The sequence below is a fragment of the Hypanus sabinus genome, chromosome 4, assembly GCF_030144855.1.
Source record: "Hypanus sabinus isolate sHypSab1 chromosome 4, sHypSab1.hap1, whole genome shotgun sequence".
In the NCBI taxonomy this organism is placed as follows: domain Eukaryota; kingdom Metazoa; phylum Chordata; class Chondrichthyes; order Myliobatiformes; family Dasyatidae; genus Hypanus; species Hypanus sabinus.
In genome coordinates this window covers 55,343,236-56,496,668 of record NC_082709.1, presented here as the reverse complement: position 1 = coordinate 56,496,668, position 1,153,433 = coordinate 55,343,236, and the positions used below count along the sequence as shown (strand labels likewise).

General features: G+C 40.8%; 2 protein-coding genes and 2 long non-coding RNA genes across 21 annotated transcripts; 3 read left to right on the top strand and 1 right to left on the bottom strand.

Annotated features, from left to right (window-relative positions):
- Positions 1-225,340: 225,340 nt before the first annotated feature.
- Positions 225,341-227,701, top strand: twist2. The gene is made up of 2 exons (XM_059966100.1): positions 225,341-225,994; positions 227,119-227,701. Exon 1 carries the CDS (start codon positions 225,484-225,486, stop codon positions 225,982-225,984), a length of 501 nt encoding a protein of 166 aa, XP_059822083.1. The 5' UTR covers positions 225,341-225,483; the 3' UTR covers positions 225,985-225,994; positions 227,119-227,701.
- Positions 227,702-368,583: 140,882 nt separating this feature from the next.
- On the bottom strand, positions 368,584-801,193 carry hdac4 (histone deacetylase 4). Of its 10 annotated transcripts, XM_059967113.1 has the most exons (28): positions 800,753-801,191; positions 770,689-770,913; positions 647,584-647,655; positions 620,115-620,167; positions 578,806-579,044; positions 574,703-574,853; positions 558,852-558,972; positions 546,479-546,600; positions 530,148-530,279; positions 519,642-519,754; positions 511,724-511,840; positions 509,811-510,006; positions 498,604-498,842; positions 481,147-481,410; positions 454,636-454,822; positions 449,925-450,058; positions 416,896-417,016; positions 406,751-406,797; positions 399,696-399,803; positions 398,009-398,064; positions 397,665-397,752; positions 396,643-396,762; positions 396,088-396,185; positions 384,267-384,385; positions 383,475-383,608; positions 376,954-377,038; positions 372,442-372,592; positions 368,584-372,247 (listed from the first exon to the last, which is right to left on the bottom strand). In XM_059967113.1, exons 5-28 carry the CDS (start codon positions 578,998-579,000, stop codon positions 372,208-372,210), a joined length of 3,138 nt encoding a protein of 1,045 aa, XP_059823096.1. In that variant the 5' UTR covers positions 579,001-579,044; positions 620,115-620,167; positions 647,584-647,655; positions 770,689-770,913; positions 800,753-801,191; the 3' UTR covers positions 368,584-372,207. The 10 variants fall into 10 exon arrangements, with proteins under 10 accessions (XP_059823096.1, XP_059823091.1, XP_059823092.1 ...); XM_059967108.1 differs by lacking the exon at positions 620,115-620,167 and having other exon boundaries at positions 800,753-801,193; XM_059967109.1 differs by lacking the exon at positions 620,115-620,167 and having other exon boundaries at positions 770,689-770,910; positions 800,753-801,193.
- On the top strand, positions 800,507-898,487 carry LOC132392775 (uncharacterized). Of its 6 annotated transcripts, XR_009511648.1 has the most exons (7): positions 800,507-800,558; positions 855,179-855,251; positions 883,180-883,320; positions 884,127-884,241; positions 890,033-892,807; positions 892,902-892,964; positions 893,181-898,487. It is a non-coding gene; the product is annotated as an uncharacterized LOC132392775 (long non-coding RNA). The 6 variants fall into 6 exon arrangements; XR_009511646.1 differs by having other exon boundaries at positions 892,902-898,487; XR_009511644.1 differs by having other exon boundaries at positions 890,033-892,964.
- Positions 898,488-967,782: 69,295 nt separating this feature from the next.
- On the top strand, positions 967,783-1,004,168 carry LOC132392270 (uncharacterized). Of its 4 annotated transcripts, none has more exons than XR_009511474.1 (5): positions 967,783-968,677; positions 991,737-991,850; positions 993,704-993,859; positions 1,003,163-1,003,240; positions 1,003,707-1,004,168. It is a non-coding gene; the product is annotated as an uncharacterized LOC132392270 (long non-coding RNA). The 4 variants fall into 4 exon arrangements; XR_009511475.1 differs by lacking the exon at positions 967,783-968,677 and adding an exon at positions 985,368-986,867 and having other exon boundaries at positions 993,733-993,859; XR_009511473.1 differs by lacking the exon at positions 967,783-968,677 and adding an exon at positions 985,368-986,867.
- The last annotated feature ends 149,265 nt before the right edge of the window (positions 1,004,169-1,153,433 follow it).

Here is a 1,153,433-nt window from a genome sequence, read left to right as displayed (position 1 = left end):
TCTGATGTTTGGTCTGAACAACAACTGAACCTCTTGACCAGGTCTGCATGCTTTTGTCCATTGAGTTGCTGCCACATGGTTGGTTGATTAGATATTGGCATTAATAAGTATGTGCATAGGTGACCTAATAAAGCGACCACTGAGTGACTAAGGGGGAAAACAAGGTAGATGTAGAAATGTCACAACTAGTGGAAGAATCCCAAATGAGGGGACACAGCTATAAGATAAGGAGGCATTCATTTAATACTGAGGCATGTCAGAAGTTGTTCTGACAGGGGCCAATGAATCTTTGTGATTCTTTATCCCAGAGGCTGTGAGGCTGGATCACTAGAGGTATTTAAAGGGGATGTAGACACATTATGAAAGCTGGCACAGAGGAGGAGATGAGGCCTGGGATATATCAGCCATGAGTCATTTTGAGTAATGGGACAGGCTGCAGGGGCCTGGTGGCCTCCACCTACTTGTGCTTTGAGTTCTTCTGAGCGATCATGGTGATCCAAGGAACCATCTGGTCCACTTATAAAGAATGCTTGTAGCTGCAGGGAACTGCAGAAATCACTGGTTTCCTCAAGTACCACCCACAATCAAAGCACACAGTTCTGTTCATGGAGTGTCAATTACCTCCTATAATAATGGACCATTCATTTTCCAAAAGTACGTTCCTTTAAGACATTTGATCCTGATCAAATAATATTTCAATGGTCACATTGAATTGTCTAATGTTGAATGGTCATTGTGCTTCTGGTTTAAATAAGAATATATTTATTGCTTAGATAGGGAGTAAAAAGGTAGGGAAACTCCGATGCTGTAATTAAGTGGAAAGAGTGTGAAATATTGGATAGGATAAACGTAGTAAACAAGGACATATTAAAGAAGTTATCACCTTGGAAAATGGATTGGTCACCAGGTCCAAATGAAACTTATCCCAATCTGTCAAATGAAACAAACGAAGAAATTGTGGAAGCTCTGACGACAACTTTGCAATCCTTTCTCGGTACCAGGAGTAGTGCAGGGCAATTGGAGGACTATTAACATACCATTGTTAATGTAGGTAGGGATAAACCGAATACTTGCAGAGTCCTGATGAAGGGTCTCGGCCCGAAACGTCGACTGTGCTTCTTCCTATAGATGCTGCCTGGCCTGCTGCGTTCCACCAGCAGTTTGTGTGTGTTACTTGCAGACTTGTTAGTTTAACTTAAGTGGTGGAAAACATTTGCAGTTTATATTAAGGGAATCAGTGGTCTCAATCCCGGCTGTAGAAAGAGGAGGGTTGCGCATGCGGCAAGCAACCCCATCGGGTAAAAACCCAGGGCTACAGAAACGCCAACAGAACTCCAAAGACTACATTCCTGGGAGAGGAAGGATGAAGATGGGGACAACTTGGCTCAGGACAGAGTACTCTGGCAAGGTGCTATCAGTACCTACGTTATAGGTATTGGGCTTAAGAAGAAGAAGAATATTAAGGGAAGAATAAACCTTTGTTTAGAAAGGCCCAGACCAGTTGGGAACAATTAACAGGGATTTGTTAAGAGAAGGTCATGTCTGATTAACTTGATTGAATTTTTTGAGGAGTTACCTTTTTATTTAGAGATACAGCTCAGTAACAGGCCCCTCTGTCCAAACGAGCCTGTGCCACCCAATTATACCCTTGAGACCTATTCATAGAACCATAGAACACCACAGCACAGTACAGGCCCTTCAGCCCTCCATGTTGTGCCGACCCATATAATCCTTAAAAAAAGTACTAAACCCATACTACCCTATAACCCTCCATTTTTTCTTTCATCCATGTGCCTGTCCAAGAGGCTCTTAAATACCCCTAATGTTTTAGCCTCCACCACCATCCCTGGCAAGTCATTCCAGGCACTCACAACCCGTTGTGTAAAAAACTTACCCCTGATGTCTCCCCTAAGCTTCCCTCCCTTAATTTTGTACATATGCCCTCTGGTGTTTGCTATTGGTGTCCTGGGAAACAGGTACTGACAATCCACCCTATCTATGCCTCTCATAATCTTGTAGACCTCTATCAAGTCCCCTCTCATTCTTCTACGCTCCAAAGAGAAAAGTCCCAGCTCTGCTAACCTTGCTTCATATGACTTGTTCTCCAAACCAGGCAACATCCTGGTAAATCTCCTCTGCACCCTCTCCATAGCTTCCACATCCTTCCTATAATGAGGTGACCAGAATTGAACACAATACTCTAAGTGCGGTCCCACCAGAGATTTGTAGAGTTGCAACATGAGAATAGAGGTAATCTATTACTATTTTTTTTTGTGGGAGGAATCTGGATCAACTGGAGGAAACCCACGTGGTCACTGGGAAAACGTTCAAATTCCTCACAGACAGTGGTGAATTGAACCCAGGTCACTGGCTCTTTAATAGCATTATGCTAACTGCTAAGCTATCAAGGAGTATCATTGAGGATGATGTATTCAATATCATCTACATCAACATTCACATGGCTCTGCTAAAACATTGTACCACAGCAGCTAGGCTCCACTACTTGAGTAATGGATACAGTTCTGGCCACCACATTACGGGAAATATTTGATTGCACTGGAGAGAGTTCACAGGAGATTTAAAAAAAAAACGTTGTCAGGACTGGAAAATTACACCTGTGTGGAAAGAGTGGACAAGCTAAGATTCTTTTCTTTGGAACAGAGGTGGTTGAGGGGAGAATTTGCTGAGGTATATAAAATACTGGGGTTCAGACAGGGTTAATGCGAAGCACCTATTTCCTTACACAAAAATAGTTAAAGTATTTGATGACAGTATTAGAGGGGAGATCAGGCAAAATATTTAGACCCAGAGGGTGGTGAGTGTTGGGTACTCTGTGCTTGAAAGGGTGGAAGATGTAGAAATCCTCATCATATTTAAACAGTATTGGATCTGCATTTAGAATTGTAGAGAGATGAAGCAGTGAAACAGGCCCTTTGGCCCATCAGGTCTGTTCTGACCATCAAGCACCTATTTATACTAATCCTATTCTTTTAATTCTCTCTGAATTTTCATCAACTCTCCCAGATTTTACCACTCACTGCACAACACGGGCAACTTACAAAGGCCAATTAACCCATGATTAACCCGGTTAACCCAGTGGTGAATACAGTCCTGTCTCACATAGGTGAAGTCCCTCTGACCATCCACATGTTGTGTTGCCACACCAAAGCGGTATCCATCGCCGCCACCCAGGCCATTCCCTCTTCTTGCTACTATCATCAGGCACGAGATACAGAAGCCTTATGTTGCACATCAGCAGGCTTAGGAACCATTATTACAACATAACTAGCAGGCTTCTGAACCAGTGTGGATAATCACCACTGATCCAAACTGATTCTACCACCTACGGACTCACCTTCAATGACTCTTTACAACTCAAGTTCTCAATATTGATTTTTGATTTGCACAATTAGTCTTTTGTGCATTGGTTATTTGTCAGTCTTTGTCTGTTTAGAACCATAGAACACTACAGCACAGTACAGGCCCTTCAGTCCTCCATGTTGTGCTGTCCCACATAATCCTTAAAAAAAGTACTAAACCCACACTACCCCATAACCCTCCATTTTTCTTTCATTCATGTGCCTGTCCAAGAGACTCTTAAATACCCCTAATGTTTTAGCCTCCACCACCATCCCTGGCAAGTCATTCCAGGCACTCACAATCCTCTGTGTAAAAAACTTAACCCCGATGTCTCCCCTAAACTCCCCTCCCTTAATTTTGTACATATGCCCTCTGGTGTTTGCTATTGGTGCCCTGGGAAACAGGTACTGACTATCCACCCTATCTATGCCGCTCATAATCTTGTAGATCTCGATCAAGTCCCCTCTCATTCTTCAACACTCCAAAGAGGAAAGTCCCAGCTCTGCTAACTTTGCTTCATATGACTTGTTCTCCAAACCAGGCAACATCCTGGTAAATCTCCTGTGCACCCTCTCCATAGCTTCCACACCCTTCCTATAATGAGGTGACCAGAATCGAACATGATAATGTTTATGTCCAATTTTTCATACATCCTATTACACATCTTTTGTTCCTGTCAAAATTTGCACGAAAATGAATCTCAAGGTACTATATGGTAACATGAGCATATGTGCTTTGGTAATAAATTTATCCTGAACTTTGATGATTGATGAGTCCTGCAGAAGTCTGGATCAAATGGTGGAAGGTGGAATTAAGCTGTTAGTTCCAAATTGACAATCAGGTGCACAATGGGCTGAATGGTCCCTGTGTTATGGTTCTTCTCCAGTTCTGTCTTGGGATACTTCTTTAGTTGGGTGTTCCACTGTCCAGGAGTTCATTTCCAATAAGTAGCATTCAAAGGTTGAAGTCCACCGTTGATCTAAGTTCTCATTCAGTAATCTCCCACAGAGTGTCACCAGTTTTTGCTAGATTGACAGGCTGAGGAGCAAGGGAAGGCTGTGAATGGGGTGTGTTAATAACTCTCTTAGTTTTTGGGCAAAACATCTTTGTACAGGTTGCATTATGTCCCCCTCATTTCAGTAGGTTCTGGAAAGAAATTGAGGACTAGCATAGATGTCCAAAATATATAATTTTACAAAATGGCATGATAAAATAGGCCGAGATCTTGGAAACCACAGTGTTCATACAAGAGCAAGAATGTCTTTTTTAAAATAATAAGTCAGTTAGAAGAGATGTGATAAAAAAACCTTTAAAAAAGGTATCTAATAAATGTGTGCTTTTTCATGCATTCACATATGTTTGCAATATAAAACTACTCATGAATATACTCCCACGTTTCCTATTTATAGGTTATAAAGTAAGGAATAATTTAATGGATTGGTGTTTTAGAACAAAATGCAACAAAAAATCTGTTAGAGGAAGAATGTTTTTTATTTTACATCAATGCAAATCTGTGGTGTAAATCTGCTGTTGCATGCCAATCTTAAAGCAGAAACAAGACTCAGGGGGAGTCTCACCCTGGGCATGGATTTAGTTCAGTACTGATGCTGTTTTATGAGGTTCTCAGGGGGCCTGCCCACGATCAGACCCCATTATTCACAATGTAACCTGAGGAAAAGCTGAGTTTAACTCCTTTTTGAAGCTATTCCTTACTTTAACATGTGACAAAAACCTTTAATTAACAAGTAACTACAAAACACCACATCTGGCCAAAATCATCAGGACAAAAAGAAGGCAAGAGAGCCAAAGTACTGGGCCCAGCCAACACTGTGGCTACTGCTATTCACGTTATCAGCTACAGGAAATTATTAACAATTGGACAAAGGGACAGATTCAATGATATCCTCAAAATCTCCTTGAAGACACGCAGCGTCCACATCTGGTCATTCCTGACCCATGACCCTTCAAAGAGGAGATAAGGTTTGGGGTAAGGTTTGAGAACCTCAAATGCTTTACACTAGGAGCATGCAGAAGCCCAATTTAAACTGTGGAATGAACACACCACCTCACAGACTATTCGACTCAACAGTCCTGTCAGGCACCTTCTTCCCCAGTGTGACAGTGGGCACTTCGGGAACGCACCCCTGACACACTTGCATTCACACACACACTCACAAGCATCGCCTTGCCATGATGCTGTCATTGTTCTGAGCGTACACACTTTAATATCTTCCCTGGTATGTCCTGACAGTGGGTCCTAAACCGAGGCAACACACTTGGGTTGGCCTCGCGGTGCATTTCCTGCCATACACGGCTGAATATTCTGTTTCTTTAGTAATGGGGATGTGTAGATATGTACATATTTTTTGTATGCTGTATTTAAGGTAGATACTTCTGTTTATTTTGTAATATGACTGTAACTACATTGGGGGTGTTTCATATTCTAATGCATGTATAGTCCTAAGTTAACTTTGTTGGTAATTAAAGATGGTATATCCTAGTGCCGAAATAGAGAAGCTATTTGCCCTCTGTAAGGGAGAGAGATAGCCAGCTGGTGGCACAGTGGCATCAGCGCCGGACTTTGGAAGCAAAGGTTCCCGAATTCGAACCCAGTCGGGCCCCCCCGCCCCGAGCACACTTTCCATCCGTGCCAGGTTGAGCATCAAGCTAGCTACTCGGCCTAGTTAAAAAACAAGGGAAGAGTCAGGAACGTTCAATAACCATGACCCGGTTAATCTGAAAGGAGACCAATCCTGACAGCATGCTCCAGACAAGAGTGGCTGACTGTCTGGTGTGACAAGCTATGAATGAATGAAGCGAGAGAGATGGAGGCTGCCTTGAGTTCACACTGGAAGAATAAGTACAGTACAGAGCTACTATTGTGTTTTCTGTTTCTTTTTGTAAGTATTGCCAGTTTCCTTTTTACTATTTTTGCTAATTTTTGTAAGTTTGAATTTTGACACATCTAAGAAATGCTTTTGCACTAAAGTGCGAAGCGACTCCAGCCATTTATCCTTTGATCATGACCCACGAACCTAACACGTATTTATTGTTCAAATCCCCGAGTACATATCCCTCAGCAGAAGATGGCACCAAGCTGCAACCTCCATGATCCAGTTTTAGTTTATTTTAGTGTTCTTTTGGGTTGGTGGAGATAGTTTTTTGGGGATGGAGAGTGGAATTTGGGTTCAGGTTTAGGTTTAGGGACAGGGGTGTGCGGAAAAAGATAGAAGAATTAGATGACGGGTTGGAGTGTTATGTTTCCACTCCATGTTCAAAGGGCAGTGATGCAAACATGGGCACCTGCAGACCGGGCCAGCACGTCTGGCTGGATGTTGGACTGATAAACCAAAGTGGATGAGGGCTGGTGTCTCCTCCAGGGTCAGCAAGTTATCGGTGGGTTCCGGATTTGGAGTTCTGTGTATACAAGAGGAACAAGGTCTGATGACCCCTTGGGTTTGCAAATCAGTGAGACCAGAGTTCGAGGCCTAGGGTTTGGGTTCCCGCCAATGGTGATTCCAGATTTTGTGGCCTGGTACTCGGAGATCGGCGTGCCCTGGGATCAAGCTGAGGATTGAGTCCTGAAGACAAATCAAAAGTCTGGAAGTCAAGCTCAGTTGGTTGGAGTCAAGCCTGTGAATCTCTGCGAGTGCCCTGGGAGTGCTGAAGCCTAGTGCCTGTGGTCCTGAGTCCATGTCTGCTGGAGACTGGAGATGGAGGCCTGTCCTGGGGTTAAAGGACTGTGTATGTGAGGTACGGGTCTTGTTTTTGCTGTTGCTTTTTAACTGTTAAGTTCTGTATTGTTCTGCCGAGCTTTGTGGGCATGCTATGTTGGCGCTGGAATTCATGGTGACATTTGCGGGTTGCTACCAGCAGTCACTGGGGTGTTTTGGTTGTTAACACAAACATCACAATTTACTGTATGCCTCAATGCACACATGACAAATAAACTTGAACCTTGAATCTTGAATGCCAGCTCTGTATTTAGCTGTCAAGACTGGAATCATCCCTTTGACCAAGTCATGCTGGCTGTGCGGAAATATCACTGAATGCCTCACTTTAACCTCAAGTAGCCACAATAAACAGAAAGGCTGAAGGAAAGGTGTCATCAAGAAAATTTAATGTTAATGAAATATAAATGAAGGAAACTGAAAGGTTCATTGCATAAAAAATAATGGAAAGTAGAATTAAGCTAAACCAAGAGAGATTTCTGCTTCTAATGTATCAAATGAATTGCAACGTTTATTAAAAAAAGCAATTAATACCCAATTTCTAAATCGATTGCTCTGTACTGACAGGATACTGAAGGCTTGCTACTAAGCACCATTTCCTTTCACTTGCAGTACAATAGGAAGGAAAAACAAGCAGAGCTCAGCAATCCCAAATCCGATGCGGTGGGTTTTCCCTGTTCTCTGCCAGCCTATGTAAAGTTATTAAGAGAAGAAGTCTCTGAAGTTAAAAGCAAAGGACAGGTCAGCTGCATCCAGACGTCACTGTCCCAATGGCAAAGGTGGAAAATATATAAAATTAGGTCACTATTTCTAGTTACATGAACATCATTCTTCATTTTTTAAATACAAGTTGTTTAAGAATTTACAAGCAAACCATTATTTGTGTTTCCTTCACATTGCAGTTACAGTTGTGTTCACTGCAGGCGAAGATTTCAAATTGAGCAGTGAAACTCTTCCAGTTATTATTGCAACTCAAATCTCTTTGGCACTTTCCTACTGCGAAGTAGAGCCCTGAAGAATAACCAAGTTTAGCTGCATTGTGCAGGTTTATGCCCTCATTCAGACTTGCATCTAGTTCCAAGGTTCAAGTAGGAAAAAGCATCCCTGGCCTGTCAAGATTCCAATACAGCTGTGAATTTTATGTCACATGGTGGGAGAGCTCTAGGTAGATTTGTAGAGGCAGGAAGGGAAATGATAAGGAAGTAAAATAAAAATGATAAGCTATCAAAGTCATTGAGTCATATAGCACTGAAACGGCCCTTCTGCCCATCGTGCCCATGCTGATCATTATACTTATCTACGAGGTTCCAATTGCTCTCATTAAGTTCGGAGCCTCAGACAGTCAAAGCACAAAGTATAAGCCTAGTGCAGAAAGGGAACATTTGGCCCATCGAAGAGCTGAGAGCATGTAGGTGAACACCAACACTTGCAACTCATTATTTCCTTCAAGAGTTTCTTTCTGAAAACCCTAATGTGCATTCCAAACCTTCATCACATGTTACAGAAGATGATTCTCCCTCCACTCCCACACATCGACTCAGGTTAATCTTTTGAATAGAATCATGGGTCAACTGACAATTGCGTTATTTTCCTGTCTATTGACCTGTTGTATAAATGACAGAAGAGTTAGCTGCCGTGAGTATATTACCTGGTAGCAGGAGAATGTCTTACTCAACTTCCAGATGTTAGAGTCAGATTGCAACAGACTGACTGTTACTATAGAGCATGTTCTGCACAAATAATTTTCTGTCCATTTTCAATACTGGACTGCTTGCCCAGCATATCCTGTACACAGGAGGAGGACTACACAGCGAAGCTGCCGATGTAATTGTGAATTCTTGTACAATTATTACCACTGTAAAATCCTGCAATCATGTCAAGGATCAATTTATTCACCATAGACGTTTATATGAATCAGGAATTTGCTGTGGTTTGCTGGCAGGACATGCAACAAAAACAACATTCAACAATTACCAAGGATAAATTATTATTTAAAAATAAAGCTAGAAGTTAAAGCCCAGCTATGGAATAAAATGTGCATAAATACATAAATACCAGTATGTAAACAGCATCATAAAAAGTGCCTATCAGTAATCTACTGAATCCCTCTGTCCGCTTCATGAAAAGCTTTGCTTGCAATGCCAAGATGGAATACCTTCATGGAGAATGGGGTGTGATAAGAATGGAAAATAATGATGATGATTGTTTTCTCTAAATGTTAATGTTACACACATATAAATGCATTGAGGGTTTACAGGACTTCAGCAATCCATCTTTCCCCAAAGGATAAAGCTTCCCTCATCTGTGCAGAATTCTCTAAAGATTCTCTCAACTTGCAGGTTGAGCTGGTGGTAAGGAAAGCAAACGCAGAGTTAGCATTCATTTCAAGAGGATTAGAATATGAAAGCAAGGATGTGATGCTGAGGTTTTGTAAGGCATTTGTCAGACTGCGTAAGGTATTGTGAGCAGTTTTGGGCCCCATATCTAAGAAAAGATTTGCTGCAATTGGAGACAGTCTAGAGGAGATTCACGAGAAAGATCCCGGGAATGAAAGGGTTACCACATGAAAAGCGCTTGATGGCCCTGGGCCTGTACTCACTGAAGTTTAAAAGAATAAGGGAGGATCTTATTGAAACCTATCGAATATTTTAAGGCCAAGATAGAGTGGATGTGGAGAGGATGTTTCGTATAGCAGGGGCCTCTAGGACCAGAAGACACAACCTCATATTAGAAGGGCGCCCCTTTAAAACAGTGATGAGGAGGAATTTCTTTAGCCAGCGGATGGTAAAACTGTGGGATTCATTGTCATAGGCGGTTGTGTATGCCAAATCATTGTGTCATCCAAACCAGAGGTTGTTAGGTTCTTGATTAGTAAGGGTGTCAAAGGCTATGGGGAGAAGGCAGGAGAATGGGGTTGAGAGGGGTACTAAATCAGCCGCGATGGAATGGCAGAGCAGACGCAATGGGCCAAATGGCTAATTCTGCTTCTATGTGTTATGGTCTTTAAAATGCCTACTTCTATCATGTCAGAGCGATGCCTAGATGGTTTGGTGAGCTGCTGAGTCATACAGATTGGAAATACCCCTGTTTTAACCTGAGACCTGTGTTACATTCATGCATCATAGCAATGCCAGCAGAAATCCAGTATGGTTGACCTTGGGTCCCCTGGATTAGCATCAAGCAATGGCTTGTTAATTTGCTGTTCTTTCTGGCAATGCCTGTGTATGTTTGTTGGATGAAGGTGACATTGGGGAATTCCCAGGCATCGTGTAACCTAATGATGAAATGTTTTATACATAAGTGCTGGCTGCCCTTCTCGGGAAATGGAAGTGTCCAAGAAACTCGTGAAACTAAACTGCACGAACTGAAACAAAGTTAAAACTAAATTGCTTAGTGATGTAATTTTGTTATATTTAATTTTATTTAGCAAAGGCAGCTCAGGTTATTAAACCTGCAGTAATCACAGCCACTTCAGTACCTTCTGCAGACGAGGAGCCCTGGCCTAACTGGAGTGAGTTGGAATCAGGGGGAAGCACTCTGCTGGTCAGAATACTTCCTAGCACAAAGGAAGTGCTGTTTGGAGATCAGTCACCTCAGCCACAAGATGTCCCTGCAGGAGTTCCTTAGGCTTAATCCCTGTCAGTGGGTCCACCAATGGCCTTTGTCAGGTCGGTAGCGGGATTGTGCGCCGATAATGCTCAGCATCATTCGCCGGTTATAAATCCATAACCGAAGCCTGGGTGACAGGTGACAAGTGACATTCATGTCACAGATGGGCAAGGCAATAATTATGTCCAACAAGATAAGGAGTTGGTGCTGGAACTGGCTGAACTCCAGATCATTTGGGATAGACAGGACATATTGTTACCAGGTTCGGATATGGCCCAAGTGCGGAGTGAGAGACACTGAAGCAGGTCGATAGTTCACAAACTTCATTGCGAACATTGTTAAAGGGGAAATAAGCAATAAACGCTCAGCCAAGCAGGGCTGTTAACTAGAACTCTCCAATGGGAAACAAAGCCTACACTGCAGCTGGAAGGAACATCTAAATATTAAACGAATACCGCTAGTCTTCAGAATCAGTTGACACAAAGTCCAATTTCTCAGGCAAGGCCAAATGCAAACAGGCAGTGAAGCATTGCTGTGCTATGTCCAAGTCTCGACAAGCACTACAACGACAAGTATGGAGTTAAATCCTATCACGATTGAATAATAATTAGCCGACACGTGCATATTCACAAGCACAATTGCTGTATCTACTGCACTGCTGAATCTGTGGATTTGACACATACAGAGAGGTAGTTACACCCCAAGGTGCAGGAAACAGGAAACTGGGTGAAGTCAGGAGGGGAAAGGGGTTAAACAGCCAGTGCAGCGTATCCCTGTGGCCACCCTCCTCAACAACATACTGTTGGGGGTGGGGGAAATGACCTAGCAGACGAAAGTCACAGCAGACAAGTTTCTGGCACCAGGTCTTGCTCTGTGTCTCTGAAGAGAAGGGAGGGAGGAGAGGCGAGCTGTGGTGATAGAGGGTTCGTTAGTTAGGGGAATGGAAAGGAGCTTCTGTGGACCAGAACGAGATTCCCAGATGGTATGTTGCCTCCCAGGTGCCAGGGTCCAGGGCAACTCGGATCAAGTTCTCCGGATTCTTAAGTGGGAGTGTGAGCAGCCTAAGGTAGTGGTCCATATAGGTACCAATGGCATAGATAACAAGAAGGATGAGGTTCTGCAAAAAGAGTTTAGGGAATTGGCTGCTAAGTAAAAGGGCAGGAACTCCAGGGTAGTGATCTCAGAACTGCTACCCGTGCCACACAGTGTGAGGACAGAATTAGGAAGGTCGTGCAGTTTAACACGTGGCTAAGAAGTTGGTATAGGAGGGAGGGCTTCAGACTTATGAATCTTTGAGATCTCTTCGGGGGAAGGTGGGACCTATACAGAAAAGACCGCTTGCACCTAAACAGGAGGTGGGTGGGGGGGGGGAACGAATATCCTAGTGGGAAGGTTTGTTAGTACTGCACGTGGGGGGGGGGGGTTTAAATAGAATTGCAGGAGGATGGGAACTATTAGTGGAGTGGCTGTGGAGACAGATGTTGTTAAGACCTCAAAGACAGGAATCAAACAGTTGAGCATGGTGGGACAAATATTCTGAGTTGTGTATACTTCAATGCAAGGTGTACTGTAGGAAAGGCAGATGGCCTTAGGGCATGGATCAGCATATGGAATTATGACGTTGAAGCCATCAGTGAGACTTGGTTGAAGAAGGGGCAGACTGAGAGCTCAATATTACAGGATTCTCTTGTTTTAGACATAATAGAGCAGGAGGGATTAGAGGAGGATTGGGTGGTGTTGCTAGTCAGGGAAAATGTCACAGCAATGCTCAGTCAGGACAGACTGGAGAGCTCGTCTGGTGAGGCTTTACGGGTGGAACTGAGGATTAAGAAAGGTACAACCATGTTAAAGGGGCTATATTACAACAGTCTGAGAAATTTAGAGTTTCTTTAAATTTAGAGAAATTTAAAGTTTGTAGAGAAATCGCAAACTGTGGCAAGAAACGTGAGGTTGTGATAATAGATGATTTTAACTTTACATATTTTGACTGGGACTCCCGTAATGTAAAAGGACAAGATGGTGTTTGTCAAATGTGTTCAGGAAAGTTTCCTTAATCAGTACATAGAAACCCAAACGAGAGAGTGTGCAATACTTGAACTCCGAATATGGAATGTGTCAGGGCAGGTGACAGAAGTTTGTGTAGAGGAAAACTTTGCATCTAGTTCAATAGTTCCAGTTAATAGCAGAGAATGTATACACTATACAAGCTGAAATTCTTGTTCTTCACAGACATCCACAAAAATAGAACAGTGCCCAAAAGAATGAGTGACAGTAAAAATTTTAGCGCCCTAAAACCCCTACTCCCCCCTCCCATGCACGAGCAACAGCAAAGCAATGACCCTCCCCAGTACAGCAAAAAATCATCAGCACCCTCCACCAATCAATCAAGAAATACTAAAGCCCCCAAGAAAGACCATGATCTGCAGATCAACAAAAATTAATTGTTCACTTGACAATTTGACATGTCACAGGATCTCTCTCTTCCTAATAAAGGGACAGAGAGATATCACCCTTTCATGAGAGGGGAGACCATCAAAAACAAACAATTTGCTGATTTATGGTGTTCGTCTGCCGTGTCACTTTTTTTCCGAGTTCTCTGACTTGAAAATCGGCAACGAACTCTCCTCCGCAAATGAGAGGAAGGGTGATCTGAGTGCAGAGCCCCCGACAGCTGATTTGCTGATCTTCTGTTTTCTCCCATGATGCTTCATTCAGTGGCACTGCATAGAACTAGCTCATCCCCAGGGCCACAAAGCCCACTCGTCTTCTAGAACATGTTCTTAGAATGTCAGAAAATGGCTGTGGGTGAGCCCTGGGAGTGGGTCCCATCACCACAAGGAACTGAAGTTTCAATGTAGCTTGAGGTCATGGTCTTCGACAGAACCCCATCCACTTTGGAGAAGGAAAAGTAGAAATTAAAGTGTTTCTGCAGATGAACTTGAAGAAGTCACCATTGAGTGCCATGGTAGCTCCATCAACCCATCTGGTGATGATTGTAATGTACGGGTCTATTTCTTTTAGATCAATGACCCCCCCCCCACTTAGCAGTATGCATTGTTCTCTCTCTGCCTCTCACTGCAACGTGAGCACACCAGTTAACGCCATCTCCCATCTGCGTGCTTTTATTTAATTGATATGTATTTGTGCACAGACACAACAAATTGGTGATGAGTAGGAGCCTGAATGTCAGAAAGTATCACAAACTACACTGACAGTTATGTCATAATTACAGGACGAAACAACAAGAGTTAAATAGTACAGAGAAAGCCATCACGGACACTAACAAAGGCATCAGTACAGTGCATAGCAAGATTTAAAGTGAAAGTAACGTGGCGATGGCTTCAGTCGGGAAAGCTGATGAACTAGATAGCGCTAACAAAGACTGGGAGACGTATGTCGAGAGGGTGGAACTGTACTGTCACCTGAACAAAATAGAGAAGCAAACGAAAGCCCCTACACTTCTTAGCTTAATGATCCCAAAAATGTACAGTCTCTTACACAACCTAGTAACCCCTGAAAAGCCCCAGGCAAGATGTTTGACAAAGTTGGTACAATTTTACAAAATCACTTGAGCCCTAAACTGTTGGTAATAGCTGAGAGATTTAGATTTTACGAAAGGAACCAGTCAAAAGATAAAAGCATTTCTGACTACATTGCAAAACTGCGCAAACTTTACCAGTACTATGACTTTAGAGGTGGACTTTCTGATGCATTAAGAAACAGGCTTTTATGTGGCTTGCACAGTCAAAGCACTCAAAAGAGGCTATTATCTGAAAGAGAACTAACCTTAGAACGAACATAGACTATTGCAATATAATTAGACACTGCAGCAAAGGATGCAGCAGAACTACAGGAAAGGAGGTTAGAATGTGAAATGCACAAAATGTCCCTGAATGGTGCAAAAAGCCAAAGGTGTTATCAATGTGGCAAATCTCTCATGATGCAACTGACTGTTGGTTCAAAGGAAAAGTCTGCAGAAGGTGTCACAGACAAGGTCACATAGAGAGAGTGTGCAAGGCAGACAAAAGGAAAACCTAGTGAAATGTCTCAAACACAAAACTAAGCAAATGCATAAAGTTACTGAATGTAAAACAGATTTAGACAGCATAGAGTCTGACAAAGGTGAGCTGCCATGCCTAGAACTGCATAGTATCACTGAAACAGATCACAAAATCATCTGGATCATAATAGATATCTCTGGTGTAAAACTGAAAATGGAGATGGATATAGGGTCAGCTTTGTCCACAATTCCAGAGGCTGACTACACAGACCGTTTTCTAAGATACCAGTAGAGAAGACTCCAGTGATGCTAAAGACTTACACAGGCAAAAAAGTATCTCCCAAAGGCAAACTAAAGGTAAATGTGATGCATGGAGGCCAAACACAACAGTTAGACCTTTATATACTTAAAAAATAAAACATACAAATTTCTAATCTTTGCTGAACTTTCTGCATGGTTTCACAGTATTTCCCATTTGAGGCTCTGCTCATCCATTTTACTCCTTGAATCCTGCAGGAACCTATTTTAACACAGGCAAAGCCCTCCCCACCATTGAGAACATTGTCAGGGAGTGTTGCCACAAGAAAGCAGCATCTATTATCAAGGAGCCCCATCGTCCAGGTCATGCCCTCTTCACAGGCAGGATGTACAGGAGCCTTAGGCCCCACACCAGCAGGCTCAGCAACAGTTATTACCCTATAACCATCAGGCTCCTGAATTGCACTCACCTCAACACTGAACTGATTCCACAGCTTACAGACTCACTTTCAAGGACTCTACAACTCATGTTCTCCAAATTATTTATTTAGGGTCCTGACGAAGGGTTTCAGCCCAAAACTTTAACCGCTATTTTCTTTCTGTTTAACCTGCGAGTTCCTCCAACATTGTGTGTGTGTGTGTGTGTGTGTGTGTTACTCTGGATTTCCAGCACCTGCAGAATTTTTTGAGATTATTTATTTTTTTTATTTGCACAATTTGTCTCCTTTTGCACTTTGTTTATGTATAGTTTTCCATAAAATCTATTGTATCTTTAAAATGTTTCCTGTGAATGCCTGCAAGAAAACAAATCTCAAAGTAATATATGGTGACATATATGTAAGTTGATAATAAATTCCCTTTGACTGACTTTGAACTGTTATCTTCAAGCAGCACTCGTGTTGTAGGTTATTGGGTATGTCTGCAACCTTTTTGTCTCAATCATCAAAACATACACTCATAGAGGCAAGAAGATAACTCATTATTATTTCATCAGTGACAATTAATGCCATCAGCAAAGAGCCATTTATTAATCATCTAGTAAGTGATCACTGTCATCATAATTCACACATCACTTCTGATGTTCCATGAAGACTCTAATAACAAAATCACTATTTTAGTGGAAAGTTTCTCATTTTATGGCAAATGTATGCACACGTTCTTTGTCAATCATGAAAGGGAAGCTTCCACTTTTCAAATATTTCTTTTAGAGTTTCCTTGGACTATCACGTAGTGAGAAAAGGATTGTGATTCTGGTGTCTACAAATGGTAAGGTCGAATGGGTCATTATTTTGTAGCCAATGCAGGCCTGTGACACTGCATGTCACTTCAGCTGGCCTTCTTTAGAACACAGGAAATAGGAGCAAGAGTAGGCCTTTTGGCCCTTCAAGCCTGCCTGCCATTCAATACGATTATGGCTGATTTACCCCAGGCCTCAACTCCTCCTCTACTCCTCTTAGCCCTGGTCTTGCAAAAATTTATGTCTCTCCACTTTAAATATCTGTTTATAATCTAACCTCCACAACTGTCTGGAACAGAGATTCACTACTTTACGTAAAAAGAAATTTAAACCTTTGGTATATTGGTCTTAAATGACTAGCTTCTTATCTTTAAGCTGGTTCCTTAGTTATCCTACTAGTAAAACCTTGGGAGGCCTCTAATGAAACTTAGGTTTTGGAAACATTCAATAAGGATATCATTACAGGTTGCCCTGTCCTCCATTCCTGCCTCCTTTGTGTAAAGGAAAAGCACCTGTTGGCACAATGAGATCCTGATGGTCCTACAGTAGTGTTCAGCCGTAGAAGACAGCAAGTTCCCTGCTGCCGAACTCCAATTCTCAGCCAAAATGGAGAGTGCAGGTCCTGATAGCAAGAGATGGTAAACCATCAGAATAGTAACTCAGGATAGAGGCCAGCAGGCATCTTCCGTTCTCTCCTAGGTTTTGAAGGTTTGGAATGTGGCAACTCACCTATTTGCCATCTGAAGCCAAAGAACTGGAAAAGAAACCATTGTTTGCCAAAAACATAACCCAAGAATAAATGGCAAAATGAGCACAATCAACTTTAATCATTGGCTTCTAGGATTCCCTGTCTGTTTCCTTACTCTTTGCTGGAAATTAAAAAAAAAGTGACAACTCCACCCACAAATTTGCTCTGAGCCTGGTCAGTGCAAACCCTTAACAGGCGGCGCCAAGCTTGCTACCTGTCCCGGAGACCAGCAGCCGGGCCCTTGGCCATAGAAGGAAAAGGATCCAGGGATCAGCTTTATTTGCCATATACATTTATATGTATTGGGAATTTGGTGTGGTGTGTTGGCATGGAACAATATTCAACGATTATACAAAATAAAGAATTATATCAAAATAAGTATTTGCACAGTTTGTTGTCCTTTGCACATTGGTTGTCTGTCCTGTTGGATGTGGCCTTTCATTGATTCTATTCTGATTATTGGTTTTTACTGAGTATGCCTGATTTGATAGTATACAAAGTTATGACGGGCACAGATAGGGGTAAACATATGCAGGCATTTTTTCACTGAGGTTTAGTGACTCTAGAATTAGAAGTCACTGGTTAAGAGTGGATAGTGAAATAGTTGAGAAGAACATGAGGGAGAAGTTCTTCACTGAGAAGACGATGAGATTGTGGAAAAAGCTGTCATCAGAAGTGATGGGTGAGGGTTTGATTTTAACATTCAGAGAGCAATTTAGATTGGCACATGGATGGCAGGGGTATGGAGGGCTATGGGCCGGCTGTAGGTTGATGGGTCTAGGCATAATAATGATTTGGCACAGACTAGGTGGGCTGAAGGGTCTGTTTCTGTGCTGATTTCTATGACTGTCTCTATAAGTTAGAAGTACAGATATGGAATACAGATGTGCATGAATACATAAACACCAGCATGTATTCATAATTAAACACTGTTATTAAAACTGTACCGTAATTTAGAGCATTTACAGTGCAGTGACTGAGGTAACAGATAGAGGGGTGGGGTGCTAACTAGAATGGTGGATCAGATTGACTTTCAAGGTGGCGTGTTGTTTTTTTTTGTTTTAATAGCCCTCTAGCATTTTCCAGAAGGGAGCTTTCGAAGAAGACAGTTTGCAAGCTGGGTAGTGTTGCCTCAGTCGAGGGATCCTACAAAAGGATGTAGGCAAAGCAATAAATCGGGGCGGAGGGATCAGAGCCTGTGCTGCAAATTCATTCCTTCTGTGGACGGATTCCCAAATCCTCATGTCAGCCAGTTGTCGTGAAAGTTAACAAAACATCCCAGTAAAAGGCCAGGAGAGAATGGTAAATTGACTGATTAAGAAAAGATGGCAACATGCAAATAAACTTTGCAAAATTCCATACAGATCATGTAAAACAGTCGTATGGGAACCTTCTATTCAAAAGTCATTTTTGAAAGCAACCACAGAGTCATGGCATTTTAAATCTACAATTAAAGCACTTGCCACTAGGATGCTACTAATGATATCAAGACACGACTTTAAGTAACCAAAAGATAACACATGTTTGGCGGCCAACCAGCCAGATTGCTTCAGCTATTTATATGCAGCTGTCTCTTTGCATTGTTCTAGAGGAGCAATTCCTTTCTAATGATGTTTATTTCATAGAATATGAAATAAACCGATGCCAATCATTAAGAAGCATTTTGAACGGCTGGTAACAGCACACATTAAAAACTCCATTCCCTCCACAATGGGGATGCTTACCCACAGAGCCGCTGTGTGACAGAAGACATAGCATCTGCCATGCACTTGGCCCTGACATGCTTAGAAAACAAGGACACTTATGTCAGAATTTTGCTTCTGGATTTCAGTTCACCATCCAACACTATTGTCCCACAGACCTTGGTGAACAACCTCCAGCTCCTCAGTCTAAATACCCCACTGTGCAACTGGGTGTTGTACTTTCTAAGCAACGGACCTCAGATAGTCAGGATGCACAACCGTTCCTCCCTCCCCATCATCCTCAACACATTTGCTCCTCAGGGCTGTGTGCTGAGCCCATTGTTGTACACTCTGCTCACACATGACTGCACGGCCAAACAACTGACTAGTCACACTGTCAAGTTCACTGATGAGACGACAGTGGTGGGGCACATCACTGTCGGGGATGAGGTAGACGACAGAGAGAAGGTGGAAGAGCTTGAGGTCTGGTGCCAGGCAAATAACCTCATCCTCTGTGTCAACAAGACAAAGGAGAAGGTTATTGACTTCAGGAAAAATCACACCACTCACTGCCCTCTTTACAGCGGCGACACGGCAGTAGAAACGGCAGGCTGTTTCAAACTCTTGGGAGCCCATATCTTGCACAACCTGTCATTGACCCAGAACATATCCTATGTAATCAGGGACACCTCTACTTCCTGAGGAGGCTGAAGGGGGCTGGACTACGCACATCAATACTCACGACCTTCACGGTAGAGAGCATCCTAATGTGCTGCACCACAGCATGGTATGGAAACTGCCCTGCGGTGAACAGGAAATCTCTGCAACAGGTAGTCAAAACTGTCCAATGCATTATTGGCCGCAGGACATATATACAGAAAGGTGCTGGAAAAGGGCCAATAACGTCATGAAGGATCCTACCCACCATTCTCATGGACTGTTTGTCCCATTCCCATCAGGAAGGAGGCTACGTAGTATCCCTGCCAGTGGTGGTTTTATTTGTTGCTGCATCGGATCTGGAATGACAATTATTTCATTCTCCTTTACACTCGTCTACTTGAAATGACATTAAATAATCTTGAACCTTGAACCTTGATCCAGATTCAGGCTTTTTAGTTTACCTGTCCTGCACTGTTGTTGGACATTATCCCGATGAAGATAATATCACACAGAATCAGAGAGACACATCATCAGAAAATGTTCCTTCCATTCAACGTGTGAAGGAATAGCGCACACAATAGAGGACCAATATGTTCACATCATGTTGAATAGTGTGCTTCAAACACACACTCTGTTTAAGAATACAGAAGTAGAAGTGGGCAGGAAAAGAACCAGCCACAGGTATTTGCATAAACATCCATATAAACGGAATTCTTTTCAAAGTAAGTAGTGCTGCCATTATATGTGTAGACAGATGGAAGAGGTTAATGAGCAGATTCCTTGGCAAAGGTTATAGTGGTAAACTCACGGCAGTAAGACACCGTGGATAATGTTCACAGACAGCTTTTAAAGATTGGCTTTATCTACCATATGTACATTGAAACATACAGTGAAACGTGTCGTTTGCATCAATGGCCAACACAGTCCGAGGACATGCTGGTGGCAGCCTGCAAATATCACCACGCTTCTGGCCCCATGCTCACAACCACGAGGTGTGGCCTCATTCCTACATGGAGGAGGCCGTGGATGGACATTTTGGAATGGGAATGGGAAATGGAATCATAATGGGTGGCCACTGGGAGATCCTGCTTGTTCTGGTGAATGGAGCGTAGATGCTTGATGAAGCAATCTTATTTTCCACTGTCGTGATGAGGCCATACTTAGGTTGCTAGACCAACACCTTATATTCCGTTTGGGTAGCCTCTAACCTGATGGCATGAACATCCATTTCTCAAACTTCCAGTAATGCCCCCCCCACCTCCCCCTTCAGCATTTCCCATTCCCTTTTCCCTCTCTCACCTCATCTCCTTGTCCACCCATCACCTCCCTCTGGTGTTCCTCCCCCCTTTTTCTTTCTTCCATGGCCTTCTGTCTCTTTTACCAATCAGCTTCCCAGATCTTTACTTCATCCCGCCCCCTCCAGGTGTCACCTATCACCTGGTGCTTCTCTCTCCCCTCCCTCCACCTTTTACATATACTCCTCAGCTTTTTTTTTCCTCTGTCCTGCCGAAGGGTTTCGGCCTGAAACATCGACCGTACTTTTTTCCATTGATGCTGCCTGGCCTGCTGAGTTCCTCCAGCATTTTGTGTGGGTTGCTCAGATTTCCAGCATCTACAGAATTTCTCTTGTTTGTGACCTTAACTCATATGTCTTTTGAATGTAGTAGAGAGCCAGAACACCTGGAGAAGACCTACACAGTCATGGGGAGCACATACGGACCTCACCAGGAATTAAACCTGGATCTTACAGCATTATGCAAACCACACTACTCAACATGGAGTGAGCATGTTGGTCCACCTGGCGTGTGTATAATTCCTTTGCGTATTGAATGACTGGCAATGAGGACTACCAAAATGTTTCTTCAGAAGTCAGATTTGCTTACCTCTTGTGAGATGATGGGGGTATTTTATGGCCATGTTGTAGTTGCCAGTGCTAATGGGGCATGAATAACAAGCAGACTAAGTCACCATGCCTTTTTTGGTATGAGTCAGGAAGGTTTTAATTTATGCTGGAGACTTCTTCAGTCGTGCCGCTGAGTTCTGGAGTGAACATGCAAAAAGAAGTGGATATTCTTTTAAAAAATTGGAAATAACTTTCTTTAAGGGAAAAACCCTTCTTCCTTTCATCTGAAGATGACAGTCTTGCTTGTTTTATTGAAACAGGTGACCAGACTGGATAGTTGGTTAATGTGGCTGGTAAGGACTCCCCACATCACAACCACCCCTCAGCCGTGTATACTTAGCAGTAGGTGTTTAACAACAAGAATCAGCACCCAGGTGAATAGGTCTCAGTTTTTATTGCAAGTCTGAGATGGTTGCTGAAAATTGTGTACATGGTATGGCTGTGGAGGAGATGTGGCTTCCATGGGTTGTGGGATTTTCAAAGATGCCTACTCCACAATAAGAAACAGAATCTCAAGGTGGCATTTGGCAATGCCCAGGCAATCAGCACAGCAGTCCGGGGGCTGTGATGTCGCCCAATGAAGGCTCAGAGATTCAAGATTCAAGTTTATCTGTCACATGTATATTGAAATATACAGTTTGATACAGTCTGTGTTTATTGCGTTAATTAACCTTGTTAATGAGTGTTAGCAAGTTGGGCCATATCTTTTGAAGATGGGAAGAATTAATGATGCATCACTTTCATCCAATTCTTTGTCCCCTCATGTTGTCCCTGCTTATCATTACCTTGTTTCTTCACCCTAGGTTCATAAACACACGTATAACAATAGGATAATAGGAATGCTCTCTCTGCTTTTCAGTTTAAATTTCTAATGTTTAGACTAGTTAATCATTGTGCCGGGATGCTGGTCCCACTCTGGTTTAGGCTGACCCTGGCCCAGTGGGACAGATCTTTCATTTCTAGAACAAAATACAACAGATACCAGAAGTCTGGAATAAGACAGAAAAATGCCGGATATAGTAACTCGAGAAGCAAGTTCTAATGAAAGGAAATTGATATGAAGCCTTAATTTCTCTCTGCACTGATGCTACCTGACTGGTTGACTGCTTCCATTATTTTCTAGTATTACTGTCATGAATCAAAACTACCGAGTTAAACTGTGCCTTCAGCTCTTTCATCAGCTTGACTGTGTGCTATGCCACGAGGGATAATTTGACAAGTAATCCAGACCTCATTCTCTCCAATATGCAGCAATATCTATTTTGGCTCTGGCTCCTCAAACTCCTTCACTAAACTTGTCGACGCTGCTCCGGGCTCTTACTCCATGAAGTGTGTGACTCTTCAGCAAGTTCACCCCAGGATGTGCTGACACACAGGGGAGCTGAAAGTATGTGGAGGTTGGCCTTCCTACATCACCGCTGGAATTTTCTACTATCTTCGCTCCAGCACACTCAATAATTAGTCACAATTAGACACAATTCTTAAAGGAGTGAGATCTTTAAAGTAATGACTATTGATTACAGTTAACACAATATATAAGACAACCTCGAAGTTCATTCCCTCCAGCAGAAAGGAATCAAACATAATTCTAGCACTGGGCAGGTGAAGTATCTATCCCTGCTGATTATATTATCCCCTGGCATTGTAATATACAGTTTTATATGCCCTACTGAAGTGATTTCTGATACCATCAAACTCCTTGCAGTATTTGTGCTTATCCATTCAAGTAACAATTCTGTTTTAAACAGTAAGATTACCTTTATTTGTCACAGTACATTGATACACACTGTAACAGTCTCAGAGACATGTTTCATTGAGATGTTTATTTTACATGTTTTTGTCAAAAATTCATGATTATTTTATCATCTTAAAATATTTTACGTAAGGTTTTATTTAAGGATCAGACTTCAATGGGTCACATGACCAGAATTTAATGGATCACATGACCACAGTTTAATAAAGGCATGACTGTGGTATTATGGGTCAGAACCAACATGGAAGCAGAGAAAGACACATGGCCCTAAAGTAACTTTATTCTGCTTGTGGTCCAAGAGGCACACACGGTAATTGTTTTATTTATATATTGTCTACAGTGTTGTTGATGTGTCTGTATATGGACAGTGTGATGTTTTTAGTGATTTTATTTGATTTCACACTTCTGTTGTGCCAACCTGTTTATGGGTGGACACCAGCTTGACAGACTTTAAAAGACTGAGAGATGTATGTTTCAAACCTTTTATGCCCTTTATTTTCTTGTAGTTTTCACAGTGTCTACTGAAGAAAGAAAGAGAGAAATAAAAATCAATCTTCAAGGACATCTGTATGTTGCATGGCTGTTATTTCATTGCAGTTATAACACACTCAGTGACCTCTTTATTCAGTACATCTAATTGTTAATGCAAATATCTAATCAGCCAATCATGTAGCAGCAACTCAATGCATAAAAGCATGCAAGCATGCTCAAGAGGTTCAATTGTTGTTCAGACTGAACATCAGAGTAGGGAAAAAATGTGATCTAAGTGATTTTGACTGTGGAATGATCATTGGTGCCAGACAGGGTGGTTTGAGTATCTCAGAAACTGCTGATCTCCTTGGATTTTCACTCACAACAGTTTCTAGAGTAGAGGCTCCTATCCTTCTTTATACCATTAACTACAAACCCCAGTTTGGAAACCCCTGCTCTAGAGCTTACAGAGATTGGAGTGAAAAACAACAAAAGAAAATCCAGTGAGTGGGTGAAAATGACTTGTTAATGTGTGCTTAGCCTGCTGCTCTACTCTGTATACGCCTGACTATGGGGCTAGGCATAGCTCAAATACCATCTACAAATTTGCTGACCATACAACCATTGTTGGTAGAACCTCAGGTGGTGACGAGAGGGCGTACAGGAGTGAGATATGCCAACTAGTGGAATGGTGTTGCAGCAACATCCTGGCACTCAATGTCAGTAAGACGAAAGAGCTGATTGTGGACTTCAGGAAGGGTAAGATGAAGGAACACATACCAATCCTCATAGAGGGATCAGAAGCAGAGAGAATGAGCAGCTTCAAGTCCTTGGGTGTCAAGATCTCTGAGGATCTAACCTGGTCCCAACATATTGATGTACAGGTAGTCATAAAGAAGGCAAGACAGCGGCTATACCTTATTAGGAGTTTGAAGAGATTTGGCATGTCAACAAATACACTCAAAAACTTCTGTAGTTGTACTGTGGAGAGCACTCTGACAGGCTGTATCACTGTCTGGTATGGAGCGGCTACTGAACAGGACCGAAAGAAGGTGCAGAAGGTTGTAAATCTAGTCAGCTCCATCTTGGGCGCTAGCTTACCAAGTACCCAGGACATCTTTAGGGACTGGTGTCTCAGAAAGGCAGCGTCCATTATTAAGGACATCCAGCACCCAGGGCATTCCCTTTTCTCTCTGATGCCATCAGGTAGGAGATACAGAAGCCTGAAGGCACACACTCAACGATTCAAGAACAGCTTCTTCCCCTCTGTCATCTGATTCCTAAATGGACATTGAAATTTTGAACACTACCTCACTTTTTTAATATACAGTATTTCTGTTTAAGCACATTTAAAAAAAATTGATTCAATATATGTAATTGATTTATTTGTTTATTATTATGTTTTATTTTATTTATTATTATTTTCTCTGCTAGATTATGTATTACATTGAACCGCTGCTGCCAAGTTAACAAATTTCATGTCACGTGCCAGTGATAATAAAGCTGATTCTGAAGAAGTCAGAGGAAAATAGCTTGACTGGTCCAAGCTGCCGGGAAGGTGACAGTAACTCAGATGACTATATTTTTCAACAGTGGTGTGCAGAAGAGCCTCTCTGAATGCACAACACTTCGGTTGAACCTTGAAGTGGTTGGGGTAGAGCAGCAGAAGACCAATAACGTAGACTCAGTGGTCTCTGCTTTAGGTCCAGGAGGTACCTAGTAATGTGGCCAATGGGTGTAGAGTGAAATGTGTTGTTTACATCACTGACCAGTCCAAAGGTGTGCAGGGAGCAGCCCACCAGCGTCACCATGTTTCTGGTGCTAACATAGTATGCCACAACTTCCTTACATTTACTAACCTTTTCATCTTTGGAATGCGGGAGGAAACCAGAGCACCCAGGGGAAACCCACATGGTCATGGAGAGTACATATAAACTCCTTACAGACACAATGGGAATTGAACCCTGATTGTTAGCTGCTACACTCCTGTAATGCCTATTGGACAGAGGTCAAAGTCGGAAACCTCGCTCTGGCTCCTTTATCTGTCTGACTCGATAGCTTCTTGTTAATAGTAAACTGCTACTTAACTGAGATTTGGATAACCTGAGGGAGTGGTGTCTCCAATAATGTATAGTGGGCATTGATAATTCAGATGCACTGGTGTATAATACAATGCACCTTGTCCAATTTTTTTTAGCCTGCCTTTACAGAAATAATTATTTATAGGTATGAGAGGAATACTAACTACAAGGTTCACCTGAGCATTCTGTGTTAACCTAGCTTTGTAGAAATCAAGATGGAGTATAGTGAAATATCAGCTTCTCCTCAGCTGGGAGAAATATGGAGTTCTCTGACTGTCTTTAATGGCCATGCAAGTTGGGCATCAGCGCAAAAATCTTGTGCCTGAAGCTACTGAGGAAAGCTGCCAGCTTCAAGGCGAAGGCCTCTGGAGAAAATAAGTCAGACTGAAATTTTTGTTGGGTTGAAAATCATTCCTCTTGACCAGCCATGTTCAATTATGCAATCCAATTAATTAGGAATTCATTCAAGTCACTGGAACTAAACTGCATGCTTGTGACTAATGGCAAAGCCAGAAGAAGCAAAACAACACCAAACTAAATACCGATCAATGTGACAGGTCATAATCTGCCTTGGGAATTAATGAGCCAATGGGGATTGGGGAGGTGGGAGGGAAGGAGGGAGCAGGTAAAGAATTTGGAGGAACGAGAGTGAAGAGATTGTGCTTTCCAGCTGCTTTGGTCATTAGATTGTGTCTTCGACAGGATCATTTTTTCCAGAAATTACATTTCATCTTTTAGACCAGAAGAGTGACTCATCTCTTTAGAAATATCGGTCTGTAGTTATGGAAAGTATTTTTCCAATAAATTGATTGATTTAACGCATGAAGAATTCAGTATTTAAGTTCCCATTTTTATTGCACAAATCTTGGGGCAGCCAAGAAGATAAAGCTAAGCCTTTGGCTGTCCAGACACTGGAGTGATAAAATGGGAACCCGATATCTCAGGTAACATCTTAGATGGGAAATCCAGTCTCCTTTGAAATTGGAAGAAACCTGGATGCTTCCTTTTAAAGGCCAGACTGCCAACCAGCAGGGAGTAAGTGAGAAATACTATTAAAAGGAACACTGGTTCCTCAACTCAAGTTTGGAAGGAGACTCAGTTAGATATGGGAAATTGAAAGCGGCAGCCTTGACCCCCAAAAATGGAGGAATGTTATTTTTTATTTCCTGGGAACATTCATTTTAACTCATTGCACTGTGGGAGAAAGGAGTATGTTAAGTGTTCACAGAGCACTTTGTCTATTTCCATTTCTTCTGATTCCCAATGAGTACAAATGATTATGGACGTCCCCCTTGAGGATACTCAGTTATGGTGCATGCACTTGACCCTGAGGTAGATGGCCCTCACTCAGACCCTGTATCCTGAAAATAGTCCCTTTCATTACATACTTTCCAAGAAACAGTCTATTTATCCAGAGAAATGAGAGAATGCAGAGAGACCTCAGATGCTGGAATCGGGAGCAACAAGAGCTCCAAATGATGCTCCAAATGAAAAGCCTCAACTCGAATCTTCGACTGTCCATTTCCCTCTATAGGTTCTACCTGACCTGTCGAGTTCCACCAGGCTATTTATCTAAGCTACCAGTTCATCTCAGCATCTTGCACATCTCAATAAAGCCACCTCCCATTTTCCTGGATGTATTGGATAGTTTTTCTCAAAGAATAACTCTCTCATCTGAGAGAACGGTCTAGTGAATCCATGTCACACTGACCCCAGGGAGGTATATTTTTCTGTGTGTAAGGAGATCATAGTTACACATAATATTCCATTTTCAGAATTTCAAAGCAGTAAGGAAGCAAGGAGGAATCTAAAGGCACCTTTACTCCAGTGTGTGACTCTCCACGCACTAGTCTTCCACTGAACCTCTGGTAAAATGCATTAGATTTGGAAAACTTGGAGGAAATTCCTGGCCTTAGTTTCTCAGGGCAGGGTCAGGAGTCACGGCAGAGGTTAAGTTAAGACCAGGATCTCCAACTGAAATATTGACTGTTCATTTGACTGAAGGATTGACTATTGCGGATATGACCGGTTATTAAGAAGGCAATGGTGGCCTTCATTGCTAGAGGGATTGAATTCAAGATTAGGGAGGTCATGTTGCAACCATACAGGGTTCTGGTGAGGCAGCACCTAGAGTACTATGTTCAATTCTGGTCTCCATACTTGAGGAAGGATATAATGGATTTGGAGGCAGTGCAGAGGAAGTTCACCAGGGTCATTCCAAAGATGAAGGGGTTAACCTATGAGGACAGATTGAGTCGCCTGGGACTATACTCTCTAGAATCAGAAGAATGAGATGGGATCTTATAGAAACATACAAAATTTTGAAAGGGATAGATAAGATAGATGTAGGAAAGTTGTTTCCATTAGTAGGTGAGACTAGAACTAGAGGACATTGCCTCAAGATTCAGGGGAGAAAATTTAAGATGGAGATAAGGAGGAACTGTTTTCCCCAGAGAGTGGTGAATCTGTGGAATTCTCTGCCCAGGGAAGCAGTTGCGGTGTTTCAATGAGTGAAGGAAGCGAACCCAAGTGCAGGACACATGCACTGAGACTGAGCTTGGATGCTTACATGGGTGTAAATGCCGAACAGCAAACAGGAGCGATCTTGACACAAAGCCCTGATATGGATCCCTGACTCAGAGACTGGACATGGAGCCTTGACTCAGAGAGACGAAGTTTCATCGATACCTTGAAATTGGAGCTAAACTTAGAACAAACAGTTCTAAGTGATCGGGAAACGTAGTTATCTCAACGAACTGGCGACTAGTGGTTGTGATGCTGGGGTTCTTATATTGCAGTTCTAGATGGAAACCAGGTGTGCTGTCATCAAAAAGAATTAGAAGCAATTGGGAAATAAATGGTCGGAACCGTGGCACAATCAACCGAAATTAGGAGCAAGATAGGGAATAAACGATCGGAGCTGTGACATGCAGGTTCTTTGCTAAGGCAGGTAGATGGAGCTGATTTTACGGACGGATTAGCCATGACCTTATTGAATGGTGGGTCAGGCTCAATGGGCCAGATGGCCTACTCCTGCTCCTATTTCTTATGTTCTTATTCATTGACTGTTCATTTCCCTCCATAGATGCTGCCTGACCTGCAGAATCCCTTGTGAATCTGTGCACAGCTCAGTAGGTGTCATGACTCAGGAGCTTCGGATTCTCGATCTACCTCAGAACCTTAGTAACAGAAGTCCTGACTGAGACTTCATTGTGGTTCTGAGGAAGTGCTGCCCTGAGAGAGAGAAGCTGCTGTTTGGATGACCTGGTCAATGTTGCATTGTTACTTGATTAATCATGAGCCACGTTTTGTCCATGAAACTGCTTTTCTGTTCAGTAACTGATTTTCCACTGAACCTCTGGCAGAATGCGTTGGAGTCTGAGCAACTTAAAGAAATTCATGGCCTTAGTTCCTCAGGGCTGACTCGGGAGTCCACAGAGGTTAAGTCAAAAGACAAAAGTGTGCCAAAGGAACTGGGCAATGAAGTTTGACCAATCCACTGGTGGAAAATAGAAGATATAATGCAGAGGTTATTAGATTTCAAGTTCTCATTTTCTCCATGGGAACAAGAATAGCTTTTAGAGGCAGTGCAAATGATGCCGTGTGCACCTCCCGCTTATTAATCTTGGGCCAGAAGAATCACATTAGCTCACCGAGAAGTGTCTGGTCGAGCCGCTGGATAGGTTGGATCTGCTATACTTTTGTTTCCCTCTGGTGAGCAGGAGGCTAAGGGGTGACCTTACAGAGGTTTATAAAATCATGGGGGGTGTAGATAAGATAAATAGTCACCATCTTTTTCCAAAGATGGGAGAGTCTAAGATTAGAGGGAATAGGTTAAAGGTGGGAAGGAAAATGTTTAAAGGGGTATCTGAAGGGCAAGTTATTCACACGGAGGATGATGGTATGTGGAACGAGTTGCCAGAGGAGGTGGCAGAGGATGGTGCAAGTACGAAGGTTAAAAGACATTTGGACAAGTGCATGCATAGAAAGAGGGATATGGGTCAAACACAGACAGATGGGACGAACTCAATTTGGCAACGTGGTTGATGCAGATGATTTGGGCCATTTCTGTGCTGTAGTGCTCTATAATTCTATGATGAGCCTGTTTCCAGTATAACACTTTTTATGACAGCACAAGAGATCCAGGCTCAGTCCTGTGGAGTTTGCACGTTTCCCCTGTGACTGTTGAGGATTCCTTTGGGTCCTCCGGTTTCCCCCCATGTCACAAAGAAGTGCAGGTCGGCGGGTCAATTGGCTGGCGTAAGCTGATCCTTGTGGGTAGATGAGTGGTAGAATCTGAAGGGAGTTGATTAGAATGTGGGGAGAATAAAATGGGAAGGGGTCTGAAAAGGTAGCTGATAGTTGGCATGGGATTGTAGCACTGCGGGCAGTTGGGTGAAGCAGATTTCATTGGGGAGGAGACAAGGGCTGAGGTGATGAGGTAAGTGCCTGCAAGCTGGAATGGCTTTCCATGTTTGCCATGGCCTAGCCATGATTTCTGCTACCCCCCAAGTTCCTTTGTGTGCCATTGAATCTTCCTGTTGTCACTTGCTCCTCCTCACTACTGTTGGTTCCTGATGCTTTTGCCATCCAAAGGGTCTTCGGAAGTCAAGAATGAGGCAAAAAGTTTATCACTGAAGAGTTTCATTAAGTGTTACGAGAACAAGCAAAGAAAGGGAAGCTGAAAGAACAAAGGAAAGGCAAAGGTTGTGGTTTAGTGATGATAAAATTCCAGTAATAACAATTAACCTATAACATAGCCAGATTTAAGTAGTGTGATACCTGCTGGAGAAATCCAAAATTATTCCAGATTTTTCAGAACAACTATACAGTAATTGTTAGAAAATTCACAGATCAATTGCACTCAATGGTCACTTTATCAAGTACACCTCCTTGTTAATGCAAATATCTAATCAGCCAATCACGTGGCAGCAACTCAATGTATAAAAGCATGCCGACATGGTCAAGAGGTTCAATTGTTGTTCAGACCAAACATTAGAATGGGATTGAAATCTAATCTATGTGACTTTGACTCGTGGAGTGATTGTTGGTGCCAGACGGGGTGGTCTGAGTATCTCAGAAACTGCTGATCTCCTGGGATTCTCATACACACCCATCTCTAGAGCTCACAGAGAATGGTGTGAAAAACAAAAAAAAAAAGCACCCAGTGAGTGGCAGTTATGTGGGAAAAATTACTTGTTAATGAGAGAGGTTAGGGAAAAATGGCTGGACTGGTTCAAGCTGACAGGAAGGTGACAGTAATTCAAATAACCACAGGTTACAACAGTGGTGTGCAGATTGGCATCTCTGAATGCACCACACAGTGAACCTTGAAGTGGATGGACTACAGCAGCAGAAGACCATGAACATACACTCAGTGGCCACTCTGTTAGGTCGAGGAGGTACCTGATAAAGTGGCCACTGAGTGCATATAGGTAATTAAATAAAACTACAAACAAGCATAGAAAAGTTGAACTACAAGAAAATACCAGAAAAATAACAATTCTACACCATAATCCAACACAATGTTTCAGAATTCCTGACCGTGCATCAGATCACCTTCTGACCCGACCCTGAGTATCACTTGACCAGCCTACACCAATCAGCAGGCTGGTCTAACCTGCGGCCAGCACTCACATCCTAACACTAGAGCGCAACTCACCCCTGACTAGCAGCTCTGGAACTTGTTGCTTTGTTAAAATTCAAAGATTGCGCACCAAACTACCTAACAGCAAGAATTACTTCTGGTGCCTTTAGATATTTATAAATATTTTTTAGATAGTTAGAGATATAGCACAGTAACAGGCCTTCCGGCCCAATTACACACAAGTGACCAACTTACCTTCTAACCCAGACATCTTTAGAATGTGGGAGGAAACCAGAGCACTCAGAGGAGACCCATACTGTCATGGGGAGAGTGTACAAACTCCTTACAGGCAGCAGTAAAATTGACTAATGCTGTAATAGTGTTATGTTAGCCGCTATACTAATATGCTGCCGAACTTGTATCATTTCCACTGAATTGAACTCCAGCTGGGCAGTTTTTTTCCCACATCTAGTTATCAATAACCCCACTTTTTAAAATCTGAATTCCGGATTCACTCTGCATGAGAAAGATGACAAGGCATCAGTGGGAAACATAACTATTAAACCAGATGTTCTTGTTGATTCAATGTAATGATATAATCTATCTTTTAACCATATTCACAATTATAGTATAAAAATATATTACATTTCATGCCATCTGCTTGGTTGTTCTGCTTGAATTCTATCACTCCCCTTCAAAGTCCAGATTTCTGCACAACTTGATGTCATCTGGAAAAAGACATTTTACTTTTAATACTTTCATCAACATCATTTATAAATATTATGAGTTGCAGAGGCTCCAGTAGGAACCTGCAAATAATTCTTCAGTTGCAGCTGCTCTTTGGAACTTAGTGTTATTGATCACTACCCTTTGTTCTCCATTATTTAGCCAATCTATTATCCAATTTACTACTTCCGCCTTTGTCCCGAGAGCTTTGACTCCATTAGACATGAGGTTCTTGTCTTGCACTGTACCAAAGATCTCATATGAAAAGTAACCGCAGATATCAGTGGCGTATTGTGTTATAGCCCCAAAGACCTAGTGTAAGCTTGTTGAGCATAAACTGTGCGCATCAAGCTAACAAGCATATAATTCTTAGCATCATTTTCTAAAAAGTTAGGTCAGCAAATCTTTTTCTAATCTTGATAGTGCTGCATTGAAAAGACTGTAAACACAGGAAGACACAGTTCCTTTTTCTTAATGATTTTTGGATGAATTCCAAATGATCCTGGATCCTTTTGAAGACGAGAGCACCAATTTTTCCAAGGGGAATTCATTGCTAACCCATTTCTCCATGGTTTCAAATGCACCCCATGTCATGTAATATGATATTGAGGAGTGAATACAAAGCAATAAATGAACATGCAGTGTTACCTATTTGCCCTGATGCTACTTTTCCAATGTCTAATACTGGAAGCCCCAAAGAGTCAGACAGGGGTTTCACGGGTACTCATCCAATGAAACAAATTGAAAGAAAAGAAATAAAGATGACCTTGTGATGTGTAGGAAAGGATTTACAGCTCTTGAAGAAAAAAAGGAGACTCTTGAGACTCCTATGTGCTGCAAGAGCAATCTATTGTCTTACACAAATCTATGAGTTTCCATGGGAATTTGCAGCATTCGGGTAGCAAGTTCTGCTTCTTGGTTTATGTGGGAAATGACACTCACTCACTTCAGTTATTATGCTTCTAGTGACGCATACATTCATGCAGAAAAAGTGGAGACAATCATCAAGGCAGTTTTCCAGTATTTCTCCTTCAGGTGTTGTAATCCAGAATGCACATCCTGAGTCGAAGCCATTGCTTGAGGACAATGTATCAGAATCAGGAAGTGGCATGCTAGCTTTGCTTTACTTGGGGGAGCTTGGTAGAAGGCTCTATCAGTGAACACTACCAACAAGGCTTTTGGAAATGGAAAGTATTGACAACTTTTATGAAGAAATTACAAAATTTACAATCCATAGTTGCCTTTGATTTGAATGTCCTTAAATTAGGTTGGATTCCTATAGCATCTGTTATGTCCTCAGCCAATGAAATCACAGGGCAAAATGGTGGCAGTGAACAGCACCACCAAAGGTGACATCCTGCTGACAATTCACAAAACTACTTTTACTTCTTTCAAATTTAATTCTACTACTAAGCTGCATGCAATTGGAAACCTGCGATTTACATCTCAATGGTGTGTTTTGGGGGACGATTGAGCAATCTAGCTTGTTGCTGTCTCTGAGGAAGTGTGGCGAGGTTAGGAGTGGAGCGTGTGACCTGGAGGACTGGTATCCTGGAGACAGGGTGCGAGCCCATGACTGACTCCATTGCTTCTCTCCAACTGAGGAGTCAAGCAAAGTAGAAGTTGACAAGGATGAGAGCGTAGGATGGGCGGGTGTTCGGCACAGTTTGTGTGTGTTTGACTGGTCTTCCTTTCTCTTTTGCTAGCTGCTATCCATAAGACTATAAGATATATGAGCAGAATTGGGCCAGTTGGCCCATCGTCTGCTCCACCACTTCATCATGGCTGATCCATTTTACTTCTCAACCCCAGCCTCCTGCCTTCTCCCCATATCCTTACATGCCCTGACCAATCAAGAATCTATCAAGCTCTGCCTTAAATATACATAAAGATTTGGCCTCCACAGCTGCCTGTGGAAACAAATTCCACAGATTCACCATTCTCTGGCTAAAGAAATTCCTCCTCATCACCATTCTAAAAGGACACCCTCTTTTCTGAGTGTGTCCTCTTGTCTTAGGCTCTCCCACCATAGAAAACATCCTCTCCACATCCACAAAAAATGCTGGAGGAACTCAACAGGCCAGGCAGCATCTATGGAAAAGAGTACAGTCGACATTTCAGCAAGATTGACCCAAAATGTCAACTGTACTCTTTTCCATGGATGCTGCCTGGCCTGCTGAGTTCCTCCAGCATTTTGTGTTTTTTTGCTTGGATTTCCGGCATCTGCAGATATTCTCTTCTTTGTGATTGGCTCTCCACATCCACTCTTTCAACATTTCACCATTCAATAGCCTTTCAACATTCAATAGCTTTCAATTATGTCACCCCTCATTCTTCTGAATTCTAGTGACTACAGGCCCAGAGCCATCAAACGCTCTTCATTTGACAAGACACTCAATCGTGGGATCATTTTTGTGAACCTCCTTTGAACCCTCTCCAGTTTCAGCACATCCTTTCTAAGATAAGGGGACCAAAACTGCTCACAGTACTCCAAGTGAGGCCTCACCAGTGCTTTATGAAGTCTCCGAATGCCAACATCACATTTGCCTTCCTCTCCACAGACTCAACCTGCAAATTAACCTTTAGGGAATCCTGCACAAGGGCTCCCAAATCCCTTTGTGCCTCAGATTTTTGAATTTTCGCCCCATTTAGAGATGGACCAACAGCAATGTTGAAGGAAGGTTCAGGAGTCTTGGGATCCATGTTGCTAGGATTGATCAGCGAGGCTCTGGACTTGTTTTGGGGTCTTAGTGGTCATGTTGTATGTGTTCCTGGATTCTGCTTACTCTTTTTTGAGTGGTTTTATTGGGGCAATCAATGCGGGCTAGAGCACTTCAGCGAAGAATGGACCTGCAGCCTGCATTGGCTAGCAGCATGGCGCCAAACTGAACTAACTCAATACAGCTGCTTTGATGTTTGATATTTGATGTGTTGTTCACTCACTTCTTGCCATCTGCACAGCTTGTTTCTCTTTTCTTGCGTGTTGGGTGTTTGACGTTTCCTTGAATGAGTTCCATAGTGTTTCTTTGTTCTGTGGCTGCCTGTAGGAGGATGAATCTCAGAGCTGTATTCTGTATACATACTTTAATAATTAATATACTTTGAATCTTCTTGTCTTCTAATTTATGCTTCTTGGCTTCCTGAATAAAACTAACACCTTGAAGCAGCACATTGTACAGGAAGATCAGCTGGGTGCTCTGTTCCTGTAGAAGATAACATTAGGCAATGCTCTTCTCAGTGCAATTGTTCACGACAGGCAGACTAGTGTGGGGTGAGAGAGGAAAATCGAAAAGAATAATAGCTTACTCGAGCTATGAGTTCCTTGCAATGTGTTCCATCTCAATTTAATTTTAAAACATGTAATTCTAAAAAACTTCCAGAAGCATCCCATTGTTTTTGGAACTCGCCTCTCTATAGACTGGTCAACACCAATTGTACATTGCTGTAGAAAAGGTGGAGGCAATCATCAAGACAGTTTCCCAATATCTCTCCTTCCAGATGTTGTAACCCCAGATGTTTATCCTGAGTCGAAGACAGCCAATTGATGGCCATGTTTAAGGACAATGTGTCAGAATCTGGGAATGGCATGCCAGCTTTGCATTATTTGTGGCGAGATTGGCTGAAGGATCTAACAGCAAACACTGCCAACAAAGCTTCTGGAAATGGAAGGTATTGACAACTTTTATGAAGAAATCGCAAAGTTTACAATCCATATTTGCTTTTGCTTTGAATGTCCTTAAAATAGATTGGATTTCTACAGTATCTGTTATGTCCTCAACCAATAAAATATTTCTGAAAGACCGTTGCTGTTGCAATTTAGTCTCAATGGAGTCCTCTGAAATAATTGATGGTCCTCTTTAACAAGAGTAAATAATGAAATACATATTATTTACAAGTTTAATCATCAAGAAACCTCTGATCTTCCTTGAATCGTGTGGTGGGATCTGAGGAGCAGAGAGGGAGGGTAGTTTAACTCCGACACTCTATATGTGTGACTTGAGAGGCTGTTAGGAATGGGGCTCTGTGCTGGACTTTAAAATGGATTGCCACTTGATCAAGGCAGAGGGTAGTCATTAAACAGTTTTCAGCTTGCCATGTGGCCCAGGCATTATTGTAATCACATTTGACTATGCCTTAGATACTCTCCTGAACATGTGCACGCCAGCCCACCTCAGTAAGTCCATTCATAGCAGCTGTTCCTTGTTCTGTCAAGAGGAACAATAGGACCCCTTTGTGATCATGGCATTCATTCCTCCAGTCGGAAGTAAATGGAGAAACAGTAGTGGATTCAAGAACAGATACAAACAGCTCAAAGACAATGGGTCCTTATTCAGATCCGATGGTGACTGAACTGCTGCTTTAGCTCACCTCCACTTCACTCGCCAATTTACTGAGCTCTGGGAATTGTAAACTGCTCAAGATAAAAACAACCTCCTTGTTAAGGATATTCCTGGCATGGTTCATCTATGGGTTGCGATAGCCCAGTTAAGTCTGAGATGGAGAACAATTCCTACTCTCACCGGGTTAGAGTCATTGAACCTTCTTGCTACAGAGCTGTAGAGCCAGAAATTTTGGGTATATTTAATGCTGAAATAATTAGTTTCCTATTTGGCAAGGGAATCAGGAGTTATGTGGAAGTGGATTCAGATCAAAGTGCAAAGTAAATTTGTTATCAAAGTTTATATATGTCACTATATACAACCGCGAGATTCATTTTGTTGTATGCATACTCAGTAAAGAACCATCATCGAATCAATGAAAGATTGTGCCCAACAGGTGGACATACAACCAATGTGCAAAAGCCAATAAACCATGCAAATACTAAAGAAAAATAATAAATAATTAATAAATATCGAAAACATGAGATGACAAGTCCTTGAAAGTGAGTCCATAGGTTGGGAGAACAGTTCAGTGGTGGGGTGACTGAAGTTGAGTGAAGTTATCGCCACTGGTTCAAGAGCTTGATATTTGAGGTGGAAAACTGTTCCTGACCTTGGTGACGTGGGTCCTGAGTGCCTTCTTCCTGATGGCATCGGTGAGAAGAGGGAATGACCTGGGTGGTGGGGTCCTTGATGATGGATGCTGCTTTCCTGTGACAACGCTCCATGTTGAATGGTGGAGCAGAATGAATGACCTTCACTTGTCCCTACTTCCTATGGTTTTGAAGTCTTAAATGGGACTTTGTTCACTTCACTTTGGAAGTGGAGTGACTGAAATTAAGAAGCAAATAGTTATAGTGATGGATCATTAATTGAGCTAGATAGTGAAAGAAGGGCAAAACAGGAGCGAAAATGCTTCTGTAATTGATTCATGAGATGCAAGAGGCACTGGTAAGGTCAGAATTTACTGGTCACCCTCTGGGCTGAGCTGCCTTCCTGAACCAGTAGTATTTGGTAAGGTGAGGTAACCCACAAAGTTGAAATGAAGGGAGTTCCATCATATTAGCCAATGGGAATGGCAGAGTTAGATTGGACATCAGTGGGTAGTTGAGGACTAGGGAACTGTGGGAAAAACTGGCAGATGCACCAAAGTAGCGTAGCAGTTAGTGCAACACAATTATAGTTCAGGACACTGGAGTTCGAAGTTCATTTCCAGCGTCCTCTGTAAGCAAGTTTGTCTGTTCCTTCCCGTGTGCACTGTGGGTTTCCTCAGGGTGCCCTGGTTTCCTCCCTCAGTCTGATGATGTACCGGTTAGCAGGTGAATTGGTGTTTGTAAATTGTCCCATGATTAGGCTCGGGTTAGATCTGTTGGTTGTTTGGTGGCGTGGCCCAAATGGTCAGAAGGATCTGATCCACATTGTATCTCTAAATAAATGAAACAAAACATGTCAAAGTCATATTCAGCTGCAAACCTTTAATGAGAAGCTGAACAGGTTAAGACGTTGTCTTACAGATGAAATTTACCTTTGTAGTCTCTGGACTCGACAAAAATCTACAATTGTTTTGTAGAGTCCAGAGATTGCAAAGGACCCCTGAAGTTTTCCCGTTTGTCCTAAAGAGTTGGAAGGAAATTCTCTAGATTACATATTCTAATTTGGAGGAGGAGATTTTAACTTCTTCCAGGAAATCACATGGATTTAGGTGACTATATTGCAAAGATCGAAGTGTTACAGATGGACAGAGAGCCTTTCAGTTATTGTTTGTAATTAACTGGCCAGTTCTTGTTCCTTCACATGAGTGATTGATGTGAGCTGCCAACCACATGTTAAAACTGAGAACAGTGGAGTGTGAAAATAGGAGAAGGTGCAGGACAAAAGACTTTTCAAGTCTGCTCTGCCCATCGATAAGGTCATAACTAATCTGATCAGCCCCACTTCCCATAAGACCATAAGATATAGGAGCAAAATTAGGCTATTCAGTCCATTGAGTCTGCTCTGCCATTCCATCATGGCTGATTTATTATCCCACTCAACCCCATTCTCCTGCCTTCTCCCCATAAACTCTGACACCCTTACTAATCAAGAACCTATTAACCTTCAGTTTAAATATACCCAATGTCTTGGCCTCCACATCCGTCAGTGGTAATGAATTCCACAGATTCACCACCCTCTGGCTACAGAAATTCCTCCTCATTTCTGTTCTGAAGGGAAGTCCTTGTGTTCTGAGGCTGTGCCTTCCAGTTCTAGACTCCTCCACTATGGGAAACATCCTCTCCACATTCACTCTATCTAGGCCTTTCAATATTTGATATGTTTCAATGAGATCCCCCCCCCCCCTCATTCTTCTAAACTCCATTGCATACAGGCTTTGAGCCATCAAACTCTCTTCATATATTAGCTCCATTCATTCCTGGATCATTCTCGTGAACCTTCTCTGGAACCTCTACCTTTATCTGCTTTTCCCTAGGAGTCCCTGATCCCTTATAAGTTAGTTTCACACATGTTTAATGATTGAGCTTCTTCAGGTCTCTAGGAAAGAGAATTCTAATGGGTCATGTTCCTTTGGAAGAAGAAATTCATTCCCAGCTAAGTATGAAATGTGTGAGTCCTTGTTCATAAGGAATGACATTTCTTCCAATATTATGTTCGTCAGTCTCCTCTCTGCTTCTCTCCCTCAGTCGTGTCATTTCCCTTCAACCATTACTGAAGACAGTATGTCCTTGATACAAGAGTATCCTCTAGAAACAAACTCAAGCAAGTTGTCATTCATCATGTACAGTATAAGCTTGGACCATGAACTTTGACAATAAATGCAGATTCTACAAACTTCAACAAAATTCACAGTACATTTTATTATCGAAGTATGTATACGTCACCATATACAACCCTGGGATTCATTTTCTTGTGGGCATACTCAACAAATCTAAAGAATAATAATTATATCAGAATCAAAGACTATCCAACTAGGACGCATGACCAGAGTGCAGAAGACAATAAATTGTGCAAATGCAAAAAGAAACATAGAAATATAGCAAATAGGTGCAGGAGTAGGCCATTCGCCCTTTGAGCCTGCACCGCCATTCAGTATGATCATGGCTGATCATCCAACTCAGAACCCTGTACCTGCTTTCTCTCCATACCCCCTGATCCCTTTAGCCACAAGGGCCATATCTAACTTCCCCTTAAATATAGCCAATGAACCGGCCTCAACTGTTTCCCATGGCAGCGAATTCCATAGATTCACCACTCTCTGTGTGAAGAAGTTTTTCCTCATCTCGGTCCTAAAAGGCTTCCCCTTTATCCTTAAACTGTGACCCCTCATTCTGGACTTCCCCAACGTCGGAAACAATCTTCCTGCATCTAGCCTGTCCAATCCCTTTAGAATTTTATACGTTTCAATAAGATCCCCCCTCAGTCTTCTAAATTCCAGTGAGTATAAGCCTAGTTGATCCAGTCTTTCTTCATATGAAAGTCCTGCCATCCCAGGAATCAATCTGGTGAACCTTTTTTGTACTCCCTCTATGGCAAGAATGTCTTTCCTCAGATTAGGGGACCAAAACTGCACACAATACTCTAGGTGCGGTCTCACCAAGGCCTTGTACAACTGCAGTAGAACCTCCCTGCTCCTGTACTCAAATCCTTTTGCTATGAATGTCAACATACCATTCACCTTTTTCACTGCCTGCTGTACCTGCATGCCCACTTTCAATGACTGGTGTACAATGACACCCAGGTCTCATTGCACCTCCTCTTTTCCTAATTGGCCACCATTCAGATAATAATCTGTTTTCCTTTTCTTGCAACCAAAGTGGATAACCTCACATTTATCCACATTAAATTGCATCTGCTATGAATTTGTCCACTCACCTAACCTATCCAAGTCACCCTGCATCCTCTTAGCATCCTCCTTACAGCTAACACTGCCTCCCAGCTTCGTGTCATCCGCAAACTTGGAGATGCTGCATTTAATTCCCTCTTCTAAATCATTAATATATATTGTAAACAACTGGGGTCCCAGCACTGAGCCTTGCGGTACCCCACTAGTCACTGCCTGCCATTCTGAAAAGGTCCTGTTTACTCCCACTCTTTGCTTCCTGTCTGCCAACCAATTCTCTATCCACATCAATACCATACCCCCAATACCGTGTGCTTTAAGTTTGCAACTAATCTCCTGTGTGGGACCTTGTCAAAAGCCTTTTGAAAATCTAAATATACCACATCCACTGGCTCTCCCCCATCCACTCTACTAGTTACATCTTCAAAAAATTCTATAAGATTTGTCAGACATAATTTTCCTTTCACAAATCCATGCTGACTTTGTCCGATGATTTCAACTCTTTCCAAATCACATCTTTGATATCCGACTCTAGCATTTTCCCCACCACCGATGTCAGACTAACCGGTCTATAATTCCCCGGTTTCTCTCTCCCTCCTTTTTTTAAAAAGTGGGGTTACATTAGCCACCCTCCAATCCTCAGGAACTAATCCAGAATCTAACGAGTTTTGAAAAATTATCACTAATGCATCCACTATTTCTTGGACTACTTCCTTAAGCACTCTGGGATGCAGACCATCTGGCCCTGGGGATCTATCTGCCTTTAATCCCTTCAATTTACCTAACACTACTTCCCTACTAACATGTATTTCCCTCAGTTCCTCCAGCTCACTCGACCTTCGGTTCCTTTATTTCTGGAAGTGTAGCGGTGTGCTACACGCAGCGCTAAAATTACGACACTGAGTCGGTAACTGCAGTCGCAGAAAAATCTTTATTCGAAATCCTCAGCCTCACTTTTAAGCCTCCCTCAACCTGCCCCCCGTGGCGCAGAGGCTCCAAAGCTCTGTGCTCGCAAACCCCCGTAGGCTATCTCCCTTAGCCGGAAAGCTGGCTAATTGTGAGCCGGTTCGGATGTGCCAGGAAATGGGTCGCCACAGAAGATTATTTATGTCCTCCTTAGTGAAGACAGAACCAAAGTAGTTATTCAATTGGTCTTCCATGTCCTTGTTCCCTGTGATCAATTCACCTGTTTCTGACTGTAAAGGACCTACATAAGTCTTGACTAATCTTTTTCTTTTCACATATCTATAAAAGCTTTTACAGTCAGTTTTTATGTTCCCTGCCAGCTTTCTCTCATAATCTTTTTTCCCTTTCCTGATTAAGCCCTTTGTCCTCCTCTGCTGCTCTCTGAATTTCTCCCAGTCCTCAGGTGTGCCGCCTTTTTTTTGCTAATTTATATGTTTCTTCTTTGGACTTGATACCATCCCTAATTTCCCTTGTCAGCCACGGGTGCACTACCTTCCCTGGTTTATTCTTTTGTCAAACTGGGATGAACAATTGTTGTAGTTCATCCATGTGATCTTTAAATGCTTCCCATTGCATATCCACCGTCAACCCTTTAAGTATCATTTGCCAGTCTATCTTAGCTACCCAACTTTCAAGGATGGGTGCATCTAACAAGCAATGTGGCTTTGTCTTCAAATATTGAACATAGTTAAAACATTGGATTCCAGTACTTCAGAAAATTGTATTGTTGTATCTTTACTATTGGGTTATGCCATGTTTAATGCTGAAGGAAAGTGACTTGCTTACAGAGTTGTTACTTGATGCAGTGTTAGACCCTAATGCTGTAGAGGAGCATTTTCTTCATGAGCATAATTCACTGGGGGTATTTTCAGTTTAAGCAGAAAAGGTGCTTGCATTTTGATTTGTGACCAGCCTTGTATTTTTGTATCAATGCTAACCCTTTAAATTCTGTTTTAATAAGGACAGCATTTAAGTTGACAAAACTGGGTTTAAGCGGCTTGTCTTTAAGTTGCCTTTAAAGCTTTGCCATTCTTGAAGCATCTTTATTCTGCCTCAGTGATCCAAAGATGAAAGGAAAGCAGTTCAGGTTTCAGGTTATGTGGTATGATTGATATTCATATGTTAGATGGTGCAAAGAAACATTTTAAATGTTTTACTTGGAACTCATATCTTTAGCTGGGGGGGTGGGTTTTATCTTTAGTGAATAGGATTGGAGTTGTGAAGGTTGTAATGGGCAAAATTATTAGTAATGGGAGATTTGCCTTTTCATCTAAACTGCCTTTGGCATTGGGTATTTAGTGTGAACTGTTGCTACATTATACAATTCACTACGTCAGTAGAATGGATTGTCTGATTTATTATATAGGATTATTTACGGTCTCCAATTTATCCAAATGTAATATATTTAAGTCCAAAGAAGACCTGTAACCTGGAAATGAAGCAGCTGGGTGAGATAAATTGATTCAGATAACAACTCACTTATCAAAACTACAGTTGGATCAGATATGGTAGAAATAACTTGTAAGTTAGTTTGGATCCTGCACTGAAATGTTAATGCAAAGTGGGCGGGGGGGGGGGGGGGAATCTCAATGGATGAACTTGGATTGAATGGATTTTACAAAGAAGAAACAATAGTATAAATAAATATGAAGAACATGAGATGAACAAAATGCTCAGTCTTAGATGAGATCTCACTGCAGAATGTGTAGAGAGAAACTAAAAATTTATGCTGATGGAAAATTACTTGATGGAATATGTTATGTATATCATATCATATAGAAATATATTCCATAATATGGAAAGGAAATGCTCAATATTTTTAAAGCTTTGTCTAAATAAAGTACAGTAATTAGACATTATTAAAATGGAATACACACTATTGGATAATAAGAACAAAGGTATATGCAATGGCAAAGCTCTGAGGAAATATGAGTTAAATGTAGGAGATGTGAAGAAGAGTGTTTGTGTTGACAACACCACCAGTTCACTTCTTACCTTAGGAATAAATGCCGGCAGGTCAATGTATTGCCAGTGAAATCAATGGGCTCAACAGCAGAAGCCTGAAACATTAGGGCTCTGTCTCCTGTCTCCCAGAAGTCGTTATTGGGTGATATCTTTGGGCTGTTACTATAATTCTACAAGTATTTGGTGCGTTGTGTAACTTTTTCAAGTTTCAGAGCAGGGAGTGGGGTTGCACTTGCTTATTAATGCCCCATGGGTTCCACCACCTACCCGCACACTGTACGCAACTTGCACTCAATGGCCACTCATTTATATACACCTGTGCAACTGCTTATTAATTCAAATAGCTAATCAGCCAATCATTTGGCAGCAACTCAGTACATAGAAGCATGCAGACATGGTCAAGAGGTTCAGTTATTCAGACCAAATTTTAGAATGGGGGAGAAAAGTGATCTGACTGACTTTGACCATGGAATGATAGTTGGTGCCAGATGAATGGTTTGAGTATGTCAGAAACTGCCGATCTGGGATTTTCATGTATAATAGTGCAATGTCGGTGGTTGTGAATTATGTACATTTCCACCAATTATATTACCCTACACAGGCCATTCCCACCCCCCCTCCCCCGCCCACCAGACATCACTAGAACCAGCATTGTGAACTTGTCCCAAGCTCAGACAAGCAGCACATCTCGGGTCCTTTGTTCCATGGGTGGAGGAACAGCAGGTGCCTCTGACTCATCCAGAGGTGTGGAGACACGCTCATGGTCATGTTGTGACCACAGGGGCATGGTAGTGGAATCCTCCAAATCTTGATGGGCTGGATTAAGGTGATCTACCGAAATTCATTCGGGTTTGCAACTCTTGTCTAAAATTTCAGTTTTTTCTCTCCGTTCCAAAGTGTGGAATGGGGATGTTGGTGTGTGTCCTGCTGGACGAAAATGAACAAGGTGGAGTGTAGGTTAAAAGGAACCCAAGACTGATGTACGCCATGATAGGAGGCAGGAATAGGTGCAAAGGAATTGAATCTACTGAGGAGGGTGGAATGCTGTTGAGAGACCAACCAGGCAGACATGGTGGTAGGAGTAAAATCACCGAACACCCATAACAGCTGCCTGTATACCAACTCAGCTGTGGATGATGACAGGCCCTCTTTTGGAGGGGTTCTGAGTGCCATCAGGACCCACAGGAGATGATCTTGCCAAAACTCATCCGTTAGGGAAGCCCTCAGAGCAGCCTTTAAGGAGCGGTGAGACCACTCACATAGACCATTGGACTGCGGGTGATACGCCGTGGTGTGATGTAGTCTAACCCCATTTTGGACCATCATAACCCAGAGATCTGAAATGAATTGGGGACCGCAGTCAGGGGAAATATCAGATGGGGTGCCAAACCGAACAACCCAGGTGTTGATGAATGCCCGACCCATGTCGTCGATGTTAGAGGGATGACCTTTGGCAATCTGGTGCTACCGTCCACCATGGCAAGGGGGTGCGTGAAACCGTGGGGAAAGGGGCCAATAAAGTCTAATTTGACATGGTCAAACTGTCAATCAGGGACCTCAAAAGGTGCCAATGGTACATGAACATGACAGTTAATTTTTGCACTCCCCACAGGCTGCAGTCCAATCATGCACATCCTTTCTAAGGTCGTGCCACACAAACTTTAGTGGAACCAGTTTCTATGAGGCCTTCCAGCCCGGATGCGAGAGGTCACGTGTGGAGTCAAAAACAGTCAGCCTCCAGTTTGCAGGCAGGATGGGGTGAGGGCGACTGGTTGAGAGATCACACAGGTGAGAACCCCTGAGCTTCCCCAAACTTAATGTCAGCCAACCACAGGCCCATGACTGCTGTTTGGTAAGCCTGGACATCTGGGTCAGTAGATTGGTTGGTTGCTGTGCCAGCATAGTCAACTCCTATGTGAATGGCCTCAGTGGCTGGCTGTGAGAGGCAATCAGCCATGGCATTATTTTCCCCCTTGATATGTTGTATATCAGTTGTGAACTCCGATACGTAGGGCAGGTGGCACTGCTGCCGTGCAGACCAAAGGACTGATACTTTGGCCATCACGTGAATGAAGAGTCTGTGGTCAACGAATGCTGTAAAATGGCGACCCTCTAGAACGGGGTGGCCAACCTTTTACATTCCGTGCATCAATTTTTTCATGCATGAGTTCAGATGCGCCATACAACTCTTTTACCCCCATTCAATTCTTGTAAAAATATGTTAATGTAGACATATTTAGCTTTTTACTTGATATATTGATTTAATATAAAAACAAGATAAACATTACTTATGAGACTTTTGAGTCTGTTTTGATTTAATGTTTAGAGTTGAATTAGTTACTGAGAGCAGCAGAAAATTCTTCAAATTTGAATCGGTCATGACCTCGTTTTGTTTTTAATCAATTTCATGGTTGAAAATGTGTGTTTTCATCTTTACGTTGTTCCGAAATGACAGATATAACTCTGGGTAAATTTTCTTAGTTCTGGAAATGATCACAGGGTAATGATCGCCAGAAATTAATCATGTCAGAAGCATTTGGGACTGAGGGAAGCTCATCAAATTTCATGTTCAATAATGAATTTATTTTCAAATCAATAAGTTCCATTTGTATGTTACTAGGAATCTTCATGATTTTTTGTTCACTAAATGAAAATGGATTTATAAATGCAAGTATGCAGTCTTCTTTAGCAAAATCACAAAAATGACTTCCAAATGACTCTTGCAATAACCTGATTTTTTTTCAATATATTTTGTAAAATTGCCGTTATCTTCAGCACATTCACTCTGCTCTTTTAAGAGTGGAAACTGGCTCAAATCCTCATTTTCATTGAGAAGTGAACAGTTTTAACTTAATCTTGAATGCATTGATATCATTTACTAAGCTAGGAAACAATTTGTTCTTGCCCTGGAGTTCCAAATTTAGATCATTGAGATGGCTGGTAACATCAACTAAAAATGCTAAATGAAATAGCCAATTGTTATCACAAAAAAGGGCTCTTTCCTCAGGCAGCTCATTTTTCTCTTCTAGAACATTATGAACAGTATTTTTCAGTTTCTAAATCTACTCAGACCCTGTCCTCTAGAAAGCCAGCGCACCTCACAATGAAGGACGAGATCACCATATCCCACATCTAACATTTCACAATATTCACAATAAACTCATGTCTGTTTAATCCTCTTGCTCTAATTTTATTCACGCATTTCACAACCAGTAATGTAACATTGCTGCATATTTAAAGTTTTTCCACATACCGACTCTTGGTGTATAGTGCAGTAATATTTTAGTAGGGGTCGACCTAAAAAGTTTTCAAGCAAATTTATAGTCCCAGTCATTTACCTGTCATTGACAGCACTTCGTCAGTACAAACGCCAATGAGTTTATTAGAATCTAGTTGTAGATTTTCTAGGCATGATTTTAGTTATTCAAATATATCTGATCCTCTTGTTTTTCCATGAAGCGACTCAAGACCGATAAGTTCTTCAAAGATGTTAAAATTATCATCAATTCCTCTTATAAAAATGCTTAACTGGGCTACATCACATATGTCAGCAGATTCGTCCAAAGCTAAAGAAAAGAAAGTACAAGCATGAACAAGGTCTTTCAGTTGCTCAGATTCATCATGACAGAGTTCTTCGATGTGTCTCGTAACTGTTTGCTTTAACAGAACAATTTTGTCTACTTCTGTCTTCTTTTGATTTCTTCCTTTTTCTTAATCCCATATTCTTTCTGTAACTCAGACCCAAGTACTAGCTTCAGTTTTCCTTCTATTTCAGTCTGATGTTGTGTTTTATAGTGTCTATTAAGATCATGTCTTCTATTATGTGAGAAAGCGTTTTCACAAACAATGCACAACAGTTTTCCTGATGGACCCGCTATAAATAAGAATTCATTTTTCCACTGTTCATTGAATTCACGCTTACTTTCACTTTCTGCTTTTCTTTTGCTCATTTTCTTTTACACTGTGATGGGTAACTGAATGTAAAAACAAGGCTTAATTTTCAAGAAAGTACAAAACTGCAAATGCTCACAAAGCATGAACAAAGCACAACTTCGTAGTGCACGAGTGTCAATTGTAAACTGACTGGCAAAAACCTGCGATGCACCACTGCTGCAGATGCCTGGCACCTCAGGATCAAACAAGTATCAAACATGTATTGAACAGTTATGGAACGACTGCAGAACAAAAGTTCTTTCCTAGTTTGACTCATTGAACATTTTTTAAAAATTGAAAACAGGTTAATGTGAAAGAAGATAACATTTGCCAAAAGATGTGCATGAAATAACAAAATCACTAAAAATAATTGCTAAGTTTTAGATTTATTCTCAGTAAAACCCATTTCTAGCTCTAAGCTATTTGAATTCCTGTTATAGATTTTTTTCTACAAATCGGTTTTTGGTTAATACGTTTTGTATGAGGAGGCTTACTTTTTTATTACTATCACTGGGGTGCAATGCGCTACTTCTAATCATCCAATGTGCCACTTTTGGAGCATGTGCCATAGGTTGGCCATCCCTGCTCTAGAAGAAAACAAAAATGGCAGACAGCCAGATAGAGATCAAGAAGTTGACTGTCAAGTGTGCTGTACTTCCTTTTGGGGGATGTCTGTAATGAACTGTAGACCACCTGGCAGCTGAAAACCATTGTGTTCACAGAGCTCTGATGCCCAATGTGCTGGGACTGTCAAAGCTGCAAGTCAGTCAGCACATCCAAGCATTTGTACCAAAGCGAGCGTGGTAAAAACATGGGCCCGGTGTCATCTGTTTCTCAGGTGCTGGCATCCTTATGCTGGGTGCCTTGCTGACCAGGCCCCCATAAGAGGAGGAATGATGCTCCACAGCCTGGCTGAGTGTGGACTATCAGTCATTTTAGCAAGTTCCCTTTAGTCTTTCACGGGTGCATTAGTGAGGGCTCTGCAAATGTGATCAGGCATTTGCTGAATGAAGGGTCTCAGCCCGAAATGTTGACTGCTCATTTCAACGGATGCTGCCCGACCTGCTGAGTTCATCCAGGTTTTGCACTAGTTGATTTGACCACAGCATCTGCAGTGTACTTTGTGTTTGCTGAATGAAGAGTTCTTTGTAAATAAAATAAGGATGGGGATTTCCCAGGAGAGACAGCATGTGGTCCATTAGCTCCAACAGCTTGGTATCACTGAGGTCAGGTAAAGAGAGCATCTGTTCAGCGTGCGCAGACTCCAATAGTCCTAAAGTCTGTAAAAGGTGAGTTTTTAGTGATCAGTATTTATCGTGTTCAGCTGGGTGTTCTAGCAGACTCACCACTCTAACAGATGTGAAATTGCTGAGTGATGTCACCATATAGAAATATTTGGTGTTGTCAGTGGAGATTTCTTGCAGCATGAATTGTCCCTTGGCAACGGCATTTTGCTCCCAAACCACCAGCAGTTTGAAAGCAACTGTGTTGGCCGACATGTTCAATAGCTCTGGAATTGTCCCAGAGCATTGGGGTCATCAATGTAGGTTTTTACAAACAAAATGATGTTTTATATTTCAGAAAAACCGTGACTATTCATATAATGTACTCCAAACGCTGAACACAAGAAGCTCAGTAACAGAACTTCATGTAATGCAACATCACATCACTCTTAAAGTGAACCCGACCTCAATGTTGGTAGTTGTGAATTATATATATTTCCACCAATTACATTACCCTACTAGGCTGTTAGTCTACCAACTCACATATCTTTAAGGTGTGAATAAAAACTGGAGGACACAAAGGAAACCCACATAGTTGCAAACTCCACATAGACAGCACTTGAGATCAGGTTTTAAGCTGTGCCACTGGATCTATGGGGCAGTAGTTTTATCAGATGCACCTCTATGCTGCCAAACACCTGGCTCTCTTCCAGGCTTCTTCATAAAAAATGTTGTTTTAAGAAATGGCTAATTTGCTAAATTAATTAATTAAATATTTTTTAAAAATCCTTGTGTATTGGCTGGATTTTGTACTCTATGAATGGCCTTGGTGTTTTCAAAAGATATCAGTAGTGTGAATTCCAAATCTGACACCAATCATGAATGCCACATTGGTGAAGGTGCTAGAGTCTCGTGAATGTCCACTGGAAGATCACGTCACAATCTCTATCACAAGCAGCCACGTCCAGCCAGCATCCCGTGGGGGCCTTTGCATTGACGAGCCCGCTTCTGAGAACACTAAGTGGGTTAAAAGGTGAGGAGGAGAAGAAAAAGGGGGAAGAAGAGGTGGGAATTGAGGAAGGAGGAAGAGGAGAAAGAAGAGGGTCAGCAGAAGAAGGAGGAAGGCAAGGAGGAAGAGGAGGAGGAAAGGAGAATCAATTCCGACTGCTGTCAGTAAGGAGTTTGTATGTTCACTTAGTGACCGTGTGGGTTTCCTCCAAGTGCTCCGGATTCCTCCCACATTCCAAGGACATATGGCTGTGGTTAGTGAGATGTGGAAATGCTATGTTGGTGCCGGAAGTGTGACGATACTTGTGGGCTGCCCCAGCACAATCTTCAGATGCAAACAATGCATTTCATTGTGTTTCAATGTACTTGTAACAGACAGAGCTAATCTTTAATATAGCTGATCTGGGAAGAAGAGGAAAAGGATCTGAAACAGGAGGAAGAAAGAAAGGGATGAAAGTGTATCTGGGTGGATTCACAAGTTTGTGGATGACACTAAGAATGGTGGAGTTGTAGACAATGTGAGGGACTATCAGAGATCAGTTACAAAAATTTGCAGAGAAATGGACTTTAATCCAGGCAAGTGAGAGGTGTTGCCCTTGGGGAGGTCCAATGGAAGGAGAAAGTATACAGTTAATGATAGATCCCTTAATAGCAATGAAGTTCAGAGGGACTTTGGGATCCAAGTCTATAGTTGATAACATGTTGAGGATAAGATCAAGGAGTTCATGCTGCAGCTATATGAAACTTTAGTCAGTCCATACTTGGGGTATTATATGCATTTCTGGTTGTCCCATTGTAAGAAGGATGTGGAGATTGTGGAAAAGACGCAGAAGAGGTTTACCAAGATGCTATCCAGATTAGACTGTACGAGCCATAAGGACAGGTTGTTCTCTTTGGACGTTATAGATGGAGAGGAGACCTGGTTGATATTTTTAAAATTGAGAGGCATAGATAGTGTAGACAGTCAGAATATTTTCTCTGGGAAGAAATGTTAAACACCAGAGGATATGTTTTTAAGGTTAGAGGAAGGGAAGTTTAAAGGCTATGAGAGGCGAAAGTTTTTACACAGAGAATGGTTTATCAGGGATAGTCGTGGAAGCAGGTAGTTTAGTGGAGCTTAAGAAGATTTTAGATGAATATGAAGAGATTGGAGGGATAGGGTGAAATGCAGGGTGAGAACATTTAGTATAAATTGGCATTAAGGCAGGCAGAATATTGTGGGCTAAATGGCCTATCCAGTGCAGTACTGTCCTATGTTTTAAGGGAGAAGGAGGAAGAGGAGGAGGGGGAGGAGGATGAATAGAAGAAGGAAGTATAGAGAAAGAAGGAGGAGGTTGAGGCAGGCTACTAACAGGACAGTTCACCTGAACATGTCAATAGGAGCAGGAGTAGGCCACTCTCTCCCTTATGCCTCAATTCTTCCTCTGTGCTAGTTCCCCATAATCCTCACAGATTTGCCTATCTCCCCTTTAAATACTCCAGATGTGGTCTCTAGATCCTTTTGGGGCAGAGAATTCCAGATATTCCCTCTGCCTAGGGTCTGCAAGAATTAAAATACATAATTAGTGACATAAATGCAACTGCCCATTCAGCAGCTGTCTCATGCTCCTGAGCGGCCTTCTGGCATTGATCCACAGCATCGTTTGCTTGGCCACGGTACAAAAATAAATGCAAAACGAAAATCCAGATTTATAAATTAAATAGTGCCATATTGCAATGACTGTTTTAAAGCTTTGATTAAACACAATCTGGGTGATAGGTGGCTGAATTGCGGAGGAATGCTGTCTCCAAGTGAGGAATCGGCAGGTGTCCCTGGAGAATGATCCTTGGCTGTTCTGTTGTCCAACTTTGGAGTGCATGATCTCAGTATGAGCTGCCTGGAAGGCTCTCAGAACACCATCAAAGTGCCAACAGTTGGAACATGAATGCTGACATACTGCTTATTCATCCCTCAGCTAACCACACTCCCTTGTCCCAGGGCAGAACCTCAGGAATCTGAGTCACAAACCATAAGATAAAGGAGCAGAAATAGGCCATTCAGCCCATTGAGTCAAATCTGCCATTCCATCATGGCTGATTTAGTATCCCTCTCAACTCCATTGTTCTCCCTTCTCCCCTTAACCTTTGACATCCTTACTCAACAAGAGCCTATGAAACTCTGCATTAAATATACCCAACGACTTGGTTTTCACTGCCATTTGTGGCAATGAATTCCACATATTTACCACCTTTTGGTTAAAGAAATTCCTCCTCATCTCTGTTCTAAAGATGTGTCTTTGTATTCCTAGGTTATGCCTCTGGTCAAGACTCTCCCACTATTGGAAACATTCTCTGCCCATTTATTTTTTTTATCTAGGCATTTCAACATTCAATAGGTTTCAATGAAATCCCCCTCATTCTTCTAAATTCCAGATCCATCAACCACTCCTCATATGAGAACCTTTTCATTCCCAGGATCATTCTACCTTCTCCAATGCCAGCACTCCATTTCTTAGATATGACATCTGCTGGGGTATCAGTTTGTTGGTTGATGTGACAGTGTACAAGTGATGTAGAACGCAGGCACCCACAGATGCAATGGCAGAGATCATTAGCCTTCCAGTGAATAGACTTTGACAAAAGCCTGAAGACTGGGTGGTCGGGGATGGAATAGCTACCAGAGTCTGCAGGATTTGAGATGTGGAAGTGAGGTTCACAGCAGCAGTATATTGTTGCAAAGCAAATGTGTGCTGGGCACGCGTCCTGCCCGGCAGACGTATTGGCATTGGGGTGTAAACTGAAAGATGAATGACAATAAGACCATTGGGACAAGAAGAGACACTGAAGGAGCTGGAAGGAGACAGTATTCATTGGGCCATGCCAGTTCCGGGAGTCATCTTGTTCACTCTTGCCATAGAGGCACAGAGTTGTACAGCACAGAAATAGGCCTAATGGTGCAAGGGCATTTAGAATAAATTGGCATTAAGATCAGCACAACACCTTGGGCAGAGTGGCCTGTTAAGTGCTGTACTGTTCTACCCCTAAGGGCAGAGGAAGAAGAGGAGGAGGAAGTAAAGGAGAAAGAGGAAGTGAATGAAGAAGAGGAATAGAAGAAGGAAGTACAGGAAAAGGAAGAGTAGGAGAGGCAGGAGAAAGAGGAGGTGGAGGCAGGAGTAGGGAGGCTACTAACTGGATAGTTCACATGAACATGTCACTTGTAGCAGGAGCAGGTTGCCTGGCCCCTTCAGCTTTGGGTCTTCCTCTGTGTCGGTCCCCGTTGACCACCTGAGTTAGTCCTATTTACCTATATTCTACCCATATCTCTCTAAACCTTTCTTATAGATATACCTGTTCAAATGTATTTTAAACATTATCATTGTTCCCACCTCTACCACTACCCCCAGCAGCTCTTTCCACATGCCATGGTCTGCCTTGTCACACCTGCACAAAACATTGAAGAGACCGCACTTGGAATATTGTGTGCAGTTCTGCTCGTCAAACCGTAGAAAGGATAGCGCTAACCTGATATGGATGCAGGAAAGATCCATGAGGATGTAACCAGGCTGAATTGTGAAAATAGTGCTCCTCCTCCTCCTCTTCCACTTGCTGCTTACCCCTTACCTCTTCCTCCTGTTCTCTTCCTTCTCTCCCTCATTCTTCTCCTCATCTTTAATTTCCTCTTTCCTCTGCCTCTTCTTCCTCTTCTTCATTCCTCTTCCTCCTCTCATCCTCCTGCTCCTACGATATGCCCCTCTCACCGTAAACCTAGGCTCTCTAGGCAAGAATGCTTGAAGACAAGAATGTCAAAAGCTTTCATCACCTTGTCTAACTGTGTTGCCAGTTTCGGGCTTGTACGTGTTACACTTGTATCCTTTAGTCTCTTTGTTCTCAAATTCTCTCCAGGATCCTGCCATATACCATGTAAGTTCTGTTTTGGTTTAACTTGCTGAAATATAATAGTTTGCATTTGTCTGAGTTAAGTTCCATCTGGTGTTCCTTAGCATCACCCACAAACTTACCAACTATCCCATCTGCACTCCCACACAGAAGTCCATACAGACAATATTACCCACCCTGCCCTCATCAATCCCTTTGGTCACCTCTTCATAAAAACAACCAAGTTCATGAGACATGATTTCCCATGCGTAAAGCCATGCTGTCTGGTCAGTCCTTGCTTTTCCAAATGCTTGTTGTACTGCAAATATGCCCTGGTTCATTGATCTCCAGGGAGGTTCACTGAGGGAAGTCAAAGGTAGGTATTTTACACAGAGTTCGTGGAACACACTGTCAAGGATAGCAGATACATTAGGGACAATTCTTAGATAGACACAAGAGTAATAGAGAAATGGAGGGAAGGGTTAAATCAATCACCGAGTAGGTTAAAAGGTCAGATGTGCCTGTACTGCTCTATATTCTATGTTGACTGAGACCCTTCCCTCACCTAACTCCTCTGAGCTCTTACTGTACCTTCATCAATCCTCTTTCCCCTAAACCAAAACTCCTTTCTTCAGAACAATTGCCTCACCCAATCACTCATGAATGCTTCTCTCTTACACCCTCATTCTGTCAGCCCTTCCATTTTCCCTTTTCCTCTACCCCACATTTCCCCTTTGCTCCCTCTGTTTATATGCTTGCCTCCATTTCACACACACACACTTACAGGTGAAGTTAACAAATTTCACATCGCGTGCTGGTGATAATAAATCTGATTCTGAGGTGTAAGGCTACTTAAAAGCTGCTAAGTAAATAGAAACCTTCTTTCCCTTTTCTCTGACATCCTAAACCACAGTGAAGCTATAGTTCTTATTCCAAATAACATGAAAATACTCAGCAGGTCAGGCAGCATCTATGGAAAGAGAAACAGTTAATGATTCAGGTTGAAGACGTTTCATCAGAACTCATGAACTGTGTTTCTGTCTCACCCTGTTTTATTCTCTGATATGAACCTAATCCCACATCTGCACCCAGCACATATTTTGAAGGTCACAGAGCCTGGCCTCCAATTACTTCGGGTGTTTTTAAAAAATTTTCCCCTGACAGCAAGGCAGTGTATATGCAACACCCGTGGTCAGGGCATGAAGGGCTACAGGGAGAAGGCAGGAAATTGGAGCTGAGAGGGAAAATTGGATCAGCCACAATGAAATGTCCTAACTCTGCTTTAATATCTTATGGTCTTGTGGTCTTATGTTATGTCAAAAGAACACACACTCTGGCATCTTACTAGTTGTGAGAGCAAGTCATCTTTGACCTTAAAAACTGCATGCCACCATTAAGCACGCTGGGTAAATTGAACCAATCAGCAGTGTGGCGAGTACAAACTCTACCCAGGAACCATGATCATCAGTGGCCGAAGTGAGGCTTATGACTTTCTGAATTACACCGTATGTTGTGACCATGCCCCTGATTTTGGAGGCTATCAAACATCACACCCAACACAAACGTCTTGCACCTCACTTTCAGGTTCTGTAGAATTGGAGTGTTTGCTGCTGTTTAAGTGCAATCATGTCCTGAACAAATTCCTACTGACAGGCAAGAGAGTCACAGGGAAACAAATCACAGAAATAGGCCCTTCATTTCACCACGCTCATACTGACCACCAAGTACCCATTTCCTAATCCTACCTGCAGATTCTATCACTCACATACTGTACACACTGCAGACAAAATATGTAGTCAATTCAGATACCAGTCTGCACACGTTTAGGCTGTGGGAAGAAATGGGGGCTCCTGGAAGTAACTCACATGGTCCAGGGAGAACGTGCCAACTACAAACAGGCAGCACCCAGCAGAATCTCAGTCACTGATGCTGTGAGGCAGCAGTTCCTCTAAATGTGCCACGGTGACAAAGTTTCTATCATCAGTATGCTGGAAATATTTTTGCTTGGAGCCTTCCTCTGAACTTGTTTCAGGTTTTCCAACTCCAAATCTCTCGAGACATAAAGAAGCATCAATAACCTTAATGATCATAATGCAGCAGGTTAGAGATACACCCTGAGATTGCCAATGCTGGCAGATCCCCAGTCCGATGGAAAACATCTAACATCTAGCCTTTCTCTTTGCTCCTCTTTTGCTGTTTCCCCTTCAGATAGTTTTTGTGTACCGCAACCTCAAGCTGTATCCAAATGATGATAATTCATCCACTGTCAGCTGACCACTGATATAATCGCCGTTCACCCCATATATAGATGAGGTTTCTACTAGTTTCCCTGACTTTTTTTTTCTGCTGTTTTACAAACAGATGCAATTTAAAAAGTGGGTCATTTTAGAATTTGATCCCTGTGTCGACAAATTCATTTGCCATTGGTCATGCTACTTTCTGGGCCACGAGTCTGTGATGAATTTCCCCATTCAAAACCACACAGTCTTCCATGGAATGAGATAGTTTGGTCCTGTGTTTGCCAAGGTTACACGTGTGACTCATTTAAAACAGTCCTTGGGATTATTCCCAACCATTTAAAAGACCCAATTTTGATACTGGTTATGTGATATTAGGATTGAAGGATAACTTTGATTTTATTACAATATAATAAGATTATAGTAAGATAAGTGATTTTAGCCTCTTTAATGATTTTGCCTGCATTTTTAAATTTCACTCCTGATGTCAGCGACCTCAAGCATGGGATCCTGGCCATTAATTAATGGGCTACCTGATGACATGAAGTGTTATCATGAAGCATTACAATTCAGTCCAAAGCCTGTCCTCAAGAGAATTTCACACAATCTTATCTTTCAGCAAGAGACCAGCCCTTTCCCTCAGATGCTCTCACTTCCAGCAAGGGGAGGTGGGGCTTGCAGCCCTGGCTGTCACTCAATACTGCTAGGGCAGTTTCTGCAATCATTCCCACCCCGGGATAAGCGGACAGTGGGCGTGAGAGGCCCGCAGGGAGGAGGCCTCCAGCAGTGACTGCCTTACAGTTGTGAATTTAGACCACACAGTGGGAAATACACACAAGACCTGTATACAATCAACACTGTGTGTGTGTGTGTGTGTGTGTGTGTGTGTTCCCTTTTCTGACATTCTGGATACCTGTCCCCCAGAGTCTGAAGGACCACTTGAAGTTCTGTCAGTAAAGCTTGTACATCCTATAGGAAGGATGTGGAAGGTTAGGAGACGTGCAGAGGAGATTTACCAGGATGCTGTCTGTATTAGATAGCATGACTTATGAGGATAGGTTAAGTGAGCTCGGGTGTCCTCTTTAGATTGAAGAAGGATGGGAGGTGACTTGATAGAGGTGTACAAGATGGTAAGAGGAATAGATCAAGCAGATAGCCATAGACTTTTCCCCAGAGCAGAAATAGCTAATGCCAGAGGGAGTAATTTTAGGACAATTGGAGGAAAGTCTAGGGAGATGTCAGAAGGTAGGATCTTTATTCAGAAGGTGGTGAGTGCACGGAACACCCAGCAAGGTGTGGTGGTAGAGGCAGGTGTATTGGGGCAATTAGGAAGCTCTTAGATGGACACATGGATGGCAGAAAAATGGAGAGCCCTGGACAAGTGTAAGATTGATCTTAGAGTAGGGTAAAAGGTCAGCACAACATCATGGGCTGAAAGGCCTGTACTATGCTGTAGTGTCCTATGTTCAAAATACTCTATTTCAATCTCTAGGAAGCATGGTGAATGTTTGAAGTCGCAGTTCAAAGTCAAATGAACTAACAGTGAGTGCCCAAAAGTACTTATATTGATGCACTTTTCATCTTCTTTGCAGGCACTTCCTGTAACGTGATTGGACGCCTGCTGATTGTCCTCTATTCAATTTCTGCACATAATGCTTGTCCTCCTGGGACCTGTGATAACAATTTAATAATTTTTCCTAACCCTGGCCTCTAGCCAAGTAGAATGCTTTGGCTGCTGCCATCATGGTTACTTAGGGCGTCAGTTTGCCCTCTCGAAACAGCCAGGTGAGTGTATGCTTATGTTGCTGCTGGTAGAACCCCTTCCTCACACCTCTAGTGATCTCGTTTCAATTCTGACCTCAGGTCCATGCTCTCCCTGCGACAGTGTAGGTCTCCCCACTTCCCAAAGATGTGCTGGTCGGTGTGAAGTTCCCCGAGACCAGCGGTAAAATCTGCAGGGTGCTGGTGGGAATTCAGGCAGAATAAAATGGGACTGGTTAAGTGGGTGGTTGATGGGCAGCACAGACTCAGTGAGTCTGAATACGTTCGATATTTCTGGAGGAAATGGAGCAAATCCATGAGAGTGTGCACCCTCCGTACGGACCAGAGCCTGGGCTAGCGTCATCGCTGGAGCAGAGCAGCAACAAGCTTACTAACTCTACCACTGCTGATCTCAATTGAATTTTGACTCATGCATTGACCCAAAAAGCTGACTGGCATTTACCCCCACAGTTGCTGCCTGACCCACTAAGTTCCTCCAGTGGCTTATTTTTGCTCAGTTCTATAGGTCCTTCCCTGTGGATTTGACACCTGGCATAGACTGAAGAGACATCTGATGGGAGGCTAACGAGGAACCTCTTATTTTGATGGGAATTTACCTCTCATCAAATGCCTGCCCAGTCTATGCCAGGTGCCAAGTTTCACCGGGAAGGGCCTATAGAACCATCTGCTAATGAGAACCAATTGCAAGATAATGAATAAACTCATTCATCTGCAGTGGGCGCCCACCAGCAGATCGACGTTAGGGAGGGGAGGTGATCTGGTGGGATGAAAACAAGCTGGGTTCTCGCTTCAGCACCCTAGAGGGAAGGGCAGGACAGAATGTGTGTGGAGGTTGGTGTGGAGGAGATGTTTTCGTGGAGCGACCATGGAAGTTTATCAATGCAATAAGCTGGTCAAGTGACACATGAGCCTGAAAACTCTCAAAAGAATCTAGAATAACGGGAGTCAGCTTAACAGTGAGACTCCCCTTCCGCACACGTGTAACGCCTGCCTTTGGATGGACCGCAGCTAATTTAGGGGAAGATTGAGGAAGTAACAATGGCAATGTGTAATGTGTAAATGGGCTAGCATGAGCACTGGGCAGTGTAGAAATCTGATCTGATGGCAACAGTTGGCCGCAGGAGTGTTGTGATAATTTTCCCTTTTTCAAAGAATCTGCGCACATACTTTATTATCTAAGTGCAAAATACTCATCTATCATTAACTAATTTGACACTTAGCAAACTTCCCCTTAACCTTCTTTATATACGCAAATCTGCCGCACGGCTATATAAGTACAAAACCATTCATCTTATGACACAGTTAATCCTCAGAGATTTTGCCATACTTACGCCTGTTATTGGATTCGCAAATATCAGAGTTAAAATGGCTCCAGCTGCTGCTTCCATTTTATCAAAAAAAAAGGAACATTTTTAATGCCTTCAGTGGTATAACAAAGTGCAGCTGGAGGATTTCCATTGAAATCTGATTCCAATTATTGGGTGTAAGTACATCATCAAAGCTCATGGTCTGCACTGTTCCCTTGAACTAAAACTTTAAGGTGGTGAGTTTGTTCTTTCATGTTCCGTTATTTATGTATATCTAACAGGGCGATATGTAGCACTTTTGACATTTACTACCTCTTTTTTCCTTCTTTCTCAGTATATTTCAAATACTCGCACCTATATGGCGAAGAATGATCACCATCAACTGGCTCACTTCGCCTGGGATTCCTCAACCTGATCTTGATTTGTTGGCTCACCTCCTCGATGCTGTATCTGTGAGGGGGTTCATGGGCTCTCCTTCCTTCTGCAGTCACCTCCATTCCCAACCCTCTGGATCTACCGACCATATTATTTCAGAAGAGGAAATACAGCAGTATGAATGGCATGTTCCTTGACAGGCAAAACAAAGGGGCTAGATTAGAAATGGTAAATGGTGGGTCCACAGCAGGTCAGTTTTATAATCATTCAATATCCAGCACACCACATCTTGATTCTTCTTGCATGGACTCTGAACCTCTGGACATTCAATGTCATCATAAAATCCTTATTTCTTTTAGCCTTCCGTGACACAGTTGGTTGGAGATGGTGATGTATGCTGGGGATATGCTTGGGCGGTCAACCGCAAGATGACCCACTAAACGTACCAGGATAGCCTATTCTTCTCAAAGTCTGCCAACTCTTTGCAATTCACTCATGAGGGCCTCCATTGCTCAGAGTTGACCATGGATATTGCATCCTGGTAGTCTAGACCCACAAAACTGGGCTGTTGCCTATATAGCAGGCTCCTCCCCCCACCCCCCACGCATCTGATGAAGCCAAAGGAACAGCAGAGACCGATACAGTTTGGCACCAGCAGCATTGCAGGAGTTGCCAGTAAACATTGAACTCAATGTAGGAATGCCTTAAGGATTCCAGCTCCGGATTTTTCCCTCGGGGTTTACTCCCGAAGCCTTCCCCGTGAAGGGTATAGCCACAAGGCAGCGGAGGTGTGAGATCTGAGTTTTCCTTTAGCTGAGCTGCCAACCATGGCTGATGAGCCCCATCTGCCTGAAGCGACTGGATTTAAGGTGCCAGTAATCCACTTTTGCCCCTTCTCCTGTCAGTAGAAATGGATCCATTGGTCTTAGTGGCCGAGCCACACATGAAGGCCAGGAGCTGGACTTGGTTGTCAGAGGCTATTTGAGGTGCACACCATTGGGAGTGTTTAATAGGTTGTGGGAGCTTGTCCCCACTACCACCCCCAACTGGGCAAATCAGCAAGAGAAATTAGAGACATAGAAAAAGACACAGCATGCAAACTGGCAGGTTCTGGCCATTAACCACCCATTACACTATGAAGAGAGAAGCGACTGCAGATCCTGGATTCTAGAGCAGAAAAACAAACAAACTGCTGGAAGAACCAAGTGGGCCAAGTAGCATGTAGGAAGGCAGATGGATGGCCAATGGTTCAGGGCAGAACCTTGTATTAGATGCTTTCAAGGTTGATGTTTTGAGTTGAGACTCTGCCTTAAGAACCATTAATACTTCATGCTAATTAATCCCATTTTATTCTTCCCACAACTCTCCCCAGAGTCTACCGCTCACTGCATACTGAGGGCAACTTACAGTGGCTTATTAACCTATCAACTTGCACGCTTTAGAGTCATAGGGTCATAGGGCACCACTGCACAAAAACAGGCCCTTTGGCCCGTCTAATCCATGCCAAACTATTATTCTGCATAGTCTCATCAATGTGCACCTGGACCATAGTCCTCCATACCCCTCCTATCCATGTACTTATCCAAATTTCTCTTAAATGTTGAAATTGGACAGGGCCAATTAACTTAACCTGTTCTTCAACAGATTTGACACTGTGGCCCCTGCCCATCCCCCACATGATTCATCTGTTGTCGGCCCCCAACCAACACATACTCTTCTCTTCCCTTCCACCCCTCCTCACAGCCTCCCCTTCCTGCTGTCATGACTACACCCCTCCCCCACCTGTGCTATCATGTTTGCTGTTGTGTGCTGGGGCAGCAGACACCAACAGAATCAACAAACTCATTCGTAAGGCCAGTGAAGTTGTTGGGGGTGGAACTGGACTCTCTGACTGTGGTGTCTGAAAAGAGGATGCTGTCCAAGTTGCATGCCATCTTGGACAATGTCTCCCATCCACTCCATAATGTACTGGTTAGGCACAGGAGTACGTTCAGCCAGAGACTCATTCCACCTAGATGTAACACTGAGCATCATAGGAAGTCATTCCTGCCTGTGGCCATCAAACTTTACAACTCCTCCCTCGGAGTGTCAGACACCCTGAGCCAATAGGCTGGTCCTGGACTTATTTCCACTTGGAATATTTCACTTATTATTATTATTTAATTATTTATGGGTTTATATTGCCATATTTCTACACTATTCTTGGTTGGTGCAACTGTAACGAAACCAAATTTCCCTCAGGATCAATAAAGTATGTTTGTCTGTCTGTCTGTCAAATTGAACCTACACCCATCACTTCTTCTGGCAGCTCGTCCCACATTCTCATCATCCTCTGAGTGGAGAAGTTCCCCTTAAATATTTTCATTTCACACTCTACCCATGACCTCTAGTTCTAGTCTCATCCAACCTCAGGGTAAAAAGCCTGCTGGCATTTGCCCTAACTGTACCCTTCATGATCAAATCTCGCCTCATTCTCCTATGCTTCAGAGAATGAAGTCCTAAACCTATTCAACCTTTCCCTTTAAGTCAGATCCTCAAGTTCCGGCAACATCCTTGTGAATTAAGTCTCAACAGTGTTGGGTGGGGAGGTAATAGAGCATTTGCTGGAAGCCCATGTGGCCACAGACCGAACATGGAAATTTCACCTGGACAGCTCCAGAACATTCAGAATTAAGCCCAGGTAACTGGGTCTGCGAGGCAGTGGATTCATTAGCTGCACCACTGTGCTGCCCTCTCACTTTTCAATGGGAAAGCGTTTATGAGTCCTGAGTTTGCAAGTTTATTACATCATGTTCATATAGCCTCTAAGCCAGAGGCCATCTCCACAACTTTTTCAGTGGAACCAATTACTCGCAGGCTTTAGAAGTGATGCCTCTCATTTTATTCCATCTTCATGCAGATGATGTTCTTGCACCTCATAAATCCTTTATTCATCAGATAGAAATTAGATAAGATTGACCACCTCCTTGTCACTCTCATAGCCACTCACTGTCAGTCAATCTTACATCTATTTAACAATTACAGCTGCTACACCAAGGAGGTTTCTCAGTTGCCTGTCCGACACTGTTGGGAAACATAAAGGAGTTTGTCATCCTGTCTCACCTTAGACCTTTAACCTTTTCCTGGGTATGAGATTTTGTTTCCAGGGTGAAGAGCCCAAGCCAAACTGAGATAAAGAGCACTCTGGGGAAGTGAGTGGTGTACAGAAAAATCCCAGAATCACCCCTTTTGGTGTTGCTTGATGCATTAATGCTGGCCCAACATTAGAAGGAACTGCTCTTCTCTTTTCTGAGTGCTGTGTATCTTTGAAATTCCCTAGCTCAAAGACAGTCAATGAAAGCATTCAAAGATGAGATTAATTGAGTTTTGGGTTTTGAGGGAGTTAAGGGGTGGAAACCTGGCAGCTCAGTACTTATAAATATAATGCCATTGAAAATTCAGAGGGGCAGCCAGTGAATCCACTGCCTCACAGGTACAAGCAACACACAGAAAACGCTGGAGGAACTCAGCAGGCCAGGCAGCATCTATGGAAAGAGTATAATCAATGTTTCGGGCCGAGACCCTTTAGCAGGACTGGAGAAGGGTCTCGGCCTGAAACGTTGACTTAACTCTTTTCCATAGATGCTCCCTGGCCTGCTGAGTTCCTCCAGCATTTTCTGTGCAGTGCTTGGATTCCCAGCATCTGAGGATTTTCTCTTTTTTGTGCCTCGCAGATACAGTTTGGTAGGATTGATTAGAAGAGTCTCCTCTTGTGCTTACTTCTTATTTTTCACTCTTTTTTACATCTTTTCATTTTCTTGATTTGTCTTTGAGCTTTTAATTCATCCACCCCTAGATACAAAGATTCAGTTCATATGGCATGGCTCATTCATAGTGCAATCCACAAATTAATTTAATGGTTATGTAATTTTAGGCTTGCATGAATTGTGCTAACTCAGCCTCAGCACAGTTGGTAGTATTCCTGTTCCTGAGTCAGAAGGTTGTGGGTTTAACTTCCATTTCACAGACTTGAGTTCTTAAATACAGGCTATAATTCTCTCCAGTATTAAAGGAGTTCTGTTCCACCAGAGGAGTTGTCTTTTAGATATTAAACCAAAGTCTTCTCTGATCTCTTAAGATTCCATGAAACTTGTTTATGAAGTTCTGAATGTTCAATGTGAACGTTCATTCTGTATTTTTCACGCTGTCCATTAGCATGCCTGGTCCTCCTATTTGCAATGCATTGCATTGTGTTGCAGAACAATTTATCGCCATAGCAACCCTCCCCTCACCTTATTACAGATATTTCCTTTCTCTTATTTATCTTACTTCCACCTTCCCTGCAAATTTAAGCTCACTTGCTTTTTCTTTTTCCTCAGTTCTGGCAAAGGATCTTCAACCTGAACCATTAACTCTCTCCTCTCCGCAGTTTGACCTGCTGTGTGTTTCCAGCATTTTCTGTTTTACTTTCACTCATGATTTTAGGATGACAAAAAAAAAAACACTTTCCAGTCATGGCATTAGTCAGAGATCAGTATATTTGAAGAGTGGTTAATATTGCTGACATGTAAGGCAATCTGTGCTCAGCAAGGTTCAAAATCATTTCTGTTCATGATGCTTTATATATAATTATTGGTTTGATATCAGAGGAATTTCCCTTTTCTTACTTGAAGTAATACTATATAACTTCGATCCAAATGGACCATGGTTTAGCATTGCATCCGATAATATACCAACCTCTTCTTACAGTCTAGATTTCTGTGACAAGGCTCTTGACTGGGGTTTGACAATGTTATTCGGTGACTATAGGACAAGAATGCTGCCCGGGCAGCCACAAATGACACTAAGGATTGCCTGTCTCTCTCTCTCTGGAACAGATACCTACTCTTTGAAATAGTGGCATCGGACCTGGGAGAATGGGGCAGAACTGTCTCAGAGTTGTTTGGCCTCCACCTTTGTGTTAAGTCTCAGGACTACATTCAGTGGCCTTTTTAATAGGTATCTCCTGTACCTAATAAAGAGGCCACTGAGTGTATGTTCGTAGCCCATCCACTTCAAGGTTTGACATGTTGTGCATTCAGAGATGCTCTTCTGCACACGGCTGCTGTCACGCATGTGGTAATTTGAGTTACTGTTGCCTTCTTGTCAGCTTGAACCGGTCTGGCCATTCTCCTCTGACCTCTCTCATTAACAAGGCATTTTGGCCCACAGAACTGCCACTCACTTAATTTTTTTTGTTGTTTCTTGCATCATACTCTGTAAACCCTAGAGATCGTTGTGTGTGAAAATCCCAGGAGACCAGCAGTTTCTGTGATACACAGACCATTCCGTCTGGCACCAACAACTAATCCTCCTGACTATGTCTGCATACTTTTATGCATTAAGTTGCTGTCACATGATTGGCTGATTAGATATTTGCATTAATGAACAAGTGTATCCAATAAAGTGGCTACAGAGCATATTTATCCAAATGCAAAGTTTTCTGAGGACATCTTGAAGGGAAAGGCAGCATATAATTGCAAAGATTTCTTCTTAAGGTTGTGGCAGGATCTTGTCACAACCACGGATTCGGCAATTGCGCTCGTGAATATGCATGTGTCAGCTAATTATTATTTCATTGTGATAGTATTTAACTCCATTCATTCCATTGTAGAGACTTGGACACAGCAGTGTTTTGCTGCCCGTGTTCAGTCCTGCCCGAGAAACTGGACTGTTGAGTCCACTGACTCTGAGACCAGCGGTATTTGGTTCATTCTTAGTTGTTCTTTTCAGTCGCAGGGTAGGCATCATTTTCCATTTCAGAGTTTTAGTTAACGGCTCTGTTTTGGTCTAGCATTTATTGTTTTCTTTTCCATTTAACATTGTTCATATTAAAGCCTGTGAAATATCAACCTGCTTCAGAGTCCGCACTTGGGCCATAGCTGCATCAGGTGACAGATCTACTGAACACACAGCAAGGATGGATGATTGTGTGAGGCATAGAAGGTTCTCACTTAGCGAGGCCTTCCACACCTTACTAATCCTACATATCCTGTCTGTTCCCAATTAAGATGGAAGTCATCAGCATATCAGTAATTTTAGCCATTCTATCTCCTCACTCACTCTAGTTTGCCTTAAAGGCCAAAGGAAATATTTCTACAAACTGAAATGGGGCAACTATTTGTAAGTGTTACTGAGGGACTGTATTTATCTCTATGGAGGCCAACAGGTAACAGGCAAGTAGATGTAATTGGGTTGGGAAAACTAGCAGTAAACCACTGGTGTGGGGTTTATTCAGTCTCTTTTCTAAAAATATAATCTTATTTTTTCTGAATTATATATTGAAAATGCATTTGATTAGAAGTCAAAAAGCTGTATTTTGTGTCAGCCAATTGATTAGTAGGCAAGGGATAGCTGAGGATTGATGGGGCAGTGGTCTAAAATTGTATTCTAGAATTGGTGGAGCAAGGGAAAAAACTGGGCTTGAAGGAGGTTGATTTTGGATTAGAGGAATTTGGTCTGGAATTGGAGGAAACTGGTTTGGCACAGTTGGAAGTTGTCTAGTGTTGCAGGGTAATGGTCTTAGATTGGAGGACAGTAATCTAGACAGTAACTGGTGGAGAGTGGTCCAGGATTGTTGTAGGATAATTGGGGGATAGTCTATGGCCTTGGATTGGAAGGCGGCAGTCTAGGTTCAGTGGTGATTGGGCTAAGACTGGAAGAAGCTGGTCCAGGATTGATGGAGGCATTTCCAGGTGAGCAAAGTGAGGGCAGGGATTGGGAGAGTGCTGTTCAAAGTGTAAGTGATGATCTGTCCAAGACCATCACTATACGCGCTAACCAGAAGCTGTGGATGACCGCAGAGGTGCATGCGCTGCTGAGGACCTGCGACTCCGTCTTCAGAGCAGGCGACAAGGCAGCTCCAACAACAGCAAGGACCAAACTGTCCCGAGCCATCAGAGAGGCAAAGCATGCACACGCCCAGCTAATCCACAGCCACTTCCCGGACAGCGGTGACATAAGGCGCATGTAGAAGGGCATCCAGGACATCATCAATTACAGGACAATATCACCTGACTGTGCAGGTGATGCCTCCCTCCCAGATGCGCTGAATAACTTCTACTCCTGGTTTGAGGCGGAAAATGATGTGGTGGTGAGGAAGTCCACCCCTCCTACAAATGACCAGGTGCTGTGTCTCACCATGGCCGACATGAGAAGAACCCTGTGCAAGGCCAACCCACAGAAGGCTGCTGGACCAGACAACATTCCTGGTAGAGAGCTCAGAGGATGTGCAGACCAGCTAGCAGATGTTCTCACTGACATCTTCAACATCTCCCTGAGCAGCGCCACCGTTCCAACGTGATTCAAGGCTGCCACCATTGTCCTTGTGCCCAAGAAGTCTTCAGTGTCCTGCCTAAATGACTACAGTCCTGTTGCACTTACATCCATCATCATGAAGTGTTTGGAGAGGCTCGTCATGAGGCATATCAAGACCCTGTTGCCCCCCTGTGGACCCCCTGCAGTTTGTGTACCATCCCAACCGCTCAACAGACGATGCCATTGCCACCACCCTCACCTGGCCCTAACCCACCTGGACAAAAAAGACACGTACATTCAGATGCTGTTCATAGACTTCAGTTCAGCATTCAACACAATCATCCCTCAGAAACTGATTGGAAAGCTGAGCCTACTGGGCCTGAACATCTCCCTCTGCAACTGGATCCTAGACTTCCTGACTGGGAGACCTCAGTCAGTCCGGATCAGGAGCAGCATCTCCAACACCATCGCACTGAGCACGGGGGCTCCCCAGGGCTGTGTGCTCAGTCCACTGCTGTTCACTCTGCTGACCCACGACTGTGCTGCACCACACAGCTCGAACCATATCATCAAGTTCGCCGATGACACGACTGTGGTGGGTCTCATCAGCAAGAACGACGAGTCAGCTTACAGAGAGGAGGTGCAGCGGCTCACAGACTGGTGCAGAGCCAACAACCTGTCTCTAAATGTGAACAAAAGAGATGGTTGTTGACTTCAGGAGGGCACAGAGCGACCACTCCCCACTGAACATTGACGGCTCCTTGGTAGAGATTGTAAAGAGCACCAAATTTCTTGGTGTTCACCTGACAGAGAATCTCACCTGGTCCCTCAACACCAGTTCCATAGCAAAGAAAGCCCAGCAGTGTCTCTACTTTTTGTGAAGGCTGAGGAAAGTCCATCTCCCACCCCCCAACCTCATCACATTCTACAGGAGTTGTATTGAGAGCATCCTGAGCAACTGCATTACTGCCTGGTTCAGAAATTGCACCATCTCGGATCGCAAGACCCTGCAGCGGATAGTGACGTCAGCTGAGAAGATCATCGGGGTCTCTCTTCCCGCCATCACGGACATTTACACTACATGCTGCATCCACAAAGCAAACAGCATTATGAAGGACCCCATGCGCCCCTCATACAAACTCTTCTCCCTCCTGCCGTCTGGGAAAAGGCAACGAAGCATTCAGGCTCTCACAACCAGACTGTGTAACAGTTTCTTCCCCCAAGCTATCAGACTCCTCAATACCCAGAACCTGGACTGACACTGTGCCCTACTGTCCAGTTTATTATTTATTGTAATGCCAGTACTGTTTTATGCACTTTATGCAGTCCAGTGTAGGTCTGTAGTCTAGCATAGCTTTCTCTGTTGTTTTTTTACATAGTTCAGTCTAGTTTTTGTACTGTGTCATGTAAACCATGGTCCTGAAAAACATTGTCTCATTTTTACTATGCACTGTACCAGTAGTTATGGTCCAAATGACAATAAAATGACTTGACTTGAAGAACACTTAAGACCTAACACTGGTTAAGAACATGTTTTATTGTATTACTACTGTAATGCTGTAGGCAATTTATTTTCTGCAGCTTTTCAGTTTCTGTTAATTAAGGTTCACAGTCCTTTACTTTGGTTTCTGCTAAGCTAAGGAGTAGTTTGCTCAGTCATTGGGGTTGACTTGACAACCAATTGGCTTTGGCTTGATAATGTTCTGTCCAGTGGGATGCCATGAAACGTTCGAGACAGCTTGGTGGCATCAGATTTCTCGGAGGCAGTAGGTTGGTTTTGGGTCTTTGTTGGCAAGCGTTGGAAGAAGATCGCAAGGAAAGATGCTTGCAGTGTCCTGGCCGAAGGAGAGACCCGGTTATAAGTAATGCTTTGTGCAGTTGAATGATCCAAGGAGGAAGTGCCGATGATTCTGAGTTAGCTAATTCATTTGTAACTGTCTTCAAGGGAAGTTTGAACTGTGGCTTGTGTCCTTCAACCAGAATGTGGGTCCAGTGTCGTGTGTAATTAAAGCAAAGCACCCAACTACTCAGCAACAAGCTCCAACGCTTATGTGCACATCTGGACTTGTTTAACTGTAATGGTCACTTTTTCTGTTAACTGTTGGTTAAAGCTGAAATACCTGTAAACATACTTCCACATTAATTTTATGCCAGTGTAAGGTCTATGTAATGAGAACTTTGCATGGGGCAGTATTTATGTAGCATTCACCATAATTTTTGTTCCCATATCAGAACATTCCAACTTTCCTGTTGGTTGAATCCGAATCATACCAACCCTAGATGTGTGTTGCTTATTGTAGATGGCCGTCTCACCGTAACCATGCATCGCTGAGTCACGTGGCTGTTAGCCAGGGATAGCTAATGAGTCTAGCTTGTTATGAGCTGCTGTGAGGGGGTTACAAAAGATTGAGGGAAGGTTGTCTAGGATTGGAGGAGGGCCATAGGAAATTACTTGGGAAAGAAAGGGATGTAGCTTGGAACAAATATAGAACATAGAGCACAGTACAGGCCATTTGGCCCACAATTTTGTGCTGACACTACAGCACAGTATAGGCCCTTCAGCCCTCCATGACCTTTTAACCTACTCCAAGATCAATTTAACCCTTCCCTCTTACACAGATCTCCATTTTTATGTGGAATTTTGAGCTGCTACCACCAGCCCTTACTGAACAGACTGGAAGTGTATCAACAATTCCCTTTAGTACTGAGCCTACATTCCTTATTCCTTGACCATTTAGGAGGCCATTCAACCCACTGAGTCTATGCTAGCTCACAGAACAATCCCCTTCCCCACTAATATTTCTCTGTAACTGATTCTTCACGCTTGCTTATGAATTCTACTCCTCACCTGCACAGCAGGGACTGCAACCAATTAACCCACCAAGCTGCTTGCTTTTGGGATGTGGGAGGAGGCCAGGACACAGGAAGAATGTACAAACTCCACAGAAGTAGCACCATCTGGGAAACGGTACCGCAGCATAAAAGTCAAGACCAACAGGCTCCAGAACAGCTTCTTCCACCAGGCCATCTGACTGATTAATTCACATTGATACAGTTTGTATTTTTTATGCTATATTGACTGTCCTGTTGCACATACTACTTATTACAAATGACTATAAATTGCACATTGCACATTTAGGCAGATATGTAACGTAAAGATTTTTACTCCTCATGTATGTGAAGGATGTAATAAATAAAGTAAATTCAAGTCAGAGGTCAGGATTGAACCTGTGTACTTGGAGCTGAGAGACAGCCACTCTACGAGCTGTACCACTCCCGCAGAATCCATTGCCATCTCTCTTGGAGTTGCCTCATGGGGAACCCTGCACTTCTCAATAGCCAGCAATCTCAGGGTTTCCTATTGCTTCCTTTCCAGTGTGCTTGCAGTAACTGTAAACGATCAAGACTCCTTTAACAATCTGGAATGAAACTGTCTCTTCTGAAATGACAGACTGCTTCGGCTTCCCAATACTGTACATTCTTAGACAAACATTATTGACTTTCCCTTTGTGTACCCCACGCATCCATTAACATACTGAAATACTGACAAGGATTTTCTTTCTAATGTTAAAAACGCCAATTTACCTCTTCTTTCTGTGAAATCTGCTTGTATGGTCTAACAGTTTATGACACATAGGGTTAGCTGGCGATGTAGTGCGCATTCCATCACTTCCTGCAGGTGGTATTCTATTAACGTTGCAGGACAACTATTCCAGAGGACTGTAAAAAAACACGGCTTGAAAGAAAATGATGGTATTTATAGATATTGATGTTTCTTGCATGCTTACCCTGACGACTTTCATTGACTGAGCATGATCCTAGCTACAACAGTGCAAGATAGCAGTGTACAGAAAAGTTTTCAGCTCAGATATACAGTTTAGGTTTCTGACGAAAGCCCTGCCATTGATGCTTTTCAAAATATCATACAAATACGCAAAAAAAGTCTGCCTAAGGTGGTCCTGAGCTACAGTGTCCACCCAGGCCGTGGCTCAAACATAGATGTTTTTCAGATTTGTAGGGATATTTTTGGGGACAGTGCAGGGAGTCATGGGTTAGGTTTATGGTTTAGGGACAATGATGAGGGGGAGTTAGAGGTTAGCGGCAGTGAAAGAGAGTCAGGGATAGGAGCTAGTGATCAGAGTACAAGTCGGAGTGCTCTGTGGTTGAAGGTCAGCAGTCTCTGGGGTTTGGGTCGCAGGCTGTGAGGACGAATGCCAGTAATCCCTGTGGTCAGCGGACCCTGAGGACGTGGCCGGTGGCCCATTGAGGTTGGTGAGAAGTGAGGTCAGAGGTTCATACAGGCAGAAGGCTTAGAGGACAGTGAATCCTGGTATTGAAGGACCCTTCAAATCTGGAGGTCACAGCCCAGAGTTTGAAAGTCCTGGGGATCAAAACCAGAGTTTGAAGCCTGAAGGTCAACGAGTCTGGAGGTCGAGGCCCAAAGTTCAAAGCTCTTGGGTCAGCGAATCTGGAGGCCTGATATCTGTGAGTCTGTGAGTCCAGACCAGGGATTGGAGGCTGGAGGCACAATGTCCGTGAGTCAGGGCCAAGGACTGGACTTCAGTGGCCTGTCCTGGGTTTGGAGACCTACATGGTTGTGTGCGTGGGGGTTGGGGGGGGCGGTAGGGCTTGTCTTCCTGTTGTTTTGTTTTCTTGCTGTTGTTGTTGCTGTCGTTGCTTGTGTTGTTCTGCGGAACATTGTGCACATGCTATGTTGGCATGGGGATGTGTGACATCATTTGTGGACCGCCCCCCGCACATCCTTGGGTTTTATTGGTTGTTAACACAAGCAACACATTTTAATGTGTGTTTTGGTGTATGAATTGATCTGAATCGGGATATGTTGGTCTACATCGTAAAACTGTATTGGCTTTGAAGTCTGTAATGGTAAATTGCATCTTCATAAATGTTTCTTTTACTTGTTTAAAAGGGAGCCAAGCTTTTTTGATTGAAATGGGAGGGGTACTAAACAGTACTTCATTCACAATAGCCCATCAAGGGAGTGATGTAATCACATTTTCACAATTGAAATGATTGAAAGCTCATGGTGAATTGAAAGACATCTTTTTAGTTAATAACAGATTTCATAAAATACTGCATTTGGCCAAACTGGCAAGTGGTTCTCTAATGAATGTAAGTAATCATTACTTTCTTCCTGTACTTTTTGATTTTTTATTTCCAAACTCATTCTATATTGTATTCCCTTTCCTTTTGGAGTCGTAGAGCCAGAGAGAGGGAGAGTGTAGAAACAGTGCATTAAATCTACACTGTCAAACATCCATTGTTAGCTTAAATTCTTTCCTGAGCCACTTTTAACCTCTCCATATTTTGATCATAACTCCCTAGATTCCAGTCCTCAACCACACACATTCCAGATACAATATACATTGGTCAAACAACCTACCAATCCGCACATCTTTGGGACGTGCAAGTCAACTGGAGCGGCCAGCGATGCCCATGTGGTCACAGGAGGAAAAACACACACAGAGCACCACAGGTTAGGATTGAACTCAGGTCTCTGATAGCTGCTCAATCATCTGCACTACTGTGGTACACTTTCTGAAGTACAGAAAGAGAACCGGCCATACTGAACTGGCAGCATTTCATGGCAAAGTACTTGGCAAGGTCTGTAGACCAATTTAAAAACGTACTCTCAAAATAAAATAGTCCTTGTCCAAATTTTCCCCTAAGTGGGGACAGCTAGCTTTAGACCCTGGGGTCATTGGAGATCTTGGCTTGCATTTTCAGTGTTTAACAGACAGATAATTCTTTAACGAAAATAATTATACAGCTGCTAGACATCTGAAATCAAAGCAGGCAATGCTAGGAATAGTCAGCAGATCAGGAAATATCTGTAAAAAGAGAAATAGTCAGCTTGGGACTCACAAGTTGAACAAAGTGGGCTATCAGGTCAGGTCTGAGACCCTTCATGATCACTTAATCAACCTGGGGTCCACAGATCCCTCAGTAATTTTAGGGGTCCGTGGCTCAAAAACAGTTGGGAACCGCTGCCTTAATGCTTGTTTTGCACCATTGTGCAATCATAATTATTCCCAATTAATTCTGAAGATGACTTCTAACCAAATGGCTAATAGCTGCTTCATTATGGCAGCTGGTGAGGTGCTGACTGATCATCAGCATTTTTAAAAAATGATTTATTTCTTCAAACTGTCTGGCAAAGAGCATCTTGTTTCTCATCTTGATTCTGATATAGAATATGCACAGGGTACAAGGTCCAATGAAGTGGTAAAACTCTATTCACTCTCCACAGTGGCATCCTCTGCCACCATCCACCCGATCATGTGGATAAAACATGCTTTTCAAAGTTCAAAGTAAATTTCTTATCAAAACACATATATGTTACCAACACCGAGATTCATTTTCTAGTGAGCATAATAACCACGACAAAATCGGTGGATGACCACACCAACTTGGGTGTTCAACCAGTGCGCAAAAGACAACAAACTGTGCAAATACAAAAAATGAGTAAATAATAATAATAAATAAATAAGCAATAAATATCGAGGACATGAAATGAAGAGTCCTTGAAAGTGAGTTCATAGTCCATTTCAATGATGGGTCCATATGTTCACAGTCCATTTCAATGATGGGGCAGGAGCCTGATGGTTGAGGGGTAATAACGGTTGCTGAACCTGGTGGTGCGAGTCCTGAGACTCCTGTACCTGCTTCCTGATGGCCGCCGTGAGAAGAGAGCATGACCTGGGAGGTGGGGTGTCCCTGATGGTGGATGCTGCTTTCCTCTGACTGCGTTTCTTGTAGATGTGTTCAATGGTGGGGAGGGGTTTAACCTTGATGGACTGGGCCATATCCACTTCTTTTTATAGAATTTCTGTTCAAGGGCAAGGCTCCACTCAGCCAGATTTTCAGCCCCCCATCTTTTTCATAGAACATAGGACAGCACAGTACAGGCTCTTCAGCCCAGAATGTTGTGCTGACCTATATAAACCTACTCCATGGTCAATCTAATCTTCCCTCCTACACGGCCCATAACTCTCCATTTACTCCATGGTCTATCTAACCTTCCCTCCTACACAGGCCATAACTCTCCATTTTTCAAACATTCATGTGCCTATCTATGAGTTTCTTAAAGGTTCCTATTGTATCAGCCTTTACCACCACTTACCATGCACTTATGAAGTTTCATGCACTTACTACTCCATGTGTGAAAAAACCTACCTCTGACGCCTCACCTCCTTTCCTCCACACTCACTTCAAGTAGAAGTGTTGGCCATTGCCATCCTGGGAAAAAGGTGCCGGCTGCCCATTCTATCTATGTCTCTCATAATCTTATATACCTCTATTAAGTCAGCTCACATTTTCCATTTCTCCAAAGTGAAAAGACCCAGCTCACTCAATCTTTCTTTAATCCAGGCACCATCATGATAGATATCTTCTGCATCCAAGCTAAAGCTTCCACATCCTTCCTATAATGAGACAAGCAGAACTGAACACAATATCCAAAGTGTTGTTTAACTGGAGTTTTATAGAACTGCAGCATTACTTCATGTCTCTGAACTCCATTCTCCTGATTGTTGAAGGCCAGCGCACCATTTGCCTTCTTAACCACCCTATCAATATGTGCAGCAGCTTCGAGGAGTCTCTGGACTTGGACCCCAAAATCTCTCTGTTCCTTCACACTTCTGACAATCACAACATTAATTTTGTACTCCGCCTTCAAGTTTGAGTTTCCAAAGTTCATCAGTCCACATTCTGGGACAATGCAGAGTTTGTTCGTTACACCCACCCCACTATTCTGAGCTCCTGCGCAGCCCATGCCCTGGAGAGGAGGAATGCTAGTTAACATCGAGCTCACTTCCTGCTTTGAGCTGGTGATGTTGGAAAGTGAGGAAAGGTAGGAATCAGAAGGGAACAGCCTCAGTGGGTAGTAACTGGCACCAGGATCAGGTGGGGAAATGCATTTGGCAGAAAGTAGGCTAGGAGCTGGTATTGGTCTAGAAGGCTTGTGAGGTAACACCCAGAAGAAGAAGGTAGATGGACAACCTATGTGTAAAAAGGAGAGATATCTCACAGAATAACTTGCTCAGAGAATTTAATTAATTTTATATACATTTATTGCAAACCTGATCAATCCTTAAATGTTCAATGTCTGCATAAAGCTACCTTGGAGAATACGACTAATAGCTATGAGTTAACTTTAAAACCAATTTGCTTTCATAGAAATATAGAAAACCTACAGAACAATACAGGCCCTTTGGCCCACAAAGTTGTGCCGAACATGTCCCTACCTTAGAAATTACTAGGGTTACCATAGCCCTCTATTTTTCATTGCTGGCAGACCATTCCATGCACTCACCACTCACTGTGTAAAAAAACTTATCCCTGACATTTCCTCTGTACCTACTCCCCAGCACCTTAAACCTATGTCCTCTTGTGGCAGCCATTTCAGCCCTGGGAAAAAGACTCTGACTATCCACACGATCAATGTCTCTCATCATCTTGTACACCTCTATCAAGTCACCTCTTATCCTCCGTCACTTCAAGGAGAAAAGGCCGAGTTCACGCAACCTATTCTCATAAGGCATGCTCCCCAATCCAGGCCACACCCTTGTAAATCTCCTCTGTTCCCTTTCTATGGTTTCCACATCCTTCCTGTAGTGAGGCGACCAGAACTGAGCACAGTACTCTAGGCTCAACAGTGTTTCTTCTATAAAGCTTGCAATTCACACCAACACAGCACAACTCACTACCGTAAGCAGAAAGTAGTTTAGGATCTGATATTGGCCCTTATGATCTCCAAGGCAACACTCCAAGAGGAAGAAAATGGATGGAAAACACAAGAGACAACAGATGCTGGAATCTGGAGCAGAAAGCAAATGGCCTGCGGGAGGAACTTAGAAAGTCAGGCAGTATCTACGTCAACATCATCGAGGGACAAAAGGATGGCTGACGTTTTCATGTCAGAATCTTGCATCAGGTGTCCCACCATGCCCTACTTATTTAATTTGCTTGCAAGTAAACATAAAATTGATTGAAAATGGGTAAAAGTCAGTTTATGGCTGCTACCTCTTTCAGCAGAGTGTTGGGCGTTGTGTAGTCACTGGGTTGCAGCATAGTTTGTGGAAACTTCCAGGGTTAGTCTAGAGGGGTCATTATGATAAGCGGTTACAATGATGCCAGTTACATTGTAAATACATGCTGGCATTTATGTATTTATGAACACTTTATTCCATATCTGCACTTTAACCTCTAACTTCTTTAATATAATTCTTTATTCATTATAACTGTTGAATGCTGTTGTTTTTTTATTGCATGTTGCTTCCTGACCAACACACCACAGCAAATTCCTAACACATATAAATGAATATGGTGAATAAAGTTGATCCTTGGATATGTTGGAGGGCCTAAGTCTTGATCAGTTTGTTCATCGCTTCACATAGAGTTGATCAGATACCCAGTTGTGACACAATTAATGAGAGAAAAATGACTCTTAAATGCTCAGGGAGATTGATTTGATATGTCATCAGGTATGTAGCACTGGAATATCTGATGATGTGAAATCAGTTAATATGGAAGTTAACCTCCCCCAAGGTTCCTCAAAAGCTTTTTCATAGGTGCAAAAGGATGAAAATGGTGAACGTACTTAACATTGAGAGGCTATTATTCTTTACGACAACACAAGGACTGGGGCTAATTTTGTAACAATTAACTGTAGTGCTTAGTACATTTCAAATCTTTTCTTCCAACAAGCCAGACACAACATGAAACATTGGCTTCAAGGAACAAAGCTCACAAGGGGGTGCCAGTTAAATCATTGCTTCTGGACTGTCTGGACTTGATGTGTCTATTTTGTAACATTATTGGCATGGTAACTAGGATAAAGTTTATTCACTACCTTTCAAGCTTCTGCATAAGTATATTCATTTGTTTAATTATTCCATCATGAGGGAGTACAACAGTTCTTGAAATTTAATGGTGGTAGTCAGTGGGTACTATGTAAGTCATAGGGAGGGCAAAAGTAAACAAAAATGTGCAACGAAGACTTAATTGGTAGGTCTCCAAATATTTGGTAGCTCTCTTTTTTAGTTGGTAGATCTCTGATTGGATTTTTATTATAAGAACTGAACAACAAGGTTTAAATTGGTCTGTTGAATTGCCCCACCAGATTGTTTGCGGCAATAGTCCACCGACTATAGTCTCTTGTATCTACAGATCTAAAGGGTAACTCCGCTGAAGTATCAAGAATTTCTGCACAAGCAGAAGTACTGCTTTTTCTGTCATAGAGATAAACAGCAATGAAATTGGGCCTTTGTCCCCGATGAGCATTAACCCGTTTACACTAAAGCTGCAAAGATTTAAAAAAGATTTTCCCCACGTTCACATCAACTCATTCAAGATCCTACCACTCACTCACACAACTAGGGACAATTCACAGCCAATTAACCCACTAACCCACATAACTTTGGGATGTGGGAGGAGATCAGAGCAGTTGGAGGACACCCACTGGGAGAACATGCAAACTTCCATTCAAACAGAAACCATTGTCAGAAGTGAACCTGAAAGTCTGGCATAATGAAGCAAGAATGCCACGTACTGTACCAATGTGCCACCCAGTCAGATGTTAAAACAAGGTCTCTACTGTCAGGCAGTTGTAAAAGATCCCATGACTCTTTTTCCAAGTGGAGCTGTCTTAACTGCCTTGGCTGATATTTATCTTCAACCACCATCACTTACAACCTTTATTGTATGTGTTTTCCTGTATATCAATTGACAGCCAGGCCTCTGGATTTGTAACTGTAAAAGGCACTGTATCACAGACCATTCGCTCTATGTCTAAGAAGGTTGAAGGAAATCTGGTGACAGAATTTGCATTGAATCTCCATGGAGAGGCAAAAAATAAACCTGGGAGCACCGGGAACAATAAAAACAGAAAATGCTGAAAACACCCAGCAGACCAGGCAGCATCTGTGGGGAGAAAAAGAAGTAAACATTTCATATCCAGTGCTGCTATCAAAACTGAAAAGGAAAGAAATAGCTTAATTTAGGTATACTAGAGAAGGTGGGGAAGGGGTAATGTGTTAAACAAATGGAATGCTTTGAAATAGCAAAATAATGAGACATTTAGATTGAGCTTCTTTGTATGTGCAATATAATGATAATGTTGAAAAATCTGTGTAATGTTGTACAATCAGGTTATCCAAAAATAGAACAGGAAAAAATAGATGGAAAGCAAAAATGGACAGTCCTGATACAAAGATAAAGAATGAGTGGATAGTGTAGAGTTGGATCATTTGATTTTGAGTGATATGGAAGTGACTAAAACAGCTTTTATGTACATAACTATCCTCCACTAACCATATTTTTCAGGAGGCACTATTCTGCTTTTATTAGAATTGGTGTCTGTAACAAAATCTCAGATATTTTATTTCTCCTTTGATTTAAATGGATTCTTTTATCAAGTAGATTGACCTTGCTTGTTGCACTATCATTTGTTTTCCCCAAATGCTGTCCACAGGCTAGGAGCTTTGTAACATTCTTCCAGTACAGACTTCAGAAATTGGGGCTTGGGGTGAACTATTTGAGTTAGTCACTTCCAGTTACCAGGGATGGATTACTTAATCGTTTTTCTTTGGTCAGGATGAGCGGGTTCACCACATGCAGGTTTCTGAAACAGCAAATCAATTGGTTACACATCATAACTCACCAAATCAGGTCATTCCAGGTTGTAAGGTGAAGTCTAAGAATGGAGATTGTACCTGTACATTCGCAGGCCAGAGTGCTCTCTGAACAACTAGATAGTCCTAGAGCTGTAGAGGAGAGGCCGTTGAACCTCTTGTATGTTTTCTGATTGGCCATAAATGTTTTCAGTCTTCAGCTTGCTCCCAATGGGTGCTGGTCCACCATGTGCAACGTGTTACTGAGGCCAGGAGTGAAGCCACTGTGGGGAATAGACTTGCGGTGATGAAGCAGAAAGAAAATGTTTGTGGGCAGTAGTAATGTAGTAAAATGCTGCCTGAATTTACTGTCATCAACACGAAAGATTCTGCAGATGCTGGAAATCTTGAGTAACACACACAAAATTCTTGGAGGAAAACTGCAGAGGAGGCAGCATCTATGGAGAGGAATAAACAGTCAACTTTACAGGCTAAGACCCTTCATCAGGACTGCTGAGGCAGGTGAGCTTACAATGCTTCCTGGATATAAGGAAGGAGAAAAAACTGATGGTTGATGGCATGGATCTGGTGGACAATGAAGTGACAGAGAAGTCTATGGTAGTCCTAATGAAGGGTCTTAGCCTGGAATTTTGACTATTAATTCCTTTGCATGAATGCCACCTAACTTGTTGAGTTCCTCCAGCATTCTGGCCATTTACTGTCATGATGCTGTGGAGCTGACACCCAGTCCCATAACCAACACATTAGTCGATAGACATCAGAGTTCAAAATTTCTATCACTGCTTCCATGTCATATAGACAGACAGTCATTGAGCACCACAGCTATTTGGCCCATCTAGTCCATGCTGAACTGTCTAGTCCCATCAGCCCTCCATACTCAAGCCATCCAAGCTCTTATCCAAACTTCTCATAAGTGTTGTAATCAAACCCACATCCACCACTTCCACTGGCAGCTTGTTCTATGTTCATACCACCCTCTGAGTGAAGAGGTTCCCCCTCGTTCCTCTTAAACCTTTCACCCTTAACCTGTAACCTCTAGTTCATAGATCTAGTATAGTTCAGTGTCGTCCTCCTCCTCCACCACTGCCTTAGAGTTTTGTAACTTGTTCTTCCAGCACAGACTTCAGAAGTTGGTGTTTTAAGCAGAACTTCATACAAATCCATGAAAATATTGCTCTTTGCCATGTGAGTCATGCGATTTAAAAGTGTAATATTATTTGTATCTCTTCCCTCAGATAATCTTGGTCAAAAATATATATACTGTAAGAATGTTTGCTTATGATATTTCAGCTTCTACTTGAATCTCTTGTACATGTTTCAAACTACATCTCACATCCTCTAAAATGTTGGTAAAATCTTATGTTCCTTATACCTTGGTTTCCTCGCCTCAAGAATTCTCCAGTGTGATTGGTTACTCATCTTGCCTGATGACATCATTGGATGTTGGGTGATCCTTTGGAATTAGAGGCTGATATTAAGAAAGTAGAAATCTATGACACAGAGATTCTAGCTAAAGCTAAGTGAGCTGGTTTAGTGGAGACTTTGTATCTTAAAACCCAGGGTGCTCCTGTACAGAGCAGCAAATTTGGAGAAGGAGTTAAAGAGGGCGATTTCTTTCAGCCCATCTGCAAAACAGTTAAACTTGTTTGCTTTAATGCTCTCTTCTTTCCTTTTCAAGGTGGTTGGGGTCCCATCGGAGTTTGTGACCTACAACTGCAATCAAGCTCTGGTTCTTCATGGTGGTGGGTTCCCACTCTCAGTGCCCGCTGAGTGGCTTAGCAAATTTCCAGAAGCAGCCTGGAAGGAGTGTGCCTTCAGGGTGCGACCCTATGGACGATCTGATTCCTTGCTGCCGTCGCCAATTGAGGCGCTACAGAGATCAGAACATCTAGACAACAGTGTACGCTGCTGTCGAAATAAGTGACGTCCAAACAGTGAGTAGTTGACCTCCTCTTCTCTGGAAATGTTATTCAGATGTCAACAATTTTTTGCATTGCTTCCCCATTAATCCCCCTCTACCTCTCCACTCCATCCATCTGCTCAAGAACATTCTTTCTAAATTCATTACAAAGTTGTTGACACACAGCTAATTTGCAATCAGTTACCTTCATGCACAATTATTTTATCTCAATGAGCCTTCTGCTTGTATGTAGAGTATTATGTCCTTAGCAATACAAGGTTGGAATTAGAATCAAGTACTTTTTTTCAGCAGAAATTAAGCACGAGAGAAGGAACTACACTGAGTTCATCTTCAGTACCTCCTTTCTGCTTGCTGGATCAATTACCATTCAGGAGTTTAGTGCGGAATTTATTACACATCCCCAAGGAGCTACATAACATACTAACGTCTCTTGGCATTTGGCTGTTACCTCTATTTCCAGATTTTTTTAACCACATGCACAGTACAAAGTGTAGCTTTCTATAATTACTTTGGGTTTGTCCAAAGACAAGGGGGAAATTATGTAAATAATTAAAATGATGGACAAAAATATATTCCTCAAACATCTGGTCTATTCTAGTAAACTCATTCCAGGATGCAAATGTAAGTATAGTTGATTGAAACAATATTGTCGTATGTTAATGCAAACAGAGCTATCGGAGCAAGTTCAGGGGTTGCCATGGATGCCCAGGTTTTTAATACGAAATATTTGAGCAATATCCAGAACCTAAATTGATCCTTGAGGATTTGAAGGACTTTAGAAATAAGCAAAATAAGCTTTGCTCATCTCCAGACAAAAAGTGTCTTTGATTTTTATCTCTTCAATCGGTCAATCAATCATTGAATCTGCAAACTCTATTGAAGCCATTGTAATTTTATTAATGAGATGTTTGCATTGCACAAATATTCTGATGACAGGCAATGTTCAGTATTGAAAAATGAAAACTGTCCAACAGTCCCAGCAGTCAGACATTGGAATCCCCCTGGAATTGAAAGGGGAACTCAAATATTTTCATCCTAATTTTAATTGCCAATTGACTTTGCTTATGTGCAGTACAAACCCCTGGAATATGGCGTGTTTCCAAAGACAAACTGAAGCATGTGCTTGCAAAGTGCTAGAAGATCTCAGCAGGTCAGGCAACATCTATGAGATGTCAGTCATTGTTTCAGATCAAGGCCCTTCATCAGAACTGGAAAGGAAGGGGGTAGAAGCCAGAATAAAAAGGTGTGAGAAGGTGAAGTAGCACGTTGCAGGTGATAGGTGAAACCAGGTGAGGGGGAAGGTGAGTGGCTGGGGGCCGGGCGAAGCTGGTGAAATGAGAAGCTGGGAGGTAATAGGTAGAAGAGATAAAGAATTGGAGAAAAATAAATCTGATAGGATAGGACACTAGACCATTGGAGAAAGGGAAAGGAGAGAGGAAACCAGAGGGACATGATGGGCAGGTGAGGAGAAGAGTAGGGTTAAGAGAGGAGCCAGAACGGGCAATGGGAAAAAAGGGAAGGGTGAGATGTATGTTGTCCTGGATTTACAGCATCTGCAGAATCTCTTGTGTTTATGAAGTTTCCGCATGCATAGAGCTCCATAGGAGCATGCCCGGGGTCAGCAGACATCACTGATGAAACCATTCACTGTCCTAAGCTTAGGTGAAATTGTGATGCAACTGTCCTAGTTTATGTAGATGCTGTTACGTATTACAGAGATCTAAATGTGCCATCTGATGTTTTAATGGAAGTGGCTGCAGAAGATAGTGGAGCCAAGCTCACTGAGTCCCAGGAGTATAGCAAAATGCTTTGGAAAACCGCTCGTGGTTTCCTTCAGACAAGTGAGACTTACTGCCACAATAGTGGATGCAATCTCACTGGCTCTCGACTCAGTCTTGGACCACCTCCTAGATAACAGCCTTACCTATGTCAGCCTGCTGTTCATTTACTACAGATCAGCATTCAACACTATCATTCCCTCGGTACTAATCAGTTTCTAAACAGACCACAAACTCATTATCTCAATTTTTGTTCTCTTTTTTGCACTATTTATTTTGTTTGTATTTCTTTTAGTAACTTACAGTTATTTTTATGTACTGTTGCCACAAACAACTAATTTCATGACATATGTCAGTGATAATAAATCTAATTCTGATTCTGATTCTGGGAGACATTGATGCAGTCGCAAAGAAGACATGCCAACAGCTCTGCATCATTAGGTAATTGGCATGTCATCAAAGTCTCTTGTGAATTTCCATAGGTGTACACTGGTTGTATCACAGTCTGGTATGCGGGCTCCAATGCTCAGAGTCGTAAGAGGCTGCAGAGAAATGCAGACTCAGCCATCTTCATCGTGGGTGTACAGGTGAGCGGAGGCGAGGCAGGGTCAAGGCGACAGGACCTGGGCTTGGGCCCAAGAATGAGGAGCGACCCGCTGTTCAGCCAGATAGAAAAGGTCAGAACGTCGGGGCTGGAGGCAAGTGGCAGGCTGATGTTCAGCTGGCCGCTCCATGAGGTTTACTCGTCAGAATGCTGACCTGAGACTGTGTCCTGAAACCAATGGGCTACAGCGATGCTAGCTTCATGGCTGCAAACTTCAGTTCTGAATGCTATTTGCTTAATTTTACTTGTTTGCATTTTTTTCTGCACATTGGGAGTTTGATAGTCTTCTATGTTTAAACGGGTTCTATTGGGTTTCTTTGTTTTGTGGCAGCATGTAAGGAGACGAACGTCAAAGTTATATATAGTATCCATACTCTGATAATAAATGTACTTTCAACTTTGAACCTTCCCCATCATTAAGCTTAGCTTCAGGAGATGGTGCCTTAAGAAGGCACCATTTATCATTAAGGTTTAATTTGACACACATTATTGTCAAGAAGCTGCAAGCCAATAATCAAGGTAGGAACTAACTAGTCTTTAAAAAACATTAATTCAATCAAACCAAATCAACATTGGTTTATGACAGGAAAATCATGTTTAACAAATTTGCGAGAATTCTGGAAGGATGGGATTATAACTATAGAGTATTTGCATTTTTAGAATTTTTAAGATACCATGTGAAGCAAGGCAAGAGCTCACAGGATTCAGTGTTGCCATGGAATGCAGACTCCTTATCACAAAGAATTCGATGTTTGAATAAATTTGCTTTTCTCAGCGAAGGGTGAATTAATAGAATCCATCACTGAGGACTCCACCATCCAGGCTACGCACTTTTCTCACTGTTGCCATTGGGTCCCACACCACCAGGTTCAGGAACAGTTATTACCCTAGAACCGTCAGGCTCCTAAACCAGCGCGGGTAACTTCACTCAGCTCGGTGTTGAACAGATTCCACATATGGCCTCACTTTAAAACACTCTGCAATTTATGTTCTCGGTAATATTTATTTACTTTTTATTATGTGCATTAATTGTCTTCTTTTGCACGTTAATTATCAGTGTTTGTTCATTTATAATTTTTCATGAATTCTATTGCATTATTTTCCTGTAAATGCCTGCAAGAAAATAAACCTCAGTAGTATATGGAGATATATATATATATGCTCTTTGATAATTAATTTATTTTGAACTCTGAACTACTGCACGTGCAAGGTATGCACAGGCACATGAATGTGGGAAAAAAACACACCCAGGCAGCGTTGGGGGTCAAGATTCAACATGGGTTCCTGGAGCTGTGAAGTAGCATCTCTTCTAGCACCCCCCCCCACCCACCAATGTGACACCCCAGTTCTCATCTCAAGGATGAAGACTTGGTGCTTGCTGGCCATTGTCTAAGCTAATTATTGACAATATAATAGACAATAGACAGTAGGTGCAGGAGTAGGCCATTCAGCCCTTCTAGCCAGCACCGCCATTCACTGTGATCGTGGCTGATCATACACAATCAGTACCCCGTTCCTGCCCTCTCCCCATTTCCCTTGACCCCGCTATCTATAAGAGCTCTATCTAACTCTCTCTTGAATGCATCCAGAGACTTGGCCTCCACTGCCTTCTGGGGCAGAGCATTCCACATATCCACCACTCCCTGGGTGAAAAAGTTTTTCCGCATCTCTGTTCTAAATGGCCTACCCCTTATTTTTAAACTGTGGCCTCTAGTTCTGGACTCACCCATCAGCGGGAACATGCTTCCTGCCTCCAGTGTGTCCAATCCCTTAATAATCTTATATATTTCAATCAGATCCCCTCTCATCCTTCTAAATTCCAGTGTATACAAGCCCAGTTGCTCCAACCTTTCAACATATGACAGTCCCGCCATTCCGGGAATTAACCTTGTGAACCTACGCTGCACTCCCTCAATAGCAAGGATGTCCTTCCTCAAATTTGGAGACCAAAACTGCACACAATACTCCAGGTGAGGTTTCACCAGGGCCCTGTACAGCTGCAGAAGGACCTCTTTACTCCTATACTCAATTCCTCTTGTTATAAAAGCCAGCATGCCATTAGCTTTCTTCACTGCCTGCTGTACCTGCATGCTTGCTTTCATTGACTGATGTACAAGAACACCTAGATCTCGCTCCTTTTCCTGACTTGACACCATTTAGATAGTAATCTGCCTTCTTGTTCTGGCCACCAAAGTGGATAACCTCACATTTATCCACATTAAACTGCATCTGTCATACATTTGCCCACTCACCCAACCTGTCCAAGTCACCCTGCATTCTCATAACATCCTCCTGACATTTCACACTGCCACCCAGCTTTGTGTCATCAGCAAATTTGCTAATGTTACTTTTAATCCCTTCATCTAAATCATTAATGTATATTGTAAACAGCCGTGGTCCCAGCACCGAACCTTGTGGTACCCCACTGGTCACAGCCTGCCATTTTGAAAGGGACCTGTTAATCACTACTCTTTGTTTCCTGTCAACCAGCCAATTTTCAATCCATGTCAGTACTCTGCCCCCAATACCATGTGCCCTAATTTTGCCCACTAATCTCCTATGTGGGACTTTATCAAAAGCTTTCTGGAAGTCCAGGTACTCTACATCCACTGGCTCTCCCTTGTCCATTGAGAGCATGAGAGGACCAGTTTGCAGTCTCCTCACTGCCGTGCAGTGCCATCTCATTCAATACAATCATCTTCTTGTCTTTATGTGTAATTAAATACCACAAACGCCCAGTACTTCCCACAAAATGCCAGAGGAATTCAGCAGGCCAGGCAGCTTCTACAACAAGAGGACAGTCGACGATTCAGGCTGAAAACCCTCTGTCAGGACTGGAGAAATAAAGTTAAGGAGTAGATTTAAAAGGTGGGAGGAGGGGGAGAGAGAAACACAAGGTGACAAATCGTATGGTACAAGTTGGTGGCAAAGATACATGACTGTAGTAGCGGATCTGGGTAAGCACGTGGTCAAAGAGTCGGAGGGCGGCAGAGATCACAGAGGAGGAGCAGTGAGAGACGGTTTTACTCAACTTTTGTCGAAGGGAAGATTTAAACTTCTTCAGGGTAGGCGTCCCCACCTTTTCAATCTATTCCTCAGCTTTTTTCTCCAGTCCTGCTGAAGGGTTTCGGCTTGAAACATCGACTGTACTCTTTTCCATAGATGCCGCCTGGCCTGCTGAGTTCCTCCAGCATTGAGTGTGTGTGTTACTTGGATTTCCAGCATCTACAGATTCCCTCTTGTTTATGGTTCGATACCTAGTACTTGAGCTGTTTTATCAATGGAACCACATGCCCAGTGTGAGGAGGACTGGAAAAGGCTGGTTTAAGGATTCCAGGCATATATTTCATTCAGATCCTGGGACACCAGAAGGCAAGCAGAAAATTACAACCATTAATTTAATAGAGTGCTTCCCTGATCTGCTGTGTGCCACATTTCCCAAGAAGATGCTGGATTATGTGTGGGAGAGAGATTTCAAAAGAAACAAGTGGGGGAAGTTGGGACATACTGCACACCACAGTTCCCGAGAGACATTTGACTGTGAAGCAGGAGAGAGATTTAAAGAGAAGCGAATGGAGCAGTTGGGACATTCTGTACAACATAGTTCCCAAAGAGATGTTGGAACATAGTGGGAGAGAGATTTCAAAAGAAGCGAGTACTGGGGCAGTTGGGCATTCTGCACCCCGCAGTTTCCTTGGAGATGTTGGTTCGTGCATAATTAGGCTCTTGGCAAGGGCAAACAGAAATGGATTAAGTTTAAGTAGAGTGGCCATTTTGTGAGTGGGCCAGTGTTAGGGTGAGGAGTTTAGTCTTTGTTTGATAGAGACCGGCGAGGAGAGGAGAAGGCTGAAGGTAGATTCTTTTTCATCTGATTTTTCTTTCTTATTGCACAGTTAGAGCAATGGGGAAGCCAGGCAGATGACTGGAATGCTCCTCCTTTGGGATATTGATAGGCAAGGGGGCCTCCAGTATCTTTAACAACACACTTGCAAGAAGTGCATCCTGTTGCAGCTTCTTTCAGAACATGTTAAGAAATTAGAGCTGAAGCTGGATGAACTCTGGAGCATTGATCAACACGACATAGAGGCTGTGTGCTCAGCCCACTGCTGTTCACACTGTTGACACATGACGGTGTCACAGGATCCAGCTCAAACCGTGTCATCAAGTTTGTGGATCACACAACGGTGGTTGGCCTTATCAAGAAAGATGATGAGACGGAGTGTAGGAAGGAAGTGGAGCAACTCGTGGATTAGTGTGAGAAGAACAACCTAAGCCTGAATGTGGAGAAGACCAAGGAAATCATTGTGGACTTCAGGAAGGTGCAGACGAACAATCTCCCTCTGTGAATATTCAGCTCCTCCATAGAGAGAGTTAAGTGCACCAAGTTCCTGGAGTTCATATCATGGATGACCTCATCTGGTCCCTTAATATCAGCTCCCTGAGCAAGAAGGTGCAGAAGTTCCTTGTCTTCCTGGGAAGACTGAGGCAGGTAAGGCTCCCCCCTCCACTGAGAGCATCCTGACCAAGGTGCATCTCCATCTGGTTTGGGAGCTGTGGAGCATTGGACAGAAGTCCCCACAAAGGACTGTGAGAGCAGCTGAGAGCATTATAGGGGTCTCCATTGGACAGATTTATCAGGAGCACTGCACACTGCTGTGCTTGATACCCTCGTTCAAAGAAACATCTCGTTTCTATACACATAATATGGTTATATACATTATTTAAACGTATGAGGTTAAATGACAAACTTACCTTGACTTGACTTGACAGAGAGGTAGTTACACCCAAAGTGCAGGACATAAGTAATGGGGTGACGTCAGGAGGGAGAGAAGGATAGGTAGCCAGTGCAGAGTACCCCTGTGACCATTCCCTTCAACAGGAGGTATACCGCTTTGGATATTGTTGGAGGGGGTGGTGGTGGATGATCTAGCAGAGGAAAGCCACAGCGGTCAGGTCTCTGGCACGGTCTGGCTCTGTGGCTCAGAGGGGAAGGGGAGTTGGGAAGAAGAGGCGAGTCGTAATGGTAGGGCAACCATTGGTTAGGGGAACAGACAGGATGAGAACAAAATTCCCTGATGGTTTGCTGACTTCCAGGTGTCAAGGTCAGGGACATCTCGGATCAAGTATGTAGAATTCTTAAATGGGAGGGTGAGGAGCTGTAGTCATTGTCCATGTCAGTACCAATGACATGGATAGGAAGGGTGATGAGGACCTGCAAAGTAGGTTCAGGGAGTTCCGTGCAGAAAGGACAGGACCTCCAGGGTTATGATCTCAGGACAGCTACCTGTGCTAAGTGAGGCCAGAAGTAGGGAGATCACATTGTTTAACACGTGGCTAAGCGGATGGTGCAAGAGGGAGGGCTTCAGATTTTTGGATTATTGTGTTCTTCCAAGGAAGGTGGGATCTGTACAGAAGGGATAGTTTGCATCTGAACTAGAGCAGGACTAATATCCTTGTGGGAAGGTTTGCTAGTGCTGCACGGGTTGAGGAGGGGGAGGTGGGTGGGTTTTAAACAAGGGGGATGTAGGGGGATGAGAAGCAGAGCACCTGAGCAGGTGGTGGTAGGGGAAAATTGTGTAAAGCCTCCATACAAACTCATGAATTGGAAGATTAAGCATGGTGGGCCCAATGTTCCGAGCTGTGTATATTTCAGTGCAAGGAGTACTGTAGGAAAGGCGGATGAGCTTAGCGCATGGATCAGCACATGGAATTATGACATTGTACCCATTAGTGAGGCTTAGTTGCAGGAGGGCCAGGACTGGCTGCCCAACATTTCAGGGTTCTATTGCTTTCGACATGATAGAACAGCAGGGATTAAAGGGAGAAGGGCGGCATTTACAAGGCTGTGGCCAGGACTTGAAGACTTGAGTTATGGGGAAAGGTTGAATAGGTTAGGACTTTAGGAGGCAGGGCACCATGGTAACGCAGCAGTCAGCACGGTGCAGTTACAACTCAGGGCTTCGGAGTTCAGATTTCAATTCTGACAACATCTGTAAGAGGTTTGACCTCCCTTCCCATGAGTGTGCGGGTTTCCTCTGGGTATTTCTCCCACATTCCAAAGACATTTCAGTAGCAGGTTAATTTCTCATTGTAAACTGTCCAGTGATAAGGCTGGGGTTATATGGGTTGGTCGCAGCGCAGTGCAGCTCATTGGGCCTGAAGGCCTTGTTCCGCGCTGTTTCCCTAAGTAAATAAACTTATTCCCTAGAGCACAGAAGAATACGGGGAGATTTGATAGAGGGCATTCAAAATTATGAGGGGGATAGATAGGATAAATGCAAGGAGGCTTTTTCCACTGAGATTGAGTAAGACTAGAACTAGAGGTCATGGGTTAAGTGTGAAAGGTGAAATGTTTAAGGAGAATGTGAGGGTAGTGGGAGTGTGGATCAAACTGCCAGCAGAAGTGGTGGATTGGAGTTCCAATTCAACATTTAAGAGGAATTTGGATAGGTTCATGGATCAGAAGGGGATGGAGGACAGTGGTCTGGGTGTAAATCGATTGGACTAGGCAGATTAATAAATCAACACAGACTAGATTAGCCAAAAGGCCTGTTTCAATGCTCTAGTATTCTATGACTCTTACTCAAACACTTACTAATGCTCTGATAATTTATTGTCAACCTTGAGGCTTAATCACTGCCAGCTGCTGTTTATCTCTCACTTTTATTCTAAACAGGCTGCCTTTGTGGAGTTTGCATGTTCTCCCTGTGTCCACATGGGTGCTCCAGTTTCCCTACACATCCCAAACAAACACATGTGGGCTGATAGGTTGATTAGTTGCTGTAAGTTGCCTCTGGTGTGTACAGAGGTGGTAGGAGACAGCAAATGGAGTTGATGGACGTGTGAGAGAGAACGTGTTATAGGGAAGATCACTGGAGGAAGGTGATAGATGGAATTTCTCCAAGAACTGAATAAATTTGATGGGCTGATGATCTCCTTTGATGCTGCAGAGAAATTCAAAAATGTGTTATCACAGCTTTGACACAAGTATGAGGTTATGACCCAAGTACAAAGGGAGAGACACCGGAGTGGATGAACAGTTTGATGATATTTAATAAAAACTGTGCAGAATTAAAGGAAAAGCAATAAACACCAGGCCAACAGAGCTGTTAACTAAAACCCCCTCAGACTGAAAGGTAACGCCATCGCTGGGTAAGAAGCAGTAACTTAATACTAAATGAATACTGCTCCTTTACAGTGCCAATCTAAATTGTGGTCTTCTTTCCCGGAACAAGGACAGAAGTAAGCAGGGAACAAAGATTTTGCTGTGCTTTTGGTCAAGTCTTGACAAGACTGGAACGAGAGGAAGGAGTTAAATATCACCACAATGAAACACTGATTGGCTGGAATGTGCACGCTCACAAGAGTGATTGGCGAACCAATTCAGTAGCCCGTCTGCGAGGGCCTGCAGACCCCGTGGCAAAGTCCGTGGTTGTGAGAGGGCCCCTTTCCCTAGATGCAGCACCTGAGGCACCAGAGGCCTGTGCCTGTTGGAAGTCCCAGATGAGACTCTTGTCCAGGATGTTATGGGCTGGAACCCTAACACACCCCTCAGGGCCATAACCACTCCCCCAATCCATGAGATACTAGACCCTGCTCTGCACCCATAAGATTCCAGGAGGCACTGCAGAAAATAAACCAGGGGCCATCCACCAAGCAGGGGGTGGGGGAGGGGGGTAACCAGAGCACAGGAGGAGGTGGACACCAGCTTGAGCTGGGCAAACCTTCATTGATGATGGTAGATAAAGCTTGTGTCCCACACAGCATGGGGCCAACTTGCTGCTCTCGACTTTCAAGGGAAGATCTCTAGATGTCAGCTAGACTGTCTCCCCTGGCTTGAGGGGCCACACCTGTGGGAGAAGCTGATCAGCTTGCCGGGTTAGTTGTTTTTGAGCCAGCAGTAGTGGGGAGGAGGGTAGACCAGTAATGAAAGCCACCAGAAGGTGGGACCAGTGGCAATGATGCACAGGCAACAGACATAGCAGACCCGCAGGGCGCTGGTGTGACGTCTTGTTCTGAGTACAAGTGGGACAGGCAGAAAAGAAGTTGTTGGTGCCCTGAGTTGCGGATGGACACCAAAATTGTCTCTTGATAAATTGCAAGGTCCATGAATTTCGGGATGTCTAACCAGATGAGAGCAGTGAACCCATTCCAACACTCAAAGGTGCACCATGGCAGGAACTAACAGCTAGTGTGGAGGACTCCCATCTGGGCCTGCATCCAACTGTTGGACAGTCCTCACCTCTGTCTCTATTCCTCTATAAATCATTGGAGATGCAATGTAAGACTAAGGAAGGAGGAGCTCTGGATTGGCTTTATCCTCAGACACATTGAACTGCCAGGAGAGAGTATCGGCCCTGGTATTCTTGCAGTCAGGAGAGTAGGTGAGAGTGAAATTAACAGGGTGAAGAAGAGAGCCCGATGGTCTTGACGGGAGTCGAGTGTCTTAACATTCCAAGTGTAGGAGAGGTTCTTGTGATCTCAAGAAGGAGCACTATACCTCCTCTAGTCAGAGTCGCCATGCTTCCAGTGCTTCCTTGACAGCCAAAAGTTCTTGGTTCCCAATATTGTAGTCAAGCAACAGGAAAGAAAGGCATAGGGAGCAATCGGGTATTTGCAAAAGAGTGCTGGGAGAGTACAGGTCCAATACCCACATCTGGTGCATCTAAAATGACAATGAACGGCCAGGATGGGTCTGGGTGTTGAAGCACTGGGACAGTGGTGAAGTGTTGCTTTAGTTCTGAGAAAGCTCGGTCTGCTTCACTTGTCCAAAGGAATCCTGCAGAGGTCTTCTTAGTGACTGTACTAACAGGGGCTGCGATGGAACTGAAGTTTCCGACGAAGCGGTGATCAAAGCTTGCAAACCCATAGACCTTTGTGACCGTAGATGGTTGGAACCACTCTGTCACTGCCAGAATTTACACAGGTCCATTTGAACACCAGAAGGGGTGAGGATATACGGTGGCTCAAAAATGACACCTGTTCTATATGGAACTCACACCTCTGATTTGGAGTAAAGGTTATTCTCAAGGTGACATCTGAGAACCCTTTTGACATGCTGGACCTGTTCCTGGTGAGAGCCAGAATAGGTAAGAATGTATTCCAAATATACAAAAACGAACTGATTCAATGGTCCTGGTGCATATAATTGACCAGGGCCTGAAAACAGTCAGGGCATTGGCCAGACCAAAACGCATCACAGCATTAATCTAGCTGTACAACATAGCAAAAAATAGTAGGAAGTTTGAGTTTTGAGAAGCTTTTAAAAACCAACAGAATGCAACTAAAAAAGCAATCAGGAGAGACAAGTGAAATATGAAGGTAAGCTAGCCAATGATATAAAAGACAATAGGAAAAGTTTTTCAGATATAAAGGGTAAAAGAGAGGCAAGGGCCCAGAATTTAGATCACTGGAATAAGTATTTTGTAGCAGTCTACACTGTGGAAGGCATCAGGAGAATGCTAGAAATTTCAGGAAGTCAGGGAGCAGAAATAAGGGCAGTTGCTTTCACAAAGGAGATGGTGCTTGGGAAGGTGAGTGATCTGAAAGTGGACAAGTCACCTAGTGTACTACTCCCTGGGATTCTGAAAGAGGTAGTTGAAGTGATTGTGGAGGTATTAGTAGTGATCTTTCAAGAATCAATATATTCTGGTATGGTTCCAGAGGACATAAAATTACAAATGTCACACGGCTCTTTAAAAAGAGAGGGAGGCAGAAGACAGGATGTTATAGGCCAGTTAATCTAACTTTATTGGTTGACAAGATGTCAGAGTTCATTATTTTAAGAATGAAGTTTCAGGGTACTTGAAGGCACATAAAACCATAATGGTTTCCTTAAGGAGAAATCTTGTCTGACAGATCTGTTGGAATTCTTTGAGAGAGAAAAAAACAAACAGGAAAGGGGAGCCAGTGGATGTTGTTTACTTGGATTTTCAAAATGCTTTTGACAAGGTGGTGCACATAAGGCTGCCAAACAAGATGAGACTCACAGTAAAGATACTAGCACGGACAGAAGATTGACTGACTGACGGAAGGCAAAGCATGGTAATAAAGAGGACCTTTTCGGGTCGGCTTCCAGTGACTAGTGGAGTTCCACAGTGGTCAGTTTTGAGTCTGCTACCTTTCACATTATATGTTAATGATCTGGATGACGGAATGAATGGCTTTGAGACCAAGTTTGCAGACAATGCAAAGATAGTTGAAAGGGCAGATAGTATTGAGGAAGCAAGGATTGTGTAGATCGATTTGGACAGATTACGAGGATGAACAAAGAAGTGGCAGACAGAATATGGTGCAGGGAAGTGTATGCTCCTGCACTTTGGTAGATGAAATAAAGGCATAGGCTTTTTTCTAAATAGAGAGCAAATTCAGAAATCTGAGATGCAAAGGGTCTTGAGAGTTCTAGTGCAAGATTCCCTAACGGTTAGCTTGTAGGAAGAGATTATAGTAAGGAAGACAAATACAATATTAGCATTCATTTCAAGAGGACTAGCATATAAGAGCAAGGATGGTAACATTGGGGCTTTATAAGTCCGAGTATTTATGGTCTCCAAACCATGATGTACTCATAATGGCCAGTGGAAGTGTTAAATTTTGTCTTCCACCCGTCCCCTTCTCAGATACAAACTAGGTTGTAGGCATTGCACAAACCTATCTTGGAGAATATGTTTGCTCCTTGGAGAAGTTCATATGCAGAGGCAAGCAGAGAAAGAGGGTAGTGGTTCTTCACTGTGATGTTGTTCAGCGGCCGATAAGCAATGCAGTGATAGAGCCTGTCATCTTTTTTGCTCACAAAACAGAAATTTGCTCCTGCTGATGAAGTTGATGGACAGATAAATCCTAAAGCCAATGCCTTCTTGATGTACTCTTCATGGCCAGTATTTCTGGCCTCAGGGAGGACTAGTACCAGGTAAGATGTCAATGGTGCAGTCATACGACCGGGGTGGAGGCTGGGAGGTGGCTTTCCTCTTACTGAAGGCCTAAACAAGGCCAGCATGTTCATCCGGAACACCAGACAGGTCCACACTGGCAATTGGCACAAAAAGAGATTCAGCTGGGTCCAGACAGTGGACAGACACGCTGGTCCCTTCTCTTGGAGCGTTTTTAGGGACCAATTGATCAACGGGTTGTTTTGAGATAGCCAAGGAAGGCTAAGCACCAGTGGCAGTTCAGGCGAATCAACAAGACGGAAGGAGAGCTGTTTCCTATGGTTGCCTTCTAGCACAAGCTGGAGGAGTTCTGTGGAAGGGTGTATTTTGCCAGTGCCCAGAGATTGACCACCTAGTGCCTTGATTCTCTCTCGATTGTTGAGTTGGCACTCACCAGCTTTGAGCCAGAGAGATATCCACGAGGTTCCCAGCTGCTCCGGAGTCAATAAATGCCTAAAGCTTATTGGTCCGGGATCCCCACAACAAGGAAGCTGGGAGCATTAAGCAATTAGGGGAAGATGCTTGCAGGGAGAATCAACCCATCAGAATTCCCCTTCGTGTTGACAGGTATACTCTTTTACTGGGACATGATGCCCGGAAGTGTCCTGGATCGCCACGGTAGAAGCAGGAACCCATTTTCCTCCAAAGATAGGTGAATGCACCCCACCTGCATAGCTTCTCCATGGATTGGGCGCTGGGTGATGTTGGGGAAGGTGAATACAAGTAGTGATCTAAAGAGTAGGAGGCTCGGGCAGTCTTTCTCTGTGTCTTTCAGTTGCCCAATTGTTGATTCAAATGGCCAGATTTGTGAAGTTATCCATACTGTCCTGCTCATCACGCTCTGCAATCTTGTGCCGAACCCCTGCGCTCGGCTCACGCGGGAAAGCAGTGATGAGGGGCCTCCCGTCCAGCCCTATCTCAACTGCATCATGTAGAACTTTACTTCATAGTTCTTCAGTATCCCTCTCCCTTGGCAAAGGTCCAAGGGTTTCTGGGCTGCCTCCTGACATTGTACAGGATGGCCAAACACTCAACCATGAATTGTTAGAAGGACTGGGCTGCAGGAGAACCTTGTTCTCATTGAGCGATGAACAGGCTGAATGGAGGTCCACCGTGAAACCCAGTTTACACACATCATCACCAAACCAACCCAGCTGGGCTTGGAAATTCAGCTCCCACTGGGTAATAAAGTTCCTGCAGTCGTTGGGGGTTGCTGGATTATCTGGGTGGTGGAGGAATGCTTGGCTCTGATCCAGAAACTGCTGAGGGAATCGGGGTGTTAGTGCTTGAGGCTGATCAGTCTGTTACAGAGGAAGATGCAGGAGATGCTGGGAATGGGACTGCCGTGGATAAGAGCTGCTGCTGCTGAATTATAGCAGCGAAAGTGGTAATGGCTGCCTTCTGATTCTGGCTGTTAGTAGCGAGCTGCTGAACCATGTCAGTGAAAGCTGTGATGGCTGACATCTGATTCTGCCTGTCTGTGGTTAGTTGCTGAACTGTTGCTGCGAGTGTTGACATCTGCGCAGATTTAAATACCACCACAATGAAACACTAATTGCCTGGAACGGGCATGCTCACCATCGTCCCTGGTGAATCTGGTGAATCGTGGCAAAGACAATGCTTGTGACGCTCAGTCGGTTAACAGTCACAAAGATCAAAAGTCTCAAGTTTGTGTTGTCTACCTAGGGCCTGGGTTCGTGACATCTCATCTGACCTGCACAGAAACTTGGAATGGGGGAGGGGGCAAGATCCAGTTGTTGTGGTCAATGTGGACCATGTGGGCAGTCATAAGGAAAGAGTTTCTGCTGTGGAAATTTGATCAGCTAAGAACTAAATGGAAATACAGAACCAAAAAGTTAGTTATCTCTGGATTGTAGCCTGAACTATATGCAAACTGGCACATGGTTAATGAGATCGAAGAGTTAAATATGTGGCTCAAACATTGGTGAGGGAGAAGCGGGTTTGAATTCGGAGGACAATGGCATGAATTGGAGGAGGGAGCTGTTCCAATGGGATGGGCTCCACTTAACACTGTTGGGACCAGGGTTCTGGCAAATCACTTAACTAGGACTGTGTATAACAGGGCTTTAAAATAATTAGTAGGGGGTGGGTTCAGCAGTGTGAAGAAGAGTGGATAAAGTAATAGGAAAGGAGAGTGCAAGATAGCTTATGGAAGTCTAGAGAATAAAGAATAAAACAAAAAGGTTCAGAAAAGGATAAGAATTTAACTTCAGATAATATGGAGACCAAATTAAACAGAAGGGTGGTGAATCCAGGACTTAAGGTGTTATATTTGATTGCATACAGTATATACTATAAGGTGGATGATCTTGTAGTCCAGTTAGAGATTGGCAGGTATGACATTGTGGGCATCACTGAGTCATGATTGAAAGAAGATCACAGCTGGGAGCTTAACATCCATGAGTTGTATTGAAAAGACAGGCAAGTGGGGTTACAATGGTCATGGAGGATTTCAAAATGCAGGAAAATCAGGTTGTTGCTGGATCCCAAGAGAATGAAGAATGCTTTTGAGATGGCCTGTGGTCAAGCACACTAGGGAAAAGGCATTTCTGAACCTTACATGGGGAGGATGTATAGAGACTCCTTACAGAAAGGAGTGTAAGTGATCTCCGAACTCCAGAATGCCCTGAGCTGTAATCGTATCACACTAAGTCTATGCTACAGTGGTGCGTAGAGTTCACCCTGCAGTTTGAGAGGGAGCAGCTAAAATAGGATGTACCTGTAATACAGTAGAGGAAAGGGAACTACAGAGACGTAAGAGAAGAGCTGGCCAAAGCTGATTGGAAGGGAACATGAGCAGGGATGAAGGTCGAGCAGCAATGGCTGGAATTTCTGGGAGCAATTCAGATGATACATGATCTGTTTAACCCAAAGAAGAAGTATTCTAGAGGGAGGATGAGACAATTGTGGCTAACAAGAGAAGTCAAAGACAATGTAAGAGCAAATGAAAGGGCATACAGTATTGCAAATATTAGTAGGAAACTAGAGGACTGGGAAATTTTTAAAAGCCATCAGAAGGCAATTAGAAAGCAATAAGAGAAAAGATGAATTATGAAAGTCAGCTAGCCAGTAATGTAAAATAGGATGCCAAAAGTTGTTTTTTTTTTCAGTATATAAAAAGAGACAAGACTGGATATTGGAAAAGACACTGGAAAGGAAGCAATGGAGGACAAAGAAATGGCAGGCAGTGAGTTGGTAGTAAGGAAGGCAAATGCAATGAAAGAATTCATTTTGAGAGGATAAAAATATAAAAACACGGATGTAATGCTGAGGCTTTATAAGGAATTAGTCAGACTGCAACTGGGGTATTGTGTGCAGTTTTAGGCTCCTTATGTGAAATATTTACTGAATGAAATATATGATAGTGGGGTAATACCTGATGAAATGAGTGTCAGTATTTATTGCATTGCCAAAAACCCTAGAGCAATTGAAGGTGAGTTACACCTCACAATTAGTTTGTCTAAAGTTCTGCAATGCATCATCATAATGAGAGCAAGAAAAAGCATGAAACCAGAGATCACACAAGAGCAGCGTGGCTTCATTGAAGATAGTGAATTGAAAAATGCATTCTTCATCCTCAGGGTGATTTGTGAGTGTCCCATCGAGGTCCAGAAAGTCCTACACCCACGTTTCATCGATTTTACCAAAGCTTTTGATAAGTTGATGCATGAAGAGCTTATAAAATTCCCTCAGCACTTGGACATTGATGGGAAAAATAACAGAATCATCAGAAGTTTGTATTGGGGAACAAAGAGCAGGAATAAGAGTTGAAAATGAGGCAAGTGATTTTGTCCAGATTAAGACAGGGTTGTGTCCAACCTATTCAATCTTTATAGTGAGAAGATTCTGAGAGAAGTTGTAGTGTTCCAGGCATAATAATTGGTGAGTACAATTTAAACAACCTACAATACACAGAAAACACTGTGCTGATTAGCTACTTCTAAAGAGAAGCTCCAAGAAATACTAGAAAAAGTCATTGAAGAAAGTGCAAACAGAGGACAGACCATCAACTACAAGAAGACAAAATGGATAGTTATTACCAAGAAGAAAGAAACACAGAAATGTGAACTGCAAGTGGGCAACAAAACAATTAAGTAAACATGGAAGTTCAATTACTTCGGGAGTACAATAACATCTGACGCTGAAATTAGAAGAAAGATTAGGATTGCTAAAAGCACGTTTGAGCAAGATAATAAAAATTAACATAAATTCTGTGAGTATGAAACTTCGAGTGTTGCTGTGCTACCTTCATTCCACACTAGCATATGGAAGCAACTGTTGCACAATATCAAAGCAAAATAAGGGAAGACTCAAAGCTGCAGAAATGTGGTTTTTGAGAATAATGATGAAAATACTGTGGAAGGAAGTGTTGCAAAAAGCTGGAATAAGAAGAGAGCTGCAATCAGAAAACAGCAGATGGAATTTTTGGGATATGTACAAAGGGAAGAGAAGCTTGAACATCTTGCAGTGATGGGAAAAATTGATGGATGAAAAAGTCTCGGTCAATAGTGCATGGCATTCATGAGTTACATCAGGGGATGGACAGGCAAAAGTTTTGAAGAACTTATCAGAACTTATTAGATTAAAGACAGAAAGAAGACTGTGATTACCCACATCATATGACATGACACATGATGATGATGATCTAAGAAAGGAAGTGCAGGAATTGGAGATTGGCCAGAGGAGATTTATGAGAATGATTGCAGGAATGAAAAGGTTAACATATGAGTAACATTATGGCTCTGGGCCTGTTTTCACTGGAATTTAGAAGGATGAATTGGAATCTTACTGTTATCTTCCAAATGTTGAAAGACCTAGATACAGTGGACATGGAAAGGATGTTTACAATAGTGGAGGAGTCTAGGACCAGAGGGCACAGCCTCGAAATACAAGGATGTCCCTTTAGAAAAAAGCTGAGGAGGAATTTCTTTAGTCAGAGGGTGATGAATCTGTGGAATTCATTGCAACAAGAGAAACAGTTGTAGAGGCCAAGTCATTGGGTATAATTAAGGTGGAGGTTAATAAATTCTTGATTAGTAAGGCCATTGATGGTTACGTGGAGAAGGCAGAAGAATGGGGTTGAGAGGAAAAATTAATCAGCCATGATTGAATGGGGCTGCATACCCAATAGGCTCAATTTTCTAATTCTGCTGCTATGTCCTATGATCTTATGGCCTTATTATAATATGTTCTAGTCATCACCAAAGATTTCGGACACTGTCAATTAAAGGGAATAACAATACAAATGATGTTTGAAAATTCAGCCCCACGTCAATACATTATAGTTGGGAATGTTAATTAATGGTGGGGGAGAGGAAGTAAAGAGATGCAAACTGCTCCCTGACATGGTTCCATTGAACCTTTGCTTATAATGATGAACAAATATCACTGAATTAAACCCAGCTAATTAACACATTCACAATTCTGTAAGTAGAGACAGTTTATACAGTAAAGCTCACATCATGCTAGGTTGCAGTTAATTACGTTGCTCTTAAAATATCTCCTGACAATGAGCACAAGATCACAAGGAAATAGGACCAGGAGTAAACCAGCTAATCCCTCAAACCTGCCCTGACATTTGATGTAATCATGGCAGATCTGCCACTGACTTTACTTCCTCCAAGGTATCAGTTCTCCTTAGCCCTCAATTCACTAATCTTTCCAAAATGTACCAAGGTCCTCTTTGAATGCCCTTAGTGATCTAGCCTCCACACCCTTCTGGGCTGGAGAATTGCAGAGACTGATCAGCATCTGTGAGAAAAGAAATCTGCGCACCTCAGTTTTAAATTATTTCCTCCTTTTCTTGCAAGTATGACCCTCATTTAAAACTCCCCCATTAGCAAAAAGCATCTGAACATCTGTTATGTTATCTCCCTGCAGGAACTTGCATATTTCAATAGAATCACCCTCATTCTTCTAAGCTACAAAGAATTCAGATCAACATTATTTTCCATTCAACATAGGACAACTGTCTCAACCCAGCAATGGGTTAGTTGACCTCTTCTGAACTGACCTCCAACACCAGCATCTGATTTATTGAAAAAGATGACAACAATACTCAATGCTCTATGTGCAGCCTCACTACGACACTGTACAATTGTAATAATTTTACTAAACAACAAAGTCCTTCCAACAGAGGCCATATCCCTTGCAAGCTACTTGCTGTATCAGCTTGGCAACTTCTTTGATACAAGAACACCAAGATCCTTCTGCACAGCACTCATTTGCAAGAAAAAGACAAACATGAATATTTTTAAAAGGTTATTAAATAATTTGGAGAACATGAGTTGTAGAGTCCTTGAAAGTGAGCCCATAGGGTTGTGGAATCAGTTAAGTTATTCATACTGGTTCAAGAGCCTAATGTTTGAAGGTTAATAACTGTTTCTAAACCTTGCGGTGTGGAATCTAAGGCTCCTGTACCTCCTTCTTAAAGACATGTAGGAAGGTGGGTTAATTGGTTAATGTAAAATTGTCCCTCCTGTGTAGTTAAATGATTGAACATGGGGGAAGGGTGATAGGTATGTGCTCAGAGTAAAATTTGTGAGGGTAAGATAGGTGCCTGATGGTCAACCTAAATATGCTCCGTTGCGGGGCCTGTTTTCTTGTTATTTCTTTCTATGACTCCATGAGTTTTGTCACTCTATTACAGGCATGAAATTGTGTCTGGCCTCAGAATGGTGACCTCTTTGCCTGGTTCCTAGTTTGTCAGGTGCAGTTGAGCTCTGGGAAGACTCCGAAGCAAAATGCAACCCTGCACCTTCCTTCAAACGTCAGCGTGTGGAATTGGCAAAGTTTACAGAAAGAGCTAAGTGTTATGACCTGAAGGGAAGCTGTAGTACAAAAGCACACTGCGTCACTGGGGAACAATTGCTGTTGTTCCAGTTGGAGATAGGGGTTGCCTGTCCCAATTGAAGATTGTAGACCACTTGTGAAACTCTAGATTACCTTCAGCACAGCTTAAAGAGGAAATGGTCAGCTGGTTGGAATGGGGCTTTTGAAGTTTTACTGAGATTGGAGATTTATTGCAGTCTAAAGTGGAGTCATATTCCTAACTATTTGGCCTGGCGCTACCGGTTTACTCAGTATTGTCTCGGGGAACCGCTAATTCTCTCCTGCTTCGTGAGGTCAGCAGAGCATTGTGTCGACTTTTCTGCAGTTATTGCACAATCCAGACAGATTTAATCATCCTGATGTCTCGACAGCAGTGCGGACTGCGAGGAACGACCGCAGTTTGCTGCTGCTCTAAGCCCCAATTTACCAAAAAAAAATTCCTGGTAGAAATTGAGTTCTGTTAGCGTTTTGGCGTACCTGAGTCCATTCTCTTTCCTTTCTTCTTTTTCCGAACTGCTCCAATATCATACGGTAAATGCATCATCAAAAGAAAATCTGCTGACACAACAGATGCCTCTGGCAAAAGCCACATGAAAAGATTTTTAAATTACCCCAGGGCTCTGGGAATGCTGGCAATGTCGAATTAGATTTTAATAAACGATTGGTATTCTGAGATGCCTGGTGTTAATTACTTCCCCAGGTTTTCACCAGTTTGAAATGTGCACTGAAGTCATCTGTGGAGTCTATCATGTGGAATGCAAACAGCACTGCTAACTTCCTGCACCATATAAAACCCATGTGCTAACTAAAAACTCTCTGATGGGGCCTGCAGCTCGCACAAAGAAGGAAAATGCATTGTCCATGGGAGATCAACAAACAACTTAGGCCTCCTTTAAAGTGGTATCTCCCCATGGGTGACATCTGGCATATTCTCCCAGTTTGCTTTACATTCTAGTGGGACCCCAGGCCCAGTGACAAGATATGATGATTTGTGAAGTGTGGATGAGTGGACTCAATGTCCAGGGCCTTTGACTCGTTAATGGTCTGAGGGCAGGTGGTTAGTCAGGCAGTACACGCCATGTGGAAATTGAATAGGAGACAAAGGGAAAATACACAAAATGCTGGTGGAATGCAGCAGGCCAGGCAGCATTTCAGATTTCCCCCTCCCCCTCTTACTTCCAAATCTCTTACTATCTTTCCTTTCAGTTCGTCCTGACGAAGGGTCTCGGCCCGAAACATTGACAGTGCTTCTCCCTATAGATGCTGCCTGGCCTGCTGTGTTCCACCAGCATCTTGTGTGTGTTGCTTGAATTTCCAGCATCTGCAGATTTCCCTGTGTTTGCTTTTTAAAAGGGAAGTTAATCAAGTTTGAACATTTATAAATTTATGATTTCACTTCATCTTAAGAATGGGGGATTATTTTGAATGAAACAGCAGGAAGCATAAAAAGCCCTTGGAAGGTGTGCACAGGGATTGGGTGTAGGAGAAAGAGATGTATAGCCCATCCCACAATCAGTCTGAAGATAATGGGGTTCCAAACACGCCATTTTAGAAGTTTCTTCCCTCAGGCAGTTAATCTGATCCACCATTTTAGTTACCCCCCCCCACCCACCTCCATCTATTACGTCAGCCACTTCACTGCACTGTAAACATTCTAAACCACTTTTTATAATGCTGCTTACATTGTAGGCACATGCTGATATTTATGTATTTATGCACATTTTATGCTTTATTTGCACTTTAACCTCTAGCTTTTCTTTTTATATAATTATCCTTTGTTATAGTTGTTGAATCTTGTTGCACATCACTTCCTGACCAACACACCACAGCAAGTTCCCAATACAGTTAAATGTATACGGCAAATAAATTTGATCCTTTGGTCCTTGATGTGCATGATAACACAAGTTCTACTGAAACTTGGCATGCTAAAATTCCTGTCTTCCTACCTGCTGGAATGTGTCCCAGGATGGGAAGCTGCGCAGCTCCACAGTGCAGTCAACCTGAGATTGACACAGGAGTCCGGTGGGAAATCACAGCGGAGCTTTTCAGAGGCAGGTGGGTGGAAAGAGTGGAGACAGCGTCCTATGCCAGGCAGGGAGAGGTTCCGGGCCAAGATCTCTATTTTGAATCATAGCTTAAAGGAGTATGTCAAAAGAAGAAAATGAAGAAACATGGAAAGGACTTTGATGTGATCGTTTCAGTCTTATCAAATATTTGATATTTATTCAAGTTTATTTATCACAGGTACACTGAAACACAAGGAGGAATGCATCATTTGCATTAACAACCAACACGCGAGGGTGTGCAGGGGGCAGCCCACAAGGTGGGAGTGAACTCATCTGCTACACCTCCTAGCACATCTGCTAGGAGGGATGGCGCATGGTAAGTCAAGTTCACAGTCCACTTTATAATCAAATGGGAAAACACACATTGCTTGAAATTTCCTTCTTATGAAAGGTTCCCTGTGAGGCAGTTTGTACTCAGCTCCACACTGCCAGGATTCGGGACTCTTGTGCAAGTGTCAGTGAATCCTCACAGTTGACTACGGCTTTGATAGTGGTCTGAGAGGAGCTTAGCATAGATTTCAGCAGGAGAGAAAAAAAACTTCCTATGGATTACTCAGCCCACAGGGTTAGTCCTGCTGCTGCTCTAGTGACTGCATTCAATCCAGAATCAGAATCAGGTTTGTTATCACCGGCGTGTATTGTGAAATTTGTTGTTTGGTGGCAGCAGTATAGTGCAAGATATAAAAATGACGTTAAGTTAAAAATTGTGCAATAGTGAGGCAGTGTGTATGACTTCATGGACCATTCATAACTCTGATGGTGGAGCGACAGAACCAGTGGTAGTAGTGAGAAGAAGGCATGTCCCGGATGGTGAGAGGCAATAGTGATGGGAAGGCTGTGAAACAGAGGGGTCATATAATTGACATTTTTCTTACTTAATTGAGTTAATTAAATAAATTTAGATACCTTTAGATGCTTTCCAGTGTTTTTGTTTGCTTTAATTAACTTTAAATGTACTTATTCAGATCATTGAGGAGAAATAGCTGGCATTTAGGTGTAATGTCACATGCATTATATTCTGATCAAAGCTTCATTACACCAGCCTTGCCAATATCCTGACATCCTGTCAGCCTGGAGATTTCCTGTCCGAAACTTTACTCTGATACTCATTGTTCCAGCTTGAAATGCAGGTAAAATTACACTCAGTAGGCAACCTCTGGAAGATACAATGGTAAAGACTGAGCCTGGTGCATCAAATTGAGCCTCCTAAAGAGCTTGGGCATTTCTACACTTATCAACTTTTGAGAGAACACTGTGGTAGGGGGATGTTACTTTTGGCCTGTCATCTTAGGCCTTTGTTAAACCTATACTACACAGGTTACGCCCTAACTTGTCACCGTTTAGTGTTTTAGTTCAAGCCACTGCTCTACAATAGTTATCTCTACTCCACAAATCCACCAACAGCACGGTGGAAGTAGATACTGAGAGGATTTAAGAAACATCCAAACAAGCACTTGAATCACTCCAAAATAGAAGGCAATGAGCCAAATGGTGGGAAATGGGATTAGAGTGTCCACTGGTCACCATGGACATGGTAGGCCAAATGGCATGTTCTCATGCTGTATGCCTCCATGAATGAATGAAATCTTTTAGTTGAGCAGGGATAAAAAGCTAATAGATATAACATGCAACAGGGCATTTCCTATTAATTGTTTCAGGACCCCCAGTCTAGTACACAGCACCAATAGTTCAGTGGCAAATGCTGAAAAGGATAGCTTCTCACAGTGATTTAACCTCCTCACCTGTGACAGCAATCTTTACCTCTGAGCTACTGCAAACAGCTTATCCTATGAGGTCTTTTATTTTGTGCTATTTCTAAGCATTGCATGTTACGTCGTCACTCAGAATTAAATTAATCGAACAAAAAGAAACATAAGGCACCTAACAGCTACTTTATACTGACTAGGATTTCCAACATTCCTGCCACATGAAGGTTGAGATCACCCCAAAAGGTCTCTCAGCATGGACCAAAGCATGTTGAATGCTTGTGCGTTTGTAAAAGATCTGAATCACTGTAACAATATGACTGGAGGCAGAAGACTTGAGTAAGGCTTTGTACAATGTTCTCACAGCAAGCACTGGAAGACTGACCTGTGAGGAAAGGAGAGCAAGAAAAGCATTAAGTGACCTGGTGATAGTTTTAACGATAGAGAAAGAAAAATGTGCGATTAACCTACACATAATACTTCATGAGTAGTTTAACAGATGTTTATTCAAATTGATTCTTTAGGGAGTTTGCAAAGCAGGACAAGCAGGAGATGTGCACACACAATGAACCTGTAGCCCATTTACCTTCCAATCAGCAGCTTCTTCCACAGGGCCAGTGTGGATCTCGTTCCTGTGAGACAAGGAGGCCTGCGAATCTTTATTGTCACTTCAAAATATCACAATGATTTTATTGTCCCTGCATTTTGTAATGAGGACAGTTTCCCATCAGTAACACACAATGCAAAAAGAAACACAAGAACCATGGTTAATCATGTGGTCTACATGGATTACATATGGAAATACATCATGTGCTTGTGCATATGTATGTGAGGTGGCCAGCAATAAAAATATATATGTAGGTCCATGTGGATTTGTATTTTGCACTTGAAAACTACACAGACATAATTTTAACCTAATCAGAATTGGATGAGATAGCACTAATGGTTGCAAAATGATGCTGAAGAACCTTCAGTGTGAGTAGCACCACAGGCCACATTTCCTGATGTGTCCATGATGTTTTGCACTTGCAGAAGCAGTCCTTGCCCACAACAACAGTCATGCCTTCTTGGGTCAGTGTAGTGATTATAGGGGAGGGATGGGGGAGGGTGTGGATTATGGGTTGGGACGCCACAGTGTGTCCATAATCTTGGGTAGACAGTCCCCCATGGCCTCATTAGTCCAACACCAGTGCCCACAGCAACAAGAAGTCACTAGAAGCCAATTCAGCAGTAAGACCAAGAGGATTATTATAATTGGCCACATGATCTCCATGATGTAAAGAAATGAATTTCACTCTTCTTAGCAATTGTCAGTCAAAAGACTATAAGTCATAGGAACAGAATCAGGCCATTTGGCCCGTTGTGTCTGCTCTGCCTTTCAATCATGGCTGGTTTATCTTCCCTCTCAACACCTTCTCCTTCTCCTCCTCCTCTAATGTCCTTGATCTCCTATCAATCTCCATTTTCAAATGATCTGGTCTTCACAGCTGTCTGAGGCAATGAATTCCACAGATTCACCACCCTCTGGTAAAGAAATTCCTCCTCATCTCTGCTCTAAAGGGACATACCTGTAATCAGAGACTGTGTCCTCTGGTCCTAGACTTCCACACTACAGGAAAAATCCTCTCCACGACTACTCCATCTCAGCCTTTCAATACTCAATAGGTTTCAATGAGATCCACCCTCATTCTTTTCAACTCCAATGAGTACAGGCCCGGAGCCGTCAAATGCTCCTCATTCATTAACACTTTCATTCCCAGGATCATTCTCGTGAACCTCCTCTCAATTACATAAGATTGCATAAATTCCTCCATGGGAAGTTTTATGGTCAGCTTCAAAAATGAAAAAAACTGGGCCCAGATGTATGTACCGGATGGTCAGTGTAGACCTACCTTCCAGCACAAGGTTTGATGAAGGTAACTCCCGTCATTGTCACGTGGCTTTAACGTGATCTTCTCCCTTCTTACGCTTTCATCTTGGTTTGTGTGGCATTGGTTTTGAGCCTGTCATCAGCATTGGGATTTTCCCCCTGCTCACACAATTCCAACGGGAATGCTGTCAGAAGGTTGTTCTTCGCTTTTCCTTTTGCATTAGATTATAGCTCCAAGGCTGTTCCGAGCCCATCACATCATTTTCTCCGAGAATCACATTGAGTTCCCAGGTTGCTGCTGGTGAGAGGGGAGGTGACAATGAAAGCACTTCAGTGCAAACACTGCTTTTCATGACGGGCAGGTGGATGATTAATGTGTTTTAAAATAAAAGGCTGAAGATTTACCACTAGATGGAGATAACATATTTATTTCGCTCTGGATCCATGTCACATCTAAAAGGTCATACAGAAATAGATCTTTACCAGGACTGGATAGGCTGGGACTGCTTTTCCTGGAATGAAAGATACTGAGGGAGTGACCTTACAGAAGTCTCTAAAACCCCTGGGGGGCAGAGATGGGGTAAATATTCACTGTGTTCTTTGCCTGGTTGAGGGAAACTAGACGGCATAGGTTTAAGCAGGAACCTGAGAAATACATTTTTACATAGACGATGATGGGTAAATGGAATGAGCTTCCAGAAGAAGCTACAGAGCTGGTTAAAAGGTATTAAAATAGATATCTTTAAGTAAGAAATAGGATCTTTCGTAGACGTGAAAGTTTCAGAGGGATATGGATATGGACCAAATGCAGGTTAATAGATTTGGTAGGTGTTTTGTGCACTACGGACAAGTTGGTATGAAGAGCTTGTTTTTGTGCTGTATAACTCTATGAGTCTATATTAGCCTAGTAGTACCTGTTTCACCGCTGCAGCTTGATCACCATTAGTGGAGGGAGAAATGACAGTAAGACCCATCAATGAATCAGACTGAAGTATGCTCAGCCAGGAGCACAAACGAATGGATTTGGCCTTGATCACCAACCTTGTTGTAATGTCCCCTCACTGTGTTGCCCTTCATACTTGCTCCCACTAAATTCAGCAGCTTGAACTATTGTGCCTAGCAACAAACGTCCACTCCACAAAGACCAAACTGGGAACAGAAAACTGGAAACAGTAATTACTTTTAAATCATGTACAGGAAGGAAAATAAAGGTTGGGAAATTTTTAAAAAGTCAGTTACTGGAAATAAAATCAACAGACAAAAACTTTTAAACAAAAGTATACTTTAGAAAACTGTACAATAATTTATTTAAGGTAATAATCATCATTACTAAACTTAAATTTTCAACAGTGATTATAATAATTAGGCATTAAAATATGTACTGTTGTAGTCAAATCACAAGCAAGAGAAAATCTGCTGATGTTGGAGAGCAGATCTATGTTTATTCTTTAATTTTAGTTTAGCACTGTAGTGTGGTGCAGTCCTTTCGGCCCTTCGAGCCATGCCAGCAACCCCCAACAAACCCAATTAACCCTAACCTAATCACGGGACAATTTACAATGACCAATTAACCTACCCAGTACATCTTTAGACTGTAGGAGGAAACTGCAGGACCTGGAGAAAACCCTCACATTCCACGGGGAGGACGTACAGATACTCCTTACAGAAAGGCATCAGGACTGAACTCTGAATTCCAAGACCCATGAACGGTAATACCATTGCACAGGTATCTACGCTTCCGCAGCACCCGACCTTACGTATGCACCAGCCCTGTTTCAGTTGTCTTTAGTGGGTAAAGAATGGATCTTACGCCAGGTGATGTCATAGATATGGTTTCAGTGCCATGGCCAATGACAAGGATTGAATGAAGGAGCCGGATAAATGTGATAGCAAATTTGCCTTTAGTGTAAATGTAACTGAGATTGCTGTTTCATTTGCCTTGTAATAATACCCTTTAATTAATTTGTTATTAATTGGTTAAATTTATTAATTTGTCTTTGATAATGCCATTAATGTAAAATCCAAGTTAAGGTCTTGGGGGATTTTTTAACATTCCCACAAATCCACAAAATGGAGAGTTAATGGGAGGGAATAGGGGGCTGTGAGAGAACAGAGGTAGGATTGAGAGAGTGTGGTGGGTGGGAGGACAAAAGGGAGGAGACGGAGAAGGCAAAGGAGGATTGACAGTACAGAAGGGGGAGGGCAGAGAACACAGTGTGAATGCTGGTGGGGTGGGGGAAGGGGGGAGTTAGTGAAAGAAGAGATCATGGGAGACAGAAGACATTTGAAAGAGTGAAGGAAGTGTGGAGAAGGAACTGAGTAAATAAGTGCTTGAGCATCAAATGAAAACTCCACTGCATATAAAGTCCATTCCGGCCTGACCAATCCGGACAAACCCTAACATGGTAGAGTCAGCAGATCCTTTTATGTTGCTTCTTATAAGAGTAAAGTTGTGGAGTCTGAGCACAGAATACGTCATGTAGTGAAGGCAGCAACTTTCAACTTTCAGCTGATGGCAGTGCTTGGTGCCGCAATACCAGACATCATACCACCTGGAACACTCAGTTACGAGACCATAAGATATAGGAGTAGAATTCAGCCATTTGGTCCATTGAGTCTGCTTCACCATTTCATCAGGGCTGATCCAATTTTCCTCTCAACTCCAGTCTCCTTCCTTCTCCTTGTATCCCTTCATGTCCTGACCAGTCAAGAAACTATCAACCTCTGCCTTAAATATACATACAGAATTGGCCTCCACAGCTGCCTGTGGCAAAGAATTCCACAGACTCATCACTCTCTGGCTAAAGAAATTCCTCTTCATCTCCATTCTAAAAGGATGTCCCTTTATTCTGAGTCTGTGTCCTCTGGTCTTAGACTCTCCCACCATAGGAAACATCCTCTCCACATTCACTCTATCAAGCCCTTTCACTATTTGGTAGGTTTCAATGAGGTCACCATTCATTCTTCTGAATTCCACAAATACAGGCCCGGAGCCATCAAACGCTCTTCATATGACAAGCCATTCAATTCTGGAATCATTTTTGTGAAATTCCTTTGAACCCTCTCCATTTTCAGTGCATTCTTTCTAAGATAAGGGGCCCAAAACTGTTTATGATTCTCCAAGTGAGGCCTCACTAATGCTTTATAAAGCCTCAACATTATCTCCTTGCTTTTATATTCTAGACCTCTTGAAATGGATGTTGACATTGAATTTGCCTTTCTCACCACAGACTCAACCTGCAAATTAACCTTTAGGGAATCCTGCACAAGGATTCCTAAATCCCTTTGCACTTCAGTTTTTTGTATTTTCTCTTCATTTCAACAGATTTGTCAGGCAAGATTTTCTCTGGAGGAAACTATGCTGACTACACCCTATTTCATCATGTGCCTCCAAGCACCCTGAGAACTCATCCTTAATAATTGACTCCAACATCTTCCCAACCACTGAGGTCAGACTAACTGCCCTTTAGTTTCCTTTCTTCTGCCTCTCTCCCTTTTGGAAGAGTGCAATGACATTTGTAATTTTCCAGTCTTCTGGAACCATTCCAGAATCTAGTGATTCTTGAAAGATCATTACTAATGCCTCCACAATCTCTTCAGCCACCTCTTTCAAAGCTTGGGGTGTAGTCGATCTGGTTCAGGTGACTTATCTACCTTCAGACCTTTCAGTTCCCCAAGAACCTTCTCTCTAGTTATGGTAACTTCACACACGTCATGATTCCTGACACCTGGAACCTCCACCATAGTGCTAGTGTCTTCCACAGTGAAAACTGTTGTTTTTTTTTTCAAAGCTTTCCAATCCTCTAACTTCCCACAATTTTTGCTCCACTATATGCCCTCTCTTTGGCACTTATGGTATTAAAATTACACTTATGCTTAATGCACTATGTGCCAGGCCTGCAGAGACGAACATCTCCCAGTCTCCACCAAGCTAACAGGAGTCTCCTGCCATTCATTTCCAACTTGTCACCTGCAGCCTACTTAAACCCAGCTCCCAGCCATAGTCCTTTGTTCACCCAGCTGGCCTCAACCAGTTGCTCCTAGCCTTCAATTACCTTGTTGCTTGCCATGTTAAGTATCTGTTCTGTCTTGTTTTCTGATCCCTTGTGGCTTGTTATTTTGCAGTTTGCTTGTTAAATATTGTTTACTGCTAAATCACCTGCATTTCTCTGCTTTTGGGTCAAGCCTCCTCTACATTTCCTGACAGGATGAGTGAACCAACATTTGGCTCAATGATCACCTGAGGGAAGTTGTCCATTGACAGAAGCACATGATCCAGAAGCAGCAGGAAACCATTGGCCATCCGCTCACCACTCTCGACCAACTCTCTATCTCATTACAGCAACCCCACGCCAGTCAACCCCCTCCCTCAGAGCCCCAGATTCCAGTACCCAAACACGTTAGTGGATCCCCAGCCTGATGGCTCAACATCCTGTGCATCTTACCCTTTAAGCTCCAGCCATCTCTGTATCCTTCAGACCGAACCAACATTACCTCCATTATCTCTCTCTCCTGACTGGGTGAGCTCTGACCTGGGCTACTGCTAACTGGGACAATAAAGCCACCATTTTCAATACACATTAAGAATTCACTGCAGAGGTGCGACAGGTTTTTGACCATCTGGGAAGTGGAAGGGGGATCGGATCTGATACTTTGCCTGTGTCAAGGCTCACAGTTGGTGCTGGATTACGCCGTGGAATTCAGGAATCTGGCGGTGGAGTGCAGCTGGAATGTGGAAGTGCCACTGGCCCATTACTCTCTTGATCTCTCGGATGGTTTGAACGATGAATTGTTTACCTGGGATATGCCCACTGACTTGAAAGCTTCATCACTCTTGCCCTCTGAATTAACAAGCATCTCATGGAATGACCCTCCAGATCATTAGCCAGAACCCCAGATCCATCCCCAGAACCATTTCGGGCTGCAGGACCCTCGTCATCAATGCCTCCAGAACCCCTGCAGGCAGGGAGAAGCCCTTTGTCCAGCCCGTAGAGCGTGAGCGTCAGTGGAGAAACAACTTGCTCACTTTCTGTGGAGCTGCTGATCAAATGGCCACTGTGTCCATAAACACGCCTCCCAGGTAGAGACAAGGGGCCTTTTATCTGGCAAACTTCCCAGTCTGTCATTCCAGTACCATAGCCTGACTCTCTCTCTCTGTCCGTCACACCCCAATGGCTCTACGCATGCAGAAGGCAGTAGTGGATCCCGGCGCAGCAGGCGACTTTCTGGTCCGGACTTTGTGTGTGTAGGTTGAACTCCCTACAGAGCCTATTTGTCACCCCTTCTGCATGACGGTTATTGATGGATGGCCCTTGGAGTATAGAGTGGTCAGAGGCTCACACGGCCTGTGTACATAAGCATCAGAGACCACATGGTCCATCTAGTTTCACCTTATTGACTCACCCAACACTCCTGTCACCTTGGGTTCCCCTTGGCTTTCCATTTGTGACATTCTCTTTGCCTGGTCATCTGCTTCACTGCTGAGTTAGGGACCCAGCTGTCTGTAATCTCAGTTGACCTCACCCCATAAATCTGTGGAGATGGAAGAAACTCCTGACCTCACCAAATTCCCACAGGAAAGTCATTGCTTTCAGTAAAAGGGAAGACAGAACTCTACTGCCTCACGGACCACGCGAGTGTCTGATTGACCTCCTCTTAAGCACCATCCCTCCCCAAGGTCATCTGCTCTCCCTCTCCCCTCCTGAGACCCAAACCATGAATGACCACATTGCCGAAACGCTACAGCCTTGCTTTCATTTGACCATCCCAGTCCTCAGCCAGGGCAGGACTTTGGGCCAAAAAGAAAGATGGGGTGGGTGCGTGGGCTTGTCGTCCCTGCATCAACTACCGTGGACTCAACAGAATCACTATCAGGAACCGCTGCCCTGTCCCCATGATGGATAATGCATTCCAAACACCCCACAGGGCTCAGATCTTCACTAAACTGGATCAATTTAGTGCGTACAACCTGATCCACATTCATCAGGGTGATGAGTGGAAGAGGACATGCATATTAGCCACTGGCCACACCAAATACATAATGATGCCTTTTAGACTTTTCAACAGTCCAGCTGTTTTCCAAGCCTTCAGCAATGAAACCCTTTGACACATGCTGCACAGCTATGTGTTCAACTGCCTTGATGACATTCTCACCTTCGCCAAGGATCTTCAAGACCATATCTGTCACATCCATTCAGCCCTTCAATGTTTTCTCAAAAACCAGCATTACTGCATGTTAGAAAAATGCATCCAATACATTTCAAAACATTTAAGCTGCCTACTCCCATCTACCTGCACCTTTATACACCTACCATCCAAGTACCTATCCAAACTTCTCTTAAGGGATGAAAAGGAGCTTGCATGCACCACTTCTGCTGGAAGCTCATTCCACACACTCATGACCCTCTGAGTGAAGAAGTTTCCCCTTTTACCCTTAAACCATGACCTCTGGTTGTCATCCCACACAACCTCAGTGGAATAAGCCTGCTTGCATTTACCTTACCTATATCTCTCATAATATTGTCCAAATCTCTCAATTGTCTACATCTAAAGAACACAGTCCTAACCTATTCAATCTTTCCTTATAACTTAGGTTCAACATCCTTTTAAATTTTCTCTGCCCTCTTTCAATCTTGTTTACATCTTTTCTGTAGGTAGGTGACCAAAACTTCACACGATACTCCAAATTAAGCCTCACGAATGTCTTATACAATTTCAACATAACATCCCATCTCCTGTACTTATTGCAATGATTTATGAAGGCCAATGAGCCAAAATATTTCTTTACAACCCTGTCTACCTGTGATGCCACTTTCAATGAATTATGGACCTGTATTCCCAGATCCCTTTGTTCTACCACACTCCTCTGTGCCCTACTGTTCACTGTGTAAGACCTACCCTGGTTGGTCCCACCAAGGTGCAGAACCTGAGCCCTTGCTGATCTGGGCTGATCACTAGAACCTCAGATCCATAAAAATGACCCATCAATTTAACCCTCATCAGGCTTGTTTCAACTTCATCTCCTACCAACCCCGCTCCAAGAACACTAAGGCAAATCTGACTGTCCAGCTGAGATCTACCCCTGCACACTGAGTACTGGAAGCTCTTGCCCAGGTTCATTGGCCCCTCTAAGATCACCGATCACATCAACTCAGTCACTTTCAGTCTCAAACTGCCACCATCCCTCAGGATCAGACCTAACTTCCATGGGTCCTGCCCATTGTCCATGAACTACTCAGCTCACCTGAGCCTGCACCTCAGGAACCAAGGATGGTGGAAGGTGGTCCAGTGTACACAGTTTGTCGACTGATGGATTCACATCGTTGTCGATGGGGTGTGCAGTACCTGGTCAACTGGGAAGGCTACAGCCCAGAGAAGAGTATCTAATCTCTTGTTTTGTGGCCCCTTGGGGCTTGTTATTTAGCAGTTTATTAGTAAAATACCTTTTACTGCTAAATTGTCTCTGCTACTCTGTATTTAGGTTGAGCCTCCTTTACATTTCCTGACATTGCAAAAGTTTCCAGAATTTTCATTATTTTTGTACAACCAAACCAACCAGGCCCAGGGGCTTTTTGCAGAAGAACAATAAGGAAGATTTGCTATGCTACACATACAAACTGATTGTTGAAGATCAGAAGACACATGCAGTAAGGCTGAGTGAGGCATCCTGGTCTGGATTAGGATGGCCTGGCATGACCAAACCCAGACAGAAACATTCTGAAAGATAATAGCACAAGAGTACGGCACAGTTTTATCTCTCATGGCTCAGGCAGCCAAGCTTCAGGGCAGAAGGAGCACAAGCATTGGACATTGAAGGAGAAAGGCAGACTGTGAAAGACAGATTCACCAGTGACTCTAGATGCTGAAATCCAGGGCATAAAACAAACTGCTGGAGGAACTCAGTGGGGCAAGCAGCATCTGTGGAGAGAGAGGGGTGTCAGATCTGGACCAGCACATCAGGAAAAGTGGGGGGGAGGGTGGGGGTGTTTGCTGGGGAAAGGGCAGAGGAAGACTGTATGGAAAGAGAATTAGTGAGTGTGTGCCTATTGTGAGCTTCTGTGTGTGAGTCTGTATGTATCTGCAGTGCACATGTATGTATGGTGTGTATGCATGTGTGTGCAGTGTAAATGTTCATATGTTGTGGTGATATTGATGAGTGAGTGTGCATGTGTGTCTGGGGTTAACAGTTCATCTGTATTTATGGTTTCAGTCTCTGCACCATTGCTTTGAGTGCAACATTTTGTCAGCACAGTATAAAAGTGTTGCTTATACCACATGTTTATTTTTACAGGCTGGTGTTTCCTAGCCCTGTCCCTGGTGTCCCACAAGATCTGCATGATTCCATCCCCACAAGCTAAATTGAACCTTAAACGGATTTATCTCCAACTATTAAAGTGATGAAAGTAACTAAAACTTCCAATAATTCATCAGGTTAACAATGGCAATTAATGCTTTCAAACGTTGAACTACCTCCAGTTGATATAATTGGTCACCAGAGCTTGGGAAACCTACAAACCCCATTTCCAGAAAAGCTGGGATATTTTCCAAAATGCAATAAAAACAGAAATCTGTGATGTGTTAATTCACGCGAACCTTTATTTAACTGACAAAAGTACAAAGAAAAGATTTTCAATAGTTTTACTGACCAACTTAATTGTATTTTGTAAATATACACACATTTAGAATTTGATGGCTGCAACACACTCAACAAAAGTTGGGACAGAGGCATGTTTACCATTACATGTTACATCACCTTTCCTTTTAATAACACTTTTTAATCGTTTTGGAACTGATGATACTAATTGTAGTAGATTTGCAATTGGAAATTTTGTCCATTCTTGCTTGATATAAGACTTCAGCGGCCCAACAGTCCGTGGTCTCCGTTGTCTGATTCTCCTCTTCATGATGCGCCATACATTTTCAATAGGAGATAGATCTGGAATGGCAGCAGGCAGGTCAAGCACACGCACTCTGTGTCTACAAAGTCACGCTGTTGTAGCCCGTACAGAATATGGTCTGGCATTGTTCTGCTGAAATAAGCATGGACATCCTGGGAAAAGACGTTGAACTTATGTCTCTCTAAGATCCTAATATACGCCTCAGGGTCAATGGTACCTTCACATACATGCAACTCACCCATGCCGTGGGCACTGATGCACCCCCATACCATCACAGATGCTGGCTTTTGCACCTTTCGCTGATAACAATCAGGATGGTTGTTTTCATCTTTGGCACAGAGAACTCAACGCCCGTTTTTTCCGAAAACTAGCTGAAATATTGACTCATCTGACCACAGCACACGGTTCCACAGTCTTTCGGTCCATCTGAAATGAGCTTGGGCCCAGAGAACTCGCCAGTGTTTCTGCATAGAGTTGATGTATGACTTCCTCCTTGCGTAATACAGTTTCAAGTTGCATTTCTGGATGCAGCGACGGACTGTGTTAAGTGACAATGGTTTTCCAAAGTACTCCCGAGCCCAGGTGGCTATAGTTGTCACAGTAGCATGACGGTTTCTTAGGCAGTGCCGCCTGAGGGCTCAAAGATCACGCGCATCCAACAGTGGTTTCCGACCTTGCCCTTTACGCACTGAGATGTCTCTGAATTCGCTGAATCTTTTCACATTATGTACTGTAGATGTTGAAAGACCTAAATTCTCCGCAATCTTGCATTGGGAAATGTTCCTTTTGAACTGACTAACAATTCTCTCACAGATTTTGGCACAAAGGGGTGAGACACGACCCATCCTTGCTTGCAAAGACTGAGCCTTTGATGGACGCTACTTTTATACCCAGTCATGATACCTCATCTGCTACCAATTAGCCTCCTTAATGTGGAGTCTTCCAAACCGGTGTTACTTGAATATTCTGTGCACTTTTCAATCTTATTTTAACTCTGTCCCAACTTTTGTTGAGAGTGTTGCAGCCATCAAATTCTAAATTTGTGTATATTTACAAAATACAATTAAGTTGGTCAGTAAAACTATTGAAAATCTTTTCTTTGTATGTTTGTCAGTTAAATAAGGGTTCACGTGAATTAACATATCACAGATTTTTGCTTTTATTGCATTTTGGAAAATATCCCAACTTTTCTGGAAATGGGGTTTGTATAAACACAATAGATTCTGCAGATGCTGGAAATCCAGAGCAACACCCTCAAAATGTTAAAGGAATTCACCAGCTCAGGCAGCATTTACGAAGAGGAATAAACAGTTGACATTTCAGGATCCTTCAGCAAAGAAAACGTCTAAGTAAAATGTATTATCAGAGTACGTTTATGTCACCACATACAACCCTGGGTTTCTTTTTCTGCGGGCATATTCTGAAAATCTATATAACACTGACTGTAAATGGGATCAATGGACAACAAACTGTGCAAATGCAGATATAAATAAATGGCATTAATAATCATAAAATAATAAGATAAGAGTCCTTAACTGAGTGTGGTCATCCCCTTTTATTTGAGTTTGATGGTTGAGAGCTTGTAACTGTTTTTGAACCTGGTGGTGCAAGTCCTGAGGTTCTTGTACCTTCTACCTGATGGCAGCAGCGAGAAAAGAGCACGGCCTGGGTGCTGGGGATCTTTGATGATGGATGCTGCTTTACTGCAGCAACATTTCATGTAGATATGCTCAATGGTTGGAGAGTTTTACCCGTGATATACTGGTCAGGATGGGAAAGGAAGGGGGAAGTAGCCAGAATAAGGTGGTGGAGGGAGGACTGTAAGTACAAGCAGGCCCAGGTGATAGGTGAATCCAGGTGAGGGGGAAGGTGGGTGGGTAGGAGAGGGGGAATGAATTAAGAAGCTGGGAGGTGATAGGTGGAAGAGGTAAAAGGCTGAAAAGGAGGGATCTGATAAGAAAGGACAGTGGACCATGAGAGAAAAGGAAGGAGGAGAGGCACCAGAGGGGGATGATTGGCAGGTGAAAAGAAGAGATAAGAGGGAAGTCAGAATGGCGGTTGGAAAAAGACAGAAGGGGGACAAATGCTAGAAGTTAGAGAAATTAATATTCAAGCCATTAGGTTCAAGGTTACCCTGAGGAAACCTGTCAGTGGTAATCTTACAATGACTCTTAGAAGACAGTGAGTGATTGTTTTAACATACTGACAAATGATAATTGAGAACCCATACTTTACATTAGACAGGGTTCCCCGTGTCCTCACCTACCACCCCACCAGCCTCTGGGTCCAACGTATAATTCTCCATAACTTCCGCCACCTCCAACAGGATCCCACTACCAAGCACACATCTTTCCCTCCCCCACTTTCTGCTTTCCGCAGGGATCACTCCCTACATGACTTCCTTGTCCACTATTCCCCCCACATCCCTTCCCACCGATCTCCCTCCTGGCATTTATCCTTGTAAGCGGAACAAGTGCTACACCTGCCCTTACACTTCCTCCCTCACCAGCATTCAGGGCCCCAGACAGTCCTTCCAGGTGAGGCGACACTTCACCCATGAGTCGGCTGGTGTGGTATACTGCATCTGGTGCTCCCGGTATGGCCTTTTATATATTGGTGAGACCCGATGCAGACTGGGAGACTGTTTCGCTGAACACCTATGCTCTGTCCGCCAGATAAAGCAGGATCTCCCAGTGGCCACACATTTTAATTCCACGTCCCATTCCCATTCTGATATGTCTATCCACGGCCTCCTCTACTTTCAAGATGAATCCACACTCAGGTTGGAGGAACAACACCTTATATACCAGCTAGGTAGCCTCCAACCTGATGGCATGAACATTGACTTCTCTAACTTCCGTTAATACCCCTCCTCCCCTTCTTACCCCATCCCTGACATATTTAGTTGTTTGTTTTTTTTCTCTCACTCTGCCCATTACCCTACCTGTTCTCCATCTCCCTCTGGTGTTCCCCCCTCCCCCTTTCTTTCTCCTGAGGCCTCCCGTCCCATGATCCTTTCCCTTTTCCAGCTCTGTATCACTTTCGCCAATCATCTTTCCAGCTTTTAGCTTCATCCCACCCTCTCCAGTCATCTCCTATCATTTTGCATTTCCCCCTCTCCCCACTACTTTCAAATCTCTTAGTATCTCTCCTTTCAGTTAGTCTTGACGAAGGGTCTCGGCCCGAAATGTCAACAGTGCTTCTCCGTATAAATGCTGCCTGGCCTGCTGCGTTCCACCAGCACTTTGTGTGTGTTGTTTCAAATCTATTTTTGACTGTTCCTGAAAGCATCAGTTGCAGTTAAATCCTCCAACCAGTGGTGGAACCACAGCTCTGATCTGCACTTTCTGTCTCTGAGGCACGTGGTGCATGAAAGCTATATGGCAAATCATTCAGCAGAGCTCGTTCCCAAATAGCCTCAAGTTTTATCAAATTAAGACCTGAAAACATGGACAGAAAAATATTACTTCAAAGGGGAGATTGAATTACTCTGGCACATGCGGATCCAATTATCTCCCGTCCCATAAAACCCATACAAAGAAAGGAAGACTTGTATTTATATAGCATTTATAGTGACCTCAGGACATCTCAAAGTACTTTGCAGTCACTGAAGTATTTTTTGAAGTGGAGTCATTGCTGTAATATAGGAACCATCCAGCTAAGGCACAGCCAGATCCCCAAAGGAAGTGGCAGAATTTAAGAATGTTTTCCTTATTCATTTCTTTGGGATGTCACTGAGAAGGCCATTTTTTAACATTTATCTCCAGTGGCCCTTGAGAAGGTGGTAATAAAGACTTTAATAGTAGATGAGATTGCTAACTGGGCAGCAATTAAGAAAATCAGGGAACAGGCTGAGGTCTAAGTAGTGACTAAATTGCAAAGGGAAGTGTAAAACATGAGGGTTTATAAAAGTGAACCAAGGTGTTGTCTGTCAAACTATCCCATAGAGTCACCCCCAGCTTGGGAGAAGGGTATACCTAACACATGGAACATGGATCAAGTGAATGGAAAGCAAAATAGTACTTGAGCTGCTCAGGTTTTCCAATGTCAGCACTTGGACTGGACACAAAGATTTTAAACTCATACTTTGCCAGTCTGTCAATTGACTTAGTTGAGGTGTACAAGATGGTCAGAGGCACAGGTGGAAATGGCTAATCTGAGGGGACGTAACTTGAAGATGATTGGAAGGAAGTACGGGGAGAGGTCAGAGGTAAGTTTTTTACAAGGAGAGTGGTGGGTGCATGCAACACACTGTCAGGGGTGCTGGAAGAGCCAGGTACATTATGGACATTTAGGAAAATCTTAGATAGGCACATGGATGAAGGAAAAATAGAGTTCTATGTGTGAGGGAAGAGTTAAATTGATTAGCACGGCATCATGGGCCTATTATACCACAATGCTAATGACGGGTTAGGCACAGAGATAATCTATATTTTGATTCCATTGCAACAAAATATATTATTCCCTTCATTATTTCTGACCATGCTCCTTCTATCAATTATTGTAATCCTGCTTTTAGTTTTCTTCTCTTAAATCCACAACCTTGATCTGTGGTTCATTCTGTCTTCCAATTTACCCAATCTGCAGCTGCCATATCGAATTGCAACGCCTTGTTTTGCAAACTCATTAGCTTTATTCCCCCTCTGGATGACTTTGAGTGAGCTTTCATCTCTTACACTCACATACACCCCATCGTTGGTCCTCCTCTCACCATCCTGATCAGGTGAGGACCCATCTACAAACAAAAAATTAGGTACAGTTTTCCTTTGTTTTGTCTTTGCTCTTGGGGATTTTATTTATTTGATTTCCTGGTACCTCCCCACCTTTTTTGCTTTGATAAATGGTCCCCTGAGATCATTTGCTCTCATATCCTGACATTCGTGCAGTTCTCCAGTACAACGAAGATTATCTGCAAGAAACTTTAATACCCTTTACAACTGCATCCCAGTCCTGCAGAATCAATGCTGACTCACCGTCATTTTAATTCAAATATCCAGCAGCAGCTGGATAAATGTGTTTTTTTTTTAAGATGGTGAGGGAATTAAAGCCGAACTGCTTTTAGGACCAGACAAATATTTAAATTGAACTTTCATTTGTCATTTACATGACAAACACTATTTTCCAAGGAAACTCAAACACAAAATTAATGTCAGAAATCTTGAACAACATATTTTATGTTCTGTAAAAAGAAAGCAGTCTTATTAGTATAATACTTTGAGGATTCCTCCCCAAGTTCTCCAATCTTCCAAAATGTTAATTTCAAATTCCCAATTAAATGGTCCACCAATGAGCAATTTCCAGAAATGCCCATTTTCCCCTGAAATGTGGGCATCTCATATTCAGAACAGACATGCACAGATTTCCACCTGATTTATACTTGCGTATACAGGCTACGCCGTAACCCTAGTTTTCACTTCTGTGTCGCTCTGTGCTGTAGTGAGCATGTGTCGGTGTGCGCCAAAACACTAGTTGGCGGTGGGGTTTCTATGCCTCTGTGTTGAGTTTCTTCATGAGAGACATGGACGAGGAAATGCATTTCAAATATTTTCGCATGTCAGCAGGTAGATTTGACGATCAGGTTCATCTATTTTGCATCGGTGTACGCACAGCCAACAGACATGGCGGAGAAGAAGCAACTGGAAATGCGATGCTACCAAGCGGACCGATCACAGTTGTTGCAGTCTGCGTCGCCGCAACACATAAGTAACTTTTCTGGAGAGGTGCACATCGCCCTATGGCGTAGGGTACGCGGTACCTACAGCATAGATGCAACGCACAAATATAAATCAGCCTTTAGTTTGGATTCCACATGGCCAGTATGCAATCAGGATCTCTCTGTAAAACCAATTGCATGAAAATAAATAAAGAACCACAAATCAAAAACACAGATGAGACAAAACATTTAAAAAATCCATGCTCGTACTTTGCTTCCATCAGAACCTTCACAAGTAACTGCAAAACTTTAAAATAAATAATTAAATCATACCGTGGAAAAACTTCCACACATTTTTCAAAGAACAAAGGAAGAAAAATCTGCTGGGTGGGGGCTCCAATGCATTGACACAACCTCTTAAAGGACAAGAGTTCTTGCAAGTTCTCTTCAAGTTACAAAATATTTCAATTGTTCACCACTTCTCTGAAGCATAGGATTAATTTAATCTTCCTCCCAATATTGATTGAATGAACACAATAGCCCTTTATCTTCTCTCTCTCTCTTCTCTCACTCTCTCCCTCATTCTGTCACTCACATATGGCCACCCTTCACACAGCATTTGAAACATACAAACCATTCATAAATTAAATCAGAAAATCTCTTGCCCCAAAATATTAACTTACAATTAGACAAAAATGAGAAAATATGTTACTTCAAGTTTTTAAAACAAAGCAATATTGCAAGTTATTCATAATGCACAAATAAACATTCAACAAGTTTAAAACATGAACCAAAATTCCAAACAAATTCTGACCTTTTTCTAACTCCAGTCTCTGATCTACTGTATGTTAGGGTTCAGATTACATGAAGTGTTTGTTGTACAGTTCCAAGCATAATGATCCACAGTACCACAGCTGAAACCGTAGATCTGACCACTGTACCAGGATGTTTGCCCCTTACAAGTTTCCCTGACTTAGTGAAGGTGTGCTCCACCGCTGTGTTACTACACTTCTACAATCTCTCTGCTGGGTTCTGTCCTGATCTGAATTTCTCTGCATGATACTCAGTGTATTTTCTTGAAGGGGAAACATTTTAGCTGCTTCTTAGGTATTCCTAAAGTTAAATTCCAACTCCTGCCCTTCCTTCTCTCATGTTCTAACTATTTTCCTAAGTACCCATGCCTCAGTATGTGTAGGATCACTGGGATCAAACAGTTCCCACATCTTTGTAGATTTGTGGGTGCTAGGAGACACTAATGTTATTAACCATTTACTTGTAGGTTAAGGTTCTAAATGATCTTGATCAAATGTTAATCCATATATGCCTTGGAACACCATCCATATATAGGATGCAATTCCTTTTCTCTGGTAACATTTGCTTAACTCATCTGTTGGATCCTCTCTGTTATTACCCATAAAAGCCAGTATTGTGTTCATTAACTCCTTGTCTATTCCCCCTGTATGTCACCGTGCTTCTGGCAAAGCGGAGTGTATGTTCCGAAGCAAGTACATTATAATCAAACCCTTTCCTTGGCATCACCTAGACTGTGTATTTCTCTCTGGTACCTAACTGCCTGGAACAACTCCAGAGGATCATTCCTGGGCGTACTGTATATATCCTGATATCCTTAGCAATGTCCCTCAGCTGCTATACCCTGAACACGTGGTGTACTGCATGTTATATTCCAGTTTAGATTTCCTGCCCTGGCTTCTCTCTCTCTGATCGTGACTAGATAGGCCAGTTATGTGGATTGTAGCACCAGTTCCTTAGGCTAGAGATCCTGGAGAGGAGGCTCCTCATCATAATGGTATCTGGTTGCTTTATCTGCTAAATTGCTCCAATCCATATCTCTATATTTACCTTTCCTTCCTCTTTCTGATCCAAAATCACATATTATTCCTCTCTGTATAGCGTTGTATCAGTTTTAATCACTTTGTATGATCTCCAGTGATGTTTTTCTTTTCATGCACTGATCTCTGTATCATATTTATAGCCAGTGCACTCTTTCCTCAACCCTTCCACTACCTTCTTAGCTGCTTGGGCTTCTTTTTCTTCTTTACTCTTTTCTTTAACCAGCTTTTCGCTAACTGAAACTGCTACATGCTGCATGGACTTCTCTGTCCCTGTAAATCAGCAAGCTTCTCTTTAAGGTTTTCCACCTCCCTGCCGAGCCTTTCATTTTGCTCTTCTAATCTGTCCTGCTCTACTTGAGCTTTCTGCCGACATTCTCTATTTTTCTCTTTTGGTCTTTCTTGCTCTATTTTAACTTCCTGCCAATATTCCAAGGCTTTCTTTTCTGATTTACCTTGCTCTATTTTAACTTTCTGCCGATATTCTGTCCAAAGCTTCTTTAAACAGCCAACTGTTACCGACTTCTGTAATGGTTTAAATTCCATGTCTGACTATTTACTTTGAGCAATCTTCCAAAGGGCTTCCCAGCAGTTTTCCTTTCAGCGCCAGTGTGACCAGCATACTCCTCAAGTTGTGGCCACTCCTCCAATACATACTTGTGGAGGAGAGCCCTCCAATCAAAACAATCCAAGTCCTCTGGACTTGCAGAGCTCCTTGATTCCTCTGTTCTGGGTTAGTAACAGCTAACTACTCAACCCAGGTCTTTCTGAACATCAGAAATGTGGTCTGACTCAAGTCTCCCACTGACTCAATGGAGAGAGTTACCCTCGAGCCCACCCAGGGATACCAATTCTGTTACAAGCATTACACCTTATGACCAGTTAGGCACAGAGAGAATTTGCATTTACTGACAAGTACCTTTATTGACTCAGTTCACATCCATGTGAATTTACTCAACATTACACCTGGTCACACACTCACTAGGTTTCCCTGATCTGTGCTCACAAAATCCTCCATTCTTATTATTTCCTTATCAGATCAATCTACAATGTTTCAATTTCATTGGCTCAAGGTCATCTGACTGACCTGTGTCAGGTTCTCATTGGAGGTTACAAGCAGTATTATTTTATGGCTCTCCCTTCAGCCTTGTGACCTTGGAAGTGTCTTTCGTTCTGGTCTGAACCGGGTCAGCCAGACACTGGGCCTAGATGGCCAGATCACAGGCTGTTCCTTTTACAAATCTGCCTCTGTATGTAATAAACAGCTGCTTATGGTCTCAGGTATAGCAGGTTGTTAGCTGAAACTCCTTGTGTCCATATTCCACTGTTCTGATTAAGTTATCCCAGAGCAAGAATCAGTCCACCACACAGTCCACAAAATGGCGGCTGCAAGGACAGTCTCACACAGTGGCTGCCTTTATTCCTGCAACCACATGGCAAGAACAAAGACATCTGTTTCGTCTCTTTCTGCCACCCTTGCCTCATTCCTATTTACTAATTTACACATGGTAGTGCTTTCTGGTCGATAGACTGAAAGGCCTGTACAGCACTGTCGTGTTTTATATTCTATATTCTATGCTTCGTGAAACAGAACAGAGAGGGGTGAAAGCACAGATGGATCAGGCAGCACCTCTAGCAAAATCGTTGAGGCTCTTGGTCTCTCAATCTACCTCGTCATAGCTCTTGCACTTTAGTTGTCTTCCTGCGCTGTCTTTGTAACTGCGGCAACACATTCTACACTTCTGTTCTTTTTTTAATTTTTATTACCCTTGATGTAATAATGTATGTCATGATCTGTCAGGATGGTACAAAGAACAAAAGGTTATCTCTGTACCTCAGTGCACGTGACAAAAATAAAACGAACTAGTTCCTTCATCAGCACTGTTCTAAGAATATTGCACATTTTTCTTTGTTTCTGCATAGCTTCAAAAATGTTACCTTATGTTTTTGATATCCTATAAATGCCTGCAAGAAGATGAGTCTCAAGGGAGTATATGGTGACATATATCGTATGTACTTCGTTAATAAATTTACTTTGACTTTGAAGAGCTTCATGAGACATATTAGTTCCAACCATAGAAACAGCAAGGATGCACCTTTTTTTCCAAAATGTTAATATTCAGTATCTTCTTTCAAGCAAGGAAACAAAGTAGAATAGCAGAGGCTTTTGTCCCATGACAACTCTGCTGCCTCCTTAGAAGAGTTGTCCATTTGGTTTCATTTCCCTGTCCAAGGACAAGGATTCTGTATCACAGGGAATTGAGGAACTGTTGTGTTCTGTGTTTTATAGAGACATGGCTTACTCAGAGTGTGCCAGATATGGTGATCAGTCCTGAAGGCTTCTCGATACACAGGATGGACTGAACTGCTGATTTGGAAAAGGCAAAAGGTGGAGGTGTTTCATAAACTTTCTGTGGCACTCCAATGTGGTGGCTTTGTCACACTCATGTTCCCCTGCCCTTGAAAGCTTAATGATCAAATGCTGACCATTCTATTTACCAAGAGAGTTCTGCTCCATGACCCTAAACACAGCTTACATTACACCTGCAACTGACTATAATCAGGCACTTGTGATACTACATGATGCCATCACCGAATAAGAAACACTCCACCTCAACGCATTTCATATCATAGTCAGAGATTTCTATCAGGCTTGCTTGAAGAAGTCCCTGCCCAATTACCATCAGCATATTACCTGTAGTACCAGAGGTCCCATCACACTAGACCACTGTTGTACTAAGATAAGAAATGCCTACCGTTCCATGCCCAAACTTCATTTCAGGAAACTGGGTCACTTGGTTGAGCCTCTCCTACCTGCACACAGGCAGAGGCTGAAGAACAAAGTTCCAGAGATTAGGACAACAAAGAGGTGGTTGTGGGAGGCAGAGGAGAGGCTACAGGATCGCTTTGTGTTGGTGGACTGGACCGTGTTCAAGGATTCATCCGTGGATCTGAATGAATACACCACGCTTGTCACAGACTTCATAGATGAGTGTACCCCACAAAATCATTCAGAGTCTTCCCCACAAGAATCCCTGGATGAACCATGAGATCTGCAATCTGCTGAGGCCAGATCAGAGGCTTTCAAGCCTGGTGACCAAGAAGGTTACAAGAGGGCCAGGTACGGTCTCTGGAAAGCCATCTCCTGGGCGAAGTAGCAATTCTGGACTAAACTTGAATTGATAAAAAAAAATGCTTGACAGCTGTGGCAGGGCTTCAATCCAATCAGCTCTTACAAAGGGAAATCAAGTGACACAGTAGGTGACAACAGGGCTTCACTTCCAGACGAGCTCAATGCCTTCTGTGCTCACTTTGACTATCAGACCATGAAGGAACGATCATAAACTCTCATAGCCCAGGATGACCTTGTGATCTCAGTATCTGAGGCCAACGTGAGAACATTTTTCAGGAGGATGAACTGATGGAAAGCATCTGGCCCAGAAGGGGTACCTGGCTGAGTACTAAAGACTTGTGCTGATCAACTGGCTAGAGTGTTCCCTGGGAACTTTCGTTTCAGCAGGCTGAGGTACCCAACTGCCTCAAGCAGGCTTCAATTATTCCAGTGTCAAAGAAGAAAGTGGTGATTTGCCTCAGTGACTATTGTCCAGAAGCACTTACATCCACTGTGATGAAGTATTTTGAGAGGCTGATGCTGAAACATATCAACTCCTGCCTGAGTCGCATCCTGGATCTGCTCCAATTTGCCTACTCCCAAGACAGGTCAACAGCAGATGTGATTTCATTGTCTCTTCACTCATCCCTGGAGCATCTGGACAGCAAAGGTGCATATATCAGGATACTCTTTATTGACAGCAGCCTAGCATTCAATACCATCATCCCCTCAAAGCTAATCAATAAGCTTCAAGACCTTGACCTCAATACCTCCTTGTCCAATCGGATCCTTGATTCTCTCACTTGCAGACTTGAGTCAGTTCGGAGTGGCAACATCTCCATGAGCACAAGTGCACCACAAGGCTCTGCGCTTATAAGTTTGCTGATGTCAAAGGCGATGACGAATCTGATGAATTAATGTCAGCAAGATGGAGGAACAGATTATTGACTTCAGGAGGAGGAAACAGGGGTTCAACAGGGATTCGGAGGACCTCGGTGTTATCATTTCAGAGGACCTGTCCTGGGCCCAGCACGCAAGGGCAATTACCATGAAAGTATGGCAGTGTCGCTATTTCCTTAGAAGTTTGTGAAGATCTAGCATAACATGTAAAACTTTGACAAACTTCTGTAGATGTGTTGTGGAGAGTCGATTGACTGGCTGCATTTCTGCTTGGTATGGAAATACCAATGCCCTTGAACAGAAAACCCTACAAAAAGTAGTGGATATGGCCCAGTCCGTCGTGGGCAAAGAGCTCCCCACCATTGAGCACATCTATGCAAAGCGTTGTTGCAGGAAAGCAGCATCTATCGTCGTGGACCCCCGCCACCCAGGTAATGCTCTCTTCCCGCTGCTGCAATCAGGAAGAAGGTACAGGATCCTCAGGAGTTACACCACCGGACTCAGAAGCAGTTATTACCCTTCAACCATCAGACTCTTGAACCAGAGACTTCACTTGCCCCTTCACTGAACTGTTCCCACAACCTATGGAGTCACTTTCGAGAACCTCATGTTTTTAATATTAATCGACCTGATGCAGCTTAATGGGAGTAGGCAGTTTAAGTGGTTCGGCACAGACTAGATGGGCTGAAGGGTTTGTCTTTGCTGTACTTTCCAATGACTAGGACTCTATTGTTTATTCATTTATTATTATTATTTTTTTCTCTTTTTGTATTTGCACACTTTGTTGTCTTTTGCACATTGGTTGGTGCAGTTTTCCATTGATTCTATTATGGTTATTGAATTCATTGAGTACGTATGCCCACAAGAAAATGAATCTCAGGATTGTTTATGGTGACATACAGATTACTGCATGTACTTAGATAACAGTTATACTTTAAACTTTGAACTTCCCACTAAAGCCCTGCAAAATATTCCCCATCCAACATTTATTCAATTCCTTTATGAATGTTCCTCTTGAATCTTTTTCCACTGTTTTTTCAGTGGCATAGTTCTGCATCTTTTTATTACTGTATATTCTGCCACAGGAATGAGCTTTCCTTGTTTATTCCATCCCCATAGATTTATTTATGTAGCATTTATTAACATACTTATTGATTCTTTCCACACTCTTATTGATTATTAACACATTTATTGATCCTTTCCAGTGGAAAACACCCTCTGAAGCAGTTGTTCGACCTTCCATTATGGTACAGGAACTAATAATGTTGTCCACTGTAAGTCTTATTTAAGCATCAGATATTTATGGATGTATTAGATGGCAGGATGTTTGGCTTTTGGACTCATAGAATATGGAACCAGGACCTTTGGCCCACCAACTCCATGCCAACAATCAAGCACCATTTACGCTGATCCTATGCTAATCTCATTTCATTCTCCCACCAACCAGACTTTGTTGTTTTGAGCCATTCCTGTGTAGCAAGCTTTATGCTTGTGGTCATTGTCTTGCTGGAAAACAAATCTCCGAAGTTGCAGTTCTCTTGCAGACTGCATCAGGTTTTCCTCCAGGATTTCCCTGTATTTTGCTGCATTCATTTTAGCCTCTACCTTCACAAGCCTTCCAGGGCCTGCTGCAGTGAAGCATCCCCACAGCACGATGCAGCCACCACCATGGTTCACGGTAGGGATGTTATGTTTTTGATGATGTTTGGCATTTGGCTTACAACATTCATATCATTTAGTCTGATGGCCAAAAAGCTCAATTTTGGTTTCATCAGACCATAGAACTTTCTTCCAGCTGACTTCAGTTGCCTTTTGGCAAACTCTAGCCAGGATTTCATGTGAGTTATTTCAATAGTGGCTTTCTTTTTGCCTCTCTCCCATAAACCTGGGATTGGTGAAGCGTCATGGCAACAGTTGTATGCGCAGTCTTGCCCATCTCAGCCACTGAGGCTTGTAACTCCTCCAGAGTGGAGGTCTCTCTCACTACTCCCCTCCTTGCATGGTCACTCAGTTTTTGAAGATGGCCTGCCCTAGGCAGATTTACAGCTGTGCCATATTCTTACCATTTCTTGATGATTGACTTAACTTTACTCTAAGGGATATTCAATGACTTGGAAATTTTCTTGTATCCATCTCTTGCTTTTCAATAATCTTTTTGCAGAGTTGCTTTGATTGTTCTTTGGTCTCCATGGTGTAGATTTTGCCAGGATACTGACTCACCAGCAGTTGGTCCTTCCAGATACAGATGTATTTTTACTACAGTCAATTGAAACACTCACGGTGATCTCCAGATCTCTATGTAACTAATTATGTGACTTCTTAAACTAATTGGTGCACCAGTGATGATTTGGTGTGTCATATTAAAAGGGGTGAATACATATGCAATCAATTATTTTGTGTTTTATATTTGTAATTAATTTAGATCACTTTGCAGAGATCTGTTTTCACTTTGACACGAAAGAATCTTTTTCAGTCGATCAGAGTCAAAAAAACTAAATTAAATCCATTGTGATTCAATGTTGTAAAACAATAAAACATGAAAACTTCCAAGCGGAGGTGGGGGGGGGGGGTAGGGTCAGTGAATACTTTTTATAGGCACGGTATAATCCCGTTATATATGGTGAGAGGCTTACTGCACTAAATAGGGTAATAAAGATTCTTTCTTACTTTATTGCCTGTAACCATTTTTCATTAAAAGCATCGTTACTAATTTGCAGTGTTTCCTAAATGCTTCCACACTGAATCAGTCCCGGATCAGCTAACCATTTGGACACTTGTCACCAACAAACAGCCTCAGAGGTTTCCTTTGTTTTCCAATTGTTTTTCCAGCTTGAGCGATCTACTATTTTGCCAACCTAATTAGGCTCTGAATCAACTTCTATGCTTTCAAGTATCCTCCTGACTTTGGAAAAAATTACTCATTAGGTTTGGCTTTAAGTTCAGAAGAAAAAGATCCTGAAGAAAATTTGAACGCTCTCCCTGGGAGCATTTTGGAAGCAGCTTGCTGAAATATTGTAGTGGTTCAAGCTAAAATTTGAATATATCCACTTTGCTCATTAAGAAAGGTCCCTGTGGATTATTTTTAAATGAAATGGACTGGCTGGAATAGCAAACATTTTTGATCTTATACATTATTTTAGAATAGAATATTGCTAATTTCTCTTCTTTTGAGGGGGAGGGTGTGATTCCTGTTTACATCTTCTTGTGAACTTGCCTTTTACATTATAGTGGGCAGGAAGGATAGCTCAGTATGTAGGATTTCTCTACATTAAAACCATGTCATAATCTGCAGACTCCAAGCATTCGGATTAGAAAGGCTGGCTCTACTACAGGAGTCAAACTAGACACACTGGAGGCTGTGGCAGAACAAAGGACCCTCTGGAAAATCTCGGCAGTTCTGGACAATGTTTCTCACCCTCTGCATGCCACCTTGCCGCTACAGAGAAGCACTTTCAGTGATAGACTAAGTCAACTGCACTGCTTCAAACAGCGCTATATAAGGTCATTCCTACCCTCGATCGTCAGCCTCTATATTGAGTCAGTCTAGAGCCGGGGAAGTGATGTTGTAATTTTTGACTTGTAAATCTTGTATTTTCTTATTTTTAAGGAAATTTATTTTTATTATTTCTTACTTCTCTTCTAATATTTGCATATCTGTGTACTTGTAATGCTACTGTGATACTGTAATTTCCTTTGGGATCGATAAAGTATCTATTTATCAATCTATCATTCATCTGTTATTTATGAATTTGTGCCTACTTTCCCTCCACTCCACCCCAACACCCTAAGAATTCCCACACCACTCCCTGCCACATAACCCCAAACACCATCGTGGTTCCCCCATCCTTGGCTGTAAGCAGCCTTGGGGCTCTGAATAACTTTTCAAAAGAACCTGAGCACTGGTCTATTTGCCACAGATTCATCATCCAGGAAATGACACATGAAGCTGAAAGGAGCAGCATTCATTCACAAGTTCTGATAGAGTGCATAGCAATGGTGCAGACTATTTTGGGAATTCCTTCACAGATTATTGTATTCAGAGAGTGAGTGGATTTGCTGCTGTTCATTTAAACAGATGTTAAGGCATGTGACTGAATACATGTTGCTTGTGTGTTCAGTTAGAGATTAACTATGAAATCTCACCTGAAGGTTGCAAAATAAACTCACTGAAGAACTGGTTGAAGTTGGGGAAAATTGGATGGTAAACAGTTAAAGTATCTAAGTGGTGGAACATGTAAAACTGAAGAATAATGAATTACAGACATTAAAGGATGGTGTCTGTACCAGTTCTTTAGGCTATCCAATTAGTCCTACTCCTGTCAGCTTTCCCAATGCCATGGTAAATTTCTTTCTCCTTGATCCAGTTTAATCAGATGGATAGTTCATTGAAGAAAAAAGCAACTCTTAACAGCTTATTGTTATCTTCATATTCCCTCTGTTTCTTTTGCCAGTTTTTGAAATCCATATTTCTGGTTCCCAACCTTTCTCCTACTGGAATGGTTTCTTTTTACTTACTCTGGCAATGAATACTCTTACCAAATTTTCTCATAACCTCTTCTCTTTGGGGAACAACCCCAGCCCTTCAATCTTTCTTTGTTTATGCTCTTCCTTGCTGCCTTGATAAATCTAAGAGAGTGTGTGTGTGTGTGTGTGTGTGTGTGTGTGTGTGTGTGTGTGTGTGTGTGTGTGTGTGTGTGTGTGTGTGTGTGGGTGGGGGTGGTGGGGGTGGTGGGGGTGGTGGGGGTGGTGGGGGTGGTGGGGGTGGTGGGGTAGTTAAGAGAGCGTGGCCATCTTGCAACCTTAGGCTCTTGTCGAAACCATTTCTGGTTGTTTAGTCACCAGTGATTTGCACACATTCCCTGATATCTGCCCACCTCATCTGCTTCAAACAATCAAAATTCAAGGCAAGTTTATTATCAAATTATGTACATATATGTCACCATATACCACTGTGAGATTTATTTACTTGCAGGCATTCACAGTAGAACAAAGAAATACAACAGAATCAATGAAAAACTACATACAAATTACAATGTGCAAAAGACCAATTGTTCAAGTACAAAAGAAACCAATTAATTAATCAATTAAATTGAGATTACTGCTACTTAGAATAATATGATTTATTCATTCTTTCATTCCCATTTGGATTGTGTTATTCTGTTAATCTTGGTTCTCTTCCATCCTTACTACTAACATATATCACTTGCCCATGGTGCTGCTACAAGCCAGTTTTTCATTGTGCCTGTACCTCATTGTACTTGTGCATATGACAATAAACTTGACTTAATTGTATTGTGTTAAATCTCACTGGCTGCATGCCTATCCATTCTATCAGATCCAGTCTGCATATCTAAAGTTAGCCTTTACTGTCCTCTTAATTGCTTCATATATTTCCAAGTTTTGTATCAATACAAACATTGGAATTGTATTTTGGATACTAAATCAAGGTTGTTAATTTATATCACCAGTGGCAGTCATCCTGGGACACCATCATTCACCACTTCTCCCTGCTCTCCATCTCTAACCCAGCTTCCTACCTGCTCTGCCACTTTGAATCCCACGGGCTGAAGTCTTGTTTTAAAGTTTCTTTACAAAGTTGTAAAGGGGTATTATAAGAAACTACAGCACAAATATGAAACATAGAAAACCTACAGCACAATACAGGCCCTTCAGCCCACAAAGCTGCGTTGAACATGAACTACCTAGGCTTACAAATAGCCCTCTATTTTTCTAAGTTCCATATACCTATCCAGGAGTCTCTTATAGTTTCCACCTCCACCACTGCCACCAACAGCCCATTCCATGCACTCTCTGCTCTCTGCATAAAAAGCTTACCCCTGATATCTCCTCTGTACCTACTTCCAAGCACCTTAAAACTATGCCCTCTCGTGCTAGCCATTTCAGCCCTGGGAAAAAGCTTCTGACTATTCACACAATCAATGCCTCTCATCATCTTGTATACTTCTATCAGGTAATTTCTCATCCTCCATCACTCCAAGGAGAAAAGGCCGAGTTCACTCAACCTATTCTCATAAGGCATGCTCCCCAATCCAGGCAACTGGATGAAATGTTGCAAAACCAAGCAGATGTTCAGAAGTGTATCTAGGTTGTTAGGATGCTCTCAGTTGCCGTTCATCTGCTCATGTGTCACCACGTAAAACGCACTTTGTGTAGATGAATCAACAAACAGCAGATTTCCTATGGCAATACCAGCTCCATTGAGGCCAATCTTATCACCTGGCAAAGGCAGTAATCACCACGTGCTAATACTGGCAAAGTATAAGAGATCAGAAGACAAAACTGGAGACTCCTGACAATGAATTCAAATACAAAATGTGTTTTCCAGATTTAGAATTCATCCCATTGACATACAGTCATAGAATCATATTGTTGTACAACCCAGCAAAGGGCCCTTTGGCCCATTACATCTGTGATGACCTACTTGCGCATATACACTAATCCCAACCAAAAAATTCTAACTATCTTAGCCTCCTATAATTTTATATACTGTTCTCAGCTCACCCTCAGCTTCCTTCCCCTCAGGCAAAACAAACCCAACCTATCAAATCTCTAGTCATAAACATAGTCCTTCAATCCAGGCAACATCTCAATGAACCTTCTCTGCACTCAGAGCAGCCTATAGTATGGTGATCAGAACTGCACACAGAACTCCAAGTGCAGTACTCCAATCCAATGTCCTATAAAATTGAAGCATTAAATCACAAATCTTACATTCTATCCTGCAACCCATGAAAGTAAGCATGCCATATACCTTCTTTGCCTCTCTATCTACCAGTTTCAGGGAAGTATGAACCTTCTGTTCATCAACATTCCTCAGCACCCTTTTTACTTCATATTGTATTTACTGTATACAACAGTCAGTACCTCCAGTTGAGCTCTATCTTTTTGTGTGTTTTCCCCCTAGCCATCACTCTGTGTTTTGAACTACCATGTGCTCCTATCCCTGCTCCTGCTCTACTCCGGCCTCTATATTACTGAGTACCCAGCCTCCCACCTGTTTCTCATCATTACCTGTTTTTCTGCCACTTCTGTCTCATTGTGCTCCACCTATCATCTGCCTCTCTGTTTATTGCTCAGTGTATTTCAGTTCTGTGTTTTCACCTGTTTGTTGCCAGATTGTGCCAGTGAATTTTCCCGAGCCTTTCCAGCATTTGTATCTGAACTCTGCCTGTCTGAATATTGACTCTGCCCGTTTCCGGTTTTTAGATTTCTCGGGATGTTTTGATCTCTGCCTGAACTTTGACACTGACTTTGTTTGCACCTCAGGATTTGTTACTCAATTAATATCACTGTGTGCATAGTACTGGGTCTACAGTTGGATCCCTGCTCCAGTGTCCTGACAACATCCTGCTCCTACTTTACTTCCCAAAATTTATTGTCCTGCTGGGATTAAATTCTATCTGCCAGTGCTTCACCCAAATTTCCATCTGATTTATATCCTGCTATTTTTCTCCACAGCATTACTAGCTTCAGGTCGTGGAAAATGATCAGTAAATTTACTCAGATTTATGATTGCTAACATTTGCATCTTACCCATTAGACTGCACCAAGGGAATCCACTCAGCTCTTCTGTTCCACGGAAACCATCCAAACCCTGCAATCAAACTCCAAATTCTCTCACAACCCTAGTCATTCTAATTTTCCAACAGGAAAGGTTGTTGGCTGCATTTGACTGTCACTGCAGGACTTGTATGTGTCCTGGGTAAAGAAGCAGGCAGAAAAGTCATTAAGGATACTAGCCACCCAGCAAACTCCCTTTTCCAAAAGTTCTCTTCTGGAAAGTGCTAAAGAACTATCAAAACACAAAAAATCATTCCATCTTAAAAGTTTCTTACCCTAGGCAGTTAATCTGAGCAGCCATTTTAGTTAGTACACCTTCCCCCTCTATCTATTACTTCAGTCGCTACACTGGAAGCAATTTTTATACTGTTTACATTGTATTTATGCACATTTTATTCCATATCTGTACTTCTAACTTTATATTATTCTTTAAAAGTGTTGGATGTTGGTTTTTTTTTGCATGTTGTGCCAACTCCCCACAGCAAGTTCCCAATACATGTGGTGAGTAAAGATTATCCTTCCTTGAATTTGCCTGTTTAAAATTCACAACTATCTTTAAACAAAGTGGTGTATAAATTACAGCTGCTGTGGACTGATTACTCAGATCTTGAAAATTCCTGAATGAAACCACACCTGGTCTGTTCTCATCAGCTTCACTCACAGGCTTGGGAATGGTTTATTATTGTGAATCACAATCCTAGCTCATTGTCACTGGGCAGCTGGACACAGGTTTGATGTTGTCTTCAGCTCAGCCCTCCATCAAAGGTAGGCTGCTCTGGAAGAAAGCACTGTGGAAGCTGGAAAGTGGATATAAAACACAATATTTTGGAAATACTCATCAGGACAGAAGGCATTTATAGAGAAAGAAGCATTTCACTTGATAACTTTACATCATTCTTCTAGTAATTTCAGATATTATTTCTGTTCTCCAACCTACTTTTTATTATTCACCAATGTATTTCCTATCCCGTCAACTAGATTTATTGTTCCCTTTGCTTTTATTTTTCCAAATCATAAACCTTCCTTTATTTCCCTCTGAACCTTCCCTTTTTTTTTTGCCTCTGTATTTCCCAGTTCTGATGGAAGGCCATCACACCAAACTGCAGATTCAGTATTCCTCTCTCTCGATGCTGGCTGACTTGCTGTGTTCCTCCAGCATTTTCTATTCTATTGCAAAGCCAAGCAATAATGAAGTCTACAAAAAGTATCTCCAGTACAGAATATGGAATATTTTGAGTGGCAGAAACTAAAATGACAGCTTCTTCTGATTGCTTTAGTGAGGAAATATCAAATATCAGTTCCCCAAAATGCCACTACTTTTCATATCTTACAATAGCTAACCCAGACATATGGCAGAAGTTCCATCAAGTACAGGCAATATGGAGATCTTAATAAGAATGCTTGTCTCAGTGGCTCAAAAGAACATCAGAAATAAGAGCAGAGTTACAGTCCCTTGGACCCTCACAAACATTCACTAAGACCATGTGGAATATGACCTTAACTTCAGCTTCCTACCTGATCCCCATAACACCTAATGCCCCTGAGTACAAAATCTTGATCACCATGGCCTTGAATACACTCAGTCTCAATCTCTTTAAGGTAGAAATTTCCATATGGTTGGCTCTGTTTGAGAGAAGAATTTTCTCCTCACTCCTTGCCCTGAAAGTTAAGCTCCCTAGATGAGGATTCACCCACAAAGAGGATGTCCTCTTAGAACAGAGATTCCGTTTAGAATCATAGAGCCCTGAAGCATGAAGATGAGGAATTTCTTTGGCTGGGGGTAGTGAATCTGTGGAATTCACTGCCGCAGGTGGCTGTGGAAGCCACGTCATTGGGTAGATTTAACGCAGAGGTTAATAGTTCTGTGTGTAAGGTCATCAAAGGTAATGGGGAGGAGGCAGAAGAATGGGATTGAGAGAGAAAATAGATCAGCTGTGATCGAATGGCAGAACAGACATGATGGGCCAAATGGCCTAATTCTGCTCCTATATCTTATAGTCTTGTGGTCTTAAAGAGAAATGTGCTTTCAGCTTTTGCCCCGAAGACCCCTCAACATCTTGTATCTTTCTTAGTTAATCTACCCTCCAATAATCAAAGGCCCAATCTAATACCTCAGAAACTATAGACACCCATGAAGCATGTAGTGGAGCGTCTTGCTGGAAATTGGCCCTGTGTAATCTGCCAAGGCCAGTGTGAAGCATTAGCAAGGGGTCTGGATTCAGAAATCTGCCTACAATAATATACAGAGTTCAGTACCCTGGAAACTAAAAGTGGGAGAAAATTGCAAGCAAACCAAAATCAAACTCATCCAACCCACCTTTAACAACTTCTTGAGATTTGCTTGAAAAAGATCCAAATTGCATTGAAAATGAAAAATAAACCTTCAGCATTTAATTAGTATGGCAAAGAACTGGGAGATGAATAGTCATGGGTCTGTTTATGACAGTTGCTGTTGTCGGTAGAATTGCCTAGTGCTTCCCGCATTGTGTGTCTGTCAGAACGTGCTGTCAGCCTCTGGGGGCTCTTGTGACTGCCAGTGATTTGAAGAGGTAACTCTTGTCCACAAGAGTTTATAATGGATCTATTCACAGTGAGAGGCTCAAAACAAACGCCAGATTCTATTTACTTGCACAATCCTTATATGAGTGTGATAGTCAGATATGTCAAACATTAATTATTGATTCATAAATCCTTATAAGGAGATCCAAATGATATCTTTTCTCTCAAAAATCCAATTGTTTTCAAAATAACTTTCCCCTCCTCTGTGTGGTGGCTCAGTCCATGTGACCATCTTTTTGTGTGAAGAATTCCCTGATATCTACTCTAAAAATAAACTGACAGTGATGCAGGTGGATGCTTCCCTGGTGTCATGGATTATTGATTACCTGACTGGCAGACCACAGTACGTGCGCTTGCAACACTGTGTGTCAGACAGAGTGGTCAGCAGCACTGGGGCTCCACAGGGGACTGTCCTGTCTCCCTTTCTCTTCACCATTTACACCTTGGACTTCAGCTACTGCACAGAGTCTTGCCATCTTCAGAATTTTTCTGATGACTCTGCCATAGTTGGATGCATCAGCAAGGGAGATGAGGCTGAGTACAGGGCTACAGTGGGAAACTTTGTCACATGGTGCGAGCAGAATCATCTGCAGCTTAATGTGAAAAAGATTAAGGAGCTGGTGGTGGACCTGAGGAGGGCTAAGGCACTGGTGACCCCTGTTTCCATCCAAGGGGTCAGTGTGGACATGATGGAGGAATACAAATACCTGGGGATACGAATTGACAATAAACTGGACTGGTCAAAGAACACTGAGGCTGTCCACAAGAAGGGTCAGAGCTGTCTCTATTTCCTGAGGAGACTGAGGTCCTTTAACATCTGCCGGATGATGCTGAGGATGTTCTACGAGTCTGTGGTGGCCAGTGCTATCATGTTTGCTGTTGTGTGCTGGGGCAGCAGGCTGAGGGTAGCAGGCACCAACAGAATCAACAAACTCATTCGTAAGGCCAGTGATGTTGTGGGGGTGGAACCGGATTCTCTGACTGTGGTGTCTGAAAAGAGGATGCTGTCCAAGTTGCATGTCATCTTGGACAATGTCTCCCATCCACTCCATAATGTATTGGTTAGGCACAGGAGTACGTTCAGCCAGAGACTCATTCCACCGAGATGCAACACTGAGCGGCATAGGAAGTCATTCCTGCCTGTGGCCATCAAACTTTACAACTCCTCCCTCGGAGTGTCAGGCACACTGAGCCAATAGGCTGGTCCTGGACTTATTTCCACTTGGCATGATTAACTTATTATTATTTAATTATTTATGGTTTTATATTGCTATATTTCTACACTATTCTTGGTTGGTGCGACTGTAATGAAACCCAATTTCCCCCTCGGGATCAATAAAGTATACCTGCCTGTCTGTCTTTCGCTCACTGCCATTTTCCGTTAATTCCTCTAGCATTGTTAAACCACCATGCTATTTTTTTCCCAGCATCTTTATCAATTTTCCACCCTTCCTTTGTTCCTTGATTTTCTCCTTTCCAACATGGAACACTCCAGAACTTCTCAAATCTTTCTTCATTACTTGTACTCCTGAAATTGATGATTAATCCTGTGCCTTTTCTCTGCAGAGTTTCTAAAGCATAACCATCTTTCTTATTCTTGGCAATGCTAATTGGTAATTGCATTAGAGGTGTAATCTGACTGCATAACTATAAAGCTCAATTATTTTCTACCTTTGACCTACATACTACTGTCTTGGCTGGACTGTTTTAACATCTTGTTGGCTCTTGTCAATCGCAGTTGGTTGGACATTTGTAATGTTGAATTTTCCAAGCCTTTAAAGCCTTGTTGAACAATATTTCAAGATGTAACAATTTTATGTTTAAATTCATATAAAATATCCAAATTTCACTGGTGTTATCAGCAAAACATGGCACTAACAAGATGAGGAGAATAGACAGGTATTGGCCAGAGGGAGCATTTCAGGAATATTTCTGAGGGAAGGATGTGGAGATTAATTGAGGAGAATTAAGATCTTGCCTTCTGGAGGCACAGCTGACAAGACTGGAGTGCTGGCATCAGAGATGCTCACGTAGAAGGATATGGAGGAAGCTAGATATCTTGGAAAGATTCAGGACTGAATGAAATCACAGAAGCTGGGAGTGTGATGCTTCATCATTATCTCAAAGGATTCAACTTCAATCTTTGTTCCAAACTATTGAAAGACAACCAATGTGCAAAAGAAGACAAACTGTGCAAATACAAAAAAAAAATAAATACTGTAAGTAAATGAATAACACCAAGAATGAGTTGTAGAGTTCTTGAAAGCAAGTCCACATGTTGTGGAATCAGTTCGGAGCTGAGGTGAGTGAAGTTATCCATGCTAGCTCAGGAGCCTGGTGGCTGAACGGTAATAACTGTTTACAGCTGACTTTCAATATGTCACCAGACATAAAACACACAGTGTATCCAATACCCGGTATGAATACTGTGCAGTATCCTTAAATGGCAGTGATGCTAAGCAACAAAAACCTGTTTAATCCTTGGGCAATTAGGTTAAGTTAGGCCATAAGAATATAAACAGCGTTTCAATTCAATGTAAAAAGTAACAAAAAGACTTAGATTTAAGGTGTGTCAAAATTCTCAAATGTGTCTGTCAGTGGCGGAATTTGTATAAGGCAACTGCTTGTCTGACTGCATGGAGTTTATATGGATATCCTGCCATTTTTGACTATATTGAAATTCCTCAAGATAACTGTCTACTCTGGCTGTTTGGAATGTGTCGAGATTCATGGCCTTTTCCAACTGCCTGAAATCTCAGAATGTGTGTTCCACCTGTGGGGAATCCTTATTGAGAGACAGCCTGTGGAATCTCGTATGTTCCCTCCATCATGCAACAAGCACCTGTGCACTATTGGTCCACACTCTTCCTACTCGGGAAGCAATCAGCCACATCACCAACAGAAATGCAATTGAGGAAAAGTAACTTAATTTGTTCAACAGTCCTCTTAGACATAAACAGCTGTCAACCCTGACCCAACCCCATTCATCAAGAGCTGCAGCGGCACCACCTAGCTTTTTCCAATCATGGAACTGAGCAGTTCTGACCTGTCATCATCAGAGAATGATTAATGTTCTATGCTAATCATTCCACTAGTCTAACCTGAACCCTACTCAACTGGCCCTGGGGGACTGGCTGGATTTTCACTACCAAAGAATCCTGCCTTCAAGCAGAGTTGTGCAATGACATTTACTGTCTCTTCTGCTGCAGACAGAAAGTGGCTTCCCCATACGCAATTAACCATTTATTTCAGTTACACCTTGGAGTTAACTTTAAGGAAGTTGCTGAAAGATAATCAACATTCTATTAGTGATTCTTGAATAGATATCTTTATTTCCTATGTGCTGAGGTTAGTTCATTAACCAAGTACTTAATTAAGGTTACTCAGTGTTAACAGTATTGTACAATTTTTACCCCATTAGTTTCTCCAGCTACTAATAATACAATATAGTGACTCAATATAATGGTCACATGCATATTGCAATCTTTATAAAAATTCCTCCTTTACAAATATATTATGCTAGAAGTTCTTGAAGTGAAAAATGTCCTCTTTACAAATAGATACTGATCAGCAGTTTGGGTGAAATTAACACGAAGTCAAACGAATACAAATATCAAATAATCAAATCCTGCAATGAAAATTAAGGTAATTATTAAAATTTCCATTCTATTCATGTTTCTCCCATCGTCTTGTCTCACCCGCTTCGAAGTTTGTTAGATCCCAACTGAACTGGACCTTGAGTGAATTCACCTGTCTTTGATCTATATCCTGACTTTAAGGGATCTTTTATTACATCTAGTTCTAAATAAAAGCTGTAACAAAGGAAAGTTGAAAGATGAGGACAAACAAGCTGATAATATAAAGCAGGATACTGAATTTTTTTTTCAGTTATATAAAGAATAAAAGGGTGGTGAGAGTTGGTATTGGACCACACTAAGATGATGTTGGTGAGGTAGTAATAGAGAACAAAGAAATGGCAGATGAACTTCATGAGTACTTTGCTTCAGTCTTTGCTATGGAGGGCATTAGCTGTATTCCAGAGGTCTGTGATTTTCAGGGAGCAGGAGTGAGTGCCATTGCTATTACAAAGGAAAACATGCTAGGAAAATTGAAAGGACTTAAGGTGGATAAGTCACGAGGACCAGATGGATCACATCCCTGACTCCTGAAAGATGTTGCTGAAGAGATAGCAGATGCATTGGTCATGATCTTTCAAGAACCACTTGATTCTGGCATGGTCCCAGAGGACTGGAAAATTGCAGATGTCACTGTACTCTTTAAGAAGGGAGGAAGACAAAAGAGAGGAAGTTATAGGCCAGTTAGCCTAATCTCAGTGGTTGGGGAAGTGTTGGAGTCCATTATTAAGACTGAGGTTTTAGGGTACTTGGAGACTAATGATAAAATAAGTCAAAGTCAGCATGGTTTCTGTAAAGGGAAATCTTGCCTGAATAATCTGTTAGAATTCTTTGAGGAAATAACAAGCAGAATGGACAGAGGCAGTGGATGTCATTTACTTGGATTTTCAGAAGGCGTTTGATAAGGTGACTTACATGGAGCTGTTTAACAAGATAAAATCTTATGGTGTTACAGGAAATATACAGGCATGGATAGCGGAATAGCTGACAGGCAGGAGGCAAGAAGTGGGAATAAAAAGGGCCTTTTCTGGTTGGCTCCCAGTGACTAGTGGTGTTTCTCAGGGGTCAGTATTGGGACTGCTGCTTTTTACATTGTTTCTCAATGACTTAGTTAATGGAATTAATGGTTTTGTGACAAAGTTTGCAGATGATACAAAGATAGGTGGACAGGTAGCTAGTGCTGAGGAAGCAATGTAATTGTGCAAGACTTGGATAAATTGGAAGAATGGGCAAAAAAATGGCAGATGGAATACAGTGTTGGGAAATGTATGATAATGCATTTTGGTAAAAGGAACAATAGTGCGGACTATTATCTAAATGGGGAGAAGGTTCAAACATCAGAGGTGCAGAGGGATTTGGGAGTACTTGTGCAAGATTCCCAGAAGGTTAATTCACAGATTAAGACTGTGGTAAAGAAGACAAATGCAATATTGATATTTATTTCAAGGGGAATAGAATATAAATCAAGGAGATAATGCTGAGGCTTTATAAGACACTAGTCAGTTGTACTTGGAGTATTGTCAGAAATTTTGAGCCCCTGATTCCAGAAAGGATGTATTGTCATTGGAGAGAATCCAGAGAAGGTAAATGAGGATGATTCTAGGAATGAAGGGGTTAACATATGAGGAGCATTTGTCAGTTTTGGGCCTGCACTCGCTGGAATTTAGAAGAACTTGTGGGGATGTCATTGAAACCTACCGAATTTTGAAAGGACTAGATAAGGTGGATGTGGAGAGGATGTTTCCTTCGGTGGGGGTATCCAGAAGTAGGGGGCACAGCCTCAAAACTTAGAGGCATCCTTTTAGAACAGATGTAAGGAGGAATTTTTTTAGCCAAAGAGTGGTGAATCTATGGAATGCTCTGCCATGGCCTGAGGTGGAGGCCAAGTCCGTGGGTATATTCAAAGTAGAAGTTGATAGATTCTTGACTGGTTGGGGCATCAAGGAATATGGTGAGGGGTATCGTGTTTGGGGTTGAATGGGATCTGGGATAAACCAATATGAAATGATGAAACAGACTTGATGTGCAGAATGGCCTAATTCTGCTTCTCTGTCTTACAGTCTTATACATTTATTCCTAGTCATGTTCATGTAATGTTCCGGTTAAGGGTTTTTCCTGCTATGCTGTAGGCATTTCATCTTAGCAGTTCTGTAAGTGCAGTTTGTTCTGCTTTCAGTTTTTTGGGTTTAAGCTGAGATAAGAGACTTTGTTGTTCACTTTAGGAATGTGGTGCCAGCCAATCAGGATGGTAGAATTGGGAGAAAGTTCTAGAGAATGCTGGATGGGGGGAGAGGTCTTTGCTGGTGGGAGCTGGGAGAAGACAGGAGGGAACGTGGTGGAGGATGCCGTCCCTGTGGCACAGGGTGCTTTGAGCAGGAAGAACCAATACTCCCATGGGAGAGCCTGTTTGTTGAAACTGGATTTTGAGTGACATTTGAAAGTTGGTGTGAGCCTTCACACAGACCAAGGGTCCAGCGCATGAGTTACAGACAAGCTCCACAGTGCACGTGTGACTGTTCAAGTACAATGAGCCCTTTTTGTATTTTCTTTCTTTCCTTTAATAACTGTTTGCTTAAGTTAATGCTCTTAAATATACTTATTTGTATGCTTATCTGTTAAATATACTTATCTGTTATTCCTTGCCCATGGGTGATTGCCGGGCGCAGTAAATCACACAAACCGGGGTCTGGGTGGCCAAGACATCCTAACCTCGTGGATTTGGTGGGAACAAAGTTGTATACACCCTAGACATACAAAGCCTGAGAAAGTTGGGTTTCTTGCCACGGAATCCAGTGGCTCTAAGCCGGGAGCTAACAAGCCACATTTCCAGGGGCATCCAGTAAATGGGGCATCGTCCTGGAGTGAATTCAGTGAAGGCTATGTGATTGCCCTAAGAATTGATTAAATGGATTTGTATAGTATGGTGATTTGATGTAGATTTATGCTTGAAAAAATGCACTTAATAGGCTGTAAGGGAGCAGGAAGAGAGAGTGAGAGACAAAGGGTTTGGATAGAGAGCAGGAAAGGGTAAGGATGAAGGCATCAGCTGTGCAAGATAATAGAACTCTAAAGGCCACAGTCAGTGATCAACGGGAACAGAAGGCAAACAAGGTCCATGAAAAGCTAACCGGTTGTTTAGCTAAGGCCAGTTTTAAAATGGCTGTTTGGATGTGAAATCAAGAAGCTTCTTTTCAATTAATATGAAACTGGAAATTTCCTTTGATTTTTCCAAATTTCAATTGGAATTCGGCATGCTATATACTGTAGGTGTTGTTTTATAGTGAATGTATTATTGATAAAGGACAAAAATGCACCGAATCTCCAGTTCCCACAGGACTTCACAAACTGTAAGGCTTGCTCATATTTCCATTTGAAGATGAAAATCAGGAATTTAAGAACATGCAGTAAAACTTGTAATACAAGATATCTACAGTATATAATCTATTCATTGCCAACAGTGCATTGATGACAAAGGGTGGGTGGGAAGCACTGACAGAGATGGAAGCAGACAGAATGCGTGTTAGCAAGAGAAGTTCAAAGTAAAATTCCATTGAAAGGTCAAGCCAATAAAAGTGATCAAATCTTTTTGGAATATAGACACGTAATAAAATTAAGGATAAACAGAGCAACTATCCAGATGCAAAACAGACCTATTGTCAGTCATTGAGTGAATGAACTTGGCTGCAGGCTGGATTTTGGGATAATAGGGATCTCAAAAGGATGTCAAGATGAATTGACCTCTCTGTACTCTTGGCTGGAGATAGTTAGAAAGGGTTCATCTGTGTCTTCAGCACTGGCTTGCTGAATCCCAGCACTAGAGAGGGGAGGGATGTTCTGGGCCCCTCCTTTGACCACAGACTGCTTATTTATCCAAGATGCAGGAGGAATTCAGCATCCATGGAACAAAGTACAGTCAATGATTCGAGCTGAAGACTTCGGCAGGACTGGGGGAAAAAAGCTGAGGAGTGTATGTAAAAGGTGGAGGGAGGGGAGAGAGAAGCACCAGGTGATAGGTGACACCTGGAGGGGGCGGGATGAAGTAAAGAGCTGGGAAGCTGATTGGTGAAAGAGACAGAAGGCCATGGAAGAAAGAAAAAAGGGAGAGGAGCACCAGAGGGAGGCAATGGGTGGGCAAGGAGGTAAGGTAAGAGAGGGAATAGGGGATGAGAAATGGAGAAGGAAGAGGGGGTGTTGGGAGGCATTTTTGGAGGTCTTTCTTCCATGGCCTTCTGTCTCTTTCAATAATCAACTTCCCAGCTCTTTACCTCATCTCTCACCCTCCAGGTTTCACTTATCACCTTGTGCTTCTCTCTCCCCTCCCGCCACCTTTTAAATCTACTCCTCAGCTCTTTTTCTCCAGTCCTGCCAAAAGGTTTCAGCCTGAAATGTCAACTGTACTTTTTTCCATAGATGCTGCCTGGCCTGCTGAGTTCCTCCAGCATTTTGTGTGTGTTGCTCGGATTTCCAGCATCTGCAGATTTTGTCTTGTTTCTGTTTATTTATCCTCCAACTTTCACAAATGAATTGGCAAGGTTCTATCATGATCGGTGGGTTGTGAGATGGCTAGGTTCAGTACATTGTATACTCTCTCTGCTGGTTGGTACACATGTGGCCTTGAGCTGCAACCTCACCACTTCTACCCTACCCCTGTTTACTGAACGGGCAATTCCCCTGGTTTGAAGGGAACAAGGATATTTGGGGCAATGAACTTATGAATGGTGGTGATGTTTGTTACTGATGCTGCCCTAGAACCTCATGAGTGCCCAGATTTCCATCCGGGTCTGTTCCTTTTAGCACCGTGTTTATGCAGAACAACACAAGCTGAGATAAAAACAGAATGAAAATCTGAAAATGTGTTGTGATGCAGATGGTATCAGGGAGAAACCGAGTTAGGCCCCTGGTTTCTGATTAATTCTGAAGTTAGGTCATTGTGATGAAATATTGGGACAGCAAGTCCGGGGCAGTGACCGCCTGTGCTTCATTCATTGCCAGGTCCTAGTGAACTACCGAGCGAGGATGGCAGCATGACTCTTGCTGAAACTAGAGTAGGTTCAAAGGAAGTTCACAAAAACGATTCCAGGATTGAATGGCTTGTGATGTAAAGAGCAGTTAATGGTTCTGGGCCTTTATTCACTAGAATTCAGAAGAATGAAGGGTGACCTCATTGAAACCTACAGAATGGTGAAAGGCCTTGATAGAGTGGATGTGGAGAAGATGTTTCCTATGATGAGGAGTCTAAGACCAGTGGGCAGAGCCTCAGTATGGAGGGGCGGCCTTTTAGAAAGAAATTGTGGAGTAATTTCTTTAGCCAGAGAATGGTGAATCTGTAGAATTCTTTGCTACAGGCTGTTGTGGAATCCAAGTCTTTATGTATATTTAAGGAAGAGGTTGATAGATTCTTGATTGGTCAGGGCATGGAGGGATACGGGGAGAACGCAGAAGATTGGGGCTGAGAGGAAAATTGGATCAGTCATGATGAAACAGCTGAGCAGACTCGATGGGCCAAATGGCCTAATTCTCCTCCTGTATCTTATGGTCTTATGGACTCATGAGCCATTAGTCCATGGGAGAGGACATGTAATCACCCTCACACACTCTGATGTCAGTATGAAAACTACTGTCCCTCAAAAACCATGCCAGCAACTTCCCAGGCAAGGCCAACACCTAATTTCCATTTTAAAAGATGCGTAGGAATAAAAAGTTACTGAGGTAAATAATTTATATTGATTGGGGCCAAGGCAACTAAAGATTAAAACAAAACAGATGACAAATACCAACATGTTTTCTCAAGAGTTATTACTGGAAAGGACATCTGTGCAATTTATGTTTTTTTTTTCCCCAAATAGAACAAGCTTTTAATCTTGATGTTCTTTCTTTTTTATGTTCTTCAGAAGCAGCTAATTATTGTGCAATATGCTGACACATTGTCATGGATTTTGATACTAGGATCGTCACAGAATTCAGTGAAAATGTGTCGCGAATGTTCGTTCAACTCGAACTCTCAGTATAAGAACCTTCAGACAGGACACCAACTTGAGTTCCCAGTTGTGCTCTTGCACCAATTTAATAAAGAAAGCCACACCAAATTAACTATTTCACCACTTTTTTAATCTGAAAGTATAAAAAATTAAGTTTTTGATTCTCAAATGCCACACTCTTATGATGCAGATAAGGACCAATGAGGGGTGAGATACTGTGAGCACCCCAAGGGGAGCTGGACAGGTTCAACTGAATGGATGGGGACTGCCGTGAATCAAATTAACCCAATCATTACATTTCTGTTGCTTCTAGCACATGAGTTACTAAGCTCTCTGGTCACAAACTTAGAAGGGGAGTGTGGTATAGTGATAAGCCAGTAATGTGAGTAATTACCATTGTAAAATATGCTACAAAAGATGAATATGACCAAAAAATCCATAACAGTGTGTAGGTAATTCAAAGTGTCAGCCAAAATATTATGGATTAGGGAGGAGAATCCTGTGGAGAAAATATCTTGACTGATATCTGTCACTCAGTATAGGAGCAGCAGTTGCTTTGACTTGAATATGGTGTTCTGGAAACAGACAAATTCCTCTAAAAAAAAAATCCCCCCCCCCCCCACAAATTTTTCTGAATCGCCCAAGCCAGAGTGAATAAGAGAATCCTCGGCTGCAAACTTCCCTGTCAAAGAACCTTAAATAAAGTGTGTTGCCACCCACCAGGTATTTTACTTTAAGAATATAAGAAACAGGAGAAGGAGTAGGCCATCAACCCATTTTAGACAGTTCCATTCACTGAAGTCATAAGACCATAAGATTAAAAGATATGGGAGCAGAATTAAGCCATTTGGCCCATCAAATCTGCTTCAACATTTCATCATGGATGATCCAATTTTCCTTTCAGCCCCAATCTCCCCCCTTCTCTCTGTATCCCTTCATGCCCTGACCAAACAACAATCTATCAACTTCTGCCTTAAATATACAGAAAGACTTGGTCTCCACAGCTGCCTGTGGCAAAGAATTCCACAGATTCACCACCCTCTGGCTAAAGAAATTCCTCTGTATTTCCATTCTAAAAGGATATCCCTCTATTCTGAGGCTGTGTCCTCTGATCTTAGACTCTCCCACCATAGGAAACATCCTCTTCACATCCATTCTATCATGGCCTTTCACCTTCATACTGTTATGCTCCTGTATCTTATGGTCATATGGAATCTTGAATCCTAACCTGGACACATTTGGGATGTGGGAAAGAAGTCACAGCATCTGGAGGAAACTCACGTGGTTACTGAGAGAACATGTAGATTCGACACAGTGCAGCAAATCAGACTCTCTGTCAAATAAGTCGTGCAAAAAGAGAGCAAATGTAATGAGGTAGTGTTCATGGGTTAGTTCAACATCCATACATAAAATCTGATGGCTGAGGGGAAGAAGCTGCTCCTAAAACATTGAGTGTGTGTCTGCAGGCCCCTATACCTCCTCTCTGATGGCAGTAATAAGAGGGGATCAGGTCCTGGGTGATGGGTGTCCTTAATGAGGGATGCCACCTTTCTGAGGCATCGCTTTTTGAAGGTGTCCCTGATGCTGTGAGGGCCAGTGCCCACGATGGAGCTGGCTGAGTTCATAGCCCTCTGCAGGCTTTTCCAATCCTGTGCAGCAGCCCTTCCATACCAGACGGTGATGCAATCAGTTAGAATGCTCTTCACAGTACATCTGTCAAAATTTTTTGTAGACTTGATTACTGTAACATCTACTGAATTTACAACTCAACTTGCGGATCAGCTGACACAAAGCAGGTAGGGTGATCTGCCCCCTGAGGTTTGCTTCCGTCTCTGTAGACGCTGCCTGATCAGGTGCGAGGTTTCTATTTGTTCAGAGCAATAACGAAGGGCCAGAGTGGAAATTCAAAGACGAGGCACAAACAGCTGATGCTGTCACGGATCCAACTGAAAGCAGATTAATTTCCTTTGACGGCATTTTCTGCACACTATATCTGGAAATTTCTTCCCGCTGATCCTGTGACATAATGCCCAGCTATCCCAGCTAAAATTCCCAAATGGACTGAAATTTGTGATGGTGGTGATTTGGCCTGTGGGATGGCTGAGTTCAGGAAACTGAGTGTATTCCCAGCACACAGCATTGCACGCATATGCACTAATCCAGTCTTGTGGCTTAGTTGATGTTTTCTTTTCTCATAAGCCTCACCACATGGACTCCACCAAGAGAATTCGAACGTTGTTTTAGTCCCCTCTTGCCAAGAGTTTGCTTCACATCATTTAAGGAGTTTTTTTTTCATGACAGATGGATTATGATTTCAATAATTTCTTTTCATGCTCTTTCCAAAGTTAATAACCTTCACACTGGTACAACTTTACCCAAGTGCCACCATAGCTCTGGAGAAATTCTGTGATTTAAATATTTATGTTGCAAGTAATGATTTCTGTCAGTCGTGCTAAACACCGTGCGGAATTGGAATGCTTTTAAGAATTTATTGGCATGAGTGCAAGTTAAATATCTGCAGTAGAGATACAAAGTTTGCCAAATCTGTACTGAAAGTTGGGGGAGGGGTGATAAATGGCAAAATGAAGTCAAGTACTTTTAAAATGGTTTAGTCAACAAGAAAGGGGGCTAATCTGGAGCAGGTCTCCCTGGCATTGTAACTTCTGATAGAGCCGCCAGATCTCACTTTTACCTATACTCATAAGGCCAAGAAGCAGAATTAGGCCATTCAGCCCATTGAGTTTGTTCTGCCATTATATCATGGCTGATTTATTATCCCCCTTAATCTCGTTCTCCTACTGTTCTGTACAAAAGCTTAGGCACATTTATCGTATATAGTTAAGGTGTCTAAGAGTTTTGCACAGTACTGTATTTGTCAATATGGAGCAGAGAGCAAGTTTGTAAATCTAGTGCAAACAATGGATGTTGGGAATAGCAAGGGTGGAGCGCTGTGGAGGAGGAGTGGTACAGGTGGCAGATAAAGAGTGCCAGGGCGTTGGGGGTGGGTGGCATAGCGTGGGTACAGACACACTCAGCCTTGAGGCACCAGGCATTGTTTGATTCCAAACAATTGGTTTATTGATCATTATAGAATGTCCCTCTGTTGCTTCCCACTCCCTCCTCTCTCTCTTCCCCTCTCTTGTCCCCCTTCTCACTCTCAGTCCAGAACAGAGACCCATATCAGAATCAGGTTTATCATCACTCATTTATGTCACGAAATTTGTTTTTTTTATGGCTGCAGTACAGTACAATACAAAAAATAACTATAGTACTGTGCAAGAGTGCCAGGCAGCCAATATACAAAAATGCCTAAGACCTTTGCGCAGTACTGTACCTTCTCACTGGAACCTTACTAATGAAGAACCGATCAACTTCTGCTTTAAATATACCCAATGACCTGCCTACCCTTGGCAATGAATTCCACATATTCACCACCCTCTGGCTAAAGAAGTTCCTCCTCATCTCTATTCTAAAGGGATGTCCTTCTATTCTGAGGCTGTGCCCTCCGGTCCTAGACTCACCCACTATAGGAAACACCTTCTTCAAGACCACTCTCTTCAGATGTTTCAATATATAGTAAGTTTCAATGAGATTCCCCCCTCATTCTTCTAAACTCTAGTGAGTACAGACCTAGAGCAATCGAACGCTCCTCGTATGTTAACCCTTTAATTCCCGGGATCATTCTTGTGAACCTCCTCTGGACCTTCTTCAAATCCAATTGCTCAGCAGAGATGAGCTGAGGTAGTTAACCAGGTGCTTCCTCATGCAGTTGAATGCCTGTACCCGGAACATAGCCCTCCATATGCCTCCCATCCATGTACTTATCCAAATCGCTTAAATGCTGAAATCAAACCCACACCCACCTTTTCACTGGCAGCTTGTTCCATGCACTGACCACCCTCTGAGTAAAAAAGCCCCCCCCCTTATGTTCCCCTTAAATATTTTATCCTTAATTTATGACCTATAGTTCGAGTTTCACCCATCCACAGTGGAATAAACTTGCTTGCATTGAACCTATCTATACCCCTCATAATTTTGTGTTCCTCTCCCCTCATTCTCCTACACTGCAGAGAATGGTAGGTAGGTAGGGTAGTTCAGATCACATGGAATGCAGGATGATCTAGCCAATTGACGATGAGAGGAGGCAGAGTGTGGTAGTAAAAGATCGCTTTTCAGACAGTGTAAATGATAGTGTGCCACAGGGAATGGTGCTGGGTCACTGTCGTTCGTCATTTATATGAATGATTTGGATAATAATGTAGCTGGCATGTTTAATAAGCTTACAAATGGCACTAAAGCCGGTGTGTTAGTGGACAGTGAAGAAAGTTATCTAAGATTACAGGGAGGTGGAGTTTAATCTAAATAAGCATGATATGTTGCAGTTTGCTAAAACAAACCAGAGGAGCACTTGCACAGTAAAAGTAGGGCTCTGGGGAGTTTTGAGGAACAGAGAGACAGAAGGGTGCAGGTATCTCTAGAGGAAAGATAACAATAAGAATGAAAGAATCCGGAAAAAACCTACAAAAATGTTGCTGGACTTGAGGACCTGAGTTATAGGGAAAGGCTGAATAGTTTAGGACTTCATTTCCTGGAGTGTAGGAGAATGAGGGGAGATTTGATAAAGGTATACAAAATTATGAAGGGTATAGATAGGGTAAATGCAATCAGGATTTTCCCACAGAAGCTGGGTGAGACTAGCTTGAGTGTGTAAGGTAAAATATTTAAGGAGAACTTGAAGGGAAACTTCTTCACTCAGAGGGTGGTGAGATTGCCTAACAGCTGCTAGTGAATGTGGTGGATATGGGTTTTATTTCAACAATTAAGAGAAGATTGGAGAAGTATATAGATGGGAGGAGTATGGTCCAGGTGCAGGTATGGGACTAGGCAGAGTAATATTTTAGCGTGGACTAGATAGGCCAGAAGGCCTTTTTCTGTGTTGTTCTCCTCTATGACTCTGATGACTTAACAGCCTAATTCTTTGAAAGAGATGATGCAGGGTGATGCTGAAAATGTTTGGCAAGTTTGCCTCTGTTGGTTAAGATACTGAGTACAGGAGTTGGATGTCATGCTACAGCTGTACAAGGCATTGGTAAAAACCACATTTTAAGCTCTGTCTATAATTCTGGTCACCCTGTTAAAGAAAGGTCATTAAAGATTTACCAGAATATTACTGGGACTGCAAGGTTTGAATTATTAGGAGACTCTGGATAGACTAAGAGAGCACAAAACTGAAGGGAGACCTTATGAATTCTTACAAAATCAGAAAAGGCATAGATAATGTGAATAGTTAGGCTTTTCCCCAGGATAGGGGAGTCCAAAACAAGAGGGAAAAGGTTTAAAGTAAGAGGGAAAGATTTAAAAGGACTGGAGGGACAACTTTTTCACAAAATGGGTGGCCTATATATGAAATGGGCTGCCAGAGGTGACTTGGATGAGGAACTTTTGCACCATAGCCAGATTTGCTGATGATACAGGAATAGTTGAGTTAACAAGTTGTGAGACAGACATAAAGAAGATAGAAAGGAACATGATTAACTTAAGAAGCTGGCAAAGTACTGTGATAAATTGTGTGCCTGTTAATCTTGGAATGGAGAATGAAAAAGGAAACTTATTCAAATCGAATGAGAATACTTAATGTGATACAGAGGGAAGTGGTTGTCCAATGACATGAAATATAAAAAGTTTGCATGAATTTTCAACATCTAATCAGGAGGGTTAGTGGAATGTTGGCCTTTATTGCAAAGGGTACAGAAAATGAATAAGGAAAGCTTTGATGAGATTTTATAGTGAGACAGAGCCTGCAGAATGGCTTTGTGCCCTGTATGAAATGCATTGGAGGTTCTGCGGAGATGGTTTACCAGATTGGATTCCTGGGATAAAGGGGTTGATATTTGATAATAGCATGAGTAACTTGGGCCTATAATCACTGGTGTGTGGTGTAATGAGAGGTGATCTTATTTAAACATATAGAATTTCTGAGGCACGCAGGCAAGATGAATGTTACCCTTCTGGAACAAGGAAACATAGTTTCAGTATAAGAGGCAAAAGGAAACATCCATTTGACACGGCGATAGAAACGTAGAAAACCTACAGCACAATATAGGCCCTTCGGCCCACAAAATTGTGCCAAACACGTCCCTACCTTAGAAATTACTAGGCTTATCTACAGCCCTCTATTTTACTAAGCTCCACGTACCTATCTAAAAGCCTCTTAAAAGACCCTATTGTATCCACCTCCACCACCGTTGCTGGCAGCCCATTCCACACACTCACCACCCTCTGAGTAAAAAACTTACCCCTGACATCTCCTCTGTACCTTCTCCCCAGCACCTTAAACCTGTGTCCTCCTGTGGCAACCATTTCAGTCCTGGGAAAAAGCCTCTGACTATCCACATGATCAATGCCTCTCATCATTTTGTATACCTCTATCAGGTCACCTCTCATCCTCCTTCGCTCCAGGGAGAAAAGGCCGAGCTCACTCAAACAATTCTCACAAGGCATGCTCCCCAATCCAGGCAACATCCTTGTAAATCTCCTCTGCACCCTTTCTATGGCTTCCATATCCTTCCTGTAGTGAGGCAACCAGAACTGAGCACAATACTCCAAGTGGGGTCTGACCAGGGTCCTATATAGCTGCAACATTACCTCTCGGCTCCTAAGTTCAGTTCCACGATTGATGAAGGCTAATACACCATACGCCTTCTTAATGTGGAGACCTTTTCTCTTTTGAGACTCTAGGATATGTTAGCCCAGAGAGCAGTGGGGTGGTTCCATTAAATAATTAAAGGCAGACATTGAAACCAAAAGGACATCAACCGGTATGGAGAGAGAAGTGGAAAGGGGATTTTGAGGGCAAGACTTTATCAGACGCAATGGAATTGAGTGGCATGGTGGATTCAAGGGGCTGTTTGCTCTTCTGCTTCTGTTTCTTATTTCTTATATAAGCAGACGCTGGAAATCAAGAGCAACATGTGCAGAAGAACTTGGCAGGTCAGGCAGCATCGATTGAGGGGTGAAAGGCCAGCGTTTTTGGGCCATCAACTCTTTGTTCCCTTCCAGGGATATTACTTTCCTCCAACATCTGGCATGTGTTGTTGGGTTACTTGTTGTGTTCCGTGTTGGCCTGCCAGGCATTGTGGGTACACTACGTTGGCGCCAGAATGTGGGGTGACATTTTTCCCCTTGGGCGTGTTGATTCTTAACACAAACAATACACCTCACTGTATATTTTGATATACAACATGTGATAAACAAGTAAATCTGAATCTGAATGGACATATTATGGATGGAGTGTACTACCTGATAAACCGTTCCAATCCACACTCTCACCCCAAATGCCAAGCATCTCCTGCCCTGCCTGTAACAGATTCCCTGGATTTTACATCAGCTTCATCAACCCTGCAACCTCCCAAGAGACCACAGAATCCTCACCATTGATTTTGGGGGCTGCCTAAAAAGAAGTAAAGGGCATTGGACGCAGCGTTGCAGGGATTCCAGTGGCTGAACACTATTACATCTGCTCTGTCCTTCTCCCCCCACTATTTACCTCCTCTGGAGCCACATCATCAGCTTTACATGGAAGCCCTTCACTCTTATCACTACCTGTCTTAGCTCTGAACCAACAGGTGGCATTCCCACCATATCTCCTCAGCCATTTAGCTACTCCCAGGAATATAGGAACAGGAGTGGGATACTCAGCTCCATCGCTCAGAGAGATCATGGCCATCCTGTGGCATAATTACCTAAGCCATCCTTTTTTTCATACAGTAAATTATAATATTCTGGATAACAAGAGTTGAATTAGCATTGATTTAAAATTAGCAGCTGACCGAGCATTAATCATGCTTTGCAAAAGACATTTTCAAATGTGAAACATATGGAGCAGTCCATGTTCTAAGCCTTCCCTGGGATGTTGAACATTCCGTGTTCCGAGGCTTCCCTGGTAATTCTCCCCAATTCTTTCTGTGCTACATTAATTTCTACATTGGTGCTGATTCACTCATCTATGCTGAGCTCAATTTTATCAATTATGACTCTAGCTTCCACCCTGCCCTGAAATTCACTTAGTACATTTCTGAGACCTCCCTCCCCTTTCTCAATCTCTCTGTCTCCACCTCTGGTGGCAAACTGTCTACTGAAACCTACTGATTTCCATAGCTACCTTGAATATATCTCTTCCCATCCTGTCTCCTTTAATTATACCATTCCTCATTTCCTTCATCTCCGCCACTTCTGTTCCCAGGACAAGGCTTTCCTTTCCAGGATATGCTCTTAGAGATGCTCTCCTTCAAAAAATAGGGTTTTTCTTCTTCCACCGTTGATTCTGCCCTCACCCACATCTCCTCCACTTCTAACACATCTATTTTCACCCCATCTTCCTGCCTTTTTAACAGGGGTAGAGTTCCTTTTGTCCTCACCTACCTCTCTTTGAGTCTCCACATCCAACAGATCATTCTCCTCAACTTCTGCCATCTTCAATGGGACCCTATCACCAAAGACATCTTTACCACACCCCACTCCCCACTTTCTCAGAAATAACTTCCTCTGTGTTTCTCATGTCCATTCCACCCTCCCCACTAATTTCTCTTCTGGCATTTTTCCTTGCAAGTGGCACCTGCCCATCCACCTCCTCCACCACCTTCATTCAGGACCCCAAACAGCCCTTCCAGGTAAGGCACCGCTTTACCTGTGAATTGTTTGGGACTCGCCTACTGTATCTGATGCTCCAGGAGTGGCCACTCCTACATTGGTGAGACCTGACATAGATGGGGAGGGGGGGTGCTTTGCCAATATAGTCATTAAAGAGAATGAGACAGCTTAAAACTTAAATGTTTCTCCATCAAAGCATCTTGCTAATGGTTAACCACGTCACTAAAAGTGCAGAAATACCTAGCAGGTGAGAGAAATAACAGCACAAAAAAAAACCTAGTGTAACAATGCCTTCAGAGCTGGCCTACCTCCTGTCACACAACCAGCCATTCCAGTTTCAATCAGGGTCATTGGCCTAAAACATGAACTTCGTATCAATGTCAACAATGACAAGTACAGGAGAACATTCTATCCACTTGTACACAGCATTCAGACTAACAGGGCAGCAGTCACTAAGCTAAGGAGTACATTATTGAAGATCAGAATCAGGTTTAATATCACTGGCATATGTCGTGAAATTTGTTAGCTTAATGGCAACAGAACAATGCAGTACATGATAATATAGAAAAATATAAGTAAATATTATATTCAAGTATATATGTGTATTAAATAGCTAGATCAAAAATGGTGCAAAACAGAAAAAAACTGAGGTAGTGTTCATGAGTCCCATTTAGGAATCGGATGGCAGAAGGGAAGAAGCTGTTCCAGAATTGCTGAGTGTGAGCCTTCAGGCTTCTGTACCTTCTTCCTGATGGTAACAGTGAGAAGAGGGCATGTCCTGGGTGATGGGGGTCCTGAATAACGGATGCTGCCTTTCTGAGGCGCCGCTCCTTGAAGATGTCTTGGATACTACAGAGTTTAGTACCCAAGAAGGCCACAAAGATTCATTTTAAAAAGATTCACACACAGTTGCTTCTGACAGCATATTTTAGACAATCTGGTATGGGGGGGGGGGGAGGACCACTGTACAGGATTGAAATAAACTGCAGAGAGTTATAAACTTAGTCAGCACCAGCATGGGCACTAGCCTCTGTAGTACCCAGGACATTTTCAAGGAGCAATGTCTCAAAAAGGAAGGAGGTACAGAAGCCCAAAGGCACACACTCAATGATTCAGGACCAGCTTCTTCCCCTCTGCCCTCAGATTTCTGAATGGACATTGAACCCATGAACACTACCCCCATGCTTTTTTATTTCTGTTTTTGCACTACTGATTTAACTATTTAAAATATATATATACACTGTAATTCACAGTTTTTTTTCTATTACTAGGTATTGCATTGTACTGCTGCCACAGAGACAACAAATTTCACAATATATGCCATGATATTAAAGCTGATTCTGATTCTGACTATATCTCTGTGCTCTTCCTGGCAATGTCCTCCCACTAATCCTTTGGCAGAATACTCATCCCTACCAATCAAAATTCCCAAACACTCAACAAGAACTGTAACACAGTCAATCTGAACTCAGAACTCCTTTTTAGTTTCACCATCCACTATCTATCTTTCAGATATAGCTAGATAGGTTTTTACATAGTAAGGGAGTTAAGGGTTATGGGGAAAAGGTAGGTAGATGGAGCTGAGTTTTTGGACAGATCAGCCATGATCTTATTGAATGGTGGGGCTCGCTCGATGGGACGGATGGTAAACTCCTGCTCCTATTTCTTATGTTCTTATATGTATATGCTCTAATCTTGTCTTGTGATCTGTTTGGTATTGCCTTTATAAGTAGTAATTTCCCTTCAATTCTGGTCAAATCAGAAACAAGAGGAAATCTGCAGATGCTGGAAATCCGGGCAACACACACAAAATGCTGGAGGAACTCAGCAGGCCAGGCAACATCTATGGAAAAAAGTACAGTCGACGTTTCGGGTTGAGACATCAACTATACTTTTTCCATAGACGCTGCCTAGCCTGCTGAGTTCCTCCAGCATTTTGTGTGTGTTATTCATTTCCAGTGGAGTTCTGTAACATCCTGAACTGAGAGGGTTTGCTACCTCTGTCAAGTAAGTCCTGATCTTGATTGATTAGATACATTCATTCAAAATATTCTTTATTATGCTAAATATTTGTTTTTAATTAACTTGCAGCAACATAACATGTTCAAATAAATATACCATTTATCATTTTTCTGATCTTTGAACGCAGGTATTTAAACAATTCAGAATCAGTTTAAGCAGTCTGGAAATGTCTGAGGTTATCAGAGATATTTAAAAGCAGCAGGTGGACCAGCTTTGGACAACAGGGCTAGTGCTCAGTTCACAGGTCCAAGCTGCTTCATCTAGAGGTCTGCCAATGACTGAGGGGTTTCTCTGCTCAGGGAATGTTCCAGAACAAGGATAATTTGTTAGGATTAGTATAGCCACGAGTCCTGTACAAGGGATGAATCATGTTAGCTGTTCATCTTCATACTGAAAGGACAGATGCAACAACACCAGCATACTGGAGGAGACCCACATGAACAGCATCTCCAACATAATAAGAGCTAATGGATCAGTCATTTCATCTGGATGCCTAACTCACATCTTCCCAAATAGATCCTTTGCTCCTAGCTGAAGGAAGGTCAACGAGCTCCTAATGGGCAAAGGAAGTGCTTCCAGGATAACAGCAACATCAGCCTGCAGAAATTCAATGAGAAGGCATTGCATTGAAGGGAAGACTGAACAACAAATACACCTGCCACTAACCACAACCACCACGTACTTTTGCCCAAAACTGCACCAGAATATGTGGATCCTAGATCAGCCTCGAGAGCCACTTGAAGACCCACTAATGGACAGCCCTCTAAGCAAGCATCACACTGGATTCGAGTGATCACACTCCTGCTACTACTGTTTTCACAGGGACGTACTGTTCTGTAAATGACGGTTGACCTTTATAATTACCTGCTGTTTATTTATCATAGTTGTAAATTTAAACACCATTTTTTGCCTTTAAGTAAGCTTTTCCTTTTAACTTTATATTTTTGTATAACTTTATACTTTATATAATTGAATGCCCTCTGAACTCTTGCCCCTTATCTTTTTTAATTGGGCTAATTTTTGCATGTAGAGTTCATTTAGGCAATGGGCACACTTTTCCCTCTGTGGTCTAAACTGGTTCAGTATCATATTAAATGGTCCTTCCAACAGCTCCCACTGTTACGATTTTCCATTAGAAGACCTGCCCAGATTATTGAGCATGGTCTTCATTGTATTGGATGCAAATCTAAGATCTTAATGGCTGTGTCGAATTCCACTTAAACAATCCATTGAACACAATTATAATATGATCATTTGCAGATAAATGTTCATACATTCTGGGCTCATTGTGTAATGTTAAGTCTAATAAGACTTGTGCTCTTGTTAGTCTCAAAGCAACGTGTTGCAGGAAGTGGAGCTGAACACAGAAATTCATTACCAGTTTCTGAACTTGGCTGCTTATCCCAGGGTCTGTAACACAAATAGCAAGAAACTCTTCTTGATCAGAACAAGTTATATTTACAGTTGCAGTTCAAGAGACCGTTGATTGCACCAATAAGTTATGGTCAGGGATCTATATTTGTTCAATCAATTTGTTTAAACATCAGGGTCAGGTTGTAGGTTGAGCACGTTGGTGCTTTTTAGGTTAATCCATTCTGAACTTTGCAAATCATAAGGCACATCCTTTCTGAGAAACAAACAGACAATAGTTCTTATATCCATTCATGCTATTCACTCCATGGCCTTTCTCGACCTTTATTCTGTAAGTCTGTATTTATATTGAATGTTTATACCTGATTTATTCCTGATGCCATTCTGAAGATCCACTGATCCTTTACACCATGCCGAATAATATATTGAATGAAAATGGTTGAACTCGGAAAGAATCTTGGACTTTATGATAGATCACTCTCTATAAACAGGAAGACAAATTGCTTAATATTTCCTAATAAGCAATGGAAATGGGAGTTTTGGTCACATCAACAAATTCATCAGCCATATACTTGATAGATGGAAGCAACATGTGTGTGTGTTTTTGTAGGGGAACCCAGAATGAGAAGAACAGTTACTGTTTCAGATTTCTCCAGATCCAATATTTATTATATAGCTTGTATCCAATAATAAAGAGGTAGGAAGCTACCTAGTGCCAGAATCCCCACTCCTCATGTGCCTGAGCTGAGTGCTTCCACCAACCTCTAAACCAATGACCTTGCAATCAAATGCAATACAATTACTTCAGAGGTCCGTGTCTATACACGCCCAACAATTACCAAATTTTCCTCCCCTATCTTTGGGGCACAGTGGCAAATTGGTACCTCCTACAATAACTCCTGGCCTCTCAATGCATTAACTTACTGACCCATCTTGATTAACAGAAAAGGAAATTCAGCCCATCAGGTCCCCAGCGAACTCATCAGTCTATTCCATCCCCTCATTATCTCCCAATTCTTCTTCAGTTTATTCTTTCTCACATGCCCATTAACTCCACTTTGAGTCTTTATTGTATCTGCCTACATGAGATTACAGCAATCAGTTCACCTACCAGCACTTTTTTGGGATGAAGGTAAGCAGAACTTCCAGGGAAGCAAATGCAGGCACATGGAAAACATGGAGATTCTACAGAAGGGCAGGATCCAACCTGCATCCCTGGAGATGTAAGGCAACTATGGTACTGCTCCAACACCATGATGCCTCAGGCAATAACCATAAGACCATATAACATAGGAACAGAATTAGGCCATTTGGCCCATCAAATCTGCTCTGCGATTCCATCATGGCTGATTTATTACCCCTCTCAACCCTATTCTCCTGCCTTCTTCCCATAACCTAGATGCCCTTACTAATCAAGCACATATCAATCTCTGCTTTAAATAAACCCAATGATTTGGCCTCCACGGCCAGCTGTGGCAATGAATTCCACAGATTTACTACCCTTTGGCTGAAGAAATTTCTCCTCAGCTCTGTTCTAAAGGGATATCCTTCTATTCTGAGGCTGTGCCCCCTGGTCCTAGACTTCACTAAAGGAAACATCCTCTCCATATCCACTCTATCTAGGCCTTTCAACATTCAGTAGGTTTCAATGACATCCCTCCTTATTCTTCTAAACTCTGGCAAGTACAGGCCCACAGGCATCAAATCTGAATCAAGATACAACTTTTCACAACAAAACAGTAAGTAGGAAGCAATTCAACCCATGACTTTTCTAAACCAACCAGACTGTATGAACAAGTCTTTGCCAGGTTTTAGAGAGGGAGGCAAACAATACATTTGAACTCATGGAGAATACAGGCTCCATTTCAATCAGATGTAAAGCAAAACCTCAAGCCTCATCAGAACAAGTAACCAAGGTTCAGTTCTGACCTCATGTGCTGACTGTCTGGAATTTGAATTTCTCCTCCTGTGAAAGCATAGGTTTCACCTGGATTCCCCGCAGCCCGAAGACTTGCAGGATGGTAGGTTGATTGGCCACTGTAGATTGGTGTGTAGATGAGTGATAGAAACTGGGTGGAGTTGTTAAGTATGTGGAGAAAATAAAACATGATATTACCATCATTAGTGTAAATGGTTGGAATGGACTCAATGGGTCAAACAGCTTGTTTCTGAATTATATCCCTCTCCAATACAATGACTATTTGAATCATGCTATGGCAACTTCCTGAAATTTTTTCTAAATTATTCATATTACTGTATTGTATATCTGTATGGTCTCCACTAGAATTGTGCTGAGGGTCATACTAACTCTGTTTTTCTCTCCACAAATACTGTCTACCACTGAGTATTTCCAGCATTTTATGTTTTTATATTTCAGATTCTCACCTGTTTCTCAGTGCCAGCTATACAATACTGTGCTAAAGTCTTAGGCATATGTGAAAAAAATTAATTAACAGAATAATGACAAGTTTCTAAATATCAAAAAAAAATTCTAAAGAGCAGTAAATAGTAAAAAACTAAATCAAATCAATAGTTGGTGTGACCACCCTTTGCCTTTAAAAGTACATCAGTTCTCTTAGGTACACTGCCGTGCAGTTTTATAAGAAAATAGGCTGGTATGATATTCTTTGCAGCTTGGAACACTTGCCACAGTCCTGCAGACTTTGACTGTCTCGCTTGCTTCCATCTCGCCAGGTAATCCCAGTCAGCCTCACTGATGTTGAGATCAGGGTTCTGTGGAGTCCATACCGTTGGAACCATATAAAAATCTAGAGTACCCAAGACTTTTCCTCAGTACTGTAAATAATAAAAGATAGCAGATGCTGGAACTCTGAAATAAAAGCAGAGGTAAATGGAAATACTCTGTGGGTCAGGCAGCATCTGTGCAGAGAGAAGCAGAGATAACAGTTCATGTCACATCGGTAACTCATTTTCTCTTTCCATTGATTTCCCCTGATCTGCTGAGTGTTTCTAGCCACTTCTGCTTTTATTTCTGTCTAAGATATCTAAACCCGCCGAAGAGCCTGCTCTCACCAAGTAATTATTCCGTATATGAATGAGATGGGTCCTTGGATTGCCTGGTCTGAGATTCCTTTACTCTATTTATATTCAGAAGAACTCTTTAGTAATTTGGATAACTGAAAGGCAAATGCAGGGGAGATTTACCAGGACGTTGCCTGAATTGGAGAGCATATCTTATGAGGATAGGTAAAACGAATCAGAGCATTTCTCTCTAAGTGAAGAAGGATAAGAGGTGACTTCATGGAGGTGTACAAGATGATAAGAGATATAGATTGAATAAACAGGTGGAGACTTTTCCCCAGGACAGAAGGGGGTAATACAAGGAGGCAAAATTGTGACTGGAAGAGAGTATAAGAAGTATAAGAGGATGCCAGAGGTAAGTGTTTTTTACACAGAGAGTGGTGAGTTCATGGAGCTTGCTGCCAGGGGTGTTGGTCGAGGAGAGTCATTAGGGGTATTTAAGAGGCTCTTAGGTAGGTACATAGATGATAGAAAAATAGAGGACTATGTGGGAGGGAAGGTTCAGATTGATCTTAGAGTAGGTTAAAAGGTTGGCATTATATCATAGGCTGAAGTACCACTGTCTGTAATGTTCTATTTGATAAATAACAAAATAACCTGAAATCTTGGTCAAAGCTTGTAGCCCATCAACCACTCCTTCTAGATATACAACATCTGAACACTTTTGTAATTCTGCAAACTCTACTACCGAGAAGAACTCGGGCAGAAAGTGCATTGGAACATCATTAGCTGCAAGCTTTCTAATGAGTTATTTTAACATCTCGATTGGAAATATTGCACCTCCTTTATTACATCTGGATCAGAGGACTAGAGCTCCCCATCTAGTTACACTCTGCAAGTGTTTTCAACATAAAGACTGCCTTGGTCAAGAAGGTGGCTTAACTGAAGATCAGTTAAAGATGTCGAATAAATGCTGGCCCTGCCAGTAACAACCACCTCTTGTGAATGAATTAAGAAAAAGATTCTGTTGCTAATTAATAATGATTTCATCATAGCCCTTAGTACTCTACCATGATTCTTTGGTGAATAAAGCATTTGGGACACCAGCCTATCTGTTGTCCAGTCAAGAATGGAGCCTTAATATAATGTTGCACTATTAGAATCAGAATCAGGTTCATTATCACTCACATATGTTGTGAAATGTATTGTATTGTGGTAGCAGTATAGTGCAATACATAAAGTATAACATACATTTCAATAAGAAATGTATATAAACGCACATTTCAATAAGAAATGTATGTAAACATTTAAAATGTAATCCAAAAGGAGAACAACAACAGCAAGGTGACATTCCTGGATTATTGTCCATTCAGAACTTGGCCACTGGATGGGAAGAAGCTGCTCCTAAAATGTTGTGTGATCTATCTTCAGGCTTCTGTGTCTCCTCTCAATGGCACAGGAGACTGAATCTGTTTACTGCCTTCCACTTGCATGATGGCTAAACTGTGCACATGCACTTTAGAAAAAAATGAATATTGGAACTTCTAGCTCTTATTGATGGCTCAGAAAAATACTCGTTTTAGAACTCCTCACATTGTAACACTAATGTTGTTACCAATTAGTTAAAATAATAATTATTTTTTAAGAAAATAAATTATATTTAATAAGTAGGATTAATTTTGGATTAATGAGCTGAATGGCTAGTGGTTGTCCTTTATCTTTCTGAGTCTAATTATTATTTCAAGTTTTGTTGGTGATTCCATTAAGTAAATCAGCACACGGTTTGATTCTGGAATTCTCAGTTTTACAAATGACAGCTATTAAACATTCAGCTGGAGTACTGTGCTCAGTTCTGTCCTCTAGGGTATAATAAGGACATTGAGGCTCTAGAACAGAACAAAAGATTTTCAAGAATGGTGAAAGAACTAAGAAGTTATGCCTGTTACGAAAGATTAGATAGGGAGGGCATTTTTGCACTGGAAGTTTGAAGATCAAACATAATCTGATAAAAGCTTCTAGGAATACTTGAACTTAATATTCATAGAGATGTTTATATTTCTGAACAAGACCTTAAATAAGAGCCAGATACACTAAGATATTTACTAATAACTTCAATTAGGAATTTAGGAGTTCAGCTCTGGCTGTCTTCAACATCACTCATACTAATATCTAATCAAGATTGTTTGATTGCAACTAGAGCTGAGAATTTGGCCTGATTTTCTTTCTTACTTGTTCTGGCCAAAAGACCCTGAGGACAGTGGTGATTTTATTGCTCAGTGATGTACAGCAATTCCAGCAAATGCTGAGAACTAAGTTGGGTAATAGGAGTTTTGTTTCGTAAGTTTTGAGAGTGGTATTTGATAGTTGTTTTTTTGAAACATTGTTATCTCCATTATGAATCGTTCCCACAGGCAATGCTACAGAATTAGGTAAAAATTAACTAAATCTTTCTCCAGCTATGGAACAGGTAATATTTAGAATGGGTAGAACTGATCCTTGCCTTTTCATATGTTTGTGAGTTGTCTACAGCTGACACCTCAAGGCAGTGGAAATCACTCCTAACACTATCTCCTTAAGATCCTCTAAATTTACCGGAAGTAGTATCCTTTGCCATGCTTATATCCCCAGCATCTAGGGCCTAGTTAGGGTCAGTTTCTTCCTTTAAGTAGGTGATAGAATTATACAGCATGGAAACAGAATTCAGCACAATTCATCCAAGCCAACAAGTTTGCCTCCTGACCTAGTCCCGGTTTAGCATATATTCCCTCTAGACCTTTGCTATCTATATAGAAGTCCAAAAAACGTCTTGTAAATGTTTCAGCTGTTTCAATTTCAGTTGTTGCTCGCATGTACAATATATTTGGGTCCTGTCATCGACTAGTTTGAGGATCCGTATTGTAGACTGAAGCATAAAGGTCATTTGGAGTCTGGAAGTCAAAGCCCGCTGGGTGAAGCCTGGAGAATAGAGATTGGAGGACTCTCCATGTGTGTAGGAAAGGGGCTTGTGTTTTCTTGCTTCTTATGTTCTGCCTTGATGTGTTCCGTGTTGTTCTGCCAAACAGTGTGGAGGAGCTATGTCAGCTCCGGATAGTATGATGACACATGGGTGCTGCCCCCAGCACGTCCCTAGGTGTGTTGGTTGTTAACACAGATGACACATTCCACTGTACATGTGATAAATAAATCTGAATTTGAATCTATAATCTGAATCTTCTGAATAGATCACAAGAAGGGGTTACCTGGAAAAGATTTAAGGGCATGCTCAAAGGTTCCTGAAGAATTTCAACATTCCCACTGACCCCCAGAAAACCCAGGCCCATGACCACTCAATGTGGAAAAGGAACATGATGGTAACGAGAATCGTGAGTCCGTGCATCAGCAACTCACAGAGACCCCGTGTAAGTGCCCAGAGCAATGTGACTTTGACTGAATAGCCACCTATCACCTCATCATCCACCTTCTATCCCATTGGTGGGAGGGTGTGCAATTCCCACATTGGCTTCATGGAAATGGAACGGCAACAAGTCATTCCCAATCCCAAGGAAATGGCAAAGAAGATTTATTGGTGACAGCAAACACTGTTTGAATAAAATACGAATAATAGGAATATTTCTGTCCCCATCAAAACCATCACTCTCTCTCTCACACTGGCACCCTCACACCCTTGGATCCAAAATTTACAGAGATTGATAGGATTTGCCAGAAAACTAGGTTTAGCCCTTCACAGCCAGATCTGACGTGGAAGGACGTCATTTGTCTATGCTGGCCAAAAAAATGTACAAGCTAATCCGTCATTCCAATTCTTTGTCCATAGCCCTGTCAGTATGACCATTCGTGGTCACCCAGGTACTAAATGTGGTGAAGGGATCTGCCTCCATCTGACTTGCAGACAGTAGGTTCCAAACACCATTTCCTTGTTCCTTCTCCCATTCTTCACTCCTTATCCTGTTCTCCCCTTTAAGAGAAGTATGACAGTGCTGCTCAGATCACTCTTGGCCTCTCGTAATTTCATGCAACCTTAGGCTCAAACTGCCAAAATCTGCTCAGACTATTCCCAAAATCTTTTCTGGAGTCCAAAAATATTTTTCAGTTTCAGCCAAAGTGCCCAGTTGCCAACCAGTGACTAATTTGCCAACCATTCTCTTTCTCAGACACGCAGTTTGATGCTTGAATGATGTGCCGGCACGGAGGGCCCCCTCCAGGCTGAGACTGTGATTGAAAACGTGCTGGAGAACTCCACATAGCTGCTCAGCACACTCCCTCAGGACCTCGGGGTTCACACCATCCAGTCCCAATGCTTTGCCACGTCCGTGTTTGCCCAGAGCCCTTCTCACCCGCTCAGTCGTGAAGGTGAGTCCACGATGACTGGGGACTTTGTGGAAGGTGGGGCTGGGGGAGGTGAAGATCAGGACGATAGCAGTTGGCATGTGGTGGTGTGAATGGTAGGTGCAGGGCAAGGAGGGGATGTAGACTGTGGTTCTGTGTTGTTCATCCACATGTTGAACTGGAGGGGGAGGAGGGAAAGGGGAGGCGTTGGTGCTGAGGGACTATTAGGCACCTTGGCACCTGGGCTGGTGTGCTGAGGGGGGTGTGAACAGGAGGGCAATTGTCAAACCTATAGAAGAATTGGTTTAACTCATTCGCCCATTCACAGTTGCATGCTGAGGCTCTACAGCTAGGCTGATTGAAGCCACTGATGCTTCTCATGCCTCTCCACACCTCTCATGTGATAGTCTGCCCAAGCTTGTTCTCCAGCTCTCTGCTGTATTCCACCTTGATCTTCTCCTTTAGCTCCCTCTGCACATGTTTCAATTCCTCCCTGTCTCCTGATCGAAAGGCTCTCTTTCTGTGGTTGAGAAGTGCCTTTAGATCACCGCTGAGCCATGGTTTGTTGTTGGGGAAGCAGTGAACTATCCATACAGAAGCTGATGTAGCCAGTGATGCAATCAGTAATGCCCATCCCACAAGGTTCACAAAGTCAGCAACCTCACAGCAACCCTTCAGGGCCTCAATGGCCTCTGGAGACCATTTCTTTACTATCTTTACAATTTACTTCAAAGAAAGTAAACATTATCTTTTCTCCAGTATAAGTCCTTAGTTGGATATCTGCTGGCTTCAGTTCAGTATCTTTGAAATGCCATTCAAACTCATTCTGTGGAATGACTGAAACAGCTGAGCCAGTGTCCAAACCCATTTTAATTAATTTGCTGTTGACTTCTGGTATAAGCCATATTACTTGTGTCCTGTTAGATTTCCTATTGTAAATCACACAATCTTGTGTCGCTCTTACCATTGTCGGATTTCCATCAACAGCATGTAGATTAGTGCTCTTTTGAAAAGCGCAACATGACTTTTTATCTTTTTCTCTTCCTTGTGTAGTCTATTTATTTTTGTCGGCCTAACGTGCTCTTTTTATGTGTCTTACTTTGTTGCATTTTTTGCAAGTTTCACCTTTAAACCTGCAATGGTTGGGTGAATATGAGCCCCTGCTACAATGATTACACAATTTGTTTGGACAGGCAGGATTCTGTTTAAATGTTGCAATTTTGTCCACGCTCACTTTCATTCATGATTGCAACTTAATTTCATCTCTGGCTGATGTTTCCATTGATACAGCAATTTCAAGTGCTCCTTTAAATCAGACGAGCTTCAGCTAGGAGCCTTTTATTGAATGCTTTCTTGTAAGCTTCCTCAAACTAACCGATCTCTCATTTCATCATTAAGCCCATTACTGAACTGACAACGCTCAAACAATTTCTTCAATTCAGCCCATAAGCTGAAATGGACTCCCCTTCCTTTTAATTCCACTTCTGAAACCAAAAGCGTTCTGCAGTCAACAGAGGTTTTCATTCTGAATGTTCATGCATCACTTTCACAATATCAACAAAGCACATTTTTACTGGTTTGTTTGGAGCAAACTGCATGTTTTTCCAGCAATTACACTCAGCAACACTGGCGCTCATTTCTTATCACCTATTCTATTTGCTTCAAAATGTTGCTTAATTCACTCAGCAGTTATCTGTTCTGCAATCAAATGCATGTATCTTTTTGATATAGCTTACTTCTTTGTATTTATCATTATTATTCCTCATTACTTACTGTTAATGAACCCCTTGAATTTTATCTGTTTTCTGCCTCTTTTAATACAACCGTCTCTTCCCTTGCAAAGAAAATAATGCGCTGCGTATCAACAGGTTTATTTTTTGGGTTTATTTTTAAACTTCTTTGTCACCACTGTTACATCTCGTAAGACCAGAAACTAATCAAAAGAAAAACACAGAATCTGGGAGATGCTTGTGTGTTTGGTTTTACTTTAGTGAGGTGCACACACGTATGACATGATGACATATGCCATCACATACTTCTTATGTACAACCTGTAAACAAATAAAGAATGCTTAATGAAACAATATATTGACAATATCTCTAAATAAATTTTAAAAATGTATTTCCACTCTAAATAAATACCAGGTCAGGATGAATTCTGACACTTATCTTTACAGACTTCCAAGTTTTGGCTCCTGGTGGAAATTTATTATTTATCATCAACATTTAAAAACACAACAAATGCATTTCTAACGCTGGATTTGCACAGTGACTTTTTTTGCATTTCATGATTTAACCTCTTCTCTCTTTTTGGCTTCAGCTTTTTTTATAAACCTCCTAGTGAATGAAATAATGTCACTTCTTGTTTCCAGACTTGCTAACATGTACTCAGTATAGGGCACTGACAAATCTTGCAAACCTCTAGAAGTTGCTTTCATAGGACATACAACATTACAGCATAGTACAGGGGCTACAGCCCACAATGTTGTGCTGATCTTTTAACCTACTCTTAGATCAGTCTAACCCTTCCCTTCTACATAGCCCTCCATTTCGCTATCATCCATGTGCTTTTTTAAATGCCCCAATGTATCTGCTTCTACCACCACCCTTGGCAGTGCATTCCATGCACTTAAGAACTCTCTGTGTATCTCTCTGTTAGCAAAGCTTATCTATGACGCTCCCCTTTTATAAATTAGCCATTTGTGGCTTGCAAAATGTCTCTAGTTATCAATTATATCTATGCCTCATATCATCTTGTACACCTCTATCCAGTCGCATTCATCCTCCTTCACTCCAAGGAGAAAAGCTACAGTTTGCTCAAACTATGCTCATAAGGCATGTTCTCTTGCCCCAGCAGCATCCTGATAAATCTCCTTTCTAAATCTTTCACATCCTTCCTATAGTGAGGCCACATACTGTGTGCCTTCTTGACAACCCTATCAACATGTGCGATATCTTTGAGGAATTGATGGATGTGGGCCCCAAGATCCCTTTGTTCCTCCACACTGCTTAAGAACCCTGCCATTAATTCTGTATTCTTCCTTCAAATTCTACCTTCCAGATTGAACCACTTTACACTTTTCCAGGTTGAACACCATCGGCCAATTCTCAGCCCATCTGTGCATCCTGTCAATGTCCCATTATTCCTTTGGCAAGTAAGATTTGAGGAGGGAACAAAGAGAAGTAAATAGTGCAAATGAATTTCATGTTCAATAAGTTACAGGTTGATGCAAGACCTTCAGGGGAGGTAGACACTTTAATTTGTTTTCCAATGTGCGTTGGGTACTGATTGAGGCCCTATGATCCATCAAGCCTGTGGATACACAGAGATAAACACAGCACACAACTTCCTTTAAACTCTAACATTTTCCGGATATTAGGGTACAGGTTTGAAATGCAAAATCCATTGTATTTCATACAGCTTCATTCAGCATCTTTTTTGTTAATCTTCTCACTGACCTAGATCAAGGAATAAATTAAAGATTTTTAACCTTGACCAAGAATTAGAACTATGAATATTGCCACTTCATGGTGAAGGATCCAGGACATTTTATCCAAAAAAAGAAGTATTGTCCGTGTCTGACATTTTGCATGTAATCAGTATACAAAGTCTCCAATGCCTCCGCACCGAGAATTCACCATGTTGACTGAGGCACCAGTATGACCCAAGTTAAATATACTGTCTCAGAGTCATTCAGAGATACAGTATAGAAACAGGCACTTTGGCCCATTGAGACCATACTGAATACCAACTAATAGCAGCAGGCAATCTGCTGGAGAAACACAGCATGTCAAGCAGTATGTGAATGGGGAAAGGAATTGCTGATGTTTCAGGTTGAACCACTGTTTCCGCCAGCAGATTGTATGTTGTTTCAGATTCCAGCATCCTATGTCTTGTGTCTCTCTGAATATCAACAAATCAATTTTACATGAATCTTACATTAACCCTGTTTTTTAAAAAATTCTCCTTGCATTTTCATCAATTCCCTCCTAGATCCTACCACTCTCTCATATCCAATGACATGCGGTGAATCACAAAATTCATGCTGTGTAATATATAACATATGTGCAAGCGCCTGCTGAATTCCTAACAAAGAGAAAAATCTTGACATTTTTTCTTCCGTATTTCAAAAGACTAGGTTGTCAAGCCTGATTCCTGTAAATAATTCAGTGAGTAGTGGGCGAGGTCCCATATGCGCTACATGTGTTGTGTGTTTACCAAAGCTCCATAATAAGAGCAAAACTTCACAAGATTAGGTATCATGTTACTAAGAGATCTTAGCCTTAATATATCTGGGATTCTAGATAGTATATGTTTGCATTCTTATTGGTATACCACAGGTCCTGTTCATAATACTCTTGGACTAATCTTAGAGAAAAAAAATTCAAGAATCTGTATAATTGAAATAGAACAGAAAATCCTGGAAACACTCCCCACATCAGGCGCATCTGTGGAAAAAAAAAGAATTAGCAGTCTTTTAAATTCTATTTTTGTTTACTGTTGAATGCTGTTTCTGGCTCTCCCTCCACAGATGTGGCTGATCTTTGGAGAACAGGCCACAGGGACTAACTCCTCCATGTTGACTAAGGTGCTTGACTGAGTTCTTCTGTTGATAGTGTTTCCAGCATTTCTCCTTTTATTTCAGATTTTCAGCATCTGCAATTTTTTAACCGTCGATAGTGTTTGATTAACTGACTGCTCCTGCCTTCGAAGAGATTTTCATAAATATTGTGTGACCTTTTTAAGTAGGGGTTTTAATCAAACTCGCCAATGATCACAAGTTGACACAGCTATTGACGCCTGCATGGTGAAATGTGGAGCTGGCAGCTAACCAAGACCTTGCTGGGAGAACAGCTACTCAGTTTGACCTGCCACAGGATCTCTCACTGGGGATTGTAGGACAGAGGATTAGGTGGGAGTACAGAAGGGAAATATTCAATTTAAATTACTTAGATTGATGTTTTTACATACTCATAAAAGTTTTATGTATTTTAATTAACTTTATTTCTTTGGCTTTTAAACATTTTAATCTTTTTTTATTAATTATTCCAATCCCAAAGTTAAAGACACTAAATGACTTTTAAAATCAATACCACATTTTAAACAGAAGAGATTCTGTAGATGCAGAGAACACAGAGCAACGCACACACAAATCGCTGGAGGAACAGCAGGTCAGGCAGCATCTATGGAGAAGAATGAACAGTCAATGTTTTGGGCTAAGACCCTGATGAAGTCCTGGAGTCCCAAGTGTTGATGAAAGGTGTCAGCACAAAATGTTGACTGTTTATTCCCTTCCATAGGTGCTGCCTGATCTGCTGAGTTCCTCCAGCGTTTTGTATGTGTGATGCTCCATTAAGTTTTACAGATGGCAAAACTCTAGCCTCAGCCTTTCCTGCTCTCACAGATCATTAGGGGCATTTCAGAGTAAAGACACATTGCAGCGCCCACAAAGTTCCATCTGCCCATGCAGATCTTGCTGCTAGACTCGAGAGAATGGAGGGTCTTCAACACCCGCCCCAGGTGTGGGGAAACTGTAGGTGGCCCTTAAAGGAAAGAACGGTGAGCAAACAGGGTCTGCTCCAAAATCTTGTTACATAAAGGAGCAAATTTTTAAATCATTTACATAAAATCTCTTCAGTCATTTAATGGTATTTTAAAAATAGTTTACACAGTGCTTAAAATCATTTTGATTGCCTTTATGTTAAGTATGCTACTGGAGACCTTGTGTATGTTATAAATTAACAAGTACATATTTCATAATTTGCATTCGGTATCCATATGTGAATACTGTGCAGCTTAATTCTGAAGTCTGATGGTATAAAGTATATGTTTGGCAGTTCTGCTTGGGCTATCAAGAGATCATACAGCTGCCAAAACTTAATAAGCACTCATCGTACTTAGGCTTGTATAACTGAAGAAACTGAAACATGGAAAGGTGGAAGGAAAATTGGCCTTTTCAGTGTATATTAGTAATGCTCAGAAAGTTTATATATTACCATTTTATAAATACAGTATATCATAAAAATTATTGCAATTCCTTCCCTGCTGAAAAAATAACTTGTATATATTTAATGCTGTTCATGTCTTTGTGAATCCATAATTCATCATGATTGAAGTTATTTTGTGGCGCACCATTTAATTTCTTCATATAAAGATACTCCAAAAATGAGGCAATAGGATGAGTAGGTGATTAATCTGTATCAATAGTATTAGTTAACGTGGAAAGTTACCAGAGAGATCTGCTGTTCTTTTTGGAAAATTTGGCCATAGAATTATGAGACAGAGACTCATATTAATATTGCTTTCAGATCATCCCACTTTCTAAAATATGGAATTCCTACATTTCTGTTAAAAAAGGTCACTATAGATTATGTTTTAATACCTGATTTGGCATTTGAACCAATAACCTTTTCTAACTATGATACGTCAATAGAGTACAAGCTTCACATTCACAAAGAGTGACCCTTCTTCCCTTGGCATTCTTCCCTCTTACTAACTCTCTCTGGGACTTCATTCCCTTCTTGCCAGCTCCAGATTTATAAATTACACATCACAGTCTGTTTGGTATTTATCAAAAATGTCTTTGGTAGGTAATGATTTGATTTTAAATACACTTAAAGAGATGTTTCTTCCAGTAGAAAGTTGATATACCTTGCAATTATCCTTTGCTTTTTTAAGATTACTCTGAATATAAATTCCAATATCTAATAAATTTCAATCAAACAATGTCAATGTTATTTTTGGAAAGTGGAGAATGAGATATACAGATGGCAGTTCATCAGTTATAGGAACTGTCATAAAACCAGTGAGCAAAAAAATCCTGATGATTTGGTAACTGAACATAAATAAATCAGCATGCCATTCTCTTCAAGAGAAAACACAAATTTCTTGTACTTCAAACAACAAGCTGTATGGAAAAAAAAAGCTAGGTGTGGGAATTTAACAAGGCATCAAGTTCAGAAGTCAGGCTTATGTGCAAAGGCAAAAAAAAACCCCACACCAGACTAGATTTTTGGCATCTTCCCCTAAAATCCTTATGGAATAGATTTGTGTTTTGAAATCCGTCCGTTGTAGTTTTCAGCTCATGCCATTATAAACTTTCATTCGTAAGGTAGGGTAATGTGAGCATTCTGCTCTTGGCATTGGAAGTTGAAACATTTGACATTAATAAAGAAGCTATTTGCAGAGATGGAATTGTTTCAATAGGTCAATATAGGCATTCAAATTGATCAACGTGTTCTCTAGTATCTGATTTTTAGCCTGAAATCTTGTAGAGAAGATAAGAGCTACATGCACACTTAACACAAACTATATTTTCAACATGGCAATGCATGGGTCAAAGTCTAACATGTCACCCTTGTGCTGTGCGCTGTATTATTTTTATTCACTTTTTTAATTAAATTAAAAGACCAATTTATTACTTGCACATCCATAGACTATAACTTGGGATGTTGCAAGTTATCATGTTGTGGTAGTTAGTCTGGAACTCCTGACAGAATTACCATTTGGTTTCTGTGTTTAAGAAGATGAAGAAAACGAGTTTTCTTTCGAAACTATATATAATCAATAAAATGAATTTGCTAATGGAGCTTCCAACAGATGTCTACATTTTTGTAACAGTGATAGCAGTAAGGTTCCAAAATACCACATGCTCTCACCTCCAAAGAAACTATTCCCTCGACACTGTTGGTGCAGATTTCAGCCAAATGTGATAGTCACATCCTGCTCAATGCACACAGTGTGTTAAATATAGCTTGTTTTGATAAAGAAATTCCAACTTACCAAACGCTGCACATAAAGTTCTAAATGGATGTCGAGTAGCAGGAAGCAAAGGTTATAATAACCAAAAGCCTCCCTTGTTGTACAAAAACATAGCTTAGCTACCTAATGAATAAAGGCCAAATGAACATTGGAAACGGAAATTGAAGAGTGAGAGGTAGAACCACAGGATGAAAAGAGCAAAACAAAACTTGGAAAAACTAATGAGTTGAGAAAAAAGGAGCATTCACAGATTAGCATTTATCACCTCGGTGCATACTGAAAAGCTCTTCTGAAATGTGGACACTGATATGATGAGGAAATATGATGGTAAATTTGCACACAGCAAGATCCAAAAATTTGCAATTAGATAAATTATCTTGTAAACACAAGAGATTCTGCAGATGCTGGAGATCCAAAGTAACACACACACACACACACACACACACACACACACACACACACACACACACACACACACACACACACACACACACACACAAAATAGAGGAACTCAGCAGGTCAGGCAGCATCTATGGAGAGGAATAAACCGTCAATGTTTCAGGCCAAGACCCATTATTGTCACATAACCTGTCTTTTGTTAACATTACTCTGTGGACGGTTGCAAGACCACACACTGGCTGCTCTTTGAATGATGCCATGGGATCTTCTGCATCAACACAGGAAGCCGGGCAAGTCTTTGGTTTAATGTGCATTTGACAGACAGCACCTCCAAATGTGCAGCACTCCCAGTACGGTGCTGCAATGTCTGCCCAGAAATTTCCTTCACACTTTGAAATGCGATTTGAACTCAACGTCTTCCTGACTGTACCGCAGTGAACTAAAGGCACCGTGCGGATAGAGGATTTGATCTCTGGTTGCCATTTGCTCTCAGTCTTGAAGAAGCAGGAGAAAGAATTAGGCGGCGGAATTCTTAAATAGGAACAACCAAGAGTCAGAATCAGTTTTAAAATAATTGATATATGTCTTGAAGTTTGTTGTTTCATGTGTATTCACAGCACACTTCTCATGTAATTTATAACTGCAACAAATTTCATGACATACGTCAATGATATTAACTATATGTATATAGGCCCTTCTGCTGCCAGCATCTCACTGATTTAACCCTAGCCTAATCATAGGACAATTTACAAATGTCCAATTTGTAAATTTCAATCTGCTTAACCCACTGCTCTACTCTCTCTCTCTCTCTCTCTCTCTCTCTCTCTATATATATATATGACTGTGTGGCTAGGCATAGCTCAAACACCATCTATAAATTTGCGGACGATAAAACCATTGTTGGATTGTTGGTAGAACCTCAGGTGGTGATGACAGGGCGTACAGGAGTGAGATATGCCAACTAGTGGAGTAGTGCCACAGCAACAACCTGGCACTCATGGTCAGTAAGACGAAAGAGCTGATTGTGGACTTCAGGAAGGGTAAGACGAAGGAACACATACCAATCCTCACAGAGGGATCAGAAGTGGAGAGAGTGAGCAGCTTCAAGTTCCTGGATGTCAAGATCTCTAAGGATCTAACCTGGTCCCAACATAGCAATATAGACGTCAAGACAGCAGCTATACTTCATTAGGAGTTTGAAGAGGTTTGGCATATCAGCAAATACACTCAAAAGCTTCTATAGTTGTACTGTGGAGAGCATTCTGACAGGCTGCATCACTGTCTGGTATGGGGGGGTGGGGGGGCTACTGCACAGGACCGAAAGAAGCTGCAGAGGGCCGTAAGCTATGGACACTATCTCACTTTTTAAAAATATACAGTATTTCTGTTTTTGCACGTTTTTTAAAATATGTTCAATATACGTAATTTATTTACTTTATTTATTATTATGTTTTTCTCTCTGCTAGATTATGTATTGCATTGAACTGCTGCTGCTAAGTTAACAAATTTCATGTCACATGCCGGCGATAATAAACCTGATTCTGATACCATCCAGAATGTCTCTGGACTGTAGAAGGAAACTGAAGCATCTGCAGGAATTCCACACATTCACGAAGAGGATGTACAAACTTCTTACAGATGGTGTCAGAATTGAACTCCGCACACCGACACACTCTGCACTGCAATAGGGCCACATTAACTGCTACATGGTCGTGGCGCTCATGGGTTGGTTTACAGAAACATAGAAAGCCTACAGCACAATACAGGCCCTTTGGCCCACAAAGTTGTGCCGAACACGTCCCTACCTTAGAAATTACTAGGCTTACCTATAGCCCTCTATTTTTCTAAGCTCCATGTACTTACCTAAAAGCCTCTTAAAAGACCCTATTGTATCTGCTTCCACTATTCCAGCAGCCCATTCCACACACTCACCACTCTCTGAGTAAAAAACTTACCCCTGACATCTCCTCTGTACCTTCTCCCCAGCACCTTAAACCTCTGTCCTCTTGTGGCAACTATTTCAGCCCTGGATAAAAGTTGCTCAGAAATCTGACGGTGGAGGGGAAGAAGTTGTTCCTAAAACATTGAGTGTGTGTCTTCAGGCTCCTGTACGTCCTCTCTGATGATAGCAACAAGAAGAGAGCACGTCCTGAGTGATGGCGGTCCTTAGATAAAGGATGCTGCCTTTTTGAGGCACCGCCTTTGGAAGATGTCTTCGATCTTTGGAATGCCCATGATTCAGCTGACTTTGTAACCCTCTGCAGCATTCTTCCAATCCTGTGCACTGGCCCCTCCATACCAGACGTTGATGCAACCAGTTAGAAAGCTCTTCACAGTACATCAGTAGACGTTCACCAAGGACACAGGATAACGCAGTACACTTACAGGAAGCTTGCCTTCAACTCGGGATGGAAGAGGGTTCTAGTGGCAACTGAAGGAACTTGGTATTTTGAAATGTGGAATCATCAAAGTGTTCCTCTGAGGTTCAACACTGAAATCCACACCACCATAATTTAACCTCTTAATGCCCTGCAACTTATCTGGTAAATCTTCTTTAATTTCTCACTTGTAATAATTAAATGCACATCTGCATTTGATAAAGCAGAAAGCAGATTAAGATTTGATCTGAGGTTTGGTCAGATCAAACATTGACTGTAGCGAACATAAATGGTTCACTTACTGCATGTGAAAGAGCCCTGCAACGACTAGGTTCCAAAGGGATAACTTTCAGTTTATTAGCTGCAGAGTTAAAACTGAAATAAAACCTCTGTAGCTCTTTGGGGTGGCTCCTATTTCAGTGATAGAGCCCTACACAATGACTGGTCCACTTTCTTTCAGTTTGACTATTAAACCTACTATAATCTAACCTCTGTTTATCCTTTGAAAATGTGCCTTTGTCCTTTCCAATGGAAACAATTTAAGTTGACTCACTTCTCCAACAGAATCAAGTGACCGTGATTCAGGTGAATTTTGCAGGAAGTCCACCTTTTCATGGCAAACACAAGCAATGCAGTCGTTTAGCACTCATGGACCTACAACTGTGAAAGTGTGGAAACGTTTTCACTCTGCTTCACTCCAGAAGAGGATTTGATCTGTTAATAATTGAGGTGTGATTGAGGTTAATTTTACATCTGTTTAATTTGATAAACTATCCCAAATGAAATTGACCCAGAAAATAGGCACATGGTGATGTTTCTTCCCATGTGACACATGCTGATCTGGTCGAAGTACCAACTGTGTATTATCCTCACAGCATACTGCACTACCTCATACCTTTTGTTCAATTACATTGCACAGTTACAAACGTCTTAGGCATCCTCAAAGAGAAGAGCCACATGATGATGTCAATCTTGTTGTAACTATGATTCTTACTCAGCCATACTAACAGAGTTTATGAATCTAGCGCACTGTGTTAACCATACATATAATACCTGGGGTGAACAGCAGGTGGAAACTGGTAGATCAGGAAATAACAGATGAAAATATGTGGTGCTATGGGCTCCAAACTGCTCTCACCTTGAAGACATTGTGCTCTGCGAGGCCCACTCATTCTGAAATATACATCAGCCATAACACAGGTCTGACTGTTGGCATGGGCAACTCACTGCCCCACAACCTGTCCTGTGCACATGGAACTGGAACAGACACGCAGCATGGAACCTTTGGAAGACAAACATGAAGGTCCTAAGGCAAAGGTTCACATGACTGCCCTGGTCTGAAAGCACAATGCAGTACATTTGCGAGCACGGGCACCACGCCACGTCACTTCCACCTACACCCTGCCTCACCTAGCTATTATGTAGCTGTGTTAGTCCAAGTACAAAAGACAGTGACAGGGCATGGTACTCGCATGGCTCCATTGAAGGAGACAGAGGATGAGAGAGGGGAAGGAGGAGGCAAAGGATGAAGAAGACATGAAAAATAACAGGACAAAGCCTAGGCAGGAAATGATGAAGAGAAACCAACTGTTGATTGTGGGTCAGACGAAGAAGTCATTCCTGCCCGGATTCAGTCGTTCCTTAGCAATACTTCAGCATAAGCTGATAAGCGGCACGCTGTATTCAAACACATCATGGGTCAAATAACCATTATCACCAACAAGACGATTCCTAACTATTTTTTACTTTAAATTGCAATGATATTATCATTATCATATTTGCCACTTTCAACATTCAGTGGATGACCACTGACCCAAGACTAATCTAACATGGTATAATTTTAAGGTGATTGGAAGAAGGAATGGGAGGGGGTATGAAGTCAGACTTACATTTTTTACACAGAGATTGGGGGCACATGGAACAACACTGCCAGAAGTGGTTATAGAGGCAGATAGATTATGGATATTTAAAAAACTTAGATAGGCACATGGATACTAGAAGAATGGAGGGCCATGTAGGAGGAAAGGGTGAAATTCATCTTAGAGTAGAATGAAAGGTTGGCACAACATACTGGGCTGAAGGGCCTGTGCTGTGCGGTAATATTTTGTGTTCTATGCTCAAAAGTACATTTTCCAGTTGAATGATAGAACTGCAGCCTCCAACCACAGAGAGGAATTAAAGGGATTTCCAATCACAACGAACAACCAAAGGCAAAGCAATCCATCCAATTGGCATTTCCATCAATTGCCCTGTATCTACACCTGTTTACATTTGATGCACTGTAGTTGCATCGTGAATCTTCTACAATGCGTCAAGGACATATGAAGGAATTCACTCAGATATCACCATTACACAATTGTCACTGGATCTTCGTCCTAAGCCCTGTAAGCATTCCCATGATTAACTACTGAGCAGCCTGTGACACATACCTAAGTACAATTACAGAGCAGCCAAAAGCTCCTGTTTTCATGGAGGATAGAGAGCCCAGCCAAAGCTGCTTTGTCACTGCCATGGTAGATTCAGATGCTTATGTGCTATAAACTTGAACAGCTAAAGACTTCGAGTGAAAAGAAAAAAAAGATCTGCAAATGCTGGAAATTCTCAAATAAAAGCAGAAAGTAGTGGAAAGGCATGCAGCATCTGTGGAAAAAGAAAGAGAGTTAATGTTTTGGGTCAGACACTTGTTAATACTCCAGCATTTTTCTGTTTTATTTCTGGACCATAAGTATCAGGCTACAGACTACTGTATCCTATTTCACCATGAGCTACTGCAGTCTGGGCTAGTTGATTGCCAGGTAACACAAGATCACTGCTGGACTGGCAGTCATGGGGTCATGAGTGATGTTAACCTGAGAAAGGGTGATTGATGAATGCTCTTATGAGTTGCTGTCCCTCCCACAATCCAGCATCTAGTTACTCCCCAGTTTCTGCCAGTGGGCAGGTTGACGATAAGACAAAGGATGGCATTAGGCCATTCAGCCCATCAAGTCTGCTCCACCATTTGATCATGGCTGATCCATTTCCCTCTCAACCCCATTCTTTTGCCTTTTACATAACCTTTCATATCCTGACTTAAACCTGCCTTAAATGCACCAGTTGATCTGGCCTCCATAACTGTCTATGGCAATGAATTCCACAGATTCACCACCCTCTGGCTAAGGAAATTTTTTCTCATCTCTATTCTAAATGGACACCACTCTATAGTGAGGTTGTACTTTCCGGTCCTAGTCTTTCCACTATAGGAAACATCCTTTCCCCATCCACTCTATCTCAGCCTTTCAACATTCAATAGGGATTCAATGAGATCCCCCTCAATCTTCTAAATTCCAGTAAGTACAGGCCCAGAGACATCAAACACTCCTTATATGATAAGCTTTTCATTTTTGGAATCAAATTCATGAACATGCTTTGAACCTTTTCCAATGTCTCTATGGACTTACTTTCAAGGTCTCTTCATGTTATGTTCTTGATACTTATTGCCTATTAATTTATTGGTTTTTTTGTAATTGCACAGTTTGCTGTCTTTTGCACACTGGTTGAACACCCAAGCTGGTGTGATCTTTCATTGATTTTATTATGGTTATTATTCTATTACAGATTTATTGAGTGTGCCGACAAGAAAATGAGACTCAGGGTTGTATATGGTAACATGTATGCACTTTGATAATAAATTTACTATGAACTTTAAATAAAGACATAAAAACTGGGCCAAAGAAAAATCTCAAAAGGGGACCTTTTTTGAAACAAGAACAAATAAGCAATTAGCAATTAGGATGGGTTTTTAACTTTGTTGGTTGCCTAAAGTCAATGTGTTACTAATGGCCATCAATCAAGATCAGTTGCCTTAATACAGCCATTGCATCCTGAATTCTTTGGGAATTCCTCTATTCCTGCCCAGCGATATTTGTTGATACAATTCTCTCTGGCCTTATCTATGCCTTCCAAAACAAGACCACTTTACTTATGTCACTCCTTTGTAAAATGTCCTATAGTACTTCAGAGAAAAGTATAAACTGAATTATAATACTAAGTCAAATATTGAGATTTTAATCTCAATATTTAAATTTTTGATGATCAATGATAGAAATTTTGAGAATGATCTTAGTGAAGGAAAATGAAATACAAAGTCAGAAACGGTTGGGGAGGGAGATCTAAGAGAGTGCCTTGATGCATGGTTGCAAAATGTGGAGTAATCAAAGTCAGTGATGGTAAAAGGGCTATAATTAAGAGTAGCACACAGAGTCATAGGGCTGTAAGAAGCTTTTGAAATGAAAAGGGGCAGGTTGTGAGTGGATTCGGAAAACGAGTTGAGAATATTAATCTAAAGGTCAATTGGGTTGCTGTTGTGGACAATGAGCACAGGTCACTGGAACATAGAACATAGAAATCTACAGCAAATTACAGGCCTTTCGGCCCACAATGCTGTGCCGACCATGTAACCTACTCTAGAAAGAATTTCCCTAGTGCATCGCCCTCTATTTTTCTAAGCTCCATGTACAATTACCGCTGTTGTAGCTTAAAATAAGTGGTGATAAATCTGAGTTAGGACAGTTGCACATGCCAATATTTCTTAAAGTAGTATCGCTCATTAAGGACCCCTACTATCTGCACCATGCTCTCTCCTTGTTGCTATCATTGGGAATGAGGTGCAGGAGCCTTACATCCCACACTATCAGAGTCAGGAATAGTTATGACCCTTCAATCATCAGGCTCCTGAAATGGCATGAATAGCCCCAACACTGAACTAATTCTATTACCTATGGACTGACTTTCATGGACTTTACAAATCGTATTTTCAATATTATCTATTTATCTATCTAATAAACTAGTTATGTTCAAATTAAACCCATTAAACACTGTAAGATAAGGGCACATTAATTCTGCTTCCATTCCATGTAAAGCAATGGAACTATAATCAGAAGCAAAGCTGAACAGATTACTACTACGCAGTCTGAGTGACATCAGTCGACTGGATTCAGGTGAGAAAAGAACTTTCTGTCTTCAACTCAGCTGCTTATTTTATATAGATAATAACACAGAGTGAATGCACAGGTTTAGTCCTAATCTCTTCTCCCTCCCGCCATCTGGGAAAAGGCTCCAAAGCATTCAGGCTCTTACGACCAGACTATGTAACAGTTTCTTCCCCCAAGCTATCAGGCTCCTCAATACCCGAAGCCTGGACTGACACTTTGCCCTACTGTCCTGTTTATTATTTATTGTAATGCCTGAACTGTTTTTGTGCACTTTATGCAGTCCAGTGTAGGTCTGTAGTCTAGTGTAGCTTTCTCTGTGTTTTTTTTATTATGTAGTTCAGTCTAGTTTTTTTTACTGTGTCATGTAACACCATGGTCCTGAAAAACGTTGTCTCATTTTTACTATGCACTGTACCAGCAGTTACTGTCAAAATGACAATAAATTGACTTGACTTGAAAATAATTCCTGAGCACTGAAGATAACAAACATAATTTTGTTGCGTCGACGACGAGGGACAGAGGAAAACGATAAGACCACAATAATATAAGACATAGGGGCATAATTAGGCCATTCTCAGGTGCTGGGAATGGAGAGCCACTGGATAAACGGAAGGTAAGGCTCCCGGTAAAATGGTGCGGAAATATTCTTCGCTGCACGACCCCACAATCGTTCAGACTGCCCCAAGGAAACTATTCAGCAACGTTTTTTTTCTTACGATCAAACTGTATACTTTTAAAGCCCGTCGCTACCTTGTAATAAATATCTTGTACAAAAACATAAAGCTCAACTGCTGCGTCTCTCTGTATATCAAAAACGGTGAAGTAGGTCGAATCGGTTCATTGGGGGGATCTCCCAAACCTGCCAGGCAATATTTCTGAGTAAACTGATCGAATATTTCAATAGAAAGAGAAAAGCAAAAACAAACATAAAGAGACAATGCTAGAAATTCTGAAATGCCTAGTATGCATAATAATGCCAGTTCTTTATGTTTATCTTCCAATTATGTTAAAATTATTTTGGAGAATCTCCTTCATTATAAGCGGACCGCCGGCAGTGCCCCAGGGCAGTCGCGGTTCTTTAATCACGGGAGAGGACAGCGCCTGGTGCTGAAATACGAGGTGCCCGTCTGCATGTTGGGGCTCTATCAATCTGCTTAAATGCGAAAGATTAAGTAAGCACTGGAGGCTGGTCAGACCATTATAGCTTGCGTTGAAAAAGTCATCTCACGCGAGGCAAAGTGAACATGAAGATGGAAACACGAGGAAATCTGCAGATGCTGGAAATTCAAACAACAACACACACAAAATGCTGGTGGAACACAGCAGGCCAGGCAGCATCTATAGGGAGAAGCGCTGTAGACGTTTCGGGCCGAGACCCCTTCGTCACGTTTTGCTTTTTTTTTACGTGTGGCTTTGCTGGTCTCTTTTTGGAGTTAGTTTTGAAGATGTTCAATTTGTCAGCGTTTGGTTTAATCTGGCCTACTTCCCAAGACAAGGAAGTTATGTTGTGGATCTGCACCATTGATTGGAATTTCACAGATCGAATGACTGGAAAACTTCAAACATGAGGAGAACTATAGAAGACTCTCCTTCAGGCCTGCTTTTTGATAATCATAATCTTTGAAAACTACACGGGGTCACAGAGTATTTTGAGAAGATCCAATTTGTTATGCTGAACCGAACATTTTGCTTGTTGTTAAATTCCATTCTATACAGTTAGCACTCTGTTTTTAATGAAATGATTGAACTTTGAGAATTTCTTTTTGCCCAGTATGTCATAAAATACTCCAATTTACGAATGTTTTGGGTATCTCATGAGGAATCTTGGGATTCTTCTAGCGCCTTACTGAAAAGCAAATGTCCTAATCTATCCTTTGGAGGTACAGGTTCTTTGGGCTCAGGTTTATGATTTTGAATTTCTCAAACGGTAGGACCAGCACTGTGCGTGACTATTTCCTCGACATATTGGCATTCAGAATAATACATAGCATGTAAGTAAATACTAACAGCATTGTTTCAAAGAGAGTTATAGATGATGTATACAATACATCAGATAAGCGGAAATTGTTGTGGTTTTGGAAACTTAATTTGGGGAATCCAAAAATGTTACGACTGGTACCAAATTCCTATGAAATATACGTTGAATTGCCTGGTCCTTGTTTATGAATAGACCAGCATTCAACGATGCAGACGCATAATTCAAGGCTGTGTGCGTACTCATACATATAATATGGAAGGGCGGGGGTGGTGGTGGTTTGTTTTTCTGTTATGTGCTTAATAATAAGGTCTTAGCCAATAGAAGTCCCTGAGTTGGTGCAGTTGCTTAACATTGCAGTATTCTCCTTGTTGTGACAGGTTTATCCCTCAGTCTTTAAATTCTATGTTCCGCCGATTGCTACAAATAATCTTAAATAATGATGTCTGATTCATAACCGAGCGTGAAACGTGTATCTGTATATTGGCGAAAATGCCAGTGCAAGCTCCGCGATCGTAGTTATAAAGTTCTGCTGGGTGTTCAAGTTCCGCAGTAGGCAGCATGAATTCATGGACTTTAATGGTATAATGGTAAAAATAAAATTAAATACACAGCAATTGCATGATGCAGATTTGGTTTAGATATATCTTGGAAATGCATCAATCTGTGGATTACTCGTCTGATTTTCTATGAGATATTGTTTACTAAATTTCAACAGCACGAATCGGGAGGAGAGGAACAGCACTCTGGAACCTTACAAAGATTAGCCGACATTTAGAGTCGCGAAGCGCAGTGAAATGACAAATGGTAACCGTGTACGTTTATAACCGTGAATTACTCCTGCTGGTGTAACTACAGGTTTCACGGTCATCCTACCCTGGACTCAATTCCCATCGTCACGAATAATTCGCAATGTCCTTCAGAAGAGGAGATTTAATGGAGAGTTTTACAACAAGAGGGATGATAGCTATGTTATTGAGAAGAAGGTGAATAATTCTGGGGAAGAAAACTATCGTTATAAGAACATCGGAATCAGAAGCAGGAGTAAGCAATTTGACCGCTTGCAGTTGCTCCGATATTCGGAAAAGTCCATGGTCGAACTGTTCGGTGCTACTATCGCCCTGTTAGCCTAACGTCAGTCGTGGGGAAGATGCTTGAGTCCATTATTAAGGACGAAATAGTGGCACATCTAGATGGCAGAAATAGGATTAGGCCGAGCCAGCATGGATTTACCAAGGGCAAATCATGCTTGACTAATCTGTTGGAGTTTTTTGAGGGTGTAACAAGGATGTTAGACGAGGGTAAGCCAGTGGATGTTGTGTACCTAGATTTTCAGAAGGCATTCGATAAGGTGCCACATAGGAGATTGGTGAGTAAAATCAGAGCTCATGGCATTGGGGGCAGGGTTTCAACATGGATAGAAAACTGGTTGGCAGATAGAAAGCAAAGGGTAGCAGTGAATGGGTGTTTCTCGGACTGGCTGGAGGTGACTAGTGGGGTACCACAGGGCTCTGTATTGGGACCACAGCTCTTTACGATTTATGTCAATGATTTAGATGAGGGCATTGAAAACTATATCAGCAAGTTTGTTGACGATACTAAACTGGGTGGCAGTGTGACATGCGAAGAGGACGTTAGGAGAATACAGGGAGACTTGGATAGGCTGAGTGAGTGGGCAGATACTTGGCAGATGTCATTCAATGTGAATAAATGTGAAGTTATCCACTTTGGAAGCTGGAACATGAGGGCAGAGTATTGTCTGAACGGTGTCGAGTTAGGTAAGGGAGAAATGCAAAGAGACCTAGGAGTCCTAGTTCACCAGTCAATGAAGGTGAATGAGCAAGTGCAACAGGCAGTGAAGAGGGCAAATGGAATGTTGGCCTTTGTTACAAGGGGAATTGAATACAAGAGCAAGGATGTTCTTTTGCATTTGTACAGGGCCCTGGTGAGACCACACCTGGAATATTGTGTACAGTTTTGGTCTCCAGGTTTAAGGAAGGACATTCTGGCAATTGAGGAAGTGCAGCGTAGATTCACTAGGTTGATTCCTGGGATGGCAGGGCTGTCTTACGCAGAGAGATTGGAGAGATTGGGCTTGTACACGCTGGAATTGAGGAGATTGAGAGGGGATCTGATTGAAACGTTTAAGATAATTAAAGGATTTGATAGGATTGAGGCAGGTAATATGTTCCAGATGTTGGGAGAGTCCAGTACCAGAGGGCATGGATTGAGAATAAGAGGTCAGTTATTTAAAACAGAGTTGAGGAAGAGCTTCTTCTCCCAGAGAGTTGTGGAGGTGTGGAATGCACTGCCTCGGAAGACGGTGGAGGCCAATTCTCTGGATGCTTTCAAGAAGGAGCTGGATAGATATCTGATGGATAGGGGAATCAAGGGATATGGGGACAAGGCAGGGACTGGGTATTGATAGTGAATGATCAGTCATGATCTCAGAATGGCGGTGCAGACTCGAGGGGCCGAATGGTCTACTTCTGCACCTATTGTCTATTGTCTATTGTCTACTGTCTATTACCCGATTTCCCTTATTTCCACGAATATACAAAATGAAGCGATCAGTCTCTCTATTGAGATTACACTGCGGCTCATTATCCGTGGCCAACTTCGGCAAAATATTTCGAAAATTCCTCACTCCGCGCACGAAGACGTTAGTTCAACGATACTGTGGTTCAGCTTAACTATTGTTAAGGGAGTAAAACGTCTCCCTGAACAATGCAGAATTTTAAAATAATGTCATCTCACACATTTCTGAACTCTAGAGGGAACAGCCGTCTTAATCGGCTCTCACAATACAAACTCTCCATCCCAGGAATCAATTCGCTGCACCTTCCATATCAGGAGATGGAGACAGCATATTGCGCTATAGCTATACCGTATAACGGAGCGTAATTGTTTATTGATGTGATGCAATGGTTACACCAGAGGAAATTTAGTTGAAGCTATACAATTTCACGAGAGGTTGGCTTTGTTACAGGTGAATGTGTTACAGCTGTGAAGAGAGAGGATTGTAGTTACATTAAGGAGAGTGGGTATCATTATTCTACTGTGGGTTGGTTTGTAGCTATATCTGAAAACAAAATGTATACGCTATAGAGCGCGGACTTTAAAGACAAATTAAGGAATGAACTTAACAAATGTATAACACATAACGGAGAAAAATTACCCATAGGAGGTCATGTATGTTGTTCAGCGAAGAGAGAATGAATAATTCATAAACATTTGTAATTGTGCGTTGCTTCCTGCGCAGTGTTCAGACAAAAGTCCGATACAAAGTCAGCGACTGGGATCCTTGTTCTCCGCATCTGATCGATCGGACATCCCTGTCCTTTCTTTTGCTCGTTTCTCGGACTATCCTCGTGCCCTTGCAGTTTGGGATGAAACCTCAATGATTTCCAGTCAGTTTATTTGTTGGATAAACACTCAACCGTTTTGGTGGGAATCGCGCCTATTCAAAGTCAATTAAAATTCGACCTGTAATTACGGGTTTATTTGGCTGATGTCCCAATTGGATACATCAACATTTTAAGCGGGCCGGCAGTGGCACAGCCAGGTCGTTGTTGTTCTAGTGTCAGGGGAGGGAATGGCGCTTGGTGCTGGATTATGAGCACCCGCCTCGGGAATCACGCGCAGCTGGTCTGCTTGTTCGGGCGGTTATGACCATTTAAATACGAAAGGTTAAGCACTGGAAGCGGACAAATTCCTTACATCCGCTATTGAAAAGGTCATTTCACGCGAATCAAAGTGAAAATAATGATGCAAACAGTTTGATTTTCTAATGTGAATTTGCTTGTCTATTGACGAAGTTAGTTTTGAAGATGTTCAGTTTATTAGGGTCCACTATAATCGTGGACCACTACCCAAGACAGGAAAGATAAGTTGTGGATCTGCACAACTGTTTGAGCTTCCAGATCGAATGACTGTAAAACTTTAAAATTGAGGAGAACTACAGGTAGAAATATTAAGGAAGAAGACTGTCCTTCAGCCCTGTCTTTCTATAATCCCAACCTTTGAAAGCTACATGGGGTGTCAGAGCATTTTGAGGAAGTCTAATTTGCTATGATGTTCCGAATTTTTTGCTTGTTCGAAACTGCATTCTATACTGTTGGCGCTCTGTACTTTTTGTTGACCACCCAACTCAAAATTATCATTGTTAAGAAGCTGTGAACAGAATACTGAAATGATTGAAATTTGAGAATTTTCTATTTAACCAATATGTCATAAAAATACTCCAGTTTATAAATGTCTCGAGCATATCAGGAGGGGTCCTAGGAATCTGCAAGCGTCTTAAAGAATAGCAAATGGCCTAACCTGTCCTTTGGAGGTACACGTTCACTGTGCGCAGATGACTGATTTTGAATTTGTCAGATGATAGTAGCAGACCCATGCGTGCGTATTTCCCCAGCTCATTTGCATTTAGGTTAATGCAGAACCTGTAAGTGAATACTAACAGCATTGTGAAAAGCAGAGAATAGATGACTTATACAATATATCAGATGAGCAGAACTTGTGGAAGTTTTGGATGCGATTTGGGGTAAAACAGAAATTGTACCTATTCAAAGTCAATTAAAATTGGGACTGTAATCACTGGTTTACTGGCCGTTGTCCCCGCTGGATACATCGATATTATATGCGAGTCGCTGGCCGTACCCGCAGACAGTTGCTTTTGTTGAGACAATGGCAGAGAACAGCGCTCGGTGCTGAATTACGACGGCCAGCGCAGCCCACCAGCACGTTACAACTTTTCCTGTCTATTTAAACGCGAAAGATTAAACACTGGAGGCAAAAAAATACAGTACATTTGCCATTGAGGAAGGTACTTAACGCGAATCAAAGTGAATGAGGATAGAAACCCGCTTTGATTTTCAAATGTGGGGTTGTTCGTCTCTTGATGAAGTTAGTTTTGAAAATGTTCAGTGTATCAGGGCCCGATTTAATCACGGCCCACTTCCCAAGACAGGAAAGTTGTGTTCTGGATCTGCATCACTGGTGGAGTTTTACAGATCGAATGAGTGGCAAGCTGTAAATACGAGGCGAACTACAGATAAAAAAAATGAAGACGGATGACTCCCCTTCAGTCCCGCCCTTCAATAATCACAAACTTCAAGATGTCTCAGAGTATTTTGAGAAATGGCAAGTGGTAACCGTATGTGTTTACAAACCTAAATTATTCGTGCCGACGTGACGACAGGGCATCCTACCCCGGATTCAGTTCGCATCGCCACGAATAATTTGTGATGTTCTTCAGAGGGGGAAATTTGTTGGGACTGCACAGAATCATAGCTTTGTTATTTGGAGGAGAACGAATAATTCTAGGGGAGGAAACTATCGTTAAAAGAGCATAAGAATTAGGAGCAGGAGGAAGCAACCTGGCCGCTTGCAGTTGCTCCTCTATTCGGTAAAGGCCGAGGTCGAACCCTTCGGCACTACCGGATTTCCCTTGTTCCCCTGAATATATAAAATAAAGCAATTCATCTCTTTTGAGTTTACTCTGGGACTCACTTTCCGTGACGCACCAGAGCAGAGAATTTCGAAGATTCATCTCTCTGTGAACGAAGACATTTCTTCAACCAGACCTATGGTTCAGCTGGAGTAAACGTTACCCTGTGAGGGCCTTTAAGAATGCTGCTTTCTCTCAGTTAGATCATCTCGCATTCCTCTAGAGACAACAGCTGCCTTATTCCACCCTCACAGGACAAACTGTCCTTCTCAGAAATCAATGCGCCGAACCTTCTACAGGAAGAGATGGGGCCAGCATGTTGACGTATAGTTATACCACATAATGGGGTTATAATTGTTTATTCGTGCGTTCCAATGGTTATACCAGAGGAAATGTAATCATAGCGATATAACTACTTGAGAGGTTAGTTATATTAAAGTGAAATGGATTACAGTGATGAAGAGAGGAGACTGCTATTACTCTAACTAAAGGGGATATCGTTATATTACTGTGGGCGGGGTTGTAACTACACCTAGAAACAAAATGGAGTAAATGATTATAACTGGATTATGGGTAGAGCATAGATTATGAAGACAAACTAAGAGATAAATGCATAACACATAACAAAATAATTACCCGTAGGATTTCAATTATTTTCTCCAGGGACGAGAGTATGATTAACTAAGAAATATTTATAATCGGGAGTTGGTTCCTGTGCATAGACAAAATTCCGATACGAAGTCAGCGACCTGAATGTTTAATGGTGTTTGTTCTCCGCAGATCCCATCCGATCCGTCGGACATCCCGGCAATTTTTTCTGCTATTTTCCCGGAGTATCCTCGTGCGCTTACAGCCTGGGGTGAAACCTCAATGGTTTCTTGTTCGTTTATTTGTTGAATAAGCAGTCACTCCGGGGTCGTCGTATTCGTAGAAATTGCACCTCTACAAAGTCAATTAAAATTGGAACTGCAATCATTGGTTTATTGCCGGTGTTACCATTGGATACAAATCAATATTGCAAGCGGGCCGACGGGCATGCAGCCAAGGAGTTGCTGTTCTTGAGTGACGGGAGAGAACAGCGCTTGATGTTGAATTGGGAAACACTCGCAGCCGGGCTGCTCATTATGTTTATTTAAACGCGGAGGTTGATCAATGCCTTACATCTGCCATGAAGCAAAGTGAATAGGAAGTAGAATTAAAATGGGTAGCCACAGGAAAATCCTGCATTTATCGCGGACCAAGCAGGCCCCAATCTACGTCGCCGCTCACCGGTATAGAGGAGGCCGCACCGGTTACAGTAGATAACCCCGACATCTTATTGTTGAAGTGCTGTCTCGCTTCATCGCGGAGGAGATGAACGCTGTAGCACTTGTACTGATTCACGTGGTAAGTATCAAGAGGGAGATCAGTGGAGAGGGACGTTGACAAGGGAGTCACGTCGAACATTACTCTTACACTGATATACAAACACTTCCACACACTATCAAGGGCACACCAACCATATTCACTCATACGTGTTCAGGCACACAAACCTACACATACTTTCTCTGCCACACTCAGACAAAAAATGCACAGCAACGCTCAGACACATACATTCACATCTTCAGTAATAAGCCTACTCACTCTCACCCTCTCACTCAAATCTACTCTTTAGACTCACTGGAACATATTTATTAGAACAAAGTTAAACACACTCTCTCACTTAGACACACAGCAGCAAGCAAGAAGGAAACTGTTTCTCTCCTCAGTATTGCCTTCCTGCTGAATTGTTCAAAAATTAATTAGAGCATATCATCTGATTGAGAACTTTACCATTCAGTTTTCTCTACCCCTTCGTATATCTTCCTCACTGAGATATCCGCATGAATACAGATCATCTGCTCTCTCCGCAGCGCAGAATCAGCCTGTCGCTTTTTCTCTCTCCAGGAAACTAAAACTAATAGTAGGCTCTCTCCTATACCCATCCTTCACTGTGATCAAACAGCAGGGACTCAAATTTATTGCAGTATAGTTCATAAATGATGCTGGAAAAACGTTTTGGCTTACTATACGTGCGTGTTTGCTCGTTTCTTCGCGGATTTACTTTTGAAGATATTCACCTTGTTGGGTTGGGTTTAATGGTGGCCCACTTCCAAAGAAAGGAAGGTTACATCGTGGACCTGCACCACCGGTGGAGTTTCACAGATCGAATGCGTGAGAACTGCAAATATGAGGGAGAACTACAGATTGAAAAATGAAGATGGAAGACACCCCATCAGTCCTTTCCTTTCTATAATCCCATTCTTTGAAAACCGTAGGGTCACAGAGGATTTTGAGAAAGTCAGATGTGGTATGCTGTCCGGAACATTCTGCTTGTCGGGAAATTCCATTCAATACTATTGGCACTCTGTTATTTTTGTTGACCACCCTAACACAAAATCATTGTCATCATTACGAGGTTGAAAACAGACTACTGAAATGAATGAACACTAAGAATTTCTATTTGCCAAATATGTTATAAAAGAACTCCAGTTTACACACGCTGTGGGTATTCAGGAGTGACTTTGTGAATCTCTTACCCCCTTAATAACTTGCAAATGCCTTAACCTGTCCTTTGGAGGTACAGATGTCTGACTTCAAATTTGTCAAACGGCAGTAGCAGCGTCATGTGTGACTATTTCTCAGCACATTTGAATTCATAAAAACATAGAAAACCTACAGCACAATACGGGCCCTTCGCCACAAAGCTATGATGCACATGTCCTTACCTAGGGTTACCCATAGCCCTCTATTTTTCTGAGCTCCATGTACCTATTCAGGAGTCTCTTAAAAGACCCTATCGTATCCGCCTCCACCAACATCGTTGGCAGTCCATTCCACGCACTCTGGGTAAAAAGCTTACCCCCTGGCATCTCCTCTGTACCTACTTCCAAGCACATTAAAACTGTGCTCTCTTGTGCTAGCCAATTCAGCCCCGGGAAAAGACCTCTGACTATCCACACAGTCATTACCTTTCATCATCTTATACACCTCTCATCCTACTTTGCTCCAAAGGAAAAAAGGCCGAGTTCACTCAACCTATTCTCGTAAGGCTTGCTCCCCAATCTAGCAATTTCCTTGCAAATCTCCTCTGCACCCTTTCTATAGTTTCCACATCCTTCCTGTAGTGAGGCGACCAGAACTGAACACTATACTCCAAGTGGAGTCTGACCAGCATCCTATATAGCTGCAACATTACCCCTCGGCTCCTAAACTCAATCCCTTGATTGATGAAGGCAAACACACCTTATGCTTTCTTAACCACAGAATCAACCTGCATAGCGGCTTTGAGTGTCCTATGGACTCGGACGCCAAGATCCCACTGATCTTCCACACTGCCAAGAGTCTTACTTTTAATACTATATTCTGCCATCATATTTGACCTAGCAAAATGAGCCACCTCACACTTACCTGGGTTGAACTCCAACTGCCACTTCTCAGCCCAGTTTTGCATCCTATTGATGTCCCTCTGTAACCTCTGACAGCCCTCCACACTATCCACAACACCCCCAACCTTTGTGTCATCAGCAAACTTCCTAACCCATCCCTTCCCTTCCTCATCTGGGTTATTTATAAAAATCACGAAGAGTATTCGGGTTAATACATAATCTGTAAGGAAATACTAACAGCATTGTGTCAAGGAGAGACATAGATGCTGTATGCAATACATCAGAGAAGCAGAAATTGCGGCAATTTTGGAAACTTGATCTGTGGAAAAAATGTTTGTGACAGGAGAGTTGTTGCCAACAAGAGAAAATCAGCCATGTTTGATGTGAGGAGAGTGTGGAGAGTGAAGTCTGTATTACTTTAATGCTTAAGGTTTAGTTTAATTCCAAGACCAGAGAATATTTTTAAATCCATGAAGGACATTTTGCCTCTTTCAACCCATATGGCTATTGAATTCTTCGGTACTGTTAAAGACTAAATTTATTTTCCAGAAAACACAAAATCACATACAATTCCATACAATTTAAAGAAGAAAATGTTATTTGATTATTGTTATATTTCAGCAGTCTAAGGAAAGCAAGGTTGCTAATAAATTCGGGTATCATGCCTTCAAATTGTACATAATTATAAATATTTTATAATACCCGATTACAATGAAAATAAAACGTCTCGCGTGAGTGGCCCGTCTAAGTGCTTGGTAACCCAAAAATGCCCCAAAATTGTTTTTGATTATACCTTGATTAACTGGGCCTTCTGTATGAACAGTCCAGTGTTCATCGATACAGATATGTAATTCAAAGTTGTTTGAGCTCTTACACATATGGTGGAAGGGAGAAGAGGGTTTGTTTTGCAGTTTTCTGCTCAGTAATAGATTTTTTAGCCGAAAGAAGTCTTTGAGCTTAAGCAGCTGTTTGATATTGTAGATTTGTTCCTGGTTTATGTTAAATTTTTGACACGTTTATCCCTTAGTTTTTTTTTTATTAAATCCAATGTTTCATCAATTGTTGCAAATAATATCCTTAAATAATAATGTCTGATTCATATCCGAGCATGAAACGACGGTCCTGTATGGTGTATATTAACTAAAATGTCAATGCAAACTCCGTGATCTCAATTATAAAGGAAAATGTATAAAGTCAAGCCCAGCATTGAAGTTCCGCGATAGAGTTCTGAGATTTTAATGGGATATCGGCAAAAATAACATTAAAGCACATAGTAATTGCATGATACAGGTTTGATTTAGATATTTATTGGCTGATCCGTGGATTAATCATGTGATTTCTAGGAAAGGTTGTTTATAAAATTCTATTCTTAGATGTGCACTAGTTGGGTGGAGAGGAACAAAAGAGTGAAACCTTACAAAGATTAGAGTCATAAGCTCATAGAAAGCTACGGCACAGAAACAGACCCTTTGGCCCATCTAGTCCGTGCTGAACCATTTAAACTGCCTGCTCCCGGACCATAGCTCTCCATATCCCTTCCACTATTGTGTTCATCTAAACTTGGTTTAAATGTTGAAATCGAAATCGCATGCACCACTTGCATTGGTAGCTCGTTCAACACTCTCACAAGCCTCTGGATGAAAAAGTTTCCCATCATATTCCTCTTAAATATTTCACCTTTAACCGACAATGTTTTAAACTGAGAAACCCAGTGAAATGGCAAGTATTAACCGTATACGGTTACAACCATGATTTCCTCCTGCTGGCATAACGATTGGGTCGAAGATCACCTTACCCTACATTCAGATCGCATCGTCACTACTAATTCACAATATCTTTCAGAGGGGGAGATTTAATGGTCCTGTACAGAAAGAGGGATGATAGCTATGTTATTGAGAAGAAGGTGGATCATTCTGGGGAAGGAAACTATCGTTATAGGAACACGGGAATCAGAAGCAGGAGTAAGCAATTTGACCGCTTGCATCTGCGCTGATGTTCGGAAAGACCATGGTCGAACTGTTTGGTGCTATCCGATTTCCCTTGTTTCCGTGAATATATAAAATGAAGCAATTAAACTTCCCTTTGAGATTACTCTGACGCTCCTTCTCCGAGATTCACATCGGCAAAGAATTTCGAAGATTTGTCACTCTGTGGATGAAGACATTTCTTTAACGAGTCCAGTGATTCAGATGGAATAAAGGTCACCCTGGAGTTTTGAGGAACATTTGGGAAGAGCAGAGAAGTATTCCAAAGGCAGAAGCGTGTAACCGTGGCTGACAAGGACAGTCAAAGCTAACTTGAAAGCAAAAGAGAAGGCATATAATAGAACAACAATTCGTGGGTAGTTAGAGGATTGGGGAACATTTACATTGACAACTAAAAAAGTTATGGGGGAGGATGAAATATGAAGGCAAGCTAGTCAATAATATCAAATAGGATACTAAAAGTTTTTAAAGATATGTGAAGAGTAAAACAAAATCGAGAGTATATATTGAACCGCAGGAAATTGGCGCTGGAGAAGTAGTAATGGGAGACAAGGAAATAACCATATAACAATCACAGCACGGAAACAGGCCATCTCGACCCTCCTAGTCCGTGCCGAACTCTTAATCTCACCTAGTCCCACCTAACCGCACTCAGCCCATAACCCTCCACTCCTTTCCTGTCCATATACCTATCCAATTTTACCTTAAATGACACAACTGAACTGGCCTCTACTACTTGTACAGGAAGCTCATTCCACACAGCTATCACTCTCTGAGTAAAGAAATACCCCCTCGTGTTTCCCTTAAACTTCTGCCCCCTAACTCTCAAGTCATGTCCTCTCGTTTGAATCTCCCCTACTCTCAATGGAAACAGCCTATTCACCTCAACTCTATCTATCCCTCTCAAAATTTTAAATACCTCGTTCAAATCCCCCCTCAACCTTCTACGCTCCAATGAATAGAGACCTAACTTGTTCAACCTTTCTCTGTAACTTAAGTGCTGAAACCCAGTAACATCCTAGTAAATCGTCTCTGCACTCTCTCTAATTTATTGATATATTTCCTATAATTCGGTGACCAGAACTCTACACAATATTCCAAATTTGGCCTTACCAATGCCTTGTACAATTTTAACATTACATCCCAACTTCTGTACTCAATGCTTTGATTTATAAAGGCCAGCGTTCCAAAAGCCTTCCTCACCACCCTATCTACGTGAGACTCCACCTTCAGGGAACTATGCACTGTTATTCCTAGATCTCTCTGTTCCACTGCATTCCTCAATGCCCTACCATTTACCCTATATGTTCTATTTGGATTATTCCTGCCAAAATGTAGAACCTTACTCTTCTCAGCATTAAACTCCATCTGCCAACGTTCAGCCCATTCTTCTAACTGGCATAAATCTCCCTGCAAGCTTTGAAAACCCACCTCATTATCCACAACACCTCCTACCTTAGTATCATCAGCATACTTACTAATCCAATTTACCACCCCATCATCCAAATCATTTATGTATGTTACAAACAACATTGGGCCCAAAACAGATCCCTGAGGCACCCCGCTAGTCACCAGCCTCCATCCCGATAAACAATTATCCACCACTACTCTCTGGCATCTCCCATCTAGCCACTGTTGAATCCATTTTATTACTCCAGCATTAATACCTAACGACTGAACCTTCTTAACTAACCTATGTGGAACTTTGTCAAAGGCCTTGCTGAAGTCCATATAGACTACATCTACTGCGTTACCCTCGTCAACATTCCTCATAACTTCTTCAAAATGGTGGATGGATTGAATAAGTATATTGCATCAGGGTGGAAGGCACAAGCAGTATGCCGGAATTTCGAGAGCATCAGGCAGCAGTGAGTGCAGAAATGATTGCAGATACTGCTACCAGGGAGAATATGCTTGGGAAGCTGAAATGTCTGAAGTTAGATAATTTCAGATGGACTTACACCCAATAGTTCTGAAAGAGGTAGCTGAAGAGTCTACGGATACATTGGTGATGGCCTTTCAAGAATCAATAGATCCAGGCAAGGTTCTGCCATGGTTCCGAAGGATTGGAAAATTGCAGCTGTCACTCCATTGTTCACGAATGAAGAGAGGCAGAAGAATATAACAGGCAACCATGGTGTCCTTAAGAGTAAATCTTTCCTGACAAATCTGTTGGAATTCTTTGAGGAAATAACAAGCAGGATAGACAAAAAAAAAAGAATCCGTGTATGTTGTGCACTTGGATTTTCAGAAAGCCTTTCGCAAGGTGCCGCAAATGAGGCTGTTTATAGACAATAGACAATAGGTGCAGAAGTAGACCATTCGGCCCCTTGAGTCTGCACTGCCATTCTGAGATCATGGCTGATCATTCACTATCAATACCCAGTCCCTGCCTTGTCCCCATATCCCTTGATTCCCCTATCCATCAGATATCTATCTAGCTCCTTCTTGAAAGCATCCAGAGAATTGGCCTCCACCATCTTCCGAGGCAGTGCATTCCACACCTCCACAACTCTCTGGGAGAAGAAGCTCTTCCTCAACTCTGTTTTAAATAACTGACCTCTTATTCTCAATCCATGCCCTCTGGTACTGGACTCTCCCAACATCTGGAACATATTTCCTGCCTCAATCCTATCAAATCCTTTAATTATCTTAAACGTTTCAATCAGATCCCCTCGCAATCTCCTCAATTCAAGTGTGTACAAGCCCAATCTCTCCAATCTCTCTGCGTAAGACAGCCCTGCCATCCCAGGAATCAACCTAGTGAATCTACGCTGCACTTCCTCAATTGCCAGAATGTCCTTCCTTAAACCTGGAGACCAAAACTGTACACAATATTCCAGGTGTGGTCTCACCAGGGCCCTGTACAAATGCAAAAGGACATCCTTGCTCTTGTACTCAATTCCCCTTGTAATAAAGGCCAACATTCCATTTGCCCTCTTCACTGCCTGTTGCACTTGCTCATTCACCTTCATTGACTGATGAACTAGGACTCCTAGGTCTCTTTGCATTTCTCCCTTACCTAACTCTACACCGTTCAGACAATACTCTGCCCTCTTGTTCCTGCTTCCAAAGTGGATAACTTCACATTTATTCACATTGAATGACATCTGCCAAGTATCTGCCCACTCGCCCAGCCTATCCAAGTCTCCCTGTATTCTCCTAATGTCCTCTTCGCATGTCACACTGCCACCCAGTTTAGTATCACCAGCAAACTTGCTGATATAGTTTTCAATGCCGTCATCTAAATCGTTGACATAAATCGTAAAGAGCTGTGGTCCCAATACAGAGCCATGTGGTACCCCACTAGTCACCTCCAGCCACCTCCAGCCAGTCCGAGAAACACCCATTCACTGCTACCCTTTGCTTCCTATCTGCCAACCAGTTTTCTATCCATGTTGAAACCCTGCCCCCAATGCCATGAGCTCTGATTTTACTCACCAATCTCCTATGTGACACCTTATCGAATGTCTTCTGAAAATCTAGATACACTACATCCACTGGCTTACCCTCGTCTAACATCCTTGTTACACCCTCAAAAAACTCCAACAGATTAGTCAAGCATGATTTGCCCTTGGTAAATCCATGCTGGCTCGGCCTAATCCTATTACTGCCATCAAGATATGCCACTATTTCGTCCTTAATAATGGACTCCAACATCTTCCCCACGACTGACGTTAGGCTAACAGGGCGATCGTTTTCTCCTTCCCTCCCTTCTTGAAAAGGTAAGAGGCCATGGTATTTTCTGAGAGATACTGGCATGGACAGAGCATTGGCTGATTGGCAGGAGGTAACAAATGGAAATAAAGGGAGTCGTTTCTGATTGGCTTCCTAGTGACTAGTGATGTTCCACAGGAGTAGGGGTTGAGACCGTTTCTTTTCACGTTGCATGTCAATGATTTGGATGACAGAACTGGTCAGGTTTTCGGAAGATACAAAGATAGGTGGGGGGAGGGGGCAGGTAGTGTTCAGGAAGCAGGGAAGCTGCAGAACGACTTAGGCCAGTGTTCCCAACCTTTTACTGATGAACTCAGGCTGACTGGAGTGTACTCTATATTACATTGACTGTTCTATTTAGTATAAATTATTTTAAATTACTATGATTGTACATTGCACATTTAGATGGAGACGTAACGTAAAGATTTTTACTCCTCATGCATGTGAAGGAGGTAAGAAATAAAGTCAATTCAGTTCAACTCTTTTTGTTCCATGGACCAATATCGATAAAGCAAGAGGTACGTGGACTTAGACAGATTAGAGAATGGGCAAGGAAGTGGCAGATGGAATGCAGTGTCAGGAAGTGCATAATCACTTTATTAGAAGGACTAGAACCATTGACTATTTTCTAAGCAAGAAGAAAAAAATCTGAGGCGTGATGGGACGGGGGTGGGGTGGGTATCCTTGTGCAGGATTCCCTAAGAGTTAATTTGCAGATTGAGTCAGTGGTGAGGAAGGGAAATTGAATATTAGCATTCATTTCGCAGGGACAAGAATATAAAAGCAAAGATGTAATGCTGAGGTTTTATAAGGCACTAGTGAGGCCTCACTTGGCTTATTGTAAGAGGTTTTGATGCCATTACTTAAGAAAGGATGTGCTGATATTGGAGAGCGTTCAGAGGATGTTCACGAGAATGATTCCGAGAATGAAAGGTTTATGGTATGTGGAGTGATTAATGGCTCCGGACTTTTACTCGCTGGAACTTAGACTACTGGGGTGGGATCTCATTGAAACCTATCCAAATGCCTAGATCAAAGGAACGTAGAGAGGATGCTACCAATGGTAGGGAAGTCAGATTAGAAGGTTGTTCATTAAGAAGGGAGATTTGGAGGAATTTCTTTAACTAGATGGTGATGAATTGGTGGAATTCGTTGCCACAAGTAGCTGTGGAAGCCAGGTCATTGGGTGTATTTAAGGCGGAGGTTGATAAGTTCTTGATTAGTCAGGCTCTAAAAGCTTATGAAGAGAAGATAGGAGAATGAGGTTGAGAGGGAGATGGATCAGCCAGGATGAAATGGCTGGAGCAGATTCAATGGGCCGAATGGCCTAATTCTGCTCCTCTGTCTTATGGTTTCATGGCTCTTAAGAATGCTGCTTTTTCCAATGAGATCATCTCACATTCTCTGAAAGTCTAGAGAGAACAGCCACCTTAATCTACCCTCAAAGGACGAATTCTCCATCTCTGGAATTAATACGCTGGACCTTCTAGGTACGTAGAGCCGTAAAACGGGGTTATAACTTTTTTTTGTGTTGTGCAATAGTTATACTAGAGGAAAGTTAGTTATAGCTATTCAATTGCATGAGAGGTTAGTTATATTGTAGGCAAATAGGTCACAGTTATGAAGAGAAGACATTGTTGTTACATTAAGGAGAGAGGATATAGTTATACTACTGTGGGTTTTTAACTTTATCTGAAAACAAAATGGAGTAACGGATTGTAAATGTATTATGGGTAGAGCATTGACTATAAAGACAAACTAAGGAATAAACTTGTCAAGTGTACGGTATAACACAAAACAGGAATAATTACCCATAGGATTTCAATTATCTTGTCCAACGAAGAGAGGATGAATAATTCCAAAATATTTATAATTGTGATTTACTCCCTGTGTATAGTGTTACAAACTCAGCGACCCGAATGCTTATTGCTGATTATTCTCCACTGCTCCCATCCGATCCGTCGGACATCCCTGCACTTTCTTTTGCTCTTTTCTCGGACTCCTCTCGTGCGTTTCGAGCTCGAAATTAAACCTCAATGGTTTCCAGTCGGTTTATTTGATGGATAAGCAGTCTCTCCGGCTTCATTGCATTCGTGGGAATTGTGCATATTCAAAGTCAATAAAAATTAGAACTGTAATCTTTGGTTGATTGGCCATTGTCGCCATTGGATAGATCAACATTGTGAAAGAAATATTTTTGAGGGGCACGTTTAAAGTTTATAAAAACGTAAGCAGTGCTTTGCAATGAACGGCGGACAGTATCAACAGACTGGGACAAATGAAAGTGCAGAGGTGATGCACCATCAATAACTCTCTCTGAGACCTGAAGTCGAGATATCGGCTTTTATTGACTGGAAGAAGGAACAAGCAGTGGTTGACCACCATACTACATCCTGGAGACTGAGAGGCCAGGCTCAGACCTCAATCGCCTTTATACCGGGGTCAGTGGGAGGAGCCACAGGAGCAGTCAGCAGGGGGCGTGGCCAGACAGGTATATGTAGTTCACTACAAGAGGTGAGAAACCCGCCAGGAAACAAAACAAGAAATTTGATGTCATTTCCGTCTATTCATTTGCCATCTTTGTTTCCCTCTTAGAATTCAATTCTTTAGAGCACTTCTGCCAACTTTGTTTCTGGTTTTGTGTCCGTAATTTTGATGTGGAATTAATATTTTTAAATGTTCACGTTGCCTTCACTTGTGGTTTAGCTACTACGCACCAGAGAACTGTTTATCCTTATAGGAAAGGAGGCAAAGACATGCTACTGGCGCCTTAAAGCTAGTCACTTCGGGCAGCTGGGTATCGTCATCTGAGAAGATGCTGCCTTATGGCTACACCCACTCACTGGGATGCTTCGGAAGTAAACCCCATGGAAATATCCGGAGCTGGAATCCCCTACGTTGAGTTTAACACTGACTGGCAACTCCTGTGACGCCACTGGTGCCAAACTGTATTGGTCTCTGCCTTTCCTTTGGATTTATCAACTGCGTAGTGAAGGGGAGTCTTGGTATGGACAACGGCTTGCTTTGTCCTCCGTGTGGTACAGCCCTAGCTAACGTACCGGCATGTGAATCGAAAGTAGACAGGGCGCAACATTCATGGTCCACCCCGACCAACGGTGGCCACATTGTTTAAATATTTGCCACGCACATGTTGCCTGGTGACCAATTGTGCAGTGAATCTCTTAAATCCCTTTAAAAAACTAAGTGGACAGTCCATCATCACTTCCAAGTGGTTAATATCTGGACATTATATTGCACAGCTTTATCAAAGCTAGACAAATTGGCTATCGAAATTGGTGCTGGATCTGCCCCATTCTTCAGTTGTACAAACTGTGGAAGAAATTTATAAAAAATAATTTTACTTTGGCCAGGTCAGAATTAAGGAAATTTATTTCAAAGATGCATCTCTAAAATTCACAATATTTCTCGGGTCTTTAGTTAAGTTGTCAGTCATCATCTCTTAAGGTGAAAGGGTAGATATCATAAGACCATAACATGTAGGAGAATAATTATGCCATTTGGCCCATCGAATCTGCTCTGCCATTTCATCATGGCTGATCTATTATTCCTCTATGCCCCAATCTCCTGCCTTCTCCCCTATTTCCTTCATGCCCTGATTAATCAAAGATTTATTAACCCCTGCCTTAAATATACCTAATGACTTAGTGACACAGTGGCCTGTGGCAACGATTTACCACTCTCTGGCTAAAGAAATTCCTCCTCTTATCTGTTCCAAGAGGACACCTCTCTATTCTGAGGCAGTGTCCTCTGATCTCAAACTGCCCCAGCATAGGAAACATCCTCTTCACATCAACTCCGTCGAGGCTTTTCAAAATTCCATAGGTTTCTATGATGTCGCGTCTCATTCCTCTGAATTTTAGTGAGTATGGACCCAGAGCCAGAAAACGCTGTTCACATGACAGGCCTTTCAATCCCAGAATCAGTTTCGTGAACCTCCTTTTAACCCTCTCCAATGTCAGCACATGGTTTCTTAGATAAAGGGCCCAAACTGCTCTCAGTACTCCAAATGAGGCCTCAGCATTACATCTTTGCTTTTATATTCTAGTCCTCTTGAAATGAATGCTAACATCACATTTGTCCTCCTCACCTCTGACTCAGCGTGCAAACTAACCTTTAGAGAATCCTGCACAAGAACTCCCAAGTCTCTCTGCACCCAAGATTTTTGAATTTTCCCTACATTTAGTAAATAGTCTACCCTTTCATTTCTTCTACCAAAGTGCATGACCGTACACTTCCAGGCACTGTATTCCATCTGCCCATTCTCCTAATGTGTTTAAGACCTTCTGTAGCCTCTCTACTTCCTCAAAACCATCTGCCCCTCCATCTAACTTCTTATCTTCTGTAAACTTTGCAACAAAGACATCAATTCCATCATTCAAATCATTGATGTATAATGTAAAAATAATTGGTCCCAAAACAGACCTCTGTGGAACATTACTAGTCACCGGCAGCCAACCAGAAAAGGCTCCCTTTATTCCCACTCTTTGCCTCCTGCCAATCAGCCACTGCTTTAACCATACTAGAATCTTTCCTGTACTACCATGAGCTCGGTAAGCAGCCTCAAGCAACCTTGTCAAAGGCCATATGAAAATCCAAGTATACAACATCAACCAATTCTCCTTTGTCTATCTTGCTTGTTATTCCTACTGAGAATTCCAACAGATTTGTCGGGCAAGATTTTCTCTTGACGAAACCAAACTGACTACTGCCCATTTTATGACAGGCCCCCAGGAACCCAGGATCTGTATCCTTAGTAATGGGCTCCAGCATATTCCCAACCACTGACAAACTGGCCAATAGTTTGCTCTCTTCCGTCTCTCTCCCTTCTTGAAGAGTGTAGTGGCATTTCCAATATTTCATTCTTCTGGAACCATGTTAGAATCTTCTATTGATCCTAGAAAGATCATTACTAATGCCTCAACAATCTTTCCAGCCACATCTTTCAGAACCTAGGGCATATACCTTCTGTTCCAGGTGATTTATCTAATTGGCTAGCATACATTCGTATTCCATCTTTTCCTTCTTAATGGCTTTTCAGTTGTCTTATGCTGGTTTTTAAAAACTTCCCAATCTAACTTCCCACAAATATTTGCTCTGTTTGGCTTCTCTTTGGCTTTTACATTGGCTTTGACTTCCCTTGTTAGCAACAGTTGTGTTATCTTGCCTTTAGAAAACTTTTCCCTCTTTCCAAATTGTTTCAGAAATTGCAAATATTGCTGTTCTGCCGTCATCCCCGTCACTGTTCTTTTCTAATCAGTTTTGACAGCTCCTCTCGCATGCCTCTGTAATTCTCTTTACTATGATACTGATACATCTGACTTTAGCTTCTCCTAATCAAATTTCAGGGCGAATTCCATTATACTATGATCCCCAAGGGTTCCTTTACTTTAAGCTCTAAGCGATTCCTGTTCATTGCACAATACCTAATCGGGGAATGTTCAACCTCCTAGTGGGCTCAGACACGGGCGGCTCAAAAAGGTCATGTTGTAGGCAGTCCAGTAATACCCCCTACTTGAGATCCAGCACCGACCTAATTTTCCCAATCTAACTGCATATTGCAATCCCGCATGACTATTGTAATATTGCTCTATTGGCATACGTTTTCTATCTCCCGTTGTAATTTGTAAACCACATCTTTACTACTGTTTGGGGGTCTGTATATAACTCCTATCAGCGTCTTTTTACCCTTGCAGTTCCTTAGTTCTACCCACAACAATACAACACCTTCCGACCCTATGTCCCCTCTTTCTAATGATTTGATTTAATTTTTTTTATCAGCAGAGCCACGGCACCTCTTCTGCCGACCTGCCCGCCCTTTCGATTCAATGTGTATTCTCGGACGTTAAGTTTCCAGCTATAATCTTCTTTCAGCCACGGTTCAGTGGCGTCCACAACGCCATACCTGCCAATCTGTAACTACTAAATTCATCTACTTTATTCCTTACTCTGCGTGCATTCAAATCGAACACCTTCCGTCCTGTATTCTCCCTTCCCGATTTTGACCGCCTTTTACATTGCAACTCATCTTATTGACTGCGATTCTGCCCTTTCATCGGCCTCTCTTTGCTAGCAGCTCATTATAAATTGCCTCTGTTTGTAAATCAACTGCCTCGCCCCCAGCTCGGGGCAAATAGATTGCGGAGCATTCCACTGGAATCACTCCTCCTTTCTAGTAACCTACTTTAAATGACTCATTAACAATGATGTCCCCTGAGCACGCCATTGATTTAGAGTTCATCGCTTTTGCTTCCACTGTTCTGTCACGAAGTTGTTCAGAGCGTCTGAAATATACGTTATTAAGCGTACACGCGGCTGTTTAACAAACCGATTAATCGGGACGTAAGATTTATTTTCTCGCGATGTCGGGGCTGCGTTTTCCCTGTTTTATTATTAACTATATATAAGCCCAACGTAGGAGAAGATGGGTATCAGCGAACTCAACTACCTCCTCCTCGTTATTCTGCCGGTTCCGAAACCGTGTTCTGTTGACAGATTGCCCTTGCAGTCTAATTAATGCTCATAACTTTACAACAAGCCAAACCACTGAAATCTTCAATCTTTACACAATCAGGCCAAAGAGATTAGAATTGTTTATGTCATTTGTAAATAGCTAGACCTGCAGAGGAGGTTGTTGAAGGGCGGAGCGTCGGGACGGTGACAAATGAGTTAGTTGTACCTTATTAACGGGAATCAGTGAATGTATTGTCAGAATGTCAAACTTGCACAAAGCCACAGGCGGGCAATGAAAGAGCACCCACGTGTCCTCGTCAGCCTCTTTATTAAGGTGAACAGAATAGGTACACGACACCCGCGATGCAACTGCCAACTATTTAACCCAGAGCTCCATCATTGTGCCAGACGTTGAGCCTGGCAGCGCTAGCTGGAAATGGACGAGTGCTTTTTTGACTTTGATCAGGACCATGCTGGAGATCTGTCTTTTTGGGGTCAGGTTGACTCAAGTTATCAGAACCTGAACCAGTTGGATGGCCTGAGTTTCGACTGCATTCCCGCCAGCCCGCAGCTATCTCCTTGGTCATCATACGTTTGCCAGACCGCATTCCCCGATGCGCAGTTTGCCCTGTCCGATCTGGATCTTCAGGCCTTGCAAATTGAGGCTAGTGCTGGAGGGGACAGCTCCGGACTGGAAGAGCCCTCGGAATCCAGGCGCCGGCAGCGCCCGCTGGTCTCCTCGCAGCCGTACAGGGTGCAGAGATACGCGGCCAACATCAGGGAACGGAAGAGAATGCTGAGCATCAACTCTGCCTTCGACGAACTCCGGTGTCACGTCCCCACCTTCCCGTACGAGAAACGCTTGTCCAAAATCGACACCCTGCGGCTAGCCATCGCCTACATAGCCCTTCTTCGAGAAATCCTGCTCTCTGGCTGCGATCCCAAGGCTTACGTGGAGCAGTGTATGAAGAGCGGCTACCAGAACAAAACTGATGCAATGTGGAACACCAGCGGTGAGTCGAATCTTTTAATAAATAAATTATTAGATTTTGCAATTGGAACTACAAATGTTCGAAATGGCAAGAAACGGTCTGCCCGATCTAGATTTAAACCTCGTTTGCACGGGACTGCACAATAAATGGTCAATGGCTACAAATAAGAGTGCATCTTTTCAATTAATAAGACAATCCCGGGACATTGGTCACAAAACTTTATTTTGCCCTTCGGGTTTTCAAAGGTGCCACACTGCAGCAGCGAGAGCTGTTGGTAAGCAAAGTGTTTCCACAAGCTGTTCAGCTCACCGGGAGCAGCCAGGCTTTTTCGGTATTATTAGAAATGTAATAAGCCTCGCAGCCCTGTCCACAATTAACATAAGGTACCCGTAGCAGTCCTGCGCGCTTATCTTTTTGAGGCAATCGGAAACTTACAGAATGGAAATAGGTTCTTCGGCCCACCGGGTCCACGCCGACCATCCACCAGCCATTTACTGTTTATTAACCCTTTACTACTCCCATTTTATGTTCCACACATTCCCGTCCATTACCTCGGATTCTACCACTCTCCTACACACTAATGGTTGTTTACAGCAGCCAGTTAACCTACTAATCTTGACATTTTTGGGATGTCGGAGGGGAATCTGGAGGAAGAAACATGCGAACTCCACACAGATGGCACCGTAGCCATAGGGGCAAAGCTGTTGTTAACGGCCGGACCTGTTTGATGTGTGAGAGGCCGTCCCAGCACTTCACAGTAGATAGAGTTGAGGTGTCATTACTGTAACATTAGTGACACCGGGGCAGCGAGCAAACACACAACAATGAACAGCAGTAAGAATCGGGTTATTCAAGTGAATGTGATTTAGAGATAAATATTGGCCAGGAAGCGCTGGAATATGCCTTTGAACTGATTGAAAAAGTATCCTGCAATTAATGTCCAGCCTGAAAGACAATATTTAGTTCAGGATATCAATTTGCTAAAGTCAGAGTTTTCGTTACCTGGAGTAGGATTTGAGCCCAAAAGCTTTTGATGGAAATATGAGACGAATACAGACCCAAATGACGGAAGGATTTAAATAAACGGAAGTATGTGGCTATAATTTTTACATTATCACTTAAAATGCTTCGCAGGGTACAAATGTACTACATTTACCAGAGTACAAAATGTAGCCATTTATGTAAATTGTTCTTAAAGTTGACCATAGTTCGAGAGGAAAAATGTTGTGTTTCTATGCACTTTTTTTTCTTTGTCAAAAAGGACGAAACATGTCCTGTGCGCCCAATCCCATCTCCGGCCCCTTCCATTTCGCGTCCGCTGCCGCACGGTTTAAGGGGGTTCTGTTTACTCATTAGTTCAAAGGGGTACACAACTGTCAAAGTCGCCATTTAGCGTTCATTCTTAATCACTCCTAGACCGAGACTGGGATTAAAATCAACGACATCGGTGGCTGCGAAGTCACGTTTAGTCGAAACGAGTATAGATCACGGATTTCCTTTCGTGGGAGACATCAGTGAGCGGGATATGTTTTTGGGACAACCCCGTGTTGTTTTGCATACATTTAAAGAGAAGTGTGGGGGATACTGGGTGCCCGAGTGCGCTGGAGTAGTTATTAAGGACATAACAAAAGCGTGAGTGCGTAGATTGCCGGATGAGCATGGAGATGGGTGAGCAGTTTTCTCTACTTATCATGAACCGAAATCAAAGAAATTCAAACGGAAAGGAATGATTATAAGTCAAATTTAAATTTAAGGTGGACATGGCAGAACTCTATTGTGCCGCCAATATAATGCATTCTGCTTCTACCTGCATCAGTTTCATAGCACAGTGCAGTACATCAGGGTGCACGTCATAAGATAGATTTGCCCTTTCATTTGTGTGTAATCTCTTACAGAAACAAAAACACAAGCAATCTCAATTCTACGCGGTCCTGGGTGGTTTTACTCTGAGCAAGAATCCAATCTCCTTTTGAAAATAATCATTGCAACCATTTCCATCACCATGTTAGGCAGTATTTTCCATAATGACTTTAAATGCCCAAAATTATCTCCCTTGCTGGATAGAATTTCACCCGATCTGCCTCCGCCCTCGCCATCTCTCCCCCAGAGAGAAGAATACATCCGATTTTGCTGTCTTCCACAACTCCGAGAATGTTGCTACAATAATGTATCTTTTTCACGATAAGTTAATTGTTGAGTCTGTGGCTGTGGTGATTCTTCGCCATGTTAACGGAAAGAAACCTGGTGCGCAGTCTGTTTGAGGACACCTATTCATTCTGGAGGCAAGGTATTGTCATGAGTTTGATATCGTATACTGTTCTGAGAAACTCTCCAATTTGAGTAAAGTCCGCTCCAGTGTTCTTCCTGCAACTTGTGAGTCTGGTCACACAAACCAAAGACTCTTGTGGATTTTCTCTTGTGGAACTCTGGCGTGAGTGTTCATCGGCAAGGGAACACTTACAGCGGGAAATTACAGGCACGCTGCCATCAATATTTTAGCCTTTGAAATTAATGGTATGGAAAACTGTGACTGCGGCTTCAGTATATACTCCTGCAGAAAAGCTAAGCATCATTAAATTAAATCCTATTATCCCAGGGCCATATGGCTCTTCGGCCAGGCACCCCGTGTGAAACCAGAATCACGGACTCTCATTTCACAAATGACCCGTCGTCAGAATTATTAGCCATTTTAAGTCCAAGAAGCTGTCCAGGTTACGTTATTTTAAAAATAATAGATTAAAAATTTCACACAGCAGCCCAAATAATGTGAGACTCCTTCCGGCCCTTGATACAACTCAGTCCGATTGCCTCATTTCGAAATTATGTACTGGGCTGACAGTTAAAAATAAATTAAAACGTTCTCCTCATTAATTCAAGCTTTACAGTTTGACAGTTCTGTAAGGGAGAGTGAAGCGAATAACTGGCCCCATCCACGATAACTTTTCTCCTGGAGAAACAGGCTGCCTTCCTAACAAAATAGGATTTATTTTACTTGATGCATACTTGTTTACCGGTCAATATAAACTTGATGTCAATATATAGGATGCCAGACAACTCAGTGCAGATTACTGTGTTGCCGTTCTTTTTTTTATCTCCCAGCTGCCCAAGTTCTTACTCCTGAAGCGCTGAAGTCCATAAAAAGGTTTCACTGGCAACAATGATACGTTGAGCTTTAGTTAACCAATTTGATTGTTACTTTGGATAAATATAATGAATTAAGTTGCTCTTTTCAAATGAGGGATTAATTACTTGGCTTGTAAAATAAATACTAATTGAAATGTAATTAAAGGCATCTATCTATCTTCGTGTTTTTGTTCCTTTCCAGATCTGACAGCCCGTCTTTCTTGGATAAAGTGGGATTAGTGCTTTTTTGACATTTGGTTCTGAGCCAGAGGCCTGCTGTGACGTCACGCCCGGGGACCAGCTGTCGCTTCTCAGCGCCTTTTCATTTGTGCTGTCACTGCGTCTGCGCGGTCTGGCCCTACTCGAGTAGAGCAACTTGCCATTATCCTCGACTGCCGTAACTATCTCTGTCCCCGTAGACGCCAGAAGTAACCGCCGCTTCTCTAAGGGTGATCTTTCATTTGCAGCATTAATATTTAATTAACATTTTGTCTAAGGTTGTAAATGGGCAAATAATAGTTAAACTAAGTTCCAGCTGTCTCCTTCCCAAGGGCTCCCTGCGCTGCAAGACATTAACACTTGCACATCACTGAAACTGGTACTGAGGGAGAAAGAATGCGTCCCGATCGACCACTTTTACATCTGACATCTAATAACTGATTTTATACTAAGCTAAGTAAATATACGTTTCGAAACTCCCGGGGTTACTTTCCCTATGGATCCGCTGTATTCTATCCGCTTCACGCTTTTGGTGAAGGCTGTTTATGCCGATGGTATCTTTCCTGTTATTCTCCCAGAAGTTTATCTGGGGTTATGATAGCGCGGAGGTTATGTTTATGCTTCAGAGCTCTGGTCCAGATGTATGAATTCAAGAAATGAAATCTGGAGTTAAACGGCTAGCCTCAATCACAAAATAATACCGATACTTAAGATTATTGTCAATGCCGATGTGATTCACCCATGTTCCTTAGGGGAGGAAATTTGCCTTCCTTATTGTTCAGGCCTTCATGTAACCACAATGTTCAGCAATGAGAATGACTCTATCCCAAACCACGGCACAACGTCCTTTCATATTGCAACACCCAAAGCATAATCAAGTGCAATTCCCGACAGCGAGAGCATACTGGCCTTGGTAGCAATGTCCATTCTCTCGTGTATGAATAAAAACCTAACCACTTCGCTTCTTAGTCGCTTTCTGGATATATTTTTGCAAAATATCTAAAATAAAATCAAGATTCGTAGAGTCAAAACTGACTTTTCATTTAATCGGCGTTCGCACTTAATTCGTCCTTTACTCTGCCTTGCTCCGAACGATCGTGTAAAAACCCGTGTGTGATCTTTTGTTTAACTACATGCAACGCTGCAGCTACAGTAGCTTCGGTTAGGTTTGGCTTCAGTATCTGTGGACACAAGAGATTACAGATGCTGGAAACTGGAGCGAAAAGGCAAACAGTCAGCTGGATGAACTCCGCGGGTCAAGCCGCAACTGTGGAACCGAAGGACCTGGTGCAGAGTCTCAAGCCGAAGCGTCAATGATCCCTCTGCGTCCACAGATCCTCCGCGACCTGCCGAGCTCCTCCAGCAATTTGGCTTTTGTTGTTGTTGTTTTGCTCCAATAAGTGTAGATTGTATTTTGATACGTGTCGACGATGTTAAACCTAATGATAAACATTTGTTCAAATTAAAACAAAAATCTATGATAAAGCACAAAAGAAACCCTTGGGTATGGGATGGAAGGAAATATTGTTTGCCATCGAAATTGTTATAATGAATGGAGTATTTAAATCACAACAAATAATTGAAACTTGCGAATCGCTGTGCTCAAGATTGTACTGAAGTGTATTCGGTAAATTAATGATTTTTTTAAAAGAATGTTCCCTCTATGATCAGGAGCGATTGGTCAGTCGTACATACACCAGCGTCCAGCGCAGGCTTGCCTGCTCCAATAAACTTAGTTGCGACTCAAGGACAGTCGCTCTCTCTCTAAATCAGCGGAGGGAAAAAAAACACGCACACTTTCTAAGACTTTCGTTTCAACGACACATAATGGCAAAATGCCAAGAGAGAAGTGACAACTAACTGGAAGGTAGTGGAGAAGAATTGTTGAACCCGATGCCCAGTGGTTCAATAAAAATCCTATTCCATATTTTGTCATTTTCCATGAAATTCTATGGCTGGTATTTTGTTTATCCTGGGGATAAACTGCAATAAAAGTTTCAAGAGGATCACAATAGGGCAATGTCTTCTTCTGGCTCAGAGATAAACACCGATAACAATCAACTAACCTTTTAGTTTCTGGGTCTCCTACCCTGTTTCTCTCCTCACAAATGCGAACTGCCTTGTTGAATTCTTGCAGCGTTTTTTGTTCTTTTAGATTTCCGGAATCTGTTGTGTTTATTTTTATGGAAAAGTGTGTTTCCCTTCACTATCTGATCCAGAAAATCTCACGCACTGGTAATCTCCTGCTTTGCCGCTACTGCCTGGAGCCGGCACACTCACCATAGCTTTCTGCCCCTTGAAACGTCTTGGCTTCATCTAAACTGATTCGACTTGACTCGCTGAGTAAAGATCTTACCGTCCTACTGGTGTTATCCTACTCCTTAATATCAGGGCTCCCCGTCTCCTTTCGTTTGGTTTTCCCTTCTGTCAGTTCAGCTTTCATCAGTGTGTTAATTCCCAGCCTTGGTCACTTTGTTAACGTGTCCTTGTAAAGAACTGTTAGATTGTACAAATTTGCTTTTATTTGTGGCATTAAGTCCTCTATCTTGTTATGAATGCTGCACACATTTCAGATAGAGAGCCTGTCTCTTCACTGCGGGCACACTCTTACAGTTCTTTTCTGGTCTGTTACCCGTATTAATAAACTATCAATTTCTTCCTTTCTCTAACTTTACAAATCTCCTCTGACCAGAACACGCCTTTCCCCTCCCACTACTCAGTTTCAAGTCTCATTTGCCATCCTAACTATTCAATTCACTGCGTCTCTGGCCCCAGCAGAATTCTCCTCTTCTACCTGCCCGATGAATAGAGACTTATTTCTCCCACACCACCCTTTGAGCCAAACTTAAATTCAATGAGATGGTAATCTGCACATGGCTCAAGTAGCAAGCCCATGAGGCCCCGCTTTTTAACTTGGAGCAGAGCTGGTCACATTCATTTATCAGAACCCTAATCTCTACCCCATCTGAATTATTTGCACCCTGATGAACCAAGACAACTAGATCTTTCCCCTCCCGTTCCTTACGTTCCTCTCCAGCCCGATGGAAATGTTTTGAACCTTGGTACCAGGCAGGCAAGGCATCCTTTGGCACTCACATTCATGACTGCGGATAACTCTATCAATTCCACCAACTGGCGGAGTGGACATTCCAAAGAAGGGGTAAGGCGCTCATTCCTCTGCTGGTCTCTGAGGAAGGTGTAGCCCACCTATCAGGGTCACGTGAAGCCATGGGAGCAGGTAGTGGATGGTCGTAGGAGCAGCTGGTGCAGATCCCAATTCCTGGTTATAGAACCACTGGCTAAAGTCAGACTATCTCTGACGAGTATTGATAATGGCTGGGGTTAACTGTCTTGTAAACACACTGCCCAGAAGAAGGCAATGACAAACCACTTCCGTAGAAAAATTTACCACGAACAATCATGGTCAATAGACCATGATCGCCCACGTCATACGGCACAGCACATAATGATGATGACGATGAGAGTATCAGCAGTACTGTACATTCCTTTTCTCTTCCGCAGCTTGTATGACACACGCCGTGATCAGTTTGCTCACCGCGGTTCAGTCTCTCCTCCCATTCACTCAGGCTGTAAGAATTTTAAATGACAGACTAAGCATTCTGATGTATCACCCCTTGTGTTCTAAATTGGAATCAGGCACGCCAGTCCCTCTTGTCTGGCCGGTTCAATTATTCTTAAACTCAGAGATAAAACTGTCTCTTAGAGTAGGTTATCCAGCAGCTGACTGATGCATGTCGGTGTCTGAATCTCGGGCTCCAGCTGATCAACTCTGAACCAAAGTTCGTCGAGCTGCAGATAGACACTGCTGATATTTTACGTCACTGCGATTTAAAACTGCAAAGTTAAGAACATTTAGCGGTAGAATTAAATTAAATATACATTAAAAAGAGAGAACAAAATCACTCCTTTAATCGCTATCTGCAGGACATGGACACTGCAGTCTGATCATCGAGCAACTAACCAACCCACGCGCATGACCAAACGCTTGGCGCAAATAAATTAAAGTTTCTCGAGCAATGACCTGTTCTGACATTTGACTTTACATTCGTATGCTTTCTTGTCGCAGATGTACACGTGCGCATGTGTGAGTGTGAAAGTTTGAGGATGCTTTGGAACCATGCTAAGTAGATGCCTATGCACGTGAGCGTAGGTATTGTCTGATACGCCTCAAACATCTAGGAATACATTTTGTTTATCTTAGTAAGTGAGCGTATCTATGTATCACAGTATGACCACTTGTGACTGTAAATTTGCCCTGGACATGTCTGCTGGTGAAATGTATTTGTATCTGCCTGCAACTTTGTGCCCAAAAAGACTGCTGCACTTGAGTGCCTTTGTGGGTATGCATAAGCATCTTACGCATACGTATGGCCGAGCGTTCGTAAGGCCATAAAACATAAGAACAGAATTAAGCCATTCGGCCCACCGAGTCTACTCTGCCATTTCATCATGGCCAATTTAGCATCACTCTCCTGTAACCTTTGACGACCTTATTAATCAAGAATCTATCAACCTCCGCTTTAAGTATAGCTAATGACTTAGCCTCTGACACCGTCACTGTCACTGGCGATGAAATTCACAGTTCAAAGTAAACTTATTATCAAAATTCGTATATATCACCATACACTACATTGAGATTCATATTCTTGCCGGCATTCAGAGATACAATATAATGAAAAATTGCGCACAGAGACTGACAAATTACCCATGTGCAAAAGACAAGCCGTACGTTGGTTGCTTGGCGCATCTGTGTACTCGCCTCTAAATATGTATATGTGTTACGCAGAAGATGTCTCTGCGTCCGTGCGTGTCTTTCCATTAAAGCGGCTATGAACGTCTACGGTTCACATTGCCGAGATTGTTGGGACGTGCGTCCCATGTGACCTTTTTATATTCACAGGACTTTGAGTAGCAAACGCTTTAATACAGAGCAGATGGTAAAGAAAGTTTACGCAATAAATTAGTTAACGTTTCAATTTTGCTAACAGAAAAAAATGTTACTGCAATTGGATTTATTTGTACTCTCCGAAAAGTGTAGTACAGCCTAGTCCATAACAGAAGAATGCGTTTCCTGAAACTGACAGGAAAGATTTCAGCGGAAGAGTTAAACAGCTGTTCAATCACCCGAATTGTGATTTAAATATGATACCTTCTGGTACTTTGGTAATCACCTAGAAAGAGAAATAAACTACCGATTAGCAAAAGGCCCTTTAGTTCAGGGGTTCCCAACCTATTTCATGTGATGGACCAATGCCAGTAAGCAAGGGTCCATGGACGCCAGGTTGGGAACCCCCTCTCTAGTTCGAACGTCCCTAGAATCGGCGTTTAGTTTACCACGTTTAATTTTGAAATTTTTAAATTAATTTTCAAAATATACATGCTTTCGCACTTCAGAATCGTGTGTATATTTTCCTTTCCACGGCGCATACAAATCAGCATACGTAGATTTTACAGGACCGTTCTTGAACTTGAAGTAGAGGATTGTTTAGTGTTGGTCTCTCGGGTGTAATTAAGTTGAAGGGAAAGGGCGGTAGGGGCTTGCCTTTTCTGTCACCGGTGAGTTATTTGTTGATCTTGTGTCTTTGGACAAGGGTGGGGTAGAATATTGCTCAGAAATTGGACTTGTCTATTCAGGAGTCTTCGCTTGAATGCGCAACGTTACACGGCACTAATTTCTAGCTTGTTTTCTTCTATCGGGAAATTGACCCCGGCCTTGCCAAAGAACTCAAGGTCAACTTAACCCACAAATAACGAGCTTCAAAGTCCTAGGGACAAGACATGCGGAGAATTAATCGGCTCCTCCTACTGGAGCTGACCACAACTTTTCTTGGGAAAAATATATTAAATGACAAAATAAAAACAAAAAGTGTCGGAAAAACTCAACCGGCCAGGCAGCATCTATGCAGGGGGGCATTGGGTTAACATTTGAGGTGTTGGACCCGTCATCAGAATTGAAGGGAACTGAAAAGCACCGAGGGCGAGCAAGCAGATGAGACGAGTGGACGCCGGTCGGAGAGAGGCTAGAGCTTCAAATACGGCACTTCTATGAGCTGTCGGTTGTGACCACTCATGTTCTGGTCATCCTGCATCTTGCAATGGCTTAGGGCAGGGAGAAAACCGGGTCGGCTCCTCATGTGCTGGGGGGGAGGTGGTTGCGGGTGGAGAATGGGGAGTGGTAAGAACTGTCTGTCGGACGCAATCACTTCCTCCTTCCCTACATTCTCTTCGCCTCCACTTACAGCCAACTTCAGGAGGGAACTTGAGGCATTGGCTTGTTTAGAAAATAACGCGCTGATAGAGGAACGGGGCGATTCAGGCGGCATCTGTGGAGGCATGTGGTGAGTCGACGTTTTGTTGGTGGCCCTTACTTGGTTTCCCCTCGCTCAAATATAGGTCGGCTCGCCGAGTTTCTTCGGAAGTTTGTTTGTTGTTCCTGATTCCAGCGTCTGCTGTCTCTTGTGTCTCCCCTGACTCGCGTTTCCCCGCGCTTAGTGTGCCAATTGTGAGAAGTGCTCAGGTTCCGGTTTAGCGGATGATCCCACTGCAAACGGCTACACACTACTTCCGGGGTCTGATGTCCCTGCAATGAATGCTTCAGACCATCCGGAAGGCCGGTGCAACTGCACGCAGCCATGGCTAATGCACAAATGAGAGTTGGGCTCCAATTGATGTCGACACCACACGGATCAGCACTACGCCTCGATCAGGGAGACATCATCATACCTCGTAGGCTCCAGCATTTTCATCTTGCTATTCGATGGACAGCTTGTTTCTTCGTTCGCTGGCGTATCACGTCGTCGAAACAAGATGCGACACGGGAAAACAGAAGGCAAATCGCCCAAACAGTGGGAAATTGAACCATCTTGAACAGCAACTCTCATCAGTAAAAGTTAACTGGTTTCAATATACCAAAATGAGCTCAGACACATAAAAGCTGTGGCGGTAGATACTGCAGGGATTGCGGTGATTGTCTCAATTACCATGCCCGGTGCTGCTTGCAAAGCCCCGGTTAGGTATGGTGGAATATTGGTCTGAATGCTCCAATGCTCGTGAAGATTGGAACAATGGACGACGAAGAGCCCGTAGTTGTTAGTACCTCCCACACTCATCGCAGTACAGATTATTTGTATTATGTAACTACTCACACATCTCCCGTAAACCCCAGAGGCAGATTCCGCGACACCTGCCAGCGCGATCTTGTCCTTGCGATGATAATTTACTCAGAACACGACAGCAATGCTTAAGAGGTGGTTAAACACGCAAGGACTATAGCGGTGCGGATGACGCGCTTGTAAATAGATTTAGTTTAGTTTGGCATCGTGGTCGCCGCAGTTACAGTGGGCTGTTCCTCGGCACCATTCAACACTTTCATTCACTAAAACGACAACGGGATCAGCTGCTGACAACACCTCTGCAAATTTAGCACCACTTGATCCTCTCCTGGATGCCCCATCATGGGCAATGTTAGTTTGCAAGCGCCATCGTGATACAATAAATGGGTGGTCAGTTCCACATTGCGAGCTCCCTCGAAGTGCAGTCAGACAATGATCACACAGTCTTTTAACCGAACGTGGTATGAAGAACGCGCACATGGGGCACGCCGACGGTTCTCTGCGGGTTTTCAGCCGTTACTAAGTTAGAATATCCTGCAGGTCTGACACAAGCTGCGTAAGGATTCGTCGAGGACCTCGGGGGTGTTCTCAGACGCTGGTCCCGTTTCGTCCTTTTTCGTTAACTGAAGTCTTGATCAGAGCTGAGAGACAGACCCCACGAGCTAACCTGTGTGCGTCGGCCATGAGCCAAAGTACACTAACTAATCCTACCTACCTGCACATGACCCACCTCCCTCCATTCCTTGCAGAGCACCTCGTAAGCGTTGCTATCGTATCCTGGGTAAACTGGCATCTCATGGGCCAGATCTTGCTGGGATTGTCTAGCAATAGGCCGAGGAATATGCCTAGACTAGAGGAACCAGCCCCAACATATTTGACATTGAACTAGAAATGCAGTTAGTTTCCCGTTCAGCTTCATGCGCTTCATCGTGCTTATTAACAAATTAGTGCTGAATGAATTTTATTTATTAAAAACTGATTTTAAAAACAACAGTTTAAGCTCCTCAAACGTCTCTGTATATTAGACACCTTTGGACACGACCACACCTCACGGAGTCGGCCTGCCCTCAAGCACAACATCCCGCAGTCGGTTTTCAGTGGTATGTTGGCGGGCAGAAACCCTAAGTTTCTCCGAAACCACCGTCGGCAATCGCGAGGCCTAGGGCGTTAAGGAGAGCTCGTGAAGTGAGCGAAGTTCGCCCATTGGCCCAGACACCAGGATCTAGGCGCTGCACTGCCTTAAGATAGCGCCTGGAGAGAGAGGGCTGACGGGGGCCCATGTTTCCCGTTTGATCGGAAAGACCACACCTCCGAAAGGGCACTCCTGCAATGGGAAGGGGGGGGGGGTGTCCTTTGAAATGTACTGGTATTCCACCGTCTTAATCTGATTAAGATCTAGGAATTCGGTATCTAACAGCAACGTTGGAGAGGGGTGAGGTACGTTTATCCATGATTAAGTAGTTGGAGAAGGAGATTTACCGTCACCTTTTCAGGGGCATTTGAGACAGTCGATAATGAATTAAGGAACTCACTCCTTCCGCAACAGATAATGTCTCCCGGTGGCCAATCATTTTAATTTTGCTTCCAATTCTAAATCCTACATGTCGGCCCAGGGCCTCTTCTGCTGCCAAAACGAGGCTAATCTTAGGTTGGAGGCGCAACACTTGGTATTCCGGCTGGTTAGCCTCCAACCTGACAGCATGGACATCGATTACTTCCGGTAATTTCTCCCGCTCCCCTTCTCTCCTTTTCCATTCCCTATTCTGGCTCTCCTCTTATTCCTTATCTTCTTCTCACCTGCCTGACACCCCTCTACTGCTGCCCCTCCTCCATCCTGTTCTCCTATTGCCCATTCTCCTCTCCTCTCAGGCTCCTTCTTCAACTCTTTCCACCAATCACCTCCCAGCTTCTCACTTCATCCTCTCCCCCACCCAAACAATTTCTCCCTCATCTGGCTTCACCTATCACCATGTAGCTTGTACTCCTTCCCCTTCCCCGCTTCTAATTTGGCCACCTCCCCCTTCCGTTACAGTCCTCTTTTCAATATTTTTATTCGTTTCCGCATAGAAGAATACAGAGTACAAGAAGATATATATATAAGTCAAAAGAAAAAAAATAAAATAATACCAAATACATTGTATTAAAAATACAGATACAATCACAAAACTTTGTATTCATAAAAATTAAATTAAATCGTAATATTGAAATATAATAATTTTGCTATACAGAAAAAATCTAAACCCACCACCAAAGCCAGAACTGTTAGGAAAAGCAAGAAAAAGGGGCAAACCCCTTATCATATAATAAAATACATTGTTAGCCACCATCTGTACTTTTACAACAAATCAAAGGTTTTGAAAATAACTCAAAAATGGTCCCCACAATGTATAAAGTCTTGGCTAGATTCAAAAACTGAACATCGGATCTTCTCTAAATCTAAGAGTGATATAACATCCCGTAACCTTTCAGCATGAGTATGTGGAACAGCATCCTTCCATTTAAGCAAGAACGCCCTCCTAGCTATAAGAGAAATAAAAGCCAAAATATGCAAATCAGGAGTCTCCAAAATAAAGGTCTTTTCCTCCAACAATACCAAATAATGCGGTCAAAGGGTTAGGCTTAAAATTTACCTTGAAACGTACTGAAAAAGTTTGGAATACTTCCTTACAGAGTCTTTCAAGGCTCGGAGATGTCCAAAACATGTGAATTAATGAATCTTCTCCATTATTACATCTATCACAGAAAGGAGATATATCAAAATAAAAACGAGATAGCTTATCTTTAGACATGTGAGCCCTGTGAACCAATTTAAATTGTAAAAGGGAATGGCGGAGACATAAAGATGAAGTGTTAACCAATTTAAAAATTTCATTCCAAGTTTCCTCAGAAATTGAAATCTCGTTCTCAAAGATGTTTAATTTTGTCTATGGGAGCGTTTCTCATTCCTAGCAACATACCATAGCTATTGGATGTTGAACCAATACAGTCCTAATGAAGTATCTCAGCCGGAAACGTCGACTCTTTATTCCTCTCCAGAGATGAATTCCTCCAGTTTCCGGTTTCTGCAGGATTTCTTGTGTTCACAGTCAGTTTCTCGTTGTCCATCCGCTCCCAGCTGAACATGGCAAACATTTGACGGCGAACAGCAACGTGTTTATCTCCGTGTATTGCGGTCACGCTTCGGCAAAGGGCAGTTCGACCTAATCGAGTTAAAGGGGCGTCGCCGAAGACAGCGCCCATGCACGGCCTTCCTAGTAGTCTGCTAGCACGCAGCGAGAAGCCAGGCGCTTACTCATTCTTCGCCAACGGAATATGCAAAGTTGAACTGTGAGACCTCGACGCTTTGCCACTGTTAACCTCCGATTGTTGAAAATTTTCAGTGCTTCCTCGGCGAATCAACCAGATCCTCATAACACAGAACTTTGCGGAGTCCGCAGCTCAATAAACCACTCCCTCAGCAGCGAAGGCAGTCGCGATCAGATGCAGCGGTACTGTCTTCAGCCTAAAGCTGGAGGGGTATCTATCGTAACACACCCATAATGCTGGGGGAGGGGCATCAGCCTGTGGGTGTCCTTAGATGCCAAATCTTCTGCTGGTGATGTTGACTCCAATTTGTTTTATACAGTTAATATTGAATCAATGAAAATGTCTATTGGTTAACAGTGGTTTCCGGAACAAATAACAGCTTGTAATTCAAAAGTAAAATAGTGCTGACCCTGGAAACCTGAAAACCATTCTGATGAATCGTCACCAACCTCTAATGTTAATTCTGTTTCTCTCTCTACGGATGCTGCCCGACCTTCTGAGTATTCTCAGCATTTTGTGTTTTGATTTGTCCAACCCAAACCATAAAACCATAAGATATAGGAGCAGAATTAGGCCATTCAGCCCATCGAGTCTGCTCCACCGTCTCATCCTTTGTTCTGCTTGAGAGGCTGCTCGTTCACTTTATGTCTTTTAATGTCTTGATACATTTAAAAAAGAATTTTAATTCAAAATCCCTAAATCCTTTGTAACAAATTTTCTTCAGATCTTTTACAGACTAAAATTTAAACGAAAAAGTCGGAGAATAAATCGAACTCGGGAATTCTCAATCCTCATGTCAACTGGTATTCATTCAGTGTTCTTACAAGTGAAGGAGGAATCAGTTCAGTCGGAAAGTGGTAAATGAGTTGTATAGGTTTGCCTTTCGAACGCCTGTGAACTCAACAACACATACAAAAGAGATAACACGATTAAAAAGATGTGCTTGAGACAAACTAAGAGCGCATGCGTCACTGACTAGTTCCCCACTGCAGGGTTTGTTTCTATTATGACATTAAACAAATCTCTTTCTGTCAAACCAGTGAGTTTGGCATTCCTGAACGGAGGCTCGACTTTGAGATTGCGAAGATCAGATAAAATTCCGTACTACAATCTCCCTGAATCCTGACGCCTGATATCGAGACAATTCTGTGTTTGAAAAAGGATAGGCATGGATTCCTCTCCGGTCGCTCGAACACCTGCCGACAGTATTTATGTTAATAACGGCTTAACGAATTACTAATTTAGTGTTGTCGCTGATCTATGGATCTGACCAAGGCTACAAATGTTTGTTTATTATTATGCATCTGTTAAGAATGTAATCAGGATAAATAAATTGACAACACGAGAAATTGCAGATGCTGAAATCTGGAGGAAGAGCAAAATGCTGGAGAAACTTAGCGGGCCGAACAGTAACTGTAGACACAAGGAGATAGCCGACGCTGCAGGTCGTGACCCTGCATCAATAAAAGTGACAAAAGAAATTATGTCAACGCTGCAATGTTATTGACATTGGCCTCGCTCTGAACACCCTGTGCATTGCATTATGTCCTACCCGTGATATTTATGACGTTGTCGTTTTGGGAAGAACTTTCGGATAATGAGCACTTAATTGATTGACAGCGATGCCATTCCCGCCATTAAAGGAGTTACAATTTACACTCCTGATGAAGAGTTTCGGCCCGAAACGTCGTCACTACCTCCTCCCATAGATGCTGTCTGGCCTGCTAAGTTCTGCCGCATTTTGTGTTTATATTTTTTTTACAATTTATATTCTAATTATTTTGTCTCTCACAGCTCAAAATCAATGTCGCTAGCTTGCAATATTAATTCACACAACTTGTTTACAGCCGTTTTAAGCAGCTTTTAAAGTTTTCCAAGATCAGGATGATGTCAAATTTCAACACAGGCACACCCTGTACTGAGAATATCGACGTTTTATATGAAGAGGGCGATCAAGGGTTCTTACCTGCTTGTCCTGCCGGGATATCGGGCAGCTAATGTATAATCTGTCTCAACTCCTTGTATTTCTTAACTGAAAACCTCAGAAACAAAGTGGGATGTCAACATATTTCGTCATTTAAAATATATCTTAAAAAAGTCAAGAATCGTTATTACGGCATGCAATAGATTAAGTCTTCCTCGTCTTATATAGTAACTAGTCTTCCTTTTCGTATTGCAACAGTTTAAGGATGCTTCTTCCTGGTTCGCAGTAAATACAACCGTCTGATCAGTATTATATCAAGTACTGTTGTGTTCTGGATAATCAAAATGCATGATCAAAGTTTCCCAATGAGAAAATCTGATCAGCTAAGGAGGCGCTATCCAAGCGTAATATTACATGGAATTACTAGTTTTAATTGTCGGACAGATTTCAGACTAAGAACCTCATTGACAACATATTATTGGTTCAAGGTGGTTTCCACAAGTCCACGCATTGCCCAATTTTTGAGCCTCTATCAATACGTCATCTTGAACTCGTCAAAATTATACGATAAGAATAATGGAAAGTGATCAGTTATTGGTTCCTCTTTACATTTGTTACTGCCACTAATTATTTTTAGGGATCATTCAGAAACAATTCCTTTGCCGTCTAGCAATTTTCAACATAAAGATGCGAAATTAATCCGTGGAATAATACACATTGTATGCATTATTACCATTACACATTAATATTAGAGGAAGGGTCCAAACGTGAAATTAGCACCCTCTAGCGTCAATGTTACGAAATGAAACAAATCAGATGCTCAGGACCCGACGACCCACTTCAAAGTGACTTCGTCTCACACCACTGGGTACAAGCGAAATCAGAAAAAAACCTTTCGAAGTGGCCTGCCCACGAATCATTAGAGTTTTATTTGTAAAATAAAGCAAAGCAAGTGCCCCAGTCAAACGAATATTATACAAATTGGGTTTACATAACGCCTCAAAATAAAAAAAATTGCAGGCTTTTACTTATGGTATCTTTAAAATCCTCTCGATTACTTTGAAAATTGCAGCATTGTCAGTATTATTACAGAGGACGTTCTTGTAGGATTGTCCAAGCTAATGTCGTTACTTTGCACATTTAACTCAAACTAATTATAAAGTATTCTAATAGTTCAACCAAGGTTTACAAAATTATCTAACAACCGTTCTTACAGATAACAGCTCTGCATAACTATCAGTCCACAGAACAACAATTTTCTAGAAATTTACGACAAACAGCTAAAGGCTCAATAAATTAATAGATGTGGCAAACATTGAATGTTTTAAGTGAAAATTTGTTTGGTACAGAAAACAGGGATTTGAAGCTGTGTCTGAACCGGAATAAAATAAATCATATCTCCGTGAAAACAAACAGTCTTAATAACGAAGTTTATCATGAGAATTTCTTAGCGGCCACTGTTTAGAATCATTGCTGACTCCCCTCGTATCTAACCACCCCCTCTCCCCCGAAAAAGTATCTTCTTTGGGGAAAACAACTATTTTCTGCTCATTCTATCGCTTGACCATCAGGAACCGATCCCAATCTGTTAGGAATTAAAGCTAGGACAACGATCAATCCGATTTAAATGCAAATCATTTTAATTTTAAATGATATTGGAATTGATATGTGGACCATCTCTTCATTTTGGTTAAATGCGTTTAGCATTAGTTATGCTGATTGCATTTTACGCTCTCACGCGGTCTCTCGATGCTCGGGACCATTGGTAACGTGAAAGTGTACCAGCCAGATTCAGTTCGCTGAAGGTTTTCCTGCAGAAGTTGAGCCGTGCTACCATGAAATGTGACTGTTGGCATTTAAGGATTTTGAGGGCCGATTCTTTGAATTCAATTTTGAATCGAACCATCTATCCTATTTTTTTTTCTCTTGGAGCACAATTAATACCGGATTACGCGTAAAAATAATATATCCCCCAAAATCTCGATTCCCTTAATACATTCGGTTACAGTTCCCTTTAGGAACTACTCAGATTCAAAACATCCCACACGAATTTTCAACGAAAGTCATTTTATATGTTAACAGAGTGATACCTTTCCCTATTTGTTTAAATTTTAGAGAGGGGGGGAGAGAGAGGGAGAGAAAGAGAGGGACAGAGAGAGAGAGAGAGAGAGAGAGAGAGAGAGAGAGAGAGAGAGAGAGAGAGAGAGAGAGAGAGAGAGAGAGAGAGAGAGGAAGAAGGGAAAGAGAGGGAGAAAGAGAGAGAGACAGACAGATGTTTCGCATCTCACCCACCCCCTCCCCAGGGAAGGGAGCGAAAAGTGCTGGTGATCCCTCGATCGAGGTTGGGGGTGAGTAACACATTGAAGAACAAATAAGCCGTTCAATGATTGCGTGATTTGAAAATGCCCGCAGAATCGAGTGGCCACGGAAATACAGAGGAACCATAAACCTGAGAGCATCACGTGCTGTTTAAACACAACTCATATCGCCCTATATTGATTCCCTCTGTGTTGCATAGCTACATACTAACAGTATATTGGGTGGGGTGGAATATCTGCTTGAGTATCTTTTCATCTAATTCTCTACACACACACACACACACACACACACACACACACACACACACACAAAGATAGACTGATCATTGTTGCAAAACAAAAATTTATACTCTAATGAAATTGCATTATATAACTCTAAGTCTTTGACGCGAGCTATGGAGTCACGAGGTTTACTTCTTAAATCAGCTCAAAGACTTGGAACTCTGAATTTGAGGGAGGATGAGAGGAGGGGGCTGTAAAATCTAACTTAAAGCTAAGAGTTAGGAGCTGTGTGCCTTTATGTGCTCTCTGAAACCCCTAACGATAGAATGTGAAGCCTTTTTATAAAAGTCAGATAAGACGAATCTTCTCGTAGTGTCAAATGATGACTTTCATTCCTACCAGGCCGTGACTCCGGCGGCACAAGAATACATTTCATTTGTTTGAAGACTATACGCCGACAAAGAAATTCTTGAGTTGTCACCCTTGTGAATAAACTGACTGTTTACTTGTTAACTTAGGGTAAAGTTAAATGTTTATCGTTAAATTCACTAAGCCGCACAAATATAGCAGATATTATTGTGCCAGTTGCTATTAATAATACGTAACGATTTTAAGAGGTGAAATTGTGGGTTACTGTGGGAACGGCACGCATAATTGAAGAATCCTTCCGTTCCATTGGGAATCGGAATCTCAGACAGAAATACTTGGGAAAAGCGAGGAGAGAGAGAGACAAAAAGTGAATGGGTCGCTTCGCGTGGGCTCAAGGGACGATTGTCCAAACACAAACTCACACACATTCACTTGCCATTGAAAATGAAGCAGCGCTGACAAGATTTCACACGCGTTCGGTATTTTTACAGTTTACTGTAAAATCTGAGGCTTCACAATCTAACCATAACCCCACTCCTCACAGGACCATGAGAATCAAACAGACGAATAGCAATCGTTAACAAGATAAAAAAATAATAACTTTTTTTCAAACAACCTAATTCCCTAGTAAAATTGTACAAATTAAAATGGCTATGAGCGTTGATTACTATTTTTAATTTACATGTTATTGTTTGCAATGGCCACCTAATATCTACGGGGAGAGCGATTAAGTAACAAATTGTTTCATCGGTTATTGACTGGCGCTGTAACTAGATGCCGGTTTATCAGCCTAAACTTACTGCTTTTTTGTATCAAAGGGTTTGTATAATAGAATTCAAGTAGTTGCAGATATTTCCGGGTTTTATTTTTGTTGGAGCAGGTTTGTCTTTCGATACAGAACATCACAACATCACAAGGAAGGGGAGACAAAACGGTACCCAGAATTTCTGAACAGTTTAAACAACTTGCATAACTCGGCGGCAGTGTCCTGAGTTTTAGCATCAGGTAACTGTGATCGCGGGAATGATATATAATCATTCCCCGAATATAATCAACTTCCGTGAGGCACTCAAGGGAATTAGTGAGGACTGGTTGCTTTCACAAGACAGACAAGTGTTCTTGTTTGTTCAAGGTAGTATCAGCTGAACACAGGTTCTATGGCCGTTCCATGCTTGTGAGTCTAGTCGGTAACTTCAGGACGGGTCACGGACATCTAACCTGCTAGGGAATTGTTCAATTATTTAATGACTGTGGCTACAGATATTATTCTGCCACAAATGTTCCTGAAGTTGTTTGGCATTTCTGAATTGGATCGTGGCTCCAAGGACAACTCCGCCCCAGTATAATGCTTGGTGGAGGGCTATGTAGGCATGGCGTACACGCACCAGAATCAAGGATTGTGTGCCCCCAGACGCAACAGACACGCCACTTGTACATTTTCCTACTCGTTTTTCATTTTCTGCAATCGAAGTAGTTAATACCATCAATGATACGGTAAAATTTAGCAACAAACTGCCTGCCCGTGAAGGAGCGTTTCATCCTATTAAACCTTAACTACACTTCTTTATTCGATCATGGCACACTTTCCCAGTGTTCTCGACCGTACACGGTCAATAACTGGGGGCAGGTTGGAGGGTATGTCTTATCTCATAAATGTTGTTGAAAATGAACCGACAGAGAGAGTTGTCTGTGTGCGAAAATGTTACTTCGCTTAAGAGTTGGGAGCTGGGGGTAGGGGTGGGAATGGTGTATAGGGAGCGAAGAAAGGGAAATACAGAGAGAGGAAGAGTTGTGTATTCCTAAGGGAAGTAGGTTCGACTCCTGAACGGTTCTGAGAATATCTCAAGCACGTTCGAATATTTTGCCCTCGGGAATAAGTTTAGCAATAATATTACAGTCTATGTGGTATGACTGCAGCGGCGCCGGGCCGAGAGAGGGGGTTCAGAGGTGCTTTAACATCCATCCCTATTGTAAACTGAATTGCCATTTTAATGGAATTTGCATTTTTCGCCTTCCGATAACTAATTCCCTGGGCATACACGCTGCTCCCCGACCTGGTGAAGTTGACCTATTAATATTCTAGTGCCTTTGGCACCGAAGGAGAATGAGAGTAAACTTGGGAACATGGTGACTGTCTCTCTTTAAGTTGCAGTAGTGTAATACAGTATAGTGACGTTCTTCGTGGCTGGCTGAAGTTTTTTTTCCCCCCGGCTAACTGATTATCTGTAACCGTCTGCCTCCTGAAAGGGTTGGCCCCGCCTACACTCCTGTCGCAGCCAATCGGAGACTCCTGCCACCTCCGCACTCTTAACAACTTTCCAGCCACTCTTATTCCCAATAATCAGCCAAAAAAGTTGGGAAATACTTGGTGAAGTTTCTGACTACCAAACTCGGTCTCCATTTTTAGGCGATTCTTTCCAGGGTTGAATTCTGCACGGGGGGGTGGGGTAGTCTCTTTTGCTCATTTGATTCAGCTTCTACTTTCCTCCCCGCAACCCCCTCTCCCAGGGCGGTGTGGCATGCCGTCAGACATCATGCAAGAAAGTCCGAGCAGTGCCCCCGTTTCTCCGGCGGACAGTCTAGCGAGCAGCGAGGAGGAGGCGGACAGACAGCAGAAGAGGTACGACATCAAGAGGAGGTACAGCAAAAAATCCAGCGAAGACGGGAGCCCGAACCCTGGTAAAAGAAACAAAAAGTCCAGCCCGAGCTCGCAGTCTTACGAGGAGCTGCAGAATCAACGGATCCTGGCCAACGTGAGGGAGCGGCAGAGGACTCAGTCTCTCAACGAGGCGTTCTCGTCGCTCAGAAAAATCATCCCCACCCTGCCATCCGACAAGCTCAGCAAAATCCAGACCCTCAAACTGGCCGCCAGGTACATCGACTTCCTCTACCAGGTCTTACAAAGCGACGAAATGGACCAAAAAATGTCCAGCTGTAGCTATGTGGCCCACGAGAGACTGAGTTACGCGTTCTCGGTGTGGAGGATGGAGGGAGCCTGGTCAATGTCGGCCACCCACTAGCGCCGAACCGGTACGTGAACCTTTTTAAAAAATGTTACTCTTGCAATCTGGGCTCTGAAGATCTGTATAAAAGGGGAAGGCGGCAGCGGGGGTAGCAGACTAAAGCACACCCGTGCTGTTTATGAAACACTCATGGAAACATACACTCAGTCTCATATGAAGTAAACTCAGTTCCCAGATCTCTCACTTTGGATAGCTAACTCATGCCTTTAGAAGGCAATAACACTAACCAGACCCTCGTCATTTTCTCATTACAGCGTCCTTGCACTTTACAAATTTTAGTCTGGACTGTCTATTGCTAAGAAAATATATTTTCCCGAAGGGAATAATTCAAACGCAAAAAAAATGCCGCGCTGACTGATCGGGGTTTATATTTACAAACGTCATTCATACAAAAAAAAACAGTTAAAAACGATGAGGTTGAATGAAGGCTAGAGCGGGCGAAATCTTATTTTAGATTATTTATATGTTAATTAATAAATGGAGTTCAATATTGTTTTCGATTATCTTGAGAGACTACCAAGAACCGCAATCCTTTAGAGGTTTGCTTTAAATAAATATTGGGTTTGGGAAGACCGGCGTGCCAGAGATGGACGTGAATCCCAGGATGATAATAATCTCCATCAGGTTTGAGAACAGGATTATAACAACAGTTCAACTCTGGGACCATTCTACTTTTGTACCGTGCTTCCGATAGCAAGCTGCAAATATTCACATGAAGCCGATTAGTGACTGTTTAGAAATGTGTTCGCATGTTTAATCAACTTAATGCTCACAATGCTACTAGCGTCAAATATAAAGAAAACGAACAGTGCAAATAAGAGATCATTATATGATATTACTTGGAAATAAAACCTGCCAGCACACCAGGACGTGCATTTTGTTTCAAAGCAGCCGCAGGCCCGGATACACTGTACATACACACCAGTGCATTCAGATTTAAATGAGTAATGGAATAAACAATGGCTATCCGATCCCATTATTCATTTCTCCCAGCCGCCTTCCCCGGCCACCGCTCGCTCCATTGCATCAGATCACCATGACAAGTTTTGTTTCATGTTACGTGTTTTCTCTCTGTGGTTTGCTCGTTTAGTGCATGGGATTAAAGCCGTCTTTCTGGTTCCTGTTTGACAGGGCTGCTAAAAGTCGTTGGAATCGACGGAGGGAGCTGGTGTTGAGTGGGATTTCACTTCCCACTGATGGCCATGCTGAAATATCGGCCACGTCTCGACAGATACTCGCTTTGAACTCTCAGAAGAGTCCTTCCAGAATGAGCAATGAACTAAAGTCTCCAACTAAGTGATACCAACAAGCCGTGATATTTAAAGACGTGAAAATGTCGCCGTTTAGTACGGGAAGGGTGTGCTGGCAAACGGATTCAGGAAGGACATCGTTCACACTAGACACGCTGGGATCCTTCTGTACATTTTACGCTTTAGAATAAACATAGTCGGTCGCTGAGGTTTATCATGGAGATAATTTAGAGAGAGAAGCGCATACAACGGGACCAAAGCAGATCAAGAAAAGCAAAAGTAACATATCAGCAGCTGTGGTACTGCATGTTCGCCCTGAGTTAACCTGGAATTAGCCATGCTTCACATTATTACCGCTTTTCTATCGCGTGTAAATCTTGCTAGTTTATTTATTAAAGTTTTACCACCTATTGAGTGTACGAGGCAGTTGTATGGTAAAAAAATGTTCTGGAGATTCAGAATTAATAATTTCTGTGGGAGGGGGTTGCATGTTTCAAGCAAAAGTTTAAAAACAATCTTCTCTTGGAATATTAAAAGTAATTTAGCAATACAGTCAATTGTAAACACTCTCATTTCCGGATTTTTAAAACAATCTATTGTGACAAACAACAGAAAGGTAGAATTAGACAAAACTTTAGAAACGATACAAATATTATTCTCCTTTACTACCCTTATTGTTTTCTTGAAAATTTCAGATGTTGTGTTTGGCTATTATACTCGTCAAGGAAGAGCAGATATCCCTAATATGTCACCTGTGTATGTACAGTATATGTGAGGGTGCTCAGCACATCTGCAGCAATGATAATCAGCAAACAGCCCAAGCCTGCGGGAATTCAGTCCTTAACTAACGACTAAAGCAGAAAGTAAGGCAACCAGCTCACCAAATAGAACCTTAGCACCAAACTCCAGATCGAAGTTAGCCCAATCACTCGCTTGTATCTGGGGCATAGGTGGACCAAGTCAGTATGGAAAGGAAGCCCAGACTATTCAAGCGTTGGAGGCCTGCTGCTTTCTTTAAAAAAAAACAATCGTGTTTGCCGATGTTATGAATGTGAACTGAAGGTATCTAAAGATAAAGGAAAACGGGTTTCAAAGTTTCACATCGTCCAGAAGTCGCTAATTCTTTACAAAAGCCTGGATTTTTTTTTAAACAAGACAGATTTAGTAGACATCTCTGCGCCAGGTTTTGAGAAAGACATAAGGACGAAACAAATCTGACTCTGGGAGCTTATTTATATATAAATTGCAATAAAATAATATGAAAACTAGTTAGCGGCTGTGAAAATGGACTTTCAGAACACCCATGATACTGTAGCAAGCAGGGGAGGGGGGGGGGGAGAGAGAGAGAGAGAGAGAGAGAGAGAGAGAGTGAACAGGTTGCTATTTAGGATCCTACAAGCCGCAGACTCTGTCGATAAAGAGGGGTGGACGGATCCTATGAGTGTTGGCCGTTGACAACAGAAAAGTCGCCAACTAGTTTCCTGGGGCTGTCAGGAACCATTGCCCGAGTTAACTATTTCATGACAGACGAGTGAGTAGATAAACTCTAGGGGCCCAGGGCTGAGGTTATTGAAAATACATAGGTGATCTTTGATGTCTGTTGAGTTTTCTTGTCAGACGTTCCTCCCATAAATATTCCTACTGCCCATCATCTGCTCCATTTACTCTTTCACACATAATGGCCAGGCTGTGACCCTTGAAACTCCCAGAGTTGCAATATTGCATCCCGTCCATTTTCCTTCACCATGACCCCTCCTAACAAAACACAACCCTTATTTCTGGAATGTTAATACCCAGTTGCTGTCTGCTGAACGTGATGTCCGGCGGGGACGCAGCGGTGATTCCGGCAACTTCTTTTCCCCAAACACCAGCCCCTTCACCAATATTCCCGCTGAATTTCAGTTAAAGCGTGGAGTAATCTTTTTCGGATGTTGTTCATAACATCTGAAGAGGCGACTTTAAGGATCCACGTCACGATTAGCCTCCCTTCCTTCGCACTGTGGATCACCAAGTCACTTCTGCCTCCTTTTCGCATTTTTGACCGTCATTCCCAATGCCCTTCTTATACCTTCCTCACCTCCTCCTCCTGAGGATCCAGTGCCCATTCTTTCCGTGAAACGTGGTGGAAAAGGTCTTCTTCTCACCACTCTGCAAAAGATGGCAAAATAGATACAATATGTGGTCATATGGGAGGTTGGTAGGGATATGCCAGAGAGAGGGGTGTGGGGGGAGAGAGAGAGAGAGAGAGAGAGAGAGACAGAGAGAGAGAGAGAGAGAGAGAGAGAGAGAGAGAGAGAGAGAGAGAGTGAGAACAGATAGATTTGAAGATTCCAGTCGATAGCAATCCTCACTCCAATTTCACCCACAAGTGCTCGCATTTTCTACCCAAGAACCGGTCTTGATTTGGAGGATAAAGTATACAACACGTATAGGTGACAGTGAGCTGGTCTTAGAATAAGTGTGCGTGCGTGTGTGTGTACGCGCGTGCACGGGGTGGAAGGATAGGGGAATTGTATTTCCAGTAAAATAAATAAGCTGCGTTGGAAGGGAGGGGGAGTGGAAGAAGGTCAAAGAAGGGCATTAGGAATGACGGCCGGAAATGCGAAAAGGAGCTGTAATCCCCGGTTCCCTCTTCCCCATAGTGCGAAGGGAGGGAGGCTATTCGAGGAATAGATCCAAAAAGTCACCAGTGAAAAACATGAGTTTCTATCGTCGAACAGAGGCTCAAACCGGGTGAAATGAAATTTAAATTCGGCCTTTTAACTTGGGAGGATAGTGATAGCCCACAGCACCTGCGTGCTCCGACTGCCAAGTAATCTGTTAGAAAAGAATTACAAAACCGAACTATCTGACAAGGTTAAACTCTTAGGGGATCTAATCTACATCTAATTGTGTATAGTTTAATCTGTGAGAGCAGTACAGAGAGATTTGATTGAGTATTTTCAGTTCTAAAGGGGAGATATATTTATCAGTCTTCAAACATTGCCCGATTTTGCCTAGTATATAATACGCTCTTCATGTTGACTGATGAGCAAACCGTCCCCAGCCCAGGGCCCTTATCTGCCTCGTTGCTTTGGACCTAGGCTGGACACTACTGGACGAGCATACCTGCTTCTCCTCAAATGTGTCCAGACCCGCAGGGTCCCTACCCTAAGCTTGCACCCACCTGTCTGAGGCCTCATCCGTTCACCTCCAGCTCTATCTCTGCAGTCTCCAGTCTCTTCAGTAAATACCTTGGGATTAGTTTGGGTTTAGAGTTGGTGGGTCACCACAGTGATAGCTAAGTTCAATATACTATCGTTCGATTTGAAAGAAGGCTGCACTCCCCCGCCCCCACCCACTTCATTCTGTGGAAACGGAATACTGTATGTTTCTCTGGTAGGACTTGGAGCCTCTGTTAATAATTTCATATCAAGTACCTAGCTTCAGAAAGTGTTCGTGAGAAGACTTGTCGCGGAAAGCGGCTCAACATTTCATGAATACGACTCAATATTTCATGAATACTTCTCAATCACTTAAGATTCTGGAATGAAGATCTGGCATCAATTGACTATCAACTCTTTACTCACGGGTCCCATCAAGTATCCAAAAAAAATCCCATAAAATTTCTACTTCCCTTTTCTGTATCGTCATAAAATGGCCCCACAACCAGACATGTCTCTTGAGTTTTCTGATGTGAGTCACTTCATGTCTGTAGTCCACTTCGATTCCCGTTTTATACCTACTTTTGCCACTGTGAGTGAGTCAAAGTGCATACTCTGGATGGAATCGCCAAACTCCGGCCGTCATTACCCGGGTATAAAAAGGGAACCAGGGCGCTTTAAATTCTGAACTTGAAGGCTTCACCACATATTCTTGTAAAAACATTTCGTCGAATAGAAACATATGGCAGCTGCCAAACAAATATAAACACATTTCTGATCGAGGAACATTTAACTCGTTATGATCTTCGCATGCCTCTTTTCCGTTCGGTCCATTCACTTGTTGCAGATTAATTGAGGAAAAATAGAAAAACGTGAGTCCTTTCTAATTGATTCGCTGATCTTCTCTGGCTGTTGTCCATAACATCGAAAGAGGAAACTTTAAGCGACGGAATGGACCCCGGAGTGCTGCCATACTAAAGCTTTTCCAAACCTTCTTCCCTAAACATCTCAACACAGTTTCGCCTCTACAATTAACTGATACATTTCTGTGCATGATCTTTACTTTACTTTTACGTTTACTTTCCAACAACTCTGTTGCTGACTAGTTAGACTGTTACCCGAACAGTTTCATTTGCACTTTTCCCAAAAAGACAAGAAAAACTAAGGCAGGGTCGCAGTATATTGTGGGAATCAGGAAACACTATTTTCCATAGTAGTTTTGCGAGAGTGTTCCTGCAGGTTTCTCTTTTTCCTACATCCTGTGTTTTATATCCCTATATCTTTGGACAACTATTTCAGAACATGCTAAGATTTTCTGCGGGGATTTAAAAAATCAGTACAAAAATGGAAAGTAGGAATTTGGAAGAAATGGAGAGGGACAGGGACGGAAGGGCGGGGTGGGGACGGTGGGGGAAGAGAGAGATAGAGAGAGAGAGAGAGAGAGAGAGAGAGGGGGGGGGAACTATTCCAGGGAATAGTGGCGTGCTGGCAAACCTTAACTGACTACATGTAAAATGAAGAGCGTGCTTAACTTCGAGCTATTATCAGTCCTTCATGGGCCAGGACTTTTCGAGTTTTCTTTTAGTCCTACATCATGTACATTTAACCCGCGAGCCCCCAGATGACCTGACTCAATCGAGATTAAAATGTATGGATTACGGCAGTTTTCTGATCAGTGGGTCTCTGCTAAGTGGAATAACGTTTCTTGTCTTAGATTAGGCAGCTCTGTCAAATAAGAGTTTCAACAACTTGTTATCATTTAAATTCGCATTTATTGATATTTTCTAAAGCTTGGCAATCTATTAGCCAATAGCCATTTCATTGTTAAAATAAATGTATAATGTGTAATATGCAATACGGAACATGATGCAGGTTGATGTGTGCGTGCGCTTTGAAAATATATTTTATAGTTCTGAGATTTCAGTATGTTAGCGTCCACCGACATTTATCGTATATTCCATTCTAAAGAAGTATCATTAATATCAAATAACCCTCTTTAGGGGAAAATGTAATGACAGAGGCAAATTAGTTGCATTTTAAGACCAATTATGAATTATACACTCAGATTTCCGCATTTCAACGAGTTAGCGATTCGGTTTTGATTATGCTGATGGCTTCAAACAACAATTATGGTTACACAACTCAAACACAATTTACGTGCAACAATAACGTTCCAATTAAACTGGCTGCCATGTTGAAGTGTCAATCCGGGAATCCAATCAGTGTTTGATTTACACGGAACTGGTGAATACCTATTCTTTACATAAAGTGAGAAGAGAGTGCTCATTCCTCAGGGCAATTTACCGCATCCAAGACCTAAACGCACAGGCACAGCCGATGTAGCACACATCTGGTTGTTTTGTAATTGTTTATGTCTGTCCGTATGGTGAAGCAAATCCGAGAAATTAAGAATCTTGAGCGCATACGTTCATCTTTAATATGATGGACCATAAAATACTTGCTACAAGATACCGTTGTAAACAAAGGATATGTATTACGATTAGAAATATTTCAGGTACTGAGATGATTTTATAGTTTTATATTTTCTGTCTGCAGCTATCTGTGGGCGTTTTGACTGTCGGTTCAAAGAGTGTTTTTTGTAATCTATCCTTGCCGACTCTCTTACATTTAGAACTAAACCAAACCGCAATTTTTACCCTGTGCCGGTGCGTGTAAATGAGCTACATAGTGGCAGGTAGTTGATGCGGCGCCAGATGTATTCCTGCCGAGCTGATACTACAGAGCCGAGCGTCACTGCAAGAGGGAGTTTGATTCCAAATCCACCAGCACAGCTGCAGAGAGCGAGTCTCCGCGACGCGCCGGCATTTTGCTCTTAACACGCACTTCTCTGCAGCATGTCCAGCTGTGTTCCCATGTGAGCCAAATCATTGCCAGATTTATTACACTGCATTGTTCCCCACTCCCCCGCACTCAGTTCCAAAAAAAAAACTAGCTCCAAAGTAATACTCCATTGTCTGTTTAGGGTTAAGTTCTATTTTTGACCACAATCACAGCATGATCACCCTAATGCGTGGTGGATACACAAGAGAGGGGGGCACGTTCTGCCGAAGCCATTCATTAGAAGGGAACCGCATCAACGCTAGCGCCTGCTACGACTAATCTAAGATAGGTAATGTGTTATTGTAACCTGCGGTTCGGTAGCTCTCCCATTTCTCTCTTCACAGACCTTTATGCAAACATCTAGCCGATAATCCTGAGCAGTTCTGAGGGGATGTTGCCCTGCCGGAGATCCGTCGACCAGTTTATCGACACTTATGAAGTAACTCTTGGTACTATTACAAAAAAAAACACCCCCCACCCCCGGTCATCTGATCAATGCTCGTCTCCTAATCAAAATGATCGAAACAGATAATCTGGTTATTATCCCATTACTGTTCATGGGATCTTGCTGGGATCCAGTTGGCGACCTCAAATCCTGCAACCCAACAGTTTTAATAGTACCTCATCGGAAGGTCTGTTAGCGACGAGCACGACGCTATGACAATGCAAATCTTTAACCAATCAGTAGTTCATATTGTAGTTGATGGAGAGAAACGTTACCTTGATACCCACAAAAGCTTCATACACGAGTATTTTCACACGTAGAGAGAAAAAAATTGTTTTAAACGTGTCATAGAAGTGCAAATCTGACGAGAAAGAAAATATTGAAATACCTAGAAAGTTAGGCAGCATCTGTTGTTTCAAATGGCATGGCCCGGGAGCGGCAGCCGGGGTTGGATCAATCTTCGTCTCACTTCTCGTCCACAGCCGCTCCAACATGGGTGGCCCTCAGCTGGCATCACCTGATGGAGTCCTTGAAGCACGCAGACCTCCACACGACGCCAACGTGTTGATCCAGGAGGACAGGCAGCATCTAAAGAGGAAGAATTTACATTCCTGTTCTTACTTCACATCCCTCATGTCCTGCAGTATTCTTGTATTCCCTAGTGCGCCGATTTTCAGAATGTATATTGTATACATTTCTCTGACATTAAATGTACTGATTGAAACCTTATTAAACGTTACTAGAATTACGAGTATATGTTTTCCCGACATTGGCAGAATGAAGGATCAAACCATCTGAACGCAAGTTGTATAATTTAATCGCGACTGCAATACGTTTTGTCCGTGCGAAGGGAATAAAACTGTGCCCTACCTTCCCGGGTCGCATTTTCCCTATTCTACGCGAATCCGCAGAGTTTATCGGCACCGGTTTCCATTAGACTCAATAAAACCCATTTCAACCTCAAGTGTGAACCAGAAATTGAGAATCTGGGCTTCCAAGTAGGAGCTTCTATATAAAATGGCAAGGATGGCGTTGGGGCTTCTACTTCATATTTTACTGTTGAATTGCATTTCGACCAGGTACAGTTTTGCAAAAGTCAAACGGATTTCATTAGCATTGGTTTTCCTTGCAAACCTAACGGCACATTTTTTGAAAAAAAAGGGAGCGATACAACAGACAGTCTTTTTAATCGGATAGCACTGCCGGCAGGTTTTGAATGACCCCTCGGGAGGTTAAATGTCTGTGAGACGGAACACTAATGAGTTGTGCTCGCTTTACGAGTCGAGTCCGTTGCACCTGTCTACAATATGTGTAAAAGGAAAAGTTTCCCGGTTAATGAGACTGACTCATTAATGTGCCGCCGTGCCGCTGAAGGCTCGTAGACTGAACTGATTTCGCGGTTGTTCGCGTTAAGCAACGGGTATCATCCATGAACTCCATTGATCAAATCTATTCGTGTTGGTAAGAAATAGATTTCTCTTCCTTGCACTAATTTGATTTCGGGGCGCACACACACCCAACAAAACGTTTAACCGTTTCACTATAGAGTGTTTTGCTGGCAGCACTAATGGTGACCAGTTTAAAATCTACAAATACTGCATTGTCAAATACATATGTACAATGTGCCGCAATTGCAAAGTTAATTAACTCATACCTTTCCTTATAATATTCCTGGCACCAGTTATTTTAATATTGTAAAATAAGGCAAATGTTAAAGAAAACATGCAAGGATGGGGAATTTAATCACAACAATACTGTATTGGGAATCGTTGACAGGACATGTAATATATTGACATTGGGAGGTGCGCTGTGCAGATTCTTTTAAATGTCAGCAAGACTCCAAGGATTATATTAAGCAGACGTATTCCCTGGGATAATATATTTAATTGGTTTTCTTTTAGTTTAGATAGGAATGGTTCAGTAAACCGGAGGCTTTCCTTTGCTAGAAGGGGGGGTCTAGATCTACAGGAGACACTCCTTTCGACAAATGTCGGAAAAACAACTCTTTAAGACGTGAAAAACTGGATCTTTTGTTAATTGAAACTTTAAATCAGAAGTAAATTTATTTTTGCCAAGATCGGTATATTGTGTGGCTGATATGATAACCGGCCCCGCTCCCCGATCTTGTGTCCCCTTTAAGAATGTACGCTCCGTGGCCACTTTATTAGGTACGCCGTACACCTGCTCCTTAATGCAAATATCCAATCAGCCCATCACGTGGCAGCAACTCATAAAACATGCAGACATGGTCAAGAGGTTCAGCTGTTGTTCAAGAAGGGGAAGAATAGACCGTGGGATGATTGGTAGTGGCCAAACGGGACGGTTTGTTGATCGCAGAAACTGCTGATCTCCTGGGACTTTCGCCAAGAGCAGTCTCTGGAGTTTACATAGAATCGTGCGAAAAGCAAAAACAAAATTAACTGAGCGGCATTTCTGTGGACGAAAGCGCCTTGTTAACGAGAGAGGTCAGAGGAGAATGGCCAGACTGGTCCGAGCTGACAGGAAGTCGATAAGCACGTGTTACACCAGTGGTGTGCAGAAGAGCATCTCCGAGCGCATAACGCCTCGAACCTTGCAGTGGATTGTCTACAGCAGGCGACCACGGGCATACAGAATTACGCTCATGGCCGCTTTATAATTTACCTCCTGTGCCCAATAAAGAGGCCACTGGGTACATACGCCCATTACAGGGATTTACACCATTGCACTAGGATTTTCAGTAGTGCCTCACAGTCCAGGCAGTGATTTTGTGAGGTGCAATGACCTCTCTGCACGTAACACACTTGTGATTCTTATTACAGCTGAACGTATCTGCCCTTCAGATTAATGCCAGACATTGGAAATCAACAGCATCCCCTACAGTGCTTAATATTTAGAAAATGCTGTGGACCAGGTTTTCCCCTTCGGTGACCGGAGTAGTCAGCATTGACGGTAATTACCACCGTGACACCGACTCCAGCATCTGGTGTTGTTCAACACTCACGTGTTGAATTTGCTGTCGGCGATTCGCTTCTTCCCCTCCAGGTGTGCTAATTTGAAGTTTTGATAGTGTCATCTTCAGAAATCGGTGAACTGAAGCACTTCGGACAAATAATAACGGTTCCCGTATCCCCGGAAACGCCGTAAGTGCAAACGTCGACTGTACTTCCCCCCCCCCCGCCCCCATAGATGCTGCCTGGCCGGCTGAGTTCCTCCAACATTGTGTGTGTGTGTTTAAGTGGAGGGTTAATACGGTCCTATATAGAACATACTGCTACTATATACTATAAATTCTGCTTGTCAACCACTCTGGCTCGGATAGTAAACACCAGAGATTCTGCAGATGCTGGAAGTAAGCATTTCAGATAATGTTTGAAAAGCCCTGATAATGATTGGCTCAGTTTATTATTGTTGTTGCATGTACTTTGCATACTGTTCATACAGATCAAGTTATTGCAGTAGTACAAGGGAAAACGAAAACCGAGGGCAGAATAAAGTGAAATTGCAGTGCCTGTAGACAGAAGAGACAAGCTCATACTGAGGTAAATTGAAAGGTCAAACGTGTACTGGGGAACTGTTCAAAAATCTTATCGCAGCAGGATAGAAGCTATTCTTGAGCTTTGCGGTAACTGCTTTCAGGCTTTTTTTTACTTTCTGCCTGATAGGACAGAGGAGAAGAGGGAGTGTCCAGGTTGCGTGGTGTTATTGATTATGCTGGCTACTTTATGGAGACAACATTAAGCATTCCCTTAACGTGCTGAGCTTGTTTCAACAGCTCTGCATTTCCCTGTGGTCTAGGGTGGAGCACTTACCATGCCAAGCGTGATGCATCCAGATAGAACGTTTTCTATGGTGCACTGATAAAAACCGATGAGAGTCAAAGGGAACATGCCAGTCTTCCGAGGCTTTAGTACTGTCAACGTGGTTGGATCAGGACAGATTATTGGAGATCACTCCTAGGAAGTTCCCAAACCTCTCAACCTCAGCAAACAACAGTCTGTGGACCACCCTACTTCCTGACCAGTCCTCTTATTTTGCTGACAGTTGGGGAAAAGTAGTTACCATGAAACCATGTCACTAGGATTTCTGTCACTGTTCTGTACTCTGACTTTTCGTTTCTGGAGATAAGTGATATCATTTGTAAACTTGTAGAAGGAATTAGAGCAGAGTCTGCTCATGTAGTTTTGAATGTATGGGGAGTAGAGTAGGGGGCTGAGTAGGCATCACAGTTGAATATAATCATGGCAAAGATGTTGCTGCCTATTCTTTCTGATTACAATCCGTTGGTCAGGAAGCACTGTTCCCTCTAAGTTGTGGCTGCACAATAACTTAAATGCTCCCATGCACATAGTCTTCATTGCCCTGCACCTGGAGTTTTCCTTTGTAGAATGTTACTATAAAATGTTGTGCAGTTTTCAGACTTCAATGATTCTTGAAAGATCATAACCAATGCCTCCACAGTGCTTTTATGACGTCTTTTGACTTCCCTTGTCAGGCACTGTTGCCTCATCCTCCCTTTTGAATGCTGCTGCTTCTTTGGGATGTATCTATCCTGTGCTTTTGAAGTTGCCCCATAAATTCCAGCCATGCTGTTATACCATCATCCCTGCGAGTGCCCCCTTCCAATCAACTTCGGCCAGCATCTCGCTCGTGCATATTTAATTTCCTTCACTGTAATACTGAAACATCTAACTTCTGCCTCTCAAACTGCTGCATGAATTTCATCATATTATGATCACTGCCTCCTCTATGTTTGCTTTAACATAGAAACATAGAAAATTGGTGCAGGAGCAGGCCATTCGGCCCTTCGAGCCTGCACCACCATTCAGTATGATCATGGCTGATCATCCAACTCAGAACCCTGTACCTGCTTTCTCTCCATACCCCCGATCCCTTTAGCCACAAGGGCCATATCTAACTCCCTCTTAAATATAGCCAATGAACCAACCTCAACTGTTTCCTCTGGCAGAGAATTCCACAGATTCACCACTCTCTGTGTGAGAAAGTTTTTCCTCATCTTGGTCCTAAAAGGCTTCCCCTTTATCCTTAAACTGTGACCCCTCATTTTGGGTATGAGGGGTGATCCTGGCCTAAGGTAGAAGTGGTCAGTTTTAGAAAACCTAGCACATTTATTTTTCAACATAGTCCCCTCCTACACGTACACATTTAGTCCAGCGGTCGTGGAGCATATGGATCCCTTCTTTGTAGAAGTGGTCCACAGCGGGGTGATTGATAAGTTTGTGGCCTAAGGTAGGAGATGAGTTATGCAGCTCTTGTTACATGCATGAGCAGTTTGACTCTGAGCAAAAATACAGATAGTTTGAAGTTAATAACTCATCTCCTTCTACCTTAGGCCACAAACATATCAATCACTGCTCGTAAGCTCCCAAATCAAACCTGGTTCATTACACAACACCCAATCCAGAACTGCAATTTTCTAAGTAGACTCAACCACAAGCTGCTCTAAAAAGACATCTTGTAGGCTTTCTACAAATTTCCTTTCTTGGGATCCAGCACCAACCTGAATTTCCCAATCTACTAGCATATTGAAATATCCCATGACTTGTAATATTGCCCTTTTTACAAGCCTTTTCTATCTCATTGTAATTTATATCCCACATCCAGATTACTGCTGGGAGCCTGTACATAACTCCAGTCAGGGTATTTTTATTCTTGCAGTTTCTTTGCTCTACCCACAAGGACTCCACATCTTTCCTCCTCCTAGAAGATATTCCAATAATCCAGAAATCTAAAACCCTGCCCCCTGCATCAGTATCGCGACTACAGTATCTCCTGTCCATGCCCCCCTAACTATCAAGTCTCCCATCACTTATGCTGTACCTGACTTTACCCTTTACTACTGAGCCTCAGAGCTGGCCAATGTTCCACTAGCCTGGCTGCTGCTGCTGTGCTCTGCACAAGGCAATTGTAAAATTAGAAGCATAGATTTAAAGTAAGATGCCGAAGATTGAAAGAAAATCCAAAGGTCAAGTTTTTCCATTCAAAGCCAAGTTAAAATGATTATTAAATTATATAAATGTTACCACATATTATATTGAGATCAATTTTCTTGCAGACATTTACAGGGAAATAAAGAAACACAGTAGAATTCATGAAAAACTACACAAAGACTGGCAAACAACCAATGTACAAAAGAAGTCATATTGTGCAAATAAAAACAGAAATAATACTGAGTATTATTGTAGAGTCCTTAAAAGGGAGGCTGTAGGTGTGGAATCAGTTCAGAGTTGTGGTGAGTGAAGTTATCGATGCTGGTTGAGGAGCCTGATGGTTGTAGGGTAATAACTGTTCCTGAGCCTGGTGATATAGGACCTAAGGCTGCTGTACTTTCTGACTGATGGAGGTTGAGAGAAGAGAGCATGGCCTGGATGATGGGAGTCCTTGACACTGGATGCTGCTTTCCTGTAACGGCGTTCCATGTAAGTGTGCTCAATGGTGGGGCAGGTTTTTCCTGTGATGGATTGGGCTGTGTCCAACACTTTCTGTAGCCTTTTCCCTTTCTGGGTGTTTGTGGTTCCATACCAGGCCATGATGCAAAAAGTTAGGATACTTTCCACCATGTATCTGTACAAGTTTGTCAATGTTTTTGGTGACGTGTTGAATCTGTGCAAGCATCTATGGAGGTTGAGGTGCTGCGTGCCACCTTTGTGGTGGCACTTACGTGCTAGTCTGAGGACAGATCCTTTGATATGACATTACAAAAGAATTTGAAGTTACTGACCTGCTCCACCTCTGATCCCCTAATGGGGGCTGGCTTGTAGACCTCCCATTCCTCCTGTGTTTGATAATCAGCTCTTTGGTTTCACCACACAGGTGGTGGATATATGAAATGAGCTTCCAGAGCAAGTGGTGGAGGAAAGTACAATTACAATGTTTAATAATCAGGATCATGATAAGCAAGGTTTAAAGGTTTATGGGCAAAGTGCAGACAAATGGGACCAGTTCAGGTAGACATGGATGAGTTGAATCAAAGAGGCATTTTCCATGCTGAATAACTATAACTCTTCCTCTTTCGTTGCATCTTAATTCTTCTCAGGCTATAGCATTTCCAAGCTCTTATGAAAAGTTGTTTACTTGAAGCATCAGTTCTGTTATCTCTGAAAATACAATATTAGCATTCATTTTGAGAGGACTAAAATATAAAAGCAAAGACTAATGCTGAGGTTTTATAAGGCACTACCCAGACTGCACTTGGAATATTGTCAGCCATTTTGGGCCCTTTATCTGAAAAAAGGTGTGCTGGCATTGAAGAAAGTCCACAGGAATAATTCTGGGAATGAGGGTTAACATGTGAGGAGTTTTTGATGACCTTGGGCCTGTACTTACTAGAATTTAGAAGAATGAGGTGAGGATCTCATTGAAAAGCCTAGGCAGAGTTGATGTGAGGAGGTGGTTTCCTGTATTCATAGGGTCTAGAATCATAGCGTACAATTTCAGAATAGAGAGGTCTATTTAGAACAGAGATATGGAGGAATTTCTTTAGCCAGAGGATAGTGAATCTGTGGAATTCATTGCCATAGATGGCTATGGAGACCAAGTCATTAAGTATATTCAAAGCGGAGATGGATAGATTCTCGATTAGTCAGCGTGTCAAAGGTTACAGGGAGAAGGCAGAAGGATTGGGCTGAGAGGGATAATAACTCAGTCATGATGGAATGGCAGAGGAGACTTGATGGGCTGAATGGCCCAATTCTGCTCCTGTGTCTTATGGGAGAAAGACTGTGGCTATCTACCCCTCTTGTGTCCCTTTTGATTTTATAAACCTCCACACCAGAGTTTCCCAACCTTTTTTAAGCCATGGACTCCTAATAATAACCAAGGAGTTTGTGGACCCCAGGTTGAGAACTGCTGTTTTACAGTTACTCCTCAGCCTCCTTCACTCCAGACCTTTCCAATTTCTGTTTATAGTCCCCTGGTGGAGGCAATATCCTCGTGAATCTCTGTAGCCTAACCACATCTCTCCTCTAGCATGGTGACCAGAGCTGCACACAGTATTCCAGGTGCAGTCTCAGCAATGTTCTATACAGCTGTAACAAGCCTTCACAACTCTTGCTCTCACTGCCCCATCCATAATGCTTTCTTCACCACTTTGTCTACCTGTGTCACCAGTTTTCAGGAGCTATGTACTTTTATCCCTAAGTTTACCTCAGTTCCACAACACTCCCCCAGGGCCCTGTCATTCATGGTGCATGCCCTGCCCTGATTTCACTTCCTACAGTGCCTCACTTCACACATGTCCAAGATAAATGCAATCCACTATTCCTTTGTTCGTTTTCTCAGTTGATCTAGATCCCATTGTAACCTTAGACAATGTTCTCTGTCCACTTAGCCACTAATTTGGATGTCACCTGCAAACTTAGTCTTATTCAAATCATTAACATAAATGGCAGACACCAGGAGACCCTACATGGATCCCAGTGGCATACCACAGCCCACAGGCCTCACTTAGAAAAAACATCTCACCTCTAACACCCTCTGATTCGTACTGTCAAGCCAATTTTGTATCCAGTTTCTTAGCTTACCCTGCATCCCATGTGACCTAACCTTTTAGAACAGCCTACCGTGGAACATTCACAGGATAACACATTTTTTTTTAGGAGGATGACAGTGAAGACAGTGTTGCTGCTGAGATCTGGGCGCAATCCTGTGTCTGGATACTATCTGTGTGCAGCTTGGACATTCTTTCTATGACAATGTGTTTTCCTATTTTCTCTCATGCACTTAGTGTGTAGGTGAGTGGTGAAATCTGGCAGATTGATAATATGGAGAGAATAAAATATTGTAAATAAGGATCTGATTGTTACATGGACTCTGGGTCTGATTCTACCATCCAAGTGGGCTTAGTCCTTTGTTTTCTTTATTTAGCCTTGTAAGGTTTTTGTTTTTTTCCAAGTATTTGTCCTATTCCATTCTGAAAATTACTTTAATTTACTTCATAATGTTTCTAGACAACAAATTCCAAATATCATAGCTTCTCCATTATCAAAACCACTCACATCCTCCTGAATAAATCACCCCTTAACCCTATTGACTCTGAGAAAGGAAATCTTGCCTCTTCTACTCTTCAAACATAAACACCTCTGCTCTTCTGTACCCTGCCAGAAATTTTCCTGCCTAAAATATGGTGTTCAGAATTCAGTACAATATTCAAGACTGAGACTTCCTCTAAGCTTCAGAAATTAAGTTTACTGCCTTTGTACTTTATTTCTCTATTTATAAAGATGCTTTTATTACCAGCTTTATTAACTGACTATGTAAACTATTCAATCTCTCCATTCCAACACCAGTTTAAAAATTTTATCATTTAGTGAATATTTCTACTCATTTTCCTTCCAAAATATGCCACTTTATGCTTTTTTTTAGCATAAAATGTGGTATAGAGTACCATAAATACATTCACTTTAACAATCAGGTTCTGTCCACCACTGTGGACCCACAAGTCTCAGGATCTGTCGAATTTGAGATTATGCCCGATGCACCAAATGCTTGAGTCATTGATCAATACAAGTTGACCTGTGGTTCTAATATCGACCCCCAGGAAACTCCAGTGAGTAGTTCCTTCCAGGCTGATAAACAGTTTGTCACCATTTGTCACATCTGCTTTATCTCTTTGCCAGCTACATACCTACATAGTCACTGCCTGTCAAATTCATGGCCTTTAGAATTGCTAACAGGTTTAAAAAAACATTTTTAAAAGCCACATCCATAGCAACCATTCTGCCCCATGAAGCTGCTATATTTTATCAAAACATTCAATTGCCACAATTCTGATTCCTGCTTTATTTAAGTAAATACCACTGAATGCTCACTAACCGTACCAAAAGAAATCATTTCCAGTAATGCAACAATTTTGCATATTATTATGTCAATACAAAATACCTATTTCAACATTTGAGGTTTCCAAAAGTTAAACTTTTATTAGTCAGTTTTCACAACTCTTGGGAGAGAACATGGATTTGGAAACACACAAGGTGACAAACTTTTCACTTTGTTATTCATGTATTTGGAATTGAAATGTAGCACCATGTATTGTGATAATTTAACATGTTTTTGCTTCTTCCCAAACACTTTGAGAGAGGAAGAAGATGGAGTCATGGAATGAATTGATTTACAGTGGTTAGATTGCTGACTATTCTGTATCCAGGCCATGCTTTCTTCTCACTGCTACCATCAAGAAGGAGGTTCAGGAGTCTTGGGTCCCACACCATCAGGTTTAAGACAGGTTTAAGAACAGCTGATGCCCTTCAGCCATCACTCTCCTGAACTAGTGTGGATAACTTCACTCACCTCAATTCTAATCTGACTCCACAACCTACAGACTCACTTTCATTGTCTCTGCAACTCAAGCTTTATTTATTCATTGGCTGTTCTTTTTGTATTTGTACAATTATCCTCCTTTGCACACTGGTTGCTTGTCAGGTTTTGTGTGTAGTTTTTCATTGACTCTATTGTATTTCTTTGTTCTACTGTGAATGCCTGCAGGAAAATGGATCTCAGGGTGGATATGGTGACTTATGTAAGTTGATAATAAATTTACTTTGAACTATTCACACTTTCCAAATGAAACACCCAACATTTCAGCCCCTTAATGAGAATTTGTTTGTTGCTTCTGTAAGTAAATGTCTATTTAAGAACAAGAATAAGAGTCATCAATCCATTCAGTTTAACCGGATTCATAATGGCTCGATTTATATTAGAGTAACAGTGAGACTGCTAGTCCATACAGAATAGCCATCTTCTGTAGTTATGGATGGAGTCAAATTTCTCAAAACGATTCCCCCTCCCTCTCCGACCAATCTTCCCACTTACCTGGTTTCACATATTGCCTTCCACTTGTATTCCTCCCCCCCCCCCCCACCACCTAGTTTCTGTTCCCTTCCTTTCCAATCCTGATGAAGGGTCTTGGCCTGAAACATCGACTATTTGTTTCCCTCCATAGATGCTGCCTGGCCTTCTGAGTTCCTTCTGCATTTTTGTGTGTCACTTTGTATTTGGCAAGACTTCCCTGAATTCTCCTCCTCCACTTTGAGGTTCAGGTGACCTCGGCTGTGGAGCAACAAAAGTGATTTCCACTTGTTCAGAATGATGCTTGGAGGTAAGTTTAATATCGCAGAGCATAAGGCCTGGGGTTGGGGTGGGGGAGAAAGTCAGGGAAATGATACATCTGTCTGAGTTGGGCTCTATTGTAGAGCCAAGGGTTAAGATCATAGTTTTCATGCTATCAAGAAGCAGATATGAAATGGAGCCAAATTTTTGTGGGTCACTGAAGAGACTGTTCTACTGCCTTTTAGTTAAATAGAGGCAGGAATATCAGTGCAGTTAGAAAAGGCCATGAATACAAGGCCTACGTAGCTTCTGACATTGCTCTTGGTGTTGCCCCATAATAAAGACCATGCCCACTCTCCCTCTGATTGTCCTGTCAAAGATTCCAGGAATTCCTCTCTTAGAATCTACACTGAGATTCAGGGAGTAGTTCTACAGACACTGAGGAGGCAGCTTGAGGGCCGAGCTAATGACTTTCCCTGTGGAGAATGGAAAGGAGACGACTCTGTAAATACCACAGTCTGATTTAGCTATCGAGTGGACAGTCATGATTATGGCATCTCTGAGGTCCCTTATCATCCTCTTTTACAGTTGTTGATGGTGACATTGTGGATTTCTGACTGAAGCTTTGCACTGCTGAGCTTTAGGACTTCAGTGGGAGCCCCAATGTTTTATGACCTCCTTTGTTTACTTTAACACAGAACCAGCAACCCACTATCACAGTGCATACATCCCATCCCTGAAAGCTTCACAGCAGATAAAGGAGACCTTCTATCCGACCTTGAAACGTTCTTGGACTACATGCCCTAGGGAGACAGAGATCCAGCTGGGCATCTTCAGTGCCAGGATAGAAAAGAATACAATCCTCTCTCAGGCATGATTGGCAAGGAAGACCAACTCCAATGGGGTTCTTCTCATGATGCAATGGTAGGAACATAGTCTCGTCATTACTAACACCCTTCTTCATCAGAGCATGATTTCATGGCAACTTGCCCAGCCCAAGTACTGCTACGTGCTACAAGCTATCATCCACTGTGCAAGAATGAGGACAAAACCCTGGCCCTGACAAGTGCTGATAACTAATCTGATCTAATCTGCTTTGATATTGTAATCTGGTCCACAAAACATCTGCTTTAAGACCATACGAGACAGAAGCAGATTTAGGCCATTTGCTTTAACTGAGGAAGTCTGTTAGCTCTAAAGGAACGTGAACACCAACAAACAGACTAACATGGCTAACCTCTCATTTTGTTTCCCGGCACACTCCATGTGTGTATTTTTGGCCCCAGCTTGTGATCTTTGCGCTTTATTCTTCAATCAGATTGATATCCAAGGAGAATCGTAGACATATGGACTGACCCTATGCAGTCCTGGGTAGGTCTGTAGTCTAGTTTTTTTTTCTTTGTGTTGTTTTCACATAGTTCAGTGTAATTTTTGTACTGTTTTATGTAGCACCATGGTCCTGAAAAACATTGTCTCATTTTTACTATGTACTGTACCAGCAGTTATGGTCAAAATGACAACAAAAAGTGACTTGACTTGACCAGTGACCAAAAAAGTGGTATGGGGTAAATTGGACTACCAAATGGTCTTGCAGGAGTGTCTGAGAAGGTGGCTGGTGGGATAAATGCAGTGCAGTCGTTTCTCACCCCTTTTGTCTAGCATTACCTGGCTAGATAAGCTTTAGAAAGGAGTCAGTGACCTTCCTGGCAACAGTCAAGTGGCCAGCTTATTTTGGAAAAAAGGCTCACTATCATGTGTCCTCTGTCTGCCTGTTTGGTTTAGGCAATAGGCCCCTTTTTATTAATGTGGATATTAGGGTCTTATTATAAAAATAGGATATGATTACCAGTTTAGGTGGGGATTGATAGGAATGTGTGCCTTGATCCAGTGCTGACAGTTTAGTTTCCCTGCCAATTTGAAATGGCATAAAACCGCTATTCTTACAAAACGTCTGACTTGTTGGAAGCCATACAACAAGAGATTTGTTACTAAGTATTTGATTAAGGTTTATTAGGCTACAGTTTCTGGTGGAAGTGGGCTGGTTTTTTGGGTGGCTATATAATCTGTGGCTCCAAAAATGAAAACTGATTTCCAAAAGCATGAAAGCTGAAGATTAAGGATCTCCTGCAGCAAATGATTTCAAAACAGCCTGACTTTAGATAAAGTTTAATACAACAGATTCAAGGCTGTTTATTGTCATTATTCAGCAGACTTGTGCAGTGGAGAACAAAATGATTGTTACTCCAAAGCAGCGTGACACAAGCACACACAATAAGCACAGTGGTCACTGTATTAGATACCTCCTGTACCTAATAATGTGGCCACTGAGTGTATGTTTGTGGTTTCTGCTGCTGTAGCCCATTCAGTTGAACGTTTGATCTGTTGTGCATTCAGCACACCTCTATTGTAAGGCAAGGTTATTTGAGTTACAGTCACCTTCCTGTCAGCTTGAACCAGTCTGGCCATTCTTCTCTGATCTCAAGGCGTTTTCACCCACACAACTGCCAATCACTGGATGTTTTTGTTTTTTGTGTCACTCTCTGCAAACTAGATAATCTCAGGAGACCAGCAGCTTCTGAGATACTCAAACCACCCCGTCTGGTATCAACAATCATTCTACAGTGAAGGTCACTTGGATCACATTTCTTCTCCATTCTGATGCTGAATAAAAACAGAACCTCTTGACCACAACTGCATGCTTTTATACACTGAGTTGCTGCCACCTGATTGGCTGATTAGGTATTTGTATTAATGAGCAGGTGTACCTAATTAAGTGGCCACTGAGTGTAATTATAAAAGCAATCCTATAAAATGGACAGTAAGTGTGACTGTATATACATGAGATTAGCTTATATAGATAGACTGTATGCACATAAAGTGATGCTTTAAAAAGCACACACGAGGACATCTGCAGATGCTGGAAATTCAAACAACACACACAAAATGCTGGTGGAACACAGCAGGCCAGGCAGCATCTATAAGGAGAAGCACTGTCGACGTTTCGGACTGAGACCCTTCGTCAGCATTTCCACCAGCATTTTGTGTGTGTTCTTTAAAAAGCACGGTAGGACAGTGACTGTGTAGGTATGAAGTATGGCGTGTCAAGTTGCAGTGCATTGGGGGGGGGATACATTTTGCTGGGGGGCAGTGGAGTGAAGTGACTGATGTGGATGTAGGGGGTGTGTTAAGGAGTGGAGAACGTCTTCATCATCTGAATCAGGAGCCTGAAATTAAGCTGCACTCATCACCGACACTAATGATCACTTCATTATTTCAATTGGCAATATTAGAGTGATTATGAAATAGCCTGTACTTGTGCCCTGGAAAGCAGCCACTGTTGGTACATGGCTGAATTTAGTGCTACTGCATAATGCACAGTCAGCGGTGTAGTTCCAGTCAGCCGCCTCCATGTCTGGAAAAATATTTGAAGCCATTAACATTACACAGGAAATCTTACCATCATGTGCCTGAGACATTAGTGCGTGCAATTCCAAATCCAGGATCCCATCCCCAAAAATGATCCAACTGGACGGGAAACTCTCACCAAGAAGTGTTTCTGAACCTATTTCTGGGCAATGGGCAAAAGATGGATTGGGCATGACGGTACTTTAAGGGTTGAACTGTTTTTTCTCAAGTGCTGCTGAAGTAAAGTACCTGTAAATCATCACAAGTGCAAAATGACACTTTGCTTTTAAATGCATTTGTTTTCTGTCTTTACTTTTCCTTCCCCTGCTGGTGTCTACGGACTTGATTTGTCATTGATACCTATTTTTTTGTTGCCAGGTACTACTTCATTCAAATAGCAGGAGGCTGGCGGGAGAATTAAGTGAAAGCAAAGTTGAGATAAATTTGGATTCAAACAGAACAGGACTTAAATTTTCAAAGGGTTATAAGAGAATAGGCAGCAGCAACCATTCTCTATCTTGTTCCCTCCAGTTCAACTTTATCCTGCCTGTGACTTCAAGGAGAATTTATTAAGGCTCTGAGGATTATTTTAGGAGATCAATAAATGTCCCTCATTCACTACTTGAAAGAGTTAATTTACAGAATTTCACTTGAGTTCTGTGCCAAGGGAAAAAGTACATTAGTGCTGGGTGTTCCTTTTATTACGGTTCTCTGCCCATGTGACTAGCCTATTTTGAACATTTCTTTTGGTAACATTTTCTGGAAATTTCGACCTTTCTTCTTGTTTCTATGTTAAAATAAGAAATTTTCACATTCAAAAACATAAGCGTTCCATTTTAAAACCAGACAACTGTCAGTATTAGGTTAACAGAAAAGTATCTGTTGCGTAGATGATGTTTATTTAAGAATTTCTTCTGAGCCCTGAGATATTAGGTTTCTTTGATGTCCTTGCCTGTATGACCATCAATGCAATACCTAATCCAAATTTAAATCAGAGTTCCTTCCTGCTTCTTGAGCTTGACTGAGAGTGGTAGTTGAGCATGAACTGTGTTTTGTCAGCTTCAATACATGGATCCATTCCACAGACTGACGTAAGTCAGTTGTCATTTGGCCTTTTGCAGTGTCTCCTGACCTCAGGGCATATTCTTGATTAACCCAAACTGAAATCTCAACACACTTGAATAAACTACAATGTAATATCGATGATAATGCAGCTTTGTAGAATATTTTTATGCACTTTCTCTGCAGGGAAGAAGAAAAGCATGAAGCTGACAATCTGAGATAAAATTAGAGAATGATGCAAAAGTACAATTAACATTGTGAAGTATATTGGGAGGGCCTGTGGAAAAACAGCTAACATTTCACACCAATGAAGCCTTTCATCAGTAGCAAAGTGTTAACTGTGTCTCCAACAGCTGCTGAAAGCTGACAATTAAACTTTACTTGTCATGTGCGCATCGAAACATGCAGTGAAATGTGTCATTTTGCGTCAGAGACCAACTCAGCGTGAGGATTGGTGACAACTCAAGTGTTGCCATGCTTCTGGCATCAGCTGACTGTGGCCGATCCAGGGAGCAATGCCAGCATTTTCTGTTTATAGTTGTCTTAAGAACCTTGTTTTCTGTTGTCATTATTTCCAATAGCGAAGTTTTATTTACAAGTTTTTTTTGCAGAAAATACCCATAGAATTAAGCTGCATTGCCATTAAAATCCAAGCCCTTGCTACCCCACTTACGCTCCAGGTGTAGTGTCTGAATTTTATATCCCCAAACTTCGAAGTGTGCTTTTTAGAGTAACTCCTTTTTTTTAAGAGTAACTCCTATTCTCCATCCTAGTGTAAACTTCTAGATTCTTGAAAGACTTTCTCTCTAGGTATGCAGTCATTCAAAAGAACAGCAAAACAATATACAAGGTAAACAGGGAGTGTCAATAGAACCAGAAAATGTCAGGCAGAACTGCGGAGAAAGAGGAATAAATTAATAACACAAGAGATTCTTCCAGATATTGAGAATATGACCTGATGTAGATTGGGGGATTGCTTCATCGAGCAAAATATAAACTGGGACCTCTTTAGTGCAATGGGTTTAGATGGGGCAGTATTTATTAAGTGTATCCAGGAGAATTTATTAAATCAATATGTAGACAGTCCAATGAGAGAGTGGCTGTTTTGGATCTAGTGCTGGGTAATGAGCTAGGCTAGGAGATTGACTTTTCAGTGAGCATTTAGCAGTTAGGGAACAGTGGCCTCAACTCCTTCACTTTTTCAGTATCCTTATCCTATAGATAAGGATAGGTATGGACATCTTGGGACAGTTTTAAATTGGAGTAGGGCAAATTATGAGGGCATTAGGCAGGAACTAAGTTAATTGGGAACACCTTTTTTTCTGGCAAGTCCACATCAGACATGTGGAGGGTGTTTAAAGATCTATTGCACAGAGTACAGGGAAGGTATCTTCCTTTTAGAACAAACGGCAAGGATGGAAAGACAAGTGAACCTTGGATGTCCAGAAAGGTGATGAATATAGTCAAGAAGAAAGAGGAAAAGTATGCAATGCTTTGGAAATTGGGATCAAATGGAGCACATGAGGATTATTAAAAAGCCAGGAAAGAACAAAAGAAAGGAATTAGGAAACCCGGGAGGGGCCATGGGAAGTCCTTGGCAAGTGGGATTAGGGTGGACACCAAGGCATTCTGTACATACATCAAGAGCAAGAAGGTAACTAGGGAAGGGTAGAAACACTCAAGGAAAAGGAGGGAACTATTTGCTTGGATGCAGAGGATGTGAGTGAGGTAACAAGGAAAAGGAGATGGAGGACCAGGAGATCAGTGCTGTGTATAAATATGATAGAACATTTAGAGGTCAAGGAGGGGGAAGTGATGGACCTCCTGATGAGTATTCAGGTGGATAAGTTCACAGGGCCTGGTGGTATTTAGGTTATTGAAGGAAGCAAGAGACGAGTTTGCTGGGGCCTTGACCAGTATCTTCACGTCTTCTCTAGGCACAGGTGAGGTCCTGGAGGAATGCCAAGTGGCTAATGTTGTATCTCTTCTTAAGAGAGGAACAAGATAAAATACTGGGAACTATAGACCAGTAGGTCTCATGTTACTTGTAGGGAAATTGCTGGAGAAAGTTCTTAAGGATAGAAAGTTCTTGAGCATTTGGAAACCCATAGCCTAATTAGGGAGAGCCAGCACGGCTTTGTGTGAGGCATATCATGTCTCACCCATTTGAATTAGCTTTTTGACATGGTGATGAGAGAGATTGAAGGTAGGGCAGTAGATGCTGTCCAGATGGATTTTAGGAAGGCATTTGACAAAGTACCTAATTGGAGGCTAATCCAGAAGATTAAGGTGCATGGGGTTTGTGATGAATTGGCTGTTTGGATTCAGAACTGATATACACAAAGAAGGCAGAAGGTACTGGTCGAAGGGACTTAGTTGAGCTGGAGGTCTGTAATTAGTGGTGTTCTACAGGGACCTCTGCTGTTTGTGATGTACATCAATGACCTGTGTGAAAATGTAGATGGGTGGGTCGGTAACTTTCCAGATGATACCAGGAGCAAGGGAGTCACAAATAGTGTAGAAGACTGGCAAAGAATACAGCGTGATATAGATCAGTTGCAGATATGTGCAGAGAAATGGCAGATAAGTGTGAGGTGTTGCACCTTGGTAGGGCAAGTGTGCAATGTGTGGATTTACAGTCATTCTTTTAGAGGAATGACCCCCACCCCCTTAGCACTATGTATTGATCTGTCAACTGCACATGTGCTGTTGTCTATGTATGCACATTGGTCTCTCTCGCTGCAATCTGGATACACCAGTTAAAGGCATCTCCAATGTGTGTGCTTTTATTTAATTGATATGTAGTTGTGCACAGACACAACAAATTGGTGACGAGTATGAACCTGAATGTCAGAAAATATCACAATCTGCACGTACAGTTACAGGACAAAACAGTGAAAGTTAAACAGCACAAGAAGGCCATCACAAACGCTCACTAAGGAACGTGTGAGTAACAGTGGAAGACACGTAGAATTTAAAGCAAAAATGACATGGCAATGGCTTCAGTCGAGAAAGCTGATGAACTTGATAGTGCTGATGTAGGCTGGGAGTTGTATATTGAGAAGGTGGAACTGTACTGTTATGCAAACAACATACTTCTTAGCTTAATGGGCCTAAAAATGTACAGTCTCTTACAGAACTTAATATCTCCTGCAAAGCCAGAAAGCAAGATGTTTGATGAAATAGTTACAATTATACAAAATCACTGGAGCCCTAAACTGCTGGCAATAGCTGAGTGACTTAGATTTTATGAAAGGAACCAGTCAAAAGATGAAGGCATTTCTGAATACATTGCAGAACTGTGCAAACTTCCCCAGTACTGTGACTTTAGAGATGGACTTTCTGATACATTAAGGGACAGGCATGTATGTGGCACGCATAGTCAAGGGACTCAAATGAGGCTACTGGCAGAAAGAGACCTAACTTTAGAACGGACATTTACTATTGCAGTATTGTTAGAGACTGCAGCAAAGGATGCAGCAGAACTACAGAAAAGGAGGTTAGAATGTGAAATGCACAAAATTCCCCTGAATGATGCAAAAAGCCAAAAATGTTATTGATGTGGCAAATCCTCCCATGATGCAACTGACTGCTGGTTCAAAGGAAAAGTCTGCAGAATGTGTCACAGAAATGGTCAGAGAGAATTGCAAGTCAGACAAAAAGCTGAACCAAAGTGAAAAATGACACTGAGTACACCGTCCCCACTAACCTTCCCCTCTCTGAGGCAAAACGTTCCATCCTCAGTGAGGGCCCCATCTTTGTCCCCCTGCACGCACTCCTCAGTGAGTTCTGCGCCAGCCTTCACCTGCTGCCTCTATCTCCATCTCGAAGTCTATTTCTTTGGTAGGGACTCTCCACCCCACACCGATGACCCCTTCAACCCTCCTCTTCCTGGACACCCTGCACTGGTCTTCTGCCTGTTCTTGACCTTTTCATTGCCAACTGCTGATGGGATATCAACTGTCTAGACTTCAATGCTCCTCTCTCCTATTCCAACCTCACTCCTTTCGAAGACTCAGCTCTCTACTCCCTCCACACAATCCTAACTTCACCTTCAAACTCGTAGATAAGGGAGGTACTGTAGTAGTCTGCTGTACTGACCACACCTTGCTGAAGCCCGGTGCCAACTGTCAGACACTTCCTCTTTTCCCTCAAACAGGACTCCACTAAGAACTTCCAGGCCATTGTCTTCAACATCATTACCAACCATATTGACTCTGGGGATCTCCCATCTACTGCCACCAACCTGCTCCCCACATCTTCCATTTCTACCCCCTACCCAAGATCCAGAAGCTCCCTTGTCCAGGTAGACCCATTGTTTCAGCTTGTTCCTGCCCCACTGAACTTGTATCTGCATACCTCGACTCTGTTTTATTCCCCGTAGTTCAGGCCCTTCTTGCCTATATCCATGACACTTCACACGCTCTGGATCCTTTCAGTGTTCCCTGGCCCCCATCTTATTTTGACTATGGATGTCCAGTCCCTATACACCTCCATCCCCCACCAGGAAGGCCTCAAAGCTCTCCATTTTTTTTCTGGGCACCAGACCCAACCAGTTCCCCTCCACCACCACTTTCCTCTACTTAGCAGAACTTGTCCTCACTCCAAATAATTTCTCCTTTGGCTCTTCCCACTTCCTTCAAACAAAAGGTATAGCCGTGGGCACTCGTATGGGTTTCAGCAATGCCTGCCTGTTTGTCAGCAAGTGGAACAGTCTATGTTCCAAGCCTACAATGGTGATCGTCCTGCACTTTCCCTGCGCTGCATTGATGCTGCTTCCTGCTAAACTCATCAACTTCATCCACTTTGCCTCCAACTTCCACCCTACCCTCAAATTTACCTGGTCCATGTCTGACACTTCTCTCCCCTTTTTCGATCTTGCTGTCTCCATCTCTGGAGACACTGATGTCTATCATAAACCCATGGACTCTCACAGCTACCTGGACTATAAAGTGGCATGCAAAAGTTTAGGCACCTCTGGTCAAAATTTCTGTTACTGTGAATAGCTAAGTGAGTAAAAGATGACCTGACTTCCAAAAGGCATAAAGTTAAAGATGACACATTTCTTTAATATTTTAAGCAAGACTACTTTTTTATTTCCATCTTTTACAGTCTCAAAATAACAAAAAAGGAAAAGGGCCCAAAGCAAAAGTTTGGGCACCCTGCATGGTCAGTACTTAGTAACACCCCCTTTGGCAAGTATCACAGCTTGTAAACGCTTTCTGTAGCCAGCAAAGAGTCTTTCAATTCTTGTTTGGGGGATTTTTGCCCATTCTTCCTTGCAAAAGCCTTCTAGTTCTGTGAGATTCTTGAGCCATCTTGCATGCACTGCTCTTTTGAGGTCTATCCACAGATTTTCGATGATGTTTAGGTTGGGGTACTGTGAGGGCCATGGCAAAACCTTCGGCTTGCACCTCTTGAGGGAGTCCATTGTGGATTTTGAGTTGTGTTTACGATCATTATCCTGTTGTAGAAGCCATCCCCTTTTCACCTTCAGCTTTTTTACAGACAGTATGATGTTTGCTTCCAGAATTTGCTGGTGTTTAATTGAATTCATTCTTCCCTCTACCAGTGAAATGTTCCCCGCGCCACTGGCTGCAACACAAGCCCAAAGCATGACCAGGGGTGCCCAAACTTTTGCATACTACTGTACCTTGTCCCACCTTGCTACTTGTAAAATCACCATTCCCTTCTTTCAATTCCCCCATTTCTGCCACATCTGTTCTCAGGTTGAGGCTTTTAATTCTAGAACAAAGGAGATGACCTCCTTGTTCAGAGAAAGGGGCTTCCCTTCCTCCACCATCAATGCTGCCCTCAAATGTGTCTCTTCCACTTCACACACATCTGCTCTTACCCCTTCCTTCCACCACCTTACCAGGGATAGGTTCCTCTTTTCATCACTATTCACCCCACCAGCCTCCGCGTCCAGCACATTATTCTCTGAAACTTCCATCATCTCCAACAGGATCCCACCACCAAAACATCTTTCCCTCCCTCCCACTTCCTATTTTCTGCAGGGATCACTCTCTATATAAATCCCTTGTCCATTCATCCCTCCCCACTGATCTCACTCCTGGCACTTATCCTTGCGAGCAGAACAAGTGCCACACCTGCGCCTACACCTCCTCCCTCACTATCATTCAGGGCCCCAAACAGTCCTTCCAGATGTGACACTTTACCTGTGAGTCTGTTGGGGTTACCTGTGGTATCTGGTGCTCCCATTGTGGCCTCCTATATATCGGTGAGACCTGTCATAGACTGGGAGACTGCTTTGCCAAGCACCTGCCATCCATCTGCCTGAAAAAGTGGGATCTCCCTGTGGCCACTCATTTTAATTCCACTTCCCATTCCGATTCCAATATGTCTATCCATAGCCTCCTCCATTGACATCATAAGGCCACACTTAGGTTGGAGGAAAAACACCTTATATTCTGTTTGGGTAGCATCCAATCTGATGGCATGAACATCGATTTCTTGAACTTCTAGTTAATGCCCCCCACACCCCCCCTCTCCTTCACCATTTCCTGTCCCCTTTTCCATCTCTCATTTTATTTCCTTGCCTGCCCATCACCTCTGGTGCTCCTCCCCCCTTTTCTTTCTTCCAAGGCCTTCTGTCTCTTTTGCCAATTTACTTCCCAGCTCTTTACTTCATCCCTCCCCCTTCAGGTTTCACCCATCGCCTGGTGTTTCTGTCTCCCCTCCCCCCACCTTTTAAATCTACTCCTCAGCAGTTTTAGTTAACGGCCCTGTTTGGCCCAGCATTAGAAACATAGAAAACCTGCAGTACAATACAGGCCCTTTGGCCCACAAAGCTGTGCCAAACATGTCCTTACCTTAAAAATTACCTAGGGTACATAGCCCTCTATTTTTCTGAGCTCCATGTACCAGTCCAGGAGTCTCTTAAAAGATCCTATCATAGCCCATACCATGCACTTGCCACTCTGTGTTTTTAAAAAATAAATAAATTACCCCTGACATTTTCTCTGTCAGGGTGCTGTATAGCTGCAACATTACCTCTTGGTCCCTAAACTCAATCCCATAATTGATGAGAGCCAATGTACCGTATGCTTTCTTAACCACAGACTCAACCTGCACAGCAGCTTTGAGTATCCTATGGACTCGGACCCCAAGATCCCTCTGAACCTCCACTCTGCCAAGAGACTTAACATTAATACTGTATTCTGCTATCATATTTGGCCTACCAAAATGAACCACCTCATAATTATCTGGGTTGAACTCCATCTGCCACTTCTCAGCCCAGTTTTGCATCCTATCAATGTCCTGCTGTAACCTCTGACAGCCCTTCACACTATCCACAACACCCCCAACCTTTGTGTCATCAGCAAATTTACTAACCCATCCCTCCACTTCCTCATCTAGGTCATTTATAAAAATCACGAAGAGTAAGGGTCCCAGAACAAATCCCTGAGGTACACCACTGGTGACCGACCTCCATGAAGAATATGACCCATCTACAACCACTCTGCCTTCTGTGGACAAGCCAGTTCTGGATCCACAAAACAATGTCCCCTTGGATCCCATGCTTCCTTACCTTCTCAATAAGTCTTGCATGGGGTACCTTATTAAATGCCTTGCTGAAATCCATATACACTACATCTACTGCTCTACCTTCATCAGTCTGCTTAGTCACATCCTCAAAAAATTCAATCAGGTTTGTAAGGCACAACCTGTCTTTGACAAAGCCATGCTGACTATTCCTAGTCATATGCTTCTCCAAATGTTCATAAATCCTGCCTCTCAGGATCTTCTCCATCAACTTACCAACCACTGGTCTATAATTTCCTGGGCTATCTCTACTCCCTTTGTTGAAGAATGGAACAACATCCGCAACCCTCCAATCCTCTGGAACCTCTTCCATCCCCACTGATGATGCAAAGATCATCGCCAGAGGTTCAGCAATCTCCTCCTTCGCCTCCCACAGTAGCCTGGGGTACATCCCGTCCGGTCCCAGTGACTTATCCAACTTGATGCTTTCCAAAAGCTCCAGCACATCCTCTTTCTTAATAACTACATGCTCAAGCTTTTCAGTCTGCTGTAAGTCATCCCTACGATCACCAAGATCCTTTTCCGTAGTGAATACTGAAGCAAAGTACTCATTAAGTACCTCTGCTATCTCCTCTGGTTCCAAGCATTGTTTTCCACTGTCACACTTGATTGGTCCTATTCTCTCTCGTCTTATCCTCTTGCTCTTCACGTAGAATGCCTTGGGGCTTTCCTTTATTCTGCCCACCAAGGCCTTCTCATCGCCCCTTCTGGCTCTCCTAATTTCTTAAGCTCCTTCCAGCTAGCCTTATAATCATTTACATCTCTATCATTACCTAGTTTTTTGATCCTTTCGTAAGCTCTTTTCTTCTTGACTAGATTTACAACAGCCTTTGTACACCATGGTTCCTGTACTCTACCATCCTTCCCTGTCTCATTGGAATGTACCTATGAAGAACTCCATGCCTGAACATTTGCTACATTTCTTCCATATATTTCCCTAAGAACATCTGTTCCCAATTTATGCTTCCAAGTTCTTGCCTGATAGCATTTATTGTTTATTTTCCCTTTAACACTGTTCGTATTGAAGTCTGTGGACTATCGATCTGCTTCAGTGTCTCTCTCTGCACTCAGGCAATATCCGAACCTGGTAACACCCGCACTTTATGGATGTGAATGGTTGAGAAAAATCCAGCTCGACTGACACTCAGTCAAAGCTCTATGTGTCATCTACAGGCAACATCAGCCCAAATGGTGGCACTAACCAGAGACTGTCACAGCTGCTTAATGCTAATGAGAAGGTGTTTGAGGAGGGTATTGTTAAACTCAAAGGCATGAAGGCCAGAATTGAACTGGGTGAAACATCAACACTAAGATTCCATAAAGCGTGCCCAGTGCCTACATCCTAAAGTGGATGCTGAACTTCAGAGTTTGGAAATGTCTGGAATTCCAAACTCTGAAGTTCAGAAGTTGAGTGGAGCAATTGGGCCATGTCCATTGTCCCAGTGATCAAGAAAGGAAAGTCTGGAGCCATTCACATGTGGGGATTGCAAGGTGAGCATCAACTTGTGCTGCGTACTGTGCAAAATCCCTTGCCACAAATAGAACACACTTTTGCTTCTTTGGCGGATGGGAAGAGGTTTTCAAAGATTGACTTTGTCAGAAGCCTATCTGCAAATGGAGATGGAGGAGTCAAGCAGGAAGTTCCTCACTATCAACACTCACAAAAGACTGTTCCTGTATAATCGTCTCATCTTTGGTGTCGTTTCAGCTCCAGCAATTTGGCAAAGAGCAATGGACCAAGTGCTCCAAGATATCCCAGAAACACAATGTTACCTTGATGACATCATTGTGACTGGCAAGAATGATGAGGAACACCTCCAGAACCTTGGTAAAGTGCTTACCAGGCTGAATGGGTATGGTCTGCGCACACAGAGAGAAATGTGAGTTTTTCAAGAATGAGGTCTCATACTGTGGACATGTCATTGACAAGCATGGTTTATGTAAGTCACGAGAGGACTGAAGCAGTGCTACAGGCACCCAAACTGGAAAATGTGTCACAACTCAGGTCATACTCGGGCCTTGTAAACTACTACCACCAGTTTCTCCCAAACATTGCTACAGTGCTGCATCCATTGAACACACTGTTACAGACAGGAGCAGAGTGGGAATGGTCAGAAAGAGGTGAAAAAGCATTCAAGGAAACAAAGAGACTAATAACATCAGATAAACTGCTCTTCCATTCTGCCTCTCAGACTGGCGTGCGATGTATCCCTTTATGGCATTGGAGCCTGTTTTTCACACATTATGAAAGATGAATCTGGATGCCTGATTGCAGTTGCTTCAAGATTGCTGATGATCACGGAATGCAACTACACACAGATTGACCAAGAGGCCCTTGGTCTAGTATGGGAAATAAATAAGTTCCATTACTACCTCGACGGACAAAAGTTCACGCTAATGACAGATTACCACCTTCCTGTGTCCATGTGCAATCCAAGGAAGGGGATTCCAGTGATGACTGCTACCCGGTGCAACGTTGGGCACTGTTCCTAGGAGCCCATTCTCATGACATAGAGATCAAGAGCACCAAACAACACAGCAATGCTGACCGCTTGTCACATGTTCCCCTTTTGGCAACTGAAGAACAAAATTCTCCGTGAGATGAGACCAACGGTTGGTAAGTCAAAAAATGCCGATGTGTGGATCTTGTGGTATGGTTCCCTCCAAATTGCGCACCAGAGTTTTAGAAAATCTGCACGAAGGACACTTGGATACAGTCAAGATGAAGAGTCTCACCTGGAGCTATGTATGGTGGCCAGGAATCGATAAACAAATTGAAAACTTGGCCAAAAGCTGTTCCAGCAGCCAAAGTGTTCAAAATGCACCCCACTGGCACCGTTACATCCATGGGAGTGGCTGTTGGCCCTATGGCAAAGAGTGCATATTGGCTTTGCTGGGCCATTCATGTTCCCGATTGCTGTGGAAGCTCATTTGAAGTGGCTGGAGGTTATACCAATGAGGTCAACCACCTCAGCAAAGACTGTCTCCACTCTGAGGACTATCTTCACCAGAGACAATACCAGAACAAACTGAGTGACAACAAACCACAATATACATCAGAAGAATTCTGACTGTTCCTGAAGAAATGTGACATCAGACATTTCAAGTCAGCTCCTCACCACCCAGCAATTAATGGGTTATCTAAAAGGTTTATCCAAACCTTCATGAAGTCCGTTAAAGTGATGAACAAGGAGGACATTTCTCTTCAACACAAAGTGGATGATTTCCTTTTTGTGTATCGGAACTTCGTTCACACGATGGCAAATCGAACACCTACAAAGCTGTTCATGAACAGCAATCTGAGATTCTAGCGCATGATTACCAAGAAAACAAGTGGATACCTGGCAGGGTAGCTACAAGAACTGGACCTCTAATGTACACACTGGATGTTGGAGATCAGATATGGCAATGCCATGTGGAACAGATACCGGATGCTGAACTGGAGACCACAACGGAGTCACCTACATCCAACAAGATGGACACATTACAGTCACCAGACTTGCCTCTCAGTGATGTTACTGACAGCAACATGACACTAGAAACTGAGAATGTTGTCTTAGACAAGACTCCTGCTTAACAGGATGCCACTGCATAGGTCCAGAGGCGCTATCCGGAAAGAAACAGAGCACCACCCAAAAGACTGAATCTGTAGAACTGTGAAGTTAGTTATGGACAGTTATTGTGAAAGCACCTTTATTTGGAATATGGGTTTATGAAAGGGAAATCGAATGTTTTGTACATATACTAGTTTATGGTGCATTAATTTAAAGGGGGAGGAAGTGTAATGTATGGATTGATTTCTTTTAGAGCAATGACCCCCCCCCCCTTAGCACTATGTATTGATCCGTTGTCTGTGTATGCGCATTGTTCTCTCTCCCTCTCCCCTCTCATTTAATCAATATGGCTTTTATTTAATCAATATGTAGTTGTGTACATTCACAACACAATGCAAGGAGACAGCAACACTTAAGGGCTAGACCCTTAACAGTGTTGCTGAGCAGAGAGATTTTGGGGTCCAAGTTCATAGCTCCATGAAAGTGGCTATACAAGTCGTTAGGGTGGCTAAGAAGGCTCATGGAATGCTTTCTTTTATTAGTCAAGGCATTGAGTTCAAAAGTCAAGAGGTCATGGTTCAAAAATAACTCTGATTAGGCCACATCTGGAGTATAGCTTACAGTTCTGGTCACCCCACAATAGGAAGGATGTTGAGGCTTTGGAGAGGGTGCAGAAGAGGTTTACCAGGATGCTGCCTGGTTTAGTGGACAAACTTGGGTTGTTTTCTTTGGTGCAGTGGAGGCTGAGGGAAGATCTGATAGAGAATGAGAGGCATAGACAGGAGACAGGGAGTATATTTTTCCCAGGGTAGTGATGATCACTACCAGAGAGCATGCATTGAAGGTGATAGGGGGTAGGTTCAAGGGGAATGTGAGGGGTAAGTTTTTTTACTCAGAATGCTGGATGCCTGGAATGCCCTGTATGATATGGTGGGGCAAATACATTAGAGGCTTTTAAGAGATGTTTAAATAGGCATAAGAATTTGAGGAAGATGGAGGGATATGGACTTTGTGTAGGTAGGGAGTGATTTGTTTTTTGGTGGTTTTTCATTTACTTTTTGTCTGGTTCACCATAACATTGTCAGGAAATGGATGTGCTGTTCATCAAACCCAAATTGAGTTCCATTGGAAGAGCATTGGAGGGCAAAGACAAAATGTTGGGACTTGGATTGAGACAGGAAGCTTAGAAATTAGTTTGGTGGGGCAAGAATAGTCTGAAGCAGTGAGTCTGCCAGTGCAGACCTGCTTTTGGTTTGTGGATTTTGGGAAGGAGACAGAAAATGTGGGGGGTGGGTGGTAGGACTGGGAGATGTATGCAACAAAGATCCCCTGAGGAAATGAAGTCTCTGACTATCTGGTTGGGCATGGCCTGCTGTTTGAAGGTGAGGTCACAATCCAAAGGAAGACTTGAGGACGCACCTGGGAGCTGAAGTCTAGTCTCTGTGAGAGAGAGGTCAGTGCACCAGACTCCAAAGGCACCACATGTTATCAGTGAGTTTGGTGCTAATCTCAGGTATCAGGAATGGCACAAGAGGGAGTACAAGAGTCAAAGTAAGAAGCAGTTAGTAAGATTTGGGCAGCATAACTGGCCATACAGAGGTGTCCAAATAGATCAGGTAATTGAAGGTAATCAGGTTACTGAAGGTAATTGCGGGGGCTTTCGGCAAAGAAATGGGCACAAAGCTTAAGGCAGCAGAAAAAGAGTTTGATATCCTGTCAGCCTGGAATTCATTGAGATAGGATGAGGAAACTGAGGCCTCTGGTGAGGACTGATCACTCAGAATCAAGGAGCAAAACATCACAAGGGTGAGTGAAATGGCAGGAGATGGCACTGTGCAGAGAGATGTGAGCTGAGGAAAGTGAAGGGGGTGGAGGACTTGGAAGGTTATTGGAATGCAAGAGCTATTAGAGTTTATGATCTTTGGTGTCTGAAAGGGAGGAGAAGAGTTGTCTCTTGCAGTAGCAGATGTGGTGAAGGATGAAGTGGAACTGTGGATGATGAGTGCTTTGAGGTAGACCAAGTTGGTGATTTTGCAGGGAGAGGTCAAGACCAAGCAGATAGTGAGGCTTGGCACAGAGTATGCACCTGAGAATGTGAAGAGAATGGTACCTCAGATGTTGGATAGGTGGGTGACACACCTGTCATCCTAGGGACATCTGAATAGTGAAGGGTGGAATTTTAGTTGAAATACTTGTGTGATGAGTTGGAGATACAGACACGCGTTAAGGAAAGAGATGGAACTGTGGAAGTGGTTTTCAATCAACACTTAACAAAGGTAGGGAGGGAAAGATGCATCATGGAGAGAGAGGGAAAGAGATTGAAATCCCATCAGAAAGAGCAGAACTTCCTCAGTTTAGGCATTCCTGGAAGAGAAGTGGCAGTGAATGCTACATGTAAGCCTCTTCAGCCTTTCCACATAACTGAAACACTCATCCCAGCAACATCCTTGTGAATCTCCTCTGCATCCTCTCCAGCGCTATCGTATTTTTTTTCTGTGGTATGTTGACCAAAACTGCATGCAGTACTCTAGCTGAGGTTTGACTTTATACGTAACTCCAAGCATAATCTTCCTACTCATGTATTTAGTCAATACCTAACTAATCCAGACCAGTTGCTCATTTGCCACCATTATCTACCTGCCCCACCACCTTCTAAGATCTTTGGATTTGCACAATAAAGATATTCAATGAATGACAGGGGAAAGCAGGGGCTTAAGAAGGGATCCAGGCTCAGGGATAATATAGAAGACTGAAGTCAATGGTTGTGAATAAGTTTTAGGAAAGGGCCTATAGGCCATGAAGATGGTCCAAAGAGGTGAGGAAGCGTTGAAGGTTGTGGGAAAATTCTGTGATGAGTGTAGAAGCTGTAAGGAGTGGTACATTGGTGAGGAGGGAGCTGGAGGCTGTGGGGTTAAAGGGAGCTGTTTAGAGCTGAAGAACAATAATGTTTGAGGAAGGGTTTGGGCACCTTCATGATTTAACTCATGGGATGTGGAATATGGCAAATATGCAGTCTCATGCTGAAGTCCAATTAGCCATCTCTTTATATTAATATTTCTTAGTAACTTAGTTTTCCTTCTTGCAAGGTCATCTATTGTTGTGCCATCAGCAAACTTGGTGAATATTTGTGGCCCCACAACTGATCTCCAACTGGACTCCACTCATTTTATCTTAGCCGAGCAGGTACCTGGCCCTTACACCACCATCTGTCTCTTGCTATCATTCCACTTTCAAGCTATTGGCTTCAAGCCTTAGCTAAATCCCTTACGAGATATTCATCAAATTTGTTTTGGAAAGAAAAACATAAAATCAAACACAGACAACTTTATCCCATCATCATTTTGGTCACTTATTCAGAAGATGCCAATATGAACGAAATATCCCCTGGAGCTCTCTGATCTTTTTGATGTTCAGCTAGTCTGTATTTAGTTGCAGAGCCTGCTAATATTATCAGAATACAAGGAGCATTGGTAACAAGGTAATGACAAAACTTAGACATATGGGTTGAATCTAATAGTCACTACAGAGACCTGTTGGAAGATATGGAACAAAATGTTCTAGGCTAAGGCATTTTGAAAACAATGAAAAATCAAGGTGGCTAGTCACACTGATAATAAAGGATGGCATTGGGATGGTTGTGGAAAGGATCTTGAATGGGATCACAAATTAGAATCAGTCTGGGTAGGGATCAGAATAGCAAAGAACAGGATACACTGGTGGGAGTAGTCTAAAAGTATAGATGTATTGTTGGAAGGACCATCAAATGAGAAATAACGGCAATGTAGAAAATATTATGCATAAGAGACAATTCATAGATTTGTCAAGGCAAGCTGGCAAAGGCAGTTAGAAATACTCTTGAGAGCTTCCTAGAACAATATGTTGTGCTCCCAACTGGGACAGTGATATGCAATGAAACAAAATTAATCTTTCTCAGTGTTAAAGAATTCTTGTAAAAAAAAGATAAAATTTGTAAATTCATATCTGACTTCAGTGAAAAGAAAGGTGTAGATGAAGGAACAAATGTTGGATGATGGACGTGTTGGCTACAACAGGTTGGAAACGGTTTAAAACGTGTGCCAGCAGATGGGCAGCAGTAGACTTTCGAAGGGATACTTAATAATTCCCAACAAATTCACATTCTATGGAGAAGTAAAGATTGTGAGAACACTGATCCATCTGTGGGTAATTAAAGATGGTAATAGACTGAAAGACAAGGCTTATAAAATTGCAAACAATAGAAAGTCTGAGGCTTGGGAGAATTTCAGATGCTGGCTAAGGACAATTTAAGATAAAAATGAGAGCAAACAGAATATACGTGAATTGGGAAGGTAAAAATTGAAAAGAAAAAACACACACAAAGTGCTGGATGAACTCAGCAGGTCAAGCAGCCTCCATGGAACTGAATAAACAGTTGATGTTTCAAGCTGAGTGATGCACCATCAATAACTCTCCAAGACGTGAGGCGAGATATAGGCTTTTATTGGCTGGAAGAAAGAACAAGAAGCAATTGACCACCAGACTACATCCTGGAGACTGAGACCAGGGCTCAGGCTCCAATCGCCTTTATACCGGGGTCAGTGGGAGGAGCCACGGTCCGTGGGAGGAGCCACAGGAGCAGTCAGCGGGGGGGGGGGGGGGGCCTATCCAGACAGGTTAATGTAGTTCACCACACTGAGACCCTGCTTCAGGACTAGAAAGGAAGGGGATGTGCCAGAATAAAAAGGTGGGTAGAACGGAAGGAGGATAGCTAGAAGGGGATAGGTGAAGCCAGGTGGTAGCAAAGGTAAAGGACTGGAGAGGAAGGAATCCTGTAGGAGAGGAGAGTGGACCATAGCAGAAAGGGAAGGAGGAGCAGCACTGGGGGAAGTGATGGGCAGGTGAGATGAAGTAAGAGGCCAGAGGGGGGAATAGAAGAGGGGAGGGGAAGGGAATTTTTTTTACCAGAATGAGAAATTGATATTCATGCCATTAGGTTGGAGACTGCCCAGACTGAATACAAGGTGTTTATCCTCCACTCTGAGAGTGGCTTCATCATGGCACAAGACCATATGCCAGAATGAGAATCAGAATTAAAACAGTTGGTCACTGGGAAGTTCTGTCTTGGGTGGATGGAGCAGAGATGCTTAACAAAGTAGTTCCCCAATTTATGATGGGTCTCATAGAGGTCATATAGAAACATATAAAATTATGAAAGGGGTAGATTATATAGAGGCAGGGAAGTTGTTTCCACTGATAGGTGAGACTAGAACTAGGGGACATAGTCTCAAGATTCAGGGGAGTAGATTTAGGACGGAGATGAGGAGGAACTGCTTTTCCCAGAGAGTGGTGAATCTGTGGAATTCTCTGCCCAATGAAGCAGTGGAGGCTACCTCAGTAAATATATTTAAGACAAGGTTGGATAGATTTTTGCATTGTAGGGGAATTAAGGATTATGGGGAAAAGGCAGGGAGGTGGAGATGTTTGGTAGGATCCCTTTGGAGATGGTGGACATTGTGGAGAATGATGTGTTGGATGCAGAGGCTCATGAATGCCAGGTAAGGACATATTTCAGTACAATTCAGATCATTGTTTATTATCCACAGACCACCCTGATTCAATAATTATCAAAAAGTAGTAACAAAAAAGAGCAACCAGAGGCGGAACTAGAAACTAGAACACACTGTTAACCTGAATTAGAGTCCAAATCTACAATCTGTAGCAATTAAACCCTGCATTGGCATCATCCACCCACAGCGTCAAGGATGGGAGGGATCACATGAACACAAGAACCTTCCCTTGAGAGCAGTAAGAGAGAACGAGAGACTTGCTCACCTACTCTACTCACCTTGATGATTTCTATCTTCCTTGGCACTTTGATTGGTGAGGGATGGAGTCAATCATGGGCTGCCTGGCCTCTATGCCACACCATTTCAGTTGCAGCCTCATGGAACACTCTTAGAGACAGTGGAGTGCCAGATCACTCAATCAGCCCAAAATCACACTGCCAGAAAATAGATATCAGGCTCTAACCATGTATGAAATGAAAAGTAGTTGTGAAAAAAGTGAAGAGAATTGCTTTGTGAACCACTTTGAGGATGTCGCATTGTTCGCTGGCGTCATCTTCATTTTAAGAACATAAATGCTCTTGGACAAAACCAAGGCAGAGACCTCTCCTAAGGGTGTTTTCATTCAGAAAAGTCTTGCAGAGAATCCTGCAGTTTAGATATAGAACATACGCAGGCATCACTTGGTCTGGACTTCTTCAGATTTTTAAAATAAGTTCATTTATTTAGAATACTGATATATTAAGACACTAATATTTACAAGAATTAAAACAATGAACAAAATGTTGATGTTGTCATAATTGGAGACAAGCTGTGCCACATTGTCCCTTTCATCCCTGCCCATGTACTGAATTCCCACTCTCACCCAATTCTCAACTTCACCCTCCGTTAAGGAGCACCTTGTACAAGGCAAGTCTGTAGGTCAATAAAGCTACTGTAGTGACTGCCACGATCCATATGATGATCAAACTTTCCACCAAAGAACCTTTGAACAATAAATGATGAGCATTACAAGAACGACATATGGGTAGCAGTAAAATACACAGGCAGAGTCCAGGTAACAGCAAGGCTCTATTCCCGAGACACAACAGTCTGTAACCCAAGCTGTTCACAAGTTAGAAATGGACAAGCGTGTGTTGTAGAGGGTCACTGCTATGATGAGAGAACGAGCAGGCGTGGGAAGCCTGGCTGCTAACTGGCCACACTGACTCAGTGAGCAGGCAAGTCTGCTCAGTGCTTCCAGCTCAACCCAGCCCCCTATCAGTGAGGCTCGAGGGAGAGGGAGGAATGAGGGAATGGAAATGCCCTCCCCCCACCTGGCAAATCCATCCCATCACGATTGTACATATGGGATGTTCACAGTTAGGCATTCATAACCAGGGAGGACTGGTATTGTGATGCTTACGGTAACAAAATGCGGCATGATTACAGGAATATAGACATGGACAATGAATGCATGAATACTGGTATTGTCTTTAATGGGGTTGCAGTAATATCATTTCCAGACTATAATAACTTCTGTAATTTGGATAATGAAACTCTCAACTGTTTAAACAATTCTCTTTCCCCAAGGAAACACTGGGATATGTAATTCTATTGTAAACAAGCTCCTGGTTATCTGACTGGAAATGACTTACTTCATTAATCTCTTTTCCCATCTCAATTTGAGAGATAAAGTATTTGTGGTAAAGTATAAATTTTATGACATAGAAGTCATGAATTATTGAAATATTTATGGCAAAGATAGATATAAAGAAACAACACTGAGAATTTCAATAACCCTCACTCGACAGTTTAAGGATTAAATGAGCAGGATGAAATGTTCAGAAGGGTATCATCTAATCTTACATTCAAAACAACCTTTGGTAAATCTGCAAATTAATGAATTAGATATAATCTTATCACTTTTTGATTTTGAGTTCACTTGCACTCTGCCCGGTTAATGTAATGAACCCACTGTACTTATTTTGATAAAGTATTAAAACACTGGTCACAAACTTGTAAGTGCAAAACAAACCTTGGACCATCATTATCTCTCTCCTTCAGCCAGTTTCTGATCCAGATTAACCTGGAAGCCATGGACCCTTATCTTTTGCACCATTCTCCCATGTGGTCCAGAAGTCCAGATAAAATATATCATTTGCACTACCTTCATCAAAAAACATAATCAGAGAGAATCTCCTCTTAAAGTATGCTTCCTGTCTCTGAGCAATGCCTACCTCTACAAGTGCAAATTAATCCCATCCTCTGGAATCTTTCCAATAATCTCTCAGTTTCTGCTTGATGTTAAGTAAACTAACCAGCTTGTTCCTGCTGCTCTTCTTAAAAAAAAGGCGCAATCTTATCTCTCCCTTCAGTCATCTGGCACTTCTGTGGCTAATTAAGATTTGAAAGTTTCTATTGGAGCCCTTAGTAACCTCTGCCTTACCTCCTGAACAGCCTGGGATACATCTCATCAGGCTTTGGGGAAATTATCTACCATTCAGCCCATCTAGAAGGTACCTGCCTACAGCTTGTTACACTGCTGGCATTTCATGCAACAATGAAGGTCCTCCATGCCTGGAGGTGTTCAGGACTGCTTTCGTCATGTCAATAGCTCAGTTTTCATGACTGTCAGTCATGCAAGCTCTGGGTGGAAACTCAGGAATGCTGTCACCCTGATATAGATGGATTCTTCATTGTTGTTTCCATAACAGTTCTGTTTTGCCATTCAGGGTTGTTAGCCCTAAGCTGGGAGGCCCAATGGACCACTCTTAATCTGGCCTCTACCCTTTGACCTGTTTGGCATAGATAACCCGTCCAAGAGCCAATGCACATGACTCCAGCCAACATAGATCTCCAGGTCAGTGAGGCGCGCAAGCCTCCAAACCCAACAGCAAGTTTGTGGTCTTCTTGAGGATCTAGAAGGTACTTATAAATAAATGCTGTCCCCTTTCCTGCATCTTTGTATGTGGTATGCGACCTCTGCTGAATCTCCTGCTCATGCTCAGCTCCAAGTAGCTGGCTTTGCATAACTTTTAAAGTCATCAGGAAGATATCTCACCACCAGCCAAAGAGCTTCTGCTAGATCACTGTCAATTTAATGAAGGTGGTATAATGCTTAAAATACACAGAACTCCAGCACTAGCAGGAAGAAATGAGTTGCTCATGGTCTCCTTAGTGATCATTGATAGGTTTTTCTCATGTCACTGGCAGCTAGGGGGGGACCTTTGGTTTGTTCTACAGGGTTGTTTCCCAAGGACACACTGAAAAATGGTTGCCCACTGGTTTTCCTGAAACCTGTCGGTCTGCCAGCACATCAGATGCTGCCGATTGGCCCATTCCAGGCTGCAGAAGTACAGCATGTGCTGAAGGACACTTGGTGCAGGCACCACAAGGGGCTGCTGGGGGTGGAGTTCATCTATAAGACCATAATAACATCTAAAGGCATAGGAGCAGAATTAAGCCATTTTGCCGATTGAGTCAGCTCTGCCATTCAATCATGGCTGACCCTATTTTTTTCTCCTCCTCAACCCCATTTCCTGGCCTTCTCTCTGTAATCTTTGATGCCATGTCCAATCAAGAGCTACCAATCTCTGCCTTAAATACACCAAATGACCTGGCCTCCACAGCTGCATGTGGCAACAAATTCCACAAATTCACCACCCTCTGGCTAAAGAAATTTCTCCACATCTCTGTTTTGAATGGATGGCCCTCTATGTTGAAGCTGTGTCCTCTTGTCCTAGACTCTCCCACCATGGGAGCCATCTTTCCACATCTACTCTGTCGAGGCCTTTCAACGTTTGAAAGGTTTCAATGAGATCCCCCCTCATCCTTCCAAATTGCAGCAAGTACAGACCCAGAGCCATCAAATGTTCCTTGTATGATAACCTTTTCATTCCTGGAATCATCCTTGTGAACACTCTCTGGACTCTCTCCAATGCCAGCACATCTTTTCTAAGATGAGGAGCCCAAAACTGTACATAATACTCAAAGTGAGGCTTCACCAGTGCCTTATAAAGGCTCAGCATCATATCCCTGCTTTTGTATTCTAGACCACTGGAAATGAATGCTAACATGACATTTGCCTTCCTCACCACCAACTGAACCTGCAAGTTAACTTTTAGGATGTTTTGCACAAAGATTCCCAAGTCCCTTTGCATTTCAGATATTTGGAGTTTCTCCCCATTTAGAAAATAGTCCTCACATTTATTTCTGCTACCAAAGAGCATGACCCTGCGTTTTCCAACATTTTATTTGCCACTTTCTTGCCCATTCTCCTAATCTGTCTAAGTCCTTCTGCAGCCCACCTGTTTCTTCAACAGTACCAGCCCCTCTACCAATCTTCGTATCATCTGCAAACTTGGAAACAAAGCCATCTGTTACATCATCTAACTAATTTATATACAGCATAAAAAAGTAGTCCCAACACTGACCCCTGTGGAACACCACTAGTCACTGGCAACCAACCAGACAAGGATCCTTTTATTCCCACTCGCTTCCTTCTTCCAATCAGCCAATGCTCTAACCATATTGTTAACTTTCCTGTAATACCATGGAGACCTTGTCAAAGTCCCTCTGAAAGTCCAAATATACAACATCCACTACATCCCCTTTATCCCCTTTATCTATCCTACTTGTAATCTCCTCAAAGAATTCCAACAGGGTCGTCAGGCAGGATTTTCCCTGAAGCAAACCATGCTGACTTTGTACTATCTTGTCCGGTGTCACCAAATACTCCATCGCCTCATCCTTAACAATTGACCCTAACGTCTTCCCAACCACTGAGGTCAGGCTAACTGGTCTATAATTTCCTTTCTGCTGCCTTCCTCTTTTCTTAAAGAGTGAGGTGACATTTGCAATTTTCCAGTCCTCTGACACCATTCCAGAGTCCAATGATTTTTGAAAGATCACTTCTAATGTTGCCACAATCTCTACCGCTACCTCTTTCAGAACCAGAGCATTCAGTTCATCTCGTCCGTGTGACTTATGTAATTTTTAGGTCTTTCAGCTTTTTGAGCACCCTCTCTCTTGTAACAGTAACTGCACCCACTTCTCTTCCTTCACACACTACAACATCTGGTACACTACTAATGTTTTCCACAATGAAGACTGATGCAAAATACTCATTTAGTTCACCTGCCATCTCCTTGTCCCTCATTATTATTTCTCCTACCTCATTTTCTAGTGGTCCTATATCCACTCTCATCTCTTACTTTTTCCATACTTGGAAAAAGCTTTTACTATCCACTTTGATATTATTTGCTAGCTTGCTTTCATATTTCATCTTTTCCCTTCTAATGATTCTTATAGTTGCTCTCTGTAGGTTTTTAAAAACTTCCCAATCCTTTATCTACCCACTAGAATTTGTTTGTTGCATGTTCTCTCTTTTGTTTTTACATTAGTTTTGACTTCTCTTGTCAGCCATGGTCATAGTATTTTGCCATTTGAGTATTTCTTCATTTTTGGAATACACATGTCCTGCACCTTCCTCATTTTTCCCAGAAATGCACGCCATTATGCCACTACTGCTCTGCTGTCATCCCTGCCAGCAGCTACTTCCAATGTACTTTGGCAAACTGCTCTCTCATACCACTGTAATTTCCCTTACTCCACTGAATTACTGCTACATCAGACTTTACTTTCTCCCTAGGCCAGGTTACGCAATGTTTTGGATGGGGTGCAGAGTATTCTGAAGGGAGGGGGTGAAAAGCCAGAAGTTTTGGTACACATTGGTACCAATGACATACGTAGAAAAAGGGAGGAGGTCCTGAAGAGAGAATTCAGGGAGTTGGGAAGGAAGCTGAAAAGCAGGACCTCCAGGGCAGTAATCTCAAGATTGCTGCTGGTGCCACGTGCTAAGAAACTTAAGAATAGCAAGATCAGGCATATTAATGTGTGGTTGGGAGATTGGTGAAGGGGGCAGGGCTTCAGGTTCCCAGATTATTGGGGCATCTTCTGGGGAAGATACGACCTGTACAAAAAGGATGGGTTACACCTGAACCCAAAGGGGTCCAATATCCTAGTAGGCAGGTTTAATAGAGCTGTTAGGGAGGATTTAAATTAATTTGGCAGGCGGATAGGAACCGGAGTGACAGGCTGAGGAAGGGGAAAACAGAAATAAATCAGAGATAGTGTGCAACAGGCATAATCACACCCAGTGGGATGAGTTACAGGGCAATAGAGGCATGGTGCAGTTAAAACAGAAAGCAATAAATACTGAACTGTAAGTGTTGTATTTGAATGTATTTTAAGAAATAAACAACAGGTAATTGCATTTGTTACATTATTCACCAGAAGGGCTATTTTGTTGAAATGGAAAGAAGCTTCTGCTCCTACTTTGATACACTGGTTTTCTCAGGTGATGTTATGTCTTAGTTTGGAGAAAATCAAGAAGTCGAACTTTTGATCCTCGATTTGATTTTGAGAAAAGGTGGGGTTCATTCACCCGCTACTATCAACTGATTTGAGTTAATTAATATGGTTTCCTTCCGATTTTTCTTTAAGTGGATTTGAGTTGGCAGATTGATGTTGTTTTTAATGGAAGCTTGTATGATGTACATCTCCGGGGTTGTGCTCCTAATGGGTTTTTTTTCTGTTTTTTCTTTCAGTTAGTAGGGTTTTTTCCCCTTCTTTTTCTTTCAAAAAAAATACTTAACACTTTATTTTTTCTTCTTATTATTGATATACTGCTTAGCTCTGTTAATCAGTTATTTGTTAATTTAATTCCTTATTGTACACAATGACATATTGACTTAATGTATCTTTTTTTGTTAATCTTTAATAATAATTAATAAAAAAGATTTTAAAATGAATGTATTTTAAGAAATAAAATGGACAATCTTGAAATTCAGCTACAGATTGACAAGTATGAATTGTGGCCATCTCTGAAACTTGGCTAAAGGAAGCTGCCATTGGCAGCTGAATGTCCAAGGATATATGATGTATCAGAAAGATCGGTTAGTAGGCAGAGGGGGTGGTGTGGTCCTGTGTATAAGAAATAATATTAAATCATTTGAAAGGAATGACATAGGATCAAAAGGTGTGGAGTCTCTATGGGTTGAGTTAAGAAATGGCAACGGTAAAAAGACCCTAATAGCAGTTGTATACAGGTCTCCAAACAGCAGTCAGAATGTGGATTACAAATTACAGCAGGAGGTAGAAAAGGTGTATCAGAAGGACAACGTCATGATAATCGTTGGGGATTTTAACATGAAAGTGGACTGGAAAAACCAGGTCAGTACTGGACCTCAAGAGAGAATTTGTAGAATGTCTAAGGGATGGCTTTTTCGAACAGCTTGTTGTTGAGCCCACTCAAGGATCGGCTGTGCTGGACTGGGTGTTGTGCAATGATCCAGAGGTGATAAGAGAGCTTAAGGTTAAGGAACCCTTAGGGAACAGTGATGATAGTATGATCAAGTTCACTTTGAAATTTGAGAAGGAGAAACTAAATTCCAATGTGTCAGTATTTCAGTGGAATAAAGGAAATTACAATGGCATGAGAGGGGAACTGGCCAAAGTTGACTGGAAAGGGACACTAGCAGGGAGGATAGCCGAGCAGCAATTGCTGGAGTTTCTGCGAAAAATGAGGGAAGTGCAAGACAGATATATTCCAAATAGGAAGAAATTTTTGAATGGAAGAAGGTCATTGCATTGGCTGACAAGTGACAGAGCCAAAGTAAAAGCATAAGAAGAAGCCAAAGCTTGTGGGAAGATAGAGGATTGGGAACCTTTTAAAACTTGTAGAAGGAAATTAAGAAGGTAATTAAAAGGAAAAGATGAATTATGAAAGGAAGCTGGTGCCTAATATCAAAGAAGATACTAAAAGCTTTAAGTATATAGACGGTAAAAGAGAGTTGAAGGTAGATACAGGACCAGTAGAAAACGATGCTGGAGATATTGTAATGAGGGCCGCAGAGATGGCAGAGGAACTGAACACGTATTTTGCATCAGTCTTCACAGTGGAAGACATCTGCAGTATACCAGACATTCAAGAGTGTCAGGGAAGTGAAGTTTGTGCAGTGAAAGTTACAACTGAGAAGGTGCTCAGGAAGCTTAATGGTCTGAGGATGGATAAATCTCCTGGACCTGATGGAATGCGCCCTTGGGTTTTGAAGGAAGTAGATGGAGAGATTGCAGAGGTATTAACAATGATCTTTCAAGAATTGATAGATTCTGGCATTGTACCACATGACTGGCAAATTGCAAATGTTACTCCGCTATTTAAGAAGGGTGGGAGGCAGCAGAAAGGAAATGATAGACCTGTTAGCCTGACATCAGTGGTTGGGAAGTTGTTGGGATCAATTGTCATGGGTAAGATTACAGAGTACCTGGAAGCACATGACAAGATAGGCCAAAGCCAGCATGGTTTCCTGAAAGGAAAATCCTGCCCGACTAACCTACTGCTATTTCTTGAGGAAATTACAAGCAGGGTAGACAAAAAGGGATGTAGTGGATGTGGTGTACTTGGATTTTCAGAAGGTCTTTGACAAGGTGCCACACATGAGGCTGCTTAGCAAAGTAAGAGCCCGTGGAATTACAGGGGAGTTACTAGTATGGGTGGAGTATTGGCTGATTGGCAGAAAACAGAGAATGGGAATAAAGGGAACCTATTCTGGCTGGCTGCCAGTTACCAGTGGAAATCCACAGGGGTTGGGTTGGGACCATTGATTTTTATGATGTATGTCAATGATTTGGACTATGGGATTAATGGATTTGTGGCTATTTTTGCCCATGATACAAAGGTAGGTGGAGGAGAGGGTAGTGTTGAGAAAACAGCAAGCCTGCAGAGAGACTTAGATAGTTTAGGGGAATGGGCAAAGAAGAGGCAAATGAAATGCAATGTTGGAAAGTGTATGGTCACGCACTTTGGTGGAAGAAATAAAAAGGCAGACTATTATTTAGATGGCGAGAAAATTCAAAATGCAGAGATGCAAAGGGACTTGGGAGCTAAGCTCCAGGTTGAGTCGGTAGTTGAGAAAGGTGAATGCAATGTTGGCATTCATTTCTAGAGGTATAGAATTTAAGAGTAGAGAGGTGATGTTGAGGCTCTATAAGGCACTCGTGAGACCACACTTGGAGTATTGTGTGCAGTTTTGGGCTCCTTATTTTAGAAAGGATATATTAACATTTGAGAGTATTCAGAGAAGATTCACGGGAATGATTCCAGGACTGAAAGGGTTACTGTATGAGGTACATCTGGTGGCTCTTGGGCTGTATTCCATGGAGTTCAGCAGAATGAGGAGGGATCTCATAGAAACATTCTGAATGTTAAAAGGCCTGATCAGATCAGATATGGCAAAGTTATTTCCCATGGTAGGGGAGTGTAGGACAAGAGGGCATGACTTCAGGATTGAAGGATGTCCATTTAGAATAGAGATGTGGAGAAATTACTTTAGTCATAGTAAATCTGTGGAATTTGTTGCCACGAGCCTATGTGGAGGTTAAGTCATTTAAGGCAGAGTTAGATAGGTTCTTGATTAACCAGGGCATCAAAGGGTATGGGGAGAAAGCAGGAGAGTGGGGATGACTGGAAGAATTGGATCAGCCCATGATTGAATGGCAGAGCATACTCGATGGGCTGAATGGCCTACTTCTTCTATATCTTATGGTCTTATGGAAATTTCAAGCTGAACTCAATCACTGGTTTCAAAGGATTCTTTTATCTTAAGCTCCCTAATTGCCTCTGGTTCACTACGTAACAGCTAATCTGGTATAACTGTTCTAGAAAGCCATCTCATAGACATTCAACAAACTCACTCTCTTGAGATCCATTACCAACCTGATGTTCCCAATCAACCTGCATGTTAAAATCTCCCATCACTATCATAACATTGCCCTTTTAACATGCCTTTTCTATTTCCTGTTGTAATCCGTGGTCCACCTCCCAGCCGTTGTTGAGTGGTCTGTATATAACTTCCATCAGGGTTCTTTTACCCTTGCAGTTTCTTAACTCAACCCACAAGAATTCAACATCTTCCAATCCTGTGTCACATCTTGCTACTGATTTGATGCCATTCTTTACCAGCAGAGCCACGCCTCCCTCTCCGCCTACCTTCCTATCCCTCCGATATAACAAGTAACCTTGGACATTCAGCTCCCAACTACAACCATCCTTCAGCCACGGTTCAGTGATGGCTACAACATCATACCTGGCAATCTGTAATATTGCAACAAGATCATCCACCTTATTCCTTATACTACATGCATTGAGGTACAGCACCTTGAGTATTTGCTTCCCTTTTTGATTTTGCATCCTTAATTTACAGACACTCACTCTGTTGGCTGTGACTATGTCCCATCACCTGCCTTCCCCTTGACAGTCTGACTCCATGCTATCTTTACTTTTTTACCACCTGTCCTATCCTCAGTTCTTTCAGTCCAGTTCCTACCTCCCTGCCAAATTAGTTTAAAACTTCCCCAAAAGCTCTAACAAACCTGCCCGCGAGAATATTGGTCCCCCTCGGGTTCAGGTGCAACCTGCCACTTTTGAACAGTTCATACCTCTCCCAGAAGAGATCTCAATGCCCCCTACATCAGCTTTGCAGTCATGCATTTATCTGCCAAATCATCCTGTTTCTACCCTCACCAGCACATGGCACAGGCAGCAATCCAGAAATCTATACTCTGGAGGTCCTACTTCTCAGCTTTCTACCTAGCTGTCTAAAATCTCTTTTCAGGACCTTTTTGCTTTTTCTTCCTGTCATTGGTACCAATATGTACCAAGACATCTGGCTGCTCTCCCTCCCTCTTCAAAATGTGGACATGATCTGAGACATCCCTGATCCTGACACCTGGGAGGCAACATACCATTCAGGTATCCCTTTCACGTCCACAGAACCTCCTCTCTGTTCCCCTCACTATCGAGTCCCCTATCACTACCGTTCCCTTCTTCTCTCTCTTTCCCTTCTGCACCACGGACCCATGTTCAGTGCCTGTAACCCAGTCACCGTGGCGTTCCCCCAGGAGGTCATCAGCCACAAAAGTATCCAAAGCGGTATTCTTGTTTTTGAGGGGAATGACCACAGGGGTGCTCAGCTCTAACTGCCTATTTATATTTCTATTCCTCCTGACAGTCACCCAGCTACTCGCCCCCTGCAACTTCGAGGTGACTACTTCCCTGTCACTCTGACCGATTATCTCCTCACTCTCCTGTACAAACCTAAGGTCATCTAGTTGCTGCTCCAGATCCCTGACACGGTCTTTAAGGAGCTGCAGCCAATGCACCACGCAGATGTAGTTCCCCGGGAGACTCTGGGTCTCCCAGGACTCCAACTTCCGGCATGAAGAGCACACAACCGCCATGTACTATACCAGGTGGAGTAAAAGAAAAGCAAGAAGAAAACCTTAACAGAAGCCTACCCAGAGTCAACGCTTCCTCCGAGCTGAAGCCTGACACTCCTACCCTCACTACTCCCGACAATGGCCACTCTGCTCATCCCTCCTATACTTTTCTTTAGTTTACAGTGCTCTGCTCCCACTACTGATAGAGCCTCCGCAATGGCCAAATGCCTGCAAAGATCTCTTTTTAAATAAGCGTAGCCAACCCGCGAGAAACCTCTTCACAGTGCTCTGCTTGCGCTAGTGATAGGGCCTTTGCAATCCAGTACTGGACAAGAAGGGGCCAGGTTGGGTGAGGAAGCCCTTCAGTTATTACAGTGGTGTACCAGCTCAGGAGGTCACGTGTGTGGCAACAGTGCTATTGGTTTTAAGAAAGGTAATCGAACACTATGTAATGCACTGTCTGTGAATGTAAGAATGAAAAGGCATTGCATGGATTATTCTTGTAGGTAGAATTTTATTAAGAATAAGGATTACTCTGGTTAATACAACTGACAGCACTGGCTTCAGATTGGATGATACACAACATCCCTTTACACACTATAGCACATACTTTGGCTGTTGCCTTTGTGGTTAATTGGTCCCAGTGACCAAAAGATGAAAGGTATAGTGTCCATTGTAACATGCATAAAATGCTGGAGGAACTCAGCAGGTTTTGCAGATCTATGGAGAGGAATAGATCTCCGTACTCTGGGTCTTGTTTTGAGCCGAGCCCCTTCATCAGGACTCAAGTGTCAACTGAATATTTTCTCATCTCAGATTTTTCTTTGTCTCTGGCAAATAAAGAAGGTGAAGTAGAGTCCTAAGGGTTTCTATAGATGCGCTAAGAGCAAAATGAAAGCAAGGCACAAAATTGGTCCTCTGGAAGATCAGAATGGTAATGTATGCGCGGAGCTGGAAGAGATGGAGGAGATCGTAAATGGAATTTTTGAATCGGTAATTACTTAGGAGACAGACAAGAATCTGTAGAAGTGAGGCAAAACAGTAGCGAGGTCATGGACCCTATACCAGTTACTGAAGTGGAGGTGTTTGCTGTCTCGAGGCAAATTAGGTTTGTTAAATCCCCAGGGCCTGACAAGGTGCCGTCTCAGACCCTGTGCAATGCTAGTGCAGAAACTGAAGGGGCTCCAGCAGAGATATTATCCAGATTATCAGAGGACAGCTAATGTTGCACCATTATTTAAGAAAGGCTCTAAGAATAAGTCAGGGAAATATAGGCCGATGAGCCTGACATCAGCAGTGGGAAAATTATTGGAAGGTATTTTAAGAGATCGGATATACAAGTATTTGGATAGACAGGGATTAGTTGGCTTTAAGCATGGTAGGTAATGTCTAACCAATCTTAGAGAGTTTTTTGAGGAAGTTAAAAGTTGAAAGTAAATTTATTATCAAAGTACCTACATGTCACCATATCCTGAGATTCATTTTCTTGCAGGCATACTCAATATATCCAAAATAGAATCAATGAAAGACTGCATTGACCGAGCTTTTAACCAGAATGCTAGATGCAAATACAAAAAGAAAGAAATAATAATAATAACAATTAATTAATTAATAAGTAATAAATTTTGAGAAGATGAGATGAAGAGTCCTTGAAAGTGAGTCCATAGGTTGTGGGAACATTTCAATGATGGAGTGAGTGAAGTTTAGTGAAGTTATCCCCTTTGGTTCATGAGATTGATGGTTGAGGGGTAATAACTGCTCCTGAACCTGGTAGTGTGAGTGCTGAGGGTCCTGTCCCATCTTCCTGATGGCAGCAGCATGAAGAAACATGGCCTGGGTGGTGGGGGTCCCTGATGATGGATGCTGCTTTCCTGCAACAAAATAGACATGCTCAACGGTGGGGAGGGCTTTATTCATGATGGACTGGGCCATAACCACTACTTTTTGTAGGATTTTCCATTTTGGTGTTAGTCCATGTCATTAAAAAGGCTGGGAACCCCTGGTCTAGGGGGAATGCAGCCAGAGGAATGTGGCAATTGGAGTTTTCAACTTTCTTTAGCTGGCAAAACTCACACTGATGAATTCCACCAAGTTTCCTCTCACATCCCAAAAATGAGGTGGTCTGGCTGGTTAATTGGTTGTTGTAAGTTGGTAGAATTTGGTGAGTGGGGGTTAAGAATAATAAAGAGTTAGGGCAGGATTAGTATAACAATGAATGCTTGGCTCTGAATAGCATGCTTCTGACCATCAGTGCATCTCTCCCTGCCAAGGAAGAATGATAATTGGACACCGTTTTTTGTGGAGGTGTACCATCTTAACGTTAAGGAACCTATCAAGTTTTATGTACTGTTATTAATTTGAATGTGATGGATTCCCAACACATCTAGCAGCTGAAGACTGGACGTGCACAAGGCTCTCTGGGACATTAGTGGCAGCACAGACAATCAGTAAGTTCACAGCCTGGCGTGTCCTTCATTCTATCATTACTATCAAACCAAGCGATCAATCCTGGGTCAGTGAGGAGTGTTGGAAGATGCCAACAGCGGGACGAGGCACGTCTCTGAATTAGGTTGCTGCTCCATTGAAGCTACAACACAGGTCTACGCGTGTGTTGAAGAATAGAGGCAACAGCAAAGGCAGAGCTCAGCAATTCTACCACCAATGGATCCGCTGTCCTGCCACGAGTGAATGGTCATGGGCAATTAAACATAATACATGAGGAGGGCTCTCACTCAGTTTCCATACCCAGTGTTGGTAGAGTGCAAAAGTAATGGACACAGTATTTGCATTTACCTTCATTCTGAGAAATGTCAAGTAGATAATCTGCCTTGCCCTCCAGAAATCCCCACCAGCAGAGAAGCCAGTCTTCAGCCAATGTGGTATCAGGAACCAACTGAGTAATGGGAAGGTGCCAAATAGGCTCCAATGGCAATTACCAGGCTGCTAGAAAACCAGTGTAGGCATTGATCCAAACACAGGTGTATCATGGCTACAAAAATTACATTCCACCTGTCTGCCCTTAGCCAAGAACAGAGTGATGGAAGCTTGAGATGACAAATTGCTATTTAGTTTGTAACCCAAAGAGAGCTTCACAGCAAGCACTAAACACGAGGAAAGAAGATTACACAAATACTGGCACAACAATATAAAGATTTCCCCAACAGAGCTCGCACCAGGAACGGATTAGGATCAGACACTAATGTAAAAGGGTCACATGGCGCTTACACTTTGGCAGGTTATCCCTAACAGTAGCATGCTGCAAATTAAAAACACTTCACATTAACTGTTTTTGGCACTGCTGGTTTTTTTTTTAACAACCTTTAAACCCCAGTGCTGAGTTTACAGGAAAGCATAGAATTATGTGTTGTACAATCTTCCTCGTGGTCCATCCACTCTTTTCAGCACATTTCTGTTTCATCTGGGGAATGGATGGGGGGGGGGGGTGGAGGGAATCCCAATGTAATAACTACAGCAGAAGGAGACAGAGAGGTCCGAGGCTGGTCATCCTGTGGCATTTAAGTCACCTGATGTCTCCTCAGGCCTTTCCATCATCCTTAAAGCACAAGGCAGTAACTTTAATGAATACATACTGTTTGCCAGAAACAGCCAGGGAGTTCAGGCAGCTACAGTGGTACCACTCTCTCACAGTGCCAGAGACCTGGATTCAATCCTGAACTCTGGGTGGTGTCTGTGTGGAGTTTGCACTTGCTCCCTGTGACCATGTGGGTTTCTCCCAGGCACTACATCTAGCTCCCATAGTCTATAGATGTGGGGGCCGCTCAGTTAATCGGTCACTGTAGCTTCTGTGCACATCAGTGTAGAATCTGGGTGGAGAAGATGAAGTATGCAGGAAATAAAAGATGGGAGCAATGTAGGTTTATTGTAGATGAGTGGTCGATGGTTGGCTAAGCCAAAGTGTATGCCTTTGCACTGTATGCCTCTCTGACTAAGCTTGATACCATTTACTACAAATTAATCCTGCTTGACTGACACCCCGTACAGTAAGAACATCCATTCTTCCCATGACTGGTGAATTATAACTGGAGTGTGTATCATCTACAATATGCACATTTAGTCAGGTAACTCTGATATCACCTGTCAAACCCACCACCTTCAGCAGGAAGGTCAAGAGCAGGAAAGGCAGTGGAATATCACCAACTCCAGGTCTGAGAATATATTGTTCTTCCTTCACTGCTAGTGAGTTTGAATCATGGAACTGCCTTGCCCACCCCCCCCCCCCCCCCAAGAGAGAAAAGGAGAACTTTCACCTGGAAGACTGAATGGTTCCCGGGGTTTAAGAACCCTTCTGAAGGGAAATGAGCGAAATAACCACCAACTTCAGAAACGGCTATTACCCTTCAGGCTCCTGGACTAGTGTGGATAACTTCACCCACCTCAATTCTGAACTGATTCCACAACCTATAGGCTCTCTTTCAAGGATAGGACACTACAATTCATGTTCTCAGTCTTATTCTTATTTTGATTGCCCTGTTTGTCTTTGCTTCCACATTGGTTGTTTGTCAGTCTTTCTTTTTCATAAATTCTATGGCATTTCTTTGTTTTACTCTGAATGCCTGCAAGACAATGACTATCAGGGTAATATATGTTGACATACTGTATATACACTTTGATAATGTACTTACTTTGACTTTGTCTTTGAACAATAAATGCTGGCAGAGTCGTTCCCTCATCCTCTAAATGGATAGAACAGTGGGCATAGTTTATCCATTTGAATCTTGAAACAGAAACAGTGAAGTTTGCAGATACTGGGATCCAGAGCACGATGCAAACTGCCAGAGGAACTCACCAGACTAAGCAGCAGTTGCAGAGGTAAAGGGAGGTGGGTGGAATGGAAGAGCCATTGACTAAGGCCCAGACCCAGATCTGCTGAGTTCCTTTAGGAATTATAGACCTTGGTCCCAATACCTCCTTGTGCACTTGGATCCTCGATTTCCTCATTTGCAGATCCCAGTCAGTTCAGATGGGCAACATCATCTCCTCCACGATCTCCATCAGCACTGGTGCAACACAAGGCTATGTGCTTAGCCCTTGCTCTGTTTGATTTGCCCTATGACTGAGTGGCTACGCGCAGCTTCAATGCCACATTCAAGTTTGCTGACGACACCTCTGTTGTAGGCCGAATCAAAGGTGGTGACGAATCAGCATTGAGGAGGGAGATTGAAAATCTGGCTGAGTGGTGCCACAGCAACAACCTCTCACTCAATGTCAGCAAGACCAAGGAGCAGATTACTGATTGTTAAAGGAAACCAGTGGTCCAAGAGTCAGTCCTCAGGGGAGGATCAAAGGTGAAAAGTGTCAGCAACTTTATATTCCTTGGTGCTATTATTTCAGAGGCCCTGTCCTGGGCCCAGCATGTAATGCAATGATGATGAAAGCATGACAGCGCCTCTGCTTCCTTAGGAGTTTGTGAAACTTTGGCATGACATTTAAAACTTCTGTAGATATGTAGTGGAGAGTACATTGAGTGGCTATATCTCAGCTTGGTATAGAAACACCAATAGCCTCAAATGTAAAATCCTACAGAAAGTAGTGATACTGCCCAGTCCATCACGTCAATGCCCTCCCATGGGTTAAGCACATCTACAAGAAACATTATCACAGGAAAGCAGCATCCATCAACAGAGACCCCCATCACCCAGGACATGCTCTCTTCTCACTGCTGCCATCAGGAAGAAGGTACAGGATCCTCAGGATTCACACCACCAGGTTCAGGAATAGTTATGAACCATCAATCATCAGGTTCTTGAACCAAAGGGGATAACTTCAATCTACTTCATTTGTCCCATCATTGTCCCACAACCTATGGTCTCACTTTCAAAGGCTCTTCATCTCATGTTTTCAATATTCTTTCTTTCTTTCTTTCTTTCTTTCTTTCTTTCTTTCTTTCTTTCTTTCTTTCTTTCTTTCTTTCTTTCTTTCTTTCTTTCTTTCTTTCTTTCTTTCTTTCTTTCTTTCTTTCTTTCTTTCTTTCTTTCTTTCTTTCTTTCTTTCTTTCTTTCTTTCTTTCTTTCTTTCTTTCTTTCTTTCTTTCTTTCTTTCTTTCTTTCTTTCTTTCTTTCTTTCTTTCTTTCTTTCTTTCTTTCTTTCTTGTTATATTTGCTCAGCTTGTTGTCTTTTGAACACTGGTTGAACAAAATACAGATGGTCTTTCATTGATTCTATTCTGGTTATTATTCTATTATAGATTTATTGAGTGTGCCTGCATGAAAATGAATTTCAGAGTTATACATGGTGACATATATGTACTGTGATAATAAATTTACTTTGAACTTCTATGCTTCAAAATCTTGAAGTAAGTTGAGATGCTGAGGGTTTACAACTACTGTTGCCCAGGCATATTCACCAAACAACCCTGATTTTGTTTAGCTGATGTACCACTGATGCTTGAAGAGTACCATGGCATTTACATCTCCTGCAGTTAAAACTAAGGGATTTGAATCCTCTCAGCTAGACTTTTAAAAGACCGCAGGGTCATTCGACCCATCGAATCTGCTCTGCCATTTGATCATAGCTGAATTATTTTCCTTCTCAACCCCATTTCCTCTCTTCTCCCCATATCCTTTAATGCCCTTACTAATCAAGAAATAATCAACCTCGGCTTTAACTAATCCCAATGACTTCATCTCCACAGGCATTTGTAGCAATCAATTTCACAGATTCACCACCCTCTGGGTAAAGAAATTCCTCCTCGTCTCTGTTCTGAAAGGGATATCCTTGTGTTCTGACACTGTGCTCTCGCACTATTGGAAACATCCTCTCCATGTCCATTCTATCTAGGCCTTTCAATATTTGCTAGCTTTCAATGAGATCCCCCTTCATTTTTCTAACTTCCAGTGAATACAGGCCCAGAGCCATCAAGTGCTCCTCGTGCATTAAGCCTTTCTTTCCTGGATCATTTGTGGCAAAGGAAAAATAATTTGGATACTAGAGACCTGAAATAAGATTATGAGTTGCTGGAGATACTTGGTTCATCAGCCATGTTATGTGAAGAGAGAAAAATGTTTATCCGTTCGAATGCGATGAAACATCATTGTTCTTGTTTCACAGACGTTCCCTGCCCGACTAAATATTCCCTGCATTTCCCAGAAGTGGAGTAAAACATTTATATTCTGCAACTTTAGGCAAGGGACTGAGTGTCATGGGACATATGTTCATTAAGCTGATGAAAGGCTGTGCAAAATGTACCAAACTGAAGCTATCAACATAGCCATTTCAGAATAATTTGACTGGATTGCTAACCTGTTGACCAGCACTGCTCCATTGTTGTACAATATAAGGGTTACTTCAGCCCTAAATTTTTAAGAGTGAGTAAGTTATGACTTCTTTCATTTCAAGTTAATTAACCCTTGCCTTGCTGAACTGCTTTAAGCTCACTAATTTGATGTTAAGTGAAAGGTTCTTCCACAACAGTAACTGCAATTGAGAAGCATGCATGGGATATTGGTTAAGGGAAGGATTGAGGTGGAGCATTAATCTACAGTTCCAGTCATCAAACAAAAGGATGTATGACACTAGCTTCAGTTTTCCTAGCTGTCCTCACACACTATTAGTGTCTATCTGTGACTCTGCATGTCCGTTATAGGCTTTAAAACTATAACTTATCACCGTAAACTAGTTTCAGATAAAGGGGTCCTTGAGAAAATCTGTGCTGCAGCAAGTTGTGCAAATAGTGGATGACGATGCTCTTTTTGTGATTGACTCAGGCAGGGTAACCTCAGAGAACAAGGACCTAATGGAACCAGGTGTCAAATGGAACAGCTAGTAGAATAGAACCTTGCAATATCCTGATAATAATGTATGTTATGCTGTTACATTACATTTTACATTACCTACACATTGCATATGTACAACTACATTAAACCCAGTCACAAGTTGGATGTCGGGTCTTACAAAACATTTGAATTCAGAACTTTCTACTAACTAACAATCTAGCAGGGTAAAAATTTGTCTTTGATGCTAGTATTAAATAAATGCATGGAGTAACTGGCAAAATGGAAGCTCATGTATGGTATTAGAACCACTGTTGATTGCCTTTGGCTATGTGGTCTTTCTGTAAAGCAGTGACGATTGTATAATGCCATATGGGTGCTTCAATGACATTCACTCTGTGGCTCTGCCATCCACCATTATGAAGTGCTTCGAGAGGCTGGTTATGGTGTAGATTAACTTCAGCATCCCAGAAAACCTTGACCAACTACAATGCACCTACCATAAAAACGGATCTGCGGCAGATGTCATCTCCCTGACCTTACGCCCATCTCTGGAGCATCTGTAGGTAAAGACACCTAGGTCACACTATTATTTATTGGTTACATCTCCATCTTCAATATTATAATTCCAAGCAAGCTCACCTCCAAACTTCTAACCCTGGGACCTGACTTCCTGACCATCCCACTACAGTCATTTAAGGTAGGTTGTAGTACCTCTACCACGATTATTCTCAACAATGATGCCTTCACAATCTATCTCATTCTGATTTTGCACCTTACTGTCTGTCTGCTCTGTACTTTCTCTGTACTGTAACACTTTATCCTGCACTCCCATTGTTTTACCTTGCCACTGCTATAATGAATTGATGTGTATGGATAACACGCAAAACAAGATCTTCATTGTATTATGTGACAATAATAAACCAATTTAACAAGTTATTTCCTAACGCCAGGGCTGGGCAGCCAAAAGAGGTAAGGACCTACCCATGCCACCTCAATGCCTCAAACACAAGATGCCTGGTTTGCGAAGAAGTTACAGTTCACCAAGTATCAATTTATTTGCATCACATCTCTTAACATAAATAGGTCAGGTGTAAGGAGCTAGTTGAGATGTACTTGAATTCAAGGGGTGGACAACAAATGGGAACCTTCTTATAAACACAAGAGATTCTGCAGATGTTGGAAGTTCTGATCAATGCCCACAAATGCTGGAGGAACTCAACAGGTCAGGCAGCGTCTATGGAGAGAGATCAACGCTGACTTTTCGGGCCAAGACTGTTCATCAGAGATTTCTTATGATTTGATTCTGGAACTGGGTGAAACTGTATTGAGGTTTAAAATATAGAGTGCCTGAAATCTGCAATTTTTCTGAATTTTACTGTCCATTGATAACTCCTTAAAAGGGACATCAAATCCATCTGGGATGCTTTTCGTTTAACTTTTTGCCCATCTGGAAATGTATTAAGACCTCAGGAACGTCCTGTTTTGTAGATGTTTGTATTGGCATATGATTGGCATGTGGGATGTCACATCACGCAACAGTCTGCACGAGACACTGCGATGAGATTTCAACGCTGAATATATGCTTACATTTACCAGAAATATTTATTCTGGAAGCTGTTCAGCAAAGCTGAGTACACTTGGCAGCTGACTGAAGTGCACACACCGGTAGTAAAAACAGATCATGAGAAATGGATTCTCTAGATCATAATAAAAGTGAGTAAGATATGTCATCTACTGAGCCAGCACTGTGACTCAGTGTTTCACTTCTGCAGTGAGTCATGGAATCTGGAACAGTCTTCCCCCAAAAGGCTGTGGATGCAGGGTGAACCAAAGTTTTTGAGACAGATCTCCATAGAGTTTTAATTAGGTAAGAGTTTCAAGGGGTAGGATGTCAAGGTAGGTAAATGAAGCATAAAAGAGCATGAAGACAAATATGACTTTGATTAATATGTACACGGAGCTAAGCTCAATAAATGAAGTTAAGGTGCAGATCAGCTATAATCAATCTCCAGCGGAGAATTCTGGGCTGACACCAGTGAGTTATTAATGGAGTGCTACACAGTCTGGGTAGCTAGCTGCTGTGTAAGATGACAGCCTCTTCATTAGACCTTGCAGTATTATCGTGAGAAAGAGCAGGGGCATGATTCCTGGTGTTGCAGCCATCAGTTATTTCACAATTAACATTAAAAATAAGTTATCTACTCATTGTCATATTGTCGCTTGCAAGTTGGCTGCCCCAAGAACAGTAGCTACACTTAGAAAACATGTAATAGGTTAAGTTGACACTGATTAAATTATAAAGCACTATGCAAAAGCACGTTTTTGCTTATTTGGTTATTTGAGTGGGGAAACAAATTATCCACTACCGTTCCTATCTTCTCCTGCACAAGGTGCAAGAACCTTTTATTTACTTCCACATATCCATCTGTATATGAGAGCAGAGGTCAGTGCTCCTTGGCAGCTCATTGGAGTTTATTTCACACTATTCAATATGTTGGCATTATTTCCAGATGTTTAATTCCAAATGATCATCTCTCTTTAAGCCAGCCGCTGGCCTCGTACAGTTGCTTGAAGTTCCCGGCTTTAATGAGTATGCCACAGGACCTTCTGAAGCAACGTTTCCAACACCTGGCGAAGTCAAGAAATACAGAATAACACTCCCTAGAGCAAAGGAATAAGAATGAACAACTACGAACTGACCTTATTTGTTTGAATGATTGGAGGGAGAAATGGCTTGATTCACACTCTATGCTCTGTAATATCCGGGAATTAACTAGAGGGCATGTTCCAGTATCTTTGAGCAAAGCATGAGCTTTCAGAATACAAGTAGATAAGGATATAAGAAAAGGAATAGCCCCACCAACTTCCTCTGCATTCAATAAACATCATGGCTATTCTTGAACTTGATTCCATTTTTCAGGTTGTCACCCTAAACCTCCTGACAACCCTCGGGTGCAAATATCTATTCAATCTCCAGAGCTTGTTGGGGTTGAGTATCCCAAAAGTTCATGACTGTGAGAGAAAAAATTCCTCTACGTTTTCATTTAACTGGTTGATCTCTTATTCTGCAGTTATAGTATTTATGACCCCCCCTGCAATACTGCATATTTAAATATGTTCATCCCTATTCTTCTAAGTATTAATAAATAAGCTTCTCAAACTCTCTTCAGAAGAGAACCATTTCATTCTTTCAATTAGGTTAAAAACCTGAACTGTCTACAGGACAAATACATCCCTACTTGAATTCGGAGGTCTAAAGTGTCTGTTGTTTTCTGGATTTTGTCTCATGGCCAAACTTCTAATCACTTCCTGTACCAGGACACTAACTTTCTGCATTTCATTTATAAGGATCTCTAGGTTTCCTTCTGCAATATAGCATTATGGAGTCTTCATAATGCATTGGTCAGATCACACTTGGAGTATTGTGAGCTGTTTTGGGCTTCTTTTCTAAGAAAGGGTGTGCTGACATTGGAGGGTCACAAGAAGGATCCTGGGAAAGAAAGGGTTAATGTGTGAGGAGGGTTTGATGGCTCTGGGCTTGTAGCCATTGGAGTTTAAAAGGATGAGCATGAATCTTATCGACACCTATTGGATTTTGAAAGGCCTAGACAGAGTGGACAGAGAGAGGATGTTTCCTCTAGTGAGGGAGGCTAAGTGCAGAGAACACAGCCTCAGAATACAAGGGCGACCCTTTAGAACACAGATGAGAAGGAATTTATTTAGTGAAAGGGTGGTGAATCTGTGGAATTTATTGCCAAGACAGCTATAGAAGTCAAGTCATTGGGTATATTTAAAGGTTATTAGGTGGTTAGGTTCTTGATTAGCGAGGGTGTAAACGGTTATGGGGAGAAAGCAGGAGAATAGGATTGAGAGGGATAATAAATCAGCCATGATGGAAGGCCAGAGCAGACTCAACAGGCCGAATAGCCTAATTCTGCTCCTATGTGTTAGGAGCACTATTCAGTTTGTCAACTCCTCCAAAGTTCAAGTTCAAATTCAATTTTATTTATCATTCGACCAGTGTTTCTCTGGGAAGAAGGTACAAGACATGCACAGTACACATTCAAGATAGAGAGCAAACATAGAATTACACAAAAATATATATACTGTATATAGCCCAAGTCCCTGAGCGACGTGTCCCCCAAATTGATGGTGCGGTTCCTGCTATCTTGATATCTTTAGTAATATTGTATGTAATATACTTAACCTTGTTACACAAATGATTAATTTACAATTTCTTTGGCACCCCACTTGTTCAGTTTGTCAGTGTGAAAATGACCGGTTTATCCTGACTCTGTTAATCAATCCTCTAACCATGATAATATATTATTCCCAGGGCCACGAGCTCTGATCTTTTGCATTCAACTTTTAAGTGACAGCTTTTCAAATGCCTCTGAAAAAATAAATACACTGTGTCTATTGACTCCACTTTAACCACACGGCTGGCTATCTCTTCAGAGACTTCTAATAAATATGTCAAGTACTGTTTATCTTTCATAAAACAATGCTAACTGTTTATCTGTATTGTTACTTTTAAATGTCCTCCTGCATAATGGATTTCTGATATTTCCCCAATGGCATATAGGAGGCTAACTGGCTTATGGATGTTTCCTTTCACCTTCTCAAAGGGCGATGCCCATTTATGGTATTCCAATATGGAAGGACCATAGTAAAAGCTAGGAATTTTGGGAGATCCTGACCAATACTTCACCATCTGTGTAGCCACTTCTTTAAGCCATCAGGACTCCCCCCCGCCCTTTTCTCCCATATTTCTTTGACATATTAGTGACATATTAGTGTCTTCCATTATGAAGACAGATTAAAAATATTTGTTCAAAGTCTCTGCCGTTGCCTTATCTCCCATCATTAATTGCTCAAGCTAATTTTCTAAGGGTTCTCTTGAGCTTCTCTCTTCTTTGCAAACTAACAGAATCTCTAATTGCCTGCTTTTAATTTCTTGTTAGTTTACTTTCTTAATTATTTTACCTCTCTTCGCTTTAACTATTCTTTCCTGGTCTAATGCCCTTCCTTTGGACAACATCGGTGGTGTGGAGAGCGGAGACTTGCAGCTTGGGCAACTGCCGGTCTTCTATATAAAAAAACCTTGCCCAGGCTTGCACCCTGGAAACTTTCCAAGGCGCAAATCCATGGTCTATCCAGACTAATGGAGGCCTTGCATACCATCTTTCCTGGTTTCTACTTTTTTCCTAAAGTTCTATCCCATTACTATCCTTTACTATCTTTAATAGATAGTAATAATCTGATACTATCTTTAATCTCCTTCATATCCTAAGCATACAAGTTCACCCTATCTTCCCCCACCTTAACAGTGACAGAGTGCCTCTTGTCCTTACCTACCACATCTAGCACATTGTTCTCTGAAACTTCCAATTCAAGGGCCTAACCAGTCCTTCCAGGTGAGGCAACAATTCACCTATGAATAACTGGGCTGGTCTATTTTATCTGGTGCTCCTGAGGCAGCCTCCTCTAGATTGGTGAGACCTGTCGTAAATTGGGGGATTGCTTCATCAAGCACCTCTGCTCCATCGCCAAAAGCAGAACGTCTCAGTGGACAAGTATTCTAATTCAGATTCTCAGTCCCATGTCAGCCTGTGGCCTCCTCTTGTGCCAAGATGGGGTTACTCTCAGGATGGAGAAGTAACGCCTTATATTCCATTTGGTAGCCTCCAACCCGATGGCATGAATATCAATTTCTCCTTACAGTACGAAGTGTTTCCCTTTCCCTGCCCTCTTCTTCTATTCCCCACTCTGGCCTCTTACTTCTCTCACCTGCCTGCCACCACCTCCTCCTCCTCCTTCTCTTTCTCAGATGGCACACTCTCCTCTCCTAACAGATTCCTTCCTCTCCAGTCCTTTACCTTTCCTACCACTTGGTTTCATTGACCACCTTTTAAATATCCTCCTTCCCCTGCCCCCAGCATTTTATTCTGTTACCTTCCTCCTTCCCTTCCAGCCCTAAAGAAAGGTCATGGCCTGAAATGTCAACTGTTTATTCATTTCCATAGATGCTTCCTGGCCTGCTGAGTTCTTCCAGCATCTTACGTGTATTGTTTTGGATTTCCAGCGTCTGCAGAATTTCTCATGCTTGTAATTTCCTAAGTTATCCATGGGTCTTTCTTGTAAAATATTTTATTTGTGAATGGAATATATTCATATTGGGAACTTTAAAATGCCTCTTTAAATGTTACTAATGCTCACCGGCAGTTTCATTTTAAAATTTATCTTCTAAATCCACACTAGTCAGCTCCACTTTTATTCTTTTCTACGTCTTTATTTCACATTAAGAGATACCAGTTTGAAACCGAGATTTTTCACTCTCAAACTCAATTTGAAATAATGACTCCTCTTCCAGAAAGGTTCATTTACTATGAGGTCATTAATGAATCCCTTTTCCTTACAGGTGACCAGATTTTAGAAGTCTGCCCTCTGTTCATCTCTGCATCTTGTTGTCCAAATACATTCCATGAGTTTGTCTTCAAGACCACCTTGGCCAGTTTGATGTGCCTATTCTCTATAAAGATTGATGTTCATCTCATGGTTATAGCAGTACATTTCTTAGAAGCTCCATTATTTTCTGACTTATCTCCTGCTTTTCAATTAAGTTACTGTTTAAGTGCCTATGGACTCTTCTTGCTTGTTATTCCCACGTGCCTTGGCATTCATTTCTACACAAATTGATTTTGCATTTTGATAGTCTGAATGAAGATCATTTCTCACTAGAATGCAGATCTCTCCTCTCATTGACAGAACAACCATTTCTCCTATTTGCTCAGTCTTCTGAAATCTTATTGAGGATGCCTTCTTCCAAAAACTGCAGGAAACCATAACATTTTCATTCTTTCACTACTTCCCTGTGCCAGCAATAGGAGTTCACACCTGTCTTATTACGTGCCACTTTGATCATACTCTTCTCAGAATATGTCCTACAGAAGATTGCCTATGTGCCAAACCATCCATCAACCAGGATGCTGTGTATGTGAATCCTGCAATAAACGTAACTATCCCCCCTCATAACAGGAAACTGCCGCTGATAGACTAACATCTCCGTTAGGCTCCCCAGATTGAGATGGGTCACAAGCTTGGAGTTTGATCCTCAGATGGACCGTATATACAAGTTGCTTCTCTTTTGTTACAGTAGATACATCTTGATCTTCTGCAACCCTCTAGCCAGGCTTGTTTACATACTTGACTTGTTAACTAACTCTGCTAGCAACCGTGTGATTCAGTGGTGAGAAAGTCACCCTTCAGAAGCAATATATGGCTAAGGTCAGTATGATTTGGGTTTCAACCAAACGGGAAGTTGGAATGTTCTGCAGAAGAGCATTAAATGTAGGGAATGCTATGTAAGTACTACCCCATGTAAAGTTATCATTTGCCAGAAAAATAACAGATCATACACTGACATAAAATAATAAAGAAAACATATTTACCAACTTTTCAACTTTATCAAACAGTTGACAGGAAAAGAAAAGAAAGGTAAAAGGGCCCATTACAACTAAACCAGTCTAAATGTGCGGATAAGCATTGGAGATCATTTTTGTAGCACCTGGGTGTATCACTTTACTCAGGGTGCTGAATTCCTATCACCATCCACAGGTAGAACTTTCCTTTTTGGAATCCTTCATCTGGCAAAGCACTCCTTGCAATCCGGTCTCCCCTGCAGATGGGATCCTCCAGGCTCCTTCCCTGGAGTTCTTCTCTCTGACCTTCCACCAAAAGAACCCCAAACCAGCTGACGGTCCTTCAGAAATCTGATGCAGCCCAGCTCTCTCGAACCTTCCATCGCATCCCACTGGGCAGAAGGTTACTACACATACCAAGACAGCCTTGACTGGCTGACACAACATTCCTAAGTTGGACCACATGACTCGTTATCTTTAGCCAAAGCCAAAAAGCTCTTGCTAGCAGGACACATTGCTTTTGGAGAAAACTGCTAAAATAAAAATACCTCCCAGCATTGTAGTAGGAATCTTACCCAGGGCATTACGCTTAGATTGCAATTGGGAGGGGTGGGGGTTTGATGATATCTGAGTTAATGTTACTGTTGGTAAATAGATATCCATGTAACGTCCTACTATTGACAACTCACCCAATTGCATCAATATGGGTAAAGAAATAACTTTGCAGAGATTCCTAATAATTCTCCTTACATTGTGCCAATCTAATGAGCATCGAAGCACATACGAAGTAAATGTGTAATCAACGTCCTGAATGTCCATGTAACCATGTACTATGCTGAGATTTGTTTTCCACAGCCATTCACAGTCGAACAAAGAAATACAACACAATCAATGAAAAATGACACTCAAAAACTGACAGTGTGCAAAAAACGATGGTGTGCAAATACAAAAAAATTATGAACAAGCAAGCAAGCAAATAAATAAATAAATAGATTAGATTCAACTTTGTTGTCATTGTGCCCAATACAGATACAAAGCCAAATTAAATGCAGTTAGCATCTAACCAGAAATGCAAAGAATAGTGTTATTTACAAAATAGCTGCAAATTAAAAGTAAGCGCTACAGCACACAAGTATAAAAGTACTGAGACAGTCCAATATGGGTGCAATACTGCTTCGCGCTGTGATGTGAGGTTCAGCAGGGTCACAGCCTCAGGGAAGAAACTCTTCCTGTGCCTGCTGGTGTGGGAGCGGAGGCTCCTGTAGCGCCTACGGGATGGGAGGAGAGTAAAAAATCCATGGTTAGGGTGAGAATACTGAGAAAGTCCTTGAAAGTGAGTCCATAGATTGTGGAACCAGTTCAGAGTTGAGGTGAGTGATACCTGCTGGTTGAAGGGTAATGACTGTTCCTGAACCTGGCGGGGTTGGACCGAAGGCTACAGTACTCCCTTCCTGATGGCAGCAGCGAGAAGAGAGCCTGGCCTGGATGGGGTGGTGGGGTGGTCCTTGATGATTGATGCTGCTTCTTTCTTGAGACAGCACTTCCTGTAAATAGTGAACATCTACACTGAATGCACACATTTGGCATAGTTAGTTACAGATAAACAGTCATCAAGTCACAGAGTCACACAGCACAGAAAGCAGCCCTTCAGCTCACACCCTCCAAGTCAACCATTACGTACCAATTGATTCTAATCCCATTTACACACACTCAGTCCATAACCTTCCATGCCTTGCTGATTTAAGTACTCATCTTAAATGTTTTGAGAATCTCTGCAAAGGCAGTCTGCTCCAAACTCCAAACAACCTCAAGTGAAAAAAAACCTTCCTATATTCCCTATATATTTCATATTCCTCATCTTAAGCCTATGTGCTGTGGTTGTAGCCAATGACTAACCTGCCTCCTGAAACCTACAAGCAATTACACTGCGTATAAGAGATTTATATCTGTGGCCCCAGTGGCAAAGGCCAGGCCAGTGACCCCTTGTTCCAGATCCAGAGTTCAGCACTGCTTTGAGAGGTTAACTAGCATCTTGCAGGCATTAACTGCAATATAAACTCACTGCCAATACACAGCTTACCACACTGTAAATATATTTCTAAATGCTGATTATGTGACAGACACTGAACCACAAAGTATCACTAACATTTCGCTTTTCTTCAAGTTACCTTTTTTCTGAACAGCTATTCAGCTTGCTTCAAGATTTCCTAAATAACCAGTCAATGTGCATTCACACACCACACAAAAAAATGTCGCTGCAGGTAAATAAATCAAGAAGTTGTCTGGGTAATGTCCTTTCTGACCTTTGAAAAGGAGACAAAACAGGAGAAAGAATAGAAGTATTTCAAAAAGTAATGAAATAATAATCTTTCAAAAATGTAAAATAACTTAATGCACAATTAACAAAGGTGGCCTAAATAAAAAGATGCACTTCATATAATCTTGGACGTCCTTCCAAATGTGTATTAGTGCCTGTTTCATGGACTGTGCCTTTGTCTGTTGAAACTTGCACATGAATTTTTGACAGTGTGGAGAATAATGTGAGAGTACAAGAAAATACCTCCTGGGATCGCAGTGCAAGAAACAGACCCAGCCCATTTGATATACCATTTGGTATAGAACATACATAATTGTCGTGTTTGTCCCATTTCATTTTCATTGTGGCCAGTCTGCACAAATCATGCTGTTAATTGCCTTTAAGCATATCTATGTGATTTCAATCCATGTGTGACTTGGATGAGTGTTAAGTGAGCTGGAGATGACCAGAACAATGTTGGCCCTATTCAAAGAGAGCTGCTTATAGCCTCCAGATGCATCTACGGGTCATTTTGAAGGTTTGGGGAGACTGCTAGAATCATGACTGGTCATGGAAAAGGACACTTCAATGTTCAAACACTGCAGAGCTCCCGGCAGCACAGATGGAGAGGATAAGGGACCCGACATCAAGAGTGGATCACTGTGAATATTGATTCTGTACAGGTTTAATAACCTGACCTGACCTGACAGAAAATTATGGAAACATTTAGGAGCTTAGCAAGTATGGAAAGAGAAACAGGGTTAACATTTCAGGTTGGAAGCCCTTCATCAGAACTGGAAAAGAGATATTTCTCAAATGCAGATGTCAGGAGGGATGGATAAACAAAGATTATGTCTGTGGTATTTTGAGCCCAGTGGGGTTAAGAAGAGTAGTTATATAGTCCTGAGTGTTATGTGTTGCAAATAGCAGGGCTGTGAGCTTGCTCGTCAGAAAGAGAAAAACAAACCAGATCTCACAGGTGGATGGCTTACCGATAGATCAATGCCATTTTAATTCTACATCCTTAGAATCAGAACCAGAATCAGGGTTATTATCAGACATGTGTCATGAAATTTGTTGGCTTATGGCAGCAGTACAGTGCAAGACATGAAAATTACTGTAGGTTACTGAAATTTTTTTAAGCGCTAAAGAAGGATAATGAGGTAGTGCTCATGAGTTCATGGGCTGTTAAGAAATCTGATAGTGGAAGGGAAGAAGCTGTTCCTAAAACATTGAGTGTGTTCCTTCAAGTTCTTGTATCTCCTCGCTGATGGTAGTAATGAGACAAGAGCATGTCCTTGGTGGTAAGGGTCCATAACAATGGATGCCAACTTTGTGAGGCACATCTTTTTGAAGATGTTCTAGATGGTGGGGAGGCTTGTGCCCTTGTTGGAATTGGCTGAGTCTATAACTCTCTGCAGCCTCTTCCAATCCTGTGCATTGGAGGCTCTTTACCAGACAGTGACGCAACTGGTTAGAATGTTCTCCACCATACATCTGTAGAAATTTGCTGAAGTCTCTTTTGATATAAGTAAATCTTCTCAAATTCCTGATGAAGTAGAGGCACTGGTGTGCCTTCTTTGTAATTAAATCAATGTGTTGAATTGTATTCACACTCTGACATTTCTGTCTGTGATCTCCTGCGCTGTTACAAGTCTCAATGATCAAGAATTCAAAAGATTGAGGAACATCATCTCACCTTCCACCTGGGCACATTGCACCATTCTGGACTCCATTTTGAATTCTCCAATTTTGAGTAACTTGCTTTCTCTGTCTGTATCAGAACTGGATTTTGCAACTGCAGTCAACCTTCTCTGATATTAGTTCAGTTTTCCTGTCCCCTGTTTCACAGTTTTTCCAGTGGTATGTCATCCACTGCCCTGCCATTAACAACATATTGGCACAGTAATCCATGTGCACTGCCACAGGGACTCTAAATACTATTGCACGAAGGGGCCATTGGTTCTCCATTGCCAACTGAGTAATGTTCTGCAAGTCAGGTGTTCAGTCCTGGAGGCAGCAATCAAAACCACAGGCTGTTGAAAGTGGTTATTGTATGGCACTTGGCTGCTGTGAATATTGCAGTTATTGGCACAACTGTGAATATTGATCATGCTTCATTGCTTAGGTTGCTTCATTCCCCAAGTGTCATTGATGTGGCTCACTTGAAGATCAAACCAATTAGATCATGTTGCCGGAGCATTTTACACCTTTGCTCTTTCTAAGGTGATCTTCATTGTCTTTCTGAAGTAATAGACAACCTGCTGGAGGAGCTCGCTCAGTCGAGCAGCATCTGTGGGGACGGGGGGGGGGGGGGGGGGAGGGGGAAGAAGACTGGTTGACATTTCTGATCACAATCCTGATGGTGGGCTTTGACTCAAATCATTGATGAATCCTAACCCCTCCCCACCCCCCACAGATGCTGCTCGACCCTTGAGTTCCTCTAGTAGGTTCCAGTATCTACAATCTCTTGTACCTTCATTATATTCTTGATGGCTATCTTGTCCCATTTAGGATTTCTTTGCTGATTTCTAAGTTTTTGCTCCTCATTTTAATCATTCTCTGCATTGTTAGTTCCCCGAGTTGTGTCAGAATCCTGCTATGTAAGGAAGAACACTTGCTTGTTATGAGGCACTTTTGGTGCTAGTATCACACTGGGAATCTGATGAGAATGGCTGAATGCTGTACTTTAAGCAGGTTGTTCGAGCACTCCAGGCATTTGGTGTGGACTGGAATTATTTTTTATGGTCACATTAATTGGCTGAAACTTCGATGGCAAGTGAGCACCATAAAATCACCCTTGACACCATTAGGAAAGTGACCTTATCAGTGAAGCCCTTTAGCCACAGTTCTGAAGTTCTTTACAGAATTCCACTGCCTCTGAGCAGAGATTTGAAGCTGCTTGCACTGCTGTGGTGCTGTGAGTTGTGAGACAAGGCGCACACAGGATTCCTAGACACTCCGTGTTTCCTCAAACTAACCAACCTTTACCATCAAATATGGCAGTCAATGAAGGATCCTCTCCATCTAGAAAATGCCATATTCACATTTGCACCTCCAGGGAGGAAGCACAGGAGCCTGAACACCTATACTCAACAATCAAGGAACAGCTTCTTTCTCTCCGCATATGCACACATATTGGCCCAATTAGCTGAAGTTTCACGGAAATAATTAAAAGAGAATAAAAAAGACAAACCATCATTTAACTGAGTGTCAGATTGTGTATTTCAATACTGAACAATACTGAACAAATTAGAATACTACCAATGCTACTACAGTACTATAAAACTGTGAATTCTTGATACTCATCGACAGAGTAATTCATGCATAGTACACTGGTGTGTAAGGGATGTCCAGGGAGGGGTAACACCTCTGGTGAAGGGGATTATTGTGTCCATTCTGGGGCAGCTCATTCACTTTTGGTCCCTGCTGGATACTCAGCTCTCACCTGTGGCTCCAAGTAGTTGTTTGTATGCAACAGTGGCCACACCGCTGTCCACCGCTTCAACAGGTGGGCTAACGCAGGTGGGCTTCATACCCAGGTGAATTAAGGACATGCCTGTCCTGACGTCCAGTGGAGTGAGCGGAAGAGATCAGCTGTGAGTTCTAATGACAAGAAGGTTGTTCTGCAACACTTCGTGCAGAGTGAAGGCCATGGTAAGGCACAGAAGAAGTCAATGTTATCTACTGCAACCAGTTTGTGATGGCTGCTCGTACCACTGGACCTGGGCTTCCGAGGTCAAGAGAGTGAAGCTGTACAGTGCAATGGATTTTCCCCTTTAGAAACTCTCCTACACAGGTTTCACTGTCATTGTCAAATATGATGTGTAACCAACAAATTTCCGTTTTCTTTTGATTGACTGTTAATTAAGAAAATCAGTGCCGACACCTAGTACAGATAACAGACTGCCTTCATACAATTACATCCTCCAAATCTTTATTTGCATTGTAACATTTAAGACGGTTATCGAGGCCTTCAAGTTCTTTGTAGTTCCTAACTTTTGAAGTAGTGAACTGTTTCATTTTCACTCCCAGCCATTTCGGCATCTCCAATCCAGAATGCTTGAAATCACAGTGAGCAAAACAATTCGAAAGCGTCTTACTGCTTACTTTGCACTAACTATCTTTGAGAAAAATCACTGCTCTTTGAACACAAACACACACAACTGATGCTATTTAGAAACTGTTTGCTCTAAGCTACCAGACACAGATGTAGTGGTGTCGTGTTTAACGGCCACACAAGTTCACATGACTGATGCTAGTTAAAAACTGTTTGCCAACAGTTTCCTGTTGCAATTAAGAAGCATAGTGTCTCAAATAAACGAAGGAAATACCAACTGTTTTCTCAATTAGTTTTTGTTCTTTAAGTGTTGTCCCAAATAAACAACTGTCCCAATTAAACGATGGCCCAATTAACCAGAATTCACTGCATATAATTTATACTGTATATTATAATAATATACAATATTATTATGACATAACATTCAATAACAAATTATATATAATGTATATTATATGATATTAAATTATATAAATTTAAAAATAAATGCCCTTTCACCTTATTGCTGCCACAAAACAAGCATCACATCATATAAGACTCTGATAATAAACCAGATTCTGATACTGCAATAAGACATATGGCAGGGAAACAGGCTCTTCCTGAAACTGAACATCAGGTTTTCCCATATGTAATTAATATGTGCCGTTAACTGAATTGCCACAGCACAATTTATTAAGGTTGACATCAAATTTAGCATTACAAGAGAAATTATATTACTACCAATATAATCTATTGTTATTTTGTATAGTGATGCTGAAAATATTTTCTTGCAGTTCAAATGTGAATTTAGTAGCAAAATAGCTTCATCAACTTCAAAAAAGGTCTTAAATGCCTTTCCTCTTTACATGGTAGCACTGTCTGTGTGTGTCATTTCAACAGTTTCCTTAGGTATGACTGTGTCTGTATCTTGTATCACTATTTTTCTTGGTACATGTGTCTCTATTAAGATAATGAATGCATCTGTCAAAAGTACATGTCATCTAGGTTTGTAGTTTAATAATTAATTCCCCAACATGTGCTGCTATTACTGTCCTTTTGTTATTTTTACCCACTGAACATTTGTGCAATGATACATTTACATTTATCTTTATGAACAAGCTTTCAATTGTTATAAAATGGAACCATGTGTTGAGAAAATGCAAAGGGCAGCTGAAGAGCATTAGCATCCATTAAAAAGGACAATCTATTCATTTATCGCTATTCTTTGATTTCAATACTATTCAGTCTTCCTTAGAAATTAAGCAATGGGTACTCAGGGAAAAAATGAGTGCAATTATCTCTGCCTGTACCACTTATCCCTCTGTCGTTGAGTTCCCATCAGCCACCTCACTTTCTCTGCCCCCTCCTCACTTTATTGCACAAGTTGGGGCTCACAAGATTATCTTACAATCTATTACTTGTAAGAAACAACTGTTTCAGATGAGAAGTCAGGCTAATTTTAGAAATAGCAAATAAAAGGAACTAAAAGTCTTGCTGAAGGTCTCGGCCCGAAACATTGACTGTTTACTCCTTTCCATAGATGCTGCCTGGCCTGCTGAGTTCCTCCAGCATTTTGTGTGTGTTGCTTGGATTTCCAGGATCTGCAGATTTCCTTGTGTTGGCGCAACTAAAAATCATAGATAGTTTGCTGAAGTCAAGGTCAGCACTGACATTGTTCTAACAATGGGTATGGAGGGGGTCACTACGAGGAATATCAGGGTCAGAAACACATGCAATGAGATCAGTCTGCTGGGGTCATCCACTGTGTCTGGTGCTCCTGATGCAACTGATGCAATTGGTGAGACCTGTCGTAAATTGGGAGACCACTTCATCAAGCACCTCCACCTTATTCGCCAAATGCAGAGCTTCCCGGTTGCCAAACATTTTCATTCCCATTCTCATTTGCGTTCTTACACCTTGTGCCACCACGGTGGAGAAGAAACACCTTATATTCTATCTGGGTAGCTTCCAATCTGATAGCATGAATATCGATTTCTCCTTCCTGTAAAAAAAATTCTCCCACTCCCCTCTTCTATTCCCTCCCCTAGTCCCCTCCTCCTTCCCTTTCTCCTATGGTCTATTCTCCTCTCCTATCATATTCCTTCCACTCCAGCCCTTTACATAAGAACATGAGAAATATAAGTAAGAGCAGGAATAGACCATCTGGCTCATTGAGCCTCCTCTGACATTCAATAAGATCATCTTGACCTTTCCTACCACACCTATCACCTTCTAGCTATCTGCCTTCCCTCTCCCCACCTTTTTATTTTGTCATCTTCCTCCTTCCTTTCCTTTCCTGTCCTGAAGAAGGGTCTCAGCTCAAAACTTACCTGCTGAGTTCCTCCAATATTTTGTCTGCATTGCTGTTTGTCTTTTATTGTGAAGTGACTTCTCCTGCTTTTCTTTGCATGTGGAGATTGAGTATTGCCCCCACCTGCAGGCCAACAGCTGAAACAATTGTACCACTTAACCAAACATACAGCATCCTTCAAACCTCTCACTGACACAAGGCACTGCCTCTCTAGACGTGTTCTCTGGGAACATTAAACATGTAAGATGGATTCAAATATTGTATTTTTATTGCATGAACAAAGTTTCTCCATATTAGTAGTGGTGTTTAGTTTTAGACATAAGATGGTGTAACTTGTGAATGAGATTACACAGGCGGTTCGCATTCTAAATGTGGATATAGGAATTTGGAGTGAGAAAGGCCGACAGCAGGAAATGAAGTTCTTTGGACAGGAAGTGCCCAAAGCGATGACCTATTAATGTCATACATGGTGTCATGGTACATGGTGTAAAAACATTGCTAATGTTTTTACAAACGTGGTTAGGTCAGACTGAGCAGGTGATGGGTGATCTATGAATTCTGTCTGGGTATGATATAAAAATGTTTAATTTACTAGCCTAATAGACTGGGTATTAATCTGAAGACACCTTCAAATCACACCTCAGTAAAGGGAAATTTGAAATCAGTTAAATGATAAATTTACTATTGGTAATGTTGACGAGGGGGAGCCTTTCCATAAAATCCTGTGGCCTTCAGGGAAGGCCCTCTGTTCTCCTCTGAGAAGCATCACACTATAGCAATTATGGCTGACTCTCACCTACCCCAGATTGTAAATTCTGGCCTAGCCAGGGAGACCCACATCTTTTGAAAGAATAAAAGACGAATAACAGCAACATGCTGTGATCTTCCCTGAGTCTGCGCTTATGCCCTGCAGCTTCGGGCCCTGGCTTGCCAGGCCTGAAGACTTCCAGCAGCCCACGTTCATTAAAAGAACAAAGTCCATTAAAGTCGGTTCAAATAGGCGTAAATAGTAACAAAAACAATTCATAAAAATGTATCATTAAGGGATTTTCTACAACATGTATTGTGAAGCAAATTATTGTAATACATTAATATGAATTAAAGAAATAAACCATTTACTTTTTTAGTGAAGGTCTGCAACTGTATTCAACAACTGGGGGTGTAGCTGACCGCTCAGCCCATGGTTACATGCTGTCCGGAGCGGGGAAGAGACACCAGGGGCAATGGTCACTTGGCCCTTGACTGTGTGCTGTCCCCAGAGTTCAGGGGTCACTAGACACGGGCTTCTGACCATAGGACAAGGTTGGAAATCGGGTGAGAAGCCACTAGAGGAGCAGCCCGAGGAAAGGCTGGTGAAAGCTGAGTCCATTTAAGGCTGATTATGTGACGTTGAATGTGTCCCAGAGCTGACAAAACCCTATTAGCCTGTTTCAGACTAGAGGGGACAATAAGGAGTTGGGATTCCCACACCGTTTTCATCATTTCTTACCCTGGCCCACCAAAGAAACCAGATATTTTAAGATAAAGTGGCTTTGCAGCGACAAATTAATGTCTTTCATTTGACTAATTAATGAGTCCTTGATATTGTTTTGTTATTGTGGAAATTTGTACAAGTGACCTCAATCCATTTTTTTGTGCTATTTGATGTCACAATGTGTTCGCAGTGACACACACTCAAGGTGGCATTCAGCATTTGAGTTTTTGATAAAATTCTGTCCTGCAGAGCAGAAAACTGATGGAATTTTCATGTGTTGTTTTGTGGCTTTGCAAAAAAAACTAAATGCCATGTTCAAACAAACAGGAAGCCTTTAATTATAGGGCACTTTGATATAACTCAAGGCAGTGAAGGGTTTTACACAAATGTACCTCTCTGTTTCCTGTGTCACACATCTTGCCTTCCTCAGTCTTTGCCCTAGGTTCTCATTGTGGATTTGAAATATGAAGTTCATTCCCCACCCTAATCTCTGCTTCTCCACAACTTCAGTCCAGCTGCAGAAGACGTTTAGCCCTGCCAGATTTATCAACTAGACACACTGAACCTCTCGAAGTCAAAGTCGAGTTCATTATCATATGTCTGAGTACAGTATGCGCAGGTGAAATGAAAAACTTCATTGGAGTGGCATTGCAGGTGAATATTAGCTGTGAGAATATGGCATGAGCTGGATGGTGGGGAGAATGACGATGTATGTTGCCTTGTTGAGGTAGTGTTGAGCCTTGTGTAGATATTACTGATGGTGGGGAGAACGTGCTCTCTGCAGCTTCTGGCATCCTGACACATTTGAATTGCTGTACCAGAACATAATGCAACAGGTCAGGTTACCTTCAACAGTACATCTCTAGAAGTTTGTTGGAACATTTGATAACAAACCAAAGCTCGGAAATTATTCCTGAGCTATTGTCTTCACTACTTTTCCGAAAATTGAATCTACGTCATTAATTTTGAAATGAGACCTTAAATTACCCTTGTCCATTTAATCCTATACTTGTATTTTAATTTATTCTCCCAGGTTAACCTTTTGCTGTACCCGTGGCATTTTGTATGACTCTCTAAAAAATCTCTTCTCAAACATTTCCTTCCCAGATTACAGAGCTCTACCATTTCTGTCTCGGCTGCTTCCACAGCTCAACTATGTCTCTTGTTCTGTGGCTGCTGTTGCTCCATCACTGGCTCCATCAAAGATATAATTCTGCTACCTCCACCCAAATTTTTTGAGACACTCCTTAAAACCTACCCCTATAGTGATGGGTACATAGAACATCCTGCTAGGGGTGACCATAAGACCATATGAGATAGGAGCAGAATTAGGCCATTTGGCCTATCGAGTCTGCTCCGGCATTAAATCATGGCCAATCCATTTTTCTTCTTTGCCCCAATCTGCTGCCTCCCCCCGTCATATTCCTTCATGTCCTGATCAATCAATAATCTATCAACCTCCGTCTTAAATATATAGAAAGTCCTGGCCTCCACAGCTGCCTGTGGCAAAAAATTCCACAGATTCACTACTTCCTGGCAAAAGAAATACCTCCTCATTTCCGTTCTAAAAAGACATCCTTCCATTCTGAGGCTGTGTCCTCTGGTCTTGATACTCCCATCATAGGAAACATCCTCGCCACATCCAATCTGTCAAGACCTTTCACCATTTGATAGGTTACAATGAGGTCACCCTCATTCTTCTAATTTCCAGTGAATACAGGCCCAGAGCCATCAGATAGTCTTCGTATGACAAGCTGTTTAATCCTGGAATAATTTTTGTGAAACTCTTTTGAACCCTCTCCAGTTTCAGCACACCCTTTCTAAGATGAGGGACCCAAACCTGCTCACAGTACTCCAAGTGAGGCCTCATCAGTGCTTTATAAAGCCTGACCATTACATCTTTGTTTTTATATTCTAGTCCTCTTGAAATGAATGCTAACATCACATTTGCCTTCCTCACCACAGTCTCAACCTGCAAGTTAACTTTCAGGGAATCCTCCAGGGTGGTAGTGGAGGTAAATATATGAGGGACATTTAAGAAACTCTTAGATAGGCACATGGTTGATATAAAAATAGAGGGAGGACCAGTTAGATTAATCTTCGCATAGGTTAAAAGGTTGGCACAACATCGTGGGCCTGCACTATGTAGTAAAGCTCTATATTTTATGTTCCAACCAAGCTTGTGGTCATCTGCCCTAATGTGTAGCTTAATACAATTGTTCATTTAATAATTTCCTGGAAAATATTTGGGATATTTTGGAATTTTAAAAGCACATGGCAAATGGAGATTGTTGTTAGGAGTTAGTCTATTAGCCTCATATTGATTTCTCTTTAAAGCAAAATAATTAGTCCACCTCCTCAGTCCTCATAGCTCCAGGAGCTTCTCAGTGCTATTCTCCTTGTTCCCAAAGTGGAGGATATCGCACACCCTTGCCCCTGGTGGTGATGGGAGTTTCTTAGGTGGACAATGATGATAAAGGGGTGGTAGGTGAGGGTGCTCTGTAGCAAGGAGTGGGGAGCAGCTGAGGGATTACAGGTTTAATTTATGAAATGAATTACTTAATATAAGCACTTTGATCCTCTGTATCTCATAATTGATTACAATGACCATGCAGTCTCCTCATCTCTTGCTAACTCACCATTCTCTTAGACTTTGCTCAAAGTGCATTATAGTTATTGAAAAGCAGTATGACACTTCAGTATTTGGCATATCATGAGAAATCTGGACTAGAGAAGTATTATTTTTGAGCCTGGCCCCCGCATTATTGCAGTTCACTACAGTAGTGCAGCGTTAGCTAGTACGATTCCCATACTCTAATCACACAGTGATGCAGCTTCTCTGAATTAGGGAATGGCCTTCATTGGGATAAAGTTCAGAATCTGCCCTTTCAAATGGTCTTGACCACATTTCTCCAGCTCACAGCCCAACCGAGATATCACTGCCCCATTTTATGTACCTTCAAGCAGAGAGTTTGATTTTGCCTCAGCTTTGATGACATCTTAACTTTTCCCTTTAGTGATTGCAGTGCTTGCAGGTTGGACTTAATAGGCGATTGACCGTGGTCATTAATCCTTAACAAAAACGGCAGAAGCAGACCAAATGAGAAAGAAGAGTAGACAGTATAGTATGGAATATCTGAAATATGGATTTATACCAGCACCAAAACATGTTTGCCAGCACTTCACGACAAAACAGTGATGGTGCACAAGCTTCATACTATATTTCACAATAGGCACAACACAATCAGAGAAGAACTGACTCTGTCAGCAGAAAGAGAGATTCTGAATACGGATTTGCATCCGTCACCAGTCCTAATGTTTAAAACAATTCCACTCAGTGTCAGCTCTGTTCAAAGATGAATAGGTGAAATGTCTGAGAACGTGAAAGACACATTGTTCAACACTGTTAGGGCAACAGAATTTGCTCTGTAGTTGGATGCGTCAACTTGGCAGGCAACAAATCCTTGCTCCTTGGCTATGATTGCTTCATTGAAAGCATAATTCGAGAGTTGTTATTTGTAAGGAGACTGGAAACAGAAAAGAAGGGGGAGTCAATATTTTGGGATGTTGAGCGAATTTTTTCAAAGAGAAAGGCATTCCACTCACCAGCATTCTTGCTTGTGCAACAGATGGGGCACCATCAAAACCTGGATGCCACCTTGGGGTTATTACTTTCTTGAAAAATGCTGAACTTAGCATATTTACCATGTATTTTATAATTCACAGATACCATCTTATCGCAAAAAAAACCAAGTGATGGCCTGCACAAATGATTAAATAGTGTTATCACAGTGGTAAATAAAATCTGGTCCAATGTTCTCAATTCTCAACTATTTCAAGATCTTTGTGTTGAGAATGATGAACAGTTTGAATGCTGCTGTTGCACACAAAAGCCAAAGGCTCGCAAAAGGAAATTGCCTGAGAAATGTTGAAATTGTGATAAAATTCTTTAAAGATTTAAATGCTTCATTCATTAATCATTTCAAGAATTATTTGCAAAGTTTAATGAAATCAATCTTCAATTGCAAGAAAATGATGTGAATCTTGTCGAAGTCAAATCTGTCATCCCTACATTTCCTTCCAAGTTAACCCTATTTAAGTCAACATTGACCATCATGACCTTCTCCAATTTCCAAGCCTCTCTGAGTTGGAAGAGAAAGAAAGAATACCATTTGATGATCTCAATCATTTGGATCTTTTGATCCTAATTCCAGACTGGGTAATAAATCCATTCCTGTACACTTGTAATGAGGAATTAACAGGAAGGATACAGGAAGAACTGATCTCATTACAAAATGACTTTAAGCTGAAGCTAAGGTTTAAAAAATCATATCAAGACATATGGTTGCAGAAAGAAATCTCTGAACCCTGTCCTGCACCATGGAAAAAGGTCAAGGTGTTCTTTATTTCCTTTCCAACGTCGTATTTAGCGGAGCATTGTTTCAATGCAATCCCCTAACATCTTTCAAAGCAATGAAACTGACTGCAAATGACTGAATGTGGGGATCTGAGACTCCTGAGTGACAGTCAGCCTGATGTTAAGAGGTTGATATCACTGCATCAAGCTCGTCCATCTCACTACAAGATGAAAAAGCAATGAAGTAGTGAAAAGTTGGACTACTAATGTACACTCTAAAATTGTTGATGAAAATGGTTTTACAGAAGCTTTAAATAATTTTGAATAATGTTTACAATTATTTGTCACTGCTTTGAATTTTCTTTCACAGTGCATCGTAAATCAAAATTCCTCACAGTTTTTATGTAATGGCCAGAAATGGAAGGGTGCTGGTGCTGGGTATATGGTCTTGGAGTCAAGGGGGAGATAACCCAAAAATGTTTGGGAACCACTGTTGTAGACCAATATTTTTCGCTCAACCGTACTGTGAGCAGTAAGTGCAGTTAGCTAGATGGGCTCTGACCACTGCAGGTTGTTCAGCTGCCTTCACAGCTAGTTTATACATTTTAAGAACAACATTAGCCCACTTTTAAATATTTTTGAAATATGCAGGAACTGAAGCTAAAGAAAATAATTCCACACACCTGCTGCTGGGGGCTTAGGAGAACTATGATTAATCACTAATGATTTATGATTCCAATAAATCACCATGTAATCATGGAAACTTGGAAACCATGGAATTCCACAGTGTTTGGGAAGGGCCTTTTGGGTCTCTGTGAATATATTTGCACAACTTAATAACACTGTGGAATGGGCAGTTCACCAAAATGGGAAACTAATTTTTTGTGCATTTTTGGGACCTTGAAATGACATGCAGTGATTTTAAGAAACAATAAATTCCTGTAAGTTATCTGTGCCATGCCAAAAGTTAAACTTCTTTAAAAATACATTCAAGCAGAAAAAGGGGAAGAAATAACCGGTGTTTGATTCAAAAACAATAGAGTTGAATGGGAATTGTAGATTTGAACGTGAAGACAAGTCAAGACATCTGAGTGCTCCTGTAGGGGCAGAAGGAAGATAGCTGGGACCATTTTACCAGCAGCTGGTGAATAAAAGTTCTGTAAGGGGAATACTTAATAGTGACCAAGGGTTTGGAAATGGCATCAATTCTGAGATTCTCCCAAAATAGCTTATGAAATCTAAGAATCATGAAGGGATATGGTGCTCACATTTGGAATATTGTGTTCGGTTCTGGTTCCACATCTAGCTGATCTAGCTGATTTCTGTACGCCTCCTCGCACCATCCGTGATTCTGCCAACAACAGCTGTGACTATTACAGAGACTTGGCTGAGTGAGGTTGCCACACATGAGGCTGCTTAACAAGCTACGAGCCTATGGTATTACAGGAAAGATTCTAGCGTGGGTAGGGCAGTGGCTGATTGGCAGGAGGCAAAGAGTGGGAATAAAGGGAGCCTTTTCAGGTTGGCTGCCGGTGACTAGTGGTGTTCCACAGGGTCTGTGTTGGGACCACTCCTTTTTATGTTATATGTCAATGATTTGAATGATGGAATTGATGACGTTGTTGCAAAGTTAGCTGATGATATGAAGATAGGTGGAGAGGTGGGTGGTTTTGAGGAAATAGAGAGGCTACAGAAGGACTTATACAGCTTAGGAGAATGGGTAAAGAAATAGCAGATGGAAAACAGTGTTGGGAAATACATGGGCATGCCTGTTAGTAGAAGAAATGAAAGGGTCGACCATTTGACTACAAACAACTGAGGTGCCAAGAGAGTTGGGAGTCCTTGTGCAGGACACAGCCTCAGAATGGAGGGAAGTCCTTTTAGAACTGAGAAGAGGAGGAATTTCTTTTGCCAGATAATGGTGAATCTGTGGAATTCTTTGCCAGAGGCAACTGTAGAGGCCAAATCTTTATGTATATTAAGGCAGAGGTTGATTGCTTCTGGACTGGTCAGAGCACAAAGGGATATGGGGAGAAGGCATGAGATTGGGGCTAAGAGGAAAATTGAATCAGCATGATGAACTGGCGGAGAAGACTCAATGAGCCAAATGGCCTAATTCTACTTCTTATGGTCTTAAGGGTGCTTAATAAGACCATAAGACAATAATGCATAGGAACAGAACTAGGCCATTCAGCCCATTGATTCTGCTCTGCCGTTCTATCATAGCTGATCTATTATCCCTCTTAATCCCATTCTTCTGCCTTCTCCCCGTAACATTTGACACCCAGACTAATCAAGAACCTATCAACATCTGCTTTAAATATACCCAATGACAACCTTTAAAGCCATCCATGGCAATGAATGCCACAGATTTACCCTCTGGCTAAAGAATATCCTACTGATTTCTGTTCTAAACAGACGTCCTTTATCCTCAGGCTGTGGCCTATGGTTCTATTCTGACACCATGCTCGGCGATGGCCCAATGTCCCAGGGTTTCAATGTTTTAGAAAAGAAAGAGAGGAGGGTAAAAGAAGGGTTGTGAATTGCACTGCTATTTAGGTACAATATTGCACCTGCACTCAGAGGGGACATAATGGAGGGCTCATTCACCGAGTCTTAGAAGACTAAGGGGGGAATCTTATTGAAACGTATAACATTCTAAAGGGATTGGACAAGGCTAGATGCAGGAAGATTGTTCCCGATATTGGGGAAGTCCAGAACGAGGGGTCACAGTTTAAGGATAAAGGGGAAGCCTCTTAGGACCGAGATGAGGAAAAACATCTTCACACAGACAGTGGAGAATCTGTGGAATTCTCTGCCACAGGAAACAGTTGAGGCCAGGTCATTGGCTATATTTAAGAGGGAGTTAGATATGGCCCTCGCACCTAAAGGGATCAGGGGTATGGAGAGAAAGCAGTTACAGAGTTCTAAGTTGGATGATCAGCCATGATCATACTGAATGGCGGTGCAGGCTTGAGGGGCTGAATGGCCTACTCCTGCACCTATGTTTCTATGTCTTTATGGATAGAACTCAGAAATAGGAAAGGTGAAGTCACCCTGATGGGATTGTACTACAGATCCCCCAATAACCACCAGGATATTAAGGAACATATATGCAGGCAGATTGAGAAAAGTGTAAAAACAGTAGGCTTGTTGTTATGGGGCACCTTAACTTCCCGAATATAAATTGGGACTTTAGTGCAAGAGGTTTAGATGGAGCAGAATTTGTTAGGTGCATCCAGGAGGGTTTTTTTAAATCAATATGTAGATAGTCCAACAAAAGGAGGTTCTGTACTGGACCTGGTATTGGATAATGAGCCTGGCCAGGTGACTAAATTTTCAATGAGTGAGCAGTTTGGGAACAGTGACTGTAATTCCATATGATATCCATAGATAAGTATGGGCCTTGTGGGAGAGTATTAAACTGGAGGGGAGCAAATTACAAGAGCATGAGGCAGGGATTAGGGAGCACTAATTGGAAGCAGCTGTTTTTGGCTAAGCCCACACCCAACAGGTGGAGGGTTTTTAAAGACCAGCTGCACAAAGTCTGGGACAGGTAGGCTCCTTGACAAGAATAGCAAGGTAAGAGAATTTTGGATGTTGAGAGTGGTGATGAACCTAATCAAGAAGAAAGTGCATAAAGCTTAGGAAATTGGAATCTAAAAGAGCCCTTGTGGTTAATAAAGAAGGTAGAAAAGAACTTGAGGGGAATTAGGAAAGCCAGGAGGGGCCATGAAAAATCCTTGGCAAGTGGGATGAAGAGAACCCAAGGCACTCTATACATTCATCAAGAGCAGGAGGATAACTAGGGAGAGGGTAGAAAAATGCAAGCATTAAAGGGGGGGCATTTACTTGATGTGCAGGACGTGGGTGAAGTTCTTAATGAGTACTTTACATCAGTGTTTGCCAAAGGGAAGGACACAGAGGATAGGGAGATCAGTGCTGAGGACATTAATATGCTGAGGCATTTTGAAGTAAAGGTGGAGATTGTGTTGGGTCTCTTAAACCAATCCATATTGGTTATGGCCATATCTAACTCCCTCTTAAATATAGCCAATGACCTGGCCTCAACTGTTTCCTGTGGCAGAGAATTCCACAGATTCTCCACTGTCTGTGTGAAGAAGTTTTTCCTCATCTCGGTCCTAAGAGGCTTCCCCTTTATCCTTAAACTGTGACCCCTCGTTCTGGACTTCCCCAACATTGGGAACAATCTTCCTGCATCTAGCCTTGTCCAAAAGAGCATTACGGTGGATAAGTCCCCAGCACCTGATGGGGTATACCCCAGGTTATTGAGAGAGGCAAGAGAAGAGATTGTTGGAGCCTCTCAGGCCACAGGTGAGATACTGGAGGACTAGCAAGTAGCTAATGTTGTTCCATTATTCAAGAGTGGAATCAGAGATATTCCTGGAAACAAAAAACCATCGAGTTTCTTGTCAGTGGTAGGAAAGTTACTGGAGAGAATTCTTAAGGGTTGGATTTATAAGCATTTGGAAAATCATGGGCTAACTAGGAGGACTCAACATGGGCAGATTGTGTCTTACAGACTTGATTTTTTTTATTTGGTGATGAGGGTGATTGAAGAAGATAGAGCTGTGGATGTTGCTTACATGGAGCTTAATAATGTGTTTGACAAGGTCCCTCATGGGAGGCTCAGACAAAGATGCATAGGATCCACAGTGAATTGGCTGTTTGGGTTCAGGACTGGTTTACCCATAGAAGACAGAGTGTAGTGTCGAAGGGACTTGCTCTCGCTGGAGATCTGTGGTTATTGGTGTTCCACAGGGATCTGTCCAGAGACCTCTGCTGTTTGCGTTGTATATAAATGACCTGGATAAAAAAACTGTAGATGGCTGGGTTAGTAAGTTTGCAGATGATACAAAGATTGGCGGTGTTGTGGATAACAAAGAAGACTGGCAAAGAATACAGTAGGGTATAGATCAGATATGGGCAGAGAAATGTGAAGTGTTGCACCTTGATAGGTCAAATACCAAGAGACAGTGCACTATGAAGGGCAAGACCCTTAATAGTGTTGATGAGCAGAGGGATCTTGGGCTCCAAGTTAATAGCTCCCTACAAGTAGCTACACTGGTTGATAGGGTGGTTAAAAAGGCATATGACATGCTTGCCGTTATTGAGGCACTCAGTTCAAAAGTGAGGAAATTATGTTACAACTCGATCAAACTGTTGATTCTGCAGTATTGCACGCAGTTCTGGTTGTCCCATTATAGGAAGGACATTGAGGCTTTGGAGAGGGTGCAGAAGATGTTTACGAAAATGCTGCCTGGATTATAGGTCATGTGTTATAATGAGAGCTGGGACAAACTTGGGTAGTTTTCTCTGGAGCAGAAGTGACTAAGGGTAGATCTAATAGAGGTTTATAAGTTTGAGGTTTAGATAGAGTAGACAGACAGGGTTGAAATGTCTAATACCAGAGGGAACAGATTTAAGCTGAGAAGGGATAATTTCAAAGGAGATGTGAGGAGCAAGTTTTATACACAGAGAGCAGTGGGTGCCTAGAATGTGCTGCCTGGTGTGGTGAAATTGACAAATATGTTAGAATCAGAATCAGGTTTATTATCACTGGCATGTGATGTGAAATTTGTTAACTTAGCAGCAGCAGTTCAATGCAATACATAATGTAGAAGAGAAGCAAAACAAAATTAAAAAAATAATAAATAAATAAGTAAATTTTATGTTCCTGTTAGGTTGAAAGGAAAGGTTAAAGGTTTGAAAGCACCATGGTTTTCAAGGGATATTAGAAATTTGGTTCAGAAAAAGAAGGATGTCTACAATAGATATAGGCAGCATGGAGTAAAGGAATTGCTCGAGGAATATAAAGAATGTAAAAAGAATCTTAAGAAAGAGATTAGAAAAGCTAAAGGAAGATACGAGGTTGGTTTGGCAAATAAGGTGAAAGTAAATCTGAAAAGTTTCTACAGTTATATTAAAAGCAAGAGGATAGTGAGGGATAAAATTGGCCTCTTAGAGAATCAGAGTGGTCAGCTATGTGTGGAGCCGAGGGAGATGGGAGAGATTTTGAACGATTTCTTCTCTTCGGTATTCACTAAGGAGAAGGATATTGAATTGTCTAAGGTGTGGGAAACAAGTAAGGAAGTTATGGAACCTATGACAATTAAAGAGGTGGAAGCACAGGCGCTTTTAAGAAATTTAAAAGTGGATAAATCTCCGTATCCTGGCAGGATATTCCCCAGGACCTTGAGGGAAGTTTGTATAGAAATAGCAGGAGCTCTGACGGAGATCTTTAAGATGTCATTAGAAACGGGGATTGTGCCGGAGGATTGGCGTATTGCTCATGTGGTTCCATTGTTTAAAAAGGGTCCTAGAAGTAAGCCTAGCAATTATAGACCTGTCAGTTTGACATCAGTGGTGGGTAAATTAATGGAAAGTATTCTTAGAGATAGTATTAATAATTATCTGGATAGACAGGATCTGATTAGGAGTAGCCAGCATGGATTTGTGCGTGGAAGGTCATGTTTGACAAACCTTATTGAATTTTTTGAAGAAGTTACGAGGAATGTTGACGAGGGTAAGGCAGTGGATGTAGTCTATATGGACTTCAGCAAAGCCTTTGACAAAGTTCCACATGGAAGGTTAGTTAAGAAGGTTCAGTTGTTAGGTATTAATGCTGGAGTAATAAAATGGATTCAACAGTGGCTAGATGGGAGATGCCAGAGAGTAGTGGTGGATAATTGTTTATCGGGATGGAGGCCGGTGACTAGTGGGGTGCCTCAGGGATCTGTTTTGGGCCCAATGTTGTTTGTAATATACATAAATGATCTGGATGGTGGGGTGGTAAATTGGATTAGTAAGTATGCCAATGATACTAAGGTGGGAGGTGTTGTGGATAATGAGGTGGGTTTTCAAAGCTTGCAGGGAGATTTATGCCGGTTAGAAGAATGGGCTGAACGTTGGCAGATGGAGTTTAATGCTGAGAAGTGTGAGGTTCTACATTTTGGCAGGAATAATCCAAATAGAACATACAGGGTAAATGGTAGGGCATTGAGGAATGCAGAGGAACAGAGAGATCTAGGAATAACAGTGCATAGTTCCCTGAAGGTGGAGTCTCATGTAGATAGGGTGGTGAAGAAGGCTTTTGGAATGCTGGCCTTTGTAAATCAAAGCATTGAGTACAGAAGTTGGGATGTAATGTTAAAATTGTACAAGGCATTGGTAAGGCCAAATTTAGAATATTGTGTGCAGTTCTGGTCACCAAATTATAGGAAAGATATCAATAAATTAGAGAGAGTGCAGAGACGATTTACTAGGATGTTACCTGGGTTTCAGCACATAAGTTACAGAGAAAGGTTGAACAAGTTAGGTCTCTATTCATTGGAGCGTAGAAGGTTGAGGGGGATTTGATCGAGGTATTTAAAATTTTGAGAGGGATAGATAGAGTTGATGTGAATAGGCTGTTTCCATTGAGAGTAGAGGAGATTCAAACTAGAGGACATGATTTGAGAGTTAGGGGGCAGAAGTTTAAGGGAAACACGAGGGGGTATTTCTTTACTCAGAGAGTGATAGCTGTGTGGAATGAGCTTCCTGTAGAAGTAGTAGAGGCCAGTTCAGTTGTGTCATTTAAGGTAAAATTGGATAGGTATATGGACAGGAAAGGAGTGGAGGGTTATGGGCTGAGTGCGGGTAGGTGGGACTAGGTGAGGTTAAGAGTTCGGCACGGACTGGGGGGCCGAGATGGCCTGTTTCCGTGCTGTGATTGTTATATGGTTATATGGTTAAATCAATTACAGTATATGTATATTGAACAGATTAAAAAACATGTAAAAAACAGAAACAGTATATTTTTTTAAAAAAAAGTGGGGTAGTGTGCAAAGCTTCAATGTCCATTTAGGAATCAGATGACAGAGGGGAAGAAGCTGTTCCTGAATCGCTGAGTGTGAGCCTTCAGGCTTCTGTACCTCCTACCTGATGGTAACCAAGAGAAAAGGGCATGCCCTGGGTGCTGGAGGTCCTTAATAATGGACACTGCCTTTCTGAGACACCGCTCCCTAAAGATGTCCTGGGTACTTTGTAGGCTAGTACCCAAGATGGAGCTGACTAGATTTACAACCTTCTGCAGCTTCTTTGGTCCTGTGCGGTAGCCCCTTCATACCAGACAGCAATGCAATCTGTCAGAATGCTCTCCATGGTACAACTATAGAAGTTTTTGAATGTATTTTTTGACATGCCAAATCTCTTCAAACTCCTAATGAAGTATAGCTGCTGTCTTGCCTTCTTTATAACTACATCGATATGTTAGGACCAGGTTAGATCCTCAGACCTTGACACCTGTGGTGAACTACATGTACCTGTCTGGACATGCCCCCTCCCCCCCCACTGACTGCTCCTGTGGCTCCTCCCACTGACCGTGGCTCCTCCCACAGACCCCAGTATAAAGGCGATTGGGGCCTGAGCCCTGCCCTCAGTCTCTAGGATGTAGCATGGTGGTCAATTGCTGCTTGTTCTTTCTTCCAGTCAATAAAAACCTATATCTCGCCTTATATCTCAGCGAGTTATTGATGGTGCATCAATTTTATTGACTGGAAGTTTTAAAACGTGGGAAGTATTTTATGTCCGGAAAAATTAGACTTGGACCCTCAAAACTCAGAAGCAGTTCTTGCCTTTGAACTCTGGCTTGCATGCTTCCAATCATATTTGGAGGAGGTTCGTGCGACTGAGCCCGCAATTATGCACAGAATTCTCCTTTCGAGGGTCACCCTGAAAGTTTACTCACTTATCAGGGACCTGCCAACCTACCAAGGGGCACTGGACGCCCTCAAAAGACAGTACCTGCGGCCAGTGAACACCATCTACGCAAGACATTGCTTAGCGACGCGGCGACAGCGACCCGATGAGTCAAGTGCCGAGTTTCTCCGAGCCCTACAGACACTCGTGCGAACTTGCGACTGGAAAGGACTGACGGCAGAACAACATGCGGAGCTGCTAGTACGAGACACCTTCGTTACGGGGATCAGGTCAGTGTACGTGCGCCAGCGGCTGCTGGAAAATGCTGATCTTACCTTCCACTTGGCGATCGAGATGGCCGACACGCTGGAGGCTGCTCTGCACAACGCTGACGCTGTCCAGCCGCACGATCCCTCGCTGGTCCTGTGGACACCTCAGACCCCGCCACCCGCGAGCAAATTCACCGCTGCCGCTGCCAGTCGCGAGTCCACAAACTCCCCGAAACCGACCACAGCTGCTGCCAGTCGCAAGTCTATGCTGTGTTACTTCTGCGGACTTGTAAAGCACCCCCAAAAATGTTGCCCGGCCCGAGAAGCCACCTGCTCCAGCTGCAGGAAGAAGGGCCATTTCGCCAAGGTCTGTAAGTCTGAACCACGAGCGGGGTCAGGCAGCGCTGTGTGTGAGGCATGGGGGCCGCCATCTTGGTCGCTGCAATCTTGCCTGTCCACCTCGTGTGAGACATGGGGGCTGCCATCCTGCCTGCCCGGATGGGGGCGGCCATCTTTGTCGGCGCCACCAAACCCCACCCCCAACCCAGCGGTGCTTACCGGGCACCAAGACGGCAGTTCAACTCTGGCCTCCGTAACCCTCGACCAAAGCGCCCCACACCAGCTCGCAAGGTCAATGATGGACATCATGGTGGAGGGGCACAGGACTAGCTGCCTGTTTGACACGGGCAGCACTGAAAGTTTTATTGACCCGGACACAGTGCAATGCTGCGGACTCGTGACATGGCCGGTAAGCGAGAGGGTCACCTTGGCTTCTGGGTTGCATTCCACAGACATCCGGGGGGTTTGTGTAGCGACACTGGTGGTGCAGGGCACCGAATATCGGGACTTTGGGCTACTGGTCATGCCTCAACTGTGCACGCCTGTGCTATTGGGGCTGGACTTCCAGAGCCACCTCGAAAGTGTGACTATGGCATAAGACGGGCCCCTCCCACCATTCACTGTCAGGAATCCTCAGTTTTATGGGACTTCGCCTCATACACCGCTACTGACCGCTACTGACCACACACACACACACCGAACCACACATCCCACCCAGCATCATGCCGACAGCTGCGCTACTGACACCACTTGCAGCCTCTCCACCCTCAAGATCCCTCCCCCACCGCTGTTCACCAACCTGAACCCCGACTGTAAACCTGTGGCAACTAAAAGCAGGAGGTACAGCGTGGGGGACAGGGCCTTCATTCAGTCAGAGGGGCAGCGGTGCTCAGGGAGGGGATCATTGAGCCAAGCACAAATCCTTGGAGGGCCCAGGTGGTTGTTGTTCGGACCGGGCAGAAAGATAGGATGGTCGTGGACTATAGCCAGACCATCAATAGGTTCACGCAGCTTGATGTGTACCCCCTACCCTGCATCGCGGATATGGTCAACCAGATAGCTCAGTACAAGGTGTACTCAACAATAGATCTGAAATCTGCTTATCAACAGCTCCCCATCTGCCCGGAGGACCACCCCTACACTGCCTTCGAGGCGGGCGGCAGGGTCTATCATTTCCTGCACGTCCCATTCGGTGTCACAAATGGTGTCTCGGTCTTCCAGAGGGAAATGGACCGGATGGTGGACCAGTGCCAACTGAAGGCCTCATTTCCCTATCTGGATAACATCACCATCTGTGGTTACGACTGGCCGGATCACAACACCAACCTCCAACGATTTTTCCAAGTGGCCGAAGCCCTGAACCTTACTTATAACAGGGACAAGTGTGTGTTTGGAACCACCCGACTCGCTATCCTTGGGTACGTCGTGGAAAATGGGGTCATTGGCCCTGATCCCGACCGTATGCACCCCCTGTTAGAACTCCCTCTTCCCACCACCGTCAGAGCCCTCAGGTGGTGCCTGGGCTTCTCTTCCTATTACGCCCAATGGGTCCCCCATTACGCAGATAAGGCCCGCCCCCGGTCAAGTCTACCACATTTCCCCTCTCTGCCGAGGCCTGCGCGGCCTTCAGCTGCATTAAAGGGGACATTGCCAAAGCAACGATGCATGCGGTGGACGAGACCATTCCCTTCCAAGTAGAGAGTGATGCCTCTGATTTCACGCTGGCTGCTACCCTCAATCAGGCAGGCAGGCCAGTAGCATTCTTCTCTCGTACCCTTCAAGGCCCTGAAATTCGGCACTCCGCGGTGGAGAAAGAAGCCCAGGCCATAGTGGAAGCTATTAGGCACTAGAGGCACTATCTCGCCGGCAAAAGGTTCACCTTGCTGACCGACCAGCGCTCAGTTGCATTCATGTTCAGCAACCAACAGTGGGGCAAAATCAAAAATGATAAAATTTTGCAGTGGAGAATAGAACTCTCCACCTACAACTATGATATTCTGTACCGGCCTGGAAGGCTCAATGAGCCCCCTGATGCCCTATCCCGGGGAGCGTGTACCAGCACACAGCTCGACCAGCTATACGCCCTTCATGCACATCTTTGCCACCCGGGGGTCACCCGATTTTACCATTTTGTGAAAGCCCGGAACCTGCCGTACTCCCTGGAGGACATCAGGATGATGACCAGGGACTGCCAAGTCTGCGCTGAGTGCAAACCGCACTTCTACCGTCCTGACAAGGCGCAACTTATCAAGGCCACCCGCCCCTTTGAGCGACTGAGTGTTGATTTTAAGGGCCCCCTTCCCTCCACCGACCGCAATGTCTACTTTCTCAACATTATCGATGAGTACTCATGGTTCCCCTTTGCCATCCCCTGCCCCGACACCACTACCATGTCCATCATAAAAGCCCTGCGACAGCTCTTCATTCTGTTCGGATATCCCTGCTATATCCACAATGATAGAGGTCCTCCTTTATGAGTGACGAGCTGCACCAGTACCTGCTGGCTAGGGGCATTGCTACTAGTCGGACCACGAGCTATAATCCCTGGGGAAATGGACAGGTGGTGAGGGAGAATACCACAGTGTGGAAGGCCACGCTTTTAGCCCTTAAGTCAAAAGGGTTGCCGGTCTCTCGATGGCAGGAGGTCCTCCACAAGGCACTCCACTCTATCCGCTCTCTGTTATCTACGTCCACCAATGCCACCCCTCACGAACGCCTATTCTCTTTTCCCAGGAAGTCTGCCACTAGGACCACCCTATCAGCTTGGCTGACGTCCCCGGGGCCAATGCTGCTCCAGAAACATGCGCGGAGCAATAAATACTCCCCGCTGGTCGAGAGGGTTCACCTTCTACATGCGAACCCCCAGTATGCCTACGTGGTCTTACCTGATGGGCGGGAGGACACGGTCTCCGTCTGCGACCTGGCACCCGCAGGAGCAGCAGACCACTACCCCAAACACTCCACGGTAACTATGAACCCTGTACCCGAGGTGACACCGCGCACACCGAGCCCTACACAGACTCCTCACGACACTCCTATACCAGGCGCCTCGCACGCACATAAGGGATCACTGACACCTAGTGGGCTGACACCTCCAGTTAGGCAGGAACCAGCACAACCACCGTCTCCGGTGCAATCACCACCATCTCCTGTGCAATCACAGCCGGTGCTACGTAGATCGCAGCGACAGATTCGACCACCTGATAGACTTAACCTGTAAATATACTTGTAAGAAACTTCACCCCATGGGGACTCTCTTTTAAAACAAAAGGGGGGGGGGGGTGAATGTGGAGAACGACATATACCTGTCTGGACACGTCCCCCCCTCCCCCCCCCCGCTGACTGCTCCTGTGACTCCTCCCATGGACCCCAGTATAAAGGCGATTGAGGCCTGAGCCCAGCCTCAGTCTCCAGGATGTAGCGTGGTGGTCAATTGCTGCTTGTTCTTTCTTCCAGTCAATAAAAGCCGATATCTCGCCTCCCGTCTCAGAGAGTTATTGATGGTGCATCAACACCCAGGAATTTGAAGCTGCTCAATGTCTCTACTTCTGATCCCTCTGAGGATTGGTATGTGTTCCTTTGTTTTACCCTTCCTGAAGTCCACAATCAGCTCTTTTGTCTTACTGATGTTGAGTGCCAGGTTGTTGCTGTGGCACTACTCCACTAGTTGGCATATCTCACTCCTGTACGCCCTTTTGTCACCACCTGAGTTTCTACCAACAATGATTGTATCGTCAGCAAATTTGTATTTGAGCTATGCCTAGCCACACAGTCTGTGTATACAGAGAGTAGAGCTGTGGGCTGAGCACACACCTCTGAGGTGCCCCAATGTTGATTGTCAGCGAAAAGAATATGTTATCACCAATCCGCATAGACTGTGGTCTTCTGGTTAAGAAGTTGAGGATCCAATTACAAAGGGAGGTACAGAGGCCCAGGTTCTGCAACTTCTCAATCAGCATTGTGGGACTTCTAAGAGACATTTAGATAGGCGGATGAGTGTGAGGAAAATGGAAGTACATGGACACAGTGTAGGCAGAAGGGATTAGTGAGGTTGCCCTTTTAATTACTAAATTAATTGGATCATCACACCATTGTGGGCCGAGGGAACTGTTCCTGAGCTGCTCTGTACAGAGCAAATTTACTGTCGGTAAATTTAGAGCTGGTGTTTGAATTGTGCTGAGCACACATGGGTATAGAGGGATGCAGAGCAGTAAGCAAAGAATGCATCATTGAGTTGCATCAGTGCTGACTGTCAGTGAGGAGTTCATGGCATTTCTGATCTGCACTGACTGTGGTCCTCTGATGAAGAAGTCTAAGATCCAGTTTCAGAAGGAGGTACAGAGGCCCACGCTTTGAAGGTTGTTGATCAGTATTGAGGATATGATAGTGTTGAATGCTGAGCTGTAATCAATAAACCTGATGAGGTATTGCTGTAGTCCAGATTGTCCAAGGCCGAGCGGAGAGCCAGTGAGATTAAATCTGCTCTAGGCCTATTGTGGCGATGGGCAAATTGTAGTGTGTTCAGGTCTTTTCTTGGGCAGGAGTTGATTCTGGCTGTGACCAAACTCTGAAAGCACTTCGTCACAGTAGATGTGAGTGCGGCTGAGCAGCTCACCCTGCTCTTCTTGGGCACTGGTATGATTGGCATCCTTTTGAAGTAGGTGGCACCTCCAATTGCAGCAGTGCGAGATTGAAGATGTCCTTGAACGCTGAGGCTGGTTTGTTGCCACTGGCTTTCAGTGTCTTACCAGGTACACCATCAAGGTCTGATGCCTTGCCAGGATTCACCCTCTTATAAGATGTTTTGATGTCAGCCTCTGAGATCACGGGGTCTCCAAGTGCTGCAGGGATTTGCATGGGTGTAGTTTTTATTCTCCCTTTCAAGGCGTGCCTAACAGGTGTTGAGCTCATCTGGGAGTGAAGCATCACAGCTATTCATGATGTTAGGTTTTGCCTTGTAGGAAGTAATGGTCTGCAAATCCTGCCAGAGCTGACATGCATCTAATTCTGTTGTTAGTTAGAGCTTTATCTTCATTGCTGAGGACAATAAAATTGCAGTGCTGCTCCATTCAGTCCAAAGCAGCATAAAAACACAATGGCTAAATTTAAAATCACGTCTGAGCTATTTTGAGGGACATTTACAGTAAGTTACAACTGAATTAAAAAGAAACAACTCTAAAATGGGGCATTGTTCAGTTGCACAACAGCCCTGGGGAAGATGATATCCTTCATCCTGGATGTCTGTGCAGATGGCAGGAGATTGAGCAGGTAATTACTGGGGTGGGATGAGTCCATCACGATTTTACGAGCCTGCTGTAGACATTGTGAGCTGCGGATGGCTTCCACATCTCATAGTTTTGTCCCAGTGATGTTCTGAGCAGTCCTGATCACTCAATGAAGTGCTTTTTAGTTAATCTTGTTTAGCTCGTGTATCATACTGTCATGGAGTAGGTCAGTAATCTCTCAGTTACACATTGAGAAATGCTTACCAGCAACTTTTGGGGCAGATTTGCTCTCCTTAAACTCCTAAGATTGTATAGGCACTGTTGAGCCTTCTCATCTATTAAGGAGGTGTTGGCAGTTGAAGAAAGCTGCTCTGCAATGTTCACATCCAAGAACTTCAAGCTGGAGACACGGTCCCTACCTCCAATCGGAAAAGCTTATATTGCTGACGATCAGCAAGAGCTCAAGAAAAGCAGCTACAATCTGCGCAAAGCTATTAAGTCAGCGAAGCAACAATACAGGGACGAGATTGAGTCAAGATTCACAACGAATAGCACATGTGACTTGTGTTGAGGACTGCATACCATTGCAGACTTGAAAGACAAGCATTGTGGAGTGCTCCTGCTTCAAATTTTCCACCATTGTCCCTGTACCAAAACAGACCAAAGTAACATACTTGAACAAATGGCATCCTGTTGCACTCGCTTCAATAATAAGTAAATGCTTTAAGAGGCTGCTCAAGGATTACATCTGCATCTTACTACCATCCAAACTGGACCCTCTACAACTTGCCTACCGACATAACCAATCCACAGATGACACAATAGCCACTGCTCTACACACCTGGAGAAGAGGGATGCTTATGTGAGAATGCTGTTCTTGGACTACAGTTCAGCATTCAACACCGTAATTCCATCCAGGCTCAACAAGAAGCTCAGAGACCTTGGCCTTCACCCTGCTTTGTGTAGCTGGATCCTGGACTTCCTGTCAGATCGCCAGAAGGTGGTAAGAGTGGGCTTCCTCACTTCCACCCCTCTGATTCTAATACAAGAGCACCTCAGGACTGCGTACTAAGCCCCTTCCTTTACTCCCTGTCTACCCATGACTGTGTCACCACCTATAGCTCTAATCTGTTAATTAAATTTACCAACAACACTAAATTGATTGGTCTTATCTTAAATCTCAAACAATAACGAGGTGGCCTACAGGGAAGAAATCATCTCTCTGACACAGAGAAAACAACCTCTCGCATCAATGTTGCAAAAACAAAGGAGCTGGAATGGAGACGGGCTAACCCCTACTGACATCAGTGGATCTGGGGTTGAGAGGGTAAACAACTTTAAGTTCCTTGGCATCCACCTCACCGAGGGCCTCATGTGGTCTGTACACACCAGCTGTGTGGTGAAAAAGGCACAACAGCACCTCTTTCACCTCAGACGGTTGAGGAAGTTTGGTATGGGCCCCCAAATCCTAAGAACTTTCTACAGGGGCACAATTGAGAGCATCCTGACTAGCTACATCACTGCTTGCTATGGGAACAGTACCTTCCTTAATCGCAGGACTCTGCAGGGGTTGGTACGGACGGCCCAGCACATCTGTAGTTGTGAACTTCCCATGATTCCGGACATTCACAAAGACAGGTGTGTAAAATGGGCCCAGAGGATCACTGGGGACCCGAGTCATCCCAACCACAATCTATTCCAGCTGCTACCATCCAGGAAAAGCCAGGTGCAACGGGCTCCAGGACAGCTTCTTCCCCCAGGCCATCAGACTGATTAACTAGCACTGATTTGAGTGTATTCTATATTACATTGACTGTTCAGTTAATTATAAATTACTATGACTGCACATTTAGATAGAGATCCATTGTAAAGATTTTTACTTTTTATGTGAAGGATGTAAGAAATAAAGTCAATTCAATTCTTTTATGCTCTTAACTTAGCCTTCCGTATGTTGTACCAGAACTTTTTGTATAGTCTGGATCACCGGTCTTGAACATTATAGATTTAGCCCTCAGCAAACTGTGAATCTCCTGGCTCATCCACAACTCCTAGTTGTGGGCATGTTCTTGAAGGCATGCACTCGTTCACACATGCCTTGATGAAGTCAGTGACAACTGTGGTGTACTCATTCAGATCCAAAGTTGAATCCCCGAATATGGTCCACTGCACTGACTCAAAGCAGCCGTGCATGTGCTCCTCCGCCTCTCTTCACCAGATGCTTGGTGCTGTGAGGCAGCAGCTCTTCCAGCCGCATTAGTGTGCACCTTAATCTTCTGTGTCATAAAAGATGCTTTCTGTACATGAGAGAAGCTTTCTGCTGATATAATGACTGTCAAAATGAACATGGATGGTGGACTGAGGTTTATTCGTGCTTCCAAACTTGAACTTGGCTTGTTATAGCTAATACTTTAGATATTGCCTGTGTCTCATTTAATGAGGCATTCCACCTCAGACTTAAACACAAAGATCTAGGCTGACACTCCGTGCAGTGCCAAGGGAACACAGCACAGGCAAAGGCCTTTTGGATTGGATACAAAACACAGGACTGAAAGACATGGGAGTGGTATTATGCCATTCAGGCCCATTGGGTCTGATCTATCATTTCATCATGGCTGATTTATTTTCCCACTCATTGCCATTCTCTTGCCTTCTCCCCATAACCTTCAGTACCCTTACTCATCAACTTCTGCTTTAAATATACCCAATGAGTTAGCCTCCACAGGTATCTATGGCAATGAATTCCACAGATTCATACCTTCTGTCAAGGAAATTCTTCCTCATCTCAGTTCTAAAGGGATGTCCTTCTGTTCTGATTCTCTGCTCCCTGTCCTAGAATCTCCATGCCCACTCAACCTGGGTATCTAAATACTCAGCATGTTTCAATGTAATCCCCCCCATATTTTTCTGAACACCAGCGAGTTCAGGCACAGAGACATCAAACACTCCTCATACATTAACCATTTCATTCCTGGAATCATTGTCATGAACCTCCTCTGGACTCCATCCAATGCCAGCACATCTTTTCTCCTCTAGGGGACCCAAAACTGCTCACAATACTCAAAATGTGGTCTGGTCAATGTCTTCTAAAACTTCAGCATTACATCCTTGCTTTTATATTCCAGTTCCCTGGAAATGAATGCTAACGCTGTATTTGCCTTCCTTATTGCTGACTCAACCTGCAAATGAACCCTTGGGGAATCCTGCATGAGCACTCGCATCCCTTTGCACCTTTGATTTCTGAATTCACTCCCCATTTAGAAAATAGTCTATGTCTTTATTCCTCTTACCAAAGTGCATGAGCATATACTTCCCAACATTAGATTCCATCTGCCATTTCTTTACCCGTTCTCTTAATCTGTCCGAGTCTTTCTACAGACTCCCTTCTTCCTCAACACTACCTTCCCCAACATCTATATTTGTATCGTCCCCAAACTTGGCCACAAAAACATCAATTCCATCATCCAGATCATTAACTTACAACGTGAAAAGTAGCACACCCAACACTAATCCTGTGGAACATCATTAGTCACCAGCAGCAGTAAGGCTCCCTAACATTCTCACACTTTGCCTTCTGCCGGCCAGCCAATCTTCTAGCCAAGCTCACACCTTTCCTGTAACTCCCTGGGATATTATCTAGCTCAGCAGCCTCATGTGCAGCACCTTGTCAAAGGCCTTCCGAGATTTCAAGTAAACAACATTCACTAACTCTCCTTTGACTATCCTTCCTGTTATTTCTTCAAAGATATCCAAAGATATTTGTTAGGCAAGATTTCCCCTTCAGGATACCTGCTGACTTTGGCCTCTTTTATCGTGTATGCCCAAGTAGCCTGAAACCTCGCCCTCAATAATAGACTCGAACATTTTGTCAGCACTGAAGTTAGGCTAACGGGTCGATAATTTCCAGTCTTCTACCTTCCTTTTGTCTTAAAGAATGAAGTAACATTTGAGATTTTCATGGATTCATGAAAGATCACTAATAATTCCTCCACAATCTCTTCAGCTATCTTTTAGAACCCTGGGATGGAGTCCATCTGGTCCAGGTATTTTATCTACCTTCAGACCTTTCAGCTTCCCAAGCAGCTTCTCTTTAGTAATAGTGACTATACTTACTTCTGTCCCTGTGACACCCTCGACTTTCTGGCATTCTGTTAGTGTCTTCCATTATGAAGAATGATACAAAATGCTCAGCTGGTCTGCTTTTTCAATATTACTACCTTTCCAGCATTATTGTCCAATGGTCTGATGTTCGCTCTTTTATTCTTCATATATCTGGAAAAAAAACCTCTAGTGTCCTCTTTTATATTATTGACTAGCTGACCTTCATATTTCGTATTTTCTCTCATTATGATTTTTTTAGTTGCCTCCTGCTGATTTTTAGAAGATTCCCTATTCTCTAGCCTCCACTAATTTTTTCAATATTGTATGCCCTTTTGCTTTTATGTTGACTTTGATTTCCTTTGTCAGCCATTGTTGCCTCATCTTCCCTTTAGAATACTTCTTTGTTGGATGTATTTATCCTGTATCTTCTGATTTACTCCATGAAGCCACAGTCATTGCTGCTCTACCATTACCCCTGACATTGTACCCTTTCAAGCAACTTTGGCTAGCTCCTCTCTCGTGCCCCTTGTTGTAACCTTTGTTCCACTGTAATGCCAATACATCCGACCTTAGGTCTCCCTCTCAAGCTGAAGGGTGAATTCTATTATATTATGGTCACTGCCTCCTAAACGTTCATTTCATTAAGCTCTGTAATCAAATCTAATTCATTACGTAACACCTTATCCAGAATTGTTTATTCCCTAGTGGGCCTGACCACAAGCTGCTCTAAAACACCATCTTGTAGGCATTCTACAAATTCCTTCTCTTAGGATCCAGTGCCAATCAACCCATGTATATATGGTCTTTTTACCATTGGAGTTTCCCAACACTACCCACAGGATTCTACATCTTCTGATCCCATGTCACTTCTTTCTAAGGATTTGATTTCATTTTTTTTAACCAACAAAGCCACTTCATTCCCTCTGACCACCTGCCTGTCCCTTTGATACAACGTGTATCCTTGGATGTTAAGCTCTCAGCGGTGATCTTCTTTCAACTATGACTTTGTGATGCTCATGTCATTCCTCCCAATTTCTAACTGAACTACAGTATCATCTACTTCTTGTAAACTGCATACATTCAAATATAACAACTTCAGTCCTGTTTGCACTGTCACCTTTTATATTTTGTCTCCATGTTGCCTGAAGTTAAATTCTTAACCCTTTCTAAACTTGTTTCTTTATTCTGGCAACTTCATTAACCTCTCCTGCATTCTCCTTTTCTTTTACTTTAACCATACTTTTGGAACCGCTGAAGCCACCCCCCACCCCCATGGCTCATAAGTTTAAACCCTTATCCACAGTCATAGTTACGTGATTTGCCAATGACCAGCATGTTTCAGGTGCAGCCATCCCATCAGGACAGCTCCCTCCTTCACCAGTAATGAGGCCCATATCCTATGAATTTAAACTCCCTTCTCCCACCCCAACATTTGAACCACACATTTGGCTCTCTGATCTTATTAATCCTGTACCAATCTTGATATTAATCCATGGCTCTGTCTCCCATCTCACATTCCAGGGTGTTGTGTTTAAAAGCAGGGTAACTATGTCTGGGTCCACATTATTCCCCTAATATTAGTATTTATGGAAGTTAACTGGTAATTTAAAACTGTCTGTTTGAACATGACTACAAATAAGCCTCCATCATGATAGAACATACACTTTGAAAGAACTATAACTCTTCTGTCATAAAGCAAGCTGAGAAGCAATTGGGTAATCCTGAAATGGAAATTCCAGCTGTTACAGCTTGCTCCCTTTCACAAGTGGATCCCTCAATCCAATGTTTCAGTATTGGATTGAGAGATCCAATGTGTGGTAGGTCATATTTAACCAATCTATTAGAGTCTTTCGAGGAGGTTACAAGGAATGTGGATGAAGGGAAGGCAGTGGATGTTGTCTACGTAGACTTCAGTAAGGCCTTTGACAAGGTCCCGCATGGGAGGTTAGTTAGGAAGATTCAGTCGCTAGGTATACATGGTGAGGTAGCAAATTGGAGTAGACATTGGCTCAATGGGAGAAGTCAGAGAGTGGTAGTGGAGGATTGCTTCTCTGAGTGGAGGCCTGTGACTAGTGGTGTGCCACAGGGATCAGCGCTAGGTCCATTGTTATTTGTCATCTATATCAATGATCTGGACAATAATGTGGTAAATTGGATCAGCAAATTTGCTGATGATACGAAGATTGGAGGTGTAGTGGACAGTGAGGAAGGTTTTCAAAGCTTGCAGAGGGATTTGGACCAGCTGGAAAAATGGGCTGAAAAATGGCAGATAGAGTTTAATGCGGACAAGTGTGAGGTATTGCACTTTGGAAGGACGAACCAAGGTAGAACATACAAGGTAAATGGTAAAATTCCCTAAAAGTGGCGTCACAGGTAGATAGGGTAGTAAAGAGAGCTTTTGGCACATTGGCCTTTATAAATCAAAGTATTGTGTATAAGAGTTGGAATGTTATAGTGAGGTTGTATAAGGCATTGATGAGGCCGAATTTGGAGTATTGTTTGCAGTTTTGGTCACCAAAATTACAGGAAGGATATTAATAAGTTTGAAAGAGTGCAAAGAAGGTTTACAAGGATGTTGCCAGGACTTGAGAAATTGAGTTACAGAGAAAGGTCGAATAGGTTAGGACTTTATTCCCTGGATCATAGAAGAATGAGGGGAGATTTGATAGAGGTGTATAAAATAACTTGGGTATAGATAGAGTGAATGTAAGCAGGCTTTTTCCACTGAGGCCAGGGGAGAAAAAAAAAACAGAGGACATGGGTTAAGGGTGAAAAGGGAAAAGATTAAAAGGAACATTGGGGGGCTTCTTCACACAGAGAGTGGTGGGAGTGTGGAATGAGCTGCCAGATGAAGTTGTAAATGCGGGTTCACTTTTAACATATAAGAAAAACTTGGACAGGTACATGGATGAGAGCGGTATGGAGGGATATGGTCCAGGTGCAGGTCAGTGGGACTAGGCAGAAAAATGGCCTGGCGCAGCCAAGGGCCAAAAGGCCTGTTTCTGTGCTGTAATGTTCTATGCTTCTATAATACCTATTAGCCAAGATTGTTTTCAAGCTGTAGGCATTGCTAGCAAAGTCAACATTTACTGTCTATCTTAGTTGTGTCTTGCTAAGCCATTTCAGAGGGCATGCTAATGGCATCAGTACTGCTGTGGTTTGTACATGTTGTCTCGGTTAAGTAAGGATGGTGCATTTCTGCCTCTGAAGAGCATCACTGAATCAGATCCACTCTGGTTACCGCCTCATCCCTTCTCTTCCCCTCACCTTCCCATTATTTCCCATCTGGTGCACTTCCTTCTTCCTTTTCTTCCATGGTCCACTGTCCTGTCAGATTCCTTCATTAACCCTTTACCTCTGAAACCTATTACCTCATAGCTTCTTACTTCACCACCTCCCCCACTCACCCACCTTCCTCCTCACCTGGTTTCTTCTATCAAAGTCACTTCCCCATATCACCTTAACCCCTTCTGTTCCAGTCCTGATGACAGTTACTGTTTATTCCTCTCCGTGGATCCTGTCTGACCTGTTAAGTTCCTCCAGCATTTTGTATGTATTATTCAAGATATCCAGCATTAACATACTTTCTTGTGTTACTGAGACTGATCTGGTTTTTTTTTACTACAAGCTGGTAAAAGCTGCATGGTTATCATTACCACATCTATTTTTATTTTAAGAATTACAAACCTTATTTATGAACTTATTCTTTAGACATTATTTTTTTAAAGATAATAAATTAAAATGATGCTTAGTCTCCTCTAAGGGTAAGTAAGCAACAATCAGATGCTTATGAATTTAAAGTGAGGAACCCACCTGCACTCCTCAGAAAATCCCTCATCTGTCAATAAAAGAATTGAGCTCACCATTCATGTGAAGAAATGACAAAGGCAACTCCATCAGGAGGTATTATTTTCCCTGACTGGAATCTTGGCAGCAGCTTCAAAGTTGGAACATAATTGTTAAAGATGAAAAGTTTTAGGGGAAGGCAGTAGGAAGGACTCAGTTACTGAACAACAGAGAACAGACATCCATCTAAGGAATAAATAAATTCTGCCTTGGTGTTGTGACCAGGTGAAGGATAAAACTTATAGAGAGGCTGTTGCCAAGGGGTCAGCACAAAATGTAGAAGTATAAATGAACAAGGAAGAATTCGATCTTCTCTCACTCTCTGTTTTAACACCCGTGTAATTTATGCATGTATGCATATTGTTAACATGCTAATTTTTGAGAAAATGTTTGGGAAAGAAGGTTGGATCAAATATAAAGTAGGAAAATGTGAAATTGCTCTCGTTGACAGAACAAAAACAAATGCAGGATATTTTCTGCACAGGTGAGGGACCAGTAAACATCAAAATGGAGGATTTGCATAAACAAAATCACAGGAATCTAGCAGAGAAATGATGCGTTGGCCTTTATTAAGAGCAAGGTGGAGTAAGGAAGTACATGTAAAATTTTTGAGATGGGCAGTTTTGATCTTTTCAGCCTTGGAGGCACTTGTCTTCAATCACATACAACAGAAGACCGTGGTAGCCACTTCACTCCCTACCCCTCTTTCCTCCAAAGCCCTTCATTGGCATTGTCAGTTGGTATCTGCTCCACTCCCTGTTTGAGACTCCACAGCATTTGGGGCCAGCACTGCAAGCATCAGCACCCACCTGCTTGACTTAATGCTCGTTCTTGATTATTTATCTCATCAGTAAATCTCTGTCTTCAATTGACAATAACCTAATCTGGAGAATTCCCTCACAAAATCTCATTTTCTCTTTACCTCTTTCCTTGCTTCTACTCCACTCTTCAAGAAGGGAGAGAAGCAGACGAAAGGAAACTAAACTATCAGTGGGCGGGAAGATGTTGGGGTCGATTATTACAGATGAGGTCTCAGAGTACTTGAAGGTACCTGATAAAACAGGCCCTGGTCAGCATGGATTTCTCAAGGGAAAGTATTGCCTGACAAGTCAGTTGGAATTTTTGAAGAAATAACAAGCAGGATAGACAAACAAGAATCAGTTGAAGTTGTGTACTTGGAATTTCAGAAGGCTTTTGAAAAGGTGCCACACAGGAGGCTGCTTAACAAGCTATGAGCCCATGGTGTTAAGGGTAAGATTCTAGCATGGGCAAAGCAGTGGCTGATTGGCAGGAGGGAAAGAGTGAGAATAAAAGGAGCCTCTCTGACTGTCTGCTCGTCACTAGTGGTGTTTCACCACTGTGTTGGTACTGATTCTTTGTACATTGTATGCAAATAATTTGGGTGATAGAATTGATGGCTTTGTTGCAAAGTTTTCAGAGGACATGAAGATAAGTGGTGGGACAGATAGTTTTGAGGAAGTAGGGAGGCTACAGAATGAATTAGACAGATTAGGAGAATTGGCAAAGAAATGGCAGATTGAATATTGGGAAGCGTATGGTCATGCACTGTGGTAGAAGAAATGAAACAGTTGACTATTTTCTAAATAGAGAGAAAATATAAAGAACTAAAATGCAAAGGGACTTGGGAGTCCTTGTGCAGGATTCTCTAAAGGTTAATTTGCAGGTTGAGTCAGTGGTGAGGAAGGCAAATGCAATGTTAGCTTTCCTTTCAAGAGGACTAGAATATAAAAGCAAGGATGTAAGGTTGAAACTTTATAAAACACTGGTGAAACCTCACTTGGAGTATTGTCTTAGAAATGATGTGTTGAAACTGGAGAGGGTTCAAAGGAGATTCATGAAAATGATTCTGGGATTGAATGGCTTGTCATATGAAGAGCGTCTGTTAGCTTTGTATTCACTGGAATTCAGAAGAATGAGAAGAGACATTGAAACCTGTCAAATGGTGAAAGGCCTTGATAGAGTGGATGTGGAAAGGTTGTTTCCTATGGTGGGAGAGTCTAAGACCAGAGGATGCAGAGGGGTGTCCTTTTAGAATGGTAATGAGGAGGAATTTCTTTAGCCAGAGAGTGGTGATGATGGGGCGGGGTTGGCCAGTGGTGACGTCACAGAGTAGGGTCCTCTCACTTGGGCCTACGGGGAGGTCCTGGAGCTGCAAACCAGAGACCTCAGTTCTGTAACTAGGGATCTCCTCGTCTGCCTGCTGCACCTCCGGCAGCGCTTCATAATCTACCCCCTGGGACAGGGCTTGGATGTTAGGGCGGGAGAGGGCGTCCGCCACAACACTGTCCTTTCCCGAGACATGCCAGACATCCGTCGTGTATTCGGAGATGTAGGACAGATATCACTGCTGGCGGGACGACCAGGGGTCGGATGCTTTCATGAACGCAAAGGTAAACGGTTTATGGTCCATGAACTGGGTGAAGGGCCGACCTTCTAAGAAGTACCTGAAATGCCGGATTGCCAGGTATAGCGCCAACAGTTCCCGGTTGAAAGCACTGTATTTGAGCTCGGGTGGTGGTCGGTGTTTGCTGAAAAATGCCAGGGGTTGCCAGCGACCCACGATGAGTTGCTCCAGCACCCCACCGACTGCCGTGTTAGATGAGTTCACTGTGAGGGCGGTAGGGACGTCCATTCTGGGGTGCACTAGCATCGCGGCATTCGCCAAGGCTTCCTTCGTTTTAATGAAAGCGGTGGCGGACTCCTCGTCCCAGGTAATGTCCTTGCCCGGTCCCAACATCAGGGCGAAATGAGGGCGCATGATTCGGGCAGCTGAAAGGAGGAAGCGGTGGTAGAAATTCACCATACCCACGAATTCCTGCAGACCTTTGATTGTGTTGGGTCGGGGGAAATGGCAGACCGCGTCTACCTTGGCGGGCAGAGGGGTTGCCCCGTCTTCAGTAATCCTGTGGCACAGGAAGTCAATGGTGTCAAGCCCGAACTGGCATTTGGCCGGGTTGATTGTTAGACCGTACTCACTCAGTCGGGCGCAGAGTAGACGGAGGTGGGACAGATGCTCCTGACGACTGCTGCTGGCTATGAGAATGTCATCCAAATAGATGAACGCGAAGTCCAAGTCGCGTCCCACCGCGTCCATTAACCGCTGGAACGTCTGTGCGGCATTCTTTAGGCCGAACGGCATGCGGAGGAACTCGAAAAGGTCGAAAGGGGTGATGAGAGCCGTTTTGGGGACGTCGTCCGGATGCATCGGGATTTGATGGTATCCCCGGACGAGGTCTACCTTGCGCTGTGCAGGTTTGCTGCAAAGTCCTGAATGTGCGGCACAGGGTAGCGGTCCGGTGTGGTAGCCTCGTTCAGCCTGCGGTAGTCGCCGCATGGTCTCCAGCCCCCTGTTGCTTTGGGCACCATGTGCAGGGGGGAGGCCCATGGGCTGTCGGACCGCCAGATGATCCCCAATCCCTCCATCCTCTTGAACTCCTCCTTCGCCAGTCGGAGCTTGTCTGGGGAAGCCTTCGAGCACGGGCGTGGAGGGGTGGTCCTTGTGTCGGGATGTGTTGCTGTACACCGTGTCGGGGCATGGCTGCCGTGAACTGCGGCGCCAGAATCGATGGGAAATCCGCCAGGAATTCGTTGTCGGACAGCATGATGGAGTCGAGGTGAGGGACCGGCAACTGGGCTTCACCCAGAGAGAACGTTTGAAAGGTCTCAGCGTGGACCAGTCTCCTCCCCTGCAGGTCGACCAGTAGGCTGTGAGTCCACAAAAAATCCGCTCCCAGGAGCGGTTGGGCTACGGCAGCCAGTGTGAAGTCGCACGTGAACCGGCTGGAGCCGAACTGTAGCCGCACCGTACGGGTGCCGTAGGTCCTTACTGTGCTGCTGTTTGCAGCCCTCAGGGTGGGACCCGGTGCCGAGTTGTGGGTGTCGTAACTCCTCAGAGGTAAGATGCTGATCTCTGCTCCGGTGTCGGCCAAAAAACGGCGTCCTGACTGCTTGTCCCACACATACAGGAGGCTATCCCGATGGCCAGCCGCCGTAGCCATCAGCGGCGGCTGGCCCTGGCGTTTCCCGGGAACTTGCAGGGCGGGCTACAGCGGCGGACTTCTGCGCCCCACCGCTGGTGGTAGAAGTACCGTTGTTCATTGGTCTCCTCACCCCTGCCTCTGGGGTTAGCGGGCTCTGCAGCCAGGCCTGGTCTGGTTTGCTGCTGGGAGCGTGGCCTGGTGATCTATGCAATGGACGCCCCACTCTCCTTCTTGGCATTCCACAGCACGTCCACCTGGGCTACCACCTTCCAGGGGTCGCTGAAATCCATGTCGGACAGCAGCAGGCGTATGTCCTCGGGCAGCTGCTCCAGGAATGCCTGCTCAAACATGAGGCAGGGTTTGTGACCTCCGGCCAGGGACAGCATCTCGTTCATCAAAGCCGACGATGGCAGTCTGTCTCCCAAACCATCCAGGTGCAGTAAGCGGGCAGCTCACTCGCGCTGTGAGAGTCCAAAAGTCCTTATGAGCAAGGCTTTGAATTCTGTGTATTTGCCGTCCTCCAGGGGCGGCTATATGAACTCCTCAACCTGGGCAGCTGTGTCCTGGTCGAGGGAGCTCACCACGTAGTAGTAACGTGTGGCATCCGAGGTTGTCTGCCGAATGTGGAATTGGGCTTCTGCTTGCTGGAACCACAGGTGAGGTCGCAGCGTCCAGAAGCTTGGCAGTTTCAACGAAACCACATGAACAGATGCGGCGTCATTCATCTCCGGTGCAAATATCGTTTGGACCGTCAGGGTCACCAATTGTAGCGGTGTGCTACACGCAGTGCTGCAATAACGACACGGAGTCGGTGAGCTGCAGTTGCAAAGAGGTTTATTCAAACTTCGCGGCCTCGCTTTAAAGCCTTCTTGTTCCCGCCCTCCCCGGAGGGCGTATTCACAGTCCCGTCCTGCATGCGGGCTTTTCCCCTTGCTGGTGAAGCAGGCTTGGCACCCTCTTTGGGACCGGCCTCAATGCCGGTGCGCGCCGCTTTGTGAGCCGGTTCGAGTACGCTGGAAAGTGGGTCGCCACGATTTCTTATTTGTTCATAGTCTCACTCTTATTCCCACGGGCATCTAATACAACGTCCTCTGGCGCCTGTCCCACCCTGGTGTCTCACCTTTGCCTTCATTTTCCTCTTTCTCTTTTACCTTGTTGAAGAATGAAGCAGGTCAATTAAAAGACAAATTAGTTGGAAGCAATTACGGTACCCAAATGAGAATAGTTGGGATAAAAGGTGAAAGCAGCCAATTAGAGAAAGGCCAATCTCACTCCAACGAGAAAAGGCCTGGCCTAAGGGCTGCTGGACTTCGGTAGCGTAAGCTACTGGAACAGAAGAGATGGTTCAGGTGCAGTGTGGAGACATCACTGTGAGCAAGAAAAATTCAACAATTAAAGCTGAAGTTCTCTGAATTATGTAAGAGATAGAGTGTAAAATAAGGCAAACTGAAAGGGTATCAAGATGGACATTGAGAGAAGGAGAGCAATGAGAGGAGTGGTGGGGCTGAGAAGAAAATGAAATGGAGACAGAGAGTAAGAGGGTATGAGAGATAGAGGGAGAGAGAATAAGAGTATGAGAGAGAATGTGAGTAGAATATCAGAGAAAATGAGTGAGAATGAGAGCAAGAGTATGAGAGAGTGAGACAAGGAGTACAAGACAGAATGAGAGTGAGCATGAGAAAGAAAGTATTAAAGTACGAGGGAGAATGACAGAGAATAAGAGAGAGGGAGAGAGAAAATGAGAGGATGAGAGAGAGAGACTGAGAGAGAATGAGACAGAACATGAGTGGATGAGAGTCGTAGAAAGTGTCTGGCTGTGTGTGTGTGTGCATTGGAGAGTAGGTGAGTAAACACAACCCCAGATAAAAGAGCTTGAGCGGTATAATTTACTGGTGAAGTAATATGCTGCAGTATTGCACAGTTAGATCCAGCTGTGCAAATTGGTAACATGACCCAAAACTTCGACCTTTGCCCCTCTTCTGCATAGTAAGTTACAGATGTTGCCAGCACTGCAAAGCAGGAGGCACAGAGGAAAGGAAAGGGAGTTCCTTTCTGTCATCTAATCACACAGTAGTGTGTGACAACTTCGATATCTCAAACGAGCTACAGAGAACAAAGGAAAGCAATTCAAATGATTTAAAAACAAGATGCACTTCAACACTTTTTACTGCAGTTCCACTTAAAAATTTGTTTGCTAATGATTACTACTTAGTAAATGATAGCGCTCAGTGAATATTGCTTGATCCTCCTGGGAAAGACTAGAAGAGATGTGGGATTAGAGACAAGGCCAACGTTGGAATGAGGTGTAGGGGGGAATGACTCAGCTGCTGTGAATGGATCAATGAATTAGATCTTGGTTTAAGTCCATCTACAGTCTTTTGTTGAACATGCCTTAGACATGGATCTGATAAACATCTGTCCCTGTTATGAAAAGTCAATTAATCTGAAGCCTCAGTGGTTTCTTGTAGTGGTCCCCTATGTGTGAAGCGGAGTTTTTGGACAACATTCCTGCCAAAGGCTACTTCATCTAGTCCTCCACTGCTTTGGTCACCTCAAAATGCTCCTGGTTGATAGATTAATTGGCTGCTGTAAATTCCTCTTGTGCAGATGGATGATGGGAGATGGGCTGGTTGATGGGGATGAGATGGGACTTGTGTAGATGAGTGCTTGATGGTGACATGGACATCGTGGCCCAAAGGGCCAGTTCCCCTTCTATATGATGACAATGTCCACGTCTTCTCTCAATACTGGCCACTTGGTGATGACACTGGAATCAGGGAAATTTGGACCTGACCACATGTGTCTGGGGAAGCTTCCTTCTATTTAATGAGAGATGGGGAATGAGGAAGCGATGGAGCAGCTTTCGTATTTCTAGGTTTGCAGTCATGCCTTGAATCATAGTCATAGAACACTACTGTACTGAAACTTGGCCTGTATAGTTCATCTGAACTATTATTCTATTAACCTGCATCTGAAACATAGCCTTCCATACCCCTCTCATCTATGGACATTTCCAAATTTCTCTTAGAATGTTGAAATTGAACCCATTCTTGTTCCACTATTGTATTAGGCTCTGAGTGAAGAAATTCCCCTTAAATATTTCACCTTTCACCCTTAACCTATGACCAACACAGCTGAATTAGATAATGGTATCCACACCTCAGTAACAGGAAGTTTTGACTTCCTTTATATTGCACATCCCTGACAAATATTTTTCAGTCTCTTCCCATGAATTGCGATAAGATAAGTACAATGTCATACTGATGTAGAAATGCCTATACCAATGCAGGCATGTGCTGTTTTGTGGCCACCAGTATACCAATAAAAAGTTCGGTTTGATGTATTGGGAAATATCTTTTACACATAGCTGGGGAACATTAAATGTCAGGGAGTGATTACAATGAGCTAGTCTGACAAAGTCTATGGGTCATATCCAAATTAAATATTGTGTAGTTTAAACCCATTGTCTAAATTACAGGATGGGATTGCAGCCTGAACATTTTTCTTTCAGTTTGTTTTGCTGTAATGTGAAGTTCAGAGTGTTTTGTATTGGGGGGGGGGGGGCAGGATAGGGATGAGGCATGTTCCATCTCAGTATGAGGATCAATGGACTGCACCCTTGTGTGTGGCTTGGGGAAATAGTATGACCAATGATATTAAATTCATTCATGAGGAACATGCATTGTGACACTACCAGCAAGTGCTGTCCTATTTCTGAGGCAGAGCTGACTGACATAGGCCAGTTGTGTCAACCTGTTCCAAGTGGCTCATCTGACTGCCAAGAGCCACTGTCTTATGTTTTGTAACCTGAAACTAAAACTAAAAAATAAAACTAATTGAAAGGAAACTCAGAGCCAGGAATGAATGTCTTAATTTCATTTTTACTTTAGTGAGATGCATATATATGACATGGTGGTGTGATAACATGTGCCATTCACGTTCTTTTGCATATAACCCATAATTAATTATTTTAACAAACAAAGACTGCTTAATCAAATAATATATTTACAAAATTAATCAAATATTACTGAAATATTAAATACACAACACTTTTTGCTGCTTGGCTATAGACTCCACCTCAATATAGAATGTATTTATAGATGTATTATGTAAAAGACTAAATCAAATCAACATTTTGTGTGATTACCCTTTGTCTTTAAAACAGCATCAATTATTTATTTTTATATAATTATATGTTATTTATATATAACTGTATCAATTATATATGTATGTGTATATATTATAAATATATAATATATATCTGAACACCTGTTTTTGCACATATAAGCTTAATGCAGTTTGTTGGTCTTTGTATTCATTGTTACAAAGAAGTTAACTTTTATTCAGTATAAATTCTCAGTTGTGATATCTGCAGGCTTCAGTTTAGTATCTTTGAAATGCCATTCAACTCATTTTGTGGAATGACTGAAACAACCGATGCAGTATCCAATTCTATTTAAATTTGCCATTCACTTAGGGTGTAAACCATATTTCTTGTCTATTGTTAGTTTGTACATTGTAAATCTCAAGACTAATCATTCCTGTGTCACTCTCATCATTATCAGATTTTTCATCAACAGCGAGAAGATTAGTGCTCATTTTGAAGCTGCAACTTAAGTTTTTATCTTTTTCTCTTCCCTGAACAGTCCATTTCTTTTTGTTTGCCTCTCATGCTCTTTGTATGTGTCCTACTTTGTGGAATTTCCTGCAAGTTTTGCCTTTAAACCTGCTCCACCATTGGTACATGTAAACCCCTGCCTCAATGATAACACAATTTGTTCAGCTAGGCCAGTTTCTGTTTTGACATTGCAATTTTGTTCACATTCACTTCTTTCCTGACTGTGTCTCTGGCTGCTGTTTCCATTGATACAGTGATTTCAGCTGCTCTTTTCAATGTGAGTAGTGCTTCAGTTGGGAGCGTTTTTGAATGCTTTCTTGTAAGATTTCACAAAATAAGTAATCTCTCAGTGCATCATTAAGCCCATCACTGAACTGACAATGTGCCGACAATCTTTTCAGTTCAGCCATGTATGCTGAAATGGACTCCCTTCCTTTTGATTCTGCTCATGAAACCTGAAGTGTTCTGATGTCAACAATGGCTTTGGTCCTAATATTCCTGCATTACTTTCAAGATATCAGCGAAGTTCATTATGGCTGGTTTGCTTGGAGCTGTTGAACTTCTTATCAAACAATCTGCCTTTAAATCCTATGCATTCAGCAAAAACGGCACTCGTTTTCTATGGCGGCTACTTTCAAGCTATTGCTCAGTATACAATATCCAGTTATCTCTTGTGCGATCCAATGCATCTATCTTTCTGATACAGCCAGCCTTTCTGCTTTTTTACATTTTTGATCATTATCACAGGTTATAAACCCGTGATTATCCGTTTTTTGCCTTTTTTTAAATCAACCAACTCTGTTCCTTCCTAAAGGAGCACATGCTGCACTTTTTTAAAAAAAAACTTGCATGTCTCACTGCACTTCCACAGGCAGGATGTCATTTTGGGTTCTTTTCAAACTTCCTCATCACCACTGTTATGGTTTGTAACTCCAAAACATAACATGAATTGAAAGGAAGAGCAGAGTCGGGAATGCATATCTTAGTTTCACGTTTACTTTAGTGAGATTTGGGTATATGACATGGTGGAGTGGTGAGGTGTGTCATTCATGTACTTTTAAAAATAACACGTAATGAATTATTTAAATGAACAAATAATGCTTTCTCAAATATTTTACAGTATTTCTGAACTGTTAAATACACAACACACTAGGCATACTTTTCAATGGTCAGCAGGGTGAGGCCACCTTGAGTCATTAAACTATGAAGGTCCTGTGAGGAGGCCTGTGTTACACAAAGATTGGGAACAGCCCTAGAAAAACTCTAACTCGGGTCACGCCATTTCACTATAGATCAGATACCACGATTTCTGTATACATCGGGCACTCTGTCAGATTGATTAGTATGGTTACGTGGAGAAGGTAGGAGAGTGGTAAATCATATGGTGGAATGGTGCAGCAGACTCACTGGGCCGAATGAAAAAATGTCTTACGGGGTGATTAGCAATAGACTTTCACAGCGATGAGCCTGCTCCTGGTTCTCGACCTGTGACTTTGTTTCGACCAAGGCACGGTGCTGGAATGTGACTCCCGGTGAAGGTTCTTGGCCCGAAACGCCAGCAGCTTACTCCCCTCCATGGTTACTGCCTGGCCTGTTGAGCTTCTCCAGCATCTTGTGTGTATAGCTCTTTGCTGTGTTGATGACCTGGTTGTGATGTGTGAGTCTGCTGGGGAAGTTGGGGCCCAGTGTCTGCGAATCCACAGACACTGGAGGCTGGTGGCCGTGGTGGCCAGTCCTGGAGTTAGAGGACTGTGTATGTGCAAAGGGAGGAAAGACCAGGGCTTGTTTCACTGTTGTTGCTTTGTTGTTTGGTATGTTCTGTTTTGTTGTGTTCTGTGTTGTTTAGCCCAACTTTATCGGCGTGCTGGAACAATGTTGGCACCGGAATGTGTGGCAACAGTCATGGGGCTGCCCAAGCACATCCTTGGGTTGTGTTGGTCACTAATGCAAATGACACTGTTCACTATGCTTCGATGTACATGTGATAAATAAGTTCTTTAGATTTAGATTAGATTTGAGGACATTGAGGAGCATACGCAGGAGTGAGAGGTTCTCCAGAAACCTGCTTCAATAAGAGGAGGATTGGGCCAAACACTACCTGGCCTCTTGTTTCCACCTCCCACCCCTGTGACTCTAAACCTGGGCAATCTCACATCCTGGCACCCAACACCTCACTGTCCTTGGCCACATTCTGACCAATTAGCAACACCCGCTAGCAGTGGCGGGAAAGGCAAGGACCGAGTGCAGCTCACGGGGAAGCTCCGGCAACACTGGCCCTGCTTCAGTGGTCCTGGTCCACCCGGTGATGGAGGGTAATCACTCCGAGGGCCCAATGTGTTGGAGATCCACTTTGGGGGGGAAGCCAGGAGAGTCAGGTTGCCTGCACAAACCCATACTGAACATTCAAACATATGCTCGGAGAGCCTCCTCAAGCCAACAAAGAGAAAGGACCTTTCAAACTCTCCTTGCATCCATCGGAAATCTCTACTAGAACACACTCTATGTACGAATACAACATTGCCTCCCATTGCTGTACCACTAAGCTGAACACAGACATGACTAACTGTAACTTTAGCCCAGAGAATAAAGTTAGGCTTTGAACTTTCCAAAGAGAGAGCCAGATTTACTTTGATTTGGAGATAACTCTCTTCCTCTTGAGGGCAGACTGATGGAGATCAGGCTACCTGCTCCTTGGGTGAAATGTGAGAAACCTTTGGTGACATCAGCCACATACCCAGCTCCTGTCCTCCCACAGCAGGGGCATTGCCTCTGTTCGCACTGACTCACCTGAAGCTGGTGAACAGATAGGGCATAAAAACATAAAATGCTGAGAAGATTCAGCAAGTCAGGCAGCATGTGTGAAGTGTTAATGTTTAAGGTTGATCATCAGTTGTGATTCAAGGTCATTGTAGTTTTATTTTAAATTTCTGATTATTTTCTTTTTAATTAAGAGATTGAAAATGGTGAAAGAGGTTGCTGCTTCGTACTGTCTGAATTTTTATTGGGGAGGGGACCCACCTCTATTTGTCTATTTAGAGACACAGCATGAAATAGACAATTCCGGCCCTTTGTGTCACACTGCCTAGCAAATCGCCGACAACCCTGATTAATCCATAAAGTCTTTGGGCAGTGGGAGGAAACCAGAGGACCTGGAAAAGCCCCCATAGTCCAGGAGGACGTACAGAGATTCCGTACAGAAAGTACTGGGATTGAACTCTGAACTCCAAAGCCCCAAGCTGTAGTAATGTTGCACTAACCACCATGGGGCCTAATATATTACACATCAGCTGAGGTCACAAGAGTTGACTAAGGCCAATTCCCAGAAATTCCCAACTCCTTGTTCACTTGCAAGGCCGAAGCTCAAATGGGGGCCAAACCAAAACGAAGAGTAACTGCTGTGGATCTTTATTTCAAGACAAAGCTTAGAACAAGCCCAGTGAGCTGCACTGCCCAGCCACCCACCTATTTAACCTTACCCTAATTTATAAAGACCAATTAACCAACTAACTGGTTTGTCTTTGGACTGTGGGAGGGAACTAGAGTGTCCAGGGGAAACCCAGCTGGTCACAGGGAGAACATGCAAACTCCTTACAGACGGAGCAGGAATTGAACTCTGAACTCCGGTGCCCTGAGTTGTAATACCATTGTGCTAACCACTACATTACTGTGGCACCCTATTTTATTCTTCCCTTGACAGGTTACGGATTCCAATACAACCCTGGCCAAAATGTAGTGAGTCTCTGAATATGGCAACTCGCGGAGTTATCATAAAGGGACCCTGTTGGGGCAAAATCTGAGAATCTCCTATTGGTTAATTCTTAGTTAAATTTCATGTAATATAAATTTATGAAATATATGGACAGGTTAGAAAGGAGTTTAACATTTTATTATGCATTTGATCTCTTCTGGAAAACAGTGGCATCCGTCATTTCATTCATTTTCTTAGTTTTGTGAGTTAATGTATCAGTGGGGCAGATGGTCTATGCTGGGTGCTCCTTCTGTGTCCCAGTGTGGATCCCAAGGGTAAGGAAGGAGCACCCAGCCTATGGTGCCTACCCATTGAGAGATTACTGAGATCCTTTCGCTGACCGTGTCCTTCTTCCCAACATCACCCCTTCCCCCATCCCAGACCCTGGGAAGTTTCCATGCTTTATGACTCTGACCTGTCTCCATACTGGTGGAAAGGAAAGGCAGAGGTTCATAGGCTCTTGATTGGTGAGGATGCCAAACGTTATGGGGAGAAGGTAGGGGAATGGTGTTGAGAAAGAATTGAATCAGCCATGACGAGATGGTGGAGCAGACTCAATGGAACAAATGGCCTTATTCCGCTCCTATGCCTAAAACCTATGGTCTAAAACACAGGCAATGGGCAAGTCTCACAGCCCACAAGACAGCTGGTTACATAGTACAGGGTGGGTAGTGGATTAGAAACTGTGCAGAAAGACCCAGGAGAATGTTTACAGAAGCCCACAGGTGACAGCTATAATTCTATTAAGTGCAGAACAGGGTTTTGCCAGTATTATAAAGGATTCCAAGTCTTTTTGGCAGTAGTCACATTCAGTGCCCTGTACCCTCTCTGTGTGTTTGGACAGATACACATTTGGCTTGTGGTCGAGCAGCACAACACAGATCTTTGTTGAATCACAGGCTGATCCCTCAAGTCTTTCTCAACACTTGTGGACAAGAAGTGAATGTGTATAGAAACTCGTGCTCTTCGTGGGGAACTTCCACCAGCAGGTGATTAAATAACCAGTTCCAGCTGGTCCTCTTGGTTCAAAGTGTGGATAATATTTTAAACAGAGTAGAAAATAACCAAATAATCAAAACAGCAAATTATCTAAAGCAGAGGCTAGTAAAACTGAACTGCTGACCATAATTGTGTGGCTGCATTTCCTTTTTTATTTGAATGCTTCATTTTGCATTAAGTCAATTTAGCTTTCAGCCCATGTGCTCAGAAATTTTACTGCATGAGTTTTTCAAAGAAAGCTTTAAAGGGGAATGTATCCACTATGAGCTTCCTTTAGGAGGGGCAGCATCGCCATCACTTCAAAACTAAACTTACAAGGAATGAACTTCCAAATTGTTGGTGCCTCTATGTTTATTTCTCCCTGTTTTTTTTCTAACAGTGTGTAGAGGGGGTTGCCCTGGGAACCTGGGCTAGCTCAGTATTTACATTGAAAATAATCTGGAAGAATTTGGTCTATTTTGTTGCATTTCCATGGCTTTGACCTAAAGCCAATAATGTGTCGAATAAACTCTTGTCAGGCTTCCAGCCAGGTATAGGTATTGATACCTGTACCTCGCTGGAAGCCCAAGAAGGGTTTATTCATCACAGATGCTGGGAAAGCACGAGATCCTTTTACATAACAGTGTGTATCTATAATAAAACCTGGAAATGCATTGCAGGTCGGGCAGTGTCTGTGGAAAGAGAATCAGTGAGTGTTTCAGACTGAAGACCCTTCATTGGAATTTATGTTATTTGTTTTTTTTAAACTTAATTAAAGAGTCTTGGGTGCTTTACAGGACAAAAGAAACAAGAAAAGCTATTATTAGACTCAAAAGCAAAGAGAAGATTTTAGGTCAATTACTGAAATATTTACCACGGAGCTAGGAATGAAGTATCATCTTACAGGTCAGGATTGTCCAAAGCAGAGTCCCCTTATTTAAAGTTTGGTTATACAGTCAGACAGCACAGAGTCAGACTATTGGGCCCAACTCCTCCATGCCATTTGTGTTGCCCAGCAAGTTGGTCCCATTGCCCATGGCCTTTTTAAACCCTTGCTATCACATACTTGCCCAGATGACTTACAGTAAACATCGCCCAATTTCTGGCAGCTCGTTCTAAATAGGCTCCGCCCTTTGCATGCACCTCGTGTCTCTTCTAACTTGATGACTTTCATTTGTATTCGGTGTCTGAGTCTTCTTGCTTAAGTGTCCAACAGTATTAATGCATTTCATTTGTCCTGATGCCATTTCTCCACGACTGCAATGCAACCTTTCACCATGCTTGTCACTGTCAGCGCCAAGATTTTACTGGGAAGAAGTGAAAATGGGAATGCAGAAAATGAGTCTTTAGTGACCTGTTGCATTTCATGGGTTTGTGTGTTTGAAGCATGTTGTCAACCAGCTGCACGTACTTTGGTGCTCTGTAGTTGCCAAGAAAATTTTCAACAACATCCTTGTAAATTTCTCCTGTCCCACTAGAAGTTCTTCAAATTGCCTCTCATTGATGACCAGTTTGATTTGTGGACCAACAAAAAAATGCCTTCCTTAAACTTGGCATCAGTTGTTCTGACTTGAATTATGAATTAAAATAACAAATAGAGGCTATTTTTTTTTAAAAAAAAAAGGTGTGTGGTACAGAAAATTCGTGGTGAATTTCATGATCAACAGCCCAGAATCTACAAGATACACCCCAAAGTATTCAGGAAGCAAAATCTGTTGTCCCATGTAATTTACCCTCTCTTCACCTTTAAACACTCATAATAAACACGTCAGTTTTCTCTGCATCGGATGGTGTAACTCCAGAAATTAATGAAAGCAAAATCCTGGGAGCCAGGAGATGCATTTTCACTTTGTTATACTTCAGTAAGGTGCGTGCATACAATGTGACGGTGCAATGATGTGTGCCATTCATGTACTTCTGGTATATAATCCATAATGAAATATGTAAGCAAGAATACTTGATCGAACAATAGATTTACAATATCACTCAAATATTACCCTGCCTGGTAGGTGACACTTGTGACTGGGGAACGATCTCGGGTTCCTGGGCCTCCTCCGTGGTGGTTGTAGGAATTGACTCTGGGTCTGCTGGAAGTGGTTCTGACAGCTCTGGACGTCTTTCTTTTGGACTTGTTGGCATCCCGAATAGTGAACGGCAAGCTGCTTGATCTGCTGGTCTATCCTAGGCCATCAGACAAAGCTTTGAGCCAATGCTGTCATTTTGGCCATGTGTCGATGACCGTCATGTAGCTCCTCCGACACTTTAGCTTTCAGCTTGGATGGTACAGCAATTCTCAATCCACCATAAAGCAAGTTCATCGCAGCACTGGTAAAACGGGGGAGCTGGGATCTCTGCTGCAAATTCCACCCATTTTGGGTGGCCACGTAGACCTGAGGCATCTTTTCTGGTTTCCCTTTGGATCATCTCTGCCATAATAGGGAGATATTTGGTTTTCATCAGGGAGACTACACCAAGGGTAAGCGTGATGATCATTTCTGTGATTAGTTGCCCTCTTGAATTCAGTCTTGTAATTGAGTCCTCCAAGAAACAGAGCCCTTCTCTGGGTTTGGTGTTAGTGGAACACCTTTCTGTGGATGGAAAACAGACGCAGGTGATGAGGGTCAACTCTCTCCCATACACGTACAGGTTGAAATGTTTTACAGACACACACAAATCTTTTCCATAGATGCTGGCAGCATCTGGGCTGAGACCCTTCATAATGAGGGCAAACTCTCTCTCATACAAGTCACAGTCGAAATGTCTTACGCCCCAAGCCTCTCTGTCAACCTGTGTGCAATTTTTTCTCTGTAGTAGTAAGGAAACATGATCAAAGGCCAAGGTTCATTTCCATCTCTCACAGCATGAGATACACCATAAGGCAAGCTTCACTGGACAATGTGGATCATCATGAGTGAGTACTGTGTCTGACATCACCATTTCCTTTACCTTTAATGAAAGTCACCTCACACTGTTTTGTCAATGCCATGTCTTCCTGACCTGTAGTAATGAGTTCAAGGTAAGTTTGACAGGAACCAGTTATAGTAATTGACAAATCCTAAAAGGGATGGCAACTGGGACACATGCTTTGGCCTTGGGACATCCACCACTGGTTCAGTTTTCTCAGCACACTTGTGAAATGCTTGCGCATCAATGGTGTAACCACAATAAGTGATACTTGGTTTTAAGAATTCACGCGAGTTGTGTTGTGCCCTGAGGCTATAATTTCCTAATCCTTTTTAACACTATCTTGAGATTTTGGGGATTTTCATTATCTCTCTCACCAGTAACAATTATGTCATTCTGGTAACACTGAGTGCCTAGAGAGACTGCAACACCTAGTCTACAGCTGTCTGCTAGAGTGCAGGTTCAGATATTACTCCAAAAATAAGCCTATTATAGTAATAAAGCCCTTTGTGAATGTTTATGGTGAGGAACACTTTGCTCACTTGGGTGGAATTTTCTTTCATTTCTATGTGCGCCTCTTAACCTTAGAAGGAATTCCTTCAGCCTCCATTCGATGGAGCTCACTAACTACTTTATCACAGATGGTGTAAGGAACTGGACAGGCTTTGTAAAATGTAAGTGTGGCATTTTCATTTAACACTATTTTACCCTTGATATGTTTGAGTTTTCAAATGCCATCCTTAAATACAGCTGTGGCGTCATCCAGCACTTTAAAAAAAATTGCTTCGAGTGGACTCTATTGCAGGGGATGTTGCATACAAATGCTGGATGGATCTCTGATCAAGTTGGGGTTCTCTCGGCCAATCATGGCTACTCAATGCTACTTAATACATGTAAGGCCAATGTGGCTTGTCGGTTGTTGTAGTGTACTGTTACAAATAATAATCAGAATACTGTTGTATTGTTACAATTACAAAGGCATTGGCTCTGGAAAAGTTGTCCAGGTAAGTTTCGGTTAAGTTTCCCTTTCTTTTCTTAGTGTAGGGGTACCTAGTTCAGTTTAAATGATTGTTGTGTTCATGCCAGTTGTTGGTGTCCTGGAAGACACCAGCTGCAGCTCCCTGAAAACCGTGTTAGGGATCTGGAGCAGCAGCTGAATGACCTTCGGCTTGTACGGGAGACTGAGGAGACCATTGATCGATGTTACAGGGAAGTAGTCACCCTAAAGTTGCAGGAGACTGGTAGCTGTGTGACTGTCACGGGGAGGAATGGGAAGGTGAATAGGCAATTAGTGCAGTGCACGCCTGTGGTCATTCCCCTCAATGTTAAGTATACTGGTTTGAATACTGTTGTGGGGGTTGACCTCCCAGGGGAATGTCATGGAGACCGGGTTACGGGCACTGAACATGGTTCTGTGTGTGCAGAAGGAAAAGAGTGAGAAGGGAGCAGTAGTGATAGGGGACTCAATAGTCAGAGGAACAGACAGGAGATTCTGTGGATTTAATGGGACACCCAGATGGTATGTTGCATCCTAGGTGCCAGGGTCACGGATATCTCGGATTGCGTCCACAGCATTTTGGTGAGGGAAGGAGAGCAGCCAGCTGTCTCGGTACCTATTGGTATCAATGACATAGGAAGGAAAAGCAAAGAGGTCCTGAAGAGAGAATTTAGAGAGCTAGGCAGAAAGCTGAGAAGCAGGACCTCCCAGGTAGTAATTTCTGTATTGCTACCTGTGCCACACACCAGTGAGGGTAGAAATAGGATGATTTGGCCGCTGAGAAGCTGGTGCAGGGGGTAGGACTTCAGCTTCTTAGATCATTGGGACATCTTCTGGGAGAGGTATGACCTGTACAAAATGGATGGGTTGCACTTGAATCCAAAAAGGGCCAATATTCTCACGAGCAGGTTTGCTAGAGCTGTTGAGGAGGGTTTAAACTAATTTGGCAGGGAATGGGAACTGGAGTGAAGGGACTCATGGTAGGACAGATGGTAAAAAAGCAAAGATATCATGCAGTCAGACTATCAGGAAGGGCAGGCAGATGATAGGAAAAATTATAGCCAGCAGGGTGAGTTTCAGCACATTAGGGATGCAAAATCAAAAAAGAATAGGAAATACGGTACTCGAAGGGTTATATCTCAATGCACGGAGTATAAGAAATTAAGGTCTTGTTGCACTTTTACTGATTGTCAGGTATGATGTTGAGGCCATCACTGAATCGTGGCTGAAGGATGTTTGTAGCTGGGAGCTGAATGGCCATTGTATCAGAGGGCTAGGAAGGTAGGCAGAGGGGGTGGCGTGGCTCTGCTGGTAAAGAACGGCACCAAATCATTAGCAAGATGTGATGTAGGATCAGAAGATGTTGAATCCTTGTGGGTTGAGCTACGAAACTGCAAAGGTAAAAGGACATTGCTAGCAGTTATGTACAAGAGTAGCTGGGATGTGGACCACATATTACAATGGGAAACAGAAAAGGCATGTCAAAGGGGCAAGTTATGGTAGTCATGGGAGATTTTAACATGCAGGTAGATTGGGAAAACCTGGTTGGTAATGAATATCAAGAGAATAAATTTGTTGAATGCCTATGAGATGGCTTTCCAGATCTGTTTGTCATTGAGCCTACTGGGGGATCAGCTATACTGGATTGGTTATTATTTAATGAACTGGAGGTGATTAGTGAGCTTAAGGTAAAAGAACCTTTAGAAGGCAGTGGTCACAATATGTCTGAGTTCAACTTGAAATTCCATTGGGGAAAAAGTAAAGTCTGATATAACAGTAGAGTAAGGGAAACAACAGTGGTAGGAGAGAGGAGCTGGACAAAGTAAATTGGAAGCAGATTCTGGCAGGGATGACAGCAGAGCAGCAATGACTTGAGTTTCTGGGAAAAATGTGAAAGGTGCAGGAAAGATATATTCCGAAAACAAAGAAATACTCAAATGGCAAAATAGTACATCCGTGGCTGACATGGGAAGTCAAAGCTAATGTAAAAGCAAAGGAGTGGGCATGCAACAAGGCAAAAATTAATGGTAAGATAGAGGATTGGGAAACTTCTAAAAACCTACAGAAAGCAACTACAAGTTCATTAGGAGGGAAAAGATGAAATATGAAAGCAAACTAGCAAACAATATTCAGGTGGATAGAAAAAGCTTTTCAAGTATATAAAAATAGAGAGATGAAAGTGGATATAGGACCACTAGAAAATGCCAAAGATATAATAATGGGGGACAAGGAGATGGCTGATGAACTAAATGAGTATTTTGCATCAGTCTTCACTGTGGAAGACAATAGCAGTGTGCCTGATGTGTAAGAGTGTGAGAGAAGAGAGTGCAGTTACTATTACAAGGGAGAAGGTGCTCAAAAAGCTGAAAGAACTGAAGGTATGTAAGTCATTTGGACCAGATGAATGCCACTCTAGAGTTCTGAAAGAGGTAGTGGTAGAGATTGTAGAGGCATTAGTAATGATCTTTCAAGAATCATTGGACTCTGACATGGTTCCGGAGAATTAGAAAATTGCAAATGTCACTCCACTCTTTAAGAATGTTGGGAGGCAGCAGTAAGGAAATTATAGACTAGTTAGCCTCATTGGTAATGACCTCATTGGTTGGGAAGATATTGGAGTCAGTTGTTAAGGATGATGTTATGGAGTACTTGGTGACACAAGACAAGATAGACCAAGTCAGCGTGGTTTCCGTAAGGGGAAATCTTGCCTGGTGAACCTGTTGGAATTCCTTTAGAAGATTACAGGATAAGGGGGATGCAGTAGCTGTTGTACATTTGGACTTTCAGAAGGCCTTTGACAGGGTGCCACACGTGAGGCTGCTTACCAAGTTAAGAGCCTGTGGTATTACAGGAAAGTTACTGGCATGGTTAGAGTATTGTTAATTGGTAGGAGGCAGCGAGTGGGAATAAAAGGGTCCTTTTCTGGTTGGCTGCCAATAACTTGTAGTGTTCCACAAGGGTTGGCTTTGTAGCCAAGTTTGCAGATGATACAAAGATTTGTGGAGGGGCAGGTAGTGTTGAGGAAACAGGTAGGCTGCAGAAAGACTTGGATAGGTTAGGAAAATGAGCAAAAAAGTGGCAAACGAAAATGTTGGGAAATGTTGAAAAGTGGCAAATGTTGGAAAATGCATGGCCGTATTCTTTGATAGTAGAAATAAATGTGCAGACTACTTTCTAATTGGGGAGAAGATCCAAAAATCTAAGATGCAAAGAGACTTGGGGGTCATTGAACACCCTAATGGTTACCTTGCAGGTTGAGTCAGTGGTGAGGAGGGCAAATACAATGTTAGCATTCATTCCAAGAGGCCTAGAGTACAAGAGCAGGGATGTGATGCTGAGGCTTTATAAGGCACTGGTGAGGCCTCACCTTGAGTATTATGAACAATTTTGAGCTCCTTATCTATGAAACTCTAAGAAAAGATGTGCTGGCATTGGAGAGGGTTCAGAGGAGGTTGGCAAGGATGATTCTGGGAATGAGAGAGTTATCATAGGAGGAACTCGATTGGCTCTAGGCCTGTACTTGCTGGAATTTAGAAGGATGAAGGAGGATCTTATTGAAACCTTTCAAATGCTGAAGGGTCTAGACAGAATAGATCAGGAAAAGATGTTTCCCATGGTGGGGGTCGCCAGGACAAGAGGGCACAGCCTCAGGGTAGAGGGGTGTCTATTTAAAACAGAGATGGAAATTCAAAACAAGAAAAAATCTGCAGGTGTTGGAAATCCAAGCAGAACACCCAAAACGCTGGAGGAACTCAGCAGGCCAGGCAGCATCTATGGAAAAGTGAAAAGTTGACATTTTAGCCGACACCCTTCATCAGATCTGGAGAAAAAAGATGAGGAGTAAGAAGGTGGGGGAGGGGAGGAAGAAACACAAGGTGAGAGTTGAAACTGGGAAGGGGGGTGGTGAGGTAATGAGCTGGGTAGTTGATGTGGTAGAGTTACAGGGCTGGAGCAGGGGAAATCTGATTGGAGGTAACAGAAGGTCATGGAGGGAAGAAAAGGGGGAGGAGCACCAGAGGGAGGTGATGGGCAGGTAAGGAGATAAGGTGAGAGAGGGAGATGGGGTAATGTTCAATCAGGTTCGTGGGTCTGGTGAGTGATGCAGAAAACATTCCCTGCAAATAGGTATATTATTAACAAACGGTAAAAATTAGACCAAGCATCCATGTTCCCCAAATTACAGACACTACAAATCCAAATATTCAACAAACATACTTAGCTAAAAGTGCAAGCAGAGTATAACTTCCAAAAGGTCCTGCCTTAAACAAAGGAAGAAGAGAGTAAGACCCTTCCACTTGCTACTTTATATAGTCAGGATATTTGAAACTGGACACCAGGCATCTATCCAATGGGAAAAGCAGCTGCACCTTCTAAATTAACCAATAACACCAGAAGCAGCTTTAGACAATCAGAACCAGGCACACCCCCACAGGACAAATGGGAATGGGGAAGGGGGGGTGTGAGGTATTACTGGAAGTTCAACAAATCAATGTTCATGCTCAGGTTGGAGGTTACCCAGATGGAATATAAAGTGCTGTTCCTCCAACCTAAGTGTGGCTTCATCGCAACAGTAGAGGAGGTCATGGACTGACATGCCAGAATGGGAAGCGGAATTAAAATGAGTGGCCACTGGGAGATCCCGCTTTCTCTGGCGGACAGAGAATAGGTGCTCAGGAAAGCAGTCTCTCGATCTAGAAAGAAAAAAAAAATGGAAGCATATGTAAGTTTTAGGAAGCAAAAAATCAGACCATATTCCTGTGAGGAATATAAAGATACTGCAAAAGAAATGGTCAAGCAGGGGACTAGGAAAGCTTAAAGGCATCTTGAAAAATCCTTGACTCCTCAGACTAAAGAGAGTTCTCAGGCATTTTAGGGAGAAGGCATGACCATTCTAAAATAAAGGAGGGAATTTATGCATGGAATCATAGGGTGCGGGCTTCTTTGCACCAAGGAGAAGTGGATGAAAGATAGGGAGAACAGTGTGGGGAATGTTAATATTCCTTGAATGTGAAGGCACTTGAAGTCAGGAAGGAGGTGGTGCTGAGTCTCCTGAAGAGCATCGAGGCAGAAAAATCCCCAAGGCTTGTTGGGGTATGTCCCAGATTATTGAAAGAGGCAAGAGGCATTTTGTATCCATGCTAGCAAAAGGCGAAGTCCTAGAGGATTGGAAAGTAGCCAGTGATGTTCTACTTTTCAAAAAGGGAAATAGGAACAAGCAAGGAAATTGTTGGTTGAAAAGATTCAAATTATAGGCAAAAAGATTCAAGGAAGCTATTGGAGAGGATTCTTAAAGATAGGATTTACATGCATTCGGAAAAACATGGCCTGATGAGGGACTTCGTGAGGGGTAGATAATTTATTTTACAAACTGGATTGAGGTTTTTGTAAACAAAGGTCATTGATCAGGGTGGGGCAGTGGATATTGCCTGTATGGATTTCAGTAGGGCAGTTGACAAGGCCCCTCGTGGTAGCGTAATCCAAAAGATTAAGATGCATTGGATCTGTGGTGACTTGTTAGTCTGGAACTGGAATTGTCTAGACCATAGAAGACAGAGGATAATGGTGGGAGGGTGGAGATCCATGAGCAGTGGTGTTTCACCAGAACACCATGTGCTGGTGTGTCTTTTGTTTGTGATGTGTATCAATGACTTAATACAATCTGTTGGAATTTTTTGAGGAAATGACAGGCAGGACAGACAAAAGAGAATCAGCTGATGTCATTTACTAAGATTTTCAGAAGGCCTTTGACAAGGCGCTGCAAATGACGCATGTCAAAAAAGGAAGAGCCCATAGTATTACAGGAAAGATGCTAGCATGGATTGGGCGATTGGCAGGAAGCAAAGAATTAAAATAAAGGGGGCCTGTTGTGGTTGGCTACCAGTGACTAGTGGTGTTTCACAGGGGTTAGTATTGAAACCACTGTCAGTGATTTGGATGATGGATTTAATGGTTTTGTGGATGATACAAAGATAGGTGGAAGGGTAGATCGTATTGTGGAAACACGGAGTCTGCAGAAGGACCTGGACAGACTGGGAGAATTGGCAAAGAAGAGGCAGAAGGAATATAGTGTAGGGAGCTTTATAGAGAAACCTACAGCACAATACAGGCCCTTCGGCCCACAATGCTGTACTGAACATGACTTTAGAAATTACCTAGTGCTACCCAAAGCCCTCTATTTTTCTAAGCTCCATATAGCTATTCAGGAGTCCGCTTCCACCACTGTCGCCAGCAGCCCATTCCATGCACTCACTACTCTCTGCGTTTTTAAAAACAAAACTTACCCCTGACATCTCCTCTGTACCTACTTCCAAGCACCTTAAAACTGTGCCCTCTCGTGTTAGCTATTTCAGCCCTGGGAAAAAACCTCTGACTATCCACACGATCAATGCCTCTCATCATCTTATACACCTCCATCGGGTCACCTCTCATCCTCCACTGCTCCAAGGAGAAAAGGCTGACTTCATTCAACCTATTCTCGTAAGGCAAGCTCCCCAATCCTAGCAATATCATTGTAAATCTCCTCTACACTCTTTCTATGGCTTCTCCATCCTTCCTGTAGTGAGGTGACCAGAATAGAGCACAGTACTCCAAATGAGGTCTGACGAGGGTCCTATATAGTTGTAACAATACCTCTCAGTTCTTGAACTCATTCCCTTGGTTGATGAAGGGCAATGCACCATATGCCTTCTTAAGCACAGAGTCGACCTGCACAGCAGCTTTGAGTGTCCTATGGACTCAGACCCCAAGATCCCTCTGATTCTCCACATTGCCAAGAGACTTACCATTAATCCTATATTCTGCTATCATATTTGACCTACCAAAATGATCCACCTCACACTTACCTGGTTTGAACTCCATTTGCCACTTCTCAGCCCAGTTTTAGATCCTATCGATGTCCTGTTGTAACCTCTGACAGCCCTCCACACTATCCACAACACCTCCCACCTTTGTATCATCAACAAATTTACTAACCCATCCCTCCACTTCCTCATCCAGGTCATTTACAAAAATCACTAAGAGTAGGGGTCCCAGAACAGATCCCTGAGGCACACCACTGACACCAACCTCCATGCAGAATATGACCAGTCTACAACTACTCTTTGTCTTTTGTGGACAAGCCAATTCTGGATCCACAAAACAATGTCCCCTTGGATCCCATGCCTCCTTACTTTCTCAGTAAGCCTTGCATGAGGTACCTTATCAAATGCCTTGCTGAAATCCATATGCACTACATCTTCTACTCTACCTTCATCAATGTGCTTAGTCACATCCTCAGAAAATTCAATCAGGCTCGTAAGGCACAACCTGCCCTTGACAAAGCCATGCTGACTATTCCCAATCATATTCTGCCTCTCCAAATGTTCATAAATCCTGTCTCTCAGGATCTTCTCCATCAACTTACCAACCACTGAAGTAAGACTCACTGGTCTATAATTTCCTGGGCTATCCCTACTCCCTTTCTTGAACAAGGGAACAGCATCTGCAGCCCTGCAGTCCTCTGGAACCTCTCCTGTCCCCATCTGGTCCCGGAAACTTATCCCCAACTTGATGCTTTCCAAAAAGTGCATGCTTTGCAGTCATGCACTTTGGTAAAAGGATAAAGAAGTGGATAACTTTCTAAATTCAAAAATCAGAGGTGCAAAGGGATTTGGGGGTCCATGTGCAGGATTCCCTAAAGGTTAATTTGCAGGTTGAGTCAGTGGGAAGAAAGTCAAACATAATGCTAGCATTCAATTTGAGGGGGCTAGAATATAAGAGCAAGGATATGATGCTGAGGCTTTGTAAGGCATTGGTCAAATAACACTTTGATTATTGTGAGCAGTTTTGCGTGTCTTATCTAAGAAAGGATGTGCTGGCGTTGGAGAGACGCCAGAGCAGGTTTATGAGAATGATTCTGGGAATGAAAGGGTTAACATATGAGGACCCATTGATGGCACTGGGCCTGTACTCACTGGAGTTTAGAAGAATGAAGGGGTATCTCACTGAAACCTATCAAATATTGAACAGCCCAAATATAGTGGACGTGGAGAGGATGCTTCAAGGAAGTTTCCTATAGTGGGTGATTCTAGGACGAGTTGGCACAGCCTCAGGATAGAGGGATGTTCATTTAGAAGGTGTTGGTCTTACACTTTGGTGCATCACCCTCTGGCTAAAGAAGGGAATTCTTCAGCCAGAGGGTGATGAATCTGTGGAATTCATTGCCACAGACGGCTGTGGAAGCCAAGTCATTGAGTATATTTAAAGCGGAGGTTGATAGGTTCTTAGTTAGTCTGGGAGTCAAAGGTTACAGGAAGAAGGCAGGAAAATGAGGTTGAGGGGGATAATAAATCTACCATCTTGGGATGGTGGGTTGTTGACTTCAGGAGGGCACGGAGCGACCACTCCCCGCTGAACATCGACGGCTCCTCGGTAGAGATCGTAAAGACCACCAAGTTTCTTGGTATACACCTAGTGGAGAATCTCACCAGGTCCCACAACACCAGCTCCATAGCAAAGAAAGCCCAGCAGTGTCTCTACTTTCTGCGAAGGCTGAGGGAAGTCCATCTCCCACCCCCCATCCTCATCACGTTCTACAGGAGTTGTATTGAGAGCATCCTGAGCAGCTGCATCACTGCCTGGTTCGGAAATTGCACCATCTCGGATTGTAAGACCCTGCAGCGGATAGTGAGGTCAGCTGAGAAGATCATCGGGGTCTCTCTCCCTGCCATCACTGACATTTACACTACACACTTCATCCACAAAGGAAACAGCATTACGAAGGACCCCTTGCACCCCTCATACAATCTCTTCTCCTTCCTGCTGTCTGGGAAAAGGCTCCGAAGCATTCGGGCTCTCACGACCAGACTATATAACAGTTACTTCCCCCGAGCTATCAGACTTCTCAATACCCGAAGCCTGGACTGACACCCTGCCCTAGTGTCCTGTTTATTACTTATTGTAATGCCTGCACTGTTTTTGTGCACTTTATGCAGTCCTGTGTAGGTCTGTAGTCTAGTGTAGCTTTCTCTGTGTTGTTTTTATTACGTAGTTCAGTCTAGTTTTTTTGCACTGTGTCATGTAAACCATGGTTCTGAAAAACGTTGTCTCATTTTTACTATGCACTGTACCAGCAGTTATGGTCGAAATGACAATAAAAGTTGACTTGACTTGAATTCTGTTTGTATATTGTATGGATGTGGATGGATTATTAAGTTTGTAGATGACAGATAGATTGATGGAGATATGGATAGTATTGAGGACTGTCGGGGGAAACATCAGAGTATGCATGAGTTACAGAAATGGGGAGGGAAATAGCAGACAGTTTAATTTGAGCAAATGAATGTGCATTGTAAGAGGGAAGTATATTGTTAATTGCAGGACCCTTAACAGCATTGATGTACAGAGGGATCTTGGGGTAAATCAGGACCGTCATCAGGGTGTTTAACGTGGTATGGTACGCTAGGGTCTCATATCTTTCCAAACATTTAAACTAGGTCAGTAGCAGTGCAGTGCAAACTTTCTCATAACTGATTCCATTCAATGACACCACATTAGACAGGGTGGTAAAGGCAGGGCGAAATGCTTCCCTTTGTTGGTCTGGCCATTAGTCATGTTGCAGATGTATAGAACTTCGCTGGGCCACACTTGGAGAACTGTGTACCGTTCTACTCACCCGTTACAGGAAAGATGTGGAAACTTTGGAAGACTTGCAAAACTTGAGTGTGTGCTTTATCATGTTAGAAAGCCAGTTCCATCATGCCGACGGGTTCTTTTAAAGTTTGCAATACTCTTTTCCCATTGGTTGGCTTATGGGCACAATGGATCCTGTCTCCGGTTCCGGGCACCCTGGGTGTATAAAAGAAAGCACGTGCAGAGGGTTCGCTCCCCTTCTTTCCTGCCACCCACAGGGGCCGACTTCAGGTTGAATTTGCAACCAGTTGTGAAGGACCATTGCAGACATAGAACCCACCCCCCACCCCTGCAATTTGTTCAGTTAATTATCCATTTATAGCATGCTTACTTCTTGGGTTTTATAGCTCAGGGAGGTTTAGCAAAGTATCCATTCATTTAAAGGGTAACTCTGAATGTACCATGGAGTGGTTTGGGGGAGCTTAGACAAATACTTGTTTAGCTAGATGCCCAATTTAGTGCTTCACTGTGCATTTTTTAATAAATATCTTGCATACCCATTTTAAAATCTGTGTCTCCTGTTTCGCTCTTTGGATCCTCGAACCTGCTCTCCCAAATTTAATTTGGCATAGTCAGCAGCATCCAATGTTTGGGATGGAAAATGAGTATTTTTAGACAGTCAAGTAAGAGGGAACAGCCCCACACGAGATGTCCGGTCTCGTGGTAGACGGATAATAGTGCAGGATTTGGTAGCCTCGAGAGCCTAATGCAGGGTTACAGATCGTGTGTAGATTAGTCAGATTAGTTCGATTAGTGTCTTTACGCCTCATCCTCATACAAAGTGAGGCCATTTGACCTGCTTTGCTCTTCGCTGTAAAAAGAGTGTGAAGGATTTGAACATGTGAGATGTGGCCTCACATGTTAGTGTGTGTGTGGTCACACAGACTCCGTGAATCTGTTGGCCCATCCAGTTTCTTGCCCCTTCTCAGTCGTTCTCTAGTCTAGCTCTAGTCGTGCTATTTTTTTCTGTGAGAAACTAACTCTTGTTTTAAGTTTTTGCAGTTCCGTATGATGCTTTGAAGTCATGGAATACAGCCTGGGTTTCTAATAGATTTCCAATCTGTTACTTTGTTCTGGTTTTGTTTTAACCTATTACTTTGTTTCTTGTTTTCTTAATCTGTGATGTGTTGATTGTGAGTTCCGCGCCCGCCACGGCACCGAGCTTTTCTTCCGCCACCTCCGTCTTCGAGTCTACTTCTTTGGCAAGGACTCTCCAACATGCACCAATGACCCTTTCTCCTGTCCTCAACCCTCCTCTTCCTGTACACCCGGCCCTGAGCTTTTACCTGCTCTGGACCTTTTCATTGCCAACTGTTGACAAGACAACAACTGTCTAGACTTCAACACTTCTCTCTCCTATTCCAAACTCACTCCTTCCGAAAGCTTGGCTCTCCACTCCCTCTGCACCTATCCCAATCTCACCATCAAACCCGCAGATAAGGGAGGCACTGTAGTAGTCTTACGTACTGACCTCTACCTTGTTGAGGCCCAGCGACAACTCTCAGATACCTCCTCTAAATTGCCCCTCAAACAGGACCCTACTAAGGAGCACCAAGCCATTGCCACCAATGTTCCTGCACTCCGCACCTCCCATTTCTACCTCTACCCAAGATCCACAAACCTGCTCATCTAGGTAGACCCATTGTTTCAGCTTGTTCCTGCCCCACTGAACTTGCATCTGCATAGCTCGACTGTGTCTCCCCCCGCCCCCCATTCAGTCCCTTCCTATCTACATCCGTGACACTTCATATGCTCTGGATCTATTCAGTGACTTCAAATTCTCTGGCCCCAAGCACTATGGACGTTCAGTCCCTATATACCTCCATCCCCCACCAGGAAGGTTTCAAAGCAGTCCGAGCTCTCCGTTTCTTTCTGGACACCAGACCCAATTAGTTCCTTTCCACCACTCCTCCATTTAGCAGAACTTGTACTCACTCTTAATAATTTCTCCCCTTGCTCCTCCCTCTTCCTTCAAACAAAAGGTGGAGTCATGGGCACTCACATGGGTCCCAGCTATGCCTGCTTGTCGGTTACCGTGGAAATCTACTTTCCAAGCCTACACGGTGACCCTCTCACACTACATCTATGACTGCATTGGAGCTGCTTCCTGCACCCATGTGGAGCTCACCGACTTCAACTTTGCCTCCAACTTCCACCCTGTCCTCAAATTTACCTGGTCCATTTCTGACACCTCCCTCTTTTTCAATCTCTCTGCCTCCATCTCCAGAGACACCTTATCTACTGATGTCAATAATAAGTCCACGGACTCTCTCAGCTACCTGGACTACCTCTTCCCACCTTGTTCCTTCTCTCAATCCCCCTACCCCTGCTGCATCTGCTCTCAGGATGAGGCTTTTCATTCTAGAATGAAGATGTCCTTTTTCAAAGAAAGGAGCTTCCCTTCCTCCACCATCCACGCTGCCCTCAACCACATCTCCTCCATTTCACGTACGTCTATGAGGGATAGGGTTCCTCTTGTCCTTACCTACCACCTCACCAGCCTCCGTCTTCAGCATATAATTCTCTGGAACCTCCGCCATCTGCAACAGGATCCCACTACCAAGCATGTCTTTTCCTTCCTTCTGCTTTCTGTAGGGATCGCTCCTGATGCGACTTCCGTGTCCATTTGTCCCTCCCCGCTGATCTACCTCCTGACGTTTATTCTCGCAAGCGGAACAAATGCTACACCTCCTACCCCGCTACCACTCAGAGCCCCACAAAGTCCTTCCCAGTGAGGCGACACTTCACCTATGTGTCTGCTGGGTCCGGTGCTCCCACTGTGGCTTTCTGTAATTCGATGAGACCTAATGTAGATTGGGAGATCACTTCGCCAAGCTCCTACCATCACAAGCATCTGCCAGAAGGAGCGGGATCTCCCAGTAGCCACCCACTTTCATCTCACTTCCCATTCCAACACGTCTCCACTGTCATGATGAGGCCACACTTAGGTTGGAGGAACAACACCGTATATTCCTTCTGGGTAGCCTCCAACCTGATGGTATGAACATTGATTCTTGGAACTTCCCTTAATGCCCTCCCCCACCCAATCATTCCCCATCCCCTGTCCCTCTCTCACCTTTTTCCCTTGCCTCCTGGTGCTCTCCGACCCCTTTTTCTTTCTTCCATGGCCTTGTCCTCTCCTATTAGATTCTGCCTTCTCCACCCCCGGTATCTCTTTCACCAATCAACTTCCCAGCTCTTTACTTCACCCATCCCCCTGGTTTCACCTAATCACCTTGTGTATCTCTCTCCCTTCCCCCCACCTTTTAAATCTACTCCTTAGCTTTATTTCTCCAGTCCTGCCAAAGGGTCTCGGCCCGAAACACCGACTGTACTCTTTTCCATTGATGCTGCCTGGCCTGTTGAGTTCGTCCAGCATTTTGTGCGTGTTACATGTTTATTGTGTCTTAATGTATGAATTTGTTACTTTGTTACTTGTTTCCCGGTGCAATTGGTTTTAGGGACTTGTTTTTCATACTGGCTATACAAAATTTGAGTTGATGGGATAGAAATTTCATATTCCAGATATGAGATGCCCGTATTTCAATGAGACTTGAGCACTTGGAGAGCAATTCCAGTAGGACTGTTGTTCTGTGTTTTCTAAATCGCAGACTAATCAAGCCAGTGCATTTGTATCTCCTTGCGTTACAGAATGGCAAAGTGTGGGAGATCTTGTGATACGTTCCTAGGGATGGCATTTGAATTTGCATATTGGACCAATGGGTCAGATGGATCATTGGGACCTCTTCTGGGGCAGGTGGGACCTGTACAAGAGAGACGGGTTACACCTGAACTATACGGGGACCAATATCCTTGCAGGGAGGTTTGTTAGTGCTGTTGGGGAGAGTTTAAACTAGACTTGCAAGGGGATGGGAACCAGAGTGACAGAGCAGATAGTGGAGCGGGGGTGAAAATAAATGATGTTAAAAGTTCATGCAAAGGCACAAATAGAAGGGTTGTGTGTGGTTGTAATAATCTTCTGAGGTGTGTCTATTTCAATGCCAAGAGTATTGTGGGGAAGGCAGACGAGCTGAGGGCGTGGATTGACAAATGGAATTATGACATTATAGCCATTAGTGAAACTTAGTTACAGGAAGGGCAGGACTGGCAGCTCAATGTTCCAGGGTTTAGATGTTTCAGATGTGATAGAGGCAGAGGGATGAAGGGTGGGGGTGGGGGGTGGCATTGCTAGTCAGGGAAAATGTTACAGCAGTGCTCAGGCAGGACAGATTAGAGGGTTTTTCTATCGAGGCCATATGGGTGGAGCTGAGAAGCAGGAAAGGTATGACCACATTAATGTGGTTGTATTATAGACCACCCAATAGTCAGTGAGAATTGGAGGAGCAAATCTGCAGAGAGATAGCAGACAACTGCAGGAAACATAAAGTTATGATAGTAGGGGATTTTAATTTTTCACATATTGATTGGTACTCCCATACTGTTAAAGTTTTAGACAGATTAGAGTTTATAAAATGGGTCCAGGAAAGTTTTCTAACTCAATATATAGAGGTACCGACTAGAGAGGATGCAATATTAGATCTCCTATTAGGAAACAAGTTAGGACAGGTGACGGAAGTGTGTGTAGGGGAACACTTTGGTTCCAGTGATCATAACACCATTAGTTTCAACTTGATCATGGATAAAGATAGGTCTGGTCCTTAGGTTGAGGTTCTAACCTGGAAAAAGGCCAAATATGAAGAAATGAGAAAGGATCTAAAAAGCGTGGATTGGGACAGGTTGTTCTCTGGCAAGGATGTTGTTGGTAAGTGGGAGGCCTTCAAAGGAGAAATTTTGAGAGTGTAGTGTTTGTATGTTCCTGTCAGAATTAAAGGCAAAGTGAATAAGAAACCTTGGTTCTCGAGGGATATTATAACTTTGATAAAGAAGAAAAGAGAGATGTATAGCATGTCTCAGCAACAGGGAGCAAATAAGGTGCTTGAGGAGTATAAAAAGTGCAAAAAAATACTTAAAGAAATCAGGAGGGCTAAAAGAAGACATGAGGTTGCTTTGGCAGTCAAGGTGAAGGATAATCCAAAGAGCTTCTACAGGTATATTAAGAACAAAATAATAGTAAGGGATAAATTGGTCCTCTTGAAGATCAGAGTGGTTGGCTATGTATGGAACTAAAAGAAATGGGGGAGATCTTAAATAGGTTTTTTGCATCTGTACTTACTAAGGAAACTGGCATGGAGTCTATGGAAATAAGGCAAACAGGTAGTGAGGTCATGGAACCTATACAGATTGAAGAAACATAGAAAATAGGTGCAGGAGTAGGCCATTCGGCCCTTCAAGCCTGCACCACCATTCAGTATGATCATGGCTGATCATCCAACTCAGAACCCTGTACCTGCTTTCTCTCCATTCCCCTGATCCCTTTAGCCACAAGGACCATATCTAACTTAAATATAGCCAATGAACTGGCCTCAACTGTTTCCTGTGGCAGAGAATTCCACAGATTCACCACTCTCTGTGTGAAGAAGTTTTTCCTCATCTCAGTCCTAAAAGGCTTCCCCTTTATCCTTAAACTGTGACCCCTCGTTCTGGACTTCCCCAACATTGGAAACAATCTTCCTGCATCTGGCCTGTCCAATCCCTTTAGAATTTTATATGTTTAAGAAGAGGAGGTGCTTGCTGTCTTGAGGCAAATCAGAGTAGATAAATCCCCAGGACCTAACAGGGTATTCCCTCGGACCTTGAAGGAGACTAGTGTTGAAATTGCAGGGGCTCTGGCAAATATATTTAAAATGTCGGTATTTACAGGTGAGGTGCCGGAGGATTGGAGGATAGCTCATGTTGTTCTGTTGTTTAAAAAAGGGTCTAAAAGTAATCCCTGAAATTATAGGCCAGTAAGGTTGACATCAATAGTAGGTAAATTAGTGGAAGGAGTACTAAGATATAGGACTGAGAGATAGGATCTACAAGTATTTGGATAGACGGACTTATTAGGGAGAGTCAACATGGCTTTGTGAATGTTAGGTCATGTTTAACCAATCTATTAGAGTTTTTCGAGGAGGTTACCAGGAAAGTGGATGAAGGGAAGGCAGTGGATGTTGTCTACATGGACTTCAGTAAGGCCTTTGAGAAGGTCCCACATGGGAGGTTAGTTAGGAAGATTCAGTCGCTGGGTATACATGGTGAGGTAGTAAATTGGATTAGACATTGGCTCAATGGGAGAAGTCAGAGAGTGGTAGTGGAGGATTGCTTCTCTGAGTGGAGGCCTGTGACTAGTGGTGTGCCACAGGGATCAGTGCTGGGTTCATTGTTATTTGTCATCTATATCAATGATCTGGACGATAATGTGGTAAATTGGATCAGCAAATTTGCTGATGATACAAAGATTGGAGGTGTAGTGGACAGTGAGGAAGGTTTTCAAAGCTTGCAGAGGGATTTGGACCAGCTGGAAAAATGGGCTGAAAAATGGCAGATGGAGTTTAATGCAGACAAGTGAGGTATTGCACTTTGGAAAGACGAACCAAGGTAGAACATACAAGGTAAATGGTAGGACACTGAGGAGTGCAGTAGAACAGAGGGATCTGGGAATACAGATACATAATTCCCTAAAAGTAGCGTCACAGGTAGATAGGGTAGTAAAGAGAGCTTTTGGTACATTGGCCTTTACAAATCGAAGCACTGAGTATAAGAGTTGGAATGTTATGGTGAGGTTGTATAAGGCATTGGTGAGACTGAATTTGGAGTATTATGTGCAGTTTTGGTCACCAAATTATGGGAAGGATATTAATAAGGTCGAAAGCTTGCAGAGAAGGTTTACAAGGATGTTGCTGAGACTTAAGAAATTGAGTTACAGAGAAAGGTTAAATAGGTTAGGACTTTATTCCCTGGAGCGTAGAAGAATGAGGGGAAATTTGTTGGAGATATATAAAATTGATGGGTATAGATAGAGTGAATGCAAGCAGGCTTTTTCCACTGAGGCTAGGGGAGAAAAAAACCAGAGGACATGGGTTAAGGGGGAAAAGTTTAAAGGGAACATTGTGGGAGGGATGTGGAATGAGCTACCAGATGAAGTGGTAAATGTAGACTCACTTTTAACATTTAAGAAAAACTTGGACAGGTACATGGATGGATATGGCCCAGCTGCAAGTCAGTGGGACTAGGCAGAAAAATGGTTCAGCACAGCCAAGAAGGGCCGAAGGGCCTGTTTCTGTGATGTAATATTCTATGGTTCTATTGCTGATTTGCACGAGGACTTCTTAGTACATTACGGAAGGGATGCCACTGATATTGATCCCTTTGACAAGGAAAAGACTGAGGGGAAAATTAACTGGCTTCTCCAATTTTGGCATTCTGTTTTGGGGGTGCTGGGAGGGAGTAGTTTATTTCAGCACACGGTAACCTTGACCAAGAGTATGGTAACAGCCTTAAGGAACTTGAACCTTAATAGCCCTGGTGGAGTAAATGCTTTAAGGGCTGGTATTTGCCTACCTACCATTTGATTAATTAGAAAGTCCTGACTCTGAGTGACTTCCCCACCTGACAGTATATGTTGAGTACAGGTATAAGGTGCAAGGTGGATGGCAAATGCGAGCAGGAACAGTATGCTGGGGTGGCTGTGTTTATACCAAAGGGTGTTGTGAATGTGGGCACTTGTTGGACACTGAATGGCACTTACTAGATATGCAGTTCCTAGGCCTACCCGTGGTTCCCACTGAGGGAGTGGGGGGTGCAGTTGATATGCGTGTATGTATACTACCCCATGAGCACCTTACTCGTGCTGGTTGGTAAGCGAGCTATTAAAAAGTAAGGGAGGTTTTTAATGATAGCTTTTTTTCAGTATGGCATGGCCAGACTGTCTCAGGAACTGATTTTGATAGCCTTAGATTATCTGCTTACAGAGGAAGGTGACACTTGTTATTGGTCAAGAATGCTGCACCTACATTCCTAATAGGTTGGGTAACATTACTCACCTGGTGCTGCTCACATTTGAGAGTCTGTATACAAGATTAAATGGGGGACCAGCTTATTAGCTATTACATTCTGAGTGGGGCAGGTAGCCTTTCTGGGGCACAGGGAGGCTAGAAGACTCCTGGTGTATACAGGTGGGGGGGGGGGGGGTGACAATTGGGTTTACAGTATTGGATATTCCACTTGTGTTTTATATGTAACTTAGGGGGTTTGCGAGAGTCGTACTAGTCTGAGGGTTGGATCACCACATTCACAACTTTTCGAGGGGTGGTTGTACTGTGGGGAACATGGCTTATTCAGCCTGTTGAAAGTTGCTTTGTTGTGATTGGTTAGTTTAGAAACTGCAGCTGCTTTTCCCATTGGTTAGCTGCCTGGAGTCCAGTTTCAAATGTACCAGGTATGAAATAACACGTGGGTAGGGCTTTCTTTCTCTTCCTTTGTTTAAGGTAACTGGTGCATATAGCCATTTAGAAGTTATGCTCTGCGTGTACTTTTATCTAGGTATGTTTGTTGAATACTCAGCATTGTAGTTTCAGTAACTTAGAGAACATGAATATTTGATTGAGTTTTTACTGTTTGTTAATAAATGATTAATATACAGTGCCTATAAAAAGTATTTACCTCCCCCCCACCCCCGGAAGTTTTCAAGTTTTATTGTTTTACAACATTGAATCACAGGGATTTAATTTGATTTTTTTTTGACACTGATCAAACAGAAAAATACTCTTTCATGTCAAAGTGAAAAAAGGTCTCTACAAAGTGATCTAAATTAATTACAAATATAAACCATAACATAATTGATAGCATTTGTATTCACCCCCTTTAAGATGACACATCAAATCATCACTGGTGCAGCCAATTGGTTTTAGTAAGTCATGTAATTAGTTAAATAGAGATCACCGTGTGCAGTCAAGGTGTTTCAATTGATTGTAGTAAAAATACACCTGTATCTGGAAGGTCCAACTGCTGGTGAGTCAGTATCCTGGCAAAAACTACACCATGAAGACAAAAGATCGCTCAAGCACAAGTCAGGAGATGGATACAAGAAAATTTCCAAGTCACTGAATATCCCTTGGAGTAGTTAAGTCAATCAAGAAATATAAAGAATATGGCACAGCTGCAAGTCTGCCTGGAGCAGACTGTCGTCAAAAACTGAGTGTCTATGCAAGAAGAGGATTAGTGAGGGAGGCCACCAAGATACCTATGGGAACTCTGGAGGAATTACAAGCTTTAATGGCTGAGATGACTGCACATACAACAACCATTACCCGGTGCTTCACCAGTCACAGCTTTATGGGAGAGTGGCAAAGAGAAAGCCACTGTTGAAGTGTACTCATGATATAGTTTCCTATACAAACTTGTATTTCCATATAACAACTTTCCCTTAAATCTACTCAATCTCCATGTCAGATGGGTACCTATGGAAGCACTCATTAGTCCAAAGCTCCTTTCTTAGTCCAAAATGGGCTCTTCCCCACAACCCTTCCTCTGTTACATTGATGAATGTGTTAGTGCCACTTCCTGCACTTGGTCACAACTCAAGCTCTGCAACCTTTGCTGCTATTTTCTATGCTGCTCTCTCTTTTTCAGAGTCTGCCTGTCTCTTTCTTCCTCTCCATTCCCATCTTAATGCATAGGCTATCAAGCGTATATAGCCATACAAGCCCACTGACTCTGACAGATAATTTTTCTACCCTTCCCACATTAGTTACTAAGAGGAATCCATTCCCCTGTCCTCCTACCCACTAGACTCCACATACAAAGATTGTTTTCTGTAACTTCAGTCACCTCCATTGGGATTCTTCCACCACCTTTCAACATTTTGAAGGGACTTCAAGGTCTGCTGTTTATCTCACCAGCCACTCAGCACTTTCAATATGATGAAAGGAAATGCACTACCTTTTTCTCTCTTCCCTTCACACAATCCAAGAACCCAGTGATTCACTGGTATTTCTTCCAGCTGAGTGTTCTGCAATTGGTGCTCATAATATGGTTTCCTCAGCATCAAAGAAAACAAACACATATAGGGGTGAGCATTTTGTAGAGCACTTGAAGCAGACAATTCAGCTGCATAGTTAGGTAGAGTGGTGGTAAAAGAAATGTAATCCAGACAAATGTGAACTGATGCATTTCAGTAAGTCAAATTTTCTAGGACATATGCAGAAGGGAGAGCTTGAGGTCCAAGTCCATAGTGTACAAGTGAAAAGGATAAGATCATAAAACATAGGAGCAGAATTAAGCTATTTGCCTATCAAGCCTGCCTGCTCCACCATTCCATCATGGCTGATTTATTTTCCTCTCAATCCCCTTTTCCCCATAACCTTTGACACCCTTACTAATCAAGAATCTATCCATGTTTGCTTTAAATATATCCAATGACTTGTGAAAGTGAAGAAAGCACTGGCATGTTTGACTTCATATGTTGAGGCTGTGAATATATTATTGGGGATGTCATGTTGGAGCTCTACATACCATTGTTTAAACAACACTTGGGAGTGTTGTATGCATTTCTAGTCACCACACCACAGAGGGATATAGTAATAGAAAGTGTAGAAAAAATTCATTAGGCTTTTTGGCCCAACACTTTAATGGCACTTACCAATGTTACTGCATTGGAGTCAGAATTGACACCTATATAAAAAGTGGATGGGTGCTATTCTGTTTGGAGTTCTGTAACTAGTAGTGTTTCGCAGGGACTGGTATTGGGGCCTCTGTGTTTGTGATTTATATAAGTGACCTGGATGAAAATGTAGATGGTTGACTAGAACATTGTAGACAACTCAAACATTGGTGGAGTTGCAGACAGTGTAGAAGAGTATCAAGTGATACAGCAGGACATAGATTAGTTACAGGTAAGAGCAAAAATAATGGCAGATGGAGTTCAATCCAGGCAAATGTGAGGTGTTGTACTTTGGGAGATCAAGAGTAAATGGAAAGTATACAGTTAATAGCAGGACCCTTAACAGCATTAATATGCAGATGGCTCTTGAGTCCAAGCCCAAAGCTCACTGAAGATACAAGCAGATAGGATGGTAAAGAAGGCATATGACATTCTTTTCTTCATTGGTCAGTATACTGAGTGCAAGAGTAAGGGAATCATGTTGCAGCTATATAAAACTGATTAGGTTGCATCTGGAACAGTGCACAATTCTGATTACCCCACTACAGGAAGGATATGAAGACTTTGGAAAGAGAGTTATATGGAGAGGTTTTTTTTCCCTGGATCATTGGAGGCTGAAGGGAGATTGTTTAGAAGTTTATAAAATCTTTTACCTGAGGTGTGGAGTGCTGGGTTAGTGGGTGAAAGTGTTGATTAGACTTACTGCTTGGGGAAAGTAATTGTTTTTGAGTCTGATGGATGTTACATAGCCTTTTTCCTGAAAATAGTGGGACAAACAGTTGATGAGTATGATGTCACTGGGCTTTTTCCGGCACCTTTCCGCATATACATTCTTGATGCCCGTGATGCACTGGGCAGTTTTGACTACCGTTTATACAGCATTCCTGTCTGTCACAGTGCACTTTCCATATCGTGCAGTGATGCAGCATGTTAGGATGCTCAATTGTGCATCTGTAGAAGGATGTACGTGTACTGTAGATGTGCATAGTCATACTCAATTCAGCCTTCTCAATAAGTAGAGATGTTGGTGAGCTTCCCTGATTGTGAAGGATGTGTTCTGGGAACATGAGAGATTGTGCAAGATGTGCACTCCCAGGAGTTTGAAACTGCTCACAGTTTCCACTGCTGTAAAGAGGGGTGTGAGTAGTGCAAATTCTCCTTGAGTCAATAAGAATCACATTTGCCTTCATCCATTTTACAGAATGTCTATATCTGTCACAAGCATCCTCCACTTGCATATCAATCTCCTCTAATACCTGCTCTGTAGAATGCTTTAGGGGGACCGATTGCAGTGAACAAGAAGTTTAGCTCAGTGGTGAATGGAAATTAGAACCCAAATTTTCAGGGAAGAGATAGAAAGATATTCAAACTAACTTGCTCTAGTTTCTAAGATGTAGCAGAAAATAAAAGTGGCTTTGAAAATGACAATTTTTAGTAGTTGAAGTTCAGGTCACCGAGATCTGCTCTCTAGACAACAGAACCAATAGATAGTCTGGCTTTAGCCAGAACCTGGGACTAATTTCATGAGACAACATGTAAATGATGAAAAGGAGAGAAACAAAGATAGATAATTGGGTGGGATGGGGTGGTTTTTTTTATACACAATGGAACTAGTCACATCACTGAGTAAAGATGTTGCTATAATCTTTAGTTGCTAATGAAGTGAAATTGGAGTCAGGATAAGAGATCACACTTCAAGACAAGAGCTTGCAATAATAATGTTTCACTATTTATATTTCAAACTTTTGGATCCTTTGAATATAATTCCGATGACAATCTGTCAAACAGAAACAATATAATCAAAGATAATTGGAAACAGATGATTTTCTTCTGGATTAACCTAGTTTGATCAACTTCTTCCAAGTTTTAATTAAGTAAGACATCACTCTAAAATAAGGAAAGCACAACTTTAAATGTGATGTTGTAATTAGTTTTATTTACACCACAATAGCAAGTTGTCATAATGTGGTACAAAATACTGGACTCCTAATAAAGTCAAAAATGAAGTCTGTACTGTCAAGGAGATACACCATTAGTCAGTCTGAAAGGCTGACCCATTTCAACAGGCAAATGAAGACCATCAAAAGCTACCACAATAAGGCTATCACCAATAAAGTAGGTTCATACAATAATTGATTGTGGCTAAAATACAGAAAATCAGTTTACTGGTACTGATAACAAAGGTGGCATCATTTCGTGTGTGGATAGGTACAAAGGATAAAATATAGTTACAATTTTCATTACTACATACCTGAAATAAAAGATTTTGGGTGAACTAACTTTAAAACTCTTCTGTCACTCTTTCCTCCCCTCAAATTGGAAAAGAAAACAAAAGGCGCCTCCACTATGGAGCACAAAATGTAATACACTGTAACGTGATACTTTGCAGTCAATATCAAAACAAAGGAAAGTGAGGCTGTCAGGTAGCCAACACTCCTGCATCGTAACAACAATATCACTCCCAAAAAAACCTTTCTTTGTAAATATTCATCCACATCGATCACAATACACAACTGCTAAGTGGATTACCGCTACACAATTTATGGTGGCAGAGATAAAGAACAGCTGTGCTGAAAGGTTAATTGTTTATGATCTTAAATACTTAGTCCAGAAAAAAATTGCTTGTCTCAAAAGGGTTGGCCCCAAGACGACACAGGCAGTTAACAGTTTTACAAGTATTCTTTACTGTGTTCTTAAAATTTTATATGCAGATTATGCAATAGTCTATTTGTATGACACAAGTGCTAGATATTTTTTTGTCAAATTTAAGTATCAATTAATAACAGTATTAAAGAGTGATATTTGAAGATATTTTAATAAAAGATGCATCTCCTTCTGAGGTTATCTGGTATGTTCATCAGAAAAAAATTTGTCAATCCTCATCTGCAGATGCCAAGGAAAAAAAAGCAAAACTTGGTAAACTGCCCCAGAAATAACTTGATGCAAATTGCGTGCATACCTGTACAGAACAAATGGTATCTTCTGTTTGTGGCACATGCAAGCTCACTGACTCCCCTAAATGAAAATAAAGATCAATGCCCCTTGAAATAAAACAAACAATGGGCCCTTTAAAAACAATGTTTAAATTCATCTTATCAAAAGAAGGAATGAATACTTAACTCCACTTATTTAAAGGAATGTTTAACATCAAGAGTAGATGCAAACAGTTTCTTAAAAGTCACAGAATTGATGTGTTAATTGCTTTGCAATCAAACATACATAATCCTATAGAAAGTGTGGAACACCATCTTAAAGATTACAGCTGGTTATATTTTATGTTGTGTAAATCTGTTTTAAAACAAAAATACAGTAGTGCCCTTATTCAGTGTTGCCAAACGTCTCGCACACGCACACATGCTCCACATACTCCTCACAGAGCTAAATTCATTAAGCTTCAAGCAACCATTACAAAAAGGAGGAATGAAAACCATTTACTCAGAGAAAAAAGTTACTAGTTAATGACCCCCATGTCAGTTGTCCCATAAATTCTGGAGTGAGCGTGCTTGTGTACATTAACAGATGGCAGGACAGTGTGCCTTCTCCCACACTCCAATGGTAATGCTGTTTTACAGCCCAATCCTCAACCAGCATTAGTCACATTCTGGGGCCAACCCAAGCACCTGCAGAATGGAATCAACCAAGGGCACAGGGCCAAGCTCTTCCCACCCCTGCTAATAGCTGGTAAGCACAGCTCCTGGACCACAATGTAAAAAACAAAATAAAAATCACTCTTCCTTCTTGTTTTCAGAGTGGAACAACTGAAAACCTTAATGCTAATTCCCCCTTAGCAAATGGCAGCCTTCTGCAGTGCAACCAGTTACAAATATCAAATATAGTATCACTGTAGTATTACTCATATTTAAATGGGTATGATATCACCTTGCAATACTATTCTTACAAGACTTCATTTATAAATCTACTTATAACAGAACATATAGTAATATACACCAACTGGAATTGTTACACAAAGTTTGAACAAGATCCCTCACTCAAAGTACATCCTCCTGAAAATGTCCAGTACACTTCTTTAAGCCATCAAAAAGCTATGTTCCATGTAGGGGGTGGGGAAGAATACAGAAGATTAAAATTAGACTGGAACCAAGGAGTAATCACAAAAGAAAGGTTAAAAAAAAATTCATCGAAATATCAGTGGGTAAAATAACTGGAATTCTCACCAAAAAGTAATTAAAAATGCAAGTTATTAGGTCTTATGAAACATGATTTAAAAACATAAGGATCTCTTTATATAAAAAGTAGATAATATTTTGTTAAATGGTTTACCAGGAGTAAAAATGAACACAAATAAAAAATGCAATGGTTAAGGTAGTTGCCAAGTCTGACCACAAACATTCATAGTGAGGTGCTCCTCTAAGTGTCCACAATCCATCTTCTCTCATCTTCAGTAAAAGCCATCATTTCCTTTATAAGTGCCCACATAATAAAATCAAACTTGGTCTGTTAAGGAAACATTTGTACATGATTATCTCCTGTACTATTAACAAATTACCTGGTCTTTTTTTCACAAAAAAACCCTCTTATTGTCTAATGGATAACAGATTATTATTGGTTTATGTTTTCAGCTTCTATTAGAAATGAGGACCTCAGAAGTGGAAGTTGGAAACAAGTCCTGTGTCATGCTTTTGATTAACATTCCAATCTTTAAACATGTTTATCTGTTGCAAGTCAACCTAACACATGCTTTGTTATTGGTTGATTCCCTATACTACTCAGTGTTATATAAACCCAGCATAATAAGTAAAGCAGGCTTTAATGATAACCTGACAATATTCAACAGTATAATCTGCCACTCTGGACTGGCAACTACCTTAAAATAGGCTAGGTTTTGTTTGGAAAAAACAGCAAAAATGGTACTCCAACTAGGTATGAAAATCCAGCTAATGACTGGACCTTTTTTGCACGCATGCCAGGAAAGAGGCTTCACCACCATCTTTTCCACATCACAACAGCGGAGGAATTATTTCCACACTTTTAAGGCATTGCTCCCCAATTCAAAAGTCAGCAACCATCTGTTGTTAAAAAGGCACATACACTCATGTCTTCAAAGGGCTTCTTAGAAAATACCCCATGCGTCTCTTCCATTCCAATATAGTCTTTCTCACCACATTGTAATGTTCTTTGAATTATTACTATATGCCACTTGGTTTTGTTGAGATTACAATCAATGCATCTGGACTCATAGATGGCATGAACTTCTTCGTTAAAGGACAAGAACAATAGAAACAGTGGTTGACTGCCTGAGACAGGAGAACTTTTGAGTAGGTAAACTCAGAGCAGAGCTTTTGAGATTACACCTCCTTCGTGACTCTGCCAAAGTAAATGCTGGCTGTCCCACAAACCTATTTCAGGATGGACAGAGGTAAAAAAAAATCTTTTACTTTTTGTTTATTGCCAGCATTTTGCCCAGTTGTCCTTGTATTCTGGAAGAACACCACAGCAGGACACAGGAGATATAGAATGAAGTCTGGCAGAGTTAGAGAAATAAAGATATTGTGTGCAAAAGAGAGAACTCCAGCTGGCAACTACATTGGTGGCTCTTCCTCCATGGGCTCATCATCTGGCCTGCAGAAAAAGAAAATACACATATAACTTAAACAGAAACGACAAAGTCTTCTTAGTCATAGTTCTGAACAGGTCCATACACACTCACATGTTTGTCAGAAGTACTATTTTTCAGGGAGGCTAACCCCATCTCCCAGCTAGCAACACAGAAATGTTTTACTTACAGTGTCGAGAAAGAGATTCCTCCGTCTCACCTTTTCTCAGCATCAGGCCCTTGTTTAACTCCCATTGACAATGAAGCCATAGCTGTCACTGTGTCAGCCTCTTCCTTGTCGCACTTTTGGGCCTCTATCAGTGAGTAGCCAACTGTGGAGGATAATCGCTGGAGTGACTTCCAGTATTTACCTAAGGATAAATAATTGTCTATCAGTAGAGAAAAGCTGCCAGCAAAGACATAAAATCAAGAAAGTGTTGTTACTTTAAACATGCTAATACTATTTCAGTTGCACATAAAAGTCTATTATTTAAACACACAATGCTCATTCCATCTGTTCATTCCACAAATTATAATAATAGAATTGCATTTTTATAACTGTGAGTTTTAACTGGAAGGAAGTTTTTATAGACATATTTGAGTAGGCTCTTTAATCCTAAAACTGCATTTGCTCAGGATCATAAAAAGTACCCTCTAGTGGAAATGATGAAAATTTACCTTGTAAATATTTTATTAAAACAGGCTAAATTTAAAGACCTTCTGAGACTATTTGTGAATACTTGCTTGGTTTCATTTCATGAATATAATATTTATTTTCTCCACAGCAGATTTTCCCATACAAAAGAAAAACAACCTTAGACGTCCTGCCTGCTGCTATTTGAACAACAAATTAAATTTCACTACCGTCTATTTAAATTAAGGATGCTGAAACTTCATTTATTGATTACCCTGAAATAAGTTACCGTGGTTGCTGTACAAATTTAATCACCTTTAATTGCTTTAATTTTGATTGCTAGGTTATAGTAGCATCAAGCAAGTCAAACTTGAATATCCATAAGAGAAATTTAACCATTAACACGCATAGTTGAGTATTTCATTCTAATACTTAAATTCTGTATCAGCAACCTGTGATTGTTTCTAAAGACCTATGCATATTTAAAGAAATAAAGATTTGTTAATAATCTTATCTTTTCAACCATCTTTATTGTATCACCAATTTAAGGCATTTGTCATTTCTTTCTTTAAATCCTTTACTAATTAATACACTTAAAGAATACAATAAATTATAAAAAAGTAATTTATTCTGCCATTTTAGCTCTAGAGGGCAGTCATACCTTCTAGAGCTAAAATGGCAGAATAAATGACTTTTTAAAATTTCTTGTATTCTAGATAGATGTCTATGATACAAGAAATGTATTAGATTTTTACATAATTGGGGAATTAAGGGTTGGCGGAAAAAGCAAGTAGGTGGAGTTGATCAGATCACCATGATCTTATTGAATGGCAGAGCAAGCTTGACGGGCCAGATGGCCTACTCCTGCTCCTATTTCTTTTGTTCTTATTTAACTACACACTCTTAATGTCACGCTATATAGAATATTAGGAAATGATGTCAAGATGAGATTAGTGTAAATTGCAAACAAGAGAAAATCTGCAGATGTTGGAAATTCAAACACACACAAAATGCTGTGGAACGCTGCAGGCCAGGCAGCATCTATAGGGAGAAGCACTGTCGACGTTTCGGGCTGAGACCCTTCGTCAAGTGTGAATTGATCAGTTTTCTTTCTCGCCTCCTCTAAAGGAGTCTTGGCTAGAAGTTTAACTAAACAGCTAGCAGGCAAGTTCACAGAATCCGCAGAAAGCTCATGGCAGTAAATCACTCAAAACATAGTCACATGCAATGGTAACTCAAGTTGACTGCACTTGAGAATGGACAGTACACTTATTTATACTTTACAAACATGATACAAAAATGCAATTGTCTAGGGACATTTATGCATTTCTTATAAAAGATTGAGTTTGTCAAACTTCAAATTCTCAGACAATATGCAAAGACATTCTTGGATGCTCGTACAAAGAAATTCCTCAAAAAATCCTATTTTGGCTCAAAGGGTTGAGAACACTCTCAACAGAACACTGAAGGTAAAGACGGAAAGGCTGGGGGCTCATTCTTCCCATTTAACTGAGATTCAGAATCAGAAACAGATTGATTATCACTGGCATACATATGTCATGAAATTTATGGTTTTGCAGCAACAGTACATTGCAATACATAATAATAACTATAAACTACAATATAAAGTATATAGAAAACAAAGAAATTAAATAACTAGTGCAAAAAGAGAGTAAAATATACTGAGGTAGTGTTGTTCATGGGTTTATTGTCTATTCAGAAATCTGATGGCAGAGGGAAAAAATCTATTCCTGAAATACTGAGTGTGAGTCCTCAGACTCTTGTACCCCCTTCTTGATGGTAGCAATAAGAAGACTGCATGTCTTGGGTGATGAGGGACCTTAATATCACCTTTTTGAGGTATCACCTTTTGAAGATATCCTCGAAGTTGGAGAGGCTGGTGCCCATGATGGAGTTGGCTGAGTTTACAACTTCCTGCAGCTTTTTCAGATCCTGTACAGTGGACCCTCCACACCAGTTAGTGATGCAACCATGGTATATTTGTAGAAATTTGCAAGTGTCTTTAATGGCACACCAATTCTCCTCTAACACCTAATGAAATATATAGATTGTCATGCCTTCTTTGTAATTGCATCAATATGTTGGGTTCAGGATAGTTCCTCAGAGATATTGATACTCAGGAACCTGAAACTGTTCTCCCTTTCCACAGCTGATCCCTCAATGAGGACTGGTGTGTGTTCCCTCAATTTCCCCTTCCTGAAGACCATAATCAATTCTTGGTGCTACTGATGTTGAGTGCAAGGTTATTGCTGCAACACCACTTAACCAGCGGATTTATCTTGCTCAGGTACACCTCCTCGTCACCATCTGAAATTCTGCCAACAATAGTTGTGCCGTTGGCCAATTTATAGATGGCATTTGAGTTGGGTCTAGCCATACAATTGTGGGTGCAGAGCGTGTAGAGCAGTGGGCTAAGTAGGCATCCTTGAGGTGCATCAATGTTGATTATCAGTGAGGAGGAGATGTTATTTCCGATCTGCAGAGACCGTGGTCTCCCAGTGAAAAAGTCAAGGAGACAGTTTAAGAGGGAGGTACAGAGGCCTAGGTTTTAAACCTTATTGATTAGAACTCAGGGTATGATTGTGTTGAAAACTGAACTGTAATCAATAAACAGCAGCCTGACATACGTATTACTATTGTCCATGTGATTCAAGGCCCAGTGGAGAGCCAGTATGATTGCATCTGCTGTAGACCTATTGTGGTGATAGGCAAATTGCAGGTACTTGCTTAAGCAGGAGTTGATTCTAGCCATGACCAACCTCTTAAAGCACTTCATCACAGTAGATGTGAGTGCCTCTGGAAGATAGTTGTTGAAAAAACTCACCTGCTCTTCTTGGGCAATGGTATGATTGATGCCTTTTTGAAGCAGATGGGAACCTCCAACCGCAGTGGTGAGAGATTGAAGGTATCCTTGAACACTCTTGCCAGTTAGCTGGCACAGGTTTCCAGAGTACTACCAAGTACACCATCTGGGCCTGATGCCTTGTGAGGATTCACCCTTTTGAAAGATGTTATGACGGGCCTCAGAGATAGAGATCACATGGTCACCTGATGCTGCAAGGATTCGCACAGGTGTAGTTTTACTCTCCCTTTCAAAGCATGCATAAACAACATTGAGCTCATTTGCCAGTGAAGCATCATAGCCATTCAATGATGTAAGACTTTCCTTTATGGAAGTAATGGCCTACAAACCCTGCCAGAGCTGACGTGGTTCCGATCCTGTCTCTAATCTCAATCAGAATTATTTTATCGCCCTTAAAATAGACTTCTATAGGTCGTACCTGGACTTCATGTATAGTTCCAGATCACCAGTATTGAATGTTACAGATCCAGCCCTCAAGAGACAACGAATCTTCTGGTTCATCCACAGCTTTTCGTGTGGACATATCCAACATGTTTTCAAAGGCACACACACATCACACAGGTCTTGATGAAGTCGATGACAACTATGACATATTTATTCAGACTCAAAGATAAATCCCGAACTATTGTCCAATCCACTGACTCAAATCAGTCCTGTAAGCCCTCATCTACTGATATGCTGGAAGTAAGTGCAATGATAGGGAAGGCATCAGGGTGCACAGTTCCATGCCTGCTGATTATGTTGCTCAGCTCCTCCAGTGCCTGTCTGATGTTGGCCTGAGGTACAATGTACACCGCTACTAGGACGATGGTGGAAGGTTCTCTCAGCAGAAAAAAATGGAACATATTTGACTGCTAGATGTTCTGGGTCAGGTGAGCAGGACTGAAACAGAACCACCATGCTTGTGCACCACAATGAGTTAATCTTAAAGCATACTTCCATCTCCTTTGCCTTTAAAAGACTGAGCTTTCCTGTCTTTGCAGAGAGAGTCTGCTGCCAGATGCTTTCTGTATACCAATATTTAGTGACAGTGCATGACATTATTATATTGAATCTGATTTTTTTTCTTGAATAAAAGTTAACCTTTGAAGCTTGACAGTAGGATATTTAAGCCACTAAATCAAATATCATAAAAGTTAGTTAATTCAGTGCAGTCAATCACTCCAATGGATACAACATTAGAAAATTGTAAATTTGCAACTTTATAGACTCACTCTGTATTTCAATTACATTCTCAATGGATTGAACAGCATTGGGATTTGGTCTTTGCTGCAGTATGTCTTGTGAAAATGGTTCAAGCTGAAAAAAAAGACAAAACAAACAATTAACTTTAATGGAAAGTGAAAGAAAAATGTTCTTTTCCATTAATAAAGCTATCAAATATGTTAGGTTGTCTGTTGCTAAAAATTAAGAGATAAATGGTAGGCATGAAATTCACCCAAGAAATTCCACAGTGTCTGGATCCAAAATGTTTGTTTATGAGACAAAAACAGGGCAAATGACAAATATATCCAGGGTCAAGACAATCTAACCTTGAAAAACGTCTGCTTCAAGTTTAACCTATTAGAAAGTTCAGGGGTGAGATGGTCAAGGCTCCATCCCAAACAATCACCTTTTAAACAATCAAATGAGATCCACTTTGGAATATAGAACATTCAATAATTCAATAAAGCTATAGAGCATAAGGGGCACCTATTATAAATTAGTGACAATGTGTCAAGTTTTATGTTGGGATAATAAAGGGGGTCTTCTTACAGTACTCTATGTACATGATAACATCTGTGTATTGTAAAGAATGTGACAAATCTGGCTTTAAGGGACAAATGAAGGATGTATAACATGAGGCAACAGATTATTAGATATTACCAATCTTGGGACAGGCAACATTGCCCTGCATATCACTTTTTAGTATTCTGTTCTTCTACACATGCCTTTAGGAAAGTAAATTGCAATTTCAAAAGTATGCTAAACACTTAGTTTCTCCAGCAGACTGTTTGTTGCTCCAGATATCAGTATTTAAAATTTTGTGTCCCAATTTCAAAACTTTTTGGCTTTTATAAAATGTACTGAAGCCATATCAGCAAATAGAAAAATATTCATACATTTATAAATCTTAGCGCCATTATTATCCAGTGAAGTAAGTTAATTATCCATGTTGAAAGATGATTAGTCGTTTCAATGTTGCAGTCTTTTCATTATAACGCAATAAAGACTGGAAGATATGACTTCCTATTAACCCATCGTAAACTGAAGAAAACCAGGGGCATGTAACTGAGTGAATAATCAATAACCTTCACAAAATTTAAGCTGCAGGATGCACTGATGTAATTTAATCTATGTTAATTATTTGGGTTCCTCCAAAAGCATTGATGTAAGTATTAAAATTTCGATTTGCTCTGGGACAATTGACCACTCATTGAACTTAAGAATGTATTTCAGACAGTAATAGGCAGCTTGGATGAATACAATTCAGGTGAAGCTGATTCAGCTTTCTATCAGCTATTTGGATCTTAAAAAAAGGCATGAAATTATCACACACTACAGAAGTAAAATCCTAGGGAAGGCAAAGCATGGTTAAAACCTTTTTGTTCTGGGATCAAATCCAGGTGACTCTCCATTAACTGGAGAGGAGTGTGGAAGGGATAAGGTCAGATTTTTCTTCCTTTTTGTTAAGTAAACTAACCTGAACCAAAGACAAGTTTTTATCTGAATATTGGAGGATTTATGTTTTCACTTAGTTGATGAGGTTCTTCCACGTGCAATTTTCAGAAAAAAAAGAGATTTGAGATATACAAAGCAAATTTAAATCTCCCTTGCTAACTTACATATTAAGCTCTTGTGTACAACACACTTGGAAGTAGAAATTTTACTCCTAATAATTTGATAGGAAATAACTGCTAACTTCATACATGTAACCACAGCCTTTGGAAGAGAATGTACTGATTTTACAAAACTTATAAGTATCAAAGAACATCACTCTCCCACTGAGATTATTTGTATTTTATCATAATGTGTTTCATCTCAGGATTGTTTTCCATCTTAGTTTCATCTCACAAGCAGGGAAGGAAAAGAGTTAATCAAATAGGACATCTGTTTCATTTGAAATACAAAATTATCTCTAAAATCTCAAAGAAATCTATAAAACATTCTCATATTTCTTTTTTAATTATTGAGTAATTTCAGGCAAAGGCATTAGCTCTCTCAAACTGTTCATGCACTGACAGTGCATGGTCTGAGAGGGTCATGAAATTTACAATAAAATATATTCATTTTCCTGGCTGCAATAAACACGCCATCTGGTAATTTAGCTATGAATGTGTGTAGGTATGTGTGTATACGTATGCGCAATGTGCTCCTGTTCTGGGCTGAGTTCTAGCTGAAATTATGCTGCCATTAAATTCTAGTGGATATTTGAACCACTAAATTATATGTCATAATCAACCTCAAAAATGGTTCTGGAACTAATCCAAAGGAAATAGAAATGGGTACTTTTTCCTTTCTTCCCCCCTTCATTTGAAAAGAAAACTAGAGAAAAAAAATTAAAATTAAAATCAAGATTAACCCAGTTCAGCAACCAATCTGGTAGAATATGAAGAAATTCAAATGTCTGAAAAATGAACATCAAAAGAGTTAAATACAATCCTTTATGATTAATTTTCAATCCGTTTCAGGTTACATTTTTTCCCCACATGAAAGCCCCTGCAAAGCCAAAATTTCATTGTAAAAGAATTCAAAATTTAAACAAGAAGCTGTTGGTTCCAGAATGTTCTATATATGCCTTCCTGTGCCAGGAGGAAATAATGTGCATTAATAACTATGAAAAAGATATGGTATACTTTACAATCTGTAGCAAAATACTTTGTAATTTAACAGTGGCATGATCAAATAGTTGCCCGTTGGTTATTCTGATGTAATCCCTCTTGAAATACCGAATATAATCCATCAAAAAACAATTTGTTTCCTTTTAACTATGAAGAATTATTAGCAGAGGATTGAGAAGCTAAAAGTTGTATCATCTCCCTTTTGATTGCAAAAAATAAAACTGAAGAGTTAAACTGAAACATAAGTACTCTCTCCACTGTTGTTTATTTGGTGAGTTTGAAAAGGAAGTGAACAAATGCTGCAAAGCATACAAACATTGCCTTGTTCAAAAGATATGGTGTAGCCTATGAACATCTTGTTGAAACTTTTCATGCCACTGCCAGGAATAACAAGTAGTATAAATCAGGGTCATAATAAGAATAGTAATGTCTTCCGAGCATTTTAGTTCCAGAAGGGTCTGGATTCTGCTGGGGTCAAGAATCTCCAGTTAATATTTCACACTTTTCCCACATGCCAATTTCATCAAGTTTCTATGGTCCCAGCTGTAGTACATATCTATGTACGTGTGCCGACTTCCACTGACGTTCTTCCATTTTACAAGCAGGCACCAGGACTAATGTTTGAAATTCCATTGCTTTCACCACTGAATTAAGGCAGCCTGACAAAGCCAAATGGCCGATTTCCTTCTTCCACCCTCTCCTCTAGTCTGGATACTTAGCAGTCAGTGAAGTCCTTTCAACAATTTACAAAATGCTAAAGCAGTGTTAATGTTTCTAGGAATCGGCAATGTATATTAACTAAGTGTACAGATCACAGATGAAGCAACTTGTGATACAGGCCTGTGCAAAGTTAGAACTCTCCAGCTAACACACAAGAATAGTTTAGTACCCTTTTTTTAAAAATAGGAGCTGCATTTCTCCACCCTTTTCTTTTGATCTTGCATTTGTATTTGGTAAACTTCCTTTATATTTTATATTCTGGTTCAGCAGATTGTTACACAGTCAATGCAAAAGGAGATCACACATTTCATGGAATTTGGGAGAAATGTGGGACACATATTTGGCCACCTGTGGTATCACAAACAAGAGAAAATCTGCAGATACTGGAAATCCAAAGCAACACACTCAAAATGCTGGAAGCCAGGCAGCATCTATTGAAAGGAGTAAACAATCAACATTTTGGGCTGAGACCCTTCATCAGGAGTCCTGATGAAGGGCCTCAGTTCCAAAAGCTGATTGTTTACTCTTGGATGCTGCCTGGGCTGTTGAGATCCTCCCGCATTTTGTGCGTGTTGCTTTGGCCATCTGTGCAACCTCACAGGCTTCCTCTCATTTGTCTCTCTTCATAATTCTGATTTATCAGGCAAATTTCATTACGCTTCTAACATTTTTTTTACAGAATTCTCTGACCTTCTACTGAAGGTGAAGGCTGAGGGCTGGAATCCCAGCTACCAACTGGAGTAGAAAGACTGACTCACTGGATGGTGGGGAAAGCCAAGGCCAACATTTGTACATTTATTGCATACCTCTCACTCAGATGCTGTCAAAGATTAACTGTAACTGGAAAACTTCCTGAAGCTTTGTATGCAGTTAGTGTGCAGTTTTCTAGCTCACTGCTCTTGCTACATAGTTATCCAAACTATCAAACTTGAGTCAGGGTAGGACAACTGCTACCAGAATGAGGTACTCATTTCCACTGGCATCTGTAACCTTCTATGGTCACTTTCAAGCATGCTTACATATGAAAATAGGTGAAAGGTAAATTATTACCATGCCAAATTATTTTTTGCAATACAATTTCAACTGACTGGAAGGAACTGTTTAAAAGATGTACTTTGAAAACCACTTCGGTTGTATTTGCATTTGTAGTTACAAAATGAATGTATCTATCATTCAAGATGAAAGATAAGAGACGTTTAGCAATTTAATGAGTGAATCCTGCAAGCTGTGGCTAGTTAATCTTACTCCAAAGATAACGCTAGCATTCATCGCTTCTTCTGCAAGTCCCAGACTTGGACAGGTTCATTTTGTTGTTATACTTAATATGGACTCTGGTCTTGTTAGGATTCCATAAACTTAGACTGATAATCTGCCTGAGACTTGGGGAAGGAACAAAGATTTCATTATAATCAATGTCTGAAGAATGAGGAAGTTGTTTTGTTTTATTATTTAAACTTAATGTTTCTATTAAATTGTAAATATTTAATGCTCTTAACTTTATTTTTCAGTCATTATTAACAAGTTATTTCCCTGTCTTTTGACATGCATTTGAAACTGTGACAGGAATTAATATTTTAACCAGCTTTGCATTCTATTAAATGCTATGAGGATCCATTGTGCTGCCAGAGATCCCACTCAATCAGTGATGCCTGTTTGTCTTCCTGTTAGATTCCTGGGTATGGAAAACAAAATCTGAGCAAGATGTGAATGCGGGCATCGTGGGTGATCTGAATATTCCATACATTGAATGGTATATCATCACTTGTAATTTTCTCATACCACTGCAGTCAGGTATATTTTGTTTATTTAGAAATACATTTTACAGAATTTAAACAGTTGGGATAGCACTCACTAATTTTTACATCCAAGTGCATCAGTGAACACCCATTTGTTCATTTGCCCTACTAGAGTATACACCAATCCACAAGCATAATTATGCATAAACTGAACAGCTTTTGGTTGGCTGTAACTCCAGTGATTAATAATAAAGTCAGATAAATGTTTAAAGAGAAAAGACATTTCTTCCATACTATTAAATGCAACTTAAAAAAAAACACACACTCAAATTAAACATGAACTCGAAATGATAAACAATGCTTAGCTGAAGTGTTTGTATGCAATCTTTCTCAAAGCTGGCATAGAAATAGTTGAACATCTGGTTGTACATCTGTGTAAACCTGTTAACTCTATGCAATAGCAAGGCTAGAACAAATGTGATATATTCTCTACAAATGAAAAGTAGAGGTGGGTTAACAGATAAAGAGGGAAAATTGGCAGGAAGAAGAGAAAGACTATTTAAAGCTTGCTAGGATTATGTTATTGAAATGATAGTGCTGCAGAATTCTTCTATATCAACCTTGATGAAGTTCCCATTCTCTTAACTCAACTAATGAAGTGCTCAGCAGTGGCTTTAATGATACATGAATAAACTTTAATGTCAGTATCTCTGAAGTTATAATGCTAAGTGCCAGATGCTGACCATGAGATCAGCAAAACTCAAAAAATAGAGAATTAGCTAGAATAAGTAAAACAGAAACAAAAAAAGATTAGAACACAGGAATAAGATAAGATTGCCGTAAACCCCAAAACTATCATGACTAACCTCTACTGTGTGATGACATTGACTTCAGAAGATGGAAAATTTAAGAACAAAACCTTTGCATCGTAAGTGGATAAATATTTATTTTGTTTGATACCTGTACACAATGTATTGCAGAGTAATCACTCACAAGTGTAAGCCCATATGTGATGTGCTTATTTGTAGTTAGAATACCGCAGAATGAGTAGAGGACAGGCAATCCCCAAAATAACAAATCACTAAGTACATCATTTCAGGTTTGCATTTCTAGAAGGTAAATTGCATCCAAGTATCCAGAAATAGGGGAAAAAATCATTTTACATAAGGGAGACCCAGCCTTTCAAAGATAAAAGGAAAACATTTGACCAATAAAACAGTTTATCTTAAGCAAATGCAACACTTCAAACAGGATATATTCACACAACTGCTTTAGGTCTTTCCCTAGTTCACTGTTGCAATCGGTCATGCAATTATTTAATCTGCGTTACTGATGAACAGGTCTTGTGGAATTATATTTCTTTTGGAAGTCTGCCCTCATCTCATTCATAATCTGCAGCTAAAGGCGCACCTGTGAGTTCTTGAACTTGTCAGCTTATAATGTGCATTGATGTTTTACCTCATTTCCAAGTAAAGCAGAAACACATGCTTCTGAGGCATCGCAAATGGCAGTGAGATCATGGCCCCCTTCCAGGGCTAGCACGACACGGCCTCCAGCCAGACCCATCAGCTGTTTGGTAAGGTAGCCAAAACCTGTGTCAGGAAAAAGGAAATGCAAGAGAAGTCAAAGGCCAGAAGCCTACTTTGACTCTTGGCGAACGATCAAAGTTTCCAAGTATTACATCATATTTGAAATGGCCACCAGGGATTACTGGGACTAAATGTATAATATAAGCCAGGTTTAATTTCAATAAATACAACTTACTATTTCAGTTTAGCCCTTTTTGATCTTCTGTTTAATATATGCAATTTTGTGATAAATGTTTTAAATTTCCTAAAGTGGCACAACATTGACTTCCTAAGGGCCTCCAAAAAAATGCCCACTTTTATTTTCTTGCAGGCAAATGGAAAATATAAATAAGTATTTTAGAAATACATACAATTTTTACTCAGGAAGAAAACATATTCTTACCATTTCAACTCTCATATGCTAAAATGTACCACTGATTGCAATTTTTTTTGAACAAAGACATTTAACAGCTCAACCAGTAAAGCCCCTGGCTTTTCTGAAGGATTTAAAGACCCTTTTGAAGATTAGTGTTCATGCTTCTTCCCTCCCCCTCAGAGCTGGAAAATGTGAGTCATTTACTCTCACTAATTTGGCTGTCAAACGTTTAGGTTTTTTCACTCTCTAATTAAACCACCTACTTTAAATAAAATGATAATTTCATTCATCAACAAGCAAACTTACATTTAGCAGAGACTTTGTAGCCTCCAAGAGGGGCTGGATGTCCCTCCACTGCATCAAATCCAGAGGATACAAGCACCATGTCAGGAGCAAACTCATTAGCAACGGGCATCACCACTGTCCTGTAACGAAAGACAAAGATAATCCTGGTTTAGACTCTCATTAAAAAGTATTTTCATGGTACACTCAAGCTTTTGAAATGCTGCCTCAAGTTACACTGGATTAGTATTGAAGGTAATAGGTGATGGTGTATTTTTGTTCATAGGCTTCTAGAAAATAGATTTATGTTTTTAGATGCCATGAAGATGCAACAGGTAAACTTTTACTCAGTAAACTGAAAATGTGGAACAATTCTGTGATTTGAATGTGAGAACATACTTTGTTACCTCTACTAGGATCCCAAGCTAAGATGGATCAAGATTGGCTGTGATAGAGGTTTGTGGACCAAAGTAGGGAATGTATCAAATGGCACACATATGCTTTATTACCTTTACTGTCTGGGATAGGAGAAACAACACCTTAATCTGAAAACCCATCATAGTTGTGCAACTGATGCAGCTTCAGCAATAGGGGGTGAATCTAGATTCCACTGCTGTGTGTATGTGTGTGTGTGTGTGTGTGTGTGGAATTTGCATGCTCTCCCTTTGAACACGAGCCTCCTCAGGTGGTATCGTTTCTTTTGAAATCTCAAAGATGTGCATTGATAGGTAACATAGCTATTGTAAATTGTCCCTAGTGGCAGGCGAATAAGTGTTAGGATTTTGTGGGAGTTGGAAAGAATAAAACAGGAGTGACCTAGTAGGCTGAAAGACCTCTTTGCATTCTCTATTGATTATGTAACCTGAATTCTAGATTAAATATCACAGAAATAAGAGATAAGTATCTTCAGAAGGCCACACACTGGTAATTATTATGCTGCATTGGTATGCCACATTAGACTCTTCAGTACACCAACTTTATATTAATCCACATGACACCTAATTCAATCCAACTCTTCTGTTTTCTTCACATTCAGTTAACATTTGCTTACAATATGAAGCCAAAGTTACATAAGCTACAAAATAATACTGCAACCAGAACTGAAAGGTTTAATCAGTTGATCTTCCTTCTCCAATTCATCAGTATTTTGAATTAAATGCAAGCAAACTAAAAACTAGAAATTAAATCTTGACATCATCCCAAAACACAATAACATAATTGGAAAACAGTTATATTGAAGGACAATGGAAATAATTGAGACTATTTTCCATGATGTTGTAAGATTGACATTTTAAATTGCAGGAAGAAAATCTATACAGTTTCATGCATGACAACTACTTTATTTCAAATGAAGCCACTTAAAACACATGGAAATGAATCTTATGCAACAATGTACTTTTCATTAGTCAAGAAAGGTTGCTGGCACACAATTCCAAACAAATTATGACTTCCATCAGGTTTATTTTCTGGTGGTATAAAACAGTTCTAATTCTACTGTAACAAAATGACATTTTGCTTTAGTAAAAAGAGGTTTTGCATGTAACAAATGGGCATCTAGTTAATAGTATATAATTAAGTTTCTTCAATAAATTCACATGCACGAAACTGATCTCCTCACCATATAACTGCTATGTGACTAAGTATATCTCTTCCTAAAATACATAGCAGATAACATAACGATGCAACTGGACGTAAGTGAGAAGAGATTATTCCATCTTCAAAAGTATAGAATACAAGTGTTAGGAGCTTACTCCTGCAAAAATCTGTTGGGCACTACTGAGGTACCTGGATGAGTTTTCATTGAATACAACAGAACTGAACACAAACTGATTCCATCTTTTAAATACTGAAATACAAGATTTCTACTGCATATATTAAAAACATTTTTTCAATAGGTTGTCTTCTATTGGGAGGTTGATGGAAAAAATGTCTATAATGAACTATGACATTAGTAAGATTGTACCTGGAGCACTGAGTGTAGTCCTAGTTGCCCAGCTATTCATAGTAAGTTATTTATCTGAAAAGGGTGCAGCAAAGATTTTCATGGACATTACCAGGATTGGAGGGCCTGAGTTATAAGGAGAAGGATGGATAGACTAGGATGTATATTTCCCTGAAGTTTGTTTAACAAGATTAAGACAGGGCAATGCTGGAATAAAAATCCTGAATAATTAAATAGCTAGTGCATGAACAGCTGTACAAGTTTTTGCTGAAGTATACTATGCACTCATATTGTTTTTATGATGTTACATGTGATACCATTATTACATGAAGGAAACTAGTGGAATATTGATCAGTACCGTACAGGAAAAGCTCTTCAGTTGGCCATTTCTGCTCCAACCATGAAGCAAATTTAATCTGACTTTTGAAAAGAATTTAAATTTTTGCTGCAACTCCCATTTGTACTTCTTAATATACAGTTGGAAGAAAACATTTGTGAACTATTTGCAATTACATAGTTTTCTGCATTAATTACTCATAAAATGTGGTCTGATTTTCATCTAAGTCACAATAATTGACCTACACGATTTAAATATTCATTTACGATAATAAATGGGGATCTTATCTGAAGATTTTTACTGATGGCTCAGTGGACCCAGAGAGCAGTGAGGCGGGATTTGGGATGTATGTGTCTCAGCTTGGAGTTGAGATTGGTCACCGGGTTTCAGATGGTGTTTCTGTCTTTGCAACAGAATTATTAGCAATCCTCTGAGTCTTATGGTGGATAGAAGACTCTCGACCATGCAGGGTTATCATCTGTTCGGATTCTGCTGCTGTCTTAGAGGCTATAAAAGGGAATAAATCAAAAGCTTGTCCTGACATAGTTATTGAGATTCTCTTAGTTTTGTTTAGAGTAGGGAAGATGGATTGTGAAGTTAGATTTACATGGATACCTGGGCATGCTGTGGTGGAGGGAAATGAAATTGTGGATGGCATTGCAAGGTCTTCCTTACAGAGCGGGCAAGTAGGAATTAGAATACCCTGAGGCAGAGCAGAATTGAGAAGTAGGATAAAAAAAAGGCATAGAGAAGAAATGGCAAGAGGATTGGAAAAATGAATTAAAGGGAAGGCATTTCTTTTCTAGTCATCCTCTAGTTAAAAAGGTCTCAGACTGTTACTCTTTAAATCATAGAGATATGGTGATATTAACAAGACTTAGGTAGGGTTATTGTGGGCTAAACTATTACTTAAAGATAAAAGGAAACATCCAACTGGATTATGTGACTGTGGTAGTCCAGAGACAGTTCAGCATGTTTTGCTGAGCTGTAATTGATATAAAATTGAAAGAAGAATATTGTTCAAGAGGCTGTCTGACTTAAATCTATTTTGTTTTTCTATTAAATCTTTGTTTGGCCACCAAGAGAACCACCATCTGATTGAAAAGTGTATTATTCTGCTTCACATTTGAGAATTTGAGTTTCTTGAAATTCTGTAATAATTATACATCCTGCGGAGGGCAGTAATACACCTAGATGTGTCTAAACTGCTGGAAAAAGAAGAAGAAGACCTACACAATCTGCCCAATCTAATAACACACAAACAATTGTACTTCTTGTTAATACTGAATACACCATTTAAATTATCATAGTTTAGGTTCTAACAAGTATGTGAAGCTCTGGGGTAATGTCTTCTACAAAAGCTATTTAGAGTCAGGTGTTCCAATCAATGAGATAAGATTGGAGGTGTGGGTTGTAGAGGTGCCTTGCCCTATAAAAAAGGCACATGATGTCAGGGTCCTGACAGAGCCTGCTTTTCTCAAGGAAGATCTGTTTATGTGCACCGTGCCTCGATCAACTTTCAGAGGATGTCAGAAGAATTGTAGAGATGCATGAAGCTGGAAAAGACTACAAAAGCATTTCTAAAGATCTGAGTATTCATCAGATCTCAGTAAGAGAAATTGTCTACAATGGAGGAAATTCAGAACTGTTGCTATTTTTCCTAGGAATGGGCATCCTGTAAAAAAATCACACTAGGCACAACATGCAATGATGAAAGAGGTGAAAAAGAACCCAAGGGCAACATCAAAAGATCTGTAGAAATCTAGAACTTGATAAAGTCTCTGTTTATGTGTCCATTATCAGATAAACATTGAATAAGAATGGAGTTCATGGAAGGACATCACAAAGAAGACCACTGCTCTCCAAAATAAAACATTGCTAAATGTCTCAGATTTGCAAAAGACCACCTGGATGTTCCACAACGCTTTCTGGGAAAAATGAGACAGAAGTTGAACTTTATGGCAGAAATGCACATGGAAGAAAAGGGGCTCTGCACACCAACACCATAACCTCATTCCAATTGTGAAGCACGATGGAAGGAGCACCATGGTTTGGACTGCTTTGCTGCCTCAGGGTCTGGACAGCTTGCAATCATTGAGGGAACAATGCATTCAAAATTGTATCAAGGCATATTGCAGGAGAATGTCAGGGTAGCGGTCTGTCACCTGAAGCTTAATAGAAGCTGGAAATTGCAACAAGACAATAACCTGAAACACAAAAGTAAATCAACAACAGATTGGTTTAAAATAGAAGAAAATTTGTGTTTTGGAATGGCCAAGTAAGAGTCCAGACCTTAACCCAATTGAGATGCTGTGGCATGACCTGAAGAGGTTTGTTCATGCACGGTATCCCAGAAATATTGATGGACTGAAACAGTTTTGTATGCAGAATGGTTTAAAACTCCTCCTCACCGTTGTGCATCTGATCAGCAACTACAGGAAACATTTGGTGGAGGTTATTGCTGCTATAGGAGGTTCTACTAGTTATTAAATACAAGGGTTCACAACTTTTTCTAGCTTAGACTGTGAAATATTAAACAATGCATTTAATAAAGACATGAAAAGTACAATTGTTTGTGTGTTATTTGTTTAGGCAGATTTTGTTTGTCTCTTATTGTGACTTAGATGATGATCTGACCACATTTTATGAGAAATTAATACAGAAAACCAGATAATTACAAAATATTCACAAACGTTTTCTAACAACCATACTGATCAAATAGATTTTCACTAAATATAAGATTTTTTGAAAAATATACTGTCCTCATTGTGTTTGTATTGTTGTAAGAAAGTGATAGCAAATACTATGCTTCATTTATGACATGGAAGGTGGTTGTTTTATTTGAATGACGTGGACAATACTGCTGTGTGTTTACAGAGGAGAAAGGTTGCTTATGTTCTTTTGAAACACAGGGTATAAACAGAAGATAGGGAGAAGACAACAGTGAACACATTAAGTAGATGACTCTTGGCACATCAGTATGTCAGGAGCTACTTGGTTAAACTCGCTTCTTGATGAAACTTTAGGCAGATACTGGGAAAAGTCTGGCTTGCACTACCTGTATGTATAATCTATATTTTTATTTATATTTATCATTATTATTGTTATGAGCAGAGAGACAACATCTGCTGGAAGTAAATTCCTTGTATGTGCACAGGTACTTGGCGATTAGAGTCTGATTCTGATTCTTAAGAAATTAAAGGGATACAGGTAGTTCAATGGACAAAGGGAGAATTCAAGGATGATAAAAATTTACCTCAAATGACCCAGAAGAATAATAAAGCAGCCACACAAAATGATTAAGCCAATTTAGGCCAGGCAATTTGAGGTGAGCAAAGATCAAATGGAATTCATTTATTTATTTAGCCTTACTGCACAGAGTAAGAGCCTTTCAAGCTCCAGCAACCCCTGACAAACCTGATTAACCACAACCTAATCATGGGAACAACTTGCAATGACTAATTAACCTACCTAGTACATCTTTGACTGTGGAAGAAACTGGACCAAAGCCATGTATTCCACAGGGAGAACATACAGACACTCCTTATAGAAGGTCACCGGAATTGAACTCTGAACACCAGAACTCCCAAAGCTGTAACAGCATTGTGCTAATTGCTATGCTACTGTGGTGCCCACGTGTTGCAATTAAAGGACATTAGAATGACATTGGTAACTGGTTTGATTATGTTAAAAATATAAAAATAAAATATTTTAGAAACTGCATAAGCTTACACGTACAATTAATCTTACCTTAAAACAATCAAGTAAATCTAGCACATGCTGCAAATTCTATTCCTGCTGGGGTGGTGTTTCAGAACAAAGCTGAAGGTATGAGTAGTTCCAGTGGTAAATCAGCAATTCTCACTGATGAAAGATACATTTGAATAGCCAATACCATTGTGGCTTAATTAAATCATCTCAATGTTGCAGTCTATAATGATGATCATTTTAAAAGAAAGATAGCAGAGAAAAATGTCTCCTCCAATTTAATACTGAATTTATCGCTAAATGTAATTATTGCTTGTTCAATGCTCCAACACCAGTAGCTGTAGCTGTCAGAGAAGGGGCAAAGTTCAGAATCAAGTTTGTTCAGAAAAGGAATCTACGTTATATGAGGGGTCTTGATGAAGGCCCCCAGCCCGAAATGTTGACTCTTCATTTCCATCCATTGATGCTGCTTGACCTGCTGAGTTCCTCCAGCATTTTGTTGGCATTATCTGAGTCATATACAACTCTGTGATAGTAATTGTGGTCATAAATATACTATCTACTGGGGTTAGGTGGCACATAGATATTTAACTATATAAAATTGTGTGATGAAAAGAGAAAATATTTAAAACATAAGGTGAGACATTACATTTACAGTAGCAAGTTAGACACAGCACAAGGAGAGATATGTAGCAGGTCTCATTATTACTTCTTTAGAAAAAACATGTACTGGGATAGGGTGGAGATTGATGATAAACCAGCACAAATATCTAGATGATTGTATTGGTAACATCAGTAAGTGTTATTTATTAGCATAAGGCATTCAATATCAACATCTTGCACTTTCCACAAGTGTATTCCAGTATGGAACCTGGAAAAAGTGGTTCTCTGCATCAAAAAATCTGGTATAAAAGGAACAGTTAGACTTCCTAGCCGGTGTTATCTGATGAAGATGAAGCCTTTGCAACCATCTGGGCTTGCACCTGGGTTTTGCAACATAATAACAGCTAGCTTCATCCAATTTGATTCTTTCCGTGAATTACGAAATGGTTTAAGAGTATTGGATATTGCTGAAGTTGTGGAACTAGGCAGCAAACAAGTTGAATATGAACACTTCTGTTTCAGTAGAATTATGACACTTCCACCTACACCACAATGTAGAAAAGTGATCACACATTCTCCTCTCAAGGTGCTGGGAGCTGTATTCCTGTATTCCTGTATTACCAGGACGCACTTACCAATAACCTGCTCATCAATGCTCAGTTCAGGTTTTGCCAGCACCACATGGCTCTGAGTCTATACAAATGTGGACCATGGAGCAGAATTGCAGGAGGTGAAAGTGACTGACATCAAAAAGTTATACTTGAATGTGGCATAATAGTGTTAAAATCTACTCATTAAATTCTCAAAAAATGAAGCAGTTCAAGTCAGTATACATTAATACACAGACAGGATTCAGGCACTGCAAATATGAGGTCAGTAACATTCACCCATGTGACAGGCAATTAGTATCTCCAATACAGGAAATCTAATTACCAATGTCAAGAGACCACCATCCAGATCCTGGGGCTTACCACAGCTACAATGAGTATCATTTGCCAACCTTACCACCAGGGTAATCAAAGATGGCAGGAACATGAGAATAACCTCAACCCTTTTTCCAAGTCACACACCATCTTGACTTGTTCCCTCATCTTTGCTGTAAATTAAGTTAACTAAATTGTGGATCTCTAGTGGAAGAACCCTCACCAGATGAAGTGCAGTGGTTTAGGGTGGTATTTCATCACTACTCTCTCGAACAATTAGTTAGACAGCAACACCCACATTGTATGTGAAAATATATATAACTTTACTCTTTTACACTCTGCTCCAAAGTACACAAGGAATCAATGTATACGCTTGAATAATGTAACATCTTCTATAATCAAAATAATTACCAAGCATGTGTCTGTAGAAGAGGCAAATAAACATTATGGATTAATTATTTATAAGATTAGGTTCAGGACATAAGTTAATTAAAAAAAGTTCTCCCTTTATGTCCTTTTGCCTTGAAATGCTTTACAATATTTGATTGGGTCATCATTGTTGCAGTCGATTACGTATTAGTCCATCTGTTGATTGCATTGAAGTATTAATAACAATGCTGCCCATCAAGCAGAAATTATGACATCATATGGAATTTTCAACCCCTTGATATTTTATCCCCAGTACTTTTTCTATGAAAGAAATTATGGGATTTTTGTGTAAGGTTTTACCACTGCACTAGTTAAATGCACATCAACTTGAAAACTGAATTTACAATGCCTACCATATGATACACCAGACATCATTGCATTGAAAACTACTTTTTTGATACAGAGAAATAGGTATTTTAACATTAGCAAAGCCACTGACTTAAGTAAGATGGACAGGCATTTAACTGGGTTATATAAAATAAAATGGTAAGTAAGATATTGGTTGTATCAAATGCTAACTCCAGTATCAAACAAATACAAAATTACTTTGGTAAAAGACAAAAGACATGAAGGAAACTTTGTCATGTTGCCAAGTCCAGCTTTCACAAGCACTGTTTTTCCATTTTGAATTTCACCTAGCCTTGCCTTTTGGTTAATTAAATTTTTCTTCAAATCAATTTAAGATTTCCCTAATATCATATGATCTCCTTACAGAAGTTGTATTGCAATCACCTCCCAACTTTTTCCTTTTGCAATAACAAACAGCTAACATTTAACATCAAACTATAACATTTTTTTCAGTTTACCTTAAATTTTGCCCTTACATGCACTTTCAAATAAAAATATTTATACATCTAAGTTAAAAGGTAATTATTTTCTAATACCTCTAAACTGAATGCATTTTACTTCTTTATTTATGACAGCATAGCCACATTGGTAAAAACAGAAAAATCTGAAGTCTTAATGGCTTGATGTCATTTTTTTTAGCATGTTATTAATTGCTAATGTAATTTCAACATTTATCCACGAAGATTCCGTTTTAATTGCTGTTTACTAATAAGTTAGGATTTCGGCAGTTTTTGCTTTTCTTCTACAAGGTTTTTGTTCAGGAGTACAAACTGAATAAAACTGTATTTGTTGGTGTATATCAGATTAAATTTTCCTTTTTTCCTGATTCATTTGTTCATAACCTAAATGCTTTCTCTCAGTACCCTTCAAGGGTTAAACCACGTATCTATAACCACCATCGAGCGTAAAGTACTTCTGATTCCTCAAACTTCAAAGTCCTTGCATTTGGCATTTCCAAGAGCTGGTTTGAATTAAGTTCAATTCTACACTCTACTTCCAAGTTCATGGTGAAACAGAGTGCCTTCTGGATTTCATTATGTCCAATTATCTTATCTTTTTTCATCTTAGGCTTGATCCCCAGCAAATGCAACGTGGCATTCTATGGGTCCAAATAACAAGGTGCTGCCTTGAAGGCATCTATTGTCTCAGGGGACCTGCATAATGCTGAATATATGACCTGCTGCAATTTCTTCCTAAGCTCATGCATGCTATAAATTCTACACTTCAAAGCCTTATTTCACTAGAATCGCCGAAACAACTAGGAGAAAAAATAGCTAAAATATGTTAACTTCCAATCTTCAAAATACATGGCGTCACCCTAGAAACTTGGCAACAGATTAAGTACCCTATCAGAATGCCTTTTAGTCTATAGAAGTTGTAAAAGGCTAGAAAAGTCTTCTATTCTTACCTCTGCACATTCTGCAAACTTATCTATAGGATTTCAAAGCATATGTTTGCAAATAAAATTTATAGACTGAAGAAAAGAGTATTTTCTGAAAAATTCGGCTAATTAAACAAATTTAAAATTGAGCACTAAGGTAAAGAATCTCCAGTTACACTTACCTATGTGATCTGTGTTCTCATTAGCCCATTTATATTAAAATGAACATGCAGTTTTATTGCAGGGAAAGTAATCTGAAACCTACTGACAAGACTGATACAAAAGGCATCATAAAAAGCATCAGCACTTCAGGTAAATGTGTGGAGATCAGTAGGAGCTGACAATTCTCATTGTTAGGTGTATATTTGGATATTGATGAAGAGAGGGCTTGGCTTGGAGGTTATTTTCCTGCAACTTGAAAAGGCCATAACATTTATTGTGAAAGGTTCTTTCACATAATTAATGGCTTTCTGGGTTAGTTATTGGAAGTTGTCTATGGAACCATATCTAACACTTTAAGGAAAGATGAATACTTTTAAACACAAGAGAAGAGGAAAAGCTTTGTTTTCAAGAATTCAAATTTTTATCTTCTTATCAAACTGCAAATTTTATTTAACCCATTGTAATTTTCATTGCAAGATAATTAAAATAACTAAATACTCCCAATAAACAAGTGCATATTAAGTGTTGTTTCTCAAAATACTAGTAGAGGTTGATCCCACTGCTCAAAACTGCAGCTCGTCACTTTCAGTTTGGAACATTTATCCACACAACGTTAAGAAACATGCAAATGCTCCTCTAAACAAACTGTACCCACAAACCAGTAATACCTTTTTTAATTGCCATAAGGTACCACAATGCCCACTTTAGTAGTACAAGTAAAACATTAAATTTCAAAACCTGCAAATTGACTGGATTATAACATTTCAGTTACCATATGACACAGATGTATTTTTAGTTCACACTTGTATGTGTTTATACCTAACAGTAGATCTATAATACATATCTAATTCATTTCATTGATTATTCTCTTTTAAATCCAAAGGTGGCAATTAGAAATGTACAGCTATTCCTTTGAAAGAGTAAAAGTACTTTGCAACTCAATAAAATTTTTGTGTTGTTACATCCATTATTATTTTACTGAAGCTATGGAAGGTACCTTCAGCATTATAGTCAGAGTTAAAGTGGTGTATGAACAATACAGGTTTGTTTTTACAGGGAGGATCTAATTGACACTCCGATTCACTTAGAATGGTCACTCTAAAAATTGGAAGTCCTGAGAGGTTCAAGCCACTGACAGTCTGATTGTGCTTTGTAGTCAGTGAAATCGCAGTTTCCCTTCAGTTTCTCTGCAGTTGCACTTAGAAATATACCCACTGAACCTGTATAACTCAGCAGCATCATTTACTTGAATGGAGAGGAACAGTCCAAGTATGATAGTTCGGTTTCAAACACTTTTCATTTTTGTACTAACTGACTCAATGCATATGTTTAAAATTATTTTAGTCCCTAATGCTTATAATTGGTTCATAATTTTATAAAAGTAATGTTTAATGTTTTAAAGCAATTACAATTTTTATAAAATAATAAGATTAACTTTAAACGGTTTTTGCATATTTTTCAATGTTTGTGAGCACAAGAGACTTTCAGAACCAGTCTTTTAAAATTGTATTTCTCTGTAAGCCTGGGGGAATGACTTAGCTGGCTGTCAAAGCAGTTTTGAGACTGGGTTTCCAGTTGCTGAGGGAAAGCCCTATGTTTCAAAGGACCTTGCTGATCATGAAGAGACTCTAGGGAACCAGTGTCTTTGCAGGTGCTTATCCAGCCCAACTTGGCTTCTGGTATACATCTGCTGTGAATAATTCAGAATTTGAATACAACCTTCAATAAAGTGCAAAGATGAAACTGGTAACTGGTAGACACCTCTGAATCCTTTGTAAAGCTATATCTGCTTTTGATCCAGGAAAGCAAAGATTAAACTCTAAAGGAACCATTAATATGAAAATTGGAGCTGGAAATTTAAGTAAATCTATATCACTCTAGTATTGTTGTAACCAAAAGAAACAGAGCTCTTAATCCTTTTTATTTGAGTATAAGAAATGAAAGGAACAGGATCAGTTAAAGATAGAATATACTGACAATGTTTAATGTTACTGAATATTTTTAGGTCTTACCTAAATGCAGCCAAATACTCAGCATCACCCATTGGTGGATCCAAACCACCGGTCCAAGCCATATTAAGATTAAATCCCACACCTGCGCCAGTTCCAATCTGAAGGGCAAAATGAAAAAGACAAGTAGCTTCTTAATCTGAAACACAAAATCTCAATTTTAAATTACATTATTAAACTTTTTTATTGCTATGTAGTTCATAACTTATATTATTGTCATTCTTCTAGTAATACATAATCCTATGCAATAATTCATTCACTACTTGATTTAAAAATAATAATATGCTTTAAAAGACTCAAATACACATATTTTTAATAAACATCACCATTTTATAAAACTGGTTCTTTACTCGGGGAAATACAGTGATTTTTAAATTTGAATAATTTAAAAATATATCAGAACGTGATGTATTTTTGCTGTTATTTCTTTATGAAGCATTTTAATTTCCTGATAACTATAAGCCAACATGAGTAACTTATAGATTATATTGTCTGTTCACTATTTAACATACAAGACAAGACATTCTTTGATCATAAGCTGTTAACTAATTTACTTGCCTCATCTGGAGCCCCACTGCCTGGGAAGAAGTTGCCATCATCGTAGCGATGCAGTGAAATGTACAACACATTGGGATCGTTGTAGAAAGCCTGCTGGGTGCCATTACCATGATGTACATCCTATTGCCAAATATCACATAGCAAATTGAATGGTTAAGCAGGTGAACTAGAAGATTAGACTGGTCTTTAACACAAGATCAGATTTTGGCTTATGAACGGTTTTATGCTGTTTCAACTTTATTTGTCTTTGATTGTTTTAAAAGGAGTACAAATAAAAAGATACTTTAAAAGGCACTCCACATTTCTTATTTTCGCCAATTATTTACACTGTTGGTAACTTCTGTGCTGATGATTTGTTTCCATGTGTCTAATATGGCTTTCCAAACAAAACATTCTTCCCTCTGTCTTAAGTTCATTCACTGGCAGCCTGGGTAAAAATGAGCAGATTCTACATGTGGACAAATTAAAACACCATGGGTTTGCAACTGTAAGTATAATTAATCTAATTCAAACTTTATCTCTCCCAATAATTAACCCATTTCTTTTAAATAGTAAGATCAAATAAATCAAAATACATTTTTACAGAAATAATCATTTGATGGTTGTGCATCTTTCCACTCCCTTGCTCTTATCTGTGACTGCTCTAACTTCTTTAACCAGGCGGTAAGTACAATCCCTCTGTAACTACAATAATTTGATTTGCTACCAAAACACAGAGAAGAATTTAGGCCCAAACATTCAAACACCTTCATTCTCCTCTGTTATTTCCTTCTTTAGTTTTTTGCTTCCTTGAAGTGTTACATTGAATGACACAGACACGAGTTACAATTTATTTGCTTTATTAAAATCGATATCCTAAAGGTAGTTCATCACTGAGATGAGAAGTTGAACAAGACTAAGTTGTGAGATCCTAAAAACAAGTGTATGGTCCAACAGTGTTTAAAAAGAAAAGTAGGGCTGGGAAGCTGAATATTAAAAACATACCCCTTAATTCGAGCCTCATTTTAGTGCATTTCACTCACCCAGTCCACTATAAGAATCTTACTGATGTTCAACCGCTGTTGTAGGAGTTTAGTAGCAATAGCCACGGAATTGAAGTAGCAGAATCCCCTAGAGGTACAAAAATTGGGGAAGAGGAGATAAAAAAGAGGGAAATGGTTAAAAGCGCTGTTCCTAATTCTGATCATCTGCATTCCTACACTAATTTATCATCAGAGGAAAAAGCACAGTAGGGACAAATTTTCACTGTTTTTTGTTCTGAACCTCATATGTTGCCAATTACACACAAACTCCACTAGAAAGGCAGGTGACTGTTTTATAAATACTAAGAGTTGTGTTTTACTTGAAGAGGGAAATAATTACTTACATTGGTGTACTCTCTTCGGCATGGTGACCAGGAGGCCTCACAATCGCAAATCCATTCTGCAAAATACCATCATTTGTATAACTTCATATATGGTGCAATTCATATTGATGCACAGTTTCAATAACTTCATTCAAATTGCCATTACAATTCCACAGCTTATCAAATAATTTATTTGAGAACAGATGCTGCAATTAAGGCAATGGACAGTTTAGCTGTAAATTAGATGTTTACAGTTTTTGAAACCAGTTTCTGCTGATTTAGCTGACTTTAAATGGAAGAACATTAGTGTTTGATTGACATATAAAAACATTATATGTTTGATTGGCACTTTCAGCTTAAAGAATAGAAACAGTCAGATATCCTTTTCCAACTGTTATCCAGTGACTTCTGCTGAAAGCAGACCAGTGCTTACATTAGCAATGGGTAACACTGCATTGGGCTGTTCATGCTATCATGCCTTATGCTGTGCAGCCAGCCAGCCATTACAGAAATAAGACTTTTGGGCAACGGAGAGTCACTGACATTCAAGTTACCTGAAAATGTCAAAATATTCAAGAAATAATAGAAAAAGATAAAAAATAAAACCTATCAAACACTCTCAAAGATAACTTACTTTGCTAGCCACAAATCTAAAAAGTACCAATGAGTTTATGTAAAGTCTGAACTATCATTGCGTCTCAAAGGAGAACTTAATTTATTAATTTGTTTGTGAGATTATATTTAGAGGTAAAAGTTGACAGAAAAACCATTTGTACAAATATTACAGAATAAAATCTAAGCAAGGTATTTCAAAATCACTCAGATGCAGTTCTGCAATAGTTTACCATCTGGAGTATAAATCTAAAGATCTGCAGTACTAACCTGGAGTGCAAATCTAAATGTTAGCCATTTGAAAATGTGAATTTAATTAAAAATTAGTCTAAATGAAAGTGAACATAAATATTTCTTGGGAGTACATTTTTTTTTCCCTGCAATGCTTATGTAGTTCTCCTGGTTGGAAAAGAGCTTGGATAACTTTCTCTCTGGCGAATGAGACAACATATATCATAAATTTAAAGTCATTGAGTAAAGAACTAGTGAGATGAGATAAGTCATCTTTCACTTATAGGACAATAAAATGATGGAAGCTGCAATTCATTTGCTTATTCAAAGGGTTAGCAAAGGCTTAACAATCTCTTTATTTGCTGTATGTTTCTTAAATGTTCCATCTGAAATGACACTTTCAAAGATATGTAATAGACTGTAACTTATTTAAAAGGTCCTATGGACAAGAAAACTGTCATGTAAATGAAAGCTAATACATTCATTTCTGTGAGCCAAGATGGAAATGGAACTGTGACAATTCCAGATTAAATATATACAGTATAGCATCTTTTACAACCAGAGGATGTCCTCAGGTACTTCAAAAAGTACCTGAAGTCCTCAGGTACTTCAAAATCCAGTCATATAGTACTGGATTGTCAGCCTGGATTACATGAAAAGGTCTATGGTGCTGAGGTTTGAAATTGTACCTTGTGGATATAGAAGGAGAATGGTACTCCCTCTTAATCCAGGCTGGTGTAAACTTCCTAATATACTGAAAAACAAAGTAACTGAAACCAAATGTTTGACCACAAAAATAATTTGTAAATTCTTTATGTTCAACTTCCCATTTGTAATGACAAAATGAATTTTTAGCAAACCTCACCTTTAATTCCTTAGTTGCAACTTTGAAAACAAGCTCAATCACAGAACCCACCGCTAAACGTGCAGCACTAGATGAATGGATTTCATTCCAAATTGTGTCACTGTCCACCTAATTATCAAAAATAAGAATAAATACTCCTCCAATAACTATATGACAAAGAGGCATACATAAAGTACTGGTTACTTTCCTTAAGAACATATTTGTACAATGCTGCCTTTTATATACAGGCAGTAAAACCAATGGATTATTGTAGTTAAAATGTCAAGGCACCACTATAGCATAAAATATTGTACAAGGAATTTTGTGAGAGTTAATCAAGTGGTACTGTAATAACAACTTTCTTGAGTGGACCTATGCAAGATGAAACTAATGGAATAGTAAATTTAGCAGGATTTAAATACGGCATTTAATTTTAAAATGTAGCCATTTGCTTGAAACACCAAAGCATGATTGTTTTTATTAATGCAGAACATAATTAAGACAGCTTTGATTAGCTTACCACCTGATTTTGTTTCACTTCCTCTAACAATAATTATTAATATTGGTAAAGCCATTCAATAATTCTAAAGTCATAAGCTGGAAACTAAATATAACTTTAATCAATATTGAAGCAGAATTGAGAGTTGTGGATATGGAATTGCTTTAATACACACACAAATCAAATACAGCATTCATTCTACAGGGAAGTGGTGGTTAAATGACCATGACTCCTCATGCACTTGTTCAAATCTACTTGGCACCTGTGAAGTACATACTTAAACAAAATGGGTTGATTGTTGATTTAAACTAATGTACAGTTTTCAATAGTAGAGATTATTTCAACGAAATACAACACTGGACTGTTATTGCAAACTCCTGATTTTCCAAAATACCTCATTGTTCTTCAACCTAGGCTTCTATTTGTACCATTTCTTTAAAACTGTCTGATTCACATCCTGGTTCAAGCCTGAGTAAAGTAAAATCTTTCATCGGCAACTGTTTGGTATAATTCATGCATAAGGCTCATTTTGTGTGTGCGTTGTGTATCTTGCATTCTGTGTTCTCCCTTTTATGGAACAAACTAACAGACATAATATGGCTTATTTCTAATGACAAATCAATTTTGTTTTAGTTCAGATTTAATACAGTGGAATGCAAAAGTTTGGGCACCCCTGGTCAAAATTTCCGTTACTGTGAATAGCTAAGCGTGTAAAAGATGACCTGATTTCCAAAAGGCATGAAGTTAAAGATGACACATTTCTTTAATATTTTAAGCAAGATTACTGTTTTATTTCCATCTTTTACAGTTTCAAAATAACAAAAAAGGAAAAGGGTCCGAAGCAAAAGTTTGGGCACCCTGCATGGTCAGTACCCTTTGGCAAGTATCACAGCTTGTAAACGCTTTTTATAGCCAGCTAAGAATCTTTCAATTCTTGTTTGGGGGATTTTTGCCCATTCTTCCTTGCAAAAGGCTTCTGGTTCTGTGAGGTTCTTGGAGATCTTGCATGCACTGCTCTTTTGAGGTCTATCCACAGATTTTCGATGACGATTAGGTCGGGGGACTGTGAGGGCCATGGCAAAACCTTCAGCTTGTGCCTCCTGAGGTAGTCCATTGTGGATTTTGAGGTGTGTTTAGGATCATTATCCTGTTGTAGAAGCCATCCTCTTTTCACCTTCAGCTTTTTTACAGATGGTGTGATGATTGCTTCCAGAATTTGCTGGTATTTAATTGAATTCAGTCTTCCCTCTACCAGTGAAATGTTCCCCGTGCCACTGGCTGCAAAATAAGCTCAAAGCATGATCGATCCACCCCTGTGCTTAACAGTTGGAGAGGTGTTCTTTTCATGAAATTTTGCACCCTTTTTTCTCCAAACATACCTTTGCTCATTGAGGCCAAAAAGTTCTATTTTAACTTTATCAGTCCACGGGACTTTTTTCCAAAATGCATCAGGCTTGTTTAGATGTTCCTTTGCAAACTTCTGATGCTGAATTTTGTGGTGAGGACACAGGAAAGGTTTTCTTCTGATGACTCTTCCATGAAGGTCATATTTGCACAGGTGTCGCTGCACAGTAGAACAGTGCACCACCACTCCAAAGTCTGCTAAATCTTCCTGAAGGTCTTTTGCAGTCAGACAGGGGTTTTGATATGCCTTTCTAGCAATCCTACGAGCAGTTCTCTGGAAAAGTTTTCTTGGTCTTCCAGACCTCAACTTGACCTCCACCATTCCTGTTAACTGCCATTTCTTAATTTACATTATGAACTGAGGAAACAGCTACCTGAAAACGCTTTGCTATCTTCTTATAGCCTTCTCCTGCTTTATGGGCATCATTGATTTTAATTTTCAGATTGCTAGGCAGCTACATAGAGGAGCCCATAGCTGCTGATTGTTGGGACAAGGTTTGAGGAGTCAGGGTATTCATAAAGTTTTGAAATTTGCATCACCTGGCCTTTCCTAACGATGACTGTGAACAAGCCATATCCCTAACAAGCTAATTAAGGTCTGAGACCTTGGTAAAAGTTAGCTGAGAGCTCAAATCTCTTGGGGTGCCCAAACTTTTGCATGACACTCCTTTTTTTTCCACTCTAAAATTGTACAAGACAAAAATAATACACTAATCTTGCTTAAAATGTTGAAAAGAATGTTTCATCTTTAACTTTATGACTTTTGGAGATCAGTTCATCTTCTACTCACTTAACTATTCACAGAAACAGAAATTTTGACCAGGGGTGCCCAAACGTTTGCATGCCACTGTAAAATCACAATCTGAGAAGATCACCAAGTTACAACAGCAAGCAAAATTTAATTTGGATGAATTAATCTAAGGGAGGCTAATTCTACAGTATAAAAATAAGGCACCTATAAACGCACCATTCTGCAGATGCTGAAAATCTAGGGCAACACAGACAAATAGTTGTAAGAACTCAGCAGGTCAGGCAGCATCTATGGAAATAAATAAACACTTGACGTTTTGGGCCGAGACCCTTCCTCAGGACTGGAAAGGAAGGGGGTAGATGCCAGAATAAGGTGGTGGGGGGAGGGGAAGGAGGACAAGCTGGAATGTGATAGGTGAAGACAGGTGAATGGGGGAAGAGGGGATAAAGGAAGAAGCTGTGAGGTGATAGTTGGAAAAGGCAAAGAGCTGGAGAAGAAGGATTCTGACAGGAGAGGAGAATGGACAAAGGGAGAAAGGAAAGGTGGAAGGGCACCAGGGGAAGGAGAAAGGGTACCAGGGGAAGTGATAGGCAGGTGAGGAGAAAAGGTAAAGGGCAAGAGGTAGGGAATTGATGAAGAGGGAAGGGGAGCAGATAAAAATACCAGAAGATGGAGAAATTGATATTTATGTCATCAGGGTGGAAGCTACCTAGATGGAATATGAGGTGATGCTCCTCCAACCTGAGAGTAAACTCATCGTGGCAAAAGAGAAGGCCATGGACCAATATGTTGGAATGGGAAAGAGGACAGGAATAAAAATGGTTTGCCACAGTAAATTCTGCTTTTTGCAGATGGAGTGTTCTTAATGTTGCAAAACATCACAATGTGTTTCACAGGCAAGTTATTAAAAAGATTTGACACTAAGCTGTTAAAGGAAGAGGGCTATCAAAAGGTTAATTACTTTTTAAAGAGTGTCAAAAAGGAGGTGGGAGGAGGGTAATAGAGCCAAAAAGATTTAGGGAAGGAATTCAAAGACTTCAGGGTTGAGGAGCTGAAGCAGAGTCATCAATATTGTTTCTGCAAAAGATGAATGTGCAAAAGTCCACAACTAGAGAAGAGATTTTGGAAGTTTGAAATATGAAGGAATGAAACAATGGGGGAGTGATTTAAAGTGAAGCACGAGTACTTAAAGATGAGGTGATGTCAGACTAGGAGCCATAGGAAAGATGGGAAGACATGGTGCAGGTTAGGATAAGAAATGTTTTAGGTTAACAGCAACATTGTGGAATGGCCAGCAGTGTTTGCAGATGGACACTGTTTGGGTAACTGGTTCAAAAGCAGCTAAGGCCAAAGATGCAGTCATACACACGGAACCTGTTTCATCTGATAAATTTGTGTCTGAATGTGGAATCTTGCTTCATTATTTCTTTTTCTACATTCAGTGATTTAAATAGATTACATAAAGGATAGCACTTGGAACTTCCCTGGGTGCGTGAGGGAAGGCAATAGAATAAATAGTGGTTCATCACTTCATTAAACTCTCTGATTCCTTTCTTCCTGTAGCTTCAAATCTAACACAAACACAGGCATGCGGAAAATACAAAATTAGAGAAAAAAATCAAAGCAAGAAATGATTGCGAGTTAAAGGAAATAGAAAATCAGAAAATAACAGAACAAAGGAAGTGGGGACAGACAGAGGTGGGGGGAGAGAGAGAGAGATAAGTTCTACAACAAGCAGAGAAACTGCGTGGCTAGAATACCATTGGCCATGCAGCTGAAAATATTTCAAATTTTATCTGGTATCCAATAATTAACCCATTTTTTTAGAAAGTCAGTAATACGATCAAATAAACCAATTAAGTTTACACATAAATGTAATTTGCTACGTTTTAATATTTCCAGTCTTTCTTCTTGACCCTGTGCCTCAACCTCCACTCCTCTGTTTTTATAATAATGATATTGAATGATAGGACAGGCTTGAAGGGAAAAATCACTTCTGCTCGTGATTTCTTATATTTAGAGTCATAAAGCACCGCAGCACAGAAATAGACCTTTTGGCCCATCTAAAACAAGAGAAAATCTGCAGATGCTAGAAATTTGAGCAACACACACAAAACGCTGAAGGAACTCAGCAGGCCAGGCAGCATCTAGGAAAAGATGGCTTGAAACATCGACTGTACTCTTTTCCTACAACTGCCTGGCCTGCTGGATTCCTCCAGCATTTTGTGTGTGCATTGGTCCATCTAGTCCATACCAAACTATTATCCTGCATCTGGACCATAGCTCTCCCTTCCCCTCCCATCCATATACTTATCAGACTTCTTTTATATGTTGAAATAGAACCTATATCCACCACTTCCACTGGTAGCTCATTCCACACTCTCACCATCTTCTGAATGAAGAAGTCCCCCCTCACATTCCCCTAAAACACTGCACCTTTTAAGCTTAAGTTATGATCATCAAACCTTAGCGATAAAAGCCTGCTTGCATGCACCTATGGATACCACACATAATTTTATACACCACTATCAAATCTCCCCTCATTCTTCAAGGCGTCAGGGAATAAAGTCCCATTTGCTTACTGTATGCCATTCAAATATTCACCCATAATATAGCTGCACTGTAGTAAAATGAATTACCTTTATTTTGCTTTAAAATAAATAATGAAAACAATGGTTTGCAATATAAAGGAAAATCAACATTTTTTAAATGTAGATACTAAAAATTAAGTGAAACCACAATATATCTCTGCATGTGAGTAAACTAATCAACATGAAATGACATGTTGGACTCTTTCCATTCACACACATATGAAGACACATGTTGTTCAGGCTGTTTTTTTGACTCCCTTAATTCTCTTGTTTATTGAACAGACTGATGAAATAATGAACACTGGCTCTGGAATGCTCACAATGTGGTGACATGTTGACATTCTACTGCGACTATACACTTGGCCCTTTTGCAAACAACTCACAATTCAGAAAGAAAGAACTGCCTTCCTTACTTCCAAGTTGCTCCTCTTACAAAGCTGCCAGATGTGTCAAATAAACACTGCTTTTATGAAGATTGCATAAGAAATCGGAGCAGGGATGCCATCAATCCCTTGAGCGTACTTAACCATTTAATAAGATCATGGCTGATCCTCAGTGTTGTTCACTTTTATTAATGGCAGGAATCAAAAAGGTTTGTAAGAAGTATTTACAAAGTAATGATTTTATTGCATATTGGCAGCTTTCTTAACATATTCCATGAGACTCTGGACTGCTGCTTGGAGACACGTGCAAGACTTATATGTATGATTTAGTCAAAACTACAATTTAAAAAAATCCAACAAATAGAATTAAAGCAGGGAGTACAAAAAGCTGTTAAGAGTTTACTTTAAAAATATTTAGCACAAAATAACATCATTTAATTTACAATCAGAACATTAAAGCAAGCCAGGGTTTGTGGAAACTCCCAGGGCAATAGAAACTACAGTTTATTTTTACTAAGCAGAACAACTTGCAAAGAAATGGCTAGTTTACTACAAAAATTTAAAAAAAAGGTGAAGGACTTATTCAACGTTAAGACACTATATTGTACTCTATATTGTCTTGGTACGTTTATCCATCAGGCAGTTGAACTGCATACATCATAAGGTTCATTATATGATTCCCAAATCTGTGCTAACCTTTCTCAACAGAGGCAATGATATACAATTGTCTTCTGCAGATCTGGTTTAAAGAGGAAATCAGTGTTCCTACTCCTGATCATAAATCTACAATTTATATGGATGCTGGTTATCTCAGGATTGGGTTAAACAAGTTTCCCACAACAGTCAAAATGACACTTAAAATTACCAATCATGTGAAGGACTGTAAGTTTTGAGAATTGTAGTGAACTGTACCCTATTTTGATCAATATTTAAAAAAATTATGAGTGTGAGTAAATTAGCAGAGAAGTAATGAAATTACTTTCTCCCATGGCCAAACATCATAGATTAGAGAAAAGATGTAAAGATCTGTTTCAAAAGGGCAAAGTCCTCCCTGCCCCCACTCCATACCCTTGGAAAGGTACACAGACTTGACTGGACATCTTTTATTACACAGAGAAGCCAAAAGAGGGAATTATGATAAAATCAGGATTTTTACAGAGTAAATCCATGTTCACCTGCTCTGTTGCCTTACAACTACCTGTTTGAAGGTAAGATCATAGAACTTTTTTTTAGGTCATCATTCAATTTCCCTGAATAATATTGCACATATTGCAATTGCGGTTTAGCCAACATGCCTAGTTCAGCAAACCTTGAATTCCTCTTTATGGGGACATCTGTTCTCAATTATCTGCTGAGTAGAAGTCAAAGCAACAATTTATGTTGCTGCTGAGATGGAAAGAACAAACAAGACATTATTTACACATTATAAAAGGGGAAAAACGACTTACTCCAAGTCCGCCACAAGGAAGCATAACAAACATTGGGGTGATGGAACCTGTGGAATAATATTTAAAAACAGCATTTGGTTAGCAGTATCAAGATAAATCATAATGTTTGCAGCAATGTTGTAATCACAATTTGACAGCAAGTATTACAAATACAAATGAGCATCTGCAAGGTGTATTTCCTGCTAATGCTGTGTTAACCCCCTTACTGGCCTCTAGGGCCCATGCGAAAGCTTTTATTGCAGTAACAGTTCCTCAGAGTTGATTAGCTGGACTCAAATGTTTTGCGCTATTTTTGTTCATTCAAAAATATTTTGATTTTAATGACTGGAAACCAATTATTCATTGTTAGCACACCAAGTGCAAAGGTAGAAACTTAAGTAATGTGAAAAAAATGAAGTAACTGTGCAAATTAACAGATGTTCATGTACTGCAGGAGATTCTGGCTTCAAGCACAAGAACAAGGAACAAAGTATTTTTTCTTGGGTATACACCACAACAGAGACAAACTATTTTATTGAAAAACTACAGTGCATGTTTCTATAATCTACACCCATAATGAAAGCAAACAGGAATGTTATGCCAGCAGCTGTATGGTCTCCAAGGCCCCCTGCTTCTCTTGTAAACTCCAATTATGGCAAAACCATGGTTTTGACCATATACATATTTAAAAGCTCTGTCTGTGCAACAAATAACCATCAGAAGAATGATCATAAAGATATAATTTAACCAAAATGAAAATAACAAACTACTTCTCTTTGAAATTAATTCAATCGTCATAAAACATTATTTATATCATCTTATTTCAGGATGCAAGCTTTCCAATGGAAGTAGGGAAGAAACAAAAAATATATATAATGAATTTAATAAAAAATACTATGTTCTAAATGCTACAGAAACATGCAACTTGCAAAATAGATTGTATATTTTTGAACTGTTACAAGCTACAATTGTTCCCTGCATAGCTTTATAAAAATGTGAATGAACGAGCCTTCAAATGTGCTGCAATAATTTGCTGTTAGTGCTCCCATTTCACTTGTTGACAATGGTCAGAATAACTCTGCACAGAACTACAGAAATGCATTTCTTTTTAAGCCTTTTAAAATATATCAATTTAACTATATATTTAACCCCACTGAATTTGTGCCATCAAATTCAATCCTATGCAAATGCAGTGTTCTGTTACTGCTGATTTCTCCAGGTAACCCAAACGGATACACCTCCTGTGCTCCTTGATGCGGGTTTCCACCGTGCACCCATCTGGCTGATATGTGCTCCTCCACATTCACAGGGAATCCTGTAAATATCAGCCGTCCTGAGCCCCAGGTCATCTCTGACCTGCACAAGCTGGCGATCTTCCAGAAACTGCTGTGGGTATATAGGGAAGACAGGCAGATGGGTTCCTTCTCATTGTTAGTCTCCTTGAGGAAATAAAATAATTACATATGACATTCCTACAGAGTGGTTACAAGGTGAAGGAAATCTATTGTGCCCTTAAAAGGGTCAACAGATAAAACAGGAAACTTCAACAGGATTCCCTCTGAATGCGGAGCAATGTATATCGGCCAAACAGGATGCAAGGTAGAAACCCACATCAAGGAGCACAGGAGGTGTATCCACTTGGGTTATCCAGAGAAACTGGCTGTAGCAAAACATTGCAATAGCAATGGCTATAGGATTGAATTTGATGGCACAAAAATACTGCGCCATGCCAATGACTTTTGGGACTGTCTGGTGAAGCAAGCCATTGAAATAAAGCTAGAGGAAAGGAATTTTAGTAAAGACAAAGGTGTCAATCAAAGTAAGAACTGAAATTTAACTGTAAAAAGGTGGGACAGCGGAAACCAGATTGGATGATGACTAGCCAATAAGGAGGTACGGACAATCAGAGTATGAAGATGGTATAGTTTGTCATCTAAACATTGGTTAAAATCGATACCTGCAATCGGTTGGAAGCCTGAAAAGAGTTTATTTGTCATATACACTGGGAAAACACTAGATCCTTTTCCTTTGCAGAAGTTTGCACCTGGGGACACACTGCAGTGTGTTAACTGAAGAGTGCAGGCAGTGAGCTGCCTTGTAGGAACTTATAGACTATTGTGTCAGACTATAACATAGTTGAACATTTACCAATAAGCCATCTCAGCATTCTGGTCTTCTATATAAAATAATCAGAAGTCAATGGTGTTCCCACTATATGTGAATATGACTCTGTATAAAATGTGTTTAGTCTACAAAATAGAATGAGCATCACACTGGGTTTCTACCTTTGTGACTGAATTGTATGAATCTAGTTCAGTCCTTTGTGAAGAAACTCATCTAACTATAGAAACATCCAAACAGAAAGAAACTTGGCTTTGACTCATTTTAGTCCTTGGTGGGTCGGAATGACTGAACTGCATAATATTGCCATACGTTTAAGGAAAACACTTTGGGTAGCTGATGAGATCAAAAACCACAAAAGTAAAACAAACTTCTGAATTCGGAAAGTGCACCACAACCTTACAATCCAAACCTGTTTCTATTTTAATATATTAAAGCCTCTACTTGGTTAACCTCCTTCTTCATCTAACCCCTGGGAAATATGGGCAAATTCATGAAAACAGGAATCATTTCAAAGTTCCAAGTAAATTTATTATCAATGTATATATATGCCAGCACATACAATCCTGATTTGATTTTCTTGTGGGCATTCACAGTAAATACAAAAACAATAAAAGGCCACACCCAACAAGACAAACAATGTTGTACAGAAAGACAAGCAACTGTACAAATACAAAAAGAAAATAATAATAATAAAAAATAAGCAATAAATATGGAGAACATGAAATGAAGAGCCCTTGAACGTGAGTCCACTGGGAACAGTTCAGTGATAGGGTGAGTAAAGTTAAGCAAAATTATCTCCTTTGGTTCAAGAACATGATAGTTGAGGAGTAATAACTGTTCCTGAACCTCATGGTGTGGGTCCTGAGGCTTCAATGCCTTCTTCTTGATGGTAGCAGTGAGAAGAGACCATGGCCTGGATGGTGGGGCTCCCTGATAGCTTTCCTGTAACAGTACTCTGTGTTGATGTGCTCAAGGTCCGGAGGCCTTTACTTGCCATGGATTGTGCTGTATCTACCACTTTTTGTTGGCTTTTCGGTTCATGACCAGTGGTGTTCCTATGTTTCCATTCTAGGCTGTAAAGCAACTCAGACAATATACACTCCACCACACATTTACAGAAGTTTGTCAGAATTTTAGATGACATGCTGAATCTTCATAAACTTCTAATAAAGTAGGGGTGCTGCTGTGATGGCACTTATCTGCTGGACCCAGGGCAGATTCTGTCAAATGATGACACCAAGGAATTTCAAGTTGCTGACCTACTCCAACTCTGACACCCTGATGAGGACTGGCTCATGCTTTTCTGGTTTTCTCCTTCTTAAGTCAACAGTCAACTCCTTTGTCTTGCTAACATTAAGTGAGAGGTTGTTATGGCACCACTCAACCAGATTTTCAATCTCCCTCCTATATGCTGATTTGCCACACAGCTTTGATTCGGCTAATGGCAGTGGTGACATCAGCAAACACTGGAGCTATGCTTTGTCACACAGTTGTAAGTATAAAGCGAGTACTGCAGAAGGCTAAACACATAATACACCTGTTCTGAGGGGGATTGTGGAGGAGATGCTGTGCCAATCTGAACTGACTGGGGTCTACAAGTAAGGAAATCGAGGATCCAGTTGCACAAAGAGGTATTGAGGCCAACGTTTGAAGATTATTTATTAGGTTTGAGGAGATAACACACACAAAATGCTGGAGAAACTCAGCAGGCCAGGCAGCATTGATGGAAAAAAAAAAGTACAGTCGACATTTCAGACTGAAACCCTTCGGCAGGACTGGAGAAAAAAAGCTGAGGAGTAGATTTAAAAGGTGGGGGGAGAGAAACACCAGGTGATAGGTGACACCTGGAGGGGGAGAGATGAAGTAACGAGTTGGGAAGTTGATTGGTGAAAGAGACAGAAACCTATGGAAAAAAGAAAAAGGGGGGAGGAGCATCAGATGGGCAGGTAAGGAGATAAGGTGAGAGAGGGAAAGAGGGATTGGAAATGGTGAAGGGGTGGGGGACATTACTGGAAGGTTGAGAAATCAATATTCATGCCATCAGGTTGGAGACTACACAAAAGGAATATAAGGTGCTGTTCCTCCATCTTAAGTGTAGCCTCATCATGACAGTGGAGAAGGTCATGGATGGACATATTGGAATTGGAATGGAAAGTGGAATTAAAATGAGTGGCCACTGAAAGATCCTGCTTGCTCTGGTGGATGGAATGACCCCCCCCCCCCCCCCCACCATTTCCCACACCCTTTTCCTTCTCTCACCTTATCTCCTTGCCCACCCATCACCTAGCTCTGGCGCTCCTCCCCCCTTTTTCTTTCTTCTACTCAGATTTCCAGTATCTGCAGATTTTCGCTTGTTTGAGGTTTGAGCAGATCATAGTTTTGAATACTGAGCTGTAGTCAATGAAGAACATCCTGATGTGTGCAACTTCACTGTCCAAGTGTACTATGGTTATGTGGAGAGGCAATAAAATGGCATCTGCTGTTGACCTGTTGTGACGGTAAGGAAACTGAAGCAAATACAAGTTGCATCTCAGACAGGAGTTGATGCTACATCTCCAACCTTTCATCACAATGGATGTAAGTGCTACTGGATGATAGTAACTGAAGCAGGTTACCACATTCTTTTTATGCACTGGTATAACTGAAGCCTGTTTGAAGCAGGTAGGCACCTTAGACTGCCAAAGTGAGAGGCTAAAAATATTAGTGAACACTTCAGTCAGTTGTTCAGCACAGGTCTTTAGTACTCTGCCAACTACCCAATCTGGGTTGGATTCTTTCTGTGGGTTCACCCTCCAGAAAGATGCTCTCTTGTTGGCCTCAGAGAGTGAAATCACAGGGTTATATGGGTCTCTGGAAGTTTGCAAAGATGCCTCCATGTTTTGATGGTCAATGTGAGCATAAAAGGCATTCAGCTTATCTGGGAGTAAAGCCTTGTCGTCTCCTTGTCGCAGTCATAAAAAATACAGCACAGAAACAACCCATTGGCCAATCTAGTCCATGCCAAATCACTTAAACTGCCTGGTCCCATCAACCTACACTCAGACCATAGCTCTCCGCACCCCTGCCATCCGCGTACCTATCCAAACATCTCTTAAATGTTGAAATCGAGCTCGTATGCACCACTTGCACTGGCAGCTCATTCCACACCCTCACCACCCTCTGAGTGAAGAAGTTCCCCTTATGCTCCCCTAAACTTTTCACCTTTAACCCATGACCTCTAGCTGTAGTCCCACCCAACCTCAGTGGAAAAAGCCTGCTTGTATTTATCCTGTCTATACACCTCATAATTTTATATACCTCTATCAATTCTCCCTTCAATATTCTACATTCCAAGGAATAAAGAACTAACCTATTCAACCATTCCTTATAACTCAGGTCCTCCAGTCCCAGCAAAATCCTGGTAAATTTTCTCTGTACTCTTCCAACCTTATTTACAGTGTTCCTATACATAGATGGCCAAAACTGTACACAATGTTCTAAATTAAGCATCACCAAATCTGAAACAATCTCAATTTAACATTCCATCTCCTGTACTCAATACTTTGATTTCTTTATGACTCTAACTACCTGTGCCAGCACTTTCAATGAATTATTGACCTGTATTCCTGGAACACTTTGTCTACCACTTTTCTCTGGTTCTTAAGGTTATCATAGCTGGGGGTGGTAGTGGGGATAAGCTCCCGCTACCTATAAGGTGTTCCAAATGGCATGCAACTAAAACAGCCTCTGACAATCAAGTCCAACTCTTGGCTTTCACATGTGGCTTAGCTACTAGGCCTGGTGGAACTGTTTCTACTGACAAGAGAAGGGGCAAAGGTGGACCACTGGCACCTCAAAACCAGTTGCTTTAGGCAGGTGGGGCTCATCAGCCTTGGACGGCAGCCCGTTTAGGAGAAGGAAAACTCTGATTTTAAACCTCCTCTGCTTTGAGGCCATACCCATCCATGGCAAAGGCTTTGGGAGTAAACCCCGAGGAAGAAATCCGGAGCCAGGGTCCCTAAGGCAGCTTGATGTTATTTACAACTTCACTCTGGCAACCTCTGTGGCTTGGTACCAAGCTGTATTAGTGCTTGCCCTTCCCTTGGACTACATCAGTGACGTGGACAGGATGAACCCACTGCATGGGCAACAGCCAGTTCTTCAAACTTTCCTGCACAGGCTTGTGCCCTGGAGAGGACACAGTCCACCAGAGGTACAAACCCATCATCCCCTGCATTTCAATGGCTGCCTCCTACTACCACTCCTCTCAGTGCCCTACCTTTCACTGTGTAGGACCTACACTGGCTGGTCCTACTGAAGTGCAATACCTTGTATTTGACTGCATTAAATTCTATTTGTCATTTTTTGGTCTATTTTTCTAGCTGTTCTAGTTCCCGGTGCAAGTTTTGATTAACTTACTAGCTGTCCGCTACACCCCCAATCTTGGTGTCATCCACAAATTTGTTGAGTCAGTTAACCACATTACCATCTAAACCATTAATATAGATGACAAAGACAAACCCAAAGGAAGATTTTCCTTTGAAATTGTTTTTATTTTAACATATCTGTAGAATCCCTTGGGATTTTCCTTCACCCTCTTTGCTAGAACAAACTTATGCCTCCTTTTAGCCCTCTTGATTTCTTTCTTAAGTGTTCTCTTGCATTTCTTATACTTAACAGGTACCTCATTTGATCCTAACTGCCTATGCTTGCTGCGCATCTTTTTTTTTCTTAACCAGGGCCTCAATATCTCTTCAAAACCAAGGTTCCCTAAACCTGTTATCTTTACCTGTTATTCTGACAGGCACAAACAAGCTTTGTACTATCAAAATTTCACTTTTGAAGGTCTTCCACTTACCAAGTATGCTTTTGTCAGAAAACAGCCCGTCCAATCCATACTTGCCAGATATTGCTTAATTTCACTTTGTAGGTGACAGCATTCACCCCCTGCCAAAGCTTTCGATCATTCTTCAGTGACTCAAATTTGGTCTGGAATTGCCACTTCACACATGAGATGGCTTTCTAGAGATTGTACCTGGACCTCTTGAATTTTACTTGGTCACCAGACCTGAGTGATTTTGTGTGGACACACTCGGCTACGGCAATTTTTATAAAGTCTGTGAAATCCATGGTGCATTTGTTCAGATCCTCTGATGAGTCCTTGAACACAGCCCAGTCCACCAACACGAACAATCACATAGTCACTCCTCAGCATCCCGTAACCACCTCTTTGTTGTCCTCATCTCTAAAGCATTGCTCCTTAGTCTCCGCCTGTATACAGGTAGAGGTGGACAAACAAGTGGTCTAGGCATGGAATGGTAGGCTTCCTAATTACAGTATAATAGTGGTCGTGTATTGGGATTTGTTGATGGTAATTTGGCAGAGATTTCTTGTTTACTGATGGAGGAACTCAGTAGCTTGAGTACTTGCTTAATGTTGGCCTTTAGCGATACGTAAACTGCGGTCAGTAACTTCCTGGAACGCTGTTAGTAAGTAGAACAGTTGGCACTTAATTGTTAGATGTTCCAGGTCAGAAGAACAGAAGTACAGCATGACCACTGTAACCGAACACCAAAAAGTATTTACCACGAAACACAGACCCCCACATTTTGACTTCTATGTCCAGTCCATCCTGCGTAATAAGAAGCCCTCGGGTCTTACCGATGTATCCAATATGTCTGGAGTGAGCCATGTCTCCGTGAAACAAAGAACACAGCAATCTTTTGGTTTCCATTCTACTTACTTGCTTAGAAACATATCTTGATGTAAATTTCTGATGGCACCACAATACTTTACGTGGATGCAGGCAGCTTTTATTTTAAACTGGCAGACATTATTTTTTTAAAGTCAGACAAATGTTTGTGATTTCTCCCCACTAAAAACAGTATCTTATTGGAAGCAAATGTTAGGGGATACAATCATATAATCATAGGAAATGGAGATCAGAAGATAGATGGAACCAGATATAGGAAATGAAGGTGAGGAGCAGCTGTTTTAGAACAGATTTCAAACAAAAAAACGCTATATGTACAAAAATATTTTCACAAATTTTCACAGTATGAAAATACTGAGACAGAAGAAAAAATGCAATAAAGAACAAAAAGAATTTGATCATGGGCACTCCAAAAAACAATTAGTTAATGGATCTGTCCAAGAATAAAAGCACAAAATTTTTTTTTGTAGCAAATGCTGGAAATGCTCACATATTCCTGTTACATTTCACTGAAGTAAATTTTAATAATAAAGCTTAAATTCCGGTTAACCTGATAAATGAAAACAAAATGCAGCTCTCTTAATGCCATCAAAATCTTTTCACACATTTAAAGTGCTTTTTTTAAAAATAAAATAGAACAAAAACATGAGAGCTAAATTGAAAACTCTGTATATTGTATACCTGATGTGAAAAAGATACACTATTACAGGCACTTAAGAAAGAAGAATAGCTAAACAGAACAGAAATTAAATATTTAACAAACAATCCATCTCTGTCTTCTTCTATTCCCTATTCTGACCTCTTCTCACCTATTACTTCCTCTAGGTGTCTTCCTCTTCCTCTATCTACTATGGTCCACTCCTATCCTATCAGATTCCCTCTTCTCCAGCCCTTGACCTTTCCCACCCACCTGGCTTTACCTATCACCTTCCAGCTCACCTCTCTCCCCTCCCCATCCCACCTTTTTATTCTGGCATCTTCACCCTTCCTCTGTCCTGGCGAAGGATCTCAGCCTGAAACATCAACTGCCTTTTCATTTCCATGAATGTTGTCTGATCTGCTGAGTTCCTCCAGCATTTTGTGTGTGTTGCTCTAAAACACCGATCTTTATTCCCATCATTCCTTTCTTTCTACTCTCATTAAACATTAAAAAAATCTTAAATTTGATCTTTTTACCCTAAATATTTTCTTTTAAAGTATTTTGCCCAACTTAGTGCTTCTTGTTTTCTGAGAGAACATTAATTTTAAAAGTAAGGTAAATGTTAGAAGCAAGGAAAATTAAAATATTTTTTATGGTTAAAAACTGTTTAAAAGCTTAGAATTTTAGTAATTGTGTCTAGATTAAATAACAATTTCAAAGGTGCTGCCAGAGACACAGACACAAACTCAGTATGAATCTTTATAACTACATTGCTCACATTTAAGTATAAATGCAAAGCTGAAGAATAAGGATAACATGCAGACATGTTAACACATATCTTGTGTCCAACATTTGATCCTCTTTAGAGCGTTTGCTAAAATGAAGTGATACTGGTCTCTAAGGAAGTTTTCATTTATAGAAACAGCTCATATATGGGTCAAAAGTAATTGAGTGTTGACAAAGCTAATACATTTAGAATGGGGAATTTATGAAAATGATTGCTGTTTAGGATCTTATATCATCAGTCTATTTATTTGCTTGGGTTATTCCAGACTCAAGGAATCACAGATAACTGTACTCATTTGCTGACAAACCCACCACCAGATCACACTTTATATCTCAATGGCTTTCAGATGAGCTGAGAGATTGACCTCTTAGGGATTTTTCAATTGGTCTATCAGTAAAATGAAGTAAGAGCTTATTTTAAAGTGAGAATAAAGTAGAAACAAAGTTGAAATGGTGAAAATAGGACCCAGTTAGAAAATTATAATGAAAAGTACAAAAAAAGGGAAAATAATATTTTGAATTTAAAAATCTAAATGTTTTTTGCATAAATAATAAGCTCTATTATTTCAATAGACTTGCATTTATTTTAACTGAAATTTGCCACGTGACTGAAAGAGAACTACTTTCTGGACTTACTGCTGGGTTAAAGAGCAAGAATTTAGTCCCAGCTGGATTACATTTAAAATAAATACAGACAATGTAACATGCATCAAATGAACAGCACTGCATGCACATAGCTCCTACTTTAAAACAAAACAAAGTTTATTTTTAAACAAAGTAGTATTATCTGTAAACTGTGAAATCATTATGTAGTTATTCTTCATCACTTATTCAGTGCATACTGATGTTACATCATTACCTAATCAAAGGCTAAAAACAATAGTTACTTCTGGGACGGTAAAGAATGAATGAATTATGCTCTACCTAGCAGTTTTTTACTGTCCAGCTTCTGTCTGTTCAATGGATTTGTGCCATACAGTAATGCATGCTGCTCTGAATGAACAATTTGCAGTTCTTCCAATGAAGCTTTTCTTCCTCTGATGCACTGCAAAATAAAGAGACACGTTAAGTATAGGTTTTTCTTATAAATGAACATTCTCATTGATATTTCCAACAATGTAATCTTTCTTCCTATAACCACTGTACAAGTCAATATTAACTTGGAAGAGATAAGAGACACATTGATGATATCAAAGATGAATATTAATCAAAGGAATACTCAACAGTAGTGAGTGGCAAAGGTTATATAATTCAATCAAATGGTTTGAGAATTGTCTTAATATAAAGCATTAACTGGATTAGCTGAACTATGTCATGATTGTTTCCAATAAAAAGTGCATACTCAAAAATTTCATCGGAGGTATTAAAGTGCTGGTAAACCATTGTAAATAATGCTGCATTATCAACACAATGAAATATACATACAATTTTTGTTCGCTTTCTCAGAAACGCTAACTAGTTTATTATTAACAAACTAATACTTGCAAAGGAGAATTTCCTTAAACGGTTGGCATGAACACAGTAGGCTGAAGGGTCTGTTAACGTACTGTTATGATTTTATACTAAACAATAAAGTACTAGAAAGTATATTAAATATTTAGTGATTGTAGAAGAAAAAATTTTTTTTTGCATCTTCTTTCATAAGTTCAAGTTTTAAACAACAACACTTTAGGAGTTGAAGCAATGTATTAGGATGTATGTAATCAACTTCTAAATCAGCAATACATTATCGAGTAACATAGCGGTCACCAACCCGTCGATCGCGATTGACTAAGTCGATCTTTGAGACTTTCCCAGTAGATCCCGAAAAAATTTTAGATACACAAATACTGTTGAAAGCTTGTTTCCGGGTTGCAGGGTTTTAGTACCATTCTTTTTGCCCAGTGCGCATGCTTGTAGCTCCCCCACACTACAGTGTACTACTGACCTGGAGTGCAGACCGATGGGCACCACCTCTAAACCTGTTTAGCACACCGAATGTCCATGTGGAACCCGGTGCTAAAATATTTGCAGATGACCTGATTTGGGCTCAGGGTTTCGTAAGTAGCAGAGCAGCTACTGTGCTGCGATCTACTGAAACAAACTTCTGTCGGCCGTTAGATCCTACGGGGGGGGGCACCCTGTCGCACCCCTCGCTCGGTTGGTCTCGCTCTCTGGACAGCAACCGCTGCGAACTGCAGCCCTGAGCTTGTCCTCTTACCCACCCACCACCAGCCACATCTGGCTGCAGTTTGGGTCGGGAGGCTGTCTAATGAGGCAATGAAGCACTGAAAACTGTTTGGGTACCTTGAGTCCAAGCACCCTGCACTTAAAGACAAACCCGTTGAGTTTATTCAGCAGAAAAAACGTGAGCAAGCTGGACAGCAGCTGAGAGCCACGAAAACTAAACTGCAGAATAGACTGGACATAAGGAACCTGCTTTGAGTATCACTGTATTCCGATCGTGTTTAACAACCTCCCCCCCTCCGTCGGCCGGTCCGCAAGAATATTGTCAATATTAAACCGGTCCACGGTGCAAAAAAAGGGTGCTGACCCCTGGTGTCCATACATTATTTCTACTTCCAGGCTGCAGGGTTTTACTTCCAGTCTTTTCTGCCCTGGTATGCGTGTAACTAATCAATTTGGAGTTGATCTTGCCTTTCACTAAGGCCGAGGTAGAGGATCTTGGGCTTAAAAAGGTTGGTGACTACTAAGGTAACAGATTACATCTTGGTTATTATTGCTGAATAGTATTAAGGTAAAATTCAGGTACTGATGCAATGGATATTTGACTGATTGAAATATTTAAAATACCACTGTACCAACAATATTCATTGAAGTGCCAGATACTGCTCCAAATTAAGAAATATGCAACAGACCACTAAGGAGCAACTATAAAAGATATAACAGAAGCAATTCAGCACAAGGGCAAAATAAATGGACTACTTCAAAAAAATACTTATGGCATTAATAAACTATGTTTACTTTTAAATGTCAGACTTCTGATTTCCAAAGAAATGAAAATCAAAAGTGCAAAGAACTTTCAACTTTTTAAATATAGACACGCTGTAGGAATTCAGCAGCAGAAATAACAGGCACAAGAACGAAAGAAACAAATCAATTTTGGTGGAAACTCCATTTTGCCATTCATAATCCTGCTGCCCCCTGCTGTTTCAATATTCCCTGCTGCTTGTGAAACAAATGTCATTATTACTAGAGGTCAAACAGCAGGGGGCTTGCTTATGTGATTCTGCTTAAAATACAGAAGGGAACCTATTTAGTACATAATGGTTAAATAAGTGATAAATTTTTATCTTTAAATACCAAACATCCCAAACATAAAATTCTTTAAATGGAGCTTTCATCTTAATTGCTTAAAAGTGCACAAGTAAGTTGTACTAATGAATACCCCTATAAATTTACGACATGTGACTTTGCATACCAGATTAATGCATGCCCAATAAAGATTCAATAGTGAAGATTTCAGATTGTTTAATATCATTTCCAGTACACAAGTGTAAAGGAGACTGAAATAATTGTTACTCCGAATCCGATGCAGCACAAAAACATAATAAGATTTAAAAAACATGATAATAAAAATAATAAATTTAAATACATAACATAGCTACATAGATTGATTGTATGTACATAAAGTGATGTTAGGCACAGAAGATGACTCTGACAGGAAATGATAACGTTGTAGTGGTTGGGGTTGGTTAGTGGTTGGAGGTGCTGATCAGTTGGAGGTGCTGATCAGTCTAGCAACATTTAGATCTGGCAACCTTATACTTGGTTAAATGTGTTTAAAACTACATGGAATAATTAATCCACAATCTGCAACAGTTGTTTTTCCATAAGCATAATGTACATTGGCTTTTTTGTGAATCTGCTTAGTTGGAATTCTACTTTAATACTCAATTGCCAAAATTTATATGTAAGCTTTCCAGTAATTTTAACATATTGGCTTCAAATAAACATCATTGCTGACATTTCTGTTTATACAGGACACAAATTTTACTGTAGCAGTCTAATTCTAATTAATCAAATCTAATTACCCTAAAAGTATTATGTTTGGACAGTGAATTCTACAACTCTGTTGAACTATGTACACTCAGTGCAAATAAATAATTAGCCAATCACGGGGCAGCAACTCTTTGCATAAAAGTGTGGTCATGAGGTTCAAGCCAGGTGGGGTGATTTGAGTATCTCAGAAACTGCTGATCTTCTGGGATTTTCACGAACAACAGTTTCTAGTGTTTACAGAGAATGATGTGTAAAACAAAAAACATCTACTGAATGGCTATTCTGTGGGTGAAAATGCCTTGTTAATGAGAGAGGTCAGAAGAGAATGGCCAGGCTGGTTCAAGCTGAGAGAAAGGTATCTGTAACTCAAATAACCACCTGTTACAACAGTGGTTTGCAGAAGAGCATCTCTGAATGCACAAAATGTCAAACCTTGAAGTGGATAGCTTTTCATCCCATAGCCAATACCTTCATTCTTAAAACAAATTAACGGAGACTTCCGGTAAGATGGCGATTGTTTAGTTGCTCCGAACTTTCGCTCCGTTATTCTTCTTACCTTTGCACTATATGTCTCCCTTCTTAAACCTTAGTTAGGTATTTTATTAGTTCTCTTTTACCTGCCTGCGAACACATCTATCTTATAATGGCTACCAAAAGTACTAAAACCGGGAAAAAGGAAACTTCTACAGATTTGCCGGCTGACATTCTCGCCATTTTGGAACAACATCGACAAGATACTTTAATGGATTTTAGAACTGAATTTAGAACTTCTTTCAACCAGCTGAATGTCAAATTGGATCAGATTAATGCTAGAATGGATGAACATGCTGAACATTTATCTCGCATTGACGTAACTTCTGAAGATTTAAAACGCCATGTTCAATGTCTTGAAACTCTCTGCTCCAACCTAGAGGAGAAGAACAGTAAACCTTTTTCCAAAATGGTAGATCTTGAAAATCGGAGCAGACATTGCAATCTACGAATTCTTGGTTTGCCAGAGGCCACTGAAAAGGGCTCTCCCGTTGAATTCTTTTCTAAGTTTCTCTGTGAGATTTTCGGGGAAGAATTTCTTCTGACTCCATCTGAGCTTGAAAGGGCAAACAGGATTTATGTTCCTCGAGCAATTCTGGGTTCCCACCCATGGCCGATTATTTTATGCTTTCATCAATACCAGGTGAAAAACCATTTGATGATGGAGGCACGCCGCAGAGGTACTTTTGCTTTTCAAAATATGGTCATTCGTTTTGTGGAGGATTTTGCCCCCCAGGTTCTGAAGATGCGTGCTGAGTTTAAAGGTGTAATGAAAGTGCTTTTTGATCGCGGATTCAGACCCTCTCTCCGAAATCCAGCCGATCTTCGAATTACGCTTACTACTGGAGATTATAAGTGGTTTAAATCAGTGAAGGAGGCTGAGGGGTTTGTTGGAAGTCTTCCAGCCACCTTGTCTTCTTCAGAACCGGCCTGACCTTCTAAAACAGTTGATAAGTACTTCTCGAAGTAAAACTATTTTTTCTGAACTCAGACTTTACTTGAATAATTCAGTCATTATCTATTGAAACTCTAAGTGCTGTAGTCAATCTCTCCCTGGACGGTGCATTTTTTCTAAATAGATAATTTAAGTTTAATGTTTCCCTGCAAACTTTTAGATTTTACCTGCGTAATCTATTTTATTTTTGTATAACCTTATCTATAGAGAACTACAATTGTCTTTAACTTGTTTTGGAGGTTTGGAGTTTTTATTGAAGGCCTCCCTGTTGGTTGATTCATAGTTTAAGTTTTGCTTTTTTTTTCTGTAAATGGTTGATAAGGACTCTCTTTGAATTTTATAATTTCCCCCTTTTCTCCCTCCCTTCTTTTTTCTTTTAATCTTTTATAATTTTTTGCGGGTAGGTTAGTTTTAGTTTTCTTCTGATTTTCTTTGTATTAAGTTTTATACTTCTGTTGAAGTTGTTCCTATTTGTAATTCTGTTTTCTAGTGCATAAATTAATTATTTGCTGTATTATTTATATGGAACTTTTGTTAACGACACAGAGCTGGAAGTCATATTTGGGTTAATGTTTTTGGTAGAGCTAGCTGCTTTTTTAGGTAGCCGTCTAATTTTGGGTTGTGGGGGGTGGGGTTCTCCAGTTCCAACACTACTCACTGTTTCTTTTGTTTTCCTTTGTTATTCAGGACGTCTCTGTTTTGATTCTACGGATCTATGTTTACATTTTTGCTCCCAGACTGTTATTGTACTGCTTGATTTTTTTATATGCCTGCTACCTTCCATGCACTAACAATTGATAATGGTTAATTCACTTAAATTTGTGAGCTGGAATGTAAAGGGATTGAATCATCCTGTTAAAAGAAGGAAGGTCTTCTCGCATATTAAACAACTCAAAGCTGACATTGCCTTCCTTCAAGAAACTCATATTCGTAGTTTTGATAATTCTCGGCTTCTGTCAAAGTGGGCGGGTCAGCATTTTCATTCATACTTTGCTGCCAAAGCTGGGGGGGGGGGGGGGGGGTCTCCATCCTTATTAATTCAAATATTCCTTTTGAACTCCATAATAAGATATCTGATACAAATGGCTGTTTTATTATCGTTTCTGGTAAATTATACAATACTAAAGTTGTACTAGCAAACCTGTATGCTCCCAATTTTGATGATGTTAATTTTTTTGTTCGTTTTTTTCTCCTCACTACCAGATTTAAACTCATACTCTCTTATACTGGGTGGCGATTTCAATTGTTGGTTAGATCCTAATTTGGATCGATCGTCCTCTGTTACTAGACTACCTACTAAATTTGCCTTAGCTATTCACTCTTTTCTCTCTAATTATGGTATCTCTGATATATGGCATTTCCTTCATCCTACTGAGAGAGACTATTCTTTTTTTTCACATGTTCACCATACCTTTACTAGAATTGACTACTTTTTACTTGATAATCAACTTATTCCTTTTGTCTATTCTTGTGACTATCAGAGTATACTGATTTCTGATCATGCCCCAATTACTTTGTCTTTAAATTTTCCTGGTCTCCCTCAGAGGAATAAACACTGGTGTTTTGACTCGACTTTATTATCGGATGATGATTTTCTAAAATTTATTAAGGATCAGATAACCTTTTATTTTAACACCAATACATCATCTGAAATGTCATCCCAGATTGTCTGGGATGCCATGAAAGCATATTTGAGGGGTCAAATAATCTCATATACAGCAAATCTTAATAGAATGTCCTGTGCAGATCGATTAGACCTCATTAATCAGATTAAAGAATTGGATCAACTGTATGCTCAAACTAAGAATCCTGAATTATACAAGAAGCGTGTAGAACTTCAAACTAAATTTAATCTTCTGTCTACTCAACCTGTCGAACGCTAACTTCTTAAAAGTAAGAGTCGCTTCTATATTCATGGTGACAAATCTGGTAAATTTCTAGCCAATCAGCTGAGGCATTCCAAAGCCAAACAACATATTACAAAGATCCGGGAGGAGAACGGAGACTTTACATCGGATCACTTAGAAATTAATGACGCATTTAAAAATTTCTATTCTCGACTTTATTCCTCTGAATCTTTGAATAACAATATCTCTGTTGATCATTTTTTAAATAATCTGAATATTCCTTCGCTTTCATCTGATTTTAAAGCCAAACTTAATGCGCCTATATCATCAGAAAAAATAACTTTTGCAATTTCTGCATTGTCTTCAGGGAAATCTCCTGGACCTGATGGGTTCCCCGTAGAATTTTATAAATCATTCTCTTCACTTCTTTCTCCTCAGTTATTCTCAGTATTATCCGACTCGTTTAATTATGGTAAATTGCCACCCTCTTTTAATGAAGCATCTATTATTCTTTTATTAAAAAAGGGTAAAGACCCAACAGAGTGTTCCTCATATGGGCCGATTTCTTTGCTTAATGTTGATGTTAAAATCTTGGCCAAAGTTTTGGCTTATAGATTAGAAACTCTTATTCCCTCTATTATTTCTGATGATCAAACTGGTTTTATTAAAAACCGTCTTCCTTTTTTTAACATTCAGCGTTTATTTAACATTTTATATTCACCTCCAACTGGGATTCCTGAATGTGTTATTTCCCTCGATGCGGAGAAAGCATTTGATCGTATGCAGTTTTAGAAAAAACTGAATTCCTTCAGTTTTCTGATGAGTTAATACTATAATTAGACAGTATGCATTCATCACTGCAGATTCCACTTTAAGTATATCATAGGAAATTCAAGGAAATATCATAAAATTAAATTACAAAATGTATATTTCCAATAATAGATGTCAGATCTTGAAAGGGAGCAAATATTTAAATCCATGCACATTCAGGACTTTGGATATCCAAGAACACAATTCCACTTGAGTTCTGTTGTTGTACAAAGAAACCTCAGTTTAGTTTTTACAAAGTTTTACTAGATATTGCCCATGTCAATAAGTAGCTGGTAGCCTGAAACAGTATCGCAGCCAAAACTTCAAATACAGGAGATGGCAGAGGCAGTGTGCGATCCAACAAATGGTGCAAATGATTGTCTTGGACATCATTATTGTAATCACAAGACCCTGTTAAACTTTGGTAATGTAGAATAATGCAAGTCTGGTTCACTGGTTTAATGGTTAGAATGACGGCAGGGAAACTACCTTGCCTTGGTTGTTGTGTGGATCAGACTCTCATGCCACCATGTTGAGGAGATGCCAAGGCAGGGTAGGAATGAGCAGAGACCTCTGTGGGCACACTGGAATCTGTACTTGGTTGGGGGCTGGGCCGTCCCTTCATTGCTGAGCTCCAGCGTTCGCTCAGTGGAAAACAAGCTGGACCAAGGCAACGTCCCATGCATCATCAGTATTCAGGCCATGCCACTCAGGGACTTTGACTATATCTTTCTTCTTTTTTTGCAATTCTGTTTTTCTGCTATCATAACTATATGTGCTATGTGCTGTTGGTACTGTGCTTTGCACCTTGGCCCCAGAGGAACAATATTTTGTTTGCTGTATTTGTACATGGCTGAAAGACTAAATTTGAACTTGAACTTGATACTGGAATCTAGAGCAATTTGGTTTCACTCTCTCACTTTCCTTATCACACCATGATCTGAAGCACTCTGATGGAGGTTTAGAGGTGATACTGAGGACAACACTGTCTTTACTCTTCTTCCTTTCCCTGACTCCATTTGTAATTAGCCTCTCCACCCCAAGACCACCTTTCACTTGCCAGCTCTCATCCCACTTTTTCCCCCACACCTCTATTCTGGCCATCTCACCTCTACTCTTTCAGTCCAGATAAAGGGTCTCAACCTGAAACATTATCTCTCAACTTCCCACCACAGTTGCTGTTTGACCCACTGAGTTCCTCCAGCAGCTCATTTTGCTCCCAACCAAACTTGATGAGTTCTGATGAAAATAAAATGCTGGAGACACTTGATAAGTCATGCAGCATCTGCAGAGAAAGAAACAATTACATTATAGGTTGATTTATCTTCCAGAGCTAGGAAAATTTGGGATTTGAACATGTTTTAGAGATGCAGAGAAAATAGAATGGTGGAGGGCACCAAGAAAATGTCTGAAATAGGATGGAAACAAATAAACAATGACACAAAAGGTACAATTGATCATGGTATCAGCTGAGAGGGTACAGAGAGCTTGTTTATCATCATTGCCCTACCTAGAGGTCATAAACAGAAGATGAACAAGAACAGAAACAGAGGGCAGTGAAAAAAAAACAACAATCCTAGAACTTTGAGACAGAGTTACTGGAAATGTGAAATGTAACAGAATGCTGGAGATCTTCTGGAGATTTTGCACATCTCTTCCAGACAACATTGCACACCAACACTTCTTTCCTATTTCATTACCCTTGCCTTCCCTACCCAAGTCAATGGTGTTCTGCTCATTTCCAAAATGCCTGCTGTCACCCCCTCTTTTCCTACCCAGGGCAAGAAGAGTGTTCCCATTATCCTCACCTTTCCATCCCACCAGCCCCCATACTCAAAACCTCATCCTCATCTTCTGTTGCTAAGTGTATTTACAGTTTTGGGGGTTTGAATGTCCTGATTTATATTCTCTATATTGTGTTGTGGTTGGCCTGGAGTTCTTTTTTGTTGTGGGGCTTGGGGAGGATACTAATTTTACATATCTTCAGTTTGGGTTCTTTCAATTATCTTCTTTTGTATTATATTATTATTGTATGTTTATTTTTGCACTGTATTAATGTTCTTCATTTCGATCTGGGTTTTTTTTTATCTGTAGTGATGTAGAAAATGTATAAAAAACTAATAAAAAAATTAACTGATCTGATTGACATTACAGAGACATAGTTACAATGAGATCAACGTTGGAAACTCCATCATCAGGAAGGACATGGAATAATAAAAAATGTTGATGGTTTTACTCTGTGAAGAAATAAGCAGGAGGGAAATGGGGGTCTTTTCAGGTTGACAATATATTGTGAATTTGTGAATACAAAAATCAAAGAGGGAGGAAGGAAGGGAAATTATAATGTCTTTACAGAAATATTCATGTTAAATGAGTGGAAAGGAGTTGGCAAAGAGGATACGATAGGGAAAAAGTGAAATTGGTCACTATGGTAGGAAGTATAATAAAATAGACCTAGGCAAATGGAAAAAATGCCAGTAAAAAAACTGCTCAAAGGGATTTATACAGAAAGTAGTTAGGATGGCTAATGAAATGCAGGCTTTTATTTCAAGAGCTTAGAGTATACAGTCCTGTGCAAAATATATATAACTTAGGCATGTGTATATAAATAGGGTGTCTTAATGTATTTGTCAATGTGGAGTGGACAGCGAGTTTATAAATCTGGTGGGAACAAAAGATGTTGGGAATGGCGAGGGTAGATCGCCATGGGAGGGGTGTGGAACAGGTGGCAGAGAAGGAGTGCCAGGGGTACAGGGTGGCATGAGTGCAGACACGCACAGCCCTGAAACACCAGGCAAGGTTATTTGATTCCTAACATTTGTTTAATTGATCTTTACAAAATGTCTCTGTGTACTTCCTGCTTCCACCCCTCTCCCTGCCCCCTTCCACAATAGAGACCCATATCAGAATCAGGTTTATCACACTCACATATGTCATGAAATTTGTTTTTATTTGGCAGTGCAATACATAAAATTACTACAGTATTGTGCAAAAGTATTAGGCATCCTTGCTATATATTTGAGCCTATGATTTTGCACAGCACTGTCAGCGGAAGGAAGTCTTAGTACAACTATACAAGTTGAGAGCAAAACCTTATCTGGAATAATGTGTACAGATTTAAACCAAGTATTTGAAATAATATATGTATTATCATTGGAAGTAATTCAGAAGAATCACCAGAATAATTTGAAATACAAGTGATTTTCTTATGAGGAAAGGCTGAAAAGGTTGGCTCTTTTCTCGGTACTTGAGAAGATTTGGGGACTTGAGATTAAATGCTGGGAGGATGTTTTCCCTTAAGGCCTGAAGACATAGTTTTAGGATATTGGGTGCCTATTTAATATGGTGAAGAATTTCTTCTCTCATATGGTTAACAGATTTGGAATTCCTTGCCCTAAAAAGACATAGGGGTTGAATTTTGAGTATATTCAAAGTCAGCTAGATAGATTTTCAATCAATAAGGAAGTTGAGAGTTAAGGGGACAAGGGACTTGATGAAACTCTGATCAGTCACAATTCTGTTAAATTGTGGTGCAAGTTTGAGGAACGAAGTGGCTTACTCTTATTCTTATGCTCTTGTAAAATGAAAACAGAAACAAGCTGTATCAGTCACTAAATTTTAGATCAAAGTACCAAAATATTTGTGATTGAATTTATGTGGTGATACCAGAAAGAACACTTGTATTTGAGAGGTATTTTTAATTGGATTGGCTTGAAAATGCTGGATTCACTGTGTGCTTAATTTAAGTTAGTCAAAATTAAGACTTAATATATTCTATCATAGTAATGTCTAGTACATTGTAAGATATTTCAAAGGTTCCAAAATTGAAAATAAATATTATCTCAAATAAAAACAGAGAGCCAACCAAAGCTAATTTTGTTACAATTCTGTTAAATTCCATCATAAATTAAACTTGATGCAATGGAATCCATTTAATTTTCAGAGGTCAACCTGGTCGACAACCAAAATTATTGCAATGAAATTGTACATTCCACATTTCCTGTTTCATGGTTCATTTCAAACTACAATCTTACAACGATTTCCACAGCACGTTTAAGATAGCAAAAAAAAAATCCCAAAGCACTTCAAGATGATATTACACCAGGTAACCAAAAAACAAATATTTTAAGAAGAATCTAAAGAGGAGAGAGAAGGGCAAAGGGAGATAGATTCTTCCCTAATGAGAAGATTCCATGGTTTACATGTCAGTTGAATGCACTATCATTTTTAGTACAACCATTAACTTTGAAAATCTTCATGAGACCACAATTGGAACCAAAGACAAATTCTCTTGTTTGAGGATTTACAGCATTTACAGATTTTCTTGTGCTTGTGATTGGATTACTACACTGCAAAGTCCATGATAAAAGTCTTCAATTTTTCTTTTGGAATTCATTTAAAAAAAAATCACTGAAACCTCTAAATTAAATCTTCTGTAAAATACATTACTGTTCACAAGTAGTCCACTGGCAATAAATTGTTTAGGGAAATCCTGAAAGAATGTGGAAGGTGTAAAGTAAATGCAAACTTTTTTGTGTATCATTCCGTTTTAAAATTTAATTTTATTCCAATTCTTTCTCATTTAGACACCAGATTAACCCTTGGTTCCCACTTAGGCAATTTTCAAAGTCTTTCAAGCTCTGCCTCTTGTCCATCTACAGTTAATTGGTTTCATTTGCCATGCCAGTAATAATTTTTTGAAAAATATACAAATATTTTCCTTAACCTTTTATAATTTTATTTTTCCTCCAGTTCAGGCTCAAATCACTAATTCTTTAGGACTGCTGTCTCTTGAGAGATTTCATATACGATCACCACATTTCTCTTCCATGCTCTTGTAGAACTCCCCACTATTATGTTTTATAACTTCAGGAACTAACTGAAAGAGAAGACATGGAAGCCGGGGTATGGGTTACTTTGTATTACTTTAGTGAGGTGTGCACATATGACATGGTGGCGAAATAACGTATGCCATGTAACCTATATTGAATTATGTAAACAAAGAATGCTTAATCAAATATATTTACAATATTATTCAATTATTACTGAAATATTAAATGCACAACACTCTTCCCTGCTTAGCTATAAATCTGACTCAATATAGAATGCATTTCAACTCAAAAATGTAATGTATCTCATTCAGGCCTAAAATTTAATCACTGTGAATATTTCTTACTCTTGTGAGATAACATCTTTCCTCACTCTGCTTGGCAAATGAGAATTGCGGCTGTCAAAAAATCTCTGGTTCTGGGGCCTCCTTTGTGGTGGTTGTAGGAGTTGAACCTGGGACTATAGGTAGTGTTTCTGTGAGCTCTAGGAACCTTTCTTCATTAACAATCGATTCTGCTCTTCTCAACTGATCAATGCGTCATCTCCAGATGACATAAGACACAACCTCCACTGTGTAGGAGAGTGGGCCAGTTCTGTCCATATTCTTTCCAAGTTTTTGATCATCTCTGTAGTCCCTTACCAGACTGCTTGTCTAGTAGTGAAACACTGAACCTTCTTGTTTGAGAAGCCTAAAAGTTGTCTCTGTTGTTGGTCTTACATAGTCCTTCTGAAATTGGATTTGAGGAGATCCAAGTGTGAGTATCAGGAACAACTTAGGAATGGCATGCTGGTGAGTTGTTGGCTGTGGAGAGTGCTACATTACGATTTGCAAGGAGGAAATTGGCAAGCTTCTGATTCAGTGCCAATATAGTGTGTTCTCCTGACATTGCTCACAGTGTGTACTTCAGACTCCGGAGAAACCTTTCCACCAAGCCATTTGTAGCTGGGTGGTACAGTTTATATGTAACATGTCTTATTTCATTCATTTTCAGGAATGACTGACAGCAACCTGTGGTCCATTATCACTAAGTGTTCTGGAACACCAGTCCTTGAAAAGAGGCTTCTCAACACATCAACAGTGTGCAAGACTATAGTGGAGAGTATTGGGAGCACTTCTGGCCACTTTGTATCTGCATCCACTACTATCAAGAAATTTATGCCCATTAATGGCCCGGCACTGCTCTTGGCATATTCTGGATGCGTTGGCATCCTGAAAAGTGAATGGCAAGCTGCTTGACCTGCTGATCTATCTCAGGCCACCAAACAAAGCTTCAAGCCAATGCTTTCATTTTGACCACACCTAGATATATTTCTGGCTATTTCATTTACTTCAAAATGCTGCTCAATTCTTTCAGTATACATCAGCCAGTTATGTTGTGCAATTGAATGTGTTTATCTTTCTGATGTAGCCAGTCATTTCTGCTTTAAATTTTATTATTATTATCACTTGCTACTCACTGTTTATGAATGTGAATTTTGTCCGTTTTCCACCTCTTTTAAAAAAAAACACGACTGTCTTCCTCCCCTGGTGAAGGAAAAAATGTACTGTCTTTTTTTTTAAACTTGAATGTCTCTCTCTCTCTCTCCTTTCCTCTTGCGAAGAAAAAAACTGCAATTCAACAGGTAGGTAGTCATCTTGGGTTTGTTTTAAAACTTCCTCATTATGTTTTATAACTGCAGAAATTAATCTAAAGAGAAAAAGTGGGAGCCAGGGTTGTGTGTGCTAGGAGGTGAAGACACCAATAAGGAACACCATAAGAACAGTCTGGCAGGAAGTGGCTCTAGTAGTCTTTTCGAAAAAGTCCGACACAATGTAGAAAGAAATTTTGTTTCCTTAGTCTGATGGTTTATATGATGATTGAGCATTTAGGCTGAGATTTGAAATCTTTGAGTAAAGTACCAATAATCGTGAAACAGATGTCATAGGAAGTCATTTCAGTCACTGGATCAGGATTCATTTATTTGTGTGTTATAATCAGCATGGCTGGACCTGCAAAGCAGAATGCGCAGGTTGGCACAGGTGGCAGTAATTTGGCCTACTGAGTCTACACCCACTCTCAAAGCAATCATATCAGTTCCATTTTCCCTGTAACCTATTCTCTATCACTAATAGGAAGTGTTTCCATGACTGCTGGAATGACATTCCAGTTGAGGTGGAAACACTTCCCATTAGTTGAAGGTGTCTGAGCAGTGTGAAATCAATTCTACTGTTCAGTCCAAGCTCTAAATATCAGCAGAGTTTTAAGTAGCAGGAAAAACAACAAAGGAGTACAATCTGGTCTTAGCTCTACACAGCCTATTTAATGAATCCATGTGTGAAGATTTGAGATCCAATTTACACTGGTAAAGGCAGAAGTGCTCAACAATTGATGTCAGCCATAATGAATAGCAAGAGTCCAGTTCAATTTTATGAACAGATTCAATTTCCCCTTGATACAATCACTAAGTATGTTGTGCTTGGGTAAAAATCAAAATTTCCAAGGTTGGTATCCAACAGATGGATAATATGTAAATCAACCTCTATGCTTATTTTCCTGATATGATGAGCATATTGCATGGCTCATCATATCAGGCTGGCTGTATCAACTGTTAATCTAGTTGAACTTTTAGCTTTTTAGCATCTTTTTTCTCATCATATTTGGAAGCTTATACAAAGAATACATCCATACAAGAAAATTTTTATTTAGATTGCATTTTTTCAAACTGTTTACAGGAAAGCTAATAAATAGAAACATAGAAAACCTACGGAACAATACAGACCCTTCGGCCCACAACGCTGTGCCGAACATGTGGATGTCAATCTTAATAATGGATTTGATAGGTCACTGCTGACACTAGATGATAAAATATTAAAAGGAATATTCAAATATTGGTAAGTTTTTTTTTACCCATGTCAGGAAATATCTGTTCAAAAAGCAAAAACTCCTAAAAATAAATAAATCCCTGCAAAAGTTCAGAACTCCAAAAAGAGGCATTTTAAATTCTAATACTGACAATTGACAGATAAAAAGATATCCATAACAGTGGGTATGACTATAAAAGCACATCGCGAAATAGGTGGAAGCAGGATAATGCTGGTGAAACATGGCAACGTGTTGTAGGCAACTTACAAAACTTCTAATTAGACTTATTCTGAACTACTCTCACTGCAATCTGCACCCTGTAATTTCCCTTTAAGTATTGAACTTTTGAACCTTTCTTAATAAACTAGCGGTTTCACAATCTTCTGAAGGACCCAATAGATTTAATTCTCAAGTATGCAGGTAAGGCACCTTAAAGCATAGGAAGGAACAACTGCAAGAAAAAGTATGTGAATCCTTTGTAATTATCTGGTTTTCTGCATTAATTACTCATAAAATGTGGACTGATCTTCATCCAGGTCACAATAATAGACCAACACAATCTGCCTAAACTAATAACACACAAACAATTGTAATTTTCATGTCTTTATTGATCACATTGTTTATTCAATCACAGTCCAGCTGGAAAAAGTATGTGAACCCCTGTATTTAATAACTGGTAGAACCTCCTATAGCAGCAATAACCTCCCCTAAACGTTTCCTGTAGCTGCTGATCAGAGGAGAAATTTTAGACCATTCCTCTATACAAAACTGTTCCAATTCATCAATACTTCTGGGATACCTTGCATGAACAACCCTCTTCCGGTCATGCCACAGCATCTCAATTGGGTTAACCTGTCCATTCCAAAACAAGAAATTTTCTTCTTTTTAAACCATTTTATTGTTGATTTACTCTCGTGTGATTTGGATCATTGTTGTATCATTCAACTTCTATTAAGCTTCAGATGACGGACGGATATTCTCCTGTAAAATCATTGTTGTATCATTCAACTTCTATTAAGCTTCAGATGACGGACGGATATTCTCCTGTAAAATCTCTTGATACAATTTTGAATTCATTGTTCCCTCAAGGATTGCAACCTGTCCAGGCCCTGAGGTAGCAAAGCAGCCCCAAACCATGAAGCTCCTTCCACCATGCTTCAAAGCTGGGATAAGGCTTTGGTGTTGATGTACAGTGCCCTTTTTCCTCCAAAACAGTGGTGTACACTTCTGCCAAAAAGTTCAACTTTTGTCTTATCTGTCCACAGGACATTGTCCCAAAAATGCTGTGGAACATCCAGGTGGTCTTTTGCAAACTTGAGACATGCAGCAATCTTTTTTTTTTGGAGAGCAGTGGATTCCTCCATGGTGTCCTTGCACGAACACCATTCTTGATCAGTATTTTTCTGATTGTGGATGCATCAAGAGACTTTAACAAGTTCTAGAGATTTCTGCAGGTTTTTTGCTGTTACCCTCGAGTTCTTTTTCACCTTTTTCAGCATTGCACATTGTGCTTTTGGTGTGACCTTTGCAGGACACCTTCTCCTACAAAGAGTAGCAGTAGCAACGGTACTGAATTTCCTTCATTTGTAGATAATTTCTCTTACTGTGGACTGATGAACACTCAGATCTTTAGGAATGCTTTTGCAGCCTTCTCTGGCTTCATGCATCACTACAGTTCTTCTGAGGTCCTCTTAAAGTTGTGTTGATCAAGGCATGGTGCACATAAACAAATCTTCCTTGAGAAAAGCAGGCTCTGTCAGTAAACCGATTTTGTGCATCATTTTTATAGGGCAGGGGCACCTCTACAACCCACACCTCCAAGCTCATTTCATTAATTGGAATACCTGTCTCCAAATAGCTTTTGTAGAAGGCATTACCCCAGAGGTTCACGTACTTTTTTGAACCTAGATTGTGATTGTTTAAATGGTGTATTCACTATTGACTGGAAGAGTACAATTTTTTTTGTGTTATCTTCGAGTAGATTGTGCTTGTCTATTGTGACCCAGAGAACAAGACTGAGGACCTAAAGGCAAGATTGCTGAATTGGAAGAAAATGAGGAATTGCTGCATTATATATTTCATGGATACATGGCTCACTTTGGACATGCTATGTTGATAAGAACCCAAGGGTTCCTGATATACTGAATAGACCAGACTGCTGATTTAGAGAAGGCAAAAATTGGGTGTCTTTGTTTTATGATAAACTCTTCGTGGTACATGGATATATCAGTCTTGTCACATTCTTGTTCCCCCTACTTTCTCCTCTGTGATTTTGACCAAAGACCAATGTTAACCAGGCACTCAATGTACTGAGTGCCGCCATCCACAAACAAGGAAATGCCTACCCCAATGCCTTTCAAATTATTGACAGGGACTTCAATTGGGATTTTTGAAGAAATTTCTACCCAATTATCATCAAACATATCGCTTGCAGCACCAGGGGCCACAACACACTCTAACATCCCTATATACTACGATTAGGAATTCCTACCATTCCATCTCTAGACTGCACTTCCGGAAATCTGATTACTCGGCTGTCAACTTCCTACTTGATTACAGGCAGCGGCTAAAGAGCAAGGCTCTAGAGATAAGGACAACAAAGAGATGGTCATGGCAGGTGGAGGAATGGCTATAGGATTGCTTCAAGTCTGTGGACTGACCTCATCAGAGGATATGAATGAATACACCATGGTTGTCACAGACTTTATAAAATCATTGCAGACAAGTGTGTCCCCAAAATGTCATTCAGAGTCTTCCCTAATCAGAAGGCCAGAATGAACACGAGATCTGCAACACTCAAGTCTGGTGACCAAGTAAAAGAGATCCAAGTACAATCTCTGGTTAGTCATTGAATTGAATTGACTTTATTACTTACATCTTTCATATACATGAGGAGTAAAAATCTTTACATTACATCTCCGTCTAAATGTGCAATTTATAATAAACAGTTACGTACAACAGGACAGTCAGTATAACATAGAAATACAGTTGTGTCAACATGAATAGATCAATCTGATGGTCTAGTGGAAGAAGCTGTCCTGGAGCCTGTTGGTCCTGGCTTTTATGCTGTGGTACTGTTTCCCGGATGGTAGCAGCTGGAACAGTTTGTGGTTGGGGTGACTCAGGTCCCCAATGATTCTTTAGGCCCTTTTTACACACCTGTCTTTGTAAATGTCCTGAATAGTGGGAAGTTCACATCTACAAATGCGCTGCGCTGTCTGCACCAATCTCTATAGAATGCTGCAATTGAGGGAAGTACAGTTCCCATACCAGGCAGTGATGCAGCCAGTCAGAATGCTCATGTGTGAAGTGGCAATTCTGGACCAAAGTTGAATTACTGAAGAATGCTCAACAGCTGTGGCAGGACTTGAATGCTATCACCTCCAACAAAGTGAAACCAAACAGTATACTGTAGGTGACAAGAAAGCCATGCTGCCAGATGAACTAAATGCCTTTTATGCTTGCTTTGACAGACAAAACATCACAAACTCCCACAGCCCCTGATGACCCTGTGATCTCATTCTCTCAGGCCAACCTGAGAGCATCCTTCTAGAGAGTGAACCCACAAAAAGCATCCAGGCTAGAGAGGATACCTGGCGAAGTACTAAAGAACTGTATTGATCAACCAGCTGGTGTGTTCACCAATACCTTTAACCTCACGCTTTGGCAGTCTGAGATACCCACCTGCTTCAAGCAGAGTTCAATTTTACCAGTGTCTAAGAAGAACATGGCAACCTGCCTCAACGAATATCGTCCAGTGGCACTTACATCCACTGTGATGAAGTTCTTAAGAGAATGGTGATGAAATATATTAACTTGTGCCTGAGAAGTGAATTGGGCCTGCTCCAATTTGCCTAGTCACAACAGGTTAACAGAAGATGCCATTTCTTGGCTCTTAACTCAACCCTGGAACATGTGAACAGTGAAGATGCATACATCTGGATGCTCTGCATTGACTACAGTTCAGCACTCAATAAGCATTAAAGACCTTGGCTTCAAGATCTCCTTGTCCAACTGGTTCTTTGGTTTCCACACTTGCAGACCCTAGCAAGTTCATATTAGCAACAACATCTCCTGCATAATCTCCATCAGCACAGATGCACCACAGGGCTGTGCTTAGACTCCTGCTCTATTCACTTCAAACTTAACAACTGTGAGGCTAAGCACAGTTCCAATGCCATATTTAAGTTTGTGATGATACCATGTTGTTGACCAAATCAAAGGTAGTGATAAATTGGCATATAGTAAGGAGAATGAAAATCTGGCTGAGTGGTGCAACAACCTCTCACTCCATGTCAGCAAAGCCAAAGAGTTAATTATTGGCTTCAGAAGTAGGAAACTGGGGGGGGGGGGGGGGGGGGTCCATGAGCTAGTATTCATCAGGGGATCAGAGGTGGAGAGGGTCGGCAACTTTAAATTCCTTAGTGTTATGATTTGGGAGAATCTGTCATGAGTTCAGCATGTAAGTCCCACTACGAAGAAAGTACAGCAGTGCTTCTACTTTCTTAAATGTTTGCAAAGATTCATATAAAACTTTGATAAACTTCTACAGATGTGTAGTGAAGAGTATTTTCACTGGTTGCATTATAACTTGGTCTGGAAACACGAATCTCCTTGAATCATAAAGCCTACAAAAAATAGTAGATACTGAGCAGTCTATCATGGGAAAAGCCCACCCTGTGTTGCAGAAAAGCAGCATCGGACATCAAGCACCACCACCATCCAGGCCATGTTTTCTTGCTGCTGCCATCAGGAAGGTAGTACAGGAGCCTCAGGACTGATACCAACAAATTCAGGGACAGTTATTACACCTCAACCACCAGGCTCTTGAACCAGAGATCATCTCTTCTCAGGCTTCCAGCTGGGTACAGGCATCAATTATAACTGACAAGCTCTGCCATCTTCTTCAGCGATGATGCCTGGGCATGTCTAGTCTGGTCTGTCCCAATTAGTTTTGTGCTGTTGAAGTCAATCCTAAGGCCATTGCGAATGCGGTGTTCTGTTACCGCGATTTCTCAGGGTAACCTGATCGGATACACCTCCCTGATGCAGGTTTCTATCACGTGTCCCTTTTGGCCAATATACGCTGCTCTGCATTCACAGGGATTCCTGAAACTATTGTGCCGCACCAATAGCTTTTGTAAAGGAAGCCACTGAACTACAACTAGAGGAAAAGAATTTTAACCAAGACAAAGGTCTTGCTGTGAATAAGAACTAGAATTTGATTGTAAACAAAGTGAGAGAGTGAAAACCTGATTGGATGAGGGCTAACCATTGATATCTGTACCCGGCTGGAAGCCCGAAAAGAGTTTACTCATCATGTACGTTAGGAAAGCACTAGATCCTTTTTTAAACTTCACTCAACTTCACCTGCCTCATCACTGAATTGTTTCCACAGCCTATGGACTCACTTTCAAGGACTCTTCATCTCATGTCCTCGATATTTACTGTATTTCTTTCTTTCTTTATTTATTTATTGTTTATTTCTTTTCTTTTTCTTTCTTTTTGTATTTGCACATTGGCTGTCTGTCCATCGTGGTGGGTGAGGTCTTTTACTGATTCTATTGTATTGCTTGCATTTATTGTGAGCACCTGCAATAAAATGAACCTCAGGGTTGTATAAGATAACACACTGGAGTGGTCCCTAACCACCGGGCCACGGACCGGTAATGGGCCGCGAGGAAAGAGTATGAATTGGCAATATGAAACGATATGAGTCAACTGCACCTTTCCTCATTCCCTGTCATGCCCACTGTTGAACTTGAACGCACACGAAGTCATTACCCACACGAGGTCATCAGTTGCCTAAACGCAGTGATACCCTTGCGCCAGGGTCACTGGTTGGCCTCGGGTAAGGAAGTGCCGATGCTACTGGCCTGGAGCGCGAACAGATAGGTGCCGCCTCTGAACCTGTTTAGCACACTGAATGTTTGTGGTGAACTCATTGCTAATATATTCGCAGACTATCTAATTTGGGCTCAGGTTTTCGTAAGTAGTACAGCAACTACCTCGCTGTGATCTACTGAAAGTCATCTCTTGAGACAAACTTTTGTCGGCTGATTGATCCACCTACCTACACGTGCCCTGTCGCACTCCTCGCTCAGTCGGAAGCTTTCTTCTGACTGCGACCGCCACGGCCCCGGTATGGGGACCTCCGGCCCTTACCTTGTCCGCTCACTGGTGTGTTGCAATGATTTTACATGTTTATACAAGGAAAATATGCGCTGTGTGGTTAATATCCAAACATTACTTAAAATGTTATGATGCTGTTGACTTATAAGTGAGTTATAATTGACTTATCACTATATTCATGCGAGGAAAATATGCGCTGTGTGTTTAATATTAAATTTGTTAGATTAACCCTTTTAGAAATGAAATTGAGTGTATTAGCCACTTATAAGTGACTTATAGTTGACTTATCACCTATATTCCGATCGTGATTAACACCCCCCAACCACCGCCCCCACCCCCCCCGTCGACTGAACCACAAGAATATCGTCAATAGTAAACCGGTCCGCGGTGCAAAAAAGATTGGTGACCCCTGACATACTGTATATGTACTTCAATAATAAATTTACTTCAAACTTTGAAATTAACCAGCTATTTTAAAAAAATTCAATAGTATATTCAAATAATATACAGGCAGTCCTTGAGTTATGAACATGCGACTTACGAACAACTCGTACTTACAAATGGCCTGCCATAAAGCCTATTATATTAACATTTGTCAGCATTCACCATTTTAAGTCGGATCATGTTGCCATTAACACTGTGTTGAATATGTAACTTTGTATTTGGCTTAAATTTTTCTTAGCAAGATTCACCCTGACACCTCTTTTCAAGTCAGGACCATCCCCACTTGTCCCATTTAATCTGCAGGTCAACTTTAGGATCCGGGGGAGCTCGGGACCCACCGTCTGCGGCTGCTGCTGAATCCACAGTTTCTGCTCCATTGATGGAAAACGATCACGATTGAAAATAAAGTGGAAATAATAAAGCGTTCGGAAAGAGGTGAAACGCCATCAGTCATTGGAAAAGCGTTAGGCTACACTCGGTCAACGATCGGAACAATTTTAAAGGATAAAGTGAGAATAATGGAACATGTGAAAGGTCCTGCCCCGATGAAAGCTACTATTATTACTAAGCAACACAGAGGTTTAATTATTGAAATACATACGTTTAAGTGTTTTATATGCATAGAAAGATAAAATATATACTATATACTAAGACAAACATTTGACGGACGCTAAATAATACCGGATGTATCTGTTCTGACTTAAGTACATATCCGACTTAAAGACAGACTCAGGATCCGAACTCGTTCATAACCCAGGGACTGCTTGTATTCCAAATTCACCAAACACTGTTTCTATTTCTACTTCTTCCAAATGTCATACTATCTAGATCATATAGTACATTTCCCTTGTAGGTAAAAGTTCAGATGGAGTGGTGCCATTATCGTGCCGAGCTGCACGTCTTTGAAATTCCAACATAAATATGTTTGCACTTAGTGATATGAGGTTTAGTTTTAAACCAACCAAGAATGGCCTCACTGATGAATACCGTTTGTTGCAATAAATTAAGCCCTGTTTGGGAAACTATTGTTTTATAAACATAATCAACTGAAATACTTTAATAGGTTTTATTTTGTTTGGAATGTATGAACTGTATTACCAACATAAAGTTATAATTAAAAAGATATTAAACATCATATAAAGTTTATATGATGAGCTGTATATCTTTTGAATTATAATTTAAAAGTGGTTCCCAAAGTGGGCAATATCACCTTCTTGGAGGTGGTGGGAGTTTCTAAAGGGGTGATAACAATAATGGGGTAGGTGGGGGCCGCTCGGTAGCAAGAGGGGCAGCTGAGAGATTACAGGCTTAATTTAAGAAATTAATTCTTATTATAAAATTACCTATAAGCATCTGATCCTCAGTGCCTCATAACTGATTACACTGATCACATCATTACCACATCTCTTACTGGAAACATAGAAAATAGGTGCAGGAGTAGGCCATTCGGCCCTTCGAGCCTGCAACGCCATTCAGTATGATCATGACTGATCATCCAACTCAGAACCCTGTACCTGCTTTTAAAAGGCTTCCCTTTTATCCTTAAACTGTGACCCCTCTTTCTGGACTTCCCCAACATCGGAAACAATCTTCCTGCATCTAGCCTGTCCAATCCCTTTAGAATTTTATACGTTTCAGTAAGATCCCCCCTCAATCTTCTAAATTCCAGTGAGTATAAGCCTAGTCAATCAGTCTTTCTTCATATGAAAGTCCTGCCATCCCAGGAATCAATCTGGTGAACCTTCTCTGTACTCCCTCTATGGCAAGAATGTCTTTCCTCAGATTAGGGGACCAAAACTGCACACAATATTCTAGGTGCGGTCTCACCAAGGACTTGTACAACTGCAGTAGAACCTCCCTGCTCCTGTACTCAAATCCTTTTGCTATGAATGTCAACATACCATTTGCCTTTTTCACCGCCTGCTGTACCTGCATGCCCACCTTCAATGACTGGTGTACAATGACACCCAGGTCTCGTTGCATCTCCCCTTTTCCTAATCGGCCACCGTTCGGATAATAATCTGTTTTCCTGTTCTTGCAACCAAAGTGGATAACCTCACAGTCATCCACATTAAATTTCATCTGCCATGAATTTGCCCACTCACCTAACCTATCCAAGTCACCCTGCATCCTCTTAGCATCCTCCTCACAGCTAACACCGCCACCCAGCTTCGTGTCATCCGTAGACTTGGAGAGGCTGCATTTAATTCCCTAGTCTAAATCATTAATATATATTGTAAACAACGGGGGTCCCAGCACTGAGCCTTGCAGTACCCCACTAGTCACTGCCCGCCAGTCTGAAAAGGTCCTGTTTACTCCCACTCTTTGCTTCCTGTCTGCCAACCAATTCTCTATCCACATCAATACCATACCCCCAATACCGTGTGCTTTAAGTTTGCACACTAATCTCCTGTGTGGGCCCTTGTCAAAAGCCTTTTGAAAATCTAAATATACCACATCCACTGGTTCTCCCCTATCCACTCTACTAGTTACATCTTCAAAAAATTCTATAAGATTCGTCAGACATGATTTTCCTTTCACAAATCCATGCTGACTTTGTCCGATGATTTCACCTCTTTCCAAATGTGCTGTTATCCCATCTTTGATAACTGACTCTAGCATTTTCCCCACCACCGATATCAGACTAACCGATCTATAATCCCCGGTTTCTCTCTCCCTCCTTTTTTAAAAAGTGGGGTTACGTTAGCCACCCTCCAATCCTCAGGAACTAATCCAGAATCTAAGGAGTTTTGAAAAATTATCACTAATGCATTTACTATTTCTTGGGCTACTTCCTTAAGCACTCTGGGATGCAGACCATCTGGCCCTGGGGATTTATCTGCCTTTAATCCCTTCAATTTACCTAACACCACTTCCCTACTAACATGTATTTCCCTCAGTTCCTCCATCTCACTAGACCCTCGGTCTCTTACTACTTCCGGAAGATTATTTATGTCCTCCTTAGTGAAGACAGAACCAAAGTAGTTATTCAATTGGTCTGCCATGCCTTTGTTCCCTATGATTAATTCACCGGTTTCTGACTGTAAAGGACCTGCATTTGTCTTGACTGATCTTTTTCTTTTCACGTATCTATAAAAGCTTTTACAGTCAGTTTTTATGTTCCCTGCCAGCTTTCTCTCATAATCTTTTTTCCCTTTCCTAATTAAGCCCTTTGTCCTCCTCTGCTGGTCTCTGAATTTCTCCCAGTCCTCAGGTGTGCTGCTTTTTTTTGCTAATTTATATGTTTCTTCTTTGGACTTGATACTATCCCTAATTTCCCTTGTCAGCCACGGGTGCACTACCTTCCCTGGTTTATTCTTTTGCCAAACTGGGATGAACAATTGTTGTAGTTCATCCATGCGATCTTTAAATGCTTGTCATTGCATATCCACCGTCAACCCTTTAAGTATCATTTGCCAGTCTATCTTAGCTAATTCACGTCTCATACCTTCAAAGTTACCCTTCTTTAAGTTCAGAACCTTTGTTTCTGAATTAACTAGGTCACTCTCCATCTTAATGATGAATTCCACCATATTATGGTCACTCTTACCCAAGGGGCCTCGCATGACAAGATTACTAACTAACCCTTCCTCATTGCTCAGTACCCAATCTAGAATGGCCTGCTCTCTAGTTGGTTCCTCAACATGTTGGTTCAGAAAACCATCCTGCATACATTCCAAGAAATCCTCTTCCTCAGCACCCTTACCAATTTGGTTCACCCAATCTATATGTAGATTGAAGTCACCCATTATAACTACTGTTCCTTTATTGCACGCATTTCTAATTTCCTGTTTAATGCCATCCCCAACCTCACTACTACTGTTAGGTGGTCTGTACACAACTCCCACCAGCGTTTTCTGCCCCTTAAGAGTTATGCAGCTCTACCCATATCGATTCCACATCCTCCAGGCTAATGTCCTTCCTTTCTATTGTGTTAATCTCCTCTCTAACCAGCAACGCTACCCCACCTTCTTTTCTTTCCTGTCTATCCCTCCTGAATATTGAATGTCCCTGGATGTTGAGCTCCCATCCTTGGTCACCCTGGAGTCGTGTCTCTGTGATCCCAACTATATCATATTCATTAATAACTATCTGTTCTAACTCGCTGTTCTCTTAGACTTTGCTCAAAGCGCATTATATATGTTGAAAAGCAATGTGACACTTCTGTATTTGGTATATCATGATAAATCTGGACTGAAGAAATTGTGTTATTCCAGGCCTGGCCCACACATTATTGTCATTCACTACTGCAGTACAGTGTTAGCTAGTACGATTCCTATACTCTAAACATGCAGTGATACAAATTCCTGTGAATTAGGGTATGGTGTTCAAAGGGGTAAAATTCAGAATCTGTTCATTTGAATGGTCTTGAATGCATTTCTCTAGCCTATGGCACAGCTAAGAATATACTCCGATAAAACAAATTAGAACTTGGCTTATTTTCAGTCACTTTGTGAAAACAGTCAGAAATGGAAAACACTTTAAAACATGTTTGCCAGCATTTCAGAACAAAACAGTGATGGTTTGTGGGCTTTGTACAGCATTTCATTGGTCATTGCTAAATCTGGAAAGCCCCATACAATTGGAGAAGAACTAATTTTGCCAGCTGTAAGGGAGGTTCTGAATATGGTTTTGCACAAGTCAGAAGAGCAAATAATTAAAAAGATTTCACTCAGTGACAACACTGTTCAAAAACAAATACATGAAATGTCTCAGAATGTGGAAGACACATTGCGCAACATACTCAGGACAATAGAATTTGCTCTACAGTTGGATGAGTCAACTTTACTAGACAATGAATTTTGCTTCTTGGTTATGATTGCTTCATAAAAGATGAAAGTATGGTTCAAGAGTTGTTATCTGCATGGGGGCTAGATTTCAGGTTGCTGAACAATTTTTCAAAGAGACGAATATTGCATTTACCAACATTTTTGTTTGTGCAATAGATGGGACAGCTTAAAAAACTGGACATCACTGTGGGATTATTATTTTCTTGAAAAAATCTGAACCCAGCATATTTGCCATTCACTGTATAATTCACAAACACCTTGCCTCAAAAAATTAGTGTTTGGCTGCACAAATCATTAAATACTGTTATCACTGGAACAAATAAAATCAAGTCCTACGTTCTCAATTATTGATCATTTTGAGAGCTTTGTTTTAATAATGAAGAGTCTGAATGGTCACTGTACACACAGAAGTGAGGTGGCTGTCAAAAGGAAACTACCTGAGATGCTTTTACGTGCTTTTTGAAACTGTAATAAAATTCTTTGTAGACTTGAATCCTTCATGCAGTTATCAACTCAAGCATATTAGGCACAACATTGCTTATCTATCAGAATTATAGTATTTGCACAATAAAATAAAACCAATCTTCATTTGCAAGGAAATTATGTGAATCTTATCAAAGTCAAATTAGTCGTTCCCACGTCTCTGTCCAAGTTAACCCTATTGCAACATCGGCCACTGTGATCTTTTCCTATTTCTGTGCCTCTCTGAGTTGGAAGAGAAAGAAAGAATACCAGATGAAGATACTGTGCCCACCTGGGTGAGTGGCATAAAGGCATGTCAGATAAGTTTCAATATCATCTCTCAATCCAAATTCCAGATTGGGTAATAAATCCATTCCTGAGCACTTATAATGAGAAATTAACAGGAAGGATGGAGGAAAAACTGATCTTGCTACAAAATTACTTTGAACTGAAGCTGAGGTTCAAAAAATCATATCTTTGGTTGCAGAAAGAAATCTCTGAACACTATCCTGGAGTGTGGAAAAAGATCATGGTTTTTTTTGCATTTTCACAAGTATATTTAATGGAATGTGGTTTCAGTGCAGTTATCCAACTTCTTTCAAAGTTATTTAACAGACTATAAATTACTGATCATGGGGATCTGAGACTCCTTGTGAGTGATAATCTGCCTGATGTTGAGAAGCTGATATCACTGCACCAAGCCCATCCATCTCACTGAAAGATGAAAAAGCAATGAAGTAGTCAATAGCGACACACAGCAAATGCTGGAGGAACTCAGCAGGTCAGACAGTATCTATGGAAAAGTTGACGTTTCTGGCCGAGATCCTTCTTTAGGACTAAGGGGGAAGGAGCAAGATGCTTGAATTAAAAGGTGGGGGTGAAAGGAAAGAGGCTAGCTGGAAAGTGATAGGTGAAACCAGGTGGGTGGTAAAGGTGAAGGGCTGGAGAGGAAAGAATCTGATATAAGAGGACAGTGGACAATAGGAGAAAGGGAAGGGGGAGGGGACCCGGGGGGAAGTATTGGGCAGGAAAGAAAAGGTAAGAGGTCAGAGTGGAGAATAGAGGAGGGTGAGGAATATTTGTTCATCAGAAGGAGAAATTGATATTCATGCCATCAGATTGGAAGGTACCCATAAGGTGTTGCTCCTCTACTCTGTGAGTGCACTCATCTTGGTAAAAGAGGAGGCCATATATCAACACGCTGGAACGGGAATGGGAATAGAAATTAAAATGTTTGGCTACTGGGAAGTCCCATTTGTAATGAATGAAGCAGAGGTGCTCGAAGAAGTGGTTCCCCCAATTAATAACTGATCTCACCAATGTAGAGGAGGCTGTATTGGGAGCACCGGACACAATAGATGACTCCAGCAGTTTCTCAGAAAAAGTGTTGCCTCACCTGGAAGGACTGTTTGGGGCCCTGAATGGAGGTGAGGGAGGAGGTGTAGGGGCAGGTGTAGCACTTAGGCTGCTTGCATGGGTAAGTGCCAGGAGACAGATTAGTGGGGAGGGATGAATGGACAGAATAATTGTGGAGGGAGTGATCCCTGCGGTAAGTGGAGGAGGAGGAGTTAAATATATGTTCAGTGGTAGGGTTCCTTTGGAGATGGCAGAAGTTGCAGAAAATAATAAGACCATAAGACCATATGGCATAGGAACAGAATTAGGCATTTTGGCCCATCAAGTTTGCTCCGCCAATTTTCCTCTCAGTCCCAGTCTCCTGCCTTCTTCCCGTATCCCTACATGCCCCGACCAATCAACAATTTATCAACCTCTGCCTTAAAGACTTGGCCTCCACAGCTACCTGTGGCGAAGAATTCCATGGATTCACCACTCTCTAGCTAAAGGAATTCTTCTTCATCTTCGTTCTAAAAGGCCTCTGTTTTGAGGCTGTGTCCTCTGGTCTTAGACTCTCCCAATGTATTGGAATGTGGAGGCTGATGAGGTGGTATGTAAGGCCAAGGAGGTACTCTAACACTATTACAATGGTGGGAAGATGGGGTGAATGTATATGTATGGGAAATGGAAATGCAAGTGAAGACAGCACCAATAATAGACGGAGGGAAACCCTGTTCTTTAAAGAAGGAGGGCATCTTAGATATCCACTAGAATGGAAAGCCACATCCTGTTAACAGGTGCGGTGGAGGTGAAGAATCTTAGAGAAGGGAATAGCATTTTTACAGGAGATAGGGTGGGAGAGGTATTGTTGAGACAACTATGGGAGTTGGTAGGCTTATAAAAGATGTCAGTCAACAGTTTGTCTCCAGAGGGATCAAGAAAGGGGAATGAAGCAGCACTAAAGCAGTCATCAGTGTAGCAGAAGAAGAGCTGGGGACTACGACTGGGGAAGGCTTCAACCATAGACTGTTCTACATAGCCAACAAAGAGGCAAACATATCTTCGGCCCATGCGAATGCCTATTGCTACTCCTTGGGTTTATAGAAAGTGGGAGGGATCAAAGGAAAATTTGTTAAGGGTGAGGACCAGTTCTGCCAGATGGAGGATGGTGGTGATGGAGGGGGACTGGTTGGCTCAACCAATGGAGTGAATAGTTAGACTACTAATGTAAACTTTAAGCTTGTTGATTAAAATTATTTCTACTGTAATTGAATAAAAAGGTACTTTTATTTGTACCTTTGAATAAATTTGAAATTTTTTGCAATTATTTGTCACTACTTTGAATTTGCAGTTCCTATTTTCTTTCACCACGTGTCTTAAATCAAAATTCTTCATAGTTTTTATGTAATGGCTGGAATGGAAGAGGGGAATGTTAGGGATGTAGTCTGGGAGCCAAGGGTGCCATAACCCAAAAATGTTTGGAACCATTGATATAAATAAATTAATAAGCTCATGCCACAACAATATAGCAATAGGATACTACACTATACCTCCTACAAAGATAAATTTGAACTTGCTTGCTAAAAAGAAGTTCAATTTGCATACATTTACTATATAGAAAGAGAAGAAAAGACCTGATTTGGAAATAAATTCTAAATTGTCAAAAAACACTAATTGAGGAAAAAATAAATTTCTAACTTTACTAAAAGCTACTTCTCCTTTTTCAAAACAGAAGTGATTTAGCTAATGTATCATAATTGAACAAAGTTATAGTATAGCATCTTGCAAATGGCTGAGAATGAAATACTCAAGCTCACTCTCAGGCAAGACTGACGACTGGTGAAACTGGTGGTCAGAATGATGAGAAAGATGAAAAACTGCAGATACTAGAAATCAGAAATAAAATGTAAGAATGTGGAAATACTGAGCAGGTTAGACATCACATGGAGAAGGAAAAACAAAGTTGATGCAGGAAAAACAACCGTCCTGATGTACGGTTATATAATAATAATAATAATAAGAGATAGAAAAGAACACTTTCTTAGTAAAGTCTAGATAAAATTAAATTCAATTTTATTCAAAAATGTAAAGGTCACTTAAGTCCACCAGTGGTTTTTGCAAGGTTTTTAAAAATTAATAAATTTTTACCACTGCCTTTCAAGGTTCCTGAATTATCTACATCATTTAATTTCTTGCTTGTGTAGATGACTAAAACGCTGTCTTTTAAATGAGTAGCTTGAGAAATACTTACTTTATAAGTAGGAAGTAACTTTGTTACTTCTTCCAATGACATTAATAAATAGAATGTGCACTGTAAGGTGTAACTAAAGAACTTTCCCTTCTTCACTGGTTTTAGTAAATATGGGAAATATTACATTCATTGCAGACATGTCAAAGAGCTCACTCACTCTGTATAAATTGGTGACTGTAAGTATGCCCTCCACACAGGTCAATTACTCCTAGTGATAAATGTTGTAACACCATTGTTAATTTTTCCTATTATAAAGGGATGTAAAGAATTAAACAGTCCCTGATATTAGCAATTGTCTACTGGGAAACATTTAGCTATTTCAGATATGTGTTTGGTTTAAATTTGTTCTCTGATACCGAACATTTGCAAACTGCAGTGTTCAGAATTCAGCATCTGTATTGCAGCAAAAAGGAAGGTGTCAAATCAGAAACCAACTTTAGATTGCAGGATTAAAAAAAACTGAATTAAATGAAACATAAAATCTCCCATAATATTGCCTGCATTTTCTCTAATTCTGCAAATTAATTCTGTACCAGTATTTTTTTCCAGTTTCTTCGTCTTCTGTGAACATGCTTCTGTATCTCATTTACAACATGAAAACAGGAGACAAGCAGAACTACCTGCTTACTGCTCTGTCATTCAACAAAATCATGGCTGATTTCTAAAAATCTCAGTGTCACTTTTCTTCATCATCTCCATTTTCCTTGATACCCAAAAGTCCAACAATCTGTCTTGAATTACTTTGTAACCTCCACAGACGTCTTAGGCAGAGGGTAACCTCTGGGTAAAGGAATTTCTTCTTACCAGCACAACTATGAGGGGTAATTGCTAAGTTCGTGGCCTAAGGTAGAAGGAGTCAATTTTAGAAAACCTAGCACATTTATTTTTCCTACATTTACACACTTAGTCCAGCGGTCATTGAGCATACGGATGGATCCCTTCTTGGTAGAGGTTGGCGTCTTGGACCTCCAGAAGTGGTCCACAGCACAGGGTGATTGATAAGTTCGTGGCCTAAGGTATGAGATGTTAACTTCAAACTTTCTATATTTTCACTCAAAGAGTTGAACTGCATGTGCATGTAACGAGAGCTGTATAACTCACCTCCTTCTACCCTAGGCCACAAACTTATCAATCACCCCTTCTGTGGATCACCTGGAGGTCCAAGAAGCTCTCGTTACATGCACGTGCAGTTCAACTCTTTGAGTGATTGTGCAGAAAGTTTGAAGTTAATAACTTATCTCCTTCTACCTTAGGCCATGAACATATCAATCGCCACTGTGGACCACTTCTACAAAGAAGGGATCCGTATGCTCCACGACCTCTGGACTAAGTGTGTACATGCAGGAGGGGACTACTAAAAAATATGTGCTAGGTTTTCTAAAATTGACTCCTTCTATTGTAGGCCATGAACTTATCAATCACCTTCATACATACAGGGAAATAGTGGGAGTTTCTAAACTGGTTTTTAAACTAACAGACACATACTAATCTCAATATCTTCAAACTGAAATGAAAAGCTACGATCTCAAATTTGGAGGGTCTGCTCTTAGGAGGATAGATCAGGTTAAACACATTAGAAGTACAACAGTACGAGATGCTTTTATGAAATTATTCTTTGATCATTAGAAAATGTATATCCTCCAATTTACTATACACACAGATGAAATAATCATATGCAGCTGATCAGTTACAACTTTACACTTAACTACCTGTACAAATAAATCATTTTAAAATTTAAAAGATCATATTCTCATTTATATATTAACAACCTCTTGGATTTTCCTATTTAAGCTCTGTAATTCAACAAGTGAACCATACTCTATATCTAAGAGCCCCCTAAGTCCTGTCTAAGCAGGTCCAATCACCTTTGTGTATAGTTCCAAACCATTCTCAAGGTAACGGAATTGTACTTAAAAGAGAAATATATAAATAGTAGATAGAAAATAAAGTAGAAAAAAAGAGTGAATATTTTGTCCAGACTTCTAGGAAGAGCAATTGAACCCTCCCTCTGAATTAAATATTGCATATTTAAGCAGTACACATTTAATGAGATTAATAAAATTATTTTTGCCTCACACAAAGTTCTGTGAAGTCACACCTATGAAAACATGTACAGTCAACCCACAAATTATACCAACATGAGGTTTTACAACAGTGTGCCATTGCCAAAAGGATCATTACAATTAGAGTCTATAGGTTTTTCAATCAAAGATTGATAGATGTTTGAAGTTGTTGTGATTGTCACCACTCCAGTTTATATTTTTTCTGCCATTTTATGGTAGAGACTTGATAGCAGTGGTTGTGAGACTATTGTTCCACTAGTATAGTAGCTCTTTGGATGTTTTTTGCAAGATGAATTATAAAAGCACTGCCGCAGACTGCATGCTTAAGCTAAGCATGTATATTAAAACCAAGAATTCAGGACTATGTTTAAACTAATTAAATCAAAATTCCAACATAAAATTTAATGACCATTATTTATAATGCTAATAAATTAACACAAGCCTTGTCTGTGCAGATTTCGAATGGCTTCAACACAGTTCACAGGCATCTTGATCATGGTAGCTGAATAAAGCAAGATGTAAATTCTGCTTTTAAAGCTATCCTCGCTTTTATATTCAATTTTTCTAAAGACCATTCTGTACCATTGAAACTTGGTGGCAACTGTTTGTTTCCATTTTGATTTATATCAAGAGATTCCTGTCAGCATTTGGAAATTACCTCACATTTGCTGCGTAGGCCTGTCTCTTGGAGTCGAGACCAGATACTCTGAATTCTTCCGGCATGCTCAGGGTGGATATTTGTATTCCCACACGTGCAATGATGCTTCAGCATCAAGGTATCATACACCAGACCTGTCAGAGGAATAAAAGTAGCCAAGAAACAATTCACAATACATTAAAGGAAGAGCAAATAAACAATAAAAATGTAAAGAATATTTCTGTAGAATTGAGAATTACTATAAGAAATGAACATATGGTTACTAAATAAATTGATTTATTGTCTTCTGCACATAAATTTTAAACAAAACATAATTATTAAGAAAATATTCCTCTTACAAAACTGGCTATTAGAAATGAGTCAATCAAAAAGAGGACAAGTTTACTGATGTACCACAGGAGAACACTGAAGCTATGGAATTCATTGCCACAGACTGCTGTGGAAGCCAAATAATTAGATATATTTAAAGTGGAGGTTGATAGGTTCTTGATTAGTAAGGACATCAAAGGTTACAGGGAGAAGGCAGGAGAATGGGGTTCAGTGGTATATCAGCCACGTTGGAATGATGGAGCAGACTCAATGGGCCAAAGGGTTAATTCTGCTCCTTGATCTAATGGAAATGGAAGAGCATTTAATACAGTAATCAGAATCTTATGACTTCTTTTTATACGAGTAAACTTAGCTAAATACAAATTAGCAATGGGAATAGGCTACTTAAGCTGCTCTGCCTTTAAATAAGGTCCCTCTGTAATAATTTCTCTCCATCCCCATCTGGGCATATGTAATATATGTCCGATAGTTATCAACTTCAGTTGGGCTTGTAATTACCAACAATTTTTGGTGCATGTAAAGAATCTAATTACTGTTCAACGCATATTCTTGTAAATTGCAGTAGCCTCTTATAAACATGACATTGATTAATGTATGACAATTTATTTAATTGATATTGGAATCAGTGAACTCTTAATAATTAAAAATACCTCCATCACCCAATCTGACACAAAATCTGTAATATTCTGAGCTCAGGCATAACAGCAACTTTAGATTTGTTTATAAGTGGCAATTAACTGTATGGTATCAAAGTTCTTGAAAATTCAAATGACTGGATAATAGTATTTAAAAAGCTGATCATGCCATCAATCAAGTCTACTGGATTTATTTAGCTGCAAACAAGGACCTCAGATTAGTGATTCAAAATAACCGACTTCCATTTTTAATTAGTAAATATACCTAATTTTATTTCTATTATTCATCAAATTCTCACAGCTGGTCGAAACTGACAAACTTCCTGTAAGGTTACTGCCTTGGAAATTTGTTTGGCACATGACATTACATTCTCTATTGTATCACAAATAAGATTTTGAAAAAAGAAACTTATGCAACTTTGAGACTGTATGTACTGGAATCTCAAACAAAAACAAAACATTCGAAGAACTTAGAGGGTCAAGCAGCATCTATGAAAGTAAAAGGTATAAGTTCACATTTGGGGTTAAGATCCTGCAACAGGATTCAGAGGAAACAGGAAAGATTGGGAGTACATAGCAGTACGTGATGTTGTTACTAGAGAATCTCCTAAAATGAACAAGTAAATATACCTGAAAAAATCTCTAAAAGCCCAAAATTTCAAGAGCAATTCTAACACATTCTAAAAAGGTTCAGAGATCAAGATAAATAGTCATAGAGCCATAAAAAGTACAGCACAGAAACAGGCCCTTCAGCCCATCTAGTCTATGCCAAACCACTTAAACTACCTAGTCCCTTCGACCTGCACCCCAACCACAGCCCTCTATCCCCCCTTCCCATCCATGTACCTATCCAAACTTCTATGAAGTTGAAATTTAATTGCATCCACCACTTGCACTGGCAGCTCATCCACACTCTCATTATCCTTGCAGTGAAGAAGTTTTCCCTCATATATCCCTTAACCATTTCATCTTTCACCCTTAACCTATGACCTCTAGTTGTTGTTTCACCTATCTCAGTGGGAAAAGCCTGCAGTCATTACTCTGTCTATACTCCTCTTAATGTTGTATATCAAAATCAAATCTCCCCTTTAATCTTCTACATAAAGTCCTAACCTATTCAATCTTTCCTTATACTCAAGTCTTTCAGTCTTGCAAACATCCTTAAAGATTTTCTCTGTAGTCTTTCCTTATTGACAACTTTCCTATAGGTAAGGTGACCAAAACTGCACACAATACTCCAAATTAGGCCTCACCAATGTCTTATACAACTACAACATAACATTTCACCTTTTGTACTCAGTACTTTGATTTATGAAGGCCAATGTGCCAGAAGCTCCTTTTATTAACATACCTATATACCTATCTGTGCTGCCACTTTCAATGAATTATGGACCTGTATTCCCAGATCCCTTTGTTCTACCACACTCCTCTGTGCTCTGCACCCCTACTGTTTACTGTGTAAGACCTACACTGGCTGATCCTACTTAAATACAATAACTCACATTTGTCTGCATTAAATTCCATCTGCTATTTTCCAGATTTTTCTAGCTGTTCCAGATCTTGGTGCAAGCTTTGATAGTCTTCCTCACTGTCCGCTACACATCCAGTCTTGGTGTTATCCACAAATTTGCTAAGCCAGTTTACCATATTATTATTCAAATCATTAATATAGATGACAAACAAAGACGAACCCAGCATTGATCGTTGCGGGCACTCCACTTGTCACAGGACTCCAGTCAGAAAAGCAACTATTTACTACCACTCATTGGCTTCTCTGAAAAGCCAATATCTAATCCAATTTACTACCTCATCTTGAATGCCAAGCGATTGAACCTTCTTGCCTTCCATGTGGGACCTTTTCAACTGCCTTGCTAATGTCCACATAGACAACATCTGCTGCCTTGCTTTTATCAACTTTGCTGCCAACTTCCTCGATCTACCATGCACAGAGCCACACTTACTATCCCTAATTAGTTTCTATCTGTCCAAATACTCATATATCTGTAACAGTTTCTTCCCCCAACCTATCAGACTCCTCAATACCCAGAGCCTGGACTGACACCTTACTGTCTTGTTTATTATTTATTGTAATGCCTGCACTGTTTTGTGCACTTTATGCAGTCCTGGGTAGGTCTGTAGTCTAGTGTAGTTTTTTTTTTCTGTTTTGTTTTTTATGTAATTCAGTCTAGTTTTTGGACTGTGTCATGTAACACCATGGTCCTGAAAAAAACATTATCTCATTTTTACTATGTACTGTACCAGCAGTTATGGTCGAAATGACAATAAAAGTGACTTGACATGACTTGATTAGATATATTACTAACTTTCCCACTACTAATGTCAGGCTCACTGGTCTAATTTCCTGGTTTATTGTTGGAGCCTTTCTTAAACAGCAGAACTTTAGCTATCCTCTAACCCTCCAGTACCTCGCCTGTTGCTAAAGATGATTTAAGTATCTTTGCTAGCAGCCCCTGCAATTTGCCTTCCACATGGTCTGAGGAAACACCTTGTCAAGCCCTTGGGATTTATCCACCCTAATTTGCCTCAGGAAAGCAAACACCTCCTTCTCTGTAATCATTATAGGGTCCAATACTTCGCTGCTGCTTTGCCTCACTTCTATAGATTCTTGTGTCCATCTCCTGAGTAAATACAAATATAAAAAGTCAATTGAAGATATCCCCATCTCTTTTGGCTCCACACATCAATTACCATTCTGATCTTCCAGGGGACCAATTTGGTTCTTTGTAATCCTTTTGCTCTTAACCTATCTGTAGAATCATTTAGGATTCTCCTCCAGCTTGTCTGCTTGGCAACCTCATGCCTTCTTTTAGCCTTCTGATTTCTTGAGTGTTCTCTTGCATTTCTTAAACTCATTTGTTCCTACCTGCCTATACCTGCTGTAGATGTGATTTAATCACCAGATTAAGGATCCAACAACAAAAGCCAAAATACATATGGTTCTAAACCCAAAAGATTCTGCAGATGCTGGAAATCCAGAGCAACACACAGAAAAAGCTGGAGGAACTCAGCAGTTCAGGCAGCATCTACGAAAATGAATAAACAGCTGACTTCATTAAGGGTCTTGGCCTGAAACATTGACAGTTTATTCACTTCCATAGATGCTGCCTGACCTGCCGATTTTCCTCCAGCATTTGTGCATGTTGCTATACATATGGCTCTGTTCTAAAAGCCATTACATTGGATTATTACAAAAAGTCTCAGAAGCAAAATACTGCAAATATAGAAAATCTGGAAGAAAAGCAGCACATGCTGCAAATACTTATCAGATTAGGCCACATCTATGGAAGGAGAAACAGTTAACATTTCAGATTCAGTTTCTTCTTTGCTCTAATACTGCCTGACTTTTTGAATGATTCCAGCGTTTTCTATTTTTGTGAGAGGGATATAAAGTTTCTGCCAGGAGATGAAAAGCGAGCCTTTAGCTCTCCTAGTTTAACTGGAGAAACTGGAAAAGAAATTCCAGAATTTATGTGTAACAAGCAATCTGACAACATGGAAAGAGTAGGTTTAGTCAGCTGATGTCATGCTTGGAATCATAATTTATGAAATTAAAATGTGGAAATAAATTGTAAAATATTTTACATTCACAAAAATGTATCAAACATATTTTGTATAATAAATTCTCAGCTGAAATTTAGCACTTTGTAATGCAGAGTATGCAATAAAATAACCAGAAAAAGATCAGTTTGCAGGTATCACCAGCAACTGATTTAATAATCCTTTACCTGTAGTGAATTGAGGTTTACTGGGTGGTTCTTGAACAGAGATAGGAAAAGTGGCAGAAGCAGGTGATGATTGCGCCCGGGATAGGGGACGATGTCCGCTGTAGGACACAGGGATCCCTGCTGCCTCCATAGACGCTTGGTAATTGCGAAGCTGATGAATACGTTGCTGCTCCAGAAGCAAGGCTTGCTGTTGCATTGAGAGAAATAATCAAGTTATAGTGAAATCCTCAAATTAAGCAGAATGTCTATTCAACCATTACTACTTTAGATGCAGTTTTATTTCTGATTACTCCCTTAGATGAGTCACATCTCCTTTAAATAATAAATAAAATTAGGATGATACATCTCTCAGAAAGGGAAAGAGGCTTACATCAGACCTTCTTTCATATTTTGATTAATCTCTTATTTAATAGAATAGCTGGATATATTCACCCAGACACATTTATAGCAGAACATAAACTACCTAGTCACTCCAAGAAATCAATGCACGCAAATCCTAAACCAAATTATTCTTGTGAATTAATCTTTTTTGCAAATAGTGAAATTTTAAAACTTTCCTTTGCAGCAGGGGTTAAAGGTCAGTTCTAACACTTTCATTTAAAATCATGTATCTATTTCAAAGCATTTGATTAATTTAAAACTTCTGGGAACAGCAGTCATGGCACTTAAGATTAAAGGAACTTCATTCACAATGAATGATGCACATAATGTCACAGACAGGTAAGCATGTTTGATTTATATGGCTTGCATCTCCAATCAAAGCTCTAACTTTGGAAATAGACACCCACTGATCTGCGCACTATTTTGTTGGAATGGGGATTTGGAATCTGACTATGTTAACTTCAATTCTACTCAGTAAATCTTTCTGCATTTCTGTTTGCCAGTTAGTATTCCATCCGTTGAACTTAAATGTGGAGAGACTAGAGACTAGAGAATGTAGATAAAATTAATTGACTTTTGTTACAGGTACCTAATTGTTATTGAAATTTGACTGTATGTAATGTTTGAAAATACAATTTGTAGGTATCTGATTGACAAGCAGTACTATGGTGGAGATAGCTGCCAAGACTGACGCTTAAGAAAAAAAAGTCTGAATACCGAGAGATTTTCACATCTGCGCTCTTAAAATTGTTGTGTTGTAGCATCATCTTTTATTAACACAGCAAAGTAATTAATTTTTAAATTTCCTATCAAATTCTACTCCTTTGGAGGTATTTTTTAACACACAAAATAAACAGTTTCATAGACAGTATTATAAACCTGATCCTAGTGGGAACATATTCTACAAATGAATATTAAAAATTAAGAGCTTGACCATTAATAAAAATAGTTTTGAAACTGACACCGAGAATGAGTGAAGGAAACATTTTATAAATACAGATAATATCCTCAAATCTCATCAGAAGATATATTATTTAAATAGTACAAATAAAATTGTATTGTAATATTCTAAAGCAGATAGATAGAAAATACACATATGTTTAGTGCCCACATGCACACAGTGTGATATTCAACATAAACAGTACTAGTGCCTGACTATTTCATTTACTTGCCTGCTCAAAGTACTTTGAGATGGCAGGTCTTCCTCCACCTTATAATTTATTTGAATTATACACATTTTTGAGATACAAATGTAGAATTTAAGTGGAATACAGTATTTTAAAGAACATTCAATTTCAGATCTTTTGAAATATTTGAAAATAAAAGTGAAACTAAGATGATTTTTAACAAGGTTTGGCTTATATGGGACTGGAGCACAGGGAATGAACATTTTATTCAAACTAATAGTTGTTCTGAATTTACTGATATTAACCAAGTTTGTGGATAATACAAAGATAGGTGGGTGGGCAGGTAGTGTTGAGGAAGCAGGGAGTCTGTAGAAGGACTTGGGCAGTTGAGGAGAATGGGCAAAGTGGCAGATGGAATATAGTGTAGGGAAGTATACAATCATGTAGGAAGTAGGAAAAAAAGATGCAGTATTTTAACAGGAAACAAATTTAGAAGTCTGAGTTACAAAGGGACTTGGGAGTCAGAGTGCAGGATTCCATAAAGGTTAATGTGCAGGCTGATTTGGTGGTAAGGAAATCAAATGCAATGTTAGTATTCATTTAAAAAAAACTAACGCTGAGACTTTTCAAAGGCATTGGTCATACTACATTTAGCCCCACCTCAAAGAAAGGATGTGCTGGGATTGGAGAGGAGGGTTACAAGATTGATCAAGAGAATGGAAGGGTTAATGTATGACGAGCATTTGAAACTCTGGGCCTCTACTCGATGGAGTTTAGAAGGATTGTGGGGGGGGGGGGGTGGAATTTCATTGAAATGCCTAGATAGAGTGGATGTTAAGAAGTGGGAGAGCCTTGGAACTGAGGGCACAGCCTCAGAATGTAAGGAAGTCCCTTTAGAATAGAGATGCAGAGGTATTTCTTTAGCCTGAATGTGGTGAAACGTGTGGAATTCATGGCCTCAGATGGCTGTGGTTGCCAAATCATTGGTTAGAAGTTGAGAGGTTCTTAATTAATAAGAGTGCCAAAAGTTATAGGGAGAAGCCAGCTGAATGGAGGTGAGAGAGAAAATAAATCAGTCATTATTGAATGGCATAACAGACTCAATTGGACAAATGGCATAATTCTGCTCCTATTGCTAATGGTTTAGCTGGAATAGCATTTGGCCCCAGTGTCAAATGGCTGGGAAACAAACGCCAAGATATCCACTCCTGATCGTCTTCCAATAAATTCAGTTAAAAAAGATGTATGTTTGCAAACTGGATGAGGACAGGTTAATATTCAGATTCAATTTACTTTTTTCTTTTGAACTTACCTGCTACTAAACACATTGAATAGCTTGCTAGAATGGAAGTCTATAAATCCATTCAGACAAGATCTAGAAAAATTTCTAGTATTGATGGAATAATGGCCCACATGCTGATGAAACCTTTGCCAGTAGCTCAAGCAATTTATAATGTTTTCCTGTAGTTAAAAAATTCCTTTATTTAATCCTACAAAACAATGTATATCAGAAACAATTTGTTATAGGAATAGCTTTTCCATTTGTTTCAGTGGAGGGATGGGATTTATAGGTTAAATGTAGCTAGATGATTTAAAATTATACATGTATCTTTTCAAATAGTCTTTATTTTTGAAGATATTCTTTAAGACATTCAAAATTACCAGTTTTTTATTTTAATGTTTATCAGCTGGCTTAGAAGGGTGGGAGCTGTACAAGGTTTTTCATGATATTTTGTGGAACAGGCTATTCTTATACTATTCTATAAGAAAAGTAGAAACATAGAAAACCTACAGCACAATATCTTCAGCCCACAATGCTGTGTACTTACCATAATAAGCTCACAAAAAGAAACCATTCAACCTAGCTAGTACATTCTAACTCCCAGGAAAGAAATTCTATTAGTCCCACCCCTTTCTCATTTCCTTGCCACCCTGCCTCACCCTCAACAATGCAATATTACACTGCACAAGTGATACTCGAGCTTGTCTCACTTCTCCCTGTAAGATACAACAAATGTTGGGTTGTTATGTCTTTGTGACAGAAAAGACTGAGGATAAAATTGGAACTGTTATTCAACACTCACTTGAGAAATAGCAATAAAATATAAATACAAGGCCCATGTATCAAGCATCTTATATTAAACAGTTATATTAAAAGCAAGAGGATAGTGAGGGATAAAATTGGCCCCTTAGAGAATCAGAGTGGTCAGCTATGTGTGGAACCGAAGGAGATGGGAGAGATTTTGAATGATTTCTTCCATTGTTTAAAAAGGGTTCTAAGAGTAAACCTAGCAATTATAGACCTGTCAGTTTGTCGTCAGTGGTGGGAAAATTAAAGGAAAGTATTCTTAAGGATGGTATATATAATTATCTGGATAGACGGGGTCTGATTAGGAACAGTCAGTATGGATTTGTGCGTGGAAGGTCATGTTTGACAAACCTTATTGAATTTTTTGAAGATGTTACGAGGAATGTTGACGAGGGTAAGGCAGTGGATGTAGTCTATATGGACTTCAGCAAAGCCTTTGACAAAGTTCCACATGGAAGGTTAGTTAAGAATGTTCAGTCGTTAGGTATTAATGCTGGAGTAATAAAATGGATTCAACAGTGGCTAGATGGGAGATGCCAGAGAGTAGTGGTGGATAATTGTTTATCGGGATGGAGGCCGGTGACTAGCGGGGTGCCTCAGGGATCTGTTTTGGGCCCAATGTTGTTTGTAATATACACAAATGATCTGGATGATGGGGTGGTAAATTGGATTAGTAAGTAAGCCAATGATACTAAGGTAGGAGGTGTTGTGGATAATGAGGTGGATTTTCAAAGCTTGCAGGGAGATTTATGCCGGTTAGAAGAATGGGCTGAATGTTGGCAGATGGAGTTTAATGCTGAGAAGTGTGAGGTTCTACATTTTGGCAGGAATAATCCAAATAGAACATACAGAGTAAATGGTAGGGCATTGAGGAATGCAGAGGAACAGCGAGATCTAGGACTAACTGTGCATAGTTCCCTGAAAGTGGAGTCTCATGTAGATAGGGTGGTGAAGAGGGCTTTTGGAACGCTGGCCTTTATAAATCAAAGCATTGAGTACAGAAGTTGGGATGTAAATCTAAAGTTGTACAAGGCATTGGTAAGGCCAAATTTGGAATATTGTGTGCAGTTCTGGTCATCGAATTATAGGAAAGATATCAATAAATTAGAGAGAGTGCAGAGACGATTTACTAGGATGTTACCTGGGTTTCAGCAATTAAGTTACAGAGAAAGGTTGAACAAGTTAGGTCTCTATTCATTGGAGCGTAGAAGGTTGAGGGGGGATTTGATCGAGGTATTTAAAATTTTGAGAGGGATAGATAGAGTTGACGTGAACAGGCTGTTTCCATTGAGAGTAGGGGAGATTCAAACTAGAGGACATGATTTGAGAGTTAGGGGGCAGAAGTTTAAGGGAAACACGAGGGGGTATTTCTTTACTCAAAGAGTGATAGCTGTGTGGAATAAGCTTCCTGTAGAAGTAGTAGAGGCCAGTTCAGTTGTGTCATTTAAGGTAAAATTGGATAGGTATATGGACAGGAAAGGAGTGGAGGGTTATGGGCTGAGTGCGGGTAGGTGGGACTAGGTGAGATTAAGGGTTCGGCACGGACTAGGAGGGCCAAGATGGCCTGTTTCCGTGCTGTGATTGTTATATGGTTATATGGTTATATCTACTTATAGTGGTGTTCTGCAAGAAATTGACAAGTGCATTTATTTTGCTAGATCTAAACCATGGTACTGGTTGATTTTCAAATGCAGAATTACTTCAATAATTTGCCAAATTAACCCTTATTATGGAATTACAATTTTTGTCTATGTTGTGTCAGATTGTGTTAGCTGCATTTTAGCTCCATTTACATTTGTACATAAAGATAAAAATACCCTAGCATTGTATTTCAGTTCTCCTGTAGGGGGGCACCATTGAGATAATGTAATGTTTATTTTTTAACATATATGGTTACAACTGCAGGAAAGTCAAAATAACTCATATTTCTGGGAACAACACACACAAAATGCTGGTGGAACACAGCAGGCCAGGCAGCACCTATAAGGAGAAGCACTGTCGATGTTTCAGGCCGAGACCCTTCGTCAGGATCATATTTATGGGAACAGGTTTAACAGTAAAGAGTAGACAAGACAAAAGATTCAAATAAATTTATATCTGAAGATGTATGTTGTAGGAACAGAAATAGATTATTCAGTAACTGCTGCGGGTTTGTTTAATATTAATTAAATTAATTAAAAGAAATTTTGAAACAGACAGAACCCATTTTTGGAGTACTTTAAAAACTGATACATGGACATTTTTAAAACTTTTCATTTTAAATATATTTCTTCCAGTGACCTACCATTACACTGAACACTGGCGCTCTCCAGGGCTATATGCTGAGCACAGTGCTGATGCATGACTGTGTCGCAGGATCCAGTTCAAACTGTGTCAAGTTTGTGGATCACACAACTGATAAGATGGTGGCCTTATCAAGAAAAATGATGTGATGGAGTATAGGGAGGAAGTGAAGGGGCTAGTGGATTGGTGTAAGAAGAACAATCTAAGCCTGAATGTGGAGAAGACAAGGGAAACCACTGTGGAGTTCAGGTAGGAGTAGACGAACCACCCCCCACCCCTCTGTGAATACACAGCTCCTCTGTAGAGAGAGGTAAGTGCACCAAGCTCTTGGGAGTTCACACCACAGATGACCCTTAATATTACCTCCTTGAACAAGAGGGCACACCAGCGCCTCCACTTCCTAAGAAGATTGAGGCAAGCAAGGCTCCCACCCCTCATATTAACTGTGTTTTAAAGGAGCACCATTGAGAGTGTCCTGTCAAGTTGCATCTCCATCTGGTATGGGAGCAGGCAAGCAGCAGACTAGAAGTCCCAACAAAGGACTGTGACAGCAGCTGAGAGGATCATAGGAGTCTCCCAACCGTCTATCACGGACATTTATCAGGAGTGCTGCATATGCAGAGCCCTTAGTATTATTAAATATCCAGTATACACTTTGACTTTCTACCATCAGGCAGGAGACTACAATGAATAAAAACAAGAACAGTCAGGAAAAAAACTGTTCCTTCCTCCAGGCCATTAGGTTTATTAACTCCCTGCTGCATTGTATTCAAAGTGTCAGTTGTTACCTTACAATACCTAATATTAATGCACTTTAGTTTGTTATTTATGTGTGATTCATCTGTAGATTTTATCCTTACCTTCATAAGTTATGTGTTATGTGTACTACTGTGCTTTACATCCTGGTTTGGAGAAACTTTGTTTCATTTTTATATACATTATATGGTTATACACATTATATACATGTTTATAGTTAAATGACAATAAACTTGACTAGCATTACAGGCAAAAAAATTGTAATTATGACTTAAAAATATGATTCATCAATATGAATGTGATTTCAGACTCTGAAGCCGAAGTGAAAACATCTTTCAGGAGGGTGAACGTATGAAAACCTTCTGGCCCAGACGGGGTACCTGGCTGAGTCCCATAGATTTGTGCTGATCAACCAGCCGCAGCATTCACTGATATCTTGAACCTCTTGCTTTGGCAGTCTGAGGTACCAATCTGCTTCAAGCAGATCTCAATGATATCGGTCCCTAAAAAGGATATGGTTACCAGACTCAATGACTATCATTCAGTCACACTTACATCCACTGTAATGAGTGCTTTGAGAGGTTGGTGATGAAACATAGCAACTCCTGTCTGAGAAGCAACTTGGATCCACTCCAATTTGCCTATTATTGCAAAAGGTCAACAGCAGATACCATTTCATTGGCTGTTTACTCAACCCTGGAACATCTGGACAATGAAGGTACACACAACAGGATGCTCTTTATTGATTATAGCTCAGCATTCAATACTACCATCTCCTCAAAACTAATAAGTAACCTCCAAGTCCTACGTCTCATTAACTCCTTGCGCAATTGGATCCTTGATTTCCTCACTTGCAGACCCCAGTCAATTTGAATTGGCAACATCTCTTCCACAAACTTCATCAGCACAGGTGCATCAAAAGGCTATGTACTTAGCCCGCTACTTTACTCAATTTATACTTATGACTGTGAGGCTAAACACAGCTCCAATGCCATCTGCCAGTTTGTTGACAGCACCATTATCACTGGCCGAATCAAGGGTGGTGATGAATCAGTACATAGGAAGGGGATTGAATATTTGGCTGAGCTGTATCACAACATCTCACTCAACGTCAGCAGGACCAAGGTGATGATTATTGACATCGAGGAAACTGGAGGTCCTTGTGATCAACCTCAAGCTTAATTATCATTCAACCATACATGAATACCCATGAATACAGCTAAACAAAACAAACAAAACAAAACAGCTAAACAAAACAAAAACAGCCAAGGTACAAAACACATCACCGATTCCAGCATGGAGACTGCACCACACCACCTCCAGCACTCTGGTGGAGTGACAATTCTGGCACTTCCCTTTGGGCAGCTGCAAACATGCGAGACCATGGCCTGAGGCCCAGATCTTGCTATGACTGAAGCCATGCAGCTCCCACACCATCTTCCAATAAAGCAGTGAATCAGACTTAGAGCATTCCATAATAGCAATATCCAACAGGGTCCTATGATCACAAGAAAAGCTACTAAGATGATTATTCGCTGTTATACTGCACAGCACCTTTGCCCACCTACTCTGACATCCCTCCAGCACCATGGTCTGCACCAAGTCTAATCCCTTCCGTTTCTCCACTGATGAACAACTCACTGATGGGGTAGACCTGCAGTACTTTAAGTTGTAAAGTCCATCGTGGTCTTGCCATTGCAAAAAAAAAGTTTAAAAAGACAGTAACACCCTTGATTGGCCTTGTAGTGGCTGCTGCATCAGAACACGTCGCCATCTTATCAGAGTCAGTTCTCGTTGGGGATTTGGAAGTGAAGTGGGCCAGGAACTTTAAATTCCTCAGTGTTACCATTTCAGAGGAGCTGTCCTGGGTCCAGCACATAAGTGCTATTTCACGAAGGTACGGCAAAGCCTACAAGTTTCTAGAATTCTAGAAAATTCTAGAATTTTCCTAGAAGTTTGTGAAGTTTTGGCATGTCATCTAAATCTCTGACAAACTTCTATAGATGTGTGGTGGAGAGTATATTGACAGGTTTTATCAAGGTCTGGTATAGAAACACCAATGTCCTTGTATGGAAAAGCTTATAAAAAGTACTGCATATGGCCCAGTCCATCACGGGTAAAGGCCTCACCACCACCTACAGGAAGTGCTGTTGCAGAAAAACAGCATCTATCATCAAAGACCCCCACCATCTACACCATGCTCTCTCTCACCGCTGCCATTGTGACGAAAGTACAGAAGCCTCAGGACTCGCACCACCAGGTTCAGGAAAAATTATTACCCAACCATCAGGCTCTTGAACCAGAGGGGTTAACTTCACTCACTGGACTGGATTCACTTTCAAGGACTCTTCATCTCATGTACTTATTATTTATTGCTTGCTTACTTATTTATCAATCTACCTATTTATTTATTTTTCTTTCTTGTTTTTGTATTTGCACAGTTTGTTGTGTTTTTTTGTACATTGGTTGCTGTCCACCCTGTTAGGTGTGGTCTTTCATTGATTCTATTGTGTTTCTTGTAGTTACTGTGATTGTCTGCAAGAAAATGAATCTCAGGGTTTTATATGATGACATAAATGTACTTTGATAATAAATTTACTTTGAACTTTTTAAAAACAATAGATCAATTCATTCTTTGCAATTCTGTTAAATAGATTGTGTACAAATATGCTTCTTCTTCCCACTCTACAATGTAAATATACTTTATTTTAAATTTTGTTTTTGCTCTAAACATTTAGAACATTGCCTCTGGTTACACTCTTGATCGAAGCTGAGCAACTACGAAGAACACCTGCTGAGGCTTTGAAGTAAGCAGATTAATGGCCAACTCCTGCATGCTTTGAACTGTACACAGAGTAATTTGTAATCAAGCTAAACAGTGCTGCTTATTAGAGATATAACAGATCCTTAATTTTCCAAAATTGAAATATATATTTTACTAGCTTGCTGCTATTCTAAAAAGAAATATGATTTATATATGATTTAAAAAAAACATGACCATTTATAAAAAGAGAAAAACAAAATTGGGAGAAAGAGAACTACAGAATTTCGGTAGTGAATTTGTCCTATTTCTTTAAGTTTGAAGTCCGAAATACCAGGAGTTGTTGTGAAGGACATTGGCTATGTTTCTGGACATCAAAATTCAAACTTTTAAGGAAAACATGCATATTCATTCCCTACAGTTATTTTGTCATTAATAACATTTTGTTTACTCAGCCCTCTGAGCCATACTGTGATATCTAGAGTAATTCCTGCTCTGTGGATTAGAGTGGCAAGATGTGTCTGAAGACAGGTAGAAAAGCAAGGCATCAATTTGCCTAAAGTCGATGTACTGTTAGATAGGACATGGTGTCTGGATAACGTCTGAAAACATGCAGATATGGATTTCAAAAATTTTGATAAATGGAGTCATAGTTGATTGCAAGCATTAAATAATGTTACCAAACTTCAGGAAGATGCAGCTTAATCAAATGTTTACTTCATTATGTTTGGTATGTAAATGTACAGTTTACAATACTTATAAATAAACCAACTCAAAATGAAAAATCAAAATATTTTGCTTTGTGTTAAATACAACCTTGATCTCAAATACCAAACTCCTTTATATTTCAGACAGGTATTCCTATTTTTGGCACTCTTAAGTTCTTTTCCCTCTTGGTGAAAGCTTGTTTGAAAAAAAATCTACATTTGTCTGGATCTTCTGCCTACATTCACAAAGCCCTGCTGTGAACAGATGATCTTGCTGGCACCATTGAGTTAAAAGGCAAAGTCCAGCCAATTAGTAGGTTCCAGGGGGCAAATAGCTGAGGCTCCACCCCTTAAAAAACTTTGACAAGGTTTGACAGAAAGGACAGCTTGGGGCAATTTTTTAAAGTTTTTAAATGTCAAAAGATATTGTTTCAAGTATTTAGAAATTACTAGTTTTTTTATAGCATTAAAATAATTAGAATTATAAACATCAAGCTAGACAAAAGGTCTCCACTATTCTCAGATAGGGTTTCCAGTTCTGACTAGAATTGGACAGGTAATTATCCATGTAATTCTGGGTGATTCCAGCAGAACCAAGTTCTATCATAATGACTGATACAGAGGCTTCTTACACTCAACAGGTCTCAGATTGGAGCCTTTACGCTAGTTCAGGACATAGTTCCATCTGAATAGCTAAACATGGTCAATGATTTTGCTTGCCATATCCAGGAAGAATTAGCTCCATACATCAGGATTAGGCAGACCAAACAGATTTCTATCCAGAAATAGTTTGGTTTCTATGCAAGGCACTGACATCATCTTCAGAACAGCTGTGAGTTATTCACATCTCAATACTGTTTAAATGAGAACTTCCAAATGGTTATAAACACTGCCTAATTTTAATAAAACAGTTACTTTGACTCTATTTAAAATGTGTTAATTGTCAAACAGACATTTGTCTAGAAATGTTTTGAAGACACCAAATCTACTTATGCGACCACACAGGTATCAGTACAGTTATCTGAAGTCCTTACAGTAAAGTATGAAGCTCAATTGTGTATATAGTTACAGGTTGAGTACCCCTTATCTGAAATGCTTGGGACCAGACGTGTTTCTGATTTAAGATTTTTTTGTTATTTTGGAATATGTAATGAGATAGCTTGAGGTTGCCATCATTTCTGACTCTGAGTCTCTGTGCTACCAGTAAGCAGTCTTGTTCATTACACATATGTACCTAACAGTAAAAATTATTATATACCATTAATAAAATGAAAAATTAATGATTACAGCAGCTTTGGGAGAATAACTGAATCAGCTATTGAACAACAACAAACAACACTAGGCTTTCAGCTTCACCAACAATGTTGTGTTTTGATTAAAAGATTACAGTACAATGTATTTGCATTTTACTTTTTTTTAGGCTTATGTAAGGTATAAAAACAATCAGCATTGTAGACTTTTCTGGCGTTAGATTTTCATCAGTGATCAACTTTGCAAACTCATCAATTAATTTTCTCTACTGCTCTGTGATCAGTAGACACTTTATCTTTAAATTTTTTACATCTTTAAAAATGTAATGCAGTGCCTTTTCTTAAAATTCTGCAACCAGCCTGCTGAGTATTCAATTACCTTCAATTTTTAGTCTGTGATAAATCTTTGCTTCTTTCATGATCAACATATGATCACTCTGACATTTACGAATCCACTCTTTCAACACATGCGCGAGATCTTCATTATCCACTTTATGCAGTGTTTTTCTATTTTTCATTAACTTCTGTCTGTGGTGTAGAGACTTGCGCTTCACCTAGGACATTCCCAGCTCCTTGTGCAATTTTCCATTTATGATGCCATATCAGTGCTCAAAAAATTCTTGCATTTTGGAGGTTTTTGGAGTTTGGAATTTTAGCCAAGGGGTACTCAACCTCTATTATGTCCTAAATTCTTTTATTCAGTTGATCTTCCAGGAACCTGCATATTTTAAGTACATTTATTTCTCAGAGGATTTTAAAGACAATACTGTGTGTGTAAAAAGTGAAGAAAGCACACCGACTTTAAATGCCAATATAACATCAGGAATAGAATATTCTTACAGATAGGGGTCACCATTGAGCTATCTTGCAGAGGGGTGGAATATAAAAAACTTATATGTCACAAGGGACCTAATATAAAAAGAAATACATAAATACATTATAAACCAAATTGGAAATCCTCGCAGAAACCAACTGCAAAATATCTTCCTAGAATAGTTTGCAAACACTTAGAGTATCTACTGTAAACAGAAATGCACAATGTATCATGTAAAATTTATGTGAAAGACTCATAACCCAAGCAATTAAAAAAAATCATAAAATACATAACCTGAAATTGTTAAACTTAGAACCTGGTATAATTGATCAAATGCTAGTTGGACTAAAGTTATACAATCAAACATGAAAATAATGTGGGGAAATAAGATCCCACATCTGAGTAAGGCACATCACAAACACACGAGACCTGAGGCGGCTATGGTGGATTAAGGAACTACAGGGAAAAAAAAGCTATTGCAAATTAAAAGGTAGTTTACAAATACTTGATATGCCTTTGGACTCATAAACTGACTAACCATGGCTATCAACAGAAGTTAAAGACAGCATTCTATCAAAAGAAAGATCCAAAATTGACAAAAATCTGAGCCTTAGAAACATAGAAAACCTTCAGCACAACACAGGGCCTTCGGCCTACAATGCTGTGCTGAACATGTAATTACTTTATAAATTACCTAGGGTTAACCATTGCCCTCTGTTTTTCTGACCTCCATGTACCTATCAAGAAGTCTCTTAAAAGACCTTATCATATCCGACTCCACGACTGTCATCGGCAGCCCATTCCATGCACTCACAATTCTCTGCGTAAAAAACTTACCCCTGACATCTCCTCTGTACCTATTTCCAAGCACCTTAAAACTGTGCTCTCTCATGATAGCCATTTCAGCCCTGGGAAAAAGCCTCTGACTATCCACACAATCAATGCCTCTCATCATCTTATACACCTCTATCAGGTCACCTCTCATCCTCCGTCGCTCCAAGGAGAAAAGGCCAAGTTCACTCAACCTATTCTCATAGGGCATGCCCCCCAATCCAGGCAAGAACCTTGTAAATTTCCTTTGCACCTTTTCTAGAGTTTCCACATCGTTCCTGTAGTGAAGTGACCAGAATTGAGCAAATGGGGTCTGATCAGGGTCCTATAAAGCTGTAACATTACCTCTCAGCTCTTATACTCAATCCCACCGTTGATGAAGCCCAATGCACTGTATACCTTCTTAACCACACAGTCAACTTGCATAGCAGTTTTGAGTGTCCTATGGACTCAGACCGTAAGATCCCTCTGCCAAGAGTCTTACCATTAATACTATATTCTGCCATTATACTTGACCTACCAAAATGAACCACCTCACTTATCTGGGCTGAACTCCATCTGCCACTTTTCAGCCCAGTTTTGATATTGATATCATATTGATGTCCCACTGTAACCTCTGACAGCCCTCCACTCTATCCACAACACCCCCAACCATTAGGAATGGGAAACTTTCAGAATTCAGTGCAGAATGCAGAGATTGATTAGGAAAGAGAAAGGAGAATGCATAAAAATAAATCTAGCAGGAAACAAACAAACACAGAAGTCACTATAGATAGGTGAAAAAGAAAAGACTGCTGAAATGTTAATGGTTATCCTTTACAGAACAAGATTGGAGAAATGGCTGAGAAATTTAACAATGTTTCTGCATTCATCATTACAATAAAAGCTACAAAAAAGAACCTGGAAAGATATCATCAATTTGAAATGGAAGTGAGGCAACATTTTTGCTTTCAAAAGTTCAATATTTTAAACTCACCCTGCAGTTTAAGAGGGGGAAGATAAAGTCAGATATATTAGTATTAGAATAGAGCTAAGGGAATTACAGAGGCATGAGAGAAGCTGGCCAAAGTTGATTAGAAGGGGACACTAGCAAGGATGATGACAGAACAACAATGGCTTGAATTTCTTGGTGCAATTTGGAATAGGGGACAAAGAAGTGGCAGTCAAACTTAGTAAGTATTTTGTGTCAGTCTTCACTGTAGAAGACACTAGCAGAATGCCAGAAATATGAGAGTGTCAGGGGCAGAAGTGAGGGTCATTGCAATTAATAAGAAGATGATGCTTTGGAAGCTGTAAAATCTGATGGTAAATAAGTATCCTAGACTAGGCAGGATTACACAACAGGTTCTAAAAAGGTAGTTGAAGAGATTGTGGAAGCATCAGTAACGGATCTTTCAAGAACTACCAGATTCTGGAAATTTGCAAATGTCACTCCATTCTTTAAGAAGGGAGGGAGGCAGAAGAAAGAAAATTGTAGGCCAATTATACTGACTTCAGTAGTTGGAAATATGTCAGAGTCTATTGTTAAGGATGAGGTTTCAGGGTGCTTGAAGGTACCTGACAAAATAAACCCAAGTCAGCATGGTTTCCTTAAGGGCAAATCTTGCCTGACAAATTTGTTGTAAATAACAGGCAGGATAAACAGTGAATGTTGTTGATTTGGAATTTTGGAAGGCCTTTGACTTAAAAGAGTCCATGGAATTACAGGAAAGATACTAGCATGGATAGAAGATTAGTTGACTGGTAGGAGGCAAAGAGTCAGAATAAAGGGGGCCTTCTCTGGTTGGATGATGGTGACTAATGGTGCACTGCAGGGGTCAATGTGGGGACTGCTTCTTTTTACATTATATGTCAATGATTTGGATGAAGGAATTGACAGCTTTGTGGCCAAGCTTGCGGGCAATACGAAGATAAGTGGTTGGGGGAAACAGGTACTGTTGAGGAATCAGGGCATCTGCTGAAGGACTTAGACAGGTTAGGAGAATGGGCAAAGAAGTGGCAGATGGAATATAGTTAGGGAAGTATGTGGCCATACACCTTGATAGAAGGGATAAAGCCATAGACTGTTTTCTAAATGGGGAGAAAATTCAAAAATCAGAGGTACAAAGGGACTTGGGAGTCTTATAAAGGATTCCCTAAAGGTTAACTTATAGGTTGAGTCAGTGGTAAGGATGGCAAATGCAATGCTAGCATTCATTTTGAGAGGACTAGAATACAAAAGCAAGGATGTAATGCTTAGGCCTTATAAGGCATTGGTCATTCCACACTTGGAGTACCGTAAGCTGTTTTGGGCTTCTTCTCTACGAAAAGATATGCTGGCTTTGGAGGCAATTGAGAGGAGGTCAACAAGAATGATCCCAAGAATGTGGTTAACATACAAGGAGCATTTGATGGCTCTGTGCCTGTACTTGCTGGAGTTTAGAAGAATGGGGGGGGGGGGGGGGGGGAGAGAATCTCATTAAAACCTATTAAATATTGAAAGCCCTAAATAGAATGAATGTGGAGAGGATCTTTCCTATAGTAGGACCAGAGAGCACAGCCTCACAATAAAGGGACATCCATTTAGAACAGAGATAAGGAACAATTTCTTTAGTCAGAGGAAGGTAAATCAGTGGAATTCATTCCACAGATGGCTATGCAGGCCAAGTCACTGGATATACTTAAGGTGGAGGTTGATAGGTTAGTCAATAGCCCAGTTCTGCTTCTATCTCTTATGCTGTACCCAGAGGGCTCCAGAAGCTTGTTGTGTTTATTCAGAACAGATAGCTATAGATTTGTCCATACAGCAACACAGAGCTAAGATCAGGAACTCACAATGTAGAAAACTCCATGCAGTTCATTTGATGAACAATTTCTGGTGATGTATGTTAGTCAAGACACTATATTAACATCCTAATCCTGAATTTTGCAAAATCTGATACTGGTTGGATTGAAGACAATACTTTGCTTATTTATTCAATGGACATCATCCAATGGGCTTGTAGGTTATTCAGGAAGGGTTATGTAGTTGGGCTAGAAGCTTTCCTCTGAAACATAACTTTGCAGATGTCACTATTTTAAAATATCAAAGTATTGCACTCAGATTATTACTGCATGCAGACCATGAGATAAATTATATCAGAAGATCTCATATTTTCAATGCTTAAGAAGCCATTTGGTCCATTGTCTATGCCAGCTCTCGAGGAAATCTCATCACAACACAATCCATTCACATATCCATCTCCTGACACCTACCTAAATAAGGGGAAGTATACAGAACCAAATTAACCTACCACCTGTATGCACTTGCAACATAGGAGGAAACTGGATCTCACAAAATAAACCCACATGGCCATAGGAAAAGCATATAAATTCTATGACAACATTACCAGAAGTCAGTATCAAACTGTGGTTGCAGCATTTGAGAAGCAGCAGAGCTACTTGCTGTGCCACCCCAGTGGTAGCTCCAGAGTTAGGAGCTGCAAGTAAACAAACAGAAATCATTTCATATGGAAAGTCTCAAGAAAACATGCAGTTATTTACATAGAAAACCTATATAAATGTAAAATTTGTTATATGAAGCTATTTACAATAAATAAATTGCATTCACACTTTATGTATTGCAAGAATAGTCCAAGAAATGATAGGAACAAACAATCACTTAGACTGAGTACATATCTTCTCACATATTTTCATCATAACCTCAACAATCTAACATGCTCTCTAGAGATTCAGATTACTAGATACCAGTCTGTCACAGATACTTGAGTCACAGATCTTGGGCAAAGACTGCAGTTACACATTCAGGAACCTGGGCCCAAAACTTCCATCACGGGGGGAGGGGGGGGGGGGTTTGTTTATGTGGATCAAAGCCAACCCAGAAAAACCCCAGCTGAACTGAATAAACACATGAAGCCAAGATGTGTTTCTCTTTATCACAGACCACACATCATTTATGATTCAGAGTGCGCTAGTGCAAAATATCTTCTACTGCTGATTGCACTCAGTGGAGTCTCATACTTCCAAGGTTTACAATTAGAAAAATGCAGAAGGTAGCAGCAACAGAAATCTAACAAGTCAGCTGATAAAATGGGATCTGTCTTTTGCATTTATGTAATTGTGCTAAAAGTATGAATCTCTAAAACTAAAGGGTGAACTTTTACTCAAAGCCACTAAAGGAGAAAGTACATCATCCATAACTGAAAGAGTCATGGGCTTTGCAGAATGAATAGTGTGTAACTACCCGCGGATGAAAAGCAGTGGCAGTTCTGTGGAGAGATGACAAGGATCAGTGTACTCGTCATCATCATCATTTATTCCTCAACAATGAAAAGCATGCTGAACAAATAACAGTAAGTTTGGGTATCTGCATATGTCCCATTAAATACAATTATCCAGTCAAACACCTCATACATCTTGCACAAAACTCTTGCATTCTTTCCAATGACTTGGGAAGCTCAAGTACTGGGAATTTCATTAGATGGAGGCGTTTAAACTTTATGCTTTAAAGACTAAACAATTACTGATGGCATTGCAGTCTATTCATGAGACTGAGTGTTTGAGTTAGCACATCCCATGAAATGATTAGTCCACAGTTCAAGGAAGCACTGACTGAAGAGACTGAGAGACTTCTCAAAGAAGACCATTCTGGTATTCTGGAGATCACTGATATATTATCATCTTTTGTAGGTATTCAATTTCAAATACTAATAGAGGAGAAGTTTTGTTATTATGATTTTCTTTGAGGGAATATAGTCAGAGCCAAGACTATAATAACATAAGTGGCTCAATTATATAGGTAGGAGGAGAAAAATTACAAGAACAACAATTATAAGAGCTTTGATAGTTATGGCAGAGGAGTAATGTTTCTAAGGTTTCCAGTATTGTATTCTCTTTGGTGACAGTGTCAAAAGGCTATCACTGAGCAGCTGCAGAATAGTCTCTCGCAGGAAGGTGAAAATTTACAGACAGACTCAATAATAGATACAATACCACATAGAGAAAAAGGATTGTAGGATGATCTTAAGGTACTAAGAAAGAGATGAAGAAATGGCACCTCAAAGACCAAAATAATATGGGTTACATGTAACCCACGTTTTAAGTAAATTTAACATTCACCCAATTTTCTTCTTGGGAAACATGATAATTACTGCAGAATGAACAAAATAGTAATATAATCAGGTGTATTATATTGAGGCTGCACTGTAATGTCTAGATTGCTCCTAATGCCATGTGACAATAAGCACAGAAATAACAGTATGTCATGCAGATGTACAGTATGTGCGAGTGCAGAAACAGTACAGGAGGGAGAAGTTTAGAATCTTGGGGCACCAGGTCCAGTTCTGGGTACTGCGAGACATCCAGATTAGAGAGGTGGTTCTTTCAATAGTTTTACAGACTGGATTTGCTGATACTTTAAAGTTGTTTATCAGGGGAATGGAAAGCTGAGGAAAGACTCAGAATAGAGTAAAACAAAATTAGATAAAGATTGCAAAATACAGCAATATTGAAAAATAGACCAAAAAGGAGTCACTATGGCAAATGATACACGGAGAAATCTAAGAAATTTGGATGAACAGGGCAAAAAAGCTGAAGGCGCTAACAGCTAGATGAAAGTATAATTATCTTTTATTGAAGAATGATTTAATGAGGGCAAGACTGGCAGTTTAACGTTCCTGGTTACAGAGTTTTCAAATGACGTGGAGCAGGGGATAAAACAGGGCAGGTTGGGAGCAAGTTTGGTTAAATAAATTGTGAAACAAAATGTTATGTTGTGAAGATCATAAAATGAAGTGAGATAGACTGAACAAAGTAGGATGCAATTATATGGTTAGGAGTGTGCAACAGCCAACCAAACAGTTTGAGGGAGATCCAAGCAAATTTATAGAAACATTTCCGGAGAAAGTAAAAGCACTAGGGCCGCAAAAAGTAATGTATTTAAATTTTCTTTATATTAATTAGTGTACAATCAGTCCTAAGGGTGCACATAGGACACATGCAACATTTCTGATTTGCATTCAAGACTATTTTTTAGCCATATGTACTAAACTCAACAAGCAGGGTGTGGTTCTAGAGCATATAACATTATAGCACAGTACTATGGCCCAACATGTTAATCCAAACTTTTAACTTACTCTAAGATCTAAGATCAATCTAACCCTCCCTCCCACTGGGCCCTCTATTTTTCTTTTATTCATAACCTATCTAAGAGCTTAAATTTTCCTCATGAATGCACCTTGATCTCTGGCAGCACATTACATAAATCCTTCACTGTATAAAAAACACACCTCCTATAACTTTCCTCCCATCACCATAAAATTATGCCCCTTTGTATTAGCCATTTCCACCATGGGAATAAGTCTCTGACTGTCCACTATCTATGCCTTTATCATCTTATACAACTCTATCGAGTTGCCTCTCATTGTTCTTCTCTCCAAAGAGAAAAGGTTCAGCTCACTCCACCTATCCCCATATGACACACTCTCTAATCTGGGTAAACCTGCTTTGTATTCATTCCAGGCACTCACAACCCTGTGTAAAAAACTTACCCCTAATGTCTCCCCTAAACTTCCCTCCTTTAATTTTGTACATATGCCCTCTAGTGTTTGCTACTGGTGCCCTGGGAAACAGGTACTGACTATCCACCCTACCTATACCGCTCATAATCTTGTAGATCTCGATCAAGTCCCCTCTCATTCTTCTACGCTCCAAAGAGAAAAGTCCCAGCTCTGCTAACATTGCTTCATATGACTTGTTCTCCAAACCAGGCAACATCCTGGTAAATCTCCTCTGCACCCTCTCCATAGCTTCCACATCCTTCCTATGCACAGGAGTACATTCAGCCAGAGACTCATTCCACCGAGATGTAACACTGAGTGTCACAGGAAGTCATTTCTACCCGTGGCCATCAAACTTCACAACTCCTCCCTCGGAGTGTCAGACATCCTGAGCCAATAGGCTGGTCCTGGACTTAATTCCACTGGGCATGATTAACTTATTATTATTTAATTATTTATGGTTTTATATTGCTATACTTCTTGGTTGGTGCGGATGTAACGAAACCCAATTTCCCTCAGGATCAATAAAGTATGTCTGTCTGTCTGTAAAGCTTCCACACCCTTCCTAAAATAAGGGGACCAGAACCATAGAACATTACAGCACAGTACAGGCCCCTCAGCCCTCCATGTTATGCTGACCCATATAATCCTTAAAGAAACTACTAAACCCACACTACCCCTTAACACTCTATTTTTCTTTCATCCATGTGCCTGTCCAAGAGGCTCTTAAATACCCCTAATGTTTTAGCCTCCACCACCATCCCTGGCAAGTCATTCCAGGCACTCACAACCCTCTGTGTAAATAACTTACCCCTGATGTCTCCCCTAAACTCCCCTCCCTTAATTTTGTACATATGCCCTCTGGTGTTTGCTACAGGTACTGACTATCCACCCTATCTATGCCGCTCATAATCTTGTAGATGTCGATCAAGTCCCCTCTCATTCTTCTATGCTCCAAAGAGGAAAGTCCCAGCTCTGCTAACTTTGCATCATATGACTTGTTCTCCAAACCAGGCAACATCCTGGTAAATCTCCTCTGCACCTTCTCCATAGCTTCCACATCCTTCCTATAATGAGGTGACCAGAACTGAACACAATACTCTAAGTATTGTCTCACCAGAGATTTGTAGAGTTGCAACATGACCTCTCTACTCTTGAACTCAATCCCCCTGTTAATGAAGTCTAGCATCCCATAGGCCTTCTTAACTACCCTATCAACCTGCGCAGCGACCTTGAGGGATGTATGGATTTGAACCCCAAGGTCCCTTTGTTCATCCACACTCTTAAGTAACTGACCATTAATCCTGTACTCAGTCTTCTGGTTTGTCCTTCCAAAATGCATCACCTCACACTTGTCCAGATTGAACTCCATCTGCCATTTTTCTGCCCAACTCTGCAGCCTGTTTATATCCTCTTGTAACCTTTGACAACCTGCAGCTCCAACCACAACTCCTCCAATCTTCATGTCAATCCGCAAATTTACTCACCCATCCTTCCGCCTCTACATCCAGGTAATTTATAAAAATCACAAATAGCAGGGGTCCCAGGACAGATCCCTGCAGCACTCCACTAGTCACTGACCTCCAGGCAGAATACTTTCCTTCCACAACTACCCTCTGCTTTCTTCCTTTAAGCCAATTTTTTATCCAAATAGCCAAGGTTCTACTTATCCCATGCCTCATGACTTTCTGGATGAGTCTCTTCTGAGGGACCTTGTCAAATGTCTTGCTAAAGTTCATGTAGAAGACATCCAGTGCCCTACCCTCATCAATTTCTTTCGTTATCTCTTCAAAAAACTCAATCAGGCTCATGAGGCACAATCTTCCCTTCATAGCCATGTTGACTATCCATGAGCAGACTGTACTTCTCCAAATGCTCGCAGATCCTATCCTTAAGAATCCTTTCCAGTAGTTTGCAGACCACCGACATAAGACTCACCGTTCTATAGTTTTCAGGTTGCTCTCTATTACCTTTTTTAAACAAGGGAACTACATTTGTCATTCTCCAGTCCTCCAGCACTTCCCCTGTAGCCAAAGAGGATTCAAAGATCATAGCTAATGCTCCAGCGATCTCTTCTCTCAATTCCCACAACAACCTGGGGTGTATTATATCTGGCCCTGGGGATTTATCAATCTTGATGTTTTTAAGAAGATCCAGCACTTCTTCTTCCTTAATCTCCACAATGTCCAGCACACAGGCCTGCTCTATTTTGACCTCACCCTGATCAAGATCCTTTTCACTTGTGAATACTGAAGCAAAGTATTCATTTAGGACCTCCCCAACCTCCTCCACCTCCAGGCACATGTTGCCCTCTTTATCCTTAAGCGGTCCCACCTTCGTTCTCGTCATCCTCCTGTTCTTCACGTACACATAGAACACCTTGGGGTTCTTCTTAATCCTACATGCCAAGGCCTCCTCATCCCCTTTGAGCTCTCCTAAGTCCTTTCTTTTGCTCCTTCCTGGCTACCCTATATCCCTCATGAGCCCCTCCTACTTCCTGCTTCTTATATCTAACATATGCTTCCTTTTTCCTCTTGATGAGTTACCTCACGTAACTGAGGTTGACCCTGGTTAAAATTTCACTTACTGTGAATAGTTAAGTGAATAGAAGATGAATTGATCTCCAAAAGTCATAAAGTTAAAGATGAAACATTCTTCTCAACATTTTAAGCAAAGTTAGTGTGTTGTTTTTGTTTTGTACAATTTTAGAGTGAAAAAAAAAGGAAAGGAGCACCATGCAAACTTTTGGGCACCCCAAGAGATTTGAGCTCTCAGATAACTTTTACCAAGGTCTCAGACCTTAATTAGCTAGTTAGGGCTCTGGCTTGTTCATAGTCATCACTAGGAAAGGCCATGTGATGCAAATTTCAAAGCTTTATAGATACCTTGACTTCCCAAACCTTGTCCCAACAATCAGCAGCCATGGGCTCCTCTAAGCAGCTGCCCAGCACTCTGAAAATTAAAATAACTGAACACAATGCTCCATGTGTGCTTTAAACAGAGTTTTAAAGAGCTGAAACATTACTTTATAGGTCTTGAACTCAGTCTTCCAACAGATGAAGGCTAACACACCATACCCCTTCTCAACCACCTTATCAACTTCTGTGGCAACTTTGATGGATCTAAAGACCTGGACCTCCAGATACCTTTGTTCTTCCACACTAATAATCTTGCTATTAACTCTGTACAGTACCTTCAAGTTCAACCTTGCAAAGTGCATTCACTTCCCTGCACTTAATTTTATTCAATAAAACTAGGTACAAGGAGGAAGGATTTTTGTGATAGAGATCATAATTCAGTTAGATTTAGCATAATTGTATAAAATGACAAAAATAAAAAAGGACCAAAGGTATTAAAACTGGTGAGTATTAATCGCATCACCTTGTACATAGGAAATGCAAGTTTGAACCTCACCACAGGGCATCTCAATGCTGGCTGCTGCAATCAAAGAAAAGGTCATAGTTAAACTGGCGACTGTCAATCAACAACCTAGGCTTCCCAAACTTAGTGATAAAATTCCATCAGACAGCATGCTAGAAACAGCCAATGAAGCACTACTCACAAATGCAACCTCCAACATAACTGACATTAATAACCTGATAGCTCCATCTGTAGCAGCAGTCCTAGAGATGCTGGACCACCAAATGAAATACGGTGGAGAGTACTGTTATAACCCCTCATGGAGACGATGATTTGAAGCTCAGATGAAAACCACAAGGCTGGAGGTCAGTAGACTAACTGAGCTGCAGAAAGGCAGTAAGACCAAAGATTCACCTCAGCTACTAAGGAAGTAAAGAGTTATGTCCATAGTTGAAGCACTGGAAACTGCCAAGCAAGGGCTAACAGCTCTGGCAACCAGACTAAAGAGATCCACTAATAACGCAGAGGCCAAACAAATAAAATGCACTCTTTTCCAAAGAACCAGGAAAAGTATTTGTACAGTTCTAGAGCAACATCATGACAGTACCTGAACCAACCCAAACAGCAAGTGAGGAGCACTGGAAGAGTATATGGGAGAAAGAAGCATCACATAACACCAGTACCCAATGGCTGAAAGACCTACAGGCAAACCTCTGCAATTTCATAAAGGAAGAACCAGTCACCATCACAGTAGTAGTTATCCAGCAACGGATAATAGGTATGAGGAACTGGACATCACCATGGCCTGACATGATCCACGCCACTTAGCTGAAGAAACTAACAGCATTACATACACAGTTGGCAGCTCATATGAACCAGCTGCTTGAAGCAGGCTCCCACACTGACTGGCTAGCTCAAGAAAGGGCAGTACTCATGATGAAGGATCCTTACAAGGGAGTAACACCATTAAACTACTGGCCTGTCAACAACATGGAAGCTCCTATCAGGCATCATAGCCACCAAACTGAAAGAAAACGTGTGTAAAATCCTGGGCCATGCTCAAAGGGGAACTGGTAATCGAATCAGAGGCTCCAAGCAGCAATTACTGGTAAACAAAGCAGTCAGGCGAGACTACAAGACCAGTCAAGCCAACCTAAGCATAGCCTGGATCGAGTACCAGAAAGTATATGACTCAATGCCCCACATATGGATCCTGGAGTGCCTGGCTCTGCACAAGGTCAACAAGACACTAAGGACCTTCATCAAGAACTCAATGGGCCATTGGAGGACAATGCTAGAAGTTAACTCAAAGCCAATAGCACAAGTGACCATCAGAGGTGGAATATACCAGGGTGATGCACTATCCCCACTGCTGATCTGCAGCGAACCCCCTTAGCCAGACTATCTCAAAGAATGGATATGGGATAGGTTCAAGAGTGAAGTGACCATCAGCCACCTTTTGTATATGGATGACAGCAAGCTGTATGCCAGAAATGAAAGACATTGACTCACTGATCCACCTGAGAAGGACGTATAGCAGAGGCATCTGGATGTCACTTGGACTGGATGGTAGTGAGAAGAAGCAAACTCATCAAGATTTGTGGAGTCGAGTTACCTGAAAGCCATATACCAGATGTACAGGACAGCTAAAAATACTTGGGGATCCCACAAGTGCATGGAAGCCATGATGAGGACACAAGTAAGGCTGCAACATCCAAGTACCTCCAAAGAGTGTGACAGGTTCTAAAAAAAACAGCTGAGTGGGAAGAACAAGATCAGAGCCATCAATACATTCACCCTACTACTCATCAGAAACCCAGCTGAACTGGAAGCCGGTGACATCAAAACCCAGAAACTACTAACGATACATGGATTGCATCCAAAGCCCAATGTCCAGAGACTATACACCTGCTGGACAGGGACATGGAAGTGTCAAGGCCACATTCCTGGAAGAAATGTAAAACATCCGTGAGTGTGTCAGGAAGATGGCCCCCAAGGTCGATCTGCTGGGAGAATACCTCAGACAGCAGGTAGGGGACATGGAAATGGAAGGTGATGAAGCAGAGCCAGAGGGCCAGAGGCCATGGCAGGACAAACCAATGTATGACATGTACTATCACCCGATATCAGAGGTGGCTAATATAAGAAAATCCTACCGATGACCAGAAATGAGGGACAGCACAAAGGTGCACAAGAACAGGCACTGAGCACAAGAGCAACAGAAACAGGGTCTATCACACCAGACAAGACCCAGGATACAGACAGTGCAAGGAATCCACTGAAACCATCCAGCACATAGGAGCAGGGTCCAAGATGCAGGCAGGGACAGCACACAACGAACACCACAACGAAGTTGCAGGAATTGTGTACAGGAACACCTGCATTGAGTATGGACTGGGCACGCCTAAATCCAAATGGGAAACACCGAGAAGGTAGTGGAGAATGACAGAGCTAAGATCCGATGGGACTTCCAAATACAGACTGATAAGCAGGTACTGGCCAACCAACCAGGCATAGTTATACTGGACAAGGACAGAAGAAAGCAATGGTAATAGATGTGGCAATCCTGAATGACAGTAACATCAGGAAAAAGAATTTGAGAAACTGGAGAAATACCAGTGGTTTAAAGAACAGACAAAATGGATGTGGACAGTTAAAGCCAGAGTAATCCCAGTGCTGATAGGAACACTTGCAGCTGTGACACCTGGACTGGAGAGTGGCTCCAACAAATCCCAGGAACAACATCTGAGACCTTGGTCCAGAAGAGAGCACTACTCAGAACAGCAAGGATACTGCACCAAAACCTCAAACTCCCAGGACTCTGGTAGGGGATCTGAGATTGAAGGAAAAATACACATACACACCACCCATAAGGGGTGAGAAAAAAAATAAAAGTTATACATGATTTATTTTAAAATAAAAGTTCTGAAAAACTTTAATAACATCTCTGTATTTTGAAGGAATACAAGACTGCATCCTCAGACTTTCTGTGTGTAGCTCACTCTTCGAACAAAGACAACCTCTCAGTTCTGATCTGCCATGCTGATGCACTGGGAGCTGGGCTCTCACCGTAAGACCAAGGCTAGAGCTGGAATCAGAGTGTAGATATTACTGCCAACTTCTCTAATATTGTAAATTATCTTTGTATAAAAAGACCCCACTCATGCCCAGAGTTACCTTAAGGATATAAAAAAGTGTTTCTTCCTTTTTTTTCCCCCTTCTCCTGTTCCCTTGCATAATCCATTTCTATTTCACACTAGGCATATTGCATTGATTAAATATTTCAAAGGTCATTTCCTGTTTTTTTTAAAATTCGGCACCTCAGAAAATGGATTCTACTACGTGATTGGGTCAGGAAGCTAAGCTAGTTAACTGGTTCCCAGATGACACAAGTACCAGATTCCCTGCACTTTTTTGACCCAATTACTGAAAAGTGCAGTACAAAAAGCCTAAAGAAAATCTTCAGTAAAGATCATTCACACATGACTGAGCAATAAAATATTAACCTGAAAAATAATGTATTTCCCTTATCTTTCATTTCCATGTAATGTAGCTGAACTTGTACAAAAAGTTGACAATTACACAATAAACTTTGTTTGCTAAAACATATAACTACCTGTCTGAAAAGTAGCTCTTGTTGTTCCGCCTGTCTCTTTCTTTGCTCCAGCTCCAGTTCCTCTCGTTGGTCATCATCATCATCACTTTCTATTGGTTCTTGTTTGACCTGCACCACTTTGCTCATAGCAGCTGACTCATTCTGATCAATCCCTCTTTCGGAATACTGTTCTTCTGGCATGGCCTGGTGCTCTCGGAGCTCCTCTTCTGTTTCTTCAGGGTGACTTTCGTGCTGTCTGGGCGTCTCGCTAGGCTTTGGAATCAGCTGTCAAACATATACGGTGGAAATGTTAAATTCTTTAAGTGTCATAGCTAATTTTTTTAAGAACAGAAACCATCTGTCTCTAAGTACTAAATCTCAAATTTGAACAAAAATACATTTTCCAGGATTGAGAAATTCCTTCCCATATGAGCCACTTAAAATTATTTTGATTTAGACCTGAATAATGTTTTGATAATCATATATCCTTTAATTTTATAAATTACCCATCAACTGAGCATATTGTCAAGTCAATACAAGCTCAATGTGAACGTAAAACATGCAAATGTATATCATAAACTCAATGTTCCAGTTGAGGACTAAGATGATATTTTAACTCACTGCACACAAATAAATCTTAACTATTTATAATAAACATTACAATAGCTTAATAAGGGGATTCTAATGCTGTAGTCTGAGATTAGCATTCCATTTAAACAATCTTCAAAGACAGGTCTTAGGAGATTTAATCTAAAAGTACAGAAATTAATTGCCAATCACAGTGCTGTTTAAGTTACAACACATACACCAACATTTTATTGTTGCTTTTCTATTCCAAACAACCTTGTTAATTGGAAGGATCAGTCATAACTAAATTATTTTAAAATCTGTATAACATTCACCTTAGCATTACAAATAAATTCTATAGTATTTGTATGTACTTATGAATACTGTCAAAAAGCTATTGGGATGAACTGACCTGCTATGGCTAATTGTCATGCAATAGGATCTGATAATTTTTAGGCATGGCTTATAATTAGTAAGTAACATTTCCATCACAGAAGTACTGGGTATTGACCAAATCCAACAACATCTAATGATATATTCTTGCCATTCAATGGCTATACCATTGTCAAATCCTCCACTAAAATTTTATTTAGAGATAAAGCACAGTAAAAGGCCCTTCCATCCCAACAAGTCCATGCTGCTTAATTACAAATATGTGACCAATTAACCTACTAACTTGAGCACCTTTGGAATGTGAGAGGAAACCAGAGCACTCGCAGAAAACACATGCAGTCACGGGGAGAATATACAAACTCCTTAAAGACAGAAACAGAATTGAGCCCGGGTCGCTGGCGCTGTAACAGAGGTATGCTAACTTCTACACTATGTTGTGGTTCAGCACTGACTACAAACATAAGTGGACCAGTCAAATAAACAGTGTCCACTATACTTGTCAAAATGCTGTCCTGCAGTGGGTGACTTTCCTTCTAGCTACCCAAAGTCCTTTTGGTACCTATGAGACACATGCCTTGAGTGTGATGGAATATTCTCCAATTGCACTGACTGCAAATCTAACAACACAAGCAATTTGCCTTTTTGTCTTCATCTAGGGTTATGTAGCACATTTGACTTTATTTTGTATCATTTTAAACTTTCATTTCCTCCACTATAACATAATGTGTACCAGCCCTAAATTTATATATTGATAGGTACTTGGAGTGATGCCTGTCGACAAGAATGAGGATAGAAAGCTTCCCACCAAAGAATGTCCCAATAAAGTCACATATCCTGCAAATATTTGCCATTCTTTCATAGCAACTGGATCAAAATGCTGTAAATCCCCAACCTACCACATGGTCTAGAACAGTTCAAGGTTGTGTAGTGTGAAAAAAAACTTGTTTTCCAACAACAATCAGGAATACTTGTTAAATGCTGGTTCTTCCAGTGATGCACTATCCCATGAATTGATTGAAAAAAATACTGAACTGATCAAAGACAGAGTAATGATAACAGGCAATACTTCTACCACTACTTTATGCTTACATGTTATTTCATGTTGGAGCTGTAACTATTCACTTTCCTTAGAAAAAAGTTACACAAGCTATTAATTAATATATCCAATATTTCCAGTAACAAGAAGACATGCAGCATTATAAGCAATATAGGTGAACAAAATATGTTAGTAGATTAAATAAATGGATTATGACAAATATTATCACCTACTTTGAATGCAAAAAGGACAGAACTTGATGCTATTTAAATGGTAAATAGTTGAGTTTTTCAAAATTTAAATGTATTGATTTTAATAAGAGATACACTGTGGAACAGGCCCTTCTGCCCCAACAAGCTGTACCATCCATCAATCCACCAATTTAACTCTAGGCTAATCACAGGACAATTTACAATGACCAATTAACCTACTAACTGGCACATCTTTGGAATGTGGGAAAAACTGAGCAGCTGGAGGAAACCCACATGCTCACTGGAAGGAAGCACCAACTTCTTACACCAGAATTAAACTGCGACGCCCCAAGTTGTAATGGCATTGTGCTAAACCGGGGGTCGGCAACCCGCGGCTCTGGAGCCACATGTGGCTCTTTTACGTCTGTGCTGCGGCTCCCTGTTGCTTTGGGAAATAATTGGTCAGTATTTAATTAAAATGTATTTTATGTTAGTTTGTTAGTTTTTTGAAATGTAATTCTAAATTTGAAGATTATGGTGATCTTGTACAATCTAAATAAGACGTTGTGGCCACCCATTTCCTGACACATCCGAATCGGCTCACAATTAGCCAGCCTTCAGGCTGAGATAGCCTACGGGGGTTTGTGAGTACGTGTCTTTTGCAGCATCCGCACCCATGGGGGGCGGGTTGAGGGAGGCTTAAAAGCAAGGCTGTTTAGTTCGAATAAAGCTATCTTTGACTGCAGTTTACTGACTGCATGTAGCACACCGCTACAACGTGTTTTTATCGCTGGCTGTCCAGAGGGGAGGTGCTGAAACGCTTTGTCGTGTGTCTGGAAGAAGTGAAAACTTTCCTGGGCAGCAAAGGGCTCACCTTTCCTGAGCTGGAACAGCCAGAGTGGCTGGAAAAGCTACACTTCATGGTAGACATGACAGCGCACCTGAACATGCTGAACACAGCTCTTCAGGGGTAAGGACATACAGCCCTGCACATGTTGGAGGATGTTTTGGCATTCGAGCGCAAGTTGACAGTGCTTGCCAGAGATTTACAGAAAGGCACATTGTCTCACTTCCCCAATTTGAGAGAGTTCAAACAACGTCACGACATGATAAATTCGGAGTATTTACATTCTGCAATCATCGCAATGCAAACATCGTTTGGGAAACGCTTCTGTGAGTTCAGAGAGGAAAAAAACACATTATCCTTCCCGGTCACTCCCCTAAGCATCGATCCATCCCTACTGAATACGACTGCATTGGCAGGTGTGAGTCAACCTGACCAAGTATGATAAATATTTTAATTGCCTATTATTTTACGTATATTCATATGTTTTCATTGTTCAGTGAAATAGTCCTTTTATTTTTCAGGTTGACAGCTGGCTGACGTTATTTTTGGTTTGCTGCTGGCGGCAAATTTAAGTTTGGCGTTTTTCATAAATACAAGAAGGACTCAAATAGACGTTGAGTATTTTACTTAAAAGTAACCTTCAACCCAACGTCTTTTTTTCGGAGTTCAAAATGTTTTTGTTGCATGCAGAAATGTAATTTCGTTTTCTCTGCAGGAGTTCATCAATTTCATAAATGCAACACATTATAGTTTGTTTATACATAGCATAAAGGCAAAACAAAACGTTGTATGCAGTGTTATTTCATTTTAAATGTCAAACGGGTTTTGCGGCTCCCAGTGTTTTCTTTTCTGTGGGAAACGGGTCCAAGTGGCTCTTTCAGTGGTAAAGGTTGCTGACCCCTGTGCTAAACGCTATGCTACCATGACACCTCCTTATCTTTATAGTTAGATACATGAGTTAACAGGTTTAATGAAATGCTGGATTTTATACCTAAAGAACTGAAAAACTATAAGCTAAATATTTTATGAAAGTCATACACAGCCTTACATAGAATGCAATTTAATGAACACTATAACAATTCTGGCCACCATATCCGGGAAGCAATGGAGATACTGAATGATATCTGAGTTCCAAAGAAGAGTATGAAAAAGGGAACACACACACAATGGTTGTAATCATTTTAGAAAATTAAGGGGCTTTTACTTTGAGCTTTCAAGAACCAAAGGGAAGAGAAAAACTACTTCCTTTGCTGAGGAGGTTTGGTCTAAAAATTAAACGTAGGCTAAATAGGATTGGCATGCCAAACATGGCTGACAGCTTCAACCCACTTGAAAATCACATTTGCCAAGAGTTAACTGTTAAATCTTAAATCTGAGATAGAAGATTTCTATGATATTTGAAAGCACAACAGTCTTGAAGGATAACTGGCATGGTTTTGCACCATTGGGATAAAGGATATTAATATTACTGTGAAAAACTGCTAAAATGTCAGCAGCATTTTTATTTGTACAATCTTAACTACAAATAACAGGTAAACCTAAATATGTGGTAAAATAATTAAATTCTGCAAATCCCATGTGCTTCAATCCTACTCTCTCTCCTCATTTCTTTTTGCTTTCAAAAATTTTGAAACCTGCTTCTTTGGCAAACTGGTGGTAATAAATTTTAAGAAACAAATACATCATATTTCTTATATCTGTGTAAAAATGAACCAACAGAAATGCTTATGGCAGTGACACAACCAAGTGCAAATTGCGCATTATTTCCATGAGGAGGTATGTGTTTATGATTGACAGTAATCATGTAACTAAACATATACATAACACAGTAAGGATTTAAAAACAGAACTACTCCAACTTGACAAGATATTCAAGTGTTTTAGTTTTGGGAATCACTTAAGTGACCTCCAATCTTTCCCCTTAGGCTCAAGATGTGCTTCACAGGTGTCTACTGAGGATGACACTGTTAAGTACTGCATGCATTCAGAGTCTCAAAACACATTTACACTTTAAACATCTTCACAATGAGTAACACTAGACAGAATGACTTTCACTGCTTAAGAGGAAGCTTTCTGAATGATTATCTATGCATCACAGAAAACTGAACCAATAATTAGAAAAGGCAGTAGCTTTAGAAGTCACATTAATAACATTTTGTAAGGACATTAATTAGCAAAAGGCATTTTAATTTTGACCGACGCAAGCAAATAAAATAAATGACAGTATGCTACCCATTTTCTGTTAACCTAACAACAATTTAGCAAAAGGAAATTCAAGTTCTTAGCCAGTGATTCACACTGCCCAAAATACATTTTCCTTTTATGATCTATCGCGCCGACTAAGATCTATATCTTATCTGAGCACTCATGACAACCCCATTTCCTCTAATGATACATCATGTATTGTCCAGTCTTATTATTTTGAATAAAGACATATGAATACTTAAATCTGGTCTTTTCTGATGGGCTGACCATATCTGAGAAGACTCAGATTCAGGAAATTAAACAATTATTTATGAGAAAAGAGATAATACATAAGTCATACAGACATAATGCATCCTCTTACACCCCCACAATCTGTTGTTAATATTCAACCACAAGGCACAGTTCCACAAGAAAGTTTAACTTTCCATTTCCCACAAATTTCCTTTGCATCAATATCTTAACAAACATAAATTGCATTTTCAACAGAGATATGTTCTGAGTATCCTAACTTGTTTATTAAGTGGAACTTAAGCTGGCTATAAATAGATAGTACTCCATATGTTGATAACACACAGTTCCACCTCATCACTTTGCTCAAACTCACCAACCCCTATGTATTGTCAAAGTTCCTGACCAACTGACATCAATGGATGAGCTAAAATACCTCCAATTAAAGAATGGAAATGAATACTAAAGCCATAATTTTCAAACCTCTTCCATAAAATACTGCTCCCTGGTCATCACTGTTCCCCCATGTTGGCTAAACGAAACCTTTTAGATCCTGGCTTCCTATTTGACATAGACGAGCTTCTAATTACAAATCTGTTCTATGGACAAGACCACCTACTTTCATTACCTTCACCGGCAGTGCATTCCAGGCTCATACACCACTCTCTGTGTAAAACTCACTTCACACATCTCCTTTAAACTTTCCCCCTCTCACTCTAACTCAATGCTCTCCAGTATTTGACATTTATCCCTCAGCCTCCAACACCAAAAAAAATCCAAATTAGTCTAACCTCTCCTCACAGCTGATATTCTCCATTCCAAGTAACATTCAGGTAAACCTTTTCTACATCATCTTCAAATCCCCCAAACCCTTCTTTCGAAGCACTGACCAGAAATGCACATATTTAGAACTGCAGTGTGACATTACACCTTATATATTTAATGCCTCAACTGGTGGAGGCAATCATGCTGTGTGCTTTCTTTAATATCTTATCTACTGTGTTTTCATTTTCAAGACACTATGGTCTTGTATCTCATAGCCCTTGTACATCAATGTTCCTAAGGATCAGTAATGTACTGTATGCTTTCCAATTACATTTGACCCTTCAAACTAACATACCTTACACTTGTGTACATTTCTCTGCCCATATCTCCAACTGATTTAAATCCTGCTGTACCCTTTGATAACCTTTCCCACTTATCTACAATTCTGCCAATTTTTACCTTTTCTGCAAACTTCCTAATCAAGCCATCTACATTTTCATCCAAATAATTTACATCGATCACAAACAAGAGGTCCCAGCACTAATTTCACATATTACAGGTTAGTGATAGTAAATCTTATTCTGATCCTTATCTGAGGCAAGTGAATTTTTTTCTTAAATCTTCAGGAAAACAAAGTATCATGAGAAAAGAACATACTGAGATTCATGCAGCAAGATTTCACCTTATTCACAGCATATCTGAAATTATGTTTAAAGAACACTAATTGCCATGCCATATGTGTATTTTAAATTTCAAACTTCAAAGTACTTGTGATATTTGAATCCAATTGCTGTACCTTCATACTGGTTAAAAACAACTGTTCTTTTAGCCACAGAAATAAATAGCAAATTTGCTGTGTGACAGTAAATGCACGTAAGAACTAAGGGTTGCCTTAGCAACCATGCTAATAGACCACATGAATACTCGCATCTGATGTGGTCAAAGCAGGCATACGCAGAACATTGTGGCCAATTTCCAGAAGAACAGCATTGACGTCAGAAAGTTATGCAATCTTGGCTTTAATCTACAAACAATGAGCAGGCACTGGATAGTCATGCAATGAAGCTAGCTTAATGTTTGTAAAATGTGGGTCAAAAATATAAAACTATAAACATTTAACACTGAAATACTCAGGACATCAGACGGTATCAACATAGAGGGAAACGTTTCAAAATGAATGCAACATACACAAAATGCTGGAGGAACTCAGCAAGTCAAAAATCACCTCTGGAGAGTTGTGAACAGCTAGCATTTCGGGTCAAAACCCTTCAAACTGAATACTGTTTCTCTTTCACAGACACTTATATCTGAGATTAATAACGTTAAGAAGACATCTTTAAGGAGCGGTACCTCAGAATTTTAATTACTAAGGACCCCCATCACCTAGGACATGCCATCTACTCATTGTTACCATCAGGAAAAGCGTACAGGAGCCTGAAGACACCCAACTCACTATTCAGGAACAGCTTCTTCCTCTCTGCCATCCGATTCCTAAACGGACATTGAACCCATGAACACTACTCACTTTTTAATATATTATTTCTGTTTTTGCACTACATTTAATTTAACTCTTTAATATACATATACGGTTATAGATTTACTTAATTTTTATATATAGTATCATGTATTATTGTACTGCTGCTGCTGCTAAATTAACAAATTTCATGATATCTGCAGGTGATATTAAATCTGATTCTGATTATGAAACCTGAATGACAAAATTCAAAGCTATTTCTTTTCTATTTAGCTGCTTTCCTGCCTTCCTATAGTTACTGTAAAGATCACATATACTCAAGGCTTTCAATTATGATCTGAAAAAAATGTTAACCAGTTTTAAAAAGTATTTTAATATATTATGCAAAAAAAATTCCATATTTAAATACTCAAGAGCCAAGATGTCACAGGTAGAACTTTCCTATTGGGTATATGTAAAGAGGAAGTTGATAGGTTCTTGATGAGTAAGGGTGTCAAAGGTTATAGGGAGAAGGCAGAAGAATGGGATTAAAGAGGATAATAAATCAGCCACAATCAATCAGCTGAATAGCCTAATCCTGCTCCTGTGTCTTATGGTCTTATTTCCAGTGAACAGGTGCTTGGTATTGCACTTTGTTCACACCATTAGTACAAGATTTCTCTAGATCCAGGGTTACCAACTTTTTTTATAACGAGGACAACCTACCATTGACCAAGGGGTTGCTTAACCCCAGGTTGGGAACCCCTGCTCTAAATACTTAATCAAGCAAGACAGAGTAAAGGAAGATTTTTTTTGTATTAAACTTTATTCAAAAGCATTTGATCCCAAAAACTGATAATATTCCAAATAAGCCAGACGGGTTAATAAAACCAAATAACTGGGGGTAAAAAGCACAAAGTATGCACACTTAACCAATCAGACTGACAAAGGATCATTTCAGTAAAGTGATAAATTAAAATATCAAAAGTAATACTTAGTGGCACATTTCATCTTTAGTCATTGAAATTACTTTTAGATATTTCCAAGCAGTATGGTTAATTTCAGATGCAAACGAGCAACATTTAAAAAAGAAATGTATCATTAATTTGAAAATAAACTAGAAACATGTGCACATACTGAATGTAACTATCTGTTTCCTTCGGCAGACTTTAAAGCATTCACCTTGTTTCACACTAACACAAATTTATAACAGTTTGAGACTGAGCAGAGACAGCAAGTCCACTCGATATGTATCACCTGACAGTTGTTTTTCCACTCTTCCTGTATCACATTTTTATATTGGAAAAGTTAAGCTTCCACAGAAATGACAAAAAATTCAAAAGTTATTAACTACATTTTCTAAATAGTGGTTAAAATTTATTTATTTTAATACAATAATGTTTATGTGAAAACATCATTGAAATTAATTTCACTAAAGGTCAGCATTAAATGAAGTAACCAAAAGAACTTAAGACTTAGGAGCAGAATTAGGCCATTTAGCCCATCGAGTTAGCTCCGCCATTTGATCACAGCTGATTTATTTTCCTTCTTAATCCCATTCTCCTCCTTTCTCACCGTAACCATTGATGCCCTTACTCATAAAGAACTTATCTATAGAAATCTGTATTCCTTCTCCCAAAGTGTATGACCATACGTCCCTACACTATATTTCACCTGCCGATTCTCTTAATCTGTCCAAGTACTTCTGTTCACTCCGTTTCCTCAACACAACCTGCCCCTCCACCTATCTTTGTATCATCTGCAAACGTGGCAAAAAGCCATCAATTATGTCATCCAGAAAAGTAGCTTACCTTCATATTTCATCTTTTCTCTCCTTAGTGCTTTTTTAGTTGCTCTCTCTTGGTTTTTAAAAGCTTCCCAATCCTCTAGCTTCTCACTAATTTTTGCTGTACTTCATGCTGTCCCTTTGCTTTTATGCTGTCTTTGACTTCCCCTGTCAGCCATGGTTACCTCATCCTCCATTAAGAATCCTTCTTCTTTGGGATGAACTGATCATGTGCCTTCTAACTGTTAATGAACATGAAACTGAAAAATATTCAGTTTTGTCAAGTCACAGAGTACTACAGCTTAGAAACTGGATCTTTGGCCCCCTCAATCATGACCTTCAATGCAATTGTGTTTAACTCTCTTTCCCTCAAACTTCTACCCCAACTCCCACATCATCAACTAAAGTGAAGCATCAAGCCCTCCAATTAAATTTGAGCTGACTAAAGCACAAAGAATTCCAGAACTCACAAACTTTACCACTAACCCCCTATCAGATATTCTGAATTGAGCAGTAAGATTAGCTTGATTAGGAATCTGAGCAAAGGGTGAGACAGAGAAAATACCAGTTACCTTCATAGACAAACTGAATAAATTGGATTAAATTATTAAAATGATCACAGAAAATTTAAAGGAGACACCTTAAATGGCACTTCAAATTTCTCATTTTGTTCATCTAATCTTTACTGTCTTGTCCTGCCCTGAAATGCTACTGCCCCCTAAAGAGCAATATCAAAAAGCTATCTCAAACCAAGCAGTAATTCATTCCAAAGTCAACTGAAACACTTTTCAATTACTTTACCTCTGGAAATTGCATTGCAGCTTACAGATTGGATAGAAAAATGGTTTAGTGTAGAAGGCATTTAACGAACTTAGAAACAATTCTTAATTTTCACAAAGCACAAGATAAGCAAAGGCTTGTTGTGAAATATCAGGGGTATAGGATTAGCAGATGTAACATGAATAGTTGATTGCTACTCCACAGGAAACAAAAATGATAGATTAATTAGGGTTGTTCAACTCAGAACTGATGTACTTTAATTATGTATTGCATTCAACTTCATTCTTGGTGCAGGAAGATGTTTTGATGATTTGGACTTGTGTACAGATATGTGGAGCTGTCAGCCAAACACTAAAATGTGGGTAAATGAATCTAGAGGAAATGGCAAAAGAAAATAATTTCACACAGAAAATGGAAGTACTGTACCTTGGAAAGCTCAGCCACGGGTGATTAAAGGAAGATATTTGAAGCATTAGGAACTGAAGTGGATAAATTATAGACAAGAAATAATGAAGAATATGAATGGACCTGTATTAATGTTAAAAAACAGGGTCAATAGTTTAATTTTTCATTTCTTTACTTTCAATTGTATTACATTTCCCAACAGATTCCCTGCAGGAACAATCCCAAATGCTGTGGGAATTTTGTCCTCTTTCACTACATTCCAAAATATGCAACTTTGTGTGTAGCTACAAAACTCTGCTGTCACACTGCGTAGTGGAACAGCACTGCTGGAGCTTCCCTTCCAGTTCAAATGCAACCCAGACTTGAGAATTTACTGTTGCACAGTCTAAATCCTGAAATTTCTACCCAACAGCACTGGGAGTACCTTCACCAGAAAGATTACAGCTGTTTATTATTTCTCAAATGCAGTTAATGACAGGTGTTAAGTATTATCCTTACTAGTGTTGTCCAGATCCCAATGCATTCCTTGTGAAAAGTTAAAGATAAAGCTCAAAAGTATATACGTATGCCAATAAATTCTCTGTCCTTAAAATAAATGAGAAATATAGCCCACACCATCACTGTTCTGGAGAGCCATGGTCAGCTGCTCGGTAGGAACTTGTATCTACAGTGATGCTAGAAAATTTGTGAACCCTGCAGAATTTTCTCTATTTCTGCATAAATATTACCCAACACGTCACTAGATCTTTGCATAAGTCCTAAAACTAGATAGAGATCTGAATTAAATAAATAACACAAAAAGCATTATACTTGTCCATTTAATTATTGAGAAAAATGATCCAATATTATATGTATTTGTTGGAAAAAATACGTGAACCTTTGCTTTCAGCAACTAATGTGACCCCCTCATACAGCACTAACTTCAACTAAACACTTCTAACAACTGTTGATCAGTCCTGTACATTGGCCTGGAGGAATTTTACAAAACTCCTTCAACCCTGGGATGTTCGTGGGCTTCCTTGCATGAACTGCTTGCGTCAGGTCCTTCCCCTATATTTCTATAAGATTAAGGTCAGGACTTTGACTCGACCATTTCAAAACACAAATTTTCCTCTTTTTTTAACCATTCTATTATTGATTTACTTTTGTGTTTCAGATCATTGTCTTGTTGCGCTATCCAACTTCTATTAAGCTTCAGGTGACAGACTGCTACCCTCCTGTAAAATGTCTTGATACTATTTGAATTCATTGTTCCCTCAACAATTGCAAGCAGGCCATGCCCGAGTTAGCAAAGCAATCCCATACCAAGATGTTCCTTCCACATACTTCATTGTTGGGATAAGGTTTTGGTGTTGGTGTGCCCTTTTTCCTCTAAACATAGCAATGAGCATTTCTGCCAAGAAGTTGAACTTCTGTCTTAACTGTCCACATAATAATAACGAGGTGGTCTACAGGGAAGAAGTCATCTCTCTGACAGAGTGGTATCAAGATAACAACCTCTCCCTCAATGTTGTTAAAACCAAGGAACTGGTTGTGGATTACACATGGAATGGAGATGGATTAACCCCTACTGACATCATTGGATCTGGGATTGAGAGAGTAAACAGCTTTAAGTTCCTCGGCATCCACATCACAGAGGACGTCACATGGTCTGTACACACCAGCTGTGTGGTGTAAAAGGCACAACAGCGCCTTTTTTATCTTAAGATGGTTGAGGGAGCTTGGTATGGGCCCCCAAATCCTAAGAACTTTCTATAGGGGCACAATTGAGAGCATCCTGACTGGCTGCATCACTGCCTGGTATAGGAACTGTACCTCCCATAATCGCAGAATTCTGCAGAGAGTGCTGTGGACAGCCCAGCACATCTATAGTTGTGAACTTCCCATGATTCAAGATATTTACAAAGAAGGTTGTGAAAAAAGGCCCAAAGGATCATTGGGGACCCAAGTTAAACCCAACCACAATCTCTTCCAGCTGCTACCATCCGGAAAACGGTATCGCAGCATAAAAGCCAGGACCAACAGGCTCTGGGACAGCTTCTTCCACCAGGCCATCAGAATGATTAACACAGGCTGATTTGGGTGTACTTCTATGTTATATTGACTGTTCTATTTATTATGAATTATTATAAATTACTATAATTGCACATTTAGACGGAGACATAACGCAAAGATTTTTACTCCTTATGTATGTGAACAACGTAAGAAGTAAAAGTCAATACAGTCAGTTCAGTAATTGTCCCAGCAGCCTTGCAGAACATCCAGGTGGTCTTTTGCAAACTTCAGATGTGCAGCAATGTTATTTTTTGGAGAACAGTTGTTCCCTCCATGGTGTCCTTCCAAGAACACCATTCTTGTTCAGTGTTTTTCGTACAGTGGACACATGAACAGAGACTTTAGCAAGTTCTAGAGATTTCTGCAGGTCTTTTGTTGTGATCCTAGGATTCTTTTTCACCTCCTTCAGCACTGCATGTTGTGGTCTTGGTGTGATCTTTGCAGGATGCCCTCTTTTAGAAAGAGTAGCAATAGTACTGAGTTTCCTCCATTTGTAGACAATTTCTTTTACTACATGCTGATCTTTAGAAATACTTCTGTAGCCTTTTCCAGCACCATGCATCCCTACGATTCTTCTTCTAAGGTCCTTTGAAGATTGTTTTGATTGAGGCATGGTGCACATAAACAGATCTTTCTTGAGAAGAGCAGGCTCTGTCAGCAACCTGACTTTGCGTGTCCTTTTTATAGGGCAGGGCACCACTACAACCCACACCTCCAATCTCATTGATTGGAACACCTGTAGAAGCTTTTGTAGAAGGCATTATCCCTACAGGTTCATATACTTTTTCCAACAAATATATGTAATATTGTATCATTTTTTTCAATAAATAAATGAACTATAATGGTTTTAGTGTTATTTATTTAATTCAGTTCTCGTTATCTAGTTTTAGGATTTACGTAAAGATCTGATCACATTTTGGGTCATATTTATGCAGAAATAGAGAAAATTCTACAGAGTTCACAAACCTTCTAGCATCAAGAAAATTTCCAAGTCACTGAATATCCCTTGGAGTACAGTTAAGTCAATCATCAAGAAATGTTAAGAATATGGCACAGCTGTAAATCTGCCTAGAACAGGTCATCCTCAAAAACTGAGTGGTGGTGGCTGCATCATGCTGTGGGGATGCTTCATTGCAGCAGGCCATGGAAGGTTTCTGAAGGTAGTATACAGGGAATTCCTGGAGGAAAACTTGAGCAGTCTGCAAGTGAACTGTGAGTTGAGAGAAGATTTGTTTTCCAGCAAGACAATGACCCCAAGCATAAAGCCAAAACTATACAGGAATGGCTTAAAAACAACAAAGTTAATGTCCTGGAGTGACCAAGTCAGAGTCCAGACCTCAATCCAATTGAGAATTTGTGGCTGGACTTGAAAAGGGCTGTTCACTCACGATCCCCATGCAATCTGATAGAGCTTAAGCAGTTTTGTAAAGATGAATGGGGAAAAAAATGCAGTATCCAGATGTGCAAAGCTGATAGAGACCTATCCACACAGACTCAAGACCGTATTTGCTGCCAAAGGTGCATCTACTAAATACTGACTTGAAGGGGGTGACTACTTATGCAATCAATTATATTGTGTTTTATATTTGTAATTAATTTAGATCACTTTGTCACAAAAGAGTACTTTCCTGTTGATCAATGTCAAAAAAGTCAAATTAAATCCACGGTGATTCAATGGTGTGAAACAATAAAACACGAAAACTTACAAAGGGGATGAATTTTTTTATAGGCACGGTATAGGGTGGATTCTGGTTAATTAGTGCTGCCACTTATTTGGGACAACTCTAGCATCAATTGCGTGTGTTCATGTTCAAAAGGTTGTGATTTTTGTCACTGATAGTTGGTAAGAAATAAGCAGTAAGACAATTTAGAATTACTTTGCTCACTGCGATTTGAAGCATTCAGACTTGGAGATGCCAGAATCAGTCAAAAGTGACAATGAACCAATTTTACTACTTCAACAAGTTAGGAACTATGAAGAATTTGAAGGTATCAACACTTTTCTTGAATGTTACAATAAAAATGAAGATTAGGAGAATGCAATCATTGAAAGCATTGTATGAAGACACTCTATCATCTGTACCAAATGTCTGCGCTGTTGATTTCATTCATTTACAGTCAATCAAAAGAACATGGCAGAGTGCTGGTTGTCTGTGCCACAGAATGGACACAACAAGCCCCTCCACCAGAGGCGCTATCCCTCGCTGGACATTCCATACATGACAGCGTACAATGGATGAATTACACCGTCGATAGCTATTAGCAATTAATACAGAGCTTTATAGTACTGTAGAAGCATTGGTAGTGTTCTAATTTGCTCTGTATTTTATTTAAATATATAATTTGTTACTCAGTTAAAGGGTAGTTTGCTTTTTTCATACCTTTTTAACTTTGGCTAATTGGGGAAGCCTCTTAATTGGGCCAAAATGTAGTGGTTCCAATGTGTTCTAATGAATCAGAATCCACTGTAATTAATTCAATATTTCTGAACAGGACAAGTGCACAAAGCAGAATCAGTTATGTGAGGTGGTACAAAATTGTTTGCAAAAGGGGGAATGCACTGGCATGTTACATTTATAGTCAAAATATTCTTAAAATAGATCTGGCAAAGAAATTTAAAATAAAAAAAGGATCCTCAGACCACTTGGAGATTTAAGCAATTAGAAATAGCCATCTCTGTACCACAATGTGGAAGACTTCAATTAAAAGCAGTAGCTTGAATTCTGACTTCATTTCTATAGATGCAAATTCTTAAATAGCTGTCAAATTCAAGTCTGTGATTGACTACTTCAAGCTTTCATTGCCGGGCAAGGAAAGATTGTTCACAATTTGCTTGGATAATGAGATAATTCATCTCCACATGCAGAAAGATTTGGACAATATCCAGCTCGGGTTGATAAGTAGCCAGTAATAGTTGCATCACTCAAAATGCTTAAGACATATCCACCAAAATAAATTTGATGAACACCGATTGGCATTCAAAAGCAAAGCCAACATTACCATCAAATCTCCACCGACCAGAAACATAATATAGGCTAGCCACATAAATATCTCAGTTGTAAGAGGTGATCAAAAATAGTATTTTGTGATATGATTTGCTCTTAACTTTCTAAAGCCTTTCTCTCATCTCTAGACAAATGTGGGAAATAACTTTCCACTTACTTATACTTTCAAGAACTCAGCTCTTATACAGCCGACAAAATCCAGACAGAGCAGATCATTTAACGATAACCTATTCACCAGCTTAACCATCTGCCCACTCTACTAACAGCACTATAATAGTGTACAAAAACCATAATACCTACTCTTTAGAAACTTGAAGGAAACATGCATCCAGGAAGTAAGAACACTGATGATAACCTTCAGTTCACACACTACTTTGACTCAAAACAATAGGATCATTTCTTTATGAACACAAGGCCAAAATTCAAGATCTTCATATCCTACGGTAGTGTGTATCTTCTCAATATGACTGCAATGATCTAAAAGAATGGCTCTACAACACAATTGGCCATGACAGATATTTACAGATATTTACTGAGTACACTTGTTACACTCCACTTGAATATTTTTAATGTCACTTTACATTTTTCCTTCCTTCACAGATAAACCACGGAAGAAGCTGCTATCAGAAAGAGGAAAACTTTTGACAACAGTGTCAGTACTTGTCAGCCCCATTATGAACCCTACTGCTTGCAATCACATTTTCAGAAGTCAATTCGGAAAATCAGGGTCAACATCATGAGAAACAAACAAACAAACTGCAGATGATGTGATATATCCAAAACGTCTTAAGCTTTCACCTTTGGCTCTATACTCTTACTCACATTCTTTGAGCTTTAACTGATCAAATAAAAAAATGTTTAACTTAAACAAAATAACCTAATTTACCTTAAGTCCCTTCCCCCCCCCACCAAGAATCTGAAACAGAAAACTCATGAACACCTGCTATCACTGTAATTCTCCTGTAACATGGTTTGTCTTTAAATCACTTGATGCTCAAGGATATTTTCCAAATAACCCAATACCAGAAAAAGAAACACATTAATTCCTGATCATGCATACTAATATGATCAGGTCTCACTTCAGTATTCAATTAGTTTTGCAATTTCATCTACATCGGTTCCTTTTTACTATATGGGAAATGCAGTATAATGCGAAGAAATATAACGGCAACTAATTTTATTGTATGAGTAGTTATACTGAGATAATGACTAAGATTCTGTCTCCAGTTCTGCTGATTTCAATTGCAACCTACAGAAAGCATGGGTATATGCTGAATTGTATCAATACATAATTTCACAATCATACAAAAACATAGGTCGAGCTAAAGACTCTTTTTCTAAAAGTTACACTAACATTAAATAAGTCAGTTTTCACTCAGAGGTTCCCAATCTTTCTGGAAAATATGCTTGAACAGCCAGATGGTAAATTATACCCTACAATCCTCTCCCCAAAGGTACCTGATAACATCAGGAAGTTTAGGCATGAAATGGCTTGGATAACTAGCAATGACAAACATAATTTTATTTATATCTGGTGAACTTTCTAACTAAATTACCCAAATATTATTAAAGCCTCATCAACTCCCTATAATCATTGATGCTGAGGGTTTCGTGCTACAGGTTGGAACCATTGTTTTTCACAACTTGTATTTTTACCTGCTGCAATGAGGAGAAATGCAGTTCCATACCTTTAAAATAATGTGAATCAAAAATGGCAGAGCTCCATGTTCACTTTATAAAGTTGCTGCTGCCTCAGTACTAACCTTGTTGATATGAATCTGTTGCTGCTGGAACTGCTGCTTATGTTTCTCCAGGAACTGTTGATGTTGCTGCTGTATGACCAACTGTTGCAGGGCTTGAGCATTCTGTGGCAGCGGTGCAGACTGTGTTCTCCCTAAAGGACGGTGCTGTCTAAGCTTGTGTATAGAAGGTGAAACTCTGTCTGGACCAACAAGCGACTGTGGATGAATAGGCAACGCTCCTAATCCTGAAAGATACCAGTCTAAGATATAATGCAGAAACAACAGAAGGAAAAAGGAAAGAAGAGAAATGGCTTTTGATTAATTGTGGCAACAGGGGGCTATGATAGCCAGCCATTTTCTAATTCACACATCTTGAATGAGTTTTTTTTTCATTTCAGGGGAAAACAACCACAAAGAACAAAAGTAATATGATAAAATTTTTCAATGATTAATTGGTCTCCAAAAGAGCATTCAAACTGATAAATTATCTTTAGCTTAACTAATTCTGTGACGATCCTGGTGTCTTGTGTCAGTCCCTAAATGGATCTGGAATCAGACACTTAGAGATCCTTTCCAGATTGCTCTGTTCTTGATGCTGTTAGCAGTATGGAGAGGGGCAAAGAATACGGGGGGGGGGTCTGGTGAGACACTGGCAAGTTGGCAGCAAGCAGACTGGTGAGGAATGGATGAAGTAGTGAAGTAATCCCATTTGTGTGTTTAAACACAACTAAAACTGGGACTGGTTATGTAAAATTTAATGAAAATGTAAAATTTAATGAAAATGTGATTCAGTCATGGATCTTGACAAGGATTGGACATAGCTGTGCACTATTTTAAGACTAATACTAGAACTAAATTATACAACAGAGAATGAAACCACTTTTGCAACATTTTTAATAGCTGTTCATGAAATGAAACAAGACAGTTCATCACTGAAATGCTAGCATGCTACATAAAAACCATAATGCATTCAGTTCCTCTTAACTTGAATTTGACTTGCAGATGTCACAGAAAACCTACAGTAAACTATATTCTCTTATCCCCCATTTCTGCTCTACTACTTTTTCCTCCACTCACTATGAGAATGATCAATAGATTTTGATAAGCTTTCAGATTTAGAGAGGAGGTTTTCTTCTTAATGGTAAGCTGACTGTGAGATAAATCAGGAAAGCCAATTGACCCTGCCATCCCTAACTCAGTGAGGTTTCATAAAACTTCAGTGCTTCCTTCGTCATCCGTACAATTGTATAATGAAGTTAATCGATTTTAATTTTAAAACTGGCTTGCGTTGGTGATATGATTTTAAAAGTATAAGATATTTTTTGTTATGGGAAATTCATACAGACGATACTGAAATCTAAATTTCACTTATCAGTACAAGTTGGATCTTGTATTTTAGTTGAAACTTGATCACTGCTCTATCTGGATGCAAGGAACTTTTAGTTTGCTTTAAGGCACTTCATGTATGACAAACTCAAAAGTGTGTTCTTCTTCTGCACTTCAATGAGCAAGAGATCAGTTTTCTTCTTGAAGCAAACCATATTGTGTTATTTGTTGAAATCAAGATCAAGATGAGGACTTTAAATCTTTCATTTATTTGTGCTTGCAGAAGAAGTGTTATGGATGCTGCTAATATAAATGACGGTAATACTTTGGAGAAGTTTGAATGCAATTGTAAATGGAAACCAAATTTGCATAACCAGCAAAATTATTAAATTGGTGTGCAAGATTTTCAATGAAAAATTAGCTATCACACCCAGAGGCTCCAACAATCTCAATAATACTTCCAAACCAGTTTTTTGAAAATGCAGGGGACTTAATTTTTTTTCTGGAAAAGATGAACAATTAGTTAGTTTCTCAAACATAGTTACAATTCTTGGTATGAATGGAAAAGTCACTCAGCAAAATACACTGATTAGAAAAGTGAAGAATGAACAGCAAAAAACAAAAGCACACTTTGAGCATTGAGTATTCCTTCAACAAAGATTTGCACTGAACTATCCTTCAATTCCAGGAACTTCAGGTTCCTGGGAACCACCATCTCTCAGGATCTGAAGTGGGAGCAGAACATCAGCTCCATCCTGAAGAAGGCCCAGCAGCGGATGTACTTCCTGCGGCTCTTATGGTCTGCCTCAGGAATTGCTGCTGCAGTTCTATACTGCAGTCATTGAGTCTGTCCTGTGCACCTCCATCACTGTGTGGTTTGGAGCCGCCACCAAGCAGGATAGAACCAGACTACAGCGCACAGTGAGGACTACCGAGCGCATCATTGGAGCCTCCCTGCCCTCTATTGTGAACCTGTACTCTTCCAGGTTGAAGAAGAGGGCGGGGAACATCATAAAGGACTCCTTCCATCCTGCGCATGGACTGTTTGAACTGCTTCCATCTGGTAGGCACTTCAGTTCCCTCCAGACTAAGACTAATAGGCACTGGAGATGTTTTTTCCCTACTGCGGTCACTTTGCTGAACAGTTAACTGCCGGTTAACTGTCGGCTAACTATTACTTGGATTGCACTACTTGTATGTATAATCTATATTTTCATTTATATTTATCATTATTATTGTTATGAGCAGAGAGACAACATCTGCCGGGAGTAAATTCCTTGTATGTGTACAGGTACTTGGTGATTAAAGTCTGATTCTGATTCTGATTACAGTACATGAAATCTCACAAATCATGATTAATTTTTACACTGTGAACTTGCTCTTCACAGAATAGACAATAGACAGTAGGTGCAGGAGTAGGCCATTCGGCCCTTCTAGCTAGCACCACCATTCACTGTGATCATGGCTGATCATACGCAATCAGTACCCCGTTCTTGCCCTCTCCCCATATCCCTTGACCCCGCTATATATAAGAGCTCTATCTAACTCTCTCTTGAATGCATCCAGACACTTGGCCTCCACTGCCTTCTGGGGCAGAGCATTCCACATATCCACCACTCTTTGGGTGAAAAAGTTCTTCCGCATCTCTGTTCTAAATGGCCTACCCCTTATTCTTAAACTGTGGCCTCTAGTTCTGGACTCACCCATCAGCGGGAACATGCTTCCTGCCTCCAGTGTGTCCAATCCCTTAATAATCTTATATGTTTCAATCAGATCCCCTCTCATCCTTCTAAATTCCAGTGTATACAAGCCCAGTCACTCCAATCTTTCAACATATGACAGTCCCGCCATTCCGGGAATTAACCTTGTGAACCTACACTGCACTCCCTCAATAGCAAGAATGTTCTTCCTCAGATTTGGAGACCAAAACTGCACACAATACTCCAGGTGAGGTTTCACCAGGGCCCTGTACAGCTGCAGAAGGACATCTTTACTCCTATACTCAATTCCTCTTGTTATAAAAGCCAGCATGCTATTAGCTTTCTTCACTGCCTGCTGTACCTGCATGCTTGCTTTCATTGACTGATGTACAAGAACACCTAGATCTTGTTGTACTTCCCCTTTTCCTAACTTGACTCCATTTAGATAGTAATCTGCCTTCCTGTTCTTGCCACCAAAGTGGATAACCTCACATTTATCCACATTAAACTGCATCTGCCATACATTTTCCCACTCACTCAACCTGTCCAAGTCACTCTGCATTCTCATAACATCCTCCTGACATTTCACACTGCCACCCAGCTTTGTGTCATCAGCAAATTTGCTAATGTTACTTTTAATCCCTTCATCTAAATTATTAATGCATATTGTAAACAGCTGCGGTCCCAGCACCGAACCTTGCGGTACCTCACTGGTAACAGCCTGCCATTCCGAAAGGGACCCATTAATCACTACTCTGTTTCCTGTCAGCCAGCCAATTTTCAATCCATGTCAGTACTCTGCCCCCAATACCATGTGCCCTAATTTTGCCCACTAATCTCCTATGTGGGTAATGGAATGTAAGAATGTAAGGAAAAGGATAACAGTATTGTTAAAAGGACGAATTGTCAGATAGATATAACAAAGGTGCTAGAGTTTTAAAACAGTACATCATCACATTTACTGTCTGTAGACTTTATTTGAAACACTAAATACTTCATTGTTCATTAAGATGCCCTTAAATACTTTTAATTTCTGGACATTTACAAAAATAAACCAAAGATGCAACAAATGTCTCTCATCAATAAGTACAATGGGAATTAATGGGAAATTTTAGCACACATTTGTTCTGATCAATAAAGAAAAGTAAGTTCAATTTGTAACAGTAACCTACAAAGTATTTTCAGAAAGAGGAAGTTTTCCAAATCAGCAGAAATAAATATGAGGAAAAGATTTTCTTTTAAATTTGATGTTTATTAAGTGAATTACTAGGGAATTAGGGAATGAGATAGGTCAGGTGTTGGGGAGTACTTTGGGTCCAGTGATCACAATAGTTTCAATATAATTATGGAGAAGGATAGGATCCAGGGTTGAGATTTTTGATTGGAGAAAGGCTAACTTTGAGGAGATGCAAAAGGACTTAGAAGGAGTGGATTGGGACAACTTGTTTTATGGGAAGGATGTAATAGAGAGAAGGATGTCATTTAAAGGTGAAATTTTGAGGGTACAGAATCTTTATGTTCCTGTTAGGTTGAAAGGAAAGGTTAAAAGTTTGAGAGTGCCATGGTTTTCAAGGGATATTGGAAACTTGGTTCGGAAAAAGAGGGAGATCTATAATAAATATAGGCAGCATGGAGTAAATGAGGTGCTCAAGGAATAAAAAGAATGTAAAAAAAACCTTAAAAAAGAAATTAGAAAATCTAAAAGATACGAGGTTGCTTTGGCAAGTAAGGTGAAAATAAATCTGAAGGGTTTCTACAGTTATATTAATAGCAAAAGGATAGTAAGGGATAAAATTGGTCCCTTAGAGAATCAGAGTGGACAGCTATGTGTGGAGCCGAAAGAGATGGGGGAGATTTTGAACAATTTATTTTCTTCGGTATTCACTAAGGAGAAGGATATTAAATTGTGCAAGGTAAGGGAAACAAGTAGGGAAGTTATGAGAACCATGTCAATTAAAGAGAAGGAAGTACTGGCGCTTTTAAGGAATATAAAAGTGGATAAATCTCCGGGTCCTGACAGGATATTCCCAAGGACCTTGAGGGAAATTGGTGTAGAAATAGCAGGGGCTCTGACAGAAATATTTCAAATGTTATTAGAAACAGGGATGGTACCAGAGGATTAGCGTATTGCTCATGTGGTTCCATTGTTTAAAAAGGGTTCTAAGAGTAAACCTAGCAATTATAGACCTGTCAGTTTGTCGTCAGTGGTGGGAAAATTAAAGGAAAGTATTCTTAAGGATGGTATATATAATTATCTGGATAGACGGGGTCTGATTAGGAACAGTCAGTATGGATTTGTGCGTGGAAGGTCATGTTTGACAAATCTTATTGAATTTTTTGAAGAGGTTACGAGGGAAGTTGACAAGGGTAAAGCAGTGGATGTTGTCTATATGGACTTCAGTAAGGCCTTTGACGAGGATCCACACGGAAGGTTAGTTAGGAAGGTTCAATCGTTAGATATTAATATTGAAGTAGTAAAATGGATTCAATAGTGGCTAGATGGGAGGTGCCAGAGAGTAGTGGTGGATAACTGTTTGTCAGGTTGGAGGCTGGTGACTAGTGGTGTGCCTCAGGGATCTGTATTGGGTCCAATGTTGTTTGTCATATACATTAATGATCTGGATGATGGGGTGGTAAATTGGATTAGTAAGTATGCAAATGATACTAAGGTAGGTAGCGTTGTGGACAATGAAGTAGGTTTTCAAAGCTTGCAGAGAGATTTAGGCCAGTTAGAAGAGTAGGCTGAATGATGGCAGATGGAGTTTAATGCTGATAAGTGTGAGGTGCTACATTTTGGTAGGAATAATCCAAATAGGACATACATGGTAAATGGTAGGGCATTGAAGAATGCAGTAGAACAGAGTGATCTAGGAATAAAGGTGCATAGTTCCCTGAAGGTGGAATCTCATGTGGATAGGGTGGTGAAGAAAGCTTTTGGTATGCTGGCCTTTATAAATCAGACCATTGAGTATAGGAGTTGGGATGTAATGTTAAAACTGTACAAGGCATTGGTGAGGCCGAATTTGGAGTAGTGTGTACAGTTCTGGTCACCGAATTATAGGAAAGATATCAACAAAATAGAGAGAGTACAGAGAAGATTTACTAGAATGTTACCTGGGTTTCAGCACCTAAGTTACAGGGAAAGGCTGAACAAGTTAGGCCTTTATTCTTTGGAGCATAGAAGGTTGAGGGGGGACCTGATAGAGGTATTTAAAATAATGATGGGGATAGATCAAGTTAATGTGGACAGGCTTTTTCCATTGATAGTAGGGGAGATACAAACAAGAGGACATGATTTGAGAGTTAGGGGGCAAAAGTTTAAGGGTAACACGAGGGGGAACTTCTTTACTCAGAGAGTGGTAGCTGTGGGGAATGAGCTTCTAGTAGAATTGGTAGAGGCAGGTTCGGTATCATCATTTAAAGTAAAATTGGATAGGTATATGGACAGGAAAGGAATGGAGGGTTATGGGCTGAGTGCGGGCCAGTGGGACTAGGTGAATGTAAAAGTCGGCACGGATTAGAAGGGCCAAGATGGCCTATTTCCGTGCTGTAATTGTCATATGGTTATATGGACTAATACTGGAGGCTGTAAAATGTAGTATTTATTAATTTGGGACAATAGTGTTTTTACTTCAATACACACACAGAAAAAAGACAAATAAGGGAATCTTGCATGTCTCGCCTGCACTTCTGAAAACCATTTCATGAACTTTAAGATCCTTTGAATTGTTGCAAGATAAACATTTGTATTGTTGATGGAGGCAACGTTGCCCAAGTTACCAAGAACACTCATCAGCTACAAAGAAAATATCTTAATCTTTAAAAAAGGGATCATGTTAACTGCCAGCAAGCAGTTCCACTGAGAATGGCCAGCTGGCTGTAATGCATGTATTACAGACTCCCACAATTGCACATCTCAGTATTGAATTGCGAACACACTTAAGGTCAGATACTCTGTTCTTGGAACTATTGCTGAGACCAGGGTGTTTCATAATTTCCAAAGCCAAAAGAACTTCACCTATGGCTTGCAGCGTTATGTCAACCAAAGCATGTGTATTTACTGCAGACCCCTAATTAGTTTGGAATCACCAACATTAATTATCTTACATATTTATGCTTTTAGTTAATAGATCAGAGTTTATATATATTATCATTAATAAGTTTAGTTCTTTTAAATATTTTAATCAATTTCAAATTAAAAGTCTGTATATTTGAGACACTTAAAAATAGTGAAACATGTTTGCTGTGCTGGGGGTTTGGTGTAATGAATCTCCATAACAGGTTGGATTGCATATGATTTAATAAAACCAGTAGTTCTGTCAGACTTATTGTTATGTCATCTGTACTCCCAATGACCATTAACCTCTGGGAGTAAATTCATATACACCATGTTAATACTCCAGCTTTCTGAAACTTAATAACATTAATTATGAATTTTCAGTGAAAACATTGTGCTGTAAAGCCCACCAGCAGAATGCTGAAAACTGCCAAAGGAGGTTTATCATAATCAACTCGTCCAAAATCATATCCTGAATGAGAAGGGCTAGTTCTTTCATTGATTGTTTACTATGTTGCTCAAATTTGTTTATTTTGTTAAATAACATAGTAAGACCAAGTAAAAAAGAACAGTACATTGAAATAAATTTTACCACTAATGAAATGTTTTTGTTTTAAACTTTCTTTGTGTCCCATATGTGAACAATGTTGTTCGAACAACTAGCCAACAACAGTTTGCCGCTCTTTGGGAACCAGAGGCCATCAGAGGAGGATTAGCTCACCCTCAGATTTTTAATAGGTAAGCTAGCATCCAAAGTAAAATAGTGATTATTAGGCAAAGAAATCTCTGATTATTACTTTTTGGATGCATTAATATATTAATTCATTTATATTAATAAATTTCAAAGTTCAAAGTATATTTATTATTAAAGTAGATATACAACCAGATGGCCATATACAACCCTGATATTCATTTTCTTGTGGGCATACTCAATAAATCCAATAACCATAATAGAATTAATGAAAGACTGCACCATCAGGGCAGATAATCAGTGTGCAAAAGACAACAAACTGTACAAATATAAAAAGCAATAAATATCAAGAACAAGAGATGAAGAGTCCTTGTAAGTGGGAACAGTTCAGTGATGGGGTAAGTGAAGTTATCCCCTCTGATTCAAGAGCCTGATGGTTTAGGGGTAATAATTGTTTCTGAACCTGGTGGTGTGAATCCTGAGGCTCCTGTAACTTCTTCCTGATTGCAGCAATAAGCAGAGAGCATGACTGGGTGCTGGGGGTCCCCGACAATGGATGCTGCTTTCCTGTGACAACGCTCTGTGTGTAGATGTGCTCAATGGTGGGGAAAGCTTTACCCATGATGGACTGGGCCATTTCCACTACTTTATGTCATTAGACTTTCTGTTGAAGGGCATTGGTGTTTCCACACCAGGCTGTGATGCAGCCAGTCAATATACTCTCCGCCACTTAACTATAATAATTTGTCAAGTTTTAGATGTCATGTTGAATCTTTGCAAACTTCTAAGGAAGTAGAGGAGCTGTCATGCTTTCTTCATAATTGCACTTGCGTGCTGGGCCCGGGACAGGTCCTCTGAAACGAAAACATCAAGGAATTTAAAGTTGCTGACCCTCTCTACCTTTGAACCCCTGATGAGGACTGGCTCATGGACCCTCTGGTTTCCTCCTCCTGAAGTCAATAATCAGGTCCTTGGCCTTGCTGACATTGAGTTAGAGGTAGTTGCTGTGGCAGGACTCAAGCAGATTTTCAATCGCCATCACCTTTGATTTGGCATATGATAGTGGTGTCATCAGTAAACTTAAATATGGCATTGGACCTAAGCACATAGCCTTGTGGTGCACCTGTACTGATGGAGACTGTGGAGGAGATGTTATTGCCAATCCAAACTGACTGGGGTCTGTAAGTGAGGAAATCAAGGATTGAATTGCACAAGGTCTTGAAGCTTATTGATTAGTTTTGAGGGGATGGTAGTATTGAATGCTGAGCTGTAGTCAATAAAAGAACATCTTGCTGTATGCATCTTTACTGTTCAGATGTTCCAGGATTGAGTGAAGAGTCAATGAGATGGCATTTGCTATGGACTTCTTGTGCCGGTAGGTTAACTGCTTCTCAGGCAGGAGATGTATCACCAACCTTTCAAAAATCTTCATTATTGTGGATGTAAGTGCTTCTGAATGATAGTAATTGAGGCAGGTTGCATATTTTTCTTAGGCACTGATACATAATTGAAGTTTGCTTAAAGCAGATAGATAGCTCAAACTGCCGAAACGAGAAGTTCAAGATGTTAGTGAACACTTAGCCAGTTGATCAATACTTGGCCAGGTACACCATCTGGGTTGGATTCTATCTTGTGTTCACCCTTCTGAAGGATGCTCTCACTTCATCCTTAGAGACTAAAATCACAGTAAGGCGAGCATAGAAGCCATTCGGCAAACTGGAAGAAAAGTCCTGTTGTCACATATGTCGCTTGATTTCACTTTGTAACAAGGTCTAACAAATTTTGTACAGGTCGCTCATTTTCAGCCCAATTTGTGTGGTATTCAATTTAAAAACTAAAAAAACCCAAATAGCTTATGTATTTTAAAATATAAGCAACACTCTTCACGAGAAGAGTGGATGAGGGGAACCAGTGGAAGGGGTGTGTGGATGATGGACAGATGGAGTGGGTGGAAAAGGGGTAAGAAACAGGTGATGGGGGCTGTGTGAGTGCAGAACACAAAAGATCCAGATGCTAGAATCTGGTGCAACAAACAAATGTTTAGAAGAACTCAGCAGGTCAGGCAACATCTATGGAGGAAAATAGATAGTAAACATTTTGGGTTGAGATCTTTCACCTGCACTGAAAGACAGAGGGGAGAAAGGCAGTATAAAAAGTTCAAGTGAAGGGGTGAGCAAGATCGTGCAAGTGACAGGTGAATCCAGGTGAGGAGGGGTGATAGTAGATGGAGGAGGAGGTGTAGAAATATGAACGGAAACTGGGAGGTAAAAGGCGAAGGGGACAAAGTGCTGCAAAGGGTGGAATCTGACTGGAGAGGAAGGTGAGGGAGGTGGGGTGGCCAGATGAGAACAGTGGGGGGTGGGAGCCAGTGGAAGAGGTGTATGGGTGATGGGTGATGGAGTGGGTAGAGGAGGGGTATGAAATAGAATGATGGGGACTGTGGTGACTGTAGGATGAATTGGGTAGATCAGGAGGAAAGAGAAAATGACTGAAGGGAGTAGTTTACCTGATGGACTTGGCGGACAGAGTACCAGTGCTTGGCAAAGTGGTCACCTCCGCTATGCCTGGTCTCACTCATATAGGGGAGACCACATTGGGAGCACTGGACACAATAAACTAGGCTAGAGGAGATGCATATGAATATCAGCTTCACCTGTAAGGGCTCATTAACATAAAAGGCAAAGCTTGCTGAGTACCTGAGTTACATTTACAGTGGCCATGTGAAGCTCCCGGATGCTGGTCATTTTAATTTCCCTCTCTATTCCCACACTAACGTGTTTGTTGTCAGCCTCCTGCATTGTCAGGGAAAAGGTAAATGCAAACTAGAGGACCGACAACTCACATTCTGCCAGGGTATTATTCTACAACCCATTGGCATGAACAATGAATTCTCCTGTTTCACGTAAACTATCCTCCCTCAGTTGCCTTTCTCTCTCCTGATCTATTCCGTTCTTCCTATACTCACTACAGCTCCCTTCAACACTTCTTTCTCCTACATCACCCACACCATCTGCCTACCACCCACATAGTGGCTCCCTTCCCCCACTGTTCCTTTCTGCTCTTCTCCATCTGTCATTTGACTTCATGCTCCAATTTCCTCTCCTGAGAGATTCCATCATCTGCACTCCTTCGTCACCTGAACCCATCACCTCCCTGCATCTGTCCCTATTTCCACTCTACCCTCTTCCATCTGCCTATCATCCTTCCTAATCTGGATCTTCCTATTACTTGCTAGCTCTTGCTTCACCCCTTCTTCACCTTTTTATACTTGCTATTTCAGAATAGATGAAGGGTCGCAACCTGAAACAATTCCCTTCACAGCCTGATGTTCTGAGCTCCATTTTGCTTGTTACACTCTCTTCATAATGTAAGAAAACCATGGCATTCCATTGGCACATTGTGAAAGATGAACATTCTTTGCACAAACCTAATAATGCTTTATAGAGTTACTTACCAGTTACTAAGGGACTCTGTGGTGTAGACTGGTCTAACAAGACCATATGCTGCAAAAGCGGCGGATGTCCACCAGAGCCATCTTTATCCAATGCCGTTGCAATGTAGTGCGGCAAATGAGCACCAGCAATAAATGGAGTGTTCAATGGGAGTCCTTGCATGCTCACTCTATCACCCTCTGGCTGTCCAGAGGCTCCCTGAACGCAAACAGAATAAAACAGCAATTTATACTTCATGTGAACAATTGCACTATCTTTTCTTCAGCAAAAACTGTCCTAATTATATTTTCTACTACAATGAATAGATGCACTTACAAAAACCTCCAACCAGATATTCTGTGATAAATTAACTAAAACAAAACTAGATTAGAAATTCAGAGGAATCTCAAAAGATTAAGGAGGTTAGTACTCAACTGTCTCACAGCAAACATATTGTCAAAGTTCACAAATGGATAAGTAAAACCATATAAATTACATGTGTATTTTTGTGCACTGAGCTTTACAAGTAATTTTGCTGTTACTATATGTTTCATATATTAAGATTTAGAATAAGTTTCAACAAATCTTTTTAAATATTTTTATAAAATGAAATACAAAGAATTCACTAGAAAGAAACTTGAAACTATGTTTCATGTGTCTTTTTGGTTCCATTCAGTATAATCAGCAACTGATGTACCTCATCTTAAACCATGACAAAAGATGATAAGGGCCTAGAATTTTTTTCTGCTTTCAACTGGTTGTTCTAAACCAGCAGAGTGGGAGAAGTGGTTGTTGGGGGGGGGGGGGGGTGGAGAACAACATATGTTTTATATTTATATTCCCCTAATTTCCTGCACTGCATGTATGCCTTCCTGTTCTGACATTTGTTACTATTTTGCAGAGCTGTGAGCCTGCCTGAAAGACTTGGTTTCAACACCAGGAAGAATTAGTTTAATTAAAAACTGCAGATGCTGGAATCTAGAACAACAAACAACCTGCTAGAGGAACTCAGTGGATTAAGCAACATTTGGGGTGTGTGGGGGGGGGGGGGAAGAGCTGGAAGCAATGTTTCATGCTGAAACCCTACATCAGAACTAAGAGTGGAGAGGTGTGATGAGACAGGAGCCTGACGTGATTGGTGGACGGGTAAGAGCTGAAAGCTGATGGGCAGACCAAGCTTGATCAGCGAGGGGTGAAGTTGGGATATAGCTGGGATCTGATGAATAAGAGAGGTGATAATGAGAATAAATGGAGGAGAGGTGAAAGGAAGATGGAACCAGAACCAGATTGTGGGCTGCAGGTGGGAACAAAGCTTGTGATGAATTGTGTATGTGGTGGGTGGATACTAGAAGGGGGAAGGAGATGAAGATGGGTGATGAGGGGCTGAAGTGGGGGTATTGGAAGAGGATCTGAATGGGTGGGTTGCAGGGTGAGGGAGAAAGAGGAAACACAACCAAGAGGAGGTTGATCTGAATTAGAAAACATAATGTTGATAATATTTTGTTATAAACTACTTAGGCAGAATAGTAATTTGATGCATCTAACTGTTTAACTAAGATCAGGACCATTCAGTGAAAGGGAGCATAAAACCCAGTATCAGACTTCCAGAATACCAACCTAACTTCCACGCTGTCAGTCATTTCACCATTCCAATGCAAGCTTAGGATGTGAGTTAGTGGAAAAAAAGCAACGGTAACATCTCCTTCCCTTATTATCCCATTTACAGAACCACACCCGGCAAATTGTTTTATATAATTGTTACAATCTGTTTACTCTTCCCTAAAAATGAACTTTCCAGCAAAAAATTGATGAAATAATTAATGCAAATTGCAAGTGAAGTGATATTTCACTGACCCTCCATAAGTACTTCTCCAAAGCTTCATCACACATCTCACAGTAAGTGTAGAAATGTATAATCAGAGGGTTCAGTACTTACACTGGCAGGACCTGTCGCTGGAAGACCTAGAGTTATGTTGGGCAAGGATGGTGACGTATACAGCGGCAATTGCGTCACAGAGCCATCCCGAGCAACAATTTTGTGAGCTAAAGTAGGCTAGAATTAAAACAGCAAACAAGTTTCAATAATGGAACATTTCAAACAAGCTGCTATGTACCAAAAGCAACTTTATTTCCACAGCTCTTCAATAAAATTTGAGAATTGGGTGTCCAAAAAGTTAACCAGAGGTTTGTATTATCATTACCCTATTTATGAAGTTGTCTTTTTCTATAACAATGTTGATAATTTCTCCATCCTAAACAATGAGGCACCATTAGTCACATGGCTCGCAAAACTACAGTCCAAAACTAGAAAGTGAAATGTGGTGGGTCTACTCCGCCAACACTAGCCTCTCAAAGAGTTCTAATAATGTATAAGAAAATGATATATATGAAAAAATATAATTATAATATTGTGGAATTATTGAAAGCCATTGGGATCATGGGCCTAAAATCGCTTTTGACCAGGAAATACTCTCTCTAGTGGGCTGGAGTACATGTAGTCTTTTCTCTTTGAGCATGAAGTTTGGGAGACTTCTCTTATTGCAGCAAATACCAGTTGGAAAGTAGAAGATATTAGCTGCTCCATAGTTTTCATATCAAAGTTCAAAGTAATTTTTTTATCCAAGTATAATTTATTTTCTTGTAGGCATTTACAGGAAATAAAAGGAACAATCGAATTTCATGAAAAACTAAACGTAAACAAAGACTGATAACTAATGTGCAAATGACAAACTGCAAATAAAAAAAAACTGAGAAGAATTGTAGTCAGTCCTAGAAAGTGAGCCTGTAGGTTGTAGAATCAGTTTAGAGTAGTGGTGATTGAAGTTATCCACACTGATGGTTGTAGGGTAGTAACTGTTCAACTAGATCTCAGTAAGAACAAAAAAAGTGAACGTTTGTCCCATGGCTTCAGGCGAAACAAATTTAGTAAAACTGGCTGTATTACAAGTAAACAAGAACTGCCATTCGACGGATCAGTGAAGTTGAAAATCACAGCTGGCAATGAATTTTGGGTGTTGCCCCATTATGGGCTTTGTTTAGTGGCTTTCTATGCCAAAAAATATGGCATAGAAAGTCATATTTGCATTATGTTCTCAACACAAGTGAATGTTTGATTGAAAAGCTCAGAAATGAATTTTCTGCTAGGTGCTAAGAGATCCTGAACACGTGTGCAACACTGGCCAAGCTAATTTTCAACTGCACATGATTAATTTCTGCTAGTGCTGTATAAAGGAATTTCTAGGACACTAGGGCCTCTCTGAATGTACTTAAATAATACTTTGTTTCAGTGTTGATGAAGCAATGTAAAAGTGGAACTGGATAAGCAACTGGAGGGCAATGTTAAAAAGATGCTACAAAAGATAAATTTTCAAAAATAATCAATTTTGATAAAAACAAATGTAACATGTAATAGTAAAATGGACCCAAGTTGTAAGTGGCATGCAGCCGAGACTAGTGAAAATGTGGAGGAACAATCAGCTGAAGTATTTAGAACACAGAACAATACAGTACAGCCCCTTCAGCCCACGATGCTGTACAAACACGCCACGATCAACCTAGCCCTCCCCTCCCACATAATTCTCCATTTCTTTCATCAATGTTCCTATCTAAGATTCTCTTAAATGTTACTAATCTGCCTCTACTACCAGCTCTGCAGCATGTTGCATACACCTATCACTCTCTGTGTAAAAATACCTGCCTCAGACACCTCTCCCCACCATCACTTTAAAGTTATGCACTCTTGTAGGAGCCATTTCTCCTTCTGTTCACTTGATCTATGCTTGCCATCATCTGGTACAGTCCTATCAAGTCACCTCTCATTCTACTCATCACCAAAGAGAAAAGTCTGGCTCACTCAACCTATCCTCAAAAGACATGTTCTGTAATCCAAGGCATCATCCTGGTAAACCTTCTCTTTACCCTCTCTAAAGCATCCAGGTTCAAGTTCAAGTTTGTCATCCGTTCCTCCATATTATTAAGAACAGTGCTTGTAACCTCATATTCTACATTCAAATTGACCTTCCACAGTGAATCACTTCACACTTTTCCAGAGTGAATTCCATCTGCTAGATTTCAGCCCAGCTCAGCCCATATCCTCTCAATATTCCATTGTAACCTGCGATCTTTCCCACGCTAAAATAAACACATTTCATCACATCCAGCTAACTGTAATTATGCCTTTTCACTGCCTATTCTTCCTCACAGTCTCTCTTCAGAATCAGAATCAGGCTTATTATCACTGGCTAGTGATGTGAAATTTGTTAACTTAGCAGCAGCAATAAAATGCAAGACATAATATAGAAGAAAAAAAACACAAAATAAAATTGTAACATTAAATAACCAAATCAATTAAAGTATACATATATTGAATAGATTAAAAATTCTGCAAAATCAGAAATGCTATATATTAAAAAAGTAAGGTAGTGTCCAAGGGCTCAATGTCCATTTAGGAATCGGGTGGCAGAAGCTGTTCTATCTATCAGGCTGCATCTATCTTTACAGCAACACTCCCATCCTCTGATCTATCACTTTTGTTCACATTCCCCCGCCAAACCAGTTTAAACCCTCCCAGCAGCTCTAGTAAACCTGCCTATAAGGCTGTGGGTTCCCCTCGAGCTCAGGTGCAACCTGTCCGTTTTGTACAGGTCATACCTTCCCCAGAAGAGATCTCAATGATTCACAAATCTAAAACTCTGCCCCCTGCACCAATTCTTCAGCCACACATTCTTCTACCAAATCATCCTATTCTTACCCTCACTATCATAATTAATACACACTCAGTATTACTTTATTTCAGTATTACAGCATGGAGTAGGCCTGATTTACGCTAACTTAATCTCTGGACAATTTACAATGACCAATTAACCTATCCGGTATGCCTTTGGACTGTGGGAGGAAACTGGAGGATCCACAGAAAACCCATGCAATCTATAGGGAAGACGTATATAAGACTCCTCATGGATGGTGTCAAACTTCAACATTCTGTGAAGATAATGTGGCAAATACCACAGTCCATCTCAGGGAAAAGAAAAAGTAAGTAAGGAAACACTGATGATTTTATTTTACAGTGTCTTGTGTGGTAGCTGTCTGTAAACATTGAAAATTAATACTTGGTAAGTTTATATTGGAGCAGAATGGATTATTAACATATCTCAGTGAATTAATTGAAACTTTTGAGAATTATAACATGGTTTGCTAAGAAGCCTTGAATTAATATTACATATCATTATTTAAAATATATGGGATATAGCATTGCTGGGTATATAACCAGGTACAACTAGAGCCAGCAAGGTAACATGTGGCAGAAATCCTTTTCCTCCAAGAGCGGTGGAAGCTGAAAATTTGAATATTTTTCATGATCTTATTGCATGGCCAGTCGTCTCAAGAGATTGACTGGGCTTCCCTTGCCCTTAATGTGTGGTGATGTGTATCCTCCCAAAATCTTTGCACAAACATGAATTCAATCCCCTTAAAACTTATGTTCCAGTGACTTCTACACTTTCATTTAAACCTTTCCCTGTATGCTTGTAATGTATCTTCAGTTCAGTGCAACAATATACAATACCCCAACTGTGCAGTAAAAATGCCTAAACTGTGCAGTAAGAATGTCTAAAAATGTCCAACAAACCTTTGTGTTTATTTTCAATGTCCCATATGAAGCTAACATCCTTTTATATTTTAATGATCAAATATTTCACATTATGTTTAGTTATATGCCTGTACTTTTAAATTTTCACTCCTCCATTACGAATTTTACCTTCTACTGTACATTTAAGCCTTCACGACCAACCTCCCATGCAGGACCTTGTCAAAAGCCCATGTAGACAACATTCACGCCTTGCCTTCATCACTTTCCTGATAACTTCCTCAAAAAACAACATAAGATTGGTTAGACTCGACTTACCATGCACTAAGCCATGCTGACCATCCTTAATCAGTCCATGTCTATCCATATAATTACATATCCAGTCCCTTAGAATACCTTCCAATAACTTTTCTACGACTTATGTCCAGCTCTCTAGCCTATAATTTCCTGGTTTATTTTAAGGTACTTTCTTAAGCAGCAGAATAACATTAGCTATCCTCCATTCCTCCTGCACCTCACCTGCCACTGAGGATGATTTAAATATCTCTGTTAGAGTCCTGGCTATTTCTCCTGAAGGGTCTAAGGGAACACCTTGTCGGGCCCTGGGGATTTATTCATCCTATTGTGCCTCAAGATAGCAAACACCTCCTCCTCTGTAATCTGTATAGAGTCCATGAAGTTGATGCAGTTTTGCCTTACTTCTATAGACCCTGTGTCCATCTCCTGAGAAAATACAGATGCAAAAAAATGCATTTAAGATTTCCCTCATCTCTTTCAGTATGGATTACTATTCTGATCTTCCAGTGCAGGGGTCACCAACCTTTTTTGCACCACGGACCAGTTTAATATTGACAACATTCTTGTGGACTGGCCGACTTGGGTGGGGGTTGTTAATCATGACCGGAATATAGGTGATAAGTCAACTATAAGTGGCTAATACACTCAATTTCGTTTCTAAAAGGGTTTATCGAACAAATTTAATATTAAACACACAGCGCATATTTTCCTTGCATGAATATAGTGATGTCAATAGCATCATAACATTTTAAGTAACATTTGGATATTAAACACACAGTACAAATTTTCCTCGTATGAACATATAAAATCATTGTAACACACGAATATTGCTGAATCAGTGGGAGCCCCGGGCTTGTTTCCTTGCAACAAGACAGTCCCATCCAGGGGTGATGGAAAACAGCGATACTCGAAGGGGCTTCTTTATGTCCAGTCTATTCCACAATTTAGTTTTCGTGGCTCTCAGCACTTGTTTCTACTCAAAAAACTCAACAGGTTTGCCTTTAGGTGCAGAGTGCTTATACTCAAGGTGCCGAAGCAGTTTTGAGGGCTTCATTGCCTCATTAGACAGCCTCTGGGCCAGAACTCCAGCCTCCCGCCCAACCGCTGCCAGACGCCTTGGCCAGGTGCAGCTGGTCATGGGTGGGGTGAGAGGACGAGGTAAGGGCCAGAGGTCCCTATGCCGGGGCCGTGGCGGTCGCAGTCCGGAGTGCGACAGGGCGCGTCCCCACCCTCCTTGTAGTTTGGCTAGAGGGATGATTTTCAGAAGATCGCAGTGAGGTAGCTACTCTGCTACTTATGAAATGCTGAGCCTGAATTAGGTCAACTATGAATATTTTAGCACGGGTTCCCCACGAACATTCGGTGTGCTAAACAGGTTTAGAGGCGGTGCCCATCTGTCCGCGCTCCAGGCCAGTAGTAATGGCATTTCTCGCCGGCTGTGCGAGGCGGTCGGATACCTGAGGCCAACCAGTGATCCCTGGTGCTAGGGTGACTGATGACCTCGTGTGTGTTCAAGTTCAACAGTGGGCGTGACAAGGAGTGAGGAAAGGTGCAGGTGACTCATATCGTTTCATATAACCAAATCATATTGTTTCCTTGCGGCCCAACAGCACATGGTTGGGAAACACTGTTCCAGAGGACCAATTTTGTCCCTTGCAATCCTTTTGCTCTTAACATATCTGAAGAGTCCCTTAGAATTCTCCTTCAACTTGCCTGCTAAGACAATCTCATGCTTTCTTTTAGCTCTCCCAATTTCTTTCTTCAGTGCTCTCTTGCATTTCTTATACTCCATTTGTTCCTACCTGCCTATACCTACAATGCTACTCTCTTTTTTTCTTAACCAGGGCCTCAATATTTCTTGAAAACCAAGGTTCCCCACATCTGTTATCTTTTACTTTTATTCTGACAGGCACAATCAAACTTAGTGGTCTCAAATATTTTGGTTTTGAAGGCCTTCCACTTACTAAGTACACCTTTGCTAGAAAACAGCCTGCCGCAATCCACACTTGCCAGATTCAAAATTGGCCCTTTTCCAATTTAGATTCTCAAACTGCAGACCAGAACTATCCTTTTGCATATTTACTTTGAAACTAATGGCATTGTGATCACTAGATGCAAAGCATTCACCCTACACAAATTTCTGTCATTCCCTAATAGGAGATCAAGTATTGCACACCGTCTTAATGGGACTTCTATATAGTGATTAAGAAAACTTTCCTGATCACATTTGACAAACTCTATCCTATCTAGTCCCTTTTGTAGTATGGGAGTTCCAGTCAATATGTGGCAAGTTAAAATCAGCTGCTAAAACAACCTTATGTTTCTTGCAACAGTCTGCGATCCCTCTACAAATTTGTTCCTCTAAATTCCTTGGACTGTTTGGTAGTCTGTAATATAGCCCCAGTAATGTGGTCACATCTTTCCTGCCAAAAGTTCTTGGCTCAAAACATAGCTGCCTGGCCTGCTGAGTTCTCCAGCATTTTGTGTGTGTTATACCTTTCGTATTACTCAGTTCCACCCTCACTAGATGAGTTCTCCAGCCTGCACTGACTGAGCACCGCTGTGACATTTTCCTTGATTAGTAATACCACCCCCCCTCCTTTAATGCCTCCCGCTCTGTCGTGCCTAAAACAACATTTATCTGGTCCTGCTGGTCTAATTTCCTACCTGTTCCCTACTGTACTTATCAGTGCCTTGAAAATGTACTCAGCCCCCAACCCATCGTACACATCAATGAGTATTACAAAGAGGAATTTTGATTAATTTAACTGAGAATTTTTATTCGTGAATCATATGCTTCTTTTTTTTCTACTCTAGACCCTAAAAAACAGGGGAATTTGTAAAGCATGAATTACCCTGCTGTTCTAAATGTTATGTAAATCATAAAACAATTACAGAATAAACAGAATGCAGAGAATGTTTTAAGATGGAAAGCTTATACTTCAGAAAATGTATAATGTTTCCAATAGATATAAAAAATTCAGAAATAAAAATTTGTACCTTTTGGCTAAATACCAATTTCACATCACTTAATATTTATCTGTTTACTCTGTTATAGCTTATCAACAGCATTGAGCAAAGTCGATAGAAAAAAACATGGTCTGAAGCCAAATAATCTTGCAGAAGTCAGAAAGTTTACAATGGCTTAGTTTTCCTGCATCATAAGTGGCTCACTAAGTCTGGACTTAGCTTTAGTGGATTCCCTTTCATCAATGTGTTCCCAAGTGCACCCAATTCCCAACAGTGAGCCTTGTAGAGTGCCAGAGCCTCGCAAGCATAAATGCTATCAGGTTTTGGGAGGAGTTGAAAAATTCCCAGTGCCAAAACACCCAAACATTGCTGACAGATGGCTAAACTAACCTAACACCCTTGCCTGAGGCTGTTGTAAAAAAATAACATTAGATAAACTTTTAAATCACTAAAAAAAATTAAAACATTTAAGTAGACTCAATGAATTAAAGATATAAAACATCCCTTAGAGTCACTGTTGAGCAAATTATTGCCAGGCTGATTCCCCAAATTAGTATTCTGCTGTTGGACCACGAAGAACCAAAAAACTCTTACAGGCTGGATTGAGGTCACTAACTCCACCAAGTTTGCACCAGTTCTTTATGTGCAATCTAGTTCACCCTATTTCCCTGTCCTCTAACAATATTCCTGGAAATTATTTTCTTTTAGATCGCTATTCAGCTCCCTAGTGAAAACTGCAACTGATCCATCTCCATTACTCATTCTGACCATTTGCATCTTCTAACCATCACCTTCAAACTCTATTCCCTGTAATACCTGATCCTCTTGTCAATTGTCATACCACTTTCCTGAGGGAGTACAATAGGCAGTTAATACTGTAGAACTTATTCAGTAAGAGAAACTGGAAAGTCATATCCCTTACTATTTTTAAATAGAATAATGTGCTACACCTAAAATGATAGGAACAGCAAGATTATCACTAAAGTAGTTGTGTTGAAGTTACCTCAGATGGGATGCTGGTGGCTGGCCCAGCTATCCCATTTTCTGTAGTGATGTTGTTGGAACTGTTGTTGGGCGAGCTTGGGCCAGATCCAGGAGCGCTGTTACAAGCTGAATCTGAAAACAGAAAATCAATTTAACTGAGACAACTCTGGCTTTGCATACTACATGAAAATCTCTTCTGTTAGTTCATAAAACATTAGAGCAATTATTCAGGGTGTTTTTTTTTAAAGCATGCTTTTGTGAGATGTGGGAATCATCTGTAATTAATACCCATCACTAAATGCACTTCAAATGTTGGTAAATCTCTTCTGTGAATCACTGCAATGCAGAGAACACCTGACACATCTCAATACATGTTTCTCCACAAAGTTTCCAAACCAAAGCACTCCAAACCTTGTTCTGTTACTCATTCCTCATCACCCAATGACATACTTTCCACTGAGAAATGCAGCATGAAATTTGGATATCTACAGACATTATGCTTCTCATTCTTTGCATGAACTCTGTCTAAAACACAGGAGCTGCTGACTTGAAAAATAACTCTTCTGGAATACCACTACTTGGAAAGTACAATAGAATAAAACTATAATTTTGCTTTGGTAATATTGTCATTATGACAATGGATGACTTCAATAAGTAATTTTAGTTAGTAGAAGTCCCGATCATGACTATGCCACACTTATCAACCTTCAACAATACAAAACTCTGAGAAGTGCAGTTACTACATTTCTTTCCATGCACATTATTTACTCTATTCCACAACAAAAAATTTCAGCTTTACCCAAGCAGTTCAGTTCTTTGTTTTGTGATAATATAACCAGGAATTTAAACATTCTCAGGATAAGGATATAACTGGCCAGGCTGGCAGTAATTTACTGCTTTCCTTAAATGGTAGAGGGTGGTTATGAGTTAACTATGGAGTAATTTATGGACGAACCAGGTGGGAATGACATCTTGCCTTTCCTGAAGAGACTGGCAAACTAGACTGGAATTTGTAGAAATCACAAATTCACCATGGCTAATAGGATCTTCTTCAACTTTCAGATTTAAATACTTGATTTTAATTTTCCAGGTGGAATTGTGAAATCAAAACTAATGCCTTTTGATAAGAAATCCTACGAACTAATGCTGTCATATCTATGTAGCACCTTTCAATCTACAATGGATATTCTCATCTTTCCTGCATAATGGACTTGGTAGTAGCAAATTGAACAATACATGTCATTGAGTTATCATGCGTAAATACAATCAAACATGAATTACAGTGCCTTTAAAAAGTATCCAAAGTCCCCTCTTGTTTTCATGTTTTACAACACTGAATCAAAGTAGATTTAATTTGGCTTTTTTTGACATTGATCAACAGAAAAAGACTTTTGTGTCAAAGTGAAAACAGATCTCTACAAGGTGATCTAAATTAATTACAAATATAAAACACAAAACAATCGATTGCATTAAGTAGTCATCTCCTTTAATTGTGCAGCCAATTGATTTTAGAAGTCACATAATTAGTTAAATAGAGATCACCATGTGCAGTCAAGGTGTTTCAATTGATTGTATCTGGAAGGTCCACTGCAGATGAGTCAGTATCCTGGCAAAAAACTACACCATGAAGACAAAAGAACACTCCAATCAACTCTGCAAAAAGGTTATTGAAAAGCACAAGTCAGGAGATGGGTACAAGAAAGAATATGGCACAGGTATAAATCTGCTTAGCAACGCAGGTCGTCCTCAAAAACTGAGTGACCGTGCAAGAAGGGGACTAGTGAGGAAGGCCACCTAGTGACCTATGACAACTCTGGAGGAGATACCAGCTTCAGTGGCTGAAATGGGAGAGACTGCACATACAATAACTTTGCTTGGGTGCTTCACCAGTCGCAGCTTTATGTGAGCGGCAAAGAGAAAGCCACTTTTGAAAGAAACACATGAAATCTCGGCTAAAGTTTGCCAGAGGCAAATGGGGGACTTTGATGTCAGCTGAACAAAGTTTTCTATGGTCTGGTGAAACCATAATTGAACTTTTTGGCTATCAAGACTAAATGCTGTTTGGTGTAAGCATCATCAAAAACACATAATCCCTACCTTGAAGTATGGTGGTGGCTGCATCGTACTGTGGGGATGCTTCACTGCAGTGGTCCTGGAAGGTTTGTGAAGGTACAGGGTAAAATGAATGCAGCAAAATACAGAGAAATCCTGGAGGAAAACTTGAGCAGTCTGCAAGTGAAATGCGACTTGAGAGAAGATTTCTTTTCCAGTGAGACAATGACCCCAAGCATAAAGCCAAAGCTATACAGGAACAGCTTAAAATCAATAAAGTTGATCTCCTGGAGTGGCCAAATCAGAGTCCAGACCTCAATTCAACTGAGAATTTGCGGCTGGACTTAAAAGGGCTGTTCCCTCATGATCCCCATGGAACCTGAAAGAGCTTGAGAAGTTTTGTAAAGCAGAAAAGGGGGAAATTTGCAGTGTGCAGATGTGCAAAGCTGATAGAGACCTATCCACACAGACACGAGGCTATAATTGCTGCCAAAGGTGCATCTACTAAATACTGACTTGAAGGGGGTGAGTAATTATGCAATCAATTATTTTGTGTTTAATAATTGTTTAAAAAAAATAGATCAATAAGCAGAAGTACATTAGTAGTCAAAGAAGATTATTTTGCAAAACCAGCTTTAATTAGGAAAAAAATCTCAACTGTAAGATACTAGGAGGGATTTTAACTTTATCGATCTGCTCAGTTCAATGGAATTGGATGCCATGCTGATTTTAAAAAGACTGTATTTTATTTACTTTGAAGCCAGTGGGAAATTATATTGGGCCAGCCAGGCATAAAACAGGTATATTAATCTATATATATTGAAGAAGGGTCTTGGCCTGAAACATCAATAGATGCTACCTGACCTGCTGAGTTCCTCCAGCATTTTGTGTAAGTTGCTTTTCTAGCATCTGGAGACTTACTCACGCTCCTACATAAATTTCACAATAATGGGTATGCAGTGCTTTACAATTATAAGGTATACAAATTTGATTGTTACTACTTGTGATTACCAAACAGCCTATAAATAGCAAGAAAGCATAATCAAAATTAACATGACTTGCATGTTAATTTCTAAAATGCCAGTTATGTTATTTGTTAGGAAAAATATAGGGGAGAAATTTACCTTTGGTTGGTAGCATTCAAGAGTATTAGCTGCTGACTGTATTCATATATTTGTTTCTACTGAAACCTACTGAATACTCCCCTATTATGGAATGCATACCATTAAGATAATTTCTAGTATCAACTGATTTCAGTATAAAAGGGATTAAACAACGTTTCCCAACTGTATCAGAGTACTATTAATATCTGTTTTTTCTCTATTGGAATCAGTGTTCCCAGGTGAATCGCCTCTATTCTTACTATACCCATGGGCAAAAGCTTACTTAGGTCAAAACTGACACCAGCTCCTCTTGTGAAATGCTCAAGAATTAGGTGCAATACAGTTCACTCACGTAATCAAGGGAAGATAACATCATGCTATGCATGAAGGTGTCATTTCACCCAAAATGGTCTCATGATTCATGTAACATTGATGTTCATGATCTGCTTAATCTTTCTAAAAACAGTCAATGGAAAGTTTGAGCTTCATTCAGTTTTCACAGAGATATAGATTACCCTTTATTGGAGGTTTGCAAGAAAGCTAGTATTTTAGGCAATGCACAGCACTGTGCAAAAATCTTAGACACATATACATAGCTAAGGTGCCTAAAACCTTTCCACAGTGCAGTATTTGTCAACATGGTGCAGATAGCAAATTTGTAAATCTAGCAGGAGCAAAGGATGTTGAGGATGGCGAGGTTGGAGTATCAAGGGAGAGGTGTGACACAGATGTCAGAGAAGGACTACCAAGGGAGGGGGCGTAGTTGCAGAAACACTCAGCGCTGAGAAAACCAGGCAAGGTCATTTCATTCTAAAAGATTGGTTTATTGATCATTACTTTTTATTTCTCTGGTGTTTCCTGCTAACTCCCCCCTCCCTTTCCCTTTTCCCAACCATGATTCCCCATCATTGTGAATCAGGTTCATCATCACTCAATTATGCCATGAATTGTTTTTGCTTTTTTCAGCAGCAGTACAAGTGCAATACATAAAATTACTACAGTGCTGTGCACCCTAGCTATATACAGATGTGTGCTGCTTAACGTCCATTCGGACACGTTCCATCGCATATACGTCGGTAGTCCCGATTGGAGAATGTGACATAGCAGACATAACCAATCTCGAGTATCATGCGTCCCTTGAGTGTAGTATCATTATCTCTCTGTTTAATCTTCTTTCGAAAATATTACTGTAAAGTGCATCATGGCTTCCAAACGCAGCAAAACCACTCCTAGTGATAGCAGCAGCAGGAGGCAAAGGAAAAGTATTGATTTGGAAGTGAAACAAAAGGTTATTAAACAATATGAAGGTGGAAAACCAGTGAATGCTACTGCTTGGAATTTAGGCATGTCACACTCGACAATCATGACGATCCTGAAAAACAAAGAAAAAAATTCTTGAAGCTGTTAAAGGATCAGCTTCACTGAAAAGCCAGCAACTCCTGAGGAAGTTGAGAACAGTGATGTGGATGATCCTCATCCTCTTTGATAAATTGTGTGTGATATAGGCTAAGGAAGAGTTTACATAAAAGTTTAAAAAGTGAAAAAAATTAAAAAGTTTAAAATGAAATAAATTATAATGTATGTATTATAGTGTACAGTATACAGTTTATTATAAGTTCTTGGCTATTTAATCAATACATGTACACTACAGTACCCCATATAGGTTTGCTAAGTATATAATATAGTATTCGCACAACATCCAAATCACACGACGTCAGATTTCACAGAACATATTGTGGATGTTAATCGACGCATACCTGTACATGTGCCTAAGACTTTTGCACAGTACTGTACATTTTGGAACAGTAAACAACCAAGTAGGAGACATTTTAAAAAAAACCTGCAATTGCTGAATTTCCTAAGTAACATTGGACATTTTGCTAAATCTGTCTGAACGGTGGCATGTGTACAGCACAGGAGTAAAATCTGCATAGTTTGAGATTAAAGTGAACTACAGTTCCAAATCAAGAATAAATCCAATCTGATTATGTCTGAACTTCAATTATTTCTATTTACTGAAACCTAATTTTTTCCTGCTTGAGTGCTATATATTTCACACATATTGTTCTATGAAGCAAATGCTTTTGTTTAAAGTTACAAATACCATTGCCCCCTAAGAGAGACTTCTCAGTCTGAGAGTCAATATTGTTCAAGAAATGTGAAACTAAAATCGTAATGTAGAAGCCTAAGGAATGTGCACCTTTAAAAATTACATATCATCACAGACCTTACAGCCAGATCTACTTTTCTACTGGAAAATAGTCAGGAATTTTAGCCACTTTTTCAAAACAGTCACTTTTGCTGCTGTGACAACAAAGTAAATTTATTATCAAACTACATATATGCCACCCTATAAAACACCAAGTGATTTGCTTTCTTGTGGAAATACACAGTAAATCCCATCCACGAAATACAATGGAATCAATGAAAGACTATACCCAACAAAACAGACCAATATGCAAAAGAAGTCTCTTCTGAATACTCTACAGGAGTACTTAACCATCTTAAATTGATGTCTCTTTTTCATTCACTCTGCATGTACTCCATCACAAGCTATGATTTTAAAGATCCCATTTAGTCACTGTCTGATTTTATTCCAAAGAGAAACTTACTATGTTCATTTTTCTGATATGTATACTTTTCTATGTTGTGCATGGCGGCACATTTCTTCTACCTTTCAATTTCAAAGCCTAGTGTGTTTGGTTTACTTTCTTTAGACCCTTGCTAACCTGCTCATGTGAGTTAAATTCAACAACAGTATACAATCCATCATCACTTTAATGTACAACGCTTTGTTAAAAAAATTCAAAAGAACAAAGTAGATTCATCTTCTTATCAGTGTATCTGTAGCTTCCCTAGCTGTGTAACACTTTTTCCTTCCTGTAACCTCTGTTGTCCATATCACTATACTTTATCTTTTTGAACTGAACACACTCATCTCTTGATATGTAGATGGCCATCACATTTCCACAAGCCCCCTCTTCCCATTTCCCCTCAGCTTCTCTCTCCATAGGTAACTAAAATTACAAGATAACTTAGAGTGTAAAATACACTGAGATATTTTTTAAAAATTCTATATTATACTTACTGATGACAGATAAAAGTTAATGCATGAGTTTTTACAAACATCCAAAATGACAGCTTAGTAATGTAATTATAGAGCCACACAGTACAGAAACAGCCCCTTTTGTTACCGTATCAATGCCAATTATTAGAGCTTAATTTCCAAATCTCATTTATGTTTATTTTTTAAAGAGTGCAAGTAATAAGACAATGTTTAAGGAAATGTAGTTTGGCAGTGGTTTTCAATTTCCTTGCTTTATACTTTTTATTAGTTATTTTTGATATGAAAGTAATCTCACAGTAACTTGATCTCAGCTTTCATGACTGCAGTAGCAAAATTCACTATTTTTTCTTTGGGAGCTTATTTGCATTTGAAATTAATCAGTTTAAGTCATAGGATAGTATGGTTGAGTCAATAAATTCAAATACAAAGAACACCAAGACATTTCAGTTTCATTTCAATTTCATGTTTCTTTACAATTACAACAAAATGATTAAGTAAGTTATTATACATATTAAAATAGTAACACATTTAACATTTGGATGCTAGTCCACATTTCTGTATAGATAACATTAACCACTAAAGCTCAATACAACCAAATGCTATTGTTAACACAGAGAGCAACAAAGATAGAGCACTATCAAATAGTCACATTTGCAAGTTGCGGCAGAAACATTTTGGTGTAATGGTACTTGGAGATACTTGGGAACTTTCACTGGGGCTCTTAGCTAACACTTAACAGTCCTCATTGAAGGATCAGAGGTGGAGGAGGTTGGTCACCTTAGGTTTCTAGGTGTTATTATTTTGGAGGATCTGTCCTGGGCCCAGCATGCAAGTAATTACAAAGAAAGCATGGCAGCATCTCTACTTCCTTAGGAGCTTGCAGTGATTCAACATGACATCTAAAACTTTGATAAATTTTTATAGATGTATATATTGACTGGCTGCATCATAGCCTGATCTGGAAACACCAATGCCCTTGAATGGAAAATCCTACCAAAAGTAGTGGATACAGCCCAGTCCATCACAGGTAAAACCCTCCCAACCACTGAGTACATCTACATGGAATGTTGTGGCAGGAAAGTAGCATCCAGCATCAGGACCCCCACCATCCAGGACATGCTTGCTTCTCACTGCTGCACCAAGAGCAGGACTCACTCACCAGTTAACAGGAACAGTTATTACCCTCAACCATCAGGTTCTTTCTTGCCCCATCATTGAAATGCTCCCACAACCAAGTCACTTTCAAGGACTCTTCATCTCATGTTTCAATATTTATTGTTTGTTTGTTTATTTATTAATTATTAATATTATTTCTTGTTTTTGTATTTGCAGTTTGTTGTCTTCTGCACCCTGGTTGAACACCCTAGATGGGTCATTGATTCTGTTATGGTTATTATTCTATAGATTTACTGAGTATGCCCACAAGGTATTGAATCTCAGAGTTGTATGGGTGACACATATGCACTTTGACAATAAAACTTACTTTGAACTTTGAATCTCTAGAGAAAATAAATGATTGACAAAAGGTAATACTGACAAAACAAAGTAAACTAAACATTTGCAATAAGATTTAATAACAAGATCTTCTTGTTTGAAGATTGAATATTAAGAGGAAAAAGGTGTTAAACATTCAAATAGATGAAATGTAACCCCCCCCACATCAAAATGGAGAGCAAAAATACTTTACAGTTGTTCTGACTATTTTAAGGATTAACCAAAAAGAGTATCTTCAGTTAAAAAGAGAAGGAAACTATGCAGGGAGTCAACTCCATTTAAATACAACAAGACTTTCTTCAACTAATTCCAAAAGTTGGTTCTGTTTTTTTTGGCTTGCCCTATTTTGTCTAGGTGCTCAACACCGCAAAAACTAATGGTGTAATTTTTAGTTTTATGCCAACAACCGTTTTTGCAAAATAACAGCTTTCTTTCTACGACTACAAAATGCACTGTATCTTGGATTGAAAGAAGTGTACTTACATACCAACACAGAATTTGGATTGCAGTTGGTGCACAGCACAAGGAACACCATTCAATTTGTAACCATGGTGGAGGGGCGCATGGGGAAGAACTTGCATTTATGTAGTACTTTATGTTTAAAGAAACTTTTCATAACATATTTTGAATATGGGCTTTGCCTTGACAGTTATTGTACAATCAAACATTGTAACGATCATATAAATTTCCATCTGAAAACATGAAAATCAGACATATTCCTTACAATGGCAGTGTGAACTGTGGCTCAATGGCAGTGCTCTTGCCTTTCAGTCAGAAGGTTGTATGTTCATTTTGAAGACTTAAAGAAAGAGGCTGTCCTGACATTTTAGTACACTAATAAGGGAATGTTGCACTGTTAAAAGAGCTACCTTTTTGATAGGGCATTAATCACCCTCTTAGTTGGATGTAAAATATCCCATAGCACTGCACTGCAGGAACTTCTCCATTGTCCTGCCAATTTCCCAACCAATACTATCTTAAACCCAAAACTTCTCTTACCATTATCATATTAGTTGTTGTGAGACCTTTATACTTCCTCCACAACAAGACTGACCAGGTTCAAAAATACATCAATAAAAACACAAAATGCTGGCAGAACTCAGCAGGCCAGACAGCATCTATGGGAGGAGATAGTGATGATGTTTCAGGCTGAAACGTCGTCACTACCTCCTCCCATAGATGCTGTCTGGCCTGCTGAGTTCTGCCAGCATTTTGTGTTTTTATTTATTTCCAACATCTGCAGATTCACTCGTGTTGCCTCCAAAAATACTTCCATTGTTTTAAGATACTTTGGTTGATCCCAAGGTCAAGAATGGTGAAATAAATTCAAGTCCTTTCTCTCATTGATTTCAGGAGCACAGGACAAAAATAAAAGGAACAATTCATGTCAAAGCAGTCCCCTGCTATCCCTTCATAATGTGACAAATCTCACTTTGAACAGCACAATGACTAGAGTACTGTGTTCCACCAACAGTCAGGTAATTTAATTATGTATGTACTTAGTAAGAGTAAAGGTGAATTGCAAAATTTGTTTCCGCTCTATAACTTAGCATATGGATTATAAACACATTGTATTTTGATACCATTTCTTGGTTTTAAGCAATTTAACTTTCAATAATGGGCATTACAGCCTCTGAACAAGAAGTGTACACAAATAAATCAAACATTCAAAGCCTTCTTTCTCATAACCAAAATTCAGTGTCTAATCAGACTAATGTAGAATACAATATACTCTTCAAGTCACTTTGACACAAGAATCCCGTTAGAGCTTTGAACTCAAGATGTGCAAACTAAGGCAAGTGACATTCCTGGATTTATCCATTGAAAGCGAAAATTACTGCACATATGGTTCATACATGGCAGAACAGGCCTGTCATTGCACACAGTGGAAATCTTGAAAGAGAAGAGCTGGGTAGAATATCAGAGGTGCATGCTGTTGGAGATAGGACTGGGGGAGCTGGTGAAAGGTTGGTCAGGGAAAGATCCACAGGTGATCAGGGAAAAACACATTTAGAAAACCTGTCAGATATTTGGGATGGATAGTTAATAGGCAATCAATCACAATGCATTTTAACAAAGGTGCCTACCAACTGAAAGATGAGTATCTCTTGGCCTCTGCAACTGCCTCAGGTAAAATAAAGCTGTCTAACCAACTGTGAAGCAGGCCTCCAGCTAAGACCTGCATTCTTGTGGGCATGGTATGTGGTTATTATTTTGCACAAGTGAAGACCTGCAAGTATTTCATATCATTTGATATCATCATGCATGTCCATGTGCTGGCAAGTCACATGCAGAGAAGTGCTAACAATAATTTCAGTTTGTGGTCTGCAACTTTAATCTGTTTGGTAACTTCTGGTCAAGAAGCAGCACAGAGGAAAAATGAACTTTATAATAAGCTAAAGCTTTCTGACTTCTAAAACAACTGACCCTCAAGCTGTGGATCATGGGGTTAGAAGGATATATTCAAGTGAGTTGAGATTGCTTTACGAGGCCTTAAAATCTTAAGCATTCAGTGCAATGGGTTAGGATTAAATCTCAACATTAAAATTATGATTTACTAATATATTCTAATTATTATTACCCAAACAATGGAGGCTAACTATGGCCAGACACTTATAAGCATCTTATTCTGATAACCACAATATTCATTTTACATGAATTATTTAAAGCTTTCTGAAACAGAATCAAAGGCTTATTATTTTAATTCAACAGGGAGAAAAAAAATCAGGAACTGGCATCGATATGTCGACAAAAAAAGCACTAAAGAATGCCCTTCACTGACAGCACTTTTTAATTATTGTTAACATACCTGGAACATCCATGGGTCTTTTTTTAAGAGTGGTTATAGCGCTGCCATCTTTTCTCCGTAGTAAAGGACTACTTCTTCTCTCTGCCACTTTCTGTTTTAGTCTGGACCGTACCTTTAAGTTTGGCTCAGATGCTGTTAAATGAAACAGCAAAAATTACATTTTATGAATATAATCCTGAGCCTTTTTTAAAAAGTATAATTCACTGTGGAGCCAGGGCAAAGTACATTTCTTAAGGACCTGTTCAATTTTTAAATCAGGAAATATCATATTTGAAAGGGTCTCAATTTTCCTTTTTGCTGGGTTCTGCTTTTACTAATGTACTGCCTCATCTTACTCAAACAAACGAATAACGAGTGGAAATATTGGCTGATTACTTGTTATTGGGGCAAGACATCTGTGGACCCGATTCCATTCTCACCCAATGCTCACTTCCTGCCATTGGAGAGCAATCAGGATTGGGAAGCATTTCAGACCTAATGTAGCATTTAATTCAGCATTTCTTAGTACTCTCCTGGCCTGTATAACTCAGTACTACATGAATAATTAAAAGCAATTAACGAAGTTCCAACTGCCATGTTAATGTCATTTCTGTCAGATGACTGTTGGGAATTAAATGCTATAAATAATCAGCTATATAAAATGCATTGCCTTAGAAAAAACAAAGAAAGACCATTGTTCACAATTTCTTATTGCATCCTTACAACTTCATCAGGGCATTTTTCAAATTCCTCATGATACTTTTCCTTTCTAGTGAATATTAATAATTACATGTAATATTTGGAATATCATATTTTGCAGAGAGTATAAGCAAAGTTAGAAATAAAATATTAAATTATATTCCTTCTGAAAAATTAAGCTTACTTATTCATAATAAATTGTTAACTAATAATTGCTATTGCTAATTCACCAAAGAAATCCCAATTTCAACTTATTTTGTTGTCCTTGGCTTTGAAATAGATTTTGTGACTTTTTCTGTGCATAATTTTAATGCATCAGTATCAGTTTTTTAGTTAATATCAATTAATCATGCAAAAAAAGCAAACTTTCTGCAGTCAGCTGCTTCTGAGTTTATAATCATAGGTGCAGGTATTATTTTCACAATATACTTGTTTAACAAAAGTAAACTATTCCTCCATAGTTCTGAATTTATAGAACAGGTCAAAATGCTGAATTAATTACTGCTACTTCAGTAAGGCACTGGGGTGCAGGGGAGACACCTGGAATCCTTAGAACTTTATGTGCAAAATGATAATGCCAGAAATATAGAGGGCGGTGATGAACCCGAGGTAATTTCTCAGGTAAGGACATGTTCGGCACAGCTTTGTGCGCTGGAGGGCCTGTATTGTGCTGTAGATTTTCAACGTTAAAAGAGAGGACTGAGTAGAGGAAAATGTGGTCTCCTTTCCCACCACATACGCAGAAAATATTCTGTAATGTTACAGAATACCAGAGGACAAAATGGAAGAATGATCACTAAGAAAAAATTAAGCATAATAACTGGGCTGAAATTGAATAGTTCCCTGGACCCAATGCTCAGCTTTTAGGGTTTTAAAGTAGGTTAGATATAGTGCATGTATTAGTAATGATCTTCACAGTTCCCTAAATTCTGAAAAGCTCCAAATAGGTAAGAAAGCCACTACTATTCAAGGCAGGATAGAGACAAAAAACCAGGGAACTAAAATCCAGACCATAATTAAGGAAAAAGTAATATGACATTTAGAAACTTTGGTTTTATTGAGGATATAATTAAAAAGATAAATAATGGTATCAATGAATTTTATTTCTAAAAGTTACTGGAAAAGGGTGCATCATAGAAGGTTACTTCATAAGGTTAGACTCATAGGGTAATAAATTAATCATTTTCAGGTTGGCAAACTGGAACTAGTGGGATGCCAGGTGTTAATAGCTTCCGCTGTTTACAATCTATATTAATGGTTTAAATGAAGGGCCCGGCCCATAACAGCAAAATTTAAAATGATATAAAAAAAGTGGAATGTAGGAGAAAGATGCAAAGAGATTGTGCAAAGAGTAATCCACCATCTGATCATTCTGAAATTCTGACAATTCAACATCTGGTGAACTAGATAAAACTTGCAAAGCTTCATTAAACTTACAGGCACCCAGTTTCCAGCATTGCCTTTATACTTTCTAGATTCACTGGAAAATTTATAATATTACTGTGTAACATCTAAAGAAAGTGAACTAAAAGTGTGTTGGGGTATTAGTAGGAATAACATACAATATTTAGTAAAATCTGTCAACCTGCTGGATTATCAGAGTTTTAGTAAAACAGTTTGAAAGTGTGAACAAACTAACATATGTAGAGTATGAAGGAACACAAGGTTACACACAGGATACACCAAGTTAAATTGCATGTGCAGATGGTAATTCAAAGGTGATATGGGTTGGACTACAAAAATGGGTAGGTAAATCAGCAATGGACATGATATTGGTGAGACCACAAAATATGCACATGCAGTTTTGGTCTGTGTATCGGCATCAGTGTAGGGAAGGAAACTTAGATTGATTCTTGGGAAGAAGGTTCCTTATGAGGAAAGAGCAGGTAGACTAAGTCTAAGCTCTCTAGAACTTAGCAGAATTAGAGGCAGTTTGGTGCGGAAGTGGATTAGAATGATGTCCCACTGTTATATATAGAAAGACGTTACTAAGAATACAGTGGAAGATGCAACAATTATTTGAGTCATACAAATTACTCTGAGGCTTGGTTAAACCAGCTTTCCAAGACCAACAGTGCAAAGTTGTTTCAAATTAAATTTTCTAGTCATGTAATTTGGGTAGATAAAGTAAATGAATAAATTGACATTTTTTGGTCATATATTAGTATAGAAAAGATAAGTTAGTCCATCTGCAATTGTAGACAGCTTACTCTAAAATCAAAAAGTCATCACACTTCCTAGTAAGGTAAATAAATTTAATTTACAGTCAAGATTGTCAGTATTGTAATACACGTCCCAAAATCTTAAAATAGTTTGACACAACTCAGCTAATTTACATAATCTGGAAAATTTTTTTAAAATGTATTCATCTATCACTGAAACCCAAAAATTAACAACTGTAAATGAAGCACTTTAAGAAGCTTTTAGCTTCTTTGAAAAAAATTTGCTCAGCAAGAAAATTGAAAATGACTATTTTCTTTCTAAATTAAAAGTCTAAATCTCGTTGTGTTCTCATCGTGGTTCAATAATTATGACAAAAGCAAATCACAGAAATGCTTTACTTAAAATTGTACTTTTCTTCTGCACTATCTGACATAAATGATTAAAGAAACATGGAGGTGTGTTAGGTGTAATGACTGCATTGTAAGCCATTACCTGTGGGGTCAGCAAGAATATTAGCACCCTTTTCAGAAAAGGATTAAGTTTCATTTTTGCTGAAGTGCTGACATCAAATGTAACTTTCAAAACAAATATCTACGTATATTGTGTTCCATTTTAATGCTCTAACCTTACTTGTTTATATCCAATACCTTCATAAGTATTACTTTCATGTACCCATGATATTCTTTGTTAAGTACAGAATGGAATGAAATTAATTCATACCAATTCAAAAATTCTAGTTCTGATCAATCACTTCTGTAAAAGCAAGCATGATTAAAATGTATTTTGTACAATTATTACCCCTTTACATCATTATCTGAATACCAGAATAAAACTCTTAAGATATTGTGTATACTTTTCTCTCAAGTGCTTGCTTGGGAAACCTCTCATTTCCCATAGTGAATTACTAATCAGTTACATGGTCCTTTGATTCACTATGAATTCAGGTTTTAATGGCAAGTTGTAAGAATATTCCATCTGATTGTGCGTGGGTGCTAGACTATGAATGCGCAGTCAGAGCTGGAGTGATTGGTTTGCTGTTCAACAGGAAGTGTGTGTGGGCAGATGACAAAGATCACCTCTTCATCTTGAGAATCAGAACATTTAATGCTAAGCTCAACAAAGCAGCTACACAAATTACGGGCTTCTTAGTGCCAGCCCACTCAAAGCAGTTTCAGCTTCCTTTGAATTTCAATTACTTTCAATGGTAGAAGCTCTGTTGTTCTTAAACAGTGGTGACCTATACAAGAAACTTCTAATTTTTCGACTTACAACTGGGATACTTTCATTCATTTTTGTTGATCTATCTAATTGGTATTACCTACTAAGCACTACACACTAAACACAATTTGAACAGCTATCATATAATTTAAAACATACTGTCTACATACTAAGAAAAATGCCACATTAAGACAAAATACTATTCAGGTTTCATACATAGCAATGCCAGATCCCAACTGTCTATTCTTTCATGCTTCCCAAAGTAGCAATGAGAGAACAATGAAAGGTTTGGACTACAGCAGGGGTTCTCAACCTTTTTTATGCCATGGACCAATACTATTAAGCAAGGGGTCCGTGGATCCCAGGTTGGGAACCCTAAGGTTGACAATACAAGATCAGTAGGTGTGGCAACATAAACATTGAATTATTTTATTCTCACAAAAAATCACTATTCCAGGCTGTTTTCATTTCCTGATTCATTTAATATGTAGCGTAGACTATGCCAACATATTATTGTTAATCACTCAAAATGCATCATGAAATCAGAAATAGTATTTATCCTGTTAACTCACTGGTAACATTAGCCAAACCAAAATCTCCACAGTCAATGGGTCAACATAATTTCCTTTCTTTATGCTGGATCCAGCACATGAAAGTGATGAGTGATGGGTTAGAAAACTCAGTGAATTCTCAATGCAGAATGACTAGAGGAAAATAACATGCAATTCCAGCTGAAACACTGACAAAAACTGCTTCTCTATTTACATTGCTACTATATAATTTAGTAAGCTAACATACTGGTGTTTCATATGGGTGGGAAGTGGAAGGGGAAAAGAGGGGCTTTGCATGCTGACTGTTTCATCAGCTAACATACAGTAAATATAAGTGCTCAAACCTGAGCCAAATAAGGCTATTTTAACTCTTCTAGTGGAACAATGCACCACCAAAAAATTATGATCAGTTGGTTCACTTCAAAGCAATAGTACAGCTGCCAGCAGATCCAGAATTGTAAGTAAATGGGTAAATGGGCTGGGGGGGGGGGGGTGGTGGAATTATAGAACTTGTCTACAATAGAATTCTTGGTAAACTAGAACACTTAAAAATAGTTTCAACAGGACTTAATATTGAAGTTGCTTCTTTGAAGACTGAACCAGAGAAGTAGGCTTTGTTATTTTCTATGAAATCAGTAGAATCTGCTCACAGGCATAAACTTATTAAAATAATGCACTTCTGTTATTTCATGTTTCTAAATATTATCTTAACGTAGTAGGAATATTATAAGTCCCTTGAAATACAAAATGATACAGCTATTGTTCCATTTTTACCATAATAGGCTAACCACTAACAGTTTTTTTTCTCATTGAAAATGCTAACAAAGAAATGTATGTTCCAGGGCTGGGTAGGCTTTAGTTGTATTGTAATTGTATTTCATGAGTCGAAAGCCCATGTACACTACTCACTATAGGATAAGAATGTTTCTAATGATCTGGAAAAATAAATTTCAAAGAGGCTAAATTATCAGTTTTAAGCAGTTTTTAGTTGTCTTAAACAAATACCGTGTTTCACAGGTTTTGGTTCTCCAATTATTTCTATTTGCAAATAAACTGAGGATGCTGTTGAGTAAGTGGGGCAAACATATTCTTCACCTTTTGGAATGCCAAGAGCAAAAATAGGCACCTACATACTCAATTATTTAAACTCAAATAGAATACACGGTAAGAAAAGATAAAATAGAAAAATAAAATGGCTTTGTTGACAATGAATTATTTTTGAAACATCACCACTGTTTCAATGTAGGAAACATTTATATCCACCTGTAGGAGAAACAAAGCTCTAATTTGGCATCTCACCTGAAAGACACAACCTCCAACAGTGAAGCATTCTTCAATACTGCCCTGACTTTTTTTGGCAAAACTTTGTTTCAATTCCAGGAGTGGGACTTGAACCTACAACTTTCTGGCACTTACGTGGGAATTCTAGCAACTGAGTATGAAGCCAAGACTGAAAGAAAACTTCCTAGAAAAATAATGTCATTTTTTTTATATTTGGGATGCTGCGAGTAGGAGGGTGCCAGATGGATTGGTGTTGGTGCTGCAGCTGCACAATCTACGACAAAAAATTGGATGAGGGGATCAAGTCTGTTGATTTTGCTAAACTGAATGCCATTATGAGTTGTTAGCAGGATATAGAGAGGCACTTTAGAGGACACAAATAAGAAAGGATATGACAGATGAAAAACTGTGTCTGTATTGTCCAGGATGAGATCTCTCACTCCACCTCAAATGTGATTAAAATATTTTATTTTTAAGAGATGCAAGCACATGTTCCTTACACTGGTGAAGAGCTCTGATAAAATCAGGATGGAGTTGCCTATTTTACTGAACAGGGCAATTATTGAAAAAGACAAGAATATATCATGCTTTAAAAATATTTCAGGTCTGACAAAAAGGAGCATAAGATTGCTGGATTTCAGTTCCAAAAAGTAGAAAGAAGGTTCATATAGAGCAATAAACTGATTTGCAGATGATACAAAGATAGATGGAGGGGCACTATGCCCGTACTTGCTGGAGATAAGAATAAGGAGGGATCTCACTAAAACATATCAAATATTGAAAGGCCCAGATGGAGTGGATGTGGAGAGGATGTTCCCTATTATGGGGGAAATCTAGGACCAGAGGAAACAGCCTCAGAATACAAAGAAATCCCCTTAGAACAGAGTTGAGGAGGAATTTCTTTAGCTAGAGAGCGGGTGGTGAATCTGTGGAACTCATTGCCAAAGACGGCTATGAAAGTGAAGTCATTGGATTAATAGATTTGAGAGGGATGATAAAAGAGTCATGATGAATGGTTGAGAAGTCAGTGGTTGAATGGGCTAATTCTGCTCCTATTTCTTATGGTGAAATGCTGCAGATTCCATTTACTTTAACTCCTTTGAGTTAAAGTTACATAAAGCAAAAGCAGAATTGGTGCCAATTAAGTTGTTTGACAGGAGAGCCACACTAAGTCTTCTACAATAAATATAAGTATTTAGAAATATTTTGTCATATTTATATTGTTGTTGAAGGCACACCAATGGTTATACATCATTAGGAGTTTGAAGAGATTTAGACTACCACCAATGAATCTAGCAAATTTATACAATTATGTGGTGGAGAGCATTTGCACTGGTTGCATCACCATTTAGTATGAAGGCTCCAATGCACAGGGTCAAAAGAGGATGCAGAGGATTGTAGACGTTAGCCACATCATGGGGACAAGCTGTGTAGAAATTAATTCCTAAATGAATAAAAATGTTTAAGAGCAGTTTAAGCAGAAATTCAGGAGAGCAAAAAAACATGAGATGGTTTGACATACAGGGTTAAAGACGATCTAAGAGATTCTGCAGTTATCTTAACAGTAAAAGGGTGACACATCTGAGACATTCAAACCAGGATAGGATCTCTACTGTGAATAAGAGGGTACTGACAAGCATGGTGGAACAGAGGGATCTAGGAGGATAAGTTCACAGTTCATTGAAAGCAGCGCCACAACTAGACAGGGTGGTGAAAAAGGTATCAAGCATGCTGGCTTTCATCAGTCAAGACATTGAATTTATGAGCAGAGACATTACGTTTCTGTTAAGTTGTTGGTGAGACTGCACTTGAGAGTATTGTGTGCAGTTTTGGCCACCCTGTTATAGAAAAGACACTGTCAAGCTGGAGAGGATGCAGAAGAGATTTACAAGGATATTGCCTGGGCTAGAAGTCCTGTGTTATAGAAAGAGATTGGCCCTGCTATAACTTTACTCCTTTAAACATAGGAGAATGAGAGGTGACCTCTTAGAAGTTTATAAAATAATGAGGTGTATGAGTAAGGTTTATGCTCTATTTTTACTCCCAGGGTTCGGGAATCCAAAGCTGGAGGTCACAGATACAAGCTAAGAGGGGAGAAGTTTAAAAGAGACTTAAAGGGTAACTTATTTTAAAACCCAGTGAGTTATGAGTACCTGGAATCAGCTGCCAGAGGAAGTGGTCAAGGTGGGTACAATTGCAACATTTAAAACACACTTGAATAGCTTCATGGACAGGACATACTTAGAGGGTTTTAGGCTGCATGTGGGCAACTGGGATTAGCAGGGAGGGTACTGTGGTTGGCACGCTGAAAGACCTATTTCTGTCTGTATTATTCTATTACACTCGGCCCTCCTTATCCGTGGGGGATTGGTTCCAGGACCCCCTGCAGATACCAAAAAATGCAGACGCTCAAATCCCTTATTTAACCTGTTTCAGTGCAGTGGTCTTTAGGGCCCAGCAGAACCCCAGACCTTATTTAACCTGGCTCAGTGTGGTGGACTTTAGGACCCAGCGCAGTTCTGAATCTGCAGTGTTTCTGTTCACGAAAATAATCACGATCACAATTGAAAATAAAGTGGATGTAATAAAGCAATCAGAAAGAGATGAAACGCCATCGGTCATTGGAAAAGCATTAGGCTACAGTTGGTCAACGATCGGAACAATTTTAATGGATAAAGTGAGAATAATGAAGCATGCCAAAGGCCCTGCCCCAGTGAAAGCTACAATTATTACTAAGCAACGCAGTGGTTCCATTATTGAAATACATACATTTCTGAAGTGCTTTATATGCATAGAAAGGTAAAATATATACTATATACTAGGACAAGCGTTTGACTACTGACACTAAATAATACCTGATGTACCTGTTCCGACTTCAAATCCGACTTAAAGGTGGACTCAGGAACGGAACTCATTCATAAACTGGGGACCGCCTGTACTTTGAAATCATCTCTAGATTACTTATAATACCTAATACAATGGTATTATAATGCTATGTAAATAGTTGTTATACTGTATTGTTTAGGGAATAATGGCAAGAAAAAAGTCTGTACATGGTCAAACAACGAGTGCTGGAGTTTTCCTGATCCACAGTTGGTTGAAACTGCGTATGTGGAACCCGCGGATAAGGAGGGCCCACTGTACTCTATGATTTTTAACCAGTAGATTTCCAACTATATTTATTACTTATACATTAAGACTTGGTGTTGACTCTTCCACCAGATTAGTCATAGTCAAACAACTTTTTTTGGCGTCTATTCTGGTTTTTCGTTATGCAATTTCAACTTGAAGGAATTAAAGTAACCTGAATCTGCAGTATTTCATTATTCATGCTGTTATTAGTTGATTTTTATTGTATTTCATTGTAGTAACATTAACTTAATTGTAGTAACATTAACTTAAGCAGGCTATTGAAATAATATAGATATTATTTTTCCACTTAACAACCCTTTGCTTTGATGCACTCAGTTAACTCATATATATACACTACTGCCAGCTATTACCTGAATAAAGAACACTCACAGAAAACTCATTTAGTCTTCTAATTCCAACTTCAAAACTGATTAGCTAATGAAAAGCATTAATCCTGGCATGCCAACCCCTTTAAAAAATAAAGACCAGACTGATTCATGTCAAGATAAGGGTTCTTTTCACTAATGAACGTCACCTTCAGATAAGGACTGCATTAAAATAGAAGTTTTACAAGTGAGATTATGTTGCCATCTAATCATAACAGCTAAGTATACAAGGGGGAAAATACTATTTTTAAAAGTACTATTATGTAATGAAGTGAATTTCTCCTAGTTATGGTTAGTAACACAGACAAAATGCTGGAATTCAGCAGGCAGTTAACATCTATGTAAATATTTATGGAAAGGAATAAACAATCGATGTTTTGGGTTGTGACTGTTCATCAGGACTGGAAAGGAAGGGGGAAGAAGCCAGAATAGGAAAGTGGGGGGAGAGGAAGGAGTACAAGCCAGAAGCTGACAGGTGAAGCCAGGTGAGGGAGAAGGTAAGTGGATGGAATGATGTTAGAAGCTAGGAGGTGATGGGGCAAAAGGTAAAGTGTTGAAGGAGGAATGTGATAGATGTGAAGAGTGAACCATGTGAGAAAGGGAAGGAGAAGCAGCATCAGAGGGAGGTGAAAGGCAGGTGAGGAGAAGGGGGAAGAGAAGAACTAGAATGAGGAATGGAAAAACACTAATTCCTTTGGCGGGAGTGACCCTGTTTCCATCTTGCCTGTCATATTAATTTGCTGAACTACTTTCTTTTTCTTTCTTTTTCAATCTTTTTATTGATTTTCACATATACATAAAAAAAATAACATAGTAATAAGTAAATTATAAATACAATAGACTTGAAATCACATTGATAATAAGATAATAATATCCTACTAAACATCAACAAAAGAAAATACCTTAATCAAGTCCACATGATTATATGAAAAAAAAACAAAAATAACCATTAAAAAAGAAAAAAAAATATTAAAAAATATGTGAGAAAAAAAATATATATTAAAAAAATGCTGAACTACTTTGACCTACCTGCTAACTGCCTCCAGCCCTAGCATAAGCACTCATCTTCTGTAAGACCACATTGCAGCTCTCCAGATTCTATATCGAATTGAAGAGCTTTACGTAACTCACTTTCTTAATCTGTATCAGAACTAGCATCTGGTGTAATCACCCATCTGTGACATTAGTTCATCTTTTCTCTCTTCAGTAACATGGCCTGATTGACTTGAAATTCATTATTGGCCTGCATTTCTCATCTTTCGTATTTTCTCATTTCAGTTTTAAAATGCCTTTATTTATGTTACTTTGCTCTAACTGCCCTCATTAATTTATCAACCAGAATACATCAACAATATACTGTTGGAAATCCTAACCTTGCTCTATCAGAGATATTACATTAAAAACAAAAATAGGAGGAGGAGTGGCTATTTGGCCTGTCGAGCCTGCAATACCATTCAACAAGATCATGGCCAGATTTGGCCGTGAACTCAGCTCTATCTAACTACCTTAATTCCTCTTCCATTCAAAAATATACGTGTCTTGGATGTATTTAATAAGGTAGCCTCTATTGCTTCCCTGGGTAGAGAATTTCACTACTCTCTGTTTTCCTTTGCTTTGTCCAGCTCTCTCCCATCTTCACTGCAACTTACAGTTAACTTGTTTATTTCTTTTTCCCAGTTCTGACAAGGGGCCTTTGACATTAATTGTTAACTTTGTTACTTGTTTTACAAATCTTGTTTGACCTGTTGAACGTTTCCCGTCAATTCTGATTTAATTTTGGTGTCTGCAGATATTTTGATTTTTATAATTACCCTTTGTTCATCACTGATGATATTGTGATAAGCCAAATGTGAAAAGTAATTAAACAATAAGCGATATAATCAAAAGGCAGAACATACATGTAGCATGCATGTAGTACTTCAGGAAGACACATACTATTTTACAAACAATGAAATACTTTTTTGAAGCAGTGATTATTCCAATACAAGAAAGTAGGCATCCTATTTGCACACAGGATCATTTCCTAAACTGCAATGTAATGACATGTCAATGTGTTTCACTGATGTTGATTAAGCTGCAAGTATTAATAAGGGATAATTTCAAAATATTGCCATGGCATCCTTACGTCCAACTGAAGTAACCAAACAGCGTGTGGTTTAGTACCTCAGTCCAAAAAGTGCGTTGTCAACCACACAGCACTTCCTGTTTAATGCACAATTATGTTAGAAGATATTTAGAAACAGGAATCTCTGGTATAGACTTGAACAGAAATAGACACATTCAGATGAACGCAAGTCCAGTTTCTGATGTACGTAATCTCTGTTACCAATTTAACAGTCAAATATGTTAGAGGGAACGATGAGATATAATTAAAACATATCTGCCCACAATATACTGTATAATTTCCAATGTTTGCAATCCAATGATGCTTTCAATACACTACAAATGCGAATTGTTTTCAAGTTCATTAAGGTAGTCCAGATTGCGCAGTGATTGAGCACGACGATTTTGTTAATCTTAGATCTGGCAACCAAATTCTGACCTTTGGAACAAGTGGCTTCCTGTTAATGGGCTTAAGTGAAAAATTCACAGCATAACATCAGCCCAGTTAGGACACTTGAAGTTCAATACAATGGCAATCAAGAATATTAATAAGGTATGTAGAGGAGGCCGCATCGGTACCACTGGACACAATAGACGACCCCAGCAGATTTGCAGGTGAAGTGTTGCCTCACCTGGAAGGACTGTTTGGGGCTCTGAGTGGAGATGATGGAGTAGGTGTACAGGCGGGTGTAGCACTTAGGCTGGTTGCAGGGATAAGTTCCAGGAGGGAGATTAGTGAGGAGGAATGAATGGGCAAGGGAATCACAAAGGGAGCAATTCCTGGGGGAGGAGGAGGGGGGAGTTAAAGACATGTTTAGTGGTAGGATCCCTTTCGAGATTGTGGAGGATAATGTGTTGGATGTGGAGGCTGATGGGGTGGGAGGTAAGGACAAGAGGAGCTCTATCAGTATCTCAGTGGCGGGAGGCTGGGGTGAGCACAGGTGTAAGGGAAATGGAGGAGATGTGGGTGAGGGCAGCATCAATATGAGGGAAACCCCATTCTTTAAAGGAGGGCACCTCTGATGTCCTGGAATGGAAAGCTGCATTCTGTTTTTGTATCATTTTGCTTTGTGCTAGCTAAGGAACCTGCCAGTAGAGAATTTTCTCCTCAATTTCCCTGACTTCCGATGCAACAGATTTTCTGGTGTAACACTGTCACATACCTCAGTGATTTCAAGCCTAGTTAGAATCAACTCACTCCTGGAATTTAGCTCTTCCTCCCATATTTATACTGAGACTAAACAGAGGACTGGAGATAAAGGGTCCAGGTGGAAGCTAAATTGAGCGCTGATAAGGAGATGATTAATTGCTGACTGTTGAGAGCACCGACATCACTTTGCTAATAATTGAGCGCAGGCTAATAAGAAAACAATAAGCAGACTGTGGAGCTGTCCTATTTACATTACAATTCAGAGCAAGGATAATCTGTCCATGCTTCAAGTCGCAATAATATGAATAAATATTAATATTATTCAAGTGGCATAGGCAGAGGCAGAGTCATAATGGCGCTAAACTGCATCTCCTTCATGTTCATCTATGAAAACAGCTTAATTTCTACCTTTGATGTATCTCCTTTTCCCTTTGAGGGTGCATGTGGTTCTACTGAACACCCTGACCTGGAGTTACACTCGGTTAAGGGGAGGGGGTATGGGTTATATACATTGTTTTTTCATACTTTGTAATCATTTAAAAATGCAATTTAAAAAAAAAAACTTTCGTTCTTTGTGGTGGCAGGACCCACTCTCAGGGGCTTGTGATCGGCTGTTTTTCGATATCCCCAGGATACACAATATCCCTGATTTTCAAGTCACAGAACTCAGAGAAAAAAGCGACGCGACAGACTTTTAACACCATAAATCAGTGAGTTGATTTGCTATGTCTCCCCTCTTGCTGTAAAAGGGTCATCCTTTTTCCCTTTATTAGGGAGAGAGAGAGAGAGAGCCTGTGGCATATCAAATTGTCAGGTAACAATTAGTTTATGTTGTACTGCAGATCATGGTCTTTATTGGGAACCTTGCTATTGCATGCTTGGTGGGTGGAGGGTGCTGATGCTTTTTAATGGAAGTGGGTGGGGGTGGGTCATTGCTTTGCTGCCACTTTTGCATGGGAGTGGGGGGGTCTTTGGGGTTCTATCGTTATAAAAGTCATTCATTCTTTGGGGCACTCTTCTGTTTTCATGGATGTCTGCAAAGAAAAAGAATTTCAGGATGTATATTGTACACCTTTCTCCAATATTAAATGGAACTACTGAGCTACTGAAATTATTCACCTTTCAAATTTTTTTGCCAAAAGATCAAGGACCTATGCTATTCTGGCATTTAATTATGGTCAAAATGCTGAAATAGGACAAAATCAATACTATGTTTAAAATCTTGTGGTGCATATTGTAGAGTTTGTTAGAAGAATGACCCACTTGTAACTGTAACTGGTAACTGTACACAAATTATGATGGGAAATGATGTGATGCACTCTGTTCACACATGACTGCATGGTCAAAGCTCTGAGCAATCACATCGTCAAGTTCACCAATGACACGACAGTGGAGGGGCTCATCACCAACAATGATGAGATGGTCCACCGAGAGGAAGAGCTTGAGGCCTGAGGCCAGGCAAATCACCTTTTCCTTAATGTCAGCAAAACAAAGGAGATGATTATTGGCTTCAAGAGAACTCACATCACTCACACCCCCTTTCATATTGGCAGCACAGCAGTGGAAACCGAGCAGTTTCAAACTCCTGGGAGTGTACATCTTGTACAACTTGTCATGATCCCAGAGCACATCCTACAGAGTCAGTTAAGCCCACCAGTGCCTCTACTTTTTGTGGAGGCTGAAGACAGCTGGACTATGCACGTTCATACTCATGTCATTCCACACATATGCAGCAGAGTGCACCCTAACAAGCTGCATTGCTTCTTGGTATGAAAACTGTGGCAGACAGGAAGACTCTACAAAAGGTAGTCAAAACTGTCCAGCGCTTCACTGGCACCAGTCTACCTGTTATCAAGGACATTAATACAGAAAGATGTTGGAAAAGGGATAATAACATCATTAAGGATCTTGCCCACCCTGCTCATGTACTGTTTGACCCACTCCTATCAGGGAGGAGCCTACATAGCAACTACGCCAGGACCACCAGACCCAAAATCAGTTGCTTTCCCCAAGCAGTAAGGCTGATCAACACCTCCATCCACTAACCCACCCTCCCATGCCCTCCAGCTACCACTGATTTATTATTTCCTATCAGTCAACTTATGTACCACCTAGCATCACTTGATGGACATACAATCTATCTATGTATATAAACTATCTTATGTATTGATACTTATTGTGTTTTTAAATTTTTGTTGTGTTCTTTATCTTCTGTGGTATTTTTGTGATGTAAAATAGCAATTACTTTGTTCAGGTTGAACAACAGGTTAACAGTGTTCTTAAGGCGGCATATGGTGTGTTGGCCTTCCATCAATTGTGAGACTGAGTTCATAAGCCGTGAGGAAATGCTACAGTTATCTGAGGTCCCACTTGGAGTACTATATCAATTCTGGTCACCTCATTACAGGAAGGATGTGGATACTATAGAGGGAGTACAGAGGAGATTTACAAGGATATTACTTGGATTGGAGAGTATGCTTTATGAGAATAGATTGAGTGAACCTGACATTTTCTCCTTGGATTGATGGAGGATGAGAGGTGACCTGATAGAAGTGTATAAGATGATGAGAGGCATTGATTGTGTGGATAACCACAGGCTTTTTCCCAGGGCTGAAATGGCTAACATGAGAGGGCACAGTTTTAAGGTGCTTGGAAGTAGGGACAGAGGAAATGTCAGGGATAAGTTTTTTTTATGCAGAGGGTGATGAGTGCGTGGAATGGGGTGGTGGAGGCGGATACGATAGGGTCTTTTAAGAGACTCCTGGATAGGTACATGGAGCTTAGAAAAATAGAGAGCTATGCGGTAAGGAAATTCCAGGCAGTTTCTAGAGTAGGTTACATGGTTGGCACAACACTATGGGCTGAAGGGCCTATAATGTTCTATAGATTTCTATGATTTCTATGTTTCTTTTATACTTGTGTTCAGGAAATGACATTAAACAGTCTTGAATCTTAGAAAGATTTGTTAAACTTATGTACTGCATTATTGCCCAGTTGCTCTGAAAAATTGATAACAAGGTTGCTTGTTGGCTGCTGTATGTCAAGAGCAGTAGGAACTAAAACTTAAAAGTAAACCAGTGAAGTTGTGTTTTTATGACTTAAGGAAAAAATGATCATAAAAATAGCTCATGGTGCCATCTTTTCTCTTGACTTTAAACATGATTCAAATTCTTATTGGACTATTAATCATTTTCTGTATGATTAATCCAAGTTTTCAGTTTACTAGTCCAATCTTGGAATCCATATGCTACAGGAAAGCACTTCTACATTTTATAAACATGAAGAGCAAAGGCATATACCTCAGATTAAACATTAAAAAACTGAACCAAAGAGTCAAGATCGTCTGGAAGTAAACAGTTAACAAGGTGGCCATTTTAATGAAAGCCATTTGTTTCTGCTAAGAATTATTATTCCTGTAAATCAAGGTTAGTAATTAAATAGTATATGCAAGTGCAACCAAAAGTTAAAGGAAGACATGTATAGGTCAACCACAGAAGCAATGAAGCACTTGAAAGCACTTCCCTAATAGGGTCTCTAGCTAAACCAAAGCATTTCAACGAAAGCAAAATACAAAAACATCCCTGCTGCGGGAAGAAAACTGTTTCCACCAACATGACATGAGTAAATTTGACTTGTTATATAAAACTTTGTACTTCAATGCAATATTACCTGTCTTTCTGAGTGGGAAGTCATCTTTGGGATCATACATCCCTAGGACGGTTTGATTGTATGAGGCAGACATGCTGCTTTGAGGTGGAGAACTCTGGTCTAATGAACCATGTTGTGTTTTTCTGCAACAAAAAGAAACCATGGGAAAGTATCAGATTAAAATTCATGTAAAATAAGTTGGAACAGCTGGTTGAATTACATATTATAGTAATAGGAAAATATCAACTGGCTTGGAACAGAACTCTATAGTACAGTAAAGGCCTCTTGGGCAACATTGCCATGTCGATCTTTTAACCTACTTCAAGATCAATCTAACCTTTCATTCCCAAATAGCCCTACATTTCTCTTTGATCCATGTGCCTATCTAAGACTCTGTCAAATGTCTTTAAATGCATCTACTGTTATCACTACTCACATCAATGCGTTCCATGCACTTAACGCTCTGTGTTTAAAAACAACCCTACCTCACTTTCCTAATACTGTCCTCCGATCACTCTACAATTTTGCCCTCCTATATTAACCAATGGCACCCTGGGGAAAATGGCTCCGGCTGTCCACTCTATCTTTGCCTCTTATCATCTTATACAGCTATTAAGTCACCTCTTATTCTCCTTCACTCCAAAGTGAAAAGCCCTAGCTTGTTCAACCTAGTCTCATAAAACATGCTTTCTAATCTAGGGAGCATCCTGGCAAATCTCCTCTGCACCCTCTCTAAGGTTCACATCCTTCCTATAATGAGGTGACCAGAACGAAACACAATACTCCAAGTACGATCCAAAAGAGTTTTATAGAGCTACAGACAGCAGGGGTCCCAGAACAAATCTTCATGGAAAACCACTAGTCACTGACTTCCAGGCAGAATAAGCTCTATCTACTACTACTTCTACCTTCAGTAGATGAGCCAATTCTGAATCCACACAGCTAAGTATCCATGAATTCCATGTCTCCTGACAAAATGAATGAGTCTGCCATGGGTACCTTGTTGAATGTCTTATTAAAACTCCATATATACCACATGCATCACTCTACCTTCATCAACTTATTTTGTCAGCTCCTTGAAAAAGTCAATCAGACCTTTTGTAACCTGCCCCTCACAAAGCCATATTGACTATCACTAATCAGACTATGCTTCTCCATATGTTTGCAAATCCTGACATTAAGAATCCTCTCCAATAGTTTGCCTACTGCTGATGTAAGACTCACTGGCTATAATTCCCAGGGTTACCCTTATTACCTTTCTTGGATTTAACATGTCACTTAAAAGTTATTATAACTATCAAATGTGCCACAACAGATGTAATTTTAATTTGAAAATGCACAGTAATTGCAATTTTTTGACAAACTTAACAAATATCAGAAATTCATAGTTCCTAACAACTCTTCCAGATGTATTGCAGCTTCTTCCAGAGCACCAGAGCAGATGATTCGCCATTTAATTCCCAAAGATTGCTATGTTAATTAACTTTAACAGATAATTTTAGCAAAATGCTTCAAAGCCAATATTGATATTAAAGAGCTGAGCAGCCTAATTCAGGCCACTCAGCCTATCAAACCTATCTTACCTTTCATCACCCCGTTCTTTTATCATAGCCATGTGTTTCCTTTTGAGTTATCCACTTCCTTTTGAAAATTACAGTAGAATTTATTTTGGATCGTGAAGCCCAGGTTAATTGTGATCCTCTGATTGCTAACCAGTCCACAATAAAGTAAGAATAAACACATAACATAGGGAAAAAAAGGAGGTAAAGGCCTTTTGGCCCCGTGTGCTTCCTTCTCCCATTCAGTAAGATCAAGGCTGATCAGCTACTTCAGAAACACCTTCCTACACTAATCTCTTAACAGTTAAGAATCTAACAATCAAAAGCTCATGTAGTTTCTGCTCCAAAGTTCTTTCCAGAAAGTGTTGTTAGAAGCACATATCTATATCATGTCTATATCTATAAGCACATATCTGGGAACAGACTCAGCAACTATGCTCCACTGAGATGTTTGCAGATATTTGCATTCTGGAGGTTTACATGAGCTATGGCTTTTTTCAAATAGGTGGCTTGGTGTGTAATTATACCTCAGTCAGGCAAAAGAAAATGGCAAAAAATCATTTTATTCTAGCTTTGGACCTACTTGCCATAGTAGCTGAAGTTGGACTATTGTTACTTGATAAAATATCTAGTATAGCAACAATTCAGTATTGTGCTCTGTACTCTTGAGATTAAAGTAGTGATAACAAATACAAATAAATTCTTCAGAAATGGATAACTAAATTTAAAAGAAACACCTTAAGTGTCCCGAGTCATTGCTCAAAACCTGCTATATGAAAAGCAGATGCATCAGTGGTTGTGCTATCACTGCAGAGCATTTAAGCAAGTGCTTGGCTGTCTTTTGAAATGACCCAGCAAAGCAATTACTTGAAGAACTAATTAGTACTGGCTAGTAAATACTAGCTTCACCATAAATGCCCACTTTATTAAAACTTTATCATTTAAAATTATTGCATTTCCTTCAAAGGTCACAGGACATCACAAATTGCTTTGTACCTAACAAAGGACTTTATCATACAAGGACCAGGAAAACTGTTCCTTTTCATAGCTTATTCCTTTTGAGAGGTTTCATTGATACAGAATGCATGGAACCAGCATTGCAATCATTCAAAGGACTGCAAAATATATATGTAGCTGTATACTCATTGTACAGTTAAGGTCAACATTGTCATTTGAGTTTTACTGACACTTAAAGTTCAAGAGGAAACTGAAATTATTCTGGATAAGTAATTTCATTCCTTATTCACATGGAAACTACAATACTTACTTAGTCCATTGAAATCTTGAATATTTCAAATATCACTTAAGATGTCCTAGTGAGACAATCATATTCTATTTTCTCTTTCCCAATTCTCCCACTCTGACCTATTTGTGGCTTCCTGCACTGTTGCACTGAAGCTTATTGAAAGCTTGAGGAACAACAAATCATCTTCTATCAGGGCACTTAGGAACTTTCTGGACTCTATATTGAATTCTCCATCGAGGTAACTTGCCTTTTTCACTGTTTGCATTGGAACTGGCTATTTCTGCCTGTCATTTTGTCTCAGTTGTTTTCCTTTTCCTATTAGTATAGAGTCCCTGGTAGTATGTTCCATAGCCTTGCTGTTAACATACAAAGAAAAGTAAGTCTGCTTTCAGTATTATTATTAACTTGTTTGGTCTCATTCTTTCAGTGATATTCCCTTTGTTGGGAAGATTGGGTATAATTAACTAATTTCTCTCTTTCTCAGTGCTGATGAAGGGTCCCACATCCAAAATGTGAAAAAAGATCTTCTTCCCACAGATGTTCCCTGACCTAGTGAAAGATTCCAGCATTTTCTGTTTTACCCCTGGAATACAAGAGCTCCTCTAATTCTGAATTCATCACAAATGTTATCATTCCAACTGTGGGAGCTGTCTTCTCAGGTGCCAAGACCCCAGCTTCAGAAATTCTATCCCAAAAACTCATTCCTCCTTTAAAACACTCTAAAATGGAGCATTTTGAACAAACATTGTAGGTTGGAATCGTATTTGCTCAACAAGGTACTGCACCCGTGAAAGATCTTGCTATGCTGAAGAAGTTACATTCAAGCTGGTTTTAGGGTTAGTTAATGTTTCAGAACAATCACATCATTATATTGTCTTTTTCCAATCACGGCAAGGCCGACTCTGATTCTCCCACCAACCATCTACACCAGATGTAATTAATGTAGCCAATTAACTAGCAGTGGGAGGAAGTTGGAACGCCTGGGGAAAAGGCATGCAGTCATAGGGAGAACATGCAAACTTCATATAGACAGCCTAGAGATCAGGAACAAAGAAAGGTCACCAGAATGATGAAGCAGCAGCACTAACTTCTGGGCTACTGTGCAATCTTTAATATAGTTTTAGAGTCATACATTGAAGGGTCTGTTTCTGTGCTGTAGTACTCTATCTAGTCCATGCTGAACTGTTATTCTGCCTAGTCTCATTGACCTGCACCTGGAACGTAGACTTCCACACCCCTCCCATCCATGTACCTATCTAAATATCTCTTAAATGTTGAAATCCAACCCACACCTACCACTTTCATTGGCAGCTCATTCCAACCTCTCACCACTCTCTGGGTGAAGATCCCCCTCAGGTTCCCTCTTAACCTATGACCTCTTGTTCTTGTCTCATCCAACCTTAGTGGAAAAAGCCTGCTTGAATTTACCCTATCTATATTCCTCAAAAATTTGTATACCTCTATGAAATCTCTCATTCTTCTGTGTTACAGGGAATAAAGTCCAAATCTTTCTACTTTTCCCTATAACTCATGTCCTCAAGTCCTGGCAACATTCTTTTAAATTTTTTCTGCACTCTTTCAATCTTATTGATATTTTTCCTGTGACTAGGTGACAATACAACAGCACACAATCCTCCAAGTTAAGCCTCTGAACTTCTTCTACAACTTCAATATAACATTCCAACTTACACAATTGTACTGAATACTATGGCTTCCAAGATACATTTTTGCTTTTAGTCAAAAACCTGAGTGAATCACCTCTTTCAAGAAGCAGCTTTCCCTTCTTATTTTATAAAGAATTTTTCAAAAGAAAATAATAAAATTCATTTTTAAAGAGCAAGTAAATATTGCACACTGAAAAAAAATGAATTGGTGTAATTCAGCAATGAAGTCAATTTCAAAAACTAAATAATTTCAGAGGTCCTTACACACCAAATATAAAAGCCATACACGCTTGACTCAGGTATTTGGTAATGTCTATTTTAATCAATTTATTTGTCAGTGACCAGTACATTTCAGGTAAAGATATACATGGTAGCATATCTATGTTTGAGCTGGAAAAAATCATTTAATCGATTTTAAAAATAAATATTTATGAAACACAACTTTGAACTATGGATCTTTTAAGGAAAAGTAGCAAATTTAGTTATGTATCTTCTGAATTTTACATTGCTAATAATCTGTTAGTCTACCTATACAAACTTTTGTTCCTTACCAGGTACCTTCCATTTCCACAGGCAACATATAGTAGAAATTTGCAGACAAGAGATTTATAGCATTCAGTTATTATGAGGAAACTAATACTGATTAAGGTACAGAAACTCAACAATAGGCAGAATAACTGATGTATTATTAAGGAATGCACATTTTTTTTACTATTGATAGTTTCCATCTGTTTTAAAGGAAATGGGGATGAGCACTGCCTATGCCCTGTCTTTCAAAACCCTCTCAATTTACAAAACATTCCTTTGTAATGGATAATTACTTATATTACCTTGTTTATTTAATTTTAAAAAAATTATATTACCTTGTTACATAAGAAAGTTGAGAGGGAAGGCAGTAAACTACAAATTTGGTTTCACATCTGTTGGACCTAGATTTCTTATGTCCATGATTAAGATGGCATGGCAAAAATTCATGACAATTTTCAGTCGATCAGCTAGATCTAACATGTCTGACAAACTAGATTTTTTTTTAAGGCAGTACACCAACAGTCTTTTATGTCATTAATATGGACTTACCAAAGCATCTGATAAGGAAGTGTTGTGAAAATTGAAATTAGTGGAACAAAACTCATTAATCTGCCTGGATAGGAAACTGGCTAAGTGGCAGGGAACAAATGGAGGTAAGTGGGCAAGCACAGGATGTATGAGCATTTGCAGTAGCAAATTTTTATTAGGGATGGTCAACATGGTTTTGTGAGGGCAGATAATGCCTCATGAGATTGATTACCTTTTATGAGGAAGTGACCAGATCAAATTGATGAAGGCAGAGTCATGGATGTGGTGTATATAGAATTGAGTAAGGTATTTGACAAGTTCTCCCATGGCAGTCACAAGCCTGAAGTCATAAGGCATGGGATCCATGGAAACTTGGTAATGTGGATTTGGAATTGGCTAATCCAGTCAAGGCAGAGGGTGGTATAAATGGAGCATATCTGCATGGAGGTTATGTAGATACCTTAAGGTTGTTATAGCCAGGGATGGTAATGGGGACAAACTCCTCGTACCTATTAAATGCGCCCAATGGAGTGCACCTCAAATAGCCCCTGACAACCAAGTCCAACTCCCAGCCTTCCTGTGTGGCTTAGCTACTAAGCCTGGCAGAACTATTTCTACTGATAGGAGAAGGGGCAAAGGCGGGTTACTGGCATCTTAAAACCAGTCACTTCGGGCAGATAGGGCTCATCAGCCATCGTTGGCAACTCATCTAGGGGAATGAAAACTCTGATCTCAAACCTCAGTTGCCTTGCAGCTATACACACCCATGGCAAAGGCTTTGGGAGTAAGCCCCAAAGGAAAAATCTGGAGCTGCAGTCCTTAAGGGAGTCCTACATTGAGTTCAATGTTGACTGGCAACTCCTGCAATGCTGCTAGTATCTAACAGTTTAGGTGTCTGCTGTTGGGTTCCGCAGATACATGGGCCACAGCTTGCTCTCCGTATTGTACTGCCCAGGCTTGCATATCTGGACAGCTGGGATGCAATATCCATGGTCAACTCTGACCAATGGAGGCCCTCACTCATCATCTGCATGGAGGGTGGTGACTAGTGATGTTCCATGGGGATCTGTTCAGGGACCCCTGCTCTTTGTGATTTTCAGAAATGATTTAGATAAGGAAGAGGAAGGGTGGGTTAGTAAGTTTACAGATGATATGAAGCTTGGTAGTGTTGTGGATAGTGTAGAATGTCATAGGCTACAAAGGGACATAGATAGGATACAGAGCTACTCTGAGAAGTGGCAGAGTTCAATCTGGAAAAGCGTGAAGTGATACACTTTGGAAGGACACATTTGAAGGCAGAATATCAAGTCAAGTCAACTTTTATTGTTATTTCAACCATAACTGCTGGTACAGTGCATAGTAAAAATTAGACATTTTTCAGAACCATGGTGTTACATGACACAGTACAAAAAAACTAGACTGAACAACGTAATAAAAAAAACACAGAGAAAGCTACATAGACTACAAACCTACACTGGACTTCATAAAATGCACAAAAACAGTGCAGGCATTACAATAAATAATAAACAGGATAGTAGGGCAAGGTGTCAGTCCAGGCTTCGGGTATTGAGGAGTCTGATAGCTTGGGGGAAGAAATGGTTACATAGTCTGGTTGTGAGAGCCCGAATGCTTCGGAGCCTTTTCCCAGACTGCAGGAGGGAGAAGAGATTGTATGAGGTGTGCATGGGGTCCTTCATAATGCTGTTTCCTTTGTGGATGCAGCGTGTAGTGTAAATGTCCGTGATGGCAGGAAGAGAGACCCCGATGATCTTCTCAGCTGACCTCACTATCCGCTGCAGGGTCTTGCGATCCGAGATGGTGCAATTTCCAAACCAGGCAGTGATGCAGTTGTTCAGGATGCTCTCAATACAAGCCCTGTAAAATGTGATGAGGATGGGGGGGTGGGAGATGGACTTTCCTCAGCCTTCGCAAAAAGTAGAGACCCTGCTGGGCTTTCTCTGCTATGGAGCTGGTGTTGAGGGACCAGGTAAGATTCTCCATCAGGTGAATACCAAGAAATTTGGTGCTCTTTACGATCTCTACCGAGGAGCCATCCATGTTCAGTGGGGAGTGGTCGCTCCGTGCTCTTTTGTTTTGTTCACATTAAGAGACAGGTTGTTGGCTCTTCAGCAGTCCATTAGCCGCTGCACCTCCTCTTTGTAAGCTGACTCGTCATTCTTGCTGATGAGCCCACCACGGTCGTGTCATCGGCGAACTTGATGATATGGTTTGAGCTGTGTGTTGCAGCACAGTCGTGGTTGGTTACACGGTTAAAGGCAGAATTCATGGTAGTGTGAAGGAATAGAGGGATCTTGGGATGCAACTCCATAGATCCCTCAAAGTTGCAGTGCAATTTGATAGTGTGGTTAAGAAGGTATATGGCCTTCATTAAGTCAGGTAATTGAATTCAACAACTATGTGTTGATGTTGCAGCTCTATAAAACTCTGCTGAGACCACATTTGGAAGTACTGTTGCAACCATTTCTGGTTGCCTCGACACAGGAAAAATATAGAAGCATTAGAGAGGGTTCAGGGGAGATTTACCAGGACATTGCCTGGATTAGAAAACATATCTTTTGAAGAATGTTTTTTTTTTGAGGCAAGTTTGATTGATCTTGGGCGTTTCTCTTTGGCATGGAGGATGAGAGGCGAATTGGTAGACAAATATAAGATGATAAGAAACACAGATAGGATGGAGAGGCCTTATTCCCCTAGGGTGGCAACAATCAATACCAGAGGACATTCTTTTAAGGTGAGTAAAGAGAAGTCAAGGGGGGTGTCAGAGGTTGGTTTTCTTTTACACAGAGAACGGTAAGTGCATGGAATGGTAAGTGCAGAGTGGGGCAATAGAAGTTGATACTTTATGGACATTTAAGAGACTCTTAAGATAGGCAAATGGATTAAGGAAATTTGGACGGTTATGGGCTGTGTAGGAGTGAAGGGTTAGACTGATCGAGGAGTAAGTTAAAAGGTTAGCACAACACTGTGGGCTGAAGGGACTGTTCTATGCTATGCACTATCAAGTGCATGATTAAGATAAATAAAAACTAAGTCAATTGGAAAGATTCCATTACCTACCTACCCTTCCCTAGAATAATTACATAGAGTAGAGTAAAATCAACATAAAATTCCTTTGCCTCTTTATTCACAAGCTTGGAATCCCCACTGACATTAATGGATTCCTGGGTTTTCTGATACTACACAAAATAAAATTCAGCAGCTGAGAGAAATGACAATGGAAATCAACACAGTAAGTTCTCAAACTGTTGCCTTCAGTGTGTGAAAAATTATGATTTACTGAACATACGGTGGCTGAAAGCTGGAAATTTTGATTGGAACTGATTCCAACCAGCAAGATTTTCTCCTTCATGGGAAAAAGCTTCCTCACTGACAATTTTCAGAAAACTGTAAGATAGTGGAAGGGTTAAAAATTACTTCAGATTAAGGTTCTTGACTTCTAAAATTATAATATTGCTCCAGAATTCTGATCATTAAAGGCTACAAGGATCAAGACTGTAAACATCATTCACTTGATAATAATGGTCATGCTTTTTCAATCTCCCATATTTTTCATGGAAAGATGAATCCTTCATGGATATGAATTTACTATGTCCAATAGATATCCATTTATGGATACAAAATATTTTACAAGCTGAAGAAAATGCTAATTACATGCTAATCTTCATAAAAAAACAGCTTTTAATCAGAAAATTAAGCTTACATTATAGTCTGCTCCCAATAGTTTTGTGACTAAATGCTTATAGTGAGCTACACTACTGACAAAAAAATATAGCAAACTGAGTAAAAAAAATCCATAAAAGGCACAATTATTGACAGTCACACCTCTGATAACTTATTATAGCTAAATACCAATATAGATTTGCAGGCAGTCTGTAAGACATGGCAGCTTCATTTATGTTACTGTAAATCCTTACTCACTGACATTTTGAATGTTTCAAACCAGATGCAACATTAGCAACCAGTTTATACATGAAGTGAATAAATAAAACATAAAAGAATGGGTTCTTTGGGCAATTAAGTAGCTACTAGAAGATTTGTGAGAGTACTTAAACACACCATAAACTAATCCAAGAATAAGTAGTGATGCAATTTTTGAATCACATTTAATGCACTCTGGGGAGAGGCTACCTTATGCTGAGTTTTGGATTTTCAAAAATCTGTCACTTGCACTTCTATAATGTACTAGCAGTGACTTAATATGATATATGGAATTTGGTTTGCTGTGCAGAATACCAAGTTGAAAGGGACATTTGAGGATGTCAACAAGATATTTGAGAAAGATTGGAATTTAGAACAAAAGCTCTAGAGGCTTTTAGTCAGAGTTGGGTAGAAAAGCACCCTCTGTTTTGTTTGATCATACTACTGTATCTTCAGACACTCCTCCACATTTAAATATTACATTAATCCAAGTTGTTTTTGCTGTTCACTATGGGGCAAAAAATGCTGCTGAGGTCTCATATCTCAAACTGATAGCATCCCATAGACGTGGAGCACATTACTTATTTTGATAGTCAGGAAGATGGGACATATTTACATATTCACATATTTAGTAATTTAGTGCCATTTTCCATGTCACCTCTGTTCCAAACATTTCTTGCTATCTAACAAAAATCACTGTACAGCATAAGTTATCATTCTTTCTGGTAGTGTGGATGGAGGGAAGCAAGGCAGGTACAAGAAAAAGCAACCTTAATTTAATATAAATTTTCTATTCCAAGTTGTTCTGCAGTATTTCTGCTCATAGATGATATTTATGAACTTGGTTCCAAGATGGCAGCGTGACGGCAGCTTGCAGCGGCCACTCCAGAGCTGATTATCTGTTATTTGTGAAGTGGGGTGTCGTGCGTAATCGTAATTGGATGAAAAACTGACGTGGGAGCACGGACGAACATCTGAAAATCTCAGGAAGACCTTCTTGGTTGCTGCTGCTGTGAGATCAGGGTCTCTGCTGAGAAGAACAGGCCCCCAGTCCTCAGATGGCCGTTGGCAGGGCCATCTTAATACGCTCGGCGGAGGATGGTGCTTGGAGAAGCTGTGCTGGAGGGGATGGTCAGAGGCTCGGAGGTTTGATGGACTCCGCGATGGTCCGCTGCAATCAGGTCGCTTTCACTGTGTGCCGTGTCTGCAAGGCTGTGTTTGACGGAGCCTTCGCTGTGTGCTGTGTCTGTGAGGCTGGGTTGGTCAGCGCCGTGGAGGTCCATAGCGGGGGTATTCCCTTCTGTCAGTGGTGTGAGAGAACGAGTCTGTTGGGACCCTGGGGACTTCTGGAAACTGTGTGGTGGTTTCTTTCAAACTAATAGTCTTTTGGCATCTTTGGACTATTTTTATTGTGCCCATGGTCTGTTTTTTTTATCATAATGCTATTGTTTGCACTGTTGTAACTATGTGTTGTAACTGTGTGGTTTTGTGCAGGTCCTGTAGCTTTAGTTTTTGGTTTTGTTTGTCTGGTGGGATTGGAGCTCCTTTCGGGGGAACACGCTAGATGGTAGCGTGATATTAATATGCAGCAGCCTCTACGGACTCTGGATTGGGGATTGCCAAACATTATGAGATTTTCTGGTGTAGTCTGTTTTGTCATATAGGACAGGTTGGGTGAGTGGGCAAATGTATGGCAGATGCAGTTTAATGTGGATAAATGTGAGGTTATCCACTTTGGTGGCAAGAACAGGAAGGCAGATTACTATCTAAATGGAGTCAAGTTAGGAAAAGGGGAAGTACAATGAGATCTAGGTGTTCTTGCACATCAGTCAATGAAAGCAAGCATGCAGGTACAGCAGGCAGTGAAGAAAGCTAATGGCATGCTGGCTTTTATAACAAGAGGAATTGAGTATAGGAGTAAAGAGGTCCTTCTGCAGCTGTACAGGGCCCTGGTGAGACCCCACCTGGAGTATTGTGTGCAGTTTTGGTTTCTAAATCTAAAGAAGGACATTCTTGCTATTGAGGGAGTGCAGTGTAGGTTCACAAGGTTAATTCCTGGAATGGCGGGACTGTCATATGTTGAAAGATTGGAGTGACTGGGCTTGTATACACTGGAATTTAGAAGGATGAGAGGGGATCTGTTTGAAACATATAAGATTATTAAGGGAATGGACACATTGGAGGCAGGAAGCATGTTCCCGCTGATGGGTGAGTCCAGAACTAGAGGTCACAGTTTAAGAATAAGGGGTAGGCCATTTAGAACAGAGATGGGGAAAAACTTTTTCACCCAGAGAGTGGTGGGTATGTGGAATGCTCTGCCCCAGAAGGCAGTGGACCCAAGTGTCTGGATGCATTCAAGAGAGAGTTAGATAGAGCTCTTATAGATAGCGGGGTCAAGGGATATGGGGAGAGGGCAGGAACAGGGTACTGACTGTGTATGATCAGCCATGATCACAGTGAATAGCAGTGCTGACTAGAAGGGCCGAACGGCCTACTCCTGCACCTACTATCTATTGTCTATTGTCATGCGTTTTTGTGATAACATTCTGAAGGAACGTTGTCTCATTTTTTAACTGCATTGCACTTGTGGTTTTTAAATTATAATAATCTGAATCTGAATTTGCTAGCCTGCATTTCTGGTTCATCAATCAAGAAAAATAATGTTGTTTCTTGACTGTTGAGCCAGAAAGGTTAGCCAGAAAACCACACAAAAAAAATCTTACAAGCAGATACAGCCAGCTAAAGAAGCACTAAATATAGTATTTCAGTGAAACATCAAGCACTCTAAGTTTGGCATGTAGCACACATCACTATAGAAAAATATCTGCCATCACTGGAAGGAAAGCAGGAAATGTACGACTTTCAGAAGCTTGTTGAGAAAAGTCAGTGTTAATTTTATTACAACAATGCAGCTCAGGAGTCATACTTACCCGTACCAATATCTTGGGTCATTTGGAATGGAATGGTTTATTGCCCTATGTGCCGCAGCTTTCTTTTTATTTAGGACAAACTCTTGAAGTCTTAATTTCACTTCTGTGCTTGCTACTGCACCTAGGAGACATACACAGAAACAAGGTTATCTAAAATCTAAGAATACAAACACATTGTATTCATTAACTAACCATCCCTGAACCAACAAAACAAATTTATATATCACCTCATGTGTAAGAACATCTAAAGTATTTCAGAGTAATTTTATCAATCAGCTATATCTCCATTATGTGACAACTACCAACCAATGTTATGGAAATGGCGGAATACATAATGGTGACCTAAGTTTCATGAAATAAAATTAATATATCTTTTGCAAATAACTGAATAAACTTGAACAAGAAACCTTCAAAAATCAAAAATGGGACTGGCTTTTTTGTCTGGATCACATAGTGAAGCACTAGATCCATCTCATCCAAGAGCTGTGTGGCATGTGAAACCACAGATAGATCTTTAAGTAAATTTAGTGATCATACTCCTTCCAATGTGTATGAAGTTCATCTGCAGCAGAGTAGAGGAAATAAAATATAATGACTCAGTTACACTGGGCATTAGTTTAAAGACATTCAGAACCTATATCTAACAGTATTTACATACAAAAATAATAAAAACACGCATATGAATAGGAAGAACTTGTGTGTCCGTCAATGAAGTGTAAATGCCAAAATCCTTGCAAATCAGAAAGTCAAGGCAGTGGGTGTTCCTAAAGTATGTATATTGTCATGATTAGACTTTATGGCCACATGTGGCACAAAACCATGCATGAAAGCATATAGACATGGTCAAGAGGTTCAGTTGTTGTTCAGACCAAACACTAAAATGCAGAAGAAATATGACTAAGTAACTTTGAATATGGAATGATTGTTGGTGCCAGGGAGGGTGGTTTGAGTATCTTAGGAACTTACTTCTGACCATGCATAACAATCTTTAGAGTTTGCAGAAAATGGTGCGAAAAACAAAAGCATCCAGTGAGCAGCAGTTCTGTGGGCGAAAATGCCTTGTTAATGAGAAAAGTCAGAGGAAAATGACCAGGCTGGTTCAAGCTGACAGGAGGGGGAGGGTAACTCAAATACCCACATGTTACAATAGAAGAGCATCTCTGAACACACATGTTGAATCTTGAAGTGGATGGGCTACAGCAGCAGATGACCATGAACATATATTTAGTGGCCATTTTATTAACTATAGGAAGTACCTAATAAAATGGGTACTGAGTGTATAGCAGTGAACATGAACTGGGTAGAGTGACATACAGTAATTTCTAACAGATTTTAGGTATCAGACTTTAGAAGGACAGGAAAGAAAATTACTGCAGTTATTGAAATTCTAAAACATATAACAGAAAATACAAAAAGTACTTAGAACGTTAGGCAGTATCTGTAGAGGAACCAGGTAATGCTTCAGAATGGAGATTTTTGATTGGAGGTGCAATATTTTCATTACCCTTCTCATAGAGGTCACAATGCTGAAATTCATGATATAGTTTAATGCAGATAAATATGGTGCATTTTAGGGGGAAAAAATGAGAGATAATAATATACTATTACCTAATAATATATTACAGCAAGTGAAGAAACAAAGCAGCTTAGTGATGTCAAATACGCTGCATTCTGGTTAACTGGGACACTTCAGGACCAGTATGCTTTGGCCCAATTAAGCTGCTGCCTCAATTAGCCAAAGTTTCATGGAAATAGTTAAAAGGTATAAAAATGACAAATTGAGTAACAGATCTTGTATTTCAATGAAATACAGAACAAATTAGAACACTACTAATACTAGTACAGTACTATAAGACTATGTATTAGTTCCTAATAGTGTTTGATAGAGGAATTAATCCAGTGTATGCTGCTGGGTTGATTTGATTGCCTGTAAATGAAGAAAATCACCATAGATATCCAGTGTAGATAATTCACTATCTTCAGACAATGCTTTTGATGGTCGCCTTTGTCTTCATTGTAACATTCAAGATGATCCCTTCAAATCCATCTTTGTGCCTAACTTGTTGAAGTAGTGAACTCATTGCACTTTCACTCTTGGTTGTTTCTGACATCTCCAAGCCGGAGTGCTTGGAAATGCAGTGAGCAAAACAATTCTGAATTGTCCTACTGCTTATTTCTCACCAACTATCAATAACAAAAAAAAACACTGCTTTTTGAACACAAAATGTAATTGATGCTATTTAAAAAATGTTTGCTCTAAGCATGGTGTAGTGTTGAATGAATACAGAATGTGCATGCAACTGAAGCTAGTTAAAATTTTTTCGTTAAGTCTCCTGCACCAATTAAGCAGTATTGTGTCCCAAATAAATGAAGGGAATCTTGACTATCTTCTCAATTTGTTTTTGTTCTTTAAGAGTTGTCCAAATAAGCAGCTCCCTCAATTAGCCAATGGTCCAATTAATCGGAATACACGTAAGTCTGTTGCATTGCTAAAGCAGAGAGGACAACTTTAGAGTTTATAGAGCATAATGTACAAAGTAAGAATGTTATAATATTTATAAACACTGATTATACCTCAATGCAATTATGTGCATCAGAAAGAAGAACAGTACAGCATAAGAACTGAACATTTGGCCCACAAAGTCTGTGTTGAATAGAACGCCAATTAAACAATCCGATTTTGCTGCATCTAGCTCCATCACTTCCCCTGGCAGTGCATTCCAGGCACCAATAATCCTCTGAAAAAATAAAACTTTCCTTGCAAATCTCCTTTAAACTTTCCATCTCTCACCTTAAACCTATGTCTATATTTCCACCCTAGGAAAAAGACTATTGAATACAAGAGATTCAAAGTTCAAAGTAAACTTATTATCTAAGTACATATATATCAGCTCTGGTTTCTTCCCACAGTCCTAAGACGTTCCAGTTAATAGATTGTAAATGGTAATTGTAAATGTCATTGTAAATGGTCCTGCTGATTAGGCTAGGGTTAAAAGAGTAGAATGCTGATGGCACAGCTTCAAAGGCTGGAAGGGTTTATTCTGCACTGTATTTCTAAATAAAAAGTCTGAACTGATTTCACAATCTATAGATTCATTTTCAAGGACTCTACAACTCATGTTCTCATTTTTATATATAAATTATTTATTTATACAATTTATCTTCTTTTGCTGATTAGTTGCTTGACCGTCTTTGTGTGTAGTGTTTCACTGATTCTATTGCATTTCTCTGTTCTACTGTAAATTCCTGCAAAAAAAAAAGATTCTCAGACTTGGATTATAAATTTGCTTTAAACTTTGAACCTCCTTTGCACCATCTGCAGAATCTCCATGTCCTTTTTGTGATTCAGTGACCAGAACTGCACACAATACTCCAAAAACAGCCTAACCCAAACTGCAACATGACTTTCCAATGTTTATCCTCAGTGGTGCAACCAATGTGCTAGGCAAGCACACCTACTGTCTTCTTTATCATCGTATCTTGTTTGCTAATTTCAGGGAGATATGAACTTGCACTCCGAGCATCACACACAAAATGCTGGAGGAACTCAGCAGGGTAGGCAGCATCTATGGAAAAAATTACAGTCAACGTTTTGGGCTGGAGCCCTTCAGCAGGAATGGGAAGAAAAAAAAAGCTGAGTAGATTACAAAAGGTAGGGGGAGGGGAGAGAGAAATATCAGGCAATAGGTGAAACTTGGAGGGAGAGGGATGAAGCAAAGAGCTTGGAAATTGATTAGTGTAAGAGATAGAAGGCCATGGAAGAAAGAAAGGGGAGGAGTGGGGAGGAGCACCACAGAGAGGCAATGGCTGGGCAAGCAGATAACATGAGAGAGGGACAGGAGATATTACTGGAAGTTTGAGAATTTGATATTCATGCCATCAGGCCACCCAAACGGAATATAAGGTGTTTTTTCTTCAACCAAGTGTAGCCTTGTCCTGACAATGGAAGGGGTCATGGATGGACATATTGGAATGGGAATGGGAAGTGAAGTTAAAATAGGTGGTCAGTGGGAGAATCCTGCTTGTTCTAGCGGATGGATCATAGATGCTCTGCAAATCGGTCTCCTTATCTACGTCGGGTCTCACCAATATACAAGAGGCCACACCGAATATAGTACATGACCCCAACAGACTTACAGGAAGGACTGTTTGGGGCCCTGAATGGTAGTGAGGGAGGAGTTGTAGCAGCAGGTGAAGCACTTGTTCCGCTTGCAAGGGTAAGTGCCAGGAGGGACATCAGTGGAGAGGGACGAATGGGCAAGGGAGACACATAGGGAGTGATCCCTGTGGAAAGCAGAATGGGGGGGGGGGGGGAAGGGAAAGATGTGTTTGGTTGTGGGATCCAGTTGGAGGTGGTGGAAATTACCTTTCCTATCTCTGGAGACAGCTTATCCACCAATGTCTATTATAAACCAACAGACTCTCACAGCTACCTGGACTATACCTCATCCAACCCTGCTACTTGTAAAAACACATCCTCATCTCCGCTGCACCTGCTCTCAGGATGCTTTTCATTCTAGAATGAATGAGATATCCCCCTTTTTCAAAGAAAGGGACTTCCCGTCCTCCACCATCAATGCTGTCCTCAACCACATCTCTTCCTTTTCCTGCACATCTGCTCTTACCCTATCCTCTTGCCACATTACCAGGGGATAGGGTTCTTCTTGACCTCACCTACTACCCCCACCAGCCTCTGCATCCAGCACATAATTCTCTGAAACCTCAGCCACCTCCAACTGGATCCCACCACCAAACATCTTTCCCTCCCCCACGCTTTCTGCTTTCTACAGGGATTACTCCCTTTGCAACTCCCTTGTCCATTTGTCCCTCCCCACTGATCTGCCTCCTGGCACTTATTCTTGCAAACAGAACATGTGCTTCTCCTGCCTTTACACCTCCTCCCTCACTACCATTCAGGACACTTCACCTGTGAGTCTGTTGAGGCCATACACTGCGTTCAGTGTCTCCTGGTGTGGTGCCTTGTATATCGGCTATCAGTGAGACCGACATAGATTGGGAGACCACTTCACTGAGTACCTACGCTCTGTCTGTCAGAACAAGCGGGATCTCCCAGTGGCCACCCATTTTAATTCCACTTCTCATTCTCATTCCGATATGTCCATCCATGACCTCCTCCACTGTCAGGATAAGACTACACTTAGGTTGGAGGAAAAACACCTTATATTCCATTTTGGGTGGCCTCCAGCCTGATGGCATGAACATCGATTTCTCAAACTTCCAGTAATGCCTCCACCCCACACCCCCTCACCATTTCCCATCACCTTGTCCCTCTATCATGTTATCTCCTTGCCCATCCATCGCCTCCCTCTGGTGCTCCTCCCCACCCCTCCTCTTTCTTTCTTCCATGGCCTTCTATCTCTTTCATTAATCAATTTCCCAGCTCTTTGCTTCATCCCTCTCCCTCCAAGTCTCACGTATTGCCCGACATTTCTCTCTCCCCTCCCCCTAATCTTTCTAATCTACTCAGCTTTTTTTTCCCCTCCAGACCTGCTGAACGGTTTCAGCTTGAAAAGTCAACTGTCCTTTTTTCCATAGATGTTGCCTGGCCTGCTGACTTCCTTCAGCACTTTGTGTGTGTTTTCCCAATTTTTGATTCATCTGCAATCCTATTAATTAAGCTCACCTACATTTTGCTTGATATTGTATACATTTTGTTTATATAAAAAGTGTACCCTTATCAGTCATATTTTTTAGCTCCCTCAAAAATCTTAAACAAATTTATAAGATGTGACCTTTGCTGCACATAGGAAGGGTGCAAGGAGAGGTATGTGTTCAGGAGGCAAGATTTTAGCTCTACAGAGACACTAGAGAAGCCAAGATTGTTTCCTTTAGGTTGAGAGGGTGAGAAAGGCAGCAAAATTGGTGCACAAAAGGTGAGTGGGGATTTTGTCTTGTGCAGGGTGCAATCACAATTGTGAAAAATCTTATTAGTCATCTTAAACAAATATACAAAAGATGCCTTATTTCAGATTGTAATTTAGATTTCTAAAAAGGCTTCCACTAGTTTTAAGCTCTTAACTAAGAATTGTACTTTGTATCACAGTTATTTTGTAAATTAATAAGATGTTCAAAGACTGCATTTTTGCTCAAAGGGAGTGTCCTCATATGTGTCCTCACAATTGTTCCAACAGTGGACACAAAACATTTCTGAGTGTGTTTTGGTCTGTGCCTGGGACACCCTTGGTGGCCTTGCCTTACTGTCCCTTTCAACAAAGAGCTTTAGATTTTATAAGTGCAAACAGGCTGTTGTGCTAATAACCACAAGCTTTCTTACAGCTTCAGTGACATGCAACCTCATTCTTCTGTCTTAGCAGTGTTAAATTAGGAGCGATTGATGCAGTCTAAAAACAGCAAAAATCTTAGAAATGTGAAGTATTTCTTTAATTACAAAAAAGTAGTCAATTCTGCCTAACATTATGTCTTTTATAAATGTACTTTTATGATCACAAGACCCTGCTGGACAGTAAGTACTGCAGGTTTAACCCATCAGTGAATTGCTCATTGGTAGATAACCTGAAGAAGCCGGACTTGTGGCTGATCGTGCTGCTGCCTTTGTCAGAGGAATTGGTGCGTGAAGGCAGCGTGCAGTCTAACAGTCAGTGATTGTCTAAGTCACTTTTCTTGTGATCACGAGACTCTGTTAGACATTGTAAATGTAGAATGCTGCAATTCTGATTCATTGATTTATTGACAAGCGGCCAGGAAGTGGTGTGGCCTCGTTTGTAGCAAGGACTCGGCCTCAAGTCCTAGTCACCTGTTTACAGGCACCCAGGAGTTAGACATTGGAGTCAGTGCACTCCGCCAGAGGCAGCGTGGCGTGGCATCCAAGCTGGAGTTGGTGCTGCCTCCCAGTGTTTGCTCAGCAGAAGACAAGCTGTACTGGGTTCAACTGTAGATGGCTGCAAAATTATTTTGTGTGTGATTGCATTTTTACTGATATGTGCTGTGTGAGATTGTGGCACTATATTCTGCACCTTGGCACCGGAGTAACACTGTTTCGTTTAGATGTATTTATGGGTATTCATGTATGGTTGAATGATAATTAAATTTGAACATATTAGATTCTAACCTTTGGCAGGAGTTTTGATAACTAAAGCAAGTTCCTTGATGTGCATTCAGTACATTTTGGCATGGACTCCATTCATTCTACACAATAAATTAGACCTCTCCAAACTTTAGCATAACACAAATAAAAACAAATTGTGAAGGGGTTGAGTTATGTAGAATATCTCTTCTGTAGAAATGACCAGGCTGCCTTTTGATGCTAATTATGTAATAAGCTAGTTTCAAGCATCTCAACCACTTCCGATTCACAATGTCTATTCTAAATTTAGGCTATACTGAAAATGACCCCGTGACTACATTACACAAGTGGCAATGGTCATTTGCTATATTTACATACAGGGAACCATTTTATTCAAATGGTTTTGTGAAAAGGGAAATATCCTATACAGAGTAACTACTAAGAGAGTTTCTATTCTGGCATTCTCAGCAATTTTATCTCCTAGCACATTTGCAAGCTCAGATACTTATAGTATTGAAGGGCTAGAAACGGAAGTCTGAAAGTGTGATTTACATGAAATACTCATTGTATGAAGAACAAAATCACATTGAATAATCCAAGCTGACCACTTATTCAGAGGCTATCAACCCCAGTTCTAGATTCTGCAGTTAGAGCAGTCAGCTCTAAGGCCCAATCAAGATAATGAAAAATTCACAGAATATAACCCTGTATTATTTAATGCTATTTAGTCACATGATCTGATGTTCTTCTATTAAAGGTCAACAAAATCATTCGGGTTGTTCAATTCATGGTTTTCAATATGATTTTAATTATTAACTTAAGATTTCACACAGCTCAATTTCCAATCTAACATTGTAACACCAACAAATTTGTACATATCCTATGTCCTTTAATCTAATTTATTAAAATAGACTTTAACTAGTTGTAGAACAAGGAGCTTTTGTTGTAGAGTTGCACCATCACCAAGATGTCAATCTTAAATGACATGTTAATTCCTATTCTCTGGTTCTATCCTGTAACAATATCTTGCATTCATGTTACTGATTACTCACAACCATACAAGCCATTATTTTATAACTACCTTCTGAACCCAATGCTGAAGATATACTACACACTACTGATTTGCCTTTTAATTATGCAATCAGAAAAAAAAGTGGTGTTACTAAACCCCAGGTAACGGATTACAGCATCACTTGCTTGTGACAACTGACATTTATATCAACCCTTTATATTTGCTCCTTCCACAGACACTCCCTGACCTGCTGATTATTTCCAGCATTTTCTGCTGTTTTTACATTCAGCTAACTGTTCTTTTGCAAGTCCTTAATTTCTATCTGCTCTTTACATTTGTTGCCATTGTTGGCAATTGCGAAACATCACCAATGTTTCAGATAAGAACAGAAGCTGATGATAGACATGACTAGTAGTCTCCTCTTCATCCTATTACTAAGCCAGTAATAATAGAAGGAAAGCAAATAGTTGGCTTGGTGAAAGTGAACATGAACAAGTCAGACAATGCAGAAGAGTCCCCAGTGTTGGAACCATCCAAGACAATATGGGGGGGGGGGGGGGGAAGAGATGTCAACATTTCAAGTTGGAGACCCTTTATCAGAACTGAAGAGGAAGCAAATCGTAAACACGGGAGTATGCAGATGCCGGAAACAAACACAAAATTCTGGAGAAACTAAGCAGGTCAGGCAGCATCTATGGAAATAAATAAACAGTTGACGTTTTGGTCCGAGACCCTTCTTGAGGAGGAGGCAGATGACTGACACAGTCAAAAAACTCAAGTTGTAGAATTCAATTTTGTGTTCACAAAGGAGCAATGTGCCCCAGATGGAAGATCCCCAGAGTCCTCCCAAAGGTTCTCAGCTTGAAACATCCACTGTACCTTTTTCCCATAGATGCTGCCTTTTATGTGTGTTGCTTAGAAGATGAGGTGCCTTTGCTACAGCTTGCATTGGGCCTTAATATAACATACAAGTCATACAGCACAAAAATAGGCCCATAAGCTCAAATGATCCATACTTTAAAAAATGTCCCATCATCCTCTTTCTGCATCAAGCCGACCATGTGTCCGATTCTCCAGTTCTCTCTGGATTCCACGCAAACTCATATTCCAGAACAGCCTACCATGTTGAACCTTATCAAAAGGCCTTACTGAAGTCTATATAAACCTCACCTAACTCATTGTTTGCATCAAAATCATGGTCACCTCAAAGCAAGTTCATATGACATAATCTCCCAAATGCAAACCCATGCTAACTATCTCTAATCAACTCATCTTTCTAGATGTACAGATACTTATACCTCATACTCCTCTCCAGTAACTTACTCACCACTAATGTAAGACCTACTGGTCTATAGTTCTCAGGTTTTTCTTTGACAACTTTCTGAAATAAAGGCACAACATTTGCTACTCTCCACCTCACCTGTGGCTAAAAATGATGCAAATATTTCAGAGCTCCTGCAATTTCACTTCTAGCCTCCCACGATGTTCTAAGATAAACCTGGTCAACCTCTGGAGGATTGTTCACCTTCATGCCTTTTAAGACATCCAGCACCTTCTCTACTGTAACATAAGACTATCCCCAAAATCTCCCCATTTACCTTTCCTAGTTCTGAGGTGTTCACTCTTTCTCCATAAATAAAACAAATGAGAAATAATAAGGACTTTGACCATCTCCACTGGCTTCACACAAAGGTATTCTCGGTGGTCTTTCAGGGGGCCTATTCTCTCTCCAGTTACTCTTTTTCCCTTAATAAACTTATAATATCTCTTTGAATTCTTTGCCAAAGTTACCTCATCTCTCCTTTATCCCTCCTGAGTTTGTTTTTGAGTATACTTCTGCATCCCTCATATCCCCCCCAGGGATTCATTTCATCACAGCTGTCTGTATCTGACTTCAACATCCCTCGTCAACCATAGTTCCCTACTCCCACCAGCTTTGTTCTTCACTCTAACAGAAACATGCAAACTTGACTTCACTATCTCACCTTTGAAAGCCTCTCATCTGCTTGTGGTCTATTTTCCTGCAATCAATATTTGCAAGCTGTTGTCTCATATCACCAAAAATCATTTTGCTCCAATTTATATCTTGAGCATGTGGACCAGTTCTCTCCCTTTCCAAAACTATTTTCAAACTAACAGAACTAGGTCAAGCTTTGCCCTCTCTCTAATAGAGCCCTCTATGTAATACCTAAGGGAAGTCTCAAGTTAAGTTTATTGTCATCTAACCGTACATGCATATAACCAAACGAATGTTTCTCCGGACCATGGTTCACCCACTATACAAGCTTAATGCACAGCACTTAAAACAAAATATTACAAGTAAACTAATAAAGTTTAATTCAAAATGCATGTGAAGTACACAGCACTAATAAACAGTAAATAGTTTACTGTCCTAGTGACAAGACCACAAAAGTGACAGGGTATTCATTAGTCTCACAGCCTGGGGGAAGAAGCTGTTACCCGGTCTGGTAGTGCTGGTTTTTTCTGACAGTAGTTTAACTGAGTAACAAATAAAATACTGAACAAATTAGAACACTATTAATGCTACTACAGTACTATAAAACTGTGTATTAGTTCCTCTTAGTTATCAACAAAGTAATTTATCCAGCATATATTGCCTTGTAAGGAGTGTCGAGGGAGGGGTAGGATCCCTAGAGAAGAGGATTGTCATGTCCAATCTGAGGCAAATCACTCACCTTTGGTCCCCACCAGACACTCAGCTCTCACCTATGACTCCAAGTAATTGTTCATATGAGACAGTGGTTGCACAGGTACACTGCTTTGACAGGTGCTAAATCAGGTGATGTTAGCCTGCAGGCCTCATACCCCAGTGAAACAGGGATACGCCTGCCCTAGCATGTGAAATCAGCTCTGGTAAACTGGGCAGATCAGATCAACAATGAGATCCAACAGCCTAGAAGGCAGTACTGCAATGCTTAGAGGAGAACAAAGGCATGATAATAAACAGAAGTCATGGTTATCCACCATAACCAAGGAAGACCCCAGTTCGTGATGACTACTTGTACCAGTGGACCCGGACTTCCAAGGATGAGAGAGCAGAACTGTCCCAGTTCAATGACTTTGCCACTTTAAAAACTCTCCTGTCCAGGTTTCGCTGTCATTGTCAGAGATGACGGACAACCAACATGCTGCCATGTTCTTTTGATTTACTGTAAATGAACCAAAATCAGCAGAGACACTTAGTGCAAATAATGGATTGCCTTCACACAATGATTTTGACGCTTGCATTCTCCAAATCTTCGTTTTCATTGTAACCTTCAAGATGTTGATATCTTCAAATCCTTTGTAGTTCCTAATTTGTTCAAGTAGTGAAATCATTTCATTTTCACTCCCAGCTGTTTCTGGCATTTCCAAGCCCAAATGTTTGAAACTACAATAAGCAAAACTGTTCTGAATTTTCTTCCTGTTTATTACTCACCAACTATCAGTGACAAAAATCACTGCATTTTGAACACAAATATATAAGTAATGCTATTTAAAAACTATTTGCTCCAAGCAAAGTGTAGCATCTAACAACTACACAAGTTCACATGACTGACGCAAGTTAGAAACTGTTCATCAAAAGTCTCCCGTTCCATTTAAGCAGTATGGTGTCCCAAATAAATGAAGGGAATCCTGGCTATTTTCTCAATGAGCTTTTGTTCTTTACGAGTTGTCCCAAATAAGCAGCTCCCTGATTAACTGGACCAATTACTCAGAAGCCTCTGTACTTGGAATAAAATATTTTGCTCCACCACATAAGCATTAAATTCCCATAGCAACTATTCCAGCAATCTTCAATTCAACCTAAATTGACCAGAAAGTACAGCCTATTTTGTTTTTGTTTTGAAAAGCACCCAAGTCAACCAGGAAAAGCTATGAAGAAGATTTCAAATTTAGGAAGTTTGCACAAAAAACTAAATTACACAATAGCAAAAAGTTCAAGAAAGCCCAACAGAAAATTGATTGTAAACTTGCATGATTACATGGTACATCTGTGAGAAAGAAATTCAGTCTTATTCAAATTATCTGTAATGGCCATTAGTTCATTAATAATTATTCAGTGAGGGACAATGGAGAATCTGCATGCAGTAGCTGGCAACATAGTACCCCTACTACCACCTTTGGAGTTGCATACATTCCAGTAGATGAAGTTCCTGAAATTTACAATAAAAATTCTTTAAAGTTTTCACAGTATTATATGACATTCTTCTGCTATTTGTAAAAAGATGATCTCACTCATCATGTTGTTACATAAATAGTTAGCAGTTTAGTAACATGTTCCCGAAACCCAACAGAATGGTGGCAGGGTCAATTTGGATGAAGTGAGGGTGGTCAATATTCTGCTTACCTAGCAATAGATCACTTGCCAAACATTAATCCTTGTGTTCTAATATTAATGAATCTAACAAACGGTACAGCAATATCATAATTCAATTTTTAGTTACGGGCAGTCCCTCTATTAGAAAATGCCCAACTCATGGGCAGCTGTAGATACAAACAAGCTTCCATGTTATTAAATTCAAATGTCTGGCATACATTCATAACTGCAGAACCAGTTTCATCTCTCCCATCATTTTGTAACTATACTTTCTTATCAGTCTTATGTGTTTTTGATGTCAGTCATTATAGTACTGTGGAGGTAGGGTTCTTTCTAATAATGGATAAAATCGATTTAAGGACTTTTGTAAGAATTAGTTACCCAGGGACAGCCTATATTCTTATTTATTTTACCCATGTCACTAAATTGAAATTTTCTTCCTGGAAGCTATAATTAAAAACACAGGAGTCAATCTATTCTCTACTGCCACTTTATACTCCTAACTTCAAGTAAGTGTCTATTCTAGTGGAACGTCCCTTTTAAAAGTGGAATGCAAACTGCAGAACAAGTCTTCAATAATGGTAATATTTGATGAAACCCAAAATAAACTGTCTTAATTCTGGCTTACTGCATAAATCATTCATCCAAAAAAAAAAATTAAATCTGCATATCCTGGCACATTAGGAAAGAAGACAGAAAACTAATAGGATTTGGTCAAGTGTCTTTCCCTCTGGAAAACATTCTTATTAATAAATATTAATTTAAGAAATGTTCCTACTGCCTCTGTTTTAACCAATTTTCAGAAATCCCAAGTATTTAATCTTAAACGTGGCACCCGCCAGGGATGCCCCTTAAGTCCCTTTCTGATTTGGCTATGGAACCTCTGGCGACAGCATTTCGAAACTGCCCTGAATTGACTGGGATTTGGAGAGGGGGTGTTGAGCATAAAGTTTCTCTCTATGCTGATGACTTATTACTCTTTCTCTCAAATCCGTCTACATCCTTACCTCTAATGTTTTTACTTCTTGACCAGTTTAGCCAGATCTCTGGCTATAAACTTAATTTACATAAGAGTGAACTTCTCCCAATTAATAAAGAAGCACAAGAACTAACATTTCATGATCTCCCTTTTAAAATAGTCCATAATCAATTTACTTATCTTGGAATTACAGTCACAAGGAAGTTTAAAGATCTCTTTCGTGAAAATTTTGCCAACCTTTCATATGCTATAAAACAGAGTCTGGTACAATGGTCACCTCTATCTATGTCTTTGGTAGGTCATACTAATGTTGTTAAAATATATGTTCTCCCCAAATTTTTATACCTATTTCAATCTATCCCAATTTTTATTCCTAAATCTTTTTTTGATTCCTTAGACTCTATTATTTTGTCATATCTGTGGCAGAATAAGCGCTCTAGAATTAATAAAATCCATCTCCAAAAATCTAAAAAAGACGGTGGCATGGCTTTACCTAACTTTCGTTTATATTATTGGGCAGCTAATATACGTTGTGCTACCTTCTGGTCTTTCTTCCATGGCCAACCCGAGTGCCCTAACTGGGTGGTGATGGAGCTGAGCTCCACCAAAGAATTATCTATCTCTGCACTTCTTGGCTCTGCACTCCCTAGTAGTCTGCCCAGATCAATAGCTAATCCTCTTGTTAGACACACTTTGCGTATATGGGCTCAGATCAGGAAATGCTATGGTTTCCAGGGGTTTTCCGTTTCCAGCCCTATTGCTCATAATCACCTTTTTTTACCTACTACATACGATTCAGCATTCCAGGTTTGGTATAGGAAGGGCATTAGACATTTTGAAGATCTTTTCATTGATAATCGCTTCGCTTCTTTTCAGCAGCTCTCTGTTAAGTTCAATCTGCTCAATGCTCATTTTTTCAGATATCTCCAAATCCGACACTTTATTGCTCCTTTAATTCCTAACTTCCCTGAAATGCCTGCGAAAAATGCTATGGACCTATTTCTTTCCATGACTCCACTAGGTAAAGGCTTAATATCAATCATCCGAGATAAACTAGCGGCCTTACGACGGGCCCCCATGGATAAGATCAAAATGGCCTGGGAGCAGGATTTAAATATCTCCTTATCTGAGGAGAGCTGGGATTCAGTTCTCAAATCGGTTAACTCAACCTCTCTTTGTGCTCGCCATTGCCTTTTACAGTTTAAGATTGTTCATAGAGCCCATATGTCTAAATCTAAACTATCTCGATTCTACCCTAGCGTTAGTCCGCTCTGTGATAAATGCAAGAGGGGCGTGGCCTCTCTCATCCATATGTACTGGTTCTGTCCTAGCTTGGAGAAATTCTGGAAAGATGTCTTCACTAAGTTATCGTGTATTCTGAATCAGCACCTAGAACCAAACCCCTTAATTGCTCTGTTCGGTTTTTGGGGCGAGACAGATTTATGTCTGGGTCCGACCAAATGCCGAATATTATCCTTTGCCTCTCTTCTGGCTAGACGCTTGATCCTCCTCAGATGGAGAGATGCTGCCCCGCCCACTCATGCTCAATGGCTTAACGACATCATGGCCTGTTTGGACCTCGAAAAAATTCATTATTCAGTTCTCAATTCGGATCTAAAGTTCCATAAGGTCTGGGGACCTTTTATCGAGTACTTTCATAACCTTCCTCTTGACTAGGGTTTTTTTTTCTCTTCGGTCCCTTGCTTTCAGCTCCTTTTTTTTTCTGGTAGAAGGCATTATTATCCTCTGTTGCTGAGTGTATTCACAGTCTGGGAGCTTGGCTGTCCTGACTTATACTCTCTATATTGTGTTGTGGTTGGTCTGGAGTTGCTGTTGTTTTTTCTTGTGTTGTGGGGCTTGGGGAGGACACTAAGCTTACTTGTCTTTAATTTAGGTGCTTTTTTTTTGCTAAATTCTCTTCCTTTGTAACATATTGTTATTGTATGCTTAATTTTGCACTGTTTTAATGTTCCTCATTGGGATTTGGGGTTTTTAATTTGTAAAATGTTTTGAAAAACTAATTAAAAAAATTTAAAAAAAAGAAATGTAAGAAAATATTATATTTTTGTTATGTTTTTCAAAATAATATCATATTTCATAAAAAGTTCCCCAATAAAACAATGAATTTAGTATTCTATCAATGTTATCTGCATCAGCATACTGAGCCGAGTTTGTGGGTGTACGTCATGACAGTTCTGGATTTGTGATGTGCTCCACAAGTACCAGGAAACAAAAAAACAAGTTCTTTCTCAATACGTTCAGATAATTAGCAAGCCAAACACTGAACTGCTGAAATGAATGCAGCAGAAAATCTGTACTGTATGCATAAATGCTGCATAGGCAACTTTTTTAAAAATCATGCCACTCTAACTAATCGAACTATATTTATCGTATAATTCTATACATAATACAATAAGTGTATGGCTATGGCCTAATAGTAATCCTCCACGTTATCACTACTTGAGTGATCAATAAAGACAGTAGCATTTCTTACTTTCTTTTCCTTTTTCCTTATTCTTCAACAGAAGTAGTTTCTGTTCTCTGTGTTGTTTTTCGATCTCTTGTTCCTGGCGATGTTGTTCTAGTTTACGCTGTTGTTCCAAAATTTCCTGTTGGTGTTTCAATGCAAGCAAGTCCTGCTGATGCTTAAAATAAAGAGAAAAAGGGAAGATCAGCAACTGATGCCCAAGTATTACTAATGTAGTAAATAAATCCGTCACTGCATTCTGATGTAAACTATTGCACCAAGTTCATTGTAATTTAAAAAAAATCAGTTTATATTTCCATAGTACACTGAAATGGGTGGTCTTTTGTGTTTTAGGCAAGAATTTTTCCATGCAATACAGAAATCAAATTCTTTTGATGCACTATGAAAACCTTTCACATTTTTACTAGCACTGTTTAGCTGTTTCATTTACTAGAAAGTAAAAATAATCATCAGAAGGCAACAATAGTTCAAAGTAGGGGTTTCCAATCTTTTTTATGCTTTGGACCCCTACCATTAACCAAGGGGTCTGTGGGCCCCAGGTTTGGGACACCTGGGTTAAAGTGTTTGTCAATTATTTTCTCAATTATATAGTTAATTGAAACTGTAAAAAAATATATAACTGGAAACACAGAAACATGGAAAACCTACAGCACAATACAGGCCCTTCGGCCCACAAAACTGTGCCGAACATGTCCTTACCTTAGAAATTATCTGGGGTTACCTGTAGCCCTCTATTCTTCTGAGCTCCATGTACCTATCCAGGATTCTCCTAAAAGACCACGGACTTACCACTCTCTGCGTAAAAAACTTACCCCTGAAATCTCCTTTGTACCTACTTCCAAGCACCTTAAAACTGTGCCCTCTGATGCTAGCCATTTTAGCCCTGGAACAAAGCCTCTGACTATCCACACGATCAATGCCTCTCATCATCTTACACACCACTATCAGGTCACCTCTCACCCTCCGCTGCTCCAAGGAAAAATGGCTGAGTTCACTCAACCTTTTTTCATAAGGCATGCTCCCCAATCCAGGCAACATCCTTGTAAATCTCCTCTGCACCCTTTCTATGGTTTCCACATCCTTCCTATAGTGAGGCAACCAGAAATGAGCACAGTACTCCAAGTTGGGCCTGACAGGGTCCTATGTAGCTGCAAAATTACCTCTAGGCTCCAAAACTCAATTCCACAATTGATGAAGGCCAATGCACTATATGCTTTCTTAACCATAGAGTCAACCTACATAGTAGCTTTGAGTGTCCTGTGGAGTCGGACCCAAAGATCCCTCTGATCCTGCACACTGTCAAGAGTCTTACCATTAATACTATATTCTGTCATCATATTTGACCTACCAAAATGAACCACCTCATACTTATCTGGGTTGAACTCCATCTGCCTCTTCTCAGCCCAGTTTTACATCCTATCAATGTCCTGCTATAACCTCTGACAGCCCTTCACACAATCCACAACAACTCCAACCTTTACGTCTTCAGCAAATTTACTAACCCATCCCTCCACTTCTTCATCCACGCCATTTATAAAAATCATGAGAGTAGGGGTCCCAGAACAGATCCCTGAGGCACACCACTGGTGACTGACCTCCATGCAGAATATGACCCGTCTACAACCACTCTTTGCCTTCTGTGGGCAAGTCAGTTCTGGATCCATAAAGCAATGTCCCCTTGGTTCTCATGCCTCCTTACTTTCTCAATAAGTGCCTCCTTACTTTCCGAATAGTGAAGCTGGAGCACTTTCACTATTGGTAATGAAAAACAGATAAGATCCATCTGTTATAATCCCCCCCCCCACTTCTGACATGCAGTCATTCTGCCATATTATAGGGTTATGGCATCAGACTGGTCCATGTGATTCAAGCCTAATACACAGAGGTACAATTGGTCTGGGACCAACCTAACGACCCACATAATTTTAAGTAAATTTGTTTACCTTCTCAGCATGTAAGCAATTCCAGAAAGATCATATTCATACAAATAGGGGTAGTCCTGAATAAGTGGAGATATGTCTTCCCAATGAAAATTGAGTAGGCTTCCAAATGGTGTAAACTTCTAAGAATGAAATGCATTGATAATGAAGGAAATAATGTTATGTTCAAGTTTGGATGATGCACAACTTGGACAGAAATGTGCATTAAGATTGTGCCCATTATTTAGCTGCTCCAATTCTCCTCAAATGGTACAGCTCTAGAACTATGGAACTTACTAATGTGGTTTTATACTTTACAGATTGTACACAATGTAGCTATAATTAGCTTGTGTTTTGGAAGCTGGATTTAAAGTTCAGGGGCAGATGCTGTATTATGGATGCACCTTCGCCAAGTATTCTTGTACCAAGCTAAGTGGTGAACATAGCACCACAGTGATGACTTGAAGACTTCGATGGTTCAGAAATGAGCTATATAAGTTTTAGTGAATTATCCATGACTCAGTAAATGACTTATCAGTGAAAAGTCCATTTATAAAGAAAACATGGAATTTTAACAAAGCGAACAGGACTTTCATTTGTTGATATGTATTTCAATATAGAAAAGGATTACACTGGAAAATTATAACTTTCAATTAACAATAGCTCTGGAGGACTGCAATCGAATTTGTGCAGAGAGCGAATACTTCCTAAAGTATTCCCATTGTTTTTGTTAATTTCCTCCAAATCCAAATTCTTCAACAGCACTTTCAACTATAAAAGAAAATAAAAACACAAATTGTTTTAAAGATTTTACAAGATTTTTCCAAGTGAATTAAGTAAATGGATATTACACTGTACCTTCCGCTTTTACACATTACCGCAAAAGGAGCACACAGGGAAGTCAGACAAGGTGACTAAACGCTTCATTGAAGAAAGGGTTTGGAGAAGGTCTTTGAAGCAGAAGTGGGGAATTTAAATATTTCTGTCAGCAATGTGAGGTGAAATTCAGGAATTGGAAAAAGATTGTGGAGTTAAATAAAATAAGACACTTAAATGGTGAGTTTATCAAAAAGAAGATGACACAACAGAATTCCAAAGAAAGGTAATTCTCCTTCAATTCATTGTTATTGCAGAAACAAGGGAATATTCAACGCATAAATTCTAAAATGCTTATCAGAATGTTCTGATTAAAGGTCATTGACTCAAAATGTTAATTTTATTCCTCTTTCTAATGCTGTTGCTTAATCTGTTGAGTGCCTCCAGAATTCTGTTTTTATTTCAAAATTTCAAAATCTGCATTCATTTGCCTTTTTCAACAATCTGTATTTAAAAACAATTATTTTTAGTACTTAACTATTCTAATCTTCCCTTATAAGCCCACGGCCTATTATCCTGCAATGAATTTTTTTCAAGCATACTGTGATTTGTCTTCAGTATTTTATAATCTTTGCAGATAATCTCATGGATAGAAAAACACCTAAATAATTGCTTGAGCAAACACAAGGAAATAATTGCTTTCCTGATTTTACTCTTTATAACTGCTCAGTAGATTCCTTGAACAGACTGATAAATAGAATGTGATTATTAAAATGTGAAGAAATAACAATACAAGCTGATATTAGTGAAGTTTATGAATTCTCTGTGTCATGGGGGGGAGAAAAAGCACAAGTCTGGAGTTTTATTTTGCATGTCTCACCAGTTTAAGACCACCTACCTTATATGTAGCATATACATATAAACAAATATTCTGCCCTGTGGAAACATAATTCGCAGCCACATTTCCAACTTGCAAACTGTTTAGGTTGTGAACAGTTCACAGGAACTGAACCCGCCTGTGACATTTGTGGAATTGTATGTACACTTCAGTAGCAATACATTAAATTGAACTCCTGTGCTGTTATAACTGCCTCCCTAATTAATTATATTAGCTAATTGAACAGGAAACAGACATTGGTGGAGTTAATACAAATAAATATTGCATATCTATACAGTTTTTCTACATTAATGCAGCAAAGTATAAATTTACCAAAGGACATGCAAGAATGTATATAAATGAAGCTAAGGTATCCAAAATGACAGTATCAAACTAAACATATTTTTACAATTCCTTACATAACAGTGATGCTAGAATTATAAAAAGGAGGAAATATTTTGCTTGGATTGGCAATCACTGTAAACATCTTGGACTACCTTTATGTGCTCTTGTAGTTGGGCTTCATGTTGTCGTGAGAGTTGCTCATGCTGCCTTTGAAATTCTGCAATAAGAAGTTGCCGCTGGATCTGTTGTTTTTGCTTCAGAGCAATCAGTTCCTGTTGTAGCTGCTGCTCCCGCACACTGGGATCGGCTGCTGGCACTGAAAACTGATGATCAAGCCGAAGATCCATTGGTGTACTGGTCTGGACTTGAGGCAGTGCTGTGCTTATATCAACTAGAAATAAAAGTGCAACACAAAATGTAGTTAAAATCAGTCATCTGATGCAGAACTTCCAAGATGTCTAAAGTTATAATGAAATGCTCAAGGCAACTGATTCAAAACCTTCAGTAATATAAACAAAGGTACTGCTTCAAATTAAATGCCTGCAAAGATCTAAAAGGGAGTGTAGTCTTTTTACACCAGATTTATCAGTGTGTACGTTTATTTAATTTACATAAGTTCTAATGTAACTACCCAAATATTCCTTCCTTGATTCTTACTAAATGTCAATTAATTAATATTTGAATGCAGGTGGATGAGTGTTGGGATGTAGGAGTAGTAAAATGGGGTAAAATGGGACAAAGAGGCTGAATTAGAAACAGCATGATTGAAGGTAATCTCACAACACACTCAGTTCAGACAAATGCTGTGTTAGTCCACCTCAAAGGATTGTTTGCAGACGTTGCATACAAATCTACATACAAATGTGTAGATTTTTTTCAGTTTTCCAAATCACTTTACTAAAGGTGTATCTTCACTAAAATTATTTTCTCAGTCCAAATTTTTCATTGCAATCTTTATCAAAATCTCACAGCCACACTATGTACAAATTAATACCAATAGCAACAAAGGATATATTATTATTGAGAATAGTGAAAAAAACATATTAAAAGAATTCAAAGAAACATTCTAGCTTATTGTGGAAAGATGAAATCATAGACGAAGTACATTCCAGTTAATTGGGACACACTGCGACCAGAACATTTTGGTCCAATTAAGCAGCTGTCTCATTTTTGCTGAACTTTTGTGGAAATGGTTAAAAACGTATGAAACAGACTAACTACCATTTAACTGAGTAACGAATGATGTATTTAAATGAAATACAGTACAAATGAGAACACTATCAATACAACTGCATACTATAAAGCTGTGTTTTAGTTCCAAATAGTTATCTACAGGGCAATTAATCCAGTATGCCCTGCTCTATCCCTTTGATTGCCTATAAGTGAACAACATCAATGCAGGCACCTAGTGTAGATACAGGACTCTCTTCATTCAATCCTTTTGACAATTGCATCCCCTATATCTTCATTCTTGTTGCAACATTCAAGTTGATTGTTGATACCTTCAAATTCTTTGTAGTTCCTGGTTTGCAAAAGTAGTGAAATCGTTTCATTTTCACTCCCAGCCGTTTCTGGCATCTCCAACCCTCAATGCTTGAAATGGCAGTGAGCAAAACATTCTATATTGTCTTACTGTTTGTTTCTTACCAACTATCAGTGATAAAAATCACTGCTTTTTGAGCACAGACACACACAATTGATGTTTTTTTAAAAACTGTGTGCTCTAAGTAAGGTGTAATGTCTAAGAGCCACACAAATGCACATGAATGCCACTAGTTAGAAACTGTTCAGCAAGTCTCCTGTCCCAATTTAGTAGCATGGTGTCCCAAAATAACCATGCTACTAAAATTAAATTGGGCCAAATAAGCAGATGTCCCACTTTAACCAACTGCCCAATTAACTGGAATCCACTGTATTTGGTAATGCTTCACATCTGACATAGTTCTTATGCCTGGCGGAGTTGCTCTCACTGACAGGAGAAGGGGCAAAGACGGACCACTGGGGCCTTAAAACCAGCTGCTCCAGGCAGATGGGGCTCATTAACCACAGATGGTAGCTCATCTAGGAGAGGGAAGACTCCGATTTCAAACCCCCGCTGCCTTGCGGTTATACCTGCTTATGGGAAAGGCTTTGGGAGTAAACTCTGAGGATAAATCCAGAATTGGAGTCCCAAAGGCGGCTGACTGCTGTACTCAGCACCGACACAGCAACTCCTGTGATGCTGCTGGCATCAAACTATCGATTTTCATTGTTCCTTTGGATCTGTCGTCAGCATGGAGAGGTGGGGTTCCACTGCATGGGCAACAAACGGATCTCCATTTCAACTCTGCCCTGGCTTGCACCCTGGAGTAGCCACTCCCAGTGACTACCAGAGGTGCAGTACCCATGGTCAACCATAAACAACACAAAAAAATTACCAATTACCAAAATTATAAGAACAGTTTAAAACACAAGAAAATACAGCCTGATATGCTGACAAAACCTGAAATTAATATCACATAATCAAAAACTGGAATTAGATATGCTCACTTGGACAAGAATATAATCTGTAATGTCCAGAATCATAGTTTTCATATGATTGATTATTTAAAACAAAAGACATTGGAACAGGTATAAAGTCAATTAAATTCTTCATGGGGCAGAAGAAGAAACAAGGGGAATGTGTGTCATTTAATGGATAGAGAATGCAAGAAGGAAGATCTCAGCTCATTAAGATAGCAAAGAATTTCACACTGCTAAACACAACATCTTGGTTTGTGCATTTTCACCAAGTCAACATAAATCTCTAAGTTCATTTGGTGTCGTTCCCAACTTAAAAAAAATAGTGACTTCTTAAGATCTGAATATAACTCAAAGGAGATCAAGTAAAAATTGAAACATGCCCAAGTATAGGTGAGATAGGTGTGAAGAAAACTTCTTATCTCTACAGCAAGTTTTATATGCTGTAATATCCTGAAATAAATTTAGTGGTTAACTAAATATGCTAATATATATAGCTTTAAACTACATACCTGTACTTATCTCCCTACACTACACTTTCTCTGTAAGACTACATTCTGTATTCTGTTTTTCTTTGTACTACTTTGGTATATTGATGTATGCGATGAACTGTCTGCACAGCACCCGAAGAAAAGCTTTTCACTGTATCTTGGTACATTTAACAATAATAAACCAATATAGATTTTCTTTCCTTTTAACTACTTGTAGGTACAATAGATACATTAAGATAATCCTGCTCTGTAATGCAAAATCATATATCCCAACACTATTGGAATACTGTACTGGATTAATTTGAGGACTGACTCATGCAAGCTTTAATGTGCAGAGTCAGGCATTAGAACTAATGGGATTGTGAAATGTACACCACAAATCATCTGCATTTGCTCAAGATGGGGTTATTAATTAACATCTAACTTAGTCTATGGCAATTTATTTAAATTTTAATATCACCAAAATTAGTGCTTTTGTCTCTGTTTGTATGTCATGATGGGTAACTGAGAAATCCTGATTACATAAGCAAAGAGAACCATTTAATCCACTGTTAAAGTTTTAATTGATCAGGGACAGCAGTCAATAAATCTATCTTCAACCCATCAAATCCAGTTTCTTTATCTGTCTTCAGAATGTGGGTAAGGCAAATATTCTTTATTTTCTTATGGTATAGGGGTCTAGTTGCCTAGACCTCAATTTAATGACCATCTCTGAGAAAGTGTAGACCACCTGTTGGAAGTACTTCTACATGTTATTCATCAACCACCTAATGAAAAAGGAAATTACAAAAAAAGCAGGAAGAAGAAATTGGAGTTGGTAGCACAGGCTGCTCTTGTTCTAGGTAGTAAGTCATCGCAACTTTGGAAAGAGCTACAAAATAAAATGCCATGACAAGTTGCTGAAGAGCACAGACAACTGTGGTGCTTTTACTGGTGGACATGAATAATCAGGATGTCATTTCATCAAGTGTTTTAAAATCCACTTGCACTTGAATGGTCTACATTTAACTATTTATAGGGGTAGGTGGGAGGGGCAAATTCTAACTTCATCAAATTAATTTAGAAAATTTTTTTAACAACTCATTTAGTTGGAAGGCTAGGTTAAAGAATAGAGTTACATGTGAAAAATTAACTTGGTGTTTGTCCAAGAGTTAGGATAAATCACAATCAAACTGTTGCTGAAGACACATATACCAACTTTAAGAGTCAAGCCTACTATACTCACCACCTAGTAGCCCCATCTCACAATGCTCACTCTATTTTTTATCCCTCTGCACTCAATCCTGATGCAGGCTTTTCACCTAAAATATCGATAATTCCTCCTCCTCCCCTCCACAGATGTTGTTCTCAGCTTGCTGAGTTTCTCTATCAATAATTGTTTATTGCAGCCTGCCATATAAAATTGTTGTGCTGATGACTACTATTGCTGCTGGTCTGTCTGCAAGCATGCAAGGAGAGCAAGGAGCTCCACATGATCCAAGGTTTTGTGCACACCCTACACAATTAAACTGAACCTGGGATGAACATTAAGACTCATCAATGCAAGTGACAGATGCCCCAGAAGCTTAAGGAACTGCTGTCTTGACTTGTGGCAATGAATTAATGACCTGCTCAGAGTCCATACACAAATCATTGAAGCATATTCCCATGAAAGAGGCATTGGCCAAATGAAAGCATAACCACTACTTCCAAGTGCAATATCACGTCTACTTTACTATCAGTTTATCAGTGTCCATGTTAGTATTGTACTGCCATAACCTACAAACTGATAGGATCTCAAGGCTGGCCAACATAAATATCAATATAGGCTTTAGTCTTCCAACTTTGCATCTGTGAGACTAACAAAATTCTAGGATATATAAATAAAGAAATAATAGAATTGTTGAATTTACAGAACAGGTAGGCAGCCACAATCCACTATGATCTTGTCAAAAAACTAAACAATTTATTTAGTTAGATCTACTTCTCAACCCTGACCTATTATCCTGTGAATTAAGGCACAAAATGTTTGGAAGTTAATAGACTTTTCAAACCCCAACATATTTTTTTTCTCAGTGGGATGATGAGGTGGGGAGATCCTATACTCCTACATCATCTTCCATCAAATTCCTTAAATCTGTGAGCACCCACTTCCCACCCCTTGTGTCATTGCTGTCTCTCCTACCAGTAAATCCTGTTCAACCACTCCAAGTTGTTTACAAATTTTATATTTCCAAGACAGCATCAACTTAGTAATGTTCTCCTCATAAGCACAATTCTCTTGTCCAGGCAACACCCTAAATCTAGTGCTATCAATCCCTTCTGTAAGTGTGATGACCAGAATCAGACACAGTACCCTGGCAAAAGCAGAAAATGCTGGAAGCATTCAGCACAGAGGGAAGGAAACCAAAACAAAGTTTTAATCAAAAACTTTTCATCAGATGCTGCTTGACCTGCCATATACTTCCAACATTTTCTGTCTTTATTACAGATTTCCAACATCTGCTGGATTTTGCTCCACAGGAAGCTAGCACTAACCTATCTGGGCGATCTGAACAGTTGTAATATGATTTCATTGTATTTATATTTTATGTACTGGCTGACAAGGACAAATTTTCTATATGGTTATGAAACCTCCTCATCATCACCACATCCATCAAAATTCTTGCTCCTTTATTATATCTTAAAAGTTATTGAATATTCTCTTGCCCCTTCTGCCTTTTCTGCATGTTCTTTCTCACACTTTCCTGGACTGTTTTTCAAATATCACTTCTGTATACATGTGTCCAGTCCATTGGTACCATCTTAAAACCCTCATAATTCTTTCTGACATTCAAACAAACTAACAATTTTAAATCTTTAATAATTTGTAAACAATTTAGCATATTATAAGTCTTCCAGTACCATACAGTACATATAACCAAAGACGACTGGAAAACAGTGGTAAGAGCATTGATTAATTGCTCACTCCTTGAAAGACAAAGTCTAGATGAAGGATCTTTACTCCAAATTTTGACCATCCATTCCCTCCATTGATGTTGCCACATTGCCCAACCAGCTGAGTTCTTCCAGATTCTGTTGCCCCAGATTCCAGCATCTGCAGAGTCTTGCATCTCTAAAGTTTGATTTTAACTAGGACTGCTGATATATCCACAGTTGAAAGATGATAGACTCCTTAATATAGATTCTTGTTTATTGTTTAGTTGAGTTGTTCCATGGTTTTGTTTTGCTTTATTGAGAGAAGATAGAAGCTGAATTGACATAGGACACGCAGTTGTGGAAGTTGCAGTGGCGGGATTGAAACTTTTATCTCCAGATATATCTGATTCCCTGCATTACTATACACCACATATAACACAGAGGAGCAGAATTAGGCCATTTGGCACATCAAGCCTGTTCCAGCATTTCATTATGACTGATCTGGGATCAATCCTTATCCAATTGTGGATAGTGCATGTTAAATTGTTACCAGCACTTGCTTCTCTTCATTTACATTGACAATTGATGCTGGGATGAAGATTTAGATTCAGTGATGTTGCCCTCACTTACATTTTTAAAGGTTCTGAAAATATCTGCCTTTGAATTATAAACACTTGGTTTATTCTTAGCTTACTTCTTAACCCGTCTGTATTCAGTAAACAGAAGCAGCAATATCTAAACCACAATTCTTTTTAACACTGCTGCCCCAGAAGGTTGCATCCTCAGCTGCCTACTCTACTCCCCATACACTCATCACTGTGTGGCCAGTGGTGTGACTGTGATCAAAGTCACTGGAGAGACACTGAAGCTGGTGATATCGAAGTCTTTATTCATCACAACAAACAGGCATACTTATGGAGACACTTGTGGTAGAGTCTCACAAACTCAAAAGTACATCACATTTTATACCCTTAAGATCAATAGATTCAATACATTCAATAGTTACAATGATACCATTTACTTCAGTACCTTGGGTTGACAATGCTTCCTTTGTATTACATGTCTACAGTGGGAGACACCTCTGAATGTTCAAATGCCTCAGTTGGGGCAAACTAAATTGACACGATAATATCAGTCTGGTCTACAAGCTTCCTTTAACTCAAGTCACAATGCTGCAAATTACTTCAACCCATTTCTCAAACCTTGAATTGTTGTAGGCCAATTAGCACAACCCCATTGTCTTAACTTTTGGCTGTTGCTTATGCAAATGTTCATGGTCACCACTGTGCAAAGATGTGCACTTAACTTCAATTTACTGCTTGCAACTTCCAATAAAAACTAAAGACTGGTCTTGCTTGAATTGATATCCACTGTATTAGCGTTACTTCAGAATACAGCTAGATTCTGCTTGAACTCCATCACTGTACTGGGCTTTATTTCAAATAATGTTGAGTTGGAGCACAGGAAGGTAATAGAGTGTCTTTCAACATGATGTCAAGAAACAACCTTTCCTCCAATGTCAGTAAAACAAGAGAGGTGATCATTCATTTCAAGAGAAGCAGTGAACATAGCTATGTTTGCATCAATGGTGCTGAGGTCAAGCAGATTGACAGTGTCAAGCTCCTAGCAGCGAACATCTAAACACGTTGACACCACAGCCAAGAAAGCTCACCAGTGTTTCTACTTCCTCAAGTGGCTTAAAAAGTGTTTGGCATGCCCCCTTTGACCCTCACTAATTTTTAATCAATAAATGATAGAAGGCATTCTATTTAGATACATCAAGGCTTGGTACAATTGCTCTGCTCATAACCATAAGAAACTGCAGAGAGTTGTAGACACAGCTCAGCACATTCCCTACATGGACTTAGACTGCACTTCTCTCTGCCTCAGTAAAGCCGTCAGCATAATCAAAGATTACAACCACACCAGACACTTTCTCTTCTCTTCTCCGGTATTATTTAGCATCAGTTAGTCAAACGTTTGTCTTAGTATATAGTACATATTTTACCTTTCTATGCATATAAAACACTTAAGAAACATATGTATTTCATAATTAAACCACTGCATTGCTTAGTAATAATTGTAGCTTTCATTGGGGTAGGGCCTTTCACATGCTCCATTATTCTCACTTTATCCATTAAAATTGTTCTGATTGTTGACCGACTGTAGCCTAATGCTTTTCCAATGACCGATGGCATTTCACCTCTTTACGATCGCTTTATTATTTCCACTTTGTTTTCGATCATGATCGTTTTCCGTCAACGGAACAGAAACACTGCAGATTCAGTGGCGGATCCTGAGCTTCGCCGGGTCCTAAAGTCCACTGCACTGAGGCAGGTTAAATAAGGGACTTGAGCATCCGCATTTTTTGGTATCCACAGGGAGTCTAGGAACCAATCCCCCGCGGATAAGGAGGGTTGACTGTATTTCATATCACAAGAACAAGCTGGAACAAGTAGGAAAGCACAACTCACACTAACAAATTTTCCTTGAATGACTTTGTAAAATCTCCCTGATCCACCTAATAAAGTACACCTCAAATATTTCAGAAACTGGTCTCTTCTACACTATCAACAATGTGAAAGGCACAGGGAATCTAACAAATCCAAATTACAATTTATAAATCCAATCAAACTTCTACACACACTAACTTTAGAACTGCAACTTTTGATATATTTGTTTTTCAAAAATCACTGCAATTAAATTTTTTAAAACTCCATATAAATAATGCACAAATATTAATGGTACCTGAATAAATAAACAAATAACTTTATTTATTGATTGACTGAATAAATAAATAACTGACTTCATCGAGACCTGCGTGGATGAGTGTGCACCTTAAGGAACATACCCGAACCAGAAGCCCTGGATGAACCAGGAGATTCACGGTCTGCTGAGGGCTAGATCAGTGGTGTTCAAGTCCAGTGATTCAGAACCCTAATAGCAGTCCAGGTATGATCTACAGAAGGCCATTGTGAGAGTAAAAAGAGTAAATAGACAATTCCCTAAGAAGTTAGAGACTCAACCGGAAGCATGACAGCTGTGGCAGCGTTTGTATGCCATTACCTCCTGTAAGGTGAAACCTAACAGCACAAATGGCAATCTCTTTGGCTCTTCACATGACTTGCAAGCACCTGACAGCAGCAATACATACATTAGGCTGCTGTTTATTGATTTCAGCCTGGCATTCAACACCATCACCCCTTCACTACTTATCTACAAGCTTCAAAACCCTGACCCTCTGTAACACCCTCTGCAATTAGACCTTCAAGTTCCTGATTGGAGGACCATCGTAAGTGTAAGTTGGTAATAGCATCACTTTGCTCACAATAAACACCCCCCCCCCCCCCAGGACATGTGTTTAGCCCACTGCTCTACAATCTCTGCACTCATGACCATGCGGCAAGGCACAGCTTAAACACCATCTATAAATTCAGCAATGACACCACTGTGGGCAGAATCTCGGAAAGCAACAAGGAGGTGTAGAGGAATGACATAATTTCACACACAAAATGTTGGGAGGAATTTTGCAGCTGAGGCAGCATTGATGGAAATGAACAAACAGTTGATGTTTTGGGTCAAGGCCCTTCATTAGGATTAGAAAGGAAGGGGGAAGACCGCATAATAAAGAAAGGTGGGGGAGGGGAGGGAGGATAGCTATAAGGTCATAGGATAAGCCAGGTTGGTAGGAAAAGTGAAGGGCTAGAGAGGAAGGAATTTGACAGGAGAGGAGAGTAGACCTCAGGAAAAAGGGAAAAGAGGAGGACACCCAGTGGGGAAGTGACAGGCAGGTGAGAAAAGGAAAGAAGCCAGAGTGAGGAATAGAAGAGGGGAGGGGGAGGGATTTTTTTTAACAAGAAGAAATTGATATTCATAACACCAAGTTGGAGGCTGCCCAGACGGAAAAAGGTGTTGCTCTTCTGTCTTGAAAGTGGCCTGATTGTGGCACAAGAGGAGGCCATGGATCGACATGTCAGAACAGGAATGGTAATTGGAATTGAAATGTTTGGCCACCATAAAGTTCTGTTTTTAGTGGATGGAGCAGAGGTGCTCGATGAAGTGGTCTCCCAATTTAAAACGGGTCTCACCAAAGTAGAGGCTGCATCCAGAGGACTGTACACAAAAGATGACCCCAGGTGATTTGCAGGTAAAGTGCTGCCTCATCTGGAAGGATTGGTTGAGCCCCTGAATGGAGATGAGGCAGGAGCTGAATAGGCAGGTGTAGCACTTAGGCTGCTTGCAAGGATAATTGTCAGGAAGGAAATTGGTGGGAAGGGGTAAATGGACAAGGGAATAATGGAAACTGCAGTGGGGGGAGGGATTGAGGGTATTTTGGCTGGTGGTGCAACAATAACCTTGCACTCAAAGTCAGCAAGACCAAGGAATTGTTTGTGGACTTCAGGAAGCAGAAGTAAGGAGAAGAGATGCCAGCCAGCATTGAGAAGTCACTGGTGAAGTTCAAGTTCCTGGGTGTCAGCATCTCAGAGGATCTGCTCTAAGCTAAACAACATACAGACGTGAAAAGGGCATGCTAGCAGCTGTATCTCATTGCCAGTTTGAGGAAAATTTCTTATGTCACCAAAACTTATGCAAATTTATACAGATGTATGGGAGAGCATTCTGCCTGGTAGCATGACTGTCTGGTACAAAGGCTCCAATGTATAGGATCGAAAGAGGCTGTCAAAGGATGTAGACTAAATCAGCTCCATCACAGGCACAACTCTCACTGCCATTAAAGACATCTTTAAGAGGCAAGTGTCTCAGGAAGATGGCATCCAACATTATGAATCCTCACCATCTGGGACATGCCCTCGTCTTATTACTACCAACAGGGAGGAGATACAAGAGCCTGAAAACCCACATTCAATGTTTTAGGAACAACTTCTGCTCCTCCACCATGAGATTTCTGAGCGGTCCCCGAGCACATAAATACCACCTCACTGTTCCTCTTTTGCATTATTTATTTACATTAATTCTTATATCTTGTGCCACACTGCTGCCACAAAATATCAAGTTTCAAGATATGTCAGTGATATTACATCTGACTCTGAAATCAACTGTGAAGGACTGAAGACAAACAGGTTTGAATGTCAGCTCTTTAACTCAGAATAAAAAAACCTCCAGCAGAGGAAGTTTTTGATGCCTTTATAGGCATAATAACAGATACCCAAAAGCACAAATAACATTGTGTTTCCAAAATTCACTGAAAATTACATGCATTTAAAATATACCCTGGCTGATACCAGGATTAGTTTTTAAAAAACGATTGGGTCAACTGGGCTAAAATTCATTAGAGTTTAGAAAAAAAAGAGGTGGGAGAATCTTGCACACATTTCTAACAGAACTGAACAAATTAGATGCAGAAAGGATGTTCTGATGACAAGGAGGTCTTGACAAGTTATAGTCTAAGGATAAAGACACAAGCCTATTTAGACTGAGATGAAATGGTGAGTCTGTAGGGTTTGCTTTTTCAGAAAGCAGCTGAAACCAAATCATGAAAGGAGTTGGAAATGAGGAGAAGGCTGGAACAAGGGACTGAATGTGAATGATTGACCACAATCATATTGAATGGCAGAGCAAGCTCAAGGGAAGAATGAACTGTTTTTGCTTTTTTTAACTATTCTACACTGAGTTTCACCTAGCCATTCAGCACCTTGGGTCAGTTTTTGCTTCGTCTTGGTTATATACAAAAGTTAGCATTGCTTTCAGCTGCTTCCTCCTGCAGTTCACATAATATATTAATGGTGGTACACTTTGAAAGACTGGGAATTCCTTTACTGGCAATCAATTTTTTCTTTATTCATTTTTTGGGATCTAGGTGCTGCTACCAAGGTTAGCATTTATTGCCCTTCCCTACTTCTCCTCAAGATGGCAACACTGTGCCACCTTCTTGAGCTACTGTCACTTAACTGGTGTTCCAACAGTGTGTTCCAGGACTTGGACCAAAGGAAAACTGGCAACATACTTCTAGATCAGGATGGTACAACAGCTTGGAGGGGAACCTGAAATTAGTGACATTTTTATGTTCCTGCTGCCTTTGTAGAGGTAGCAGACTTGGGAGTGTTGTTGAAATAGGCAACATGAGTATTGGGAGTCTACTGTGCCAGTGGAAAGAATACTTTGGATGGTGACAAGTTTGCCAATTAAGTGGGTTACAACGTCCTAGATGATACTGATTTTGGGAATTACTGGATGTGCACCCATCCAGAATATGTCATCAATACTGTAATACTATACATGGGGTTTTGTTCAGCAACTGCAAATGCCAGATAAAGAGCTTGTAGAATACTTCTTTGCATGTGTTGACAGTACCTATCAGAGTTAATTCTTTATTATTACTATGGTTTTCTGCAGGTGATTGCACATTCAATATCTATGTTACTTAGGGTAAGTTCACGCCCAATTATACGTGTATCAATACTGAGCCTACCTACATTCATGCTCCCCCTTCCCTGCGGTCCATACTCCCCAAGCTACTCTATATTGTCAACTGTAAGCTGGATTTTCAATTTCTCATTGATCATTCGTGTAAACTTTTAAAATACACCAAAGTTTATATTTATAAATTTTATTAACAAAATACTGTGTAAAGAATTATGAATTATACGTAACCCAGTCAATGAATAAGGCATATCTATTTTTTGCTATAGATTTTTTATGACTCTCTAGAAAATAAAAACTGCTAACTTATTGTATATTTTCAAGCTTTAAAATTCAGACGCTTCTTTTGATTTGAATGTCATGCTCTGTACCAGCCATGACTTGCACATTTCTATGGTGCAGAAACAAGTCAAATGCCATAAGTTCCTGACAGAAACATTGATTATAATTGACCTCCTTCTGCCCTCATGAAACTAGGGATAAAGTTTTCTACTTAATGTAACCCACGTTAACAGAAAAGGCTTGCAATTCATGAATATTTTATAGAAAAATAGAATTGCTTTCATTCAATTTGTCTAAAAAAATTATGAAAACTGCCAGTATTCAAGATCTTAATGAAAGCACAAAGAGGGTATTCAGACTCTGACTTCCAGACAACTGCTATATGAAAAAGGAGCAACTGAACAACTAAAACAAAATTGCAATCTAGGAACAGATATAATTATATGTATTTAACACAGTATCTGCATAATCTCTATGACATACAACATGTCCAACAACAATTAAACACATATTAAAATACTACCTGTTAGCTATAGCATGTTTTGACACCACAGTTTCTATAAGCTCACTAATGCAACAGGAACTAAAACTCCAGAAGAGATTGGAGTAGAATGCAGTATGAATAACTGCATCCAAGACCCTTTACTCCACACCATGGAAGCGCCACAGTTAGCATGACACTAAGACAACTTGAAGCGTCTGAAATTGAAGTTCAATTCTAGTGTCGCCTGAATGTTCTCGCTGTAACCACATAGGTTTCCTCCGGGTGCTTCAGTTTCCTCCTACATTCCAAACACGTACCAGTTAGTAGGTTAATTGGTCAATCTAAAAGTGTCCTGTTAGGTTTAAATAAATGGGTTGCTAGGTGGAGCAGTTTGTTGGCCAGAAGGCCTGCTCCGCACCACAACTCTAACAAAAAAAAACAATCTGATCTCAATATGGACCAGCCATTGCAAGTACTGCTCAAATTCTAGTTTGGAAACAGCATCATGCTGCTGAATTTCAGCAGTAAATAATAGCCAGGAGCTGCTCAATTTTCTTTTAAACAATTGACATTACATAGAACTGAACAGCACAGGAACAAGGCTCTTCAGCCCGCAATGTCTGTGCTGAACATGATGCCAAACTAAAGTAATTACATGTACCTGCACCTGATCCATATCACTCCATTTCCTGCACAATCATGTGCCTGCTCAATGTCACTTGAACGTCACTCTCGTACTGGCTTCCATCAGACTTAAATTTACAGGTACATCAAAACGTACAGTTAAATTGGCCACTGGCATGGTGCCAGAGCACTGGAAAATTGCAAATGTCACTCCACTCTTTAAGAAAGGAGCAAGAGAGCAGAAAGGAAATTATAGAGCGGTTAGCCTGACCTCAGTGGTTGGGAAGACGTTGGAGTCAATTGTTAAGGATGAGGTTATGGAGAACTTGGTGACAGGACAAGAAAGGACAAAGTCAACATGTTTTGCTTCAGGAAGCTGATGAAGCTGCTGGAATTCTTTGAGGAGATTACACAAAGGATAAGTAAAGGGGATGCAGTGGATATTGTACATTTGGACTTTCAGAAGGCTTTTGACAAGGTACCACACATGAGGCTGATTACCAAGTTAAGAGCCCACGGTATTACAGGAAAGTTACCAGCGTGGTTAGAGCATTGGCTGATTGGTAGGAGGCAGTGAGCGGGAATAAAAGGATCCTTTTCTGAGTGGTGGTGTTCTGCAGGGGTCAGTGTTGGAACTGCTTCTTTTAATGCTGTATATCAATAATTTAGATTATGAAAGATGGTTTTGTTGCCAAGTTTACAAATGATACAAAGATTGGTGTAGGGACAGGTGGTGTTGAGGGAAAAGGTAGGCTGCAGAAGGACAGATTCAGAGAATGGGCCAGAGAGCAGCAAATGAAATATAACGCTGGAAAATGCATGGTCATGCACCTTGGTTGTAGAAATAGATGTGCAGACTATTTTCTAAACAGGGAGAAAATCCAAAAATCTGAGATGCAAAGAGACTTGGGAGTCCTTGTGCAGAACACCCTGAAGGTTAACTTGCAGGTGGAGTCAGTGGTGAGGAAGGCAAATGCCATGTTAGCATTCATTTCAAGTCATCTAGAATACAAGAGCAGGGATGTGATGCTGAGGTTTTATAAGGCACTGGTGAGGCCTCACCTTGAGTACTGTGAACAGTTTCAGAATCAAAATCAGAACCAGATTTATTAACACCGGCATGTGACGTGAAATTTGTTAATTTAGCAGCAGCTGTTCAATGCAGTACATAATATAGAAGAGAAAAATAAAAATAATAAATAAAATAACAACAATAATAATAAATAAAATACAGTGTGCATATATTGAATAGATTAAAAAACATGCAAAAAACAGAAATACATCATATTAAAAAAAGTGAGGTAGCGTCAAGGGTTCAGTGTCCATTTAGGAATCGGATAGCAGAGGGGAAGAAGCTGTTCCTGAATCGCTGAGTGTGTGCCTTCAGGCTTCTGTACTGCTCCTTATCCAAAAAAAGATGTACTGCCATTGGAGAGAGTTCAGAGGAGGTTCACAAGGATGATTCCAGGAATGAAAGGGTTATCATATGAGGAATATTTGATAGCTCTTGATCTGTACTTGCTGGAATTTAGAATGTTGGGGGGGGGGGGATCTTATTGAAACCCTTAGAATGTTGAAAGGCCTAGACCGAGTAGATGTGGAAAGGATGTTTCCCATGGTGGGGGAGCCTAGGATGGGAGGGCACAGGATAGAGGGGTGCCCATTTAAAACAGAGATGTGAAGTAATTTCTTTAGCCAGATGGTGGTAAATTTGTGTAATTTATTACCACAGGCAGCTGTAGAGGACAGATCGTTGGGTGCTTTTTAAGGCAGAGCTTGATCGGTTCTTGATTGGACACGGTATCAATGGTTACGGGGAGAAGGCTAGGGAGCAGGGCTGAGGATGGGAAACAAAGATCAGCCATGATTGATCGGCAGAACAGACTTGATTGGCGAAATGGCCCTATTCTGATCCTATGTCTTATGGCATTATGATCTAAATGGGTTGTTTGCAATAACATTCACTGCTCTAACCTCAATCATCTTGTCACTTCTTGAATAAACTCAAATCAAATTTGTCAAGACACTTTATAATAAACTTCAAATGGTACATAGAGTCAAAGATCTGCTGATCAGCGATGAAAGGGGAAATTACTTTTTTCTCACCTCACACTTATTAGTAACATTCATTGTGTTTTATGACCATTAATAACCCCTTCTGTATTATAACTAATAATCTGAAACTGCCATTTTGCATCTGAAATACATAGCCTTCTTTCTGAAATAATAATATTCCCACAAGTTCAAAATACCCTCACCAAATGATTACAATTATTGGCCCCAAATATCTGGCCAAGGACAAATCAATAATTATCTGCTGTTGGGCAATACCAAGCTGCTCCAACCAGCCTAACACAACCTCCCCCAACACAGAATTCCAGGCACCTACCAAACTTGTCTTACACATCTTTATACTTTTCCTCTCTCATTTTAGAAGCTACATTCTCTTGTATTTAGCACTTCCTGCCTGTCTACTCCATCTATGCCTCAAAAAAATTTATCAACTTTTATCAGGTCCCCTCAACCTTTAAGCAGAAAAGGATAACGATTCAAGATTCAAGTACATTTATTATCAAAGAATGTATAAAATATACAACCTTGAGATTTGCTTTTTCACAGGTAACCACAAAGCAAGAAACCTAAAACAACCCAATTTAAAGAAAAAAAGAATGAAAATATAAGACCAACACTTAATGCGCAAGAGAAAAACATATATACAAATCATACAAACAATCGAAGCAAACAACAGCATTCCGAACCAAAAATGAGTCCCCAGATCTGAACCCTGGAGCAGCCCAAGTAGGCCCAAACCCTTGTTTATCAGTTCATCTTATTAGTGGGCATGGAGCACAGCAGCTGCGGCAGTCTTCATAGCCTCAGTGCCATGGAGTTGACCATCGTGGAGAACAAGTGAAATTGGCTCTCATTCTGACTAACACCCTGTCTTTTCAGTTTCTCTGGGCCAGTGTTTAAATTGGCCTAACAACGGAACAACTAAAGAGTTCACATCTTGGAGAGAGGAGTGAAGATCATGGAGAGCGAGCAAAACTGGCCCTTATCTCTGATCTGGGCCAGCATTTAAATTGTCTAAACAGCACATTGTACCTCACACTGGGACCCAGGCACTGCTGCTGTGAAAGACTCCGCAGCTGCAAAAGCAACATCTTGGAAAAGATTGTATACACTGAAATCATACTGTAGTAATTATACAGTGTTAACATAATTCTTTGACCATTTCTATACATACTTTAATCTTAATCCTTAATGAGAAATGTCAACTTATTAAGAACATAGCTTGACCATGATTCCACAGCTAGAATTCAATTTGGTTTCTTAAAATTTTAAATGTTTTTTTCAATTTGATTTTATTATTTCTGCAAGATTCCATGTTCTATCTTTTCAGATTCCTTCGTTAAACATTTTCTGATTGACCTACAGATCTTGACAATGACTTGGTTTTACATTGGCTTCAAAATAGCAGTATGATCCAGTGCACTTCACAAGAGCATGCAAAAATAAATGACAGAAGCTTGGCCAAAGGATATACAAAATGTGCTGGAGGCAGTTCAGTGAAGGCTTACTATACTATTACCTGAAATGGACAGATTACTCCCATCCAAGGTTGGAGGGGATTAGACCTCGATACTGTTGTACAAGAGTGTGAAGTAGGTCTTAAATATAGCCAACCCTGGGGGATGTAGAAAGAATGTTTCCACTCATAGGGGAATCTAGAACTAGACATCACTTAAGTAAATATATGGGTTTGTCCACTTAAGACAGAAATGAAGAGCACTTTACTCTTTTGCAGTCACAATTCTTTGAATTCTCTTAAAGGGCAGTGAAAGTAGAGGTAGATCTTAGTGCTTGGGCAATACCCTCCCACATTTCACTTCTTTATTGCTTGTACATTGCGATGGAAATGCAACATAAAGATTTTTACTCCCTTGGATACAAGAGATAAAATAAATAAAATACAACAGATAAACAACAGAGAATCTGCAGATGCTGGAAATCCAAGCAACACAGGAACTCAGCAGGCTAGGCAACAACTGTAGAAAAGTGTAGAGTCGACGTTTTGGGAGAAAAAAAGATAAGTAGTAGATTTAAAAGGAGGGGGGAAGAAAGAGACAGAAAATCAGGATGATAGATGAAACGGAAAGTGGGAGAGGCGAAGTAAAGAGCTGGGAAGTTAATTGGTGGAAGAGATACAGGGCTGAAGAAGGGGGAATCTAATAAGAGTGGACAAAATGCCATGGAAGAAAGAAAAGGGGGAGAAGCACCAGAGAGAGGCGATCCGCAGGCAAGGAGATAAGCTGAGAGAGGTAAAAGGTAATGGGGAATTGGGGGGAGGGGTAAAGAGTGGTTATTACCATAAGTTCACGAAATTGATGTTCATGCCATAAGGTTGGAGGCTCCCAACACAGAATACAGGGTGTTGTTCCTCCAACCTGAGTGTGGCCTCATCGCAACAGTAGAGGAGGCCATGGATTAACATAGCAGAATGGAAATGGGAAGTGGAATTAAAATGGGTAGCCACTGGGAGATCCTGCTTCTTCTGGCGTACAAAGCATAGGTGCTCAGCAAAGCAGTCTCCCGATCTACACTGGGTCTCACTGAGATACAGCAGGCCATACCAGGAACATTGGACACAGTATATGATCCCAACAGGCTTACAGGAGAAGGATTGCCTCACCTGGAAGGACTGTTTGGGGTTCTGAATGGTACTGAGGCAGGTGGTGCAGGGGCAGGTGCAGCACTTGCTCCACTTGCCAGGAAGGAGATCAGTGGGGAGGGATGAATGGACAAGGGAGTTGTATACGGAGCAATTTCTGCAGAAAGCAGAAAGTAGGGGGTGGGAGGTGATAAAGGCAAGATGCACATGTTGGTGGGAACCTGTTGGAGGTAGCGGAAGTCACGGAGAATTATATGCTGGATACGGAGGCTAGTGGGGTGGTAGGTGAGGACAAAAGAAATTCTATCCAGATATATTCTTATAAAGAAGATGAAAGGTTACAAAAGAAAGACAAGAAGGTGAAACTGAGATTGCGCACATACTAGCAAGGCTCTTATTGTTTGTGGCTTAGGCTGAGTGTCAGGTTTCAAATTCCTCTCTGATTTATTTGCTCAACCAGCACACACAAAATGCTGGTGAAACGCAGCAGGTCAAGCAGCATCTATAGGAAGAAGCACTGTCGATGCTTTGGGCCGAGACCCTTTGTCAGGACGGACGAAGGATCTTGGCCCAAAGCGTCGACAGTGCTTCTTCCTATAGATGCTGCCTGACCTGCTGCGTTTCACCAGCATTTTGTGTGTGTTGCTTGAATTTCCAGCATCCGCAGATTTCCTCGTGTTTGCAATTTATTTGCTTGTAGGGGCAGCTTGAAAGGACGTGTGGATGTTTAAGTGTAGAACTCAAGAGCTTGCTTGCTAATAGTTGACAATTAAATACAGGTAGATATCAAGGAATAACTGACAACAGAGGCTTTGGGATCAACCACTCTCCAGAATTAGCAACATCTATATTTTTATTTGCTTTGACAAGGTGGTCTTCAACTTGAAGCATTAATTTCATTTCTCTTTCTACAGATGCTGTTGCATCTGTTGAGTTTTTCCAGCAATTTCTGTTTTTAATGCAGTCTGGCATACCTAATTAGAAAAGACCACTGTATATAATACTTCCAACAGTATTTCAGCTAATAACAAGATGCACGTTATCACCTGCATAGTTGCCTCTCTCTGCCACTAATATGATGGCAGTGTTTTCAATAACTTGCTGCTACTGACAGAATAAGCAATGAATTTCAAACTGCTGAAGATTGGTAACACTGCAGGATTTAACACAGCAGATGATAAGGCCATAAGTTCAGCATAATCAAGCTCAATGTCCTGGAGTCAGAGCTGTTGTCTAAAATTAAGCACTGCTTTTGTATTTTGCTTTACCTTGTGCTTAGATGCTCCTCCCATACTGTGCAGCAGCACTAAGCACTCAACAATAGTCATTACAAAGCTCTGACTAGATAATTAAACCATCTAATTCAAATCTCTATTTAACTGTTTTGGATAAATACTTTTCCAAATGGAAAAATAGTCTGAATGTATTACACAGTGCTCAAGATATATGAATCCACACCAGGATCATTTCTAACCACTTGCAAAAATAATACATGTTCTTTCTTCATAAGTAGCACCTTATTCTCATCAAATTCAATAAGGGATGCAAATGCAAATGTCAATGCAAATTTCCTGATATTCCTTTCAGCTAAATAAAAATCTGTTCATTCAGGTAAATGAGAGCTAATATTAGCTTATAATTACAATGCCTTGTTAAAAGTATTCAGCCCTCAACCCTTTGCTCACATAAATTAATATTAGAAACAGGAATTTTGCTCAATTTAATTGAGAATTTTTATTTATGAATCACATACTCCTTTTTTCACATTAGAGCCCCAAAAATGGGGAAAAATGTAAAGTGTGATAACTAAAAATTCAAAAACTGAAATGACAGCTGTTCAAAAATATTTATTCCCCTTTGCTCAGTACTTAGTTGAACTATTTCTCATAGCTACTACAACTAGTAGTCTTTTTGGACAAGTCTCTATTAGCTTTACAAAATGTAATGGAGCCCTATTCTTCCTTGCAAAATTGCTTAAGCTGTGTCAGGTTAGTTAGACAACAATCTGGAGATCTTGCCAAAGAACCTCAATCAGGTTAAAGTCAGGACTCCGACTGGAACATTAGTTTTCTTAATTTGATGCTACTCCATGGTTTCTCTGGCAGAGTGCTTTGGGTCGTTGTCCTGCTGAAAGATGAACTTCCTCGCCAGTTTAAAGCTTCCTGGCAGAGGCCAACAGGTTTTTGTCCAGGATCTCTCAGTATTTAGCAGGATTCATCTTCCCATCAATCCTGACCAAATTTCCGGTCTCTGCTGCTTAAAAGCATCCCCATAGCATGATCCTATCTCTACCATACTTTACAGGATGGATAGTGTTACCCCAAGTGCAGTATTAGATTTAACTCACACACACACGCACGCACACACACCCAGTTGAGGCCAAAACGATCCACTCCACAAGACCTTCTTCCATATCTTTACAGTATCTTCTAAGTGACATTTTGCAAAATCTTTACAGGCAAGGATATCCTTTTTTCGTTCGGCAAGGCCTCTTCCCTGCCACTCTTCCATAAACACCCTTTTGTGTAAGGCCTTAGAGATTGCGGAGCCCTGAACATCATCTCCAGTTGCAGCCACTGACTTCTGCAACTCAGAGTGATTGTTGCCATCACTGAGGCCTTTCTTACAAGTGCCACACTTCTTGACCTAGGCAATGTGGCTGCGGTTTCATATTTTTTCCACTTTTTCACAACGAACTGAGCTGAGCTCTGGGGTATGTTCAGTGCCTTTGAGAAGGTCTTGTACCCTTCCCAAGACTCGTGCTTCACTTTTGTCATTTCTCTGTCTTGCCTTAAATGCACTAATGTCCCCATTTCATTCGCTCTGTTGAACATCGACCATAGTGTTGGACCTCACAGAGAGTGGGGTGTTTACAACATTCTTATGAATTTGTTGAAAACAGGTGATCCTCCAGTTTTCTACATCAACAAATTGGGTGATATGGTAAGGTAATACGGCATATTGCATCTGAGGAAAGTTAGCATAGTAATTACAAAAGCAATGAATACTTTTTCAGCCTCACTATGTTGGTTTTTAATTTTTAGTGAATTGATGACAGGTTTTGGAATTTTTCTTTTGATTTGACATGATGCACAATGTTTTGTACATTAGCTCAAAAAATTCCTACTTCAATATACAGTATAATATGGTAATTGTGGGACTGAATACTTCTTGAAGGCACTGTAATTCCAATTAACATATTTGAAAGTTCTGCTTGATCGCTGACCTTATAAATTTGCATTCTGGTGATTTTCCAGAGTGCATAAAAGTTCTCTGGACCACTCAAAAATAAAATGCATGCTAAAAAGTTATTAGCCAACATAACTGAAGCTCACTCACTTTCCCCGTCCAGTCATTTGACCAATTTCACTCAATAGCAACAAATACTGTACAGCTGGAGGTGCACAAGATGCATCCTATGTAGAGCAATTAAATAGACAATTACATGCAGACAGTTCCATAAATAACTCACACTAACTTCTTATACTGAAATAAGAAGCAGAGCAAAGCTTGTTCAATGCTTTTAATTTTAAATAGTGAAAAAGAGACACGACATTGTAGATTCTGGAATCTGGAGTAAAAAGAAACAAACTGCTGGAGGGACTGTGCAGGCCAAACTTGTGGAGGCAAAGGGATAGTTGATGTTTCAGATTGAGATTCTGCATCAGGATCTCAATGTAAGATCTTAACCTGAGATGTTGACCATCTCTTTGCCTGAACAGGTGTTACTTGGCCCACATTATTTCCTCCAGCAGATTGTTTATTGTCAGCTGTAGTTTTCTTTCATAGAGAAAAGGGATAAATCTTTAGACAAAAAGCTCCTAGGAAAAATAACAACATTAAATGCTATGAAAAAACAGACTAATTAAACCTACAGTAGTAGATAAGGTTATCATAAAAAATGTTCCCTTTAAACCTTTAGCTATCAATGATGTGTCAGACAGAGTGGGTTTGATTCCTCACCCCTTCTCTGTTAACTAACCTCACATGAATCTGCCACAGTGGTTGAACCAAAAATGGCTAGTTTTTATGCTTCTGGAATAAATATTCAGTAACTTCTCCTTCAAACACACAAAAGAAAGAATGGATGAAATTCTGCCACTCCCTGTAAATATCCTACAATCACAAAGGTATTGAAAATATATGAAGAATTTAACAACCCTAATACTAGCAAAAGAAAATCCACTAGCACTAAGTAACCTTCAATTCCATTGCTGCCTTTGAGGGTGATATGAAAGACACCTCTCCAACTTAAATTTATTAGAAAACCATAGAAGGTATTCCTATCATAATTCTTTGTTATTTTATTATGATGGTTAAAGCCCATTCCAAAATAAAGTCAGAAAGAAAAGAATCCACCTTTTGCAAACAGTTCATTTGCTTCAAAGAATTCATAAAGCAAAACCTAAGAAATACATATTGTTTAACAAATGCAATCATTAAACCACTTGAATATATTGATTTATTAGCATATTATCAGTATAAAGTCACAATTCAAATTTCATATTACTCTGTCAAAAGGTGTATATTAATATATTGAGCAGTGTTTTCCAACTCAACCATTAACTGTGTTATTACGTTTATAACTATTTTATGAACTAAGCAACAAGCAATAAGGAACATCCAGAGATTTCTCCTGTGAAATAAATTACACACAAAATATGGCTCTAAAACATTCATGTTCAAGACAACATGATGCATTTTATACCCAATGAAGTTCTCTAAGGATTGAAATTTGAAATGCAACAGCCATGTTTCGAGAGCCCTTTCACAATGACCCTATTTTCTAAGCTTTGGGTTTACGGTGTAAATATTAGCCAAGCTGCTATGGTATCCTTTATGCACATCCAGAGAGCAGATGGAGTCTGAATATAGTTTAATGCCTTACAGTCATACTGGATCATAGTATCAATTCAGATGCCTGAGGACAGATCACCGGAGTGAAACTTGAACCCATAACCCCTGGATCAGAGGAAGGAGAGTAACCAACAGCTTTACTCACAGTATTTTGTTTGTTGATTTCCAATATGAACATTCCTTCAACATCGAATCTATTCAAAGAAAGATCATTTCTACCTCACCCACCATGGTGCATTTACATTTTTGTGCAATTTTACTGCCTTGTCTGCCAATGCAAAGGCAAACAGAAAATATAATTAAACAGCAAGTGTGTATTAAAATAGTCTACCTTGCAACAAATGTCAACACTGCTTCAGAATGAGATCAGGGTTATTTTTAGCTACAGGTTCCTCTTACAGCTTCTGCAGCACCTGATTGCGACACCCACACAAAATAGAGACAATAATCAGAGGTAAAACTGAGGGAAAAAACACCACAGCAAATATCTACAAAAAAACATTCACAAGCAGTGAGAATTTTTTATTGCACAATTGTTTCTTTTCGAAACAAAAGATATAAAGTACAAAATATACAATGTGCTTATTCTCAAATATAAATGTCAAAAAAGCAGATTTTTCTTAAAAGCTGATTTTTAATAACTCCAAATCCTATTACCAAGCAGATTGCAGATTCCAAGTTAAAAAGAATCATCTGTAGATTTTTCTATTTTTCTCCTGTTGCCTTAAAAGATCTATGGGGTTGGGAAATAGTATGTTACTACTGAAAATTAATAGAATAGCTCTCTCTTACCATTAAAATATCAATGGCCACAACTTCATGCCATGAAAGGTTAACATCAGGAAGCCACATTTAGCGACATTCCACTGCAGCACAGAACAGAAAACAAGCTAGTAATCCAGGACATTCTCTACTAACATCCAATGGTTATTAGCTGCAAACGTTTTCCTCAGCGTTCCTTTGATACAATTGTTAAAAATCCTCTCCCAGCTGATAAAAGCCAAGACAAATCACTCATTCAGCATTATGAAGCAGACGGTACCCATGGTTACCTTCCCCATTTACTGCAGTTGCAAACTTGAAGTAATTGTTGATGAGAAAGAAATTAAGTTTCCGTCAGAACAAGGCAGGTTTGCCCAAGCTATTTGCTTACAGAATTTAATGATGACATCAGAACACTCTGTCAAGCATACTGAGCACTTACTGCACAGTCATCCATTTCCTGAAACTCAATGAATGTATTTAGCCCCAGACCAGCAGTACCCCCAGTACAGCTAAACCAGTCTCATTAAATCAAGCCACACAAGTTAATATTTCCACAATACACCCAATCAAATTCCACTAGCTAGTAAATGATCTTACAACATGCATATAGCTAGTCCACAACATACTCAAGAAACAAAAGCACCACCCTGCATTTTAGGGTGAAGTAATAAAATTTTAGCAATAATTTGTAAAATATTACTTGGACAGTACAAGAGAGAAGTGCTAAACCACCCAGTTTCTTTTTTGACACAGTTGCTCTGGAGAGCTGGTGCTTCTTAAACATTGGAAATACCTATAACTTTTAATTTCCAAATAAATACATCAAGATGTTTCATTATTATTAACAAGATTTAAAAGAAGAGTCTCCTGAACTGTGGCAAAGTACAAAGTCTCTTCAAAGTGTCTCTTGCTAGGTCAACACATGATTTTCTTACAAAACTAGCTGAACCATGTGTAACGTTGCTGGGTGTACAATATGACATACCACACGACTAAGAATGCAGATTTTTAAATTCTTTTGTATTATTACACATGACAGAGATAAAAAAATAAATTATCCAGAGATAGCAGTATGCATTTCCAGTTGCTGAAGCCATCTACCATTGTCACAATTTTTTAAATTAATTTTTTTATGCATTTCTACAAACCAACTACAAACAAAAAACCCAACAACAAAGTAAAGGTTAATACAGTGCAAAATAAGCATATCAATGATATAATTCCTAACAATAAGGAAACAGCACCCAGAATAAAATCATATAAAGTTAGTATCCTCCCCAACCTCCCACTATGGAAATCCAGGCCAACCATTACAATATGTAAAAAAAATAATCGGAGCATTCAACCCCACAGAGCTGTAAATATAAACTTAAAAAAAGAATAATAATGCCTACTACCAAAACTATAATTTCCATCAAAAAGAAACCATAAAACATACAGAGAAAAAAAAGTTGTAAGAGATTAAAAAGAATAATCTAAAGGGGTTATGAAAGTATTCAAGGTCCCCACACCTTTTGAAATTTTATGTCCAAATTGAGAAGTGAATAATTAATTAGTATTTCATGACCTCCCTTTTAAAGTAGTTAATTATCAATTTACTTACATTGGTATTACAAAAACAAGGAACTTCAAGAATCTTTTTCGAGAAAATTTTGCTAATCTTTTAAATTCTACAAAACAGAGTTTGACACAATGGTCATCCTTACCTATGTCTCTGGTAGGTCGAATTAATGTTTTTAGAATGTTTATCCTTCCTAAATTTTTATACTTATTTCAGTCTATACCAATTTTTATTTCTAAAGCTTTTTTTGACTTGTTAGATTCTATCATTTTGTCCCATCTATGGAAGGACAAACATTCTAGGCTTAATAAAGCTTACCTTCAAAAATCTAAAAAAGGTGGTATGGCTTAGCCCAACTTCCATTTATATTATTGGGCAGCCAATATTCGCTGTCTTACTTTTTGGTTCTTTTTTTTATAATCAGTCTGACTGTCCAAAATGGGTGGCCATGGAGTTGAACTCTACTAAGGATCTCGTTACTTCTGCACTTCTTGGATCTGCACTCCCTTGTCACTTGCCTAGACTAATTGTTAATCCTCTTATTAGACATACCCAGAGAATATGGGCTCAGTTTAGAAAACTTAATGGCCTTCATGGTTTCACTCTCTCGCCCTATCTTACATAATCATCTTTTCCTAAATTCTATGCAAGACTCAACATTTCATGATTGGTATAAAAAGGGCATTAGGTGGTTTGAAGATCTTTTCATAGATAATTGTTTTGCAACTTTTCAACAACTGCCAGCAAAGTTTAGTTCTGTCACAAATTTAAATTCATTTAAATGAATTCATGAAAACAAACATTTGACAGCAAGTTTTTACATTAATGTTTTATTAGAAATACACAGCTTATATTTGTTAAAAACGATAATTTCCTGGAACTGATGATTATTTTGAAACATTGATTAAATCTGCATGACAGGGGTATAGTGGCATTTAATGAAACCAAATTCCATTTGCAACCGATCAGGAAAATTTTACAACAGTGGAGTGTAGCATTTAAACCTAGTGCCTGCAGCATGTCTTTACAAATTTAATTTCATTGAGGACACATCTTTTAGTAGTGCTTTGCTTCCATGCATGATAATAGTTACCTAGGTACACTTGTTTTTCTTTACACATGTCTGAATACAGTTGGCCCTCCTTATCCGCGGATTCTGCATACGCAGATTCAACCAACCACGGATTGGGAAAACCCAGAAGTTCTCTCTCCAGCACTCGTCGCTTGAGCTATGTACAGACTATGTTTTCTTGTCATTATTCCAGCACTCGTCACTTGAGCTATGTACAGACTATGTTTTCTTGTCATTATCTCCAGCACTCGTCACTTGAACTATGTACAGACTATGTTTTCTTGTCATTATTCCCTAAACAATACAGTATATCAACTATTTACATAGCATTTACATTGTATTAGGTATTATAAGTAATCTAGAAATGAGTTAAAAGTACAGGCGGTCCCCGGGTTATGAATGAGTTCCATTCCTGAGTCCGTCTTTAAGTCGGATTTGAAGTCGGAACAGGTACACCTGGTATTATTTAGCATCAGTTAGTCAAACGTTTTTCTTAGTATGTAGTACATATTTTACCTTTCTAAGCATATAAAACACTTAAGAAACATACGTATTTCAATAATTAAATCACTGCATTGCTTAGTAATAATTGTAGCTTTCATCGGGGCAGGGCCTTTCACGTGCTTCATTAAAATTGTTCCGATCGTTGACCAACTGTAGCCTAACGCTTTTCCACTGACCGATTTTCCTTTTCACCTCTTTCCGATCACTTTATTACTTCCACCTTATTTTCAATCGTGATCGTGATTATTTTCCTGAACAGAAACACCGCAGATTCAGAGCTGCACTGCTGGGTCCTAATGTCCACCATATAGAGCATGTTAAATAAGGTCTGGGGCTCCACTGGGTCCTAAAGACCACTGCACTGAGCCAGGTTAAATAAGGGACTTGAACATCTGCATTTTTTGGTATCTGCAGGAGGTCTTGGAACCAATCCCTGGCGGATAGGTAGGGCCAACTGTATGTTCACTGAAGAGATTTCTATTAACCTTTGTTTAGTGAAGAACAAAATAATGCTACGAACACCAGATCTATCTGATATTTACTATATGCTCATTAAACCTCTGACAGGTTTTTGTGAACAGATGCAAGATAATGGATTTATGGAAAGCTTCACTATCTTTGATATACAAAGTTAGCAAAGCTAAAGGAGGAATACAATACTTTTAATTTTGCAAAGAAACGTATATCCTAAACTTAATGGCAAAGATGTGCAGCCACTGCAGTTAGTCAAGTCCCTGGGTTCTGGGTGATGGAGCAAGATTTTCCTTGTCTGCCCATGGTCTTAGTGACTGTATTTTCTTGTCACTAAAGGACTATGTTGAGGAAATCAGTTGGCTGCAGAAAACAGAAGGGTACAATAAGGAAGAGATAAAGGATTTGAAGAGGAAATATATGAGATGGATGTCTGAGAGCTTGAGATTATCAGTCTGCGCCCTTGTGTCATCACTATGATATGCCCGAACAAAGACCTGTCTACTTTCAAGATGATTGCCCTCCCATTTGATTTCATTTCTCTCTTCTTACACATATCATGTAATGTTTTCAGCTTGTTGATTTTCATTGGGTCATGGAATTTCTTTGCTGGTGAGTCTTCCTCTAGCCTCTCATCCTTGAAGGTTGAATAGCATTGCTCACCGATCACATACGCCTTCATCAGGTCGGAGGTAATGTCCTTGGGGGCTGCCTTTGCCGTAGACAAGCTACCACTGCTGTAATGCTATCACATATTTTCTAGCACTAGGGGTGTATACCTTGCCAAAAATCACTATAAGAATTATTCCCCCCCCCCCCCCCGGTTGGTACTGGTGGCCCAAGTTTGGGGTTCTGGCTCACGGGCTACTAACCTCATTGCTGCAATTCCCTCTGCTGCTCAGATACAGACAAAGTTCAGATTAGTGATAATGGGGACCATCTTCAAGAAGGGTGACTAATCATACCTTGGTAACTAAAGTAAGGTTTCTTTGCTGTTTGATAAAGGAAGAGTTATCAACAGCATTCTCTTCAACAATCTTTAAGTGCTTTAAGAGTTGTTCCTGAAATGGTAGCATGGGTTCTGTGCATTTAGAGTTACAGTGGGACCAATGATAACTCCAAGAATGCAAGTAGGTAAAACAACACTAAACTTGGACCTTCTCAACTTCAATGAAGAAGTGACAGTTATAGTCAGGAAGGACTATAGAAAACCCTCTTCAAATTTGGCTGACTGCAAAAAATTTGTCCTCTTCTTGCATTTTCCTGCATCACCATCTAATATGGAGGGGCCACTGCATAGGATCAGAAAAAACTGCAGAAGATTGCATACTCAGCCAGTTTGATCATGGGAAGAAGCCTCTCCAGCATCGAGGACATTTTCAAAAGGTATTGCTTCAAAAAGGCATCCATTGTGAAGGACCTCCATCACCTAAATTATGCCCTCCTCTCATTGGGAGGAGGTCCAGGAACCTGAAGATACCCTCTCAATAGTTTAGGAACAGCTTCTTCCCCTCTGCCATCAGATTTCTGAATGGACAATGAACCTACCATAAACATTACCTCACTATTATTTTTCGCTCTCTTTTTGATTTGCTTACTTAATTAAAAAACGGTATATATAAATTTCTTACTGTAATTCATAGCTTTTTGTGTGTATTGCACTGCATTGCTGCCATAAAACAACAAATTTTCAAGTTCAATGCCTCAGTTTCTCCAACCTTTCTCAATGCATTATTGCTTCCTTACCTCCAAACAACCTCTCAGGAGCACAGAAATGGTTTAACCAATCTCACCTGCACTACAAAATTAACAACTTCAGCAGCACAGTAATAACACATGATTACATGTACAACACACTGGAGGAACTCAGCAGGCCGGGCAGCATCCATGGGCAGCACTCGTTTCCACAGATGCTGCCCAACCTGCTTTCCTCCAGCGTGTTGTACGTGTTGCTTTGACCACAGCATCTGCAGTGTACTTTGCGTTTAATAACACATGCTTGTGCACATTTGGAGGCCAAGCTCAGAGTTTATGTCAGTTCAATCACTGAAAGAAATGAAGGCCTTTACACTCATCAACTGTCCTCTACCAACCTGCCATTTGTGTACAACATCACCTCAGACAATAAAAGGGCCTATTTTGTTAAATTCCATAGAACTAAAGTTAAAGCTGCAATTCTACAGATGTTAAACTGCCTGTGCATCGAGTGTTTGTTTTCATCTTCCTTTCCTTGGTGCCAAAACACTCCCTAAATGAGTCCACAAAATTCATTTTAAAATATACACTCTGTGCCACTTTATTAGGTACACCCATTCATTAATGCAAATATCTAATCAACCAATTATGTGCATACCCAATGAATAAAAACATGCAGACATGTTAAAGGGGTTCAGTTGTTGTTCAGACCATACAAAAGAATGGGGAAGAAATGTGACCTGAGTAACTTTGAACATAATGATTGCTGGTGCCAGGTGGGGTGGTTTGAATATCTCAAACTGGTGATCTATTAGGACTTTCATTCACAAAAATCTCTAGAGCCTACAGAAAATGGTGCAAGTAAATAAAAAAAAAACACCCAGTGAGCAGCAGTTCTATGAAAGCTCCTTGTTAATGAGAGAAGTCACAGGAGAATCGCCAGACTGGTTCAAGCTGACAGGAAGGTGACAGTAACTCAAATAACCGTGTGTAACAACAGTGGTGTGCAGAAGAACATCTCTGAATGCACAATACATCAAACCTTGAAGTGGATAGGATACAGCAACAGAAGAACATGAACAAACACTTAGTGGCCACTTTATTAGGCGCAGGAAGTACGTAATAAAGTGGCCATTGAGTGCAGAGTAAACTACAATTTATATTTAGTGAGTAACTAACACATAGTTTAAGGGAAAACCAAGTAATATCAGATGTATATACACAAACCTTCATAATTCATCCAATTCATGTACAATAAAAATTTTTCTATGTAGCCAAAATTTTAGCTATTATAATTAGCACTGGAAATAGAAAAGCTTCATGGAGTTTTGAATTAATTACATTAATTCAATTTAATTTAATTATAATACTTATGTTCTAATAAAATAATTAAAATAACTATTCTGTCATTAATGGTTACTTGGGTATTTTATTTAGTGCCGTTAAACAAGACATAACTACAAGAATGAAAATAAAAGCACCAGAGATGCTGGAAATCTGAAGTAAAATCAGCAAATGCTGGAAACACTCAGTAGATCAGAAACCATCCGTGGAAGGCAAATCAGGTAATATTTCAGGTCCAGGAACCTTCATTGGAACAGCTGCTCTTTCTATATACAATTGCATGGATCCCAGTGATTCATGGTGCATCATTACAAGGACTGAAACAGATCACCATACCTTTCCAGTCCTTTTGAAGGTAAAAGCCCCATAGTCAAACACTCTTTGATTGAGGTGTTAAGTACTGAAACAAATGTAATGACATTTGAGCAATGATCTATTGACTAACACTGAGTGCTTGCAATGTTGGACATTTGGGAATTATACAATTAGAAATATGAGATTAGATCAACATTAGCTCCACAGCTCTACAACTCTCTTCTGTCTCCCTCTCTCCCTCCCTCCTTCCCAGCTCCCCTCCTCCCCACACCCCTTTCATTTGTATTTGGTACAGCAGTTGGAAAACTATCAGTAAACTCTTCACCTTCTGGCAGACTGGGGCCAAGAACCAGGCTTAACTGGGTTGGGCCAATCATTAAACACAAGGATTTTTTTCTCTTTAATTCTGTTTTGGAACAGTATTGTACACACTTTGGTTCAATGAATGAAAATCAGTCAAAAAACTACTGCATAATTTTTTCACAAATAGCTATTGCCACCCACAGCTTGAGAAGCTGTGGGTGAAAATAGATACTTCATGCCAAAGCAAATTGTAACATACAACAGGAAATGCAAATGGAAGAGCTTCTATAAATATCACAGCCACAGATCTTATTTCAATGGCTCAGTTTAGTCTTAAAGTAGATTGATTCTGACCACGTCTCAAACACCTAGATGACCCAGTTTCAGTAAAAATTCAAAACTGCACTAGTTAATACTTTCGATGCTCTTCTATTAAATAACACAGAGCAGCTGCTGACTGCAATCTCTACACTAATTGGATTTAAAAACCCTGACTAACAAATAGTCAAGCAATTTAGCTTGAAGGTATAAAAGTAAACAATCAGCAGATTTCCAAAGTCAATACTTTTTAACTTAAACGCTTTTCACATTTCAGTCCAATTTCAAGCCCCACATAAATTACATTAAGGTTGGTTTATTGGGAAGTACACATAGGAATAAGTTAATCACAATAAAAAAAACTGTTGGTGTTTCTTTCATTGCTGACATTTGATCTAGGGAACATAATTTTGCATGTATACCATAGCCAACGTCAACAAGTCATCTGATTTTTATTACTTGTGCTTTTTTTGAAACCATGAAATTCTTCTGGCTGACATTTTAAATTAATTGAAACCAGTTTTGTTTCACAATGCCACCAAAACTGTAAAACACTTTCAGATTGCTGGATAACTGGATAACACAGTGAAGTGGCAAAAATATTATCAGATATTGCAAAGTAAATAAACTTTATGTGGTGTCAAACTAGGTGAGAAAACTATCCAGATTTAATGGTCCACCTAGACATTTCAACAGAAGCCTTCAGTTGTCCAAAATTGTCCAGACAGTATGGGTCAAGTTTGATTGCTTTGAACTGGTATTACATGGCTCTACTATTACCTGCAATATGAGTCATGAAGATTTCTCCTAGGTAGCTAAACTTAAATGTCATGCAGGTAATACAAAAGAGATGATAGAAATTGTAACTAAAGTTGTTGACGTGCTAGACTGCCAAAAGTACATAATATTGCTTTACTAAGACTCAATGCAATGAAGTTGTACTTTCCCATACCATCCCTTAGCACCACCAGACTAAAACAAATGTTCAATTTCATCCACTCAATTGGAGATATCTTGTTGCGGGCAAACCCTTTTTTACAGTAGGTATTTTCAACGATTTAACACCAGATGAACCCCAATCTTTAAAAAGTACACTGCAATGAATCAATAATCAGAACTTTGCAGAACAGGAACAGGCCCCTCAAGCCATCAATATCTGTACCAATCAAACTAATCATATCTGCACATTCATGGTCTACATCCCTCCATTCCCTGTTTATGTACGTGCCTAATGCCTCTTAAGTGTTATGGTTGTCTCTTCTCCCACCACCTTCCCCGGCAGCATGCTTCAGGCATCTACCACCGTTAAAAAAAAATTTGCCTTCCTAATCTCCTTTAAACTTTTCTCCTTTCACTTTAAACCTATGGCCTCTAGTATTTGGGAAAAAGACTTACCGTCTACTCGAACTGTGCTTCTCATAATTTTGTATACTTCTATCAGGTTGCCTGAGCCTCTGACACTCCAGAGGAAGCATCTCCTTATAGCTAATATTCTTCAATCCCAGCAATATCCTAGTGAATTTCTTCTTCACCCTTTCAGATTCAGATTTACTAATCACATATTTATGTAAGCATACGGTGAAATATATCATTTATGTTAACAACTAATACAAAATGAAGGATATGCAGGGGGCAGAGTGCAAGTGGCACCAGACATTCTAGGGCCAACACAGCATGCCCACAATGTTCAACAGAACCTGTGATAAATAAATCCGAATCTGAAAGGGTGCAAAACATTGATTTCTAAATAAATAAACCTCTGGGCCTCAAGTCCTTGACCCCGGACACTCAGGCATTGGGCCTACAGTCTGTAGTCTTTGGCCCAGATTCTCAAACAATGGGCTTCTGACAACTGGACTGTCCAACCACAAGGACTCTACCTCTGGACTTGATGACCCTTGGACTTCAACTTTCGACTTTGGTCTTCAGAACTTGCCAACCGCTGGGTATCAACCAAGGACTCACTGACCATGGGTCTGACTTTCAGGCCTCAATTTCCAGTCTTATATGAACCTCCAACTCAGGTGACTGACAGGATCACTGGTCCTCATGACTCCCATCTGTGGGGACCTCTGACTTGGACCTACCTGGGAATCTACAGATCAGACACATACACTTTCACCCAAATCATTAATATATACTGATAATTATTGTTAATTGGGCCATCGTTTAATCAGGGCAGCTGTATGTAACGCCCTGCAAGGTTTCACTGTTAATGTAATGGTTTCTCTGTAGTAGAAGTGTTTGGGTTAACACTAGAGATAACGGGGGCTTTGGAATGTGCACCATCCAATGAAAGGTGTGTTGTTTGTGCTCCTGAGAGAAGGTATTAACAGTCTTTTGTCGGCGAGAGATGAAGAGAGAAGACATGAGAGGAGCGAGTTGATAGACTACAGGGCGGAGTGGACTTGGAGTGAGGGTCTGGGAGTCAACGACGCTCGGAGGAAATCGATGGGGAATTCAAGGACGGAAAACCGTGAGCTCCAATGCACACAATAGATTGTTTCATTAAAATGGGCCCTTTTACTTTCTGTTTTTCGTACTAACCCTGTACCCAGCTTAAGAATTATAAAGCTCAATTGTTTAATTGCATATGGTATACTGTCTGATCTTCCGAGGTACTGAGTTGTAACAGGGAAACACATCACGCAGCATCCACACAAATGAGATTTCATCATTTTGTCAGGGGCGGCGACTATCTTCCCCTAGATTTATGCAGGCCACCGAACCTGGGGGTTACATGTATATTTGGGACAACTCTTAAAACAACAAAAACGAATTGAGAAAACAACTGGGATTTCCTTTGTTTATTTAGGAAACTATGCCACTTAACTGGGACAGGAAAATGTTGCTGGGGCAGCCACTTATTTGGGATATTATGCTACTTAAATGGGACAGGAGACTGTTACTGAACAGTTTCTAACTAATGTCAGTCACGTGCACGTCATGTGGTTGTTCAATATTACACTGTGCTCAGATTGAACAGTTTTTAAACAGCATCAGTTGCGTGTGTTTGTGTTCAAGAATCGGTGATTTTTGTCTTTGATAGTTGGTGAGAAATAAACAGAAAGACAATTCAGTACTGCTTTGCTCACGGTGTTTTCAAGCATTCAGACTTGGAGATGCCAGAAACAGCCAGGAGTGGAAATGCAACCATTTCACTACTTCAACCAGTTGGGAACTACGAAGGAGTTGAAGGTATCAAAAATTATCTTGATGTTACAACGAAAGTGAAGATCTGGAAGATGCAATCATTGAAAGTATTGCCTGGAGATAACCCATTATCTGCATTAGGTGACTATGCTGATTTTATTCATTTATAGGCAATCAAAAGAACCTGACAGTGTACACTGGATTAATTCCTCTGTCAATAACTATTAGGAACTAATACACATACAATGCACAAATTGGGGCAGCCACTTAATTGAGCCAAAATGCACTGGTCCCGATGTGTTCAATTAACTAGACCCCTCTCTGATTCTTGCAGAGCACCACTAGTCATAGACCTCCAATCAGAAAATCATCATTCTTCTACTATCCTGTGTCCTACACTCAGTGGCCACTTTATTTGGTACACCTGCTTATAAATGCAAATATCTAATCAGAAAATCATGTGGCAGCAACTCAATGCGTACAAGCATGCAGACGTGGTCAATAGGTTTAGTTGTTGTTCAGACCAAACATCAGAATGGGGAAGAAATGCGATCTAAGTGATTTTTAACTGTGGAATGATTGTTGGTACTAGACGGGGTAGTATGCGTATCTCAGAAACTATTGATCTCCTGAGATTTTCATGCACAACAGTCTCTGAAGTTTACAGAGAATGGTATGAAAAACAAAGAACATGCAGTGAGTGGCATTCTTGGGATGAAAATGCCTTATTAATGAGAGAGATCAGAGGAAAATGGCCAATCTAGGTCAAGCTGATAGGAAAGTAACAGTAACTCAAGTAACTATGTGCTACAAAAATGATGTGCAAAAAATGGTCTGAATGCACAATATGTTGAACCTCGAGGCTGATGGGGTATAACAACAGAAGAGCACAAGCATATACTGAATAGCCATTTTATTAGGTACAGGGTACCTATTAAAGTGGCCACTGAGTGATGAACAAGGCAATTTTAAATCTATTTTACCACAGATCCTATGTGGATTTCACCTTCTGCACCTGCCTACCATGAGGTACCTTGTCCAGTGCTTTACTAAAGCCTATGTAAACAACATCCACTGCTCTACCCTTAGAAATCATATCCGCCACTCTCCAAATAAATGTAATCTAATTTGTCAAGACACTCAATAAACTTTTAATGGTATGTGGTCAAACATCTACTGAACAGTGATGAAAGAGGAAATTAATTCTTTTTCTCACATTTCTTAAAGTAACATTTATTTGAAGAACTGTACATTCCCTTGTGTTTTATGATAATTAGTAATCTAAAACTGCCATTTTGCATACGAGATACACATCCTTCCTTCTGAAATAATAACACTCCCAAGTTAAAATTATCCTACCAAATGATTATAATTATTGGTCCTGAATCTCTGGCCAAGGACAAATCAACAATCATCTGCTGTTGATCAAGAGTGAATAGGAATGCGCATGAATCACAATCACAAAAAAATAGCACGCAGGTGCAGCAGGAACTTAAGAGGGCAAATGGCAAACTGTTTTTATATTGCAAAAGGACTGGAATTGAGGATTAGGGAAATTTTGTTACTATTATTGTACTGGGTGTTTGTGAGATCACAGTTGGAGTATTGAACAGAGTTTGACTCCCTTACTTAAAGGATACAGTACCATAGGAGGCAATCCAAAAGAGATTCACCACTTTTATTTCTGGATGAGAGGATTGACCTATTAATGAAAGCCACTAAGATCATATCTGCATTCTTTAGAGTTTAGAAAAAATGGGGGCAATCTTATCCAAACATTCAAGATATTAAGGTGGCATGCATGATGGGGGAGTTTGAGATTTTTCAGTAATGGCAGAGTCATGAACAAGGTGATCCAGCTACCAAAAAACTAGCCAGTCATTTGAAATTGAGATGCACAGATATTTTTCCCAGAATTTTCTACCCCAGAGAAATGTAGAGACTAGCTCAATTAAAAAAAATCTGTTGGAAGTCAGGGGATTGAAGGCTATGTGGACAGAACAGATATTGTGGCCTAGGTAAATAAGCCCTGATAAGTTGTCCTTTTACTCCTATTTTTTATGCTCTTGTGCCAACTAATTCTGATGTGCCATTGAGTTGGCTAACATTGAAGACTTCTTACAATTAGGAAATATTTCTTTTTTAAAATTCAACTTTAAAAAAAAATTGCTAAATAAAGATTGGTTAAAGTAGAGCTGACACTTAAAAGCACAAAACACTAATATTTTGAATCATTCTCACTTTGAAATGATAAAGATACACAAAATTAATGTCATAAAGCTTGTTAAGCAGTAATTACTACTGAGAACACTAGCAAACAATTAATTTGAAAAGAACAAATGCAAAATTTTGGTCTGTGATTATTTCCTAAATGGCCTACCCATGCAAGAGTTCAAGTGACCTTATTTTGACGATGATGCAGTTAGATCAAAACAGCACAGTATTAGGTCAAAATGAATCACCACAGCCACTGTGGAATTATGCCATCATAGCATGAAAATCATTAAATTGCCATAGTCAGTCATTTCACCATAACTATTGCTCAAAAATCTGTGCCTATTTGTATTTTCAGGGTGAGCAGTTGCTGCTTAACAATAAAGGTTAAGGCAATTGAGTTTCATTCTTTCTCAGTTTCATCAGCCCGTGACAACATTTCCAGTGTGGGGAAATGTGTGGTTTCAGGGCACTGCAACAACTGTGTTGTCTCTATTTCCACTCTAGCTGAAAGCCAGGGCTTTCCCTGACTTGATTAAGATAAAAACAAGACTTGAGCTTTCAATTAAAGACCAAGTAAGTTGCATTATTTACCGCTTTCAAAAATCACACCATTACAGGGGAGTAGAAAATGCTCAGAAATAGTAACTGAAAACCATGGTGGAAAATTTATACACCAATAGAAGCTGCAACTACAGAGAAACAAATTTCACAAAGTTACAAGCAGGGACCCTTTATCAATTAAGACTGATTTTGAAAGAATTGTACAGCTAAACAAATATATTGTACCAGCTACCATAATCTTTTTATAATGTTGAATAGGCCATACTACTGGCAAATGAAGCTTCAATCAGATTTACTATTATCTGCAAACTAACAATGGGTTAAACCTTCATGCTGTAAAGAACCATTCATTTGAAAAGGAAACATGCATTACATGAAGAGACTGGGACTGCAGCTGAGTACCCTTATAGTATTCAAAAAGTATTTTGCATCAATTGCTTACATAATACTTACAAAAATTATCATCTCCATCATAAGAGATTCATGAGGCAGGACAGCACCTTTCAAATTTGATTATATGACTGCATAAAACATAAAGATTCCTTGAAATACTGTTAGCGACACAAGTAGATTTTCTCCCCTCTTCCACATTACTTGGTATAGTTTCTGACTATTCATTTGAAGAATTACCTTGTCACTTGTTTCATTCCTGCATACATCCAATTATAATGGACTGCTTAACCTTAGTCAGCAAATAAGTGCCAGAAAGAATTTGGGTAACAGTATTAGGAAAATTAAATAAGACTTCCTAAGTAATTGTATCACCTACTGCACTACCAAGGTGATCTTACTAACCAAAAGATCGCTTGATGCCATGCCAAGAAATACAGTTCGATGGATATTAAGACTGCATTTATGAAAATATTTATTTGCGTATACTTTAACCTACTTCTCTGGAACCTATGAATGGAAAATAAAATCCAAATGTGACTTCCTGACTTCCGAAGCCATTTAAGCTAATGTTGGCAGGAAGAAAGGCCTTTCAACTTAAGTTTAGTAAAATGAACAAAATTAACTAAATATACCAAGCTCAAAAGAGAAGAAATGCAATGTTGTAGAGCTCTAAGCTTTTATATTCTTGAAGCTACCACTACCCATTAATGGAAGTAGATCTTAGCATTTCACTAACCATAGCTACACTGAATGGGCTTGAACATTACATGTGTGTTCTGTATAAGCACATCAACAAACATTTGCAACCATGTTAAAATTAAACTGTCGCTACCATTTTTTAATCTGAAGACTTAACTGGAGTCTACCACTCCGGAGTTGAAACATGATGACAATAAGACTCTACTCTCTTTCAATTAGCTACCTTTATTATAACACATGAATATCAAATACACTTGGGATGAAGAAGGCTGAAATTTTAGAATGTACAGTATCATGATTGGTTCATTTGATAGAATTACATTATTTTTAAAGTTGTGTGATAAGCAAATTTTCCTTTTAAATTTGTAAAGTAACTAACTCAAAGCCACCAAATAAAAATGGCTAAACACAACAGATTCTGAAGATTGCATGAAGGAAAACAATAGAAGAGATACAGATATTTTAAAGAGGTGGCAGAAATATTCTTGTGGCACAGTGGTGCAGCTGGTTGAACTGCTGCCTCACAGCTCCAGTGAATCTGGATTATTCCGAACCTCCAGTGATACCTGTATCAATGTTAACTATATTATTTTTAAAACAGCTGCGTGGCACTTCAAATGTTTTTTGTAATATCCATACAATGAATATTTAGAATGAAAATTGAATAACCAAATATTTTTTATTGTATTTATTAATTGAAGGGAGTACACAGTTTAAATGGCTTTGACATGGACTGGATGGGCCGAAGGGCCTGTTTCCTTGCTGTACTTTGCTATGACTCTCTGAAGAACATAATAAGAACAGGAGTACGCCATCCAGTCATTCAATAAGATCATGGCTGATCTGTCTGTAAACTCAGCTCCATTTACCTGCCTTTTCCCCATAACCCTTAATTCCTTTGCTATGTAAAAACCTATCTAACTGTTTCTTAAATATATTAGTGAGGAAGCCTTAAACTGCTTCTCTGGGCAGAGAGTTCCACAGATTCACCACTCTCTGGGAAAAACAGTTTCTCCTAATCTCCGTCTTAAATCTTCTCCCCTGAATCTTGAGGCAATGTCCCCTAGTTCTAGTCTCGCCTACCAATGGAAACAACTTTACTATTTCTATCTTATCTATCCCTTTCAAAATTTTGTATGTTTCTATAAGATCCCCTCTCATTCTTCCGAACTCCAGAGAGTTTAGTCCCAGGCGACTCAATCTCTCCTCATAGGTTAACTTCTTCATCCCTGGAATCAACCCGGTGAACCTCCTTTGCACTGCCTCCAAAGCCAGTACATCGTTCCTCAAGTATGGAGACCAGAACTCCACGCAGTACTCCAGGTGTGGCCTCACCAGTACCCTGTATAGTTGCAGCATGACCTCCCTGCTCTTGAATTCAATCTCTCTAGCAATGAAGGCCAATATTCCATTTGCCTTCTTAATAACCTGTTGTATCTGCAAGTCAAGGTTGTAATGAAATACAGTACAAGAAAATCTTTCACACTTTGTAAATGTTTTCCTATCTGTCTTCATTACAAATCCATTATCTATAACACTGTCCAGAGTAATTTTGCATCCAGATGAAAAATACATCTGAATCCTCAGTAGACCATCAAAATGTTCCACTTCTAGATTTACATTAGACTGAATTCATAAGGTTGAATCCATTCGCAGTCAGCTCTAGAAACTTGAAATGTTCCAATGATGTTAACAAGAATTGACTATTCTTCAAATTCTTCATTTCTAAGCAAGTAGTTCAACATATCAGTGAACATCTTAATATAACCAGTCTTAACTTTCTCAGAGACAACAAATTCGAAATCACAGTATTGCTGCAATATTCTTTATTCAATGATTTAATCATAGTTTGTAATAGTAAATGAGCATCTTTTGACAGTTGTACAATATCCTCTTCTCCAAATTCAAATTGGTTGCATTTGCAAAAGCAAGGGATCAAAAGCTTGTTGTTCTCTTAATTCATTATCAGGAAATCTATCATGCAAGTGATTAAATAGATTGAATAATAGGTGTGGTATTGACATCAAAACTTACGGATGCAAGCAGATCTTTCACTTTCTCACTCCAGTAAATAGTATTGTCAAGATACTGTGACTGTAACTTGTTGATTTTTGCTTTTGAATACTGCAGTGCTTCAACTGAATTGAAACATTATTTGGTATTCAGAATATGTTGAAACTCTAAAATGTTTCTAAGTAAATGCTGTGGTATGTTTATTATTTAGAAAATAATAGATTATATTCATTAACAATTAATTACAGGGTAATTCACAATTATATTAACAAAGATTTTGAAATTTTACAGTATGAGCATAATTTCAAAATTATATTAACACTTTATCAAAATTATATTAACATTATAGAAAAGAACATTCCAGCTGCGTGGCAACAAAGGCAATGTAGCATTTCAGCTACTGCGCGGTCACACACCCACGCAGCTTAGAAGGAACAGTGAGCTGCATGGGCTTTATTACTTTTCCTGAGATCTCATGGGTTTTCCCCGGATGCTTCAGTTTACTCCAATATTACAAAGATATATTGGTTGGTAGCTTATTTGGCCACTACAAATTGTACTTGCATATATGTGAGTTAGAATCTGGGAGGAGGATGAGTTTATGACTGTTGTGTATTTAATATTTGAGTAATATGGTAAATATATCCTTTGATTAAGCATTCTTAGTTGTTTATATAATTCATTATAAGTTATATATAAGAGTACATAAATGACATAGGTCATTATGCTACCACAGCATATGTGCATGCCTCACTGCAGTAAAATTGAAGCATACAGGACATATCTTCTGGCTCAGTGTTTTTCTTTCAAGTAGTTTTAAGCTTTGGAGTGACTAAACATAATAGAGGTGATCAGTAGGATTTAAAATGAACCTAAGATGACCACCTACCTGTTGATGTGTAGCACGACTTTTTTCTTTGGAAGCATAGCGAGAGGTTCGAGCTAAAAAGAAAGGCAGAAAACGGACGAAATTCACAGGTTCATAAACAGCGAGTACTGGGTGATAATCATAAATTTGAAAAAAAAACAGAAATAGCTGGCTACATCAAAAGATAGACACTACTGCACAAGACATAACTAAATACTGTATACTCAGCAAATTGAGCAGCATCTTAAAGCAAATGAAATAGCAAAAGCTATTCCATTTCACGCACATCTTCCCTCACCCCATCCTCCCGCCACCCCATCAGGGATAGGGTTGCTCTTGTCCTCACCTACTGTCCCACCAGCCTCTGCATCCAGCACATAATTCTCCATAACTTCCACTATCTTCTGCTATCTCCAATGGGATCTCACCACCAAGTACAGCTTGCCCTCCCTCTTCAATTTCTGTTTTCCACAGGGATTGCTCCCTATACAGCTCCCTATACAACTCCCTTGTCCATTCGTACCTCCCCACTGATCTCCCTCCTGGCAAGTGGAACAAATGCTGCATCTGCCCCTACACCTCCTCCCTCACTACCATTCAGGGCCCCAAACAGTCCTTCCAGGTGAGATGACACTTCACCTGCGAGCCTATTGGAGTCATATACTGTGTCCAGTGTTCCTGGTGCAGCTTCCTGTATATTGATGAGATCTAGTGTAGATAGGGAGACCATTTTGCCAAGCAGCTACATTCTGTCTGCCAGAAAAAGTAGGATTTCCCAGTGGTCACTCATTTTAATTCCATTTCCCATTCTGCTGTCAGGTTATTCTGTTTGGTTAGCCACCAACCTGATGGCATGAACACCGACTTCTCGAATTTCTGGTAATGGACACCCTGACCTTCACCATTCCCAATCCCCTTTTCCCGCTCTCACCTTATCTATTTGCCTGCTCTCTGTGGTGCTCCTCCCCCTTTTCTTTCTTCCATGGACTTCTGCCCACTCCTATTAGATTCCCCCTTATCCAGCTCTGTATCTCTTTCACCAATCAATTTCCCAGCTCTTTACTTTACCCCTCCCCCTCCATTTCACTTATCACCTTGTGTTTCTTTCTCCCCTCCTCCACCTTCTAACTCTGACTCCTCATCTTTTTTTCTCCATTCTAGAGGAAGGGTCTCGGCCCGAAACATCAACTGCACTCCTTTCCATAGATGCTGCCTGGCCCGCTAAGTTCCTCCAGCATATTGTGTGTATTGCTTGGATTTCCAACATCTGCAGATTTTCTCCTGTTTGTGAAAGCAAAAGCGCGTGCCAATTTTGCCGAGTTCAACAGGTGGAAAGGCATAGAGTTTGCTTAGAAGATTGACTGTTCCAACCAAACAAGCTGAAATGAGCTTTGCTGATATTGTGGAAGTAACAGAAGAGCATTTAAAACCAAAAACATTGTTGATCGCAGAATGCTTTAGTTTTCTTAAGCAGAATTAAAAGGAAAGGTAGCCCATTTCAGTGTATGTGGCTGAATTGTCTCAACTTTGTCAGTTCATTGATGGGCTTAATGATGCGCTGAAAGAAAGTTTACTTTGTGGATCTTACAAGAAAATATTCAAAAATAGCTCCAAACTGAAGCACAGCTCACATTTAAAAGAGCAGCTGAAATCGCGGCATCAATGGAAGCATGTCAGTCATCTAATGATGAGAATGACACAGGACTGATGTTGCTTTGTGATTTATGTGCGAAAACTACCAACTGGTAAGCAACCCCAAAGTGAACAGCAAACTAATTAAAATGGAATTGGACACACTGACTTGGTTGTTTCAGTCATTCCATGAAATCTGTTTGGATGACATTTCAAAGTCAATGAACTAAAGCTTGCAAATGTCTAACTAATAACTTATTCTGCAGAAGAGATAACTCCTATGGGAATGACATTCGTAACAGTGAAATACAACAACCAACAAACCACATTGGGTTTGCATCTGGTAGAAACAGGAGGGCCAGCATTGCGTAGTTGTGATTGACCAAGACAACCACAACTTGACTAGAGATCCATCCACCTTTTGCAGGCCACATCTGCTGCAATAGAGTCAACTGAAAGCGAATTAAGAAAAGTACTGGATGATGCTACAGAATGGCATTGGAAAACCTATCAAGGGGAAAATACAGCTAAATGAAAAAGCCACACCCAAGTTTTACAAAGGCTGTTTAGTTCCTTATACTACCTGTGATAAAGTAACCAGTGAGCTAGTTGGCACGGAGGCTGAAGGAATTCTTTCTAAGGTTGAGTGGAGCCTATGGGCAACACCAGTGGTCCCAGTAGCCAAAAAGGATGGGTCTGTCAGGATCTGTGGTAATTTTAAGGTCACCATCAACCCAGAACTGAAAAAACCAATACCCTCTACCCAGGATAGAGGATATCTTTGCAAACGTTTCTGGAGGAAAACACTTCAGCAAAGTGAAATTAGCTGAGGCATACCTACAGATGGAGATGGAAATGGAAGAAGAATTTCTCACTTTAAACACTCAAAGGGCTTTATCACTATACTAGGCTTATTTTTGAAGTAGTATCTGCATCTGCACCTGTACTATTGCAGAAAGTTATGGACCAGGCGCTGCAAGGCTTCCCAAGCACTTGAAGTTACCTGGATGGTATAATTGTTACCGATGTGGATAATAAGGAACATCTCCAAAATCTCAAGACAATTTTAAAAAGACTAGAAGATTATAGGTTCAGAACATGACACAGATAGACATATTTTATTGATCCCGAGGGAAATTGGGTTTCATTACAACCACACCAACCAAGAATAGTGAAGAAATATAGCAATATAAAACCCATAAATAATTAAATAATAAGTTAATCATGCCCAGTGGAAATAAGTCCAGGACCAGCCTATTGGCTCAGGGTGTCTGACACTCCGAGGGAGGAGTTGTAAAGTTTGATGGCCACAGGTAGGAATGACTTCCTATGACACTCAGTGTTACAGCTCGGTGGAATGTCTCTGGATGAATGTACTCAAGTACAAGAAGTGTGAATTCTTTAAACCAAACATCACTTACTGTAGTCACATGATCGATCCACAAGGAGAAAATCCAAGCAGTGATGGATATCCCAGGGCTAAACAATGTGTCACACTTGCAATCCTTTTTAGGATTTGTCAATTAATGCAAACCTGGCTACTGTGCTCCACCCCTTGAACTCATTACTACAGATCAGGAAGAAATAGCGCTGGACAACACAGTCTAAGGTGACATCAGACACTGTACTCACACATTATGATCCACATCATCCACTGAAGCTTGCCTGTGATGCCTCCCCTTATAGTATAATCATATTACACGTTACGAATGATTGAAGTGAACACCCCACAACCTTTGCATCACATTCCTTTACTGCTGCAGAGAAATATTACACACAGATTGACATAGAGGTCTTGAGTCTCATGTAGGGTGCAAAATACTTCAACCAGTACTTGTGCAGGAAAGAGTTTACCCTCGTTACTGATTATCAAGTACTAGTGTTCGTTTTCAATCCACAGCAAGGTATTCCACTAACAGCAGCACCACAAATGCAAAGATAGGCTCTGTTTCTTGGAAGACACAATTAGAAGATCAAACTCAAGAAGAGAACGAATCATGGAAACACTGATTTGATTGCCCCATTTACCCTTGGAAAAGGAAATAATTGAAAAATTTACAAATGAGGACACTTATCTTGACATATTCTTCATAACGCAACTCAAAACTCTCTCTATCAGGAAGGAGATGATCCAAAGGGAAACCAGAAAAAAACCTACACTATCTCGGGTCTACGTGCCAACCCAAAATGGCTGAAACATGCAGCAGGAATTCCAGTTCCCCCATTTTTACCAGTGCTGATATGAACATACCCTTGATGGGGATTGAGAGTTGTGTACCATCCAAGCTGAGAGCTGAAGTGCTGGATGAGCTACATGCCAGTCATCTAGGCCTGGTCACGATGAAAACAATGGCTTGAAGCTTTGTTTGGTAGCCTGGGATATATCAGCAATTTGAGCAGCTTGCAACATACTGCTCGGGATATCAACACATCCAGAAAAAAAGGTATCCAGAGCTGTCAGAACCACCTCCTGCAGTCCCAGGGTCAACTCCTACAAGCATCACGGAGGAGGCCCCAGAACCTGAGATTGTTTTACGGCCACAAGTGTCACCTGGCAGGGAGAGTAACCTCCCTGGTCAGGAGAGATGATATTCCACAAGAGTAAGAAATCCTCCACAGTGATTAAATCTTAGGCCTGAATAGGACAATTTATTTAACATTTGAGTTGGAGTTTATAGCTAAGCAGTAAGGAGTATTGTATATTTAACATATCAGTAATATTATAAATATATTGTTTGATTAAGCATTTTCTGCTGTTTACATAATTCATTATAGGTTATATGTGAATGGCATGTGTCATTACACCATCATGTCATATGTGCACGCCTCCCTAAGTAAAAATGAAGCATACAGAAGTTATTCCCAGGCTCTGTGTTTTTCTTTTAATTAGTTTTATGTTTTAGAGTTACAAAGTGGAAATAATTGTTACTTCAGATTTGCTTCAGCACAAAAAAAGCACAGCAAGATAAAAGACACACAATAAAAACAGAAATACATAAGATAGTTTATATACATACTCTGTTTCTATGTCCAGAATGTCATGCAAGGCAGAGGAGTGACTGTATAAAAGGTGACACTGGCAGGAAATGATAAAGTACTTGTGGTGGGTGGAAGGGGCTGGGTGGAGGTTAATTTTACTGTTTGGGGGAAGTAACTGTTTTGAGTCTGGTGGTCCTGGCATGGATGCTACATAGCTCCTCCCAGATGGAGTGCAATCAACAGTCCACGAGCAGAGCGTGTGGGCTCTTTCATGATATTACTGGCCTTTTTCTGGCATTTTCCGTATATTCTGTATGTCCTTGATAGAAGGTAGGCTTCTGCCTTGATGTGTTGGGAGTTTAACTACCCATTGTAGAGCCTTTCTGTCAACTAAAGTGCAATTTCTGTATCATACAGTGATGCTGTATGTTAGGATGCTCTCTACATCGCATCTATAAGAAGGTCATGAGTACTGACAAGCATAGTCCAGCACTGACAAGTCAGCTTCATTTCTACAGGTCAAAGGGTCTGTTTAAGTTGAATGACTCCAAATTATATATAGTTAACCAATATAAATAATAAAAGCAGTATCTGCACTAATTCTTGCATAGTACCAATGTACTTCATTTTAGTTGCAGCTGCACTGTATGATATTGTATAATTAAGTACAATCATGAATACACACTGTTCTGCTTATAAAACAAAAAACAGACCCCAAACAGTTGCTACAGCATGTTCATTAAATATTGTAACTACACATATAAACATGTATACCAACAGAACAGATTTGGAATAAACCAAAATTATCCCAACACTAAAATACTTCCAAAATAACTAGCCTAAAGGGACAATAATGTAATTACTATATGTGTTACCACCTTTAAGATTTCATTTGTAAGGAACCGCAACTTCAAACTATGAAAGGACTATATACATTGTAAAGATTATTAGGTATAAACAAGTAATGCAAATTTCTTAAACAGTAAGCGAGGAATAACCAACCGTTCTTAGGTGGGAGCACATGAAACACTAAATAAGCCTTTTGAAGCCACTCCATTAGAGGGCACTCTTACAGCAAAAAATTATTTGAACCCAATACATTTGCACTATAGCTTACAATATGTATTTAATATAAATCCAAACAAACTGTTTTAAGCACTTGAGTAGTCCAGATGATGGTTTTAACCCAAAATCTCAACTATCCATGCCTCTGCCTAGATGCTTCCTGACCTACTGAGTTCTTCCAGCAACTTTTGTGTTGGTCCAGATACCAACATCTGCAGTTTCTTGTGTCTCTACTATGTATTGCTTTTGTCTTCTGCAGTCCCTTTGTTTAGGAATAGCTTGCTTCGACTCTTGTTCTCTGGATTCTGTATACTTGAGAGAGGGTTTTTTGAAAGTTGTGCAACCTCTGCTACAGATGAGGCAGGTGGGTATTCTGATATACCACCTTGTAGATATTCAAGATACAGTACATTCACAGATAATCCTTCCCAAATACCATTACCTGAAGATGATGTTGTTTTATTTTCCCCAGGGAAACTTTAAGAACTCTCTTGATTTACTCTTTTCTGCTCTGGCCATCTGTTGTTGTCATGCAACTTATGGCATTAACTTCAGTGATCTAGTATCAGGCATTGGGACAAGTGACTCAATAGAGTTGGTTGATTGTAACCAGAGACTCCATTCTGGTGATGCTGATCTGAGGGAGGGAGCTATCTTACTAATGAGTTAGAAATATTTTGCAAAGTTAGTACTAGTGGTGCTTCTTGGTGCTTTGAGATACTTGCATTGTGTTGTCATATCTCTAAACCATACATAAGAAGAGAGATTATCACTGCTTAGTAGACCGATCCTGATGCAAATCCAAGATAATGATATTTATCTTGAAACACTTCTCTCAGTTTAAGTCTGTATTGGAGATGCACTAATACAGAGCCAATATTGTGTCGAGAGGGAGTCTGGTTGAGGACCTTTGTCTTCAGTGTGTTCAATCACTCCTCTTATACACTTCAGTGAAGGAATCAATGGTTATTTGGAATTTAGCTTCAGATTTGCAAGTGTCATATACTTCTGTAAAGTGATGGGTGAGGTTGAACTGATCTTGTTCTGCTCTGGAGATGATGGAAGTTCCAGTTTCCTCTTTGTTGAAGAGATGATCTGCAGTTCAGTCAAGAATTGTTGGAGAAATAGTAAAGTATGGCTGCAAGGAAAACTGAAAAGGGCGGTTGCAATAACTTGGAATTGAACCTGTGGTGTACCAGTAAATTAGGATCCTCAGTGGGGCACAGCAAAATAAAATGCACAGCATATATATTATAAAAGTTATAATTTGAGTAAACTTTTTGAAGCAACACCATTAGAGGGCACTCTACAGCAGAAAATGATTTCAAATCCATTTCCAATTCAATAAAGACAAGAAGTGGCTTTATTACATTTATCATTTTATGAACCAACTCCTTATTCCTCTGCTTCTCTTCCTCATTCTAATCTACAATCCAAACTTAAATTATATCCAATAATTGTTGCCAAATACTTTAAAAAATATTGAGACAGCTCTCAAAGAACAAATCCTAGATTCTTCATTCAGGTGTAAGACTTGAATATAAAACTGGAAGATACATTCAGATTAGGAATGGCACTGTAAAGACCTACAATGACCCTGGCCTCAGAGTACAGAATACACTTGCGCTGCTGCAGAATATGAATACTGAATAACGACCTGATCATTTGATTAAAGGATCATCAGCTTTCACATATTTTCCTAATGTCACTCATTCTTCTATCAAGACAAAACCAATAGACAGCAGTCAGCCAACATATATCATTCTCATTCTCCCACATGAAACATTCACACAGGAAAAACAATGAAAAACAACAGAAACCTCTGTTGAATAGGGGAATTTGCAGTATACTTAACATTTATAGAGTTCCTTGCAATTAACTGTAACATATGTTGATGATAGTCTGGATTAATCAGTTGCTTCAGAACTCCATTTTCTTTAAAACAAACAAAATTACTGAGGCATTCAAAAAGTAACTATTTTACAATTAGAACAATTTTATCAAAGCTTACTTGGGTTCTGAAAGAATAAAAATATTGAAACATTATGAAATTATGAAAGCTTGACAATAAGTGGTTTATCAACTGGTGACACACTTTACAAAGAATGCTGAGTACCCATACATAACTGGAAGATCACTGTGACCCAAATTTGCTCAGAGTTACAAGAACAGTTCAACATACTTGTTCGATGAAAACAATCTTTTCAAATCCCTGGAATGAATAACTAGAAGGAATATACACTACCCAGTTATTTTTGGAAAGTACATATACTGGAGACAATGCAAAAGAATCTGCCATCTGATTTATGCATTAATCACAGGTTACATTAAACTACATGAAAAAACACTTCAAGGTGACTGCTCTCAACCTTCCCCTCTCTTCCAGTGAATAGTATTGTACACTACTGCACTAACAACAAAATCACAGAAAATAGATTGATTTTAAGCATAAACAAAGCACTGATTAAAAGTAATTAATATGTACCCAGTTATTTTTTCCATGCATACGTAGAGTGTTAGATTGGGAGATCCAAACGTACTGTTTAATTAAGATAGGTCAATCTGACTGATTTTGGTTTTATAACTTAATACACATTGATAGTCCACAAGACATAAGTTTATTAGTGCAGTGTATTCCGGTTAATTGGAACACATTAAGATCAGTACATTTTGGCCCAATTAAGCATTTGCCCCAATTAACCGAAATTTCATGGAAATAATTAAAAAGGTATAAAAAGACAAAATGAGAAACAAATTATGTATTTAAATGAAAACTAAAACAAATTGGAACCACCAAAACTACTACAGTACTATAAAACTGTGTATTAGCTCCTAATAGTTATCAGAGGAATTAATCCAATGCATGCCGCCATGTTCTTTTGATAGATTGTAAATGAACAAAATCAGCGCAGCCACTTGGTGCAGATAATAGACTACTTTCATACAATGCTTTTGATGACTGCATCCTTCAAATCTTCATTTTCATTGTGACCTTCAAGATGATTGTCGATATGTTCAAATTCTTAATAGTACTCAACTAGTTGAGGTAGTGAAATAGTTTCATTTTCATTCCCAGCTGTTTCTGGCATCTCCAAGCTTCAATGCTTGAAAACGCAGTGATCAAAACTGTTCTGATTTGTCTTGCTGTTTATTTATCACCAACTATCAGTGACAAAAATCACTGCTTTTTGAACACAAGCACACACAACTGATGTTATTTAAAAACCGTTCGCTCCGAGCATGGTGTAGTGTTTAATGGCGTAACAAGTGAGCATAACTGACACTAGCTAGAGTGTATTCAGCAACAGTTCCCTGCCCTGTTTAAGTGGCATGGTGTCCCAAATAAATGAAGGGAACCTTGGCAATTTTCGCAATTACTTTTTGTTCTTTAAGATCAAATTGGCAGATGCCCTGATTAACCGATGACCCAATTAACTAGAATCTACTTATTTGCTGCTTCAAGGCTTTTCAAAAAATAATTATTACTGAAAAAAATCAGAGAAAATTTTGGAGTAGTTTACCTACCTCTAAAAGCAACATAATTGGACATAAAACAAATCAAGAAATAGGGGATGAGGATCTCCCAGCTGCTCATGAAGAGAAAACATCACTCAAAGATGGGCAATTGTCTTTGAGGTGCTTACAAATATGGACTGTTCATAACAATAAGATGCCTTGGAAATGTATTCATACCATAAAAGTCGAACATATTTTCAGCAGATTCTCTCAGATGCATCACCATATGTACACAGAAAAACATGGCAAATTGGTTTTGAATTTGGAGATCTGATGTATAATGACACTCCAAAGCCAAATTCATTTCTGCTTTCAGAAATGGTTTGCGTGTACTGGAATTTTTTACTTTTTTGTATTACCTCAATGTACTTAGTATGGAATGATCTATCCAAATGGTATGCAGGCAAAAGCCTTTCACTGTATCTAGTTACATATGATAATAATAAACCAACTATTTCAATTATTTCCAATTACTTAGTTCTTCTTTACACTCCAAGCTTAGCACTGCAGTGAAACATGATAAAACTTCCAAGTTAATGTGTGAAAACCTATCTGCTCTGAATATCCAAACCTAACCCAACTTTACAATTTCTGGCAAATCCTGGATATCTGGCTGATACTGAAAATTATTCACTAAGCTTAATTTTGCAAGCTAAGCTTTCTAGTCAGAAAAATAATTCTGACCATGCCAGTGAGCAGTAACATTTCCCTGAACATTTTATTTAATAAAGAATATTAAGTAGTGTTTTTATTCCAAATGCAAATCTAGCTATTAAAGGTCCTGAAGATGTCAGTTTTTTGGCTGCAATAGAATGCCAGCCAACTTCAGTTGAAAATCCAGGAATGTCAGCTGGGAAAAATATGGCTTTTGTGCATTCAAGACTAATCAGATGCCCTCTTCCCTAGTCCTCGATGGGCCACAGGTCCATAAATTTTAAGTGCATTATCCTGAACAAAGGTGAACCCAATTCAAAAGAAATGTACATTCTTTTTGCTGATAGAAAACAATTGGACAGCAATTTCAAAGCATAAAATTGAATCAAATAATCCAATTTTATTAACAGAGGGTCAGCATTATACAAAAGTGGTTTCAAAAAATGTTTGGACCATAAATACTGTGAATAACTAAAATAGTGACTGTTCTTGAAACTGGTGGTGTGAGTCTTGAGGGACTTGTTGCTGCCATCAGGTAGAAGGTATAAGAAAAGAGCATGGTGGTAAGATCTTTGATGTTGGATACTGCCTTCCTATGACAGTGTTTCATGTAGGTGTACTCAATGGTTAGGAGGCTTTACCCATGATGTACTGGGCCAAATCCACTATCTGAGGATCCATCGAGCAGTGAATAGAGGGGAACAGATGGACATTACTTACTTGGATATCCAGAAGGCTTTCGATAAGGTGCCGCATAAAAGACTTATCCATAAGGATGCATAGAGTTGGGGATGATGTATTAGCATAGATAGAGGATTGGTTAACAAATAGAAAGCAGAGAGTTGGGATAGATGGGTGTTACTCTGGTTGGCAATCAGTGGTGACCAGTGTGCTGCAGGGGTCAGTGCTGGGCCCGCAACTGTTCATGGTATACATTAAAGAGCTGGAAGAGGGGAACGAGTATAGTGTATCGAAGTTTGCTGATGATATTAAATTGAGTGGAAAAATAAATTGTGCAGAAGATATGGAGAGTATACAGAGAGATAGATAAGTTAAGTGAGTGGGCAAGGGTCTGGCAGATGGAGTACAATGTTGGTAAATGCGAGGTCATCCACTTTAGAAGGAAAATTGGAAGAGCAGATTATTATTTAAAAGGTAAAAATATGCAGCATGCTGCTGTACAGAGGGACTTGGGAGTGCTTGTGCATGAATTAGAAAAGGTGGGTTTGCAGATGCAGTAGGCTATCAAGAAGGCAAATGGAATGTTGGCCTTCATTGCTAAATGGATTGAATTTAACAGCAGGGAGGTTACGCTGCAACCGTATATGGTACTGGTGAGGCCACACATGAAGTACTGCATGCAGTTCTGGTCTCCATACTTGAGGAAGGATATAGTGGCTTTTAAGGTAGTGCAAAGGAGGTTCACTAGGTTGATTCCAGAGAGGGTGGGGGGGGTGGTTAGACAATGAGGAGCGATTGAATCACCTGGGACTGTGCTCGCTGGAATTCAGAAGAATGAAAGGGGATCTTATAGAAACATATAAAATTATGAAAGGGATAGAAAGATTGAGGCAGGAAAGTTGTTTCCACTGGTAGATGCGACAAGAGTTAGGGGACATAGCCTCAAAATTTGGGGGAAATAGAGGAACTGCTTTTCCCAGAGAGTGGTGAATCTGTGGAATTCTCTGCCCAATGAAGCAATGGAATTTACCTCAATAAATATATTTAAGACAAGGTTGGATAGATTTTTGCATAGTAGGGGAATTAAGGATTATGGGGAAAAGGCAGGTAAATGGAGATGAGTCCATGGCTCAATCAGCCATGATCTTATTGAATGGCGGAACAGGTTCAACGGGCCAGATGGCCTACTCCTGCTCCTATTTCTTATGTTCTTATGTAGCTTTTTCAAAGGCACTGGTGTTCCCCTACCCAGCTGTAATGCAATCACTCAACACTTCCCACTATACATCTTCAGCAGTTTGTCAAGGTTTTTGATGTCATTCTTAATCTCCGTAAACTCTTAAGGAAGTAGATGTGCTGTTATGCTTTCTTTGCAATTACATTTATTTGATGGGTCCAGGGCAGGTCCTCTGAGATAGTGCCACACAGGAATTTAATGTTACTTACCCTCTCTACCTCTGATCCTCCTCATTGACCTCTGGCTTCCCTCTCCTACAATCAGTCTACAATCAGTTTCTTGGTCTTGCTGACATTGAGTGGAAGTTTGTTGTCATCACATCATTCAGCCAAGTTTTCAATCTCCCTTCTGTATGCTGATTCATCACCACCTTTGATACGGCCCACAACAGTGGTGTCATCTGTGAACCTGAGTATGGCAATTTAGCCACACAACCATAGGCATAAAGCGAGTAGAACAGGGGGCTAAGCACATAGCCCTGTCATGCACCTGCACGGATGGACATTGTGGAGGAGATGTTTTTGCAAATCCAAATTGACTGGGGTCCGCAAGTGAGGAAATCCAGAATCCAATTGCGTGACGGGATATTGAGGCCCAGATTCTGGAGTTTACTGATTAGTTCTGAGGGGATGAAGGTACTAAATGCTAAGCTGTAATTGATAAGCAGCATCCTGATGTGTGCATCACAATGGAAATATGATTGCATGCATTAGATCCCAATATTTTCTTTTAGCAATAGAAGCATTACAAATATAAGCATTATAACCGAATATTATATGATTAAAAATTCCATTTTTCTTCCAAACGTAGCAAAGTAAAACCAGATCATTTAAAGATAATAAACTGAATCAAACTACAGCAAAGTGCTGTGCATATCTGGAACAAAATAAATTAATAGTAAACTTTCTGTCTCAAAATAACAGACTCTATTCCCAGAAGTGTATTTTAATCCAGGGTTCATTGAAAAATGAATGTAGAACATAGTAATAAAAATTTGATTTCCTGTAAATGATCAAGTTGACTCACTACTTCAACTTGTGCACTAATGTCAATAAAAGATTTAAAACAAAAATGAGCCAAGCAATTTACAAGATTACTTATCTGAGAAAATAAAACACATGACATTTTTTCTTAAAAAGACTTTCAATAGCATAACTTCTCATACCAGGAAGCAGACTGAACTACAGAGGTAACATAACCCATTCAAATTCAAAAATAATAAAAAAATAATATTTTTAGTTATTTTAGAAATGGATTGGGGACAAATGTGAACAGTATTTTGAAAGACATAATAAAGGCACAGAACTAACACACACACAAAATGCTGGTGGAACACAGCAGGCCAGGCAGCATCTATATTTTTGTGTGTTGCTTCAATTTCCAGCATCGACAGATTTCCTCGTCATTTCAGAGCCAAGTTATCTATATCAGTCTGCAAAATACACTGCACATTTTGCCAACATTAACTCTAGATATCTATCATCACTGGTTACTAAAACAGTGATCCAGAGGTTAAAATAATAAACTAAGGAACATTAATTCAAATCACAGTAAATACAGTTTGAGCAGTTGGATTCATTGGTAACTTTCTGTAAAAAAAACACCCTGGATTAAATAAATTATTTGGGGTTTTACAAAAATTCTACCACGTATTTTAGGATGGAATATTGCATTATTTACTTGTTCTGAATGACACAGCAACCTTGGCTTGTTATGAGGGAACCAGCATGGGGGAATATGTTACATGATCTTGTCCTTACTGATCTATTGTTTACAATTTATTGCTGAAAGATGTCAGTGATAACTATTTGATTCTATAGGCACCAATTTCTTCTCCCTGAGAACAATGTCCATATTCATGAGCATGTTAGTGCAAACTGCAGTACTCAAGGTGCACCTGAAAATTATGGACTACGCATATTAAGCTATAGAAACGATAGGTTTAGAACCAAGCAATTCCTCAACTAATAATGCACAACAAAGATCCATTGTCCAGTCACATGCAGGTGAGAATTCTGGTGGAAGTATACAAGAAAAAGAGAGAAGATTGCTTTCTGAAATGCCCTTCATTCTCAATGATACCAAACTGAAGTATGTGCAAAGATAAAGATAAAGCTTTTGCAACCATCTCCAGCCAGGACTGAATGATCCATTTAGGATTCCTCTAGAGAGTCAAAGAACCCCCAGAAAGAGTCTTGCTATAGTCCTGATGTCTGGATTTTAGGTGGAAAAACACTCAGCTTTTACCTCTCCATGAAAAGCCCCGAAGTCCAATTCAACCACTAGGCTTATTTGCTCAGTCTGATTCCATTCATCAGTAAAGCAATGAAAGTTGCAGGTAACAGTATCATTCACCATAATAACCTGGTCATCACTAATGCTCAGCTTGACTTCCACCAGAGTCAGTTCACCTTTGGCCGAGAAATGGGCAAAAGGATTAAGTTCCAGTGATGAATTAATTGTTCCAACAGGATTTCCCTCAATCTTTACCACTCTAGAGAAAACAAATCATTTGTCCAATCTCTCTTTATAGCGCATGCCTTCTAATCCAAGCTGTATCATGTTCCAGATTAACTCTCACTAGTTTCTGCCTAATCCATTCCCCCATTTAATACTTTTCAGCAGGGTTTAAACTTAACTTATTCATAGCTATCTTAAAATGTAAGCAGATGTGATAAATTTTTTCCTAAAAATTATCCCACTAAAAATTCAGTTACCTGGCCAGACTCATTTCCCAATACAAGATTCAATATGGCCCCTCCTCTAGTTAGACTATCATTACTGTTTTCATTGGAACTCTCTTGGAACTTTCAAATTCTACACCATTTAACTCTCTTGCACTAAGTACTTAAATGAAACCAGAGAAAATTTTATAGCAGTAATAACATGCCTTTGCAGGTAATCTCCAACTAGTTATACCTAGCACAAAGATAACAGTGATTATTGGAGACCAAATACAAAACACTAGATTATCAGAGAACGAGCTCTTCAGGGCAATGTCCCAGACCAGCTGTGGTCTGCCTTCTTGTAAATGTAGTAATGCAGGAACAAAAGGACAGCTTTCACCCCCTTGACAAAATCATGACTAATTAGTGGCATAACCTCTAACAACATTGGAACTGAAGCTGTTAGTTGATAACTCAATTCCATTTGTACGTCCTCTGATATGAAAGCAGGAGCTTGCCATAGAAGCAAGATCTGGACAACATCCAAGTTAGAGTTGATAAACGGCATTACCTCCTTGATAAAGCTATCCCATGAAACAATGAATGAGATGATTTTAAAATGTGCAGCGTACAGAATGTAGTTATTTCAATACAGTTAATATGGATCCATTATGTTCCTGGAGAATAATTTGATGAATGGGGCAGTCCAATCCCAACAGTCAACAATCAGCATACAACTTGCTTAAGAAGGGGTGGAAGCGGTTGCAATTCATTTCATGGCTCTGCAGAGTCCCAACAGGCTACATATGAAAGTTAGAAAGAGAAAGTTGATTTTAACAAGGGAGCAAAACAAGGCTATTTCTTCTGAGAATGCAAAACTTTACAGCATCTTAACTGCTACAAATTGAGTACCACTTACACGAAAATCCAAAATCCAAAAACCTCCAAAATCCAAAACTTTTTTGAGTGCTGACATGATGTTACAAATGGAAGACTCCAAAAGATACTGCATGTTTCCCAGGCGATGAGCAGATTTCTGCACAGCACATAGTTTTGACAAGTGACCTCACATATATAATGAACAGAAGTTAATGAAAAAAATAAAAATATGGCATAAAGCAAAAAATGAAGATCTCCATCGTGTATTGAAAGAGTGGATTTATTAGCATCAGAGTGAACATATGCTGCTTAATGGCAGGCTGATCATGAAACAAGCAAAGATCTATCACAATGACTGAAAATTAAAGGGAATTTTGAATATTCAGCAGGCAGGTTGCAGAAATTTAAGAAAAGGCACAACATTACATTCCATTTCCCAAACATCCACACTCATTCCATCTTCCCACCACCTCAACAGTGATAGAGTTCCTCTTGTCCTTATCTATCAACCCATGAGCCCTTGCATCCAACACATCATCCTCTGCAACTTTTACCATCTCTAAAGAAATCCCATCACTAAAAAGTATTTTACCTTTTCCCCTACCCCCACTCCTCACTTTCCACAGGGATCACTTACTCTGCAATTTCCCTTGTCCATTCGTCCTTCTCCACTATTCTCCCTTCCACCACTTATCCCTTCAAGTGGGCTAAGTGCTACACCAACCTATTCACCTCCTGCACCTCCATTCAAGGCCCCAAACAGGTGAGGCAGCAACTACATTGGTGAGACCTGTCGTAAATTGGGGGACTGCTTTGTTGATCACCTCCATTCCATCTTCCCAGTAGCCAAATATTTTAACTCTGATTCCTATTATTCTCAGTTTGACATGCTGGTTCATGATCTCTTGTGCCATGATGAGGACACACTCAGGGTGGAGTAGTAACACTTTATATTCTGTCTACATAGCCTCCAACCTGATGGCATGAATATCAGTTTCTTCTTCCACTATATAAGAAAATTCTCTCCCCCTTACCTTTTCTTCTATTCCCTACTCTGGCCTCTTACCTCTTCTCACCCACCTATCACTTACCCCCGAATCCCCTCCTCCCTCTTCTCTTAGATTCCTTCTTCCTTTCTTCTCCAGCCCTTTACCATTCCCACCTATTCGGCTTCACCTCCCACACTCAAATATGTTTCCCATATAAATTAATGGTAATTGTTTCTTCGCTTTACGCCATTTTGACTTACAAACACTTTCATAGGAACGCTCTACCTTCAGGTAGCGGAGGAAACCTGTATTATATTTTAAAGTTCTGCTGATCACCAAGCAGCAAAGAAATTCATTGATGAGTTTGCTAAGATCATCACTGATGAAAATCTAACACCAGAACAAGTCTACAATGCTGATTATTTTTATATCTTATATAAAGCCTAAAAAAAAGTAAAATACAAATACACTGTACTGTAACCTTTTAATCATAATATGGTATCGTAGGTGGAGACTGAAAACCTGCTAATATTTGTTGTCTAACATTTGATTCAGGTATTCTGATGCTGTTGTGCTGCTTTTGTTACCCTGCATACATTATATTTTCATTTTATTAATAGTATATAATAACTTTCACTGTAATGAAGAGATTTAAGACAAAGACTGCCTACTGGTAGCACATAAATTCAGAGTTGAAAATGATGGCAATTTCAAGTTATCTTATATTCCAAAATTCAAAAAAATCTGAAATCTGAAACATTTCAAATAAGGGGTAGTCAACCTGCACTACCAATGAAATTCGGCATTTAAGTAGTAACTTCAAAATCAATAGGAGAAAGGCACAAGAAAATGGAACTAAATACCAGAAGCACAGTCAAGCAGAAACTAGGCTACATTGTTCAGCACTGGACTGCATTCAGCAGTTAAATTTCGTAGCACTGCAGCATTAAAATTTCATTGCCTTGTTTAAGTCGAAGATGTTTCAAAATTTTGGACAAGTGATACTATATCTGTTTCAGCATGTAAAATCAGCTTTATTCATGTTGACAAGCCATTTCCAGAAAGCGTCCAACCAGAAGAAAACAAATGGTGATGAACCAAGTTTATTCAAATTGAAGTTCCTACCATGGAACATGTTTCCTATGATTCTAGAACAATACTAACTAGAAGTTGCCTCGATTTCCTCTGGTGAACACTAGGACACAGGTTGCAGTTAGAGATGTTATCAGCATTGGTTAACCCTCAGAGCGGTTTGGGAAGAAGCCACATTGAAGTCAAATGCAAGAATTTGACAAACTGACCTTAAGCAAGCTGACAGCCAATATCTTGTTTCATATTTTTTTTCTAGTCTCTTGGGTCTGTACAGAAATTGCCATCACAAAGTTACTGATAATAAACAACTTCAGCACTTTTTTCTCTTTTTAGTGCATGAACTGTGAAAACCTTCAGATCCTCTCAAAAACGATTTGAGAAAAGATATGATTTGCTGGGCCTTTTCATTATCCATTTCCCTCTGTATTTTTAGAACAAAGAGCAAAAAGCAGAAGCAGCACAGATTATTTTTTTACTTAGCTAACTTACTGTTTAGTGCAGACAAGAAATGCCAAATGTATTAACTATTTACAGTGACTTTATAGAGAGACAGTAAAAGTAGTTATTATGGCAAACAGTTTCATTACCACCCTTTTGACCATGCTTCAAGTAAGGCTTCGTCCACACTAGACTGGGTAATTTTGAAAATGCTGGTTATGCATAAAAACGACAGGTGTCCACACCAAGCGTTTTTGAAAATACCTCCGTCCACACTAAAATGGGTATTTGGGCGAATCTCCTCCTACTGGGTATGCACAGGACATATCTACAGAAAAAAAGCGACATGTTTGGTGTCGAATCTCGATGTAAAAGTGCGCGTTTGTGCAGTTACAGACTAGAAAAACTTAAAAAGGGAATTGCCAAACGACAGACAGCTGTTTGCTCTCGCACAGGAGGACTTAAAGCTAATAAAAAACAAATACTGGAGCGAATGGAGGCAACCGACAGGGAGTTCACGGACTGTATGACCCGGCTGACGACGAGCATTGAAAAACTGACTAACTCTGTTGCATTAATAAAGCACCTTGTTAAATGTATAAAACATGTCTGCATCAGTGTTATATTTCCATACAATGTTACAGTAAGCTGTTACACATCTATTGTCAGAGAAATACTTGCATAAATAGCTAAACTGCCTTCATACAAGCAAGCACAGAAAACAGGAATATGTTCCTCACAGTTGACGCATAATGTGAATAATTATTTAAATGGAGAAAACAGCGATGCATTCTGGAGGGCTTCCTAAATATGTTTTAACTGTAATTCATCACATTTTCATACCAATACAACACAAAAGCAGTACCACAAGGCAACATTCGTATTATATTTCATCAATTTAAGGTAATATTTAATGTAATAAATCATAGAAAGTTAACATACGAGGGTGTACAGTACTCACCAACAGTGGCAAGGTATGTTTGCTCTGGGAGATAAGTGATTGTTGTGGTGTCGGGCAGCTTTACATTGATGAGGTGGCTGACTCTCATCAGGATCATCAAGGACAGCAAGACTCACAGAACTCTCACAGACCTGACCTGACCTCTTTCCAGGATTCATCAGTGTTGTTGATAGTGTGTCTGATGTTAAAGGACTTCCGCCATTCCCTCACCGTTGGTAAACTCCCAGGATTTTCAAATTGTCTGTTGCTTGCAACATCTGAGAGATAGTTTGCCGTAAAAAATACTCCTTGAATGTGGATATCACACCTTGGTCAAGTGGTTGAATCAGCGACGTTGTGTTAGGCAGGAGGGAATGCACTGTTATGTTAGGATGAATGCTGTCCAAATGCTTAGGATGGGCTGGCGCATTGTCAAGCAACAAAAGAACTTTAAAGGCAAGTTTCTGTTCCCAGCAGTAGCGTTCAGCCTCAACAGCAAAATGATTAGCAAACCAGTCTTCAAAGTGACCCATGCTTTCTTGTTAGCTGCCCAGTGGACAAGAAGCATATTCTTACTCAAACCCTTAAGAGCATGGGGGTTTAGTGAATGGTAAACTAAGACAGGCTTCATCTTATAGTCTCCTTCGACATTGGAACAGATAAGCAAAGTCAATCTATCCTTTGCTGCCTTGAAACCTGACGCAGTTTTTTCATCCTTACTTATGTAAGTGCGTTTCAGCATATGCTTCCAAAAAAGCCCAGTCTCGTCTGACGCTGCCCTGCTTATAATTTCCAAGTGTTAAAGCGGTTCTCTGCTGCTTGCCAATGGCCCAGGACTTGACATCGGACACTTAGGAGGTATAGTTGAATATTTCAAGCACAAAATCACTGCAGCGTAGGTAAAAACAACAAAAGTTTAAGAGAGCAAGATCGCACATCCATGCCTTGCGAAAACCAACGCGAAACTGGCGGGAGTGAGACTGTGAGGCATGCGCAGATGACTTGTATTGGCGGGAAAGCAGTGCTCCTCGCGTAACCTTGAGTTTTGGACGCATATAAGGAGACATTGGTAGAAATAGGTTCCTCGCATAACTGTGAATCTGCATTGTCTGAAGACACATAAAACGATAGGGTGTATACTTATTTATTCAGTAAGTTATGGGTCAAAGTATTTGGTGAGTAAATTTCTAACTCTTCTGGCTTCAGTCTCATTGCCACCTGTTCTAAAATTGTTAGGTTGTGTTCAAGAAAACAATGAAATGCCGCGCTGCCGCCACTATCTATTCCGGCACGTCATGACAGCATTTCTAGAAATCTCCAGTTACCCCACCCACACTGCTCTGCCCCAGCAGCGTTTTCAAATTTACACACTCTGGAGGGCGTTTTAGAAAAGCTCCGTTTCTGGGGGAGGAAAACGCCATTTCAGTGTGGACGGAGGGTCATAGAAACATAGAAAATAGGTGCAGGAGTAGGCCATTCGGCCCTTCGAGCCTGCACTGCCATTCAGTATGATCATGGCTGATCATCCAACTCAGAACCCTGTACCTGTTTCCTCTCCATACCCCCTGATCCCTTTAGCCACAAGGGCCATATCTAACTTCCCCTTAATGAACCGGCCTCAACTGTTCCCTGTGGCAGAGAATTCCACAGACTCACCACTCTCTGTGTGAAGAAGTTTTTCCTCATCTCGGTCCTAAAAGGCTTCCCCTTTATCCTTAAACTGTGACCCCTCATTCTGGACTTCCCCAACATCGGAAACAATCTTCCGGCATCTAGCCTGTCCAATCCCTTCAGAATTTTATACGTTTTAATAAGATCCCCCCTCAATCTTCTAAATTCCAGTGAGTATAAGCCTAGACGATCCAGTCTTTCTTCATATGAAAGTCCTGCCATCCCAGGAATCAATCTGATGAACCTTCTCTGTAGTCCCTCTATGGCAAGAGTGAACCTTCTCTGTACTCCCTCTATGGCAAGATAGAAGAGAAAAAGAAGATGAAGAGAAAAAGCTTCGGTTATGGATTTATCCGGTCCAGTGTGGATGTAGCCTAAAAGAAACTAGCAGTTAATCCACTGTGTCACCCAATGTCATTAATACCCAGTTTTCTATTCTGCTGCAAATTCAATAGCATGCACACGTTAAGCATGCAACAAACACATTGTTTTCTTCATTCATCCACACTAAGTACTTGTTTAAAAAAACCAACACAGTACCATGTGGTTGTGCAACTAATCTGGCATAGATGAAATTTAGATTTCAGCTGCTAAAGCACAATTGATCTTTAAAACAAATGACTAAAGATATTTTTGACACTACATTGAGCTGACAAGAATGGATCCATAGTTAGGAAGCAGGCTCTGGGATGCACAGTTTGAACTCAACTTGTTTGATAATAAGTAGAAAGATGGAAGCCATGTATACACAAGTGTATTAAAAGCTGGAGAGATCAGCAGTAGGAACAAACTTTCAAGGACTTGGGAGCAGTACAAGGAAAAAAAAATCCATGACATTTTTGTCAAAATTACGGCTAGGAACCTAAATTTTTTTTCAAACAAATGCAGAACATACCTATTTCACCGTGATGTTACTAGCCCAATGCATTGAGTCACTTTTCCCAATGGCTTGCAGAGTAAGAACACCAAGAATGTCACTCTTTTTCGTGGAGTAGGATCCATTCAGTCTCAATCACTAATACTGTAGGGTCTTATACTCAAGGTTATTGACTTGATGCCACTGAGCTCATAATCTGCCTAACATTCAAGATTATAATGGGTGAAGGTACACACTTAACAATTTCCTTTCAAATGCTTCCTCCACTCATTATACTCTCTTTTGTCCACATACATGTCTACTGTGCATACCTTAACAGTGTGCTCTCTCAACATCATCTCACTTTTGCCACTTTACAAGTTCAATTGTCATTTAACCATGCATGAATACCATGAATACAGCCGAACGAAACAGCGCTACTCTTGGGCCAAGGTGTAAAGCACAGTCCCAGCAGTCAAACACAGCACAAGACACATATAAGATATCAGTAAAATTCAGTCACACAAAAAAAATGGTCCAAGACATTGAGTCCATGAATGTTACAAAAATTTTTAAGTCAAGTACAATACAGCTTGTCTTCTGCCAAGCAAACAAATAGGGGGACAGCACTGATTCCAGCTTGTACACTGTGCCACAACACTTGGATGGAGAGCACCAAATCCAACACCTCTCTCCTGGGTGGCTGTAAACAGGCAACACTGCAGCTTGAGGCCTAGTCCTTGCAACAACTGAGGCCACACAGCCCCCTTGCTATCTGCCAACAATCAGTGAATCGGACTTACTGCATTTCTACATTAACAATGTCCAACAGGATATGATCAAAAGAAAAGCAACCAGGATGACCACTCGCTGTTAGATTGCACACCACCTTCATGTACCGACTCCTTTGACACCTCCTTGACGCAGGCAGCAGCACAATTTGAACCAAGTCCAGCTCCTTCAGCTTTTCTGCCAATAACCAACTAGACCTACAGTATTCTAAGACCTTTATGCCCAGCAGAATCTTTCAATTGTAAAGAATGCATTTAAAAAGGACAATAACATCTTGGTTGACCCCATAAAAGCTGCTACAATTGAATACGCTGCCATCTTACCAGAAATTATTAGAATAAATCCACTGGATGAGCAATCCTATGAGATAAAAATAAAGGAATCTATTGTCCTCCTACCAATGACATTTTAGTGGTTGCCTCACATGCCCCATGCCCCTGCTGCAAAGAGAACAATTTTAGGTTAGATTGCTCTGATATAACATACATCTAGTTTCATTGATATCTGTTGCTCATCCACTACAAATCAGCAATTTCTCACCAGTCTGTCTATGCAGACAGAGGATGGGCTAAAATGCATTATAGGTAACAACAGTGACCAGATTATATTATCATTGGGAAATGTTTTAATTCAGTTGCTTTGAAACGTCTTTTCTTTTATCTTGAAGGGATCTGCGGTCAACATGGATCCCAACTGGATTAATGGGAGGGGTTAATATGAGAGGCCTCAGAAAGATGGAACACTTCATCTCACACCTTTATTAAAATGTTTATGTCTAAACATAGCTAATATTGGTGAGGTAAACTTACAATGTACACTCTAAAACAGTAAATTCACCTACATAGAACACAATTTTTGATAGAATTTAAGAGCCTCAAATACCTTATTGCATTTAAGCACACAGATCAATTCTGACCTGGAAAAATAAGTTTTTGTTCCCAGAGGAATACTTCAGTTTACAATAAGTGAGTTGTTCTAAGAATTTATGAAAATAGAACTGATGACTAGACACAACAGATTGAAAAAAATATTCCAGCAACTCCTTTCAAAGATTTCTCTACAAGCAGGGAAGTCTCTACTTAGGACATTAATCAAAACTGTTTCCATTCCTTGTTCAGCTCAATTATTTTTAGAACTGCTTGAAGCAAAGTATTCACCAATGAAAAACTGTCTGGCAACATAACTAACCTCAAGATTTAAAGATATTATCGTAATGCATCCAAAATAGAATAATGGACTAATTTGCAATGCATGGATTAAAACTAAAATGGGGAGTGGGGGGCGGTGGGCTAATGGTACGATAGTCAATACAAAAACAGAAACTAAGATCCTGTGATAAATAATTCAGCTGATACTAAATTCCAAATTTAAGAATAGTGAAAATGTTTATCAGGAATTTACTCACCAATTAATATATTATCTACTATCCATAATCTACATCATTCCGCTCATACACAAGTATACAAAACAACACAGAAACTGTAAATAGAGTTCAGTAGTCCATTTAGATATTCCACTTCAAAGCTGCTAAAGCCACCTGGAGCACAAATTGAAGGTGTAGCTTTCTGCTCTGGTCCTCTACTCCATTTAAATTGTAACCCAGGACACCTGTATATTTTTATAAAACTTAATCACTGATTTTTGATTTACTTCATTGTTTTTAAGTTTTTCTTCACCATTCTAATTTAAAAATATTTAGTATTATTTTAATTGCTAATTGAGTATTTTTAAATTCACTGATTAGTCTAATATTGACATAGCAAAAGGCTAACTAAATAGCTTACTGATGACTCAAACAGGTGACTGAAGTGAAAGGTAAGGTTCTCTGGTCAAGTAGAGGTCGTTAAACAGATTTAAACAATGGTAATTTACATAATATGAAAGTCTCTGGTGGAGCTGCTAGTGCAAATCTTTATGCAGCATATGAACATAAATCAAAGCCATGTTATAGCTTGGAATGTTAAAATAAACAATAAATCTCTCCTGACAATGAGATCCAAAATACAAAAGCAACTTTAAAACCCTGTGGATTAAATACTATACCATTTGGTAGTTTGAAGATGAGTAAAATAAATTAATCCACAATTTAATTAGAAAAGAACATGGGTAATAATAGTGACAAAATCTCACATTAACTATCAATACCTGGGAAAAAGTATGAGAACTAGAAAAAACTAATAGGAAAAAAGTTTTGGGATTGGCAAATTGTAAGAGATTGATTTTATTTGTGTCTTACATAGTAAAAGTATTTCAGATACCCACTCATTTTTATTCAGTTAGGTACTTTCTCCACCTGAATCTCCTGGAAACATTTACATTTTCTCTTTCAGAAATTGTGCAGGTATGCATGGTGCTCTTTAGAGAGCTTGGCTTGCAGTTCAAAACAACTATATAACCTTGAGCATTTGTGTGCATCAACAAGAGGACAAATAATAGAAATAGTGTTTCACAATACCTTATTTCTGCAATGAATATTCATTGGTCAACTGCAGCATTGTCATAACCTACTTAAACTATACCAGAATTAGAAGTAAAGGACACTACTTTCCAACCAAAGATAGAATAAAACCAAAATATACAGTACTGAATGTTACCTTTGTTTAACTGGCAGCATTTGCACATGTGAACCAGAAACTTTAGTCCCACCATTCTTCAACCACAGGTTGAGTTAGAAGTGCTGGAATGTTAAAGCTGCTGTGTTCTGCTTCAGGCTAATGCAAAAGTTCCCATGGTCAAGAACAACTTGCATTTGTAAAAGCAACTTTAAAACAACAAAAGGTGCTATATAGGAGTATTATAGTGCAAAATTGAGGCATAGGAAATTTAAAGAGCATCCTAAATGGAGGAAAGAATGAAGTTTAGAGCTAGAGCCTCAGGAGCAGTAAATAATTACCAATAATGCAGTCATTAAATTTGAGGGTGATTGAAGTGGAGATGACAAAATATAAAGGGTTACAAAGGGTTAATAAATACAAAGGATTAATAAATTTAAAACCAGACACTTTGTAACAGAAGGTACAAAGCCATTTATGAATTTGACATTAAATTAAAAGAAAATTTTAAATGTTTAAAATACAGTTTTAAATATAATTTAATCGCTTGCTTACTTAATCATATTAATGGTGAAATATTTCAAGATCTGGAAGAATGTAACCCCTCCCCATAACAGCTTTTAAATGAAGCTTCACAGCACCACAAGTTGAATTATATAATTAAAATTGGTTTGCTTAAATTCAGTAATTCAACACACTAAAACTAAGACCAGTGGCACATGAACTTCAAAAGCTTGAGGATAAAAAGAACACAATTTCAACTAGACGCTGGTTAAGCTGTGGATTGCCCAAACACGCTATACCAATGTCTGATAAAATGGGAAATAAATTCTACAGCAGAGCTCATTATGGCAACTAACTGTCAAGAATAATATTTAAAGGCATGTTATGGTGAGCAAGTCACAGCAGAGACAAATATATGTAAGAAAGAACTTAAAATATTGGAATAAAAATATATAGTTTACAAAAAATGATTTGAGTAAAAAAAAGTAGTAGACTATTTACCTTCCATGCTTTGATTGCTACAGTTCACTGACACAATATTTGCATGTTTTAGATTTAAATTGCATGCCTGTTTTAGTGGCAGATGCTGGGGCTGATGAAGATACCAGTTAGAAAAGTGAACTGATTGCCAATGAAAGAAACACTAGGAAGAGCAAATTCTAAAGCCAGACAAATAAATTAACTTTTTCATGACAAATTTTAAGATTTAATGCTTATGCACCAGTAAATTTTCTGTAAAATAATTACTTAATTATACACCTGGAAATTAACTTTTTATAGACACTTCTGAAAAAAGAAATCAAGATATTTAATCATCAACAGCAAAGAGAAATAGGAAATGCAGGGAGAAAATGTGGAAAGGAAGGAAGGGTTGAGAGCTGATGGGGTGCAAGGGAACCTGACAGCTTCTTTTCTAAAAAAAACAATTTTTTCATCTCTTCATACTAAAAGAAATAGTCTCATATTTCCCCACACAATACTCCACTGCCACCTTCTTGATATATTAATTGAGGGATAAATATTCACCAAGATTCCAGTAATAAAGGGCCTGCAGAATAGTACCATGGCATATGTTATGTTAACCTGAGAAGGCAAGCAAGTTTAACATCTTTCTAGAAACACACCCTTAGGCAGTATAGTCATTCTTCAGCCCAAGCCTGAAGTGTTAGCCTAAATTTTTGTGTACATGGCCTTACAGCGAGATTTCAATTCATAACTTCTGACTTGGAGCCAAGAATGTTATCAATGGAGCCATAATTAAAATACAGAGGACTACACAACTCTGAAAGAGACTGTGGAAAATCAAATCCCTTCTTATCTTTCCCACTCTACATATCCAGACATCTTTACTGACTTCCTCACAAGTTTCTTCAGGTAGTTATGTACAGATAGAAGCTATCCTTTCCTCCAAGTCACTAACATAAATTTTGTATACTCTACTACTATTAATTTCCCATTTAGCTGCATCACTGGTTACATACTTCAAGACTACCAAATTTGAATGCCTCATTCACAAAAAAAAACTTTATGAAAAGTTGACTTATTAAAAATTACTTAGAAAGTATAATTTTATATAAGATTTACATTGAGGGGAGTGGTGGGGAAGAGGGAGAATTGTGAAATAAACTTTTGCACAGCCTTGACTCAGCGTCAAGCTCCAAAAATCACAAAACTTCATCAGCACTGTAGAAACATTTCTGTTTTGACACACTTGTTAAGCTTTCTGTGGTTTTCACAATTGCTTTTGTAAGTTGCAACATTCTTTTGTCATACAATAAGAAACATAAAACATGTTGCAATTATGAGATGCTTCAATGAAAATCTCTCCAAAAAGTTAGTTTTAAAACTGCATCTACATCGTAGATGCAGCATAGAGAAACAAAGCTTTAAAAAAATGACACAAGCCTTTTTGCTAGTCTGAGGATGTCCATCAGTTCAATTGCACATTAAATATCTTAAGTTACAAGATAACTTCCTAACCTATTCATTATTATGTTATGTTTTTCTTTATATATATATGAAATTCAATAAAAAGATTGAAAACGAAAAGATAACTTCCTAACTGAGCAGATCCACCAAACTTGTTGCTGCCTTTGATAGTATGATAGTATTAGTAATTTGCTAGAAATTACCAATTATCTGTGAATTACTGCATTAAAAGGACAGCAAATGGCAGCATCACCCATTTAAAGAAAGACATTAGTAATATTTCAGAATTTTTAAATTTTAGGTAGTAGAAATGGCACTACTTTATCTTTTTTTTTGTTAACCACACATAAAAGACAGCTCCTGATTTAATTTTATTTGAAATTTTAATCTTATTCTGAAAGATCTGATCACCTCTTACCAGTGCTGGGCATGTGATTCACTCTTGAGGGAGTCAACAGCTCAACTGACTGGTCTCGACCGGAAAGTCCATCTGTAAGTGAAAATAATTCAGTCTTGTAAATAGTCTGCCGCATCTGCCATTGCTGAAAAATAAACTCAACTCCAGGATGGCCTTTTCCAGCAAGGGTGCGTTAAAGTTTACATGCATAAATTCAGTTAAGATACAATATTCATTTCAGTGTGTTAACAGTATTACATTTTGTTTGAAAACTGTGCCCAATGTACACCTTTATTTGACAAACTCTGAAAATTCTTCATCAATCTTTTACCAGACACAAAAGGGCTACACAAAATTAATTTTCAGATGATATATCAAAAAGGGAACCTGCTGCTGAGAGAAACATAGTCTGGGAGGCAGCAGCTAAAAATAAATGAAGCACTGCAGGAGTTTAAAATGCAGAAACTCAAGAGGTACACTGGTATGTAAGGACTTGAGACCAAGTACAAATCAGCTCAATTTCTGTTCTGGCCATGTCATTCAATAAAGCAGTCTGTTAACAAAATACACCAAAATAAATCTTGTTTTGAAAGTCACTTTATTAATGTATGAGTTGTGCAGTACAATTCCCATGTCTACCCGCATAATATTCCATTTTGCATTCTCTACTTATTGGGGGAGAAGTTTGAAAAAAATTTCAAATTTACAAATAAAAAAATCTGTTCATATAAACTTTTCTGACTCTACACTGTTACATTGACCAATGACAAAACTGTCACCCACTTGTTTTAAGAGTTACCGCCCATTAATCAGAAAGATCAGTTTCATATTCTCTTTTGCATTCTTTTAAGGGGAAGGGTGCTTCTTTCAATTTGCTATTTTTTGAAAGGAAGTATAGAAAAGTCATGAAAAGTCATGCTGCTAATTACTGATGTCTGGTTAGACTTAATCTACAGAGAATTAAAGGGGGGAGGGGTTGGGTGAATGGGGAAGGCTTTAATTATCTTGACAAACAACAAACACTTCTAGCTGTTGACATGTGACTGGGATCCACAGTAATTGGAGCTTTTTGGTATCACTTAAACTGACACAGGAATCAGTGTCCACTAAACACTCAACAGGGATGTAGAAATTGAATTAAAATAAAAAAGAAGCTGAATAGAGAAGTGCCGCACAACTGATATCTCCATACTGAATCGCTTGCTGTAACTCAAGTCCACTGCAAATACTTAGCAGATAGCTAGGAGAATGTATCCAAATGTATCCATACATTGCAACTGCACCAAATTTTTGACATCTACAGCAATTTGGCTTCAATAACTATAAATGATGCAATATGTTTTCTTTAAAAATGCAGAATCTTTCAGCTGGCTGAAATTTCCTTTCACACGCTCGCCTCACTTGTTCTGACAACTCCTTTCTAGGGATCATGGTAGCAAAATGCAACTCCAGTGCTTAATTCAGTGTTTTGCTCCCCTCAGAAAGCGCCTCAATTCTCATGCGTTAATGACGCAGTCTGTGAGGAAATGACCCAATTTTATTCAATTCTTTTGAATAAAGTCATTGTACATTCTACAGTCAGAGAAGCAATGCTCAGTTTGGCTCTGGCAAAGTCAAACTTCAATGCCATATCATTTACATTCAAATACTGCCGGAGAAGGAAAACAATTCAATACTCATTCAGTTTAGTAGTGATGTTGGATTTTTTGAAGAGCGCTCAACATTTTTTACATAAAACTTTATCTTCATTCTGTATTAATGTGTATGTATTCTTTTAAAAAAATGCCTAGGTTAAATAACTTTTTCCAGTCCAAAAGTGCTCCAGAGAATTAACTTTTCATAAACAAGAGAAAATCCATTGCCATATTTTGTGCTCTTCTGGAATAAAAATGATAAACTTTTCATATAGTCACAGAAATTCCTTTGTTCAAGGGAGAAGCACAGTTTCTCCCGTTTCTCTCAGAACCTTTTATGTGTGCATGTACCATTTAGTAAATTAATGATATGCTACTTATATGCTTGAACTGAAAGGGACTGAAAATAATGGCTTACAAACTCCCTGTTTAAGATCAATTTCCCATGACAAAAAAGAGCTGTGCCATAGTGCCCTTAACAAATAGATAATAATGTACACTTTCCCATCACACCCAAAGTGTCAGCAGTTACTACCACCTTTATGGTAAAGTGTAGTGTGTAGGCTTCCGTTAGTTTCGATAGACCATGGATTTGCACCTTGGGAAGTTTCCAGGGCGCAAGCAAAGTTTTTTTTTAATGGAAGACCTGCAGTTGCCCAAGCTGCAAGTCACTCCTCTCCACGCCACCAATGTTGTCCAAAGGAAGGGCATTAGGACCCGTACAGCTTGGCATCGGTGTTGTCACAGAGCAATGAAGGACACACACACGCAGCCTCAGCCAAGGCTCGAACTAGCGACCTCAGATAACTAGACGAACGCATTAACCGCTTGGACATGCACCAACAAAAGTAAAATAGGACTGATCCTATATATGGGGGCATTTAATACACTTGGCTTGCTGAAATGAATTAAAATCATTGTTGGAGTGGTGGCAAAAATTCTATTGCCAAATTACCATTATGACATCCTTACCAGTGAAGTTTAAAGATATAATTCACAAACTGATAGTAATAAAGTATATACAGTGGCACGCAAAAGTTTGGGTACCCCGGTCAAAATTTCTGTTACTGTGAATAGTTATGTGAGTAGAAGATGATCACCAAAAGTCATAAAGTTAAAGATGAAACATTCTTTTCAACATTTTAAGCAAGATTAGTGTATTATTTTTGTTTTGTACAATTTTAGAGTGAAAAAAAGGAAAGGAGCACCATGCAGAAGTTTGGGCACCCCAAGAGATTTGAGCTTTCAGATAACTTTTACCAAGGTCTCAGACCTAATTTAATTAGCTTGTTAGGGCTATGGCTTGTTCACAGTCATCATTAGAAAAGCCCAGGTAATGCAAATTTCAAAGCTTTATAAATACCCTGACTCCTCAAACCTTGTCCCAACAATCAGCAGCCATGGGCTCCTCTAAGCAGCTGCCTAGCACTCTGAAAATTAAAATAAATGATGCCCACAAAGCAGGAGAAGGCTATAAGAAGATAGCAAAACGTTTTCAGGTAGCCATTTCCTCAGTTCGTAATGTAATTAAGAAATGACAGTTGACTGGAATGGTGGAGGTCAAGTTGAGGTCTGAAAGACCAAGAAACTTACTGAGAGAACTGCTCGTAGGATTGCTAGGAAGGCAAATCAAAACCCCCGTTTGAGGTGCAAAAGACTTTCAGAAAGATTTAGCAGACTCTGGAGTGGAGGTGCACTGTTCTACTATGCAGCGACACCTGCACAAGTATGACCTTCTTGGAAGAGTCATCAGAAGAAAACTTTTCCTCACCACAAAATTCCATGTCAGAAGTTTGCAAAGGAACATCTAAACAAGCCTGATGCATTTTGGAAACAAGTCCTGCGGACTGATGAAGTTAAAATAGAACTTTTTGGCTGCAATGGAGAAAAAAGGGTGCAGAATTTCATGAAAAAAACACCTCTCCAACTGTTAAGCACAGGGTTGTATTGATCATGCTTTGGGCTTGTGTTGCAGCCAATGGCATGGGGAACATTTCACTGGTAGAGTGAAGAATTAATTCAATTAAATACCAGCAAATTCTGGAAGCAAACATCACACCATCTGTAAAAAAAAGCCGAAGATGAGAAGAGAATGGCTTCTACAACAGGATAATGATCTTAAACACACCTCAAAATCCAGAATGGACTATCAAAAAAGGCGCAAGCTGAAGGCTTTGACATGGTCCTCATAGTCCCCCGACCTAAAAATCATCGAAAATCTGTGGATGGACCTCAAAAGAGCAGTGCATGCAAGACAGCCCAAGAGTCGCACAGAACTAAAAGCCATTTGCAAGGAAGAATGGGCCAAAATCTCTCAAATAAGAATTGAAAGAGTCTTAGCTGGCTACAGAAAGAGCTTACACACTGCGATACTTGCCAAAGGGGGTGTTACTAAGTACTGACCATGCAGGGTGCCCAAACTTTTGCTTCGGGCCCTTTTCCTTTTTGAAACTGTAAAAGATGGAAATAAAAAAGTGATCTTGCTTAAAATATTAAAGAAATGTGTCATCTTTAACTTCATGCCTTTTTGAAATCAGGTCATCTTTTACTCGCTTAGCTATTCACAATAACAGAAGTTTCAACCAGGGGTGCCTAAACTTTTGCATATATATGATGGATAGAGTACAAAGAAATGAGTCAGTGTAAATGTAACTTGAAGGCAAATGGTTTTGTATTTTGTTGTTTAAAGTCCAAATTTTTCAAAAATGGGACTATGGCTCAAATGACACAGAAATTAACATTTAAAGCATACCAAATGTATTTTAATTATGCTATTACATTATTAAAACTGAGAAGTGATTAATTTTGCCATTCATGAATCAGCAGCTAAAACTATAAAGGTACATTTACAAATGACAGTTTTTTTTCCATATAAGGTCACAAATAGACAAAGGCAAGAGGATAGATGTTCGGATGGCTGACTGAAGGCTTAGTCAAATGATTTTCAGAAGTGTTCACAGCTTAAAAATTATAGACTTAAGTTCAAATGTGAGTTATCCGTCACACCACGGCCGACTGCAATATATTGTTTTCATCCATTTAGTTGCCCTAAGCAGTAATATTTGATTATTTCCTTCAGAGCTACATGCCGAGTTGCCACTTTCCACAGCCTTTATAGCCAGTAGCTTCCCCACCATTGAGGAAATCTTTAAAAGGTGATGCCTTAAAAAGACTGCATCCATCATTAAGGACCCCTACCTCCCAGGACATGCCCTGCTCTCATTGCTATCATCAGGAAGTACAGAAGTCTGAAGACAGGCACTCAACATTTTAGGAACAGCTTCTTCCCCTTCGCCATATTTCTGAATGGTGCTTGAATCCGTGAACACAACCTCACTATAAAACTTTCTTATGTTTTATATAATTTTATAGTAATATATAGATTTTTAATGTATTGTTCCATATAACAAGTTTCACAACATATCTCTGTGATAATACACCTGATTCTGATTCAATTTAATGGCAGGTGAACAAAGTATTGATAACTCATCCCAAGTCTTAAAAGATTTAGCTGAATTCTTCAAGTCCAATTCCTCCCCTCAAAACAGATCACCTTATACTTCTGTACATACAATTTCAGCCAACATTTTCCTGCTTACTTTACCAGCTCATTTTCACTGAGTGGTCTTCAGTTATTTATATTTTATCTGCAGATTTTTTACAGTTATTTTAGATGTATTTTGATCATTAAAATTTATCAAGGGTAATATTTCTAATGTCAGCCAGTGGTGCAGTGGCATCCACAATGGACCTCAAAGTGAGTGGTCCCTGGTTCTAATCTGGCTGGCCCCTTGCATGCTTACCATCTATGCCGGGTTGAGCACTGAGTTAACAACTTGGCCTCATAAAAAAACAAAAATGCTAAATAAATGACAAAATTGCCGCCTGATGCACCACAAGGCATGAAAAGGAACAACAACAATATTCCTAATAACAACACTGTTTACCAACCTATTCCAAAACATGAACAAACACTATTTCTATGCTCTTAACCAATTTTCTTGCTAATGTTCACATTCTATTAATATATTAAGTTTTACTCAGCTTCATCTGAACAATCTTCAAAACATTTTCTTTCATCAACATAATTCTGCTTATTCAGAGAGGGCTACTAAATTTCATAAAACTTACCTTTTAAAAGTTCATGCAGGCCAATCTTTCCAAATCATAGTAAGTTTGTCTCTTAAATTTACCCACTGTCCAAGAATGTTGGAATTCAGATACTGGGGTTTCCCTACTGAAGTACTGTGTTTGCATTTTTGCAGTATAATTTCTGTATCCAATGATAATTGAAAGTTTATGTATGCTAAGTATGTTTTTATCTAGTATCCTGTTTCATCAGATCAGTAAAGTAGCCAGTGACTTCAATGCAAAATGTTTAAATTTTACCCAGGGAAACCTTAAAATACAACAAAAAACTTGTAAGTGAAATGTAATTCAAGTAATTCTTTGGATTGAAACATTTACTTGATATAAACATAAGAGCTGAATGTAGGCAAGGATGTTAATTAATACATAAATTTATCTAGAAATTTGATTACTTTAAGACATTTATTGTTCAACTGTGCCTTAAAATCTTTCACAAAAGAGCATTGTTATGAAATAATTACTTTCCTAAATTTTGCCAACTAAAGCTCTGTTAAGTTCAACAAATCCAGGTTTTGTATCGTCATAGACTGTTCACAAATAAAATCAAACTTCCACATTAAAGCAACAATTTGCATATTCTGCCATTGAATCCAGCTGGCACTACGCAGAAAGAATTTAATAATTTAAATATATGCTCTGCTCATGTTATCTATTAAAGCCCCTTTTTTTTTCACCTGGACGATACAGAATGATATAGGAAAGTATGTTTATAACAAGTACAATTAATTTTCCAAATAAATCTTAACACTAATTGAAAGTTAAATGGCTTTTACACTTATGCCACTGCAACAATGTTTTGGTTATTAATCTCCATTAAAGAAAATAGAAAAGATACAATACATTATGCAATAGATCAAGCGTGCTGGAAGTAGGAAGAACCATACTGATTGAAACCATTTCAACAAATTCTGCATTGTTTAATTTCTAACATGTCGCTCTGAATCTGACAGTTAACATTAAATGTTCCATTTAACAATTGAAAATACAAATTTTAAGATGTTTGCATCACTACCAGCTAATATAATGCAATAATCTATAATTAATATAAGTCTTAATGCCATAAATCAATTCATTGTTATTTCTACAGGACTTTTTTTTTCGGGTAGATGGAGATCATCAGCCTGGGAAGGCAGTCCATCTAAGAGGAGAAAAACTGATTTCAAACCTCCGCTGCCTTACGGCCACACCCACTTATGGGAAAGGCTTCGGGAGTAAACCCTGAGGACAAATCCAGAGCTGGAGTCCCTAAGGCAGTCTGACATTGCCTTCAACCTTGCTCTGGCAACTCCTGTGACGTCACAGGTGCCAAGCTGTATCGGCCCTTGCCCTTCCCTTGGACAACATCGGTGGCGTGGAGAGGGGAGACCTGCTGCTTGGGAAACTGCCAGTCTCCCATACAACCTTGCCCAGGCCTGCACCCTGGAAAAGACACTCGCAAGACTTTCCAGACGCAGATTCATGGTCTTGCAAGACTAATGGATGCCATCCATCTACAGGATTTTTAAACAAACTGACCAAAAATGTGTAACAGAATTAAGCTGATGAGAATCTACATTACAATTATATAATATTCACCTGTTTTGATGGAAAATTTAATACCTAATTTTTGAAATAATATATCCTGAAGTGAAACTCTGCAAATGTTTAGAACATTTCTTAATGTTCAAGTCAATAATTTTGCACTTTTATACTATAATTCTCATGACAGGTGGTGTTCATCTAGCCATAGAACTTGAACTCAGATCATATAAAGATGTTTAATCACAGAAAAAAATCAGATTGTTTAAGCAAAACATACAAAACAGCAGGAGTTAGGCTGAGAATGTCTCTCAAGAATACAAGGAAGTATACAAGGAAGTACAAGCCAAAGACCATTTGGCCCCTTAAGACTGGCCCATCATTCAATATGATCATTACAGGTCTATGCTGTCTTTAACTCAGCTGTGCTTCTGCTTCATACCCTTCAATTCTTCAATGTTTCAACTATATACCTTGAATATAACTAGTGATCTGGCTCCACCACTCTCGGGGCAGAGAATGCTTGAGGGTCACCATCAGCATCACAGTTTTAAATTATTATTCCCTTGTCCATGACTCCCCCACAAATGGAATATATCAGCACCTACCCTGGCAAGCTTCCTTAGGATTTCATATATTTGAACAAGGTCACCCCTCATTTCTTCTAAACTTCAAGGAATATAGGCCCAAACTGTATAGCCCCTCCAGATAAAGTAACCCTCTCCTTTTCAAACTTTACTTTACACTTTATTGTCACCAAACAATTGATACTAGAGCGTACAGTGATAATTGTTTCTGCACTTCAAGCTCCCTGAAGTACAAATTGAAGTAAATATAATAAAAATTTAAATTATAAATCATAATTAGAAAAATAGAAAAGGGAAAGTAAGGTATTGCAAGTCAGGTCCAAATATTTGGAAGGTACGGCCCAGATCCGGGTCGGGATCTGTTCAACAGTCTTATCACAGTTGGAAAGAAGCTGTTCCCAAATCTAGCCATACGAGTCTTCATGCTCCTGAACCTTCTCCCGGAGGGAAGTGGGACAAAAAGTGTGTTGGCTGGGTGGGTCTTGTCCTTGATTATCCTGGCAGCACAGGTCTGACAGTGTGTGGTGTAAAGTGAGTCCAAGGATGGAAGGTTGGTTTGTGTGATGTGCTGGGCTATGTTCACGATCTTCTGCAGCTTCTTCCGGTCTTGGACAGGACAACTTCCATACCAGGTTGTGATGCACCCTAGAAGAATGTGTTCTACGGTGCACCTATAAAAATTAGTGAGGGTTTTAGGGGACAGGCCAAATTCCTCCAGCTTTCTCAGGAAGTAAAGGTGCTGGTGGGCCTTCTTGGCAGAGGACTCTGCTTGGTTAGACCAAGTCAAGTCATAATTTTTTGAAGATGTAACTAGTAGAGTGGATAGGGGAGAGCCAGTGGATGTGGTATATTTAGATTTTCAAAAGGCTTTTGACAAGGTCCCACACAGGAGATTAGTGTACAAACTTAAAGCACACGGTATTGGGGGTATGGTATTGATGTGGATAGAGAATTGGTTGGCAGACAGGAAGCAAAGAGTGGGAGTAAATGGGACCTTTTCAGAATGGCAGGCAGTGACTAGTGGGGTACCGCAACGCTCAGTGCTGGGACCCCAGTTGTTTACAATATATATTAATGATTTAGACGAGGGAATTAAATGCAGCATCTCCACGTTTGCGGATGACACGAAGCTGGGCGGCGGTGTTAGCTGTGAGGAGGATGCTAAGAGGATGCAGGGTGACTTGGATAGGTTAGGTGAGTGGGCAAATTCATGGCAGGTGCAGTTTAATGTGGATAAATGTGAGGTTATCCACTTTGGTTGCAAGAACAGGAAAACAGATTATTATCTGAACGGTGGCCGATTAGGAAAAGGGGAGATGCAACAAGACCTGGGTGTCATTGTACACCAGTCATTGAAGGTGGGCATGCAGGTACAGCAGGCGGTGAAAAAGGCAAATGGTATGTTGGCATTCATAGCAAAAGGATTTGAGTACAGGAGCAGGGAGGTTCTACTGCAGTTGTACAAGTCCTTGGTGAGACCGCACCTAGAATATTGTGTGCAGTTTTGGTCCCCTAATCTGAGGAAAGACATTCTTGCCATTGAAGGAGTACAGAGAAGGTTCACCAGATTGATTCCTGGGATGGCAGGACTTTCATATGAAGAAAGACTGGATCGACTAGGCTTATACTCACTGGAATTTAGAATATTGAGGGGGGATCTTATTGAAATGTATAAAATTCTAAAGGGATTGGACAGGTTAGATGCAGGAAGATTGTTTCCGATGTTGGGGAAGTCCAGAACGAGGGGTCACAGTTTAAGGATAAAGGGGAAGCCTTTTAGGACTGAGATGAGGAAAAACGTCTTCACACAGAGAGTGGTGAAGCTGTGGAATTCTCTGCCACAGGAAACAGTTGAGGCCGGTTCATTGGCTATATTTAAGAGGAAGTTAGATATGGCCCTTGTGGCTAAAGGGATCAGGGGGTATGGAGAGAAAGCAGGTACAGGGTTCTGAGTTGGATGATCAGCCATGATCATACTGAATGGCGGTGCAGGCTCGAAGGGCCGAATGGCCTACTCCTGCATCTATTTTCTATGTTTCTATATTTCTATTTGTGATATTCACCCCGAGGAACTTAAAGCTTTTGACCTGTTTCACCTGCGCACCACCAATGTAGAGGGGGTTGTGCAGTCCACTACTCCTTCTGAAGTCAACAACCAATTCCTTCGTCTTGCTGACATTGAGGGATAGGTTATTGTCTTTGCACCATGCCACCAGGTTCTTAATTTCCTCTCTGTATTCATACTCATCATTACCCAAGATATGGCCTACAATTGTGGTGTCATCAGCAAACTTGTATATTGAGTTTGATGGAAACTTGGCTACACAATCATGGGTGTACAGTGAGTACAGCAGGGGGCTGGGTACACAGCCTTGTGGGGCACCAGTGCTCAGGGTGATTGTAGAGGAGATCTTGTCCCCTAATTTTACAGCCTGGGTCCTGCCTGTGAGGAAGTTGAAGATCCAGCTGAAGATCTGAGTGCTAAGACCCAGTTTCTGGAGCTTAGGAATCAGTTTATTTGGAATGATGGTATTAAAGACAGAGCTGTAGTTGATGAAAAGGAGCCTTATATATGCATCTTTATTCTCCAGTTGAGAGAATAAACTGAGAGAATTATTCCATAATCTGTCAAATTCTGGAAAGTAATACCCAATGTGTTCATTGTTTCAACATCCTTTAGTACTCAGGGATGCTAGTTATCAGTTTTCAGTCTAATTGGTTTCCCTAGTAATATTTTGTCTCTAATACTAATTTCCATAATCATTGCCTTCACAAGATTCTTGATTCAAGTAATCTGCAGAATTACTTGTATGCTCTTCTGTGCAGACAGAACCAAAGTATTTTCGTTTCTCTGCCAGTTCCCTACTTCCTATTATGAAGTCTACATTTCTGAATGTGTGCGGCTTCACAATTCTGTTTTCTTTACACATTTATAGCAGCATTTACAGTCTGCTTTTACATACCCTACAAATTTATTCCTACTCTCCTAATCCCTTTATTGCTAAAATCCACAATCCCTACATTCTTTGTCAAAGATCACACTCTCTAACTGCTCTCATTAAGTCTTTGACTAGCTTATCCCCATGGTCACCCCAGTTTCACCCTATAAAAGACAAATTCCCCACCCTCCCTGCAGCTTAATGGGCTTTTGTATCCTTGCCAGTTCAGACAAAGTCTTTTCATCCTAAATCTTTAACCTTTTCTCTTCCGGCAGATGCAGACTGATCTGCTGGGTATTTTCACCATTTTCTGTTTTAGCTTTTTGCCTGCTGTTGTTTTATTTTTTTATTTGAAGCAATGAAAGATCTAGAGAGACTTGATCAAATAAAACAGATTTTATTGGCAAATAATCAATCAGAACCAGATAATGTAGAATAAAGGACACTGTCCAAAGAATCAAAAGTGACACAAAGTGGTTGCAATCTGGAATGTATTACTGGGTGAGCAACGGAAGCAGATTCAAATATGGCAAAAAGGGAACCAGCTTTACATCCAAATGGAGTATATTTGCAAGACCATGGAGAGAAAGCAATAGGAAATGGATTCATTTTATGCAGAGGTGTCTAGAGATCCATGGGCCAAATGGCCTTCTGCATTTTTACCAATTTGTGATTTTGAAAAGAGTTCTGCCTTATAAGATGTAATTGCTTCAGCTTCAGTGGCCACATTCTTACACCTTTCATTTTTCACCAAATTTTTCATCGTTCTGTAGTGCATCATCTCTCACGCTCTCTCCTACCATCCCCAAGTTGAAATAACTCTGTAAAAGTGCTTTGTTTCCACTTAAGTGGTGTGTCAGTTTCATTTCATAAACATCTTCTGTGTTCCCTCCTTCAGAGTGTATTCTGTGGTTAATATTCTGGGTGCATACTACGTTATCATTGTCATTGTGATGCTTTCTTCAAGAATTAAGTGCACATTGCTATACAGGAAAATTAAAGAGTTGTTACATCTACTGCAAGGTCACACAAAACACACTGCAAAGGTCCCATTGCTTTAAATAATTTCATTAGATACAAATATACCAGCCAGTGGTACTTACATCCACAGTGATGAACTGCTTTCAGAGGCTGGTGTTGAAGCATATCAGCTCCTGTCAGAGTGGCAACTTGGATTGGCTCCAATTTGCCTACCAAAGCAAAAGGTCTACAGCAGACACTACCTCATTGGCTCTTCACACAACCCTGGAACACCTGGACAGCAAAGATGTATACATCAGGATGTTCTTTATCGATTACAGCTTGACATTTAATACCATCATCCCCTATGAACCAATCAGTAAACTCCAAGGCCTGGGCCTCAATGCCCCCTTAAGCAATTGGATCCTGCATTTCCTCACTTGTAGACTCCAGTCAATCCGGATTGGCAAAAACATCTCCTCCACAATCTCCATCAGCACAAGAGCACTGCAGGGATGTGTGCTTAGCCCCCTGCTCTACTGGCTTTACACCTACAACTGTGTGGCTAAGTACAGCTCCTACACGATATACAAGTTTGCTGATGACACCACTGTTGTAAGCCATATCAAAGGTGGTGATTAATCAGCAGACAGGACGAAGATTGAAAATTAGGCTGAGTGGTGTAATAATAACAATCTCTCTCTCTCAATGTCAAGACCAAGAAACTGACTGTAGATGTCAGGAGAGGGAAACTAGAGGTCCATGAGCCAAAAATCATTGGAAGATCAGAGGTGGAGAGGGTCAGTAACATTAAATTTGTACCATATAGCCTACTGTACAATAAGGGACGATTTTATGTTGTAGTAACACATTATTGAGCATGCGCTATTGGGTGCGTATTGATCTGTATTTATGTGTTTAGTTCAGGTCTCGTAAGTAAAAAGCCCTGTTAACTTAGCTCCAGTCTCTAGCGTTTTTATTAATGATACTGTTGTGTAAACAGCCACGTACAGAACAAATTGGTGACGAAGTTAATGAACTTGCATTGTATCGAAATGCCAGATTTTAATTGATAACAGCACTCAGAAGAGGCAGAGTGAGGCTGTGAGTCTGAAAAGAAGCAGGAGTTCAGCCGGAGTCCGGAATGTCAGGAGACCAAAAGACACAGTCAGAGTCGTGGCGCGTCCAGGCAAGACCACAGCCGGCGCTGAACCCCAGGGCTGAGGGCCTACCTGCCTCAGAAGAGAGATTTTTTTAAAAAAAGGAGTAACACATGCATCTAGCCAGAGTACGATCGCGGTGCTAGCAAAAAAAAAGTCATGTGAGTCAAAAAGAAAACAAGGGACCTGGTTAAAGTAACATAACAAGGATAAATAAACACAACAAGGATGGCATTAATTGGAACCATTACAGCATTTAATAGTGGCATGGAATACTGGGCAACTTATATTGAAAGAATATATTGTGATGTTAACAATGTTAATGAAGGACAGAAAGCCAGCATCTTACTTAGTGTAATAGGCGCAAAAACATACGGCCTGCTACGGATTGTTAACTCCTGAAAAGCCAGCTGACAAAATGTTCAAGCAAATAGTAGACACTCTCCAACAGCATTTACACCCCAAGTTGCTGGTCATTGCTGAAAGATTTAAATTCCATACACAGAATCAAAGCAAAGGTGAAAGCATTTCCGAATATTGTGCTGAATTGCACTAATTATCAGAACATTGTCAACTTGGAGCTGGTCTATCACACGCATTGAGGGATAGGTTAGTGTGTGGCATGCACTATGAAACCACACAGAAGAAGCTCCTGTGTGAAAAAGACCTTACATTCGAGAAAGCGCTGAGCATCTCAGTATCATTAGAAACAGCCGCACAAGGTGCTTCAGAAATACAACAAAAATCTCTGGAATATGCTGTGAATAAAATGTCACTGAGCAAGAATGAAGGAAAGAAATGTTACCGTTGTGGGAACAGGTCACATGACACTGATGGTTGCTGGTTTAAAGGTAAAGACTGCCGAAACTGTGGCAAACAGGGACACACTGGCAGAGCATGTAAAACCAGTAAACAGCAGGAAAGGGGCAAAATACAGAGAAACAAGAAACTCCAGAAAGGAAAATACAATTTGCACAAAATGAAAGGAAGCAATTCTGATGAAAATGACTCAAACAAAAGTGAATTGTCTTGTCTGCCAGTTCACAGCGTGAAAAAGACAGATGATCGAAGAATAATAAGGATCACTCCACAAGACTTGAGACTGAAAATGGAGTTGGACACAGGCTCAGCCTTAACAGTGATCTCTGTACGCGACTACAAATGACTGTTTTTGCATGTACCTCTGAAATAAACTAAACTACTGCTAAAGACTTACACAGGACAGAAAGTGCCTCCCGAAGCCAAAATTAAAGTGACAGTGACCCACGGAGCTAAAACACAGCAACTGAACCTCTATGTACTGAAAAATGGACTACCGTTTCTGAGACGTGAATGGCTCAGGAAAATTCCATTGGATTGGCACACCATCAAGGCACTAGTTGTATCAGCAAAGGAGGGCAGCAAGGCTACATCTGAGAGACTGTCACAAATACTTGCTGACTCTGAGGAAGTGTTCATGAAAGGAATAGGAACACTTCAGGGCATGAAGGCAAAGACTGAAATTGAGGAAAATGCATGTCCAAAATTTTACAAAGCCAGCCCTATGCCATATGCAATCCGTCCTACAGTAGAGGCTGAGCTGAAAAACCTGGAGCAGACTGGGGTCCTGTCAAAGGTGCATTGGAGTGAATGGGCCAAGCTCATTGTTCCAGTGATGATAAAAACCTCCAGCACAAAACCAGGAAAACCAAGCAAGGTGTGCATATGTGGCGACTTTAAAGTGACAGTCAACCCAGTGCTCCGCACAATGCGGTATCCCCTACCCCGTATTAAGGACAATTTTGCTTCCCTGTCAGGAGGGGAGCATTTCACAAAATTGATTTGACCCAGGCTTACTTGATTTTATCAAGTTATTAACTAAACAGTGCGTGGACATTTGTATATTAAGGGTATACATACAGTATTTGTTTAGCATAAAAAAAAGTTGATACACTTTTTAAATAAAAGGGGAGGAGTGTACCATACAGCCTACTGTATAATATGGGACTACTTTATGTCGTAGTAGCATGTTATTGAACATGCGCTATTGGGTGCGTATTGATCTGTATTTATGTGTTCAGTTCAGGTTCCGTAAGTAAAAAGCCCTGTTAACTTAGCTCCAATCTCTAGCGCTTTTATTAATGATATTGTTGTGTAAACGGCCACATACACAACAAAAATTCCTGTGTGTCACTATCTCAGAGGACCAGTCCTGCACCCATCATTTAAATATAATTGCAAAGAAACCACGACAGTGCCTCTATTTCCACAGGGGTCTGCGGAGATTTGGCACTTCATCAAGAACTTGGTAAACTTTTATAGATGTGTGGTGTAAAGTGTGTTTACTAGCCGCATTATGGCCCAGTATGGGAACACCAATGCCTTTGAGCTGAAAATCCTACAAAAAGTAGTGGATTTGGCTCAGTACATCATGGGTAAAGCCCTCTCTACCATTAAGCTCATGTACATGAAATGCTGCCATAGAAAAGCAACACCTATCAAAGATCTTCACCATCTAGAGCATGCCCTTTGCTTACTGCAGCCATCTGGAAGAAGGATAGAAATGCCTCAGGACTCGCGCGACCTTGTTCAAGAACAGTTACTATCCTTCAACCATCAGGCTCTTGAACAAAAGGGGATAACTATGTTCATTTAAGGACTCTTTTATCTTGATATTTCATGTTTATTATGTATGCACTCTGGTAATAAACTTTACTTTTAACTTTTGAACTCTGAACTCTGAATTTGAACATCTTTTTATGGCATTTTTATCATACTGCTTTGAGTAGTTTTATGAACAAAATCACAAATGCCAGCCTTAATTCCAGCTACAGGTGAGAATTAGAACTGCTGCACCAACTGTACTTTTTAAAGATAAAAAAGTGAGCATAACAAAAGACACTAAATTTGGACATCTTCATGATATCAAATCAGTCATTGTTGTTAAGATAGTTCTAAAATGCTTTAAAAACAGATTTTCTTCCTAAACAGTCATGGGAAAAATTCTCTTTTGATCCAATAACCTTGGGGATATTATAGAGAGCGACCTCATTTTTATTTAAAGCAATAGTCACTAAGTAAACACTGAGGAACAATGGTAGATTTAGATGAACCATAATTAAGACAACATAAATGACTGCATACCATTGATTATAGGGTTACATTCACAGAAATTCTATCCTTTTGACTTTTTAAAACAATATTTTATGTTGGGTTAGATCAAATCTAAAAAAAAAGTTAGGAAGCTCTATTTGTCAAATACTAATCAAGGATTAAGGCACACTCTTGAAACTATGCCTCATTACAGCACTAGTTATTAAACAGACGATTTGTTAAAAAAGCTTTCATACTAGCAAAAGAGGTAGCAATAGTTTTTTCCCCCAGAGTCTTCCTCACACTTTTTTTCAAAAACCTGCAACCTTGATTAACTGATCATTTGCGTCCTTGTTTGTAGGAGCCAAATGTACACCTGCTCAATCACACTGTGCAAACTATGAATTCTTTTGTTGCATAACACCTTATGCCGTGTTCTCCATCAAAAATTGCAGACAACGTAGGCAAGAGTAGAATGACAATTTTTACTAGAAAATGCCCTGAATGCAATACAGGTAGAGCAATGTGTGTATATTTGTTCATTGTACAACTGCTACTGCTCAGTCAAAAATTAGTTTCTTTCACTAATGTTGAACTTGACAATAGGAAAGTTTCTCCACTCTTGTCAAGCATAGTAGTGAGCACGACACTATTACAGCTCAAGGTGCTGGAGTTCAGAGTTCAATTCTGCTGCTAGCTGTAAGGAGTTTGTACATTCTCCCCATGAACACATGAGCTTCCTGAAGATGCTGTGGCATGGCCACCATGTGGCTTCCTCCAAAGAAGCAGCTATTGGTTAATTGGTCATTGTAAATTGCCCTGTGATTGGGCTAGGGTTAAATAGGAGGGTTGTTTGTTGGGCTGGAAGGGCCTGTTCCACGCATATTCTAAAATATAACACAGTAAATAAATAAAAGCAGCCAGATAGTGTTCAGCTGCAACTACTGCTGATGATTTAAAATGACAAACTTACCCCAACTCTCTATCTGCTATTTACCCTCACCCACCATATGTATTGTTAGTGCTGCTCATTACAGGTGGAGCATACATTCTTCTGCTGCATGGCATAGCCACGTCTCCATTTTTGACATCACCCCTCACAAATACCAAACAGCTGCTTATGTTAGGAAATGGTACAAACTATTTGCCACTACTATAGGCTTTAGTTACAATGAGCCATTGGAAAAATAGTAACCAAGTCTGCTATTTAGACAGTAAAGAACAATTACCGATCATTACGTTCCAATCTCATGTAACACACTGCACACCCTCCCTCCAAAACTTTCCAACCCTAATATTTCTTTCAAAATCTTAAAACCCATACTAAAGTAAGCACAGTCGTGCTTAATGTTGTACTAAAATGAAACAAACTGAAGCCAAGTAGGTTCCAATTTAAAAATTAGAAAATAAATGAGGTAACTCATCTATCTACAGTCAGTTGGCTATTCTGAGGCTTAATCTCAAAGTTGGTAAACTCATCACTTTCCTATGTAGGCTTCTCTATCATACCTACACCTCTCAAAAATTATCCAGAATACCTTTATACTTTCACTGTTTTAAGACCATCATTTTCTTGGTACACCAGAACTGTACAAAATATAGTGGCACACTTTATGCAGACGGCAGACCTGGCACAAATGAACAAGTCACAAACTTCTCAACCTGATCTTGCTTCTGTTATCCTGGGTACTCATGGAGCTTTTCCAGATGGATGATGAAAATCAACACAAAACTATTGCCCCAGGTTATGCCTGTGGCAGGTTACACGACTCCATTTATATCAGTGCAGAGAAATTATTTATGGGCATGTTTACTTATTTTTTCCCTATTGAATTAATTGAGTTAAATGTTTTGATTGTCTTACCATTTGCTTTAAATTTAAAAATTAACTTTGACAGTACAATTTTCTCCACCACTGGTGCAATATGCAACAAAATGCACTGCAGTTACTCACCAGGCCTATTCAACAGCACCTCCCAAATTGCAGTCTTCTACTAACAAAGCCAGCAGATGCATGGATCCCATACAGGTATCCCACCATGGAACTATAAACTCATTATCTGTGGACAGAAATACTGGAATCCACTCTCCAACAGCATCATGAGAATACCTGTGTTCCACAACTGCTGTCACTCCTGTTGAGCATTTCCTGCATTTTCCATTTGTGTTTCAGATTTCCAGCATCTGTAGGTTCCATTGTTTTTCATTTGTTCTTTCCTCCCACTCACTGTAACTTAAGAAACATCTGCTTTGTTGGTTTCTCAGTTCTGGAGGCAATATGAAGTAGTAATTCTACTTCTCCATCCACAGATGCTATCTGAGGCGGTGAGCATTTTCAGCACTGTTTTTATAATATGGTATAATCTCAACCAGTCCACAAACTCAGCAGGTCCTCATGGTTGTGAATGTTCCCTTGACTTTTCATGCATTTTTAGTATGGTATACACAGGCCAGTGGTGGATTTCGAGGTGGATGGTCCTGAGTTTGAATCTGGCTGGGCACAGGTTGGACAACAGCAGAATCTGTGCAGAAGAATCTTCTGCATCTTGACACAAAACCTATGGACTACACTATAGTGATGCCATGGCACGAGTTGACAACGACTCGATGGCACTCAACAACAACAACATATACAGACAATACAGAAGGGGGAAAGGAACAGCCCACACACAAAATGCTGGAGAAATCAGCACGCCAGGAGAGGAGAGGAATAAAGAGCCTGCATCTTGGTCCTAAGCTTTTCATCGAGACATAATGGGAAACAAGGGCAGTTAGAAGGCAAATTCCTCACTGTTAATATACGCAGCCTCTGATCAACTTGCAGCCATAAGATTAATGTGGCTTCTATTAATCAATAATGGTACCTCCTCATCTAGGATGGTGATGGCAGTTTAGGGCAATGCCAGACAATGGCTAGTATAGGTGAATAAATCTTCTGAAAATGCAAAAGAAAAAGTGCAGATACTGGAATTTTTTTAAAAAATCTGAAAATACTGGAAACACTCAGCAATTCAGGTAGCATCTGAACAAACAGAATTAAAATCAAAATCAAAATCCTTCAAGTTGGACTTTCTTGTTGGGAGATGTATTATTGCCTAGAACTCGTGAAAGTTATTTTTCAGCAAAATTGCACACAAATTGTTGTTTGCAGCCACCAACCACTTCATTCCTGAGGAGTTGTCTATAGAATAACTGTCAGCAAACATCAGCATCTCTGACCCTAGGATAGAAAAGTTATTGAAGCACCTAGGACACTACCCAAATAAATTATTGTGACGTATTCTGGAACTGAAATGTCTAACCTCCAACACTGAGAATAATCATTGTCCTTTGTGTGCCTGTATAACAGTAGGTCTGTAAGTAACAAGCATTGTCAAGTAAAAAAGAAAGAAACAAATTCCTTGTTATTAAGTATACTGAAACATAGCATTACAATATTGAATGTTTTCCTCAAAACTATATTCCTGCAAAATACAGAGCTGGTCTCAGTTGAGAAAGGAACATCTTGCTCCACAATGAAGCTTAGCTTAAAATCCATTCCTCTTTTAACTGGCAATTACCACTGTGTTTCATATTGGGAAGTTGGCATCTCAGTGGAAACATTTGCTGAATGCTAAACTACCTGCCTTCTGGTTTCCCTGAATGTTTGCCCAAATGATCCCTTCACGTGGCACTGAGCACTCATGGACATCAGTGTCACAGTGGAATCAGCAAGTATATTGGCCACATCACTGAAGATCTTGCTACCATTGGTAAATGTTGGCACACTGGAGGTCCGGAAGGATTTTGACAGAGCTTTTGTTTTCCAGCAGTAGAGATTAATAAAAATATGAGATTCAATGCTGAGAATCAAAGATAAATTCATATTTAAGAATTTAAATTAATCAATTGTGTTTCAGTTTATGGTTGGGGCCTGATACAGTAAAGAAAGTTAGATTAACCAACATGACTAAACTGACTGAACAGCCTCATGTTACAAAACTATAATTAGTTTGCCGAATTGTCCAACTCTGCACCAATGTCTTATGGGCTACGTTATATGGCAATTGACCTCTTCAAAATGAAGTTTTATATGCTTTTGCAGATCCCCAACCTAATAACAGATCTCCACTGCCAACAACCCCAAAAAGTATAAAAAATATAGAAACTACTTGCTTCAAGCACATGAAGTACAGCAAAAGAAATTAAATATACTGTATCACACACACTCAGCTTATTCCAGTTGCAATAGATTCCAGCAGTGACTTTGGTTACTCCTACTATGCATGTAGTCATAGGTTTAGATAATGCAAGTATTTTATAAATGACCATTTCCCATTTATTTATGTTGTTATGCACAAAACAAGGCTTAAAATGACAGTGTTACAATGAACTGTTTGGGTTGTGCCTCCTTCCACTTTCTTTTGTAATACATCATTAATCAGTTAGTTAAAATGGGCACTGCTTATTACTCTGAGAACTGTTGAAGTTGATTAATGATTGGCAAACTCTAATCAATATACCAGTGACACATAAAACAGGAACAGGGAAACATTAAAGCAGGTGCACATCATTCAATCTCCTGGACCCAAGCCACTATTCAATGAGACCATAGATGACATGACAGTAAATTATTTGGGTTTTGGAATAGGATTATAGATATATTGAGTGAGCTAGCAAAATCCTTGACAAATGCAGTTTAATGAAGGAAAGTGTGAGTTCATGCACTTTAGTAGAAGAAATCAAAAAGCAGACTATATCAATAGAGAGACCAAGTAAAAGAAGAATTGAGAGATATAGTTGTTGTTGCACGTGACATATTAAGAGTTATTACCAAATACATGCAGTAGCCACTTTAATAGGTATACTTTCTTTTAATGCAAGTATCTAATCAGCCAATCATATGCCAGCAACTTAATGCATAAAAACATGTAGACATGGTCAAGAAGTTCAGTTATCGTTTAGACCAAATATCAGAAAGGGGAAGAATTGTGATCTCAGTGACTTTGACTGTGGAATAATTGTTGGTACCAGATGGGGTGGTTTGAGCATCTGGGAAACTGACCTCCTAGGATTTTCACAGACAATCAGTCCCTAGAGTTTACAGAGAATGGTGTGAAAAACAAAAAAAAAACCAGTGAGCAGAAGACCATTGGGTGAAAACGCATTATTATTGAGTGGTTAGAGGAGAATAGACAAACTGTTTCAAAGTGACAGGAAGGCAATTGTAACTCAAATAACCACGTGTTACAATGTATTGAACCTTGAAATGGATGGGATACAGCAGCGGAAGACAACAATCATAACTCAGTGGCCATTTTATTAGGCACAGGAGGTACTTAATAAAATGGCCACTGACAGTAGGTGCAACAAATAATTAAGATAGCAGAATGATATATTTGCTGTTATTACATTGGGATAAAGTTTAAAAACAGAGGAGTATTAGCTTTGTACAGGATATACAAAGCAGTGCTGTATGTAGTTTTGGCTATTTTATTTATTAAAGGATTTGCTAGCATTTAAGGTGGTCCAGTGGAGATATACTCAGCCATTTTTAGGGATGACAAGGTTGTCCTCTCAGAAAAGGCTAATGAAATTATTCTGGTATTTTAAAAAATCTGAAATGTAGGTGATCTTGATTGAACATTTATGACTCTAAGGGGCATGACAAAGCAAACGTTGACATGTTTCCAGTTGGAAGAGTCTTGAATAAGGGGACATAGGTTCAAGGGGACAATCATTTAAAACTAAGATGCATAGAAATTTCTTCTCAGAGGATGGTGAATCTCTGAAATTCTTTATCCCATTGAGTTCTGGAGGCTGGAACATTGGAGGTATTTAAAGATTTTTTGAAAAAGATTTGAGAGTTTTGTGGAACTGGCACCGAAGAGAAGATGAGGACTGGGGCAGATTGGCCATGAACATCTAGAATGATGGGTTGAGGGGCCAGGCAGCCTACTCCTGGTTCAATTTTCTTATGTATATTTTGGCTTGTAACTTAAAACATAATTATGACCAATTGTGACAAAGGCTTTTGCACAGAACATTTACTGACCCGTTCAGTATTTCTAGCACACTGTCCAACTGAGTGTTCCCAAGACTTCTTACTTTGTGGATTTATATTTACCCAGATACATTGATTTAATGCCATCTATGGAGCTAAAAAAAAAAGCATGCACTCACAATAAATTGTTATGAATGCACCACAGCTCTGAGGGTCCGAAGGGGCGGGGGAGCCCCCTCCTTTGTGAGAATCGCAAGAGCACTAGTTGAGGGGGGGTCAATAGACCCAGGAAATGGGAGAGAGAGACGTGCCGAATACCTCGATCCACTACGATGCAAAATAATGCGGCATTGACCATTGTCTCATGGAGACCACGTGCAAGCCCTCGGGCAAAGTGGGCTGGTTGAGAGAGAGATTGCATCATCCCAACCTGATTGACATCTGAGACCCCGTGAGGAAGTATAAAGGAGGGTCTGGGGGAACACCCCCTTCAGACGCACCAGAAGAAACACTAACGATCCCGTAGTAGCGGGAAGCCATTTGAAGGAAGCCACGTGCGTTGGATTCCGTGCTTGGAATCTGTGGCTGGAATCACAGAAAACCGCTTTTAGCTAACAACAGGGAAGCCCGCTCCCCTGATTCAACGGATTTGCTTCATAAAGACCCGGGCAAGTTTTCTTTTCTCACCGATCTCTCTCTCTCTCCAACAAGGGAAAACCCAGCGGTCCCCCCCCACCCCCCGCCCCGAAAGCCAGAAGCCTGCAGGAATTTGAGTGACTTTTATATTTCCATCGGACAATATATTATCCCCTAGACAAACGATCGAGCTGTTTCTTATTGATGGTTATTATTAGACCCGCACTTTTAGATTGAGTAGTGACTACGTATATTATTTGAATGTTTGTATTAATATTATTTGTGCCCCTTTCATAAATAAAGACTTTAAAAAATAGTACCATCAGACTTCAACGGACCTCTCTATCTTTGCTGGTAAGTGATCCAGTTACGGGATTTCGTAACAATATAATTTATCAATACTTTCATAGGAGAGGTTGCCAACTATAAGGAGTTGTAATTGTGGTAAAAAGCTGCAGAGTTAAATCGTTGAACTGGCATGAGCAAAAGCAGGTTGACTTTTAATTAGGTAATTTGCATCCAATTTAGAAAACACTCTTATAAATTACCTTTATGCAAATTTCCCCAAGACTGCCTGATCAGAATTGTTGTTAAAACTTTAACTTGAATAGGCAAGCTATAATGGTGAGACAAAGGACTAATGTAAGAACAGGAAATCATGTTCAAGAATATTTTCAATATTTGCAACTGCTCCACAGCAAAAGTGGTGACCCTAATCTGATCTTTTAGAACTGAAATTTGAAATGAAGCTTCACTTTTCCTATTTCTGAATTGATGGCATTCATCATCAGATTATGACCGGTTTCAATTAAATGCATATAATACATATACATTAGTTTCGTCCGTTGCCATTACTTAAATCAGTCCTGTTGCAACTCCCAAATAACATGAGAGGTGCATTCACTTATGTTGCCACCTGGATTTATATTGAGAAATTTCTCAGCACATCACAGAAACCAAACTCCCCTTAAGGGACTCAGTGCACACTTCTCGCTACATTGGTGAAGCACCCAAAATAATCAAAGACCCTCTTTTCTCCCCTATACTATCAGGCAGAAGATACAAACATCAGAAAGAATGGAGTCAAAAGCCCAGCCCTCTCTTCAGAGGAGTGGACCCGTATGCACAAAAAAAGCAACAAAGTGAGCTCATCAGCCAGAATTCTGACTGAGTCTTGCAAAATCCAAAACACCAAATGTAAACTCAAAACACAATCTCCTGATGCTAGAATCTGCTGCAATGCACAACATGCTGGAGGAATGGAAGAGATGGAGCAAGAGCTATCAAGTGGTAGGCAGATCCAGGAGAGATGGAATAATAACCAGTGGAGTAATGTACTTCTTTACATGAAAGAATCTCATTCACTTTCTATTCATGATGGAATGCAGAAAGGAAATTAAAATCTGGATAGCTGATGCCAACTGCTTGGCGACAATAACGGAAAACAAAATAATGCAAATAAACAAATAATGCATAGGTAAACAAACAGCCAGTGAATGATACAAGATATACCCGAAGGATACAAGATATATCCCAACAAACCTGATTAAACCTAACCCGATCACAAGACAATTTACAATGCCTAATTAACCTACTTGGTACGTCTTTGGACCGTGGGGAGGAAACCACAGTACCTGAGGAAAACCCATGCAATCCACAGGAAGGACATACAGACTTCCTGACAGGATGGCACCAGAATGTCCTGAGCTGTAATAGCATCACTTTAAAAAAATGCTGAAGAAACTCTGTCACCCTGAAGTCTAACTTTACATTTCAATTTTTTGTACGTATGTATTAGCTCAATGTTAAATTTACTAATAATTATTGCAGACCAGGAGAAATAGGAAAATTATTAAAAGTAGAAACCCAAGTCAGCATCCAATATTCCAAGTGAGAGGTGATTTGATAGAGATATACAAAATTATGAGGGGTATTGATATGGTAAATGCAAGCATGCTTTTTCCACTATGATTGTGTGGGACTACAACTAGAGCTCATGGGTTAAGGGTAATAGGTGAAAAGTTTAAGGGTAACGAGGGAAAAGGTCTTCACTCAGAGGGTTGTTACACTGTGGAACGAGTTGCACAAGTGGTGTATGCAAGCTTGATTTCAATGTTTAAGAGAAGTTTGAATAGGTACATAAATGGTAGGGGTATAAAGGGCTATGGTTATGGTGCAGATTGTTGGAAGTAGGCAGTTTAAATGGTTTGGATTGACTAGATAGGCCCAAGGGCCTGTTTTCTGTGTTGTACTTTTCTATAACTCTAAATATAACTGCTAATGGTGGAATAAAGACTCCCATAAAGTACACACTACAGTCTTTGATACAATGAAGGGAATTGATCTGCTCTGGGAAAATCTTTCAATGACAAACTTTCTTTAAGAACAACATGTTAGATGCCAAACCCCCACCTCATCTCTAATAAGGTGAATCAATCACCTCTGGAATGCATTGCCAGGAAGTTCTGCACTTACTGACTACAGAACCTCAAGAATAATTTTGGAAACTTCTTATGGATGGGAGACAATGAACTACATAATTTGGAACGTTGGGATTAGTGAGATTTATTACTGTAGTCTCCTGAATTTTGTGGATCTCTTACAAACATAATGGCTAAGAACAGCAGAAATGGTATATCTAGCTAGACATACTAAAATTCTAAAATCCCCTCTGCACAACGCTGAAATTTATAAATGCATTAACATCTCTTGTATTATTCAACATTTTTCTATGTATAGTTTTTTCTCCTTCAGAGGTCTGATTTTGAATAGAACCTTTCCCTCACAACTCTACTCCAGCTTTAAATTGAAATTTATTACTGCAGGATAGGCAAACAAGGAAATCAGATCAATAGCATGAGTCCTAAGTGGATATCATCTCTGGTAATTCCACTAAGAATTCATCCCAGTGGAAGAGTAAAGAACACAGAACGCAAATGGATATTGCAATTAAACTGCTGCACCTTGAACCATGTGTCTGCATGACCTTACTTCTTAGGAAAATCTCTTGATGGATGATGTGACCCCTATATACTGCAACCTCATTCTGTTTTTGCTGCCCAGGAAAGTGCATGTACCAAAACAGTTAAAAACAACTTGGCAATGGATGATTAATGCTGACTGAAGAGTTGTCTATTGGAAGTTTTTGTTTAGTAAAAAGTTCAATGATAATCATCAGATAACTTCACTAACTACAAGATTAATTTATATGGAGAATGTTATCCTCGAGAATAGAGACCCAGCCAAAGTACAAATCAAAATAAAACTTTGTACGTGCAGTTTACAAGTACTCTTTAGAAAAGGCATTGATGATGTTAGAAGAATTAACTAGTTAAGCAACTTGTCCCATTACTACAACCATCACATCAGAATATTAAAGGAAATATATCAAATACAACTCTTGCAGAGCTGTCAGGAATACCCAAGAGACAATGCCAGTCAAAATTGAGTCCCTAACTGTGTCCTTGGATCCTGGATATTTTTAACCTCTCCCTGCTTCAAGTGGAGGTTCAAGATAACGATTATCATGGGTTCTGGTACTGGTACCCAACAAAAGCAAGGTAATATGCCATAATGACTATAACCTGAGACTCTGACATCCACCATCAAGTGTTTTAAGAGACTGGTCACAGCACACATTAACCCCATCCTTAACATTCCTTTCAGAGAATGTTGACTGTGAAACAGTTCCACAGAGGATGTCATCTCTGGAGCAGATAGGCTGTACAGACTCCAATGTTAGACTATTATGTATTGACTACAGCTCTGCCTTCAATACTATAATTGCAAGCAAACTCATCTGTAAACACCAGGACCAGGGACTCAACACCTCCCTTTGCAAAGGAATCCTCGACTTTCTGATGATCAGACCACAACCAAAAATAAAAGAAAAACTAGCAACACCTTTGCCATGATTATTCTCAACACCGGTGCTTTGCAAGGTTCAGTCCCCAGCCCCCTACTTTACACCCTATACACTCAACTGTGCGGCCACATTCTGCTCTAAATCCATCTACAGTTTCGGATGAAACCACTGTAGTAGGCTGCATTGTCAAATAAGAGTAAGTCAGAGTAACTAGCGGAAGGAGATTGAGAGCCTCATGACAACAACCTTTCCCTCAAAGTCAGCAAAAGAGCTGTTAATTAACTTCAGGAAGGGGGGCAGTGTACAGTCCCTGTTTACTTCAACGGTGTTAAGATTGACAGGATTGAGAACTTCACGTTCCTAGCAGTGAGTATCCTATCTTGGTCCAATCACAAAGACGTCATGGCTAAAGAAGTTCACCATTACTTTACTTTCACAGGAGACTAAAGAAATATGGCACATCCATTTTGACCCTCATCAGTTATCAAAGCACCACAGAAACCACTGCAGAAGAGTTGTGGACAAGCTCCGTACATCACAAAAACCACTCTCCTCCATTCATTCTCTCTACACTTCTTGCTGCTTTGGTAATTCAGCCAGCACTATCAAAGCCCCCACCCATCCCAGACACTCTCACTTCTTTCCCACCCATCAGGCAGAAGATACAAAAGCCTGAAAGCACATACTACCAGCCTCAATGACTGCTTCTATCCTACTGATTTATGACTACAGTACTGAACAATCCCCTCATACAGTAAAATGGACTCTTAACCTCACAATCTACCTTCTACTAGCCTTGCAGTTGATTATCTACTTGCACTGTGCTTGCTTTATAACTAAACAATTTATTCTGCCCTCTTATTGCTTTACCTTGCACTGCCTCAATACACTCCTATAACAAATCCTATAATATGTATGATATGCAAGATGTTTTTCACTGTACCTCAATACATGTGTGTTACGAATGAGCAGCAACTCTGATGGGCAGAAGGGTGCAAAGTCGCCCCCCCCCCCTTTTGAGAATCGCAAAATCGCTACTATCTCGGGTCTGATACCAAGGAAATGAGAGAGAGAGAGAGACAACGCAGAGATACACAAAAGTGGAATGTCTCCTCCTAACAAAGGCAGAACGGAACCACCGATTACTGCTATTGTCTCTTGGAGAAGGATTGTGTATTGAGTACTGTTCTATTCATTGAAACCCCTCAGGAGCAACCAGAGTGGTCTGGGTGATGGGTTGCATCATCCCAACCTGATTGACACCTGAGACCCCGTGAGTGGGGATAAAAGTAAGGTCTGGGGAACACCCCTGAGACGCACCAGGAGAGACGCTACTAGACCGGTGGGGGCTTGTGTGTGTGTCCACCCTTGCCTGGGTGACGAGTCCGCCACGGAAGAACGGTCTAGCTAAAGGACGGAGGGGTCATATGTGAATGGCCACAACAACAACGCATCGACGGATCAAGATCATAAAGGAAAGTTGGCAAGTCAATAGCTGTTACTCTCTCTCTCTCTCTCTCTCTCTCCCCAACAATTGCAACACAGCGACCAACAAATACCGCAGCCTGCATGAACTGAACTGAACTTTTTATTTCCATCGGACAATTCATTATCCCCTAGACAACGATAGAGCTTATTTCTTATTGATTATTATACCCGCACTTTTAGGTTTAGTATTGATGACGTATATTATCTGTATATTTGCATTGATATTATTTTTGTGTATTTTTACTAATAAATACTGTTAAAAATAGTATCACCAGACTCCAACGGATACTCCTATCTTTGCTGGTAAGATACCTAGTTACGAGATTCGTAACAACGTTTCACTAATTGACCAACTTACAAACAACTTGATCAACAGCTATACAACATGATCATGCAAGGTAAATACTTTCAATGTCAATTTAATTCAATTTTATTAGAAAATGACAAGCTTGTTTTTGCCCCTAAACAGCTCAGATATAACAAAACAAGAGATAAGCAAACCAGTTCCATTATGTGTTTTAGAATGCTTTGCATGTATACTTTCAAGTTAGAAAACATGAGAAGGAAATGGCTAATACCAGCAAATTCTGCACATTTCCTTTCAAACCTAGATTTTGTACAATAAACGTCCACTGCTTTTAAAACACTATCTAGCATGCCAAATATTTCTCCTAAATGAATATGCTAAAATATTACTGTCTTCAATAGGCGTGATGTACAATTTTATAAAAATAGATCAACAATAATTTAACTGTAGTTTAAAAAATCCTTTTAAATCATAATCTGAAAAAGTAGCAGTTTTAACCATTAAAGTACAAGGGCATATGCAGAATAACCATGCAGTTAACAAGAACACATATAATGATTTAAAATTACTTCCAGTGAATTGTTTCTTATAATTAATTCAGGCCTGGACATACAGCAAGATAAACATCTTGCCTTTTTAGAACCTTGAATCCTTGTCTTGATGAAAGCTCATTATAGCTGATGTTTATAAGGAATTTCACAGCATCAATCGACTTTTGTACACACAAAAAAACAAAAGGTAATGGTAATTTATCAAACTGAAAAGGTTTGTGTTGGTGCACAAACGATGAAGAGGGGTGTAATGATTTCACACATGTTAAATCACTGAATTTAAAAATCCAGAAAAAAATGGAAGGCTGTACATGTTTGAATGACAACGAATGAATTGATCAAATATAAAGACAGACCAGGACAACAGTAATACTAATGTCAGGCTGTTTATTGACCACAGCTCAGTGTTCAACACAACATACCTTCAGTTCTAATTAGAAAGCTCCAAATCTTGGGTCTCTCTTGACTTTCTCACTGGGACATCACAGTCTTGGTGGATCGGAAATAACATCTCTTCCTCGTTGACAATTAACACTGGCTCATTGCAAGGATGCGTGTTTAGCTAAATACTTTACTCTTGCTACACCCATGACTATGTGGCTAGGCACAGCTCAAACGCCATCTATAACTTTGCTGACGACACAACTATTGTTGGCAGAATTTCAGATGGTGAGGAGGAGACGTACTGGATTGAAATAAATCAGTTAGTTGAGTGGTGTCACACCAACAACTTTGCACTCAATTTCAGTAAGACCCAGAAATTGACTGTGGACTTCAGGAAGGGCAAGTCAAGGGAACACGCACCAGTCCTCATCGAGGATCAGAAGTGAAAAGTGTTATGTATTTAATATTTCAATAATATTTGAAATATTGCCTAAGAGGCGACTCAAATAGCCCCAGAACTCTCAATAGATACAATTAAATATTCTCGTTTCAGCCTGATACAGCTAAAAAGCACAACTGCTTCCAAGGTAAGCACAGTCAACAAAGATGTCTTAATGCACTTAAACAAACTTTTGCTGCTCAAAACTGACCAAAACAATACTGATTGTGGACTCCATGGAGGAAGCGTGGCTGTAGATCAGGGATACAAGTGAGTTTAAGGAAATGGGGTTTTAAACTCCCAATACCAACTATCTTGCTGGAAAACGTGCAGTCTCTGGTGGAAAAAAATCAATGATCTCAGCGCTAGGATGCTGAATCAGAGGGGCGTTAGGACCATGTGTATCCTTTCTTTCACAGAATCCTGGTTAACCTCTTCCGTACCGGATGCAGCGATTCAGATCGACAGGTTTACTACACACCATCAGGATAGATCTATAGTGGTGGTCGCCAACCCGTCGATCGCGATCGACTGGTTGATCTTTGAGACTTTTCCAGTAGATCCCGCAAAAAAATGAAAAATAAATACACAAATACTGTTGAGAGATTGTTTACAGTTTGCTGGGTTTTAGTTCCGTTCTTTCTGCCCAGTGTGCATGTGAGTAGCTCCCCCGCCATGCACTACAGTGAACTTCAGTAGTCCCCAACCACCGGGCCGCTAGGAAACAATTAGCTGCACCTTTCCTCATTCCCTGTCATGCCGACTGTTGAACTTGAACGCACGCAGGGTCATTACCCACGCGAGGTCATCAGTTGCCTATACGCAGTGATACCCTCGTGCCAGGGATCACTGGTTGGCCTCGGGTAACCAGCTGCCTCACGCGGCCGGCGGAAAGCGCCCTTGCTACCAGCCTGGAGCGTGGACAGATGGGCGCCATCTCTAACCCTCTTACCACTCCGAATGTTTGTGGGGAGCCCAGTGCTTAAATATTTGCAGACAACCTAATTCGAGCTCAGGGTTTCGTAAGTAGCAGAGCAGCTACCTCGTTGCAATCTACTGAAAGTCATCCCTTGAGACAAACTTTTGTCGGCTGATAGATCCTACGGGGGGGGGGGGGGCGGGCACACGTCGTGTCGCACTCCTCGCTTGGTTGGTCGGTCTCTCCAGACTGCGACCACCGTGGCCCCGGCATGGGAATAGCCGCACCTGGCCAAGGCGTCTGGCGGCAGGCAGGCAGAGGTTGTTTAACGAGGCAATGAAGCCCTCAAAACTGCTTTGGTACCTTGAGTCCAAGCACCCTGCACTTAAAGACAAACCCGTTGAGTTTTTTTTCCAGCGGAAAAAAATGTGAGCAAGCAGGATAGAAGCAAGTGCTGAAAGCCATGTAAATTAAATTGCGGAATAGACTGGACATTAAGGAATCTGCTTCAAGTAATTGCTGTATTCCAGTCATGTTTAACACCACCACCAATGCTTAAGAAAGCATTCAGAAACAGCTCATAACTGAAAATACAACTTACAGATAAAACTGTAGTTGAAATAGCTGTATCAATAGAAACAGTAGACTGAGACACAATTGAGTTGAAGTCAGGAATGAAAGTGAGCCTTACAAAATTGCAACATCTGAACAGAAACAGGCCTGACTGTTGTGGCAGGGGGTCACATTTACAACACCAATGCAGATTTAAAGGTGAAACTTGCAGAAAATGTCAAAGGTAAGACACAAAGAGCATGTCAGGCAGACAAAAATAAATGGACTACACAAGGAAAAGGATAAAAAGTCAAATTTCAGTTTTAAAAAATCTGCATGCTCTTGATAAAAATTCTAATAACGTGTGACACAGCATTGTGTAGCCTTGAGATTTACAATATGAAAACTAATATGAGACAAGCAAACATGAGGAAATCTGCAGATGCTGGAAATTCAAACAACACACACAAAATGCTGGTGAAACGCAGCAGGCCAGGCAGCATCTATAGGATGGTCGACGTTTCAGGCCAAGACCCTTCATCAGTCTAGTCCTGCTGCGTTCCACCAGCATTTTGTTTGTGTTATATGAGACAAGCAATATGGCTTACATTAGAAGTGAATGGCAAATTAATTAAAATGGAATTGGCACGGGCTCAGCTGTTTCAGTCAATCTATAAAATGAGTTTGAACGGCAATTCAAAGATTCTGAAATAAAGCCTGTAGAGCCAACTAAAAACATACTGGAGAGAAAAAAAAACTCCTGTGGGAATGACATTCAGAACAGTGAAATCCAACAACCAACAAGCCACTGGGCTTGTATGTGGTAAAAAAAAGGAGAGCCAGCAAAGTGACACCGTGAGTGACTGCAACAACTCAACTTGACTGGAGATCTATCCACAATTTGCATACCACATCTCCTGCAACGGTCAACTGAAAGCAAATTAAGAAAGGTAATAGATGAGGTACCAGTGCTCAAGGATTGCATCGGAAAGCTCAAATATATCAAGGGTATAATAGTGCTAAATGAAAATGCCACAACCAAGTTTTACAAAGCCCATCCAGTTCCTTATACCATTCATAATAAATAGCCAGAAAGTTGGATCGCATGGAGGCTGAAGGAATTCTTTCTGAGGTTGATTGGAGCCTATGGGCAACATCAGTGGTCCCAGTTACCAAAAAGAATGGCTCTATTATGATTTGTGGTGATTTTACGGTCACCATCATCCCACTACTGAAAGTAAATTAATGCTCTTTTCCCAGGATAAAGGATATCTTTGCAAACCTTCCTGGAAGAAAACACTTCAACAAAGTGGACTTAGCTGAGGCCTACCTACAGATGGACATGGAAGTAGTATACAAAGTGTTTCTCACCATAAACACTCACAAAAGGCTTTATCATTATAATAGGCTTCTTTTTAAGAGTAGCATCTGAACCTGCATTCTAGGAGAAAGCTACAGATGAAGTGCCACAAGGCTGTCTAGGCACACGGTATTATTGGAAAGGATGACAAGGATCATCTCCAAAAACTCAAGACAGTATTAAAAATATTAGAAGATTATGGGCTAAGAGAATGACACGTGTGAATTATTTAAACCAAGTATCACTTACTGCAGTCACATCATTGATGCACAAGCATTGCACAAGTGTACTGAGAAAATTCAAGTAATGGTGAATGCCCAAGATCAAAGGACATGTCACAGTGCAGTCCTTTTTAGGATTTGTCAATTTATATAATAGACTCCTGCCAAAATTGGCTACTGTACTCCAACCCTTGAACTCATTACTACAGATTGGGAAGAAATGGTAATGGACAAAGCAGTGTGGGGTTGCTTTCCAAACGGTAAAGGAAATAGTGGTGTAAAACACTTTGCTCACGCATTATGATCTACATCATGCAGTGATGGCTTGCTTGTGACACCTCGTGTTATGGTATAGATACAGTATTGTCACATGCAATGAGTGAAGGAAGTGAACACCCCATAGCCTTTGCATCATGTTCCTTTACTGCTGCAGAGAAAAAATATACAGAGATTGACAGAGAGGTCTTGAGTCTGGTTTGGGGTGTAAAACATTTCAATCAATACTTGTATGGGAGAGAGTTTACAGGTGATCATCCACCAGCTGTATCCATTTTCAATCTTCAGAAGAGTGTTCCACTAACAGCAGCAGCAGAAGTGCAGAGATGGGCTCAATTTCTTGGAGGACAAAATCAAAAATCAAGACTATGACTAATCCTGGAAATGGAATTAACTAGGACAATGTGTAGCTTATTCAATAGGAAGGAGATACTCAACAGGTAAGCCAGCATCTATGGAGAGGGATAAACAGTTGACATTTCAGGCAGAAACCCTTCATCAGGGATTCTTCATGAATCCTGATGAAAGGTCTCGAACCAAAACATTGACTGTTATTCCTCTCCACAGTTATTATCTGACCTACTGAGTCCTCCAGCATTTTGTGTTTTTTACTCTGGATCTTGAGCACCTATTGAATCTCTTGTGTTTATAACTCTTGCGCTGCCTGAGTAAGAGTCAATTCAGTTAAACACAAAAAATTCACAACACAGAGGACAGGTTTAGCCTCTAGTCTTTGAAAAGTATCTACCCAACTTAATCCTATCTTCCCTCACTAGCCTATAACCATCAGATCAACTTTACATCTAAAGCACAGATGAAATGTGATGAGTGATTCCTCCTCTAACACCCTTTAATGACCAAATTTTAAAATCTCATCCTTGTTGTTGCAGTATTGCTCATGACAACAGTGAAGAACCCATGTATGCAACTTATTTTCCAATTAACATTCCAAGATCTGACTTGAAACAAAAGGATTAACTGAAGTGACCATTTCCTTTAGGTAATATTTCATAACCATTTTGTTGTCTTTACCATCTAGCTCACAACTATTTTCCAAAAATTTACTTTCAATTGCTTATTCTTCCCCTTTGTAATACAGTGTGATATGTAACACAGAATAACACACCACTCCTCAGCCCAGCAATTTCCCCTAAATTTCACCATGATTCTGGCACGCTGTTTCAATAATGCAATCTTAAGTCCCCAAAAGCGTATTTCCACATCACTCATTAATAATCCTTACATGTTTATTTGGTCATGAGAAATAGAAAAAACAATTTAATTTGTGAAATGTATGGGGGAAAGATGGCTAGGGAAGTCCCATGTGTTTGACGGGGCAGGGGTGGGGCTGCAATAGGCTGTTGCACACCTGCATGACAGGTTGATACAGGTATAAGAGCGACAAACTGAGCAAAGGCTATGAAATGAGGCCAGTTAAAAGAACACAAATTAAGGAATTTTTAAAAAATGTAGGTCAGGGGAAATTGAGCCAATATCACAGATGGATAACATCCAACACAAATGGCTGGTTCTGAGTGAAACCAAGAAAGTGAGTCATTAAAAGAGCAGAATTTGATTTAAGTACCGTAAATTCCGGACTATAAGCCGCTACTTTTTTCCCACGTTTTGAACACTGCAGCAACACTGCGGTCTATACTACGGTGCAGCTAATGCATGTTTTTTTTTTCATGCCACTAAAAACATTTTGCCTCGTAACAGTAGACTGTTATGAATCCCGTAACTGGAGAACTTACCAGCAAAGATAGAGAGGTCCGTTGAAGTCTGATGTCACTATTTTCAAACATTTTATTTATAAAGGGACACAAAAGTAGGGTTAATACATACATTCAGATAGTGCACATCGTCAATAATCAATCTAAAGCGCGGGTATAGTAATACTCATCATTAAGTGAGCTCTGCTGTTGTCTAGGGGTTAATAGATTGTCCGTTGGAAATATAAAAGTCACTCAGAAAGTCTGCAGGCCTCAGCCCTTTGAAAATCGCTGGGTTTCACGTGGGGCGACCGAGAGAGAGAGAGATTGGGGGAAAAGAGAAAGAACTTGCCGAGTCTTGATGAATCTTCCGTGAAATCGAGGGAGCGTTGGTTTCCTCTCCCCGATGTTAGTTAAAAGCGGTTTTCTGTGAATCCAGCCACAAATTCCAATCCCGGAATCTAACGCACGTGGCTTCCTTCAGAATGGCTTCCCGCTGCTGCAGGATCACACTCTCCTGTCTTCTTGGTGCGTCTGAGGGGGGCTGTCCCCCGAGACTCTCCTTTATACTTCTTCACGGGGTCGCAGGTGTCAATCAGGTTGGGATGATGCAATCTCTCTCTCAACCAGCCCACCTTGCCCGAGGGCTTTTCACGTGGTCTCCATGAGACAATAGTCGCTGTCGTCCCGGGTGGGACGTGCAATTTGGCACGTTCTCTCTCTCTCTCTCTCTCTCTCTCTCTCTCTCTCTCTCTCTCTCTCTCCTACTGGGTCTACTGCCCCCCCCCCCCCTTTGATGGGTGCTCTTGCGATTCTCACAAAGGAGGGGGCTGGGATCATAGCAAGACCAATAAAATTGATGAGTAGTTCACAGAGGTCCAATGAAATTGTACGATAAATCAAGCGCACTTTCACAATTAAATTATTGTAAATCAGTCATTTGTACTCACCCTCATCAACATGGAAAACACTCGAAGAAAAGCATATGATGCAGCTTTTAAGTTAAAGGCGATCAATAGCTTTTCCTGGTAGGCTGCAGTATATATATTTTTTTACTAGTCGTTAGGAGATATTGGAATGTTGTTCGTGCACTGTTCAGTAAAAAAGTATACGCAACGTAATTTGTGTGTTACCGATACGTATGTATATTTAAAAGTAGCTGTGTTACAGGCACTGTTCGAAAAAAAGCATTTGCAATATGTATTTGTTTATGTTACCATACGGATTTAATTAAAAGTTAAAAAATCCTCACATGTAAAATCTTTCTGTGTAAATATCTCATATTACCACGAGGGACACCTGCGGCTTAAAATCCAGTGCGGCTTGTACAAGTACAAAATTGATTTTCTTTCTAAAATTAGAGCGTGCGGCTTTTAATCAGGTGTGCTCTGTAGTCCGGAATCTACGGTAGTTTATATGGATATAGCATATAATAATGTAACATAATAATGCTTAGATCTGTTTTTGCTTTCAATTTATTTTTTTAAAGTTGAAATAACTCAGTATTAACATTTGTTAGAACAATTTAAATTCAGTTATACATTTGTTCAAGAGTTGACAACTCCACTTACAGCATTTCCTAAACATGAAATGCTTTGATCTAAAAATACTGAAATGAGCTTTTTCTGAATTTTCCTCAGAGAACTTTGTCAGGGAAGGAGTTGACATGAGAATCCAGACACAACATGGAATGGCATGAACTTTGAATACTATACCCACATTTTTCCCACAGAATGCCTTTAGATCTGGCAATTCTAGGAAACCCCAAAACTAACTATCCAAATTATGCAGCTGACATACAAAATAGTACCATACATTTATTCTATATACATAAATGCATAACGTAACAAACTTCAATGCAACTTATATATGGTTATTCAAAATTAGGTCAAGAATGAAATCATGATAATGAAGGTAGTTCAACCTTTACAGTCTGGTAGTGCTCCAGTTCATAATGAAGAAATGGGATTTCAATACCAACTGCAAATGAATTAAATGCACAGTTTAATTAATTCAGGAATAACTACCGAGAATGGAACAAACACTGCTAACGGTAAATACAGTTGCCAAGGCAGAATATTGATGCAATGTTGCAATTACCAATGGCACTTCTTGCCATCAGTCATCAATGCAAAATATCTGAATAGTAATCAATGATTATGTGGAGAAATTCTATAAATTAATGCAGACTTTTCTTATCACAAAAGCCAAAAACTGTATGCCAGAGATCTGAGATAGCAACAGAAAATGTCTGAAATCCTTGGAACCAAGGTTTCATATTAATGACCTTTTAGCTGGAACAGAGTTCCTCTTATGTTTAAGCACCAAGGCTGGAAAACAATTACAAATTATTACTGCAACTTCTTACTGACGCACTGAATTATGTAATTGTCCCAAATATTCCTGATATATTAACTAAGTTCCAATGATTTTACAATGACAACTTGAACAGTTTGCCAACAAAATGGGAATATCATTGGTGTCTATCGATTTATTTATATTATTTGCTATCCACAATCAAAATTGTATTTATACAACCAAGAGTTTTTGTTTCCAGATTAAAAAATATGTTTGTACAACACTTACATGCAATGATACATTAATTATGTCAATGTATATTAATTTAAGCCCAGCTATATTGACTGAATTCCAATATAAAAATAAACTTCTTAGATTACATCTTAATAATCCACTCCCAAATGCGAACTTGAGATGACTTAACGATCCAGGTATAATTTACTTCGTGTAGAAAACATTAATGTGCACCAAATATTACATATGATGGAGTTACATTGCTGTCACGTTGGAATGATTTTTTTTTCTGAAAGCTGGCTTATACAGTGACAATGATCATGTAATAATCTGCTTATGAATTAAGGAATCTATTAATTTCATATCCAAGTCATTACAATTATAAATATTGAATTCATATTTTCCCCTCAAGTAATTATCTAAATCGAAATAAGAATTAAACAGCCTTGTACCTACAAATTGTTTGGAACAGCTGGCTCTTACCATGGACATACATGTACACACAGTGAGATTCAAAGACTATACATGTCACTACGTTCCATCATGAGACTTCATAAAGAATCCAATATTAGGATAAAGGATTTCAGGGTTTCATTACTACCAATATTTGATTTGTCACGAGGTAGGACCTGGCACAGGATTTAAATCCCTATGTTTCAACAGGGATTTCAGGTTTGAAGACCAAGGATCAATGGGTTAAATACATACATTAATTACTCTTCTTTAAATGTTTTATAATTACAGTCAGCCCTCCTTATCCTTGAGGGATTGGTTCCGGGACTCCTCGCGGATACCAAAATTCGTGGATGCTCAAGTCCCTTGTTCAACCTGTCTCAATGCGGTGGATATTAGGATCCAGCGGCAGTGATCTGAATCCGCAGTGTTTCTGTTCACGAAAATAATCACGATCATAATTGAAAATAAAGTGGAAATAATAAAGCGATCTGAAAGAGGTGAAACGCCATCGGTCATTGGAAAAGTGTCAGGCTACATTGGTCAACAATCGGAACAATTTTAAAGGATAAAGTGAGAAAGAGTCTGCCCTGATGAAAGTTACAATTATGAAACTACTAAGCAACGCAGTGGTTTATTAATTGGGTTTTGGGGTTTTGAGTTTTTGATCCTACACATCAACCCGGCATGGTGGAGAGTGCACTCGGGAGCAGTCTGTCACTGGATTGAACTCGGAAACTTCTGTTCCCGAGCCTGGCGCTGAAACATATGTTCTTAAGTGGTTTATATGCATAGAAAGGTATATACTAAGACAAACATTTGACTAACTGATGCTAAATAATACTGAATGTACCTGTTCTGACTTACTTAGTAAGAGAACTTCCGATTTTTTTCGATCCCGATCCACGATAACCCATGCACATCCTCCCATATACTTTAAATCATCTCTAGATTACTTATAATACCTAATACAATGTAAATGCTATGTAAAATAGTTGTTATACTGAATTGTTTAGGGAATAATGACATGAAAAAAAAATCTGTACATGCTCGAACAACAAGTGCTGGAAGAGCACTTCTGGGTTTTCGCGATTCGTGGATAAGGAGGACTGACTGTATTTTCAAGTAATTTAGGGCCCCTTAATACAGGTGGCCCCCGCTTTTCGAATGTTTGCTTTACAACAGCTCGCTGTTATGAAAGACCTACATTAGTACCTGTTTTTGCTAACCAAAGAGGATTTTTGCTTTTACGGAAAAAAGACACCCGCTTTATACGTGTGTTTACCCCGAGGAAGACTACCATGACTGTGAAGCCTTGTGTGGGCGGTTGTGTGCGCATGCGTATGTGTGTATGTGCGTACGCATGCACATACTTATGCGTGTACGTGCTTTTTTTTTCTCCAAATTGATTTTGGCTCGCTGTCTTCCCGATTTTGATAAGTGAAACTACACCGTACATACAATATTTCTACTTTATATAGGCTGTGTATTTATCATATCATTCCTGCTTTTACTATATGTTAGTGTTATTTTAGGTTTTATGTGTTATTTGGCATGATTTGGTAGGTTATTTTTTGTGTCTAGGAATGCTAAAAAAAATTTCCCATATAAATTAATGGTAATTGCTTCTTTGCTTTACGGCATTTCGCCTTACAAACGGTTTCATAGGAATGGTCTACGTTCGGATAGTGGGGGAAACCTGTACTGAATTTTAAAAACTTGCTTCCTGAATTTAAAGAAAATGATAAGCATTTTTGGTCACACATTCGGATCTCAACACTATTTGAGTGTGCTGGGGGGCAGCAAGATGAGTCCTCTTTATCCACCCAGCTGGTATGCCTGAACTTTGGACGCTGATTCCAGCTGGCAGGACTGCTCCAGAATCATGTGGCCCATTCACATAGCAACATGATTTGGACTAGAGCTGCACAGAAGGTGCTTAGAATGAACAGCCTAAAGAGGGAGTTGATGAGGACCCTGTTTTTATGATGGGACTTACTCATACCAGAGACCCAGGTTCAACCTTAACCTTGGATACCATTTGTTCAATCAGTTGTTTGAGCTGTTGATACACTTGTTTAATCAGTTTTCCTATGAACTTGTAAGTTTCCTCTGGTGTATATAAACATTTAAGCAGATCCAGGTTAGTGAACTAAATGTCCTTTAGTGTGTAAGTGAGCAGTAGAATCTCACAGGGGGTTGGGTGGAGGGGGGAGGGGAAAAAGTTGAGAAAATGTGGAGGAAAATACAAAAAGACACCATAAGCTTAGCGTAAACAGATAACTGATGGTGACTATATCTACTAGAATAGAGCAAAGAGAATCAAGGTGCTGAGATGAAACAAGCTTTCCAAAGGTAACTGGCAAAGGTAACACCACTAGAATGATCAAAGCCCCCAATGAGTAAAATTGCCAGTGCAAGTAATACTTCTTTAGAACAAAGAATGAACCAAAGAACAGGTTCAGCTACACTGTGAGGAAAAAAATATTGTTTAGTTGAGGGAGCTTAAAAAAAGGCAGCATTGACTCCAAGACAGGAGGTTTATTGCTTTTTAAATTGTCCAATACCTGTCAGTACACGCTGATTAATTATTACTGCCAAATAAATAAGTCACTGAAGTTTTTAGGGCAGGATAAACCTAACTACTGACAATTGGCGCTATCTTTTTATATTTTCCCTCCAAAATCAGGTTATCCATTAATACAAATGATTCTGCAAATAGTAGATATCTTGAGGAACACAGACAAAATGCTGGAGGAACTCAGCAAGTGAGGCAGCATCCATGGAGGGGAATAGTCAATGTTTCAGGATAAGACCCTTGATTAGGACTGATGAAGGGTCTCAGCCCAAAACGTCGACTGTTTATTCCTCTTGATAAATGCTGTCCGACTTGCTGAATTCCTTCAGCATTTTGTTTATGTTTCTTATCCTTTGGTTTATTAATCTCAACACAGCTAGTCAAATTAAAAACAACAATCAAAATCAACAATTTCATTGTTTCAAAGTATGAGTCATTGATAAAATATGCATCATGCTTATTCAAATCAATCAACTGGAAGCAATAATGTCACATTTAACATTCCATTACCTTCCTGACATCAGGGCATTTCTGAAATTAGCAACATCATTGATTTTATATTTAACTATATATTGAATATTTCACAATCTGAACACTGTACAATCTGATGTTTATTCAATTAAAACATTAATTACAATTAAATAAAATAATTAGTTTGTCTACAGGTGCCTACAGTTTGTCTGTTTACATTAGATCTTGTGACCTCCACAATACTGCAGTTCTAATCTAAAAGTACAATACTCTGGTAGTACCTACCAGCTCAGAAGTGATTACTATACTCTTTCCAAAACCACACACATTGATAATTGAATGTCTGAACATTCAGATTCATATTATTACTATTTACCACATTTTGGAAAACACTAGTCTATTATCTATTATACAAATATCACAAATAAATTTGACGATAACAAATATGCCATTGCTCTATGAAACATTGCATTCATATCAGTTTTATTTTTGAACTAACATATCAGTTATTTGTGAGAACCATGACAAGTATATTATGCTCCAGGCAAATTACCATTCTCAGTTGGCTTCCACTATTTACCATACGCAAACACAAAAATATCTCCGGAACTAGTCAAGTGAGAAGATTTGAATGACAAGTGTGAAAGAGCGCTCATATCAGAATCAGAATCAGGTTTAGTATCGCTGGCATATGTCACAAAACTTGTTAACTTTGCAGTAGCAGTACAATGCGATATATGATAAATATAGAAAAACACCTGAATTACATTAAGTATATATGTAGATAAGCATAGAAAACCTACAGCACAATACAGGCCCTTTGGCTCACAAAGCTGTGCCGAACATGTCCTTATCTTAGAAATTACCTAGGGTTACCCATAGCTCTCTATTTTTCTGAGCTACATGTACCTGTCCATGAGTCTCTTAAAAGACTCTATTGTATCCCCCTCCACCACCTCTCCATTCAGAAATTGGATGACAAAGGGGAAGAAGCTGTTCCTGAATCACTGTGTATGCCTTCAAAATTCTGTAGCTCCTTCCTGATGATAACAATGAAAAGAGGACATGTCCTGGGTGGTGGGCGTCCTTGATGATGGAAGCCACTTTTCTGAGGTAGCACTCCTTGAAAATGTCTTGGTTGCTACCCATGATTGAGTTGAGTAATTTAAAAAATCTCTGCAGCTTACTTTAATCCTGTACAGTAAACACCGCACCCCCCCCCCTGCCCATACCAGAGGGTGATGCAGTCAGTCAGTCAGTCAGAATGCTCTCCATAGTACATCATTTGAATGTTTTAGGTGACAAACCAAATATCCTCAAAATCCTGATGAAATATAAAATAGTACTTCACATTATCCTCAACTGTTCCTAGTGATTTGGTAAGAAGTGCAATGTGAGATGTCACAGAATTTTCAGGCTATGGCATACACAGAAGACTGCAATTAAATTCATCTGCTGGAAGACAGTAGTTGAATTATTAAAGTCATTGGAAGCTAGTAGTGGCAAGTAAAAATACACACAGAAATACAAATTTAGCCAAGTTTGCTACATTTAACTGTCTTCTGATGAGATTTGTTGGATGGTGTGGGCATCAGAGTACTACATACAGTCCAGCATAAGGACCTTCAGCTCAATCTAATCCAAGCCGACCTGTTTCCCTGCCTAATCCCATATACCCACACAAAAGCCCTCCATATCCCTTCGCATCCACGTACTTACCCAAATTGTTCTTTCACCTGGTCACAACAGAATAATGTTTGCTGTCCTCCAGTCCTCCAGCACCTTACTCATGGGTAAGGACTTTTAAAATATCCCTGCCAGGATTCCATATAATATTAGCCTTCCACACAGTCAGTCCCAGGGGATTTATCCACTCCGATTTGCCCCAAGATAAGAAGTATCTCCTCTTCTGTAAATTGGATACAATGACCTCACTACTCTTTTGCCTCAAATCAATAGATTCTGTGATCGTCTTTCAGGCAAATACAGACACAGAAAATTAATTGAAGATCTCTGCCATCTCTTTCTGATCTTCAGAGGATCAATTTTGTCCCTTGCTATCATTTTGCTCTTTATATAGAAGCCCTTGGGATTCTCTTTCACCTAGTCTGTCAGAATAATCTCCTGTCCTCTTTTAGCCCCCTTGATTTCTCTCTTACGTGGTCTCTTGCATTTCTTATAATCCAGTGCCTCATTTAATCCTAACTGCCTATACATACCTGATATGCGCCTCCTCCTTATTAACCAGGGCCTAAATATCCCTCAAAAACCAAGATCCTTTAAACCTGCTCTCCATGCCTTTTATTGTAACAGGAACATACACATTCTGTACGCTCAATACTTCACCTTTGAATGCCTATCACTTACCAAGCATCTCTTTGCTGAAAAACCTGTTCCAATCTACACCTGCCAGATTCCTTCTGATGCCATCAAAATTTATCTTTCTCCAATTTAGAATCTCACCCAAGGACCAGTGCAATCCTTCTTCATAATTACCTTGAAACTAATGGAATTATGATCACAAAGTATTCCCTTACATATGCCTCTGTCACCTGCCCTATCTCACTACCTTCCTATACCTCTTGAACATATACTATAGTGCAGATGGATGACCAACTTGCTCACCCAAATTTTTCTTGCATTTCTGTTGGGTTATTGGGTTGATTATTTTGCTACTTGTCACTCAAGTTTTTAACAACTTGTTAACTATTAGCTTTTACATCCCAATTTGAAATGAAATATTGAAAATGCCAGAATATGAGAAGACCTCCACAAATCCGTACTAAGGCCACAGATCTTCTCCAAATGTTCATAAACTTAGTAATATCATGGTATATCCACATCTACAGATGATACTTTGAATGAACAGACAAAGCAAGTTGCTCTAATATAGTATAATCATGAAAAATCCATCTCACTTATAGTAAGCAAGCAAGCTTGGAAAACAGTGAGAGATGAAGGATCAAAGTGTGATGTAATTTATTCTGGAAAGTGAGATCTGCCCTCTTGTTTAAACCATCATGCTCCAGGAACAGTGGAACAGCAAAATAATTTGAGGTTTCAAATTCACAAACACTAAGAGTTAATGGAGACACAAGGGATTCTGCAGATGCTGGAAATCTTGAGCAACACACACTAAATACTGGAGGAACTCACGCAAATGCAACTTGAAGTCAATCTTTTGATTTAAGAAACATGAGTACTCACAGTGACTTGGTGTGAAGAGGGGATTTGAGAGTTGTTGCCTTATTAAATATTCAGTAACTCTGGAATGGTGGTGAACATTAAAACAAATAAAGAAGGAGTTGAATAAAGATAAACTAAACAAATTTGATAAGGGCCATCCATTCTCTCAACACATGCAAAACGTTGGAGGAACTCAGCAAGCCAGGCAGCATCTATGGGAAAAAGATACAGTCGACATTTTAGGCCAAAACCCTTCAACAGGACTGGACATCGACCGTACTTTTTTTCCAAATATATTGCCTGGCCTGCTGAGTCCTTCCAGCATTTTGTGTGTGTTGCTCGGACTTCCAGCATCTGCGGATTTTCTCTTGTTTGTGCTTCCATTCTCTCTATTACTTTGGGAACTCTTGTTGTACTCACAAAGCTTTCATTGCTTTAAACACATTTTGTTCCCACCCCAACAGTCATGATTTTTTGTTCAGAAAATATCCTTCCTCAAACTATCTTTATTCCTTCTAGCTCTTCATCTGATTAATTGTAGGAAAGGCAAGTTGTTGAATGTGTTATTGGTACTAAGCTGCCTGTGAAAAGCAAGAGGCTACAGATGGATAGGAATGTGTAATCAACACATATTTCACTTTTCAGTTTATATGGTTGATATTTCAACTGTTCTGCCATCAAAGAATTCTGACCTAAAGAAAATGTGTTTTAAGTTCTTCCAAAAAAGCCACAAAAATATCTAATGAATTTTAGAAATTTACATTGTGTATTGCTATTTTACAGACGATCCTGTGGTACATCGCTATATGATCAGTATAATCTACAATACCTTAACATTGGTCATTTGTAATATCATAGCACAGAACTGCAATTTCAAGTCAGGCAACACAATGTGCTAAAATTAACTGAATTTGTTCATTTAATAAGGAATGTAATTAATCAGCCACAATTGGGGCAGTGATCTAAAAATGACACCATTTTCTATTCCTATATTATTTATCGCATCATTCTGCCAAGAAGTTAGACAATTTTGTTAAAATTAAATTGGCTTACTATTGTCACATATACTGAAAAACTGGTTTTGCATGCTGTTCATATTAATCAATTTATTACAACAATGCACTTAGTGCAGAACACTAACAGACTGCAGTATAAAGTGTGAACAGCTACAGAGAATGTGCAATGCAGGTGGATAAAAAAGGCGCAAAGTAGACTGTGATGTCAAGGGCTCACCTTATTATGTTACGGAATAGTCCTATAACAGTGAGATAGAGGCTGTCTTTGAGCACGGTGGTATGTGCTTTCAGGCTTTTGTAGCTTCTGCCAATTGGAGGAAGGGGCGGAGGAAGATAAGAGAACGTCCAGGGTGGTTGGGGTCTTTGAACATGCTAGTTGCTTTATTGAGTTAGTGAGAAGAGCAATGGGTTGAGGTTATTTGGGAGGCTTGAGTGCCATATGTGTGCCATAGCGAGCCTCGTGAAGCACTTCATCATGGTGGATATTAGAGCTACTAAGCAGTAGTCATCAAGTCATGATAGTAGTTATCTATCAGGTGGGAACCTCAGACTGAAACAACAGAAGTTAAAATTGGCCACAAAAACTCCAACGGCAGAATTTTTCCCCTAAATTAGTATTCAAAAAGTTTCTGACGAATAAAATGTTAAGTTTAGGTGCATAAAATCAAAGGTCTTTGCTGCTAACTGACAAGCAATATTTAAACTTTTGACCTCCAATATTGCAGATGCCAAGAATTCATTTTCTAGTCAATTATATGGGAGTCAGTAGATTTACTTTTGTCTGTCCAGAGCGATGCTTTTTTGCTCTTAACCACTCAAAGTTCAAAGTAAACTTATTATCAAAGTACCTATAGCTCACCGTTAACAACCCTAAGATTCAAGCGTGCTGAATAAAAAAAATTTCAAGGGAACAGAAGATGTTGACTTTATCATCTCTGACTACAAGGCAATAGGAAGTGTAGGTAAGTCTAGATTGATTAGTTGGGAATCAGTCTTCCACCCATGTTGAGTTTTCTCAAGTTTGACAGCAAATAATCAAAAGATGAGCACATGCATTACTAGGATCCAAAACTAAGTTAAAGGAAAATATTGATATAATTTGCCACAAGAACCAAAATCCTCAAATTAGCATACAAGGTTTGACAGTCTCCATATTAAATAAAGTAGAACAGCATGCAGTACTTCTCTACTTAATTACATTTGGGATGCTAGCACTAAAAAAAAATTCTACTTTCTCACTTCAAGCACCCAAAGTCACATTGCACAAATTTCTCAGCTATTTCTGGCCTTTCAATTTCTTATTCTTGCAGCTCAACAACTCAAAAATAGAAATGCCAGTGGAATACTAATTCAAGCAAGCTATGTATCGCTGCATCTAAAATTAGTAAACAATTTACCCAAGGTTTTCATCTCACCAGTCTGGACTGGATCTTGACTCACAGCAGGTTTAGAATACTGTGTTTAAAAAGAAAACAAGAATTGATTTTGTGTTCAGGATGAGATAGATCACTACTTAAGAATGGTACACTTTTCTGCTTTGGGCAAGTCCAGTAGCATCTCATTACGTGGATAATGAAACTGTCCAATTGCATGACTGAACCTGAGCAGCTGAAATAAAACGGTTTGCGTTTGAGCATGCAGTGGTGATTTAGAGAAGTCTTACTCAAAATCTAATCAGTAAACTTAAAAAATATTTCTAAGGAATGTCACCAGTACTGAATTTTACAACAATCTTCAATTAAAATGAATTTGCTCCACAATAAATTATATTTGTGGCCATTTCAGGTTTAAATTAAGGCAATCATGGAATTCAAACAGTCTCTTCCTGATTTGTTAGAATCTATGACATACACAATGACATCATTTCTCATGCAAAGCTGCTTTTGGAGTGTTGTAGGGAACTTGAACCATGTTGCCAGGGAGCCTTACAACATTATGTTAACCCTGTGAGACTGAGCCCCAGAGTAGATGAGAAACTGGGTGTCTCTCCCAGATCTAAATGGCACACGAAGCCAATATTTACCAGATTCTCTCCTCACCACTCCCCAATTCCAACCACAATGCCACTGCCCACCATTGTGATGACAACTTTGACAATCCCACTTCTTTCAATGGTGCTTGGTCAGTGTATCTCCCTCAAAATCCCAGCCTACCAATGTGCTCTATCCTAAGCCTGCCCATCAATGTCACCACCTCCACACCCTATCAAGCCTAATTACGTCCAAGGCCAACCTCCCACGCCAGCCTTAACAGAAGGATACTAGGCAGAATATTTTCACACACCTGCAATGCCAATAACCTTCAAATGGTAACGTGAACTTCCATGTGCCGGGATAGCACTCAATAAAGGCTGCTGACCCACTGAGCAGTAGCATTTCCAGGCATTTATTCTTCTACTACATGCCAAATGACAGGACAAACAATCCTACAACAATTAAATGAAAACAAAGCTCCACACAATTTGACTACTTTGAGTAGGTTACACGGTCGGCACAACATTGTGGGCTGAAGGGCCTGTAATGAGCTGTAAATTTCTGTGTGCTATGTTCTATGTACTTCTAGCTGTGAGTGGCAGACAGGTAAACACTGAAAAAGGAGGAGGCTCCAAGAACATTCTTTTCCCCAGTGTTGATGGGTTCAACAGAACTGAAATATTTGCATCCTCATGATAAGAATAGACTGAGATCACTGGATACTGTAAATGCTGTGGAACAAACAAAATCCCAACTATAATACTGAAGATATGTGCTATAGAATGGCCACACCTCTAACCAACACACGTAAAATGCTGGAGAAACTAAGCAGGTCAGGCAGACTCTATGAAGGGGAATAAACAATAAAGATTTTGGGCTAAAATACCCTTCATCAGGATATTTCTAACCAAGTTGTTCTAGTACAGTTATAACACTAGAAATACCAAATAAATATAGAGGATCACTGTGACATGCCCAGCTCATTGAAAGGATCGATCAAGTCCAACTAATTATAACATAAGCAAACTTTTCCAATCAACTGTAAATTGTTATCAACAATGCTATAACGCGGCTGTTTTTAACGAATAACCATAAAACCATAAGATATAGGAGCAGAATAAGGCCACTTGGTCCATCGAGTCTGCTCCACCATTTCATCATGGCTGTCCATTTTCCCTCTTAGCCCAATCTCCTGCATTCCCCCCTTCAAGAACCTATCAACATTTGCCTTAAATATACATGAAGACTTGGCCTCCACAGCTGCCTATGGCAACAAATTCTACAGATTCACCTCTTTCTGGCGATAGAAATTCCTCACCATTCTAAAAGGACTATCCTCTATTCTGAGGCTGTGTCCTCTAGTCTTAGACTCTCACACCATAGGAAACGTCCTCTCCACATCCACTCTATCAAGGCCTTTCAGCATTCGACAGGTTTCAATGAGGTCACCCCTCATTCTTCTGAATTCTAGTGAATACAGGCCCACAGACATCAAACGCTCTTCATATAACAAGCTGTTCAATCCTGGAATTATTTTCAATGACCTCCTTTGAACCCTCTCCAGTTTCATCACATTTTTTTCTAAGATAAAGGGCTCAAAACTGCTCAAAATATTCCAACTGAGGCCTCGCCAGTGCTTTATAAAGTCTCAACATTAAATTCTTGCTTTAATATCAGCCCGCACCTCAGGAAGATTACCACCCTCTCCACATCACCATCAGCAAGGCAGAGCTGAAGGCAGTCCACTAGTTCAGCTACCTGGGGTGCACCATTTCGTCAGATGCCAAAATTGACAAAGAGATTGAGAACAGACCGGCAAAGGCAAACAGCGCATTTGGCAGACTGCACAAGAGTCTGGAACAACAAGCATCTGAAGGCAGGCACAAAGATCAGCGTGTACGGTGCCATTGTACTGACCACCCTCCTGTACAGCTCCAAGTCATGGGTCACCTACCATCATCACCTATGATTCCTTGAGCGTCTTCACCAGCACTGCCTCCACACCATCCTTAACATCCGCTGGAGTGACTTTGTCACCAACATTAAAGTCCTCGAACAGGCGGAGGTCACCAGCATCAAGGCCATGTTGTTGAAAACACAGCTGCACTGGGCAAGGCACATCTCCAGGATGGAGGATCATTGCCTGCCCAAGATTGTGCTGTATGGTGAACTCTCCACTGGCCGCCGTGACGGGGGGGGGGGGGTCACCGAAGAAGAAGAGGTACAAGGACTCTCTGAAGAAATCCCTTGGGGCTGTAGCATTGACCATTGCCAATGGTCTACTCTAGCTTCCGATCACGAGGTCTGGCGACACACCATTCACCAGTCTGTCTCCTCCTTCGAGAATGCACACGGGGCTGGCCTTGAGGACAAAGGGAGGAGAAGGAAGACCCGTGACACAGCAGCACCAAACCCAGAACAGATTTTCCCTTGCAGCCGCTGCGGCTGGGTCTGACTGTCCCTTATTGGCCTCGTCAGCCACCAGCAAGCCTGCAGCAGAAGTGGACAGCCCCTTCCTAAATCTTCGTTCACGAAGCCAAGCCATGATGATGATATTCTCTGAGATGTTTAGGCCCAGGAACTTGAAGCTGAGGACCCTTTCCACTGCTGACCCCTCAATGAGGAGTCAAGTGTGTTCTCCCGACATCCCAATTTCCTTTTCTTTCTGACATTGAGCTCAAGGTTGTTGCTGCAACATCACTTGACCCAGCCAACCTATCTCACTCCTGAATGCTTCAGCACCATCTAAATTCCTACCAACAACCTGCCTTAGGCAAATTTATAGATGATGCTTGAGCTGTTGTGCAGGAGAAAACAGTGGGCTAACCGTGTGCTAGCCAGAAGAAACTATAGTATGCAATTAGTGGACTTGATGAATCAAGGACAGGGGAAGCAGACAAACCAGCTGTCTGTTTCCCCACCCCAGAAGGGTACAAATATATTCTGGTAGTAATAGATAGCATTACGAAGTGGGTGGAAGCTTTCCCGGCTAAGACAAACACAGCAAAGACCACTGCAAAAATTTCATTGTAAAGGATATTAACTCGCTGGGGACCACCCCGGAGTATTGAATCAGATCAAGGCACACATTCCACGGCCCAGATAATGCAAGATGTCATGGCACTTTTAGGGATTAAGCAGAGATTTCATATGCCCTATAGAGCATAGTCTACTGGAATAAGGGATTACCATAGTCTAGTGGTAGTTTTGCCTTATGCCTTGATGATAATACAAAATACAGTGGCATCTTCTACAGATTACACCACTTATAAACTCATGACTGGAAGAGACATGAGAGAATTAAAGGAGTTGTTAGGATTAAATTTGTCAGAACTCAATATCAATGGCATTGTGTCAGAAAAGTGGGTCCAACAATTGGTAGAGACAGTGAAAGAGGCCAATTATGTGGCAGCCCACGAAACAGCAAAGAAGCAGCAGAGTAAAACCAACTTTGACTCAAAAGTCAGTCACATAGAATTAACATAGAAATAGGACAAAGAGTGATGATTAGAATACATCAACCCACCTCATTTTAAAATCCAAGGTTCACAGGGCCCTATGAAATTATAGACAAAACAAGTTCTTCAAAGTACAAAGTACTGACTTCTCCAGATAAAGGTGGGTGGTACCATATCAACCAGCTGAAATTGGTGGGAGAGAAACAGGCGTATTATCACCATCGGCACATAACAATTGATGTACATAATAGCCCAGATTTGGGAGACTTGAGGATGGAACAACTGTTCCAAGAAGATGGGGACAAGTCCTATCAAGGGGGTGATTTTCAGTTCCCTCATCCTGAAACCAGGGAAGTTTTGTCAAAAAAGTCAAAGGAAAAGGAAAATATGCCAGTGCTTGTCTCTCCTATACTGAAACAAAATTGGGTGACAAAAAATGGACACCTTGAGTCCAAAGACAATTGGGAGTCCAGATTGGATGGTCTGGAAAAACAAACAGAAAATATGAACTTAAAATAATTTAACATTTAAACTGTAAGTAAGAGCAGATATTACTATTGTGTATTACAGGTTTAATTCAACATGAAAAGAATAATGTATTTTGTTGTGATGGAATTAACCGTGACTGGGGCCATGGTCAGTCTTGTTCCAGAGCCAGTACAGTGAACAAACATGTCAACAGCGATGTTGTCGCTTGGAAAACACTCAGTGAACATAAATCTTCTTAACGGACATGGGTAATACGGTTTAACAAAGGAGAAATGATGGACTCTAATTTATATTATACTGGGGTATATGGCCTGACATGCATGGACAAAACACTGCATATTCCAGAAGACACAAAGGTATAATTCCTATGTAATAAAATTCTAGAGGTAACATTATTCAGTATCCCAGAGGAGATCATCATAAGCCAGTCATAGGCCCAATTATTGAGCAGCCTTCAGGCAATGATGAACATGGTAAGATTACAGTTCTGTGGGATCACACGCATGTAAATATTGTGGGGTAGCAACCTACATAAGAGGTATATCTACTAGGGTGGTCACCCCAAACATTTCCCAAAGGTTGCTTCTATCATTGTAAAACTGCCCACGGGGGATTGTAGTACATGGAGAGTAGAATGGGGAAGGCATTAAAGGAAATGGAGAAGAGTTTTTGACAGGGGCCAGGCCTTTTCCAGGTTTTCAAAACTATTAGAAAAATCACTACTCCATTCTCACAAGTGACAGAACTACACCAGAGCCTAAATGTAGTGACCCAGTGTTCCAGATGTTGGGAGAGTCCAGTACCAGAGGGCATGGATTGAGAATAAGAGGTCAGTTATTTAAAACAGAGTTGAGGAAGAGCTTCTTCTCCCAGAGAGTTGTGCAGGTGTGGAATGCACTACCTCGGAAGACAGTGGAGGCCAATTCTCTGGATGCTTTCAAGAAGGAGCTAGATAGATATCTGATGGATAGGGGAATCAAGGGATATGGGGACAAGGCAGGGACTGGGTATTGATAGTGAATGATCAGCCATGATCTCAGAATGGCGGTGCAGACTCGAGGGGCCGAATGGTCTACTTCTGCACCTATTGTCTATTGTACAAATGGGGTAGGATTAGTGTTAGAAGATACAGGGGAATTTGTCACTTTGGTACCAGGGTACCAGGGTGCAGGTAACCTTTAATCTAACTGAAATAACAGTGAATGAATGAATGGTGCTCACCTACAATGAACTAATTATTTACTCAACTCTTGGGAGACAACTAAGCAGGAGTCAGTTTAAGCCAGTCAAAAATAGAAGTGTAAGAGGACTACTGGAATTAGTGGGAGCAGAATATGCATCGGGGGAAGCAACAGTTAACACCCTAGATATAGCAGAACTAGAAGGCCAGACACAGTCCCTCCAGCAGAAAACAAGGGATATTACTGGAGAAAATTATCAAGATCAGGTACAATCTAATCAAATTGGTCAAGATGAATCCCAGGTAACTCAGGAAGCAGTTAAATTGCTGAAGTCCCTTCAACATATAACAAATCTGATTACTAAGCACATAGACCTGATGTCTGAGGAAGTGAATAAAACTGAGATATGCCAGTTGGTTGCTTACCATGACAGGCACTTAATTATTACAACTTGATGCACATCAAGTACAAAATTGGGTCTCAGATAAGCATCTAAAAGAATGGGTCGATGTAAGGGGGCCATTATGTCACTAGAAGACTTACAGAGTATTGAGTACCTGCGATGATGGTAAAGGAAGGTTTTATGTCAGAGCAGTATTCCAAGTTCCCTGACATGGAAATAATTCAACCTACCCTTTGAAAAGAGTTCTCAATATTGAAAGTATCATGAAAATATATGGACATCCTTAGCTAACGCATCAACACATGCTATTGCTATGAATAGAACTGGGAAAGGGATAGATTTATCTAGACAACAATTGACAATAGACAATAGCAGCAGGAGTAGGCTATTCGGCCCTTCAAGCCAGCACCACCATTCACTGTAATCATGGCTGATCATCCACAATCAGTACCCCGTTCCTGCCTTCTCCCCATATCCTTTGACTCCGCTATCTTTAAGAATTCTATCTAAATCTTTCTTGAAAGCATCCAGAGAATTGGCCTCCACTGCCTTCTGAGGCAGAGCATTCCATACATTCACAACTCTCTAAGTGAAAAAGTTTTCCCTCAACTCCATTCTAAATGGCCTAACCCTTATTTTTAAACTGCGGCCTCTGGTTCTGGACTCCCCCAACATCGGGAACATGTTTCCTGCCTCTAGCATGTCCAATCCCTTAATAATCTTATATGTTTCAAACAGATCCCCTCTCATCCTTCTAAATTCCGGTGTATACAAGCCCAGTCGCTCCAATCTTTCAATATATAACAGTCCTGCCATCCCAGGAATTAACCTTGTGAACCTACGCTGCACTCCCTCAATAATAAGAATGTCCTTCCTCAAATTTGGAGACCAAAACTGAACACAATATCCAGGTATGGTCTCACCCAGGGCCCTGTACAACTGCAGAAGGACCTCTTTGCTCCTATACTCAACTCCCCTTGTTATGAAGGCCAACATACCATTAGCTTTCTTCACTGCCTGCTGTACCTGCATTCTTACTTTCAGTGACTGATGAACAAGGACTCCTAGATCTCGTTGTACTTCCCCTTTTCCTAACTTGACACTGAACATGTCCAAAATAAATTACAAAGCAGAAGTTTACAAGTTGTGATCTCAGTACTTATGAAAATTGTTCATTGTCTATTTTGCCTGTGAATAACCAGTCATTCTTATAATATGCATTGGTGGGACAGACATATTTTATGGCAACAGGGACAACAAGTTATACCAAGTGATGGAAAAAATGCCCTTTGGAAAGTCACTATGTCACCATAGGGAACGTGACTTTAGATCTGGCCATTGGAGGACAAACTTTGTTTCTGTCAGCAGGAGACACAGTAATGAAGGAGAACTTCAAGATCCAACTCACTGATACAGATGAATATCTGTAGGACTATGTTATTACTGAATTGCCACCAATCCCTCACTTGACTGCAGAATGGACATGTGTCGTGGAGATAATCCATCAATGGACTAAATAAACTGAAGTTATTAAAACACATACTGGTAAGGCAAATGAAACATTGAGTGATCCAAGCTTTTGGAGTAAGTTTTGGAATTAGGGGACAAATGTTCAAATACATGCTACTGTAATCCTAATTTTATGTACCTTGATAATTGTATTGTTCAATGAACATCAACTGAGAAGATGGAAGGCTGAAATAATGGGAAAAAAAATCAAGGATAATGCTTTCATGAAACAGCAGAGACAATTGTCAGTATAAAGTGGGTGAATTTAATAAGTAAACATCAATGTTATTTACAGAATGTAAGTGCTGCACACCTACTGGGATTCCATGGCAGTCCTATGGCCAATCAACTGAATAAGAGGAGGATAATGATCCTAAGGTGTAAATATCTTTGGATCAAGAGGAGGGAAATATTGGCCAGAAGAAAAGACAGTATGCAATTAGTGGATTTGATGAATCAAGGACAGGAAAGCAGACAAACCATTTGTCTTTGTTTCCAACCACCCCCCCCCCCCCCCCACCACCATCACCATTTTGTGGACTCTGAACTGAATCTTGCTCTGGGACAATCTAATCAGAGCAATTGAATGACCTGCTAAATTGAGACCATCTTCAGATGAGTAGCTACTTATTGCATAAGATGCCAGACCTACCAAGGAAGCAATCTGTAATCTTGTTAGACTCTGTCAGGGTTGCCTTATGGAAATGTTTTGGACCAGTCAGTGTTGAAAGACACAAATACACAGGCTTTTACCGATCGCTTTATTATTTCCACTTTATTTTCAATCGTTATCATGGTTATTTTTGTGAACAGAAACACTGCGGATTCAGATCTCTGCCGCTGGGTCCTAATGTCCACCGCACTAAGACAGGTTAAATAAGGTCTGGGGTTCCACTGGGTCCTAAGGTCCACCACATTAAGACAGGTTGAATAAGGGACTTGAGCATTTGCAAATTTTGATATCTGCGAGGTGTCCCGGAACCAATCTCTCGTGGATAAGGAGGGCCGACTGTAACAAGCAATGTAAATGTGCATTAACAAAAACACTCAGTGGTCACTTCATTATGTACATCCTGTATCTAATAAAGTGGTGACTGAGTGTATGTTCGTGGTCTGCTCCTGTAGCCCATCCACTTCAAGGTTCAACACATTCTGAGTTCAGGGATGCTTTTTGCTATTTGAGTTTGTGTTGCCTTCCTGGCAGCTTGAACCAGTCTGGCTATTTTCCTCTGACCTCTCATTAACAAGTTGTTTTTGCTCACAGAACTGCCACTCACTAGATTATATATTTTTTTTATTTTTTGCACTATTCTCTGTAAAATCTAGACCGTTGCGCATGAAAATCTCAGGAGATCAGCAGTTTCTGTGATACTCAAACCATCCTGCTTAGAACCAACAATCATTCTATAGTCAAAGTCACTTGGATCATACTTGCTCCCCATTCTGATATTTAGTCTGAACAACAACTGAACCTCCTAACCATGTCTGCATGCTTTTATGCATGAGTTTGTACAAAATGATTGGCTGATTAGATATTTGCATTAACGAGCAGGTGTACCTAATAAAGTGGCCACTAATTGTATATAAAATAACATGCTAATGACTGAAAGAAAATCAGTACTGATCCCAGCTCCAGATACACAGCACCTTCTGATGTTTCACTACTCATGAACTCAACACACAAAATACAATCCAACTGATGGCAAGCAGGAGGAATGAATGATGTTTACCAACACTCCCAGTAATACACAGTCTACCCTGTAAACACCATGGATAGCAATTCAGCAGATCACTAGAACTCAGTGTACACATAGAAGGAACAATATTTCAGGTTCATTGGATTGATAACTCTGATTTTGGAGAAAGAGGGGTAATTGTCATAAAAGGAAAGGTGATTAAGCAGATAGAACCTATACTTGAGTTTGAAAGGTGTTTTCATTGAAACAAACAATTCTGACAATATGTTTAAGGATAGAAGCAGGGTTAGTGTTTCCCTTGAATGGGAACTTTCTCAAAACAAAAGAGAACCACAATTCAGGATTCAGATGAGAAGATAGATCTTAACATACAAGGTAGAGAATCATTGTTACCTAAGGAAGCTGCGGAGGCTCAATAGCTGCATGCATGCAAGACACAGATTGTTGGAATTTTGATATTAGGAATCAAGGGATATGGAGCAAGTAAAATAAATTGGCTCAGATCTTACTATATGGAACAGTAGACAAAAGCAACCAAGTAGCTTAATTTAGTTCTTACATGCTTATGTTAAAAAAATTTGAAAATCCACATGTACATTAAAAGCATTACATACATCATCCTTTGTTACCTCATCAAGAAACTCAAATGAAGTTGCTCAATTCCAATTTATCTTTACCAAATCCAGGATTAGAAATGCAATAAATACATTCTTGTAAATCTCAGTGCAATACAATAAAAAAGCGAATACACATATGGAACTGGAAAGGACTGTTTTTACAGCAAGTTTTTATTTTCAACTTAACAGAATACAAACTGATAGTATTTTTGGCACTGCTACTCACCCTTCCACAATACTTACAAAGCGCTCCTTCACCCCCCCCCCCCCCCGCCCCCATTTGGAAATTCGGATCACTCCTCCATCTTATTGCTGCAAAAGTACAGGCAGAAGCTGAAACAAGAGGCTGCTATTGTTAAAGCTATTCACTGTTGGTCTGACCAATTGGTCTCCACACTACAGAACTGCTTTGATTATGTCAACTGGGATGTCTTCCATGATGAAAATGTCTCCGAGTTCACAGATGGGATCATGAACTTCATGCATAAATGCATCGCGGATGTTGTCCCCCAGAAATTGGACAGGGTCTATCCAAACCAGAAACCCTGGATCAACAGTTCCGTGCGAGCAACACTTACGTTGCCGGTAATCAGCAGAAGCTATGCAGCTATGATTTGCACAAAGTCATCAAAGCAGCAAAACAATACAGGGATGAGATCCAGACACAACTTTCCACCAACAACACATGAAGCTTATGGCAAGGTCTGCAAACCATCACAGACTTCAAAGTTAAACGCAGTGGAGTTTCCAACATCGCTGCCCCTCTCCCAGATAAGCTAAACCTTTCTTACACTCAATTCGTTGTCGCCAATACTGAGCCTCTGAGGAGATCTGCAGATGATGCGACCAGCAGCTTGGTCATCTCTGAGGCCAAAGTATGCAGGTGTTTCCTACGAGTGGACAATCACAAGGCTACGGGACCGGACAGCATCCTAGGGCAGATACTCAGGATGTGTGTGGCATAATCGGCAGATGTGTTAAAAAACATTTGCAATCTCTCCCTCTCTCAGTGTTGAGTGCCCTCCTGCTTCAAAACATTCACCATTGTTCTGGTACCTAAAAAGACCAATGTAACATATCTGAATGACTGGCATCCTGTTGCACCCAACTCAACAATAAGCAAATGTTTTGAGAGGCCAGTCAAGGACTACATCTGCGGTATGCTGGACCCCCTACAATTCACCTACCAACACAACCGACTGACAGGTGATGCAATAGCCACAGCTCTACACACCGTCCTTACATATCTGAAGAGGGATGCTTGTGAGAATGTCATTCTTGGACTACAGTTCAGCATTCAACACCATAAATTCCTCCAGGGCTGACAAGAAGCTCAGAGACCTCAGCCTTCACCCTGCCTTGTATAGCTGGCAGGTGGTAAGAGTGGGCTCCCTCACCAATTTGCTAACAATACTACATTGATTGGCCTTAACTCAAATCATAACAAGGCAATTTACAGAGAAGAAGTCATCACCCTGACATAGCGGTGTCAAGAAAACAACCTCACCCTCAATGTCGCAAAAACAAAGGAGCTGGTTGAGGACTACAGGAAGAATGGAGACCTACTGACATCAATGGACCTGGGGTTGAGAGGGTGAACAGCTTTAAATTCCTCAGCATACACATCATCAAAGATCTCATGTGGTCTGTACATTACCAACTATGTACACACAGCACCTCTTTCACCTCAGATGGTTGAAGGAGTTTGATGTGGGCCCTCAAATCCTAAGAATTTTCTATCAGGGCAAAATTGAGATGCACCTGACTGGCTGCATCACTGCCTGGTATGGGAACTGTACCTCACTTAATCATAGGATTCTGCAAAGTGTGGTGCAGACAGCCCAGCACATCTGTAGTTGTGAACTTCCCATAATTCAGGACATTTACAACGACAAGTGTAAAAATAGGGCCCGAAGGATCATTGGGGACCCGAGTCACCCCAGCCACAAACTGTTCCAGCTGTTACCATCCAGGAAATGGTATAGCAGCATAAAAGCCAGGACCAACAGGTTCCAGGACAGCTTCTTCCACCAGGCCATCAGACTGTATTTCTATATGATATCAACTATCTTATTGTACATACTATTTATTATAAATTGTACATTGCACATTTAGATGGAGACATAACGTAAAGATTTTTACATTCTTCATATACGTGAGGAGTAAGTAATAAAGTCAATTCAATTCGACAGAACAGTTATTTTATATGGACACTTGGAAACAGGCAATCATTCACAGTTGATACTGTATGTCCATACTCTAATTGGAGAATAGGTTTCCATTTGTGCTATTGGTAGTTTAATAATGTATAATGTTATTATGGTAAATGAAATAGGACTACATAAAATTATTTATGTGGAAAAGCATATAAAATTAGAAGTCAGCAAACATAACAAAAACAGATTACAATGTACTCCAAGTATGCCCCAAAATAAATTTGAACAAATTACAGTAAATGCTATACCAGAACACAATTTACAGTCAGCCCTCCTTATCCGCGACTTCAACCAACCGCGAATCGCAAAAACCCGGAAGTGCTCTTCCAGCACTTGTTGTTCAAGCATGTACAGACTTTTTTCTTGTCATTATTCCCTAAACAATGCAGTATAATTACACAGTATTTACACTGTATTAGTTATTATAAGTAATCTAGAGATGATTTGAAGTATACGGGAGGATGTGTGTGGGTTATCATGGATTGGGATCGAAAAAAATCAGAAGTTCTCTAAGTAAGTCGGAACCGGTACATTCGGTATTATTTAAAGTCAGTTAGTCAAACGTTTGCATTCATATAAAGTATATATTTTACCTTTCTATGCAAATAAAACACTTAAGAACGTATGTTTCAGTGCCGGACTCAGGAAGTTTCTGAGTTCGATCTGGTGACAGATCGCTATGGAGTGCGCTCTCCACCATGCCGGGTTGATGTGGAGCATCAAAAACCCAAAACCCCAAAATCACAATAATTAAACCACTGCCTTGCTTAGTAATAATTGTAGCTTTCATCGGGGCACAGCCTTTCTCACTTTATCCTTTAAAATTGTTCCGATCGTTGACTGACGTAGCCTAATGCTTTTCCAATGACCGATGGCATTTCACCTCTTTCTGATCGTTTTATTATTTCCACTTTATTTTCAATGGTGATCGTGATTATTTTTGTGAACAGAAACACTGTGGATTCAGATCTCTGCTGCTGGATCCCAATGTCCACTGCACTGAGACAGGTTAAATAAGGTCTTGGGTTCCACTGGGTCCTAAGGTCCACTGCATTGAGCCAGGATGAATAAGGGACTTGAGCATCTGCGAATTCTGGTATCCGCGAGGGGTCCTGGAACCAATTCTTCGCAGATAAGGAGGACCGACTTTACATTCAGTGTGACCAAACTGAGAGGTGGGCCATTGAAAATTATGCACACATATGTAATGACTATTATGACAATTTACTGGAAATAAATCAAAGCAAATTGGTGCAACAGAAGTATCTGAACACACAGTGGCACTAAAGTAGTTCTTTATTCTGCTTTTCTTTTTAAAAAATAATGTATGCAACAAACATAAATACAGTGGTTTGTAAAAGTATTCATCCCCACAACTAGTTCATATTTTACTCTATCATTTTTTAAATTTAAAATATATTGAAGTAGGATTTTTGAGTTTATCTACAAAACAAATCAAAACAGATATTCCAAAACCTGTCAACAACTTACTAAAAATTATAAACCAAAATTGTGAGGCTGAAAAAAGTAGTCAGCTCCTTTATATTTACTATGCTAATTTTCCTCAGGTGCAATATAAAGGTATTACCTTACCAACTCACCAATTGTTGATGTAGAAAATTAGAAGATCACCATTTTTCAATGAAATCATAAGAATAAATACCCCCTCTCTCTGTATGGTCCAACAGAAAGGCAAATTTTCAACAGACCAAACCAAAATGAAGACAAGACATTCAAGACAAATCAGGGAAATGATAATAAAGAAGTCAGAGGCTGCAATGGGAGATAAAGTTCATGGCTCCCATGGGAGATAAAGTTCACGGCTCCACAATTTCTAAGGCCTTGGACAAAAAGGGCATTTATGGAAGAGTGGCAAGGAAGAAGCCCTGGCTTAAAAAATAGCTTTCATTCTTCACTGTCAAGACTTTGCAAAGCATCACTTTGAAAATACTCTAAAGATGTGGAAAAAGGTATTGTGGTTGGATGAGACTAAAGTGGAACTTTTTGCCCTCTATACTAAGTAGTACATGTGGCATAAATTTAATACTGCACATCAGCCAGATAACACTATCCTTACTGTAAAGCATGGTAGAGGTAGCATCTTGCTATGGGGATGCTTTTCAGCAGCAGGGACCAAAAATCTGGTCAAGATTGATGGTAAGATGAATGTTACTAAATGCAGAGAGATCCTGGATAAAAACCTGCTACCCCCTGCCAGAAAGCTTAAACTGGGGAGGAAGTTCATCTTCCAGCAGGACAGTAATCCAAAGCACACTGTCTAAACAACCATGAACTGGCTTCAAATGAAGAAAACTGATGTCCTTGAGTAGCCCAGTCAGAGTCCTCACCTTAACTGAATCGAACATTCTAGCAAGCCCTATAGATTGTTGACCACTGCTGCTCCCCAAATAACCTGGCACAGCTTGAGCAATTTTGCAAGAAGGAATAAACAAATCTTCGTTTGTGAAAGTAAGAGCATAGGATTCACAAATGTCAGTTAAATTGATCAAAATTTCCTGATTGTAATACTCATTTATATGTACAAAAGGTCAGGTGAATACTTTTACATAGCACTGTAGAGCTATAAAATGCTGACTCACATTTGTTTCTGTTCTTAAAGTATTTTCTTCTTTAACTAATGGGATTAAGCCTCATTTGGAGGGTGAGAGGAGCTTGGGCACGGGAGAGGATAAAAGGTTTTATCGCAAAAACAATTAATGCAGCTCACTCTAGCACTTAAAGTGTAGTTCTCACCCAACATACTTGTTCTTCTACCAAAAAGGAGGTAGAAGTGACTAGTCAGTACTGTGATATTTGTCAATGTGAAGTGAAGCTTTTCTTCAGCTGTATATGCCATCAGTTGTGCTCTTGGAACAAGAGTGCAATTCTTATTTGTTGGCAGTCCTATAAAGGGAAAAATGATTCAAACTAGTACTTGGGGACAGATGCCCAAGTGCCAGAACAGCTGGGAGCCAATGCTCCTTATTCATTCAATAGAGTTGAAAATTCATAGAGAAGTATTTAGTCATGAGAAGGTGTAAGCTGTGTACGTAAAAGTAATCGTCATCATTCCCTGGACGGCAATCAATAACAACTTAAATTAGTCAACAAAACTTCAATTATAATGGTGTTAAAAAACAATCACCCTATAATTAAACCAAACAAAGCATTGCACTGTTTCTGTAATCTGATGTCACAAGAAATCCTTGCACCTCACTTTGGGTGTATTCACAGAAGAAATATATTAAATAATTAAACTGCATGTCAAGAAACATATGATCAAAGCGTAAACAACACCTTTCTGTACTACTGAAATAAGGTCTCTCAGAGCTTAAAAACAAATTTACCCAAACTTACACAATATAACTAGTGTTGACTCAGAGATTGTATTGATTGCTCGTTTACTTGTGTAAATAGAGGGAAACAAATGAGAGTGGTAGGACAATGAAAAATGCTGGAGCTGGGATGAAGAACACGGCAATTGCTAGGAACCTATAATAAAAGAGTATCCCATAAATTGGTTTAGAAAGAGAAACAGTTAATTAATGTTTTTAGTGGCTGACCTTACATCAGAACTGACTAAGTCTACACAAACAGAAATGTCTGGTTATCTGAAATTATTGGTTTCAGGTGTTCAGTCCTGAGGACTGCAAAATGGTAGATGAAACACGAGGTACTGTTTTGAGTTTAAATTACTTTATGGTGCTTTCCCATTTTTAAAAATTATGTACAAGACAAATGTAAATATAGCTCTAAATTGCTGACCAACATTTGTTTCTGTTCTTAAATCATTTCCTTCTTTAATTAATGTTAGTCCAAAAATGCAGAGGTCAGAATGGGAGAAGGATAGGGAATTAAAGTCTCAGCCAACTGTGAGCTTGGGTCATCCTTGCACATTGAACAAAGATAGTCTGGACACCATTTCCAACATAGAAGCCGATACATCATGAATAACAATTGCATACACTAATTTAGAAGAAATACAACTGCTACTTCACTTGAATTGTGTTAAGTGTTGCAACTGTTGCAATTGCATAGTAAAGTGCAGTAAGAAAGGGAGTGGTTGGCAAAGATGAAATAGCAAAGATGACATTTTATGGAAAAGCACACTGTTATATTCCCCTTCGCTAAATGTCCACAAGAAAGTACTGAAGAGTTACCTTCTTGAACAGCTTGCAGTTCTACTGTTGAGACTCTCAGAGTGCTGTTCAGTAGGGTGTTCTAGGACTCAGGCACCTAACAATGAAAGGCCAGCCATTGATGTCTAAGTAAGGACAGTTTGTCATTTGAAGGAAATACTGCAGGTGATGGTGTTCTCATGCAGTGGATATTTCAGGTTTCGAGATGCTGTCAAGAAGAGTAGGGTCAATGAAAAGTATTGTGGTCACTTCATTTACAATGGCATGGCAACCACCTATCTGGTAAACTACTTTGCCCAGGAAGTGTTGGTGTTGCATTTGTTACGAACCCCGTAACTGGGTCACTTACCAGCAAAGATAGAGAGGTCCGTTGAAGTCTGATGATACTATTTTTCACAGTATTTATTGGTAAAACTACACAAAAATAATATCAATGCAACCATACAGATAATATACGTTGTCAATACTAAATCTAAAAGTATGGGTATAATAATAATCAATAAGAAATAAGCTCTATCGTTGTCTAGGGGATAATGTATTGTCCGATGGAAATATAAAAGTCACTTCAGGCTGCAGCCTTTTGGTTGGAGAGAGAGAGATTTTTTAGAAAACTTGCCGGCTTTCCTTTTTATGATTTCGATCCGTCAGAAGTCCCGTTGGCGTGGCCGTTCACTTGTGGCCTCTCCTTTAGCTAAGCCGTTCTTCTGTGATGAGCTCGCTACCCTGGCAAGGGAGGATGCGCACGGGCCCTCACCGGCGTTCGCTATAAAACGCTGTCACTGGCTTTCCAGTGTTTCTCCTGGTGCGTCTAAAGGGGTTATTCCCCAGACCCTCTTTTATCCTTACTCACGGGGTCTCAGATGTCAATCAGGTTGGGATGATGCAATCCCTCAACCAGCCCACTCTGGTTGTCCCCTGAGGGCTTCAATGAATAGTACAGTACTCAATACACAATTCCATCTCCAAGAGACAATGGCCATTATCAGTGGCTTTGTTTCGCGGAGGCCAGGACACATTCCAAAACCTTGTGGATTCTGCGTGTCTCTCTCTCATTTCCTGGGTCCTAGACCCGAATTAATAGCGATCTTGCAATTCTCAAAAAGGAGGGGCAACTTTGTACCCTTCAGCCCATCAGAGTTGTGGCACATTCATAACACATTCATCAAGACAATTGGTGATTATTCTATCACATTTCCTGATTTTTGCCTTTCACATGGTGACCAGGTCTTTACAGTAGCAGGAGAGTGATTTATTCCCTAAATTATATCCAGCTTTTTATAAGTTTTTTTCAGCCAGCATAATTATGTTCCAGTTGAGTTTTTGGCTGATGGACCCTCAGGTTGTTAACAACAATAGACTTCTGCCACTGAGTATCAAATGTAGTTCAGAAGATTCTCACTAAATGACATGAATGCCATTATTCTTGTTTGACAGGTCAACCCATGCCCAAGAGTTGCCTTAGTCTCACTACATGTGGAATGGACTCTCATTTCTGGAGGATTTGACAATAAAATTCTGTTGATAATAATAAGGTTCAATCACTTTATCTCTCTCATTCCTTCACCAAAAGTCAATTGGTCTAGTCTCCCATGCTGTTAACAAACACATGGACACCCCAACCTTCTTAACCCTCATCTTTGAATTAATTCATGTCCCATCAAATCTGTGTGCTGGCTGGAATGCGATAGCCATCCCACACTGGGAAAAAAAAGATACACAGGCATCTTTCCATACTTAGAAAATGGTAGCAAATCATCTTTGACCTCAAGTGACTGCCTATGACGCTAAGTAGCATCAACAATAATCACTATAAAAAAGGATTGTTTTTCTACTTCTGTTTATTGATGTCAGTTTTACAAGAGTTCCTTGAAGTCACGGAGAGTCAAATGCTGCCTGGTTGATTACAGTGATCATTCTCACCTCACCGCTGGAAATAAGTTTTTCAGTTTTTTTATATTTGCAGAATGAGAAGTTCAGCTATTCCATGAAATATTCTAAATGTCAAAATAAACCTCATAAACAGTATTGTCAATCTTATGAAGAGGTATTGGTAGCAAAGCATCAAATTTTATGAAATAAAAGGTTTTATTTTCATGTAGATTGTGTATTTATTTTGAAAATAGTTAAAGGTACATTTTTAAAAAAATGGAAGTTTGTAAAGATATGAAGTTGACAGACAACTTGTTATTGAGGGCACTTACATCACAATGGAATTGATAAATCGCTGTGGTTTATATTTCTGCATAGTAGTTCATTGTGAACATAAATTCATACGTCCAACCCACAATTACATCAACAAGTTGTTAAACCAGCCAACTGATAACCAACCCATTTTATTCAAGTTTATACTGGTCTACGTACTCAAAAATGTGAAAGGAAAGCCACATTAATCAGCGAACCTAATCACAATTTACATCATCACTTCAGAGTTTAGTAACTGATGTAAGCAGCAATTTTTGAGAAAGCAAACAATTAGTTAGGTTTCTCCTGGCTACTAAATCTTTATTAAATCAGTTTTATATATGTACTCAAATTTTTTAAAAAAAATATTAGAACTGTAGATTTAGCACTCTACATGGAATTAAAAGTCTGGAAAAACTTAAAAGTTCAAAGAAATTAGTTCACTGATATTAAGTTTTCGATAACAGGAAATACAGAAAAAATAAGTTAAAGAGAACTACAGCACAAAAACAGGTTCTTCCGCCCATTCCAATCTGTGCCAAACCATTATTCTACCTAGTTCCATCAACCTGCACCTGGACCATAGCCCTCCATACCCCACTCATCCATGTACATCTAAATTTATCTTAAATGTTGAAATCAAACATTCACAACTTTCACTGGCATCTCATTCCACACTCTTACCACCTCTGAGTGAAGAAGGCCCCCTCATATTCCTTTAAACATTCACACTAAACCTCTAGTTCTAGTCTCACCCAACCTCACTGGAAAAAAACTGCCTGCATTTAGCCTATCTATAACTATCTTAATGATAAGACTATCCTAATTTTGTATACCTCAATCAAATTTCTCCTCATTCTCCTACACTCCAGGGAATAAAGTCCTAAACTATTCAACCTTTCCCTATAACTCAGGTCCTGAAGTACCAATAAAATCCTTGTAAATATTCTCTGTATCCTTCCAATCTTGCCTCCATCTTTCCAGTAGGTAGGTGACCAAAATGGTACTCAATACTCTAAATTAGGTCTTACCAACGTCTTATGTATTTTCAACATAACTTCTGAAGTCCTTGTAAATCTCCTCTGCACCCTCTCTACAGTTTCCACATCCTTCCTGTAGTAAGGTGACCAGAACTGAGCACAGTACTCCAAGTGGGGTCTCACCAGGGTCCTATATAGCTGTAACATTACCTCTCGGCTCTTGAACTCAATCCCACGGTTGATGAAGGCCAATGCACCATAAGCCTTCTTAACCACAGAGTCAACCTGCGCAGCAGCTTTGAGTGTCCTATGGACTCGGACCCCAAGATTCCTCTTGTTCTCCACACTGCCAAGAGTCTTACCTTTAATACTATATTCTGCCATCATATTTGACCTACCAAAATGAACCACCTCACAGTTATCTGGGTTGAATTCCATCTGCCTCTTCTCAACCCAGTTTTGCATCTTATCGATGTCCTGCTGTAGCCTCTGACAGCTCTCCACACTATCCACAACACTCCTTACCTTTGTGTCATCAGCAAATTTAGTAACCCATCCCTCCACTTCCTCATCCAAGTCATTTATAAAAATCACGAAGAGAAGGGGTCTCAGAACAGATCCCTCAGGTACACAACTGGTCACCAACCTCCATGTAGACATCAGGCTCAGTAAACTATAATTTCCCACCTTAAATCTTCGAGCTTTTCTTAAACAATGGAACAACAATCCTCCCACCCCTCACCAGTGGCTAAGGACCCTTTAAGTACTTCTCCTAGGGATTCTGCAATTTCTGCACTAGTCTCCCACAAGGTCCAAAGGGACACCTTGTCACGCACTGTGGATTTTTCCACCTTAATTTGTCTCAAGACAGCAAGCACCTCCTCCTCTGTGTTCTTTATACAGTCCATGGTCTCACTGTTGTTTTGCCTCTGTTTAATAACTCTGCGTCCATCTCTCAAGTAAATAAATACAGATTCAAAAAATCTATTTAAGATCTCTCCTATCTCTTCTGGCTGCATGCATATATAACCATGCTGATCTTCAAAAGGACCGATTTTTGTTGTTTGCTATCCTTTTGGTCTTAATATATCTCTAGAAGCCCTTGGAATACTCTTTCACCTTGTCTGCTGGAGCAACCTCATCCCTTCTTTTAGCCCTCCTGATTTCTCTCTTAAGCATTCTCTTACATTTCTTATAGTTCTAAAGGAGCTCATTTTTTCCTTGCTGCCTAAACCTGCTGTGCACCTCCTTTTTTCTCAACCAGGGCCTCAATATTCCTTAAAAACCAAAGTTCCTTTTAAACCCATTAGTTTTGCCTTTTATCCTGACAGAAGAAAATTTACTCTCAAAAATTCTCCCTCTAAATTATGCTCACAAGTAAAATAGGAGTATCAAAAAAAAATCAGTACTTTAGTATACGTGGAAAAAGGTCCTTCAATATAATCTCAACACTCAGAAATCAGAGGCCCCATACCCAGTTATTAATTTTCTGAAAGACTTAATCTCAGAAAAAGCAATATTTTAAACCTCTAAGTGGTCAGGTGATCTCTGTTAGGAGTGCAGATAGAAATACCAGCTAACAACAGGAATGGGCGTTCTTATGAATAGCCTGGGTTCAAAAAAACATGAGTAGACATTTATCCAAGTTTCAAAAGATGCCTGCTCCTGCAGCCACCAGAATCTATAAGTAAAGATGAAAACAGGAAAATTCAGACTTTTTTGGTGGTTCAAAATGATCATTTGGAGGGTTTTATTTTGTAAAGTTTTATTTGACGTTCACAGTATTGTTTCTGACATCAGTATGTGATAAGGAATTATCATTTGGTTCCTTGGAAAATAGCCACAACAGTACAAAGTATTCTTGTACTTTTCTCCTCTCAGAAAGTAATAGCTTGTATCCTTTGTACAAGGGTAGGTCCAATGTGGAAATAACTCAAGAGCGACTGAATTCTGATGAAAGAACACCAACCTAAAACATATCTCTCTCTCCAGGTATACTGTTGCAATTACTGAATATTCAACTAAAATTTTCAGGAATTAAAATAGAGCATGAGGATGGAGAAGGAGAATCATGTTATTTACTTCCTCAGCTGCAATCTACTTGCTGAAAATCAGTACCTGCCATCTGGAATGTAGACAATGGCCCAGATTCCACTGTGTTTTGCCAGCAGTTCAAACTTGACAGCCAAATTCATTCTCATATTCTATTCATTGATTGCAAAGGAAGAATATCTTACTTTTTAATGTATGTTTGCAGTTAATATTTCTGTAAAGTATTTTAAAAGATTTAAAGTGCTTAATGTGATTTTCATATAATTATAAAATATTTTTGCTGATTTAATTTGCTATTCACTTTTCTCAATTCCTCTGTCTCTACCACATCTGTTCTCAGAAAATAAACTTTCCATTCTAGAAATCTAAGATGTTCTTCTTCAAAGAACAAGGTTTCCCTTCCAATACCATCAATGCTGCCCTCATTCTTATCTGCTCTGATTCCCATACATCTGCCCATTACACCATCCTCCTGTTGCCATTACAGGTTTAGAGTTCCCCTGGTCCTTACCTATTACCTACCGTCTCACCAACCCCTGTATCCAGCACTTCATTCTCTGTAACTTCCACCACATATTTGTCTTTTATTGATTTATTTAAAGATATAGCATGGTATAAGCCCTTCAAGCCACACTGCCCAGCAAACCCCACCCTGGATTTAACTCTAGCCTAATCACAGAACAATATACAACCATACTTCTTTGGGCTGTGGGAGGAATGAGAGAAACTAGAGGACCCGGAGAAAACCTACACATTCCACAGGAAGAACACACAGACATCTTACAGATGACGTCAGAATCGAAATCCGAACTTCGAGGCTCCAAGCTGCAATGACATCGCGCTAACCGCACTACTGTGACTTTCATACGTGATCTTACCACTAACCACGTCTTTCCCTCCCCTCTCCACAGGATTCGCTCTCTACATGACTCCCTTGTCCGCTCATCCATAAATTTGGCAGTCTTGTGAGATCTCTTTCAGCAAGCTTATACAAAACAGATTGGTAACTGGGAAGCAAATAAATAAGGAAGAAAGCACAAAATTAAATAAATTAAATTTTTCAAGTATAATGTACTCAACGGAGACTAATAATAAGGGGGAAAAAAGATAAGGCTATTTTAGGATGCACAAGGTAGTTTGCAGATAATGACAGCAAGACAACAAAACTAGGGAACTAGGAAAATCATGGACCTAACATGAAGAAATAAAAAAGGAACAACATTTAGAATAAAAAGGAGGGAGTTAATTAATTAATCAGTTGTGGGGGGTGGGGTGGGGGGAGGGGAAGACCTGGTCCTAGCTTACTAAAAGTCAGGAAGGGAAGCAAATGCCTGTCAAAGTGACACTGACAGAAAACCATATTCAAAAATACTTCCAATTAGAATATCAGTTACTAATGAATTTCTATTGTTACGTACCCCATAACTGGGTCACTTACCAGCAAAGATAGAGAAGTCCTTTGAAGTCTGATGGTACTATTTTAACAGTATTTATTGGTAAAAATACACAAAAATAATATCAGTGCAAACATACAGATAATATACGTCGTCAATACTAGATCAGAAGGTGCGGGTATAATAATAATCAATAAGAAATAGCTCTATCGTTGTCTAGGGGGTAATGTATTGTCCGATGGAAATATAAAAGTCACTCAAGTTCATTCAGGCTGCAGCTTTTGGTTGGAGAGAGAGACGGATTTTTAGAACTTGCCAGTTTTTCCTTTTTATGATGTCGATCCTTCGAAATGTCGTTGGTGGTGGTTTCTCCTTTTAGCTAAAGCCATTCTTCCGTGGTAAGGCCCACCAATTCCAAGGCAAATGGAAAAGGATGCACGCGGGCCCCCCACCGGCTGTCGCTATTAAACGCCGTCACAGGATTTCTAGCGTTTCTCCTGGTGCGTCTAAAGGGGTTGTTCCCCAGACCCTCTTTTATCCTTACTCACGGGGTCTCAGATGTCAATCAGGTTGGGTTGGTGCCATCCCTCAACCAGCCCACTTTGGTCATTCCCTGAGGGCTTCAATGAATAATACAGTACTCAATACACAATTCCGTCTCCCAGAGACAATGGCCGTTATCCGTGGCTTTGTCTTTCGGAGGCCCAGGACACGTTCCAAACCTTGAGGATCCTGTGTGTCTCTCTCTCATTTCCTGGGTCCCAGACCCGAATTAATAGCGATCTTGCGATTCTCAAAAAGGAGGGGGCTACTTTATACCCTTCGGCCCCTCAGAGTTGTAGCACATTCATAACACTATCATGGCACTCAAGCAAAAGGACTCCAGACAAAAAGTCCACAGGAGGTTAATCCCGTGAAATTTAGCTATGAACTATACTACACCAATGGTTTCTAGCCAACAACATAGGCACATTATTCCTTATATCAATGAAAGAACCCATGTTCTCACCTCTATAGAATAACAAATTGGTCCACATGATGTAATTTCAAAATCATAAGAGGACAGGAAGACTGCTATTGCAGATACGGCCAATGGGCAATCAACCATTTTAAAATAAAGAATCTTGTCCCTAATACCTGTTTGCCGTATGCAAAAATCCATTTGAAGTAGTACCAGATGACTTGCAAGCATTATTCCTGTATTTTAAAAAAAGTAGGTAGATAAGAAAGTGACCAACTACAAGTTTCTGATTTTAACTTTAACAGTATAGTAATCAAGACAGAGGAACTTAAAGAATATTCAGCAACCAACAAGCATTTACAGCCTATGGAATCAGACCAAAATGCATCTAAGTGACTCATTAACCTCATTTATATAATAGCAAAAAAAAAATGCAGGAAATACTCAGCAACTCAAGCAGTAGAAAGAGGAACAATTAATGTTTCAATCCCCTGATCCTTCCTTAGATTTGGGAAAGCAAAAACTAGTTAGTTTTGAGTTTTGGTGATGATGAGGGAAGGGGAATCTGACATGGTTAGACTAACGCGCAAGGAGTGTAAAGGTCATATTAAGCTTCTTTGTCTGTGTAATATTTTGTTTAAGGTAAGGCTGTATCCATTAAGGATACATTCAGTAAGTTGGACTATAGAAAATTTTTTTAAATGGAAAAGAGTCAAAATGTTGATGACAAGCAGATCAGACAGTCTAATACAAACAGTAACAATAGGTTACATAAAGCTAAAGAATTCCATAATGACTCTTGCAAGTTGCAATGTGCCCAGATAGAAAATGAACTGTTGTTTCACAATTTAGGCCTTTCTGTAACAAGCGAGAAAGCAAAGAAATATCAGAGTGGGATAGAGATGCAAATAAAATTGGTGGAAAATCGTCAACTCAGGGTCAGTCCTGAAGACTGAACTGTAAGTACTCTGAAAATCTATCACCAACCTGTACTTGATTTCTCCAATACAAGAGGCAACATTATGAACATTGAATGTAGTACAAAAGATTGAAGAAATGCAAGTGAAACTCTCCTTCATCTGGAAAGATTATTTGGGTCCCTGGATGGCAGGAAGGGAAAAGGCAGGAGGACTGATAATATACCTCCTGTGGTTGCATGGGAAATTGTAAGACATGGAGTGGCAGATGAGAACAGAAGAGCAGAGTGGGAGTCAGAAAGGTAGCACTACCTTCAAAAAACTGCTAAGAGGAGGGGAGTAAATTTGGTGTGGAACCTTGTTAGGGCTGATAGAAATTTTGATGGGTGATTTGTTGAATGCAAAATCTGGCTTTGGGGCACAGGCTGGTGAAAGAGTTTATGACTAGTGGATCTCTGTCAAGTCAAGTCGCTTTTTATTGTCATTTCGACCATAAACTGCTGGTACAGTACACAGTAAAAACAAAACAACGTTCCTCCAAGACCATGGTGCTATATGAAATAACACAAGACTAGACTAAACTATGTGAGACAACTCAAGGCTACACTCTGTTCTAGCTCTGTCCAGAAGGCGTGAAAACAAAGATGCGGGACACAGATGACACAATGTCAAGGGCTCTGTCCAATATCATATAGGAGAATCAATAGTTCAGGAAAGAAGACATTTCAGAGGCACCCGTACAGAATGTCTCATCATTGGAGCCAATACGACAGAGTTGGAAGAACTATGAGAATGGAATTGAGTCTTTTTTGGAGGCCAGATGGGAGGAAGCGTGATCAAGATATCTGTGGGAGTCTATGGATTCATAGTGGATGCTGGTGGCTAACTTAGTCTCTGAAATAGAAGAGGAGATCTTGGTTAATTTTTCCCTCAAAAAATTAATAAAAATTTGGAATTCTGGAAATAAATCAGAAACACCAGGAGATTAAATTAACATTTCAAGTCAATTGCCTATCATAGGGTTATGAATTCTGATGGTCATGAACTTCAGACATTAATTCCTATAATGTGCTTGATTGACAAGGGACCTCTAACCTTTCCTCATTTTATTTCAAATATCCATCATTCACAGTAGTTTTCGTATGCATGATATGCTTCCATAGGCAAAAAGATTTCAACTACAAAAAGTTTATTAAAAATAAACTCTTGGGATGGAGATAGAAACAATTTTTAGAAGCAGAGATATTTAAATATCTCAGCTAATGGCCAGCAGCTGTCTGACATGAAGTGCTGATAAAAGGAGACAGAACTGCTGCACTGTTCAGCAGATTCAACTTGGTCAGAGACTACTCCTCCCCCAAACAAATCTTTAACTACCCAAACCAACTATGGATTCTCACCAAAATTATATCCATTGTTTGTGTCTTAATTTATTTTCAAATAAGTTATAAAATATCAAAATTTGCAGTATCTCAAGATGCAAATGGGGAGAAAAATATTCTAATTTTTCATTTTTTGCATGCAAAAAGGCTCCAAGATAGTGAAGCATAATTGCTCATAACATCACATAACATCTCATTTCCTCAGTTTAGGAGAATGTACTACTAATGCATCTAATTATAGTTTGTTAGTAGTCGTATGCTTCCTTGAGTTTAAATATCTGCCTGACATTCCTCAATATTGCATGGGATACTACCAAATAACCATTAAAATTACACAAAATAGTTCATCATCTTCATTGCCACTTTTAGGAGCCTAAGAAATTCAAGTAGAATTAGGCAAACAGTCCTTCAGGTCTGCTCCACCATGCAATAACATTACAACTGATCTTTCATCTTAGTGCCATTTTCTTGCAATAATTCCACGTCCCTCAATTCCCTTAATATATAAAAAAAATCAGTTTTTGTCCTTGATAGGCTCAGCATTGATCCTCCACAGCCTTCTTGGATAGAGAATTCCAAAGATTCATTACCATCTGGGTAAAGAAACTTCTCAACTGTCCCGATAGGCTTCTCACCATGTTTTAAGATTCCAAGGTTCTGGACACCCCAGTCAAGGGAATCATCAACTCTGCATGCACCTTGTCAAGCCCTGGAAAAATGTAAAACATCTTAATGAGATCACCTATCTTTCTTCTGAGCCACAGTAACTAGGCCCAATCTTCTTCATCTCTCTTCAGATAACAAACCTGTCATCCTAGAAATTAATCTGTTGAACCTTTCTGTACTCAAGTTGCAATAAATGCTTTCCTCAGAGAGGGTCCAAGCACTCTACACAATATTTCACGTGTGCTCTCACAGAGACTCTCTGTAACTGAGGTAAGATGCCTTTTGTACTTTTTATGAAGATTTTTATCAAAATTGTATTATCTCTGACTTGCATTGTGAAATTTGTGGCAGCAATGTAGTGTAAAGATATAGAATTACTATAAAGTACAAAGCTAAGTAAACAGTGCAAAGAGGAATAACGAGGGAAGTGTTCACTGTCTTCCTAACATTTAATGTACTTTCATGTTAACTTTCAGCAACATGTTCAAAGGGACATCCTGGTTCCTAGGAATAGCAATGCATTTTAATCTCACACTATTGAAGACATCTACATTGTTTTTTTGTACCAAAATTGATACTCTCTCAGTATTCCACATTTTATTCCATCTACTAACGGCACCCTACTGGTTACAGGCTTCCAACCTTATCCGTGACCAGACAAGTTAATTTAGGGCATTCTTAGCAAAGTATTTAAGATATCAGTTGTGAATTCATCTGTTATTTTTTCCAAATATTGCCAAAGAATCTTCAACATCCATATAAGAGCACACAAAAAGGAATGTATCCCACAGTTTAACATTTCCTCAGAACTTTGTTTATATATTGGTCCAACTTTTACACTCAAGTTTCCGGGGTCAAATATGAAACTTGTGACTTAAGAGACAAAAGAAAATGCTGTCATGATAGTACTCAACATAAAAAAAAATCTGCCTCTTTCTGCACTCCATAAACTTTGCTAATTTCAACCAGTACATGCCTGACAACTTCATATTTAATTGGCAGACTTTCTGATTCGCTCTTATTGCTTATTGTCCTTTTTCCTTCAGTGGTAAATTTAGACACACACAATATCAGCATTTGAAATCAAAAGTAAGGAGAGTTTATGCTAAAAAGTTACAGTAAATGGGCCATAGGCATTCATCTTTATGAACAAGACCATCCACCATTTTCCTAATGAACTTCCGTGAAGGCTTGCTTTGTCGATTCAAAAACCTGAGACAAAAACAATCTACTACAAAAGACAGAGCAACTTTTCAATTAACAAGAATACCCAAATAGGGAGTAAACTGGCCTTTTAAATGCTGGAATTCTTACTGAATGGTACAGCTGGCAGATCCTGTGGTCTCAGCTCCAGAGAATCAGGTTCAATCCTGACCTTGGGTTGCCTACGTGAGGTTTGCACGTTCATTTAGTGACTGTACGGGCTTCCTCTGGATGTTCGGTTTCTTTCCAAAAACATGCAGCTTGCTAGGTTATTAGGCACAGTAAACTGCTCTTGGTGTGGATGAGTTCATAACTGAGGAGAGTTGAGTGGATTCAAGGGAGAATAATATGGGATTTGAGCAAATAGGTGCTTGAGTATTGGCAGTATTTTATGTTGATGCATTTATTTCCATGTGATATGACAATGACCGTAAATGGTACATTGCACTGATAATTGGTCTCAGAAGAGTCCAGAATCTTTTGAAAATTTGGTTTGTTCAGAAATGATGAATGGAATAAATGCTGAAGTAATTCACCAGTAAATTTATGGTTGCTGAATCTCAAAAAATATTCAGAACTTGTCTTCACATATTTTCCAATAGTAAACAGTGCAATATAGTAAAACTAACTAAATTGAGAACGCTGGGAGAAAATAACACTCCGAATACACCCTCCTATTAACCAAGAAAGTTTTTTTCTTACCTTAATCCATTTTACCCTAAATTCTCAACACACTCAGTCAAGTTTCAAAATTATTCACAGCAATTTCAAAAACACAGCAATTTCAAAAACTCAGCAACTCAAATCTCTCAGCCACCAGCATATGTTCCTAGCAATACACGTAAATCCTGATTTCTTTTAAATGAAGAGAAATTGTTTATACATTTTGCTTTTACCTTCTCTTCCAGTCAACTGCTGCGATAGCCACTCTAGGCCGTTTGATTTCCACGATAAAATTGACAACAGCATTTCTAAATTAAGAATGGATGTATCAGCCAGGATTCCCATTCTTAGTCACAATCTCTGTGTGAGCACAAGATTGATTTTAGCAGTAAACATTCTTTAAAGAATAGCTTTCTATCATAACCCATTAAGACCAATGGTGAATGTTATGATTATTCATATCAAGGGATCACCAGTGAGTAATGTTCACATGGATTTTCAAACTGTGAGAGCATTTAAATCAGAATGCATTCCTCTGTGACAACCTGCCTCCTTCCCCTTAAAAACTATCACATAATAAAGCAGGTGCTCTTCGAGGTTTCTAATTAGTATGGAGAAAGGGTGTGGAAGGCAGCTAAGTTTGGAAACCTCTGATATGGATGCAAGACCAGAGAGAAAAGCCAGTTCTCATAGAACCACACCCTAGCAAACAGTTAGTAGCCTGGGAAAAGAACTGGCATCCAAGAGGGGGAAAAAAAAATCTTGCAAAGAGTAGCTTGTAGCTAGCTATCCATCCAGAGCCAAACATATATATTAAACCTCCGGAGTTTCCTTAAAAGTTGAGCTGGGGAATTCCTTGAGCAAACAATGTTCATGTGTAAACTGTTCCAAAATTAAATACTAAGCAACTTAAACAAAACAGCTGACATCTTTGGAAAACAAAACTAGTTCATCTTCAGTTTAATTTGGGATTTGAATTCTCAACTGAATCGCAAACTGGTAGGCTTCCAAACTGAGGTTCCCAGAGCCAAAGGGCATGATGAATATTCCATTAGCAATCTAATAGGGTGAAATATTCTTTAAAAATGAAATAAAAACCCCAGATGCTGGAAATCACAAAAATGTTGTCAAGCAGCAATCTTTACTGCATTTGTAGCCTTATAAATTATTTGTTACATTTCAGAGTTTTAAGATGTCTTCTCATGGATGAGCAGTCATTTTTTGGAAAGGAAAACCACTACCATTTGAGGTTAGAAGAACAAATATTAATGTAAAATTGGCTAAAGTAGTTGAAAATAGTTTATAGATCATCACAGAAGGTCAGCACCAGAATTCCAAGTTCTGTTCACACTACACCATGACCTACTTTAGCATCTAGTTAAGCAATGCCTTGATTTCCCATCTTGTTTTAAATTCCCTCCAAGGTTTTACCTCTTTCCTCGATGTACTGATTGTTGGTGGGGTGAGGCAGTGGTTGGTGACTAAAGCTCTACAACTTTCTTTCTAAATCTTTCAAGCCATCTCTCTTTCTAATTTAGTAAGTTCCTTAAGAGCAATTTCTGCCAAAGAACGTGATTATTTTCTCTAACAACGGTGTCTAATTCTATTTGCTAACATTCATGCCAATTATGTTTTGTAACTTCAAAACATTAAAGTTAATTGAAAGCAAAACAAGGAGCTGGGAGATAAATGTGTATACTTCGTTTTTACTTCAACAACATTTATACATATGATGTTTGCCACTTATGTACTTCATACATCTCACCATAATGAACTATTTAAACAACAAAGAATGTTTAATCAAACAATATATTTACAATACTACTCAAATATTACTGAGACATTAAGTACACAACACTCCTTTCTGCTTAGCTATAAACTTCAATTCAATATAGAACTCATCTCAACTTACATTCATATACAGTTGGCCCTTCTTATCCGCAGGGGATTGGTTCCGGGACCCCTCACGGATACCAAAAAATGTGGATGCTCAAGTCCCTTATTTAACCTGTCTCAGTGCAGTGGTCTTTGGACCCAGCGGAACCCCGGATCTTATTTAACCTGTCTCAGTGCAGTGGTCTTTAAAACCTGGCGTAGCTCTTAATCCGCAATGTTTCTATTCACGAAAATAATCACGATCACGATTAAAAATAAAGTGGAAGTAATAAAGCGATTGGAAAGAGGTGAAACGCCATCGGTCATTGGAAAAGTGTTAGGCTATAGTCAGATCGGAACAATTTTAATTAAGCATGTGAAAGGCCCTGCCCCAATGAAAGCTACAATTATTACTAAGCAATACAGTGGTTTAATTATTGAAATACATACATTTCTGAAGTGTTTTAAATGCATAGAAAGGTAAAATATATACTATATACTAAGACAAACGTTTGACTAACTGACGCTAAATACTACCGGATGTACCAGCTCCGACTTCAAATCTGACTTAAAGACAGACTCAGGAATGGAACTCGTTCATAACAAGGGGACTGCCTGTACTTTTAAATCATCTCTAGATTATTTATAATACCTAATACAATGGAAATGCTATGTAAATAGTTGTTATACTGTACTGTTTAGGGAATAATGACAAGTAAAAGAGTCTGTACATGCTCAAACAACAAGTGCTTGAGAGAGAACTTTCTTACGCTTGTAGGTAACATCTTTCCTGACAACAGAAGTTACTCTGCTTGGCAGTTCAGACTTGTGGCTGTGAAAACAATATCAGGTTCTGGGGACTCCTCTGTGATGGTTATAGCAGTTGACTGTGAGACTGCAGGAAGTGGTTCTGAAAGCTCTGGACGCCTATCTTTTCTTTCTGGATCTTTGATTCCTTCTTCTCTTCCAGTTCCTGCTTCTTTCTCTCTTTATCCTGCTCTCCATTCCTTTTGCAGTCATGCTCCCAGTCCTGATCTTTTTTCTCACACTCTTCCTCTCTTTCTCACCTTCCTTTTCCTTCTTTCTAAAACGTGCATCTTAATCTTGGGAAGATGCATTTTGTTCACTGGAGTATTCTCTTACTAATCCTTCTATTGTTCCTTTTACAGTCTGATCTCTCCTCTTGGCTGCCTCATCCACAATTATCTGATGAATCCTCTGTTTTCCTATCTCCACTGTCACCTTTCTTTTTGGCCTTCCATTCATCCAGCTGGGCTTTAGTCTTTGCATCTGCTTTTAGAAGCAGCTTTTAATCCCCCACTTGAAGTTCATACAATAACCTTAATGCACACAGAGTAGATACTAGTTCTTTATACTCACAAAAGCTGGATGCTTGGAACTTCCCTGAAGCTCCTTGAATTGCCTTCCAGCTTAAACCCAAGCCACATTTTGCAAATATCTGCCTGATTAACATATCAGAAACTTTCTGAGATATGTATGCATACATATGTATTCTCAGATAATAATACAATAATTCCTACAGATATGATCAAAAAGCTCCAAAACCTGAGCCTCTGTACCTCCCCTTGCAACTGGATCCTCGACTTCCTCATCAGAAGACCATAGTCTGTGCAGATCGGAAATAACATCTCCACCTCGCTGGTAACACTGGAACACCTTAAAGAATGAGTGCTTAGCCAATACTCTACTCTCTACACCCATGACTGCATGGCACAGCTCAAATGCCATCTATAAATTTGCTGACATCAGAACAAATGTTGACCAGAAGGGGTACATAAGCGAAATAGCAAGCTGAGTGGTGCTGTAGCAACAACCTTGAACTCAACGTTAATAATACCAAATAATTAATTGTAGAATTCAGAAAGAATAAGGCAAGGGAACACACACTAGTCCTCATAGAGGGATCAAAGTGGAAGGAATGAGCAATTTCAAGTTCCTGGGTGTCATTATCTTTGAAGATCTATTCTGGACCCAACATATCGATGCATTTACAAAGATGGGACAACAGTGGTTATATTTCATTAGGAGTTTGAGGAGATCAGTATGTTACCAACGACACGATCATTTGCTCCATTTCTACAAATGTACCACGGAGAGCATTCTCACTGGCTACATCACCGTTAGGTATGGTGGGGGCCACTGCACAGGATCAGAATAAGCTGCAGAAAGTTGTAAACTCAGTCAGTTCCATCTTGGGCACTAGCCTCCAAAGGACCCAGGAAATCTTCACAAGGAGCGATGCCTCAGAAAGGCGGTATCCATCAATAAGGACACCCATCACTCAGGACATTTCATGACATATCCTAGTGATATTAAATCTGATTCCTAAAAGTTGCCTACGAAAACTGTTGTAGCTGGATTACTACATTCATCATTTTCACAATTCCTCTGAGCAGCATGGTCCTTCCTAAGTCTAATATGCTTTCTAACCAAAGGCACAGAGGTTGATACCAACAGGTGTTTGCCCTTAGTTGGGCAATGGTTCATGGTGTACAGCATAGAGACAGTTATGGCATTATCCAGTACCTCTCTTAATTTGCTTTCAGTTGACTCTATTACAAAGGATATGTGGAGCAAATGGTGGATGGATCGCCAATCAATTGTAGATATCTCAGCCAATCATGCCCCCACAATGCTGGTCTTCCTGTTTTTCCCACATACAAGCTCAATGTGGCTTGTTGGTTGTTGTATTTCACTGTTAAAAATGTCATTCCCTCAGGAGTTATCTTTTCTCCATATAAGTTCTTAGGTGGATATCTGCAGGTTTCAGTTGAAATGCCATTCAAATTCAATTTGTGGAATCAATGAAACTGCCACACCAGTATCCAATTCCATTTTAATTCATTTGCCATTCACTTCTGATGTAAGCCATATTGCTTGTCTCCTATTAGTTTTCATGTAATAAATTTCTGGGCTACTCAGTCCTGCATTATCAGGTTTTTCATTCAGATTTCAGGCAGATTAGTGCTTTTTTTGAAACTGCAACTTAACTTCTTATTTTTTCTTCTTCCTTGCACAGACCATTTATTTTTGTCTGTCCAACATGCTCCAGTTGTCATATTTTGAGGCACTATCTGCAAGATTTAACTTTAAATCTACACTGGTGTGTGAATCCCTGGCACAATAGTAACACAATTTGTGTGGCCTGCTGATTTGGTCAGATGTTGCAATTTTGTTCACACTCACTTTCATTCCTGACTGCAACTCAATTGCATCTCTGTCTGCTGTTTCCATTGATACAGCTATTTTAACTGCTCTTGTATGTGTAAGGTGCATTTCGGTTAGAAGCAGTTTCTGATTGCTTTCTTAAAAGATTCTGCAAAGTAAACAGTCTCTCAGTGCATCAGTAAGCTCGTCATTGAACTGAAAATGCTGAGACAATCTCTTCAATTCAACCACATACGCTGAAATGGACTTCCCTTCCTTTTGATTCCACTTCTGAAATCAACAATGTTTTCTGTTCCAATCGTTTCTACATTTCTTTCAGGATATCAGCAAACCTCATTTTAGGAGGCTTGGTTGTAGCAGTTAAACCTCTAAGCAAACTGTATTCCTTTAAACCCAATGCACTCAGCAAAACTGGCACTCGTTTTTCAATGGCTACTTCATTTGCTTTAAAATATTGCTCAATTTGTTCCATATACAGCAACCAGTTATCTTTTGTCTAATTGTAAGTGTCAATCCTACTGGTGTAGTCAGACATTCCTGTTTTTTTTTTAAATGATTATTATCACCCGGTACTCACTATTTATGAACCTGTGAATTCTTCTGTTTACTACCTTTTTTAAAAAATACTTGGCAGTCTCTGTCTGTTACGCTGTTTTTTAAAAAAACTCGAACATTTCGCTGCACTTCAGCAATTAAGTAGCTGTCTCAAGTTCATTTAAAACTTCCTTGACAACACAATTATGTTTTTATAACTTCAAAACATTAAAACTAATTAAAAGCAAAACAAGGAGCCAGGAGATAAATGCGTGTACTTCATTTTTACTTTTGTGAGACAAGCACATATGATGCAGTTGCATCATGACATATGCCATTCACGTATTTTGTACCTATAACCATAATGAATTATTTAAACAACAAAGAATGCTTAACAATAAATTTACATTATTACTCAAATATTACTGATATATTAAATACCCAACAAATTGCCTTTGCTAGCTTTGTTACACAGAAAGAAACACAAATACAAGTTTTCATTTTTATTGTTTTACAGTTATTTAACAGATTTTATTGAGGTATTAAACTATTACTAAAATAAAAGCACAAATCTACCAGGAATATCTTTTGAGTGGTCAGGAAAATCCTCAACAGGATGTAACTGCCCAATTTATACAACATTCACAAAATGCTGAATGAACTCATCAATTGCATTATATTTAATTCAAGCTCTGGATTCAACCTGCCAAGGAATAAGTTTCTACAAATATTATATTTTGCCTTGATTTCAATATACTTAAGTGTACTTTTTCCTCTCTTTCTAAATCCATTAACAGAAAAATATATTCTCCACAAACTGAAGAGCATAAATGGGATGAGACAATCTGTTGACCAGTTTAAAAGATAAACAGATCCAGTATCCTAAACAATATATTTGGTTGCATGTTCTCATTTCTATATATGGATAGCTATCACACTCCACAAAAGTACAGAAATCTCTTCGGCGGGTGAAAAGATCCTGGCATCATAAACAAGTTTGGCCTGCATTGCTCATTGTTGCCTGGACAATTGTCAGAGTTGAGAGAATGACAGTACGTTCTTTTCCAGGAATTTGCCATCTGACATAGAATTCAATTTACTAGCAACTCATACAATGAATTGCTTAGTAAATTACAAAACTATGACCTCCATATTCTATTGTTGGTTCAGTTCTGAACCTTACCAAAAAAAAACTTAATTAAGCATTTCACTCAAGTATGAAAACTATGGGAAACTTGAAAATCAAAATGATAAAAAGTTGATAAAGTTGTTAGATACTATAATTATTCATCTTTAATACAACTGCCATTTCAGTGCAAATTTTCATTTATGATTCATTCAATAACACCCAGCTCAGAAATTGTCATGTGCATCACAATAACAGACTTAAGGTTTCAAAATGCCACTGGGTACATCAAATAAAGAAAAATAATCAAATTGTAACTTTTTTCATTCTTTCCAATATATGTGCAACAAAGGGGAAGTTGCTATGCCGCAAACAGACAAAAAGTAAATGACACTCCAAAAAAAAAACCAGAAACAGCATTGGTAGTCTGACAAAGCCTCAAGTTTGAGTCAATGGGTTAACACAGTGGTCTCAGACATCATAAATACTCTGTTGTTTTGTAGATATATTTGGGACTCTGGAACATTTACACATGCTAGTTGTGCTGCACTGTTGTTGGTCCCCCTGCAATTTAAAGAGCTTGATTTAACATAAAAGGGAACCAGATAATACTACTAAGCCACTATTAACAGAAACATTTCTGCAATAAAAACAGCCTATTATTTACTTCAATAAACAAGAAACTCTCAGACTTGTAATATATCTGACAAAATCAAAAGAATCAAGAGTTTACATAGATTGCAATGAAATTAATTTGTTTATAAGATTGCTAATTACTTCTCTTAATTATGCTCTAAAGCCAGTTTTCAGTTTCTATCAATGCTGTATGTAAAAGTAATTTCTCACACTCATGTTTTTGCAAATATTCAAAAAATGACATGTTCTTGTGAAAACACAAATTAAAAACTGACAATAGCATAGATTTTCCCCATCATTCTATATTAATTCTTTCTGTTAAACAACTGGAAAACAAGTCTATGGCAAGTTAGTGGGAAGCATGAACTAACTTTGCATAGGAGAACTCTTCTCAAAGATCCCTCTAGTCAGTATATTCCTGTACAACTGTGCTAGGTTCAACCAATTACTGGAGAAAATAACATATTGTAACTGCCAAAATATTAACTGGCATGGTCTTCAGAACACACAAGGTCATTCAACTTAAAAATACACAAAGGATATCTGCTTCCCTTGGAATAACAATATATGAGAAAAACATAATTGCAATTAGTCTTTCACTGCGCCTTTTTTCCCCTTGCTTGTAACAGAGGAAAAAATTGTTCCATTTCGACGTTTCTAGCCCTGAGAAAACACTCTAGTATTACGATTGTTATGTCAATATTACCTTTACAGGGCATTTAAAATACAAAAAAAAGTGCATTTCTCTCTCGCACCAAAGGACCAAAAGGGCATGCATTATAATTTTCAAAAGAAATACTGTGGAAACCCTAAATGTTCATCTAGTTTACCAAGCTAACTTAATTGCCACCATATTTCTGAAAATTTCTCAACCATTGTGTTGTAATATCCCTTAAGCCTTCATGCATGCTAAATAATTGACCTGATCTTTAGTTTAATTATTAAAGTACTGTATAAGAAACAATTCTGAAAGCTTGATATAGGGTGCAATGAAACATCAGCTGATAATTAGTTCAACTCAATTCTTACCCCTTTAAACTGTGAACATATTAACATGCACTGTAATGGCACTTTATGAAGAAACTGGAAATACTCAAAATTAGTTCACGCTGAAGGAGCTGAATGAAATATTAAAAGTAGTTGAATAGTAGTTAAAAGGAGATAGAAAATGAATGTCAAAAGAACAATGTTACAATGGTCATGGGGGATTTCAATATGCAAGTAGATTGGGAAAATCAGATTGGTGCTGGATTCCAAAAGGGGTCATTTCTAGAATGCCTATGAGATGGCTTTTTAGAGCAGCTTATGGTTGAGCCCACTGAGGAATCAGCTATTCTGAAGAAGGTGTTGTTGAATGAACCGGAAGCTTAAGCTAAAAGAATCCTTAAGGGCCAGTGATCATAATATGATCAAATTAGAAACATAGAAAATCTACTGCACAATACAGGTCCTTCGGCCCACAATGCTGTGCCTAACATGTACTTATTTTAGAAATTACCTAGGGTTACCCACAGCCCTCTATTTCTCTAAGCTCCATGTACCTATCCAGGAGTCTCTTAAAAGACCCTATTGTATCCGTCTCCACCACTGTTGCCAGCAGCCCATTCCACGCACTCACCACTCTCTGCATAAAAAACTTACCCGTGACATCTCCTCTGTACCTAACTTCCAAGCACCTTAAAACTATGCCCTCTTGTGCACCCTTTCTATAGTTTCCACATCCTAATTCTACCTGAAATTTGAGAAAGAGAACCTAAAGTCAGATGTATCAGAACTACAGTGGAGCAAAGAGGTATGAGAAATGAGTTGGCCAGAATTGACTGGAAAAGAACACTAGCAGAGCAGCAATGACTGGAATTTTTGGAAGTATTTGGAAGGAATAGGATATATACATCCCAAAAAGGAGGCAGTATTCTAAAGACAAGATGACACAACCATGGCTGACAAGAGAAGTCAAAGACAATGAGAGGACTTATAATAGAGCAAAAATAAGTGGGAAGTTAGAGGATTGGGAAGCTTTTAAAAACCAACAGAAGGCAACTAAAAAAGTCATTAAAAAGATAAAGATGGAATACGAAAGTAAGCTAGCCAATAATATTAAAGAGGATACCATAAGTTTCTTCAGATACATAAAATGTAGAAGAGAGACGAGAGTGGCTATCACAGCACTGGAATATGATGCTGGAGGGGTAGTAACGGGGGACAAGGAAATGATAGATGAACTGAATAAGTATTTTGCATCAGCCTTCACTGTGGAAGACACAAGCAGTATGGTGGAAGTTCCAGGTGTCAAGGGTCATGAAGCATGTGAAGTTACCATTACTAGGAGGAGGTTCTTGGGAAACTGAGAGGTCTGAAGGTAGATAAGTCACCTGGACCAGATGGTGTACACCCAAGGATTCTAAAACAGGTGGCTGAAGAGATTCTGGAGGCATTAGTAATGATCTTTCAAGAAGGGAGAAAATCAGAAGAAAGGAAATTATAGGCCAATTAGTCTGACCTCAGTGGTTGGGAAAGTGTTGGAGTCAATTCTTAAGGATGTGGTTTGGGGGTACTTGGGAGGCATATGATAAAATAGGCCGTAGTCACAGGGTTTCCTCAAGGGAAAATCTTGCCTGACTTAATCTGTTGGAATTTTTGAAGAAATAACAAGCAGGATAATGAAAGGATAATCAATTGATGATCTGTACTTGGATTTTCAGAAGGCTTTTCACAAGGTGCCACACATGAGACTGCTTAATTACAGGCTATGAGCCTATGGTATTGTAATGGAAAGAATCTAGCATGGATAAAGCAGTAGCTGATTGACACGAGGCAAAGAGTGGGAATAAGGGGAGCCTTTTCTGGTTGACTGCTGGTGACTAGTGTTGTTCCACAGTGCTGTGTGTTGGAACCAACTTTTCTTATGTTATTTGCCAATGATTCGAATGATGGAATTGATGGCTTTGCTGCAAAGTTTGCAGACGATACAAAGGTAAGTGGAGGGCCATGTAGTTTTGAGGAAGTAGAGAAGCTATAGAAGAACCTGGACAGAGTAGGAGAATGGACAAAGAAATGACAGATAGTATGCAGTGTTGGGAAGGGTACGGCCATGCACTTTGGTAGAAGAAATGAGAGGGTTGATTATTTTCTAAGTGTAGAGAAAATACAAAAATCTGAGCTGCAAAGGGACTTGAGAGTCCTCATGCAGAAATCCCTAAAAGTTCATTTGCAGGTTGTCTGTGGTGTGGAAGGCAAATGCAAAGCTAGCATTCATGTCAAGAGGACTGAAACATAAAAGTGAGGATGTAATATTGAGACTTTATCAAGCACAGGTGAAGCTTCACTTGGAGTACTATGTGCAGTTTTGAGCCCTTTGTCTTTGAAAGGATGTGCTGAAACTGGAGAGGGTTCAAAGGAGGTAATTGAAAATAATTCCAGGATTGAACGGCTTGTCATATGAAGAGCGTTTGATGGTTCTGGGCCTGTATTCACTAGAATTCAGAAGAATGAGGTGTGAGCTCATTGAAACCTATCAAATGGTGAAAGGCCTTGATAGAGTGGATGTGGAGATGATGTTTCCTACCAGAAGAAACTGCCTCAGAATAGAGAGACATCCTTTTAGTTAGAATTGAGACTAGGAGGAATTTCTTTAGCCAGAGAGTCATGAATCTGAGGAATTTGTTGCCACAGGCAGCTGTGAGGCCAAGTGTTTATGTATATTCCATGAAGAGGTTGATAGATTCTTCATTGGTCAGGGCATGAAGGGATCTGGGGCAAAGGCAGGAGACTGAGGCCAAGAGAAAAAATGGATCAGCTATGACGAAACAGCGGAGCACACTCGATGGTGCAAATGGCCTAATTCTGCTCCTATATCTTAAGGTTTTATGGAATGAACTACTCAAAGTCACATCTCTTTTTGTTTCAATTGCAAAACACAATCTTCCATTGAATGGTCTGACTTACCTCCAAACTCCTAGACCTGGGACTCAGCACCTCCATTTGCAACTGGACCCTAGAGTTCCTAAACAACAGAATGCAATCTGTAAGGATACCTCTGCAGGGCAGCAACATTAAGGAGAGTTGTAGCAAAGCTGTGTCCTCAAACCTCCAATATACTCACAACTGTGTGGTCAGATTCAAAAGTTCGAAGTAAATGTATAATCAAAGTACGTATGTAGCACTATATACAATCTTGAGATTCATTTTCTTGTGGGCATTCAGTGTAAATACAAGAAACACAATAGAATCAATGAAAGATTGCTCCCAGCAAAATAGACACATGACCAATTTGCAAAAGACCACAAACTGCACAAATATAAATGAGGGAAAAAAGGTGGAAATGGATGGGTGGGTAGGTGGGTAGGTGGGTGGGTGGATGGATGGATGGATGGGGAGTAAATACCAAGAACATGAGATGAAGAGTCCTTGAAAGTTCTATAACTCCATCTACAAGTTCACAGACGGGATCACCAAAATGGCCTAGATCTTAATCATGACGAGATGTATTATAGGAAGGTGATAGACAGCCTAGTGTCATGATGTCAGGGCAACACTATTTCCCTTAACATCAGCAAAATAAAAGAGCTGATGATTGGCTTCAGGGCAGCACATATGCCTCTGTATTTATAAGGGAAGCTAAGGTGGAGATGTTTGAGAACTCCACGTTCCTAGGTGAAAGCATCACCTTTTCCTGGTTTAACCATGTAGACAGCATAGCCAAGATAACTCAGTAGTGCTCTTCATCAGAAAGCCAAGGGCATTTGGCATGTCCCTATCAACTCTCACCTAATTTTTATAGATGCATTTTTGAAAGTATTTTTCCTGGATGCATCACAGCTTAATATGGCAAATGCTTTGCCCAAGAATGCAAGAAATTGCAGACAGTTGTGGACACAGCTCAGTCCATCACAAAAACTAGCCTCCTCTCCATGGATTCTGTCTTTATCTTCCTATGTCAAAAAACAGCCAACATAATCAAAGGTCTCTTCATTCTGGATGTTTTCTTTTCTCTCCACTTCCATCAGACAGAGGATGCAAAAGCTTGAAAACAAGTACTATCAGGTTCAAGGGCAGCTTTCATACCATCATTATAAGCCTCTTGAATAGACCTTTTGTATGTTAAAGATGAGCTCTTGATCTCACAATCTAACTCATCTTGACTCAGGCTACGTCCACACTGAAACGGCGTTTTCCTCCCCCGAAAACGGAGATTTTCAGAAACGCTTTCCAGAGGGAATAAATCTGAAAACACTTAATATCCGGCGTAGTGTGTATGGGGTAACCGGCTATTTTTAAAACCAATGTCATGACGTGCTGGAACGAATGTTGGTGGTAGCGCAGCATTTGTTTTCTTGAATGCAACCTCCAACACCACAACAATATTTGACAATAGATGTGTAACAGCCTAATGTAACAGTGTATGGAAATACAAGAAAACACTGATGAACACATGTTTTATACATTTAACAAGGTGCTTTATTAATGTATTGCTTATGCAAACATTCAATAGGTGCAGTTGTCGCTTTTGCCCAGTAACTCATTTCATTGCACAAGTTAAATACAGCAAAATAATACACAAAGACATAGCAAAAGTAAAGGCAAACAAATTAGGTAACAGCAAATTTCATTTTTGCCCAGTAACAAGCCTTATTGCATTTACACCCTATCCTCGTTATATGTGTCTTCATACAATGTGGATTCACAGTTATGCGAGGAACCTATCTCTATCAATGTCTCCTTATATGCGTCCAAAACTCACAGTTATACAAGGAGCACTGCTTTCCCACTAATACAAGTCATGTGCGCACGCCTCAGTCTCACTCCCGCCAGTCTCGCATTGATTTTGGCAACGTGTGGATGTGCGAGCTTGTGCTCTTAAACTTTTGTTGGTTTTACCTACAGTACAGTGATTTTGTGCATGAAATATTTAACTCTGCCTCCTAAGCAACAGATGTCATGTCCTGGGCCATCAGCCGAGCGGCAGAGAACCACTTTAACACTTGAAAAAAAGTTGGAAATTATAAACAGCGCTGCATCAGCTGAAGGTAACACAGCTCTGGGATGCTACTGCCGGGAATATAATCTTGCCTTTAAAGTTCTTTTGTTCCTTGACAATGCGCCAACCCATCCTAAACATTTGGACAGCATTTATCCTAACATAACAGTGCGTTTCCTGCTGCCTAACACGACATTCAACCACTCGACCAAGGTGTGATCCACATTCAAGGCGTATTTTTTTTACGGCGAACTATCTCTCAGATGCTGCAAGCAACAGATGATTTTGAAAATCCCAGGAGGTTACCAACGGTGAGGGAATGGTGGAAGTCGGAACACTTGGCACGAATGGCAATGGACGAGAACCCAAGTTTAGAACGGAGTCAGCATTTCAGTCATTCACTGCTGTCAACCCTTCTTCCTTACAAGCAAACTTATGCTGAAAAACAAAATGCTGCCAAGCAAACAACCCTTACCACTTTCTTCAAACCGGTGCCGGCAGTTCTAAGAGTTCTGTGAGTCTTCCTTCAAGCCTTGCTGTGCTTGATATGATCCTGACGACCATAACCATCCATGCATCTTATCCATGTAAAGCTGCCCGACACCACAACAACCACTCATCTCCCAGAGCAAACACACCTGACACTGTTGGTGAGTACTGTACACCCTAGTATGTTAACTTTCTATGATTTATTACATTGAATATTACCTTAAATTGATGAAATATAATACAAATGTTGCCTTGGTATGAAGATGTGAATAAATTACAGATAACACATATTTAGGAAGCCCTCTGGAACTCATCCCTATTTTCTCCATTTAAATAATTATTCACATTATGCGATTTCACATTTTGTGTCGACTGCGACGAGCGTATATCCAGCATATAATGAGGATAGGGTGTAGTTCTAGCTGTCCTCCCTTTCATCGGTGAAGAGACTACGATTGTAGGAAATGTTTCTGGACAAACGCGCACCAAGCCTTTCATTTGGCAATTTCCTTTTAAGTTTTTCTAGTCTATAACTGGACAAACACGCACCAAGTATACCTTTCCTCTTCGCTTGTTTTCTGTGTGTCCTGTGCATGCCCAGTAAGAGGAGATTCCGTTTCAATATCCGTTTTAATGTGGACAGAGATATTTTTTAAAACGCCTAGTGTGGGCGCCTGTCGTTTTTACGCAAAACCGGCGTTTTCAAAATTATCTGGTCTAGTGTGGACGTAGCCTCACTGTCTATCTGCCTTGCAGTTTCTCTGTAACTGTAGCACTATATTCTGCATTCCACAATTGTTTTTCCCTTGAATTACCTTCATGAACTTATGTTTTGAAATGATTTGTATGGACTGCTTGCAAAAGTAGCTTTTTTAACCAAATTTCTGTACATGTGACAACAAAAGCCAATTCCAATTTCAAACATGTGTTTCAAAAATTTGGAGAACTCCAGCTGTAAGTGTGAAAGACAAGAATAAAAATTTTGCATTGCTTAGTTTTGTTCGCCACATAACAACTGCAATGTATCTTTCCAACCACTTCTGGAAACCCTGAGTTTGACCCCGATATTTGTATATTGATGAAGATTACTTGGCTACAGGGTTAAACCCTGGATCACATTAGGCAGAAAAGCAGATATCATATCAGGGTTGAGCTTGCACAGCCAATATTGCTAAATTAGATCCAGAGGCCTGAAAACATGAAGCCCTCTTGTCTTCATTATTATTATTAAAGCTATTGAATTGGAATTGGAGAGTGGAGATCAGAAGGGATGGAATGAAGCAGAACAAGCATAGCCAGCTGAACCCCAATCTTTCATACAACCTCTGTCTTACATCAATATATCTCATCCATGATATTTATGAATGACTGAACTGGTTTTTTACATTAGTAAAAAATGTACTGTATCTGAATGCAGTTCAACAAAATGTCACATACAAAATTTCCATACATATGTTTTGGACTTACAGTGCTTATATGTAAATCTTAAAAATGTCTTAATTTTTTCTTCTTCTTTCAGTGTGCAATATTTCTTCCCTGCACTGAAGAATTTGTTGCCTTTCCACCTGTCTGACCCTTCTTTTGTTCAGAAAATACTGTTCCTCAATTTAACTCATTTCCAGTGAGGAGGTGAAATATCAGCTATCTAGGTAGCAAGCAAATACAGAAGGCCATCTCCTGCTTGCTGCTTCAAGTTATGCTGTTAGGCAGAACATCTATGCTTTAACTGTGCCCAAGGCTGGAAAAAAAGCTTAGACAACCACTAAAGTTCATCTGGGTTTACATGGGACTGTGGGCGAAGAAGTTCAAAATAAATACATGGTCTCAAATTTAAAAGAGCTTAAATCCAAACTGTGTTCTCTGTCCTTCCTAATATGTGACCTCATGCATGAAGTGCCAGAAAAAGTTGAGGCATCATACCTAGTCTGTAACAATATCATGATCATTCTCAATCTTTTTCCCTCCTCATGATCATTACAGGCAGTCATTGATTGCTGCCATATCTTAGTTTGCTGCTCTCTAATGCATTAAAGAAGTCACACAAAAGCCAAAAATCCTCATCAACATTTTTCTTGAGCCCAAAGGAAAGCAAGCAGGGATTGGAACTTGATTATACTGCAAACTTTCCTAAAGCAAAGGCAGTAATAGACCATATTAATGTGGAACTACTGCTTATAAAAGACTTACTTGGCAAACTCCTGCCTGCATCACCTGAGGGCTTCCACGACTTCCTTACATAAAAGGAACACATTTCTGAAAATACTCTTCCACCCTCATTGCAGACTCCATCCATTATCAACCTCTGATGTTAAGACAGCACTGCCTATTTTATGTTATACAATTGTAAGCACTTCAAATAGATTAAGTAACTTCACTACAATGCCATCAATAAATGGTAGTATTACATAAGAAATCCTGGCAATGCTATTTAGTGAAACTCTCTAATGAAGATCTGAATCTTTATTTGGTGCTCTACAAAATAGGGTGACACCTCACACTAGTTTAATACCATAAAAAAGTTTTTTAAAAATCTATGCCAAAAGTCTCTTGACAGTAGTTTATTTTCCCACAGACAGCACAAACTGGATTTATGAGGGAATGTAATTCATAGAGAGCAAGACAAGACAGACCCTTCAGCCCAATTTGTCCAGGCAAACCAAGGTGCCACCTAAAAATTAATTTGCTGCATTTGGCCCATATCCCTCTAAACCCTTCCTAATTATCTACTTATTTAAATGTTGGTATTGAACTTGCCTCAACTGCTTTCTCAGGTGCCTTATTCCATATAGGCATCCCTCTGTGAGATGTTGTCCCTAAGATCCCCATTAAACCTTCCCCCTCTCCTATTAAACCAATACCCGATAGTTTTTGGTTACCCTTTCTCAGGAAAAGGACTATATATTCATCCAGTCTGTGCTTCTCACTATAAGATTACCTCTCAATCTTTCCAACTCAAAGGAATATCTTGCCAAATACAACTCAGGCCCTCGAATTCTGGCAACATTTTCGTAAATCTCTATTGTAATTGTCCAGCTAATGACATTCTCAATTACCAAACTGCATGTGTGGCCTGAATGTCTTTTACAATGGCAACTTTTATTCCAACTCCCGTTACAGTCGGCCCTCCTTATCCGCGGGGGATTGGTTCTGGGACCCCACCCTCCATAGCAACTCAAGTCGGTGGACTTTAGGACCCGGCGGAGAACCAGAGCTTATTTAACCTGGCTCACTCGGGACCCACCACGCGCAGAAAACGATCATGATTGAAAATAAAGTGGAAATAATAAAGCGATCGGAAAGAGGTGATACACCATCGGTCATTGATAAAGCGTTAGGCTACAGTCGGTTAACGATCAGAACAATTTTAAAGGATAAAGTGAGAATAATGGAGCATGTGAAGGCCCAGCCCAGATGAAAGCTACAACTATTACTAAGCAACGCAGTGATTTAATTATTGAGTTACATACATTTCTTAAGTGTTTTATATGTATAGAAAGGTAAAATATATACTATATGTTATGACAAACGTTTGACTAACTGCCGCTAAGTAATACCAAATGTACCTGTTCCGACTTAGAGAACTTCCGGGTTTTTTTTCAGTTCCCAATCCGCGGTAACCCATGCACATCCTCCCGTATACCTTAAATCATCTCTAGAATACCTATAATACCTAAAACAATGTAAATGCTATGTAAATAGTTGTTACACTGTATTGTTTAGGGAATAATGACACGAAAAAAAGTCTGTACATGCTCAAACAACAAGTGTTGGAGAGGGAACTTCCAGGTTTTCCTGATCCGTGGTTGGTTGAATCCGTGCATGCGAAACCCGCGGCTAAGGAGGGCCGACTGTATATATCTTGATTGATGAAGGGCAAAATTCCAAATGCTTTCTTCACCACTCTGTCTACTTGCCAAACCACTCTCAGAAAACTATTACTTGTGCCTCCATTCCACAAAACTCCCTAGACGCCTAAAATTTTTACTATGCCCTTTCTTACTTTTTCTTCCAATAATGCAAAACCTTGTACTTTCCCAAAATGAAAGCAATTTACTAATCTTCAATCCAATTATCTCGCTGAACAATGACCCTTGTAATTTTTGATTACTTCTTCACTGTCTATAATGCCACCAACTTTAGTATCATCTTCAAACTAAGTAATGATGCCTTAAACATACTCATCCAAATAATGAACATCATGTCCAGGCAGTAATCCCTATAGCATACCATTAGTCATGGGCTTCGAGTACAAGAATTAACATTCCACCAACACCCTCTGATTCTTACTATTTATCTAACTATGAATCCAGTTAGCTAGTTTTCCCTAACCTTCCAGTCCAGCCTACCATGAGGGCCTGGCAAGATTTACCGAGAATCACTATCTCAAATATTTATATTATTCCTAGCAATGGCAATCTCTAGAAAATCCAACTTATAAACAGCAGATATTGCAGTAGGTGCTGCTAATTCAGAAGTGTGCAATGTTTTATGCTATTTATGGTAGTTATTTCCATCAATTAATATATGTACAGACAATGCCAATTTTAATTTACACACCAGTAAAAAGTATTACCCTTATTGTGTTCACACCTTTACCTCACATTCAGGTCTTGGTGTGCATCATTTGTTTTGGAAATTTTTATCCTGACTTTCTAGGTTAAGGTAAATTAGTTACCCTACTTGTGTGGGTAAAATATACAGCTGAAACAAATTTTGAAATTCTTGATTCAAATCATGGTACCATGCTATTCACCTGCAAGATTTTTCTCTCAGCTTTCTTCTCAAAAACAACATTCCATTTGTGTCACAAACAAATCCAGCTCAGATTTTTTTATTGCAGCATCCTACTTTGAAACCATTATTGCTTTCTTTCCATTCAAGGAAGTTTTTGATCTTTGGAGAAACGTAGCTTCAAATGTATTTAATATGCTTTAAAGGACTCCCAATAAACTGAATTTCCAAGATTTAATAATTGCATATGCTCTGCACATGATCACAAGAAACTGCAGAGAGTTGTGGACATAGCTCAGCACGTCACAGAAACCAGCCTCCCAACTTCATGGACCCTCCTCATGTTGGCTGCTTTACTAATGCAGTAAAAAGCACTGACAAAGATCCAACCACCCTTTTCTCTTCTCTTCCACCTAGTGGAGCTACAAAAGCATGAAAGCACATACCACCAAGCTCAAGGACAGATTCTACCCCACTGTCATAAGACTACCAAATAGCCCCTAACACAATACCTTGAACTCTTGACCTCACTATCTATCTCATTATGATCTTGTACCTTATTGTTTACCTGCACTTCACTTTTTCAGTAGCTGCTATGCTTTATTCTCCATTGGTTTACTGTGGATTGATCCGATCTGTATGAACAAGGATTCACTGTATTGCAGTACATGTGACATTAATAAACTATCTATTAAGGCAAATACTAGCAACAGCTACTTCAGAATATTGAAGGGCAGATGTAAGTGGTACCAAAAGACTGGCATGATACAAATCCAAAAGAGAAACATGGAAAATGCATACTAAACCCTCACTTAATGCAAAGATCCCCCCCAAGATGGTGTTTCTCAGAATCATTTTTAAAAGCATCTAAAAGTAGCAAGACATCAACAGCTAAGCAAGTTATGTTTTTTATTATGGAACATGATAAAGGTATATATTGTGTATTCCATGTTCCACAAAGACAATACTTCTGTTAGAATGCAGCAAAACAAAAAGGAAACTGGTAGCAGAATGCCCAACAATTTTGTACATGAAAATGGAGATGAAAGCAGAATTAAAAATATGTCTGGACAAATCTATCACAGGTTCAATAAGAGCTTCAATCTACTGTTTATACTTAAACCAGACAACTAAGCTTGAAACACGCATTGCTGACTGTAAATGACGATTTATTGACGCAAGCATTACTGCACGTGGCATGCCAACAATCAATCACAGAATTTTTTTTTAAACTTTTCTAGGAGTTAATCCATGACTGAGAATTTCAGCTTGCAAACCACAAAACTACCAATAATGTGTTAGGAAAGGTTATGTAAACCTGAAATGAGCCAATGTAACAGAAGAAAAGGCTTATACTGTAATGGAAATATTTAAAGGACACCGAAACTGCCAAGAATTTAAACAAAAGCAAGGCAACACTGCAGAGTTTAAACCTGAAATGGTATTTGATGCACATACTGTCAAATTCATACTAAAGGGGTAATAAAGGGTTTTGCACCTCATTAACAGAATTCTGACAAGTTTCTGCAATATTTCATATAATTTTCTGAAACAAAAAAGATCCAAAGTAGTTCAAATAGAATTTCAATGACGTGGTTATAGCATTGTACAAAATTCAGCAAGTAACAAAATACAAATTATGACTACAATTCCATGAACATTAAATTCCTATTCACAGAAGCTTTGAGGATCAATCACAATATAAGACAAAAAAAATCATAAATATCACTGATATATGACATGAAAGTTGTTTCACCACAGTATAGTGCAAATGCATATCATATCTATAACTTGTAAAACAAATAAATAGCACTAGAAAAAGAAAGACATGACCAGTTCAGAAATCTGATGGCAGAGGGGAAGAAGCTGTTCCTAAATCAGTTAAATGTGGGTCTTCAGACTCCTGTACCTCCTCCATGACGGTAGCAACAAGAAGAGGGCATGACCTAGATGGTGAGGGTCCTTAATAATGGATGCCACCTTCTTCAAACAGCTTCTCCTGATCATGTCCTTGATGGTGATGAGGTTAGAGCCCATGCAGCTAGCTGAGCCTATAACCCTTTGCAGTCTCTTGCAATCCTGTACATTGGAAGCTCCATAGCAGTCTATGATGCAACCAGTCAGAATCATCTCCACCATACATCCATAGAAATTTGCAAGAGTCTTCGGTGACATACCATATCTCCTCAAACTCCTAATGAAGTAAAACAACTGGTATGCCTTATTCATGACTGCTTCAATGTAAGCCCAAGATAGATCCTCTGATAAGCTGACATGCTCACCTTTCCACTGCTGGCCTCTCATGAATGTGGACTGGTACGTGTTCTCCCAACTTCCCCTTCCAAAAGTCCATATTCAGTTCCTTGGTCTAACTGCCATTGAGTGCAAGCTGTTGAAGATGCCAATTAACCAACTGATCTCACCCCTGTATGTTTCCTCTACCATCTGATAGAATATGTATGACACAGTAGCATAGTGGTTAACATGAACACTTTATAGCGCCAGCAGTCACTAAGGTTTAATTCCTACCACTGTCTGTAAAGAGTTTGTACACCCTCCCCACGACCATGTGGGTTTCATCCAGGTATTCCAGATTCCTTCCATATTCCAAAGACCTACAGTTAAGTTTAGTGAGCTGTGGGCATGCTATGTTGGTGCCTGAAATGTAGCGAGACTTGTGGGCTGCCCCAGCATTGCCCTCAGATTCTGCTGGTCAATGATGCAAAATGCACATTTCATTGTGTTTCAATGTACATGAGAAATAAAGCTGACTTTTTTTAATTCTGCAAACAGTGTTGAACTTATAGATGGAATTCTGAGTTGCACAACCACACAGTCATAAGTGTAGAGAGAGTAGAACAGCGGGCTAAGCATGCAACCATGAGGTGTGCCTACGTTAACAGCCAGTGAGGAAATATTACCAATCCACACTCATTGAGATCTCCCAATAAGAAAGTTGAGAAGCAGAGCAAAATACAGAGACCAACATTTTGAAGCTTGATTATTAGTACTGCAGGAATTATAAGAAGATAAAGAATATGCAAAATAGCAGCAGGAGTAGGCCATCTGGCCTGCCAAGTCTGCTCCGTCATTCAGTAAGATCATGGCTGATCTAACCAAGGACTCATTTCCACCTACCTGTCTTTTCCCCATAACCCTTTATTCCCCTACTATACAAAAATCTATCCAACATTGTCTTAAATATATTTACTGAGGTAGCCTCCACTGCTTCATTGGGCAGAGAATTCCACAGATTCACCACTCTTTGGGAAAAGCAGTTCCTCCTCATCTCAGTCCTAAATTTACTCCCTAAATCTTGAGGCTATGTCCCCTAGTTTTAGTCTCACCAACCAATGGAAACAACTTGCCTGCCTCTAACTTATCTATCCCTTTCATAATCTTATATGTTTTTATAAGATCTCCTGTCATCCTTCTAAATTTCATTGAGTACAGTCTCAGATGACTCAATCTCTCCTCACAGTCTAACCCCTCATCTCTGGAATCAACCTGGTGAACCTCCTCTGCACCACTTCCAAGCCAGTATATCCTTCCTCAAGTAAGGAGACCAGAACTGCACATAGTACTCCAGATGCAGCTTTAACAGTACCCTCACAGTTGCAACATAACTCTCTGCTCTTAAATTCAATCCCCCTAGCAATGAAGGCCAGCATTCCATTTGCCTTCTTGATGGCCTGCTGCACCTGCAAACCAACCTTTTGCAATTCATGCACAAGCACTCCAGAACTATTTAAATAATAATCTAATCCTCCATTTTTCCTTCCAAAGTGGAGGACCTCACATTTACCAATATTGCACTCCATCTGGCAGATCCTTGCCCACTCACTTAACCTATCTATATCTTTCTGCAGACTCTCCGTGTCCTCTACACAATTTGTTTTTCCACACAATTTAGTGTCATCAACTAACTTAGATACATTACACTCAACCCCCTCTTCCAGATCACTAACATATACTGTGAACAGTTGCAGGCCTAGCGCCAACTCCTACGGCACACCGCTCATCACTGATTGCCAACCAGAGGAACACCCGCGAATCCCAACTCTCTGCTTTCTAATTGGTTAACCAATTCCCTATCCATGCTAACGCATAACCCCCACCTCCATGCATCTTACGGTTAAGTCTTTTATGTGGCATTTTATCAAATATCTTCTGGAAATCCACATAAACAATGTCCATATATTTCCCTCAATCCCCTGCACCTGTTATATCCTCAAAAAACCCCAGTAAGTTTGTCAAACAGGGCCTGCCTTTGCTGAATCCATGCTGTGTCTGCCTAATGAATTCATTTCTTTCCATATGCCTTGCTATTTCTCCTTTAATGATAGCTTCAAACATTTTCCCAACTACAGATGTTAAACTAACTGGGCTATAGATAATTGTCTTTGGTTTACATCCTTTTTTGACCAGTGGTGTGACATTCACCCTCTTCCAATCCGCCAGGACCTGCTGAGAGTCCAGAGAATTTTGGTATATTATCACCAACCTCAACTATAACCTCTGCCATTTCTTTCAGTACCCTGGGATGCATTCTTTAGGCCCACAAGTTTGCTCAGCACTACCTCTTTAGTGATAGCTATTGTATTGAGGTCCTCACCTCCCATCGCATCCATATTATCTCTCTTCGGCATGTTAGAAGTGTCCTCCACCATGACAACTGACACAAAATAGAAATTCAAAGCCTCGGCCATTTCCTCATTACCCAATATCAATTCCCCCTTCTTGTCCTCCAAGGGACCCAAGTTCACTTTGGCCACCTCTTCTCACTTTATATAATTATAAAAATCTTTACTATCTTCTTTTATATTTTGTGCTATTTATTTTCATAATTTATCTTCCCTCCCCTTATTACTCGTTTAGTGGTTCTTTGGTGTTTTTTAAAGTTTTCCCAATCTTCCAGTTTCCCACTACTCTTGGCGACTTTGTACGCACAAGCTTTTAGTTTGATCCCTTCCTTTATTTCCTTGGTTATCCATGGCTGGTTCTCCCTACCCTTTCTGTACTTGCTTTTAACTGGAATATACTTTTGTTGACACCGTAAAAAAATCTCTTTGCAAGTCTTCCACTGTTCTTCAACCATCCTATCATTGCCTGTGTTCCCAGTATACCTCATCCAACTCCTCCCTCATCCCGTTGTAGTCTCCCTTGTATAGGCATAACACACTGGTTTTAGATCAAACTATTGCATTCTCCATTTGTATGCGAAACTCTATACTGTGATCATTCTTACCAAGAGGATCCCTAACTACAAGATTGCTATTTTTCCTCTCTCATTGCACAGGACCAGATCCAAGATAGCATGTTCCCTTGCAGGTTCAGCAATGTGCTGTTCAAGAAAACCATCACACATACATTCTATTAAGTCCTCCTCAAGAATGCCTCGAGGAACAAGCTAATTGTAATGGTATTATTCGATGGTCTATAGACAACTCCCTCCAGTGATTTTTTCCCCTTTACTATTCCTAATCTCTGGATTCAACATTTTGCTCTTTAAATCTTATATCATCTTTCACTATCACCCTGATCTCATCCTTAATTAAGAGCACTGCTCCACCACCTTTACCTTCCTGCCTATCCTTCCGTATTACCCAATATCCTCGGATATTTAATTTCCAGTCTTCCCCCCTGCAACCACATTTCTGTAATGGCGACTAAATCACACCCTTTTATACTGATTTGTGCCACAAGTTCACTGACCTTGCTACAAATACTATGGGCCTTCAGATAAAGTGCCCTTACACTCATTGTGCCTTTAAAATCTAGTAGGTGTTGCCTCTTATGCACCTGACTTTTCTGCATTCCATCCTTACATTTCTCTTTTTTAACTTTTGCCTTTACTTTATCTTCATCCACACCTTTCTCACTTTATCCATACTTCTCCAATCTGCTGAACCCACCCACCTGCTATTTAGTTTAAAGCCCTATCCACAACCTGGTTATGCAATTTGCCAGGACCCAGGCCCTTTCATGGTGTTGAACACTCTGTAAATGATAAACAATAGCTTGATATACTGTTATGTCTTGTAGTTGTCGAGATCCTTCAAAGCAAAGTTCTGAGCCAGTGGGATTGCATCCACTGTAGACTTTTTCCGAGTGTAGACGTCATTTACATAGTCATTTGTAAGAGTTTCTAGTGACTAACTGAATCTCCAAGAACTCCTAATGAAGTCGAGTCACTGATGTGCCTTCTTAGTAATAGCAGTGATGTGCTAGGTCCAGGGTAGATCATCCAAGATGTTGGCTGAATGTTGAACTGGAACAGTTTCAGAATCCATGAACTTTGGAACATGGCAGTCCCAACCATTTCTTTCAACCCACATGATGCAGCTCATCAGGTCCTGGAGATTTACTGCCTTTCCAATCTGAATTGTTGCTCCAATATTTCACTTATACCAATGCTAATTTGAGCTCCTGACCTTTAGTTCTCCACTGTTTCTAGAGGTTTTCTATGAAGTGGATTCCAATTCATTGGGCAATCAGTTAATCAAGGTAGCCGCTTACTGGGGAAAACTCTTAGAGAACAAAAAATAAATCAATATTTAGAACAGGAGACTGTTGTCAAACAGTTTCTAACTAGCATCAGTTGCACACACTTGTGTGTCCTTAAGACACTACACCATGCTTAGAATGAACACTTTTTAAATAGCATCAGTAGATTTGACACTAGCTGAAAAAATTATCCTACTGGACCAAATAAAAAGCCAACAACACTCATCATCAGCTGGCAGAGATAACTGGAGTATTAAAATTAATTGCATGCCTGATACATCACCAAGATAAACTGTGAGAAGAATAGGCATTATGCGAGGGTTAACAGGGAACGTTTCAAAAATGAAACATGAAGGTAAGGATCCAGATGTTGAAGAGGCCCTCAATCAATGGTTTTCCATTGCAACTGTATGAGGTATGCAAGTCAGTGGACCAATGTTAAAAAACAAGTCAGAGGAACAAGCTCAGAAGCTGGTTCACTAAAATTTTAAAACAACAGATGGTTGGTTGTCTCTACAGAAATGTAGGCACCTCATTTGATAGTACTATAGTAGTATTAGCAGTGTTCTAGTACTCAGTTACAATAGTTTGTCTTTTTTTTAAATACCTTTTAACTACTTACATGAAACTTCAGCAAATTGGGGCAGCTTAATTGACCGAAATGTACTGGTCCGAATGAGTCCCAATTAACTGGAATTCACTACATGTTCTTCATGAAAACCTGAAATATTTTTAACTGTGTTTACAGTTAAAAGAAACAGCATTACTGCAGGCATGAAGACTAAAGTAAAACAGATGAAAGGTGCACCATTGCACAATTCCTCCTCAGTTACTGACAACCATTCATAACCCAAACAGTTCACAGGTCAGAAATGTGGCTGCCCAGTAATATATTTCAATAAAATCACTGAACAACCACGGGCAATGTGTAGTTAAAACAAAACAACCAACTCAGCTATTCAGATATTGCTGTAAACCAAATTCCCAAATGGCAGTGAATCCCCTCAGCAAGCAGCAAACCTATCCCACCAATCATATGCTCATATGTACAGGTTGTACAGTAATAGGGCAGACATTCGTAACCTAGATAGGACCTGTAATCTTTTGACTTCACTTGGTTCCTTCCTATGATGTTCGCCACCTTAAAATCTGCTAACAGCAGAGAATTGCAGAATTAGAATTTTTAAAATTTCAATTTTTTCACAGCTCTTTGGTCTGATTGTCCTCGATTTATTATTGGAACGAAAACCAGACAACAATATTTAACAATTCACTGAAATAATCTCAGATTGCATTTAACTAAGATTTATTAAACACTCACAACTTAATAATACAGCAAAAACTTGTAGTACACATGAAATGCATTTTGTGTGTTGCTCAAGACTTACAGCATCTACAGAAACTCTGTGTCTCTGTAAAATCCTGCAATAGCTGAATATTATTAGCATACATTATACTCTTATTCCCCATAATATTTTGAACACAAATTTGAACACTATCTATTCTATGCAAATAAAACCCAATGAGATCACAGACAGACAAAAACTGAAGAGTAATGAAGAGATGAAATGTGTGAGAATAAACCATTTTAGAAAATAAGTTTATGCCTGTCTGCTTTGGATTAGATGTACTTCCTATGAAATTCATTCCACTGTAATTGTTTCATTGTAACTTTCATTCTTACTTTCTGATATTAAAGGATTTCCATTGCTGATTTTAAAACCTTCAGAAGATAAGTGAGAAATTGGTTGACATGTCTCCTCCAACTTTGTTTCATTATCTTATATTTCATTGCATGTTATGTGATGGATATAATTTAGAACTACTTTTTTTGAAACTCATGAATTGGGCTGCATTTATTGCAAATAGATCTACAATTTATTACTAAAATCATAGCAAATTTAAAAACTGATGTGTCATCCGGGCAAAGTAATTGTTCAAATCTCATATTAACAATTCCTTTTAAATAATATTTGCTATCCAAAATGGGACCAAAAGTAGCTTCCAGTCAAGATGGCGTGTAGCTGTGATGTCCATCGAGATTGTCGCTCAGACCTAGTTGTTTTTTAGTTTTATAGGATTTCTGGGGACACCGCAGGGAGTAAGAGAATCAGGTTTGAGTTTAAGGACACGGATCAGTTAAAGGTCAGCAATAATGAATGAAGAGTCAGGGACAGGAGCTAGGCAAAGTCGAAGTTAGAGTACTATGAGTTTGAAGGCCAGCAATTCCCATGGTCATTGCGCCCCGAAAATGAGGGATAGTGACCCCCCCCCCCCCCCACACACACACACACACACACACACACACACACACACACACAAGGTCAGAGAGTTCTGGGGTCGGAGATCCGTGTGAATCTGGAGATGGAGGCCTGGAGTTCAAAATATCATGTTTGTTGAGTCCTGAGGTGGATCCCATTGGTTGAAGACTAAAGACAATAAGTACAGAGGTTTAAGCTCAGAAATTGAAGCCCATAGGTCAATGTGTCCAGATGCCATAGGCTTGATGAATGCAAATCTGGGCTAGGGACTGGAGGTTACTGGCCAGATGAGTGTGAGAGTCCAGGGCCAAGGACTGGGATCAGCTTGGAAGTGGTCTGTCCAGGCGTTGGAGGGAGGAGAGAGGTGGTGGAAGAATAGAGTTGGGGTGGGGGGGGGGGGAACAGGTGGGAGAGCGAGAGGAAGAAGCTGGGGTGTGAGAAGCAGAAGGGGGTGTGAGAAGAAGAAGGGGGTTGTGAGAGGAAGGGGAGGAGAGAGGAGCGAGAGAGAGGAGAGAGAGGTCAGACAGAGGAGTGAGAGAGAGAAGAGTGAGAAAGAGGAGTGAGAGGGAGAGAGGGGGGAGAGAGAGGGGGGAGAGAGAGGGGGGAGAGAGAGGGGGGAGAGAGAGGGGGGAGAGAGAGGGGGAGAGAGAGGGGGGAGAGAGAGGGGGGAGAGAGGGGGGAGAGAGAGGGGGGAGAGAGAGGGGGGAGAGAGAGGGGGGAGAGAGAGGGGGGAGAGAGAGGGGGGAGAGAGAGGGGGGAGAGAGAGGGGGGAGAGAGAGGGGGGAGAGAGAGGGGGGAGAGAGAGGGGGGAGAGAGGGGGGAGAGAGAGGGGGGAGAGAGAGGGGGGAGAGAGAGGGGGGAGAGAGAGGGGGGAGAGAGAGGGGGAGAGAGAGGGGGGAGAGAGAGAGGGGAGGGAGAGAGGGGAGGGAGAGAGGGGAGGGAGAGAGGGGAGGGAGAGAGGGGAGGGAGAGGGAGTGGAGAGAGAGAGAGAGTGGAGAGAGAGACAGAGAGAGAGGGGAGGGAGAGGAGAGGGAGAGAGGAGAGGGGGGAGAGAGAGGGGAGAGAGAGGGGAGAGAGAGGAGAGAGAGAGGGGAGAGAGATGGGAGAGGGAGGGGAGAGGGAGGGGAGAGAGAGGAGTGAGAGAGATGGGAGAGGGAGGGGAGAGGGAGGGGAGAGAGAGGAGTGAGGGAGAGGAGAGAGAGAGTGGAGAGAGAGAGGACAGAGGGGGAGAGAGGGGGGAGAGGGGAGAGAGGGGGAGAGAGGGGGGAGAGAGAGGGGAGAGGGACGGGAGAGAGACGGGAGAGAGAGGGGAGAGAGAGGGGAGAGAGAGGAGTGAAGGAGAGGAGAGAGAGGAAGGGGAGAGAGAGAGAGAGTGGAGAGAGAGAGGACAGAGAGAGAGAGAGGGGAGAGAGAGGAGTGAGAGAGAGAAAGGACAGAGAGAGAGGACAGAGAGATATAACACAAGTCTGTGTCTTTGCTATTGCTTTGCTCATGCTTAAGTGCTTGTAGTGATGCTGATGCCTTTTTTTTGCCAGTGGGGGAAGAGGGTAATGTTGCTCGCTGCCACTTATGCACGGGGGGGGGGGGTTGCTGGGGGCCTTTGGGGTTCTAACATTTAACTGCCGTTCATTTTTTGGGGCACTCCTCTGCTTTTGTGGATGGTTGCAAAGAAAGGGCATTTCAGGATGTACATTGTATACATTTCTCTGACATTAAATTGTACCTCTGAACCTTTTAGAGAGAATAAGTATTATTCTTTGGGTTGGGAAGTCATGAATGAAAATGCTGTGGGTACCTTTTAAGAACAGGTAATAAACAGGTCAGCGGCATGACACAAGTGGTATGCAAAGGGATCAGCCTTAACTCTACAATTTATACAATGATTAATGAAGGCACCAATTAGGATAGATGCAAAACCTGATGATACAAATTATGTAGCAGAGTAAGAAATGAAGAGAACTACAGGTTAACTAAGTGAGCAAAGTTCTGGCAAATGAAACAAAATGTGGGAAATAAGGAATTATCCATTTTAGTTGTAAGAATTAAAAAACATGTTCTACATGGTAAAGGGCTGCAGAGTTCTGTAACACCAAAGGATTGATTCGCAAAGAGCTAGGGAGCAACTACTCAAATGATTAGGAAAGCAGAATGCTATCATTTAATGCTAGGACATTTATTAACAATTATTGAGGGAAATTCTGACTATATCTGGTGTACAATGTACAGTTTTGAACTTTGTAATGAAGCACAATATACTTCAATAAAACAATAAAGATGGGTTCGACTAGGTGTCGAATATTATCTTTTGCCTCTCTCCTGGCTAGACGTTTAATCCTCCTTAAATGGAGGGCTGTTGCCCCGCCCACGCATGCTCAATGGCTTAATGATATTATGGCCTGCTTAGACCTTGAAAAAATTCATTATTCAGTTCTTGATTCGGATTTAAAGTTCCATAAGGTCTGGGGAGCTTATATTGAGTACTTTCATAACCTTCCTCTTAACTAAGGTTTTTTTTCGGTCCCTTGCTTTCAGCTCCTTTTTCTTTTGGTAGTAGGCATTAATATCTTCTGTTGCTAAGTGTATTTACAGCTTTGGGGGTTTGATTGTCCTGATTTATATTCTCTATATTGTGTTGCGGTTGGTCTGGAGTTTTTTTTTGTGTTGCGGGGCTTGGGGAGGATACTAATTTTACGTCTTCAATTTGGGTGCTTTTTCAATTATCTTTCTTTGTATCATATTGTTATTGTATGTTTATTTTTGCACTGTATCAATGTTCTTCATTTTGCTCTGGGGTTTTTTTTATCTGTAGTTATGTAGAAAATGTATAAAAAATTAATTAAAAAAACATTAAAGATGGAAGTCACAGGCTCATCTTCCAGTTTTATATGTATACTGTACAAAAAAACTGATGCTCTGATGGAAGTTCATTGGCCTAAATTGTCAATTCTGTTACTCGCTCTACTGATTCTGCCTGAACTGTTGAGCATTTCCAGCATTTTATGATACTGCTAGGTTTGTCGAGAACCACAAAGTAAACACCAACTTACAAGGTTTCCTTTGGAGTTCTTTAAAAACTGACCACATGGTTTCAAGCCATGACCAAACCAAACTTAAAATCATATACAAAAAAAGTCCATAATTACTCTAACAGAGCAACTTCTCAAAAGTCTGCTTGAGGGTCATCCCTCTTGCACAAATCGCTTTCAATGTCAAAAGATTTCCAGCTTTAAAAAAATGAGAACGGCCTAAAAAGTGTTTTATAGAACACAGAATAGTACAGAACAGTACAGACTCTTTGGCCCACAATGTTGTGCTGACCCTTAAACCCTGCCTCCCATATAACCCCCCCCCCCACCTTAAATTCCTCCATATACCTGTCTAGCAGTCTCTTAAATTTCACTAGTGTATTTGCCTCCACCACTGACTCAGGCAGTGAATTCCACACACCAACCACTCTCTGAGTGAAAAACATTCCTCTAATATCCCCCTTGAACTTCCCACCCCTTACCTTAAAGCCAAGTCCTCTTGTATTGAGCAGTGGTGCCCTGGGGAAGAGGTGCTGGCTGTCCACTCTATCTATTCCTCTTAATATCTTGTATACCTCTATCATTTCTCCTGTCATCCTCCTTCTCCTCGAAGAGTAAAGCCCAAGCTCCCTTAATCTCTGATCATAATGCATACTCTCTAAACCAGGCAGCATCCTGGTTAATCTCCTCTGTACCTTTTCCAATGCTTCCACATTCTTCCTATAGTGAGGCGACCAAAACTGGACACAGTACTCCAATTGTGACCTAACCAGAGTTCTAGAGAGCTGCATCATTACATCATTAAACTCTATCCCATAAGCTTTCTTAACTCCTCTCTCTACCTGTGAGGCAACTTACAGGAATCTGTGGACATGTACCCCCAGATCCCTCTGCTCCTCCACACTACCAAGTATTGTGCCATTTACTTTGTACTCTGCCTTGGAGTCTGTCCTTCCAAAGTGTACCACCTCAAACTTATCCCAGTTGAACTCCATCTGCACTTCTCAGCCCACTTCTGCATCCTATCAATGTCTCTCTGCAATCTTTGACAATCCTCTACACTATCCACACCACCACCAACCTTTGTGTCATCTGCAAACTTGCCAACCCACCCTTCTACCCCCACATCCAGGTCGTTAATAAAAATCATGAAAAGTATAGGTCCCAGAACCGATCCTTGTGGGACACCACTAGTCACAACCCTCCAATCCTAATGTACTCCCTTCACCACGACCCTCTGCTTTCAGCAGGCAAGCCAATTCTGAATCCACCTGGCCAAACTTCCCTGGATCCCATGCCTTCTGACTTTCTGAATAAGCTTACCCTGTGGAACCTTGTCAAATGCCTTACTAAAACCCATGTAGATCACATCCACTGCACTACCCTCATCTATATGCCTGGTCACCTCCTCAAACAACTCTATCAGGCTTGTTAGACACGATCTGCCCTTCAGAAAGCCATGCTGACTGTCCCTGATCAGACCATGATTCTCTAAATGCCCATAGATCCTATCTCTAAGAATCTTTTCCAACAGCTTTCTCACCACAGACATAAGGCTCGCTGGTCTATATTTACCCAGACTATCCCTACTACCTTCTTTGAACAAGGGGATAACATTCGCCTCCCTCCAATCCACCAGTACCATTCCTGTGGACAACAAGGACATAAAGATCCTAGCCAAAAGCTCAGTAATCTCTTCCCTTGCCTCGTGGAACAGCTTGGGGAATATTCTGTCAGGCCCTGGGGACTTATCTGTCCTTATGTATTTTAACAACACCAACACTTCCTCTCCCTTAATATCAACATGCTCCAGAACATCAACCTCACTCATATTGTCCTCACCGTCATCAAGTTCCCTCTCATTGGTGAATACCGAAGAGAAGTATTCATTGTGGACTTCACTCACTTCCACAGCCTCCAAGCACACCTTCCCACCTTTATCTCTAATTGGTCCTACCTTCACTCCTGTCATCTTTTTGTTCTTCACATAATTGAAGAATACCTTGGGGTTTTCCTTTACCCTACTCACCAAGGCCTTCTCATGCCCCCTTCTTGCTTTCCTCAGCCCCTTCTTAAGCTCCTTTCTTGCTACCCTATATTCCTCAATAGATCTATCTGATCCTTGCTTCCTAAACCTCATGTATGCTGTATTCTTCCACCTGACTAGATTTTCCACCTCACTTGTCACCCATGGTTCCTTCACTCTACCATTCTATATAACCATATAACAATCACAGCATGGAAACAGGCCATCTCAGCCCTCCTAGTCCGTGCCGAACTCTTAATCTCACCTAGTCCCACCTACCCGCACTCAGCCCATAACCCTCCACTCCTTTCCTGTCCATATACCTATCCAATTTTACCTTAAATGACACAACTGAACTGGCCTCTACTACTTCTACAGGAAGCTCATTCCACACAGCTATCACTCTCTGAGTAAAGAAATACCCCCTCGTGTTTCCCTTAAACTTCTGCCCCCTAACTCTCAAATCATGTCCCCTCGTTTGAATCTCCCCTACTCTCAATGGAAACAGCCTATTCACATCAACTCTATCTATCCCTCTCAAAAGTTTAAATACCTCGATCAAATCCCCCCTCAACCTTCTACACTCCAATGAATAGAGACCTAACTTGTTCAACCTTTCTCTGTAACTTAAGTGCTAAAACCCAGGTAACATCCTAGTAAATCGTCTCTGCACTCTCTCTAATTTACTGATATCTTTCCTATAATTCGGTGACCAGAACTGCACACAATATTCCAAATTTGGCCTTACCAATGCCTTGTACAATTTTAACATTACATCCCAACTTCTGTACTCAATGCTTTGATTTATAAAGGCCAGTGTTCCAAAAGCCTTCTTCACCACCCTATCTACATGAGACTCCACCTTCAGGGAACTATGCACTGTTATTCCTAGATCTCTCTGTTCCCCTGCATTCCTCAATGCCCTACCATTTACCCTGTATGTTCTATTTGGATTATTCCTGCCAAAATGTAGAACCTCACACTTCTCAGCATTAAACTCCATCTGCCAACGTTCAGCCCATTCTTCTAACCGGCATAAATCTCCCTGCAAGCTTTGAAAATCCACCTCATTATCCACAACACCTCCTACCTTAGTATCATCGGCTTACTTACTAATCCAATTTACCACCCCATCATCCAGATCATTTGTGTATATTACAAACAACATTGGGCCCAAAATAGATCCCTGAGGCACCCAGCTAGTCACCGACCTCCATCCCGATAAACAATTATCCACCACTACTCTCTGGCATCTCCCATCTAGCCACTGTTGAATCCATTTTATTACTCCAGCATTAATACCTAACGACTGAACCTTCTTAACTAACCTTCCATGTGGAACTTTGTCAAAGGCTTTGCTGAAGTCCATATAGACTACATCCACTGCCTTACCCTCGTCAACATTCCTCGTAACTTCTTCAAAAAATTCAATAAGGTTTTCAAACATGACCTTCCACGCACAAATCCATGCTGGCTACTCCTAATCAGATCCTGTCTATCCAGATAATTATTAATACTATCTCTAAGAATACTTTCCATCAATTTACCCACCACTGATGTCAAACTGACAGGTCTATAATTGCTAGGCTTACTTCTAGAACCTTTTTTAAACAATGGAACCACTATATCTTTCTCACTGGGACAAATTTATCCCTAACATCCTACAAGAGATTCCTAAACATCGACCACATGTCCATAGTACATTTCCCTGCAAAAACACCATCCCAATTCACACCTGCAAGTTCTAGGTTTTTTTAATTCTTTCTCCAATGGTGGTCAACAAAATTTTATAGGACACTTTTGCACCTTTGATTCAAATATGAGAATGCAAGACAAGATCACATTAGCAAAGTCAAAATATACTGAATATGAAAGGGTACATACTTCAATATACTTCAGGAAGGGCAAGATGAGGGAACACAAACCAATCCTCATAGAGGAATTAGAAGTGGAGAGAATAAGCAATTTCAACTTCCTGGGTGCAATATCACTGAGGACCTAACTTGGACACAACATATTGCTGCAGTTATAAAGAAGGCAAGACAGCAGCTATATTCCATTAGGAGTTTGAGTAGATTTAGTTCGTCAACTGAAACACTCGAAAACGTTACAAACTTACCATGGAGAGCATTCTGACTGGCTGTCTCACTGTCAGGTATTGGGGGGAGGGGGGCTACTGCACAAGATCAAAAAAAATTGCAGAAACTTGTCAAATAAGTCATCTCCATCATGGGTACTAGCCTCCATAGTATCCAAGACATCTTCAAGGAGTGGTGCCTTAGGATGGTGGAATCATTATGGATCCCCACCAGCTAGGACATGCCCTCTTCACAATTACAATTGGGAGAGAGGTACAAAAGCCTAAAGGCACGCACTCAGGAATTCAGGAACAGCTTTCTCCTCTGTCATCCAACTTCTAAATGGACATTGAACCCATGAACTCTGCCTCACTACTTTTATTTTAATATCTGTCATGTGGCGTGGATTGCACACGGTCACAGACTTCAAAGCCAAACATAGTGGTGCCAACATCGGGACCTCCCTCCCAAATGAGCTCAATCACTTTTACACTTGGTTTGATGTTGCTAACTCTGAGCTTCTGAGGAAAGCTACCGCCTCAACCTGCAACCTGATCATCTCTGAGGCAGATGTTTCCAATGAGCGGACAGTCACAAAGCTGCGGGACCAGATGGCATCCCAGGGCGAGTACTCAGGATGTGTGCAGTACAAAATGCAGGTATTTTTACAGACATTTTTAATCACTCCCTCTCCTAGTGCAGAGTGCCCTCCTGCTTCAAATCATCCATCATTGTCCCTGTACTAAAAAAGACCAAGGTAACATGTCTAAACAATTTGTGTCCTATTGCACTCACCTCAATAATAAGCAAATGTTTTGAGAGGCCGATCAAGGACTACATCTTCATGTGAACCAGGCAATATCCTGTGCTTTAAAAAGCATATTTATCCTGTTCAGAAGACAACTGGAGCCAATTTCTATGATTTGGCAGTAGTCAGGTTCCACAGTTGACAGATTAAGAAGTTTCAACCTTTACTGCAGGTGCCTATATTTGGTTTAAAAAGAAGTAAATTCTAAAAACAAAACTCTAAAGATGATATAAATGGCAGAAGAAAATTACCCCACTCCCCACCAGTCACCAGCACTTCATTGTTGCAACCATGCACCAGAATGTTATTGTTCCTCCAACATGGAATGAAAGTATTCTTTAAGAATAAGTGGCAATGAACAAACTCAACATTCAGGAAATTTGAAGTACGTACAATATCAAGATAGTATCAGATTACTACTTAAGTGCCTCTTAGGATACACTTTGAAACCTGGAAGAAATCATAGCAAAGGGTGTGAAGGATTTTTGCTAAAAGCTCTGGGAGAAGTCATTGTTGAATAAGTCAATGAGATGGATCTAAAGGGCAGACCAAGAAGATGTAGAAGAATATTTATTTAATAAATATTTCTTGTTTGTATTTATCATTTGAGAATGTCATTTAAGCTAAGATTTTCAGGAAATAAACTGGCAATGTCTTAAAACAAATCCATATTGCAGAAAGAAGGAAAGCTGGCAGTCCTAAAGCACACAAAGGTGATAAATCCCTTGGGCCTGATAAAATACATCCTAAACCATGGTGGGAAGTCAAGGAATAATGGAAAAATGAGATTTAATTGTTTCATTTTATTGATATTTTAATTATTTGAATATATCTCAATATTAGGATTCTTCAAAAGCAGTCAAGTGTCCTTAAAATTTTTGATGGTTAACTAAGCTAGGAGTGTGCCTCAACCAGCTACTTTCAGCATTTCAAGGACAAGAATTTTTCTCCCACTGATTTAACCCTAGTTTAATCCCAAGAACCCCAAGACAATTTACAACTACCAACTGGAGGTCTTTGCACTTTAGAAGGAAACTGAAGCTCCAAGAAGAAACACAAGTACACATGGGAAGAAACTTAAATTTGCTTGCAGGGCATGCCAGAATTGAACTCCGAACTCTGAATCCCCTAGCTGTAATAGTGTTGTACTAACCGCTATGCTACCATGGTGCCCTGTGCAAGGCCTTTGTTGTTGGACAGGGGCTCACTACTGAGTGATGGATAGCTTCTGCAAACATGCTTACAAAATCAGAGCAGTAAATGTCAAGTCAGTATGTCAGTAGCAAGAAGCAATGATTCACTGATGACTAACCTGCACATCATTCATTACCAGTTGTACTGTGATGTTCTTGCTACCTTCCACCAGCTGGCTATGATAGCACTAATGAATATGCAAAGACCTAATCACTTGCTTGACCTCTGGGCCAATCTACAGCACATGTTCAGTGCAATGTAAAAAGTCGTAAATGAGTACAATTTAATAACTGGGGTATGAACAAAATACTTCAGCTACAAAAAAAAAGTGAAAATAAAGAGTTGCATCTTATTGTATGTCTGCACTACACCCTCTCCGTAACTGCAAGACTTTATTCTGGTATTTTCCCTTGCATTACTTTGATGTACTGTTATAATGAAATGATTTAAGTTGATGCATGCTGCCCTTTTTGCTGTATAAATAAAGAGCATTGTAACAATGTTTCCCAGGATAGGGTAGTGTAAACAAGTTGTAGGTGTAGGGTGAGAGGGGAAAAGTTTAAGACCGGAGCAGCAACTTTTTGGATAGGAGTGGTGAATGTACTGAAATGAGCTGCCAGAAGAAACGATTAAGGTAGATACGATCCTACCATTTTAGAAGCACTTGGATAAGCAGGTATGTGGCAGGGTGGGGCGTAGGTGTATATGGTTAAAATACAAAAAGTGAGACTATTTGGGAGAGCACTGAGGTCGGCATGGACAGATTGGGCCAAAGGGCATGTATCTGTACTGTCCTGCTCTATGACTACTACATTGCCTACTACAACTATATACCACATCTGTAGTACTATGTACAGTTGTGGGTCTTTTAGCTCAAAGAAGATGCAGGAGCACAGCAAATTTAATAGTATGGTTCCTGAAATGACAAGTCAGTCATATAAAGAGCAAATAAATAGGTAGTGACTTTACTCACTGGAGTTCAGAAGAATTAAGAGAGACCTCATTGAAATACACAAAATTTGTAGAGGACTTAATGAGGTAAAACTGAGGAAGCTGTATTAACTGATTATCGAGAGTATAACTAATGATCAGTGTCAAAATAAGGGGTAGCCTTTCAGGACTGAAATGAGAACTTCTTTCATGTAGGAGCAAAGAATCAGAATCCCTTACCCCAGTGGCTGGGGAGATCTGGTCACTGAATGCATTCAAAACAAATAACATTTTACAGATGTTAGAGGAATCAAAGGATATAGGGATGGAGCAAGAAAATGGAGTTGAGGTAGACGATGTTGTTGAATGGTGGAGATGACTTCTGTTTTCATTTATATAATTCACACTGGAGAGCTGCAGATTCCATGCAGACTTCCCTATTCTAGTGCTTGTGTTAAAGACACAAAAAGAATGAAATAGCAACAATGCACTCTCACCAATATATCCTGCCAGCAAGAATGATCATTTCCCTTCCCCACGCCCACAATAAAGAGAACAATTCTGGATCTAGTGACACTGAATTACATATCTAGTAATATGAAGAAATCATGTATGCCCATGACCAAGATCATTTGCCTGCAACTAATTTTCTTTGTTAAAAGGAAGCTATCAAATTTTCACCCAGTATTTTGCATGGTTAAAAGAGAAGTTCAGGTAACCACACTGCCAAGGTTACATAGCTACTTTTGTATTTATTTATTCATTTATTTGTTTGTTTAGATGTACAACATGGTTCATGGTATCAATGCACATTTGAAAATCCTAGACAAAGAAAATCAATAATGTAACAATATGCTGACTTTGAAATTTATAGGACAAGAATGCAAGGAAATACGACACCATAGCTGGGCTAAACATGGAGTAATGTAAACACATTTAGGAGAGATGCATTGTCCTGGGATTGGATACTATAATTTTTTAACTTATGTCAAAGTTCTGGTTAAGAACTTCAGCTCCCATGCAGTAGAATTTTATACATAAGAAAACAAGCACTGTACACTATAAAAACTGTTAAGAATTTGGCAGATCAGGCATCATCTAAGAAAGAAAACAAAAGTCAATGTGTCAGGTTAATAGCTCTTCTTCAGAACAGGTAAAGTAAGAAAAGCTATTTTTGGGTTGCAGAGAATGGGCGGAATGAAGACAATAGAGAATAAGTCTGTGACAGACTGCACAGCAAAGTTGTCAAGGTAACTATTACTTTAAATTCCTACAATTACAAACAGAAGAGTCAATAAAAAAGAACAGATTTATATTGAAAGTATGCAGCCACGTCCAAGGAAAGTAAGAAAACTACAAATTATTTTAAATTATTGAATTCAATATCTACTCCAAAGTGCTACAGATGGAAGGTGAAATACATTTCTCAACATACAATACGTATTGTTGAAATAGTACAGTGGAGTGGTACAACAAGAACAAGGTCTCATATAAATCCATCCTTTAACCTACGAACCCCCCATTAAACCAATTACCTGCCATAATTTCTATCATCTTCAATGGGATGCCACCACCAGACAACTTCCCTTCCCTTTCTAGCATTTCCAAAGGACTGATATATCCTTGACTTTCTGGTTCACTCTTTCATCTATGCCGGGGGTCGGCAACCTGCGGCTCCCGAGCCATTTGTGGCTCTTTCACCTCTGTGCTGCGGCTCCCTGTGGCTTTGGGAAATAATTGGTCAGTATTTAATTAAAATGTATTTTATGTTAGTTTGTTAGCTTTTGAAATGTAATTATGGTGATCTTGTACAACCTAAGTGTAGCGACACATTTCCTGCCACATCCGAAACGGCTCACAATTAGCCAGCATTCCGGCTAAGGGAGATAGCCTACGGGGGTTTGTGAGTACGCGTCTTTTGCAGCATCTGCGTCCATGGGGGGCTGGGTTGAGGGAGGCTTAAAAGCAAGGCTGTTTAGTTCGAATAAAGCTATCTTTGACTGCAGTTTACTGACACCGCTACAACGTGTTTTTATCGCTGGCTGTCCAGACGGAAGGTGCTGAAACGCTTTGTCGCGTGTCTGGAAGAAGTGAAAACTTTCCTGGGCAGCAAAGGGCTCACCTTTCCTGAGCTGGAACAGCCAGAGTGGCTGGAAAAGCTACACTTCATGGTAGACATGACAGCGCACCTGAACACGCTGAACACAGCTCTTCAGGGGAAAGGATGTACAGCCCTGCACATGTTGGAGGATGTTTTGGCATTCGAGCGCAAGTTGACAGTGCTTGCCAGAGATTTACAGAAAGGCACTTTGTCTCACTTCCCCAATTTGAGAGAGTTCAAACAAGGTCACGACATGATAATTTCGGAGTATTTACATTCTGCAATCATCGCAATGCAAACATCGTTTGGGAAACGCTTCTGTGAGTTCAGAGAGGAAAAAAACACATTATCCTTCCCGGTCACTCCCTTAAGCATCGATCCTTCCCTACTGAATACGACTGCATTGGCAGGTGTGAGTCAACCTGATCTTGAGATGGAACTGGCCGACATAGCCGACAAAGACATATGGGTGTCCAAGTTTAGACGCTTGACAGCAGACCTTGAAGATGTTGCCCGTCAGAAGGCCGTTCTTGCTCAGAAACACAAATGGAGTGATATTGAAAACCTCACAGATGACAGCTTGCGATCCTGTGTAAAGATGAAGGTGACATCATACAGCCCTGATGTGCAGACGCTGTGCGCTGAGGTCCAGGAGCAGAAATCCCATTAACCAAGTATGATAAATATTTTAATTGCCTATTATTTTACTTATATTCATATTTTTTCATTGTTCAGTGAAATAGTCCTTTCATTTTTCAGGATGACAGCTGGCTGACGTTATTTTTGGTTTGCTGCTGGCGGAAAATTTAAGTTCGGCGTTTTTCATAAATACAAGAAGGACTCAAATAGACATTGAATATTTTACTTAAAAGTAACTTTCAACCCAACGTCTTTTTTTCGGAGTTCAAAATGTTTTTGTTGCATGCAGAAATGTAATTTCGTTTTCTCTGCAGGAGTTCATCAATTTCATAAATGCAACACATTATAGTTTGTTTATACATAGCATAAAGGCAAAAAAAACGTTGTATGCAGTGTTATTTCATTTTAAATGTCAAACGGGTTTTGCGGCTCCCAGTGTTTTCTTTTCTGTGGGAAACGGGTCCAAGTGGCTCTTTCAGTGGTAAAGGTTGCTGACCCCTGATCTATGCCAACCACTCCCATTCACACATTATCACATGTAACTGAGAGATGTAACATTGGCACTTTTATCCCTTCCTCACTTGGACTCAGTCTTTTCATGTGAAACAAACTCACTTCCAAGCTCCTAGACCCAAGACTCAACATTTCCCTTTGCAATCGGAACCTGACTCACTGACAAACAAATCACTATCAGTACAGATAAATAGCAATAACTCTGACAATTAATTTCAACACTAGTTCCCCACAAAGCTGTGCCCTCAGTCCCCCTCTTTACTTGTAATACACTCACAATCCTGTGGCTAGATTCTGCTCCAACTCCAACAACAAGGTCACAGATGACACCCCCACAGTGAACCAAATCTCAAGGAAGGCCAAATCAGAGTACAGGAAGAAAATAGAGAACCTAATTTCATGGTGTCAAGCCAACAACCTTTCCCCTCTATGTCAGCAAAACAAAATAGCTAGTCATAAACTTCAAGAAAATGGCAGCGCATACGCTTCTGTTTACATCAACAGTACTGAGATGGAAATAGCTGAGAGTTTCAAGTTGTAAAGTGCAAATATCACCATTCATTCACTTGTCTTGGTCCAACTACATAGTCGCCATGGCACAGAAAGCACGCCAGTGCTTCTACTTCCTAAGCAGTCTAAGAAAACTCAGCAAGAGCTCATTAACTCTCACAAATTTTCATCCATGCACCTTAGAAAGCATCCAATCCAGATGTATCACGGCTTGTTATGGCAACTGCACTGCTCTAGACCACAAGAAAATTAAAATAGTGATAGATGCAGTTCAGCACATCATGAAAACCATCATCCTTTCCACAGAATCTGTCTACATTTTCACGGCCTCAAACAGTCAACATAATCAAATATCCCTCCCACCCTGGAAATTCTCTTTTCCACTACATCTGTAGGGATGGCAAAACTAAGTTTTTCACTGTACCCCAGTACATATGACAATAAAAAAGCAATTAGCAAGCAGCTGTTCCAAAGCACAACTGCAAAACAGTGTACTGCAGTTGGTACTCGTGTGGTCCCCTCTACATTAAAGAAAACCAAAGCAGATCACTTGGCTGAACACATCCATTCTGTCTCCAAGAAGAACCCTGAGCTTCCATTTGCACATCACTTTAATAGTCTATTCTATTCTCTGACCAACCTCTGCCTTTGATCTTCTATATAGTTCTAATAATAACAACATAAATTCATGAATCAGCATCTCATTTTTCATCTACGTATGCTGCAGCTCCATGACTCAATACTGAATTTTAAAAATAAGTTAAAAGTAAACTCCACTCTTCCAAGACATATTCAGAGATACTGGTGAACATTTCAGTTTTAAAATATTGTTGTTTCTTTTCTGTCTCCAACTACAGGAGTATTATGAAATGGATACATTGACAATCCAGGTCTCTGCCCCATCACAGACATACTGTCTGTTCTCTTTACCCTCATTCCTGCAACAGGAAAAATAAGCTTTCTTTTCTCACTCATCCAATTCCAAAGAAGGATTGCTTACCCAGAACATGAATGTTTCTCTCAAAATAATTGCTATCTACCTGCCAGCTTTTTCCAGCATTTTTACTTTTGTTTTGGATTTCCAACATTGAGTTCACATTCCAACATTTTTACTTCAACAATTATACACTGTTTGGCATTACTCCACCAGTTCAGCATTTTTTTAAAAATGTGAATTAGCACTTCATGCACACAGAAACATCAGCAACAATTTGGCTTAATTTTCTTTGCCAATCTGAGAATGAGTACTTGAACCTAAAAAAATTGGGCACACTGATTCAGAGCTGTAATGGATAGATACTATGAATGAGTTGTCTGTAAATAGTGGCAAATGGTGGCTTTATGTCACTGCCTTATCTCTTACTCATTGTTATTTATCCTTTAACATCTTTTCACTTTAAAAAAAAACCCTAGTCATACTTAATTCTATCACTCAAATCCTGAAGTGGTGTTCTTATAGAGGATTATCCATCAGAAATTTTAAATGTTTCTCTCTTCAGGAGCTACCTGCTTGACCCCAAGATTTCCCACAACTTCACTGTCCACATCTGTGAAGTGAAGGACATACCAGGAGTCTTCAGAAAATCTGTTATCATGACCATCTTCAAGCAGGAAATCAAATTCCTCCGTAACAATCACACAAATGTCTTCCTGTTATCTACCACAGGGAAAGTTCGCCTCAAGTACATCTTCCCCCACTGAGGATCTGCTCCACAAATGCCACAGTATGATTCCATCCACTGAGAATCATAGTGGACATGATCTTCACCATGCAACTGTGTCAAAGAAAATTAAGTGAACAGCAATAACTATTCATGGCTTTTAAAAAAACCTCACTGGACCATTAATTTACAAACTGGGAGAGACTGCGGAGCATCTTCCACAAACTCAGCTGCCTGCGAAAGATTCCCTCCATGTTATTCACTTCATGCACACCTTGATCCTAATCATACATAGCAGTATCAAGTAAGAGTGCTACTTGCCCCAGCGTTCAAGTGCACTGATGACACCACTGTTGTAAGCCGAATCAAAGGTGGTGATGAATCAGTATACAGCAGGAGACTGATGAAAATTTGACTGAACAGTGTCATAACAACACTCACTCAATGTCAGCAAGACCAAGGAACTAATTGTAGACTTCAGGAGAGGGAAACCAGAGCTCCATGAGAAAGTTCTCATCAGAAGATTTGAGGTGGAGAGGATTAGCAACTTTAAAATTCCTTGGTGTTACTATTTCAGAGGCCCTGTCCTGGACTCAGCATGCAAGTGCAATTGCAAAGAAAGCATGGTAGTGCCTCTGCTTCCTTAGGAATCTGCAAAGAATCAGCATGACATCTAAAGCTTTGACAAACTTCTATAGACGTATGGTGGAGTGTATATCAACTGGCTGCATCATGGCCTGGTATGGAAACACCAAAGCCTCTGAATGGAAAATCCTACAAAAGGTGGTGGATTCAGCCTAGTACTTCACAGGTAAAGCCATCCCAACCACTCAGCGTATCTACATGAAACACTGTTGTAGGAAAGCAGCACCCATCATCAGGGATACTCCCACCTAGGCCATGCTCTTTTCTTGCAGCTGCCATCAAGTAGAAGATACAAGAAGGTCAGGACTTGCACACCAGGTTCAAAAACAGTTACTACCCGACAACCATCAGGCTCTTGAACAAAGGGGATAAATATACTCAATTTCCCATCCGTTGAGATGTTCTCACAACCAATGATCTCACTTTAAGGATTCTTTATCTTGTTATTTCATGTTATCTCATTGGAGATCAAGATAACATTGAGATTGTTACCTCATTACTTATTGCTATTTATTTATATTATAGTTTGTTGTCTTCTGCACTCTGATTGATCTTTTATTGATCTGGTTATAGTTACTATTATATAGATTTGCTGAATATGCCCACAGGAAAAGAAATTTCAGGGTTGTATATGGTACATTGATAATGAAATTTAATTTGAACATTATTGTCAATCCTCTCTGCAGCTATGTTACACCTCACCTCCAAGATACCTCCCATGTGTATGGAAGTAATTCACAGGATGTACAGCAATATATTCAAACTTTTGATTCCACTTTGTAACCAGGATCGCCCTGCTTCAGTGGTTGAGTTTCAGTACACAATGATATACATGTTTAAGCAAATTCAGAGACTGAATACCAAGTAATCATCGCCTCATTCATTTTTCCCCCCACTCACTGAGACTTATTAATTCATCTTGAGCTATAAATGAGTTTCATATTGGTATGGTAGTGTTTGTAAAAAATTCAAGTTGCCATCACAAGAACATTCCATTTTCAAAGTTCATTTTTTGAATTTCTGTCTTTCATTGTCTCTTTATGTTATAGATGGCACTATTAGCCCCCTTCAGTCAAACACTGAAATCAGCAGGAAATCTAGGACATAACCACAAATGCCACCAATACCACTTCAAGAAATGTGCTGAAAAGGGAAGGAGATGTGTCATTCTGGAAATGGAATTCAAACTCAGACCCTTTTGGCTCACAAGACAGGACCACGAATTTCCTTTATTACACAGTTTGAACTTATATTAAAGTAATATACCTTAACTGCATTTGTGAGCTGATTATGTGATCTCATGATATACATTTCTTTAATGAAATAGCTAATCAAATCGTGTAGATATGCTAGTATAATGTTTATGGCTAGTAATCCAGAGATACATTTTAAAGCTAGATACAAGAGTTTGGATTCCACAAATACATCTGGGAAAATAAGAATAGTTGTGGCATGTCACCATCACAAATTTCCCAAACTGAAAGGAAATCTGCATTCATATTAGGTCTGGATATATGGAAACTCCTTATATGGAATAGATGTCTCTTTAATAGAAGGCTCAGCAAGCAATTCAATATGGGCAATAGATGCTAGTGCTACCACTGAATGAACTGAAAAAAACAATTTTGTTTTCAAGGTGAGTCTTTGCACGTGGTACAAGGTAATTGGGATATAATAAACAAATCTTTCATAAAAGTACACCAAAAAACCTAGTAATCAAATGTATGTCCGACCCTTTTGGTCATCAAAAACCAGTAGGCAATCAAGTCATTTTCTCTCTTGGAATTCACAGTAAATACCACTAACAATACAAACTCTAGTTACAACTGCCCAACAATAATGTAACCTCCCATCATTATTAATAGCTTTACTGCAGTCTGAAGGTGAATACATGCTATTCAGCCACCTATTTATTCTCATCTCCACCTGGATGCAGGAATACATAACAGAGCCACAAGAAGCCATTGTGTTTGCCTGTAATTCCATATAATTATGCCAAACTGAAAGAAAATCAGGATATGAGCACAAGCTCAAGAATTTTAAACTATAATCAATATTATTTTATAAGCTTTTTGAAACAGCTCATTTTTTTTTAAATCAAGGCTCACCAGTTTATAGATTTAGTTCAACTCATTCAAAATACAATGCTCAGACTTGTTCGCTGTCTTAAGAGCAGAAGTCCAGATTCAATTTCATTCTTGTTATCTGCATATCTATTATCTTCTCCTTAACTAAGATTCCATGGCTCTCCAGTCATATCAAACAACCAATACCGCCTGAAGCAACAGAACTCACAACGCATGCTATCATTTAGAACTGTTTCTGCATCCTTAATCTCAAATAGTTTTGCAGCCAATCTTTCTGGAAGCTTTAACTGATAAATGGATTACAATTATGAATTGTCAGACAAGATTTTTAATCTTTATTAAATAGTATTTCAGAAATGAAAATGGAACAAATGACAGAGAAGGGAATATTGTGATTTAATGAAGGGTTACAACCATGCCAAAATGTCTAGAAGTTTCCTTGAAACAACTGAGGGCAACGCAGGAGATATATCTGTAACTGTGCAGGAGAATTTGCATATTCAGATTGCAGCTTGCAGTATTAATATGTAAAAACTGAAAAAATCTGCTTGACAAACTTGAGGAGCACACTTTATTATCTAATGAGTAAGCCACTGAAATGCAGCTGCAACTTGTCCCTGCACTGGGCCTGAGGTTTAAGTATAGCAGCTGTTGTAATAGCAATTTAGGCCAGGATGATCATCATGGGTATGGGGGACAAGAGTGGAGTCCCAAATCTTGACTTGAAGTAAATGCCTAATTTAATCTGAAAGCCACGGTGAGAGCCTTTACCACCTGGTCCAGGCTGCTCTGCTACTGAATTGATGGTAGTTATTAATACGATCTTATCATATGACATATTACATCAGACATAACATGTCATGCAATGATATTTCCCGGAATGCTTCCAACCCTGAGCTGTCAGCACTAATTTAGAGTCAAATATGACACAAGTGAAATAAAGAGAATACTGCATTAATAGCAAAAATACTTAACCAAAAAAATTTAAGTCTATATCCTTTTCACAAAATATCTAGCAACCGCGCTTGTCTGCATGCAAGAATGAAACTGAACAGCTTAAAATGATTCCTTTATAAACCAATGAGGATAATTAGCATTAGATTAATACGTATTCTGTTTTCCCTGCTTAAGAATCTGTTTACAAGCCAATTGAGCAAATATAGCAATATTTCAAAAATGACAGGTAGGATGTTATTTGTACTAAACAAGTGTCAAAGCAATGTAACTCAAGGCCTGGAGATTTCCAATTTGAGCATATCTCGATCCCCTGTACTGGTCGAATAATTTGTTCATTAATAACATTATATGGTGTTAATACACTTATTCTGACAGCAAGTTCCAGCTTAATTATTATGACCACTGTCATCAGAGGGGAAAAATAAATAACTTTAAGGTATTGTAGGAATAAAAAAAGGCAAAATTAAGGAAAAGACAGAATCAGGTAAAGTTTATTGTATAGATTTACAAAATGCAAGTATTCCGGGCTTCCTGTGAACAAACATGGCATAAATAAAATGTCATTGCAAAAAATAGGGCTCATATTTAATACAAACTTTCCTTCCAAAGTGTGGAAACATAACAAACTTGCTTTTCTGCTTTCCCCCAAACAATATTTTGGCTTCATGCTATTTATTTAACACAGTTTTATTGTTAACAGAAAATGGTAGAAATTAAAAACTCATCATATAGGCATACATTTAAAATAAAGTTAGACAAAGGAAACATAGATAGCCATATTGTCAAAAATGCAAGTTCCTTTTTCCCCTTCAAAAGTAGCTCAAATTCTTTCACTCTTCAGTTTACAGTGCTGTCCTTAGTGTAGAGTACTTTTTGAACATGAAATATAAATAGTTATCCAAGAGGTAGATAACCTCAACATCAGACAATACAGGAAAAAAAACACTGTCACAATCACAGTAAAATTTCTTGTATAGATTTCTATGTAGGGTATAATCCAATAAACTACGACAAATATACATGTGGGATTCCAGATGTTCATTTCAGAGTTAGGAAGTAGAATACTAACATGCTAAGAAAAGAAGAAAGCTATTTTAACCAAAAAAAAAACATGTTATTGAAACAGTCTGAAATTCCATTTTGCCACTGACAAAGACTTTATTTAGAACAAGGCATTGTACCATGCAGAATTTAATTTGACAACTTCTACCACAACTCTCCTCTATAGAAACATATTTGTGCTAAGTTGTGGCACTATAGGTGGTTAGAGATGCAAAAACTTATCCAAGTGGTAATTCTTTAAATTAATGCTAATAAACAGGTTATGAACCTGTGGAAAGTATCAAGCCCAGTTTTTTTTTCCATTATTCATCCATCCATCGAATATCAGTAAACATTAAGATGAGCAATAAAGTTATCCTACAGCAAGGATGTGGTGATTGATAATAATCCTGTCCAAGCTCAGATGGTTTAAGGTTCAAATGAACTTGGGACTTTCTGGGAGGACCTCATCACTATAGCAAACAACATGATTTGGAAAAAAAAAACATCAATATTGTCAACACATACAACACATGAACTACTGAACATGGCCTACCTGAATGGCTTTGAGAGGTCATCATTTAGACAGTCCACAGATGCAGCAAATATCAATGGATCAAATTTTCCGAGCAAATAAAATGACAGCCCCCAAGGGCTCCAGGAATACATACAAATTTGGTAAATTACTAAATTCTTGATCAGTAATGCATCCTGTTCTTCAGCCAAAGAACTACTTTCCAAACTAGGTATTTTCTTCACTCCACTTCCAACTGTGAACCTGCTGAGAAAGATATTTGGTTAATTTAAATTTGAAAAGGCATTCTTACCACAAAAGAAGTTCAAAACATTTTGGCTATTTTAGACCAATTAATACTAACAGCAAAAACTTATTCCAAAAGCAAATAACCTTTACTCAGCACTGTGGAGGTCAAGTCATTAGTTATATTTAAAGTAGAGATTGATAGTTTCCTGATTAGTAAAGGCATCAAAGGTTACGGAAAGAAAGTAGGAAAATGGGGTGGAGAGAGAAAATAAACCAATCGTGATCAAATGGCGGAGTAGGCTCAATGGGCAGAACAGCCTAGTTCTGCTCTTATATATTACAGACTTATGGACATACTCCAGATTTCCAAAGTTTCATGGTAAGAAGTGAAAATATTCCCTTTAGAAAATAAATATAACAAAATGAACAACTCCAAAAGTATAAGTTGAATAACTCATTTTATCAAAATCAGTAGCTAATCTCACTCTTCCTATATATACTTTACAAATCTCTCCATGCTTCCAATAGCAATCTCACATCCAGTTTTCCAGGCACGTATCGTAACTACATTTTAAATTTTGTCCATCTTGGTAAACAAACTGTCAACGTGGCAGCCACGCTCCCAATTAAAGTGAACATATTACTTATGGAGGTGCGATGTTCTCCCCCCCATCCCAGCTGCACTCTGTAAGAGAAATGGTCACTTTCTTCAACATCCCCATCACTGCTTCTGGGCCAGTCTCCGTTCAGACATTGACCACCCATCAAAGGAGCATTTTGAGTTGATGGTAAAGACCACTGTCCCACAGGTACTGCAATGAAGAACAATAACCTAGTGTAAACCTCTTAAATTCCTCACTATCCCTGGCCACTTGTTGTCACCAATGTATTCCAATTTGTTTTCCAACCACGGGCTCAATTGCCTTGTCCTAAATAGATTTTTAAGAGCAATTGCCTTGGCAGAATTCTTGCTACATCACTTTTTGGAATGCTGCTGCCTCTCAGATAAGATATTAAATCAATGTCCATTTGCTAAAAAAGATGAACTTAAAACACGTACTAGTTCAGAGATTTATGGATTTATATTGAAAAATCCTGGTCTCTTTGGAGCATGTATTCTCAATTTGTGAGGCTATATTTTGTTGTGACGAAAATGACACTGCGTACATTTCACACTTCCTCCAACACCAGTTTGTTGACTTTGTGAAAATCAGAATGCTCTACTTGTCATTATGATTTATCCCCAATTGTTTTGCACATTCTTCAAAATCTTCCTGACAGCTCTGAAGATTGCACATTATCTAAGAAACCATGGCATTTAAACTAAGTTGAATATAATAGAAGTTCTTAAAAAATCTATGCTTGGCAGACAATAGCTGTTCATTAAATCTTGGAAGTGTCAAGGTTCAAACAACCTTGAACATCATGGACATAATAAAACTTTGTGTCCAGTGTTACCCTTGTAAGTGCACTCTGTGTCAGGTGGTTATAAAAGGAAAGTATGTAAAAAAGATGAGCATTTACCATAGTTAAAAGATTTGAAGTAGAAGCAAGCAAGATTGTTATGGCAAAAGTTGAAAGAATGTCAAGAGGATAATGAATCTAGCTCTAACCAGTTTGAATGTCAACTATATAAAAAAATTCTCAAGAAGCTTAAAAAATCACCAAAAGAGGTGGCAATTATTTTGCTAAACAACGTCTTAATATTGATGAGGTGAAGCTTCATTTGAAAAAGTCATAAAAAAATAAAAAAATTGAAGCAGGAGGAGACCATCTGGCCTGTCGAGCCTGCTCCACCATTCATTAAGATCATGGCTGATGTGTCTATGGACTAATTTCCACCTACCTACCTTTTCTCCATAACCCTTAATTCCCTTACTGTGCAAAAATCTATCCAACATTGTCTTAAATATATTTACTGAGGTAGCCTCCAGTGCTTCATTGGACAGAGAATTTCACAGATTCCCCACTCTCTGGGAAAAGCAGATCCTCCTCATCTCCGTCCTAAATCTACTCCCCTGAATCTTGAAGGCCCCACACATACAGTTGCAAGAAAAAGCTTGTGAACCCTTTGGAATTACCTGGTTTTCTGCATCTTCATCTAAGTCACAATAATAAACAAACACAACCTGCCTAAACTAATAATGCACAAACAATTGTACTTTTCATGTCATTATTGAACATGTTGTTCAACAATTCAGTCCAGGTTGGAAAAAGTATGTGAACCCTTGTATTTAGTAACTGGTAGAATCTGCTTTAGCAGAAATAACTTCCACCAAACATTTCCTGTAGCTTATCAGACTTGCACAACAGCAAGGCGGAATTTTAGGCCATTCCTCCATACAAAACTGTCTCAACAGCCATCTTCAGGTCATACCACAGCATCTCAATTGGGTTAAGGTCTGGACTCTGACTTGGCCATTCCAAAATATAAATTTTCTTCTTTTCTTAAACCATTCTGTTGTTGATTTACTCTTTCAGATCATTGTCCTGTGCATCATCCAGGTTCTATTAAGCTTCAGGTGACTGACTGCTACCCTTACATTCTTCTGTAAAATGTCTTGATACACTTTGAATGCATTGTTCCCTCAACAATTGCAAACTGTCCAAGCCCTGAGGCAGCAAAGCAGCCCCAAACCCCGACGCTCCTTCCACCATGCTTCACAGTTGAGATGAGATTTTGGTGTTGGTGTGCTGTGTCCTTTTTCAAGATAGTGAATTAAGCTAATGCTGAAGAAAATTAGGATGATGTGGAAAAAAACTCATGCTGAAGAGCCTACAAATAACTGCTGGAGAATGAGTACACAGTTGCAGAAAGCCACCAATATAACACCACCACTGCACAAAATAGTTCACATGGAAAGAACATGAAGCATTACTTTATGCCAAAACAGAAACAACAGTCACCGTCAAAACCAACAATTTCAACATGGGCATAGTATTAAATATACCCTTCATTACATCATCAAGCTCAGTTTCACTATTACCATCCACTGAATGTCAGTAACAACTTGCCGTTCACTTTCCTTAGCATCAACTTAACATACAAAGCCACATCTATCATACAAAGATTACACAGTGAGGAGTAGGCCTGCCTTTCATACTACCATGGCTGATTTAACTGCAATCTTACTCCTGTCCTGCATTCCTATCTACTTAGGCCAATTTATCACCTCCTGCATTTCAAGAATGTATCTAATGCACAGTAAGAAATATTTAAGGACTCTCTCAAAACACACTGGAAGCAGAGTTCCAGACACAACCCTCAGGAGAAAAGAAAGTGCTTATCTGTTTTAAATGGGGAACCGCTTAGTTTCAAACCATGATTCCCAATTTTAGATTGTCTCATGGGGGAGAAACATCCTCTACACATCTACCTTGTCAAGAAGTTTTCAGGACTCTCTGTTTCATTTGAAGAGGCTACTGCACTTATGCTTTTGTTGTTGTTCCTTTTCACGCCTTTGGGGCGCATCTGGCAGCAACCCTGCCCTTTCTTTAGCATTTGTCTGTTTTTTTTTCACAAGGCCGATTACTAATTTGACGCTCAGCCCAACACAGATAGAAAGCATGCAAGGAACCAGCCAGATTTGAACCTGCGGCCACTTGCCTTGAAGTCCGCACGATGCCACTGCACCACAATTCTTGCATTTAAATATTTTATTAAGAAAATATTAAGAAATTATTATTTAAGAGACTTTTCGGTGTTTTGGTCATTTTGACCAAAGTTTGAACTACAGAACACAAGCTGCTTTTTTACATTTGAACTTAGAGTAGAATCTTTTTTCGATTTAAGAATTTTGTAGCGACATAACCTTTTCATAAATTGAGAAATTTGTTACTTCAAAGAACAGAGGATCTTATTCTATGTAAATTAACTACTACATTTTCTACATAGAACTGCAATTGCTTTTTGAAACACCAGTTAAGAACTGCATGATATACTGAGGTTGTAACAACACAGATTTATACAATTCTCTGCAGAAGCTTGCATTTTCCTCAGAAACTTGCAACTAACTGCATTTCACCTTCCCTCTCATTGACAATAAACTGCCAGGGAACTTTCTTAATCTATGCTGCCGTATTCAGAGATTTGTTCTCATGTACACCAGGTCTCACTGCAGTTCTTGGGTAAATTAGCTCAAGAAACCACAAATCACTGAACAAATGCTCACATTGCAGTTTAAGAGATATCTAAAATGTACCAAGGAATAATCCTGCCATACACAAAGCACACTAACAAGTAATTATGATACAATTCCATCCCATCTTTAAACAAACGGGAAAGACGCAAATAGCAATGACCAAAGAACTTCATATTGTTCTCCACCCGCAAATCATGCAAACTATGTTAGTGTATTTACAATTTAGTTAAAATTATTTCTAAAGATAACAAGACAATTGTAGCCAACTGTCATCAGCTCTTATGGAAAGTTGAATTCGTATTTGGATTTTCAGGCTGTTTGGAGAAACAGAGATGCATTATTCATGTCTGTTGGCTGTGTGATTCACTGTATTCAAATCAATACCTACTATGTTAAAGCTCAAGGCTGGTGTACGCAAACTCAAATGTGCATTCAATATAAACAGAAACAAAGGACTTTCTTCATGAATGTTTTCTTAAAATGGCCTCAAGTCCTACATTTCATTTTAAGGGAATAGAAGTGGGGAGAGATCCTGAATATAAACATGATTTCTAATGCCTTAAATGTATCTGAATTAACAGTGATTGTCCTGTTAGATCAGAGATTTGCCACACTTCAAAAAAATAGACAAAATGGTCAGCTTTAACAAAAGTAATTCAAACGATAAAAATGCCCTTTAAAATCCTTCAATCTGACAGCAGCTCCCAACCTTTTTTATGCCATGGACCAATGCCGTCAGGTAAAAGGTCAATGGACCACAGGGTTGGGAACCCCTAATCCATCAAGTGTCTGATATTTTTGAAATCTATGACAGAATGTCAATTAACACCGTTTATTGATATTGAATTTCAGATCATGATTACTCACTGCATTAAGGCTTTCTTTCCTCATGTCACTCCTTTTTTTTAAAACACACAATTACCTTCAAACAGTCTCCCCTAGATTGCAATCTTCCCACCAATTATTTACAGTTTCCAGGCTTTTAACAAAATCAACGTTCAAAGGGAAATAATCCCAATTTATTCAGTCTATCCTGAAAATTGAATCCTCTTTCCTAGCACAATTCTACTGAATATTTTCTTCACTCTCTGCTGCTTTCACATCATTCCCACAATGTAGAGACCAAACCTAGACTGAATACACAGGTAAGAGTTGAAGTCGCACTTTAGTAAGTTTTAACAGAACCTCCTTCTTTTATACCAGTACTTCCAAGCCAAGGAACACAAATATTTTATCCCTTATTAAAAGTATATTCTTAATCTGTCCTCATATGTCACCATGCACACCATGTCTCTCTCCTCCTGCGACTCCTATAGAATTGCATTCCATATATTGCACTTTATTTGATCAAAATAAAGAGGAAAGACAATTCACACAATTCCATACTAAAATTAATCAGTTACCTGTACCTGTATCATTAACCTCCTTATTGTTTGCTATGATTTAAAATGTGAAGATTTGGAAGTGTGTCTCAGACACTGACATTAAGAAAATCAGTGCTCCAAGAACCAAGAAAGTCATAGAATCATAAAACCCTAGAGCACAGAAACAGCACCTTTGGCCCATCTAGGTCATGTCAAGCTATTAATCTGCCCAGTCCCACTGATCTGCGCCCAGACCATAGCACTCAATACCCCTCTTATCCATGTATTTACTCCAAAACTACATCCACCAATCCCGCTGGCAGCTCATTCCATACGCTCATCACCCCCTGAGTGAGGAAATACCCCCCCACATTTTCCCCATCAACAATTCACCTTTCACCCTTAACCCATGAACTCTAGTTCTAATCTCAAACTCAATGGAAAAAGCCTGCTTGCATTTACTTTATATATACCCCTCATAATTTTGTACATCTCTATCACATCTCCCCTCTTTCTCCTACACTCTAGTGAATAAAGTACTAACCTATTCAACCTTTCCCTATAACTCAAGTTCGCAAGTGCTGGCAACAGCCTTGTAAATTTTCTCTGCGCTCGTTCAATCCTATTGACACCTTTCCAGTATGTAGGTGACCAAAGCTGCAGATAATTCTCCAAATTAAGCCTCTGGTCAATGTCTTGTACAACTTCAACAATCTCCAAACTCCAATCTTACAAAAGCTTTCTTTATGACCCTATGTACCAGTGACACCACTTTCAAGGAATTATGAATCCCAGATCCCTCTCTTCCGCACTCTTCAGTGCCCCACCACTCATTGTGCAAGTCTTACCCTGGTCTGTCCTACCAAAGTACAAAACCTCACACTTGTCAGCATTAAATTGCGTCTCTCATTTTCCAGTTTGTTCAGATCCGAATGCAAGCTTTAATAGTCTTCCTTGCTGTCCATTACACCCAAATCTTGGTGTCATCTGCTGATCCAGTTTACCACATTATATTCCAGATTGTTGATATAGATGGCATAATAACAGACCCAGCACCAGTCTCTGCAGCACACCACTAGTCACAGGCCTCCTGTCAGAGAAGCATTTATTTATAATTCGCTGGCTTCTCCTGCGAAGCCAATGCCTAATCCAATTTACTACCTCATCTTGAATGTCAAGCAACTGAACCTTCTTGACCAACCTCCTATGGGGACCTTGTCAAATGTCTTGCTGAAGTCCATTTAAACAGCATACACTACCTTGCCTTCATCAATTTTCCTGGTAACATCCTTGAAAAACTCTATAATTATCCCAAATCTGTCCCTGTCTATCCAAATACTTAAGTATCTGGTCCCTTAGAGTACCTTCCAATAATTTACCCTCTACTGATATCAGGCTTATTGGCCAATAATTTCCTGGCTTAATCTTAGAGCCCTTCTTAAACAACAGAACAACATTAGAAGCATAGAAATATAGAAAACCTACAGCACAATACAGGCCCTTCGGCCCATAAAGCTGTGCCAAACATGTTCTTCCTTAGGAATTACCTAGGGTTACCTATAGCCCTCTATTTTTCAAAGCTCCACGTACCTATCCAGGAGTTTCTTAAAAGACCCTATCATATCCGCCTCTACCACCATCACCGGCAGCCCATTCCATGCATGCAACACTCTCTGTGTAAAAAAAACTTACCCCTGACATCTCCTCTGTACCTACTTCAAAGCACCTTAAAACTGTGCCCTCTCATGCTAGCCATTTCAGCCCTGGGAAAAAAGCCTCTGACTATCCACACAATCAATGCTTCTCACCATTTTATACACCTCTATCAGTTCACCTCTCATCCTCCATCGATCCCAGGAAAAAAGGCTGATTTCACTCAACCTATTCTCATAAGGCATGCCCCCCAATCCAGGTAACATCCTTGTAAATCTCCTCTGCACCCTTTCTATGGTTTCCACATCCTTCCTGTAGTGAGGCAACCAGAACTGAGCATAGAACTCCAAGTGGGGTCTGTGCAGGGTCCTATATAGCTTCAGCATTACCTCTCCACTCTTAAACTCAATCCCACGATTGATGAAGGCCAATACACCATATGCCTTCTTAACCACACAGTCCATCTAATCCTCCACACTGCCAAGAGTCTTACCATTAATTCTATATTCTCCCTATTCTTGACCTACCAAAATGAACCACCTCACACTTATCTGGGTTGAACTCTATTTGCCTCTTCTCAGCCCATTTTTGCATCCTATCAATGTCCCGCTGTAACCTCTGACAGCCCTTCACAGTACCCACAACACCCCCAACCTTTGCGTCATCAGCAAATTTACTAACCCATCCCTCCACTTCCTCAACCAGGTCATTTATGAAAATCACGAAGAGTAGGGGTCCCAGAATAGATCCCTGAGGCACACCACTGGTCACAGGCCTCCATGCAGAATATGACCTGTCTACAACCACTCTTTGCCTTGTGTGGGCAAGCAAATTCTGGATCCACAAAGCAAGGTCCCCTTGGATACCATGCCTCCTTACTTTCTCAATAAGCCTTGCATGGGGTACCTTGTCAAATGCCTTGCTGAAATCCGTATATGTCTACTGCTCTACCTCCATCAATGTGTTTAGTCATATCCTCAAAAGATTCAATCAGGCTCGTAAGGCACGACCTGCCTTTGTCAAAGCCATGCTGACTATTCCTAATCATATTATGCCTCTCCAAATGTTCATAAATCCTGTCTCTCAGGATTTTGTCCATTAACTTACCAACCACTGAAATAAGACTCACTGGTCTATAACTTCCTGGGCTATCTCTACTCCCTTTCTTGAACAAGGGAACAACATCTGCAACCCTCCAATCCTCTGGAACCTCTCCCGCCCCCATTGATGATGCAAAGATAATCACCAGAGACTCAGTAACCCCTTCCCTCGCCTCCCACAGTAACCTGGGGTACAGCTCATCCGGTCCTGGTGATTTATCCAACTTAATGCTTTCCAAAATCTCCAGCACATCCTCTTTCTTAATATCTATATGCTCAAGTTTTTCTGTCCACTGTAAGTCATCTCTACAATTGCCAAGATCTTTTTCTGCAGTGAATACTGAAGCAAAGTACTCATTAAGTACCTCTGCTATCTCCTCCGGTTCCATACACACTTTTCCACTGTCACAATTGATTGGTCCTATTCTCTCACGTCTTATCCTCTTGCTCTTCACACACTTCTAGAATGCCTTGGAGTTTTCCTTAATCCTGTCCGCCAAGGCCTTCTCATGGCCCCTTCTGGCTCTCCTAATTTCATTCTAAAGCTCTTTCCTGCTAGCCTTATACTCTTCTAGATCTCTATCATTACCAAGTCTTTTGAACCTTTCATAAGCTCTTCTTTTCTTCCTGACTAGATTTACAACAGCCTTTGTACAGCACTATTCCCGTACCTCCCATCCCTTCGCCTTCTTATTGGAGAACTATGCAGAACTCCACGTAAATTTCCCCTGAACATTAGCTGTCCTCCAATCCTCCAGCACCACACTCAAGGCTAAATATCACTGCTAGGGCCCTCACAATTTCTGTACTAGCCTCCCACGGGGTACGAGGGAAAAACACAGACAGCTCAACTAGAGGAGGAGGAAATCTCCAATGTCTCTTGGGAAATAAGGTACTGCTAATGGAGAAACTTTTTTGGAGCTTTGATGATAATTCTCAGTCCTAAAGTAGCTATAGAAAAGGAAACAACTGGCCCAGAAGTTAAATTCTTAAATTTTGGCAAGGCCAATTTTAATGATATTATTCAAAAGCTTTTAAAGGTTGATTGGAGGAGACTATTTGTAGTAAAGAGACATCTTGGCAAGCGGCTTTAAAAGGTGAGATAACAAGAGTTCCTGGCAGAGCAAAGAACAAGGCTGGTAGAAGTAGCGAATCCTGGATGAGAAGAGATATTGATGCTCTGGTCTTGAGAAAAGAGCCATGTGTCAGGTATTAGTAGCTGGGATGAAATGAATCCCTTGAGGAGTTTAGAGGATGTAGGATAGCAGTCAAGAGCAAAACCGCAGGGCAAAAAGGGAACAACAGACAACTTTAGCAAATAAAGTGAAGAAGAATCCAAAAATTGTAGAAGTATATTAAGGGTTTTAAAAAAAGACTAACCAGGGAGAGAATAGGGCTCCTTACAGCTTACATCAAGAGTGCTGGTTGCCTAGAATATGCTGCCAGGGTAGTGGCGTAAGCAGACACAACAGATCATAGATAGGCATATGAATATGAAGAGAATAGAGGGTTATGGACCTCATGGAGGCAGAAAGGATTAATTAAGAATCATGGGGCAAAGGACCTGTTTCTGTTCTATTGTTGAGGTTGTTGATGTTGTATGCTCTCTTCTTCTGAGCTCCTAGAAAACTCTCCCCATGATAGAACTTAGAAATAAAGTACAGCACCCTGACCTGGAAAAGCTACACAACATGAAAGACAGGGTACTTTCAGTTGGGAGAAAATAGGTGATGTTTTGCCACTTTTTCTTGAAAGAAGTACAAGCAGAGGTTTAACAAACCTGAATTATTTTCTCCATTGCATCAAAAGCTGAGAGTGAACTGAATAGAAATGTTTTTTAATTATGAGATGTATGGATAGGTGGGACAGTCAGAATCTTTATCATGGGTAAAAATATCAAATCCTTTAGAAGATGTGTTTAATGTGAGAGGAGAAAGTTTAAAGAAAATATATGGGACAAGTACTATTTTTAAACACAGCAAGTAGTAGATGGCTGGCACCGAATGCCAGGGAAATGGTGAAAGTAGATATATAGTGGCATTTTATAAGCTTTCAGATAGACACAAAAATATGCAGGGAATGGTGGGATAGGGATATGTGCAGGCAGAAGAGAGTGTAATTTGACAGACAGACATACTTTATTGATCCCGAGGGAAATTGGGTTACGTTACAGCCGCGCCAACCAAGAATAATGTAGAAATATAGCAATATAAACCATAAATAATTAAATAATAATAAGGTAATTATGCCAAGTGGAAATAAGTCCAGGACCAGCCTATTGGCTCAGGGTGTCTGATACTTCGAGGGAGGAGTTGTAAAGTTTGATGGCCACAAGCAGGAATGACTTCCTATGACGCTCAGTGTTGCATCTCGATGGAATGAGTCTCTGGCTGAATGTACTCCTGTGCCTAACCAGTACATTATGGAGTGGATGGGAGTCATTGTCCAAGATGGCATGCAACTTGGACAGCATCCGCTTTTCAGACACCACCGTCAGAGAGTCCAGTTCCACCCCCACAACATCACTGGCCTTATGAATGAGTTTGTTGATTCTGTTGGTGTCTGCTACCCTCAGCCTGCTGCCTCAGCACACAACAGCAAACATGATAGCACTGGCCACCATAGCCTCGTAGAACATCGTAGAATTTGGCATTGAGTTTGGCATATACCATGGACTAATGGGCCATTTTACGTGTCCTATGTTAAAGATCAACAAGATCAGTTACGTGTAGAACCATAAAAGATGGATAAGATCCTGAACAAGTAAGTCATGCCTGCATTTACTATGTATAAAGACATTTGATACTAGTGATCTCAGGGAAATTAATAGTGATCATATGGATGAGAACTTCTTAAGTTTGCAAGCACTAAAATTGATGGTATAGTGGACAGTGAAGGTACTCTCTAAGATTATAAAAGAATCTTCAACAGCTGAACGAATTGGCTAAGGAATGACAGTTTAATTCAGATAAATGTGAAGAGTTATACTTTGGCAAGCCATAATACAGCAGGGCTTACACAATAGAGGGCCTTGGGGAGTATTGTACAACAGAGATACCTAATGGTACGGATACATAGTTTCTTAACGTGACAACACGTTTTAGAGGTACTGAAGGCTGTGGTTAGCATTGAAATTAGGAACTGGGACATCAGATTGCAGCTACACACTGCTAGAGGAAGATGGTCATTAAGCTGGAGTGGATAAAAAAAGGATGCTACTAGATTAGAAGATTTGAGATGTAGGGAGAGGCTGGGTAGACATTTTTCCCTGGAGTATACAAAGCTGAGGGATGATTTATAGTGGTTATAAATCACGAGCAGCTTAGGTGACCTTACAACAGTTTATAAATGGTGAGGGGCAAAAACCATAAGACAAAGGAACAGAATTAGGCCATTTCGTCCATTGAGTCTGCTCCACTGTTCCATCATGGCTGATTCATTATCCCTCTCAACTCCATTTTCCTATCTCCTCTCCATAACCTTTGACACCTTTAGTAATCAAAACCTATCAATCTTGGCTTTAAATATAGCCAATGACTTGGCCTCCACAGCTGTCTGTGGCAATATATTCTACAGAGTCACCACCTTTTGGCTGAAGAAATTCCTTCTCATCTCTATTGTAAAGGGATATTCTTCTGTTCTGAGATTATGCCCTCCAAGCCAAGACTTCCCCACAATAGGAAACATCTCCTCAGCTACTCGATCCAGGGCTTTCAATTTTCAATAGATTTCAATGAGAATCCCCTCCAACACCATTCTTCTAAACTCCAGCAAGTATAAATCTACAGCCAAACACTCCTCATTTTCTAACTCTTTCAATCCTAGGGTCATCTTGTGAACCTCTTCTGGACCCTCTCCAATACCAGCACATCCTTTCTTAGTTAAGGGGCCCAAAACTGCTTATAATACTCTAAGTGCGGTGTGATAAATGCCTGATAAAGCCTCAGTATCACATCATGGGTCTTATATTATACTCCTCTCGAAATGAATGCTAACATTGCACTTGCCTTTCTTACCACTGACTCAACTTTCTAGTTAACCTAAGGGAGTCCTGCATGACTCCCAATTGCCCTTGCACCTCAGATTTCTGAATTTTCTCCCCATTTAGAAAATAGTCTATGCCTTTATTCCTTCTACCAAAATGCATGACCGTGTATCTCCCTACACTATATTCCATCTGCTACTTCTTTGTCCATTCTGTTGATCTGTCCAAATCCTTCTACAGGCTTCCTGCTTCCTCAATAATATCTTCCCCTCCATACGTGTTTGTATTATCCTTGACCATAAAGTCATCAATCCCATCATCCAAATCATTGGCATATAATGTGAAAAGAAGCAGTCCAAACACCAACCCCTGTGAAAACACCACTAGTCCCCTGCAGCCAACCAGAAAAGTCACCTTTACTCCAAATCTTTGCCTCCTGTCCATCAGCCAATCTTCTATCTATTATACTCTCTTTTCTGTAATACCATGGGCTCTTAGTTCATTTAGCATCATGTCGATCCTTCCAGAAACCGTGGAAATATATGGAAGACAGGCGGCAGTAACGGGTTCCTCCTCGTTGTTAGGTTTCCTGGTTTTTCCATCAGCCTTTTTGGAGATGACCTGCATCTCAGGACAGCTGACGTTTACAGGAGCAGCATATATCAGCCAGTCAGTACTCACAGTAAAAACCTGCATTAAGGAGCACAGGAGCTGTATCTGTTTGGGTTATGCAGAGAAATCAGTGATAGCAGAACAGTGCATTCTCAACAGTCGCAGGATTGACTTCGAAGGCACGATACTAGTATGCCGCGCCAATGGCTTCTGGCTCCACCTGGTGAAGAAAGCCATTGAAATAAAACTAGAGGAAAGGAATTTTAACAGAGACGAAGGTTTTACTCTAAGTAAGAACTAGAATTCGACTGCAAATAAGGTGGGACAGTGGAAACCTGATTGGATTAGGACTACCCAACCAGGACAGACGGACAGACAATGGGGGATATAAATACCACAAAACTAGGCATGCCCAGGCATCATCCCTGATGAAGATGGCAGTGTTTATCATCGAAATGTCAGTTAAGGATCAATAACTTTACCCGGCTAGAAGCCTGACAAGAGTTTATTCATACTGGGCCAAATTCTGCTGACAACTGTAGTTGGCTGCCAGTGGAATGGAAGCACGTCACAGATTTCTCTGCAGGCATTATTAAACACAAAGCTTCAAATTAGTCAGTTCACTTTGTCCTTAGATTCTAAGTGATGGATTCCAAATTTGTTCGGGTTCACCGAGATTCTGCTGAGAAAACAGATTATGCAGCTTCAGTTTAGGTAACAAGGGTAATTATATATTTTTTGAAACTACTTTGCTTTATTTTAATGCTTTAAATTATTTATGTTTGCTTTTAATTAATTTTCTTTTTAAGTTACTTGTATTCCAGATTACAATAAATTTTAAATGTCCTCAAAATGCATTATAGCTTGCAAAACCTCATGCCCTTTCTCTGATGACTGACGAAAGGCAAGCCAGAAGACTAGCCTCCTCATCACAACATGCCCTCTCACTACATTTGAATACAAAAGGCAAATAGATGGAACTTTTGCATGTAGCTCAGTTGAGTGGAGTCCTCCTTCAAAGAACTTGGTATTCTTTTGTCCACATTTGATGCTGCCCTCACCCACATCTCCTCCGTTTCCAGATATCCGCCCTCACTTCATCTTCCCACTGCCTTACTACCACCCCATGAGCCTACGCATCCAGCACATTCTCCCAAACTTCCACTATCTTACCACTGTATACATCTTTATTCCCTGCCCCACTCTCCATTTTCCACAGGAATTGCCCTCTCCGTGATTCCCCTGTCCATTCGCCCCTCCCCACTAATCTCACACCTAGTACTTATTCCTGCAAGTGTACTCCTTCTCTTCCCCTCAACTTCTAATTGTGGCTTCATCCCTCTTCATTTTCAGTCCTGATGAAGGTTTCAGCCCGAAACAACGACTGTATATTCCTTCCCATAGATGCTGCCTGACCTGCTGAGCTCCCCCCAGTATTTTGTATGTTACTAGAGGTTTGCTGATATTAGAAATGGCTCCCATCAGAACTGCTAGCACCTCTATTGAAACTACAACTTGAATTTAACAGCATATGCATTGAAATGTGTGTTGTCGACATTTCAACCCTGACAGCACTCAATTAGCTATTAAAGGCTTTCAGATGTCCACAGATAGTGAAAAGTGTTATATAAATCCAATTCTATCAGATATATTCTTCATTCAATTTATCCTTACACATGTGTCTAATCTTCTGCTTCAATACATCTATACCAGGACCTGAGAGAGTAGGGAAAAATAAATCGGAGCATTGGAGGCAAGTACATCAGTTGACAAGACCAGGAAACCAAGAAATAAAAGGCAAAATTGTGATACACTTCAAGTGAAATTATTAGGAAAAAAGGAATTCAATTCCCAACTCATACCACTAATAAGAGTTGAGACAAGGCTATTAGTTCCAAATTGAACTTATGAAGAACACTGCAAAGTTAAGCTACAGTTAAGTCATGGTGGAATAGGTCTGAGGTCCAGAATTTCCCAGTCCTGTTTGTACATATCACAATGACACTGATGAAAGCCAATTACTAGAAACACTCATGTCTATCATCAGAATTAAGAGAAAACAGACAAGTAGAAATTCTGCAATTTTAGGCATTTTGAGTATTGATATTATTTGACTTTGGGCGGCAGAGCATCTTAAAAAGTTGCACACGCTAGCTTGTGGCACAATTTAATATTTCCCATCAAAGGCGAGATCCAAAATTTTCATTTTTATTCAGATCTGATGCCCGTAAATTTTTCCAGCATATATCAATTTTTCTTACAGATTTCCAACAAGTTCAGTATATTAAGTTCTCTGCCAGACCCAAAAATAAAACACCAAATGTTTTTTTTAAATATATACAATGACGAAAGAGGAAATCAAACAATTGCAAAATGAATGCTTGGTCAGAATTGCAACTTTCTTTAAGTTAGTCTTTATTTTGCAACTCTGCTATTACAAAGCACTTCATAGCTTTTGAATAAATCTGAAGTACTCTTAGTCTTGGAAAATAGCAAATAAAGCTGCCAATTTACACAAAGCGACCTCCACGATGATCTAATCTGATACCATCCATTTGAAAAGCTAACTCTTTGTTAAACATATGTCTGGACACAAAAAAAAACTCCAATAATTCATTTTCAAATAGTGCTGTGGGATCTTTAAAATTTACAAAAGAAAAGAGATTAGGTCTTAATTCAAATAATAGTAATCAACTTCTTCAGAGAAAAAGCTAAATTGACAATCAGAATTACTTCTAAAGTAGTTTTATTTTAATCAACAGTATTTAGTTACATACAACTTTGGGCAGACATTTAAAGAGAAAGATTTCTTAAATTTAATAACTGTTTATTTTTAAATAACCAACAAACAATTAAAATTGTATTAGTTTTTTTTTAAAAAGGTAGTGAATTGACTAACATATGTATATATTTGCCAAAATTATTTATCTCATTTTAAAAAGTTCTTAGCAATTCAATAACAATCTACATGACAGAAAACAAGCCCTTAGCCCACGTAGTTTAGGCTAAACTGTTATTCTGCCTGATCCCACTAACCCGCACCTGGATCATTCTCTTCATATCCCTACCATCCATGTACTTATCCAAGCTTCACTTAAATGTTGTTATCAAACCCAAATCCACCACTTCTGCTAGCAGCTCATTCCATCCATGCACCATCCAATGAGTGAAGAAATACATGTTCAGTTCAAGTATTGCACCCTTCACCCTTAACCTACAATCTATTATTTAGTCTCATCCAACCTCAGCAGAAAAAGTCTATTTACACTTACCAAATCTATAACCTTCATAATTTTGTATACCCCTTATCAAATCTCCCCTCATTCTCTTACACTACAGAGAACAAAGTCCTAACCAATTCCACCTTCTCCTATAACCCAGGTAACTTCTTACCTTTGATTTTTAAACATTTAATTTTATTAATTGAACACTTCCTTCTGAAGTACGTCTATTAAGCTGGCGTGTTTCATTTATAAAAACGTTCCATTTATTTTTCTCTTCACTTTCTTTCTACAGTGTATTTAGCCACTACCTTGTTTATTCTTTATTAAATAATCATTCAGTTTAACATCCAAGATTGGATTACCTTCCTTTCAAGGAAATCTGTTCCACACATTTGCAATAATAAATTGGCAGAAATAATTCTGACAATCCCAAGTTCTGGTGGAACTATAAAACTTCCAAAGTTTTTTTGCAAAAACAAATTTATCACTTTTATTGCTTATTATTGGAACATACAGTATTTTTAAGATCAATAAAAAATGCTTACTAACACAAATGTTTAACTTACACAACAATAAAAGGATTGTGATCAATACCAATTTATGTTTCAAATTAGTAAAAATACCACAGAAGATGAATTTGCATTAAGTTTCTAAAAGAGGATGTTTTGTCTCCCACACTACCAACCCCTTCCACCCCCAACCATCTCATTAATTTATATTATTTTCTTATTGACCAGTTGAAAGTCTGACCACAAAGGAACCACAATAATAGCTTGAGCTTCCAAACAAATTATTGAAAAAGCTTGGAGAATTTCTAGTTGCCTAATATGCTGTAGACAATCTCTCAAAAAATTCATTGTCCTTTCAACAGGTATATATGTACGGTAAATACCAGAAACATGAAAAAAACTGGAAATTCTTTACAATTCAGGGATCATCCTGAGTTCAAAGTATGTGAAGGATAGAAGGAAACACCTGTGGACCTGCCTTAACAGCTCATAGAAAATAGCACCTCCAAGAAGAACATCTTCAGCATCAATCTAAAATTTTGAGCTCAAATCTCTGCAGTAAAATTTAAAACAAGTTAACTTTGACAAGTGTTCTATTGAGTTACATTTGATATTAGGTCACTAATATTTCCCACATAGCATGGATCCTCTAACCATGTTACAGTAGAGTAGACAAAACTACATTTAAATGACACGAAGGTGTACAGCAAGATACCTTGTTAAGGTACAATAATGCCATGTTGCCAATATATCAGGAAACATTAAAAAAAAAGACTTCTTCAGAGGAATCTTTTTCAAAAGGAAAAAAGTCACATTGCTTTGATGCAAATCCATTTGCCAGATGTTATCATCTATTCAAAACAGCAGACCTTAAGCTCAGACCCTCGACAGTTTTCACAACATATCCTGCCATCAGTGCTTCAATTTAGTAAATGCTTTAATTACTTGGACAATAAATTTTAAATTATGGTATGACTGCATATTAATATGTACATACTTCATCTAGATCTCTGTTGCCAAAACATAATTCAGTCAAGTCAGTATGCTGAAAATTAAATCTGAAAGAGGTTATACCCAATCTGATCTTGTTTAAAATGCTAAGTAGACTACTGTATAAGTCTTTAGAATTATTTCCAGATTTTATTTGAAAAAAAAACTTCATATCATGTCAGATACTAACATTTTTAATGGTAACCTAGCAATAAATATCAAACAATATTTTTAGTAACTATTATCAATAATGACTATACAATTAAACAAACGATACTAGCAATTTACTACAGGCAAAGTGTCAACCCTAAATAACTGATAATAAACAAGTTCGTTTATATAACTGAACTAAGCCGTATTGAAAAGGCAATTTCAACTCTACCTCACTGACACAAACAAATGGGAGGGTATTTAATAATTCCCCCACTGCACTGTATCCTCCCTGTGTCACACACAAACCATAGCCCTGCATGGAACAGGTTAATATCACTTTCAGCTATTCCAAAAAAACAGTGGTAGTTCAGGTAATACAGCTGCCTCACAGTTCCAGCAACCAATTCAGTCCTACACTTGGGTGCCTTCTGTGTGGAGTTTGCACATTTTTCCGAGACTGTGCAGGTTTCCTCCAGTTAATCCAGTTTACTCTACATCCCGATGATATGCTGGCTTGTTAGGTTAATCGGCTACTTTAAATAACTGCTTCTGTGGGTGGCAGGAGGAGAGTGGGTATTATTGATGGTCATGTGCGAGAGAATAAACTGCAGAGAAATGTCAAGAATGGGATCACTCTGAGAACAAACACTGCAGAAGGCCATTCAATAAGTCACAAGAACATACGAATTAAATGAAATGTTAACACCAATGATTTTCCTGAAACACATTTCATGAATGTCAATGAGACCTCACCGCAGGCTGCCCACCAGCGCATCTGATCAAGGAAATGACTGATGCAAGAACATGTGAAAAAAATGATACATTATTAGTGTCCTTTAAAATCAACTTTCTCTAGAAGACAGAAGAGGACTGCAGTCTCAAGCACACCATCATGATTTCAATACCGTAGCCATTCTGGAAGGATCCTATGATCCTGCTATTTCCCAGTTTATGGGTGATCTTACACTGATTTCTCACCCCGAGTTATGAGAAGGCAAGAAGACAGCATGTTTCCTAGAGACCCAAATACACGAAAGTACATTTGAAAGCACATTCGATGCACTGTACAAATAAGTACAGGTTCACAATCCCTTATCCGAAATTCTAAAATCCAAGAAGCTCCGAAAACCCAAGATTTTCTCACCAACAGCTGACATCACTCAGGTGTGACATGGCAGCATTAGCAGAGGCCGCCAGACATCAGTTGTGGCTCAGCGCTCGTACTAGTTACACGTGCGTTTGCTGTTCACTGATACTTTGTGTTTACTTTTGACTTTGTGTTAAATTTCACTGTGAAAATGTCAAAAAGAACTGCAGATACCCCTATGGGTAACAATGAGAAAAAGAGAAGGAAGCATCTATCATTCTCAATAACACAGAAAGTGGAGTTATTGCAGAAGCTTGATCGTGGTGTGTCTATGTGGCGTCTTACTGAAGAATATGGTGTCAGAACTACCACTGTATATGATTCAAAGAAACAGAAAGAAAAGTTACTGAAGTAATATAGTGAGTGATGTTCTACATTTATTCCAATAAGTCATTTACCATGTGTTTGATTTGGTTCGTTCGAAGCTGTATATTTTTATGTTTTATTGGATGTTTTTGTTGGAAATAAACTATTTTTCATCATTATTCCCTAAACAATATAGTATAACAACTATTAACATAGCATTTACATTGTATTAGGTATTATGAGTAATCTAGAGATGATTTAAGGTATCCAGAAGGATGTGCGTGGGTCTGGAGCTCTGCCGGGTCCTAAAGTCCACCCGCACTGAGACAGGTTAAATAAGGGACTTGAGCATATGTGGTTTTTGGTATCCACAGGGGGTCCCGGAACCATAAGGAGGGATTCTGAAATCTGAAAAATTCTGAATTCCGAAATGCAACTGGCCCCAAGGATTTTGGATAAGGGATTGTGGACCTTTACTTAATTTTTCCATATTTGTTTTTCAAATTGCCTTGGAAGTAGCTTGCAACAGTGCTTTTCTCATTGAAGATAGTACCGTGCAATTGTATGATTAAGAGAAGCTACATATTACTTCAATGTGCCTGTAAGATTGGAGATGATGTTTATTTAATGTCAATCAACATGTAAAACCTATACAATAAATCAAAGTACTGTTGTAACAGAGTAACAATTATGAAATTTTTTTGCAGGTGATGAACTTATTAAGATAAAAATATGGTAATGATACAAAAGAACAGTAGCATGGAATCTAAAAGTAATAAATGCTTAAAAAGTAGAAGATAAGTATCAAAAACATAAATTAAAAATACTTTGGTTTTGAACAATTTACTTCCCAGCTCATCACTAAGGGTGAAACTGTCTCAAAGCGTGATGCTTTTTCAGCCAAACCTTGTGACCTACCCATGTTGGAAGGAAAGAAATGGTCATCAGAAACCAGCACTTCCCTTTGGGGAAGATGGCAAAAATAGAAAGGGAGCATGACCCAAATCTCACTGCTTATTTTCACAATTTCCAGGGTATTCATCTTTTGTTCAACTACTACCAAAATGTCAATGGAACAGAATACAATGCAGTCAATACTACAGCTCTCATTTAGCCAAACTAACCAAAGTTTAATTTCTATGCCTTCCTTTGTGACAGAAATTTAACTTATCCAAACTCTGTTTGGGACCAGACTTGACAAGTTTAGGATTTTAATATTATAAATAGTCTTCTGGTTTTGGAAAAAATGAATTACCCAAGAAAATCCAGAATCAATGTTTATTTATCAAGCCTCAGATATGGCATAGAAAGAAGTACTGTCATTATTTACAAGGATGTTACCTGGGTTTCAGCACTTAAGTTACAGAGAAAGGTTGAACAAGTTAGGTCTCTATTCATTGGAGCATAGAAGGTTGAGGAGGGATTTGATCGAGGTATTTAAAATTTTGAGAGGGATAGATAGAGTTGACGTGAATAGGCTGTTTCCATTGAGAGTAGGGGAGATTCAAACGAGAGGACATGATTTGAGAGTTAGGGGGCAAAAGTTTAAGGGAAACACGAGGGGGTATTTCTTTACTCAGAGAGTGATAGCTGTGTGGAATGAGCTTCCTGTAGAAGCAGTAGAGGCCAGTTCAGTTGTGTCATTTAAGGTAAAATTGGATAGGTATATGGACAGGAAAGGAGTGGAGGGTTATGGGCTGAGTGCGGGTAGGTGGGACTAGGTGAGATTAAGAGTTCAGCACGGACTAGGAGGGCCGAGATGGCCTGTTTCCGTGCTGTGATTGTTATATGGTTATATGGTTATTAGTTTTAATATCCCAAACAGAGAGAGTGTGAAAGCCTTATGGAAAACCCTCATTTTTGGGCACTTTTTACTGAAGAATCCATGTACTGATACTGAGAATTTAACATTGTGATCACTTTTCCTTATCCTCTTCCCCAACAGAGATAAAATGGATAACCGACATCTATTTTTGAAGCTTAGACAAAAATGGACACCTAGGCAAGACATCAAAAGTGACCAGCTAGTTGGTCAAAAGCTAGGTAGGAATGTTTTGTAAAGGAAAGTAGGTAACAAAACAAGACCAATTTCTTAGATAAGATGCATCAAAAATGTGGCATTGGCATTGTCATTGCACCAATTGGTGTTACAATGAATTACAGCTCTGCATAGGTCATACAAAAAATTATAACACAGGAACCATAGTAATCCACCAAAAGAGCTACTCATGGTCCTGTGAGCACAATTATTTGAGCCCCTTTTTTTTTAGTGTGATGATAATTTCTGTCTCAATCATATTTTCATCATTAAGTTCCAGGTAACTACCACCACCTATGTCATGTCCCTTCTAATCCTTAATTGCTTTAAATGAGTTCCCCCCCCCTCAATGTCTGACCCCATCAACAATAGAAAATAATCAGGAAGGATCTATTCCAGCCCCTCATAATTTTATAAATCTTGATCTAATTTCCCTATCGCCTTTGATCCAAAGGAAACAATTCCAACTGAATGGATCTTTGTTCATAGTTACAATTTTCCAGTCTTGGCAACATTTTTTATAAATCTCCTTTACATCCACTCTAGTGAAATCAGTTTTTTCTTGTAATATAGTGCTGGGGCTCAAACTGCCACCCAAATAGTTTTACATCAAATTTAAATATAACCCCACTGCTCTTCCATTCCAAAACTCAGCTTTTTTGTTTAAGAACCGCCTTAACCTGTCTTGGCAACTAAAGGTTCCATTATATTCATCACAAGATCCCTTCTTCCCCCCCCCCCCCCAAGGCACTCAGTAGTCTCAACTTATTGTTTTGATTTACATCACTGCACCTCACAAATGTATTTAATGCACACTTTACTGAATTAAATTCTATTTGCTGTATTTCTTCCCATTTGCATCTACATCTTCTTGTTATCTAATGCTATCCTCCTCACCAATAACATTTTGGCCAATGCTTGTATTATCTGCAAAAATCTTTAAATGTCCCTACAATATCAAAACTCTCTGAAGTCCCTTTGGTAACAACCTTGCAGTAACACTCAAAAAAACCACTATTCAACTATTTTTCCTTGCTGCCTGCTACAAAGTAAATAAAAAATGAAAAATTACTATCCACATTTTGATCCCATCGGCTATTTCCTTTTAGACCAGTCTGACAGGTGAGACCTTGTCAAAATCCATGCAGATTACATCAAATACCATCCACGTAATTTTGGAAAAAAAATCAATTCAGTCACTCATAATCTTTCCTAACAAATCCAGGTCAAGATCTATGATGGTCACAATTGTATCACCGGATGAAATTACAGTGCAAAGCAAAATAACACACACACAAATGCTCGAATGCAAATAAGGCCATCTGGACATCCTACAAAACAGAACAAGCAACTTTATGCCACTCAAAATTAATCCTACCCCACACTGTATTAGTTTTCCCTTTCAACTTACTCCACACCAAGGGTTCTCAATCTGGGGTCCACAGACCCCTCGGTTAATGGTAGGAGTCCATAGCATAAAAAAGGTTGGGAACCAGTGCGCTACACTCTCACAAAATCAAGCAACAATTCAAAACATTTTACGATTACTATGAATAAATAGGCAATTACTTAGTTTAGGAAAAATTTGGCAATGCTGCAAGTTTACAGGAAAGCTTTAATTCTGTCACCTGAACCAGTTAACCTGATTGCAACAGTCATTTATTCACATCTAATTACTACTTGTTATTATTAATGTTCGCGACACTCACAACAATCCCATCTAACCCACTCATTCCAAAAGGAAAATTATTGTAAATAGTCTACAAGGGAATCAAATGGATTATATTCCAATGCATAGTGAATTATCAATTATACAATTTAATGTCTTCAGTGGTTAGATTCTGATCAGCCACATTACTGGAGATACTCAGTGAAACATGACACAATCTCCAGGCCTAAAGAAATTAAGGGGAAAGTTGGCAGAAGTTGAGGGCAGTGCACAAGGGGGTACAATACAAAGGTCATACAACCTAGATATGTCACATGGCATGGGAAGATGCAAAAAAAGAAAAATAAAGTATTAAATATTATATAAATACAAAGCCCTGAATTTTAAACTGTTTGTCTCAACCTTAATGGTGTATCTCATTAAAAAGGTTGCCTTAGCAGACTTCTAAGTAGATCTATAAAGACCACACCTCAACTCCTACCTCTACCCTTTCCCCATTCTATTCTCCTGGCATCTGATTCCTTAATATCAGAAATCAAGCAATATCTGTTTCAAATGTATAAATAATGCACAAAGAAATAGGTTTTGCTTTCTTATAAAAAGACAATCACAGAATCAGAGAAATTTACCAGAAGAAAACCATTCAGGCCTTCGCATCCTGCTAAACAAAAATGAACTCTAGGTTAATCCCACTTCCTAGCTCTTGGACACGGCAGATTATGGCTCTCCCAATGCTCATCACATTTTGTTTTTAAATGTCAAGCAGTATTTGCCTCCACCAGCCTTTCCAGAAATCAGTTCTAGACACTCACCTGTCATTGAATGATTTTTCTCAACTCCCTCCTAACCTTAAAAAATATATAGCTGCTCAATCAAATAGATTAAATACTCAGTGGTCACTTTATTATAAAGTGGTCACTGAATGTATGATTGCAGTCTTCTGCTGTTGTAGCCCAATCACATCAAGGTTCAGCATGTTATGCATTCAGAGATCCTCATCTGCACACCACTGCTTTAACATACAGCTCTCCAAGTTATTGTTGCCTTCCTGTTAGCTTAAACCAGTCTGGCCATTCTCCTCTGAGCTCCCTCATTAACCTACAGATCTGCTGTTCCCCCTATGTTTTACTTTTGTTCTTCACACTATTCTCTGTAAACTCTAAGGACTGTTATGCATGAAAATCCCTGGACACCGGCAGTTTCTGAGATACTCAAACCACCCCATCTGGTGTCGACAATCATTCCATGGTCAAAGTCACTTAGATTGCATTTCTTTCCCATTCTGATGTTTGATCTGAACAACAACTGAATCTCTTGACCATGTCTGCATGTTTTTATGCACTGCATTGCTGCCACGTGTTTGGCTGATTAGATTTTTGCATTAATGAGCAGGTGTACCTAATAAAGTGGCCTCTTGCATGCAGATGACTATACTTTATCCTGTCTATTCTCTCATTTTACTATAGTATTACATCATCGTATATAGTGTATATAGTTACATATGTTCTAAAGCTACCACATCTTTTTTGTAATGAGGTGACCAGAACTAAATAGTACTCTAGCTGGGACTTAACTAATATTTGCATTGTTCCTATGCTTTCTTAACTACTTTATCTACCTGTCCTTTAGCTTTGGCAATTTATGAAAACGTACTCCAAGATCACTCATATCCTTAATACTTCATAGCACCTTACCATTTATCACATGTTTCACTTCCCCAAAAATTCTTTTCATATTTCCTGATTCATATCTGTATACCAATTGTGTGTCTACCTCACTCCCCTAATTATATCTTCCTGTCTTCCAACTGACCACACACCTTAGTTGTGGTCTCTACATTCAAGTTTAAATCCTTTATACATACAACATGAAAAGGAAGGGGCCCAACTCCCAATGCAGTAAAAATTTCTGTTGACCATTATCTGTTACTCTTTACCACTAAATTTTTTCAAGCAAAAAACTATTGGGGAAAAATCAGCAAGCCAGGCAGTATCAATGGAGGCAGAAGTCTCACATTGAGGCCTTGCATCAGGGTTTTAAAAAGCACCACTTTCCCTTGAATCCCAAGGGCTTTCCTGCTAACTTCATGAATCTTACATCAAATGTATTACCCTCGTCAAAGTTTTCTCTAAGCAAGTCCATACTGATCATTCTTGATTAACCAGCACTTCACCAAAATGCCACACATCATCTCTTAAATCTTTTGGTAAATTTGCCCTCTATCAATATCAGACTGACAAGTCTCTCTGGTCACTCTGTCTATACCCATCTTCTTTTTAAAACAACAGTACAATATTATCAATATTCTAGAGCCCCACTACTACACCAATGATCAAACAGCACTGAAAATCTATATTTAGAGCCTGTGTCATTTCCTCCTTTGTGTCTTTTAAAGCCTGGACTTGGTGACTTGTCCATTCTTATACTAGATCCCTTATTTTACCCTCTCACTTTAAACTCAACAATTCATTTTACCCCAAGCACAAAGTAGCTTTAATTTACAATTTGAAACAACATCACAACTAACAAATCATTCATAACAAAAACTATTAAGTATGCTAATCATACTGACTGACCCTTTTTCAAAATGGCCTGTAATGCCTCTTTCAGATCCAGCTTGGATTGGTGCATTTTTCTTTTAGGCTCTGCTGGCCAAAAATGCACGCATTTCCAGATTATTCTAGATAAAGAACAAGAACCATTTACCAGTCAGATAGGTGAAGACAAATTCTCTTTTTTCATGTATGTGTGCATTGATGAAAGCAAAATTGGTGAAGTTCCTGTGTAATTTGTTATATTTTCCCTTCTCCTTTAGAAGTAAATATATGTGCACGAGACCAAGCATTGTAATATAACATCAACAACTGCACACATTTCTTTAAATCTAATATGTAAAGCTTTCCTGTTTTGAAATTGTAGATCAACATAATCTGAAATAGAGAATGCAACAAGTAACAAATCAGGTAGCATCTCAAAACTGATGAACAGTCTACAAGAAACAAGAAAGCAAACTGAAAGAACTTTTATAGATGTGCTAAAAGTTTGGGAAATATTAATGAAGTGCTTTACAGGCTCAGGCAAGTGAAATTATATTACAGAAATAGAAAATGTACTAAACAGATATTTAGTGGCCATCATGGAAGATGATACAATAAACCATCCAAAAAGCAGTGAAGAGGAAAAGTCCAGTAAATGAGCTTCTAAAAGAAATTAGCATTACTTTTTAAGAATGAGGAACTCAAAGGGACTAAAAGCCAAGAAATCCCCTGACCTGATGTCCTGCGCAGCAATGTTTTGAATAGGTGGCTTTGGGTACAGTGAAGTTTTCACAGAATGCAAGATGGCAAAAATGATACCACAGTTTAAGAAACAAGTAGGCTGACTGTAAGGAAAATCTTGAATATGTTATTAAGAAAATGGAAACATGATCCTTTGAAAATAATAATAGGCTTGGACAGATTTTCAAGATGTGCCTTACAAGAAATGATTCAACAAAATGAGCGGCTGTGGGATGCACTTCAATAGTTTGGCTTGTATGGTTAACAGGAAGAAGAAAACAGAACATAAATGGATAGCTTTTAGATGATCTGGATCCAGGTCTACCGAAAGTACAAACTCACAAGGCAGTAAGCATTAGATAGATGTAGACAGCATTCAAATGGAAATAGACCAAGAGAATGACTGATAATGTGACAAACATAATATTGTGAAAAGTGTGATTAACTTTGTGTAAAAGTGATTAACTTTGTTTGAAAAACATAAAGCAACTTTATCTAGAGAGATTGAGAAATATTTCTGTAATTGAATCACTTGAAGTTAACATGCCTAAAAACAAGCAATTAAGCAAGTGATGCTTTGGACATTATTGCAAGAGAATTTGAGTTAAGAGTAAAGACATCTTACTGAAATCATCCCAGCCACTGTGACATTACACTTGGAATATGGAGTGAAATTGTGATGTTCATCCCTTACAAATAAAGTACAGTAAGTGCAACAAAGTTCACTAACTAAATTCCTGGGATGGAGCAAAGGTTATGGTCAAAGTCAGTCAAAGTCCTTTGTGGCTCATCAGGCTGGTGCTTATGCCGGTTTCCATGGCATGAAGCAACTGAGAGTACCAGATTCCGCCCCACCCCAGGATAGGACGCCAGTCTATTGTGAGGTTGACCCACAGCATCTTTTTTGCCAGTACCCATTTTTCAGCTGAGTGGACTGGAGCATTGTGTGGTTACATGCCTTGCTCGAGGACACACATGCTGCCTCAGCTGGGCTCAAACTCATGACCTTCAGGTAGCTAGTCGAACTCCCTAACCACTTGGCCACATGCCACACAAAGGTTATAGAGATGGGGGCTAAACCTATCAAGAATGAAGGATGATTCTCATAGTGCTTATCAGGACTGACGTGGGGATGATGTTTCCCCGGGTGAGGTGTCTAGATTCATGGGTCATATTTTCAAAATAAGGGGCTGGCCAATCATGACTGAGATGTAAAAACGTTCTTCTACCATAAGACTATGAATCTTTGCACTTCTCTACCCAAGTGGTTTATGGAAGTTCAGTTGCTAAGTATATTCAAGACAGATCAATAGATGTTTAGATACCAAGGACATCAATAAATACAAGGTTAGTGTAGGTAAAAGATTAGCAATGCTCATTAAATGAAGGAGCTGATGCAAAGACTACATGAATAATACCTCTGATACTTATAAAATGCAACAGCAATAAACCTTTTTTAATTCAGCTTGCACAAGAGTAGAAGGTAAGGATGAAGATTTGGAACATGAAGAACATGAAATCTAAAGATGTTGCAGCACAACAACAGTGGCTTTTTCTGAAAAATGTCCAATCACGCTTTCAAACAAACCCCACCCAAATGTGCACTTATGGTTTTAGTGAGTTTTATATATATTTTGTACCAACATTTGTTTCAATTGAGACTGAAAGCATTAAAATACAGTGAATTAACTCTTATTCTGTTTTATTCTTGAATATGTACTGCTGCAGTAAAAACTCATTAAAATAATTCAAATATAAACTCACTCTCCATATACCACGATTAAAATTATATGCTAAGGTGATAAGAATGGTTAGCAGCTACATCGAGTTTATGCCAGCTCTGAAATCAGGTCAATAGCAATGCATTTAATACCAAGAACTTTCATAATTTTAACAGCAAAGTTTACATTTTAATTATACTAAGTTAATGGTTTTGAGCTGTCATTCAGCTTCATACAAAACTTTTTTTTAAATATTAATGCAAAATGGTAGAGTTCTTTTCTTGTCTCTCTCCCACCCAAGATTGCGAGACTTCACTTAAAGATGAACAACAGTACCAGAAACAATTAAAACGCACTAGTAATTGATAGTCTTTACAGTTGCATTCCACAAAGTTTAAAAATAAAATTTTCACCAAGCCACTGACCTACATTAATAATTTCAACCTTCCCTCAATTTAAAGATTCTATAAGTAACAAAAGGAATAAGAATTGCTCCACTGATCCGCTTTTGTGATGTTCCATCGATTACATACAAAAGAATAATATGCTGGCGTTTGTTACAAGGCCTGTTAGGATAGATACTATAAATAACAAATCTGCCCCATTATCTTTACACTAAAGGCTCAATTATCTTAGATTGGCAACTCTTCATATTCCAGATTTCCTTTTTATTTTTAATTTTCCATTTCCTTTTTCTTTGCTCCACCAAACCAAGAGATACCTCTACACAACAAAGTACAGCACTAAATGGGAATTCGAACTCCTCTATCCAGACAAGTATCAGAGAACTGGTAAGAAAATCACTAAAACTTACGTTACCATTGTCTGTTTACCCAAAGAAAACTTGCAGCTAATCCTGTTAGAGATGTACTTGATAATGTTTATAAAATGAAGAGAGGATCAGCTCAGAAATCAAAACATACTTGGTAACCAGGTTCATCTACATGCAAGTGAACAAGGCACCACAGGGCAACCAACGTCAATTGTGGTAATTTCAGATCAACGAACAAGCGATAAACTGTAAATTCATTTAATTGAACAATTTACGTTTCAAAACTTGAATTATGATTCCATATTCTGTTGAGCGATGCCTATGTGTTTCTTTTAACCTAGTTCATCCCACCCCAGATCATTCCCTTCACTTCAATACACCTCGGAAGCCCTTTAACTACATTCCATACTCACAAAAGGTTGCAATCGACCTGCCATCCCCCAAAACACGTTTAATTTCTGAGGGGAAAAAATCCGAGGGAATCAGAAACATTCACACACGAAATTCCTTCCCACTGTTTATTTATGTCTATTGGTTCCACTTCAAATTGAAAAAAGCCGATTCACCACTTCGAGCAAGCTGTTCCTCAACGGATAAACATAACCCGTGTCAATTTCATCCAAGACTCAAGGAGACGGGTTCATTACAGAATAATTTGTTCGGATGTTTGGAGCGATCCAAGTGTTATTTAATACGATTCAGGGGCTGATTCATGTTGCATTTATCAACAGAGTTTAATCACATACATGACAGAACAGAGAGGGAAAAAAATGTGTATACACAAGATCCAGAGGCTCGCCTAGCTGCTCCGCCTCAACCTAACTTAATATACAGGAAGTTCCGCCCCCGTCATGCGCCAATTGGGTAACTTCCATTAACAATATACCAACAAACCGTTGACAGAAACACTAATTGGACAGCAGGCCGTCAATCAATTCCCGACGTCAGGGGATGTCCGTTTATAAAGTTTAGTTGGCGTCAACACTAAATGCCTCAATCGGTAAGTGAGATAGGGTGGGGTGTTAAAGAAAAACTACTTAAACCCAACCACCGATGAGGGAAAGCTTTGAAAAGCTAAACTTGTAATGCCATATGGAAGCCAGCCACTGTACATTTAGAGGAGGGGAGGGAAGGAAATGAGACAATTGTACTGGGAAATAGCATTAAATGGTAAAGATTAGATGCGCGCCTTACCAAAAACTGCAGTTGGCGGCGAAGGTGAGAGAACGGGCTTGAGATCGGCACGGGTCTCAGCAGGCGTCTGGCCACGCAGCAACACGGAGGCGATCAGTGTCGGTTGCCGAGGGATTCCGCCATGTTTGCTCGCTTCACTGACACTCGCTGAACAAACAAGCTAAAACAGACCGAGCCGAGGGAGGGAGAGGTGGCCGTTGGGCACGTGACCGCCGCCCGCCAATCCGGGCGCTAGTCGGCAAAACGGCTTGTCTATTTTTAGCTCCTGGCTTTTTTTTCCCCTCTCTGGGGATGGAATCGATTTGAAAGGAGCGCGAGCTCGATCGCTGCTGGTGTCGCGCGTGCTCGGACTCTCACCCGGGGCGCGCGAGGGCGGGGGCAAGAGGGACATCGCTACCGTGTCGCTTGCATTGCAGTTTGTCACTTTGTGCCACCAAGCCGCGTATTTTAGTTCTAATATTACGCTTCAACCTCGAAGCTACTTGGTACAGGCTGGCACGCTCCCACGAGAAGAAAAAAAAATCGTGATCGTTTAGTATTTTTGATTGTGAAAAACTGTGGAGATACTAGAAAAAGTGCATTCATCACGAGGTGTTGCAAACTATCCCTGGAGAACTGGGTTAATCCAGTATTAAATTCGCATACAATTTATTAACTCACTTTCCGCCTGCAGTTATCCCCCGCACTCGCTGACTTTTATCTGCAGCTTACTTTGCCTCAAATAGGGCCTTTTGCATTTTTAAAATATTTTTCATATAGCTACTGCCCAATCAAAGCAATGCTATAATATCGGGGCTTGCTGTATGGTATCTATTATTACTAAAATAATGCGGAGTCGAATTTGGTTGGCCTATTATACAAAACAGGCTTCAAGGAAGTTGCGAAGTATGTATTTTCGGCCTTTACCGATTCCATTTGCGTTCCCTTAACCAAACTATAATGAAATAAATTATGTTTACGTGTAGTTAATACATCACTCCCATCCTATGATTATTCGGCGACTGCCTCATGTGGCTGCGGAAGTCGTTGCTTTGCGATTCATAATAACTTGTGGGAAAGTAGAACATATCCGACCATCGATTTAAGAACTAAAGACTTACCAGAATAGTACATGAAACGCGTCAAGCTATTTTGTCGAAAATCTGAATACAGTGGTTTATAAGGCGAGGGACGGGAACATAGTTGCTGGGCTGGCAGTCCTAATTCTGCACCATAGTTTCCGAAAATGGTTTTGGACCCTCGCCAAGGCAGCTAGGGAATTTAAATATAAGTAATTACATTTGTAACAATAACCACGAAGTACCAGATTGTTGTAAAATTCATCTGGTTTCCAAATGTACTTTGGGGTGGACATATATTTGTGCTTAACCGGTCTAGAATATATGTGAATGAAAATCAAATCAAATACAGACGCTGGGAATCTGAAATAAAAACGGAAATTGCTGCAAAAGCTCAGCAGGTCTGAAAGCATCTGTACAAAGAGATACTGTTGACTTTTTATATTGATGATCCTTCATCAGAAATGAGGAAAAGAGAGAGCAAATTAGCTTATATATCAATTCAGACACATGCATGTGTTTAATTCTTGACTGTCTTCTCAGTCCAGGAGTAAGGATGTACAGTATATGCACTAATTACCAGCACTGGATGAATAAAAAGCCTACATAAATGCATTATTCCACTTACTGTTGACTAATCATAGAATCATTACAGCATGGAGGGAGACCATTTCTCTGCATTGTCTCTAGGAATACTTAACTATCAGAAGCTATCCAGCTCAAATTTGAATGTTCCATTTGATTGTGCCTCTACTAGTATTTCAAACCCCAACCAGACACTGTGTAGAACAATCATGTTCATCCTATATCCAACTTTGACCTGCTAGTGATTTCTGAAATCCTCTTTTATTTCAGATTTCCAGTAACTGCAGTGTTTTGTATCACAGTTCCAGCATTTTTTCTTTCTCCTCTAATCATTTATCTCCTTCAGGTAAATCAGCCATAGTGAATAAGCATGTGTCATTTGTTGGTCTTCGCCCTATCATAGACTTCACTTTGTTTTCCCCACTGGACCTCGTCATCTGCATCATAAAATATGTTTGACTTCTAATTTTTCTGGTTGTGATAAGCCTAATAAGCTGAAAAATTCAGAATTGGCTTGGCCGCAGAAAGCAGAGGGTGGTAGTAGATGGCAGGTAGGTATTCTGCCTGGAGGTCTGATCAGTGGTGTTTTGCAGGGATCTGTTCTGGGGTACCTGCTCTTTGTGCTTTTTATAAATGGCTTAGATGAGGAAGTGGGAAGGTGGGTTAGTAAGTTTGCAGATGTCAGGAAGGTTGGTGGTGTGGATAGTGTAAGAAGGTGGTTGTGAATCATTAATAGAATGCAGAGCTGGGCTGAGAAAAATTGGCAGATGGAGTTCAGTCCAGAAAAGTGTGAGGTAAGACACTTTGAAAGGTTGAACTTGAAGGCAGAGTACAGGGTTAATGTCTGGATTCTTGAGGAACACTGCTAAGAATTAGAGGGATTGAGTTCAAGAGCCGTAAGGTAATGTTACAGATCTATAAAACTCCTGTCAGACTACACTTGGAGTATTGTGTTCATATCTGGTCCCTCACAAGAGGAAGAGATGTACCAGGATGCTGCTTGTATTAGAGAACATTTTTATGAGCAACGGTTGAACAAGCTCTGGTTTTTCTTGATAGGACAAAGGAATATGAGAGGCGACTTGATACAGGTATATAAATAATAAGAGATATAGTAAAGTGGACAGGACAGAAATGGCTAATACAAGAGGGCATAATTCTAAGGTGATTGGAGGAAAGTATAGGGGAAATATCAGAAGTAGTTTTTTTTTACACAGTGAGTATTGAATGCATGGAATGAGCTGGCAAGGGTAGTAATAGAGGCAAATACATTTGGGACGTTTAAGAGAGGTACATTGATGGAAGAAATGGAAGGTTATGCGTGGAGGAACATTAGACTGATCTTGGAGAGGGATAAAAGGTCAGCACAACATTTTCAGCCAAAGGGCCTGTATTTTTTGTTCTCTCTCTGCTGGTGCTCACTGACCTGTTCAGTATTTTCATCATACTTTGTGTCTATTGCAGATTTCCAGCATCTATACATTTATTTTGTGTTTTTTCCCATTTCAGTCCTTCTGATTCTTGAGCCTTCTGCCAATAGCAACAGTTTCACTCTTTCTACTCTGTTTATGTGATTTTATACATATCTATCAAATCCTGTCACAACATCCACTGTTGAAGAACAATGAACCCCAGATTCCCTAGTCTCCCTGCAATCATTTTGGTAATCTCTGCTCCATTTGCTAGCAATTTCTCATCTTTCCTAAAGTACCCAAATATTCATCAATGTTGCTGTTCCAGCCAAACCAATGCTTCATAAAACTTCATCTTAATCTTCTTGCTCTTGTATTCTGTATTTCTGTTTATAAGGTCAGGGGCCCTTTTTGCTTCTCAACCACTTCCTGAGTCTGCTCTGCCATTTTCAACAAGGTAGTTACACGTGCATCGATTGTACCTTCAAATTTTCTATCTCATGCACCACACTGTTTATATCTCCTTGAAGTGGATTTCTATCCTCCACACAGTTCATCAGGTTCTGTATCATTCGCAGATTTGGAAATCATACACCCTCATCCATTTCATAAATAGACATTAAGAAAAACCAGTTCTTGAGTTCCTCTAGTCTGATAATAAATCTTTCATTACCGCTTTGCTTCCTGTTACTCGGCCCTTTTTGTCTTTGCTACTGCATTCCAGTCCCTTTCATTCCATGGCCTCAGTCTTGACAACAACATTGTCAAACTTTGTTTCTCTATCCAGTCCACATCAGCTGCATCTTCCTCATTGACCCTCTTCATTATAACACCATAAGACATAGGAACAGAATTAGGCCATTCAGCCCTCAAGTTTACTTCACCATTCCATCATGGTTGATTTATTGTCCCTCTCAACACCATTCTCCTGCATTCTCCACAGTTGTTTTTCACAGATTCACTACACTGGCTGAAGAAATTTCTCCTCATCTCTGTTCTAAAAGGATGTCCATTATGGTCGTGTACATGAAATGACCTGAAGTTGTAAAGGATTGCTCTAACAAACCACAAGTGACAAAGACCATACCCCAGGGTCCTGAAAGAGGTAGCCAAAGAGATTGGAGAAGCCTTAGTAATGATCTTTCAAGAATCACTAGTCCTGGAATGGTTCCAGAGGAGTGGAAAATTACAAGTGCCACTGCATTCTTTAAGAAAGGAGAGAGACAGAAGAAAGGAAATTATGGCAACACACACAAAATGCTGGAGGAACTGAGCAGGCCAGGCAGCACCTCTGGAAAAAAGTACAGTCAATGTTTCAGGCCAAAACTCTTTGGCAGGACTGGAGAAAATAATATGAGTAGATTTAAAAGGTAGGGGAGGAGAGTGGGAAACACAAGGTGATAGGTGAAAGCAGGAGGAGGAGGGATGAAGTAAAGAGCTAGGAAGTTGATTGGTGAAAGAGATACAAGGCTGGAAAAGGGGGAGTCTGATAGGAGAAGACAGAAGGCCATGGAAGAAAGAAAAGGAGTGAGGAGCACCAGAGTGAGCTGATGGGCAGGCAAGCAAGCGGATAAGGAGATATTTCCTGTACCCATGTGAAGCTCACCAACTTCATCAACTTTGCCTCCAACTTCCACCCAGCACTCAAATTTACCTGGTTCATTTTCAACACCTCCCTCTCCTTTCTTGATCTCACTGTCTGTATCTCTGCAGACTGCTTATCTACTGATGTCTATTATAAACCCACGGGCTCTCTCAACTACTTGGGCTATACCTCTTCCCATCCTGTTACTTGTAAAAACACCATCCACTTCTCTCAATTCCTGTGTCTCCACCGCATCTGCTCTCAGGGTGAAGCTTTACATTCCAGAATGAAGGAGATGTCCTCCTTTTTCAAAGAAAAGGGCTTCTGTTTCTCCACCATCAACACTGCCCTCAATTGCACTTTTCCATTTTACACACGTCTGCTCTTACCCCATCATCCCGCCACCCTACCAGGGATAGGGTTCCTCTTGTCCTCACCTACCACCCCACCAGCCTCCACCATCTCTCAATGGGATTCCATCACCAAACACATCTTTCTTTTCCCCCTACTTTCTGCTTTCTACATGGATTGCTCCCAACGCGACTCCCTTGTCCATTCGTCCCTTGCCACTGATCTCCCTCCTGGCACTCATCCTTGCAGGCAGAACAAGTGCTACACCTGCTCCTGCACTTCGTCCCTCACTACCATCCAGGGATCAAACAGTATTCCAGGTGAGGGGATACTTCACCTGTGAGTCTGTTGGGGTCATATACTATGTCTGGTACACCCAGTGTGGCCTGCTGTATATTGGTGAGACCCGATGTAGATTGTGAGACTGCTTTGGCGAGCACCTACGCTTCATCCGTCAAAAGAAATGGGATCTCCTAGGTGACACATATTTTAATTCCACTTCCCATTCCCATTCCATTATGTCAGTCCATGGCCTCCTCTACTGTCGTGATGAGGCCACACTCAGGTTGGAGGAACAACACCTTATATTCCATCTGGGTAGCCTCCAAATTGATGGCACGAACATCAGTTTCTTGAGCTTCCAGTAATGCCCTTTTCCCTCTCTCACTTTATCTTCTTTCCTGCCCATCTCCTCCCTCTGCTGCACCTCCCCCCTTTTCTTTCTTTGATGGCCTCTGTCCTCACCTATTAGACTCCCCCTTCTCCAGCCCTGTATCTTTTCCCTGTATCTCCAGCCCTTTATTTCATCCCTCCCCTTCCCAGTTTCACCTATCACTTGTGTGTCTCTCTCCCATTCCCACCTACTAAATTTACTCCTTTTTTTCCAGTCCTGCCAAACGGTCTCATCCCAAAACGTTAACTGTTCTTTCTTGCCTGCTGAGTTCCTCAGCATTTTGTGTGTGTTGCTTGGATTTCTAGCATTTGCAGATTTTCTTTTGTTTGCGAAAGGAAATTATAGGCCAGTTAGAATGATTTCAGTGGTTAGCAAGATGTTGGAGTCCATTATTTATGACATTTTTGGGTACTTGGAGGCAATTGATAAAGTAGGAGAGATCTTGCTTGACAGCCCAGATGGAAGTCTTTGAGAAATAACAGGCAAGATTGACAAAGAAGAGTCACTGGATGTTGTTTACTTGGATTTTCAGAAGGTCTTTAACAAGGTGCTGCACATGGGGCTTCTTAATAAGGTAAGAACCCATGTATTACAGGAAAGATACTAGCAGAGCGTTGGCTGATTGGCAGGAGGCAAGGAGTTGAAATAAAGGGTTCAGTTTCTGTGGTTGGCTCCCAGAAACTAGTGGTGTTCCGCAGAGGTTGTTATTGGGACTGCTTCTTTTCACCGTATTTGTCAATGATGGAATTGATGGCTTTGTAGCCAAAATTGTGGATGATATGAAGATAGGTGGAGGAGCAGATAGTGTTCAGGAAGTAGGGAGTCTGCAGTAGGACTTAGATTAAGAGAAGGAATAAAAGACTATTTTCTAAGTGTGGAGGAAATTCAAAAATCAGAGATGCAAAGTGACTTGGGTATCCTTGTGCAAGGCTCCTGAAAGGTTAACTTGCAGGTTGAGTCAGTGGTAAGGAAGGCAAATATTGAGAGAACGAGAATATAAAGAGCAAGGACGCTGAGGCTATATAAGGTATTGGTCAGACCCACAATTGGAGTATTGTGAAAAATTTTGGATCCCTCATCAAAATAAAAAGATGTGCTACCATTGAAGAAGGAGGAATGATTCTGGGGATGAAAGGATTAATGTATGAGGAGTATTTGATGGCTCTGGGTCTGTATTCGCTGGAGTTTAGAAGAATTAGGGGGATCACATTGAAACCCATTGAATTTTGAAAGGCCTAAATAGAGTGGATGTGGACAGAGTATTTTCTATAATGAGTGAGCCTAGGCTTGCAGGGCACAACCTCAGAATAGAGGGATGTTGATTTAGAACAGAGATGAGGGAGAATTTCTTTAGCCAGGAGGTGGTAAATCTGGAATTTATTGCCATGTATATCTGTGGAGGCCAAGTCAGTGAGTAAATATTTAAAGCGGGGAAAGATTCTTGATTAGCCAGAGCATCAAAGATTGCAGGGAGATGGTAGGATAATGGGGTTGAAGAGATAATAAATCAGCCATGATGGATTGGCAGAGCAGACTCAATGGGTCGAATAGCCTAATTCTTCTTTGTCATATGGTCTTATGTCAGCTACAACAACTTCCATTTACACAGCACTTTCAAGATGATTATACCAACCATTGTCCAAAATGAGGCCCTGTTCTGGCGAAATTGAAGCAATGGATGTGTAACACATATGCTAAAAAAAAAGTTGTATAATCACACTGTCAACAGATTTGAAAAAAGCTCTTTAGCTCTGGTCCATCTATTCATAAATGGTAGTGAATAATTGAAAAGTTAGCAGGAAGTGGATACAATTTAACAGGCAAAAAGTTTGTTTGCAAGATTTTTTTGGATATTCTCTCAGCTAGAAGTGGAGGGACTATACAATCTACTAGTTGTCAGCTACAGCCAAGTCAGATTCTTCAGATGTATTACATCTTTGAAATTCTTTGAAATAAAGTCTGAGTTTTCAGAAAACAATATGATATGATGTACTTTGAAACAATAGGAATAGAAGCAATGTGGGTTTTAAAGCAATTATAATTAGAAAAAAGACACAATAGTTGTTGGTGTGGGGGAATAACAAAGCAAATATTAAGATAGAAATAAAACATTAAAGGATTAATCACTAATAAAAGTAAGTTATGACCATACAAAGGAGAAGTGCAGGATTAAATTTGGAAGTCAATATATAAAATAGTTAAAAGACCTAGAATCCTAATCAAGAAAGGCTTCACCCAGTTACAATTACACTGGCAAACGGTAGGGAAAGAGTCAAATAAAATGACAGTTTTACTGTGTTCAGGAATTCGTCCTTTCCCAACAGGGAATCACTAATGACCACGTAACTAGTATGGTGGAATGATCCAGAGGAGATATGAAGAATTAAGCACAGAGGAATTTGTAAACATAACTTGGGAGAAGTCCAATATAATAAATTGAAAAAGAAAATTCTGTGAACGAATGAGAATAAATGTGGAGAAGGCAAACTAGAAATAGAAAGAAGTGGGGCAAAGTTAAACTACACTCATAAAGCTATACAGCTAAGCCCTTAGACCCAATTCATCCATGCCTATCTAGGCTAGTCCCATCTGCCAGTGTTTGGTCTGTACCTCTAAACCTTTCTTATCCATATAACAGTCAAAATGCCTTTTAAATGTAATAATTGTAACTGCCTCTGTCACTTCCTCTGGAAGTTCATTCCATATACTCACTACCCTTAATGTGAAAATGATGTCCTTCAGGTCCTTCTTAAATCTTAACCCCTCTCACTGTAAACCTATGCCTTCAAATTTGGACTCCTTTACCCTGTGAAAAAAAACTTTTGCTTATCTATGCCCCTCAGTCTCTTCGTCTATCCTAGCTTATGCAGTCTCTTCTTATAACCCAGGTAACTTTCCGATAACATCCTCATAAATCTGTTATACACCCTCTCTAGTTTAATGATATTCGTCCTACAATAAGATGAGCAGAACTCCAGCTGTGGCCTTACCAACGTCATGTACCTGTACAGCTATAACTTGGCATCCTAAATCTAATACTTGACCAATGAAAGGAATCATGACCTCTTCTTTTACCAGTGTTGCCACTTTTAAGGTACAATGTACTGGCATCCTTAGGTATTTCTGTTCCAAATAGTCCCAGGGCCCTACCATTCGCTATGTAGATCCTGCTCTATTTTGTCTTACCAAAATGCAACACCATGCATTTATCTCCATCTTATTAAACTCCATATGCCATTTCTTGGTCTTTGGCCCAATTGATCTTGTAATCTTAAGTAACCTTCGTCATTGTCTACTATACCACCCATCTTAATGTCATCTGCAAACTTACGAATAATACTACCTACATTCTCATCTAGGAGAAACATTCTGCTGGAAAGAAAAACAAGGAAACCAATAAATACCAAGTCTAAGTAAACAGTGAAATGCATGAGTAAATTAAAATGAAAGACAATATAGGTACTAATTTCATAAATAGTAAAAGAGGTGATAAAGTGAATATGAAAGTTAGGGAAGATGATTAAATAGGAAGTTCCGACTGCAAGAAGCAGCAAAGGAGGTAAACAAATATTTTTCAAGTACGTAAGTAAGGTGAGTAAAACAGTATTAAGATGGAGTTATTGAAGAAGCACAAGTTACTGGTAATAGCAGGAAATGACAGAAATGTTGAAAGATTATATCAGTATTTAGCAGGGAGGCAAATATGGCAGGAATGATATCAGATTGTTTTTAAATTGAGGTAGAAAATACTATACAATTAGCTAATGTTAAAGCGGATAAAACATTTTGGTTTGGATGGATTGCATTCAGATTTCTTAAAGACATCAGGGAAGAATTAGCAGAGTGATATTGTAAGACATTCATACCAGCTGTTAGGAAAGGATAAAATACAGTGATGAAGTATTTCAATTTCAAGTACAGGAAAAATGTTGCAATCTGTACTCCCCACTGTATTCAATTACCTGAAAACTCTGTACAAATTTTAAGTGAAGAGGTCATGTCTTGACTAACCTGACTAATTTCTTTGAAAATATAACAAAAAAATTAAGCACGAGTAATATAGATTTGGCTGGCGGGGTGGAGATGTGTCTCTACCAAAGGAGGCATAAAGCATTCTTTCCTTCCACTAGCCTGTAGGTTACCCTTGGGCAAGGTATAGCACCTGCTTAGCCCCCCGATCAGGGTCACATGAAGCCAGGGGAGCAGATGGTGGGTGGTCATATGAGCAGCTGGTGCATTTCACAAGTCCTGGCTATTCGACCACTGATGTCAAGCAGAGAATCTCTGAAGAGTATTGTTAATGGCTGGTGTCACTGGTCTTGTAAAGGCAGTGCCCAGAAGAAGGCAATGGCAAACAATCATGGTCATGGAAAGACCATGATCCTCCACGTCATACAGCACAGCACATATTAATGATGGTGAATGTCATAGATGTAACTTATCTGAATTTTCAGAAGGCCTTTGATAATGTAGAGATATGGTCAAAGTTAGAGCATGGGGAATTGAGGACAAGTGGCAGGGTGCATAGCAAAGTAGCTACTTGGGTCAAGAGGAGAATTTAAAAATTAATCAGTGACAAAGACTGGGTTAAGTGATACTCTCATGAAATTATTTAGGCTAGGGGTTCAGAGGTGCTGTTTCAAAATATTTGAATGATAAAAATTGGAAATTTTCAGTCAAAAATAACAAATGGATATGTTATTAAGCATTCATTGTAGGTAAATATAAGCTGGAATATTTTGGTGAGAAACATAAAGAAGCCATGTGTTACTGGAAAAATAAAAGTTTAATGGGGTAGAGGAAGTTGGAAATCTACACAAATAGACAAATCATATAAGGTTCTGATGCAGAATAAACAGCCATAAGAAAAATAAAGCAACCTGCTTCATTTATTTATATATAAAACTGAAAAGCAGAGAAGCTGTGTTAAACTGCACAGACCTTAGTAAACCAAAGTTTGTGCACAGTTCTGGAAGGAATATGCAAAATATAATTTGCTAGATGATACAGAATTAATGCCTTATACCCAGCTAGCAAAGTGAACAGGTGGAAAGAGCCCTCTTCTTATTTCAAGGTACAGGAGCTTCAAGAGCCAGGAACAGTGACTCGGGAATAGCTCTTCCCTTCTGTCATCAGTATTCTGAGCAGTCCATGGACTCATGAACGTTATCTCATTATTCCTTACTTTTGCACTATTTATTTATTTTGTAATCAGTAGTAATTTTATGCCTTTGTAAAGCAACAAATTTCACATCATATAACTCAGTGCTAATAAACCTATTCTGATTCTGAAAAGGAAGACTAATAGTGGACAAGTTGACAACAAGGACAAAGATTCCTCCAGGTTATGGACTGACAGAATTGTATGGCACAGAAACAGCTACCCCATTTACACTGATCTCACACTATTCTGCTCTCATCCTCTAATTCCCCACTGACTCTGCCATTTAGCTACAAACTAGGGGTAATTTTCAGTTGGTGATTAGCCTAACAACTTCCATATCTTTGGAAAATGGGAGGAAACTAGCACATCAGGCTGAAGCACATCAAGAGGATCACAGGGAGAACAGACTGCATTGGAGATCAGGACTAAATCTATCTTTGAAACAAACAGGCAGCAGAGCTATGAGTTGTGCCACTGTGCTACCTTTCTTAAAATTCATAAAGATTTCAAAAGGGTTTCCACTTGTGAAAGAGAACAAAAATGTTGACGGTGGATCTATCAAAGTTGTCATTTAAGGAAATTTAGGGGAAACTTGTTTACCTGGAAAACGGCACTGCCACAAGGAATAGGTAGAATAGATTAAACAGAAAGGAATTGCTGGTCATTTTGTTAGTGTTAGACATTTAGGAGGAAGCTTTTGCTGGTTTTTTAAAAAAAGCTTGAATTAAATATATGGACTATTTACTGTTAAATTCATAGCAGATTAAAAACAAGCATGATCATCTTTGTACTTTTTACAACATATTGAATGTGCAACACATTAACATGCGTACAATATGCCATATAAGATTTCATCAATAAATTGAACGCATTTAGAAGAACATTTAAAGTCAGATATCCTTGGAATGTATCAGTATATATTTCCTCTTATCATTAATCACTGCATACTTGAAGGAATGCGATTAATTTTCTGCCTTTGGTTATAGGCATTGTATCAATATTACGTTTTCTATTTCAATCTCCATAATAGTACACTTGATACCATTTATTAGTAGTAGCACTTACTTAATCCTGATTCATTTATAAGATTTTAAAAGATTAGCCCTATTTGCCCTATGTACATTAAAATATCAAAATATACACTGAAATACACCGTTTGTGTTGCCAACTAAGAGTCCAAGGAATTAATGAGAGCAGCCTGCAACTACCACTATGCTTCCAGGGCAAACAGCATTTGAATAGAATTTTTTTAATATAGTTATTACACAGGTCACATGCTCTGAGGAGTTAATTGTGCAGGGGATAAATGATATATATTAGAACATGAGAGCCCATTTTGGGGGGATTTTACTGTGTTATCTTATTACTCCCTTGGGCTTTTGATACCAGAAAGAAATGTTCTTGAAGATTATATAAAATATTTAAGGGAATTTGAAGGATATTCAAAATACTACTCAAAATTGTGGAAGTACAAAAAGGGTATGGTCAGACATGCAAAGGTTTTATACTAGTTAAAGGTAATTTTGGATTTCCTGTCAGGAAATTCTTCACATGGATAAATATTTGGAAAAAAGCTTCCTTATTGGGTAGTCGAGGGGAAAAACCTTGGAATCATTTAATAAATATCTGGGTGGTGCAATAGATAGATGAATTAAAATGTTCATTAGTCTTTCTCCTTTTTGATTAAGAAACTCTGTACTCCATATAATCTATGAATCTATAAATAACAAGCAGTATTCCAGACTTCACTGTTGCACCAAGCAATGCTTCTCTTTTCATAAGAGCAAATTTATTTATATCTCATCTATATATAATATTAAACGGTTTCTAAAACTCTCATGTCATATCCTTTGATTATTTTCATTAAACAATTTAGTTCACACTGTAACAGCGTCCTATCTCCTTGATTAAAATTGCTTTCATTCTATAAAATGCTTGAATACTTGATCCACTGCCGATGTTGGAATATCTGAGTCATGTCTCATTCAAATATTTGCTGTCCTCAAGAGTTTGTGAACAACCATGTATTTAGAGAGCTTCCAAAAGATATTTAGTTGAGGTCCATTTACATTCCCTCTCACTTTCCTAGGCATCCAAAATATCTGGCATCTAGTCCATATGCCCCATAAAAAATGATGAAGCAGAAATGAATGGAAAAGTGGTACTTTGAAAGCAATATGTAATTAACAGAAGAAGTCAAAGCCCCACAAAAATGAACAAAATGCTTCAAACTTAATGGTTGTTCAAGAGAGATAAAGATATTCATAAACATCTTTACAGTTGTTTTTACATCAGTATACCTCCAGGCTCACTCATACCCCATATACTCCTCCATCACATGCAATTATCTTCAGCAATCAGGATGAGGCCGTGGTATTCAAATACCCCACTGCACCCAGTAACTGCTTTTTAACTGTTGTAGACATTATACACTAAAGGCTCGACGTCTTTTGCATAAGATGACAGTGCATAGTTGATGTCAGCAGCAGCAAACTGAGAGACCAAGTCAGCTCAAGCACCTCTCCTAGAGGACTGTGTTCTGGCTACTATTAGAGTAGCCATCACAAAATCTGTAACCAATGGCAGAGTAGAAACAATGGAAGGTGGTGGTTTACTTGCATCTAATCATCTTCCCATATCACATTTCCCTCATTCCACATTCTTCTGATTCATAATCTACAGAAAATGTGAGAACTCTACTTCTACCTACACCCACACAACTCGCTCATCACAATCCTATCTGGGTACCACTCTTCACAGAGATAGCTAACAGTTCCATCAACCATATCCTTGCCCATAAAGACTTTGCAAAGCATCACTTAGAAGATATTGTGAAGATGTGGAAGAAGGTCTTGTGGTTGGATGAGACTAAACTGAGAATTTTTTTACTGTGAAAAAAGGAGCATGTGATTCATAAATTAAAATTCTGATTTAAATTGATTAAAATCCCTGGTTGTAACACTCGTTTATGCGAACAAAGGGTTGGGGGGCTGAATACTTTTGCAAGGTACTGTATTCAATAGTCTTTCACCAACTGCAACCTCTGGGGAACACAGAATAAGAACAATAGGAAAGAATGTAAGGCATGCAGAAAAGAGGCAACAAAGAAGATAAAATTATAATTTATTTTGTCATGATTGGATGCATGAATCCAATTTAGAGTATTGATCGGGTACGATTATGAATTCAATAATTATAGTCAAGGAAACTAAGTGACAGATGGAATCTAAAACTGAAGCTATTGGAATAGGGAATTGGGATTGTGTTTACTGAAATTGTAATGTTATTAGTCATTCCCTAATAATTTGGCAAGGAAGGTGTTACCAACATTGCCTCCTCCTCATCGTTTCTGCTTCCCAGCTGCTGGCAAGGACTGAGTCTGCTTTATTGCCAGGTTGTGAAAGACACAGCAGGCAACAATAAATTAGTTCTGTTATTATACTGAGACACATCTTCAAAATGTTCCAGGCATTGGAAGCCTTGTTTTGATGGTTTGTATAATGACCCTGTGGCTGCTATCAAGTGCCAGGTGTTTGAAGGGTAGTTCTTGACCTAAGAGAGATAACCTTTTATTCAGTGCAATGGCTCAGAAATAGAGGATGCAGGAGGTAGTTACAGAACGAATGAAGTTGGTAGAGTGAAATGCCTTAAATTCCTTTCCGTCTCCAATTATTTCTGTAGTACCCCAAGGCAATGTCAAAAGCCCTCTACATAATAGGAATACACAAGCCTTAAGATTCCATTGGCTTTTGATGCCTGTTACCCTCTGCCCCAATAGTTTAAATTGCTTTGACTCTCTTTGATCATCGAGCTTCCATTACCTGTCAAATGTAGTGGTGTACTGCTTTTTGTGATAGATTACTGATGTTCACAACATCAGCTGGAAAATAAAAATTGGAACCAAAGAAATATTGATCAGATCAGGTTTAATACCACCAGCATATGTCATGAAGTTTGTTAACTTAGCAGTACAATGCAATGCATAATAAATATAGAAAAAAGGTAAATCAATCAATTATAGTAAATATAAAATATATAACTTTAAAAATAGTGCAATAACAGAAATAATAAAAAAGTGAAATAGTGTTCATGGGTTCAATGTCCATTTAGAAATCATATGGCAGAGAAGAAGCTGTGCCTGAATCACTGAGTGTGTGCCTTCAGTACCTCTTTCCTGACAACAACAATGAGAAGAGGGCATGTTGTGCATGATATCCTTCCTCAATAACGAACGCCGCCTTCTGAGGCACTGTTTCTTGCAGATGTCTTGAATACTACAGAGGCTAGTACTCATAATGGAGATGTCTAATTTTACAACTTTCTTACAGCTTATTTCAAACCTGTGTGCAGTAGCCCCCTGCCCCCCAAACCAGACAGTGATGCAACCTGTCAGAATGCTCTCCATGGTACATCGGTAGAAGTTTTCAGATGTCTTCGGTGACAAACAGAATTTCCTCAAACTCCTAATGAAGTATAACTGCTGTCTTGCCTTCTTTATAGCTGCATCGATACGTTGGGACCAGGTTCGATCCTCAGAGATGTTGACATCAGATCCCTCTTTGAGAGTTGCAACACAAGTGAATCTGCAGATGCTGGAAATAAATAAAAACACAAAATGCTGGCAGAACTCAGCAGGCCAGACAGCATCAATGGGAGGAAGTAGTGACGATGTTTCGGTCCGAAACCCTTCACTCCTGATGAAACCCTTCACCCTTCACACCAGCATTTTGTGTTTTTACCTCTTTGAGAATTGTTCCTTTGTCTTGCTCTTTCTGAAGTCCACAGTCTGCTCTTTGGTCTTATTGACATTGAGTGCAGAGTGTTGCTGCGACACCATTCAACTAACTAATATATATCAATCTTGTACACCCTTTTGTCTCCATCATGTCTCATCTCCATCGTTAAGCCACTGTTAATGCCAGTATTGCTCTGGCTGTGACTGTACCAGCAGATCTTAGAGAGCATTTGCTTCTTTACATCTTGCACTCGTCGGAATAAAGGGAACACCCTTGCTAAATAGTCTCCTACTCACAGTTCTTCTACTCCTTCTGGCATTGTCCCTGTTCTGTGTATACTCCTGCTTTTCCAAAGAATGCTTGCTAAAGCCACCAGGTCCAGCTGTATGTAACAGGTTTAAGCTAAAACTTATGTGTTACTCTGGGCACAGTACTCTTTCAAGCCCAACTCTGCCCAAATAACAATCTATATATTACTGTGTCTAAAATATGTTTAATACACAGCTATTTATTTCAATTTAATCACCAACAAACTTCAAATGTGTAATGATGCCTCTAAATCTTGAACATAGTGGGCAAATGAGGGTTAATGGTTCTTCCTTCTGTTAAGTGTTGGGTTCTTTGAGCATGCTTAACACATGGTAGATTTTCTGGCTCGTGCTAAGTGTGTTACCTCAGAGCCAAAGCTAATTTCTTGTTGAGCTCTAGATTCCTGAATTAAAATATTTAGATCTTGAGTTTATTGGCTGTGTTCCTTTGTGATGACTTCATAAAACACCTCATCTGTCTCCCAGTTCTTCATGATAGCTAAATACATGAATGGAAAATGCGTCTGGGAGACGAACATAAAAGGAGAACAAAATATACAGATGTCACACTGGACTCAATTAAAGACTCAATTAAGCAGTCTCTGTTTTTTTCGTCGAGGAGACTAAATACAGGCAAATGATTAGCAACGTTTAAGGTTTAGTATTGTATGTTAAATTATAATAGTCATCCTCAAGAAAATGTGAAAGGTTACACTGGATTTTGCTTCCTGAATACCATTAGGTGTATCTCATGAATTTTGGGCTACTAATCATGAAAATCACCATGCAATTTCCCTAACATGCATCATTTTTTAAATAAACTTATGTTTATTATTTCAGTTCATAATTCAAGTCAATTAAAATGTTGCCTACAATGTAAGCTGGAAAGTTTCCTATCTTGTCCAGGCATGCTTAGGCAGTGTGGCTGCTGCATGGCAGGACAGGTTTTAGTAATAATTATTGGGTTCAGGATCACAAGGCACAAACATTTCTATGAAGGATTTTGATATTTGAGACAGATGCTTCCCTGAATAACTGATGCCAAGATTAAGGAAAGAATATTTGTTGGTCCACAAATCAAACAGGTCATCAATGACAGGCAATTTGAAGAATTTCTGGTGGGACCGGAGAAAATCACATGGAAGGCATTCAAGGAAGTTGTTGAAATTTTTCTCGGCATCTACAGAGCACCAAACTACATGCAGCTGGTTGAAAGCATGCTTCAAGCATATAAAGCCATGAGGTGCAACATGTCACTCAAGATTGATTTTCTACATTCCCATTTAGACTTCTTCCCTGCAAATCTTGATGCTGTTAGTGATGAGCGTGGTGAAAGGTTTCACCAGGACATGGAGAAAAGATACCAGGGCAATTGGAATCCATCAATGCTGGGTGTTGAACTCTTAAGCAAGAAGCCTCAGACACTGAGTTAAAAGTTAAAGTCTTTCCCGAGCCTTATAGGCTCATCAGGCTGGTGCTTATGCCGGTTTCCGTGGCGTGAAGCGACTGAGGGTACGAGACTTCCCCCCCCCACCCCACCAGCTTCCCTCCAGACAGGACGCCAATCTATTGTGAGGTTAACCCCTGTGTTTTGCCAGTACCCATTTTCAGCTGGGTGGACTGGAGCAATGTATGGTTAACTGCCTTGCTCAAGGACACAACAAGCTGCCTCGGCTGGGGCTCAAACTCACGACCTTCAGGTCGCTAGTCCAACGCTTTAACCACTTGGCCACGCGCCACACTCAAACACTAAGTACAAATGAAAATCATTAACAAAATATTTTTAACTTAGTTGAACTATTGCAAAACATCAGCACCATGATGCAATTAAACACATTATATTCAATAAAAGTTAATTTATTGTTTCTCCAAATTCCTACGTGATACAAGTAGTCTGAAATTATATTTGTGTTCATCTTCAAGCAGTCTATCACAAACAAAAAGAAATTCTGAGGAAGCAACACTTCTGAAAAAAATTTGTTGTCCAGTGTTATCCATGCTCAAATGTACATATTCACTTGCATTAACCTCAGGACCCCATTAATAGTTCTTTAACCACCCTATTCCAGAAATATTCAAGGCAAATTTAATATCTACAAAATAATTCAAATGCCTATAAAAATAGTTTAGCACTACAGATGCTGTAAGTCTAAAATTAATGATGAAAATGCAAGAAATGTTGAAAAGCTCACAAAGTGTCCATGGAAGTAACTTAGCATTTTACGTTAAAACAATTTGCCAGAAGATCCCTCATCTAATGAAAGATCTTCATCATAAACCAATAACTCCTTTTCTCTTTCCACAGATGCTGCTTGAGTTGCTAGTGTTTTCAGTATTTTCTGTTTTTATTACATATATAAACACAGCTCTTCAGATTTGTAACCCAAATAATCACTGCTGTTCACTCAAAAATATTTCTAAGAATACCCACACAGTATTTTGATCTTGAAGTGAAAATTAGGTATTTTTAAATTTGGTTCAGTTATTATGAATTATTTTAAAATCTTATCTAATAAAAATTGTCAAACAGAAGTATCTCAGGAAATATTACAATTGGTTAATACCATTATTTGATTTAACTCAGTAGAAATACTTGGTTGATTAAATGCATTTACATTCCTTATTTGTACATATTGAAGTATATTAACATTTAGAGAATTTGAGTGAATTGTGGTGCTCAGCAGATTAATATGTAAACAACAGAAGTCATGACTGTGCTGGTGACATAGCAACATGTGGGGAGATGCTGTACTTAGTAAGGTGAGTGTGGTAACCTGACTGTCTAACAATATCTTTGTTCAATTCATCCCCCATACGGTCCAGTTGATCACTACTAAATGTCAAGCATTCATATCAAATATATCCACCTCAAACACAGTTGCAAATTTAAGCTGTACCTACTGTTCTGTAGCAATGTGCATTGGCATCTGCCTCAGAGCAGCACTGTAAGGCTTTTGACTTCAGTAAAACCACAATAACTTCCTATAAATTAATATTTCTCCCTTTAGTTTTCTTCATCTGTCTTTTGAGTTGATGACAGACAGATCAGATTCCTCCACTATTATGTTTAAATGTGCACCCATTAAATTAGCACGTGAGAGATTATCTTACACTGTCCTCACTCAACGTCCAAATGTACACACTCACTAGCATTGGCCATACATACCCATTAATTGCTTTTTAGCTACCTCAATCCAGGTATATTCAGACTTATTTTAATATCTGTATTGCTACCTAGTTTATATCATATTCTTCAGTATACACAGTAGCCAATTTATTAGGTACACCTGAGCATCTGCTTTTAATTTAAATATCTAATCAGCCAATCATGCAACAGCAACTCAATACATAAAAGCATGCAGACATCAAGAGCTTCTATTTGTTGTTCAGACCAATAATCAGAAAGGGAAAGATAAGTGATCTAAGCAACTTTCAACATGGAATGATTGCTGGTGCCAGTCAGGGTGGTTTGAGAATCTCATAAACTGCTGATCTGGGATTTTCACATACAACAGTCTCTAGAGTTTACGGAGAATGGTGCACAAAACAAAAAAAAATATCCAGTGAGTGGCAGTCTGTGGGCAAAAGTACCTTGTAATGTGAGAGGTCAGAGGAGAATAGCCAGACTAGTTTAAGATGACAGGAAGACGACAGTAATCAGCTGACCATGTGTTACAACAGTGATGTGCAGAAGAGCTTCTTTGAATGCACAACACGTCAAACCTTGAAGTGGTTGAACTACAGTAGCAGAAGACAACAAACATACACTGCATGGTCACTTTATGAGGAAAATGGGGTTCCTAATCAAGGGGCTCACTGAGTGTCTATACTTTAGTGCAACAACAGTTTTTGTTTTGGGCTGCAATTAGTGCAAGAGTTCGTTCATTGGTGATGCAGTGCAATTTTTTAAAAAGAGCTTGGGTGCTTTTGGCTCTTCAGGGAGCAGAAAGCAGATTCTGAGAATGTGAAAGAGACTCAGATGGTATGTTGCCTCCCAGGTGTCAAGTCAGGGATGTCTTGGATTGGGCCCACAGCATCCTAAAGGGGGAAGGTGAATATCTGGAAGTCACGGTACAGATTAGTACCAACAACATAGGCAGGAAAATGGAAGAGGTCCTGAAGAGAGAATATAGGGAGTTAGGCAGGAAGTTGAAAAACAGGACCTCCAGAGTAGTAATCTCTGGATTGCTGCCTGTGCCACGTGCCTTTGAGAGTAAGAATGGGATGATTTGGCTGAATAATTGGTCTAAGGGGCAGGGTTTCAGATCTCTAGATCATTTTGATCTCTTCTGAAGAAGGTATGACCTGTACAAAAAAGACAAGTTACACCTGATTCCAACAGGGACCAACATCTTTGCAGGTTGGTTGGCTCGAGCTGTTGGAGAGGGTTTAAACTAATTTGGCAGGGTCTGGGAACCAGAGTGATAAGGCTGAGGATGGGCAGTTGGTGTACAAGTAGATGCAGTATAGTGAGACTGTGAGGAAGGACAAGGAGATGATCAGACAAAATTGCAGTCAGTGGGATGAGTTGGTGTAATGGGGCCAAAATCAAAAAGAGTGATGAATACAGGATTGAAGATGTTATATTTGAATGCATGCACTGTACAGATAAGGTAGTTGATCTAGTAATGCAGTTAGAGATCGGAAGGTATGATGTGGGCATCTATGAGTCACGACTGAATGAAGATCATAGTTGGTAGCTTAACATCCAAGGAAGCACCTTGTATCAAAAGGACAGCCAGGTAAGCAGAGAGGTAAGGTGGCTGTGTTGGTAAAAAAAAATGAAGTCAAATCCTCAGAAATAGGTAGCATAGGATTAGAAGATGTAGAATCCCTCTGGGAAACTAAGAAACTGCAATGGTAAAAAGACCCTGGTTGGATTATATAGAGGCCTCTGAACAATAGCCAAGGTGTGGGCTACAAATTACAGAGGCGTGATAGAAAAGGCATGTAAAAAGGGGAATGTTGCAATAATCATGAGGGATTTCTATATGCAGGTAGATTGTGAAAATCAGGTTGGTGCTGGATCCTAAGAGAGGGAATTTGTAGAATGCCAATGAGATGGCTTTTTTAGAGCCATTAGTGATTGAGCCCACTAGGGGAATAGCAACTCTTGATTGGGTGTTATGTAATAACCCAGATTTGATTAGTGAGTTTAAGGTAAAGGACCCACTGGGATGCAGTGATTATAATATTATAGAATTCGCCCTGTAATTTGAGAAGGAGAAGCTAAAATCAGATGTAACAGTATTACAGTGGAGTCAAGGGAATTACAGTGGCATGAGAGAGGAGCTGGTCAAAGTTAATTGGAAGGGAACATCAGCAGGGGTGACAGCAGTACAGCAATGTTTGGTGTTTGGGTGAAATTCAGAAGGGGCAGAAAAGGTACATCTCAAACATGCAGTATTCTAAAGAGAGGATAAGGTAACAGTGATTGACAAGAGTAGTCAAAGAGTATAAAAACAAAAAAGAACATGCAATATAGCAAAAATTAGTGTGAAGTTAGCGGATTGGGAAGCTTTTAAATACCAATAGAATTGATCTAAAAACCCATAAAGAGAAAAAAGATGAAGTGTAAAGTTAAGCTAGTCAATAATATATAAGAAGATAACAAGAATTTTTTTTCAGCTATATGGAGTAAAGGACAGGCAAGTGTGGATATCAGACCTCTGGAAAAGGACACTGGAGAGGTAGTAATAAGTATTTTGCATCAGTCTTCACTGTAGAAGACACTAACAAAATACCAGAAATGTGAGTGTGTCAAATGACAGATATAAATGTCATTGCTATTATTAAGGAGAAGGTGCATGGGAAGATGAAAAATATGAGGAAGGTAAGTCACCTGGATTAGATGGACTGCATCCCAGAGTTCTGAAAATGGTAGCTGAAGAGATTGTGGAGGCATTAGCAGTGACTGGAAAATTGCAAATGTTACATCAAGAAGGGAGAGAGGCAGAAGAAAGAAAATGATGGGCCAGTTAGCTTGACCTCAGTGGTTGGAAAGATGTTGGAGTCTACTGTTAATAATGATGTTGTTATGGTTTTCTAAAGTGGAAATCTTGCCTGACAAATTTGTTGGAATTCTTTGAGGAAATAACAAGCAGGGTAGACAACGGAGAATTGGTGCATGTTGTGTACTTGGATTTTCAAAAGACCTTTGACATGAGAGTGCTTAGCAAGATAAGAGCCCATGGTGTTGTAAGAAATGTACCAGCGTGGATAGAAGAATGGCTGACTGGCAAGAGGCAAAGAGTGGGAATAAAGGGGGCTTATTCTGGTTGGCTGCCAGTGACTAGTGGAGTGCCACAGGGGTCAGTGTCAATGACTTGGATGAAGAAATTGATGGCTTTGTGGTCTAGTTTGCAGATGATACAACAATAGGTGGAGGGGCAGGTAGTGTTGAACAAGCAAGGTGTTTACAGAAGGAGTCAAATTGGGGGAATGGACAAATAAGTGGCAAAGGAATATAGTTGAGGGAAATGCATTTTCATGCAGTTTGCCAGCAGGAATAAAGGTGTGGGCTATTTTCTAAATGGGGATAAAATTCAACAATTGAAGGTGCAAAGGGTCTTGGGAGTCCTCATCCAGGATTCCCTAAAGGTTAACTTGCAGGTAAGTGGTCAGTGGTAAGGAAGAAAAATGTAATGTTAGCATTCATTTTGAGATAACTAGAATACAAAAGCAAGGCTGTACTACTGGGGCTTTATAAGTCATTGGTCACTGCATTTGGAATATTGTGAGCACTTCTGGGCCCCTTATCGAAGAAAATAATGTGCTGGCATTGAAGAAGGTCCAGAGGAGTGTCACGAGAATGATTCTGGGAATGAAAGGGTTGGCATAATAGGAACATTTGACAGCTCCGGGACTGTACTTGCTGGAGTTTAGAAGAATGAGGGGGGAATCTCATTGAAACATCAAATATGCAAAGGCTTTGATAGAGTGGATATGGAGAGGATGTTTCCTTTAGTGAAGGAGTCTAAGCCCAAAGGGCACAGCCTCAGAACTGAGGGACATCTACTTAGAACAGAGATGAGGAAAGATTTATTTTGCCAGATGAGGGTGCATCTGGGCAATTCATTGTGGACGGCTATGCAGGCCAGGTCATTGGGTATTTTTAAGGCAGTGGTTGATCGGTTCTTGACTAAACAGTGTTAAAGGCTACAGGGAGAAGGCAGGAGAATGGGGTTGAGAGGGAAAATATATTAGCTCTGATGGAATGGTGGAGCAGACTTGATGGGCCGAATGTCCTAATTCTGCTTCAATGTCTTATGGAAGGTCTTTGCACCCTCCCCCTCTACATGAATATTATTATTGTTCTACCATGGAGTAAATAAAAAAACAAGATAAAGTCATTGGAATATTGGGCATGGCATAAATCATTGAAGTGTGTGTGTGTGTGTGATTAACATAGTACAATAATAAATGGGAACTTATAGACTTGTAGTCTATACAAGTCTAATTAACAATAAAGGATGAAGTAGGAATTCATGGAATTTATACATGGTTATTTTAAGGCCAGTATGTTGAGGAACCAACTTGGGAGGAGGCTATTTTTATATCTTTTTTTCTCATAAGGTAGATTCATTACTGAAAATAGATCCGTTTTGGAATAGTGACCATAATATGGAATAACTTGCATTAAGTTTGAAAGTGATGTAGTTCAAACATGCGGGCTTAAATCTAAACAGATAAACTGAAGGTGACTGTGTATTGGCTATTTTATTGGGGAAATACAGAGAAAAGTTTGACAGTTGACAGGCAGGTGTAGCATTTTAAAAAATAATGCCTTAATTGCAATGGACAGAAATTCTTTTTAGGTACTAAAAGTTGAAGCAACTCTTTTGTGACTACAAAGGATCCTAAAAATAGCATTTAAATCAAATGAAGAAACTATTGCTAATGCCAGGAATAGCAGTAGGCCAGAATAATGGGAGAATTTTAGAACTTAGCAAAGGAGGACTTCAAAATTAATTTAAAATAAAGAAAAACTATAAGAGTAGACTGGTGAAAAACATAAACACAATTTTAAAAGCTTCTATGGGCACATGAAAAGGAAAAGACGAACACAGGTAAATGCAAATTCCTTATGGACAGAGATGGGAGAATTTATAACAGGAAATAAGAAAACAGCCAAGGAATTAAACATCTACTTTGTGTCTGTATTCACAGAAAAGGAAACTGAAGAAACAAAAGAAATATGTATTAATTACTAAACAGTACTGGAATAGTCAGTGAAAAAAATGCTGGAGACTGGAAGAGCTACAGCTTAGAATTTTGGATATACTTATCTTCTTGCAAAATTCCATAGGTTTTGGAATTATTACTGTGGATTGAAGTATAGTGCATGTGACCTGCCTCTCATTCTATTTAAGAAAAGGGAAAACTACGACCTTTTAGCCTACCGTTGTTAGGAGGACAATTGTTGGAATCTATAAAGTAGCATGCCATAATAGATGCCTTGAAAAGAATAATGGCATTATAGAACATAGAATAGTACAGCACATTACAGGCCCTTCGGCCCACAATGTTGTGCCGACCCTCAAACCCTGCCTCACATATAACCCCCTACCTTAAATTCCTCAATATAACTGTCTAGTAGTCTCTTAAACTTCACTAGTGTATCTGCCTCCACCACTGACTCAGGCAGTGCATTCCATGCACCAACCACTCTCTGAGTGAAAAACCTTCCTCTAATATCCCCCTTGAACTACCCTCCCCTTACCTTAAAGCCATGTCCTTTTGTACTGAGCAGTGGTGCCCTGGGAAAGGGGCTGGCTGTCCACTCTGTCTATACCTCTTAATATCTTGTACACCTCTATCATGTTTCCTCTGATCCTCCTTCTCTCCAAAGAGTAAAGCCCTAGCTCCCTTAATCTCTGATCATAATCCATACTCTCTAAACCAGGCAGCATCCTGGTAAATCTCCTCTGTACCCTTTCCAATGCTTCCACATCCTTCATATAGTGAGGTGACCAGAACTCTACACAGTACTCCAAGTGTGGCCTAACTAGAGTTTTATAGAGCTGCATCATCGCGTCTCTTAAACTCTATCCCTTGACTTATGAAAGCTAACACCCCATAAACTTTCTTAACTACCCTATCTACCTGTGAGGCAAGATTATGCAGGGTAAGCATAGATTTATGAACAAATAAACACGTTGCCTTCTTTAATTAATCTGCTGGAGTTCTTTGAGGCTGTGACCAGTAGAATAGAAATAAGGGAACCAGCAGATGTGGTAAATTGGACTTCTTGAGAAGTGTTTCCTTTGTACACTGTGGAATGAAGCAATAATCTTCAAGTCTAGTCAAGGACAGAGAGAAGGCTGGAAAGAAGAGAAGTGAGATTGAGGTCAAGTTAGAAAGTGAAGGTTGGGTAGCATCAGATCTAAGAGGGTGGGGTAAGACTATAGTTATCTAAAGGACATTGCTGGTGCGTCATTAGGTTGAGAGGTTGGCAGGGACAATAATAGTTTGCCAGGGATAGGTGAGAGGGTGGGACAAGAAGGCCAGTAGGAATAATCAATTGGAAATATATAGGGATGTCAGGTCTGGGTGGGCAATTTGGATCTGGAAGTAAATATGTGATAATTAATGACGATTATTAAAGGATTGATGCAGTGATCCAATGAGTAGGTTATGAGAGAGCAAGGTATGGGGTTGGATGGCAGATTTACGGTCAGACAAGGGTCACAGAATTGTGGGGGCCCTGACCTGGCAGTTGAGGCCAGAGGGCTGCTTAAAGACAACCTAACAGACAAGTTCTTAGCACTAAACTTCTGGGCTTGGACATGCAAGGCACACCTCACATAAGAAACAGAAACAGGTATAGGCCATCTGGCCTGTAAAGAGTTGTGTGGTTATCCTGCAACTTGGACTCAGCTCCACGGAATTGCTTTTTCCACATAACCCTTAATGTGCAAAAGCCTATTTAAATGTGTCTTAAATGTGTTTAATGGGGTAGCCTCTACTGCTTCCATGGGTAGAGAATTCCACAGATTCACTATGGGAAAAGTAGTTTTTCCTCATCTTTGTTCTAAATCTGCTCTCCCCAGACTTGAGGCTATGACTCCTACTCCCAGTCTCAACTACCTCTGGAAACAACATTCCTGCCTCTATCTTATCTACTCACTTCATAACTTTGTATTCTTATATAAGATCACCTCTCATTCTTCTGAATTCCAGTGAGTATAGTTCCAGATATATCAATCTTTCCTCATAGGTTAACTCTATCATCTCTTAAATCAACCTCCACTGCCCCCAAAACCAATATATCTTTTCTCGAGTAAGCATATGGAAACTGTACACAGTAGTCCAGGTGCATCCTCATCTATACCTTGAACAGTTGCAGGATAACCACGCAACTCTTAAATTCAATCTTTTTAGCAATGAAGGCCAGCATTTCATTTGCCTTCTTGATAATTTGTTGCACCTGCAAACCAAGCTTCTGCGATTCATATAGAAGTACCCCCAAATCCCTTTGTACAACGGCACATTACAATTTTTCGCCTTTAACTAATGATTTGATCTTCTGTTTTGTCTTCCAGTGTGGATAAGCTCACATTTACCAATATCGTATTCCATGTGCCAGACTTTGGCCTCTCACTAAACTTACCTATATCTCTCTGCATACTCTCCCCATCTACTGCACAACTTAGTATCAGCAAAATTAGATAATCTACACTTGGCCCTCATCAAAATCATTAATGTATTGTATATTGTGAACAGTTGTGGAACCAGTGGCACTCCACTGATTGCCAGTGAGAGAAATACCCATTTGTCCCAACTTTCGGACTTCTGTTGGTTAGCCAATATCCATTTTAATACATTATCCCCAACTCCATGCATCCTTACCTTATGGATAAGTTTATTGTGCACCTTACTGAATGCCTTCTGAACATCCAAGTATGAACATCCATCTGTTCCCTTCCATCCAACGGTACATCCTCAAAGAAGTCCAGTAAGGTTGCCAAGTAGGATCTGCCATTCATGAATCCATGCCTATCTGATGGAACCACTTTTATCTAACGTTTCATTATTTACTGCTTAATGAAGCTTCAAGTATTTTCCCATCTACAGATACTAAGTTAACTGGTCTATAGTTAGCTGTCTTTTGTCTACGTCCTTTTTAAAATCATGGCATGACATTCATTGTCTTTTAGTCCACCGGGACCTGCCCAGAATCCAGAGGATTTTGGTAAATTATCCTGCTTAAGTAATGCTACAACAGGTCTTACAAGCAGTACCCCATGGCAGTTATGGATCATTGAAGATCTTGAAAATGGTATGTCATTGGATGCTACCATGCACAACCAGGCTTATTTGTGGATTAGTAGATAACACACAGAGGACCCAAACATAAAATTACAGATTTTGTGGAATTTATTTTAAGTATTTATAAATCATCTTTCAGTGAAATTGAATTAAATTATGCACAAAAAATGTAGTAATGCTCAAACCAATTTGTAGGATTATTTGATTATCAATTTATTTTGTCAAAGATAACATTTAGTTTGTATGTTGATGAATAACTATATCTCAATGTCACAGACCAATACAAATACTACCTACGTAACTTAATGCATCTGGGAAAGTTAACATTGTGGTAAAAGTGCAGATCAGATTCAAAAGTCTGTATAGCCTTTTTGTAACTACTTCCTATATAATCTTACTTTGCCATTGTTGGTGTTCTTAAAATTTATGTAGATCATTACTTGGTGAAGTATGTGTTCAAATCTCAATTCAGCCATAAACTGGTATACTACTGATTCTTGCTTTACCACAGTCGGTGCTGCGCACACTCATCCCCAGTTTAAGATACTCCATCTGTTATGGCAGCTTTGCCACCTGGTGTAATTTCTTTTGAATAGTGCAGCTTCTTTGTGCTTCTGTTTCCTTTTTCTCATGTCTCTGCTGCACTATAAAATAACCAGCAGTGATAATAACATCCCTGCTGTGGGAATGAAAATAACACTGTCTTGTTGATTTCTCCAGAAACTTCAAAAGTTTGTCCAACTTCAACCAAAAGTCCTTGCTTCGTCCTTATAAATAAAACGCCAGTCTAATCATTTTTGAATGATGTCAATGTGATTGAATTTTTATAATGGAACAAAACAAATATTTGCTAATAGTAACAATGTGAATTTCTAGGCATTCATCTTATGGCCTTCCCCATCTCCATTTTCCTTCAATTCCTACCAAAAAGATTTTTCCAGCTGTTGGCTGTTTTGAGATAAGTAGGTTCAATAGCAGTTCTTGTTCTTGGGCATTCTCCTGAACACAAGAATGACTTGGTTCTAATCCAGTTTTCTGAGTTGCCAAGTTGCAGATGAGGCCAATGTGGGATCTACTGACATATGTGGAACTGAAGGTGCTTTACCAATCAAGAGGGAAGGTACAGTTTTCTACAGTTTTTATTGGATTTTCAAATGCGTCAAATGAAGAGATTTGATGTTCTTCGTGCCATTCTGGATTTTGTTACCCAATTTAATCAGTTACAGAATGGGAGCACCTGTAAGTCAAATAAAATATTACATTTTCTAACGGAGCCTTACAAATATACTTGAAGTGCTTTCCTTTGTCCTGAGTTTGGAGAGTGGTTTAGTGTAATTAGAGCCTCATTAGTAAGCATACTAATCTTGGATAGGCCACCAATGTTTTGTTTGCTTATCCTCTCAGTGGGTTTGAAAAAAATTGCTGAGAGTCCATTGGTATTATGTCTGCAGTGCTTTGAATTGCATGTAATAGATAGTCTGTTTCTCTGTATGTACAGGGGGTAGGAACCATGGCTGCCCAGAAAACCATGTGGTATTTACTAAGGTTGAAACCTTCACCTTTGAATACAGTGGTGAATTTCATTATCAATATCTGCCTTTCTTGAAAGGTGGCTCCTGTGATGTGAAAAGTGGACCAGCATCAGTACCAAATTATTCATTCACTAGTTTGTTGTAAGCTCATTTCTTTAAGTCACATTGGCTTGTATTGTAGATTCTATTTATCTGCAGAGATCAAGACTTTTTATGTGCCCTAAATCAGCAACTTCATTTCAAGATCCTAAATTTGTCAGGCTATTTCTTGGAGGCTGATCCTTCCTGCATTGCTTTGAACTGAATTGACTTTATTTCTTACATCTTTCATATACATGAGGAGTAAAAATCTTTATGCTAAGTCTCCGTCTAAATACGCAATGTGCAATGTATAGTAATTTATAATGAATAGTATGTGCAACAGGACAGTCAATATAACATAGAAGTACAATTGTATCAGCATGAATTAATCAGTCTGATGGCCTGGTGGAAGAAACTATCCCAGAGCCTGTTGGTCCTGGCTGTAATGCTGCGGTACTGTTTCTCAGGTAGCAGCTAAAATGGTTTGTGGTTGGAGTGACTCGGGTCCCCAATAATCCCGAAGGAAATTCAAACACTGTTACTATTAGCAATGATCCTTTTTACACATCTGTCTTTGTAAATATCCAGAATAGTGGGAAGTTCACATCTACAGATATGCTGGGCTGTCCGCACCACTCTGCAGAGTTCTGCGATTAAGGGTAGTACATTTCCCATACCAGGCAATGATGCAGCCAGTCAGGATGATCTCAATTGTGCCCCTGTAGAAAGTTCTTAGGTTTTAGGAGCCGATACCAAACTTTTTCAACTGTCTGAGGTGAAAGAAGTGCTGTTGTGCCTTTTTCACCACACAGCCGATATATACAAACTACGTGAGATCCTCTGTGATGTGTATGCCAAGGAACATAAATCTGTTCACCCTCTTAACCCCAGATCCATTGATGTCAATAGGGTTTAACCCATCTCCATTCCTCCTGTAGTCCACAACCAGCTCCTTTGTGTTGCAATGTGCCCTGTACATTTTGTGAAGCAGTTTTAGAGTAATATCTACCCAATTAACTCAATTAAAAGAGCGATATAATTAAGCTTTCTGATGCCTGTGTTACTCAATATTTTACAAAATTAGCAATTGGCTATCTCTCCCAGATCCCATTCCACTTCACCTTCAGCTAATTCTGCATCACGCTCATAACATTTGCCATGCTTATCTTCCAACATGTAATACCTTATAGATTTAAAATAACTATTCAGAATTCCTGTTGTGTTTCCTTCATCTTCCTTCAGGTTATGATGTGTTTTTGAACCTAAATCATGAAAGCATTTTAAAATGAATAGAAAAATATGCAATGTATCATTCAGCCCTGTACCCACCCTATCCCAAAATATAAATAATTATGCAAATCATTTCCTTTATCCATATCCAGGTTTTTAAAAATCTTGTACCATATTGCATTTTAATAGCAAATTGTCAAAAGCATTTTGTTGTTGCAAACATACCGCAGTTTGTGGGAAATATTTAGCTTAAAAATTCAGAAAATCGGTCAGACAGGATTGTAACATTATTAGATTCACAGTATCAATTCTTGTGATGTGGATTGTTCTATGGGGAATGATAAAAGAGGCAGTGGGTAGTGGTGAAAGGACACTTTTCTGATTGGAAGTTTGTGATTCCAGAAATCAATGCTGGGCCTCTTCATGTATGTTAGATACATCTACAACTTGGTTACAAATGTAGGAAGTTTGAACAATATGCAGATGACAGAGAAGTTACCGGTGGTGTGGATAGGAGGAAGACTGTCTAAATCCACGGCAGATAAACAGTAAGTTAGATAAGAAGTTGGAGGAGGGAATATAATGTTGACAAGTGAAAAGTGATGAATTTTGGGAGGTCAAATAAGAGTAGTACATATACAGTAAAATGATAGTGCACCTCAGAATGTTGATGAACATGAGGGACCTTAGTATTCAAGATCATAGTTCCCTCAAATTGCCTCTAGAATTAGATAAGGAGACACAGAAAGCATATGACATACTGTACTTTCCTTTATTGATGGAACATGGAATATAAGGGTTGAGATGTAATGCTACAACTTTACTAAAATATTTAGGCTGCACTTGAACTGTTGTATGTAGTTTTGGTCATCATCCTATAGGAAAGGTGTGTTTGTGCTGGAGAAAGTACAAGGGAGATTCACCAGAAGTTTGTTTGGATTTAGTTTTGGGAAGAAATTGGTTAGGTTGAGTTTGTTTCCTTGGAGTGAAGTAATATAAAAGGCAGATTCTTTGACATTAGCAATCAAGCACATTGCCCTTCACAAACTTCCTGCACTGAGATATTTTTTTCCCTGATATGGGTATCTAAAACAAAAGGGAAAAGTTTTAAGGTGAGAGGAAGGAGTTTAAAAGGATCTGTGGGGTACATTTGTTTTTTTGCACAGAATGATTGATATCCAGAACATAATGTCGGAGCAGGGGCTAGAATTAGATCCAGTCACAATGTTTAAGAGCCAATTAGGCAGGTATTTACATAGGCAAGCCACAGAAAGATATGAACATAATGCTGGCTAATGGGGCTAATGCAGATAGGCAAGGGTAGCATGGACATGGAGGGTAAAGGGCTTCTTTCTGTGCTATGAATCTAAAGTAGGTTGGTTTAAAGCACTGGAGAGCTATCACCAGTACTGTCTCTGCAAAATACATCTACAAGTATGATTAGCAAACTAATGCCCTATCCCTGGCAAACATCTCCAGCCTCAAGTTTCATTGAACAATATCATACATCAGAAGAAATTTCTTTAGTGAGATGGAGGTGATTCTGTGGAATTCATTGCCATGGACATCTGTAGAAGCCAAGTCAATGAGTATATTTAAAGCTGAGGATGATAGTTTCCTGATTAGTAAAGGCGTCAAAGGCTATGGGGAGAAAGCAGGAGAACGAGATTAAAATAGATAATCAGTGATGATCGAATGGTGGTGTAGACTCAATCAGTTGAATGGCTTAATTCTACTGCTATGTCTTATGGTCTTAAATTCAAGACTATGGAAGTTTATGTTATTGAAACATGTTAAGAGAGGATAAGACTGTGTTTTGCTGATGGTCTATTTGTCCAGACTTGAGAATCAAGAACTATATTTAGGAGTGAAAAGGGAGATTTCAAAGTGCTAGAAGTAGGTAACAAATGTAAGAATTATCAGTGAATCTCACAACCAATGAAATACATTGTAATTTGTGCAAGTAATTCTCACATTTTTCCATAATTATTTCTCCTGTTGGATTTGTTCCTTTTTGCCTGGATATATTGCACAAAAATAGACAATTCAGCACAATATTCTATCCATTGTTAATGCTCTGCTCCAACCATCTACCATCTTTCCTTGTTTAAAGCATCCAGCATGACCCTTGAATCCCTTCTCCCTCATTACCTTTCTTGATTTTGCCTAATTTTTCCTTCAATCATTACCTGTGATAACAAGTTCCATATCCTCACCATTCTTCAGGTAAGCAAATGCTTTTCTAATTTACCTATTGAATTTCTTGGTGACCATCTTGTACTGCCAGCCTGTGGTTAAGATCTTCTCTATGTGGAAAATGCTTTGCTCTATCCATTCTATCAATATTATCAGTTTAAAAACTTGTGTAGAGCTTTCTTCAGCTTTACTTGAAATAAAGAGCTTTACCTGCCTGTCCTTTCCTGCTATGTATGTATTCACATGTCTTGTATTATCCCTGTAAATCTACTTTATCCCTGTAAACCTCCATTTTTCTATATCCTGTTTATAACATGGTGACCAAAGCAGTATGCTGTATTCTGTGTCATGTAAAGTTCAATGGATATAGCGTATCTCCCTTATTTTGCAATTAGAAGTAAACCCTAATGCTTTGTTTTTCCTTCTTTTGCAGTTTTGCTAACTTATGGCGCATCACTTGTGATTGGTGTGTATGTGCTCTGAATCCTCTTTGTACCTCTTTCCATCCCCTAGACGACTACTTTCTAAAGAGAAAGGGGCCACCTTCTTCTTCCAAACAAACTGTACTGCCTTATTTTATCTGATTTGAATTTCATTTTCTATTTAGTTGTTTTCCCCAGTTTGGAGTCATGCACAAATTTAGACGATGTCTCTTTGATACTGAAGTCATTATTAATAAAAATTGTAAACCATAGTGGTCCCACCATTAATCTTCATGGAACATCTCTTTTTTTATCACTGGTGCTAGCTCATAGTCTGTAATACCCTGGCTATGTTCAATCCCCCTTCTCAACTATAGATATTATATTAATTGTCTGGCAATCCTTTGACACTACATTTTTAGTATTTTAAGACATATATATAGTAATGTCTCTACTGTCTCTTCCCCAGATTCTTTTAAAATACATGAAAGGAATCCATCAGGACATTGTTTTATCAACTTTGAGTTTGATTTGTTCAGTTAATATAACCTCCTTTTATATTTTAGAGTTGCATCTTGTCTTCTAATGTCATGTTTCTTTCCTTGGTAAATACTGATGCAAAATAATGATATACAATTTCTAACACTTCTGCATATTTCTACTGGTGCTTTCCTGTCTATGCTGCATAGGCTCTATTCCAGTCTTAACTTTTCCTTCTCACCTCGCGTGGACGTCAGCGAGGTGAACCGGCGGGAAGAATTTAAAAGGAGAGCGTTCTTCCTTCAGCGGTTTGATCGAGTCACAACTGCTCAGGTGTGTGGACACCCCCCGAGTTAGACCGGTGGGAAGAATTTAAAAAGAAGACAGCTTTATAGAGTGGTTGTCAGAGTAGGAGGGCTTTGGCTCAACGGGGCTTCAGCGATAATGGGTTGAGGCAAGGTAAGTTACTTGTGAAGAATAGGAATAGGAAGTATGTCTATGAGGCTGATGTTCTAAACTTGGTGTCAGTTGTACGATGTCCGGGCTTCCCAGCCTCCCGGATGGTCACTTCTGCGCCAGCTCTTAGGGACTGGGTGAGGGAACTGGAGATGCAGTTCGATTACCTTCGCCTGGTCAGGGAAAGTGATGAGGTGATAGAGAGGAGCTATAGGCAAGCAGTCACACCGGGACCTCGGGAGACAGATGTGGGTTACTGTCAGGAGAGGGAAGGGCAAGAGTCAGATTCTAGAGAGTACCCCACAGGCTCTCCCCCTTAACAATAAGTGCTGCTGTTTGAGTACAGTTGGGGAGGACAACCTACCTGGGGGAAGCAACAGTGGCCGTGACTCTGGCGCAGAGTCTGGCCCTGTGGCTCAGAAGGGTAGGGAAAGGAAGAGGAGGGGACTGTATAGCGCAGTGGTAGGGGACTGTATAGTTAAGGTGATTCTGTGGATGCAGGAAAGAAATGTGGATGGTAGTTTGCCTCCCAGGTGCCAGGATCTGGGATGTTTCTGATCACATCCACAATATCCTGAAGTGGGAAGGTGAACAGACAGAGATGGTGGTACATATTGGTACCAACTACATAGATAGGAAACGGGAGGAGGTCCTGAAAACAGACTGCAGGAAGTTAGGAAAGAAGCTGAGAAGCAGGACCTCAAAGGTAGTAATCTCGGGATTGCTGCCAGTGCCACACGGGAGGGAGTATAGGGAAAGAATGAGGTGGAAGATAAATGCGTGGCTGGGTGGTGGGAGCAGGGGCAGGGATTTAGGTTTCTTGATCATTGGGACCTCTTTTGGGGCAGGCATGACCTGTACAAAAAGGACGGGTTGTACTTAAATCTGAGAGGGACCAATATCCTGGCAGGGAAGTTTGCTAAAGGCTATTGGGGAGAGTTTAAACTAAAATTGCTAGGGGGGTTGGGAACCGAACTAAAGAGATGGAGGAAGAGGCGCTTGGGTCACAAATAGAGAAAGCTTGTAGACAGTGCGAGAGGGAGGACAGGCAGGTGCTAGAGAAGGGATGTGCTCAGACTGATGGTTTGAGATGTGTCTATTTTACTGCCAGGAGTATCATGAACAAAGCAGATGAGCTTAGTGTGAGGATCAGTACTCGAAGTCATGGAGGGATTGTCTATTGAGTCTCTGTGGGTGAAAGTTAGAAACAGAAAGGGGTCAATAACTCTACAGGGTGTTTTTTATAGACTACCCAATAGTAACAGGAACATCGAGGAGCAGATAGGGAGACAGATTCTGAAACAGTGCAGTAATAATAGGGTTGTTGTGACAAGAGATTTTAATTACCCTGATATTGATTGGCGTCTCCCTAGAGCAAGGGGTTAGATGAAGTGGAGTTTGTTAGGTGTGTTCAGGAAGGTTTCCTGACACAATATGTAGATAAGCCTACAAGAGGAGAGCCTACTCTTGATCTGGTATTGGGAAATGAACCTGGTTAGGTGTGAGGTCTATCAGTGGGAGAGCATTTTGGAGATAGTGATCACAGTTCTATCTCCTTTACCATAGCATTGAAGAGGGATAGGAACAGACAAGTTAGGTAAGTTTTAAGGGAAATATGAAACTAACAGGTAGGAACTTGGGAACAGATGTTCTCAGGGAAATGTATGGCAGAAATGTGGCAAATTTTCAGGGGATATTTGTGTGATGTTCTGCATAGGTACGTTCCAATAAGACACAGGAAAGAATGGTAGGGTACAAGAACCATGGTGTACGAAGGCAGTTGAAAATCTAGTTAAGAAGAAAAGAAAAGCTTATGAAAGGCCCAAAAAACTAGGTAATGATAGAGATCTGGAAGATTATAAGGCAAGCAGGAAGAAGCTTAAGAATGAAGTTAGGAGAGCCAGAAGGAACCATGAGAAAGCCTTGGCGGGCAGGATTAAGGATAACCCCAAGGCATTCTACAAGTATGTGAAGAGCAAGAGGATAAGATGTAAGAGAATACGACCAATCAACTGTGACAGAGGAAAAGTGTGTATGGAACCGGAGGAGATAGCAGAGGTGATGAATACTTTGCTTCAGTATTCATGATGGAAAAGGATTTTGGTGGTTGTAGGGATGACTTACAGCAGACTGAAAAGCTTGAGCATGTAGATATTAAGAAAGAGGATGTGCTGGAGCTTTTAGAAAGCATCAAGTTGGATAAGTCACTGGGACCAGACGAGATGTACTCCAGGCAAGGGAGGAGATTGCTGAGCCTCTGGAAATGATCTTTGCATCATCAATGGGGACGTGAGAGGTTCCAGAGGATTGGAAAGTTGTAGATGTTCCATTCATCAAAAAAGGGAGTAGAGATACCCAGGAGGTTATAGACCAGTGAGTCTTACTTCAGTGGTTGGTAAGTTGATGGACAAGATCCTGAGAAGAACATTTATGAACATTTGGAGAGGAATAATATGATTAGCAATAGTCAGTATGGCTATGTCAAAAGCAAGTCATGCCTTATGAGCCTGATTGAATCTCTTGAGGATGTGACTAAACACATTGATGAAGGTGGAGCAGTAGATGTATTGTATACGGATTTCAGCAAGGTATTTGATAAGGTACCCATGCAAGGCTTATTGAGAAAGTAAGGAGGCAGTGCATCCAAGGGGACCTTGCTTTGTGGATCCAGAATTGCCTTGCATACAGAAGGCAAAGAGTGGTTGTAGACAGGTCATATTCTGCATGGTTGGTGACCAGTGGTGTGCCTTAGGGATCTTTTCTGGGCCCCCTCTGTTCATGATTTTTATAAATGACCTGGATGAGGAAGTGGAGGGATGAGTTAGTAAATTTGCTGATGACGCAAAGGTTGGGGGTGTTGTGGACAGTGTGGAGGGCTGTCAGAGGTTACAGCAGGACATCAATAGGATGCAAAACTGGGCTGAGAAGTGGCAGATAGAGTCCAACACAGATAAGTGTGAGGTGGTTCATTTTGGTAGGTCAGTAATAGGCAGAATATAGTATTAATGGTAAGATTCCTGGCAGTGTGCAGGATCAGAGAGATCTTGGAATCCGCGTACATAGAGCACTCAAAACTGCTGCGCATGTTTACTGTGTGGTTAAGAAGCCATACCGTGTTTTAGCCTTCATTAACCGTGGGATTGAGTTCAAGAGCTGAGAGGTAACGTTATTGCTATATAGGATCCTGGTCAGATCCCACTTAGAGTACTGTGCTCAGTTCTGGTTGCCTCACTACAGTAAGGATGTGGAAACTATAGAAAGGATGCAGAGGAGATTTACAGGGATGTTGCCTGGATTGGGGAGCATGCCTTATGATAATAGGTTGAGTGAACTTGGCCTTTTCTCCTTGGAACGATGGAGAATGAGAGGTGACCTGATAGAGGTGTATAAGATGATGAGAGGCATTGATAGTGTGGATAGTCAGAGGCTTTTTTCCCAGGGCTGAAATGGCTAACATGAGAAAGCACAGTTTTAGGGTGCTTGGAAGCAGGTAAAGAGAAGATGTCAGGGGTTTTTACACAGAGAGTGGTGAGTGTGTGGAATGGGCTGCCAGCACCGGTGGCAGAGGCGGTTACAACAGGGTCTTTTAAGAGACTCCTGAATAGGTACATGGAGCTTAAAAAAATAGAGGCTGTGGGTAACTCTAGGTAATTTCTAACGTAAGTACATGTTCGGCACAGCTTTGTGGGCTGAAGGGCGGTATTGTGCTGTAGGTTTTCTATGCTTCCATGTTTGAATCCATAAATATTTCATTAATTTGTTTTGTGTTCCCTGATAATTTAAAAGGTGGCCTTTGTATTCCTGAATAAATTTTACTTTTTTCCTTATTCCTTGTTTTTTTAGTTATCATGCGTTCCTCTGTTTTATATATAGTTATAGTTTTACCCTTATGATTAATTTACCCTTATATCTTTAAGTAGCATGTAATGTGAATGTATAGTTGGTTTATCCTGCTTTCTGCACAATATTTTAAATGTTTTCCATTGTTACACTGCTACCTGTAAATATTATACCATCTTTATCTTCCCAGGTTCAACTTTAGGTCCCTCAGAATCAGCATTTCTCCAATCTATTTATCTTATTTTCATGATAGTTATGACCTTCCCTACATAATTTAAAATGTATTTTGTTTTGGTCAATGTTGACTAAGTATTTCCCTATTTTGACTTATCTGCTTGGTTCTTTCTCCATTACCAGATCAAACTGCCAACTGGGCCTTAGTGAGCTTTTTACATAGTGGGTTATCTATTGTTCGAGTTCCATTCCTATTTCTCCTTTGCCTTATTCTTTGTCCAATTAATATTGGATAGTAGATATCCACCAAAGTATTCTTTTTTTATCACTTCCCTAATTTGACTGTATATTTCTTCCTGCATCTTCTTTCAAATATAGGATAGTAGGTTGACTATGCTTATTAGTGTGATTAATCCTTTATTATCTTTTGTTTTTATTAATATGAATTCTACATTTGTTTGCTTTGTAGTTGCTTCCATTCTTTATTGCAGTTATTTTAACATATACAGTTGTGTTTCTTTCTAAGCATATCAGTTACTGCATTGTTTAATTCTAACTATTGATATTTCTGTAGTTAATTCTTAGTAATCTGTATTATACCTCGCTCTTGCCAACATATTATTGCCTATAGCTTCTCTGTTTTATTACGGACACTGTGCGCACTGCCATACAAACAGATAAACTCAGTTTTAATTGGATTTCCTCTCACTTTATAGTAACCGTCTTTTTAAGTTTCTGTTCTATAACTAATTAATTTACTTGCTATCAATGCTGTCCTTAACTTTATTCTTTGCTATTTTCACTCTTTTTTACATATTTAAGCTGCTTACATTTCTTGCTGATCCCTCTCACCTTCTTTCTAATTTAAACCTTTGCCTTTTCCCTATTTACACTTTTTGCTACGACATATTAATGTGAAATGTGTTGTACTAATACAGCTCCTTCCTGTCCCAGCATTGATGCCAGTATCTCATAGAAAATAGTCCCTCTTTCTCACACTAATCCTTAAGCTATGCGTTAATTGTCTGCATTTATGCTAATATGCATGTGTAGTGGCGATTATCCATAAATTATTGTCATTTAGTTCCTGTTTATACTTTAGACTCTCAATACATTCAGTAAGACTATCTTGTCATTGTCCATTACTTGTTTCACTATGGATCATGTTTATTTCCTCCTTCCAAGCTCCTCTCTTTCCATCATGTGATATTTCTTAATTTGGAAGAGGGCAAACAACACATCCTTTGGACATGTTACAGGCTGGAGAGGACACTATCTATTGCACTAATTTTAGAGTCCCCTTTCACTACTACATTTCTGTTCCACTTCTCTCCTCTTGGATGGCTGTCTGACCCAGAATACCTCGGTCTGGGTTGTGGTTGTCCAACTGCTGTTTTTCTCCTTGTCTTCATAGACTAACTACATATTATGTGTTGGAGGGTATAATTTCCTTTGGACCACCTTCACAGCCTCTTGTTGTTCCCTCTACCCATCTTCCAAATAATTATTTTATCCTTGTCCTAAATGTATGCTTTATTCTGGATATAACTGTGTTTCAGATAAAATTGTCCATAAACTTCTAAGTTTCCTTATATGTTAGAGTAACTGTAAGTCACATTCCATCTCAGTGATTCTAACAAAATCTTACATAGGACAGATATATCCATCTTCAAACTTCTTCATACTTATGTTACAAGTTAGTCAACCCTGCTGCGTCTTTGACTGGCCTTATTTATGAAATTACTCTTTATTCAATTATTATTTCTAGTTATGCTTAAATCATGTAATTAGCTAAGTTTATCTACATTGAGAGATGAATTTTGAAATATAGTACCCGTTATGGACAAGATGGACAAAATTTCAAATATAAATACTTATTCTCCTTAATTATGAGTAATTTTCAAAACTCAATCAATATGGCAATTTAAAATCCATAGACACTTATCATACTTATTAAAACATTTAAGTTTTGCTAATAAATTATTTTTCTAGATTTTGTTTTATTAATTTTCTTCTTTTTCAAAACACATTTCTTATTGCACTGGCTTTCTTTGTTCCACTTTGGGGAAGTGTTAAGTTTGATTCTCAATATGTTCTTCAGAAAAGGGTGAGTGGAATGTGGGGTTGCTACGTACAGCTAACTCTAGGAGTGGCAGAGAAGGCTGTCAAGGACTCCTATAGCAGCTCTTCATAGCAGTAGCCAAGAGAAGAGGTCTGAAATACTAATATGGCTAAAGATCAAAACAAATCTGCTGGTGCTCAAAATCTACAATAAAGGCAGAAAGTATCAGAACAAAAAAATAAAAGGTCAGGCAGCATCTGTAGAAAGAGAAACAGTTAATGTTTCAGGTTTGAGACTTTCAGCTGTCCCGTAAGAAGTAACTACATGTATACAATTCCAAATTCCCAACAAGAATATACATAGTTAAACATAGTCATAAGAAGAGAAGTTAAAGGTAGTAGGAAAGGAAAGAACTATAATGTTGCTAAAAGAACAACAAACCTGAATCCAGCAACAAAGGACTAAGGGAAGGAGAGTTTGAGAGCCGTTAGCAAGAAACATTGTAGTATGATAAAAACCTCTGTAGAAGTGTGAAACACTAACAAAATCTGCAGATTAGGGTAGGTGAAATTATAAACAGAAACAAAGAAGTGCCTGAGAAATACAGCAAAACTTGTGCCTGCCTTCATGGAAGAAGACAAAAAAAAATCTTACAGACAGGGAAGAACAACTGGTTTTGAGAGAAATAGCTGAAAGAAATTAACACTAAAAGAAAATATTGGATAAATTAATTGGATAGAAAGCCAATAAATCCCTGAGAACTGTTGGCTTACATAGCAAGGTTTTGGAAGCAGTGGCGCTGGGGATAATAGTTGTCATCTGGCAAGGATTCATAGATTCTAGGAATGTTCCCATAGCTTAGAAGGTTGAAATGTAATTCCAGTATTTAAAAAAGAAGAGAGACTAAAAACTATGGAATCATAAATTAGTTAGGAAAATGTATGAATAAATTACTCAGGACACTTAGAAAATAGTGATAAAATTGGGTGTTGTCAATATGCATTTAAGCTCTGTTCTTGAAAATTGTCTGCCATGGCAGCATGAGAAAAAAATGTAGTCATGCATTAAACTGATGTAAGAGGCAAATCAATGTCACCCACTTTGACAGAAAAAGTAGTAAAGTGGAGTACTTTTTAAATCTTGAGAGTTTGAAAGGTTTTGCTGTTTAAGTTCAAGTTTGTTGTCTTGGGCAATATATTTCCATGGCACATACCCAGTGTATAAGTGCCATAAAAATGAGCTTTTTGCAGCAGCAGCAGCAGCACAGTACATTACAAGACAAGCATAAATTACATAAACTTCAATGAACATAAATTATAAAAACTTATTCAACATAATAAGCAAAGGTAAAAGGATTAGTACAAGTTGAGTGAAATATTGTCCAAGGTAGAATTAAGGTCTTTCAGGTCATTTCTAGAACCTGATTGCAGTAGGGAAGAAGCTATTGAGAGGAATCTGTGTATGCTTGTGTATGAATCATTAAACAGGGCAGACACAGTAATCAAGAGTTGATAAGTTGTAAACAAGAGATTCTGCAGATGCTGGAAATTCAGAGAAACACACCCCAATGCTGGAGGAACTCAGCAGGTCAGACCACATCTATGGAAATCAATAAACAGTCAATGTTTTGGGCCAAGACCCTTCATCTGGATTACAAAGGAAGGGGAAAGGTGCTAGAATAAAAAGGTGGTGGAGGGGACAGAGGACAAGCTAGAATCTGATAGGTGAAACCAGGTGGGAGAGAAAGGTAATGGGCTGGAAAAGAAGGAATCTGATAGGAGAGGGGAGTGGACCATGGGAGAAAGGGAAGAAGGAGGGGCACGGGTGGGGGAGGTGATAGGCAGGTGAAAATAATTGGTAATAATGGCCAGAGTAGGGAATAGAAGGAGGAAGGGGGAAGGGAAAAGGAAAAAAAGAAAAAACTACCAGAAGAAGTCAACGTTCATGCCATCAGGTAGATGGAACATGAGGTGTTGCTCCTCCACCCTAAGAGTGGCCTCATCATGACAGAAGCAGAGGCCAGGGTCCCGCACAGCAGAATGGAAATGGGGATAGGAATTAAATTGGTTGACCACTGGGAAATTCTGTTTTTGGCAGATGAAGCAGAGGTGTTCGACAAGTGCTACCTCAATTTACATCAGTTCTCACTAGTGTAGAGGAGGCCACATTGGGAGAACCGGATACAATAGATGATCCCAATGACTTCAGAGGTGAAGTATTGCCTCACCTAGAAAGACTGTTTGGGGCTCCGAATAGAGGTGAATTGGTAAGTATGGCATTTCTGTTGCTTGAAGGGATATATGCCAGGAGTGCGATTATTGGGGAGGGACGAAAGAACAAGGGAATCACAGAGGGAGTGATCCTGGTGAAAAGTGGAGAGTTAAGGGCGGGGAGGATTGTGGAGGTAAAGATGTATTTGGTGATAGGATCACTTTGAAGATGTCAGAAGTTGCGGAGAATGATGCGTGCAGTGAGCGCAGATGTCTAGGAAACGGAGGAGATGTGGGTGAGGGCAGCATCGATAGTGGAAGAAGGGGAATCCTGTTCTTTGAAGAAGGAGGACATCTCTGATATCCTGGACAGGAAAACCTCATCCTGGAAACAGATACGGCAAAGACAAAGGAAAGGAGTAAAGGGAATAGGATTATTACAGGAGACAGGGTGGGAAAAGGTATAGTCAAGATAGCCATGGGAATCAGTATGTTTATAAATATGTTGGTAGGCAGTTGGTCTTCAGACAGACATGGTAAGTTGGCCTTTTTTGAAGAGGATTGGAAATTCCTTGCTCTATGATATATTTGGTTACTTATCAGCCTCCTTTGCATCAGGGAAAACAAGCCCAGCGTTTCCATTCTCTCTCCATCTTTGTATCATCTGCAAATTTATTAATCATACCTCCTACATTCACAAACAACAAGGTTCCCAGCTCTGATCACTGAGGTACACCATGAGTCAAAGACCTCCAACTGGTAAAGGATCGTTCTTCCACTTTCCTTTCACCAAACTAATGTTGGATCTAATTAGCCAGCTTGCTTTGGATTCCCTGTGTCTTAACCATCTGAACTAACCAATCATAAAGGACCTTGTCAACTAACTTACTCAAGTCTATATTGACAAACTCTGCTATCCTGTCTTCATTAATATCCTTTATTACCACCTAAAAAACTCAATCAGACAGGCGTTTTTCCTTACAAAGCCATGCTGACTATCTCCAATCAGTTGATGCCTTTCAAACGTTCATAAATCCTGTCCCTTGGAATTTTCTCCAATAATTTTTCTGCTACTGATATAAGGCTCATTGGCTAATTGTTACCTGCTTATCCCTGCTGCCCTTCTAAAACAAACGGACCACATTAGCTACCCTCCAGTCTTTTGCAATTTCACCCGTGACTAATGCAGATGCAAAATTCTTCTTCAGGGCTCCTGCTGTCTCCTCCCTTGTTTCCCATAGAATTCTGGGATACATTTTTTTCTGGACTTGGGAAGTTATCCACTCTTCGCCATTCCAAGGCATCTAGTAGTTACTCCTTCTCAATACTGACATTCTCTGGATTATTAACATATCTCTCCCTTTACTCACTGTCCTCCATATCCTTCTCGCCGGTAAATACAGGCAAGAGGTATAAAGAATATATTCATGACCTCATCCACACCACTTGGCTCCATATACCTTGATCCTTTACATGGCCCACTCTTTCCCTAACTGTCCCTTGGCTGTAATATAGAATGAATTAGGACTCTTCTTAATCTTTTATTTGGGCACATGGTAACATAGCGGTTAGCATGGAGCAATGACAACTCACAGTGTTTCAGAGTTTAATTTGTTTTCAGAGTTTAAAGGAGTCTCTGTATGTCCTCCCCATGGAATGCATAGGTTTTACCTGGATGCTCCAATATCCTCCCACAGTCCAAAGATTTAATTGGTCATTGTAAGTTATCCCGTGATTAAAGTTAAGGTTAATCAGGGTTGTGGAGTTGCTGGGATAGCATGGCTTAAAGTGACAGAAGGGCCTACTGCACGCTGTATTGTTAAATAAAATTAAAATAAATAATCTTACCTGCCAAGGATATTTCATTACCTCTTTTTGCCCTCCAAATTTCTTGTTCATCCCTACACCGTCTATAGCTCACAACACTTTTTTTGTTGTAATTGCCTATACCTGTTATATGCTTCCATGATTTTCTTGATCAAACCTTCAATAACCTTTGTCAGCCAAGGTACCTTAAGCTGATAGATTTTTTTTCTACCTTTAATGGATATTCTGGCCCTGAATTATTTCTACCTTTCAAAAAATTCTCACTTGTCAGAAGATGTTTTACCCACTGTCTAATTCCGCCAGCTCTTCTGTTGCTCTGTTGAAATCAGTTTTGCCCCAGTTTCGGTCTTTACCTTGACCACCAGCCTTATCCCTTTCCATAACTACCTTGAAGCTTACAAATTAGAGACCTGTTTCCAAAAATAGTCCCCAACCAATGTTGCTGCCACTTGCCTCATTTCATTTCATTTCCTAAGGTCAGGTCAAGTACAACTTTGTTAGTACAACTATCTTCATAACATCTTAAAAAATTATCTTGGATGCACTTAACAAATCCCACCTTATCGTAAGGCCCTTGCATTAAGGTAATTCCAACCAATACTGTGAAGGTTAAAATCCATCACTATTATAACCTTATTGTTTTATATCTGTAATATGCTTTTAAGTAATTGCATTCTTTCTTGCCTGAAACAAGCTAATGGGCCATATGAGTGGTTGCATGGCTTTTCAATGGTGCAGGATGCCATTGATTGCACTCACTCAGTTTTTAGGGATTTCTCTTCAACATTGTGCAGTTGATATGGGACTATAGGTAGTATATCATACATGTAAGTATAACTAACCTTGCAGTGGTCACACTTCCTTCAGTCTGCAGAAGTCGGTTAGGCCAGGCAATTTTGATCCACTTTGCCTAATGATAGGGTGGCCACTTAGTGATAAGGCTTATCCACGGGTTATGAAAACAGTCTAGAACATCACACAACCACAATGACAGTAAGTTATAAAGAAGAAAACAAAGAAGCAAATTCCAAGTGCTCTGTGGTGAAGTCTTTTAGTAATTGTAAACTCATCCATTGATATCTGTCTTAAGCATTTCTTTTCCTTTTCACTAACCATCATGCCATTATTGTTTTAGCAACACAGAAAATGCACATGCCAATCTAAATATATAAATTAATTTGCAAAACAGAAACAAATTGTCTATTCCATTTGTGCTTTTACTGTGCAATTTTATCCTGTATCTGCATTCCCAGTGGGTGTAGCAGAAGTGGTGGAAAACGTCCATTTGAGAAGGATGTGTATGATCTTGGAAGGCAGCCTTGAACCACTACTTTTAGAAGACCTTGCATCAGATCTCAGCATTTTAGGCTGGACCGTAGCTGTCCATGTTAGCTGGCAGATAAGGCAATGGCAATAGCTCTGTCAGAATGACAAAATGAGAACATTCTGCAGGAAGCACTTCAGTAATCCCAGTAATCTGCTGGTGTTCAGGTTAATGGACTTTGTTGAAGTTCCTTTGAATAGTAATGGCAGCAATCTGTGTCAAAGCTATGGCATTAGCTACCTGAGGCTTCCCTGCAGCATTGAAATAGTGGTGAAAGTATTATCCAGTCATGGAAGATATTGCTTCTGTCCCTAAAAGCTGCATCTGTGCTGGTGTTCCACTGTTATGCTGATGGCAAAGGTGCTCTCTGAGGTCTGCTCATACTCCTTTGCATTCCTGATACTCGACTACTTCATAACTCTTGGCTTTGACTTAAGCTTTTTGGTAGACCTCCAGTATACCAGCCACTTCAGAATATTTACAAGTCTTCTTCGCTTGTCTGGCCCATTGAGATCTTCAGTCATCAGGATCATAGAATACATAAACTAAAGTTATTTTATGGAAAATACACAGCATTTTTCAGGAAAGTGTGTATGTGTGTTTGTTTTATGTGTGGTTTGTATTATGTACGTCTGTCACGTGTTGTGTGTGTGGAATGTGTATTGTGTATGCTGTTTCTGTGTGTCTGGAGGAAAACTAGTATCCAATGTCTCCAGTACCTTCACTATCCTTTCCTGCCACTTGGCTGCAATACATTTTTCCCAGTGCCCGGCCAAATGTCAATTCATTTGTAAAAACTCTAAAATATTCTAAATATTCTAAAATATTCTAAAATATATTCAATATCAGGAGTTGAGGTGGCAGCTGTAGTTTTAAGGCCAAAAGATAATGTTCCTTTGCCCCCACTTTCTTCCTCTCCACTGATTAGAAAGATTCTAGTTCTTGAATATCTGAAATGTAAATGGACAAGGATTGTCATGTGATGAGGGAGGGAAGAAAGTAAGAAGTATATGGTTATGCCCTCCTCAGGTTCTAATTCTGAATTGACTGACTGATGTGAAAAAGGAATGAGAGGAGAAGAATTTTGAACACTGATGATACCCTCATCATCATTTGCTTTAGCTCCGTCAGTGACCATGGCCTTACAAATGCTGGATGAGCAGCATTGTTTTCTACAATAAGCAAAGGGGCTGAAGTACTTGCCCATTCTTTCTTGTAGGGCTCTGTTCAGCAAGTGAGAAAGGATAAGCTTTAGGGTTGCCAATACAGGCATGCAGGCGTAATTACAACATTGTCCTATTTCTAGTTCAATCCCTACAGACCATCACTTGTACAAGGGCACAATCATACTGGGAGCACTCACCTTTATTAATTTTCATTTTAGAATTCATAATAAAGGCATAAAATAAGGGCATAAAATTTAATTGTAAATTATGTATTGTGACGCTATCACTAAAAAGCCATTTGACTGTGTACATTGTAAATTGAGGCTTATAATAGTATCAAAAATGTAATATAAGGCATATGAATTGAGAGGCTGATCGATTGATTTTGAAGTAGATGGGTGTTGGAGGTGCAATGAATTAATCCTAGGTCTCAAGTACTGATGCAGTTAGTCAAACATGATACAAAATCATGGATGAGTACAGCACAGAAAGTACTTTGTCTAATGACACTTTCTAAAAAATATCTAATTGCTTTACTGCCCAGTTAATTCCATTTGCTCTGCAAGCTTTTTATTCAAGTATTTCCCATCTTCATCCAAATAAATGAAGTTAACTGGCTATGATTCCCAAATCCTAACCATTTATTGCATAGAATATTTTTTCTCATGCCACCTCTAGTTCTTTTGCTAGTCATATTAAAATTGTATTTTCTGATTATTCACCCTTCAGCCATTGGGAACAGTTTTAGTGATCGCTATCAAATTTCCTCTTCTATGAGGACAACCCCAATTTATTCATGTAGCAATAACCCATGAACCAGAACCATCATAGTGAATCTTTCTGTACACCCATCAAAGACTTAAAAGTCCATCAAAAATGAACTGCCTAAGCTTGAATACAATGTTCTAGCTGAGGCAGACCATAAACAGTTTTATATGTTTAATTCATTTCCTGGACTTCGCATCCCATGGTTCTAAGTGTAATGCCCAAAATCCCTTTTATTACCTGCTTTGTTAATCTATCCTTGTTGGCTTTGGCCACTCATACGGGATTGTTAAGATTCTTCTTGCACTAATCCAAATTCTTGGACCAACACTCCTGGCATAGATGATTTTTGATTTTTTTCCCTCTACTTCCTGATCCTAAAGGATTTCCTGCATTTCCTAAGAGATATAGTACATCTCTCTTCTTTTACTCTTCTTCCACCTAGATCTCTAATGCAGTATCTGAAAGTTCCAGCAATCACTCTGTTATATCTTTAGGCTTTGCCTAAAACATAAGAATAGAGATTGACTTTATTAAATGACTCCCATTGCATTGTGAACACACGGGGCACCACCTCTTTAAGAGGTGTCGACTGCCTTTAACAAATACAACATTTAACAACATTTGTAATATTGCCAACCCTGCTGATGAACAGCATGTTTTTCAAAATCTATATGTAACACTCAATGAACGGGTGCAATCCCCATTCCTGTTCTTGGATCCCAGCCAATTGCTCCCCTGCTATGTCATTTCCTTTCTCCTGTAAATGTACATCTGTGTAAATGTAGGCACATGCTTCTGTCAAGATAGAGTAAAGAGTAGGCTCCATGCAACTGCCAGCAATTCAGCATTCAATAGTGAAGACCGGCACAAAGCCAGCGATCCACAGGAATAATTAAAACTACAATGATATTACAGGCTAGAAGCGTGGGAGAAGGAGCAGGACAAACATTGCAGAAAATGTCATCTTTTGCAGTTATAATCAATAACAAGCAAGTGTGTTTTCAGTCTTTTCTCAACAATGGCGTAAAACACAAATCATCAAATTAACCACATACATCAATGGTGTAACAATATTTGTATGACCATTCACCCAAGATTATGTTCTTCATGTCATGTGGGTACACTGTACATGTGTAGAAGGACTGAATGGATATAAATGATTTAACTGTCTCTAATATTAATAATCCCTTTAGTAAAAGAAACATATTCTTTAATAGACTAGATTGTAAGAAGAGATTGATTGAAACACCATTACCTTTTACAATAAAATGCTCTTTGTTAATGTATGTAAGTGAGTATTAATCAGTGAGTGATGTGACTATCAACAGTTATTACACACTGTAGTTTGTTTGAGCACCAGCCAAACAAGTGAAGATTTTGCCTACCTATTCCTTCTTCATTGTAAGGCAATCTGATTGTGAGCTTTAGTTGCATTTCCTTTTTCTATTCTAATGTTCTCAAATCGATTAAAATATTTGAAATTTACACCAGATTTAATAATTTTAGGAAGCAAGTTCAACATTAATATGCATTCACATATTACATCACAGCCGGATATAGAATCACCAAGGTCCTTGAACAGAAGAGCTTACAAAAAGTAATGGATACAGCCAGTCCATCACAAGTAAAGCCCTTCCCACCACAGAGCACATCTTCAAGGAGTGGTATCACAGGAAAGCAGTTTCCATCATCAGGATGCCCACCATCCAGGGCATGCTCTCTTCTCACTGTTGCCATTAGGAAGGAGATACAGGAGCCTGAGGACTCACAACACCAGGTTCAAGAACAGCTATTACCCCTCAACCATCTGGCTCTTGAACGAGAGGGGATAACTTCACCCAACCCAACATTGAACTGTTTCCATAACCTGTGGACTCACTTTCCAAGGACTCCTCATTGTATGTTCTTGATATTTATTGCTTATTTATTTATTATTATTTTGTTTTTCTTTGTATTTGTGCAAGTTGTTGTCTTTTGCACATTGGTTATTTCTCCAGCTTGTGTGTGGTTTTTCATTGATTCTATTGTGTTACTTTGTGCTTACCGTGAATGCCCACAAGAAAATGAATCTCACGGTTGTATGTAAATTGTGACGTATATCTACTTTGACAATAAATTCACTTTGAACTTTGAAAACTTATTTCCAAAAACTTTCTTCATATTATTCTTGCTTTAATGGCAAAATAAACATGGAAAAAAGCTGTCAAAATGTACTACATTATTTTCTGCATGCTACTATAATCATTCTGATGAGTATAAATTCCAATGCAGCCTTCTTTAAATCATTCAAAATAAAATTCACAAGAAGTACACATAATTCCTGATGAGATTGTGACATATAATTCTGTTGCATAACTCTATTTACATATACTGTGTATATAAATGTATGTGTGCATCCAGTTCTAGCCAGCCTTTTTATTGTCATTTCCTATTGCTAGGAAAAGCATTGAAAAAGTATTCAGCCCCCACAGCTATTTTCACATTTTGCTGTCTCATTTTCTGTATTTACAATATACTGAAGTAGGATTTTGAGGTAATCTACAAAACATTGTGCGTCATGACAAATCAAAAGAGAAATTCCAAAACCTGTCAATAGTATATTAAGAATTAAAACTCAAAATTGTGAGGCTGAAAAATTCATCCCTTTGTAATTATTATGCTAACTTTCCTCGGGTACAGTATATTACCTTACCAACTCACCCAATTTGTTGATGTGGAAAATTGGATGATTAACTATTTTCAACAAAATCAGAAAAACAAGTACTCCCTCTCTGTAAGGTTCAATAGTATGGTAAATTTTCAACAGACCAAACCAAAATGAAGACAAAAGAGCATTCAAGAGAAGTCAACAAGATTATCCTTGCTCATAAAGATTTTCAAAGCTTCACTTAGAAGATACTGTAAAGATGTGGAAGAAGGCCTTATGGTCAGATGACAATAAAGTGGAACTTTTTGAGCTCCACACTAAGTGGTGCATGTTGTGTATATCTGATATTGCACATCAGCCTGGTAGCACCATCCCTACTGTAGAGTATGATGGAGGAAGCATCATGTTATGGGATGTTTTTGAGCAGCAGGCAGAAGAAATATGGTCAAGATTGGTGGGGAAATGAATGCTGTTAAATACAGAGAGACTCTGGATAAAAACCCGCTAGCCTCTGCCAGAAAGCTTAAACTGGGGAGGAAGTTCATCTTTCAGCAGGACAACAACCCAAAACACACAGCCAGAGTAACCTTGGAGTTATTTCAGTTGAAGAAATTTATGTCCTTGAGTGACTCAGAGTCCTGACCTTAACCCTATCAAACATCTCTGGCAAGACCTCAAGGTTGTTGTCCTTTGCTGTTCCCCAACTAACCTGGCACAGCTTGAGTATTTTTGCAAGGAGAAATGAGCAAATTTTGCTCCTTCACTTTATGCAAAACTAATAGAGATTTATCCGAAAAGACTACTGGCTATAAGTAACTCCGAGAGGTGGTTCAACTAAGTACTGAGTAAAGGGGAATGAATACTTTTGAAATGCTAACATTTCAGATTTTGTACTTTTAATTTATCCTGCCTTTCCCCTGTATTTTTGGGGCTTGACTGCGTAAAAAAAAACTGAGCATGTGATCCACAAATAAAAATACTCGTTAAATTGATCAAGTTCCCTGGTTTTAATATTTATGTAAACAATGGGTTGGGAGCTGAATACTTTTACAAGGCATTGTATACAATTAAGATTGCCAATGTTATTTTGCAAGGATTTGAACACAACACTGTCCCCACATCTGGTTCAATCATTTTAGCACACCACTGACCGTGATTATATAGAGGGCTGTTATAAATTTGTGCATTGGAATTTTGAAAGTCAGTATAATAATAATGGCAAAAGGGTTGATTATAAAGTGGTAATTGAACTGAGTCTGCACACATTGTTTCAAATATCCTTATTGTGCAGTCCTATTTGACCTCAAAACTAAAAGCTTAGCTCTTCATTTGGAATACAATTGAAGATCAACCAGTTTTTTCTGAAGTATCACCTTATCTATAACTCTTGCTTCATTGGTTTTGACTTTTGGTCATACTATTATATCAATATTTATCATAGATGATATCTACATAAATATTTTAACTGGGACTCTTCCAATGTAAACTGCTTTTTAAAAGGGAGAGTTTCTAGTGTTGTAGCCTATTTATTGATAAATCCAAGGAACATTTTTACAGAAAAAAGTCACCTTCTTAATGGATCAGTAGAATAACAAATAATAGAAGGATACTATTCAGACTGCTTTTGTTCTGAGTCGAGTTGAGTTTACTGATTTATCTCACTCCCCAAGTAACTAGCTCTCCCAAGTAAGATTTTAAATGAAAAACTATCTTGAGATTAAAAAAGAATATATTTTTTAACATTTGTAAACTTTCTTTTATTCGAAGTATTATGTTTATTTAAGCTCAAAGCCTCGACCTCTCCTAAATGCTTGGGCTTCGACTGGAAATGTTTAACTTGCGTCATTTGATGAACATTTTCAGATGCATTTGAGCATCTTCTGGACAAGTTACTATTATCAATATTTGATCGGTATTGGTAAAACCCCTTTGGGAGACAATGATGTGTGTCAATTTAGCTTATGAACTTGTCTCTGAACAAGTTGTATTTTGACAAAGATACTTCTCCTTTGCTCCATTGATTTTGCTGTCTGGGTAGCTGAGATTCAGAGTTGTTGTTCACCATGATTTGATTGTAAACTGATGTTTTAGCTATTATGGGATTGTGTGAATATTTCAGGTGTGGGTTGCAGCAATATTGCCTTCCCAATATCATGGGCGTTACACTTCTTGTAGATAATGACATATAGTGAACTGTATGTCGCCGCACAGTATTAGATCTGTAGGCATCTGCTTTAGTGGGTGAAATGCTGTTAAATTATTACGTTTAAGTTACTGGTTTGATTCTTCGTCTAACCTCAGTCAGGAGAACATTTGGGGAATATGTTAGAGTCATATATCTTCAACATATTACTGCCCAACAGTTTACTCTCAGATATTGAAAACCTCATAGGAACATATATTTCAGAGGTTTTCTTTTAAAAACAAAGCCTTGACTGAAAGATATATTCACTATTGATCGTACATCAGATACATGCAGTACTCTCTGCTTATACTAGATTTATAGTGGACTTATTTTTATTCTGACATTGCAATACTTGTATATAATTAGGGAATATTATTACTGAAGGCAATGTGTTGATTCATAAGCAGACGGCTGTGCCCATCTAGACTGCCATGCATAGGAATGCCTCAGAGGCAATAGATAAGAGGTTGAAGGCGGTGTAAGTTAAGTGGGGATAGGATCGTCATTATCCTCTTGACTTTCGGATCATTGGAAAATAGATAAAGTAGCAGAACGTAGCCTGTAAAACATTGATAAGAATTTAGAAATGCTTGTAACGTTCTGCATCTCACAGCATAATGAATGCAAGAAGTTTGTTTCTGAATAGTCTTGAATTCTGATAAAATTCATACCAGTTGGTGCCCATGTCTCTGATCTCTGATACTCATTCAAACCAAACAGTGTCCAAGCACCTGGTATTCACTCAGGCCAATCAGTGTATTTGTCCTTCACAGACATCTCACAATTTTGAGTCCAGGCTTCTGACACTTAGATCAATAATGGCAGTGCTCCTGGTATTCATGCAGACCAAATTATTTCTATCCTTCTGGCACTTCTTTTCAAACAACTGGTTTCTCTGCTTTTAGCACTTTCTCAGGGCAATGGTTTTGCAATCCTGGCTATACACGGACTAGTGATAATTTATTTCTTGCTCACAGACTGGACTGTTTGTCAATCCCAAGACTTTTGGCTGATCAGCTCTACTCTTTTTCTCTGTGGGGACATTTTGTTTTGTAATTTTCTGTAAGAAATTGAAAATATTTAACAAAGGTTTCTGCTAAACATGAAAATAGTGAAATATGGGTTCTGCTAAAGGACAGTGTGTAGTGCCCATGGAGTGATTTGTCTTTGGAATGCTGAATTTGTATAGTGAATGACTTTTGTGAGACAAAGATAAGATGCATTCTTTATTTAAAGAAAATACTATAGATTTTTGTTTTGATTAAGTGAGTAGATGTACTGGTGAGACTGAGACAATCTGTCTGGAGAAAATATAGCTTTCCTTCTCTCCATTTTTATGACACTTTATTTCTATACCAAATGTTGATTGGAAAGGGGGCACTAGCAAGGGTGATGGTAGAGAAGCAATGGCTGGAGTTTTTGAGAGCAGATTTGAAGCTGTAGCATCAGTTTCTCCCAAAGAAGAAGCAGAATTTTTAAGGGAGGATGAGGTAATCGTGGATGACAAGGTAAGTCAAAGAAAACGTAAGAGCAAAATAAAGGCATACAATATAGTAAAAAAGGTAGGAAGCTAGAAGATTAGGAAGCTTTTTAAAAAAACAACAGAAGGCAACAAAAGAAAGGAGAAAAAGGATTAAATATTAAGGTAAGGTAGCTAATAACAAAAAAGGAGATACAGTACATCACCGAAGACTAGCACATTTCTACAGATGTACCTTAGAGTGCATTCTAACTGGTTGCTTCACTGTCTGGTATGGGGGCCACTACACAGGATCAGAAAAAGCTGCAGAGGGTTGCAAATTCAGCTGACTTTATCATGGGCACTAGCTGCTCCAGAATCTTCAAAGGGCAATTCCTCAAAAAGGCAGCATACATCATTAAGGACCCCATCACGTAAGACAAGCTGTGTTTTTATTCCTATCATCAGAGAGGAAGTACAGAAGCCTGAAAACACCCACTCAACATTTTAGGAACAGCTTCTCCCCCTCTGCCATTAGATATCTGAACGGATAATAAATCAACCCATGAATGCTACCTCACTATTTTTGCTCTCTTTTTGTGCTACTTATTTAATTTAATTTTTAAATACATATTTCTTATTATAATTTATCATATTTTTCTGTGTTTCTGCCACAAAACAACAAATTGCATGATACAACAGTGATATTAAATATGATTTTTATTCTGATTCAGATTCAGAATACCAGAAGTGTTTTTTAGGTCTGTTTGTCTAGGTAGCATGCAGATGTTGGTGACCATGGTTTTCCATGCAGATCTATCCCTTGTTCTTTGGATGACTTTCCTCTATGTGTAGCCACCTGACTAGGCTTTTGATGTACATAAACTGAGGTCTTCTTCTAGGCTTGCTCCCCTCGATCTTTCCAGAGAGTATAAGTTTTTCTAGTTCATCTTTCCACATGATGTGTCCTAGGAATCTGCGTTGTCTTTCTCTTATTGTTGGTATGAGTGATCTAACTGCTTAGGCTCTTCTGAGAACTTCTTCATTTGATGTGTGTGTGGTCCATGATATTTTTAACATTCTCCTGTAGAAGCACAATTCAGCTGCTTCTAGTCTCTTTTCCGTTGCTGGGGAAATGGTCCAGCATTCACTTCCATAAGTCAGGATAGAATACTGCAGTATTCTGTTTTTAGTTTACATGCTCATCTTCCTGTCTGTTTTCAGGTAGATAAAGAATAAAAGAGAAGTAAGAGTGGTAAAAGATGCTGCAGAGATGGTAACAGGAAACAAAGAAGTGGTGAGTGAACTGACTTACTATTTCACTTCAATCTTTACTGTGAAAGCTACCAGCAACTCACCAGAAATTCAAGAGAGTCAGGTGGCAGGAGTGAGTGTAGTCGTTATTACTAAGGAGAAGGTGCTTGGGAAGCTAAAAGATCTGAAGGTAGACAAGTCATCTGGACTAGATGTATCACACCTAAGAATCTGAAAGATGTAGCTGAATAGATTGTAAAGGCATTAGTAGTGATCTTTTAGGAATCACTAGTTTCTGGAATGTTTCCAGGGGACTGGAAATTTGCAAATGTCACTCCACTCCCAGGGTATATTTAAAGGTTCTTGATTAGCAGGGTCATCAAAGGTTATAGGGAGAAGACAGGAAAATGGGGTTGAGAGGGAAAATAAAACAGTCACAATCAAATGACAGAGCCAACTCAATGCGCCAATGGCATAACTTTGGTCCTATGTCTTATGGTCTTGTATTTTTGGTGGTTAGATTAGGCTGGCTGACTGATAATAAACATATGAAACTGAAGACAAGGGGTTGTAGATGCTCGAATCTAGAGAAACACAAAAAATTTCTAAATCTCTGGAGGATCTCAACAGGATGAAATCGAAGGCTGAAGAACTGAATTTCTGGCAGCAGCTAAAGAGAATTTTGATGGTATTATCAATACCGATCTGTGGAAAAATGTGCTTCATCACTGATTTGATGTTAGACAAACACTGCATTGACCTACCTTCTCTAAATTCTGCGTACCAGAAGAAGACTTCGTAGAGTAAAACTACTTGAAGGTACAGCTGCCTGTGCTGTGGGCTATGTGCACCACTTCACAATTGCTGCTGCCTTACAGCTTCCTGCAAAATGCGTACTTCTTAACCCACCTGCAAGGTTTGTATCTCAGTGTAAAAAAACTGTTTTGGGATCATTACTTCCCACATTAAAGGAGAGCAGCTGTTACAGCAACCAACAGGCAGTTTACAAGCAGCAGTAAGTGAAACCAGCCAAAGCTGGTGGCCACAAGATAAGAACCTGACTAAACATTACAACAAAAACATAACGGTGCACAGCAAAGAAATAATATTCTATTTCATTCTGGCGTATAGAAGACACTTTCTGTTCTGAATTTCTATATCAACACATTATACATACACTCAGTGACCTCTTTATTAGATATCCAATAAAGTGGCCACTGAGTGCATATTTGTGGTCTGCTGGTGAAGCCCATTCACTTCAAGGTTCAACATGTTGACAATTCAGAGATGCTCTTCTGCACACTACTGTGGTAACACATAATTATTTGAGTTACTGTCACTTTCCTGTCAGCTTGAACCAGTCTGGCCATTCTCCTCTGATCTCTCTTATTAAGAAGGCATTTTTGCCAACAGAACTGCTGCTCATAGGATGTTTATTTGTTTTTTGCACCATTCTCTGAAAATGCTGGAGACTGTTGTAATCCCAGGAGATCAGCAGATTTTGAGATACTCAAACCCCCAATTTGCCACCCACAATCGTTTCACAGTCAAAGTCACTTAGATCACATTTCTTCCCCATTCACGTTTGATTTGAACAACAACTGAATATCTTAACCATGTCTGCTTACTTTTATGCATTGAGTTGCTGCCACATAGTTGATTGATTAGATATTTGTATTAATGAGCAGGCGTAAAGGTCTGCCTAATAAAATGGCCATTGAGTGTGTAAGCAACTCTATTTTCACCTTTTACTTCATTCAACAACCAAAAAGCTTTCAGAAAGAAATGTTTGTAAAACAGACAAAGATGTAATGTAGATGGGCTTTGGGGTGGGTTCTGAGAGGACCTTTAAAGACGGAGTATGTTGAAGTGTTTTAAAATGAGAATTCTAGAGACAGAGCTGAGGTGGTCAAATGCTACACTACTAAAGTAAGCCTAAGGGAATGAGTATGGAGAAGTCCAGGTGAAGGGCCAGTTGTGATTGGAGTGTTGGGTGTTGTAGGGGACGTAAAGTTGAATAAAATTGCAAATGCTAGTGCAGGGTGACACTGCAAAGAGATCCGAGCAGAAGGGTGAGGATTTTATTGATTTGACATCAACCAATATACATCTGAGAGAGAGAAGAAGAAGAAGAAAGAATGATATGTTATGCAAAACTCAATTGCTCAGTTTAGTTCAGAATGTTCATATTTACTTTATAAATCTCTAATATTCAGAATTAAGTTAAAGAGAAGACTCGGCGAAATTGGTGCCTAAATTTTTAGCAATAGTGGAAGAGGTGGTAAGGGGCATATATAGTGAGTGATAATGTGGAGCTTAAACACCCAAGCAATATATAGAAAATAGAAATTTAGTTCTGATGTAGATCAAATAGGGTGTCAAAATTTTCCATTGTCATATTGAATCTGAGAGAGTGGCCAAGGATTAGAGTTCAAAGCAAGGCTAAAAATAATAGTTCCAGTTCTCAAGATGCTCACTTAGAGAAATATTTAACTTGTTTACAAAAAATGTCAGTAAACCATTGTGACAGTATCAAGGGAAAAATAGTTAACATCTATCCACCTGCCGGAATCAGTGCAGCTCCAATACCATCAAGTTAATTGATGAGGGGAGGATAGTAAATGATGTCAGCATGGAGTTTAATAAAGCATTTGGCAAGGTCTTGTGGTGGGTTGATTAAAATGCACTGAATGGAAAGGAAAGGGGCAGAAGCCAGAACAAGAAAGTGGGGAGAAAGGAAGGGATACCAGCTGGCAGGTGATAGGTGAGACCAGGTGAGGGATAGGTTGGGTGGGTGGGGGAAGTGGGATGAAGCTGCGAGGTGTTGGGTGAAAGATGTAAAGGGCTGAAGAAGAAGGATTCTGGCTTGAAACATTGACTGTTTATTCCCTTCCATAGATGCTGCCTAACTTGCTGAGTTCCTCCAGCAAGAAATAGATCCACTATACTGTAGTTAATGACAGATGGAGCTTAATCCAGGCAGGTGTGAGTTATTGCACTATGGGAGCTCAGCTGTAAGGGGAAACTACAGTTAATGTAAGAATCCTTAACAGGATTCAGGTGTAGAGGTATCTTGGGTCCAAGTTCATAGCTCCCTGAAAGAGGCAACACAAGTCGAAAGAGTGATAAAGAAGACAGCACTGAAGGCATAGAGTATAAGAGTCAGGAAGTCATGTTGCACATGTATATCTTTGGTTAGTTGGCTGCATTTGGAGTTTGGTGTGCAGTTCTGTTTGCCCCATAACAGGATGTGGAGGCATTGGAGAGGTTTATCAAGATGCTGTTTGGTTTCAAGGCTTTTACCAATAAGGGGAGGTTGTCCAAACTTGGGTTGTTTACTGTTGACTGTTGGAGGTTGAGGGGAGACATGATAGAATTATATAAAATTGTGAGAGACATAGATAAGATAGACAGTTAGGATCTTTTTATCCTAGGCCAGAAGTGTGTATAATACTGGAGGGCATAGTTTTAAGGTGAGAGGAGAAAAATTTGAAGGGAATATGTGGGGCATGTTTTTAGACAGAGAGTGGCAGGTGCCTGGGATGCGCTGTCAGGGGTGGAAGTCGATAAAATAGCAGCATTCAAGAGGCATAAATATGCAGGTAATGGAAGAATATGGATGATATGCAGGCAAAAGGGATTAGTTTAATTTGACATTATGATGGGTACAGATATTGTGGACCAAAGGGCCTGTTTCTGTGCAGTACTGTTCTGTGTTACAACACATAGTAAGTTTGATAGCATCTAGGATGCATAATTGGCATTGCAGCCTCATGCACCAACCATTTACTCCACCACCTCAAGCCTTTATTGCAGTATGCATCATTTACAAAGTGAACAGTGACAATACAGCACAAGTAACTGCACTGCATTTTGTCAGTGATATATATTGGGCCACCCATTCTAGGTTACCTAATTCTGCCTAAGTGAGATGTACGAGGAGAGCTAGTGAATGGGAATGCCTGCACTCATGAGTTTCGCTGCAAAGTACTCACCACCCTTCATTGTAACCAAGTCAGAATCAGTGGTGCAGAACCATTTTATGTGAGGAGGGTTAAAATGGCAATCCAAGCTATTTTTAAGGACCACTCACCTGAACAGGAAAATCTCAAACTTCCTGAATGGTCCTCTCTATTGTTGTAATGATGCTATACGACCATAAGATATAGGAGCAGAATTAATATTGTAGAATTCATCAAGCAGTGACAAGAGTGTCAAAATCCAGCAGTTACACAGAAAAATCTGGATATTAAATTTGTTGCAAGGTTGTTTGTTCATCTCAGTGGGTAGTAATGGCTGTGAAAGAAAGTGATACAGGTTACAGGTCATGTATGTTTGAAAAGGTGGTGGCCGTAGACTAACCTGCGGATTGCAGATGCTGACTGTATTTGGTCAAATAGGACTAGTACCTAACAAGGGTGGTGCTAGAGGATGGGAGAATGAAGCTGCAAGGAAAAGACTTCCTGATCACCATATTAAATATCTCAATGCGATCATGTGGAACATGAGATTTACTGTGGTTGCAGTCACTAAAGATGCCAGTTATAACTTTATCTGAGGCAGTGGTGTGAACAGGATGGTTTAAACTGAAATGGGACAGGAAGTAAGAAGATGTATTCTGGTAGCTGAATACACAGATAGATTGAGGAGGAAGTGACAATGGCGATTGTTTTGAAAGCAAAAGGATTTTATCTGAGCAGACTGAGACATTTATGATGCTGTCAGATCTACTTACTGGCAGGATAACTGAGTGATGAGGCGTTTTTAGAAAGAGTGTGTGTGTTGCTTTTGATTTCCAGTGTCTGCAGATTTTCTCGTGTTTGTGGGCACGTTTTTAATTGATTGTGACATGTGGTCATATGGCGATTCCAACACTTACTATCCATCCATAGTCAAGAATATAACAGTGATCTTCCTGTTTCTGACCAAGGTGTCTGACAATACTGTTTGACATGAAATTCCAGTACTTAGTCTCAGCAAAAATAAGAAATATATGTCTGAGTCAGGAGGATAGCGGAAGGAATCTCATAGCTGATGGTATTTCCAGATGTTGAAAGGTGATAGTTTGAAAGGTACTATCAATGAAACCTAGGCTGCTTGCTACTATGTGTACAATCTGCAGAAAAAAGATGCCAAAAAGATGTGATCTGTTTTACTTTAGACAGCTCTGAGCTGCTTAACTATTGGAGTTCTACTCATTCATAAAGCTGGATAGTACTCTATTATGCTTCTGACAGCTCTGTGATAGAAAGTTAGGAGGCAAGACCCTCACTGCAGGACACCCATCACCATCAGACTTTTACTTGTCACAAAATATTTTAAAATGCCAGTGCCAGACCTTGATATGGATAGCTGAATTAGATTACTGCCACAAACTTCTCCAACCTGCAATAGGTTGAAATAACTCCATGAGCGTTGGGAGGCCTTTAAAGTTTTAAATGGGTGATCTATAAATTTAGTGTGCATGTTCCAGTGCCCTTATAACAAAAAGCTAACAATATCCCAGGAAAGTGACAGAAACTAAATTATGAGAATTCTTTGAAGCTTCAGGATGTTTTTTCAATGCTAGGTCAAAGAAAATGCAAAGATATTTCATAAAGACATAAAAAGCATAATGAGAACTAGGAATAACAACCAAAGGACCTCTCAAGGACCAAAAAGGTAACCTATTCGGAGAGTTCCAAATGAATAAGAGATTATGCCAATAAGGTAACTAGAACAGACAAATGGGAAATATTGGATGGTTAGATATGCTGACGGAATGTATGAAGAGGTTTAGCGCCTCAGAAAATGGATAAATCATCCAGTGTAGGAAGATAACATTTAACTTGGTACATTTTTTTTTGACTGGAAAGGACAGAGTGAGCTGAATGAATGTCCCTTGTGCACTAAATTTTCTACTACCCCCTGATGAATCCTCAGACAAGTATGGTTGGCTGGGAAGGAGCAGGGAATTCCAATAAAATGCTCCTACTTATAAAATACTTAGAAGTGATCTTTTTTTCCTATTTCATTGTCCCGGCAAGTACAGGTCTCTCAGCACACCCTCAACATAGGTTACCTTTCAGTCTTTGAGAAGCCTTCTGCTCCCCCTCCCCCAACCACCCACTTATCCTTTTGCTCTTTTTTTTAATGAAATATCTTTGGATTCTCTTTGACTTTTCTTGGCAATATTTTTTCTGTGTTGTATAACTTTTTCCCTCTCAATTTCTTCTCTTAAATATGCCACACATTTCCAGTCTTCCTACTGTTTTAAGTTCTTAGGGTCTGACCCTAGCTCCCCTTTCATGCCTGATCCTTCCCTCTATGCACTTGTCATCCAGGGAATTCGGGATTTGGAACACATTCACCCTGAATGTTGAATCTACTTCTTAAGCGCCTCTTATTTAATTGGATACTAATTTATTTTTGTACTGGCTTCCAGTCCACATTTGCTATATCACTTTTCAGTCTAGAAAAATTATCCTTACCCAAATGTAGAATCTGTACTCCTATTTTATCGTTGTTCTTTTTCATGACATAGCTAAACCTAACTAAATTATGACACCGTCACAAAAACACTCTCCCACTGATACTCCTTCCACTTGCCGGCTTCATTCCCCAAATCTAGATCCAGAATTCCTGAAATGCAAACCATAACTCCCTCCCTCTTGACCCGCCACCCATAGTATATCTTGTTGGGCCTGCTACATGTTAGTCCCGTGACCTCTATCTTTTAAACTAACTGCATTTAAACCACTATTAAGGTATTTGACACCTCAACTATTACTGCTGTAGTGTTTTTGCACTGATCAAATATGCTCTTCTAACTCTCTCAGGTTGTGGAGATCTACAGTGCATCCTCAACAATGTGACTGTCTTTTTGTTATTCTTTCATTCAATTCATACATCTTCATTTGATGATCCTTCTAATGTATCATCCCTTCTCAAACAATATTACCATCCCCATCCTCCCTTACTTATCTTCCGATATTATCCAAATTTTATGTTACATACCAGCAGCAATAGATCACACTTTGAGTCAGATTTTAATGTTAAAACCACTATCTTTATTAGTATCTACTTATAATATAGTAACTTAAATGAAATAAATAGAAGTTAACAGTGTTATGCATATATAAGTGTGTATGGCTCCCAAACAATCAAGCTTAGGAACAATTCTTAAAGTCTTAAGTTTCAGATGGCAAAGTAGAAAGTTTCGGTAATCTACAGAATAGATGACGGGAGGGAGATTTGTAATCCAGGATATAATGTAGAGAGAAGGTGATTACGTCGAATTCCACATGTTCCCCGCTGGGTAAACAGAATATCAGTCATCAAAGATTCTGTCCATTGAGTTGTTCCGAAATCCACTCAGAAATATCACCAGATGACAGTCACAGGAATATCGTCTTCAAGTGGTTATCACATAACAGCCGGATTCCAGGTAAAGGTCAACAAAAGTGATACCACAGGATACTCCAACAAATCCACACATATGGATTATACTAAGTGACAGTCACACATCTGTTGTGCACTGCATGCTGATAATCAACCCAACATTTTGGGCACAGGAGAGTTCCAAATCATAGCAGAGACAAGCCCTGCCTCTGTTTTTTTGCTTCTTCAGCTTCGAGCTGTTTTCGTCATAACTCAAACTCGAGCTGTTGCTGTCTTTGCATATCCTCAGCCTCCATCTTTAGCTTTTCCAACTTGTACTTGAGCTCAAGACCACTGGGTTTTACTTTCAGGAAACCTTTCTAACTCCCCCCCCCCCCACCCCCTTCAGACTTCCTCAAAGAGATATAGTGCTCAGCTATTATTCTCTGAATCTGTACCTTTTTCATATCCCGTTTTACCGCAGTAAGCCCCAGCTTCCTAGTAATAGCCAACAAGTTGTTCTTTCTGGCATTCCCTAATGCCTCAGGGTCTGGTGATCAGAAATGCATCAATATCCATTGCTGCCGGTTTCCACACACAAGTCAATCAAAAGGGAAGTAGTCAATGAGATCGATAATCAATCAAAAAGCTCCAATTTTGTCCATGTCACGGACAAGCCCCCCAAAAGGAAAATTTTGATCTGTAAGAGCAAAATTTTAACTGCAAACTACAATATGTGAAACAATACATTTACAGTTAACATAGATCATACTCCTGCAAAATCAAACTCTGTTGTTGAACTGGAGTCTCCTGAACCATTTTCTAGCATGCTGTTTACTCAATTTCTTGTTCAGCAAGTTTACATTTTTCAATATTCATGTGATAATTTCCAGGTGCAGATCCTTGGTCTCGCGAGACCAACGGATTCCGTACATTATCCAAATACCCTGTAACCAGGAATATTACCCTCCACTTGGTTGTGGCATGGGGATTTACCTATCTTAATGTGATTTTAGGCTGAAAACCCCTTATCCTTCCTAATATGTTGCAAGACCTCACTGCTTACTGTGCCTTGAAAAGATATTCAGCCCCCACAACTATTTTCACATTTTACTGTCTCATTTTCTAAATTTAATATATATTGGTTGGATTCTTCTGAGCTAATCTACAGAAAATTGTGCATCATGTCAAATCAAAAGGAAAATTCCAAAATCTGTCAACAGTTTACTAAAAATTATAAAAGCAAAATTGTAAGGCTGGAGAAGTATTCAGCCCTTTGTAACTACTACATTACCGTTCCTCAAGTGCAATACTGTATATTACCTTACCAACTCACCCAAGTTGTTGATGTAGAACATTGGAAGATCACCTGAATAAATGCCGCTTGTTTCTGTAAGGTATTTGTGGCATAAATTTAATATTGTGCATCAGCCAGGTAACATTATCCCTGCTGTAAAATATGGTGGAGATACTATCATGCTGTGGGGACTTGAAATCTGGTGAGGATTGAAGGGAAGATGAGAAATGCTAAATATAGAAAGATCCTGGATAAAAACCTACTGCCCTCTGCCAGGAAGCTTAAACTGGGGAGGAAGTTCATCTTTCAGCAGGACAACAACCCAAAGCACATTGCCAGAGCAACCATGGAGAAATGAAGAAAATTGATGTCCTTGAGTGGCTCATTCAGGGTCTTGACCTTAATCCAATTGAACATCTCTAGCAAGACCTCAAGATTGCTGTCCACTACCACTCCCCAACTAAGCTAGCACAGCTTGAAAGGAGAAATGGGCGAATGTTGCTCGATCACGTTTTGCAAAGCTAACAGAGACTTATCCAAAGGGACTACTGGCTGTAATAGCTGCGATGCATCCTTCAACTAATTACTGAGCAAAAGGGATGAACACTTTCGAACTGCTAACATTTCAGTTTTTGAATTTTTAGTTTCTCATGCTTTACAATTTTCCCTGCTTTTGGGACTCTACTGTGAAAAAAAGAATAAGCATGTGATTCACAAATAAAAATTTCTCATTTAAATTGATGAAAATCCTTGGTTGTAATATGCATTTATGTGAATGAAGGGCTGGTGCTGAATACTTTTACAGGGCACTGTATTACCCTAATTTCTTTTGCATCTATGATATTCTCCCTAGTAAACACTGAGAAAAAATAGACATTAAAAATCTCAGCCCTCTGCAGCAGCTCCCAACATAGATGGCTCTGATTATCTCCCAGAAAATCTAATCGGTCACTATTCAGCCTTTTGCTGTTAAATGAAGAACCTCTTGGGATTAGTTTAAACCCTGCCTATCAAATCCATCTCACGCCCTCTTCTTTTCCCTTCTGATTTCCCTATTAAGCCTGGTCTCAAACTTCTTTTATTCGTTAAGGTATTCATTTGTACCCAGTTGCCAAAACATGATGTCTGCTTCCTCTTTTTATCCTTATCAGAGCTTCTCTCATCAGCCAGGATTCACTGAACTTTATACATCTGCCCTTCACTCCAACAGTGCTAACCCTGCACTATTGCTATGACCCTTTAAAAGCCTTCCACTTGCCAATTGTTGCTTTGCCTTTATGGAGAGCCACCCAGTCAATTACAACTGGATCCTGCCTGATGTCCTCAAATTTGGCCCTGCTTCAGTTCAGGAATTTTACCTTTGGGCCTGTTCTATCTTTTCTATAACATGTTTAAAATTAATAGAATTTTGGTCATTGGACCCAAGGTACTCCCTGACTGCCACTTCAATTACTTGGCCCACCCCATTCCCTAAGAGGAGGTCTAATATTGCTCCTTCTCAAGAAATTTCTTCTATATATAGTGTGAGGAAATGGTCTTGGACACACCACAAAATTTCACTCCATCCAGGCCCCTTGCACTCTGGGTGGCCCAGCCAACAGCAGGAAAATGGAAATCTCCTACTACCGCTATCCTACTATTCTCAAAATTTCATTGTATCTCTTGACACACCTGCTTCCCGAGTTCCTGCTGACTATATATAATATGGTCTTACCAAGGTGACCATAGCCTTTTTTATTTCTAAGTTCTATCTAAATGGCTAGGCCCCCACAAATATCTTCTCTAAGCACTGCAGTTATGTTCTCCCGTATCAAAAAGGCAACACCTCTTCCACTTTTTCCTGTTCCTGTATCCTAAAGCATTGTTATCCACTGAAACATTGAGCTGATGGTCCTGCTCTTTTCTCAGCCATGTTTCTCTGTGGCACAATATTTCAGTATCTAGGTACAATCTATACCCTCAGTTTGTCCATTTTATCTTTAAACTATGTGCATTGAAATAAATGCAATTTAAAGCAGTGGTCTGATCTACTAATTTAATGTATACATAGATATTGTAATTGCTAACCTTATACTCTTTGGTTGTTGCACATACCCATATCTTCTCACTGACTGCACTTTCTTTGAATCCCACCCCACCCACTACTTTTCTAGTTTAAGCCCTCCTCAGTGGCAAAAGCAAATTTCTCTGTTAAGATATTATCCCCTTTCAGTTCAAGAGTTACCCATCCCTTTTGAACAGAACCAGAATCCCTGCACCCTGCACCAGCTCTTTAGCCACACATTCATTTGGCCTATCTTTCTATTCCTGGACTCACTATCATGTGTCACCAGGGGTAATCAGGAGATCTACATTTAAACTTCTTACTTAACTCCCTATAGTCATTCTACAGGACCTCATCCCTTGTCCTACCTTTGTGATATGTATACAAATACCTATGGATGTTTGTCCTGTTCCTGAGCATTCTCCATGGCTTCTCAGAGACATCCTTAACTCTGGCTCCTGGGAGGGAATATACCATCCTGGCTTCTCCACTGCAGCCATCTCTCCAGTCTGTTCCTATCACTATCAAGCATCCTATCTCTGTTGCCCTGTCTGACTGAACCCTTCCCTTCCAAACATCAGAGCTGGTCACACTGAGACCTTACTAGTCTCTGAAAGAACATCCCCTTCAGTAGTTGCCAATCAGGCATATCTGCTAGTGAGGAGAATTGCCACAGAGGAACCCTTGCTGACTGTATACACAATGTCCTGGTGGTCACCCATCTGCCTGAAGCCTATGCCTTAGGTAAATATTTTGTCTTTGAAGTCCTCAACTTCCTCGATGGTTCAGATCCAGCTCCAGTTCCTTGACCCAATCTGTCAGGAGCTACTGCTCAGTGCACTTCCCACAGATGTAGTCATCAGGGAAACCCTGAGTTTTCCTAACTGCCCACATTTTACAGGAGGAGCATTCCACTACCCTAACAACCATCCTGCGGTTAGAATTAAAGTACATTGTCTGCATGGTGGTAGGAGGCAATTTAATCATACCACTCAAAAGATCCTACATAAGTCTTTGAAGGAGAAAAGGGCAGTGTAGATACAAGGAAGGAGCTGGAGAGGGGGATTAAACTGGATCACTGGTCAAAAGACTTGTTGCAGACACAATGGGCCAATGTGCTATAATGTACCATGATCCCATAATTACTTCCATGTTCTCAATAGGCTCATGTGGGGGGTTGTGGGCTGAATGTTAGAAGAATACAACAGCTGCTTCAGATCCTGTCCTCACCTATGTTTCAACATGTAGGAGCTGTTCAAAGACCTGGCGAATATTATTCCTGCTGTTTTGGTAGGGTAAAAAATGACTGGCTTATTGTTAACAGAGAAGATAATAGAGGAAGCATTTTCATCACCACTAAGTTGATTCAGTTAATGAGAGCAGTTATGAGGATTTTTAACATTTTACTCTTAAAACTGCAGTGACTACTTTTCTTTGTGAGGTTTAATCTCTCTCTTTCATTAAACAATGATTTTAAAGAAGCATAAACACAGCACAGTTGAAAGTGAGGATTACATGTATTGTGGGGGATATTGTAGGATTGCTTATGTCTGTAAAATTATCATTTAAAGTAGCAAAGTTATTGCTGAGTTGGAAATGTTTCATTCATCCTAAGAAATATTTGGCCACACCTATTTGTTCAGCTGCAAAAAGTGAATGAACCACAATTTTAAGAGTACCACTCAGCATTTAGTTGCAGAATAGAGAATACTTCCAGAATATCTTTTCAAACTTGACATTTGTCATTGAGAATGCATTCTGGATGGACCAAATTTCATGCAATCAGTCATTTTAGAAGGAAGTTCATTACCTTTAGTTCCATATAGTCAGATCAAGCTATAGTACAAATATCATGCTTTTCCAGTACCTATGGGATGGTACACTTTTGGGTTCAGTTTATAACATTATTATAATCTTTTACGAAACCTGAAAGCCTTATACTGTGGAATGATGCCACTGGCAATCAAGACAGACAGAAAAATATTTTTATTTCTAATCTGTACATTCTTTTATCTCTAAAACTGTAACGTAATGTTTATGTAAAATATTTGTAAGAGGGCAGCAGCAGATCAGAGCCCTCTGGTTTGGGCTACTCTTTAGTCTGGCCACGGTAACCATCAGCAAGTCCATGACAAACATCAGGGATTTGTTCAGTCCGATTGCCTACCTCATCTTTACATGAAGCCTTCCTCAAATACTGGGGGCAAAGGGTGCTGTGTGCATCTTTAATTTCCAGAACATCATCTTTATTTAGATTTCATTAAAAAATTAAATTTATCATAATGTTATAATGTTATTCCTTAATAACTGGGGCTTAAAAATTGGTGAAAAAAGAGTAATAGCCAAACATAAGAAAAAACATTGTGAATGAGACTGGTCAGGTGACAGAAGTTGTGTAGGGGACCACTTGCATTTAGTGATCATATGTCATTAGTTTCAAGGTAATTATGGAAAAGAATAGGTCTGGTTCTTGGGTTGAAATTCTAAATAGGAGAAAAGCCAATTTTGATGGTATCAGAAAGGATCTTGCAAGTGTGAATTGGGACAGGCTGTTTTCTGGCAAAGGAGTACTTGGTAAGTGGGAGGCCTTCAAAAGTCAAATTTTGAGAGTGCAAAGCTTGTATATGCCTGTCAGAATAAACAGCAAGGAATAAAAACAATAAGTAACAGATTTAGGGAACCTTGGTTTTCAAGAGATATTGAAACCTTGGTTAAGAAAAAAAAAGGAGGTGCATAGCAGGTATAGGCAGGTAGGAACAGATAATGTATTTGAGGATAAAAAATGCAAGAGAACACTTAAAGAATTAGGAGGGCCTATAGACAACATGAGATTGCCCTAGAAGACAAGGTAAAGAAGATTCTCAAGAGCAAAAGAATTACAAGGGTCAAAATTGCTCCTCTACGAAATTAGAATGATAATCTACGCATGGAGCCAACGAGATGGGGGAGATCTTAAATGGATCTTTTGCATTTGTATTTACTCAGCAAACTACACAGAGTCTACAGAAATGAGGCAAAGCAGCAGCAAGGTCATGGACCCTGTGCAGGTTACAGAGGAGGAGGTGTTTGCTGTCTTTCGGCGAATCAGGGTGGCCAAATCCCCAGGCACTGATAAGGTGTTCCCTCAGATCCTGTGGGCCGTAACATCCTAAAATACAGGAACAGAATTAGGCCATTTGGCTCATCAAGTCTGCTCTGCCACTTCACCATGGCTAATCTGTTTTACTCTCAGTCCCAGTCTCCTGCCTTCTCCCCATATCCCTTCATGCCCTGACCAATCAAGAATCTATTAAACTCTGCCTTAAATATACCCAATTACTTGGCCTCTACAGCCACTTTTGACAACAAATTCTACAGATTCATCACACTCTGGTAAAAGGAATTGCTCTTCATCTGTGTTCTAACAGGATACCCCTCTATTCTGAGACTGTCCTCTGGCAGACTCTTCCACCATAAGAAGCATCCTCTCCACCTCCACTCTATCGAAGCCATACAACATTCGATAGATTTCAATTAGGTCACCGCTCATTCTTGTAAATTCCAATGAGTACAGGCCCAGAGCCATCAAATGCTCTTCATATGACAAACCTTTCAATCCCAGAATCATTTTCATGAACCTTCTTTGAACCCTCTCCAATGTCAGCACATTCTTTCTTAGATAAAGGCCCCAAAACTGCTCACATACTCTGAGTGAAGCATCACCTGTGCTTTATAAAACCTCAACATTACATCCTTGCTTTTATATTCTAGTCCTCTTGAAATGAATGCTAATATCACATTTGCCTTCCTCACCAAAGACTCAACCTGCAAATTAACCTTCAATGAATCCTGCATGAAGACTCCCAAGACCCTTTGTACCTCAAAATTTTGAATTTGCTCTCCATTTAGAATAGTCTACCCTTTTATTTCTTCTACCAAATTGCATGACCGTACACTTCCGACACTGTCTTCCATCTGCCACTTTGCCCATTCATTCAATCTATTTAAGTCATTTTGTAACCTCTCTACTTCCTCAAAAACTACCTGCCCCTCCACCTATCTTCAATTGTCCGCAAATTTTGCAACAAGGCCATCAATTCCATCATCCACATCATTGACATATAACATAAAAAAGTGGTCCTGACACTGACCCCTCTGGAACACCACTAGTCACAAACAGCCAACCAGAAAAACTCCCTTTATTCTCACTCTTTGCCTCCTGCAAATCAGCCACTGCTTTATCCATGTTGGTATCTTTCCTGTATTACCATGGGCTCATAGCTCACGTATAGCACCTTGTCAAAGGCCTTCTGAAAATCCCAGAGCACAACAGCTGCTCCTTTGTCTATCCTGCTTGTTGTTTCTTCAAAACATTCCAATAGATTTGTCAGACAAGATTTCCTCTTGAGGGAACCATCCTGACTTTAGCCTATTTTATCATGTGTCTCCAAGTACCCAAAATGACATCCTTAACAGTTGATACCAACGTCGCCCCAAGCCCATAATTTCCTTTCTTCTGCTTCTCTCTCTTTTTGTAGAGTGGAATGACATCATGGGAGGCGTGCAGAATCTGGACACAAGTCCATAGTTCATTGAAAGTGGTGTCACAGGTAGATAGGGTCGTATACAGTATACAGGAGTTGTTTCAATGTTGAAATTGTAGAAGATGTTGGTGAGATCTAATTTGGAGAATTGTGTGCAGTTTTGGTCACATACCGACAGGAAAGATGTAAATAAGATTGAAAGAGCACAGAAAAAATTTACAAGGATGTTGCCGGAACTGAAGGACCTGAGTTACAAGGAAAGATTGAATAGGTTAGGACTTCATTCCTTGGAACGTAGAAAACTGAGGGGAGATTTGATATACAAAATTATGAGGGGTATAGGTATGGTAACTGCAAACAGGCTTTTTCCACTGAGGTTGGGTAAGTGCAGCTAGAGGTCATGGGTTAAGGGTGGATGGTGAAATGTTTAAGGGGAACATTATGGGAAACTTTTCACTAAGAGGTTGATGAGACTGTGGTTGAGATGCCAGTGCAAGTGATAGATGCAATTTGAATATCAGTGTTTAAGAGAAGTTTGGATATGTAGTGGATGGGGAGGGCTATGGTCTGGGTGCAGGTTGATAGGGCTAGGCAGTTTAAATGGTTTGGGATGGATTAGATGGGCCAAAGGGCCTGTTTCTATCCTGTAGTTTTCTATGACTGCAGAAAAATTAAATGATGCATCATTAGGAGGGTTAAAACTAATAATTTTTACAAGATACTGGAAAGCAAAAACTATGTAAGATGTTATAAAGTATAAAGTATGGTATAAAGTAATATGTGGCATAAAGAACACTCTGAGAGATGGTGTTTGGCCTGCTGTTGCATCATGTCATTACTGTACTTGCTTTGCGAGTTGGTGTCCAGTGCCAATATTTCTATTACTGCCTGAGTCTCAGAAGAAGCAGGGCAGAGTAACCAGTCACCAGCGTATGCCTATGATAGTTCTGTGCAATTTGATGTGTCAAATGTCAAGCTAGGGCCTTTCTCTTTGGAGTGAAGGAGGAAGTGAGGTAGAGGTGTACAAGGTGATAAGAGGTATTGATAGAATGGATAGCCAGAGACTTTTTCCAAGATGAAAATAACTAATATAAAGGGGTATAAATTTAAGGTGATAGGAGGAAAGTACAAAGTGGATGTCAGAGGTAGGTTTTTTTAATAGAGTGATGGGTGCATGGTACGTCCTGCCAAGGGGGGCTGTAGAAGAAGATACATCTGGGGCATTTAAGAAACTCTTAAACAGACACACGAATGATAGAAAAATGGAGGGTTATGTAGTGTAGGACAGAAAGGTTAGAGTAGGTTAAAAGATTGGCACAACATCAGGGCCAAAAGGCCTGTAATGCGCTCTATATTTCTGTAGCAGAATGCTCACGTAGTAGAGTCAGTTTGTACAGTGATGGTAATTATGACAATTTTTTCCAGCAGTCTACCTCCATTTAAAAATGTTTTGCATTGCATAGTGTTAAGATACAACAATGTGGTACAATAACATTAAATAAATGTGATCATTGAGCATGGTTTCAAATATCTGACTCTCTAGCAGGTGTTCAATTACAGTTGCTTCTAGCAGTTGGTAACAATTAAATCAATTAGACTTCAACAGCTGTAATTTGAAGGAAGCGGGTTCGTTCAATAATGATAAAAGTTGCAATTACAAATCACCAAAATCCTAAATAAGTGAATCTTAATTGACATTTACAATTTGACACTTTACATTTTAAATTGCAAGTATTTACTCAGGGGCGTGGAGAGTGAGGGTGGGATGGTTGTGGAATGAAGGATTTCCGGATGGGAAATCCAGAAGTACAATTTCATTGTCATTCTGTAGACATTAACTGCAGAGCATATTTAATATTTTCTCAGCAGGTTTCCTACCCGACAGCCAGAATGGTTTATAGACTGGCTGCCTGTCAGTTGTAGCAGGAAAGAAGCCAGGGAGCAGATGCTAGACGAGCAAAGATCTCGGAAGGAAGAAGAGGAAAGTCACAGGGGAGAGCCAGAAATCATGAGGAGCGCGAAGACTGCAGGCATGGGCTTTTCTGTCAGCAGGGGGAAGCCAGCTACTGGCAGGGGAGGGAGGATTCAAACAGAGGAGGTGGAAGGAGGGGTCAGGGATGAAGGAGTCAGAAATCAGGGACTGCTCTGCTGCAGTGCTGAAATAGCTTTACAGATATAACCCTCCTCCTCCCTTTCATCTCGTGGGGTATAAATACAAATTCTGTTAATGTGGACATTTTACCCATGGTGGAGCTTTTCATTTCACTGTCCCACCCCTGTTCTGAGCTGCCTCTGTTATAATTAGAACTTGTTTCACTGAAGACAGGTTGATAACAGGTCAGAAATTTCAAAGGGCTTATTTTGGTAGCAATCCAGCTATCCTTGCTGGTCAAAGGGCCCCTGTGAGCTTCACCTTAACTTCCCCATTCTCATCTTGCAAGGTGTCATTGCTCAGACTCGGGCTTGGAATTTAAAAGCACACTAATTAGAAATGGAAGAATGAAAAAGGGACAATGAAAGAAGGGAAAAGGATTAAGAAAGTAGGACATGCATTTATATAGCATCCTCTGTAATCTTTGGATATCCCACATTTCACAGCAGTGAAATGCATTCACTGTTGGAAAGTAGTAAACATGGCAGCTGGTTTCCAGGCAGCAAGCTTCCACAAATAGCAATGTGATAACCAGATAATTATCTGTGAAATTAGTTGAGGGAATAACTTTAGCCAGGATCTGTAGGAAAACTGTCCTGCTGTTGTTGAAATACTGGATTCATCTGCACTTGAAGAGAGAGTGACTTGTACATGATGTAAGAGAGCAGGAAGTTGCGAAACATTAGACCACAGATATTGCACAAGTGGTATAGAAGGAAAAAAAGGAAACAAAGTGAGTGGGAACATCAGCAACAACTTTTCTCTGAAAAAAACTGAGCAAATAAAGCACTACACAATGTATAATGGATTAATAATGACTGTGAAAATGTACATCCAAGTCAAATCAAGAAAACCTACTAAGTGTGTAAATTGGTAAAGAAATATGGTTGCTTCATTGTAATATAATTTATAGTCAACATTGCATTAATTGTCCCGGTGTCTCCTGTCTCTAGAAATAAACCTCATGACAGACTACCAATTATGCATCATTTGCACAAAACAATGAGGACTACCATCTGTGTTTTCATTATAAGGAAACAGATAATCACAACGGAAATTGCTGGATTATATGGTTTGCATTTACTAAAAGTCACTAATCATAAACTGTGTTAAGAGTCAAAATACTACTTTTTGACAAGAAAAGTAGAATGGTTACAGAGACATCAGATAATTTTATAATCCCTAGTATTCAGACATCCTTCAGAGTGGCCATTGTAATTGATGGTAATCCTGGCTAAGCATGCAAATGAAATTTCCATTCCTCAAAAATTACAATGACCAATTAGCAAAGTCATCATTGACATTCTAGTAATTATGCTGGCAGATTGCAGTACAACATTGTTTCAAATCTAACCCATATCCATGTGGGATTTAAATTCCCACTCTTGTAGTTGAAAAGACCCCAGATAAAATAAACTTTGTGCAGAACCATCCCAATTCTTAATGGAGTTCATTCACATCACAAATCTCTAATTCAGATGCAGTTTAATGCAGTTAATTGCAGGATTTTACATTTCAAAATAAGAAGGATAAGGCATTTGTGTAAAAATAAGCTCAGTGGCAAAAATGGAAAAGAACCGAATGAATTTTTTTCATTTCAGTAAAGCATTTTATTCAGTGTCTACAACAATTCAATACTTAATTAACTATTTAAATCTCTCCATTGTCTCCACCCTCCTTTATCTCTTCTTTCAGCCCAACAATTTATCCTGTCCCTCTACAACATCATACAGCTAATACTTCATTCCTTGAGTTAAAGGGTTTTGCCTATTTTACCACGTTCTTCCACCAAAGCCCCTTTGCTGATATTCCTTGTTTAAATCCCCCTACCTCTTCACCTTGTTTTCCTCATTCTGTATCTTAGTAAAACTCAATTCAATTAAACATTTATTTATCTTGCTTTCATTGGCTTGACATCCATTGTACCACTGTGAGCACTTTTTGTACTATGTGGGGCCATATAAAGCAAGTCAATGTTGTGCCGCAGCTGAAACAAAGAAAAAATCTATGCAGAAAAAATGATGATTTTGTATCTGCATCATCTGAAATTTGAAACATTGAAGGTACAGATACTCCACTCAATGTCACTTCATGATCTGGGACATATAAGTGTGGGAACTTTCCTTATAACTTTGATATCTAAAACTTATGAATTTATTTAATTATCAATAGTCATCTGAAAGCACATTACAGCCAGTTACTAGGAAACAAGGCAGTTAATTTCAGAACTGCAAGCTCCCACAAAATAAAGCAAAGAAGCACATGATCAGTTTGTAGATAGTATAGAAGACTGTAAAGGATGCAGCAGGATATTGATCAGCTGCTGATATGGTTGGAGGAATGGCAAATGAGTTTAAACCAGTCAAGTGTGAGCTGTTGCATTTTGGAAGATCAAACGTCAAGGGAAAGTATGAAGTTAATAGCAGTATCCTTCAACAGCATCAGTATACAGCAGAATCTTGAGATCCAAGTCCATCACTGGATAAGTTCATAAAGTGGTTGCACGAGTTCATAAGGTGCTAATGAAGGCAAGGGCATGCTTACCTTTATTGGCCAAGGCATTGTATTCAAGAATCAAGAATTTATATTGCATCTTTATAGAACGCTGGTTAGGCTCTATTTGGATTATTGCATTTAGTTCTGGTTACCCTAATTAAAGGAAGGATGTGGAGGCTTTGAAGAGGGTGCAGAAGAAGTTCACCAAGACATTGCCTGGATCTGATGACATGCTATAAAGAGGGGTTAGACAAACTCGGGTTATTATCTCTGGAAAGACGGAGACTGAAGGGAGTCTAGATAGAAGATTGAAGTTTATAAATTTATGAGAGAAATTGATAAGAGTATATACTGTACAGTCACTATCTTTTTCCTGCTTTTGAACTGTCTAATAGTAGAGGACATGGATTTAAGGTGAGAAATAGAAATTTTGAAAGAGGTATGTGGGGTAAGTTTATTTTTATACAGATCACAGTGGATGCCAGTAATGCACAGCCAAGAGTGGTGGTGGTTGCAGATATGTTAAGGCATTTAAGAGGCTCTTAGATAGGCACATAAATATGCATAAAGTGGTGGGATACGGACCATGTGCAGGCAGAAGGAATTAGATAAATTAGGCATCATTAACTGAATTATTTGGACATAACATAGGGGCTGAAAGGCCTGCTCTTGGGCTGTACTCTCCTATGTTCAATGTTTAGTCTGATTTTTAGTAACATTGAATAAGGAATAAATATTGATCAAGGTACTAGGGCTAACTCCCTCACTTTCTTTAAATGTTGTTTTGAAGATAGACTGCAAGTCTTTTTAAAGTATTTGCATTGGCATTTCTCCTTATTGGAGAAATTTTTCCGTATCGCTTCTGAATTTCTCATATTCAGTAATTTTGTGAATCTTGCTTCCACTAAAGAACAGAAGGAAGAAAAAACCTGTAATTGCTGGAAATCCAAAGCAAAGTCAAAAGTAACACACACAAAATAATGGAGGGATTCAGCAGGCCAGGCAGCATCTAAGAAGAGGAATTAACAATTGAAGTTTCTGACCAAAACCCTTCATCAGATGTGGAAAGGTAGACAATAAAGGGAAGGAGTACAAACTGAAAGGAGATAAGTGGAAGCAGATGAGGGGAATGTAGGCGAGTGGGGGAGGGGGATGTGTGAGAAGCTGGGGGGGTGAAAGTGGGCTAAAAGGAGGAAACTGTTAGGAGAGAAGGGTGAACCATGGGAGGAAGGGGGGCACCAGAGGGAGGTGATAGGCAGGAGAGAAGAGAAAGGAAAAGAGGGGAGCCAGAATGGGGAATGGAAAAAGAGAGTATTAGGAAGTAGGGAGAAACTACTGGAAGTCAAAAAATTGATGTTTTTGACATTAGGTTGGAGTCTACTCAAGCAGAATATTAGGTGTTGCTCCTCTAAGCTGAGAGTGGCTTCATCATGGCAGTAGAAGAGGCCATGGACTGGCATGTTGGAAAGGAAATGGGAAGTGTAATTAAAATGAGTGGCCACTGAGAAATTCTGCCAGTTGTGGATAGAGCAAGGGTGCTTGACAAAACAATCCCCCAATCTATGCTGGGTCTCACCAATGCAGAGGTGGCCACACCATGAGCACTGGGTACCCTGAAGCTGACCCTGAAAGACTCACAGGTGAAGTGGTGCCTCACCTGGAAGGACTGTTTGGAGCCCTGAATGGTGGTGAGGAAGGAGGTGAATGTAGTGATGTAGCAGTTGTGCCACTTGCAAGGGTAAGTGGCAGGAGGGAGATTAGTGGGGAGAGTCAAACAAACAACTCAGTCACAGAAAGAGTGATCCATGTGGAAAGCGGAGAGTGGGGGAGGTAAAGATGTGCTTAGGGATAGTTGTCTCATTGAAGATGGCAGTAGTTCCAGAGAATGATGTGCTGGTTATGGAAGCTCATGGAGTAATAGGTAAGGGCAAGAGGAATTCTAGTTATGGCGGTGGGAAGATCCATTAGGGGAGATGTCTGGGAAATAGTGGAGATGTGGGTAAAGGCAACATCAGTGGTAGAGTAAGGGAAAGCCCGTTCTTTGAAGAAGGAGGAATCTCACAAGTTCTGGAATAGAAAGCCTCTTACTGAGGACAGATGCGGCAGAGATGGAGGAACTGAGAAAAGAGATGCCATTATTAGAAGTGACAGGATGGGAAGAGGTACAGTCAAGATATCTGTGAGAGTCAGTAGGATTATAATAGATATCAGTAGACAGTCTGTCTCCTGAAATGGAGACAGAGAAGTTGAGAAAGGGGAAAGAGGTGTTTTCCCCTTCCGAAGTGATGCAAGCATTCAGTAGGCCTGGCAGCAACTGTGGGGAGGCAAGCAAAATAGATTGTTTTGATCAGGGATCCTACGGAATCATTTTGGAACCGATAAAGAGAAATTTCTGATTGAGGTAATCCAAAACAGATAAAGAGGAATTTCTCCGTTAAGGTGGACTGCTGTCCACATTCAGAAGAAATGAAATTAATGAGTTCCAAATATCTCAGCAACAAGCCTTACCAGGAAAATTGAGGGGAGCTGACATTCATCCAGGGTCCCTCTGTGCCCATTCTCATCACTAACAGGTATACCTGCTGAGGGGAATGTTCTTACAGCGGTTAGTCAGGCTTGAGGCACATAGGAATGGGAGACTCGATAGTGAGGAAGGTAGATGGTAGATTCTAGGGCCACAGAAGAGATGCTTCCAGGTTACCAGAGTCAAGAAAAGTTCTTTGGGAGAGGAAAAACTACACAGTGCGACACACCATCCCCGCTCACCTGGAGAAGAGGGATGCTTATGTTAGAACACTTTTCTTTGACTACAGTTCAGCATTCATATTTCCCCCAGGCTTGACAAGAATCTCAGGCACCTTGGCCTGCACCCTATCTTGTGCAGCTAGATCTTGGACTTCCTGTTGGATTGCCGGCTGGTGGTAAGGGTGGGCTCCCTCACCTCTGCCTCTCTGATCCTCAACACAGGAGCTCCCCAGTGTTGTGTCCTGAGCCCCTCCTCTACTCCCTAAACACCCATAACTGTCTTGGCATCCAATCTGCTAATCAAAATGACGGATGACAAAACATTGATAGGCCTTATTTCCAACAAATACAAGACAGCTTACAGAAGAGAAATCAACACCCTGACACAGTGGCGCCAAGAAAACAAGCCCTCTCTCAATGTCAAAAAATGAAAGAGTTGATTGTGGATTACAGAAGCAAATGGAGACAGGCTAGCCCCTATTGACTGAGAGGGTGAGTAGTTTCAAGCTCCTCAGTATACACATCACCGGGGATCCACCTGGACTGTACACACTGGCTGTGTGGTGAGAAAAAGCAACAGTGCCTCTTTCATCTCAGATGGCTGAAGAAGTTCAGCATGAATCCGCAGGTCCTCAGGGCTTTCAATAGAGGCACCATCGAGAGTATCATGACTGGCTGTGTCATTTCCTGGTACAGGAACAGTACTTCCCTCAATCACAGGGCACTGCAGAGAGTGGTGCAGACAGCCCAACGCATCTGTAGATGTGAACTTCCCACTGTTCAGGACATTTACAGCAGCAGGAGCATAAAAGGGGCCTGGAGGATCATCAGGGACTCCAGCCACCCCAAACACAAACTATTTCAGCTGCTACCATCCAGCAAAATGGTATCACAGCTTTAAGGCTAGGACCAACAGGCTCGAGGACAGCTTCTTTCACCAGGCTACCACATTTATCAATACACATTGATCTGATTGCATATTGGATTGTACATTGATCTGATTGTATATCTGACTGTACATATATGCATACAAAACAGTTATGTATACAATTTTAGTGTTTGGGCAATATCCTCCCACATTTCCCCTCTTTATTGCTATTGTGACAGAGAAGCAACACAGGGAGTTTTTTACTCCCTTGGATGCAAGAAATAAAAATAAATAAATAAATGAACAAACAAACAGCCAGAGGTCATTCAAGTTCAAATTTATTATCATTCAAGCATACACATGTATACAACCAAATGAAACATTACTCCTCTGGAGCCAAGGTGCAAACACATTACGTATAGTCACACACAGCATGTACAGTGACAATCTAGCACATCCAGCCACTAAATAATATTGGCACAAGTTCCTGTGTGGCATGGCCTGAAGACTGACAGGGTGACATAAAGTGAAAGCAGCCCGTTTATGTAAGACAGTATAACATTACTGGCACTATTTACAGTAAAACAAGCAGAAGTTTGTATAAATATGTGAAGCAGCAGCAATAAAAGATGAAGCAGTGACCAGTTGATTAATGACCAGGTCCGAATGTACATTTGTGCTAGGTGGCAGCAAGATATTAAGAAGTCTAACAGGCTGGGGGAAGAAGCTTTTACCCAGCCTGACAGTTCTGGTTCTAATGCTATAGTATCTCCTGCCATCAGGCAGTAGGTCAGATAGTTGTGGGAAGGATGGGAGTTTTTTTGACAATGCTGGAGGTGCTGCATATGCAGACTTTTGATACGCATCCTGAATGGAGGCAGGGGGAGAGAGACCCTATGATGTTTCCATCTAGGGTTTCTCTCCCTGACCCTGAATTAAAAACATCTGGGGTGAACATTCAGCCCAGGTGGGTTACCTGTCAGAATACTAAGGACCTATGCTGATCAGCTGGCTGCAGTGTTCATTGAAATCTTTAACCTGTTGCTTTGCCAGTCAGAGGTACCCCCTGCTTCAAGCAGGCTTCAGTTATATTGGTGCCGAAGAAGAACATGGTAACCTGCCTCAATGACTGTTGTCCACTAGCACTAACATCCACAGTGATGAACTGTTTTGAGAGGTTGGTGATGAAATATCAGCTCCTGCCTGAGGAGTGACTTGGATCTGCTCCAGTTTGCTGACTGAATCACCAGGCCCACAGTAGATACCATTGACTCTTAATTGGCTCTTCACTCAACCCTGGAACATTTGGACAGCAAAGATGCATTTATCAGGATGCTCTTTATTGACTACAGCTCAGCATTCAATGCTACCATTCCCTAGAGCTAGTAAATAAACTTGAAGACTTCAGCCTCAATAGCTCCTTATGCTATTGGATTTTCAATTTCCTCACTTGTTGATCCCAGTCAGTTTGGATTGGCAATAGCATCTCCATGAACTCCATCATCACAGGTGCACCACAAGGGTGTGTGTTTCACCTCCTGCTCTACTAGCTTTACACTTGCGGTTAAGCACAACTCCAATGCCATATTTAAGTTTGCTAACAACACCACTCTCAATGGCCAAATTAAAGGTGATCAGCACATAGAAGGGAGATTGAAAAACAACAACCTCGCACTCAATGTCAACAGGACCAAGGAGCTGAATATTGAATCCAGGAGGAAACTAGGGGGTCCATGAGCCAGTCCTCACTGGGGATCGGAGGTGGAGAGGGTCAGCAACTTTAAATTCTTGAAACATTATTATTAAAGAGGACAAACACAAGGAAATTTGCAGATGCTGGAAATTCAAACAACACACACAAAGTGCTGGTGGAATACAGCAGGCCAGCAGCATCTATAAGGAGAAGCACTGTCGACATTTCGGGCCGAGACCCTTCGTCAGGACTAACTGAAAGGAAAGTGTGGTGAACTACATATACCTGTCTGGACATGCCCCCTGCTGACTGCTCCTGTGGCTCCTCCCACAGACCCCGGTATAAAGGCGATCAAGGCCTGAGCCCGGCCTCTCAGTCTCCGGGATGTAGTATGGTGGTCACTCACTGCTTGTTCCTTCTTCCAGTCAATAAAAGCCGTTATCTCGCCTTTACGTCTCAGAGTGAGTTATTGATGGTGCATCAGAAAGATAGTAAGAGATTTGAAAGTAGTGGGCGGAGGGGGAAATGCAAAATGATATGAGAAGACTGGAGGGGGTGGGGTGAAGCTGAGAGCTGGAAAGCTGATTGGGGAAAGTGATACAGAACTGGAGAAGAGAAAGGACCATGGGACAGGAGGCCTTGGGAGAAAGAAAGGGGGAGGGGAGGATGCACCAGAGGGAGATGGAGAATAGGCAGTGTGATGGGCAGAGAGAGAGAAAAAAAAACAAACAACCAAATACGTCAGGGATGGGGTAAGAAGGGGAGGAGGGGCATTAACAGAAGTTAGAGAAGTCAATGTTCATGCCATCAGGTTGGAGTTTACCCAGCTGGTAAAGAGGACATATCCTGGGCCAAACAATGTAAGTGCAATTATGAAGAAAGCACAGCAATGCTTCTGCTTCCTTAGAAATTTGCAAAGATATGATGGCATGACATCTAAAGCTTTGACAAATGTCTATAGATGTTTGGTGGGAAGTATATAGACTAGCTGCATCACAGGCTGGTATGGAAACACTAATGCCTTTGAACAGAAATCCGACAAAACCCCGCCCACTCATGCTCAACGGCTTAACGACATTATGGCCTGCTTGGACCTCGAAAAAATTCATTATTCAGTTCTTAATTCGGATTTAAAGTTCCATAAGGTCTGGGGACCTTTCATCGAGTACTTTTGTAACCTTCCTCTTGACTAGGGTTTTTTTTTCAGTCCCTTGCTTTCAGCTCCCTTTTTTTCTGGTAGTAGGCATTAATATCCTCTGTTGCTGAGTGTATTCACAGTCTGGAAGTTTGATTGTCCTGATTTATATTCTCTATATTGTGTTGTGGTTGGTCTGGAGTTTTTTTTTGTGTTGTGGGGCTTGGGGAGGATACTAAGTTTACTTGATTTCAATTTGGGTGCTTTTTTCTAATTCTCTTTCTTTGTATCATATTGTCATTGTATGCTTAATTTTGCACTGTATTAATGTTCTTCATTTTGATCTGGGGTTTTTTAATTTGTAGTTATGTAGAAAATGTATAAAAAAACTAATTTAAAAAAAAGAAATCCGACAAAAAACTGGCCCAGTTCATCACAGGTAAAGCCCTCCCCACCACTGAGCACATCCACATGGAGTATTGTCACAGGAAAGCAGCATCCATCATCAGAGATCCCCACCACACAGGTCATACTCTCTTCTCATTGCTTCCATCAGGAAGAAGGTACAGGAACCTCAGGACCCACACCACCAGGTTCAGGATCAGTTATTACTCCCTCAACCATCAGTGGGGATAATTTCATTCAACTTCACTTGCCCCAACACTGAACTGTTCCCACAACCTATGGACTCACAATTAAGGACTCTTCATCTCATGATCTTGATATTCGTTGTTTGTTTATTTATTACTATTATTATTATTATTCTGATTTTTTTGGGTTTCTTTTGGTATTTGCATAGTTTGATTTCTTTTGTGCACTGGTTGTCCGTCTAGTTGGTGCAGTCTTTCAGTGATTCCATTATGGTTATTGGATTTATTGACCATGTCAGCTAGAAAACGAACCTCAGGATTGTACATAGTGACATATACTTACATTGATATTAAATTTACTTTGAACTTTGAACTTGAGCAGTCCTTGCTATCTGTTGCAGGGTCTTGCAATCTGATGCATTGCAATTCCCATACCAGACGGTGACTCAGCTGGTCAGAACACTCTCAATGGTTATCTGGTAGAATGTGGTGAGAATCGGTTGGGGGTGCAGAGCTTTGCTTGGCTTAGTCTCCTCAGGAAGTGGAGGTGCTGAGATGAGATCGTCAGTAATGTACACGTTAGTACGAATGATATATGTAAGACAAGGAAAAGATCCTGCAGAATGAATATAGGGTGTTAGATAAGAAATTAAAGAGCAGGACCGCGAGGGCAGTGATCTGAATACTCCCAGTGCCACACGATAATGAGTCCAGAAACAGAAAGGTAAGTCAGATGAATATGAGGATAAAGAGCTGGTTCAGGAGCTGGGGATTCAGGTTCTTCTGTCATTGGGATCTCTTCTGGGGTAGAGGCAACCTGTGCATGAGTGATGAGGTGCACTTGAACGACAAAGGGACCAAGATCTTTGCTGAGAAATTTGCTGATGCCCCATGTGAAGGTTTAAATTAGATTGGCAGGGTGATAGGACTCTGAGCAGGAGCAAATCATGGGATAAAGCAGTAGCTAGTCAGAGCAAGTTTAGTAATCAGGATAGCCAGGGATACAGTAAAGGTAGGAAAAGAACTATTCTGTTAAAATGCATTTCCTTAAATGCATAATGCTTAACAGGTCAGATGGACAAACACTAAGTGTGGATTGATTCTGAAGACTGGAATGTTATACCCATAACTGAAATATGGCTGAGAGAAGTGCAGAACTGGCAACTGAATATTCCATGATACAGATGCTACAGGTGTGACAGAGATGCAGGTAAGCATGGAGGGGTTTTTGATACTAGAGGGTGTTAGACAGAAGAGGCCTCATCAGTTTCTGCTTGAGTTTTTCTGTTCAGAATCTGACTCAGTTTTAATATCACTGGCAAATGTTGCTTTGTGGCAGCAGTACATTGCAATACTTAATAATAAAAAAACTATAAATTACAATAAGAAATATATAAATTAAATTAAGTAACTAGTGCTAAGTCAGATGTGGATCTGTTTTTGAACATAAATTATGATGCATATTGATGTGGGCATACAGCAAGGACAAGAACCATATTACACATCTAAATTGAGAATAATAGTATTTTTATATTTTAAATTCCATCCCTGTTGAAACTGGGAACAATGTTCTATACCAGCACCAGCAAACAAAGTAAGCTGTTATTTTATAGATCTTACCTGTATTTCAATACTCACCCCAAAGAAGGAAGGCCTCTGTTCTTCAGAATAGAAAAAATGATAGAAAAAGTATAGTGGGATAGTGTTCATGGGTTCATTGTTCATTCAGAAATCTGATAGCAGAGGGCACAACATTAAATGTGTGTTTGAAGGCTTTTGTACCTCTTCCTTGATGGTAGAAATGAGAAGAGGGCATGTCCTGGGTGATGGGGGCCCTTAATGATGGATGCAGCATTAAAAACCCCTTCAGATTCAAAAGTTAGTGGGTAAGTTATTGGAAGGTATTCTATAGGACAAAATATCTAAGTATTTGGATAGACAGAAACTGATTAGGGACAGTCAACATGGCTCTGTGTGAGATAAGTTGTGTCTAACCAATCTTATGTTGTTTTTCAGAGAAGTTACCTGGAAAGTTGATGAAAACAAGGCGGTGGATGTTGTCTACATGGACTTTAGCAAGGTCTTTGACAAGGTCCTATATAGGAGGCTAGTCAAGAACATTCAGGATGAGGTAGTAAATTGGATTAAACATTGGTTTTGCAGGGGAAGCCAAAGAGTGGTATTAGATTATTGTTTTTCTGACTGGAGGCCTGTGATTAGTGGTGTGCCACAAAGATATGAGCTGGGTCCATTGTTGTTTTGTCAACTATACTAATAATCTTAATAAGAATATTTTAAACTGGATCAGCAAGTTTGCAGATGATACCAAGTTTGGAAGCATAGTGGACAGCGAGGAAGGCTATCAAAGCTTGCAGAGGGAACTGGACCAGCTGGAAAAATGAGCTGAAAAAGGGCAAATAGAGTTTAATGCAGATAAGTTTGAGGTCTTGCACTTTGGGAGAACATACCAGGGTAGGACACGTTGAGCAGTATGTCACTGAGAAGTGTGGTAGAACAGAGGGATCTGGGAATTCCTTGAAAGTAGCATCACAGGTAGATTTGGTTGTAAAGAGAGCCTTTGGCACATTGGCTCTCATAAATCGAAGTATTGAATACAGGAGTTAGGATGTTATATTGAAGATGTATAACACATTGGGATACTTAAATGGGGGTATTCAGTTTAGTTCTAGTCATCTACATATAGGAAAGATGGCAATAAGATTAAAAGAGTGCAGGAAAATATACAGGCATGTTGCCAGGACTTGAGTTATGTGGAAAGATTGAACAGGTTAGGACTTTATTCCCTTGAGTATAGGAGAATGAAGGGAGATTTGATAGTATATAAAATTATGGGGGGTATAGATAGGTTAAATGCAAGTAGGCTTTTTTGCTTGAGGTTGGGTGAGACTAGAACTAGAAGTCATAGTTTAATTGTGAAAGGTGAAAAGTTTAGAAGGGTACTTCTTCACATGGAGTAGTAAGAGTGTGGATTGTACTGGCTGTGGAAGAGGTGGTTGTGGGTTCAACCTCAACATTTAAGAGAAACTTTAAAAGGGTGTTGCCAAGTCTTGAGGATGTGAGATACAGCAAAAGGTTGAATAGATTAGTACTTTATTTCCTAGAGCATAGGAGAATGAGGAGAGGTTTGATAGAGGTATATTAAATTGTATGGATAGAGTAAACGTAAGCAGGCTTTTTTTCCACTGAGGTTGGGTGAGGCTAGAGCTAGAAGTCTTGGGTTAAGGATGAAAGGTGAAATGTTTAAGCAGAACATAAGGGGGATCTTCTTTAATCAGATGGTAATGAAAGTGTGGAATGACTGCCAGAGGAAATGGTGGATGTGAGTTCAGTTTGAAAATTTAAGAGAAATCTGGATAGGTACATGGATGGGAGGAGTATGGAGGGCTAAGGTCTGGGTGCAGGTGGACGGGATGAGGCAGATTAGACTAGGTTGGACTAGGTTGATGGTCTGGCATGACTATAACTTCTATAACTCCATAACAATAGAGGTAATTTCCTGTTTTTTAAAATCAAAAACATCTAGTTTTGTTTAATGTGCTTTGTTGTACCATTTCCCATCAAAATATACAAATCTTTGGTGACCAAAACAACTGTTCAAAACCTTTCTTTTCCTCTCAGTAAAGCCTTGTTAATTTTCGAAGACGTCTAGAATACCGCATCCTGATGCAATACCCTACTATGATGAAGGGCAGTGACCTGAAACGTGTCCTGCTTATTCCTCTCCACAGAGCCTGCCTGACCTGCTGAAATCCTCCTGCATATTTTGCATTTCACTCTAGATTTCCAGCATCTGCAGAATCTCTTGTGTTTACTACAATGGTGCCTATAACGGGAGAGGAATAGCAACAGTGGGAACTTTTGGTAAATGACACCCGATAACATAACTTCTAAAAGTCTACACCCAGTTTGGATTGTAGGGATTATTTACCAGGTTTAATAACTGGAGTTTCAGTGGTAGAAACATAGAAAATAGGTGCAGGGGTAGGCCTTTCTGCCCTTCGAGCCTGCACCACCATTCAGTATAATCATGGCTGATCATCCAACTCAAAACCCTGTACCTGCTTTCTCTCCATACCCCCGATCCCTTTAGCCACAAGGGCCATATCTAACTTCCTCTTAAATATAGCCAATGAACCGGCCTCAACTGTTTCCTGTGGCAGAGAATTCCACAGATTCACCACTCTCTGTGTAAAGAAGTTTTTCCTCATCTCGGCCCTAAAAGGCTTCCCCTTTATCCTTAAACTGTGACCCCTCGTTTTGGACTTCCCCAACATCGGAAACAATCTTCCTGCATCTAGCCTGTCTAATCCCTTTAGAATTTTATACATTTCAATAAGATCCCCCCTCAATCTTCTAAATTCCAGTGAGTATAAGCCTAGTCGATCCAGTCTTTCTTCATATGAAAGTCCTGCCATCCCAGGAATCAATCTGGTGAACCTTCTCTGTACTCTCTCTATGGCAAGAATGTTTTTCCTCAGATTAGGGGACCAAAACTGCACACAATACTCTAGGTGCGGTCTCACCAAGGCCTTGTACAACTGCAGTAGAACCTCCCTGCTCCTGTACTCAAATCATTTTGCTATGAATGCCAACATACCATTTGCCTTTTTCACCGCCTGCTGTACCTGCATGCCCACCTTCAATGACTGGTGTACAATGACACCCAGGTCTCGTTGCACCTCCCCTTTTCCTAATCGGCCACCATTCAGATAATAATCTGTTTTCCTGTTCTTGCAACCAAAGTAGATAACCTCACAATTATCCACATTAAATTGCATCTGCCATGAATTTGCCCACTCACCTAACCTATCCAAGTCACCCTGCATCCTCTTAGCATCCTCCTCACAGCTAACACCGCCGCCCAACTTCGTATCATCTGCAAACTTGGAGATGCTGCATTGTATTCCCTCGTCTAAATCATTAATATATATTGTAAACAATTGGGGTCCCAGCACGGAGCCTTGTGGTACCCCACTAGTTACTGCCTGCCATTCTGAAAAGGTCCCGTTTACTCCCACTCTTTGCTTCCTGTCTGCCAACCAATTCTCTATCCACATCAATACCATACCCCCAATACCGTGTGCTTTAAGTTTGCACACTAATTTCCTGTGTGGGACCTTGTCAAAAGCCTTTTGAAAATCTAAATATACTACATCCACTGGCTCTCCCCTATCCACTCTACCAGTTACATCTTCAAAAAATTCTATAAGATTTGTCAGACATGATTTTCCTTTCACAAATCCATGCTGACTTTGTCCGATGATTTCACCTCTTTCCAAATGTGCTGTTATCACATCTTTGATAACCGACTCTAGCATTTTCCCCACCACCAATATCAGACTAACCGGTCTATAATTCCCCGGTTTCTCTCTCCCTCCTTTTTTAAAAAGTGGGGTTACACTAGCCACCCTCCAATCCTCAGGAACTAATCCAGAATCTAAGGAGTTTTGAAAAATTATCACTAATGCATCCACTATTTCTTGGGCTACTTCCTTAAACACTCTGGGATGTAGACCATCTGGCCCTGGGGATTTATCTGCCTTTAGTCCCTTCAATTTACCTAACACCACTTCCCTACTAACATGTATTTCCCTCAGTTCCTCCATCTCACTAGACCCTTGGTCCCTTACTATTTCCAAAAGATTATTATGTCCTCCTTAGTGAAGACAGAACCAAAGTAATTATTCAATTGGTCTGCCATGTCTTTGTTCCCTATGATCAATTCACCTGTTTCTGACTATAAAGGACCTACATTTGTCTTGACCGATCTTTTTCTTTTCACGTATCTATAAAAGTTTTTACAGTCAGTTTTTATGTTCCCTGCCAGCTTTCTCTCATAATCTTTTTTCCCTTTCCTAATTAAGCCCTTTGCCTTCCTCTGCTGCTCTCTGAATTTCTCCCAGTCCTCAGATGTGCCGCTTTTTTTTGCTAATTTATATGTTTCTTCTTTGGATACTATCCCTAATTTCCCTTGTCAGCCACGGGTGCACTACCTTCCCTGGTTTATTCTTTTACCAAACTGGGATGAACAATTGTTGTAGTTCATCCATGCGATCTTTAAATGCTTGCCATTGCATATTCACTGTCAACCCTTTAAGTATCATTTGCCAGTCTATCTTAGCTAATTCACGTCTCATACCTTCAAAGTTACCCTTCTTTAAGTTCAGAACCTTTGTTTCTGAATTAACTATGTCACTCTCCATCTTAATGAAGAATTCCACCATATTATGGTCACTCTTACCCAAGGGGCCTCGCACGCCAAGGTTACTAACTAACCCTTCCTCATTGCTCAATACCCAATCTAGAATGGCCTGCTCTCAATTTGGTTCACTCAATCTATATGTAGATTGAAGTCACCCATTATAACTACTGTTACTTTTTTTCACGCATTTCTAATTTCCTGTTTAATGCCATCCCCAACCTCACTACTACTGTTAGGTGGCCTGTACACAACTCCCACCAGCATTTTCTGCCCCTTAGTGTTATGCAGTTCTACCCATATCGATTCCACATCCTCCAGGCTAATGTCCTTCCTTTCTATTGCGTTAATCTCCTCTCTAACCAGCAATGCTACCCCACCTCCTTTTCTTTCCTGTCCATCCCTCCTGAATATTGAATATCCTTGGATGTTGAGCTGCCATCCTTGGTCACGTCAGAGCCATGTCTCTGTGATCCCAACTATATCATATTCATTAATAATAGATACTCCTATCAGTTAGAAAGCATTGAGGACCCTATTTTGATTTTATTTATAGCATCTAATTGAATCATTGGGTGCCTCAGTCATCCAAGAAAGTAACAGTAGACAGGGATTATTAAATACTGAGCATCTAGCTCTTTGTGTATGAAAAAAAATGCCTGGTAATCAGAGATTTGTTGGGTTTTAGTAAAATGGGCTAAAGTGATATAGCTGGGATACCATTGCCAGGAGTATCCTTGCTGGGTCTCCCATGACATTTGATGCCAATATAAAAATAGAAGCAAACATCTGAACTGCCTCAGCTACTGCATCAAGTTAAGGTAATGTTTTGCCCCAGTTTTGAAACATAATCTGCTGTGCATCACACAGATATTCTTAGATGTATTGAACAATGGTGCTTGCAAGAAGACAGTTTAAGCAGAGCAATTAAATGGATATTAAAAAGTTGTATAATTTAATAAACGTTAGACACCTCCTGTTTCAGTTGATGGCCTAGATATGAAAAAGAGCGCTTGAAAAGACCTACTGCTTTATATAAGCTTTAAAGGCTATTTTTTTTTTGTTGGAAGCATATTCACATATGTGCCTTCTGAGAATTAAACTATTTTGTCAACAAAGGGTAGTTTGTCTTCTACAAAGCCACATGCTGTATTTTATTAAACTGAAATCTTCTCACGATAATTTGAAGCTGCATGTAGTCTTTCTCTTAATTATAAACAGCAAAATAAAGGAAATGAGTTCCAACACGATCACGCACGAAGGCCAAAGGTCCCCATGCACAGTTCAGTGAGAATTCTCCCTGGATATTGGAATTCCCACAATATTAGCTCACTGTAGTTTATACCAACACCTCATTGCCTCCGATGTGATGAGTGATGAGACTGTCTATATGAGGTCTGAACTGATGGTCTGTCACTGATGCTACACTGAACAATTATAATGACAGCACCAGTTACCTGTAGATACTGTGGGGATTGGGCTGGGTCTCAATTTGATAGAGCCCATGAACAGGCACAAAGGTCATTATATGGGATTATTCTGCACCAATTTCTCCTGCCAAATTTCCCCTGAACAGGATTGCTGCATATAACTAGCATGAGCTGTGTTTTTGAATGTCTATACGCCTCAGCAGAGAGGCCCAAGTTTATGGCAGGCTAACACTGCTTAACACTATTTAAGGAAGGTGCTTTCTTTCTTTAAGGAAAGGTCTTCAAGGAAAAATTTCAACACGGATGCCCTCACTGTACGCTGGCGTCTCACTAACTCTTGGGGATTAGAATGGAGAACTGCTCCCTCGGTATCCAGGACAGTCAAGTCAGACTCCTTTTCTGGAAGGTGATCATTCTCTGTGATTGTCTGTGCATTCTTCCAGCTACACTACTTTCCATACCTTGGGAAAATTGTATTGTTGAGTACCGCATACAAAGTGCCATGGAGAGGAATAAACAGCCAACGTTTTGAGCCAAGACCCTTCATCAGAGTCAGCCTGATTTGCTGAGTTCCTGCAGCATTATGTGTGTTACTCTAGATTTCTAACATCTGCAGAATCTCTTGTGTTTTTTTTATTGTGGAGGAGGTTTGGAGTAGGAGAGAACCTTTCAGTCCTTCATAGCTCTTGCTTCAGTAACTCTGAATAATCTTTTAAAAACATCAAACATTGTAGAAATTGCAGCAACAACATTGAAAACTTGATAATTGTAAACTTAACCTTTAACTGAGCTTTTACATAGTACTGCTGAGCAATTGCCAGACCTGAGGTCATGGGGTGGTGGTAGAGTGAGAGGATCATATATTCCATTATGATTTATTTAGGATATAAGCTTGAACATTGTCTGAAAGTGGCCAAGCCGGCATCAAATCAATATTGCACACGGAGTAACAAATGATCTGCCTGTCTGCACATTTACAGTGGCATGCATGTGTATATTCTTTCTCATATCTCTTGCCGTGCAACTGGGTCCACAAAACAGTGTTAACCAGGACGTATTTTGGATCTGAAACAGAGTTGCAGCAACCAGAAACTGTGCACCACTGATGAGAACTGAACACCTTGGAGTCCAACTTGGATAAGCAAAGCAAACATTACATCTTTCTCAATCTAAAAGCGTTAGGCCAGGAGAAGTGGATTGGAATAGGTTCATGGATTGCTTCAATTAGTGTAGATCCCTCTCTCCACCAGGTTACAAAAATACAGCTCAGTGACTTGTTCAGTCATTTCAGACAGCATTTAAGAATCAACCACACTGACGTATCTGGAGTCACAAGTAGGTTAGACAAGGTAAGGGAAGCAGGTTTGCTCATCTGAAGGTCATCAGTTAACTAGGTGGGTTTTTATCTGATGGTTTTTGTCATCATGAATACTCCGAATGTTTCTGGGTGGGTATCCAACATATTCATGTCTTTAGATTCCCTAGCTAAGATATTTTGGAAACTTCAGAGAAACTTGCAGAAATATGGTCAAGACATCCAGGTAATGCATTGTATAAATATTGCCAGGTGACAGTTGGATCAGATGATTTTGCCAAGAGTTATCACACTACCCTTTTGAATTCTGTGATAAGGATCTAAATATAACCTAGAGTGCAATGCTTATCATAAGCAGTTAAGTATAATTATCTAGGACATTTTCCCTTAATTTCTAGTGTGCATGAACTCACAGACTAAGGGTCAAATGAAAATAGAAAATACTGGAAATACTCAGCTGATCAGGCAGCATGTGTGAAGAGAGAAATTGGAAGCACAACAGCTGGTCTTAGTAATCATGACTACAAAACCTACCAGATAGAAACCCATCTCATTAACTGATGACCCTCCAGATGAACAAATCTGCCTTCCTTACCTGTTCTGGCCTACTTGTGACTCCAGATTCACCCATGTGGCCGATTCTTAAATGCTCTCTGAAATGGTCTAACAAGTCACTTGTTACTGCTATGATCAGACCTGGAAAATAAAATCCAGATGAATCACCAAATTCAGTCACAGCAACTTGCTTGCAATCCAGTCAACCTTGTTAACTCCTTCTCACAGACATATGAAAATAAAGGCTCAAAAGTCCATTTATTATCAACGAATGTATGCAGTATGCATCTCTGAGATTCATCTTGTCCAGATAACCACAAAACAAAACCATGGAAGTTCAAAGAAAAATATCACCCCCCCCCCCCCCCCCGCACAAATAAACTTGCAGATCAAGCCAAATTAAATCACTCAGAAAGAACTGGTGAAAACTCAGAATATAATAGACATAAAACCAAAAAGAGTTCAGTCCAATCCATAAATCGCAGAACTATGGTAACATCCATCCTCCAATGGCCACCATGGAACGATTTAAATGTGGAGGCAGAGCAGAAAGGGGGATAAGTCATCACACATCCACCTTATTTGGCAATTATAATGTAAATTGGGAGATCAGTCACACAGACAAATCAAGAAAGAGTGTGACCTATTCATACTCACAAAATCATACCTCACAGACAATGTGCCAGATTTTTTTCATCACAGTTATTGGAATATCTTGTCTTTTCAACACAACTGACAATGTGGAAAATTAGCCAAGTGTGTCCTGTTCACAAAAAGCAGCTCAAATCCAATTTGGCTAATTGCTGCTCAGTCAGCATTTTCGTAATCATTAACGAAGTGATGGAAACTATCATTAACTAAACTACCAAGGGGCACTTCCTCATCAGTTTGTGTTTTACTAAGATTCTTATTACTCTGCTCCAAATTTCCTTCCAGTCTTTGTCTAAACATAGATCAAGGAACTGAATTCCAGAGGCAAGATGAAAGTGATGGGCATCAATACGTCCCAGTTACACTGATGTCAATGGGTATCAAAAGCAAAACAGCCCAGTGGTTGAAGTTATACATTGCACAGAGTTGCAACAATAACAATAACAACAATGTTTGCTGTTATTGGAGTTCAATCAACCGAGCAATCTGTGATGCATGAGGCAAGACCTGGACCACATTAAGACAGGTAACATTGATGTAATGAATGTGTCATGCAATGAACATTTCAATAAGAAGGATCTAACTATTTACCCTTAGCATTCAATGCTTTACCATTGCAGAGTTTCCCAGTGTCAACGTCATGGGATTCTCACTGACCAGATACTCTTCTGAATACTATGGAGGTAAGAACAGATGAGAGGCAGGGGGAGGTACCCACCCCCTGACACGCCATCTGAAAAGTAAAAGTCAGGAGTACAATGGAATACTCTGTGCTTGGCTGATGTGTGCAGCTCCAAAAACTCTAAATAAGCTCTGCACCATCTAAAACAAGTAACTTGCTTGGTTTGCAATATTTTCACTGTTGTCCATTTATAAAGTGCATTCTATTACTTTCCCAGGCATCTCCAAAGCCTCCCATTTTTGCCGCCTGCATCACATAGAAAGCTAAATCAACAGGAATTTTGGAATACCATCAGCTGCAGGCCCTCTTAGTCACAAACAACCTGATCTAAAAATATATTGCTGATACTCCGTCATCTCTACATCTAAATTTTGGAGCTCCCACCCTGCAGCACTGTGGGAATATCTTCGCCAGAAAACTGGGCAGCAGTTCAAGAATGCAGCTAAGTCAGGTCAAGTCAAGTTTATTGTCATTTACCTATAGTGTCTACATGTATATAACATTTATAACCATATAATGTATATAGAAACAAGACAATGTTTCTCCTAACCAGGGTGTAAAGCACAGTAGTACACATAACACACAGTAACTTATAAAGTAAAATCAGAATCAGGTTTATTGTCACTGGCATGTGATGTGAAATTTGTTAACTTAGCAGCAGCGGTTCAATGTGATACATAATATAGAAGAGAAAAAAGTAAACTGAAAGTAATAATAAAAAATAAATACGTAAATCAATTACAGTATACGTATATTGAATAGATTTAAAAACATGCAAAAAACAGAAATATTACAAAAAAAACAGATATTAAAAGAAGTGAGGTAATGTCCAAGGGTTCAATGTCCATTTAGGAATCGGATGGCAGAGGGGAAGAAGCTGTTCCTGAATCGCTGAGTGTGTGCCTTCAGGCTTCTGTACCTCCTACCTCATAATAACAGTGAGAAAAGGGCTGCCTTTCTGAGACACCGCTCCCTGAATATGTCCTGGGTACTTTGCAAGCTAGTACCCAAGATGGAGCTGGCTAGATTTACGACCCTCTGCAGCTTCTTTTGGTTCAGTGCTATAACCCTCCCCCCCCCCCCCCCCCCCCACCGTACCAGACAGTGATGCAGCCTGTCAGAATGCTCTCCATGGTACATCTATAGAAGTTTTCTTACTTTCTAAATCTTTTTAAATCTTTTTATTAATTTTCAAAAACATAGGCATAATAACAATAGTAATACAGAGATTGGGAATACATTGTTGGTAAACAGTATATATGGGTATAAGCTGTAGATAACACATGTACTAAGTCTCACAAACTCTTGATGTAACTAAGCATGATAGAAAAAATACATATAAAAAAAAACCCAGATCAGAAATAAAAAAAAATTAAACTAAACTAAACTAAACTAAACAAAGCTGGGCTATTATGTTACATCGGATACAATCAATAATGTCGTTGACTCCACTCCTCTATCCGAATATTTAAAGATGATAAAAAGGATTCTGAAAAGGTCAAGTTACATCATATGAAAGTGTTGAATAAATGGTCTCCAAGTTTCTTCGAATTTAACTGAAGGGTCAAAAGTGACACTTCTGATTTTTTCTAAATTTAAACAAGATATAGTTTGGAAAAACCATTGTAATCTATAGATATTTTGTGCGTATTTGTTGACATGCCAAATCTCTTCAAACTGCTAATAAAGTAGAGCCGCTGTCTTGCCTTCTTTATAACTACATCGATATGTTGGGACCAGGTTAGATCCTCAGAGATCTTGACACCCAGGAACTTGAAACTGCTCACTCTCTCCATTTCTGATTCCTCTATGAGGATCGGAATGTATTCCTTCATCTTACCCTTCCTGAAGTCCACAATCAGCTCTTTCGTCTTACTGACGATGAGTGCCAGTTTGTTGCTGTGGCACCACTCCACTAGTTGGCATATCTCACTCCTGTATGCCTCTCGACACCATCTGAGATTTTACCAACAATGGCTGTATCATCAGCAAATTTATCGATGGTACTTGAGCTATGCATAACCACACAGTCATGTGTATATAGAGAGTAGAGCTGTAGGCTAAGCACACACCCCTGAGATGCGCCAGTGCTGATTGTCAGCGAGGAGGATATGTTATCACCAATCCACACAGATTGTGGATTTCCATTTAGGAAGTCAAGGATCCAATTGCAGAGGGAGGTACAAAGGCCCAGGTTCTGTAACTTCTCAATCAGGATAGTGGGAATGATGGTATTAAATGCTGAGCTATAGTCAATGAACAGCATCCTGACATCGGAGTTTGTGTTATCCAGGTGGAGCCATATGGAAAGCCATTGAGATTGTGTCTGCTGTTGATTTGTTGTGGCAATAGGCAAATTGCAATGGGTCCAGGTCCTTGCTGAGGCAGGAGTTCAGTCTAGTCATGACCAACCTCTCAAAGCATTTCATCACTGTAGCACTGTAGAGTGCTACCGGGCGATAGTCATTAAGGCAGCTCACATTATTCTTAGGCATTGGTATAATTGTTGCCTTTTTGAAGCATGTGGGAACTTTTGCCTGTGGCAGTGAGAGGTTGAAAATGTCCTTGAATACTCCTGCTAGTTGGTTGGCACAGGTTTTCAGAGCCTTACCAAGTACTCCATTGGGACCTTGCAAGGGTTCACTCTCTTTAAAGACAGCCTAACATCGGCCTCTGAGACGGAGATCACAGGGTCATTAGATGCAGCAGGGATCTCAACAGCTGTAGTTGTGTTCTCCCTTTCAAAGCATGCATAGAAGGCATTGAGTTCATCTGGTACAGAAGCATCGCTGCCATTCATGCTATTGGGTTTCGCTTTGTAGGAAGTAATGTCTTACAAACTCTGCCAGAGTTGCTGTGCATCTGATGTCCACAGATGAATCACCAATAAATAGCAAACTAAAGCGTATAGCTTAAATATTGTAAGGTACGGAACAGATTAACCAATGATTCTTGAAAAGCAATGCAGCAGGGAGTTCGTAAGCCTAACAGCCTCAGAGAAGAAAGTGTTTCTAATCCTGACCATTGTCATTTTTATGCATCAAACTCTCCAGTCTGATGGTAGAAAGTCAAAAAGGATGCTGGATGGATGGGTGGGGTCCTTAAAAATACTAAGGACCCTACGTACACAGCACTCCTGATAAATATTCCCGATGGACGATGGGGAGACCCCTATGATCCTCTCAGCTTTTCTCACAATCCTTTGCAGGGACTTCCGGCCCGATGCTGACCACCATCTTCTCAAAGGAATGAAGAATAGCTCATAGCAATACCTGATCATGGATAATGAATAAATTTAAAAAAACAGAATCAACATTTCAGGTTGATCATTTATGAAGGAGAATATCCTTCAAGTGCCAATTACTGTTATGGGAATAATTGATCTTGGAGCAGCAGAAAGATGATCAGTTGATATAGGTTATTGAAGCTACTCACTAATGATGAAGTAACAGAGACAGGAGAAGATCCTGCATTAGTTTGGTAACTTCTGCTTTGACTGCAACAATTCATTCATTTTCATATAGTTAACCTCCTGTAAATTCAGTGGTTGCAGGTGCCTCAAGAAATAACTCAGCAAAGACACTTAGAGCACCTAGAAAAAACAAAAGAAGGTTGATTTTCAAGCTCAAGTTCAAGTTTATTGTCATTCAACCATTCACGTATATATCACCAAACAGAACAACGTTCCTCCAGACCAAAGTGCACCACATGACGCATGAAGTAATATTAATGCAAATAAGTTAACAAATAATGTGCATCTACAACACTAGTTAAAATGTAAACAATATAACACTACTGGTGCTTCATATCTGATGAGACCTCGGTGGTGGCAGGGAGTTCAGTAATTTTGCAGTCTGGGGGAAGAAGCTGTTTCATATCCTAACAGTCTTGTCCAAATGCTATGATACCTCCTACCTGATGGTAGGGCGCAAAGAGACTGCATACCAACAAATACATCTCTCTTCACGTATTTCTTTCAGAGCATCTCAAAATGCTTGTCAGCCAATGGAGAGCCTTTGTAAATGAGTCATTGTTGTAATATACTGTAGGAAAAATTGTAGCCAGTTTGTTCACAGTAAATGTCGCAGTCAGCAGTGTGATAATGAGCATATAACTAATTTTTATGATGTTGAATGAGGGACAAGAGTAATGGTTTGGAATCCTTTATACCTCACTGGGAGGGCGGAGAGGGTTTTGGTTTGACGTCTCCTACCTATGACAGTGTGGCACCTACTCAGTACTTAGTTATTATTTGACTGTGATTGCATTCATTAATTCAAAGCAAATTTTTCACCCGGTAACAAAGGAAAATGAAGTATGTAGGATTTGACTGCGAAGATATCTTTGATGAGTACCTTAAACGGAATCGTCTCATTGCTATAATATTGTGGATCGGAAATTAATTTGGTGATGTACAGAGAGTTGCAGATATGGAGTTGGAATCCTGTGAGTGGAATTAATGAGACAGCTCTGATAGTGAGAAACAAAGAAAAAACAATTTTTCTCAGACCCTACCAAATTCAGTGGTTGGACCTGATTAACATCTTTTCACTCTACTTCCAAGCTATGAGTTAGCTGCTAGGCTGGTTTCAGGCCAGAGATGAGAATGATTGGGCCCTTCAGCAGAAGGCTGTAAGAGCTGGGAAGGGAGACAGGAAGAATTAACGGGAAGGAAGGGTGATTTGAAGTGTGAAAGAGAGATCAGGTTCGAGTTGCTAGTTGAACATTGTCCTGGATGTTCTGACTCTTTAGGAAGTGGATGGGCTGGAGGATGTTAGCAGACAAGATTTATATTCGTAACATTTTAACATCCCTCCCTCATAGATCTACCCACCTTTGGGAGTTTTAATCTACTCTCATGCTGGCCACACATCCATATATCAAACAACTGTATTGAATTCTAGTAATTAAATGTTATTTTGTAGGGGAATTTATTCTTCTCAGAAAACTCCTGTGTGTTCCAATTATCACACATCATTTGGCATCAAGATGAGAAGCTCAGCTTGTGTAGGGAAGAAGGCAGGGCAGCAGGGAACCATCCCCAAACCTATCCCATATTTCTTGTGGAAAAGCACTTAGCCTCCGGTTGCTATTTCCATATAACAACGTAATCTTGATCAGTGACCACAAGAATGGGGAGTTCAAATTTTGTCTCATCACCCTTCTTCGGGCATTATTGAGCCAGTAAGTGCTCCCCATCCTTATATTTTTAAACACTGCATTCATAAAACATTATCTGTTTTTCATGACAGCAATATCATTCAGGACTAAATCTAAATTGCAAATGTTTGGAGAAATTTATACCTTAATGTTTAATGATATTAGATGTGCTGTGTGTCCCACCCACTCATTTTACTTTGCAACCTCTAGGATTTGAAATGTACAGAATATAAATTTCGTAGTGCTGCATGACAATAAACTAATGGTATTGCTACACTCTGCTGTGATTAACGTTTTTCTGTTTTATGTGGAGTAATTTTTGTAGCCAAATAATCATTACGGTAAATCAGTCACAAGAAAATAAAAGTTTATAGTACTTTTTGAAAATGGTTATGCTTTTCCTTATTTTTCAGCACTCTAATTCTTTTCATTCCCACTCTTTGGTGGATTTGTTTCTTTTTGGAATATTATCCATTGGTCAACCATCATACTTATTCATATTGGCAGGCTGCTTGGTTACAACAGGCAAAATACAATCCCAATTAATCTGCTACTTCATATTATACATGCACTACTTTCAGTTGCTCGGCTGTAGTCATCAAAATTGGCAAGTCAGCACAGAATGGAGAACAAACCTGTAAGTTCATGGGTGACAAACATTCCTTTCCCCACAGACACTGCTTGACTTGCTGAGTTCTTCCAGCATCTACAATCTCTTATGTCTCCCAAGAGTTCATGATCTGCATTGCTCAGTAATCCAATACCTTGAACATACACTCCCTGCACAATGGGCACACAGTGATTATTACATGTATCATCTAGATAGGCGCTACAAGGATTTTTTAATGACATGGCATAGATTTGTAGCCTCTACCACTTAAACTGTGAAACTGTGGGCTGTGGATTCATGGAATGCCAATGTCTCTGTTCATAACCACATTATCCTCAGTTGGAAATATATGTCTAGTTGCTTATAATCGCTAGTCTTAAGCCTGGAAGTCCCTACCCAACAGGAATATGAGAGCACTTGCACAGCAAGAACTGTATGATTTTTAAAACCAACTCACCAGTACATTCACAAGGAAAATATGAATGATTGATAAAGTTCAGTCTTCAACAAAAGTGATTAAAACAGAATGGAGTAATCAGCTGAACTATTGGGTAAGACTTACAAAGTTTCTGTACATGCAAAACTGCTTATTTACAATTCCACTTAGTAAAATTTGCAGTTTTTGTCTGTTTATCATGGAATTTACCATATTTCTAAATCTTATTGAATAGTCTGGTACAACTCAGTACAGACTGGAAAGTCATGCAGTCTAAGATCAGCAGAAATCATAAAACTTTCAGATATAGGAGCAGAAAAAGCCATTTGGCCCATTGAGTCTGTTCTGCCATTATATCATGGCTGACTTATTATCTCTCTCTCTCAACCCTATTGTCCAGCCTTCTCCCCATAACCTTTGATGCCCTTACTAATCAAGAACCTAACAACCTCATCTTTAAACATTTTTAATAACTTGGCCTCCACAGCCACTCTGACAATGAATTCTGTAGATTCAATACTCTCTGGCTAAAGAAATTACTCCTCTATTCTAAAGTGACATCCTTGTGTTCTGAGGCTGCATCCTCTGATTGACTGACTGGCTAGGTTCACAAAGCCCTTGATGCCACTTTCATTGTATAAAATCTTGACTTTGAGTGCGACTTTAACATGGTTGATTATGAGTATAAGCCTGCTGGAAGACCTGAAAATATTGTGTTGACTTACTTATGTATGTTTTACAAAGTCAGATCCATCCCACCAAATTCATACAACAATTGCTTTTCAACACCTTCAACACCTCCAACAGATTAATTCTTTTTTGGTGTGTCTGGTTTTAGAATTATATTTGTGCTAGCAAAAGAAGTAGATGTTACCTCCAAGACCTTTTGCACCCAGCGATAATAATTTGTCCACAATTGGTACAGTTATATCTTACCAACTTACCCACTGCCTTGATAATCCAACCATGTTTCATTTCCCAAATTGGCCATGATAACTTACAAGCATTTTGTTTAATTTCAAATTAATTTTGTCTTTTGCATTTATTTCATAATGATCTAATTCTTTGAAATTTTACAATGTTTGAACTAGCCTTCCTCCAAGAGGACCACAGCCCTGTCATGGTTTGAGGGCTTCAATGACCCAGAGAGCTATGCCGTCTGGAGTCAGGGCTTCATGCTTTGGCTCTTCGTAGGTTCAACCATGCCAGACAATCAAAGGGTCGAGACCAGACTAAAAGTGGTCCACTGGTCCTTCAGGTTTGGGGGTTCAGCTCAACCTTGACTGGTAAATCAAAACTGTTACAGAAACAGCAATGAAGAATCCTTCTACATCTGAATGCAATGGTATACCTGAGTCTCCACCCAGAACTTGCATGGCTAACAGTAGTAAAAATGTATGGGAAGGAAGCTCTAAACATCACCAGAGATGGAGGACCTTCACTGCTGCTATGAACACCAGTGGCATAATGGGCAGTAAGTAAGTAGTTTTGTCATCCTCTTTCCTTTGTACAGTTTCATCTTTCATACATCTGTAATGAGCTCCACCACTCAATGCAACACACCACATTTCTATTTTATGCTAGGAAAATGTGATTTTCACCCATATTATTGTCAAGCAGAGTTCTAACCACTTAACTTTTTGAAAAGGACACATTCAGGAATTCCAATAGATTTTCTGATTGGAAGTCACCCTTAGGACTGCTTCTGGGCAAAGAAATACCCACTGATAAAATTCCATAATTTCATTTTTGCTGATGACAAGTAAGGAATTTTCCATGGAATAGCTAGGAGAAAAGAAATGAAGGGACTTAACTTGCAGTTCTAAAGTTTTACCCATAGTGGAACTCATTTGCTTGTTTTACTGAAATGGCGCTCTAGCATATTTTCCCTTCTTACCTTTGCAGGAGAACAGGCAAAGGAAGAGAGAACAATGCTGCATCATAGGTCAGGCAACACCATATAAAAAATTGGGCTATCAGTTGTGGCCAGGAGGCATACAGAGCTGGCAAGAGTAGGAAAGCTGAAACAATGATCAGTTGTCTAATGGGTACTTAAGTGCTGGTGTGTTTGAGTTCTAGCCAAGTTTATGATTTATTCCTGAAATGTTCATGGTTGGAAATCCACAATGGCACCACTTAAGCTATTAAGCATCTTGGGCAACTTTACCACGACAGTAAATAGATCTCAGGATTGAAATGCAACTGCAATACTAGTTATAGAGATGGATAAGTGCCAAGAGCTTACTTCTGACACAAACTACCTAATCTTTCTATTTACTGAGGAGAGGAATATGATAGAATGCATAATGAGCATGGTGTACATTCCTTGTAATTATTCTAAATGTTCTTTACCCATATAAATTTCAATACCTAGGTATAGAAGGCAATTCATATAGTTCTTCACCTGCTGTTCAAACTGAAATGTCCATCTCTGGAAGATCAAGTACATGCAATCTTTTTCATTGCCGCCACTCCTTAGTTTTCTTTCAATTTATGTAGTTAATCTTAAATAGATATCTGCATTTCAATCAGTGCATCTCAGTCCCTCCTCACAAAGCTAGAAGAACGAGCAACTGTGTAAATCACCATGTGTTGATTAAATGCTGTACCTGTTACGTTATGTGCAATTTATTCTCCGTGCATACTTGAGGAATCTGTGAGGAACCAATCTGAAATTGGAGGTAAATTTATGATACTATAATTGGAAATGAATAAAGCAGAGTGTGATAAGAACACCAAACACTCAGCTATAGGAGAATGGAAGAATTTAGAATCTCAGACTAACCTGAAATGATCACTTACAAGCATGAAATTAAAAAGAAAAAAATCAAATGATTGATCCTTCACAAGAGGCTAGGGTTAGGGATGGCATTGTTGGCAATGTTGAGAATTCTGCCATACTCTAGAATACCTGCTTCTGGAATATTGAAACTAATTTGGAAGATTGCAGACTGACTCCACTTTCCTTCTTGGATTCAGTTCTTTTAAATCCACAAAGATCAATAAACTTGCTGTGAGTGATCTACTCCAGAGTTTGTAATGTTGGAGAAGGGTGTTTGTGCTGCCAGTGTCATGACTGGGCTGGAAGTACTAGATTATTTGAGCCAGGACTATCTTCATTACTTTTACACCACTATGGTCTGCTTTTCTGTTCACCCCAACCTCTCCACAGTTCATAGCAACTTTAAATACAGCAAGGTTAAACACAAACTCTCATCTGGGTATGTTGAAGCCTTCCAAATTCAAGATTGAATTCTCCAACTATGTCTGTTGCTTTTTCTAACTGTATCAGAACAAAGTCATCTATCTGTGACCTATTGCCTCTATTTTTCTCTCCCTGTTGAAAATCAGATCTCCTTGGAAGTCACACAGTACTGTTTTTAGCAAATATATTACATAGACAAAGAAACAATCACCACCAGACTGCCCCATTAACCCATAATCTGGCCACATCCTATCGGATATATTCCCGTTGTCCTATCCACTCTTGCCTTCGATGCACTTTATGACTAGCTTATTCTAGTCTCTTTCCTAGTTCATAAAAAGATTATACAGACATTCCCTGAACAGCATTTTCTTTTGCAAATATCCAGTGATGTGTTTATTAATATTTTCAACATTAGGATAAGGCTGGAACAAATTAAAGTTGAATGCTCCATAATCCTTTAAAGATGACAATTGCTTAACTGAAAAGCTGATTTCCCATTGACGTCATTCCTGCAAGCAGGACAAGTATGCATCTGCCCCTTCACCTCCACCTTTACCATCATCTAGGGCTCCAACAATCCTTCCAGATAAGCCAACGCTTCACCTGCAAGTCTACTGGAGTCATCAACCATATCCAGTTTCCCTGGTGTGGCCTTCTCTACATTGGAGAGATCTGACATAGATTGGGAACCATCTTGTCAAGCACTTTCACTCCATTTGCCACAACAGATGGGATTTCCCATTGACCACCCATTCCAACATGTCAGTCCTTGGCCACCTCTACTGTCATAATGAGGCCACTCTCAGGTTGGAGTAGCAACATCTTCTTTTCTGTCTAGGTAGTCTCCAACCTGATGGTATGAACATTGATTTCTCTACCTTCCAGTAATTTCTCACCTTTCCCCCTTCTCTCCTTTTTCATTCCCCTCTCACCATTCCTCTTCTCACCTGCCTATCACCTCCCTCTGGTGCCCCTCTTCCTTCCCTTTCTGCCAAATCCGCTTTCCTCTCCTATTTGATTCCTTTAACTTCAGCCCTTTCCATTTTCAGCCTACTCACTTCATTTCCCCTTTCACACCCACCCATTCTCACCCTCACCTGGTCTCACCTATCACTTGACAGCTTGTGCACCTTTCTCTTCCTCACATTCTTATTCTGGTTTCTTCCTCCTTCCTTCCTGATGAAGGGTTTCAGCCCAAAATGTTGACTGTTTATTCCTTTCCATAGATGCTGCCTGACCTGCTGAGCTCCCCAGAATTTTATGTGTGTTACTACTCTGGATTTCCAGAATCTGCTAAATTTTTGTGCTTTTGCATATATATATCAGGCTGTGGCTGCAGACCAACTGAATTTGCAAGACCTTCATCTTTTCAGTTAGTTGTAATAAACTGCAAAAAAAAGGATTGAGGGGAGGGAATGCCACTCATGTCAGCTGACCGAGTATAAAAGAGCACCAAGTCATGGCAGTTCATTTAGAGTGCTAACCAGTGACCAACTGGCATTGGAAAATGATTAGCAAGAACAAATTAAAGGAAGCCAGGGGCAAGTGTAGTGGCCATCATCACAGTGGCCATAGTAGGAGTGGACAGAGTTAAGAGTGGTGATTTCAAGGATTTAGCTCTTCAAAGCTTCAGTCAGAGTCAGAGAAAGCCAAATAGAAAAGCTGTAGATCAAGTTTTCTTTTCCTTCCCTTCTTTACGTGCGCTCAGTTAAGACAGTAGAGATACTTGGCAGGATAGTTGAATGTTTCCCTTGCAGGATGTGGGAAGCCAGGGAGACCTCCAGTGTCCCTGATGACCACAACTGTGAGAAATGCATCCAGCTGCAACTTCTAACAATCTGCATTAAGGGCTTGGAGCTGGAACTGGATGAACTCCAGATATTTCAAAAGGATGATATACAGGACATACAGAGAGGTAGTTACGGTTGATAATCGAAAGCAGTTGGATCAACCTATTTCTCAGGAGGAAATCACTGAGGTTATATGTTCATTGCATTCGGGGAAATCTCCAGGACCTGACGGTTTCTCTGGAGAATTTTATAAGGCTTTCTCCTCATTGCTTATACCTTATTTATGTTCTACCCTTACTGATTCCTTCAAGGTGGGTAGGTTGCTACAGTCTTTTAATGAAGCTTCCATTTCACTTATTCTTAAAAGGAATAAAAATCCCACTGAATGCTCTTCATATAGACCAATCTCTTTACTCAACGTTGATGCTAAGATTCTATCTAAAGTTCTGGCCTGTAGACTCGAAAATATTATACCTTCTATAATATTTGATGATCAGACAAGATTTATTAAAAATCGATATTCCCATTTTAATATATGGCGACTGTTAAATGTTATGCATTCTCCATCCAAGGAAATATCAGAATGTGTGATTTCTTTAGATGCGGAGAAGTCTTTTGATCGAGTCGAGTGGAATTACCTCTTTAAGTCCTTAGAAAAATTTAATTTTGGGCCCAATTTTATTCATTAGATTAAATTACTTATCTCCCTCTGCTCGGGTCCTTACTAATTTTCAGATTTAAACTCCAATGTGGAACCAGACAAAGATGTCCATTCAGTCCTTTGCTCTTTGATTTAGTGCTAGAACCTTTAGCAATTGCCTTTCGAGAGTCTAAAGATATCACTGGTAGAGAGGTACTATTCATAAAGTCTCGCTTTATGCTGATGACCTGTTGCTTTTTATATCTAACGTTACATCTTTTTTACCCTCTATGTTTCGGTTACTGACTAATTTTAGTCTGTTTTCAGGATATAAATTGAATTTACATAAGAGTGAATTGTTTCCTTTAAATAATTTGATATCATCCGATATTAACCTTACTTTTAAAATTGGAAGAAAACAATTTATATGTTTGGGCGTAACAATCACTAAGAATTACAAAGATCTATTCAAAGAAACATTTTTAACCTTTTAATGAATTATGTGAAAAAGACACTTTCTAATTGGTCGCCTCTCTCTTTATCATTGATTGGTCAAACTAATTCTATTAAAATGAATATTTTACCTAAATTTATATACCTCTTTCAAGCCATAGCTGTTTTTATTCCTAAGTCCTTTTTTGATTCTCTAGATTTGATTCTTTCTTATACATATGGAAGAACAGAGAACCTCGATTAAGTAAAGCCCACCTTCAAAAAAGCAAAAAGAATGGTGGTTTTGCTTTACCCAACTTTAGGTTACATTACTGGACAATTAACATATGAAATTTTACATTCTGGTTATATTATATTAATTGTGAGGATTGTCCAATATAGATCTTTTTGGAAGCCAATTCATTTATGAAATTTTCTATTATTTGTCTTCTTGGATCCTCTCTTCTTTTATCTGTAAATAAATTAACTGACAGTTTGGTGGTTAAACACACTTTGAGAATCTGGCTACAGTTTAGAAAACATTTTGGTTTATTGAAATTTTCTCTTTCCAGTCCTATTTTTTCTAAATTTTTTAAAACCATCTATGACTGATCTGTTTTTTAGGGAATGGGACAGATCAGGTATTAAACGATTTCAGGATCTATTTGTTCAAGGGAATCTCTCTTCTTTTGAGCAGCTCACAGTGAAATATAACCTATTTAATACCCACTTTTTTCAATATCTACTTTTTAAAATCTAAGTTACATATTTTTCCTACTTGCCCGGATAAGAACATAATAGATGTAATTTTTAATTTGAAACCTTTTGAAATGGCTTAATATCTTATCGTTATGGTCTGTTATTGGGATGGAGAATGTTTCCTTTAGATAAAATTTTTTAAAATTGGGAAAAGGACTTACAGACTTCGTTATCTGGAGGGTTATTTTTAAAATGGTTAATTGTTCATCATTATGTGCTCGTCATTCCCTCTTACAATTTAAGGTAGTACATAGGGCTCATATGTCTAAAGTCAAGCTTTCTCACTATATTGAAGATATATCTCCTTACTGTTACAGATGTGATAATGGAGAGGCTCCATTAACTCATATGTTTTGGTCATGTTCAAGTCTTGAAAAATATTGGGAAGATGTATTCCAAACTTTTTCTGTACTTTTTAAAGTTAGTTTTAAGTCCAATCCTTTAACTGCCTTATTTGGTATTGTTGAGGAGGAACTTTAATTTTGGCTTTTATTTCTCTTATGGCCAGGAGGGCGATCTTGCTTAAATGGAAGGAGATTTCCCCCCCCCCCCCAAATGCTCAATGGTTATGTGATGCTATGTTATGTTTAAATATAGGGAAGATTTGTTATTCGATTTTTGATTCTAACCAAAATTTTCAAGCGTTATGGGGACCCTTTCTGAATTATTTAAAAAATCTTTGAATTGTTATTATAATGTAGATCTGGGCTGTTATTATAAAATACTGTATAGTAAAGTACTCTTCTTTTTCTCTTGTATTTCTTTTTTCAACCAGCTTTGTCTTGGTAGGGGGTATAGATTTTTTATAATTTAATTAACCATACTAATGTATTTCATCATTCACTTTATTTTATTTGATAGATTATCAATATGGGATACTGTGATTGTATCACTGTGATTTATATATAGAGCATTTTGTGCTATCTTATTTTGATTTATAATAAGTATCCTTATGAACTCTGTATTTGTGTGTATGAAATTCAATAAAATATTGGAAAAAGAAAGAGCGGTAGTTATACCCAAGATGTAGGACACAAGATAGTAAGAGATTTGAAAGTAGGAGGGGAAGGGGGAAATCCAAAATGATAGGAGAAGTCAGGAGGGGGAGGGATGAAGCTAAGAGCTGGGAAGTTGATTGGCAAAAGGGATTCACAGCTGGAGAAGGGAAAGTGTCATGGGATGGGAGGCCTAGGGAGAAAGAAAGGGGGAGGAGAGCACCAGAGGGAGATAGAGAACAGGCAGAGTGATGGGCAGAGAGAGAAAGAAAAAAAGGGAGTGGGAAAAAAGAACTAAATATATCAGGGATGGGGTAAGAAGGGGAGGAGGGGCATTAACGGAAGTTAGTGAAATCAATGTTCATGCCATCAGGTTGGAGGCTACCCAGCCAATATGTAAGGTGTTGTTCCTCCAACCTGAGTGTGGCTTCATCTTGACAGTATCTTGAGGCCATGGATAGACATATCAGAATGGGAATCAGAATGAGAATCCATGGCCTCCTCTATTGTCAAGATGAAGCCACACTCAGGTTGGAGGTAGCCTCCAACCTGATGGCATGAACATTGTTTTCTCTAACTTCCGTTAATGCCCCTCCTCCCCTTCTTACCCCATCCTTTATTTATTTCCCTCCCTTCCCCCCCACTCCCCCTCTTTTTTTTCTCTCTCCGCCCCTCTCACAATCACTCCTTGCCTGCTCTCCATTTCCCTCTGGTGCCACCCTCCCCCTTTCTTTCTCCTTAGGCCTCCTGTCCTATGATCCTTTCCCTTCTCCAGCTCTGTATCCCTTTTGCTAATCCACTTTCTAGCTCTTAGTTTCACCCCTCCCCCTCCTGTCTTCTCCTATCATTTTGGATTTCCCCCTCCCCCTCCTATTTTCAAATCTCTTACTATCCTTTCTTTCAGTTAGTCCTGATGAAGGGTCTTGGCCCGAAACATTGACAGCGCTTCTCCCTATTGATGCTTCCTGGCGTGCTGCGTTCCCCCAGCATCTTGTGTGTGCTGTTTGAATTTCCAGCATCTGCAGGTTACCTCGTGTTTGCAGGACACAGGAACCTGGGTGACAGTCAGTGAGGGCAAGGGGGTTAAGGAGCCAATACAGAGTATCCCTGTGGTCATTTCCCTCAACAACACTTATACCATTTTGGAGGGGATGACCTATCAGAGGAAAGTCTCAGTGGTCAGGTCTCTAGCACTGAGCCTGGCTCTGTGACTCAGAAGAGAAGAGGCGTGCTGTGGAGAAAGGGGATTCATCAGGTAGGCGAACAGAAAGGAGGTTCTGTGGGTGAGAACAAGATTCCCAGATGGTATGTTGCCTCCCAGATGCCAGGAGCTGGGACATTTTCCTCATAATTCTTAAGTGGGAGGGAGAACAGCCAGAGGTCGTGGTCACGTAGGTACTAATGATGTGGGCAGGACGAGTGACGAGGTTTTGCATAGGGAGTTCAGGGAAGCAGGTACTAAGTTAAAGGGCAAAACCTCCAGGGTTGTGACCTCAGGACTGCTACCCGTGCCACGTGCTAGTTAGTCCAGAACTGGGAAGATTATACAGTTTAATACATGGCTAAGGAGTTGGTGTAAGAGAGAGGGAATAGATTTTGAATCATTGCACTCTCATCGAGGAAGGGTGGGATCTATACAGAAAGGACTGTTGCACCTGAACTGGAGAGGTACTAATATCCTAGCTGGAAGGTTTGCTGATGCTGCACGGTGGGGTTTAAAGCATGGTGCGACTAGTATCCTGAGGGGCGTATATTTCAACACAAGAAGTATCATGGGAAAGGCGGATGAGCTCAGGACACAGATCAACACCTGGAATTATGATACTGTAGCCATTAGTGAGACTTGGAGGGCTGGACTGGCTGCTCAATATTCCAGGGTTCTGTTGTTTTGGACGTGACAAAGTGGGAGGAATTAAAGGAGAAAGGGTGATGTTACTAGTCAGAGAAAATGTTACAGCAGTTCCCTATCAGGACAGACTGGAGAACTCATCTAGTGAGGCGCTGTAGTGGAACTGAGAAAAGAGAAAGCTATGACCATGTTGCTGGGGCTATATCATAGACCATCAACGGTCCTAGAGATTTAGAGGAACACATTTGTAAAGTGATCTCAGATTGTCGCAAGAAACATAGGGATGTTATAGTAGGTGATTTTAGCTTTCCACATATTGATTGGAATCCCATACTGTTAAAGGACTAGATGGAATTGAGTTTATGAAATGTGTTCAGGAAAGATTGCTTCATCAGTACACAGAAGTCCCAATGAGAGAGCATGCAACACTGGATCTGCTATTAGAGAATGAGATATGACAGGTGACAGAAGTTTGTGCAGGGAAACATTTGCATCCAGTGACCACAATGCCATTAGTTTGTAAGTAAATATGCAAAAAGATAGGCCTGGCCCATGGGTTGGGATTCTAAACTAGAGAAATGCTAATGTTGATGTAGTCAGAAATAATTTGGCTATTTCTCTGGCAGAGGTGTACTTGATAAGTGGGAGGCCTTCAAAAGTGAAAATTTGAGAGTATGAAGCTTGTATGTGCCTGTCAGAATAAAAGTTAAAGATAACAAGTGATGTTTTTTAAGAGACATTGGGGCCCTGGTTAAGACAAGAAAGGAGGTACATGGCAGGTAGGAACAAATGAGATACTTATGGAGTATAAGAAATGCAAGAGGACACTTAAGAAAGAAATCAGGAAGGCTAAAAGAAGGCATGAGGTTGCCCTAGCAGACAGGGTGAAGGAGAATTCTAAGGGATTCTACAGATATGTTAAAAGCAAAAGGATTGTAGGGACAAAATTTGTCCTCTGGAAGACCAGAATAGCAGTTTATATGTGAAGCTAAAAAAATATGGGGGATATTTTAAACAAATATTTTGCATCTATATTTACTCAGGAGATGGACACAACATCTATAGAATTGAGGCAAAGTGGCATCAACTTCATGGACCTTATAGAGATTACAGAGGAGGAGGTGTTTGCTATCCTAGGCAAATCAGGGTGGATAAATCCCGAGAGCCTGACAAGGTGATCCCTCAAACCCTACGGGTTTGTGGATGACACCAAGATTGGGGATGTAGTGGACAGCAAGGAAGGCTATCATGGCTTGCAGAGGGATCTGAATCAGCTGGAAAATGGGCTGAAAAATGGCAGATGGAATTTAATGCAGACAAGTGTGGGGTTTTGCACTTCGGTGGGACCAACCAGGGTAGGTCTTTTACAGTGAAATGTAGGGCACAGAGGAGTGTGGTAGAACAAAGGGATCTGGGAATACAGGTCCATAACTCATTGAAAGTATTGTCATATATAGAAAGGGTTGTAAATGAAGCTTTTGACACATTATAAATCCAAGTATTGAGTACAGGAGATGGGATGTTATGTTGAAGTTGTATAAGATGTTGGCGAGGCTTAATTTAGAGCATTGTGTGCAGTTTTGGCCACCTACCTACAAGAGGGATGTAAACAAGATTGTAAGAGTACAGAAAAAAATTTACAAGGATGTTGCCGGGTCTGGAGGACCTGAATATGAGAGATTGAATAGGTTAGGACTGTATTCCTTACAACATAGAAGACTGAGAAGACATTTGATAGAGGTATATAACATTATAAGGGGTGTAAGTAGAGTAATTACAGGCAGGCTTTTCCACTGAAGTTGGGTGGGACTATAAAGTTTAAGGGGAACATGAGGAGAAATTTCTTTACTTAGAGGGTTGCGAGAGTGTGGAATGAGCTGCCAGCAAAAGTGGTGTATGTGAGTTTGATGTCAACATTTAAGAGACGTTTGGCTATGTACATGGATGGTACAAGTATGGAGTGTTATGGTCCAGGTGCAGGTTGATGGGTGAAGGCAGTTTAAATGGTTTTGGCATGGACTAGATGGGCTGAAGGGCCTTTCTGTGCTGTACTTCTCTATGAGTGTAAAAACCTCTTAATGTATCTCTGATAATGCAAAAATAAAAACTGGTTGGCATGGACTAGATGGGCTGAAGGGCCTGTTTCTGTGCTGTAGTGTTCTGTGACTCTATGGTTCTACTTTTCTGAGGTTTTGTTTCAGATTGTGACCAATTTTAGAATGGCATCAAAACAGAAAATCAATGATCATTTACCTGATTCTTAAATCACATATAAAAATGCTTCCATCTTATTGGGCTTATACTCTCTACATGAACAAGAGGTGATATTATTGAATAAGATAAAATTGTTAAGGGACCTGACACAGTAGCTGAAGGAATGATGTGTCTCCTGGCTGGCATACCTTGAACCAGCAATGACAGTATCAAAATAAGAGATCAACCATTCAGCCCAGAGATGAGAAGAAATTTCTTCACACAGATGGTGGTGAATCATGGGAAATCTTGACGTGTGGCAGCTCAGTCACTGACTTAATTCAAGGAAATGTGAGTGATTTTGCAATATTAAGAGAAGCAAGAGATTTGGGGTCAATGCAGGAAAGAAGCAATGAGATAAAAGATGTCGAACAGGAGTGAGAGGCTGAATTGCATTTCCCATCCTCTTCACCACAGTGATTTAACATTCAGTTTCTTAGCAAATATATTACTGCTGTAATAGCCAATTCAGGTTGAGACATTACTAGTGGTTATAAATGCCAGGAAGACAGTTAAACTCAGCATGGGACTGACGAAAGAGAATAACCTGATAATCAAGGTGGAAATTCTCTTTAAATGAATGTAATCAAAACAAATGGTTACTATGCATAAGAGGAGAAACAGCAACCAGTATCTTCTATTGTTAGTCTGTTTAAATTAGCAATGACCTATAACCCTTCATCGGAAATGTGGTTCTCCCATGTGAAAAATTGGATGGATTCTCTTTTTCCTCACTATTACTGTACAACATTTCAGAAATCCTTCCTCTTTTTTTATTTTCAAAGGTTTTTGTTCAGAATACCATGGAATAGAATTTCAGCCTTGAGTGCAGCCAGAACATTGAGAGCAAATTGTGCTTGAAAACTGCTTTTGGTACAATTATAGTTCAAGTTCCCACTAAAATACATTTGCAGAATTAAAAAACATATGTTTGAAACACCAGCTGAATTTATTATTGTCCTTATTTATTAGTGCATTTTAGAGTGATAACCTATGCATTTTATTAATAGAGCTCTAAGTATGTTTATCATCAAAGGTTAATCCTCCACCTGTGATTAACTTGTGTTTTTTTTATTGAGAACAAATGAAGGAATCACACTGACCCAATACATGATTTCAATTTCCAGTTAAATTTAATATTTTAACATGTAAAACTTGTAAAATTTGCTAACTAGTATCTGTGTGCCAAAGAAAAAGAACTTAATTGACAGAATCTCCATAAAGAGCCATAAAGAAATAGTCATAATTGTGGAAACTCACTGTACTTGTCATTTCATAGAATATACATAGAACAGTATAGAACAGGAACAAACTCTTCAGCCCACAATGTTGTCGAACCACCTAAAAAGTAAATTTAAAAAACCCAAAAACTAATCCCTCCGACCTATACAGTCTCTTTATCCTTCCATCTTCCTCATATTCACATGCCTATTTAAACGTCTCTTAAAAGCCTGTTATACATTTGCCTCAATCACCATTCCAGGCATCCGGCTCGGAGTAAAATCTTACCCCCACATCCCCTTTGAACCTAACCCATCTCTCCATCAAAGCATGCCCTCTGGTATTAGACACTTCTATCCAGGGAAGAAGATTCTACCTGTCCACTCCTTCTATGACTCTCATTATCTTATAAACTATCAAATCTCCTCTCGGCCTCCGGCGCTTCAAAGAAAACAAATCAAATTTGTCCAGCCTTTCATGCTAACACATGCCCTCTAAACCAGGCAGCCTCCTGGTAGACCACTTCTGCACCCTCTCCAAAGCGTCAACATCCTTCCTACAAGCGGGGTAATCAGAACTGTATGCAAAACTCCAGATGTGGCCTTCCCAGAGTTATATAAAGTTGCAACATAACCTCTTCACTTTTGAACTCAATGCCTATGTTGTGAATTTAATATTTCAATAATAGTTGAGTAATCTGTTCATGTATTTGTTGATTAAGCTTTCCTGTTTGTTTAAATAATTCCCTAAAGGTTATATGCATAAATATGTGAATTGTATATGTCATCACGCTCCCACATAATAAATGCATGCATCACTTAAAGTAAAGGTAAGTTACACCCATATTTTTGGGCTCCTGTCTTCAGTTGAATTAGTTTAATATTTTGAAGTTACAAAGCATCATATTGGCAATGAGGTATTATTAAAACAAACCAAAGACAGTGACCAACCTGATAAATGTAGCGAGACATTCAAACTAAAAAAATTGCTGAGGACTGTCAAGTAGAAGGTGCAGCACTGCATATACAGTAAGATGATAGAGTTCAAAGCAGCATATATTCTTCGGAAAGGAAAAAACGAATGAGTGTAAAAAAAATTTTTAAATGGATGAACTCATGGGTTCATAGACAGTGAGTACCAGGTGATAATAATCATTAAAAAAAATCAGAAATGGCTGGATACTTTGGAAAGATTGATGAGTTTGATTCCACAACAGGTATTGGCTCATGTATATTGAACTATTGGAACAGTATTTTGAAGCAAATACGTAATAGCCAATGAGAAGCAAGTGCCAATTTTGCTAAGTGTATTAGGTTTAAAGGCATACAGTTTGCTTTGAAGTTTGACTGCTCCAACGAAACCAGCAGATATGGACATTGCTGATATTGTCAAAGTAATGCAGGAACCTTAGGAACCAAACTATTATTGATTGCAGAACGCTTTAGGTATCACAAGCGGAATCAAAAAGAAGGGGAGTTCATTTCAGTGTATTTGGGTGAACTGACAAGATTGCCTAAGTATTGCCAGTTTGGTAATGGTCTTAATGATACACTAAGAGATTGCTTAGTTTGTGAAATTTAAAAAGAAAGCATTCAAAAATAACTCTGAACTGAAGCACAACTTATATTCAAAGGAGCAGTGGAAATCACCATCTCAGTGGAAACAGCAGACGGAGTTGCGGTCAGGAATGAAAGTGAACACGAACAAAATTGCAGCATCTAAATGGAAACCAGCCTGGCTGTTGTGGGAGGGGCTTATTATGCACCAAATTAATGCAGATTTAAAAGTGAAAATTGCAGAAAATGCAACAAAACAGGAAACATGCAAAAAATATTTTGGGCAGACAAAAATAAATGGTCTGCATAGAGATGAAAAAAAGATATAAGTTGTAGTTTCAAAGATAGCAGTAATTTACATGCTATTGATGAAAAATCTGATAATGATGAGAGCAACACCAGATTGTGTAGCACTAAGAATAACAGTGAAAACTAATTACAGATAAGCAATATAGCTTACACCAGAAGTGAACGGCAAATTAGTTAAAATGGAATTGGACATTGGTTCAGCTGTTCCAGTAATTCCACAAAATGAGTTTGAAAGGCATTTCAAAGATACTAAACTGAAACCTGCTGATATCCAAGTAAAAACTTATACTGGGGAAAAGATAATTCCTGTTGGAATGACATCTGTAACAGTGAGATACAACAACCAACAAGCCACATTGAGCTTGTATGTGGTAAAGACAGAAGGATCAGCATTGTGGGGTGTGATTGGCTGAGACAACTACAACTTGATTCGGAATCCATCCAAAGTTTCCATGCCATATCCCTGACAAAAAAGTCAACTAAAAGAGAGTTAGACTGGATGATGTCACAATAGTCTCCTTGCTGAACACCATGAACTTTTGCCCAAAAGAGGACGAACAGATGTTGGTGCCAACATCTGTGCATCTGGTTGTAAAGCATATTGGACCAAGGAAGAATAATGCTGCTCAGAAGAATCGTGAAAAAGACAGAAGCTGTGGTCTGACTACAATAGTTCTGTCAGCAACAAAAAGCTTCTGATATGTTAATCAGGCAGTTATTTATGAAATGTGGCTTGATCTTAAGCTGGAAGAGAGTTCAAGGAACTTCAGAAAAATTGCAAGCATTCGGGTTTGTGAATATTATGAACTAGAATCTACTCTGCATGCATTAAGGTCATAGTATGAGCTTCAAGTGGGAGACAATAAAGCTGCTTGTAGAAGTAAAAGTAGATGCAAAGACCAAAACCCAGCCGAATGAATGGAAGGTCAAAAAGAAAGTAATCAAAGGAGATATGAAAACAGACGATACATTAGATAATGTTGTGGATAATGAAACCAAGAGGAGAGATCAGACTGAAAAGGGAACAATAGAAGTATTAATAAGAGAATAATCCAGTCAACTAAATGCACAAACTAGAAGACTACTGCTGTCAGAATCACTTCCTGCAGTCTCAGAGTCATTTCCTCCAACCAACACGGAGGAGGCCTCAGAACCTGAGATTGTTTTTACAGCCACAGTCTTACTGGCCAAGCAGAGGGATCCTCCTTGTCAGGAAAGATTATTACACAGTGTTTAAATCTTTAGGCCAGAATGGGAAAACTTAAAATTTACTATGCTGCGGATGTCTGTATACAGTGGTTGTATTATATATTACTGTCTATATAGTTGGAATGCATTCTGTATTGAGTTGGAGTTCATAGCTAAACAGGAAGGAGTGTTGTGTATTTAATATTTCAATTATATTTGAGTAATTTTGTATATATTGTAGCGATGTACTACATATAGAGCTAGAGACGACACGCAGTCGGTAAGTTGTTTCGAGACTAGTTTATTCAAACTTCGCGGCGCTGGCATTTAATCCCTAGCGCCCGCCCTCTCCAGGCGGAAATGGCGTCAGAGGTGCATTACCAAAGTCTCTCCCCACGTGCTGGCTATTTGTGAGCCGGTTCGCCTGCGCAGAAGGTGAGTTGCCACATAACCCCCCCCCCCCCCCCAGAACCAGCGATATACCCCCCAATGTCCACAGTCTGGATCAGCCTCTGTTTGGGAGGACTGCCTCTGCGCTGCGGTGCCTGAACCTTGACCAGCTGTGCCAAGTCCACATGGGCTGGTTTGAGTCGGTCTCACTGTGAAAACCTCCTCTTTCCCCCCAATGTCTAGAATGTACGTGGACCCGTTGTTGTTGATCACCTTGAATGGCCCCTAGTACGGCAGCTGTAGCGACGTCTGGTGTCCGCCCCTTTGTACAAACACAAACTTACAGTCCTGCAGGTCTTTGGGTACATGGGTCGGGGTCTGTCCGTGCTGTGAAGTCGGTACGGGGGCCAAGTTGCCGAGCCTTTTGCGTAGTCTGTCCAGGGCTGCTGCGGGTTCTTCCTCTTGCCCCCTTGGGGCTGGTATGAACTCCCCGGGAACGACCAGGGGTGCGCCGTACACCAACTCGGCCGACGAGGTGTGCAGATTCTCTTTGGGCATTGTGCAACTTCCAAGCAGGACCCAGGGAAGTTCGTCCACCCAGTTAGGTCCTCTCAGGCGGGCCATGAGAGCCGAATTCAAGTGACGGTGGAAGCGTTCCACCAGTCCATTTGACTGTGGGTGGTAGGCAGTAGTGTGGTGTAGCTGCGTTCCCAACAGGCTGGCCACAGCCGACCACAGGCTGGAGGTGAACTGGGTGCCTCTGTCGGAGGTAATGTGGGCCGGTACCCAGAAACGTGCTACCCAGGTTGCGATCAGTGCTCGGGTGCAGGAATCGGCAGGTGTGTCGGTGAGCGGGACTGCCTCTGGCCACCTCGTGAACCGGTCTACCATAGTTAGAAGGTACCGCGCTCCTTGGGACACTGGTAGGGGGCCCACGATATCCACATGAATGTGGTCGAACCTCCGGTGGATGGGTTCGTACTGCTGCAGCAGGTCTTTAGTGTGCCGCTGCACCTTGGCTGTTTGGCACTGCGCGCACATTCTGGCCCATTCTCTGACCTGCTTGCAAAGTCCGTGCCACGCGAACTTGCTGGAAACCAGCCAGACGGTTGTCCTGATAGATGGGTGCACCAAACCGTGTATGAATTTGAAAACTCACCGCCTCCAGGCTGCTGGGACAATGGGGCGAGGTTGGCTGGTAGCCACGTCACACAGGAGGGTCCTCTCACCTGGGCCTACGAGAAAGTCCTGCAGTTGCAAACCCGAGACTGCAGTCCTGTAGCTGGGCATCTCGTCGTCTGCCTGTTGCGCCTCCGCCACTGCTGCATAGTCCACCCCCAGGGACAGGGCCTGGACAGCTGGTCTGGAGAGTGCGTCCGCCACAACGTTGTCCTTTCCTGAGACATGCTGGATGCCCATCGTGTACTCGGATGTGTAGGACAGATGTCGCTGCTGGCGAGCCGATCAGGTATCAGACACCTTCGTGAACGCAAAGGTCAATGGCTTGTGGTCCGTGAACGCGGTGAACGGCCTCCCTTCTAAGAAGTACCTGAAATGCCGGATTGCCAGATACAGTGCCAACAGCTCCCGGTCGAAAGCACTGTACTTGAGTTCGGGTGGTCGTAGGTGCTTGCTGAAGAACACCAGGGGTTGCCAGCGCCCCTCGATGAGCTGCTCCAGCACCCCACCGACTGCTGTGTCGGATGCATCCACCGTGAGGGCGGTCGGAACATCTGTTCTGGGGTGCACCAGCATTGCGGCATCTGCCAAGGCTTCCTTGGCTTTAACGAAAGCGGCTGCGGCCTCCTCGTCCCAAGTAATGTCCTTGCCTTTACCCAACATCAGGGTGTACAAAGGGCGCATGATACGGGCTGCCGAGGGAAGGAAACGGTGGTAGAAGTTCACCATACCAATGAACTCCTGCCGGCCTTTGACCATGTTAGGCCGGGCAAAGTGGCGGATCGTGTCTACCTTGGCGGGCAGAGGTGTTGCCCCATCTTTGGTAATCCTGTGGCCCAGAAGTCGATGGTATCGAGACCGGACTGGCATTTGGCCGGGTTGATCGTGAGGCCGAAATCACTCAGGTGGGAGTAGAGCTGGTGGAGGTGGGACAGATGCTCCTGGCGACTACTGCTGGCTATAAGGATGTCGTCCAAATAGATGAACACAAAGTCCAGGTCGCGTCCCACTGCATCCATTTGCCGCTGGAACGTCTGTGCAGCATTCTTCAGACCGAACGGCATTTGGAGGAACTCGAACAGGCCGAACGGGGTGATGAGTGCTGTTTTGGGGATGTCTTCAGGGTGCACCGGGATTTGATGGTATCCCTGGACGAGGTCTTCTTTGGAAAATATTCTTGCCCTGTGCAGGTTTGCTACAAAGTCTTGTACGGGGTAGCGGTCTAGAGTTGTAGCCTCGTTCAGTTTGCAGTAGTCGCCGCATGGTCTCCAACACCCAGCTGCTTTGGGCACCATGTGCAGTAGGGAGGCCCATGGGCTGTCGGACCTCCGTATGATCCCCAATTCCTCCATCCTCTTGAACTCCTCCTTCACCAGGCGGAGTTTTTCTGGGGGGTAGCCTTTGTGCGCGTGCGTGGAGGGGTGGTCCTTGGGTCGGAATGTGGTGCTGTACCCCATGTCTGGGCACGACTGCCATGAACTGCGGTGCCAGAATCGATGGAAAGTCCGCCAGGATTCTGGTGAATTTGTTGTCCAACAGCGTGATGGAGTCCAGGTGTGGGGCCGACAACTTGGCTTCACTCAGGGAGAACGTCTGGAAAGTCTCGGCATGTACCAGTCTTTTCCCTTGCAAGTCGACCAGCAGGCTGTGAGCTTGCAAGAAGTCCGCCCCCAGGAGTGGTTGGGCCACCGCGGCCAGTGTGAAGTCCCACGTGAACCAGCTGGCGCCGAACTGCAGCTGCACAGTGCGGGTGCCGTAGTTCCGTATCGTGCTGCCGTTTGCGGCCCTCAGGGTGGGTCCTGGCTTCCTGTTGCGGGTGTCGTACCCCGTTGGGGGAAAGACACTGATTTCCTCTCCAGTGTCGACCAAGAAGTGGAGTCCCGACTCTTTGTCCTGGACATACAAGAGGCTGTCCTGGTGGCCAGCCGCCATAGTCATTAGCGGCTGCTGGCCCTGGCCCTTGCAGGGTGGGTGACAACAGCGGGCTTTCGTGCCCCACCGCTGGTGATAGAAACACCACTGTTCACTGTCCTCCTCACTCCTGCCTCAGTGTTGTGTGCGCCCCCCTGCCAGGCCTGGTCTGGTCTGCTGTTGGGTGCGTGGCCTGGTAATCTGACTGACAGACACCACGCTCTCCCTCTTGGCTTTCCACAGCACGTCTGTTCAGGCCGCCACCTTCCTGAGGTAAATTGAATCAGGCCGTGGGGACTTTAATACTCAATGGGAGACCCAACAATTCCTCCTCATTGACCTCTAAATGCCCTAACATACTTATCTGCTCAACACTTATCCCCTGGTCCTCCATATCCTTTTCCTTGGAAAATATTGATGCAAAGTACTCATTAAGTTCCTCTCTCACATTCTCTGCATCCAAGCAAGTGGTCCCTTCTTGATCCTTGAGTGGTCTTACCCTCTCCCTAGCTATCCTCTTGCTCTTGATGTATGTATACAATGCCTTGGGATTCAACTAAATCCTATTTGCCAAGGACTTTCATAGCCCCTCCTGACTTTCCTAATTCCCTTCTTTAGTTCTTTTCTAGCTTCTTTATAACCCTCATTGGATCTGTTTGATCCTACCTTCTAAAGCTCTACATACTTTTCCTTTTTCTTCTTGACTGAATTCATCACCTCTTTGAACGTCCGAGGTTCTTTTTTCTTTCCATCCTTGTCCTTCCTTCTAACAGGAACATACGTTTCTTGTAATCTGTTCAATTGATCTTTAAACATTCTCCAAGTCTGATGTGGACTGCTAGAAAAATTATGTTCCCAATTGTGTAATGCCCTTGTGATTTGCCCAACTGATTTAAGACTCTTCCCCAAGGACCATACCTACCCTTATCTATCGCCATCCTAAAAGTTGTGGTCACTGTTTCCCAACTCCTCACCCACTGAAAGGTCAGTCAGCTGACCAGGCTCAATAACAGGCCTCCAGTACAGCTTCTCCGCTCATTGGACTGTCTACATATTGATTTAGGAAACACTCCTGCATACATTTAACAAATTCTGCCCCATCTAAACCACTCGCACAGATAATATTCCAATTTATATTAGAGAAGTTGAAATCCCCCCTGGACAACAACCCTACTATTTTCACACATTTCTTTAATCTGTTTACATATCTGCACCTCAATGTTCTGATGGCTATTGGAGGGGGGGTCTGAATTACAATCCCATCAGTGTGATTGCACCCTTCCTAATCTTGAGTTCTACCCTAATGGAGACAGTGTTGGAACCCTCCATTATGTCTCCCCTGAGTGCAGCTGCAATATTGTCCCTGATAGGTAGTGCAACTTCTCCACCTCTTTTACCTCCCTCTCTATCTTGTCTAAAACTTCAAACACCTGGTACGTTAATCCCCTATTCCTGCCCCTCTCTCAGCTAAGTTTCTGTAATGCCACAGCATCATAGTTCCATGTACAGTATGATCCATGCTCTAAGTTCATCGCCTTTACCCATGATATTCCAAGCATTAAAATACACACAATATACACTCTTCAAACTACTTGATCCATCATATCTGTTATTTTGATTTTGCCTTTCAATACTTTCCCTTCCTGTACAATCTTTCACTTACTGACCTTATGCTTCAGTTCTCAACCCTCTGCAAAACTAGTTTAAACCCTCCTGAGTAGTATTAGCAAACCTCCCGGCCAGGATATTGGTTCCCCTCCAGTTCAGGTGCAACCTGTCCCTCTTGTACAGGTCACTGCTTCCCCAGAAAAGGTTCTAATGATCCAAGAATTGAAACCCTGCCTCCTGCACCATCACCTCAGTCATGCAATTATTCCATTCCTACCTGCACTGGCTCATGACACAGGGACTAATCAGGAGATTACTGCTATGGAGAGACTTCCCTTCAGCCTCTTTCCTAACTATATGCTCACTACATAGGACCCCTTCCCCTTTTTTAGCTCTGTCATTGGTGCCAATATGCATCATGACTTCTGGCTTTTCACTGCACCCCCCAGCAATAATCTTCAAACACTGATACTTCCTGGACCATTGTTTGAGGCAACACCCCATCCTAGTGTCTCTTTTGTGGCCACAGAATCTCCTGCCATCCACCTAACTATTGAGTCCCCTATCACTACCATACTGTCTGGCTTTACCCTTTCCTGCTGAGACTGAGAGTCAGCTACAGCGCCACTAGCTGTTGCTGCTATGCCCTGATGGGTCATCGCCCCTGACAGAATCTGGGTCTGTGGACAGTTTTGGTAATAGGACCAAGTACTGGTTCATTTATTATCAATGACATCTGAGGAGAAATGTGTTGCTTTTCAGTAACAATATAGTGAAGAAGTGAAACTAAAACTTACAAAAAGAAATAGAGTGTAAACAAAAAGGAATAGTGGGGTAGTGTTCATGGGTTCATGAACCATTCTGAAGTTTGATGCTGGAGCGAAGGAAGCATTATGTATGGGTCTTCTTCCTGATGTTTGTAATGAGAAGAAGATGTGATTCAGATGGTGAGAGTCCTTAATGATGGACGCTGTCTTCTTGCAATATTGCCTCTTGAAGGTGTCCTTGATGTTGGGGAGGGTTGTGCCTTTGCTGGAGCTGGCTGAGTCTATTACCCACTGGCACGTACATACATCTGGATCCACTGTTGTTCAGTGTCTCTAAGCAATATGGGGGACATGTGAAGTGAAAGTATTTAGCTTAAACTGTTTTTTTCCACTTAATGGTCTTTTTGTAATGAATCAGTCCTCTCAAGCCAGGTTAAGGAAAGTCTTAAATATTGGATGGAAGTTTGCAGATATGTTTTATGGAATGTGATAAATTCAATAAGTGACCCAATTATATAGGTTCAATTCAGTTGTATGATAAATGGGCCTATATAGCATAATGGTCCATTTTAATAGGAAAACAAAAATGCCCTGAGTTCTTTCTTCTGAAGAAAGAAGGTGCTGGAAAACCAACAGTTCAATTTTTTGAGAAGTTAACAAAGGAACAATGAAGAGAGACTGAATATGGCATGTAAAATTGTGAAGGACCTGGACTGTGTAAGTAGAAAGGACTTATTTCCCATTGATCATGGGAAGGATTAAATCAGAGATTTCTTTTATACCCAGAGGCTTGATGAGGGCCTGGAACTCATTGTATTAAAAGGTGGCAGAAGGAGAAGCGCTCATGGAAAAAGTACTTGGATACATACTCAAACAGCTGTGGCCCTAATGCTTGAAGACTGGTTTGGGCTGTAATCCTCATTTCTTAACTCACATTGACATGTTGGACCAAATAGCCTTTTTCTTTGTTGCAAATTTTCCTTAATTCTATGATTCTATGACTTGTGCTTTTTTTTGCACACTAACTCTTGTTTGGCCTTTACAATCCTTCCTTGCTTCATCCATTAGAGCATAGAACAGTAGAGAATAGGCAGGCCCTTTGTCCCACAATGTAGTGCTGAATCAATTAAATTAGTAACCAGATGGTCAATTAAACTAATCCCTATGTCTATACAAGGTACATATCCTTCCATTTTCCTCACATCCACGTGCCTATCTAAAGGTCTGTTAGAAGTCCCTTATGTATCTGTCTCTATCACCATCCCAGGCAGCGCATTCCAGGTGCCCACCACTCTCTGTGTGCAAAACTTGCCCCTCACATCTCTTTTAAAATTATCCCCTCTCACCTTAAATGCAGTCTTCTGGTTTTAGATATTTCTATCTGTCTAATATCTGTCTGATGTCTAATGTCTCTCATAATCTTATGAATCTCTATCAGATCTCCCCTCAGCCTCTACCACTCCAGAGAAAACAACCCAAGTTTGTCCAGCCTCTTGCCACATGCCCTCTAATCCAGGCAGCATCCTAGTAAACCTCTTCTGCATCCTCTCCAAAGCCTCGACATCCTTCCTATGATGGGTTTACCAGACTGTATGCAATACTCCAGATGTGACCTAACTAGAGTTTTATAAAGCTGCAATATAGCTTCCTAACTCTTAAAATCAATGCTTCAATTAATAAAGGCAAGCATGCCACATACCTTCTTAACCACCCTATCCACCTATGTAGCTACTTTCAAGGAGCTATGAACTTGGACCCTAAGATCCCTCTGCTCAGCACCACTGTTAAGTGTCTTGCCCTTAACAGTGTGCTGTCTCTTTACATTTGACCTACCAAGGTGTAACACTTCACACTTGGCCAGGTTAACCTCCATCTGCCATTTCTTCACCCATATCTGCAACTCACCTAAATCCTGTGACATTATTTGCCAGTTGACCAAGCTATCCGCTAAACCACCAATTTTTGTATCGCCTGCAAGCTCACTGACCCACCCATCTACATTTTCATCCAGGTTATTTATAAACTGCAGAGGTCCCAATACAGATCCCTATGGAACACCACTAATCACAAACCTCCAGCTAGAATAAGGCCCTTCGACCATCAGACTCTGCCTTTATGGGCAAGCCAATTCTGAATCCAAACTGCCAAATCACTATTGCATCTTATTCTTCTAGATGAACCTCCCATGTGGGCCCTTGACAAACACCTTACTAAAATCCACAGTTCTACTTTCATCAATCACCCTCGTCACCTTGTCAATAAACTCCACCAAGTTTGTAAGACATGACTTGCCCCACATACTGCCTCTCCCTAATTAGGTCATGGTTTTCTAAATGTTCATAAATCTTATTCCTAAGAATTCTCTCCAGTAACTTCCCTACCATTGATGTGAGACTCACCAGTTTATAGTTTCCAGGGTTATCCCTGGTTCCTTTCATAAGCAATGGAGCATTAGCTGCTTTCCCATCCTCTGGGACCTCACCTGGAACTAGAGAAAACACAAAGATATTGGCCAAGGCACAGCAATCTCTTCACTTGTCTCTCTCAATAACCTGGGGTATATTCCATGAGGCCCTTGGGACTTACCCACATTAATTCACCAATTTTATTCACCACATTTATTCCAAATTTTGATCTTTTTATCCCTTTTACTTTCACTTAAGTCCATTTGTTCCAAATTTATGCAAGGCTGTGATGAACACATCTGTTTGTCAACGATATCTTGTTGGATAATGCTGCTGAATATTTCTTAGGATTAGATTGTACAATTTTGCATGGATTATTCAAACATTCTATTATATAGTAAATTTTGAAAATTATGGAGGTGGATGCAGAGAGTTAAAATGCAATGTCCCAACGTTGATTTGAGTCCAAGTGTGAAGTTCTCATGAGGTGGAAACCAGTGCAGTGTGATTTGAATTGCAGCCCATTATCTGGGAAACAATTCAGATCATTTTCTGTTAACTTCTTCTGATTAGAAGCAGAGTGTACTGACCTCAAGCACAATCTAACAACATGTGCTGGAAGACATCTTAATACATAATCCTGTGTGTTGCCCATTATATTTGGAACAAAACCCATTGTCTAAAATGTTTTTTTTGTTTTTGTCATTCTCTTTCTTTTGATGATTTTGCCTTTTGTATATCACATAAGTGACTTTTATTACCCAAATGAGAGGCTAGTTGGGTAGCAATCAACTCGCAAGCCATTCGCAGAGTACCATCTAAATCAAGACTTATAAGGCCAACTTTCAATTGTTTATTGTCCCCTTGGCTTTTTTTGGTTGAGATTGATAAATTTACAAAGAATTTACATTTGGATTATGCCTACCTGGCTTACAATGCACTTCAAAGTATGCACCTCAGTAAAGGCACAGAGATAGAAACAGAAAAATTCCAGCTGATGTAATGACTATTTCCGCAACAAAAAAATTTAACTTTATTTATTAGTGTTGCTTAAAAGATGATAGATGTACATGCAGCTGGGGAAAATAATATCTCATATCCCACTCTGTTTGGAGGAACTTATGCATAGTGTGCCCTTTGTTTTGACTTGTAATGAGATGGGCACATGTTCAATGAGAACTATCAAGGTGAGGAATAAATTTGTGTGCTGATTCCAAAAACTCTATGCTGTTGTGTATATTTGCAAGATTGGGCTACCACCCAGATCTGGTAGCAATTAGTGCCTAGTCAGCTGGACACAGGAACAACATTGAGTGTCAAGACCTGTTCTGGGAACCTATGGAGACAAGCTACAATTGTGGCAAAAAAAGAGGCCCTGGACAGACGTGATGGAATGGAAATGGGGATAGGAGTTAAAATGGTTGGCCACTGGAAAATTTTGCTTTTGGCACATGAAGTGGATGTGTTCACCAAAACGGTTCCCCCAGTTTATGTTGGGTTTTATCAATGAAGAGGAGGACACATTGGGAGTACCAGATGCAGTAGACAACTCCAGGAGATCTGCAGATGAAGTGTTGCCTCACTGGAAGGACAGTTTGGGCCCTGGATATAAAGGAGAAGATAAATGGGCAAGAGTAGCATTTGGTTGCTTGCATGGTTATGTGCCAGGACGGAGATTAGTAGGGAGGGATGAAAAGACCATGGAGAGAATGATCCCTGCAGAAAGCAGAGCGTTGGGGTGGAGGAAGGTAAAGGTGTGGTTGGTGGTAGGATCCCATTGAAGATAGCAGAGATTGTGGAGAATAATGTATTGACTATGAAGACTCATCATGTTGGTAGGTGAGGACAAGAGAAACTCTATCCCTGTTAAGGCAGTAGGAAGATGGGGTGAGCACGTATTTTTGGGATATGGAGGAGATGCAGGGGAGGTCATCGTCAGTGTTGGAGGAATGGAAAAACTGTTCTTTGTAGAAAGAGGACATGTCCTGGAAAGGAAAGCCTTATCCTGGGAGCAGATACAGTGGAGAAAAAGGAACTGAGAAAAGGGTACAGTATTTTTACAGATGATGTGGTGGGAAGAGATATGGTCAAGGTAGGAATCAGTAGATTTATAAAAGAAGTCGAAAGACAGTTCTCTCCAGAGATGGAGACAGAGAAATCAAGAAAGAGGAGGGGGCTGTCAGAAATGGACCAAGTGAATTTAAGGACAGGGGAATTTACAATTCTTCTGTTCTTGTCTCAGCAAGATACATAGCAGATGTATCAACTCACAAAACATGAGCTTAGGCGTAGTCGAATTTCAGTATTTTTACAGAGTTGCTGTCAGTGCAAGACTGTTTCTCTTTGGAAGTAAGAAAGCAATGTAGTCCCTTCTGAGAATGTTAGAAACATATTGGAATGCAAGGTATCTATCATCTTTTTCATGAAACCTCTTCATCTTCACTAGGGAAGTGCCCTCAGTTTAATAATTTCTAAAAGTTGACAGACAAAAGTGCAAGAAACTGTGGAGAAGGATATACAATGTAGGCTAAAAACAGAGTATGTAGAAAAACTAATTCCATTAACAAATGCAGCATTATCTCTAGGCAGGATCACTTGCGTGCTTGAATAGTGAGAACACAGAGAATCAGATTAGTGGCCAGGTCATGGTCAGTGCACAGGGTAAACAGATATACCCAAACACAAGAGACTGAAAGGATGAATGAAACTGATCCTTGCCAACAAAAGATTCTGGATGAAATTACCTAATTTAATTGAACAGCAATGTTATTAGACAGATTCCAATGACAGGATGCAGATTGGTTCCATTTCCTGCTTCCAAGTGCCTAAACAAAGTTGAATCAATCAGTTTGGGAAGCATTTGCCTGTAGTGACACCTGAGGAGGTCAAAGGACATTACCAGTTGCTTGTAGCCTCACAAGAGAATTACAGCTGTTTTCTGCTCTGAACCTCATTGTGAACTTAGTAAGAGCCTGTCTGTTAAATAATTCACTGAAACAAAATCTTGCTGCAAACCCTCAAAGACATTATTTCTTTAACAAGAACTTTAATTACTTTCCTCCAGGTTATTTCTGGACCATTGTGCTGCATAATTGTGAGCTGGAATTTATTTTAGATGGAGGGATATTAATTTAAAATACATTTTTAAGCCAGTATTGCTAAAAGTGGGGCAACATGAAGAAACTCATATAAATACCACAAGACTAGATCACATTCTGAAGTATCTAGGACAAAAAAAGTTTTTAGATTTTGACTATAATCCAACACAGCTGCAGAATAATACACCCTGGTGGTATCAAAATAAATGGAGATTCAGTAGGGACTTAGAAGTTCAAGAACTATGAGAAGGTTCTTTGCTCTCTCTTGATGCATTCATTTCTCGGTAAAGTTAAAGTATAAATGATGACATTATCTTTTGAAAAGGGGTATTTTTGCATCAATTCCCCTCATCAATGTGATTTGCCAGTAAAATTTCATCTTGGAATCTGACCTCTGGATTCGTGATTTTTTTTACTAGCCTTGTGGTTTTAGTGAGAACTTGTGATTAAAATCTTGAACCAATGCAGCTTTGAATTAATGCATTTATTTAAAACATATTATGTGGCTTTTCCTGGTATTTAATCTTTTGGTAAGTTTGTACTAAACAACAGAAAAAAAGTATTTAGCTGATAATTTTGCTTTTAATTCCAGGATGTTATAATTCATTTATTTTCAAATGTTATTTCCCTAGTTCTTGCTGTCAACCACTTGAAGATCCCTGTTCTTAGATAAATGGTAAATGTAATGTGTTTTAGACAGTATATTGATATTTTTTTCCACAGGAAGTTGGAAAGCAAACTGATTTCTTTGTAACGTCTGATTCATGGACTTGTTGATAGGTTAAACTGTTAAAGACCCAAAACTCTCTTACAAAACATTGACAATGCTCCAGAATAACCCACCTTATTAACCTGAGATTATATGAATTCAGTGATAGGTTAAGCGAGGAGGTGGAAGAAAGGCAGATATACTAGTTACAATATTTCTGATTGATGCACCATCAATAACTCTTGGAGACGGGAGGTGAACAATAGGCTTTTATTAGCAGCAAAACGGAGCACGGCATCTCGGAGACTGAGGGGGGAGCAGTGCCTCCAATCTCCTTTATACAGGGATCTGTAGGAGGAGCCACAACAGCAGTCAACAGAGGGGCATGTCCAGACAGGTATACATAGTTTACCACACTGATAAGAAGGCTGAGAAAATAAGGCAATACTAAATGGACTCAGAGCAAGGGACAGCAGGTGGTCGAAATTTGAAGTAAAAACAGTGTACAGCAGTGTGGAAAGAGATACAGCGTTGCTATTTCAGGTCAAAGATCTTTCCTCCGAATCTATGAATATGAACCTAATGCATAGATTATGATGGAAGATAATGGACCTTAAATGTCAACTCTTTTTCTCTCTCCACAGATGCTTCCTGACTTGCTGAGGATTTCTAGCATTCTCTCTTTTTATTTTGTTCAACAATTTCTGGGAAATCTGAATTTTGAACAATATACCTTGGTTGTCACACCAAATTAATGACATTAGATTTGTTTTAAGTCCACTTGCTGTGCAGGAGCCAGCTAGAGGGAAAAGTTATGGTTCAAAAGCGCAGATGCCATTACTTTCCAGCAACTGAGAATACCAGGGCTAGCAAGAGGCAGGTGGGAACTGTAGGGGTTTTTGGGAAAGATGCTTAGAGGAGTGAATAATCATGGAAAAGTGGCTACTAGAGAAGTAACTGCGGGGAGTGGTTGCAAATGTTTTTGGAAAGTGGTTTGAGGAAAACATGGGTGTGGGGGGCGGTTTGATGGGGGTAGATCAAAGAAGTACGAGCACGCGGTTTCCAGGAAGATTTTGTGGAGCGAAGATTGTGGGGTTCAGAGATTCGAGGCAGAGGTAACAGTGAGGGGAGATAATCTGGGAAGAGAATGTGCAGTGGGGAGAGACTGCAAAGGGAGGTTGCAGAGGAAAGAATCCCTAGGAAAAGTCTGCAAAGGGAGAGAATGGACAAGGAGAGAGATGGTGGGCGGTTAGATGGTGTGGTGATATAGCAGGGGATAAGCTACTTAGATGGAGGGAAGAAGATGGCTGCCTTTCTGTTTGGAGGTGTGCTGAGGGGATCAGTGTTGGGTTTAGTGACACTAAGACTGGGGGTGTAGTGGACAGTGAAGACTACCAAAGCTTGTTGTGGGACTTGGTTCAGCTAGAAAAATGTGTGGAAAATTGGCAGGTGAAATTTAATGCAGACAAGTTTGAAGTGCTGCACTTTGAGAGGAGAGACCAGGGTAGGAATTACACTGTGAGTGGCAAGGCATTGAGGGGTGCTGTAAATCGGGGGATCTAGGAATACATTCCTTGAAAGTGGCATCACACGGAGACGGGCGTAAAGAAAAATTTTGGCACAATGGCCTTCATAAATCAAAGTACTGCATACAAAAGTTGGGATATTATGTTGAAGTTTTATAAGACGTTGGGGCCTGATTTTGAGTATTGTATTCAGTTTTGGTGTTTTACCTACAGGAAGGATGTCAATAAGATTGAAAGAGTGCAGAGAAAATTTTCAGTGATGTTGCCTGGACTTGAGGATCTGAGTTATAGGGAAAGGTTGAATAAATTAGGACTTTATTCCCTAGAGCACTGAATACTGAGGGAAGATTTGATAGTGGTATACAAAATTATGAGGGGTATAGAATGGGTAAATGCAAGAAGGCCTTTTTCTCTGAGGTTGGGTGAGACAAGAACTAGAAGTCATGGTGAAGGGTGAAAGGTGAAATGTTCAAGGGGTACATAAAGTGGAACATTCACTCTGAGGGTGTTGGGAGTGTGAAATGAGTTTTCACTGGAAGTGGTGGATGTGGGTTTAATTTCAACATTTAAGAGAAATTTGGATAGACACATGGATGGGAGGGATTGGAGGGCTATGGCCTGGGTGCAGGCCAATGGGACTAGGCAAATTAATAGTTCAGCATGGACTAGAAGGGCCAAGGGGCTGTTTCTGTGCTGTGGTTTTCTAGTTTAGCTAGAATGTGTGCACTTCTATTCTTAGCCCATAAGCTGGACTGAAAGAAATTATTATCTACCAGCCTTACCTACTCCTTAAGAAGTCCTGTCTGTGGGTGGTGTTATTATAATTGGACTTATAACAACATAACATTTGGAGAATGGCAATTCCTTTGTGATATTATAATTTCCAGCATGTGGTTCAAAGTTCAAAGTGAATTTATTATCAAAGTATATATATGTTACCATATATTACCTTGAAATCCATTTTCACAGTAGATACAAAGAAACACAATAGAATCAATGAGGAAACATAATTAATCAAAGATGGACAATCAGCTATTGTGCATCAGAAGACAGACTGTGCAATTACAAAGAAAGCAAATAATAATAACAACAAATAAATAAATATGTAATGAGAACATGAGTTGAATCCTTGAAAGGGAGTCCAAGGCTTGTGGATAGTTCAGTATTAAAGTGAATGAAATCATCCATGCTGGTTCAGGAGCCTGATGGTCGAAGGATAATCACTGTCTGCAATCTGGTGGTGAGGAAGACATGGCTCCTATAACCTCCTTCCTGATGACAGCATGGCCTGGGTGGCTGAGTGGCTTCATCTTAATCCTATCACAAACTCTGTCCCTGGCTTCCGTCTTGTGTCCTTTCTTTGCCAGCTATCCAAGACCAAACCTGATTACTTGCAAAGCTGGTATCCTACATGATACTGAACTGAACTTTCAAACTTATTATTTGTGTTACCAGTACTGTCTCTCCCATATCTGTAACATCTGTTTCTGTTCCTGCCTCAGCCCATCTGCAGATGTGACCCTCATCCGTGTCTGTACTAACTTTAGATCCATTCTTCCATTGTGTTTCTGGTTGGTTGGGCTACAGTGATATCTCACACCGCTTCCATGGTTTGGCCCCTAATATCTGACAATTGTGATGTTCATAAGCAGCACAAATAACATGAAAGAGTTCTCGTATATGTGCCATCCAGTAAAAAAAAGCACAATTTCTAATTAATGTCATGAACATACTGCAGAATGCTCAATATAGGTCAGCACATCTGTGTGATGGAAATAGGGCATAAATTATCATTAATTAATATTTTTGAAAAATGTAAAATCCATTCCATTTTTAAATATTCATGTGACAGAATTACAATGTGCACGCATAAATTTATAGATCTAGCTTGCAATACGGACATTCAGTATATTTTATATTGAGGTTAACTTGTACCCAAACCTATAAGTCATGAAGCTTTATTATGTACATAACACTTGCTTTTGTGTGTGCTCAGAGGCAAAGCTCCAAACTCTAAGCCTTCTGTCAATGTTTTCACAGAGGATGGACCCTACACTCAAAATTCCTAAGACAAAGATTCTCTGCCAACATATCCATATTTATTCATACTGTCCTCTTGACATTAAAATTCAAGGACAGAGACTGGAAAATGTGAACCACTTCCCACTTCTCTGGAGCCACCTCTCACTAAAGATAGAGATTGATGATAAAATTCACCAGCACTTTCCATGTATCAGCGCAGCCTTTAGTTAATTGAAGAAATAAGCATTTGTTGAGTAAAACCTCGGATACTGTTCTTGACAACTTTAATCTCTGCTGCCTCGTTTGCTTCTGAAACATGAACTTTATACAGGAGATAATCTCAAGGCACGGGAACAATATAAAGGTTAATTTATTATCAAAGCATGTATCCGTATACAGCTCTGAAATTGGTCTTCTCCAGATAGTCATGAAACAAAGAACATGAAAGTTGTTTGGAGAGAAACTTCACCCCCCCCCCCCCACAAAAGAAAGAATGACAACACGATCATCAACTCCCAACCCCGTTCTCCCTTTGCACAAAGGAGACCAATAAAAATGACCCCCAATAAACAATCACTCCCCCATGCAAAATAATCTAACAGAACACAAGAGAACATCAGACCCCAAACCCCCTCCCCTTGGACAACAAAACAGAAAAGGAATGGGTGATAAAAATACAGAATATAAAAACCATAAGTCTGAAAATGTCCGCAGTCCATAAATGCAGAACTATGAAACCATCCTACGATATCACCAACATTCATTGAAAGAGAGGGAGATCTCACGCACTCTCTGCAGGAAATTGCCTTCTGCCTGGCCACATCGCTGTTATTGAGGTTCTATTGATGTCAGCTACATTCGACAGTCCATATTGTTCAAAGCCTGACACCAGAATCTCAAAACAGCACACGCTGTTCTATCATCTGGGTAAAGGAAAAGATTCACCATCCCTGTCTTCCTGGGATATCTTTGGTCCATGACCAGTCAAATTGGGGAAGGTCACTTGGGATGGTATCATATTAGGATCATAAAGTGTCTAAGTAGTGGAAAAAGTGAACCACCTCTTAAACTACCCAACTCACCACCCAAAGGTCACTACCTTCCCCCACCCATGGAAGAGATGGCGAATCCCACATTAGAATGCTTTAGAACCAACAAAACCAGAATGAAAGTAACTCATGCTCAGTCCAAGGGATTGTCTAAGAAAAAATCCACCAACCCCCGAAATCAAGTTATTTTCGTTGGCTATCATGGAAATAACAATGCAAGAAGAGGATTGTTGACCCTTCTGAACAGCGACCTGGGATGTTCACATTAAGTTTCACATGCATGAAAACCTCAAGGTTGCTGACAGTTTCAAGGAGTATTGGAAATGGTGCTCTCATTAATACTGGAAAGCCCAGGCCAGGGATATGGGAAGGGAAGTGGAGCCGAGGTTGCAGATATTGAACATCAGAGCAAACTAGAGGAGCTGTATGAGTTTCATCTGCTCCTACTTTCCATGTTCTGTTCATTTTGGAATGGTAGAAGGTGAAATGTTAGCTATTCCATTCAATTTGGAACTGACCCCCTGTATCATAAAGGAAACATTGAAACACTGTAGACACCAGCATAATTTAGTGATTTAAGGACCATGCACCAGTGAGGGTAGAAACAGGATGATTTGTCAGATTAATACACAGCTGCAAAGCTGGTGCAGGGGGCAGGGCTTCAGGTTCTTGGATCACTGGGATCTCTTTTAGGGGAGCTATGAACTGTTCAAAAGTGACAAGTTGCACCTGAACGCAAAGGGGACCAATATTCTCTTGGGCAGTTTTGTTAGAGCTGTTGGGGAGGATTTAAACTAATTTGGCAGGGGGGGGGGTGGTGGGAACCAGACTGAGGGGGCTCAGGATAGGATGGATGATAAAAAAAAGCCAAGACAGCGTGTAGTCAGACTATCAGGAAAGGCAGGCAAATGATAGGACACAATTGCATCCAACAGGGTGAGTATCAGTGCATTAGGGATGCAGAATTAAAAAGAGTAGCAAATACAGTACTCAAAATGTTATTTCTCAATGCACAGTGTATAAAAAAAAGGTGGATGATCTTGTTGCACTTTCATAGGTTGCCAGGTATAATGTTGTGGCCGTCACTGAAAGATGGTTGTAGTTGGGAGTTAAATGTCCAAGGTTACACATTGTATTGGTGGGATGGTGGTGTGGCTCTGCTGGTAAAAAATGGCATCAAATCAGTAGAAAGATGTGACATAGGATTGGAAGATGTTGAATCCTTGTGGATTGAGTTAAGTAACTGCAAGGGTAAAAGATCCCTGAAGGAAGTTATGTACAGGCCTCCCAACAGTAGTTGAGATGTAGACCATAGATTACAACAGGAAATAGAAAAGGCACGTCAAAAGGGCAATGATATGATAGTCATGGAAAATTTCAACATGTAAGTTGATTGGGAAAATCAGATTGGAAGTGGATCTCAAGAGAATGAGTTTGTTGAATGCCTACAAGATGGCTTTTTAGAGCAGTTTGTTGAGCCTACTTGGGGATCAGCTATACTGGATTGGGTGTCATGTAATGAACCAGAGGCGATTAGGGAGCTTAAGGTAAAAGAACCGTTAGGAGGGAAATGATTGCAATATGATTGAGTTCAGCTTGAAATTTGAAAGGGAGAAAGTAAAGTCTGATATAACAGTATTTCAGTGAAGTAAAAGAAATTACAGTGGTATGAGAGAGGAATTGGCCAAAGTAAACTGGAAGGAGATTCTGGCAGGGATGACAGCAGGGCAGCAATGGCTTGAGTTTCTGGGAAAAATGATGAAGGTAAAGGATAGATGTATTCCAAAAATGAAGAAATACTCAAATGGCAAAATAGTACACCTGTGAAGCTCAAAGCTAAAGTAAAAGCAAAAGAGAGGACATACAGCAAAATAAAAATTAGAGGGAATACAGAGGATTGGGAAGCTTTTAAAACCTTACAGAGAGCAACTAAAAGAATCATTAAGAGGGAAAAGATGAACTATGAAATCAAGCTAGTGAACAATATCAAAGTGGATAGTGAAAGCTTGTTCAAGTATGTAAAAAATAAAAGAGAGATGAGACTGGATATAGGACTGCTAGAAAATGAGGCCAGAGAAATAATAACAGGAGCCACGGAGATGTCAGATGAACTAAATGAGTATTTTGCATCAGTCTTCACTGTGTAAGACACTAGCAGTTTGCCAGGTGTTGAAGGGTGTGAGGTAAGAGAAATGAGTGCAGTTACTATTACAAGAGAGAAGGTGCTCAAAAAGCTGAAACACCTAAGAGTGCATAAGTCACCAGACCAGATGAACTGCACCCTAGGGTGCTGAAAGAGGTAGTGGTAGAGATTGTGGAGGCATTAGTAATGATCTTTCAAAAATCATTGGACTCTGGCATGGTGCCAGAGGACTGGAAAATTGCAAATGTCACTCCACTCTTTAAGTATGGAGGAAGGCAGCAGAAAGGAATTTATAGACCAGTTGGGCTGACCTCAGTGATTGGGAAGATGTTGGAGTCAATTGTTAAGGATGAGGTTATGGAGTATTTGGTTACACAAGACAAGATAGTACAAAGTCAGCATGGTTTCCTTAAGGGAAAATCTTACCTGATGAACCTGGCGGAATTCTTTGAGGAGATTATGAGAAGGATAGATAAAGAAGATGCAGTGGATGTTGTATATTTGGACTTTCAGAAAGCCTTTGACAGGGTGCCACACGTGAGGCTGCTTACCAAGTTAAGAACCCATGGTATTACAGGAAAGTTACTGGCGTGGTTAGAGCATTCATTGGCTGATTGGTAGAAGGTAGCAAGTGGGAATAACAGTATCCTTTTCTGGTTGGCTGCCAGTGACCAGTGGTGTTTCACAGGGGTTGGTGTCGAGACTGCTTCTATTTTTGCTGTATATCAATGATTTAGATGATGGAATAGATGGCCTTGTTGCCAAGTTTGCAGATGATAAGAAGATCGGCAGGGGGCAGATAGTTTTGAGGAAACAGGCAGTTGTGCAGGCGAGGTCATTGGATGGTTTTAAGGCACAGCTTGATTGGTTCTTGTTTGGTTATGGGGAGTTGGCCGAGGAATGGGGCTGAGGAGGGTAAAAAAGGATCAGCCATGATTGAATGGTAGAGTAGACTCAATGGGCCAAATGGTCTATTTCTTCTCCTATGTCTTATGGTCTTATAATTGATACATATTAGACAGGTGATGCTATCAGATTACAGTGAAAGCCATTTTCCAAGGACCAACTTTTTACATGCTTGAATATTTCTAAGCCAATAACTTTCCTTTACTAAAATGATAATGTTGATCATTGAAACTTGAATTCTAGCTCAGAACAGCTCATCCAGAGCTTATTAATTCAATAGTTCCATTTAATGTCAGAGAAGGTATACAATATACAACCTGAAATTCTTATTCTCTGCAGACATCCTCGAAACAGAAGAAAATCCTCCAAAGAATGAATGACAGAAAAATACACATGCACCACAGACCCCTGCCCCTTCTCACGCTCAAGCAGCAGCAAGTAGAATCAACCCCTGCCCCACTTATTCTAGCATAAAGCAACATTCCCCCCACCCACCATGCAAGCAAAAGCAAAGTCCCCAAAAAGAGACCATGGTCTACATTCCATCAAAAACTAACTGTTCACTCCAACATTTCAACATCCCACATTCTCTCACTCTCATTTTCAAGGGAGAGACACATATAGCTCCTTCTACAGCAACAGGGAAGACAACAGTCACTATTTCGATGTTACAGTCAGTCTGAAGCATTGTACTTTAATTTCAACTTCTCCGACTCGAGAATTGGCAAATCGATTATCGAGTGTAGAGCCACTCTCGTGGTCTTCAATGTTCTGAAACCTGAACATGTTGAAACACGACCTCCAAAAACAGCAACATGCTGTCGTGCAGAATCGCAGTCTTAGGGGGCTGCTGTTGATGAAAGATCCTGATAGGACTCAGCAACCTTGAAAAGAAAATAGATAATTTGGAGTAATGCAGAACATGCAATATTTATGCCCTGTTTGTTACTTGGAACATAAAACTGTAGATGCTAGAAATCAGAAACAAAATCAAAATGCTGGAAGTTCAAACAGCATCAAGGGAAATGGAGTCAATATTTTAGGTCACTGACTCTTCCTCTTTTAGGTCAATGAGAAAGCAAATGTGTTTTAAGTTCCAGAGGAGGAAGGGGACATGAAGAGAACAGCAGGATTGTCTGTGATATGGGATTGGTCGAAGTCCAGGACATAATCAGTTAAATGCCAAAAAGGGGAAAAATACATATCGAAACTGAAAAGGTTCAGCTGTATCTGTGGACAGATAAGTTGGTAGTACCTAAATGGTTAAATTCACTATCAAGTCTGAGACCTGCAAAGGGTCCAAAGTGCAAAGTGCTGTGCCTCAAGCTCACATTGGCTTTATTGGAACAATGTAAGTGGTCAAAGTTGAAGAGGTCAGAGTGAAAGTGGGACAGCATGAAAGGAACAGCACACTGGAAGCCTCTGCAGATTGAGCAGAGTTGTTCTGCAAAGTAGTTGCTCAGTGTTCATTTGCTCCACTGTAGATGCCACATCATGAGCTCAGATTGTGATACATGAAACTGGATTACTGCTGCACTCATGCCCGAAAGAATATATTGAAAAGATATTAATTATTATACTGCATTGACAAATCCAACAAATGCATATCTTTTGGCATTGTATGCGATGAAATGGAGGATTATATAATGTAGTCAATCACATCTCAGGTATTAATTGATTGTAAGTGAATGTTCTAAATCATTTGCTGAGTCTAGTCATGTACTGTAATAAATCTTTAAAAAAATCCTCAGTAGATACAGACGAACTCATTGCTGAATATATATAAACCCAGTCAGGAAAGAATATGCAATGTCCAATTGATAGTTCATCTTTAAATTAATTAAGTATAATGAAATCTGAAATCAGTTATTGATTAAATGAGCAGAAAGCTTACCTTAAACCATAGAAGGAAACTCCAAATATTTGATTACATTATATGTAATCAAATATTTATACTGCTTTAATTTATTTCAGTGAAACCTTTTCCTAAGTTTAATCCCATTTTAAGAGCTTGCATTCAAATCTGTTAACCCTTCATTGGCCAGTGGCATAATTAAAGAATGATGGCAGTCGAGAAATTTCTATAAAAGTCCCAATTAGCAGCATCTTTGATTTGAAACTAGACTATTTGTGAGGTGTTATAAGTTTCTTCAGAGGAAAAGAGTAACCAGAGAGTGAAGAGGGCTCCTCAAGACCATAGATGGCACATTTGTGTGTGCTGCAAGAGATGGATAAAGTTCTCAATGAATATTTCTTCTGTTACTGTGGAAAAAGACTTGAAGAGTTTGGATCTAGAAAAAGTAAATGGTGATATCTTGGGGATAGTCTTCATATCAGTAAGGAGATGCTGGATCTCTTAAAAGGTATGAAGGTAGACAAATCTGGCCAAGTATATAACAAGGACACTATGGGAGGCTCGAAAAAACTGCGGGAGCCCTGACTGAGATACTTTCATCATGTGTCCGTAGCCTGAATGGTAGCGAATACTGTACTGTACATTTATTTACCAGGGGTGATTGATAAGTTAGTGGCCTAAGGTAGAAGAAGTCAATTTTAGAAAACCTAGCACATTTACTTTTCAACATAGTCACACTTAGTCACATATACACACTTAGTCCAGCGGTTGTGGAGCATACGGATCTTGAACCTCCAGAAAATGTCCACAGTAGGGGTGTTTGATAAGTTTGTGGCCTAAGGTAGAAGGAGATGAATTATTAACTTCAATAACTCATCGCCCCTGCTGTGGACACTTTCTGGAGGTCCAAGATCCATATGCTCCACGACCACTGGACTAAGTGTGTAAATGTAGGAGGGGACTATGTTGAACAATAAATGTGCTAGGTTTTCTAAAATTGACTCCTACCTTAGGCCACGAACTTATCATTCACCCCTCGTAAGAAGGGCATCAAAGTAAAACCTGGGAACAATAGACCAGTAAATCTAACAATAATGGTGGGAGTGTTACTGGACAGGGTTCTAAGGCAGGGGTGGGCAAACTTTTTGACTTGTGGGCCACAAAGGGTTCTAAAATTTGACAGGGGGGCCGGACCAGGAGCAGATGGATGGAGTGTTTTGGTAATACACCTCATAAGAGAAAATAAAATATCATGGGATATGTAGAAAACATGTGCTTTAATTTCAATTGAAAATGAACAAATGCATTACAACAAAATATCTGTCTTTGAAGTCCCATGGTATTTAGCTATTTATTGAAATGACTTTTAAAACACTGAAAATTAAATGAATAAAATACAGCTTTTTTAATAGTAACAGTTAATATTTTAAAGCACTGAAAATTCTGTTATCCTTCAAGATATTATCATCATCACTCTCCTCCTGACTGTCTTTATTTCAAAAACGGTAGGAGATGCAGGTCTACTTGTCCTGCTCCTTCTTATTCAATTGTCCCCTGTGCCAAAACTCAACAACGACCAGCACAAGGACAGAACAGTGACAGCGCGCCAGTATGCGGAGCGCGTTATTTGATCTGGAGCGCATTTTTTATTTTGAGAACGTGCGTGCACCTGCGCACTACTCATGTCCATCACTTAACAGAAATGACATGTAACATGTAAGACTTATTGAAAAAAATATTTTCAAATGAATTTTTTACATAACACAACGAAGAAACTTATTTTTAATTTCAGTGGGAACTGTGTTGTTGGTCTCCCTTTTTAGCCAGCGCATCAAAGTCTGGATTTAGTTTTGTTGTGGCGATTCTCAGGATGGATCTGAGGTGTTGGTCAGTTAACTTGGATCTGTGACTGGCTTTGTTGATGTTCATGACGCTGAACGCCTGTTCACACAAATAGGTTGAGCCGAACAAAGAGTAAAGCGCAAATGTGGAGTAATACGCTGCACCTCAACAAAGGTCAATGTATATAGAGTGCGTCATCTATTGGGAAAACGCCAGAATTGCGGGGAAAAAACGTTAACAAGGTTTATTAATATAATTTCATCAAGTTCTGCGGGCCAGATTAAAAAGCTTAACGGGCCGCATATGGCCCCGGGCTGTAGTTTGCCCATGCCTGTTCTAAGGGATAAGATACATGTACATTTGGAAAGACAGAGTTTGATTAGTAGTCAGCATGAATTTATGTATGGGAAATCATGCCTTATGAACTTGATAGAGATCTTTTCTGAGTTTACCAATAAAGCTGATGAGAGCAGGGAGGTAGATATGGTTTATATGGATTTCAGTAAGACCTTTGATAAGGTTCTACATGGTGAGCTGCTCCGGAAGTTTGGATCACACTGAATCTAGGAAGAGTTTTTGCTAAGTGCGTTGGTTGTAGAAAGCAAAGGGTGATGATGGAAACAACACACACAAAATGCTGGTGGAACACAGCAGGCCAGGCAGCATCTATACAAAGAAGCGCTGTTGACATTTTGGGCCAAAACCCTTTGTCAGGATTAACTGAAAGGAGAGATACTAAGAGATTTGGAAGTTGTGGGGGGAGGGGGAAATGCAAAATGATAGGAGAAGACCAGAGGGGCTGGGATGAGCTGGAAAGGTAATTGATGAAAGTGATACAGAGCTGGAGAAGGGAAAGGATCATGGGACGGGAGGCTTTGGGAGAAAGAAAGGGGGAGGGGGGAGTACCAGAGGGAGATGGAGAACAGGCAGGGCGATGGGCAGAGAGAAAGAGAAAGAGAGAGAGAGAGAGAGAGAGAGAAAGAGAGAGAAAACAACTAAATACATCAGGGATGGGATAAGAAGGGGAGGAGGGGCATTAACGGAAGTTAGAGAAGTCAATGTTCATGCCATCAGGTTGGAGGCTACCCAGCTGGTATTCCTCCAATCTGAGTGTGGATTTATCTTGAAAGTAGAGGAAGCCATGGATAGACATATCAGGATGGGAATGGGACGTGGAATTAAAATGTGTGGCCACTGGGAGATCCTGCTTTCTCTGGTGGACTGAGTGTAGGTGTTCAGCAAAATGGTCTCCCAGTCTGCGTCAGGTCTCACCAATATATAAAAGGCCACACCAGGAGCACAGGACGCAGTATACCACACCAGCTGATTCACAGGTGAAGTGTCGCCTCACCTGGAAGGACTGTCTGGGGCCCTGAATGGTGGTGAGGGAGGAAGTGTAAGGGCAGGTGTAGCACTTGTTCTGCTTGCAAGGATAAGTGCCAGGAGGGAGAGCGGTGGGAAGGGATGGGGGGGACGAGTGGACAAGGGAGTCGTGATGGGAGCGATCCCTGCGGAAAGCAGAAGAGGGGAAGGGAAAGATGTGCTTGGTAGTGGGATCCTGTTGGAGGTGGCAGAAGTTACGGAATACGTTGGACCTGGAGGCTGATGGGGTGGTAGGTGAGGACAAGGGGAACCCTATCCCGAGTGGGGTGGTGGGCGGATGGGGTGAGGGCAGATGTGCAGGAAATGGGAGAGATGCGTTTGAGAGCAGAGTTGATGGTGGAAGAAGGGAAGCCCCTTTGTTTAAAAGAGGAAGACACTTCCTTCGTCCTGGAATGAAAAGCCTCATCCTGAGAGCAGATGCGGCAGAGATGGAGGAATTGTGAGAAGGGGATAGCATTGTTGCAAGAGACAGGGTGGGAAGAGGAATAGTCCAGGTAGCTGTGAGAGTCTGTAGGCTTATAGTAGATATCAGTAGATAAGCCATCTCCAGAGATGGAGACAGAAAAATCAGGAAAGGGGAGGGAGGTGTTGGAAATGGACCAGGTAAATCTGAGGGCAGGGTGAAAGTTGGAGGCAAAATTAATGAAGTCAACGAGCTCAGCATGTGTGCAGGAGGCAGCGCCAATGCAGTCGTTGATGCAATGAAGGAAAAGAGGGGGACAGATACCCGTATAGGCTTGGAACATGGACTGTTCCACAAAGCCAACAAAAAGGCAGGCATAACTGGGACCCATGCGGGTGCCCATGGCTACACCCTTGCTTTGGAGGAAGTGGAAGGAGCCAAAGGAAAAATTATTGAGAGTAAGAACTAATTCTGCTAGACGGAGGAGAGTGGTGCTGGAAGGGAATTGGTTAGGTCTGGAATCCAAAAAGAAGCGAAGAGCTTTGAGACCGTCTGGGCGGGGGATGGAGGTATATAGGGACTGGACGTCCATGGTGAAAGTAAGGCAGAGGGGGCCAGGGAACCTAAAATCATTGAAAAAATTCAAAGTGTGAGAAGTGTCACGAACATAGGTGGGAAGAGATTGAACAAGGGGGGGATAAGACAGTGTCAAATATGCAGAAATGAGTTCGGTGGGGCAGGAGCAAGCTGAGACAATAGGTCTACCTGGACAGGCAGGTTTGTGGATCTTGGGTAGAAGGTAGAAACAGGAAGTGTGGAGTGTGGGAACTATGAGGTTGGTGGCAGTGGATGGGAGATCCCCAGAGCTGATAAGGTTGGTGGTGGTATAGGAGACAATGGATAGGTGATGATGGAAAGTTGTTTCTCAGACTGGAGGCCCATGTCTAGTGGTGTGCATCAGGGATCAGTGCTGGACCCATTGTTGTTTAACATCTATATCAATGATTCAGTTAAGGATATACAGGGCACGAACAGTAAGTTTGCAGATAACACTAAAATAGATGGTGTATAGAAAATGAAGAAGGTGATCAGATTATTGGGAGATCTTGATCAGCTGAGTAAGTGGACTGAAGAATTGCGAATGGAGTTTAATTCGAATACATACAGGAAGTTGCATTTTGGAAAGCCAAATCTTGGTAGGACTTACACTGTGAATGGCAGGGCCCTGGGGAGTTTTTTTAGAACAGTGGGACCTGGGAGTGCATCTTTCACCGTGGAGTTACAGGTTGGCTGGATGAAGATTTTTAGCATTTTGGCCTTTATAAGTCAGGCTATTGAGTATACAGGTTTGGAAGTATAGTTGTACAGGATGCTGATGAGGCCATACTTGGAGTACTGTGTTCACATTTAGTCACCCTGCTATAGGAAAGATTTTATTAAACTGGAAAAAAATGCTGAACAGATTTACAAATATGCTGCCAGGACATGAGGAATGGAGCTTTAAGGAGAGGTTGGACAGGCTAAAGGTTTACTCCTTAGTGTAAGAGACTGAGAGGTGATCTTATAGAAGATCATGCGGGACATAAATAGGGTGAAAGTACTCAGTCCTTTTCCCAGAGCTGGTGAATCATGAACTAAACAGCATAGGTTTAAGGTCAGTGGGGAAAGACATAAGGGGAACTTGAGGGGCATCCTTTTTTAAAGCAAATTGTGGTATGTACATGGAGTCAGCTGCCAGAGGAAGTAGTTGAAGGATGTACCAAAACAACTTCTACAAGGCAGTTGGACGGATGCATGGATCAGAAAGGTTTAGAGGGTGATAGGCCAAATTCTAGCAAATGGGACAGTCACAGAGTCATAGAACATCACGGCACAGAAACAGGCCTTTTGGCCCATCTAGTTTGTGCTGTGCTATTAATCTGCCTAGTCCAGGGGTTGGCAACCCTTACCACTGAAAGAGCCATATGGACCCACTTCCCACAGAAAAGAAAACACTGGGAGCCACAAAACACGTTTTACATTTAAAATGAAATAACACTGCATACAATGTTTTTTTTTTTGCCTTTATGCTATGTATAAACAAACTATAATGTGTTGCATTTATGAAATCGATGAACTCCTGCAGAGCAAACAAAATTACATTTCTGCATGCAACAAAAACATTTTGAACTCTGAAAAAAAGACGTTGGGTTGAAGGTTACTACATTGTTAGCCTACCTTGGATCGAAAAATTAAAAGAAATCACGCACTGGTGGGTGTCAGGCATTGGCAGTGGTGACGTATATTAATAGCGATAAAAACACGTAGCGGTGTGCTACACGCAGCGCTAAAATAACGACATGGAGTGGGTAAACTGCAGTCAAAGATAACTTTATTCGAACTACACAGCCTTGCTTTTAAGCCTCTCTCAACCTGCCCCCTGTGGGCGCGGATGCTCCAAAAGACACGTACTCACAAACCCCCGTAGGCTATCACCCTTAGCCGGAACGCTGGCAAATTATGAGCCGGTTTGGATGTGCCAGGAAATGGGTCGCCACAACGTTTTATTTAGATTGTACAAGATCACCATAATCTTCAAATTTAGAATTACATTTCAAAAACTAACAAACTAACATAAAATACATTTTAATTAAATACTCATCATTTATTTTCCAAAGCCACAGGGAGCCACAGCACAGAGTTGAAAGAGCCGCATGTGGCTCCGGAGCCACGGGTTGCCGACCCCCTGGCCTAGTCCCATTAACAAGCAGCCCAGACCATAGCCCTCCCATCCATGTACCTATTGAAATTTCTCTTAAATGTTCAAATGGAACCCACATCCTCTGCTTCCTCTGGCAGCTCTTTCCACACTCTCATCACCCTCTGACTGAAGAAGTTCCCTCTCATGTTCCACTTAAATATTTCACCTTCCACTCTTAACCAATGACTTCTAGTTCTAGTCTCACCCAACCTTAGTGGAATAAGTCTGTTTACATTTACCTTATGTATAAAATTTTGCATTCTTCTATTGAATCTCTCTTCATTCTCCTGTGCTTTAGGGAATAAAGTCCTAATTTAGTCAACTCAGGTCCTTAAGTTCTGATAAAATCCTTCTAAACTTTCTATGCATGCTTTCAGTCTTATTTATATCATTCCCATAGGTAGGTGACCAAGAATGCATACAATACTCAAAATTAAACCTCACCAGTGTATTATACAACTTCAGCATAATATCCCAACTTCTGTACTCAATGCATTGATTTATGAAAGCCAGTGTGTCTAAAGCTTAGTTTATGACCCTATCTGCCTATGATACCACTTTCAAGGACATCTGGATCTTTATTCCTGGATTCCTCTGATCTATCACTCATCATGAAAGGCCTACCCTGGTTTGTCCTCCCAAAGAGCAACACCTCATACTTGTCTGCATTAAACTCCATCTGCCACTTTTCAGTCCACTTTCCCAGTTGATCCAGATCCTGCTGCAAGCTTTGATAGTCTTCTTCACTATCCACTACACCCCAATCTAGGTGTCATCCACAAATTTGCATATCCAGTTCACCACATTATCATCCAGATCTCCAGTCAGAGAGTCAACCAATCTTCTGACTTCCCCTGCAAAGTTAATATCTAATCCAGTTTACTACCTCATCTTGAACGCCAAGCAATTGTACCTTATTGACCAACCTCCCGTGCAGGATCTTGTCAAAAGTCTTGCTAAGGTCCATGTAGATAACATCCATTGCTTCACTTTCATTAACTTTCCTGGTAATTCCCTCGGAGATCTCTAAGTGGTTAAACATGCCCTACCACATCCAAAGCCATGTTATCTATCCCTAATCAGTCGCTGTTAATCCAAAAACTTATATATCTGGCCCTTTAGATTAGCTTCCAATAACTTACCCACTGTTGGTTTCAGGCTCACTAGTCTATAATTTCCTGTCTTGTTCCTAGCTTATTCTTAGAGACTTTCTTAAACACCTTAACAACATTATCTGTCCTCCTATCCTCCAGCACCTCATCACTGGCTAAGGATATTTTAAATATCTCTGCTAGAGCCATTACAATTTCTGCACTAGCCTTCTACAGGGTCTGAGGGAACACCCTGTCAAGCCCTGGAGATTTATCCATGCTCACTTGCCTCAAGACAGCAGACAACTCCCCCTCAGTAATCCACCTCCTGAGTAAATATAGATGCAGTAAATTCATTTAAAATCTGACTTCTTTCAGCTCCACACATAGATCAGCACTCCAATCTTGCAGAGTACTGATTTTGACCTTTGCTATCCTTTTGCTAATATTTTTATAGAAGCCCTTGGGATTCTCCATCACCTTGTCTGCTGGAGAAACCTCATGCCTTCTTTTAGCCCTCCTGATTTCCTTGTTAAGTGTCGTCTTGCATTTCTTACACTCCTCAAGTATTTTATTTGCTCCTCCCTGCCTATACTTGCTATGCACCTCCTTTGTTTTCTTATCTGGGGCCTCAAAAGCTCTTGAAAACCAAGGTTCTCTAAACCCGCTATCCTTGCCTTTTATTCTGAAAGGAATAAATTCTACATTTCACTTTTGAAGGTCTCCCTCTTACCAAGCACACCCTTGCCAGAAAGCAACTTGTGCCAATCCACACTCGGCAAATCCTTTTTGATACCACCAAAATTAGCCTTTCTTCAATTAAGAATGTCAACCCGAAAACCAGACCTATCCTTCTCCATAAATGTCTTGAAACTAATGGCATTATGATCACTTTATGCAAAGTGTTCCCCTACACTTGGTCAGCAATGACCAGTTAGGTGAAAGGGCTTGTTTGTGTACTCTGTGATTATTATGTTCCTTTGTATCTATCCACAATATAAGCACTACCTTTTTGAATATTCTTAACATAGGAATTATTCTCTCTTTCCTCTCGTGTATCTGCACTGAAACTCTCTCTCCTCTCTCCAATTTTAGTTGGGAAGTTATCTTACTTACTTCACCTTGTCTGCTAGGTTTAACCAATTCCAGTAACTGTATGTATTAATTCTTCCGCTCCTTGTTCACCACTTACAAATCAAAAGAGATTCAGCATAACTGAAGCCATGGTGGAATCTGCATTTAATATCACAATATAACTAATCACTCACTGTATATCTAGGATTGGATTGGGGAACATCAGCTAGCAAGTTAGAAGTTAGACTTGACATAACAGACTTATTTATATTTTATTTATTCGTTTTCAGTAATTGGTCTCACTACGAGGCTAGCACTTAATGCCCTTCCCTAATTACCCTTGAGAAGGTGATGATCCCCTAGTTTCTCTGCAACAGCAAGGGCACAATCTGCTCGGCCATTTCAGAGTCACCACACTATTAGGGCTTTCCCTGAAGGACAATAGAAAACTGGGTTTTAGGGCAATGAAGATATTTGACGGTCACCATTACTATCACTAGTTGTTCCAGGTTATTAGTTGAACATTAAATTCCACGGTTACTGCAAAGGCAGTCTGAACTTGAGTCTTTGGATTGCAAGTCCGGGCTCCAGGACATCTATTCAGGAAGTTAACTAGGGTCAGCACCAGGCCACACCATTTCATATTATTAACAAAGTATTAGAGTTCATACCCCACTTTTTGGTTCATGAAGTTTCAGGCTGTATGATTCGATTCTGGTCTCACTGAACCAAGTGTCTAGGAGTCATTGGCCCTCTTGCATCCTGCCCATGCAGAACTCTGATCCTAAAACTTTCCATTAGCTCACTGACTCACTGGTGGGGGGTACCAGCCCTCACCTCTGCTGGTCTATCAGCCCAGCACCCATCCATGGATATCCTTTGTCACATATCCACCTTGCTGGTCTAACACCACCACTGACTCTAAACCCTTACCTGACACATAACTCTCCTCTGTGTCCCCCAAACCATCCATACAAGCCTAAAACAACTGTTAAAGTCTGAGCTGTGACTTTGACGGAGACCATAGCTTGGCCTCATCTTGATCGCAAGTTCAGAATATTTATAAAATATACTACACCAAGCCATAAAAATTGTACTAGTGATGATTTGGAGTTATAGGCTCCATGAGTACACCCAGTACAACCCTGAGCTATGTGCAAAAAAGCTACTTTCTTTCCCTTTATTTTTATGCTGACGTCTTCCTTTTCACTATATCCAAAGGGACTCAGAAAGTTCCTAAATTACCAGCTTGTATAAATTAAGTTGACATTAAGTGCATAGTACTGCCTATTGAAGGATCTCTCATATAAGTGAATGGGAGAGATGCTGCCTATTGGTCTTCCCTGTCAGAACCTTATTATTCCATTTTCATAAGATTCCTGCACATTCTGATCAATTGACCAACACACTCAAAATGCTGGAGGAACTGCGCAAGCCAGGCTTGGAATAAAACGGAGAAGAATAAAACATCAATGTTTCAGGCTGAGACCCTTAATGAAACAGCCTGAAACAACGACTGTTTATTTCTCTCCATAGTCCTACTTGACCTGCTGAGCTCCTCCCGCAGTTTGTGTCTGTGCTCTGGATTTTCAGTATCTGAACAATCTCTTGTGTTTCTGATCGTTCGACCTGAGGTTTTCAAGCAGGTTTCTGGTCTTGGTGCAGTTCTGAGTAAGAGCTGTCAGGCAGTTAACACACAGCCCTCTCACTCGGCACGTTTTCTCATCTTCAAATGCTCAGGGCCATGATGAATGAAATTATTTAGTGAAGACTGTGTTAATTTTGGAGACAGAATCATTACCTTACATAACCATATTTACATCACATATCTTTAAACATGTCTTCTGAGTCATCACATTTTGATTCAACCCTTTTTAAATGAGGTATTGCACATCGCTGGATCAGCACTAGCTCCATGACACAACTCTAGCCTCTGAGTCAGAGGGTGTGGAGTTTAAGTACTATTTCAAAAATCTTAAACTCCTAAAATCTGAGTTGTCACTCCATTCCAGTGCTAAGGCAGTGCTGCACTGTCAGAACCGCCACCCTTTTCATGAGGCTTTAAAGCCAATTGGGCGTAAGAAGATCCCATAGATAATTTTGAGAAAGAGCAGCAAGATTAGTTCCAGTATCCGAGCTAAATTTATCTCTCAGCCAATAAATTGAGGTTATATATTCATAATCAAGTTTTCACTTGTGGGAAGTTGCAAAGTGGCTGCTGCGTTACCTACTTTACAATCATGACAACATTTCAAAAGTACTCAGTTGGCTGTAAAGTGTTTTGAATATTCTGAGACTGTGCAAGGTTTTGTATACTGTATATGCTATTTTGGGACATAGTATCATGTAATTTACCTTTCTGTTCGATTCAGTATGTTTCTCTATTCATAGGCCAGTTCATACTGGAAACCTTCTCTCCTACGCTTGCTGGCTATTATCATACATACTGTTAGTTAAATAATATCATCATGATCTTTTGCCAAAACAGATTTGCAGGTGTGCAAGATCTAAAATGAAAGAATTTGAAAAATCTATGACTGTTAATCTGTTAATATGACAGTGGAAATGGAAAGTGTGATAGATGAACCACTTTTAAACAGGTGGTTAAGAGGAAAATTGGTGACAGTGTAGAATAATAGTACACGGCAAACAAAGAAACAATAGACTATATTGAAATATTAAATGGACTGGTTGCATCCCCATCTGGTATGGTGGGCTAATGTACAAGATTGGAAAAAGGTGCAGAGGGTTGCAAACTCAGCCAGCTCCTTGGCGACAAGCCTCCCCACCATTGAGGGCGTTTTCAAAAGGTGGTGCCTCAAATACATGGCATCCATCATTAAGGAGCCCCATCACCCAGGACATGTTCTTTTCTCAGTACTACCATCAGGGAGGAGATACAAGAGCCTAAAGACACACACTCAAATGTTTTAGGAACAGCTTCTTCCCTTCCACCATCAGATTTCTGAACAGACAATGAACCCATGAACACTACTTCACTATTTTTGCTCTCTTCTTACACTAGTAGAACTTATCTTTAAAATATATAAGTATATAGTTCTTCAGTAATTTATAGTATATTTTATGTATTGCATTGAAATGCTGCTGCAAAACAACAAATTTCAAGATTGTTTAATGTTATTTCCGGTACTTAAGTGTAAAGAAGAACAAAATAATTGTTACTCCAGATCTGAACTGATACAGCAAAAAAAAAACTCAATCAAATAGAGAACACAGTATTAAAAAACACAATAAATATAAACGAGATAGCTTATATATGTAGAGTGATTGTATGCCCATAAAGTGATGGTAGGCGCAGGAGTGTCTATGCATAAAGTGGCTAACAGGAAATGATGAAGTAATGGTAGTGGGGGTGTGAGTGGGTAGGTTAGTGGAATGGAGCTGTTGATCAGCCTTACTCTTTGGGGAAAGTAACTGCTTTTGAGCCTGGTGGTCCTGGCATGGATGCTACATTGCCTCCTTCCTGATAGGAGTAGGACAAACAGTCCATGAGCAGGGTGGGTGGGATCCTTCATGATGTTTCTGGCCCATGGCATATGTCAGTGATATTAAACCTGATTCTGACTTTGATACTGATCCAGTGGGAGTTTGAATTGTTATTTGTTTTAGGCTGCTAACTTGTTTCTGAGATAGGTTTTAACTGATTTGTTAGGTGTTCCATATGTTTTCACATCTGCAGAGTGGGATGGTCTTCAAAACTTAATAAGTATCTCATTAGAATACCGTTGAATGTGAGAGATACTTTTGTCTTTTTCCAGTTGCTTACTCACGAGACACCCAAATCAGCCAAACATGTAGAAGCAGCTCAATGCATAAAAGCATGCAGTCATGGTCAAGAGGTTCAGTTGTTGTTCAGACCAAACATCAGATTAGGGAAGAAATGCAAACTATGTGACTTTGACTGTGGAATGATTGTTGGTACCAGATGGGTGGTTTGAGTATCACAGAAACTGCTGATCTCCTGGGATTTTCACACACAACAATCTCTAGAATTGACAGAAAATGGTATGAAAAAAAACAAAGGAAAAACATCCAGTGAGTGTCAGTTCTGTGGATGAAAGCGCTTTGTTAATGAGACAGGTCAGAGGAGAATAGCCAGACTGGTTCAAGCCAACAGGAAGGCGACAGCTTCTGAAATAATTACGGCAGTGGTGTGCAGAAGAGCATTTCTGAATGCTCAACACATCGAACCTCGAAGTGCATAGTCTAATAAAATGGCGTTTGAATATATAGTTTATGGCCTTTTTAATTTGTAGTGTTGCCTTTAGTCATTTGTGCATGTGCATTCCCAGGTCCTTTTGTCTTGGAATATATTTATGATTTTTCTTTTAACAAATTGTTGAGATTTATTTTCTAATTATTTGTTAATTTATGTTGAGTAATTTGTTGCATTCCTCTTATTTTGGAGTGTCCCCCCTCAATTTAGTGTTGTTTACTAATGCCCTCCCCAAGCAGCAAACAATTTGCTGGAAGAACTCAGCAAGTCAAGCAGCATCCTATGTTAGCAGTTCCCAATAAAATATAAATTTTCTGCACATTGTATGGATTACTTTGAGTCTTTGCGTGAACAGAAGCAATGACTTATGACAATTAATTATCGTAAAAGCATTTGGTTCTTTTATCAAAAGCAGACCTCAGGTAAAAATCTTGGAAAATCTATATTTACTGAAACTTGATGGCTTTGAAACCTTTCTCCCATTTGATTTTTTGACTGTTATTTATAACTTGTGATTTTTTTTTATGGTATCATGATTTTTGTTAGCTATTCACTTTAGTCAAAAGTGAAGGATTTCTCACGTATTCCCTTTTCAAGGAGATACAGATATCTCTTTGTTAGCAGTGTGAATTCAGTCCACATCTCTTGAGTATGTAAGTGGGGCTTTTAACCATATGCTGCAATCACAAATCGGAAACCCTTCTGAGTAAAACTAAAAAACTAGTGCACTGCATCAAATATTGAGCGGCCAGTTACAGTCCACTGATGATAAAGTTAGTCTGACGAGTGGTCGTTGCTCTCATAAGTAATCTTATGAGACAAATACACCGTAGTAATTTACACAGGACACATCCAGAGCAAATTAATCTAATCCCTGCCCTAATATTGCTTATTGCCACCTTTCGCCCAGAGCATCATAGCTTCTACTTTTAGTTTTCAAGGCCCTAAGCTCTGGGATTTCCTTTCAGAACTTTACATCTGTACCTGACTTAACTCCTTCTAGGTTCTTATTAAGCACTTTGACCCAAATATGGACATCTGCTTTGATGTGTTCCTTTGTGCAAAGAGACCAGATTACCTTGAGGAAGTCTGGGCATCCAAAGTGGGGAATGTGAGGAGGATGGAAAGAGGTTCCAACGTAAATTATATATATTGGGTAAGGGACAAATCCTGAAAAAAAAGGACTCAAACTCACTATTCCAACAAGAGCCCCTCTGAAAGGGCCATCCAGTCTACCTCACAAACATGTGATGCTTGTGATAGAAAAGTCTGAAGATAAAACCAGAAGGTTAACCTTGTACCTTCTAGCCCAAAGTAGGTTATGGAATGAAGGTGTTAACCACTTATTTTCAGATGATGTTGTAAATGAAATGTGTTTGTGTTTGCTTTATACTCAGATCATAACAGTTCACACACAAAATTATCCCGTACAAGGCACCAACAAAGGCCATAGATTGACCCATGTCAGAAATGGACAATATTGGCTTTATGCGCCATGGGATGTGCTCCTTTGAAACTATATGACCTCCACCCACAGAGAGAGTCTGATTCACTGATAAAGTCAATTCAATTCAGATGCAGTGGGCTGAATGTGCATAGTTAGTGTAAAATATATTGCGAAATTTCCCCATAAGAGAATGTTGAGGGTTGTTAATAGTTTCTTACTGATACAGTATATTGCAAAGTTTAGTAAATCTGTGTGGAACGTTCTGTTCTTAGACTTGCTAGTGTGATTGTAATAAATAATTTCACTTTGTTTCTCTGTTGCTTGGACCCGATGTAACTTAGATGTCAGAATCTTTAGTCCCAGAAACTCTTCTGAGATCAGATAACTATGCTGCAAAAGGACATTTGTCAAGTGTCCTGTGATTTGTGCAATTAGAAACATACTCTGCATGTGCATCACTTGTTACTTCAACACATACAAGAGTTTGGGATCACTAAACCTTCAAGTTCCATTCCTAGTTACCAAACTGACCTCATTTTATTACCACTGGTTGAAAACCCTGGAGATCCTCACTCAACAGCATTGTATGAATCCTTAAATCACAGAATGGCAGCAGTTCAACAAGAGGGATTGCTACAATCTGCTCAAGGACATCTGGGGATGGACATTTGAAAACGTCACCCTATCAGTGACACCACAACCTTCCACTTCACACCACTTCCCTTTTCCTTTTCATTCTTTTATAAATAGACATACTGTATCCTGAAAGATCTCAGTCTTGTTTTTTCTGTAGTTCTGTCTCAATAATCCTGATAACAACTGTTTCCTCAGAATCTATTATAGCCCTAGAATCTTGCTTTCTAATGAATGCTATTTACATCATTGTATCTACCGATTCTCTAATTTTAATGGCTTGTCCTTTCATTTTATTATTAGTCATCTTTCCATCACTATTTTACTTTTCTGACCATTTAATCCCTTTCATAGCTTTGTTCTAGGATCTTATCTATTTTATCCCCATTTAGGCTCATTCATGTAGATCCTTTCTTACGAGTTTCCCTGATGAAGGATCTCAGTTCGAAACATTGACTGTTTATTCCTCTCCATAAATGCTGCCTCACCTACTAAGTTGCTCCAGCACTTTGTGGGTGTTACTTGAATTTTAAACCATTGTCATTTCCTTACATAGACTTTACAGTAGCATGCTGGTTCAGGATGGATCTGCTGTCCCAATGCCCGAAACTGTACACCCAGAAAGAACTCGTCTTTCCCATGTCAGCCTTTTACATCTCCTGATTGGTCTGTTTATATGCAAAAAAAAAAGAATGAACATAATGGTCCAGCAACCAACTGTGATGCAACAGTGTCAGAAACAAATGAAATAAAATATAAAAATAAAGGTTTAATTGCACTAATAGGTGCTATCTACAATGGAAGGCTGATCTAGGAAGAAGTATGCAGTCAGCTTAGGAAGGTAAGTAAAAGACAGAATACTAAAGATTTAAGAGTATAGAAGTTTCAGCTAAGTCTCTGGATGTGATTTACCCAATGATCAAATGTTACCTTCATACTGTTGGATGGAGCTCGTTTGGACTGCCTCTCATGAGAGAAGGTCACGCAAGGACTCATGGCAGAGCTGTATTCTCTAAGCCCATGCTGTGGTCTCTGTATGCATGTGTACTCGAGGATCACTACTGCAGCAGAAAAGATTATATCAGACCACTGAGCCCATGCCAATTCCAGTGAGTTCCATTGCCCTGCAGGTTAATGTCCCTCAAAGGTCTGTCCAATTTCCTTTAAAAATCATTGATCATCTCCAGATCATTACCATTGACTGCATAGGAAAACTCTCCTCAAATCCTCTCTCTATATCTTGTCCAAAACCTTAAAACTGGGCCAATAAGCTTTAAGTCAGAAGGATATAAGTAAGCTGAAGGCTATGGTAACATAGAGATGAAGATCTGGGTTTGTGATGTTGAGTTTGAATAAGTACGATGAATGACAGTACTGAAAAATAATAGCATGGAACAGAAATGAGAAACATTTACAGCCTTCAATATAGTTTGAAAAAAATCATTCCTATCAAATCAATCCTGGGTGCAGCATATTGATCTGCACCATATTAATCTGCCATATGAGGCATTCCATGGCTATATTTCATGAGAAGCTTGAGGAGATTTGGTACGTCACCAAAGACTCGAGCAAGTTTCTACAGAAGTACCATCGAGAACATTCTGACATCCGAACTGGTTGCATCAATGTTTGGTATGGAAGTGCCAATGCACAGGATTGGAAAAAGCTACCAAGGGTTATAAACTCAGCCAGCTGCATCATGGTCACTAGCCTCTGCAATATTGAAGAAATCTTCAAAAGATGATATCACAAAAAGGCAGCATGCATCATTAAAGATCCCCTATGCCCTGAACATGACCTCTTCTCATTGCTGCCATCAGGGAGGAGATACAGGAGCTTGGAGGCACACTCAGTGTTTTAGGAACAGCTTTTTCCTCTCTGCTATCAGGTTTGTGAATGATCCATGAACTCATGAACGATACCTCACTATTTTGCTCTCTTTTTGCGCTACTTATTTATTATTTCTTATACTGTATGTTTCTGATTATAATTTACTGTACAGTATATTTTATGTATTGCACTGCACTGCTGTGAAACAATAAAATTCATATTTGTCAGTGAAAATAAACCTGTTTCTGATTCTGATTTTGAAGAAAAAAAGAACATTGTCTACACCAATGAAGCGTAAATCTCATGGATGAGTAAGAACATAAAAGAAAAATTGAGGTGTCAGCATATAGCCTCTGCAAAAAACACCAGCAATTCCACATGGAATTTTAAGCACTGCTGATATTTATTTTTCAGAAATACTGAGGTCCTGAAAATCAACTCAGCTGACATCCAGGGAATTCCGGCTTGTGTTCTGACGTTGGCGTCTGTCGCGGAATCTGAACTTCTGCCACATGCTAGCACCTGTGCTGGGAAATCTGTCCAGTGTTCTGTGCCACGCCACACTTGGCACAGAGAAAGCAAAGCCATTTTTTCTAAATGGAGAATCACTCTGGGGGAAATAACCAGAGTTAAGTGGAAGATAAGTTGCATTTTTGCTTTAAATATAATTAGTTGAACAGTTTTTTTACATTTTAAATATGGAATATTTTACTTTTGATAGATCTTGAATGTTTTTGAGTGGTTGTGATTGTTTGAAATATTAACAAACATTTCAACTAGTTTAGCCTTGGGCATGGCTTAACTGTTTTTAGAAAGTATTTCATGGGATTTACGACTGGAAGGGACTCCACGGTGCATGGCTTCATGAGTTAGGTGGAAGGAGTGGGGAGTGGGGCTCACCAGGCTCCAACCTCAGTACTGAGTCGCTCATTGAGAGGTTTGGACTGTCCGTGAAATGCACATCAGGAGAGAGTATAACAGGAGCAGTTTAAGAGATTAGAGGAATGGACTAAAAACCCTGGGAAACTAAAAAAAGCAATGAAATTAAGTTCTCAAGGAGGATAAAGCAAAATAGTAAAATATTCTTAAGGGTATAATTTTTTTTAAATGAGCTGAGTTTGGAAAAGAAGATAAACTTAAAGATAAAAATTAGCTTTATTTGTCACATGTCCATCAGAGCTTGTAGTGAACTGTGCCGCTAGTGTCAAACAATTCAGCGAAGATTGTACTGGACAGCCCACAAGAGTCACCATGCTTCCAGTGCCAACATGGCATGCCCACAATTCACTAACCCCTACCATCCATCTTTGGAGTGTAGGAGGAAATCAAAGCACCTGGTGGAACCTCACATAGTCAAAGGTTCAAAGGTCAAACTTAATGTCAGAGAAATGTATACAATGTACATCCTGAAATACTTTTACTTCACAAACATCCATGAAAACAGAGGAGTGCCCCAAAGAATGAACGACAGTTAAACGTGAGAACCCCAAAGTCTCCCCCATTTACCCCCTCCCGTGCATAAATGGCAGCAAGCAATGATCTCCCCCCCACTAGCAAAAAAAAAAGCACATTGATACCATCACTGAGCTCAAGTGTGTGCTAAGTAATAGCAAAGACATAGACCAAAGTTACTCCAAAGGCTTCACATTTTATTCGGTGTTCGACAAACCACAAGTTCTCTCTCTTCCTGGTATGGGAGAGGGAGGTGCTCCCTATTTTCACAGTGAGTGGGAGACATGACAACAACCCGCTGGTTTATGATTTTAAAAGTCTGTTTCATCACTTCTTTCGAGCTCTGTGTCCGAAGATCGCAAAGACCTCGGGTCTTCAGGCCCACAGCGAAAGATTTTCCAGCCTCCCTGACGACACACAAGTCTCCTGCTGTGACATCGACCCTCGATCTGCCCATCTCCAGAGCCCTGAGATTTTAGGCTTCCGAACATGGGGAGAACGTACAAACTCCTTACAGATAGTGGTGGGAATCGAACCCTAATCGGTGATCACTGGCTGGGTCACCAGTGATTCAGAATCAGACTCAGATCACCAGCATATGTCATTAAATTTGTTAGCTTTTCAGCAGCAATACAATACGGTACATGATAATATAGGAAGATAAATAAATAAATCACTTACAGTATGTATATCTATGCATATTAAATAGTTAAATTAAAAATAGTGCAAAACAGAGATAATGTTAAAAACAGTGAGCGGGTGTTCATGGGTTCATTGTCCATTTAGAAAGCAGATGGCAGAGGGGAAGAAGCTGCTCCTGAGTTACTAAGTGTATGCCTTGAGGCTTCTGTACATCTTTCCTGATGGTAGCAATGAGAAGAGGGCATGTCCTGGGTGATGGGGGTCCTTATTAATGAACCCTGCCTTGCTGAGACACCGCTCCTCGAAGATGTCTTGTATACTATGGAGGCTAGTAGCTGAGATGAGGCTGACTAATTTTACAGCTTTCTGTAGCTTCTTTCGGCCCCGTGCAGTAGCAACCCCCCCCCCCCCCACCCCACCAGACAGTGATACAGCTTGTCAGAATGCTCCCCAAGGATTGCTTTGTGTTCCTCGTCTTACCCTTCCCGAAGTCCACAATCAGCTCTTTCGACGTACTGACGTGAAGCGCAAGGTTGTTGCTACGACACCAAGCGATTGTTAACTGCTATGCAACCATCACAGGCAGTGAAAGCAAAATGCCAGTGCTCAGATTTACCAGTGTAATACCGTAGATCAGTTACGATGACTTCCGAATGTGACATTGGAAATGCTGTAACAACACTTAATATAAAGCAAAGAGAAATAACATTCTTCCCTTATCAATAGACATTACATGTTTGTTTTCTTAAAGAATCCAGAGAATAATCTGAGAAAATGAGAAGAATCTAGAAAAGGAGAAGGGGCAGATATGCATAAGAAAGGTGGAACGTGTCCAGGATGCAACACACCAGCTACCTAACACTTAACACTAGGAATGGCAAAGGAATTAGCGAAAATGAAACAGAAACTAAAAAGTAAAAAAAAAAATGAATAGCCAGCTCTGGAGAAACTCAGCGGGTCAGGGAGCATCTGTGGAGAGGAATAAACAGTTAATGTTACCAATCACAACCCTTTATCAGGACTGGAAAGGAAGGAGGAAGAAACCAGAATCAGGTAGGATCAGGGAAGTAATTCAAGCTGGCACGTGTTAGGTGAGACCAAATGAGGGGGATGGTGAGGGGGTTAGGAAGGGTAAATGAAGTGAAACGCTGGGAGGTGACAGGTAGAAGAGGTAAAGAGCTGAAGGAGAAAGAACCTGATAAAAGAAGAGAGTGGATCACGGGAGAAAGGAAGGAAGAGTGGGAGATGATGGGCCTATAAGGTATAATAGGCAAGAAGGGATAATAGGCAAGCCAGAATGGACAATGGAAAAAGAAAGGGAGGGGGGAATTATCAGATGTTAAATAAATCAATATACAGTCCTCTGTCCTCTCCTATCAGATGGGAGGGAGGAATCTGTTTTATACTAAAAATTCTACCATTTCCTGTTTGGTGGCATTCACATGTTTTAAGTAATAGGTGGCCTTTGAGTGGAATGAGGAGATCAGGAATTGGGTGACCAAAGCATGTATTTATGACACTCAGGCTGTCCTCTCTTGGTGGAAGGGGGTGAAGCTGTCCATGATAGATAACATGCTAGCAGATACAAACATCTGCTGTTTTATTGAACCACACACTGTCAGTGGATCCTGGCCAACCCCTACAGAAATGCCTGCTGCTCTTCCAAAACCGATTTTGTTTTTACTGCACCACAAACTTACAGCACAAAAATAGTAGAAGTTAAGGAATTTGGTTTCAATAAAAATATATAACATTCAGACAGTTTTGCCATTTTGGGACATATACTCAGTGGTCTCTTTGTTAGGTATGGGAGTGGAACCCAGTGTGATCTTTTGCATCTGTAGCCCATGCTCTTCAAGGTTTCAGAGATGCTCTCCTGCACACCACTGCTGGTTATTTGAATTACTGTCTCCTTCCTGTCATCTTAAACCAGTCCGGCCAATCTCCCCTGATCTCTGTCATTAACAAGGAATGTTCAACAACAGGACTGCTACTCACGAGATGTTTTTTGATTTTCACGCCGTTCTCTGAAAGCTCTAGAGACTGCTGTGTGTGAGAATCTCTGGACATCAGCAGTTTCTGAGATGTTCAAACCACCCCGTCTGGCACCAATGAAGTCACTTAGATCCCATTTCTTCCCCATTCTAATGTTTGGTCTGAACAACAACTGAACCTCTTGAACATGTCTGTATGCTTTTCTGCACTGAGTTGCTGCCACATAATTGGCTGCTCAGATATTTGCATTAGCGATCAGGTGTCCAGGTATACCTAATAAAGTGGCCACTGAATGTGTATATAGGTCAGACCCTTTTTCCCACCACCAGGGAATGTGAGAATAGAGGCTAGGAAGCCAGATATAAACTCTATTTATGGCATTCCTATCTGATTAGCAACAAAATACAATCTTAGGGCCCGCATTTTAAGCATGTTTGACTTCCTGTTTTGCTAAATACTTGAGAGTTTTATTTAATTATTTAGACCACTGAATCATAGTTGATTGACCAACACCGAAAGCATAAAATAAGTTCACATGGAATCGGGGTTAAGTTTTATGCCACACCCAGTTCTATGTCAAGCTGTTTTCCATTGCTTGGGTTCGTCATCTCCAAGTGCCTTTAGGTTGCTTATAAAGAGTAATATAACCAACACGGACACCCTCATTAGGACTAGATCGTAAAGTTTAGTTAAATCCTTCACTCGTTATTCTGTACTTAACAGTCTTCATAATAGCAATAACTGCACCATACGTTTTTAATAATGGGGAGGAAGCCGCAATACAAAGAGTAAATTGATCTTTTAATCCTGCAGATATATGTGTGTGATGTGGCTTCCTTGCAGGGCTGGATTTTATTAGAACAGACTGGGCAGATGGCCATTTTGGCATATAATATGGATACAATTTAATCTTTGTCATACTGGTAACAGCATGCAAGCTAACAAAGGGGAAAGGAAAGAGTCTGAGTCTGTGCAAAATATATATATATTTTAGCTGGAACTGCTGCCCTTCTCATGTTATCTCAGTCTGTTCTGTATTTGGCCCAAAATCCATGCATCCTCAAGTTCTTTTGCTATTTCTCGGCAGACACCACCATCACTTGTGTCATTTCAGCTTGCCACCCTGTCACATACCTTCCCTTCTTTTCTTGTTATTTCACCACGTCCTTTCTCTGCAACTTAAGCCTCATTTTATTTCTAACGTTTTCCAGTTTTGATGTAAGATCATGACCCTAAACTATTAAATCTGTTTTTCTCTCTACATGCTTACTGACAATGCTAAGTGGTTCCAGGATTTTTTGCTTTCACTTCAGATTTCCAGAATCAGAATAATTTTGCTCTTGGCAGCCTCAAGTCATATTCTCCAGATGGGTACAGAAGGAGCAAGGATGTGGGGAGATCAGGGATAATCCTCTGTATTTCCCTGCTTTCTCTAGCATTATTAATACTGTATTTTCGATAAACTAGATTAAGGTGGGTGGAGAGGAAGGAGTACAAGCTGGCAGATGATACGTGAGACCAGGTGAAGGGGAAGGTAGGTGGGTGGGTGATGGGAATGAAGTAAAAAGCTGGGAGGTGATAATTGGAAAAACTGAAGGGCTGAAGGAGAAGGAATCTATCAGGAGACGACAGTGGACAACAGGAAAAAGGGAAAGAGGAGGCACACCAAAGGGAAATGATGGGCAGCTGAGGAGAAGAGAATGGGTAAAAGGGGAACCAGAATTGGAATAGGAAAAAGTGAGAATGGGGAGGAGGGAGAAATTACCAGAAGTTACAGAAATCAAAATTTCAGATGGGAGTGAAGAAGCTCCAGCTAACTTATAGTAAAATTATTACCACTCCTCCTTAGTGGCTCTCTGAATAATAAATGGCCTTTGAGTGGAGTGATGAGATCAGGGATTGGCTGACCAAGGCATGCATTTTGCATTCTAGGGCTGCCTTCCTTTGGAGGTATGTAAGAAAGTTCAAATACAAGATGCAACACACCAGCCACTTAGCACTGACAGTAGGAATGGCAGAGAAATTTCTGTAAGTGAAAACCATCCAGAAGCAAAAAAAAACACTAAACTCTACAGCAACTTGGTTTAACTGGTGTACTTCTCCAACGTCACTTCTACTGAAATCCTAAGATGCACAAATGCACTTTTCTCCAATCAAGGCAAATCTAGTGCTTCCAGTTTAGACAAGACTGATGCTAAGAAGGATAGAATGAGCTCTGCCTAAAGGAAAATACAGTTCAGGTGTGTGAGCCATTGCTACTGAAGTATGTGGTGAACCAGGTTGGTCATCAGTCACCAATCCTGATCCAATCAGATCTATGAAAAGAACAGGTGATGGTATTAGTTGCTTAATATTATGAATAACTAAATATCACATGTTGTCAACATTGACTGAAATATTACAGTCAGACTCCATTTCCTGATCTACAAATGTAATTTATACATTTTACAGAGAAAGTTTTCAAGGATGTTGTTGGGACTTGAGGATCTGAGTAAGTTAAGACCTTACTCCTTGGAGCATAGGAGAATGAGGAGAGTAAAGGTAGAGTAAATGTTTGCAGCGTTTTCCCACCAAAGTTGGGTGAAGCTATAACATAATCAGTCATAGATTAAAGGTGTAAGGTGAAATATTTAAGGGGGATCTGAGTGGGAACCTCTTCGCTCAGAGGATGGTAAGATTTTGGAATGAGCTGCCACCATAAGTGGTGATGCAGGGTTGATTTCAAAATTTAAGTGTAATTTGGATAAGTACCCAGATAGGTGGGGCTTGGAGAGCAACAGTCCAGGTGCAGGTTGATGGAACTAGACACAATAATAGTTCAACATAGACTGGGTGGGTGGAAGGGCCAGTTTCTGTGCTGTGGTGCTCTATGACTTGATAACCACCCATTATTGGTACCACAGAAACATAGAAAACATACAGCACAATACAGGCCCTTCGGCCCACAAAGCTGTGCTGAACATGTCCCTACCTTAGAACTACCTAGGCTTTACCCATAGCCCTCTATTTTCCAAGCTCCATGTATCTATCCGGGAGTCTCTTAAAAGACCCTATTGTTTCTGCCTCCACCACCATTGCTGGCAACCCATTCCACGCACTCACCACTCTCTGCGTAAAAAACACCTGACATCTCCTCTATACCTACTTCTAAGCATCTTAAAACTATGTCCTCTTGTGCTAGCCATTTCAGCCCTGGGGAAAAGCTTCACTCTATCCACACGATCAATGCCTCTCATTATCTTGTACACCTCTATCAGGTCACCTCTCATTCTCTGTCGCTCCAAGGAGAAAAGGCTAATTTCACTCAACCTATTCTCATAAGGCATGCTCCCCAATCCAGGCAACATCCTTGTAAATCTCCTCTGCACCCTTTCTATGGTTTCCACGTCCTTCCTGTAGCGAGGTGAACAGAATTGAGCACAGTACTCCAAGTGAGGTCTGACCAGGGTCCTATATAGCTGCACCATTACCTCTCAGCTCTTAAACCCAATCCCACAATTGATGAAGGCCAATGCACTGTGTGCCTTCTTAACCACAGAGTCAACCTGTGCAGCAGCTTTGAGTGTCCTATGGACTTGGACCCCAAGCTCCCTCTGATCCTGCACACTGTCAAGAGTCTTACCATTAATGCTATATTCTGCCATCATATTTGACCTATCAAAATGAAGCACCTCACACTTATTATACCATCTCCATAGCATTCTAACAACAGACAAGTCTCTGTGGTTGAAACTCCATTCAGTATCTGCCAAAACTTTGTGATTCTGAACATTTTTCCTTGGATCACAATAAAGTGAGCATGCCATCAGTAGTGTGATATTATTGACAATTGCAGACTCATTCAAAATATAGCAAGGTGTCTCATGCTATCACAACCCAGTAAAAAGCAACAGCAAAAGCACTCTCAGCTAGGAATCTGTTTCAATTCAAAAGGAATAAGAGATAAATGTGCTGCTGGCATGTATAGTAATGAAAGTAAGTGAGATTTAACTGGGTGAATGAAACATAGATATGATTTTACCATGAGTTTATTGATCTTCTTAGTGTTCTGTATGAAACAACAATAGAAATTCCATTGTTGATGGATATTTCAGGTGGATTTTAAAAGCACAATACATTTAGCATAACTTGGGTTATTTTGTGTTTTGCAAATTTTCTAATGGGCTTGGTAGAGATTTTTATGATTAAACAGGAAAGGATCAGACATTGCGTACATTTTGAAACGGGTGGGTTAATTGATGAATGGAGAAGAAGGGAAATGAAGGAATTTAAAAAAGGGCAGTTAACATTTCACACAAAGAAATCAAGCCAGCTTAGCTTTTCAAAGGTAGCAACTATTCCCTTGAACTCTACAGGAGAGCTCATTCTCAAGCCTGAAGCAGTGCATTGCACAAGGGATTATTTGGACATGGATTCCTATTTGTGATTTCCCCAAAGGCCCGGTTCTCAATCTTGGTTGACCATCAGAGGGAAAAGGTCAAAATGAGCTGTGCACTTCCCTTGTGGAAGGGGAAAATAATCTAGAAACGAGACACTTCCTAATGACTATCTGAATCACCAAGAGGGCTCGGGAACCAGTGGGGTCCTCTTCCACATGAAACATTATTTTCTGCGAACCAGAGGGAAAATCAAATTACATAGACAGTCTGATAAAAAAAGGATATATACTCATTAATAGATGGTTAAAGGAAAACAGATGTTTCATGGATAACTAATGAATATACAGCTATAATCAAATTCACTCCATCCTATTTTGTAGACTATCAGAAAATAATAAGCAGGCTAAAGGTGCCTATTGTAGTATATAAATGAGTTTGGTTTGTATTGAGCAGTGATTAATGGGCATTGTCCTCCTCAGACTTGGACGTCATGGGCAGATTAAAGTCTGGGATTAGTTAAAGCAGAAAGGCATGAGATCATACATGAAGGAATACTCAGTGTCAAAGTTGAGAAGAGAAAGAACATGAAAGTGATTATTGATTATGGACAAATGAATGAACTACAATCGATAATGATTAGGCAAAGAACCTTTTCAAATACTGAAAACCTTGAAGACATCTGAGAAATGGTCAGATCTCTTCCAAAAAATATTGATGAATTGGAAAAGGTAATAAGAAGGGTGATGGGGTGGAGATACGTTTCTACCAAAGGTGGAGTAAGGCACTCCTTCCCTCTGCTAGGTTGCAGGTCGCCCTTGGGCAAGGTGTAGACCTGCTTAGCCCCAACCCCCCACAGTCTGGGTCACATGAAGCCATGGGAGAAAGTGGTGGATATGAGCAACTGGTGCATATCACATGTCCTGGTTACATGACCACTGACGCCAGGCAGACAATCTCTGAAGAGTGTTGATAACGGCTGGGATCACCTGTCTTGTAAAGAGACTGCCCAAAAGAAGGCAATGGGAAACCACTTATGTAGAAAAAGTTGCCAAACAATCATAGTCAAAGACCATGATCACCAACGTCATCCAACACAGCTCATTATGATGATGAGGACAAGTAAGAAGAACAACGAAGATCTGTACAATGAATAGAACCTAATAAAAAGCCAAAACACCACCATCTGGATATTTTTGCTGTCTTTCTGTGCAACGTTTTGGAAGAAGAAAACAGATGAAATACTTTAATTCTGTGCCATCAAGCATTTTTTCACCTCAATTTATGTGCTGGTTAACCTTCACCCATGCCTGTGTTGTCACCTCTGTGAGACGTGGGAATTCTGGGTGACCTCCAGCCTCCTGGATAACCACACCTGCACCCGGTGCTCCAAGCTGCAGCTCCTCGGAGAACATGTTAAGGAACTGGAGCTGCAGCTCAACCTAGCAGTTACAAGGAGGTGGTCACCCCTAGGGTGAAGGAAGCAGACACCTGGGTGACTGTCAGGAGAAGGACAGCTGGTGCATAGTACCCCCCTGGCCATTCCCCTCAATAATAAGTATACCACTTTGCATGCGGTTGGGGGGCCCTACTGGGGCAAGCCGCAGCAATCGGTTCTCTGGCACTGTGTCTCAGAAGGAAAGGGGGAGAGGGGACTGCGGAAGTGATAGAGGATTCCATAGTTAGAGGAGTAGACACGAGTTTCTGCGGATGTGATAGAGACACCCAGGTGGTATGTTGTCTCCCAAGTGCCAGGGTCAGGGATGTCTCTGATCAGGTCCACAACATTCTATTGGGAAGGGTGAGCAGCCAGAAGTCTTGGTACATATTGGCACCAGTGGCATAGATAGGAAAAGAGAGGAGGTCCTGAAGAGAGAATTTAGGGAGCTAAGTAGAAAGCTGAAAAGCAACAATTCCAAGGTAGTAATCTCCGGATTGTTGCCTGTAAGGGTAAGAATAGGATGATTTGGCAGATGAATGCGTGGCTGAGGAATTGGTGCAGGGAGTAAGGCTTCAGATTTATGGATCATTGAAGTTTTCTGGGGAAGGTATGACTGGTGCAAAAAGGGCTGGGTTACATCTGAACCAGAGGGGTCCAATTTCTTTGCGGACAGTTTTGCTGGAATTGTTGGAGAGGATCTAGACTAATTTGGCAGAGGGATGGGAAACTGAGTGATAGGGCTGAGGAAGGGCAGTCAATATATAAGCACAGGCAGGGTGTAATGAGACTGTCAGGATGGGCAGGCAAATGATAGGGCAAAATTGCAGTCAGTAGAATGAGTTGCAATGTTATAGGGAGACAAAATTGAAAAGGTGATGAATACAGGACCAATGGTGTTATATTTGAATGCACACGATATTTGGAATAATGTAGATGATCTTGTAGCACAGTTAGAGATTGACAGGGATGATTTAGTGGGTGAGTTGTAGCTGAAAGAATATCATAGTTGGGAGCTTAACATCCAAGGATACACATTGTATCGAAAGAACAGGCAGGTAGATAAAAGAGGTGGTGTTGCTCTGTTGGTAAAAATGGAACCAAATCCTTCAAAAGAGATGACAACAGTTCCAGTTCCATTTCCTTGACCTTTTCAGTCAGGAGCTCAATTCAGATGCATTTTCTGCAGATGTAGTCATCAAGGAAACTGTTAGGTGTCCTGAAATCCCACACCTTACAAATGGAGTATTCTACTAACCGGTAAGTTTTTGGACTGTGGGAGGAAACCAGAGCACCTGGAGAAAATCCATGCATCCCACTGGGAGGATGTACAAACTCTTACAGAGCATGCCGGTTTTGAACTCCGATCTCCAACGGGCTGAGTTGTAACAGTGTTGCGCTAAACGCTATGCTACTGTGCTGCCCCATGGTACCTCCAACTTCAGTTTTTTATGCATCTTCAGTTGTAATTGCCTCACCAGTGGCTTCACCTTTTGCAATTTTTTCACAGCAACCAAAGTGCTAAACTCTGGGATTTCCTCCCCAAACTTACCTTCCTCTCCTTTCATCTTAGGATCCAGCTTAGTAGTTTCGGTTATTTACACTAATGGACCAAAATTATTGATATAGCGTTATGTTTTGCAACTTTGAAACATTAAACTAATACAAAGGAATACACAGGGTTAACATGTGGGTGTAACATTATCTTTACTTTAAGCAAAGCACAGACTTATCACTTGGTAATATGATGATGTAGGCAATTAATGCATTTTTACATATAACCAATAGTTAATTATTTAAATGAACATGAATGCTTAATCAAACAATATACACAGTATATACAAAATTACTCAAATATTGTTGAAATGTTAAATGGACAACACTCCTCCCAAATCTCAACTCAATATAGAATACATCTCAACTATAAACACAGTATATTAAAACACAACTACTAAATACTGACATCCCCAGGATAGTAAATTTTAAGTTGTCCCTGCCAGGCTTAAAGATTTAATTGCTATGGAGGCTTTCTTACTCTTTGCTGACAAAGGGGTCACTCTGCTTGCCAGGTGAGCCGTGGCTGTGAAAACAATCTCAGGTTCTGGGTGATTGTAGGAGTTGACTCTGAGACTGCAGGAAGTGGTTCTGAAGGCTCTGGACACTTTCTTCTTTTCTCTCTCTGGATGTACTTCAATCCCTTTGTTTTCCATTCTCATGTTCCTTCTCTCCTACACACCATTCTCTTTCTTGTTCACGTTTTTTTTTCTTTACATCTTTTCTCTCTTTTTTTCTTCTCACTTGTACACCTTAATCTTGGAAAAGTCCATTTATTTCACTGGAATGTACTTTTATTGCCCCCTTTATGATCTGATCTCTTCTCTTGGTTTCCTCAACCACAACGTCATCTGACAAATCCTCTGTCTTTGTATTTCCGTGCAGCTGTGGAGGCCAGGTTGTTGGCTGTATTTAAGGCAGAGATTGATAGGTTCTTGATTGGACATGGCATCAAAGGGAGAAGGCCTGGAACTGGGGTTGAGGAGATTAAAAAAAAAGGATCAGCCATGATTGAATGGTGTAGCAGACTCGTTGGGCCAGATGGCCTAATTCTGCTCCAATGTCTTATGGTCTTTTTGGCCTTCCACTCCTCCCGCTGAGCTTTTGTCTTTGCATTTACTTTTACAAGCAGTTTTGTGTCTCACACCTGAAGTTCATGCACGTGGAGTAGGTTCTGATTCTTTATACTCATAAAAGCCAAATGTTTGCAACTTTCCTGAAGCTTAAAACATAGCCACATTTTGCAAGTAACTGCCTGATTAACATATCAAAAGCTTTCCCAGTTATATTGCCTACAAAAGCTGTTGTCGTCGGACCAGTGCTTTCATCAGTTTCGTGCTTCCTCTGAGCACAAAAAATGTTCATGGCATTTCATGGTCTAATATACTTTCCAATCAGAGGACAGTTGTGGCATCATCCAAGTATCTTTCTTAATTCACCTTCAACTTGTTTCATTGCAGGGGATGTAGCATGCAAATGGTCGATGGATCTCCAATCCAGTGGTAGTTGTCTCAGCCAATCATGCCTCCACAACACTAGTCCTTCCATTTTTACCACATACGAGCCCAATGTGGCTTGTTGGTTGTTGTATTTCACTGTCACTCTCACAGGAATTAACTGTTCTCCAGTATAAGTTCTTAGTTGGATTATCTGCAGGCTTCATTTTCATATCTTTGAATTGCCATTCAAACTCATTTTGAATCACCTGAAGCAGCTGAACCAATGTCTAATTCCATCTTAATTAATTTGACGTACACTTCTGGTGTAAGCCATATTGTTTGTCTATTGTTCATTTTCAGACTGTAAATCTCAAAGCTATTCGGTTCTGTGTCACTTTCATCATTATCAGATTTTTCATCAACAGCATTCAGATCAGTGCTCTTTTTCAAACTGCAAACCTGAGTTTTTAGTATTTTCTCTTCTTGTGGAGCCCACTTACTTCGGTCTGCCCAACAAGCTATTTGTATGTGTCTTACTTTGTTGCAAGTTTCACCTTTAAATCTGAGACTGTTTGGTGCATGTGAGCCCCTGCCACAATGGTAACACAATTTATTCAGCCAGGCAGGATTCGCTTAGACAATGTAATTTTGTTCACGCTCATTTTCATTCCCGACTGGAACTCAATTGCATCTCTGTCTGCAGTTTCCATTGAAACAGTGATTTCAACTGCTCATTTCAATGTAAACTGTGGTTCAGTTAGGAGGCATTTTTGAATGCTTATTTTTTAAGATTCCCCAAACTAAACAATCTTCTATTGTATCATTAAGTCCATTACCAAACTGACAATGCACAGATAATATCTTCAAATCAGACACATATGCTGAAATGGACTCCCTTTCCTTTTGATTCCACTTATGAAACCTAAAGTGTTCTGCATCAAATATGGCTTTGATTCTGAGTGTTCCTGCATCACTTTTACAATTGTAGCAAAGCTCATTCCTGATGGCTTGATTGGGGCTGTCAAGCTTTGAAGCAAGCTGTATGACTTTAAACCTATTGCACTCATTAAAAATGCCACTTACTTCTCACTGGCTGTTTCGTTGCTTCAAAATACTGTTCCAATAGCTCAGTATACATGAGCCAATTACCCATTGTGTAATCGAACTTGTCAATCTTTCCAATGTATCCAGTCATTTCTGACTTTTAAAAATGATTGGTATCACACGGTACTCACAGTTTATGAACCCTGAACTTTTCCATTTACTGACTTAAAAAAAATTCGACCGCGTCTTCTCTTCCAAAGAACATGTATTGGCTGCTTCTGTTTTAAACTCAGCCATCTCTCTACATGCTCAGGTGCCTTTTTTGCTCACTGATGCTCCTGTATAATTAAATTTTATTTCAAATGTCTCGCTGTGTTTAACATGTCGGTAGCTGTCTCGGGTTCATTATAAAAATTCCTCGTCGCCAATGTTTTGCTTTGTAACCTCAAAACATTAAACTAATTCAAAAGAAGACACAGGGTTTGGAATGTGGGTGTAACTTCATCTTTACCTTAAGCTAGGTGTGTTTGTATCATGTGGTAATGTGATGACGTTAGGCAATTAATATATCTTTACATATAACCCATAATTAAGTCTTTAAATAAAAAAGAAAGTTTGATCCAACAGTATATATACAAGATTACTCAACTACTATTGAAATATTAAATACACAACACACAGGATTTGTTTCCATTGCTAGAAGCATTGCATGTCAATGTATCAAAAGAAATATACCCCTCACTTTGGATAACACTCTGATCATAAATAGTTTGTTGAACCTCTCTGGCTCAGTAATTGGAATCGCAAATGGAGTTCCATTAATTTCACTGAGGTACTCTATGTAGGGCTGTGGATGGTAAGCAAAGAGCTGTAGGCAGATACAATACAAAAACAAGCCCTTCAGCCCACAGACTGTACTGACCATTAACCTACCATTAACACCAGTTTTTATTCTCCCCTTGTTCTCTTCAGCTCTCTCTAGATATTATCACTCATCTACACACTAGTTGCAATTTACGTGCTCAATAACCCACCTCTTTAGGATGTGGCCAGAAATTGGAACCCCCACAGGAAATCTGTGCAATCACAGGGACAGCATGCAAACTCCACACAAACAGTAGTAAGCTCCTTGTTTATTTATGCAACTATTTATGTTTGGAGTAAAGTTTTTGTTTAATAATGAATGTTAAAAATGTTTACATTATTTACTTAATCTTTAATGTGTCTGAATGTCAAAGACCTTTAATGATTCCTCATGGTTTTCACAGCCAGCAACCCTGACGGTGATGCTTTACCTCCTCTCAAAATTTTCAGTGGTGATGTGGTTAGTGGAGGCTGGGTTTTTGCAGTGTACTGTTCTCAGGTTTCTGCTGGAGTCTAGGACTCTCTGGACCATCAAGGTAAAACCTTTGGAATTAGACCAGCTAAAGACAAGCATGGGACCACTCACTGTGCGTCACAGGTCCGTATGACCTTCTTGAATCAATATCATGTGGCCCAATGAATATGTTCCAAAAATATAGACTGAAGTCATCAAAAATTTTATGGGACTGGATGATGTGTGTATCGAGGGAGAAGAGTAGCTAGCGGTATCAGGAATGCACGAATCCACAGTTCCCATGGATTGAGAGCCAGAATTGAAAGACAAATAATATGGCTTCAGGCTTTGCCTTGCCCTTTAGGCAGAGTGCTCTGATGAGACCCTGATGATGTGGGAACATACTTCAAAGGAAATAAAACACATTTGGAAAAAAAGGAAATTCAACACAATTCACACTTTCATTATGCACAGGAAACACAAAATTAAGTGTTTGTTACAACATTGTGATTATTATATAATTTAGTCATTTCAAATGACTCAGTAATGAAATAATTCACACCTAGAAGATTGGTAGAAGGTGCTTGAAACACATACTCTGCATAAATTTTCATGAACAGTTTTGGGTTCTTGAAATGCGAGGCTCAAGTAATATTGCTTTTGGTTAGAACATTTTGTTGATTTGGTTAGTCAGGTTCCAAGTGCAATTGCTTCTACATTAGCTAGCACTTATTATCAGCTGCTTTGACAGCTCTTCTCATCAGCTACGTGTTTCATTGACAGCCATTCATTACCTTTCAGAAGCTTGTAATATGAAAATAAAGAGTGATTATTAAGTAGTTATGGTAAAAGGAATTATTATCCCACATGGCATGCTGTCACACCATTGCCAAGAACTCCTAATAAGATATGCACTTGAAAATGAAACACCTTACTGAGCAACTGTTTTTCCTATAACTTCTGCATTGCTACTTGGATCAAGCTGTGCAGTGGAAGGGCCCGAGGCTCTTCAGAAGAAGACTACTATTGTAAAATAAACATTACCGTGAGCGTTCCCTACATCCAAACCAAAAGAAAGGATAGAATAGAGCTAGATCATTAGAATACACACGAGACCATGAATCGGCTTGCTGATGGTTTGATGTCTCTAAAGCCTTAAATAACTCAAAACATAAAAATAATTTTAAAAGTCAGCTTGCAAAATGTTCAAAGTTCAAAGTTCTAAGTAAATTTATTATCAAAGTACATTACTGTACAGTACTGCGCAAAAGGCTTAGATACACACACACACACACAGACGTTTAGCTAGGATGCTTAAGACTTTTGCACTGTGCTGTATTTGTCAATGTGGAGCAGAGGGCAAGTTTGTAAATCTGGCGGGCACAAAGGATGTTGGGAATGGCGAGGGTAGAGTGCTGTGGGAGGGGTTTGGGACAGGTGTCACAGAAGGAATGCCAGGGGCGGAGGGTGATGCGGATGCAACATACCCAACCCTAAATCACCAGGCAAGGTCACTTGGTTCCAAACATTTGGATTATTGATCATTATAGAATCTCTCTCCAGTGCTTCCTGATCCCTCCCTTCTCCCTTCCCCTCTCCCTGCCCCCTTCTAACTCACAGTCCAAAATAGAGACCCACATCAGAATCAGGTTTATCATCACTCACATAACTCATGAGATTTGTTTTTTCTGTAGCAGCAGTACAGTGCAATACATAAAATTACTACAGTACTTGTAACAGTCTTAGGCACCCTAGCTATAACTTTTGCACAGTACCATACATGTAACTATATACTACCCTGAAATTCATTTTTTGCAGGCATTCCCAGTAGCTATAATGAAGGCTGAACCGTAGCTGTAGTGTTTATGGATTTCAGCAAGGCATTTGATAAGGTACACCATGCAAGGCTTATTGAGAAAGTAAAGAGGCATGGGATCCAAGGGGACCTTGCTTTGTGGATCCAGAACTGGCTTGCTCACAAAGATGAAGAGTGGTTGTAAATGGGTTATGTTCTGCATGGAGGCCAGTGGCATGCCTCAGGGATCTGTTCTGGGAGTAGGGGTAGTGATTTTTATAAATGACCTGGACGAAGAAGTGGAGGGATGGGTTAGTAAATTTGCTGATGACGCAAAGGTTGGGGGTGTTGTGGTTAGTGTGGAGGGCTGTCAGAGGTTACAACGCAACATTGATAGGATGCAAAACTGGGCTGAGAAGTGGCAGATGGAGTTCAACCCAGATAAGTGTGAGGTGCTTCATTTTGGTAGGTCAACTATGATGGCAGAATATAGCATTAATTGCAAGACTCTTGGCAGTGTGGAGGATCAGAGGGACCTTGGGGTCCGAGTCCATAGGACACTCAAAGCTGCTACGCAGGTTGACTCTGTGGTTAAGAAGGCATACAATGTATTGGCCTTCGTCAGTCGTGGGATTGAGTTTAAGAGTCGAGAAGTAATGTTGCAGCTATATAGGACCTGGCACAGACCCCACTTGGAGTACTGTGCTCAGTTCTGGTCACCACACTACAAGAAGGATGTGGAAGCCATAGAAAGGGTGCAGAGGAGATTTACAAGGATGTTGACTGGATTCGGGAGCATGCCTTATGAGAATAGGTTGAGTGAAATCAGCCTTTTCTCCTTGGAGCGATGGAGGATGAGAGGTGACCTGATAGAGGCATACAAGATAATGAGAGGCATTGATCGTGTGGATAGTCAGTGGCTTTTCCCCAGGGCTGAAATGGCTAGCACAAGAGGACATAGTTTTAAGGTGCTTGGAAGTAGGTACAGAGGAGATGTCAGGGGTAAGTTTTTTACGCAGAGAGTGGTGAGTGCATGGAATGGCCTGCCGGCAACGGTGCTGGGGGCGGAAATGATAGGGTCTTTCAAGAGACTCCTGGATGGCTACATGGAGCTTAGAAAAATAGAGGGCTATGGGTAAAGCCTAGGTAGTTCTAAGGTAGGGACAGCTTTGTGGGCTGAAGGGCCTGTATTGTGCTGTATGTTTTCTATGTTTCCATGTACAATAGAATCAATGAAAAACTATGCATGAAGACTGACAAGCAACCATCGTGCAAAAGAACACAAACTGTGCATACAGAAAAACAAATAATAATAACAAGAATAATAAATAATACTGAGTACATGAGTTGGAGAGTCCTTGAAAGTGAGTTCATAGGTTGAAAAATTAATTCAGTGTTGAGGCAAGTGAAGTTATCCAGGCTGGTGCAAGTGTGACCTATGCATGATATAGGTGCTGAATTTAAGCAAAGATGATACCTGATCCTTATGTACACATTTTTGGTACATGTCTAGTAATATTATTGAGGGAGGCAGCACATGTTGGGGCATTGCCTAGCAAGGAGAAAGCAAACTGTTGGCATCAATCAATATCCATTACTGAGACAATCATGGCACCTTCACATCCATCCGTTAAACAAGTACACTATCTTCCCATCGTATAGCTAACCACCTAATCACAGCAGTAAAATGGCCATCCCACACCCCATGAAAAATAATTAAAGAGATAATCACACTGCTTCCAGGTTAACAGTTGAATGCTTTTGAACTAGCTGTTTGCTACAATGTGAACATATATAGCACATAACAGCACAGTACAGGCCTTTTGGCCTTCAATGTTGTGCCAACCTTTTAACTTTACCCTTCTCATCTGTACAGCCCTTGTCTTTCTATCTAAGAGTTTCTTAAATGTCCCTAACATATCCGCTTCTACCACCACCCCTTGCAGCATGTTCCACACACCCTCCACTCTCTTCGTCATTGCACGAAGGACTGACACCCTCTTTTCAAACGGGACATGAATGCGCTCCATACTCCTTTGCCAGAGCAGCAAATAAGAAAGCTTGAACCCTTGTAAGAACTACAGGCTTTCAAATATGAACTCTTAGATGTACCACAACTAACAGCATAATGCATTCCCATTGTTTAGCTGGTCTTTGACCAATAGTGAAGGTTGATGCCAATAGTCGGAATTCCTTCACTTTGCCAGTGTGATCCAGGTTCTCCATCTGAACTTGGTTCACACGGGCAATACAAAGGATGGCTTCTGCTGGATAGAGGCCAAATGCAGACAGTTCATGGGTCCAAGGCAGAACCAATGCACTAGGCAGCATGACACAACACGGGCCTTGCTACCACATAAAATGTGATTGACAGGACGTGGTTCTGCTGTCTAATCTGCTTTGGAAGAGCCCAACAATAGTCAGCAGAGCCGTCATTTGTGGAGTACCACTCTCTGCATCAGCACGGCACCGTGAGAGCCCAGCTCCTGTCACTGGCTTTAGAGGGCGCACCTATTGAGCTTGAGAAGGGTAGGGAGGGAGGAAGAAGAGAAAGAGAGAGATAGAATTCAGCTAGAACCATTGAAGCCCACAAATACTATGAGACACTCACAATGAAGCAAGCTTAAGAGAGAAAGTATAGCTCCAGCTCTGTATAAGATTCAAGATTCAAGTTTATTTGTCACATGCACACCGAAACATACAGTGTTATTTGCAGTAACAATCATTACACCCAAGAGTGTGCTGGGGGCAGCCCGTAAGTGTCGTCACACATTCCAGCGCCAACATAGCATGTCTGCAATGCTCAGAACAACACATAAAGCAAAACAAGCTCTATTCATCCCTCTCACCCACACCCATGCGCAGTCCCCTAACACTCTTCAAAAATGAGACAGAATCTGTTCTCAATAACACTGTGTTGTAAAGCTCCATTCAGACGTGACTGAGAAAGCTTTAAGATGATCGGTGCCCTGCCCGATTAAGTTCAACATGATGAGCAGCAGCAGCAGCATTTTCAAAGTGAGAGTGTGCAACATGTGAAGGAACTTAAAGCCTTGGTGCCTCAGCCTAGTTAACACTGAAATCGAATGAAAAATACATACTCTAAAAGGAAAGATGTGCTGACAGCAGCACATCCCCAACACAGTCAATTCAAAAGTAAAGATAGAGATCTTCCCGTTTTCAGGGGCAGCGTTAAAAATCAGTCAGAAGGAGCAGACTTACCTGCCCCCACTACCACCCAATCCCGAGGTAGTACGTGCGATAGTTCACCATTATCTCTGCATAGTGTGCAAACCCCTGTGAAACCTCTGGGGAAGTCAAAGGTCCACTGTCTGTGAATCCAAGTCCATTGGAGGCTGGAGGCTGGAGGTGGCCTGTCCTGTGGTTAGAAGACTTGTCTGTGTGTGTGGGTGGGTGGGTGGGTGGTTGGGAGGGAGGTAAGGGTCTTGTTTTGCTGTTATTGTGCTTCTGTTTGTGTTGTTGTGCTGAACATTGTAGGCATGCTATATTGATGCTGGAATGTATGACGACACTTGTGGTTTGCCCCCAGCACATCCTTAGGTTGCTAATGCAAATGATGCATATCACTGTATGGTTCGATGTATAGTACATGTGATGAGTAAATGAACCTGGAATCTGTAAACGTATTGAGAGCTTTGGTGACCCTTTGACATTACAAAGGTGCTCAGTGGCTCCCATCGTTCTGAACTTTACCATTTCATCTGGAACCATGTTATTTCTGGGGAACTAAAGCAGCCTAATTATCTCTCAATGCGGTGGGAAGAAAGAACTGTACATTTCCTTTGAGAAACTTGTCCAGTGCCATATTGATACAGCATGGCAAGAATGAAGATTGGCAACACTTAAATACTCTGAAATGTATATTGAGGTTCAGGTCCTGCACATTTGTCAGGAGTAACACATACAAAATGGTGGAGGAACTCAACAGCATTCATGGACAGGAGTAAACAGTTGATGTTTCAGGCTAAGGCCCTTCATCAGAACTGGAAAGGAAGGGAGAAGAAGTCAGAATAAGAAGCTGGGGTGAGGGGAAGTAGTACATGCTGATAGGTGAGACCAGGTTGGTCATGGCAAGAATAGGCTCAGCCTTTAATTTGGCCCAGAGGCTTGTTTTGCCTCTTTGTCATTTAGCTGGCTCTGAGACCCTTCAGGTAACGGGCTTCATCTGCTTCAACAATGAAAATGTCCATTTATCAAGTGCCTTTCTTGGTATAGGGGTGTGTTGAGTTCATGACTGGGGGCTAAGATTCATGAGATGTAATTTTACGTTTGTTTCCATGTGGAATTAGGAGTTTGATCAAGCAAGTGTTGTCCAAGCTATGACCTTTCAGTGAAATATTAATTCAGGATATGGACATTGCTGAAATCCTCATCTATCTGCTATTCCTCATAGCCAATGTTTTCTCTCATTTACAAGTTTCCAGCTTTGGCAACATCCTCAAACATCTGTATGCTGTCCAGTGTTATCACCTCCTTCCTGTACTGCAATGAGCAGAAATGTTCACCATACTCCTGCAATGTTATATAATTTAATGAAAACCTCCTTCCTGATATAGTCCAAATTGAACAATCCCTCTTGTCGTATTTCACGACCACTTTCCAGTCCTACAATCTCGGTGGTTCTGCGTAAATGCACTCCAAGGAACTTCTTGTCTTTGATGTGAGACACGTTCCTACATGTATTTTCCTACATTTACATGTATTTTCTTAAACTGCCTGTCTTTTTTGACTCACACTTGTTAGGAAGTCTGCACAATGGCATAGCAGTTAGCGCAGTTACCCATGGCTCTGGTGACATCGAGTTTGTCCTTGACCTTGAGTGCTGTCAGTGATGAGTTTGCATTTTCTCTCAATGACCACTTGGGTTTTCTTCAGGTGCTCTGGTTGCTTTCCCCCCTTCCCCACCTCTCACATCCCAAAGACATGTGGCAGTTTAATTGATTAAAGTAAATCACCCCTTAGTGTCAGTTAACGCCAAAAAATAATCAATGGGCTGTTGATAGGCCGGTGTTCAGAAGAATACATTGCAGGACTACATGGGATTGGCGGGGGTCAGCTTAGATTCAATGAGCTGAACAGCCTCTTTCTGTGGCAGTTTAAGCTTCTGGTGTCATTTTTTTCTGTAATCCAACCTCCTTACTACTACACAATCCCTAAGTTTTTTTCTAATTTTGTATGCACTGGAAGCTTCTTAATCAGGGTTTCGGTGGTCAGCCCTAAGCTATTGAGGTGCATCACAAGAAGCAAGGGACCTGTCAGTTATCCCTATGGTTCCTCATGACAGACAACCACCCAGATGTTAAATGAACCAAGAGCATTACCCTTTCTTTCCTACTACTGAGCCAATTTTGGATCCAACTTTAGAGCAGCATTTTAAACATGTGCATTAAGTTATTGACTCTTATTTTTAATGCAAGATTGATCCCATTGTCAAAGATCTTGGCAGGAAAAAAAAGCTTAAAAATAAGAGGGTAGTAGCCCATTATAATCAAAGCAAATGGGCCAATGTTGAGAAAGCTCACACCTCTCTTGTCAGAAATAGCAATGATCAGATGGTCTAAACCCAGAGCAAGCTGATTTGTATGCAGCTGGAATGAAAGGAATATCTTTGAAAATTCTGGAGCCTTGAACTGAATATCAATAGTGATATTGACAGGGTTATTCAAGCAGTATCTGGTGACAGTCCAGATGTCAATGCCTTCCTGGCGGACCAATCCTTCTCCTGTCTTAGCTTTAATACCCATTTCTCAGTTCTTAACCTTGAAGTTTTTCCAAAAAGGAAGACTTTATATAGCATCCTTCACAGAGCAGGGTCTCCTAAATGCTCTGTTTGTACATGCAGCTGGGGAAAAGATTAATAGCTATCTTTGAACTAATTGAATTTCCCAAAGAGCATTCTCCTTAACCAATGAAATTTATGTGTTAATTATATTTTGCTTTACCTGAAATGATTTGATGCCTGTTTACATGAACAGATCACAATGAGAACCATTTTAATACAGAGTTCAATTATGCAGCAGTCTGTTAATCCCATTGTTGCCATTGCAAGGCTGTTATTGAACAGTAAATATCAAATTATGTTAATTGTGCTTAAAAGCAACCACCATCAGTTAGATTTGCTATATTTCAACCAGGGTTTTTTTCTACTCTCAGTAGACTGAATGCAATACATTTTTCATGATTTTGGCGGCAGCTTTGTGCACAGCAAGGTTCCACAAATGGGAGTGCGATACTGCCCAAACATGAATTTTATCAATGGTGGCTGCAAGGTAAACTTTGGACCCACTAAGAGTCATTCTCTTGCTCTGCCTTGAAAATGGTCCAAAGGGTCATTCAGTGGGTAAGGCCTCAGCTCAGAGTCTTATCTGAGATGGCTCTTCTATTTATTCTGCACCCCTTTAGAAGGCGATGTCTATGAACCCTGAAGTGAGATTTAACTTCACAATCTTGCACCTTAGAGCTGAGCCACAGCTGGCACTACTTTGAAGGTAAGTGTAGAGACAAGCCAAAGGTAAAATGTGCCAAGCATGTGGATCAATAACATTCCTCAGGGCGTTGTAAGCCCATTTTCTAGCAGGAAATAACTGAAACTGAGCACAGGATTTTATATGCTGGTGGAAGGAATGCTCTCAAAACAATATTGTAAAAGCTGCACTCTGTTGTAAAAACCTTGTGGTATTATCTATTGATAATGTTAGTGAAAGACTTTTTGTATTTGGTATTAATGTCAGGTGCAATCCATTTATTCAGAACAGTCATTTTTATGCTGCCTCCAGATGTGTGAAGTCAGATGAGATTCTGGGGCACTGAACTGATTGTTGGTGATCCCTAGCTGTAACCTACACTGAATTCCTCAGTGGAGATTTGCCTGCTGAACCTGTGCTGGCTTAGACCTGCCCAACAATTATGTTTACCTAATGGGGAAGAAAGGCTTTAAGGAAGAATGGTAATTTAAATTCATTGACACCTTTCCTTTATTTAATTATTTTAAAGCATTTTCAAGTGTTTTTAAATGTTTCATTTTTAACCACATAAGAATTACAGCATGGAAACAGGCCATCTCAGCCCTTCTAGTCCGTGCTGAATGCTTACTCTCACCTAGTCCCACCTACCTGCACTCAGCCCATAACTCTCCATTCCTTTCCTGTTCATAAACCTATCCAATTTTTTAAAAAATGACAATATCAAACCTGCCTCTACCGCTTCTACTGGAAGCTCGTTCCACACAACTACCACACTCTGAGTAAAGAAGTTCCCCCTCGTGTTACCCCTAATCTTTTGCCCCTCATGTCCTCGTGTTTGAATCTTCCCCCCTACTCTCAATAGAAAAAGCCTATCCACGTCAACTCTATCTATCCCCCTCATAATTTTAAATACCTCTATCAAGTCCCCCCCTCAACCTTCTACACTTCAAAGAATAAAGACCTAACTTGTTCAACCTTTCTCTGTAACTTAGGTGCTGAAACCCAGGTGACATTCTAGTAAATCTCCTCTGTACTCTCTCTATTTTGTTGACATCTTTCCTACAATTGTGACCAGAACTGTACATAATACTCCAGATTTGGCCTCACCAATGCCTTGTACAATTTTAACATTGCATCCCAACTCTGGAACTCAATGCTCTGATTTATAAAAGCCAGCATACCAAAAGCTTTCTTCACCACCCTATCCACATGAGATTCCACCTTCACGGAACTATGCACCATTATTCCTAGATCACTCTGTTCTATTGCATTCCTCAATGCCCTACTATTTACCATCTATGTCCTATTTTGATTACTCCTACCAAAATGTAGCACCTCACACTTATCAGCATTAAACTCCATCTGCCATCTTTCAGCCCATTCTTCTAACTGACCTAAATCCCTCTGCAAGCTTTGAAAACCTACTTTGTTATCCACAACGCCATGTATCTTAGTATCATCTGCATACTCAGTAATCCAATTTATGAAAATATAGCACCTGAGGGTGTTTTATTTTTATTAGCTTAAGTATTTATTAATTTGAATATTGGCAAGTGTCTTAGCTCTGACCGTCAAGGCCAAGGATTTGAGGCCTTCCTTTAGAGAGATGTTTTTTATTGGAAGTCTGTGACCAATGTTGTACTGCAGGGATCAGTACTGGGAATATTGTTGTTTATGACTAATATTAACCTCTTGGATGTGATTGTGGGAGGTGTGGTCAATAAGTTTGTGGATAACATGAAAGCTGGTGTTGCTCTGGTTAGCTAAGAAGACTGTCTAATTCTGCAGCAGGATGTATATTGGATAGAGAGATGGTCAGAGCATTGACAGATGGAATTTAATCTCAGCAAATAAGATATGATGAAGTTTGGGAAGTAAAATAACAGTAGGATATATATCTGAAAGGGCCCAAAGAAATGGTGATGATCAGAGACCTTGGAGTATGTCCATAGTGCCTTGAAAATGGCAACGTGGGTAGATGGAGTCATGAAAAAGACATAAAGTGTGCTTGGCTTTTAAGGTAGAGCAGAAAGTATGAGTTGGGATTCTACATTGTAGCGGTGGGCACTGGTTTGCAAGCTGTATTGCGGATAGAATATTGTGGCCACATTAGAGGTAAAAAATTTATTTTTACTGAAATGAAAGTTTGCGGTTTGTGATGAAGGAAACAGCCATTATGTTTTTGAAAGCAGAGGAGGTTAAAGAAAATCTCGTAAAAGCATTCAAAAGAATAATGAGAGGTTGCTTCTCCTTGCCGGTGAACTGACAGCACATGGATATGCAGTTAAATTTAATACTGAAATCAGAAAGAGGGGGAGGTGCAACTTCTCAGTCAAAACGTTTTAAGCATTTGGATTGCATTACCATTGAAGCCAAATCAATCGTAAGAATGAATTAGATTAACATTGAAGGGAAAAATATTGAAAGTAAAAAAGTAAGCTGAGATTGGATCACGTTGTCCTATTATCAGGTCTGATTCGTTGGCAAAGGTATCAGGAGCTAGAGGCACATGTTTATATCCTATAGCGATAGAGGTGACATCAGTGGGTTGAAGAGGAGGTGGGTGGAGGAAGAGGAAACTGGAAAGAAGAATCATTCAGTGCCACTCATGAAATAAAAATAAACAATCAGTGCAAGCTGAAAGTACTGATACTGTGCAATAACAAGATAAATTTCTGTGGATGGCTGTGAGTTCCCTGAATCGAGCCCAAACCAGTCTTATTAAGTACAGTTAGTTCTTGCAAAATTCTGATTCCTGTCCTGAAAATTGACAGATAGGACCCCGTTATATTGTTCAAAGTCTGTGTGCATTTTTAGTGCCACAATCATTTATCCAGCTAATAATTCTTTGCCTAAATATCACCACAAACAGTTTCTACCCGTTGTTATCTGTGGAAACCAAAAGTAAGGGGTTATCCAAACTTAGGCTATGCCTCAGCTCATTAAACACAGACCAAGGTCAACATCATCATTTTGTGATCAAAAAACCATTAAACTGATCCAAAACTGATTCATTTGCCCAAGTATACAGCTCTGGATCTTGCTTTTTGAAGCACTTACGTGACTTCCTGCAGGAAGACGTTTAATAGTTCAATAGTTCTATTTAACACCAGAGAAGTATGCAATATACAACCTGAAACTCTTGCTCTTTGCAGACGTCCACAAAAGCAGAAGAGTGCCTCAGAGAATGAGTGACAGTAAATATGTTAGAACCCTAAAGCCACCCCTACTCCCCCCATGTACAAACAGCAACAAGGCATCTACCAGACCCTCCCCACCATACTTCAGCAAAAAGCATCAGTACCCTCCACCCACCAAGCAAACAACAGCAAAGCCTCCAAAAATGACCGTGATCTGCAGTTCAACAAAAACTAATCATTCACCCTGACAATTCGACATAGCACAGGCTCTTCCTCTCCCTAACAAAGGGGCAGAAAGGTGTCACCCAGTAAGAGAGGAGACATAACAAAACAACTCGCTGATTTGCCATGATAAAGTCTGCTGTGTCACGTTTCTTCCTGAGTTCTCTGACTCAAGAATCGGAAACTAGCTCTCTCTCACCAACGAGAGAAAACGAGAGAGCACTCTGAGTACAGAGCTGATCCTGGTAGCTGATCTGCTGTCACCGATATTCTGTTTTCTCCTGCGATGCTTCAGTCGGCAGAACCCACATCAAATCAACTTGTCCCCAGAACTGCAAAGACTTGGAACCCCAAAGCTGTGCTTGTCTTTTAGACAGCGTTCTGGGGATATTGAGAAACAGCCGGTTTGTGAGCCCCAAGGACGGAAACCAACATTGGAAACAGCCAAAGATTGAGTGAAGATCAAGGTCAGGATCTTTGACAGAACCCCATCCATCTTGAAAAGGAAAAAGAGAGACGCTAGACGTAGAAATTAAGCCATTTCCGCAAATGAGCTCAAAGTCACTGTCAAACGCCATCATTGCTCTGACCACAGAGGATATACCTTTTAGATGGTATAACATTAAAGTTAATTTCATGCATTTAAATATGCCATATTTAAATGCATTTATTGGTCAGATAATTGGATAAGTGGTCTAAAATTCTACAGTAATTTTTCCCTTCTTTCCTCATTTCCCTCTGCTCTGCACCCCTCCTGATTCTCCAGCTCTGACTACCAAGAACATCAGACTATGGCAAGCGAGCATCTGAAACCAGTTGATACTTTGCCACTTTGGCTTCTCAAATTAGTGGACATTTGCTGAGAAGTGGAATGTTTGCCCATCCAGAGCTGGGGTCAACAACACCATCTTGAGGAAGTGAGGTGGACGTCAGAATGAGAAAGAAGCACTGACGTACTGTGTGGCATGAGATTTGTTGTTTTGTGACAGCAGTACAGTGCAATACATAAAAATACTGTAAATTACAAACCAAAAAATGAGGGAGAGCAAAAATAGTGAACTAGTGTTAATCGGTTGGTTCATTGTCCGTTCAGAAATCTGGTTGCTGAGGGGAAGGAGTTGTTCCTCAAACCATTGAGTGTGTGCCTTCAGGCTCCTGTACCTCTTCTGTGATGCTAGTTATGAGAAGAGAGCATGTCCTGGGTGGTGGGGGTCCTTAGTGACCGATGCCGCCTTTTTGAGGCATTGCTTTTTGAAGACGCACTTGATGCTAAATTATGTACTGGAGCTGCAGTGGACGATTTATCTGTGTATCAGGTGCAGGGAACACATGAACTTCATGCTCCTGCTTCACAACTGTTGCATCCATTCAGCACCTCTTATGTAGCTATCTGCATTAGTGCTTGTGCCCTGGCAATTTGCAAGCATGTCTGATACCAGACAAAACCAGCTGATGCTACCTATGGCAATGCTTGCACCTTCTGGGTGAGTGCTCCGGTTGCTATTAGAAACCATTGATTAAAAATGAAGATGTTGGACCAGGTAAGTACCTTTCGGCCCTTCACACCTGTTCTGCCATTATCTTCTCACAAGAGACTGCAGATGCCTGAATCATGAACTTTTATCAACTCTTTTTTCCTGCCCAGTTACCCCAGAATCTCCTTAGTCCAAAAATATGTGTCTGTTTCAGTGCTGAGAACACCATGGCCCCAATGGCCCACTATCAACACTTTTCCAAGGCGGAGCTTTCCGAAGGTTTCCAACCATCTAAGAGAAGAGATTCCTCTTCATCTCCTGCTAACATGGCTGATTCCTCTCCCCCTCACCCCCAGCCCCGCCTACATGGCACTATGCCTCAGCAACGTGGGGAAACGGCCTGAAGTGGCCTTGGTGTATCAATCCTGTCAGGCACACTCAAGATCTTTCCTGTTCCACTAAGGCTATCTCTTCACATCCAACCAATGTTCTGTTTGTGCTCTGACTGAATATGCAGGTGGGTGGGTTTGTAGGTTTTCTGAAGACACAAGGATGGGGCAGTTAAGGATCGTGAAAAAGGTTTGTCAAAGGTACAGCAAAATATACAGAGCTGGGAGGAGAAATGGCAGACGCAGTTTAATCCAGGCAAGTTTGAGGTGTTGCACTTTGGGAGGTCAAACATATAGAGAAAGTGTACAGTTAATGGCAGGACCCTCAAAGGGATTGTTGTACAGAGGGATCGTGGATCTATATATAGCTATAGGCTATATACAAGTCTATAACTCCCTGATAATGGTCACACAGGTAGATAAAGTGACAAAGAAGGCATCTGATACACTTGCCTTCATTGGACAGGGCATTAAGTATAAGAGTAAGGAAGTCATTGAGCATTTTGTGCCATTCCCCATTACATGAAGGATATGGAAGCTTTGGAAAGGGTATGCAAAATGCCTTCTAAGATGTTGCCTGGTCTAGAAGCTATGAACTACTTTTACACTTAGAGGTTGACAGACTTGGGTTGTTTATTTTTCTGGAGTGGTGGAGGCTGAGGGAAGACCTGATCGAAGTGTATAAAATTATGAGAGGCATAGATAAGGTAAATCCATGTAGAAAAGTCATATACCAGGGAGCATGCATTTAAGGTGAGGAAGGAGAATTTAAGGATGATGTGCAGGACAAGATTTCTTTTTACACAGGAAGAGTTAGGTGCCTGGAGTGAGCTGCCAGGGTAGTGGTAAAAGCGGATATGATAGTGTTTTTAGGACATGTGAATATGCAGGGAATGATAGGGATCACAAGCAGGAGGGAGACATTTAATTTGGCATTGTGTTCAGCACAGATATTGTGGGCTGAAGAGCCTCTTCCTGTACTGTACCTTGAGCTGGATTGCTGGCTCATTGAGTCGAAAACTTCCATTTTATTCTGTGATCCCTCACACGGTACATTAGCCACATGGACGCATCCTATCTCAATTGTTTAAGCGCAATCAGCTTTGTACAGGAATTGCCATCAGCAACTGCCGACTCTACAAACTCCCAGCATGCACAAAGTAGGCTACAGCTTTGCCATTGCATTTCACAGTCAAAATTCTGATTAAATCAGCACCCGTATCCCCAAATGAAGCAGAGCTGCATGCTCCAATTTCCAAGCCAATTTCTTTTCTGCAAGCTGATTACCATGATTTGAATTCGCCTGGAGATATAAACAGATGCTTGCAGATGTAGCACTGATTGCCAGAAATTTTCATGCGTGATCTCCTTGCACAGACATTATGGAAGCTCTTGCCTGGCACTCTATATCACATAGGACCAGAACTACCTTCAAATATGCTGGGAATGTCACTAGTGAAGATGATGCAGAGCAGGGTGGGTATCCAGTAAACTCAAGAATCAGTGTGGGTGTAGGAATTCTAATACACCTTCCCCTGACTCCTGGAGTGCTCTCGTGAAACTGGGGTAGCCACTAGTCTCGCTTCATCCTTTGGTCCATGATCCACACTCAAGGTTATTCAGGCAGGACACCTACAACCACACTGCATACCTCTCGTGGTGAACTCCATGAGATGAAGTTGAGGTGCTTAAAACAGCAATTGGCAGTTTAACCATCTCTAAGCTGTTGTCTTAAATCCCTGGTTTCAATTCTTTTACCAAGATGGTGGCTTAATGTCATGGCAGAAAAAAAGTTTCAGATTAGGAACTTCTGACAGAGCCTCTTCAACTCTAAAGGTTGACTGCTTCTCTTCCCATAGATGCTGCCTGAACTACTGTGTGTTCTCAGCATTTTATGGTTTTTATTTCAGATCTTTGGCTTTTTGATTTTGAAAATTCAGCTTGCAAGTTACGAAGCAAAGGGCAATTTCATGTATACTATTTTTCTGCTACTCAATCTTGTAAATAATTTCTAATCATTTTAATTTCTTCTAGAGATTTTAATCATTTTCTTTCGAAGTTTGAAATTTGTAAATATTATTTACATGGTTTTAGCATTTGAAAAATCTGAAGTGCCCTGTAGCTTTCATAGAAGCCAATGCTCCAATGCCTTTTTATTAAAGCCTCTTATTGGTGCTTAAGAGAGGGGTGTCTGCTCTGCCACCAGGGAGGTGCTTATCAGTTGACTTGAAGGTGAGGCAAACCAACTTGATCTCCAGTCCAAGCCTGTATGGCACCTGGACCAAGTGAGTGCAGGTGGGTGGAACAACTAGCTCTCTGTGCCCCAGTAAAGAAACAGAAGGTGAAAAATACGTTAGTAATGAAATAAATGCATTTAGCTTTGCAATTAATTTACAAAGCAAAGAGCTGGAGAGAGTCCATGTGAAAGAACAAAAATTGTTCTTGAAATTTGTTTTGAGCTTTGTAAAACAATGTGTGAGGTGCCAGTGGGGAGTATAGAGGGCTATTAATTTGAATTCACATCAGAAGGGGATATTAAAGCCCATGCTGAGAAGAGCTTGGCCACAGGTTTCTAGGTGTAAATGTTTGCTCAGTATATACACTCAGTGGCCACCTGTACACCTGCTCGTTTTGAAATAACTAATCAGCCAGTCACATAGCAGCAGCTCAAAGCATAAAAGCATGTAAACATGGTCAAGAGGTTCAGTTGTGGTTCAGACCAAGCATCATAATGGGGTAGAAATGTGATCAAAGTGACTTTGACTTTGGAATGATTGTTGATGTCAGACGGGGTGGTTTGAGTATCTCAGAAACTACTGATCTCCTGGGATTTTCATGCACACCCGTCTCTACAGTAGAGGTTACAGAGAATGATAGAAAAACAAAAAAAATCCAGTGAATGGCAGTTCTGTGGGTGAAAGTACCTTGTTAATGAGAGAAGTCAGAAGAGAATGGCCAGACTGGTTCAAGCTGACAGGAAGGCAACAGTAATTCAAATAGCCACACATTACAACAGTGGTGTGCAGAAGAGCATCTCTGAATGCACAACACAGTGAACCTACAGCAGCAGAAGACTATGGCCATACACTCAGCTGCCACTTTATTAGGTACAGGAGGTATCTAATAAAGTAGCCACTGAGTATATATTTCATTATTGAAAGTGGTTCTCCCTTGTTTGTTCTATCATTCCACGGAAGCATCGTTATACTGTTTTCTATTTTTTCTTAAGAAAAGGAAAGACTTGCATCTTTTGGGTCCTTACTGAGTCCTTTTGGGTTCTTGGGTCTATTTTTTCTTATGAAAAGGGAAGACTTGCATCTTTTGGGTCCTTACTGAACTTTTGAAGTTCAGTTACTGTTACAATGAGGAGCCAATTTACCAACAGTCAGTTCTCTACATAACCGGGTTAATAATGTTTCATTTTAGGAAAGGTAGTTGAGGCAAATACTGGCCAGATAATCCTTCCAGTCATCTTCAGAATAGTGCCCTGGGACCTTTTACATCCACTTGAGAGTTTAACACATGATCTTGCTTTAAGATTGCAGTGTCACCTCAAACTTCTGTTTTCAAGTGTCTGGATCATATAACCATGCAGACATACAGCGCAGAAATCACGTGCATACTGGGGCAAACCAGGCTGCATCTAAATGGAGCAAGCAAAGCCATGAGTTGGCTAGTTTTGATTTGTGGGGACTGTTCCAACTTGGTTGTGGCTCAGGAAAGGGAAATATCTTTCCCTCTCTTGACCCACTACCTCAATATTTTGCTCCTTTTTTGCAATATTTATTTATTATATACTGTATTCTCTTTTTTTTTTACACATTTCACAGTCTTGCTGTTGCAAAACAACAAATTTCATGACCTGTGTCTGTGATAATAAGACATAGGAGCAGAATTATGCCATTTGGCCCTTTGAATCTTCTCCACCATTCCGTGGCTGATTCATCATCCCTCACAACCCCAATCTCCTGGTAATAAGCCTGATTCTTATTCTGAAGCCGCTGGTGTCCCGGCTCAATGTTGCCAGCTTAAATGTGACCCGAGCTTAACAAAATTAGCACATTTCTGGATAATAAATGAGGTATTTATTTTCACTTTGTTTCTGCTGCCTGGATATCGTCAAGGTTCCTTCAAAAATCGTGGCTGGCCCTGACATGGCAAATGCCATTGGCAGGGTTTGAGGAGTAGAGAAGGAGGCAGGACGCTCTTTATGCCGGGTGGTCAAGGTTATCCTAGCTCATTGCGTCCCCCTAGTTGTTATGTTTCATAAGCTGTTTGCACATCTTGCAGACTTGGTTCTTTAATGTTTTTGGAGCAGTTTTTACAGAAAATGTTGACAGCAGAGTAAGAGATGTCTGAAGCTGAAATCTTGGTTTAGATCATCTGAACATCTCTTGCCTCAGATCTGCTCGATATTGACAGCATTGGCTTCGACACATGGAACGTTAATTCTGAAAATGGAGATAAAATCTATCGGCTATGTGATGTAAGTTAAAATTAAACAGAACAGAAACAACAGCTGCCTGCACCAACACAGGTTCATTGCATTGCAATTCCCATCTTATTATGAGAATGTTATTGTACCTGGCCAAGGGGAGTTCTCCTTATTAATTGACTGAATTTAAACGATTGACTTACAGCAATAAACCTTAAAGTTTCAATTAGATACAGATACAGGTCTCTTTGTACAATATGCAACTCAGTGCTTTCATAGAGCTTAACTGTCTGTAAGATGTGTGATTAAAAGTTCAGCAGTACAAAATGTGCTGTTAGAGATTATTTTAATAATGTTGTGTGTTACTCAGGATACATGCAGTATAAGCAAGTACAGTACTAAAGTTATTAATTGTAATGTTACTTCTCCTTTCCCAATTTAATTTCCTTTCTAGATACCTTCTTCGTCTAAGGTTTTATATTAACAATACAAAAATCTGGGTGATTTTCAGTCTGTAAGGCACCAAGCCACTTTAATCTACCCTCTGAAAAATAAAGGGGTCACTAGCATGGATCGATGACCGACTGATAAACAAGAGAAAATCTTCAGATGCTGGAAATTCAAGCAACACACACAAAATGTGGAGGAACTCAGCAGGCCAAGCAGCATCTATGGAAAAAAGTACAGTTGATGTTTCGGGCCCAGGGTCCTGCTGAAATGTTGACTGTACTTTTTCCCATAGATGTTGCCTGGCCTGTTGAGTTCCTCTAGCATTTAGTGAGATGATTGGCTGACTGGCTGGAGGCAAAGCATGGGAATAAAGGGGGCCTTTTCTGATTGGCTGTCGGTGTTCTTCAGGTGTCTGTGTTAGATCTGCTGCTTTTATGGTATATCTCAATGATTGGAATGATGGATTGATGGCTTTGTAGCCAAGTTTACAGACGATATGAAGACAGGTGGAAGGGTAGGTGATGTTGAGGAAGCAGGGTGTCTGCAGAAAGACTTGGACAGAGGAGAATGGACATGGAAGTTACAGATAGAATATAGTGTAGGGCAGTGTATGGTGAGGCACTTTGGTAGCAAGATTATAGGCATAGACTATTTTCTAAACGGGGAGCAAATTCAGAAATCAGAGGTGCAAAGGGACTTGGTAGTTCTTGTGCAGGATTCCCTGAAGGTTAACTTGCAGGTTGAGCTGGTGGCAGGGAAAGCAATTGCAATGTTAGCATTTATCTCATGAGGACTAGAATATAAAAGCAAGGATGTGATACAGAGATTTTATAAGGCATTGGTCAGACTGCACTTGTAGTATTGTGAGCAGTTTTGGACCCCTTATCTAAGAAAAGGTGTATTGGCACTGGAGAGAGACCAGAGGAGGTTCAAGAGATTGATCCTAGGAATGAAAGAGTAATATATGAGGAGAGTTTCTGGGCCTGTACTCACTGGAGTTTAGAAGAATGAGCAGGGCTCTCATTGAAACTTATGAAATATTGAAAGGCCTAGAGAGAATGGACATGGATGGAGAATTATGAATCTTCGGAATTCTCTACCAAAGTAAAAAAAAATCAGTCATTGCACAGAGTTAATGTTGGCATGATAGTATTCTAGACTCTAAGGAAATGGAGTAACTTTGGGAAAGTGAAGTTTAGGTATATGATTGACTATGGTCTGAAGACAGAGCAGGCCTGAAGGGCTGAATATCCTTCTCCTGTCATCAATTAACTGCAAATTGGATTGTAAAATAGTGTTAACGAAATATAATGGAGTAAGTAACAAATAAAGTGGCATAGTCACGTAACAGCATAGAAAGAAGCAAGAACAATTGAGTCAGTCTCACTACACCCCTCCCCTGTTCTTTAGTTGTGGAATTTTCTTTCCTCTTAAATGCTTATACTGCTTTCTTTTGAATGTGCAGCTGAAGGTAGGTAAGTCAGATTTGTTTAGATACGCGCAGAGGTCAGTATCGATATGGAAAACCAAAGGGCCTGTTTCTGTTTTGTATGACACCATTGCTCTATGACTCTAACCTACCTCCACTAACCCTAAAATTTCACCTTTCTCAGCACTCAATTTCAAACACCAACCTGCCTGTCGCTTTCCCTTTCTCCTTGAAGTTCAGTCAGTCTCCAAGTCTTGTGTACTCTGCATTTTTTGATCTGCACACCAAGTTTCAAATAAATTGAAATTCTGGGGGAATTCCACTGTGCACTTCACTCTAATTCAAGAGACAAACTTTTGTTGCTACTATTGAAACTTAGCCAGTTTTTTTTTATCCACAACGCTCAAGTCCCTATTATTCCATGCCCTTCAGTCCTAGTGACTAATCTATTGAATAACACATTTTCAAACATATGTAGAAGTTCTTCTATATTATATCAATCCTGTTTTCTCATTGACTCTCTTTGCTGCCTCATCAAAAAACTCTACAAAGTTAGCCAGGCATATTTTTCTTTTGGATTTTCCATGCTGATCTTCCTCATCGGTCAACAACTGTGTGAAGTGACCCCTAATTCTCCACTAATTGTTGTTTTTGCACTGTTTCCCACCATGAGATTAAACTGACTGACTGGTCCGCAAGCACGGGATATGCCGCAATGCCCCTTTTTTTGACTAAGAGTGCAACATTTGTGTGCCCGAGTCTTCAAGCAGCACTCTTGAATCAATAGATTCAAGATTATAGCCAGGGCTTCCTTCCTGGCTTCACTCAGCAACCCAAATGCATCCCATCCAAGCCAAATGATTTTCTACTTCAAGTACAACTGGGTCTCATCAGCAAGAACGATGAGTCAGCTTACAGAGAGGAGGTGCAGTGGCTAATGGACTGGTGCAGAGCCAACAACCTGTTTGCTGAATGTGAACAAAAGAGATGGTTGTTGACTTCAGGAGGGCACAGAGTGACCACTCCCCGCTGAACATCAACAGCTCCTCGGTAGAGATTGTTAAGAGCACCAAATTACTTGGTGTTCACCTGGCGGAGAATCTCACCTGGTCCCTCAACACCAGTTCCATAGCAAAGAAAGCCCAGCAGCGTCTCTACTTTCTGCAAAGACTGAGGAAAGTCCATCTCCCACCCCCCATCCTCATCACGTTCTACAGGGGTTGTATTGAGAGCATCCTGAGCAGCTGCATCACTGCCTAGTTCAGAAATTGCACCATCTTGGATCGCTAGACCCTGCAGTGGATAGTGAGGTCAGCTGAGAAGATCATCGGGGTCTCTCTTCCTGCCATCACGGACATTTACACTACACACTGTATCCGCAAAGGAAACAGCATTATGAAGGACCCCATGCACACCTCATACAAACTCTTCTCCTTCCTGCCGTCTGGGAAAAGGCACCGAAGCATTCGGGCTCTTACGACCAGATTATATAACAGTTTCTTCCCCCAAGCCATCAGACTCATCAATACCCAGAACCTGGACTGACACCTTACTGCCCTGTAGTCCTGTTTATTATTTATTGTAATGCCTGCACTGTTTTGTGCACTTTATGCAGTCCTGGGTAGGTCTGTACTCTAGTGTAGTTGCTGTGTGTTTTTTTTTTCTCTCTGTGTTGTTTTTTACGCAGTTCAGTCTAGTTTTTGTACTGTGTCATGTAGCACCATGGTCCTGAAAAACACTGTCTCATTTTTACTATGTACCGTACCAGCAGTTATGGTCGAAATGACAATAAAAGTGACTTGACTTGACTTGTTAGAAACAGAAAGTGCCGCATATGAAAGTGAAAGAGAACCTGTTAATAATGATTATAACAGTCGACAGAGTCCAGCTTTAATAATGACTTGGATAGGGGATCTAGTCCCCGAAACCAGGATATGAAACCATTCAGGACTCTGCTGAAGGTTTGCTGGAAAATGTGGAATCAGTTGGAACAGTAATAACCTGGTTCCTAGTGTATTGTGAATAGCTATCTCAAAACTATTACCGTTTGGCAGGAATTTGGAAATTCTTGACACAGAGAGATCAGCAATAGTCTTTCCATTGAAAAAATCTTCTACATGCAATGAAACAGTGTTTCATTTTATATGATGGTGGAGGATTATCTTCATCAAGGTTAAGGATGCTGTTATTTTGAATAACATTCAATTTTTCCCATCTTGAGACAAAGATTACTGGTGAAAATGCAAGGCCATGTTTGCACGTCACCCTGAGATTAGAGATGGCTGTGATTTACCAACAGCCAGTGGGTGAGACTTACTTCTTTATAGCCAACATGTACAAAGTATTGCTCTCCAGTGACAGTTCTAAACACAATACAGCAATTTCCTGTCTTAACATGAAGGAACATGACATGAGAATGCTTCCAATTTGGCAGAGCTGGGTTAAGGCAGGCATACAGTCCTCTAATGCATTGGCTTCAATGTCTCTGGAAAACAAAGGAAAAGAGAAGTGACTTTTCAGACACCATCATATCAGAATGCTAACAGCAAAGTAAAAGGGAACAAGAATCCATGAATCTCTATTGCAATCTACCCAAAGATTCTATACAGTAGTTTACTAACTTGAGAGGAAATTTTGCATTGGAACCTAATCCACCAAGAACATAAGACCATAAAATATAGGAGCAGAATTAGGCCATTTGTCTGATCTAATTTTCCTCTCAGTCCCAATCTCCTGCCTTCTCCTCGTATCCCTTCATGTTCTGACCAATCAAGAATCTAACAACCTCTGCCTTAAATATACATAAAGATTTGACCTCCACAGCTGTCTCTGGCAAAGAATTCCACAGATTCATCAATCTCTGGCTAAAGAAATTCCTCCTAATCTCCATTCTAAAAAGCAAACCCTTCTAACCTGAGGCTGTGTTCCCTGGTCTTAAACTGTCTCACCATAGAAAACATCCACTCTACATCTACTCAATCAAGGCTTTTCATGATTTGATAGCTTTCAAAAAGGTCACTCCTCTATCTTCTGACTTCTAGTGAATACAGACCCAGAGCCATCAAACACTCTTCGTATGACAAGCAGTATAGTCCTGGAATCATTTTCGTGAACCTCCTTTGAACCCTCTCCAGTTTCAGCACATCCTTTTTAAGGTAAGAGGCCCAAAATTGTTTACAAAAAATACTCTTAAGTGAGGCATCATTAGTGCTTTTTAAAGTTTCAACATTACATCCTTGCTTTAATATTCTAGTCCTCTTGAAATGAATGCTACCATTGCATTTGCCTTTTTCACCACTGACTCAACCTGCAAAATAACCCTTAGGGAATCCTGCACAATGTCTCCCAAACCCTTTGAGCCTCAGCTTTTGTTTTGCATTTCTCTCCATTTAAAAAATAGTCAACCCTTTCATTTCTACTTCCAAAGTGCATGAATATATATTATCCAACACTGCATTCCATCTGCCACTTCTTTGCCCATTCTCCTAATCTGTCTAAGGCCTTCTGTAGCCTTGCTACTTCCTGAAAACTACCTGCCCCTCCACTTATCTTCATATCGTCTGCAAACTTTGCAACAAAGCCAGCAATTCCATCATCCAAATCATTAACATATAGCGTAAAAAGAATCATCCCAACACAGACCCCAGTGGAACACCACTAATCACCGGTAGCCAACCAGAAAAGGCTCCCTTGATTCCCACTCTGTGCCTCCTGCCAATCAGCCATAGCTTTATCCATGCTAGAATCTTTCCTATAATGGGCTCATAGCTTATTAAGCAGCCTCATGTGTGGCACTATGTCTAAGGCCTTCTGAAAATGCAAGTACACAACATCAACTAATTCTCCTTTGTCTATCATGCCAGTTATTTCTTCGAAAAATTCCAACAGATTTGTCAGGTAAGATTTTCCCTTGAGGAAACCACGCTGACTACGGACTATTTTATCACGTGCCTCTAAGTACCCTGAGACCTCATCTTGAATAATCAACTTCAACATCTCCCCAGCCACTGAGGTCAGATTATCTGGCCTATTGTTTCCTTTCTTCTGTCTCTCCACTTCTTGAAGAGTGGAACAACACTTACAATTTTCCAGTCTTCCGGAACTATTCCAGAATTTAGTAATTCTTGAAATATCATTACCAACGCCTGCATAATCTCTTCAGCTACCTCGTTCAGAACACTGGGGTGTACACCATCTGGTCCGGGTGACTTATCTACCTTCAGACCTTTCAGTTTCCCAAGAACCTTCTCCCTAGTAATGGTTATTTCACATACTTCCGTCCCCCCCCCCCCCGACACCTGGAACTTCCAGCATAGTGCTAATGTCTCCCACAGTGAAGACTGATGCAAAATACTAATTCAGTTCATCTGCCATTTCGTTACTCATTACTACCTCTCCTGCATTGTTTTCCAATAGTCTGATATCCTCTCTGGCCACTCTTTTACCCCTTATGTATCTGAAGAAACTCTCGTTGATATTTTTGTCTAGCTTACTTTTATATTCCATCTTTACTTTCTTAATGAGTTTTTAGTTGCTTTCTGTATGTTTTTAAAAGCTTTTCAATCCTCTAACTTCCTACTAATTTTTGCTCTATTATATGCCCTCTCTCTGGCTTTTATGTTGGCTTTGTCTTTTTGTGTTAGCCATGGTTGTGTCATCTTTCTTTTAGAATACTTATTCCTCTTTGGGATGTATATATCCTATGCATTCCAAATTGATTCCAGACTTTCCAGCTATTGCTGTTCTGTGATCATCCCTGCCATTGTTCTTTTCCAATCAATTCTGGCCATCTCTTCTCTCATGCCTCTGTAATTCCTTTTACTATAGTGTAATACTGATGTAACGCGCTGTAAGGATTCACTGCTAATGTAATGGCTTCTTTGTAATGTTTCACTGCTAAGGTAGTGGTTTCTCTATAGCAGCAATGTTTGGGTTATGGCTGGAGATAACAGGACATTGATACGCATGTTAGCTGATCAGGGAATTGTTGCTCTGTCTTGAGAATCAGGAAGGATGTTTTCCGCGGTCTTTTGTCAGTGAGAGATGAAGAGGGAAGATGCGTGTGGAGAGAGCTGGTAGACCACCGGATGGAGTGGACAGGAATCTGAGGGTCCGAAGGTCAGCGACGCTCGGAGGAGACCAATGGTGGAAGAATGATGACTGAGTGAGCTTCAACGTGTACTTTTGACTTTTCTTTGAATTGGGCCCTTTTAAAATTTTCATTACTAACCCTATATTTAGATTAAGATTCGTAAAGTTCAATCATTTAATTGCCTATGGTGTACTGTCTGATATTTTGCATTGTGGGTTTGTAACTGGGCAGTACATTAAACAGCATCTACACAAATGTGATTTCTCAGCTTGGCGGGGCCAAAGGCTGACTTCCCCTGGACAAATACGAACTGGGTGAGCCTGAGGGTTACAATTGTGGGGGCTTGTCCGGGATTGGTTCTTTTGGATGCTGTGTGATTGTCCTATTTAAATCTGATGCTGCTGGGGTGGAGCACTGGCGTGCCTCTGTGGGGTTGCGTGCGTGTTGAGTGGGGTGGATATTCATAACCCGGATGAATTGTTAATTTGATGTTTGAGCATGGTTAAAGCTGTTGGCAAAGTTGAAATAATAATGCAAAGGTTTGTTAAAATGGCAGGCTCCGACCTTGTTTTAGTTCAGACTAGCACTGACGTAGTGGTGGTGGGACTGCCAGTGTCTATCGGTGCCCCAGGTGAGGCAGGGCCATGGCATGTGCATGAGAAGAGGAGAAGGGAGCCCAGCAGGCTGGCTCACAAGCTGAGTTCCTCGAAGTTGGGGGCAGAATCTTCAGAGACAGGGTTATATAATTTCTGAGGGGAACGAGTGGTCAGATTTGGAAAATTTAATTAGTCCCCGTCCCTAGTGAAGAGTGAGGGTTCTGAGTTGGCATCAGCCCTTACCTCCCTGGTGAATAAATGGCCCAGTGTACAGGCACAGGGTCCCCGCCGGAAGCTAAGAATTTTCTCTGGAATAACGCCCACCCTCGAGGGGGAAGAAGAGTATGAGATGTGGGTAGAGCAGACCTCTCAGTTGTTAGATGAGTGGCAGTGCCCTGATGACGAAAAACGACAGAGATTGGTTGAATTTGAAGGGGATGGTGGGTGATGTAGTGAGAGCATGAAAGTTAACCAACTCTCTGCTCGCCCTGCTGAGTATCTAGAAGTATTAGAGAGTGTTTTTGGTATGATAGGGAGCCCACTGGAACTCCTGGGCAGGGGGGGGGCGGGTTTCAAAACATGCATCAGGAGAAGTGGGAGAAGTTTTCCGTGTCCATTTTTTGGCTAGAGAGACAGCTAAATTGTTTGTGTCATCGGGGGGTCATTCAGGGGCGGAGGTGGATAAGCTAAGGATGGACCAGATAGCCAAGGGTGCCCAGTCCCAGGACATGATTGCTTGGGGTCTCCGGCAGTCCCGTAAAATGTGCACTGCTCCCTCATTTGTTCAACTGATCAGAGAGGTGCAGGAGCGGAGAACGCGTTGGGGCCGCAAGAGGACTCTGTCAGCTGGGTGCAGCCCTCGGTAGCCCCTTGTGGTGAAGTGACCAGGGCCAGCCTAACCTGGGGAATGGTAAAGGAAATGGTGACAGAGCTGAGAACCGAGATGTCCCGGGTGTTAACAGCAGGTGTGGACCCTCCGTGCGATAGGACTGGTAGAGAGGGCCCCCCCAAGGGGACGGACTACATAGAGGGCTGTGGGTGGCTGGGGTTCAGCGAGAAGAGGGGCGGCTGGTAGTGTCTGCGATAACTGTGGGGAAGAGGGACACCTGGCAGGAATGTGAGTGACAGGAAGCCCCTCGGAGAGCGAGCCCTCGGGTACCCAAGCAGGGAGAGGTGTCGGACCCAGTGAGGGAACAGCTTGGTGTCTCAGGGGGAAAACGTTCCCAGCAATGTACCAAATAACTCCTAGATGCAGACCCTATTCCTGAAGGCTTAGTAGGACCATGTTCCAGTGTGTTGCTATGGATAGAGGGAATATACACTAAAGTCATACTTGACACTGGGTCACAGGTCATGTTACTGTACCGTTCATTTTACAACCAGTACATGAAGCATTTACCCTTGACACCATTCAGTGCCCTGGAGATCTGGGGTATCAGTGCTGATGATTATCCATACGACAGTTATTTGTCAGTGAAACTGGAGTTCTCGGAGTTTGGTGTGGGAGTGTCTGAGGTTCTTGATACTTTGGTGCTGGTTTGTCTGGACCCTGTTGAGAAGGGCGGCGTTTCAATTCTGGTGGAAACCAACACCCCTCTTGTGAAGAGGCTCATGGGGGCCTGCCAAGGGAAGGCTGGTGAGAGTTTTCTGGGGACATTGTCCATATGCCCATTGTTTCGAGCTGCTTTTGAGGAAGTGTGTGGCAGCATTGGGCCGGATACCAAATTTAAACGAGGGACTGTGTGGTTCACTCAGTTGAAGCCAATGGTGGCAAGAGTGATGGGGACCCCCAGATTTCCTGGAGTGCCTGAGGGCAAAGACCTCTTAGTGGATGCTCCGAATGACCATGAGGGGGAGTCGGGGTTTCCTGCTGGGGTGCTGGTGATGCCCGAATTGCAGAAGCCCTTGGCTGTTCAGGAGAGGCAGGTTTGAGCAGTGGGTCAATTGGGGGCTTCTGATGATGCCATACCCTAGGTTTACTGTAACCTGACTGCTCTGAAGACAAATCAGCTGCCGGAATTGAGTTCTGGGGAAGTGGCAGCTGCTCAGCGAGATGACCCGGGCATTAGCACTATCTAATCCACGATTGAAAAGGGAGACATGGCTCAGGCGGAGAAGACGGAACACACTTCGGTGCCTCCATTACTACAAGAATGGCCTGGGTTGGAGTTGAAGAACTAGATCTTATACCGGGTCACGTCACCCCCGGACTGACCTTGGCATTGCCAGCTGATCCTGCCTGAGAAGTATCGGAGGATTGCGTTGAAGTCACATCATGATGAATCTGGACATTCGGTGGTGGAAAAGACCTATGGATTGCCCAGAGACTGGTTTTACTGGCCCCGATTGAACTCAGAGGTTGAAGAATACTGCAAGTTGTGCCTTTGCTGCATATGACGGAAGACACTGCCTACATGGGCAGCTCCTTTGTCCCACCTGCAGAGCACAGGGCCCCTGGACCTGGTGTGTATGGATTTCCTGTCCATACCAGCAACACGGCAAATGTCTGAGTCATCACGTACCACTACAGCAGATATGCTCAAGCTTTTCCTACCAAGGACCAGAGGGCGACTATGCTGGCAGAAGTGTTATGGGAGCAGTATTTTGTTTATTATGGCCTTCCCAGGCGGATACATAGTGACCAGGGACGGGACTTCGAGAGCAGACTCATCTATGTGGGACTGGGCATGCTTGGAGTTTAGAAGTTGAGGACCACGCCCTATCACCGCAGGGCAATCCCCAGCTGGAGAGGTTTAATTGGACCTTGCTAGACATTCTCGGGACCCTGGAGATCAGCAAGAAGAGCAGGTGGAATCAACATATTGGGCATCTAGTTCACTGTTACAACTGTACACAAAATGAAGCTGCTGGATACTCGCCATATTATCTGACGTTTTGGCGCGAGGCAAGGTTGCCCATTGACCTTTGTTTTGGGACTGACGAGGGTGACTTACCACCGAATACTTATCTGAAGTATGTGTCTGATATGAGGAGAGAGCTGAAAAGGGCCTATGAATTATCTGGGGTCGCAGCTGCCAAGCAGAGTCAAGGAAATAAGAGGAGGTATGATCACAATGTGAGGTTCTGCCAACTCCTGCCGGGAGAACAAGTCCTCATGAGGAAAGCACAAGTTGGTTGACTGCTGGGTGGCCACACCCTATGTGGCAGAGAGTCAGATGCCAAACCTACCAGCTTTCCAGGTGAAACAAGAGGATGGGAATGGGCCTGTCAAGATTCTCCTTCAGAACCATCTGCTGCTCCTGGGACAAGAGGTGCAGGTGGACCCAGAGCCCAACTTGAAGCTTACATCAAGTAAGAGGACTCTGTGAAAACTCAGGGCAACTGCAGAGCCCCCAGCAGGAGAGGCTGGGCTGGGTCCTGCCCCTGAGAGGGATACTGATTCGGAGGATGATGAACTGGATGTGCGGTACATGCTGCCTTTCGCTAACTCCCCATTGATTGAGGAAGAGACTCCTGGCCCTTCTCCCACTGAGTCAGGTGAAGTAGTGGGGGGTGGGGGGGAGGTGGCACTATCTGTGGGCAGGCTGGGTTACAGCAGCGCCCTGAAGGAGAGGAAGTAGGGCCTGAACATGGGACAGGGGGGCTCTGAGTTGCAGGGGGGCATGGGTGATAGATCGAGGGAGGATTCGCCAGGTAGACCCGAAGCATCCCCAATAGTGCCTGAGCCTGAAGAGTTAGGTGAGGAGGTATGCATGTCTCAGAGAATTAGGAGACCACTGGATAGGTTGGCCTATGTAATGCCTGGGGAACAGGGCATGATCTCTACTGTTTTGGGGAGCTATGTTACTGCCTCTTGCACCTGGATTGGACTTCGTTTTTTGCAGGAAGGTTGGCAAATTATCTTAAAGTCATGAGGTCATGACTAAACTTGGTGGAGGGGGGGGGATAGTGTAACACGCTGTAAGGATTCACTGCTAATGGACTGGCTTCTCTGTAATGGCTGAGGTAGTGGTTTCTCTGTAGCAGCAATGTTTGGGTTATGGCCGGAGATACCAGGACTGTGGTATGCATGTTAGCCCATCAGCGTTTGTTGCTCTGTCTTGAGAATCAGGAAGGATGTTTTCCATAGTCTTTTGTTAAGGAGAGATGAAGAGGGAAGATGCATGTGGAGAGAGCTGGTAGAACACTGGACGGAGTTGACTGGGATCTGAGGGTCTGAAGGTCAGCAACACTTGGAGGAGACCGATGGTGGAAGAATGATGACTGAGTGAGCTTCAATGTGCACTTTTGACTTTTCCCCGAATTAGATCCTTTTTTTTATTTTCATTACTAACCTTATATTCAGATTAAGATTCATAAAGTTCGATCATTTAATTGCATACGGTGTACTCTCTGATATTTTGCGTTGTGTGTTTGTAACTGGGCGGTACATTACATAGCATCTACACAAATGTGATTTCTCAATTTGGCGGGGCCAAAGGCTGTTTTCGCCTAGACGGACATGAGCTGGCTGAGTCTGCGGGTTACACTGATACATCTGACTTTAACTTCTCCTTCTCAAATGTCAGGGTGATTTCGCTCATATTATGATCTCTGGCCCCTAAGAGTTCTTTTACCTTGAGCTCTCTAATCAATTCTGGCTCATTGCACAACACCCAATCCAGAATAACTGATCCCCTAGTGGGCTCAACCACGAGCTGTTCTGGAAAGCCTCTTGTAGGCATTCTAGAAATACCCCCTCCTGAAATCCAGCACCAACCTGATTTTCCCAATCTATAGTCGTTGCATTTTGAAACCCCCATGACCATTGTAACATTGCCCTTTTGGCCTGCGTTTTATATCTCCCATTATAACTTTTAGACCACACCTATACTACTGTTTGTGGGTCTGTGTACAGCTTCAATCAGGGTCTTTTTACCCTTGTAGTCTTGGCTCTATCTGCAAATATTCACTTCCAACTCTATGCTTCATTTGATTTCACTTGATTCTCTTGATTTGATTTCACTTTTTACCAGCTGAGCAATGCTGCCCTTCAGCCTTCCTGCCTGTCCTTTCGATACAATGTGTATCCTTGGGCATTAAGCTCCCAGCTGTAATCCTCTTTCAGCCATGATTCAGTAATGCTTACAACATTACACCTGCTGATCTGCAACTGTGCTCCAAGCTCTTCTACCTTATTCTGTATACTGCACGCATTCAGTCCTGTACTCACCGTTTCCAATTTTGTCCTCATTTTACATTTCAACTCATCCTGTTGACTGCAATTTTGCCCTATCAGCAGCCTATACTCATTACACAGTGCCTCTTTTTGCATGACCAATCAAATTCTCCACTTTTATTGCCCTTGCACCTAATTAGATGATCTGCACTGCATTGTCTTTGCATTATATTCTACACTCTGTTGTTTTTTACCTTTTGTATAATCTTGATGTGCCTATGCATGGAATGAGCTGTCTGTTTGACATGCAACAAAGCTTTTCACCTTATTTTGGCACGTGTGACAATAATCCAATTATCTAATGACTTGTCTACTTTTTCACTGCGACCTTCTACTTTCCGGACATCTGTAAGCTGTCCCAGCACCAAGACAATAAATGGGCACTGTAGGCACAGAGACATCCTGCTCGTGCTGATAATGTTAAATAAATATTTTGTTTTCCAGTCCACTGACTGGGATTTCTTTCATATCTTGAGTCCTTTACTACTAGGATTGGATTTTTACTTCAGAGACCATTTTTTAAAAGAAAAGAACAGCTTGGAAGATGTATTGAGTGACACTTGAGGTAACAGTGCTTTTACTGGGGAAAAAATTATCCTAGAAAATAATGAACGTTATTACCAGGCCACATAATATCAGCTTCTGTCCATTTTAGATTAAAAGAAATCATAAATAAATGAGTCTGTACAAACTTTGTACAGGTTTTGTACAAATGTTACAATCACAGCAGTTATAATCACAATAATAAAGGAAAGCTTTTAGTATAACTGTGTGAATGATAATGAAACCATAAATGTATTATTATTACCAATGGTGGCCTTAAGGTAACTCTGAATACAATATATCAAATTAAAACTGAGCTGCTTTCTTCATCATGCCATCACTACTAAAGCTGCTTAAATGTTGACTGACCTACACACTTGCAAACTTTAAATAAATCTATTCAGCTGCAGAACATTTCATGATTTGAATGGTAGGAGGTAGATTTAAGACTCTTTTTGTAGCTCCTCTTTTCCTTAATTTAATGAATATATCTCCAGAAATGCTGTCATTGGCATAAATACAAACCATTTCTGATCCATTTAAACTGGATTCATTTCAGTCATCCAAGCCAAAAACCACGGGAGCGGAAAACGGAATAAAACAGAAAACGCTAAAAAAAATTCAGCAGCTTAGGCATCTGTGGAAAGATAAATTGATCATGTTTCATGTCAAGGACCTTTCATTAGACCTAAGAAAGAGAAAGGGAAGCCTGTCGGTGTAGCAGAGGAGATGGGTGGAACAAATTGAATGGCTGTGATGCAGTGATCATCATCTCCATTAAGTGCTGTGCCATATGATGTGGGCAGCCGTGGTCTTTGACCATGATTGTTCTTGGCAAGTTTTTCTACAGAATTGTTTGCCATTGCCTTCTTCTAAGCAGTGTCTTTACAAGACTGGTGACGCCACCCATTATCAATACTCTTCAGGGATTGTCTGTCTGGCGTCAGTGGCTCAACAGATCATCCACCATCTGCTCCTGCGGCTTCATGTAACCCTGATCAGGGGGCTAAGCAGGTGCTACACCTTCCCCAAGGGTGACCTGCAGGCTAGTGGAGGGAAGGAGCATTTTATACATATCTCCTTTGGTGGAGACGTATCTCTACCCATCGTCCTAATGAAGTAATTATGGGACATTTTAGCACCTTTGTCTGAGTGATGAGTTGCTAACGTTGTCACTTGGAGTGAAAATGAAAGTGTGTTCAAATTCACTCACATTGCAAAACATCCCTACAGTCTTACATAGCCAATTTTTACCTGAAAACAGAGTGGTGGGAAACTCCCTTCTGTGTTGTAGTTCTGGGGGGAGTTTCCCAACACTCCATTGTCCATGTATATGACAGGTTTACTATGGAAACTTCTGGGTATGATACCTTTCTATCAAAGGCTTGAAATCTGAGCTCAATGCTGCGATAGCAAAACCTCTAAATATGATGTAGTTTGTGGTTGTTAGGAGCCTCAGCTGCAGCGGTGGTGAGGGTGAAGGGTTGTGTAAACTAAAGCATTTGATCCTACCTGAGCAGAAGTGGTGGCCGGATTCTTCTAAAAAGGTCCAAAATTGTGTAGTTGTCAGATAATCTTTATTCTTTAATCTCAATGGGCATTTCTAATGAAAAGATGTCCCCTTGTCTCTGGGATAAGTTCCCGTTGTCTGGCCACCATTTCAGAACTAAAACAGCCCCACCAGTTAAAACTGATACACTGTGACGGGCAATTCCGCTGCAAAGTTCAAACTATTTTTATTTTGAACCAAATGGGCTTTTTAAGCTTGGGGTTCTCAATTTCACTGTACACAGAGAATTTACCATTGAAGAACGCAGTCCTTAATCTTTGGAGCGGCCTTTGGTCCTTGGTTTCCTAGGCTGCTGTGCTGCAGGTCTGAATTTTGTGTGCAAATAAAAAATGAATAAAGAAGTTTTTATGTTGGGAGGAGAAAAGTTACACAGGATGTACATAGGAATTCCACACAGAAACCCTCTGAAGTTTGGAAATATATCACTCATAGGTACAGTTTATCTCACTGGTGGGCCTGAATACTGAGCCCTACTTAACTGCAGTTTGGTTCAGAAGCTGGCTCACCTCATTTATGGAAACATAATTATGGATTGCTCCAAGTGCTGGCCTTTCTCACCACAAACTCATTTGAAGTTGAGCCATTAGCAACTTCTCTCGAATGTGTTCTTTGCATAAGCATGTTGGCCCTTGTTTCAGGCCTCTGGTCCTACTTTGACAGGCTGACAGGTATTGGTATTGGTGTATTATTGTTACATGCACCGAAATGGAGTGAAATGCTTGTCTTGCATACAGTTCATATGGATCAATTCATTACACAGTAAACGAGGGAGAAGAAGGTGAGCTAATAACATGCAGAATAAATTGTAAAAGCCACAGAGAAAGGTAAGCAACAGAGCAACATCCCACCAGGCTCAAGGACAGCATCTGTCCCACTGTTAAAAGATTCTTGAACATACCTCTTGTACAATAAGATGGAATCTACCTTGTTATAATCTTACACTTTATTTTTTACCTGCACTGCACTTTCTCCTGTCCTTACTCAGACCTGACAAAGGGTCTCGGCCCGAAACATTGACTGTTCATTTCCACGGATGCAGCCCGACCTGCTGAGTTCCTCCAGTGTGTTTGTACGTGTTGATTTGACCCCAGCATCTGCAGTGTACTTTGTGTGTGTGCACTCCCTCTGTAGCTTTTACACTTTACTCTGCATTGTTATTGTTTCACCTTATTCTAGCTCAATCCACCTGTAATGATTTGATCCGTATAAACAATATGCAAGACAAGCTTTCCATTGTATTTTGGTACATATGACAACAATAAGCTGATGCCAATAAAGTGCAAGATCATAATGAGGTGATGTAGAGGGCCTCGTTCCACATCCTGTCCCATGGGGAAGATCTGGAGCAGCACCCTGAGCATGAATTGCCTTTTTGTGTCATGACACTTCTGACCACTGGCAGGCTCATTCTGGTACTAGCTTACAGACTCTAGCACCTGATGATGACTGAGATACAGTAGTCATTGTCTTGTGTATTCCATTTGTAGTGTGAACACTCTATGAAAGACGCAGTGTGGGCCCTGAACAACAGCAGACAAATCAAGCCCTGGACAGAGTCCAGCCATGTAAGAACCCAAAATAATTTCAAATCTGTCTATCTGTGCTACCTCAAAAGTGATAGATGGGGTTTGGATTTCATAATTGAGATAGGTACAGTACGTGGATGGGAGGATCTGGAGGGCTATTGTCCAGGTGCAGGTCAATGGGACTAGGCAGACTAAGAGTTTGACATGGACTAAATCAGCTGAAAGGCCTGTTTCTGTGCTGTAGTGCTCCATGAATCTATGAAAGCATTAAAACTATGGTATTATCCTCTTGAGATATTCTCATCCCCCTTGCCCATACTGTGGGTGTAAGGGCAGAGAGAGGTGGGGGCAAAATTAAGATGGCGCAACGTGGCAACTCCTTTGCTTGTGTCTTCAGAAACAGCTTTATATCTATCTTTGATATCTTATTCCTTTTTCAGGGTGGGGGAGATGGTCTTTCAAAAATCCTGACCCGGAGTTGCACTTTGACTTTGGTTCCTTGCAGGAATGGGACCCGCTGTCAGCGCCTCACGACCAGCCACTGTTTGATATCCCAAGGATGCGGCCTGGAAGACGAGCGCATCTTCAGGGTTCCAGGATTTCGTGGCTCTGGGGGCATGCTGATTCTAGGCCGGAGCCCCTGACTGAAGTGTCGCGGGAGAACACGGAACATCGGGAGCAGGGGCTTAGCCGCTGGGGGTTGTGTGCCCGGAGAGCAGCGCTTATTTGGTGTCGACTCTCTGGGTGCAGAGCTTGTAAAAAGCGACGCAACAGGCCTTTAACATTGTAAGTTAGCGAGTTCTTCGTTATGTCTCCCCTCTCGCTGTGAAACGGGGACACCTCTTTTTCCCTTATTAGGGAGAGAGTGCCTGTGGTATGTCGAATTATCAGGTGAATGTGTGGTTTTTGGGTACTGCAAGTCTGTGTCTTCAATAATGCTTTGTTGCATGCTTGAGTGCTTAGTGGAGGGCGCTGATGCTTTTTTTGCTGGGGGGAGTGGGGTGGGGTCATCACCTTGCTGTTGCTTGTGCGTGGGAGGGGGAATTGGGGTGGATTTTGGCATTCTTATGTTTTAACTGTCATTCATTCTTTGGGGCACTCCTCTGGTTTTGTGGATGTCTGCAAAGATTCAAAGAAATTCAGGATGTATATTGTATACATTTCTCTAACATTAAATGCACCTATTGAAACTATTGAAAATTGACTGCTTCTCAGAGAGAGGGGGAGTGAGGCTTGTTCTGTATCAATGTTCTGGTTTATTCCTCTTTATTTAATCTAAACATTAATTATGAAATTACAGAAATTCGGCAAGTCATTCGGCCAAATGATGTTGGAGCACAGTTCTGTGCTTTGAGAAATAGAGCTCTATAAATCTCTAGTAGTGATAGTAGAAATGGAAATAAAGGTAAGAGGCAAGTCAGATAATCAAATACTCTAAGGAATACTGAGCCATCTGCTGCTGAGACCACAAGAATATTGTGTGTTGAATAGTTGTAATTATCATTGTACAATGTATATTGCAATGTCAGATTGATGTGTGTCATACTTTGCCTGACTGCTCCCAGTGTGCAAAGGTTGTGGGGCTTCATCTTCCTGGAAATTCTAATCTCTCTCTGGCCATTAAATGACCAGAGGACAGTTGTTGACAATGTCAATTATCCATAAATTAGATGAAGGAGAGGGCATAATGTGATTCTCTTGTTACATCAAGCCTAATGTTCTTAACTCAGCTGGGTGTGATTGGGTCCAAAGTAGGAAATGGCCCATAGACACTCTAACAAGTAATGGCCTATCCACTAATCATCAAGTTCAGCTTTCAAAGGATAGTGTAACATTCCATGTCCAGGCAAAGGCAAGGCTGAAAAGGATCAGAATCATAAAATAAATCACTGGCTCACATCATAATGTATTCATTTCTCTCAGCTAGGCAAACACACAAGACTGTTGCTTCACTCTAAATATGATGATGCATAAACTTACAATTTTTTTTCAAACTTACAACTTAATCCTATTTTAAATGATTACCTGTTCTTCAAAGGACTAAATGTACTGTGACCACTGAAGCTTTGACTGATTCCATACTATACTGGTTGTTTCATTCTTTTCAGTTTTAAGAGCAAATTGATGCATTTAGCATAATGGCTTTTGTTCAGCTGATTAATGTGAACCAAAAATTGTACCAGTCTTCAGGACACTAAAGTGGTGGGTTGTGTGGTTTTCCATGTTCCAGTCAGAGGGAACCCTTGTGCTCAGACGGTTCGCAGCTGCTCTTTTTCCACTGAGAATGGCCAAATTGGACACTCATTTCATTAACACAAGAAGTCCTGCACATGCTGGAAATCCAAAACATTCCCCATTCCTGTTCTGAAATGTCGGTCCATGCAATAATGAGGCCACTCTCAGGTTGGAAGAGTAGCATCTCACATTCCATCTAGGTAGCTTCCAACCCAATGACATGAACATCGATTTCGCCAACTTCTGGTAATTGCTTTCCGTCACCCTTCCCTCTTCTTCATTTCCCGATTCTGGCCTCTTACCTTTTCTCCTCACCTGCCTATCACCTCCTCCTGGCACCCCTCCTCCTTTCCTTTCTCCCATGATCTACTCTTTTCTCCTATTGGATTCCTTCTTCTCTGGCCCTTTGCCTTGTCCACTTTTCACCTCCCAGCTTCTTACTTCTACCTCCTCCCCACCCACCTGGATTCGTCTATTATCATGTAGCTTGTGCTCCTCACCCTCCCTTCTTAGTCTGGCAACTTCTTCTTTCCTTTCCAGTCCTGATGAAGGGCCTCAGCCCGAAGCGTCAACTGTTTATTAGCTTCCAAGTTCCTCCAGTGTTTTATGTGCGTTACTCATTTCACTGCTTTAGGCACTCTCCACGAGGTCTGGTGCCTTCAGATCTGTTTCACTATAGAAACTAAGAATAGCAACACCCTGCGACATAGACAGGCCACGTACTTTACAGGTCTCACTGTAGAATTGGATGTATAATCAGAAGCTATTCAATTAAATGATTTGAATCTAGCTGCTTATTTCCTATGCCCATTTTATAGTAGCCTAACATCATGTGTATTTATAGCCACGTTGATCTTCAGGTGGGTATTTTCCAAGAGGTAGTTTATGGTGATTCATCCCTTCTTTCAGGAGCAGGAACCCTATGGCCTCAATTAATGATTCACACACATAAATCCAAATTCCACCACAGCTACAGTAGGCTTTAAGTTGAATTAATTTATATAAACCTCAAGTGAGAATCTAGTTGAAGTAATGATGACTATGGATAATCATAAAAGCATACTCAGTGCACTAACAAAACGCCAGAGGAACTCAGCAGGTCAGGCAGCATCTATGGAAAAGAGTAAACAGTTTCGGGCCAAGACCCTTCTTCACAACTGGAAAGGAAAGGGTCTTCTCTCGACCTGAAACGTCAACTGTTTACTAATTATCATAGATGCTGCCTGGCCTGCTGAGTTCCTCCAGGATTTTGTGTGTGCTGTTTTGGATTTGCAGCATCTGCAGATTTTCTTGTGTCAGTGCACTAATCTCCTTTGGGGAAGATAGTGTGACCCATACCCAGAGCAGTGAGGTTGATATGTAGCCACCCCCTTGAGTAAAACCACTCAGTCACATGAAAACTGCCACTCATGATAGGAGTACCTTCACTCACCTGGACTCCAGTGGCTCAAGGGGGCAGCTCGCTGCTGTCTTCTTTCTGCTGTAGCACCCTGTTCAAAATACTGGAGCCTGTACTACAGAGATGGAGACGTGAGATCAGATCCACCAAAGCAGCAATGACTTCAAATCCAAGTAATTTAAAAAAGCTGGAATTAAAAATGGTGACCATGAACTGACTGGATTGGTGCAAAAAATCCATCTGCTTTGGTAATGTGGTTTAGGATTGCAACTTCACAGTATTTACTCACTTAGGCCTGCAGACCCAAAGTAATGTGGTTGACTCTCACCTGTCCTTTGAAACACCTCAGCAAGTTACTCCATTTATTGGCAATGAAATTCTGGCCTTGCTATCATTTGAATAAAAATTAATTATCCCCAATTTACTGTGAATAATGTTGCAACGTTTTTTATTGCTTAATGTATTACATAAATGCACATACTTGCTGATTAATTAATAGAGTTCTATTACTAATTTGTTATGCTCAATGACCTTATTTTATTAAAGCTATCTTAAAGTTTTATATTCTATTAAGGCTTTCAAAAAATCAATGTAATGGTTAAGAAGACCTCTTGGGGAGTGTTGGTGAAGGAAAGATTATCTCGAAGCAGTATAAAGAATAAAACCCTCCATAACTATAATGCTCAGGTAATCAGTTTGCATTGAAAGAATTCCCGACAACCGGCTGTATGATTTTATATTGCCCAGCAACAAATCTTCCCTCTTTAATTTAGATCTGAAATCATGTCTGTTCCTAACATTTTTTTCTCATAAATACAATGGATTTTAAAGCCAGCTAGATGATGACGTAATGCAGGACAGGTCGTTAGACTAAGCCTCTCATCTCATTCATAATTGAATCATGGCATACAGCACTGAGTCAGAGATAATTGACATTCTGGAGTATTGCTGATGTGACTTAAGACTGCAGGACTTAAGGAGAACCATACATCATCCTTGGGATATTTGGACACCTGGGAGGAAGGATATATTAGATATCAATGTGTAGACATTTTTTTGTGTCATGAGGTTTGCCTAGTAAGCTCATGAACTATAATGGCCATTGCTGACACTGATATTTTGTATCCTTTTAGAGATGTATATGTCTAATACAGGCCACTAATTGTTCAAAGTATTGTTGTTTGGCAGCAAAATAGTAGAGGCTCTTAACAGAACCTTTCTTATCTGAATTGCCAGGTACCTTTTACCACAGAAAGCAGACGGACTAAAACCGTCAGTGGATTCAGGGAAACTGCCTATCTCCTGGGCTGTGTTCCAATTCTCAGTCTTGCTTTTAGTCCTTCTCTGGGTTTACTTTTGCTGCCTCTGTAATCTTATCTGGGTCCACAACCATCCTCGGTATCTGTATTCATCCAGCTCACAGCAGCGGGTATCCCTAACTTGTGTTTGGCACTCATGCCTTCTGCTGTCTGCAGCCTCCCTGCATATCCGTCTGTCCACAGCACCCGACTGAAAGGGAGCAGTGAAAGTGCGTAGGGGAGAGGTGATGAAACAAGTCTGCAATGAACACATGAGAACAGAGAGAAGGAAACTGCTGGAAACGTGAGAAACCCTGACTTGAGTGAGTGATTTTATGAAACTGTTGAATTTTGTGTTTATTCCTGCAGGCCACAGTGTGACCAGATGGAAGAAGATTTTCTTCGCCTTGAGCTGACTGTAGACTCTGTTGGGACAGTTTAAGAGGCAAAAGAGACATCGTATAGGTGTGGGACAGGCAGTTTGATCACCCTCGTGGACTGAATGGTAGCTGGCAAAATACTCACCAACTTCTAGACTGAGGGTCTGAGCAGTCCCTCTGCAAATGGGTCCTTGACCTCTTGGTCAAAACACCACATCAGTAAGGATAAGAACCAACAGCTCCTCTGTGACTATCCTCAGTGCTGATACCCCACAAGGCTGCGTCCTCAGTCTCTTACTCTATTTCCTATGCACTCACGTCTGTGTGGCGAACCTCTGCACCAGCTCGGTCTGCCGGTCCGCAGATGACGCCACCTTGGTGGGCCGGATCTCGAGCAATGACCGGACAGAGTACAGGAAGGAGACTGGGAGCCCAGTTAAATAGTGGGGCGGGATAATCCTTTCCCTCGATGCCAGCAGAACAACTGAGCTGGTCATTGACTTCGGGAGGCACAGTGGAGTGTACAGTGTCAGTGTTGCTGAGCTGGAGATGGTTGAGATCCATGTACAAGCAATATCACCAGCAATGTGCCCTGCTCAAACCACATGAACAGTATAGCCAAGAAGGCACACCAACGCTTCTACTTCCTCAGAAGACTAAGTAGATTTCGCATGTCCTTGATGACTCTCACCGAGTTTTACAGATGCACCAAAGAAAGTATCCTATCCAGATGCATCACAGCTTGATATAACAACTGCTGTGCCCAAGAACACAAGAAATTACAGAGAACTGTGAACAGAGCCCAGTCCTTTGCACAAACTCTATTGATTCTGTCTACATTTCCTGCTGTCTTGGGAAAGCAGCCATCATATTCAAGGGCCTATTCCACCCTGGTTATTTTCTCATCTTCCCGCTCCTGCTGGGCAGAAGGTACAAAAGCCTTAGAACATGTACCACTAGACCCCTGGACAGCTTCCATCTTGTCATATTCAGACTCTTGAACAGGTCTTTTATAAGCTGGAAGTTGAACTCTTGAGCTTCTACCTTGTTGATGTCCTTGCACTTAATTTGTCGAACTCCTCTGTACTTCTCTATAACATTGTATTCTGATTTTATTTCCTTTTTCCTTCCTCAGTGCATTTATGCGTGAAGTGATCCATCTGCAGACAGAAACTTCTCATTGTATGCCTCCTTCTTCTTTAGCTCTTTATCTTTTCCATTTCTCACCTCCCAGCTTCTCACTTCACCTCCTTTCCCCACTCACCCACCTATTTGAGATCCTCCAACACTTTGTGTGTGTTGCTCTGGATTTCCAACATCTGCAGAATCTCATGTGTTTATTATTCCCTCTGGGGTTTCCCCCATTTCCAAAACACCCATTTTTCCCCCATTTGATCACCTTTTCCCTCACGCCCTTTCCCTCCCTACCTGTTTCTATTCACTCATCACCCCCCTCTTCATCTGCTTCCACCCATCACCCACCTACACCTGTCCCAGACTTCACCTGCAATTCTATGTATTACCCATTTATTCTCTTCCTCCCCGAGTCACAGTGCAGGGTGTTGACCCAAAACATCCTTTGCCTTCAGAGACGTGCTTGACCTGCTGAATTCTTTCAAGTTTAATTTTTGTATGCGTAATGCAGTGTTGGATTTATTCAAACCAGTTTCCAACCACAGCTCTCTGACATTACTTGAAGTTTCAGATCAAGCTCACAATATCTAATTCACTGAGTTTGGAGACTCCTTAACTCTACTCCTGTAATACCTGATCTACACTTTTTCTCAACACCCAATTATCACGTGATTTTCCCACGTTATTAACTCCTACTAGCTACTCTCCCAAGTTTGTTCCCTGTACAGCTCATAGTCCCTCTCCCCACATCACCCTCACCCTTTTCCTCAAATGATTCATTTATTCCAGAAGTTCACTGGGTCAGAAGGGTCAGAAAATATCTGATAGTTTTCAAACTCCTCCTACTCTGCAACTTTTTTTTTCCTGATTAAGTTGATTGCATTGACTGGAAATGAAATAAATAGTTTTGCCTCTGGTATCAACAGGCTTGTCAGATCTTGCAGGTTTAATTAAAATGAAATGAAGTTCCAGCCGTACAACAGAGCCATGAAAATAATTGACTTGAGCCTGACAGCTGAACTGAATTGCAGAAAATTAAATTAAAAGGAAATGGTTCTTGTGGAGATATTAGTTCATCAGATGTTGCCCATTTAATGCGCATGAAGGCCTCATTTACACTGAGTGGGAGTGAACAGAGAAACAAGTCATTCATTGTATATGGCTGCCAGGCTCTTGGACAAAATAGAAGCAAGTAAGATTGTTTTTGTGTGCTCTTACTTGTATTTGTCAGCTCCTGCTTTACAAACCCTGGTTCTGAAGTTTAATTGCAACTTGACAGACATGATCACTGCGCACTGAGAAGCAATTGGCTGTTAGAGACAATGAAAGCAGAGGATGCAAGCCGAATGGGATGGGGGAGGGAGTCATGACCAGAAGTCGGAATCCCCAGGTATGATAGGTGTGGGCAGCAAGCAGTATGATCACCAGTGCTTAGTATCTCAGTGCTAATGTGACAGTACTCAGTTCTTCACAACTGGCCTCTGTGTGAGAAAAAGAAACACGGTAGCATGCTGGACAGTGGACCTCGAAGGCAGCAGCACTTGGACACACAGTACTTTGTCCATAAGGTTGCTCAGCTGCTGGTAATCTTCACCTTGGCGAGAAGGAGTGTAGAGTTGAGGATCATTTTGCTGGACAGCCCTACTTATTCAATTGTTTGTCCCCTGTCCAAAGTGACAATATTCTTTACGTTCTCAGTTCAAGCAGTTGTATTTTTCTCCTCACAGCATCCAATATTCTTGCCTGTACTAAGTTAACCCTTCCATTCAATACACTATTTCTAGCCTTTGCTCTCCTCCCTTTTCCTTTGGAGGACATTCATTGAACACATGTACCTACAAACTGGGAGCAGGAGGCGGCCATTTGGCCCCTCGAGCCTGTGCCATCATTTAATGTTAGTTACTGATCTCATTGCATCCACACCTCCTTGTTCCTGCCACGTCTGATAACCTTTCACTCTCTATATATGCATCAAAAATCAATCTGAGAGGGAACCTGTTCACTCAGAAGATGGTATGAGTGTGTAACGAGCTGCCACTGAAACTGGTGGATGCATGTTTGATTTGAGAAAGTTGGATAAGTACATGGATAGGAAAGATATGAAGGGCTACTGTCCAGGTACAAGTCCATGGGACTAGGCAGAACAGCAGTTCAGCATGGACTGGATGGGCTGAAGGGTCCATTTCTGTAGTGTTCTATGATCCTACGACTCAGTCTACCTCTGCCTTAACAATGTTCACAAACTTTGTTTCCTTTGCCCTTTGAGAGAGACTCGCTACCCTCAAGTGGAAAAATGATCACCTCCATCTTAATTCTTTCACAATAGAAAATATCTTCTCTACATCCAAGCTGTCAAAACTTTTGAGGATCCTTTAGGTTTCAGTAATGCCCCCCTCACTCGTTTAAGCTGGAAACAAGCCCATCCTTTGGTCATTTACCAGGATGCTTCCTAGAATAGAGAGCATTCCAACGAGGGTATGTTGAGAGAACTGGGGCTGTTTTCTTTGGAGCGAAAGAGGACGAGAGGTGACCTGATCAAAGTGTACAAGATGATAAGAGGCATAGATTGAGTGGACAGCAAGAGATTTAATGGCCTGAAACGGCTATTACAAGGGGCATATTTTCAGGTGATTGGAGAAAAGTATGGGGGAAGGGTGTCAGAGGTATCTATTTATCTATTTGTTTATTTATTTATTTATATACACAAAGTGTGGTGGAATGCCCTGCCAAGGTTGATGGTAGAGGCAATTATATTAGGGACATTTAAGAGACTCTTAGACGGATGGTAGAGAAAAGTAAACAGCTATGTAGGAAGGAAGGGTTACATCGTTTTTAAAGTAGGTGAAAAGGTTGACACAATATTATGTTCCAAAGGCCCTGTTCTGTTCTATTCTCCATGTTCTTTCCTGATAAGACAGCATTTCTATTCTAGCTCTCAGCCGAGTAAACCCTTCTCTGAACTGCCTCCAACACACTAAGATCCTTAAATAAGGACATCAATGCTATTCTGAATGCTCCAGATGTAGTTTCAGAGATGCCATATAAACTTGCTTAATCTCCATACTGTTGCATTCAATTCCTCTCTCAATAAACTATGACATTCTGCTAACTTCCCTTAAGATCATTAAACCAGAGGGGTGCAAATGAGATTTACTGGTATGTCACCAGGACTGGAGGATTTGGGTAAAAGGGAGCTGGATAGACAGCAGCATTTTTTCCTTGGGATGTAGGAGGCTGAGGGAAAAATTTAGAGGCTTATAAAATCATGAGGGACACAGATAAGGTGAAAAGCCAATGTTTTTTCTAACAGGGTAGGGGAGTCCAAAACTAAAGAGCAAAGATTTAAAGTGAGAGGGGAATGATTTAGACCATAAAACCATAACGATAGGAGCAGAATTAGGCCATTTGGCCCATCAAGCCTGCTGCACCATTTCAACATGGCTGATTAATTTCCCTCTCAGCCCAATTGCCTGTCTTCTCCCCGTCCCTTCATACTCTGACTAATCAAGAATCTATTATCCTGAGCCTTAAATATGCCTATGACTTGACCTCCACAGCTGCCTGTGGCAATGAATTCCACAGGTTCGCTACTCTCTGGCTAAAGAAGTTCCTCCTCATGTCCATTCTCAATGGACGCCCTTTATTCTGAGGTTGTGTTCTCTGGTCTTAGACTCCCTCGCCACAGGAAACATCCTCTCCACATCCACGCTATTGAGGCCTTTCAATATACAATTGGGTGCAATGAGATTCCCCTCTCCCATTCTGCTCAATTCCAGTGAGTACAGGCCCAGAGCCATCAAGTGCTCCTGAGATGATAAGCCCTTGAATCCCAGAATCATTTTCCTGATCCTCCTTTGAACCCTCTCCATGCTAGCACATCTTTTCTCAGGTAAGGAGCCTGAAACTGCTCACAACACTCCAAGTGAGGCCTCACCAGTGCCTTATAAAGCCTCAACAATACATCCTTGCTTTTATATTCTAATGCGCTTGAAATGAACCTTAACACTGCATTTGCCGTCCTCATCACTGACTCAACCTGTAAATTAACATTTAGGGAATCCTGCAAGAGGACTTCCAAGACTCTTTGCACCTCAGATTTTTGAACTTTCTCTCCATTTAGGAAATAGTCTATGCTTTTATTTCCCAACACTGTATTCCATCTGCCACTTTTTTGCCCATTTTTCCAAGTTGTCTAAGTCCTTCTTTAGTTTCCCAGGTTCCTCAATACTAACTTCCCTCCATCTATTTCATATCATCTGCAAACTTGTCCACAAAGCCATCAAGTCCATCATCCAAATCATTGACACATAATGTAAAAAGAAGTGGTCTCAACACAGACCTCTGTGGAACATTACTAGTCATCGGCAGCCAACCAGATCCCTTTATTCTTACTCTTTGCCTCCTGCCCATCAGCCAATGTTCTATCCATGCTAGTATCTGTCCTGGAATACCAAGGGCTCTTAACTTGTTAAGTAGCTTCATGTGTTGCACCTTGCCAAATGCCAAAGAAAATCCAAGTACACAACATCCACCAATTTTACTTTGTCTGCATGTCTGTTATTTCTTCAAAGAATTTTAACAAATTTGTCAAGCAACCATGCTGACTTCAGCCGATTTATCATGTGCTCCAAGTACCCCACAACCACATCCTTTACAAATGCTCCAATATCTTTCCAATCACTGAAGTCAGACTAACTGGCCAATAATTTCATTTCTACTGCCTCTCACCCTTCTTGAAAAGTGGTGTGACATTTGTAATTTTCCAGTCCTCTGGGATCATGGCAGAATTGATGGTTCTTGAAAGATCATTCCTAATGCCTCCACAATCTCGTTAGTCAGCTCATTCAGAACCCTAGAGTATAGACCATCTGGTCCAGGTGACTTACCTACCTTCAGACCTTTCAGTTTCCCAAGAACCTTCTCCCTAGTAATGGTAACTTCATTCACTTTTGCTCCCTGACACTCTCGAACTGCTAATATCTTCCACCATGAAGACTGATAAAAATACTTATTCAGTTCATTTGACATTTCGTTGTCCCCCCGTTACTACCTCTCCAGCATCATTTTCCAGCAGTCTGATATCTACTGTCACTTCTTTTTCACATTTTATATATCTGAAGAAACTTTTGCTTAATATTATTGACTAACTTACCTTTGTATTTCATTATTTTCTTCTTTATGACTTTTTTAGTTGTTTTCTGTTGGTTTTTAAAAGCTTCTCAATCCTCTAACTTCCCACTAAAATTTGCTCTATTACACACCTTCTCTTTGGCAATTATGTTGGCTTTGACTTCTCTTGTCAGCCGTGGTTCCATCATCCTGTCTTTTGAATAGTTCTTCTTGTTTGAGATATATCTAGCTTGTACCTTTCACATTGTTCCAAGAAACTCCAGCCATTGCTGCTCTGTTGTCATCCCTGCCAGTGTACCCTTTTATTCAATTTTGGCCAGCTCCTCTTTCATGACTTTGTAATACCCTTTTCTCCACTATTATCCTGATATATCTGACTTAAACTTCTCCTTCTTAAATTTCAGGTTGTATTCTATCATTTTATGATCACTGGCCCCTAAGGGCTCCTTTATCCTAAGCTCTTTAATCAATTCCAGTTCATTGTGCAACATCCAATCCAGAATAGCTGATCAACTATGAGCTGCTTTAAAAAGCCATCTTGTAGGCATTCTACAGAATTCCCCTGTTGGGGTTCAGCACCAACCTGATTTTCCCAATCTGTTTGTATATTGAAATCTCCTGATTATTGTAACATTGCTCCTTTGACATTCATTTTCTATCTCCCATTGTAATTTGTAGAGAACACCTTCTCTAGTGTTCATATGTAACTCAGGGTCTTTTTACCCTTGTAGTTTCTTAGCCCTACCCACAATGATTCTGCACCTTCTTTCCAATGGTCTGACTTCATTTTTTATCAACAGAGCCACCCTGCCCCCTCTGACTTCCTGCCTGTCCTTCTGATACAATGTGTATCCTTCCATGTTAAGTTTGCAGCAATATCTTCTTTCCCAAGTTAAGTCAATTTTTATTGTCATCTCAACCATGACTGCTGGTAAAGTACAAAGTAAAAATGAGACAATGTTTTTCAGGACCATGGTGCTACATGAAACAGTACAAAAACTACACTGAACTACATGAAAACAACACAGAAAAAAATCTACACTAGACTATTTAGTGATGCCAATCTGTAACTGTGCTACAAATTTATCCTCAATATTCCGTATACTGCATGCATTCAGATATAATGGTCCTTCAGTCCCTGTATTCATCACCCTTGTCGATTTTGTCTTCATTTTACATTGCAACTCAACCGATTGACTGCAATGTTGCCCTGTCATCTGCCTGTTCTTGCTAGCAATCTCACTATGTAGTGCCTCTATTTGTAAGCCAACTACCCCAAACTCAACCCTATCACTTCAATTCCCAACCCTCTGCCAAGGTAGTTCAAACTCTCCTCATCAGCTCTAGGAAATCTGACTGCAGGGGCACTGGTCCTCTGGGTTCAGGTGTAGCCCATCCCTTTTGTCATACCTTCTCCAGAAGAGATCCCAATGGTCCAGAAATTTGAAGCACTGCCTCCTGCACCTGTACCTCAGCCACATGTTCATCTGCCTGATCATCCTCTGGTGCATGGCACAGGCAGAGATCCAGAATTTACTACCCTGGAGGTCCAGCTTTCTATCTAGCTCACTAAAATCTTTCCCTAAGACCTCCTCAGCTTCCCTACTTATGTCACTTCTGCCAATATGTACCAAGATTTCTGGCTGCACCCTCCCCCTGTAAAATGCCATGGACCCAATCTGAGACATCCCTGACCCCGGCACCTGGGAGGCAGCATACTATCTAGGTGTCTCTATTACATCCACAGAATCTTGTCTCTATTCCTCTGACTATGCAATCTCCTGTCACTACTGCAGTCCTCTTCATCTCTCTGCTCTTCTAGCCACAGCACCAGACTCAGTGCCAGAGACCTGGTCACCGCAGCTTCCCCCAGTAGGCTGTCTCCCTCAACAGTATCCAAAACCATGTACTTATTATTGAGGGGAACGGCCAGAGGGACACTCTGCCCTGGCTGCCCATCTCCCTTCCTTCACCTGACTGTCACCCAGATACCTGCCTCCTGCAGCCTAGTGTTGACGACGTCCCTGCAGCTCCTATCTATCACTTCCTCATTCTCCCGTTTGAGCTGAAGGTCATTGGGTTGTAGCTCCACTTCCTGAACATGATCTCCGAGGAGCTGCAGATTGGTGCACCTGGTGCAGATGTGGTTATCTGGGAGGCTGGAGGTCTCCAAGAATTCCCATATCTCACACACAGAAATATACACTGCTCCTGGAGCCATTCTCACTGCACTAACTCTGCCCCAAAAGATGAAGAATGAAGAATGAAGAATAAAGAAGATGAAGAAATGTACCAGAGACTCACCTCATCCAAGCGTAATGAGCCAAAGCTACTTTGTCAGTGGCTCACTCACACAATGGCCACTCCACTTGCCCCTGCCTTATTTTTATTCACTCTTTCAAATTAATCCCATTCACTGATGGGGCATCATCCAACTCCAAAAACTGCTGTGAAGCACTGCCTTTTTAAATCTTCAACTGTGAACCTAAGTGAAATTGCCCCTCTTCTTGTGCTCCCATTCACTGATTGGGCGCAGTCCAACTTTTAAAAAGGACCTGAGAAACAATTTTTTCCACACACTGGATAGTGAAAACTTGCAACTGCCAGAGGAAGTGGTAGAAGTAACTACTGCATTTAAAGAGAATGTGGACAGTTGGGAAATTTTTGGAGGGAAATGGTCCACATGCAGGCAAAAGGGACTATATCAGTACAGCAATTTAGTCATTACAAAAAGTTGGGCTAAAGGGCCTATTTTCATGCTGAGTAGCTCTGTCATTCTTTCCGTCTAATTACTGAATAATAGCCTTCAAAGTTAATTCAGTTTATTGTCATATGCACAACTGCACGCATACGTGGGTGAAAGGAAAAACATACTAGCAGTATCACAGGCACATGGCATTATATAAAACAAGAAAAACATAAATTATACACCATTTTTACAAGGAAACAAGACAGGCCATTGTGGTGCAAAATGATTAAAATGAACATAGTATTGCTAAAATGATTAGGGTTTGGTACAAGAATCGAATGGAAGAAAGTGCTATTCATGAACATGGTGGTTTGAGACTTCAGGTTCCTGCACCTCCGGCCAGATGGTAGCTGTGAGAAGATGGCATGGCCCAGATGGTGGGGTTATCTGTTGATGGAGGTTGCCTTCTCGAGGCAGCACCTCCTGTTCATACTAACAAGTATCTATCTATCCATCTATTAATCTATTTATTTAGATAACTGTTTATTTATTTTTTCATTTGCACTTCTGCCTTCTTTTGCACATTGGTTGTTGGTCAGTCTTGGTGTGTAGTTTTTCCACTAATTCTATTGTATTTCTCTGTTATACTGCAAGAAAATGAATCTCAGAGTAGTATATATTGGTGGTGGCATCCGTCAGTCTCCAGAGACCATGGATCTGCACCTGGAGTTTCCAGGGCGCAGACCTGGGCAGGGTGGTATGGGAGACCAGCAGTCGCCCAAGCTGCAGACCTTCTCCTCTCCACGCCACCGATGTTGTCCAAGAGAAGGGCACTAGGACCCATGCAGCTTGGCACTGGTGACGTCGCAGAGCAATGTGTTGTTAAGTGCCTTGCTCAAGGACACAAACACGTTGCCGCAGCTGAGGCTCGAACCAATGACCTACAGGTTACTAGTCTGATGCCTTGCCCACTAGGCCATGAGCCAACACAGTATATGTTGACATATGTGTAATTTGATAATAATTTTTAAGTTTACTTTGAACTTTGTTTCAGGAGTCTGGCATTGGGTATATTGTCCGCGTACCCAGCCAGCGCCAGTCTCCTGAAACAGGCACTCACACTGAGCTCTGTCGCAGGAGAAGATTACCAAGTGGTCAGAGGAAAAGATTCAAGGATGTGCTCAAGCTTTCCCCGAAGGAGTGCTCCTTTTCCACTAATTCCTGCGAACCTTTGGCCCATGACCACTCAAAGTTGAGAAGAGGCATTAAGAATAATACCGGGAACCTCAAGTCCATGCATCAGGAGCACAGGGGAGCTCTGTTTAAGGGATGTCTGGTGCCATCGCAAGCAACCCATTCCATGAACAGAAGAAAAAGTCTGATGTCTCCACGCGAGACACTCTGAACCCACAAAACTATAGTGGGAGCAAATCATCCTCAGTCCTGAAGGATATTGAATCCTAAGTAGATAGTGATTAATGAGACCTATCATGATTTACAGTAGCTGGATTGAATTTATCTTAGTTTTTGTGAACAGGAAAAAATTCCACATTGTCAGGCTGATGCCATTGTTTTCCCTCCGTGTCCTAAATATGAATAAAGAATTTCATTTTCTACCTCTCTGTCTCACTTCTCTGTTTTTCTAGGGCTGTGTTGCTAATTGTGATAAGACGTTAACAGTGATATTACTTTCCTGGCTTCCAAATCCGTGGATAGGCAACAGGGATGACATCAGTGCCAGTCCTTATCACTGGGGTGCCTCATGTGTCATTTCATCTATTTAGAAATTGCCACTATTCCTGTACTTCTTTATAAAGTTTTATTTGCTACAGTGCTCACCTAGTGTTTCTGAAGCTAAGATAAGCAGTACGAGTATGCTCAAAGGTAGCTTTTGACAGCTATTGAATGGTCTCCGGTATGAAAAGATGGCCTCTTGACCTCACAGTCTACCTCGTTATGACCCTGCACCATATTGTCTACCTAATACTGCATTTTCTCTGTAATGTTAGCACTTTGTTCTGCATTGGTTATTATTTTTCCTTTGTATTACCTCAGCGCATGGATGTGGTGAAATGGTCCTAATGGATAGCATGCAAAACAAAGCTTTTCTCTGTACATGTGACAATAATAAACCAATTCACCAATGTATCTATGGGGCTTCCTCTATCCTCTTCCTTGATCTCTCCTCTGCCCAATTATGGTATTAGGTCCAATTTCTGACCAACTCCTAACTGCATGTTGTCGTTCTTCAGGATTGTCTAGATAATTTAGCTATGATAATTAGACTCATGAGTGGTAGGGGGAATGTAAATTAGGCCTTGCCTGCAAAAATGCTGCAACCCAAATATAGAACAAAGCATGTCCCTGCTTAACCAGCTCTCAAAACAATGTAGAATGGTTCTGCCATTGGGAATCTTCAAATGCATTCCAATACTATTGCAATGTTCTGATTATCCAAGAGATTTAAAATAAACTAAACATTTTTAAAAGTTAAAAAACAAAACGCAAAAACGTGAAAATATTTAAAACTCTTCAAAGCATTAAAGTAAATTAAGACAATGATATAAATGTAAAATGCTGACAAGCGTCCCACATAGCCGCTATAGCCAATCCTTCCCACAAGGTTCAACAGAGATGCTTTTGCCATGGTCTATCCATTTGCATATATTTCAGGTAGAGTCCCAAACACGGGAGCTGGGAAATCGTTGCAACTACAGACACTGCCCCCAGAGCACAGTTGTTTATTCCCGGAGAAGTAGCTAGCAGGACATTTGGGACATCTAGGTACACGCACGTGCATGCAGGAATCCTGAACCTGCTGGCACTCTTGTGGGAAGTGCCTGTGGTTGAGTGTGTGCATGCCACCATTTCCCTCAATGATCCAGGCTATTTAGCTTCTCAAGTGTTAAATAAGAATTAATTTTCCACATGTTCTTCATTTGCTTCAAAGTGGTCCTTGAGACCAATCCCTGGAGATAAATATGATTTCAAAAATAACATTATTTGTCAATGGATATAATCGCTTGATTGTTCCCTGATGAAGTCAAGCTACACTGAAAAAAGAGAAATATTTGCATTTATGTAATGTTTCTTTATAATTGTGGGATATGTGTTGTTCATACGTCCTTCTGAGAGAGTAGGTAGAACAATGGTTAATGCTGCACTTCCTTAGGCAGCCTCGATTTCAGGGTAAAGAAAATAAAGAGAGGTAGGCCATTCATCCTCTGGAGGCTGTAACTTAGCTGCAGTTTGTGGTTCGTTCCCTAAAGATGACATGAAACAGAAGATTGAGAACTGGATTTTGGAAAGTCAATAAAGTTACTTGCTGAGGAACCTATTTAAAGAGTGTCACATAGACATACAGCATTGAGCATAACTGATTGATGATGATGGGTAGAATCTGTCTCCAGATCATATTTCCAGATAATCTTTCAGCTACTGGATGTGTCAAATTGCCCAGTCCACCTAAATGCAGCACTTTGTTGACTTATTTGAGCTCTCAGTTTATACGCACGGTGCAGGGAACCTACCTGAAAATTCTCTCCTCCCCTGCAGCTCCTGGTGCTAACTGTTTAACTGCTCAAACTGAGGAAAGGTGTCTTTGCATTCTCGTGCACAATTAATATCCAGGCTTAACACTTGAGCTTTCACACATTAATAGACTCCAGGTGTAGGCAATTAAGAAAAAAAATAGAAATAATTATTGTGCCCTAGTCTAACATTAAGCGTGACACTCTTCAGGCCACGTAACTGCCTATCCAACTGTGTTACAAGCCTTAAAGATGTGGCTTTTGGCCAGTGCAATGTTGTCGGGCCAAACTCAATCAGCTATTGTTTTACAGGAAAGAAATACTTAATTTACCAGTCTAAACAACATATATTTTGTAGCCTTGGATGTACATTCTGTGACAATTAGTGCATAAATGCTTAACGTGCCTGTGAACAATTCCTTTATCTTCTCCTGGCCTGATTATTTTAAATGTTAATGCTTCCATTACAGGAGCAGGGAAATGGATTCTCAACAGACACATTAACCATTTCTTCACTAATTTTTGCACAGTGGGACTTCTGACTTTAACTTTACCCTAGATGGAGAGAAAGGAGGTTTGTTTCTTGTGGTTTGTATCCATGGTTTCAGGCAGTCACAAATGCAGAATGGTTGATATTGAGATTCTGCAGATGCTGGAAATCCAGAGCAACACACCTAAACTCCTGGAGGAACTCAGTAGCTCAGGCAGCATCTAAGGAGAGGAATAAACTGTTGATGTTTTGGGCTGAGATGACGAAGGGTCGTGCCTCAAAACATCAACTGTTTATTCCTCCAAATAGATGATGGTCGATAGTGAGGTAGATACCAATGGACTTAGATAATCAGGAAATAAGAAAATGAAATTCAGTCCAGGGTACCTTTTCATTCTGGAGACCATTCAGTAGCTGTATAACAGTGGGACAGAAGCTACCTTTGAGCATACTCGTACTGCTTATCTTAACTTCAGAAACAGTAGGCAAGCACTGTAGCAAATAAAACTTTGGTTTATAAAGAAGTATTTTTTCTCCTGTATTTGCACAGTTTGTTGTCTTTTGCACCTTGGCTGTTTGATCGCTTTGTTGGATGTGTTCTTTCAGTCTTCCATTGATTCGATTATGTTTCTACAATTTACTGAGTATGCCCACAAGAAAATAAATCTCAGAGTTGTGCATGGTGACGTATACTGTATATACTTTGATAATACATTTATTTTGAATCATTTCATCAGATCTCTTTGCAATCTGATTCCAAGGAGAGCAGCCCCAGCTCTTCTTGTCCATCCGTGAAGCCAAAGTTCCTCATTTCTGGAATCATTTTGGTAGATCACTTCCTCAATGCCTTTACAAGTTCCTGGAAGATGCGTTTTGGCCAGAGCTGGATGCAACACTCCAACTGTGGCTGGAATAGTACCTTGTGAAGGTTCCCATTGACTTAAACCAGAACATTACAGCACAGTCCAGTCCATTCAGCTCAAGATGTTATGTCAACTTCTTAAAGCACTCGAAGTTCAATCTAACCCTTTCCTCCACCATAACGCATCATTTTTTATCATCCATGTGATCTTTTGTTCCATCCCTCTATTTATTATTTCTGAAGTCCTGTATCCCATTCGTTTATGTCGTCACTTTTTTTATCTGTCTGCCCTGCCGGTTTCAACAAACTATGCACAAAGGACTTACTTTAGGTCCCTTTTCATTTGTCCTTCCAAAGTGTAACATCAACCATTTCTCATTTTTCTCTATTTCACCTGTCACCATCCATCCATTTGCCTGGTCTTTTGTCTCTGTGAAGTCTCACGGTGCACCATGCTTCCAGGTATCCTGTGAAATTGCACCCTGTGTAATTCATTGAAAGCTCCTGGTTACAGGGTGAATGCAGCACTATGCCAGTAGGAAGCAAGTTAGTGCTTTCCATGGGCTGTTCCCATGGCAGCCATAGCGCACTAAAGGAAAAGGTGGCCATGCTAGTGAGAGAAAATAAAGTGATGTGGGTTCATGAATCCTATGTGTTGGCACCAGTCATGTGGTACTTGCCCAATAGACAGCAAGGTCTGGGCTACGCAGGGGCCAGGGCTCCCGGTGCATAGTGGTCTGAACATAGAAGTTACAATCAGTGATGGGAGCTCCACTGAATCGTTTTCCGTAGAGCTGAGATCGGCTGATTCCAACCCCCACCCTCTATTTCCTGCAGTTAATAGAGCAAATCTGGGGAGCAGCACTATTTGAAATGCGCTATCCTGAAGAAATTCAACATCACATGGGAAGACATTGAACTCATTAAATACACCTGGAGGAAGTCTGCTCAAGAAGGAGTTGCGCTACGTGAGAATGACCTCTGCTGTGCCACAGCGAACAAGCGGCAGCTGTGAAAGGAGAGACTGAACAACCAGAGACCCAACCACTAACCACAGCCACCATTTATGTTTGCGCACACCATACCAGAATATGTGGATCCCCGATCAGCCTCTACAGCCACCTGAGGACTCACAATTGACAACTGCTTAGCAGAACATCACACTCGACTTGCTTCTATCTGAAATATGTTTAGACACCCAGTGGCTCCTCCCTGTCACTGAGAAAGGAAGGGGACAAGGGGGAAGAATGTGGTGGTATCACTCTGCCAGCACAGGGCCTGCGGACAGACCTGGCACTCACTCGTGGGGCAGCTGTTGACTGTGGAGTGACTGCCCATTCACTAGGGCGAGGCTGAACCAGTATTTCCCGCAGTTGACATGCGTTGCCACCTCAACGACTGTGGACATAGTCACAATATCGTACAATGCAGAGGCAGGGAGCTCATTTTACACAACCCGGCTCACCCTGCAGGGCATTTGGAATTCAGGAAACTCATTTGCTGCATGCTTCACATTTCCCAATGATTTTCTTAACTACATATAATGCTGAAAGAAGTGTTATATAACTCATCCTGTCATGCTTGAAGCAACCATTAGACTGTGTGGGAGGAGATTCTGGGCTTTGACTCCTGCTGAGGTGTATAGAATCGTCATATGCTGCCTGAAATCTGCAGCTCCATCTGCACCAGAACCTGACCTAATTCATACTCAGTGCTGGCACAGGAGGTGTTCAGAAACATAGCAGAGTAGCTTTGGTCTCCTGTGCAGTGCAACACTGGCTCCTTCACCCCTGTGCTCCTTTACATCACTAACGAACTGAAGCAACATCTCTAGAATTAAGATGCGTGCACATATACGTACGTGCACGTGAGTGTATGTTTGTGCATGCACACTTGTGCTCAAATGTGTGTGTGCTTAGCACATGTGTGAAAGTTGTGCACGGTATGCTGTGCGTTACTGCAGGTATATGTGTGCTTATGTGGGGTCTGTGTGGTATGTGTGTGATGTGTGTCACTTGCACATTTGTGTGTGTTGTGTATAAGAATTATTTTGTTAGGATTGTTTGTTGAATTGATGACTCCTCACCTTTCGAATTTGAATTTGAGTCACACAGATTAGAAAGTTCATTCGTTAGGGCAGGGGTTACCAACCTGGGGTCCACGGACCCCTTGCCTAATGGTATTGGTCCATGGCATAAAAAAGTGTTGGGGACCCCTGCTTTAGGGTGGTATGTAAGGTCCAATGAAAAGCTGATGTTTTGAAGTCATGGTCAAGTGACTAGAATGCCACAGCATCAACACACTCAAAATGCAGGAGGAACTCAGCAGGTCAGGCAGCATCAACGGAGGGGCATAACCCCATCATCAGACCTCTTCGAAGATACTGCCTGACCCGTTGAGTTTTGTGTGTGTTGCTCTGGATTTCCAGCATCTGCAGGATCTCTTGTGTTTATGTGCCACAGCATCAAAGTGTTTTTTTACAAGAAGCACAAATAATATTCGTAATTAGCTATTTTTAAGGCCCTCTGCTACAATAGAAAATTTGCTTTGGTGATGCAGGGAGTTCACCTCCAAGACTGGCATTAACACAGGTTTTTGAACAAAGAAGGAATTCATGGTGCTTTCTCAGTGATTGGACTTCAGCTGACTTGGAAACCGGTGGATGAAATAAGATACCATTTACACGATCGAGGTATTCCTCCAGATGGACTAGGTTTCTTGGTTCTCCAAGCCGTTTGTCGAGCTGCCGAGGCCTGATGGCTGCAGCTCTGTCTGATGGCCAGAGGCCTGGAAGCAGCCTGTCCTGGTGCTGGAGGCGGGAAAGGGGCTTGCTTAGTTGCTGGCTGTGCTCTGTTTTATTGTGTTCTTCCGCATGCTACATGGGTGCTGAGGTGTGTGGTGACTTCCTGGCCGCCTCACCCCACAGCACATCCTTAGCTTGGGTTGGTTGTTAATGCACACAGTGCATTTCACTGTATGTGTGACAAACAAATGAATGTGAATCTGAATCAGCTGTAGAGAGAAGAATGCCCTTGCTTGCTATGGCCGTTGCTGACCACCTGACTGACCTCGTGAAGTGGCTTTAGGTTTGGCATTATCCAGTGTGAACCTGAAAAACATTGATTGGTAAAATAAGGATGAAGCTGTAAGTACTGAGCTGCAGAAGAATTGTTTCAGTTCTAGAACCACAGAGCAGCGTGGAAGCGGGCGCTATTATCCTCTGCATGCCAACATTCAAGCCCCAAATTTTACAGCAATGTCACCCTAATCCACTTTATTCCCCTCATACTCCCAGCAGCCGCCCCCAGTTTCTACCACACCCCCTCACATCAGGGCGAATGTGCAGTGGGAAATTAACCGAAAGACCCGCGTGTCTTTAGGATGGGGGATAGGAAACTGGGTAGTCAGACGATGTCGTCAGATAGTCATGGGGAAAACATGCCAGCTCCACTCCGATTGAACCCAGGTTGCGGGAGATGTGAGGCAGCAGTTTTCGTAGCTGTGCCACTCCGAACTTCTCTGTTGGTGCTGTACAAATGGGCTGGATAGTGCCTTCCTCAGTACCAATTTGCAAAGGGAGGCATGTCCAGATAATTAGATAGAATATGTTAATTGGCATTTTATCAAATCTTATAGAAGTGGAAGCTGGTTAAAGATATGCTTGAGAGAAAAATGCTTGCTTTGTGAATAAAGGCAGGCTTTTATCACAGCAGGGGATGGGGAAACTGTCTTAGAGGAATTTCAATTGCTAGTGCAGATAAAGAACATCTTGCTTTTGCAATAAAGGTTTTTAGAGATAAACCAACAGAGGCATACGCAACAGGGGGTAAGAGCTAATAAACTGGATAATGGCCTCTGTGTCAACAGGATACACACAGGGAGGTGGTAATGGCTTAATGAAACCCTGATTCATCCAATATTATAAACCATGCAAGAACACAACACTTTCAGGCTCAGAGTGGAGAGGCAACGCACAGTTGAGTGTGTCCTGACAGGTTGCTTCACAGCCTGGTATGGAAACACCAATGCCCAAGAATGGAGAATTCAATAAAAAAAAATGGTGAATACAGCCCAGTCCCTCACAGGAAAAGCCATTGAGCACATCTACAAGGAGTGTCACCACAAGAAAGTAGTCTCCATCATCAAGGATCCCCACCACTCAGGCCATGCCTTACCAGCAGGAAGGAGAATACAGGAATAAGTCCCACACCACCAAGTTCAGAAATAGTTATTACCCGTCATCCAGCATAGATAACTTCTCCCTCCTCAACACTGAACTGATCACTGAACACATCCTAGGGTCTCAACAACTCAGTATTGTGTGTTTGTTTGTTTTTGTCTTTTGCACACTGGTTTCTTGTCAGCCTTTTCTTGTGTGTCATTTGTCATTGCTGTTGTTCCTTTCTGCTCCTTGTTGCACAGTGGGTTGCAACCTTGCTGTTTCTTTAGCATTTTGTCTGTTGTTTACGAGGATAAGTTGCTAGCTTGATGTCCAAACCAGCATGGATAGAAAGTGTATAAGGCGCCAGCCGGATTTGAACCCAGAACGCGTCAAAGTTCAGTGCGGAGACCACTACACCACCAGCTGGCAGATTTTTAGTTGATTCTATTATTTCCTTGTTCTACTGTGAATGCCTGCAAAAGCAGATATCTCAGGGTGGTATATGCTGTTAAATTATTGGAGAAGGTTCTTAGGGAGAGAATTTACAAACGCTCGATGGAAAAGCACAATCTTCTTAGTGAAAGTTGGCATGGCTTTATGAGTGGCAGGTCATCCAATATGACCCTGATCAGGTTTATTGAGAAGGTGACAAAACAAATTGATGAAGTGTGAACAATGAGTGTGCTGTATATGGATTTCAATAAGGAGTTTAACAAGGTTCTCCATGGTAGTCTCATCCGGAAAGTCATGAGGCATGGGATCCAGGGAATCTTGGCTTCATGGATTTGGAATTGGCTTAGCCCCCAGGATGTAAGCAGTGTAGTAGCTGAAGTGCATTCAGCCAGGAGGTCAGTAACTAGTGATGTTTCACAGGGATCTGTCTGGGAACTCTGCTCTGTTATTTTTATAAATGGCTTAGATCAGGAAGTGGAAGGGTGGGTTAGTAAGTTTGTAGATGACGTGAAGGTTAGAGGTCAGAATACAAGGTCAATGGCAGGATTCTTACTAATGTGGGGGAATGGAAGGACCTTGTGGTTACTAGTGGTGGTGTTGAGTCCGCTACCTTTCACATTATATGTACTGATGGAATTAGTGGCTTTGTGGCCAACTATTTAGGTAGGTGGAGGGGCACATAGTGTTAAGCAAGTAGGGAGTCTCCAGGTGTACAGATTGGGTAAAGAAGAGGCAGATGATACATATTATAGGGAAGTGTATGGTCTTGCACTCTCATAGAAAGAATATAAGCATAGACTATTTTCTAAACGGAGAGAGAATTCCAGAATCTGAGGTGTAAAGGGAAATTGGGAGTCCTAGTGCAGGATTCCCTAAAGGTTTAAGTCAGAAGTAAGGAAGGCAAATGCAATGTTAGTATTCATACTAGAATATAAACTCAAGGATGTAATGCTGAGGCTTCAAAAAGCATTGATCATATTCCACTAGGAGTGTTGTGAGCAGTTTTAGGCCTCTTATCTAAGAAAGGATGAGCTGGCATTGGAGAGGGCCCAGAGGAGCTTCACAAGAATGATCCCAGGAATGAAAGGGTTAACATACGAGGCCTGTTGGATGGCTTTGAGCCTGTACTTGCTAAAGCTTAAAAGAGGGATGATCTCCTTAAAACCCGTGAATATTGAAAAGTGTGGATAGAGTGGATGTGGAAAGGGTGTTTTCAATAGTGGGAGAGTCTACTATCAGAGAGCAAAGCCTCAGAATTGAAGAATGCTCCTTTAAAACAGGAGGAATTTCTTTAGCCAGAGGGTAGTGAATCTGTGGAATTCATTGGCACAGACTGCTGTGGATGCCATGCCATTGGGTATATTTAAAGCTGAGGTTGATACAATCTTAGGGTTGAGAGTAAGGGTGTCAAAGATTATGGGGAGAAGTTAGGAGAATGGGGCTGAGAGAGAAAATAATGAGCCATGATCAAATAGTGGGGTGGATTTGTTGAGCCAAGTGGCCTATCTCTGCTTATATGTCATATGACCTTATGGTTTTATGTTGTGGAAAGTAGAGAAGGTTGTTGTAGTTTACAAAAGCATATAGACAGGATGCTATGTTGGATGGACTAGTGGGAATCAATCCAGAACAGTGTGAAATGGTACATTTTAGAAGATTGAGCTTGAAGACAGAATACAAGGTCAATGGCAGGATTCTTACCAATGTGGGGGAACAGAAGGATCTTGTGATCCAAAGCCATAGATCCCTCAGTTTTCATGCAGGTTAGAGAGTGGTTAAGGCGGAATGTGTGCTGCCCTTCATTAGTTGGGGGAATTAAGTTCAAAAGCTGCAAGGTAACGTAGCAGCACTGCAAAACTCTAGGTAGCTCACTGAGTATTGTGCTCAGTCCTGGTCAGCTCATTAGAGAGAGCATCTAAAAGCTATATAGATTTCAAACACAAAGTACACCGCAGATGCTGTGGTCAAATCAACACGTACAAACACACTGGATGAACTCAGCAGGTCACGCAGCGTCCGTTGAAAGGAGCAGTCAACGTTCCAGGCTGAGACCCTTCATCAGGACTATATAGATTTAACCAGGATGCTGCATGGATTCTGAAGAAAAGCGACAAGAGCTGGAGCTTTTCTCTTTGGAGCAGAAGGAGGATGAGAGGCGACCTGATAGAGGTGCACAAGATTGAGAGAGGCATAGATAGAATGCATAGCCAACACCTTTACCCCAGGATGGCAATAGCCAATACCAGAGGACATCCACTTAAGGTGAGGGGAAGGAGAAGTCAGGTATGTTTCTTCTCTTACATGTGGAGTCATGTGCCTGAAATGCACTGCTGCAGGTGGTGGGAGAGGCAGATAAAATAGGGACATGTAAAGTCTTAGCTAGGCTCATGGATATATGAAAAATGGAGGATTATGGGCTGTGTAGAAAGGAAGGTTTCGAATAGATTGTAGAGTATTATATAAAGTAATTTGGCAAAACATCCTGTGTCAAAGCCTATATTATGCTGTACTGATCTATGTTATCCACTTGAGTACTCAGACTACAGAAAGGGCATTAACTGCATACTTCTTCCTTTTACTTGACCTCCCAAGTTGCAATAATTTACACTTGCCTGTATTAAACTCCATCTGCATCAGGACGCTGGAGCAGGGATCTCATCGTAGACTCAGTACTGTGCACACAGTGATATTAGTTGAGTAACAAATCCCAAGGTGCAAACAAAATCAGTGTCAAAGTTCAGGCCAAGATCAAAACATCCAAAGAAATCCAAAAACCAGAATCAGGTCAGAGTACAGATAAGAATGTTGGAAAGGCTCAGGAAAATTCACCAGCACAATCTGATAACAAACAGGTGAAAACACAGAACTGAAATACACTAAGCGGTAAATAGAGAGGCAGATGATAGGTGGAGCACAATGAGATAGAAGTGGCAGCAAAGCAGGTAATAATGAGAAACAGGTGAGAGGTGGAGTACTCAGTAATACAGGGCCCGGAGTAGAGCAGGAGCAGGGATAGGCGCAACTGGCAATACAAAACCACAGATTGACGGCTGGGGGGAAACACGCAAAAAGACGGTTCAATTGGAGGTACTGACAATCTGCCACTTTTCTGCCCATACCTTTAACTGTATATCCCGCTGTATAACCGATTATACTACGCACAGCTCCACCAATGTTGCTGAGATCTATAAACTTGCTAATTCGTTATATTTCTGACTAAATAATGAATAACACATCACAAATAACAGTGGTCCCAGCACCAATCCTTGTAGAATACCTTTGGTCAAGAACATCCAGCTAAAATAATAATATGCCAACCCCATTCTCTGTTTTCTCTTGGCAAGCTAGCTCCAAGTCCAAACTTGCAATTCACACTGGATCCCATGCACTTTTACCTACTGAATCAACAAGAGGGAGCTGATAAAACGCTTGACTGAAATTCATGTAGCTAACCTCCACTGTCTTCCCCTCATCAAGCACCTTAGTCACCTCCTCAAAAACTCATATTTATAATGCATGAGCTGTCCTACACAAAACCATGCTGACTGTCCATAGCAACTATAAATGTGCATGAATGCTGGCCCTGAAATATCCTTTCCAATAGCTTCCCTACCACTGACCTGGGGTTCAGTGGACTGTCAGTGGTTACTGTGGGGCCTATAGTATAATCGTATCAGCGTAATTGCAGCTTTCTGAGCTGCATCCAGATTGTCAACATTCAGCAAAAGTCATTATTTAGGGTCAAGACTAGATATGAATCCTACATTGAGTCCGGAGCCATGGTCTTCATTTACTTCTCTTTGCCTCTACAGATGTGATCAATCATCTGAGTTCCACCAGCAGGGTGGCGTGGTAGTGTAGAGCTTTACAGCACCAGCTGTAAGATTGGAGTTCAACTCCCACCTCTGTCAGTAAGGAGTTCTTCTCATGACCATCTTCAGGTGCTCTAGCCTCCTCCCACATTTCAAACAAATGCATGCGTTACAGTCAGTAAGTTGTGGGTATGCATGGTGGAAGCATGGTAGCATCTCAGGCTGCTCCCTGCACATCCTCAGATTGCAATGGTCATTGATGTAAACAACACATTTCTTTGTTATGCTCCATTGCTTCTATATACATGTGGCAAATAAAGCTAATCTTTTCTTTATTTCTAATTCCATTTGTAATAGAATCGGCTAGTCTGGCAATCCTTTGTACCTTTTCCTTCATTTCTATATGGTTTCCTGTTACCCTTGTCCCAGTACACCAGACTGCACAACGTTCCCCGGACACTAGCCACACCTTATACAGACAATGCACAAGAGGCATGATCACTGCGGCAATTAGGGGAAAATGGCTGTCAGGTTTTGCACAGTGAGCTCCCACATATATCAAAAGATAATCCACTTGACCAAATTCGGTTGGGGTACATAACGACAAAAACATCTGCAAGACCACCACTGTTCTCATCTGAAGTTGATGATCTTTGGCACAGAGGGATGTGAAATCTTTTTTAATGCCTCATCCTTAAGGCTGATTTATAGTTGTGAGTATGGGCTACACCACAGCCTACGCCGTAGCCCTAGTTTTCACTTCTGCGTCGCTCTACGCCATAGCGAGCATGCGTTGGTGTGTGCCAAAACGCTAGTTGGCGGTGGGGTTTCTATGCCACTGTGTTGAGTTTCTTTGTGAGAGACATGGACGAGGAAACGCATTTCAAACATTTTCGCATGTCAGCAGGTAGATTTGACAATTTGGCTCATATATTTTACATCGGTGTACAGACATGGCAGAGTAGAAGCAACTGGAAATGCATAGGAGGAAATGTGATGTTACCAAGCGGACCAATCACAGTTGTTGTGGCCTGTGTCGCCACAACGCGTGAGTTACTTTTCTGGGGAGGTGCACGTCACCCTATGGCATAAGGTACGGCGTAGGTAGGGTGTAGGGTATGTGGTACCTACGGCGTAGATGTAATGCACAAGTATAAATCAGCCTTTAGGCAGCACCGGTTGTGTGCCTTTCCCAGTTCCGACAGCAGCACTCCCTCAACAGGCCATGGCCGATCTCTCTCTGTGATCAGCTGTCTAGAGAGAATGTTGGAAACACTCGTGTCAGGTGGTATCAGAGGTAATGTTTCAGGTTGAAAGACTTTTGCCAAAACAGTGAAAGAAGGATTCCTTTTTAATTCTGCTTCTTTCTTCACAGATGAACATCTTCCACATTATGTCAGATCTTCAGCAGCTACAGATTTGATTTCCATCTCTGGAATCAGACGTGAACTGCCAACCTTCAGAATGTTAATCTCCAGCAATCTGGTGCATCTTGTGAGCCATTGAGCAGTTTTCCTATGGCTTCCATGAACTTTGCTTTCCTGTTGGTGCCTTCCCACCATGAGTAAATTTCCAGAACCATTTTCATCACTTACATGAAACACTTCAACACTCACATCTGTTTCCATTTCATCTGAAAATCCCGGCAATACACAATTGATTCCCCTAAAGATCAGACAATTCCAAAACAAAAATGCAAACCAACCAGGAAAAGATTATTTTTACAGTTACACCGAAAAAATTACTCTGTGTTTGATAGGGTCCAATTGTGAGTAAATGTCAAAGCCCACAGCAATGAGACAGTTCATTCTAAACTTCCAAACTTGATACAGATCCACTGAACTTACTGTTGGGAAGAGTCCTCCAGAACTTTACTGTGCTTACAGTTCCACACCCTTGGGCCTTTTTAATCTTTTTGCATGAAGGTTTGTTTGATGAGCATCCAATTGCTTGTTTTATACTGGGCTGCAGTTACCCTGTTGCAATAGCAACACCATGCTTTTATAGTGCATTTAACATAGGAAAGACCCAAGAAGGACTTAGAAGCAAATTTTGATGGGAAGAAGGATTTACTGATGATGGGCAAAAGCTCGAACAAAGAGGTGGCTTTAAAGAACATCTTAAAGGAGATTGAGAGGCAGAATGATTTTGGGATGGTTTTCTAGATAAGGCTTTGGAAGATGAAGATGTTGTCATCAGTAACTGAGAGACTAAATGCTCAGGCAAGCCACATTTGAACAGCATAGATATCAATGAGAGCCACGGAGATGGAGGCAGAAGTGAGATGGTGGAGGGGTTTAAAACCCAGATCAAGAATCTAACAGTGGTTCTCCAGTGACAGCATCATTCCTGAATATTCCAAAATAACTGTTTTACAATGAGCTCAGAGTTTCCATGATCAATATGAACATTAGATAAATAAAAGTCTTCTGGGATATATTACTGAAATTGCAATTGATAGTGAATAAGAATTCAACAAAAATGTTAAGTTGAAACTGGTGTATAACTGTTTATAAAAATACAGCCATAAACTTGCTGGAAATTACCCACAGCTGCTTTGGGGACTTTCCCAAATGCTCTTTTCAGTCATTTAGTGTAGGTTAATGCCACATTGTCCCAGAAATGACTGAATAAATGAATACAGATTTAGCTTGTTAAATAAGCACAAGGCATTTTGATGCTAAGAAAGATATGCGGTGTGGTGCCTGATGATGATATGGACCTTATGCCACTGCGGTATCCCGTGTGACATTTCTCCTTTTTGGGAATAACTTCATTGAAGGAGGAATCTTGCCGTCAATACTTTATCCTTCATTTTAGAACAAAGTTTATTGGTACAATGTTGGGTTTGGGATATTCATGCACTCAGTCATGGACCAGAGGGAGACATTCAAGATTTAAGACTGTTTATTGTCATTTTTCAGTACACGAGTGTAATGGGGAATGAAGTAATTGTTACTCTGGATCCAAAGCAGCATAAAAAACAGAACAAGCATAAAGATCATAATTTTAAAATCTTATATAAATTCATAAGATTTGCTTATATCCATTGACAGATTGGCAGAGAGTAATGCTAGGTACAGGAATATCTGTACATAATATGATTCTGACAGGAAATGATGCAGTAGTGATGGTGGGACAAGCTACTAGGTGGAGGTGTTGATCAGCCTGAAGGCTTGGGGGAAGGCGCTGTTTTTGAGTCCAATGGTCTTGGCAAGGATGCTGCATAGTCTCTTCCCTGATGGGAATGGGACAAATAGTCCATGAGGAGGGTGGGTGGAATCCTTCATGATATTGATGGCCTTTTATCTCCACTTTTCTATATACACTCAGTGGCCACTTTATTAGGTATGCCTGCTTGTAAATGCAAATAGCTAATCAGCCAATCATGTGGCAGCAGCTCAATGCATAAAAACATGCAGACATGGTTGAGAGGTTCAGTTGTTGTTTAGACCAAACACCAGGATGGGGATTAAATGTGATGGAAGTGACTTGATTGTTGGTGCCGGACGGGGTGCTTTGATTATCTTAGAAACTGCTGACCTCCTGGGATTTTCATGTACACCATTCTCTGGAGTTTACAGGGAATGGTTTGAACGACAAAAATCCCAGTTTTTTGTTTCTGTGGGAGAAAGGTGCCTTGTTAATGAGAAAGGTCAGAGGAGAATGGCCAGACTATTTTAAGCTGACAGGTAGGCGGCAGTAACCACATGTTATAACAGTGCTGTACAAAAGAGCATCTCTTAACGCACAAAACATTGAACCTTGATGTGGATGGGCTACAGTGGTAGAAGGCCACAAATATGTACTCAGTGGCCTCTTTACTAGGTACACGAGGTACCTAATAAAGTGGCCGTAGGCTGGTGCTTGAGATGTGTTAGGTAGTTTTCACTCCCACTGCAGAGCCCTTCTACCCACCGCAGTGCAGCTCCCTTACCACGCAGTGATGCAGCTTGTCAGGATGCTCTCAAATGGCAGCCTAACTACAACATTCTGCTTTTTCTTACAAGTCAGCAGGCTTAAGTTGTGTAGACTTGAAACAAAGGCTGCATGACTACTAAACAGGTCCATACAGTCATTAATTACCTTGTCGTTATTGGAGTCCTAGCCAGTTTAGTCTCTGAGTACTCACTGATGTATGCAGCAAGTATTTTGCTGAATATTTCATTGTGATTTTAGCTGCAGAGCCTTTTTACAAACTAACCATCACCCAGTGTGAACTAATAAATGTTTATTTTACAAGATTTCAATAAACAAGCCAGCTTAATGTTTAGATAACATTTTTAGTCTAATATTAACAACCAATTTGACTCAATTTCTGAAGCCTACTCTCTAACCAATGTTTATTTACCATACTTTCAGATGAGGCAGGCTTTTTAATTTGACAGGTTGAGACAGAACATTAAACCACTTTGTTTAATAGCTTTGAGTGCAAACATGCTGTTATGTGTAAAGCATTCTGCCCAAGAATTATCACTTAGCCCTGTCAATCACAGGGAGCTACAGCCAATCAGAAGTCTCAGGAAAAAAAGCTGTCAATTAAAGTCACTACAGCTGAATTGAGGATTGATCATTTTGTGGGAGGTGACTGTCAAATGGGCTGCTCCTTCCTTATGATGAAAACTGAACTGCTATTTGAAGCTATTAAGTATCATCTGGGACAATGCACCCATTGTTAGTAGCACCCTGAGATCTTTAGGATTGTAAATAATTGTCCGCTGGGACTGATTAATTAATTATTGCTTCACACCTGAAATAAACCTAGACTTTGAGAATGTTCTTGTTGATAAGTGAAGCAGTGAAGCTGAGAGCTTTATATATATAGTGCCCCGAGATTCATTTTCTTGCGGGCAAAGAAACTCAATAAAATCAATGAGAAACCACACACGAACAAAGACTGACAAACAATCAATATGCAAAAGCAGGAAAGCTGTGCAATTACAAAAAAAAACAAAAAGTAAATAAATAATACTGAGAACATGAACTGTAGAGTCCAGGAAAGGTTGTGGAATCTCACTGTTGAGGTGAGTGAAGTTATCCACGTTGATTCAGGAGCCAGATCGTTGAAGAGTAATAATTGCCACAAGGATCTCTCCATGTGACCTTAGAAATTAACTCGTCACAATCTGGTTTGACGTTATGAATTTAAAAGCTCAAGGCATACTAAGAACCTATTTAGCCACAATAGGATGTGGCATTGTACTAATGTAATAGCTAGCTGAAAATGCCACTAAATCTCTTGCTCATCCATAACTGAGGATGATCTCACAGGTTTCCTGAAATGTGTATTCTGCACATAAGGAGCTGGCCCTGGCTGTTACATTTCACAATCCTCCCTTTTGGTTGTTACTGACTCAGATATGTGCATAATATTGAGAAGCAAGCTCCATTTCTCACAGAAGCTACACCAGTTGTAGTTTAGCTATTGGGGCAACATGCTTTGGTCCATTTCCCAGAGATGTTCCCTTCATGTTATTCATCCTTCCTTGGATCTCATGATGGATTTCCAACCTGAAACATTAACACTCTGTTTCTCTTCCTGCAGATGCCTGACCTGCCCAGTGTTTCCAGCATTTTCTGTTTTTATTTCAGATTTGCACTTTGGATTTTCATTTTCTATCAAAGAAAGCCTGCTGTCTCTGGGAGAACTCTTCAGTAACCTTAAGACTATTACCATATCTAGGTGTACATTCAGTTCTACTGGAGGCTTGCAATACCTAGGATCTATGGCCTCAGGAGGGGTAAAGCACTTATCTGAGCACAATCAGCGAGAATCAGTGATCTCGAAGTTCAAAGTAAATTTATTATCAAAGTACTGATGTGTCACCATATACTACCTTGAGATTCGTTTCCTTGTAGTTGTTCAGACTGAAACAACGAAATGCAATAGAATCAAAAACTACACACAAGGAAACACTGACCACCAATGTGCAAATGAAGACAAACGCTGCAAATAAAAACAAAAATAAATAGTACCGAGAACGTGAATTGTCAGGTCCTTGAAAATAGGTTGTGGAGTCAGTTCAGAGTTGAGGTTATCCACACTAGTTCAGGAGTCTGATGATTGTAGGGTATTAACTGTTCTTGAACCTGGTGGTGTGGGACCTAATGCTCCTGTACCTCCTTCCCAATGGCAGCAGCGAGAAGAGAGTATGATTGGGGTCCTTGATGACAGACATTGATTAACATTAAAACCAAGGACTTCCTTATATCCTTTCCTGAGATCTCTTTATTGATTTGCTACAGTTTGTGACTGCTGCTTAGAGTTGCTCCCTTCATCTGCATTCTGCTTTCAGTTCCACCCCACTAGAAGTCAGACTCATGGTGAATGGAGTGGCCCAAACAGAAATGGGGACAATTGGAAGCCACATACAAACAGGTTTTTTTTATAGGATTGCTTTTCCATTTATACTTATTGTGTTTTTTTATGCTGCATTGGATCTGGAGTAGCGATCATTTCATTCTCATTTACTCTTGTGGACTGAATAATGACAATAAACGATTTTGAATCTTCAGTTTTTTATCTAGACTCTGCAAAAGTAAATGATATGAGTCAGGGCAGAGTGTTCTTAAATCAATGTTAGGTATGAAATGGTACAGGTTTGTACACAATCATCTGTTGCCAATACCTTCTTTGTCAACCAGATAAATAGACAGAAGTGGCTGAATTTAAACACACTGTAAATTTGCTTGCTTCACTGCCATACAACAGATGTGTTTGTTTGCTTCTGAAATCAGATTTGACACTAAGCACAGGCTGACGTACCACAACTTGATAGTCCGGGATCTCATCTAACAGCCAATTTGGCACGTAAGGCTGAGGGTATTTACCTTAACTGAGATGATTTACACAGGAAGGATGTTTGATTTTGTCTCTATTATGTGTGGACACAGAGATTAAGCTATTTACTATGGATGTTTGGGCAAGTCGGAAAAGCAAACTAGAAATGAAAAGCTTCACCAATATAGAGCTGGGTGTCGTGCATCTACTACCTGTACTTTTCATGTTAGCACAGGATACAAGAACATGTCATCTACTTTTGAAATTATTGCAAAACGTGCAGCACGGAGAAAATAGAACAGTGCAACTTACAATCGTTTAGTTAAAAGAAAGTAAACATTAAAACTAAAGGTGTAATGCATCACCATATCAGACAATGTTTTGGTATTTTTGTGGGGTTTCTATTCTTGACAACAAGTGTTAATTTCCCACTTAGTTAAATTAGCGATGGATGTGATGTTTTTATAACTTTTTCTTTCAAATGCTTTCGAATGTAATTAGACACAGCCAGTAGTTACATGCTTAAGAACTACAGGAATGTCAGGGTTGGAACAGGGTGAGGAAGCAATAAGGTTTATTAGTACTTATTTATTTTAATTGGATAGTTGGGTATTACAATACACTAATTTCAAAGGGGAAGGAAGGGAAGGTATCTTCATGAGTGACATAATGATGCCCTGACTAATGCTGCTGCCTCAGAGATCCAGGTTCTGTCCTGACTTTGGGTGTTGTGTGTGTGTCTTCTCCTTGTGACCATGTGTATTTCCTCTGCATCCTCTGGTTACTGCCCACATCTGAAACTTTTCATGGCTGGAAGATTAATTGGCCAGTGTAAACTGATCCTAGTGGGTGGAGGGCAGGAGAACCAGAGCGGGAGTGGGAGGAGGGAGGGTGTGTTTGTGTTGGAATTGATGGGTATGTGAGAGAATGGGTTTGTTATTGAGATATAATTGGGGGAATGGGGTTCATGAGATTGGCCTGAGGGTCACAGACATTTGAAGGGCTGAAAGACCTCTAATATCCAGAGAAATATGAAATGAGGTGAAAGAATGGAAAAAGCAAGGCAAAGTCTGAGTTACGTAAGAAAAAGTGAGAAGGAGAAGAAGAAGGAAAAAGTTTTGAATGAAATATGAAAAGTATAAAGGAGTTTATTGCAAACCACTTATCAATTTTTCTATTGTTGAGTTGTGGATGTTGTATACGGGGAGGAGGGTGTCTGATGCAGTGAATTAATTCCGCTGGAACACAGTGACAGCCCTGATCTCTCTGGAGCACAGGAATATTAAAAGAAGGTTATTCATTTCCTGGAGGCTGTTCCACCATTGAATGAACTGTAATTGATGTAAGTCCATCAGTTCATCTGTCCTCACTATCCCTTAATACGGAAATCTGTTGGTCTCCCCTCAAGGTCAGCTCCAACAGTTACACTGTGTTCCAGCTAATCAGCAGATAGTTCCTCTCTTTCTGCTCTATCAGCTCTCTTTAATTTCTTGAAAACTTTCATCAGATTGCAGTTTAGCTTTCTGCTTTCTTGGGAATGCACTCCTTTTGTGCATAAACCTCTCATAATTCAAGCCTCTGACACCATTTTGGTAACTGTATTGTGCAATCCTTACAACAAAGAACAAGGAGTCTAAACTGGACCTGCTCAGCATAACCCAGACATGATCAAGCCAGAAAGTTTTAAGGTCATAGTGTACCTGGTGTTCCTGCACATAAAGTCCAAGTTGAATTTCCTATCACACGCACATGTACTCGTATGCATAGGTACGATGTAAAACGTAACTGCACCAGCTTCACTGGCATATGGCATCATATAAGGAGCATTCATGAAAAATATAAATAAAGATTATATACAGATTTACATAAATACCACAATTAGTGAAAAAAAAATTAATGTTATGCAAAGTAATCAAAGTAGTCATAGACCATAAATCCATAAGGTATAGGAGCAGAATTAGGCTATTTGGTCCATCCTGTCTGCTTCACCATTTCATCAGGACTGATCCAATTTTCCTCTCTGTCCCAATCTCCTGACTTCTTTGTGTATCCATTCATGCCCTAACCAATCAAGAATTCATCAACCTGTGCCTTAAATATACATAAAGACTTGGTCTCCACAGCTGTCTGTGGTAACAATTTCCACAGATTCATCACACTCTGGCTGAAGAAATTCCTCCTCATCCCCGTTCTAAAAGGATGTCCCTCCATTCTGAGACTGTGTCCTCTGGTCTTAGACTCTCCACATCATGGCCTTTCACCATTCGATAGGTTTCAATGAGGTCACCCTTCATTCTTCTGAATTTTAGTGAGTAGAGACCCAGAGCCATCAAACACTCCTCATATGACAAGCCATTCAATCTTGGAATTACTTTCATGAACCTCTTTTGAACCCTCTCCATTTTCAGCACATCCTTTCGAGGATAAGGGGCCCAAATCTGCTCATAATATTCCAAGTGAAGCCTCACCAGTGCTTTATAAAGTCTCAACATTACATCCTTGCTTTTTTATTCTAGTCCTCTTGAAATGAATGCTAACATCCCATTTGCCTTCCTCACCGCAGACTCAACCTGCAAAATAACCTTTAGGGAATCCTGCACAAGGACTCCCAAGCCCCTTTGCACATCAGTTTTTTTGCATTTTCTCTCCACTTGGAAAATAGTTTACCCTTTTATTTCTTCTACCAAAGTGCATGACCATACACTTCCCGACACTGTATTCCATCTGTTATTTCTTTGCCAATTCTCCAAATCTGTCTGTCCTTCTGTATCCTCTCTACTTCTTCAAAACTACCTGCCCCTAAACCTATCTTCATATCATCTACAAACTTAGCAACAATGCCATCAACTCCATCATCTGAATCATTGACATATAACATAAAAAGAACTGGACCCAACACAGACCCTATGGAAAACCACTAGTCACTGGCAGCCAGCCAGAAAAGACTCCCTTTATTCCCACTCTGTGCCTGCTGCCAATCAACCACTGCTTTAACCATGCTAGACTCTTTCCTGTAATATCATGAGCTTGTTAAGCAGCTCATGTGTGGCACCTTGTCAAAGGTGTTCTGAATATCCAAGTACACAACATCAAGCAATTCTCCTGCGCCTATCCTGCTTGTTATTTCTTCAAAGAATTCCAACAGATCTTTCAGGCAAGATTTTCTCTTGAGGAAACCATGCTGACTACAGGCTATTTTATCATGTGCCTCTAAGTACCCTGAGACCTCATCCTTAATAATCAACTCCAATATCTCTCCAGCCTCTGAGGTCAGGTTATCTGGCCTATTGTTTTCTTTCTTCTGCCTCTCTCCCATCTTGAAGAGTGGAGACACACATTGCAATTTTCCCTTTCTCTGGAACCAATCCAGAACCAAGTGATTATTGAAAGATCATTACCAATCATCCCTGCCACTGTTCTTTTCCAATCAGTTCTGGTCAGCTCCTCTCTCAAGTCTCTGTAATTCACTTTACTCCACTGTAATACTGATACATCTGACTTTAACTTCTCCTTCTCAAATTTTAGGGTGAATTCGATCATCTTGTGATCTCTGGCCCCTAAGGGTTCTTTTATCTTGAGCTCTCTAATCAATTCTAGTTCATTGTACAACACCCAATCCAGAATCCCATAGTGGGCTCAACCATGAGCTGCTGTAAAAAACCATCTCGTATGCACCTCAGGAATTCCCCTCCTGTAATCCAGCACCAACCTTATCTTTCCAATCTACCTGCATATTGAAATCTCCCATGACTATTGTAATATTTCCCTTTTGGCATTCATTTCCTATCTCCCATTGTAATTTGGAGGCCATATCCTTACTACTCTTAGGAGGTCTGTATACAACTTCCATCAGGGTCTTTTTGTCCTTGCAGGTCCTTAACTCTATTCAGAGTGATTCAATAGCATCCGGCCCTGTGTTACCTCTTTCTAAAGATTTGATTTCATTTTTTTACCAACAGTACAACACTACCCCCTCTGTCTTCCTGTCTATCCTTTCAATACAAACTATAATCTTTCAGCCATAATTCAGTGTTGCCTACAACATCATACCTGCCAATCTGTAACTGTGCTGCAAGTTCATCGACCTTATTCTGTATGCTGCGCGCATACAGATACAGCACCTTCAGTCCTGTATTCAGCCTTTTTGATTTTGTTGCACCTTGCTCAACCCTTTGATTCCTAACTTTGTCCGAGGTCTTACCAACATCTGCCTCCACAAGCTCTCCACTGACTGTTCTGCCACTCTGGTTCCCATCCCCCTGCAACTCTAGATTAAACCCCATCATGCAGCATTAACAAATCTCCCTGCCAGGATTTTTGTCCCTCTCCAGTTCAAGTACATGGAGCTCAGAAAAATAGAGGGCTCTGGGAACCTTAGGTAATTTGTAAGGTAAGAATATGTTCGGTACAGCTTTGTGGGCCGAACGGCCTGTCTTGTGCTGTAGGTTTTCTATGTTTCTATCCCTTCTGTATGTCCCACCTTCTCTGGAAGAGAGCCCAAAGATCTAAAAATCTTATGCCCTCCCTCCTATATCAACACTTTAGCTATGTATTAAACTGTATAATTTTACTAGTTCTTGCCTCACTGGAACATGGCACGGGTAGCAATCCTGAGATTACAACCCTGGAAGTCCTGCACTCTAACTTAGCATCTAACTCCCTGAACTTGCTGTGCAGAACCTCGTTACTCATCCTACCCATGTCACTGGTATCTACAAAGACCACAACTTCTGACAGTTCCCCCTCCCACTTAAGAATGCTGAGGTCTGGATCCAAGATATCCTGGACCTTGGCACCCGGGAGACAAGACACCATCTGGGAATCTTGTTCTCAGCCACAGAACCTCCTCTCTATTCCCCTAACTAATGAATCTCCTATCACCACAGCATGCTTCTTCTTCCCCCTTCCCTTCTGAGTCACAGAGGCCCCATCACTGTGACTTTCCTCTGTTAGGTCATCCTCCTCCAAAGTGCTATACCTGTTGTTGAGGGAGATGACCACAGGGGTACCCTTAACCCCCTTCCTCTTACTGACTGTCACCCAGGTTCCTGTGTCCTGCACCTTGTGTGTAACTATCTCTCTATATGTCTTATCAGTCTCTAAAATGATCCAGAGTTCATCCAGTTCCAACTCCAGCTCCTTAACGCTGTTTGTTAGAAGCTGCAGCTGAATGGACTCCTCGCAGTTGTAGTTGTCAGGGAGACTGGAGCTCTCGCTGCCTTCCCACGTCCTGTAAGAGAAGTATTGCACTGTCCTCCCTGACATCTCTACTGTCCTAGCTGAACTGAGAAAAAAAAGAAGTGAAGGAAAAAACTTGAGCTTTTCTTTCCTTTGCATTCTCTGTGAAGCCTCGAAGAACTAAAGCCTCAAAATCACCACGCTGACTATGTCTACTCAGAAGATGGCTGCTGTGCTTGCCCCTGCGTTCCTTTAATTTGCTGTTAGTAATGAAACCCAAACGCCGATTGGCTGCTGGTCAAATTTTTATTACACTGCTGCAAACTGCTCCTGCTTTTAATCCTTGGGCAGTGGAGCTGTTTGAAGTCCCCTCCTCCCCAAACTTCTGATGTCCAGATTGGCCACAGGTCAAAGCTCTACTACGCTGCCGTCAGCTGCCTCTGACCCTTATCCTCGGGCAGTGGACCTGTTTGAAGTCACCCTCTCTAAACTTCCAATGTTCGGATTGGCTGCTGGTCAAAGCTCAAAGTCATAGTGTTGATAAACTATAGCGACGATGTTTTCGGAAGGATGTTTTTAAAATTCTAAGACCTGTGTGCTCAGTGGACTGTAGTTTATATTGTTCTCCTTCAGTTTTCTCTGTTTTCTTTCTTGTTGCTGATTCAAAAGTTGGTTCCAGCTGGGTGATATGTTAGATTTTGTGAGAGGGTGGGTTTGGGGATTTGGGGTCTGATATTGGTGTTTTGTTTTGTGGGCAATCTGTTAGTTTAGGATCGTTTAACTAGTCAGGATAGTTTAAACAGATCATCTGTAGTCGTTCCTTAGTGTTCAAGGACAGGCTAAACCTCCTTAATCTCCAAAGAAAGTAAAGACACTGGCACACTTTCCTTGTGATTGTGTCTATGTTGTGGGGCCAGGCAGGTCATCCAATATGTTAACACCAGGAGTTTAAAGCTGCTGTCTCTCTCCCAGTGTTCATCCTTCTTCCCTTTCCTAAGTCAACAATCAACTCTTTAATTTTGCTGAGGTTGTGTTGCGGCACCATTGAACCAGGTGACCTCTCTCACTCTGGTAACCTGATGCATCGTCACCTATGATTTGTCCAACAACAGCGGTGCCATCAGCGAATTTGAAGATGGCATTGAAGCCGAAAGCTTTTTGATGATCGTCTGTCTGTGTTCATAGGATTTTAATGATCTAAGTAAAAGTAGCACCGAGTCTCTGAATCCTCAGTTTTTCCAACATTTGTAACAAACTCTGCTCCATCTCTTTTAAATCCAAAGTCACTTTTGCCTACATATCCATTTGCTTCATCTGCCAATATCTGTAGATCCCAGCCTATCCATTAATATTTCTATCATTTCTTTGTAAGTTCTCCTCCTTACAGTGCAGCTTCTTTTTGCTTGGATCTGTAGGTCTGTATTCCATCCGATGAGTGGTTAATAGATCCGGTGACACCACACTAATCCTCATGGGACACTATTGTTTACATCCTGCCAAGCTGAGCACCTGCCATTATCACTCCTCGCTGTTCCCTGACACTAATCCAGTTCTCTAACTAGGTCAACAACTTGCCATTGCAGCTTTACGCAAATAAAACAATGTGAGGCATTTTATGTTTAAGAAAAGAACCATAACAACTCATTTACTGAATTGCCAAAGCGCGATAAAGGTACTTGACAAGCCACCCAGCTCAGATCCTGTATTCCATTGCTGGAGGAACAGCACATGTCTCTGGCTTGTCCAGAGGTGTGTTGACACACCCATGGTCATGTTGTGTTGGCAGGAGCATGGTAGCGGAATCCTCCCAAAACTTGTTGGGCTGGTTTAAGGTGACCTACCGAAACACAAACAGGTTTACCCCTCCTATCTATGATAAAAGTCTTTGCTCTCCATTCCAAAATGCGAAACAGGCCATCGTAAGGGGGCCGAAGGAGATGTTGGTGTGCTTTATGGTAGACAAGAATGAACGAGGCAGTTTGTAGGTCAGAGGAAATATCAGTTGGGATGTCAGACCCAGCGACCCAGGTGCTGATGAACACCGGAGCCTGTACTGCAGCTGTCATTGATGCTGGAGGGACGACATCTGGCCACCTGGTGGTGCAGTCACCATGTTAAGGAGGTGCATGAAATCGCAGGAGGGGGCAAGAGGACCAACAAGGACCATGACCAAACCATCGCACAGGGACCTCAATAGGGGCCAATGGCGCCTGGATATGCTGGTTCATTTTTGCTCATTGGCTGCACATCCTTTCTAAGACTGTACCACATAACCATTTTCTGTGAGGCCTTCTGGCCTGGATGCGAGAGGCCACGAATGGAGTTAAAGACAGTCTACCTCCTGTTTGGGGTGAGGGTGACTGGTTGAGACGTCGCACAGGAGAGAAAGTCCCGCTTCCCCAAACATAATGTCAGCCATGATTGCTGTTCTTTGAGTCAGTAGCTTGGTCGGCTGCCATGTCGCAGATGTGTAGGCCAGGTGGCACTGCTGCTGTGAAGACCAGGGGTCTGATATTTTGACCATCACGTGAATGAGTGTTTTGTGGTCAATGACTGCTGTGAAGTGGCGACCCCCTGGAAGAAAACGAAAATGGTGAACAGCCAGATAGAGACCGAGAGGCTTACAGTCAAGTGTGCTGTACTTCCTTTCAGGAGATGGGGGGGGGACAATGATGAAGGCGAGTGGCTGCCACACACCTCCCACAGCATAGCCTGAACCGTCAGCAGTAACAGCTATGGGTGCGTTGGGGTGCAGGTGTGCCGGTAGAATCACATCGGAGAGAGCCCCCAGATACCCTGGTCATGTCCGCTGACTAGTCAAGCACTTGATCAGGGGTATTGTCTTTAAGCGCACTATACAGAGGAAGTATAAGTTCAGCAGCTTTTGGAATGAAGCAGTGATTGAAATTCACCATACCTAAAAACTCCTGGTTTTTAGTAGTGTGGAAGGTGGGAAATCCATAACAGTGGCTAATTCTGAAGGGAGAAATTTTGCATCTTCTGTGGAGATTCATGGCTGTGAAAGTCAATGGTTGACAACCCAAAATGGCATTTAACAGGACTAATAATCAACCTGCGTTGGCTGAAGTGCTCAAAATGTACGCAGAGATGAGATACGTGTTCAGATTTGGATGCACTGATGACAAGTATGTCATCCAGGTAAACAAAAAGAACATCTAAGTCTTTTAATCTGAGGTCCAACAGCCATTGGAAAGTTTGTGCTGCATTTTTCAGCCCAAGCTGCATCCACAGAAACTCAAAGAGGCCTAATGGGGTTATCGCAGCTGTTTTGGGAATGTCCTCCCTGCCCCTAACTACATCAACTTTGGAAAAAATTAACTTTGTGGCTAAATGTGTGGGCCTGGATAACAACAGGGGGTGGTGACCTCATTGTGGTGTCAGTAATTGCCATATGGGCAGCAGCCATCAGGACTTAAGGACTATATGGAGGGGCAAAGCCCAGGGACTATTCAATGGTATACATCTCCAAGTCTTTCCATGTTGGCAAACTCAGCCTATGTCGTTGCAGCTTTTTTGGATCCAGTCTACATGCATGGGCATGGACTGGCAGGCCAGTTGTGGAAATGTTGTGTTTGACTACGTTTTGTGACTGCTCAGGAGAATGTGGGCTTGATGAGGTTTGGAAGTTCACTCAGCAGTCGAGTAAACTCACATGCAGTGGTGCATGGGCTTAACAGAGTCATTGTGGGGTACTTACTGGACGGAGCAGGGTAACAACCCAAAGACCTTGAGATCCCCAAACTGACAGTTTTTAAGATCAGCTAATTGTCCTTGGGCACTGTGGTGAACTACATATACCTGTCTGGACACCCCCCCCCCCCCCCCGCTGACTGCTCCTGTGAAATCTGCACCGAGCAGAGGTCTAGCCACTTTAGCTAGGCCAAAGCCCCATGTGTAAAGTCGCCTACTGAAGCAGAGCATCACCCATCGTGTCCTGTAAGTCTGGATCTTGCTGCTTTCAGTGAGGTTTCATCACTCTTTGCCTTCTAATCAATCAGCGCCGCTGGCAGCATATTCACTTGAGCACCTGTGTCACGCAGGAAATGTGTCTGTAATGAACAGTAGATGTCCCTGGCAGCTGGAACCCATGGTGGTTCACAGACCTCTGATGTTCCGACGTGCTGGCACTGTCGAAGCTCAAGGTGGTCCTGCCATTCGTACCAAAGTGAGCGAGGTAAAAACACAGGCCTGGCGTTAACGCTTCAATGGTTCAAAGGTGCAAAGGTTCATTTATTATCAAAGTATGCAACTCTAACATTCTCCAGATAGCCAAGAAAGAAAAGAATAGCAGCTCGATCATCAACCCTCAAATCTCTCCACCTGGCACAAAAAAACCTGACAGTAACGGAACAGGCACATTGATTCCCAAATCTCTCTCCCCACACACACACAAAATGAGAATGATTGGGTGAAAAACACAGAATATAATGAAACTCTAAGACTGAAAAAAGTCCATAGTCCAAGTCCATACCCAAAACGCAGAAAACCTGGGTAACATTTCCCGGGCACAGGAGTAGGCCTTTGCCTCTCCATAGCAGAGTGATAATAAGGGAGTCTCTCTTCTCCATAGAAGAGCAATCCCCCAGTGACAAAAAGGCAGGCATCTTCCGCATTCACCTCAAAGTTTCAGTCTCCCTTGTTGCTTTTATTGACTAACGGTGGAACCGTTACATGGCTAAATGGAGTTGAACGTCAGATCGCAGCCTTCTTGCCACAAAGTTCCTGCATGCTGCCCCTGCCTCCCGGAAACCTCTCAGAGACTGCAGAGCACTGAGCCACCCAAACGATCCCAAAACTGCAAATCACAGGCTGCAACAGTCCCAGAATCACATTCCAGATGAAAAACAAATGTAAACAACATGAAAGAAGTGAGATATATGGTTTCATGATCTATCCAGAAGATGTCGACCGAAGGAGAGTTGTACACAGGTGCCATCTTGACCAGAAACTTTAGTGTTTCATTAGCTAGTAATCTGTTTCACGTGCTTTATATTGGAAGTTTTGCTGACCAGGCTTATTGAGGCAGAGAAGGGAGGATGAATTATGCACTGTTGCCAGCCTGAATGTAGACCATCAGGCATTGCAGCAAGCTCCCTATAGTCCTTCATGGGTGCATTAGCGAGGGCTATGTGAACGTGATCTGGCATTTGCTGCATGTAGTGTTCTTTAAAACTAAAACAAGGGTGGTGATTTCCCAGGAGAGCCAGCATATGGTCCATTAGTTCCAAAGGCCTGGCATTGCCAGGGCCAGGCAAGGAGAGGAACTGTTTTGACACACTCGGAATCTGCTAGTCCAAAACTCTGTAAAAGGTGAGTTTTATTGTGTTCAGACAAGTGTTCTAGTAGTCTCACCACTCTTGCAGCCATGGAGTTTCCGAGAGATGCTACCACACAGTAGAATTTGGTGTGGTGTGCAGTGCTTTATCACAATGTGAATTGGGCCTCGGCTTGTCCAAACCGAGCAATGGCATATTTCTCCCAAAACTCGAGCCGTTTCAAAGCGACTGTGTTGGCTGACATGCTCAATCACTCTGGAATTGTGCTCGAGCATCGGTGTTACCAATATGGGTTTTCGTAAATAAAACAACATGAGGCATTTTATATTTAAGAAAAAGCCAAAATACCTCATTTGTTGCATTCCAAATAACTGAACACAAAGCACGGTAAAAATACTTTACGTAATTATGTAATCACGTTAGACCCCCCTCTTAAAGTGAACTTCAACTCAATGTTGTTGGCTGTGAACTCTGTACATTTCCACCAATTACATTACCCTACACCATCAGTTCCACGAGTTTCTTTAATGCAGGATTTATTGAGTGCTTCCTGGAGTTCTAATATTCAGTCATTTCTACCAAGAATTTGGTCATCTTTCTCAGGTATTAGGCTAACCTTTACACGTTAATATGAGATCAGCTGATAATATTCAAAATATTCTGTTACACAATCTTTAATTATAGACTCTAGTAATTCCCTAACTGAAGATGCTAGACAAACTGATCAATAATTGTCTGGATTCCACTTCTTACCTTTCTTAAACTGTTGAGTGATATCTGCAATTTTCTAATCCAAGGAATAACTTCCAAAGCTAAGGGTAAATTGAAAGTTAACATTAGGTTTTCAGTAGGCTATAGTCTTTCAAGTTTGGAAATAAAAATCCACCTGTAATGACCTTGGTTAAAGGTGCTTAAGATGTTTCAAGAAAAGTTTCTGCAATTAGAAATGATTGTGTCAGATGCAGGACAAGAGACATTGGTTAATTTTGGCATCCATTTCAAGAACCTCCTTTCTCTCCAGATCACTCAATACCACTCTTATGAGTCCTCCACTCCCATTCTGCGATTGCCTTTATTTATTTATTCACTGGGGTGGCAGCCGAGCTCGTTACTTCTTGGCTTTACTAATCGTCCCAGATCTCGCAGTTGCCAGGGCAGACCAGGTAACAATGGCAGGTTTGCTTAGTTGCTGATGGATTTTTACAACAATTGAGCAACTTCACTGTCACAGTAGCAACTCTGGCTTTTTGCTACAGATCTGTTTAATCTGATTAACCATTTCAGCTAGCAACCCACCTCACTCTATCCACCCCGGTCACTGCACTGCTCTGCAGACTCATTAAACCACTTTATAAAATTCTGTTTACATTGAAAGTACATGCTGATATTTATTTACACACATTTTATTCTGTATTTGTCCTTTAATCTCTAACCTCTTCTATAATTCTTTCATAATTGTTGAATATTGTTTTTGGTTTTTGGTTGCATGTTGCACTCTGACCAACACAGCACAGTAAATACCTAACTTATAGAAATGTATATGGTGAATAATGTTGATCCTTTAACACCTTGAATTTTAATACCCTGATATTTATCCATCTATCTAATCATTTATTGATTTATTTGTTTGTTTATTCATATTTGTACAATTTATTTTCTTTTGCACATTGATTGTTTGTCAGTCTTGTTGTACAGTTATAAACTCCTTTGTCTTTCATTTTTCTCCTGTAAGAGCCTACAAGAAAATGAATCTCAATGTAGTATATGGTGACTGCAGACGATCGGGCGGCAGTGGTCATTCTAATGTGCTGGCAATAATGCACCAACAAGCTGCTCCTTAATCATTCTTGTTAGTTTTGATTTTCTTGCTTTGAGGCTTTCCTTTACACAGAGGGCAATGAGTGTCTGGAATTGAACTGCGGAAGGAAGTGATCGAGCTGGGTACAATTGCAACATTTAGGAGGTAGTTGGATAGGTACATGCAGGGGACCGTAAGACCGTCAGACCGTCAGACCGTAAGAACATAAGATCATAGGAGCAGAAGTAGGCCATTCAGCCCATCTTCTCCACCATTCAATCATTGGCTGATGCAATTCTTTCAGTCATCCCCGCTCCCCTGCCTTCTCCCTATACCCTTTGATGCCTTGGCTAATCAAGAACCTATCTATCTCTGCCTTAAATACACACAATGACTTGGCCTCCACAGCCACTTGTGGCAACAAATTCCACAGACTTACCACCCTCTGACTGAAGTAAGGCTTGGAGGGTTATCGGCTGAATGCGGGCAGCTGGAGCTAGCAGGGAGGTGCTGTGGTCGGCACTGGACTAGTTGGGCCAAGGGGCCTGCTTCTGTACTGCATGATTCCATGAATCTATGAAGCCTCTCTTGAATGGCCATAAGACTTTAAGATATAGGAGCAGAATTAGGCCATTTGGCCCATTGAGTTTGCTCTGCTAGTTCATCTTGGCTGATCATTTTCCCTCTCAGCCCCCACCTCCTGCCTTCTCCCCATATCCCTTCATGCCACGACTAATCAATAATCTGTCAACCTCTGCCTTAAATGTACCCAATGTCTTGGTCTGGAGCAACAAATTGCACAGATTCCCCTACCATAAGAAAAATCTTCATCACATCTACACTGTCAAAGCCTCTCAACATCTGATAGGTTTCAGTGAGGTCACCTCTCACTCTTCTGAATTCTTGTGAGTACAGGCCTGGAGCCATCAAATGATCCTCATATGACAAGCCTTCCAGTCCTGGAATCATTTTTGCGAACTTCGTTTGAACTCTCTCCAATGTCAGCACATCCTTTCTTAGATAAGGGGCCCAAAACTGCTCACAATACTCCAAGTGAGGCCTCACCAGTGTTTCATAAAGGCTCAATATTGCATCCTTGCTTTATATTCTGGTCCTCTTGAAATGAATGCTAACATTACATTTGCCTTCCTCACCACTGACTCAACCTGCAAATTAACTTTAGGGAATCCTTTATGAGGACTCCCAAGTCACTTTGCACCTCAGATTTTTGAATTTTCCCTCAATTTAGAAAATAGTCTACCCTTTTACTTTTTCTACCAAAGTGCATGACCATACACTTCCCAGCACAGTATTCCATCTGCCATTTTTTTGCCCATTCTCCTAATCTGTCTAAGTCCATCTGTACCCTCCCTACTTCCTCAAAATTACCTGCCCCTCCATCTATTTTCATGTCCACTAACTTGGCCACAAAGCCATGATGAGTTCCATCATCCAAATCATTGACATACAATGTAGAAAAGAATTGGTTCCAACACAGACCCCTGTGGAACGCCACTCATCATAGGCAGACAACCAAAAAAGCCTCCCTCTCTTTGCCACTTGCAAATCAGCTAATGCCCTATCCATGTTGGTACACTTCCTGTAATACCAAGGGCTTTTAACTTGTTAAGCAGCCTCGTGTGACACCTTGTCAAAGGCCTTCTGAGGATCAAGTACACAACATCCACCGACTCCCCTTGTCAATCCTGCTTGTTATTTGTTCAAAGAATTCCAACAGATTTGTCAGGAAAGATTTATCCTTGTGACTATGGTCTAATTTATCATGTGCCTCTAAGTACCACAAAACCACATCCTTAACGATTGATTCCAACATCTTCCCAACCATTGAGGTCAAACTAACTGGCCTATAATTTCCTATCTTCTGCCTCTCTCCCTTCCTGAACAATTTTCCACTCCTCTGGAAACATGCCAGAATCAATTGATTCTTGAAAGATCATCACCAGTTCCTCCACAATCTCTTCAGCCACCTCATTCAGAACCCTGGAGTGTACACCATCTGGTCTGGGAGACTTATCAGTTTCCCAAGAACATTCTCCCTAGTAATGGCAGCTTCACACACTTCAGCCCTCTGCCACTTCTCAAACTAACATCCGGCTGGTGTCTTCCACAGTGAAAACTGATGCAAAATACTCATTCAGTTTGTCTGTCATTTTCATATTGCCCATTTCTACCTCTCCAGCATCATTTTCCAGTACAGTAGTCTGATATCTACTCTTATCTCTCTTTTACACTTTATATATCTGAAGAAACTCTTGACATCTTCTTTAAGATTACTAGCCAGTTTACCTTCGTATTTCATCTTTTTCCTCTATATGACTTTTCTAGTTGCCTTCCATGCAATGGTTTTTAAAGCTTCCGAACCCAGTAACTTTTCACAGATCTTTACTCTGTGATATGCCCTCTCTTTGGCTTTTATGTTGGCTTTGACTTCTTTTGTCAGCCATGGTTGTGTCTTCCTGCCTTTAGAATACTTCTTCCCCTTTGGGATGTATTCTATCATCTTATGACCACTGTCCCCCAAGAGTTCCCTTACCTTAAGCTCTCTAATCAATACTAGTTCATTATACAACACCCAATCAAGAATACCTGATTCTCTAGAGGGCTCAACCGTGAGCTGTTTTAAAAAACCATCTTATAGGCATTCTAAAAAATACCTCCTTGGGATCCAGCACCAACCTGATTTTCTCAATTACCTGCATATTCAAATCCCTCATGACTGCCGTAACATTGCCCTTCTGCCATACATTTTCTATCTCCAGTTGCAATTTGTAGACCACATCTTTACTACTGTTTGGGAGTCTTTTTATAATTCCCATCAGGGTCTTTTTATCTTTACAGTAACTTAGCTCTACCCACAAGGATGCAATAGTTTCCAATCCTATGTCACCACTTTCTAATGATTTGATTTCATTTCTTACTAACAGAGCCACCCCACCCTCTCTGCCTACCTGCCTGTCCTTTGATACAATGCGTATCCTTGAACATTAAGCTCCCTGCTATAATCTTCTTCCAGCCATGATGCCCACAACAATCATACATGCCAATCTGTAATTGTGCCATATGTTAATCTACCACATTCCATATACTGCACGCATTCAAATATAACTCCTTCAGTCCTGTGTTCACCATTTTTGGTTTTGTCCACTTTCACATTGCAACTCATCCTGTTGACTGCAATTTTGCCCTGTTGTCAATCTCTCCTTGCTAGGAGTCTCACCACTCATTGCCTCTGTTTGTAAACCAACTACCTCACCCTCAGCACTATCACTCAGGTGTGCATCCCCCTGGCAAATTAGCTTAAACCCTCCTGAACAGCTCTAGCAAACCTGCCTGTGAGGATATTGGTCCCCCTCGGGTTCGGGTGTAGCCCATCCCTTTTGTACAGGTTGTATGTTCTCAAGAAGAGATCCCAATGATCCATGAATCTGAACCTTGCCTTTGCACCAGTTCCTCAGCCATGCATTCATCTGCCAAATCATCCTATTCTTACCCTCACTGGCACGTGGCACAAGCAGCAATCCGGAGATTACTATGCTGGAGGTCCTGTTTTTCTGCTTTCTGCCTAGCTCTCTAAAATCTCTCTGCAGGACCTCCTCACCATTCCTACCTATGTCATTGGAACCAATATGTACCAGGACTCTGGCTGCTCACCACCCCGCTTTGTATTTCTGTGGATCCTATCAGAGACATCCCCGACCCTGGCACCAAGGAGGCTTCATACTGTCTGGGTGTCTCTATCGTGCTCACAGAATCTCATCTCTATTCCTCTAACTATGGAGTCTCCTATCATCACAGCAGTCCTCTTCACCTCTCTTCTCCTCTGAGCCACAGCACCAGATACCCGATACAGTGGCTCCCCCTGGTAGCCCCCCTCAACAGTATCCAAAGTGGCAGACTTACTATTGGATGGTATGGCCACAGGGATACTTAGCACTGACTACCCAGTTCCCTTCCTTCTCCTGACAAGCTCACATACCTGCCTCCAGTTCCTTATCACGTTCTCTGAGGAGCTGCAGCTCGGCACACCTGGTGCAGGTGAGGTAACCCGACAGACTGGAGGTCTTTCAGAATTCCCACATCTCACACACAGAGCAAAACACTGCCCCTGGAGCAGTTCTTACTCCCCTCCAATGGCCTGTGATCCCTGAGAATCTGCATTGTTAACGGTAGGAAATCTAATCTCACGACTCCTGACTTAGCAGGGGATAACCAGCAGATCTTATCTGCATGCAGGACCGCTGCAAGATTCTGGTTAAAGGTTCCTGAAGCACCAGGAGGGAGGCTGTTGCTGCAGTGAATTTGTTCCCTTGAAGCACGTGCAGCAGTCCTCCTCGATTTATAGCATCTTCATGCCACGTGAAGAGATTCTCATCGGTCAAAGTCCAGCTCGACCGGTGTCAGATCCGTGGCAGGAAGCCTCTTCCCTTAACAGCATTGAACGTGGAGTGGGCAGGCAGACACCTGGTGTTCAGCTACTGGACTAGCACTTGTCAAGTGTAACGTTCCACTCTCTGTGACCTTACAGGGTAAACTTTGGGGATTGCCTCAGCCCTTTTGCTTTCCCGGCACAAGACACTCAGTTATTTTTCCCCTCTTCTCAGTGAAGTTTTATGTTTCAAGCATTGAAACGAGCTGCTGGTATTCTTTATAAGAATAATATTCTTAGTTGTACTGTGTGCCCATGATACACACAATGCAGACATATATAGTTGTCTCCGTTATTACTGTTTGTTCATAAATGAAACATTTACGTTTCAGTCAGCTGCTATGAAGGATTTAGAACCATTCACAATTAGTTTGAACTGCATGCCTGTCACTGAAAATCCTCCTTCTGTTTAGTTTTGAACCAGACTTCTTACAGCTTTACTGCTCCACTACACATTGAGCGCCTATGAAGTCACAGTGAAATACAACTCGCAAACAGGCCCTTACTCCATAATATTCTGTGGAATAAAGGGAAGGAGATGGGGAGCCAGAGGGCAGTGAAGAGAAGGTCATAAGGACAAGAGAGGGGAAGAGAAGGAGTGGAGTGGGGGACCAGGATGAGGGAAAACAAAAGTGAAGGGGGTAAATTTGGTGGGGGGGGGGGAGAAAGGGGTCTCTCATCCTTTCTTTCCTCCTCATCACCTTCATGACCTGCCATTGCCCATTTCCAACTCCCCTTTATTCCATTGCCCATTGTCCTCTGCAATCAGATTCCTTCTTCAGCCCTTTGCCCCTTCCACCTACTGCCTCCTCGCTTTTCATCTCATTCCCTTTCACCATCCTACCTTCCTTTCACCTTGACTCACCTACCACCTGCCAACTTGCTCTCGTCCCCCTCCCGCAACTTCTTACTCTGGCTTCTGTCCTCTTCTTTCCCAGACCTGAAGAAGGGTCACAGCTTGAAACATCAGCTGTTCATTTTGCTCCATAGATGCGGCCTGACTTGCTCAGTTCCTCCAGCACTTTGTGTGTTGCTCACGATTGCTGGTATCTGCAGAATCACTGGTGTCTCATTTTATTCTCCCTACATTACCATCAACCTCAATGTTCAACCACTCACCTACACAAAAGGGACAATTCACTATGACCAATTAACTAGGCAGTCTGCAACTCTTTGGGATATGGGGGAAGACCAGAGTGCCCTAAGTCCATACGGACAGTAACAGAGTTAGGATTAAATGCAGGTGTGGGACAGCAGTTCTACTAGCCCCCCATCACACAGTTTACCTCCTCACCCACCCTCAACTAGTCCTGCATTCATGAGGGTTGTATGGAACTAGCACTATTGCTAATGTGAGGCTAAGTTGAGGAAATGGAATAGATTCTGATCCTGGTGGAAGTTACAACCTGTGCAATAAACAGGGCCACATCACGAATAGCTTTCACTGACAGTGGAACCGGAGGCACAGTCTAATTTCTATCTTGGACAAGTGGGCCGATTGTCTTTTTTTCCTATGCTACAAGTTCCAGGGCGTAGGTGGGCAGGGGGACGAGTCCTGCACTGTTTACTAATTGCATGTTTCCTGGATCACTAGGACGAAAGATTTGGCTGCTAAAATGAAGCCACAAATCACGGCTTTCCAACGTTCAGATGTGTTCGAGCTTGTCTACTCTTCCACTGTTGTGAAATCTGACCAGTGACACAAATGTGATGGATTAAGCTTGTGAGAATCTGAGGGTGTTCACAGAGAACCATGCACACAAAGAAAAAGATAACAGAAAGCTTCATGCAAGAATAACTTGATAATCGAATGGCATCCTCTTCGTTATTCAGCTCCACAGCAGCATTACATATATGCTCAGATCATTCCCGTGACTCAGACATCACACATGGCAGTTCAAAACAAAGAAAAATACCTCATTGGGCAATGACAATGCCTTTATAAAATGTTCTTGTAGTATGTTTGAACTTGCAATTAATTTATGTCTTTCATAATCGCTAGACATCCTAAGGTTGTTTATAGCCAATAAAGTACAGTGCAGTCACAGTTGTAACGTAGGATGAATCAAATTGTTAAAATAGATATTGCCTCTCTCTGTTGTGAGATAGATCAAGTATTCTCCCCCGTAACTGCATCTAGCAAGAAGCATATGTAAATTTGCTCAGACTCCATTGAAGGAGAGTATGCAGATAAACAGAAATGAAAATTTTTGTCAATGTATCGACAGCCCAGTGATCAGTGGCAGACCTTCCTTCCAGTGCACAGTGTACGAGAGGGTGTCATTGTTGGTGGCTTCAGGCTGGGTACGAGACTGAGACTCTGCTTCTTGTGAGGAACCAGGCATACAGGAAGAACGAAGTCCCATATGCTGAAAGAACAGATGGGTTGGAGTGGGTTCCAAGCTGTAACACGATCTGTAGATGCTGAGCAGCACTTTAAGTGCTTGGTGTCACTCTTTTGATTAATGATAGCTTTAGAAACCCCTCCAATGTGTTATTTCCTTGCACCTTATTCCCATCTGCTTGCTTTGCGATGAATTTCTCCGATAAGCTCTCCTTCCTCGTAAAGCTAAAGCATACTCAGTGGATTCCCACATCAGTGCCAAAGACAGGTAGATTAAACATCTCTTGTCTCCCCTGAGTAAAGGCATAAAAGTATAGCCCCAAGAGAGCATGTGACCCCTGTCCAAGCACTCTGAGAGGGCATTGTACATCTGCGTTTACCCAGCAGCCTAGAATGGATAAGAAATACCAGCAGGAAACCTGACGAATGTTACTTCACCCTTTCCCTAGTCCAAGACATTGGTGCCTTTATCACAGTCCAGGAAATAGTTGGCAGCTTTTAACAGCTTAACTTGTGTCAGAAGAGCAGGCAGTCTTTACCCACAGTGCTGTAGGAAGACAGCAAGAAATCTCACCCTAATGTTTGTTGCCCCATTTATTTTAGAAAGATCCCTTGATAATCACCATTTAGAGTTCAAAGTCCGAAGTAAATTTATTATTAAAGTATGTATATGTAACCATATACTACCCTAAGATCCATTTCCTTGCAGGCATTCATTGTAGAACAGTGTGATACAATAGAATCAAAGAAAAGCCACACACAAAGTCAGATCAGCAAGCAATGTACAAAAGAAGACTAAGGTCAAAATAAATAAATACAGACATACATACATAGTACCGAAAATGTGAGTTGTAGAGTCATCATACAGACCTGTTAAGTGCTTGCCTCTGTTTGTATTAAGCGTGAATATCAGAGTGTGTATATCCAATAGAGCGGAGCCTGGGTGAATTGTGATTTAATCAATACAAAGTGTTTGTGGCAGCTCCAAGCCACTTCTGGACATTGTATATGGCCTGTTTACAGATGTAAGAACTGGGTCAGGGTTAATGCGGTTCACAAGGCAAAGCAGAGTGGATGAGAGTAAGCCCTAGGGAAGAGATGGAGCTGAGAGGAGATGAGATGGCTCATTGCGTCTCAGATTGCAAAGGTGCCCCTTAGATATTGTCAGTGGTCCAAGCTGAGAAAAATAATACGATGCCTGCACTTGGGATGTTTAACAGCTACAGCACCAAGGAGTCTAATTGCAGAACTGCAGTAATTCACTTCTTCTGCTTTTCAGGAATCGACTCTCAGTTCCCACTCTTGCTTACTGTAGCTCTTCATATCTGAAAATGACCCTATTTACTTACCCTTCTAATCCGTCATTTAGCTGAATCAGCAGAAACAAAACCACAGGAAAATGGGAGAGAAAATTATACAGTATGTAATACTCATTAGAATTGGAGCAAGACAACCCTGCTTGGGAGATAAAACTTCGTTTGTCCTGGATAGTTGTTCCTGGACTCCCTGGGACAAGCAGACATGTGGGAAGGATCCCTTCTTCCTGACTTCTGATTGTAAGGATACTTGCTTTCAGATAAAGATGAAGAACATCACTCAATGGCAGTTACGTTCATCAAAACTGAGAAACTGTCCCTTGCAATATTAGAAAGGAAGATATATTGATATAGCACTTCTCAAGACATTCCAAAGTTCTTTATAACCAGTTCAGGTGATCACAGCTAAAAGCACTGCAGCCAAATTCTGCATGCAGGAAGATCCCACAGACAGCACAGAGATCATCTGTTCTGGTAATGTTGATTGGAGCATAATTATTAGGCAGGACAATAGGGATCATTCTTCTTTTCTTGCCCAAGACGATGTAATCTAATCATTCCCCTTTAAATGAAAGACCACAGAATATAGAACGATGCAGCACGGTACAGGCCCTGTGACCTATGAAGTTGTGCCAACCTTTTAGCCTACTCTAAGATCAATCTAACCTTCTCTCATGCATTGCCCTCCATCTTTCTATCATCCATGTGACCTATTTAAGAGTTTCTTTAATGCCCCTAGCACCACCTCTGACAGGACATTCCAATCCCTCACCACTCCCTGGGTAAAAACTGACCAATAGAGGGACAATTGTAGGTGGATGCCCTGGTGAGGCTGAGAGTTCAGGCAAACTCAGCCACTTTCTCCGTACACTGTAAGACTGGAAGCATTCTTGAAGAAAAAGTACCTGGGGAAAGATGTAGGTATAGGAATAGTAAGGTAGAGTGAAGTTGGAGAAAAGGAGAGGCTGGAGAAATATAAGACTTTAAGTCTAGGAAGACAAAAATTTTAGAAGAACATAGTGAAAATGCTGGAGGCAAATTTTAACACAGAGATCAGAAATTTGGCTGGATGGCCAGACTCCCTGGAAAGCCAGGCAGGGGTTGTATCCAGGAACCATGGCTTTTAATGTGAATGCAGTATCTCCAGAATAGGTTTACAAAGAATTTGGAAACAATCAACAAGGAATCAAAGAAACAGTGAGAAAACAACAAAGTTTTAAGGCAGCAGCTTTACCGGAGTGAGTGGCAAGTTGAAAGGCAGAAGGCTCAGCATGGGCTGGTGTCGATGAGTCTGGCTCTGACAACTCTGTTGCAGAAGACGAGGCTGCACTAGTTCTGGAGAGGAGCTCTGTGTTCACAGACACCTGCTGGTTGCAGAGCTTCTGAACGGCTTGAATCAAGCTAAGACTGATTTATAAACACACGAGATTCTGCAGATGTTGCAAATCCAGAGTAACACACACAAAATGCTGGAGGAACTTAGCAGGTCGGGCATCGTTTATGGAAAGGAATAAAGAGTTAACATTTCAGACCGAGACCCTTCATGAGGACTGGAAAGGAAGGGAGAAGAAGCCAGAATAAGAAGGAGGGAGAGGGAAAGGAATCAAGCCAGAGGGTGGTAGGTGAAACCAGATAAGGTGGAAGGTAGATGAAGTGAGAAGCTGTGCGGTGATTGGAGGAAAAGGCAAAGGGCCGAAGAAGAAGGAATGTGATAGAAAAGGAGACCGACCATGGAAGAAGGGAAAGGAGAAGAGGAACTAGAGGGAGATGATGGGCAGATGAGGTGAAGATAAAAGAGGGGAGCCAGAATGGGGAATGGAAGAAGAGAGAATGGGGAGGGGAGAAATTACTGGAGGTTAGATAACTTGATGTTCATAGCTGAATAGATGCCTTAAAATAAAGTGCATTTTAATTTGGATGTAGCTCAGAGACAGGAGGTATGTCAGTCCATTACAGTGCAGCCATGTGGGACTTAAAGCACCCATGACGGAGTGCAAAGTCTTGGAAAAAATCCAGGAAGGGTAAGTCAGAGCTGCTGACTTTGTGGCTTCAGAAATCTGTACTAAAGGTCATGTTCACAGAGGGGAATTTGGAGTCAGATACATGATGGTGCAAAAGTAGCAGCAATCAAAGAAGAGAGAGGCAATCAAAGCAGGGATTGCTATGTTGCATCTAACAATGTGCCAGATACAATATATAATTGCTTCTACTAACATGCTGTTAATTTATATTTATCAGTTTGGTTACGAGTTATTGAGTCAGGTAGCTCAGAAAAAAGCCCATTGGCCCACTGTGTCTACCTAAACCAATTGTATTTGCCAGCACTTGGTTCATAGCCTTCTTTGCCTTGGTGATTAATGAGCTCATCTTGATCATTTTTAAACACTGCAGAAGTCCCCCTTTCCCCGCCCAGGGGCGGTGCATTCCACGGTCCAATCTCCTACTGAGTGAAAAATGGTCTCTTTCAGATTCCTTGTAAACTGCTTACCCCAATCCTAATCCTATATTGTCTGCTATGGGAAATCTTTCCTATTACTTACACTATCAATACCGCTTAAAAGTGTGGGTACCTCTATCAGGTTCCCCCCTCAGCCTCTTCTCCTCCAAGGAAAACAAATCCATCCCATTTAGTGTCTCCCCATTGCTGAAGTATTCTACTCGAGCAATAGCCTGTCGAGTCTTCTCTGCACCACCTCCACTGCAATCACATCATTTTTGCTATAGTGTGGTGACTGGAACTGCACACAATACTCCAGCCAATGACTTAGCCTCCAAACATGTCTCCAGTTCCACAGATTCACCACCCTCTGGCTAAAGAAATATCTTCTAATTGCTGGTTCTATAGGGACGTCCTTCTATTCTGAGGCTGCAACCCCTGGCCCTAGACACTCCCCCTATGCATGTCCACTCCTCCTAGGCCTTTCTTTGTATTTAGAGTAATGAAGGTAGTCTCACTGAAGCAACAGCTGCAGACAGGAATGCATGGTCAGATGTTTTATGAGGTCTAAGATGCTATAAAAAGTGGTATCTGAGAAGTGAATCAAATAGAAATCCCTAATGTTGGCAGGAGGATTTGCTGAGCAGAGAGCTTCCAGCACAATGGAGAAAATAGTCATGCCTGTGAAGGGAAGCTGTCTGGTTCCAATTGGATAATTGGAGCAAGGCAAATAATAAAAAGATGTTTGAAAAAACAGTGATGAATCACATCCCAAGATCTGAACTGCAGTGGTTCCCTAATTTCACTCCTGTAAGTATGACAGCAAATGAAGGTCCCAATAAGACTGTTCTCTCACTCTCTCTGTCTTACATCTCTCTCTCTCCCTCTTTCTCATGCGATCTCACTCTCCCCCCCCACTCTCTTTTTCTCTTTCTCTAACTGCCCCTCATAATGGTCCCTTTCCACAGGCATGATTTGGCTCAGCTCTTGCTCAACAGCAATGTTGGCTTGTCCTTGTTCTATGTTACAGGCAGTGGGCTGAGGTGAGAAGCTTGGGGAGATCTGAGGATCACACCTGATTTTAGCCTACCCAATGTCCAGATAAACATGCACTTCAAGTTGCTGTCTGTACAGTGGTTAGGAATGGGAAACCTGGCTGATATTTCCCTCCCTAACTTGATCATCTCACCCAATCAGAATGGCCCTGATGACAACACATTCCAACTGCAGAAGAAGGTAAAGACTATTGGCTATTGAGGCAGCAAAATAACAGCCTGAAGATTCAGGTGTAAGACTGCATTTGCAGCCTGCTAGGTTACTCCTTATACCAAATTCTGCTCTCACTGCACCACACATTTGCTGATGATACTGGCAAAATGAGATGAACTTCAAACAATGAGGAGTACAGGGAGAACATGGAGAACCCAGTGGCTACAACTTCTCCCTCTCCAACGCCCGTATAGCTGGCCCGGGTGCAAGGTTGGATTACACTGAGTGCTGAAATAAGTCAGAGCCCGGGCAGAGAAGTTCTGATGCCCTTTGAACTGGCCTGGGGGGACGAGGTTGGATTACACTGGGCACTGAGATGATCCTAAGAGGTTGAGAGCAGCTTTGGGCTGGGTGACAGAACCTGGGCCCAGAACGAGTCGCTGGGGCCTAGTGTGAGGTACAATGCACTGTTTGGACAATTTAAATATTGGTCCAGGGCTAATTTCACTTGCTGTCCATGGTGTTCACTCTTCTCTCCAGGGTGCGGAGCCTTTTGCCGTTCCATCGTTGGGTCAATTTAAATGCCGGCCCAATTAGACTGAAAGGTAGGATGTCGGTCAGGACAGGAGCTGATTTCACTCGTTCTCTGCGATGATCGTCTCCATGACACTGAGACTGTGAAGACTGCCCTGGCTGCTGTGCTCCATTGACGTTAATATGATGAAGGGTTTAGTGAGGCTTTGGGCCTACTCCAGGCTGCTCCAGGGTTCAGACCCAATTTTTGGTTCAGAACGTTGTTCTTTACTTCAATTGTTTGCATGATTTTAATTTTTTTTCTTTCTTTTGCACATTAAGTGTTGACCTTTTATCTTTCTTTAACTGGATTCTTTCAGGTTTCTTACTTTGTGGCTACCTGTGAGCAAGCAAACCTCAAAGTTGTATAATTTATACATTCTTTGATAATAAATGTACTTGAATCTTGACTCTCGATGTCAGCAAAACAAAGGAGCTAGTCATTGCTTTAGGACGGGAGCAGAATCCATGCCGCTCTCTGTATCAATGGCACTGAGGTGGAGATGGTTGGGAGCTTCAAGCTCTTTGGTACAAACATTGCCTACGATATGTCTTGGTGCAGGCACATTGAAGCTATGGCCAATAAAGCAGACTTGCACATCTGCTTCTTCAGAGGATTAAGGAAATCTGGCATATCTTTAATGATTCTTCCTGCATTTTACCATAGAAAGCATCCTATGACATTTGCCCTGCTGAAGGCCACAAGAAATTGCAGGGAGCCCAGTCTATCAGCCTGCCCTACATTAACATGGCTTCTTCTGCCTTGAGTCAACGTTTAACGTCATCAAGTATTGCCCCCTCAACCCCCACCCTGGTCTCTCTGTCTGCTGTCCATTCTCAAGATAAGAAAAGTTGAAAATCCATACTACCACATTCAAGGACAGCTTCTATCCTATTTCTATTACCAGACTCCTGAATGGACCTCACACGCGCTAAACATGATTTTTTTTTGTCTTTCTTGATCTACTTCATTGTGGCCCTTACACTTTCTCTGTAGCTGCGACACCATATTCTGCCTTCTGGTTTTCTTTTGGCTACTTCAATGTACAGTACTTAACAATGACAAGATCTGGAATGGAATGCACACAAAAGCTTGTCCTGTACATCTCAGTACGTACGACAATAATAAACCAGTACCAACTATGGCAGAGCTTACAGCACAGAAAGTAATTAAGAACTGTGGACTATGATGACTTGGGAAGCTCTCTATGTTCACTCATCCTGCATGTAGTTAAACGATTTCCATGGGTGATAGAAGTCAATAAATAAAATTCCACTGGAAGCCTGTGGGTCTGAAAAATTAAGAAGTAAGGCATCTAGAATTAGAGACAAACTTTGAGCATTTCACCACTATTTTGCTTTGAGACCACTTCTTCAGTCCTAGCTTCTGGTTTATAATTTCCCTTGCCTCTGACACCATCACCCAGTGCAGCCTACTGCACTGAAAGGAACTGTGGAACATATAATCGATCCTGGAGGTGTTCCGTTTCAGTATGGACCCGCATCCTAGGACCAGGGCACTTACAAAGCAATACAACAAATGGAAATTTCTGGAAGTGAAGTGATTCAAAAATGCATTCCATTTTGTCAATGAAAAATCCACGGGCCCAGAATGCTCAGAGAATGATAATGTCAGCTTGTGTTTGACTACGGCATAAAGGGTTCAAGGTCTCTTTATCAGATTGTTCACATGAGCTCAGGAATGGGAGGAGAAGTGACTGAAATCTTGCCAAATATGTGGACTGTTGGTGAGAGAGGGATATGGGAGGGGCAGTGGTCCCCAACCACTGGACCGCAGCTGACTCGTATCACTTCACACCGCCAAATCATATTGTTTCCTCGCGGCCCGGTAGCACATGCTTTGCTGGCCCGACGGTTGGCGACTACTGATTTAGGGGAGAGGAGTCCATGGCTGGATGTAAATGGCTGAAGATCTTAGGGCAGTAGGTTGCCAGAGAGATCTGAATGATGTGCAGGAAGCCAGGATTGCACAGAACTGGGAAAGGTTACAGAAATGCAGAAGAGTGCTCATGGAATGACACGGTCAAAGATGAGTCTGAGGCATGGGTGATTAGGAAGTAACAAAGGTCAGGACAGGAGGGCTGCAGGCAGAGAATAGAGATGTGATGAACAACAGCATACAATGCAAAATACAAACATATCTAGCAGAGGCCCTGACACACTTTGAACTTACTCCAAACTCTGTCTTTTCACTGCATCAACTTTAGGTTTAAGAATTCTACCAACATTTGCTAATAAACTTAACATTCTGCTTAAAATTGGTCACCTGAACTGGCAGTGCTCAGAGCTGTAATTAACTGGAACAGCCTGTAACCAAAAATAAACTCCCAGATTTTATGAGAATGGCTAATAACATTCTTTTCCAATTGCAGTAACCAGCACATTGTTATTCTTTGCACACACAATCTAAAACACTACTAAAGGATAACCTTCAATTCTCCACACACCATGAACTCCAATAATCACAGTCATCTCCCATAAATAACTTCCTTTTACACTGATACTGGAGATATAAATTTGCCCCCAAATTATGACTGAATTATTCATAAAATATGATGCTGAAAAGATTGAGTTTTAATAGACACCTGTTTTTAAATGTCTACCAAATAACTGCAGAGCCTGTTATCAACTAAAATTGGCAAATATTATTTCCTCTAATACAGAGTTCGTTTTTCAGAATTCTTACCCACATCAGTTCAGAATTGGCCTGTGTTTAAAACCAGTTTTGTCTGTTCTTTGCACATTTTACCTCATTTATGTTTTGAATGTGTTCTTGGGCATCCAGTTTGATCTCTGTGTTTTACTCCATTTATGTTGAATATGTTCCTTGTGTTTTACCTCAGTGATATTGAGACTGTGGGGTGTATGGGGTGTCCAGGGAGGGGAACACCTCTGGTGAAGGGGCTTGAATGTCCATACTGGGGTGGCTCATTCGCCTCTGGTCCCCACTGGACATTCAGCTCTCGCCTGTGGCTCCAAGTAGCTGCTTTCATGTGACAGTGGCCTCACCCCAGTATACTGCTTCAACAGGTGGGCTAAAGCAGGTGAGGGCAGCCAGTGGGCCTTATACCTGGTGAGACAGGAACATACCTGCCCAAGCTTGTGAAATCAGCACCTGCGGCCTGGGCGGATGAGAACCAATGGGCAAGAAGGTGGTTCTGCAACGCTTTGTGGAGAGTGAAAGGCATGACAGGGCACAGAGGAAGTCAAGATCATCCACTGCAAACAGTCGTGTCGACTACTTCAACCACTGGACTCTGATGTCCGAGGTCGAGAGAGTGGAACCTCCCCGGTTTCTCCCGCAGGTCCCCTGCCATTGTTGGATATGACAGACTACCAGGATTGAAACTCTCTGTGATGTTGAATCTGTTCTCTGTATTTCACCCCAGTGCTGTTGAGTCGGTTCACTTTGTTTTCCCAGTATAGGTCAAGACTATTCTCTGTTTTACCCCAGTGACTCTCAGACTACTACTCACGTTTTGCATCAGTTCTCTTACCGCTACTCTTCATAGTTTGACCCAGTGAAGCTGAATCTCTTCTCTGTACTTTACCCCACTGATGTTTAGACTATCCTCTTTATCTTCCCCAGGTGATAATGGCATGTTTTAACCATTTATGTTCAGATTAATCTCTCCATTTTTCCCAATGATGCTGAGACTATTTTAGTGTTTTAGCTCCGTTATATTGACACAATTCTTTGTGGTTATTTACACACTGATGTCAAGCCTATTCAGCACGTCTTACCCTGATTATATTGACATGATTCTCTGAGTTTTATCCTGGTGATGTTGAATATGCCCTCTGTGTTTTAGCCATAATATATTTAAACCAATTAATTCTCTCCACATTCCCATCAGCTGCGGTTGGGAATCTGTTACCTGGCATGGTCAATGCAATAACTGGATCCATTAAAGATCATATTGCCCTTGTGGGAGTTTGCACGGCAGATATTTCTGCTGCTTATCCTGCATTACAACAGTGACCATTCTTCAAAGTTACTTCATTGTCAGCATCACTGGGGTCTACCACAGAGATGTTAATGTAACGAGGCTGAACAGAGAGATGTATCTCAGCATAAGTTAGATAAAACATAGAGATTATGCTTAACATTAGTGCCGTAAAACACAGCAAATTTGTTGTGAGTAAAAGATTGGAAATAGTCCCAACATCATCAGGGTAAAACACAGAGATTAGCATGCCAAACACTGAAGGAATCTTTTTCTTAAAAAAAGACAATGGAGAAATTAATGTCTGATGAAGGCTTTTTAGGAACAAAGAAATATTGGAAAAGGAAAATGACATACTGCTATTTGAGTTTGTCCAGGCTGAAATTTGGAGACGTGTGCATCATTTTAATATTCCATCTTTCATCTGTTGAGATTACTGCCTCTGATGTATTCAGGCAACTGAATTCTTCCTTCCCCTTGACCGTTCGCAGCTGGAACCCCTAACTTCCCCATTTCTCTGGTGGAACAGACCACATCCATTCACCTACGGATCCATTTATAAGAAAAATAGCCTTCCTCTGAGCCAGGGACATTGTGTTTAATCTATAAAACTTTACAGTGATATTTATCTCCATTCCAGCCCTGTGTTTCAGGGTTCGGAACTGGGACACGGAGGTGTAACTAATAGATTTATGAGCAGATGCACAATCAGGTAGTTTCATCTGCCTGGTAACAATTATGTCCAACAAGTAAAGCACGAGAGTTGATTCTACCACAGTTAAGAGACTGGAAGTATTTACAAAGTGCAATATGGTATAAATGAAGAAAAAATAAAGACCCCATGTTCCATGTAATTTATGAATTTTTCATTCTTTTTCTTACTGGGACTTTCATTGTCAGCATAACTGGGATAAACCACAGAGAATCATGTCAATATATCTAGTGTAAACAGTATAACAATTTTAGTTTTAATTGTGAGTGTAATACATAATGTTCCAATGAAACTCTCAGCAATATTGAGCAGGGTATCTTGGCCCAGATATCGTTCAATGAATAATGTAGGAACATAAGTCCACAGGAACCATGGGGAGAGAACAGGCTGCAGATCACAGGGAGTACAGCAAACCCTGTCACACCTCACACATGTGTAGCTTACTATCATTTACAAATATGAGACACAAGATGTCAGGAATTGACCCCTCCTGGATTTACTGAGGTGCTACCCCAGGGAATGGTGGAGGCTCTGTGTACAACAATTCTACTTGGCTTTGAGGGGATGGCAGTGCTTAAGGACCAGATCTCTGCACCATGGTCCTGATCTTCACGCTGTGGCCCTGATCTCTGCACCATGGTCCTGATCTTCACGCTGTGGCCCTGATCTCTGCATCATGGTCCTGATCTTCACGCTGTGGCCCTGATCTCTGCATCATGGTCCTGATCTTCACGCTGTGGCCCTGATCTCTGCATCATGGTCCTGATCTTCACGCTGTGGCCCTGGTCTCTGCATCATGGTCCTGATCTTCATGCTGTGGCCCTGATCTCTGCATCATGGTCCTGATCTTCACGCTGTGGCCCTGATCTCTGCATCATGGTCCTGATCTTCACGCTGTGGCCCTGATCTCTGCATCATGGTCCTGATCTTCACGCTGTGGCCCTGATCTCTGCACCATGGTCCTGATCTTCACGCTGTGGCCCTGATCTCTGCACCATGGTCCTGATCTTCACGCTGTGGCCCTGATCTCTGCACCATGGTCCTGATCTTCACGCTGTGGCCCTGATCTCTGCACCATGGTCCTGATCTTCACGCTGTGGCCCTGATCTCTGCACCATGGTCCTGATCTTCACGCTGTGGCCCTGATCTCTGCACCATGGTCCTGATCTTCACGCTGTGGCCCTGATCTCTGCATCATGGTCCTGATCTTCACACTGTGGCCTTGATCTCCATCTGTGGTCCTGATCTTCTCACTGTGGCCCTGATCTCCATCTGTGGTCCTGATCTTCACACTGTGGCCCTGATCTCCATCTGTGGTCCTGATCTTCACACTGTGGCCCTGATCTCCATCTGTGGTCCTGATCTTCACGCTGTGGCCCTGATCTCCATCTGTGGTCCTGATCTTCACACTGTGGCCCTGATCTCCATCTGTGGTCCTGATCTTCACACTGTGGTCCAGATTTCTAGATGGTCCTTACTACTAGCTGCCAGACTAATCAGCTGCCCCACATGGAGGAGCTGCAGTCCAGTAGCAGCGATTCCAGCTCCATCTCCAGTGAAGGTCTGCTCTCTTCCCCTAGTACAGAGCTGCAACAGTGAGACAATACAAAAGCAGGCAGTACGCGATTCATCTGATGCTATTTGCCATGTTGGGAATTATAAGTTTGATTGGGAATGTTTTTTTTGGTTTTAGTCAAGGAGGGACATGGAGCGAGAGGGATAAATCATGAAAACAGGCCCTTCGGCCCACTGAGTACAAGCCAACCATTACACTAATCCTGCATTAATCCTATTTATGCACTCTCCCCTCAAGCCTATCAACTTCCCCAGAGTCTACCACTGACCACACACCAGCAAAAGTTTACAGCAGCCAATTAACCTACCAACCTGTCTCCGGGATGTAGGGAATTAAACCGGAGCACTCAGAGGAAGTCAACGCAGTCACAGGGAGAACTTGCAAACTCCATACAGACAGCATCCAAGGACAGGATTGAGCCAGTGTCTCTCTCTGAGGCTATCACTCAATCATCTATGCCAGTGTACCCATGTTATAGTTTAGCAGTGTGGGCCAACCAGCTAAAATATATATTTAGAATTCTGTATTGCAATGTCCTGCTGCCTCAAAATAACAAATTTCATGACCAATGCCAGTGATGTTAAACCTGATTCGGATTCCAGTGCTCAATACGTAGGGGTGTGGCATTATTGCTGAATAAGGGGAGGGGCTTCTGCTTATAGGTGATGCACTGAGTGAGCCGGTCACAAAAATAATTCAGTTGCAGGTTGTGAAGTATCATACCCTTCAAACTCAGCTCCTGAACTAGCATGGATAACTTCATCCACCACTAATCTGAACTTATGGCCTACAATTTCACTTTCAAGGACACTTTACAACTCATGCTCTTAGCTACTCCTGAGCTTTTTACCTCCAGTCCTGCCAAAGAGTTTTGGCCTGAAACATCGACCGTTTTTTACTCTTTTCCTAGATGCTGCCCGGCCTGCTGAGTTTCTCCAGCATTTTGTGTCTGTGTTGCTCTGATTTCCAGCATCTGCAGATTTTCTCTTCCTCATGCTCTTAGTAGTATTTTTATTTGCACAGTTTGTGCATTGGTGTTTGTCAATCTTTGACTGTTTATGCATAGGTTTTCATAAAATTATATTGGATTTCTTTTTTCCCAGTAAATTCCTGCAAGTAAATGAACTTCAAGGTAATATAAGATATAAGAGCAGAATTAGGCCATTCGGCATATTGAGTCTGCTCTGCCACTTCATCATGCTGATTTATTATCCCTTTCAACCCCATCCTCCTGCCTTCTATCCGTATTCTTCGATGTCCTTACAAATCAAGAACATTATATGCACTTACTTTGATAATATATTCATCTTGAACTTTGAGACTGTCTCAGCTGTATCCTCTGGTCCTTCCTTCTGCCTTTTCCTCTTCCTGCTGCCCCTCTTCCTGTCCCCTCATCTTGCCACGCGTTTGCCAAGGAAGCAGGGCCTGAATGACATTATCTGATCTTCTCTTAATCTGTCACGTTCTAGCAGTAGTTCACCTGCTCTATCACTTTGATGTTTACTATTGTCTTTCTCTTTTTTTCCCATGCTTACCTTCTGACTCAGCTTTTTATTGGTGGTAAAGTTGGGTGTAAAACTCTCACAATCAAGAGAAAATCTGTGGATGCTGGAAATCCAAAGCAACACGCATACAATTCTGGAGGTACCCAGCAGGCTTGATGAAGGGTTTCGGCCCGAAACGTTGACTGTTCACTCTTTGCCATGGATGCTGCCTGGCCAGCTGAGTTCCTCCAGCATTTTGTATGTAAAACACTCAGTCGCTTCAGATTAATTCATTGAAGTAGATTACAAATGACCAGAATCTACAGTAAATACTGATCAGAGTTATAATCTACCATCTGTAAAGAAGATATTTATTCCGACTCTCTGTTATGAATATATTCCCTTTTATCTCCAGAGCCCTAATCTTATTGAACAACCTTTTGTATAAAAGATTGTCTTTTAAAAAAAACAAGACATTATACCCACCCTGCTAATTTCATCCTTACACCAGCTGAATAAGTGTGTCTAATATAATTTATCGCTAAAGCTATAATAACTCTGTTTAAACCAATTCTGTGTAAAACATTCTATGAGGCTGGGGCTCAATAAATAATTTCAAAACTGACATGGTTTCTTAAGAGTCGAGTTACAGATCAGCTCAGATGGAGCAGCAATGAATGATGAGTAGAGTATCGGAATAAATTAGTTGCAGATTATGAACAGTTCTTAAAGGAAAGCAAAATCTTTATAATAAACCACTTGGCATTTTATTTTTAGACGAGAGCTGTAAGAAGAAAGTGCGATGCATTATTGTTGCCATGGTGATAGCACCTGAACCTAATGCTATCATGGATTCTGATGTAATTTATGTCAAACAATCAGTTGGCTATCAATAGAAATGGCTTTCCTGTTTTCCTTTTGTTTGCAAATGTTCTCATGAGGTGCAAGTATTGGGGAGTGGAGTACATTCCAATTTCTAACAGCCACATCTTGTTAACCCACCCTCAGCAGGTGAGAGACACACAGACCAGCCTCGGACCTGCTATGAGCCCAGTCGCACTCCTGTGATTTTCGCTGGCGGTACAGCACCAATAAGAAAAGTAGTTAACAGTTACTCACTCAGCAACCTACCAAAGGAGTGAAGACTTTGGAAAATCCTCCGAACCCAGGGATCTGTGAATTCAGGCAGTTCTGTGGAAAAGGTGGCCAGACGGGGAGAATTTTTAGAAGCTTTCTTCTGAGATTGCCCATTTATTGTCTCTTGACTTCTTGTTCTCTCTTCCTCCCTTTTCCTTCTCTTTGTCTTGACCTTTTTGTTTTCTCTTTTCTCTCTCTCACACATACGCAAACTCACATTTTACTCTCCTTTTCTCTGCATGCTCCTCTGTCTCATTTCTTTGCCTCCCTCTGTCCCCTCCCTCACTCCTTCTGACATACACACACACACACACACACACACACACACACACACACACACACACACACACACACATACACACACACACACACACACACACACACACACACGCACACACACACACACACTCCTTCATTTGTTCTCTTCCTGTAAAAACATTACAAAGCATGAGGGAACATAATGAATTAAGATCTTTAATTTATTTTTGCTCTGACACTATGTTGCTACCAAGACTAGTACTTGTTCTTCGGTGTAATGAAGCAACAGACTGTAATGGAGTATGGACTGGGTGTGAAGGAGCAGAGACAGACTGTAATGGAGTATGGACTGTGTTTGAAGGAGCAGACTGCTGAATTCAGGTTGTTTTCTTTCACTCTTCACAGAGAGAAAGAAACAGTCAAGGGTTTTGCTTTTCTTTGGACCGATTGATTTGAGTTGTAAACTGTGCCTCAGTAAATCCATTATCAAGCTGAAATGGAGTCATAGTGTCAGAGAGTACTATAGCATACAAACAGGCCTTTCAGCCCAGCTAGTTCATGCTGAACTGTTATTTTGTTAGTCCTGTTGACTTGGAAAGAAGAAAGGGCTTCCTCCCAATCCTGTCAAATGTAACTATGGAACAGATTCTTATTGACAAAATGCAGCCGAGAGTTCGAGGCGGACAGGCTGTTGGCTGGGTAGGCCTCTACTGCCACAATGAGGCCACGCTCAGGTTGGAGGAGCAACAGCTTATATTTCGTCTGGGTCGCTTCCAACCGATGGCATGAATATCGATTTCTCCAACTTCTGGTAATGGCTCTCCAGCTCTCTCCTTCATGATTCCCATACATTTCCCTGTCTCTCCTTACCTGGCAAGCTCCTCCCTCTGGTACTCCTCCCCCTTCCCTTTCTTCCATGGCCTTCTGCCTTTTTTATCAGATTCCTCCTTCTCCAGCCCTTTATCTCTTTCACCAATTGACTTCCCAGCTCCTTCCTCCTCCCTTCCTCCTCTCCCGGTTTCACCTATCACCTACTACCTTGTATTTCTTCCTCCCCTCCCTCCACCTTCTTACTCTGCCTTCTCATCTCTTTTTTCCAGTCCTGATGAAGGCTCTCATCGAAACATCGACTCTTTACTCACTTCCATCGATGCTGCCTGGCCTGCTGAGTCCCTCCAGTATTTTGTGTTTGTTGCTCGGATTTCGGCACCTGCAGATTTTACCTTGTTTGTGATTGTTCCGCTCAACCAGTTGGATGTGTGGAGTAAAAAGATTTGACACATTATTTTTTTACCAGCCCAGCCTAACCAAATCTCTGCTTTTCTTAGGATTAGAAACAAAAAATTGTGGGACCGCTCAACACAAATGTCACCGGACCCACCGCATGTCCCTGGCATTTTCAGCTTCATTTTCAGGGTCACAGCATTTGCAATTGTTCTGGGTGTTCTTTGAGGGTGAATGTTCAGTTTAGAGGCCTCAAGGTTCCGTGTGAAGTTAACAGATGCTCACTGCACTGTGTGATGTGAGCTAAAACCCATGCCGTGTGAATGAATATCAGGCAGAAAATATCTCATTATTTTTTTCAGCCTTTGTAAAGAATGCAGGATGTGTCAGTGAATTAGAGACGAGTTGTCACCCCTGGTGCCTTTTAAACTGTGTTTTGCAGGCTGCAGTGTAGGAGGTCTGGAGTCAGATTTTGCTTCAGGGCTTTGTCACCTGCCTCAGCACCTTCTGACATTTAATGGCATTCCCATCGCTGAATCGCACTCTATCAGATCTGAACTGGAGTAGCAAATTCACAATGTGGCTGTGAGGCTAGGAATCCCCTGGCGAGTAACTCACCTCTTAACTTCCCAAGACTCTCCATGATCTGCAAGGCTCGAGTGGGGAGTGTGACGGAACACGCTCACAGCTGCCTGAACGAGTGCAGCCTCGACTACACTCAAAGAGCACATCACCTACAGTACGTAGCAATCTGCTTGACTGTCACCCCATCCTCAGCCATTCCCTCACTCCACCATAGCGGTACAGGGGCAGCAGATTGTACCATCTATGCACGCACTGCAGCACCTCACCAGGTCTCTGCAGACAACAGAGCTCAAAGTTCAAAGTAAGGTTTATCGTCAGAGAACATACATGTCACCGCACACAACCCTGAGTTTCATTTTCCTGCAGGTATTGAATGAGTGTTGTTATCCCCTTTTGTTCAAGAGCCTGATGGTTGTTGGGTAGTAACTGTTCTTGAACCTGGTTGTGCAAGTCCTGAGGCATTTGTACCTTCTACCTGATGGTAACAGCGAGAAAAGAGCACGGCCGGGGTGGTAGGGATCCTTGATGATGGACGCTGCTTTACTACGACAGTATTTCATGTAGATGTGCTTAATGGTTGTGAGGGCTTTACTTGTGATGTACTGGGCTGAATCCACTACCTTTTGTTGGATTTTCCACTAAAAGGCATTGGTGTTCCCATACCAGGCTGTAGTGCAGCCAGTCAGTTCACTTTGCACCACACATCTATAGGAGTTTGTCAAGGTTTTTGATGACATGCCACATCTCCACAGGCTCCCAAGGAAGTAGAGGTACTGTCGTGCTCTCTTTATAATTACATTTATAGAATGGGTCCGGGACAGGTCCTCTGAGATAACAACCTCCCTCCTGTATGCTGATTCATCACCACCTTTGATACAGTCCACAACAGTGGTGTCATCAGCAAACTTGTATACTGTATGGTGTTGGAGCTGTACTAAGCCTCACAGTCATAGGTATAAAGCCGGTAGAACAAGGGGTTAAACATACATCCCTGTGGTACACCTGTGCTGTTGGAGATTGTAGAGGAGTTGTGAACTGACTGGGATCTGCCAGTGGAAATCCAGGATCCAATTGCACAAAGGGGTATTGAGGTCCAGGTCTTGGAGATCACCAATAAGATTTGAAGGCTTCCTTACCTATGACCTATGGAGCAGCAAAACCTTGGGAACAGCACCCGCTTGAGGTTGCCCTCCAGGCCACTCACCTTTCTAACTTGGAAGTTCATTTCCGTCACTTCACCGTCACTGGGTAAAAATCCTGGAATTTCCTACCTAACAGCATTGTGGGCATCGAGAAAGCAGTTCGCCATCATCTTCTTGGCAACTAAATGGTGGCTCAGCCTGTGAAGCACAAATCTCCCTGAATAAAAATAATACGACACAGAGGGGTGAGCGGTTCACTGATAGGGTTAAATTGATTATTAGTGTTATATGTACTAAGATACATTGGTTCTTTGAGGTTGTTGTAGCCAGGAGTGGTGGTGTGGGTAAGCTCCCACTACCTGTTAAATGCTCCCAATGGTATGTGTTTCAAATAGCCTCTGTCAACCAAGTCCAGCTCCTGGCCTTCATGTGTGGCTTAGCTACTGAGCCTGACAAAGCCATTTCTTCTGACAGGAGAAGGGCCAAAGGCAGGTTACTGGCACCTTGAAGTCAATAGCTTTGGGCAGGTAAGGCTTGTCAGCTGTGGTTGGCAGCTTATCTAGGAGAAGGAAAAATCAGATCTCAACCCTCTGCTACCTTGCGGCCGTACCCACTCATGGAAAAGGCTTCGGGATTAAACCCTGAGAAAAAGTCTGGAGCTGGAGTCCCTAAGGCAGTCCTATGTTGAGTTCAACGCTGACTGGCAACTCCTGCGACATCGCTGGTGCCAAAATATATCGGTCTCTGCCGTTCCTTTGGAATCACCAGCAGAGTGGAGAAGGGGAACAGCTTGCTGTCTGTATCACACTTCCCTGGCTTGCATATCACGTAGACAGCTGGGGCCCAAATCCATGGTCGACCTGGAACAACAGAGGACTTCTCTTTTATGGAAAACTTGGTTTTGCACGCCATCCATTCAGATCATTTCATCGCGTCAGAGCAATGAGGGAGTAGAAGGGAAAACCCACAACCGAATGCAGAATAAAGCGCTACAGTTGGAGAGAAAGTGTAGTGCAAGGCAATCTCTCAGGGTGATATAGATTGTGAGATCAGGAGTCCATCTTCTCACTATCTCTGAGGTAAACCTCTGAGACCGAATTATACTTGCCTGTGCTTTAGGGAGATCTGATAGAGAGCACGATATTATGAGAGACATAGATAAGTACTCTGCCACTTTGCCCCATGATGTGAGTAAAGCAATAAAGACCATAGACCATAAATTTAAGCTGAGAATGAGAGTTTACAGAGACTCTCATTATGTATTATCATATCTTGAATCACCAGTTGCTGGTCAATGAGGTTAGTACCAACAGTGGGCTGAATGGCTGACTTCAGTGCTGTTGTTGCTCTACAATGGGGATTAAATTCATGTGAATTTTCCCAGTATAGTTTTTCAGTTTGATAGCAAGGATGCCTGGTGGCATTCAACACAATGGAGAAACGGCAATAATGATGTCACATGACACAACCACATTGTGTCAATGAATCTTACTTTCTTCACAATCTGGGGAGGTTCAATGGTGTTTTGCATCCAGTCAAGGAGCACTGTGGACGTAGTTCTGAAGAAGAAAAAGGCGCATGAAAAGTGGGACACAGCGAAAAACAGCAAATAGATAAGTGAAGAACTGTTTTAGTTGTCCATTGAAAGATTGGTCATCGCCAAAGCTTGAGGATTGTGCTCTTTGACTATTCAAACTAATGAACCAGATTGATTTAGAAATACTTGACAAAGACAATAATGCCTCTTTAAATGTTCAATTACCTATTCAAATGGATAATACTAGTAACAGAGCTTTATTGCCACTGTGATTACCCTGAGTCTCTGTAGCCCATTCTACCCTTAAAGAGCAGGACTCCTGCCAGTCAACTTGCTTGCAACCAGCAGGCTCTGAAAACCTGTTGTCCTGTGCACCATCTGACAAGAACGCAAGACAATAGGAGCAGGAGTAGGCACCCACCCCCTCAGGCCTGTCCTGACATTCAATATGATCATGGCAGGTCCAGGCTGTGCCCGTTCCCAATTGCCCCAAATTCCTTGAACTTTCAAATACTTATCTATCTTCACCTTAAAAATATCTAATGATCTGGCCTCCATCACCCTCACAGCAGGGTGTTCCAGAGTTTCACTACCTTGTGAGAGAAGAAATTTCCATGCACACCAATCTTAAATGCCCAAATCTTTCATTGTAACCATGTCACCTTGATTGTGTTTTTCTTAACTGTGTACATATCACAAAACCTACCTGGTCAAGTCTGCTTAGGACTTCATATATTTTATTAAGCCACCTCTCATTTCTTCTAAGCTCTGAGGAATAGAGACCCAAGCTGTTCAGCCTCTTCCGATGACAGCTCAAGACAGTCCCAGCCCTACCCCAGACCTCAGATTTCAGGGGACCAATGCTTCCGTCCATTAGAAGGTGTCGGTACAGATTGTCACTGCAGTAATATGGTGAGCTGCTGCCACTTCTTTGTTCAAGGTTACATCATGTTGGCCAAAACATTGAGCATTTAAGATTGAGCATTTAAGGTTTCTTTATTCTCCTTAATCTAGCCAGTAAAAGATTATTTCATGAGGTCCAGATACTAGACTTAAGGACCGATAGAGTCAATCCACTCCCAAGTAAAAAGGCTTCCTGCCTCACCCTCTTTTTGGGGGATTCTATGAAGTTATGTTGCAGCTGTATGAAACTCTCCTTAGATCACATTTAGAGAATGGTGTTCAGTTTCTGGTTGCCTCATGATAGGAAGGATGCGGAAACTTCAGAGAGGGTGCAAAGGAGATTTGAGGGATGCTGCCTGGATTAGAGAATATGCTTTTTGAGGAAAAGTGGAGAGCTAGGGCTTTTCTCTTTGCTGCAAAAGAGGTTGAGGGTTGACTTGATAGAGATGTAGAAGATTATGAGAGGGAGAAATAGAATGGACAAGCAGCACCTTTTTTTCTGGGGTGGCAATAGCCAATACCAGAGAGCATCATTTTATGGTGAGCGGGGAAAGTTTAGGGGAAATCTCAGAGGTTGTTTATTCACATAGACTGGTGGGTGTCTGAAACACTCTGCTGGGGGTGGTGGTGGAGGTTGACACAATAGGAACATTTTATGAGACTTTTAGATCAGATGTAAGAAAAATGGAGGGTATATGGGCTGTGTAGGAGGGGAGGGATAAATGATCATAGAGTAAGCTGGCTGAAGGTCTAATATTGTGTTGTTCTATGCTCTCTCTTGTTGTGCCAAACATATGTTAGATAAGGTACAAACACCCAAATACCCTTCACTCCCATCCCCTGAAGCCTCCAAATCTGGGTAAATAAGCTACAAGCAGTGCTGTTGCTGACGTGCACAGTTTCATGGTCTCAAGCAGGAAGGGTGGTGGGAACAACATATTCATGTCTCCCATGGCATTTGTTTGTTGATTGCAGGCAGGGTAAACGGTTCTCCCCAGGGTAGCCACTCAACAGTTGTGGCTGTCATGTAGGAAGGGGAGGGGTCTACATGAGTCCGCCTGTGCTTCAGGAAACTCCCGAGGTGACGCCGTGACCCTAATGGAGCTCTGTGCTGTGAGCGGTCCTGCAAGGTGCCAGCTGGTCAAGGGGTCAGGGGTGACATGATCTGAAAGAGAAGGCTGTGCACAGGGAGGGCGAATGGCTGATGCAGTTACCCTGACTGATGAAGTCAGAGGCCCAGGCCTTCACTTCTGATCCCTGTGCAAAGCAGACCTGGGATTTATGTGAGTGATTGACCATAGTCGAAGATCCAAATACTGCTGGCAATGGAGGACACATGTGGTGCATGGTACTAGGTGTGTCACTGACATCAGAACCATGCAAGGTGATTCGGGCACAGAAGGGCCCATGGAAATTCCCTGATCGATGGGCTTTCACCTGGAAATGATCACCAACACAACTGACGAAATGATCTCAAAGTACCATTGGCACATGAGAAATCAATGTAAAATTATCCATTTTCTCGGCTTCAATTTCTTACATGTTTCTAATATTTTGAACCTACCATTAAGTCATGGACACACGTTGTGACCATTTTAGATCTGATATATTGGGCCATGTACTTGAAGTTCAATTCAATTAAAATTAACCGTGATAAGCATGAAGACATTTCTACTTGTTTTGACTAAGATGTATGCCAAGTATTTGCAGTCTGCAGTGGATTGGCTCTGTGTAACGCACACATAATGCTAGAGTAACTCAGTAGGTCTGGCAGCATCGATGGGAAAGAATAAAGAGCTGATGTTTTGGACAGAGACCCTTCATGGAGTAACTCAACAGGTCAGATGAAAAGTCTTGGCCCGAAACTTTGATTGTTTAATGCCCTCCATGGTTCCTCCAGCATCTTGTGTGTGTTGCCCTGGGTTTCCAGCATCTGCAGAATCTCTTGTGTTTTAGGGTGGCTTTGTGCGCAGATTAGTTATCTAATCATTGACTGATGTTAGAACTTCATTACTTTACCAACGGCCTGGTTGTTAAATGACCCAGCACAGAGTTACACTGGGACCACTCGGGGGGATTAAACGATGGGTAACAGCATGAACTAATGCATGGGGGAAAGCCAGCTCACAGCTGGTGGAGAACGTTTCCAATGTAGATAACAGCAGTAAAGTGTGCCTGGCAAAATTGAGCTCTGAATAACACCGTTGAGAGGGAAGATGTGTGTCATGTGTGACTCACTGAAGGTCCCTAAACAGTGCTGAATAACTTCAGTAAAAGTAACTTGAGTTCCAGGAAGCTCTCCCAGAGCAGCCCAATATCAAAGAGTCCCCTTATGTGAGACACTCACACTATGGAAACCTTCCTGACATCTACTCTGTTTCAATGAGGTTACCATCCCACCCCATACCCCATATTAGAACGTAGACTGTATGTTAGCATCGCGGTTAGCATGATTCTATTACAGCTTGGGGTCCCGGGGTTCAGAGTTCAATTCACTGTGAACATGTAGGTTGCTTGGGGTGCTCCCACATTGCGAAGTCGTATCAGTTAGGAGGTTAACTGGTCATTGTAAATTATCCTGTGATTACGCTAAGGTTAAATAGGTGGGTTGCAAGGCACTGCTGTTCTTGGGTTGGAAGGGCCTGTTCAGAGCTGTATCTTTAAATAAAAATAGAATTGAAATAAAATAGAGCACTACAACAAACTACAGGCTTTCGGCCCACGACGTTGTGCCAACCTTATAACCTACTTTGATCAATCCAACTCTCCCCTCCAACGTAGCCCTCCATTTTTCTATCATCCAAGTGCCTGTCTAACATTTTCCTAAATGTCATGAATGTATCTGCCAATACCACTGGCCCTGGTATCCACAACTCCATGCAGCCACAACTTTCTGTATATAAAAAAAAACTTTAAACTAACTGTGTAAGGAGATAGCAGATATTTGTAGTAAACACAAGGTGGTGATTGTGAGAGATTTTAATTTTCCACACGTAGACTGGGAAGCTCATTCTGTATAAGGGCTGGATGGTTTAGAGTTTGTGAAATGTGTGCAGGATAGTTTTTTGCAACAGTACATAGAAGTACTGACTAGAGATGGGGCAGTGTTGGATCTCCTGTTAGGGAATGCAATAGGTCAGCTGACAGATGTACGTGTTGGGGAGCACTTCGGGTCCCGTGATCACAATAGCATTAGCTTCAATATAATTATGGAGAAGGACAGGACTGGACCTAGAGTTGAGATTTTTGATTAGAGAAAGGCTAACTTTGAGGAGATGCGAAGGGATTTAGAGAGTGGATTGGGTCAAGTTGTTTTATGGGAAGGATGTAATAGAGAAACGGAAGTCATTTAAGGGTGAAATTATGAGGGTACAGAATCTTTATGTTCCTGCTAGGTTGAAAGGAAAGGTTAAAGGTTTGAAAGCACCATGGTTTTCAAGGGATATTAGAAATTTGGTTCGGAAAAAGAGGGATGTCTATAATAGATATGGGCAGCGTGGAGTAAAGGAATTGCTCGAGGAATGTAAAGAATGTAAAAGGAATCTTAAGAAAGAGATTAGAAAAGCTAAAAGAAGATACGAGGTTGGTTTGGCAAATAAGGTGAAAGTAAATCCGAAAGGTTTCTACAGTTATATTAAAAGCAAGAGGATAGTGAGGGATAAAATTGGCCCCTTAGAGAATCAGAGTGGTCAGCTATGTGTGGAGCCGAGGGAGATGGGAGAGATTTTGAACGATTTCTTCTCTTCGGTATTCACTAAGGAGAAGGATATTGAATTGTGTAAAGTATGGGAAACAAGTAAGGAAGTTATGGAACCTATGACAATTAAAGAGGTGGAAGTACTGGCGCTTTTAAGAAATTTAAAAGTGGATAAATCTCCGGGTCCTGACAGGATATTCCCCAGGACCTTGAGGGAAGTTTGTGTAGAAATAGCAGGAGCTCTGACGGAGATCTTTAAGATGTCATTAGAAACGGGGATTATGCCGGAGGATTGGCGTATTGCTCATGTGGTTCCATTGTTTAAAAAGGGTTCCAGAAGTAAGCCTAGCAATTATAGACCTGTCAGTTTGACATCAGTGGTGGGTAAATTAATGGAAAGTATTCTTAGAGATAGTATTAATAATTATCTGGATAGACGGGATCTGATTAGGAGTAGCCAGCATGGATTTGTGCGTGGAAGGTGACGTTTGACAAACTTTATTGAATTTTTTGAAGAAGTTATGAGGAATGTTGACGAGGGTAAGGCAGTGGATGTAGTCTATATGGACTTCAGCAAAGCCTTTGACAAAGTTCCACATGGAAGGTTAGTTAAAAAGGTTCAGTCGTTAGGTATTAATGCTGGAGTAATAAAATGGATTCAACAGTGGCTAGATGGGAGATGCCAGAGAGTAGTGGTGGATAATTGTTTATCAGGATGGAGGCCGGTGACTAGCTGGGTGCCTCAGGGATCTATTTTGGGCCCAATGTTGTTTGTAATATACATAAATGATCTGGATGGTGGGGTGGTAAATTGGATTAGTAAGTATGCCGATGATACTAAGGTAGGAGGTGTTGTGGATAATGAGGTGGGTTTTCAAAGCTTGCAGGGAGATTTATGCCGGTTAGAAGAATGGGCTGAACGTTGGCAGATGGAGTTTAATGCTGAGAAGTGTGAGGTTCTACATTTTGGCAGGAATAATCCAAATAGACCATACAGGGTAAATGGTAGGGCATTGAGGAATGCAGAGGAACAGAGAGATCTAGGAATAACAGTGCATAGTTCCCTGAAGGTGGAGTCTCATGTAGATAGGTTGGTGAAGGCTTTTGGAACGCTGGCCTTTATAAATCAAAGCATTGAGTACAGAAGTTGGAATGTAATGTTAAAATTGTACAAGGCATTGGTAAGGCCAAATTTAGAATATTGTGTGCAGTTCTGGTCACCGAATTATAGGAAAGATATCAATAAATTAGAGAGAATGCAGAGACGATTTACTAGGATGTTACCTGGGTTTCAGCACTTAAGTTACAGAGAAAGGTTGAACAAGTTAGGTCTCTATTCATTGGAGTGTAGAAGGTTGAGGGGGGATTTGATCGAGGTATTTAAAATTTTGAGAGGGATAGATAGAGTTGACGTGAATAGGCTGTTTCCATTGAGAGTAGGGGAGATTCAAATGAGAGGACATGATTCGAGAGTTAGGGGGCAAAAGTTTAAGGGAAACATGAGGGGGTATTTCTTTACTCAGAAAGTGATAGCTGTGTGGAATGAGCTTCCTGTAGAAGTAGTAGAGGCCAGTTCAGTTGTGTCATTTAAGGTAAAATTGGATAGGTATATGGACAGGAAAGGAGTGGAGGGTTATGGGCTGAGTGCGGGTAGGTGGGACTAGGTGAGATTAAGAGTTCGGCACGGACTAGGAGGGCCGAGGTGGCCTGTTTCCGTGCTGTGATTGTTATATGGTTATAACCTTGGAGTTTAAATTTCTGTTAAACTCCATAGAATTCGAGCCCAACCTATTTAAGTTCTCTAGATAGAACAACCCTCTTATCCCAGGAATTAGCTTGGTGGATTCCTTTTGGACTGGCTAAAATGCCACTTCTGTGATAAAGGGACCGAAGATGTGCGTGTCCTCACAATGCGGCTTCAACCACATCCAGTACAACTGTAAGGCAGCTTCCCCGTTTCAAAACTCTTCACTACCTCCTAATTTTTTTGTGGTTTATTGCAGAGCCATGTGAGAAAAAGATTAGGAGTTTCAAAAGGGAGGCTATTCGAGAGCAAAGGGGGAGTGGAATGGCACAGGGTTGAAGTGACAATACTTGATTTAGTATTAGGTGGACAGAGGGACAGAAAGATCACTAGGGGAAAGTGAGAATAATCTTGCCTGGCAACAGTAAGGGCGAGAGCATCTGAAGCTGAAGTGTTGAATCAGATTACGCAGGAAGGCAGAGGGCATCTCTCAGGCAGTCTGCCAGACCATCACCTCCTCCTCTTCCACAAAGGAGTTGGCAATGTCCCAGGTAGCAGGAAGGGACGCTTAGGACAAAGGAAATAATGAGCATGTGCGACAACATATATTAGGGAATTCTTCCAAAAGCTTTTCTTCATTTTACTCTAACCTTTGCACAATTTGTATAGACTAATGTTGTTGTCTGCTTCTAGTGAGAGAGTCAGAACTCCTACCCGGATATCATGGGAATATGGAGACAAGACATGGAGATACTGGAAATCAGGAACACTGCACAAAATGTTGGAGGAACTCACTGGGTCAGGAGGGGAATGGACAATTGATGCTTCAGGTTGAGAGCCTTCATCATAACTGGAAAGAAGGAAGTGAGAAGCCAGGGTGGGGGGATGGGGGAGGAGCACAAGCTGGCAGATGATAGGTGAGTCCAGGTGAGAGGGGGAAGATAGGCTGGTGGGAGAGGGGGATAATGGGAATGATATAACACTGGGAAGTGATAAAGGGCCAGAGAAGATGAGATCTGGTAGGACAGGGAAGCATGGAATAAAGGGAAAGAAGTGAGTAGGGGAACTGGAGGGGGGGAACTGTATGCATGATGGGCAGATCAAGAGAGCAGGAGGAGGGGTAAGAGAAGGGGTGACGGGGCTGGTGGAATAAAGAAAAACAAAGGCAGGGGAACAGAGAGGAGTGGTTACCAGGAGTTAGAGAAATCAATATTCATGCTGTCAGGTTGAAACTTACCAAAATGGAATATGAAGCGCTGTTCGTCTAATCAGCACCTCGCTTCAGCTTGGCGACAGAGGAGGCCTTCGGCAAACACGTCAGTGTGGGAATGTGAAGTAGAATTGGAAAGGTGGTCACCGGCAGCTATGGCAGACAGAACAAAGGTGCTTGATGAAATGGTTCCAAATCTGTGTTGGGCCTTTACCAAGGTACAGAAGGCCACACTGAGAACAAATGACTCCAATGGATTCACATGTGAACTGCTACCTCATTTGGAATGGCTGTCTAGGATCCTGAATGGTGATGAGTGAGGAGGTGTAAAGGCTGGTGTAACACACAGCGTGGTCACAGAAATAAGTGCCTGGAAGGGGATTGGTGGTAAAGGGCTAGCAGAGAATGAAGTCACACAGGAAGTGATCCACGTGGAAGCCAGATGCGGAGAAGACACGCCTGTGGTTGGATCCCATTGAGGAGGCGGAGATTATGAAGAATGACAATGTGGGATGTGAAGGCTTGAATGGAGGTAGGTGGGGACTGGTGACCACAGTTGGTGCCTCGAGAATTTTGTGATCTTAATAATTACCCCTGTACTCGTGCTTGCAAGGAGCAGTCAGCCAAAAAGCACAGTTAAGAACAGAACAATACAGTGCAGTACAGGCCCTTCAGCCCGCAATGTTCTGCTGACCTTTTAATCTAATCTAAAATAATTCCCTCCCACATAGCCTTCCATTTTTCTATCATCCATGTGGCTACCGAAGCATTTCTTAAAAGCCTGTAATATATCTGCTTCTACTACCACCCCTGACATCCCCCCTGAAATCAGTGTTAAAATTATACCCTCTTGTATTAGCCATTTCCACTCTGGGAAAAAGTCTCTGGCTAGCCAGTTGATCTATGCTTCTTATCGTCTTGTACACCTCTATCAAGTCACCTTTCATCCTTTGCTCCAAAGAGAAAAGCCCTAGCTCGCTCAACCTATTTGACCTAACTTCACCTGAGGTTAATACAGAATTAAGAATGGCATTGCCAGAGAATAAAGAGTACAGTGCTGACTTATTCAAGGAATGATTCGAGTGAACCTGAAGCGAAAGGAAAACAAAAGCACTGACAGGGAATTAAGTAACTTATCATTTTTGAGCTGAATACTCATTAAACAGACCGATCATGGCGAGGCTGACAATCTGAGTTGCTTGAGGACACAATGTATTATATCTGAAGATGGTGTTTCACAAACCCCTCCAGTTACTTCCCAAAACATGAAATCTGGTATCAAGAAGCAGAATGTAATTACTAGCTGGAGGCAGTGGATGTTCCATTTCTGTTTAATTACAGTTATATTTGTTCAGTGCTGTCAGATCTGCCTTGCTGAGAACTGTAAAGAAATACCATGGAGATACCAGAGGTTGTGAGAAGGTTGAAACGCACTGCCACTGTGACGGAAATATTCTGTTCAATGCAAATTTGCATCTAGCTGACTTAATTACAACGTATTTGCAATCTGAAATGTTGCTTGCTATGAGACAACCTTTAAACCAGTCCAGACAATACTGAGACACAGTAGATGCCTGAATCTGAAGCCAAGTTGTAAAATGATGGAAATACTCAGCAGGCCTGACAGTATCTGTGGAGAGTGATGAATAGAGTTCTTGTTTCAGGCAACTGACCTTTCATTAGCACTGACTGACCTGAAATATTGACTCTCTTCCTCCGTTCATCTATGCTGATATTCCCAGTAATTTTTCCTCCTGTTCTTCTGGCAGTTACCTTGACGACCACTGTAATGGAATTAATGTGGTAAGGTCTAAGTATTTTGGAGCAGTATTCAGCAACAATGCCAAGGGTCTGATAGGATGGGTCAGACTCAGATTTCCCAGACCATACACTAATGAGCAATCTTAGATTTAGATTTACAACATGGCTAGCTTGCCCTCTAGCCCAATGAGCCCATGCCCAATTACACCCATTGACCAAGTAACACACTAATCTGTGCGTCTTTGGACTGTGGGAAGAAACCAGAGCACTTGGAGGAAACCCATGTGGTCACAGGGAGAATGTACAAGCTCCTTACAGTCAGTAGTGGTCACTGGTGCTGTAACTGTGCTATGCTAACCGCCATGCTACCGTACCACCCCATTTTACTAGTTTGAATCTTGTCGGTTCAAACTGATCCAGAATGGAACAAGAGGTATGGCTGTTTCATGAGAGCAGATAGGAGCAAACTTTGTTTATGAAATACCTCTAGACAGCTTTGTCACATCAACAAAAAAAACCCAGAAATCGTTGGAAACACACCACAGGTCTAGCAGTATCTGTGGAGGGAGAACCAGAATTAACACGTCAAGTTTGATGAATGGCTTTTGGACTGAATCCTTAACTGCTTCTCTTTCCACAAATGCAGCATTGCCTGCTGAGTGTTTCCAGCATTTTCTGTTTTTATTTTGTATTTGTTAATTTATAACAGATCTTCATGGAGCAGCTTCCAATGACTCACCTTCCAGTCCCACCTTGCATCTTCTGTAGCACTTGCTGTTCGTATGAACTCCACGTAAAGACTTATCAGCTATCAGAGATGTCAAATTTTTGTAATCTTTCTGAATGTACTCACATAGAATGTAGATCAGTATGGCAAAGGAACAGGCCCTTCTGCCCAGCACATCTCTGCTAACCTCAATGTCAATACAAACTGATCTCATCTACCTGCATGAGGTCTACAGTCCTCTATTCCCAGTCTGTCTAAACCTCTTTTAAATGTTGATCTCATACCATCTCCCTGGCAGTGTGTTCCAGGCGCCTACCAGTCTCTGTAAAATAGCCTTGACTTATAAAATCCTCTTTAGATTTTCCCCTCTCACCTTAAAAGTTATGCCTTCTCATAGTTGAAATTTCTACCATGACGAAAAAATACTCTCTGCCCCATCTATGCCTTTCATAACATGAAGAAACATGTGAAAATTTAAAAAATTGACTCAAATAATTTAAATGTCAAAAATTAAAATAAAAAAACCACCTGAAGCATTTAAAACACTTTTAAATAATTAAAACATCATTGCTAATTGAAATAATTAAGAAGGACATAATTTAGCTTATTCTGACATCCTCTGGCATCAACACAATCGTTTTTCAGACCAGTGAGTTTATAGATGCTGTGGTAGCTTTAATCTGTATGGAGTCCTATAGTATAGTGCAGGCAAAAATGAACCCTTTGTACTTGCACTGGAGATGTATAAGCAGGCTTTATCCAGCAGACAAGCATGCACTGAGATTAACTAAATATGTAGATTGGTTCCAAACATCACCAGGAGCTCATCCGCAGTTTTTACCCAGAGTGAGTGTTGTGTTCTGTCAGCTCCAGTCTGACAAAACCTGGACAGAACCAGACCCTGGGTCAAACCTGTCCAATAATGGATCCTCGGACAAACCTGTCCTAGGCCGAATCCAGGGCTCAATGTGTCTAATAATGGACTCACTTTTAGACTTTCCCAACAACGGATTTGCAGCCAAACCTGTCCAATAATGGATCCTCGAACAAACCTGTCTTGGGCTGAATTCTAGGTCGAACAGATCTTCGGCTGATTGGGAATGAAACCCTGACTGTCCAGATTGGACGCTGAGTTAGACCCATCCAAATGTGTGACAAACCTTTGAGAGCTGATATAAGGAAAACCCAGAGAGCAAGATTTAAGTTTACAATGCAGCTTTCTCTGCACCTCACAAAGATGCCAAGGACTTTCTTTGCATGGAGATATATCTCCTTCCTTGCCTGGCAAGAGACTCAATGACCCACATCTGTATCCTCAGCCATGAAATCCTCCTATTGTCAATCAGCCTTGATATGCATTTGGCTGGGCATCTTTCTGGTTAGAGCCTCCACCTCAGTGCATGAGATGCACTCCGCAGCTACTCCATTAATATTGCAATCTCTCCCTCAGTCTGTATCCCCTACCCACACTTTAAAAATTCTTGCTGTCATCAGATTTGCATAATAAATACTCATGTCCACAGTCATTACGGAAGTGCAAATAAACTTCAGATTACTCTGGCCCTTGCACCACCACAAGGGTCTCCAAACACTATTAGAAACTTTAAAGTCTCATATTTGTTAACCAAAATACGTAATGTTGAAATGAGATTTCAGTAACATGAGAAAATCTGCAGGTGCTGGAAATTCAAAGCAATACACACAAAATGCTGGAGGAATTCCGCAGGTCAGGCAGCATCGATGGAAATGAATGGTTGACGTTTCTGGCTGAGACCCTTCTTCAAGACTGAGAAGGAAGGGGTAAGATACCAGAATAAAAACGTAGGGGAAGGGGAAGGAGGCTGGCCGGAAGGCGACAGGTGAAGCCAGGTGGGTGAGAAAGGTCAAGCACTGGGGAAGAAGGAATCTGACAGGAGAGGTGAGTGGACCATAGTTAGAGGGAAGGAGGAAGGGATCCAGGGAGAGGTGATAGGCAAGTGAGAAGAGGTTAAGGGTCAGAGTGGGGATTAGAGGAAGGGTGGGGGGGGTGCAATTGTTTACCAGAAGGGGAAATCGATGTTCATGCCATCAAGTTGGAGGCTACCCAGACGGAATATGAGATGTTGCTCCTCCAACCTGAAGGTGGGCTCATCTTGGCACCAGAGGAGGCCTTGGACCGATACGTTGGGGTGGGATTGTGTATTAAAATATTTGGCCACTGGGAATACATCTCACCAATGTAGCGAAAGCTGCATTGGGAGCGCCGGACACTGTAGACAACCCCAGCAGATTCGCAGGTGAAGTAATGCCTCATCTGGCAGGACTGCCTGGGGCCCTGAATGGAGATGAGAGAGGAGGGGTAGCATTTAAGCTGCTAGCAGGGATAAGTGCTGGGAGGGAGATTGGTGAGGAGAAACAAATGGACAAGGGAACCACACAGAGAGATTGATCCCTGTGGAAAGCGGGGGGTGGGGGTGTGGTGTGGGGGGAGAGGTAAGGATATGTTTAGTGATAGGATCCCTGCGGAGATGATGGAATTTGTAATGTGTTGGATGCGGATGATGATGGGGTGGTAGGTAAAGGGGAACTCTATCACTAATAAGGCGGCAGGAAGATGGGGTGAGTGCAACATCAAAAGTGGAGGGAAGGAAGCCACGTTCTTTAAAGGAGGCCATCCCTTCCAGCATCTCCTCCCTTCCTTCTACGTTAAATATTTTGGTTACAAAATATAGGTCTTTCCCTCACTCAACCAAAACTCAGTCATGGCCACAACTGTTGTTGGCAGAATCACAAATGGTGATGAGGAGGCGTACAGAAATCAGATGGATCAGCTGATTGAGAGGTGTCGCAACAACCTTGCACTCAGTGTCGGAATTGTTTGTGGACTTCACGAAGGTGAAGTTGAGGGAACACACACAAGTCCTCATGGCTCATTCGGGAAAATGGGTAGATAATAGTTAGGAGCTACAGGGAGGTAGTCAGCTCTACGTTGCAGGATGCAGGTACTAGTGTGACTGTCAGGAGAGGGAAAGTGAATAGGCAGTCAGCACAGAGTAGCCCTAAGGCCATTCCCCTCAATAATATGTACACTGGTTTGGATACTCTGGGAGCTGCACCATCTGGGTCTCTGGCTCTGAGTCGGCAGTTTCAGTGGCTTGGAATGGACTAGATGGGTGAAGGACCTGTTTCTGTGTTGTATTGATGAGGTAGTAAATTGGATTAGACATTGGCTTTGAGGGAGAAGCCAGAGGCCAGAGAGTGGTATAAAGGGTTGTCTCTCTGATCGGAGGCCTGTTACTAGTGGTGTGCCGCAGGCATCGGTGCTGGGTCCATTGTTGTATGTCATCTGTCTCAATGATCTGGGTGATAATGTGGTTAACTGGATTTGTGGATGACACCAATACTGGGGGTACAATGGACAATGTGAGGAAGGCTGTCATGGCTTGTAGAGGGTTCCATATCAGCTGGAAAAACAGGCTGATAAAAGGCAGATGGAATTTAATGCAGACAAGTGCAAGTTTTTGCACTTCGGTGGGACTTACACAGTAAACGGTTGGACACTGAAGAGTGTGGCGGAACAAAGGGATCTGGGAATACAGGTACATAATCAGTTGAAAGTGGCATCACAGTTAGATAGGGTCATAAAGAAAGCTTTTGGCGCATTGGCCTTCATAAACCAATGCATTAGGGACAGGAGATGGGATGTTATGTTGAAGTTATATAAGACATTGGTGAGACCTAATTTGGAGTGTTGTGTACAGTTTTTGGTCACCTACCTTACAGAAAGATGTAAACAAGATTGAAAGAGAGCAGAGAAAATTTACAAGGATGTTGTCAGATCTTGAGGACCTGAGTTATAAGGAAAGATTGAGTAAGTTAGGACTGTATTCTTTAGAACGTAGAGGATTGAGAGGACATTTGATTGAGGTATACAAAATTATGAGGGGTGCTGATAGGAGATATGCAAGCAGGTTTTTTCCACTGAGGTTGTGTGGGACTACAACCAGAGGTCATGACTTAAGGGTGAAAGGTGAAAAGTTTAAGGGGAACAGGAGGGAAAACTTCTTCACTCAGAGGGTCATGAGAGTTTGGAACGAGCTGCCAAAACAAGTGGTGCATGCAAGCTTGGTTTCAATATTTAAGAGAAGTTTGGATAGGTACATGGATCATAAGGTTATGGAGGGCTATGGTCTCAGTGCAGGTCGATGGGAGTAGGCAGCTTAAATGGCTTTGGCATGGACAAGATGGGACGAAGGGCTTGTTTCTGTGCTTTACTTCTCTATCACGCTATACGACAAAAACTCTGACTGATGATGTTTTTAAACCAAACCACACAAATCTCGTGTGTATGCTCAATGCCCAGCACTGGTTCTGCTTGCAGTGCTCAATGCCAAGTCCCACAACTGTAATTAATCCACAACACTGACTGCACTAGCACTTCTAAGTCCACTGTACTATTGAGCTTATAGGACCAACACTAACATTGCATCAATTACTAAGTCCACAGCACCAATGAAGCTGAAATCTGAAAACCAAAGCACAGGCAGTGTTTGACAATTTCATGACATAAAATCATAATGATAATATATAAATTACTAATAATATTATCCCTGCATTCACTGAAGTATCAATACCTGTTGAAAAATGTATTCTGTAGCAGCAAATTATCGGCCAAAGTTTTCTGCCATCATTTTGTGAAATATCCAATTATATAATCGCGGAATGGTTACAGCATAGGCCATTTGTCCTAACGTGTTCGCACTGGCTGTCACAAGTTCCACCATCTCACCATTCCATGGAGCCTTCCAAAATTATCATTTTTATATATTTATTCAATTTCCTCTTGAAGGCCACAGCAGAATCTGTTCCACCACATCTGCACAAGGCAGCGCATTCCAGATTCTAAACACATACTACCCTTGAGGATTATAAAGAAGCCAGAAAAGAACTCAAGAATGGAATTAGGAATTGGCAAGTAGGATTAAAGAGAATCCCAAGGCATTCTATATATTCATCAAGAACAAGAGGAGAACTCGGAAGCAGTTAGAACCACTGAAGGATGGGGTGGGGGGGGGGGGGTGGAACATTTGCTTGGATGTGGAGGATGTGGGTGAGGTCATCAGTATTTACATCAGTATTTGCCAAGGAGAAGGATGTGGAGGATAAAGAGATCAGTGTTGATATACTAGGGCATTGAGGTAAAGGAAGAGGTAGGCTTGGATCTCTTAAGAACATTAAGGTGAAGAAGGGTGCGAGGAGATATATCTCAGGTTATTGAGAGAGGCAAGAGAAGAGATTGCTGTGGTTTTGACCAATATACTTGTGTCCTCTCTCGCCACAGACAAGGTCCCAGTGGGTAGCTAATGTTGTTCCATTATTCAACATTTATGAGCACTTGGATAACCATGGTCTAATTTGGGAGTCAGCATGGCTTTGTGTGGGGCAAGTTGTATCTTACTAACTTGTTTTTTTCACCAGGTGACAAGGGTGATTGATGAAAGCAGTGCTGTGGATGTTGTATACATGGATTTTAGTAAGACATTTGACAAGGTCCCTCATGGGAGTAAGATGCATGGGATTGGCCATTTGGATACAGAATTGGCTTGGCCATTGAAGATAGAAGGTAGTGGTCGAAGGAGTCCGTGCTCTGCTGCAAACTGCACTGGGGCCTCTGCTCTTTGTGATTTACATAGATGGCATTGATGAAATTGTAGATGGGTGGGTTAGTAAGTTTGTAGTTTAAAAGGCATTGGTTAGACCGCACTTAGAGTACTTTGAGCAATTTTAGGCCCCTTATCTAAGAAAAGGTGTGCTGATATTGGAGAGGGTCCAGATGAGGTTCACAAGAATGATTCCTGCAATTAAAGGGCTAAGGTATGAGGAGCATTTAATAGCTCTGGCCCTGTATTCGCTGGAGAATGGGGGGAGGGGGAATCTCATTGAAACCTATCAATTATTGAAAGGCCTAGAAAGAATGGATGTGAAGAGGGTGTTTCCTGTAGTGGGAGAGTCCAGGCCCAGAAGGCACAGCCTCAGAGTTAAGGGACATTCATTTAGAACAGAGATGAGAAGGAATTTCTTTACCCAGAGGTTGGTGAATCTGGTGAACTTATTGCCACGATGCTTATGGAGACCAAGCATTGAATATGTTTAAAGCGGAGGTTGATAGCTTCTTGGTTAATCAGGGCATCAAGGATTACAGGGAGATGGCAGGAGAGTAGGATCAAGAGGGTTAATAAATCAGTCTTGACGGAATGGTGGAGCAGATGTAATGGGTAAGTGATTGTGCTCCTATGTCTTATGGACAATGAGCTCATGAACACAATTTCACTATTTTTATTCTCTTTTTGCACTATTTGTTGCACTGTGTTGCTGCCATGAAACAACAAACTTAACAACTTGTCAGTGATGATAAACCTGATTCTGTTTCAGAAGAAGATTTAAATGGTAATCTGGAACAACAAATACTGTTGGAGATTCTCAGAATGTTAGATACCGGGAGGTAGAGAGATGGCTGACGTTTCGAATCAAGACCCTGCATAAATAGAGGAACAGTCCTTTCTTTCTCTGCATACGATAGCAAATACAGGACGTGTGGAGATTGGCAGGGCATCCATGATCTGAAATTGACAATGATTGGCATCTATCAGAAGCAGATGTCAACTCTGCCTCTCAAGTCCAGCCTTGGTCTTCACTGTTGGAAAGAGATGGCTGAGATGTGACTTCATGGAAGCCAGCCGATATGAACCTGCAACTAAATCTTCAAATAAAGAGCTTGTGTTTATATGTCCCATTTCATAACACAGAATACAGGAACACAAGTAGTCTATTTAACCCCTTGAGGGCATGTCATCATTCAATGGCTCCTCTGTGACCTGGCTCCACAGAACAAACTTTCCCTTACTTTTCTTAAGAATCACACTTATATCTCAGATTAAAAATGAATGACTGACCTGGCACCAATTGCAATTTGTGGAAAAGTGCCAAAGTTCTGTCTCCCTCTCACACATGCATGTTTTCCCTAACTTCCTTTCTAATTTTACAGATAATGCCCCCAAGTTCTTTGACTTCTATGCCAATAATAACAGTCCCTTCCTCTCCACCTTTTCAGTATTCAGTATACTTTGAAATGGCAGTCAAATCATCACATATTCACTGAATTTTTATAGAATGCCTCCTCAGTATATTTACTATCTCCTTGTACTTTACTGCCAAAACCTCGACGTGCATAAAGTAATTCACAGATAAATGAGTACTTAAGGTTTGTGGCTACTGTCACAATACTCAAAAGTCCCACATAACAAGATGCCATAAACAGTTTTGAGAAGACTGATCTGTTTTGGAAGCACTGGTTACATCACCACAAAAAAATTCCTGATGCAAGATATTTCCCGGAATCATCAACAATTCCTGTCTCCTCCACAGACGCTGCTCGACCCACTAAGTTTCTCCAGCGTGTTTTTCTTTGCTCCAGATTCCACCAAGTCCATCTGTAACTGCCTGCAATGTTCCAAACACACTTTAATTTACAGGTTCCTGTGAACTAGGTAATATGTCTCTGTTCTTAGCAAAATTTTGAAATAATTCATTTTACTTTAAGTAGCCACTTATTTAAGGATGTGCAGACATCCTTTCAGAGGCTTTCATGAAATTTAGACCATTGCCCTGTTAAGTATTGCCATAGCCAAGACACGCCTATTTTAAATACATGTACCTCATAACTTTGCTCCTGTTCAACTTTTCCTCCTGGTCTGCCTGGCCCAGCAGTTCACCTGATGTGTTAAGGAACAGCAGCTTGGCAGAAAGAGCCACTGTTTCGGAGCCACAGTGACCCGAGTTTGATCCTGACCTAGGGCAATGTCTGTGTGGAGTTTACATGTTCTCCTTGTGACCTCTGGGTTTCTACCAGGTGCTCTGGTTTCCTCCAACATCCCAAAGGCATGCCGGTCAAAAGGTTAAATGTTCACAGTAAATTGCCCTCAATGTGCATAGGTAAGAGAATCATTTACAGAGAAGTAGGTGTACCGCAGTCTATCGGGGAAAGCTGAAGCTGCCGGGTCTCAGGTTCAGAAGGGAAGGGGTAGAAGAGGAGAGTGGGATAGTGATGGGGGATCCATTAGTTAGGGAATCAGACAGGAGATTCCGTGGACTTGAAAGAGACTCCTGAATGGTATTTTGCTTCTCAGGTGCCAGAATCAGAGTTGCCTCTTCTCGGGTAAACAGCATCATAAAGGGGGAGGACGAGCAGTTGTGGTTACTTACTGCTACCAACAACATAGTTAGGAAAAGGAATCAGGTCCAGAAGATCAAATATAGAGAGTTCGAAAGGAAGCTGAAAAACAGGACCTCAAGGGTAGTGATCTCTGAATGGCAGCTTGTGTTGTGTGCCAGTGAGGGTAAAAATAGAATGGTATGGGAGATGAATGTGTGTCTGAGGAGTTGGTGCAAGTGGCAGGGTTTCAGATTTGTGGATCATTGGGATCTCTTCTGGGGAAGATGTGACTGAACAAAGGGGATAGACTACATTTGAACTCGAGAGGGACCATTATCCTTGCAGGCAGGTTTGATAGAGCTTTTGGCAAGGGTTTAAGCAAGGCTGGCAAGGAGATAGGAACCAAGGTAGTAGATCAGATGATGGTGCAGTTGGTGTACAGGTGTAATGTGGAGAGAGATGGTGAGGAAGGATAGGCAGTGGACAGGGCAAAATTACAGTCAGTTAGATGGATTGAAATGTGTTTACTTTAATGTGAGAAGTATTAAGCACAAGGATAATTAATAGTATATGGAATTACGATGTTGTGTCCATAAAGGAGACTTAGCTGTTGCAAGGGTAGGAATGGCTGCATGATGTTCCTAGGTTTATACATTTCAGAAGGTATAGGGAGAGAGGTAAAGGTGGGGGACGGGGTGAGTGGCTTTGTTAATCAGGGATAGTATCGCATATGCAGAAAGGGAGGACATTATCCAGGAACTGTTTACTGAATCAGTGTAAATGGATGTCAGAAACAGGAACGGAGAAATCACTCTGTAGGGAGTGTTCTATCGGTGGCCCCAAAGGGCAACAGGGACAGTGAGGAGCAGATCAGTAGGCAGACTTTGGAAAGGTGCAAAAATAACATGGTTGATGACTTCAACTTCCCTAATATTGATTGGCACCTCCTTAGTGCAAAAGGATTAGACAGGGCTAAATTTGATGGGTGTGTCCAGGAAAGATTCCTGACATGATATATGGACTGGCCAACTACTGGAGAGGCGCATACCGGATCCAGTACTAGGCAATGAACCTGCTCAGATGACAGATCGCTTGGTGATGGGTTTGTCCCATTGAGGCAGGAAAAGGATGGTTTGGGAAAGGAATCATGGTGACAGGAGAGATGGAACATTTAGTCAAGAGGAAGAAGGAAATATATTTAAGGTTTAGGAAGCCAAAATTAAATAGGCTCTTGGGAGTTATAAGGTAGCCAGGAAGGATCTTAACGAGGCACCTTATAGCTTGAAGGGGACATGAGAAGGCCTTGGCGAATAGGATTAAGGAACACCCCAAGGTGTTTCACACGTACATAAAGAACAGGAGGATGATTAGAGTGAGGGTAGGAATGGCCAGGGATAAAGGGAAAACATGGTGGGTGAGTATTTCAGAGATAGTGACCTCAAATCCCTGATCTTTAGCCATGGACAATGATAGGAGCAGACAGAATGGGTAAGTATTTAATTGGGGGCAGGGTGACTTACAATAGTATTAGACACAGAACAGCAGAAAAAGGAGGATGTTTATGGAGCATTTGCATGGGGTCTGGGAGAGGTTTGTCCCATTGAGACAGGGAAAGGATGGTATGGTGAGGACTGGATGCGGTGTATATGGCTTTTGATAAAGCTCCCCTTGGTAGGCTCGTCCAGAGAGTCATGACGCATGGGATCCGTGGAAACTTGGCACGGTGGATTCAGAAAGAATCATTTACAGAGAAGTAGGTGTACCGCAATCTATCAGGAAAAGCTAAAGCAGCTGGGTCTCTGGCACTGGGACTGTCTCAGTGGTACGGAAGGGAAAAGGGAGAAGAGGAGAGTGGGATGGTGAAGGGGGAATCAATAATTAGGAGATTCTGTGGATGTGAAGGAGATTCCCAGATGGTATGTTGCTTCCCAGGTTCCAGGGTCTGGGATGTCTCTGATCAGGTAGGCAGCATCCTAAGGGGGAGGATGAGCAACCAGAGTTCATGGTTACATACTGGCACCAACAATGTACACTAGTTAGGAATCCTGAAGATCAAATATAGGGAAGCTGAAAAGCAGGACCTCCAAGTCCTCTGAATGGCATTGCCACAAGGATAGTAATCTCTGATTGTCCCATTGAGACAGGGAAAGATGATATGGTGAAGAGTGGAGGTGGTGTATATGGATTTTAGTAGGGCTTTTGATAAAGTAACTCATTGTAGGCTCATCCACGTGGGATCCAGGGAAACATGTCAGTGTGGAGTCAGAACTGACCTGGCAGCAGAAGGCAGAGGGTGGTAGTAGAGGAGGTGTATTCTGCCTGGAGGCCTGTGACCAGAGCTGCTCTACAGGAATGGGTTCTGGAACGCCTGCTCTTTGGGATTTCCATAGATGATTTGGATGATGACTTAGAAGGATGGGGTAGTACATTTGCAAATGACATGGAGGCTAGTGATGCTGTGGATAGTGTAGAAGGTTGTCATAGGTTGCAATTGAACGTAGACAGGATGCAGAGCTGGGCTGAGAAATGGCAAATAGATTGAATCCAGAAAAGTGTGAAGTGATACACTTTGGAAGGTTTAACTTGAAGGCAGAATATATAGTTAATTGAAGAATTCGTAGCAATGTAGAGGAACAGAGGGATTTTGTGTCCAAGCACTTAGATCCTTCAAAGTGACCACACAAGTTGATAAGGTAGTTAAGAAGTCATATGGTGTATTGGCTTTTACTAGTCAATGAATTGACTTTAAGAGCTGTGAGGTAATGTTGCAGCTCTATAAAACTATGTTTAGACCACACTTGGAGTATTGTGTTCATTTCTGGTCATTTCTTTATAGGAAGGATGTGGAAGCATTAGAAAGGGTGCAGAGGAGATTTACCAGGATGCCACCTGGATTAGAAAACTTGTTTTAAGATGAAAGTTAGGGCATTTCTCTGTGGAGGAAAGGAGGATGCAAGAAGACTTGACAGAGATGTATAAGATGATAGCATAGACCGCCAGCACTATTTTGTCACGGTGGCAATGACTAATACGAGAGGACATCCTTTTAAGGTGCAAGGGAGTAAGTTAGGGGAGATGTCAGAGATAAGTTTACTACATAGACCGTGGGTGGACCATAGGCAGCAGGCATATGACCATATTTATTTGCTGATGACATCACTGTCGTAGGCTGAATCAAAGGTGGTGATGAATCAGCATATAGGAGGGAGATTGAAAATCTGGCTGGGTGGTGCCACAACAACATCCTCTTACACAACATCAGCAAAACCAAGGAGCTGATCATTGACTTCAGGAGGAGGAAACCAAAGTCTATGAGCCAGTCCTCATTGAAGGATCAGAGGTGAATGTAGTCAACAACTTTAAATTACTCAGTGTTATTATTTTGGAGCACCAGTCCTGGGCCCCGCATGTGAGCACAATTATGAAGAAAGCAGAGCATAGAAATTTGAGAAATTTCTATAGATGTATGGTGGCCAGAATATTGACAAAATATAGTGGATATGGCCCAGTTCGTCAAGGGTAAAGCCCTCCCAACCACTGAGCGTGCCTACACGAAACGTTGTTGCAGGAAGGCAGCATCTATCATCAAGGAACTTCACCGCTCAGGATGTGCTCCCTTCTCACTCTTGCCATCAGGAAGAAGGTATGGGAGCCCCGGGCTCACACCACCAGGTTCAGGAACAGTTATTACCCTTCAAACATCAGCCTCTTGAACATCACCTGCCCCGTCACTGAAATGGTCCCACAACCTATGGACTCACCTTTAAGGACTCTTCATCTCATATTCTCGATACTTATTTACTTATTATCATTACTTCTTTCTTTTTGTATTTGGACAGTTTGTTGTCTTTTGCACACTGGTTGAACATCCAAGTTGGTGCAGTCTTTCGTTGATTCTATTATTCTATTATGGATTTATTGAGTATGCCCACAAGAAAATGAATCTCAGGGCTGAATATGGTGGCATAATGTACTTTGGTAATAAATTTACTTTGAACGAACTTGAAATTTGGTGCTTGGAATGCACCAACGGAGGTGGTAGTAGAGGCAATTACATTAAGGCCAATTAAGAGAGTCTTTGATAACCACGCGGATAAATGAAAAATGGAGGACTACGTAGGAGAGAAGAGCTGGGTTGGTTTTAGAAAGTTGAAAGGTTGTCAGAACCTTGTGGGCTGAAGGTTCTGGGCTGTGCTGTGTTGTTTTATGTTCCAGGTGGGGGAAATGGGATTACTTTGAAAAGCCAGCGTTGACCGAATGAGTCGACTGTCCTCCTTCTATCCCAAAAGAAAGTATGAAAGGAAGTAATGCCCTTTTCATTTTGGTGCCTATGAGCAACCTCTGCAGCACAGAGTCTGTGATAGGCCCTCATTTATTACTATGTGGAGAGAGGTGCAGTTTTCCCATTCCACGAGGCATTCTTTCCATATTTTATGTTTGCTCGTTAAACTTTGAACAGCTTCTTCTGGATTTAGGTGGAAGTCTGCAGCTAGTGGTATGTAATGATCAGTGGCTGTACAAGATCAGTGCAATTGGAGGCAGTTTCTGTGCCTCTGTGGCCTAATGGGAGAACGGGAGAGGAAGTGTACTTTCTTTTCTGTATTTTCTTACACTTTGTTTCACGTCCAGTGCTAATTAAACCATCAAATAATATTCACATTTCTAATTATGTCTTGTAACAAGCAGTTAGCGCATCACATGAGGAACAGAACAATCAAAGTCAGTGCTGGTTCTTGCCCCTCCTGAAATCAGTTATAGGAGAAGGAATTCTGGTGCAAAAGACTTCCGTTCATCCCAAGGGCAGTCCTAGTAAATTGCCAGCAGCAAGAGCATCATTAACTAACTTCTCCATCAACACTTGCCAGGGCTGCATGTAGGATATACTGGAGAGGTCAAATGGGTAACTGTAAAGAAACAGGGGTGAAAGTGCAGTCTATAACAGCACCTCTAAGGAATTAGGTTATGGAAATAAGTTTTGCAAATTTGCAGATTTCCATGGAAGTTGGCATGGATTTTCATAATTTTTCATAATTGCATCTAGTTATACTCTTGGGCAAGAGGGGACCATGTTTAGTATGCTTGGTAGCAATCAGTTCTGGTCGTAGATCTGGATCGTCAGCCACTCTAACTTGATCAAGATAACCAGGGTTCAGATTTGTTCTACAGTGAGATTTTCAGATGTTGCCAAGCGTTGACAGCCTGTGATGCAGAAGAGATTGCAGAAGAGTTAAACATCAGAAATGGGCAAACAGTATCAGAGGAAACGTTAGAGTCTCCAAAAGCCAAAGAAAAGCTTTCACCTCCCAGCCTTGGCTCTGGTGACTTGAAGGAGAGGTTTGTCACACAGAAGGTACATAGAACAAGCTGCCAGAGGAAGTGGTAAGGCAGATACAATTTGCAAACACTCCAAGGTCTGCAAAGACAACTTGGGCCAAAGGGACTGTTTCCATGGTATATAACTCTAGGACTAGATCAATACCAATTATCAGATTAGTGCAGCTCTATGGCCTGAGCCAGAAATCAGGTAAACAAAACCATGAACATGGGTGCCAGTTTGACAAAGCAGCATTTAATCCAAGATGGCAACTGCCAAGGGTCAGATATTGTATTGTTCAGAGAAATCAGGCCCACATGCTCACATAAAAAGTGAACCTAATGTGGCCAGATCATGTTCGCTAGACGAGGGTTTTCTTCCTGCTTCAAATGCTTTCTTACCCACCTCCCAAGTGCTTCTGTGTGAATATGAAATGAGTTTCAGCAAGCAGGAAGCGTGTTCAGAGGTTGGAGGCCATACACCTGTCTCCTGCTTGAGGATAATCCAGTGAACAGCAGGGCATCAGCAGCTGATGGCCTGTGACAGGAGAGTGTGAATAACTGGCAGATCAAGTCTGCTCTTCCCCACGCTGTGGAATTTAAATAACCTCTCAAACGAAAATGAATATGCACAATTTTGTTTTCCTTGGCATATATGTCCTAGAAGGGGCCTTATGCTCTTTTTTTGTATTCTTTCTGTAATTTCTAGATACAATAAAACTTTGAACATCTGGCATGTGCGGGACCCTGATGCTCTGGACTGGTTGTTATTCCAGATACTTAAAGGCTGTTACCTCAGTTCTCTTTCAATCCAGTTTTTTCACAATGTTACACAGAATGATAAATTTTGCAGCATACCTGGTAAATTGGCAGGAAGCACAGGAACAGTGGAGCCCAAGGGAGGGACTGTGGGGGTCCCATGAGTGTTAGGGAGTCTGGTGTCCTGTGAGTGGGAGGGAATGCAGGCTTGGTGAGTGTTTGGGAGCGTAGGAGTTTAATGCAAAACCACAGGGACTTTTGAAGAGCAGAGAATTGAAGTTTCACTGTATACGGTAAACCTTATCCTTATGGCTGATGAATCTGGCCCCTGATCGGTGCCAATGGTATTAAGATCCTGCTGACATGATCCAGACTGGACAGCTGGAGAACCTCTGTCTGAGCTGGGGGAAGGGAGCTGGTGGGAGTGACTTTCACTACTAACATGGGGAACATGTAGACTGGCATAATATTAACACATCCAGGTAACATATCTTATATTTTTATGACACCACAGCAAGATAGCAATCGATCGGCATTGGGGAACCATGATGGCAAGCATGCTTCTTTATAGAAGTTCATCTTGTAGGCCAGAACATTTAAAAATAATCCTTTCTTGGCACGCAATGTCTCTAAATGTAAATTGACAATCTCCTTGAGTTGGCAAAGCTCACCTCAGTAACAAATCTAGGTGAGGATGCATAAAAGATATGTCTTTCCCCTGCTTTGGATGTAATGTATCTAATGTCTGAAGAGATGTAGTATGAGGAGATGCAAATGTGTTTCCCACTTGAAGGTTCTTTTAGCTGTCTAGTTGATCGCTCCTTCATCATTTTTCATGCTGATTTTTAAGTTGCTGCTATTTTAATCTGAATAATCAAGGGAACCAGGTTTCAGAATATTATTAGCCTTTCAGCTAATGACAGCATCAATCAGTAAAAGCCAGTGGAGCTACAGGATATATCTTATGAGGAGTGAACTGTCATGAACAAATCCAAAACTTGTTGGTCTTCCAGTGAGAAGAGATGTCCGTAAGGGAATACTGCCTCTTGCATGTTCCAGGGTGTGGGAGTACACACCAAAGGATATACGCCAGGGGTGGCCAACCTTTTACATTCCATGTGTCAATTTTTTCACTCACAAGTTCAGATGCTCCATACAACTCTTGTACCCCCATTCAATTCTTGTAAAAATGTTAATATAGACATATTTAGCATTTTTGCTTGATATATTGATTTAATATAAAACAAGATAAACATTACTTACCTTAATGAGACTTTTAACAAATATATTTTGTCTTCTTTTGATTTCTTCCTTTTTCTTAATCACATATTCTTTCTGTTAGTCAGAACTAAGCACTAGCTTCAGTTTTCCTTCTATTTCAGTTTGATGTTGTGTTTTATAGTGTCTAGTAAGATCAGGTCTTCTATTATGTGAGAAAGAGTTTTCACAAACAATGCACAACGGTTTTCCAGATGGACCCGCTATAAATAAGAACTCATTTTCCCACTGTTCATTGAATTCACGCTATCACTTTCTGCATTTCTTTTGCATTGTGATGGGTAACTGAGTGTAAAAACAAGGCTTAAGTTTTGAAAAAGTACAAAACTGCAAATGTTCACAAAGGATGAACAAAGCATAACTCTGTAGCGCACGAGTGTCAATTGTAAACTGACTGGCAAAAGCCTGCGACGCACCGCTGATGCAGATGGCCAGCACCTCAGGATCAAACAAGTATCAAACGTGTATTGAACAGTTACGGAACGACTACAGAACTAAAGTCCTTCTTTTCTAGTTTGACTCATTGAACATTTTTTTAAATTGAAAACAGGTTAATGTGAAAGAAGATAACATTCACCAAAAGATGTGCACGAAATAACAAAATCACTAAAAATAATTGCTAAGTTTTAGATTTATTCTCAGTAAAACCCATTTCTAGCTCTAAGCTATTTGAATTCCTGTTATAAATTTTTTTCTACAATTTGATTTTTGGTTAATACTTTTTGTATGAGTAGGCTTACTTTTTTATTATTATCACTGGGATGCAATGCACCACTTGTAATCATCCAATGTGCCACTTTTTTGTTTGGCCATCCCTGATGTATGCTGATGCGCAGTACAGAGAGATCACAATCTAGGGGCTCCTGTCAGTGGACAATTAAGAGGTAGGTGTCTCAAACTCTTCAATGGTGCTTTGTTTAAGGAGGATACACAAGTTTTTATTATTAAGGAAAAGATTCTTGGGAAGCTGAAAGTTCTTTTGGTAGATAAGTCACCTGGTCCAGATGAACTACGCTCCAGGCTTCCGAAGGAAGTAGCTGAAGAGATTACGGAGGCATTAGTAATGATCTTTTAAGAATCACTTGATTCTAGCATGGTTCCAGAGGACTGGAAACTGGTAAATGTCACTCCTCTCTTTAAGAAGGGAGGCCAGTTAGTCTGACTTCTGTGTTTGGGAAGATGTTGGATTGAATTATTAAGGATGAGGTTTTGGGATAATTTGAGGCATGTGATAAAATAGCCAAGTCAGCATGGTTTGCTTAAAGACAATGCTTGCCTGACAGATCTGTTGGAATTCTTTGAGGAAATAACAGGCAGGATCAACAAAGGAAAATCAATGGATGTTATTTACCTGGATTTTCAGAAGGTCTTTGACGAGGTGTCGTACATGAAGCTGCTTAATAAGGTAAAAGCCCATGGTATTACAAGAAAGATACTAGCATGGATCAAAGATAGGCTGACTGGCAGGAGGTAGATAGTTGTGGGTAGACCCCTTGTAGAAGCTAGGGTAGGAGGCCATCCTATAAACTTTCATTTGGGATACAGGAGGTTCTTGAACCACCCTAAACAAAACCACATTCAATGCGCCAAGCTGGGAAATACAAGATATTATTTTAACTGGGTTTACTGGCCATTCACAAGTAGGGGAGCTGACTACATGACTGAACATACAGTTGGGAGTTGTGCTCATCAATTTGCTCACTGCTCAAGAACATATTCTAGGAAGTGACTTTATTAGGAAAGCAGTTTTGAGTTTTGATCCAATTATTTGTGTGATCTGACAGTTCAATATTGATAGACAGAAGGTCCCAATAGAAATTCCAGTAGGAAGATATGAGGACAGGATATTTACAGCTGGAGAGAAATGGGTGAAGGCAGAAGATATGACAGAGGACTCACGGGCGAGACAGATTATTTTAGATTTCCAGGCATTATTCCCTAAACATAAACACATCTATGAGGGAGGTAAGGAGAGGTATATATACAAGGCACTGGTCCGAAACCCCAGAAGCAATATGGATCTCTGAAACAAGTAGAGGCAGATATGGAAAAAATTATTCAGTTGTCAAACACAGGGAGTTTTGTGAGAACTAGCATCTACAAATAATTCAACTCTATGGCTGGTTCAAATATCTATGGAAGTTGGAAACTCACCATAGGTTACAGGAAACTGAATAAAGTTACCCCTTTAACTATCTCTGCTGTAGCCATGAGTTCCGAGACTATGACTAAGCAGGATACTGTAGCAAACTGGTTCACAGTACTGAATATAAATTATAGAATTTGGTCTGTTCCATTGAAACAAGAGCGTCAATATAAATTTGCTTTCACTTGGAAGGGACAACGGTATGCATGGAAAGTTTTGTGGCAAGGGTTTCATAATTCTCCCTCCATTTTCCATCAATGGTTGGCAAATGAGCTGAAAGCCTTTTCAGCTCCTTAGTGTTTAATTCATTATGTACATGATCTGCTGTTACAGACAGAGACCCAAAAGTTCACATTGTGAGCTACTTAAAGCTACTTACAGAAGATGGGGTTGAAGATCAAACCCTAAAAAAGCTCAAATCATGAGGCAGCAGGTTAGTTACTTGGGAGTGGTCATAACCCCTGGGAGATGAGAGATTGATAAACAAATGTAGATGTTGTGGCAAAACTACCTTTTCCCACTGATGTGAGAGGATTCAGCGTGTTTCTTGGTTTGGTGGGGTATTGTAGAGACCTCATAGATGGCTTTGCTCATGGATCTTCTGAAGACAGATATTTCATAGGAGATTAAACCAGAGCACACCGAGGCAGGATCAGATCTTAAAAGCAGCTTTGCAGAAGCACCTGTTCTTAAGACCCCAAGCTCTTCCAAGTCATTCTCTTTGGAGATCGCTGCTACCAGTAACACAATCTCAGCTGTGTTACTCCATAGCCAACCGGAGCCAATGGCGCTTATACATTGGAATGCTTACTTTAGTAGAACAAGGAAAAACAACATGTGAACATCATTTATCAGAGTGTTCTGGACGGTTAAAATTTTCACTTATATTGTGGGTTTTAATCCACTAACTATTTTAATAGAGCATACTTTAATTCAGCTTTTGCTGGATGACCGTATCAAGTCAGTCAAACTCAGCTAGTCTGATGGACGCTGCTATTTCAGGGTCATAATGTCACAATTAAAAGAGTTAGCTGCACAACAGTGCTCACTGGCAATTTAACATATCAGGGTGACCCTCCCGACTATCAGGTAGCCGTAATACAAGAATGGAAAGAATAATTTATTCCCGTCTTAAAATCAGGAGTGGAAAATCAAGTTATGTGACTGGAAAGGTGAGGATCTTTGCTGATAGATCATCGTCAGTTCAGGATGGAGGGAGGCTTACAGGATGTGGCATATACGTAGAGGATGAGGAAGTAATAGAGATTGAAAGTGTTGGAATCAAGTTATCTAAAACAATGAATGTACAAGCAGCAGAGTTTGCTGTCAACCATCCAGACCAATATTCTTCAGGTGCAGTAATACACTCAGACAGTATGTATGTTGCTAATAGTTTGACTGAATTTTTACCTTTATTGGAAACTTGCGGTTATGTTTCAGCAGATGATAAAACTTTACCGTCAGCAGCCTTGTTGAATTATATATTTGAGAAGGTAAGAGGAAATACTTATGGAGTTAAAAGGGCTCATTTAAGAACATCCCCTGAAGGGAAGAGGAAGGTGGATGAGTTAGCCAAAGTAGGAGCAAGGTGTGGGATGAAATGGGATCCAGATGTAGAGTGAGTGATTCAAAGATTTAAACCACAGTTATTACCAAAGAGTGTATAAATTATTCACCTTGAAATTTGTCTTCTTACAGGCAGCCACAAAGCAAGAAACATGAATAAATCAATTAGAAAAAGATCAAAAACCACTGCACAGAGAAAGAGAGAGAGAAAAAAATACACCATGCAAACAATGGAAGCAAGTCAACAGCATCCCGAACCAGACTGAGTCCCAGTCCACTCCTGGAGCAGCCAGAGCAGGCCCAAGCCTCAGTCCCCAATTCATCATGACAGCAGGGCAGAAACACACAGCTGCCAGGTCTTTTCACAGCCTCGGCACCACAGAGAAAGGTATGAACATTCGCAGGAGAGTGAACAAAATCAGCCCGACCCTTGCCTCTGTACCACTCAGCCATTCTCAATCTCACCAAATCGGCCCCATGCTTAGAGTAATCTAACCTTGCACCTGGGTTAGGTGGACGGGCTTCGAATCTTCTCTATATTGACAGCTCTCCAAATTGCTTAGTCCATCTCCGACAGCTGGTCTGGGACCCCAGCTCGAACACATTGCTCCTCACAAAGTCCCAGCACGGCTCATCCTGCAAACCAACCTCGCCTCTGCCTGCCCCCTCACTGTCTGTGGTGATAGATCACTAAAAGTTGTTTCAGAAAAGATGTCGTAACTAATGTTTTCAGTCAAATTTCTTGCTTTATGATTTATTAGTAAGCTGTCACACATCTTTTGTAGCACCATCTTAAACCAGAAACCGTCAACAGAAACAAGCAAAGAGTATACCTGTAGACTTATTTGAGATGCAGTAACAGGATCAGGAGTTAGCAAAGGCACAGAGAGGAGAGAGTTCTGAAAAGTATGGGAAACACCCAGGAATACATTTCTTTGGTCGACATCTTTTGGATAAATCATGAAACCATATATTTAACTACTTTTATGTCTTTTACATCTGTTTATTTTTATCGAATGTGATTCTGGGACTGTTGGAGCCTGTGATTTGCTGTTTGGAGATCGTTTGGGTGTTCCAGCGTTCTGCAGTCTCCAGGAGGCAGAGATTGTGTGCGTGAACCTCGTGACGAGGAGACTGCAGGACGAGGTGCGAGCCAATGTTCAACTCTATTTCACTGGTTAAAGCTTCCATTGTTCGCTCCAGTAAAGTGATGAGGGAGATTGAAACATCAAGGCGAATGTGGAAGGTGAGCGCCAATTGATCGCTGGGGTCGTATTGCTGCCGGAGAAGGGACAGCCTGTCATGGTGCCTGGAGAATGTTACCCAGGTTTTCTGCGTTTTGGATATGGACTGAGACTATAGACTGACTGTGCGGTGAGAAAGGCACAACAGTGCCTCTTTCACCTCAGATGGTTAAAGAAGTTTGCTATGGACCCCCATATCCTAAGAGCTTTCTATAAGAGCACAGTTGAGAGCATCCTGACTGGTATGGGAACTGTACTTCCCTCAAAAACAGGACTCTGCAGAGAGTGCTGTGGACAGCCCAGCATATCTATAGATGTTAACTTCCCATTATTCAGGACATTTACAAGTACAGGTGTGTAAAAATGGCCCAAAGGATTATTGGGGACCTGAGTCACCCCAGCCATAATCTATTCCAGCTGCTGCCATCTGGGAAACGGTACTTCAGCATAAAAGGAAGGACTGATTAACTCATGCTGACACAACTGTATGTCTATGTTATACTGACTATCCTGTTGTACATACTATTTATTATAAATTATTATAAATGGCACATTGCACATTTAGATGGAGACATAACGTAAATATTTTTAGTCCTCATGTATATGAAGGATGTAAGTAATAAAGTCAATTCAATTCAATTTGAACCTTTGAATACAGGGACGGAATGAGATTGTACATAATAATGGTAAAATTGTTGTGCCAGAAGGTGAAAGAAACCAGATGATGTATTGGGCATCAAGAGGCAGATAGAACTATAGGACAGTTGAAGAATCTGTATTGGTGGCCAAAGGTGCAAAGAGTTGTAAAACATTATTGTAAAAATTGTTTGATTTGTGCCCAGTATAACTCAGATAAATTGGCTAGAAAAGCAGTTTTTAGACACACATGCCCCATAGAAGAACAATGGGTTAATATTGTAGATCCATTTTGTGGGGCCTTTACCTCTATTGGCTGGAGGACTGAAATAAATCCTCGTGATAGCAAAGACAGTCTCGAAGAGTTAGTGGTTTTTCTAACTAGACATAACACTGCTAAGACAATGGCCAGGATTTTGTTCAAGGGCGTTTTTACCTTCCGAGGATTGCCAAGGAGTCTGGTATCAGATCAAGGTCCTCATTTCGCCGCACAGGTGATGCAAAATTTGGTGCTGTTGTTCGTGGTAAAGCAAAGGTTCCAATCGAGTGGAATTGTTGAACAGATGAACAGGACTTTAAAGACAATATTAGCTAAAGTGGCTTAATAGCACAGGACCACATGGGTCACTGTCTTACCCAAAGTCCTTATGACACTCCTTGCCACTGAAGCTTCTTCCATTGGATTTACACCTTATGAGTGATGAATGGGAGGATTAGAATTCTTGGTTGGGCTAGATTTATCACAGCCTGAGCATGATAACATCATAAAGGACAAGTGGGTACTGAATTGACACCATTAAGGAAGCCAATTATGTTGCAGCCCATAACATGGGACAGAAGAAACAGCAGAATAAAGCTTATTATGACATGTGAACGAATCCTATGAAGTTGGAAATAGGATGCAAGATTATGATCTCAGTACATCAGCCAGGTTATTTTACATCCCCGCGATTTGCAGGGCATATGACATCGCTGCCAGAGCTAGTCCATCAGTCTATTGAATCCAAACTGCTTGTAATGTTAGGTTGGTATCATATTAAACCCCCTGGAGAAGTCAACGTTCTCTAGTAACTGAGGTCCGTAAATCACATTGACAATGGAATGTTCTGGAAGGTGATGAAATTTATTTTTCAGACAATCGAAGGAACAGTGAGATGGGCAAGCACTTCTAGTTTGCATTCGGAGGTGAAGGATAGTGCACTTCACACTCCGCTAAGGCATGGTAATCATTGCAATCACCCAAGCCAAGGCAGAGCAATGGAAGAGAAGAAGCAGATGGGAGATCATGTTCATCACCAGATCTTCCAGAAATAAAGCAGAGGATGGAAGAATTGAATTTGGAGGAAGTATCAGATCATTTGATAGATGCAAAAACTACTCTTGATGCTTTTTTCTAGGTATTTGGAAATGATTGGTGTTGGAATACTGCTGATGAGTGGCCTCATGGTGGTTGAAGGCCTTGTTGAAGGTTACGTGTTCTACAGTAATGTGTATTATTAGCCAATTATATATTCGCCTGGACAGATACAAGGTATGAAGAAGAGGTGGGTGGTGGATGGAACACTCACAACGTTCATGGAGAAGTCTACTTGGATTCCATCAGATGGCCATGGTAAAAGAAAAGTGTATAGATGAGGAAGATGAAATAGTAGCGCAAATTTATGATTAACTGAGATTTTGTAAAAGAAATGAGACCACTGTCTGTTGATAAAGGTGATATGGGGAAAAGATGGGATACTATGATAAGTGTGGGAAGCTATATTTCTTTTGGGTTCTACTTCAAGTGCATATTCAATGTGAATACAATGATGCTGTTGACGTGGACACAAATTAGAGAGAAGATCATTGGTTAGCAAGTGCCCCTGGCAACTCAATCCCAGTTGCTCTGGCACTCTGAGATCTTCTATATATGCCTTACTCCATGGTAGAGTTGATGACAACTGATACCACTAACACTGTAGTGCCAACCACTCATAGTCCTGTATTTTGCAATGAGGTTCAGACAGATACAAAGGGAGTAGTGCTTGTATTAGAGAAACAGAAGAACAGATTATTCTAGTACTGGGATACAGACATGTTCAAGTGTTGTTCAGTTTGATATCACGTCAAATGCCTAGTTGGTGTGGAATAAGCCTCCAGGAGCTTTCCCAACATTTATTGATTGAACAGTTTACCCATTCTGAATTTAAAACACGAGAGAGGTGTGAGAGGTCTTATTGAATTTATGGGATTATGATACGCTGCTGGAGTTTCCATGGTAAAACACACTAGATATTTCAGAGGTAAATGCTCAGTTAAAATTCTCTAAGGTAAAAAGTAAACTTGTAACTGGAGGATATGGGAGGAGTTATCTCTTTAGGTAAGCTACAATTGGTTGTAGTTTCGGAAATAACCATATTTTACAACCCTTGGGAGATATGACAAACCGAATAATTGACAATAATGAAACTACTCAACATGCTAAGGATGCTGTTTGTACAACCTATACCTCTTCGTTTCTTTCCACAATTGGGGTTAACGTGGTACAATTAGAGAACCATGAGATTCCTGAATAGAAACAAGAGAAAATCTACAGATGCTGGATATCCAAGCAATACGCACAAAATCCTGGAGGAACTCAACATACTAGGCAGCATCTATGGAAAAGAGTAAACAGTCAATGTTTCAGGCTGAGACCCTTCGTCAGGACTGGAAAAGAAAGATGAAGAGTTAGAGTAAGAAAGTGAGGGGGGGGAAGAGGAAGAAACATGAGGTGATAGGTGAAACTGGGAGGAGGTGTCGGAGGGATGAAATGAAGGACTGGGAAGCTGATGGGTGAAAGAGTTACAAGGCTGGAGAAGAGAGAACCTGGTTGGAGAGGACAGAAGGCCATGGAAGAAAGAAAAGGTGGAGAAGCACCAGAGGGAGGTGCTAAGGTGAGAAGGGAAATGGGAACAGGGAATGGTGAAGGTGGGGTGAATTACTGGAAGTTGAAGAAATCGATGTTCATGCCATCAGGCTGGAGGCAACCCAGATGGAATATAAGGTGTTGCTCCCCCAACCTGAGTGTGGCCTCATCACGACAGTAGAGGAGGTCATGGTCTGACATGTCGGAATGGGAATGGAAAGTGGAAATAAAATGGGTGGCCACTGGGAGATCTCACTTTTTCCATTGGATGGAGCGTAGGTGCTTGGCAAAGCAGTCTTTCAATCTGTTTCGTGTCTCACTGATATACAGGAAGCCACACCAGGAGCACCGGCCACAGTAGGTAACCCCAACAGACTCACAGGTAAAGTGTCACCTCAACTGGAAGGACTGTTTGGAGCCATGAATGGTAGTGAGGGAGGAGGTGTAGGGGCAGGTGTAGCACTTGTTCTGCTCGCAAGGGTAAGTGCCAGGAGTGAGATCCGCGGGGAAGGATGAATGGACAAGGAGGTTGCGCAGGGAGTGATCCCTGTGGAAAGCAGAAAGTGAGGAAAGATGCACTTTGTGCTGGAGGTGGCGGAAGTTACGGAGAATTACGTGGTGGGGTGGTAGGTGAGGAGAAGAGGAACCTTATCCCTGGTGGGGTGGTGGGAGCATGGAGTGAGGACAGACATGTGCGAAATGAAAGAGGTGCAATTGAGGGCAGCATTGATGGTGGAGGAAGGGAAGCCCCTTTCTTTAAAGAAGGAGAACATCTTCTTAGTTTTTGAATGAAATATCTCATCCTGAGAGCAGATGTGGTGGAGTCAGAGGGGATGGCGTTTTTACAAGTAATAGGGTGGGAAGAGGTATAGTCCAGGTAGATGTGAGAATCAGACAATTTATTATAGCATCAGTAGATAAGCTGTCTCCAGGGATATAGACAGAGATGTTGAGAAAGGGGAAGGAGGAATCGAAAATGGTGGGGGATGAAGGTGCATAGGGACTGAACATCCATAGTGAAAATAAAATGATCGGGGCCAGGGAACTTGAAATCATTGAAAAGATCAAAAGCGTGTGAAGTGTCATAAGTCAAGGAATGCAGATATAAGTTTAGTGGGGCAGGAACAAGCAGAAACAATGGGCCTACCTGGACAGACAGGTTTGTGGGTCTTAGGTAGGAGGTAGAAATGGGAGGTGCAGTTTGAGGGCAGTTTGAGCTTAGTGGGGTCCCTTTCAAGGGGTAAATTAGAGGAGGTGTCTGACACCTCAGCAAGGTAGAGGCCAGTCTGCCAGACTACTACAGCACCCCTCTTATCTGCAGTTTTGATGGTGAGGTTAGGATTGTGTGAAGGGAGTGGAGAGCAGTGTGTTCAGAAGGAGTGAGGTTGGAATTAGAGGAAGGAATGGTGAAGTTAAGATGGTTGATGTCCTGTCGGAAGTTAGCAATGAAAAGGTCTAGAGCAGGCAGAACAGAGCAAGGTATTCAGGAAGAGGAGCAGGGCTGAAGTCTGGAGAAGGGATCGCTAATGCGGGGTGGAAAGTCCTTGCTGAAGAATCAGGCCTGGAGATGGAGGCGGCAGAAGAAGAGCCAGCATCATGGTTGTGAACTCACTGAGGTGTGGGTGCAGGGGGCCAAAGGTGAGACCCTGACTGCGGACAGAACATTCTGCCTCAGAGAGGGGAAAGTCAGAGGGGATGGTGAAAACCCGGCATGGTTGAGAGCTGAGATCAGAAGGGATAAAGAGGTTGGTAGTGTCTGAGGAGAGGGGAGCGTCGGGGCGTTCAGGTAAGGTGGGACGAGGGGAAGATGGAGTCTATGAGGACCCAAGAGCTGGCGGAGGGACATAAAAGTCATGGGATTGCAGAGTGGTGGTGGGGGAAGGGAAGATGGGGTTTCCGGTGGCATTCCTGAATAGAGTTTCAGAAGAACAGTTGAAAGAATGGGTTGATACTAAGACCCAGGGTGTCACATTCTGGAATTCACCTTGCCAAATCATCTCCTTGGAAACTGTAGGAATGGGTCTGGAGCACTGTATGTTGGAGCAGTACTTCATAATCCTTACCATAGTGACAACCGAACATATCTGCTGTACAAGGTTCATAATTTTGAGAAACAGCATGAAGGAGTTTGGATTTTACTCACTAATCCACCTACTTATGCTACTACATGGCAAGGATCTGCAGGCAGAGTAAATATGGCTTTATACCGTCGAAAGGGAGAATGGTGTGTTTGTTCAGAGGGTTTTGTTGAGAATAATACTGCTGAGGATTTGGTTAGATATGCACCTAACCTCCTCCCATCCTTCATTTTACTGCACAATGGGATAGTTATTAACTATAATGAATCATCTCAGACTATCAAAGATCCTTAGGATTTAGCTAATGACGTTTTGCATAATCCACCCTTTTTTAGTAGAGTTTGGAATTAGAGTCTGAATGTTAATGTGCATCTTTGGATTAACGTTAATTCATAGATATTCTTGTTCTGCTCTTTGTTCAAATGATTATCCAATGTATTTTCCCAAGTGTTTTTCATTGGCAACTTAAACAACTTAAGTGTTTGAATGTTAAATGGCATCCCAAGTCTCTTTTTGGTGATTAGGTCTGTAATGTTATCTTAGATTGAGTACTATGTGTTTATTCCTCATTATATTGTATTTGTTGTTATCTATACCAAGATATAGTATGAAATTAGGAATATTTTATCCTCTTTCCTTTTGTGTCATGATGAGGCCACTCTCAGCATGGAGGAGCAATACCTGTTAACCTGACATCAGTGATTGGGAAGTTGTTGGAATTGATTGTTAGGGATGAGATTACAGAGTACCTGGAGGCCCATGACAAGATAGGACAAAGCCAGCATGGTTTCCTGAAAGAAAAATCCCACTCAACTAACCTACTGCAAATTTTTGAGGAAATTACAAGCAGTGTAGGCAAAAGGAGATGCAGTAGATGTGGTGTACTTGGATTTTCAGAAGACAAGGTGCCGCACAGGAGGCTGCTTAGCAAGACATCATCTATTGGAATTACAGGGAAGTTACTAGCTTGTGTGGAGCATTGGTTGATCGGTAGAAAACAGAGAGTGGGAATAAAGAGATCCTATTCTGGCTGGATGCCGGTTACCAGTGGAGTTCCACAGGGGTCGATGTTGGGACCGCTGCTTTTTACGACGTATGTTAATGATTTGGACTATGGGATTAATGGATTTGTGGCTAAATTTGCTGATGATACAAAGATAGGTGGAGGAGCGGGTAGTGTTGAGGAAACAGAGAGCCTGCAGAGAGACTTAGATAGTTTAGGGGAATGGGCAAAGAAGTGGCAAATGAAATGCAATGTTGGAAAGTGTATGGTCATGCACTTTGGTGGAAGAAATAAACAGGCAGACTATTATTTAGATAGGGAGAGAATTCAAAATGCAGAGGTGCAAAGGGATTTGGAAGTCCTTGTGCAGGATACCCTAAATATTAACCTCCAGGTTGAGTCAGTGGTGAAGAAGGTGAATGCAATGTTGGCATTCATTTCCAGAGGTATAGAATATAAGAGCAGGGAGAGCTATGTTGAGGCTCTATAAGGCACTCGTGAGCCCACACGTGGCATATTGTGTGCAGTTTTGGGCTCCTTATTTTAGAAAGGATATACTGATGTTGGAGAGGGTTCGGAGAAGATTCACGAAAATGAATCCAGGAATGAAAGGGTTACTGTTTGAGGAACGTCTGGCAACTCCTGGTTTGTGTTCCCTGGAGTTCAGGAGAATGAGGGGGGGATGTCATAGAAACAATCCAAGTGTTAAAAGGTCTGAACAGATTAGATATGGTAAAATTATTTCCCATGGTAGCGGAGTCCAGGACAAGAGGGCATGACTTCAGGATTTTAGAATGTCCATTTAGAACAGAGATGTAGAGAAATTACTTTAGTCAGAGGGTGGCAATCTGTGGAATTTGTTGCCACAAGTGTCTGTGGAGGCTAAGCACTGGGTGCATTTAAGGCTGAGATAGATAAGTTCTTGATTAGCCAGGGCATCAAAGGGTATGGTGAGAAGGCAGGAGAGTGGGAATGACTGGAAGAATTGGATTAGCCAATGATTGAATGGTGGAGCAGACTCGATGGGCCAAATGGCCTACTTCTGCTCTTATATTTTATGGCATCATGGTCTTATATTTCGCCTGGGTAGCTTTCAATCTGATTGAAAGAAGATCCGTTTCTCTTTAGGGTAAAAGTGTTTTCCCCTTCCCAGCTCCCTTCTTCTATTCCCCACTCTTACCTCTTCTCACCTGCCTATCACCTCCCCAACCTTCTTTCTTCATTCCCTTTCTTCTGTCTGATTCTTCCTCTCCAGCCCTTTACCTATCCCACCCACCAGGCTTCACCTATCGCCTTCTAAATATCCTCCTTCCCTTCCCCCCACCATTTTATTCTGCTACAGTCCCCCCCCCCCACTTCCTTTCCAGTCCAGGAGAAGGGTCTCACGCAAAATATGAACTGTTTGTTCTTTTCTGTAGATGTTGCCTGAGCTGATGAGTTCCTCCAGGGTTTTGTGTGTGTGTTACTTCGTATTTTATCATGTTTCTTTCATATGCTTTTGTACTAATATTATTTTAAAACATGCAGTTGTTCTGATATCTATGTTTTACAGTTGGTGCTATTTTGTTATATCTTTATCAGTTTATTCAGTATAGTCATGAATGCTGGTGTTGTTTTTGTACTATATTCACTTGGACATATAACCAGTAGTGTGATCCGCAGAAGGTTCCGTGGATCTAAAGAGGAGAGATGTTGACCATGAAGGAATTAAAATAAGGAAGAAAACATGGAACTCAAATGAGTCAAGGAGAGAGGAAGTAGACAAACCAATTGTCTTTGTTCTTGTCATGTGGTTTTAGGAATGGTGGCTGCCATTTTCTGAAACTGCTCTGTAGCCTCCATTTTGTGAACTGTCTTGAGAACTGGTTTTGTTCAGGAATAGCTGTATTAATGTTTTCTTAAAGCAGACGCAACATTGCTACTAATAATCAGCTGAACTAGATATCATTTCCAAATAAGAAGTTATTAGTGAGGTGTTCTTTGGTAAATAGGAACATGCAGGTTAATGAATAAGGAGTCTGTGTCTGACCTGAATAACCCAAGGCTAGTAACGTACTGGTCTGCTCCGATTCATAACAAAGAATCATTAATTACAAGTTATTACGTGCAAGAAGGGCAATAAAATTATGTTAGCTTGGACCAGAATCAATGGGAAGCTGACACATGTTAGCCAAATGGGCCTGAGCCAACAAGATGGAAACGCAGCATTTGAACTGATAAGGGTAGTGTATAAGAATGAGGGGCCTTGAACACAAAGCAGCGAGAACTCCGGAAATTAACTATCACAAGGAAGACCTCCATGCCAGGGAATGGGAGAAGAAGAATCAATCATTCAGCCAATGGGAAATCCCCTATTTCAGTGTTATAAATTGGAGAAGTGGGGTCTGAGTGAGTATTGGTACAGAGGGAACAATGGAATTTAGGTTTAAAGTTGTTGGCCTGGGGTCAACATAAGTTACGCTGATATTTCTGCAGAGACAACAAGGTTCAGGCTTTGTTTAATTAAGAGTAGCATAGTGAATTGTCTAACCTAGATCTGTTGATAGTAGTAAACACATCCATCCTTATAGAGGAGGCTCACTGTTATAGAGTACTCCATTTTACTATAAGCCACTGATAAAATTTAGTCATTGTTAGATCGATTCTCAATGATTTCATAGCTTTCTAGAACAGTCTGCCTGGTTTCTGATTTTACTGAGTTGAATGGGGTAGAGTCTTTGCTGCATCCTTTTGTAAAATTCAGCAGAGCAGTTTGGTGAGAAGGGAGATGGTAGCCCACTATGGTTTGCGGTTCCCTATACAGTTCAGTTATTGTTATGTTCCCCTTCCTGTCTGCTGTTGATAACAGCCCCTTGCATAGTGGAGAGCACCCTGACTGGTTGCATCGGGCCCTGGTATGGAAACACCAGGAATAGAAAAGCCTATAATAAGTGATGGATATGGCCCAGTCTATCACAGGAAAAATGCTCCCCACCGCTGGGCAGATCTACAAAGCTCACTGCCACAAGAAAAGGGCATCAATCTTCAAGGACATCCACCATTCAGGCTATGCTCTCTTCTCACTGCTGACATCAAGAAAGCAGTACAGGAACCTTAGGTCCCACACAACCATGTTCAGGAACAGTTATTACCCTACAACTGTCTGGTTCCTGATCCAGTGTAGATAGCTTCACTCAGTTCTCAGCTCCATCTATCTATCTATTTATTTACTTATTTACTGTATTTATGTGTTTATTTTTATATTTGCATGGTTTTTCTTTTGCAAATGAATTGTTTGTCAGCCTTTGTGAGTAGCTTTTCATTGATACTAAAGTGCTTCTTTGTTCTGCTGTGAATGCCTGCAAGAAAATGAATCTCAAGGAATTAAATGGTGACGTATATGTACTTTGATAATAAATTTACTTACTGCTTCAATGCTTTATTTTATCATAAGGTTTGCTGGTTTTAGTGATCAGTACATTCAGCAGAAACTTTACATGTTTGCCAAATTGAAGTAAGAATGCAAAATTGATTGTGTGCATTAAGTTCTGCCCTGCCTCAATTTCACTGTTGCCACTCTAATGATTATAGATATAATATGTCAAGTAGCAGGGAACTAGCTGTACATGAACTGGTTGGAATGCAACTACAATATTTCCACAACTGAAGTTGAAATCAAACCCTTATAGTGAAGCAATCACTGAATCAAAACTAGTCATCTTTTAATTCCCCAGCTTCATCCCTATTTCCCCTTCAGGATGGCATAGTAGTAGAGTGGGTAGAGTCCCTGGCAAACTGACCTTGGGTGCTGTCTGAGTGGAGTCTGCAAGTTCACCCTGTAATCAGCTGGGTTTCCTCTCTCCCCTCCCCTAGGTGCTCTGGTTTTCTCATATATCTCAAGGATGGATAGGCTAATTGCTGTAAATTACGTCTACCGTGTAGGCAAGTGGTGAGAGAATCAGGATGAGGTTGGTGGGGAATGTGGAGAGGACAGTTTTCAGGGAAATAAATGAAGGAATGGGCATGGAGAGAATGTTTCCTATAGCGGGGGTGCCTAGCACCGGAGGACGCAGCCTCAGATATCCCTTTAGAACAAAGATGAGAAGGAATTTCTTTAGCCAGAGGGTGGAGAATCTTTGGAATTCATTGCCACAGGTGGCTGTGGAGGTCAAGTCACCGGGTTTATTTAAAGTGGAGGTTGATAGGCATTTGTTGGTAAGGGTTATCAGGAGAAGGCAGGAGAATGGGATTGAGAGGGATACTGATGGAATGGTGGAGCCTAAAGGCTTAATTCTTCTCCCATGTCTTTTGGTCCTATGGCCTGCAGATGGTGTTGCTCTGGAGGTCTGGCATAAACTCAATGGAGACAAATTGCCTTGTACTTTGTGAGAAATACCAGAATATCACATTGCTATTTGGAGCATTTTTAGCTTCAAGTCTTTTGGCACATTGAATAAGGGGAAATCACATTCCACTCTCACTTGTATCCTCCTCAACCACCCTCAGGTGCAAGCTCTCTTTAATTGGTCGATCTTAGGCAGTCAGGGATGTAGCGGGGAGCAAGTGATTCAGTGAAGTCAGACAGCAAGTAGAATATCAAAGCCAAAAGAAAAATCACTAGCAGAACACCTCTGGGCTTCTCGGTAAAAGTTACCTTCTGCAGGCAAGAGTGACAGACCATGATGTCTTAAATTGCCCGAGGTCAAGAGCAGATCAAGCAAAAAAAAACTAAGAGGAGATTTAATTGAAGCCTTTATTCTTGTTATATGCAGGTGGTGCAGTATGGGTATTCCCCACATCTCCCTTAGGTACTTTTCGGATGGAATATGATTTCAGACACAGGAATTTATTCTCTCAACATTTTTTATTTTGTCAAAGGTGATGAATCACTGCTAGAAGACATTCTCTCAAGAGCCAGAGCCTGACTGTGTTTCTCAGCAAGTGACATTTATTCAAAACACACCTCAAGAGCTAGGAAATTTAAACTCAGATAACGAATTAATCTGGAGTTAAATATTCATACAGGTGACCTTGGAACTACTGAACTTGTCGTAAAAAATATTCTCAACATATGACCTTGAAAGAAACACTATCATTACCCTGTTTATCCTATGTAGGCATTCAGAGTGACAGGGAATCATTTGAGTCTTTTCAGCCTTCAATTCAACCAGTGTGCCCCACAGTTTAAGGGCAGATAAGGATAGACATTAAATACCAGCCTTGGCAATGATGCCCACAGCTCAAGAACGAGTATAAGGCAGCTGAGCCTTGACAATGGAGGTGGACGAGCCTCTCACAAGAAGAAAAATCCATTCCTGTCCTCGTTAGATGTCCGTTCTCCCAGTCTCATCAAGGTTCTGCTGATGTTGAATATGTTGACTTGGCTTTCAATAGCTCAGAATCCAAACTTGACAGGGACTAACTAAAAATGGGACTAAACAGTGCAGGCAGATAGAGCCCGAGGACAGTGATTGTTGAGTTGTTGTGTAATGGGTAGACCATACAAAATGTGAAGCGCAGTTTATCTGCAGTGTGAAACATGTAGTTTGCCTGTTTGTTCTGCTTTTTAAAAGAGATCAGTTTTATTGGTCATATCTGGAAGCATTGTAACATACAGTGACGTGGGGGCATCCCACAACTGGTGCTCTGCTTCCAGTGCCAACATAGCATACCCTCAGGATGTCCACATGTATCTAATCAAATGCTTTCTGAATTATAGCCACTAGTCTAATATTGGAGGTGGACAAGACCTGTGTCCACAGACAAGAAAGTGAAGCTGACAAGACATATTTTACAGATCAACACACACAATATGCTGAAGGAACTCAGCAGGTCAGGTAGCATCTATGGAAAAGAGTAAACAGCCAACGTTTCGGGCCAAGACCTTTCTTCAGGATTGGAAGCAAAAGGGGAAGATGGGAAGTTCCACTTTTGGCAGATGAGTGGACCTGTTCGCGGAAGTGGTCTCCCAATTTATAATGGTCTCACCAAGGTAGAGGAGGCCGCATCTGGAGCACTGGGCACCATAGATTACCCCAGCAGATCCGTGACCTCACCTTGAAGGACTGCTGGGGGCCCTGAATGGGGTGAGGAAGGAACCCAATGGGCAGGTGTAGCATTTGGGCAGCTTGCAGGGATAAGTGCCCGGAGGGAGATTAGTGGAGAGGGACAAATGGACAACAGAAATGCAGCGGGAGTGATCCCCATGGAAACTGGTGAGCGGGGAAGGTAAAGATAAGTTTGGTGGTAGATTCCCCTTGAAGATGATGGATGTTGCTGGGAATGATGTGCCAGATGCGAAGGCTCATGTGGTGGTAGGTGAAAACAAGAGGAAATCTATCATTGTAAAGGTGGTGGGACAATGGGGTGAGGAGCAGTGTTTGGGAAATGGAGGAGATGCGGGTGAGGGCAGCATCAATGGTGAAGAAAGGGAAACCCGTACTTTGAAGAAGGAGGACATCTCTGTCTCCATCTCTGGAGACAAACTGTCAAACGACGTCTGATGCCCTGGAAAGGAAGGCCACATCCTGGGAACAGATGTGGCCGAGACAAAGGAACTGAGAAAAAGGAATAACATTCTTACAGGAGACAGGGTGGGAAGAGGTACAGTCAAGATAAGCGTGGGAATTGATAGGTTCATAAAAGATGTCATTCGACAGTTTGTCTCCAGAGATGGAGCTAGAGAGATCGAGAAAGGGGAGGGAAGTGTTAGAAATGGACAGAATGAATTTAAAGGGCAGGGTGGAAGTTAGAGACAAAGTTGATGAAATTGATGAGCTCAGCATGGGTATATGAAGCAGTGCAAGAAGAGCTGGGGAACATTACTGGGGAAGGCTTGGAACACGGACGGTTCTGCGTAGCCAACAAAAAGGCAGGCATAGCTGGGGCCCACGCGGGTGTCCATGGCTACCCTTTGAGTCTGGAGAAAGTGGGATGAGTCGAAGGAAAAGTTGTTGAGGGTGAGCATCAGTTCTGCCAGGTGGAGGAAGGTGGTGGTGGAGGGGAACTAGTTGGTTCTTTTATTGAGAAAGCAGTTGGCCTTCTTGATGGGGTTAGAAGTGTATAGGGACTGGACATCTGTGGTGATCATTCAGGGCCAGGGATCTGAAAGTCAATGAGGAGATCGAGAGCATGAGAAGTGTTAGCAGGTGTAGATAGGTAGGGACTGAACTAAGGGGATAGAATGGAGTTGAGGTATGAGGACATGAGTTCAGTGGGGCAGGAGGAGGCAGAGACAATGGGTCTACCCAGACAGTTAGGTTTGTGGAATTTGGTTAGATGACAGAAGTGAGCAGAGTGGTGTCATAGAACTATGAGTTTGGTGGCAGTGGATGAGAGTTCTCCAGAGCTGGTGAGTGTCGGAGACTGTTTTCTGATCGTCTGGGGTGGGGTTCTCTTCAAGGGGTAGGTATGAAGAGGTATCTCAGAGTTGCCACCTAGCCTCAGCAAGGAAGAGTTCAGTCCACTACACTACAAAAGCACCCTCTTTCTCTGCGGGTTTAATGGTAAGATTGTGATTGCAGAGGGCAGTGTGTTTGGAAGGCGTAATGTTCAATAAAAGATGAGTGCTGAAGACAAGCTGGTTGATGTCTCATTGGCAACTTGAGATGAAAAGGTCTAGAGCAGCCAGAGAACCAGAGGAAGGTGTCCAAGAAGAAGAGGTGGGTTGGAGATGGGAGAAGGGGGTCACCAGTACAGGCTGTGGAATTCTTGTAAAAGAAGTGGGCTGGGAGACAGAGGTAATGGAAGAAGAGCTTGGCCTCATGGTGGGTGCAGAACTCACTGTGGTGTGGGCAGAGATGGACAAAGGTAAGGCTGAGGATAGAATGTTCCACCTCAGAGAGGGGAAAGTTGGAGGAAATGGTGAAGACAAGGCAAGGATTAGAGCTGGGATCAGAGGGAAGAAGACAGCTGGTGGCACCAGAGGAGAGGGAAGAAATTATGTGATCAGGGAAGGTGGGGGTGGGAGGAAGATGGAGGCTCCAAGGACCAAAGAGGTGATGGTGGAGCCTGAGAGTCCCAGGGTTGGAGAGTGGTAGTGGGGAGAGCCTGGAGGCCCAGCAGCAGCGAGGGAAGTCTTGGCCCAAAGGTGCTGGCAGTCGAAGATTAGGTAATGTTGACTGAGTGATAAAATAAGATAAGATAAAACTTTATTTATCCCAAAGGAAATTATTGTTGCAAGGTTCCTCAGTGAGAAATATATACTTTATAATACAAAATATAAGCATTGAAGTACAAAAAAAATACAGAATGTGCAATGAAACCATATACTTGTATACTTAAAGAGGAGGAGTTGTAGAGTCTTGCAGCCACAGGGAGAAAGGATCTCCTGTGGAGTTCAGTAGTGCATCTTGGTGGAATCAGCCTGGTACTAAAGGTGCTCTTCTGTTTGTCCAGTACGAGGGGGTGAGAGGGATTGTCCATAATGCTCCGTAGCTTCTGCAGGAACCTTCTCTCAAACACAACCACCAGGAAATCCAGTTCCACTCCCAGAACAGAACCAGACTTCTATCGATCTTCTCAGCTTCAGCTGCTCTCACCCTGCTGCCCCAGCAGACTGCAGTGTAGAACAGAATGCTGGCCACCACTGAGTTGTAGCATAGCACTGCAGACATTGAATGACCAGAGCCTCCTCAGAAAGTACAGTCGGCTCTGTCTCTCCTTGTAAACAGAACCCCTGTATTTTCAGTCCAGTCCAGTTTATTGTCTGGGTGAGTTCCCAGGTACTTGTAGTCCCGGACAACTTCCGAGCATGTTCCCTTGATCAACTCCACCACTAACTCCGTTGTCTTAGATAAATGCTCTGATTACCTTTTAAGACCATAAGATATAGAGGCAGAATTAGGCCATATGGCCCATTGAGTCTGCTCTGTCATTCAATCATGGGCTGATCCAATTCTTCCAGTAATCCCCACTCCCTTGCCTTCTTCCCGTACCCTTTGATGCCCCAGCTAATCAAGAACCTATCTATCTCTGCCTTAAATACACCCAATGACTTGGCCTCCACAGCTGCTCGTGGCAACAAATTCCACAGATTTACCACCCTCTGAATAAAGTAATTTCTCCGCATCTCTGTTCTAAATGGATGCCCTTCAATCCTGATGTCATGCCCTCTTGTTCTAGACTCCCCTACCATGGATAATAACTTTACCATATCTAATCTGTTCAGACCTTTTAACACTTGGAATGTTTCTATGATATTCCCCCTCATTCTCCTGAACTCCAGGGAATACAGCCCAGGAGCCACCAGAAGTTCCTCATACATAACCCTCTCATTCCTGGATTCATTCCTCTTCAATGTCAGTATATCTCTTCTAAAACAGGGAATCCAAAATTGCACACAATACTCCAAGTGTGGTCTCATGAGTGCTTTTTAGAGCCTCAACATCACATACCTGATCGTACATTCTATACCTCTAGAAATGAATGCCAACATTGCATTCGCCTTCTTCACCACTGACTTAATCTGAAGGTTAACATTTAGGGTATCCTGCACAAGGACTCCCAAGTCCCTTTGCATCTCTGCATTTTGAATTCTCTCCCTATCTAAATGACAGTCTGCCTGTTTATTTCTGCCACCAAAGTGCATGACCATACACTTTCCAACATTGCATTTCATTTGCCACTTCTTTGCCCATTTCGCTAAACTATCTAAGTCTCTCTGCAGGCTCTCTGTTTCCTCAACACTACTTGATTCTCTACCTATCTTAGTATCATTGTCAAATTTAGCCAGAAATCCATTAATCCCATAGTCCAAATCATTGACATACATTGAAAAAAAGCAGTGGTCCCAACTCCGACCCCTGTGGAATTCCACTGGTAACTGGCAGCCAGCCAGAATAGGATCCCTTTATTCCCACTCTCTGTTTTCTGCTGACCATGTGCTAGTAACTTCCCTGTAATTCCACGGGCTGTTATTTTGCTAAGCAGCCTCATGTGCAGCACCTTGTGAAAGGCCATCTGAAAGTTTAAGTACAGCACATCTACTGCATCTCCTTTGTCTACCCTGCTCGTAATTTCCTCACAAATTTGCAGTAGGTTAGTCAGGCAGAATTTTCCTTTCAGGAAACCATGCTGGCTTTGTCCTATCTTGTCTAGGTACTCCATAAACTCATCCATAATGATGGATTCCAATGACTTCCCAACCTCTGATAGCAGGCTAACACGTCTATAGTACAATACAATACAATACAAATACTTTATTGTCACCAAACAATTGATAGTAGAGCATACAATCATCACAGTGATATTTGTTTCTGCGCTTTGCGTTCCCTGAAGTACAAATCGAAGTAAATATAATAAAAATTTAAATTATAAATCATAATTAGAAAATAGAAAAGGAAAGTATGGTAGTGCAAGTCAGGTCCGGATATTTGGAAGGTACGGCCCAGATCAAGGTCATGATCTGTTCAGCAGTCTTATCACAGGTGGAAAGAAGCTGTTCCCAAATCTGGCCGTATGTATCTTCATGTTCCTGAACCTTCTCCCGGAGGGAAGAGAGACAAAAAGTGTGTTGACAAAAAGGGTGGGACTTATCCTTGATTATCCTGACAACACTGGTCTGACAGTGTGTGGTGTAATGTGAGTCCAAGGATGGAAGATTGGTTTGTGTGATGTGCTGGGCTATGTTCACTATCTTCTGCAGCTTCTTCCGGTCTTGGACAGGACAACTTCCATCAGGTTGTGATGCACCCTAGAAGAATGCTTTCTACGGCGCATCTATAAAAATTAGTGAGGGTTTTAGGGGACAGGTCAAATTTCTTCAGCTTTCTCAGGAAGTAAAGGCACTGGTGGGCCTTCTTGGCAGTGGGCTCTGCTTGGTTAGACAAAACAGGTCTTTTGCACTTGCATGTTATCTTGCATGCACAAATCACAAAGCATCAATAATTATTACTCACATATTATTTAAATATTTCTCTACTCTTACTGTCCAAGTGGGCCGACTTAGATTTCCCTTCATTGTTCTTTATCTTTCAGTATATAGCCCTTCCATTTATCCTGTCTGTACCCTTTTGGTTACTCATTCTGACCTCTCGCAATTTACATTATTTACTTATCAACTTACCCTATATTTTTTATCGCCAACAGTCAAGCCCTTTAAATTTAAGGAGACAAGAACAGTTCAGAGAAGATTAGCTTTATTTGTCACATGCACATTGAAACATCAAATCATACAGTGAAATGCATCATTTGCGTCAGATCAAATCAGTGAGGACTATGCTGGGGGCAGCCAGCAAGTGTTGCTACACATACAGCTCTAACTAGCATGCTCATGGCTTACTAGCCCAAACCATATATCTTTGAAGTGGGGGAGGAAATCCATACGATCATGGGAGAACATGCAAGCATACAGACAGTGAGGAGAATCGAAACCTGATTGGTAATCACTGTGCTGTAAGGCGATTGCACTAACTGCTGCGCTAATTACGCCCCCTGGAGAAGTCCTGGCTGATCTGTCTGGTGAAACCATACCTCCACAATTCTCCTGTGTTTTGATGTGACAAAATGGCCCTAACAAGAGGTTATAGGAATAATGCCTCAAAAGTATGCTAGGAAGTACTTGTGGCTAAAAGTATGCCTTTTAGAACTGGTCAGATATCAAAGTGCTTACATGTCCTGGAGTGTTCTTATATACTGAATTTCTAATGTAAAGTATCTTATCAATGGATCTTATCCTTCTGGAAATTTCAATCTGTTGTTTTCAAATATTTGTTTTGTGTTCTTGTGTAACCATAACCTCTAACATGTTAGAAATCTGCATTTACATATTCAATGTGTGTCGTGGCAGTTCAATCAAGTTCAGGGTATCTTGTTTGCACTGCTTCCTGGAAAACCTGTCACATATGACTTAGGTCCTTGTTAAGAACCAACAAATTTTATTAGTGTTTATCCAGGAAGGCAGTCCCCACTGTTTAAAATGCATGTGTTTAAAATGGGAAGTTGCTTAATTAGTGTTAGTTGAAAACTCACTCCATTATCTACATGCACTGATGGCAACTCAAAACGTGCTGGATATGGCATCACTAATGCTTCCTTTATTTCAGGTAGAAATAACCAGGCTTATGTGTGAGTCCAATCAACCGGGTAATCAGATTTGCTCAGACTGCCACAATTCAATGCTCCCTCATCAGATCAAACTGTTAGGACCTCAGTGATAGAAAGATTAAATGAAGCTATTGGAGCTAGAAATCTGGACACTATGCACATTTAATTTCAGTTTTGTGTATCTCTGTTTCACAACTACGGCCATTGCTGCAGAGAATTTTGATGCAGACCATTCCTGTGTTTTGGGTTAGTTGTACATGGATTCAGTGACTTCTTGAGACAGTGGCTTCCATATTCTCTCCAACTTTTTCCTTCTCAAAACCCTGTTTGACATCATTCTCTGGGCACTGTGGAAAAGTAGATCACATTCCAAGGAGTATCCATCATTGGGCACTCCTGGAATGATCAGTCACTGCTGAACATTATCCAAAGGGAGTTTCCTTGGTAAGGTCGCAGGACAACATTGGGAACACTATCCAGGCAGATACACTTCAAGATTATCTGTTATCATGTACTCAGATGATTGGCCTTGGCTCAGTATGAGCTAACTATTCTTCACTTTATCATGTGGTGCAATTTTAAAAAAGCTACCTGCAGTTGTATTACATCTACCATCCCACCCTTGTCCACCCTCTCTTTAACTTTTCAGAGACATAAGTAATGATTGGTCAAACAAGCCTTTACCTTGAGAAATCCATTCATTATTACATTTTGTTTCTGGATGCTTTAAATTTTCCTTTGGTAGAAATTCCACACTTTCTGCTCTCTCAGCTAAGGTTTTGATCTAAAACATGAACAGTTCTTTCTCCCCCCCCCCACCCCCATCACACCACCACAGATGCTGCTCAACCCACTGAGTTCCTCCAGCAGATTTTATCTTGTTATCTTGAATAGTTTCGTGGACCTCCTGTAGAATACCTTTATCTCTTCTTTAATTGTAGGGACACGAGTAATCTGACTTTAATTCACCAGCTTCTGATAAATTACTGAACCAATAACAGCATGGTTGATTGAATAATGGAGTAGACATCAGAGTTGTGCAGGAAAGGTGTAATATCACCAATAAAGTCTTTGAAGAAAGGATGTGCACATTTGATAAAAATGTTAATAACATAACGCGTTCTGGGCCAGGAAGTGTCCTACTTCATATAGGGAATTTTAGACACCAAACTGCAAAATGAGTAGAACACCTGAAAATCAAAATCAAATGAGGATGCTGGAAAAGTGAAACTATAAACAGAAATTCTGAAAACATTCAGTACCTCAGACAGCATCAAGAGAATCAGAATTCATGTTTCAGCGTGAAAAAAACAGCATCAGAAGCTTTTATGTGTAGAAGGCCCCACTACCATAAGCATGGCTTAATATTGTGCATCCATATCAGTTTCTCAATTTTAATTAGGTTGTCAAATTGACCTGTGGTAAGAAGTGAAGTCTGCCTCAATATCTTACCTTCAGCTTTGGGAATGAGAGAAGAAGAATTACAAAAATAGGATTAGAGTTTTGATAGTCAGTGTGGATGTAGATTGTGTTGTATGACCCTACTTCAAGTTAACAAAATGCTGTGTTAAATGAAAGAAATTACAGAACATTCTGGTTTCTCCAAAGTTCAAAGTTAGTTTCATTATCAAAGTACATATATACCACAATCCTAAGATTAAAGTTTCTTGTGGGCATACTCAATAAATCTATAGAACAATAAGCAGAACAGAATTAACGAAAGACTAGGGTGTTCAGCCAGGGTGCAGAAGACAACAAACTATGCAAATACAAAAACTAGAAATAATAATAAAAAATAAATAATCAATAAATAGCAAAACTGTGCGATGAAGAGTCTTTGAAAGTGGGTCCATTGGTTGTCGGGACATTTCAATGAAGGGGTATGTAAAGTGGAGCAAAGTTATCCCATTTGGTTCAAGGGCCTGATGGTTGACGGATAGTAACTGTTTCTGAACCTGGTGGTGCGAGTCCCAAGGCTCCTGTACCTTCTTCCTGATGACAACAGTGAGAAGAGAGCATGACCTGGGTGGTGGGATTCCTGAATGCTGGATGCTGCTTTCCTGTAACAGTGTTTCATATAGATGTTCTTAATGGTTGGGAGGGCTTTACCTCTGATGGTTTGGGCTGTATCCAATGTTTTTTAAAAGCATAGAAGACAAATAGTGGCATGCAAAAGTTTGGGCACCCCGGTCAAAATTTCTGTTACTGTGAGTAGCTAACAGAGTAAAAGATGACCTGATTTCCAAAAGGCATAAAGTTAAAGATGACACATTTCTTTAATATTTTAAGCAAGATTACTTTTTTATTTCCATCTTTTACAGTTTCAAAATAACAAGAAAGGGAAAGGGCCTGAAGCAAAAGTTTGGGCACCCTGCATGGTCAGTACTTAGTAACACCCCCTTTGGCAAGTATTACATCTTGTAAATGCTTTTTGTAGCCAGCTAAGAGTCTTTCAATTCTTGTTTGGGAGTTTTGCCTATTTTTCCTTGCAAAAGGCTTCTAGTTCCATGAGATACTTGGGCCGTCTTGCATACAGTTCTCTTTTGAGGTCTATCCACAGATTTTTGATGTTTAGGTCGGGGGACTGTGAGGGCCATGGCAAAACGTTCAGCTTGCGCCTCTTGAGGGAGTCCATTGTGGATTTTGAGGTTTGTTTAGGATCATTATCCTGTTGTAGAAGCCATCCCCTTTTCATCTTCAGCATTTTTACAGATGGTGTGATGATTGCTTCCAGAATTTGCTGGTATTTAATTGAATTCATTCTTCCCTCTACCAGTGAAATGTTCCCCGTGCCACTGGCTGCAACAAGCCCAAAGCGTGATCAACCCACCCCCGTGCTTAACAGTTGGAGAGGTGTTCTTTTCATGAAAGTCTGCATCTTTTGTTCTCCAAACATACCTTTGTTCATTGCGGCCAAAAAGTTCTATTTTAACTTCATCAGTCCACAGGACCTGTTTCCAAAATGCATCAGGCTTGTTTAAATATTCCTTTGCAAACTTCTGATGTTGAATTTTGAGGTGAGGATGCAGGAAAGGTTTTCTTCTGATGACTCTTCCATGAAGGTCATATTTGTGTAGGTGTCGCTGCACAGTAGAACAGTGCACCTCCACTCCAGAGTCTGCTAAATCTTCCTGAAGGTCTTTTGCAGTCAAACGGGGGTTTTGATTTGCCTTTCTAGCAATCCTACGAGCAGTTCTCTTGGAAAATTTTCTTGGTCTTCCAGACCTCAACTTGACCTCCACCATTCCTGTTAACTGCCATTTCTTAATTACGTTACGAACTGAGGAAACGGCTACCTGAAAACACTTTGCTATTTTCTTATAACCTTCTCCTGCTTTGTGGGCATCATTTATTTTAATTTTCAGAGTGCTAGGCAGCTGCTTAGAGGAGCCCATGGCTGCTGATTATTGGGACAAGGTTTGAGGAGTCAGGGTATTTCTAAAACTTTGAAATTTGCATCACCTGGCCTTTCCTAACAATGACTCTGAACAACCCATAGCCCTAACAAGCTAATTAAGGTCTGAGACCTTGGTAAAAGTTAACTAAGAGCTCAAATCTCTTGGGGTGCCCAAACTTTTGCATGGTGCTCCTTTCTTTTTCTTCACTCTAAAATTGTACAAAACAAAAATAATACACTAATCTTGCTTAAAATGTTGAAAAGAATGTTTCATCTTTAACTTTATAGCTTTTGGAGATCAGTTCATCTTCTAATCACTTAACTATTCACAGTAACAGAAATTTTGACCGGGGTGCCCAAACTTTTGCATGCCACTGTAAAAAACATAGGAAGATAGAAAACCTACAGCACAATATAGTCCCTTCAGCCCACAAAGCTGTGCCTAACATGTCCTTACCTTAGAAATTACCTAGGGGTACCCATTGCCCTCTATTTTTCTGTGCTGCATGTATCTGTCCAGGAGTCTCTTAAAAGACCCAATCATATCCACTTCCACCACTATCGCTGGCGGCCCATTCCATGCACTCACCACTCTCTTCGTAAAAAACTTACTCCTTACTAACTAAGGACTTATGAAATTTGGGTTTCATTACCCTCTCATTGTGCAAGGGGAACCAACAATTGCAAAGCTTTTTGTAGGATTTTCCATTCAAGAGTATTGGTGTTTCCATACCAGGCTGTGATGCAGCCAGTCAGTATACTCTCCACTACACATCTATAGAAGTTTGCCGAAGTTTTAGATGTCATGCCGAATCTTCAAAACTCCCAAGGAGGTCGAGGCACTGCAGGGCTTTCTTTGTAATTGGTCTTCCGTGGTAGGCCCAGGACAATTCCTCCAAAATGATTACAGCTTGTGATTTAAAGTTGCTAACCCACTCCACCTCTGATCCTCTAATGAGGACTGCATGGACCTCTGAGCAACACACACAAGATGCTGGAGGAACTCAGCAGGCCAGGCAGCATCTATGAAGGAGAGTTAACAGTCGGCGTTTTGGGTCGAGACTCTTCAGCAGACCCTTCATCCTGATGCGACTAGGCAATAGCCACTGAGAACAGGTCACCATGTTCTTCTTCGGCACCGGTATAATTGAAGCCTGTTAGAAGTAGGTGATTATCTTCCACTGCTGCAGTGAGAGGCTAATGATCTCAGCGAACACTCCAGCCAGTCGATCAGCGCAGGTTTTTAGTACTTGGTCAGGAGTCCCATCTGGAGTGATTGCTTTTCGTGGGTTCACCCTCTCGAGGGCTGCTCACACGTTGGCTTCAGAGACTGAAATCATAGGATCATTGGGGGATGTGGGAAATTGTGATGGCTCCTTCAAGTTTTGACGGTCAATGAGAGCATAGAAGGTACTGAGCTCATCTGGAAGCAAATCCCTGTTGTCACCTACGTCACTGGATTGAACTTTATAGGAGGTGAACTATTCAAGCCCTGCTGAAACTGTCAAGCATCCTTTGTTGATTCAGGTTCAAGTCTTCCCCCTTCCTTTCCAGCCCTGATGAAGGGTCTCTGCCAAACTGTCGACTGTTTATTCCCCTCTGCAGATTGTGTGTGCCCTGCTGAATTCTTCCAGCATTTTGTGTGTTGCTTTGGAATTCTAGCATCTGCTGAATCATTTCTGCTCACAGAAAATTACTTCACTGTGCTTCCACAGGCAGCCAGCTTCCTTCAGAGAGAGAAATTTTCCAGATCATTTTGACAATTTTCATGTAGAAATCTCTTACTAACATGCTGTAGTTCTTTAAGGGGCACGTCCAATATTAAATAAGCTACCGTATACACTGGCGCAGCAGCACTGCCTTCCTTTGAGAGAGAAATAATTGGTTAATAGCCTAGCAGAGGTGATACCCATTTCATGGCCACTAATCCCAATTTATTCTCTCTGCATGTTAGAAGTTTGCTGTTTACAGGACACTTTCATGATACTCCTCTGTCACCACTGTTGAGGGCCAGTAAGCCACTTCAAGTAGGCGGTTCCTGCTTTTGTTAAATAAGCAGTCAGAGGAAAGTCATATATGTTGCATTAAGCTTGTGTCTAGTGATATTGTCAGTATTCATTTGTCATTAAAATAACTTCCTTCCAGCACTGCACAGACCATTGTTCCTTCATTTCCTTGTAAATTCAATAAATTTGTCTGGCTTTTAATGGGAAATGTTTGGAGAGAATTTGTTCACACGATTCCAAGAAAAATGCTTTGGTGTTGAAAACTCCCTTGAGCTAAAGCAAAACAGTTACGAACATGTATCTGGGTGCCTGAGCAATCGTTGGAAAATTTGTCTTAATTTTATTACCATGCAGTCATTTAGCATGGAATTAAGATCGTAACACCACAAGATATAGGGAGCAGAATTATGTCATTTGGCCTGTCGGGTCTTCTTTACCATTCAATCATCATCATTTTTATTCTCAACCTCATTCTATGGACATCTCCCTGTAACCTTTACCCAGTTACCAATCAAGAAAGTATCAAGATCTGCCTTAAATACATCTACAGACTTGGTCTCCATCCTCTGTGGCATTGAGTTTCACAGATCCACCACCCCCAACTCCCTCCTTATCTCTGTTCGAAAGAATAAAATCTATTCTGAGACTGTGCCCTCTGGTCCAACTCTCCCACTACTGGAAACGTTTTAGCCACATCAACTTTATACAGTCATTTCAATACATGTTTCAATGAGATCCCACCCCCCCCCTATCCTTATGAACCCCATTGAGTACAGGCTGAGAGCAATCAAATGCTCCTCATACGTTAAGGTCTTTGCTCCCGTGACCATGTGAAACTCCTCTGGACCCTCTCCATAGCTAGCACATCTTTCCTTAGCCCAAAATTGCTCATAATATTCCAAATCCACTTAGGTGGAGCTTAGGAGGTTTAATGGTGCCTAATGGTGACGCCTTTGCTTACATCTTCAGAAACAGCTCTATGTCCATCTTTGATATCTCTACTTTTCGTTTTCAGGGTTCTTTTGAAGACCCTGACCTGGAGTTACACGCTGATTGTGGTCCTTTGTGGGAATGGGATCTGCTCTCAGGATCTCACGAATAGGTGTTGTTTCACTCGGCCTAAGAGCGCTGCCTTTGTAGGACCGAGTTTTTGTGGCCCCTGAGACAGGGGAAATCGGAGGCCAGTGTCTGAGCAGAAGACCAATGTGTCATGAGAGATGGAAGATCGAAGGCTGTGTGCCCAGAAACCCGAGATCTTTGGGCACAGAGCTTGGAAAAAGCAACGCAACAGACTTTTAACATTGTAAACCAGTGAGTTGTTGTTATGTCTCCCCTCTCGCTGTGAAATGGAGACACCACTTTCTCCCTTATTAGGGAGAGAGGGGGCAAGCAGTATGTTGACTACCAGTTGAACGAGTAGCCTCTGGGGTAACTGCAAGTCTGTGTCTTTGCTGTTGCTTTGCTCACACTCCAGTGCTCGGTGGCGGGTGCTGATGCATTTTTTTTGCTGCCGAGAGAGGGGGCTGTTGCTTGCTGCCACTTCCACGTGGGAGGGAGGGGAAGCTGGGGGGGGTTTGGGGTTCTAACATTTAACTTATTTGTTCTTTGGGGCACTCCTCTGTCTTTGAGGATGTTTGCAAAGAAAAAGCATTTCAGGATGTATATTGTATACATTTCTTTGACATTACATGTACCTTTGAAACCTTTGAGAACAATTAACCTCAGCAGGATACCCTTACTTTCATGTTCTAGTCCTCTAACATTGAATAGTAACATTGCATTTGACTTCCATATTCCAAATGAACCTACTGGTTGACTTTAAGGGAATCCTGAACTAGGATTCCCAAGTCCATTTTCATCTTTGAATTCAGAATTCTCTCCCCACTTAGAAAATAGTCCACACCTTTATCCTTTCTATCAAATGCATAACCCCACAGCACTCTAAGCTGTTTCATCTTCCACTTCTTTGCCCACTCTTAACCTGTCCAAGCCCTTCTGCAAACTGTCACAAGGGGACATGGAGACTAGACCCAAATGCAGGACACAGGCACTGAAGTACTATGGGCAGGGCAGGAACAACTAAGGATAGAATGAGATGGGGAGACCATAGCATGCAACAGTGATCCTGGGGTTCAGAGAGTTCATGGCAAGGGCAGGACCTTGGCTAGGCTAAAGGATGGGTCTTTGGGACAAGGAATGCTCAGAGGATAGCCCCCTGGATGGGCCACATTACTTCTGGGCAGGGCCCAGCCTCACAGGCAGGAACACAGGGGCCTAGGCAGGTTATGGGGCACCTGGGCAGAATGCAGGACACAACCCATCAGGAGCAAGGGGTAGGAAAGGGTCAGAGTCCTCAGGGTGGCCCACATAACTCCTGGGCAGGACCAACCCCCAGGCAGGAACGCAGGGGCCTGGGCAAGATGTGGAGCACCTGGGCAGGTTGCAGGGCCCAACCTATCAGAAGAGAGGGGTAGAAAAGGGTCAGAGTCCCCCCCACCAGGCAATGACAGTCCAGCCTGCTTACCCAACAGAGGCAAGGGATCAGAAGGGAGCTCAGTCCAGGGTGACTACAAGAACAGACTTACAGAACTAGACAATTAACAGTGGGTACACCAAATCAGGGTTAAAGCAAGATAGCCATGCTAACAGCACAAACAAGGCAAAAACAGACACCCCCCAACTAGACAGTCCCAGAGCCCCTTATATACACCTGCAAACCAATCGGTCTCAGGTGCGCCTCCTTAAGCCAAGATGATCCTATTTGGGCTTAAGGGTGAAAGGAGGGATGGCTACAAGACTTGGAGTTCGGAGTCTGCAGACTGGACCAAGACCCGGAATGCGGGCTTTGGACCGGACCATAACACAAACTCCCTGTCTCTGCAACTCTACCTGTCTTTCCACCTATCCAGGTATTGCCTGAAAACTTGCCACATTGCTATTGGTTCATTCATCCAGCTCATTGATGTAGAAAGTGAGAAGTTGTTGTCCTAACACTGACCCCTGTGGAACTGCACGAGTTGTAAAATGGACCCTCTAATCCCACTCCCTGTCTCCTGCTACTCAGTCAATCTTCAACCCACTCTACCTTACCTTGTTTAGCAGCCATGTGTTGGCAACTTATCAAATGTTTTCCGAAATTCATAGAATGTAATATGTCCTTTGTCTACCACCCAGCTTGTCTCCTCATTAAAGAATTCTAAAAGATTTATCAGGCACGATCTGCCCTCAACGAAACTGTCAACTTCACCCTGCTTTACAGGTACTTCCAAGTACTCTGAAACTTCATGTGTAATGATGAACTCTGAAATCTTATCAAAACACTGAGGTCATGCTAATGAGCCTATGAAGGCTAGTACTTTGCCTCTCTCCCTTTTTAACCAGGGACGATACAGTATATTTGTGATTTTCCTGTCATCTGAGATCCTTCTTGGTTCTAGTGATTTTTTTAAGATCTCTGCTAATGCCTCCATAATATCTTTAGCTACAATCTTGATGACCCTGGGGTGTAGCCCAACTTGTCCAGGGGATTTATCCACCTTCAGTTTCTCCAGCACCTTCTCCTTGGAAATGGCCCTAAGGAGTCCTGAGAAGAAACAAATGCCTGCTGCCTTGCAAATTCAGACTGTTGTGAGGCAAAGGCTGTTTTCCTCACAAATAGTGCATGCTTATCTGGCATTTAGTCATTGAGGTACCTAGTGAGTGGCTGTTGCCTTGATAGTGATGCCTCCAGAGTCATCGGTTATCCAGTTTTTCTAATGAGCAATGTACTCTCAGCCTCAAGTTTTCTAAGGCAGTCATCCCTGAATTATAGAAAAACAGAGTGCAAAAACCGGGCCTTCGGTCCAACAGATCTGTGCTGATCATTCTGACAATTTGAACTAATCTTATCTGCCTGCACATAGTTTTATGTACTCCCGTTCCCTGTCTCTTTGTCTAGATGTCCTTTAATCATTGCTCCATACCTTCTTCCACCATCATCCCTGGTGGCCTGTTCCAGGCACCTAACACCCTCTGTACAAAAAAACTTATTGTTATGTCTGCGCACAACGACATACTGATTAAACAAAAGCACACACACAGGAGCTGGCTTTAACTGGTGTATTCACTTTGGAACGTAAGGGAGAGAGAGAGAGAGAGATGGGCGGTGGAGAAGACAGTGAGAGAACAATGTGCATGCAACAGAACAATATGTATTGCTAAGGGGGGGGTCATTGCTCTAAAATAAATAGATCCATCCATTACACTTCCTCCCCTTTAGATTAATGCAAAATAAAACTGTATATGTACAAAACACTCAACTTCCATTTCATAAACCCATATTCCAAATAAACATGCTTTCACGATAACAGTCCATAGCTAACTTCCCATTTCTAATGGTTCAGTCTTTTGAGTGGCATTCTGTTTCTCTCAGGGTAGTAGGTTTGGCAGATGTCTTGTCAATGATAATGTTCTGTGTGTGTGTGTGCAGATCCAGAGTGTGGGAAGTGTCACGGACGTAGGTAGGAAGGGAGTGAACGAGGGGAATAAAACAGAGTTGAGATTTGCAGAAATGAGTTCAGTGGGGCAGGAACAATCTGAAACAATGGGTCTCCCTGGTCAAGTGGGTTTGTGGATCTTTGGTAGGAGGTAGAAACGGGAGGTGCGGGTTGAGGGAACTATGAGCTTGGTGGCAGTGGGTAGAAGATCCCCAGAGTTAATAAGGTTGGTGATGGTGCGGGAGACACACGCTCTGGATCTTTTCAAGGATTTCAAGTTCCCTGGCTCCTATCATCTTATTTTTATTGTGGATGCCCAGTCCCTATACACCAACAACCCACCAGGAAGGCTTCAAAGCCCTTGGTTTCTTTAGGCCACCTGACCCCACCAGTTCCCCTCCACCACCACACTCCTCTGTCTAATAGAACTTGTTCTCACTCTTAATAATTTCTCCTTTGGCCTCTCCAGCTTACTTCAAACAAAAGGTGTAGCCACGGGCACTCGCATGGGTCCTAGCTATGCCTGCCTTTTTGTTGGCTACATGGGACAGTCTATATTCCAAGCCCACACGGGTGTCCGTCCCCCACTTTTCCGACGCCACATTGACGACAGTATTGGTGCTGCTTGCTGCAGCCAGGTGGAGTTCATTGACTTCATCAACTTTGCCTCCACTTCCACCCTGCCCTCAAATTTACCTCGTTCACTTGAAATGTCTCCCTCCCCTTTCTCAATCTCCCTGTCTCTCTCTTTGGAGACAGCTTATCCACCGATGTCTGTTATAAACCCACTGACTCTCACAGCTACCTGGACTCTATCTCCTCCCACCCTGTTGCTTGTAAAAATGTCATCCTCTTCTCTGCCACATCTGCTCTCAGGGTGAGGCTTTTCATTTCAGAACAAAGGAGATGTCCTCCTTCTTCGAAGAAAGAGGCTTCTCTTCTTTCACCATCAGCACTGCCCTCAACCCCATCTCTTCTATTTCACATGCGACTGCTCTAACTTCATCCTCCCGTCACACTACCAGGGATTGAGTCCATCTTGTCTTCACCTACCATTCCACCAGCCTCTGCATCCTGTACATAATTCTCTGGAACCTCCGCCGTCTCCAACAGGATCCTACCACAAGCACATCTTTCCCCCCCTCACCTCCTCACTTTCTGCTGTCCACAGGGATTGTAACCGACATGATCCCCTTGTCCATTCATCCCTCCCCACTGATCTCCCTCCTGGCATTTACCCTTGCAAGCTGAACAAGTGCTACACCTACTCCCTTACCACCATTATGGGCCCCAAACGGTCTTTCAAGGTGAGGCCACCCTTCACCTGTGAGTCTGTTAGGGTCATATACTTAGTCTGGTGCTCCCTGCGTGGCCTTCTGTATATCGGTGAGACCCAACATAGATTGGGAGATCGCTTCACTGAGCACCTATGCTCTGTCCACCAGAAAGAGTGGAATCTCCCAGTGGTCATCCGTTTTAATTCTACTTCCCATTCCCATTCCTACATGTCAGTCCATGGCTCCTCTACTGTCGTGACGAGGCCACACTCAGGTTGGAGGAGCAACACCTGGGTAGCCTTCAACCTGATGGCATGAACATCGATTTCTCAAACTTCCAGTAATGGCCCTCCCCCCTTCACCATTCCCCATCCCCTTTTACATAGAACATAGAAATTTACACCTTCGGCCCATAATGTTGTGCCAATCATGTAACCTACTCTAGAAACTGCCTAGAATTTCCCTAGTGCATAGCCCTCTATTTTTCTAAGCTCCATGTACCTATCTAAGAGGCTCTTAAAAGATCCTATCGTATCTGCTTCCACCACCGCCACCGGCAGAACATTCTGATCACACACTACCCTCTGTGTGAAAAACTTACCCGACATCCCTTCGGTAACGAGCACCTTAAAACGATGCCCCCTCATGTTAGTTATTTCAGCCCTGGGAAAAAGCCTCTGGCTATCCACACGATAAATTCCCCTCATCATCTAGTACACCAAGTACACTCATCCAAGTACCTCTCTCACCTTTTCTCCTTGCCTGCCCATCGCCTCCCCCTTTTCTTTCTTCCATTCTTTCGTCCTCTCCTATGAGACTCCTCCTTCTCCAGCCCTGTATCTCTTTCACCAATCAAATTCCCAGCTTTTTGCTTCACCTCAGCCCCTTCCAGTTTCACCTATTACCTTGTGTTTCTCCCTCCCCTCACCCCACCTTTTAAATCTACCCTTCATCTTTTTTCTCCAGTCCTGCTGAAGGGTCTTGGCCTGAAACATCAGCTGTTTACTCGTTTCTATAGATGCTGCCTGGTCTGCTGAGTAACTCCAGCATTTTCCGTGAGTTGCTTGGATTTCCAGCATCTGCAGATTTTCTCTTGTTAGAAGAGACCGATGCAATTTTCCTTCATGAACAGTTGGAATTCTCCTGACATGTCCATTGTCACTCACCATTTGTTCTGGTAAGCCGTTCATTGTGAAGGTAGTCCTCAGAGTGGAGACAGTCTTTGCTGAGGTGGTTGACCTCATTGGTATAACCTCCAGCCACTCCAAATGAGCTTCCACAGCAATCGGGAACATGGAGTCCATGAATGGCCCAGCAAAGCCAATATGCACTCTTTGCCATGGTGATGACAGCCACTCCCATGGGTGTAATGGTACCTGTGGGGTGCATTTGCACTTTTTGGGATCTTGAACAACTTTTGACCAAGTCTTCGATCTGTTTATCTATTCTTAGCCACCACACGTAGCTCTGAGTGAGAGTCTTCATCTTGACTGTACCTAGGTGTCTGTCATGCAGATTCTCGAACACTCTGGTATGCAGCTTAGAGGGAAACACAACACGAGATCCACACATCAGCGTTCTTTGACATATTGACAGTTGGTCTCGCCTCGCTGAGAACTCCGGAAACGTAGCGTTACCTTGAGCTGGCCATCCTTGCACGATGATTTCATAGACCTCTGACAATGTCAGGTCATTCCTTGCTTCCTTTTTGTAGTTTGGAATTTGTTACCGGCAACTGGTCCACCAATGCAGTGTGAAACACTTCTGCTAGGTCACAGTATGAAAACTTTCCTTCTTCATTTGCAAACAGTGGAGGATGTGACAAGCCATCAGCATTGCTGTGTTGTTTGGTACCCTTGAACTCTATGCCATCAGAGTAGGCTCCTAGGAATATGACTGATGTTGTAACTGGGTAGCAGTCATCACTGGAATTCCTTCCTGGGATTGAAAATGGACATCAGGGGCTGGTGATCTGTCGATCTGTGTATAGTTGTGTTCAGTGATCTTGCAGCAAATGCAATTGGGCATTCAGATTCATCTTTCATAATGTGTGACAAAAATGCTCCAATACCATGGCATTCCAGTCTGATGTGCCCCGATGGGTCATAATGGGTGAGCAGTTCATTGAATATTATTCGTCTCTTTGTTTCCTTAAATGCTTTTTCACCTCTTTCTGACCATTCCCACTCTGCTCCTGTCTGTAACGGTGTGTTCAATGGATGCAGCACTGTAGCAATGTTTGGGAGAAACTGGTGGTAGTAGTTTACAAGGCCCGAGTATGACCTGAGTTGTGACACATTTTCCAGTTTGGATGCCTGTAGCACTGCTTCAGTCCTCTCGTGACTTACATAAACCATGCTTGTCAATGACATGTCCACAGTATGAGACTTCATTTTTGAAAAACTCACATTTCTCTCTGTGTGCGCAGACCATACCCATTCAGCCTGGTAAGCACTTTACCAAGGTTCTGGAGGTGTTCCTCATCATTCTTGCCAGTCACAATAATGTCATCAAGGTAACATTGTGTTTCTAGGATATCTTGGAGCACTTGGTCCATTGCTCTTTGCCGAATTGCTGGAGCTGATACGACACCAAGGATGAGACGATTATACAGGAACAGTCTCTTGTGAGTGTTGATAGTGAGGAACTTCCTGCTTGACTCTTTGGAAGCAGCTAATAAAATTGATGCACCATCAATAACTCTCAGAGACAGGAGGCAAACAATAGGCTTTTAGTTGCTGCAAACATGACCACAACATCCTGGAGACTGAGGGGGGAGCAGTGCCTCCAATCGCCTTTATACAGGGGTTTGTGGGAGTAGCCACAGGAGCAGTCAGCAGGGGGCATATCCAGACAGGTATATGTAGTTCACCACTCTCCTCAATCTCCATTTGCAGATAGCCTTGTGAGTTAGTCTTTGAAAACCTCTTTCCATCTGCAAAAGAAGCAAAAATGCCTTCTACTCATGGCAGAGGATACTGCACGGTATGCAGCACCAGGTTGCTGCTCACCTTGAAATCTCCATATATGCTCTGGCCTTCCCTTTCATGATCACTGAGACAATGGACGTGACTGAATTGCTCCACTCAACCTTGGGGAGAATTCTAGACATCTCCAAGCTCTGCAGTTCAGCATCCACTTTAGGATGTAGTGTGTAAGGCAGTGGATATGCTATAAGGAATCTTAGTGTTGCTGTTTCATCCAGTTCAATTCTGGCCTTCATGCCTTTGAGTTTACCAATACCCTCCACAAACACCTTCTCATTAGCATTAAGCAGCTGTGACAGTCTCTGGTTAGTGCCACCATTTGGGCTGTTGTTGACACACAGAGCTTTGACTAAGTGCCAGTCTAGTTGGATTCTTCTCAACCATTTGCATCCAAAAAGTGCTGGCCCTCCAGTTTTCAATACATAAAGCTCTAACTGTTGTGCTTGGCCTCCATACGTCACATTTACTTTAGCTGGCATTTGGGAGACACTTTCTCATCTGTGTAAGTCTTTAGCATCACTGAGGTCTTCTCTAATGAAAACAATTTGTTCTAGTCAGCCTCTGGAATTATGGACAAAGCTGACCTTGCATCCAGCTCCATTTTCAGTTTTACACCAGACACATCTATTGTGATCCAGATGATTTTGCGATCTGCTTCAGTAATACAATGCAGTTCAAGTCATGACAGTTCCAATTGTTGGACTCTATGTTGTCTGATTCTGTTTTACATTTGGTAACTTATTCACTTGCTTAGTTTTGTGTTTGAGACTTTTCATTCATTTGTGCTTTTTGTCTGTCACACTTTCTGCAGAACTAACAGTCATTTGAAACATGGGAGGATTTGCCACATCGATAACATCTTTGGCTTTTTGCATCATTCAGAAACATTTTCTGCATTTCACATTCTAACCTTTTTTGTAGTTATCCTTTGCTGTAGTTCTCTAACGATAATGCAATGGCCAATGCCCATTTGAAGGTTAGGTCTCTTTTGGATAATAGCCTCTTTTGAGTGCTTTGACTATGCAATCCACACACAAGCCTGTTTCTTAATGTATCAGAAAGTCCATCTCTAAGGTCACAGATAAAAGGTGTTTTCATCTTTTGATTGGTTCCCTTTGTAAAATCTAAGTCTCTCGGCTATTGTCAGCAATTTGGGGCTCAAGTGATTTAGTTAAATTACAGCAACTTCATTGAACGTCTTGCTTGCTGGTTTTGCAGGGGTTGCCAGGTTACTTAAGAAACTGTATGTCCTTGCTCCCATTAAGCTAAGAAGTGTAGAGGTTTTCTTTTGCTCCTCCATCTTGTTTGTATTACAATACCATCCAACCCTCTCGATATATGACTCCCAGCCTTCATTAGCACCATCAAATTCATCAACTTGCATGACTGAAGCCAATACCATGTTACCTTCACATTAAGTTCACTGTTACTCACAGGTCTTTTGGCTTTCTCGTGCTGTTTACCTCTCACTGGTTCATCCCATAACTGATGGTGCAGATTGTAATATTTTTTGACATTCAGGTTCATATTCGACACCAATTAGTTGTGCCTGTGCACAAAAATAAAAGCAGGAGTTGGCTTGAACTGGTGTAGTCACCTAGCAACGATAGAGAGAGAACAATTCGCAGGTGTAGACGGCAGAGCATGCGCAGACAACAGATCAGTATGTAGTGCAAAGAGGGGGAGGGGGTGTCATTGCTGTAAAAGAAATAGAAACATTTCTACACTAAACGCTACACTTACATTGTGAGTAGAGTCATAGAGTCAAACAGCACAGAAACAGACTATTCAGCCTAGCTGGTCCAGGCTGATCAAGATGCCCATCCAAGCTAGTGTCATTTGACCACTAAATTTCCTTCAAACTTTCTCCATCTTACTTTAAGGATATGCACTCTGTTATTTGACATTTCTTCCCTGGAAAAAAGACTATCTAACCTATCTACCTCTTTCATAATTTTATGCACTTCTATCAGGTTTCACATCAACTTTCAACTCTCCAAAGAAAACATCCAAGTGTGACAATGCAACACACACAAAATGCTGGATCAACAAAGAGTCCTGATGGAGGGTTGACTGTTTACTTCCCTCCATTGATGCTGCCTGGTCTACCGAGTTCCTCTAGCATTGCGTTTCTGTTACTCTGGATTTCCAGCATCTGCAGAATCCCTTGAGTTTATCAACTTTATCAACCCCTCCTTTTATGTAATACTCTCTGATCCAGACAACTTCCTGGTGGATCTCTTCTAAACCCTCTCCAGAGCGTTCTCATCCTTCTCGTGAAATCCATGTAGTACTCCAGCAGTGATCATAATATGATTGAATTCATACTGAAATTTGAGAGGGAGAAGCATAACTCACTGGTATCAGTAGCGCAATGGAATCAAGGGAATTAGAGAGAGCAGCTTGCTCAGGTGGATTGGAGCAGGATACTGGTGGGGATGTTTGCAGAGTGGAGATAGTTGAAGTTTCTGGGAATAGTTCACAAGGCACAGGCTAGATATGAACCACAGAAGAAGAAGTTCTCAAGTGGCAGGGCTAGATATCCGTTGCAGACAAGGGAAACTAAGGACTGCATAAAAGCCAAGGAAAGAGCATTTAAGGTAGCAAAAGTGAATGGGAGGTTGGGTGACTGGGAAGCTTTTAAAGTCCAACAAAGGCAACTAAAAAGTTATAAGAAGGGAAAAGATGAAATATGAGGGCAAACTGGCCAATAATATAAAGCAGAACACTAAAAGTTTTTTTCAGTTATATAAAGAGTAAATGGGAGATGAGAGTTGATATTGGACTGCTGGAACAAGATGTGGGTGAGGTAACAATAGGGGATAAATGAACAGCAGATGAACTTTATAGGTACTTTGCATCATTTTTCATTGTGGAGGACACTAGCAATGTGCCAGAGGTCTGTGAGTGGCAGCAAGCAGGAGCGAGTGCCATTGCTATTGCAAAGGAGAAAGGGCCAGGCAAACTCAAAGGTCTTGAGGTGGATAGGTCACTTGAGCCAGATGGATGACATCGCAGAGTCCTGAGAGACGTTGCTGAAGAGATAATGGATGCATTGGTCATAATCTTTCAAGATTCACTTGATTCTGGAATGGTCCTGGAGGACTGGAAGATTACAAATGTCACTCCACTCTTTAAGAAGTGAGGCTGACAAAAGAAAGGAAATTATAGGCCAGTTAGCCTAACCTCAGTGGTTGGAAAGGTGTTGGAGTCTCTTACTAAGGGTGAGGTTTTGAGATACTTGGAGACTAATAATAAAATAAGTCAACGTCAGCATGGTTTCTGTAAAGGGAAATCTTGTCTGACAAATCTGTTAGAGTTCTTCGAGGAAGTAACAGGCAGGGTGGACAAAGGAGAGTCAGTAGGTATCCTTTACCTGGATTTTCAGAAGGTGCCACACATGAGGCTGCTTAACAAGATAAAATCCTATGGTGTTACAGGAAAGATACTGGCATGGATAGAGGAATAGCTGACAGGCAGGAGGCAGTGAGTGGGAATAAAGGGGCCTTTTCTGGTTGGCTACCGGTGACTAGTGGTGTTCATCAGGGGTCAGTATTGGGACCATTATTTTTCACATTGTTTGTCGATGTTTTGGATAATGGCATTGATGGCTTTATGGCAAAATTTGCGGATGACGCAAAGATAGGTGGAAGGGTAGGTAGTGCTGAGGAAGCAATGTGATTGCAGCAAGATTTAGACAAACTGGAAGAATGGGTAAAAGACTGGCAGATGGAATACAGTGTTGGGAAATGCATGATGATGCATTCTGGTAAAAGAAACAATAGTGCGAATGTTTTCTCAAGGGGGAACAGGTTCAAACATCAGAGGTGCAGAAGGATTTAGGAGTCCTCGTGCAAGACTCCCAAAAAGTTAATTTACAGGTTGAATCTGTGGTAAAGAGGGCAAATGCAATGTTGGTATTTATTTCAAGGGGAATAGAATATAAAAGCAGGGAGATAATGCTGAGCCTGTTTATGACACTATTCAGGCACACTTGGAATATTATCAACATTTTTGGGCCCCAAATCTCAGAAAGAATGTGTTGGCACTGGAGAGAGTTCAGAGAAGCTTCTTGAGGATAATTCCAGTAACAAAGGCATTAACCTATGAGGAGTGTTTGGCAGATTTGGGCCTATACTCACTGGAATTTAGAAGAATACATGGGGATCTCATTGAATCCTACTAAACGTTGAAAGGACGTGGAGAGGATATTTCCTATGGTGGGGGTATCTATGGTGAGGGCACAGCCTCAAAATTGAGGGGCAACCTTTTAAATGAAGTAAGGAGGAATTTTTTTAGCCCGAGAGTGCTGAACCTGTGGAATGCTCTGTCACAGATTGTGGTGGAGGCCAAGTCCGTGGGTACATTTAAGATGGAAGTTGATAGCTTCCTGATTGGTCAGAGCATCAAAAGATATGGAAGGAAGGCAGGTGCATGTGGTTGAGTGAGATCCAGGATCAGCCATGATGGAATGATGGAAAAGACTCAATGGGCCGAATGACCTAATTCTGCTCCAATGTCATGGTCTTATGGTATAATAGCCTTACCAAGATTTTGTACAGCTGCAACATGACTTGTCAACTTTTATCCTCAGCACCCCTACAGCTGTAGGTTGCTTTTACTACCCATTCCACATTCAGGGAGCTGTGGGCTTTCATTCCAGGATCCTCTGTGCATCCATGCTCTTAAGGATCCTGCCATTACGTGTACACTTTCCTCTTCAAGTCAAGTCAAATCAAGTTTATTGTCATTTAACTATATATGTGAACATAACATATATAACCCAATAATATATATCGAAATGAAACAATATTTCTCCAAACAGTAACACACATAACACACAATAACTTTTGAAGGTAAGGATAAAATGTACAAAGGAATCACACATAAATAATAAACTAAAGTGCATTAATATTAAATATTGTAAGGTACAGAACAGATTAACCAATGACACTTTGAATATGATGAGACGGAGCTCAGAAGCCTAATGGACTGGGGGAAGAAACTGTTTCTCATCCTGACCATTCCTGTTTTTATGCATTGTCGTCTCCTACCTGATGGTAGAAAGTCAAAGAGTATGCTGGATGCATGGGTGGGATCCTTAATAATACCAAGGGCCCAGTGTACACAGCGCTCCTGATGGATGGTAGGGAGACACCCTTCATCCTCTCAGCTGTTCTGACAGTCCTTTGTTGGGACTTCTGGTCCAATGCTCGACTGCTCCTAAACCAGATGGAGATGCAACTTGTCAAGATGCTCTCAATGGTGCTCCTGTAAAACGCAGTTAATAGGGGGAGCAGGAGCCTTGCTTGCCTCAATCTTCTTAGGAAGTGGGGGCGCTGCTGTGCTTTCTTGTTCAGGGAGGTGATATAAAGGGACCAGGTGAGGTCATCCATGATATAAACTCCCAGGACCTTGGTGCACTTAACTCTCTCTACAGAGGAGCCATGTATTCACAGAGGGGGATGGTTCGTCTGCATCTTCATGAATTCCACAATGATTTTGTTTTGTGTGTTCTGCATGATCCGACTGAGGTTGTTCTTCTCACACCAATCCACCAGCTGCTCCACTCCCTCTCTCTAACTCCATCTCATTATCATTCTTGATAAGGCTGGCCACCGTTGTGTCATCTGCAAATTTGAAAACATGGTTTGAGCTGGATCCTGCGACGCTGTCATGGATCAGCAGGCTGAGCACACAGCCCTGGCGAGCACCAGTGCTCAGTGCACTGGGACGGGAGACATTGCTGCTAACACGGACTGACTGTGGCCTTATTGTAAAGAAGTCCAGTATCTAGTTGCAGAGGAAAGTGTTGAGACACAAAGAGGACATTTTCCACACCAGTTTCTCGGGTATGATGGTGTTGAGTGCTGAACTGGTCTATAGACTGCAGTCTGGCATATGAAACCCAAATTTTCAGGTGGCACAGGATAGAGTGGAGGGCAGAGGCTATTGCATCATCAGTGGATTGATTTGAGTGATAAGCAAACTGGAAAGGGCCCAATGTGGCTGGGAGAAAGGCTTTAATGTGCTCCATGACCAGCTGCTCAAATGGTTAGTGTTAGTGCCGCTGGATGATGATCAGTTAGGCAGGTTACTGTCGCCTTCTTTGGCACTGGAATGATGGTTACCACCTTGAAAACTGAGCGGACGATGGATTGGACCTCCTAACATGGAACACCATATTCTTGACCAAATTAAACTTCACCTGCCACTTCTTCAGAGAAAATTTCAACTGTCTTTATCCTGCTGAATTCTTAACAACCTTCCTCACTATTCACACTGCACCAATTTTCGTGTAGTTTGTAAATTTACTAATCAACCAACCTGCATTTTCATCCTGAACAGATCACAAACAACAAATAAGATCATAATACCATAAGATATAGGAGTGGAATTAGGCCATTTGGCCCATTGAGTCTGCTTTGCCATCTCATCATGGCTGATACATCTTCCCTCTCAGCCCTAATATCCTGCCTTCTTTCCATATCCCTTCATGCTCTGACTAATCAAAGAACTATCAACCTCTGCCTTAAATATACCCAATGACTTGGCCTCCAAATTCCACTGATTTACCACTTCCTGGCTAAAGAAATTTCTCCTCATCTTTCTAAAAGGATACTGCTCTATTTTGAGGCTATGCTGTCTGGTCTTAGACTCCCCCACCATAGGAAACATCCTCTCCACACCCAGTCTATCAAGGCCTTTTACCATTCGATAGGTTTCAATGAGGTCACCCCCAGTGAGTAGAGGCCCAGAGCCATCAAATTCTCCTCATATGACAAGGTTTTCAGGCCCAGAATCATTTTTGTGAATATCCTTTGAACCCTCTCCAAGGTCAGCACATCCTTTCTTAGAGAAGGGGCCCCACAGTGCTCACAATACTCCAAGTAAGGCCCCTCTAGTGCTTTATAAAGCCTTAACATTACATCCTTGCTTTTATATCTAGTCCTCTTGAAATGGATGCTAAAATCACATTTACCTTCCTCACCTCAGATTGAACTGCAAATTAACCTTTAGGGAATCTTGCACAAGGGCTCCCAAGTCCCTTTGCACCTCATATTTTTGAATTTTCTTTCTATTTAGAAAATAGCCAACCCTTTCATTTCTTCTACCAATGTGCATGACTGTACACTTCCTGACACTGTACTCCATTTTTTCATAGTCTTCTAATCTGTCTATGTCCTTCCATAGCCTCTTTATTTCCTCAAAACTACCTACTCCTCCATCTATCTTCATAACATCTGCACATCTGCAGGCTTGGCCACAAAGCCATGAACTTCGTAATCCAAATCATTGACATATAATGTAAAAAGCAGTCTGAACACAGATCCCTGTTGAACACCACTAGTCACCAGTAGCCAATCAGAGAAAGCTCCCTTTATTCCCACTCTTTGCTCCTGCCAATCAGCCATTGCTTTATCCATGCTAGAATATTTCCTGTAATACAATGTGCTCTTAACTTATTAAGTAGCCTCATGTATGGCACCTTGCCAAAGGCCTTCTGAAAAACCAAGTACACAACATCAACCGATTCTCCTTTGTCTATCCTGCTTGTTATTTCTTCAAAGAATTCCAACAGATTTGACAAGCAAGATTTTTCCTTAAGGAAACCATAATGACTACAGCCTGTTTTATCATGTGCCTCCAAGTACCCCCAAACCACATCTTGACAACCAACTTCATCATCTTCCCAACCACTGAGGCCTGGCTAACTAGTCTATAGTTTTCTTTCTTCTGCCTCTCTCCCTTCTTGAAGAGTGGAGTGACATTTACAATTTTCCATTCCTCTGAAACCATGCTAGAATCAATTGATTCTTGAAAGATCATTACTAATGCCTTCAAGTCTCTTCAGCCACCTCTTTCAGAACCCCGGGGTGTAGACCATCTGCTTCAGGTGACTTATCTAACTTCAGACCTTTCAGTTTCCCAAACACCTTCTCCCTAGTAATGGCAACTTCACACACTTCAGCCTGCTGACTCTCTTCAGCTTCTAGCATACTGTTGCCGTCTTCCACTATGAAGACTGATGCAAAATACTTACTCAGTTTGACTTCCATTTCCTTGTTCCCTACTACCTCTCCAGCATCATTTTCTACTTTTGGCATCCTCTTTAATATTATTGACTAGCTTATCTTCATGTTCCATCTCTTCCTTCCTTGTGTCTTTTTAGTTGCCTTCTGTTGGTGTTTGAAAACTTCCCAATCCTCTAACTTCCCACTAAGTTTTGCTCTATTATATATCCTCTCTTTTGCTTTTATGTTGGCTTTGACTTTTCCTGTTAACCACATTTGTGTCATCTTGCTTTTAGAATACAGCTTCCTCTTTGGGATGTATTTATCCTGTACCTTCCAAATTGCTCCCAGAAACTCCAGCCTTTGCTATTGTGCCATCATCCCTGCCAGTGTTCTTTTCCAATCGACTTTGGCCGGCTCCTCTCTCATGCCTCTATTTAACTCCTTTACTTCACTGTAATGCCGATATAAGGCTTATCCTTCAATAATTGCAGGGTAAATTCTATCATATTGTGATCACTGGCCCCTCAGGGTTCCTTTGCCTTTAGTTCTCTAATCCATTCCAGTTCATTGCATAACAACCAGTCCAAAATAGCCGATCCCCTAGCGGGCTCGTCCACAAGCTGCTCTAATTTAGTCATTCTAGAAACTTCCCCTTTTGGGATCCAGCACCAACTTGATTTTCCCAATCTACCCAAATATAGAGACCCCCCCCCCCATGAATATTGTAACATTGCCTGTTTGGCATGTGTTTTCTATCTCTCATTGTAATTTGTAGACCATATTTTACTGTTGTTTGGGGATCTGTATATAACTCCCATCAGAATCTTTTTACCCTTGAAATTCTTTAATTCAACCCACAACGATTCTACACCTACTGGTCCTACATCACCTCTTGCTAATGATTTGATTTCAGTTTTTACCAACAGATCCACAATCCCTCTGCCTTCCTGACTGTCCTTTTGATACAATGTGTATCCTTGGACATTAAACTCCGAGCTATAATCCTCTTTCAGCCATAATTCAGTGATGCCTGCAATATCATAGATGCCAATCTGTAACTCTGCTACAAGTTCATCTACCTTATTCTGTATACTGCACACATACCAATATAACATCTTCCATCCTGTATTCATTCTCTTCAATAATTTCTGCCTTTTACATTGCAACTCATCCAATTGACAGCAGTTTTGCCCTGTCATCAGCCTGTCCTTGCTAGCAGTCTCACCACGCACTGCCTCTGTATGTAAACCAACTACCCCATCCTCAGCACTATCAATCCCGTTCCCATCTGCCCGCTAAATTAGTTTAAACCCCCCTCCCCCAAAAAGCTGTAGCAAACCGGCCTGCAAGGATATTAGCAGCCCCCCCCCCCCCCCGGTCAGATTCAGGTATAAAACATCCCTTTTGTACAGGTTGTACTTTCTTCAGAAGAGACCCAATGATCCAGAAATCTGAACGCCTGTCTCCTGCACCACTTCCTCAGCCATGCAGTCATCTGCCAAATCGTCCTGTTCTATTCCCTCACTGGCATGTGGCAGGGGCAGCAATCCAGAGACGACTACCCTGAAGGTCCTGTTTTTCAGCTTTCTACCTAGCTCCCTAAATTCTCTCCTCACCTTTCATATTTATGCTATTATCACAGTGTCAAATGTCTCATCAGTGATCCCTGCAGAACAGTACCGGTCACAGACCTTCAGTCAAAATAACAACCTCCCCCCCTCCCCCCCCCCATTCACCGCCTCTCTCCCTGTGTTCATCAATTTTAAATCCAATCCATCAAATCACCATGTTCCTTAACCCTCTGGATCAGCCTACCATGAGGCATTATGTGGCTTTCTGCAGGAGGACCTTCACCTGTACCCTTGTACCAAGACCCCTGTCGCTATTGAGATCAAGTTCACATTGACACTCAGCTTTCTCGCCACAGGATTTTTGCCTTTGGCCACAGAAGGTCACTGCTGTGTCTCACAGCTTCCTGGATGAAACACTCCTCTGTAAACCTCACAATTGATATTCTAATGCATCTTGCCTCTTTTGTAAACAGCATTAAAATGTCACACAAAGCTCTTTCAATCCAAAAGAAAGATGTGAGGCGTTTTGGCCTCATTCTTTATCCAGATGGGATACCAGCAATAGGAGCTAGGACTGGAATAGGATTCTTTATTTGATTTAGAGAGATACAGCACAATAACTGGTCCTTCCGGCCCCATGAGCCTACTCTATCCAATTGCTAACCTGTACTTTATTGGAATGTGTGAGGAAGCCTCAGCACCCGAAAAAACCCAGTTGGTCACCGGCAGAATGTACAAGCTCCTTTCAGACAGCAGCAAGAATTGAACCCAGGTCATTGGCAAGGTAATACTGCTATGCTACCATGCTGCCACATTCTACAGGGTACGATAAGATTTTTTTTCTTCTGGGCACTCTATAGTCTCACGTTTATGTTGTGCTTTTCATAAGCCTATGAGATACTTTTGAAGTGTAGTCATTTACACAGCAAGAAGGACCCCTCCCAAATGTCTGCACCAGCAACAGAAAAAAACAGCTTGGCAATGACCACATTGTCTCTTCAATTTTCCCAGCTAAGTCTGAAGTTGCAATCCATTTGCTCTTCCCGTCAGATTGCCCTTAGAAAAGAGCAGGGAGAGCCTCAATTTAAAGTCACATTTATCATGTCTGACAGCATAGCATTACCTCAGAACTGCATTTACAGCATCAGAATAGGGTTTCCCATTTTAAGTGTCTGCAAGCTGAACTCAAGCTCACAGCTTGCTGACGCAGGAGATTCACGACTATTCCTGCAGCAGATTGCTGATTGATGGATCCTGCTGGAAAGCAAGGAGACTTGGTTAGATTGCACTCTTGTGAAGTGGTCTGCCTGGACTGTGCTCACCTTTTTGTAGCTAGTTCCTTGAGACCAAACTCCCAAGCACCATCTGCAGATCCACCACCCTTGGTAACTGTGAGCACATACACTTCCAAAGACCTGACCCACACCGGATCAGCCCTACACTGGTTAAGCAACGCAGAATTTTAAAAGCTTCAATCTTTCTATATCCTCAGTGCACTTGTCTCTGCAATTACCCTCCACCCTAAAACCTTCTGTGATAAACAAGAAGCCGCTGGAGGAACTCAGTATCTGTGGAGGGAAATGGACAGTCGACGTTTCAGGTTGAGAGATTTCATCTGAAATGAAAGAACGGAGTGGAGAACCTCCTTTAATCACGGATTCAGGTGTTCCTGCATGCTCCTTAGCCCCTTCACGTTATTTCAGTGGGTCAGATCCCAAACTTCAAAGCTCCATCCCTAAAACCCCACCCTCGTCCCGCACAGCTAATCACATTGTCAATTTTGCTGATGACACGACAATAGCAGCGGGTCATCACCAACAGTGAGGATACGGCTTTACGGAGAGGAGGTAGAGAAGCTCAGGGCCTGGTGCCAGGCAACTAACCTCTTCCTCAATGTCAACAACGCGGGCTGGTGGTGTAGTGGCACCCAGACTTGGAGGCGAGAGGTCCCAGGTTCAAATCCTGCTGTCTCCTTGCATGCTTTCTATTCATGCAGGGTCGAGCATCGAGCTACCAACTCGGCCTCAGAAAAAAAAACAGACAAAATGCTAAAGAAGCAGTAAGGTTGCCACCTGATGCACAACAAGCCACAGAAACAAGAAACAAACAGCAATGTTGATAAGACATCGTTATCAACTTCAGATAAACTCACACCCCACCTTACAGCGGCAGCAGAGCAGTGCAAACTGCAAGCAGTTTCTCGCACAACCTATCCTGGTTCCAGAACACATCCTACACATTCAAGAAGGCTCAACAGCTCCTCTGCTTTCTGAGGAGAGCATGATTATGCACATCAATAGTCACGATCTCCAAAGATGTGCAGTAGAGAGCATCCTAACTTGCTGCACCATTGCATGGCGCGGAAACTGCACTGTGGCGGACAGCAGGTAGTCAAAACTGCCCAATGCATCACCGGCACCAGCCTACCACCGCCAAGTACAGAAATACAGAGTGGTGCCAGAAAACAGGCCAGCAATATCATGAAGGATCTTTCTCAAGGACTGTTTGTCCCACTCCCATTAGGGAGGAGGCTACGTAGCATCCATGCCAGGACCTCCAGAATCAAAAGCAGTTACTTTCTCTGTTATGAACCCCGTAACTGGGTCACTTACCAGCAAAGATAGGGAGGTCCGTTGAAGTCTGATGGTACTATTTTAACAGTATTTATTGATAAAAATACACAAAATAATATCATTGCAAACATACAGATAATATACATCATCAATACTAAATCTAAAAGCGCGGGTATAATAATAATAATCAATAAGAAATAGCTCTATAAGAAATAGCTCTATCGTTGTCTAGGGGATAATGTATTGTCCAATGGAAATATAAAAGTCACTGTTAGTTCGTTCAAGCTTCAGCATTTTGGTTTGAGAGGAAGACGGTTTAAAACTTGCCCAGTCCTTTTGTGATGTCAATCCTTCGAGAGTCGTTGGGAGTTAGTTTCCCCGTTGTTAGCTAAAAGCCGTTCTTCCGTGGTAAAAGCCACCGGTTCCGGGGCAATTGGAACCGAACGCACGTGGCCTCATCCTATCGGCTTCCGCTATTACGGGATCGCTAGCGTTTCTTCTGGTGTGTCTGAGGGGCTGTTCCCACAGACCCTCTTTTATCCTGACTCACAGGGTCTCAGATGTCAATCAGGTTGAGATGATGCAATCTCTCCACCAACCTTCCCCTCGGTTCATTATATGGGGCTTCGATGCATCATACAGGATGCAATACACAAGGCTGTCTCCAAGAGACAATAGCCGGTATCAATGGGTTCGCCTCTCAGAGGCCAGGTCACATTCCAATCTTTGTGAATTCTGCATGTCTTTCTCTCATTTCCTGGGTCTCCTGAACGGACTCAATAGTGATCTTGCGATTCTCACAAAGGAGGGGGCTACCCTGCACCCTTCGGCCCCTCAGAGCTGTGATACATTCATAACACCCCCTTTCTTCAAAGCGTTTTCACCAGCGGTGAAAACGAAGTAGTACAGAGTCTTACAGGGTTTTAGAATCTAACACAATACAAAAGCTTTTCCTTTTCACTACAGAGTAATACAGTTATACATTCAATTCAGCATCTAAACAGTTAACGGTTACAGTGTCACTTCCTTTAATATCTTAAGATCTTGTACCTTACTAAAGTCTTGTAGCATCAGACTTCAATTTAATAACCACCTATTTTTATTTCTTTCCTTCAGCAAACAAAAACTAAAGGGTTGTGATCTTAGCGTGCTTGTATACTACAAAATTCATGCAAATACTAATCTTTCTGTTGCTTTCAAACTTAACAGGCAGGCTTCCATGGGGTTGTCTTTATTATTCACATGCTTTGTCGAAATCCCGTAAAACCGGCTTTTGCTATTTAAAACTGGCGTCCCCATTAACCCTCGCATCTTTTCCAGTTAGTTCCCACGTGGGGAGCTTGGGTACTCTGGCGAAATAGGCTTTCATAGGAGTTATTTTATCAACACCGTGTCCCAAACTTAGACCATCTTCTGAAGTTCCACCCAATTCTTTAATTTTACGCAAGTTGCTAGCTTTCTCTTCGGGACCCTTCAGGCTATTAGCTTTCAGTTTGAACTCTTCGTTCAAGCAGCATTTCAAATTCTGCCTTTTCACACCACACTCTGGAATAACAATAGCATGGCCCCCCCCCCCAAGTCATCTTCCAACTCAACCTGCCGATGATCCGCAGGCTTTAAATTTTCTTCATTCGATTTGAGAACTACATATTTCCCGTTTCCTTCAATAATAATATTCATCTCCCCACTTTTGATCTCCACATTAACTTTTAACACACCTTTGAGCACAAACACCTGGGAACTCTCACTTCCCACTATTACCAAGGTTAACCCTTTCTTCGCTGAACCAAGTCTATCTGACCCACAAGGACGGCCTTCCTTTTCAACTGAATCAAATACCTCAGACTTTTTCTGAGTTCCATTACTAGGTTCAGTACCACGTGCATCCACATCTTGGACACACTCCAATGGGACATTTGCCTTTTCCAGGTTTTCAATACCCGTACCCGGTCCAAGATCTAAATTCCCCTGATTCTCCCAGCTACTCTCTGGGCAACTCCCTTCCAGAGTAAACTCAACCCCGCGGGCTTAAACAACCTCATCTGCCAATCCAGCAGACTTCTTCAATATAAGGGCTCCCTTTTCAGCTAGGGCTGCCCTCATTTCATTATCGGGAACACCTCTAGAAGTTTCAACTTCTTCAAACACTTCTGCCAAACCAGACAGATCATCCATGTCCAACTC

Excerpts from the sequence above, each read along its gene's own strand:
- twist2 (XM_059966100.1), top strand. The coding sequence starts at position 225,484 with ATGCCGTCAGACATCATGCAAGAAAGTCCGAGCAGTGCCCCCGTTTCT.
- hdac4 (XM_059967106.1), bottom strand. The coding sequence starts at position 717,991 with ATGCTTGCAAGTCATCTGGTACTACTTCAAATGGATTTTTGCATACGG. Across the intron at positions 396,186-396,642 it reads GCAGTGGGGCTCCAGATGAG|ATTGGAACTGGCGCAGGTGT; the intron begins GCAAGTAAATTA and ends TTTGCCCTTCAG. Across the intron at positions 377,039-383,474 it reads CTGCTTTACTTGGAAATGAG|CTTGAACCATTTTCACAAGA; the intron begins GTAAAACATCAA and ends CTTTTTTTTCAG.